This window comes from Necator americanus, chromosome X (genome assembly GCF_031761385.1).
Source record: "Necator americanus strain Aroian chromosome X, whole genome shotgun sequence".
Taxonomy (NCBI): Eukaryota; Metazoa; Nematoda; class Chromadorea; order Rhabditida; family Ancylostomatidae; genus Necator; species Necator americanus.
Window position 1 is genome coordinate 12,578,620 of NC_087376.1, and position 1,128,418 is coordinate 13,707,037.

The 1,128,418-nt window shown below is 42.7% G+C and overlaps 237 protein-coding genes across 315 annotated transcripts; 110 read left to right on the forward strand and 127 right to left on the reverse strand.

Annotated features, from left to right (window-relative positions):
- Positions 1-14,881: 14,881 nt before the first annotated feature.
- Positions 14,882-20,243, reverse strand: RB195_022688 (uncharacterized protein; the record flags this gene model as incomplete). The annotated part of the gene is made up of 5 exons (XM_064209882.1): positions 14,882-14,970; positions 15,030-15,140; positions 19,745-19,857; positions 19,976-20,053; positions 20,230-20,243. The coding sequence occupies 5 exons, from the start codon at positions 20,241-20,243 to the stop codon at positions 14,882-14,884; spliced, it is 405 nt and encodes a 134-aa protein (XP_064065763.1).
- Positions 20,244-21,648: 1,405 nt separating this feature from the next.
- RB195_022689 (uncharacterized protein) lies at positions 21,649-22,030 on the forward strand (the record flags this gene model as incomplete). 2 transcript variants are annotated; one of them, XM_064209884.1, is made up of 2 exons in its annotated part: positions 21,649-21,660; positions 21,716-22,030. In XM_064209884.1, the coding sequence occupies 2 exons, from the start codon at positions 21,649-21,651 to the stop codon at positions 22,028-22,030; spliced, it is 327 nt and encodes a 108-aa protein (XP_064065764.1). The 2 variants fall into 2 exon arrangements, with proteins under 2 accessions (XP_064065764.1, XP_064065765.1); XM_064209883.1 differs by lacking the exon at positions 21,649-21,660 and having other exon boundaries at positions 21,758-22,030.
- A 1,251-nt stretch (positions 22,031-23,281) lies between these two features.
- On the forward strand, positions 23,282-23,970 carry RB195_022690 (uncharacterized protein; the record flags this gene model as incomplete). 2 transcript variants are annotated; one of them, XM_064209886.1, is made up of 3 exons in its annotated part: positions 23,282-23,376; positions 23,487-23,601; positions 23,788-23,970. In XM_064209886.1, 3 exons carry the CDS (start codon positions 23,282-23,284, stop codon positions 23,968-23,970), a joined length of 393 nt encoding a protein of 130 aa, XP_064065766.1. The 2 variants fall into 2 exon arrangements, with proteins under 2 accessions (XP_064065766.1, XP_064065767.1); XM_064209885.1 differs by lacking the exon at positions 23,788-23,970 and having other exon boundaries at positions 23,487-23,634.
- Positions 23,971-27,875: 3,905 nt separating this feature from the next.
- Positions 27,876-28,481, reverse strand: RB195_022691 (uncharacterized protein; the record flags this gene model as incomplete). The annotated part of the gene is made up of 1 exon (XM_064209887.1): positions 27,876-28,481. One exon carries the CDS (start codon positions 28,479-28,481, stop codon positions 27,876-27,878), a length of 606 nt encoding a protein of 201 aa, XP_064065768.1.
- A 1,655-nt stretch (positions 28,482-30,136) lies between these two features.
- On the forward strand, positions 30,137-30,484 carry RB195_022692 (uncharacterized protein; the record flags this gene model as incomplete). The annotated part of the gene is made up of 1 exon (XM_064209888.1): positions 30,137-30,484. One exon carries the CDS (start codon positions 30,137-30,139, stop codon positions 30,482-30,484), a length of 348 nt encoding a protein of 115 aa, XP_064065769.1.
- Positions 30,485-32,692: 2,208 nt separating this feature from the next.
- RB195_022693 (uncharacterized protein) lies at positions 32,693-33,034 on the reverse strand (the record flags this gene model as incomplete). Its single annotated transcript, XM_064209889.1, has 1 exon — positions 32,693-33,034. The coding sequence occupies one exon, from the start codon at positions 33,032-33,034 to the stop codon at positions 32,693-32,695; it is 342 nt and encodes a 113-aa protein (XP_064065770.1).
- Positions 33,035-33,153: 119 nt separating this feature from the next.
- On the reverse strand, positions 33,154-34,296 carry RB195_022694 (uncharacterized protein; the record flags this gene model as incomplete). Of its 2 annotated transcripts, none has more annotated exons than XM_064209891.1 (1): positions 33,154-34,296. In XM_064209891.1, the coding sequence occupies one exon, from the start codon at positions 34,294-34,296 to the stop codon at positions 33,154-33,156; it is 1,143 nt and encodes a 380-aa protein (XP_064065771.1). The 2 variants fall into 2 exon arrangements, with proteins under 2 accessions (XP_064065771.1, XP_064065772.1); XM_064209890.1 differs by having other exon boundaries at positions 33,154-34,140.
- Positions 34,297-34,445: 149 nt separating this feature from the next.
- Positions 34,446-34,751, reverse strand: RB195_022695 (uncharacterized protein; the record flags this gene model as incomplete). Its single annotated transcript, XM_064209892.1, has 1 exon — positions 34,446-34,751. One exon carries the CDS (start codon positions 34,749-34,751, stop codon positions 34,446-34,448), a length of 306 nt encoding a protein of 101 aa, XP_064065773.1.
- Positions 34,752-34,805: 54 nt separating this feature from the next.
- Positions 34,806-35,168, reverse strand: RB195_022696 (uncharacterized protein; the record flags this gene model as incomplete). The annotated part of the gene is made up of 2 exons (XM_064209893.1): positions 34,806-34,990; positions 35,099-35,168. 2 exons carry the CDS (start codon positions 35,166-35,168, stop codon positions 34,806-34,808), a joined length of 255 nt encoding a protein of 84 aa, XP_064065774.1.
- Positions 35,169-35,978: 810 nt separating this feature from the next.
- Positions 35,979-40,206, forward strand: RB195_022697 (uncharacterized protein; the record flags this gene model as incomplete). Its single annotated transcript, XM_064209894.1, has 3 exons — positions 35,979-36,020; positions 36,074-36,141; positions 39,594-40,206. 3 exons carry the CDS (start codon positions 35,979-35,981, stop codon positions 40,204-40,206), a joined length of 723 nt encoding a protein of 240 aa, XP_064065775.1.
- Positions 39,670-40,206, forward strand: RB195_022698 (uncharacterized protein; the record flags this gene model as incomplete). Its single annotated transcript, XM_064209895.1, has 1 exon — positions 39,670-40,206. The coding sequence occupies one exon, from the start codon at positions 39,670-39,672 to the stop codon at positions 40,204-40,206; it is 537 nt and encodes a 178-aa protein (XP_064065776.1).
- Positions 40,207-41,772: 1,566 nt separating this feature from the next.
- RB195_022699 (uncharacterized protein) lies at positions 41,773-42,387 on the reverse strand (the record flags this gene model as incomplete). The annotated part of the gene is made up of 1 exon (XM_064209896.1): positions 41,773-42,387. The coding sequence occupies one exon, from the start codon at positions 42,385-42,387 to the stop codon at positions 41,773-41,775; it is 615 nt and encodes a 204-aa protein (XP_064065777.1).
- A 3,103-nt stretch (positions 42,388-45,490) lies between these two features.
- On the reverse strand, positions 45,491-63,900 carry RB195_022700 (uncharacterized protein; the record flags this gene model as incomplete). Of its 2 annotated transcripts, XM_064209898.1 has the most annotated exons (8): positions 45,491-45,618; positions 45,733-45,852; positions 45,937-46,071; positions 46,420-46,564; positions 47,087-47,226; positions 49,708-49,846; positions 61,588-61,670; positions 63,750-63,900. In XM_064209898.1, 8 exons carry the CDS (start codon positions 63,898-63,900, stop codon positions 45,491-45,493), a joined length of 1,041 nt encoding a protein of 346 aa, XP_064065778.1. The 2 variants fall into 2 exon arrangements, with proteins under 2 accessions (XP_064065778.1, XP_064065779.1); XM_064209897.1 differs by having other exon boundaries at positions 45,733-46,071.
- Positions 63,901-65,434: 1,534 nt separating this feature from the next.
- RB195_022701 (uncharacterized protein) lies at positions 65,435-65,782 on the forward strand (the record flags this gene model as incomplete). Its single annotated transcript, XM_064209899.1, has 1 exon — positions 65,435-65,782. The coding sequence occupies one exon, from the start codon at positions 65,435-65,437 to the stop codon at positions 65,780-65,782; it is 348 nt and encodes a 115-aa protein (XP_064065780.1).
- Positions 65,783-67,990: 2,208 nt separating this feature from the next.
- RB195_022702 (uncharacterized protein) lies at positions 67,991-68,332 on the reverse strand (the record flags this gene model as incomplete). The annotated part of the gene is made up of 1 exon (XM_064209900.1): positions 67,991-68,332. One exon carries the CDS (start codon positions 68,330-68,332, stop codon positions 67,991-67,993), a length of 342 nt encoding a protein of 113 aa, XP_064065781.1.
- A 119-nt stretch (positions 68,333-68,451) lies between these two features.
- RB195_022703 (uncharacterized protein) lies at positions 68,452-69,349 on the reverse strand (the record flags this gene model as incomplete). The annotated part of the gene is made up of 3 exons (XM_064209901.1): positions 68,452-68,905; positions 69,080-69,151; positions 69,225-69,349. The coding sequence occupies 3 exons, from the start codon at positions 69,347-69,349 to the stop codon at positions 68,452-68,454; spliced, it is 651 nt and encodes a 216-aa protein (XP_064065782.1).
- Positions 68,513-80,165, forward strand: RB195_022704 (uncharacterized protein; the record flags this gene model as incomplete). 2 transcript variants are annotated; one of them, XM_064209902.1, is made up of 4 exons in its annotated part: positions 68,513-68,563; positions 69,171-69,621; positions 72,865-73,072; positions 79,619-80,165. In XM_064209902.1, the coding sequence occupies 4 exons, from the start codon at positions 68,513-68,515 to the stop codon at positions 80,163-80,165; spliced, it is 1,257 nt and encodes a 418-aa protein (XP_064065783.1). The 2 variants fall into 2 exon arrangements, with proteins under 2 accessions (XP_064065783.1, XP_064065784.1); XM_064209903.1 differs by lacking the exons at positions 68,513-68,563; positions 72,865-73,072; positions 79,619-80,165 and having other exon boundaries at positions 69,405-69,737.
- RB195_022705 (uncharacterized protein) lies at positions 70,253-70,846 on the forward strand (the record flags this gene model as incomplete). The annotated part of the gene is made up of 1 exon (XM_064209904.1): positions 70,253-70,846. One exon carries the CDS (start codon positions 70,253-70,255, stop codon positions 70,844-70,846), a length of 594 nt encoding a protein of 197 aa, XP_064065785.1.
- Positions 75,035-76,492, forward strand: RB195_022706 (uncharacterized protein; the record flags this gene model as incomplete). Its single annotated transcript, XM_064209905.1, has 2 exons — positions 75,035-75,214; positions 76,166-76,492. 2 exons carry the CDS (start codon positions 75,035-75,037, stop codon positions 76,490-76,492), a joined length of 507 nt encoding a protein of 168 aa, XP_064065786.1.
- Positions 79,555-80,406, reverse strand: RB195_022707 (uncharacterized protein; the record flags this gene model as incomplete). The annotated part of the gene is made up of 3 exons (XM_064209906.1): positions 79,555-79,719; positions 79,866-80,029; positions 80,316-80,406. The coding sequence occupies 3 exons, from the start codon at positions 80,404-80,406 to the stop codon at positions 79,555-79,557; spliced, it is 420 nt and encodes a 139-aa protein (XP_064065787.1).
- A 2,390-nt stretch (positions 80,407-82,796) lies between these two features.
- Positions 82,797-85,400, reverse strand: RB195_022708 (uncharacterized protein; the record flags this gene model as incomplete). Of its 2 annotated transcripts, none has more annotated exons than XM_064209907.1 (4): positions 82,797-82,829; positions 82,944-83,006; positions 83,594-83,717; positions 85,336-85,400. In XM_064209907.1, the coding sequence occupies 4 exons, from the start codon at positions 85,398-85,400 to the stop codon at positions 82,797-82,799; spliced, it is 285 nt and encodes a 94-aa protein (XP_064065788.1). The 2 variants fall into 2 exon arrangements, with proteins under 2 accessions (XP_064065788.1, XP_064065789.1); XM_064209908.1 differs by lacking the exon at positions 85,336-85,400 and adding an exon at positions 84,456-84,505.
- A 9,809-nt stretch (positions 85,401-95,209) lies between these two features.
- On the forward strand, positions 95,210-97,459 carry RB195_022709 (uncharacterized protein; the record flags this gene model as incomplete). Of its 3 annotated transcripts, XM_064209911.1 has the most annotated exons (3): positions 95,210-96,356; positions 96,424-96,818; positions 97,196-97,459. In XM_064209911.1, 3 exons carry the CDS (start codon positions 95,210-95,212, stop codon positions 97,457-97,459), a joined length of 1,806 nt encoding a protein of 601 aa, XP_064065790.1. The 3 variants fall into 3 exon arrangements, with proteins under 3 accessions (XP_064065790.1, XP_064065791.1, XP_064065792.1); XM_064209909.1 differs by lacking the exon at positions 97,196-97,459 and having other exon boundaries at positions 95,210-96,484; XM_064209910.1 differs by lacking the exons at positions 95,210-96,356; positions 96,424-96,818 and having other exon boundaries at positions 97,133-97,459.
- A 1,470-nt stretch (positions 97,460-98,929) lies between these two features.
- Positions 98,930-100,973, reverse strand: RB195_022710 (uncharacterized protein; the record flags this gene model as incomplete). The annotated part of the gene is made up of 3 exons (XM_064209912.1): positions 98,930-99,007; positions 100,173-100,304; positions 100,953-100,973. The coding sequence occupies 3 exons, from the start codon at positions 100,971-100,973 to the stop codon at positions 98,930-98,932; spliced, it is 231 nt and encodes a 76-aa protein (XP_064065793.1).
- RB195_022711 (uncharacterized protein) lies at positions 100,239-103,526 on the forward strand (the record flags this gene model as incomplete). 2 transcript variants are annotated; one of them, XM_064209914.1, is made up of 6 exons in its annotated part: positions 100,239-100,311; positions 100,407-100,474; positions 101,278-101,572; positions 101,647-101,835; positions 102,039-102,242; positions 102,385-103,526. In XM_064209914.1, 6 exons carry the CDS (start codon positions 100,239-100,241, stop codon positions 103,524-103,526), a joined length of 1,971 nt encoding a protein of 656 aa, XP_064065794.1. The 2 variants fall into 2 exon arrangements, with proteins under 2 accessions (XP_064065794.1, XP_064065795.1); XM_064209913.1 differs by lacking the exons at positions 100,239-100,311; positions 100,407-100,474; positions 101,278-101,572; positions 101,647-101,835 and having other exon boundaries at positions 102,150-102,309.
- Positions 103,527-103,562: 36 nt separating this feature from the next.
- Positions 103,563-104,228, forward strand: RB195_022712 (uncharacterized protein; the record flags this gene model as incomplete). Its single annotated transcript, XM_064209915.1, has 1 exon — positions 103,563-104,228. One exon carries the CDS (start codon positions 103,563-103,565, stop codon positions 104,226-104,228), a length of 666 nt encoding a protein of 221 aa, XP_064065796.1.
- A 201-nt stretch (positions 104,229-104,429) lies between these two features.
- On the forward strand, positions 104,430-105,116 carry RB195_022713 (uncharacterized protein; the record flags this gene model as incomplete). Its single annotated transcript, XM_064209916.1, has 1 exon — positions 104,430-105,116. The coding sequence occupies one exon, from the start codon at positions 104,430-104,432 to the stop codon at positions 105,114-105,116; it is 687 nt and encodes a 228-aa protein (XP_064065797.1).
- Positions 105,117-109,284: 4,168 nt separating this feature from the next.
- Positions 109,285-109,884, reverse strand: RB195_022714 (uncharacterized protein; the record flags this gene model as incomplete). Of its 2 annotated transcripts, none has more annotated exons than XM_064209917.1 (1): positions 109,285-109,884. In XM_064209917.1, one exon carries the CDS (start codon positions 109,882-109,884, stop codon positions 109,285-109,287), a length of 600 nt encoding a protein of 199 aa, XP_064065798.1. The 2 variants fall into 2 exon arrangements, with proteins under 2 accessions (XP_064065798.1, XP_064065799.1); XM_064209918.1 differs by having other exon boundaries at positions 109,285-109,878.
- A 589-nt stretch (positions 109,885-110,473) lies between these two features.
- On the reverse strand, positions 110,474-110,911 carry RB195_022715 (uncharacterized protein; the record flags this gene model as incomplete). The annotated part of the gene is made up of 1 exon (XM_064209919.1): positions 110,474-110,911. The coding sequence occupies one exon, from the start codon at positions 110,909-110,911 to the stop codon at positions 110,474-110,476; it is 438 nt and encodes a 145-aa protein (XP_064065800.1).
- A 221-nt stretch (positions 110,912-111,132) lies between these two features.
- Positions 111,133-113,027, reverse strand: RB195_022716 (uncharacterized protein; the record flags this gene model as incomplete). 2 transcript variants are annotated; one of them, XM_064209920.1, is made up of 3 exons in its annotated part: positions 111,133-111,827; positions 112,088-112,238; positions 112,875-113,027. In XM_064209920.1, 3 exons carry the CDS (start codon positions 113,025-113,027, stop codon positions 111,133-111,135), a joined length of 999 nt encoding a protein of 332 aa, XP_064065801.1. The 2 variants fall into 2 exon arrangements, with proteins under 2 accessions (XP_064065801.1, XP_064065802.1); XM_064209921.1 differs by having other exon boundaries at positions 111,133-111,752; positions 111,806-112,238.
- Positions 113,028-113,831: 804 nt separating this feature from the next.
- On the forward strand, positions 113,832-118,851 carry RB195_022717 (uncharacterized protein; the record flags this gene model as incomplete). Of its 3 annotated transcripts, XM_064209924.1 has the most annotated exons (5): positions 113,832-114,069; positions 114,120-114,378; positions 116,864-116,936; positions 117,093-117,933; positions 118,010-118,851. In XM_064209924.1, the coding sequence occupies 5 exons, from the start codon at positions 113,832-113,834 to the stop codon at positions 118,849-118,851; spliced, it is 2,253 nt and encodes a 750-aa protein (XP_064065803.1). The 3 variants fall into 3 exon arrangements, with proteins under 3 accessions (XP_064065803.1, XP_064065804.1, XP_064065806.1); XM_064209922.1 differs by lacking the exons at positions 114,120-114,378; positions 116,864-116,936; positions 117,093-117,933; positions 118,010-118,851 and having other exon boundaries at positions 113,832-114,119; XM_064209923.1 differs by lacking the exons at positions 113,832-114,069; positions 114,120-114,378; positions 116,864-116,936 and having other exon boundaries at positions 117,234-118,199.
- Positions 114,242-116,991, reverse strand: RB195_022718 (uncharacterized protein; the record flags this gene model as incomplete). Its single annotated transcript, XM_064209925.1, has 5 exons — positions 114,242-114,387; positions 114,532-114,601; positions 115,500-115,636; positions 116,222-116,306; positions 116,830-116,991. 5 exons carry the CDS (start codon positions 116,989-116,991, stop codon positions 114,242-114,244), a joined length of 600 nt encoding a protein of 199 aa, XP_064065805.1.
- RB195_022719 (uncharacterized protein) lies at positions 118,414-118,851 on the forward strand (the record flags this gene model as incomplete). Its single annotated transcript, XM_064209926.1, has 1 exon — positions 118,414-118,851. The coding sequence occupies one exon, from the start codon at positions 118,414-118,416 to the stop codon at positions 118,849-118,851; it is 438 nt and encodes a 145-aa protein (XP_064065807.1).
- A 589-nt stretch (positions 118,852-119,440) lies between these two features.
- On the forward strand, positions 119,441-120,040 carry RB195_022720 (uncharacterized protein; the record flags this gene model as incomplete). Of its 2 annotated transcripts, none has more annotated exons than XM_064209927.1 (1): positions 119,441-120,040. In XM_064209927.1, one exon carries the CDS (start codon positions 119,441-119,443, stop codon positions 120,038-120,040), a length of 600 nt encoding a protein of 199 aa, XP_064065808.1. The 2 variants fall into 2 exon arrangements, with proteins under 2 accessions (XP_064065808.1, XP_064065809.1); XM_064209928.1 differs by having other exon boundaries at positions 119,447-120,040.
- Positions 120,041-120,769: 729 nt separating this feature from the next.
- Positions 120,770-171,596, reverse strand: RB195_022721 (uncharacterized protein; the record flags this gene model as incomplete). 5 transcript variants are annotated; one of them, XM_064209933.1, is made up of 14 exons in its annotated part: positions 141,925-142,099; positions 142,925-143,012; positions 148,944-149,083; positions 150,154-150,255; positions 151,790-151,905; positions 157,692-157,909; positions 157,988-158,195; positions 165,642-165,812; positions 165,870-165,982; positions 166,042-166,054; positions 166,113-166,196; positions 166,270-166,437; positions 170,616-170,757; positions 171,466-171,596. In XM_064209933.1, 14 exons carry the CDS (start codon positions 171,594-171,596, stop codon positions 141,925-141,927), a joined length of 1,869 nt encoding a protein of 622 aa, XP_064065817.1. The 5 variants fall into 5 exon arrangements, with proteins under 5 accessions (XP_064065810.1, XP_064065811.1, XP_064065817.1 ...); XM_064209932.1 differs by lacking the exon at positions 166,042-166,054 and having other exon boundaries at positions 165,870-166,027; positions 166,103-166,196; XM_064209929.1 differs by lacking the exons at positions 141,925-142,099; positions 142,925-143,012; positions 148,944-149,083; ... (4 more) ...; positions 170,616-170,757; positions 171,466-171,596 and adding exons at positions 120,770-120,878; positions 121,080-121,177; positions 121,254-121,351; ... (1 more) ...; positions 123,315-123,444; positions 135,264-135,378 and having other exon boundaries at positions 165,642-165,728.
- On the forward strand, positions 131,371-132,323 carry RB195_022722 (uncharacterized protein; the record flags this gene model as incomplete). The annotated part of the gene is made up of 3 exons (XM_064209934.1): positions 131,371-131,479; positions 131,566-131,626; positions 131,906-132,323. The coding sequence occupies 3 exons, from the start codon at positions 131,371-131,373 to the stop codon at positions 132,321-132,323; spliced, it is 588 nt and encodes a 195-aa protein (XP_064065812.1).
- RB195_022723 (uncharacterized protein) lies at positions 138,130-138,444 on the reverse strand (the record flags this gene model as incomplete). The annotated part of the gene is made up of 1 exon (XM_064209935.1): positions 138,130-138,444. One exon carries the CDS (start codon positions 138,442-138,444, stop codon positions 138,130-138,132), a length of 315 nt encoding a protein of 104 aa, XP_064065813.1.
- RB195_022724 (uncharacterized protein) lies at positions 139,407-139,757 on the reverse strand (the record flags this gene model as incomplete). The annotated part of the gene is made up of 1 exon (XM_064209936.1): positions 139,407-139,757. The coding sequence occupies one exon, from the start codon at positions 139,755-139,757 to the stop codon at positions 139,407-139,409; it is 351 nt and encodes a 116-aa protein (XP_064065814.1).
- On the reverse strand, positions 139,794-140,288 carry RB195_022725 (uncharacterized protein; the record flags this gene model as incomplete). Its single annotated transcript, XM_064209937.1, has 2 exons — positions 139,794-140,122; positions 140,171-140,288. 2 exons carry the CDS (start codon positions 140,286-140,288, stop codon positions 139,794-139,796), a joined length of 447 nt encoding a protein of 148 aa, XP_064065815.1.
- Positions 141,145-141,429, reverse strand: RB195_022726 (uncharacterized protein; the record flags this gene model as incomplete). Its single annotated transcript, XM_064209938.1, has 1 exon — positions 141,145-141,429. One exon carries the CDS (start codon positions 141,427-141,429, stop codon positions 141,145-141,147), a length of 285 nt encoding a protein of 94 aa, XP_064065816.1.
- Positions 171,597-171,714: 118 nt separating the features above from the next.
- On the reverse strand, positions 171,715-172,167 carry RB195_022727 (uncharacterized protein; the record flags this gene model as incomplete). The annotated part of the gene is made up of 1 exon (XM_064209939.1): positions 171,715-172,167. One exon carries the CDS (start codon positions 172,165-172,167, stop codon positions 171,715-171,717), a length of 453 nt encoding a protein of 150 aa, XP_064065820.1.
- Positions 172,168-175,120: 2,953 nt separating this feature from the next.
- On the reverse strand, positions 175,121-175,894 carry RB195_022728 (uncharacterized protein; the record flags this gene model as incomplete). The annotated part of the gene is made up of 1 exon (XM_064209940.1): positions 175,121-175,894. The coding sequence occupies one exon, from the start codon at positions 175,892-175,894 to the stop codon at positions 175,121-175,123; it is 774 nt and encodes a 257-aa protein (XP_064065821.1).
- Positions 175,895-178,434: 2,540 nt separating this feature from the next.
- RB195_022729 (uncharacterized protein) lies at positions 178,435-179,027 on the forward strand (the record flags this gene model as incomplete). Its single annotated transcript, XM_064209941.1, has 2 exons — positions 178,435-178,554; positions 178,737-179,027. 2 exons carry the CDS (start codon positions 178,435-178,437, stop codon positions 179,025-179,027), a joined length of 411 nt encoding a protein of 136 aa, XP_064065822.1.
- Positions 179,028-179,232: 205 nt separating this feature from the next.
- RB195_022730 (uncharacterized protein) lies at positions 179,233-183,755 on the reverse strand (the record flags this gene model as incomplete). The annotated part of the gene is made up of 3 exons (XM_064209942.1): positions 179,233-179,340; positions 180,588-180,727; positions 183,602-183,755. The coding sequence occupies 3 exons, from the start codon at positions 183,753-183,755 to the stop codon at positions 179,233-179,235; spliced, it is 402 nt and encodes a 133-aa protein (XP_064065823.1).
- A 457-nt stretch (positions 183,756-184,212) lies between these two features.
- Positions 184,213-186,201, forward strand: RB195_022731 (uncharacterized protein; the record flags this gene model as incomplete). Of its 2 annotated transcripts, XM_064209944.1 has the most annotated exons (3): positions 184,213-184,934; positions 184,992-185,235; positions 185,530-186,201. In XM_064209944.1, 3 exons carry the CDS (start codon positions 184,213-184,215, stop codon positions 186,199-186,201), a joined length of 1,638 nt encoding a protein of 545 aa, XP_064065824.1. The 2 variants fall into 2 exon arrangements, with proteins under 2 accessions (XP_064065824.1, XP_064065825.1); XM_064209943.1 differs by lacking the exon at positions 185,530-186,201 and having other exon boundaries at positions 184,992-185,376.
- A 1,907-nt stretch (positions 186,202-188,108) lies between these two features.
- RB195_022732 (uncharacterized protein) lies at positions 188,109-188,627 on the reverse strand (the record flags this gene model as incomplete). The annotated part of the gene is made up of 1 exon (XM_064209945.1): positions 188,109-188,627. The coding sequence occupies one exon, from the start codon at positions 188,625-188,627 to the stop codon at positions 188,109-188,111; it is 519 nt and encodes a 172-aa protein (XP_064065826.1).
- A 288-nt stretch (positions 188,628-188,915) lies between these two features.
- RB195_022733 (uncharacterized protein) lies at positions 188,916-189,257 on the reverse strand (the record flags this gene model as incomplete). The annotated part of the gene is made up of 1 exon (XM_064209946.1): positions 188,916-189,257. One exon carries the CDS (start codon positions 189,255-189,257, stop codon positions 188,916-188,918), a length of 342 nt encoding a protein of 113 aa, XP_064065827.1.
- A 549-nt stretch (positions 189,258-189,806) lies between these two features.
- RB195_022734 (uncharacterized protein) lies at positions 189,807-190,466 on the reverse strand (the record flags this gene model as incomplete). Its single annotated transcript, XM_064209947.1, has 1 exon — positions 189,807-190,466. The coding sequence occupies one exon, from the start codon at positions 190,464-190,466 to the stop codon at positions 189,807-189,809; it is 660 nt and encodes a 219-aa protein (XP_064065828.1).
- Positions 190,467-192,567: 2,101 nt separating this feature from the next.
- On the reverse strand, positions 192,568-204,228 carry RB195_022735 (uncharacterized protein; the record flags this gene model as incomplete). Its single annotated transcript, XM_064209948.1, has 6 exons — positions 192,568-192,764; positions 194,711-194,840; positions 194,981-195,149; positions 195,224-195,321; positions 201,792-201,895; positions 204,153-204,228. 6 exons carry the CDS (start codon positions 204,226-204,228, stop codon positions 192,568-192,570), a joined length of 774 nt encoding a protein of 257 aa, XP_064065829.1.
- A 2,002-nt stretch (positions 204,229-206,230) lies between these two features.
- On the reverse strand, positions 206,231-206,452 carry RB195_022736 (uncharacterized protein; the record flags this gene model as incomplete). Its single annotated transcript, XM_064209949.1, has 1 exon — positions 206,231-206,452. One exon carries the CDS (start codon positions 206,450-206,452, stop codon positions 206,231-206,233), a length of 222 nt encoding a protein of 73 aa, XP_064065831.1.
- On the reverse strand, positions 206,231-211,594 carry RB195_022737 (uncharacterized protein; the record flags this gene model as incomplete). The annotated part of the gene is made up of 2 exons (XM_064209950.1): positions 206,231-206,516; positions 211,503-211,594. The coding sequence occupies 2 exons, from the start codon at positions 211,592-211,594 to the stop codon at positions 206,231-206,233; spliced, it is 378 nt and encodes a 125-aa protein (XP_064065830.1).
- Positions 211,595-217,418: 5,824 nt separating this feature from the next.
- On the reverse strand, positions 217,419-252,590 carry RB195_022738 (uncharacterized protein; the record flags this gene model as incomplete). Of its 2 annotated transcripts, none has more annotated exons than XM_064209952.1 (12): positions 217,419-217,574; positions 217,831-217,963; positions 230,193-230,341; positions 230,401-230,502; positions 230,579-230,671; positions 230,740-230,832; positions 238,177-238,338; positions 242,915-242,979; positions 243,059-243,156; positions 246,198-246,343; positions 251,111-251,261; positions 252,246-252,301. In XM_064209952.1, 12 exons carry the CDS (start codon positions 252,299-252,301, stop codon positions 217,419-217,421), a joined length of 1,404 nt encoding a protein of 467 aa, XP_064065832.1. The 2 variants fall into 2 exon arrangements, with proteins under 2 accessions (XP_064065832.1, XP_064065836.1); XM_064209951.1 differs by lacking the exons at positions 217,419-217,574; positions 217,831-217,963 and adding exons at positions 228,798-228,816; positions 252,509-252,590 and having other exon boundaries at positions 252,246-252,399.
- Positions 217,546-219,602, reverse strand: RB195_022739 (uncharacterized protein; the record flags this gene model as incomplete). The annotated part of the gene is made up of 3 exons (XM_064209953.1): positions 217,546-217,574; positions 217,831-217,963; positions 219,555-219,602. The coding sequence occupies 3 exons, from the start codon at positions 219,600-219,602 to the stop codon at positions 217,546-217,548; spliced, it is 210 nt and encodes a 69-aa protein (XP_064065833.1).
- On the reverse strand, positions 219,783-220,025 carry RB195_022740 (uncharacterized protein; the record flags this gene model as incomplete). The annotated part of the gene is made up of 1 exon (XM_064209954.1): positions 219,783-220,025. One exon carries the CDS (start codon positions 220,023-220,025, stop codon positions 219,783-219,785), a length of 243 nt encoding a protein of 80 aa, XP_064065834.1.
- RB195_022741 (uncharacterized protein) lies at positions 222,824-223,405 on the reverse strand (the record flags this gene model as incomplete). Its single annotated transcript, XM_013434994.2, has 1 exon — positions 222,824-223,405. The coding sequence occupies one exon, from the start codon at positions 223,403-223,405 to the stop codon at positions 222,824-222,826; it is 582 nt and encodes a 193-aa protein (XP_013290448.2).
- RB195_022742 (uncharacterized protein) lies at positions 227,269-227,706 on the forward strand (the record flags this gene model as incomplete). Its single annotated transcript, XM_064209955.1, has 1 exon — positions 227,269-227,706. One exon carries the CDS (start codon positions 227,269-227,271, stop codon positions 227,704-227,706), a length of 438 nt encoding a protein of 145 aa, XP_064065835.1.
- A 289-nt stretch (positions 252,591-252,879) lies between the features above and the next one.
- On the forward strand, positions 252,880-253,287 carry RB195_022743 (uncharacterized protein; the record flags this gene model as incomplete). Its single annotated transcript, XM_064209956.1, has 1 exon — positions 252,880-253,287. One exon carries the CDS (start codon positions 252,880-252,882, stop codon positions 253,285-253,287), a length of 408 nt encoding a protein of 135 aa, XP_064065837.1.
- Positions 253,288-254,025: 738 nt separating this feature from the next.
- Positions 254,026-254,492, forward strand: RB195_022744 (uncharacterized protein; the record flags this gene model as incomplete). The annotated part of the gene is made up of 2 exons (XM_064209957.1): positions 254,026-254,118; positions 254,214-254,492. 2 exons carry the CDS (start codon positions 254,026-254,028, stop codon positions 254,490-254,492), a joined length of 372 nt encoding a protein of 123 aa, XP_064065838.1.
- A 272-nt stretch (positions 254,493-254,764) lies between these two features.
- RB195_022745 (uncharacterized protein) lies at positions 254,765-255,175 on the forward strand (the record flags this gene model as incomplete). 2 transcript variants are annotated; one of them, XM_064209958.1, is made up of 1 exon in its annotated part: positions 254,765-255,175. In XM_064209958.1, the coding sequence occupies one exon, from the start codon at positions 254,765-254,767 to the stop codon at positions 255,173-255,175; it is 411 nt and encodes a 136-aa protein (XP_064065839.1). The 2 variants fall into 2 exon arrangements, with proteins under 2 accessions (XP_064065839.1, XP_064065840.1); XM_064209959.1 differs by having other exon boundaries at positions 254,789-255,175.
- A 9,225-nt stretch (positions 255,176-264,400) lies between these two features.
- On the reverse strand, positions 264,401-264,955 carry RB195_022746 (uncharacterized protein; the record flags this gene model as incomplete). Its single annotated transcript, XM_064209960.1, has 1 exon — positions 264,401-264,955. One exon carries the CDS (start codon positions 264,953-264,955, stop codon positions 264,401-264,403), a length of 555 nt encoding a protein of 184 aa, XP_064065842.1.
- Positions 264,401-267,811, reverse strand: RB195_022747 (uncharacterized protein; the record flags this gene model as incomplete). Its single annotated transcript, XM_064209961.1, has 4 exons — positions 264,401-264,983; positions 265,379-265,672; positions 267,445-267,582; positions 267,798-267,811. 4 exons carry the CDS (start codon positions 267,809-267,811, stop codon positions 264,401-264,403), a joined length of 1,029 nt encoding a protein of 342 aa, XP_064065841.1.
- RB195_022748 (uncharacterized protein) lies at positions 265,333-268,245 on the reverse strand (the record flags this gene model as incomplete). The annotated part of the gene is made up of 2 exons (XM_064209962.1): positions 265,333-265,809; positions 268,207-268,245. The coding sequence occupies 2 exons, from the start codon at positions 268,243-268,245 to the stop codon at positions 265,333-265,335; spliced, it is 516 nt and encodes a 171-aa protein (XP_064065843.1).
- Positions 268,246-268,778: 533 nt separating this feature from the next.
- RB195_022749 (uncharacterized protein) lies at positions 268,779-269,672 on the reverse strand (the record flags this gene model as incomplete). Its single annotated transcript, XM_064209963.1, has 1 exon — positions 268,779-269,672. One exon carries the CDS (start codon positions 269,670-269,672, stop codon positions 268,779-268,781), a length of 894 nt encoding a protein of 297 aa, XP_064065844.1.
- Positions 269,673-272,072: 2,400 nt separating this feature from the next.
- On the reverse strand, positions 272,073-272,600 carry RB195_022750 (uncharacterized protein; the record flags this gene model as incomplete). Its single annotated transcript, XM_064209964.1, has 1 exon — positions 272,073-272,600. The coding sequence occupies one exon, from the start codon at positions 272,598-272,600 to the stop codon at positions 272,073-272,075; it is 528 nt and encodes a 175-aa protein (XP_064065845.1).
- On the forward strand, positions 272,097-272,975 carry RB195_022751 (uncharacterized protein; the record flags this gene model as incomplete). The annotated part of the gene is made up of 2 exons (XM_064209965.1): positions 272,097-272,231; positions 272,712-272,975. The coding sequence occupies 2 exons, from the start codon at positions 272,097-272,099 to the stop codon at positions 272,973-272,975; spliced, it is 399 nt and encodes a 132-aa protein (XP_064065846.1).
- Positions 272,976-273,142: 167 nt separating this feature from the next.
- On the forward strand, positions 273,143-273,442 carry RB195_022752 (uncharacterized protein; the record flags this gene model as incomplete). Its single annotated transcript, XM_064209966.1, has 1 exon — positions 273,143-273,442. One exon carries the CDS (start codon positions 273,143-273,145, stop codon positions 273,440-273,442), a length of 300 nt encoding a protein of 99 aa, XP_064065847.1.
- Positions 273,443-275,078: 1,636 nt separating this feature from the next.
- RB195_022753 (uncharacterized protein) lies at positions 275,079-275,618 on the forward strand (the record flags this gene model as incomplete). The annotated part of the gene is made up of 1 exon (XM_064209967.1): positions 275,079-275,618. One exon carries the CDS (start codon positions 275,079-275,081, stop codon positions 275,616-275,618), a length of 540 nt encoding a protein of 179 aa, XP_064065848.1.
- Positions 275,619-276,973: 1,355 nt separating this feature from the next.
- Positions 276,974-277,935, forward strand: RB195_022754 (uncharacterized protein; the record flags this gene model as incomplete). Its single annotated transcript, XM_064209968.1, has 3 exons — positions 276,974-277,056; positions 277,464-277,627; positions 277,805-277,935. 3 exons carry the CDS (start codon positions 276,974-276,976, stop codon positions 277,933-277,935), a joined length of 378 nt encoding a protein of 125 aa, XP_064065849.1.
- On the reverse strand, positions 277,784-295,383 carry RB195_022755 (uncharacterized protein; the record flags this gene model as incomplete). 3 transcript variants are annotated; one of them, XM_064209971.1, is made up of 9 exons in its annotated part: positions 277,784-277,864; positions 281,684-281,785; positions 288,556-288,677; positions 288,732-288,741; positions 289,387-289,536; positions 289,589-289,715; positions 291,153-291,253; positions 292,214-292,325; positions 294,500-295,383. In XM_064209971.1, 9 exons carry the CDS (start codon positions 295,381-295,383, stop codon positions 277,784-277,786), a joined length of 1,689 nt encoding a protein of 562 aa, XP_064065850.1. The 3 variants fall into 3 exon arrangements, with proteins under 3 accessions (XP_064065850.1, XP_064065851.1, XP_064065855.1); XM_064209970.1 differs by lacking the exons at positions 277,784-277,864; positions 281,684-281,785; positions 291,153-291,253; positions 292,214-292,325 and adding an exon at positions 288,422-288,496 and having other exon boundaries at positions 288,556-288,741; XM_064209969.1 differs by lacking the exons at positions 277,784-277,864; positions 288,556-288,677; positions 288,732-288,741; ... (3 more) ...; positions 292,214-292,325; positions 294,500-295,383 and adding exons at positions 281,455-281,542; positions 283,473-283,575; positions 283,658-283,740 and having other exon boundaries at positions 281,640-281,785.
- RB195_022756 (uncharacterized protein) lies at positions 285,284-285,613 on the forward strand (the record flags this gene model as incomplete). Its single annotated transcript, XM_064209972.1, has 1 exon — positions 285,284-285,613. One exon carries the CDS (start codon positions 285,284-285,286, stop codon positions 285,611-285,613), a length of 330 nt encoding a protein of 109 aa, XP_064065852.1.
- RB195_022757 (uncharacterized protein) lies at positions 286,835-287,230 on the forward strand (the record flags this gene model as incomplete). The annotated part of the gene is made up of 1 exon (XM_064209973.1): positions 286,835-287,230. The coding sequence occupies one exon, from the start codon at positions 286,835-286,837 to the stop codon at positions 287,228-287,230; it is 396 nt and encodes a 131-aa protein (XP_064065853.1).
- Positions 287,701-288,069, forward strand: RB195_022758 (uncharacterized protein; the record flags this gene model as incomplete). Its single annotated transcript, XM_064209974.1, has 1 exon — positions 287,701-288,069. One exon carries the CDS (start codon positions 287,701-287,703, stop codon positions 288,067-288,069), a length of 369 nt encoding a protein of 122 aa, XP_064065854.1.
- Positions 295,384-295,426: 43 nt separating the features above from the next.
- Positions 295,427-297,118, reverse strand: RB195_022759 (uncharacterized protein; the record flags this gene model as incomplete). Its single annotated transcript, XM_064209975.1, has 1 exon — positions 295,427-297,118. The coding sequence occupies one exon, from the start codon at positions 297,116-297,118 to the stop codon at positions 295,427-295,429; it is 1,692 nt and encodes a 563-aa protein (XP_064065856.1).
- A 54-nt stretch (positions 297,119-297,172) lies between these two features.
- RB195_022760 (uncharacterized protein) lies at positions 297,173-313,698 on the reverse strand (the record flags this gene model as incomplete). 2 transcript variants are annotated; one of them, XM_064209976.1, is made up of 9 exons in its annotated part: positions 297,173-297,437; positions 299,947-300,059; positions 300,120-300,227; positions 306,182-306,307; positions 306,365-306,550; positions 306,671-306,802; positions 306,861-306,930; positions 312,046-312,139; positions 313,593-313,698. In XM_064209976.1, the coding sequence occupies 9 exons, from the start codon at positions 313,696-313,698 to the stop codon at positions 297,173-297,175; spliced, it is 1,200 nt and encodes a 399-aa protein (XP_064065857.1). The 2 variants fall into 2 exon arrangements, with proteins under 2 accessions (XP_064065857.1, XP_064065858.1); XM_064209977.1 differs by lacking the exons at positions 312,046-312,139; positions 313,593-313,698 and having other exon boundaries at positions 297,173-297,362; positions 306,861-306,929.
- Positions 310,425-310,850, reverse strand: RB195_022761 (uncharacterized protein; the record flags this gene model as incomplete). The annotated part of the gene is made up of 1 exon (XM_064209978.1): positions 310,425-310,850. The coding sequence occupies one exon, from the start codon at positions 310,848-310,850 to the stop codon at positions 310,425-310,427; it is 426 nt and encodes a 141-aa protein (XP_064065859.1).
- Positions 313,699-316,720: 3,022 nt separating the features above from the next.
- Positions 316,721-317,098, reverse strand: RB195_022762 (uncharacterized protein; the record flags this gene model as incomplete). Its single annotated transcript, XM_064209979.1, has 1 exon — positions 316,721-317,098. The coding sequence occupies one exon, from the start codon at positions 317,096-317,098 to the stop codon at positions 316,721-316,723; it is 378 nt and encodes a 125-aa protein (XP_064065860.1).
- Positions 317,099-317,137: 39 nt separating this feature from the next.
- RB195_022763 (uncharacterized protein) lies at positions 317,138-317,596 on the reverse strand (the record flags this gene model as incomplete). The annotated part of the gene is made up of 1 exon (XM_064209980.1): positions 317,138-317,596. One exon carries the CDS (start codon positions 317,594-317,596, stop codon positions 317,138-317,140), a length of 459 nt encoding a protein of 152 aa, XP_064065861.1.
- Positions 317,597-317,695: 99 nt separating this feature from the next.
- Positions 317,696-318,094, reverse strand: RB195_022764 (uncharacterized protein; the record flags this gene model as incomplete). Of its 2 annotated transcripts, none has more annotated exons than XM_064209981.1 (1): positions 317,696-318,094. In XM_064209981.1, the coding sequence occupies one exon, from the start codon at positions 318,092-318,094 to the stop codon at positions 317,696-317,698; it is 399 nt and encodes a 132-aa protein (XP_064065862.1). The 2 variants fall into 2 exon arrangements, with proteins under 2 accessions (XP_064065862.1, XP_064065863.1); XM_064209982.1 differs by having other exon boundaries at positions 317,696-318,004.
- Positions 318,095-322,569: 4,475 nt separating this feature from the next.
- RB195_022765 (uncharacterized protein) lies at positions 322,570-322,854 on the reverse strand (the record flags this gene model as incomplete). The annotated part of the gene is made up of 1 exon (XM_064209983.1): positions 322,570-322,854. One exon carries the CDS (start codon positions 322,852-322,854, stop codon positions 322,570-322,572), a length of 285 nt encoding a protein of 94 aa, XP_064065864.1.
- A 7,050-nt stretch (positions 322,855-329,904) lies between these two features.
- On the reverse strand, positions 329,905-332,567 carry RB195_022766 (uncharacterized protein; the record flags this gene model as incomplete). 2 transcript variants are annotated; one of them, XM_064209984.1, is made up of 5 exons in its annotated part: positions 329,905-329,971; positions 330,078-330,128; positions 332,135-332,278; positions 332,358-332,459; positions 332,518-332,567. In XM_064209984.1, the coding sequence occupies 5 exons, from the start codon at positions 332,565-332,567 to the stop codon at positions 329,905-329,907; spliced, it is 414 nt and encodes a 137-aa protein (XP_064065865.1). The 2 variants fall into 2 exon arrangements, with proteins under 2 accessions (XP_064065865.1, XP_013290454.2); XM_013435000.2 differs by lacking the exon at positions 329,905-329,971 and adding an exon at positions 331,711-331,788 and having other exon boundaries at positions 330,074-330,128.
- Positions 332,568-332,755: 188 nt separating this feature from the next.
- Positions 332,756-333,577, forward strand: RB195_022767 (uncharacterized protein; the record flags this gene model as incomplete). The annotated part of the gene is made up of 1 exon (XM_064209985.1): positions 332,756-333,577. The coding sequence occupies one exon, from the start codon at positions 332,756-332,758 to the stop codon at positions 333,575-333,577; it is 822 nt and encodes a 273-aa protein (XP_064065866.1).
- A 2,104-nt stretch (positions 333,578-335,681) lies between these two features.
- RB195_022768 (uncharacterized protein) lies at positions 335,682-335,990 on the reverse strand (the record flags this gene model as incomplete). Its single annotated transcript, XM_064209986.1, has 1 exon — positions 335,682-335,990. One exon carries the CDS (start codon positions 335,988-335,990, stop codon positions 335,682-335,684), a length of 309 nt encoding a protein of 102 aa, XP_064065867.1.
- A 361-nt stretch (positions 335,991-336,351) lies between these two features.
- RB195_022769 (uncharacterized protein) lies at positions 336,352-337,854 on the reverse strand (the record flags this gene model as incomplete). 2 transcript variants are annotated; one of them, XM_064209987.1, is made up of 3 exons in its annotated part: positions 336,352-337,080; positions 337,337-337,483; positions 337,558-337,854. In XM_064209987.1, 3 exons carry the CDS (start codon positions 337,852-337,854, stop codon positions 336,352-336,354), a joined length of 1,173 nt encoding a protein of 390 aa, XP_064065868.1. The 2 variants fall into 2 exon arrangements, with proteins under 2 accessions (XP_064065868.1, XP_064065869.1); XM_064209988.1 differs by having other exon boundaries at positions 337,558-337,761.
- A 345-nt stretch (positions 337,855-338,199) lies between these two features.
- Positions 338,200-339,130, forward strand: RB195_022770 (uncharacterized protein; the record flags this gene model as incomplete). The annotated part of the gene is made up of 2 exons (XM_064209989.1): positions 338,200-338,585; positions 338,704-339,130. 2 exons carry the CDS (start codon positions 338,200-338,202, stop codon positions 339,128-339,130), a joined length of 813 nt encoding a protein of 270 aa, XP_064065870.1.
- A 191-nt stretch (positions 339,131-339,321) lies between these two features.
- Positions 339,322-342,353, forward strand: RB195_022771 (uncharacterized protein; the record flags this gene model as incomplete). Of its 2 annotated transcripts, none has more annotated exons than XM_064209991.1 (3): positions 339,322-339,558; positions 339,846-341,215; positions 341,342-342,353. In XM_064209991.1, the coding sequence occupies 3 exons, from the start codon at positions 339,322-339,324 to the stop codon at positions 342,351-342,353; spliced, it is 2,619 nt and encodes an 872-aa protein (XP_064065871.1). The 2 variants fall into 2 exon arrangements, with proteins under 2 accessions (XP_064065871.1, XP_064065872.1); XM_064209990.1 differs by lacking the exon at positions 339,322-339,558 and adding an exon at positions 339,688-339,823 and having other exon boundaries at positions 339,991-341,215.
- Positions 342,354-342,879: 526 nt separating this feature from the next.
- RB195_022772 (uncharacterized protein) lies at positions 342,880-343,743 on the forward strand (the record flags this gene model as incomplete). Its single annotated transcript, XM_064209992.1, has 1 exon — positions 342,880-343,743. The coding sequence occupies one exon, from the start codon at positions 342,880-342,882 to the stop codon at positions 343,741-343,743; it is 864 nt and encodes a 287-aa protein (XP_064065873.1).
- A 415-nt stretch (positions 343,744-344,158) lies between these two features.
- On the forward strand, positions 344,159-344,893 carry RB195_022773 (uncharacterized protein; the record flags this gene model as incomplete). Its single annotated transcript, XM_064209993.1, has 1 exon — positions 344,159-344,893. One exon carries the CDS (start codon positions 344,159-344,161, stop codon positions 344,891-344,893), a length of 735 nt encoding a protein of 244 aa, XP_064065874.1.
- A 1,769-nt stretch (positions 344,894-346,662) lies between these two features.
- RB195_022774 (uncharacterized protein) lies at positions 346,663-347,043 on the forward strand (the record flags this gene model as incomplete). The annotated part of the gene is made up of 1 exon (XM_064209994.1): positions 346,663-347,043. One exon carries the CDS (start codon positions 346,663-346,665, stop codon positions 347,041-347,043), a length of 381 nt encoding a protein of 126 aa, XP_064065875.1.
- A 64-nt stretch (positions 347,044-347,107) lies between these two features.
- RB195_022775 (uncharacterized protein) lies at positions 347,108-347,899 on the forward strand (the record flags this gene model as incomplete). Its single annotated transcript, XM_064209995.1, has 1 exon — positions 347,108-347,899. The coding sequence occupies one exon, from the start codon at positions 347,108-347,110 to the stop codon at positions 347,897-347,899; it is 792 nt and encodes a 263-aa protein (XP_064065876.1).
- A 62-nt stretch (positions 347,900-347,961) lies between these two features.
- Positions 347,962-348,406, forward strand: RB195_022776 (uncharacterized protein; the record flags this gene model as incomplete). The annotated part of the gene is made up of 2 exons (XM_064209996.1): positions 347,962-348,101; positions 348,154-348,406. The coding sequence occupies 2 exons, from the start codon at positions 347,962-347,964 to the stop codon at positions 348,404-348,406; spliced, it is 393 nt and encodes a 130-aa protein (XP_064065877.1).
- Positions 348,407-348,805: 399 nt separating this feature from the next.
- Positions 348,806-353,851, reverse strand: RB195_022777 (uncharacterized protein; the record flags this gene model as incomplete). The annotated part of the gene is made up of 5 exons (XM_064209997.1): positions 348,806-348,881; positions 349,363-349,505; positions 349,566-349,634; positions 353,585-353,679; positions 353,755-353,851. 5 exons carry the CDS (start codon positions 353,849-353,851, stop codon positions 348,806-348,808), a joined length of 480 nt encoding a protein of 159 aa, XP_064065878.1.
- Positions 353,852-355,240: 1,389 nt separating this feature from the next.
- RB195_022778 (uncharacterized protein) lies at positions 355,241-355,969 on the reverse strand (the record flags this gene model as incomplete). 2 transcript variants are annotated; one of them, XM_064209999.1, is made up of 1 exon in its annotated part: positions 355,241-355,969. In XM_064209999.1, the coding sequence occupies one exon, from the start codon at positions 355,967-355,969 to the stop codon at positions 355,241-355,243; it is 729 nt and encodes a 242-aa protein (XP_064065879.1). The 2 variants fall into 2 exon arrangements, with proteins under 2 accessions (XP_064065879.1, XP_064065880.1); XM_064209998.1 differs by having other exon boundaries at positions 355,241-355,849.
- Positions 355,970-358,886: 2,917 nt separating this feature from the next.
- Positions 358,887-359,447, reverse strand: RB195_022779 (uncharacterized protein; the record flags this gene model as incomplete). Its single annotated transcript, XM_064210000.1, has 1 exon — positions 358,887-359,447. One exon carries the CDS (start codon positions 359,445-359,447, stop codon positions 358,887-358,889), a length of 561 nt encoding a protein of 186 aa, XP_064065881.1.
- A 2,226-nt stretch (positions 359,448-361,673) lies between these two features.
- RB195_022780 (uncharacterized protein) lies at positions 361,674-362,036 on the reverse strand (the record flags this gene model as incomplete). Its single annotated transcript, XM_064210001.1, has 1 exon — positions 361,674-362,036. The coding sequence occupies one exon, from the start codon at positions 362,034-362,036 to the stop codon at positions 361,674-361,676; it is 363 nt and encodes a 120-aa protein (XP_064065882.1).
- A 2,672-nt stretch (positions 362,037-364,708) lies between these two features.
- On the forward strand, positions 364,709-365,050 carry RB195_022781 (uncharacterized protein; the record flags this gene model as incomplete). Its single annotated transcript, XM_064210002.1, has 1 exon — positions 364,709-365,050. The coding sequence occupies one exon, from the start codon at positions 364,709-364,711 to the stop codon at positions 365,048-365,050; it is 342 nt and encodes a 113-aa protein (XP_064065883.1).
- Positions 365,051-366,354: 1,304 nt separating this feature from the next.
- Positions 366,355-367,663, forward strand: RB195_022782 (uncharacterized protein; the record flags this gene model as incomplete). 2 transcript variants are annotated; one of them, XM_064210004.1, is made up of 2 exons in its annotated part: positions 366,355-366,477; positions 367,250-367,663. In XM_064210004.1, 2 exons carry the CDS (start codon positions 366,355-366,357, stop codon positions 367,661-367,663), a joined length of 537 nt encoding a protein of 178 aa, XP_064065884.1. The 2 variants fall into 2 exon arrangements, with proteins under 2 accessions (XP_064065884.1, XP_064065885.1); XM_064210003.1 differs by lacking the exon at positions 366,355-366,477 and having other exon boundaries at positions 367,418-367,663.
- Positions 367,664-368,065: 402 nt separating this feature from the next.
- On the forward strand, positions 368,066-368,680 carry RB195_022783 (uncharacterized protein; the record flags this gene model as incomplete). The annotated part of the gene is made up of 1 exon (XM_064210005.1): positions 368,066-368,680. One exon carries the CDS (start codon positions 368,066-368,068, stop codon positions 368,678-368,680), a length of 615 nt encoding a protein of 204 aa, XP_064065886.1.
- A 42-nt stretch (positions 368,681-368,722) lies between these two features.
- RB195_022784 (uncharacterized protein) lies at positions 368,723-369,208 on the forward strand (the record flags this gene model as incomplete). The annotated part of the gene is made up of 1 exon (XM_064210006.1): positions 368,723-369,208. The coding sequence occupies one exon, from the start codon at positions 368,723-368,725 to the stop codon at positions 369,206-369,208; it is 486 nt and encodes a 161-aa protein (XP_064065887.1).
- A 32-nt stretch (positions 369,209-369,240) lies between these two features.
- RB195_022785 (uncharacterized protein) lies at positions 369,241-370,720 on the reverse strand (the record flags this gene model as incomplete). 2 transcript variants are annotated; one of them, XM_064210008.1, is made up of 3 exons in its annotated part: positions 369,241-369,372; positions 369,556-370,599; positions 370,676-370,720. In XM_064210008.1, 3 exons carry the CDS (start codon positions 370,718-370,720, stop codon positions 369,241-369,243), a joined length of 1,221 nt encoding a protein of 406 aa, XP_064065888.1. The 2 variants fall into 2 exon arrangements, with proteins under 2 accessions (XP_064065888.1, XP_064065889.1); XM_064210007.1 differs by lacking the exons at positions 369,241-369,372; positions 370,676-370,720 and having other exon boundaries at positions 369,445-370,533.
- A 3,219-nt stretch (positions 370,721-373,939) lies between these two features.
- On the reverse strand, positions 373,940-381,984 carry RB195_022786 (uncharacterized protein; the record flags this gene model as incomplete). 2 transcript variants are annotated; one of them, XM_013435003.2, is made up of 6 exons in its annotated part: positions 373,940-373,983; positions 374,778-374,883; positions 375,103-375,209; positions 375,303-375,395; positions 375,452-375,545; positions 381,868-381,984. In XM_013435003.2, 6 exons carry the CDS (start codon positions 381,982-381,984, stop codon positions 373,940-373,942), a joined length of 561 nt encoding a protein of 186 aa, XP_013290457.2. The 2 variants fall into 2 exon arrangements, with proteins under 2 accessions (XP_013290457.2, XP_064065890.1); XM_064210009.1 differs by lacking the exon at positions 373,940-373,983 and adding an exon at positions 374,159-374,262.
- Positions 381,985-386,332: 4,348 nt separating this feature from the next.
- RB195_022787 (uncharacterized protein) lies at positions 386,333-387,691 on the forward strand (the record flags this gene model as incomplete). Its single annotated transcript, XM_064210010.1, has 1 exon — positions 386,333-387,691. One exon carries the CDS (start codon positions 386,333-386,335, stop codon positions 387,689-387,691), a length of 1,359 nt encoding a protein of 452 aa, XP_064065891.1.
- A 247-nt stretch (positions 387,692-387,938) lies between these two features.
- Positions 387,939-388,447, forward strand: RB195_022788 (uncharacterized protein; the record flags this gene model as incomplete). The annotated part of the gene is made up of 2 exons (XM_064210011.1): positions 387,939-388,049; positions 388,256-388,447. 2 exons carry the CDS (start codon positions 387,939-387,941, stop codon positions 388,445-388,447), a joined length of 303 nt encoding a protein of 100 aa, XP_064065892.1.
- A 2,005-nt stretch (positions 388,448-390,452) lies between these two features.
- Positions 390,453-394,794, reverse strand: RB195_022789 (uncharacterized protein; the record flags this gene model as incomplete). Of its 2 annotated transcripts, XM_064210013.1 has the most annotated exons (5): positions 390,453-390,579; positions 391,189-391,263; positions 393,907-394,068; positions 394,120-394,361; positions 394,549-394,794. In XM_064210013.1, the coding sequence occupies 5 exons, from the start codon at positions 394,792-394,794 to the stop codon at positions 390,453-390,455; spliced, it is 852 nt and encodes a 283-aa protein (XP_064065893.1). The 2 variants fall into 2 exon arrangements, with proteins under 2 accessions (XP_064065893.1, XP_064065894.1); XM_064210012.1 differs by lacking the exon at positions 394,549-394,794 and having other exon boundaries at positions 394,120-394,349.
- Positions 394,795-395,107: 313 nt separating this feature from the next.
- On the reverse strand, positions 395,108-398,252 carry RB195_022790 (uncharacterized protein; the record flags this gene model as incomplete). The annotated part of the gene is made up of 3 exons (XM_064210014.1): positions 395,108-395,255; positions 397,779-398,148; positions 398,210-398,252. The coding sequence occupies 3 exons, from the start codon at positions 398,250-398,252 to the stop codon at positions 395,108-395,110; spliced, it is 561 nt and encodes a 186-aa protein (XP_064065895.1).
- Positions 398,253-398,631: 379 nt separating this feature from the next.
- On the reverse strand, positions 398,632-400,733 carry RB195_022791 (uncharacterized protein; the record flags this gene model as incomplete). Of its 3 annotated transcripts, XM_064210016.1 has the most annotated exons (5): positions 398,632-398,935; positions 399,120-399,443; positions 399,516-400,323; positions 400,443-400,574; positions 400,658-400,733. In XM_064210016.1, 5 exons carry the CDS (start codon positions 400,731-400,733, stop codon positions 398,632-398,634), a joined length of 1,644 nt encoding a protein of 547 aa, XP_064065896.1. The 3 variants fall into 3 exon arrangements, with proteins under 3 accessions (XP_064065896.1, XP_064065897.1, XP_064065898.1); XM_064210015.1 differs by lacking the exon at positions 398,632-398,935 and having other exon boundaries at positions 399,116-399,443; positions 399,516-400,307; positions 400,457-400,574; XM_064210017.1 differs by lacking the exons at positions 398,632-398,935; positions 399,120-399,443; positions 399,516-400,323 and having other exon boundaries at positions 400,432-400,574.
- Positions 400,734-401,353: 620 nt separating this feature from the next.
- On the forward strand, positions 401,354-401,701 carry RB195_022792 (uncharacterized protein; the record flags this gene model as incomplete). The annotated part of the gene is made up of 1 exon (XM_064210018.1): positions 401,354-401,701. The coding sequence occupies one exon, from the start codon at positions 401,354-401,356 to the stop codon at positions 401,699-401,701; it is 348 nt and encodes a 115-aa protein (XP_064065899.1).
- A 2,219-nt stretch (positions 401,702-403,920) lies between these two features.
- On the reverse strand, positions 403,921-430,440 carry RB195_022793 (uncharacterized protein; the record flags this gene model as incomplete). 4 transcript variants are annotated; one of them, XM_013435006.2, is made up of 9 exons in its annotated part: positions 403,921-403,984; positions 404,051-404,098; positions 404,846-404,940; positions 407,487-407,565; positions 407,626-407,698; positions 414,599-414,746; positions 419,969-420,100; positions 430,278-430,348; positions 430,428-430,440. In XM_013435006.2, the coding sequence occupies 9 exons, from the start codon at positions 430,438-430,440 to the stop codon at positions 403,921-403,923; spliced, it is 723 nt and encodes a 240-aa protein (XP_013290460.2). The 4 variants fall into 4 exon arrangements, with proteins under 4 accessions (XP_013290460.2, XP_064065901.1, XP_064065900.1 ...); XM_064210021.1 differs by lacking the exons at positions 403,921-403,984; positions 404,051-404,098 and adding exons at positions 404,469-404,604; positions 405,004-405,009; XM_064210020.1 differs by lacking the exons at positions 403,921-403,984; positions 404,051-404,098 and adding an exon at positions 404,469-404,604.
- A 714-nt stretch (positions 430,441-431,154) lies between these two features.
- Positions 431,155-496,750, reverse strand: RB195_022794 (uncharacterized protein; the record flags this gene model as incomplete). Its single annotated transcript, XM_064210022.1, has 23 exons — positions 431,155-431,260; positions 431,331-431,421; positions 431,864-432,066; positions 432,169-432,269; positions 432,331-432,446; positions 439,370-439,473; positions 442,874-442,968; positions 449,989-450,117; positions 461,560-461,638; positions 461,727-461,799; positions 461,860-461,956; positions 470,667-470,792; positions 480,583-480,762; positions 480,821-480,999; positions 487,604-487,697; positions 487,750-487,868; positions 487,976-488,078; positions 488,149-488,250; positions 491,438-491,494; positions 491,575-491,718; positions 491,777-491,956; positions 495,853-496,464; positions 496,721-496,750. 23 exons carry the CDS (start codon positions 496,748-496,750, stop codon positions 431,155-431,157), a joined length of 3,120 nt encoding a protein of 1,039 aa, XP_064065903.1.
- On the reverse strand, positions 455,786-456,166 carry RB195_022795 (uncharacterized protein; the record flags this gene model as incomplete). The annotated part of the gene is made up of 1 exon (XM_064210023.1): positions 455,786-456,166. One exon carries the CDS (start codon positions 456,164-456,166, stop codon positions 455,786-455,788), a length of 381 nt encoding a protein of 126 aa, XP_064065904.1.
- Positions 457,188-458,606, reverse strand: RB195_022796 (uncharacterized protein; the record flags this gene model as incomplete). The annotated part of the gene is made up of 3 exons (XM_064210024.1): positions 457,188-457,569; positions 457,773-457,888; positions 458,262-458,606. The coding sequence occupies 3 exons, from the start codon at positions 458,604-458,606 to the stop codon at positions 457,188-457,190; spliced, it is 843 nt and encodes a 280-aa protein (XP_064065905.1).
- On the forward strand, positions 483,242-483,994 carry RB195_022797 (uncharacterized protein; the record flags this gene model as incomplete). The annotated part of the gene is made up of 1 exon (XM_064210025.1): positions 483,242-483,994. One exon carries the CDS (start codon positions 483,242-483,244, stop codon positions 483,992-483,994), a length of 753 nt encoding a protein of 250 aa, XP_064065906.1.
- Positions 484,134-485,217, forward strand: RB195_022798 (uncharacterized protein; the record flags this gene model as incomplete). The annotated part of the gene is made up of 3 exons (XM_064210026.1): positions 484,134-484,507; positions 484,585-484,732; positions 484,789-485,217. The coding sequence occupies 3 exons, from the start codon at positions 484,134-484,136 to the stop codon at positions 485,215-485,217; spliced, it is 951 nt and encodes a 316-aa protein (XP_064065907.1).
- On the forward strand, positions 485,234-485,842 carry RB195_022799 (uncharacterized protein; the record flags this gene model as incomplete). The annotated part of the gene is made up of 1 exon (XM_064210027.1): positions 485,234-485,842. The coding sequence occupies one exon, from the start codon at positions 485,234-485,236 to the stop codon at positions 485,840-485,842; it is 609 nt and encodes a 202-aa protein (XP_064065908.1).
- A 3,792-nt stretch (positions 496,751-500,542) lies between the features above and the next one.
- Positions 500,543-504,251, forward strand: RB195_022800 (uncharacterized protein; the record flags this gene model as incomplete). 2 transcript variants are annotated; one of them, XM_064210029.1, is made up of 5 exons in its annotated part: positions 500,543-500,596; positions 500,649-500,735; positions 503,496-503,581; positions 503,640-503,728; positions 504,184-504,251. In XM_064210029.1, 5 exons carry the CDS (start codon positions 500,543-500,545, stop codon positions 504,249-504,251), a joined length of 384 nt encoding a protein of 127 aa, XP_064065909.1. The 2 variants fall into 2 exon arrangements, with proteins under 2 accessions (XP_064065909.1, XP_064065910.1); XM_064210028.1 differs by lacking the exon at positions 504,184-504,251 and having other exon boundaries at positions 503,640-503,748.
- A 290-nt stretch (positions 504,252-504,541) lies between these two features.
- On the reverse strand, positions 504,542-505,312 carry RB195_022801 (uncharacterized protein; the record flags this gene model as incomplete). Its single annotated transcript, XM_064210030.1, has 1 exon — positions 504,542-505,312. One exon carries the CDS (start codon positions 505,310-505,312, stop codon positions 504,542-504,544), a length of 771 nt encoding a protein of 256 aa, XP_064065911.1.
- Positions 505,313-505,662: 350 nt separating this feature from the next.
- On the reverse strand, positions 505,663-506,650 carry RB195_022802 (uncharacterized protein; the record flags this gene model as incomplete). The annotated part of the gene is made up of 3 exons (XM_064210031.1): positions 505,663-506,146; positions 506,214-506,324; positions 506,382-506,650. The coding sequence occupies 3 exons, from the start codon at positions 506,648-506,650 to the stop codon at positions 505,663-505,665; spliced, it is 864 nt and encodes a 287-aa protein (XP_064065912.1).
- A 245-nt stretch (positions 506,651-506,895) lies between these two features.
- RB195_022803 (uncharacterized protein) lies at positions 506,896-507,240 on the reverse strand (the record flags this gene model as incomplete). Its single annotated transcript, XM_064210032.1, has 1 exon — positions 506,896-507,240. One exon carries the CDS (start codon positions 507,238-507,240, stop codon positions 506,896-506,898), a length of 345 nt encoding a protein of 114 aa, XP_064065913.1.
- On the reverse strand, positions 507,191-507,478 carry RB195_022804 (uncharacterized protein; the record flags this gene model as incomplete). Its single annotated transcript, XM_064210033.1, has 1 exon — positions 507,191-507,478. The coding sequence occupies one exon, from the start codon at positions 507,476-507,478 to the stop codon at positions 507,191-507,193; it is 288 nt and encodes a 95-aa protein (XP_064065914.1).
- Positions 507,479-509,700: 2,222 nt separating this feature from the next.
- RB195_022805 (uncharacterized protein) lies at positions 509,701-509,985 on the forward strand (the record flags this gene model as incomplete). Its single annotated transcript, XM_064210034.1, has 1 exon — positions 509,701-509,985. The coding sequence occupies one exon, from the start codon at positions 509,701-509,703 to the stop codon at positions 509,983-509,985; it is 285 nt and encodes a 94-aa protein (XP_064065915.1).
- Positions 509,986-510,153: 168 nt separating this feature from the next.
- RB195_022806 (uncharacterized protein) lies at positions 510,154-510,492 on the forward strand (the record flags this gene model as incomplete). Its single annotated transcript, XM_064210035.1, has 1 exon — positions 510,154-510,492. The coding sequence occupies one exon, from the start codon at positions 510,154-510,156 to the stop codon at positions 510,490-510,492; it is 339 nt and encodes a 112-aa protein (XP_064065916.1).
- Positions 510,493-511,087: 595 nt separating this feature from the next.
- Positions 511,088-511,513, forward strand: RB195_022807 (uncharacterized protein; the record flags this gene model as incomplete). The annotated part of the gene is made up of 1 exon (XM_064210036.1): positions 511,088-511,513. The coding sequence occupies one exon, from the start codon at positions 511,088-511,090 to the stop codon at positions 511,511-511,513; it is 426 nt and encodes a 141-aa protein (XP_064065917.1).
- Positions 511,514-511,519: 6 nt separating this feature from the next.
- On the forward strand, positions 511,520-511,960 carry RB195_022808 (uncharacterized protein; the record flags this gene model as incomplete). The annotated part of the gene is made up of 1 exon (XM_064210037.1): positions 511,520-511,960. One exon carries the CDS (start codon positions 511,520-511,522, stop codon positions 511,958-511,960), a length of 441 nt encoding a protein of 146 aa, XP_064065918.1.
- RB195_022809 (uncharacterized protein) lies at positions 511,785-516,579 on the reverse strand (the record flags this gene model as incomplete). The annotated part of the gene is made up of 3 exons (XM_064210038.1): positions 511,785-511,853; positions 513,114-513,197; positions 516,244-516,579. 3 exons carry the CDS (start codon positions 516,577-516,579, stop codon positions 511,785-511,787), a joined length of 489 nt encoding a protein of 162 aa, XP_064065919.1.
- Positions 516,580-528,362: 11,783 nt separating this feature from the next.
- RB195_022810 (uncharacterized protein) lies at positions 528,363-533,275 on the forward strand (the record flags this gene model as incomplete). Of its 2 annotated transcripts, XM_064210040.1 has the most annotated exons (6): positions 528,363-528,422; positions 528,488-528,605; positions 528,687-528,853; positions 528,935-529,113; positions 532,975-533,065; positions 533,228-533,275. In XM_064210040.1, 6 exons carry the CDS (start codon positions 528,363-528,365, stop codon positions 533,273-533,275), a joined length of 663 nt encoding a protein of 220 aa, XP_064065920.1. The 2 variants fall into 2 exon arrangements, with proteins under 2 accessions (XP_064065920.1, XP_064065921.1); XM_064210039.1 differs by lacking the exons at positions 528,935-529,113; positions 532,975-533,065; positions 533,228-533,275 and having other exon boundaries at positions 528,687-528,892.
- On the reverse strand, positions 530,381-531,808 carry RB195_022811 (uncharacterized protein; the record flags this gene model as incomplete). The annotated part of the gene is made up of 3 exons (XM_064210041.1): positions 530,381-530,532; positions 530,593-530,876; positions 531,696-531,808. 3 exons carry the CDS (start codon positions 531,806-531,808, stop codon positions 530,381-530,383), a joined length of 549 nt encoding a protein of 182 aa, XP_064065922.1.
- On the forward strand, positions 532,918-533,319 carry RB195_022812 (uncharacterized protein; the record flags this gene model as incomplete). The annotated part of the gene is made up of 2 exons (XM_064210042.1): positions 532,918-533,065; positions 533,228-533,319. 2 exons carry the CDS (start codon positions 532,918-532,920, stop codon positions 533,317-533,319), a joined length of 240 nt encoding a protein of 79 aa, XP_064065923.1.
- A 3,439-nt stretch (positions 533,320-536,758) lies between these two features.
- On the forward strand, positions 536,759-537,532 carry RB195_022813 (uncharacterized protein; the record flags this gene model as incomplete). The annotated part of the gene is made up of 1 exon (XM_064210043.1): positions 536,759-537,532. The coding sequence occupies one exon, from the start codon at positions 536,759-536,761 to the stop codon at positions 537,530-537,532; it is 774 nt and encodes a 257-aa protein (XP_064065924.1).
- Positions 537,533-541,868: 4,336 nt separating this feature from the next.
- Positions 541,869-542,204, reverse strand: RB195_022814 (uncharacterized protein; the record flags this gene model as incomplete). The annotated part of the gene is made up of 1 exon (XM_064210044.1): positions 541,869-542,204. One exon carries the CDS (start codon positions 542,202-542,204, stop codon positions 541,869-541,871), a length of 336 nt encoding a protein of 111 aa, XP_064065925.1.
- Positions 542,205-542,350: 146 nt separating this feature from the next.
- On the reverse strand, positions 542,351-542,998 carry RB195_022815 (uncharacterized protein; the record flags this gene model as incomplete). Its single annotated transcript, XM_064210045.1, has 1 exon — positions 542,351-542,998. One exon carries the CDS (start codon positions 542,996-542,998, stop codon positions 542,351-542,353), a length of 648 nt encoding a protein of 215 aa, XP_064065926.1.
- Positions 542,999-543,348: 350 nt separating this feature from the next.
- RB195_022816 (uncharacterized protein) lies at positions 543,349-544,336 on the reverse strand (the record flags this gene model as incomplete). The annotated part of the gene is made up of 3 exons (XM_064210046.1): positions 543,349-543,832; positions 543,900-544,010; positions 544,068-544,336. 3 exons carry the CDS (start codon positions 544,334-544,336, stop codon positions 543,349-543,351), a joined length of 864 nt encoding a protein of 287 aa, XP_064065927.1.
- A 539-nt stretch (positions 544,337-544,875) lies between these two features.
- On the reverse strand, positions 544,876-545,163 carry RB195_022817 (uncharacterized protein; the record flags this gene model as incomplete). The annotated part of the gene is made up of 1 exon (XM_064210047.1): positions 544,876-545,163. The coding sequence occupies one exon, from the start codon at positions 545,161-545,163 to the stop codon at positions 544,876-544,878; it is 288 nt and encodes a 95-aa protein (XP_064065928.1).
- A 1,731-nt stretch (positions 545,164-546,894) lies between these two features.
- On the forward strand, positions 546,895-547,182 carry RB195_022818 (uncharacterized protein; the record flags this gene model as incomplete). Its single annotated transcript, XM_064210048.1, has 1 exon — positions 546,895-547,182. The coding sequence occupies one exon, from the start codon at positions 546,895-546,897 to the stop codon at positions 547,180-547,182; it is 288 nt and encodes a 95-aa protein (XP_064065929.1).
- On the forward strand, positions 547,133-547,477 carry RB195_022819 (uncharacterized protein; the record flags this gene model as incomplete). Its single annotated transcript, XM_064210049.1, has 1 exon — positions 547,133-547,477. One exon carries the CDS (start codon positions 547,133-547,135, stop codon positions 547,475-547,477), a length of 345 nt encoding a protein of 114 aa, XP_064065930.1.
- Positions 547,478-547,721: 244 nt separating this feature from the next.
- Positions 547,722-548,709, forward strand: RB195_022820 (uncharacterized protein; the record flags this gene model as incomplete). The annotated part of the gene is made up of 3 exons (XM_064210050.1): positions 547,722-547,990; positions 548,048-548,158; positions 548,226-548,709. The coding sequence occupies 3 exons, from the start codon at positions 547,722-547,724 to the stop codon at positions 548,707-548,709; spliced, it is 864 nt and encodes a 287-aa protein (XP_064065931.1).
- Positions 548,710-549,059: 350 nt separating this feature from the next.
- RB195_022821 (uncharacterized protein) lies at positions 549,060-549,524 on the forward strand (the record flags this gene model as incomplete). Its single annotated transcript, XM_064210051.1, has 1 exon — positions 549,060-549,524. One exon carries the CDS (start codon positions 549,060-549,062, stop codon positions 549,522-549,524), a length of 465 nt encoding a protein of 154 aa, XP_064065932.1.
- A 321-nt stretch (positions 549,525-549,845) lies between these two features.
- Positions 549,846-550,163, forward strand: RB195_022822 (uncharacterized protein; the record flags this gene model as incomplete). The annotated part of the gene is made up of 1 exon (XM_064210052.1): positions 549,846-550,163. The coding sequence occupies one exon, from the start codon at positions 549,846-549,848 to the stop codon at positions 550,161-550,163; it is 318 nt and encodes a 105-aa protein (XP_064065933.1).
- Positions 550,164-550,453: 290 nt separating this feature from the next.
- RB195_022823 (uncharacterized protein) lies at positions 550,454-584,493 on the reverse strand (the record flags this gene model as incomplete). Of its 3 annotated transcripts, XM_064210055.1 has the most annotated exons (15): positions 550,454-550,521; positions 550,977-551,065; positions 551,124-551,209; positions 553,970-554,056; positions 554,109-554,182; positions 562,374-562,518; positions 575,142-575,217; positions 575,274-575,360; positions 575,424-575,521; positions 575,579-575,677; positions 575,737-575,817; positions 576,305-576,406; positions 581,035-581,172; positions 581,232-581,359; positions 584,047-584,134. In XM_064210055.1, the coding sequence occupies 15 exons, from the start codon at positions 584,132-584,134 to the stop codon at positions 550,454-550,456; spliced, it is 1,446 nt and encodes a 481-aa protein (XP_064065934.1). The 3 variants fall into 3 exon arrangements, with proteins under 3 accessions (XP_064065934.1, XP_064065935.1, XP_064065939.1); XM_064210054.1 differs by lacking the exons at positions 550,454-550,521; positions 550,977-551,065; positions 551,124-551,209; ... (1 more) ...; positions 554,109-554,182; positions 562,374-562,518 and adding exons at positions 571,475-571,675; positions 584,369-584,493 and having other exon boundaries at positions 581,232-581,307; positions 584,120-584,218; XM_064210053.1 differs by lacking the exons at positions 550,454-550,521; positions 575,142-575,217; positions 575,274-575,360; ... (5 more) ...; positions 581,232-581,359; positions 584,047-584,134 and adding an exon at positions 562,568-562,612 and having other exon boundaries at positions 550,957-551,065.
- Positions 567,542-568,108, forward strand: RB195_022824 (uncharacterized protein; the record flags this gene model as incomplete). The annotated part of the gene is made up of 1 exon (XM_064210056.1): positions 567,542-568,108. The coding sequence occupies one exon, from the start codon at positions 567,542-567,544 to the stop codon at positions 568,106-568,108; it is 567 nt and encodes a 188-aa protein (XP_064065936.1).
- Positions 568,967-569,617, reverse strand: RB195_022825 (uncharacterized protein; the record flags this gene model as incomplete). The annotated part of the gene is made up of 2 exons (XM_064210057.1): positions 568,967-569,256; positions 569,422-569,617. 2 exons carry the CDS (start codon positions 569,615-569,617, stop codon positions 568,967-568,969), a joined length of 486 nt encoding a protein of 161 aa, XP_064065937.1.
- Positions 570,967-571,443, forward strand: RB195_022826 (uncharacterized protein; the record flags this gene model as incomplete). The annotated part of the gene is made up of 1 exon (XM_064210058.1): positions 570,967-571,443. The coding sequence occupies one exon, from the start codon at positions 570,967-570,969 to the stop codon at positions 571,441-571,443; it is 477 nt and encodes a 158-aa protein (XP_064065938.1).
- A 94-nt stretch (positions 584,494-584,587) lies between the features above and the next one.
- Positions 584,588-585,734, reverse strand: RB195_022827 (uncharacterized protein; the record flags this gene model as incomplete). 2 transcript variants are annotated; one of them, XM_064210060.1, is made up of 2 exons in its annotated part: positions 584,588-585,364; positions 585,417-585,734. In XM_064210060.1, the coding sequence occupies 2 exons, from the start codon at positions 585,732-585,734 to the stop codon at positions 584,588-584,590; spliced, it is 1,095 nt and encodes a 364-aa protein (XP_064065940.1). The 2 variants fall into 2 exon arrangements, with proteins under 2 accessions (XP_064065940.1, XP_064065941.1); XM_064210059.1 differs by having other exon boundaries at positions 584,588-585,430.
- Positions 585,735-586,974: 1,240 nt separating this feature from the next.
- Positions 586,975-623,300, reverse strand: RB195_022828 (uncharacterized protein; the record flags this gene model as incomplete). Of its 3 annotated transcripts, XM_064210061.1 has the most annotated exons (9): positions 586,975-587,380; positions 591,422-591,552; positions 591,604-591,707; positions 591,788-591,929; positions 591,982-592,111; positions 601,400-601,523; positions 610,841-610,973; positions 620,812-620,897; positions 623,126-623,300. In XM_064210061.1, the coding sequence occupies 9 exons, from the start codon at positions 623,298-623,300 to the stop codon at positions 586,975-586,977; spliced, it is 1,431 nt and encodes a 476-aa protein (XP_064065942.1). The 3 variants fall into 3 exon arrangements, with proteins under 3 accessions (XP_064065942.1, XP_064065943.1, XP_064065945.1); XM_064210063.1 differs by lacking the exon at positions 586,975-587,380 and having other exon boundaries at positions 591,415-591,552; positions 623,234-623,300; XM_064210062.1 differs by lacking the exons at positions 591,422-591,552; positions 591,604-591,707; positions 591,788-591,929; ... (3 more) ...; positions 620,812-620,897; positions 623,126-623,300 and adding exons at positions 587,841-587,979; positions 588,105-588,180.
- On the forward strand, positions 588,586-589,332 carry RB195_022829 (uncharacterized protein; the record flags this gene model as incomplete). The annotated part of the gene is made up of 2 exons (XM_064210064.1): positions 588,586-588,694; positions 588,863-589,332. 2 exons carry the CDS (start codon positions 588,586-588,588, stop codon positions 589,330-589,332), a joined length of 579 nt encoding a protein of 192 aa, XP_064065944.1.
- Positions 623,301-623,445: 145 nt separating the features above from the next.
- Positions 623,446-623,778, forward strand: RB195_022830 (uncharacterized protein; the record flags this gene model as incomplete). Of its 2 annotated transcripts, none has more annotated exons than XM_064210066.1 (1): positions 623,446-623,778. In XM_064210066.1, the coding sequence occupies one exon, from the start codon at positions 623,446-623,448 to the stop codon at positions 623,776-623,778; it is 333 nt and encodes a 110-aa protein (XP_064065946.1). The 2 variants fall into 2 exon arrangements, with proteins under 2 accessions (XP_064065946.1, XP_064065947.1); XM_064210065.1 differs by having other exon boundaries at positions 623,488-623,778.
- Positions 623,779-627,617: 3,839 nt separating this feature from the next.
- RB195_022831 (uncharacterized protein) lies at positions 627,618-628,157 on the forward strand (the record flags this gene model as incomplete). The annotated part of the gene is made up of 1 exon (XM_064210067.1): positions 627,618-628,157. One exon carries the CDS (start codon positions 627,618-627,620, stop codon positions 628,155-628,157), a length of 540 nt encoding a protein of 179 aa, XP_064065948.1.
- Positions 628,158-628,221: 64 nt separating this feature from the next.
- Positions 628,222-629,184, forward strand: RB195_022832 (uncharacterized protein; the record flags this gene model as incomplete). The annotated part of the gene is made up of 1 exon (XM_064210068.1): positions 628,222-629,184. One exon carries the CDS (start codon positions 628,222-628,224, stop codon positions 629,182-629,184), a length of 963 nt encoding a protein of 320 aa, XP_064065949.1.
- Positions 629,185-629,417: 233 nt separating this feature from the next.
- Positions 629,418-630,293, forward strand: RB195_022833 (uncharacterized protein; the record flags this gene model as incomplete). Of its 2 annotated transcripts, none has more annotated exons than XM_064210069.1 (1): positions 629,418-630,293. In XM_064210069.1, the coding sequence occupies one exon, from the start codon at positions 629,418-629,420 to the stop codon at positions 630,291-630,293; it is 876 nt and encodes a 291-aa protein (XP_064065950.1). The 2 variants fall into 2 exon arrangements, with proteins under 2 accessions (XP_064065950.1, XP_064065951.1); XM_064210070.1 differs by having other exon boundaries at positions 629,535-630,293.
- Positions 630,294-631,667: 1,374 nt separating this feature from the next.
- Positions 631,668-631,925, forward strand: RB195_022834 (uncharacterized protein; the record flags this gene model as incomplete). Its single annotated transcript, XM_064210071.1, has 1 exon — positions 631,668-631,925. One exon carries the CDS (start codon positions 631,668-631,670, stop codon positions 631,923-631,925), a length of 258 nt encoding a protein of 85 aa, XP_064065952.1.
- An 86-nt stretch (positions 631,926-632,011) lies between these two features.
- Positions 632,012-632,344, forward strand: RB195_022835 (uncharacterized protein; the record flags this gene model as incomplete). Its single annotated transcript, XM_064210072.1, has 1 exon — positions 632,012-632,344. The coding sequence occupies one exon, from the start codon at positions 632,012-632,014 to the stop codon at positions 632,342-632,344; it is 333 nt and encodes a 110-aa protein (XP_064065953.1).
- Positions 632,345-632,706: 362 nt separating this feature from the next.
- RB195_022836 (uncharacterized protein) lies at positions 632,707-633,507 on the reverse strand (the record flags this gene model as incomplete). Its single annotated transcript, XM_064210073.1, has 3 exons — positions 632,707-632,774; positions 633,311-633,404; positions 633,460-633,507. The coding sequence occupies 3 exons, from the start codon at positions 633,505-633,507 to the stop codon at positions 632,707-632,709; spliced, it is 210 nt and encodes a 69-aa protein (XP_064065954.1).
- Positions 633,508-635,151: 1,644 nt separating this feature from the next.
- On the forward strand, positions 635,152-635,873 carry RB195_022837 (uncharacterized protein; the record flags this gene model as incomplete). Of its 2 annotated transcripts, XM_064210075.1 has the most annotated exons (5): positions 635,152-635,244; positions 635,368-635,374; positions 635,431-635,480; positions 635,533-635,701; positions 635,778-635,794. In XM_064210075.1, the coding sequence occupies 5 exons, from the start codon at positions 635,152-635,154 to the stop codon at positions 635,792-635,794; spliced, it is 336 nt and encodes a 111-aa protein (XP_064065956.1). The 2 variants fall into 2 exon arrangements, with proteins under 2 accessions (XP_064065956.1, XP_064065955.1); XM_064210074.1 differs by lacking the exons at positions 635,368-635,374; positions 635,431-635,480 and having other exon boundaries at positions 635,533-635,670; positions 635,778-635,873.
- Positions 635,874-641,657: 5,784 nt separating this feature from the next.
- Positions 641,658-643,937, forward strand: RB195_022838 (uncharacterized protein; the record flags this gene model as incomplete). Its single annotated transcript, XM_064210076.1, has 5 exons — positions 641,658-641,716; positions 643,393-643,402; positions 643,568-643,674; positions 643,737-643,804; positions 643,900-643,937. The coding sequence occupies 5 exons, from the start codon at positions 641,658-641,660 to the stop codon at positions 643,935-643,937; spliced, it is 282 nt and encodes a 93-aa protein (XP_064065957.1).
- A 20-nt stretch (positions 643,938-643,957) lies between these two features.
- Positions 643,958-648,571, reverse strand: RB195_022839 (uncharacterized protein; the record flags this gene model as incomplete). The annotated part of the gene is made up of 3 exons (XM_064210077.1): positions 643,958-643,994; positions 644,059-644,104; positions 648,415-648,571. The coding sequence occupies 3 exons, from the start codon at positions 648,569-648,571 to the stop codon at positions 643,958-643,960; spliced, it is 240 nt and encodes a 79-aa protein (XP_064065958.1).
- Positions 648,572-648,577: 6 nt separating this feature from the next.
- On the reverse strand, positions 648,578-650,519 carry RB195_022840 (uncharacterized protein; the record flags this gene model as incomplete). Of its 2 annotated transcripts, XM_064210079.1 has the most annotated exons (4): positions 648,578-648,630; positions 648,692-648,817; positions 649,941-650,189; positions 650,249-650,513. In XM_064210079.1, the coding sequence occupies 4 exons, from the start codon at positions 650,511-650,513 to the stop codon at positions 648,578-648,580; spliced, it is 693 nt and encodes a 230-aa protein (XP_064065959.1). The 2 variants fall into 2 exon arrangements, with proteins under 2 accessions (XP_064065959.1, XP_064065960.1); XM_064210078.1 differs by lacking the exons at positions 648,578-648,630; positions 648,692-648,817; positions 649,941-650,189 and having other exon boundaries at positions 650,211-650,519.
- Positions 650,520-651,153: 634 nt separating this feature from the next.
- Positions 651,154-651,507, reverse strand: RB195_022841 (uncharacterized protein; the record flags this gene model as incomplete). The annotated part of the gene is made up of 1 exon (XM_064210080.1): positions 651,154-651,507. The coding sequence occupies one exon, from the start codon at positions 651,505-651,507 to the stop codon at positions 651,154-651,156; it is 354 nt and encodes a 117-aa protein (XP_064065961.1).
- A 534-nt stretch (positions 651,508-652,041) lies between these two features.
- On the reverse strand, positions 652,042-652,635 carry RB195_022842 (uncharacterized protein; the record flags this gene model as incomplete). Its single annotated transcript, XM_064210081.1, has 1 exon — positions 652,042-652,635. One exon carries the CDS (start codon positions 652,633-652,635, stop codon positions 652,042-652,044), a length of 594 nt encoding a protein of 197 aa, XP_064065963.1.
- On the reverse strand, positions 652,042-652,934 carry RB195_022843 (uncharacterized protein; the record flags this gene model as incomplete). Its single annotated transcript, XM_064210082.1, has 2 exons — positions 652,042-652,649; positions 652,733-652,934. 2 exons carry the CDS (start codon positions 652,932-652,934, stop codon positions 652,042-652,044), a joined length of 810 nt encoding a protein of 269 aa, XP_064065962.1.
- Positions 652,650-653,922, reverse strand: RB195_022844 (uncharacterized protein; the record flags this gene model as incomplete). 2 transcript variants are annotated; one of them, XM_064210084.1, is made up of 2 exons in its annotated part: positions 652,650-653,250; positions 653,309-653,922. In XM_064210084.1, 2 exons carry the CDS (start codon positions 653,920-653,922, stop codon positions 652,650-652,652), a joined length of 1,215 nt encoding a protein of 404 aa, XP_064065964.1. The 2 variants fall into 2 exon arrangements, with proteins under 2 accessions (XP_064065964.1, XP_064065965.1); XM_064210083.1 differs by lacking the exon at positions 652,650-653,250 and having other exon boundaries at positions 653,260-653,922.
- Positions 653,923-658,372: 4,450 nt separating this feature from the next.
- On the forward strand, positions 658,373-658,906 carry RB195_022845 (uncharacterized protein; the record flags this gene model as incomplete). Its single annotated transcript, XM_064210085.1, has 1 exon — positions 658,373-658,906. The coding sequence occupies one exon, from the start codon at positions 658,373-658,375 to the stop codon at positions 658,904-658,906; it is 534 nt and encodes a 177-aa protein (XP_064065966.1).
- A 4,026-nt stretch (positions 658,907-662,932) lies between these two features.
- RB195_022846 (uncharacterized protein) lies at positions 662,933-680,566 on the forward strand (the record flags this gene model as incomplete). Of its 2 annotated transcripts, XM_064210086.1 has the most annotated exons (10): positions 662,933-663,105; positions 666,434-666,456; positions 670,024-670,169; positions 675,562-675,753; positions 676,128-676,193; positions 676,249-676,329; positions 676,390-676,487; positions 679,686-679,736; positions 679,803-679,921; positions 680,373-680,566. In XM_064210086.1, 10 exons carry the CDS (start codon positions 662,933-662,935, stop codon positions 680,564-680,566), a joined length of 1,143 nt encoding a protein of 380 aa, XP_064065967.1. The 2 variants fall into 2 exon arrangements, with proteins under 2 accessions (XP_064065967.1, XP_013303885.2); XM_013448431.2 differs by lacking the exons at positions 662,933-663,105; positions 666,434-666,456; positions 670,024-670,169 and adding an exon at positions 675,329-675,352.
- On the forward strand, positions 672,573-673,136 carry RB195_022847 (uncharacterized protein; the record flags this gene model as incomplete). The annotated part of the gene is made up of 1 exon (XM_064210087.1): positions 672,573-673,136. One exon carries the CDS (start codon positions 672,573-672,575, stop codon positions 673,134-673,136), a length of 564 nt encoding a protein of 187 aa, XP_064065968.1.
- Positions 680,567-680,715: 149 nt separating the features above from the next.
- RB195_022848 (uncharacterized protein) lies at positions 680,716-681,102 on the forward strand (the record flags this gene model as incomplete). The annotated part of the gene is made up of 1 exon (XM_064210088.1): positions 680,716-681,102. The coding sequence occupies one exon, from the start codon at positions 680,716-680,718 to the stop codon at positions 681,100-681,102; it is 387 nt and encodes a 128-aa protein (XP_064065969.1).
- A 646-nt stretch (positions 681,103-681,748) lies between these two features.
- On the forward strand, positions 681,749-682,012 carry RB195_022849 (uncharacterized protein; the record flags this gene model as incomplete). The annotated part of the gene is made up of 1 exon (XM_064210089.1): positions 681,749-682,012. The coding sequence occupies one exon, from the start codon at positions 681,749-681,751 to the stop codon at positions 682,010-682,012; it is 264 nt and encodes an 87-aa protein (XP_064065970.1).
- A 56-nt stretch (positions 682,013-682,068) lies between these two features.
- On the forward strand, positions 682,069-682,380 carry RB195_022850 (uncharacterized protein; the record flags this gene model as incomplete). The annotated part of the gene is made up of 1 exon (XM_064210090.1): positions 682,069-682,380. One exon carries the CDS (start codon positions 682,069-682,071, stop codon positions 682,378-682,380), a length of 312 nt encoding a protein of 103 aa, XP_064065971.1.
- A 15-nt stretch (positions 682,381-682,395) lies between these two features.
- Positions 682,396-704,749, forward strand: RB195_022851 (uncharacterized protein; the record flags this gene model as incomplete). Of its 3 annotated transcripts, XM_064210091.1 has the most annotated exons (9): positions 682,396-682,735; positions 682,862-683,506; positions 688,519-688,608; positions 688,660-688,819; positions 688,894-689,023; positions 689,465-689,584; positions 700,703-700,876; positions 701,843-701,962; positions 704,576-704,749. In XM_064210091.1, 9 exons carry the CDS (start codon positions 682,396-682,398, stop codon positions 704,747-704,749), a joined length of 1,953 nt encoding a protein of 650 aa, XP_064065972.1. The 3 variants fall into 3 exon arrangements, with proteins under 3 accessions (XP_064065972.1, XP_064065973.1, XP_064065974.1); XM_064210093.1 differs by lacking the exon at positions 682,396-682,735 and having other exon boundaries at positions 682,846-683,524; XM_064210092.1 differs by lacking the exons at positions 682,862-683,506; positions 688,519-688,608; positions 688,660-688,819; ... (3 more) ...; positions 701,843-701,962; positions 704,576-704,749 and having other exon boundaries at positions 682,396-682,740.
- Positions 704,750-705,205: 456 nt separating this feature from the next.
- Positions 705,206-705,916, forward strand: RB195_022852 (uncharacterized protein; the record flags this gene model as incomplete). Its single annotated transcript, XM_064210094.1, has 3 exons — positions 705,206-705,224; positions 705,400-705,496; positions 705,826-705,916. The coding sequence occupies 3 exons, from the start codon at positions 705,206-705,208 to the stop codon at positions 705,914-705,916; spliced, it is 207 nt and encodes a 68-aa protein (XP_064065975.1).
- A 2,704-nt stretch (positions 705,917-708,620) lies between these two features.
- On the forward strand, positions 708,621-710,444 carry RB195_022853 (uncharacterized protein; the record flags this gene model as incomplete). The annotated part of the gene is made up of 6 exons (XM_013448428.2): positions 708,621-708,653; positions 708,730-708,884; positions 709,303-709,366; positions 709,423-709,548; positions 709,701-709,805; positions 710,070-710,444. 6 exons carry the CDS (start codon positions 708,621-708,623, stop codon positions 710,442-710,444), a joined length of 858 nt encoding a protein of 285 aa, XP_013303882.2.
- A 10,911-nt stretch (positions 710,445-721,355) lies between these two features.
- RB195_022854 (uncharacterized protein) lies at positions 721,356-721,955 on the forward strand (the record flags this gene model as incomplete). Its single annotated transcript, XM_064210095.1, has 1 exon — positions 721,356-721,955. One exon carries the CDS (start codon positions 721,356-721,358, stop codon positions 721,953-721,955), a length of 600 nt encoding a protein of 199 aa, XP_064065976.1.
- Positions 721,956-723,556: 1,601 nt separating this feature from the next.
- On the reverse strand, positions 723,557-723,766 carry RB195_022855 (uncharacterized protein; the record flags this gene model as incomplete). Its single annotated transcript, XM_064210096.1, has 1 exon — positions 723,557-723,766. One exon carries the CDS (start codon positions 723,764-723,766, stop codon positions 723,557-723,559), a length of 210 nt encoding a protein of 69 aa, XP_064065977.1.
- Positions 723,767-723,933: 167 nt separating this feature from the next.
- RB195_022856 (uncharacterized protein) lies at positions 723,934-729,181 on the reverse strand (the record flags this gene model as incomplete). 3 transcript variants are annotated; one of them, XM_064210097.1, is made up of 4 exons in its annotated part: positions 723,934-724,761; positions 726,126-727,520; positions 727,591-728,293; positions 728,688-729,181. In XM_064210097.1, 4 exons carry the CDS (start codon positions 729,179-729,181, stop codon positions 723,934-723,936), a joined length of 3,420 nt encoding a protein of 1,139 aa, XP_064065978.1. The 3 variants fall into 3 exon arrangements, with proteins under 3 accessions (XP_064065978.1, XP_064065979.1, XP_064065981.1); XM_064210098.1 differs by lacking the exons at positions 727,591-728,293; positions 728,688-729,181 and adding an exon at positions 725,843-726,067 and having other exon boundaries at positions 726,126-727,529; XM_064210099.1 differs by lacking the exons at positions 723,934-724,761; positions 726,126-727,520; positions 727,591-728,293 and having other exon boundaries at positions 728,597-729,169.
- Positions 727,555-728,241, reverse strand: RB195_022857 (uncharacterized protein; the record flags this gene model as incomplete). Its single annotated transcript, XM_064210100.1, has 1 exon — positions 727,555-728,241. The coding sequence occupies one exon, from the start codon at positions 728,239-728,241 to the stop codon at positions 727,555-727,557; it is 687 nt and encodes a 228-aa protein (XP_064065980.1).
- RB195_022858 (uncharacterized protein) lies at positions 729,178-729,495 on the reverse strand (the record flags this gene model as incomplete). Its single annotated transcript, XM_064210101.1, has 1 exon — positions 729,178-729,495. The coding sequence occupies one exon, from the start codon at positions 729,493-729,495 to the stop codon at positions 729,178-729,180; it is 318 nt and encodes a 105-aa protein (XP_064065982.1).
- Positions 729,496-729,588: 93 nt separating this feature from the next.
- On the reverse strand, positions 729,589-729,984 carry RB195_022859 (uncharacterized protein; the record flags this gene model as incomplete). Its single annotated transcript, XM_064210102.1, has 1 exon — positions 729,589-729,984. The coding sequence occupies one exon, from the start codon at positions 729,982-729,984 to the stop codon at positions 729,589-729,591; it is 396 nt and encodes a 131-aa protein (XP_064065983.1).
- A 740-nt stretch (positions 729,985-730,724) lies between these two features.
- On the reverse strand, positions 730,725-731,168 carry RB195_022860 (uncharacterized protein; the record flags this gene model as incomplete). Its single annotated transcript, XM_013439302.2, has 1 exon — positions 730,725-731,168. The coding sequence occupies one exon, from the start codon at positions 731,166-731,168 to the stop codon at positions 730,725-730,727; it is 444 nt and encodes a 147-aa protein (XP_013294756.2).
- A 159-nt stretch (positions 731,169-731,327) lies between these two features.
- RB195_022861 (uncharacterized protein) lies at positions 731,328-733,256 on the reverse strand (the record flags this gene model as incomplete). The annotated part of the gene is made up of 1 exon (XM_013448426.2): positions 731,328-733,256. One exon carries the CDS (start codon positions 733,254-733,256, stop codon positions 731,328-731,330), a length of 1,929 nt encoding a protein of 642 aa, XP_013303880.2.
- On the reverse strand, positions 732,890-733,120 carry RB195_022862 (uncharacterized protein; the record flags this gene model as incomplete). The annotated part of the gene is made up of 1 exon (XM_064210103.1): positions 732,890-733,120. The coding sequence occupies one exon, from the start codon at positions 733,118-733,120 to the stop codon at positions 732,890-732,892; it is 231 nt and encodes a 76-aa protein (XP_064065984.1).
- Positions 733,257-733,301: 45 nt separating the features above from the next.
- RB195_022863 (uncharacterized protein) lies at positions 733,302-735,114 on the reverse strand (the record flags this gene model as incomplete). The annotated part of the gene is made up of 2 exons (XM_064210104.1): positions 733,302-733,868; positions 733,945-735,114. 2 exons carry the CDS (start codon positions 735,112-735,114, stop codon positions 733,302-733,304), a joined length of 1,737 nt encoding a protein of 578 aa, XP_064065985.1.
- A 38-nt stretch (positions 735,115-735,152) lies between these two features.
- Positions 735,153-735,809, reverse strand: RB195_022864 (uncharacterized protein; the record flags this gene model as incomplete). The annotated part of the gene is made up of 1 exon (XM_013448424.2): positions 735,153-735,809. The coding sequence occupies one exon, from the start codon at positions 735,807-735,809 to the stop codon at positions 735,153-735,155; it is 657 nt and encodes a 218-aa protein (XP_013303878.2).
- A 1,578-nt stretch (positions 735,810-737,387) lies between these two features.
- On the reverse strand, positions 737,388-739,496 carry RB195_022865 (uncharacterized protein; the record flags this gene model as incomplete). The annotated part of the gene is made up of 1 exon (XM_013448423.2): positions 737,388-739,496. The coding sequence occupies one exon, from the start codon at positions 739,494-739,496 to the stop codon at positions 737,388-737,390; it is 2,109 nt and encodes a 702-aa protein (XP_013303877.2).
- A 30-nt stretch (positions 739,497-739,526) lies between these two features.
- Positions 739,527-741,989, reverse strand: RB195_022866 (uncharacterized protein; the record flags this gene model as incomplete). 2 transcript variants are annotated; one of them, XM_064210105.1, is made up of 3 exons in its annotated part: positions 739,527-740,277; positions 741,098-741,728; positions 741,854-741,989. In XM_064210105.1, 3 exons carry the CDS (start codon positions 741,987-741,989, stop codon positions 739,527-739,529), a joined length of 1,518 nt encoding a protein of 505 aa, XP_064065986.1. The 2 variants fall into 2 exon arrangements, with proteins under 2 accessions (XP_064065986.1, XP_064065987.1); XM_064210106.1 differs by having other exon boundaries at positions 739,527-740,421.
- A 373-nt stretch (positions 741,990-742,362) lies between these two features.
- On the reverse strand, positions 742,363-742,776 carry RB195_022867 (uncharacterized protein; the record flags this gene model as incomplete). Its single annotated transcript, XM_064210107.1, has 1 exon — positions 742,363-742,776. The coding sequence occupies one exon, from the start codon at positions 742,774-742,776 to the stop codon at positions 742,363-742,365; it is 414 nt and encodes a 137-aa protein (XP_064065988.1).
- Positions 742,777-743,217: 441 nt separating this feature from the next.
- On the reverse strand, positions 743,218-744,827 carry RB195_022868 (uncharacterized protein; the record flags this gene model as incomplete). The annotated part of the gene is made up of 2 exons (XM_064210108.1): positions 743,218-743,441; positions 744,758-744,827. The coding sequence occupies 2 exons, from the start codon at positions 744,825-744,827 to the stop codon at positions 743,218-743,220; spliced, it is 294 nt and encodes a 97-aa protein (XP_064065989.1).
- Positions 744,828-746,416: 1,589 nt separating this feature from the next.
- RB195_022869 (uncharacterized protein) lies at positions 746,417-746,695 on the forward strand (the record flags this gene model as incomplete). Its single annotated transcript, XM_064210109.1, has 1 exon — positions 746,417-746,695. One exon carries the CDS (start codon positions 746,417-746,419, stop codon positions 746,693-746,695), a length of 279 nt encoding a protein of 92 aa, XP_064065990.1.
- A 1,784-nt stretch (positions 746,696-748,479) lies between these two features.
- Positions 748,480-749,010, reverse strand: RB195_022870 (uncharacterized protein; the record flags this gene model as incomplete). Its single annotated transcript, XM_064210110.1, has 1 exon — positions 748,480-749,010. The coding sequence occupies one exon, from the start codon at positions 749,008-749,010 to the stop codon at positions 748,480-748,482; it is 531 nt and encodes a 176-aa protein (XP_064065991.1).
- Positions 749,011-749,317: 307 nt separating this feature from the next.
- Positions 749,318-749,980, reverse strand: RB195_022871 (uncharacterized protein; the record flags this gene model as incomplete). Its single annotated transcript, XM_064210111.1, has 1 exon — positions 749,318-749,980. One exon carries the CDS (start codon positions 749,978-749,980, stop codon positions 749,318-749,320), a length of 663 nt encoding a protein of 220 aa, XP_064065992.1.
- Positions 749,981-756,088: 6,108 nt separating this feature from the next.
- RB195_022872 (uncharacterized protein) lies at positions 756,089-820,559 on the reverse strand (the record flags this gene model as incomplete). Its single annotated transcript, XM_064210112.1, has 16 exons — positions 756,089-756,268; positions 756,323-756,394; positions 770,542-770,630; positions 770,699-770,821; positions 770,878-771,004; positions 771,504-771,607; positions 777,743-777,911; positions 777,979-778,128; positions 787,956-788,059; positions 798,148-798,211; positions 798,695-798,792; positions 798,891-798,990; positions 806,932-807,024; positions 816,772-816,855; positions 819,628-819,702; positions 820,515-820,559. The coding sequence occupies 16 exons, from the start codon at positions 820,557-820,559 to the stop codon at positions 756,089-756,091; spliced, it is 1,677 nt and encodes a 558-aa protein (XP_064065993.1).
- RB195_022873 (uncharacterized protein) lies at positions 794,688-794,984 on the reverse strand (the record flags this gene model as incomplete). Its single annotated transcript, XM_064210113.1, has 1 exon — positions 794,688-794,984. One exon carries the CDS (start codon positions 794,982-794,984, stop codon positions 794,688-794,690), a length of 297 nt encoding a protein of 98 aa, XP_064065994.1.
- Positions 820,560-824,219: 3,660 nt separating the features above from the next.
- On the forward strand, positions 824,220-827,404 carry RB195_022874 (uncharacterized protein; the record flags this gene model as incomplete). Its single annotated transcript, XM_064210114.1, has 5 exons — positions 824,220-824,265; positions 824,332-824,389; positions 824,512-824,684; positions 824,883-825,066; positions 827,104-827,404. 5 exons carry the CDS (start codon positions 824,220-824,222, stop codon positions 827,402-827,404), a joined length of 762 nt encoding a protein of 253 aa, XP_064065995.1.
- RB195_022875 (uncharacterized protein) lies at positions 827,111-827,404 on the forward strand (the record flags this gene model as incomplete). Its single annotated transcript, XM_064210115.1, has 1 exon — positions 827,111-827,404. The coding sequence occupies one exon, from the start codon at positions 827,111-827,113 to the stop codon at positions 827,402-827,404; it is 294 nt and encodes a 97-aa protein (XP_064065996.1).
- A 146-nt stretch (positions 827,405-827,550) lies between these two features.
- RB195_022876 (uncharacterized protein) lies at positions 827,551-828,012 on the forward strand (the record flags this gene model as incomplete). Its single annotated transcript, XM_064210116.1, has 1 exon — positions 827,551-828,012. The coding sequence occupies one exon, from the start codon at positions 827,551-827,553 to the stop codon at positions 828,010-828,012; it is 462 nt and encodes a 153-aa protein (XP_064065997.1).
- Positions 828,013-828,359: 347 nt separating this feature from the next.
- On the forward strand, positions 828,360-829,072 carry RB195_022877 (uncharacterized protein; the record flags this gene model as incomplete). Its single annotated transcript, XM_064210117.1, has 2 exons — positions 828,360-828,471; positions 828,549-829,072. 2 exons carry the CDS (start codon positions 828,360-828,362, stop codon positions 829,070-829,072), a joined length of 636 nt encoding a protein of 211 aa, XP_064065998.1.
- Positions 828,638-829,072, forward strand: RB195_022878 (uncharacterized protein; the record flags this gene model as incomplete). The annotated part of the gene is made up of 1 exon (XM_064210118.1): positions 828,638-829,072. One exon carries the CDS (start codon positions 828,638-828,640, stop codon positions 829,070-829,072), a length of 435 nt encoding a protein of 144 aa, XP_064065999.1.
- A 4,968-nt stretch (positions 829,073-834,040) lies between these two features.
- Positions 834,041-834,322, forward strand: RB195_022879 (uncharacterized protein; the record flags this gene model as incomplete). The annotated part of the gene is made up of 1 exon (XM_064210119.1): positions 834,041-834,322. The coding sequence occupies one exon, from the start codon at positions 834,041-834,043 to the stop codon at positions 834,320-834,322; it is 282 nt and encodes a 93-aa protein (XP_064066000.1).
- A 1,987-nt stretch (positions 834,323-836,309) lies between these two features.
- On the reverse strand, positions 836,310-838,076 carry RB195_022880 (uncharacterized protein; the record flags this gene model as incomplete). The annotated part of the gene is made up of 1 exon (XM_064210120.1): positions 836,310-838,076. One exon carries the CDS (start codon positions 838,074-838,076, stop codon positions 836,310-836,312), a length of 1,767 nt encoding a protein of 588 aa, XP_064066001.1.
- A 9-nt stretch (positions 838,077-838,085) lies between these two features.
- RB195_022881 (uncharacterized protein) lies at positions 838,086-838,406 on the reverse strand (the record flags this gene model as incomplete). The annotated part of the gene is made up of 1 exon (XM_064210121.1): positions 838,086-838,406. The coding sequence occupies one exon, from the start codon at positions 838,404-838,406 to the stop codon at positions 838,086-838,088; it is 321 nt and encodes a 106-aa protein (XP_064066002.1).
- A 76-nt stretch (positions 838,407-838,482) lies between these two features.
- RB195_022882 (uncharacterized protein) lies at positions 838,483-838,881 on the reverse strand (the record flags this gene model as incomplete). The annotated part of the gene is made up of 1 exon (XM_064210122.1): positions 838,483-838,881. One exon carries the CDS (start codon positions 838,879-838,881, stop codon positions 838,483-838,485), a length of 399 nt encoding a protein of 132 aa, XP_064066004.1.
- On the reverse strand, positions 838,483-840,129 carry RB195_022883 (uncharacterized protein; the record flags this gene model as incomplete). The annotated part of the gene is made up of 3 exons (XM_064210123.1): positions 838,483-838,979; positions 839,123-839,273; positions 840,004-840,129. The coding sequence occupies 3 exons, from the start codon at positions 840,127-840,129 to the stop codon at positions 838,483-838,485; spliced, it is 774 nt and encodes a 257-aa protein (XP_064066003.1).
- Positions 840,130-843,584: 3,455 nt separating this feature from the next.
- On the forward strand, positions 843,585-866,408 carry RB195_022884 (uncharacterized protein; the record flags this gene model as incomplete). Of its 3 annotated transcripts, none has more annotated exons than XM_064210125.1 (6): positions 843,585-843,831; positions 844,344-844,454; positions 853,828-853,962; positions 865,566-865,697; positions 865,743-865,775; positions 866,275-866,408. In XM_064210125.1, 6 exons carry the CDS (start codon positions 843,585-843,587, stop codon positions 866,406-866,408), a joined length of 792 nt encoding a protein of 263 aa, XP_064066005.1. The 3 variants fall into 3 exon arrangements, with proteins under 3 accessions (XP_064066005.1, XP_064066006.1, XP_064066007.1); XM_064210126.1 differs by having other exon boundaries at positions 853,834-853,962; XM_064210124.1 differs by having other exon boundaries at positions 843,594-843,831; positions 865,566-865,775.
- A 3,625-nt stretch (positions 866,409-870,033) lies between these two features.
- RB195_022885 (uncharacterized protein) lies at positions 870,034-870,834 on the reverse strand (the record flags this gene model as incomplete). Its single annotated transcript, XM_064210127.1, has 1 exon — positions 870,034-870,834. One exon carries the CDS (start codon positions 870,832-870,834, stop codon positions 870,034-870,036), a length of 801 nt encoding a protein of 266 aa, XP_064066009.1.
- On the reverse strand, positions 870,034-873,872 carry RB195_022886 (uncharacterized protein; the record flags this gene model as incomplete). 3 transcript variants are annotated; one of them, XM_064210130.1, is made up of 5 exons in its annotated part: positions 870,034-870,985; positions 871,039-871,467; positions 871,504-872,436; positions 872,642-873,765; positions 873,825-873,872. In XM_064210130.1, 5 exons carry the CDS (start codon positions 873,870-873,872, stop codon positions 870,034-870,036), a joined length of 3,486 nt encoding a protein of 1,161 aa, XP_064066008.1. The 3 variants fall into 3 exon arrangements, with proteins under 3 accessions (XP_064066008.1, XP_064066010.1, XP_064066011.1); XM_064210129.1 differs by lacking the exons at positions 870,034-870,985; positions 871,039-871,467; positions 873,825-873,872 and having other exon boundaries at positions 871,482-872,436; positions 872,642-873,663; XM_064210128.1 differs by lacking the exons at positions 871,504-872,436; positions 872,642-873,765; positions 873,825-873,872 and having other exon boundaries at positions 870,927-871,334.
- Positions 873,873-875,378: 1,506 nt separating this feature from the next.
- RB195_022887 (uncharacterized protein) lies at positions 875,379-967,462 on the forward strand (the record flags this gene model as incomplete). Of its 3 annotated transcripts, XM_064210131.1 has the most annotated exons (33): positions 875,379-875,513; positions 877,306-877,360; positions 879,500-879,582; positions 879,642-879,720; positions 879,775-879,873; positions 884,246-884,319; positions 884,385-884,507; positions 892,583-892,639; positions 894,070-894,157; positions 894,211-894,323; positions 894,392-894,499; positions 895,044-895,169; positions 896,062-896,178; positions 910,773-910,859; positions 910,954-911,203; positions 922,588-922,709; positions 929,620-929,876; positions 929,977-930,058; positions 930,114-930,248; positions 932,548-932,702; positions 932,772-933,027; positions 933,119-933,232; positions 933,299-933,440; positions 933,505-933,761; positions 938,426-938,520; positions 938,599-938,692; positions 938,766-938,876; positions 938,956-939,124; positions 939,176-939,430; positions 939,499-939,680; positions 948,472-948,749; positions 951,427-951,521; positions 967,443-967,462. In XM_064210131.1, the coding sequence occupies 33 exons, from the start codon at positions 875,379-875,381 to the stop codon at positions 967,460-967,462; spliced, it is 4,413 nt and encodes a 1,470-aa protein (XP_064066012.1). The 3 variants fall into 3 exon arrangements, with proteins under 3 accessions (XP_064066012.1, XP_064066013.1, XP_064066014.1); XM_064210133.1 differs by lacking the exons at positions 875,379-875,513; positions 877,306-877,360; positions 895,044-895,169 and adding an exon at positions 879,159-879,255 and having other exon boundaries at positions 939,176-939,436; XM_064210132.1 differs by lacking the exons at positions 875,379-875,513; positions 877,306-877,360; positions 895,044-895,169 and adding an exon at positions 879,159-879,255.
- On the reverse strand, positions 897,711-898,025 carry RB195_022888 (uncharacterized protein; the record flags this gene model as incomplete). The annotated part of the gene is made up of 1 exon (XM_064210134.1): positions 897,711-898,025. One exon carries the CDS (start codon positions 898,023-898,025, stop codon positions 897,711-897,713), a length of 315 nt encoding a protein of 104 aa, XP_064066015.1.
- Positions 902,282-903,251, reverse strand: RB195_022889 (uncharacterized protein; the record flags this gene model as incomplete). Its single annotated transcript, XM_064210135.1, has 2 exons — positions 902,282-902,678; positions 903,052-903,251. 2 exons carry the CDS (start codon positions 903,249-903,251, stop codon positions 902,282-902,284), a joined length of 597 nt encoding a protein of 198 aa, XP_064066016.1.
- A 3,327-nt stretch (positions 967,463-970,789) lies between the features above and the next one.
- On the reverse strand, positions 970,790-972,502 carry RB195_022890 (uncharacterized protein; the record flags this gene model as incomplete). 2 transcript variants are annotated; one of them, XM_064210136.1, is made up of 2 exons in its annotated part: positions 970,790-970,931; positions 971,712-972,502. In XM_064210136.1, the coding sequence occupies 2 exons, from the start codon at positions 972,500-972,502 to the stop codon at positions 970,790-970,792; spliced, it is 933 nt and encodes a 310-aa protein (XP_064066017.1). The 2 variants fall into 2 exon arrangements, with proteins under 2 accessions (XP_064066017.1, XP_064066018.1); XM_064210137.1 differs by lacking the exon at positions 970,790-970,931 and having other exon boundaries at positions 971,708-972,502.
- A 461-nt stretch (positions 972,503-972,963) lies between these two features.
- RB195_022891 (uncharacterized protein) lies at positions 972,964-973,530 on the reverse strand (the record flags this gene model as incomplete). The annotated part of the gene is made up of 1 exon (XM_064210138.1): positions 972,964-973,530. One exon carries the CDS (start codon positions 973,528-973,530, stop codon positions 972,964-972,966), a length of 567 nt encoding a protein of 188 aa, XP_064066019.1.
- Positions 973,531-973,594: 64 nt separating this feature from the next.
- RB195_022892 (uncharacterized protein) lies at positions 973,595-974,857 on the reverse strand (the record flags this gene model as incomplete). The annotated part of the gene is made up of 1 exon (XM_064210139.1): positions 973,595-974,857. The coding sequence occupies one exon, from the start codon at positions 974,855-974,857 to the stop codon at positions 973,595-973,597; it is 1,263 nt and encodes a 420-aa protein (XP_064066020.1).
- A 4,806-nt stretch (positions 974,858-979,663) lies between these two features.
- RB195_022893 (uncharacterized protein) lies at positions 979,664-979,925 on the reverse strand (the record flags this gene model as incomplete). Its single annotated transcript, XM_064210140.1, has 2 exons — positions 979,664-979,714; positions 979,770-979,925. 2 exons carry the CDS (start codon positions 979,923-979,925, stop codon positions 979,664-979,666), a joined length of 207 nt encoding a protein of 68 aa, XP_064066021.1.
- A 1,170-nt stretch (positions 979,926-981,095) lies between these two features.
- RB195_022894 (uncharacterized protein) lies at positions 981,096-984,555 on the reverse strand (the record flags this gene model as incomplete). The annotated part of the gene is made up of 5 exons (XM_013438984.2): positions 981,096-981,290; positions 981,736-981,857; positions 981,929-982,010; positions 982,869-982,964; positions 983,018-983,050. 5 exons carry the CDS (start codon positions 983,048-983,050, stop codon positions 981,096-981,098), a joined length of 528 nt encoding a protein of 175 aa, XP_013294438.2.
- A 723-nt stretch (positions 984,556-985,278) lies between these two features.
- Positions 985,279-986,356, forward strand: RB195_022895 (uncharacterized protein; the record flags this gene model as incomplete). Its single annotated transcript, XM_064210141.1, has 2 exons — positions 985,279-985,418; positions 985,477-986,356. 2 exons carry the CDS (start codon positions 985,279-985,281, stop codon positions 986,354-986,356), a joined length of 1,020 nt encoding a protein of 339 aa, XP_064066022.1.
- RB195_022896 (uncharacterized protein) lies at positions 985,415-986,356 on the forward strand (the record flags this gene model as incomplete). The annotated part of the gene is made up of 1 exon (XM_064210142.1): positions 985,415-986,356. One exon carries the CDS (start codon positions 985,415-985,417, stop codon positions 986,354-986,356), a length of 942 nt encoding a protein of 313 aa, XP_064066023.1.
- Positions 986,357-986,432: 76 nt separating this feature from the next.
- On the forward strand, positions 986,433-988,265 carry RB195_022897 (uncharacterized protein; the record flags this gene model as incomplete). 2 transcript variants are annotated; one of them, XM_064210144.1, is made up of 4 exons in its annotated part: positions 986,433-986,494; positions 986,615-987,152; positions 987,282-987,472; positions 987,692-988,265. In XM_064210144.1, the coding sequence occupies 4 exons, from the start codon at positions 986,433-986,435 to the stop codon at positions 988,263-988,265; spliced, it is 1,365 nt and encodes a 454-aa protein (XP_064066024.1). The 2 variants fall into 2 exon arrangements, with proteins under 2 accessions (XP_064066024.1, XP_064066025.1); XM_064210143.1 differs by having other exon boundaries at positions 986,433-986,487; positions 986,539-987,152.
- Positions 988,266-989,019: 754 nt separating this feature from the next.
- Positions 989,020-989,475, reverse strand: RB195_022898 (uncharacterized protein; the record flags this gene model as incomplete). Its single annotated transcript, XM_064210145.1, has 2 exons — positions 989,020-989,277; positions 989,332-989,475. 2 exons carry the CDS (start codon positions 989,473-989,475, stop codon positions 989,020-989,022), a joined length of 402 nt encoding a protein of 133 aa, XP_064066026.1.
- Positions 989,287-1,046,477, reverse strand: RB195_022899 (uncharacterized protein; the record flags this gene model as incomplete). Of its 2 annotated transcripts, XM_064210146.1 has the most annotated exons (15): positions 989,287-989,690; positions 989,783-989,946; positions 992,605-992,705; positions 1,000,864-1,001,034; positions 1,005,910-1,006,041; positions 1,006,094-1,006,164; positions 1,013,836-1,013,944; positions 1,028,098-1,028,198; positions 1,029,017-1,029,107; positions 1,037,892-1,037,981; positions 1,038,042-1,038,174; positions 1,038,229-1,038,306; positions 1,040,488-1,040,551; positions 1,040,675-1,040,736; positions 1,046,416-1,046,477. In XM_064210146.1, 15 exons carry the CDS (start codon positions 1,046,475-1,046,477, stop codon positions 989,287-989,289), a joined length of 1,833 nt encoding a protein of 610 aa, XP_064066027.1. The 2 variants fall into 2 exon arrangements, with proteins under 2 accessions (XP_064066027.1, XP_064066029.1); XM_064210147.1 differs by lacking the exons at positions 989,287-989,690; positions 989,783-989,946; positions 1,046,416-1,046,477 and adding an exon at positions 992,470-992,515 and having other exon boundaries at positions 1,040,675-1,040,699.
- RB195_022900 (uncharacterized protein) lies at positions 989,574-990,035 on the reverse strand (the record flags this gene model as incomplete). The annotated part of the gene is made up of 1 exon (XM_064210148.1): positions 989,574-990,035. One exon carries the CDS (start codon positions 990,033-990,035, stop codon positions 989,574-989,576), a length of 462 nt encoding a protein of 153 aa, XP_064066028.1.
- Positions 1,045,268-1,046,126, forward strand: RB195_022901 (uncharacterized protein; the record flags this gene model as incomplete). Its single annotated transcript, XM_064210149.1, has 5 exons — positions 1,045,268-1,045,326; positions 1,045,379-1,045,492; positions 1,045,591-1,045,746; positions 1,045,805-1,045,922; positions 1,045,986-1,046,126. The coding sequence occupies 5 exons, from the start codon at positions 1,045,268-1,045,270 to the stop codon at positions 1,046,124-1,046,126; spliced, it is 588 nt and encodes a 195-aa protein (XP_064066030.1).
- Positions 1,046,478-1,046,565: 88 nt separating the features above from the next.
- Positions 1,046,566-1,047,647, forward strand: RB195_022902 (uncharacterized protein; the record flags this gene model as incomplete). 4 transcript variants are annotated; one of them, XM_064210150.1, is made up of 6 exons in its annotated part: positions 1,046,566-1,046,615; positions 1,046,677-1,046,804; positions 1,046,864-1,046,994; positions 1,047,201-1,047,323; positions 1,047,428-1,047,517; positions 1,047,576-1,047,647. In XM_064210150.1, 6 exons carry the CDS (start codon positions 1,046,566-1,046,568, stop codon positions 1,047,645-1,047,647), a joined length of 594 nt encoding a protein of 197 aa, XP_064066031.1. The 4 variants fall into 4 exon arrangements, with proteins under 4 accessions (XP_064066031.1, XP_064066032.1, XP_064066033.1 ...); XM_064210152.1 differs by lacking the exons at positions 1,047,201-1,047,323; positions 1,047,428-1,047,517; positions 1,047,576-1,047,647 and adding an exon at positions 1,047,148-1,047,183 and having other exon boundaries at positions 1,046,864-1,047,057; XM_064210151.1 differs by lacking the exons at positions 1,047,201-1,047,323; positions 1,047,428-1,047,517; positions 1,047,576-1,047,647 and adding an exon at positions 1,047,148-1,047,183.
- Positions 1,047,648-1,049,662: 2,015 nt separating this feature from the next.
- RB195_022903 (uncharacterized protein) lies at positions 1,049,663-1,050,392 on the forward strand (the record flags this gene model as incomplete). Its single annotated transcript, XM_064210154.1, has 3 exons — positions 1,049,663-1,049,747; positions 1,049,794-1,049,956; positions 1,050,131-1,050,392. The coding sequence occupies 3 exons, from the start codon at positions 1,049,663-1,049,665 to the stop codon at positions 1,050,390-1,050,392; spliced, it is 510 nt and encodes a 169-aa protein (XP_064066035.1).
- Positions 1,050,018-1,050,392, forward strand: RB195_022904 (uncharacterized protein; the record flags this gene model as incomplete). Its single annotated transcript, XM_064210155.1, has 1 exon — positions 1,050,018-1,050,392. One exon carries the CDS (start codon positions 1,050,018-1,050,020, stop codon positions 1,050,390-1,050,392), a length of 375 nt encoding a protein of 124 aa, XP_064066036.1.
- Positions 1,050,393-1,050,896: 504 nt separating this feature from the next.
- On the reverse strand, positions 1,050,897-1,051,358 carry RB195_022905 (uncharacterized protein; the record flags this gene model as incomplete). The annotated part of the gene is made up of 1 exon (XM_064210156.1): positions 1,050,897-1,051,358. The coding sequence occupies one exon, from the start codon at positions 1,051,356-1,051,358 to the stop codon at positions 1,050,897-1,050,899; it is 462 nt and encodes a 153-aa protein (XP_064066037.1).
- A 1,501-nt stretch (positions 1,051,359-1,052,859) lies between these two features.
- RB195_022906 (uncharacterized protein) lies at positions 1,052,860-1,054,365 on the forward strand (the record flags this gene model as incomplete). Of its 3 annotated transcripts, XM_064210157.1 has the most annotated exons (6): positions 1,052,860-1,052,970; positions 1,053,197-1,053,387; positions 1,053,444-1,053,571; positions 1,053,631-1,053,761; positions 1,053,968-1,054,090; positions 1,054,195-1,054,365. In XM_064210157.1, 6 exons carry the CDS (start codon positions 1,052,860-1,052,862, stop codon positions 1,054,363-1,054,365), a joined length of 855 nt encoding a protein of 284 aa, XP_064066038.1. The 3 variants fall into 3 exon arrangements, with proteins under 3 accessions (XP_064066038.1, XP_064066039.1, XP_064066040.1); XM_064210158.1 differs by lacking the exons at positions 1,052,860-1,052,970; positions 1,053,968-1,054,090; positions 1,054,195-1,054,365 and adding an exon at positions 1,053,915-1,053,950 and having other exon boundaries at positions 1,053,333-1,053,382; positions 1,053,631-1,053,824; XM_064210159.1 differs by lacking the exons at positions 1,052,860-1,052,970; positions 1,053,197-1,053,387; positions 1,053,444-1,053,571; positions 1,053,631-1,053,761 and having other exon boundaries at positions 1,053,977-1,054,144.
- Positions 1,054,366-1,061,036: 6,671 nt separating this feature from the next.
- On the reverse strand, positions 1,061,037-1,061,327 carry RB195_022907 (uncharacterized protein; the record flags this gene model as incomplete). The annotated part of the gene is made up of 1 exon (XM_064210160.1): positions 1,061,037-1,061,327. The coding sequence occupies one exon, from the start codon at positions 1,061,325-1,061,327 to the stop codon at positions 1,061,037-1,061,039; it is 291 nt and encodes a 96-aa protein (XP_064066041.1).
- Positions 1,061,045-1,062,125, reverse strand: RB195_022908 (uncharacterized protein; the record flags this gene model as incomplete). Of its 2 annotated transcripts, XM_064210162.1 has the most annotated exons (2): positions 1,061,045-1,061,539; positions 1,061,661-1,062,125. In XM_064210162.1, 2 exons carry the CDS (start codon positions 1,062,123-1,062,125, stop codon positions 1,061,045-1,061,047), a joined length of 960 nt encoding a protein of 319 aa, XP_064066042.1. The 2 variants fall into 2 exon arrangements, with proteins under 2 accessions (XP_064066042.1, XP_064066043.1); XM_064210161.1 differs by having other exon boundaries at positions 1,061,451-1,062,125.
- A 1,216-nt stretch (positions 1,062,126-1,063,341) lies between these two features.
- RB195_022909 (uncharacterized protein) lies at positions 1,063,342-1,065,018 on the forward strand (the record flags this gene model as incomplete). The annotated part of the gene is made up of 7 exons (XM_064210163.1): positions 1,063,342-1,063,418; positions 1,063,616-1,063,705; positions 1,063,757-1,063,844; positions 1,064,587-1,064,646; positions 1,064,703-1,064,757; positions 1,064,817-1,064,884; positions 1,064,938-1,065,018. 7 exons carry the CDS (start codon positions 1,063,342-1,063,344, stop codon positions 1,065,016-1,065,018), a joined length of 519 nt encoding a protein of 172 aa, XP_064066044.1.
- Positions 1,065,019-1,065,161: 143 nt separating this feature from the next.
- Positions 1,065,162-1,069,739, forward strand: RB195_022910 (uncharacterized protein; the record flags this gene model as incomplete). Of its 2 annotated transcripts, none has more annotated exons than XM_064210164.1 (4): positions 1,065,162-1,065,278; positions 1,065,395-1,065,585; positions 1,065,673-1,065,818; positions 1,069,675-1,069,739. In XM_064210164.1, 4 exons carry the CDS (start codon positions 1,065,162-1,065,164, stop codon positions 1,069,737-1,069,739), a joined length of 519 nt encoding a protein of 172 aa, XP_064066045.1. The 2 variants fall into 2 exon arrangements, with proteins under 2 accessions (XP_064066045.1, XP_064066046.1); XM_064210165.1 differs by lacking the exon at positions 1,069,675-1,069,739 and adding an exon at positions 1,068,508-1,068,527.
- Positions 1,069,740-1,075,368: 5,629 nt separating this feature from the next.
- On the reverse strand, positions 1,075,369-1,075,835 carry RB195_022911 (uncharacterized protein; the record flags this gene model as incomplete). Its single annotated transcript, XM_064210166.1, has 2 exons — positions 1,075,369-1,075,545; positions 1,075,776-1,075,835. The coding sequence occupies 2 exons, from the start codon at positions 1,075,833-1,075,835 to the stop codon at positions 1,075,369-1,075,371; spliced, it is 237 nt and encodes a 78-aa protein (XP_064066047.1).
- On the forward strand, positions 1,075,416-1,077,279 carry RB195_022912 (uncharacterized protein; the record flags this gene model as incomplete). 2 transcript variants are annotated; one of them, XM_064210168.1, is made up of 2 exons in its annotated part: positions 1,075,416-1,075,502; positions 1,076,956-1,077,279. In XM_064210168.1, the coding sequence occupies 2 exons, from the start codon at positions 1,075,416-1,075,418 to the stop codon at positions 1,077,277-1,077,279; spliced, it is 411 nt and encodes a 136-aa protein (XP_064066048.1). The 2 variants fall into 2 exon arrangements, with proteins under 2 accessions (XP_064066048.1, XP_064066049.1); XM_064210167.1 differs by lacking the exon at positions 1,075,416-1,075,502 and adding an exon at positions 1,076,764-1,076,793.
- Positions 1,077,280-1,077,324: 45 nt separating this feature from the next.
- RB195_022913 (uncharacterized protein) lies at positions 1,077,325-1,077,780 on the forward strand (the record flags this gene model as incomplete). Its single annotated transcript, XM_064210169.1, has 1 exon — positions 1,077,325-1,077,780. One exon carries the CDS (start codon positions 1,077,325-1,077,327, stop codon positions 1,077,778-1,077,780), a length of 456 nt encoding a protein of 151 aa, XP_064066050.1.
- Positions 1,077,781-1,080,229: 2,449 nt separating this feature from the next.
- RB195_022914 (uncharacterized protein) lies at positions 1,080,230-1,080,868 on the forward strand (the record flags this gene model as incomplete). The annotated part of the gene is made up of 1 exon (XM_013444931.2): positions 1,080,230-1,080,868. The coding sequence occupies one exon, from the start codon at positions 1,080,230-1,080,232 to the stop codon at positions 1,080,866-1,080,868; it is 639 nt and encodes a 212-aa protein (XP_013300385.2).
- Positions 1,080,869-1,080,998: 130 nt separating this feature from the next.
- On the forward strand, positions 1,080,999-1,081,586 carry RB195_022915 (uncharacterized protein; the record flags this gene model as incomplete). Its single annotated transcript, XM_064210170.1, has 1 exon — positions 1,080,999-1,081,586. One exon carries the CDS (start codon positions 1,080,999-1,081,001, stop codon positions 1,081,584-1,081,586), a length of 588 nt encoding a protein of 195 aa, XP_064066051.1.
- A 255-nt stretch (positions 1,081,587-1,081,841) lies between these two features.
- Positions 1,081,842-1,082,822, forward strand: RB195_022916 (uncharacterized protein; the record flags this gene model as incomplete). Of its 2 annotated transcripts, XM_064210172.1 has the most annotated exons (2): positions 1,081,842-1,082,601; positions 1,082,668-1,082,822. In XM_064210172.1, the coding sequence occupies 2 exons, from the start codon at positions 1,081,842-1,081,844 to the stop codon at positions 1,082,820-1,082,822; spliced, it is 915 nt and encodes a 304-aa protein (XP_064066052.1). The 2 variants fall into 2 exon arrangements, with proteins under 2 accessions (XP_064066052.1, XP_064066053.1); XM_064210171.1 differs by lacking the exon at positions 1,082,668-1,082,822 and having other exon boundaries at positions 1,081,842-1,082,666.
- A 338-nt stretch (positions 1,082,823-1,083,160) lies between these two features.
- Positions 1,083,161-1,083,583, forward strand: RB195_022917 (uncharacterized protein; the record flags this gene model as incomplete). Its single annotated transcript, XM_064210173.1, has 1 exon — positions 1,083,161-1,083,583. One exon carries the CDS (start codon positions 1,083,161-1,083,163, stop codon positions 1,083,581-1,083,583), a length of 423 nt encoding a protein of 140 aa, XP_064066054.1.
- A 66-nt stretch (positions 1,083,584-1,083,649) lies between these two features.
- Positions 1,083,650-1,083,901, forward strand: RB195_022918 (uncharacterized protein; the record flags this gene model as incomplete). The annotated part of the gene is made up of 1 exon (XM_064210174.1): positions 1,083,650-1,083,901. The coding sequence occupies one exon, from the start codon at positions 1,083,650-1,083,652 to the stop codon at positions 1,083,899-1,083,901; it is 252 nt and encodes an 83-aa protein (XP_064066055.1).
- A 2,439-nt stretch (positions 1,083,902-1,086,340) lies between these two features.
- Positions 1,086,341-1,127,270, reverse strand: RB195_022919 (uncharacterized protein; the record flags this gene model as incomplete). Of its 5 annotated transcripts, XM_064210175.1 has the most annotated exons (8): positions 1,086,341-1,086,496; positions 1,086,557-1,087,232; positions 1,094,853-1,095,027; positions 1,108,481-1,108,548; positions 1,119,319-1,119,495; positions 1,119,569-1,119,657; positions 1,120,974-1,121,137; positions 1,127,171-1,127,270. In XM_064210175.1, 8 exons carry the CDS (start codon positions 1,127,268-1,127,270, stop codon positions 1,086,341-1,086,343), a joined length of 1,605 nt encoding a protein of 534 aa, XP_064066056.1. The 5 variants fall into 5 exon arrangements, with proteins under 5 accessions (XP_064066056.1, XP_064066057.1, XP_013300386.2 ...); XM_064210176.1 differs by lacking the exons at positions 1,086,341-1,086,496; positions 1,108,481-1,108,548; positions 1,119,319-1,119,495; ... (1 more) ...; positions 1,120,974-1,121,137; positions 1,127,171-1,127,270 and adding exons at positions 1,096,034-1,096,144; positions 1,099,679-1,099,722; positions 1,099,784-1,099,934; positions 1,100,573-1,100,717 and having other exon boundaries at positions 1,086,542-1,086,728; XM_013444932.2 differs by lacking the exons at positions 1,086,341-1,086,496; positions 1,108,481-1,108,548; positions 1,119,319-1,119,495; ... (1 more) ...; positions 1,120,974-1,121,137; positions 1,127,171-1,127,270 and adding exons at positions 1,096,034-1,096,144; positions 1,099,679-1,099,722; positions 1,099,784-1,099,934; positions 1,100,573-1,100,717 and having other exon boundaries at positions 1,086,542-1,087,232.
- On the reverse strand, positions 1,100,831-1,101,370 carry RB195_022920 (uncharacterized protein; the record flags this gene model as incomplete). Its single annotated transcript, XM_013444933.2, has 1 exon — positions 1,100,831-1,101,370. One exon carries the CDS (start codon positions 1,101,368-1,101,370, stop codon positions 1,100,831-1,100,833), a length of 540 nt encoding a protein of 179 aa, XP_013300387.2.
- Positions 1,102,395-1,102,616, forward strand: RB195_022921 (uncharacterized protein; the record flags this gene model as incomplete). Its single annotated transcript, XM_064210179.1, has 1 exon — positions 1,102,395-1,102,616. The coding sequence occupies one exon, from the start codon at positions 1,102,395-1,102,397 to the stop codon at positions 1,102,614-1,102,616; it is 222 nt and encodes a 73-aa protein (XP_064066058.1).
- On the forward strand, positions 1,106,054-1,106,290 carry RB195_022922 (uncharacterized protein; the record flags this gene model as incomplete). The annotated part of the gene is made up of 1 exon (XM_064210180.1): positions 1,106,054-1,106,290. One exon carries the CDS (start codon positions 1,106,054-1,106,056, stop codon positions 1,106,288-1,106,290), a length of 237 nt encoding a protein of 78 aa, XP_064066059.1.
- RB195_022923 (uncharacterized protein) lies at positions 1,111,022-1,112,447 on the reverse strand (the record flags this gene model as incomplete). Its single annotated transcript, XM_064210181.1, has 3 exons — positions 1,111,022-1,111,557; positions 1,111,704-1,112,031; positions 1,112,085-1,112,447. The coding sequence occupies 3 exons, from the start codon at positions 1,112,445-1,112,447 to the stop codon at positions 1,111,022-1,111,024; spliced, it is 1,227 nt and encodes a 408-aa protein (XP_064066060.1).
- On the reverse strand, positions 1,112,523-1,115,312 carry RB195_022924 (uncharacterized protein; the record flags this gene model as incomplete). The annotated part of the gene is made up of 2 exons (XM_064210182.1): positions 1,112,523-1,112,827; positions 1,115,150-1,115,312. The coding sequence occupies 2 exons, from the start codon at positions 1,115,310-1,115,312 to the stop codon at positions 1,112,523-1,112,525; spliced, it is 468 nt and encodes a 155-aa protein (XP_064066061.1).
- Positions 1,127,271-1,128,418: the final 1,148 nt, after the last annotated feature.

Consider the following 1,128,418-nt stretch of genomic DNA (forward strand, 5'->3'; position numbering starts at 1 on the left):
ATAAATACACGAAAAAACGGAGCAGGAACCAAAAAATAAGGCTAAAAATAAATAAGGTCTTAGAAGGGCTCTAGGAGCAGAACAAATGGCAAAATTAACAGAAGAGACATTTATAAGTGAACGTAGTCTTACTCATGCACTATTGCACAAAAAATAATGAATAACAATAAAAATCATAAAGAAGAGCTGTGGGGAGTGGTTCCGTGCACGCCTAAACCGAAGACGTGTAGCGCCAACCCATCACAACATTCCACGTCTACTGTTTAGCCAGTTACCACGGCATAAGTGTGTCGACAAGCCATAGTGGTGTGGTGCGCCAAGGTACTGCGCCAGCTAAGAGTCCCGAGTTCGATCTGGGACCGGCAAATTGAACCCGAAAATCGGGGGACAGAGAGAGCAAACGCAGAAATACCTATGAGACTCAGTGAGAGTGAAAAATGTGCGAGATTACAGATATGGTGACTCTCGATTCCAATTAGACGTGTCCAATAGTCACACACCGTTGTCAAGACAGACAATGCAATGATAAACATCGAGAGGCTGTCGAGAAGCTCATACGAGCACCTAGTAACCGTGCTGCAATGGCATAGGGTTGACATCCCTGTACAGAAGAGAAAAGATAGTCGGAGGTCATAGGGCATGGTTTCAAATCTGTCTACTGTGGTAGCCCAAACACCAGCAGATATAAATTCCCCTCAGTGTTTTCTGTTATCGCAATTTTGGAGCGTTTGCACAACCACCATCTGATGAAAGTAATCATTGTCACTAATGAACGACGACTTTGTTTTTTTTCTCGCTGCTCATTTCTAAGGAGCCCTTCGAGTCTAATTATCGACCGAGGTCAGAAAGCTGCTCAATGAAAAGACTGCTGAGCCGACCGCCGAAATACAAGATTATAGTTACAAGAGATCTGAACAGAAATGTCGCTGCACTGAAGAGGAGACACATAGTCGGATCGCGAACAATTCTCTACTTATTGCTTTTGCTCATGCAAACATGCATACGCATTGCTACTTCTAATCGTATTGAAATGACATTCTGAAGTCCATTTTAGTTTCCTTTTCTCTATTTCTTAGGATTTAACATATAATCGGGTCAAAACGACATGGATCAAGAGTGTAGTTGCGGTGCATTTGCGTACGCGCTCGAAACGGCGCGGTGGACGCAGCAGTTGGAACCAAGGTGGGACCCTCGCAAAATGCAGCGGCGGATAGTGACAGCAAGGGTTTCGCCACGCTCCTGGCCGGTAAGCAATTGCCGACTTGCTTCATGTCGTTTTGACCCTACTATAGTTGTTCGGCTATGGAACGCGTAACCAAGATGACGAGGGCTCACCCTTGCCATCTTGGTTACGCGATTCGCACAACCTCGTCATCGCACGCAGAAAATTTCCAAAGCGACAATCCCACTCAGTCACATTCTACTACGCCAGCACTAGTACATAAATTGACTTTGTGATCTAGGATATCACAATCAAAAACTTGTCACCAACATGAAGGTACAAGCGCAGCATCGTCCGCTTATCTTTACAATCGCGTCTCCAAAGCAAAAATAGAGCCATCACGATCGATGCGGACCTGCTCGTGTCAAGTGGTGGTGACTGTGGGAGAAAGAAGCCTGAGCTCATCTCGCGTATCCACCTATCACCCGTCAACAATGTCGAAGATATGTGGAGGCTCGCATACTGTATTGAGCTCCGAGCGTTCATCAAAGCAGAACGCTTAGAGCTCAATACAGCACGACCTTTTCGTCGAAAATAAAGAACCAGATGTGACTACGGATGAAGGAAGTAGAAATGAAGATATGTGAGAAGAAGATGAGATCACGTCTGAGAGCGCGATGCCGGACGTTTCATTCGCCATATGACGAAATCTCGCCGCCACCAGACCGAGTATGTAAGAACTTTCTATGGCGGCAACTGTGAAAACGGAAGAAGTGAAATGGACCGGAAGAAGGTGCTAAAAACAGAAGAGATCCTTCATACATCCCCTCAGCTTGGCTTACATATGGGCCAGTTCAGCAGATGACCACTCAAAAAAATGAATCTGCCCTGCCAACAAAGACGGGGAAGATGGCAGGTCTAGACCATATGAAGGCAAACTGTGAAAGTCACGGGATCGGAATCCTGAAAACTGGTGAACACAGTCTCCGAACCGAGTCAAGAAACAATTCCTGCTAAAAACGCTAGAGTAAAGAGGTGACTGTAAACGAGCAAAGTAAGTAGGTGTTTCATTTATAGAAGAGCGGAAGAATTTCACTTATACAGAGGTGGACGTTTCATAGAATGTGGCATTCGTAGTGATTATCCAACATAAAAGTGGGTGAGGTCTAGAACTTTGTCCTTTCCTTTCCTTTCCTTTCCAGTATATTACATCCATTTCAGGATGCATGGCTCTTGGTACAGTTGCGAACCTATCAATTATGTTAGCCTTAGATCTTAAATGTCTGTAGGAAAATAATGAGAATTCCAATCTTCTCTCACTTTAACTGATATGAGCAGCAGCATCTCCAAAAATAAACTGTTGTCTGCTGATAGAGGTGACCTTCCTCTATGGGTAAACAGCAGATCTGCGATCCAAAAAGCACAAGATTTACCATGAAATGCCGAGCTGGTTTTGTTTATAATTTTGTTTTGGCGCCTCGGTTTAGTTGAATGACCTCCATGTTAGAGGATACTTTTCTCCAATGATATAGTTGGAAAAACAAAGAAAAAGTCGTGGACATAAAATTTGTGAGAAAATAGAGTTCAGAAGAACGGGGCCAGTTTTTTCATTCTCTTCTTCTTCGCGAATAGAGTATTCAGAATCTTTTGAATTTTACAATGAGAATGTTGCGACAATGTACTTCAAGAAACAAAATAAAACAAATGCCACACTAAACTAATATATATGTATATAGCAATGGCAATTATGACTCCAGATCGACTACAGATTTTATAATGGCGAAACCAGGAAGGTATGCTCACATAAATCGCTAGCTCTCCACCAACGGCATTGAGTAAGAATTCATAAGTTTATCTTCAATTTCAATTTATTAAAGAACGGGTAGATCAGTTTCACAAGGGAAGGAAATTTCAACTGACAAACATATAAAACTCCTTCAAATTTGAATAACTTGGACAAAATTGCACAAGGCTAAATTAGATTTGCTCCTTTGTTATGAAATAACTTTTCAGTTACTTCATGCTTACAACAGTCCATATGTGTCTTTTCGAAAGCAGACATGACGAATTCAACAACTCAGTTATTGTCCTTCAGGATATGTGATGGAATTTTTTGTAGAAATTTGAAAAGAAGTGCAAAAACATGAAGAAAGGATCGGTATTAGATACAGTACTTAAACAGTCGTACCTCTTTTTCCTTAGCCACGCTAGAACGAAAATGATTCGGTTTTGTTTCTAGAGAAGCGAAATTCTGACTACTACAGTAGGGTCAGAACGATATGAACCACGTACGCAACTTCGTACGCGGCTTCTCTCGGCTTCGATGGAGGCTAGGAGGGCTAGCGGCGAGGAGCGAAAAGAAACCTTTGCTGACACCACCCATCGCTGCAGTTTGCGACAATCTCGGTTCCAACTGCTGCGTCCACCGCGCCGTTTCGAGCGCGTACGCAAATGCACCGCAACTACACTCATGATTCATGTCGTTTTATCCCGACTATATGTTATCTCCTAAGAAATAGAGAAAAGGAAACTGGAATGGACTTCAGACTGTCATTTCAACAGGATTAGAAACGTAGCAATACGTATGCATATTTGCATGGACAAAAGCAATAAGTAGAGAATTGTTCATGCCCAAAAAACCCATGAAAAACAAGTTATAATTTATACACACTAAGTTAATGTAAAAGAAGAACTCACAGATCTGTTTGCATGGGATGCTCCCGTTGTGTCATCCTGAGAAATAGGGCTATAAATCTCAGGCGTTGGCCGGAAAAAAGTGAAGCTCAGTGGAGAAAATTCAGTCATCACACAGCCGCATATGTTACCGGGACCGCACTAGAATTTGATATTTACTTCAAGCTGTACTCCGACAAATGGTTCAGCGAAGAACGCGATTACGAAATAACAGCTTATAAGTAGTTCAGCTTATAAAAACTAACGACCATAGAAAAGCACGCACGATGTAGTTATACGTCACTCTATGTAGTGGACCTGACAGATACGGAGAACTTTTGGATAGCAAGAGTTATTCAAGGAATACCAACGCGTTTTATTTCACCTTGGAGATGACGAGGTAAGTTACTAATATATATATATATATATATATATATTAATATATATATATATATTCAGCCCAACCTTGCATTAGCAAAAACTGGGATAATAAAGTAGAACGATAAGTAAAAATACATCAGTATATGTAACCATAAAGCAGTTCCCAGCTGGAATGCCTGTAGCGGTGCAGTATATGTAAAGTAAATTACGCATAAACGGCGGCGCACATACCGGTGTGCGCACCGGATTTTACTTTTTCCCGGAGAACGCAACCTGAGATTATAGACGATGGTATGTAATGTGACTCGATCGAACGCACCTCTATTCACAAATTTGAGTGACTCCATACTCAGTCATTACTTGTATATCGTGAGACTTTCTGGAAAAATTTGACCTATCTCAGGTCAGACAGCATAAATACAGAATCAAGTAGCCATGAGAAGCGAGGAAAAACAAGCAATGATTAGTGAACCGTTGATCGGAACTGGTAGCTGCTAGTGAAACCACATGCGTATGTGGAGCGGAACAGTTTACAATTATGAGTACCTAGCAGTATAAAGCTTCTTGTAAACAAATTGGCCATTAACCTATGCCGTTAGCAAGATGTCGGATAGAAGCGCTTGCCTGGAAAGGTATGTTGAAACATCCAACAGGAATAATAGGTAACCAAAAAGGATGTGCAAGTGTAAAAGTGTTTCTGACAATGTTTCACGAGTTAATTAGCATCGGAAGCAATCCTGCATATGAAACCAAACTTGGTACTATAAGAAAAATGTGTGGAGTAAAAAAAAGACTAACCTAAGAGCTGGCATAAGTAAATACATAAATAATTAAATACAAGTTTCTGCACTGTCATATGCACACAAAAAATAACATGTAACGAACAGAATCCCGATTTTAAACCGCCTACTCACTTAACCCCTCCACAACAATGTTAACTAAGTGTTTTCTAGATACGGATAGGTATCGCTATTCCACAGGAACATCTTTGTCAGGAACACCGTTCTTGGGCAACACGGTATAGTGACTTTGATTGTAGCGCTGATCAGTGCTGACGGTGTCATTGATCGGAAAGGGACATCCTTATCTCGGCTCGACCATCAGGACCAACTGCAACTATCTCGATGATGAGGGCGATTGCCGATGAAGATGTCAGCCCTGACCTGATGACCCTGGTGTAAAGTGATGTTACCACAGAAAGAAAACTGTAAGGCATATTGATTGCATGAGGTCTACAACAAATTTTTTCGGTTCCCGTAGTCCCGCGACCCTAAATAGGCTTGAGAACGTGGACAAACCCTGTCCAATACATTGTTATTCAGTTGAGCTGAGACACGTGTCTGCTGGTTGGTATGCTGGGTATCACATTTGACTCGAGTATAGGGAATTCTCAAAAGATTTTTGAGTTTTCGGAAGCATGCTTAGCCACGATCATTTCAATGTGATTGGTGCTGCACTATTTTCCGCATGTCGCGCGACGTGTCATCACGTGTCGCCTGTGCGAGCCGATGAAATGATGTGTTGAGCTGTAGTTGAAAAAAGAAACTCGTATTTGAACTATAAGTCCTCCTGCGTGCTAAGTGGTGGCACGTGGCCACTGGCAACAAGGGGGACACAGTCAGGTTATGATGGCCAGAATATATGTATATATATGCGCGGCATTAGTGAAGAAATCCTTGGCTTCAATGGAAGTCTCAGCCTTTAATATCCATCTAAGAAGAGTGAAACAAAAAAGTACATTTCATCGTATTGTGTATGTGTACTTCTTCCGCAACAGTTGCGCCACTACATAGTAAGCGCAAAAGTAGAGGAATTCACTGGAACATGGACGAACATATATCTATATTCCATGCAATTATTATATCATTGCTAACAGTAAACATTCGCTCTGAAAACGGAATCTTTCATGACTCCGTTTTTCACGACGACTTCAGTTGCAACTCTCCACTGAGTACACGAGCCGCATCCAGTTGTGCAGCGGTCGAAAGCTACTGAGTTTAACTCGACTGTCTGTTCAAGTGAAAGCTACAAAAAAGTTGCTAAGGAGACCAGAACGTATACATATAGGAGCGTTCTAACGTAAGAACTAAAGCAGTTCCCTTGTCGTTTTTCAGGGCGATTAGGGAGGTGTGAGCGGAACTACTCCCTATCCCGCAATCTACAACTCCCTCTCTAGCTTTTGCCGTGGATTTTCTCATCAAGTCAGATTCGTGTTATGCTGCCTTTAAAGATATTAAGTTCCCCGAGGAGCTCAGTTTCAGTCCTATGTATACCTTCCTCTAAGACAAGGTTTAGTCGAAAATGCTGTCTTTTGCTTTCTTGCTCTGTGTGATGTAGTACTTTCATGTAGCCAAAAAACTAATTCTTCTGATACGTCGGACTACTAGCAAAAATTCACATTTCTTACGGTAGCGGAGAACCAGCACCGTGATTATGCACCGTCGCAGGAATTCCCTTTGCACACAGTATCGTAGTGACGTTTTCTACAATAGGTTTGATCGGAAAGGTAACACACTGAGCAACATTAAGCATAACGGCTACGTTTGCTAACTGATGTGCCAATTAGTATGGCTGTGTAATGTCAATAAAGGACTTCGAAAAGTAATGTCGAGCAGATTTTTCCTGGATTTCATGAATACTTCCGTCTACTGCGATTTTCTTCACGACGTTTCATACAAACAACACGTCTGGTCTATTTTGGCAGCAACTTTAATTTGGATGCACGCGATCTACGACTGCTTTTTGGCACCCAAACCCGTACCCTTGAGGAAAAAAAAACAATCAACGTACTGTTGTGTACACACCTGACTGATCCAGTTTACCTCACATTGCCGCAAAATCCTCGCTAAAGTAACTAATAATCGATTTAGGAAATGAGTTACTTGATATGCAGCAGTCGGTGAAATCTTCTCCAAAACTGCCGATGCACAACAACTGACGGAAAACGCGGCCAAGACGTCTGATGGCAGGGTATCTTAGAAATTTTGGATCCGATTACTACAGTCGAACCACCTGAAGCCTGATGCACTTGTTCGAGCGGTTGCACTCAAAGTGCACTGTGGGCTGACTCATCTTTTAAGTCTGATTGGAGTAAGCGAGGATGCCATCTCGAGCGGCACCGCCATGCAACTGCAACAGGCTTCAGGTCATTTTGACCCAACTGTAATGCTTGATCTATTGATTCATCTAGTAAATACCTGCAAAACAAAACCAATAATGAAGAAATATAGTGTCTTATTCACTTAGTTTTAAAGACGAACGTCAAAAAGATCCCTAAAGAAAACAGATACACTTCCTTGTGCTGTACACTCCTTTGACGCAGTTGAAGCGGCGGTACCACCTTGCACGCTGTATGAATGGTTAAATGCCGGCGCTAAAAAATAGGCATTCAAACGATTGTAGTATCACACAAAAATGTGCGTTTGGCACATTTCCATTCCTATTGCATGTGAAATCCAAGAAAATATTGGCTAGAGGAGGATTCCCCAATTCTTCGTGAAAATATGATCTGCCTACTTGGTCACTTACTATGACTATCATATTTGCTTTATTGTATGACTTAATAAGATCCTGCAGATCCCAAAACCACACTCCAACTTGGGAGTCATCGTCCACGCATCAATGCAAAGTCGCTAACTTGCATCAGAAAACACCCAGCACACTTCTCGACGTCCGACCAGCATCTTTTTAGGAGTTACAACGAAAGAGGGGACGAAGAAGAAGGAGAAGAATAGGTAATTCATATTCAAATTGCGCCTCCAGTGAGAAAGCGACCAACAAGCAATTGAACAATACTCAAAGGATCATCACATTGAAAATCTTTTTTTTTTTTTCAGAACTTCCAATCGAAAGTCTTATACTTCAACTTATACTGAAACTCCTATACACAAAAATAGGAGTTTCAGTATAAGTTGAATCCAACACACCTGTCACCTTTGCTTCGTGCTTCCTTGGATGAGTGCCAAGCTTAACAATTATGCTTTCGTTATTTTTCTCCTGAGATTATACACTTCAATGTTTTTCCTTCATTCACGTATTACAATCGAAAAATAACAACCCATTACTCAATGCTACAGAAATCGAACAGATGTGTCAATATTTGCAAAATCTGATAACGTAGCTGTCTCCTATTCTCATCTATCCACACTAAGAAACAACACTTGTTAGCACTTTTTTCCAGCGGTTAAGAGTAGATTCTCCGTACAAACTATACCATTAAAGGATCAAATCCCATTGTCGAAGCCAGTATATAAATCGATACTTAGTTTTGACGATCCATTATTAAAGAGTGACAATATCCATCCCCAACATACACTTGAAAGACCAAAATGTACAATCTGCACCGAGATTTGTGTTCCATACATAGTTCACGGTATTGCGACCATGACACAACATGGTCACACCAACAGATCGATAACTACGGAGGAAAAGCGCAACAAAGTACTACCGGGACTACGTCAGCAAGCAGAAAAGTATGGATAATGGACAAAATGGAAAATTATGATGCGAATAGACCACCAATGGAATAGAAATTTTGAATGGAGAACTTGTAAGCTTACAAATGAGCACCTCAGATTGACAATGTGTTGAACACATCGTTTATGCATCAGATTGAAGTTTGGCACGAACGTACCAATTTTTTTTTTTTCAAAGAGGTTGAACTCTGGTCTAACTCTATATTAACTAGAACACCCACAAGTAGCGAATATTTGTGTTCTAATGCTGCAACAAGCTTTTTTTACATTTGTGAACAAGGCTTCATGAATTTTCTAGCAAATAGGAGCGTCTTGCTTAATATAATTTATGACAAAAAAAAACATGTGTATGTAGTACAACAGAGTGTGCTACAAAGGGCTACTACCGAATTTGTTTCTGAACAGGTTTAGCAAGTGGAAATCACATCCCCTCGTAGGATGGCTACCAGAAAGAATTATTACAAAAAGAGCTAGTCCTGTGGGAGAATATGAAACGAAAACGTGCACAGCTCGTCTCTTTTTCCCATGTACAACATGGTTTGCAAGAATTTTGCAATAAGTTAGATGCCAGCAAACCATAAGACACAGGTAAAACTTACTGAAACTTTTGAATGAGATTCTGACCATGCAGCATGTCACACTAATCAAGGCTCCCAAGACATTCCAAATTTTAAAAACCGGATCTACAACACCGCTACTACATAACTTCTGTCCCAAAATCCGACCGATTAATCCGTCGCAAACCGTCGGAATTCTGGGGAGTTGGCAGAATTGTATTTTGAAAATACCATTCGAAAACAAATGAGCTGTTGATTTCAAATATGCTTCAAGAATTTAGCTTTGACAAACGTGTGTCTTGAAAACAACCAGAGTTTCCGCACTCTTCGTTAATTACCTTTAAATTTGACATCATTCAAAAGAGCGTCTCTCTGCAAGAAGAACTGTTTTATTTCAGGATAAAATTCATGGAGGCTGGAAAAATCTCGTTTTTGTGGAAACACTCGAAAGTTTTTCCAATTTGATCAGTCGAAAACCATCACCAGTTGTCATTCAATGCAAACGCCTAACCCATATCTTGTAAAGAAAGGAGAGTCCTAAGCAAGTACCGAGTTGCGAGAGTGAAGCCTCGACTAGACATCTTCAAATCTAGATACTTACAATTTGAACTATTGTCAAGAACAAATTGTTCAATTGGAAAATTTCCAATTTTCCGCAGCTAGTTAATGTATGCCTTTTTTACTAACTTTTTGTCAATTCCCGAAGAGAATGGAAATTTGAACCCATACATGAAATGGGGTACCAAAATGCTCTAAATAACCTTCTGATTACGAATATAATAAACATTTCGCCTAATTTTGAGAAATTAGCGCAAATCCTATTAACACCTCTTCCTTTCACGGAGTTGTATCCGCCGGATATGCAGTGCAAAGATTGCGAAGGTGTGAAAGTTATTAACGAAGGCTGCGGAAACTTTGCTTCTTTTCAGGCCACACACTTGTTAGAACTGAATTCTTGAAGTATATTTGAAATCAACAGCTCATATGCTTTCAAATGGTATTTTCGAAATTTTATTTTGCCCGTTCACAGAAATTCCAACGGTTTGCGACGGATTTCGGGAAAGAAGTTAGTAGCGGTGTTGTATGCTAAACCTTTGAAGAAGAAACTACGACTCTTCCAGAAGGTCAAGAGGGTTTCGTCTAGTTCTAGGACCTCGTTAAAAGAAGAGACAGAAGAAACACGCAGGTTCCTTCCGATCAGTGTAATCATTAACGCTACCATTCGGAGAAAATTTTGAAGTTAGCCTTTGCAGTCGTAGACAAGGCACTGGGCGTAAATTGCTATTATTTCATTTGTTTCCTTATGCATTATTAATGGACTCAAGGTGCTCCACAACATAAGATGAACAACTAAAAAATCATAACTCAGAATAAAACAGCAAGAAAATACACGTATGTTTCGGATAGAAATTTAGCAACAAATGATAATAAGGGGATAGTTCTTGTATTCGTTAAAGGTCTTCGTTTTTGATTAGATTCGTGCCTGAAGCAAACGTGATCATTTTTGATGTTCTAAGATATTCAGTATCATATCACAGCGAAAACGCTGAACACTTTCACAAGTTCAGGAAACAGAAGCATCAGGGACAGGTATTACAACACCACTACTAACTTGTGTCCCAAAATCCGTCGCAAACCGTCGGAATTCTTGGAAATGGTCAAAATTAAATTTTGCAAGTACCATTCGAAAGTAAATGAGCTGCTGATTTCAAATATACTTCGAGAATTTACTTTTGACAAATGTGTGGCCTGAAAACGGGCAAAGTTTCTTCAAGCCCCGTTAATTACTTTCACACCTCCGCAATCCTTCCATTGGCATACCCCGCGGATACATCTCTTTGGAAGGAAGGGGTGTTCATAGGATTTCCGCTTATTTCTCGAAATTGGACAAAATGTTTATTACATCCGTGATTAGGAGGCTATTTAGAGCATTTTGGTACCCCACATCATATGTTGGTTCGAAATTTCCATTCTCTTCAGAAATTCACGAAAGTGCTCCATCGAAGATTAATAAAACGCCATGCTTTCGAAGCTGTGAAAAATCTCCTCGGAAATTTTTCAGCAAACAACTTGTACTTGACAATAGTTCATATTGTAAGCTTCTAGCTTTGAAAATGTATAGTTTTTCCAGTGTCAAACTTACAACATTACTCTATTTCGTTATTTGGTCCAATTTTTGAGCAGCTGTCAACAGCTTAGAATGAACGCTTAAGTCTCGCGATTCGGTACTTGCCTAGAACTCTCCTTCCTTTACGAGAAGTGAATTAGGCGCTAACATTGGATGACAGCTGGTCATGGTTTTCGAGTGACCAAATTGGAGAAAATTTCGTTTGTTTTCACAAAACAGAAATTTTTGCAGCCTCTGTGAATTCTTTCAGTACCTCAAATAGCTAGTTCTTTTCACAAAGAGACGCTCTTTCGAATGATGTTGAATTCGCTTACATTTACAAACTTCAAAATTTCAACACTGACTCCGCCTTCCTATAGAGCAGGCGATATTCTTAGCTGGAATGGTTATCGCGGCCCAGGCATGGTCTGACAGGCATCTCACACCTTCGATAGGTGACTCCTCTGGCGATTCGGCGTCACAGAGAGACAATAATGTTTGAACATAAATGAAGGGTGACGAGAATTCTACACAGTTCTTAGTCATCGGAACCATACAGCTACTTCAATTTCACAAGCTTTCGGAAAGAAATACAAACAAACGAAACAAACCTCCTGAAAAAGACAGACATGTAACAAATTAAGACGTTTTATGGAGGAAAAAACGAAACTTTTTGAATTTTTGAATTTTTCGTATTTTGCAGTTCAATTCGAATAATATTCACTTCTTCCTTTTCTTCCCTCTCCTTTTCTTTTTGTGTCTTGGTTTAGTTTCATCAGTCATTTTCCTTCATAGCCGTTTCAAATTATACCTGCTGTTTTTACAAATAAGAACTGTGTAGAATTCTCGTCACCCTCCATTTATGTTCAAACATTATTGTCTCTCTGTGACGCCGAATCGCCAGAGGAGTCACCTATCGAAGGTGTGAGATGCCTGTCAGACCATGCCTGGGCCGCGATAACCATTCCAGCTAAGAATATCGCCTGCTCTATAGGAAGGCGGAGTCAGTGTTGAAATTTTGAAGTTTGTAAATGTAAGCGAATTCAACATCATTCGAAAGAGCGTCTCTTTGTGAAAAGAACTAGCTATTTGAGGTACTGAAAGAATTCACAGAGGCTGCAAAAATTTCTGTTTTGTGAAAACAAACGAAATTTTCTCCAATTTGGTCACTCGAAAACCATGACCAGCTGTCATCCAATGTTAGCGCCTAATTCACTTCTCGTAAAGGAAGGAGAGTTCTAGGCAAGTACCGAATCGCGAGACTTAAGCGTTCATTCTAAGCTGTTGACAGCTGCTCAAAAATTGGACCAAATAACGAAATAGAGTAATGTTGTAAGTTTGACACTGGAAAAACTATACATTTTCAAAGCTAGAAGCTTACAATATGAACTATTGTCAAGTACAAGTTGTTTGCTGAAAAATTTCCGAGGAGATTTTTCACAGCTTCGAAAGCATGGCGTTTTATTAATCTTCGATGGAGCACTTTCGTGAATTTCTGAAGAGAATGGAAATTTCGAACCAACATATGATGTGGGGTACCAAAATGCTCTAAATAGCCTCCTAATTACGGATGTAATAAACATTTTGTCCAATTTCGAGAAATAAGCGGAAATCCTATGAACACCCCTTCCTTCCAAAGAGATGTATCCGCGGGGTATGCCAATGGAAGGATTGCGGAGGTGTGAAAGTAATTAACGGGGCTTGAAGAAACTTTGCCCGTTTTCAGGCCACACATTTGTCAAAAGTAAATTCTCGAAGTATATTTGAAATCAGCAGCTCATTTACTTTCGAATGGTACTTGCAAAATTTAATTTTGACCATTTCCAAGAATTCCGACGGTTTGCGACGGATTTTGGGACACAAGTTAGTAGCGGTGTTGTAGTTTATTCAATGAGACAATTCTTTGCACTCATAGGACCGACGTGATGAGTTTGATAGAAGCGGATTACTCCTGAAATTACCCGAGAAATGAATTTTTAACCCCGGATCAACAATTATGTAAGTACACTTAACCGGTGGAAAGAAGCCAAAAATGAAAAATTTCCATAAAGGTGTTTTTACTGGGGCAATGATGTTTCGTCTATGATTCCTGGAACTGCATTATATTACACAACTCAGCAAATCTACTTTGAAAAAACGTAGTGCAGAAGCATCTCGGTGGAATTCAACCTTTGAAGTTAAAAGACCAACTCACAACACATAATTTGCAGTTGTTGTTGAAGAGCGGTTGGTTAGCTGTATCGTTCGCGCTATATCCTACGAATTGAGAAAGTATGTTCTACTCAGAATGCTAATTCTGGTTTTCCGGAAAAGAGACTAGGAAGGAAATGGTTGAAAAGTACAAAAAGAAAAGCCACTCTGCGTACATATGAGATAAAGAGAACTGAAGAGACTGAACTCGTATTTTTAGAAATGCGTTATAGGATGTCATAACTGCGTGCAACGAAATTTTACAAAATGTAAAGCTTCCCTTAGTTGTTAAGTCGGAGTTTTCTTTAATAGCTCTGTACGAATGGGATCCTCTCAATGTTGATATAAATCAAACAGCCGTATCAGCAAATGTACAACTAATGTCCACTCCAATGGTGTTTTCAAGAGGAGCAGTAGAGGTAAGAATAGAAGAGACAAGAATTAACTAACTCTTTCGTTTGAACTACCTCAGATTATTTGTTATTGTTTTGAACTTTAGGTAACTACGGTCAAACGAACAGATGACGAAAATTGGCGAATCCTCTGTGCGTAAGTTCGGAACAACTGCTCTCGACGAAAACCACGGGTAGACAAAGGACTGCACCCTTAAATGCTATTAATAATAATGTTGATGACAGATAGATAGATAGGATTGATAGCATAGATAGACAATTTCTTCTTAAACTCCAAGGTCTGTTTTCATTTCGATCTCTCCTATGAAAAAGCTTCTTCATCATTATTTATGTAAACAGCACGGGTGGAAAAAAGGACCTTTGAAAAACACAACGAAATTTGTATCAAAACAATGAAAAACACAACGAAATTTGTATCAAAACAATTATTGAATAATAACAATATTTTATATCAAAAGCGTGAAAACAGCATACAACATTGTGGTTTGCGTGACCCAAAACGAGTAATGCAAATGATTTAGATGCTTGATGTTCAGAGCCAATCTGTTTGAATGGGGAACACCCCACAGTTTGTGGGAGTAAGATTCAGAGGTTGAATTACAGAGACGAGACGAGGATATTGAAGGGACGAATGCTTGTATGAAAGTTTGGACATTATCTGAGAAATCAATTGCTGAGGTCACTGAGTTTCAGGTTGAGTAAATAGTATGTAACAGGCGGTGGCTGCAGCCGACGATTACCAAAACGAACAAACAGAACGCGACGCAAGAAAGATGTACGGATGTGATCCGACTGTCCATATGCATAATCTCTTCATAAGCATAGGGTCACACAATAAATAATTCCATTGGTGAACACTGAGTCAGAAGATGGGCTATCTTATTGAAGTCACTCCATGAAAGCAATGTTCCGACTGGAATCTTTTAATAGAATGAAGGGTGATCATTCCCCAGATGGACTTTGCGCTTCAACCCGATTTCTTTCTCTTGCACACGACTTTCTTCTAGTGATCCTTGAACACAAAAATAGGAATAGAACAACAACGACACAACCTGCCCACCTTCATCATACCGTTGCTCAGCAGACCACGTACGAGTGAAGCAAATCCACAAATGCTATCGGTATGTGCGAAGGGTGGTACATTGCTTCTATGAGCAAACCAGAATAGGTGACCAGCATACTCTATGAAAGTCAACTATGTTCGTAACATGACTGAAAACATGTAGAAATCTTGGGTGAATGCGCATGATACCCCATGCTGGGAAATGATGGAGCAACGACATTAAACTTCTGTCGAATCGACATGTATTCTTTTTCCCCGTCTTACAAAGTGCATGACGAAGCTGCAGCCGTGCTAGTGAGAGGATTCGTTACTGCATGAAATGAATGAATGAAATGAGAAAGTTTCATATTCGCATTTATGCAGTACAGCTGCGGATTCAGCAAGTCAAATATCGACAAACCTTTGCAAATGTGCTGTAGCATGTTGTATAGCTCAGAAGAACATACTATTATGAAAATACATACTTTTTCCCGTGCAAAATACTAAATAACACTCTGGGTGGAACTTTGTTATGACTTACATAAGAGTATTTGTAATAATTTGTATTTTTAATAGCACATGCACAAAAAAGGTTGTCCAAGGAAATAAAAGGATGAAAAACGAAGTAGTTTCTAGAAGACATTCCTTCTTCCACCAATTGTTCAGATGTTTGGATTAAAAAGAAACGGATATGAGAAGAATACGGTAGAAGTTAAAAACATTGGCTTCCGAAGGCGTATGATTACTGGATTTAGTCACCATCAATTAATGCATAAAAATAAATCGTATGCTCTCGTATTGTCTGGAACTGGAGTAAAATATTCTAACAACGAAACCCTGTAACCTTATTCAGTAAGATCTTACAGAGCGTCTGGAAAAGCCTATCACGCACGATTTTAAATTAGTTCCTCTAAAAATTGAAGTGATCGCAGAAAAAAAGCTGACGAACTGAGAACTCGTATATTTCTGTATTTTGTCGTTTATTTAATTACATAAGCGCTTTACCTATTCACGGGCAACGAAGTTTTGCAGGTACAGAGTGGTACGCATGTGCTTACAGCGTTGGTTTAGGAAGGTCTTTATTGGATCCTCACTAGAACATATTCCATCCAAAACTAGAACAAAATAGTGACTCGCCCAAGAGGATGCAGATTAAAACTATGGAGTAGCCTTAGTGTTCGTTTTACCTCGTAGTTATTTACTGCCAACAAAAACAGAGATGAAACCACGAGTTCTGAGATTAGAATAACCTAGAAATGATGCAGAAAGTAGAAGTTGGAAAGCTTCTTTGTAGTGACCGATGACCAGTCCCGATTGCGCAATATGCAAATGCTTCGAACGGGCGGCCGATGTGTGGGGAGGAGGGAGCGCGACGTGCGGCGAGTGGTCATTCGGATCCGACAGCGTGTGCGAAGAGGAGGCACAGACGAGCGGAGAGCAGCTGGCAGCTAGCCAGCGTCACCAATTAGCTGCCATGGTTCAAACAGTGTTCCGTATGGTTATTCCTTTCTTATCCACCAGCGAAATGTGCGGCAGCATTTGTTCAGCCGCATTCTTGGAATACGCATAATTTCTACGTGAACATGAGCTGTAGAGATGTGATCATGTAGTCTCGCTGAGATTAGAGGCGAATGTTGTAATATGTGGAGATGCGTCAAGACGTCGTCCAGGATGATGGGAAATATCACTGGACAGTTTCGTGACTCAGCAGCAAGGCAGAAAGTGAGGTGCGTTCATTGATGCACTTATTGTGCTTCCGAACAATGCGAATAATCTCCAGCGAACTCTCAGTGTGGTGCTGTACTTTCGAAAGAAATGAAGTTGCAACCCGCTACTGGTTACTAAAGATACACCTCTTATTTGCATGTTTTGGAAGAATACAAGCGTAAGCTTTAGTCGATACATGTTCTGGAAGTGTATGGGTGATAGCGTTCTGCCATCAGGATTGGAAGCACACATAGGTAATGAAAAAGTGGGATTTTTTTAGAAGTACCATTCTCAGAGTTGTGTTCGTGCTCAACTCTTAGTTGTTCCGGAATTCAACCCGCTTTCATGGCATAACATTGGAAGAAGAATTCTTCCTCTGCCATACAACAGAGATTTACACGTGTTAACTATAGAATTGGGCGGGTGTAGTGTAGCGGTTAGAGGTTCTGTTTCCTGCACGATCGATCGGAGGTTCGAATTCGCCCTAGTGCTCACCAAGCCTTTCATCCCTCCAGGATCGATAAATTGGTACCAGACTTGTCTGGGAGGATAAAAACACTGACTTGACACACCGGCTAGCCACTGCAATCCATTGTATAGGCCAGTTGCACGTTCGTAAACCTCGAACGATTCTGAATTGAAGTGAACGTGGGGGCGCATCCCAAGCGGATTGATTAACGCCAGAAGCTTTATCCTTTTATCCTCTTAACTATAGATTTGCATATCTGTCCAATATGATGGTAATACTAGTAGTAACGCATCAAGGAAGAGAAAAAGCCAATCATATAGCGGTAACAAGCTCTTAAACGTATCGTTCACCTATCTACTCGGCACTTGTGTTGCTTCAACGCAATTACTGCCAGCTTTATCTCTCAGCTTTAAACGGCTTTAAACTGACACATTTTCACCAGTCGATTAACTGTTCAGAACGGTTCCACTAAACGAATAGTTCGCACATTGCCACTCATTTCGTAAGGGGTAGTGTTTTAGAACGCCTCTATAGTGGACATTGGACACTCGGGAATCGATGGCTTTCTGCGGTGCCTCAACACCATAGGAGCCTCGTGCTCTCTCTACACTTCTCTTTTTCGTCTGCGTCTTCTGTTAACGCACATTCCTTCCTCAAACATCCACACATGTGGCTCGTATATTTACCAATGATAATACCGGAAGTGAAGAGAGAACGACATGGCACAGTATTTCATGCATTTACATTAATTACCCAGTAGCATCCATCATGTCAAGCATTGGCATGTTTTGTTTGATTATAAAGTGCGATTTTACGAAAGTAGAAACGACCTTGTCAGGTTCAGGGAAATGAAACTCGATGGAATAGACTACAACGCTATGGCCGTCGCTCCCAAACCAGAAGAAAACTACAATAGTGTCTTAGCTTGAAAAATGAAATCTGAAAGACTTCTGATTTTTTCCTTGTCGATTAAAAAAACAGGAATACATTTGCTTCGTAGTAGTTCTTTTCTCTGAAGTTGGAAGGGTGTCGGTGACAAATCCTTGTCAGCTGATATCATCGAAACATCTAATATTCATCTAAGAAAAATCTACATATGCTTACTGCGTAGCCTCACAAAGAGAGGAGCGAGGGAGTTGAAATCAAAAGTTCCACGAGCCTACGAGAAGTGGATGTTCTCTAGAGTACAATACTGTGCATAAACACTGAAAAGCGACGGTGACGATGAGTAACGGTGCGGCACCGTCCTTCACCCTCGCTTGCTCTTAACCTGTCATAAAATAGAAGTTTAGGAACATTTTATATACCATTAGACTGCCTCCTTCGTGATCTATCTAAAACCTCCCGATCTTTTTCTTTTGCCCAATCTTTTGAGAAAGGAGCAAAATGACGCCAAATATGCACCGAAAAGCGATAATTGGAACTTAACATAACCCAAAGTTATAGTTGAAAAAGTGTTTAGGGACTCAAACTTTCACATTTGGTCAGAACAGCAAGGAATAGTTAATGCCATTCACATTTAACTGTTAATCTGCTGTTTTTTAAACTCACTTCTGCGATATTGATCATTGTGTAAAATTGCGGTTCGACCTTTCTGAATCTTTGTTACAAAGAAAGAAGTTATTAAAACAGTGAATAAAATCGCGATTGAGCACAGCCACACCTAAATTGTGAGAAATTTGTACTGGTTGTGGACAGACAAGCCTTGTTTTGTTTTTTTACAATGGATGAAAATTTAAAAATCCCATTTTTCTTCTTTTCCTTTTTTTTTTCTTTTTCTCCTTTTATTTTTCCTCTACTTTGCGCCTAAGTTAATATCAAGAACTGAGTTCAAATTGAAATGATCTAACCAGAACTCTTAAAACACATAATGTGCTTTATTCTATAGGGTTTGTTTTCCTCTCAATAGATTTTTGGATAGATTTTTAGTCATTTCAATTTGAACTCAGTTCTGGACATTAACGGATCCGTAAAAGTAGAGGGAAAATAAAAGGAAGAAGACGAAAAGTGGGACGAAAAGTTTATTCACTGTTTTAATAACTTATTCTTTTGTAACAAAGGTTCAAAGTAAGGTCAAGCCGCAATTTTACACAATGATCAAAATCGCAGAAATGAGTTTAAAAAAATTAGCAGATCAACAGTTTTATGTGAATGGTATTAACAATTCCTTGCCATTTTGACCAAACGTGAAAGTTTGAGTCTCCGAACACTTTTTCAACTATAACTTTGAACTATGTTAAGTTTCAATTATTGCTTTTTGGTGCATATTTGGCGTCATTTCGCTCCTTTCTCAAAAGATACGGGAGGTTCTGGAGAGATCACGAAGAGGGGAGTCTAATGATTTATAAAATGTTCCTAAATTTCTATTTTATGACAAGTTAAGAGCAAGCGACGGTGTGCGACGAAACCACACCGTTAATCACCGTTTCAATGTTCATGCACAGTATTGTAAAGTAGCATCATTGCTATCACTTTTCCTGATGGTCGTTTTTTTTGCTGGTAAGCAGTAGTTCAAAATGGAATAAACAAGGGTACAAAGCGATGTCCTAAATTTGAAGTCAAAAGTACCAAACACTTCTTTAAGCGACAATAAGAAGCTATTAGGACTCAATTCACTATTGGTATTGTAAGTTTCTTCTGTTTCACCGTCTCCAAAATCCGTTTGTTTCGATGGGATAAACCTTAATCGGAACAATAATCTTCATTTGTTAGGACTATTTCCAATAAAAATGGAATATCACCACGAAAGAACAAGATCTTTCGTCTTTCAATATTATCCTTTCAACTATTTTTGTCCACTTCGTAACTGGAGCTCCTGTCAGTGAGTGGGAAATGTACGCACCGGAAGGGGTGTTGTTCCGAGATCTGGACAGTACTCTAAATACAGAAGGAGTTCCGTTCCCTGTCTAGAGACCACACTAATAATAAAGATTTGGTTCAGCTGCTTCTTCTCGTAACTGCGCAGTGAGGACTTGTAAATGAGAGATTCGTGGTTTTTTAAGTCATGACAATAAAGGTGTCATTGTGAAACAGTGAAAAGAAACAAAGCCTACGTTTGCTCAAACATCTTCGTTTTGTAAGTGGCTTTTGTTGATGCAGAGTTGTATAAAATGATGATCCACTTGTGACTTCTGCACACAACTCAGTTGCAGTCTTCGAGGAGATTTACGATGTTGGGATCTCTCCTCTTGTAAGTGAGGGCTTTGAATTAGTTCAGAAGTATCAGTAGAATGAAAGGAAAAGGCGAAAAAATCCCTCTACAAATCCCGAGATCTGAGGCATCAGGAACACTCAAGGCATCATATGCACTCCGACCCAGTGTTCAATACAACTGCTAAAACACGCACGACAGAATGAGTTGCACGCACTCACAAAATGAATACGTGTAACGATATGATGCAAGAGAGTCTTTTGCAAACTTCCTGCTGAGCTAATTAAGAGCATCACTCCACGAATCTGAGGTGGTACGGATTTCAGGCGGAGCATTCGTAAACGAGATACTAGATTATGGAGAGAGACGTGATCCCGTCCACTTCTTCCTAATTGCCGTAAACAGCGGCCCGGAAGATACGGCTTCGGGCGTTCTGTGTGCTATTTTCTACAAAGTTCGATTGGAGCGCGCCAGCTTTGTGCACGCGCCGCATCTTCCGGGTCGTTTTCAACGGCATTTAGGAAGAAATGGACGGAATCACACCCCTCTCCATAATCTACAATCCCGTATACGAATACTCCACCTGAAATCCGTACCAACTCAGATTCGTGGGGTGATGCCTTTAACTGATGGACAGTACCTAGCCGGTGCTAGCTCTGTGTACAGACATCATACCATGAAATTAAGGAGCTTGGTATCTAGAAGAGATGGAGTTGGGATCCTCCTTAGTTATCCAGCAGAAACCATGGATCTCCCTAACTAGAAGGATAACAGCCAGTTAGTGGCAAGGCTACGTCGCGCATCGTCAATTGGCAGTTAGGGGCTAACAGCGGACCAAAAAAGGCTTTGTGCTTGCCCTGAGACGCAGATGTACTAAGGTAGCAGACTCCCTGTTTCTGTTGTGCCGGGACTGACTTATAACATCCTTGTAACCCGCAGGCCCGGACAAGGATTATTTCATTCAAGCGACTGGGAGGTGCAAGGGGGCGGTTTGGAGTCGCCTCCAACAAATAAACTTCGCTTGTCCACTGCGGCAGGGCAAAACGTTCACCCAAAACTAATGGGGCAAGAGGCCGGCAACCTGCTCATGGGTTTTGGAATTAAATCCAAGATACAATGATAAAGAAGAGTCTCTTGACTTCGGAGGAGAGCCTGGTACGGTAGCGCCAGAAAGGATGGGGTTGCAAGATTCATCTAGGCTATCAGAATGGAAAAAGACCAGGAGATTGGCGATTTGTACTTATAACGTACGTACGTTTGCATTAATAGCGGCCATTGAAGATCTGATGATGTAAGCTAGATTAAGTGCGACGTCATCAGAATGACGGAAATGGTACGTCACCATCCACTGAACGTCGTATATGACACTGGAGAAGAACTGTTTTTAGGAATATGCTACGGCAAAGATCTGTGTCCTTGTCAACACGAAGATGACAAAGAACTTCGACTCTTTCGAACAACCTACGACCCAAACTTTGCGGGTAAGAAGATGTGGATCAACACCAGCTTCGACTATTTTAGTCGCTTACGCTACAACATCAAGCTACAAAGAGGAAGCAGTCGGAACTATCGATATAGACGTGGAAAAATTCTATAGAGAAGACCATACCTTCTACAAGGTCAAAGTTGACGATTTCAACGCCAAAATTGATTCCAAAAGAGCGTCTGAGAGACTTCAAATCGTAACCCACGACCTACAATAGAACAGACATGGGGAAAGGCTTTCCGAGTTTATCACCCCGGCTAATGCCACCTATGTGAACTCGTAATTCCAGAAGCCCTCCTTTCTACTTAATGGACGTGGTAGTAACCCGGTGTTGTATACTGCAATGAAATTGTAGTCAGTAAAAGGTTTTGACTGACGCTGTTGTGCCAAAGTTCTATGAAAGATCGGACCAAAACTCGGACTTGGAATCCAAAGAGAATAACCACTGCATCGGGAAGGAAAATGGAGTTGGTCATTCACGACTTTACTTTAGTCTCATCGACAGCCATGCCCACTTTCCTTTTCACAATCTGAGGGAAGATGGACATGCCATTCCAGAGGTTCTCCCGAGCGAAGTACGACATGCTGTCATGTCGGTAAGCAATCGTACGGCACCCAGTCTGCAGATGCGTTGAGAACAGACCCTTCTTATTCACATTCACCGGGAAGTTAATAGTCAATAACTTGGTAGCATCATAACCTCTAATGAGGCTATAGAGAATCTTTTATTCATCAATGGAGAATGTGTTTTCTGCTAGGGAATCATTGTCGACGACAATTTGTCATACTTTTGCGTGACATGACTTACTTGACGTAAACGGCGGACGGGTGTCACGACCTATCCGCATCTTCGCCGAGATGCGGATAGGTCGTCCTTGAACATATCCAAGCCTATCCTATTCGATCTTCAGCTAGATCTTGCGCAGAATCTATCCATCCATCGCTATTCCATAATCGGCGAAACTTTACGTCTCGACTGAACTCCCTGTCAATGCCAAGTGTCCTTAGACCTTCCTTTACCAACCATAACGTGACCAAAGAAACGGAGGCGATTTTCTTTGACCACTTCAGAAGGCCGAGCAAGATGTTAATGTTTTCCACTTGTCATAAGCCGGTACACTATATTCACTACCAAGTACCACACCATCGGACAAATGTAGCCTAACAGCTTTCTCTCCATGCAGTCAAGCTTTGCTGAGTATCTGTTTCGTAGATGCAGATGATGGCATCGTTTCCAGCATACGACCAAAATAACTGAGGGCATGAGGAGACTCACATCTGCTTGCATTTATCAGGGCGGAGCCTCATTCCGCAGGCTGCATCTAATTTTGATACAAGGTTGACAACATGCTGTAACTTGTAACTACCGTCCGATATGCCTGCTGAGCGTCTTGTACAAAGCTCAGTTATATTAGGAAAGAATTTACGATAAATGGACTGAAAGAACGCTGGAGGTGGATATCAAGAGATGCTAAACGCGTTCAAGGAATTCTGCCAACGAGATGGGGATGTATTCGCTGCAGGGATGGACCAGCTGAGAGCTCAGTTGGATACGGCTGAACGGTGTTCACGACGCTTGAGAACATCTTGGATGACAATTGCGAAAGAACGAAACGAGTGGAAAAGAAAAAGTGAGAAAGTGGCTGGGGCCGCACTTCCAGTCAAGATTCTAGGTATCTAAGTATCATTGCTGCGTGTAATGTACAAGGTTTGAAGCGTATCATCCCGGATCGGCTAATGGAACATCGCGAAGGAACCACCTGTGACGGAGAAGCCGGTTTCGCCCTGGTCGATCTACGCTTGACTAGGTGTTCATCGTGAGGAGAGTGGTCAGAGTGTGGCAGCGGTCTCAGAGGCATCTAGAGTTAGCTTTTCCGGACTGCGAAGCCCCTCTACACCCTTCTGATCGAGGTCGTTCCCTCAACGTGTCCTTGGGCCTATAGAATTCCAGGAGAATTCGTATGTTTAATTAAGGATATGAACAGAAGAAGAATTGCTGCGATTCGCACATCAGCCGGATGTACTACATCATTCGAAGTGGCAGCTGGAGTGGGACAAGAGGCTGTAGAAGAACCTTTTTCGTTTAGTTTGCCATCCATAACATCATGCGAAGAACAGTACAACAGTGTCCCGTTGATGTCGTTTCAGCATCATTAGCACGTTTTTAGGTCGACTTTGGTTAACCGCTGTTGTTGCTGTTGACATATCATCATGTTGTTAACCTTGTATCCAATAATCTTAATAATTGCAAGCAAATGTGAGTCTTCCCGAGGCCCTCAAGGCCCTTTCTGTTCAACTTTGCTGTAGATGACATTATGCAAAGAACACTTGAGGGGTGTCCCGCTGATGTCGTTTTAGCACCGTCTTCTACGTCTACGGATCTCGAGTACGTCGATGGTGCAGTAACATTATCATCATGTCTATGGTGTGGTTAATTAAGTGCATACGAAATGCAAAGAAAAAAGTAGGTTCAAAACAAACATCGAAAGAAGAAATAGTTTCAATGAAAACATTCTATCCGCGCCCGCCCAATGCACAGTCCACTTTTTTTATTTGTACCATGCACTAAGCACTAGTAGGTAAAAGAACAACTCATCAGCATGAGTAAATACCACATAATGTAGAGGTTCTATGCGAATCTCGTGAAAACTGCACCCATAACTACAAAGGAGGAAGCGCTGCTGAATAAAATCAATTCCAATTTTTGAACTGAAATCGGAGACGCTAGCAAGAATACTGAACTTATGAAGATACGTTCGACACCAATGAAACTATTATGTTTTAATGTTCCGAAGCGAGACTAAAGATTTTCCACAAAACAAGGTGCTCGTTTAGGACTCTTGTGCCCAGTCCAAATGCTTTAAAAGTAGGCTGTGCAAAATAGTTTCGAGTTCAGAAGATCATTTCCATATCCAGGATACTCGAGTTGAGGTAAAACATGTGGTAATGTAACATGCGGTTGCTTCCCACCATTTCTAGCATACATCTTTTTTGAGAATTGCTCATGTCTCGAAGACATCTCAGACTGTCATTGAAGTAGTAAGTTGCATGAAACTGAAACCAATGGTCATGTCAATGTTGATTTCATACGTTATAATAAACGAAAATTAAAATATTTCAGTTTGCAAGCTTATATCGCGCAACCTTTGGGGCCGCGTATACAAACTGCAAGGTATTCCACGTTTCAATTTTTCCAAAATGTTGCAGCGATCCTTTTTGACGCTTCTTGCGCTTCCGCCTTGGACAACTGCTGATTACATAACCTATCGGCGTTGCAGCGTGCCTGGTGTAGAATACTTCAGATTTCCTCACAGAAAGTCAATAGTTCTTGTCGGTATTTCATAAAGATCGTAAAGATCACCCAGTTTTGTCAATGGGCGAGTGTCAAATACCACTCCAATTATTTATATTACTGCTCACATTTCCGACCACTTCAAGATTTAATATACTACTGCAGTCATTTGTTCAAATGACAATTTTTGTGCCCAGTGTTTTTTTCTCTGAAAGCATCTTTTCATGGGGCCGACCATCGCTTCCCATTTTTCCTCGTGTCATTGGTGAAGGAGGTGGTTTGGTTAGCCATTTTAGACCCTCTTGAGGCACTGCAGCTCATCACAGAACTGCTGTTTTCACTATTTTCCAAGAATAAGTTTTCAGCCACTTTTGTTTCTATGTGGTTTACTTTCTTCTAGTTCGTTCTGCAGTTGGTTCGAATGAGTATCGGAATACCTCTTCGAGATATAAAACGGACCAGGTGACAGATTTTCGAACACTTCAAGATGCAAGCCCTTGTGTTGTAAGATGAAGTGGATGTTTCGGAATAGATTTTAAGTCGATTTAAGTCTTCTATCTCAAAATGCTATCCTTCTGATTAGATTGTTCCCAAATATCGGAACTTTGCGCGAAGATCTGATTCACTCATGCGCTATTTCACATCGTGAACCATATTCAGGGCACGCTATTGAGGACACTGCTTGTTAAATGAAGAATGCTTTTGTTTGCCATTCTCAGTGCCATTAGGATAGCCAATAATAACTTTATAATTTAGCCAACGATGGTGAATAATCTACTGGATCGTTCTTGGCGTTAGTTTGCTCTTCGCACTGATCAGTGAAGTGACTTTATTAGTGTTGTGTTATTATTATGTTAGGTTTCACAACACGCATTGTCGGCTCCCTATTACGGAATTACACTTCCTACAGGGCTCTTCTTGAAAGTATTGTTCCCATCCTATTCCAGAATCATGAATTTCCTCAGCTTGATGAGCAGTGGGCCTACGAGGTCTACTGGATCATAACTCAAATTTATTTGGCTTACTATGTTACATTTGATTAACTGTTCCAATAGTGAAACTACTACTTTCATCACAAATTTGTCTGAAGTGCTGTCATATTTGACACCATTATGCTTTACGCTGTCTGCTGGCACTCTATCATCTTCTGGAAGAAGCTCTGTTTACTTCTGTTGGATTTGGAATATATTCGCCTAAATTCATGCTGATTTTACGGAAGATTTTTCTTGAGGCAGCATATTTTTCTAATGTTTTATCTTCGGTGTAGGCCATAGAAGGATTTTGCCCACAAGTCAAAATAGCCATGTTCAAAATACTTGGTGCCGACGTGTTTACGAAAGACAAACGATTGAATCCGTATTCTGCTATGCTGTCTCGATTTGGAAGTCTAGCCAAGTCTTTCAGCCATAAGAAGCGATGCATATCTTTATGAACATCCATTAGCCTGTTTTGTACAACACCACATAGGAGAATTATTTTGCTGGTTCTACTTGCAGATAGAAAGTCAGGTCTTTTATTTACAAAGACTTTTTCCCAGTAGATCACAACATTCAATAGTTGTCCGACTCTCTTAGTAGAGGCCAAAACACCTTCCTCAAGGAATTTTGCCTTCTGTGGTTTCCAAACTAAGAATATGAAATGTGGTACTTGCCAGGTGAACTTCCATTTTGTCCGTGAACTAATGCACTACCCCATTTTAAACACAATCCTTTTTTGTACTACTCACAGTTGTTAAACAGTTACCTCTACAACAGAATCAGTCGATGGTATGCTATTCTGTAATTCTCCGCTATATCGACCACTTTATATTTCAAAGGAAAAGGCACGGTTACAACATCGCATTCGAATGATGTAGATTTCCAATAGGTTTTGAGGTGTTCGAGCGTATTTTCCTTCCTAAAGCATTCTTCTGATGATTCTACTAAACAGTCGAGTTCGAATAACTTCTGTGATATCCCCGACTCATTCTATACTTGAGCAAGGTTGAGGCTACGTACAGTCATTGTTGCCTTTTGCGGTCATTTTATTGACCCTTACCGTGTATCACGGTGCTTTGTTGGTAGTTTTTGGTATGTCTACCCGTATCTGACATTCTTAAAAAAAAGTTTTTTTTTTCTATATTCTGCTAATGATGGTTGTTTAGGCTCATATGTCAAAGAACTAATACAGTTTTTTGTTTGCATTTTCTGTGTTACTGTTCCGAACATTTCTATCCTCAGCCGTTAGGAATTCCTGGTCTTTTCTATTGTCAATATGAACCTTCAACTGTGTGATTAGGGCTGTGATCAGTCGTGTGAGGATTTGCCTGGTGATCGTTGTATACTCCACCATTGTTCCATTACCGTGCCGAATATGAGAAAAAGTGCTACTTCTTGCTATTGGTACTATAGCATTTCGATTGCGCAATTCACCAGCGTTATACTTTGTAACCCTACCTTTACTTGAAGTGGAAATGCAAAGGTTTATATCGTGCATTGCCCCACATTTAGGACGATTTTTTCTCTGACAGTCATGATTTTAGTGCCTACTGAGAACAATTTCTACCGCTGCATGGCTTCTTTTACCATACCTCGCCTTTATTGTAATTTATCGTCAGTAATCGTTCGGCATGATCTGATCTTTCTCAGATATCACAGATTTCTCCCACTTTTTTGGGTTTTGTTACATTTGTTTTCGATTAGGATGATTTTCAAATTTGACCGGGCTTTTGGGAATGAGTCTATAAACTTTTCTGGATTAATTCCCTTTTCAAGACGATCCATCACTTTGATCACCTTGACTCCCGTTGATCTTCGAAATGGTCGAGCGGGCGCCAGTAATTCTTCCATTTGTCCCGATCGCGTGCCAGAGTAGCCCAGTGGTTCCTCCTTTCGCGTGGGACACGAAGATCATCATATTTTTCTTTGAAGGACTTCGTGAAGAAATCTGACCATCGGGTCGGCGGTCTTCCTGTAGTGTGCTTAATATCGCGGGGAACCCAGTCGCTCACGGCTCTGATCCAACGGTTGTCGTTAAGGCGCATCACGTGTCCGGCCCACCTTATTTTACTTTCCTTGGCAAACGCGGCGGCGTCTTTAATCTTCGATCGCTGACGTAGGAGAGAACTTCGAATCCCGGTCCTCACATGCGCGAAACGGGATACTCCTAACATCACTCTCTCAATTACGCGTTCAATGACGCTCACCGCGTTTTCTTCCTGCTTGCGAAATGCCCAGGTTTCCGAAGCATAGGTCAAAGCAGGAAGTACGGTGGTGTTGAAGAGGTGAGCACGGAGCCGGGTGTTCCTGGTCTTCTTCACTACATCCTCGATGCTCTTGTACGCTCCCCAAGCCGCTCGTCTCCTCCTGCCCAGCTCGAGGGTCAGGTCGTTCATCATGTTCAGTTCCCGACCCAGATAAACGTAGCTGGTGCATCCGGATATGTTCGTTCCGTTGAGCTAGGGGCTGGCCTTGAAAAGACTGTCCGGTTGTTCCAGTAAGTTGGTAGAGAGCTTGCATACTCTAAAAACAAGTAATGATATCTCTGTGAAACAGCAAAAAGGACCTTTACAATGAAAGGAAGAAAGTGCTCGAATCACTTTGCGAAAAAGAAAACTAAAAAACGTCTGCGGCACTCAACAACCCGACATCTGCTCCATCTCAGCATCAAGTAATTCAAGAGAAGAGACGATGTAATGGAATCCAGTCCCAAGCGAAGCAATAACCCCCCAAACGATCCAACTGAGAGACCATCAAAATAAAATCCCCGTACGCCGCATGCCTTGCTTCACTAACCGCGTTGCGTGCCGAGCGCGTCACGGCTTCCCAGTAACGCGCCAAATTTCAGACGCACTGCTGCTGCACAGCAGGCTCACAGGTAGCAGAATGCTATTGATCTCAAAGAGAAATGTAGCCGTTGATTGAGAAAAGGTGGCACTGGTTTGTTGTGTGCTCTTGACTCAGCGCATAAGCGCATGGTTTGCACAAAGAATCACCTTTAATTATGATGCGTGTACGGATATCCACTGATCTCCCTCACTAGAGGGACCACAGCCGGTTAGTCGCGAGGGTAGCGTCTCCCCGGGTGGAGGATAGGGGGTTAATCGCGGAGCAAAAGCGATATTGTGCTTGCCCAGAGACGCGGGTTGATTCAGAGGATGGATTTCCTATTTCTGCTGAGCCAGGACTGACTCATGACATCCTTGTATCCCGCACGTCGGTCCGGCCAAAAGCCTGCAATCAAGTGACTAGAACGTGCAAGGGAGGCGGTTTGGAGTCGTCTCCAACAAATAAGCTCCACCTGTCCACTACGGAAAACGCAACGTTCTCCCAAAAACTCATGGGACTAGAGGCTTGCAACCTGTCCATGGGTTTTAAAATTTCTCGCATGTGACAGTAATAGAAAAGAGTCTCCTGACTCCGGAGGAAAGCCTGGTACGGTAGCGCCAGGAAAGACGGGATTGCAGGAGTCATATAAGCTACCGAAACGGAAAAGGAGTGGGATGACGATCTGTACTTATAACGCACGTACGCTCGCATCGGAAGCGGCCATCGAAGATCTGATGAAGCGAGCCAAGATGATTGAGTTCTATCGAGAAGATCATGCCTTCAACAAGGTCATAATTCAACGCCAAAATTGGCCCAAGAAGAACGTCTGAGGAACGTCACCTCGAGTACCACGGCACATAATGGAACAAGCAGGGGAGAGGCGTTCCGAGTTTTTAATGACAACAAAGGCCACCTATAAAAACTCACAATTCCATAAGCACTCCTCTCTGCGCTAGATGTAGGAGTCAATCGGTGGAGGATACTGAAATTAAGCACATCGTCCGCAATGAATCAGACCACATCATCATCAGTAAAAGGTTCTGCCTGACGGACGTCGCTATTTTGCTAACGTTCTATACGGGATCGGACCATCGCCTCCTCCGGGGAAGATTTTCATTTACTCAGAGAGAAGAGAAAGCCGCGAAGTTCAGAGAGCGAACTCCCAGGACTATCACTAACTAGGATCTTTTCGCCACGTTAGCCGGCTTTTGGAAAAATTCAACCAATGGACAACGTCGACGAGGAATATGACCGGCTCGTTGAACACCTTCACGACTGCACGAAGAAAGCTGAGAGTTTTAAAACCACCACGAGACGCCTATCTCTTCAAATTCCTGAGCTGATACGCCAGCGTGGAGCTGCACGAGCTCCAGGCAACCTAGAACTCACGTTCGAGCTCGCAAGGCATTGCACAGAGGCGATAAAGGAAGACCTTAAAGAGAGGGGAACGGTCAAGAGGTACCCGTATGATGTGTCGCCACGTATCCAGGAGGCTAATAAAAAAAGTAGTCACTGGCGTGTCAATCCACTTTGGGTGCGCCAGCGCGTTTTACTGGAATTCGTTTTTCGTTAATGTTTTCGAAAACGATCACTGCAATATTTTGGGAACGGTGGAACAAAGAATATCTCGCATATTTGAGAGATATCCAGAGAGTGCCACTAAAACAACCACGGCATGTGACAAATACACCGCAAATTTGAGAAATTGTACTCGTTGAGCAATAATTTCGAGTGGTGATTAGATGTACGCCAAAGCACTTTAAACAACATCAAATGCAAATGGTCTTGTAAGGCCATCGAAACTCGGTCCACCAAAACAAAAGAGTTGTCCAAAAGCTACTAAACAAGCTATGTCCGTTGGAGATAGGTATTTTTGTGGAAGACCGCTTTCCAGAACTTGTAAAAGAATGCCTATTGTATTAGAAGTAGAGGTTAGAATCGAGTGAGGGCCTTTGCTACCACCGTTCATTGCTGCAGTTCGCGATTGTCCCACCTCGATTCCAACTGCTATCTCGACCACGCCGCCTCTGTGGAGACCGCTTACGCGACTGCACCGTGCTTCACTTCGTTTTGACCCGACTATGAGTCACTGATTTGAAACGTTTCCACAGCTTAGTTTTGACAAATGTGCAGCTTAAAAACACGCGGCCAGTCTTTGTTAATTAGCCATTGGCATTTCCCGCGGATGCACAGCCACTTACGCAAATGCACCGTGCATCATTTCGTTTTGACCCTACTATTCATGCACACATAGCATACAATACATACATTGCATGCATACGTCTCTGTCACAGAGCGTCGGAAGAACTGCCAAGTCGAACAGATGGGTGCAGAGCTCTTGGTCCATAGTTTCGCTGACGGGTGCGATTGCTGTACACGATGTTCTCATCCTCCTATTCAGTTCTTCCTTCAATATTCATAGAACGTCCAAGGTACATGTATGACGAATTTTCCACGACTTGGGAGCCTTCAAGTTGCACTCCTCTGTCCTAGCAGGAGATGTTCATGAGTTGTGTCTTCTTTCTGTTTATTTGCAATCTTAATCTCTTTCCTGCTTCATTTAATTCCTTGAGCATCGTCTCTGCTCCATTTTCGAAACGTACAGCACATGCATGCACATGCGCTAGAGCAACGCGGCATTTGGCCGCTCGCAGACCGTCTGCGAGCGGTTTGCTTAGTAGCTTGCCAAATTTCTCCGAGTGACGTAACCGAGACCGATATTGGCCGTAATTTTTGTTTGTTTTCTTCTTTTTCTCTCGTCTTTCCTGTTCTTGTTATTGTCCTTCTGATTTTTATGCCTCCTATGTTTCTTTTTTTTCGCATTTTTGTTATATTTGCTGTACCTGCTTTTGCTATAGATCAATATTGTATCTGCATTGTTCTTAAGTTACTGTATTGTTTTTGTTCACTTATTTTCACGTTAGTGTTCTTTTCTTTTTTTTTTTGTAAGGAAGAAGGAAGAGGGGGGGGATAGGCGGAGAAACAAAAAAAAGAACATTAACATTTACATCGAACAAAATTTCAAAAGCAAAACATGAACAAAAGCAATACAATAACCCAAGAATAATACAGATAAAATATGGACGTCTGTAACAAAAGCAAGTATAGCAAACATAATAAATTTACGAGAATACAAACATAAAAGACGAAGAATCCAGAAAGGAAAGCAAAAAGAATGAAAACAAGCAAGAAACTGCATTCAGTCATTCATTAGCATATCCGTACCTTGATCACCTTGATCACCTTGACCCCCGTAAATCTTCGAACTGGTCGAGCGGGCGCCAGTAGTTCTTCTATCTGTCCCGATCGCGTGACAGAGTCGCCCAGTGGCTCCTCCTTTCGCGTGGGACACGAAGAGCATCGTAATTTCCTCTGAAGGACTTCGTGAAGAAATCTCACCATCGGGTCGGCGGTCTTCATGTAGTGCGCTTAATATCGCGGGGAACCCAGTCGCTCACGGCTCTGGTCCAACGGTTGTCGTTAAAGCGCATCACGCGTCCGGCCCACACTATCTTACTTCCCTTGGCAAACGTGACGGCGTCTTAATCTTCGATCGCTGACGGAGACAACTTCGAATCCCGTCCCTCACTTGCGTGAAGTGGGATACCCCTAGCATCACTCTCTCAATTGCGCGTTTAATTACGCTCACTGCGTTTTCTTCCTGCTTGCGAAATGCCCAGGTTTCCGAAGCATAGTTCAAAGCAGGAAGTACGGTGGTGTTGAAGAGGTGAGCACGGAGCGAGGTGTTCTTGGTCTTCTTCACTATATCTTCGATGCTTTTCTAGACTCTCCAAGCCGCTCTTCTCCTCCTGTCCAGCTCAGGGGTCAGGTCGTCCATCATGTTCAATTCCCGACCCAGATAAATGTAGCTGCTGCAATTGGATATGTTTGTTCCGTTGAGCGTGAATGGGGCATCCGAAACCCATCTGTTACGCATGAAAATCGTCTTTTGCAGATTCAGCTGAAGACCGATGCATCCACATGTTTCGTCAAATTCGGTCAGCATTCGTTCCGCTTGACTGATACTAAGTGTTATTAGCACGATGTCATCAGCAGAGCGCAAATGATGTAGCTGCCGACCATCAACCTTCACCCCCATGTCGTCCCATTCCAACCTTCGCATTGCGTTCTCGAGGGTGGCTGTGAATATTTTGGCTGAGATTGTATCACACTGTCGGATCCCCTCTTCACGTCAATGATGATATTCTTGTAGAATGGCGAAATTCCGGCTGTGAAGTTGCTTTATAACTTTCGAAGTACCTTTATGTACTGAGTAGGGACGCCTTGGTTGTCCAAGGCTCCCACGACCGCTTCCGTCTCAACTGAGTCGAAGGCCTTTTTCAAGTCGATGAAGGTGAGACAGAGCGGCATCTTGTACTCTCGTGATACCTCGATGAGTTTCGAAACAGTGTGAATGTGGTCAATCGTGCTGAATCCTTTTCGAAACCCTGCTTGCTCGCATGGCTGTCTATCATCCAAGACTTTTTCAACCCTATTAAGGATCATTCTTGTAAAGAGCTTGTAGATGACGGACAGTAGGCAGAATTGACGATAGTTGCCGATGTCATGTGGATCTCCCTTTTTATACAGCAACACGGTCTTGCTGGTCTTCCACTGTTTAGGAACCATGCATTCCGACAGGTAACGTGTAAAGAGCCTCGCCAAGGTGTTGATGAGTACTGGCGGAAGACTCTTCAGGTGTTCTTGTCTTCTTCTGTCGGGACCGGATGCCGTACGATTTCTCACCGACGTGATAGCGTGTCGTATTTCAGACGGGAGAACCTCTGGAATGACTTGTCCGTCTTCCCTCAGATGGTGAGGAGGTAGGTGGACATGGCTGTCGAAGAGATCAGAGTAGAAATTGTAGATGATTTTCTCCATTCCCCTTCTCGATGCAATGGCTGTTCCCTTTGGGTTCCGGAGAGCAGTCATCCTCGTCCCGCGACTGGCGAAGTCTCGACGGGCATAGCGGACACTTTTCTCCACCTTTGCAGCTTCAGCCAGCACTTCTACTCTTCTCTCTTTAAGGTCTTCCTTTATTGCCTCTCTGCAAAGCCTTGCGAGCTCGAAAGTGAGTTCTTGGTTTCCTGCGGCTCGTGCTGCTCCACGCTGGCGTATCAGCTCAAGATTTTCAAGAGACAGGCGTCTCTTGGTGGTTTTAAAACTCTCAGCCTTCTTCGCGCAGTCGTGAAGGTGTTCAACAAGCCGGTCATATTCCTCGTTGTCCATTGCGGAATATTCCCAAAAGCCGGCTAGCGTAGCGAAGGGATCCCAGCTGATGGTAGTTCTGGGATTTCTCTCTCTGAACTTGGCGGCTTTCTCTGCCCTCCTTGTGAAGGAAAATCTTCCTCGGAGGAGGCGATAGTGCGATCCCGTATAGAACATTGGTACAACAGCGACGTCCGTCAGGCAGAACCTTTTATTGACGATGATGTGGTCTATTTCATTACGGTACAATCCACCGGGTGACTCCCACGTCCAGCGTAGAGAGAAAGGCTTCTAGAATCGCGAGTTCCCATAGATGGTCTTAGTCGTCATGATGAACTCGGAGAGGCCCTCCCCCTGGTCGTTCCATTGTAGGCCGTGGGTTCGGATGTGTAGTTCCTCCGTCGTTCTTCTTTGGCGTTGAAATCGCCAATCTTGACCTTGTAGAAGGCATGATCTTCTCGGTAGAATTTCTCCAGTTCCATATAGAAAGCTTCGACTTCTTCTTCTTTGTAGCTTGATGTTGGAGCGTAAGCGACGAAGATAGTCAAAGCTGGTGTTGGGCCACATCTTCTCATCTGCAGACGTCCAATTCGGGTCGTAAGTTGTTCGAACGAGTCGATGTTCTTTGCCATACTCGTGTTGACGAGGACGCCAGCTCCACCAACACCTCTACTGTCGCATGTTCCTTAGAACAGTTCTTCTCCAGTTTCATATACGGCGTTGAGAGGGTGACGTCGTCTCGTCTTGGTCAGTCCGTCGATGACGTCGTACTTAATCTTCTTGGCTTGCATCAGATCTTCGATGGCCGCTTCCAATGCAAGCGTACGTGCAAGTACAGATCGCCATCCTCGTCCTTTTCCGTTTTGGTAGCCTACATGACTCCTGCAACCCCGTCCTACCTGGCGCTACCGTACCGGGCTTTCCTCCGGAATCAGGAGACTCTTTTCTATTACTGTGTTTTGCGTAAAAATTTTAAAACCCATGGGCAGGTTGCAAGCCTCTAGTCCCATGAGTTTCTGGGAAAATTTTCGTTCTCCCGGAGTGGACATGTGGAGCTTATTTGTTGGAGGCGACTCCAAACCGCCTCTCTTGCACCTCCCAGTCACTTGATTGCAGGCTTTTGGCCGGATCGACGTGCGGGATACAAGGATGTCATGAGTCAGTTCTGGCTCAGCAGAAACAAGGAGTCCATCCCCTGAATCCACCTGCGTCTCTGGGCAAGCACAACGTCGCTTCTGGTCCACGATTAGCCCCCTATCCGCCACCCGGGGACGCGCCACGTAGCCTCGCGACTAACCGGCTGTGATCCCTCTAGTGAGGGAGATCCGTGGATGGCTTTACTACAGATCGAAATATGAGATCTTTCTGAAGCTTTGATTTCCTTTTCTCCAGAATACTTCAGACAACACTAGTAGCCTGCTGCATAATATGATGGATTCAGTCCTCCCCATTCTTGGTTCGGTCTCTCCGTAGAACCGTCAAGTGATCTTCTTAACTTCACAAAGCGGAACCATCACAATAAAAAGTAAATTAGTACACAGTATCACACTATGCTGCTGGATATCCAAAAGCGAGAAATGAAATGGAGTTGAAGATTTGGATTTATTGGATAGGGTACAAGATGGAGACAACGTTGTATGGTGATGAAGAAGACTAGGAGAATAAAATTAAGTGACTGTCTCGTTTTCTGATGTCTAATTGAAACCAGAAGTGTGCTTCAGTCATTTTTGTACTTCATATAGTAGAACTGAAATATGTTCGCAAACTTTACCTACGTGTTACAGGAGTGGTGAGTGTACCACTACTTGTGGCAGATATGTGGAGTTTGAGCTTAATTGGTGCGACTTGTCTACCATGATATGAACACTGATTTGATACATCGGCCGAGCCCCACAGTCCTTGTGAGTCATTAGTACGACACGCGTTTCAAAACCTCAACGACCATGAATTGCAGCAAAACGCGTTTTCGCATCCCAAGTCAATTGATACGCCAGAGAACTTCTCCTTTCTTATCTTTTTTATGTGTGTTTTTTATGTTTCTACAAATAAAGTTCAATTCCACTATATTAAATCCAAAAATAGCTGAGCGTCTCCGGAATCATATAGAATTCAGAAGAAGAGATAAGTCTCCTCTGCTTGCTTTATTCCCTTTAGACACTCAGAAGCATACATGTGATGATGTCTGCCATACTCCTTTCTCATCTCGATGATTCCGCTCCACGAGATGGAAAGGATCACTTAAAAAGGACTCTTAAGGATCACTTGAAATCGTTTCTCCTTCAAGGTTTCGCGTGACGCGTGTGTATGCCTATTCCGATGTCAGGTCATAACACACAAAAAAAACATGTAGAAAGAAATGCAAAGAAGCGACATGTAGAGGACCAGAAAGTGCGCGCATCAGCCCAGCATACTACTCATTAGGCAACCAATGCTGCTAGAAGGATTTTTCTTCGCGCTCTTCATTTACTAGCCTATGTCGTTTGGGTCACATTTAGGGTCTTTTTTTCCTCGTTCGGATTACTACTCCGACGCTCTGTACGTCCTCTGCACCCAAACCTTGACACTTTCATAGTCTCATCTGTGGTTTTTACGCAAATTTTGCAACTGAACTCCACCGATTTTTGCAGTGTTCTATTAATTACTTCTATGATGCTTTCTTAAACAAATCAACTTTTCTACAGCTTTTTTAAGTGCTTCTAACACAGGCTCCTTGTCTTGACTATTACAAGACACCTTAGCAATATTATGCACTTTATTTCTGTTTTTTTTCTGAATCCATTAGTTTACCCATCTCTCCCTGAATCACTGCAAACAGCCGCTTCCAGAATGCTGTTTTGTACGACGCCATCTATTGCAACGCTCCACCCCTTGCGCCGCCTCCGTCCTGCGATTTGTCAAACATCAATCCGGACTGCCCCTGTAGGCAGTAAGAGACGCTACGCGTACAAGGGTGGCGCGCTGCAATAGAAGGCATCGTACAAAACAGCATTCAGGAGGCGGCTGTTTGCAGTGATGCAGGGAGAGATGAGTGGAACCACCCCGGTCTCCATAATCTACGACCCCGTATACGAATACTCCACCTGAAATCCGTACCACCACAGATTCGTGGTATGCTGCCTTTAAGGGGCCGTTCGCACGTGTGTTTCCTCTTTTTGAAGAAAGGATGTTGGCAGCATCAGGGAGACATGATGGGAAATAGATATGCGAAGCAACCACAGGAACCCATTCTACCGCGTTGAGGCTCCCGCGCACCAATCGGCGCAGTGGAACCCGTCTCTCCCCGCTCTATAGCTTCCTGGTACCGGCGCACCATTCCGACCCCGTGGGACTCGTCCCACCCCCTTTACACCTACCTAGCTCCGGGTCACGAATTCGACGCCGCTGGGCCCGTCTCACCTAATTTTACCGCGTTGGGGCTCCAGCGCACCAAACCGACACCATTGTATCCGTCTCCCTCTTTTGGGATTTCTTGACTGAGACGCACACACGTGACAGAATACGCCCGTTATTATACAGCATGGTAGTTTGCAAATTTGATAGCATATATTCACATAAACGTTTATTTATCCTCACTAACATATGAGAGAAGCTAATTTGCCTTATCAAGGTCAAAATCACAAGTCTATCAGTTGCATTGTTATGGTTCGAGACATCACCAGTGCAGAGTTTTGCATCATCATGGGGTATTTTCGTGGCACACGGGCACACGGACACACGGACACACACACACATACACACAAACACACGCGCGTGCACAAACACACACAGACAGACATGCAGACATACACACAGACACAGACACACAGACACACACAGACACACAAACACACACGGACTAAGCGCGTTATTTATATAGCATGATAATAACCATACTATTTTATTAAGAGTGGTTCGCAATCATCCCCAAGCAATCCTCATCTTTTCATGTACTCTGAAAAGAAAAGAGATCCGAACTAGATCCATACCCATATTTCTATGCATGGTGTTCGTACCACATCGAAGATCAAAATACTTCTTGTCCACTCCGGACAAAAAACATTCGAGTTATTTTCTTGAGTAGTGAACGCCTCTATGATATTCTCCTTCCAGTGGTAGTAGGATAAGAGAATGTCCTAGGATTATTTCATGGATTTGCTTACTTCTGATAGAATTGACAGTTTTTTAGTTCACTTCTATTAGGTTGGCTACTTATTTTTTCACACAACACACATATGCTTTACAATTTCATAGTCCATTAACCACACATCCATGATCATCCGTTGACGTATTCACTACGAGTGGGTGTCATCGCGCCTCATTTTTCAAGGGGGTTTACAATTCCTTTGGACCAGAAGCTTAGGGGCTGAGACTCAAAGAACAACTCAACAGCGGCCTTGAGGTTAGGGGAATAATTAAACAGTTGTTGCTTCTGGGAATGTTTAAAGGTCGAGAACAAGTGGTATTCTGAAGGGGCAAAGTTTGGAGAGTAGCATGGATGGGATACCGTTTCCAGCCCACGGTCTCAGGTTGACGGCAAATACCCGAAGCGACAAGCGCCCGCGCGTTGTTACGGAGGAGGTGAATGACGACACGACTCGGTCCCTTTCCTCTTTTTACGGCGACCAACTCGCGACGATTCCAACCTCGCATGGACTTTAGCGACGATCGTCTGGATCTCGAGCAGCAGCTCCCACCATAGCATTCTCCGCAAGTCAAAACCAGTATAAGAGAAGCCTTCGTTAGTGTTCATTCTGTCGTGGCTGCCGCGGCGGTTGAACACTTCGGGAAATCCAGTAGACACGCAGACCATCACAGTTCTAGGATTATCGGAGCTTGATGGAAGTGGCACATTGACTTTGTTGGAATCAAATACACAACTTTGCCCTTATTCATCATTTACTCCAGTTCTTGAGCGGCTGTCAGCGATTTATGATAAACGTTACAGTCCTGCAACATGGTACTTATGTAAAACCCTCACAATTCTTCCTAAAATGAGAAACCGGATCCTCAAAGTATATGAGATTATCGTAGATATAACTAGGCCAAAGCGAAAAAACAGCTTTACAAAACTAGATTTCAGATCCTAAACATCTGTAACCAGATCTTTTCCAATCTATCCCGTTTGTCTATAAAATAAATATAAATACTACACAAGATATAACTCATTCTTCGTTGCACGTGGAAAGGACCCAATCACTTGGAGATGGCTCCCCAACTCCCATCCACCATAGCTTATGCAACCGACAGCTTTGCAGGTTAATTTAGTACTCCGCTGCAAACCACAATAATCGAAGCCGAAAATCAAACTGCAGAACATACGATAAAACACAAATCAGGTTACAATTTCCAGAACAAGGTTTTCTCTGAAGAAGTTTCCAGTGGAAATCTTACTCTATTATGCGACGACATTGTTCCAAAATCCACTTATCAGCGGGAAGGTCTTTTCAGAGTTGCACAAATTTCGCGTCCAGAAGTCGCCATCACTAATCTCTTAGGACGTCATGTGAATGGGCACCAGCCCAAAGAAAGTCTGCTGATATAAAATCAGGTCCGAGAGCTGTCCAAGGTTTCATGCTCTTCATAACGACTCGTACTTCCGAAAAGAGCGCTGGAACTTCACTAGTGGGAATGATCGGGGTTGACAAAGGAGTTGACGAACAGAAAAGGTTTCAGTGGAACATCTTTGTGATTTCCATCTCACAACAAGAAGAGGTGCGGATCCCGTCTTCTGCGGATCGCTCAGCAAGGCTGCTAGCCGAATATTATAATCGCAGAGGTCCATGCGGCACTTCGTTAGAATCGTTCTTCTTTGCGTTGCTTCCAGAACCTTTTACTGCCCGTATTTCGAAAAAATCCTTCTGCAACACTTTTCTGCAGCTAGTGTTTGCTATTCTTGTCTATTTCTTGTCTATTCTTTTCTCTGCAACAGCCTACATCAGCATACCACAATACATCCGCCAAATTCATCCCACGTTCGAAAAGTATTACGAACACCGTTTCCCATACATACTGTTTTATCCACCTTCCACACTTGTCAGCTCGGAAACGACCTATCTCATTACTTTGAGGAAAGGTGATGGTCCTATATGGGGCAACCCGGTTCACTAGATCCTCTCAGAAGCACGCCGGCTCGGCAAATTGAAGATTACGTTGCGACGACTAATTATGGAACAGCCTTCGATCAATACTACTCTGCGTCTAACAGCTTATTAAAGCTTATTAAAAAGGTTTATTGGAGGCATGAAATGAACAGCAGCATCTGTAATGCATTACGCGTGGTTGGAGTCGATCCCCCGGCGAGAAGAATAGCCTAGCCACCTCATGTTGTATCATGAAGCACATATCTTGTAATAAGTATTGGTAAATGACTAAGCAACTCCTCGTATGTCATCAAGTATAAGACTCATCTACTTAAAAACTGCCAAACGCAAAATGGCAAAAAATAATTAGCACTAAACCAACCTCCTCTCCTTCCTTGAAAGAGGGAAAGTTTCTTTTCAAGTCCTCAAACAGATATAGGTTCGCTGCATTCACGGATTATGAATTAACAGTCTGAACGTCCGGCTAAGGCCGCACATCAGACCTCTTGTATTGTTCGCTTCGCTCGCCTTCACCAATCAATAACAAATAACAGTAGTGACTTTTTTTTGCAGAGCTACGAAGAGCATCATATTTTTCTTTGAAGGACTTCGTGAAGAAATCTGACCATCGGGACGGCGGTCTTCTTGTAGTGCGCTTAATGCGGCGGGGAACCCAGTCGCTCACGGCTCTGGTCCAACGATTGTCATTAAAGCGCATCACGTGTCCGGCCCACCTTATTTTACTTTCCTCGGCAAACGCGGCGGCGTCTCTAATCTTTGATCGCCGACGCAGGAGAGAACTTCGAATCCCGTCTCTAGCTTGTGTGAGGCAGGATACTCCTAGCATTACCCTCTCAATTGCGCGTTCAATGACGCTCACCGCGTTTTCTTCCTGCTTGCGAAATGCCTAGGTTGCCCAAGCATAAGTCAAAGCAGGAAGTACGGTGGTGTTGAAGAGGTGAGCACGGAGCCGGGTGTTCCTGGTCTTCTTCACTACATCCTCGATGCTTTTATACGCTCCCCAAGCCGTTCGTCTCCTCCTGCCCACCTCGGGGGTCAGGTCGTCCATCATGTTCAATTCCCGACCCAGATAAACGTATCTGGTACATTCGGATATGTTCGTTCTGTCGAGCGTGAATGGGGCATCCGAGACCCATCCATTTCGGAGGTTCAGCTAAAGACTGATGCATCCACATGTTTCGTCGAATTCGGTCAGCATTCTTTCCGCTTGACTGATGCTAGATGTTATCAGAACTATGTCATCAGCAGAGCGCAAATGATGTAGCTGCCGACCATCAACCTTCACCCCCATGTCGTCCCATTCCAACCTTCGCATTGCGTTTTCGAGGGTGGCTGTGAATATTTTGGGTGAGATTGTATCACAGTGTCGGATCCCCCTCTTCACGTCAATGATGATTTACTTGTAGAATGGCGAAATTCCGGCCGTGAAGTTGCTTCCTAACTTTCGAAGTACCTTTATGTGCTGAGTAGGGACGCCTTGGTTGTCCAAGGCTCCCACGACCGCTTCCGTCTCAACTGAGTCGAAGGCCTTCTTCAAGTCGATGAAGGTGAAACAGAGCGGTATCTTGTACTCTCATGATACCTCGATGAGTTTCGAAACAGTGTGAATGTGGTCAATCGTGCTGAATCCTTTTCGAAACCCTGCTTGCTCGCATGGCTGTCCTTCATCCAAGTCTTTTTCAATCCTATTAAAGATCATTCTTGTAAAGAGCTTGTAGATGACGGACAATAAGCAGATTGGACGATAGTTGCCGATGTCATCTGGATCTCCCTTTTTAGAGACAAGAGATAGGCGTCTCTTGGTGGTTTTAAAACTCTCAGCCTTCTTCGCGCAGTCGTGAAGGTGTTCAACAAGCCGGTCATATTCCTCGTTGTCCATTGCGGAATATTCCCAAAAACCGGCTAGCGTAGCGAAGGGATCCCAGCTGATGGTAGTTCTGGGATTTCTCTCTCTGAACTTGGCGGCTTTCTCTGCTCTCCTTGTAAAGGAAAATCTTCCTCGGAGGAGGCCATGGTCCGATCCCGTATAGAACTTTGGTACAACAGCGACGTCCGTCAGGCAGAACTTTTTATTGACAATGATGTGGTCTATTTCACCACGGTACCCTCCACCGGGTGACTCCCACGTCCAACGTAGAGAGGAGGGCTTCTGGAATTGCGAGTTCTCATGGATGGTCTTAGTCGTCATGATGAACCCGGAGAGCCTCTCCCCCTGGTCATTCCATTGTAGGCCGTAGGTTCCAATGTGTTACACGTTCGTAAACCTCGAACGATTCTGAATTGAAATGAACGTGGGAGCGCATCCCAAGCGGATTAATCAACGCCAGAAACTTTATCCTTTATATAGCATGATTGTGGCTGCTTCTAAGCATCAATTGTGTGATGACAAATTATGCCAGATGCAAAGCAATGCACATTTTCTATCACTTGCGCGCGTTTTTAGAAACAAAACGCCTATGAACAAAGACAGCCGGAAAAGAAGAAAAGAAGAATTACTGTCTGCGTCAGTCAGTGTTGTATCGGCCAGATGAACTAATTATTGGAGAAGGCATACACTGGTCCGCTGCCGTTTGATGGGATAATCGACAAGGTGATGACACCTTCTTTAATCCTTCAATTGATTATCTCTTCAGCATGTTTTTTCTGTTTCTGTCAATCGTTTTTTTTTTTTTTTTACAACCATTCATAATCAGCATCATTCATCGTATTCGCAGTGAAAGCTCCCCAAATTTAAAACAAGACTTACGAAAATTCTTCGCATCCTGAAAAGGTGGGAAAGACAATCAACTGAACAAACAAATAATATATTATAAAAATATATTATAAGCCATGGTAAAAGTCCCTGAAAGGGCATGTCGTCAAAGGATGTGCTAGATATAGAACAAAATAAGATATTAGTTGTAGTTGCACAACCTCGCCGTATCTAAAGACTATTTCGAAATATAGTGGAAAAATCTGAAGTCCGGTGCTTTCGCGTAACCTGTTGCGCTCGAAGCGGCGCGGCGTCGCCAACGGTTGCAATTGCGGTGGGACTTCCGGTGGCTCCACTATCTCTGCAGTCCTGACCTTTAGGTCGTTTTGACTCGACTACGCGTTTTCGAGAACAAGTAGACGGTGGAAAACAAGTGTCATCAGAGGGCAAAAGCAACCGTTCGAAAACAGATAGCAGTTCAAGCATAAACTCTTTTTCTATTCCTGATCACATTTTTACACAACTTCATAACACGAAATCTCATGGCAAGATGGCCGAGTACCCAGAAAAAAGGAAACGAAAGGTATTATTTTTTCGCTCTACACATCACAAACATCACTTCCGACTTTATTAACACTCTTGTGCAACGAATAGTGACACATTCTTGAGTCAATATAATGAACTACAGACCTCAAAGAAACATGAAGAGCTAATTAGAATACAAATATTTATTCCGATTAAACTGGACAACCTCAATCTAAAACGCCAATTCATTCTCTAATTTCAAGCGTCACCTAAGCAGTGATAAAAGAAATAACTTTCTGGCAGACTCAACCAAGTGTTCATGCTCCACAGTGGAATTACAAAGGTGCAGCGATCATCACCCGTCGTCACGGTAACTCACACAGGTGGCATTCACAAGAAAAAAAAAAGCTGTCAGAGAAGCTCATCAAATTATTAGCAACACAACATGTTTCCTGAGGACAGCTGTTAACCAGTCTTATTCCGAACATTCATGTATTTGGTTGACTCACATCTACTAATTGAAAATAGAGCATGACGTATAAAGACGAAACTGGTCACAGGTACAAATCTAAAAACATTGTAACGACTCTTGGAAACTACCTGGAAAAAAGTTAGAAAGTCACGACTACTGAGGATGGTTTTGGAAATGAACATTGATAAAGTATAAACCGCAGGAAATAGAAGGCATAAAAGCAGAGCCATGCGCGCATGCATAAATTGCACACATATACTGGAACAAACATCGTCAAATATATCGTTATTAGAACATCAGCACATCCTGCTGGGCACAGTGCAGTATGTATTCATATCTGTGAAATACAAATCCACACATTCCACATGGGCACACCCGAAACCTTCCAGCGCTGTCATCGTATGTAATTAACGATAATAATTAGCAAAATTACGCGTTAAGTGAATCCTAAGTACGTGACATGTACCTTTGCTCACGAAAATCCCACGATTAAAATACTTCCGGAGTGTAACACGCACGTACGTTCTAAGAGAAAAGTGCAAGCCGCATTTCAAAGTCTCTTACGGATGCAATTGAAAATAGACCTTCATTCATCAATACTACAGAAACACTTTAATCATTTAGAGCACCAGACAAATGAAACCACCCTAGAAAGGGGAGATCAAACACATTACACAAGAAAAAAAAATGTTAATTGCAATATTATGCAGATTAAAGCGCTCACCGATGCTAGTACTAATTTCTAGCATTGCAAAGTGTAAAACTTCCATGTAAAGGGTGAGAAAAGGTTAACTCAAACAAATAGACAAACAACAAAAAAAAACCGAAGACTAATGAATGACATAAAATATGAAAACGAAGTGTATACAGCTGAAGTAAGACGCCAACAATTTCCTGACTTCTTTTCTCTACCTCGCTTCCGCGAATCTTTGCCATACCGTTCCTGGTAAGCTGTATCATTAATACCATTAAAAATGTATGATTTTTGGTAAAGACCTATCAGCAAGTGAGAAGTGTCGGACAGGTATAGAACCTCTTAAGAATCGGAACTTAAGTTCCTGATGATGATGTGATGTGATGATGATATGATGATGATAATGTGATGTGATGACGATGTGATGAAGATGATGTGATGATGACGTAATTATGATGATGATGACGATGTGATGATGATGATGACGATGTGATGATGATGACGATGATGATGACGATGTGATGATGATGATGACGATGTGACGATGTGATGATGATGATGATGACTCATGAAAGAAGAATGAATGAATGAAGGTTCAATAAATCCTGATGGGTCATGATTTAATGCGTTGAATGGTCTGACGTTTCTTAAGGGGTCATGAAGAATGAATTGATAATGATGATTGTGGGTGTGATGATGATAACTCATGATGAAAGAATAGTGATGATGATGAATGTGATGATGTAATGGTAGACGATGATTGGCAATGATGATAATGATTGACATTGTTAATGATGATTCATTATTATAACTATAAATGTTTAATGGGACGTCTCGACACTCTATTTCGAACAAAAACATTAGTAAATCGAGGTCACAGGCACATCGTCAAACATGTGCAGTGCATGCTAGTAGGGCGTGAAGCGATTGATGCCCCGATATCCCTGGTTGATAGGAAAGGCAGGAAGGGCCGCAGTGAGTGCATGTCCAAGATATTGTTCACCGAGAGAAGTACCTGCCGAAGTGGGAATACGCGCTGAAACACAGCCAAATGATTGCCATGCTCATGCAGCGGTGCACCCGACAGACATACCATGCAAATCACTGCTTAGGTGACTGCGAAAAAAAAAACGAAATGTTCCATCCTCACCTTGTGCAGCAGCAGCAATCTGAAGGCGAGTTTGCTCGGTTAACAAGGAAACTCCTGTTGGATCTGCAGCTGGAAACGCAGCATGTTGGAAAGCTGTGTTCTGTTGAAGACCGGCAGCACCTATGAGTAAGTGTTGCCCTTGCAGCTGAGCAGCGGCAAGATGATTTGTAGCTATGGAAAGAGGAAGTGGGGACTGTGGTAAACCAGGTAATATTCCTCCTCGTGCTAACAGCGACTGAGCGACCAAAGGATTCCTCATGTACAACGCTCTTGTCACTTGTGCTTGGGCAATAGCGGCGCTCTGCAAGGCAGAGGCTGTCATAGCTTGATCAAGGACACCTGAATTTACATACCGAAAGAATTACATTCCAACTGTTTTAGTTAAGAGTGCGTAGAAAAATGAAAAGTTAAAAATGTTCACTTTCCCATCAAAATAATATTTGCTAAGGAATCAGCATTCTATCGTAACTTTATAAAAAGGAAATCGCAAAACAAAACAAAACAGAGGACATGCGAACAAGCTGAGCTGAAAATAAGATCGTTTACCTGTGCGTTGTAAACTGCAGTAGCGTACAATGGAAAACTAAAAATTCATTTAAAAAAGAGCAACTAACTTTTTCTTGACACATTCACTCACTAAGCATTTTCCTACGCACACTTCTCCATAGTATCAACCTTAACAAATACCGGGTAATGTTTTGACTTTCTTCGTGTGTACACGAGCAGTGGCACAGTTCACTTCCACCTTTCTACCTTCCACCATAGATCCATGAAGTTCTTGCCTAGCCTTTTCGGCATCTGCTGCTTTCTCCATTGTCACAAAGCCAAAACCCTGGAACATATTCAATGTAGAGTTTAATATAGTTCTAACAGCTCTGTGTCTAAGAGATCACCAGAGACCAGGATTAGAGGAGATTAACTTCTCTATGCATCACACCATGGATGAGAATTTTTTTCACAATTACACTGCCTTGCAGATCATGAAACATTATCCGTAACCCAATTTTTGCCTGCGCAGGAAGGAAGTAAGAAAGTAAGAAAGTTTCAAGTGGAAGTAAAAAAAGTGTCCTTTTTTAAAGTTAGGATTAGCTCATTTAATTAATTGATTGACCAGTAGCGATCCCACCATTGCGACTAGTAGACCAACACCTTTCCTTCAACAGCCTACGAAAATACTCAACTACGGGCTAATTCTTGCGCTGATTTCAGGGAATCGAAGAAAATGACGCATAATATCGATTTCGAACGTGGAAAACGTTGGCAAGAAATATCGAAACAAATTCGAATTGTCCAAAAAAATACCTCAGGACTAAGAACATTACGACATGAGCACAAAAAAGAACTTCAGATTTACCTTACTCCCCCTTTCATTGAATATTATTTCGACATCCATCACAGGACCAAATTTCTCAAACATCATCCTAAGATCAGGATCACGAAAGCGGAAGGGAATGTTCGAAACGTGAAGACGTTTTGGTGCAGCATCTACTCCTCCTGAACATGAAAAACTGAAAATCACGTCAAAAATCGGGACGAATAAGCTAATGATCACTGAAAGAACTCGAGTTCTCACACATACCGACCAAAAACTTTACACATTACACAAGACGAAAACTAGTGCGTAAATGCGTTGATACTGCACTGTTGGGCGAAAATCTCCCATTAACAAAGTCTATGTACAATTTCAAGAACACGAAATTGCAGTCGTTACATGTATGCGATGCATGTATGTGTGCGATGCACTTATGTCTATATGTGTGAATATATGCTATGTATATATGTATGAAAATACGCTCGAAGGACCAGGCCAGGTTATATCGATTTGGGTCTTATAGCACTTTACAGATGGATATATTGATCTCCAGATCAATTTTATTGATGTGTGCAAAACGAAATCCCAAGAGTCAGTCTGAGCCGTGAGCCGAGTACAGACCTGTACGAGACTTTGCATGTAGACATCTGGAATAAGGTGCACACTTTAGGCCACTGTTCGTACAGGCGTGTCGATGCGCTGATCATTGCCACCATTTCACTGATTTTTATGTTTTCGTTCTAATGCAGTAGAAACTCCTTAACTGCTGTCTGTTATGGCACACGATCATTACGGATCTGGTAACAATTTAGCAAAAACACATTTACGTTCCAATTTATTGATTTCCATGCATCTTCTATCTGGTCTCAATGAGACCTCACCAGCCGGGGTTTCAGCATATACTTGTTGTGAAGGTGATACACACATTAGCTGAAAAAATCAATTCTACTGATTTCCACGCATTTTCTCTTAGACTTAACGAGATCTCGTCAACTTAGGTTTCAGCCCAAGCTGGTCACTAGGAGTAAAAATGTCGACTTTATCGTCTTAGAGACTCATGTATTTTTTTTTCTGGATTCAGCGAAGCCTTGCCAACTAGAGTTTCAGCATTACACTCACTGATTTCCAACACGACAAGCACTCCTCTCGAAACCAACGTTTCTATCGATCTATCGATCTTTACGCATTTTTCCAAACTCCATGAAACCTTGCCTGTGGGGGTTTTGTCATATGGCGATAACGAACACGGTAAACATACCTTATTCGTCACATGAAAATACCGATTCCCTGGTTTCTGCACTTTTTTCTAAGGCTCAGCGGAATTTCCCCAAGCTGAGCTCTAACATACTCTGATTCATATACTAGTTATCACTTTCAGTTTGAAGAACTCCTTACAGGAAACCTTTTACATTGTGGCCATGCAACGATGCTTCTTGAAAACGACTACCCTATCCGAAATCAGTAAAAGATAGATTCCTCCTGGTTAAAGTACTATCTTTAGAATATGTTTCCTGATCAACTGTGGTATCGAGAGATTTCACGTGTCATGTCAATGGAGCATTTCGTCACCAGTCGGTTAGAGACAGGTCAATGAGTTTTGCTCTGTTCCGTCGCATCCTGGAAAATATTCACTCGAAAAATTCTTGCGATGTACGCCATTGTTTTCCTGTCAGTTCCAGTAAAAGTAGTAACCAGTCTTTTGGACAAGTTGAATTTGTTTTAAACGATCCTATCCTGGACTTCCAGATGTACACTGCTCCCTCGACAACTAAAAGTGAGCAAGAAATCAATTTTTTTTTCGCCCAATTTCAAAATAAGCAAACTTCTCCAAGCGGATGATTTAAAATTCGTTCAAACCTGTCGATACATATGTCTTCAATGCGTCAAAGTAAACATTTGTTTTAAAAAGAATTACAAAAACTTTAATATCAAATTCTCTAGAATGAGTTTCTGACTTTAAGGTTTGGGTGCAAATTGTAGTCGGAACCTGAGGCACCAATGGCGCATATTTTGTACTTTTACCCACAACTTAAAGTGAGCGAAGCGATCAGCGTTAGTCCACATCCACACAGCGTTGTTTATGAGGAGGTATCAAACGATGAATTTGAAATCCGTTTAAATCAGTCGTAAAAAAACGTTTCCAATATATCGAAGTAAATAGCTGTAAGAAAGAAAAAACGAAACATAGAAGCTTACTCGTGCGTAATTTATACGGTATTTGGGCGGGTAATGCAGGCCACGACCATTACAGGCCAGGCCATTACAGACCAGGCCCTGTGAGCCTCCACCAGAGGTGGAGCTTACAACTGATTTCCTTAAAGACCGTGGTAAGAGAAATTCATTATGTTAAGCTCATTCCGGTAGTTACCAGGGTAGCAGGATGTAGTTTGCTGCAGTTTGTAAATATCTGAACGAAAAAGAGTGACATCCCTTCCAGATACAGAGATAAGATGGAACGAAGAGAAAAACTTTCGTTATTGGGACTATCACTGCAATGAGTCTGAATCAAAATGGAAGCCACAAAAATTCGCACATACCCGCACAGCCCACGCGCCTTTCTCACAAGCCCTCGACCAACAACGTAACTGCATTAATTAACGGCTATCCAATGTTTGAATAGCTTTCTTTCTACAAGACCTCCTAAGTGAAACAGCATCACCAACCGTCAATTTCACTACTAGTGCCAGGATCTGGCTGAGGTACAGAGGGAACCGGCCCCTGAGATGACGGCAGCTGAGGACCAATTCCGGCCAACTGTTTCTGAATCTGCAGCTGAACATCGAATTCCGTCTGTTGTTCTTCCTTAAAACACACTTTGACTCAAATATAATATGTAGAGTCCAGGCTAATCAATCATGTACTCTGAGATTCCTCAATTTGCTTCACCTTTCCACTGTCATGCTAGTCAGAAATAAGCTAGGCTAAAATTAATGAGGGCAACAATGAATGTATGATTCAGGAAACGGTAATATTGTAGTCTAGTTATCACGTATAATAGTCAATGAGATTTTATTTCTGTTCAAACGGTTCATGTGGGATCTATCAACACAAGTCATTACTCTGTGGCCGAAGAATCTAGATATTAAGTTGTAAAGGCACGCCGTTAGAAACCAAAGAAAATTGTACTTGAAGTTCCTGTTGCTTTAGAATTCAGGGATTACGCGCTAATTGGCGCCGAGAATAACTATCATAGATGCGATAGTCGGAGCCGGTGCTCTGACCCCGTTCACTTTTAAACGTTTGGCGAAATTACCTTCACCTAAGGAGGGTCGAGCTCGACCCTATAGCGCCTGTGTTGAAGAGCGACCATCATAGAAAGCCTTCGCCTTCCGAAAATATTGGAAGAACATATTGGAGAAAGAAGTCAGAGAGTATTATTCCATTCTTCGAGGATATACTTGTTAGACAGAAATAAACAAGTACTCCAGAGATCATCCGAAGACCCCAAGACATGACTCCGTATGATTCAGAGACTTCGCTTCCAAAATGGCATCCGTCTCAGAGTTCTCGCTGAGGTGTAATAGAAATAATAAATCTGCAGAGGTGGAAGCAACCCAACAGGAAAACCCCATCCTTATTATCGTGCTCAGAAGCCGCACAGAAAAGAAATTGAGGGGGAAAGAAGGAAAAGGAAGAAAGGAAATTGATGTTCCGTAAACATTTTAAAATGCAGGACATACGGTCATCGCTATACAAGAATGTGCAAGAGAGTAACCAGAAATGAACCGTTCCATTTCTCCAAAATAGAAAAGGCTACAAGAAAAAACAAAACTGAGTATGAGAGACGAAATCTAAACAAATGAGTATCAGGACATGTCATTTTTTGACATGAAGAAAAACCGTCCAGTAATGCAATAAACACGACACGTCTATTACGAGGTCATCGACAAAATATAGACGAAAGATGACACGTGGACTTATGTGAAACACTTTTCCTGGTGTAAATATAATGCAGCGCGATGAAGCACCACCTATAAGAATACGGTTAGGAAGAAATCCCTGGCAGAAGCGAGTTTTTTGCAATAACCGTCAAAGAGTTGACTGTTGTCAAGCAATAATGATTTTTCAAAAGATCGCTTAAAAAGGGGTTTCGACGACATTACAACACGAAAAAAAAAGACATCTACACCGATGACAACAGTGAAATTCGTGCGAAGCTGTCAAGATTTCTTGAAAAGTACAGAACTTCCGCTATCCATGTACCACGTATTTGTAGAACATTCCAGAAGCTTCTCTACAAAAGAAGACAAAACAAGACAAGAGAAGAGAAGACAATATATATATATATATATACGAGTATTTTAAGTTTGACCACGGTGTCAATTTTACAAGAGCAGCTTCCAGCAATCATATTCTAAGAACGGCGCCGCGGCAGTACAGCGGCACCATCAATCTGCAGCACTAACAGCATATTGGTGGGAGCACCACTACCACCAGGACTGTCCACCACTCAGCCGCTCGCTTCGCAATAGGAGACACGATCTTCGAAGACAAGCCCTAGCCGGGACGCCTACATTGCGGAAGACTCCGCCATTCTTAATTATATCAAAGAGGATCCGTCGGTTAGCACCAGGAGCAAAATGATACTTGCGATGAGACTCGGGTGTAGCCAATCAACAGCCCCCTGCCGCCTCTAGCCCCTCATCTACAGAAAAGTCTGACGGCTGACGCGATGAATCCCTCATACTTTGACGGATAGCACGTGGTACATCGGGTGTCCATTTGTCGTTCTCGCCTTCTCCGCCTTCATCGAAAGAAACTTCTGGAAGGCCTGATTACTTCAGATGAGAGTTGGGTGGTCCGCGATTCCAGTTAACATCGCGCCGTTTCACTCTCTCTTAAAAAAAAAAGATCCGAACACAGAGGCCAAATCGGTCATGGACCCAAGAAGGCACTCCTCTGCTGCTTCTGTGATTCGAGAGGAATGCTGTACTACGAGCTGCTCCTGCAAGGACACACGTTCACCGCTGTCATTTACGCCACTCAGCTCCAGAAAATCGTTGAAGCTGTTCCAGAAAAGCGGCCAATACGAGCTTCGGTCCATCCCCTTCATGAGAACTACGACTACAGTTAAGGAGACTCGTCAAAGGATCGAAGAGCTAGGCTGGAGCACAGCGCCCCTCACACAGTGCCCACTGATTATCACCTATTTCACCCCTTACGGCTTTCTTAACTTAAAAAAACCTTAATAAAGTTCGTGAAACATTAGTCGGACGGTCGCCGACTTCTTCGACTTCCAGCCTCCCCAGTTCTTAAAAAAAAAGATTACTGACCTGCCCATTAGGTGGACCACTGTAGTGACTAACTGACCTATTACTTCTCTTAATAATCCGAGGAGATATTATCGGAAGACGCGATTGCTCGCATCTTTGCCGAGGTATGTCGTCCTTGAGTATAACTCTGCCCAACTTTTTCGATCCTCATGGGGGCTTGCAGAAAATCAATCCATTGGTCGTTATTCCATATAATGCGAAACCTTACGCCTCACCTTAACTGCCTATCCACGCCGAGTTTCCTCACGTCCTCTTTGACACCACAGTCCAGAACTTTTCGGCTGGGTGGCCTCTTTCAGCTTGAACTCGACGAACTCCTCAGAACTCGTTGAAAGAGGGGATCTGCTGTTCTCTTTAAAACTTGACCGAAGAAACAAAGACGATTTTCTGTAGCTACTTTCGATGGCGGTGCAAGTAGTGACTAACAATGGTGACTATAATGTTTGCCAGGTCATACACAAGGATCAAAGTTGGATTTGTTGCTGGACGTCGAAATGTGTGTGAATTCGACAAAGGCCAGTAACGCAGCTCATACTTTACGAAAACTTAATCAGCTTGAAGCAGACATGCGATAGTAGGAGTCGGTGCTCCGACGACCCCTTCACTTTTGGATGGTTGGCGAAACAAAACTCTTCACTTTTGGACTGTTGCCGAAGGGATCTTCATCACTTGCGCTGCACCCCGAGAGCTATACCCCTTCATCTGAGGAGGGTCTTGGTGCTTCCTATCGCAATTATGGCTTGAGGAATGTTACAGAGATGTGTTTTCTACGAAAATATTCTCTTCCTTTTCTCATGTCGTTTTTCGTTATCTCAAAGGTTAGCTGGAAAAATGAGAAAATTGCTAAAATTACCAACTAACCTTCAAAAAAAAAAAAACCAGCAAGTCTCATAAAAATTTTGATTCAACTGTTTTACAGCGCACATCTTCGCCTACAAAGCGCATCCTTATTTGCCTTCCCAGGCTCTTTTCCCGCCAACGATTAAGTGACTATTACAACAAACCAAAACTCCCGCCAGTTCAGCGCTCCTTCCCAAAAAATGGTCAATGTTCATAGCTAAAATAAGCTCTAAATCGTGTATGAATGTTGCAAACTTACTTTTAATTATTTGCAGTCATTTAAGTAATGCTTAAAAGTAATGCGTAAGTTATGCTACACTATCTTATTTATTTTTTAATTTTATTTACTATACTTTGTTTTTAATTGCCATATGGACGGACTATATTAGAGAGACTGAGAGGAAAGTAGGGAGGGGTGGGTCGCTATTTGAGCGGATCGTATACCAACTACGCGCTTGACCCTGGACAAATTTGCAGCTCAGAAGTCAAAGATTTAATTTAGAAATGATCATGATAACACGAACAGCAATGAAGAGAAGAATATCATGCAGGAATACATGGGAATTAGAGAAAAGAAGTCCACGCAGGTCACGTAAAAAGGCAGTGAACATTAGATTGAGTTCGTTGGCTTCGCTTTCGCTACTAAAGATTCCGTAATACACTACTTACAGGGACACCACCAACGAAAAAAAGCATAGTGCATGTGCTCGATGTGAGATTAAAGGAATCATCACACGAATGTGACGTGGTATGGATTTCTGATGGTCAAAGACTACACGGACTACAAGATCGTAGGTTGCAGAATAGGATCTCGCACATTTCTTCCCAATAGCCGTAAAAAACGGCCCGGAAGATGCGGATTCGAGCGTTCCGGTGCGTTATTTTCTACGAGTTCTATTGGCGGGCGCCAGCCTAGTGCACGTAAACAAGTCTCCATGTCACACTGCTAATTCCGACAAAGTTAAGTTAGTCATAAAGTCCAATACTCATAAAGATGAGAGAAAGATAAGACAGTTGAACGGATCATGGAAACGACAAGTTGCACAAGTCGAAAGTCGTTGGAAAGTTGCATAAGTCAAGTCACAACAACCAAGTCCATCGAAAAGGAAGCGTCCTATGCGACAAAAATTTTCACCATCTTTAGCGATGCTGATCAGCACTCAACGAGCAAATCTTCAAGTTCATCAAGAGAAGCAAGCTACTCTTGATAATTAACTGTCCTTAAATTAATACCTCACTTATTACCATTCAACAATTCAAACATTTAACAAGCTTTTAATTTTCAACTTCAACTTCCCCAGTGTTCATTTTGGACGAATGTTCGTAGAGGAGCGCATTAAGAAGGGAACATTAAATAATCCAGTGAATGAATTTTCCAAGAAGATGAAAAAATGCCACAAGGTCGACTAAGCAATAGCATCATCTATGGGAAGAAAATGTTTAATAGATTCAAAAACTCGAAGAGACAAACTTCTCATAATAAAAACCAAGAGAAGATGAATGAAGGTCGAAATTATATATGACACATGCGAGAGAAAATTATTTATTACCAAATGAAATAGTTGTTAAGAATCAAAGTAAACATGAGAAAGACTACAAATAAGGAACTAAAAAGGAAAAAAAATAGGTCACACGTATCAAGCGCAGAAACACGATGAAGCAACCAAGCATATACTCTCTATCCGCACAACACACAATTGTCCCCACTAATAATGTGAATTTAGTTCACTGAATCACTGCTTCAGTTAAGGTCAAGCGTGCGCTGAGAATTTCTCAACAAGGGGATCGTGAGAGGGGTGTCGGAGCAGGAGGGGGTCGCTAGGCTTGTCAGAAGAGGAGAAAAAAGTGGAGAGAGCAAGAAGAAAAAGACAAGGGAATAGTCGATTTTAAATAAACACACATTAAGGAAACAAAATACTAGAAAAAAGATAGCGTGAAATATTTTTTTCAAGATTTTGCTGATATTATTCCACACCTTTTGGTCCGGAACTAAGTTGGGAAAGCACTAAACAAAGAAGGATATCGAGATTAGGATAAATACGACGGGTCGTGAATACAAAGGCTAAAAAAAAGAATGTAAATTATACAACGCGTTCTGAACTAAATCTTGCAGCCTTGCTTTGAAGTGAACTGCTTTACAAAATTTCATCAAGAAAATGAAAAATATTGAGTATGAGAGGAATCAAAACGAGTATCTAGTATACGCAGCCATGTCAATTTGAGGATCAACCATCAAATAAATATAGCACTTTATAAATAATATAATAGTAGTTGTGAGGATAATGAAATGCAAAGAAATGTTTCAATTGCGCGTGGCTAAATAAAAAAAAAAATTAGATCCTCCTAAGAATTTAACTTGCTGCCATCAAATCTAAACAAATGGAACTAACCAGACGCAACTTCATGTTGGGTACTAAGAGGCCGTATGAAACAAACTTCATTCCTTTCATAGCTTAACTTAACTATGTTTCGGCATTCCTTCATTACAACCAATAAAATGTAAAGTATAGAAAAGATGTATAAAAAAAGTCCGTTGAGGCAACAGAATGCCAACGTTCGATGAAGCAACGTGATGTGTCCCTGATTGTTCCTACTGCAGTGTTCAAGGAATCCCTGACAACTGGGAGTTTTGCATTTAGTGTACGAGAATTAAAAGAGTACATTTCTCATCCGACAGTGACGAATTTCCTGTTATCACTTGAAAAAGCAATTTCGACATTACTGTTGAGCCAAAAAAAGACATATACAGGCGGAATTAGGGATAAAATTAGTACAACGTCGGTTCCACGAGTTTCTTAATAACGACGCTCGGAGTGAATGTCTTGCAATAAAGTTGGCTGCGACTTGCACAGAGGGATTTCTTCTATATTTCTAAAAAGTTTTGTGCATCTAGCTTTTCCGAAACTTAGTTGAGAAAAATTCTAAATTTTGCCTCAAATTTTCGAGTTTTTCTCAACTAGCTTTTGAGAGAACGAGAACACCTACAGAGATCAAAATTTGCTTTTAAGGGTTTTCCTTGATGCTCTATCAAAATAGAGCATCAAGAAAAAAATCACATCCAAAATCAATGGTATCAGATTTTTCAACCGCGCTACCATAACCACGCAACGGGAAAAAGTGCAAAATCTCAGATTTTCGGCTACATGTCAAAATCTGTATGACTTCAAACAACGTCCAATAATTCAGCTGATAGTTTATGAAGACGAATTCGGTTTGAAGTGTGTTGTATTGAAAGATTTTGCTGTCACGGTCCACTTTTACTTTCTTTCAGATGGTTTTAGTTCCCTCGGAAGCTGTTTGAGAAAAATGCTAAAGTTCTCAACTAGCTTTCAAAAGAAAAAAAAAACCAGAGAATCTCTAAAAAAGATATTTTAAAGCTTTTATAGCGCAAATCATCCTTTACAAAAAGCCGCCACATTTGTCTTCCTCTGTCTCTTCTGTAGTCCGTTATTCATATTTATTTCAAGCTACTAAAATCCGACCAGTCCAGCAGTAATTTCCAATTTGTGCCTGGTTCTAATCGCTAGAATGATCTCTAGATAGCACCTATACGGCGGTGAACAATACTCTAAATACAATTTCAGAAAAACTCCCATAAGAAATGTTCTTCCCAGTATTTTTTTTTCGGCTTTGCAAAAATCGAGATACCGGCGGGGACCTTGTCTGTAATCACTGCCAAAGAATAAAATTGAGTGTAGGAAGTAGAAAATATTGTAGTAGTAGTAAGTACTGAGAAAATACTTCCAGAATGCGTTCTGCTTCAGTATTAATTATTTTTCAACTCTGCAGAAATGAGACAATTTCGTCGGGAATCGAACTCTTAACGGTTCGTTTTCATTGTCGATGAGTAAAATTGTGTGCAAATAGTAGGAGATAGTGTGAAAATAGTTTTATAATGCTTTCTTTGTTGTTCTCGTTCGCAGCACTTTATACTAATATCCACCATGGTAGTATTTATTAATACTTACTATATTATATTATATTGATTTATCTATTGAGCATTCAATTTGCTTCTTTAATTTTGTTTATTATAACTAACTTTTCACGGCTACGAGCAACTAGAAAGAACGAGATGAGGGGTCGCACTTAGTGAATACCCAATAGAAACGCTTGTTGGAATTTTCTATGCTAGGTCTTTCACAGTAACAGGCTGATCAGCTTATCCGAAAACGCAGCTCTTAATATCCGTGTGAAGAAATTACGGAAGCTTAAATTGGAGGGGGTGGGGGTTCGTCACTTATTGAAATGCAAAGAGATGGTTTGCCGGGTTAACTAGACAGTACACTGCTCTAGTCGTATCAAAGCGACCCGAAGTTGGGTGCGGTTGTCCAAGCGTTTACACTCCAAGAAGGGCGTTGGAGCTAGTGGCTCTAGTTGGAATCGAGGCGGCCATCGTTAGCTTCACTGTCACTGCAACGAGAATTGAAGCTAGCTATAGTCCTACCTCGATCAGACCCGGCGGCTCCACAGCGTCGCCCCAAGTGGGCGTTCATGAGGAGCATGAGCTGATTGAGTGCGCAACTTAGTTCCTGCAGGGTCGTTGCACCATCACTCCAGGCACAGCGATTATCCTAAGCTCCACTAGCCCACTTATGCCCCCATGGTGCTTCTATTCGAATCAGGCGACGAAATTAATAAGAAAAGGAAACAATAGAACAGGATGCCTATCATAAAGGTTTTTTTTTGTAAGCGAATATACTTGAAGGAAAATTAGGGAGAATATTCTAGATTTCTAAAAAATAAAAGGAAAACAGGAAGCAAAAATAACGTTGACTGATCAACCAAGAAAACAACTTCAGCTAAGAGAACGACCATGTACGATGTTTATGACTACAGCTAACCTTATCAGAAGTCACCCTTTATTATTTAACAGTTGCTTCCGCAAGGTACTACTTCGGAGTAGCATTGCAAATTATGACCATAATAGTGAATCTAATAACAGACACAATTTAAGACACAAACTACATAAGAGTTTCATTTATGTGATGTAAACATGCTAGATCGCTAGTGGTTACGATTCGAATTCTTTTCTACGACTAAAAGTCAAGAGAAGGAAAGAAAAGAAAAATGCAAGTTCAAGTTGTGCTCGAGTTATTCAGCGATCTATCGGTTCACATACCTCGAATAATCGATGTAATTACAAACAACAGCAAACCACGATGTTCTACCCGTATGATACGTCTGCAAAGGTTGTGTCTACCTAAGCAGTTTTCACACCTTCATGAACGATTGATAGCATAAACAATTAATCGAACAGCAACCTAACAATATGATATAGCTATTATAACAAAAAGAAAGCAAACGTTTCAGAATACGTGTGTAAGATGCATGAATAATGAATACCACTAAAACCTAGCCGCACTCTAAACAGGATCTCAAACAACAGATAAAATCATTTAAGTATTTCAAATTCCAACAAAGAGTGCCATTCCACGAAGTTTCTACACAGCTCCATGCTGTTGTATATCATCTACGCAAGTTGAAAAGGCGGTCATTTTTGCTGGATGTTTTTAGGTCATCAGTTAGCCTAAAGGCATCACTCCACAAATCTGAGGTGGTACGGATTTCAGGTGGAGTATTCGTATATGGGATCGTAGATTAAGAAGAGGGGGGTAATTCCGCCCATTTCTTCCTAATTGCCGTAAAAAAGGGAAGATACGGCTTCGAGCGATTACGGCACGCTATTTTCTGGAACAAGTTCGATTGCAGCGCGCCAGCCTTGTGCACGCACCGCATCCACCGGGCCGTTTTTTACGGCAATTAGGAAGAAATGGACGGAATCATCCCCCTCTCCATAATTTACTATGCCGTATGCGAATACTCCACCTGAAATCCATACCATCTCACATTCGTGCAGTGATGCCTTTAAAGTGATTGCGTCTGTTGTAACATGGGCACAGATGGTGTGGTACTCTGTAGAGCAGAATGTTAGTGACCGCAGCGTGCTTATTGATGCCCAAAATCCCAACGGATATGTTGTGACAAGTCGCTCTGGGTCTCTCATGATACACCTCACCGCAACACAGCCCAACCAGGGTCAAGCATGTGATGGGACTTTCCAATCGGGGAGGTCGTAAAGGGAAGGGTTGCAAGGGAAGGGAGTGTGCGGTAGCCAGTTGTGAATTGAGGATAGCACAGCACCACCACAAAAGTAATCAAACTAGTAATTAAATAATTACATAAATTACAAAATATCACAATAAATAATACTAAATGATTACTTAAATTACAAATACTATATTTAGTTTCAGGCGCAGGACAGTAAAATGGAAGCATCAACATTTCGTTTTGACAATGCCCAATGTATTGACAATGTGATAATGAGGGTTCGACATCCCATTGAGGCAAAATTTTTCAAAAGAGATATTTTCTTTTATTATTTATTTATTTTACTATTCTTATGCTCTTTTATTTCATTGAAACATTTTCATCTTTATTCTATTCTATTTCTAATCTAAAATCTATTAGTTATCTTCAAATTCTGATTAAAGCACATAATACGACAAAAAAAAATGGGATAGTCAGATGCATAGGTCGAATCACAGAGGGACGAAGAAAAGAAAAAACAAAAAAAATCAATATTTTGTCTCCGCAATATGACAATGTGGCCTCTTAGGTTTGACTACCAGGTGAGGCAATTTTTTGCAAAAGGGATGGAAACTTGAAACAACTTCCAAAAAAAAATTAATTCCACGTAGTTTGCAGCGGTTTAAATGTGATTCTAACAAAATTTGAAAACCAAAAAAGCTCAGATTCTGTGCACATTATTAAGTCTCGGAGATCGCAAAGAACTTCGTCATAAGAGGAGCAGAAGAGAAATTTTAGGTAGTTTTCTAGAGAACATGGGGCGGGTGTGGTGTAGCGGTTAGAGGTTCCGCTTCCTACACGAACGATCGGCGGTTTGAATCCGCCCTAGTGCTCACCAAGCCTTTCATCCCCTCGGGGTCGATAAATTGGTACCAGACCTGTCTGGGAGGATAAAAGCACTGACTTGGCACATCGGCTAACCACAGCAAATCATTGTATAGGTCAGATACACGTTCGTAAACCTCAAACGATTCTGAATTGAAGTGAACGTGGGGGCGCATCCCAAGCGGATTGATTAACGCCAGAAACTTTAAACTTTCTAGAGAAGGTTTGCCCTAAAAAACAGTGATGTGACTGTTTTTTTTCTCGCTTGTTAGTCTTTTTGGAATTTGATCGGAAAAAGATGGAAAAATGGCATTTTCCCATTTTTGTCCCATAAAACATTTGGAAAAACTGCGGCCGTGGAACGGAAATCAATTGATGTAGCATCTGATAGAGAAAATCCTCGGCTACAACATGCTGGAAGATGATTTGCTTCGCGCTAAATTACTCCGAGTTATTGAATTTTATTCAAAACCACACTTTTCGACGCGCGAGCGAAAATTGGGATTTTGGCATGTTTTTCCATTCCAGAAAAATAGGACAACGTTTCAAAAAATTAAAAATTACCCATACGTTCGGATAGATGGACTAAGAAAACCCCTATGCCCAAATTTTTTTCCCTTACGGACCATCTGGATTTTTGAAAATTGGATGGATCGAATCCAAAAAAAAAATCGGAAAATTTTAAGTTTGTCCAAAACTCCAAAAAGACTCAGGTGGAAAAACAGCGCTGTGACTGTTTTGTAGGGCAAACCTTCCTCTATAAAAGGCTATCAAGGCATTCTTCCACGCCTTCATATCAGGAACTAATTCGCGATCTTCCTAACCTAACAGTGTGTACAGAATCTGAGGTTTTTTGGTCACTATATTTTGTTAAATTCAATTTTAAATTGCTGTATGCCATGTAAAATTAAATTCTTATTTTATAGAGGTTGTTTGAAGTTTCTATCTATTTTGCAGAAATTTGCCTCAGCCGGAGTCGAACCTAGGAGGCCACATTGTCATATTGCAGGGACAAAATAATGATTTTTTTCGCTTTTTTCCTCGTCCCTCTGTGATTCGACATATGCACCTGACTATCCTATTTTTGGTCGTATTATGTGCTTCAATCAGAATTTGAAATCAATTCGTAGATTTTAGAGTAAAAATAGAACAGAACAAAAATGAAAATATTTCAATGCCAGTATTTCAACAGCATTTCTGCGTCTTCCAGTAAATGGTATTTCTTCCGATTTTCACATTTGTCATTTGTTCTCCGGCTAATTTTCGAAACACATGAAATTTCCAATATATTGAATTAGCAGCAACCGAGAACTGTCGCAGGAACGCTGAAGAAGAAGAAGAAAGGTGGAGGGAGCGTATTTGAGAGGGTCGTGTCCCATCACCACGCTTGACCCTGGCCACAACCACTTACCAATGGGGCTGTAAGTCATAGTTTTGACCTGACTGCACTACCGAAGAGACTCCAACATCAAAAATTTCCTCGAATGCTACTTAATAGGAATTTCTGACACCTCTTACCTTGTGTTTATCAGCAGATTCTAACTGACTCATTGCTGAAGCACCACTCGAAAGCACCATGCCATGCTGTCCCTGTAGGTTAGCTGAAAATGTGTATTAAAAATTGTTAGCGATCTAAGTTTACACTGAACACTAGCCTAGTCACTCTAGCCAAGAAGTTGCTACAAATTCTCATCTGGTACCTATTTATCGACCCTACCACTTTTGATCTGGTACCTATTTATCGGAGGAATGAAAAGATTGGTTGGCACTAGGGAAATGACAAATTTAGATTAAAAAAAATCGTTGGACCCCAATTCGCTGAACCTCGAGAAGAACTTGACGAGACTAGTGTACTGGAACAGAGGAATTATGAAACCACTCTATAAAGACAAAATAAAAGGAATGAGGAATAACTAGTGAGCTTTTTTTTCCTTTTGAATTTAAAACGTACACAGAAGAGAAAGATATGGACAGATATTCTATGCTAATTGATGGGGATTTTTTTTTCTAATACATGATTTTTCTTGATTTTATACTTCTCTAAACTACGATTTTATTTTTTTTTGTTTTGAACTGGAATGGAGTTTGACCACATAGACGATTTTCGGAAGCCTTTCTTCTTTGCATTTAAGTGAGATGCAATGCTGCAACAAGACAAAATCCAGAAGAATCTCATAAACATATGAAAAACTAGTCCTGACACCAAAACTAAAGTGGGATCGTAGAGGGAATGAGCGCATTTGAAAATCCCAGAGAAATTTAATAACATCCAAAAAGAAAAACTGGTATAACGGAAAAGCTAGCAAGGAATTGATCAGTGACAAAACAGTGCTGCAAATGCTCTTTGTCGCCTCTCGTTGGCGTCGCCAACAAATTGCTACGGCGAAAGTGAGATGGTGCTCAGTTCACCGCGACGTTAGCGGTCATTGCTTAATAATGGGTGACTTAGCCAAAGCAGAAGATTTTTTGGAAAGAAATTTGGAGACACGCTCACATAAAGACACTAGACCGCGCTATCAGCATTAAAATAAGTCGGTGAAGAAAGGACACGTACGGACTGCTGCTGACCATTCCGACGCTAGTTCGAAAATGCTCAACGTGTCAACCATTGGCTTCCGTCTGGCATAATTATTTAGTTCAAACTTATTTGCTGTTTTCTAGAAAACGTATCCATAAAGAACGTGGATAGTGTAACGAAGAAGATCGAATAAATCAAATATTATGGAAGTTCTTCCAGTACCGATGACATGTGTCGCGAAAAAATTCTCCAAGTGAAGCAGTTGAGTAGTACTTTTGAACACAGTCTCTCTGACTTTCTAAAAGACAACCAGTTTTTTTCGAAGGCCATTAATGTACACCGTTGCTACAGTCACAGTGAGGAGACTATGTTCTAGTAGAAGTCTAAAAAAGACTATGTTCTAGTAGAAGTCTAAAAAATCCTTTTCGGCTTTCACACTCATAATTACTCCCAGTGTGACGTTTTGCTTCTCACAGATGTCTGAGTCCAGTTCAAAAACACGTCACGGAGCAGAAGGTAATTGAAATTACTACAGAGATAGAGAGAATGATGAATATAAAAGGAACGGGCCAAGAAATGAGTTGCACTCTTCAACAAAACAAAAACCTGTTAAAATGATGAATAATAATACAAACTTTTAACAAATAAATAAACAGCACGAGCTGATAAGTCTATATTTCGACATAGCCGTTTCAGTGGCAAGAATACTGCATCCAACACACAAGATTTTTGTGCTTGCAAGTGCAGAGCTTATAATTTAGATTACTAATGTTAACTCAGTGTTCTTCGGGTAAAATGCAGTTGGTGGTGAGAATTCAATGGCAACCTTATTTCTCGAAGTAAATAATCAAATCATTCGGGACCCTAAGGCCTAGGCATTAGTTTTAGAGGATCTAAGATATGTAAGTTAAAGTTACCAAAAGAAAAAAGTGAGTTAATTAGTTACGCGTCGGGAAATAAGGGCGCCAGTGAGTGACCCCCCTCTATTCATATTCATATTATGAGACCCGAGCAAATCGTTATGACATGCCTTAACAATGGAACTTTTATATTACAGCATCTTTGAAGGGTCGATGGTCATCAAAGCTACTAACAACTGCCGCAGTCATTGAACGATAAAATTTCATTGTAACGAAAATCTATGAAAGAGCAATAGAAGAACCTGCTGAAACAGCCACGAGCTGCGGATGTTGAGTAGTGTGGATGTGTTGCAAGAGTGCAGGTGACATTCCCCCAGGGATTAGGCTTACTCCTAGGGGCTGGCCTTGAAAAGACTGTCCGGTTGTTCCAGTAAGTTGGTAGAGAGCTTGCATACTCTAAAAACAAGTAATGATATCTCTGTGAAACAGTAAAAAGGACCTTTACAATGAAAGGAAGAAAGTGCTCGAATCACTTTGCGAAAAAGAAAACTAAAAAACGTCTGCGGCACTCAACAACCCGACATCTGCTCCATCTCAGCATCAAGTAATTCAAGAGAAGAGACGATGTAATGGAATCCAGTCCCAAGTGAAGCAATAACCCCCCAAACGATCCAACTGAGAGACCATCAAAATAAAATCCCCGTACGCCGCATGCCTTGCTTCACTAACCGCGTTGCGTGCCGAGCGCGTCACGGCTTCCCAGTAACGCGCCAAATTTCAGACGCACTGCTGCTGCACAGCAGGCTCACAGGTAGCAGAATGCTATTGATCTCAAAGAGAAATGTAGCCGTTGATTGAGAAAAGGTGGCACTGGTTTGTTGTGTGCTCTTGACTCAGCGCATAAGCGCATGGTTTGCACAAAGAATCACCTTTAATTATGATGCGTGTACGGATATCCACTGATCTCCCTCACTAGAGGGACCACAGCCGGTTAGTCGCGAGGGTAGCGTCTCCCCGGGTGGAGGATAGGGGGTTAATCGCGGAGCAAAAGCGATATTGTGCTTGCCCAGAGACGCGGGTTGATTCAGAGGATGGATTTCCTATTTCTGCTGAGCCAGGACTGACTCATGACATCCTTGTATCCCGCACGTCGGTCCGGCCAAAAGCCTGCAATCAAGTGACTAGAACGTGCAAGGGAGGCGGTTTGGAGTCGTCTCCAACAAATAAGCTCCACCTGTCCACTACGGAAAACGCAACGTTCTCCCAAAAACTCATGGGACTAGAGGCTTGCAACCTGTCCATGGGTTTTAAAATTTCTCGCATGTGACAGTAATAGAAAAGAGTCTCCTGACTCCGGAGGAAAGCCTGGTACGGTAGCGCCAGGAAAGACGGGATTGCAGGAGTCATATAAGCTACCGAAACGGAAAAGGAGTGGGATGACGATCTGTACTTATAACGCACGTACGCTCGCATCGGAAGCGGCCATCGAAGATCTGATGAAGCGAGCCAAGATGATTGAGTTCTATCGAGAAGATCATGCCTTCAACAAGGTCATAATTCAACGCCAAAATTGGCCCAAGAAGAACGTCTGAGGAACGTCACCTCGAGTACCACGGCACATAATGGAACAAGCAGGGGAGAGGCGTTCCGAGTTTTTAATGACAACAAAGGCCACCTATGAAAACTCACAATTCCATAAGCACTCCTCTCTGCGCTAGATGTAGGAGTCAATCGGTGGAGGATACTGAAATTAAGCACATCGTCCGCAATGAATCAGACCACATCATCATCAGTAAAAGGTTCTGCCTGACGGACGTCGCTATTTTGCTAACGTTCTATACGGGATCGGACCATCGCCTCCTCCGGGGAAGATTTTCATTTACTCAGAGAGAAGAGAAAGCCGCGAAGTTCAGAGAGCGAACTCCCAGGACTATCACTAACTAGGATCTTTTCGCCACGTTAGCCGGCTTTTGGAAAAATTCAACCAATGGACAACGTCGACGAGGAATATGACCGGCTCGTTGAACACCTTCACGACTGCACGAAGAAAGCTGAGAGTTTTAAAACCACCACGAGACGCCTATCTCTTCAAATTCCTGAGCTGATACGCCAGCGTGGAGCTGCACGAGCTCCAGGCAACCTAGAACTCACGTTCGAGCTCGCAAGGCATTGCACAGAGGCGATAAAGGAAGACCTTAAAGAGAGGGGAACGGTCAAGAGGTACCCGTATGATGTGTCGCCACGTATCCAGGAGGCTAATAAAAAAAGTAGTCACTGGCGTGTCAATCCACTTTGGGTGCGCCAGCGCGTTTTACTGGAATTCGTTTTTCGTTAATGTTTTCGAAAACGATCACTGCAATATTTTGGGAACGGTGGAACAAAGAATATCTCGCATATTTGAGAGATATCCAGAGAGTGCCACTAAAACAACCACGGCATGTGACAAATACACCGCAAATTTGAGAAATTGTACTCGTTGAGCAATAATTTCGAGTGGTGATTAGATGTACGCCAAAGCACTTTAAACAACATCAAATGCAAATGGTCTTGTAAGGCCATCGAAACTCGGTCCACCAAAACAAAAGAGTTGTCCAAAAGCTACTAAACAAGCTATGTCCGTTGGAGATAGGTATTTTTGTGGAAGACCGCTTTCCAGAACTTGTAAAAGAATGCCTATTGTATTAGAAGTAGAGGTTAGAATCGAGTGAGGGCCTTTGCTACCACCGTTCATTGCTGCAGTTCGCGATTGTCCCACCTCGATTCCAACTGCTATCTCGACCACGCCGCCTCTGTGGAGACCGCTTACGCGACTGCACCGTGCTTCACTTCGTTTTGACCCGACTATGAGTCACTGATTTGAAACGTTTCCACAGCTTAGTTTTGACAAATGTGCAGCTTAAAAACACGCGGCCAGTCTTTGTTAATTAGCCATTGGCATTTCCCGCGGATGCACAGCCACTTACGCAAATGCACCGTGCATCATTTCGTTTTGACCCTACTATTCATGCACACATAGCATACAATACATACATTGCATGCATACGTCTCTGTCACAGAGCGTCGGAAGAACTGCCAAGTCGAACAGATGGGTGCAGAGCTCTTGGTCCATAGTTTCGCTGACGGGTGCGATTGCTGTACACGATGTTCTCATCCTCCTATTCAGTTCTTCCTTCAATATTCATAGAACGTCCAAGGTACATGTATGACGAATTTTCCACGACTTGGGAGCCTTCAAGTTGCACTCCTCTGTCCTAGCAGGAGATGTTCATGAGTTGTGTCTTCTTTCTGTTTATTTGCAATCTTAATCTCTTTCCTGCTTCATTTAATTCCTTGAGCATCGTCTCTGCTCCATTTTCGAAACGTACAGCACATGCATGCACATGCGCTAGAGCAACGCGGCATTTGGCCGCTCGCAGACCGTCTGCGAGCGGTTTGCTTAGTAGCTTGCCAAATTTCTCCGAGTGACGTAACCGAGACCGATATTGGCCGTAATTTTTGTTTGTTTTCTTCTTTTTCTCTCGTCTTTCCTGTTCTTGTTATTGTCCTTCTGATTTTTATGCCTCCTATGTTTCTTTTTTTTCGCATTTTTGTTATATTTGCTGTACCTGCTTTTGCTATAGATCAATATTGTATCTGCATTGTTCTTAAGTTACTGTATTGTTTTTGTTCACTTATTTTCACGTTAGTGTTCTTTTCTTTTTTTTTTTGTAAGGAAGAAGGAAGAGGGGGGGGATAGGCGGAGAAACAAAAAAAAGAACATTAACATTTACATCGAACAAAATTTCAAAAGCAAAACATGAACAAAAGCAATACAATAACCCAAGAATAATACAGATAAAATATGGACGTCTGTAACAAAAGCAAGTATAGCAAACATAATAAATTTACGAGAATACAAACATAAAAGACGAAGAATCCAGAAAGGAAAGCAAAAAGAATGAAAACAAGCAAGAAACTGCATTCAGTCATTCATTAGCATATCCGTACCTTGATCACCTTGATCACCTTGACCCCCGTAAATCTTCGAACTGGTCGAGCGGGCGCCAGTAGTTCTTCTATCTGTCCCGATCGCGTGACAGAGTCGCCCAGTGGCTCCTCCTTTCGCGTGGGACACGAAGAGCATCGTAATTTCCTCTGAAGGACTTCGTGAAGAAATCTCACCATCGGGTCGGCGGTCTTCATGTAGTGCGCTTAATATCGCGGGGAACCCAGTCGCTCACGGCTCTGGTCCAACGGTTGTCGTTAAAGCGCATCACGCGTCCGGCCCACACTATCTTACTTCCCTTGGCAAACGTGACGGCGTCTTAATCTTCGATCGCTGACGGAGACAACTTCGAATCCCGTCCCTCACTTGCGTGAAGTGGGATACCCCTAGCATCACTCTCTCAATTGCGCGTTTAATTACGCTCACTGCGTTTTCTTCCTGCTTGCGAAATGCCCAGGTTTCCGAAGCATAGTTCAAAGCAGGAAGTACGGTGGTGTTGAAGAGGTGAGCACGGAGCGAGGTGTTCTTGGTCTTCTTCACTATATCTTCGATGCTTTTCTAGACTCTCCAAGCCGCTCTTCTCCTCCTGTCCAGCTCAGGGGTCAGGTCGTCCATCATGTTCAATTCCCGACCCAGATAAATGTAGCTGCTGCAATTGGATATGTTTGTTCCGTTGAGCGTGAATGGGGCATCCGAAACCCATCCGTTACGCATGAAAATCGTCTTTTGCAGATTCAGCTGAAGACCGATGCATCCACATGTTTCGTCAAATTCGGTCAGCATTCGTTCCGCTTGACTGATACTAAGTGTTATTAGCACGATGTCATCAGCAGAGCGCAAATGATGTAGCTGCCGACCATCAACCTTCACCCCCATGTCGTCCCATTCCAACCTTCGCATTGCGTTCTCGAGGGTGGCTGTGAATATTTTGGCTGAGATTGTATCACACTGTCGGATCCCCTCTTCACGTCAATGATGATATTCTTGTAGAATGGCGAAATTCCGGCTGTGAAGTTGCTTTATAACTTTCGAAGTACCTTTATGTACTGAGTAGGGACGCCTTGGTTGTCCAAGGCTTCCATGACCGCTTCCGTCTCAACTGAGTCGAAGGCCTTCTTCAAGTTAATGAAGGTGGGACAGAGCGGCATCTTGTACTCACGTGATACCTCGATGAGTTTCGAAACAGTGTGAATGTGGTCAATCGCGCTGAATCCTTTTCGAAACCCTGCTTGCTCGCATGGCTGTCCTTCATCCAAGACTATTTCAATCCTATTAAGGATCACTCTTGTAAAGAGCTTGTAGATGACGGACAGTAAGCAGATTGGGCGATAGCTGCCAATGTCATGTGGATCTCCCTTTTTATACAACAACACGGTCTTCCTTGTTTTCCACTGTTTAGGAGCCTTGCATTTCAACATGTAACGGATAAAGAGCCTCGCCAGGGTGTTGACGAGTGAAGGTTCGTCAGGTGTTCTGGACTTATTTTGTCGTTACCGGGTCCTGTACGTTTTCTTACCGACATGATAGCATGTTGTACCTCGGACGGGAGAACCTCTGGAATGGCATGTCCATCTTCCCTTAGATGCTGAGGAGGCAAGTGGACATGACTACCAAAGCTACAATTCTTTCAGATCACAGACCACTCACGTTTCTACTGTAACATAACCATACCCATGATAACTTAGCCCGATGGGTAGTTGAGCTCCAGAGTTACTGTGCCTCAATTGAGTACTTTAAGGGGTCCTCGAACGTGGTTGCAGACGCCCTCTCTCGCGTCACAAATAGCCAAGACCGTTTCTCGGACGGCTCTCCGGAGTCTGACGACATTATAGAATTCCCTGTGAGTATCAATGTGTGTAGGCCGAGGATCCACTCACTGAGATCTCCGGTAGTGTTCGCAGGGAGTCCAGCGAACATTCGTCTTTACGATGCTTTAGTTGAGCAGAAATCCGATCCTATGTGTTCAGCGATAATGACATTGAATGAGACGCCGAGGTTCTATGATCACCTTTCGGATGCCGAAAAATCTGCCCTTCTAGCACTCGCCGAGAAGTGCACTATTCGGAATAACGAATGTCTCTACGTCAGTGGAGCGTCTCCTGCTCCTGCGTCGCGATTCGAGCGTTTGGTAGTGCCAGAAAAGTTGCGTGAGCCTATTTTCTTGGCACTTCATGCTAGTCCTTTGGCAGGTGGGCACTTTCACTGGCGCAAAACGCTAGCCAAGATTTCGCGGAAATACTTTTGGCCGCATATGGCGGAAGATGTTTTTTGCCCTGGTCCGCTCTTGTGTACCTTGTCAGCGTAAGAGAGCGCAGCAGATGAACCGGGAGCGTCTCCTTCCGGTCATCAGCGGCGCAGTTTTTGACAAGGTGTATGTCGACCTAACTGGGCCGTTGCATACCACAGACATCTGGCAACAAGTACATTATAGCATTGATCGATCATTTTACTAAGTTCGTGATCGCAGCTCCGCTACCCGACTGTTCAGCAGTCACAGTAGCACACGCAATAATGACCGAATGCATTCTGAAGTTTGGGGTAATGACCCAACTCGTCTCTGATAACGCCTCCTATTTTAAAGGAGAGGTAGTCTTCGAGGTAGGGAAGCTGCTGCAGATCAGCCGGTACTATACCACCCCTTACCACCGTGAGGGTAATGGCGCGTGCGAACGGGTTTTCGCCACGTTCCATCCGATGCTTCGCACATATATTTTATTATAATATTATTAGTCAATCGGATTGGAACAAATATGTGGTGGCATGTGCCTTCATGTATAACACTATGTACATTCTAGTGCGGGTAACACTCCCTTCTTCCTGATGTATGGGAGGGATCCCGTCTTCAATATAGATTCGTTGATCCAATACGATTTGCAGCGCCATACCCCTAGAGATGATGATTCTCGCGTCTATATAGAGAATCTCGTGCCTACAATTCACGCAGCCCGGAGGGCAGCAGCAGCTTATAACGAGCATCAGAGTCGCAAGTTTAAGCATCAGTACGATCAGTCACACTTGGGTCCCCTCGAAGTGAAGGTTGGTGATCGCGTCTTTTTACGCGATTGCATGCCCCACCAAAGGCTTTCTCACAAGCTGTCCAACCTCTGGCTGGGCCAATTTCGGGTTATAGAAGTCGATCATCCACACCTCACCTTTACCAGCGTTTCGTCCCCTCAGTCCGCGCCTAGGAAAGTGCACATGAATCTAGTCAAGAGATCTTTCGAACTGTCCGGGGCGGTGTTCTCCTCCCCGTGGCTTCCCGCTGAGGAGGGCCGTGCGCTGGGAGTGGCTCAAGCTGTTGAACAAGCGGTGTGCGGTTACAAACATGAGCTAGTAGCGAAGCCCCAGCAATCCGTTGATATGGTCACACATACTTATAACACTCGTTTCAGATCTCGACGAACTTCGGTTTAGTCGTGTACTTCGGCCTTCCAGTCACGACAGCTTTTATTTCCTTTTTCTCTACTTTCACTTCTCTTTTCGGTCATGATCTCTCCTACTTCTCTTTGATGGTGAATCCTTCAGTCTATTGCTTCGCGTTTTGTTCGTGGTTATGAGTTGTTTTTTTGGCTTGCGGCACATCTTTCACCTTTGATTTTCAGATAAGTTTGTGTAAACCCGACAATACTAGTAACTGTCTATATTCGCAGTAATGTATTCTGACGGCGACCCACTTTTCCTGGGCCGTCCTGAGGGGCGCACCTCCGCAAGGGGGCCTGGCGCCCCATCATCTTGTAGCCGAGATCCGGCTGAATCAAAGACAACTTCGCCTCGCCGGGATCCAGCCGAAGCCGAGATCAGTCCTTTATCATTTTTCTCCTTCTTCTCTTGTCAGCCGGGATCCGGCCGAAGCTGAGATCAGTCCTTTATCATTTTTTTTCTACTTTCTCTCTTGTCAGCCGAGATCCGGCCGAAGCTGAAATCAGTCCTTTATTATTTTTTCTCCTTTCTCTCTTGTCAGCCGGGATCCGGCAGCTTCCAAGTTTAGTGCATCTCTGAGCCGGGATCCGGCAGCTTCTAAGTCTAGTGTATATCTTAGCCGGGATCGGGCAGACTCTAAGTTCAGTGCATCTCTGAGCCGAGATCAAATTCCAAGTCTAGTATATATCTTAGCCGGGATCCGGCTAATTCCAAGTTCAGTTCCCATTCATAGCCGGGATCCGGCAGATATCAAATCTAGTCCGTCGTCGACCCAGGACCCTTCTAAATCTCAGTATAGCTTTTTCTGGGAGTCCCCCGTAGGTGAAGCGATGTTGACATCTCACCCAGCTTTGTCCTCCTCTTCCGACTTTACGATGAGGGACATGAACTGCTCTACTCCCTCACCGAATTTTGCCCGGAATCAGGCGGACGTTCAGACTAGTGTAGCTGCAAGTGTCGACTCTACGGTTCTCTCCTCAGACGATAATCCGGTACGTCTTACTGCGTCTATGGAGAATCTCTACATTACTCCCACAACATCCCAAGCTTCCTCGGCCCGCGCCGCCACTTCGGGTGAAGTCGACGTTGCATCTTTTTATTCTAGCGGCAGTTCCCCACCCCAAACGAAGCGAGTGAAGCGCACTTTCCGCAGTGGCTTTCCAACACTTTCAGGTTACTTCCCGTCGCCTCCTTCAGGTCCGTTCAGGCCATAGACGGCCGGGTCCCTTAGTCATGACGATACCAGTTGGGCCAGTCTTTCAGAAGCGTCAATAGCATTCGGTAGTTCATAGCAATCATTCTGTAACGAAGCCCCTTCTTCCCATAGACTTTATGGTAGGGAACAGGGTCGTGGCGCCGCGAGACGCCTGGCGCGACGTGAGCAGTCCTCAGTCCGCGATGAAGAGTTCATATTCCGACCGGTACGCATACCGAGCGAAACACCGATTGGCTTCCCCCATTATTTGAAGCATTTGCACCCATGGGCGAAGTTCATTAACCCGCGTCCCGCCCGTGTTCTCCGTAGCCCCCTTCTACGGGTAGATCTCCGGATGCCGGCGGAAATTTATTCGCACCCTCCTCCCTCCAGCTACCTTAAGCTGAGCTTTAATCGGACGTTGTTCCCCATAATCTCGATATCGGGGGACGGAGTACCTCTGGCAGTTCCCTTGATAGAGCTACAGCATTTAGAGAATACGATTGCGTTTCGCCAGCGTTCTTCCCACATTATCCAGAAAGTGTTAGCGGGCTCACATTCAGATGTTGGCGTCGAATCGGTAGAGAAGACTCCTTCGGGTCGTCATAATACTGTAACTCTAACGCTTATTGTTGATCGCATTAGACCTGTCCTCTACCAAGTAGTTTCAACAAGATGAGGTTCCAGCGTTATCTTCGAAGCTAAAGACTTCTTCACAGTAGGGCCCATCCCGCCCTTAACGAGCTTCCCAATAGGGTCGCTTACGAGGGCGCGCTTGTCAGCAACTTAGGGCCGGAAAGCAGGACGCTACTTTCAGACACTCTTACATTCCCGACTCCCACTATTCCTTTTATCTTCATCAACGAGGATGGCCAATATGTCCCATTACAACAGTACGGAGGCGGAAGTATGCCTGGAGCTTTTGCACGCGCTTTTGCGCCGAGGTCTGACACCAGCCCAGCTTTGCATCATAACGTTTTATCGCGAGTAGTATCACCGGTTAGAGCGGGCAGCCGACAAACTAGGTATGGAGCTCTCCACAGTCGACTCCTTCCAAGGAAGAGAAAAAAAGGTGGTCTTCCTCTTAACCACCCGAACACATGTCGCGCCAAAGTCTGCTGAATTCCTCGACGAGTATAGGCGAAGCCATATATGAACGTAGCCATATCTCGGTGTCGCCAAGGGCGGTTTATCTTCGGACACGTTCATTCCCTTCGCAGCGTCCCCTTCTGGGGTCGTGTGATCAGTTGGGCTAGCTCCCTTAATGCCATTGTGCCTGCAGCACACCTCCCTCGCCATTTCAAAAACGAGAAGTTGTTGCCTCGGCCGGCGTGTTATTTATGTAATTGTGTAAGTATGTAAATATATTATAAGCAAATATAAGTGTATATTTCTACTTATCGGGTCGTTATTTGTAGCGGGTTATTTGTAAACCAGCCTGAGCGTCCGGCTAAAGCCGGACTTCAGGCTTATTTTGGTGTTCGCTCAGCTCGTTTTCACCGACCAATAAGAAATAGCAGTATCAAAGCTTTATCCATTTTTTTAACCCGAAAACTTTAGTATAGATGAATGATCTTGTGGTTTTTCCTTAAACTCTCAGTTCTATATTTGGAGAGCAATCCAGCTTGATTTCAAGTCTATGTTTCTCTCAAACCTCCACAATTTGAAATATTATTCGAAGTATGAGTCTGCTCCGTTCTCAGCTATTAGCAAGAATGATGTGCTATCATGGAAGGACGTGAATATCATTATTGTAGTGATAAAAATAACGTTCTACGTCAGATCGCGTAAACTGTTGGTTACTACATATTGCATTTAAGCAGTCGTTTGCACGTGTGTTACCTCCTTTTGAAAAAGGATGACAACAGCGTTAGGGAGATATGCTGGGAAATAAATATGCGAAGGAACCATGGAAACCCATTCTGCTGCGCTGGGGCTCTCGCGCACTCCGACGCAATGGAACCCGTCTCTCCCCCCTCTCGCTTTCTGGCACCGGCGCACCATTTCAACCCCGTGGGACCCGCCCCACCCCATTTTACAGCTATCTGGCTCCGGGGCACGATTTGGCACGACCTCATAGTATTTCTCTCCTTCTCTTTGAGGAATTTCTCGACTGAGACACACGCATACACAGGCGCAAACACGTGACAGAATAAGCCCGTTATTGTACAGCATGATAGTTTGCAATTTTGGGACTATACATTCACATAAAAGTTTATTTACTCTCACTAACATATGAGAGAAACTCTACTTGCCTTTTCGAAGGCAACATCTAACATACATGTCCAGAGAACGTTGGACAATGGTGAAAAGGTAGAGCGCTTGCCTATCAGGCGCATGACAATGGTTGGGCACCCCACCGGTGCAGTTTTGCATCATTATGAAGTGTTTTCGTGACACACAGACAAACACACAAACACACACATACACATACACACACGGACTAAGCGTGTTATTATATAGCATGATATATGGAAGTCCGGGACGGAATTAAAGTAAGGGGGAGGTGTAAGTGATGTGGATATTGCGCTCTATAGCAAGTTGATCGATACTGTAATATTCCCTTTAGGGGCAGAGCTATCTAGCACGAGAGGCGGAGCAGTCTCGCGGCTGGGCTCATAAGAGCCCATGCCTGGAGCGCACTAGGAGAACCCTAGCCGCCTGATACCTGCAGATGGAGGCCCGACCAAGGACGCTTGGAACGACAACACCAAGGTCCGCATCGTTAGCCTGAGCCTTTCGAGGATGCTCCCGACGGGGGCGAAGCCCAGATCATCTATCAGAGGTAAGGCTTCCTCCTTGCGTGGGTCGAGAGCTGTTTCCACTGCGCGACGCTTACTAATGCCATCATCGACAAAGCTCTTCGCTTCGTTTGTTGGCTTTTGGAAAGATACTGTTATGGACAACATCGGCGACGAATATGAACGGCTTGTAGAACATCTTCATGACTGTACGAGGAAAGCAAGGAGTTTCAAAACTATTAAGAGATGTCGTCCGAGCTCGCAAGGCTTTCCAGAGAGCCGATAAAAGAAGACCTCAAAAAGAGAAGAGCAGAAGTGTTGGCTGAAGCTGCAGAGGCGGGAACGAGCATTCGCTACGTCCGTCGGGATCGCAAAACAAAAACGATAGCGACGTCTCTTCGACAGCCACGACATGTCGTTCAAGAGGTCCTCCCTTCCGAAATCCAACATGTAATCATGTTGGTGTAGAATAGTACCTCACACGGTCCCGACAGAATCAAGCCTGAACATCTGAATTACCTACTCCAGTCCTCATCACCACACTGGCGAGGCCTTTCACTCGCTATCTGTTTGGAAAACCAGCAAGAGCATGCTGTTGTATAGGAAGGGAGATTTACAAGACATCGACAACCATCGTCCAATCTGCTTACCCCCTGTCATTTACAAGCTCTACACAAGAGTGATCTTAAACAGAATAAGAAGAACACTAGATGAACGACAGCCATGAGAGCAAGCTGGGTTTCGAAAAAGATTCCTCACGATTGACCACGTACACACCGTCTCAAAATTCATAGAAGTATCGTATATCGTGGGAGTACAAGATGACGCTGTGTCTCACTTTCATCGATTTGAAGAAGGCCTTCGACACAGTTAAAACCGAAGTGGTCATGAAGGTTTTGGACAACCAAGGCGTCTCTATTCCACACATAAAGATGCTTCATGAGTTGTATAGCAACTTCACAACCAAAATTTCCCCATTCTATAATGATGTCATAATCGACGTGAAAAGAGGGATTCGTCAGGAGGACACAATTTCACCGAAAACATTAATTGCCAGAAGTTGACGACCGGAATTTACAACACCTTCGTTTCGCTGATGACATCGTTCTAATAACATCAAGCATCAATCAAGCGGAACGGATGCTGGGCGAATTTGATGAAACGTGTAAAAACATTGGTACTCGGCTGAACCTAGACAAGACGATGTTTGTGAGGACGGATAGGTTTCTGATGCCCCATTCACGCTCAACGGAACGAATATATCCGAATGCTCCAGCTATTTATATCTAGGTCGGGAAATCAACATGATGAACGACCTGATCTCCGAGCTGGGCAGGAGGAAACGAGCGGCTTGGAGAGCATACAAGAGCATTTCAGGATGCAGTGAAGAGGACTAAGATGTTCTGGCTCTGTGCTTACCTATTCAACAGCACCGTTCCTCCTAGTTTGACCTACGGTTCAGAAACCTGGGTGTTTCGCAAGCAGGAAGAAAATGCGATCATCATCACAGAACGCGAAATTGAAAAGGTGATGCTAGGAGTAACCCGCTTTATGCAAGTAAAAGAGGGCTTTCAAAGTTCACTCCTACGTCACCGATTGAAGATAAGAGACGCTGCCGTACATGCCAAGGAAAGCAAAATTAGGTGGACCGGACACGTGATGCGTCTCAACGACAATCGTTGGACTAGAGGCGTGAGCGACTGAGTTCCCCGCGATATTAAGCGCACTACAAGAAGACCGCCGACCCGATGGTCAGACCTCTTTACGAGTTCCTTCAAAGAAAAATACGACGCTCTTCGAGATATGCCACTGGGCAACACTCGCGTGCGATCGGGACAAATGGAAGTATTACTGGTGCCCGCTAGAGCAAATCGATTAGCAACGGGAGCACAGGTGATACAGGTGAATTACCAAAAAGCTCAGATTCTGTGCACATTGTTAGCTTAGGAAGATCGCGAATAACTTCCTGATATGAAGTATAGATATAGTATAGTACCCGACTGAGTTCCCCGCGAAGGTTTACCCTACAAAACAGCCACAACGCTGTTTTTTTCATCTCCTAGTCTTTTAGGAGTTTTGGTGGGACAAAACTTAAAATTGTCCGATCTTTTTCGGATTCGATCCATCTAATTTTTCAGAAATCCAGATGGTCCTTAAGGGGAAAATTTTGAATATAAGGGTTCTCTTAGTGCCCCTATCCGAACGTGTGAGTAATTTTTTAAAACGCTGTCCCATTTCTCTGGAATGGAAAAACATGTCAAAATCCCAATTTTTGTTCGCGTGCCGAAAAGTGTGTGATCTTGAATAAAATTCAATAACTCAGAGTAACTTAGCACGAAGCAAATCATCTTTCAGCATGTTGTAGCCTTGGATTTTCTTTATCAGATGCTACATCAATTGATTTCCATTCCACGGCCTCGCAGTTTTTCCAAATTTTTTATGGGACAAAGACGGGAGATCTTTTTCCCATCGAAATTCCAAAAACACTAAGAGGTGAGAAAAAAAAACAACGACATCACTGTTTTTAGGGCAAATGCTCTCTGGAAAACTTCCTAAAATTTCTCTTTTGCTCCTCTTATGACAAAGTTCTTTGCGATCTCCGAGACTTAATAATGTGCACAGAATCTGAGGCTTTTTGGTCATTAAATTTTGTTAAAATCGGATTTAAACCGCTGCAAATTACGTAAAATTAAATTCTTCATTTTTTGGAAGTTGTTTCAAGTTTCCATCTCTTTTGCAAAAATTTGCCTCAGTGGGATGTCGAACATGCGTAGTCTCATTATCGCACTATCAATACATTGGGCTATTACTAGTTTGATTACTTTTGTGCTGATCATCAGGCTATCCTCAATTCACAACTGGCCACTGCACACTTCCTCTTAGTTTCATTCTTTGCAGTGTAGAAATATTGTGTTTGGACGTGTGACCTAATGTATTGTGGTTCAGTGGTAGAGTATTTATAAGCTGACGAACGGAGACTGTGTGCTCACTAGGAGCAACAAAAGCAGGAACGCCCCTTGTAGGCGATCGTTAATAAATGAGCTTTGCGAGCTGTCATCTTGATGAAATGAACGCCAAAAATATACGTCTTTACAATGCTGAATGTTTGCACATAAGATATATGATATTGTGCACAAAAGTATAGAATAACGATACAGAATTGGGTATATGTCCAAATATCAGGACATATAATATCGAAGATTGTTCTAGAATTTTGTCCACATTGTATCAATAGAGGAACAAAGAATAAGGTGTCTGGTACTAATCAATCCGCTTGAGATGCGATACCACGTTCACTTCAGTTCAGACTCGTTTGAGGTTCAAGAACGTGTAAGTGACTTATCCAATGACTTGCGGGAGCTAGCCGATGTACCAAGTCGGTGTTTTTATCCTTTCAGAGAAGTGTGGTACCAATTTATCGACCTAGGAGGTATGAAAGGCTTGGTGAGCACTAAGCCGGATTCAAACCTCTGATCGATTGTGCAGGCGGCGGAACTTTTAACCGACTGCGCTACACCCGCCCTACTGTACAAATATGCGCAATCAAATTCCACAGACAGGTTATCACTGGTATTCTCTGATCCTCTGGTGGATTTGCAGCAAAATGCAAGTGCAAACGAACTGACAGAATCGATTGTTACATCGTCTGCATTGTCATCGGAAAAGGTCCTCTCGTGATTAAAGTACCTGCTCTCCAACTTTATCACTGCTCGTTACAGTGCTACTGAACATTTTCGTACTCAATCCCTACGCTCAACCGTTATTTAGCGAGTTTATTTGACGCTCCACCCCGATATTCCGCCTGTGGGATAGGTTCATGGACGAACGAAAGGTCTGACACACAATATGATGGACAGAGAGACAGACAGACAGAGGGACTGGTAGATTAGACAGATTAGATATATAAGATAGCTTCGGTGTCGGGGTGCTATGAGTGGCACTGTCACTATAAACACTAGACCAAGCGCATCTTCTCCTCTCGTTTTCACTCTGCTTTCGCTTAACTGAAGACAAAAGATCTTCAGAAGCCGATGTCTTCGCTCCAGTATGGTGTCATCGATTCCTTTGATATCGCACGCTCTCGTGTACAACTGTGTATGAAGACATCGATTCCTTTGATTTGTGTGCTGTTATCATCAGCTCTTCAGATTAGAGTTTGATTTAATTTTCCGACACCCGTTTGCTCGTCAAGTCTACAACTGATCATTTGGAAGGTACATAAATCTTTGATTTGCCTTTTTGTCTGGCTGGGGAATACCAGCCTTTTCAAGTTCCTTTCAAGTCTGTCAAGAGTGTATCAAATGGCCGTTTTTGTTCAACTATCTCAGTCACTTTATTCCATAGAGTTGGATCGCAGACTGATTATGGTTTGTGCTGGCCGCTTTTTTCTAATTTTCTTTATAACGTGCGTGTATTTGTGACAGCTTTTGATATTCCTTTTTGCGCTACGCTTTTTTTCGATACTATTGTCGTCAGCTGCTTTCATGTGTTTGGCCAGTTCAGCTAAGATCGTTTCTTGTGTGTTGTTCTGCATCTCTTCGGAGTCTTTAGTTCAAGTTCGATCACTTTGTCTCCGTTTATAGTCCCGACTTCCTTGGAACTGGTGAGGACTGGTCACAGAAATTTGGTAGTAGTTTAGCCTCTCGTTTACATCCGTTTATTTGATTTTGCTCTTCTCCTGCTTTGTAATCTTATATTAGGGTGATCGGAAAGTATCCCCCGAAATACGGCAAATTTTCAAAACAACACAACTTTTCAACATTTTATTATTCGACAAAATAATCTCCATCAACATCAATAACCTTCTGCCAACGTATCACAAGGTCACAGATTCCTTTGGCGTAGAACTCCGGCGACTTGGAGGCGAACAAAGTCCGAAGGTCATTTTCGAGGTGGTCACGATCATCGTAGCGCTTCTCTTCCAGGTGATGCTGAAGCGATCGGAAGAGGTGGTAGTGGCTCGGGGCCAGGTCCGGGCTGTACGGTGGGTGCGGTAGAACTTCCCATCCGAGCTCCAGAATTTTTTGGGAAGTTTCTTTGTGATGTGAGAGTGCGGGTTATCGTGCAGCAGGCGAACCTTATCGAGCTTCGAGTGCTCCTTGCGGATCTTGTCGGACAGTCTTTGCAGTTGAGCGCAGTAGACCTCGGCAGTAGCTGTCGTGTTGTCCGGCAGCAGTTCGGAACGGTAGATTCCATGAACTCCCCACCAGACACTCAACATGACCTTCTCATGGATTTCACCTTTCACGAAAGGATCAAGCATTTCATCGCCAGCGCACCACGCACGCTTGCGGGTATGGTTGACGTAGAGGACTTATTTTTCATCTCCAGTGACAGTGGTGTCCAGCCAGTCGAATCTGAGACCTCTGGAGAGTAGCTTATTGCAGATGTCCAAGCGTCTTTGGCCGTTGCCGTCGCTCAATGCATGTGGGAGCCACTGACCGAGCTTTTCACCATTCCTTTAGGTCGCAGTCCATTGCTCACGGTGGACAGCGAACAGCCAGACTGGCAGTAAAATACCACATACCTTCATATGGATGCTGCTCCGCCAGATTCTTCAGTTCCGCTCTCGCTCTGGTCGAACGATATTGCAGTCGGTCGACCAGAACGAGGCTCATCTTCGAGTTTCTTGTTTCGGTTTTAAAGCGCTGGAGCCAGGCGCGCAGAGACCGCTCAGAAGGGGCTTCAATGCTGAATACTTGACTTAGGTACTTAGGTTTCGATGGACTTCAGCAGCGGAATATGGGTGGAATGTTCGGCCATTACAGGATGAAATAGGCAAGGAAGAGGGAGCCAGATATGTTATGTGTATACAAGCGGTAGTGTCCTTCTGTAATATATTTAAGACGGGAACTTCCAGAACATCTCAAAAATGTGCGCTACTGCGGAATTTTCGGCAGATACTTTCCGAACACCCTAATATAATCGACTTGACGTGTATTCGTGTTGCTTGTTCAAGTTAGTTTGTCGTATGTACCACCTTTGACCTTAGACGTTTCAAGATCACTTCTATATATATATATATATATATATATATATATATATATATATATATATATATATATATATATATATATATATATATATATATATATATATATATGCATACATCCATATATACACTCACGTGACAGACTAAGCCCGTTATTATATAACATAATATTTCTATTTTACTTTCGTCGCTTCATATCACTACTACTACTATTTACTATTTACCATGTACTATTTATTAGCATTCATTTATATTATTTCGATTTATTTGTTTATTCAGCGTCCAATTTGTTTCTGTAATTCCGTTTATTATAACTAATTTTTGTCGCTACATGAACGGTTATACTAGAAAAAATGAGATGAGGGGATCGTTTCCTGGAGGTTCTTCTATGGGGGGCCGTTTTCAGGAGGGTTTTTCAGCTGCACGCTTTACCGTCGGTCTGGAAGATCGGAAATAACTTCGTGATAAGAAAACTTAGAGGAAGGAAGAATCGTATTCGAGAGGGACCTGATGGCCCACTTCTTGTATCTTTAGACTAAGTCTATGGTTTCCTCCCCACTCGTAGCATACCGCAAAATATGCCATAAAAACTGCGAAGTAGAGGTAAATGTACGGAACTATCCCTCTAGTCCGAGCTAATAACATGCAGAACACTAGAGGGATTTTGGATAACTGCCAAAAGTCCGAAAAGCTGCAGAAAGGGTGAGTGCATTGCGATCGAAAACGAACTTGCTTCATATCAATCTCTTTGCGGGTTTTGATCTACGAGGTGGGCAGTAAGGTCCCTCTCAAGTACGACTCCTTTCCCTGGGTCCTCTTATCACGAAGTTATTTCCGATCTTCCAGACCGAAAGTAAAGCGTGCAGTTGAAAAACCTTCCTGAAAACGACCCCCATCGAAGAACCTCCAGGAAACTATCCCCTCATCTTGTTCTCCCTAGTATAACCGTTCAAAAATTAGTTACAATAAACGGAATCAAAGAAAAAACTGGACGCTTGATGAATAAACAAATCGAAATAATATAATACAGTGGATATTAATAAATAAAGGGCGGGTGTAGTGTAGCGGCTAGAGGTTCCGCTTCCTGCACGATCAATCGGAGGTTCGAATTCGCCCTAGCGCTCACCAAGCCTTTCATCCCTCCGGGGTCGACAAATTGGTACCAGACTTGTCTGGAAGGATAAAAACACTGACTTGACACATCGGCTAGCCACTGCAAGCCATTGTATAGGCCAGTTACACGTTCGTAAACCTCAAACGATTCTGAATTGAAATGGACGTGGGGGAAAGCGGATTGATTGACGTTATCCTTCATCCTTATCAATAAATAGTACTATGATGGATATTGATATAAAGTGCCGTAAGTAAAATAAAAATACTATGCTATATAATAACGGGCTTAGTCTGTCACGTGTGTGTGTGTGTGTGTGTGTGTGTGTGTGTGTGTGTGTGTGTGTGTGTGTGTGTGTGTGTGTGTGTGTGTGTGTGTGTGTGTGTGTGTGTGTGTGTGTGTGTGTGTGTGTGTATGACGCCACTGATAGTTCGCTGCAAGGATTAGAGGTATGTCATTGCATATGTGCACATATAAGTTGAAAAGATGAAGAAGCTCCCAACGTGTACTCGACGGCTCAATTCTTCTATTGACACTGATAACACACGGTTGGAAGTTCATTCCCTACAGGATTAATAATTTTCGCAAATTAGGAAAAAAACAGCTGAGAACGACGGAGAAAACATTTTATGTCGATGTCCTTCATTTGTTTATTATTTTCACAAAGTAGTTCCATAGAAAAAGCTGCGGAATTATGCCAGCAAAATCTTTAGAAAATATTCCACGCCATCTATTTTTCTAATATTTTGCATCCTTTAATATGTGTTTAATATGTGTTTATTTAACACTGACTAATCCCTGCCTTTTCTTCTTGAAAACTTCAACTTTCAATGAACCTCGGCATAGTGAGATGGCGTATTGATTTTTACTGAGCTGTACACGAGATTGTTAAATAATTTTATTGACTAACGTTTCGAGAAAATCGTCCCCTTCAGAGCCTGAAATGGGCGATTCAGTTCACAATTTAAACAATCAAATCTTCCCACAACTAAGTAGATAAACTCTATGCTTACTTTTCAACTACCAACTTAGCGACTACACTGAATGCTTACCTTGAATCGGAGACGCCTAGCATGGTACGCTGACTGATCGATCACGAGAGCCTCCTGGTCTACCTGTGGGGCAAATAATTAACAATTATCAAATTAACAGTCAACAACTTGGTGATGTGCAGATGGTATCGTGCAAGAGATTTCGAGCTAGCTGAAAATTGTTCGGTGCTATTTCCACAACAGAAAAAAGCCATCAAAGTCTGCTCTCCTCAGACACCGCCTAATGGTAGTGCTCATTTCATCGGAGATGAGGAAAGCAGAAAGGCATCGTAGGTGTAATGGAAGTTCTGTGGTGGGAGTTTTCAACTGCTGTGCTTGTACACTTCAGTATCGTCTTTTTTCAGACGTTCGGACTTCATAATCATTAGAAACAGCCATTTCGCGAGATAACGTTAACGATTCCTCTCTCTTCAGGTCCACTATAAACAGTTTTTGCCATGCGGACACATGTTTTTAATCACTTCCTTCATTTGAAATGGATGAGCAGTGAGAAAGTAAACCAAGAAATTCTTGTTACTAGGCTTACGATACCATTTCGTTTGGTACGTACCGTTCGAGATGCCAACCTCGACGTTTAAAAAGGGAAGCCAATTGTCCTCCTATTTCCTATTAGTGTTCGCACTGTTCAACAAGTCAAAGCATTTGTCCACCTTCGCTTGGGTGGCGCAGATGACAAAGCAATCGTCGACGTACCGAGAGTAGAACCAAGAACCAAGAGCTTTTCTTCTAGCTCTCTTCACCTTTTTCTCCTCTTCTGACAAGCCTTGCGACCCCCTGCAATGAATAGATATACGTTTATATACGATGATTTCTAATGTTTTTAATTATTCTTATGGTTGACTGTACCTTTTATGAAACAGAGTTTTATGTGATTCTTCAACCTTTCTACTTTCTACAGCGCTTTATCGCTTCATTTCTATCTATTCTCCTGGTAAAATCATTATGGCTGGTTAGGTGTGCGAGTGGCGAACAAAGACCTCTATAGCCTTGAGATACTCCTTAAGATAGCGCATGTCTGCGAGGCACTAGTCGCTTCGCGTCAGGCATTTGATGCCAATGTTACTTAGCTAAGTGTACAAAAACGAATCTCTAAAAAGCGAGAAAAGTGAAACAATATGGTATAACACCGACCAATTGAACATTTCTAATGCCATTTTGGCATTTAAATGGATGGGTGGCTTCCATATAACAATCCAGAAAAGAAAAACAAACACTTCCATTCACATTTCTGAACGGCAATTCACTTATATAAACTTCTTAAACATCCATACATTATTTATAATTCCAAACAACTTCTGTCAATATGCACCTTTTTTGTTCGATTCAGGAAGAGCATAGGAAAAGCTGCAAATGCGGCGGAATTGGCGGGAAGGGCGATGTGCGCGGAGCGTCAGCAAGACGCAGCGCAAGAAGAGCTACGATGTCGCTACCATGATTATGACGCTGTCAGGAGCCGCACAGCGCAGTGACCTCAGTAGCCCTCTGGATAGCGACAAGATATCATATGGGTACCTCTCGACCGTCTTCCCTCCAGAAAATATCAACTTTATCGACTCCTGCATTTTTCCTTCCAGTTCGTCTTTGGCTCTGCATGGAATGGGACGAAATTTTGCCCATAGTAATTTGCATGTTGGCTGATTATGACTGTAACTACGAGATTCGCATAATCAAAAGACAAATATCAATATTTTATTTATTTTATTATCAATATTTTATTTTTATCCATCCTTCCAATTTGTGCAGATGTTAGATGAGGCAGGAAGCCGTATATGTTTCGTGTAGATTGAATGTGGCTACAACTGCATCATGTTGATAGCAACACGGACGGTACCGTTCTCATCAATTTTTGATAGATTTTATTCAAACGGCTTGTTCCTAAGCCAACAATCCAACGTTCAATCCAATCCATATTTCTAACGTCCAATCCATGTTTCTAACGAACAAGTTCAAGTTGTGTCATGTGCGTTAGTAACGTTGTATACGTGGAGTTTTATGTTGAAACACAGGGAAAGATTCCCGACTATAATTAGTAATTAAAAAAAAACTATGTGAGTTGGGTCTCTCTTAGTATTGTGACGCGTTGTTCTCTTACAATAGTAAAGGATAAAGGATAAAGTTCCTGGCGTTAATTAATCCGCTTGGGATGCGCCCCACGTTCACTTCAATCCACAATCGCTTGAGGTTCACGAAGGTGTAAGTGGCCTATACAATGACTTACGGTGACTAGTCGATGTGTCTAGTCAGTGTTTTTGCCCTCCCAGACAAGTCTGGTACCAATTTATCGAACCCGGAGGGATGAAAGGCTTTGTGAGCAGTAGGGCGGATTTGAACCTCCGATCGATCGTGCAAGAAGCGGAACCTCTAACCGCTACACTACACCCGCACACCTTACAATAGTACTTGTGGTTTATGAAGATTTATTTCAAGCATGACAAGGTGAGATGTCGGCGAAATCATCCATTCGCGTTGGAAATATGTTATAAAGAAAGAAAACGAATAAGCACCATGCAAAAAAGCGTGAAGACTTTGAAACAACATCAACTGCCAATAAGACATAAAATTTCTCGACTGATGGCACAATTTACAGCCATACTGGAGTAACCATTTTTCAATGTTTCAAAATTGTGTCATAATACTCTCTATAAGATGTATAACTGAAGACAAATGGCAAATTTTGCAAAGCTATGGTCCAAATATTTATGTTGATGGGACTTTTTTCGGACTAGGTAACAGCGAATACAAATGTCTCCCATAAATAACCTTGAAAAATTGACCACTGTGTGAAGTCTAGAAGTCTTGTTGCGACGCAGTGTAAAAGAACCTAACAACAACAATGGAACTCTAATCTTATGTTACGAATAGAATCAGTAGAATCAAATAACAACACCACTTCAGCTAATCTGCTTCAATCTGTACTTCTGAGAAAAGGCGCGTAATATGTTCTAGGAATCAGAGAAGAGTTACAAATCCAATACTGTGAATTAGCGGTCTGAAAAACCTTTAATTAGCAAAGTAGATACGAGAAACAAGTACCAAAGAAATGGTGGGCTCAGAGAGGGCGTGAGATGCACCATAATGATGAGCAAATGAGATAAATAGTGAGTGAAATAATGTTGATGTAGACATAATCGTTAAGTAGACAGACCACTAGTGAAGTACAAATGCATTTACAGGGGCCGCTGCCGCGTATATGGCTCTAGTTGCTACCTGCTAGCCCTGCTTGTCCTAAACACAATGAGGATTTGAATATACGTTATGTTCATAGAAGAATACACAAAAGCGGAGAAACAGCGGTTGCGATGATCCTGTTTAATTATGATAAGATCAAAGGTTACTTTTTACGCATATACATTATATCTTCAATCCTAGAGGATTTCATTTTTGCAGAGATGGAGTCCGATTTTGGCCCATAATATAAAATTAAATGACAGAGAGTGTTATTCCGCTGAGCACTTCATAGCTAGATTTATAATAGCGTTTTCCACTTCTGCACGGTTTCGAATGTTCGTCTAATTCTTTCTTCTCGCAGTTAAAATGCTTACTATGGGTAGGTGGCACCTACTCATAGTTGAAAGATCACTTCGGCAAAAAAAGAGAGGATTTAGTAAGAACATGTTACTCTTACAGTAGACCTTCTACTGTTGCAAAAAAAAAACCATCTAGGGATTCAAAGACTGCGCCGAGTCACAAAACAGAATTAGTGCAAACCTTATTCATCTACTCTCCGATATAACATTTTTCACCATTCACCAATGCACTTAAAAGATGAATAAATCAATACTCAATCGTCAGTTCACATGAATTCAGTGAATAGTGTTACCTTTAGAAGATCATCGATAACTTCGTGAGAACAGCGCTCTGATAGATATTTTCGCACGTGTTTCGTAAAAGGCTTGCTGTACAAAATGACTAAATAATTATTTGTTAGGAACTCTTACTTTTTTCGAGTTTGAATGAGACGCAGATGGGGAAATTGGCGTTTTCCCAGATTAATCACACGAAACTTTAGGAAAACGAGAAAAAAAATAGCTTAGAGGTAGGAGATTTTGTTAGAAAAATCCTTGCCTACAACATTTTTAGAAACGAACAGCTTTACATCAATTATGGCACTAATTATGAGAAATTAAATTATTCAAGATCATACACTTTTCACACTCAAGCAGAAGTGAGAATTTGAGCAAGCTTTCCTATTCCAAGAAACTGATACCGTATGTTAAAAAATCATCCGCATGTTTGCGTACAGAGCAAACCTATCGAGCAAAAAGGTAACAGCGTATCAGGGTAGAAAGCGAAAATGTAAAAGGACGAAAATGCTGAAAATAAAGCGAAAACGCAGAAAATTTCTCCAAAAACAAAACAACTTCAAAAAGCATAAACCTGACAACGTTCCAAAATTCTGAACTTTGTAATGGTTATTGCCTGACAGCTGTAGTAGTCGGAAAGTCAGAACATCACCGTACCGAATAAAATCTGGCACTTTCTAATGTTAGCTTGGTCTAAGTTTTTTTTTCCAGACCACCACTTATATCTCATTTTTCTCATCTTTTTCCTTTCAAAATGTTCTCTCCTTTTTCGAAGAACTTATTTGACGGAATCCAAAGTGATGCATTTGTCAAAATGCGAATCCTTTAGTCAAACACGAAAGTCTTTGAACCAACGGTGCACTATGGCACATTCAAAGGCATCTTCACCACCTCACGCTTTGATTAAATTTTGAAGTGGACAAGCTTGAATTTATCAAGGAACAACTATTTGAATTTCACCTTTGACAGCATTTATACGGATTCTCTTAAATCAAACAAAGTAAAGACTTACAAAATATGTAAAAAAAAACAAAATAATATTAATCGACAGATTCACTTTATTTTCTTGAGCCTTGAGACCTAGAAGTTTCGATTTGCTTGTTTTACACAAATGAAAGACACTCTTATTTTCTATTTCCGGGATTTCATGTGCAATCGTTCGATATATCTCTACACGTAAACGATCGATACTCCGTAGAGAAGCAGTAGCAGAGATACCGTGTCCTGCGAGGCATATTTCACACCTTACTAGACGATGAGGGACTTTGGTGGATTACGTGATGGACGGGGCATAAGGCAAACGCAGCGCATTGCTCTGCCGATGCCATTAACTGCGACTCAGCGCAATTAACGATCGCCGTTGCCAGTCATTTCCCCTAAAGATAAGTTGTCGCGAAAGCTGTGGGTACCTAACGATACGTACCCCTAAATATTCAGCAAGCGATCGAGAGGACAACCAAAATAGTGCTGGCTTGATACGATTCACAGTAACATAAAGCTAGCTGGCATCCATTACAACCACGCACACCACCTAGCGAAATGGCGTCACCTAGCGAGAAAACTGGACCTCGCCCCTAAAAGGGAGAAATACTGAAGGAAAGGAACAAAGAATGTCCTCAAAGTTGAATGTTTGACCCTAGGTATACACATCCGAGCTAGCATCCCCTTTGGTTAAGTCCAGTTATAAGAAACAAGCGAAAGTTAGCGAGAAGGTACATCTCCAGGTGTTTTTAAGTGAACAACTACCTTGATGAGTTATTGATTCTTGCAGGGATGTTCGCAAGTACAACCAGCAAAGATCAAGTGCACTTCCAAGTGGGGTTGAGTGGACTTTTTTCTTTATGTATATGCAAAATATGCAAATCTACATGACGCTTGAAAAAACTCATGTATTGTCGAGTTAAGAAGTTGCTGGTATTACACTTGCTCAACAAAGGATTTTCGATACTTCTAAATACTTCGAAATACTTCCCTATCTCTAACATTTGTGGATTTTTTCCAATCGTTTACGTCAAATTGCTTTTCCAAAGCTGGACGGAATATTCAGCACCTCCAAGCTCATTCTGTCAATTTCTGACAATCCTATACTCACCACGGAAAATAGGAAGTAATGGCATTTTGTGGGAGCTACAAAAGAGAGAAGTATCTGGAAGGGTAATAAGACATTCAACCAAAAAAAAAAAGACATTCTAGGCATCACTCTGAAATATCGTGGAGACAAAGTGTCTTAGCAATAGGGAAATCTCTAAGAAGTATATGATCGCTCAAAACCATTAGCAAGAAAGTTCTATCGATATGAGGAGCGAGTGACGTAGCGTTTCTGAGAAGTTTTGCAACGCAGCGTATCAGACTCATTAGCATACACGACGTCTCAAAATCACCTTTTTTCTCAACAATTTACTAGTATCTTCCCCAGAAGAGACTTTCGTTGCCTAGGTATATAAATTCCTTGGGTTCTTATGTACAGGTACTAGATGAGTCAAATCATGTATGTCATTATGTTGAATGTTTCTGCTAGATTTCGAATAATATATGAATACGCCGTGTAATTCTTTAAGAGTTAGATACTGATGATCTTGGTAATTTCCGACATCCTGGCAGCCCTGATTTCACTCCTATTGTTTTTGACAATTATGTACTACTGAAAGTACATTCTACATTTATACCGTGGCTTATGACTGATGTGGCACATGTGACATTATTCCATACTGGTAGGACACGTTCGTCGCAATGTTCTTCCTACAAGAAAAACCGCACTGAAAAACCTGATATGTATTGCTAATCATGTTTCAAATATGTTGAATAATATAGCATTTGCTTAACTGATCGAAGCTTATAAAAACCTCAAAACGCCATTTCATAAAAAAAGAATAAAGTCAGTAGTATGTCTAATAAGCCCAAGAAATCTTAGCTCGATAGCTAGATGGTGTAACCAAATTGTAGAATTGTGAAGGCGCAGAGCCTGTTTGAACAAATATGTAGCCTCTGACAATGTTACTTGAAACATAAATGGTTTTAATGTGGCACTAACAGTGTTTATAAATGTATTGCATAATTGTGTAGGGACATAGTGGTCATATGCCAAAAGGGAAATATCCTGCGAACTTTGAATATGATTAGAGGCATCACCCCACGGATCTGGAGTGGTACGGATTTCCGGTGGAGTATTCGTATATGGGGTGGTAGATTATGGGGAGGAGGGTGATTCCGTTCATTTATTCCTAATTAATGTAGAAAACGACCCGGAAGATACGGCTTCAAGCGTTCCGGCGCACTATTTTCTACAAGGAGTTTGATTGGAGTGCGCCAGCCCTGTGCGGCGCCTCATCTTCCGGGCCGTTTTTTACAATTAGGAAGAAATGGTCGGAATCACTCCCCTCTCCCTAATCTACTATCCCGTTTACGAATACTCCTCCTGAAATCCGTACCACCTCAGATTCGTGGGGTGATGCCTTTAAGCACGCAACGTGCGCGCCATCATTGCCCCAGATCCCAGTGGCCACTGCTTCTGCCTATAATCAATGCACATTACATAAGAAGGCCTTACCGTGCGCCACATTTTGTGTGCGAACTCGATCTATAAAATAATGATTATTTTTTGATTTGTTCAAATGTTGTACCCCGTGTTCGCAGGTGATTACATTGGAAACCGCTCTGAAGATTTCCCATCTGACCAGAAGTACTGCGTCAATTAAAGGCGCAAAGGAGATGTGGAGACACTCTGCGAAGATGATAATGGAAGATGGTGAGCTAAATCTTTACAATGAAGGACAGTCATACTGGAACACAAATTTCGCATCATTGTTTGTTTCGCGTTAAACGTAGCGACAGAACAAGAAGTATGATTAGGATGCGAGGGCCCAGGAAAAACAGTAGAAGACTTTCGAAAATATTTAACAAGACTAGAGATGTTATTTCAAAAAATATTTTTGCAGCAAGGATCCGGAAAAGACCTTTAAATGTTTGCCGATGGATGACAATATCGCATCCAAGATAAGGCCGAGGTGCTAGATAAAGGACGCTTGGGTACTTTCGAAAGCGGATAATATTCAGGAACTCAGACGACAAGCAGACCGTACAAAAATCGAAACACCCATCACGAGTGAAGCCTCTACCCATTTCTTTTGATTCGAAGTGGACCCAAATTGAAAAAATGAGCATATTCAGTAGCTAATGCTTCTCTAACCATGGTCATCTTTCGCGTAGTTTTTCGCTGTTGCGTGACAAACGCATTTAGTGAAACCGACCCGGTTCCACGTTCGACGTTCAGCGCCGCGTACGTAGAGAGGAAATATTTTAGCCAGTGATGAGGGGACACGACGCGTTCACTTCTCGAGTAGATACGAAATTATAAGCGAGGCGCACAGATCAAACAGAGGTAACAATCGAAGGTTCGGTTCCCAGCTGGACCAAGTTCTTGCAAAAAGAGTGAAAACCGTAGATGTGAATTTGAAAAATTAACAAATCAACGTAGTCTCCCAGGACTTGTATGTGAACTATTGAGGTACAAAAAAGTTTTGAGGAATTTACAAAAGATGGCGTAACTACCACAAGATCGCATCGTACCATTCTGTAACTATATTCATGTTAAGGCGTCATCACTTCTCTCTGGAAATCAGTATACGTCATTTCGTTGAAGTGTAAACAACAAACGTTCTCTGTGCTCTGACCATGTCAACCTTTGTACCAACAAAACAGAATTTGCAGAGAGCGCTGCTTTTTTGTTTTAATTTGAAGAAAGTGCAGCTGATGAACCTTTGTACCAACAAAACAGAATTTGCAGAGAGCGCTGCTTTTTTGTTTTAATTTGAAGAAAGTGCAGCTGATGGACATGGATAGCTGTGTGAAGCATGTACGGACCATGCTCCATCAATAAAAATGAATGAATGAACTTTGAAGACGCTGAGTTGGAGGTGTTATTGGATCAAGATTCCTGCCAAACTCACGAGGAGCTCGCTGAAACCTTGAAAGTGACTCGAAACTTCACCGAGCTTCTCTTGAGGGGTTTCAAACCGTCTTAAGGCCATGGGTATGGTGCAAAAGCACAAAAAGCTGAGTTACGTATGAACTCAAACCAAGAGACGTCAAACTCCATTTTTCACGTGCGAACAACTGCTCCAAAGACAAGGCCAGAAAGATTTTTTGCATTGAATCATAACGAGGGGCGAAAATGAATCCACTACAACAATCCAAAGTGCAGAAAATCGTGAGATAAGCTCGACTATGCATCAACGTCAACGACTAAATGTAGTCAATGGATCAATGGAATCAATGGAAAGAAGCTAATGCTGTGCATCTAGTGGAATCAACTCGGAGTGATCTACGATGAACTACTCTAGCCTAACGAAATCATCACTGAGGAACGTTACGAACAACAACTGAGCACAACAACGCTCAGTCACATGTTGCAAAAGTCGTCAAGGAAGCTTTAGAGGTGATTCTTGGGATGGGATGTCTTACCCCGCCGGCCACCAGACATTGCTCCTTCCGACTACCACTTGTTTCGATCGATAAATAACACTCTGGCCGAGCTGCACTTGGGTTTTTACGAAGAAGACAAAAATTGGGTCGATTCTGGGGTGCCTCAAAAGACAAGTAATTTTTTCAACGCGGAATCCGTATACAGCCTGAATCATGGAGAGAAATCGTAGCTAACAATGGAGAACACTTTTCCTGAGTAAGTATTCAAAATTAGAAAAAAAAACAAAACTTATTTGTACCGCCAAAAGATGTCATTTAATGATTTGAACACAACACACTGTATCTATTGTTAGGGTAAGAAGACAGTTATTATCAGGTTAGCTACTTGAGCTCTTCTTTTAGACTCAGCCTCCTAATATCCAGAATTGTTACCTCTTAGAAAGATAGACGCTATGATACTATGACATTATGACACATGATAGACACTCGATGGATGATCGATGATCACCAATGTGTGGTTAAGAAGCTATGAAATTGTAAAGGGTATGCGTGTGTTAAAAAAAAAACAGCTATCCCAGTAACTTTGTGAGATCAGCAGTTTGATGAATACTTTCGAACGTATTTCGTGGAAGAAAGCTTGCTCTGAAAAAAGCAAGAACTGCTATATTTTGGGATCTCCCAGTATTTTTGAAACTAAGATGGAACAGATCAGAATTTCAAACAGGAAATTTGCAATTTCTCATCTGTACCCCATTTAAATATTGAAAAATGAAGAAGTGAAAAGTGTCAATTCTGTACCCTGATAGGAGAAGTACTTCCATAGGAAATTGATTACCTGGAGCGTGACCAAACTATCATGCGATACAATTATTATTTGAAATAATACTTTCATGTTTGAGAAGAGATCAGTATCCTAATAAGTTTTCCCACTCCAGAAAAACGGTGCCACCTTTCAAAAAATATTAGAATATAATCAAATATTTAGAAAGTGTCTGTAAGTATCTGTATGCCTTATCTGTAAGGTTGCTCCTCTTCAGGTTGTTTGAGTCTCTAAGATCTAGATAGGGAAAAGCCAAAAAACCTTAGAATTTCCAATTTTTCAGGTCTAAATTCCAGAAAGAAGCTGGTTATTAACGATCTTCTAAATCTGGCAATACCCACACAATCTAGCATTTTTGGTGACTAAATGTTATCAAATCCGAGAATATATTATTGAAAACTATGCAATATTGAGTTACTTAGATTTGAAGTGCAGCTCTAGGTTTCTTTCTCGTCTGCAAAAAATTCGATAGGTACGGCCATTAGGAATTCACAGCCAATTAGGTGCAGCTGAATTTGCGGCTGCAGAAAAGGCTGTCTGTAGACCAGAGCAGGCGTAGATTCGATGTAGATTAAGGAGAAAGTAAAAAGAAAACATAAATTAGCAAAAGCAGAACAGTGTAATCCATGGAAAATGAATAAAAGATATTGGAGTATTGATTAGTAGTAAAAAAAAAACAAAGTATTGATTACTGTCTGTTCTATCTCGAGAAAACATCACTCAGAGTCTACAAATTATATCAGTTAAAGTGAGTATAAACCAGAAACGACTATACACCATTTTGAGGCACAAACAAGTTTGTTCCGTATAAATGTAGAAGGTAAGTGGTTATCATTTAATATCTAATTCTCATAATGTCTTATTCTTTCTATTTGTCTTTATCTATCTTCTATTGGATCACTTGTAGCGCAGTCCACTGTGGCCATACGGTCGATGATTCCAAATTACCCTAGTGTCAACCAAGTCTTTCATCTCTCCGGGGTCGATGAATTGGTACCAGATTTGTTTAGGAGGACAAAAAAACATTGGCATGATCATAGGCTGGCCCCCGCAAGTCATTGTATAGGCCAACACGCGTTCCAAAACTCCAACGATTACTAATTACAGTAAAACACGCGTTGACGCATTCCAAGTGGATTGATACGACAGTGACTTCATTCCTTATCTTCTATTTGTGCTATTTGGCGAGCAATCGCTCGATATATCCACATTCAACAAATCGATATTTCCAAACACAGCCGTGAAGTCACATAGTGGTTATCATCCATCAGACTTTCCTCCCAGAGGTATCCCTTCAGAGATACTTTGCTCCTGCAAGCCATTTTTCGAACGTTATTTGACTAACAATAACAGAAAATCAAAAGATAAAGTCACTGGCGTATCAATCCACTTAGGATGCGCCAACGCGTTTTACTGAAATTGGTAATCGTTGAGGTTTTGGAACGCGTGTTTATACAATGACTTGCGGGGACCAGCCGATGATCAAGTCAGTGTTTTTATCCTACCAGACGAGTTTGGTACCAATTTATCGACCTCGGAGGGATGAAAGGATTGGTTTGCACTGGAGGAAATAGCTAGAAAATCCCACGGATCTCCCGCACTGGAGGGATCCAGCCGGTTAGTTGCGAGGCTACGTGGTGCGTCCCCAGGTGGCGGATAGGGGGTTAATAGGGGATCAAAAGCGACCTTCGACCCAGAGACGCGGGAGGATTCAAGGGATGCCCTCTCTGTTTGTGCTGTGGCTCATAATACTACCGTATCCCGCATGTCGGTCCGGCCAAAAGCCTGCAATCAAGTGATTGGGAAGTGCAAGGAAGGCGGTTAGGACTCGCCTCCAACAAATAACCTCTACATATCCACTCCGGGAGAACGCAACGTTCCCCCAAAAACTCATGGGACTAGAGGCTTGCAACGTGCCCTTTGGTTTTAAAATTTTACGCACGTCACAGTAATAGAAAATAGTCTCCTGATTCCAGAAGAAAGCCTGGTACGGTAGCGCCAGGAATGGCGGAGTTGCAGGAGTCATATAGGCTACCGAAACGGAAAAGGACTAGGATGACTATCTGTAATTACAACGCACGTACATTGCGTCAGAAGCGGCCATCGAAGATCTGATGATGCAAGCCAAAAAGATTAAGTACGACGTCATCGGACTGACCGAGACGACGACGCCACCCTCTCAACGCCGTATATGAAACTAGAGAAAAACTGCTCTTAGGAACATGCGACAGCAGAGGAGTTTTTGGAGTTGGCGTCCTTGCCAACACGAAAATGGCAAAGAACATCGACTCTTTCGAACAACTTACGACCTGAATCGGACGTCTATGGATGAGAAGATGTGGTCCAACGCTAGCTCTGACTATCTTCCTCGCTTACGCTCCAATATCAAGCCACGAAAAAGAAGTCGAAGCTTTCTATATGGACCTGGAGAAGTTCTACCGAGAAGATCATGCCTTCTACAAGGTCAAAATTGGCGATTTCGACGCCAAAATTGGGCCCAAGAAGAACGCCTGAGGACTTCACATCGGGACCCACGGCGTACAACGGAAAGAACAGGGGGAAAGGAGTTCATCATGACGACAAAGACCATCCATGGGAACTCGCAGTTCCAGAAGCCCTCTTCTCTACGCTGGACATGGGAGTCACCCGGTGGAGGGTACCGTAATGAAATAGACCACATCATCGTCAATAAAAGGTTCTGCCTGACGGACGTCGCTGTTGTGCCAAAGTTCTATACGGGATCGGACCATCGCCTCCTCCGAGGAAGATTTTCCTTCACAAGGAGAGAAGAGAAAGCCGCAAAGTTCAGAGAGCGAAATCCCAGAACTATTGTTAACTGGGATCTTTTCGCCACGCTAGCCGGCTTTTGGAAAGATTCCGCAATAGAGAACGTCGACGAGAAGTTCCGGCTTGTTGAACAATTTCACGACTGCACGAAGAAGGCTGAGAGTTTTAAAACCACGAACATATGCCTGTCTCTTGAAACTCTTGAGCTGATACGCCAGCGTGGAGCAGCACGAGCCGCAGGGAACCAAGAACTCACGTCCGAGCTCGCATGGCTTTGCAGAGAGGCGATAAGGGAAAACCTTAAAGAGAGAAGAGCAGAAGTGCTGGCTGAAGCTGCAGAGGCGGGTAAAAAAAACCCCTATGCCCGTCGATACTTCGCCAGTCGCAAGACAAGGATGAGTGCTCTCCGGAACCCGAAGGGAACAATCATTGCATCCAGAAGGGGAATGGAGAAAAACATCTACGACTTCTACTCTGATCTCTTCGACAGCCATATTCCACTTGCCTCCTCACCATCTGAGAGAAGATGGACATGTTATTCCAGAGGTTCTCCCGTCCAAAGTACGACATGCTATCATGTCGGTAAGAAATCGTATGGCACCCGGTCCCAAAAAATTAAGATCAGAACACCTGAAGAACCTTCCTCCAGTGCTCATCAAGACCCTGGCGAGGCTCTTCACACGTTACCTGTCGGAATGCAAGGTTTTTAAACAGTGGAAGACCAGCAAGACTGTGTTGTTGTATAAAAAGGGAGATCCACATGACATCAGCAACTATCACCCAATCTGCTTACTGTCCGTCATCTACAAGCTCTTTACAAGAGTTAGATTGTGGGATGAGGGTGGTTCCCCTGATTCCACAATCTGCAACTCCATCTCCAACTCAACTCTCCCTAATCGTGCTAAAAACGGTGTACAAGTGCGAGAGTATAAGATGCCGCTCTGTCTCACCTTCATCGACTTGAAGAAGGCCTTCGACTCAACAGAGATGGAAGCGGTCATGGAAGCCTTGGACAACCAAGGCGTCCCTACCCAGTACATAAAGGTATTTCGAGAGTTATAAAGCAACTTCACGGCCGGAATTTCGCCATTCTACAAGAATATCATCATTGACGTGAAGAGGGGGGTCCGACAGGGTGATACAATCTCACCCAAATTCACAGCCACCCTCGAAAACGCAATGCGAAAGTTGGAATGAGACGACGTGGGAGTGAAGGATAATGGTCGGCAGCTACAGCATTTGCGATTTGCCAATGACATAGTTCTGATAACATCTAGCATCAGTCAAGCGGAACGAATGCTGACCGAATTCGACGAAACATGTGGATGCATCAGTCTTCAGCTGAACCACCGAAATGAATGGGTCTCGGATGCTGGGCAGGAGGAAACGAGCGGCTTGGAGAGCATACAAGAGCATTTCAGGATGCAGTGAAGAGGACTAAGATGTTCTGGCTCTGTGCTTACCTATTCAACAGCACCGTTCCTCCTGGTTTGACCTACGGTTCAGAAACTTGGGCGTTTCGCAAGCAGAAAGAAAATCCGATCATCATCACAGAACGCGAAATTGAAAAGGTGATGCTAGGAGTAGCCCGCTTTACGCAAGTGAAAGAAGGGATTCGAAGTTCTCTGCTACGTCAGCGGTCGAAGAGTAGAGACGCCGCCGCGTTTGCCAAGAAAGTAAAATAAGGTGGGCCGGACACGTGATGCACCTTAACGACAACCGTTGGACCAGAGTCGTGAGCACCTGGGTCCCCCGCGATATCAAGCGCACCACAGGAGGACCGCCGACCCGATGGTCAAATTTCTTCACGAAGTCCTTCAAAAAAAATTATGATGCTCTTCGTGTCCCACGCTAAAATAACTACTGGGCGATTCTGGCACGCAATCGGGACAAATGGAAGAATTACTAGCGCCCGCTCGGGTGCGTGTAAAGAGGGTCCCGGCGAAACTTCCAGTATGCCCCGGTCATGCCTCGTCAGGGCAATTAGCGATGGTGCGTGTCCTAAAGAGATTCACTTTTGTTGGCACCTAAATAACTGACTCTGCTTACCTACCGCTAATCATACGCTGCGTCACCGGCTAGGATATAATTCACTATGTGTTGAATTGTTCTGGAGAATCAGACACATTCACTGCAATTTTGTAACGTGAGGTGATCTCAATTTAGTAATGGTACCAGAAGCAAGAGAAATCCTCACGTGAAGTTTGACATAAAGATGTATAGCTAATAGCTTCAAATTACGTGCATAAAAATTTTCGTTAATTCCAGCTCTCAAAAGTAATTCAAAAGTAATGAGAATTAACGTTATCCTGTAACTCCCAAGCTTTTTTGTAGCCTTATTTCTGGACAGAGGGACCTTCTGTATCTCTGACTTCCGGGAACTTACAGGAAGAAAAAGAGTTCAAATTTGGTAAGATTTCTAGACTTTCTGAAGATGATATAAAGACAAACTCACTGTCTTTCTTTATTAGAACACCATACAAAATCTCATGTACTTCTATCTAACGCTATTATTCTTTGACTTATTCGGTCATTTCGACAGCTCACACCACTCTTCTTTACATATTTCCTTGTAACTGCGCAGTTTTCTGCGTCTCTGTGGTAGGAAGGACATCTATGGCGGTTGTCTGCGTCTTCGTGAACGACTGGAGCGTGACCTCGTCGAGATATGTTCGCGTATCCGCCGGCATATTCACTGGGCACGTTATGTCTCGGAGGTATTCGCGGAGAATCCGCCGGGACCCTCTTTACCGTTCCCCCGCCCGTTCGACCAGTTCGAAGATCAATGGGAGTTAAGGTGATCAAGGTGAACAGAAAATCAATAAAAAGAGAACAGATAGTAACTTATCAATTCTTTAAGTCTAATATACAAGAAAGTAAAACAAGAATTCAAATGAAAAAAGAAAGGTCTGAATAAGGGCTTAAGAAACTAACAAAGACATCCAAGTATTTCAAACCTCCACCGTAGTGCTATACTTCGTAGTCTACCGTAGTTGAACGTTGTTGTTCTTCATCTTTATAAATTTGAAGATCGATTCTAATAAATCATTAGTACAGGTTTTAAGTTCTTTCCTCAGAGTGTCTAAGCGAGTCGGATGGGTGAGATGAGTGGGGCATAAAGTAGAAACAATGCAGTAGTCTTCTGATGCTATTAGCTACTGTGCAGCCCCATCACCAACCATGATTGCTATCCACATCTGCTGAGGATAACTTGTGGCAGAAGGCGTGAGTTTCTAAAGATACGCATCCAATTTCGATCCAGGACCCTCGTTTCCGTATTTTCGACCTAATGCCGTCTTTTAGAAACGTGTGCTTTGTTCTCGTTTTGTTCATCAAGATAATATGCCACTATAGACTTCATTGTACTTTTGCGACGCGTCCTCACTGAAGGCTTGCATTGACTCTCTACACTATGCGGAGAACTCCTCTGATTTCGTTTCCTGCTCTTTGTGGTTTTTCATTACTTTTTTTGTAGAGTAATACATGAAAGTCATATAATCTCTATTGAAAACTGTTTCAATAGAGATTATATGACAGTCTTATCATATGTTCTGCATTTTCTAGAGCAGCTCTAAGATCTTATTTTGTAGGGATTTGAATTCTGACCGACTTTTGTGTAGTTTTGCAAGACTAGCATTTGTTGTAATCGTAATCAGGTGCTGAAATGTGTCCCAGAAAAAAGTTGATTATGCACAGTTACGCGAAAAGTAGGGCAGAAAACCAACTTCTATAGAATGAAGTCTTTCAGATGTCTTGGAATCACGAGGAAAAAGAATACCAAATCTTCCGTATTCGTAACCAAGGAAACCTTTTTTCGTTAGGTCGATAGTTTCTTTTGACTCAAGGACACAGATTCCAGTTTGCAGGAACTGAATTTCTACACCACTTTTCTATGCAATTTGGATTTTCAACTTTCTTCCAATTACATAAACGTCAGAAAAATGAGACAGAAATTGAGTCCCTACAAGGTGAGATCTTAGAAGTGTTCTAGGACAGAAGCAGAAGCAGACGAAAACAAACGATAAAAGTGACGGAAAAGGTGTACTGTCATGACTATGTAATTTTATCCATGCACTATTATACAAAGAAAAAGAAAAACTATGGAAATTAAGGAAAAATCAGATCTGGCGAGGTTTCTGCATACTGCTCTGCTTTCTATGAAGAAAGAACTCAGTGCACTGCTGCCTGCGGCAAGGACGCCTCGCTTCAACCCGTGCAACACGTTTAACGGAGAATTTATGGCCTGACTGATCTGTTGTATAACGAAAGAGATGGTTAGCTATTATTGAATCGGTTTGACCTTCCTCCAAAGTTGTCATTCTCTGGTGACAGTTCATTCAAGTGGATCTCTCGTTAGCCAACCTTAACGATTCGCATTAAAAGCATATCATATCATACCTGAAACGAGTTGGGTGATGTATGCTTGTTCTCCAAAAGAAAACCTTCGATTCCGCTTAAGTAGAGATGGTCGCTGGTGAAGTGGATGTTCGTGAACGAATGTGCACTGTTGACTTGAAGTGCCCTCGAAGTCTTAAACGTAAGTAGTTTGCCCGAAGTAACTCGTGTATTTCTTCACACAATAATAAGCGGGAAATTCGAGACCCTTCTTTCAGTAGAAGTTGTCTGTTTTAGACATTACTGGGATCGACGTAAAACGTTTTCGACAGTGCGTTAACACGCCAAAAGGGAACGGTGAAGAGGTTCTTGTAGATTTTTTGTAGATACCTCCCGAACGTTACATGTGTGCTGGATCTGCACGAAGAGATTAACATGCCTCGACGGGTCCATGCACTACTCTGTCATTGGAATCACAGACAATCAATTTAGATCATTCCCGTGCTATAGAGACACAGAGGACTACGCAGCTGCAAGAAAATATGAACGTGAAAAGTAGCAAGTAAGGGTGATTATAATCACTGAATTAAACGGAGGGTTGTACAAACTACTAAATCAAATAAGGTATGGATTTCCCAGAATAGTTACAAATTACGCACAGTAGTTTGATGGGAAACGAATCTGTACATGACATTTGAAAACAATATACGTAGCACTATCTGGTATGTTAAGTAGTGCGGTGATCCAATAGCCTGTTCTCCTTTTTCTACTGCAGCATATTTATTCACTTTTTTCAACGTCAACATTATTCATGAATGTCACGAGGAAACATAGACAACCTACCAGAATATCAATAAATGTCATTTCGTCGTTTCGTCAACCTTCTTATTTGTTCTTAACAACAGTTTAAATCCTAGATTCTTATTTTCAAAAACGATTGGCTTTTCTTTTGAGGTCAAACTTACAACGTCACCCGAAGTCGTTAAATATTCCGATATCTAAACAGCTGACCACAACTTACAACGAATGTTTCGGCTATGCGGTTTTCACTAAGGATTTCTCCCCTTCTTTTTTTTTAACTTTGGAAGATTTTTAGAAGATTCACGTTTACTAGCCCTTTACAATGTCTTCAACTCTTAAAGGAAAACAAGCATGACTGACTAGACAGGGAACTCAGCTCAGCAGCACGATTTCAAAAATCGAAGAGTTCCTCGAATCCGCTGAAACTCCCCCCGCCGCGGAGGCAAATGTAAGGACCCGCAAAGCGATAAAAGAGTTGGATTTACGGCAAACTGCTGTAGAAAAAGCTATGAACAACTACACCTCCGCAGCAGACGCAGCAGATCTCGCGGAGGAACACCAAAACACGACCATGTCCAATATTACAACCGCACAGGACACCATCATTAGGGCTCAGAATCTTTTAATAACACTAAGCTTATGCCTTGAAGACCACGAAGAGGGTAAACTTCGCGAAGCAGAAGCCGACAATAAAGTGCTACCGCAAATTCCTCCCCTTAAATCCCCAAATTCAGAGGGAATCCCTGGGAATGGGACCAGTTTTGGGGAATTTTCAACGCCACCATTCACGACAGAAAAATCAGCAAAATCGAGAAGTTCACACATTTACTCGAAGCGTTACAGGGACCTGCGAGAGACACAGTCCAGGACCTACAGACCGCAGAAAACTACGAAATCGCAGTAGACATACTGAAACGTCGCTACGGTAACGATGAGGCTATCGTAGGAACTTATTGAGGAAACTCCAATCCTTACAGCAACAAAGTCCTCGACTACCCGATCAACGACGAACTTTAGAGAAAATAGTATCCATCGTATCCCAGCTAAGCCAAAAAGGGGAATGGACTAACACACAACAAATGAAATGCACAATCCTGGGAAAATCCCCGGAAAAAATTCAACGTTCAGTGCTCAAGCGACTAACACACCCTAAGCCAGACTTCGAAAGGGAACCGTGGACTACGCAGGGACTCCTGCATGCTCTTCAAGACTATTTCGACATAGAAGATATGATCCAATATGCGAAAGGATTTTCCGCAGACCCTAACCGAAGAGACATTATCAGAGGACAAGTGTCAGAACTCTCTAATCCCCAAACAACACCACACAGGAGTATGGGAAAATATCCGTGTTTCTACTGTAGCTGCACAGATCATAAGGCATGCACGAGCTATCCTACGTACAGTCAAAGAATGGCAGAAATTCAGAGACGAAATCTGCTGAAACTGCGGCGCTTCTAACCACTAAACTGCAGCTTGTCCATGCGGACCATGCAGAAACTGCGGGAAACAAGGTCATCATACGTCAATATGTCGACAGTTGGAAAAGAAAGAAAGAGGAACGCAGCAAACGCAATCAGATTCCAAGCCAAAAACCCAAGAGACAAAGAAGACACAAAGGAAACCCACCACGACTAACGTCGTACCGGTTTTCACACAGCCTCCTTCTTGCAAGCTTGGACAAGACACAGTCCTGCACTCTTCAATACGTCAGCCAAAACTAGTTAACGCAGGAAAAGTGGATCTACTCGTAGGACAGGCTAGGATACGGAATCATCGAAAGTCAGAGCTCGAAGAAGTATACATGATCCTAGACACAGGAGCAGATCGGTTTTTTATCACAGCAACCTATGCAGAGCAGCTCGAGTTAGATGAAACTGGAACCTCACAGTTAAAGATCCGTACATTTGGAAGCGATACTCCAATCGAGAAAGGCTGTACTACGACATGTATCAAAATTGAGGACAGAAGAGGAAACCGACATAACATCACGGTTGCCATGGTCGACTTCATTTCAGGAGAACTCCAAAGGACTCCGGTTGACGAAGCAGACCACAACTATCTTTCACAACACGATATCAGCCTATCAATTCCCGATCATATCCGAACGGTGGCCCCACAAATCCTCATTGGATGCGGAGACCTCTTTGACCTTTTCGATGACGAATTCGCCAGTACTCACGAACTTCCATCAGGACTCAAAGCTCTCCACTCAAAGATTGGATATCTTTTAACTGGCCATAATCGAAACACAACGGAAGAACCCCGTACGCAAGTAAATAACCTATGTACAGTTCAGAGCGAGGATCAACTCGTTCAAGCCAACCACAGCGAAAACGTTTGCATGGCAGTAAACTCCCCCCAATCGGAACTCGCCGAAATAGTTGACCTCACACGACATTCATCAATAAGGAAAGCTATCTCATCATTTGCATACGCCCTCAGATGGCTCGAAAGGATTATCAAACGAACTAATCCAGATCTACAAGCGCGCCTACTAGAAAACATACCAGAGCTTCGCACTCACCACATGGACGATTTCATTAGCGTGTCTGATGTTCATTACGACAGCAGCCTAATGCTTCTCATTCGGAATCACCAAAAAGTTCACGTGTAAGGGAAAATCAATATAAGGCGAGACAAGCTTATTCCCATGAAAGATCCAAAGGGAATCGTGCGATGTCGGGGAAGACTTTGGAATTCCGACCTTACGAAGGATGCCAAATTTCCTATCCTCATCGCGGCAAAGACGCCATTAGCATCATTGATCATTGAAGAAGCACATGGCACATTCCATCTCAGTACCGTTCATACGATGGCAAAAGTACGAGAAAATTCCAGGATTCCACAATTGAGGAGACAAGTTCAAAAGATCCTACGAAGATGCGTCCCGTGCCAAAAGATGAATAATTTACCCTTCCGATACCCAGAAATGTCAGACCTCCCTACTCGACGTGTAACGCGCACCAGACCATTCCAGCATGTAGGCATCGATTACTTCGGCCCGATTACAACTAAGCAAGCTAGGGAAGAACGAGACAAAGCTTACGGAATAATCATCACGTGCACGGTCACTCGACTAATCCATATGGACTGCGTAAGAGACATGTCAACGGAAAATCTCCTACATGCGTTACGACGCTTTTTCGCCAGGCGAGGAGTCCCAGAAACAATCACATCCGACAATGGCCCCTATTTTCTACTAGCAAATCAAATCTTAAACGATGCTGCCGCACAAGCAACGAACAAAACAGTAGCACAATTTATGGCTTCGAAAGGAATCTTATGGAAAACAAATACTCCATACGCTCCATGCTAAGGAGCCTTTTATGAACGACTCATCAAATCAGTGAAGCACTCACTATACAAGGCCATTGGAAAGACGATACCGACTATCGAAGTTCTAACCACACTTCTAGCTGAAATCGAGGGGACCTTTAATACTCGCCCACTCACATACCAGGAGGAGCATTGGGAAGATCAACCCACAATACGCCCAATCGACTTCATCCAGCGTGATATGATCATTACATACCCAATGGAAGGAGTACGAGAGATGTCAGATGATGCCGATTATCACGAACCGGGGGAAATACTCCAGCTTCAAACGCGACGTCAGACAGAAGAAGCCCTTCGCAGTTCTTATTCGCTTACGGAGAAGTTCTGGAAAGTTTGGAAGGAACAGTACCTCACAGCTCTGCGAGAACAACACATACGAACCTTACGTGGGAATCCCGGAACACCAAAACAATCGGAACCCGACCAAGTAGTATTAATAGCCGACCAAAATGCATCGAGAAACACGTGGAAAATATGGTGTGTAACAAAAGTCAAAGCTAATGCAGGCGTAATACGGGAAGCGGAACTGATGCTACCAAATCGGCGTACTATCAGACGCCCCATAAATCAACTTATCCCACTCGAATTCACGGGTACCTCAGGGGATCAGGAGGAACCGAAAAGACAAGAAGGGGACGGAAATGAATCGCGGGAAGAACCATGGCTAGAGCCGCAGCAGCACGAAATAAGACACGGACATGATCTGAGGAACCGATCCCGAGTGAACTATCACAAGTTACACCACGGAACAGTGTGGACGAATACATCACCTACTTCGACCATAGTGGCACAGCATCAGGATCAAATCGACCTTCATACAAGTCACGGATCTCCTACACACTCTCCCATCTCGCGGGCGGGAGTATAGCAAAACCATTTGCTATTATCACTGCCGTCGAGGAGGACGTAATGGTTGCAACTACAGAAAGTACGTTAACTCCACAATTGTCATCCTTTTTTGAATCACTTGTCATTGTTCTTCGCGGGGGGCGGTGTGCCCCCAATTTCTGTATTCAGTTCATTTGTTTGTATTCATTTGTTTGTATCTATTTGTTCGTATTTATTTGTTCGTTGATGTCGTTGATTATCCGTTAATGTAACTATCTGTTAGTGCGTAGATAAAGGTTTAATTACCCAAGTTTGAGGTCTAACCTGCGGTGGCGTGCTGACGGCAAACGACTAAAAAAATATATATATATATATATATACGTATAAATGCATATGTATATTATGGGGCGGGTGTGACGCAGTCGGTTAGAGGCCCGGTGTAGCCACACGTTCGAGGTTCGAAACCGCTCTAGTGCAAACCAAGCCTTTCATCCCTCCGGAGTCGACAAATTGGTACCACACTGATCTGGGAGGATAAAAACGCTGACTTGATCATCAGCTGGCCCCCGAGAGTCATTGTATAGGCCAACACACGTTCCAAAACCCCAACGATTACGAATTCTAGTAAAACACGCGCTGGCGCATCCCAAGTGGATTGATACGACAATGGCTTTATCATTTGTGCTGATACAGTACAGCACAATGATTATGTATACGTATATATGTCTGTTATCGTTTGTGCTGATACAGTACAGCACAATGATTATATATATATATATATAAAACGATAAAGTCACTGTCGTATCAATCCACTTGGGATGCGCCAGCGTGTTTTACTGGAATTCGTAATCGTTGGGGTTTTTGAACGCGTGTTGGCCTATACAATGACTTGCGGGGGCCAGACGACGATTATGTCAGTGGTACCAATTTATCAATTCTGGAGGGATGAAAGGTTTGGCCTTTATATACTATATACCATATACATATGTATGTATATGGTATATAGTATATAAAGGGCAATGTGTCTGCCGTGTTAACCGTTGAAAGCGCAGCAACTGTCGATTCGCATAACCGAAACATTCGTTGTAAGTTGTGGTGAGCTCTTTAGATATTGGAATATTTAACGAAATCGGGTAAAGTTGTAGGTTTGACCTGGAAAGAAAAGCCAGTCGTTTTTGAAAATAAGAATCTGGAATTTAAACTGTTGTTAAGAACAAATAAGAAGGTTGACGAAACGACGAAATGACATTTATTGATATTCTGGTAGGTTGTCTATGTTTCCTCGTGACGTTCATGAATAATGTTGACGTTGCAAAAAGTGAATAAATATGCTGCAGTAGAAAAAGGAGAACAGGCTATTGGATCACCGCACTACTTAACATACCAGATAGTACTACGTATATTGTTTTCAAATGTCATGTACAGATTCGTTTCCCATCAAACTACTGTGCGTAATTTGTAACTATTCTGGGAAATCCATACCTTATTTGATTTAGTAGTTTGTACAACCCTCCGTTTAATTCAGTGATTATAATCACCCTTACTTGCTGCTTTTCACCTTCATATTTTCTTCCAGCCTAAAGAAGCCATGTTATCAACCTGAAGCGAACGGGCAATGAGATAGACGCGCGGAGGAGTAATAGAGGTGTAACGTAGCACTGACAGTGGTTACAGCTCTGAAACTGTTGCACATCTCATTTACCTTTTGCGACATGCACACGAAGTTATTGTACCGCACAACGGCGCACCAATGCGATCCCGTAGGACCTGTCTCAACCAATTTTATTGCTATATCATCCTAAACTACAGACGGATCTTACAGCTTAAAGGCATCACTCCATGGTTGTAAAAAAACGGCCCTGAAGATGAGGCGCCGCACAAGGGTGGCGCGCTCCAGTCGAACTCCTTGTAGAAGATAGTGCGCCAGAACGCCACGTATCTTCCAGGCCGTTTTTTACGGCAATTAGGAAGAAATGGACGGAATCACTCTCCTCTCCATAATCTACTAGCCTTTATAAGAATACTCCACCTGAAATCCGTACCAGCTCAGATTCGTGGAGTGATGCCTTTAACCTATTGCAGCTGTCCACCTCTCACATGCAGTGGGTCGTCCTTAAAGGCAGCATACCACGAATCTTGGGTGGTACACACATTTCAGATTTCAGGTGGAGTATCCGTACACGGGTCGTAGATTATGGAGACCGTGTGGTTCTGCTCATCTCTCCCTGCATGACTGCAAACAGCCGCCTTCAGAATGCTGTTTTGTACGACGCCATCTATTGCAGCGCGCCACCCTTGCAGGCATAGCTCCCTTACTGCCTATCACGGGAAGCCCGAATTGGTTTTTGACGAATCGCAGGGCGGAGGCGGCGCAAGGGGTGGAGCGTTGCAATACATGGCGTCGTACAAAACAGCATTCTGGAGGCGGCTGTTTGCAGTGATGCAGAGAGAGATGAGCGGAACTACATCCGTCTCCATAATCTTCGACCCCGTACACGGATGCTCCACCTGAAATTCGCACCACCTCAAATTCGCGGTATGCTGCCTTTAAGCATATCCAAGTCCATCTTGTTCGATTTTCTGCTAGAGCTCGCGTAAAACTTGTCATCCGACGCCCCTCAATAATCTGCGGAACTTAATGCTTCGATTGACCTGCCTATCAACGCCAATTGTCCTCAGATCTTCGTTTTCCACCTCTCTCCGGATCTTTCTTTTACGACCAAGAGACTTTTTTTCACTTTCAGTCTGAGAGCATCCTCAAGACAACTTGGACCGTGATATGAGGCGGTTTTCTTATATCGTGACCAAAAAAGCGAAGGCGGTTTTCTGTTGCTACTTCAGAATTTTGGGCAACATCATCATCGTGATAACATATACCGTTGACAGAAAACAGCCTAACAGACATCTAACCGGATTAATGCTCTCAAGCTTTTCTATAACTGTTGACGGTACTGACCAAGTCTCCGATCCATATTGTTATACTAGGATAAATTGCAGATAGATGGATTCGCAGCGTTACTTTGTTGGCGATTTCTTTTGATGCCGAATTGGCTTTCGTGCATTTTCCCTGAGTATCTTTCTCGTTGCCGCCATCGTTTTTCAGCATAGGGCCCAAATAAAGGGAGCCGTCCACGAGTTAAGTGGCTTATCCATTCACCCTGATTCCCGTTGAGGGTCTCAAAGAGACCCACATCCGGTTGCATTTGTTAGGGCATTGTAGTCTCAGCCCATTGCCACAGCCTCTTATCTCATTCCAGTTTTCATTTCGAACGGTCGTTCGGTCGGTATATCCTCCTGGTGTTTGAGTTGTCTTTGAGTTAAGTGTACGAACTTAGAGTTTCATCGATGCAAAGTGTGTTGAGAGGAGGGATTCGATTAGGAGAATCGAAAGCGGCTACGAGGTCTAGAAAAGAAACTACGTAGGCTTTGAGCATAGCTGCCGCACTTTGAACCTCTCCTGGCATGAACAGTCGTCGAGCGAACTGGACAGAAATTCTGGTTAGCCGATCGAGGATGCAAAACCTTGTACTTTATCTGCAGCAATGATATTTCTCGGTATCTCCTTGGATCAATTACGAGTAGCTCCTTGTGAAGGGAAATTACAACAGTGTGCCTCCACAAGTCAGGCATCCTTTCGTGAATCCATATCGAACAGATGGTCTTCGTCATCTCGCAAATCTCAGACGGAAGAAGAGATTTCAGCATTTCTACGCTCGTCCAAGCCGGACCTTCCATTCCTTCTTTTTCTTTTACAATTTATGTTTTTCATATTCTCTTTTACATTTCCATTCTTAATCTTTTTTTTTATACGGACGAGAACCCCCGACTTAGCCGCTAGTTCTATGCTGACAGCGGAGTATGATGTTCACTGGAGGAGCACAAGTTCACGGACCGGTGCTTGCTGGTTAGGCCAGACGTTGAAATGTTACCTCAAGATTGACACGGTGTCTCACCGTCAACGGCTCCGTTAGCAGTTAAAGACCCTTCATCCTCACTCATGCCCTCCTACAACGTTCCAAACTCATACGCTATTGACCTCCATTCTCACCACCACGTTTCAACTGACGGCGTTAAAGCCGACAGTGTTTCCTTTAGTGTTCTCAATACATTAAATGAAGAAATCCTCCAGTTCTTGCTCATTCCGTACTCCAATGTTAATGAACACCGGTTGAGAGAATTAGATACTTGGATACTTAGAGGGACCGTCTTCACTGGACGTGCGGGCCCCAGCATCTCTTCCACTCGTTTCGTTCCCTCGTCATTGTCATCCAAGATGTTCTCAAGTTTCGTGTGTGACGTTGATGAGGTCCTTGAGCCGTATCCAGCGGAGCTCTCAGCTGGTCTATCCGTGTAGCGAACACATCACCCCATCTCGTTGGCGGTCTCCCTCGAGTGCGTTTAGCATCTCTTGAGATCCACTCTAGCGTTCTTTTAGTCCACCTATCGTCGATTCTTCTCATGATGTGACTGGCCCATCTATGTTTTGCTTTCGATACATATTCCACTGGGTCGCGAAGACGGGACATTCCTCTTAAGTCGGAGCTGCGAAGACCGGCTAGGTGTTGTGTGCGCCGGTTAAACTTCAGAAGGCATCTTTCAAGGGCTCTGTGGGTAGTAACCAGCTTCCTAGACGTGGCAGCGGTTTCTGCCCACGTCTCCGCTGCGTAACAGAGCGCTGGAAGAATTGTCGAGTCAAACAGGTGGGCACAAAGATCTTGGTCCGTAGCTTTCCTGACGGGTGCGAATGTTGCCCATGCTTCTCTCATTCTTCTATTTAGTTCTTCCTTCAAGTCATTTTCCATGCTCATGGAATGTCTGAGGTATACGTATGACGAAGTTTCCACGATTTGAGAGGCTTCAAGTTGTACTCCTCCGTCCTCTCAAAAGGCGTTCTTCATGAACTGAGTCTTTTTTCTCTTTATTCGAAGTCCTATTCTCTTCCCTGCTCCGTCCAATTCGTTGAGCATCGTTTCTGCTTCACTGGTACTGCTCGAAAAGAGAACGATGTCGTACGCGAAACGAAGGTTCGAGAGAAATCTTCCATCTACACGTATGCCCCTTTTTTCCCAGGAAAGTGATTTCATTATCCATTGCAATGCAGCCGTGAACAGCTTCGGCGACATAGTATCGCCCTGTCGTACCCCCTTTCCAGTGGGTATGTGAGGGAGCGGTAGAAAAGCTGTGTCTTGTGGTGCATCAATCGTAGCAATTGGCTAATGTCCTCACATACGAAGGGTCCACACTTTGATCGACCAGCGCTGACAGTATTGTATTCGTTTCTACGCTGTCAAAGGCTTTCTCATAGTCGACGAAGGTTAGAACAAGGGGCAGGCGATATTCCCGGCAAACCTCTATGACCCTTGACATGGTCTAGATGTGGTCCAAGTAGCTGAACCCCTAGCGGAATCCAGCTTGCTCTTGAGGCTGGGCTTCATTCAGCGTCCTAGATATGCGCGTGAGGATGATCTTGGTGAATACTTTGTATAACACGCTCAGCAAGTATATCGGATGGTTTCGAAGGTCCTCTCGGTCACCTTTCTTATGGATAAGAACGGTTCGCGAGATCTTCCACTTGTCTGGGATCCTTTCCTTCTGAAGATAGGATGTCATGTGCACTGCTAAGATTACATGAAGCGGATGGCCACCAGCCCGACGAAAGTCTGCTGATATAAAATCAGGTCCGAGGGCTGTGCCAGGTTTCATGCTCTTGATAGCGACTCGTACTTCCGAAGGAAGAATCCGTGGTGGAGCTTCACCAGTGGGGATGATCGGGCTTGACACAGGAGTTGATGAACGGAAAAGGTTCGAGTAGAACCTCTCCGCAATGATTTCCATCTCACGACGAGAAGAATTGCGAGTCCCGTCTTCGCTCAGCAAGGCTGCTAGCGGAATATTATATTCGCGGAGATCCCTGCAGCACTTCTTTAGACTCGTTCTTCTTTGTGCTGCTTCCAGAATTTTCTTCTGCTTGTATTTCAAAAGATCCTCCTGCAACGTTTTTCTGCAGCTAGTGTTTTCTAATAACCGCTCAGTGTGCGATGCATTCGGATCAAGCCTCAAAGCCCTTCTTTCCAACAATTCCTTGGTGGTCTTTGAAATTCGCTCCAAGTTTGTCGTGCGTCCTCGAGTACACAATCGTCGTAGACGACTTCTTTTTTCCTTCGTTGCCGATAGCAGATGTTCTCTTCCATCGTGTGGCTAACTCGTATTTTCGCACGAAGGAGACGGTGATCAGAACCACTACAAAAGGTTGGTACTACTGAGACGGCAAGTAGACACCACCTCCGGTTGGTGAGTATGTGGTCGATCTCCGCACGAGTCGCGCCATTGTGCGATTCCCATGTCCACCGACGATGATCTTTTTTCACGAAAAGAGAGTTTCCATGAAAAAGGCGAGCGGCGGACAACAGCCCGGCGAGACGATTGCCATTTTCGTTCCGGTCCCCTAGTCCAAATCTTCCAATCCTGTATTCCTCTTCTGTGGTCTTTTCTAGTTTTGCGTTGAAGTCTCCGACAACGAATTTGTAGAAGGACTTCTCGTTGCGGATTACTTCCTCCAGCTCCTCGTAAAACGCATCCGATTCGGAACCATCAGCTGCTGATGTTGGTGAGTAGCAGTTGGAGGATTTTGGCGCAGAGAGCGGAGACGAAGAATGGCCAGACGAGGTGACAGGATCTCGTGAGAGTCGAAAAAATGGACGACAGATGGGTGCACAACAAAACCAACACCGCCTACATTTCGCGACGGAACCTTAACTCCACGAATGACGAGTGTACCGTCATTCATCTGTCGTACGTCGCTCCTTCTACACTTGGTCTCCTGCAGAGCAATCACGTGAAATTTGATACGCTCTGCAGCTCCGAGAAGGGCATGCAGGTCAGCGTCTGTGGACACTGTTCTCGCGTTGTAAGTACACAGTCTTAGACAGTCTCCATGGCAAGTCGTGCGTGTGTCGTCTTGGTCCAGAATCAATGACGTCCTGAACAACCTGAGATTTGATCGCCTCTCACCGGTCGCCATACCGTCCGACGTCTGAGACGGCAGTGCCCAGTGTGCAGGGTACTGAGGCAGTGGATATGCTGGAGTGGCAAAAAGACTTTTCCCCAAACTAAGCAGCCATGCCACGGCGAGCTTAGCTTTCACCTCAGGTCGTCGCCGAACCTATATGGATCACGGAACCACCTTGCGACATTTTGCCAAGACGGTGGTGAATCCTAGCAGTGGTTTACTCTTAGCTAGGCTTCCGATTCCGAGAAGTCGGAATGTCGGATGTGTCGAACTCCTTCTCAGCTTGGGAGACCCTTGGCGTTGGCGGAATATATTTCCGCATTCTACATCTATCAGACATGCCATGTCGAACATTGGTTGCTATGGGATGACTCCTTTTCTAGTACTATATCGTTGAGCTGAGAAGCACTGGACGACGGTCGTAATCGAATGTGACGTCATAGACTGCTCTAGATTTGTGAGTGAATGTCCGAGAAAGGGATAATTCTTGTCAGAAATTAATGAAGCTGAAGTTTAAGAGTTGACGTCTTTTCTGCCGTTAAAGAAGTTAGTTAATCTTTGCTACGTAAGTTGAGCTGTCGTCGACTATTCCACTTAAACAAGGGAGCTGTAAGTAAGATTCATGTGCTCGCAAAGATTTACCCTACGGTTTCCGTTGCCCGACCTCTGCTTCGCGATATAATACCATTTTTCAAGCGCATCGGATAGTTGTTCGAATCCTATAGTTATGACTTACTTGACTTAATTGACGGACTGATGTCATCGCTTGATACTTGTCATCGCAATCACCTGCATCTTAGCCGAGGTGTGCCATCCTTGAAAATAGCTCTGCCCAACCTTATCGAGCATGCACAGAATCAATCCATTCGTCGCTATTCCATATCCTGAGAAACCTTGCGTCTGGCCTGAACTGCACATCAACGCCGAGTGTCCTCTGATCATCTTTCACCACCTCAGTCTAGAACTTCCGTTTTCGGCCAGGTGGCCTCTTCCAGCTCGAACCCGACGAACTCAGAACTCGTCGAACAAGATGATCTGCTGGTCTCCTTAATGTATGACGAAAGAAGCAAACACGATTTTCGGCAGTCCCTTTCGATGGCTGTGCAAGATGTTGATATTTTCTATATCTCATCCACCGGTATACACACATCAACTTCTGCGTACAGATCTCCATTGTAGCATACCCTGGGCCAAAATTATGCAGGCAGCCATTAAGCAGCTTCCATTCCTTGTAATCAAGCCTACTAATCACATTAGATGGTGCAACTCAAGTCTCGGATCCGTACATAAGACTGACGTATGCGGTTAACGAGGAACCGCCGACCAACCCGGAGGTTCTGGTCTATCCAAAAGAAAAATGGAAAATCTGATGGAGATAACGGGAAGTGCTTAGCGCAGAAATGCTAAAATATCTTCCTCCGTCTGGGAATCGTAAGATGACAAAGACCATCCGTTCAATATTGATAGACGAAAGGGCACCTGAGTCGTGAAAACGGGCTATCATAATTCCCCACTACAAGAAGTTATCCGTCACGGAGCCTAGGAATTATCGAAGAATCTCCTTGCTGCGTGTTCTGAACAAGGTTTTGGAGCTGATTATTTTATACCAACTTATTAAGCATCGCGAAGAAACAACGCGCGGCGAGCAAGCTGGTTTTCGTCCTGGCCGATTTACGACTGGCCAGGTGTTAGGAAAGTGTCATCGTTAGGAAAGTGATCGAAATCTGGGAGCGGTACTCGAAGCGGATGCAATTAGCTTTTCTGGATCTTGAAGCTGCTCTCGACTATCCTCATCGAGGCCGTCTTCTCAACGCGCTCCGCGCCGATGGAGTACCAGGAAAGTTCGTTCGCTTGCTTGATGACGTGAATCAACGAACAATTGCTGTAGTTAGAACACCAGCCAGATGTGCAACACCGCTTGAGGTGGAAGTTGGAGTAAGACAAGGGATAGTGGCAGGACCCTTCCTGTTTACCTTCGCCATCGGTGACAACAATGAAGAACAGTCGATCAGTGTCCTACAGACATCGTCTTAGCACCATCAGGACGCCCCTTGACCGATCTCGAGTGCGTCGACGATGTTGTTATATTCGCGAAAAGCAGTACGAAACATCAACATGTTGTCAACCTTGTATCGATGCTGGCTACACCCTGTGGGCTATGTATACGCCTTGATAAGTGCAAACAGATGTGGCTCTCTTCGAGACCTCGTACGGGGATCCGGGTGGATGGACAGTCGATCAAACTCGTCGGTGAGTTCTGTTACCTGGACTGTATGCTGAACAACAACGCCAGGTAAGAGATCTGAAAGAGAAAGAACGTAAGAGAAAGCAAAGCAAGAACATATTCTGCGAAGATACGCCACTGCCAATTCTGCATTTAACTCCTTAAAAAAATGCCTGTAATCGACCCCCATCACCAACGAAGTCAAGCTCTGAGTCTACCTACTTTGGCTGCATCGCGATGGAGAGGCTTGATTGAAGAAAGGTGCAGAGACGGCTACTTGTCTACTTTTGGCCTAAGGTACGCCACAATGAAGATCTTTACGCGGAAATGGATTTGGTATACCGGCGGAAGACACATAGAAGATATCAACATCTTGGACCGCCATCAAAAGTGGCTCCCGGAAATTGCCTTCGCTTCTTTGGTCATATAATAAGGAGACCAGCAGATCGAATAGTTCAACGAAGAGTTTGTCAGGTTCAAGCTGGAAGAGATCGCCTGGCCGAAAACAGAAGTTCTAAACTGAGGTGGTGAAAGAGGACCAGACACTCGTGAGTGAGATTCAGGTTCACACGTAATGTTTCTAGAAGCTCTAACTTCCTTTTTCTCTTAGTAATGTTAGCTTACATGTCATAGATCCTCTAAGACTAATGCTTTGGTTTTAGAGCTCCGACTAATTTAGGCATTAGCTTCCATTAAGAGATCAATAATAATAAATAAAAGCGCGATTGAATGCCCACTCCTCCCAACTACACTTTACCATATCAATACATAGGGGATTTGTGCGTTCTGCTTCCAGACAAGTCTGGTACCAATTTGTCGATCTCGGAAGAGTGAGAGGTTTTGGTTGGTACTAGGGAAGATTCGAAGTGCAGTCTCAGCTGAACCTCTCGCTGACTGACCTCCAGCCGCCAAAACAAACTTCGATAGCAACAGAATTGTACGAGTAACTGTTAGATGACATCCGCTAAGCATATCTGTGGAGTCCAAGAACTGGGCGCAGTGCGAACAAAAGCTACTTCAGAAACTGATACCTTAACCGGTGCTCGGAAATCAACTGTTCACTAGAAGAATGATAGGCAGAAGTGTATAGGTAGTTTTAGCGGGAGCGTGATGCTCTTCTTGATCAAATTTTATTGTGAAGAGAGACGAATAAGTATCGTTACTATAACGAGCAGAACAAAAGCACTCACCATTCTAGCTGGTGAGCATGTTTTTGGACCGAGCGCCGATCTGAAGACTTCGTTGGTGACGCAGTCAACCATAGCCTTGTGAACTTTCTGTTCATTAAATAAACGATAGGATGTATCCAAGAACTTTCCGTTTGATGCTAAAAAGCAACCACTTGGGTACACTGTGTAAACAGCAAATCAAAGTGAAGTTACGAAATATACATTTTCACAATACAGTGCGTTGCCAAACTTTAGCAGAATCAAAATTTCAGAAATTTTGTGGAATTTACTGAAGACCGATCCGGAATTTTACGCACGTCACAATAACTGAAAAGAGTCTCCTAATTCCGGAGGAAAGCCTGGTACGTTAGCACCAGGAAAAACGGGTAGCGGGAGTCATACAGACCAGCGAAACGAAAAATGACTAGAATGATTTGTACTTACAACTGTAACTTGCATTTGAAGCGCCATTTGTGCTGGTCACTGAACACTAGAGAAAAACTGTTCCTAAGAACATGCGGCAGTAGAGGAACTGGTGGAGTTGGTGTCCTTGTCAACACGAGTATGGCAAAGAACATCAACTCTTCTGAAGAACTTACGACCCGAATCGGACGTCTGCATACGAGATGTGGTTCAACGCCAGCTTTGACAGTCTTCGTCGCTTACGCTCCAACATCAAGCTAGGAGGAAGAATTTGAAGTTCACTATACGGATCTAGAGAAATTCTACGGAGAAGATCATACCTTCTACAAGGTCATTGTTGATGAGTTTAACCCCAAGATTGGCCCCTGAGGAACGCCTAGGGAACTTCACATCAAGACCCACAGCCTACAATAAAACGAACAGGAGGGAAAGCCTTCCGAGTTCACCATGACGATTAAGACCACCCAAGAAAACTCGCAATCCCAAAAGCCCTCCTCTCTACGCTGGACGTGGGAGTCACGCGGTAGAGTAGGCCGTAGTAAAATTGACCCATCATCGTTAGTAAAAGGTTTTGCCAGATGGTTGTAGCTGTCGTACCGAAAATTTATACGAGATCAGATCATCGAATCCTCTGGAGAAGATTTTCCTCTGGAGAAGTTCAGAGAGAAGACAGAGAGAAGAGAAAATCGCAAAGTTCAGAGAGCTTAGTCTCAGAATTATTATTACTAGTATCTGTACGCAACGCTGGCTGCCTTTGGAAAGATTTCGCAACGAAATCGATAAAATATGAACGAAATATGATCGGCTCGGTGAACACCTCCACGACTGCGTGAGGAAGGTGGAGAGTTTCAAAACCACTAAGAAACATCTGCCTCCAAAAACCAGAAGCTCTTGAGCCACAAGATGAATTGTGCAGAACGCGACTTACAGTAACCACAGATTTAAGCATGTAAAATGTGCAGCTTCCACAACGGTTTACCGCCTCATAGTGGCCTGAAGGTGACTCTGGGCATCGAACTGCGATGCACAGCGGAGGTTCGTCCTCCGGCAGGGTCTCCCGAGCTGAGAAGGAGTTCGACACATCCGACATTCCGACTTCTCGGAATCGGAAGCCTAGCTAAGAGTAAACCACTGCTAGGATTCACCACCGTCTTGGCAAAATGTCGCAAGGTGGTTCCGTGATCCATATAGGTTCGGCGACGACCTGAGGTGAAAGCTAAGCTCGCCGTGGCATGGCTGCTTAGTTTGGGGAAAAGTCTTTTTGCCACTCCAGCATATCCACTGCCTCAGTACCCTGCACACTGGGCACTGCCGTCTCAGACGTCGGACGGTATGGCGACCGGTGAGAGGCGATCAAATCTCAGGTTGTTCAGGACGTCATTGATTCTGGACCAAGACGACACACGCACGACTTGCCATGGAGACTGTCTAAGACTGTGTACTTACAACGCGAGAACAGTGTCCACAGACGCTGACCTGCATGCCCTTCTCGGAGCTGCAGAGCGTATCAAATTTCACGTGATTGCTCTGCAGGAGACCAAGTGTAGAAGGAGCGACGTACGACAGATGAATGACGGTACACTCGTCATTCGTGGAGTTAAGGTTCCGTCGCGAAATGTAGGCGGTGTTGGTTTTGTTGTGCACCCATCTGTCGTCCATTTTTCGACTCTCACGAGATCCGTCACCTCGTCTGGCCATTCTTCGTCTCCGCTCTGCCCAAAATCCTCCAACTGCTACTCACCAACATCAGCAGCTGATGGTTCCGAATCGGATGCGTTTTACGAGGAGCTGGAGGAAGTAATCCGCAACGAGAAGTCCTTCTACAAATTCGTTGTCGGAGACTTCAACGCAAAACTAGAAAAGACCACAGAAGAGGAATACAGGATTGGAAGATTTGGACTAGGGGACCGGAACGAAAATGGCAATCGTCTCGCCGGGCTGTTGTCCGCCGCTCGCCTTTTTCATGGAAACTCTCTTTTCGTGAAAAAAGATCATCGTCGGTGGACATGGGAATCGCACAATGGCGCGACTCGTGCGGAGATCGACCACATACTCACCAACCGGAGGTGGTGTCTACTTGCCGTCTCAGTAGTACCAACCTTTTGTAGTGGTTCTGATCACCGTCTCCTTCGTGCGAAAATACGAGTTAGCCACACGATGGAAGAGAACATCTGCTATCGGCAACGAAGGAAAAAGAAGTCGTCTACGACGATTGTGTACTCGAGGACGCACGACAAACTTGGAGCGAATTTCAAAGACCACCAAGGAATTGTTGGAAAGAAGGGCTTTGAGGCTTGATCCGAATGCATCGCACACTGAGCGGTTATTAGAAAACACTAGCTGCAGAAAAACGTTGCAGGAGGATCTTTTGAAATACAAGCAGAAGAAAATTCTGGAAGCAGCACAAAGAAGAACGAGTCTAAAGAAGTGCTGCAGGGATCTCCGCGAATATAATATTCCGCTAGCAGCCTTGCTGAGCGAAGACGGGACTCGCAATTCTTCTCGTCGTGAGATGGAAATCATTGCGGAGAGGTTCTACTCGAACCTTTTCCGTTCATCAACTCCTGTGTCAAGCCCGATCATCCCCACTGGTGAAGCTCCACCACGGATTCTTCCTTCGGAAGTACGAGTCGCTATCAAGAGCATGAAACCTGGCACAGCCCTCGGACCTGATTTTATATCAGCAGACTTTCGTCGGGCTGGTGGCCATCCGCTTCATGTAATCTTAGCAGTGCACATGACATCCTATCTTCAGAAGGAAAGGATCCCAGACAAGTGGAAGATCTCGCGAACCGTTCTTATCCATAAGAAAGGTGACCGAGAGGACCTTCGAAACCATCCGATATACTTGCTGAGCGTGTTATACAAAGTATTCACCAAGATCATCCTCACGCGCATATCTAGGACGCTGAATGAAGCCCAGCCTCAAGAGCAAGCTGGATTCCGCTAGGGGTTCAGCTACTTGGACCACATCTAGACCATGTCAAGGGTCATAGAGGTTTGCCGGGAATATCGCCTGCCCCTTGTTCTAACCTTCGTCGACTATGAGAAAGCCTTTGACAGCGTAGAAACGAATACAATACTGTCAGCGCTGGTCGATCAAAGTGTGGACCCTTCGTATGTGAGGACATTAGCCAATTGCTACGATTGATGCACCACAAGACACAGCTTTTCCACCGCTCCCTCACATACCCACTGGAAAGGGGGTACGACAGGGCGATACTATGTCGCCGAAGCTGTTCACGGCTGCATTGCAATGGATAATGAAATCACTTTCCTGGGAAAAAAGGGGCATACGTGTAGATGGAAGATTTCTCTCGAACCTTCGTTTCGCGTACGACATCGTTCTCTTTTCGAGCAGTACCAGTGAAGCAGAAACGATGCTCAACGAATTGGACGGAGCAGGGAAGAGAATAGGACTTCGAATAAAGAGAAAAAAGACTCAGTTCATGAAGAACGCCTTTTGAGAGGACGGAGGAGTACAACTTGAAGCCTCTCAAATCGTGGAAACTTCGTCATACGTATACCTCAGACATTCCATGAGCATGGAAAATGACTTGAAGGAAGAACTAAATAGAAGAATGAGAGAAGCATGGGCAACATTCGCACCCGTCAGGAAAGCTACGGACCAAGATCTTTGTGCCCACCTGTTTGACTCGACAATTCTTCCAGCGCTCTGTTACGCAGCGGAGACGTGGGCAGAAACCGCTGCCACGTCTAGGAAGCTGGTTACTACCCACAGAGCCCTTGAAAGATGCCTTCTGAAGTTTAACCGGCGCACACAACACCTAGCCGGTCTTCGCAGCTCCGACTTAAGAGGAATGTCCCGTCTTCGCGACCCAGTGGAATATGTATCGAAAGCAAAACATAGATGGGCCAGTCACATCATGAGAAGAATCGACGATAGGTGGACTAAAAGAACGCTAGAGTGGATCTCAAGAGATGCTAAACGCACTCGAGGGAGACCGCCAACGAGATGGGGTGATGTGTTCGCTACACGGATAGACCAGCTGAGAGCTCCGCTGGATACGGCTCAAGGACCTCATCAACGTCACACACGAAACTTGAGAACATCTTGGATGACAATGACGAGGGAACGAAACGAGTGGAAGAGATGCTGGGGCCCGCACGTCCAGTGAAGACGGTCCCTCTAAGTATCCAAGTATCTAATTCTCTCAACCGGTGTTCATTAACATTCATTATTCTTATCTACCTTACAGTTTCCGCATGTTTACAGGTAAATAGTTGGATGACCCAGTGGTCCTGAAGACACGTAAACTCTGTAATTGCAGAGGGTTATGAATTTTTCATTCTCATCTAAGCTCAGTAACCGGAGGAAAATCCTGATTTCAACTTGTAAATTAATGTGGAACTAATCTTAACCCGTCGAATTTCCAATAAACTTTGACGTAATGGTAAGATTTCTTTACTTACTTCCCTCTTTAAAATGAATTTCCAAAAATTTGAAAGTTTTCCAAAAATAAAATGTTGGTTGCAAAGAAAAATATACAATGAAACAAGCGCTTAGGTTGCCACTAGACTGCTCTTAGAACCTTTTATTTTAGAAGTTATTCAAAGCCAAGGATATTCTCATAAGATGCTCACTGTTGACCCTCTACAATTACAGAGTTTACGTGTCTTCAGGACCATTGGGTCATCCAACTATTTACCCGTAAACATGCGGAAACTCACATGAGTCTGAAAGGTAGATGAGAATAGCAGAAGTATTTCAAAATCAGCAACCACCCCAAGATCTAATAAGTTATCGTTTTCCAACTTTTTCGTGAAATACCGTGCATGAGGAGTGCACACATTGCATATTTTACACGCCTAAATATGTGGTTACTGTTAGTCGCGTCCTGCACAATTCATCTTGTTCTTGAGCCAGTACGCCAGCGTGGAGCAGCACGAACAGCAGGCAGCAGCTGCTGACGTCCAAGCTCACAAGGCTTTCCAGATAAGCGATAAAAAGAAGAGCTTAAAGAAAACAGAGCAGAGAGGAAGGAGCATTTTCTATGCTCGTCGAGACTTCGCCAATCGCAAGAAGAAGATGAATGCTCCCCGGATTATAAATGGAACAACCAATGGCACCGAATGGCACCAAAAGGGGGAACGGAGACAATCATCCATGACTTATGCTCTGATCACTTCGACAGTCCCATCCACTTGCCTCCTCACCATCTGAGCGGAAATGGACATGTCATTTTAGAGGTTATTCCTTCTAAATTACGACATGCTATCATGTCGATAAGAAATCGTACGGCACCCAATTCTGACTGGATAAGATCCGAACATATGAAGAATCTTCCGCCATTTCTCATCAATACTCCAGCAAGACTCTTTACACGTTACCTGTCGGAATGCAAGATTCCTAAATATTGGAAGACCAGCAGGACCGCGTTGTAGTATAAGAAGAGAGATCCATATGAAATCGGCAACTATCGTCCAATCTGTTTACAATATGTCATCTACAAGCCCTTCACAATAGTTATCCTTACCATGAGCGAAAAAGTGTTAGATGAAGGACAGCCATGAGAGAAAGATGGGTTTCGAAAGGGATTCAGCAAGAATGACCACGTTCACCTTGTTAGGAAACTCAACGAGGTATCACGAGAATACTACATGCCGCTATGACTCACCTTCACAAACTTAAAGGCCTTCGACTTAGCTGAGACGGAAGCGGTCATGGAAGCCGGCAAAAACCAAGGCGTACTCAAGGCGTAAGGCGTAGGGTGCTTACTCAGTACATAAAGGTACTTCGAGAGTAGTACAGTAACTTCACAATCGGAATTTCGCCATTCTACAAAAATATAATCATGTACGCGAAGAGAGGGGTCCGACTGCGTGAAACAAGTTCACCCAAAATTTTCAGTGCCACTCTCGAGGTGATGCGAAATCGCGGATAGCGATGATATGTCAGAGGAACCACACTGATCCCGCGGATAGCGGGATCAGGGTGGTTCCTCTGACAACGCAATCTGCAACTCCATCTCCAAATTAACTCTCCCTAATCGTCCTAGAAAACGGCGTGGGATCCGCTTTAGTTTCTACGAGGAGCGTTAGAACCTTCCTCTATGTATATGTTCTGGTCTCCTCAGCAACCTGTTCATAGGTTTCACTTGAGTAAGCAGTCCAGAAGAACTTACTGGGTTTCGACGCGCAGCTGGATGCGGGGCGGATACAAAAGTGGAGCATTGCAACTGAAATCGTTGTGAAAAACGGAGTACTTCACGCCGTTTTTTTTTTACTACGATTAGGGAGAGATGAGCGGAACCACCCCCTGATCCCGCAATCTACGATCCCAGAGTATAGAGTGTCCATCGAAAATCCACACCATGCCAGATTCGTGTGATGATGCCTTTGATACCACCGAATCCTGCTCCTGCTTTGAACTATACTTCAAAAACCTGAGCACTCCGCAAGCAAGAAGAAATTGCGGTGAGCGTCATTGAGCGTTCAGTCAAAAGAGTGATGCTAGGAGTATCCCTCTTCACACAAGTGAGGGACGGGATTCAAAGTTCCATCCCACGTCAGCAATCGAAGATTAGAGACGCCGCCTTACTTACCAAGGAAGGCAAAGTAAGGTGGGCCGAACACGTAATGCGCCTCAACGAGAACCGTTGGACCAGATCCGCTATGTGTTAGGTTCCACGCGATACTATGTACAAGAAGACCGCAAACGCAACGGTTTTCTTGCGTATAATGTCGCGCACACTTCTTCACAAGGTACCTTGAAAATATGATGACCGTTGTGTCATATGCAAAAGGAGGGCCACAACTCTGACACGCAACGGTGACAAAGGGAAAAATTACCGGCGTCCGCTCGACCTGTTCCAAGAACGACGAGAGTTTTCTAGTTTTGGGGTTGTCAAGAACTACCGATATCGAATGCGTGAATTCTATTTCAGCAGGTTAGAAAAAAGATTAACAAAACAAAAGCAAAAAAGCAAGTTTTGAAATAATAAGGAAAGAGCTTCTCCAAATTTTAATAGCTCTAAAAGTTGCTCATTTGTCGCACAGACTTCTTCCAGGTTTTTTTTTAATATTTCGAGTTGGTGGTGCGGATTCATTTAATTTCTGTTAGTTTTCCGTATGAAGCTTCTCTCAAGTGAAAAATATGGGATAGGATGCCTGAAGGTGAAGTTTTGCAACGCACTAAATTAGAGTTCCTACCGCTTTGATGGATGCTACAGCTGCAGTAAATCAGAACGAAAAAAGACAGTAAGAGAAATCCTGAGCATAGAATTCCCAACATATTGAAGGAGAAAGTGTCCACGGACGTCACGTTTAGAGACATCGGCATATCTTCTTGCACTGAACAACTCTTTTTAATAGTTAACTGTCTTGGACAAAATGTTCTTAATTGAGTCAGTTGAGGATTGTATGGACGCGAAAATAATTGGATCTACTTACCGGTATTATTCAGAATTGCTTGTTCATTTGATATTACTTCTCCTCTGTGACCATTATTGGTTTCTATCAAACTTTCACCCACTTCAAAACCATTGAGGGAAACTTCCGTATTATTTTGGCCAAAATGTAGCTAGAAATAAATAAATAAATGCGACCTGTTAACAAGAACAAGAGGTACCAAGTAGTTAATGTGACACATAAACACGCTTGAAAAGAGCGTCCGGCGAATTTTCGATGTCAGGTTTTTTTTTCAGTAACAGAAAATGTTGGTGACGCATTTTGCAAGTCTCATATCGCAAATGTCAATCAAATGTCGAATAAGGGCTGGTACAGAGCAGTCGGCTGGAGGTTCGCTGTAGCCCCACAGTCGGGAGTTTGGAACCGCCTTACTGTCAACCAAGCTTTTCATCCCTCCGGGGTCGATAAATTGGTACCAGACCTGTCTGGAAGTATAAAAAACACTGACTTGATGATCGGTTGGCCCCCGCAAGTCATTGTATAGGCCAACAGGTGTTTCAAAACCTCAACGATTACGAACTGCAGTAAAACGCGTTGGCGCGTCCCTAGTGGATTGATAAGCAAGTGACTTTTACTTTTTATAGCGTGAATAAAAAGTGTATTCTATAAATCCGAAAATTAGAGGCGACAACTTACTAAACAATGCAACTCTTTACACCCATGAATTGTAATAAATTCACATAAGATGGCTTTCATTACTAGCACAGGTGTGAATAATTGTGTGGTTGGGTGAGTAAACTGATGTCTCTGGTTCTTCTTTAGTACATGATCCTAGGATTTACACGAAATGTTCGGGATTTTTACTACTATCTCCAAAAGCTAGTCTTTTCTACCATTCCATGATAAGTTTGTTTTTATGTTTGCATTCGTGTTCGTTCCAAGCAATGAAGAAAGCGTCCAACTGCTAGAGATTATTCCACCTTGTTCATTTGCATCCATCAATATCTGCTTCGCATAGCAAGCACCTTATCCTGCAATTCCTCCTCCACAACTTGGTTATATTTATCAGCTAACATTTTCTGTAACATCTAATGTACTGTTTGAATTCTGTCGACTTCGATTTCTGCTAGGTAATTCTCTTTGAGATAGGCTGCACTACTCTGTTTTTGCATATTACTTCCTCACTTTCAAATTTTTACAAAATTTTCAAATCTTATTAGCACGAATCAAGGACCAACAAAGTAATTACCATCATAATCGTCAACACCAGGTAGCCACTTATTCGGCAATGTCTTAATGACCTTCCACATGAAGAGGCTGCGACAATAAAAAGTCGTTGAAATTATCGGTTTGCCCACACATATATTCGACAAAAAGAAGCAATTCATTTAAATTATTTTGCATTTCAGATTGCAATGATGCTTAAGTGAAATAAAACCTCCGCTATAACTCTCCAATTCTTGAAAAGCTATGTAATAATGATGTTGTCCAAAAATACACATCGAACTTGCGAATGGCAGCAGTTGTAAGCTTATCAACTCTACTCAACTGTATGGTTTCAAGCAACGAAGGCAACTTCTATCACCAGGACGTTTTCTTTTTCGTTCGTTTCAAAGAGCGCATCTTAAGAACTGCTTGTGCTGCAAAATGGAGGAGGCGGTGTGGGTGGTACCTAGCACAAGAGAAGAGACAACCAGCGTACTGTGGCGATTATGGTGCTGTCAGGAGCTCGGTGTAATTATCAGCGTTCACTAGCCTCCTGGATACTCGGCGGCACATCATACGGGTTACTCTTGACCGTTCCCGCATACGACTACTGCTTTGGATACATAGATATACATATATCATCGCTGTGTACGCTGTTTTTGGTCGTGCCCAAAAATAATGATGGTGCGAAACACAATAACAAAACCTAAATCCTTCTTCTCTTCTTTATTTTACATTCACCTTTTTTTTGGTACCTGCCCTACAACAGAATTACAAGCTGATGGTTGAAATGAAGTCGGTGTTTATGTTGCTCACGTCCAGCTTTATATTGCGCTTCCTTCCACTTTGTCATGTGACAATTCATACACTGAACATACACGCAAAGTATAGATTGGATACATTTTCCACACACTTCGTTTTTCCTAAGTAAAAAAAAAACCACAGGTCCCTTTTTTGATTTGTTTTAAATGAAGAAAAAATGGCATAGCTTAACAAATCAGTCTATCGGGGACTTCGCATGTGACGACTGTCAAAAACAGAGGAATGTTTTCGCAGAGGCGGTCAGTTCGAACATGTCATTTTGAGAAGCTACGTCTTTCTTTGAAGTTAATGCACTTTGAAATCCTTCATTAAATTATTCTAATGAAGTGAGTTTTCGTTATATCTCTATTTCTTTGCTCCACTCTGATTATAAAGGTATACCCGATCCTTGGACTCTCACATTTCATTTTATCCCAGGAGTGAAATCGAAAATAGTTCCTAAATGAATGAGCGCCTGTCTCTGCTCCATATAAACTGTATGCCGTATTCTTCAGTACGGCAGATGTCTCTAATTCAAAAAATACTGCTGTGCTCTGCACGACAGTAGAAACTTGCACTTGACTTACCTTCAAATTCCCAACCAGCACGAGATCGCTCTTACATGGATATGTACTACTTAACTATTTTGAGCATCCTTTCCGGAAAGAAATTTGAAAAAAAAACAACAAATACTATAGTGGGGTCAAAACGACATGAAACACGTACGTAATTGCGTACGCAGCTTCTCTCGAGGCGCTTCAGTGGAGCGTAGCGGCTAGGAGCGCGGTGAAACCCTTGCTAGCACCATTCATCGCTGCAGTTTACGACGGTCCGAACTCGGTTCTAAATGCTGCCTCCACAGCGCCGTTTCGAGCGCGTACGCAAATGCACCGTAACTACACTCGTGATTCATGTCGTTTTGACCCGACTATACATATGCGCTGTAATCTACCTGTCTACTGTATTTGATAACGCACATTGCGGGTTTCTTCACATGTGAAGAAGTTTGGAAAAGATAACTCAAGTCTATAGACTCTCTTTAAAACAAGTTCAAATCGGCACTAGAAGACGGAGAAAATGTCGGAGATCAAGAGCCCCTACCATCAGGCGAACGTCTAGGCCCTTCATTAGAATCACGCACAAGTAGATCTTGCAATCGGAGTGTTTATAACTCAAAACCACCAAAAAAAAAAAGAACATAGAACAACAATATGATCGTGTATTTTGCCCAAAAACGAAATAAATACCTCTGACTTTCAACACTACACTATTTAAATGCTAAAGGAAGGATACAAATATGATTTAAGGAGAAATGGCGAAAGCATCGTTAGAAGAACTGGGACACATTTGAACTTCTTCATTTCTCTTCCCTCTCGAATCTGGAGGAAACGAAACGAAGCAGTTACAAAGCCACGAAAGAAACCTGAAACAAATGGGAGTCCTACCCGCAGGAACGATACCACGGCGGTATGGATTTCGACCCCAGAGAGCAGTAGAATACGACGAAAAATTGGAATGTGTATTGCATGATGCCCCAAGGCGAAGCAGATCTTAAAACGGTCGAGGGATTACCGCTCACGAAATCTGTGCGGCAAACAACTACAAGCAGCTCAAATCCCGAATATCAGAAATTCTGCGCTTTTCAGCTTTACGTAAATTCTTCACGCGCACGAAGTATAACAGGAACTTTTCCAAAAATTGATCATACCTGCTGTCCAACACTGTTATTTATTTCCAGTGTGCTAGTTAACACAGCTAATATGCGTTACAAACTTATTCTCTTTTTCTCATGGGTGTTATGTCTTCTTGTATTACTCCCCTGTACTCTCCCTTTACTCAGAGGAAAACTGCTGATCAACATTGCGAGTTTCCTCCATTGCGGCATTTGTGGATTTGGAAAACAGCATGGAACAGATTAGCGTGTATTGCGCAACCACCAACTTGATAGTTGATAGGAATGATTGGTGATCAATACTATGACAACATCGCAACCATTGGTTACTATACAAAATACTGCTGTTTGAAATGAAAGTTTGATGTATTCAATAAAATGCTAACGTGGTACTATAATCAAGCCAAAAAAAGCAAACGTTTTTCGCAAATCCTTAGAGCTATCGTATCACAAAATGGACGATGCTGGGATCCCTCAGCGAATAGATAAGAAGTAGGGATGTAGTTCACAAATATGAGCGTGATCGTGGTCATTTCTCACAAGTAATCCAGAAGACCTGTTAAACAGCTTTAGCTACACCCGTGTCTCTAACGAGACTATTTATTGCGGATAATAGAACGATAGCGATCTGCAACGCATCTGCAGTTGTGCAGATGGATGGGTGGTCCATTGCGTATTCTGCTGCTTATTTGAGTTATATAAGTTGGATTGAAGATGTTCGACTACAACGGAATAATCCACGTTCTCTCGCGTATAATAACTTGCATAGTAGGGGGCAGTAGTACAGCGAAGCCTGTTTCTCATGCCTTTTTCAAGATAAATTGGATTGAGTCTGATCATGCTCATACTCGCAAACTACACACCTGCCTCTATCTATTCGTGGAGAGACCGTCAAATTAGTGATACAATGCCTATAAACCAGTGCAGGCTGAAATTACTGACAGTTTTACCTTCAAATGGTATGAAAGAAGCAAAATTTCTCTTCTACACTAACAGAAAGCGTCCAAGTATATCGTGATCCGTGGTATGTTAAAGCGTAAGGTCAACAATCTAAACAGGAAACTTCTTAAAACTCATGCATTATTAGAATAGTAGCATAGCGAACTCATAGAAACAAAGTCAGACGCTTAACGAAAACCATATTGTTTTGACCACGCCAAAGAGGTGGTAACTATCGGTCAAAGATCAGCACAGTTAACTCGAGAAGAAACTTCGTGCTTAGAAAGTCAACTGTTCATTTTGAATCTTCTTCAACGAGATCTGGAGTTGAACGAGACGAACGAGATTCGACGGCGGACAGTGTAGCTAAGAACATCATTCTGTATACGGTCGAGCATAGAAAGACAGCACTCTCCTAATGAATGAAAAAGGATCAAAACCAAGCAATTTACAACTCTTACAGCTTCCCAAGCTCCTTCGAATCCAAGCCGAGGAGTTGTTTTAAGAGGTGTTCGAAACTATATTCTCTCTAGAAAGAACAATACTAATTTGTGTTTCAGGAAAGTGCGAAAGGAACTAGACCCACAGAAACAGCGTCTGAAACCTGAAATTACTGCTCAAGCATGGTCGACGAAATTTCAAAAACATCTGAGGTGTAAAGAAGAAGAAAATACAAAACTACTACTCTTATGATAGAAAAAGTGTTAGTCGTTGTATGCTAGACGTGGATATGATCTTCATTTAGCAAAATCTCCACCCGCCCCCGTCGAAATATTTTGTTTTTTGCTTCATTTCCGGCATTTTCATTTTTTTACGTCTTTCACTTTCTATGTTGCTACGCTGTTACCGTTTTGTTCTTTGAACCCCTTTAGAACCCAACCCTACCAAGTAATTGTAACAGAAACACGCCATACGACCCCTAAACTAGCTCTAAACTACAAAAAGAAGCTAAACTAAATCATCATCTCGTGTCTCGCTGATACATCTCTTAAAGAGAACAATGCCGTCCGCGAAACGAAAGTTGCTTTCTTCCCAAGCAAGACTGTAATACTAATACCTAATACCCACTGTAATAATTCGGAAATGTAGTATTGCTTTGTCAAGTTTTCGATCCGGCAAGCATGGTGAGTGTTGGTGAAAGAGCTAAATCGTAGTGGTGCATCGATGGTAGGAATTGGCTAATGTCCTCACATACAAAGTGTCCATCCTTTGCTTGGCCAACGTTGACAGTATTGCGCTAGTTTCTGCGCTATCGGAGGCTTTCTCAAAGTCGACGAAGTTTATGAAGATTATATATATATATATATATATTACATTTATATATAGGACCGCGCACACAAGTCTGACTGCTACCTGCTCGAGGTGCCCCTGCTGTAACTAAACGCAATCAGGCGTTCGAGTGTACGCATTGGGAACGTACGAGCTATATCACCTGCGCTGTTATATGGCAAAAAGATTCCCATACATTGCAAAAAAGGTGCTGTCCAGCACGTCACTAAAACCCACAACCTGAAAGGTTGGCTACCTGAAGGGAGCATTGAATCTTTGGCAACAACCATTCGTTTCGTCACGCTGAAATGCCGGACACTGTCGAGTGAACTCCAACAAACCGCCCTGTCTAGGCTTCTGCGATATCACTCTGTGCCGCTTGCTGCACTGCAGAAATAACGCATGAGAGATCGGTCCGCCATCAGCATCGAAAATAAAACAATATACTGCGGCGATGCTGGTAAGAAGAAAGTAGGTGGCTGCGCGATAGCTGTGAGGAACCTGTGAGGTTACAACAACCTGATGGAGGAATTTGGCTCAACGTCGTCTAGATGCGCCTTCGTACGACTGCGGGGGACGCAGAGGACGTGAACGCTGGATAGTAATTGCCCACGCACCTACGAAAACCGCTGAGAACAATGAGGACGACATCTACGACGAATTCAATGCGTTGATGTCAAAAATGCCCATCCATTAGGTGGTCATAGTCGGAATCGACGCAAATGCGAAGATGGAACTCGAACAACAATCCGATGTGGTAGGAAAATGTTATTATCTAATGGAGCGCACGTTGGGCAACGATGACCGTCTAGTTGTGTGAACAGACGGGCCTCATCATCGCTTCCACGTTCAAGAGGAATCATCACTATCAGCTCATATGGCAGGGTTCAACCCTTTTAACGCCTGAAGAGCAGCACAAGCGGAACATGAGAACTCTCAAAGTTCAGCTCGACTACGTTCTGACGAGGAACATTCCTCATTCGGATATCCCAAAATCTAGAGCTGTTTGGGACGTCGCTTTCGACTCTGACCACCGTTGCAGTTCTTCTCAGCATTAACATACGGTTCCACAAGAGGTACCGAGGAGTACCTCCACAACCGAAAATCGACATGGCAGGTCTAAAAGAAGATGAATGCAGAACGAATTTCCGCATTCCGCCAACGTGTATCTATTCATGTTGGAGTACAGACAAGAAAAAAGCTTTCCGATGTGGATTGCTTTACAAAGTGCATCCAGGACGCTGCAAAGAAAACACTCCCTGTTGAAATGCCGCGGAAGAAGTTTGCCTTTGCATCTGCGAAAACAAAATCCACGTACAATTCTGTGTGTGTGTCGCCCGCAGCACTGGTGACTTCGACCCGGAAAAGCGTGTTAGAAGGAAGCTTCATCGTCAGCTGCAATAAGACCGCGATAACGAGTGGACTTCGAGAGCGGAGGAGTTAGAAAAGGCGTGGGAGGACAAGAACCGGTGAAAAGCCTATGCTTTATTAAAGTAGTATAGTGGCAAGATGAAAAGATGTTCTCCAGCTCTCAACACTGCCAATGGAAAGGCTGTCGGTGAAGCAAATCTTCCAATTTGGAGCCTTCCAATTTAGAGGGATCACTTCAAGACTTTGCTGAACCGGCAGGCGCCGTCAGCTCCTGAACTCGAGCACGTTCATAGGTAAGAACGCTGAAATATCTTCCTCCGTCTGGGATTGAGGATGACAAAGATCATCCTATAATATGGATAGAGGAAAGGGTACCTGACTCGTGGAGACACGCTATAATAATTCCCCTCCACGAGAAGTTATCCGCCACGGACCCTAGGAATTATCGAAGAATCTCCTTGCTGCGTGTTTTGGAGCGGATTATTTTATACCAACTTATTAAGCATCGCGAAGAAACAACGCGCGGCGAGCAAGCTGGTTTTCGTCCTGGCCGATTTACGATTGGCCAGGTGTTAGGAAAGTGTAATCGTTAGGAAAGTGATCGAAATCTGGGAGCGGTACTCGAAGCGGATGCAATTAGTTTTTTTTGGATCTTGAAGCTGCTCTCGACTATCCTCATCGAGGCCGTCTTCTCAACGCGCTCCGCGCCAACGTGAATAACGAACAACTGCTGCAGTTTGAACACCAGCTGGATGTCCAATACCGTTTGAAGTGGTAACTGGAGTAAGACAGGGTGCAGTAGCAGGACCCTTCCTCTTCAACTTCGTTATCGACGATATCATGCGAAGAACAGTCGATCAGTGTCCTGCAGACATCGTCTTAGCACCATCAGGACGCCCCTTGACCGATCTCGAGTGCGTCGACGATGTTGTTATATTCGCGAAAAGCAGTACGTAACATCAACATGTTGTCAACCTTGTATCGATGCTGGCTACACCCTGTGGGCTATGTATACGCCCTGATAAGTGCAAACAGATGTGGCTCTCTTCGAGACCTCGAACGAGGATCCGGATGGATGGACGGTCGATCGAACTCGGTGAGTTATTACCTGGATACTGAAGAACAACGGCAGCTACGGAAACTATATTCACTATTCAATAGTCAGAGAGGCCATTTCTTCATTTAACTCCTTGACAAAGTGCCTGTGGTGGACCCCCATCACCTACGAAGTCAAGCTGCGAGTTTACTTATCTGCAATTCGCCCTATCATGATGTACGGATCGGAGACTTGGGCAGCACCGTTTAGGCTGATGGAGAAGCGTGATTGCACGGAACGAAAGCTGCTTAGACGGCTGCATGGCTACTTTTGACCTAGGGTATGCCACGATGAAAAGCTTTACGCAGAAGTTGATGTGGTATACCGGCGGATGACATATGGAAGATATCAACATCTTGCACAGCCATCGAAAGGGGCTGCCGAAAATCGTGTTTGCTTCTTTCGTCATACACTAAGGAGACCAGCAGATCACCTTGTTCTAAGAGTTGTGAGTTCGTCGGGTTTGAGCTGGAAAAGGCCACCTGGCCGAAAGTGGAAGTTATGGAATGAGGTGGTGAAAGAAGACCTGAGGATATTCGGCGTGGATAGGCAGTTAAGGCGAGATGCAAGGTTTCGCAGAATATGGAATAACGACGAATGGATCGATTCCGTGCAAGCTTTCGCAGAAGATCGAGAATGTTGGGCAGAGCTGTGTTCAAGGACGACACACTTCGGCGAAGATCGAAGATGCGGGTAATCACGTCAGGCGATGGCATCAGCCCGCCGATTAAGTCAATATATAGGCCCAAATCCAGTCTGTCGACGGTATATATATATATATATATATATACCGTCGTATATATATATATATATATATATATATATATATATATATATATATATGTATATATGTATATATATACCGTCGACAGACTGGATTTGGTCCATGTCTCTGACGGAATCCATCTTGTTCTTGACGTTGGAACAAAGTGATGATCTTTGAGAACACTGTGTAAGATTCTCAATAAGCAGATCGGATAGCAAATCCAGAAGTCCTCTCGCTTCTCGTTTCTTATATATAAGGAGTGTTCGGGAGTCCTTCCGTTAATCTCGGATCCGTGGTTTTTAAGGATTGGACCTCGTAACATCGCTAGGATGACATGAAGAAGAAGACCACCAGACTGTTCAGAAAAAGAACTCGAAGATGAGCTACACCGGAAAGAACGATCACGCTTTATGATTGAAACAGGAGAACACGAACAAAAAAGGTTCAATTAAAAACCTCTCTGCAATCATTCATTCTCACGACGAGAAAACGTGCAAATTCCGACTTCAATCGGAAGGGCTGTTAGCGCAATATTGTATACGCGAAGGTCTCTGCTACAGTTTTTAAAATTTGTTCTTTTTTGCGCTCCTTCTAGAATTTTTCTGCCTATACTTTGAAAAATCTTCATCAAAAGCTTTTCTGCAGCTTGTGCTTGCAAGCAATATGTGATGCGTTCGGATCAAGTTCACAGCATCAAGTCCTTTACTCAAGCTATTCCTTGGTGGATTTCGGAACTCGATCCAGGCTTTTAAGGTGGGTATTCCTTAGTACCCACAGCTCCACAGTAACTTATCCTTAGGGGAGATAACTGGCAACGAATCTACAATTGCTCCGCGTAGCAGTTAGCAGCATCAGCAGACCATTGCACTGCGTCCGCCTTATCCCTCACCCAGCACATCGTCCATCAATGTTCTCCCTTCTAATAAGGCAAAACATGCCTCACAGAAGCACGCTATCTCTAATATTGCGTCTGTACTGTACCGAATATACCGAATACACCGACCGTTTACGTATAGAGATATATGAAAGGATTGCACTCAAAGTGCAAGAAATAGAAAATAATCGCATACTTTATTCATTTAAAACAAAAAAATCGAAACTTTCAGGTCTCAAGGCTCTTGAAGACAAAATGATAGAATGAGAAGATCTATCGATTAATACCAACATATTTTGTAAGACTTTATTTCCTTTGGTTTCAGAGAATCCGTATAAATGCTGTCAAAGCAGGAAATTCGAAGAGATGTTTGCTTTAAATTTGATGAATTCACGTTTGCGCACACAGATCCAACGCACACACAGATCCAGTTCAAAATCTAACCAAAGCGTGAAGTGACGAAAGCGCTTTCGAACATACCGTAGTGCACCGTTGCTTCAAAACGTTAAGCACTTGACTGAGGGATTCGCATTTTGAAAAATAGTGTAACAGTGTAGAGTCCGTCAAAGAAATTCTTAAAAGCAAGACGAGGATGTTTCAGATTTTCGCATAAAAAGGATGTTTGAAACTATTTCTTCCCGTAATTCATAACAAAAACGAAGTGTTCTTGAAACACTGATAAATGTTGAATGTTCTGTTGCATGCAGAAGCAAGCACCAAGTTTTTGATCTGCTGAAAATGCAAGTCTTTGGAACTATGATGACGAAGTTCAGCTTCATTATAAAGCTGAACGTAGAGTAAAGGTTAAATTTTTGAACGTTGTCAGCTACACGTTTTTTGGTGTTGTTTTGTCCCTCTGGAAATTTGTGTTTATGTGTTTGTGTTTTGTGCTTTTTGTGTGTTTTGTGTGTTTTGTTTTTTGTGTTTTTTGCTTCATTTTCGGCATTTTCATTCCTTTCACGTTTCTCACTTTCTACGTTGCTACGTTTATACCCTTTTGTTCTTCGAACCATCCTAGAACCCAACTCATCACGTAATTGCAATGCCAACAAGGCGTTCGAGCTCAGTGGCGCGGTGATGGGTGGCTTCATGATTACTGCCAGCATAAGATATGCCTGCTCTAGGGTAACGGCAGCCTCTTCTGCAGACACTTATTCGGCTGCACATAATCGGCTTTGAGTACCCAACGACCCCAGGCTTTTAGTTAGCGGCTTCAACTTCCAGCAAAGGTTTGTAATCTTTCGAGGTTTTTGGTCCTCCTCGATGGGAGCTCTTGAGTATGCAATCGCCATACGCACCTCCGGATGGTGAGTACATTGTCGATCTTTGCAAGAGTTCTGCCGTTGTTCGATTACCATGCCCGCTACCGATTAACTTTCTTCATGAAAAGAAAATGAAAATTCAGATGAAAAAGGCGCGTGGAAGACATTAGCCCGGCTTGACGATTGCCATTTTCATTCCAGTCCCCTCATCCTGATTTTTAGATCATGTATTCCTCTTCTGTAGCTCCTTCTAGTTTGGTGTAAGTCTCTGACAACTAACTTGGAGAAATACATGAGATTGCGCATCAAGTCGTCCTCATGAAACCGTCTAATTCGCAATTTGTCAGCCGCTGATATTAGTAAGTTGCGGTTTACGACGCTCAAGGATTATTGGCACGGAAGCGGAGAATGACCAGACGCAGTGATAAGATTTTCCATCACCTCACTCAATTATGGAGAAAAAGCCCGAAGAGTTGTCCTTCAAAATTGACCTATATACTCTGTAAATACGGGTGGACAGATTGCGGAAGTGATAGAATCTACACATAAATTTATATAACGCAGCACGTAGGTCTTAAATAGTCAAAACCTTTCAATGTGTTTTCGTGTTCAACCAATGTGTAGAACATTCGGATAGTATTTCCCCTAAATGAAGGTTCTTCCTGCTAAGAGAAACGTTTAAATTTTAAATGTTGATGCTATTGTTGCGAAACAACAATAATGTGAAGACTCAACCTTATTGTTGGTAAATCCTCGCTCAATAGCAGTAGAGTCCACATACATCCAATCAGTTTCATCACTAACCACAACAGATTCGTCATTTCTAATGAGTTTGACACGAAACTGATACCTGTAATGAAAAAAGGTATTAAGGAAGAGAGCTAATAATCATTAGCATACAGGAAGGCTCGGGGTGCGGGACAAGAGGTACCCGCGAAAATCGGCTGACCGCTGCCGACCTGCTTTCAGCGCCGTGCGCCTCCGCATAATTACGGCTGCCGCTCCACCAGTTAGACCTCATTCACGGCCGCCTCGGATCACCTAGACCTCTCCTTTCTACGTCCTTCGAATCAACGCCGCGCGCGATGTTCAAGTCACGATGGAGAGGTGGAAACTGCGAATATGGAACAGAGAAAAGCGAAAAGTAAGTTGATGCAACAAGTTCTGATATACGAATTTGGTAAACTGAACACATATTATAGCAAATTAGGAAGAAAAAAATTAATCTTTCTATCCAATTAGAAGATATGCCATCAGAAGCATACCCAATCTAAAATGGATCGTTTAGGTAAAGGTGAAACGATTTCGCCTTATAATTTTAGCCTATATCTTTTCTCTTAATGACATTTCAAAAGTGACATGCTGAGTGATAAGAGTGATATGCGTGGACTACATTGACCTCATTTGACAACACACATAAAGATTATAACAAAAACATGCTGCAGAAAAAATACTAACACGCATGTATTTTCACACAGCCCATAATTTCACACAATTCACGCCGAACATGTTTTATATAAAATCGCAGCGCAAAACTGTGTGTTCTTCACGATATCTTTCAACCATGTTGATCAATGTTCAACTTCCAACTGTAGCAACTGTATTCACAACGACTTTATGCCCTCACTACTTTGTATACATTCTTTAAACTCTTTTCTACAGTTTATCTTTTATCTTTTGTCGTTTCATTTATATCTATTCTTTGCACAAAATCAACATGACAGACTGGGCGTATTAGTGGCAAACAGAGGCCTATGTATCCGTGAGACACGCCTTTAAGTACCATGCATGTCTGTGAGCCCTTAGTCGAGCCTCTCCAGGCGAAGGATGCGCGTTGTACTTAGCTAGATAGCAAAAAGAAATAATTAGAAAACGAAAAAAGGAAAGAAATATAGTATGACACCGAACAGTGGGACATATTTTCAAAGCATCCTTAGTATTTTCAGAGAGGAGTGGGTAGTTTCCATCTCAAAATTCTAAACAAATCATACCAAATGATAACAAACAATACTACTCGAATTTCTAAACGCTATTTCATTTGTAAGAACTTCTCAAACAACTCCTCCTAATCTATGGTTTCAAAGAACTTTTATCGCCAATCACTTTCCTTTTTCGTAAAAGCGGCAAACGCGGCTAAATGGACGGGGAAAAAGGTGTGGGCGGGACGTCGACAACACGTAGTACAAGAGAAGGGATCAGGCTACTGTAGCGGTTGTGCCGCTGTCATGAGTGCAATTATCGACGCTTATTAGCCTCCTGGATACGGGGCGGCGCATCACACGAGTACCTCTTGACCGGGGTGACCAGGGTGACAAGAGATACCCACGAAAACCGCGTGACTGCTCCTAACCTCCCTTCAGCGCCACGCGATTCCGTGTAATCACGGCTGCCGCTCCACCAGCTAGGCATCCTGCAAAACCCTGAGATCATCTAGACCACGCCCCCTTATTGCTCTCTAACCAACGCTGCGCGCGACGTTCGCGCCGCGACGAAGCAATGGATATTGCGAATTTAAAAGGGAGAGGAGTGTAAAACGAATTGACACAGCAAGTTCTGATGTATGAATATAGTAAACTAAGCGCATATTATCGGGTTTCAAGGAGAACAACTAGGTCCTTCAATCCAATTAAAGGATATATCATCAAAGGCATATCATAGAGTACCAAAGAGTCAAAGATTTGATTAAGATTTGATTTTTAGAGTGATATACGCTATCTACATTGACCTCATTTGAGCAAATTCACACAAATGAAGATTATCTCAAAAAGATGCTGCAGGGAAAAGAATAACATTCATATATTCACACATTTCATAATTTCACACGTTTCACGCCCAAACTGTTCTCTGTGAACTCGCAGTGCATAAGTATGTGTTTGTCACGATGTCATTCAACGAACTCATTTTCACCTTTCAACTGCAGCAACTATAAGCGTTCCTTCAAGTCCTTTCTACGTTTTACGTTTAAGTCCTTTCTACGTTTTACCTTTTCAAAATTTTATATAGATATAATATTTATATAGAAAGGATGCCCAATATTTTAATATTAGCTTTTACGTTTTATGCAACAAAACTTTGCAGGGTTCTTTAAACTTCTTTCGACCGCGTTTTATCGCTTCATTTCCATGTATTCTCTACATAAAATCAATATGACATGTGAGCTGTATTAGTGGCAAACAGAGACCTTTGTATCTTCGAGCTGTACCTTTAGTAATAATGTATGTTTGCGGGGCATTATTCGCACCTCCTTAGGCGTTGGATGCCTGTTTTACACAGCTAGATAAGCAAAAAGAAACTCCTAGAGAGTGAAAAAAAGTTTAAAAAACATAGCATTACACCGATCAATGGGACATTCTTTGAAACGTTTCTTGTATTCCCAGAGAGCAGTTTCCATCTAACAAGTCAAAACAGGATAATAAGTGACCTCACTTGAGTGACGCACTACTAGCATCACTCTTTCCATTGACCGTTCAATAACGCTCACCGCATTTTCTTCCTGCTTCGACGTGCATAGGCTTCTGAAGCTTAGGTCAAAGCGGTGGTGTTGAATAGGTGAGCACGGAGCTGAGTGTCTTTAGTCTTCTTCACTACGTCCTCGATGCTCTCATACGCTCCCCAAGCCGCTCGTCTTCTCCTGCTCAGCTCGGGGGTCAGGTCGTTCTTCACGCCTAGTTCCCCAGATAAGCATAGCTGGAGCATTCGGGTTTGCTCGTTCCGTTGAGCGTGACAGAACATGCGAGACCCATCCGTTACGCATGGATGTCGTCTTTTTTAGATTCAGCCAAACACCGAAGCATCCAAATGTTTCGTCGAATTTGGTCAGCATTCGTTCCGCTTGGCTGATGCTAGATGTTATCAGAACTATGTCATTGGCAAAGCGCAGGTGGTGTAGCTGCCAACCATCAACCTTCACTACCATGATGTCTCATTCCAGCTTTCGCATTGCGTTCTCGAGAGCGGCACCGAATATTTTGGGTGAACTTGTGTCACACAGTCGGACCCCTCTCTTCACCTATATGATATTTTTGGAGAATGGCAAAATTCCAATCGTGAAGTTACTGTACAACTCTTGAAGTACCTTTATTTACTGAGTATGGACGTTTCGGTTTTCTACTTCCATGACCGCTTCCGTCTCAGGTAAGTCGAAGGCCTTTAAGTCTATGAAAGTGAGTCATAGCGGCATTGGTACTCTCGCGATACTTCGTCAATTTTCGAAACAAGATCTGTATAATCAATCATGCTGAATCCCTTTCGAAACCCTGCTTGCTCGCATGGGTCATGGGTGTCTTTCGACTAAAGCTTTTTCGATGTTGATAAGGATCATTCTTGTAAAGAGCTTGTAGATGACGGGTTGTAAACAAATTGGGCGATAGTTGCTGATTTCATGTGGATCCCCCTTCTTGTATAACAACACGGACTTGCTGATCTCCCAATAACCTTGAATTCCGATAGGTAACGTGTAAAGAGTCCTGCCAGAGTGTTGATGACAACTCTTCAAAGATTCTTCAGATGTTCAGATGTTCAGATTTTATCGTGTAGCAACCGGGTGACGTACGATTTTTTTACCGACGTGATAACATGTCGTACTTCGCATATCTTCCTCTGGAATGACGTGTCCATCTTCACTCAGAGGGTGAGGAGGCAAGTGGACATACCTGTCAAAGAGATCAGAGCAGGAGCCATGGATGATTATCTCCATTCCCATTCTCAACACTATGTTTGTTTCACTTGGGTTCCAGAGAAGACTCGTCCCTGTCGTTCGACTGGCGAATTCTCGACGGGGGCATCGAATGCTCTTTCCCGCCTCTGCAGCTTCAACAACACTTCTGCTCCTCTCTCTTTGAGGTCTTCTTTTATCGCCTCTCTGCAAATCCTTGCGAGTTAAAACGTGAGATCGTGGTTGCCTGTGGCTCGTCCAGCTCCACGCTGACGTATTAGCTTTGGAGTTTCCGGAGGCAGGCATCTCTTGGTGGTTTCAGAACTCTGAGCCTTCCTCGTGCAGACGCGAAGATGTTCAGTGAGCTCCGGGTGAACGAAAACCTCCCCCGAAAAAGGCGATGCTGTGATTCCGTATAGAATTTCGGCAACATCGACAACCGTCCGGGAAAACCTTTCACTGACGATGATGTGGTCTATTTCATTACGGTACCCTCCACCGGGTGACTCCCACGTCCAGCGTAGAGAGGAGGGCTTCTGGAATTGCGACTTCTCCTGGGTTGTCTTAGTCGCCATAATGAGCTCAAAAAGCCTTTGGCCCTGTTCGTTCCATTATAGGCCCTTGGTTGCAATGTAAAGTTCCCCAGACGTTCTTCTGGGGCCAATCTTGGCGTTAAAATCGCCAACAATGACGTTGTAAAAGGCATTATCTTCTCGGTAGAACTTCTCCAGGTCCATATAAAAAGCTTCGACTTCTTCTTCATCGTAGCTTGATGTTGGAGCGTAAGCGACGAAGATAGTCAAAGCTGGTGTTGGACCACATCGTCTCATCCGCAGACGTCCGATTCGGGTCGTAAGTTCTTCGAAAGAGTCGATGTTCTTTGCCATACTCGTGTTGACGAGGGCGCCAACTCCACCAACACCTCTACTGTCGCATGTTCCTTAGAACAGTTCTTCTCCAGTTTCATATACGGCATTGAGAGGGTGACGTCGTCTCGTCTCGGTCAGTCCGATGACGTCGTACTTGATCTTCTTGGCTTGCATTATCAGATCTTCGATGGTCGCTTCCGATGCAAGCGTACGTGCGTTATAAGTACAGATCGCCATCCTAGTCCTTTTCCGTTTCGGTAGCCTGCATGACTCCTGCAACCCCGTCCTACCTGGCGCTACCGTACTAGGCTTTCCTCCAGAATCAGGGAACCTTTTCCAATAACTGTGTTTTGCATAAAAATTCTAAAACTCATGGGCAGGTTGCAAGCCTCTAGTCCCATGAGGTTTGGGAGAACTTCCGTTCTCCCGGAGTGGACATGTGGAGCTTATTTGTTGGAGGCGACTCCAAACCGCCTCCCTTGCACCTCCCAGTCACTTGATTGCAGGCTTCTGGCTGGACCGACGTGCGGGATACAAGGATGTCATGAGTCAGTTCTGGCTCAGCAGAAACAGTGAGTCCATCCCCTGAATCCACTTGCGTCTCTGGGGAAGCACAAGGTCGCTTTTGGTCCGCGATTAGCCCCCTATCCGCCAGCCGAGGACGTGCCACGTAGCCTCTCGACTAACCGGCTGTGATCCCTCTAGTGAGGGAGATCCGATCCCGTTTATTCATTTGGATAAAACAACAAAGATTCTCTCAACAGATATTAATCTTTGCAGGCACTGCGAAGACTAACATCTGTTGAGAGAATTTTTGTCCTAAACAGTTCTGCTAAATTGGATTTAGTAAATACTCCTTGCTTTTTGTTCTATGCATATGCTCATGGAATGAAATCACAACTTTCTAAAAATAAAGAAATTGAAGACTTAAGTCAAACAAATGAGACAAAACACATACCGCTTAATTCCTAACCCTCTTTAGCGCCTGCACAGATTAGTGTCTGTTGAGAGAATTTCTGTATGTATCCATCAACTTATCGATTCCATCGACTTCACTGTCACTTCACTTCGACATCCTCGTCTTGCGACTGGCCTAGTCTCGACGGGTATAGCGGGTGCTTTTCCCCGCCTCTGCAGCTTCAGCCAGCACTTCTGCTCTTCTCTCTTTAAGGTCTTCCTCTATCGCCTCTCTGCAAAGCCTTGCGAGCTCGGACATGAGATCTTGGTTCCCTGCGGCTCGTGCTGCTCCACGCTGGCGTATCAGCTCAAGAGTTTCAAGAGACAGGCATCTCTTGGTGATTTTAAAACTCTCAGCCTTCTTCGCGCAGTCGTGAAGGTGTTCAACATGCCGGTCATATTCCTCGTCGATGTTGTCCATTGTGGAATCTTCCCAAAAGCCGGCTGGCGTAGCGAAGAGATCCCAGCTGATGGTAGTCCTGGGATTTCTCTCTCTGAACTTGGCGGCTTTCTCTGCTCTCCTTGTGAAGGGAAATTTTCCTCAGAGGAGGCGATGGTCCGATCCCGTATAGAACTTTGGTACAACAGCGACATCCGTCAGGCAGAACTTTTTATTGACGATGATGTGGTCTATTTCATTACTGTACCCTCCACCGGGTGACTCCCACGTCCAGCGTAGAGAGGAGGGCTTCTGGAATTGCGACTTCCCATGGATGGTATTAGTCGTCATGATGAACTCGGAGAGCCTCTGGCCCTGGTCATTCCATTGTAGGCCGTGGGTCCCGATATGAAATTCCTCCGGCGTTCTTCTTGGGCCAACTTTGGCGTTGAAATCGCCAATTATGACCTTGTAGAAGGCATGATCTTCTATGCAGAATTTCTTTAGGCCCAAATAGAAAACTTCGACTTCTTCCTCCTAGCTTGATGTTGGAGCGTAAGCGACGAAGACAGTCAAAGCTGGTGTTGGACCACATCTTCTCATCCGCAGACGTCTGATACGGGTCGTAAGTTGTGCGAAAGAGTCGATGTTCTTTGCAATACTCGTGTTGACGAGGACACCAACTCCACCAATTCCTCTATTGCCGCATGTCCTAAAAACAGTTCTTATTTAGTATGTCATATATGGCGTTCAGTGGCCAGCGTCGCCTCGTCTCGATCAGTCCGATGACGTTGTCCTTAAACTTTCTGATTTACATAATCAGATTTTCAATGACAGCATTCGATGCAATCATACGAGCGTTTTAAGTACAGATCGTCATCCTAGTCCTTTACCGTTTCGGCAGCCTAAGTGACTCCTGCAACCCTGTCCTTAGCACTACTATGTCAGGTTTTCCTACGGAATCAGGAGACTTTTTCCTGTTATTGTGAGATGCATATAATTTTAAAACCCATGGGTACGCCTGCGTTCAAGTGAGTGGAAGTTGCCTACCCATGGGTAACCCATGGGTAGGCAACTTCCACTCACTTGAACGCAGGCTTCTGGTCGGACCGACGTGCAGGTTGCAAGGATGTTATGAGTCAGTCTTGGCACGGCAGAAACAGGGAGTCCATCCCCTGAATCCACCTGCATCTCAGGGCAGGTAGAAGGTCGCTTCTGGCGTGCGATCCGCCACCTGTAGGTACACTACGTAGCCTCGCGACTAACCAGCTGTGACCTCTCTAGTGAGGGAGATCCGTGATTCTCTCATTTCATCGCTAGGAACCTTAGAAATCTTCATAGAACATTCCGCTTTACCACGTACAAAGCTTTCCAACACTCCCAATGCGTAGAATTCAGAGCGCAGAACGAATGTGAGTGTCTTCTCCTCATGTCAAATATTATTCAAGTAGAACCAATGAACAGCTAAGGGGATCAAAGTGTGCAGATGGGTGGTGCGTTCTGACGTCCTTCGTAGGAAGTAATCCGGTTCTCACACCATTTTTCGATGTTGGGGTGAATAGGAAGACCACAGAGACCATAGATCACAGAGATTCCAACATCGCCAATATCCTGATATGCTGCTTCTAAAGTCTTCAAAAAGCCTCACCCACTGTCTACCCATTCTATTTAGCCCGTATGTTCTAATATAATCTAAACCATTCAAACCGTTATCCTCGGGTAGGTGCTGTTCCGGGAGATGAAAAGCTCTGTTGCCGCTCCTGTTTTTGATCTATTCAGCTAACGTTCATACATCGTTCATTCATATGGCTAAGTGATTAAGATATGAAATATTATGCAACCTGATTTTTGCTCATTCATACCGCCCTAGCTAGTGCAACAACTACGGGAGATTGGCAAGTTCGTCGTAAATTACCACATAACCCGTCAAAAAAACAGTACTACATTTAACGGGGACACTCACACTACGATAATATGTATGAGGGAGTACTTTTCACCAGTAAAAATGAAGTGAGCTAGCCTAGAGTTGTGACTGATTACAAGCTTCCATCTAGAAGCCAGATTTATTCCATCTCAAATAAAATAGAGCTATGTAATATAAAGTACATAAGTAACATAAAAATAACGCTGTAATATAAAATGTTAATTCAAATTTTTCCAAATTTTCATACCAATACCATTATTATTACTTATTATAGTCTTATTAATTCGATACAATTCCTTTATATTGCCTCATCCTGAGTACTGCTCTAAGATTTCGAGTCCTGTTTCTAGAGTTATTGTTTCCACGTTTTCCTACGTTTATTGTTTCCATTGTTGTGATGGTTCCCATTCTCTATGCTTAAAAGTCTGTCGTTCTTCATACGCAGGGAAGATGCCGAATAGAAATTCAAATCATTCTGAACCTACCATCATTCTTTCCTCACAATCTAAGATTCAAGAAGAAACATCTGCAGCGAAAAAAGAGCTCAAGGAACAAAAGCAGCTGAGAAGAACTCAAAGAACAAAACAACATCGCCTACTGGGAGATCAAACAATGCCAAAACAAAGACACGAAATTTAGAAATTTAATCTCTGGGTTGTTGTACGTTTACAGGAATTATAGGCGACTCACGAACAGTAATCTCGCAAGTAATGGTATAGTTTTAGGAGGTCCGCAAAAGATCACGAGAAGGAGCATGCGCATTTCAGTAAGCGCCAAGAGTAACAACTTCGTGATTATCTCACATTCTATTGATCGCGAAATAAAAAATGTCTACTAGAAGAATTACACGATCTATCTACTCTACTGTACTACTATCTCTATTTATTCACCTTTTACCGACTACGCTACACCCGCGTGCCTAAAAATGATATGCCCTAATTCTTTTGTTCTGACTGCAGGAGAAAAAGGGGAAGCGTTGTTTGCATTGACCCAGATTCATTCCTGTGAATGAATTCCAGATTTGACTTGATCTTGTCGTTTCCCTGGTGATACATCTAACTAGCTCATATTGCACTGGTTGCTGTGACCTATATTCAAACTCTCCGCATTTCAAATTGAAACAAAGTTTGATGATGTCATTTGATGGTCAGATGATAGTGGTACCGTTCAAATATTCAGGGGTGGCATGTCACCGCTGAATAGCCTATGCAGATCCCATAATTACGGATAATTTTTCTATCATAAATATCGATGGCAAGCCTATTAATGAAATCCTAGAGTGGCTTCTGTTGCCTTTGTAGATATATTGCCCATGTTCAACTGTTCTTGAATCTTGGCATAGTTGAATACGTGGCTTTTTATTGATTTGCTTGAGCTGTAGCCAAGAATGGTACTGATATTTATTAACAGCTTACGTTTCGGCGTTTTCGTATTCGTCAGAGCCTGGAAAAAATCAAAGCCATCAGTGATCTATTCTCTCAAGCCCCTTATCATCCTACAGAAAGCATAGAAACAGTAGGTAAATTAAACAGCAACAAATCGGTTAATGCTAACCTCATTTGCTAGGTTTGGTAACGCCACAGATCACGACGTACCACAACTACGAGTCACAACGATTTTTTATAGGGTGTTCACGGCGCGCCTCGTACATCAAAACCCGTACATATCTTGATAAGGGGCTAGTTCATTTATGATGGCAATACACTCATCCTTCCTGTTAATTTTTGGACTTTTGGCTTTAGATATTTATAGACACAGCTTTTGGCACTTGCAAATGTACATAGTGTTGACCGAGTATGTTCGATTCGTGACCTACCGGACTATCTTAAAAAGCCTTTTTCGCCTCAATATCCCTTAGTTAGGACTTGATTTGCGTTCAGACCTTTTGCTATTTTTATCTACAGCCGATTGAAAAGAAGGGTGAGATAACGACGTAGTTTTTGCACCATTCGAATCATGCACAGCCCTGACTTCGTGGATGAAGTTTGCTTGAAAATGCTTCTTTTTTAGCAGATCAAATGAGAACTACTGGTGATTTTGAGCCGCCATCAAGATTTTTTTTATTGCCACTTTACCGTAGCTCCATGTAACCCTTGCTTTTTTGCGTTTCTTTGAGAGTTCCCAAATATTGTTTGCTCCACCTTTCCTAGATTTCTTCGTTATTTTAGAAAAAAAGATCAGAAATGAGAATTAGATGCTCCCTTACAAGAAATCGACCTTTCTTAGTGGAGTTTCGTCTAAGCACGATAAACAATTTTGTTACGGACGCATATTGTTGATTACTGCTTTGTGCGTGACTACCATACATAACTGAGCAAAACCAAGCTCTTCCTGCCAAAAGATTTCTACAAAGCCCGCTTTCCCAGAATGCTGCAAAGAGGCTTCCGCAGATTTCTTTCGCAAATGTCTTCGAAACATCCAAGTTGTAGTTGTAGACTAAGTTGTCTCGACGAAGCCACGCTCTGGTCGTTTATGGAAACACGGACAGTCTTACCAGATGTTCTTGCAGAACAGAAACGCAGAGAAAAGCAGAATTACATGAAAATATGAAAAGAAGACACAAAGTGACTGTTGTCGAAACTACTGAATCATACAAGACAATACAAATTACTAGCCTGTGTACCGTACGGTCGCATAGTGAATAAAAGGTGAAGCTAAGAGGCAGATTCAAAAAACAATGTACTCAATGGTAGATGACATATTAATTAGTTTGGTGGTCAACTAAGAAAGAGAAGGACCAAATTTTTTGCAGATATTATCCTCAGAAAGTTATGGATTCTATTCTTCCATTTCGACGAACTTTTTTCGAAGAAGTCAGATATACAGAACGTCTCTTTCTTAAACACCCATTTTCCATCCATACGACCATATTTTTATCACTTTCTTCTGTCTTTGTTTATTCACCTGTTTCAGAACTGGCCGAACATAAAGAATATCGATAGTCCTCATCACCGTTACTTTTAAAGTTGTAAGGCTCAGCGTTTTCAACGAAAATTTCCATATATGTAATTTGAAACTACTGGATGCATCTTTCCCTCATATTTCACACGAGAATTTCTCCTGTTTCCGATACGGTTACAAATTTTAGATCACCTTACATCACAATGTTCCTCCTCAGAACTTTTATCAGAAGATTCTGGCGGATGTATTAGATTCTCTGAGACAATTTAGTAGACCGGAAATTATATCCAAGCTAGCGATGCAGCGTATGATGAGAGGTAGATAGGCAGAGCCCGCTAATTAGGTAGCAACGGCAGTAAATCTTCACAGGATAAACTCTATCGCTAATTGCTCAGGCAAGGGATGATCAGATGATACATGTCACGTCGTGACGTGACAGACGACGTGGGTCCAGCGACGCCGGAGAGTAGTTAGTAATTACAGTAGCAATCAATTCAATTTCGCATTTTGCATTCGGATAACTTTAGAAACTTCCCATTAAGATGCTATTAATGCGTAGTATTGCATTGTTGGGGCGGGTGTAGCATAACGGCAAGAGGTTCTGCTTTCTGCACGATCAGTCGGAGGTTCGAATTCGCCCTAGTGGAGGATAAAAACACTGATTTGACACATCGGCTAGCCACCACAAGTCATTGTATAGGCCAGTTACACGTTCGTAAACCTCAAACGATTCTGAATTGAAGCGAACGTGGGGGCGCATCCCAAGCGGGTTGATTAACGCCAGAAACTTTATCCTTTACTGCATTGTTGGTTCGAATATGAATACGATAAGGAAGAGCTGCAAGAAGTCCCGTGTCCTGTGAAGACTCAATAATAAAATATGTTTTGATTCAGACGTTGCTTCTTTATAGAGTATGGTGCCTCTCTTATGTGGTATGTTTTGATTCAGGCGTTCCTTCTTTATAGAGCATGGTGCCTCTCTTATAAGGTCATTTTTTTCTGGTCTTGAAAAGAACCTCGCATAGAACGGTTAAGAACAGAAACTTCCAAAATTGCTGAAACAAAGTGTATCGTTATGGACGGTTTGCTTCAATCATAACAGTGGAGTAAATATGTAATCAAAAAGTTTTCAACACAGCATAAAGTTCATCAAAATCATTCATTTAATTTCCATCTATTCATTAGACTGGTACTGTGTGAGCCGGACGTGAGGCACTTAGCTATGGTTACCGACCTCATCTATGTATGAAGCCCTTAAGTTACAAAAAAAAACAACTACCATGTTACTTCAGGAAAAAAGTAGAATGGAACAAACCATAATAATCCAACAGAAACACCAATCTGGATTTTTTTTTATGAGGGTTGGTTCCCATAAAAACAAGTAGCAACAAGAGAAAGAGATAGGGAAATAACTTTAATCCACTGACGACAGTGTACATTTTTGCGATTCTGGGAGGTGGGATAGACATGTTTTAGGCCACCGTGCAACCGCGGCTCAACGTTGAGCTGCATTGTCCCATGGTTAACACTTTTTTCTTCCTGTGTACAAATTTTTGCGTTTTTACATAGCTTATCTTGTTATTTGTTGCTAATCGCGTGTTATAAGACTTTTTTTTTTACTTTCATTCATTCCAATTACATACAGCTAAATGAATTTTAGCAGCCAGCAGCATTTTAGCAGCATTTTAGTAGAGGTTAATAGCCAAACATGGACGAATCTGGGGAAGACGGTTTGCAGAGTAGTTTTAAAAGACATGATGAACCTGATGAAGAAACTACAGAAAATGGTTCTATGTTCAAAGATGCGTTAATGCTGCTTGGGGATAAGGAGATGTAATGAGATTGTCGGTGTCAGATAGTGAGAGCGAACTAAGCGATGCAGAAACTCACGATGGCTGGAAATTTTTTCAACAATTTGGTCCACATGATCAGTCACGTAGCTGTCGCTAACCAATCGACTCTTACGAGCTGTATTTAGGCAAGGAAATGTTGTCAGAAATTGTCGAGGAAACGAGTAAGCAGAGCAAGGAAAAGGATCTTAACTTTAATGACACATATGCGCTGAGATCAAAAAGTTTATTGGATTATTTCTAATGAATGAAAAGCCAATTTTGCATCGGATGTTTCTAGAGAATCATAAAAGCGTAGCAATTAATGTTTGAATTTGTTTCCTGTTTTCTAAAGATAGGAACCTTTCTCCATGCTCATGTGTGTGATATTATTCGAAGATAATAAACCAATTAGGTACAAAGAAACTTTTAAAAAATTGGGAAGTCAAGGGAAAATAACCGTTGGAAACCGTGCGGCTCAACGTTGAGCCAAGCTGTCGTCAAAGGGTTAAAAAATAATAGAATATGAGATTTTTAAAGGCAACGTATCACAAAATCGCCTTGGCCAAAAACCTCAGATAAAACGAAGATTTCTGGTTGTAGATTCCGGCAACGAGCGTACCATCCGAACACCTTCGTCTAAGGGTCGTAAAAAACGGCGCGGAAGTTCTGGCATTTTTTTCCACGAAATGTGCGTTACGACGCGTTATCTTTGGGCACGCGCCGCGTCCATGAGCGAGCGGCTGAAGATCAATGAGGTCTCCTCACCAACCTACTCAAGTAAAACCAATGAATAGGCTGTTGAGGGGACCGGAGAGTGTACAAGGATGCGCGTTCTAAATTACATCGTAGGGACTAAAGCGCTTAACCGCCGTTTTTTAAGACGACCAAGGGGAACTGACCGGGGCCAAGCTCGCTTCCGTAATCTACAACACGAACTCCACGTTTTCCTTGGGGTTTCCGCACCACGTCAACTTCGAGATACACTGCCTTTGAAGTAAAGAATGATTTCCTCTGATTCTGATTGATTGATGGTTTGATTCTAGAAAGGATTGAAAAAGTGGAGTCTAGAATCCAAAGGGATTTCCTATAGTCACTGTGGTCTTCGCAAGCCTTGGTAAGCTTTTCTCCAGTTCTTCTGAAAGAAGCTTATAGCTTCTTTCAGAAGAACTGGAGAAAAGCTTACCAAGGCATCTAACATCTTCTGGAAGCATCTAACATCTCTGAGAATTTCTGGAAGCAGGATAAAACACACGTAATGAGCTACAAAATACAACTGGGGAAACAAAAGGTGTCTGAGAAGGAAGGCAGCACGTTGCAGTCCACACAAGTATGTAGAAACGGCACATTACATATCATGCCAGCAGGTTTGCCTAATGAAAGAGAAGCAAAGCAACAACAACAAATGTGGACAGCAAATAGGTGGAGAAAACAATGGAAATCTTCTAGAAGTACTTATTGAAATGAAGTGGTTTTCGATCTGATTTCTTCAGCTGTTTCACGCAAAACAATCATTTTCTTGAACTTTGGCGATATTACTGATTCTCCTTGTATTCTAGGATAGGTTTTGAGTGTAAAAAGAAAAGCATAAAAACCCTCTGTCTTTGACATTAGCAATGTAGTCCTTCAAGGGAAAAGGCGAATCAGACATGAACAACTTTTACAATTCTAACTTACCAACAATAACATGCTGAATTTTTATGAATTGCTGGAATTGCAAGAGAATAAGATTGTCACTAGAACTGCTCGATTCCAAAGCAATAACTGCATAGAAAAGGCAAATTACAAATATTTCTCTTGTACCCCAATATTTTCAACATAGTAGAAATCAATAATAAGAACAAAAGAAAGAGTGATCCACCTCTTCTCCGGCAAAACGAAAAAGTGCAGGACTTCTCTTACAGTCCGACATGGAGATTTTCAGCGAGATAAACGGATGCAAAATTACAAATAGTGGTAGATGTTCCCTCGGCAACAGGGTATCTTGGATGTAACACAAAGATTGCGTATAAGTTGTGATCGATATGTATCGGTTCCCCAAGTTAACACTACTAACGAGATTTCGATAAATCGTATCTAGGGTCCTTGAAAAAGAGAATATAGACAGTTCACCTGTTGTTAGGGACAAGACCTGTGATCGTGGTTGCACGCACGTGACTACCAACATTGTCGGCAGCAGTCCAAGAATCATTAGCATCATTTCGAGACTCTATCCTATATTATAAACGCTTACCTACAGTGGCGGCCAAAAATCGGTGGACAAGCGGCTTCTTGAGACTTTCTCTTATGAAAATCACTGAATCGTCCAGCCTTTTGGGATTAGAAACTAATTCTGAAAAATAGGCTCACTTTGCTTTTTTAGGATCAGTATTATTTCCGAAAATGTTTTTTTTTCTTCATCTTTTAAAGTTTCAGTTTATGTCGCGTATTTTTTGTGCTTTTCTCCTAGATTTCTTCTTATTTTGTTGTTTTTTTTTAAATTTATTCAGTTTATGAATGGAACATTTAACACGTCACATGTCAAATAAAACCCAAAAAAAAAAAAAATGAAACTCAAAGGGAAATTGATCAAGAGATGAGACAAGTCGAATTAGCAAAACTGTTTAACGTCTCCAGAGCAACAGTCCCCTTTTTGAGAAAAGTATAAGCATATGAAGCGATGGGAACAACGCCAAATCCAAGACGAGGTCGAATGGTTAGTTGAGCTTTCGATTTACGCCACGCGAACCAGTCACCGATATGGTCAGATGTCTGTTTCGAGTGATTATCTTGCTGAAAAATGAATCCTCTGCCAATGAACTGAGGAAATGGACGCATTGTTGTTTCTAAGATGTCCTCATAGCCGTATCAATCAAAATATCCATGGATTTCGCGAAGAGGTCCGATTCCATAGTTACTGAAGCAACCCCATAGCACGATTTTTCTTCCACCATGCTTTACAAAGGGCAGTTGATACATGGGATTGAATCCTTTTCCAACTGGACACCTGATATACTTAATGCCATCAATTCCCATCGAGTTAAATTTGGATTCATCAGAAAATAAAACTTTGCTCCACTGCTAGCGAGTCTAACCAACATGCTCCTTAGCCCTCTTGATACAAGTAACACGATTGTTCTCTGAAATGAGCGGTTTGTTCACAGGAAGTCTTCTACTGAAATGGGCAGCTTGTATGCACCTTCCAGCAGTTGTAATTGATGAAAACTGTCCGCTGGTCAATTCATTGTGGACATCAGGGGGCAGTGAGCCTAAGATAAGGCACGACTCTAGAAGAATGTTTCTATCGGTAACTCAAGTAACCATTCGGCCTCGTCCTGGGTTTGGCGTTGCTCCAATCACTCCATATGTTTATACTTTTTTTCAAAAAATCGATTCCTTGCAGATTTTTGGATTTCATTTGACAATTGACGCGTTAAATGTTCTATCCATAAACTGAATAAGACAAAAACAGAGTAAAATAAGAAAAATCTGGGAGAAAACTCAAAAAATACACGAAATAAACTGGAGATTGAAAAGATGGAGAAAGAACATTTTCAGTTTTTTGGAAACAAAACTAATCCTAAAAAAGCGAAGTAAATCTATTTTTCAGAAGTTTCTAATCCCGAAAGACAGATCTGATGCAAGTTTGGGGACGATTCAGTGATTTTCAGAAGAGAAAATCTCAAAAAACCGTTAGTCAGTTGATATTTGGTCGCTACTGTATGCTATGCTATTAACGAAAGTGATAAGTTAAAATAAAAGAACATGCCTAAATCCAACAATAGAAGTAAGCGCTTCCATTTTCCCAATAACAGACCACTGAATACGAACATGTGAGCCACTCACAAAGCTTTGAACATCTTCCATGGTAACAACGTCATCCTTCTAGAATATGCTGATATGTAGAAGACATGCGAACAAATGACGAATTAGCAGACATTTGCTCGAAATAAACTCTAGTAAAGGAAGATTTATGAGCCTGGTAGAAGGCAGAAGGAGCATCGAACCAACTCAAGGGTGCGGTTAGACATAAAATGGAATGTAATTGTTAAAACAAGATATTGATAGCTTACAGTGAAGTAACACCAACTTATTATTTGCGTCCAACTAGCACTCGGCTAACTAAGACTAGAAGAAATCACCCACTGAATGGCGTCTGGAAGACTGGGGAAGAGCTACTTCTGAAAGTATGCGGCGGTAAGGTCGCGGTCTTCGGAAACACTAATGTGGCAATGCTTCGCACAACTGATGACCCGAATCTAACATCAACGGATCAGATGATGAGGACAAATGTCCGCTCTGACAATTTCCCTCTATTCTGCTTCAACAATAAGCTAAGGAAAAGAAGAATTCGAAGCTTTCCACAACTGCGATGCTTTCTCTCTGGCCTTAAAAAAGTTTCATGAAGAAGATCACATCTTCATTGTTGTCAAGTCATTGTTGCTTGGTTTCAACTACAAAACTGGTTCAAGAGGAAATCCTGAAGAACTTCTCATGACCACCAATAAAAAAAGCGTGAGGAGAATCTTACGGGGTTTATCACTACGATTAAGACGAATGAAAACTCGCAATCCCAAAAGACCTACTCTGCTCGCATTTGTGGTACATTTTGGCCTGCAGAGACTTTTGATTCTCACAAGCATTCCGATTTTGTTGAATGTGTGCACACTGCTGTCAGCATTTCACTGCTGGCAAATTAGTCAATTTTTGCGCTATTTTTGCTCTGTTGGTCGGTTTCTTACCACACTTTTTTTTTCAAATCATTAATCACCCACTTGTAATTTTGTGGGATCAGTTGCATTCCTATTATGGCTGTTTCTGCTCCCCGTTGAGGCTACTTCTAAGCATCATCATTTTTACTTTGGTCAGCTAGCGTTTCATACGTTGTTCAGAATTCTTCTTCGTCCCCGTAGAATTGTGGCAACCTTAGCTATTTTGGTTCGAGAGTACGACATATAAAATCTTCTCTTCTTCTTTCCGAAAATGAGTTGTCCCCTGAGAGCCCAATGACGCCATTTTGTAATAGGCCTCCTTCGGTTTCTTCAGTTGCAGTTGACTCTGGTGTGGCCTGTTAACCTGCGTGAGCATAATTTATTCCTGCTGGTTTTTGTTTTCTAGGCTCTCTATGAGTTATTCCCATCAGTTTTCTCATGTGATGTCGTACATCTGTGACTGGCGTTGTGTATCATTTTCAATCTCCTCAACTTCATTTGTGAGGACATTTTGCTCCTTAATATTGTTTTGTTTCTTCATACATTTCCTCATCTGTTCTCGAGGTTTTTGTCTCCTCTGAATATGGACTGCACTTATCCAGTTGAAGCGTTTTTGCACTCAGCAATATAGGGGTGTTGTGAAAAAAACTGGTGTCTTTGTGACGCAAGAGAAGTCGTAGCGACGGTACGCCGAAGGCAGTCTCTTTAGACTGCACAGGAAATACGACTAAGCAGCTATTAGCTTACTTTCGTCAGCAAAGGGTGGACTGGACTTTATTAAGCAGCTATAAATTAGGTGCTGCCGGCAATCCGTAGGCTGGACTTTCTGATCCGCTTGCGCATCTCGGCTTTCATTAAGTCTAACCGATGCACCAAAATGTGATGCAGCGAAGGAATTAATACTTCCGTTTTTTGCACTATAGAAATGGCGCGCTTGGCCTTGTGCCCTAGTGTACTTTGGTTCAGTGGTTAAATATTTATTAGCAGACGAACGAGGATAGTGTGCTCACTAAGAGCCACAAAAACAGGAATGACCGTTGTGGGCGGTCGTAGAGAAGCGTGCTTCGCGGGGGGTCATCTTGATAAGACTTCACTCAAAACATAGGTCTTTACGATGCCAAAACAGTGTTTGCACGAAGGAGAAGTTATATGGAATTATGCACAAAGGTTAATATAACATCAGGAGAACACTCTTGTTCAACGTGTCCTGTGGAGTCTGCCGGTTTCAAGCTGGAAAAGTCTAGCAGCCGGAAAAAGAAAGTTCTGTACTGAGCTGGTGAAAGAGGATATGAGGAGACTTGTTACTGATAGGCAGTTCAAGCGAGACGTCAAGCTTATATGAAATAGCAACGAATGAATCCATTCCTGTACATTGTGGGACTGGCTAAAGTTATGCTCAAGGAATACATATCTCGGCGAAGATGCGAACAGAAGAGTCAGGCAAGAATACCAGCCCGCCGATCATCACTGAGACATAGGAGAAAAACGAAAAAAAAATCAGCATTTTGTTTCGGCAATGTGATGATGGCAATGACTTGGTCGACAGTGTCGATAACTCGCGGAGCCAAATTTTTGCAGAAATAGTAGAAACATGAAACTATACCTTAAGAATGACGATTTCGATGCTAGATCGCCTTCAACTATCGATTTAATCGTGGATTCAATTAAATAAAAAAAGCTCAGACTATGTGCACATTGTTAGGTCTGAAAGAAATTAGAAAACTAGAGTCTGGAACAAGACTAAATTCGTGAGAAGCGCATTTTGAAAAATACTGATTGTATTTCATAAAAAAAGTGTTGTCCTTTAAAATAGTCGTGTCACCGTTTTTTTTGGGACCTCCCTCTTTCTGGCAGGAAGAACGGTGGTGCTGAATAGGTAAGCACGGAGCGGGAGTTTTTGGTGTTTCTGGTCCTCTTCACTATATCCTCGATGCTCTTGAATGCTCCTCAAGCCGCTCGTTTCCTTCTGCCCAGCTCGGAGGTCAGGTCGTTCATGATGTTGATTTCCCGACCCAGATATACATAGCTGGAGCATTCCAATATGTTCGTTCCCTTGAGCGTGAATGAGGCATCAGAAGCCCATCCGTTCTTCATAAACATCGTCTTGTGTAAGTTCAGCTGAAGACCGATCTTTTTACACGTTTCATCAAATTCGGCCAGCATCCGTTCCTCCTGATTGATGTTTCATGTTAGAAGAACGATGTCATCAGCGAAACGAAGATGGTATAAATACCGGCCGTAAACTTTCACTTCCATGTCATCCCATTCCAATCCTCGCATCGCGTTCTTGAGAATGGCGCTAAATATTTTGGGTGAAATTGTGTCACCCTGACGAACCCCTCTCTTCATGTCGATTATGACATCATTGTAGAATGGGAAATTTTGACCATGAAATTGCTATACAACTCACGAAGTATTTTTATTTATGGAGTAGAGATGTCTTTGTTCTCCAAAGCCTACATGACCGCTTCGGTCTCACCTTTATCAAAGGCTTTCTTCAAATCGATGAAAGTGAGACACAGCGGCATCTTGTACTCTCGCGATACTTCTATGAGTTTTGAAGCCGTGTATGTGGTCAATCGTACTGAGCGCTTTTCGAAATCCTGCTTGCTCGCATGTCTGTCCTTCATCTTCCTATCCTGTCTAGGATTGACAGAAGCGAAAAGACACCAAACAGTAGACCTAAATTTGCTGAAATGTTTATTCCTTTTCAAACTGTAACCAGGGTGCTCTGAGGGAAACGCTCGCGGTTTTAATGCCGAGAAGTTTTTCTTTGCATCTACGTGCACAAAATCCACGTGTAATTCTGCATCTGCTGCCCACAGCGGTGTCGACTTCAGTCAGGGAAAACGTCTCAGAAGGACGATGCGTTGTCAACTGCTTACCGAATTTCGCATTTGCATTCGTTCCTTAGCAAGTCGTCAACGTCGTGTGTATCTTCCTGCAGAATGTTGCCCATTTCTTATTTACTCATATTTACTTATAATTATTATATACATACCTATTATACTTCTTTTTAAGGCGTTTTACGCAATGTTGATCTCTATGGCTTAAAGGCATCACCCCACGAATCTGAGGTGATGCAGATTTCAGGTGGAGTATTCTTATAAGATGTAAAGGAGGGTGATTCCATCCATTTTTTCCTAATTGCCGTAAAAAACGGCCCGGGAGGTGCGGCGCCGCAGAAGGCTGGCGCACTCCAGTCGAACTCCTTGTAGAAAAAAGTGCGCCAGAACGCCCGAAGCCGTATCTTCCGGGCTGTTTTTTAATTAGGAAGGAAGAGTTAGGAAGATTTGGGAAAGGAAGGAGGAAGGAAGAAGCAATTAGGAAGAAATGGACGGAATCGCTCTCCTCCGCATAATCTACTATGCCGTATACGAATACTCCACCTGAAATCCGTACCACCTCAGATTCGTGGAGTGACGCCTTTAATCACCCCAGTTTGAGATAAACCGATTTTGGCGCAATGTTGTGGTTCCTGTAGTCAAGTGGGGTATCCCGGGTAGTGAAAATCATTTGACGAGTAGCACAGCGTACGCTAACAGACAAACCCAACCTCGCCGCTATAGTTTCCATTTTGAAGCGGTTTGCTGACCATGACGCACACTGTTAGCGATATCGCTGCCGTGTTTCAAAGAAAAACTCGGATAACTCGGCCATCTCACTATCTTGAATTTTCCGCTAGACCTCAAGTTACTCCACTAGTTTTCCAAATATCACTGTCAGGAAAGGAAGTTGGACTGCACTAACTGTCTTTGATTGGGGCATGCAATATAAGCGCGGAGCTGTGATGTGGTTGAGGTGGAACACAAATCCCTGTCAAGACATGCACTAAGAAATAAGGAAATAGGCACTGCACTAGGAAAGAAACCACCAGCTGTGCGAACAAGGAGTGGACGCTGTGTCCAGTGCTGCTGTACGAAAGCTCTGTTACATTGGAGAGATGAGGTACCTAATGAGATCTGATCAACACTCCGTATATCAATTCTCTACATAATGAGCAAAGCTGCTGCGGTCAAGTGGCAATTAAGTTACAGTGCGCAACAGCAGTGTTGCAACTCACACTTCGCACTCGACACCGATTATACAAACAATGAGAGTGTCATCAAACAATCTGAAGCTTCAGCAAGGTCGGAATCACTTGTACGACACCTTCTGTACAGCACTAAACTATTATTTTCCCCACCGACAACCCAGGAAACTGCACAAGATCCTGCGTAATCTTCTGCACGAATTATTGCGACGACTATGATGCTGTGACAGTGTAAAATCGTATCAAGGAAAACGGGAGAATAAGTCACGGGGATGGACACCTTCATGCGTCCATAGAACAAAAAAGCACGGCGGAGCCAATTTTGAAACCAGGGCTAAAACGTTGGCTGGAAAATCACTGGAGGCATTCTGGATCCATGCCAAAAAAACCCTTCTATGAATCGCAAGGAAGAATATCTCTCGATTACGCGGAAACTAGCGCCACACTTTGGATGTTCTTTTTGATTTGAAAGAGGCACTGGACCCATAATGCCTTCCTTATTGATCAGTTAGTGGTCACTACTGAGCTTTTCCAACCTAAAATTAGCATATGGTGCAATGTCTGCATTAGCGAACGAAAAGTAGACTTAAGGCTTAGTCTGCCTACTTGTGGAGAAATTTGTTCGTTTAAATTTCGAATAGAATTGCTCATTTCAGGCTCTGAAGAAACCGAATTGCTGAAATGTCAGCCAATAAAAGTAATTAACAACCTTGTGCACAGTTCATGAAGATAAATGCAACATCTTATCGTATCGAGATTCATCGAAAGTCAAAGATTCAGTAAGTAGTCTAATAATGTAGGTCACTACAGAATGAAAATCGCATCCGATATGTGAAGAAGTGAAAAAGTTTTCTCCCTCTGTAGTTGAGTGAATTGAATAATTATCAAACTCTGCTTACGACAAAACAATAGAATCAAAAACAAACCTTTCTAGTAACATGTGATTCTCCTGGTGCAGCCAATTCTGGCCTTTCACCATGAAAATGGACGCTGAGGTATGCTTGTTGCTCGCTTTTTTCTGATCCTTCTCCAACTACGACACAGGTGTACCATCCTTCATCTTCCTTCTCCACTTTATAAATCTTCAAACTATTCGAACCAACTCGTTGTGTTCTCGCAGCACCAAAAGGTACATAGGAACCATCTGAAAAGATCAAATACACTAACTAATAAAACACCATTAGAAGCTTGAAGGGGAAATGAGAAGAACGGATAGCCCTACCTTTCAACCAATATTTTGAACTGACGCGTTGCATGACTAAGCATATCAATTCCACATCCTCGCCAACAACTGCCGTTACATTAACAGGACCTTGTTTAATAAGGTGGTCTTTGCTTGGGCTACTGACAACATACATGTTGTGAGATCGCCCTCGCTCCAAACCTACCCCATACACCTCCGCTTCATCCATAGCTGGACGAGATATGCACTAAATATAAAACTTTCATGATCCAACCAACACAACTAAAATGCACTCTAGCGATCGCACGCAAAAATCCTGTATATATTCTCGCGCAGTGTGAAGTGTGAACAATAAATTCAAAGGGCACATTCATGAACCAATGAAAGAGAACGAGAATAAAAGAAGGAATTATATATATATATATATATATATATATATATATATATATATATATATATATATATATATATATATATATATATATATATATATGTATATATATATTGAAGTGGCAATGCAGGGCTAATACGAGGGGTTCGAGTTTCGATGATGGCATATAGAGGCATTATGACACTAACATTGTCACATGAAGGAAAAAATGTGAGAAATTGTGGAGGCAAGGGCTACTGTAGCAAAACGTTTAGTACACAATGCGGATGAAGGGTACTTATTGTCGTCATTATTGCCGCATTCGTTGTGGTTTCGTTTGGAGGGACGTCTTTTTAGTTCAATCGGTCTATTCAACGCTACGCTCTTCACTCCTCAAAGAAGGCTCAAAGATGAGAGGCTTCGGGAAAATCGAAAACAAGATGGTTATGTTTGCAGAACATAGCCCACACAGCTTGACGAAACGGGGCATGTGTATGGTTCTCGGGAGAAAGCGCGAAAGTTCGCTGTATATTCGGAAACTAGATAAGAATTGTGCTAGTGGTTCAGTGATAGAAATGTTTATTAATAGGCAAACGAAGACAGGGTGCTCACTTGGAACCACAAAAGTAGGAATACCCGTAGGGGGTTCCAATTCCGAACAAATGGGTTCACAAAGGATAAACTACGTGGAATTGTGCAAAAATGATAATATAGCTATATAGAATAGGGGTCCTGATTCGGATATCAGGACATTCCGGGCAGCACATTTGAAAATGGAAGCTCAACAATGTTGAAGGCAGAGTTATGACTGAGATAAACAGATGATAGGTTCCGTTATCAACCCACTTCGATTGTGGCCTGCCCATATCGGCGGCCGCATCGACCGCGCCGGAGTCGGAGAACCATCTATGAGTACTATGAAGAAAACACTACCCATACTTAATCTCGTTTGAAGCTGCCACATATTTTCTTTTCAGACGTGCGGCCTTCGGCTGGACAAGCTTACTAGAGGAATGAGTACTCTTTCTTGGTTCTCTTTTATTTTGAATATGCTTGTTGCTATGTTGAGCTGGATTACTGCCTGTATTTGCACATCATCGACGCAATGATTTTGTTAAACAGGTTCGCTAACAAACAATTCTCCAAGCGAATTTCACTATGCTGAGTGTTAACGACAGCGGCCTTGGCCACCAGTAAGGCTATTGTAGGTCCCAGTAAGTAAAACTGTTGGAGCCATAGAGATGTTAACTATGTTAGCTCATGTAGTCGTGTATATTGTATTATTGCCATTGCATGTAATTACCATGTGTTGAGAGGTTCTCTTATTCACCAGTTCAATGTAATTAGCAATGTTTGGCACAGTTGCCCAATTTTGGCTTAGTTTGTGAGCAAGCACGCGGTCCAATAAACCATCTTCACAACTCGAGCAAGGACACAACAAAAACGAAACCAGCGGCCAAAGCCAATATACCGCAGACCGCAAGGGCCATAACCCAGTGCGTTTTTATGGTATTCATTGGTGGATTAAGATCAGGTAGATCAAAACAAAGAATTGAATTTTCTACATCTACCTCGAGCACTTGTGTTGGCGAGCGCAAATTTTTCCTGTTCCTTGGATGATACCAGTGTTCGTAGTAGATCAAAGGCACTATAGAGTACATGAAATCAGAAAGATCGTGCACAGAAGTGTTTGTTGGACCACATTCAATGGGGCAGACGTGATTCTGTATTGTAAGGAACGGATTTATTGTTGACTCAAAAATGAAATCAGTTCCTGTGAGTTCGCTACTACTGTAGCAATCTTTGACCCCAACAACATAGATCCCACATGGTTGATTGATTATGTACTCGATGCAAGCAATAAGCGAACTGGATTCTACCGCGAGAGCGATCTCTCATTCCTTAAAGAGTGCACAGATTTCTCAGTCACGAAGATTTCTATGAACGGGACTCGTTTTGGCATTACATTTGATACTTCCTCTATCAAATTTTGAAGTGAATCATATGGGCACCAAAATGTTAGCGGTGCTTTTTTATTTTCGCAGGAGCAGTTCATGCGATTTGTCCAGTTTACAAAGGTATCGAGAGCAGATGCTTCTGTCTCATATTCAACAAGAAGGTTAGTAATAAACCGGTAGCATCATAGCCTCCATTGGGCCTACAACGAATCCTTTATCAATCAATAAAGAATGCGGTTTTGACAAAGAAATCACTGTCAACGACAATTCGTCGCACTTTTGTGTGGCATAAGATTGTAAACAGAAACGGAAAGATTTCAGTTTCCTTTTATTATACGGAGCAAGTTAGCATCGATTTGAATTACTGGTTGCAACTTACTACTTCATAAACAGTCAAGAACTTCTTTGGAACATGAGCAAAATTCTCAGAACCATGCGTGTTAAAATGGTAAGAAGCAACCGCATACTACACCACCGCAAGTATTAGCACAAGTCGAGTATCCTGGATACGGAGGTGATCTTTTGAACTCAGGAACTATTTCGTCTAGCTCAATTCTAATAGACTTAGACTGAGTGCAAGAGCCCATTTGCGAGCATCCTATTTTGTAGTAGGCTTTGAATTTCGCCTCCTTAATGAAAAATCGCCAGACTCTGGAATACGACAATCTGATGGGTCTCGAAGTTATCTTCATATGTACGATAGTTGTGTTAGCATAGTTAATTTGAATGCAAAGATTAGAGCTGATTCTATTAAATGGGACTTCCTCATTAGAGTGTGCAAATTCCACCTGGTAATTAGTTGGCCTCCAAATGCCAAGAGAGCGACACCAATCAAAAAAGTGAACATTATTTTCATGGGGTACGGAACGAACGTTTTCATTGGAACTGTTGCTTATTTCAATGTAGAATATGGACTTCATTCCCTTTTTGCATTTCGTGTGCATTTAATTAGTCATATGATCGATATGGAGAGATGTAGCGCAGTCGCTAAGAGGTTTCGCTGTAAGTACAACGCCGCGCACTTTATCCTTTATCCTTTATAGTCGACATGATACTAATGTCCGAAGAGTAAAGATGGCAGTGTAATCACTTCAAGTTCACAATGTAATCGTGCTACTTTCGTCTAATGATGATCTCTCCATTTCAAAAATAGAGGTCTTTGATACGTTAGACATAATTCTGCTCATTTCGTTGATGCACAGCAAAAATCTCGAAGGAATTATTTCTCTCCCTTCTTTGCACTTTATGGAGTTGTTGTCATGTGCTCAGGACATATAGTTGACAATGCTAACATAGCTATCAGCAGATATCTGGATACTTGTCTACTTGAAAAAGTAGAGTGTCGGTCAAGACTTCCTTCAAGTTCTTGCTTCATTTGAAGGCAGCATACCACGAATCTGGGGTGGTACGGATTTCAGGAGTATCCGTAAACGGGGTCGTAGATTATGAAGATGAAGGGGTAGTTCCGCTCATCTCTCCCTGAATCACTGCAAGCAGCCGGCTCCTGAATTCTGTTTTGTACGATGCCTTCTATTGCAACGCGCCACCCTTGCACGCATAGCGTCCCTTACTGCCTATCGGGGCAGTCCGATTTGATTTTCGACAAATCGCAGGGCGGAGGCAGCGCAACGGGTGGAACGTTGCAATAGGTGATGTCGTACAAAACAGCATTCTGGAGGCGGCTGTTTGCAGTGATGCAGGGAGAGATGCGCGGAACTATTCCCGTCTCGATAACCTACGACACCGTATACGTAAGCTCCACCTGGAATCCGCACTACCTCAGATTCGTGGTATGCTGCCTTTAAATTTAGCAGATGAACCAAAATGTAGTGGTACCAAAGAAATATTAGCATGTTTGTCGAATCCCTTCTCCAAAAACTAAATACTGCGTTCAATATTCAACACGACGTAGAATCAATTATTCACCATCGTGGTTGATTGTTTGTCGTTGAAATACATCACGTGCCCAACCTTATTATTGAGGGTTAGGTCGAAGATGGAAGATTAAAGGTTATAAGATTTTGAAAACGGAGCAGGATGCTTTCATTGTTATTCACTACACTTTCGAAGCTTTTACATTGCTCCCAAAGTAAGACGTAACTTAGATTTTAAAAAAAGATTAACTTTCTCGGAAGTGTACGTGTAAGGAAATGAGAAAATTCGTTGTCCAAAGGTGTGTGGAACGTCAGAAAAGTGTTTGGTCTTCACAGTGCTACATGTTAGGCGTATGCTTCTGAACGTATCTTAGCTTAAAATCGAGGAAGCCATGTTGAGATGGTCTTTACTTCTACTGAATTGTAATGTAGCGAACAGATTCGATCTGAAGTGCACAGCGCTATATGAGATCAATGATCACCGTACCTTGGATCAGAGCTGTTCACTCGATCTCAAGCCGTTTCTGTTATGCAAAGTAACGTTAGCTCGACTGAGTCAGTTTCAAGTATTGGTGCCGCAAATTTTTGTGTTTTGGAGCATAGATAAGCAGTAATGCTGCTACCTACATAAGTAGTGATTGATTATCTACATCGTCAGAAAGGTGCATTTACACAAATGGTGCAATCGAGTCTTTGGATGTGTAGATGTGCCAAAGTCACATCAGCTCTGTTATGCTTCACGTCTAACGCTTTGAAGCAAGTTTAATGCTGAAAATAAGGCTTAGGCTTGGTAATCTGAGCCAACAGTTTAGTTATTTTTGCGTACACGTCATGGATCCCTCCTACCCTTAGGTTTTAGCATCCCGACCTCAGTAGCTTCATATCACACCCTAGTAGCTTTGGCGGCCAGATCTAAAAAATTAGGAAACCGCCAAGGAATTCTGGAGTCGGTTTAGTCGGACTGCAGACCTAAAAGAGGCCTTATGACGCCGAGCCCTCTACGAAATATATCGGTGATGTATAAAATTTGGTGCCGGAAGAGAAGTTCGTTTTGCTTCTGCGCAGAGAAGATCCAAGAATAATACTGCATACATCGCCACACTGGTGGAATTTCTAAAGAGGAGAACCGAGCTGCTCTAACAGCTCACATACGTGTTCAGCGAGGAATCACCGACCGAGTTCTTTTCTTCTTTTCCTTTGCTACAGATAGAACATAAAGATGTAATTCTAGCAGGGATAATGTCGCAAAAATATTTGAATATTTTTCTCCCTCTGAGACAAGTGAAATTTCGAAGAAATTGGTATTGTATAGACGAAGAGAAAGAGATTTTTAAACCGTAGGAAACGCTAGTAATTTTCCTCTAAAAGATGCTGGAGCGGCTCACAGAATACAAAGTAACCCCCCCCCCCCCTTCGATTCGAATCGATGCCGTCTCATCAACTCACTTCACTCCGCTAAAATTTTAAGATGCTGGTTCCCTTAAAGGCATCACCTCACGAATCTGAGGTGGTACGGATTTAGTACGGAGTATTCGTATACGGGATCGTAGAATATGGAGAGAGAGGTGATCTCGCCCATTTCTTCCTAATTGCCGTAAAAAACGGCCCGGAAGATACGGCTTCGAGCGTCCCGGCGCGATATTTTCTGCAAGTTCGATTGGAGCGCGCCAGCCTTGTGCACGCGCCGCATCTTCCGGGACGTTTCTACGGCAATTAGGAAGAAATGGACGGAATCATCCACCTCTCCATAATCTACTTTCCCGTATACGAATACTCCACCTGAAATCCGTACCACCTCAGATTCGTGGGGTGATGCCTTTAATCGGCAACATGAGTCGACGACTAACTGGAGCAGTTCGCACGCAACTGCACGCTGTACCACTCAAATACGATTCACCATCCAAAGGTGAAGCTAGAGTAAGAAAACAGGCTGTGAGGGAATCTTTCCAGTTTGACTTTGCCATCGATGACATAATGAAAAGATCACTCAAGGATTGTCTCACTAATATCGTCTTGATACCACCCATCATCCACATGCGTCCATTTTTCGATTTCAAATAGCCTGATGAGGTAGCGAGATTAGCTTCACGAGAAGATTTGCTTAAGATTACTAGATGGGAGCTCCACGAGCTCCTAAAGAATGTTTGGCTTTGAGGGTTTATTATAGCTAGAATTTGTGAACGTATCGAGAAGTGGGCAGCTATCATGAAAATTCGCAGTCGCAGATCAAAGAAAAGTACCATGCTATATAACAACGGAACTATTTTGTCACGTGTGTGTATGACGAAATTCCAGAAAGCAGTGAGATGGGTCCCACTTTTGGGTAAATTCCGCAACGGAGATAATCATCCATGAATTATGCTCTGATCACTTCGACAGGCACATCCACTTGCCTCGTCATCATCTGAAGGAAGACGAACATGTCATTCCGGAGGTTCTTCCTTCTAAATTACGACATGATAGCATGTCGGTAAGAAATCGTACGGCACCCAGTTATGAAAGAATAAGATCAGAACATCTGAAGAATCTTCCGCCAGTTCTCATCAACACTCTGACGAGATTCTTTACGCGCTACTCGTCGGAAAGCAAAACTCTCGAGCAGTCCAAGACGAGCAGGAACGTGACGTAAGATTATATAAGGGAGATTCCATTTGAGATCGAAAACTATCGCCCAATCTGCCAGCACAGCCATGCTAGCTAGCAAGGTTTCGAAAAGGGTTCAGCACGACTGACCACATTCACACTCGTCCACACATTCACATTCACACATTCGCAGCATAGTTGGATCTAACTATATATTATTCGTTTGACATTTCTTCATGTTTAGATATAAGACAAAAATTCTCATGTTATACTTCTCCCCTATACAAGCACTCTACAAGTATACTTTATACAAGCATCCAACTCTAGATGAGTGTTATTTTCTTCTGATATTTTTTGCTTTTAAGTCCACATCCAGTTTTTCAGATAGCAGATAACATCTGATTCGTTGTTGGCAAATCAGATGTTATTCAAAAATGTGAATGATATAACCTAATCAAATTGGACGAGGAAAGTTGCAATTTGACAACGATTTTGCTGAATTTCATAAGTGGAGAATCTAAATTAAAATCAAGGATCGCACATGTACTGGTTCACACGTGTACTGGACGATTACGGGTTATTGAAAGGATGAAGTGCACTGCGTTTATCAATACCTATGGGGAAGCACCTAAGTGCACAACTCCTCAGAATTCGATTGAGGTTTATGAACGAACCTGCATTACAATAATTTGCGAGGGCTAGCCGATGTTTTAAGTCAACGTTTTCATCCTCCCAGAAAAGTCTGGTGCCAATGTATCGATACCGAAAGGATGAGAAGCTTGGTTGCCACTTGGGCATCCGAACCCCTGATCGATAGTGCAGCTACAGCGGAACCTCTTAGCGATTGCTCAACACCGCCCCTACGAGTTATTCTGTGAGTAAAGATGATGCAATAAGAAGAGAGCTACCTGCACACTTCCACTGTAGTTGCCTATAATTTTTATTGTGGCATTGACAGGATTACTGTAGAAATTGGTGGTGGACGCCACGCCCATTTCACTGATTGCATCAATCAGAGGAGTCCCGTTCACATACACCATAGGGATTTCGTATCTCACATTCTTTGCTAGACAGGAGAGCTGAAAAAAAGACATAGCCAAAAAAAAAACTTACATGTGCAGTTAAAATGGTTGTACCTGCCAGCTTTTGTCACGCACATTTTGGTTCACTTCAAGATGAACATTAGTGGGCGCGTGAACGACAAGGGAGTAGTACACTTGCGGGTGGCCATCGTTAATAGGAAATGTTTCTAGAAATGGGGGGACACCATGACAAGAGTATATCCCGGAGTCATCTAAAGTGCACCACCTTTCTTTTTTGCCTGCGCAGAGAGAGAGAGAGAGAGAAAAGATTCGTTTGAAAACGCGACCCTGAGAAACCTGACGTATTCTGAGATTTCCCCAAATTTGTCTTAGTCGAGCCTCGTCGTCAGTTAGAGATATTCGAGAAGACAATTTTCCGACCTGAATGCTGCATCTTAAAAGAAAATCATCGAAAAACTACTTTCTAAGAAATCGAAGAACAAAAAATTAGTACCTTCGTCCAAACGATTTTCGCTCGAACAAATACGCATTCCAGGATGATATCTTGACCAACCACAACATCCACAACAATAGGACTATCCGGGCGATTCTCTTTGCTTGGAAAAACTAACTGCGGCGGATCGGGATGTCCAAAAAGTGTGCCGTTATTATTTTGATCAACCTGGAGATAGGACTAATTAATCGCTTTGAATTTAATTCGAGTGAAACCATTCATTTGATAGAGTAGAAGGAGTCGTTGAAGTAAGGTTACACAGCTTCCGAATTGGAAGATGTTAAAAACAAAAGTGATAATTCCCTGATAGATTTCTCACCAAGCGGTTAACAATTACCCCAGGAAATCATCACATCTTCACTATGGACTTAGGTGATCTAGAAACGGCATGCTAGCGGAGAAATTTAGCATTCACCAAGAGTAAAAACAGAGAAGAAAAGGGAGTCCCTTGAGCCGAACAACCTGCAGTGAGCGGACTTTGCAACCGCAACTTAACAAGCCGCTGAAACAATAATATATACCTAAAAATTCAATGAGAATGTGAAGAACTGGAAAGGAACACATTTTTGTCAAGGGACTTCTAAGCATTGATTATTCTGGATTCAATGGTTCCAAGAATAGACATTTTAATCGCACTACGGCAATTATCAATCTCCGAAGAAAACTGGGCAACTGTTTTGTTTATCTGAAAAAAGTTTATTATTTTACTCAGGAATCTTCTCCAGAGGAATCACAGCCGATTGATCGCGAGGCTATGAGAAGTGTCCCATACTGGCGGATCGTAGGAAAAAGAGACAGTAGAAGATCTGGTGGATACCGTCGCTTCGTCAACACGAACGTGGGAATGAACATCGATTCTTTCTAACAACTTGCGACCCGAATCGGACTTCTGCAGATGAAGATGTGGTTCAACGCCAGGTTTGACTGTCTTCGTCGCTTACATTCAAATATCAAGCTATGAGGAAGAGGGAGCCCACCCTTTCTAGACGGATCAAAAAAAAAATCCACAGGACCACAGTTAGTGATTTCAACGGCAAAAGTGATCCCTTCAAAAACACCTGGAAAACTTCACTTCAAACCACACTACCTACAGTGGAAAGAGCAGAAGGGAGGGTTTCCTGAGATCCTCATGACGACTAGGACCACCGATGAAAAGTCTCAATTCCGAAACATTCGCCCCAGCGCAGGACAGGGAGTTGCCTGGTAAAGGGTACGATAGCGAAATAGACCACATTATCTGAGTCAACCGTCAGGGGAACCCTGACGGTTGACTCAGATAATGTGGTCAGACAAAAAGGACAAAACAGACAAAAAAGGTTCCTGACAGACATGGGATTGTATCAAAGTTCGACAAGAAATCGGACCATCGTTTCCTTCAAAGAAAATTTTCCTTCTCACAAGAAGAAAAGTTCACATAGCGAAGTCTCTGGACCAAAATTAGTGGGACCTCTTCGCTGCGTAGGTCAGCTTTTTTGGGAAGATACCACAATGAACAACATCAACAATGAATAATTTAGTTTCGTTGAACATGTTGACGACGGGTGCGTGTAAAGAGGGTCCCGGAAGAATTTTGAGCATGCCCTCTCATGTCTCGTTAGAGCAATTAGCGATGGTGCGTATCCCAAAAGAGATTCATTTTCAGATTTAAATAGGTGACTCTGCTTACCACCTACCGCTAATCATACGCTGCATCACCGGCTAGAGGTGAGGATGTTGATTTTGTGATGTGAGGTGAACCAAAAGAACCAAAACCAAAAAGTACCAAAGTACCAAAAGAAGCAAGAGAAATCCTAACGTGAAATATGAGATGAGGATACATCTAATAGCTTAAATTACCTACATAAAAATCTTCGTTACATTGCTGCTTTCAAAAGTAACGCTAATGAGAATTATCATTATCCTGTAACTTCCAAGCCTTTTTGTAGCCTAATTTATTTCTGGACAGAGGGACCTTTTGTATCTCTGACTTCTTGGAACTTACAGGAAAAAAAAGAGTTCAAATTTGATAAGATTTCTAGACTTTCTGAAAGTAATATAAAGACAAACTGACTCCCTTTCTTAATTAGAACACCATACAAAATCTCATGTACTTGTATCTGACTCTATTATTCTTTGATTTATTCGGTAATTTCGACAACTCACACCACTCTTCTTTGCATATTTCTTTGTAACTGCACAGTTCTATGCGTCTCTGTAGCTAGAACAACATCTAAGACGGTTGTCCGCGTCTTCATGAACGACAGGAGCGTGACCTCGTCGAGGTATGTTCGCGTATCCGCCGGCATATCCACTGGACACGTTATGTCTCGGAGGCATTCGCGTAGGATTCGCCAGAACCCTTTTTACCGTTCCCATTTGACGACTACGCGAAAAAATCAGAGACCTCCAAAGTGATCAAAAGACACTTATTTCCAGGAACTCTCGAGCTGGCACATCAGCGAGGAGGTGCACGAGTTGCACGCAACCACAAAGTAACATCCAAACTCGTGAAATCTTGCAGGGAAGCAAAATAGAAGACCTCAAGAGAGAAGAGCAGCAGTATCCAGTAGACTAAACCTGCGGAATCATTCGCTGCGCTCTTCAGAACTTCGCCAATTGTAAAACAAGAATGACCGCTCTCCGAAATCCAAATAGACAAACCGCAGCATCGAGAAGTTATATGGAGAAAGTCATCCAAGATCTACTCTGTTCTCTCCGAAAGCCACGTCCAACTGCCCTCTCAGCATCTGAAAAGGTTAACATGCCATCCCAGAAAACCATCCAACGTGCGACTTGCCATGATGTCGACAAAGAATCAAAAAGACAATGGCATCAGGTCCTATCACCATCCGAAGCTCCACTTTCCCACAAGATTCCTTCTCAGTTGGAGAAAGGCAAGACTTGTTTTTGTTCTGTTTCGGTTTTTTTTGGATTGTTTCGGTTTGTTTTGGTTTTGATAGGTTGACACAATTTCACACAAAAAAAAATTCAGGGCTTTTCTCAAAAACGTCATGTAAATAAAAATTGCAAAATGAATGACAACTGCACCAGTTTTCATCTTGCTGAGTATATCGTTCTTAAATCTGACACCAGCTAAATGGATTGAATGCTAGGAGAATTCGACGAGACCTTTAGAAAGAGAAGCATATAAGGGGATCGAGTGTAAATGTAGTGAAAAAGACCAAGAACAAAAGTCTACATTCTCTAATACCAATTCTCTAATATTTAATACCAAATCTAACACAATAATAATAATAATAGTAAAGGTTTACTGCTTTGATCTATGCTTCAGAGACCTGGGCAATTCAAAAACAGGATGAAATTGCGGTCAGCGTCACTGAAGGCTCAACCGAAATTGTGACGGTAAAAGTATACATCTTCACTTTACTGAAAGAGGGGAATTGAGATACTCTCCTACGTAGGCGATCAAAGATTAGAGATGACGCCGGATTTGTCAAGGAGAGTAAAACAAAGTGGGAGTAGCATATTATGCATTGACAACTGTTGTACCAGGACCATGACCGACTGGGTTCCATTCGATACGATACTGAACAATTTAAGCGTGAATTTTATAAAATTTGATGCCCTAAAAACTTCAGAATCTGTTCACGTTGTTAAATATCAAAGATTATAAATAACTTTGAGAGAATAGCAGCCTGAGAAATGCTTTTAGTAGTACTCCACAGAAAAAGGTTTACCCTACAAAATAGTCATGGCTTACTCGACTTAATAGGGTACGTATCGTTAGATACCCGCAGCCTCCGCGACAAGCTATCCTCAGGGCAACTATTGGCAACGGCAATCGTTAATTGCGCTGCATTAATAGCGTCAGCAGAGCATTACGCTGCCCCGCCCATCACATCGTCTGCAAAACATGCCTCGCAGGGCACGTTATCACTGGTATTGCTTCTGTACGGAATATCGATAACTTACGTAGGAGATACATCGAACAACTGCACACGAAATGCCAGAAATAGAAAATAATGGTGAATAGAAAATAATGGTGTTTTATTTGTGTAAAACAAACGATTCGAAACGTTTACAAACTATTGCAATTCTCACGTGCACTAAACACTGTATAAATACACATTTACTACATATTTATATTTTCTCCATAGTTTCTTTCAATCACAAATCTATGTCTTCCAATGACCAGGTTCTCGTTTTACACTTTTAACGTTTTTTCTGGAACGTTTTCAGCTACAAATATGTTTTCCATGTTGTCTTATTCTTCTACGAATTTTTGCTTCATTTTTAGCATTTTCATTTTCTACGTTTTTCTCCACTTTCTAAGTTGCTGCGTTGTTGCCTTTTCGTCCTTCGAACCTTCCTAGAAATCAACTCTATCACGTTCTTGCAATACAAACCATGGCACTTAACCTCAGTGGTGTGGTGATGGATGTGCGTGGCTTAGTGATCACAACTACCCTACAATATGCTTGCTCTGGTCTACCGACAGCCAGTTCTGCAGGCTGTCGGTAGAAGAGAGCAAGCATATTGTAGGGATAGCTACAGATAATCGACTGCGGGTACCTAACGACCGCCTCTTCTCCTCTCCCGACTTTCCAGGGGGGCTGATGTCATCGACAACTTGACGCAATTTCCTGTATCTTAGCCGAGGTGTGCGGTCCTTAAACATAGCTCTGCCCAAACTGCGAAACCTTACGTCTCGCGCGAACTGTCTATCCACACTCAGTCCAGAACTTTCGTTTTCGGTCAGGTGACCACTCCAGCTTGAACACGACAAACTCCTCCAAACTCGCTGAACAAAATGATCTGCTTGTCGCCTTAACATATCACCAAAGAAGCGAAGACTATTTTCTGTAGCCACCTTCGATGATGGAGGAGAGTCGAACGCGGCTTCAAAGTCCAGAAACGCTAGTTGCATTGGCTTGAAATACCACTGCCAGATTTTGATCACTCTCCTGACGATGAACACTAGCCGCGCGTTGTTCCTTTGCGATGTTTAACAAGTTGGTCCAGAATAGTCCGCTCCAAAACCTTATATATAACACTCAGCAACGAGATTCCTCAATAGTTCCTAAGGTCCGTGACGGATCCTTTTGTCGAATTATATTGAAAAGATGATTTTCATCATCTCAGAAATCCCAGACGGAGGAAGATATTTCAGCTTTTCTACGCAAATTCCGTCCTCTCTGCCAGATTTTCCATTTTTTCCAAGTGAACCCTCTGAATTGCAAAGGCTGCTTCACCTACGCCACTCCGTTAGCAGTTTTGAGGACTGGAGGACATCTTTTCACTTCGCCGCTGAACTGTTTCGTTAAGGCATAGGCTTTGCGCGGGTTCTCGTCCTCCCACGCCTTTTCAAACTCCCTCGCTCTTGACATCCACTTGTTATCGCGGTCTTGTTACAGTTGACGACAAAACTTCCTTCTAAGACGCTTTTCCTGGTTGACATCGCCAGTGCTGCGCGCGACGCATAAGGAATCATAAGTGGGTCATCTCTCACCAGATGCAAAGGCAAACTTCTTCCACGGCACATAAACCAGAAGTGTTTCCCTTGTAGCACCCTGGATGCACCTTGTGAAGGAATCCGCATCGGAAAGCTTTTCTTCTGGTCCGTACCCCAACATGAATAGACACACGTTGGCGGAATTTTGTTCTGCATTCATCGTCTTTCAGACCTGCCATGTCGATTTTCGGTTGAAGAGGAACTTCTCGGTTTCTCTTGTGGAACCGTATCTTGAAGGTGAGAAGAACTGGACGGTGGTCAGAGTCGAACGCGACGTCCCAAACAGCTCTAGATTTTCGGATAATCGGCTGAGGAATGTTCCTCGCCAGAAGGTAGTCAAGCTGAAGTTTAAGAGTCCTCATCTTCCGCTTGCGCTGCTCTTCAGACGGTAAAAGGGTTGACCCCTGCGGCGTGAGCTGATGGCGTCGATAATTCCTCTTAAACATGGAAGAGATGAAGCCCGTGTGTTTTGAAGCTGTGAACTGAACTGTGGTCAGAGTCGAATCACCGTTGTTCGCTTCGCGCTACGCTGGATATCAACATTTTCCTAGCACATCTGATTGTTTTTCGAGTCAAATCTTCACATTTGCGCCATTTCGACAATGACCACCTGCTGGGTATTTTAGACATGAACGCATTGAATTCATCAGAGATGGCATATTTACCGTTGTCCTCAGCGGTTTCCGTAGATGCATGAGCACTTACGATCCAGAGTTTATGCCATCTGCGATCCCGCCGTCTTTCAAAGGCGCATCTAGACGACGTTGAACCAAATCCCTCTACTAGGTAGTTGAAATCGCTCCTAACAGCTATTACGCAGCCTCCCACTTTCTTTTCATCAGCATCGCCGCAGCAGATAGTGTAATTGTGGATACTGAAGAGAGGGCCATCCCTAATGAGTGTTTCCTCCAACGCAACAAACGACGCATGTAGATATCATAGCAGTTTGGACAAATCGGCTTGTTAGAGTTCACTCCACAGCTATGTTGATGACTGGACGGATGTTAGCGGCCGAAGATTCCATTTTCTTTCTAAGCATTTGACCTACGAGAATATGGGCTCTGGCAGTGTGCTGGACGACAGCACCTTTTGCAACGTATGGGAATCTTTCGCCATATAATACTACAGGTTATACAGCTCTTACATCCCCAATGTATTAGTTAGTTAAACCAGGAGCAGATAGCAAGCAGAGTTGTATACGCGGCCCAAGAATTCCAAAAAAAAAGCCCAAAATTACTCATATTGCTGGTTTTTGGGATCTTCTACTTCTTTTGGAGTTTAGATGGCAAAACTTTTAAATTTAATGCTTTTTTAAATTTTTTTCATATAGATATTGAAAGAACCAGACTAGCCAAAAGAGAGGAATTCAGCTAATGAGAGCTTCTTTAGACTTTCTATCCGAATATGGTAATGATATTTTTAAAAGCCGTTCCGTTTTCCTGAAATGAGAGAACCTGTTAAATCTTTCCGAATCCGATTTTTGCTCGAGTGCGCAAAATGATATCTGATCTTGAATGAGATCTAATAACCAGAGCAAACATAACGTTAGGCGACCCCCCTTTTTTTAGAAGAGAACTTTCTCCCTCAAATCGTATATCTTCTGACTTTCAGGACTCCGTTTCGAAAAATGGCACTCTTCTCGTCTCTGTCCCTTCGAAATTCAAAAAAATCTAGAGTTGTATGTAGCTTTAAAAAAAGCTCAGAAACAATAATATTCCTATTTTGTAGGCCATTTTTTCTTCTAGGTAATGCTAATATAGTGTTTTCACAGTGCTCTTCTCACAAATTTATTTACAATTTATTAAAACCTAATTGTGTGCCCGAATCTGAGCTTTTTAGGATATTACATTTCATAAAATCCAAGTTAAAACGGCTCAGAACGACATACTGTCGAAATTTTCGTTCCTAGGTGTAGTTTCACTTTTCTGCCTCTTTTGCAAAAATTCGGCTCAACGGGGTATCGAACCTGTGCGGTTCAATTATTACATTGCCAAAATAAAATGTTGATTTTTTGCGTTTAGAGGTCCGTTGTAGCCACCCGGTCGAGGGTTCGAAACCGCCCTAGTGCAAACCAAGCCCTTCATCCCTCCGGGGTCGATAAATTGGTACCAGACTTGTCTGGGAGGATGAAAACACTGACTTAATCGTCGGCTGGCCCCCGCAAGTCATTGTATAGGCCAATACGCGTTCCAAAAAAAAAAAATCAACGATTATGAATTCCAGTAAAACGCGTTGGCGCATCCCAAGTGGATTGATACGCCTGTAACTTTGACTTTGACTTTACTTGGTGTTTTCTCGCTTCTATTACCCATTGAATTTCTCTTCTGCCATTTCCTCTAAGCAAATTTTTACTTTTTCAGCTTATGCTATCACATATGCTAGTAAAAAGCGCTAATTTGTCAGTCTGTTCAACGCGAATCCAACGCGAACGCTCAAAAAGCATGCGTTTCTCAAAGTTGAGTAATCAAACCAGTTTATTGCAGCTCTAGCTTTCTGCTCGATCTCTCACAAACTGGTTTCTTAAATTTCCATTAAAGAAATATCGAGGTGGAAAAAGCAGTTGAACCTGCGAGACAACACTTGAACAGAAAGACGAAAGATAATGAAGAGCCAAGTGGACGATGAGGTGGAGCATTGCCTGAGGTGATTATCAGGATTGCCCCTTTGTAATGTTTAGAATCGGACAAAACTTGGCTTTCAGGAGTAGGACAATACTGATTATACATGTAAGTGTCCCTTGCCTGGTGCTCTCGAAATACAATAATTAAAGGTGGGTCAAATCGACATGAAGCACGAGTGTAGTTACACGAACGGTCACGCTGGAGCGGCTCTTAACCGCTCACTGCGTCCTGTGAGCAGTTTGCTTGGCGATTTGCCAAAATCACGTGGAGTGAAGTCATCCACAGATCGACAGTGGCCGCAATTTTTTGTTTTTTTCTTTCTTTTGCTTTCTCTCTTTTCTCTTTCTGTTTTCTTCGTCTTTCAAATTTCTTTTTTTCGTATTTCTGCTATGTTTGCTGTATTTGATTTTGTTATGTAGACCTACATTGCATCTGTATAGTTCTAAGGTTATTATAATGTTTTTCTTCATGTTTTGCTAGAAAAATTCGGTCCATTGTATTTATTCCTATGTTAATGTTCTCTTTTTCGTTTCTTCCTCCCCTATCCTTCCTCCCTTACAAACAAAAAAAAACAATAGTATGAAACTAAATACACGTATAAAAACAATACAATAACTTAACAACAATACAGATACAAAGCAGATCTATACATTAGGTTGAGTCGAAAGTTCTCGGACAAATTGACAATATTTTTATTTATTTTGCAATTTTCAAACGATAACTAACTGTAAATCATTTGAAGTATGCCCCATTGGCATCGATGGTCTTCTGCCAACGTTTAGGCAGATCGTAGATGCCTTTGCTCCAGAGCGCTGGGGACTGCTCCTTGAAGAACTGCTCGAGAGGCCTTTTTGATGTTGTCGCGGGTTTGGAAGTCTTGACCATCCAGATGACGTTGAAGACAGGAAAAAAGGTGGTAGTCCGAAGGAGCTAGATCTGGGGAATACGGTGGGTGTGGTAAAATGTTCCAACCGAATTTCGTCAGTTCCGCCTTGGTCGTTTTTGCAATGTGCGGCCGAGCGTTGTCGTGGTGGAAGTAGACTTCGCGCTGTTGCGGGCGTGCAGTTTCGAGATTTGACTTCAAATTCCTCACTTGCTCAACGTAGACGTCTGTGGTCACTGTACATCCCTCATCGAGTAGCTCCCAGTATTTGACGCCGTGCATGCTCCACCAGATGCAGAGCATAACCTTTTTGGCATGTACGTTGGGTTCAGGGACGTCTTCTGCATCCGTACCTTTGTCAACCCATTGGGCACGCCGCTGAATGTTAGAATAGGAAATCCACTTCTCATCCCCGGTGACTAGGTGCTCAAGCCAAGTGTGGGCGCGCTTGAGCGTGAGGAGAGAAAGTGCCGTATCAGCGCGGCAGTCTATGTCATACTGCGTCAGAGCATGTGGTACCCATCGACCTAGTTTTCGCACCTTGTCGATTGACTTCAATCCGCGAGCAACTGAGGTTTGACTCACCCTAAGAGTGACTGTCAGTTCGCGAGTGGTTTGATACGGATCCGCTTCCACCTGTCTCCGCAGCAAGTCCAAATCCAACTCCATCGGGCGTCCCGAACGGTCTTCATCTTCAATGGAATAGTCGCACGAGCTTCGAGTGCCACTTGTAGACTGTACTTCTAGCGGGGGCGTGCTCCTTGTAAACTTCCTTCAGACGTCTATCGATATCCGCGGGTTCCTGGCCAGATAGATGGAGAAAGAGTATGACGTTGCGGAGATGGAGTGATGACCGCTTGAAATTACGTGGCGTGGTAGCAGGAAAGGAAGTAGCTCAGTGTAATTGTTAACCTACACTTTGAAGAGCCTTTTATACTCTATCAAACGGTAGCTAACATGTCCATTTTTGTCAGCTCTTTGCTGAGTGATGATCTCTAGAAGTCATCACTACCATATTGTCCGAGAACTTTCGACCTAATAACAAAGGCAAATACAGCAAACGCAGCAAAAATACAAAAAAAAAAGACTTACAAGACGAAAAAACCAGGCAGGAAAGCAAAAAATGAGAACAAACAAAAAACTGCGGCCATTCTCGATCAGGATGACGTCACCTCACGTCACTTTGACAAAATGCCGAGCAATGCGGTATTTGGTCGCTTGCAGGACGCTGCGAACGGTCAAATACCACATTGTTCCAGTGCGGCCGCTCGTGTAACTACATTCATGCTCCATGTCGTTTTGACCTGACTATACTTTATTTTTGTAAGTCTACCGCTTAGAATTTAAAGAATGCGTTGAGAACTTGAGTAAGGATATATTTGAAAGTCGACTACGGATATGTACGTCGTAGACACTAGAGACGCGATTATAAATACTATCCGTTTTGATTTTAACCTACTTTTGTTATAGAGGCGGTGAAAAGTTCCCAGCTGTAATTTTTACATATGGCCAAGCTTTTATATACGGCGAACTTTCAAACGTCTTGACCTTTTTAAGATAATCAATGAAGCTCCTGTTTTTATTTTGTAAAACTGTACAACCGTGAGCACGTTTTGCTTTTACGCATTAGTATGTTGTACAAAAGAAAAAAAAATAGCAGCGCAAAAGAACGCCGAAGCCGACCGTACGAGTTAGCATATAGCAAACACAGTTCGTCAAGCTACAAAAATGATAAACAGCAAACAAAATAACTCCGCCCATTTTACCATTTTATTAATATTTTATTAATAACGAACATATAGCCACGCGTAACTTGTGCTTTACACTGGCTAGTTTTTACTTTATTTTTATAACAAACTTTGTATGCCAATGTTTGCATTCCCTTAACAATAAGAGTAATGGTGGTGGTTTTTCTATGCCTTTAACTCACCTAGATAATAATGCCGAATTGGTAAATCTGGGGCCTATTTTGCTCACCTACATTACCGACAAGTATGATCCGTAACTGCAGGATTCGTTTCCCTAGCTTCACCAACAGCTGGATTACGACAGGAATGCTACAAGGCTATGTCGGGAGCCGAAATGACATTGTATATTTTTACTTGTTTGTTATATTTAAGCGAAAACAAAAAAGAAAATAATGCCCCAAAGTATAGGTACAGTAAGACCTCAATCTTTTCAACAAAACTTTATGCATACTTCGTCGCTGTTCCCTTCCGCAATTGAAGGTCTAATGCACCCATCCGATTGAACAAATTTGGCGTAGACCTATAGACATTCGAGACCTTCGCAACAGCATTTTTGGCACTATTTACCGTATAGTTAGTGCAAAATATACAATCCTAGTTCAAGTTGTTTACCTAGGTGATCACGACGGATCGCCAGAAACACAACGCGCTCAACGCACACGTATCACCGCTACCTGGACTTGCTATGATGATAACAGAATATTCAAAAGGGATAGAACGAAAAGATAATAGCGCAGTACTTTTTGAATGAACTATCAAGACATTTAACGATCTTTTACTTCGGCAGATGTTTCACCCAGTTGCTGTGGGAGTCGTAGACATGTTAACAATGTTAGTCCGTGTTGTCGTGTATATATTGTGCTATTGCCGTTGTATGTAATTGAGTCCAATGAACCAACTTCACTGCTCGTCTCGCGGACACAGCAACTGAACGAGTTCATCAAAAGACTTGAAGGTGCCGACAGGAACCGAAGACAAGCCTTCGGAGTCGCATCTCGAGAAGCTTCGTTCAGCAAAGGTTTGAACAGATGCGGCTTCGACATAAAGAAATGAGGATGCAGTTCATTGTCCTGCTCAGAGAACCGCCGTCTAGGAAGTCAGCAAGGATCAATACGATCAGCTGAGTAGGGACGTGCAAATGTTCGTGTCCGACGAAGGGCTTGGTCATACATTCGCCTATTGGTACAAGAGATACGGCCCTGTCATCAGAGATTCAGTCTTGCCGGACAACAAGAAACGCGATTTGGTCCCCATGAAGCCGGACGAGGGTACATATCTGATGACATCCTACCGAAACAACCGCACAAGATCGATTTCGAGACGACGATCACGGATCTGGAGAAGCTTTTTGCGTCAAAAAAGACGCTAATTCGACGGTAGCACGAGTGTCTCGGGATAAACTGTCCGCCGTTGACCGCCACTTATGTACAATTCCGCGACTACGCTAACACGATCAAGCTGATGGACGAAGACGCTCGACTGAAAGAGCTGGACTACATAGCACTGAAGACGCTACAGTTCGTAACAGGACTTCAAGATCCATCACTCCGTGAAGTTCGTCTCAGAATGCTCAGTCGACTAGTGAGTGCGTCAACGCCAGCACATCTTTCTCCGCTGTCCTAGGGCGTCACTTGAGGACGTCGTCGACGCTGCTGAAGGAATCAGCTGAAGAAGAAGGAACGAGCAATGTGAAAATGGAAGAACAGCTCAATCGTCATCATGGAGCAGGGAAGAGATCGTACCACAAGGAAGAACTCGTGTAGGTGCGTGACTACCGCCCGGGACATGAGAGATGGATTCCTGCTCGTGTAAAGAATCGCCAGAGACGAGCCATGTACGACGTGCTAACGGAAAAGGACGATTTATGGAGAAGACAAGCGAACCAGATGCGTGGAGAAAGGCAGCGAAGAGTTAGCTACGAGAAGACTAAAGCTTCAAACGTGCCGTTCAACCAAGAAGACCAACGGTACCATTATATTGCAAAGACGATCGCTGACGCCAAGGACAATGTCGAGGATCAAGCACCAACCATCGTGTCGCCAACAACGACTTGACCAGCTCAACAACGCCGACAGCGCAGTCGATTGCGCCCGATACGAAGATGAAGGCGTATGCGATACGTTCATCTTAGGTGGGTGTTGGAGCCATAGACATGATAGCCATGTTAATCCTTGTCGTCGTGTATATATTGCGCCATTGTTTGTAATTATATGTAATTTCACTGTGTTGAGAGGTTCTTGTTCACCCGCGAAATGTACGTTACATTAGTGACTTGTTCCATTTTTGTTTAGTTTTACAGTTTCGCGGTCCAACAAACCAACTCCACTTCTTTTCCTCTACGGACACAACAGTTGCTTTCTTGGGAGCCTGGAAAATCAAGGATACGTGTCATCTACACTTGCAAACGCCTTGTCATTCTATAAGATATGATTTAACAAACAGATGGCCCGAAAACCATGAAAACAATGTCAGAAAAACAGATCACGGTAATACTCGCCTTGATGGCTGCAAAGCGGAATTAATAGTATTAGCGGCCAACAAGTTGTTAGAGTTGCACCGTCAGTAGTAGTTAGAAGAGATTCTTCTTGCATCTGATCCCGTATATGAAAACCCAGAAAACTCCTGACACGGCTTCATCTCGTTGGCCACGGTAATGCATTCTTCATTAGAATTCACGCTAGGCCTTCTAGCCGTCATCAACTGTTTGTTAGTCAGTATTTTACGTGGTAGAACATTGATAGCCATTCATATGGCAAGATCATGACTGCTATCTGGAAAGTTTTAGGCTGGACAGAAAGTCTTGTCACTATTTGCCATTTTTTTCTCCTTTATTTTTTTTAACTCAGCTTATTATAGAAATCAATAATGCAATCACCATTATTAATTACAACAGTGTCCCACCTAATGGGCAGGTCAGCGATTTCTTTCTTCCAGAAGTGGCGAGACTGGGAGTCGAAGCAGTCGCTGACCGCCCGTTCGACTTATTCAAATTTGGTGAAGATTTTCTTAGCTAGGAAAGCCCTGAGGGGCCGGAATAGATGGTAGTTTGCAACTTTCTCTGAAGGGGCAAGTTTGCGAGAATAAGGGGGATCTCGAGGGAAACTCGAGGAGTTAGGCTGGGGCATCGTGTCCCAGCCTAACTCCTCGAGTTTTTTATGGGTCTCCTTAGCAACATGGGGCATAGCGTTGTCGTGGAGGAGGTACTCCGAAGCTTATCTCGGCCGTTCTTCTCGGAGCTCGATGCGAACTTGTGGAGCTGACTAGCATATATAGAACCGGTGACGGTGGGGCCTTGTGGGAGCAGCTCAAAAAACTGCATTCTCCTCGAATCCCAGAAGCAACAAAGGAGACACTTCTTGGCGTGGTAGTTCGATTTGGCTTGCATAGGCGGGTCTTCTCGAGGGAGCCACACGGCACAGTGGGCGTTAGAGTCGTTTTCATGGTCTCCTTAGCTACACGGGACCTAGTGTTATTGTGGATTGATTAACGCCAGAAACTTGCAAGCAAATCCCGCAGGAGTTCTCTAATAAGTTCCAAGAATCACAACAAATCATAAGAATGAAACTATGCCACAGATGCATAATGGTCAATAAACGCAAAATTGGAATACATACCCTTAATTTTACATATCGTGGACTTCTTCGTGTTTGCTTCGTGTATTCGTTCCGGACAACACAGTAGTACTCTCCAGCGTGATGAGGCTGTACCACCGAGATCTGCATTCCACTTGTTGTCGAAAGATAGTTCGAATCGACTAAAAAATTTCACAAAAATTTTGACAAAAAGACATAAAATTACAAAGACGCCTTACAGGATAAAAATACCCAGCCAATGAAGCCTTCAGCAACGAGACGTTATCTTTACTATGTATATTGACTTTTTCAGCTACTATAGGTAAATGGTGTCTACGAAGTCAGTGAATGTCCAAGTGAGGGTTGTAAGCGTAAAAGACAAGTGCGAGACACAAAACTGTCGCCAACGCTATTCTAATGGTAAATTACTCTTCAGCATAGTACTGTCTGAGTCGAAGCCTGTCGCCCTGCAATGCGATGTACTTCGATTGAATAGGGGTACCGGCAAGGCGGGAAAAAGACGTAAAAAGTGCAATGTAAAGGTTGGAGATTTTGAAAGCAGTGTGTCACGAAATTGACGTAATGTGGAAAAATAATGGAAGACATATAGTTCGAGGTCTAGATAACGAATATAAGAGTGACCCCGTTCAATCTCTCTAATCGTCCAAAAAAAACATCGTTGGAACTTCTTTAGTTCCCATGAGGTGCATTGCAAAGCATCACCTCTGTGCACTTAACGCATCTACTTGCGAGCGAATGAGAATCAATTAATTCTCATATTTATAGAAAAGCAATGAATAGGCTGCAGGAGGGATCCGGAGCACGTAGAAGAGCGGAGCGTTCTAATGTAACTCGCACGTAAGGAGGCGGTTAACATGCCGTTTTTCAGGACGATTAGAGGGAATTGGACGTAATCACGCTCATATTCGCAATCTACACTACGAACTCTGTTTTCCATGAGGGTTCACCACAAGTTTCGTGGTGCTCAATCAGTTTGGTGATACTCTGCTTTTAAGTGAAAATTCCAAGCCATAAATCTCCAAAGATGAGTTTTAAAGTTATTTATACCTTCTTCTTTTCGCTCGCCTCCAGCGAATTTGAAAAGAGACATTCTTTTCTAGTTTCTGTCACAGAATTAAAATCTTTCCAAACGACAGTTCTACAATTTTTAAATCAGAAATATAACCATAGATAAGAAATCCGGACATTCAATGATCAGAGCCTCAAACTTGGGTAACTGAACCTGCATGTTGCATGGTTCGCTAGGGTGCTACTGAAACAGCTTTGCACCGTACATCGCACAGGAAGGAAGAATTTCGAGTTGAAGTGTGTGATAAAACCTGCGAGGCAACATTTGAACGAGGTGGTGGAGCAACATGCTCAAAAGTCCTGCCGTGAGTGGTAATGATTGATCTCCTTTTTGCTGTGAAGAATTTGACGCGATTTGGCTTCTAGGGATGATCGACGACGCTCATAACGGATATACGTAGTCCATAGACAATATCTTCCAGCAGTGATCGATCTCATTAATTTCCTGCGCTTTCGTTGCAGACCCACTACTTAGGGTTTGCGGAATGCGACGAAAACTTATTTGTTTGCTGATATAGATGTCATTCAGAAATTTCAAACATTCTTTTTTGCATGATATTTAAGCATCTGTTAAACACATTTGCTTCCTTTGTATTAGTATCTGTCATTGAAAAACAAAACAAAACGCGAGGCAGACAAGGCCGGCAACTACGCTCGTTTAAAGCATGTTCAAAGTTGATTTAACACATACATTTCGTCTATAACGCTGATAACGTAAGCAGAGCCGCGCTCGTTATCGTAATGTACAACCCGATCTCTAGCTTTACCCTCAAGTTCCCGCACCACGTCAACTTCGTGTTACTTTGCGTTCAACTCCCTCAACTTTGAATTTCCATCAGCTCCGTCCAGATGCTGCGTCGATCCTGCCCTCCACATGGCCAATTGCTGAATATACCATACAACAGTAAAAGCCCTTCATGACAGTGGACCTCTTCAAGCAGCAGACAATTTGTCAGCATAATATTTAAGAGAACGGGATACGTAATCTGTCCTACGGCTCTAATCCAACCACCGAGAAGCGCGACTTGCTTGCAGACCTTACCTCTCAGACGTGTACATGCAAGTACGACGATACATCGTCAATCCCCGTTCTTCGGTGCGTCTCCTACCATTCAGTGGCGCTTACTATGAGTTTCCGATAGTGGAACTACGCCAGAGGTTCGCAGTGGTAAGAATTTCCTAACCCAGCACCATTCGCGCAGCAGTTACAGAATGCGAAGATGAAGAGGTATTCTTCCTTATCTCCTTTAAGAGCGATAAACGATTTTCCTACATTAACGGATGCCTCCTCTCGGTGATGCCAGATGACACTACAGAAATTCAATAGTTGACTGAATTCCAAGTCACTAAACAACATTCTACAACATAGTTTTCACCAATTTAAACGAAGCTTCAAACGTTTGGAACTGCAGATATGTGGACAACTCCAGACTATGATGACTACTTGTGATCATGTTTCTCGAATTACATTTGTTGTTCACTTTCCTCAAATACCCATGCTCATCCTTTTCCACTTCCCTTAGTCATTTTTTGAGTCAATTCATGGGTCTCACATCGCTGCTCCTTCTTCTCCTATTGCATTTTCAAATCTTTAATCTTTATCTGTGTTCGTCTTCATTTGCTGTCATCGCTTGGCTCCAATGCTATTGTTAGGGTTTCTGCAAAATATTTTAGTTTCCGATATTCTTCAGGTATTAATGCGCCGTTTGGAAATTCCAAAGGTAGAGATTAACACCACTGAATAATGACCCTTAAAAGCCAGAACGTATCACGTCTTTAAATGGACCTACACTGTTCTTCGTTGTCCAGATTCTAATCTGTGCTGACGCAACTGCTATGCTCATTGGTGGAATCACAGCGGTGAGTAAACACATCTTTACCATAACGTTTATTTACCGAACTCCCGCTATCGACTCACCACAATTAAGCCGAACATTCAAAGGGAATTGGACGATCATATAACAAACTGCTTAAATCAGGCACATAGTAGAGAGCGCCTCCACAACGGTTTACCGCCTCATAGTGGCTTGGAGGTGACTCTGGGCGTCGAACTGCGACGCACAGTGGAGGGCGTCCTCCGGCAGAGTCTCCCAAGCTGAATTCAACACAACATTCCGACATTCCGACTTCTCGGAACCAGCTAAGAGTAAACCACTGCTAAGATTCACCACCGTCTCGGCAAAATGTCGCAAGGTGGCTCCATAAAGGTGTGATGACCTGTGGTGAAAGCTAAGCTCGCCTTGGCAGGGCTGCTTAGTTTGGGGAAAAGTCTTTTTGCCACTCCAGCATATTCGCTGCTTCAGTACCCTGCACACTAGGCCCTGTCGTCTCAGACGTCGGACGGTATGGCGACCGGTGAGAGGTGATCAAATCTCAGGTTGCTCAGGACGTCATTGATTCTGGACCAAGGCGACACACGCACGACTCGCCATGGAGACTGTCTCAGACTGTGTACTTACAACGCGAGAACAGTGTCCACAGACGCTGACCTGTATGCCCTTCTCGGAGCTGCAGAGCGTATCAAATTTCACGTGATGCTCTGCAGGAGACCAAGTGCAGAAGAAGGGACGTACCACAGATGAGTGACGGTACACTCGTCATTCGTGGAGTTAAGGTTCCGTCGCGAAATGTAGGCGGTGTTGGTTTTGTTGTGCACCCATCCGTCGTCCATCCTGTCGATTCTCATGAGATCCTGTCACCTCGTCTGGCCATTCTTCGCCACCGCCCTCTGCGCCAAAAACCTATCAGTATCATCAACTGCTACTCACCAACATCAGCAGCTGATGAATCCGGATTGGGCGCGTTTTACGAGGAGCTGCATGAAGTGATTCGCAACGAGAATGGGAACTCTCTTTTCGTGAAAAAAGATCATCGTCGGTGGACATGGGAATCGCACAATGGCGCGACTCGTGCGGAGATCGACCACATACTCACCAACCGGAGGTGGTGTCTACTTGACGTCTCAGTAGTACCAACCTTTTGTAGTGGTTCTGATCACCGTCTCCTTCGTGCGAAAATACGAGTTAGCCACACGATGGAAAAGAACATCTGCTATCGGCAACGAAGGAAAAAAGAGGTCGTCTACGAGGATTGCGTACTCGAGCACTCCTTGTCCCAAGGTGCCTGGCATATCAAGGAGGACCCAAACGCGGACTACGAGATGCTGCTGAGAGGATTACAAACCTGTGCTGAGCGTGCCTCGAAGCCGCGCACGACAAACTTGGATCGGATTTCGAAGACCACCAAGGAATTGTTGGAAAGAAGCAGGACTCTTGATCCGTATTCATCGCACACTGAGCGGTTAGTAGCAAACACTAGCTGCAGAAAAGCGTTGTAGGAGGATCTTTTGAAATGAAGGCAAAAGAAGATTCTGGAAGCAGCACAAAGAAGAGCGAGTCTAAACAAGTGCCGCAGGGATCTCCGCGAATATAATATTTCGCTAGAAGCTTTGCTGAGCGAAGATGGGACTCGCACGTCTTCTCGCCGTGAGATGGAAATCATTACGAAGAGGTTCTACTCGAACCTGTTCCGCTCATCAGCTCCTGTATCAATCGCGATCGTCCCCACTGGTGAAGCTGCACAACGGATTCTCGCTTCAGAAGTACGAGTCGCTATCAAAAGACTTTCTTCGAACTGGTGGTCATCCACTTCATGTAATCTTAGCAGCGCACATGACATCCTACCTTCAGAAAGAAAGGACCCAAAACCAGTGGGAGACCTTGTGAACCGCTTTTATCCATAAGAAACGTAGCCGAGAGAACCTTCGGAACTTCCGTCCGAGATGCTTGCTGAGCTTCTTATACAAAGTATCCACCAAGATTATCCTCACGCGCATATCTAGGACGCTGGATGAAGCCCAGCCTCAAGAACAAGCTGGATTGCGTCAGGAGTCCAGCTGCATGGACCACATCCATACCGTGTCGAGGGTCATAGAGGTTTGTGGGAATACCGCCTGCCCTTAGCTCTAACCTTCGTCGAATATGAGAAAGCCTTCGACAGCGTAGAAACGAATGCAGTACTGTCAGCGCGGGTCTATCAAGGTGTGGACGCGTCGTATGTGAGGACAATAGCAAATTGCTACGATCGATACTCCACTAAGATACAGCTTTTCCACCGCCCCCTCACCAAACCCATTGGAAAAAGGGTACGACAAGGCGATACTATATCGCTGAAGCTGTTCACGGCTGCATTGCAATGGATAATGAAATCACTTTCCTGGAAAGAAAGAGGCATACGTGTTGATGGAAGATTTCTCTCGAACCTTCGATTTGCGGACGACATCGCTCTCTTTTCGAGCAGTACCAATGAAACAAAAACGATGCTCAACGAATTGAACGAAGCAGGGAAGAGAATAGGACTGCAAATAAACAGGAAGAAAGCACAGCTCATAAAGAACGCCTATTGCGAGGACGGAGGAGTACAACTTGAAGGCTCCCAAATCGTGGAAACTTCACGGATCGGACCAACTGAAGGACCAAGATCTTCGTGCCCATCTGTTCGACTCGATAGTTCTTCCAGCGCTCTGTTACGCAGCGGAGACGTGGACAGACACCGCTACCACGTCTAGGAAGCCACTTACTACCCACAGAGCTTTTGAGGGATGTCTTCTGAAGCTACGCCTAGCCGGTCTTCGCAGCTCCGAATTAAAGGCAGCATACCACGAATCTAGAGTGGTACGGATTTCAGGTAAAGTATACGTATACGGGGTCGGAGATTATGGAGACCGAGGCGGTTCCGCTCATCTCTCCCTGAATCACTGCAACCAGCCGGGCCCTGAATGCTGTTTTGTACGATGCCTTCTATTGCAGTGCGCTATCCTTGCACGCGCAGCGTCTCTTACTGCCCATCGGGGCAGTCGGGATTGATTTTCGACGAATCGCGGCTGTTTGCAGTGATGCAGGGAGAGATGAGCGGAACTACACGTCTCCATAATCTACGACCCCGTGTACGGATACTCCACCTGAAATCCGCACCACCTTAGATTCGTGGTATGCTGCCTTTAAGAGGAATGTCCCTTCTTTGCGACCCAGCGGAATATATATGGAAAGCAAAACATAGATGGGCCAGTCACATCATGAGAGGAATCGACGATAGATGGACTAAGAGAACGCTAGAGTGGATCCCAAGAGATGCTAAACGCCCTCGGGGGAGACCACCAACGAGATGGTGTGACGTGTTCGCTACACGGATGGACCAGCTGAGAGTTCCGCTGGATACGGCTCAAGGACCTCGTCAACGTCACACACGAAACTTGAGAACATCTTGGATAACAATGGCGAGGGAACGAAACGAGTGGAAGAGATGCTGGGGCCCACACGTCCAGTGAAAACGGGCCAACTAGGTATCTAAGTAAGTAGAGAGCGCAACTTGGAGAACACAACATGACCTTCTAGCTAAGCATATGCGTAGCGAATGCTCTATGCCGTCCCTGAAATTTCAGCCAACACTGCTGCTCTTCTTTTCTTAAAGTGTTGTTTTATTGCCTCTAAACAAAGGCTCCCAAGCTCTGATTACTCAGAGCCTGTTTTGACGATAGACCACTGGGCTCACTTATTATTCCTGATAGTCACCGTTTGTCTACCTTCGAAGATTCATCGGAGAAACCAGCAGACAACCGGTTCTTTTCTCTTTCGGCCTCGAATCAAAGTACATGCAAGTTGGACTTTCCTCGGAAAGCTAGAGTGAATGCGATTGGGCATTCGTCGTGCCATTTACCAAATTGTGTACCTGCTTTTTGGACTTCGGAATATCGGTTATTACTTCTGCCGGGCTGCATCACGGATTCTAGCGTCTCTGGTCAATAACTGTTTGATCTACCTGGACGACATCTCTTCGGTAGAGATTTTGACCCACTTCAGCTCACTCTGAGAGATGCTGGAAATTCTCAACATCAAGGATCCCAACTAAGAGTTAACTATCATAGGGCAATATCCCACCATTACGACCAAAGGAGTTAAATGCTTTCCGAGCAAAGTCAAACTCTTACACATGTTCTTACACACGATACTTTGTCGCAACTGCCGCACCCATCCTTCAGATAATGATACCAGCTTACAAGGAGAGATTAAGCTCAACTTTGTGTATGGAAGGCAGCAACTTCATACACACTTCCACCTCCACGCACTTCAGGTGCACCTACATCAACTCATCCTCGAGCTCATACACTTCCCTCAAAACGGAAATGTTGAAACCACCATAAGGCAGAACTCTCGTTCACTCGGTCAATTCATCAGCGCTGATCCAAATCCTGACAATTATTAGAACGACGTGATTTCTCAGCATCTATAGTCTCGGCACTTCATCCCATGGGAGGAACAAATTTAAGATTTATCCAGAGATAACGTTACTAATGTCCCACCTCTGAGCGTAGCATGACTTACTTGACTTAATCGGCGGACTGATGACATCGCCTGAGGCGATTGCCGCATCTTTGTCGAGGTGCGCCGGTCTTAAACATAGCTCTACACAACCTTCTCAATCTTCTGCGAGAGCTTGCACAGAATCAATCCATTCGTCGCTATTCCATGTCATGTGAAACCTTATGCCTCGGCTGAACTGCCTATCCACGCCGAGTGTCGTCACGTCCTCTTTCACCACCTCTGCCCAGGACTTCCGTTTTCGGCCGGGTGGCCTCTTCCAGCCTGAACCCGAAAACTCCACAGAAATGACTGAACAAAGCGATCTACTGGTTTCATCAGTATATGACCAAAAAAGCGAAGACGATTTGCTGTAGCCACTTTCGATGGCGGTATAAGATGTTGATTTTTTTTCACGTGTCATCCACCGGTACACCACATCGATTTCCGCGTAAAGATCTTCACTGTGACATACCCCAGGCAGCCCTCTAAGCAGCTTCCTTCCGTGCAAATAAGCCTCTCCATCACCGTAGATGGTGCTGTCCAGGTCTGCGATCCGTACATCATGATAAGGCGAATTGGGGATAGGTAGACTCGCAACTTGACTTCGTTGGTGATGGGGGTCGACCACAGGCATTTCGCAAAAGAGTTGAATGCGGAAATGGCTCTAGCGCATCTTTGCTGAATATCTTTCTCGTAGCTGCCGTTGTTCTTCAGCATACAGCCCAGGTAACAGAACTCATCGACGAGTTCAGTTGGTTGCTCGTCCATCCTGATTGTTCGACGTCTCGAAGAGATCCAAATCTGCTTGCATTTATCAGAGCGCAGACGTAGGCTGCAGCCAGCTTCGATACAAGGATGACAACATGTTGAAGTTTCGTACTGCTTTCCGCGAATATAACATTGTCGGCGTACTCGAGATCAGTCAAGGGGTACCCTTGATGATGCTAAGACGATGTCGACAAGACACTGATCGACTGTTCTTCGCAGGATGTCGTGGATAGCGAAATTGAACAGGAAGGGTTCTGATACTACCCTTTGTCTTACTCCAGTTACCACCTCGAATGGTTTTGTATATCTGGCTAGTTCGAACTGCAGCAGTTGCTCGCTGATTCGTGCCATCAATCAAGTGAACGAACTTTTCTGGGACTCCATCGGCGCGGAGCTCGCTGAGAAGAAGGCGCCGATAAGGATATTCGAAAGTGGCTTCAAAGTCCAGAAAAGCTAAATGCATTGGCTTCGAATACCCTTGCCAGATTTCAATCATTCAACCATGAACACCTGCTCAATCGTAGATCGGCCAGGGCGAAAGCCAGCCTGCTCGTCGCTGGTTGTTTCTTCGCGATGCTTAATAAGTCGGTCATGCAACACCTTCCAAAACCTTATATATAACACTCAGCAACGAGATTCCTCAATAGTTCCTAAGGTCCGTGTCGAATAACTTCTTGTGGAGGGGAATTACAATAGCGTATTTCCACGACTCAGGTATCTTTTCGTCTATCCATATTAAATGGATGATCTTTGTCATTTCACGAATCCCAGACGGAAGAAGATATATCAGCATTTCCGCGCTAATCCCTTCGTCTCCACTAGATTTTCCATTTCTCATCTTTTGCATACAGACCAGAACCTCCGACTCGGTCGTTGGATTCTCGTTAAGCGCATATGTCGGCATCGTGCTCGAGTTAGGAGCTGACGATGCTTGCCGGTTCAGCAAGGTCTTGAAGTGATCCCTCCAAATTGGAAAGGTTGCTTCACCGACAGCCTTTCCACTAGCAGTGTTGAGGTCTGGAGATCCTATACCATGACCTCTTGCCTATACTGCTTTAATAAAGCATAGACTTTCCGCAGGTTCTTGTCCCTTTTCTAACTCCTTCGCTCTCGAAGTCCACTTGTTATCGCGGTTTTGTTGCAGCTGATGACGCAACTTCCTTTTAGGACGCTTTTCCTGGTTGAAATCACCAGTGCTGCAGGCAACAAATACAGAATTGTACGTGAATTTTGTTTCCGCAGATACAAAGACAAACTTCTTCCGCGGCATTTCAACCGGGAGGGTTTCCTTTGCAGCGTCCTGAATGCACTTTGTAAAGGAAAACACATCGGAAAGTTCTTCCTGGTCCGTACTCCAACATGAATACACACGTTGGCAGAAATTCGTTCTGGATTCTTCGTCTTTCAGACCTGTCATGTCGATTTTCGGTTGAGGAGGTACTCCTCCGTTCCTCTTGTAGAACCGTGTCTTAAGGCTGAGAAGAACTGGACGGTGGTCAGAGTTGAAAGCAACGTCCCGAACAGCTCTGGATATAGTCGACTGAGGCGTGTTTCTCGTCAGAATGTAGTCAAGCTGAAGTTTACGAGTCCTCATCTTCCGCTTGCGCTGCTTTCCAGGCGTTAAAAAGGGTTGAAGCCTGCGACGTGAGCTGATGGCGTCGATCAGCTCACGAGGCGGATTGTTGTCCAAGTCCCATCTTCGCATTTGCGTTGATCCCGACAATGACCACCTGCTGGCTTGGTATTTTAGACATCAACGCATTGATTTCATCGTAGAATCCTTACTATTGACCTAATCCTTTCATCCTTACTGTTGACCTCAGCGGTTTCCGTAGGTGCGTCGGCACTTACTGTCCGGAGTTTACATCTGCGATCCCGCAGTCGTACGAAGGCGCATCTAGACGACATTGAACCAAATTCCTCCACTAGGTAGTTGTAATCGTTCCTCACATTTATCGCCCAGCCACCTACTTTGTTCTCATCAGCATCGCCGCAGCATATGGTGTAATTTTCGATGCTGATGACTCTGCATCGAATGATGCCGATCTCTCATGCGTGTTTCCTGCAGTGCAGCAAACGGCACAGAGAGATATCGCAGAAGCCTAGACATGGCGGTTTGTTGGAGTTCACTCGACAGTGACCGGAACTTCAGCGTGACGAAACGAATGGTTGTTGCCAAAGATTCCATGCTTCCTTCAGGCAGTTGACGTTTCAGTCGAGGGCTTTGGCGATGTACTGGACGACAGCACCTTTTTGTAATGTATGGGAATCTTTCGCCGTATAACAGTGCAGGATATATAGCACATATGCTCCCAATGCGTACACTCGAACGCCTGACTGCGTTTATTTACAGCAGGGCCACCACAAACAGGTAGCAATAAGACTTGTATAAGTGCCCCGTGAGCGTAGTTAACGAAGAATATCTGAGATTTCCGCCTCCTGAATTCAATTTTTGACAACAATTTCGACGAACGCGTTCAGAGTAAAACACTCCCCACTATGGAGGTAATGCGCATAGAGTATGATTTCCATAAAGGAAAGTGTTTTCGAGTTTCGCCAGCATGCGAGGAGGTATTTATTAAAAATTTATTTGTTGCTTTCAAAGGATGTTTTGAAGCCGTGACTGTTTCGTCAGAAATGCGAAGTGTTCCTGGAAGCAAAGAACTTGCTGGAAAATTATGATCGACGCTTTCTTCCAACCCACCGGACAGCAATCTTCATTGCGATCCAAGTTTTAAGCTCACTCAGGCTCCAGAGTGAATTACCGTCCAAGGCAATGCTCTCACAAAAACCTATATCCCATTCCCCAAGTAAATGTGCACGAATGCGCATATTTACTTGCGGAATGTAAATCTGGCCCATAAAGTGGCAATGTGCAATGGGTACCCAGCTGAAGACTGTGTTGCTCGACAAGCGCGACATCTCTCTCGAAGATCCTACGTAGTGGACGGCCCAGAAAAGATCCCGCGCTGTCTACATTAAATACAGATGATATGAGCAGAGCGGTACGGAGCTGTCTACGAAAAGCGGGTCTAGAGAATGACGTGAGGGTTGTGGAAATACCTCTAGTGAACCTCAAAGGTCAACTGGTACGTAATCGTGAGTATGTTCGACTCTGTACAACTCCGAGCTGCGTGGTTTGCCCTTATAGCAGAGAGGGAATAGTGTATCGTATCACGTGCAGATTGTGCGGTGACGATTATGTAGGGGACGCCCACTGTGTGTTCGGGTCCAGGAGCATCCAGATGGATTCGCAAAAACTAAACTCTCCACCCAGCTTGGAGCACACCGTAGAATAAGCCATCAAAACTCCGAAATAAAGGTAAAGGTTACTATACTATCGTTTGAGTCCGAGATCATAGCGCGCAGAATGCTAGAAACATTTTGGATCACCGCCAAAAGTCCAAAAATGAACAGGAAGGGTGAGTGCATTGCGATCACAATGAGTCACAAAGGTTTTTTATAGGGACCTCACGGCCCGCCCCGTAGATGAAAACCCGCATAGGTCTTGATATGGGGATAATTCGTTTGTGATCGCAGTGCATTCATCTTTCCTGCTCATTGTTGGACTTTTAGCGGTGATCCAAAATGCCTAGTGTTCTGCGTGCTGTGATCTCGGATTCACAGGAAAGTATACTAACTTCTACCTCTAATTCGAAGTTTTGATGGCTTATTCTACGGTGTGCTCCAAGAGGGGTGGAGAGTTTAGATTTCGCGAATCCATCTGGATGCTCCTGGACCCGAACACACAGTGGGCGTCCCCTATATAATCGTCACCGCACAATCTGCACGTGATACGATACACTCTACACCACACACACACGCGGGATCTTTTCTGGGCCGTCCACTACGTAGGATCTTCGAGAGGGATGTCGCGCTTGTCGAGCAGCACCATCTCTAGTTGGGTACCCATTACATATAGCCACTTTATGGGCCAGATTTATAGACCATGTCTTCTCCTGGCTACTCGCTGCCACTCTTGCCGCCATCCTGTACATGTTACCTACAACAGATCTTTTCATTTTTTTTCCCCAAACCGTGTTTAGACTACGATATTGATTTCTAAACTCATTGGCGGAGGATGGAACATATAGACTGTCATCCTAAAGATGTTGTCTCGTTATCGCCTTGTCTAGTTCACGTGATAAAACAACAAATTCGCCTCCTCTGTCACTAACGGAGACCTTGATCTCTCCAGCTGTGATAAGATTGCGAATCTCACGTAAGCCCCAACAGAGAGATTAAAATTTACGTGTCTTTTCGAGAAACGCTCCAGAACGGAGTATACTGATGTTGCGAACACTCGAAACTTGTTGTCTACCGTGGAGTCGGGTTCGGGTGGTTTATACACCATACGCGGGAAAGGTGTGGAGGGTAGGGTGCTCAGCCATTCTGTTGTCTTGCCTTCGCTCTTCCTCTTTTGCTCTCAGTCGCAACCTATCATGAACCAATTGGAGGCCGCCCACCATCTTGCGTGATATCTCCGGACTTATTGATCACACAGGCGCGAAACTAGGGCCGAGATCCAAAACGGAAAGCGCGTCAGCTGAGATGAGTACATCACCAATCACAGAAACATGAAATGAACTTTGGACAGTGCTGTTATTAGCAATGGTGCCGTTGTGATCTGCACATTCAGATGTAGATTTAACAGACTATCCTTCTGATGTTGTTGATGGTCATCGTCTGAACTTTTCCTTAGCACTAGAGCGAATATAATCACAAATGAACTTTGACTCACCCACTGTTCTCCTCCAAATGCGTTCCGGCACAAAACGTTCACAACAGTGTTCTTTCTACACACACTTCTTAATCAAACGGAACATGTGATCCTGTTTTGCCTTTAATGTCATACGTGGGAGTTGTTGCTCAATCTTCTGCATCTGCCGGGTTCCTTTGGGGACACTTCAACTCTCCACCCCACTCGGAGCGCACAGTAGAACATATCATCCAAACTCCGGAGTAGAGGTAAAGGATAAATGATAAAGTTTCTGGTGTTAATCAATCCGCTTGGTATGTGCCCCCACGTTCACTTCAATTCAGAATCGTTTGAGGTTTACGAGCGTGTAACTGGCCTATACAACGACTTGCGGTGGCTAGCCAATGTGCCAAGTCAGTGTGTATATCCTCCTAGCCGAGTCCGGTACCATTTATCGACTCCGAAGGGATGAAAGGGATGGTGGACACTAGAGCGGATTCGAACCTCCGATCGACCGTGCAGGAAGTGGAGACTCTAACCGCTACACTACACCCGCCCATATACTTTAATACCGACAAATTTTGAACAGTGCATTCTAAAAACTTCGTTGGGCGAGTGGGAAATAGATCACGCTTTCATTCAACACAAGTGGAGATTACACCAAGAATAACGAAGAATTCTATCTCAAATGTCCCACGTATACTGACAAACATATGCATAATACATAACATATGCATAAATATATATCAAAACTACTGAAATAAACAAATTGCTATACCGCTGCACAAAGTATAGTATAACAGTCATAATCACCAGTTTCAGATATTCAAAAACCGCAGATATGACTAAATGATGGGAAAGCATTAAGTATCGGCGAACTGTCAATTACACACATAATTCAAACTAGCACGCTCCTGCCTACCCAACAAGCACTGTGTTGCTCTATCAAGTTCCTTCGATATAAACAGATAAGCTAAACGAATAGTAAGTGCGAAAAAGTTTTTCCTTATTTGTTTTTGACAGCAACAACTATCTGAACCATCCAGCTAGTCTGTAGTACAGTTGCTATTCCAATAAAGGAAAAACACGCAAAATTTCTACAGAAAATTGATTCCGAAAGAAGGCTAGAGTTGAGCACCTCCATATAAATTAATTATATATTGCTGCGAAAAACAATTTCGACAAGCCACATTGTTTTTCTTGGCCCAGTATAATTCCTGCACCTAAACTGCAATTTGATTCCATCAAACCTTTATCACTCAAACATCCTTCGAAGTCCGAATTGCTTTTAATGAAACAGATTTCAGCAGGTCCCGGAATAACATCTGGTAGACCGGCACAAGGCAAGCGAGCTACTTGACCCTGCTCAACGTGCACGTACTGAAATAAAAACAAAAAAATGACACTTCCACTACTGTTTTCCCTTCTTTTTGGTTTGCAAGAATTTTTTAATGAATAGGATGACAAGAACAGCTTTAAGTAGTAATAAGAAAAAGATAGAGAGGAAAGATAAAACTCACATGGTTAGTAGTCTGATCGAACTTTGTGATCCGCGCTCTTCGAAGTTTTATAGGATCAGAAACCAGGGTTGTCTTTATTACTTGTCGGTTGGAAAGTCGAACCTCAGATACATCTGCAACACACTGATACTCTCCTTCCATTAGTTGCTTGCCACCGAAAATTACGAGCCTAAAGAACAATACATAATGGGGAAAAATTGCAAATAGACAAATTTTAACAAAAGAAATACAAGTTTTTCTCACGATGATCCATTGATTGCAACATCTTTGTTCTCGGCCTTATGAACTAGCTCGCTAAGATCTTCACCATCTTTTAACCAACGAATACTGTCGAATCTGGCCTGATAACATACTAGTAGCTATAGGTTTAAGATAAGGCATCTCACCTGCTCATAGATCTTCAGTTATACTGTCACTTTTCCTGCAAAACTTATAAAAACAAGTAGATTTTGAAGTAGTATTAGTATTTGTATTAGTATGCAAAATTTCAAAAATCTAGTCCTAGGATTACAAAGAAAATTCTGCAATTATAGTTGGTGTGACCATTCTAACCAGGAATTGCGTAAACCCTAATTTCTCGTTCTCTCATCTCAAGAATGTATAGATGACTCATGGCTTGTAGCAATTTACTGCTTTAACAAATAACTTAACAAAATTCACCTGTTCACATAATTACGCTCAATTTTTAGAGAAAAGCCAAGAGTGTTTTTTGAGGAGGCTGCTCTATTGTTAACTGCCCTGAGTATCGTTTGAGAACCACTCCTACACTCTATCTCTAGTTGCCCTGTCGCCACCACTGACAAGAGAAGCCATGCAACAATGGATGAGTGAGTAGTCTACACAGAAATGCTTACGATGATTATGTACTACACAAGAGATGAGTGGACAGATGTGGGAAGAGTTCCCACTGCCTCCACGCAGCCGATGGTTCGAAAGCAGCCTTTCCCCACTCCGAGGTGGATAAATTGGAGTCAGGCGTGTCTGGTAGGATAAAAATACTGACTTGAGATACACGCTCATAAAACCTCGAACGATTCTGAGTTGAAGTCGAGCGTGCTGGAAAACCTTAGAGGAATTAACACCAAGCACTATCATTTATAGTTTAGTGTAGGACCATAATGATATTCATATGTCATTTGCCTTGTTAAAACAGTCGAATAGCATCACATATGCAAAATGAGACACAAGAAACGGGCTCATCAGCCTGCCGCGAGCATGCATACAGAGGCAGATGCGAGTCTGTTTCGTCTCTTAGAATCATTCTGTTGCAATTATGGTTCACTATCCCATTACCAGCACGGAAGCTGTGACGACTTTTTGGACTTTAGGATAGTTGATTTTGTGCAAAATCGGCTGGTATAAAGGAAATAGTGAAAGAGCTTAGCAGAATGTGGTGACTTATAGCACTTCCCAGCACGAATTTCCGATACTTATGGCAGAGGGAAAATTTCGCTTCGCTCGTAGCAGACAGGCTGCCGATTATCCTTGCGACACGCTGCAGCTGGGGAACTTATTGATGTACAGCGGCCGTTGAAGTAGCTACAAGTCTTTAATTCGTTGTGTAATCACTTCAACTTCAATGTAATAGTCGAGTAAAAACGACTTGGAGCTCGCTACAGCTGCGAAAGCTGCTGCGCTAGAAGCGATGCGATGGGAGCGAACATGTGGGGCCTTTGGTAGCTCCACTCATCGCTGGAGTCCGAGTGAGCTAGCGATGATCCCAACTCGATACCAACCGACCGCTACACAGCGTCGCTTCGAGCAGCTGCTTAAGCAAGTGTACCAAACTTCAGTTCGTTTTGACCCGACTATACTCATAACTGTCACGATGTAAAAATATTCTGTCCACGTGGCACACTTGGCGGCTATGTAGGACAATAGAGGTACCATAAAGGTGCGAGAGTATAAATCGACAAGAGAGTCACCCTCATTACTGAGAGCCTTCCAGAAGAAAGAGAACGGAAGAAAAATAGGAGGAAATGTCCCCTCCAACAATTCCAAAAGGGATTTTAAATACTTTGGTGATGGAAGAATGTAAGTGGAACAGATTGGCACCTTGAATGTTCCCCAGGAGCTCCCCAGGAGTTTCACGCTATGAAAACAAGGCAACCAACATGAACAACTTGACTTTGAAGCTGAGCAGCAGAAGATGAAGAGGACCCAGAGGACCCAAAACTTCCGAAACCACGCCCACCTTCACCACATCATAGTTCTTCTTGCTTTCACCTGCATTTCAAAGACCTGGGTTTACTACAATAAAATGCGCCTAGTGAACGTTCCATCAAAATGATGTTTCTAATAGTAACTGCTTCATGTTAATGAAATAGAGGACCAGGAATTCTATCTCAATTCTGTGCTCGGAGATCAGCGATGTAGCCACATCCACGAAAGAAAGTGAAATTAGGTCAGTAGAAACGTGATGTGTTGGAACCGCAGCCGTTGAAAGAGAGTTACGTATAATTAGGGACCCACTTCTTCTACGGCAACTTATCCTTAGGGATAGTGGCTGACAGGGATGATCGGAAGTTGCCTTGCGCAACAGTTAATAGACCATTGCGTTGCTCCTACCACATTTCCCACCATTGCTATTAGCAAAGAAGTTTAAACATGCAGTGATGAATTATTATCACGCATCGAACTTATAAAGATGAAGATCTATTCCCATTCGAATCATTCTTTCTGCTACTGATCATCTAATAAGGCGGGAAAAATGCCTCGCACGAGATTTCTAGATACGTCTCCGGAGATGCACTCATCTCCGAAGGCCGGTCTTATCCAATCTTACCGCGTTGGAGCTCCAGCGCACCAAACCGACGCCATGGTATCCGTCTCCCTTTCTTTTTGGAACTTCTTGACTGAGACACACACATACACAGACGCACACACGTGACAGAATAAGCCGGTTATTATACAGCACGATAGTTTGCAAATTTTGAAGTATACATTCACATAAAAGTTTGTTTAACCTCACTAGTATATGACAGAAACAAACTTGCCTATCTTATCTTATAATCCTAACCTAACTTATCAATGTCAACATACCAACATTATGTGGTATTTTCGTCACACACAAGCACATACCCGCACGCGCGTACTAAGCGCGTCATTATATAGCATGACTTCTTTTCGTTGTTGATGCACGCCTGTTCGTCGTCCGCGATTCGAGCCCCTTGTGTGGGTGAGATAGCTCGTTCTCACGATATGATGGTTTTTATTCCAAAAGGAGTATAACGAGTGATTCAATGGTTAAACTATATCAAATAAATCAAGAAGGCCAAAGATGTGTTGTTTCTCCTTGCGGGAAAACAGGTGATTGCGCAGAAGCGGAGATATATGAGATTGAGTGTTTTATTCGCAATGTGACTTACATTGGGGAAACCGGTTGGAATCTTGGGATGAGGATTACTGAACATAAAGCAGGAAAACGGCATAGAAACTTAAAAACACCACTTTGAAGGGATAGGCATGAGGTCCAAAAGGGAAACGATTTTTTTTGTGAAATGTGTTGTAGTGGCTTACGAATCAGAAATATCAGCAAGGAAAACGTTGGAGGGTTTTACGATTCTTAAATGAAACCCTTCAATGAACAAGGAAGAAACGCTTGTCGATAACGAACGAGTTCTTGTCATTTGTATCGCTCTGTGAACTATAAATGGCTGATATTGTGTGTTTGTGTGTGGATCAAGCTATCTGTATTGTCACTGGTGATCATGCACGTGGTGTACTGAGCAGCGACCTCTGCGTGCTAGCAGCGGGTGCGCACCCGCTGCAACACTACCTAGGGCTAGTTTCCATGCATATAGCTTCTGTTTTCACCACCTTGGACGATTATCGAAACAATGACCGGAGTAGTGTGGCACTTGATAGAATAAATGTTGGATTGCTCCAATCAACCTCAATTTAGGCCTCTGAAGACGGCGAAAAAGCCGAATCATCAAGCTAATAAAGCGTCTATTCTCCATCCACACAACCAGCTTTTTATCACTTTCATTCTTTCTCATTTATTCAAGTATTTTAAAGCATCACTCCACGAATCTGAGGTGGTACGGATTTCAGGTGGAGTGTTCTTGTACGGGATAGTAGATTATGGAGAGGGGGTGATTCCGTCCATTTCTTCCTAATTGTCGTAAAACAACGGTTCAGAAGATGCGGCGCGTGCACAAGGCTGGCGCGCTCCAATCGAATTCGTTATGGAAAATAGCGCACCGGAACGCTCGAAGCGGTATCTTCCGGGCCATTTTTTGCGGCAATTAGGAAGAAATGGACGGAATCACCTTCCTCTCCATAATCTACGATCCTGCATACGAATACTCCATCTGAAATCCGTACCACCTCAGATTCGTGGGGTGATGCCTTTAAAACTGCCAACATTAATAGTAGGTTTCACATGGAGAGTACTTAGAAAACAAAGAGATTGCGACTTAAAGGATCCTTATCCCCATTGCTTTTGAAAGCTGCAATGTTCCTTGCTTTCATAAGAAATTTTCATAATCTGAAGCCATTAGATGGATCTTTTCCTCATATTTTACGTGAAGGTTTTTCTTGCTTCTGGTACGTTTGCAAATTTGAAATAATGATTAACAATGGATATTAGGATCCTCTTCAATGCGGCATATGATTGGCGGTAGGTTGGCAGAGTCAGGTATTCAGTCAGCAGCGATGGTCTTAGGATAAGTGCATCGCTAATTGTTCAGGCATGATCGGAACCACGTTTAAAAATCTATAGGAGCCTCTTTAACGCATGCATCTCATCTATATTATTGCAAAACTATACTGAATGTGTTGTGAACTGTTTAATTCGTTACATTGTAGATTTATTTTCGTATTTCACTATCCTTCACTGCTAGGCGATTCTTCCTCTGAAAGGAGGTATTGGCTGTTTAATTCCGCGAATTTTTGCAAGCAGTAATAAATACGCTCTAACCGCACATCTCCGTAGATAATCCTCCGTTTGTAGCTGACTCTTTCAAAACATTGTTTCTATTATTTTTGTATTGTTTTTAATTTTTTGAACAATTGCATTACATCTTCCAACTCTATTGTTCTATTTCTTTTGCTCCTTCTCGTTCTTTTCGAGGTGAACGGGCAATTCAGGTGAAAGGGGTCATCTTGCCGACCACCCTGACGTAAATGGGGAGCACCGGCTCCGTTTACCGCACGTATGTTCTGCGTTATGCCGATGACATCGTTCCGATTACATCTAGCTTCAGCCAAACGGAACGAATACTACCCGAATTCGACGAAACGTGGACGCACTGGTCTTCAGCTCAATCTGCAAAATGGATGGATATTGGATGCCTTATTTCCGCTCAACATATCCGAATGCACCAGCTTGTTTATCTTGGTGTGAAATGGACATGAAGAACAATATGAGGCTGAAAAGAAATCTTTTTTAACACTACCTTACTTCCTTTTTAACTTGTGTTTCAGAACCTTTCGCACTTGGGGCACTTCGCGAACCGGAAGAAAATGCGGTGAACATCATTGAACACCCAATCGAGGGAGTGATGCTAGGAGTATCCCGATTCACACAAGCAAGTGACGGGTCTACATATTCGATCCGACGTCAGCAATCGGAGATTGGAGACGTCGCCGCATTTGCCAAGGAAATCAAAATAAGGTGGGCCGGACATGTGATGCGCTTCAACGACAACCGGTTGGACCAGGTTCGCGAGCGACTGGGTTCTACGCGATATTAAACGCTCAACAGGAAGACGGCCGATCATAGGTGCGATAAGGAGGAGCCAGGTCCTCTTCATGTGAAGCTCATAGGGCGCGGCTCAAGTGATGAGGATCCCTTCGCCAACCTTCCAAAAGTGAAGGAGGTCGGAACACAGGCTCCGACTATCGCATCTATGCCGCCGACCCGATGGTCAGATTCCTTCACTTTAAAAGGACTTCTTCGAAAAAAAAAATTGATGTTCTTCGTGTAGCACGTGAAAAAGAAACCAATGGGCGACTCTGGCACGCGACTTGGACAAATAGAAGCATTAATGGGGCCAGTTCGGGCAAATCGACGAACAACAGGAGTGAAGGTGATCAAGGTGGCAATCTAATGAAAACAGCAGTAAACCTAATTATTTCGAAAGAAGCCCACCCGTCGTTGCAGCACAACCCATCGTTGCAGCTTGCGACGGACCCACCTCGGCCTCAACTGCTGCCTCCATCGCGCTGTTTCGAGCGCGTACGCAAATGCACCGCAACAATACTCGCGATTCATATCGTTTTGACCCGACTATAATAATAATATATCAAGAGATCAACGTAAGAACAATTGGAACGACGATAAGAAAACCGGAGAAAAGAAGAAGAAAGGATATGAGATATGTAGCTGCTTGAATTACCCGTCGTTATCTGCAAGATAAGGATCAGAAAGCCCAAATTCCAGTTCCATTCCTCATCTATCTTTGAAATCGAAGAAAAGACTTTCCTTTCCTTCCTGTATTACGACTCATTATGATATTCTCCTCGTTTGTTCAATATCAAGAGTTCGTGAAGCACTGCAAAGTATTCATTCTCTGGCTTTCTCTGAGCCTGTTCTTCTAAAGCAACGGAAGAGATAGTTATTCGCTCTACCAGTTTGAATCTCAAGACGCTTTGGTCCAAGGAAAGGAACTTCCTGCACTCGGGTTTAAGTTTAGATACGAGTGTGTGCTTGCACTCATCTTTGGAAACACTACAAACATCTTTACAACTGCTAGAAAACTGAAGCAATATTCAGTGGGTAAAATTATCCGCACACACATATGATGAAGTGTAACATATTCGCCTTGATTTGCATGGCATGAACCAAAATTAAGAAACGACTTACCTCACTCCATCCTGGGCTGAGCTGACATAACAAATTTGTCGGGAGCTTGCGCAACAAATAAATGTGGTCGGTATGAATAAGCAAAGAAGGCAAGTCGAACGTCTCTGTAATCACTTGAAATAAGGCTGCGAAACAGCACAATCCATTTTGTCTGAATCACTTTCGAAACAGGAAAATCCATTTTTTATTAATTACATTCAAAGTTATGAGCAAACAGCGCGAGCTGCTGGTTCCACCGGTGCGACCTCTCGCGCTGGTAACAGTTTTTCAAACAAGTAGTAATGAACGTCCGGCCTTCTTCCCATATGGGGGGGGGTCAGAACTACATCATGGAGAGTGTACCAAGAAAAGTTGATTTTACACCTATACTCCTTCGACATCGGCACAATTGGGAACATTATTCGTACGGGTTTCTCTTCCTTTTCTCCAACATTTACCACAGAATGATGTGCTAACATGAAATGAACCTCATCATCATACTGATAACGACAAGGTTCCACCAAAGATCACATAAACCCTTTGCTACTACTTAGGCAGCTGTTTGCATCCGTGTCTCCAATTTCTGGAGAAAGGATGTTACCAACCTTGTAAGTTAAACTTGCAAAGGAATAGAAATATGGGGGGAATAAATAGGGGTAAAGTGCAACACACGTAGTTTTCACTGCCACGAAACAGTTCACAAAGTCTCATTTACTTATTGACAAATTCACGGGTAAAATGTAGTTGGGGAAGGACACTCTGACGCACCCAAACCGAACTGCTTTCCTTCTGCATTTAGTGTCATTCCTGACGGTACTTCGACTAAGCTAGTACTGTAATACCTGCACTCAGAGCACGAAAAAGGTCATAGAGTACAATTGAATAGCTGAGTCAGTCGAGGCCCTAAGACCAAAGCATCAGTCTTAGAGGATCCACGACGTGTAGCATGAGGCTACTAATTAAAAAAGAAGACAGAGCTGGAACTACTATTGTTTTAACTTTACCAAATCTTCCAAACAAAGGGGAAAATGTAGTTGTATGTCACTCAGTGGCACGCTTACTTGTGGGCCATCTGTCTTACCTTTTTGTCTTAGTAACTTTAGATTACATGTCATAGATCATCTAACACTAATGCTTAGGTCTTAGGGCTACGACTGATTTAGTTATTTACTTCCAGAAATAAAGGTGCCACTAAGTGGTCACCTCAAACTACGTTTTACTCCAAACAAGTTTACGAGAAATAAGTAACTAAGTCATATCATATGTTACTTCCAAGGAAAAAGAAAGAAGCGAAAATGAATTTCATAGCAAATAATGATCACTATATATGCATGCAACAACTTTTATTCACACATTTTCGATTTCTATTCGCAAGTTGGTGGCCCTAAAAAGGGCCGTTGAGCTAGCCTTTACGAAGGCTGTGCACATTCGCCTGCTCCGCGACATTAACGTGACTTCCATTGGGGCAAAGTTGCTCCTTCCACAGCAATCCACGATCAGCGAGTCATTCGTCGAATTCCACCGACTTCGATGCAAGCTACGGCCAAGTGGTAACCAGTAATATGAGTGAAGTTACGAAGAGTCAGGAGGTTAGAGGCACCCATTATGCAAATGAAATGGTCTAATGAGGAGAACGGTTAACGTGTTCTATGGACGTCTTTGCGCATGTTGTGCTCCATGACCTTTTTCGCTCTCTGAGTGCAGGTATTACAGTATTGGCAGTCGAAGTACCCGCTACGAATGGTACCAAATACACTAGGAAAGCAGTTCGGTTTGGGTGCGTCAGTGCTCTATCCGGCACTACTCTATTTCCGATGCCATTCGATTCGCCCGCTCCATTTTACCAATTTCTGGCGCCGGCGCACCAATCCGACTTCATTGGACTTCTCTTTCTGCTTCGGAGGATTTCGTTACACACACATACACGTGAAAGAATAAGTCCGCTACTATATAGCATGACGATTTCTTCACAAGCAACCTGCGAGGTTAGTTCTCCCACGATCGAATACTCAAAGCTGCTGAAGTCCAAATTCTACATATGAATAGTAATTTATCTATGTATCTCAGGATACTCTGGAGGGAAAGCTTTATGTATGCTGCTATATGTGGCATCTCCCGTAAAGCGCTGTCGTCCAAATGGAACTCAAATGGGGAAAATGTAGTTGGACACTTAACAGCGCTCTTATTTCTGGACGATCTACCTAACTTTTTCCCCTAGTAACTTTAACTTACATGCCATAGATCCTTTAAGACTAATGCATAAGTTTTGATTTAGACGGCCCCGACTGACTTAGTTATTTACTTCCAGAAATAAGGGCGCCAATGAGTGGACCCCGCCCAATTGCATTTTGCCCAACAAACACAATGTATGAATAAACATACGTGATCGGAATTCACAAACCACTGAGAAGAAAAGCGCAGGAAAACCAGCCAACAAGAAACGCTTCGTCTTCGTCATGGCCTTTCACATTCGCCACCGTTGGGCCATCACGGTAGCTTACCTACCTTGAACTGAAGCAGGATTGTCAAAGCGACTGTACATACAACAGCCAACACGAGCTCATGAGCAACATTGTAACACGATTCAACTCCACGACAGAACAAGAAGGAGACGAACGTCATAAGCATTTATGATAAGGGTTTAGAAAGACAATGACCCAAAAGGCTGAGACGGAGAATGATATAATTCGTATGTTGCAAAAGTAAGTTCCGCTAAGATTAGGCGTAAACGGATATATTGTAAATTGTGCACCCTACACACGCCACGCCAGCACCTACGACATAAAAGATGGAGTTATGCCAGAAGCTACCCTGGCGAAAAGATGGTGAGATGGAATGCCGTATAAAAAGCATAGCCACTTCGGGAAGCGCAGAAGCCGGAATTACTGTCGTACATCATGGTCGGCTATGTTAAAGCTGCAACTATGTTCCATGACATCATGCCTACCGTGGAGGTACTCCAACATTAATTTGAAGCTGCAACAAAACATCTGTCGTCTTGCATTACGGTTGTTGAGGAAGTATGCGTTGAGCCTCCAGAGTGGTCTAAACTGCTCTCAGCTTGCATATTCTGTCCACTGTCCGACAACAAGGAGGAGCACTCCACAGTGAGCATAATCACTGCTAGATGTAGTAACGAAATCCGTGCAGGCTCGACTTTGGTAAACGATGCCCAATGTCAACGTACGCAGATTGCAGCAGACAGTGCCGACGGTGGAGAGACCATACAACGTGGTGCTGTGTGGTGAACGACCTGGAGCACTGCGATTCAAAAGAAAACCGTGGGAAAAATTCCGAAAAATCGAACAATCGCCACTCCAGCCTCCATCTCCAAGCCGCCATCGTCGTCATAATCACCGCTTCCGCCAATAAGGGACATATTTGTCTTCGATGCACTTTTGTATATGAATGATTATAGGGGATTTTTTATGTTGTGATTTGTTTTCGTAAATGAACAAACGAAGTGTTTTGCAGTGCCGCCAGAACTCTCTCATTGTGCGTACCTTTCATAATAATCATTGCTGAAGTGTCTACGTCGCAATTTTTGCCATAAGCAAATCCCCTCTAACAGAACAAGATAAATCTCTTTTCTCAGTTTTAGAAAACCACCAATATGACAATACAATACAATACAATACAATACCAATAGGGGAACTTAGGACACTACAATGGTCATATATAGTTCACAAAACTAACGCTATTTCACTCGCCGAACTTCCGAACGACGTCCACATCGCGTTCCTTCAGAAAGAAGACAAGAAATTTAACGACAAATTAACGAAATCTTACATACTACCGTAGTCGAACAAAGTACAAATTCGCGTTTCCCATTGTATTTGTCAACAAGAGTTCGAAGCCGAAGACCAAATTGCAAAACGTACGGCAAAATAGAAGTCATGCTACGACTTTCAAAAGAAGGTTTTTCCCAAGGACATTTCTGTTGAATCTTGCTCCGTTACATGACAATACTTGTCCAAAATTCACTTATCAATCGGGAGGTCCTTTCACAGTAGACCGATTTCTCGTCACCATCACTGATCGGATTGGTCGACAAGAAGGGCAAATCGTTAATATCAGTAGACTGAAAATATATTTTCCTCGTTCTTCGTCTGCTATTGTTTTCGCCCCAAGACAAATCCTACACTCACCAACAATTATTAAAAAGAAACATCAGATGACAAAGGACATAGTTTACGACGACCACATCGTCTCCAACGAAAGAGTCAATCTTTCGGCACTCATCAACCACTTTTCCAGAAAGAGAACATAAAACTACTTTTTATCACGTGAAGTATTAGGCGGGGCCATAACTTCCGTTATTTCCGTTTGCAACTTCTTCCCAACGTTCACAAGTTGTTCAATGCCTGTTATTGTCGCTGTTGTCGTTTAAAGCATGCGGAACCCATGCGCCCAAGCTTTGAACCCTTCTCATCTCAATTTTACGCTCTTGGAACATTCAACTATTCTCGCCAATTATGCCTTGCCAATTCGCTCGCCAATTGGCGTGGATCTTTGTGAACTGGCTGATTCAGACGCTTTCCATGGAATGCAGAGGAGCGTTCGGTGCGGTTGATGCCGTTGAGGTGGAATTTGCCGTCTTTGAATCGCTTGGGCCAATTTTGAACCGACTTATGAGGCATCGCTTTTTCGCCAAGCACATTCTGTGAATTTGGCACTTCCATTACACGCAAAAAGCAGGTGTCGAAAATGCTCTTTTTTGTCGAGTCGTCGCTCCATTTTAATGACCTGAAAAGAATGGAATGTATGTCAGCATTTAGAGAAATAACAAGCTATTTTGTAGAACACATGATTCCCTATTCAATAACATGAAAAGCATTGCCAAAATATTTGATTTTTCATGCAAATTTTTCACTTAAGGAAAATACGAGGAATTGGTGGTCTAACCCAATAGTTGCAAGCTTTTAGCATGGATATCTTCATTAAAATCAGGGCAAGAAAAAGTTACAACGATAAAACGTGTGACTATATCTTTTTGAGAAGAAAAAATACGTTATCATATATATATATACATATATATATATATATATATATATATATATATATATATATATATATATATATATATATATATATATATATATATATGCATATACAACACCGCTACTAACTTGTGTCCCAAAATCCGTCGCAAACCGTCGGAATTCTTGGAAGTGAGCAAAATCAAGTTTTGAAAATACCATTCGGAAGTAAATGAGCTGCTGATTTCAAATATGCTTCGAGAATTTACTTTTGACAAATGTGTAGCCTGAAAACGGGCAAAGTTTCCTCAAGCCCCGTTAATTACTTTCACACCTTCGCAATCCTGCCATTGGGATATCCCACGGATACATCTTCATGGAAGGAAGGGGTGTTTATAGGACTTCCGCTTATTTCTCGGAATTGGACAAAATGTTCATTACCTCCGTAATTAGGAGGTTATTTAGAGCATTTTGGTACCCCACATCATATATTGGTCCGAAATTTCCATTCTCTTCAGAAATTCACGAAAGTGCTCCATCGAAGATTAGTAAAAAGCCATACTTTCCAAGCTGTGAAAAATCTCCTCGGAAAGTTTTCAGCAAACAACTTGCACTTGACAATAGTTTATATTGTAAGTTTCTAGCTTTGAAAATGTCTAGTTTTTCCAGTGTCAAACTTACAACATTACTCTATTTCGCTATTTGATCCAATTTTTGAACAGCTGTCAACAGCTTAGAATGAACGCTTAAGTCTCACGATTCGGTACTTGCTCAGAACTCTCCTTCACATTTGTCAAAAGTAAATTCTCGAAGCGTATTTGAAATCAGCAGCTCATTTACTTCCGAATGGTATTTTCAAAACTTAATTTTGCTCACTTCCAAGAATTCCGACGGTTTGCGACGGATTAATCCGTCGGCGACGGAATTTGGGACACAAGTTAGTAGCGGTGTTGTATATATATATATATATATATATATATATATATATATATATATATATATATATATATATATATATGTATATATATACATATATATATATATATCTTATCTGTCTATTACACTTGTTAGCTGGACAACGAGCTATACCATTATTTTGGCACAGGTAAAGATCGTTGCTCGGTTCATTGGGTCCTTTCCATGGAGCAAACTTGCTCGAAAATGCCAGAACGTAACAGCAACAACCGTCATGCATAACACGCAGTCGGAAAGCAATTTTTCAACGGGAGAGATTTGGTGCAAACTTTTCAAACTTTCCGAATAGTGTCAAGTGTAGAACATTGACACTATAATCTAACAGTGGAAAAAAAGTCATCATGCTGTATAAGAAAGAGAAAGTCCTTTTCTAGAACGTACTGAAAAGGGAAGCGCTCAACATCATGTTTATCCAAGTTATAAAACTTTATATCAAAATCATACACTTTTCCGCGCTCGAGTAAAAATCGGAAATTCACCAGGTTTTTTTTATTCCAAGAGAACGGAACGGTATTTTAGAATATCGTTCCTATATTTATTGTGTAAAGGATAAGGTGTCTGGTGTTAATCAGTCCGCTTGGGATGTGCCACCATGTTCAGATCAATTCAGAATCGTGTGGGGTTAGAAAGAAACCTGTAACTAGTTTAAACAGTGATTTGCAGGGGCCAGCCGACGTGTCAAGTCAGTGTTTTTATCCTCCCAAACAAACTTGGTGCCAATGCATGAATTTCGTTTAATTTACCGTTTCCGTTCAAGTGATTCCGAACTTGAGTTGAACGCGTTGACGCATCACAAGCCGATTGATTAGCGCTAGACAATTGACCTTTTATTCTTTTATCGTTCCAGAGCCAACCAAGTCTCCCATCGATCCATTGCCGATAACTTGGTACCCGACATGTCTGGCAGGGTAAAAACACTGACCGGACACATCGGCTGGCCCCGGCAAGTCATTGTATAGGCCAGTTGCACGTTTGTGAACCTCAAACGATTAAAAATTGAAGCGACGCATCCCAAGCGGATTGATTAACGCCAGACACTTTATCCTTTATCCTTTATTCTTATGTTCGGATAGAGGGTTTAAAGAAGCCTCATGATGGGAAAATCCAAAAAAGGCGTAAATTTTAAGGTTAGCGGAAAGTCCCAAAAAGCAGTAACATGACTATTTTGAAGGGCAGTTCTTCTATGAAGTGCTGGTAAAAGTATTTATCAAAGTGGTCTTATCACGAAGTTATTTACAATCCTCCATACTTAACAATGTGCGCAAAATTTGAACTTTTTTGACCATTAAATTTTATTACATCCACGTTTGAACTTTTGAAAACGATACAATACTCAACATGATGTAATATTCATTCTTTAGATGTAGGTTCAAATATATACCTCCTTTGCAAAATTTAGCTCTGTCGAACCGGTTCCGTTATCACATTGTTGCAACAAAATGTTAATTTTTCTCCTTTTTCCTTTTCGTCATTCCTCTGTAATTTGACATATGCACCTCACTCTTCTCCTTATTGTTGCACAATGCGCTTTAATTGATCTTCAAAAATATTTTAGAAATTTTAAAACGTTAAACTATTTCAACACCAACATTTCGACAAATTTCAGCCGCCTTTCTGCAAATTTACCTCTTCTACTACTAGGTGTTTCTGGTTTTTACGTTGTTACGAAGTGTTGGCCAATGCAGCGCAAATGCAACTTGACTAGATTGCTTTCCAACATCTCCTGCTTGAGACGAAGGAAAACAAATTCTCTACTTCCGTTTCTGGTATTTCAACACTGAAGACAACCAGAAAAACGACCAATTCCAAGCATTTTTCGTGACCAGAAATCAGGAAAGGTACTTACAATTGTATTTTTAGTTTCCAACGTAACAGGCCAAACGTTTTGACTTTAAGTGTAGTGGGATTTGTACGGAATTGACTCGAATTCTGCCGGCATTAAGATTAAACCCTAAACTTCTGACAGTACAACACCGCTACTAACTTGTGTCCCAAAATCCGTCGCAAACCGTCGGAATTCTTGGAAGTGGTCAAAATTAAATTTTGAAAATACCATTCGAAAGTAAATGAGCTGCTGATTTCAAATATACTTCGAGAATTCACTTTAGACAAATGTGTGGCCTGAAAACGGGCAATGTTTCCTCAACCCCCGTTAATTACTTCCACACCTCCGCAATCCCGCCATTGGCATATCCTGCGGTTACATCTCCATGGAAGGAAGGGGTGTGCATAGGATCCCCGCTTATTTCTCGAAAATGGACAAAATGGTTATTACATCCGTAATTAGGAGGTTATTTAGAGCATTTTGGTACCCCACATCATATGTTGGTTCGAAATTTCCATTCTACACAGATCTTATTTCATTTATTCACTTCTCCAATTTCACAAGCTTTCGGAAAGAAATACAAACAAACGAAACAAACCTCCTGAAAAAGACAGACATGTAGCAAATTAAGACGTCTTTTGGAGTAAAAAATTGGAACATCTTAAATTTTTGGATTTTACGTGTCTTGCAGTTTAATTCGAATAATATTCACTTCTTCCTTTTCTTCCCTCTCCTCTTCTTTGTATTTCTTGGTTTAGTTTCGTCAGTCATTTTCCTTCGTTGCCGTTTCAAGTTATCACTGCTGTTTTTATGAATAAGAACTGTGTAGAATTGTTGTCACTGTTCATTTATGTTCAAACATTATTGTCTTTCTGTGACGCCGAATCGCCAGAAGAGTCACCCACCGAAGGTGTGAGATGCCTGGGAGACCATGCCTGCGGCGCGATAACCATTCCAGCTATAGAATATCGCCTGCTATATAAGGGGGCGGAGTCAGCAAGTACTGAATCGCGAGACAGAAGCGTTCATTCTAAGCCGTTGACAGCTGTTCAAAAATTGGACCAAATAACGAAATAGAGTAATGTTGTATGTTTGACACTTGAAAAACCAGACATTTTTAAAGCTAGAAACTTACAATATAAACTATTGTCAAGTACAAGTTGTTTGCTGAAAAATTTCGAAGGAGATTTTTCACAGCTTGGAAAGCATGGCTCTTTATTAATCTTCGATAGTGCACTTTCGTGAATTTCTGAAGAGAATGGAAATTTCGAACCAACATATGATGTGGGGTACCAAAATGCTCTAAATAACCTCCTGATTACGGATGTAATAACCATTTTGTCCATTTTCGAGAAATAAGCGGAGATCCTATGCACACCCCTTCCTTCCATGGAGATGTAACCGCAGGATATGCCAATGGCAGGATTGCGGAGGTGTGGAAGTAATTAACGGGGGTTGAGGAAACATTGCCCTTTTTCAGGCCACACATTTGTCTAAAGTGAATTCTCGAAGTATATTTGAAATCAGCAGCTCATTTACTTTCGAATGGTATTTCCAAAATTTAATTTTGACCACTTCCAAGAATTCCGACGGTTTGCGACGGATTTTGGGACACAAGTTAGTAGCGGTGTTGTACTGAAAAACTGACAGAAAGGGGAGTTTAAAGGAAATCAGGAATGCTCAGGCTACTAGTGCATTTTGTTCAAGGCTAAATAGTCTCCACTTGAATGTTTTTTTGCGGGAATTCTTTCACTGTTTCACGCAATAACATATGATTGTGCATGTGTGAGCCATGGACACAAGACTGACTACATTGAACACCAATTAGTGCAACAAGTAATTGGAATAATGTCAATTTTGGGGTGGGCTCGAAGTGCAATAAATCATTTCTCACATTACTTGTCGTCTCTGTATCGGTTGCGAAACAAGAGGTACCCGTGAAAACCGGCTGACCGCTCCTGACCTCCCTTCAGCGCAGCGCGCCTCCACGTAATCACGTCTGCCACTCCACCAGCTAGACATTCTCCACGACCGCCTGAGATCATCTAGACCCTGCCCCCTATTGCTCTATAATCAACGTTACACGCGACGCTCGCGCCGCGACGAAGAAGTGGATACTGCTAATTTGAAAGGGAGATGAGTATAAAAGGAATTGACACAGCAAGTTCTAATGTACAAAAAATAGTAATATGCTATATAGTAATAGCTAATATGATCGAGAATTAAGGAGAAAACTAGATATTTTCATCCAATTAAAAGATATATTATCAGAGACATATCATAGAGTATCAAAGAGTTAAAGATATCATGACTGATAAGAGTGATATGTGTGGACTACATTGATCTCATTTGAGCAACTTCACACAACTTAATGTCCTTATTACTTTGTATACATTCTTTGAACTCATTTCTACATTTTACCATTTCAAAATTTTAAATAGATATAATGTTTATATAGAGCGCAAGTCAAATATTTTAGTACTTCTTTGTACGCTTTATAGAATAAAACTTTAGGTAATACCTTTAGGTACAGTGTATGTCTGCGAGGCATTATTCGCGCCTCTTTAATCGTTGGGTGCCAGTTTACCCAGCTAGTTAAGCAAAAAGAAATCCTTAGAAAGCGAAAAAAAAAGTAAAGAAGATAGCATAACACCGATCAGTGGGACATTTCTTGAAACATCTCTTGCATTCCCAGAGATGAATGAGTGTTTTCCACCTAACAAATAGAAACAGGATAATTTCATTTTCACTCGCATTTTTAAATGGCATATATACAAACTTCTTTCATTTGTATTAACTTCCAAGTATACTTTATACAGAGTTTCAAACAAAACCTAATACCAGGTACTTTCCTTTTTAAAAGCGCATCGTAAGAGCTGCAGGCGCGGCGGAGAAAACTCCTCGGGCGCGGCGAAATGGGCAAGGAGGGTAGTGTGGGCGGGGCGTCAGCGAGACGTAGCACAAGAGGAGCAACCACGATACTGTAGCGATCACGACGCGGTCAGGAGACGCGCGGTCCAATTAACGATGCTCATTAGCCTCCTGGATATGTGGCGGCACATCATACGGGTACCTCTTGACCGTTCTCCCTCTGTATCTGCATCTTCTCTAGCGAAACCATACAAATTCAACGTTTTTCACAATGCTTAATACAAGGAGTCTATACCTTATTTCAAAGATATGCAATTAAAATTAGGAAATACAAATCCTTACATTGTTTTTCTATCCTTCAACAGATTCTGAACTTCTTAAACAATGCTAGCATCTAGAGTAGAAACTTCAGAAAGGTTCGTTTTTTTTTTCAACAACTCCTGGAATAATTTAAACTTACTGGACATTTAATCCTCAATCAGCAGCACCGCGTGAAAATATGCAAGACCTTCACTCTCATGTTGCCATCCTACACCTGGAATTTGTTTCATTTTGTGCTAATCATCAACGTGTGCTCAATTCATCTACTGCTCCACTCTCCACCCTTCATCCTCTTACGACGCTCCATTACCAAAACCGATGTGAATATCCCATCACATGCATGAACCTGGACTTACGTGAGAGAACTTCCAACTAGTTTCAACAATAGCAGAACGAAAATCGTCTTTGCAATGTACTACTGTCTAACTTTCTTTGTGGAAGAGTGGTTGTAGAGTGCCGAAAGCTTGATGCTTTAGTTGGAGACGTCGTCGTAAAACTATGTTATTTGTCATCTGATGTTTCCTTTTGAATATTTGTTAGTGAGCGTAGAATTTGCCTTGGGGCGGGAACAATAGCACACGAAGAACGAGGAAAATATATTTTCGGTCTACTGATATGAACGATTCGCCTATCGACCAATCAGATTAATGATGGTGACATTCGGACGAGAAATTTCTTCAATTGTGGATGGACCTTTCCATTGGTGAATTGTGGACGACAGTATTGTCATGTAACAGAAAAGAACCAGTAGAAATGTTTTCGGAGAAAACTTTGTTCTGAAAGTCGTAACCTGATTTCCTATTTGCTCCATGTTCGGCAATTTGGTTTCCGACTTTCATTATTGTGGTTTGCAGGGCAGATGAGGTATATCCTGAAGTGTCAGTTACAGATGTATTATAGGAAGAAGTGGAGGTTGGAGGAAGTCTGACCACAGATTTTTAGCATAAGAACAGTATGCGGTAAGGAAATCTATGATTATTTTGATCAATTCTTCGATTTATCCATTCTCTTTATGGCCATAATTTGTTGTTAGTTTGCTACGTATCCTTAAATATTTGTTAATATGTGAAAATATTTTACTTGTGTAGTTAGGGGTGCATAACGTTCGGAACCCACACATTCCGCGACAATTTATCTTAAGAGGAAGTGGCTGGAAACGATAATAGGTAATTGCGTTGCGCAGCAGCTAATGACACCAGCAGATCATTTCCCTGCTCCTATCTTACAGCATGTCTCGAAGTACGATACTATGCTTGGAGTTTGAAATACTTAGATATTTTTTGTCTGTTCCTTAATTTCATAACCAGACTTTTATTTTCCTGATTGAATTTAAATTTTACTTCATATTATAGTAACATCAGCAAATTCGCAAGTTAAGTTTTCTTGTAAGTTCTATTCTTGCTGGACTGATTCCTTCTGCTACTGTTCGTCCAATGAGGTGCGAAAAATGGTTCGCAGGAGCACGCTGTGTTTGGAAGTATTGACTTGTTGAGTGCGAAGATATGTCAAGCGATTGCTCGCCAATCGTACAAAGAGGAAAAATGGAAAGGAGAAGACACTATAAGATTTCTTGTATTGAAAGGAAGCAAATTATAAAATGAGTTAAACTTTTGTGCCCTACAATTTGCGTTTTCCTTATACTCAGTTTTACTCGAACCGTTTAGAATCTTCCGACAGCCTAATCTGGTGGCACGAATTCGGCATTCGTAAGCGAAACCCCATTCAAAGTGAATGCGTCTGTAGAACACAGTTCCTGTAAATTTCGAAAAGAAAATTTTACAACATGCTCTGGTGACCATGTCGGAATAGCATGCTCACTTCCTAACCTTTAAAGATAAAAAAAAAAAACTTGAGATGTTTTCCTTCCCACCACAAGTTTCCGCGACAGTTCAATTTGAAGTCTAATCTCTTCAATTTTACATTTTTCAATTAGCTATAGAGAGGTTGTAATATATGATGGCACGTGATAGAAAGTCTATGCACTCCGATGGCTTGGTCTTTTTTCATGTAAACAAATTTGGTGCGAAGAACATCTTTTGGGCTGACTCACCCTTTTCAAGTAGGTTTCATTTCAACTGTCAAATACACTGATCTTACTAGATTTTGATTACTTCACACATCACAAGAACACGAAATTTATTATTTTCTCGGTTTTCTAATGCAAATTTACTTGTGGTTCTCATATATGTTGACTAGAAGTACAACAACATGCTTGCTCGAAAATATTTCGAACATGGTCAAGGAGAAAAGAGGACTCGCAGTCAAGTATTCTTCTCAACAGCATCTACCAAGACATGTTTTCGCTTATTGTATCTAATTGCTCGCTCGATTTGGTGCAAATTAGGTTATCGTAATTCTAAACCGCGTATGCGAAAAACAACTATGATAGAAAATTACGTGTTTGTATTTCAACGAAGTGCTTGCATAAGAATGTAATCAAATCAAGACAGTGCAGAAGCATCCTTTTGCAATTACATCCTTCTTATCCCAAGTAGAATAAACGACAAAGCTCTTCAAAAACGTGAAAACGTTAAATTTTACTTATTTATTTACTTATTTTAGTATTAAAAGAGTTAACGTTGGTACAGTTACCTGTCACCCGTTGTTCGTCGATTTTTTCGAGAGAGCACTAGCAATAACTGCACTTGTCCTGATTGTCGCAGAGGTTGTCTAGTGGTTTCTTTTCTCGTGAGGGACTCGAATAGCATCATACCTTATTTGAACGACCTCGTAGAGGTTTATCGGGTTGGCGGTCTTCTTGCGGTGCGTTCGATATCACGTGGTATCCAGTCGCTCACAGCTATGGTCCAACGACTGTCGTTGAAACGCAACACGTGCCCAATGCACCTAATTTTACTTGCCTTGGCATATACGGGAACGTCTCTGATCTTCGATCTTTGACGTAGGACTGGACTTCAAATTCCTTCTTTCATTTGCGTGAAGCGGGATCTTTCTAGCATCACCCTTTCAAATGAGCCTTCTATGGCGCAAATTACATTTTCCTTTTGTTTGCGAAACGCTCAAGTTTCTGAAGCGCAGGTCAAGACAGGAAGAACGGTGACGTGGTGACGTTGAATGGATGGACACGGAGCGGGATGTTCTTGATCTTCTTTACTACATCCTCGATGCTCTTGTATAGTTCCCAAACTACTCGTTTCCTCCTCTACAGCTCGGAGGACAGGTCGTTTATCATGTTCATTTCCCGACCTAGTTGTACATAGCTGGAGCATTCGGAGCTAATGGTTCCAGTAACCGTGAGTGGGGCATCAGAGACCCAAAAGTCTCCTCATGAACACTCCTTTGTTGAGGTTAAGCTGGAAACAGATCTTCGTGAGAAGACAATTAGATGTGGCTGAGTAGAAGTCGTCAATGACCTCCATCCCCTTTTTCGGTGCTGTAGTTGTTCTATCTGGGTCCCATAGAGCGGCCACATTTGTTTTACAATTGGCAAAGTTCTGATGTGAGTTCGTGGTTGCCTGCACCTCGTGTCACTCAACGCCGATGAAGAAGTTGATTATATTCGTCACCGAGGTGCCCATAGCGAAGTCTTCTCAAAAGCCGACTAGCGAAGCGAAAAGATCCGAGTCAATGATAGTCCTGGGACTTCGGTTTGTCAACTTCGCAGCTTTCTCTCCTCCCCATATAAAGCAAAATCTTCTTCCTCGAAGGAAGCGATGGTCTGATCCTATATAGAACATTGGTACAACTGTCTGGCAAAACCTTTTAACGACGATGATGTGGTTACGGTATATATATATATATATATATATATATATATATATATATATATATATATATAACATGTAACATGTATGCATTAATGAATGTCTTACATGTCTTACAAATGCGAACCCTCTTGGTGGATCTGGATGAAAATCCAACCAGAAAAAGTAACCTGGGACTTTCTGAGATGAAACCTTTAACTTAAGAAGTTTATTCTTCAAAATTGTCGCTATAGTGTCGCCGTGTTTGACTGAACAGAGCCATCGCAATGGACCCTGGGGATCTGGGGCTCAGGTCAAATTTCTCTTGGCATCATTCTCGTCCACGATTCATCCAATCACCCTGTGCCACTGCAACTCTTATGGTTTTAGCTAGCTACTTTTAATTTTATGTTGACTTTAATGAAGCACAAGTGCACTATTATTAAGCAACCTCCGCACGAATTTGAAGTAATTTGATACTGAAGGTGGTGCAGGCAAAAGCGCTGGGATGAGCCAGTTGTGGAACGCTCATTCGATAAGTTCTCATAATGCCTACAATGATTTTTGAGCTTCTGTACTGCTTGGAAACTACGGCAGACACAATGGCGATTGAAGACGATGAGAGTAGTTGTTTTCATATTGGTCAGGTAATTAGGATTATGGGAATGAAGTCAGAACAACCTGAAGCTAGATGTAGTCGCATAAGCAGCGAGGATAGGCTAGCGGGTGCGAACGGGAGGAGATGAGTTGAGTTAGCATGGGCCACACCTCAATCACAGCCAGTGGCTCCAGCGCGCCACTATGAGCGCACCCACTTACGCAACTACATCGAATTCTATTTAGTTTTGACCCGACTATACCTAAGCTAAACATCACCCAGTAAATCTGAGACGTAAACTGGTATTTTAAAAGTGGCTGCTAAAGAAGGCTACCAGATAGAAAGAATTCAATGAGTGTAACACAAACTTTATTTTCAACCAATGAATACACCATGACCTGATTTAAAAGATTTCAGTCTGTTGACCATGATTTTGATGCATCCCTGCAAGTCAGCACTGACAATAACGTGACCACCAGAACCTGTCTCACGGTTTTCGTCTTCAAGCTTTGCCATTACAGAGGGAAACACCTTAAACAGAACAATAATATATATAAGGACAAGATGTGAAGAGTAAAATAAATAAAACAAGAGAAAAGAGAACTTGAAAAAGAGAAGCCAGGCTAATTGAAAGCATATCGCTTTTTGAGAGAACACGATAAAATGCTGTAAGTTATCGGATCGCAACGACACTAAAAATCATGGCAGAGAAAAAAAAAACCTAAGACGGCAGAAGAATATCGTAGTAAAATATAAGATGGAGTGCATAGAGTAAGAGCAAATTTACCTGTGGTTTTGGAGCAAAGACAGCTACAGAGACAGGTGCACTGTGGGCACGAACTCTTTCCCACATAGCATTGCGATCTTTCCGTACGGATAAGGTAGATGGCAAATGAGCACTGCGCCATAAGTAAATAAACCTTGAAGAAGACAGATTTATGGCAAGCATATGTTGCGTTGAATTTTGTTCATTCTCGTGACATTACATGAAGGAAAGAGGATCATGTTTATAAAACACTGACTGCCAATCGGATCAAGGTAGCGAAGGCGTACGAGGGTTTCATTGTTTCTTTGTTGTTAATAGGTTGTAACACGCATTCTCAACCAATCACATCCGCTTTATTTACAGAATTTACAGCAGAAATGCATCTATCCTCCCTTATAAACTATACTTAAAGTTAAATCTAGCGCTTTAGGTAAAACTTCATGAGAGAAGTTATGGAAGAAACTGCTTTTCATGTGCCAAATTCAGGTGGCTCTCTTGCATTTTTGTGTACCCTTGCGAGACAACTACCGCAAATTTACCATTTTGCAGCAGCTTGCAGTGTTCCAAAATTGCTTCCATTAGATGTAAAGAGCTTCAGGTATGCGTTCTCAAATTAATGAAATTTGTACACGAATTTCAGTAGTTGGTCGAGATCATCTCCACCAAGGAGTGGCATCCATCAACATAACTGGACCCATTCTGCTCGATCCTAAGTAAGAATACCAATGGACCACACGCCACTGCTCCATATTCTATGAAACATGTTTCGTCTGAGCGAATATCAGAGTCCAGGAGCATCTTAATCTGTACAGCGCGATCTAAAGGTCCCATCATGACATGACCGAGGAAGAGAAAATGGTCTCTGTGATAAACTTGGAAGGAAGATATTGCTAGGTAATTTAATTTGAAATTAAAATTTAATTTTAATTAATTCAGTCACCCGTCACCATCGCTGTAGACAGTGTTGTCTGTCTTTGATTCGCACATCATGATAGATCGAATAGAGAGAAAGAATTGAGAGGTAGAAGGTTGTCTTTGACTTCGACGATCGAAATCGACCCAAGTTAATTACTAGTTTGTCACCAAATGGCTATTACCAGTTATTCATTGCTTCTCAGCACACAGTCTGAATAACAAAGATATCTCCAGAGCTCGTCCACGTCATTCGTTCTCTTATTACAGTTTTTGCCCAGACGGTATTTGCCAGTTCAAGTCGACTCAACCAGACTAGCAAACATTCCTGTTATTCCAGTGGCACACAGCGCGATGCAAAGACAGCACCAAAAGGGAGAGTCGAAAGCGATTTCCATGCACCTGATGGCGAGTACTCTACATTTTCACCCTTGTCCAAAGCTATGTAATAATGTATGTTGGCGCCTCAGTAATCCTTTTGTCCCGATCGTAGGCAAGAGTCGCCCAATGGTTTCTCCTATTGTGTGGGACACGAAGAGGATCGTATTTTTTATTCAAGGACTTCGTGAAGAAATCTGATTAACGGGTCGGCGGTCTTTCTTAGTGCGCTTAATATCGCGGGGAACACAGTCGCTCACGGCTCTGGTCCAACGGTTGTCGTTAAAGCGCATCACGTGTCCGCTCCACCTTATTTTACTTTCCTTGGCAAACACGGCGGCGTCTCTGATCCTCGATCGCTGACGTAGGACAAAACTTCGAATCCCGTCCCTCACTTGCGTGAAGCGGGATACTCCTAGTATCACTCTTTCGATTGAGCGTTCAATGACGCTCACCGCATTTTCTTGCTGCTTGCCAAGTGCCCAGGTTTCTGAAGCATACATCAAAGCAGGAAGTACTGTGATGTTGAAAGGGTAAGCGCGGAGCCCGGTGTTACTGTTCTACTTCCCTACATCTTCGATGTTCTTATACACTCCCAAAGCCGCTCGTTTCTTCCTGCCCAGCTCGGGGGTCAGGTCGTCTTTCATGTTTATTTCCCGACCCAGACAAACGTAGCTGGCGCACTAGGATATGTTCGTTCCGTTCAGCGTGAATGGGGCATCCGAGACACATCCGTTACGCATGAACGTCTTATGCAGATTCAGCTGAAGACCGATGCATCCACATGTTTCGTCGAATTCGGTCAGCATTCGTTCCGCTTGGGTGATGCTAAGTGTTATCAGTACAATGCCAATAGCAAAGCGCAAATGGTGTAGCTGCCGACCATCAACCTTCACTCCCATGTCGTCCCATTCCAACTTTCGCATTGCTTTCTCGAGGGTGGCTGTGAATATTTTAGGTGAGATTGTACCTTACTGTCAGACTCCTCTCTTCATGTCAATGATGATATTCTTGTAGAATGGCGAAATTCCAGTCGTGAAGTTACTGTACAAAGGTCTCGAAGTACCTTCATGTATTGAGTAGGGACACCCTGGTTTTCCAAGGTCTGCATGACCGCTTCCTTCTCAACTGAATAGAAGGAATTCTTTAAGTCGCTGAAGGTGAGACAGAGCGGCATCTCGTACTCTCGCGATACCTCGATTAGTTTCGAAACAGTGTGAATGTGGTCAATCGTGCTGAATCCCTTTCTAAACCCCGCTTGCTCGCATGGCTGTCCTTCATCCAATACCTTTTCAATCGTGTCAAGGATCACTCTTCTAAAGAACGTGTAGATGACGAACACAAAACAGATTTGACGATAGAGATCGATGTCCTATTGATCTCTCTTCTTATAGAACAACACGGTCTTCCTGGTCTTTCACTGTTAAGTAAGCTTGCTTTCCGAAAGGTAACAAATAAAGAGCCTCGCCGAAGTATTGATAAGAAATACGATATAATAAAATTTTTACATGTTTTATTATGTTGTAGTCATATAAATATGAGTAATCATGCTATATAATAACGCGCTTAGTCCGTGTGTGTGTGTGTGTGTGTGTGTGTGTGTGTGTGTGTGTGTTTGTCTGTCTGTCTGTATGTGTGTCGTGTGTCACGAAAATACTCCGTAATGATGCAAAACTCTGCACCGTTGAGGTGCCGAACTATCGCCATGCACCTGATAGGCGAGCACTCTACCTTTTCACCACTGTCTGAATCTAAGTAACTATGTATGTTTTCTTTGATAAGGCACGTTAGTTTCTCTCATATGGTAGTGAGAGTAAATAACTTTTATGTGAATGTGTACTTCCAGATTTGCAAACTATCATGCTATATAATAACGGGCTTGTTTTCATGCTATATAATAACGGGCTTGTTTTGTCACGTGTGTGCTTCTGTGTATGTGTGTGTCTCAGTCAAGAAATTCTAAAAAGAGGGAATATTAAGCCTTAGGTTTGGTGCGCTGGACCCTCAAGGCAAAAAAATTGGGTGAGGCAGGTACTATGGTGTCGAATTCGTGCCCCGGAGCCAGATAGCTGTAAAATGGGGTGGGACGGGTCCAACGGGGTTGAAATGGTGCGCGGGAGCCCCAACGCAGTATAATGGGTTTCTGTGGTTCCTTCGCATTTCCCAGCATGTTTCCTGATGCTGAAGAGGAAAAGCACGAAAAGTGCGAACGGCTGCTTAAATACAATACATAGTAGCCAACGTTTACGCGATCTGACGTAGATAATGAATAATCACTACGATAGTGATTATTCATTTCATGTTAGCACTTCGTTCTTTGCTAATAGCTGAGAACGGAGGAAACTCATACTTCGAATAATATTTCCAAAATAAAGCAATTTGAGAGAAACATAGATGTTAAATGAAGTTCTATTGTTCTCCAAATATAGAACCGACGCGAAAGCGAACCGACGTAAAGAAAGCGTTGATAGAAAAAAGCATTTCTAATTTCCCAAAAAAAGTCGCTACTGTTATTTCTTACTGATCGGTGAAGGCGAACGAAGCGAACACCAAAATAGTCCGGCTTTAGCCGGACGTTCAGGCTAGTATGTAAATATCTTATTACTTGAATTTAGTTTATTTTACCCTATAAGAAGACGGGTCCAGTAAAACTCGAACTATGATATCATATGATGATCCTCATGATCCTCACTGCAACTCAAATAGTTAGTTATGGGAGTGGCTAGCTCCTTGTGGTTCGCTTGATATGTACTAACATAACTTCGCCTTCGTTGGTACTTTTTCAATCCTTCTAAGGATCACTCTTGTAAAGAGCTTGTAGATGACGGTCAGTAAGCAGATTGGGCGATAGTTGCCGATTTCATGTGAATCTCACTTCATATACAACAACACGGTCTTGCTGGTCCTCCACAGTTTAGGAACCTTGCATTCCGTCAGGTAACGTGTAGTGAACCTCGCCAGGGTGTTGATGAGTACTGGCGGAAGGTTCTTCGGGTGTTCTGTTCCTATTCTGTCGGGACCAGGTGCCGACAGAATAAGAACAGAACACTAATAAGACGACTTCTTACTGAAATGATAGCATGTTGTACTTCGGACGGGAGAGCCTTTGGAATGACATGTCCGTCTTCCCTCAGATGGTGAGGAGGCAGGTGGGCATGGCTGTCGATAAGATCAGAGTAGAAATCGTAGATGAGTTTCTCCATTCCCCTTCTCGATGCAGTGGTTGTTCTGTTCGGGTTCCAGAGAGCAGTCATATTTGTCTTGCGATTGGCAAAGACTCCGGCAAAGACGGGCAAAGCCCCCAAAGGCAAAGGCAATGCTTCTACCCCCTTCTGCAACTTCAGCTAGCACTTCTGCTCTTCTCTCTTTAAGGTTTTCCTTTATCGCATTTCTGCAAAGATTTTCGACCTCAGGCGTGAGTTCTTGGTTGCCTGCTGCTTGTGCTGCTCCACGCTAACGTATCAGCTCAAGAGTTTCGAGAGACAGGCGTCTCTTAGTGGTGTTAAAACTTTCAGCCTTTGTCGTGTAGTTCCTCGTTCAACGAGCTGGTCGTATTCCTCGTCGATGTTTTCCATCGCGGAATCTTCACAAAAGCCGGCGAGCGTAGCGAAGAGATCCCAGTTGATGAGAGTACTGAGACTCCGCTCTCTGATCCCACAGAGAGGCTTTTTCTCCTCTCTTGATTAACGAAAATCTTCCTTGGAGGAGGCGATAGTCCGATCCCTTATAGAACTTTGGAGTAACAGGTATCCGTCAGGCAAAACCTTTTACTGACGATGATATGGTCAATTTCATTACGGTACCCTCCACCGAGAGACTCCCACATCCAGCACAGGGAGAAGGGCTTCTGGAATTGCGAGTTCTTATGGATGGTCTTAGTCGTCATAATGAACTCGAAAGCCTTCTTGCTGTTCACTCCATTGTAGGCCGTGAGTCCCGATGTGAAGTTCCTCAGGCGTTCTTCTTGGGCGAAATTTGGCGTTGAAATCCCACATATGACCTTGTAGAAGGCATGTTCTTCTCTGTAGAACTTCTCCAGTTCCATATAGAAAGCTTCGACTTCTTCTTCTTCGTAGCTTGATGTTGGAGCGTAAGCGACGAAGATAGTCAAAGCTGGTGTTGGAGCACATCTTCTCATCCGCAGACGTCCGATTCGGGTTGTAAGTTGTTCGAAACGGTCGATGTTCTTTGCTATACTTGTGCTGACGAGGACGCCAACTCCACCAACACCTCTACTTTCGCATTTTCCTAAGAACAGTTCTTCTCCAGTTTCATATACGGCTTTGAGATGGTGACGTCGTCTCATGCTGCACTCTTAGAAGTCTGCTGTACTCTTAGAAGTCAAGCAGCTGCAGTCAAGAGTACCAGCATAGTGATTTCTTCTCTTGGATCACCCGGTGGTAGAAGAAGCAAGTGAGTTATGCCACGAATAACTATAACAGCGATGAGTATCCTACGCCATACCCCTTTACAATCATCAGCGTCGATGATACTGCGACAACAACGAAAATGTATAATTCACGGTAACATTTTCAAGTCTGATTGGTGATTTTTTTTTTCGTACTGCTCAACTGTAGTGGATTGGCGTGGCGCAAGTGATGGTTGGAAGTTGACAGGGTGAAATTCACTTCGGCTTGATGCCATGTGAATGGTGGCTAGCTGGACGTCGACGGCGTGGAACCTGCAGCTACTTTTTGCATGGCCGTTTCGTGGGTGGCTGCGGTGTCCTAGCGAAGCAGCAGCGACCGAGGCCACAGTTTCTGCACTTGATTCAAATGCGTCTGGGTGTGCTGTTTTCAGGCGAAGGAGGCACATGTTTAGCCTGCGCTGTTACGGAGGCTGAATCCGGAATCGTGGGCATCTCCCGACATGGTAGTTGTCAAATTGTCACGATTCTCGCACGAAACAGAATACGCAACTGGATTTAGGAGCAGTCCATTCCAGAAACGTTTGGGAGGCTTTTGCGAGGTCGTCGGGTCGGGGAAGCAGATGATGTAACAGTGTAGCGATATCGAACTTGTTGTAACTTGTTCGAAAAAGTCGACGTTTGTTGAAATATTCGTGTTGACGAGAACATAAACTCCACCAACTCCTCTACTGTCGCTAGGAACAGTTCTTATATAGTATCACACACGGCGTTCAGTGAGTGGCATCACCTCGTCTCGGTCAATCCGATGACGTCGTACTTAATCTTCTTGGCTTGCAATATCAGATCATCAATGGCCGCTTCCGATGCAACGTGCGTTATAAGTACAGATGGTCATCCTAGCTCTTTTCCGTTTCGGTAGCCTATATGACTCCTGCAACCCCGTCCTTCATGGCGCTACCGTACCAGGCTTTCCTCCGGAATCAACTTCTCCAGGTCCACACAGAAAGCTTCGACATCTTCTTTTACGTAGATTGATGTTAAGCTACGAAGATTGTGAAATCTGGCGTTGGACCACATCTTCTCATCCATAGACGTCCGGGTAAGTTGTTCGAAAGAGTTGATGTTCTTTGCCATATTCGTGTTTACAAAGACGCCAACTCCAAAAACTCCTCTGCTGTCGCATTTTGCTAAGAACAGTTCTTCTCCAGTACCAAACACGGCGTTTAGGGTGGCGTCATCTCGTCTCGGTCAGTCCGATGACGTCGTGCTTAAACTTACTGGCTTTCATAATCAGATCTTCAATGCTCGCATCCGATGCAAGCGTATTTGCGTTATAAGTACAGATCGTCATCCTAGTCCTTCTCCGTTTCGGTACCCTGCCTTTCCTGGCGCTACCATACCAGGCTTTCCTCCGGAATCAGAAGACTCTTTCTTATTACTGTAGGGTGCATACAATTTTGAAACTCATGGGCAGGTTGCAAACCACTAGTCTTATGAGTTTTTGGGAGAACGTTGCATTTTCCCGGAGCGGACAGGTGGAGTTTATTTGTTGGGAGCGACTCCAAATCGCCTCCCTTGCACCTCCGAGTCATTTAAATGCAGGCTTTTGGCCGGACCGACGTGCGGGATACAAGGATTTTATGAGTCAATCCTGGCACAGCAGAGACAGGGAGTCCATCCCCTGAATCCACCTGCGTCTCATGTCAGGCACAAAGTCGCTTTTGATCCGCGATTAGTCCCCTATCCGCCACCCGGGGACGGGCCACGTAGCCTCGCAACTAATCGGCTGTGATTCCTCTAGTGAGGGAGGTCCGTGGGTAGGCTTCCTATTTAGACATTATATGGCACTGACAGAACAGCACCTGGATCGGCACTACTGTGGAAACACAAGAGAAACAGGAAAAATGTGGAAAAAGTGCAATAGATTGAAATATTTATTCCTGCATTTCCATCTAACCATTATATATTTTCTAGACATTACTTTTTCTGACGATTTTACTCCACGTTTTACTCATGTTACCTATTTAGAAGTACTAATTATGGCCCTCGTTCCAAAGGGGCGGGTGTAGTGTAGCGGTTAGAGGTTCCGGCACCTGCACGATCGATCGGATGTTCGAATCCGCCCCAGTGTTCACCAAGTCTTTCATCTCTCCGGGGTCGATAAATTGGTACCAGTCTTGTGTGGGAGGATAAAAACACTGACTTGACCATCGGCTGGCCCCCACAAGTCATTGTACAGGCCAACACGCGTTCCAAAACCTCAACGTTTACGAATTGCAGTAAAACGCGTTGGCGCATCCTACTGGATCCGTGGGTTGATACGCCAGTGACTTTATCCTTTTGACTTTATCCTTTATTTGTATTTATACAGTGTTCGATGCACGTAAGGTACTGCAATAGTTTGTAAAAGCTTCGATTTGTTTCTTTTACATAAATAAAACACTTGTTTTCTACTTGTGGCATTTCGCGTGCAATCGTTCTATACGTGAGCGATCGATGCTCCGTACAAAAGCAATACCAGTGTTAGCATGAACCTGCGAGGCATGTTTCACACCTCATTAGACGATGAGGACCGAAGATGGACGGAGTGATGGGCGGGCGTAAGGCAGACGTAGCGCAATTAACTGCTGCGCAGCGCAATTGACGATCGCCATTGCCAGTCGTTTCTCCTAAGGATAGGTTGTCGCGGAGGCTGCGGGTACCTAACGATACGCACCCCCAAGTGCCTTTGATAGAGCTCCAAGGTTATTGAAATTGAGCAGATAGAGGAAGAGTCACGGACACAATCAGCGTTAATTTGCGGTATGCTACTTTGCAGTAGTGTTGTGGCTGATCGTCATCTCTTATAAGATTCCTCATCTATTACTGTGTATTCACCTTGTTTAGTGTACTTCCTGTAACGGATACGTTTATTTTGGGGATAAGTTTTCTGCGTCGTTGCGCTGAGAACTATAGATGTTTTATGAAAATACAGTGCCATTTTTTGTGCAGGTCCGATGCGATAAACTTCTCTCGACCTACTGAGACCTCGACAGAGGTCTGATCAGCTGTTTTTTTTTAACAGTGATCTACGTTCCAGTTACGTTTGTGAGGGAACGACTTTTTGCCCAATTGGATGAATCTGGTGCGATTCACGGTCTTTGATTTGACCGTGTAAGTTGCTCAATGAGTTAGTCTCTTTCTTCAGGGGCCAAAAATATCACTCTTTGACGCGGGAGATGTGTCTTTATTTTAAGCGAAGAAACAAAATGTGTGGGGTGCAGAGACACTTGGGATCTTGATCCTTGTCGTTCCAATGAAAAGTAGGTGGTTCAGCGAATTTTTATTGCCAGAGACGACCGCACAGTACCAACGAAGGCGAAGTTATGTTGGTACATATCAAGTGAACCAGTACAAGCTGGTCAGCCCATAACTATTTGAGTTGCAGTGAGGATCACACGATGATACCATAGTTTGAGTTTTACTGGACCCGTCTTCTTATAGGGTAAAATAAACTATATTCAAATAATAAAGTATTTACATAATACTCATATTTATATAACTACAACATAATAAAACATGTAAAAATTTTATTATATCGTATTTCTTATCAACACTCCGGCGAGGCTCTTTATTTGTTACCTTTCGGAAAGCAAACTTACTTAACAGTGAAAGACCAGCAAGACCGTGTTGTTCTATAAGAAGAGAGATCAATAGGACATCGACCCCTATCGTCAAATCTGCTTTGTGTTCGTCATCTACACGTTCTTTAGAAGAGTGATCCTTGACACGATTGAAAAGGTATTGGATGAAGGACAGCCATGCGAGCCGAGTTTCGAAAGGGATACAGCACGATTCACACCGTTTCGCAACTCATCGAGGTATCGCGAAAGTACGAGATGCCGCTCTGTCTCACCATAATTGACTTGAAGAAGGCATTCGACTCAGTTAAGACGGAAATGGTCATGGAAGCCTTGGACAACCCAGGCGTCCCTACTAAATGCAGAAAGGTACTTCGAGAGTTGTACAGTGACTTCACGACCAGAATTTTGCCGTTCTACAAGAATATCATCATTGACGTGAAGAGAGGGGTACGACAGGTTGATAAAATCTCACCTAACGTATTCACGGCCACTCTTGAGAACCACTCAATACGAAGGCTGGAATGGGACGACATGAGAGTGAAGGTTGATGGTCTGCAGCTACACCATTTATGCTTTGCCGATGAAATCGTTCTGATAACGTTTGTCATCAGCTAAGCGACCGAATGCTGACCGAACTCGACGAAACATGTGGATGGATCAGTCTTCAACTTAATATGCAAAAGACTATGGCCATGCGTTACGGAGGGGTTTCGGATGCTCTGTTTACGCTCAACGGAACGGACATATCCGAATGCACTAGCTGCGTTTGGGCCGGAAAATGAGCATGGAGAACATTTTGACCTTTGAGCTGGGCAAGGGAAAACGAGCGGGTTGGCAAGCTTATAAGAGCATCGAAGATGTAGTGAAGAAAACCAGCAACACCCGGCTTCATGCTCACCTCTTGAACGTTACTGCACTTCCTGCTTTGACGTTGCTTCGAAAATTTGGGCACTCCGCAAGCAGGAAGAAAATGCGACGAGCGTCATTGACCGCTCAATCGAAAAAGTGATGCTAGCAATATCCCTCTTTACACAACAGATTGACAGGGGTCGAGGTTGTATCCCACGTTAGCGATCGCAGACTAGAGACAAAGACTTCGTCTTGTTCAATGTGAGATCGTGAACATAATCACGGGAGCGGTCGTTACGTACCCACTGCCGATTATCACTAAGCCACGCCTATGCATCACCACGCCACTGAGGCCATGTGCCGTGTTTGTATTGCAATTAAAGGCATCACCCCACGAATCTGAGGTGGTGCAGATTTCAGGTGGAGTATTCGTATACAGGATGGGAGACTACGGAGAGGGGGGTGATTCCGTCCATTTCCTGCTAATTGCCATAAAAAACGGCCCGGAAGATACGGCTTCATTCGTTTTGGCGCACCATTTTGTACAAGAGATTCGATTGGAGCGCGCCAGTCTTGTGCGGCGCCGCATCTTCCGGGCGGTTTTTTACGGCAATTAGCAAGAAATGGACAGAATCACCTCCCTCTCCGTAGTCTCCCATCCCGTATACGAATACTCCACCTGAAACCTGCACCACCTCAGATTCGTGGGGTGATGCCTTCAAGTGATAGGGTTGACTTCTGGGAAAGTTCAAAGAACAAAAAGATACCAACGTAGCAAGTGGAAAAAGACGTAAAAAATGAAAATGCTAAAAATGAAGAAAGAACGTAGGAGACTTGTACAAGAAAAAAAAACAACATCAGAAAACATAAATGAAGCTGAAAATTGAAATAAAAATAAAAAAAAAATCAAAATAAAAGTTAAAAGGTGTGGAAACGAGAACCAGGTTTTTGAAAGAAGTAGATTTGTGACTGAAAAAAAAACTATCATGCTATATAACAACGCGCTTAGTCCGCGTGTGTTTGTCTGTCTGTCTGTCTGTGTGTCACGAAAATACTCCATAATGATGCAAAACTCTGCACCGATGAGGTGCCGAACCATCGCCATGCACCTGATAGGCGAGCACTCTACCTTTTCACCATTGTCTGAATCTAAGTAACTATGGATGTTTTCTTTGATAAGGCACGTTAGTTTCTCTCATATGGTAGTGAGAGTAAATAAACTTTTATGTGAATGTGTACTTCCAAATTTGCAAATTACCATGCTATATAATAACGGGCTTATTTTGCCACGTGTGTGCGTCTGTGTATGTGTGTGTCTCAGTCAAGAAATTCCAAAAAGAGAGGGAATACTATAGGGTCGATTAGGTGCGTTGGAGCCTCAAAGCAGTAAAATTGGGTGAGACGAGTACTATGACGTCGAATTCGTGGCACAGGGCGATATAGCTGTAAAATGGGGTGGGACGGGTCCAGCAGGGTTGAAATGGTGCGCGGGAGCCCCAACGCAGTACAATGGGTTTCTGTGGTTCCTTCGCATATCTATTTCCCAGCATGTCTCCTGATGCTGCTAACATCTTTTCTTCAACACATGTGCGAACGGCTGATCAAATACAATACATAGTAGCCAACAGTTGCACGATCTGACGTAGAACGTTATTTTTGTCACTACGATACTGATATTCACGTCATTTCTTGTTAGCACACCATTCTTTTCTAATAGTTGAGAATGGAGGAAACTCATACTTCGAATAATGTTTCCGAATTGTGGAGATTTGAGAGAAACAGATGTAAAATCAAGCTTGATTGTTCTCCAAATATAGAACTGACACGTTTAAAGTAAAAACCATCAAATCTATCATCTATGCTTAGATTCTGAGGAAAAAAAAATCGAAGAAGGCTCTGATAGAAATAAAAAAAACAATTGTAATTTTACAAAAAAATTTGTTATTTCTTTTTGATCGGCGAAGGCGAGCGAAGCGAACGCCAAAAAAGCCTGAAGTCCGGCTTTAGCCGGACGTTCAGGCTGGTAAATAAATAAATAAATAAATAAATATATATATATAACATCAAATCTGAGTGAGCATGTATTACTAAGAAATGAATTAAACGATCTTTCCTGCATTCAGATCTGTCGAAGCGAAAAGAAGGAAGTGGCGAATCCAAAGTGAAGTTATGATGCAGACAATAATCGAATTTTGTGTAAAATACAATAAGAACAATGATAAGGAAGAATCGTGCAGATATCAGAAACCAACCTGTCCTCTGAGCCGCAAACAATATGTTTCCCATCAGGTGAAAAGGCCGCACGTATTTGTGACCGTTCATTCTGTGCTCCACGAAACTTGCAAGTGAGTGCTTTATCTCGTACATCATACATCCGTATACGGGAGTCATTAGAAGTAACCTACGTAATTGCACAATCAATTCAAACCACATAAGCGCAAAATGTTTGAGGTAACTCACCAATAACTTGTCCCCGTGAACAGCTAAGCCAGTTATTTTGTGACCCTTGGCATTTCTGCCACGGGTTGAACGTACATCCACGACGGTGTGGTATTTCAATTGCTGATAAGAAAAAAAGGTGTGCAAACAATGAAATAAAATAGTTCGAAATTTTCATCATCATAATATCATTGCTCACATCAGTCGAGTAGAAGAAACAGCGCCCGTTGTATGTTCCCACAACTACAAACTTCCCGTTCTTCACAAATGTCATCGCTGTTATGAATTTCACCTTAAAAATCGAATATTGAGTGTCAAACTAAGGGTTCAGAAGATTACAAAAATAAAAACAAAACGTGCAGGAACTTCATTCCACACAGCAACTTTTTTGTCGGGTATATGCCACATCCGCAGCTTTCCATCAAGCGATCCAGAAAGAAAATAACGGTCGTCCTAAAAGGAATCTCAGACTAACATGTATGTATGTATGCGATGTATGCATGCGAGGTATGTATGCGATGTATGTAAACGATGTATGTAAGCGATGTATGCGATGTATGCGATGCGTGTATGTATACAATGTATGTATGCGATGTATGCTATGTATGTATGCGATGTATATATGCAATTATTGCGATTAACAACACTTTATTATTCGACGAAACAATCTCTATCAACATCGGCAACGTTCTGCCAACGTCTCACAAGACCACGGATTCCTTTGGCGTAGAACTCCGGTGACTTGGAGGCGAAGAAAGCCCGAAGGTCATTTTCGAAGTGGTCACCATCATAGTAGCGCTTCTCTTCCAGGTGATGTTGAAGCGTAGGAGGTGGTAGTCGCTCAGGCCAGGTCTGGGCTGTACGGTGGCTGCGGTAGAACTTCCCATCTGAGCTCCAGAATTCTCTGGGAAGTCTTCTTCGTGATGTGAGGGCTCGCGTTATCGTGCAGCAGGCGAACGTTGTCGAGTTTGGGTGCTCCTTGCGGATCTTGTCGGCCGTCTTTGCAGTTGAGCGCAGTAGACCTCGGCAGTACTGTCGTGTTGTGCGGCAGCAGTTCGAAACGGTATATTCCATGAACTCCCTACCAGAAGCTCTGCATGACCTTCTTCTCATGGATTTCACCTTTCACGAAAGGATCCGGCATTTCATCGCCAGCGCACCAGGCACGTTTGTGGGTGTGGTTGACGTAAAGGACCCATTTTCCATCTCCAGTGACAATGGTGTCCAGCCAGTCGAATCTGCGACTTCTGGAGAGCAGCCGAGTGCAGATATCCAGACGTCTTTGTCGGTTGCCGTCGCTCAATGCATGTGGGTGCCACTGACCGAGCTTTTTTACCATTCCGAGAGATCGCAGTCCATTGCTCACGGTGGACAGTGAACAGCCAAGACTGGCAGCAAAATACCGCACACCTTCATATGGATGCTGCTCCCCCAGATTCTTCAATTCGTCGAACGATATTGCAGTCGGTCGACCAGAGCGAGGCTCATCTTCGAGTTTTTTGTTTCCGGCTTTGAAGTGCTAGAACTAGGCGCGCACAGACCGCTCAGAAGGGGCTTCAGTGCTGAATACTTGACCTAAGTTTCAATGGACTTCAGCAGCGGAGTGGCCAGATTCGAACTCGTAAAGGAGCGCATATCGAATATGAGTGGAATGTTCGGCTATTATAGGATGAAATAGGCAAGGACGAGGGAGCCTGATATGTTATGTGTATACAAGTGGTACTGTCCTTATATAATGTATTTAAAACGGGAACTTCCAGAACCCCAAAAAAATCTGCGCTACTGCGAAATTTTTGGCAGATACTTTCCGAACACCCTAATAGTATAGTACAGAAGGTAGCCGGAGGAAATGCGCAATGATACGACTGAGTTCACTGCAATTTATAATGGTCTTCCGGATATTGCAAAGGCGTGACGGGGTTCTGAACGGAGTGTGATCACCACAGCCGTCAGAACCTACTGCTTGCTCCAACGCTGCCTTTTACCGTTCCTTCAACTGTTTCGTGTTGCAGGATCAGCCCCATTTGGAGCTGAAGTCACGTTGACCTCACGCCATGTGATGTTACAACATATCGTCCACCCCTCGCTTCTCGCTACTATTCCAAGTGGAGAAGTCGTCTCTGTATGGGCTAACAACTTCCAGGCAACGAATCAAACACCAAAAAGAAGAGGTGGTAGCGCAAGAACTGCGAGAAAAAAGAGATGCTGCAAAACGTCACTAGTAATTTTTAAGAGAGACTAAGAGAGACGAGGTGTTCAAAACAATAGTTGCCAGCTTTCCGACTGGATTCAGAAAGATTCAAAAAGTGAGACTTTTTTGATTGTACACTAGTTTTTGCAAGCGTCAAGCGAAAACGTTTGCTGTGATAAATGAAAGAAAAAAATGTATTTCTACTTCTCAATATCTCTTGGAAGTGTGGATTAGCTATCACTTCTAAGCATAATGGAAGGTCAAAGAGTTTTAAAATTTTTCGAACTTCCTCTAATAATTGATGAAATTGTCTTTGGTTCAACTGTCAAATGTTTTGTTAGCACACAATGCTTTCTCACATTAACATTTAGTCTTTAAAAAAATTAATGTTACCAGAGACATTATTCGTTGACTACAGCGAAAGCCTCCTCATTCAGCAAAAATTTCCAACTTTTCCTCTTCTCATTCAACGAGAATTTCCAACTAACCAAATCAATTTATCAATTTTAGAACAGAAAGAAGTCACATGGAGCTGAATCCGACAAATAGAGTGGATAATGGAACACCCAATAGAAATTCAATTCATTCAATTTTGTGCTCCTCGCTTCGAAAAATTCTGTGAATAATACTGTCGTCAAACGATTAACGACTGAGCTATTTGCTGATATCTGCACAAGGATTTGAAGGGTGAGATTTTCGAAGTGTTACGTCGTTTAACGAACAGCCACAAACATCTACCAGACCTACTGACTGTCGTACGAATTGCAGTGGTGTTTCTTTCAAGTGGCCACTACTCAATATCGGACGAGATCAACAATGGTAGATGGTTGTAAATGTCGGTGATCTTGACATTGCTCAGGAGACAAAAGGAAACACTATCTTACTACAGGCATTAAATTGGTCTAGCTTTGGAGCGTTGTACATAGAACGAATCCTGTCCATCTATAAAACTTATTAACAGTGTTGCACTGCTACAGTTGTATCATGTATATCCTTTTTAATGCCACGAATTCTCAACTTTGGGTCACACTTTTGTAAAAGAAGTAAGTGGGCCTGCTTGGATTACGCACACGCCATACGAATATGTTAATCACCTCGAATGAACGGTAACTCGAAAGTGATGCCACAAAGCCATTTGGTTGCAGGCTTTCGGCCAGACCAACTTAAAGCATATAACCCATGTACGGAATATTGAAATAAATCCATATATCTTGAACAAGCTACATTGGAAAGTATGATTAATTAAGCGCAAGAAGTCAAGACCACTTTCTTTAGGAAAAAAAGGTGCACGTCTCAGGGTTCAAAACGGTTTTGGCCCGTACGTAACCTATTTTTCCGCCAACTGGGGGCGTGGAAGCTCATGGCTAAGCAGCGAAGACCTTTCCAATGAAAAAGTGCAACCACAACAACCTGCATTCACACTTCCAAGCATTTCCGCAACTTCTCGCCCGAAAAATGCCTCAGAAGTATAGACAGTGCCAAAAACACCTTCAATCATTTTGCTACTTCCAAAAATAGAAAATATTTTATGGGAGTTCGAATGTTCTTTTGTCTTGAAACCTCGGCATATTCTGTCTGTGTTTTGCTCAGAGCGATTACGCAATGCGAGAGTTGAGGGCAACTGCGTAATAGAGTCTTTTGATGTAACCTCACTCTACACGAATGTAAAAAACAGTGAGGCGCTGCAGGCTCTCTCTGAGATGATAGATTTATATGGTAACAACTTGGAAACATATGGACTAAGTAAATCTCGCATAATAACGCTTATCAAGGAATGCCTGAATTGCAATATCTTCAGGTGGTCAGGAAATTATTTCGCGCAACTGAGAGGGCTAGCAATGGGTCAACGATTAGCACCAGTACTGGCGATCTGCTTCATGAGCAGAATCGAAGAACCAGTACTTTCGCGTAGACCAATAATGTATTGCAGATATATTGACGACTGTTGCATCATAACATCAACACAGTCCGAAATGGACGAGTGTTTCCGAATACTCAACCAACAATCGCAATATATAAGACTCACACGAGAAACCCCAAAAGAAGGATGGCTTCCGTACCTCAACACACAAATAAGTACTTCAAACGGCATTATTAGAGTAAAGTGGTATCGCAAAGAAAGTTGCAAGAACATCATATTGCACGCCAAATCTGCACATCCGACTGCAGTAAAACGCGCAGTGATTCGTAATATGTTCAAAACCGCTAGTGAAGTATGCACTGGCAACCAAGAACGACACGAATCACGAAGACTAGCCTTGAAAATCGCATGTGCCAATGGCCATACAGTACGTCCGCATTACCGAAGAACCCGCACTGTAAATAGCAATATTCCGCGCGAAAACAAAATTTCTCTTTGTCTTCCTTTTATCTCTGACAATGTCAGTGCCGCTGTTCAGCGCAGCATTATCCAAGCACAATTACAAAATGACGTGATCTTGGTAAATATCCCAAATGCAAACATCAAAAGCCAGCTTGTTAGAAACAGACTATATGATAGATACTGCATCTGTGAAAGATGTGTTATTTGTCCTTACGGAAAAACAGGCGACTGCGCAAAAATAGGGGTAATATATGAGATTGAGTGCTTGATATGCAAGGCAACTTACGTTGGGGAGACCGGTAGGAATCTTGGAGTGAGGATTAATGAACACATGGCCGGAAAACGACGAAAAAGTTTGATAACACCACTAGGAAGGCACAGACATGAGGCCCACAACGGGAACGATTACGATGTGAAATGCGTTATACTGGCTCACGAAACAGAAATATCGGCAAGGAAGACGTTGGAGGCGTTTTTTATTCTTAAAAGAAACCCTTCAATGAATAATAAGAATGAATGCTTGTCCATAACGAATGAGTTCTTGCCACTTGTACCGCTCTGTGACCTATAACCGCCTGATATTCTGTGTGTAGATCAAATAATCTATGTCGTCGCTGGTGATCTACACGCAGTAACACTCATTCGCTGGTACACTGAGTGACAAGTGCGTGCAACCAGCCGCGCCACATCCGGTGGAGCAAAACGTAAGACCATTTTCAATGTAGATAGGTTTCTGTTTTCACTACCCTGAACGATTATCGAAACACTGACCCAGGGTGGTGTGGCACTTGACGGGATAAACGTAGCATTGTTCCAGTCATCCTCTATTTAGGCCTCTGAAGACGGCGAAAAAGCCGAAACGTCAGGCAAATAAAGGTTCCATCTAAAAACCTCGTAGGCACACTATTTTATGGGAATAAATGAACTTGCTTCGTGTTGGTAAAGATATTTTCAACATAACGGTTTACCCTTAATCATGAAGCGTGAAGTGTCTAAGCCGAGTCTGAAAAGCGTCTAGTTCTTCAAGCTGTTGCTAAAAACTATTCAAGTTATATATTCAATTTCCCACTTAAAAAGTGTTATTAAAATGGCCACTTTTGCATCGCAGTAAAGCATACTGGTACGATTTCCGTTACTTATTCTCATTATTTATTCAAGTTGCCGTTAAAAAACTGTACTTGAAAACTCACTGTTTTCGCATCGAGTTAGAAGTACTAATACGATTTTCGTAGCTGGTGCAACCAGTAACGAAAATTATACATTAGACTTCGCGACATAAGACCAACAAATCCTTCCACCCCCTCGAGCTCGATAACTACTAACAGACTTGGCTGGGGACCTAAAGATTCTGACTTCAAAGGTCGGCTGACCTCGCGAGTCACTGACGCACATCGAAAAGACGTCCGTAAACCTTTTGCATTCCCAACAGAAGTCGAATGCGCAAAGGATTGATCAGAGCCGACCAATCTGCCATTACCACTTTTACTTTTGTGCCAACCGTATCAGGTAATTTGTTTTACTAAGTTGACTTTAAATCTGGTGTCAGCAGAAAAAAATAATCCAGATTATACAAAACTTGAAGAAGCCATATTATTAAAAGAACAGGAGCAACATCAATTTGAAAAAAGGTACCGTGGAGATGTCGACAATTTTGATTTTTTATTCCCCACAGGGAAAGGTTAAGGAGCATGACATTGATCAACACCTTTACATTTGACTTCAATTCAGAATTGTTTGAGGTTTGTGAACGCGTGTGCGGTCCACACACTGGATGGTGGGGGGAGGACAATTTATCGCCCTGCAGCGACAAAAAGCTTGATAGGATCTAAGGCTGTTTAGGACAACCAAACGTACAGTAACGGGAACCTTCTGCTATGCCTTTCCCATTTACCACAGATTAGATATCAATTACAGATATATCATCCATGGTGGTCTGTGGTAGTGGCCCGTTGCTCAAAAAGAGTTACATATCTTCCAAGATCAGAAAAGAGGAGAATGAAAAAGAAAAGAAGAGAGAAAAGTTAAAGAAATACTCAAAACCCGTATTGAAGACAGACAACAGAAACAACCATAGCTTTTCGGCAAAAGACATTATTTGAGGCTCCCACAGAGATAGGATAGTATTCTGGGGGAGCAGGATCAGGGGAGTGGAGAAGGTAGAGCTGCGTGAGTGCCCAGACAAAATGACGTGCAATATCATGTAATAGGTGTCCAACGGCCTTTTACGACCGCTCTTCTCAGGCGGCGAATGACTGAGAGCCATGTAGATGTCGGTACTAACAGTGTGAGCATGTTGCACATGAGCAGCTCCCACCATATCATCCCATACGAGTCTCAAATGCACCGGCAAAGACTTTGAGCCACGGTTCCGTTAGAAGTGCAGCAGCGGCGCTCTTCCGTGTCGTAGCAGGAAGCAAGCAGCTATCCAATCGTTAAGAAAGATCGCCGCCTTCGCGGCGAATTGCAAGACTTCCATATGCAGAAAAAGATCGCTCGATGATATCGCTTTGGAACAGAGGTACCTTCACAAAAGCGTAGCGTTTTCTGGTGTCAGCTAGAAAGCTTCAAGGACACCACAGCATTTACTCAAACCTCGCCTATTTATTCATTTTCTGTGTATCACTTCGACTTCCCACATACACACAAAATGATCGAATAGTACTGTTACTTGCATTCAGCACACAACACATTTAGAAAGCAATGCCATTGTGAGTAACATCTCATGTATGTTTTTCTCCGTTCTTTTTTGTGTACTTCATGGCCCAAAATACATTTCAGTGTGCATTTGAGCGATGACAATAGAGAACGGATGAAATGCATGCAGAAAACTTAGGTAAAATGTGAAATCAGACCAAGCATTATCTTACAAAAAAGGGGTGAGTTGTTGAGGAAAAAAACTTGATTTCTGGGTATAACCTTAACAGTCATTTTTCAGGCCAATTAATCGGAATTCGAGCCAAACTGACCCGCATTGACAGACACCCGTGAACGTAAACTAAACTGTCACTGCATCACGCCACTGCATCCCGAATAAAATCTTGGAATTAAACAGTGATTGATTTCCCGCTTTGAATGCTAGAACTGCATCACCATTGCTCATTGTAGGCAAATGTGATGATGCATTTTTCCTAAGAAAATTGAAAACCTATTACAACGGCGAATACTGCTACCTCGTCTCTCAGCTTGCTCCTCTGTTGAAGGGCAAAGGTGGACAGAGTCATGTGTAAGAAACAAGACACGAGACAAATTTTAATAATATTCAGATGATCAAATGGTCGCTTACCTTCGGCAGAAATGCTACAGATGTGACAAAGTCGACATGTTGGAAGCAACATAAGCACTCATTACGCGACAAATGCCACAACTTCACAGTCCTATCCATACCACAGGAGAGAATGAAGTAGTTTTTTGACCATGACAAGTCTAATATGTCAGCAGTGTGACCCTTAAAACAATATCAATCTTTTCAGATAGCAATGTTAGCTTGATACGAGTTGATGCATAGTTAACAACCTGGTCGTTAATCACTCGTTTCAGATCTTATTTAAAAAGCAGATTGGAATGCAATCTAATTACCCTAAAATCCCATAGATAAGAGCGGTTTAATTTACCGGTGAAAAATGAATTGGAATGAAATTGAAATTGAATGCAGTCACCCCTCTAACTTGATGGATGGATAAATAAAAATCGGAGAAGTTTAGAAGAAGCTCCGCCCTTCAACTCTAAACCCCGCCCACTTAATAAACAATTCATATGGAAAAATAGCGATTTTAACGGAATTTCTGCCGGAATCTCTCTAGAAATGCCGGAATTTGATCTCTGGATAGAACTTGAAGAGCCAATTCGATCAGTAAAATTCCATAGATAAGAGCGGTTTAATTTACCGGTAAAAAATGATTTTGAAAAAATATTTTTAAAATTTTATTTGTATATTAAACAACAAGGACTCCAACATACCTAAACATAACACTAAACTTTTCCAATTTCTACTTCGTCATCATCGTTTATATTCATCATGGCAAAATCGTTTTTGAGATTTTCCAAATCACACAATGCTTTTTCAAAGCTATGTTGAATAACATCAGATGAAATGGATTGGAAACTTTCGCTAACTAAAAATGCAGCTTCTTCGTAGCTCATCCTTCTCCTTATTCCACTTTTTGTGTAAGTTGCTTTAGCTTCATCTCTCATCCTGGTACTGCATCAATATTTCCCAAATTGAAAGGGGATACGTTTAAGGCTTCAGCTGTAACGAACTTTCGAAAATCCGAGCATTTTTGTAGATGGTCAGACGGTAATGGTTGACCGACACTTGTTCTTCTTCGTACAGAGAGCTTTTTTCGCGCAATAAACAGGATGCACCAATGCGCAGATGCTTTAAAATTTTGGTGACCATGCTCTTCTGCTAATTCCTTTGCTTTGGTCCTTATTTCTTTCACCGTGACAGTTCTATTTTCTTCTCGTTTTTTGACAACCCAGTTGTAGATGGCATCTTCAACTTCTTCAACGCTTGGTTTTTTTGTATCGTCGGGCTCTCTTCGTTGCTGGCATCTCTTGAAGAGTTTGTCGATCAACAACCCACTTTCTTATCATTGCTTCAGTGACTTCAAAATGACTAGCCGCTGCCAAGGTTCCATGTAAATCACGATAATTGACGGCGTCTAGCTTGAAAGCTGCTGTATACGATTTACGACGTTTCATAGCAGGTGATACAGGATAGAAAGAGTATAGAAAACAGTAAGAATAAAGGTAGAGTTGTAGGCTATTATTGCAATAATCATGAGCACACAACGCCAAAAAAAAAACGTATACAAACGTCAATTTTCATTTTCTAGCACAAACCGCTCTTATCTATGGACCGCTCTTATCTATGGGATTTTAGGGTAGTGACGCGGTCAGCCCAGCGTCCCCATCCTCCTTTAGACCTGGTTTTTATTCCCAACCAATCCTTAGGCTTCAATGAAGAAGAGATTTGTTGGAAGAAAACCAAAGTTTTTCTTCGTCCATCATTTATTCGAGACAAACAGGACTTCCCCTCTTCAAGTTGATCAGCGAACAATTCAAGTAGTCTGAAGGAGAAGAAGGGAGAAGAGAAAATCCCTGGACTTCATTCCTGATTGATTACCTTTGTAACGAGGGATTTTTCCACTAAGATCGCAAAGAAATCAGTCGATTCTTCAAGGCTACTCGGAGTGGCGAATCTTAAAACGCCGCAAGAAAGAGCGAATATCAACACCAATTATGAAAATGGAGCGGCTATGATAGGTCTCATTTATCTGTTGCAACATACACATGAAGTTATTGCACACCATTTCTATGCCGCGGGACCCGTCTCACTCCGTTTTGTAGCTATCTGGCGCCAGCGCACCAATCCGACGCCATTGGACCCATCGCGTACCATTTCGTAGCTATCTGAGGCCGGCGCACGAATCCGACGCTGCGGGACCCGTCGCACCCCCCTTTTCGAATTTCGTGACTGACACACACACACGTGACAGAATAAGCCCGTTATTATATACTAGTCTGAACGTCCGGCTAAAGCCGGACTTCAGACTTTCCGTGGTGTTCGCTTCGCTCCCCTTCACTGATCAATGAAAATTAATGGTAGTTTATTTATTCTCTTTTTCTCTGTAATTCTCTGAAATTAGATTTGTGTTGTTCTAACAACGCTTTCTTCCTCTTTTCCTCTTTTTTTTTTATAATAAATAAAAGCGGAAGGTTTTATAGTTCTCTTTCTAACCGCATCAGTTCTACATTTGGAGAATATTCAAACTTCAGCTTCAAACACTACTTCAGCTTCAAACACACTTCAATACCAATATAATGTAGGCACTATTTGAAAATATTACTCGAAGTATGGTTTTCCACTTATTTCTCCCTAACAGTTATCGCAGAGTAATGTTTTAACATGAAATGACGTGGACGACATCACTGTACTGATAAAGATAGCGTTTCACGTCAGATCACATAAACAGCTTGCTAGTATTTAAGCAGCTGTTTGCACGTGTGTTTCCACTTTCTGAGGAACGGAGGAGTCGCAGAGGTGGAAAGCAACGCGGAAAGTGGATACAACTATGGAACGTTTGCAACGTCCCGTTTACCTTTTTCGTCATGCACACGAAGTTACTGCGCGATACTTCTACACCATGACACAGGAATTCGAACCCGTGGGACCCGCCTTACCGCATTTTATAGCTTTACGGCCCTGGCACACCAATCGACGCTCTGGGACCCGTCGCATCCCATATTATAGTTATCTGGTGTCTGCGCACAAACTCGACGCTGGTGGACCCGTCGCAGTTCATTTTGTAGCTATCTGGCGCCGGCGCACCAATCCGACACCGTGGGACCCGTCTCAATCCATTTTGTAGCTATCTGGCGCCGAGTGGACCCGTCGCACCCCCTTTTTCGAATTTCGTGACACACAGACACACACACATTCACACATACACACGGACTAAGCTCGTTATTATATACCAACCTGAACGTCCGGCTAAAGACGGACTTCAGGCTTATTTTGGTGTTGGCTTCGCTCGCCTTCACCGATCAATAAGAAATAACAGTAGCGACACTTTTTGGAAAATTAGAATAGCTTTTTTCTATCAAAGCTTTCTCCAATTTTTTTACCAGAAAATTTAAACATAGATAAAAGATTTTATGGTTTTTCCTTAAACGCTAAGTTCTATATTTGGAGAACAATCCACCTTAATTTTACCTTTATGTTTCTCTCAAACCTCCAGAATTTGGAAACATTATTCGAAGTACGAGTTTCCTCCGTTCTCAACTATTAGCACTGCATGATGTGCTAACATGGAATGACGTGAATATTACTACCGTAACGACAAAAATAACGTTCTACGTCAGATCGCGTAAACTGTTGGCTAATATGTATTGCATCTAAGCTGCCGTTCGCACGTGCGTTTCCCCTTTTTGAAGAGAAGATGTTAGCAACATCAGGAGACATACTGGGAAATAGATATGCGAAGAAACCACAGAAATCCACTGTACTGCGTTGGGGCTCCCGCGCACCATTTCAACCCTGCTGGACCCGTCCCACCCCATTTTACAGCTATATCGCCCTGTGCCACGAATTCGACGTCATAGTACTCGTCTCACCCAATTTTACTGCTTTGAGGCTCCAACGCACCTAATCGACCCTGTAGTATTCCCTCTCTTTTTGGAATTTCTTGACTGAGACACACACATACACAGACGCACACACGTGGCAAAATAAGCCCGTTATTATATAGCATGGTAATTTGCAAATTTGGAAGTACACATTCACATAAAAGTTTATTTACTCTCACTACCATATGAGAGAAACTAACGTGCCTTATCAAAGAAAACATCCATAGTTACTTAGATTCAGACAATGGTGAAAAGGTAGAGTGCTCGCCTATCAGGTGCATGGCGATGGTTCGGCACCTCATCGGTGCAGAGTTTTGCATCATTATGGAGTATTTTCGTGACACACAGACAGACAGACAGAGAGACAAACACACACACACACACACACATACACACAGACGAACTAAACGCGTTATTATATAGCATGATAGCATGATAATACACATATATGCGGGGTGGGATGTGGTGCATTCGGTTAGAAGTACATTGTAGCCACAAAGTCGAGTTCGAAGCCGCTCTAGTGCAAACTAAGACTTTCATCCCTCCGGGGTCAACAAATTGGTACCAAACTTGTCTGGGAGGAACGAATTGCAGTGAAACGCGTTGGCGCTTCTTAAGTGGATTGATACGCCAGTGACTTTAAATAAACAGCATTGGTTCTTTGAAAGCCAAAACATCTGTTTTGTTATAATCTGTTTTCTGTTTCTTCGCATTGCCGCTATCTTGCTTCTTTGGGCATTTTTTAAAATCCAATTTAATTTCTAATTAAATAGAAGTGGAGCATCGCATAAAAATACTCGGCTGAGTTGGATTTTGGATTCACACTGCTTTCCTTTGCTATCAAATCATATAATCTCAGAAATTTTCTTATTGTATGAACTCACTCATCTTACCTTGAAGACAGCATAAGGCTTCGAAGCAAATATGTTATTAGACTCTTCTTCACAGCTGAATTCGCCTTGCAATGTAGAATAATTACTTCGAGAAAGAGGAATGACAAAAAGCAATGAATGACTATCCAACTCCGAAATTGGCACCTGAGCATCTCGAAGGTCTAAACGAATCTACATTGTGGAACGATGACTGGAACTCCTGACTAGAAGAAGCGGAAACATTAGAAGTCCTCTGCTGATATCTGGAATAATATGGAATTGTCTTCAAAGACTAGCAGTATAGTGACAAAACTCGAAAGTGCTTTCACATCGAATGGTTGACTAACGAAGATTTTCGATTACTCGTATATGTATATATTTATTTATATTTATTTATATTACATTATATTATATGGGGCGGGTGTGGTGTAGCAGTTAGAGGTTTCGCTTCCTGCACGATCTATCGGAGGTTCGAATCTGCCTTAGTGCTCACCAAGCCCTTCATCCCTCCGGGGTCGATAAATTGGTACCAGACTTGTCTGGGAGGATAAAAGCGCTGACTTGACACATCGGCTAGCCACCGCAAGTCATTGTATAGGCCAGATACACGTTCGTAAATCTCAAACGATTCTGAATTGAAGTGAACGTGGGGACGCATCCCAGGCGGATTGATTAACGCCAGAAACTTTATCCTTTATTATATAATGCATACATATTTATATTCTATGAACTTGGGAGCGGGTGTAGCGCATTTGGTAAGAGGTACCGCTGTCTACACGATCGATCGGAGGTTCAAATAATCTTTATCCTTTATCCGGTGAACTTGATTCAAGTTCACTTCTATCTCTGCACGATCGGTTGTTCAACATCACCCAAGGCCAACTAAGGCTTTTATTCCGTAGTCGATAAATTGGCACCAGGTTACATTTAGAAGATAGGAAGTCTGCTTGGTATATCGCATGTCCAAGCAAGTCGCTTCACGTGTTCATAAACCCCTATGACTCAAAACAGAAGTCGCACACGACGGTGCATTCCAAAGGGATTTATCAGCGGTGAGCATTGATTATTCATCCACTACGAAGCTACTGTTACCTACTGTTAATTCGGATGCTCCAAATCATACTCGTAATATTTGTTCACATGGTATTCTCGACGGAGGTACCACTTTTCTTGGAACCCCTTTTTCTTTACGAATCAGTTGTGCAAATCGTAACTTGAGGAGCTAAGAATTACATTTTGCTTTCGACTTAAAAATGATATAAAAGCCTTGTGATGCAAAAAAGCACATTATTTGAGGATTGAATTCAGATGTACTGATGTATAGTTCTTTGATTTCTACGGAGAAAAGAGAATTAAGGCGAGCTGAAACGTAGTCGTTTCAAAGTTGATCTGTCCTAGCGATTACGATAAGAATGTCTTCGTCAATATCGTGTACTTCTAACCAGCTTCCGGGTACTGAATTGCAACGGTTTTTTTCCTATTCCTTCTCCTTTCTCAAACAAATACTGTATCTTTCTTTACTCGATATAACACTGAATGTACCTCTAGTAAAAATGAACAGTCTCTAATGAAGAGTAACTCACTGGAGCGTAAGCAAAACATCAAGACTTTTGCATCTAGACAGAACAGACACCACAGTCAAGCCTTGTGTTCAATACCCAAAAAAGTCAAAAAATTGTTATGATGCTCATGATTGACCTCAAGACTACTTGAGAACTTCCTGGAATGGACAAGCATTTCCACTATGATATTAAAGCAGATATTCTACAGAACAACTCGAGTTAGCAGCGAAATGAACAAATGATTCAATGGTATCAGGAGTACAGTGGAAGATTGCTCTTAATTTGATTTCAAACAACCCTAAAAAGAGAAGAGCTACGAACAAGTCAATAATCGATAATAAGTCAATAATAATCTGTACTGAACGATATCTCCTTCGACAATAGTTAACTCGATTACTATTGAATGTATACCTTTCAGAATATTGGCAGCTTGCGTAGGAAAAATCATAGTACTTCCAATGCATAACCACTAATGTGAGGAAGAAATGTGTGATTACAAAACATGAAATAAGAAAAGTCCATAAATTGTTAGAGGATAGGTACGAAAAACTTGCGTTTTAACAAAACTGTAATGGAATACTATCTAGAGCATTCTAGAGGCTCGGCCTAGATGCCTAGGCCTTGACACCTTTACAACTGCATGCACGTGAAAGTGGACGGTAAGACTGTAAATACTGGACAAATATGGGGATGTTCATGGCCATACATCTTGTTGATTATCCTGGTTTGAGATAATGGACGTGGGAATTCACATCGGCAGACATACGAATTACTTCTTTATCGTATAGTTTGACTAATCGAATTTCGCATGTCCGGGAGTTCAGAGTAGAAAAAAAAAACTAACGAAATTGAACGTCGTAAGAAGGCATTGTCCGCAGGCCACGGATGCTCGTTATTAACCTCGCCCATTATTTTGAGGGAAAAGTTCTCGTCGTTCTTCATAAATTCGCAGCAGATTTGACGAAAATGCTGCGAAAGAGTGAAATCGGTTACTGTCGGATCGATTCTCGTCGTACGGACAAATTGCTCTTATATTATGGTATTATCAATAACAATTAAAGAAATCAAGAACGAAAAGCCGAAAGTTGTACCCTTCCGCAGCTAATCTATGTATTAACTTTTCCATGTTTTCCAATATCGTTCCCCACTGCTATATTCGGTACGAATTTTCATCTAACCTTGTACGAAAAGTGAAATTCATTGTAAGTCTCAAATAGTGTTCTACGTCTTCCCTGCTTCGTACTTCATCACACTACGACGCACCGCTTCTAGAGCACCAACATATAGCTTTCTGTTTTCCCTCCGTTCAGGTTCCTTCTCATTGGTTTGATTTTCGATATTCCGCTAGTGTAAACACCCAAATTTGAGGTACCCATGATCTTTGATTAAACGAGGGATTTTTGTTGGACGAACAAGTTGCTGCCTCGCATTACGATATGATCAGTTAAAATTAAACAATTCAAGAACGAAAAACTGAAAGTTGCAGCTGCTCTATGAGATAACTTTTTCTTTGCCACCATTATCGTTGTAAGGTATCCACTACTCACAATACTGCTTCAACAACAGATTACAACAACCATGCCGATGACTTGGGAAGAAAAAAGCTCGATGATCTCTCTGTTTGTATTTCCAACGTCTAGTTATTAATGAATGTGCTGTGGTTTCCCTCCTAATGCACGCTCCACAAATCGAAATCAAAATCCCTCAGGAAAAAAGAATTCAAAAAAAGAAGCAAGAATAACCTTTCTCTTATTTGTATGAAGTATCTCAAATGACTAAGAGCAGCCCACACCCGAATGATGTTGTCCTGTCCAGCAGTTGCCATCAAACGACCACACACAGAGAAGCGGACACACCATACGGCTCCAGTATGTTCATTGCTGAGCTCCTTTGAAGAAAAAAAAATCTTCTAAAACAATGCATTCACCATTTTCTTCTATATGAAATATGAACGAAAAGTTTCAAACGTCTAGAATTCAGAATTTATGATGATTAAAAATTCTTATGCATGGTCTTCAAAAAACTGGAAATAAAATCTGGGCGGCCAATTATTCTTGATAAATAGCTACACCTGAAAACTACATATAAATCTATTACAAAATAGTTGAGAAGTGAAGCGTCAACAAAACACGTCGAAAAGGAGTACATCAGTAAACGCATCTGCAACAGGGGTGAACTTTTTGCTTCTATATTTTATTTATTTACATTACCTCGATCACCTTGACTACCACTGTTCTTCGAACTGGCTTAGTGGGGCATTTTTTCCGATCGCGTGACTAAAGTTGTCCAGTGGTTCCTCCTTCGCGTGGGACACTAAGAGCATGACAATTTTCTTTGAATATTTCTTTGACTTTGTGAAGAAGTCTGACCATTAGGGCGACAGTCTTCCTGTAAAGCGTTTAATATCGCGTGGAACCCATTCGCTCACGAATCTGGTTCAACGGCCGTCGTTGAAACCCACGTGTCCAGGGAAAATTTGGTTTCCTTTGCAAACGCAAGGGTGTCTCTAATCTGCGATCGCTAACGTGGGATACAACCTCGAATCCTGTCAATCTACTGTGTAAAAAGGGATATTGCTAGCATCACTTTTTCGATTGAGCGGTCAATGACGCTCGTCGCATTTTCTTCCTGCTTGCGGAGTGCCCAAATTTTCGAAGCAAACGTCAAAGCAGGAACTGCAGTGACGTTCAAGAGGTGAGCATGAAGCTGGGAGTTGCTGGTTTTCTTCACTACATCTTCGATGCTCTTATAAGCTTGCCAACCCGCTCGTTTTCCCTTGCCCAGCTCAAAGGTCAAAATGTTCTCCATGCTCATTTTCCGGCCCAAACGCAGCTAGTGCATTCGGATATGTCCGTTCCGTTGAGCGTAAACAGAGCATCCGAAACCCCTCCGTAACGCATGGCCATAGTCTTTTGCATATTAAGTTGAAGACTGATCCATCCACATGTTTCGTCGAGTTCGGTCAGCATTCGGTCGCTTAGCTGATGACAAACGTTATCAGAACGATTTCATCGGCAAAGCATAAATGGTGTAGCTGCAGACCATCAACCTTCACTCTCATGTCGTCCCATTCCAGCCTTCGTATTGAGTGGTTCTCAAGAGTGGCCGTGAATACGTTAGGTGAGATTTTATCAACCTGTCGTACCCCTCTCTTCACGTCAATGATGATATTCTTGTAGAACGGCAAAATTCTGGTCGTGAAGTCACTGTACAACTCTCGAAGTACCTTTCTGCATTTAGTAGGGACGCCTGGGTTGTCCAAGGCTTCCATGACCATTTCCGTCTTAACTGAGTCGAATGCCTTCTTCAAGTCAATTATGGTGAGACAGAGCGGCATCTCGTACTTTCGCGATACCTCGATGAGTTGCGAAACGGTGTGAATCGTGCTGTATCCCTTTCGAAACTCGGCTCGCATGGCTGTCCTTCATCCAATACCTTTTCAATCGTGTCAAGGATCACTCTTCTAAAGAACGTGTAGATGACGAACACAAAGCAGATTTGACGATAGGGGTCGATGTCCTATTGATCTCTCTTCTTATAGAACAACACGGTCTTGCTGGTCTTTCACTGTTAAGTAAGTTTGCTTTCCGAAAGGTAACAAATAAAGAGCCTCGCCGGAGTGTTGATAAGAAATACGATATAATAAAATTTTTACATGTTTTATTATGTTGTAGTTATATAAATATGAGTATTATGTAAATACTTTATTATTTGAATATAGTTTATTTTACCCTATAAGAAGACGGGTCCAGTAAAACTCAAACTATGGTATCATCGTGTGATCCTCACTGCAACTCAAATAGTTATGGGCTGACCAGCTTGTACTGGTTCACTTGATATGTACCAACATAACTTCGCCTTCGTTGGTACTGTGCGGTCGTCTCTGGCAATAAAAATTCGCTGAACCACCTACTTTTCATTGGAACGACAAGGATCAAGATCCCAAGTGTCTCTGCACCCCACACATTTTGTTTCTTCGCTTAAAATAAAGACACATCTCCCGCGTCAAAGAGTGATATTTTTGGCCCCTGAAGAAAGAGACTAACTCATTGAGCAACTTACACGGTCAAATCAAAGACCGTGAATCGCACCAGATTCATCCAATTGGGCAAAAAGTCGTTCCCTCACAAACGTAACTGGAACGTAGATCACTGTTAAAAAAAAAAACAGCTGATCAGACCTCTGTCGAGGTCTCAGTAGGTCGAGAGAAGTTTATCGCATCGGACCTGCACAAAAAATGGCACTGTATTTTCATAAAACATCTATAGTTCTCAGCGCAACGACGCAGAAAACTTATCCCCAAAATAAACGTATCCGTTACAGGAAGTACACTAAACAAGGTGAATACACAGTAATAGATGAGGAATCTTATAAGAGATGACGATCAGCCACAACACTACTGCAAAGTAGCATACCGCAAATTAACGCTGATTGTGTCCGTGACTCTTCCTCTATCTGCTCAATTTCAATAACCTTGGAGCTCTATCAAAGGCACTTGGGGGTGCGTATCGTTAGGTACCCGCAGCCTCCGCGACAACCTATCCTTAGGAGAAACGACTGGCAATGGCGATCGTCAATTGCGCTGCGCAGCAGTTAATTGCGCTACGTCTGCCTTACGCCCGCCCATCACTCCGTCCATCTTCGGTCCTCATCGTCTAATGAGGTGTGAAACATGCCTTGCAGGTTCATGCTAACACTGGTATTGCTTTTGTACGGAGCATCGATCGCTCACGTATAGAGATATCGAACGATTGCACGCGAAACGCCACAAGTAGAAAACAAGTGTTTTATTTATGTAAAAGAAACAAAGCTTTTACAAACTATTGCAGTACCTTACGTGCATCAAAGGCTGTATAAATACAAATATATATCTATATTTTCTATATAGTTTTTTTTCAATCACAAATCTACATCTTCCAACAGCGAGCGTCTCGTTTACACTTTTTAGATTTATTTTGGAACATTTTCGACTTCAGTTATGTTTTCAGATGTTGCTTTGCTCTTGTGAAAAAAGGTTCTACGTTTTTGTTTTATTTTTAACATTTTCATTTCCCACGTTTTTTCCCATTCTACGTTGCTACGTTGTTGCCTTTTTGTTCTTTGAACCTTCCTAGAAGTCAACTCTATCGCGTTACTGCAATACAAACATAGCACATGAAATCAGTGACGTGGAGGAGGATGGACGTGGCTTAATGATCACAGCTAGTTTAAGATAGACCTGCTCTGGCCTACCGACAGCCTCTTCTGCAGGCACTTATTTGGCAACAGATAATCGGCTGCGGGTACCTGACGATCGCTCCCCGATCATTTGGCTTGCAAAAAACGTTAAAGTACGTACAATAACATCATTAGGGCGCCACAACAATAAAAAACATGATGGAAATGAGTTTGAAATAAAATGTACGATATTAGCTCACTAGAATGAAATATCTGCTAGGAAAGCATTGGAAGAATTCTAGATTTCCGACAGGAATCCATACATGAATAACAGAAATGAGTGCTTATCAATTACCAATGACTTTATGCCGATCGTAACAATGTGAACTATAAAACTGTTCTACAAACAGTTCCTTAACACTATCCACACATCAGTACTAAAGGATACTGGATAGTGCGTAGATCATATTCGCCATGGTGATAATCTATAAGAACGCGGTGGTACACCACCCTCGCTAGGAGAGACTGGTTAGTTTGTTTTTGCTTTGGAGTTCTTGCGTAGTATGCTTAGAACGATATCGAGGCTTCGCAAGAAGAGGTGAGGAGTTTGATGGGATATGCATAGCATCAAAGACCTCGAACCATTTTCAGGCTTTTCATAAAGGCAAAGTTGTCGAAACATTAGACAAACAATAAAATATCACAAAAACTGCGTTGACACAACAAGAAAACATATATACGGTTTTCAATGCCGGAGTTTCAAGAAGAAACCAATTGGCGATTGCTTGAGAGAGAATTCAAAATTCTGCATAGACATTGGTGGTTGGATACCAATGTACTTTTCTAGAAATGATTTTCTGTTTCTTAGCTCGTTTAGATGAAATCTCTAAAAATTTTGGAACCGGAGCAACGTTTCCGCCGCACTGTATTAGGCTCCTCTGCTAGTCATTTTTGGACCATTAATGTAATTTAAGGTTTCTTGTTCGACAGTCTGCTCTCTGTTATCGACGGTAGGACTACTCATTCAATCCATACGCGGTTATGCTGTGACCATTCTTGGACCAGAGCTCAAATTTCGCAATCTCTCGCCTGCTAAATCCAGTTTTCATACAAATAGATGGGAAACTTGAAATTAGAGGAAAAAAAAAACAGGAAGATCTGTCCTCGAGTAAGACATGAAATTCTAATTGAGGCTACCTTCTTGTTACGCTCCGAAAAAAGTTATTCTCAAAGTTTCTTTGCGAATCTTAAAATCAAAGTCTGTGTCAGACAGAAAGGGCAGGTTCGTAGGTTTTAATCCGTAGGCGCATAGGTGCACCGTCGGCAGTTTAAAAAAAAAATAAAATCTTTTATTTTCGAGCATGTGGTGAAGCTGTGGTGGTGAAGCTAACTAGAGACTTTGGTTCCAAGAGGAAGTTATTTGTTGAAAATACATGTTGAAATCTTGATCAGAAACAAAACACATTTCCTTGTTCTCAGAGAAAGGTAAACTACAAACCTGGACCATCCTCAGGTTCTCGAAATCGAAAGGCCCCTTTTTTGCCTTTCGAGGTCGAACAGAGGTAAAATTACGACCAGATAGTGGTTGCCCAGATTCTGAGTGCTCGGCATCACTATCGGAGCTATCGTCTGCTTTTGTTGCAATCGAACTAAAAACGTAGTATAAAAATCACCTCGTATTTCTACTTATACCTTCATAGTCTATTTCACATCATCACACATCACTCGGATCTTGAATACAAGCGGGTGGGGAGCTTAAAAAAATCAGCACAGATATCTGTACCTGCTTCTCGCAGATGGATCTGGCAAGATGGAACCAATGCAATTAACACTCCAGATCAGGTTTCTCGCAACATTTTTCTCTCCCGCAGTCGTTAGGAATGTGGACAAGCGAAATCAGCCGCCTCGTCCAATTATTAAGAGAAATTAGGAAGCGACGCTGTATTTAAAACCATATGTTTGAAATTTGGCATGTTAACCATGAATACGATTAGACTTAGGCGGAGTAGCGCAATCGGTAAGAGATTCCCTGTGGCTGCAGCATGATCGATCGGAGGTGCGATTCCGTCCTTGCGCCAACCAAGCTTCTCAACCATCCAAGTTCCAAAGATTGGGGCTAGACTTGTCTGGGATGATAAAAACTCTGACTTGATGCGTCGGCTAGCCCCCGCAAGTCATTGTACAGTCTAGTTACGCAAACGTTAAGGTCAAACGATTCTGAATTGAAGTGAACACGGTGGAGCATCCAAAGCGGGGGGATGAGTGATTGATACCAGATACTTTATCCTTTACTTTAGACGGCGGCCACACTAGAATTGTTGCGTTTAAATACTACCTCGGGAAAGAAGTTGAATAACTACGAAATATTCAATGCCAAGCGGTACGTTGGGATTTTCCAAACGGGATGGTGGTGGAGGAGGTGGGGGGAGGGGTGCGAGGGTAGCGAGAGAAGATAGAAGAGGAAGGAGGAGGAAAACGGAGGAGAAAAGTGTAGAAGGAGCGAAGAAGAATGGAAGTCGATAGTGACAGATTATCTCGAAAAAAAAAAAACGAAAACAGAGCACGTGTTCCACAAAGACGACAATAATCTGCATCTAAAAGGTGGGGGCTGCGTATACATGTTTCATTGCTACCTGCTTGTGGTGGCCCTGCAGTAATTGAACGCAATCAGGCGTTCGAGCGTACGCATTGGGAAAGTACGAGCTATATAATCCGCAATGTTGTATGGCGAAAGATATCCATACAGTGTAAAAAGGTGTCTTCCAGCACATCTCCAAAACCCACAACCTAAAAAGTCAACTGCCTGAAGGGAGCATGGAATTTTTGGCAACTTCGTTCGTTTCATTCGTTTCGTCACTCTGAACTGCCGGTCACTGTCGAGTGAACTCCAACAAACCGCCCTGTCTAGGCTTCTGCGATATCTCTCTGTGCTGCACTGCAGGAAACACGCATGAGAGACCACGGCCCGTCATCAGCATCGAAAATTACACCATATGTAGCGACGATGATGAAGAGAAGAACGTAGGTGGCTGCGCGATAGCTGTGAGGAGCGATTGCAACAACCTGGTAGAGGAATTTGACTCAACGTCGTCAAGATGCGCCTTCGAACGACTGCGGGATCGCAGAGGACGTGAACCAAAACAAGGATGTGTTTTATGATGAACTCAATATGTTGACATCGGAAATACCAAGCCAGCTGGCGGTAATTGTCGAAATTTATGCGAATGCAAAGATGGGACCTGAACAACAATCCGATGTGCTTGGAAAATGGTTCTGTCCCATAGAACAGACATAGGACAATGGGAGACATCGTCTGATAGACCTTTGCGAGCAGACGAATCTCATCACTGCATGCACGTTGAAGAGAAATCATCGACGCCATCAGGGAAAACCCTAATAACGCCAAAAGAGCAGGGAAAGCGGAAGATGCCGATTCTTAAACTTCAGCTCGACTACGTTCTGACGACGAACATATCTTTGCCAGATATCCGAAAATCTAGAGCTGTCTGGGACATCGCATTCGATTCCGACCACCGCCCAGTTCTTCTCAGCTTCATAATATGGTTCCAGAAAAGATATTGGGAAGCTCAACACCAACCGAAGCCCGACATGGCAGCTTTGAAAGACAATGAAAGATGGATGCATAAGGAAGTTGCGCCAACGAGTATAAGCTGAGTTAACGAGCTCTGACCACTGTCCAGTTCTTCTCAGCCTTAAGATACGGTTCCACAAGAGGAGCCGTGGAGTACTTCCTCAACCGAAAATCGATATGGCAGCTCTAAAAGACGAATAATGCAGAACGAATTTCCGACAACGTATGTCTATTCATGTTGGAATACGAACTAGGAAGACGCTCTGCGATGCGGATTCCTTTACAAAGTGCGTTCAGGACGCTGCAAAGGAAACCCTCCCGGTTCAAATGCGGCGGAAGAAGTTTGCCTTTGCATCTGCGGAGACAAGATCCACGTACAATTCTGTATGTGTCGCCCGCAGCACTGGCAATTTCAATCAGGAAAAGCGTCCTAGAAGGAGTTGCGTCGTCAACTGCAACAAGACAGCAACGAGTAGACGTCAAGAGCGAAGGAGTTTGAAAAAGCGTGGGAGGACAACAACCCGCGGAAAGCCTATCCTTTATTAAAGAAGTATAACGGGAAGATGAAAAGATGTTCTATCGCTGTCATAAATTCCCTCCACAGGAAGTTATTCGTCGCGGACGGTAGGAATCACCAAGGAATCTCTTGGCTGCGTGTTATATACAAGGTATTGGAACGCATTATCCTGGACCGACTCATTAAACGTCGCGAAGAAAGAACGCGCGACGAGCAAACTGGCTTTCGTTCTGCCCGATCTACGATTGATCAGGTGTTCATCGTCAGGAGAGTGATCGAAATCTGGCAGCGGTATTCGAAGCCAATGCAATTAGCCTTTCTGGACTTTGAAGCCGCTTTCGACTCTTCTCATCAAGGCAGTATTCTTAACGCGCTCCGCGCCGACAGTCCCAGGGAAGTTCGTTCGCTTGCTTGATGACATGAATCGACGAACAACTACTGCAATTCGAGCACCAACCGGATGTACGACACCGTTTAAAGTGGTAACTGGAGTACGACAAATTGATCAGTGAGTGTCCTGCCGATATCATTCTAGCACCATCAGGGTGCCCCTTGACTGATCTCGAGTACGCCGACGATGTTATATTCGCGGAAAGCACTACTAAACTTCAACATTTTGTCAACCTTGTATCGAAGTTGGCTCCAGAATATGGATTACGTCTACGCCCTGATAAATGCAAGCAGATGTGGATCTCTTCGAGACCTCGGACGGGAATCAGGTTGGACGGACAACCGATAGAACTCGTCGATGAGTTCTGTTACCTAGGCTAGGGCTGCTGAAGAACAACGGCAGCTACGAGAAAAACATTCAGCAAAGATGCGCTAAGGCCATTTCCGCATTCAATTCTTTAACGAAATGCCTGTGGTCGACCCCATCACCAACGAAGTGAAGCTGCGAGTCTACCTATCCGCAGTTCGCTATATCATGCCGTATGGATCGGAGACATGAGCAGCACCGTCTACGGTGATAGAGAGGCTTGATTGCACAGAAGGGAAGCTGCCTAGACGGCTGCTTGGCTACTTTTGGCCTAGGGTATGCCACAATGAAGTGCTTTACGCGGAAGTCAATGTGGTGCACCGCGGATGAGACGTGGAAAATATCAATATCTCGCACCGCCATCGAAGGTGGCAAAGAAAATCGTCTTCGCTTCTTTGGTCATATAATAAGGAGAACAGCAGATCATGTTGTACGAGTTCTGAGTTCGTCGGGTTTGAGCTGGAAGAGGCCACCTGGCCGAGAGCGGAAGTTCTGGACTGAAGTGGTCAAAGAGGCCCTGAGCGCACTCGGCGTGGATGGGCAGTTCAGGCGAAATATAAGGTTTCGCAGGATATGGAATAACGACGAATGGATCGATTCCGTGCAAGCTCTCGCACAAGATCAGGAAGGATGGACAGATCTATGTTCAAGGACGATACACCTCGGCGAAGATGCGGGTAACCGCGTTAGGCGATGACATCAGCGCACCATTTAAGTCAAGTCAAATAAGTCATCGGAAGGTACTTCGAAAATTCAATACTTCGTATTTTCCAGCCATTTACATTTGAATTTAATAACATTCGATTGCCAAAAATGCTTAGATCGCGTGAACATAATTAGGTTTAGAAGATAGTTAATAACTTCGCGAAAAGATCACTGCAAAAAACACTATTACCATATCAACTTATTAACTACCAGTCTGAGCGTCCGGCTAAAGCCGGACTTCAGAATTTCTGTGGTGTTTGCTTCGCTCACCTTCACTGATCAACGAAAATTAATATTAGTGTTATTAGCTCTATGAAATTGGACTTGTGTATCTTCAAAAATCCTTCCTTTTTTATATTATAACTAAAAGCGAAAGACTTCATAGCCTTCTTTCTAAACGCGTCAGTTCTATATTTGGAGAACATTCGAACTTCAGCTTCAAACACTCCTTATCAATATATTATAGATAAAATCTACCGTATCAGGCGAAATATGGGTTTTCCTACTGTTTTCTATAAACAGTTATCAAAGAATGACGTTTTGGCATAAAATGACGTAAAAGACATAATCCTACTGATAAAGATAACGTTCCACTTCAGATCACATAAACATCTTGCTACTATTTAACCAGCCGTTTGCATGCGTGTTTCCACTTTCTGAGAACGGCATGCTACAAACTTGATGCGAACGAAGAAGGAAATAGGCACGCAGAGGAGTCATAAAGGGGCAAAGCAAAGCGCTCAGTAGCCACGGCTATGAAACAGCTGCAATCATCTATCTATCTTTTGCGTCAAGCACACGAAGTTATTACGCGCCAATCCGACGCCGGTAGACCCGTCGCCGCCCTTCTATAGGTATATTGCGCAGGCGCACCGATCCGATGCCGCTGGACCCGTCGCACCCCATTTTATAACTTTCTGGCTTCGAGGCAACAACCCTGCGCCGGTGGACCCGTCGCACTCCCCTTTTCGAATTTACTGACACACACACACGTGACAAAATAAGCCCGTTATTATATATCATGTTATTAACTGTCATTACTTACTAATATTTACTATATTGTGGGAAAAGGTTTGCTACATAATTCAAAATAGTGTTCTCTGGAACCCCTATTTTTTGCAATTTACATGGAAAAATTAAAATTTTTCACCATTTTACGTTTTTTTTTTTTGGATTTTCAAGTGGAGCAAAGCTAGGCCACCTGGAAACGAGAAATTCTGCACATGCCGGTTCTCTAGAACATCTGCCCAAAAAAGTAAATAATTCAAAAAACAGTGCCGTTCCTGTGGAGTGGAAAACCTGGTAAAATTCTGATTGCTCTTGGAGCATGAAAAAAGCCTGATGTTAAATCATAATAACTCGGGTCAGACCTGATGTAAATGGTTCTCAGCAAATTGTAGGACTTTCCCTAACAAGATACACATTTCACACCTCCTGGCCTTCACAGCTTTCCAAAATTCGATGAGACACAGATGGGAAAACGCGCCAATTTCCTCATCTGTGTCATTATATGAGCGTTTTGGCATTCAAATGTTATTAAATTCACTTATAAACTTGGAAACTATATGACATTATTTGTTCTAGCGCACTCCAAAACCTTTTTGCAAAAAGATGTTCCAGCGGCGAATCGAATCCAGGGACCCAAGGTTGTTTCCGAGACAATGTATACCGTATACTGTATCAAGTGATAACATATACGTATACAATGTATACTGTATATGTTATCACTTGATCCTCCTCCCGGTCGCTAGACTCAGCCTGGAGAATTGTGAGCTGAGCTCTACGTTCAAATCTGCGCAGAAACTTAAGTGACAGCCACTATCACGCTATCACGCTATATAATAAAGCGTTTACTCCGTATGTATGAATTTCACGAGTCACGAGAACACTCGAAGAACGAAAAATTTTGAATCAGCGGGAACTGACGCACCCATCTGACAGGTGAGCATTGTACAATTAAGCAACTGTTATCAACTACACAAAAGTACGTAAGACTTAATGAGACAGGTTAGTTTTAGACATATATTTAGGAGAGCATATAAACCTTAATAAGTTCATCCCCAAAATTACAAAATAGTATAAGTGATGGTGGGTGTGACGCAGTCGGTAGAGGTCCGTTGCAGCCACACGGTCAATGGTTCAAAACCTCCGTAGTGCAAACCAAGCATTTCATCCCTCCGTGGTACCAGACTTGTCAGTGCGGATAAAACCACTGAGTTGACACATCGGCTAGCCTTAGCAAGTCGTTGTATAAGACAACACGCGCTCCAAAACCTCAACGATTACGAATTTCAGTAAAACGGATTGGCGCATCCCAAGCGGATTGATACGCTAGTGACTTTGTTCTTTCATCTTTCAGTATAAGTGATTAATCTTTTGATATTTTGAAAGCAGCAGAAGTGAATACAGAGAAGAATCTTACATTATACAGCCACGTTCGAGGGTTTTGTTGAGTGCATTTATAAATCACAAGCTTATCGCATTCTCTTTCGAAGTTTTTTTTCTGATTTCTTCAAAGGTAAAACACCTTTCTCCTTTAGAACTCAAAAACTAAGGAATTGCGATTTATGATTCTTCTCTAGCGAATATCTGTTATGACAACTTTTATCAAGTTTTTCAAGTTCTGCTAATGTAACATACTATTTAAAAATAACAATTACGCTTGTAAATTTCGTTTGTAGACAAAATATGTCATGATGTTCGAGAGCTTTACTTAAACACGACAAAAATTAAGTTTGAAAATTTTTTATACGTCCTCGCATTAGATTGGATCATTGCCTGCTTCTTCCTTGAATGTTTCATCTTTTCAACATTTGCACAAATAGTATTTATGTTTGGTAAAAAATGGACGCAATCCGAAATGGATTTGTGCTGTAGAATTCTGAATGAGCAATCGCAGTACCTAATCCTTACTACGCCGAGAACAACCAAACGATGGTTGGGTGCCTTATTTAATTGCTCAAATAGAAGTGCACAATGGCATTGTAAGTGTGAAATGGTATCGCAAGGAAAGCTCAAAAAACATACTGATAAACACAATCTCAGCTCATCCTGTTAGCATGAAAAAAGCAATCCGGAATATGGTCAAAACAGCTATAGCACTGTGCAAAGGAGACACTGAACATGGAGAATCAGTAAAACTGATTATAAACAAAGCTAGTTTAAACGGTTACATGAGATCAAACTCCAACAACAACACCCTATCCTGAACTAGAAATGAAACAGTGAGGACACTACGTGAAGGTAAAATTCCCCTGTGCATCTCGCTCTCTCCGATTGCTTAACCGCTTAACTGCTGCGATTTCGGGATCTTTTGTGAGCACAGTTGCAAGATGATGTTGTATTAGTGAACATCCCGAACGACAGCATCAAGCGACAGTTGATTCGTAATGAACTCTACGATAGGTAAAGTGTATTGAAGGCTGCATTGTTTGTCCATTCAGTAAAACTGGGGATTGGAAGATCTGAGTAATCAATCTGATAGAGTACCTGACATGCAATGACATCTATATTAATGAAACTGAAAAGACGCGTATCAAAGAGCATTTGGCTGGTAAAAGGCGTGGAAATACAATAACACCATTAGGGCGCCACAACAATAAAAAACATGATGGAAATGAGTTTGAAATGAAATGTACGATATTAGCTCACTAGAAAGAAATATCTGCTAGGAAAGCATTGGAAGAATTCTGGATTTCCGACAGGAATCCATACATGAATAACAGATATGAGTGCTTATCAATTACCAATGACTTTATGCCGATCGTAACTATTTGAACTATAAAACTGTTCTACATGCAGTTCCTTAACACTATACCCACATCAGTACATAAGGATACTGCACAGTGAGTAGATATCATTCGCACTCGTACTTAAAACGATATTGAGGGTTCGCAAGGAGAGACGAGAAATTTGATGGGATATGCACAGCATCAAAAACCTCGAACCATTTTCAAGCCTTTGATAGAGACAAAGTTGTCGAAACGTCAGGCCAACAATAAAGTTTCACCAAAACCTCGTTGGGATACCAAGAAAACATAAATACAGTTCCCAATCCCGAAGTTTCAAGAAGATATGACTAAGAGATTTTTGTACAAATAGTTGTTTTGCTTCGTTGGTGAGAAAAAATCTACGTAGACTACAAGTACAACAAACATCGCTTTTTTTATCTCGTCGTGTTTAGAGTGAGATCCTGAACATAATGACGTGTCTTTGCCAAAAAATTGTAAAGTGTGGGTAGGGCGGGGACGCTGATGAGTGTGTGGGCATCAGAAGGCAGTGAGGCCAACTTCACGATGCTGCAGTGGTGAAGCAGGAGGAAGAAAGATAGAGTGAGACGATCAGACTATCGCCCATGCTGGAAAGTACTAAAATGGAAGGGAGGGATTCTACAGCGTCAGATAGATGCGTCAGTGCAAAAAGGCAGAAATAGGAGTTGTTGGATGGGTTCCTCTCCATCTTTTTGCTTTCTGGGGCTCAGAATGTGCGCCTTGGTCAGAAAACGGTAGGATTGGGTTGCACGCGTCCGTCGGTCCCAGTTAGGCATATTGGCGCTAGAAGGCAGTAAAACGTACCCCACGGCCTCATGAAGGTGGGTCTCTACCAGAAAATATAGAGAAGTAAGGGGGGAGGCAGGGGTCTTGCCTTGTCACATGTATGTGGAACGAAGTTCGAGAGAGCACAGAGACGGTCGAATAGATGCACCGGCGCCAGAAAGTAATAAAATGGGGTGAAACGGGTCCCCGCCATTTCTTCTTCTTCTCCTCCTCCAACGCTCCTGTGAATGTTCACGCTTGCTGCCAATTCAATATATTGGAAATTCCGTATGTTTCGGAAATTAGTTGAAGAACAAGACGAGGCAAATGTGAAATTCGGTAGCGGACAGAAGCGAATGAACACCAAGTAGTAGATGAATCAAATTTGCTGAAATGCTGTTGAAATATTGGTACCAAAATATTTCCATTTTTATTCTATTCTGTTTTTATCCAAAATCTATGGAATATTTTTAAATACTGATTGAAGCACATAAGACGACAAAGAAAAGATTCAACTGCATAGGTCGAATAAGAGAAGAACGACGAAAAAAAAACCAAAAAAAATCAACATTGTTGTGTTCGTACATTATGACAATGGGGCGACGAAGGTTCGACACCCCGCTGAGTCAAATTTTTGCAAAAGACTTAGAAACTTCAAACCTACTATAAAATAAGAAAATGAAAAAAAAATTCTAAAATATGAAGAATTTAATTATACGTAGAACACAGCAGTTTAAAAATGGATTTATCGCAAATTGATGGCCAAAAAACCACAGATTCTGTGCACATTGTTAGCTCTGGGAGGTTGCAAATAACTTTGTCATAAGAGAACGGAAGGAAAAATTTCAGGTAGTTTTTCAGAGGTTTGCCTTATAAAATAGTCATATAGCTGTTTTTTGCGAGACTCTGGGAATAGATTGATGTAGCATCTGATAAAGAAAATCCTCGGCTACAACATGCTCGAAGATGATTTGCTTCGCGCTAAGGTACTTTGAGTTTTATTCAGGTTCACACCTTTCTGGTGCGCGAGAAAAAATTGGGATTTTGGCATGTTTTCCTATTTCCAGAAAATTGGAACGGCGTTCTAGAAAACCACCCATATATTCGGATAGAGAGACCAAGAAAAACCTTGCGTGTAAAATTTCTCCTTTCCTAACCATTTGGTTTTCTCAAAATCAGATGGGACCTTCCCAACAAAAAGCCGGAAAATTGTAGATTTTGTCTCATCGAAATTCCAAAAGGAATAAGAGGCGGCAAAAAAGGAGAGGATAAGAGGCAAAAGAAAAAGGTTTGCCCTAAAAAAACAGCAATATGACTGTTTTTTTTTTCAGGGTAAACTTTCTTCTTTTGAAAACTGCTTGAGTTTTTTCTTTTCGTCCTCTTACGATGAAGTTATTCGCGATCTTCCAGACCTAACTATGTGCACAGAATCTGAGCTTTTTTGGTCATGAAATTCCAATAAATCCACATTTAAAACTAGAACTTACGAGGTTTCATTGTTACATTGCCAACACGTTATACATTTTCAAAACAAAATATTGGGGCTTCCATGCCGCTCTACGCCTGAAACTTGATATGATGTTTTCTAACTTATGTTATCATTTAACAATCTTTTTCGTAATATTTTATAATGTATGTAATTACCTATACTACGTAATATTTCGTCCTGGTTATCATGTTACCCTCCATTCACTACTGCCCACCGCACACCCCCTTACGACCCTTCTCTTTCAACTCACCACCTCTACGACCCCCGATGGGAAAATCGCATCACATGTTTGACCCTGACTGCTTCATAGCCGTGACAACAGCATGTGTTGCGTTTCATCTCTATGTATGTGTATGTGTCTATTCCCCGTGCACGCTTGTCTCAGGTTGGTAAAATACTTCCTTCAGAAATTGGAAACAGCTCTTTAACTAATAGCTGCTAACAGCTGTTTAGATAGTGGCCAAAAGTTTACGTGACCTGAGGTAGAACCTTAAATTGTTAGTATGATGATGACGTTCATGTCGTTTCATGTTGACACACATGTTAATTGCTGAAGAAAAGGAATATGCTTCAAATAATGTTCGCAAATTGTAGCGCTACGGGAGCTTGTACCCTTTGAATATTCTCCAAGTGAAGTACTGACCTTTTTAGAAAGAGAAACTGTCAAATCTTTCATCAGTACTTGAATTTCACAAAAACAGAACAGAACGTTGTTGGGAAAATTCAATTCTGCAGCAAAAATTTGCAGCAAGTGCAACTACTTCTGAATTATATTTATCGGTGAAGACGAGCGGAGAGACCCAGAAGTCTTATGTCCAAAGTTAACCGGATATTAAGACTGGTCAGTATACGTTATTTGCCTACCTCTATTTAGTTTCTCACAGAAGATCCAATTCATGAAACCACTCTACTGACTATAAGCTGTGTGCAACACCTACAACGTTTTGGAAGGAAAGAATCAGCCTCGACGTCACACTTATAAAGCTGAACATAGTTTGAATTAGGAGTAACAGTCCCTCCACATGCATATGAAGTTGAAAACAGCTAGCACTGGATATTAGTTTCGCTTTTGATATTAAGATAAAGTGACAGAAAAGCTACCTTCCTCACAATTTCTTTTTGAAGGAGAAAAATCGCAGGCGAATTGTCAGCGCAAGTTAATCAATTTTTTTTACAGGACAGCCAATCGGTATCGGTACTACCCAATTTCTGATGTGGGGCACGAGTCTGCCCTCCAATTTTTGAGTTCCCGTAGCATTTCGTGCTCCGTTTTTCGTGGCTTTGTCATAACCCCACTACATTTGAAAAAGCAAATCTGTTGAAAGCCTGAGCAGGTGCTACGCAAGAAGGCAAACAAGCCAACTTAACGCGTTTTGCCACGCAGTAACGAACTATGGCTACGTAGCGCGGACCCACGCTTCCATCCTCGCTCGCAGTGTCACTCCCGTTTCCTTTATAATGCGCGGCAAAATTACGAAGACAGACCTAAGCGTAAACCACGTTTCAGAAACTATAAACCTAACTATAAACTATACATCTATAAACTAGGAACTAGCTACCACATAGTTCAGTAGCTATATAGTGGTAACCATTTTACGGATCTTGGAAAAAAGGACTGCCCTAACAATCGGGTAAAGAAGTGATAATAAATTAACGCTATAAGCATGTAGAATTCGCACCCTCGCAAAAGTCGGAGTAACCCGGAAAATTCTGGCGTCACATATGTTGTTTGCTGCACACTGCGACTACCCACATGCGCAAACACCTACGACATACCAAAATAATCTCTCGTTTCGATTTCTGCTTTTCCATATCTCAAAGTCTAATAGGCAAATTTTCTTTTCTATTATTTTTTTGGTTCATGTGTTCAATTAATTGGATCTTACATGCCAGTGATGTGGGGGAATGGAATATGTTGTAGATGTCGTTACAGCCGAAGAGAGTAACTTTATTGTGTTTCCAACACGGCGTATGATGAAATCAAGTCCAAGTACACTTCTTTATTCGATAACCCTTGGCAAAAAGCGCGTTGTTGACCCCAAAGCTGCGGCGTCGTGCTCCATTTCGCGCGTCGTTAGGTACCCGTAGCCTCCGCAACAACCTATCCTTAGGAGAAACGACTGGATTGAATTGATATTCCATTTTGGCATTTCGTGTACCGTTTGTGAGATCTCTAGAAGGTAACGTCAGATCGATTTGGGTGCGTATCGTTAGGTGCCCGTGTCCTCCGAAACAACCTATCCTTAGGAGAAACGACTGGCAACGGCGATCGATAATTGCGCTGCACAGCAGTTAATAGCGTCAGCAGAGCATTGCTCTGCATTTGCCTTATGCCCCTCCCACCACATCGTCCATATTCAGCCCTCATCGTCTAACGAGGAGCGAAACGTGTCTTGCATCATCTCTGGTATTGCTTCTGTACGGAGTATCGATCGCTCAAATATAGAGATACATCAAACGATTCCTTTATGTTTTCTGCTTTTGTTCTTGTACAAACACGTTTCTCTTCTACGTTGCTACATTGTTGCTTTTTGTTCTTTGACTCTTTCTAAAAGTCAAGTCTATCACGTTACTGCAATACAAACACGACGCATCAGGACCTCAATGACGTGGTGATGGATGGACGTGGTTTAATGATCACAGATAGCCTAAGATATGCCTATTCTGGCCTACCACCAGCCTCTTAAGCAGGCACTTATTCGGCTGCAGATAATGTGCTGCGGGTACCTGACGACCGCCCCCCGATTGATTCCATTCGCAGTCGGCATCCCAGGGAGGCTTGGGCAGGTAAACGCTGGTCAGGTGCAGACGGACGATATTCCATCAGAAACTTCTGTAGTGCGTCCACTGTTGGTTCCTCCCTTTTCGGCTTGGCGAGTCCTCTCTTGAAGGCATCCACAAAGTGTTCTGCTTGTCCGTTGCTCTGTGGATGGAACGGAGGCGTGCGAATGTGCAAGATTCCTCGGGAACGGCAGAATGATGTGAACTGAGATTACGTGAATTGCGTTCCATTGTCCGTGACGAGCGTCTCTGGATTTCCGAACTTGGCAAAGATGCACTTCATTGCTTGGATAGTAGCCGTTGAGGAGATAGATGACATCTGGACGATTTCCGGCCACTTGGAGTAGGCGTCAACGATGAGTAGATAGTATCGTCCTTCCATCGGCCCAGCGAAATCAGCATGAACTCGAGTCTACGGCGAGTGTGGTTTCGGCGATAGTTCAGCTTTGATCGGATTCTTTGCCACAGACGCACATTTTGGGCAGGTCTTGAGTTTTTCGATGTCCAAATCCATCGTAGGCCAATAGACAAAGCTTCTTGCAAGCATTTTCATCCTTGTTTGGCCTGGATGAGCTTTGTGTAGTGCTGAAAGAACATGATGTCGAAGTGATTTTAGAATCACTATGCGGGATGCAGTTAGCAGACATCCTTCGACTGTCGTCATGGTATTTCTGCGGTTGTAGTAGTGCCACAGAGGAGAATGGTGGTTGACTTGGGGCCAGTTTCCGGATTTCGTATAGTCGATCACCAGCTGAATAAGACGATTGGCTTGCGAAGCAGTCCCAATGGATACTGAAAGATGATAACAATTCTCTGAAAATTCAGTAGTGACATCAGCATCTATTGAGGCGATCACGTAGTCCTGCGGTATCGATGATTTTGGCGAGAGGAGGCGTGAAAGAGCGTCCACTTGGCAGAAATCCTTTGTATTGATGTACTCGATAGTGAAGCTGTAGTTGAGCAGCATCGTGGCCCATCGCTGAAGACGGTTGGCACTGTAGACCGGAACTCCCTTTTTCTTCCAAGGATTGCCAAAATTGGTTTGTGGTCAGTCCTCAGCGTGAGATGTCGTCCATGGATAAAACGATGGAACTTCTGCACAGCAAAATTGCGAGTGCGAGTGCTTCCTTTTGAATCCGGCTGTAGTTCCTTCTGTGGTCGTGTCAGGCAAGGACTCGCGTGATAAATGACCTTCCCGCATCCGTCTGCGAAGCGATGTGATAGGGTTGCTCCAACCCCGTAACTTGAAACATTGCAGAGACGATGATCGGGACTTGGGTCGAAGTGGGAGATCCTAACTTAGGATTGCCTTGATCTTGTCGAAGGAAGACTGGCACTCCGGTGTCAAAAGAGCGAAGTTGACTGAAGTCCTTGCGCCTTGATGACGAACCTAAGGTAGGTGATCTCCGCCTGCAGAAAAGCACATTTGTCGAGTCGAACGCGAAGTCCGTAGTCTTGAATCCGCTTGAATACGACCTCTAATCGGGCATTGTGTTCGCCGATGGTTCTACCAGTAACCAGTATGTCGTCGAGATAGGCGGCAGTTCCATCTAATCCAGCGATAAGAGCATCCATATATTGTTGGAATATACCAGGAACTGGTTTCAATCCAAAGGTAGTCGAATGAAGCGGTACAATCCACAGTGCGTGTTGATAGTGAGTAGCTGCTTTGAGACGTCGCCCACTTCCAATTGAAGATACGCTTTGGTTGAGCCAAGCTATGAAAAGTAGCGCCCTCCCGTTACCATAGCTTCGATGACCATCAATGATGAAGTTGCATTCGTAGCATCGTCGGACGTTGATCGGCTCGTTGTTGGCAGACTTCAGTGTCAGACGGGGTGATTGCAGCTTCGGTCGACCAATGGGTGGTCAGTCTGTCGTGCTTAGCAATGTTACGTCACCTCCAGTATCGGAACGCATGCGTACTCTCTTCATATCAATGTGTACTCTACTGATGCAGGTTACGGCGACGTCAGCATGAATCGAAGCGATGGTGACGCTGCTCGCAGATTTCCATGTCTTGTTCTTGTTCACGACTGTGCAGTTTCTAAACCAGTGATTGGCTCCGCACCGAAAACAAGGTGACAGCGGTTCACGATTTCAACTCTTTTGCGAATGCACGACGTTGACGTGCGGTAGACTTGATCGTTCGAGGAGTGCGGCATCCTGACGAATGTCGAGAAAGTGCTGAACTTCGGCGGAAAGCTCCTTTAGCGCGATTTGAAAATTGTCCTAAATCTTGCAAAGGGTGCGAGCACCAACATAGGCATCCTGCGAGTCGACAAATTCACATATCCATGCGAGGCATTTCATCTGCTCAGGTGTGACGTCGTTGAACTCAGCCACGGCAGGGCGTTGTTTGACCAATCGGTGTAATCGCAGAGACTCTCTTCATTTCGCTGTGGCTTGAGGTAGGCGTAGCGTCTCACTAATACTGACATATTATGTCCAAACAATTCCTTCAGAGCAGCCACGGTGTCCGTTAAGGGAACATCGCATGATCTTTTAGGAAGAATGTGGTTTATGAAACGGGCATATGTGACGACGTCGAGTTTGGAGACGATTAATCAAGCTTTCGCCTGATCGAACAGGCGTAGCGGCTGCTGCATGCACACACATCGACTGCACCCAACTCGCATGTGTACGTGTAAAATTGGAGCAAAGTGTTGTTGTTGTTGTTGGGGGGGATGGCGCACTTGACCGCGCTCTTATATCTGAAAATAAATGCTTAAATTAGTCCCCAAAGGGCCCTAAAACCTAATCATTGGTCTTGGAGGAATTACGATATGTGAGCTAAAGCTGCTAAGAGAAAAAAAAAGAAGGTAGAACTTCTAGAAATAAAAGCGCAGTTGAGCCTCCTCCCACCCCTCAACTACAATTTCCTCCAATTTGTTCATACAGCTCTAATTTGACATATTTGGTTCCGTTGAGTTATTTAAATTTTAAATTATTCTCAGTTTAGATTGTGCAGCCATTGCACGCTGAACCATTGCTTTATCTCCAAATAAATACAGCTGCAACGGGGAATTAAACGTAACTTTTGACATTGCTCACATCAAACTTTTGAAGGGAATGAAAGAGCAAGCGCAAACGTTACTAAACGTAGTGAACGGTTACTGTCCGACATTTGTGCGGGTGCGAATTCTATTAATCTTCGTCATTGCTGCGTCCGCGCAGTCGAAACCTCGATATTACCTTGAGCCTACAAGCCATTTCATACATCCGTTTTCCATAAACTGCTAGCACACTTGTGTGGGGGGATACGGACACTAACTTGATGCACTAGTTGGTCCTAACAAATCATTGTTTATAAGCTGCACACGTGTTCACAACATATCTGCATTTCTGAATTGGAATCGGTCGTTCTCAGGAATGTGAAGGAATAGTTCAGTGCCGTGCATTTTATTCGTAGTTTTGAGAAAGAATACTGAAAAAAATCTTGGCAAAAAGACAAACCTGTCAGCTACAGTCCTTATTCTCTCCAACGCCTCTCGAAAAAAAACACCTGCAAAACTTCCGTAGCTACGAACCAAGTTTTTCGCTATCCTGATGTTGGAGCGTGAACCGAAAAATTGTCCCGATCGAATGTCTTCGCTACAAAAAGTCTGTACGAGAAACACAATGGATAACCTTACAATCTTCGGGGATGATACATAACTACTACATACTAGCTACAAGTTGTGAAACGGAAGTGTTTGAATGTTTTAGTCATTACGACATTACGACATCTCCTCTCCTCAAGATATTCCTGAGATATTTTATAAGTTTTTCAGGATGTGCAAAATAAATCTATATATAAAGCACAAAACCTGCATGAAGGCATATAGGTTCCGAGTACAAGTGTTAGCAGTTTGACCGATTTCGACCACACTTTGAGCACAGAATTCGAGATAGGACGCAAACTAGTATTCACGTGGATGCATCTATTCGTCCACCGATTTTTTTTTCCGATTTGGCGACATTTACTCTAAACGTAATAAAAGCATGAAAGCTGGAGCTTTGGCATAAGCTAATCACGAAGATGGAACCACTGTGTCCAGACGCGTCGCTTTTATCGACTCGTTCTCGTTTATATCCCCCAAAATTTAATGGAATAACACTTATATTCCTTCCCTCCTGCATACTCTAGTTACGAATATGATAACCGCATTGAATAGCCTAGCCTGTGCTGAGTTGCAAAACTAATGCGAAAACGGGCCAGTCTGCAACTTTGCCTACCCCAATGCGAAAAGCATCATATTTCTCTCTGGAGAGCATCCTGAAGAATTGTGACCATAGTGTTGCCGATGTATTAGGGTGTTCGGAAAGTATCTGCCAAAAATTTTGCAGTAGCGCAGATTTTTTTAGATGTTCTGGAAGTTCCCGTTTTAAATATATTATATAAGGACACTCTTGTACCGCTTGTATACACATAACATATCTGGATCCCTCTTCCTTGCCTATTTCATCCTATAATGGCCGAACATTCCACCCATATTCGCCACGTACTCCTTTACGAGTTCGAATCTGGCCACCCCGTTGTTGAAGCCCATCGAAACTTAAGTATTCGGCACTGAAGCCCCCTCTGAGCAGTCTGTGCGCGCCTGGTTCCAGCGCTTCAAAGCCGGAAACAAGAAACTCGAAGATGAGCCTCGCTCTCTTCGACCGACTGCAATATCGTTCGAGGAACAGAAGAATCTGGCGGAGTAGCATCCATATGAAGGTATGCGGTATTTTGTTGCCAGTCTTAGCTGTTTGCTGTCCACCGTGAGCAATGGACTGCGATATCTCGGAATGGTGAAAAAGCTCGGTCAGTGGCTCCCACATGCACTGAGAGACGCAACCGCCAAAGACGCCTGGACATCTGCACTCAGCTGCTCTCCGTAAACCGCAGATTCGAGTGGCTGGACACCATTGTCACTGGAGATGAAAAATGGGTCCCTTACGTCAACCACACCCACAAACGTGCCTGGTGCGCTGGCGATGAAATGCCGGATCCTTTCGTGAAAGGTGAAATCCATGAGAAGAAGGTCATGCAGAGCTTCTGGTAGGGAGTTCATGGAATCTACCGTTTCGAACTGCTGCCGGACAACACGACAGTTACTGCCGAGGTTTACTGCACTTAACTGCAAAGACTGTCCGACAAGATCCGCAAGGAGCACTCGAAGCTCGATAAGGTTCGCCTGCTGCACGATAACCCGCACTCTCACATCGCGAAGAAACTTCCCAGAAAATTCTGGAGCTCGGATGGGGAGTCCTACCGCAACTACCGTGGACCACGGACCTGGCCCCGAGCGACTACCACCTCTTCCGATGGCTTCAGCATCACCTGGAAGAGAAGCGCTACGATAATCGTGACCACCTCGAAAATGACCTTCGGGCTTTCCTCGCTTCCGAGTTGCGGGAATTCTACGCCAAAGGAATCCGTGATCTTGTGAGACGTTGGCAGAAGGTTGTCGATGTTGATTATTTCGTCGAATAATAAAATAATGAAAAGTTGCATTGTTTTGAAACTTTGCCGTATTTCGGCAGATACTTTCCGAACACCCTAATATCTTACATGTGTTTTCTATCTCGTAAAACTGAGCTAGGTGTTCACGACCCTTGTATAACCGGTTGTCATCGAACGGCTCATTATGAGTAGCCTTCTTCTTAATTCTAGGTTTTTTTGTTGAAGAACATCGCTGATCTTCTACCGTTTCCATTACATGAACAGTGAAACATAACAGTGAAAGTAAAGCACTCTGCTTGATCAGTCTTTTTGAAATACGTTAATGTGTTTGATTTCTTAATGCTTGATTCAGAACTGTAGGATTAACTGGGTTGGGTTATCGCTGTATCAACTAAGTGGTCTCATCCTCTCAGACTAACTCCAAAGTGAACTCGACGTTGATCAGTTCCTTTGAAGTGCACGTCTGACTTCATCTCAAAATTAACAAATAACAAATTCACTTCAATTAGTTATTTAACAAACAAATAGCAAATTAACACCCCACATGCGGAATGCAATGGCTTGCGGGGATGTATGAAGTTAGTATTTTTATCCCTCCCCGGACTATGTAGCCAAACAGTTATCTAAACAGCTTCTCTATGCAGCCGAGCTCCTTCATCAAAGTAGGTGGCGCTGTCAAAGCCTTCAATTGTGATAGGTCTAGTGACGAACAGATGGATTAACAGATTGGCGATGGGAATCGATCGAAGACTTCATTCAGGAATTGATTTCCAGTGTGGGTTCACTGCACTTAAAGCACCTTTGAATATTTCTCTCATGGCTGCCGATATTTTTCGAGCATACAACCTAGACAACAAAACTCATTCAAGGATTCACCAGCACGTCACCCGATGAAGGTCTCTAAAATCCCTGTAGAAGTGGATAAAGTAAGAATTGTGTACGGCACTGGCCAATCCCTACGGAGATGCGCCTACGCACTCGACTTCAAATTAGAATCATTAGAGGTTTCCGAAGTTCTTACAATACAAGGTGCAAGGTTTTCTTACAATGACTTTCGGGCGAGCCGATTTGTCAAGAAATTTTACCTTTGAAGAGAAACCTGGTACCAATTTATTAATTCCGGAGAGATGAAGGGTTTAGTAATAATTAGGGCGTTTTCGAACCACCGACTGATGGTCCAGTCATTCCCCAAACTTCTTACCGAGAGTGCTACACCCGCTCCAGATGTTTACACCCCCAAGGGGATCAATCCATAACCTGCAGCCGGTTTCGATACAAGGTACGTTTTAGCTTCCTAATGCTAAGACGACATCAAAACGATGCACGTATGTAGCACGTATGTATGTATGTATGTATGCGCATGAATGTATATGTGTGCATGAATTTATTTGTATGTATGCATACGTATGTATATGCATGTATACGTATATATATATATAATATATATATATATATATATATATATATATATATATATATATATATATATATATATATATGTATATATATATGTCTGTGTATGTGAATGTGTATGTATTATATGCTTGTATGCTTATATATGTATACGTATACTTATGTATATGTATTTATATGTATGTATATGTATATGCATATGTACATTTATATGCATATGTAACGGGCGGGGCAAATAAATGTGGTCCGGCTAAAAGAGTTCCAGGTTACAAAGAAACACATCAAAGAAAAGGAGATAGTTCGCTAACCTGCTTATGCTGTAGCAGATATTCCAAATGAAATAGGCACGGACGAGTGGCTACACCACGTGACGTGCACCCGTGATCGAAACTGGTTCAGATGTGATTCATCAGTCGGTGAATCAATCCACTTGTGGCAGCATTAACTGAGGAGGAAAAGACTTACAGTTACTTCCAACGGGATGGCGTAATACATTCACCGCCATTCACACAATCTTCTCTCCTGACAGAGTTGTTAGAAGAGGTCAGTCTGATCTCGGCCTTAGCTGGCCACCTGGGTCACCTGATTTCCCAGTGTGCGATTACTTTTTGTCGGGAACCCCCTAGGCTAAGGTGTATCGCAGCAACCTATATAGTTTTCAAGAAGTCCAGGAGAACATCTCTGATGGGACTGCAGCGTCGATCTGCCAACCGCAACTTGCTGACTAGGGCTAAAAGGTAAGGGGTGAATGGTGGCCATTTTCAACATCTCATATAAGCAACCACGATTCTTCCTCACTAGAAGGATCACAGCCAGTTAGTCGCGAGGCTACGTGGAGCGTCCCCGGGTGGCGGATAGGGGGCTAATCGCGAACCAAAAGCGACCTTGTGCTTGCCCAGAGACGCGGGTGGATTCAGGGGACCACTCCCTGTTTCTGCTGAGCCAGGACTGACTCATGACATCCTTGTATCCCGCACGTCGGTCCGGCCAAAAGCCTGCAATCAAGTGACTGGGAGGTGCAAGGGAGGCGGTTTGGAGTCGCCTCCAACAAATAAGCTCCACATGTCCACTCCGGGAGAACGGAAGTTCTCCCAAAACTCATGGGACTAGAAGCTTGCAACCTGCCCACGAGTTTTAGAATTTTTATGCAAAACACAGTTATTGGAAAGGGTCTCCTGATTCTGGAGGAAAGCCTGGTACGGTAGCGCCAGGTAGGACGGGGTTGTAGGAGTCATGCAGACTACCGAAACGGAAAAGGACTAGGATGGCGATCTGTGCTTATAACGCACGTACGCTTGCATCGGAAGCGGCCATCGAAGATCTGATAATGCAAGCCAAGAAGATCAAGTACGACGTCATCGGACTGACCGAGACGAGACGACGTCACCCTCTCAACGCCGTATATGAAACTGGAGAAGAACTGTTCTAAGGAACATGCGACAGTAGAGGTGTTGGTGGAGTTGGCGTCCTCGTCAACACGAGTATGGCAAAGAACATCGACTCTTTCGAATAACTTACGACCCGAATCGGAAGTCTGCGGATGAGAAGATGTGGTCCAACACCAGCTTTGACTATCTTCGTCGCTTACGCTCCAGCATCGAGCTACGAAGAACATGTCCAAGTTTTCTATATGGACCTGGAGAAGTTCTACCAAAAAGGTCATGCCTTTTACAACTTTATAATTGGCGATTTCAACGACAAAATTGGCGATTTTAACGCTAAAATTGGCTCCAGATGAACGCCTGAGGAACTTCACATCGGGACCCATGGCCTACATTGGTACGAACAGGGAGAGAGGCTCTCTGAGTTCATCATTACGACTAAGACCATCCATGGGAACTCGCAATTCCAAAAGCGCTCCTCTCTACGTTCGACGTAGGAGTCACTCGGTGGAGGGTACAGTAATGAAATAGACCACATCATCGTCAGCAAAAGGTTCTGCCTGACGGACGTCGCTGTTGTGCCGAAGTTTCATACGGCATCGGACCATCGCCTCCTTCGGCGATCTTCATTTACGCGGAGAGAAGAGAAACCCGAGAAGTTCAAAGAGCGAAATCCCAGAACTATTATTAACTGGGATCTCTTCGCTACGTTAGCCGGCTTCTGGGAACATTCCGCAATGGACAACATCGACGAGGAATAGCATCGGCTCGTTGAACACCTTCACGACTGCAGGAAGAAGGATGAGAGTTTTCAAACCACGAACAGACGCCTGTCTCTTGAAACTCTTGAGCTGATACGCCAGCGTGGAGCAGCACGAGCAGCAGAGAACTAAGAACTCACGTCCGAGCTCGCAAGGCATTGCAGAGAATGATAAAGGAAGACCTTAAAGAGAGAAGAACAGAAATGCTGGCTGAAGCTGCAGAGGCGGGTAAAAGCATCCCCTATGCCCGTCGAGGCTTCGCCAGTCGCAAGGCAAGGATGAGTGCTCTCCAGAACCCGAAGAGAACAATCATTGCATCCAGAAGGGGAATGGAGAAAATCATCTACGGCTTCTACTCTGATCTCTTCGACAACCATGTCCATTTGCCACCTCACCATCTGAGAGAAGATGGACATTCATTCCAGAGGTTCTCCCGTCCGAAGTACGACATGCTATCATGTAGGTAAGAAATTGCACGGCAACCAGTCTCGACAGAATAGGACCAGAACACCTGAAGAACCTTCCGCGACCCTACCGCGAACACCCTGGCGAGGCTCTTTACACGTTACCTGTCGGAATGCAAGGTTCTTGAACAGTGGAAGACCAGCTAGACCCTGTTTTTGTACAAAAAGGGAGATCCATGTGACATCGGCAACTGTCTCCCAATCTGCTTAGAATCCGTCATCTATAAGCTCTTTACAAAGCATGATGCTTAATAGGATTGAAAACGCCTTAGATGAAGAACAGCCATGCAAGCAAGCAAGTTTTCGAAAAGGATTCGATTGACCACGATCACACTGTTTCGAAACTCATCTAGGTATCACGAGAGTACAAGATACCGCTCTGTCTCACTTTCATCGACTTGAAGAAGGCCTTTGACTGGGTGCAGGAAAAGAGGTACCCGTGAAAACCGGCTGACCGCTCCTGACCTCTCTTCAGCGCCGCTCGTCTCCGCTTAATCACGTCTGCCACTCCAACAGCTCGACATTCTCCACGACCGTCTGAGATCATCTAGACCCCGCCTCCTTATTGCTCTCTAATCAACGTTACGCGCGACGTTCGCGCCATGACGAAGAAGTGGGACTGCGAATTTAAAAGGGAGATGGTACTGCGAATTTAAAAGGGAGATGACGGTAAATCGAATTGACGCAACAAGTCCTAATCTGCAAAAATAGTAAAATGAGCGAATATGATCGGGAATTAAGGAGAAAACTGGATCCTTTCATCCAACTAAAAGATATATCATCAGAGACATATCATAGACTATCAGAGAGTTAAAGATATCATGATTGATAAGAGTGATATGTGTGACCTACATTGAGCTCATTTAAGCAACTTTACAAAAGTAAGGATTATCTCAAAAAAAAAATGCTGCAGTGAAAAGAATAAGAAGAATAAAGGAAAAGAAATGAATATATTTTCACACATATCACGCCCAAACTGTCCTATAAAAATGCGCAGTGCCTAAGTATGTTTGTCACAATGTCATTCAACGAATTCATGTTCAACTTTCGAGTGCAGCAACTATACGCCCGGCGTTCGATGACAGTTTAACTCAGCTAGATAAGCAAAAAGAAATTGCTAGAAAGCGAAAAAAGTAAAGAAGATAGCATAACACCGATCAGTGGGACATTTTTTGAAACATCCTTTGCATTCCCAGAGATGGATGATTAATTTCCATGTAACAAGTCAAAACAGAATAATTTCATTTTCACTCGCATTTTTAAATGGCATATAGACAAACCTCTATCATTCGTATTAACTTCCAAGTATACTTTATACAGAGTTTCAAACAAAACCTGACACCAGGGACTTTTCTTTTCCTTCGATTCTAAAAGCGCATCGTAAGAGCCGCGGGCGCGGCGGAAAAACTCCTTGTAAGAGCAGCGGACGCGGCGAGATGGGCAGGGAGGGTGGTGTGGGCGGGGCATCAGCGAGATGTAGCACAAGAGGAGCAACCACGCTACTGTAGCGATCACGACGCTGTCAGTAGACGCGCGGTGCAATTAACGACGCTCATTCGCCTCCAGCATATGTGACGGCACACCGTACGGGTACCTCTTGACCGTTCCCCCCTTTGACTCATTTTAGACGGAAGCGGTCATGGAAGGCTTGGACAATCAAGGTGCCCCTACTCACTACATAAAGGTACCTCTAGAGCTGTACAGTAACTTCGCGACCAGAATTTCACCATTCTACAAGATCATCAGCATTGACGTGAAGAGGGAGGTCCGACAGGGTGATACAATTTCACCCAAAATATTCACAGCCACCCTCGAGAACGCAATGCGAAAGTTGGAATGGGACGACATGGGAGTGAAGGTTGATGGTCGGCAGCTACACCATTTGCGCTTTGCTGATGACATCGTACTGATAACATCTAGCATCAGCCAAGGAGAACGAATGCTGACCGAATTCGACGAAACATGTGGATGCATCTGTCTTCAGCTGAATCTGCAAAAGACGATGTTCATGCGTAACGGATGGGTCTCAGATGCCCCATTCACGCTCAATGGAACGAACATATCCGAATGCACCAGCTACGTTTATGTGGGTCGGGAACTGAACATGAAGAACGACCTGTCCCCGAGCTGGGCAGGAAGAGACGAGCGGCATGGGGAGAGTATAAGAGCAAGGATGTAGTGAAGAAGACCAAGAACACCCGGCTCAGTGCTCACCTCTTCAACACCACCGTACTTCCTGCTTTGACCTATGGTTTGGAAACCTGGACATTTCGCAAGCAGCAAGAAAATGCGGTGAGCGTCATTGAACGCTCAATCAAAAAAGTGATGCTAGGAGTATCCCGCTTCACACAAGTGAGGGACGGGATTCGAAGTCCTGTCCTACGTCAGCGATCGAGGATCAGAGACGCCGCCGTGTTTGCCAAGAAAAGTAAAATAAGGTGGAGCGGACACGTGATGCGCTTTAACGACAACCGTTGGACCAGAGCCGTGAGCGACTGTGTTCCCCGCGATATTAAGCGCACTAAGAAAGACCGCCGACCCGATAATCAGATTTCTTCACGAAGTCCTTCGAAGAAAATTATGATGCTTTCGTGTCCAACGTGTCGAAAAGAGGAACCATTGGGCGTCTCTGGCATGCGATCGGGACAAATGGAAAGAATTACAGGCGCCCGCTCGGCCAACCTGTTAGATATATCATGCTATACAATAACGCGCTTAATCCCTGTGTGTGTGTGTTTGTCTGCATGTCACGAAAGTACTCCATAACGATACAAAACTCTGCACCGGTAAGGTGCCGAACCATCGCCATGCACCTGATAGACGAGCATTCTACGTTTCCAACACTGTCCAGAGATATGCTTCTATGTATGTTGGCTTTGATAGGTTAGTTAGTTTCTGTCATATGTCAATGAAGGTAAATAAACTTTTATGTGAATGTACACTTCCAAATTTTCAAACTAAATTCCAAAAAGAGAGGGGGACGAATATTATGGCGTCGGTTTGGTACGTTAGATCCCCAACGCGATAAAATTGGGTGAGACGGGCCCTACGACGTCGAATTCGTGCCCCTGACCCAGAAAACCATGGGGTGGGGTGAGACGGGTCCCACCGCCTCAGATTAGTGCGTGGGCGCTCCAACGGTAGAATGGGTTTCAAAGACTTATTTGCGTGTCTATTTCCAAGCATACTTCCTTGATGCTGCTAACATCCTTTCTTCAAAAAGTGGAAACACACAAAGAAACGGCTTAACTGAACTGAGCTGAAACGGAAGAATTTTCTTTTACGACCAGAAGCCCCTTTTCAATTAGGATCAAGAAACATCTTCAGGACTACTTGGACAAAACGATCAGACGGTCTCCTCATAACGTGACCAAAGAAGCGAAGACGGTTTTCCATGACTACTTCAGAAGGCTGGGTGAGATGTTGACTTTTCCACGTGTCATCCGCCGGTACACCATGTCCACTTCCGAGTAAAATTCTTCGTTATGGCATACCAACGGCCAAAAGTAGCTTAGCAGTCGTCTACAGCTTTGCATGCAGTCAAGCTCTTCCATCACCGTCGCCAGCGCTGACCAAGCCTCCGATCCGTATATCATGATAGGGGGAATTGAGGATAGGTATACTTGTAGCCTGACTTCGTTGGCGATAGGGATCGACTACAGGCACTAGTCAATGAGTTGAATGTTGAGTTAGCTTTAGAAATGCAGCAGTTGTTCTTCTATTCATGTCGTTTATTAGTCGTACTAATTTTCCTGGAAATCCTTCGGCGCGAAGCGCATTGAGAAGACTCCCCGGTTCCTCGGTAATTACTGTGTTCCATAACGGATAGCTTCTTGCGGAAAGGAATTATAATAGCGCGTCTCCACGAGTCAGGAATCCTTTCGTCAATCCATATTGAACGGATGATCTTTGACATCTCACGAATCCCAGAAGGAGGAAGAGATTTCAGCATTTCTGCGCTAATTCCATAGTCTCCGCCAGATTTTTCATCCTTAATTTTTTGAATACAGACTAGAACCTCCAGCTCCGTCGGTGGCTCTTTGCTGGCCGCGGTGTATGTCTGTCTTTGGGCGTGCACAAGTTCAGGGACTGACGGCGCTTGTCAGTTGAACAAAGTGTTAAAATGCTCCCTCCAGATGGGCAATGTTGCCTCCCCGACAGCGGCTCCGCTGACAGTGTTCAAGACAGGTGAACACCTCTTTATCGTGCCGCATTACTGCCTTAGCACAGTATACGTTTTTATTCAGTTCTTGTCCTCCTTCTTAAACTTTTTCGCTCTTGGCGTCCATTCGTTCTCACGATCACGTTTCAGCCGACATTCGTTGGCGTAAGTTCTTTCTGCATTCATCTTTCATCGTCTTTCAGACCTGCCATGTCGGGCTTCCGTTGATGTTGAGCTCCTTTTTCTGCAACCGTACTATAAAGCTGAAAAGAACTGGGCGGTGGTCGGAATCGAATGCGACATCCCAGACAAGTCTAGATTTTCGGATATTTGACAAAGAGATATTCTTCGTCAAAATGTGATCGAGCTGAAGTTTAAAAGTCCTCATCTTCCGCTTTTGCTGTCCTTCTGGCATTAATGAGGTTGCCCTTGAACGAGACGGATGTTTGTCGCCAAAGATTCCATGTTTCCCTCAGGCATTCGAAATTCCAGGGCATGGGCTCTGGCATGGTGCTGGACGACAGCACCTTTTTACAATGTACGAGAAGCTTTTGTCATATAACAGTGCAGGTTATATACCTCTTTCGGTCCCAATGCGTAAACTCGAACGCCTGATTGCGTTTAAGGAGGGCCACCACGAGCAGGTAGCAATCAGACTTGACTTGCATACGCGGCCACATGTATGTGTGTAAATGTAAATGTATATATAATATATACGTGTATATATACGTATATGTATATAGCATACATAGTGTATATATATATCTGCATATGTATGAGTGTATTTATGTATCTATGTGGCATATGTATATATGAAGTTGTAGAGTTGTTGTAAGGATAATCCAAGAGGAAACAAGATCGCTCTACGTCTTCTATGGCGCAGAAGAGATCTATTGCTCGGGACATGCAAAAGCGTGACAGTTGGAGAATTTGATATCGTCGCCAACAGGAGTGTACCAATGTCAATTTCCTTGAACAAATAATGACTTGAACTGGACATCTCCGGCTGAGGTGTAGATCAAACCCAGTTCTGACAAACTTCGTCACTTGCGTGCCGATATCAAACCACGAATAAGATGAAATCTAGGCTTTATCAGTGCATTTGGAGAAGCCATTATGCTCCACTTTCTTCTATCTAAAGCTTTCCATTGATTTGTTTACTACAAAATGTACGATAGAAATCTCAACCGAAGTGTACTGTGTAGAGAAGCGAATCATCTCCACTCAGTACGCAAATGTCTTTCGCGTTGTACAAAGCAGCTTTACCAGAATATTGCCATTCAAAAATGTCATCATCAATCCCTGAGTCTTCTCTTTTTGAAATCTCGGCAACCGTACCCTTCCTAGCTGAACGGGGTCTATCAGAAAGGTTATTTCATATTTCTCATCAACAAAAAAAAAACACTTCAAAAGTATTTTAACTTATTAAATTAATTGAATATTTACTGTAAAAAATCGTTGTTCAGAAAAGGGTTCATTATCTACGATAGGATTAAAGGGGAATTAGTTTGTTAGCTAAGAGTTGGCAGAATAGGAAACTTAATCGATAAAGAGTAACAACAGCAGCAACATTACATGCATTTTTTTTTGAATCGTATTAAACGAAGAAGTATGAAGAGGAATGAACAACCACGGGGATGAAGGAGCAGCTAGAAGGGTGAGTGAGCAACTTTGAAAACAAGCGTCCATAAGGAAAAGTGAGCAGTAACATAATGCGCATTCCATATTATATAAGTCCCCAGAGCAGTGCGGCCTGATGAGCCATTATGAGGAGCACTTGCACATGCATTAGTATTTCAGATAATACAAAATCGAAGTACGCAAAGCGTAAAAGAGGATGAAGTGTGCTCCACAAACTATCGAAAATGTTACATGTTTTCTAATGAAGCGTGAACTGAGGATTTTTGGTATACAGCATTTACCTGTTCATTTCGAATAAGCAAAAGAAGCAAAAAAAAAACGCGTGGATCCCAACGTTTTCGGTCCCTACACTCAGTTCCATTTATTTCGCCTTGAGAGACAAGTTAGAAAGACAGTTTTAATGAAGTTTTGTAGCAACTATCCTCCTCTAACTCAGTGTGCTGTTCGTTTTACGCTAGCCTCTCTCAGAACAAAGTTATGGGCTCAAAACTGAAAGCAGTTAATTTCTCATATCCAATTTTGAGCTTCAATTTCCCAGCGGAAAGGAAACCATGTTGAATGGGTTGTGCAAAGTTCAATTCAACACGTTCTGGTGTATTTAAAGACACCATTCACTGGCTGGCTATTTTTCCGCTGCATGGAGATATTAAGCTGCTTACTTTCGCGAATTTTCACAAGCACTGACAAGTAAGCCCTAACTGCACATCCTCGCTCTGTTGGAAGACGAGTCCATCAAAACACTGCTTACTTCGTAGTACTGCATTACGTTTCTCAACATCTCCGTTCTATCTTTTTTGTTCCTTGTTCTGAGCACCGGTGCTTCAACTAGCATCAAACAAGAAAACATACTGGACAGTTTCAGAGACGAGGAGGTTGGTGGACAACTGCGTTCTTATATTATTACTTGCTGAGAATGGCCAGCTTGTATTGCTGCTTTCCTTTGCGTAATGCGAACTACCTCATTATAGTCTCGCTAATACCATCTTTATCACAATACCAAAAATCAGTCAAGCGAAACGACATAATCGAAAGCGAGTGGTTTCGTAGTTCAGAGCGGATGTGCCACAGTTGGTTAGAGGTCAGTTGTAGCCATACGGTCAATGGTTCGAAACCGCCCTAGTGCAAAGCAAGTCTTTCATCACTCCATGGTCGATAAATTGGCACCAAAGTTGTCTGGGAGGATAAAAGCATCGGATCATCGGCTGGCCCTTTGTTTGTCATTGTATAAGCCAACACGCCTTCCAAAACCTCAGTAATTACGAATGGCAGTGAAACGCGTTAGCGCATCGCAAGAAGATTGATACGCCAGTGCTTTGACGTTTACTTTACTTTTTAGTCGCTCACTCCGTGTACAAAATTGACCAGACTTTCTATTCACACTCAATCGAGCGAATGTATTTGAATTATCCAGCAATACATTACGAGGTCGAAAATTAAAGCCAACATGTCACAAAACTGACATTGTTGGGGTCTTTGGGCAAATATAGAGTTGTATAGGGGTGTACATGGCAAGTATGAGCGTGGCTCCACTCAACTCCCCCTGATCGTTCCGAAAAACGGTGTAGGAAATGGCGTTTGTTTCCAAGAGAAACGTGAAAACGCACCACTCTTGTGCACGCCCAACATCCACGAACGAGCGGTTGAAAATCAACAACTCCTCAACAACCTGTGCAACTAAAATCAATGATTGGGCTGCTGAGCGAACAGGAGCGTTTACAAGGGAGGCGCATTCTAACGTACCTCGTAGGAGCAAACGTTTTCCACACCGTGTTTCAGCAGAACTGGGGGAAAATCAGCGAGACCACACTCATACTCGTATTCTACACTCCAAGCTCTATATTCTCCCAAAAAGACAAAGATTGTCAGTTTCATGATAACGCAGAATAAGCTCCATGCCTTCACCTTAAACGCCACCATTCTTTCTATTCCAATCTAAGCTTTAGGATCCTGGACGCTTCGCAATAAAAACTTCGATCTCTTTGAAAGCACAACAGAAAATGTTTTCCGCAACGATCGATTCGTTCATGATCAAAGATCAGTACCGCCTCATTTACCGACTGAACTAAAATTAGGTGTGCCGGACACATGATGTCTTTTACCGACAAGAACCACAAGCGATTGCGATTCTACGAGACAGATGATGCACAGCAGGAAGACTACCAAGCTATGGTTCTTAAAGCCTCCCAAAGAAAAATTTGATGCTCTTCTTGTCTCACGAGCAGCATCCGGTGAGTTTCTTTTGTACACAACAATGACGAATACAAGCGTTAGCGGTGTTCGACCGAGTAAATCGAAGATAACTGGAAGAATAAGTGACGCTTATGATTAGACTTAACGTGCCTTAGTGCCAAAAGTGCTTATGTTTGTAAAGAACTCATCTAGAAAATAAAAAGAAACCTCATTGTTTCCTCAGAGGGTGAACACTCTCGCTTCATGCTCACTCTCCTCTCGACATCTCGAGTGATTGGATCCATGGAAGAGCAGATAGCCACCTGTTTGACTTCTTCATGTGGGCCAGCTTCATTTCTATCAGCATTCTGGTTCTGCAACTACCACGTAACACTATGAGCAAAAACCATTTCAAGTGTATTCAAGACTGTACTCCTCAAACCAGTAAGACTTTGATCCTTCAAACCATCACACATCTACGCTCATATATGTAATTTTAATTTAATGGTAAACAATGTGAAGAATACACCAACTACTAGAGTCGTACTCTGATTGGTAGAAGAACGTAGCTACTTTTACTGATGGCAACCTATTTTTCTAACCGCAACGACGGGAGGGATTGATTGGCAAGCAAGAACATTTTTTTTGATGTTGCAGTCCAGGAGCTTGGCTTGCGCCAATTTAAGTAGAACAACTGTTTTGTACTCTCAAGAAAGGCCTAACTGGACTGGCCGACTATGCCAAATAAACCTACTCTTTCCAACGTGTGGGTGGGTGTAGTGTAGCGGTTAGAGGTTCCGCTTTCTGCACGATCGATCGGAGGTTCGAATCCACCCCAGTGCTCGCCAAGACTTTCATCCCTCCGAGGTCGATAAATTGGTACCAGACTTGTCTAGGAGGATAAAAACACTGACTTGATATGGTTAGCCACCGCAAGTCATTGTATAGGCCAGTCACACGTTCGTAAACCTCAAACTATTCTGAATTGAAGTGAACGTGGGGGCGCATCCCAAGCGGACTGATTAACGCCAGAAACTTTATCCTTTATCCTTATATCCGGGTCCCTGCGGCACTTTTTTAGACTTGTCTTGCTTTTTGCTGCTTCCGAAATTTTCTTCTCTTTGTATTTCGGAAGATTCTTCTACAGAAGCACTTGTAGTAGTATGAAAAAAAAGGTGATCAGAGTCACTGAAAAATGATGGTACTACAAAGACGATAAGTAGACACCATTTTCGGTTTGTGAGTATGTGGTCGATATCCGCAAATTACTAGACATTATATAAGACCATACACTTTTCATGCTTGAGCAGGAGTCAGTGCTCGTAGTAATACCTCACGCCAGTTGGTTGCACGCAACGGACAACCAGTCAACCTACGGTATGGAGGTCGTGGGAATTGAAGACATCTCGCAGCGACTATATCGACTCTGCGATTTTTTGTGTAATTGTGCATGCAGCAGCGAATTTCATTCAATACAATTTTGTATGGCTGTAGAGAATGATTTCTGTTTCAAGCAAAATTTGCTATTTCTAACATCCTTTTTTCTAATACCTAGTTGAGCAAAAATCTCAATTTCCTCCCGTTTTCGAGTTCCTTTCAACTCTCTAAGAGAATATTAACTACACATCGAGCAGGGACTACAACAGATTGTAAAGCAACAACCCAATAACAATCGATTACGATAACGCGGAAGATTCTCTAGACCTTTTTCTTTTTGATTCTTGAGATTTTTCCGCTATTCTTTCTGCATAATAGTGTGTGAATAGGACACGTAATCTTAACAAAGTATTCTCCTATTAGAATTGTCGTTCCTTTCGCCCCTAGAGTCCCTCTAAATCTTAATTCGTTGGAATTCACTTTCTGCCACGTTTTTTTTTCTGTAGTTGTCCATGATTAACTTTACATTCGTAATCGTGATATTATTATTATCATTATTATTATTATTATTATTATTATTATCAGCATAATGATTATTATTATTATATTATTATTATTACTATGATTATTACTATTATTATTATTATAATGATTATTATTATTATTATGGAACACAGTAATTACCGAGGAACCGGGGAGTCTTCTCAATGCGCTTCGCGCCGAAGGATTTCCAGGAAAATTAGTACGACTAATAAACGACATGAATAGAAGAACAACTGCTGCATTTCTAAAGCTAACTCGACATTCAACTCATTGACTAGTGCCTGTAGTCGATCCCTATCGCCAACGAAGTCAGGCTACAAGTATACCTATCCGCAATTCCCCCTATCATGATATACGGATCGGAGGCTTGGTCAGCGCTGGCGACGGTGATGGAAGAGCTTGACTGCATGCAAAGCTGTAGACGACTGCTAAGCTACTTTTGGCCGTTGGTATGCCATAACGAAGAATTTTACTCGGAAGTGGACATGGTGTACCGGCGGATGACACGTGGAAAAGTCAACATCTCACCCAGCCTTCTGAAGTAGTCATAGAAAACCGTCTTCGCTTTTTTGGTCACGTTATGAGGAGACCGTCAGATCGTTTTGTCCAAGTAGTCCTGAAGATGTTTCTTGATCCTAATTGAAAATGGCCTTCTGGTCGTAAAAGAAAGTTCTGGAAGGGGGTGGTGAAGGAACATCTGAGGACACTTGGCGTTGATAAGCAAGCAGTTCAGTCGAGACGTGAACTTCCGCCGCTTGTCGAATGCCGACGGATGGGTAGATTCTATGCGAACTCTAGCTGAAGATGGAACAGGATGGGCTCGAGTATGTTCAAGGACGACACACCCAGGCGAATATGCGCATAGCCGCGTTAGGCCGTAACACGCGACCGCCGATTAAATCAAGTAAGTCAGATTACATTAGGTTAGATAAGTTTAGATAGATATTATATAATAAAAAAAACCCCTCCTAAAACACGTCCAAAATATTTCTCGAAGTGCTCGTCTCGCGACGTTATTAATGATCTCCTGAACCTGATTATGTTCACGCGATCTGAGCATTTTTGGAAATCGAATGTTATTAAGTTCAGATGTAGATTACCGAGAAATATTACGCAACTTTCACATTTTAGATACAGCTCTAGATTTTCCCCTCATGTGTAAAACCTTCGATTCAGTGCAGGATCGAACCCTCAAGGTCCTCTTTTCGTATTTGTAAAAAAAGTGTTCTGTTCTTGGTTTTTTTTTTTTTTGTTCAGGATAATATGTCAGAATAGAATTTCTTATCCCCTCCTTTCACCGTTAATTCTCCTCCTCATCCCTCTTCTCTTCCTCTCTTTCGCTTCAACTCTACGACCCCCTGTTAGGAAACTCCCAAGATACGATGCACGTGGCGAGATTCTCGCAGAAAGGAAAGGCAAAGAATACGTCATCAAAATTCCGAAACGGAGGTAGAAATTACGACACCATCCTTGAGTCCGAAATCATAGAACGCAGAACACTAGAGGCATTTTGGATTACTGCCAAAATGTCCAAAAATGAACAGAAAGGATGAGGATTACGATCACAAACTGGCCCCATATCAACATCTGTGCGGATTTTGATCTAAGGTGCGGCTCAAGTCCCTTATAAAAACCTTTCTCGATCACAGTAGTGGCCTGTTACGTTACAAGCAAAGCAAAGCTAAGCAAACCAGGTAAGCGCTAGCCGATGTGTTGCTCGTTGAGTAGGAGGTGTCCGGGTAGTAACCTCGGTCCTAGGGGCTAGGCTACAGCCTAGTGAGGAGTCATTACGACGATTCCGATGCCAGGCTGCTAGCTTGCTAGTGCGACAAGCCGACCGAGGATAACACCCTCGTCGCGTCATAATGCTAATGTCTACTATGTGTTCTTCAGAAGCTAGGGCGTCCTCCAGAAGCGACGCGTATTGTTCTCGCCAGAGCAATGTGGCAAATATGCGAGGGCTACTGGCTAGAGGACGGAGCCGGCCAAAGAAGTTAGTCCGCCATCGCCAGCAACATCCAGTGCGGTTGGCAACACTTAACGTTGGGACGCTTACTGGAAGAAGTCGCGAACTGGCAGACAGTCTCAGAAAACGCCGAGTTGACATATGTTGTGTACAGGAGACTCGCAGGAGAGGCTCCAAGTCAAGGGAATTAGGCGATGGCTACAAGCTCATCTACACCGGCACATCAAAACGCAATGGTGTCGGTGTCATATTAAACGAGACGTTTAGAAGCAGCGTCACAGTGGTGAATCGACTATCGGATCGCCTAATGGAGTAAAGGTAGACGCAGGAGAAAAGGAATTGCGTCTCTGTTTATGCGCCACAGGTGGGCTGTAGTGAAGAAGAGAAGGCGTGCTTTTGGGAAGATCTGGAGCAGTACGTCCAATCTGGAAGGCGAAAAAGTACTTTTAATCGGATGAGACTTCAGCAGATATGTCGGTTCTCAGAAAGGCGGCTTCGAGAGTTGTCATGGAGGATACGGCTATGAAGCTCATAACGACGACGGGTTGCAAATCCTGGAGCACATTGTTGCAAGTGACCTGATCATTGATAACACGAAGTATCGGAAAAGAAAATCGCATTTGATCACGTACACCAGCGGCGGTCGCGAAACATAAATAGATTTCTGGATGTTACGCTGGCGAGATCGCCGACTTCCGCAGGATTCAAAAGTCATCCCTACAGACCATGTCGCCGCCCAACACCATCTGCTCGTTATGGACTTGAAAATCTCCCGTCCAAGAAAGAGACATCCAAGGACTGAAACACAGCGCATCAAATGGTGGAATCTAAAGGATCGAAAAACGGTATTCTCCGCGTCCGCGGCTCCATCTACACTTCCCCACCCTACTCGTAGTGTGAAGGAAATGTGGCCATCTAATTCCAGCGTCATAGGCTTGACCGCGGAGAACACTCTAGGAAAAACGACTATATACAATATACCAAAAGCCCAATATACAAAAAGTTTCGTGGTTTTGGAACGAGAAGGTTCAGGCGCAATTCGTGAAAAGAAGTCCAAATATCATCTCTAGTGGAGGACACGTCAGCCTGAAGATCCTAATGCTCACCTAGCAGCGGAGAGGAAGGCTAAGAAGGCAGTCTCCAAGGTGAAATCCGACCGCTACAAGGCTGTGTACAGCATGCTTGATACCAGAGAGGGCGAGAGAACAGTACATCGTTTAGTCATAGCGCGTCTCCACTCAACGTTGGATACGGAGCACACCAAGATCGTTAAGGGAGCTGATGGCGCCGTTCTGCGTCGCTCTGGTCAGATCCTGGAGCGGTGGCAAGAATACTACAGTCAGTTGTGTAACGCGGAAGTCTCCAGTTCTCTCATCCCAACTGTTCCCAGCGTCGAGGGTCCTAGTACTGCAGTCAAAGTCAGTGCTGTCCTCGCAAAAATGAAGTCGAACAAGGCAACTGGGCCTGATGACATACTGATGTCTGGAAGCTGCTAGGAGATCGAGGATCCTTGTGGCTCGCAACTCTATTTAACAAAATGGTTGCAGAAGGACGGACTCCAGACATATGGCAAACTTCCGTGACCGTGCCTATCTGGAAAGGGAAAGGAGACATTGCTGAATGCACTTCGTACAGGCCTATACGACTGCTGTGTCATACAATTAAGGTTTTTGAGGGTGTCCTGGAAGCTCGTCTGATGAAGATTGTCAGCGTTTCACTCAACCAATGCGGCTTTGTGAAGGACTGCAGCACTATAGATGCTATCCATGCTGTCCGTATCCTCCTGGAGAAACATCGAGAGAAGAACCGCGGTGTGCATCTTGCTTTTCTTGATCTCGAGAAAGCCTTCGACCGTGTCCCACATGAGCTGTTATGGATGTCCATAACAGCTCATGTGGGACACGGTCGAAGGCTTTCTCGAGAGGTCGCATAGAGTACCATAAGAATATGTGCGATGGAGAAAACTGCTTTATGCGAAGCCTGCCAGCGTTGCACGGTGTGCTGCGTGAACAAGCAGGCCGTTCTCCGTACAAGTAAGGGTTCATCAGGGTTCATCACTCTCACCCCTACTGTTCATACTGTGCATGGACACGATAACGAAGGGAATCCAAAAGCAGCATCCGTGGACCCCACTCTTTGCCGACGATGTTATGCTCCAGTCGAAGTCCCGAGATGATCCTCAAAAACAAGTACAGTCTTGGAAGGACCAGCTGCAGCAACATGGATTGCGCCTCAGTGTATCAAAAACTTAGTACATGGAGTCCGGACCAGGAAAGATTGTTCAATTCGTGTCGATGGCATCGAATAAAACATGGTGGACTGTTTCAGGTACCTTGGATCGAAAGTGACTTCCACAGGCAACATAGATCAAGGTCGAGCGCGTGTTAATGGGAGAAATGGAAAATGGCAACAGGCGTACTGTGCGACAAGAAAGTCCCTGTTCGACTGAAGTCGAAGATCTACAGGACGGTTGTGCATCCTGTTGCCCTTTACGGATGCGGTGCTGGCCGACAACGAAAGCCTTGGAAAGAGTGTTATGGAGCTATGGAGATGCGGATGTTGAGGTGGACGACAGGTGTAACGCTGAAAGACAAAGTATCCAATGACACCGTACGCTCCATCATCGGCGTCGTCCCGATAACTGAAAAGATGGAGGCACGACTGAGATGGTTCGATCACGTCTTCCTGCGAGAGGAAAATTCTGTTGCCAAAACCGCTCTGAAGCTCGACGTTTCAGGCGTGAGACCACGCGGCAGGCTAATGATTCGCTAGTTGGATCATGCGAAGCTGGATATGATAGATGCGCGTTTGTGTACAGAGGATGCGCGTTTGTGTACGCTGACGCGCTGAATCGAACCAAATGGAATACATGAAGCACAAAGGGACCCTGCAATAACGTGTGACAAACGCTAGGAAGAACACTCTTAGTGCCACACAATCAAGTTCTCTACTTTACCGTCTAGCCACGCGTGTACAGAGACGATTACGTTCATGACGATTCGTACGATTGCGTTTGAGGTTTGTTGGTGATATTTCTGCAATCCTCAGCTAATCCCCTCCATCGTAGAGAGTTGTGTACCACTCTGCTAACATCACCGGAGATTTAAGTTAGGCTGAAGGTTTATTATGGCCAGTCCACGACCATGACACTGTCCCTTTTCTTTCCTGATTTAGCTTTGACTTTGGAAAAAAAATCTAACTAAAACTGTATAATTTCAACTATGAGATTACACCAATAAGAGATAAATAAACACGCACCTCTAAATCGCAACTACTAAGAATGTTCATCCCTTCAGAAAATTCCGGCGTTGTATGTATGCAGTTCTCCGCCCACTTAGTGTTTCTCAGTGATTCGAGCTCCATAATCTTCCTAGACACTTCTGAGCTGGGAGATGACACGGTCGAGGATTCCGATGCTATCATCTCTAACTCACCGTGTCGAGACTGAAACTCACGTGTACAATAATTACATACATAGTACAAATAATTCTTTTATATATATATATATATATATATATATATATATATATATATATATATATGCTTAGGATCTAGACAAGCGGAAAATTATCCAGAGAGACGTTAGTTCTTACATCGTTGGTGTTTGCATGCTTTAGCAAACGAAGGCAAGAAATAGTATCAAAACGAATGATACAATCTGACTACAGCGCTCCTACAACAGAGTGGGTGTCCTGCACAGATTTGCAAAACTGCAGAAAAAATTTTACAACGCTTCAACAACTGTTTGAAATTCATTTAACTGGATTTGTCCAAGCCGTCTGGTCTATCATACGAATTTCTTTTTCCTAGAAGGGACGCATGTCTCAGCCACAAGAGGTCGATCCAGAGGGAGGCAGCATTCCAAGAATGGCATCAGTTTGAAGTAGATTGACGAATCACCCTCTCTTACTAAACTAGGATAGAAATAGGGTAGTGATGATTAGAATTTTATAGTCGCACATAACAACGCCACGTGTGCCTTTGTTCAATAGTTCATTCTCAGCAGTTTCGGTGGGGAAAGAAAACTATAGAGAGTTTGCCTTTACGATTCAAGAAAAACTGAAAGACGACGCACAAAGAAATACATACTGTGAGTGGATCATTGCCGATAATTTTAGTTGTAATTTGAAGGATTACACCTTCAGCTTCTGTGTTTCGAGCGCATTCTTCACCATCGTCATCCGTTTCTTGGTGTGTTAACGAATTCGACTTATTCGAAGGAGGAGGGAACGGTCCTGCCTAGAGATAAAGTTTGTAATTCTATCGGCAGAAAGAAATTTGGTTCATCTACCTTTATAGATTTGGCTAAGGTTAGTCCCCGATCAAGGGAATTTGTTTTTTTGTGGGTTTGTATCTCCTTCCTATTCACAACAACTCGTGCTAACAACAGCATAGGATCATTTGTGAATGACGATATTCTGAAAAATCTATGTAAGATGTGGAGAAGAAAATGTACAGGGAACCAAAAATGGTCGACGTTATTCTGCTAAGGATGTTGTTTTTTTAGGTATGTATGTATATGAACGCACGGACCAAATTGAACATATAGTATATGAATATGAATATATATATATATCCTCATTTTGTTGTTCCATATTTGTGCCAGCGCAGAAAAGAAACGATGAGATGGGTTCAATGGTGCCGGATGTGAGCGTCAGACCGGAGGGATTGGAAGCAAGAGAGAGACTGCAACCAGCTAACGTTCGTGGCAGCTCCATATTTCCTCCCAAATTTGAGCCCCTACGATCTTCTTCTTCCCATTCTATTCGCTTAATTATGTTTCCCTAAATTACCCGAATATATTTGAAGATGCTTAAATAATAGCTAGCTATTCGCCTAAATTTTTGTAGGATGCTTATTTTTATCAAAATTGTGGTGATTTCCACATCACTCTTAGTCCTAGGGTTCGAAAAGAAGAAAAGGAAATTTGTAGCATAGAGTTTGTTCCGAAGTTATGAGCACGTGATTTGTGCGTCCGGACCGCAGCAGCTTCATGTGCGGCAGTGCAGAATCACGTTTTTAATCACAGAAGCAAGTGTTACGAACGTGTGTTTATGTGTACCAACAGCACTCAGTGGAACGTGGATTTCCTCTGCTACTATTCTGATTACAAAGTATGTTACAAATTACAATGTTATCGACTTTACTACGTGGCAAGAACATGCATTTTAAAGAATTGCAGCAGAAAAGCATCACAAAAGATGTGTTTGTATATTTGCATGCAGGTAGGTATTTCGATATGTGTGCATTATATGTCGGCATGTAAAATTTTTTTGAAAAACAAGATTTCCCAAACAAAATTAGCGTTCAATGTCAAGACAGACTTATTTGTTTTGACTCAACCTTTCTAAGGAAATTTATGCTACATCCGTACTTTGATCAGGCGGTGATAAAAAAGACCCGTTCGTCTTTATGAAACGTTGCATTTATGTTTTGGATGATCCTTGTGTTCACAAGTTGACTCCACCGGTAGGTTCACCTTTTTTAATTTCGTTGTCGGCTAGACACTTTCCCTACCACTTTAATCGATAGCTATGCTACATGAAGTGAGTATATAATTCGGTAATTCTCTGCTAATTTAATTAAACAACTATCAGGTTGGTCCGAAAGTCTTGCACCGAAATCTATTTTCGATCTGCAAATTCAGGTGATCTTGAATTGAAATTTTTTTGGCAACTGAATATGGAAGAATGTTTTAGAATCTTACATCAGATAGGTAAGCTATAAGGGCGTGCATTTCACTAGTATTCAGCTATACCTTCAAAAAGCCAAAGTCAGATTCGAACCATAGTCTACTACCAAATCCTGTAAGGCCACAACGCATGCGACGCCACCGCTCATACTGCGTCCCTTACTGCCTATTGGGACAGTCCGAATCCACTTTCAACGAATCGCAAGGCGGACGCTGCGCAAGGGGAGGAGCGTTGCAGTAGATGCCGTCGTACAAAACAGCATTCTGGAGGCGGTTGTTTGCAGTGATGCAGGGAGAGATGAGCAGGACCACCCCGGTCTCCATAATGTACGACCCCGTATACGGATACTCCACCTGAAATCCGTATCACCCCAGATTCGTGGTATGCTGCCTTTATACAAGAAACGTCTTATACAGACTGCTGTTCATGTGCCTGAAAATCACTGCTCACTTTGCTGATGGACAGGATTGACGATTTCGATCGATCAGGCCGAAAACCGGTTTACAATATCCACTGCATAGTTGGAGCATGCATGAATTTGTGAAAACAAGAGTGTATCTTCGAAAATGGGAGGCTGATGTTCGCGAGAACTATTATCACCAAATTTCCGAGTACTACAAACCCACTCCACGTTACGGCTGGCGACCTCCAAGGAGAGTAGGAAAAAAATGGAAAGATACTGTTTCTCCACGAAATCTAGAACGATAACCTCGCTAGTCTTCTATTGAACACCAAAGAAAGGTCAGGTAATCCGAGGACCTCAGAACAGTTAACCGACGCACTCCCGAAAAGCCTTCCAAAGTAGTCAAGGCTTTCGGATTCTTTGATGATGACACGAGCTATCGACACAGTATTTAGAAAGTTGCACAATTACTGACAGCAACAACATCACGAAGCTTTTTTTGCTTGTTTGCTTAGGGTCTTAGTATAGTGGAGTCACAAATGTTGAGGCGCTATAGGAATAAGTTTTCGACATCGAATGAAACTGCTGGTTACAGGTTTGGTCCAGGTATCAACGTCATTCGCTTAAGCTGATCACGACTATACTGGTAACTGAATACCGATCAAAAAAGTTATCTGCGCTACTTATTTCTCGGAAGATGCTTCGGCACAAGTACTTACCTGACATTCTGCCAAGTGAGGATTCCGGTCGGACTAAAAGTTCATGCTCCACAAGCATTAGTGAAGAACATTTTCTTTCATTCGTGGAGAGAGGGTTCCACCGCAAATGGTGGTAGGCGGTGTTGGTTTTGTTGTGCACCCGTCTGTTGTCCATCTTCTCGTATCATGATATCTTGTCGCCTCTTCTTGCCATTCTTCGCCTCTGTCAAAAGTCTAAAAGCATCATCAAGTGCTATTCACCAACACTGGCAGCTGATGAGACTGAATTGGCGCGTTTTATGATAGGCTAGAAGAAGTGCATCGCAGCGAGAAGTCCTTCTACGAATTCGTTGCAAAACTAGAAAAAGCAATAGAAGAAGAATATAGGATATGAAGGATTTGGATTAGGGTACCAGAACGGAAACGACAATGCCAAGCTGTTATTTGTTACTCGCCTTCTTTATGAGAATTCTCTTTTTCATGGAGAAAGATCATCGTCGGTGAACATGGGAATCTCCTAACGGCACGGCTCCTACGGAGATCATAATCACCAGGATTCTCCGCGAATGCCCCCGAATGTCCAGTGGATATTTCGGAGGATACACGAAGATACCTCTAAGAGGTCAAGCTCCAGTCGTTCATGGAAACGCAGACAACAGTCTTGGATGCTCTTGTGACCATAGAGACGCAAAGAACTTCAGAGTTATAAGGAAATATGTAAGGGAGAGTGGTGTTGAGTTGTCGGAATTACCGAATAAATTAAAGAACGGTGTAGTTAAAAGTACATGTCATTTTGTGTGGTGTTCTAATAAGTGAAAGGGAGTGAGTTTTGTCTAGATATTACCTTCAGAAAATCTAGAAATCTAATCAAATGAACTGTTTTTCATTCTAGAGATCAGAAACTTTGTCTTACAGGATGGCAATAATCTTCATCCCGTTACTTTCGAAAACCAGTGTTCTCTGTTTTCAACGAAAATCTTCGTACACGTAATTTAAAGTTACTAGATGCATCTTTCTCGCATATTTCACGAGAGGTTTTCTCCTATGGTCTCTTTATGGTAGGTTACAAATTTGAGATCACCTCACATCACAAAATTTCCAGTGGATATGTCTAATTTTCCAAAACAATTCAGTAGCTCATGAATAATACTTTAGTCAGTGAATCAGCATATGGTTAGCGGTAGGTAAGCACAGTCAGCTATTTAGGTACCAACTAGGGTGAATCTCTTTAAAATGCGCACCATCATTAATCGCTCCGACGAAACGTGACCGGGGCATGCTCGAACCCTTCCTACACGCACCCATTTGACGTTTCAGTAGCTATTACCTTTTTGTGGTGGTTTTGATCACCGTCTCCTTCGTGCAAAAATACGACTTCGCCACACAATTCAAAAGAACTTCTACTATTGGCGGCGAAGGAGGAAAGAAGTCGTGTACGACGACTGCATACTCGGGGTCCCCTCATGTAAAGGCGATTGACACATCAAAGAGGACCCGAACTGGACTACGACCTGCTCGGGATTACGACCCTGTGCTGACCGTGCCTCGAAGCCGCGCACGATAAACTTGGATCGAGTTTCGAAAGTCACCAATGAATTATAAGAAGGGAGTTTCAGGCTCGATCCAAATGCATCACACAGCGGTTGGTTGCAAACACAAGCTGCAGAAAGGCGTTGCGGGAGGATTATTCGAAATGTAGGCAGAGAAAAATTCTGGAAGCAAAGCAAAGAAGGCCGCAGGGACCTCCGCGAATGGAATATTCCGCTAACATTCTTGCTGAGCGGAAACGGGATTCGCATCTCTTTTCGTCGTTAGATGGAAATCACTGCGAAGAGGTTATACTCGAAGCTTTTCCACTCGTCAACTCCTGTGTCAACCCCAATCACTTCCACTGGAGTCCCACCACGGATTCTCCCTTCGGAAGTACAAGTTGCGTTCAAGAGCGTGAATTCCGTTTGGATTCCGTCAGGGGTTCAACTGCATGAACCACATTCAGACCGTGTCGAGGATCATGGACGCCTTCTCGGAAATACCGCATGCCTCTTCTCCTAACCTTCGTCGTCTATGAAAAATTCTTCGACAGTATATAAACAAATGAAATTGTCAGCGCTACTCGATCAAGTTGTGAACGAATCGCATGTGATGTTCTATCTTCAGAAAAAAAAGGGATTTAAGACCAGTAGAAGACCTCGCGGACCGTTCTTATCCATAAGAAGGGTGAGCAGGAGGGACAGCAGAACTGTCCGATATCCTTGCTGAGCGTCTTATACGAAGTGTTCACTAATGTCATCGTCAGGAGCAAATCTAGGACGCTGGATGGAGCCCAATTTCAGGGGCAAGATGTATTCCCTCAGTGTTTCAAGTGCAAAGACCAAATCATGAGGGTCGAGTTTCATCACCTTGATCACCTTGACTCCCGTTGATCTTCGAACTGGTCGAGCGGGCGCCAGTAATTCTTCCATTTGTCCCGATCGCGTGCCAGAGTAGCCCAGTGGTTCCTCCTTTCGCGTGGGACACGAAGAGCATCATATTTTTCTTTCAAGGACTTCGTGAAGAAATCTGACCATCGGGTCGGCGGTCTTCCTGTAGTGCGCTTAATATCGCGGGGAACCCAGTCGCTCACGGCTCTGGTCCAACGGTTGTCATTAAAGCGCATCACGTGTCCGGCCCACCTTATTTTACTTTCCTTGGCAAACGCGGCAGCGTCTCTAATCTTCGATCGCTGACGTAGGAGAGAACTTCGAATCCCGTCCCTCACTTGCGTGAAACGGGATACTCCTAGCATCACTCTCTCAATTGCGCGTTCAATGACGCTCACCGCGTTTTCTTCCTGCTTGCGAAATGCCCAGGTTTCCGAAGCATAGGTCAAAGCAGGAAGTACGGTGGTGTTGAAGAGGTGAGCACGGAGCCGGGTGTTCCTGGTCTTCTTCACTACATCCTCGATGCTCTTGTACGCTCCCCAAGCCGCTCGTCTCCTCCTGCCCAGCTCGGGGGTCAGGTCGTTCATCATGTTCAGTTCCCGACCCAGATAAACGTAGCTGGTGCATTCGGATATGTTCGTTCCGTTGAGCGTGAATGGGGCATCCGAGACCCATCCGTTCCGCATGAACATCGTCTTTTGTAGATTCAGCTGAAGACCGATGCATCCACATGTTTCGTCGAATTCGGTCAGCATTCGTTCCGCTTGGCTGATGCTAGGTGTTATCAGTACGACGTCATCAGCAAAGCGCAAATGGTGTAGCTGCCCACCATCAATCTTCACTCCCATGTCGTCCCATTCCAACTTTCGCATTGCGTTCTCGAGGGTGGCTGTGAATATTTTGGGTGAAATTGTATCACCCTGTCGGACCCCCCCTCTTCACGTCAATGACGATGTTCTTGTAGAATGGCGAAATTCCGGTCGTGAAGTTACTGTACAACTCTCGAAGTACCTTTATATATTGAGTAGGGACGCCTTGGTTGTCCAAGGCTTCCACGACCGCTTCCGTCTCAACCGAGTCGAAAGCCTTCTCTAAGTCGATGAAGGTGAGACAGAGCGGCATCTTGTACTCTCGTGATACCTCGATGAGTTTCGAAACAGTGTGAATGTGGTCAATCGTGCTGAATCCTTTTCGAAACCCTGCTTGCTCGCATGGCTGTCCTTCATCCAAGACTTTTTCAATCCTATTAAGGATTACTCTTGTAAAGAGCTTGTAGATGACGGACAGTAGGCAGATTGGGCGATAGTTGCCGATGTCATGTGGATCTCCCTTTTTATACAACAACACGGTCTTGCTGGTCTTCCACTGTTTAGGAACCTTGCATTCCGACAGATAACGTGTAAAGAGCCTCGCCAGGGTGTTGATGAGTACTGGCGGAAGGCTCTTCAGGTGTTCTGGTCTTATTCTGTCGGGACCGGGTGCCGTACGATTTCTTACCGACATGATAGCATGTCGTATTTCGGACGGGAGAACCTCTGGAATGACTTGTCCATCTTCCCTCAGATGGTGAGGAGGCAAGTGGACATGGCTGTCGAAGAGATCAGAGTAGAAGTCGTAGATGATTTTCTCCATCCCCCTTCTCGATGCAATGGCTGTTCCCTTTGGGTTCCGGAGAGCAGTCATCCTCGTCTTGCGACTGGCGAAGTCTCGACGGGCATAGCGGATGCTTTTCCCCGCCTCTGCAGCTTCAGCCAGCACTTCTGCTCTTCTCTCTTTAAGGTCTTCCTTTATCGCCTCTCGGCAAAGCCTTGCGAGCTCGGACGTGAGTTCTTGGTTCCCTGCGGCTCGTGCTGCTCCACGCTGGCGTATCAGCTCAAGAGTTTCAAGAGACAGACGCCTCTTGGTGGTTTTAAAACTCTCAGCCTTCTTCGCGCAGTCGTGAAGGTGTTCGACAAGCCGGTCATATTCCTCGTCGATGTTGTCCATTGCAGAATCTTCCCAAAAGCCGGCTAGCGTAGCGAAGAGATCCCAGTTGATGGTAGTCCTGGGATTTCTCTCTCTGAACTTGGCGGCTTTCTCTGCTCTCCTTGTGAAGGAAAATCTTCCTCGGAGGAGGCGATGGTCCGATCCCGTATAGAACTTTGGTACAACACCGACGTCCGTCAGGCAGAACCTTTTATTGACGATGATGTGGTCTATTTCATTACGGTACCCTCCACCGGGTGACTCCCACGTCCAGCGTAAAGAAGAGGGCTTCTGAAATTGCGAGTTCCCATGGATGGTCTTAGTCGTCATGATGAACTCGGAGAGCCTCTCTCCCTGGTCATTCCATTGTAGGCCGTGGGTCCCGATGTGAAGTTCCTCCGGCGTTCTTCTTGGGCCAACCTTAGCGTTGAAATCGCCAACTATGACCTTGTAGAAGGCATGATCTTCTTGGTAGAACTTCTCCAGGTCCATATAGAAAGCTTCGACTTCTTCTTCTTCGTAGCTTGATGTTGGAGCGTAAACGACGAAGATAGTCAAAGCTGGTATTGGGCCACATCTTCTCATCCGCAGACGTCCGATTCGGGTCGTAAGTTGTTCAAAAGAGTCGATGTTCTTTGCCATACTCGTGTTGACGAGGACGCCAACTCCACCAACACCTCTACTGTCGCATGTTCCTTAGAACAGTTCTTCTCCAGTTTCATATACGGCGTTGAGAGGGTGACGTCGTCTCGTCTCGGTCAGTCCGATGACGTCGTACTTGATCTTCTTGGCTTGCATCATCAGATCTTCGATGGCCGCTTCCGATGCAAGCGTACGTGCGTTATAAGTACAGATCGCCATCCTAGTCCTTTTCCGTTTTGGTAGCCTACATGACTCCTGCAACCCCGTCCTACCTGGCGCTACCGTACCAGGCTTTCCTCCGGAATCAGGAGACTCTTTTCTATTACTGTGTTTTGCTTAAAATTTTAAAACCCATGGGCAGGTTGCAAGCCTTTAGTCCCATGAGTTTCTGGGAGAACTTTCGTTCTCCCGGTGTGGACATGTGGAGCTTATTTGTTGGAGGCGACTCCAGACCGCCTCCCTTGCACCTCCCAGTCACTTGATTGCAGGCTTTTGGCCGGACCGACGTGGGATACAAGGATGTCATGAGTCAGTCCTGGCTCAGCAGAAACAGGGAGTCCATCCCCTGAATCCACCTGCGTCTCTGGGCAAGCGCAAGGTCGCTTTTGGTCCGCGTTTAGCCCCCTATCCGCCACCCGGGGACGCGCCACGTAGCCTCGCGACTAACCGGCCGTGATCCCTCTAGTGAGGGAGATCCGTGGTCGAGTTTCATAGAGGCCGGAATTACCACCTCCCGATCGTCCCAACCTTCGTCGATTGTGAGAAGGCCTTCGACAGCGCAGAGAGAAACACAATACTCTACGCCCAGTGTGAAAAAAGCATAAATGCACCTGAAGTTGATGAATTTTCATTTGTGACAAGTGAGTCTACTCTAAAACATCTCGAGAAGCAAGAAGCAAATAGCAAAAGCAAAAAATTAAACAGCTGAAGCAGCATTTCCCAAAGCTGTGATCGCAAGATCTCACAGCAATAGCAATAACAAGTTTACTTACTTTTTTTTATGGAGCTTTCAGTCAGAAAAAGTCTCACCACTCTTACACCATGAAAAACATAAGGTGACACGAGAAAAATGAGCAGCATCAGCAAACTCCGAACCTCTGCTTGCGGAATATATGTCACCGCACAGCACTAAGTAGGACAACTATTTCTAATCTGGTGGAATGTTCGTTGAAAAAAAGGTTTAGTACTCATACTTAGTTACTTTTAAGTTTTTTTTTTTTGAAGTTTTTTTTTTCCTAAGTAGTTTTCAGTACACCGAAATAAATAATTGTAAGAAAGAAACATTGCAGAAACTTCAAAATTAAAAATTTTAAAGTGAATTCCCGGCTTTGAAAAGTCCCGGAAACCCTGCAATTTTTCGGCGCCTCAGTCTGACGGAAAAAAGACAATAAAAGTATAAGTCGGAAAATTTATGTCTGTTATAGTTTAGAAATCAAATCTCAAATCAATCTCAAAACATGTTATTATTTAACAGCATTACCCGGACAGTCACACTAGTTCTCGAAGAAGAAAAGTGAAGCAATATGGAGAGCATTCCTATACCTAACTTCTTCAGCAAAACTTTACGAATTCCCACGCAAACTCACAGAGTATGTCAGCCCCCATATTTCAAAATTTACTCGTCAAATCTGCATGTCCAGTGATAATCAGTGATAAATTGCTTGTTCCTCGTTCGCCATAGGTTTGTTCCATATACTGAACCAACCTATTCTCGAGAGAGAGAGAGAGGGTAAATAAAATCGCAAGATATATGGCAAGCTGATGACGGACTTCTAGACTTCTAGTGATGCCTATGCATGATTAATCATGATTTGCATTGATTATAATGCATTTATGCAAAACTAGCTAGCATAGCCAGTTATGCCCGGTAGTAATAACTACACATGATAGTGACCTAAATAGAAAAATATAAAAGAATAAATAGCCCGATAAGACACCGACACCTCGTACGAAATATTCACCATATTCGAGATCAGCATATGCCATAAATCCAACTGCAAGGTATTACGAAGCCTAAGCAGAAAGTGCATAAAATCCAATCAATCATTAATTTTGAACAAATTGCTCATATTCGTAATATGCCAAAAACCTCAAGATTCTAGCTCCTCTAGAACGAAAACACGCTTAAACCAATAAAATTGACGAGCGGATCGATACTTCCACGAAAAAAAAAACAATTTATAATCTGTGCTCTATGTGCAGGTGCAGCAGTCGGTAAGGGATTCGCTGAATACACGATCGTTCGAAACCGCCTTTGCGCTAGCAAAGCTTTTCATCTCTATGGGGTCGATAAGTACAAGGCTTCTCTGGGAGAATAAGAACACTGACTTCACACACGGCCCGCCCTTGCAAATCACTATAAGGCAGCATACACCTCCACAAACTTCAAACGATTCTGAACTGAAGTCGAATGCGCATGCGCAAACCTAAAAGGATTGATCAAAACAATGCACTTCACATTTTCACTTTATTCTCTTCCCTATCCCAACGTGTCTGGCTGCAAAGTGTGGTTGGACGCAGTCCATCTGCTGAGATATGTAAACTTGGGAAAACCCCAGACTCTGACCCTTTCTTTTAGAAACTTCTTCTTTGCACCTTGAACCTCGTCTCTTTGATTTTCAGGAACAACTGATGAAAAGTAAAAGTTCCAGAGCATGGCGGAAAACTGGAAACCAAATTCGGAACTTCTTCGGAATTCCACACACCTTTAGGTCAGCATGCACACCGTTTAAAAAAAAACGGAGCATAGTCAATTTATTTCAGAAATAATTCATTAGCTTCTTCTCCAAAGAGCGAGATCTCAATTCAGAAGTCAGTGTGAATGCTACCTGTTTTTGTCTTCTGAAGAATTTGACAAAGAACCAGCGACAACAGATCCCAACAATCGAACGGCACGATTCCTGGGCGGAAGTGGAGGTGGAGAACGAAAATCGGTGTTCATCTGAGACAACGATTCCATTTCAATGAATTGCGCATAAAACACTATTCCAGGAATACCAACGTATCGTTCCGATTCCACCGGTGGTAATGGTGGTGGGGGATGATTAGGTGGAGGACCAGCAGACGATATTGTCGACAATAGTGTAGTGTGAACAGTAGATGTGGGATGCTGAAAAAAGGTGTTACATTATAGAATTATCCATCATTGAGTGAAGCACGTTACATTGACGTTCCCCCATCGCACTAACATATAGAAAGCAGTTTTTTAAAGTTTGGTTATGTTCTTTTAAAAGATATTTCTCCCACTCGTAGCACGGTTTAACTGGAGCTATTTTTATTACATCTCATTTCCTGATACCTTCACTACGGAAAAAACTCTAGTCCAAGTTGTGGCCCTGCTTTCACAGAATGTCACGCATCTCTACATAGCAACAGAGATGAGAACCGAACTGTATAACTCGAACTGCTACATAGGGTGAGTAATCCATACATTGCAAAAACGTCATGATGTCCAGCATATTATCAGAGTTCATATTTTGACAGGAAAAATTCCGAAAGAAACATGGAATCTTTGGCGAGAATCATAAACATCGTCAACCTCAACCTTTGGACATTGTTAAATGAACTTCAGCAAACCGTTTTGACCAAATTAGTGCAGTACAATTCATTTACGAGTACGATTCGCTCCGTCACCAGCGCCGACAACTACACCATCAATTTCAGTATATTGTGGTGCGGAAGAAGGCAGCTACGCGATAGCTGTAGGCCGTGTAGATTTTTACAATGGCGGCATCGCAAAGCACTCAAACCGTGGATATTCTAGCATTCACGGAAACCGCTGAAGACTACAAAAAAAGGATACCTAATGTGATAAACTCAATAAGCTTCAGTTAGGACATTCGGTCAACAGATGCTCATTCTAGATTTAGTGCAAATGCAGAGGAATTGAACAAATTATTGTTTGTACTTGAGGATGATATTACTGACGGGACAAACGTCGAAACAAACGAACAAACGTGATACAATCTTACACAAAATATTCAGTGAACGAGAAGACGATGCAAAAATTGGAATGAAGTAACATGAGAGTGAAGGTTGATGGACAACAGCTAGGACCCAATGATATCATTCTGATAACATCTAGTATAAGCGAAGCGGAGAGAATACTGACTTAATTCATCAAAACATGAGAAAAGATAGGTCTACAGCCGAACCTGTTTATGAAGAATGATTGGTTTCTGATGTCCAATCCATAATTAAAGAAATGAGTATATGCGAATGCTCCAGCTTATCTAGGACAGGAAATAAACATGAAAACGATCTGAGCCCCGAACCGGCCAAGAGGAAACGAGCACATTGGTGAGCTTCTAAGAACATTGAGGATGTAGTGTAGAAGGCCAAGACCACTCAGCTTCGTGTTTACCTTTGTAACACTAGCCGTCTTTGACCTAAGCCTCAGTAACTTGGACATTCTGAACGGAAGAGAATGCGGTCTACGTTATGTTATCGAACGCTCAGAGTGATGCTATGAGTATTCCACTTCACGAATGCAAAAAAGAGAGGACTCGACGTTCTCTTCTACGTCAACGATCGAAGCCGTACTTACCAAGGAATGTAAAACAAAGTGGACAGAACACATCTCTTGAACGCAATCGGGACAAATTGAGAAATTACTGGCTAAGTTATAATCAAGGTAATGTTAGGAAATAACAACAGCTAAGAGACAATTATTCAACAGAGATGCGCTAAAGTTAATCTGGTATTAAGCTCTTTAACGAAGTGTCTAATTGCACCAATCGCCAACAAATCAAGCTACCTCACCTGTTCGTCACTCGACCTACCACAATGAACGGATTTAAAGACTGGGTAGCACTGTTCACAGTGATAGAGAAGTTAGACTATATTGACAAGCTGCTCAAACGGTTGCTAGGCTTCTCTTGACCAATGGTATGTCATAAAAGAGAACCTTACGTAGAAGCGGGAACAGGGTTAAGCGTTTGCTCCATATGCAAGCGCCCAATCCAGGGTCATAGAGATTTGCCGGGAATACCACCTGCCCCTTGTTCTAACCTTCGTCGACTATGAGACAGCCTTCGACAGCGTAGAAACAAATGAAATATACAACGCTGGTCGATCAAATGAACGAATCGTATGTGAAGGCATTAGTCAAGTCCTACAATCGACGCACCACTATGATAAGCTTTTCCACCGCCGCCCTCACAGAAAAGATCGGCTCATAGAATATCCTTACGAGGAAAGTGAACAGTTTTAAAATCACCAAGAGATGCCTGTGAGAAAAACTGTGGTTTTGGCTGACATTGCAGAGCCCTGAAAAAGCAATCGCGACGACAGGAACTTCGCAAATCAGAAAATGAAACTGCTTTCAGAAACCCAGATTGAAAAACTATAGCATAGAAAGGGGGAATGGGGAAGATCATTCACGACATGTACTCCTTTTCAAAGCCAGACATGCTGTTATTTCGGTGAAGAATCGTACTTCAACCTGTCCTAACAAGGCTTGGCTTGAACATGTTAAGAATCTACCACTAGTCCTCATCAACTCTAGCGAGGCGATTCACTCGTTACCTGTCGGAGTGGGAGAGAGGTTCCTAAGCAGTGGAACGCCACCAAGACTACTGTTTTTGTGTAAGAAAAGGGACCCCTGGAACTATCGTCTAATCTGCTTATCGACTACAAGCTTTTCAAAACAAAGTTCTAAACAGTTGAAAGAATATCACATGAGGGACAGCCATGCAAACAACCAAAGTTTCGAAAAAGCTTTTACATGTCTGACCACATACATACCGTTTCAAGATTGATAAAAAAAAATCGCGAGAATACAAGATGCCATTATGTCTCACTTGAACAAAGTCTTCCATTCAATTGAGACGGAACAAGTCATGCTCCTTCAGGGCTCTGCAATCTCAGCCAAAACCACAATTTTTCTCACAGGCATCTCTTGGTGGTTTTAAAACTGTCCACTTTCCTCGTAGAGTAATAAGAATATTCTACGAGCCGATCATTCCTGAGAGGGCGGCGGTGGAAAAGCTTTATCGTAGTAGTGCATCGATTGTACGAATTGACTAATGCCTTCACTTACGATTCGTTCACAACTTGATCGAGTAGCGCTGACAATTTCATTTGTTTATATACTGTCGAAGGATTTTTCATAGACGACGAAGGTTAGGAGAAGGGGCATGCGGTATTTCCGAGAAGACGTCCATGACTTTCGACACGCTCTGAATGTGGTTCATGCAGTTGAACCCCTGACGGAATCCAGCTTGTTCTTGAGGCTGGGCTTCATCCAGCACCTTAGATATGGATGTGAGCATGATCTTGGTAAATACTTCGTATAACGCGTCAGAAAGGATATCGGACGGTACTTCTAAAGGTCCAATCAGCCACCTTTCTTTGACCTTCGCTTAAATAAGAACGATTCCCTGGGTTTTCCATTGATCTGAAATGGTTTCTTTCTGAAGACAGCACGTCATGTGGTCTGTTCAAATTACGTGAAGTGGATGAAGTGGATGGCTACCAGGTCGAAGAAAGTCTTCTGATATTAAATCAGGTTCGAAGGCTGAGAAAAGTTTCACGCTCTTGATCGACTCGTACCTTCGAAGGGAGAATCTGTTCTGGAACTTCACCAGTGGAAATGATCGTGGTTTACGAGATGAGGCACCAATCTCGTCATCGTCCACCAAGGCTATTGGCGTGGTACTATGTTCGCGGAGGTCCCTGCAACAGTTCTTCAAGCTCATTCTCTTTTGGGCATCTTCAATTTTCTTCTACTTGTATTTTAAAAGATTCTACAAAACTTTTCAGCAGCTTGTGTTTGCAATCAACCACTCAAAATTTGCTACATTCGAATTAAGCCTCAAGCTTCTTGTTTTTTTCTTGCAATTTCTTGGTGGCTTTCGAAATTCGATCCAGGTTTATCGTGGGCGGCATCGAGGCACGATCAGCACAAGGTCGTAATTCCGAGCAGCTCGTAGTCCACTTTGGGTCCTCCTTGATGTGTCAATCGCCTTTACATGAGGGGACCTCGAGCATGCAGTTGTCATACACGACTTCTTTCCTCCTTCACCGCCAATAGTAGAAGTTCTTTTGAATTGTGTGGCTAAGTCGTATTTTTGCACGAAGGAGACGGTGATCAAAACCACTACAAAAGGGTAATAACTACCGAACCGTCAAATGGGTGCATGTAAGAAGGGTCCCGGCGGATTTCTGAGCATGCCGCGGTCACGCCTCGTCGGAGCGTTTAACGATGGTGCGCATTCTAAAGAGATTCACTTTAGTTTGCACCTAAATAGGTGACTGTGCTTACCTACCGCTAACCATATGCTGCATCACTGACTAAAATATTATTCACGAGCTATTGAATTGTTTTGGAAAATTAGACATATCCACTGGAAATTTTGTGATGTGAGGTGATCTCAAATTTGTAACCTACCAAAAGCAGGAGAAAACCTCTCGTGAAATATGAGAGAGATTTCCTGAAGGTAATATCTAGACAAAACTCACTCCCTTTCACTTATTAGAACACCACATAAAATGGCATGTACTTTTAGCTACATCGTTCTTTAATTTATTCGATAATTCCGACAATTCAACACCACTCTCCCTTAAATATTTCCTTATTACTCTGAAGTTCTTTGCGTCTCTATGGTCACAAGAGCATCCTAGACTGTTGTCTGCGTCTCCAAGAACGACTGGAGCGTGACCTCATAGAGGTATGTTCGCGTATCCCCCGACATATCCACTGGACAATCGGCGGCATTCGCGGAGAATCCTCCGGGACCCTCATTACCGTTACCCACGTCAAATAAATACCGCCTCCGGTTGGTGATTATGATCTCCGTAGGAGTCGTGCCGTTAGGATATTCCCATGTTCACCGACGATGATCTTTCTTCATAAAAAAGAGAATTCTCATGAAGAAGGCGAGTAACAGATAACAGCTTGGCATTGTCGTTTCCGTTCTGGTCCCCTAATCCAAATCCTTATCCAAATTCCTATCCTATACTATTCTTCTATGACTTTCTCTAGTTTTGCAACAAATTCGTAGGACTTCTCGCTGCGATGCACCTCCAGCTTGTCATACAACCCGCCAATTCGGGTTCATCACCTGCTGATGTCGGTAAATAGCAATTGATGATACCCTTGGGTTTCCGGCGGAGGCGAAGAATACCCAGACGAGATAGAGGTGACAGGATCTCGTGAGAATCAAAGAGATGGAAAACAGATGACAACACATGCACAACAAAACCAGCATCCCCTATCTTTCGTGACGGAACCTCGAGTGTACCGTCCTTTATCTGTCTGTGTCGCTCTTTCTGCTCGTAGTCTCTTGCAGAGCAATTACGTGGAATTTGATGCGCTCTGCAGCTCCGAAAAAGGCACGCAGGTCGGCGTTTGGATACTTTTCTTGCGTTTTAAAAAACAAAGTCTGAAACAGTATCCATAGAGAGTTCTGCACCTGCCGTCTTGGTCCAGAAAAAAGAAGAAAGCATGTCTTGAGCAAGCTGAGATTTGATCGCGTCTCAGCGGTCGCCGTACCGTCCGTCTGAAACGGCAGAGCCTAGTGTGGCAGGGTATTGAGACAGTGTATGCTGGAGTGGTAATTAGACTTTTCCCCTTACCAAGCAACGTTGTCAATGCGAGCGTAGCTTTCACCACAGGTCGTCGCCCAACCTATATGGATCAAGAGCCCACTCGCGACATTTTGCCAAGGCGGCGGTTTACTTTTAGCTACGCAGCTACGGTAAACTGTTGTGGATGCACCGACAGGTTCGCAAAGGATATTGGTCTGGCATGGATGGGATAGGTGGGTATCCTCCTTTCAAGAAGCACAGATCATTTTGTCGGAAATGTCTTCGTAGATTTCCTGTGTGGACTATACTTCATTAGTGGTCCTGATGTCTTCACGTCTTGAATTTGCCAAAGAACGCGTTTCCAAGTGACAATTGTGAAGTATGTTTGGACCCAACAAACTGGTGAAGAGAGCTCAGCTGATTTTGTTGCGGTCAAAATTTCTGTGAGAATTGTTATTGTTTAGAAACATCGAGATGAAAAATCGATAGACACAAAACAAGTAATAATAAACCTCCACTAGATAAAAGACTTGCCATAGTGGCCCACGTAGAGGAATCTGTCTCATGATGTCCAGCTGTCTTGCGGGTGTCCGAGAACAGGAGCGAAGATGGGAAGGGAAGTCCAGCTTTAGTACTCATGCTGTCAGAAGGATGGACAATCTGAAAGCAAAATTTATGAAACGAATGAATGCGGACAAGGTGAAAAGGGAAGCATACTATAGTTTGTGTTTCGGCAAGAACACGACGATGCCATGAATGAAGGCTAGTTCCTTCGCTTGCGATGCTCAAAGAATCCCAATCAACTGTAGTTGGTGATGAGAATGTCGCATCCTTGGCGCCAAACTCCTCCCGCATCCTACACCTTAGCGCGTTAAGGCGATCACGACGTGAAGCAGAGAATTCCTGCTATGGTACAAACTTAGAGCATGATAAGAGATGTCATGACGTATTTTATCAACTTCCAATCATTTTCCATTCCAACATAACATCTAGATTATGGTGACGAATTAAACTTGAACGGACCGTCGGAATGCTGACGTATGACGGTAGAAAAGACCTCTCACTGTCAGCTTGAGAAGTGGCAACGAAGCACCCGGACGCATATACTGACTGGAGTCTATTTCGATTATAGGACGTACTGTTCTGCATTTCATACTATAATGAATAAGGAGACAGCTTAAACAATCCTCAAGACACTAAACCAAAAACGAACAATGGTGTTTTCTGCGAATCCTTCGCTGTATTCAAGCGCATCCTCGAATTCATCTACGTTTCCACGCATTCTGAAAGATGTTGGTTTAGGTGATCAAATCTCATTCGTGAGCATTATTTAACATGTTGAATGAGTGTTTGAAAAGTTAGACACATGAGAGCGTGTTACACTTCTTTTCTGCACAACTACTCAAGTGCTTTCGTCCACGCTCAGTGGAAATCATGGAAACTTTGTGAAACTGCATATCAGCACCTCCTCAGGTTTGGCAGCTATGTTAACGCGAGCAAAGCAAGAAGCATTCACCGTCAGTTCGCTTATCGGAAAACAATTTTTACTTGCCGGGTGCATCTCACATAGCCCAAGGATTTCGAGAAATGAGTACGATCATTTTCACACCAAGAGGGGATTGATTACGGGATATCTGAGACTTTCCTAAGAAAATCGAAAAGATTCCGACTAGATTTCAAAATCTACTTCTCAGACTTATTCGATGCCCAAATTTGTTTCAATGAATGCAGTTTTAAATGATCAACTTTTCAAATGTGATCATTCTAAGAGATTTGACTATTAGGTCATTTAGAGTAAAAACATTGGAAAGTTAGCTACAGTTAAGGCGGAAAAACTATCGTTGGATCTTCGAATACATTCCGACCCGAATATCTATTCGATTTCCGAACTAATTCCTCAAAGAAAAAGTCACCAAAAATGCTTGCTCAACAGCTCACATTCTTAATCAAGAATGTGCTTCCAAATAAAGCTAGAACCATACGGAGAAGCGAAGGTGATCAGATACCCATGCCGGAACTATGAAAGAAAAGCGCTCCCGAATGAAAAAAAAAGACACGAGTGCAGGCATACATCACCTAGTACGACTGCAGCGCGGCGCGGCTTTAGTGGGCCAGGCAGTGGCAGTGTTAGAGCGCGCCTTACAGAAAGATGAGCATTCTACTCCTACTCTTCAAGCGTTTTTAGCCCAAGGGTAGTATGATAAAATATCCTGATCACAGAGTGTTCTAAAAGATCACCTCAGTCATATACTGTTTTTCTACTCTGAGTGAGTGACATACTTGACTTAAGGGCATCACCCCACGAATTTGGGGTGGTACCCAAATTCGGGTTTCGGGGAACGGTCAAGAGGTACCCGTATGATGTGCCGCCGCGTATCCAGGAGGCTAATGAGCGTCGTTAATTGCACCGCGCGTCTCCTGATACCGTCGTGATCGCTACAGTAGCTTGGTTGCTCCTCTTGTGCTACGTCTTCAAGACGCAGCTCCCACGCCACCCTCCCCATCCATTTCGCCGCGTCTGCCACTCTTACGACGATTTTTTTTCCGCCGCGCTTACAGCTCTTATGAAGCGCTTTTAAAGTCGAACGGAAAGGAAAGTACCTGGTATTAGATGTTGTTTGAAGGTCTACATAAAGTGTGCTTGTAAGTTAATATAAAAGAAGGAAAGAATGAAACTGGTTTGTATAAGTGATATGCTATTTAGAAATGTGAGACACTCATCCATTTCTGGGAATGCGAGATATGTTTCAAAAAATGTCTTACTGATCGGTGTTATGCTATCTTTTTTACTTTTTTTTTCTCTAATGATTTCTTTTTGTTTATCTAGCTGGGTAAAACTGGCATCCAACGATTAACGAGGCGCGAATAATGCCTCGTTAAACGTTACACTGTACCTAAAGGTATATCTCGAAGATACAAAGGTCTCTGTTCGCCACTAATACAGCTAACCTGTCATATTGATTTTATGCAGAGAATAGATAGAAATGGAGCGATAAAACGAAAGAAGTTTGAAGAGCCATACAAAGGTCTGTTATATAAAACTGTATAAGACGTACAAGCAAGTATTCAAATATGTCAAATATTGGCATATTTCAATACTTGCTCTACATAAACATTATATCTATGTAAAATTTTGAAAAGGTAAAATGTAGAAAGGAGTTAAAGAATGTATACAAAATAATAAGCGCATGTTGCTGTTATTATAACTGCCGCAGTTGAAAGTTAAGCACGAATTCGTTGAATGGCATCGTGACAAACACATACTTATGCACTGCTAGTTTATATAGAAGAATCAGGACATGAAATGTGTTAAATTATGAGATGTGTGAAAATATATGTATGTTATTCTTTTCCCTGCAGCATTTTTTTGAGATAATTTTTACTTATTCTTCTCCTTTATTCCCAATAATATGCGCTTAGTTTACTATATCCGTACATCAGAATTCGCCTCGGCAATTCGTTCTTCACTCCCCCCTTCAAAATTCGCACTATCCACCGCTTCGTCGCGGCGCGAACGTCGCGCGCGGCGTTGATTAGAGAGCAGTAGGGAGGCGGGATGTAGGTGATCTCAGGCGATCGTGGAGAAAGTCTAGCTGGTGGAGCGGCAGCCGTAATTACGCGGAGGCGCGCGGTGCCGAAGGGAGGGCAGGAGCGGTCAGCCGGTTTTCACGGGTACCTCTTGTCCCGCACCCACGGGTTTCAGATGAGTTATGCCTGCTCGGCGTCGTACATTGTGGGGAAGAAGGTGATTCCGTCCAATTCTCTCTGTATCAGTGGAAACGGACGACCCCGGAATGCTGTTTCTTATGACGGGTTCTGTTGCAACGTTTGCGCCCCCCCCCCCCCATAGAGGCTCCCGTGTGTCGACTTTGAACATCCGAGTCCATCCTGTTCGATCTTCAACTAGAGTTCGCATAGAATCCACCCATCCGTCGCTATTCCGTAAGCGACGGATTTTTACGCCTCGACTGAACTGTCTGTTTACGCCAAGTATCCTCACCACTTCTGTCCAAAAATTTCTTTTACGGCAAGGGGATCTTTTCCAATTAGGATCTGGAGGTATCCTCAGGAAAGCTTGAACAAGAGGATCAGATGATCTCCTCATAACGTGAGGAAAGAAGCAAGGTGGTTTTCCGTAACTACTTCAGAAGGCAGGGCAAGATGTTAGCGATTTCCACGTCTCATCCGTCGGTACACTACACCAATTTCCTAGTAAAATTCCTCGTTATGACACACCATCAACCTTTTTCCGTCACCAGACTTGAGCAGCGTCGACAGCGCTGCCCAAGTCTCCGTACATCATGAAGGGGCGAATTGCGGATAGGTAGATTGAAAAACTAAACAAACTAACAAGAACAAGGAACAGAACAACTTGACTTCATTGGCGATGGGGGGCGACTACAAGAACTTGGTGAGTGAGTTGAATGCCGAATTAGCTTCAGCGCATCTTTGCTGAACTTCTTTCTCGTAGCTGATATCGTTTTTCAGCATACAGCTTAAATGACAGAACTCATCCACGAGTTCGATAGGTTATCCGCCCACCACCATTCCCGTTGAGGGATTCCCAGACGCCGCTGAAATGACAGATGGGGGACACCGATCAACTGTTCTTCGCATCATATCATCGACTGCGAAGTTGAACAGTCAATCACTCTCCTTACAATAAACACCTGATCAATCGTCGATCGACCAGGGCGACAGCCGGCTGGCTCGTCACGGGTAGTTTTTTCGCGATGTTGGATAAGACGATTCAGGATGATCAGCTCCAAAACCTTGTTCATAACACGAAGCAAAGAGATTCCTCGGTAATCGGTAATTCCTGGGTACTGTGACGGATAGCTTCTTGTGGGGGGAGATTTTTGGGAGCGTGTCTCCATGAGTCAGGTACCATTTCTTCAATCCATATTGAACGGATGATCGACATTTCGCGAATCTCAGAAGAAGGAAGAGATTTCAGTATTTCTGCGCTAATTCCGTCGTCTCCACCAGATTTTCCACTCTTCATCTTTTCAATGCAGACTAGAACCTCCGACTCCGTCTGTGCCTCTTCGCTGACCGTGGTGTATGTCTGTCCCTGGACGTGTACGAGTTCAGGAACTGACGGCGCTTGTCGATTCAGCAAAGTCTTTAAATGTTCCCTCCAGATGGACAGGGTTCCCTCCCGACGGCGACTCCGTTGACAGTGTTCAAGACAGGTGAACATCTCTTCATCGTGCCGCTATACTGCCTTAGCACAGTATAGGTTTTTATTGGGTTCTTGTCCTCCCACGCCTTCTCAAACTTTTTCGCTCTTAGCGTCTATTCATTCTTACAGTCACGTTTCAGCTGACGACGCCACTCCGCTGACGCTTCTACTGGTTAAAATTACCAGTAGAAACACAATACGGGCAACACATACAGAATTGTACGTGGATATTGTATTCGCAGATGCAAAGGTGAACTCCTTCCTCGGTGCTAAAACCGAAAGTATGTTAGTGGGTGACTAGAGACTTAGGGATTTTATCACCCTAATTGAACAGACCAAAAGCGGTGGTTGTTTAGCGATGGTGGAACATCTTTATTGTATGAATACAGGTGAGCAGAACAGTTGACAGCAATGCGATCCAAATGAAAGAGTGGGCAGAGCGTTGTCTGCCGCACTCTTGGACGGTACAAGTCGTTTTGAGCGAAAATAACCATAACAGCGAACGGTACTATATACCACGCCCCTTATCTATCATCGGGGTCGATGATAGAAAGCTTTTTCTTTGCAGCGTCTTAGATGTATTTAGTGAGAGAGTCAGCGTCATCCATTCTCTTCCTGGTCCGTAATCCAATATTGATCGACACTCGTTAGCGTAAGTTTTTTCTGCATTCATCTTCCATTATCTTTCAGACCTGCCATGTCGGACTTCCGTTGATGTTGAGCTCCCCGTACTTTTTCTGCAACACTACTATAAAGCTGAAAAGAAGTGGGCGGTGGTCGGAATAGAATGCAACGTCCCAGACAGGTCTAAATTCTCGGATATTTGACAAAGGGATGTTGTCCGTCAAAACGTGATCAAGCTGAAGCTTAAGAGTCCTCATCTTCCGCTTTCGCTGCTCTTCTGACTTTAATGGGTTGCCCTTGCCACATAAGCTGATGGCGTCGATGATTCCTTTTAGACGTGGGTGCAATAATGAGTTTCGTCTGCTCGCAAAGGTTTATCAGGCAAAGTCCGATGCTCTACGTTATAGAACCATTTTCCATGCACAGCGGATTGTTGTTCAAGTCTTTGCCAGCCCATCTTTGCATTCGCATCAATTCCGACAATTACCGCCCGCTGGCTTGGTATCTTGGATATCAACGTATTGAGTTCATGATAAAAAGCATCCTTACTCTTGTCCTCAGCGTTTTCCGTAGGTGCGTGGGCACTTACGATCCAGAGTTTGAGTCCTCTGCGATCCCGCAATCGTACAAAGGCGCATCTCGACGGCGTTGAGCCAAACTCCACCAGGTTGTTATAATCGTACCTAAACAGCTATTGCGCAGCCTCCTACTTTTCTTACGTCAGCATCGCCGCAATAGATGATGTAATTGTCGGTGCTGATAAGAGGGCGACAACTGATGCGTGTTTCTGGCGATGCAGCAGATGGTACATGTAGATATCACGGAAGTCTGGAGAGACCGGCTTGTTCGAGTTCACTTGACAGCGACCCGGAGTTCAGGGTTACGAGACAGATGTTTGTTGCCAAAGAATCCGTGTTTCTCTCGAGCACTCGACCTTTAAGGACATCGACTCTAGCATGATGCAGGACAACGGTACTTTTTTGCAATGTATGGGAAACTGTTACCATAATAGTGCAGGTTATATAACTCGTACGTTCCCAGTGTGTATACCCAAGTGCCTGATTGCGTCCAGTAAAAGCAGAACCACCACTTGCAGATAACAATCAGACTTGCACAGAAACCGCTCCTAACTGCCGAATATCTTTCTTGTTTGACTATTTGAGAAACATTTGAGAAGGCTACAACTCATCAATCAACACTCATCGCTGGAAGTGAATACATGAGTCCTGGAGGATCCATAACATGTAGGGTGAAGCTACTAAGAAAAAAAAGGAGACAGAGCTGGAATTACCACCGCTTTAACTTTACCAAACATTTTAAACAAGATTACCAGAAGTGAACAGCTAAGTCATAACATTGTAAAGGATAAAGGATAAAGTCACTGACGTATCAATCCACTTGGGATGCACCAAAGCGTTTTACTACAACTCATGCCCGTTGAAGTTTTTGCAACGCGTGTAGGCCTATACAATGAATTGCGGGACCAGCCGATGATCAAATCCTCCCAGACTCTTGGCTTGCACTATGGCGGTTTCGAACCATTGACTGTATGGCTACAACGGACCACTAACTGACGGCGCCACACCCATCTCGGAAGTATATGTACACATATATATCGTATTTGCTCTTCTCCGTAGATAATTCTAGTCGTTTTTCTACGTTGCCATCCCAAGCCCACTTTCTAGAGTTCCGAAGGGTCGCTAATGAATGAGTAAATACATCGCCGTATAGTACGCCACAGATAACCTCTTTCAATAATCATGACTATTCAACCGCAAGAAGGAATACATGGAGGGAAACAAAGGAGGGTAGATCCAGAAGCGTACGCCTACCACATAGCATGGAATAACTTGGACTTTTGCTTCATAAAACAATCCTTTGACTTCTAACAAGTGTTGATCACAACCCGATATCTTTATTTCCTTACACGGATGGCCGAAAATGGCTCCCATAGTAATCCACGCTCTCCAAGCATGCACGCAACAACTTTTATTCACACGTTCCCGATCTGTGTTGGGAAGTTGGTGGTCCTAAAAGGAGTCATTGGGTTAGCCTTCATGAAAGCTGTTCATCTGCTTCGTGGCTGTACGGGTATTTTCGCAACTGGACAAGGTTGCTCCTTTCACAGCAATTCACCATCAGTGAGCCATTCGTCAAATTCTTCCTTGGGCTTCAATGCAAGCTGTAGCCAAGTAGTAATCAGAGTGAAGTAACGAAGAATCAGCAAGTTGGCAGCAGCCATTATACAAATGAAACGGTTCAAAGACGAAAACGGTTTCTGTGCTTCATGGATGCCTTTCCGCTCCATAGATGAACTCGTCCTGTAAAGAGGCGCTCTAAGCTCTCGCTGTAGGTAGAGTGCGCGCCTCTTTACAGGACGAGTACAGTACAATCAAGTCACGGTTGAGTGACCACCCTAACTACATTTTACCCTGGAACTGTAAATATATAAAACATAAAGGATAAAGTGTCTGGCGTTAACCAATCCGCCTGAGGTAGGCCACCACCTTTACTACAATTCAGAATCGATTGAGGTTTACGAATGTGTAACTCGCCTATACAATGATTTGCAGGGGCTAGCCGGTGTGTCAATTCAGTGTTTTTTATTCTCCCAGAAGTCTGGTACCAATATATCGACCCCGGCGGGATGAAAGCAGAGGTGAGCACTAGAGCGGATTCAAACCTCCGATCATTCGTGCAGACAGCGGGACCTCTAACCGACTGCGCTACACATTAAAAGCAGAGGGAAAAGGATAGGAGAAAGCATTCATCGATGAAGATCGTGATCTAGAAGAGCAGGCACGAAACGTTCTGCTAACTCATTACTAATTCTTCTAAACATTAAATTCTGATTCTAACATAATTTTTTATCTGTGGTGAAAGAAACTCAGAAGCGAAAACGATGAAGAACAGGTGCTTGGGCAAGTTACTCGAATGATACCGTCTGTAAAATTTGGGCACATATCTGCTGTCTGCTGTTCTGAAGTGTCGAAACGATGTTTTATTTGCAAAAGGGGCCCCCCGCCGGACTCTAGAATTCCTACTTTTATTGCTGTTCAACATAGTTGTAGTTCCTTGCCTTCAGTTAAAGCAGTAAAATGAAGTGGGACGGGTTGCTTGCGAGGCGTTTCACTCAAAAGTACTCTTCCGTGAGTTTGCCAGATGTCTAAAAAAAATTAGATATGCGCGTATAGACGACCGCTTTAGTAGGGACTAGTAGCTTTAGTAGTATTTACACCTTCAGCAAAACGGCTGGAAAATCTTTCAACGGTGTTAGAGATTCAGGATTTCCAATACCCTATTTGAAGAGAACAAGATGGTGGTTCAGTCAAATTATTATTATACTATGCAGACAAAGAGAAGTGCAAATGAATGTGAGCGACTGAATTAGTGGGCAGAGTGTTACCTGCAGCACTCTTTGATGATACAAGTAGTTATGCCACGAAATAACCATAACAGCAAAAGGTATTTTATACCGCGCGCTTTTACGAAGATCGGGATCGATGATAAGTGTTCATATTTATGAAAAGAACGAGGAGAGTAACAAAAACAAAAAATCGCCATTAGTAACAAAAACAGGTTTGGATCCGTAGTAGAAGAAATAGAAGTAGAATGTTACATGAAATGACGCTACTCTAAATTTTTATTGACCACCAATCGAGCGAGCACGAAGCGAATACCACGGGGAATCTGAAAGTCCGGCTTCAGACTAGTTGACTTATAACTTAGAAGTTGAATCACGAAAACGACTCCAGAATCGTGGTGAAGAAAGCTACGCTTAGAACATTTAATTTCTCTAAGGTTTTTAAAGCCAAACATCTGAATGTTTTGTGAAGTTCATAACACATGTGTCTTCTACACGGATTTTGGAAGGACTATTCCTCTAATATTCAACCAATGACTGCCATTTGCACTCCGGTTTTCTGGTTACGTTGATAATAGTCATTATTTGTGTGTTTATTGTGTGTGTTTATCTCGTAGACACATTATCTAGCTCTTTGTTATAGAGATACTGGTTGTGATTCAAAGTTTGTTGCGTGTCTACGTTTCGAAGCACCCACAGTATTAAGAAGACATCGTCTGTGAATAGCTAACGGGTAGTAATTACCACAATTACCTTGTCCTTGTGCTGACAACATTTAAAGAGTCGAGGTGGATCGCTCATCTACTCGTGTGGCAATTAGGCGCTACAGCCTGGTCTAGCAAGGTGCGCCGCAGCCGCGCCGTATTGCCGGGTGATGGTACAAGTACCGGCGCTCGAGAGACACTCCTGTAGTCTCATACCGCAGCGTGAGGCATATACTTCGGACCACTGATAAAGCGCCGCGGATTTCAAACAGCTACCTATCTACTTCGTTAATCTAAAAAAGAAAAGTTGGCAGATAGCTACTAAGCGACTGCTGTGATGTATTAAGGACCCATGTCTTGCAATTAACGACAGCTATTTCAGGTAGATGCACGGATACTAAGTGTATCCAACTTCTTTTCTGTTTCCTCAGCCATCTTTCCGATGCTATGAAATTGGTACTTTATAATGTCTTGCCATTAAAGGCATCACCCCACGAATCTGAGGTGGTGCAGATTTCAGGTGGAGTATTCGTATACAGGATGCGAGACTACGGAGAGGTGGGTGATTCCGTCCATTTCTTCCTAATTGCCGTAAAAAACGGCCCGGAAGATACAGCTTCATTCGTTTTGGCGCACCATTTTGTACAAGCGGTTCAATTGGAGCGCGCCAGTCTTGTGCGGCGCCGCATCTTCCGGGCCGTTTTTTACGGTAATTAGCAAGAAATGGACGGAATCACCTCCCTGTCCGTAGTCTCCCATCCCGTATACGAATACTCCACCTGAAATCTGCACCACCTCAGATTCGTGGGGTGATGCCTTTAAGCGACGGTGAGGAGACTTCAGTAAATTTTTCTCCAAATGCTCTGAGATGTTTGGTGTCCAGAGAATGAACCCAAGGAAACGTCAACATGTCCGGACTATGCGTTGCACATTATTTCCTTGCTCAAAGATATACGGGCAATCATAAATGCTCTACTAGCTATAGAGGCGCAGACATCTACGCAGTTGTAAGGAAATATGAAGAAGAAAACACAGAGAGTTTTCAAAACTACTTGGTCAAACAAAGCAATAAAGGGAATAATTATAAACTACAAATGTACATGCAGTAGGCCTTTAATATGGATAAAAAGTGAATTTGTACACGATACTTAGAAAACAATGTACCTGACTTATTTGACTTAATCGGCGGGCTGATGTCATCGCTTGACGCGATTACCCGCATCTTCGCCGAGGTGTGCCGTCCTTGAACACAGCTCTGCCCAATCTTTTCGATCTTCTGCGAGAGCTTGCATAGAATCAATCCATTCGTCGCTATTCCATATCCTGCAAAAGCTTATATTTCGCCTGAACTGCCCATCCACGCTGAGTGTGCTCAGGTTCTCTTTCACCACCTCAGTCCAGAACTTCCGTTTTCGACCAGGTGGCTTCTTCCAGCTCGAACTCGACGAACTCCTCAGAACTCGTTGAAGAAGGCGATCTGTCGGTCTCCTTAATATATGACCAAAGAAGCGAAGACGATTTACTTTAGTCACTTTCGATGGCGGTGCAAGATGTTGATATCTTCCACGTGTCATCCGCCGGTATACCACATAAGTAGCTTTCGTTCCGTGCAATCAAGCCTCTCCATCTCCGATCCATGATAGGGCGAACTGCGGATAGCTAGACTCGCAGCTTGACTTCGTTGGTGATGGGGTCGACCACAGGCATTTCGTTGAGAAGTTAAATGCAGAAGTGGCCTTAGCGCATCTTTCATGAACATCTCTCTCGTAGCTGCCGTTGTTCTTCAGCGTACAGCCCAGATAACAGAACTCATCGACGAGTTCTATCGGTTGTCCGTCCAACCTGATTCCCGTCCGAGGTCTCGAAGAGATCCACATCTGCTTGCATTTATCAGGGCGTAGACGTAGTCTATAGGCTGCAGCCAGCTTCGATACAAGGTTGACAACATGTTGAAGTTTCGTACTGCTTTCCTCGAATATAACAACATCGTCAGCGTACTCTAGATAGGTCAAAGGGTGTCTTGATGGTGCTAGAATGATATCGGCAGGAAACTGATCTACTGGTTCTTGCATAATGTCGTCGATGGCGAAATTGAACAGGAAAGGTCCTGCCACTGCCCTTTGTCTTACTCCAGTTACCACCTCAAACGGTGTTGTACATCCGGCTGGTGTTCAAACTGCAGCAGTTGTTCGTTGATTCATGTCATCAAAGAAGCGAACGAACTTTCCTGGTACTCCATCGGCGGGGAGCGCGTTGAGAAGACGGGCTCGGTGAGGAGAGTCGAACGCGCCTTCAAAGTCCAGAAAAGCTGATTGCATTGGCTTCGAATACCGCTGCAAGATTTCGATCACTCTCCTGACGATGAACACCTGGTCAATCGTAGATCGGCCAGGACGAAAGCCAGTTTGCTCGTCGCGCGTTGTTTGTTCGCGATGTTTAATGAGTCGGTACAGAATAATGCGCTCCAATATCTTGTACATAATACGCAGCAAAGGGGTGCGGGACAAGAGGTACCCGCGAAAACCAGCTGAGCGCTCCTGTCCTCCCTTCAGCACCGCGCTCCTCCGCATAATTACGGCCGCCGCTTCACCAGCTTACGTCCTCCACGACCGCCTGAGATCGCCTACACCCCGCCTCCCTATTGCTCTCTAATCAACGCCGCGCGCGACGTTCGCGCCGCGACGAAGCGGTGTATGGTGCGCATTTTCAAGGAGGGTGGGAGAGAGGGGGTGAAAAACGATTTCGAAGCGAATTCTGATGTACGGATATAGTAAGCTAAGCGTATGTTATTGGGAATAAAAGAAAAGAAGTAGATCCTTTTATCCAATTTAACCTACATAAGTAAAAATTATCTCAAAAAGATGCTGCAGGGAAAAGAATAATATACATATATTTTCACACATCTCATAATTTAACACATTTCATGTCCTAATTCTTCTATATAAAGTAGTAGTGCATAAGTATGTGTTTGTCACGATGCCATTCAACGAATTCGTGCTTAACTTTCAACTGCGGCAGTTATAATAACAGCAACATGCGCTTATTATTTTGTATACATTCTTTAACTCCTTTCTACATTTTACCTTTTCAAAATTTTACATAGATATAATGTTTATATAAAGCGTATGTCAAATATTTCAATACTTGCTTGTACGTTTTATACAGTTTTATATAATGAAACTTTGTATGATTTTTCGAACTTCTTTCAACAGCGTTTTATCGCTTCATTTCTATCCATTCTCTGCATTTAATCAATACGACAGGTTAGGTGTATTAGTGGCGAACAGAGACCTTTGTATCTTCGAGATATACCTTTAGGTACTGTGTATGTCTGCGAGGGATTATTCGCGCCTCGTTAATCGTTGGATGCCAGTTTTACCCAGCTAGATAAGCGAAAAGAAACTCTTAGAAAGCGAAAAAAAGTAAAGAAGATAGCATAACACCGATCAGTGGAACATTTTTTGAAACATATCTCGCATTCCCAGAGATGGATGAGTGTTTTCCACCTAACAAGTCGAAACAGGATAGTTTCATTTTCACTCGTATTTCTAAATGGTTTCATTCCTAAATTAATTAATAATCGCATTCTTTCCTTCTTTTATATTGACTTACAAGCACACTTTATGTAGACCTTCAAACAACATCTAATGCCAGGCACTTTTCTTTCCGTTCGATTTTAAAGCGCATCATAAGAGCTGCAGGCGCGGCGAAAAAAATCGTCGTAAGAGCGGTAGACGCTGCGAAATAGGTGGGGAGGGTGCCGTGGGCGGGGCGTCTTGAAGACGTAGCACAAGAGGAGCAACCAGGCTACTGTAGCGATCATAACGGTATCAGGAGGCACGCGGTGCAATTAACGACGCTCATTAGCCTCCTGGATACGCGGCGGCACATCATACGGGTACCTGTTGACCGTTCTCCGCAGCAAAGAGATTCCTCGATAATTCCCAGGGTCCGTGACGGATAACTTCTTGTGGAGGGGAATTATGATAGCGTGTCTCCACGAATCAGGTATCCTTTCGTCTATCCATATTGAGGGAATGATCCTTGTCATCTCACGAATTCCAGACGAAGGAAGATATCTAAGCATTTCTGCGCTAATCCCGTCGTCTCCACCAAATTTTCCAATGTACCTAATATTCCATAATATATTAAGCAATGTGATGTCTACACTACTTCATATGTTATGGAGTAATAGTTACATTGAAGGATTGAAAGAGCAAATATTGTCTAGAAGCCAGCCTCAAGAAGTATGGGAATCTACTCTAATGCACCATTTTTCTTTCAATGGGTCGGAGATACAGAGGGTCTTTCTCAAGCACTTATTTTCCATACATATGATCAGCTTCTGATCACTTTCCGATCGCAGGATCAGGCATGGAAGTGAAAGGTGTTTTAGCGGTAGTTCAGTGAATTATTCAGCCACGAAGTATGCGCTAAACTTGGGTGATTAGACCTTTATTGAAACCAAAAAGATAAAGTACAAACGAACATGAACGGGGAACGGTCAAGAGGTACCCGTATGATGTGCCGCCGCGTATCAAGGAGGCTAAGGAGCGTCGTTAATTGCACCGCGCGCCTCCTGATACCGTTATGATCGCTACAGTAGCCTGGTTGCTCCTCTTGTGCTACGTCTTCAAGACGCCCCGCCCACGGCACCCTCCCCACCTATTTCGCCGCGTCTACCGCTCTTACGACAATCTTTTTCGCCGTTCTTGCAGCTCTTATGATGCGCTTTTAAAATCGAACGGAAAGGAAAGCACCTGGTATTAGATGTTCTTTGAAGGTCTACATAAAGTGTGCTTGTAAGTTAATATAAAAGAAGGAAAGAATGAAACTGGTTTGTATAAGTGATATGCTATTTAGAAATGCGAGTGAAAATCAAATTATCCTGTCTCGACTTGTTAGGTGGAAAACACTCATCCATTTCTGGGAATGCGAGATATGTTTCAAAAAATGTCTCACTGATCGGTGTTATGCTATCTTCTTTACTTTTTTTTCGCTTTCTAAGAGTTTCTTTTCGCTTATCTAGCTGGGTAAAACTGGCATCCAACGATTAACGAGGCGCGAATAATCCCTCGCAGACATACACAGTACCTAAAGGTATATCTCGAAGATACAAAGGTCTCTGTTCGCCACTAATACACCTAACCTGTCGTATTGATTAAATGCAGAGAATGGATAGAAATGAAGCGATAAAACGCTGTTGAAAGAAGTTCGAAAAATCATACAAAGTTTCATTATATAAAACTGTATAAAACGTACAAGCAAGTATTGAAATATTTGACATACGCTTTATATAAACATTATATCTATGCAAAATTTTTAAAAGGTAAGATGTAGAAAGGAGTTTAAAGAATGCATACAAAGTAATAGGCGCATAAAGTCGCGGTTATTATAGCTGCTGCATTTGGAACTTGAACACGAATTCGTTGAATGGCATCGTGACAAACACATACTTATGCACTACTACTTTATATAGAAGAATTAGGACATGAAATGTGTTAAATTATGAGATGTGTGAAAATATATGTATATTATTCTTTTCCCTGCAGCATCTTTTTGAGATAATTTTTACTTATGTAAAGTTACGTTGGATAGAAGGATCTACTTCTTCTCTTTTATTCCGAATAATATGCGCATAGTTTACTATACCCGTACGTCAGAATTCACTGCTGCAGTTCATGTTTGGCTCCCCTCCTTTCAAAATCCGCACTATCCACTGCTTCGTCGCGGCGCGAACGTCGCGCGCGGCGTTGATTAGTGAGATAGGAAGGCGGGGTGTAGTGATCTCAGGCGGTCGTGGAAGATATATAGTTGCTGGAGCGGCAGCCGTAATTACGCGGAGAGGCGCGGTGCTGAAGGGAGGACAGGGGCGATCATCGGTCATCGTCGGTCAACTTCTATGTCTGAACTCGGCACAACTTTACTCTCCAGTCTGATTGTGTTCGAATACTCATTGTCCAGCAAATGTGCCAGCTGGGCGAGCCAGCTGCGCGAGAGTGCAGCTGTCACAGATTGTTTGTTATCTCTTTGTGTTGCTCTTTTATTTCGATATTCTGTGTTCACTTTGTGACACTCCCCCTTGGTGTGGATAACGAAGGCACTGACTGCTCGTCTTAGTGATTCGTGAGCGTATCTAGCTCTTCCCCTATCCTTTCTGATTCGACGGTTGCATACCGTATCTGGTAAAATTCATAGAGCCTTGTTGTGGTATGTACCGCTGCAGCACATGCACGCCTTGCGTTTGTTCTAGCAAGGATCAGTGTCGTGGCGGCTGTCGAGACAAAATATACGACGTGTTCGTTTTGATCTCGCTTCCACAGTCGTATACACTGGACAGCTATCTCAGTAATGCTCTCCGATGGCCAAGTAGGATGAGCAGATGAGAAAACGTTTTTCCGATCTCATGTAGTTGAGCTGTCTTCCTCTCAGGTATTTCCTTGTCGTCTCTCAGGAATTCCTCGATCCTGTCTATCCGTTCATCCAGTAGCGCTCTCCGCTCGTTTCCTAGAAGCTCGTTCCTTGGTTGAATGCTCTCGGTGGGATTGGTTAAAAGCAGTTCGTTCGTCTTCTCCTGCTCTTTACATTCGTATTTGTCATATAGATCTAAGAGGTCTTTTTCAACTTCCTCCTATCCAACATTCCTTCGTGCCACATGATCTAGATGTTCCAAAGTAGTCTCATTTGTCGAGCCTTTTTTGGATATTGTCTTCTTAGCTGCCACTTACTTCAGCGGAGTTAGGTCTTGACTCACTAAATGTGCGTAACAAGGAGAAGTCGCCACCAATTTCTCAAGCGAGTTCTTGGTGATTTCAACGCTTTCCTTCCTGCTGTGAATGTTGCCGCTCTGGTTACGGAACTGTTCTTTTATTTCCGTATTACATTGCCCAAACTCGCAGCGAAGATCTCATGTCTCCTGCTCTGCATGTTTTCGTTCTGGTTGCTGATCTGTTCATTGATTTCAGCGTATGAATGCTCTCGCTTTGGCTACGGGCCTGTCCCTCTATTTCCGTGTAGCAATGCTTGAATTCGCGGCGAAGTTCCTCTATTGCGCCTTTGTCTGAACGAAGACGTTGATATGGTTCCCTCTTTTCTTTTGATACTCGGTTTCCCTGATTTTTGTCCCGAGCTGTCGCTGAAATTCCTCGATGAATTCGACTTCTCTACGAGCAAAGTCGGCCATACAGGTAGGTTCCAGAGTGACTTCGTTCTGCGTATCACAGAAGAAGTAGCTTCTCGAATCTGCCATCTTGCTGTCACCTAGCACAAGAAGTCCGTACAATTCGTACGTTAGGTACAATTCTTGGGCAGCAGCGCTGATCCTTTCCATTGTAATATTGGCAGCTTGATGAACCTGCTATAAGCGACATTTGTAGAGCGTCCCCATACTCCTGCGAAATGTTGAGGTTTCTAACCAGCGGTCTTAGTTAACAAATCCGAAAGATTATTGGAGCGAGTACAATAACTTTCAGAGAATTAGGGGTTTTTTCTGAGTATTTTTTCCAGTTGTGAACGCTGAAGCCAGTCTAATGCACGAAAGTGTATAGCGAATTTCCTCAATAAATTTGGGTGCGTATCGTTAGGTACCTGCAGCCTCCGCGACAACCTATCCTTAGGGGAAACGACTGGCAAAGGCAATCGTTAATTGCCCTGCGCATCAGTTAATAGCGTCAGCAGAGCATTGCGCTGCGATTGCCTTATCCTTCGCCCGTCACGTCGTCCATCTTCGGCCCTCATCGTCTAATGAGGTACGGAACATGATTAGCAGGAGCACGCTATCTCTGATATTGCTTCTGTGTCGATCGCCTACGTATAGAGATACATCGAACGATTTCACACGACATGGCAGAAATAGAAAATAAATGTGTTTTGTTTGTGTAAAACAAACAAATCGAAACTTTTACAAATTATTGCAGTATCTTACGTGCATTCAATGATCTCTGTAAATACAAATGTATATATATATATATATCTTCTATATAGTTTTTTCAATCATAAATGTACGTCTTCTAACGATCAGATTCTCTCTTTTATACTTTTTAACTTTTATACTGGATCGTTTGCAGCTTCATTTATGTTTTTTGATGTTGTTTTGTTCCCGTACAGATATCCTACGTTTTTGCACCATTTTTACCACTTTCATTCTCTACATTTTCTCCAGTTTCTACGTTGCTGCGTTGTTTCTTTGAACCTTCCTAAAAGTCAGCTCTATCACGTTATTGCAATACATACACGGCACATAACCTCAGTGACATGGCGTGGCTTAGTGATCACAGTTAGTCTAAGATATAGCTGTTCTGGAATACCGACAGCCTCTTCTGCAGGCAGTTCATTCGGCTGCGGGTACCTAACGACCGCCCCCCCCCCCCCCTCCCCCCCTCCTCCCAAATAAATTTGCGTTCCTCAGTCTATCTTTTCCTCGTAAACATGTCATCGTTGCTATTTGATGTCATTGTTTTCCTTCTTTCCTTTGCGAACTGGATTCATTAGTTGCATGAGAATTACTGAGAATATGTATTAAAGTATATTGGAGTCAAAACGACATGAAGCACGGAGCTGCTGCGCTCGAAGAGGCGCGGTAGAGCGTAGCCGTTAGGATCTAGTGGAGATCCATGCTAGCTGTAGTTCGCAATGGACCCACATCGATCCCAACCGCTGCCTCCAGCGCGTCGCTTCGAGCGCACCCGCTTACGCAGATGCAACCTGCTCCATGTCGTTTTGACCCGACTCTATGTGCCATGCAGATTTAATAATTTTAAAGATGGTTTCCATGCTTGATATCGTTGTTTTTGTGCATGCTTTCAGAAGGTATAGATAACTCTTAAGAAGGGCTCCTGTTACTGCAATTATGGTGAGAAGTAGATACCTATACCATCGCAGATAGATGTCTAAGATGTGCTTGAGATCAGGCCAATGGAACTCCTAGGTTCTGTTGTGATCTGACTCGATATAATACATGAAACTTCCTCGGAAATTATGCGCGCATTTGAAGATTCATGTCAGTTCGAATGTCATTGTTTTTATTCCTCATCTTAGGGAGCAATCAATTTTGATTCGAGCGGACTCGAAAAAGAATCCAAGTTCGGATAATGTGCCTTCAGAAAAGCAGGGGATAGTAAAGCTGTCACTCCCACATTCAACTTCAGCAATATATTGTGGAATCTAGATTTGCCTGTTATAGTAACAGTTATTCCTTTACTGCACTGGTAACATCCGTTGAGATAAGTGTTTTCGGTCTTGCGATGCGAATCCATGATATGGATGTGGGATAAATCTTATTTTTTGATGTGCAATGTGATGTGGGAGGGATGTGGGAGTACTTTGGTGATGTCGAAGAAGGTCGTTCCGATCCTATCCTCCATGTACACCTTACTTGAGACTCAGCAGCCACGCAAGTGCACCCGTCTCTTGAATAATATTGTAAAGTTTTTGCATGCTCGTGTGAAGGACAGCTAAGTAGTGGACGTGTCTCCTTACTTACCTTGTATCCCATATCGCTAGTTTGTCGAGGTAATGAAAACTTGTTCAAGGCAGGTAATGATGGAGTTACTAGTACGCTTAATGTCAAATCTATACTGTGAATTTGGTTAAAAAGGTGTAATGTCCAAGTACGCAGGATCCGAGCGCAGAGCCTTTGCTGATCTCAAGACGGAGCTTCACTTCTTCTTTCAAACGTATGCTACTTGAAGAGTTCGTGGACGTTATCATCTTTGGTGCTGAGTATATCCTGTAGAACAGGCAACAGGAGCTTAGATAGAGACAGTCGCATCCTGGGCTACCGCATGATAACGTGCAGCCGGTAATCCCACGGAAAGAGTTGCCGATGGCTAACTCAGACAATATGCTCGTCTTGTTGATATCAGCACACTTGTTTCCTGTTTTTTTGTGTTTGTTTTGGATCTCTTAGCTCTACCGACTGAATGTAATTAGAACTTTCAAAATCTATCAAGGAGTCTAGTTTCTGAAAAAATTACCTGCGGGTACACATTAACAAGGCTGAGTTCGAGATAATTGCACCCCAAGGATATATGATTTTTGACTTGAACATATTTTTCGAAAAGTGAAATGATAGTTACATATTCGTAATCTACATAACATTGCGAACAATCTGAAATCTCTCACAGCTACAACTCCATGACTCTGAAGATGTTGTAAATTTGACTAAAGTGACATGTTTGAACTCCAGGAGCGACCGACATTACCAGCTTAAAAATTGTTTTCTTGCAAAATATGCAAGACAACTATTTGTTGTAGGAAGACATTATCTCTTGGTTTTATAGCTCAACAGGATTTTCTGTTTTCTTTTTTTGCAGCTAAAGTTACAACTTTGATATTTTGCATCTTTTACTCTGATTTTTGACAGTTCGTAAATCGCTAGCAAATTAGGTTGGCATCTATCGGCACAATACAATAGAGAACAGTCTTTGTCCTATGAATTTTTCCGATTTCTTCTCTAATATGTTTTAGCTGCGGTCAATTTTGAACCTGCAAAGATACAGAACTTTTCATGTCTCTTTACAGAAAGTTTTTTTTGCAATTTATTGAAGTTTCTTCAAATATCAAGTGGATGTGTTTAATCAGAAAAAAAGAGATATATTGAATGATGCTAATTTCAAGAAATTCTGTAGCATTCAAATTTTCATCACAAATTCCTTCAGCCTGTATGGGGGATTATTGTCATCCAGGCGCGCGGACCCATCAAATACCTTAGGGTACACATCGAGCTACGGCTGTGTTACCGCATTGATTACTACATTTGAAAAGAACAAAATAACTACAGGGAAGAATTACAGATGGTAGAATCGTTTTGTAATCCTAGATCTTTAGGAACAGAAAAAAGGGTAGATGTGAATCCGTCATCGAGAATTTTTCCGAGGGGATAACCATCCCACCACACCTAAGACAAAAATTCTTAATTAATAGTGTTCCAATATCCAGTGTCTGCTGGATGTCGATATAGTGAAATTCCACTCCGACTTCCATACACTCCAATGACTGAACAATTTCGCGTATCCCACGGATACGATTTTTGACGTACAGTCCTGTTTTAGGGAGAAGTTTTCAATAAATTTAAGACGACTTCAGAGTTCGTTAGGAAAATGACCTTATTTATGCTTGCTGAAGATTTTAAGCTTTGGAAATTAGAGAGGGTAAGCCGTGCTTAGATAGTTTTGGGGTTTACCTCTAGTTTCTACAAAAAGGTGGGTCGTTTACTGTCCGTAACCTTAGAATTAGACATAAGAAAACTGGATTCCTTTTCGCTAGTGGAATAAATACAAGCTGTCATAGCGATTCCACTGGCGTCGGAATAAGTTGCTAAAGTGTACGATGTGGAGTTGTTGAGTCTTAATTGTAACAAAGTACCCGACTTCCACAAAAATGTGAAAACTTTCAAGAGTGGAAGACGGATACTTTGTTACAATTAAGTTCCGCAATCTATGTTCTTCATTCAGTGGTTCATTTTAATCATCTTATTCCTTCCATAGAAGTTGCTAAAAATGTTTTGCTTCAACCAGGAGGTATGAACTATCCTAGTCGGTCATAGATGGACGCAATCTGTTGAGCAACGGTTCTTTTGCTGATAAGCTCTGTCGTAGCCTGGTTAGTCGATAACAAGAAGTTGGTTATAGAATCCCAAGTACTTCAGGGCACAAATTTGAAGAGTGATCTGTTGTGGGCATAGCATCTATGATGTCTATAAAGTTAGATTTTATTTCTTTATATTTTTTATGCTTTCGGGAATCGCTTGTGCTCCGACAAATAAATTATCGACATATAGAGCAGGCGGAATTTCTCAAGCTTATTCTTCATTTTTTACGTAATGGTTCACGTAAATAAGGATTGAAAAAAGGATTGTTGCGCTGAAAAGAAATGGTAAGGTCATGGTGCCAAAAGTGACTCTGACAAATCTGTATACCACTAGCTTTCCATTTGTCAATGGTCTCTGATCTATAAGCATATCGCAAAGCCTCTATGGCCTTCGTGAAGATATGCTTTAAGAAAAGCCTTCTACTCGTCCGATAGAAAATCATACTTTGCAGTGCGGAAGCGTAGCAGAATTCCGTATAGCTTATGCAGTGTGGCGGGTCTTTGATGAGGGACATCATTAAGTGAAGCACAGTTCTTGTAATGCTCGGATGCATAAAACACTACTTTTAATTTCGTAGTGTCTTTATGGAGATGAACAGTGGTTGATGTGGAAGATAATGCTTCATCCTTCCAACTGTGTCCTTGTTCTCGTCCACTTCTTCGAGGATATTTTTAGTAAGTTGATCTTGAAAGATGCTGTGATATTACTGGAGAATATGTGGCTCTTGCTGATATTTGCGAAGCACGCTTCGCAGTCGATGGAGCGCTAATAGTTTGTTATCTTTATTATCATGATCTTCCAGTACTTGTGCGTTTATACTAGCTTTTTTTCCTTGTCAGGACCGCAGAACTGCTTTCCTACATCATGAGACTGAATGTTCCAGGGACGTTTCCATAGATCTTCTTAGCCATGAGATTCCACTTAATGTACTGGCGAATGTAGTTAATTTCCATCCTGCATTTTATAATTCGTACTTTGTCCAGAAATCATATGTCCTAGAAGTATCGGTACGAGGATGAGTCCAGAAGGGAGAGTAAAATGCGGTATTTGAAAGTTGATGAAGTTACGGAGTTAATCGTAGCCAATCAATATTTTTGGAAATGCAGTGTCTTCCTTGCATGGAGTGCTAAGTTTTATTTGTTGTTGATCAATAAATTGTAGGTCTTCTTCCCTTGAGGAAGGTCTTTCGTAAAATTGTCGTGAGTGTAGTAACGAAGTTTATGTTTTTCTTCAGAGTGCCATACACTCAGACATGTTTTGGTGCACTGAATTTCCTTTATGGTTTCTGTTCCAAAGGTTTTATAGTAACAGTGTCTTGACTAGCTAGTTCAAGTTCCTTGGCAAGTTTGATATCAATAAACCTTCGATCTGCCCCCGTATCTAAGAGTATCGTAATGAACACTTGTGTCCCTGAATGCAGTGCTTTCATGGTTCCTGTCAGAAGGAATATCTCCCATTTTTAGTAGGTTGGTCTTAAAAAATGCTATGATACTGCTGAAGAATATTTTGTTCTGGCTGATATTTGCGAAGCATATTCCGCAATCGATGAACTACTAATGTATTTATATTAGCCTTTTCTTCTTTCTCAGGGTGGTGCACGCTGTTAATCAATCCTCTTGGGATGCGCTCACACATTCACATTCGACTTCAATTTACAGTACAGTTCATAAACCTATAAAAAATACTTGCGGTAGGCCGACGAGTCATGTATGAAGTCAGCTTTTTTATACTCTCAGAGAAGTCTGGTATCAATTTATAGATCTCCTAGAGATAAAAAGCTCGTTCATCTTCAGTGGGGTTCCAGATTATCGGTCATGAAGTTGCAATCGAGTCTCTTGTCAACGACGCAGCATCCATCATTAACCAGTTTCTTATATGTGAGATAATCATCCTACATCTCTGCAGTTCGAGGTAACAAGTAATGTCGAGGTGAGTCTGAGCCAAAGACGAACTTTAAGGGACAGACTATATGAAAAGGGTACTTACAGTTCAGATAAAATGAACCGTAGCCAGTTGACGCGACTCGTCCTCAGTGAAGATGTGCGCTGATACTTCGCAAGCCGCAGCATGGACCCCGGAGCATTCGTTTTAGCTTTTCCCTGGTTCTCATATTTTTGTGTAAAATAGCCAACAAAAGTAGTTACGTGGTCTTATCAAGTACTTTCTCGTTAATTCTGTTTTTTTTCTGCTGCTAGGACGCCTTTACTGTTTTAGTTTATGGGATATCATCTGTTCCTTTTTTTGTGTAGTTGTACATGATTAGCTTCTTTCGCGATCGTGTTATGTCATGTTTCTTGTCAGACATGTTGTTCAATTTTGAAAAACGAGCGAGAGCCTTGCGAAAGCCTTCTCGTTCCACGTAGATGTATCAGCGAGACATGTCAACGACAGGTCTGCGGAGGTGTGGAAGTAATTAACGAAGGTTGGCGAAACTGCCGTTTTCAGGGCATATATTTCTCAAATTTAGAGTTTGCAAGTATATTTGAAATCAACGGCTTATTTGCTTTTGATTATGAACTGAAAGTACGCAATTATACGCTCAAAATTGTGACATTTCGAAAAATATTTATGCACAGCAAAATTAGAATTATATACAATGCTATTTCAGTTCTTAAAACCAAGAAAACAACAGGTAAGACATGAATTTACTGCGGCGGTAGATGAGTGACAGGAAAGCACTTCGCACACTAACTCAGAAGAAAAAACGCAAGTGGCAAAATGCTCCTGACACTGATCCTGTTTGATGTAGGGAGTACTAAGGAATATCGTTGCATTTGTATCAATATAAAGTTAATCCGATAGTGCAATCGGCAATTCTAAACCATTGAGTAGCTCGGTGACAAATCTTCTAACGGTCCTTGAAGCATGAAAAAAATGCAAACGAGCGGAAACAGTATACACGAAAAAAAAAACAACATATCCATACTATAAATGCAGAGTAAGCTGATCATAAACTAAATTACATTTCGAAGCAGTTTACGACGGCATCTGCGAACTCGGTTGTGGAGGCGTATCTATTCAAAATAAACACATCTCTAGGGCCGACAATTTCAAATATGATTAAAAATCTTCTAATAAAAACTTCATATAATCTTTTCAAGTGAATCCTAAGATTTTCAAAAGACTGCAGAACTCCAAAGTTTGGTGGGCCACTTACCTTTATTTCCTTGGATGGATCCTTTTCAGGGCCGAGTATTAGGTTCGCTACTTATTTTTTTACACCCGCGTATCCTTTACAATTTCTTAATCAGACATCAATGCTAATCTGTCGATATATTGGCCATGAGTGTCTATTACTTTAAGACTCAAAGAACAACTCAACAGCGGATTTGAAGTCGATGAAAGAATTAAACAGTTTTCGTCTCAGTGAACGCCTAAAAGCTCGCAACAGTGGTAGTCTGATTGAGATCTGAGGAGGAGGTCAGATGGGGAATCGTTCTCCAATTAAGCGCCTCAAGATAGAGATGAGTGGACGCGCATTGTCGTGGGGATAACTTTCCATTGGTGTTGATTCAGCTGTGGTTTCCAAAGTGGCTGAACGCATCGGGAGAGGGCATCGCACAAACCGAATATCTTTATCTTAGAGGATGCAGCTTTCGTTTCTCGTGATGGTCCTGCAGAAACTCTAGTAGGCGCGGGCTAAAGAGTTTGTTGCAGATGCTGATCGGGCCTGAACGATTGGACTCGATCAGCGCGTGGGATAGAAATCCCGACAAAACTTTCGGTAGCTTCGATGGTGTGCTTAGCAGCTCCGAGCATCGTCGACGTCATGGTGTTTGGGAACCACTCCAAGGAACTGCGTGAGTCGTCGTCGACGCAGGTGTTTCGTGTGCGGCATATCGTTGAGAGAGAAGTTTTCTCGCCGAAGCGGCGGAGCCAGCTGTTGACGGTAGCAGTGTAGCGTGAAATAGCGGTCCGCTCACCCAACTCCCCGTTGATGTTGGTGGCTCCGTGATGCGCCTTGTGACATCACTTCCACTCGAAGAAGCAGATCCCTGAGGAACGATGTCGATCCATCTGCGTAACGCAACTTCGGAAGGCCGAACACAACGTTCTTTATCTTCGAGGCTCATATCGCCACAACAAAACCTTTGGAACCAACGTTGTGCTTCTCTCACTGCAAACAGCGTTGACATTCCGCCACAAACCTGCCCAGCTTGAACTCGTAGAAGAAGGTTTGGTGAGAATCTTGCCTGGACATGTTATCTTCCAAGTCTTGGTACGGACCAAATACTGATTTTCGTTCAAAATCACCTCAGCTCTAATAACCACAACGAAATGCGCTACAAAACGGTATACAGCTTCTAGTATTAAAAGATGAGTGTAACTGGAAAAAATTTGTCGCGAAAAGACAACAAAAAACGCGCATTATTTTTGCACCAATCAAATACTGTTTTTACCTTGTTTTTGTAACAGGAACGTTTCTGTGCCCATCTAAGAATTGTCCACAAATGTGAAAACTTGTTATCATAGCAATATTCGGTACAGCGAAAAATTTAAGCACATTTCTTTACACTATTCTATTGTTAAAACCTCAAAATCTCGAAGAAAAATCACGTTGAATGCTCCGATAAAGAAGAGCGGAAATTATCTTACTTTACGACAATAAACATGACATATCGCTTCGCATCATAACTCTGTTTCTTCATTTCTATAGTACTAGATGCAGTGGATCTGTAAAGTTTCATCAAATTTGCCTAGCGATTCTGTTTGAGTGGATTACGAATATAAAGCTGCAGCGTGACAATATATTACTTCTGGATGTATCCGAAAACGTTCATACCAACTTCATTTACAGTTCCCTCTTAGATGATGTTACACTACAAATAAACAACAAGACCCCAGATGCCTTCATCTCCACTCTATCGAATTATAGTGGAACTTCTGCTTTGGTGACTTTTTTACCAACGAAAAATAAAGTAGTGTATGAACATTTAATCTTCCGTGTTTGTCAGAACTTCTCAAATAAGTCTCATTTGCTATCTATGAAAATGGTAAGTCAACTCAGAAGAAAACCTACCCTCCCATGTCTCGGGTACGAATCTTCCCGTCTTTAACCACCTTCTCAACAGCTGTTTGTAAAGCGCTGCCATAGTCGTGTAGGTGAAGATGCTTCAACATATTCGCTGCGCATAGAATCATTGCCGTAGGATTAGCTATTGATCTGATATGTACAGAAATAACAAACTAGAATTTCAATAGTAAAACGAAATCATATGACCAAACAAATGTGCTTATCTGACCTTCCTAAAGCCTGTTGAAATGAATGTCGGCTTCCTGGTTCAAAAATAACGTAATCACTTCCTACTGATTGTCCAGTAACAACTCCTGCACCGCCAATAAGACTAGAATTCAATAGTAAAACGAAAAGAACCAGTCACTTGTTCTCTTGTTTCATGTTACTATTTTCGTTCCAATTTCTGCAAATGGAACTGTAAAGGAAAATCATGCATGCATAGTACGCTTTCGAACACGACGCTGCTTACAATTATTTCGACGTTCCTAAAAACGAGACTTGAGAAGAACCATCAATTTACACGGATTGTCAACCTCCCAATCGATGGTTCTTCTCAAGGCGTGTCTCGACTGTAATATCTTTAGATGGTCCGGGAATTACTTTGCACAGCGTAGAGGTTTAGCTATGGGGCACAGATTGGCTCCCACCTTAGCTATTTCACTTATGGCCAAAATTGAAGCACCTGTTCTGGAAATGCGTCATTTGTTCTACTCTCGGTACATTGACGATTGCTTTGTCATTTGCGCCATCCAAGCGGAGATGGACAAATGCTTTGACTTGTTGAACCGACAGTCCAAACACATAAAACTTACTAGGGAGAAACCACAGGGCAATTGGCTTCCTTTTTTGAACATCCAGGTTGGCATCTCAAGCGGTACGTACAAAACGAAATGGTATCGTAGGCCCAGTAATAAAAACATCTTGGTTCATTTTCTTTCTACTCATCCATTTCATATGAAGAAAGCTGTGCTTAACAACATGTTCAGCACGGCAAGAACCGTTTGTAGTGGACCTGAGGAGAGAAAGGAATCATTAACTTTGGCTCACGAAATTGCTGTTTCGAATGGTTATGAAATCCGAACGTCTGAAACAAGACGATACCGAAGTGAACGAGCACGGCAATTGGAAAACCCCACCACAGATAAGATACCTCTCTGTTTTCCTTACATCTTCGATGAAATGAGCGCTGCCATTAGGCGATATCTGAGGAGAGCAGACTTGGATAGCTCCGTTTCGTTCGTTAAAATACCAACGAACAATTTGAAACATCAGCCAGTTCGGAATCGTTTGTACGATACCAGCTGTACAACACCGAACTGCATTATTTGTTCCACAGGAGACTGCTTGAGATCTGGGATAATCTACCTGATTTCGTGCACGAACAGTGGCAACGAGTATGTCGGTGAAACGGCACGACGCTGTATGTCCGCATCAAAGAGCACGTGAACGGCAAGAATAGGTTACGAGAATGGACACCTTTAGATGTCCATAGAACACAAAAACACGACGGAGCCGATTTTGAAACTAGGGTCCAAATCTTAGCGCACGAATCCAAAACGTTAGCTCAAAAATTGATGGAGGCATTTTGGATTCAGGCCAAAAACCCTAAAATGAACCGCAAGGGTGAATGTCTGTCGACAGCGCGGGAACTCGCGCCGTATCTCGAATGATTCTTCCGATCCGAATGTGACATTCGAACTATTCGCTCTCGCGATCGATCAGTCAGCGGTCCATGCCAGGCGTCTCCGATCTAAGGTGAGCATTCAGTGTAGTCGCTAAATTTGTGATTGAAAGTAGGCGTGGAGTTTAGTTGTGAAGAGGTTGGTCTTTTGAATTGTAGGTTGAATATCGCCCTTTTCAGGCTCTGAAGAAGGCGATATAGCCGAAACGTTAGCCAATAAATTTACTTAACAACCTCGTGTACAGCTTATCAAACTCGATAATATAAACTCAACTATGCCGAGGTTCATTGAAAGTCGAACTTTTCAAAAACAAGACTTCCAAATTGCGGGCACAGCTGAAAAAGTTGGTAGCTTCTAGTTACAAAAATTTCTTTGATGGCAAAGAATTGGTTTTCCAAAGGAAAATAATTGTGTACAAAATCTGTATCTGTACAAAGTCTGTATGTATAAAATTATGCATAAAATTTAATCTGTCTGTACAGAATATATCTGGGTGAAGTTTTAGGAACAAAGGAGTCTTTCTTCCTCTACTGGTGCTTATACCTTATATCTATTTCAGGAATCGGCTGCTTTATGATCTAGATGTGAGAAATTCGAATAGATAACCAGACCATTTCCAAGTTTAGAAATTTCATGGTATTCGGACAAACCAATAGCATTGGAAAAATAGCAACAAATGCAAATGAATTTCTAGTGATTCATAATGCACACATGTGCACAGCATACTGCACTACACATTGCATGTGCGTTTCACAGGAAGGTGTAGAAAAAGGAACATCCAACAAATCGTGCAACCGAACACCTCCAATCATCTTTAAAGCTTCTATCGTTAATCAGTGATCAAATCAGAAACTAGTTTTTGGAGTCGCACTTCCGGTTTTGGTTCTTTAGTTAGCATCAGTTAGTGCCACCATATCTCGCGTGAAAATATTACATGAATGAATGGATGATTATGTATAAATGTAAGTGCTAAACAATGTAATTAATGCAATATAAATGTACTGCAATTTAATGTAGTGCAACGTGAATTCAAATGCATATGTAACGTAATATTATGTCGTGTGAAGCAGATGAAAATATAATTCGATGCAATATGAACGGAAGTGTTAATGTAATATAAGTATAGTGTAATCTAAATACGAATGTGGTGTAATCTAATGTATGAAACGTGTGTAAATTACGTAATATATAGTCGGGTCAAAACGCTGCAAATGCATAAGTCGTTGCGCTCGAACCGGTGGGGCGGAGCACAGCGGTTGGGATCGAGCGTGGACCACCGGTACCACCGATACCACCGCTCACTGCTGCAGTTCGCGATGGTCCCACCTCGATCCCAACTGCTATCTCCACCACGCCGCTTCGAGCGCAACCACTTGCGTGACTCAACTTTGCTTCATATCGTTTTAACTCTCTTATACGTTATGTATGTTCACATGTGCGCGTGCATCTACGCGTATTTTGGCGAAAATTATATGTTGGAGCCGTAAATGAATAGCTGATGTCATCGCTTGACGCGATTACCCGCATCTTCGCCGAGGTGTGCCGTCGTTGAACACAGCTATGCCCAACCTTCTCGATCTTCTGCGAGAACTTGCACAGAATCAATCCATTCGTCGCTATTCCATATTCTGCGAAACTTTACGTCTCGCCTGAACTGCCTATCCACGCCGACTGTGCTCAGGTCCTCTTTTACCACCTCAGTCCAGAACTTCCGCTTTCGATCAGGTGGCTTCTTCCAGCTCGAACACGACAAACTCCTCAGAACTCGCTAAACAAGCCGATCTGCCGGTCTCCTTAATATATGACCAAAGAAGCGAAGACGATTTACTTTAGCCACTTTCGATGGCGGTGCAAGATGTTGATATCTTCTACGTGTCATCCGCCGGATACCACATCAATTTCTGCATAGAGAACTTCATTGTGGCATACTTTAGCCCAAGGGTAATTTGTCTTACTCCAGCTACCACCTTAAACAGTGTCGTACATCCGGCTGGTGTTATAACTGCAGCAATTGTTGGCTGATTCATGTCATCAAGCGAGCGAACGAACTTTCCTGGTACTCCATCGGCGCGGAGCGCTTTGAGAAGACGGCCTCGGTGAGGACAGTCGAAAGTGTCATCAAAGTCCAGAAACGCTAATTGCATTGGCTTCGAATACCGCTGCCAGATTTCGATCATTCTCCTAACGATGAACACCTTGTCAAACGTACATCGGCCAGGACGAAAACCAGTTTGCTAGTCACGCTTTGTTTCTTTGCGATGTTTAATGAGTCCAGGATAATCCGCTCCAATCCCTTGTACATAACACGCAGCAAAGAGATTTCTCGATAATTCCTAGGGTCCGTGACCTTGTGGAGGGGAATTATGATAGCGTGCCTCCACGAATCAGGTATCCTTTCTTCTATCCATACTGAACGGATGATTTTGTCATCTCACTAATCCCAGACGGAGGAAGATATTTTGGCATTTCTGCGCTAATCCCGTCGTCTCCACCAGATTTTCCATTCTTCATTTTTTGAATACAGACTAGAACCTCCGACTAGGTCGGTGGCTCCTCGTTAACCGCATATGTTGGTCTATGAACGTGCTCGAGTTCAGGAGCTGACGGCGCTAACCAGTTCAGCAAGGTCTTGAAGTGTTCCCTCCAAATTGGAAGGGTTGCTTCACCGATAGCTACTCCACTGGCAGTGTTGAGGACAGGAGAACATCTTTTCATTTTGCTGCTATACTGTTTTAGTAGAGCATAGGCTTTCCGCGGGTTCCTGTCCTTCCACACCTTCTCAAACTCCATCGCTCTTGACGTCCACTCGTTGTTGCGGTCCTGTTGCAGTTGACGATGGAGCTTCCTTCTAAGACGCTTTTCCTGGTTGAAGTCACCAGCGTTGCACGCGACACATACAGAATTGTACGTGGATTTTGTTTCCGCAGATGCAAAGGCAAACTTCTTCCGCGGCAGTAGAACAGGGAGCGTTTCCCTTGCAGCGTCTTGGATGTTTTTTGTGAAGGAATCCGCATCGCTAAGCTTCTTCCTGGTCCGTACTCCAACATGAATAGACACACGTTGGCGGAATTTTGTTCTGGATTCATCGTCTTTCAAACCTGCCATGTCGATTTTCGGTTGAAGAGGAACTCCTCGGTTTCTCTTGTGGAACCTTATCTTGAAGCTGAGAAGAACTGGACGGTGGTCAGAGTAGAACGCGACATCCAAAACAGCTCTAGATTTTCGGATATCTGACTGAGGTATGTTCCTCGCCAGAACGTAGTCGAGCTAAAGCTTAAGAGTCCTCATCTTCCGCTTGCGATGCTCTTCAGGCGTTAAAAAGGTTGACCCCTGCCACGTGAGCTGATGGCGTCGATGATTCCTCTTAAACGTAGAAGCGATGATAAGGCCCGTCTGTTCGCACAAGTCGACCGTTGTCACCGTTGTCCGACGTGCGCTCCGCTGGATAATACTATTTTCCTAGCACATCGGATTGCTGTTCGAGTCCCATCTTCGCATTTGCGTCGATTCCGACAATGATTACCTGCTGGCTTGGTATTTTAGACATCAACGAATTGAGTTCATCATAGAAGACGTCCTTACTGTTCTCCTCAGCGGTTCCCGTAGGTGCGTGAGCAATTACGATCCAGAGTTTACGTCCTCTGCGATCCGCAGTCGTAGAAAGGCGCATCTAGACGACGTTGAGCCAAATTCCTCCACTGGGTTCTTGTAATTGTTCCTCACAGCTATAACACAGCCACCTACTTTGTTCTCATCAGCATCGCCGCAGTATATGGTGTAATTTTCGATGCTGATGACGGGCCGATCTCTCATGCGTGTTTCTTGCAGTGCAGCAAAAGGCACACAGAGATATCGCAGTAGTCTTGATAGAGCGGCTTGTTGGAGTTCACTCGATAGTGTTCGGTAGTTCAGCGTGACGAAACAAATGGTTGTTGCCAAAGATTCCATGCTCCCTTCAGGCAGTTGACTTTTCAGGTTATGGGCTTTGGCGGTGTGCTGAACGACAGCACCTTTTTGCAATGTATGGGAATCTTTCGCCATATAACAGTGCAGGTTATATAGCTCGTATAGAGAGTCACCTCTCATGATCAGTTTATCTCAAGATTGTGTTACTTGTATTATTGTTATTGTTGAGTATGTATAAAGTTGTTCAAGTTCAAGTTTGAGGTGTGGTCGGCCCCGAGTGGCACAGAAGGTTCTCAGACGGAAAGACCCGCGTGGCAATAGCTGTTGATACACATTATACCACTCCCCACCCTTCGGCTTATGGTGCATCGGCAAGGACCGATCGACAACTAAGAAAGTGAGTTCTACTATGTCTCTTTTACACGCCGTCCACGTCCAAGTCTTCTCCTAAGCTCTAGTGAACTACATACAGTATTCAATATGACATCAACCATGGCGACGCCGCAAGGCCTTTTGACACGCTCAGGAAACCGTCTGTCGGCAATCATACAGGAAAAGTCCGAAACCATCAATGCGTACGTCCATTCTTCAATGGAGGCAGCTGAAATTTCGGCACTTCGGAAACGGATATGCACAGCCAAAACGGCAATTGGCACCGAAGCAAACAAGCTAGAGGCAACAATGAAGAAGTTCAGCGAAGCAGTGGACAGGTTGGACGACAAGACGCAGTCACTGCCAGATATTATTGGAAGGATTAAAACAAATACTACAGCAGCACAAACTCTTCTGGACAAAGCGAACAAAGTGCTGGCAAGGCTAATTCAAGAGAAGCTTGAATTCAACCAGGAAAAAAGCTCGCTTAACAGGTGTGAAGTTCCGGAAATGAAACTCGCACCAATCACCAATCCCAATTCCAAAATTCAACGGAAAAGTCTGGGAATGGGAGACCTTCTGGAAATCTTTCGACCACACCGCGAATTCCAGAAACATTGACAACCTCTTCAACTACCTTCTTGACGCCCTCGAAGGAGACGCAGAAGAATCTGTGAAGCATTTCGAGGTCTCGGGAAGCATCTACCAATTGGTGATTGAGCATCTAAAGGAGAAATATGGCGACAAACAGGCTTTGATTGATCAACTTTTGAAGAATCTCCACGGCGCACGCGCCCGAACCGACAGTCTAGAAGAGCAGGAAGCACTTTGCGAGCAACTTCACTCTATAACTTCGCAACTGACACTCAAAGGGGGAACACGTCGACAATGTTTTCCTGCAAAAGGAGCTGCTTGCGAAGTTCTCAGTGGGTGTTCAGAGGCATATCTTGCGGCAGAAAACGCAGTTGAAGAACGAAGGAAATTGGAGTACGGCAGCTTTGCTCTCAGCAGCAAGGGAGCATATCAAGACCGAGCTTAAGATCAACCGCCAAGTTGAACATAGCCTAGGAAGTGGAAAATGGAGAAAACAAATGCTGGAAAGAAGAAATATTTCAGCAAAAAAGAAGTAGTCCCACGTGTAGTACCTTGTTTCTACTGCCTAAAAGCGGACATCTAGAGAAGGATTGTGACGAAGTCACTTCTCGGGAGTAACGAGTAAAAGCAATGAGAATGCAGAATCTCTGCCACAATTGTGGAGAAAAGGATCACTGGGCTACGAAATGCCCCAAAGGAACTTGCAGAATCTGCAGACAAGCCGGACACTACACGTCCATTTGCAAAGAACTCTTCAGCTCTCAGGAAACCCGTCAAAAGCCTCCACTCCGAGAAGTACCACAGAAGCAGGGAACGAAGCCTCAACTACCCAAGACCAAGACTATAGCTGCGCTACGAAAGATCAATAATACGGTTGGAAAAACACATGAGTAATTTAGTTGTTCTTTGCATATAATACTTATCAACAAAACAAATCTATTACAGAACGCTTGATGCTTACATTCGCCGACGCAACCATATCGCTCGCCTGAGTATAAAAGGATGTCCCACAACCGTGCGAGCAGCCTTCTCATTCGACGGCCAACAAGGCAACAAGCATCTCAATACCCGCACAGCTTCAATAAAAAATACCAACAAGCAGTGATCTGGTACTGGCAATACTGTATATACCTTTACTGTAAGTAAAGTGTATCCTTCAGTCTTGGTCGACAACTAGACCGCGTGGCAATACGAATAAAATAAATCTATCCGTATCTTTGGAAAACCCTCACAATACCACAAAGACTTCGAAAATAAATACGGTCGCTTCGAATGACTTTAGCAAAGGGGAAAGGAAAGCTTCAGACGCAGTTTTTCACGTCAGCAACACAACGAACGTTCTCATTCTGGCGGGACAAGCCGGAGTACTTAATCCGACAACAGAAGCGTTAGAACCAGTCTACGTGATTCTCGATACAGGAGCTGACCGATCGTTCATCAGTAGCAGTTTGGCTGAGCGCCTCCAGCTGAAAGACGTAGATTCCAGTCGTCTAAGCATCAACACCTTCGGCGCTCACAAGCCTTTCGAAAAGACTTGCGGCATCACGGTTCTCCGCATGTGGGATGCTGAGAGAGTTCCACATACGTTCACAGTAACGAAAATCGATACCATTACAAAACCATTAACAAGAAGCAGACTAAGTCAAGAGGACAACCAGTTCCTGTTCGAAAACGATATTCATCTCTCCATCAACCATACTGTCGAGAAGATCCAGCCAGATATCCTTCTTGGCTGCGCCGATCTTTTCTCACTCCTCAAGGATGGACTAGGAGCTCAAACGACACTCCGATCCGGATTGAAAGCAATCCCCTCGAGACTGGGATATCTCATATCTGGACGAAGCGGCGAAGAGTTAGTCAACTCGGAAAGTTCGGTACAAGTGGCCCAAACAATAGCCTTAGAGGACACAGATAATGATTTTGCGCAGACTTGGGAACAGTTCTGTGAATTCGAGAAGTCCGGGGTTAAGGAATTTTCGGGTCCAATAACGGAGGAACTGAAGCAGACAGGCGCAGAAGTCTGGAAAGCTTTTGAAGAAACTATTGAAAAGAAAGAAGATGGATACTATCTGCGCCTTCCATGGAAGAAGGAAACAAGCGGACTTCCTGACAATAAATCGACTGCATATCGTCGTCTGCAAGCAAATCTTTCTAAGCTTAGGAAGGATCCCAATCTACTGCAGCAGTACGACGACACGGTCAAGAGTCAACTCGAGCTGGGTATCATCGAAGAAGTTGCTGAGGATTTAACAGTCGAGGAAGGAGAAGTTGTGCACTACCTAGCACATCAAGCCGTTGTCACGCCGCACAAAGAAACTACCAAGCTACGCGTTGTGTTCGATGCTTCAGCACATCTAAGCAATTCCCCGTCGCTGAAAGACGTTCTCTATCAAGGACCAGTCATTCTTCCGAAGATGTGGGACATCTTGCTCCTGTTTAGATTTGGAGATGTTGTCATCATCAGCGACGTTGAAAAAGCCTTTCTGCAAGTACGGCTGCATCCCAAAGGCAGAAATGCAACAAGGTTCATGTGAGTACGAGATATCCACCAACCACTCACTCAAGAGAATCTAGTGTTCTTCCGGTTTACAAGTGTGACCGTTGGATTGAACTGCTCTGCCTTTCTGCTTGCCGGAACCATAGTGCATCACCTAAGAACGCATGTCGATGACCAGCTTGCCAAGGAAATCGAAGACAACACATATGTGGACAATCTCATCGTAACCAAAAGATCATCAGGGTTGCGGTTTTACAACGATTCGAAAGTCGTTTTCAAGGAACTCAATATGAACCTTCGCGAATTTGAATCCAATGATAAGCAGTTGAAGAAACGAATCACGTCCGCCGATCTAGCTGGGAATGATAATCCGAAAGTCCTTGGAATACTATGGAACACTGAAAAAGATGAACTAGTGCTTTCGTGCAACTACCCTCCGAAAGCGAAAGTGACAAAGAAGTCAGTCTCAGAACAAGTTACTGCAATATACGACCCTCAGGGATGGCTCACACCTCTCATGCTGGCCGGTAAAAGATTCCTCCGATCGCTGTGGAAATTCGACTACGCCTGGGATACGAAGATATCTGAAGAGCATCAGCAACAATGGAAGGATATCAACCAAGCAGTCAGTGTGTGTGGCTTTCACTATGTGTTGCCGCGAGAGGTTGCTCAGATCGACACTCCAACAAAGCTTGTGCTGTTCTCAGACGCTAGCGGACAAGCTATGGCAAGGTGTACTTACCTTGCTTCCACCCTGGGAAGCAATTTACTCGCTGGAAAATCCAAACTTCCACCCATCAAAGACGTGATGATTCCAAAATTAGAGCTCAACGCCGCTACAATGGCTACTCGAGTTGCACACTCAATCTTTATGGTGATCCAGTATCGCACAAGGATCTCAGAAACAGTCATCCTGTCTGACTCACAAATTACCCTCAAATGGATCGCATCGCCTTTACCTGCCGAAGAAAGAGCAGGAGTATTTGTTAAGAATCGTGTAACCGAGATACGAAAGATTGTGAAGGACATCCCAGTCAATGTTCACTTTGGATATGTGAGCACCGCAATGAATCCAGCAGACTCAGCAACAAGAGGAGTCGATAAGGACGACATGACTGACCATATGTGGTGGAAGGGACCAAAGTTTATCCTGGATCCAATAGAGCAATAGCCAAAGACATGCCGTCTCTTCAAGATACCAAATGACGTGGAGAACGACAGCTGCGCGCTTCCAGTATCGTCGGCGAGAAGAACTCACATTATGGAACTACTGGACTGGAAGAGGCACAATGAAATGAATTCGGTCATTACCACAGTTGCATACGTCCTAAGATTCGTCAAACGACTTATGGGAAAAAGGGAATCACGACTCTAGTCCAGAGTTCTAGAAAACATTCCAGAACTACGTCACATGACAACGGATTCCTATATTACTGCGAAAGAAAGGCAAATGGCTCTACAAGTAGTTGTGCGCAATCACCAAGCAGTTCACTTAACAGAGGAGTCGTCAGAAAGCGCTTAAGCAACTAAAACTGCAGAAAGACGACTCTGGAATATTCCGTTGTCGAGGTCGCATGGGCAACTCCATCCTGCCATACTAAGCTCGACAGCCGATCTTCATAGTTGCCAAGAACGATCTAGCGAAAACGATAGTGAGGGAATCATACAGTCCAATAAATTGCAGTACTGCGCATACCATGGCCAACGTGAGGAAATACTACTGGATTCCCAAACTTCGACAGCTAGTGCAACAAGTCACAATCGGGAGATGCGTTCCGTGTCAGAAAATGAACAACCTTCCGTTCAAGTATCCGGAGATGGAGGACCTCCCTGATCGACGCGTACAAAGAGCACGGCCATTCGAGCACGTTGACATCGATTATTTTGGTCCCCTCACGGTAAAAGAGTGCGATGAAACCATCAAAGCTTATGGTATTATCATGACGTGTACAGTGACAAGGCTTCTCCACTTGGAACTCGTGTCAGATATGACTACTGCTAACCTGCTAAACGCTCTACGACGGTTCTTTGCTAGGAGAGGTGTCCCAACCTCGATCACTTCGGACAACGGGCCCTATTTTCTTCTAGGAGAGCAGATTCTCCAGGATGCTGTACTGCCGGTCATCAACGACAAATCCTTGGCCAACGCCATGGCTACAAAGGGAATCACGAGGAAGACAATCACGCTGTACGTTCCGTGGCAGAGAGCTTTCTGTGAGCGTTTGATCAAATCTGTTAAACATTCCCTTTACAAAGTCATTCAAGGAAAGGTCCTAACGAAGTCAGAAATGGAAACCTTGCTGATTGAGATTGAAGGCAGTCTCAATACAAGACCGCTGTCATATCAAGAACAGCATTGGAATGAAGCTCTGATTTTGCGACCGATCGACTTCATACAACGTGACATGGTGATCACATTCCCCTTTGAAACATGTAGCACCGGAAGTGAGGATGAAAACTATCTTCCGCCTGAGGAGAAAATTGCATTTCGAAACCGTCGCCAAACGAAAGAGGCTCTTAAACCAAGTCACGAGTATACGGAGCGCTTCTGGAAAATATAGAGTCAACAATATCTTAGCAGTCTTCGATAAACTCACAAACTCGAGATAAGCAGCAAACGAGGATCACGAACGAGCCCGACTTTAAATGAAGTGGTGCTCATCTCAGATCCAGTAATGCTTCGTAATTCCTGGAAAATTGGAATAATTCGTAAACTGAAGCAATCTCCAACGGGAGTGTTACGTGAAGCAGAGATTCGGAACTACCAAACGGACGCTTCGTTCGCCGACCTGTCAATCTTCTCTTGCCGATTGAATTGGACGACAACGAAGCTGCCGACTGCGAAAGTGCAAAAAACAAAGAGGAAACAAGTGCTCACCCCGCGGACGAAGCCTCCGAATTTACAAAAGAGACGAGCTACAATTTACGTCCACGAAAAAGGTCGCCAACAATAATCTCCACCACGGTACCGCGAACATGCAATTAGTAAAGACGCTTCCTACAACACTATTGCTGCTGGCACTACTAGCGCTTTTCAATGCATCAGTCGAAGCAGTTTCGACTCGATTGCCTTCTGTTCGAACATTCTCATGCCGCTCTTCAAAAGGAGTTGAACTCACATCGTTCAACGCCCAGAAGTATGAGCTTTGCGCAGGAGAATGCTGCATCGTTAAAGAGAAATCGCCGAAAAAGGAAACGATACAGCTACCTCCAGAAATCACCTTGCAGGACTACTTCATTCAATGGGAAATCTCCGATGGTCACCAAGCGACAGTTGTTGAAGCCACCTGCCCTCAAGTACCGTTCTGCGAAAACGTTCAGTACTGGTTCTGTACAGCTAACGTGCTGAACCCAAAATGTTCACCTCGAGCAGCGATTATAGTAATTGCGATCGGCTTCTACCTTACTACTACACTGATCTACGTTCTTTGCTACGTTCCTGTAAGGCTAGGCATACCATGTCGGATTCTCTGCAAAATTCTTGACGACTCTACCACATCGCCAGCGCCGGGAGCACACTGCCAGCAGTGTGGAACACGCGCCAACGAGAGCAGATTGTACACGCGATACAAGACCAAGGTCAACTCGCACATCGCTCGACCATCATCCTTCGCCACCAGATCAACTATGCCGGAGAGTATAGGGAGTCACCTCTCTATGATCAGGTTATCTCAAGATTGTGTTATTTGTGTTATTGTTGAGTATGTATAAAGGTTTAATTGCCCATGTTCAAGTTTGAGGTGTGGTCGGCCCCGAGTGGCACAGAAGATTCTCAGACGGAAAGACCCGCGTGGCAATAGCTGTTGGTACACATTATACCACTGAACCATCTTTCGGCTTAGCTCGTACCTTCCCAATGCGTACACTCGAACGCCTGATTGCGTTAAAACAGGGCCCCACGTGCAGGTAGCAATCAGACTCGTATACGCGGCCATATATATATATATATATATATATATATATATATATATATATATATATATATATATATATATATATATATATATATATATATATATATATATACATGTATATATATATGTATATACATATATATATATGTATATATATATAATTATTATTACCGACGCCGTTGGACCCGTCGCACCCTCTTCTATAGGTATCTGGCACCTGTGGATCTGTCGCACCCCCTTCTATAGGTATCTGGCGCCGGTAGACCCGTCGCACCTCCTTCTATTCCACGAAATTTGAAAAAGGGGGTGCGACGGGTCCACCCGGCGTTGGATTGGTGCGCTGGGGTCAGATAACTACAAAATGGGTTGAGACGGGTCCCGCGGTGTCGGATTGGCGCGCCGGCGCCAGATTCCTATAGAAGTGGGTGCGACAGGTCCACCGGCGCTAGATACCTATGGAAGGGGGTGCGACGGGTCCACCGGCGCCAGATACCTATGGAAGGGGGTGCGACGGATCCACCGGCGTCGGATTAGTGCGCCGGCGCCAGATAGCTACAATAAGGGGTGCGACGGGTCCACTGGCGTCGAATTGGTGCGCCGGCGCCAGATAGCTATGGAAGGGGTTGCGACGGATCCACCGGCGTCGGATTAGTGCGCCGGCGCCAGATAGCTACAATAAGGGGTGCGATGGGTCCACCTGCGTCGAATCTTTTTGCCACAATTCAATATTATCGCGCAGTAACTCCATGTGCATGTCGCAAAAGGTAAATGGGAGGTTGCAACCGTTTCATATCCGTGGCTGCTACGCTACGCACGCTGCTTTTCATCTCCATTACTCTCCTCCATGCGCCGGTTTTCTTTCATGTTTGCTTCAGTTTGGTAACATGCCTTTCTCAGAAAGTGGAAACACGAATGAAACCGGCTGCTTAAATAAATAGTAGCCAGCAGTTTACATGATCTGACGAGGAACGTTATCTTTATCAGTACGATGGTGTCGTTCACGTCACTTTATGTTAAACATCATTGTTGGGCTGTTGGGAAAAAGAGGAAAAAAAAACCATATTTCGAGTGATACTTTCAAATTGTTTTGATATTATGTTGGTATCGAAGGAGTGTTTGAAGCTGAAGTTTGCATATTCTCAAAATGTAAAACCGACACGTTTAGAAAAAAAAAACTTTTGCCTTTATTCATAGTAAAAAAGAAGAAAACGTTATTAGGGGAATAGAATTCTGATTTTACAGAAAATGTCACTACCATAAATTTTTGATTAATTTTGATTAATTGCTTAGTGAATGCGAGCGAAAATAACACCACAAAAAAAGTCTGATGTATATACTGGTATATATCTAGTATATATATATATACTATATACACATGTATGCATATATATATAATGACTGGTATATATATATATATATATATATATATATATATATATATATATATATGTATATATATATATATATATGTATATATATATGTACATATATATACATATATATATATTGCGCTGTTGCCAATGTATGTAAATTCCCTGTGATGAGAGGTTCTTATTTACCCGCTCAATGTACGTGGCACTGTTTGGGAAAGTTGGTGTTTGGTTTAGGTTGCGCCGGAGATGCGGTCCAAAAAACCATCTTAACAATTCGAGCAAGGACACAACAGCTGGCGATCAAAAAGGAAGAAAACTCAGTAGAAGCCCGATCAGAGACCAAGAAGAAGGAGGACGCAAAAGAAGAGTGAACGAGTCGAAAGCCCTCAAGATGCCGCGAAGAACCGAAGTTAAAGCCTCGGAGTTACAGTTCGAGAACTTTCTTGCAGCGATGGTTGAACAAATGCGAATTCAACATGAAGAAATGAAGACGCTGCTCACCGCTATGGCATCCACTCAGAGAACCGCCGTCTGGTCCGACAAAGAGGTGGGTCACACTTCCGCCGATTGGTAGAAGAGGTACGACCCGGTCATTAGATTTGGTCTTGCCAGATAGCAAGAAGCGCGATTTGATCCTCATGAAGCTGGACGAGTATGCATATCGCAAATATGCTGACGACATTCTGCAGAAAAAACCGCACGAGATCGATTTCGAGAAGACAGTCGTGAATCTGGAAAAGCTTTTCGACGACGCTGATTCGCTGAATCGACAGCAGTACGAGTGTCTCAGGATAAACTACGTGCCGCTGACGGCCATTTATGTACCATACCGCGACTACGCTAACATGATCAAGCGGATGGACGAAAACGCTCGACTGAAGGAACTGGATTACACAGCACTGAAGACGCTACAGTTCGTAGCACGACTTCGTGATTCATCGCTCCTTGAAGTTCGTCTCACGATGCTCCGTCGACTAGATAGGCACACAGCAGATGCGCCGTTGACGATAGAAGACCTCGTTGGTGAGTGTGAGAACTTCACCGCATTGACGAGGGACAACACAGACATGGAAGAAAGTCATGGTGTCCATGTCGTACAGAAAAAAATGCGAATTGCTTCAATTGTGGAGGACCGCACTACTGAAGCACATGCCTGCTTCTCTCCTCCAACACTGGGCAGAAGATGCGACAGAAACAGAGAAGACGATCCGACCGTCACAAGAGAAGCCAGTGCAAGAACGTTGTCACCTTCGCCGCTGAGAACGCTTGAATCTACCTCGATGTCAATGTCAGAGGTCAAAGGAATGTCCGACGCTCGATACAGGTATCACGTTGGTATCACGTCGAACGTGGAAGAAACTCGGATCTCCACCTTTGGAACCCTGTATCATGTCAGTCAAGACGGCAGATGGATCACCGATGAAGATTGATGGAAGACTCTCCACAAACTACTTTGTCAGAGAGCGCATAACAGGGAAGAACATTCAAAGGAATGGAAGAACAGTTTCGTCGTCATCATGGAGCACAGAAGAGGTCGTACTACCAGGAAGAAACCGTGTGGGTGCGTGACTACTGCCCGGAACATGAGAAATGGATTCCTGCTCGTGTGAAAAATCGGAAGGGACGAGCCATGTAACACGTGCTAACGGAAGAGGACGATTTGTGGAAAAGACACGCGAACCAGATGCGTGGAGAAAAGCGGCGGAGAGTTAGCTGCGAGAAGACTGAAGCTTCCGGCATGCCGTTCAACCAGGAAGACCAAGAACCAGTACCATGGTGTAGCAAGGGCGATCGTCGACGCCAAGGACAATGTCAAGGATCGTGATCGACTAACCATCGTGCCGCAGACAACGGCTCGACCAGCCCGACACCGCCGATCGCCCCGTCTATTGCAAGCCGATCCGAAGATGAAGACGTACGCGATGCGTTCATCTTAGGAGGGAGGTGTTGGATCCGTAGACATATTAACTATGTTAGTTGATGTAGTCGTGTATATGTGTTCTTGCCATTGTATATTCCGCGTTGACACTGAAATCCTCGTAAAAAAAACGGCGATGCAATGACTTTTCATCAGCACATTCAAGTGAAACCAATGAATAACCTGCTTAGGGGACCGAAACATGTGCATAGACGAGCGTTCTAACGTACCTCGTGATAACCAAGTTGTTTCTCATGCCGTTTTTTTTAATGACAATTAGGGAGAGATGAGCGGAACCACCCCGCAATCTACAACCCCATCTCTATCTTTTCCCACGGATTCCAACACCACGTCAGATCCTGGTATGCTGCCTTTTAACTGATTATATGTTCGATCAGAAAGTAAACTGGCTGGCAATTTATACATCGTCACGACCGTCGACTGTCATCGGAATTAGTGGTTGTGATGGAGGCCAGACCGTTGCTGTAGTAGAACTGAAGAGATGGGTAGGGCTCCCTTCTCTGTCGCAACAGTTTGCTCCACGCGCCACTTCCAGCACAGTCGTTTGCGTACTTCAAATTTTGACCCGACTTTATTGCGGCAAAAATCTTTTAAAGAACGATGTAACTTTAACATACGAATACGATCAAAATATATGTCGAAAGTTGAATGGGAACCTAATGGATGCTCATTTTTTCAGTTCTCATGGCAATATTTTCTGCTGAGATTGCTAAATTCACGAAGGAAGTAGCTGCAAAAGAAAAAGACTCCTACGCATATAGCCGAAGAGGGTTTCCTTGGCGTCTCGGTGTTAAAACCTGTTTGGAACACGCTCCCTACACTTCGTGAATAGCTGGAGGAAAGAAGGCTTCAGTTAAATCTTTCTAGCCACCTTTCTTAGAGACCGTACATTCAAGATATCGAAAAAGACATGAGAAATGTAAGACTTCAAAACATGAAGATTACTTAACGAACCCTGCAGCTAGATTATCGATAATATTTCCATACAGATTGGGCATGACCATGACGTCAAACTGCTCTGGATTTGACACCAACTGCATGCAGGTGTTATCAATTATCATAGAGTCGAAGACAATCTTAGGGTACCGCGAGGCGACCTGAAAATCACAGCTCTTCCTTGAAAAAGAGACTGCAACAACTGAGTAAAAATAAAGAACCTTCTGGCAAGTTCCGAGAAAAAGTCCATCACCGAGCTTCATAATATTTGCTTTGTGGACGGCAGTCACCTGAAGTATCATATCTAAATACAGAAATCACACGATCAGATAGAAATGAAAGAAACAGGAGGAGATACTAATTCACTTCAATTCCCAGCACCTCGCGACAAACACAGAGCGAAGCTACCTTTAGGCAACGTATTAAGAGATTTTCGATGTTGAGAAGTCTGCACCCATTCTCTCCGCAAATCCAGAAGGGCATGTGCAAAGCAACCCTGTATGTTTCTGTTTCCCCAACGGCGCAAGTTATATCGCGAGAGAATGTGGGCAATCCTATCGTCGTCGTGCAACGTACAGAATCCAACTAATATAACTCAAACAAGCAGCAGAACTCTATCATCATATTAAATTACATCGTTAGAGAGACGATAACACGCAGGACTCCTATGCGGGTATGCACTTATCTGGATTTGCTCATACTCGAGAACTACGTCCTAAGCACAGTGTACTCGTGTAGACGTCCCAACGTCGGAAATATGGTGATGCGCTGCTTTTAAGAATGCTCTTACTGGAGAGGGCGATTTCAGTCAGGAAAAGCATCTGAGAAGGGAGTTGCGATCCCAGCTGCAAAAAGACCGCGAAAACGATTGAACGTCAAGAACGAAGGAAGGTGAAAAGGTGTGGGAGAAGCCTATCCTCTTCTAAAACAGTATAGCGTCCAAACAGCGCAAATAAGCGTCAGTCCTGAACACTTTTAATTGAGTGGCTGTCGGTGAAGCAACCCTTCCAATTTGGAAGCGTTGCTTCAAGGCCTTGGTGAACTAGCTAGCGCCGTCAGCTCCTGAACTCGAGCAAAATCATAGACCGACATATGCGGTTAACAAGGAACCACCGATCGAGTCGGCACTTGTGGTCTGTATCCAGAAAATGAAGAATAGAAATCTGGTGGAGGCGACAGAATTAGCGCAGAAACGCTGAAATATTTTCCTCCGTCTGGGATTCCTGAAGTGACAAAGATCATCCGCTCAATATGAATAGACAAAAGGATACCTGACTAGCGGAGACACGATATCATAATTCCCCTCCACAAAAAGTTATCCGTCACGGACCCTGGGAATTATTGAGGGATCTCTTTGCTGCGTGTTATGTACAAGGGAGTTCGCTTGTTTGATGACATGAATCAACGAACAACTGCTGCATTTCGAACACCAGCCGGATGTACAACACCGTTTGAGGTGGTAACTGGAGTAAGACAGGGGCAGTGGCAGGATCCTTCATGTACAATTTCACCATCAACGACATTATGCGAAGAACAGTACATCAGTGTCCTTTCTTCATTCTCATCATTCTAGCACCATTCCCTTGACCAATCTCGAGTACGCTGACAATGCTGTTATATTTGCGGAAAGCAGCACGAAACTTCAACATGTTGTCAACCTTGTATCAAAGCTGGCAGCAGCCTATGAACTACGTTTAAGCCCTGATAAATGAAAGCAGATGAGGATTTTTTCGAGACCTCGAAAAGGAATCAGGCTGGACGGACAACCGATAGAACTCGTCGATGAGTTCTGTTACCTGGGCTGTACGCTGAAGAACAACGGTAGCTACGAGAAAAATGCTCAGCAAAGATGCGCTAAGGCTACTTCTGCATTTAACTCCTTAACGAAATGCCTGTGGTCGACCCCCATCACCAACGAAGTCAAGCTGCGAGTCTACCAGTCCGCAATCCGCCCCATCATGATGTACAGATCGGAGACTTGAGCAGCATCACTGCACGGAACGAAGCTGCTTATGCGGCTGTTTGGCTATTTTTGCCCCAGAGTACACCACAGTGAACATTTTTACGCAGAAATTGATGTGGTGTATCAGAGGATGACACGTGGAAGATATCAAGATCTTGCACCGCCACTGAAAGTGGCCAAAGTAAATCGTCTTCGCTTTGGCCATATATTAAGGAGACCGGCAAATCGCCATTTTACACCTGTTCTGAAGAGTCTGTGCGGTTCAAGGTGAAAAGGATCACCTAGGCAAAAACGAAAGTTCTGAACTGAGGTGGTGAAAGAGAATATGACGACACTCGACGTGGATAGGCAGTTCAGCCGAGACGTAAGGTTTCGCAAAATATGGCATAGCAACGAATGGATTGATTTTGTGCAAGCTCTCGCAGAAGATCGAGGAAGTTGGGCAGAGCCCCGTTCAGAGACGGCACATCTCGGCGAAGATGCGGGTAATCGCGTCAGATGATGACATCAGCACACCGATTGTGTGAGGTAACTCACACGTTTTTTCACTTTTTACGTTGCTAACTTGTTATCGTTTCGGTCTTTGAACCCTCCTAAAAGCTAGTTCTATCACGTAATTGCGATAGAAACACGGCGCAGGACCTCAGGTGTAGTGGTGATGGGTGGGCGTAGCTTAATGATAATCGGCAGTGGGTACGTAACGACCGCTCCCGTGATTATGTTCACGATCTCACATTGAAGAAGAGGAAAAAAAAAGAACAAGAGAAAGCTTTTTGCACGCTTGGTCTACGCAGTTTTTTTTTTCAGGACAAAATGAAAGAACCAGAGCATTGGAAACTTTGTGATTCTTGGAAAACAAGAGAAAAGAAACACACAAAGCACGAAGCGGCAAACATAATCCGCATAGAAAAAAATCACCAACGATAGAAAAAACTGAAAAGACGAAAACACTCAAAAACGAAAGAAGGCAAAAATTTCATCTACTGCGACGATTAGATGTATAACAAACTTTCATATACAATTTTTTTTTATCGTGTTTACGTTAAACTCTTGAACATCACAATACATTCTATCTGCATCGAAATTCAAAGAGGTAATGATTTTTCTTAAACATTTTACATCGTTAAAATTTGCGGAAAACGTCGTCATAAAAGATATTGGTTAGAGAGGAATCTTAAGTCACAATTTCCTAGTCCTTCAAGTTCTGCAAGAAATCGGTACTCCACCTTTGACATGTGAAACTTCAGAAAAATATTCCGTGCAAAAATGTAATAAGTTTTTTATTTGTGAAATCTCGAAACAAAAACTTTCAACCTATCTGTGTAATCTAAGAACTAATCACTTTTACTGCTTTCAACCTATTCTATAATCGAAGGCATAATCAATTTTACTGCTTTGTGAAATTGGAGATGAATATTCTCCTAAAGGTTTACAAGCCATCGTTAACGTCTCTTAAAAAGAAGTTACTTGTGATCTTTTAAACGTAAAAACGCGCAAATAAACATAATTTTTGAATTCCATTAAATTCCACTAAGTCTACGTTTAAATTGCTGAAAACTCTGTAACAATTAACTCTTCATCTTTAAGAGTAGCTTCAAGCTTTTATCTCTTCTGCAAAAATCTGGCCCCGCTGGGCGTTCAATCTGCGTGATTCCCATTTTCACATAGTTCAGACATTGTGCGCTTTCAAAACACAATATTGATGCTTCCATGCTGCTGTCCGGCGTCTGAAATTTAACATACGGTTTTGTAGCGTACGTAATGTAACGTATATTCAATATTATTTGATATAGTATAATATTTTGTAATGTACGCAATTATTAAATACTATACATTTCGTCCTGATTACCGATCATGCTATGCTTCATTCAACTACTGCCCCACCGATCACTCCCTGCGACCACTCCCTTCACGACCCTCGATGGGAAATCCCATCACACGCGTGACCCTGTCCTTAGGAGTCCTGGTATGCACATGTAAAGGAGGTAATGTCAAAGCTAAAAGAGAAAGCTAAAATCAGAAAATAAGTATGTGAAGAATCTATGCTAGGCACCAAGAAGGTTTCAAACTTTTCGGGTCTTTTTTTTCAACTCATTCTGCAAATTGCTTATTAAATGTTTTGTAAGCACGAAGAACGCACTGAATCCCCATGCCAGAATTCTCGTTAAAACTATAATGGTACCAGCGATGGTTATCAACAAGGAGCAGAAATGAACAAGAGACATACTGTAATAGGAAAAATACACTCGATTAAATGATGAGGATGACTTCACTCACTTTGTTCCTCCCGTATTTGGTGGCGTAATCGAAAGCAAACTTTGCTATACGTTCACACTTTTCCTTTGTAGAGATTTTGAGACATTCTATTACACCTGTAACAGATTTAGTGAGAAAAAAACAAGACGTTAAACCGAAGATGGACGATCTAATAAGAGAAAAAAAGAAACCTTCCAGGAATTTTAAAACGATTGTTTGGATTCGATCTGACCAGGGCAATTGCGTAAGCGGTTGCGCTCGAAGTGGAGCGGTGGAGCCAAAGGGCATTGCACCTCAGGTCAGGGCGTTTTGATTGAATTTATAGCAATTATATAATTCTGTTTTTCTAACATCGTTTTCTTCGCTCTTTCTTACTTTAAACAAATGCAAAAGACTTCATAGATTTCTTTCTAAACTGATTTTATTTCTACACTTTGAGGATATTCAAAGCTCATCTTCGAACACTCCTTCTATACCAATATAATATAGACACAATTTGAAAGTATTATTCGAAATATAGGTGTTTCCTCCTGCTTTCTCCTAACACTTATCACAGAATGATGTGCTAACATGAATGACGTGAAGTGAACCTCATCTCAGTACTGATAAAGATAAGGTTGCACGTAAGATCACGTAAACTATTGTGTACTATTTAAGCAGCCGGTTTCATTCGTGTTTCCACTTTCTAAGAAAGGCAAACGTGCAAGGAAACGGACACTGGGGAGTCAAAGGGGTGGCCACGGTTGTGAAACGGTTGTAACGTCCCATTTACCCTTCACAACATGCACATGAAGTGACTGCGTGATAATACTGCACTATGCCACACCAAATCCACAGCGTTGGGCCCGTTTCGCTCTATTTTACCGCTTGACGACGCCGGAGTATTATTTCCACGCTGTGGGACCCGTCGGACCCCGTTTTACACCTTTCTAGCGTCTTCGCACCATTTCGATGCCGTGTGACTCGTTGCACCCTGTTCTGGAATTTCGTTCACACACACACACACACACGCACACACACGCACACACACACACACACGCACACGCACACACACACACGCGCACACGCACACACACACACGCACGCATGTATGTATGTATACGTATATATATATATATATATATATATATATATATATATATATATATATCACCTTGGCTCCCGTTGATCTTCGAACTGATCGAACGGGCGCCACTAATTCTTCCATTTATCCCGATCGCGTGCCAGAGTAGCCCATCATATTATATTATATATTATATTATCATATATCATATCATATCATATTTTTCTTTGAAGGACTTCGTGAAGAAATCGGGTCGGCAGTCTTCCTGTAGTGCGCTTAATATCGCGGGGAAGCCAGTCGCTCACGGCTCTGGTCCAACGGTTGTCATTAAAGCGCATCACGTGTCCGGCCCACCTTGTTTTACTTTCCTTGGCAAACGCGGCGCGTCTCTAATCTTCGATCGCTGACGTAGGAGAGAACTTCGAATCCCGTCCCTCACTTGCGTGAAACGGGATACTCCTAGCATCACTCTCTCTCTCTTGCGCGTTCAATTATGCTCACCGCGTTTTCTTCCTGCTTGCGAAATGCCCAGGTTTCCGAAGCATAAGTCAAAGCAGGAAGTACGGTGGTGTTGAAGAGGTGAGTACGGAGCCGGGTGTTCCTGGTCTTCTTCACTACATCCTCGATGCTCTTGTACGCTCCCCAAGCCGCTCGTCTCCTCCTGCCCAGCTGGGGGTCAGGTCGTTCATCATGTTCAGTTCTCGACCCAGATAAACGTAGCTGATGCATTCGGATATGTTCGTTCCGTTGAGCGTGAATGGGGCATCCGAGACCCATCCGTTCCGCATGAACATCGTCTTTTGCAGATTCAGCTGAAGACCGATGCATCCACATGTTTCGTCGAATTCGTTGAGTATTCGTTCCGCTTGGCTGATGCTAGGTGTTATCAGTACGATGTCATCAGCAAAGCGCAAATGGTGTAGCTGCCGACCATCAACCTTCACTCCCATGTCGTCCCATTCCAACTTTCGCATTGCGTTCTCGAGAGTGGCTGTGAATATTTTGGGTGAAATTGTATCACCCTGTCGGACCCCCCTCTTCACGTCAATGCTGATGATCTTGTAGAATGGCGAAATTCCGGTCGTGAAGTTACTGTACAACTCTCGAAGTACCTTTATGTACTGAGTAGGGACGCCTTGGTTGTCCAAGGCTTCCACGACCGCTTCCGTCTCAACTGAGTCGAAGGCCTTCTTCAAGTCGATGAAGGTGAGACAGAGCGGCATCTTGTACTCTCGTGATACCTCGATGAGTTTCGAAACAGTGTGAATGTGGTCAATCGTGCTGAATCCTTTTCGAAACCCTGCTTGCTCGCATGGCTGTCCTTTGTATACGTATATATGCATGGTAGTCAAAACGGCATGAAGCACGGTGCAGCTGCGCAAGATGCACGGTGAAGATAGTGGTTGGGATGGAGGTGGGACCGCCGCGAATTGCAGCGGTGAACGGTGGTAGCAGAGGTCCTCATTTGTCTAGCCGCTGCCTCTACCGCACCGCTTCGAGCGCTACCGCTTACGCAACTGTACCATGGTTCATATCGTTTTAACCCTGCTATATACATATAGCCCACATAAAACGTTAAATTAGGCTGTAGATAAAGAGACTCCAATAGATTTTTGAGCATGCCTCGTTCATATCCTGAGAAGGAGTGTGCTCAAGGAAATTTACGTCGTTGTTGTCTAAATAGCTGGTTCTGTATGCCTAGTGCCGATCATATGCTGTGAATAGACGCATTGAAAAGGATCCAGATATCGATCAATAGTCATGGAAGCTTTTTAGATAAGCTAGGATTCAGTCCACGACCTACTGAATTGTTTCGGAAAATTAGACAAGTTACTAGATTTATTCCCATGGAAACCTCAAGAAGAATTATAATTATGTGAGCTCACCTCAAATTTTTATACGAGCATATAATAGCTTCAAATTACGAGAATGATTTTCATTGGAAACAAGAAACATTCCAGGACTTCAAAAGTAACGGAAATGAGGATGGTCGATATCCTGTAAGTCCCAAGTTTTTTTATAGCCTAATTTGTTTCAGAAGCGGGTGTAACCCAGTCGGTAAGAGGCTTCGCTGTCTGCACTGCAGGATCGATCGGAGGTTCGAACCCGCCCTAGTGTTCACCAAGCCTCTCATCCCTCCGCGGTCGATAAGTTGGTCCTTGTCTGGGAGGATAAGAACACTGACACATGACTGACACATGATGGCGTGACACATCGGCTAGCCACCGCAAGTCATGGTATAAGCCAGTTATACGTTCGTAAACCTCAAGCGATTATGAATTGAAGTAAACCTCAGTGCGCATCTCAAGCGTATTGATTAACGCCAGACACTTTATCCTTTAATTTGTTTCCATGTGAAACATACGAATAATATTGATATTTATGAGAAAGGTGAACAAATAGGAACGAAAGAAAGTGATAAATGGATGGGAAACACGTGCATGAGATGAAGATTTCGTTTGAATAGATTCCTGAACTTCTTGAAGATTATATCAAAACAAAACTGCCACACTATTAAATACTTATGTGCTTGATTCATTAATTCCAACTCTCGCTGTGTATTTTTACACTATTCTCACACTTTGTAACGTAGTAGTTTTTGCGTCTCTATAGCAGAGAGAGCATCTGAGATGACGAGACGAGACTGAAGTATGATTTCATCGAGGGCATGTCTGCATGTTCTCGGACATCTCCACCGAATACGTAATGTCTCGAGGGGATTCGCGGAAAAATCTACGACAGTCTATTCATGGTTTCCCGCAAAACTGTCCGTTTGTAACGGCGGGAATTCCCATGAGCACACAAAGATCACGACGAGCTTAAACTTGGGTATTTGAACCGATCCATTGGATACTCTATTAAAGGCAGCATACCACGAATCTGACCTGGTGAGCGAATCAACGGGAAAAGCTAGAGATGGGGTTGTAGATTGCGGGATCCAATGTGATTCCGCTCATATTTGTCTAAACGTAAAAAATGGCGTGGGAACCGCTGCAGTTCTTACGAGTTACATTAGAACGCTCCCCTATGGACATGTTCCGGTCTCCTCAGCAGCCTATTCGTTTGTCTCAGTTCAATAGGCTGGTGAAAAGACATAACTGATCTTCAACCACATCGCACTTCGATGCGGCACGTGCAGAAGGGTGGCGCGTTGCAACTGAAATCGTTGTAAAAACGTCTTCTACGCCGTTTTTTTTTTAAACAGATTAGGGAAAGATGAAATGAACCACCCCGGATCCCGCTATCTACAACCTCATCTCGAACTTTTCCCGCAAATTCCCTGCCCATGTCAGGTTCGTGGTATGTTGTCTTTAAGGCAGCAATTGATGGTCACAGATTTGCAACGTACAACGCATGGGGAGAATTTCGAGTTAGAGTGCAATTAGAATTGGGAGACAACATTTGAATGATAGGATGGAGAAATGTGCAACAATGCTGCACTGAGTAGTGATGAGAAACGAGATAAGCTGGGAAAGGTGGTGAACATAGCCATAAACAATTATTGGGTTTCTCATTTTGTATTCTTAGCAGAACTGGATGAAACACGGTTAATGTAGGTAATCGGCGATGATGATCACGGATATGCGTAGTTCGTAGACGATGTGTTCCAATAATGATCTATTTCATAAATTCTTTGCACTTTCTCTGCAGACCTACCACTTAAGTTTGCGGAACACGGCGGAAACTACAGGGATACTTGATTGCCGATATCGGTACGCCGTAGAAAGTGCCTTCAGAAAATTATCGACATTACTGACAGTGACCCTTTTTTTTACTATATGAACGGTAAAAATGAGGCAACCAATGTTATTTTTACATACGCTGATCATATTTTTTTACATATGCAATGAAAGTTATGTGTTTTGTAGAGTAATCTATAGGCTTCTAAGATAATCCAAAGAGAGACTCCTTCTTGGATTGATATTTCAACATTTTTTAAAAGTATTTTTGCCTTCTCATATTAATATATTATATTACTAGCATATTATATATATTAGTATGTGTTTGAAAAAGTGTTACCAGCACGAAGGTACAGTGGAGCCAGCAGCGCGGACCTGCTTCCAGCTTTAAACACAATCACGCATCTCAGTGTACGTCTTGAAAGTGTACGAGCTATGTAACTGGCACTGTTATATGGCGTAAATTTTCCAAACGTTATAAAGAGTTGCTGTCATCCAGCTCACTGTCATACCTCGCAGGTCAAATGTCATTTTCGAAGTGTTGAAAACGGAGAGGGGAAAGCTGGCTCAGAAATGTATATCATGTCCAATGCTGTAATATCGTGACACAGATTTTCCTTCCAATATCGCCAGCACCTTTGCAATCGAGCGTGATCGCGAAACAACAGATAACGTAGTCAATGCTACAAGAACATGGTGCAGACAAAGGGAACCGTTGCCAGGCCACTCGACATATCCCGGTATTGAGATCCATTGTAATTACCTTTACTGCGTCAAACATTGCCTGCATAAGAGAACGGGCCGTTTCATCAACATCATTTACGGAACAACGATTCGGGAGACAGCAGATGTAATTCAACTGCTCAAGGCAGGCCCACTGTCCAAGCGACACTGTAGAGACCTTTTTTGCGGTGTGGTGGTTTCCATATTTGTGGTAGCAGTGCGGGGCTACCACGGTTGTTTCGATTCGACGACGTCGTACAATGACATCCATTTTTATTGTGAAGACGTGGTGTGGTTTGAAGCGAGCAGTATCCCAAATTGTATAGACAATCAGCTGGGGTGAGGCTTTTTTTAGTTCACTCGGCCTATTTAACACTACGCTCTTCGCAGCTCCGAACTGAGGAAAATTTCTTGTCATTCCGAAACCCTGTCACTTCGGAAAAGAGGAAATAAGCGAATGAACATGACTTGAAAGAACATTGAAGATTCGGAGAGATGAAAAACGTACTTGCGATCAAACTCGACGAAACTTGTGTGTATCTGTACTGTACTGTACTTGTGTGTGTCTGTACAGGCGTACTAAGCTTGGATGTAACTAAGATACGTTATACATTGAATACGAATTTAACTCCGGCTTGGTGTTTTTTTCTCTACTTATCAACGTTGCCTGAAATGTGCACTGACACCACATATGAAGGATGGGATGCACAGCTCCCACAAATCAGATGGGTGCGCCTGTACAAGGAAGCTGTACAAGGAAAAATTCGGTATGTTACCCTTATCATGCTTGTCATACTCTTTCTTCGGAAATTAGATAACATGACTGTTTAAATAATAGATAGAAGTTTACGTGTACTGAAGAAGCATCCTTATCTTCATCAACACTAGGACGAATTTCCAGTCATTTCGTGTTAGCACATCATTCCATGTAAATTGTTTGGAAAGAAAAGGCGACAACAGCTTCGTTTTTCTAACAATGTTATTAAATTGTAGCGGTAACGAAGGAATTATTTTCATACATACATTTATTATTTTTTCATACATTTACTGTAATGATTTATTGAGCTCTGCTGATTTTCTCTTTGTTAGACGAGGATTATGTTCTGATATCGTCATCGATATATAAAATGAAATTTATGACTCAACCTTATATATCTAAAAAATATTCAGACCTAATTTTACATCTCTATCCTTCGTCGAGGGTTTGGACCGATCGAGACGAGTGTAGTGTAACGGTTAGAGGTTCCGCTACCTGCACGATAGATCGGAAGTTAGAATCCGCATCAGTGCTCACCAAGCCTTTCATCCCTCCGGGGTCGATAGATTGGAACCAGACTTGTCTGGGAGGATAAAAACACTGACTTGACACATCAGCTAGCCACCGCAAGTCATTGTACAGGCCAGTTACACGTTCGTAAACCTCAAACGATTCTGAATTGAAGTGAACGTGGGGCAAGCGGAATGATTAACGCCAGACACTTCATCCTTCGTCACCTCTACAATGTAATGCGACTTGACTCCCGCTGATCTTCAAACTCCAGTAACCCTTTCATTTGTCCCGATCGAGTGCTAGAGTCGCCCAATGGTTTCTCCTTTCGCGTGGGACACGAAGAACATTTTTCTTTCAATGACTTTGTGAAGAAATCTGACCATCGGTCGGCGGTCTTGCTGTAGTGCGCTTAGTATCGCGGGGAACCCAGTCGCTCACGGCTCTGGTCCAACTGTTGTCATTAAAGCACATCACGTGTCCTGCCCACCTTATTTTACTTTCCTTGGCAAACGCGGCGACTTCTCTAATCTTCGGTCGCTGACGTAGGAGAGAACTTCGAATCCTGTCCCTTACTTGCGTGAAACGGGATACTGCTAGCATCTCTCTTTCAGTTGAGCGTTCAATGATGCTGAGTGCATTTTCTTCTTGCTTGCGAAGTCTCCAGGTTTCTGAAGCATAGTTGAAAGCAGGATGTTCGGTGATGTTGAAGAGGTGAGGAAGGGGTAGGGTGTTCCTGGCTTTCTCCACTACATCGAAAATGCTCTTATAACTCCCCAAGCCGCTCGTTTACTACTGCCCAGCTTGGGGGTCAGGTCATTCTTCATGTTCATTTCCCGACCCAGACAAACGTAGCTGGTGCATTCGGATATGTTCGTTCCGTTAGAGCGTAAATGGGGACACCCGTGATGCATTCGTTAGGCGTAAATATCGTATTTTGGAGATTCGGCTGAAGACCGATACATCCACATGTCTCGTCGAATTCGGTCAGCATTCGTTCCGCTTGGCTGAGGCTAGATGTTATCAATACGATGTCATCAACAAAGCGCAAATGGTGTAGCTACCCACCATCAACCTTCATTCCCATGTCGTCCCATTCCAACTTTCGCATTGCGTTCTCGAGGGTGGCTGTGAATATTCTGGGTGAGATTGTATCACCCTGTCGGACCCCCCCTCTTCAAGTCAACAATGATATTCTTGTAGTATGGTGAAACTCTGGTGGTGAAGTTACTGTACAACTCTCGAAGTACCTTTATGTACTGAGTAGGGATCCCTTGGTTGTCCGAAGCCTCCATGACCGCTTCTGCCTAAAATGAGTCAAAGGCCTTCTTCAAGTCGACAAGGGTGACATAGCGGCATTTTGTACTCTCGCGGTGCTTAGATGAATTTTGGAACAGTGTGAATGTGGGCAGTCGTGCTGAAAACTTTTAGAAACCCTGTTTGCTCGCATGGCTGTCCTTCATCTAAAACTTTTTCAATCCTGTTTAGGATCACTCTTGTGAATAGCTTGTAGATGACAGACAGTAAGCAGATTGGGCGATAGTTGCCGATGTCTTGTGGGTCTCCTTTCTTAAACAGTAACACGGTCTTGGTGATCTTCCACTGTTTAGGAACCTTGCATTCCAACAGGTAACATGTAAAGAGCCTCGCCAAGGTGTTGATGAGTACTGGTGGAAGGTTCTTCAAGTGTTCTGGGCTTATCTTGCCGGGACCGAGTGCCGTACGATTTCTTACCGACATGATAGCATGTCGGACGGGAGAACCTCTGGAATGACTTGTCCGTCTTCCCTCAGATGGTGAGGAAGCAAGTCGACACGGCTGTCGAAGATATCAGAGTAGAAGTCGTAGATGATTTTCTCCATTCCCCTTCTCTTCTGGTTGTTCCCTTCGGGTTCCGGAGAGCACTCTTCCTTTTCTTGCGACTGGCGAGGTCTCGACGGAAGTAGACAATGCTACCCGCCTGTGCAGCTTCAGCCAGCACTTCTGCTCTTCCCTCTTTAAGGTCTTCTTTTGTCGCCTCTCTGCAAACCCTTGCGAGCTAGGATTTGAGTTACTAGTTCCATGCAGCTCGTGCTGCTCCACGCTGGCGTATCAGCTCAAGAGTTTCAAGAGACAGGCGTCTCTTGGTGGCTTTAAAACTTTCAGTCTTCTTCGTGCAGTCATGAAGGTGTTCAACGAGTCGGTCGTATTCCTCGCCGATGCTGTGAATTGTGTAATCTTGCCAAGAGCCGACTAGCATAGCGAAAAGATTCAAGTTAATGATAGTTCCGTAAGCGTAGAATAGGACCGCGAAATCTCCCAACAGTGCTTTCAAAAAAACCCCAAAAAAAAATCATTGTTAGAAGCGCAAACAAATTAAGTGTTGTGATGGAAATTTGCTGAGAAAGCCCCTACTTTAAATCTTTATTGACCTGCTAAACCTTTTAAAGTGCTGGTATATAGTGGAGTCATTCTGTCACATACATGTCTGGTGTATGAATGTGCGCAAAATTTCCTTCCAGTGTTATGACTGCCTCAGTGTCCTTTGTAGCTGTTCCTACCAAGCTCTGAAGAAACAAAACCGTTCTGCCATGGTCTGATAGTTGCACCTGGGTCATATAGTAGTGCTGTTGCTTAAAACCAGCACAAGACTGAAATAGTAGAACGTGTACATTGCATTATTACACATCGAAGGAAAGTTCAACTTGTAGATAAAGTGGTGCCGCGTGATTAAGCAGTGAGGCAAGTTCGGTTTTGTTACAAAAGTGGAATAGTAGGAAAAGCTCGGACAAAAGATGGGTTAGTTCTGATGCAGTAAGATGTTTCAAATTCCATTAGAATAGTGCTATAGACGTGGAGACTTCCACGGCAAAAGATGCGTCTAATATTGAAGTCACAAATTTTTCCGTTCCAAATAAGTAGGATTGGAGGAATTTTGGACCGTATATAAGCGAAGATGCAATAGGCATCGTTTGATTGGTGTGCTTACACGAATGATAGAATCAAAGGTTTCTGAATCTGGAGATGTGATGAAACGACACCAGGTCGACGATGTGATATCATAAATGCGGTTTCCAACGCTTAGAAAAAATGAAGAGAAAGAAATATTTAGAAAAAGAATTAGGATTAGTAGTCTCTGTTCACACCACATGAACTTCTGCCTAAATGTCATGGATTCCCCATGGCCAATTGTTAGGTTTTGGGGTACCCTAGTAGCTCCACAACACATGGTTTCAGGGCCTGACCTTAACAAAGCATTCGTGGCTTAAAGGCATCAACCCACGAATCTGGGGTGGTACGGGTTTCACCCGGGTAATGCCTATACGGGGTAGTAGATTATGGGGAAGAGAGTGATTCCGTTCATCTCTCCCCGTATCAGTGTAAATGGACGATCCCGGAACGCTGTTCCTTACGACGTCCTCTACTGCAGCGCGCCATCCTTGCGCCTTCCCGCCTGCGATTTGTCGAAAACCCATTCGGACGAATCGCAGGCGGGGCGCAATGGTTGCGCATTGCAACAGAAGCAGTCGTAAAAACAGCGTTCCTGAGTCGTCCGTTTAGAATGATAGAGGGGGAGATGGACGGAATCACCCAATTCCCCACAATCTACGACCCCGTATAGGCATTACTCGGCTGAAACCCGTACCACCCCAGATTCACGGAGTGATGCCTTCAAGCCACGAATGCTTTGTTAAGGTGAGGCCCTGAAACCTAAAGTGTTGTGAAACTACTAAAGTACCCCAAAACCTAAGCATTGGCCAAGGGAATTCATGACATTTAGGGAAAAATTCACTTGGTGTGAGCAAAAACTACTAATCCTAATTCTTTTTCTTAATCTTTCTTTCTCTTCATTTTTTCTAAGCGTTGGATACTGTATTTATGGTATCGCATCACCGACTAGCTTCATGATGCCGAATCTTTCACGAAATATATAGGTGAAGTGGAAAACTTCGTTCAGATACTGAGAAAGAAGTTCGCTTTGCGTCTGCGCAGAAAAGACCCAAGAATAATTTCGTATGCGTCGTCAATGTTGCTGGAAATTTCAAAGAGGGTAGGTCCCTGAGAATCAAGCTGTGTCGACAGTTACCACGTGCAGAGGCGTTCACTTGCCCTCAACGCCGACGACGAAGTCGCTATTGCGAGGCTGGTCGCTATTGCGAGGCTATCTTGCCTATTTCAAAGAAGCACTTCAATCTTCAAACAAAGAACCGTCAGGCGTGATCGGAACCTGCACTTGGGCACGTCTAACGGCAGTAACCAAAAGACAAAGGAAAGTCAAGAGGAAAGTTTGGAGATGATGAAATTACCGCAAAAATGCTTAAATGTCTTCTTCTGCTTAGGATTCGTGAAATGATGGAGGAATTCCTGCAATATGGATCAAATAAAAAGGAAACATAATTAAAGGAGGAATTTTTATAACTGTCTTTCACAACATGCTGAAGCGGCTTATAAACGCAGCGCAAAAACCCTCCACTCCGAAGAGGAAGCTAATTCGGCTTTCGTTCCGATCAATCTACGTTTCACTACGTCTCGGCTTCTCGTCTCATTTTATGCGTCTCCATGAACGACTGGAGCGTGACCTCGTTGAGGAATGTTCCCGCATCCAATGGACACGTAATGTCTCGGGGGCAATCACAGAGAATCCGGCGGGACCCTCATTACCGTTCGCCGCCAAATGCGCTTCATCATTCAAATTGGAAGCTGGAGTAGGGGCAAGAGAAGACTGTGGGGATTCCTGCTTCTTCGACCTAGGCCAGAAGACTAGCGTCCAATAGGATAAAAAGATAAAATAAGTCGAATTGTTATGCTGTGAGTGAATGAGTGAATAACATAATAGCACATTTCTTCGATCTTCGATTGCCGCCGGATCGCATCATGAATACTGTGTCTTGCCGCATCTGTCCGGCTGCTGGTTCCACCTCGCCAGATTTGTGTACTGGTATCAGAAACCTTTGAAACGGGTTCCAACGGTCCCAGATTGGTGTTACACCAGAAAACCGAACCTTGTGAGATGAATTTTTTTTTTTGCCCAATATGGCAGATAACTCTGCTATCTTCAACACCTGTAGGCAGATGTTACGACTGCAAAGTCTTGGATCATCGTAGTTGAAGATCACTATGTTTTGTCTAACACATCAATACCAGACAAATTTGTTATGTCTGACGGATCTCTTAGACTATATAATATGCCAAATATGCCATATGCCTACAATATACCTACCGAGGAACGAACAACTATAGTTTTCCAACATCCTTTCTTCTATTCCTTTTGATGTTAAAGATAAAGGATAAAGTGCACGGCGTTGATCACTCCCCATGGGGATGAGCCTACGCGTTCGACTTCAACTCAGACTTCGTTTAAGGTTTATGGATGTGCGTGTAGCCTTACAATGACTTGCGGTGGCTAGCCGATGTGCCAAGCCAGTGTTTTTATCCTCGCAGACAGGTGGTCAATTTTTGGACCCTGGAAGGATGAAAAGCATGGTTTGCACTGAGACGAATTCGAACCTCCGATCGATTGTAGGCACAGCGGAACCTCTTACCGACTGCGCTACACCGCCCCTTTGACGTTAATCCTCTCAACTATAGCCTTCCGATATCTTTTCTTTCATCTATTGTGATGGAAATGCATTTATAAAGTTAAATTACCCAAGTATGAGGTTGCAGTGGTATCGACAGTGATCGACTCGTTCAAGAAGACCCGCGTGGTATCAAAAGAGCTGCCCAACCACCATATGGTGCATCGACCGTTCGACTAAGGACCACGAGCGAAGCAATCAGAAACAAGGAACATAGTACCAACTATGACGACCGCTCTATCGACCAGTCATGGACTTCTCACCCGAGCAAGCAACCGCATGAAGACGCTGTAAGCAGACGATCAAGATCTTCTTCAAGCCAATTTCCACCTCTTCATCAATAACTATGAAGAGAGGACCAGAACAAAAGTCTTCGAAGAAGACTTCGCAGGACAACGGCGACAATTAACAAACTCGAGAACGCCCTGTAGAAATACAGTAACACCACAGACAAACTGGATGAACTGACTCTGTCGATACCAGACCTCAGGAAACGAATCATGAAGAACTTTGAAGCTGCCCAGGCTCTACTCGACAAAGCGCACGCGACACTGATGACGCTGACAAAACTTCAAGCAGACATCGATAGCCGTGAAGACTCAAAGGAAGCAGATGCACCTAGAGTGAAGCTGGCTCGAATTCCGATTCAGAAATTCAGTGGCAACATCTGGGAATGAGGAATGATTTGGAAGTCGTTCGAACGCAACGTACACTTTAGACGTATGGACAAGATGTACAAATTCAACTATCTTTTCTAAGCTCTCGAAGGCGAAGCGAAAGAAGCCGTGAAACAATTGCAAGTCTCGAGCACTCCCTCGTCATCTCCCATCTGCAGGAAAAATATAGCATTGTACATACACTCATCGACTGACTGATAATAAAGATTCAAGCGGTGCGTGTCAAAAGTGCTTGCCTAGAAAACTAATTAATACTTTCACTGATTAACTTGTCTGCATCACTTCCCAACTGGAGCTAAAAGGCGAACAAATCGACAACGCCTTCCTACAGAAGCAACTCCTGAGTAGGTTTTCAACAGACATCCAGCGTCACATTCTGCGACAGACGAACACGCGACAAACAAACGGATAATAGAGCACCAAGATCCTGCTGATGATAGGGAAAGAATATGTTGCGGACGAGTTCAAAATAATCAGTCAAGTCGAAATGAAGACAAACAACTCATGTCGGACGACAGGAAAAATCTCGCACCACCTCCACAATGAAGCAAGGAGGAAAAACTTCGAAAAACCCAATTCCACTTGGCTTCCACTGCAACAAACTAGGGCATCCACCGAAGGCTTGCTCCCGAAATAATTACCCTTAGCCAACGTTTTCAAGTTATGAAGGTCAACAAGCTCTGTCAAAACTGTGGAAGGAAAGGACATGTAACAATAGGATCTCCCTGGGGAACATGCTGACTCACGCCGATGTGGAATCTCGGGACATCACACTTCCATCTGCGAGAAGCTTTTCGAATCGACAGGCAGATCGAGGACACCTCCAGCAGCTCAACTAACGAAGAAGTCATCATTAAAATCAGCACCACACGCATCGACAACGTCTATGAATGTAAATACTGTAGTTTTTGACCAAGCGAAAATCGAGAAGCCGAAGTCGGAGACAGTCGTGCATGGAAACGACAACGCGGAATCCCTGATTCTCTTAGGACACGCAAAAGTTCGGAATCCGACAACTGCAACCCTAGAACCAGTCTACGCAATGCTTGAAACAGGAGCCGACAGATCGTTCGTCTGCAACGAATTGGCCGATCGACTGCAACAGAAAGATGTGGATTCTAAGCAACTCTAAGCATTAACACTTTCGGATCAAGCACGCGGTAAAACGAACGATCACTGTGGGAGGCCAGCGAAGCTCTCCATACCTTTACAGTGACCAAGATCGAAAGAATCACGGAAACGCTGCAAAGCAACAAACTTTGTCTGGAGCACAAACGATTCCTTTGCAACAACGAAATTCAACTCTGCATCAGTTAGCTTTCACATGGTATTCGACCTCAAATTCTACTCGGTTGGACTGACCTATTTTCGCTGCTGAACAGCGGATAAGCATCGCAACACGTTCTCCCTTCAGGACTACGCCTCATCCCTTCGAAGCTAGGCTACCTCGTTGCGGGTCGATCGAGCAAAGACATTACAGTTAAAAGAAAATGAAAATGGCATCGACACAGAAGCGAATGAAATAAACGAGGGAATGACAGTCTACACCGTAAACACTTCTTCAAACAACGACCCTCTACAGTCTTGGGAAGATTTTTGCACACTCGAAACAAACGGAGTAGAACAATTCGAGGGACCACTGCCCAAAGAACGTCAAATAACAGACGCAACGGTTTTGAAAACCTTCGGACAAACGATCGAACGAAAACAAGACGGCTACTGCGTGCGCCTCCCATGGGAAAAAGAATTTGTGCAATTCCCGGACAACAAAGAACTCGCCGTGCGCCAACTGCAATTTTTCATGGCAAGAATGAAATCTAATCCTACAGCAACAGCAATAGCAGCAATGGTTCAGCAAATGCACGAATCACAATCAGCTTTACCAACGAAGAAGTTGACGAAAACAAGAAACCTGATGATGGAGATGTTATACACTACACTACCTGGTCCATCGAGCTGCTATAACCCACACAAAAGCACGATCAAACTACGAATCGTTTTCGATGCTTCTGCGCACCTGAATAACCTCCCATCACTTAACGAAGTACTTCATCGAGGACCTGTAGTGCTCCCTAAGCTTTGCGACATTCTACGAGTCATAATCGGAAATATCGCAATCACCAGTGATGTCGAAAGGGCATTCCACTAAGTACGAGTACATCTACAGGATAGGGGTCGCTACTCGTTTCCTATGGTTGAAATACCCGGACTCACCATTGATTCCAAACAACATGGTTGCATATCGATTCAGCAGCGTCAAGTGCTCTTCGGCCTCATTTACTCGCCGGTTCTCCTTTCAGGGACAATCAACTACCGATTGGAAAACCATGCACAAAATAACCACATCGGCCGAGAAATCGAAAACAACACCTACAAAGACAATGTCGTTCTAACGTCGAAATCAACTGACGACGCAGTGCTGCTCTATAAAGAGTCAAAAGCAATCTTCGAAGAAATGCAGATGAATCTCAGAGAATTCCTATCAAACGACGGCCATTTGCGACGTCAAATAGCTGACAAAGACTTTAGAGAGAATCCGAATCAGAAAACCTTAGGAATACTGTGGAACTCGACAGATGACACCCTTCTCCTGGCCTCTAGATCACAGATGCGATGGTCGGAGCCGGTGTTCCGACCCCCTTCACTTTTGGGCGGTAGGCGAAAAGACCTACCATAGATGAGATTCGAACTCCGTTTTTGTCAGCCCTTTTATTGCACAGTCTGTAGAATTCTCTGCAGTCTTGACGTATCCAAACCGTACTGGTTGGTCGAATTCATTAACAAGTTTTCGAACTTCGTTCGGAGATACTTCTCTTGGTGATCTTGTTCTTCGGTGGATATCTGGAGCATAGGTGTGATAGGGAGGAGACGGACCCTCCTCAGGTGAAGGGGGTCTAGCTCATGGGGTGCAATTCAGTTGAAGGGGGTCAACCGTGCGAAAGTGAAGGGGGTCTTTTTGCCTACCGTCCAAAAGTGAAGGGGGTCTTTTTGCCTACCGTCCAAAAGTGAAGGGGGTCGGAACACCGGCTCCGACCATCGCATCTGTGATCTAGAGGCCAGGAGAAGGGTGTCATCTGTCGAGTTCCACAGTATTCCTAAGGTTTTCTGATTCGGATTCTCTCTAAAGTCTTTGTCAGCTATTTGACCTCGCAAATGGCCGTCGTTTGATAGGAATTCTCTGAGATTCATCTGCATTTCTTCGAAGATTGCTTTTGACTCTTTATAGAGCATCACTGCGTCGTCAGTTGATTTCGACGTTAGAACGACATTGTCTTTGTAGGTGTTGTTTTCGATTTCTCGGCCGATGTGGTTATTTTGTGCATGGTTTTCCAATTGGTAGTTGATTGTCCCTGAAAGGAGAACCGGCGAGCAAATGAGGCCGAAGAGCACTTGACGCGGCTGACTCGTCGTTCTGGAAGGTTGTCCTGGGTACCTGTAAGGGATGTTGTTCAACTTCTGACAGGAAACGCAGTGCTTGATGACGGTGCGCGCCATTTGACGTAATTTGGGTATCCAGAATCGTTCCCTTACTCGGGCCATTATGTGATTTATTCCACAGTGTAGCGGAGACGGCGCTCCTTCCACCACCAGTCGGACGAGGTCCGTTCTTGTAGCGAGTAACACAGGTTGGCGAGTGTTTATTAGAAGGTTGGAGTTTCCCAATCGTCTTTGACATCGAAGAAGTTTTTGACCGTCTTGTTTGAGTTTCAGTTGCTTCAAAGCATGAAGTTTCGTAGAAGAAAAACAAACATTCCAATGATTGTGGAAAAAAATGCTCATTGCATTTTCTCTTTCGGAAGCATTAATATATAGGAATGACTCCATTGTTTGTACTTCTGGAATGTTTGCTTCGACTCGATCACGAAGTTCTGTACTCACTTTGGCGAGTATCGCCTTGACAAAGTGCATAACGAATGCAACGACGTTTTGAGCGCGCGTGAGTCGACTATGGCGTTTCCCATCCAGAAGGTCGAAGGGGGCTTCTTCCGCCTCAACCTTCATGAGGCAGATTTGATCTTCGTCGATATCTTTTGGAAGGTTAAATAATCTGCACTCTTCGGACCAATCCTTTATGGAGTGATTCAGAAGGCTGGGCCTTTTTTTCGATTCCACAATGTTGAAAAAAAATGCGAATCACTCTCACCTCCATCTCAACACCACCGAATCCACGGTTAATGTCTACATGCATCTCTGACGGAAAAAGAAGTGGCGACATGGAATCGAGAGATTTACCCCAATCTATTTTGTGGATCGTGGAAAGCAACACGAGGATTACATTGAACAGTCAACGAGAACTGTAACTGTCAGCCAGCGGAGAACAAAATCAACTGCGTACGCAACGATCACAACATTGCAGGTATCTTCAATGATGAAGTGAAAAACCGCTTACCCACAAAACGTCCGTGGCTCACTCTGAGAAAATCGGATTCCAATTCCTCAAACGTTGAGTGAGTTGATGAGTTCGAGGAGAGTGAGACTATAATCACGAACGCAATTTGCAGTGTATCTATCAAACACTATCGCAACAGGATGCTACAACTGTCTTCGAGAGGCAGTAGCAAAAGTCAACTGCATAACAGCTGAAGAGCATACAATAGCAAGCATTGAATGCGACGAAAACTGCTCCATTCCATGCTAAAGAGAAGGAAGTGAACGGACTCTACGATTCCATCGATTACGACACCGAAGCAAGGATCAAGAAAATATATCATGCGGTGCGCTGGCAAGCACTTTCGAAACAACGGGAGTCTTACAACGGACGCACACCATCCAGGGCTCAACCCTGAAGATCATCAAAGGAGAAAGCACCTTGTTCAACAAACTCACCCTTCGTGACTTCACTCACATCCTCGACGTCATGAGTTCGTGGTACAAACAACTCGTCCTCGCAACAGCTGCTTTTGTACTTGCGCTGATAACTGGTTACTTACTCTTCTGCTGCTAGGGTCTGCGAGTAACAGTTGTACTACTTCGCCTCCTCCTACTTCCTCTAATGTTTACTAAGAAATGCTTACGAAAAAGTGTTATGCTCATGATACACCCCATGTTTTCAGAAAAGAACATCTAGAAAAAATTTGTGACTTCATTCACATGTCAGCATACATTCATGTAGCAACGCTCCTGTTTCCATACCTATCAATACTACAACATCAGCTCCTACCTGCGCACACAGCAAAAACTATCTTAGCTTCAAACAACTTTCTTTCCTCCCCCCTACTGGAGAGTATAACAGATAGCTCTGCTATCTTCAACACCTGTAAGCAGATGTTATGACTGGAAAGTCTTGAATCATCGTAGCTGAAGACGACTATATTTTGTCTAGCACGTTTTGCATGTCTTAGATCTATATAAAGCACCGCCGAAGAACGAACGACTATAGTTTTCCGATATCTTTCTTTTATTCCTTTTGATGTTAGTCTTCTCAATTATAGCCTTCCGGTATCTTTTCTTTCATTGTGATGTAAATGCATTTATAAAAATTAATTATCCAAGTTTGAGGTAACAGTGGTATCGACGATGATCGATTCGTTCAAGAAGACCCGCGTGGCATCAAAATAGCTACCCAACCACCATACCTAACGAGCTTCTCGAGCGAAAGGCCTGATACGGCTCAAGGTTTCTAATATAACGCATATCCCAACAAAGGCTTTCCTTTCTCTCTGCTTGCCAAATCTCGATATCGTTAGAACTGCACTTTCTGTTCGTTTCTAACACCACTCTCTTCTCTCTTTCGTTCAATTCCTTGAGCACCACCTCGGCTTCACTGGTGCTTCTCGAATAGAGAACGGTGTCCGCGAAACGAACCCCCTTCCAGTGGGTATGGTGAGGGAGTCCTACAAGAACTATATCGTAGTGATGCACCGATCGTAGTACCTTTGATCGACCGATGCTGAGAGCATTGCATTCATTTCTATCCTGTCGAAGGCTTCTTCGTAGCTAAGGTTAAAGATTAGGGCAAGAGGCAGATAGTAATCCTCTATCAAACACGACACCGGTCTGGATGTGGGTTATACAACTGACAGAATCCAGCTTATTCTTAGGGTTGAGTTTCATCCACCGTTTTTGATACGCACCTGGGGATCTTGGTGAACACTTTGTATAAGACGCCCGGAAACATATCGGACGGTAGTTTCGAAGGGTGCGTGTAAAAAAAGTCCCGGCGAATTTTTGAGCATTTCCCGCTAAACATACGAGCTACTATTTTTTTTTGGAGGATCAGACACATCTACTGGGATTTTGTGATGTGAGGTGAACTTGTAATCCTACTACAAGTAAGAGAAATTCTCACGTGAAATATGAAATGAGGATGCATATAATAGCTTCAAATTACGTATATGAAAACTTTCGCTAAATACGGAGCATTCTAGCTTTCAAAGGTAACGGGAATAAGGATTATTTTCATCCTGTAAATTCCAAGCTTTTTTGTAGCCTTATTTTATTTTATTTTCGGATAGAGAGACCTTCTGCATCTCTGACCTCTTGGAACTTACAGAAAAAAGTGCTCAACTTTTATAAGATTTCTAAACTTCCTGAATGTAATATCTAAACAAAACTCACTCCCTTTCTCTTACTAGAACATCACACAAAATGGCATGCACTTTTAACTATATCGTTCTTTAATTTATTCGGTAATTCCGACAACTCACACCATTCTTCTTTACATATTCCCTCATAACTGTGAAGTTCTTTCCGTCTGTATGACTACAAGAACATCTAGGACGGTTGTCTGTGTCTCCATGAACGACTGGATCGTGACCTCGTTGAGGTATCTTCGCGAACCTCCCGACTTATCCACTGGACACGTAACGTGTCGGAAGCACTCGCAAAGAATTCGCCGGGACTCTACCGTTCCTGTTTTGAACCATCAAGAAAATTTTGCAAATGCTTGAAACGGTGATATTCGCTAGGTGCCAGATCCGGAGTAAACAGCGGATGCGGTAGAAGCAGACATCCAAGCTCTCGAAGCTTCCGACGCGTTCTTATGTGTGCTGCCTGGAGGTATCTTGATGAAACACATCACTTTTCCTACTGGCCGATTCTGGCCGCTGCTGGTCGATCGCCTGCTTCAATCTAGCCAATTGTTGACAGCAGAGGTCTGAATTGAGTGTTTGCGCCGATGGGAGGAGCTCATAGTGTTTGAGTCCCTTCCAATTCCTTCCAATCTATGATTCCGCGATTGGACCACGATCTTTTCTATTTTCGCAATGGCACCTTGAAATCGCTGTAGAGTATGATCCAGTGGATGTTTACATAGTCAGGTATAGCCCACTAAAGACATCTAACGGAAACGCTCAGAACATTTTACTTCATTGCCCATGTTTGACTGTCTTTGAATCTTGGCATGTTGAAACGTAGTTTTTAATTGATTTCCTTGAGCTGTAGGCAAGATTGGTATTGATCGTCTTTATTAAACGACGGCTAACGTTTCGGCGTTATCGCCTTCGTCAGAGCCTGGGAAATTCAAAGCCATTAGTGATTTATCCTCTCAAGCGCATCATCCCCCTACAGAAAGCATCCAAACGGTTGGCAAACTCAAGCAGCAACACATTGACTAGTAATTACCTCATTAGCTAGACTTGTTAACGCAAAAGACCACCACGTACCACAACAATGAGTCACAAGGGTTTTATATAGGGACGTCATGGCCCGCCCTTAGATCAAAACCCGCATAGTCTTGATATGGGGATAACTCGTTTGTGATAGCAATGCACTCATCCTTCTTGTTCATTTCTGGACTTTTGGCGGTTATCCAAAAGACCTCTAGTGTTCTGCGTGCTGTGATGTCGGACTCGTAGGATAATATACGAACTTCTACCTCTAATTCGGAGTTTGGATGACATATTCTACGGTGTGCTCCAAGTGGGGTGAAGGTTTTAGATTTTGCGAGGCCATCTAGATGCTGCTTGACCCTAATACGCAGTGGACTATATTTTACTTCACTTAATATTTCCTGCAACGTGCAGAGTGCTGCATCTGTTGCTACCACTTCTCTTGTTTCATTATCAAGGGCGAAAAAGTGCATCGACAAATGCTTCGATATCGGAGCGATGGCCTTCTTTTGATCGATGCATATGTACAATTCCAGAGAAATTGACGTTCGGATGCAACCTAGTACCGAATAAAAACAAAATCGAGGTATTATTCAATGTTTCTACTGTAACTTATTAAAACACGACTGAAATATAAATATAAACCTCATCTGGTGAAAGCTTAGGAATAAGGAGAGCAATACGCAAGAAACATACCAGGGACGAGCTCGTGTTCAAGGCTCGAATACTCTCCCTCGGTTTGTTCACGGACAATGACGAAATCTAGCTTCCTTCCATGCCGAGTTTTGATTCCCTCCAAGGACTGCAACGTAACTATTGGAATTACGCATAAGCGTCTTTGTTCGCATGACGTCTTTGATTCGCTTTTAGGAATTTCGTAGGAATCACAAAATGCAAACCGTTTCAAGCAGAGGAAACCGATACACCGTGTAACACTACAAAGGAGGAAGACGAATTGTTGTTCAATTTGCAGAGATGCAACAACAGGTGACAAAAGAAGTAAATTATGAAAAGAAGCTACCTTGATGTGGACAACATTAGCGAAGAGATCAAGGGCTCGTCGAAGACGCATGTTCAATCCACTAAGCTCTCCTTCAGTGTGAAGGACAGCGGATTCTTGTATAGCACCTTCAAATGCAAATAGAAGGAAAAGTATGATGATAAATATGCAGAAAACTGGTTTAAATACTTAACAGACTTAAGCAAATAAGAAGTCTACACCTTTGAGAGCAACATTATTATTTCGAGCAATTGATTTCACAGCATTTTCTATAGAAGCAGATCGCGTGTAGTGCACCTCGGATAAGAAGATTTCTGAATACACACTGGGATTGCAGGTGTGAGTATAAAGGAAACCAATAGTTAAATACCTTCGAAATCTAGCGGAATTCCCGTATTTTTCACAATATCTTGCACACTATATATAAGCTCTGGACCAACTCCATCTCCTGGGATTATAGTTACCTTAAAGCAACCTTTTTTCATCCTTTGATCCTCAAAAATAAATCGTTATAGTAGCTGTAAGCCATATTCGCTAAGGTATAACTCCTTACATCGTTTCCAAAGGTGTTTGAATTCACTTGATGGTAATTTCAACTTCGATTACTTGCGAATGAGAAATATGACAGTAGACCAAAATATGCGTATTATAGATTATATGCTGATCTGAACATTCCAAAACGACGGCCCTATACGCACATGTCAAGCAGCAGAAGACTTTAGAGGCCCAGGTCAAGCAGCAACAAAAGACTCTGGATGCCGTCATGAAACGCAAGGAGCAAATGTCCTCAACGTGATCATTACGCCCACTGCCTCCCCTACCACCACGACCCAGTCACCAACTCTTTCTCACCCTGACTTCTCGAGTTCAACCACGATTTGGATAGTAGATGCATGTTCGATATGTGGTGCAACCAATACGAAGACGTAATTTCCAAGGATGATCTCATTCCTGACGCTGCAGCAAAAGTCCGCCCCACTATTTCGGAGCTCGACGCCGTCATTCACGAACATAGATGCGATAGTCGGAGCCGATGGCCTCTTCACATTTGAACGGTTGAGGAAGGGACCTTCTTCACTTTTAAAAGAATGGTGAAACTACACCCTTCACTTTTGAACGGTTGGCGAAAAAACTTCGTTCACTTGAGCTGCACCCCATGGGCTAAACCCCTTTCACCTGGGGAGGGTCCGGCTTCTCCCTATTGCACCTCAAGAACGATTTAAAAATCACACCCTACTAAAGTTTTTTTTTAAGATCTTTTATCTATCTAAGATCTAAGATTTCTTAGATTATTAATTTTTTTAGCACTTCCCAAGCGGATTGGTCAACCCAAGACACTTTATCCTTTACCAAAGAAGACCCGAAATCTCCTTCGAACATAAGATGAAGACACTCAAGCTGTTCAAACAGAAAGAGTCAATCTCCACTCGTCGCTACATTTACAACGTAATGGTGAATTAGTGTAATTAAACTGGAATAATCAACCAATTACATGAGATGTTCAAACATGCTCAAACAGATAAAGTGCCTCGTATGATCTGTGGCACTGCCGCTACCACGCAAGATGGAGGATAATCCGCAGACATCGCTCGAGGACCCAGGGCAAAAATTCAGCAGTTCGTTGACATTAGTCATTATGCTAAACTCCTTGGGAACCAAAATTCGTCGTCAGTTTCCACAATCACTACTAAGAAGGACGGAACACGATACCTTCGCCATGCTTTCGTTGAGGAGGATGTGATTCGGAGAAGGACTTCGATTTCATCAACAAGATATGCCGAAAGTACTAGTATACCATTTAATTATGAATTATTTCTTCTTCTTGTATATCTAATAAACATTCTCTTAGTTAACATAGGAATATTTCTCGCTTGCACTTCTGCGAGACAGCAGTACGCAACATCGGAAGCGACTGAGGAGGGCACCACTACCATTAGGAATGTCCACCGCTGGTTGGCTCACTTCGCAAGCAGAGACACGATCTTTGAAGAGGAGCCTCGGTCGGAGCGCTCCCACTATGGAAGCCATATTGGACGCTGCCAAAGAAGGTCCGCAGGTCACCATTAGCAGTCTTACGATAAAGTACGGTGCAGCCAACCAGCAGTCTTCAGCCCCAGCTCTTCAACTACAGAAAAGTGCTGACTCGATGGATACCTCATTTCTTGATGGACGGAAAACGGCACACATGGATATACATCTTTCAGTCTCTACTCCACCAGCATCGAGAGGCTTCTCTGGGAGATTATATATATATATATATATACATATGCATGTATATACATGTATATATATATGTATATACACATGTATATATATATGTATGTATATATATGTATATATATAAGCCTGAACGTCCGGCCAAAGCCGGATTTCAGGCTTGTTTTGGTGTTCGTTTCGCTCGCCTTCACCGATCAATAAGAAATAACAGTAGCGACATTTTTTGAAAAATTATAATTGCTTTTTTCTATCAACGCTTTCTTCAATTTTTTTCCACCCGAAAATTTACGCATAGATGAAAGATTTTATGGTTTTTCCCTAATGCTCAGTTCTATATTTGGAGAGCAATCCAGCTTAATTTTACATCTATGTGTCTCTCAAGCTTCCACAACTTTGAAACATTATTCGAAAAATGAGTCTCCTCCATTTTCAACTATTAGCAAAGAATGATGTGCTAACCTGAAATGACGTGAATATCACTATCGTAGTGATAGAAATAACGTTCTACGTCAGATCGCGTAAACTGTTGGCTACTATGTATTGTATTTGATCAGCCGTTCGCCTGTTTCCTCTTTCTGAAGAAAGGATGTCAGCAGCAAGAGCAGACATGCTGGGAAATAGATATGCAAAGGCACCAGAGAAACCCACTCTACCGCCTTGGGGCTCCCGCGCACTAATCCGACACGGTGGAACCCGTCTCTCCTCACTCTGTAGCTTTCCGACACCGGCGCACCATTTCAACCCCATGGGACCCGTCCCACCCCGTTTCATAGTTGTTTGGCTCCGGGGCACGAATTCGACACCGTAGTACCCGTCTCACCCAGTTTTATCGCGTTGAGATGCCAGCGCACCAAACCGACGCTATAGTATTTGTCTCCCTCTGAGGAATTTCTCGACTGAGACACACGCATACACAAACGCAAACACGTGGCAGAATAAGCCCGTTATTGTACAGCATAATAGTTTGCAATTTTGGGAGACTCAAGTACACATTCACATAAAAGTTTATTTACTCTCACTAACATATGAGAGAAACTAACTTGCCTTATCGAAGCCAACATACATGTCTAAACAACTTTGAACAATGGTTAAAAGGTAGAGCGCTCGCCTATCAGGTGCACGGCAATGGTTCGGCACCCCATCGGTGCAGAGTTTTGCATCATTATGAAGCATTTTCGTGACACACACACACAAACACATATATATACATATATATATATATATATATATATATGTATATATATATATGTATATATATATATATACGGACTAAGCGCGTTATTATATAGCATGATTGATCGGTAAATGCGAGCGAAGCGAACACCAAAAAAAGCCAAAGTCCGGCTTCAGTCGGACGTTCAAGCTGATATATATATATATATATATATATATCCTTCACCCGGAGAGAAGGCCGCGAAGTCCAGGGTGTGAAGTCGCCGTCTGGAAACTCTCGAGCTAATACGCCAACGCTGAGCAGCACGAGCAGCCAAAGGAAGGACAGAGGCAACCAAAAACTCCCGAGCTCGCAAGGCTTTGCAAAGAAGTAATAAAAGAAGACCTCAAAGAGAGAAGATACGTTTTGTTTAAAGCTGAAGAAGCAGGAAAAGAGCATTCGCTACGCCCGTCGAGAATTCGCCAATCGAAAAACGAAGATGAGTGCTCTTCGCAACCCAAATGGAACGACCATTGCATCGAAAAGGGGAATGAGGAAAAAATCATAATCTACATAAATCCACTCTGATCTTGTCGACAGCCACGTCCACTTGCCTCCTCATCATGTGAGGGAAGATGGGCATGTCATTTTAGAGATTCTCCCGTCCGAGTATCGTGACATGCTGTCACGTCGATAATAAATCGTACAGCACCCGATCCCAAGTAAGATCAGAACATCTGAATGATCTTCCGCCAGTTGTTACCAACACTCTGACGACACTCCCTCCTTACACGGTACCTGATGAGCGAAACAAAGGGAGGAAGGGGTGGAACATCGCCCTTAACAATTCTGGGTTTGTCATTTTGTATCGTATAGAACTGACGGATGTTGAGAGTTAGGGGTAATCGACTATGCTGATTACGGATATGCATATTGCACAGATAATATCTTCTTCCAACGTTCGATTTCATGTTTTTTGCGCTTATCTGCCACTTAGAGGTTGCGAAATGAGCCAAAGACTACGGGGACATCTCATTGCGAATATCGGTACGTCGTCGAAGGTATCTACGAGAAACTGTCGATAGTATTCATGTTGGCCTACTTTTGCCATATAAACGATGAAAACAGCCTTTTTCACATACATTAATCGTAATTTCTACGTGCCAAGACATTTTCGCTCTTCTAAAGTAATCTATAGACTTCTCTGATAATCCATCGAAACGCTTTTTTTGTGTGATTTGGCACCTATCCATTTGCTAAAGTGTGTTTTTAGCGAAACTGCTGCCAATGCAGTTTCTTCTTTTCTGGACTTTGAAATCACTTCGAGAGACAACGATCCACTGCTGCAGATCGAAAACAAGCCTGATGTATGATGTGATGAATGATGGTTTGAAATGGTAACTCAAGCAAGACATGGAGCAGTACGACCCTTCTTGTCCAGCTTCTCCATTGATGACATCATGCGAAGTACAGTCGACCAGTGTCCTGCTGCTATCATCTTAACACCATCACGACGCCCTTTGACCGATCTCGAGTACGCCAACGATATTGTTACATTCGCGCAAAGCAGTTCTACGTCTGTGCCCTTTTAGGTCAATGTGGTATACCAGCAGATGACAGGTGAAGGAATCAACATCCAGCAAAAGTGCTCACAGAAATCGTCTTCGCTTTTTGGTCACATTCTGCAGACACCAGCGGATCGCTATTTCACACAAAAGTGCCTGGGGACACTCGTCACTGGTAGGCAGTTCAGACGTCAGGTCTCGCAGGATATAGAATAATAACGAAAGGATTGATTCTCTGCAAGCTCCTGTTGAAGATCGAGAAGGTTGGGCATAGCTATAATCAAGGACGACGGCGAAGGCGCGGACAATCGCGCCAAGCGATATCAGCCCACCGACTAAGTCAAAGTCATGCACATTTATATATAACGCGCCGTTAATGTTCTCCGAGCACAATAGGTTCTATCATCATTTTGAATTTAGGATGCAAATTCACAAACCAAAGCTAATGGAATGACATTATACATATATTAAGAAACATTCGGACTTTTTAAGCTGATCTGTGGACTTCTGTTATACATTGCTTCTTCACATTAGTGTTTGTGCTAAACGATAGTGTTACCAGCGCGGGTGCCCGGCATCTTCTACTGATATATATATATATATATATATATATATATCGTCTGGGGCCACGCCGACATATATATATATATATATATGTATATATATACATATATATATATATATACATATACACATATATATATATATATATATATATATATATATACATATACATATATGTATATATATACATATATATATATATATATACATATATATATATATACATATATATATATATATATATATATATAGACCCAGACGATCACATGCAATTTTACCGAATTTCCACCAGGGAACCAACCAAATAATTTTAGATTATGCTTAAAGGCATCACCCCGCGAATCTGAGCTGGTACGAATTTCAGGTGGAGTATTCATATATTCATATACGGGATCGTAGATTAAGGAGAGGGGGGTGATTCCGTCCATTCGTTCCTAATTGCCATAAAAAACGGCCCGGAAGATACGGCTTCGAGCGTTCCAGCGCGCTATTTTCTAAAACGAGTTCGATTGGAGCACGCCAGCCGTGTGCACACGCCACATTTTCAGGACCATTTTTTACTTCTAATTAACAAGAAATGGACGAAATCACCCACCTCTCCATAATCTACGATCCCGTATACGAATACTCCACCTGAAATCCGTACCACCTCAGATTCGTTGGGTGATGCCTTTAAAAAAAAGACGGCTCCGACGGTTGCGTTTCCATCGTACTTATTCTACTAAGAATAAAAGTGAGATGCGAACTTTGAAATTATGTTCTTTACACAGCTTCCTTGTTTCTCGCACTCTCCAACTACGTCTTCTACTCAGTAATGGACACTCATAAGAGTTTTCTAAAAGTCACATATAAATGGAGCTTGTACTATCTCTATCGTCAACAGAGAAAAGAAGATGAGTAAACATCTTGACCTAGAACGATTTTCGCGATCGAGGAGCTCTTTCTTACCACATATTTGAGTCTTCGTTGAATCGCATCTCCTCTGCAATGCACGAAATAGATTCAGGCGCTGTATGAATTGGCTTTATTGTCGCGTGAAATATTCTAGTGATCTATTGCGCTGCTACCTAGACCTAAATAAAACAAGCGACTAGAACTGAATAATGTACTGTACTTTTCGTGAAATCTGAGTACGGACCTGTTTGTAAAATTTAAAGGAAATTGTTCCTACAATAATCGAGCGTTAACTTAGACTTCAGCAAACCCTAGTAGAAGCATTTTACAAACACTTACACCCAAGACTACAAGTAGTCATAAAACCGTCAAAAAACAGAAGAAGAAAAAAACCTTTAGTTTGTGCGCAGGTTCCGAGGTAGTTTTAAGTGTGGACACGGCGGCACATCGACGTAAAAGCACTCTGTCAACAACTTTTGTCATTGGAACCAAAACGCGAGAAAACGCCATGAGACCTTCCTGATGTCATAAATAGTTGAAATATGAATGAATGAACGACACACGGTCACATCAAAGCAATAACACGCGGAGGTAATAAACATATCACGGAGCGGCGGCATATGTACCATCACACCGCGATACCTTGCCGAACGGCGCAGTCGCGACGCGCCTGCTTCGACAAGGGAAAAGGTAGTGCTAGAGCAAGCAATTGTCACACATTTAGGTGAGAATTCCACCATGACTCTTCAAGTGGAGTTAGCACAAGGATAATAAGATAAGATATATAGATCATAGAGTGTTCTAGAGGCTCAGCTCGGTCATATCTAAGGGAACTGTTTTTCCACTCACAACTGATCAACTCTAGATCGACTGTCGGCTGCATCAGAAGTTGTTCTCCCTCCTTTCTTCTTTTTTCCTGTAAAGCTGGGATTTCCAATTGTTAGAGTTGTTGTCCTTCTTTTTTACTTCCCTCCTTCATTACAGGTTCTTGTTCACTTGCTGAACTCACATTTTCGTGTATGCGCAAGGTTCACCAGCATCGTCCGACATATAAGCATAGATAAACAAGGCGGTGGCAATCCATCTGCAAATAGTAGCAGCTGTAAAGTATAAGAGAGCATATCTTCGCAACAGTACTACAGCTACAGATATCTCTTCGCTGTGCCTCTCAGTTTATAGATATTTTACGAATCAATTACGATCTAGCCAATAATGCGAACAGTGTTAATCTACGTTGATCGGTAATTTATCTTCAACGACTCGCTCGTCGACGTGGGGCGTCTCAACCTAATTCGTAGGGAAGGAAGTTGTCTTCCACGCCGTTTTCACGACGATTAGCGAAGTTGAGCGGATCCACGCTGGTTTCCGTAATCTGCAAGCTGACCGCTTAAGGTTTTCCTAGACTTTCCGTACTAAATCAGTTTCGTGATATGCTGCCTCAAAGACAGAGTATCACGAAACTGACAGTGTTGGGGCCTCTGTGGGCAAATATAGACTTTGCGGTGTAGACTACAAGTATGAGAGTGACCGCGTTCAGTTCCTAGTAATTGTCTTTAAAAAACGGCGTGGGAAAAGTTTGTTCCTCTTTCTAGCGCCACACTTGTACACACTCCGCCTCCCTCAGCAGCCTATTCATTGGTTTTACATTCGCTTCTCCTTTCTAAGAGTGCCCACGATCCTACCTTGGATTCATTACTTCCTATGTTTTCTTCATTGCTTCTTCAGTGACTGCTAATGTACGAATTGCAGGGGAAGATCAAATACACCTCAAACTTTGGTAATTGAGCTACCTCACTCTATCCTCTATTAAAAAGTCGCGCGCTCGACATAGTCGTGCACTGTACGAAGTGGAAAACTGCCTTGAGCGATCAAGTTTTTCTTTCCGTAAAATATTGAAGTTGACTGAGAAACTGGACAATGCCTTACAGCAACAATTACTTATCAGATCTTTGCGTTTTCGCTACAGATCTCCCGCTTAGAGTTTATGGAATGCGAAGAGGAACTGGAGTGAAACTTGCTATGAAAGGGACGGGGTCGTTAGGTACCCGCAGCCGATTATCTGCAGCCGGATAAGTGCCAGCAGAAGAGGCTATCATTAGACCAGAGCAGGCATATCTTAGGTTAGCTGTGACCACTAAGCCACGCCCATCCATCACCACGTCTCAGATGTCATGTGCCGTGTTTGTATTGCAACAACGTAATAGAGCTGACTTCTGGGAAGGTTTAAAGAAGAAAATGGCAGCAATGTAGAAAATGAAAATGCTAAAAATGAAGCAAAAAAGTAGGTGATTTGTACAAAAACAAAACAACATCATAAAAAATGAGTGAAGCTGAAAACGTTCCAAAATAAAAGCGAAAAGTGTAAAAACAAGAACTTGGTCGTTGAAAGACGTAGATTTATGACTGGAAAAACTTTGTAGGAGATATGGACATATATTTGTATTTATACAGAGCATTTAATGCTTTAATGCATTGTATTTATTTAATACTGCATTAGTTTGTAAAAATTTCGGTTTGTTTGTTTTACACAAATAAAACACTATTACTTTCTATTTCTGACATTTCGAGTGCAATATTTCGATGTATCTCCACACGTAAGCGATCGATAGTCCGTACAGAAGCAATACCGGGGATAGCATGCTCCTGGGAGACATGTTTCGCACCTCAGACGATGAGGGCCGAAGATGGACGTAATGGGCGGAGCATAAGGCGAACGCAGCGCAGTGCTCTGCTAACGCTATTAACTGCTGCGCAGCGCAATTAACGATCGCCATTGCCAGTCGTTTCACCTAAGGACAGGTTGTCGCAGAGGCTGCGGGTACCTAACGGTACGAACCCGCTATGAAGGTGTATGGGGTACTGTTTCCAGATATCGGTATGTTGTGGACAAAATCGTCAACCATTTGTTGGCAAGGGCAGGCGTGTAAGTGGGGAAAACCCTCCTGATAACGTCCCCCTCCATAGAACACCCTTCAGAAAACGAACACTTCTTTCTCATTCTTTCTAGTATGGTCGCTCATGTAGCAATAAAAAATTAGTTATAATGAATGTAATTAAAGAAGCAAATTGGACGTTTGATAAATAAATCAAATAATATAATATAGCAAGTACTAATGAATGGTGATATAATGAATATTAATTTAAAGTGCCGCAAGTAAAATAAAAATATATGAAATAATATAGACGCCACTGATAGCTCACTGCAAAGATTAGAAGTAAGTCAGTAAGTATGTGAGCATATAAATTGAATTTAGAGCACTGCTCGTCGCATATAGGTGTTACCTAGAGGACATTTTTGCGATTAGAACCAGGCTCTGATTGGAAATTACTGTTGGACTGATCGGATTTTAGTAGCTTGAGATAAACATGAATAACGAAGTACAGAAGAAACGGAGGAAGACAGGGGTGGCTGCTTTCTGCAGAGGAATTTTTTGCACTATAAAAAGGTTGGAATATCTCTTCAGAGATTCTTTGGTTTTTTGAAAGCTAGTTGAGAAAAGTTGAGAAATTTAGCAATTTTCTCATCTTCTTCTCATTTAGCTTTCGAGAGAACTAAAGCTATCTGAAGGAAAGCGAAGAATGAATTGTGATACCAAAAACCTTCCTCTCCAGAATACTTCAAACTGAATTCGTCCTTATAAACTACGAGTTGAGTTATTGAACTTTGTTTGAAGTCATACAGATTTTGACTCGTTGCCGAAAATCTGAGATTTCGCACTTTTTCCCGTTGCAAACAGACGGTTGCGCGGTTGAAAAATTCGATGTCATATTTTGATAGAGCATCGAGGAAAACTGTTAATTGCGACTTTTGGTTTTTGTAGGTGTTATGGTTCTTTCAAAAACTGGTTGAGAAGATCTCCGATAAGTGTGCCTGCAACAGCGATCGAAGCTACGCCTGTCCAAGTGCACTGCCATCCTTGGGGAACGGTAAAGAGGGTCCCGGCGGATTCTCCGCGAATGCCTCCGAGACATAACGTGCTCAGTGGTTATGCCGGCGGATACGCGAGCATACCTCGAAGAGGTCGCGCTCCAGTAGTTCATGAAGACGCAGACAACCGTCTTAGATGTTTTTCTAGCCACAGAGACGCAGAAAACTGCGGAGTTACAAGAAAATATGCAAAGAAGAGTGGTGTGAGCTGTCGAAATTACCGAATAAGTCAAAGAATAATAGTGCTAGATAGAAGTACATTTGATTTTGAATGGTGCTCTAATAAAGAAAGGGAGTGAGTTTGTCTTCATATCACCTTCAGAAAGTCTAGAAATCTTACGAAATTTGAACTCTTTTTCTTCCTATAAGTTCCAAGAAGTCAGAGATACAGAAGGTTCCTCTGCCCAGAAATAAATTAGGCTACAAAAATGCTTGGGAGTTACAGGATAACGATAATTCTCATTACCGTTACTTTTGAAACCTGGAATGTTCTTTCTAACGAAATTTTTTATGCACGTATTTTGAAGCTATTAGATACATCCTTATCTCATATTTCACGTGAGGATTTCTCTTGCTTCTGGTACGATTACTAAATTGAGATCACTTCACGTCACAAAATTGCAGTGAATGTGTATGATTCTTCAAAACAATTTAGTGGATAGTGAATTATATCCTAGCCGGTGACGCAGCGTATGATTAGCGGTAGGTAAGCAGAGTCACCTATTTAGGTGCTAACGAAAGTGAATCTCTTTAGGACACGCACCATCGCTAATTGCTCTGACGAGGCATGACCGGGGCATGCTCGAAATTCCGCCGGGACCCTCTTTACACGCACCCGCCATCCTTAAGCTTCGCCCACTCCTTCCACCGAAGGCCCGCATAATATTTCTACATAGATATCCCGACAAAAAGAGCTTATAAGGAAATGAAATGGTAAAACATAAGCTCCTCAATGAGAAATTCGCTTCTGCGAATCTCGGTGTGCCTTTTGCTGTACTGCAGGAAACACGCATGGGAGATCGGCCCGTCATCAACATCGAAAATTACACCATATACTGTGGCGATGCTGATGAGAACAAAGCAGGTGGCTGCGCGATAGCAGTGAGGAATGATTACAACAACCTAGTGGAGGAATTTGGCTCAACGTCGCCTACACGCGCCCTTGTACATCTGCGGGATCGCAGAGGACGTAAACTTTGGATCGTAAGTGCTCACGCACCTACGGAAACCGCTGAGGACAACAGTAAGGACGTCTTCTATAATGAACTCAATTCGTTGACGTCTAAAATACCAAGCCAGCAGGAAGTCGTTGTCGGAATCGACGCTAACGCGAAGATGGGACTCGAACAGCAATCCGATGTGCTAGGAAAATGGTATTATCCAGCGGAGCCCACGTCAGACAACGATGACCGTCTGGTCAACTTATGCGAACAGACGGGACACATCATCACTTCAACGTTCAAGAAGAACCATCGACGCCATCAGCTCGTGTGGCACGGGTCAACCTTTTTCACGCCTGAAGAGCAGCGCAAGAGGAAGATGAGGACTCTTAAACTTCAGCTTGACTACCTTCTGGCAAGGAACATTCCTCAGCCGGTTATCCGAAAATCTAGAGCTGTTTGGGACGTCGCGTTAGACTCTGACCACCGTCCAGTTCTTCTCAGCTTCAAGATACGGTTCCAGAGGAGAAACCGAGGAGTTCCTCTTCAACCGAAAATCGACATGGCAGGTTTGAAAGACGATGAATGCAGAACAAAATTCCGCCAACGTGTGTCTATTCATGTTGGAGTACGGACCAGGAAGAAGCTTAGCGATGCGGATTCCTTCACAAAAAACATCCAGGACGCTGCAGGGGAAACGCTTCCAGTTCTATTGCCGCGGAAGAAGTTTTCCTTTGCGTCTGCAGAAGAAAAATCCACGTACAATTCTGTATGTGTCGCGTGCAACGCTGGTGACTTCAACCAGGAAAAGCGTCTTAGAAGGAAGCTCCATCGTCAACTGCAACAGGACCGCAACAACGAGTGGACGTCAAGAGCGATGGAGTTTGAGAAGGTGTGGAAGGACAGGAACCCGCGGAAAGCCTATGCTCTACTAAAACAGTATAGCAGCAAAATGAAAAGATGTTCTCCTGTCCTCAACACTGCCAGTGGAGTAGCTATCGGTGAAGCAACCCTTCCAATTTGGAGGGAACACTTCAAGACCTTGCTGAATTGGTTAGCGCCGTCAGCTCCTGAACTCGAGCACGTTCATAGACCAACATATGCGGTTAACGAGGAGCCACCGACCTAGTCGGAGGTTCTAGTCTGTATTCAAAAAATGAAGAATGGAAAATCTGGTGGAGACGACGGGATTAGCGCAGAAATGCCAAAATATCTTCCTCCGTCTGGGATTAGTGAGATGACAAAGATCATATTTTCAACGTGGATAGACAAAAGCAAACTTGACAAGTGGAGACGCGCTATCATAAATCCTCCTCCACAAGAAGTTATCCGTCACGGATCGTAGGAATTATCGAGGAATCTCTTTGCTGCGTGTTATGTACAAGGTATTGGAGAGGATGATCGTGGACCGACTCATTAGACATCGCGAAGAAACAACGCGAGACGAGGAAGCTGGCTTTCGTCCTGGCCGATCTACGATAGACCAGGTGTTCATTGTCAGGAGATTGATCAAAATCTGGCAGCGGTATTCGAAGCCAATGTAATTAGCGTTTCTGGACTTCACCGAGGCAGTCTTCTCAACACGCTCCACGCCGATGGAGTACTAGGAAAGTTAGTTCGCTTGCTTGATTACATGAATTAACGAACAACTGCTGCAGTTCGAACACCAGCCGCATGTACAGCACTGTTTGAGGTGGTAACTGGAGTAAGGCAAGGAGCAGTGGCAGGACCCTTCCTGTTCAATTTCGCCATCGACGACATTATACGAAGAACAGTAGATTATTGTCCTGCCTATATCATTCTAGCACCATCAGGACGTCCCTTGACCGATCTCGAGTACGCTGACGATGTTCTTATATTCGAGGAAAGCAGTACGAAACTTTAACATGTTGTCACCCTTGTATCGAAGCTAGCTGAACCCTGTGGACTAAGTCTGCTCCCTGATAAATGCAAGCAGATGTGGATCTTTTCGAGACCTCGAACGGGAATCAGGGTGGACGGACAACCGATAGAACTCGTCGATGAGTTCTGTTACCTCGGCTGTACGCTGAAGAACGACGGCAGCTACGAGAAAGATATTCAGTAAAGTAATGCGCTAAGGCCACTTCAGAATTTAACTCCTTAACGAAATACCTGTGGCCGACCCCCATCATCAGCGAAGTCAAGCTGCGAGCTTCGCAGTATATGAAACGGCGACGAATGGATTGATTCTGTGCAAGCTCTCGCAGAAGATCGAGAAGGTTGGGCAGAGCTGTGTTCAACGACGGCACACCTCGGCGAAAATGCGGGTAAGGCGATAACATCACCCCGCCGATTAATTCAAAGTAAGTCAGTCATATCACTTCATATTTGTCCATGTTTTAAAAATCGATACGGCTAGAAACAATCGTTGACTGGGGATCATTCGGCGTTCTATCCGCAGGATATGCCTGCAGGAATATTGTGTGTCTGTAAGACAGTTTTCGCACTTGCCAAGACGATTGATATCATTAATAAAACAATCTAACATAAGCATAAAGAAATGGAAAAGAAATAAACTAAAAAAAAACATCTTTAGAAGCGTGCGTGAATAACATATCAATAGAAAAGAAAGGCGAGTACAAGTAAGATTTCGGAAACAAATAAAGCCTAGCTCAAAGCTCCTCAAGTTTTGAATCCGATAAGAAGTAAGCCATCTCTTGAATTTTACACACCACTCCATGCTCATGTTCACCATCCACACCGAGTGCATCCCTCGTCGTCGCATTCTGGAGTTCATACACCTTTGGTCAATTTGCTTAGGACCGAAAGTACTGCAGGAAGTATATGGGAAGTATGCTGCATGCGCAGTGGAATTATCCGCTGGCTCTACTGACCGGGTCGCAGCGCAATCAACGCATGCAAGGGTGGCTCTCTCAAAAGCTAGTTGAGAAAAACTCAGAAATTTGAGGCAAAATTTAGACTTTTTCCCAACTAGGTTTCAAAAAAAAAAAACTAGAAAAGCTAGAAGCACCAAACTTTGTAGAAATATAGAAGAAATCTCTCCCTACAAATCGCAGCCAGCTCTCGAAATTCAGAAACTTGTGGAGCCTACTTTGTACTAATTTTATCCCTAATTGCGCCTGTAGATGTTTTTTTTTCTCGCTCAGTAGCAACATCGAAGATGCTTTTTCAAGTGATACTAATAAATTTTTGGCTGTCGGATGAGAAACGTGCTCCTTTAACTCTCGTAAATGCTAAATGCAAAAATTCCACTCTTGCCAGAGTTTGATCACTGACAGTCGCAATAAAAACGGTGACACATCACATTGCACCATCGAGAATTTTAGATCAAAGTTTCAAACAGCGCAGGTTAACTATGAGTACCGGATACTCACTCTTTGATTTCTCCTCTCATACTCAATATTTTCCATTTTCTTGGTAAAATAAAAAAAAAGAAACAACTCTCTTAAACGCAAAGCAGCAAGGCTTTGTTCAGAACGCATTGTATAATTTACACTCTTTTTCTTGCCTTCCTTCTCATGACCCTCGCATTTGTCCTAATTTGGACGTCCTTCCTTTACTTATTATTTTCCCAAACTAGTCCCGGATCAAAAAGTGCGGAATTTTGCCAGCAAAATCTTTTAAGAATACTCCACGCCATGTGTTTTTCTAACATTTTGCATCCTTTAGTAGGAGTTTATTTCTCCTCGACTTTTCATCCTTTTTCTCCTTAATTTCTTCTCCTCTGCTAAGAAGCTTTACAACCCTTTCCTGCTCTGGCACCCCTCTTACGACCTTCACTTGAGAAACTCTCAACGCACGTTTGACCCTAATTGTTCATAGTACTAGCTTCCACATTCTCACTACACAGATAAAACATGTCAGCTGAGGTTATTTTGACTTGATTTGAATTAATCGGCGGGTTGATGTCATCGTTTGACGCGATTACCCGCATCTTCGCTGAGGTGTGCCGTCCTTGAACACAGCTCTGCCCAACCTTCTCGATCTTCTGCCAGAGCTTGCACAGAATCAATCCATTCGTCGCTATTCCATATCCTGCAAAAGCTTATGTTTCGCCTGAACTGCCCATCCACGCTGAGTGTGCTCAGGTCCTTTTTCACCACCTCAGTCCACAACTTCCGTTTTCGACCAGGTGGTTTCTTTCAGCTCGAACCCGACAAACTCCTCAGAACTCGTTGAACAGGGCGATCTGTCGGTCTCCTTAATATATGGCCAAAGCGAAGACGATTTACTTTAGCCACTTTTGATGGCGGTGCAAGATATTGATATCTTCCACGTGTCATCTGCAGGTATACCACATAGATTTCCCATAAACATTTTCATTGTGCAATATCCTAAAGTAAAAAAAGAGATAAAGTCCAAAAGTAGCCAACCAGCCATCCAAGCAACTTCCTTTCCGTGCAATCAAGCCTCTCCATCACCATAGACGGTGCCTCTCAAGTCTCCGATCCATACATAATTTCGTTAGAGAGTTGAATGCAGAAGAGACCTTAGCGCATTTTTGCTGAATATCCTTCTCGTAGCTGCCGTTTTTCTTCAACATACAGCCTAGGTAACATAACTCATTGACGTGTTCGATCAATTGTCCGTCTACCCTGATTCCCGTTCGAGGTCTCGAAGAAAACCACATCTGTTTGCACTTACTTACCAAGGCGTAGACGTAGTCCATAGGCTGCAGCCAGCTTCGATAGAAGATTGACAACACGTTGAAGTTTCACGCTGCATTACATAAATACAACAACCGTAGGCGCACTCGAGATTATCGCATAGTGTCGTCGATGGCAAAAGTGAACACTCCCCTCTGTCTTACTCCAGCTACCACTTCAAACGGTGCTGTATATCCGGCTGGTGTTCGGACTGCAGCAGTTGTTCGTTGATTCATGTCATCAAGCAAGCAAGCGAACTTTCCTCCATCGGCGCGGAGCGCACTGAGAAGTCGAGAGCGGCTTCAATGTCCAAAAATGCTAAATGCATTGGCCTGCCAGATCACTCTCCTAACGATGAACACCTTGTCAAACGTAGATCGGCCAGGACGAAAGCCAGCTTGCTAGTCACGCGTTGTTTCTTTGCTATGTTTAATGAGTCTGTCCAGGATAATCACGAATCTTAAAAGGAGGAAAATATTTCAGCATTTCCGCGCTAACTCCGTCGTCTCCATCAGATTTTCTATTCTTCGTTTTCTGGATATAGACCACGAAGCCCAACTATACGGTGGTTCCTTGTTAACCGCCTATGTCTAGCTCGAGTTCAGGAGCTGACGGCGCTTTCACCAAGGCCTTGAAGTGATCCCTCCAAATTGGAAGCGTTCCTTCACCGACAGCCACTCCATTGACAGTGTGGCGGACTGGAGAACTTCTTTTCATTACAGAGCTATACTGTTTCAAAAGAGCATAGGACCAGCAGAAGCAGCGAACTCTTATGTTAACGCGGCTTTTCACACTGCTTCGCTCTTCACGTCTTTTCTCTATCAGATGCTGCATCACTCGATTTTTGAAACCTCTCCCTTTTTCCAAATTACTAATGGGAAAAAATGTCATATTTTCCATCGTTGCCCCTTCAAAATTACAAAAAGACTAGGCAGGTGGAAAAAAACAGCGATGTAGCTGATTGTTAGGGCAAACCTTTTTCTCTGAAAAAATACCTAAAATTTTTCATTTGGTTCCTTTATGACGAAGTTATTCGCGATCTTCCAAACCTAACAATGTGCACAGATTCTGAGGTTTTTTGTTCCTTAAATTCCATTAAATCCACTTTTAAACTACTGTACACTATGTGTAAGCAAACTCTTCATCTTTTAGAAGAGGTCCTAAGTCTCTAGTTCTGGAAAAATTTGACCAGCGGGGTGCTGAACCTAGGTAGAACAGAAGTTTTGTTTGTGAAATTGGAGGTGAAGATACTAATGAAGGTCTATATGCTCTCTCTAATATGTGGTTGTGGTAGTACAGTGGTAGAACGCTCGCCTCTTCGGCGGGTTGCGCTGGTTCGTAACCCTGTAACATCTTTCATCTTTATGGAATATTTTCAGGACACACAACAAAGATGCAGACACACACTAAGCGCTTCCCTATATAGCATAATAGTCGGAACTATGGGTTACGTCCTTCTTCTATAGACGCCAAAGCAACCTAGTGTGTAACAGGGCGTGCTTTTCTTACTCCGACATTTGACATTATCAAGACGCGGAACTAAGTGCGAAATGCTGAACTTTTTGTATTCGATAGTTGCTCTCCAACTCTTTATTACAGCGTACCGCTCACGAGGTTGCGCTTGAACAGTCCGATGGAAACGCAAGAGGAAGTTGGAAATTTGGATTGTGATGGGAACTTTCCTGTTCTTTTTGTCTTTCCACATCTTTACTGTCGTAGTAACAAAATAAACAAAAATACGGATAAAGAGAGTTATCATATACATTGGCATATACAATGGTATATGCCAATGTATGTGTGGAAACTTACACAGCAGTTTACTGCAACATACCTGGGTGGAGGTGTTCCTGGTCATCGAACTGGGATGCACAGCGGAGGTATATCCTCTGTTAGTGACTTCCAAGCTAAGGAAGAGTTCGATTCGACATTCCGATCTCTACGAATTGGAAAATGAGCAAGGAGTAAACCACCGCCAAAGTTCCACCCCCCCCCCCCGCCCCGGCTTGACAAGGTGATTTCCTGACCGGAATAGGTTGACGAGGAGCTGTGGTGAAAGCTAAGCTCGGCGTGACACGATTGCTTAGTCACCTTGATCACCTTGACTCCCGTTGATCTTCGAACTGGTCGACCAGGCGGCAGTATTTTTTCCATTTGTCCCCATCACGTGCCAGAGTCGCCCAGTGGTTTCTCCTTTCGCGTGGGACATGAAGAGCATTTTTCTTTCAATGACTTTGTGAAGAAATCTGACCATCGGTCGGCGGTCTTGCTGTAGTGCGCTTAGTATCGCGGGGAACCCAGTCGCTCACGGCTCTGGTCCAACTGTTGTCATTAAAGCACATCACGTGTCCTGCCCACCTTATTTTACTTTCCTTGGCAAACGCGGCGACTTCTCTAATCTTCGGTCGCTGACGTAGGAGAGAACTTCGAATCCTGTCCCTTACTTGCGTGAAACGGGATACTGCTAGCATCTCTCTTTCAGTTGAGCGTTCAATGATGCTGAGTGCATTTTCTTCTTGCTTGCGAAGTCTCCAGGTTTCTGAAGCATAGTTGAAAGCAGGATGTTCGGTGATGTTGAAGAGGTGAGGAAGGGGTAGGGTGTTCCTGGCTTTCTCCACTACATCGAAAATGCTCTTATAACTCCCCAAGCCGCTCGTTTACTACTGCCCAGCTTGGGGGTCAGGTCATTCTTCATGTTCATTTCCCGACCCAGACAAACGTAGCTGGTGCATTCGGATATGTTCGTTCCGTTAGAGCGTAAATGGGGACACCCGTGATGCATTCGTTAGGCGTAAATATCGTATTTTGGAGATTCGGCTGAAGACCGATACATCCACATGTCTCGTCGAATTCGGTCAGCATTCGTTCCGCTTGGCTGAGGCTAGATGTTATCAATACGATGTCATCAACAAAGCGCAAATGGTGTAGCTACCCACCATCAACCTTCATTCCCATGTCGTCCCATTCCAACTTTCGCATTGCGTTCTCGAGGGTGGCTGTGAATATTCTGGGTGAGATTGTATCACCCTGTCGGACCCCCCTCTTCAAGTCAACAATGATATTCTTGTAGTATGGTGAAACTCTGGTGGTGAAGTTACTGTACAACTCTCGAAGTACCTTTATGTACTGAGTAGGGATCCCTTGGTTGTCCGAAGCCTCCATGACCGCTTCTGCCTAAAATGAGTCAAAGGCCTTCTTCAAGTCGACAAGGGTGACATAGCGGCATTTTGTACTCTCGCGGTGCTTAGATGAATTTTGGAACAGTGTGAATGTGGGCAGTCGTGCTGAAAACTTTTAGAAACCCTGTTTGCTCGCATGGCTGTCCTTCATCTAAAACTTTTTCAATCCTGTTTAGGATCACTCTTGTGAATAGCTTGTAGATGACAGACAGTAAGCAGATTGGGCGATAGTTGCCGATGTCTTGTGGGTCTCCTTTCTTAAACAGTAACACGGTCTTGGTGATCTTCCACTGTTTAGGAACCTTGCATTCCAACAGGTAACATGTAAAGAGCCTCGCCAAGGTGTTGATGAGTACTGGTGGAAGGTTCTTCAAGTGTTCTGGGCTTATCTTGCCGGGACCGAGTGCCGTACGATTTCTTACCGACATGATAGCATGTCGGACGGGAGAACCTCTGGAATGACTTGTCCGTCTTCCCTCAGATGGTGAGGAAGCAAGTCGACACGGCTGTCGAAGATATCAGAGTAGAAGTCGTAGATGATTTTCTCCATTCCCCTTCTCTTCTGGTTGTTCCCTTCGGGTTCCGGAGAGCACTCTTCCTTTTCTTGCGACTGGCGAGGTCTCGACGGAAGTAGACAATGCTACCCGCCTGTGCAGCTTCAGCCAGCACTTCTGCTCTTCCCTCTTTAAGGTCTTCTTTTGTCGCCTCTCTGCAAACCCTTGCGAGCTAGGATTTGAGTTACTAGTTCCATGCAGCTCGTGCTGCTCCACGCTGGCGTATCAGCTCAAGAGTTTCAAGAGACAGGCGTCTCTTGGTGGCTTTAAAACTTTCAGTCTTCTTCGTGCAGTCATGAAGGTGTTCAACGAGTCGGTCGTATTCCTCGCCGATGCTGTGAATTGTGTAATCTTGCCAAGAGCCGACTAGCATAGCGAAAAGATTCAAGTTAATGATAGTTCCGTAAGCGTAGAATAGGACCGCGAAATCTCCCAACAGTGCTTTCAAAAAAACCCCAAAAAAAAATCATTGTTAGAAGCGCAAACAAATTAAGTGTTGTGATGGAAATTTGCTGAGAAAGCCCCTACTTTAAATCTTTATTGACCTGCTAAACCTTTTAAAGTGCTGGTATATAGTGGAGTCATTCTGTCACATACATGTCTGGTGTATGAATGTGCGCAAAATTTCCTTCCAGTGTTATGACTGCCTCAGTGTCCTTTGTAGCTGTTCCTACCAAGCTCTGAAGAAACAAAACCGTTCTGCCATGGTCTGATAGTTGCACCTGGGTCATATAGTAGTGCTGTTGCTTAAAACCAGCACAAGACTGAAATAGTAGAACGTGTACATTGCATTATTACACATCGAAGGAAAGTTCAACTTGTAGATAAAGTGGTGCCGCGTGATTAAGCAGTGAGGCAAGTTCGGTTTTGTTACAAAAGTGGAATAGTAGGAAAAGCTCGGACAAAAGATGGGTTAGTTCTGATGCAGTAAGATGTTTCAAATTCCATTAGAATAGTGCTATAGACGTGGAGACTTCCACGGCAAAAGATGCGTCTAATATTGAAGTCACAAATTTTTCCGTTCCAAATAAGTAGGATTGGAGGAATTTTGGACCGTATATAAGCGAAGATGCAATAGGCATCGTTTGATTGGTGTGCTTACACGAATGATAGAATCAAAGGTTTCTGAATCTGGAGATGTGATGAAACGACACCAGGTCGACGATGTGATATCATAAATGCGGTTTCCAACGCTTAGAAAAAATGAAGAGAAAGAAATATTTAGAAAAAGAATTAGGATTAGTAGTCTCTGTTCACACCACATGAACTTCTGCCTAAATGTCATGGATTCCCCATGGCCAATTGTTAGGTTTTGGGGTACCCTAGTAGTTCCACAACACATGGTTTCAGGGCCTGACCTTAACAAAGCATTCGTGGCTTAAAGGCATCAACCCACGAATCTGGGGTGGTACGGGTTTCACCCGGGTAATGCCTATACGGGGTAGTAGATTATGGGGAAGAGAGTGATTCCGTTCATCTCTCCCCGTATCAGTGTAAATGGACGATCCCGGAACGCTGTTCCTTACGACGTCCTCTACTGCAGCGCGCCATCCTTGCGCCTTCCCGCCTGCGATTTGTCGAAAACCCATTCGGACGAATCGCAGGCGGGGCGCAATGGTTGCGCATTGCAACAGAAGCAGTCGTAAAAACAGCGTTCCTGAGTCGTCCGTTTAGAATGATAGAGGGGGAGATGGACGGAATCACCCAATTCCCCACAATCTACGACCCCGTATAGGCATTACTCGGCTGAAACCCGTACCACCCCAGATTCACGGAGTGATGCCTTCAAGCCACGAATGCTTTGTTAAGGTGAGGCCCCGAAACCTAAAGTGTTGTGAAACTACTAAAGTACACCAAAACCTAAGCATTGGCCAAGGGAATTCATGACATTTAGGGAAAAATTCACTTGGTGTGAGCAAAAACTACTAATCCTAATTCTTTTTTCTTAATCTTTCTTTCTCTTCATTTTTTCTAAGCGTTGGATACTGTATTTATGGTATCGCATCACCGACTAGCTTCATGATGCCGAATCTTTCACGAAATATATAGGTGAAGTGGAAAATTTCGTTCAGATACTGAGGAAGAAGTTCGCTTTGCGTCTGCGCAGAAAAGACCCAAGAATAATTTCGTATGCGTCGTCAATGTTGCTGGAAATTTCAAAGAGTGAAGAAATCTGACCATCGGGTCGGCGGTCTTCCTATAGTGCGCTTAATATCTTGGGATTCCGTCCTTCAATTGCGTGAAACAGGATACTCCTAACATCGTAGTTTTTAACTGATTTCCTTGAACTGTAGCCAAGATTGTTATTGATCGTCTTTATTAAACTACAGCTAACGTTTCGGCGTTATCGCTTTCGTCAGAGCCTGGAAAATTCAAAGTCACTAGTGATTTATTCTCTCAAGCGCCTCATCACCCTACAGGAGCATCCAAACGGTAGGCAAACTCAAACAGCAACACATTGGCTAGTGCTTACCTCATTAGCTAGACTTGGTAACGCAAAAGACCACCACGTACCACAACTATGGGTCATAAGGGCTTTATATAGGGACCTCACGGCCCGCCCCGTAGATCAGAACCCGCATAGGTCTTGACATGGGAAGAAATCTGACCATCGGGTTGGCGGTCTTCTTGTAGTGAGCTTAATATCGCGGTGAACCCAGTCACTCACGGCTCTGGCTCTTGTCGTTGAAGCGCATCAGGTGTCCGGCCCACCTTATTTTACTTTCCTTGGTAAACACGACGGCGTCTTTAATCTTCGATCGCTGACGTAGGAGAGAACTTCGAATCCCGTCCCTCACTTGCGTAAAGCGGGATGCTACTAGCATCATTCTCTCAGTTGCACCTTCAATGACGCTCACCGCACTTCTTTCTGCTTGTGAAACCCCCACGTTTCTGAAGCGCAGGTCAAAGCAGGAAGTACGGTGGTGTTGAAGAGGTGAGCACGGAGCCGAGTGTTCCTGACCTTCTTCACTACATCGTCGATGCTCTTATACGCTCCCCAAGCCTCTCGTCTCCTCCTGCCCAGCTCGGGAGTCAGGTCGTTCTTAATGTTTATTTCCCGACCCAGACAAACGTAGCTGGTGCATTCGGATATGTTCGTTCCGTTGAGCGTGAATGGGGCATCCGAGACCCATCCATTGCGGATGAACATCGTCTTTTGGAGATTCAGCTGAAGACCGATGCATTCACATGTCTCATCGAATTCGGTCAGCAATTCGTTCCGCTTGGCTGATGCTATGTGTCATCAGTACGATGTCATCAGCAAAGCGCAAATGGTGTAGCTGCCCACCATCAATCTTCACTCCCATGTCGTCCCATTCCAACTTTCGCATTGCGTTCTCGAGGGTGGCTGTGAATATTTTGGGTGAAATTGTATCACCCCGTCGGACCCCCCTCTTCACGTCAATGCTGATGATATTGTAGAATAGCGAAATTCCGGTCGTGAAGTTACTGTACAACTCTCGAAGTACCTTTATGTGCTGAGTGGAGACGCCTTAGTTGTTCAAGGCTTCCATAACCGCTTCCGTCTCAACTGAGTCAAAGGCCTTCTTCAAGTCGATGAAGGTGGGACAGAGCAGCATCTTGTACTCTCGCGATACCTCGATGAGTTTCTAAACATTGTGATGTGGTCAATCGTGCTGAATTCTTTTCAAAACCCTGCTTGCTCACATGACTGTTCCTTATTCAAGATTTTCTCTATCCTATTAAGGATCACTCTTGTAAAGAGCTTGTAGATGGCGGACAGTAAGCAGATTGGGCGATGGTTGTCGATATCATATAGATCCCCATTTTATACAACAACACGGTCTTGCTTGTCTTCCACTGTTTAGAAACTTTGCATTCCGACATGTAACGCGTTGAGAGTCTCGCCAAAGTGTTGATGAGTACTGGCGGAAGGTCGTTCAGGTGTTCGGGTCTTATTCTATCAGGATCGGGTGCCGTACGATTTCTTACCGACATGATAGCATGTCGTACTTCGGACGGGAGAACTTCTGGAATGACATGTCCGTCTTCCCTTAGATGGTGAGAAGGCAAGTAGACATGGCTGTCGAAGAGATCAGAGTAGAAGTTCTAGACGATTTCCTCCATTTCCCTTTTTGATGCAATCGTTATTCCATTTGGGTTTCGAGAGCACTCGAGCACTCATCTTCCTCTTTCGATTGCCGAAGCCTCGACAGGCATAGCGAGTGTTCCCTCACGCCTCTGCAGCTTCATCCAGCACTTCTGCTCTTCTCTCTTTAAGGTCTTCCTTCATCGCTTCTCTGCAAAGCCTTGCGAGCTCGGACGTGAGTTCTTGGTTCTCTGCGGCTCGTGCTGCTCCACGCTGGCGTATCAGCCCAAGAGTTTCAAGAGACAAGCGTCTCTTGGTGGTTTTAAAACTCTCAGTCTTCTTCGTACAGTCGTAAAGGTGCTCAACGAGCTGGTCATATTCCTCGTCGATGCTGTGAATTGTGTAATCTTGCCAAGAGCCGACTAGCGTAGCGAAAAGATTCGAGTTGATGATAGTTGTTGGATTTCGCTCTCTGAATTTGGCAGCTTTCTGTTCTCTCCTTGTGAAAGAAAATCTTCATCGGAGGGGGCGATGGTACGATCACATATGGAACTTTGGCACAACAGCGATGTCCGTCGGGCAGAACCTTTTACTGGCGATGATATGGTCAATTTCATTACGGTACCCTCCACCGAGAGACTCCCACATCCAGCACAGGGAGAAGGGCTTCTGGAATTGCGAGTTCTCATGGATGGTCTTAGTCGTCATAATGAACTCGAGAGCCTTCTTGCTGTTCACTCCATTGTAGGCCGTGAGTCCCGATGTGAATTTCCTCAGGCGTTCTTCTTGCGCGAAATTTGGCGTTGAAATCCCACATATGACCTTGTAGAAGGCATGATCTTCTCTGTAGAACTTCTCCAGTTCCATATAGAAAGCTTCGACTTCTTCTTCTTCGTAGCTTGATGTTGGAGCGTAAGCGACGAAGATAGTCAAAGCTGGTGTTGGTCCACATCTTCTCATCCGCAGACGTCCGATTCGAATTGTAAGTTGTTCGAAACGGTCGATGTTCTCTGCTATACTTGTGCTGACGAGGACGCCAACTCCACCAACACCTCTACTTTCGCATTTTCCTAAGAACAGTTCTTCTCCAGTTTCATATACGGCTTTGAGATGGTGACGTCGTCTCGTCTCGATCAGTCCGATGACGTCGTACTTAAACTTCCTGGTTTGCATCATCAGATCCTCGATGGCCGCTTCCGATGCGAGCGTACGTGCGTTATAAGTACAGATCATCATCCTAGTCCTTTTCCATTTCGGCAGCCTATATGACTCCTGCAACCCCGTCTTTCTTGGCGCTACCGTATCAGGCTTCCTTCCGGAATCAGGAGACTCTTTTCTATTACTGTGTTTTGCTTAAAATTTGAAAACCCATGGGCAGGTTGCAAGCCTTTAGTCCCATGAGCTTTTTGGGGAACGCTGCGTTCTCCCGGAATGGACATGTGGGGCTTATTTGTTGGAGGCTACTCCCAACCGCCTCCCTTGTACCTCTCAGTCACTTGATCGCAAGCTTTTGGCTGGACCGATGTGCGGGATACGGTAGTATTGTGAGCCAATCCTGGCACAGCAGAAACAAGGAGTCCATCCCTTGAATCTACCCACGCCTCTGGGCAAGCAAATGTTGTTTTTGATCCGCGATTAGCCCCCTATCCGCCACCCGGGGACGTGCCACGTAGCCTCGCGACTAACCCATCAAATGTATTGGGTGTTTGTTCGCCATCCACTTGTCATCAATTTCGTCGATTTTCATGAGATCCTGCCTCATCTAGCCATTCTTCGCCGCCGCCCTCTGCGCCAATAATCCATAAGCACAATGCCGAACCAGAAAAGGACATAGAAGATAAATACACGAACATAAAAGCTTGATTACGGAACCCGAATAAAAAAACAATCGCATCGCCGGGCTGTCGTCCGCCACTTCCGTCTTTCAAGGGAATTCTTTTTTCATGAAGAAAGATCATCGTCGGTGAGCATGAGAATCGTTCACGACGCGACTTCTACGAAGGTTATACTCACCAAGCGAAAGTGGTGTCTACTTGACTTCTTGATAGTACCATCCCTCCGTAGTGATTCTGATTACTGTCTCCTTCGTGCGAAAATGTGACAAAAAAATGCCCCAAGATAGGAAAAGAACATCTGTTATCGGCAACGAAGAAAAAAGAGGATTTGAGGATTGATCCGAATGCATCGCACATTTAGCGTTTAGTATAGAACACTAGCTGCAGAAAGGCGCTGCGAAATGCAAAATACGGTCAGAAGAAGATTCTGGAAGCAGCGCAAAAATGGACAAGTCTAAAGAAGTGCCGCAGGAGTACCGCAGGAGTGTAATATTCCGCTAACATTCCTGCTGAACGAAACGGGATTCGCACCTTTTCTCGTCGTAAGATGGAAATCATTACAAAGAGGTTCTACTCAACGCTTTTCTGCTCGTCAACTCCTGTGTCAACCCCAGTCATTCCTACTGGCAAAGTCCCACCACGGATTCTCCTTTCGGGCGTACGAGTAGCTATCAAGAGCATGAAACCTGACACAGCCCCAGGACATGACTTTATATCAAGGGACTTTCTTCAGGCTGGTGGCCATCCGCTTCATGCACGTGATGTCCTATCTTCAGAAAAAAGGATCCCAGGCCAGTGGAATACCTCCCGCACCGTTCTTATTCATAGGAAAAGAGGACCTTCGGAACTCCAGTGCGATAACCTTGCTGAGCGTGTTATACAAAATGTCCACTAAGATCATCCTCATGCGCATATTTAAGACGCTGGATGAAGCCCAACATCAAGAACAAGCATCATTCCGTAAAAGTTCCAGTTGCAAAGACCAAATCCTGACTGTGTCGAGTTTCATAAAGGTTTATCGGAAATACCACCTTCCTTTTGTCTTAACCTTCGTCGACTATGAGGAATCCTTCGATAGCGTTGAAAAGAGTGCAATAATGTCAGCTTGGTGGGGTCGAGGTGTGGATGCGTCATGTGTGAAGACATTAGCCAATTGTTACAATCGATACACCACTGCGATACATTTTCCACTGCCCGCTCACCTTATCCGTTGAAAAGAAGGTGCGACAAAACCATGTTATATCGCCGAAGCTGTTCACTGTTGCATTACAGTGGATGATAAAATCACTTGCTTGAGGAGAAAGAAGCGTACGTGATCGTGGAAGACTCCTCTCCGACCTTCGTTTTGCGGACGACATCGTTCTCTTTTCGAGAAGTAGCAATGAAGCTGAGACGATGCTCAAGAAACAGACCAAATCAGGGAAGAGAATAGGATTGCGAACAGACAGAAGACACAATTTATAAAGAACATCTACTCCTTCGATGATGGAGGAGTAGAACTTGAAAGCTCCCAAATCGTGCAAATTTCGTCATACGTCTATTTTGGAACGTTTTATGAATATGGAGAACGACTTGAAAGAAGAATCGAATAGAAAAACGAGCAGAGTGAGCTACATTCGTACTCGTGAGGGAAGCTACAGACTAATTGGCAGAGCGAGATCTCCGTGCCCATCTGTTTGACTCGACAGTTCTTCTTGCGCTCTGTTACGCAGCGGAGACGTGGGCAGACACCGCTTCCACGTCTAAGAAACTAATCACTACCCAGATCCCTTGAGAGATGTCTTCTGAAGTTCAACTGGCTCACATGAGACCTGGTCAGCCTTCGCAACTCCGACTTAAAAGCAATGTACCGTCTTCGCGATCAAGTGGAATATATAAAAATGCGGAATAACCAAAGAATAAATGGCCGTGTCACATTTTGAAAAGAATCGACGATAGATGGACTAAAACAACCCTAGAATGGATTTCAAGAGATGTTAAACGCCTTTGAAAAAAAAAAAGACTCCAACAAGATATGGTGATGTTTTCGCAGCACTGATGGGCCAACTGAAAGCTCAACTAGATGCAGCTGAAGGACCTTGTCAACGTCACTCACGAAACCAGATATCATCTTGATGACAATGACGAGAAATGAAACGCGTGAGAAAGATGCCAGGGCCTGCAAGTCCACTGAGGACGGGCTATCGAAGTATTCGTGTAAGTATTTATGTAGAGAGAATATGTCATGTGTCTTTCCCCGTCTGTAAGACGACAAACCTGGGTAACTGAATCAAAGCTCTCCATGGGTAGCAGCATTGGTTTGGAAATATGTAGAGTTATCTCCCAGCGAACGCGAATGTCAAACTTGAATAAATAAACCAGACCATCTCTGAGAATAGTCAGTAGAAGCAGTAAGCGAATGTGCATAGCAATGTACGAAAGTTTATTTTTGAGTGCGTAGCTGTTTGGGAAAATGAAACAGGAGGACCAGGAAACAGTAAAGAACATACCCCATTTGCATTAACGACTGTACGAATTATTGCAATTTCCCTTCTTGGCTACTGGGTTACAAAATTCTGCCCATGTAGGTAGGCATTCGAGCTTATTCATGGATACAGCTCCGGTGTAGCAATTTCTCTGCCGTAAGTGTCAGTTACGTCGATTTCCGTCTTCTTCACAATTTGTCTTTGCTCCTATGACTCCTCTCTCTTATGGATTTAGTTCTTATCTTGGTTATGTATGGCTGTTAGCAACCATGCACATCATTACCTGTAACAATATTGATTTTTAATGCATTTCTTCCTACTTTTATCCGTTTGACGCTGAGCACCCCACAGTCTTCAAATTGATGGCTTTACCTTGCTTCTTCGCATGTGTGCAAAGGTGAACCATGAAGTAAAAAGTACATAGTTTCATCGTTTAGTGCATTTCACTTCCTCATATTTCATATAGTCCCCAGCTTCAAGAAGTACGTCGATGTAATACTATTCTGCCGAACCTGTGATTTGCTCAACATTTCTTTGTTCATACTCAAGCACATCATGACATTTATTTATTTGTTCTCATACAGAATTGCTACATTTATCAAACAGGTGAGTGACGAAAATTTTGAAAAAAAAGAAGCCTTTAAGAACTCTACATGGTATCGCCTTCATCCTTTCGTTTGCTCTTCGCATTCATGCAAGATGTCATTAAGGTTCTGGAATGATTTGCACCCTGTGAGAAAATAAGCTCCCAACTGTCTTCGAGGTATTGCATCACTTACGATGTTTTTTGTCTAGATACTGGATTTCTCGAAACAGAGTTGCTTCTCCTGGAAAAACATGTGCCGAAATTGAACGAAGAATAACTATATGGTCAGATTGCAAAAGTTAGAAGTGGAAATGTGTACAATAGAGAGTGAAAATGAGACTACATGCGTAATACATACATCATCATTATCATTACCATCGCTGGTGAGTGTAGCACATTGGTAAGAGATTCCGCTGCGACTACACTGTCAATGGTTCAAAATCGTACTAAGCTAACCACGCCTTTCATCATATCTTTATCTTTCATAGGGGGGTCGATAAATTGGCACTAGACTTCTTTGGGAGCATAAAATACTAACATGATACATCGACTATCCTCTGCAAAGCAAAGTTGTAGAAGCCGCATTCACATTCGTAAACCCTGAATGATTCTTATTTGAAATGAGTGCGTTGGCAGATTCTAAACGGATTGATTAACACCAAACACTTTATCCTTTTGTACATTTTGTCCTTTTGTCTGTTTGTCCTTTTGTCCGCCATAACCATTACCATTACGCCATTGGTATTACTACAACACCATTACCATTAGTACTACTTCAAATTAATCCATTTGATATGCGCCAATGCGTTTTACTTAATTCAGAATAGTTGAGGTCTATGAGCGCATTTGAAATCTATATAATAACTTGGGAAGGTCAGCCAATGTACGACTGTGTAATCGCAGCAGAACCACTGCGCTAAACCGCTAATTATAGATTAGATTAAAAAAGCCTATCAGCATAGGTTCTCCCAACACAATTATAACGTACTTTCTGAGAGTGTAGTCGTCGTTGTGCCACGTGAAGCTAGAACTGCTCTGCATTCTTCTTCTTTGTGATGTCTCCGACAAGATCTCACTTGCTCCCTAATAATACAAGTAGGACAGCAAATGTTCGAATAACAAAAAGAAACAAATTCTTTCTCATACCTCATCCTGTATTTATGCTAATGTTATTAAGGGAGAGAGTCTACTGCATGTGCAGGTCCTAGGTATGCGTTCAAAACGTTCCTATTCTTCCACAATTTCCTTTCGATCCTACATACATACCTACTCTTTTTAGCTGAATATAACACATGTAGTCACAAATTTTACGTTTTTTTTTTGTCCTTTTTGTCTCAGCTCGAAGAACACACTTCTTGTGGACATAATTTTGCATTCGTAAAATAAAAGAAATCTGTAGAATTGAAGCTTCTAGTTTCCCATGACTAAATCTTAAATTTAACTTATTTAACAATGAAATAAAGAGGAACTTCCCAAGGATGATCAAAATTATCAACGTTGATTGTTTATGCTGTTTCGTGTAATTGCGTTTAACGCGCTTCGAAACGAAGTAAATGTGAAAGATTGGGATTGACCAGGTTCTACATTCAGAAGGGACCAATGGTTAGTTTTCAAACGGTGTATTACAATCAGGGTCAAGCGTGTAAAGGGATTTTCCACCGGGGGTCCTAACGGAAGAAGGTTGCAAGGGAAGGGGGTTGCAAAGGAGTGTGCGGTGGGTAGTCGTGAATGGAGGATGGCATGGTAACCACGACAAAATATTACGTGGTATTAGATAATTAGATACATTACAAAACATTACATTAAATGATACTGAATAATTGCATGAATTACAAAAAATTATGTTCAGTTTCGGGCAGTTCAGTATTGAAGTCCCAACGTTCTGTTTTGAAAACCCTTAAGGTGTTGAAATATAATGATGAGACCTCGTTGGTTCGACACCCGGCTGAGTCAAATTTTTGAAAAAGAGTTAGAAACTTGAAAACACTTCCAAGAGATAGAGAATTTAAATATAGGTAGTTTTTAGCAGTTTAGAATTTTTTAATGAGCCAAAAAGCTCGCATTCGGTGCACATAGTTAGATCTGGGAAATCGCGAATAACTTTGTCATAAGAAGAACAAAAGACAAATTTTAGATAGTTTTTCAGTGAAGAAGATTTGCCTCAGAAAACCGTCTTACCGGTGTTTTCCTCACTTCCTAGTACTTTTGGAATTTTGATGGGAGAAAATTTAAAATTTTCCGACTTTTTTTTGGATTTTTCTAATCTAAATTTCGAGAGAACCAAGCGATTCTTCTCTTTTTTGTCGTAATATGTTCTCTAATCAGTATTTAGAGATATTTCAGAGATTCTAAAATGAAAATTTGGAAGAAAATGAAAAAAGTCAGAATGAAAATTAAATTATTTTAATAGCAACATTTCAAAAGCATTTCAGCAAATTTGTTTCTTCTGCTATTTGGTGTTTCTTCGTTTCTGTCAGCTGTCAGCTACCGATTTTCTCATTTGTCATTCTTTCATCGGATAGTTTTCGATTTTTCTTCTGCGTAGTACAAGAAATTTCCTATATATTGAATTGGCAGCAACCGAGAACTGCCGCAGGAACGTTGGAGGAGAAGAAGTAAGAGGCGAGGGGGTGTTGTATCGTATTCGAGAGGATAGTGTCCCATCATCACGCTTGACCATGATCACAATGATCTTGTGAGGACTCTCAAGAGTGACATGACAGCAGTAAAAGTGAGTCATAATCCCCTTGTGAACGATGTAATGAATAATAGTTGAAGATATCAAAATTCGAAAGGTTGGGAGCATTGTAGTAATAGGTAGGGATCGAAGTGTAGTCCGCAGCTATAACAGTGAAAACGCAACCTCCACGACAAATCCGGAAACTTGAGACATTAGGAGCAGTCACAACCGTCGTTCTGTCTAATGTCTATGAAACAAACATTAATAACACTGTCGACCAACTGACTTGAGTGCCTTCAACAGAAGACGAAAATCTCCGGAAATGTTGTTTGCAAGTAGGTTATCAACAAATCAGCTAAAAAATTTTTGTTCCAGCACGACATATGTCCCCACTTCGCGCAGTTCATTTTGTTGAAGCCTTTTTCGCAGATGAAGTGCAGGTGGGCATGCCTCTCAATGCCTTGGTACCTCGATTTCTAGAGAAAATTGCGCGTTTTCATTGAAACTTGTCAGTTACACCGTGTCCCCTACCTACTCGTGGAGAGAACTCAACACTGAAGATTTCCCAAAAGGCAGGTTGTAGAAGCGGCCTTCGTGGAGATTTTTGATGTTGGTTTCTATCCACTAGTAAGTAGGATTCAGAACGTAGTTCGCAAGTGTCACTGTGTATACATGAAACTCTTCAAAATTCACGAGTTTAGAAGATAAAGAGGTCAGGAGCTGCGGACTAGAAGAGGACTACGGTGTAAAGCTTTTGAACAAGTCCACTACTCCTGACCAAGCTATTTTTCTTATTTGTAAATGTGGGTTGCATTTTTATAGTGACCAGTCAAAAGCACTCAGAGCAATCTTGCTAGTACAAAGAACCCAACAACGAAACTAACCAAGATCACTGCCTTTAGGTCAATCCTAGCGTGTTTCGTTAGGAAAAAATACAGCTAGAAAGTACCTCGTTCTTAACTACTGTTTTTCCTTTGGTTGTTAAGGGCCACGCGGGAGACTTTGTCAATTTCTTTGTACTTTGTTCTCTGGAAAGTGTTACGATTTTGCTGTTGTAAAGTCGCCTGATGCTAGTTCAACGAGCGAACCTGCAGAACGGTATGTGACGCTCGGCTGCTTTCTCGCTGAAATTTCGACCACAATAGTTGCATTGCACATAATCTGAAATCAACATCTAACACCATGAGGTCTTTTGAACCGAAACAAAGAGTACGAGCAAATTTTTTTTTGTTCTCCCTCGTACTGCGGGAGCTAGGTCACACTGAAGCATACCAGTGATCCATGACATAAATCGCTATGCATGGTAACATAAGAGATTCTGTCGCGGAAAACAAAAGAGCAAGAAGTTTGTCGGTGATTGGAAAGTGACTTAGTCCTTCGTTTAGTGGGTGTTAGTATAAATTATTTGGTAACCACTAGTTGGAGACAAGTGATCTAATTGATCAACATCACAGTTCAGAGAACACTGCACAATTTTTACAGCGCTGCTGATAAATACTCTACAAATCCTTCGAAACGTGAAGGTTTGACCTTGCTTGAATCTTGGCATTACTTTTCAACTAGTTGATAATATGTCGGCTCTACAAATCCATCTCAAAATCAGTTCGAGAATAATAACGTTGGCAGAAATTCGGGTTTGATTAAGTTTGATTGTCACTGAAGTTGTATATTTTAACCATTGTTCGCATTCCTTCAGTTCGAAAGGTCAAAGGCATTGGCTACAAAAAGAATACTGCTGCATTGATCTGGTTATAGTTTTTTGCACAGAGATACAGAGGGAGAAACTCTTTAAAAGTTCTCCCTCTGTATCAATTTCTCTTGAATGTAGTTCAAGAGAAATTGAATAACACTTTTCCCGAACATACATATGCCTTTTGAAAACACAGATCTTCCAATCAGTCTCTCTTGTCTTTGGTTAGTAGGTCTATTTTCATTTGAAACACACTTGAAAAGGTAAACAGGTAGTGATTGCAGATTTGGGAGAAAACGCAACGTTTCTGACGGTACATAGTCCATAATAATATCACCGCCAATCCATTTGCTTGTGTGTGGATACCGACCTATAGATTTACCACGCATACGTTTTGAGCGGCTTAAAATTCATTTTAAGCTTAATGAAACTTTCCCTGTGAAAATAGGAGAATGTAGTTTTAGAAGCATTTGCTGGTAATGCATTTTTGAAAACGTGTCCTTCTTTGTGCGTAGTTAGCACTTCTTTACGCAGAAGCGGAAACTAACGTGAAGTGCTTGGCAAAGTTTTGGGGTTAGCTGACATTTCCATAGCTTAGTGGATGATTTCCGCTATGATCCTCAACTTTCAACGTTCACTTCAAAAATAAAACTGCAATTAAGAACTCAGAAGTGTAAAAACTGTAAAACTCACAAGAGCGGATTTTGTTGCTTATACCTACTCGCAATGGATTCTTTGAAACAAAGGACGCGTCAACAAGCCGTTCATATGCTGAGATGTCCTATCCCATGACCCATCGGACTTTTTTTTCTTTTTCTTTTTTTTCAACTTTTTTTTTTACAACAAGCTGCGGTACAAAACAATCATTATCATTGTGCGGTGCTGAGGATGAAGAAATAATTGCTAGCAGAGCCACATCTAGTGTACGTTTATGACTAGGATTTCTGCGAACAACAGAGTTCTCCTCTGTGAAGAGTTAGAAATTTCTACTGAGTAACGTTTAAAGGCATCATCCCTCTGGGGTGGTACGGATTTCCGGTGGAGTAATCGCATACGGGATCGTAGATTATAGAGAGAAGGGTGACTCCGTTCATTTCTTCCTTATTGCCGTGCAAAACGGCCCGGAAGATACGGCTTCGAGGGTTCCGGCGCACTTGGAGCGCGCCAGCCTTGTACAAGCGCCGCATCTTCTGGGCCGTCTTTTACGGCAAGTAGGAAGTAATGGACGGAATCACACCCCTCTCCATAATCTACGATCCCATATACGAATACTCCATTTGAAATTCATACCACCTCATATTCGTGGGGTGATGCCGGATGCAGGACAAGAGGTACCCGTGAAAGTCGGCTGACCGCTCCTGTCCTCCCTTCAGCACCACGCTCCTCCGCGTAATTACGGCTGCCGCTCCACCAGCTTACGTCCTCCACGACCGCCTGAGATCGCCTACACCCCGCCTCCCTATTGCTCTCTAATCAACGCCGCGCGCGACGTTCGCGCCGCGACGAAGCGGTGTATGGTGCGCATTTTCAAAGAGGGTGGGAGAGAGGGGGTGAAAAACGATTTGCCGCAGCGAATTCTGATGTACGGATATAGTAAACTAAGCGCATGTTATTGGGAATAAAAGAGAAGAAGTAGATCCTTTTATTCAATTTAACCTACATAAGTAAAAATTATCTCAAAAAGATGCTGCAGGGAAAAGAATAACATACATATATTTTCACACATATGTAATTAATAATTCATAATTTAACACATTTCATGTCCTAATTCTTCTATATAAAGTAGTAGTGCATAAGTATGTGTTTGTCACGATGCCATTCAAGGAATTCGTGTTCAAGTTTCAACTGCAGCAGCTATAATAACAGCAACTTTATGCGCTTATTACTTTTTATACATTCTTTAAACTCCTTTCTACATTTTACCTTTTCAAAATTTCGCATAGATATAATGTTCATATAGAGCGCATGTCAAATATTTCAATACTTGCTTGTACGTCTCATACAGTTTTATATAATGTGAAACTTTGTATGGTTCTTCAAACTTCTTTCAACAGCATTTTATCGCTTTATTTCTATCTATTCCCTGCATTAAATCAATATGACAGGTTAGGTGTACTAGTGGCGAACAGAGACTTTTGTATCTTCCTTTAGATATACCTTTAGGTACCTTTAGGTACTGTGTATGTTTGCGAGGCATCTTTCGCTCCTCGTAAATCCTTGGATGCCAGTTTTACCTAGCTAGATAAGCAAAAAGAAATCCTTAAAAAGCGAAAAAAAAAGAAAAAAAGAAGATAGCATAACATCGATCAGTGAGACATTTTTTGAAACATCTCTTGCATATTTTACTGCTATCTATTGCATATGTGTTCACTATCAACGAGTTTAATAAACCCAGCTATGGACTGAATCTACGAATTTCCCTCATTAGAGGAATACAAGCTGCAAAACTGAGTAGCACTTCCCAAGTGCTGGAAATAAGGCTAAACAACGCAGAGCAAAAGCAATCTCTTGAGCGCTCCAGGAGCTATAAGAGAGCTCTAAGATTGTCACACATGCGGTTCCTTAACGTTATTCAGACATCTGTACTTGAGGATACTGCACAAAGCGTGAGTCATATTTGCCTCGGTGATAATCTATAAGAACGAGATGGTTCACTAGCCCCACTAGTCGGTGAAACTGATCAGTTTCTTCTCTGCGTTGCGTGGTGTACCTAGAACAATATCGAGGCCTGGCAAAGAGAGAGTAGTTTGATGGGATATACATGGCATAAAAAACTTCGAACCGTTTTCAGGCCTTTGATTAGGACGAGTTTGCAGAAGCAACATGTGGGGAACAATACATAGGCGAAACAGGACAACCCCCTTCGTGTTCGCACTAAAGAATACCTAAATGGGACGAAGCAATCGGAGGCAGCAACCCCCCTCGGAACTCACCGTAGACAATGTTATGAAAATGCCCCTTTCTGTTTTGCTGCCACCATCTTATCGTACGAACCCGAAATTACAGCTCGCCGAACTCTAGAGGCGTTTTGGATAAATGCAAAAGGTCCAAAAATGAATAGAAAGGAAGAGTGTAGCCATAGTGAATAACGAGTTGGTTCTGTATCAATACCTTTGCGGGTTTTCATCTACGGGGTCATATGCGGGTCACATCCTAATTAGTATTAGCGGAGCAATTCCACCACGCGAATGTCTACTAACATCACGACAACGCGGCTACTGAGGTAGGCACAACGATTTGGGCTCTCTTGGTTTTTGTTTCTGAGTTTTCTGGGTGTAATATCTTAGGGGATGATTACTTGCTCCTGATGAGGCATTTGAGAGGATGTTACAAATGTTCTTACTTTCCAGACTCTGACGAAGGCGACAACGCCGAAACGTTAGCCGTAATAAAAGACTGCTAACAATCTTGGCTATGGCTTGACAATATCAATCAACTACTAACAGCATACTATCTGATTTTCATCGTTTTCAACAATTTCCTCCCAATAGTTTTGTTTGTTTTTCATGTTTTTTCTTTCTTTTCCAGATCCTTTTCGTGCCTTTCAAATTTTTCATAGCTCATTCAATGCCCTTAATGGAGGGCACAAATCTCACAAGTAGCTAAACAAACAACTAACAAACAATTAAAAGCCTTAACAACAACTGCGTACTTAAAGGCATCACCCCACGAATCTGAGGTGGTGCAGATTTGAGGTGGAGTATTCGTATAGGGAATGGGAGACTATGGAGAGTGTGTGATTCCGTCCTTGCTCATTGCTTCCTAATTGCCGTAAAAAAACGGCCCGAAGATGCGGCTTCAAGCGTCCTGACACGCTATTTTCTACAGGGAGTTCGATTGGAGAGCGCCAGCCTTGTGCACGTGCCGCATCTTCCGAGCCGTTTTTTGCGGCAATTACGAAGAAATGGACGGAATCACCCCCCTCTCCATAGTCTCCCATCCCGCATACAAATACTCCACCTGAAATCCGTACCACCTCAGATTCGTGAAGTGATGCCTTTAACCGGACGTCTACGACCGACCAGAGTTAAGCGTGTAATGGGATTTTACCAATGAAGGGGGGGGGGAGGGTTTGAATGAGGTTGCAAAGGAAGGAGGTCGAATGGGAGTGTGCAGTGGGCGTTAGTGAATGAAGGGTAACATGACAACCTCGACAAAATATTACGCGGTATTAAATATAATTAAATTACAATTACAATTTGGCTATTAAATAATTAGGTACATTACAAAATATTATATCAAATAATACTAACTAATCACGTACATTGCAAAATATTATGCTAAGTTCCAAGCGTAGAACAGTATCATGGAACATCAACATATCGTTTTGACAATGCGCAATGTGCTGACAGTATGACAACATGACCACGCAGGTTCGACACCCGCTGGGTCAAATTTTTGCAAAATAGTAAAATACAAACTTAAAACCACTTCTAAAAAATGACGAACTTAATTGCACGTAGTTTTCAGCAGTTCAGAATGGGATTTAATGAAGTTTAATGACCAAAAAAAAAAACAGATTCGGTGCACAATGTTAGGTCTGGAAGATCGCGAATAACTTTGTCATAAGAGGACCAAAAAATAAATTTCAGGTAGTTTCTAAGAGAAAAAGTCTTGCTCTAGAAAAGAGACAGATCGCTGTTTTTCCTACCTCCTAGTCTTTTTGGAATTTTGATGGGACAGAATTTAAAATTTTCCGACTTTTTTTGAATTTCCCTAATCTAAATTTCGAGAGAACCAGGCGATTCGGAAAGGAGGAATTTTGCACATAAGGGCCCTTCGAATATATGGGTGATTTACTGAAACGCTGCCCTGCTTTTCTGAAATGAGGAAACTTCCCAAAGTCCCGATCTTTCCTCGCCAGCCGAAAACTGTATGGTCTTGAACAAACTCTCATAACTCGGAACAGCTTAATGCTATGCAAATCTCCTTATAGTATTTTGTAGCCAAAGATTTTCTCAATCAGATGCCAGATCACGCTATTTCCAGGCTCTCGTTGTTTTTCCGAACTTTTGGTGGATACCGGATGGAAAAAATGACATTTCTATCATCTTTTTCACATCTAAATTCCAAAAAGATAGAGAAATGGGTGCAGCGGTATGACTGTTTTGTAGAGCAAACCTTCTCCGAAAAACTACCAAAAATATTTCTTTTGATTTTCTTATCACGAAGTTATTTCCACTTTTCTTGGTCATTAAATTCCATTAAATTCACTCTTAGACTGCTGAAAACTATGTATGTATAATTATATGCTTCATCTTTTAGAAGTGACTTCAAGTTTCTAACTCTTTTGAAGAAAATTGACTCAGCGTTGTATCGAACCTAAACCGTCCCATCACGCACTGTCGAAGCAAAATGTCAATTTTGCAAGAAGAAGAAGAAGAAGAAGAGGGAGGAGTTTCGCCACAAGGAAGGAGAACCAAAAAAAGGTAGAGTCTCAAGAGAACTAGTGAATACGACCTTTTTGCTTTGTTAGCCAACTTTGACTTCGATGAAACTTGTTGAAAGATCGGGTCTTGGCTACATTTTGATTGTCCATGCAAATCTTACGGTAGAGATAATCCAAACCTGATACTACCCTCAGTATCGGCTGACAAATGTACACCACTGGAGAGAGACATGAGGGCACGTTTCCTTTCACTGACTGGGAGCAACGAGTTGTGACTTTTTTCCTTCTTTTTTTTATTTTTCCTCATCATTATTTCATGCTCTCTGCATGCTCAGAAGCTGATGACTTTCCGTAATGGTAGCCAATAGACACAAAAATTTTACGCTCATTAAGAAATTGGATACGGTTGATGAAAATCATGTGTTAGCTTTTTTGTGCTTTTGTTATCAGCTCATGTGATAACAGGGACATGGGTCACTACTTCGGAAAAGTGTCCTTAGAGTCTCCATAAAAGACCTCTGTCGTTTGGTTAGGTTTCATGCTCAAACTGTGACGCTCGTTCTCCAGAGCGGTATTTTTATCACAACCTCAAAATATATCAAAAAGATTTGTGATGTTTTAGGAACTCTCTTGCAAAGTTTTTGACCCTCGCTGTTAACGGTAATCTGTGATCAAATACACTTTTATCCTTTTTAATGAGAACAGTTGGTTCTTATTCTTATAACTGCGCTCACAATAACACATTAATATTTGCTGGGACCACATTCAGGAATTTTGAAAAATTCGGTACCTATATGCAAAATTTATCGGTCTGACGCTCAATAAACGATAAAATGTTTTATATACGACGAAGCCTGATAAAGAGAGAAAAGTACTAGGTAATTTTCTTACACCACCGAGTGGAGTCAAGTCCTTTCTATTTATTTTATCTATGAAGATATGGAACAAAAGAAAATGTGTAGTACTGAAATGTATAGCTCACCGCTAGGGACAGCCGTTCGTGGTGGTGGAGGGAGGGGCGCACCAGTTTTGATTGCGTAATCCACCTTTTTCGATGATGAAACGGCATCAATGAACGTCTCATGTCTATCCTTCCAGTTTGTTAGTGGGCGCGGGTATATTCCTCCTAACTGTATTCCAAAAAAGTAGTACAATAACAAAATCAATGTGAGAACTTGACTCTTTCTTCCAGTATTGCAATGCTTCTTGCACATTAACCAAAAAAAAAAAAAAAACGCCATCAGAGTCTCCTTGCTGCAGTTCAATCTTCGTTGAAGAATGACATTCAAGGATAAAATGTTTGAAAATATTTTTGCAATACTTGATTTTCGCGAAAACGTATTACATATTAATAGGTGTGGTATCCACGAAGCGATGGTGGCAAGACAGGAAAAGGATGCATTATAGGATTCGAAGATTGAATGGTTGGGACTTCAAGTAAAAATTCGAAGCTATTAAGCTTCCTACATAGATTTCGAAGTATCATATAAACTCTAATTTACTCTGCAGTCAATCACATATAGTCACATCCCATATTACAAACCGAATCCAACATTACAAAATACAGTCATTCATAATGAAGCCACCTTGAGCCATCTTACCTGTCCTTTTACAGCTTTACAACAAAGATGTTGTTTTTAATTTCGCGCACGCCTCAAGAACGGATTTTGTGACCTCTCTTTGCTCAATACAGCATCGCAGGCACGAGATGTGTCTCGCAGCTGTAATTGCTTTTCTGTTGCCTTGCTAGAGGGGAAAATAGAAAGTAGAAGGTATTAATGAATCATACTTGTGTCTAATACGCAAGTACAGAGGAAGCTTGGAGAAGCAACAATAAATATCCTCTAAGAATTTTCTGCGAGTCACTTATGTTAACGCTTCTCTGTTAATAATCTTCAGAAATAAGCCGAAGCTGGTCACTAAAACAAACCTGGTGATGAGGAAGCTGTTGATTTAAACCCGCTTTTGCAGATTTAAATTGACGGTGCTCATTTGTCAATTATTAATTGGTAATTGATTATAGGTAAATTTAGTCAGTGCTGCAATTAAGGAAGTTTCAGGACTTCCGAACGTCCGGCTAACGCCGAACTCAGACTTCTTGCGGTTCTGGCTTTGCTCGCCTTCACTGATTAGTAGAAGTGTGGAACTTTCTGTAGATTTTTGCCACAGAGTTGAACCTTTCTTTTCCTAACAAGGCCTTTTTTCGTTCATTTTTTTTAAAAGAAATTCAAGCACTGATGAAAGATTTAGCAGTTTCTTTTATAATGAGGTCGGTGCTTCATTTGGAGGATATTCAAACTTAATTTTATACCTATACTCGTTCGATACCGCTATAATTTACAAATAACTTCCAAACTATTAAAATTTCTCGTCCTTTTCTCCAACAATTAGCAGAGGATGATGTGCAAACATGAAAGGCGTAAACGCCGTCAATGTACTGAAAAAGTTAAAGTTCTACCTCATATCAAGTAAACTGTTAGCTACTATTTGAACAGCTGTTTTCATGCCTGCTTCCATTTTCCGAAGGAAGGTGTTAACGACCTGAGGCAAACGTGATGCAGGAGAATAGACATGCAGAAGATTACATACAGAAGAAACGCAACAAATGCAATTATCACGGCCATGAAACGGCTCAGAACGTCTCATTCACTTCTTGACGAATTCGCTTGATATTACCCGGTTTGACTACACCAATAATTGTGCTGATTTCAATTTTTGCGCCATCGCGTCACATGTGCAGTCCCCAGTGCTTTCTGATGTCGGCTCACCAATTCTACGACGTCGTGCCGGTCACCCCATTTTGTAACTTTGTGTGCAAAAGGTAAATGGAACGTTGCAAACGTGGCCATTGCGCGCTTTGCTTTTCACCTCTATGACTCCTCCGCGCGTCTGTTTCCATGCACGTTTGCTTCAGGTTGGTATTATGCCTTTCTCAGAAAGTGGAAATACAATTGAAACCGGCTGCTTAAATAGTAGCCAACAGTTTACATGATCTGACGAGGAGCGTTATCTTTATCATTACGATGATGTCGTCATTTTATGTTAAACATCATTCTTTGATAGTTGTTGGGGAAAACAGAAAGAACAGCCGTACTTCGAGTAATGCTTCAAAATTGTATGTATGTTGTATAGGAAAAGAAGCAGTGTTTGAAGCTAAAGTTCGAATATTCTCAAAATGTAGAACTGACGCGTTTAGAAAGAAAACTATGAAATCTTTCGCCTTTTTTTTTGTTAAAAAAAAGGAAGAAGAAAATGTTGCTAGAAAAATAGAATTCTGATTTTACAGAAAATGTCACTGCCATTAATTTTTGATTAATTTTGATTATTGATCACTGAAGGCGAGCGAAGAGAACACCACTATAAAGTCTGAAGTCCGGCTTTAGCCGGACATTCCTCGAATCACACTGCTTTCCTCGAATATAACAACATCGTCAGCGTACACGAGATCGGTCAAGGGGCGTCCTGATGGTGCTAGAGTGATATCAGCAGGACACTGATCTACTGTTTTTGGCACAATGTCGTCGATGGCGAAACTGAACAGGAAGGGTCCCGCCACTGACCTTTGTCTTACTCGAGTCACCATCTCAAATGGCGTTGTAAATCCGGCTGGTGTACGAGCTGCAGCAGTTGTTGGTTGATTCATGTCATCAAACAGGCGAACAAACTTTCCTGGTGCTCCATCGACGTGGAGCGCGTTGAGAAGACTGCCTCGATGAGGACAATCGAAAGCGGCTTCGAAGTCAAGAAGCGCTAACTGCATAGACTTCGAATACAATTGCCAGATTTCGATCACTCTCCTAACCACGAACACCTTGTCAAACGTAGATCGGCCAGGACGAAAGCCAGCTTGCTAGTCACGCGTTGTTTCTTTGCTATGTTTAATGAGTCTGTCCAGGATAATCGGCTCAAATCCCTTGTACATAACACACAACAAAGAGATTCCTCGATACTTCCTAGGATCCGTGACGGAAAACCTTTGAAGGGGAATTTATGATAGCGCGTCTCCACTTGTCAAGTATGCTTTTGTCTATCCATGCTGAATGGATCATCTTTGTTATCTCACGAATCCCAGACGGAGGAAAATATTTCAGCATTTCTGCGCTAATCCCGTCGTCTCCAAGAGATTTTCCATTTTTCATCTTTTGGACACAGACCAGAACCTCCGACTCGGTCGGTGGTTCCCCGTTAACTGCATATGCCAGTCTATCAACATTCCCAAGTTCAGGAACTGACGGGGCTTGGCGGTTCAGCAAGGTCTCAAAGTGATCCTTCCAAATGGAGAGGGTTGTTTCATTGACAGTCACTCCATCGGCAGTGTTAAAGACAAAATAACATCTTTTTATTTTCCCTTGTACTGTTTTAGTAAAGCAGAGGCTTTCCGAGAGTTCTTGTCCCCCACGCTTTTTCAAACTCCTTCGCTATTGCATGCATTCGTTTTCGCGGTCTCTGTGCAGCCGGCGACGCACTTTCTTTTCAGACGCTTTTGCTGGCTGGAATCGCCAGCAATGCGGACAGCGCATAAGGAATTATACGCGGATTTTATTTCCGCAGATGCCAAGGTAAACCTCTTCCGCAGCAATAGAACCGGGAGCATTCCTCCTGCAGCGTCCTGGATGCACTTTGTGAAGGAATTCGCATCGCTAGGCTTCTTCCTGGTCCGTATTCCAACATGAATAGACACACGTTGGCGGAATTTCGTTCTGCATTCTTCATCTTTTAAACCTGCCAACTTTCGGTTGAAAAGGAACTCCTCGAATTCTTTTGTGGAACTGTATCTTGAAGCTGAGAAGAGCTGGACGGTGGTCAGAGTCCGAAACGGTTCTAGATTTTCGGATATCTAAGAGAGGAATGCTCGTCGTTAGAACATAGTCGAGTTGAAATTTAAGAATCCTCATCTTCCGTTTGCTTTTCATGAGTTAAAAGGGTTGACCCCTGCCGCGTGAGCTGATGGCGTCGATAATTCCTCTTAAAGGCATCACCCCACGAATCTGGGGGTTTCAGGCAGGTAATGCCTATACGGAGTAGTAGATTGTGGGGAAAGCTGTTTCTTATGACGTCCTTTGTTACAGCGCGCCACCCTTGCACCCTCCCGCCTGCGATTGGTCAAAAACACATTGGCACGAATCGCAGGCGGGGGCGGGCCGCAGTGGTTGCGCACTGCAACAGAAGCCGTTGTAAGAAACAGTTCCGGGGTCGTTCGTTTACACTGACACAGGGAGAGATGAACGGAATCACCCTCTTCCCCACAATCTACTATCCCGTGTGCAAATACTCCACCTGAAATTCCCGCTGGATAATACCATTTCCCTAGCACATTGGACTGTTGTTGCGTCGATTCCGACAATAACTACCTGCCTGCTCAATATCTTAGACATCAACGCATTGAGTTCATCATACAAGGCGCCCTCATTGTTCTTCTCAGTGGTTTCGGTAGGTACATGAGCACCTACGATCGGTAGTTCACATGCTCTGCGATCCCGCAGTCGTACAAAGGCGCATATACACGACGTTGAGCCAAATTCCACCGCCAAGTTGTTGTAATCGTTCCTCACAGCTGTCGCGCAGCCACCTACTTTCCTTTCGTCAGCATCGCCGCAGTATATGGAATAATGTTCGATGCTGATGACGGGGCGATTTCTTATGCGCGTTTCCTGCAGAGCAGCAAACGACACACAGATATCGCAGGAGCCAGGGCGGTTTGTTGGAGTTCACTCGATAGTGTCCAGCAGTTCAGCGTGACGAAACGAATGGCTGTTGCCAAAAATCCCATGCTCCTTTCGGGGAGTTGACCTTTCAGGTTATGGGCTTTGGCGATGTGCTGGACGACAGCACCTTTCTGCACTGTATGGATATCTTTCACCATACAACATTGCGGGCTATATAGCTCGTACGTTTCCAATGCGTACATTCGAAAGCCTGATTGCGATAAGTCAAAGCAGGCCCGCCACGTGCAGGTAGCAATCGAACTCATATACGCGGGCACTCCGGATCCCATTAAATTTAAGTAATATAAGTAAATTAGTTTAAGCTTAACTGGGCTCATAATTCTTGTTGCAACAATTAGGATGTGATAAAGTTCGTAAGGTCCTCGACTGGTGAGATATTCCTTCTAAAGGATTTGCCTTACATCGTCAAAATACAAATATGAAATACGATCAAGAATAAGTAAGTCGCCCTCACATTCGTTATCTAGCTCATTCTCACAGGCTTTTTTCTTTGCTGAAATTACTACGAACGGAAACACTTTCTTTCGCAGCGCAAATTTACGAATAGTTGAAAGAAGCATTCATACTTAACACGAAATACCAGTTTTTATTTCCCGACTCGTTCTGGAAATGTTCACGAAACTGACCTTCTCTCGCTCCTTTGCAGCACGCACTACATCTGCGTAAGTAATATCGCTCCCTGTCGCTCGCTGTTTCCCAGAGTCGAAAGGTTTTCTTGAGAGCGTACTCAGTTTTTTACAAACAGGCTCATGTTTAATCTAAAAACAACATCAAATGCTAATTAGTAAGGTTTTGTGGGAGATACTTCTCTCCACACTTGCTCTTTATGATGACAAAGAATAAAGTTTCTGGCGTTAATCAATCCGTTTGGGATGCCCCCCACGTTCACCTCAATTCAGAATTGTTAGAGGTTACGAACGTGTAACTGGCCTACACAATACCTTGCGGTGGCTAGCCGATGTGTCAAGTCAGTGTGTTTATCCTCCCAGACAAGTCTGATACCAATTTATCGACCCCAGAGGAAAGAAATGCTTGGTGATCGCTAAGACGGATTCGAACCTCCGATCGATCGTGCAGGAAGCGGAACCGCTTACCGCTACACAACACCCGCTCCGCTCTTTATGATAGTTCAACGTAAATGTATATGTTGTATGTAGCTTTGTCACTCCTCACTTTGTTCTTATAGTCTTGCGGCCGAGATTTCCTTTTGTTCACTTAACACAGCTTAATTTGATTTCGGAGTATATAAAGGGTTGCTCTGCCACATTTGCCACACGCCGGCTTCACAGAAACATAAATCGGCTAACCTAATGTTCGAGCACTAATACAGTAGAATCGCTGACTCTTCATCTTTTTCATAATACGCCTCAGTTTGATTTCTATTATGAAAACTATATGTCAATAGATTCGTGTGCGCGAGCTCTATTGATTGGATATAATTATCCTGAAATTTCATAGAAAGGGCCCCGCCAATACACAGGCCGGTTCCTGACCCATGATCGCATGCACTGCAGACACAGTGAACGCAATACAAACAACGCAAACTACTGCGTTGCATTTGCATTGCAGTAACCACAGTATTACGTATCGTCCCGTCATCATCACCGACAAACACACCATTCATTCCGGCGATGTCAATAAGAAGAAAGTGTCGTATGCGCTACATACGACCGTGGAAGGATAAATACGCGGGGAACAAAAACATCGCTGATTTCTTTTTCTAATGGTGCGATTTTAGCTGCAACGCGAAACTTTGTGCACGAATCGCATTCAGTGCGAACAGCCGAAAATTAGTGAACACCGTAGCGATAAATAAACAATAAATGAACAAATAAAAAATAAATTATAAGTAACAAATAAATAATAAACAATAAACAATAAATTGATAAATAATCAACATATAAATAATAAACAAACAAATAATAAGTGAAAAAAAATAAATAATAAACAATTAAATAATAAATAGTCAACTAAATAAATATTGCGCACATAAAAATCAATTAATTAATTAATAAGTACCTTAAAATCTCATAGATAAGATCGCCAGCTGCGGACGCAGTGTATTCTCTTTTTTTATCGGTAAATTTGTTGTTCTCAAATTTTTTATATTTCGTTATTCCTTCCATATATTGTTACTCTGGAGTTGTTTAGGAAGAACTCGATGGCTAGAAGGAATTCATAAACAGCTGCTTACAAGCTTGACGCGGTAAAGTTTAGTTTAGAACATGGAACATCAGTTGCAGCCGGTCATTTTGAAGTAGCGGAACGTTTGATTCGAATGTGGAAGCCAGAAAAGGAAAACCTGCAACAGTTGCCGTGAACAAAGCGTGCTCGCCGCTTCAAAAACCGAAAGTGGTAGAGATTGAGGAGACTGTATATAGGTGGATTGTACAGAAGCGAGCGGCAGGCAGAGTTGTGATGCTTGAGGACATTAAAGCAGAAGCTTTACGGTTAGCAGAGGAATCAGGGTGGTATGATTTCAAGGTGTCGGCCTCTTGGTGTAAAGCGTTTGTAAACAGACAGGAATTAACTGTTAGAAGGTTTTGTTAAACAAGAGTTTTAATGCTGTGATGGTTTTTGGCGATAAAATAGAGGTTGAATAAAAATTCTGGTCATTTTTGGGACTGAAAAGAGCAGAGCGAGCGTGCGTCTGCCTCGTTCTCTTCCGGAAAAAAGCGGCTTTATTTATGAAATTTAGAAATCCTAGAACCTTCTACTAAAATACATTTAGAAAAAATCCCGTTAGCAAAGCTGAGTCCAAATTAATTGTGCCCCACAAATACATGCACGATTTTGGACGTAAACATATTGTTGGCACAGTTAAATGATAGCGGCTATTCGTAATGCATGTGCTATTTTGAACATTCTAGTATATCCAACAGCTAGACCAAAGAAACATGTTTCAGCTTCATAAACGAGCGACATTAGTGGCTTTCTTCTTTTTTGTTACAGAATCAGCAAGAAAAGTAGTTGTTGTGGAATACCTTTGTCTCTTTCTAGCTCAGGAGAATTTTCTGTTTTTTTTTTGCAGCTAAAGTTACAACTTCAGTGTTTCGCATTACTTCTTGTAATTTTCGGAAATTCATAAATCGTTAGCAAATGAGGTGTGTCTTCGGTCCAGACACCACTTTAAAGAACGGTTCTCGTACCATGAATGGTTTCAATTTTTCCGTAAAATGCCTCAGTTGCTATAAGCTTTGAACCTGTAAAGATGAAAACTTTTCACGTGATTTTACAAATAGCTCATTTTTCTGGCATTTATTGGGAATTTCTTAAAGTATCAAGTGGATATTTTTCAGGAGGAAGAGATCTATTAAATGGTGTTGATTCCAAAAATTCTGCATTATTCAAGTTTTCATCACAAACTCTTTCATCCTCTATGGAAAGTCATTGTCATAGTGGTACGTGTGGACCGAAAGAACACGTTACTTGTTATCGATTTACGAATTTCCAAAAATCAAAAGAAGTAATGCAAAACACTGAAGTTATAACTTTAGCTACAAAGAAAATTCTGTTGAGCCAGAAAGTCGAGAGACGAAAGCATCCCGCTCTAATATCGCTCGTTTATGGAGCTGAAACGTTAATTTAGTCAAATTTTCAAAATCTTCACAATTATAGAATTATAGCTGTCAGATGGACCAGAATGTTTGATATAGCAAGTACATTACGAATATGTAGCTATCATTTAACTTTACAAACTATATGTTTACGTCCATAATCATACGTATATCCATGGGACGCAATAAACTTGGACTCCTGATTACTAACGCGTAGCCACAGGTCATCTTTTCAAAAAGCCTTTTAGTAGTAGGTTCTAAGATTTCTAATTATATGCAACCGGCAGAGCGCGCAAACGTGAATCTATTTATGTGTAGATTTTAGAATAGAGATCAATTTGAGATATAGTATGGAAAAGAAGGCGAAAAAGACGCGAATCCACGTCTTTTTCGTCTTCTGTCAAAGAATTAGCGATTCTAGTGTACTGCTTTAGAAATGCTGATGTTCACAAAATTGGTCGCTGCACACTTTGAAGTGACGGTAAGTAGCATTTAACCAGCAAATTAAGGCTTTATTATGTAGCGGTCACTTTTCTGTAATGTAAGGAGACCAAACTGGGAACAATGAGAAAAGCGCACAGTTCTGTTGCACATTTAACTGAACATTAAATTTTGAGGAAAAAATTGTCCCGATTGTGTGAGACACCTTAATGCCCTGTTTGCAGCGTGCGCTTCCGAAGGGGTAATCCGTAATGGTATTTTTTGGAATGTTCGGATTTGACACAAAAGTTAGTGCACGTGATACTTTAGTGCACTAAAAATCTCTGTTTGCAGTCATTTCCATCCCACGAAGAGCAGAGAAGCAAACTCCGTAATCGTTCAACACCTGTTAAAAGAATATTCGCGAATGTTCTTACGACATTTTCTATGTTTTGCCTTTTGTACTGCTTCCAGAATTTCCTGCTGCCTCCTGCATTCCCAGAGACTCTCCTACAAAGCTTTTCTGCAGCTGATGCTCAACCGTTGCGATAAGATAAAGCTTCAGTTCTTTTTCAAGAAATTTCCAAGCGAATTTCTAAATTCGGTCAATTGTCATGCAGGACACTGACGTGCGTCCTGTAGAAGCTCGTAATCTTTTGACGTTCTTGTCATGTCCACATTTGGGTTCTTCCCAAAATGTCAATTATCTTCACCAATTCTTTCGATCTTGCTTCTTCTTCTGTAGCTGCTATTAGTTCGATGTTGGTCTCCCACAACAAACGTGTGGATTTTCAAGTTCACCTTCTCCACCTCATCAGAAATAAACAAACTCGAATTGATTAGGTGCTAAAGTTGGTGAGTAGCGGTTGGTGATTTTCAAAGCGGAAGGGAAAAATGACAAGACGAGGTCATAAGATTATGAGAGAGAGTCGACAAAGAGGACGACAGATGGGGGCACAACAAAAGAAACGCTCACTGTACTCCTCTTCGGAACTTTTGCTCCCCGAACGACTAGTGCACTGTCATTCAGCTGTTGCACATAGTTCCATCTGCTGTTGGTCTCCAGCGGTCACTTGGAATTTGATGCCTTCTGCAACTCAAAGTAGACCATGTAGCTTAGCGTCTGAAGACACTGTTCCCGCAAAGAGCAAAGTCTGAGACAGTCCTCAAGGCGGATCGTGCTCGTGCCGTCTTGGTGTAGAATCAAAGACATCCAGAGCAACCTGAGATTTGATCGCCTCTCATCGGTCGCGATACCGTCCGAGCTCTCAGACGGCAGGACCCAGTGTGTAGGGTACTGAGACAGTGAGCATGCTGGAGTAGCAGAAACTTTTCCCAACACTAAGCAGCTCTGTCATGAGCGTAGCTTTCACCGCAGGTCGTCGCCAAACCTATATGGATCAAGAACCCACCTTGCGACATTTTGCTAAGGCGGTGGTGAATATTGGCAGTGGTTCTTAGCTAGGCTTCCGCTTCCGAGAACTCCGAATTTCGAAGGTCTTAGCGGTTCCCATAGTGCTCGACGACGGAGGCGGTAGAACTCAACCTACGGGAGTTTCAAGCAGATTTTTCCTTGTACTAAACAGGTTTGCCACAACAAGTTTCGCTCGACTACAGATTGTCGCCGACTATATGGATTATAAAACCACCCTACGACATGTTTCACCAATATGGTGGAGAATCCTAGCAGTAATTCTCCCTTGACCAGGCTTTCGATTTTTGAAGAACCTCGTGATGTCGAATCGAACACCTCAGTTGGGTGACTTTGTCGGAGGATGAATGTCCGTTTAAAAAGGCAATCATCTAACTTCAAAGATCAGCCCAGTTCTTGACTCATTAGTTTGATAACAAAAAAGTAAAGTCAGTTTACCCGCTTTCTTTTAGTGATGAGAACGGAACTGCTGATTGAAGGCGAGTCAAGCGTGAGATGGGATTTTCCCATCCGGGGGTCGTGAAGGGAGGAGGTTGCAAGGGAAGCAGTCGTAAGAGAGTGTGCGGTAGCCAGTTGCGAATTGAGGATAAATCAGCACAAAAGTAATCAAACTTGTAATTAAATAATCACATACATTACAAAATATCAGAATAGATAATATTAAATTATTACATAAATTACAAATATTATATTTATATTATATTTAGTTTCAGGCGTAGGACAGTAAAATGGAAGCACCAACATTTCGTTTTGACAATGCCCAATGTAATAATGTAATAATGAGACCTCGCACCTCACTGAGGCAAATTTTTGCAAAAGAGAGGAAAACTTGAAACAACTTCTAAATAATGAAGAATTTAATTTTACGTAATTTGCAACAGTTTAAATGAGAATTTAACAAAATTTATTGACCAAAAAAGCCCAGATTCTGTGCATATTCCTAGGTCTTGAAGATCGCGAATAACTTCGTCATAAGAGGATCAAAAGAAAAAGTTTAGATAGTTTTTAAGAGCAGAAGGTTCCCCCTGAAAAATGGTCATATCGCTGTTCCTTCCCACCTCCTAATCATTTTGGATTTTTGATGGGACAGAGATGGGAAAAATGGCATTTTTTACCTATCAAGAATTTGGAAAAACGGCGAGGCCCTGGAGATCGGTTGATGAAGCTTCTGATAGAAAAAATCCTCGGCTACAAAACACTGGAAGATGATTTGCTTTGCACTAAGTTTCTACGAGTTATTGAATTTTACTCAAAATCACACTTTTCGGCGCGTGAACGAAAAATGGGATTTTGGGGATTTCTTCCATTGCAAAAAAATGAGACAGCGTTTCAAAAACTCATATTCACCCATATATTCGAATGGAGAGTATAAGAAAACCCCTACGTGCACAATTTCTCTTAACCGGATCGTTTGGTTCTCTCAAAATTTAGATGGGACACATCCCAACGAAATTCCAAAAAAACTAGGAAGTAGAAAAAACACCGATGTGACTGTTTTTAGGGCACACCTTTCTTCTCTCAAAAACTACCTGAACTTTTTCTTTTAGTCCTCTTATGTCGAAATTATTCGCGATCTCCCACACCTAACAATGTGCACAGAATCTGAACATTTTTGCTCGTAGAATTCTCTCAAATTCATTTTCAAACTGCTGTATACTACGTAAAATTAAATTCTTCATTTTCTAGAAGTTGTTTCAAGTTTCTATCTAATTTAATTCTAATAAAAATAAAAATATATTTCAATACAAGTGTTTCAACAACATTTCAGCAAATATATCGTACTCGAGTGAATAGTGTCCCATCACCACGCTTGACCCTGATCGAAGGTAGTGTTCAAAGAATATTTTACATACGTGTCGAACAAAGTGTGCGTTTGCTTTAACGTTGCAAAATCATCCGAATGAAATCCGCTCCGTGATTTTACAAACATGACACTGCTGATTTCACCCTACATTCGTCAAATACTACTTCACTGATTCCAGTTGAAGTTTTGCTTCCATTTATTGTAAAAAGTCAAACATGAGACTGCTCATTCTCTCATTATGTGTACATCCACAACGCTCTACCGCGTCGGTGATGTGGAAGTGATTCTGAGCATCCAAATGCGATGCAGGGCACAGGTATGTCCTCTAGCCTGGTTTCCCATGTTGAGGAGTTTGACATATACATTTCTGAGTTCTCGGAACTGGGAACCTACCTAAGAGTATACCACTGCTAATATTCACCACCGTCAAGGCAAATTGCCGCAAGGTGGCTCACATATCCATATAGGTTGGTGAAGACCTGTGGTAAAACTTAAGCTTGTCGTGACAGGACTGCTTAGTACGGAGGAAGTCTACTGCCACTCCAGTGCACACACACAGTCTCAATACCCTGCACCCTGTGCTCTCCGGTTTCAGACGTCGGATGGTCGTCGGTGAGAGGCGATCAAATCTCAGGATGTTGGATGTTACTGATTCTGGACCAAGGCGACCCGAGCACAACTGGCCACGGAGGTTGTCCATTTTTCTCAAAAATCTGTCTGACCTTGTTCCTACAAAGGGAAACAGTGTCCACAGACACCAACCTACTTATCCTTCTGGAAGCTGCAAAGAGCATCAAATTCCACCTGATTGCATTGCAAGAGACCAAGAGCAAAAGGAGAGACAGAGTACAGATGAATGACGGTACACTCGTCGTTCGCAGAGAGAAGGTTTCACCACGACATGTACTGTTTTTTGTTGTCCACCCACCTGTCATCAATTTCATCGATTTTCAGGAGACCCTCTCACCTCATGTAGCTATTTCTTCGCCGCCGCCTTCTGCGTCAGAAATCCATAAGCACAACGCCGAACCAGAAAAGGACGTAGAAGATGAATACCGGAACGGAAGATTTTGATTACGGGACGGGAATAGAAACGGCAATCGTTTCGCCGGGCTGCTGGCCGCCACTTCCGTCTTTCAAGGGAATTCTTTTTTCATGAAGAAAGATCATCATCGGTGAGCATGAGAATCGTTCACGACGCGACTTCTACGAAGGTCATACTCACCAAGCGAAAGTGTTGTCTATTTGACTTCTCGGTAGTGACACCCTTCCATAGTGATTCTGATTACTGTCTCCTTCCTGCGAAAATATGACTCAGCCACAAGATGAAAGAAGAACATCTGTTATCAGCAACGAAGGGAGAAAGAGGCTTTGAGGATTGATCCGAATGCATCGCACATTTAACATTTAGTATCAAACACTAGCTGCAGAAAGGCACCACGAATTCGTTAACACCGTTGCAAATGTAACTCGTCTACATTACAACAGAAGCTCTATTGCAAAGAAGGGAATCTATTTAGACGGATGCTAGGAATCTTTCGACAAATGAGGTGATATAACGGAAAAAATTGGAGGGAAGTGGATATGGCGGATGACACTAAGAAAAAAACAACATCTTGCCTCATCCTCTATACTAGTCGCAGAAAGTCGTCATAGCTTCCCTGTTTACATTATAAAAAGGCCATCAGACCGCCTTGCCCAAATTGCCATAAGGTTACTCCCACCCCCGAATTGGAAAGGAGGGTAAGGAAAAATCTGAAGAGATTTTGCATCGAAAAGCAGTTCAGGCAAAGACTAAATTTTCGTCCAATTTGGAACAGCTACTAATGGACAGATACTATGCGAATTCTTGGGAGAGATCGAACAGGATGTGTTCAATTATGTTTAGGAACGATTCACTTTGGCGATGATAAGGAAAAGCCCCGGTGACCGTAACGTCCGCCTGCCGTTTAAGACAAGTAAGTAAATCAAAACTATTACTGCTTTTATTATGCCGTCGTGTATGAATCTGTTTGCTGCTCGCGGTGGCTCTCTTTAAACTAAATGCAATCAGGCATTCAGCTATTCCCTATGGGCACTTACGAGCTATATGACCTGCACAGTTATAAGGGAGAAGTTACCCAGATATTGCAAAAGGTGCTGTTGTCCAGCACAAAGCCAATTCGCTACGCTGAACTGCCGGACACTGTTGATCTGAAAGCACCTGATTCGCTCGGTTTCGATAGGCAGTTCACGCACGCCAATTTCACAGCTTACGGAACAGTGGCAAATGGATGGATTCATCGCGAGCTCTTGATGTAGATCGAGAAGGTTAGGCAAGACTGTGGTCGATAGTCGATATATCGACGACTGTTTTTTGCTGTCCGTTCGTCTCAAGGAGATATGGACAATTGTTTCAAGGTACTAAATGAGCAGTCGGAGTATGTAAAGTTAACTCGAGATAAGCCGAAAGGAGAATTCTCTTTCCTCAACGTCCAAGTGCATATTTCGAACAGGACGCACGGGACAAAATGGTACCGCAAACCCATACTAGGGATATCCTACTTTACTTTCTGCTCATTCCACACAAGTTAAAGGGTCGGTAGTACGAAATATGTTTCGCGCGGCCGCCTCCGTTTGCACTAGAAGACAAGAATCTATCGAGCTTGCTAGGAAAATTGCGGTGAATAACGGCTACGGACATCTGCGTCCTATTAGCAAAAGAGCAATAACCCGAAACAAATCCGGCCTGAAGAAAGTACCCATTTGTGTACCATTTATTTTCGATGAAGTTAGCGCTGCCATCCGGCGGTGTCTGAGGAAAGGTAATCTTGAAGAATCTGTTGCAATCAAGGAGTTCCCCCCTAGTAATCGTAGGCAAAGGTTCATTTGTAATCGCTCATATGATCGTACTGGCACTATACCGGAGTGCAAAATATGTCCGGATAACGAGGGTGATTGATTGAGTTTATGTGTTGTTTTCCTGTGTTCGATTTTTCGACGTTCGATTTCACCCCTCCAGTCTCTGAAGAAGGCGACATTGCGTTAAAAAAAAAAGTTAGCCACGAATACAGGATAGTAACAACCTCGTGTCCGGCTCAATAAAAGGAATCGATCATTGAAACACCAACATGTCGAGGTTTATTGAAAGTCATACATGGAGAATTAGTTTCCAATTTTTACAATATCGTTTCCGAATTACATCTCTGACAAACAAATTTAGAATTTCTCATCTTCCCTCACTTTCGACTACAACAACGCTTTCTTCCCCAGAAGGATAGAGGATAAAGCGTATTGATAAATCCCTTAAAAATGCGCATTCAACTTCAATTCAGACTGACTTAAGTTGTAAATAATTACTGAATTTGTGACTCAATGACAATAAGAAATATTGGTGTCACCAAAGGGAATGGCTATGAATGTTTTTTGGGAGATAAGCAGCTCTGTTTTAGGTACTTTTTGCGATTGGACTCTTTATCTACATCAAAACGGTAAGAGGTAGTTTGCATTAGGAAAATACTAATGGATACCTTCTCATGAATTTTAACACCAAATTCTGCAGCTGCATATCAAAGCCACATGCACTAACGCGCGTTAATTTAGAGTCATATTTTAACGACAACGAATATTGGAAAGGATAGGTTATTTGATGCAGCAGCTCAGTGTACAGTTTTGAATTAGAGCAATAATCCACTGAGTTGTTCTCCTTACAGTTGACATTTATAGAATTACTATTCACTTACCAAACTCGAGCGGATGAATCTCCGATTGCAGATCTTGCATGGAAGCGTAGGTTCATCTTTGATTGCAGATCCTGAATTATTTTGATACAAACAAATATAATTGCTTTTAAAAGGAACGAAATAAATATTTAGTGTAAATTTAATGCTTACCTTTTTCTGGCATTACAAACGAAGAATGAAGAAGTCTATTTCGAACGCCTCATACCGCGCGTTTCCAAAGGCAACAGCTCTATGTTATGTATCCGTTGCTAGGAGTTGTGACATTATTAGCTAACGTTTTCATGGGTGGTGCTGAGTACTGGAAGCAGCATTGCAAACGCCACATGAATGCGGATGGAACTGATTATGAAGAACATTGATATGGTGAACATCGCTATGGTGAACATCGATATGGTGATATGGTGTGATTTGTTATGAATTCTTGTATTACTTATTTTTCGAATTTATTTTGCAGTTAACGAAAGAGCCAAAAAAAGCGCACGACATAAAAGCTATGTTGCAACGTCTTTTACAAAGCCTTCATATCATGAAAAAAAAACACCAAAACAACTTGCAAACTTTTCTACGTACCCTTTATTTCTTTAAGACACTAATGTAGCGCAAAACACAAATATGTGTTTGTATGAGACAAACAAAATTTGATTTTCACAATTCAAACTAACTGTAAGTTCTACAGAATTATCAAGAGATATGCGAATGAAAGACATTTTGTGTCCGTAAGTAGAAAAAGATGAGAGCAACTTAATCGAGTTTATTTGAAGGAGTGCGAAGGAGAAGAAGATAACAAATGGAATAATTGTACTTTGAAGGAGATCTTGACTACTTCACGCAGAAAAGCGATTTTACTTATGAAGAAGTGAGATTGAAGTGTTTAATGTCAGTTTTCCTTGTCAGAATTTTCAGATTCGAAGGCCTTTTCCGTTTCTTCGGAGAGAGGCATCATAGTCTTCGATCCGCATCTAGCAGTTGGTACGAGTTCAGCTCTAGAAGCAAACAATGTATCACCGCATGTTGGAATCACCTTCCTTACGCTATGAAGAAAGAAACGCTCACTGAGAAAAAGGGAAACTGAGACAAGTAGCGTCAATTGGGTCATCCGCACACAAAACATATGGTGCGTCTAAGTTCTCTGGGAATGAGGAAACTGAAAAAAAAATTACTTCACAGGTGTATTAACCCTTGCCTTCAGTTCTTCTGAACAAACGATAAAGCGATTGTATGGATGTACCAGCACGTTGTGGACGTCCACATTGGCTATACAATCCTCATATATAAAAAAGTTAAACTTCCGCCAAATACTCGCTATATGTTCTCATCAAATAATAACTAAATGGTGCTTAGTTGTTGCAAATGGGTAAGATATGTGATTTTTGAGGCTTAATGGGAGAGAAAATTGACGTTTTCACTGCTATGTGCTAGTAATTCGCTTGCGATTTAATTCCATCTACGAAGATAAACAACATTGATTTTCAAAGTTTTCTAAATTCTGTTTCAGATTGATTTTTTCGGCAGGTAGACTTTTGCTCTACTTCGTTCAATACACTAGTGGGAGAATAAATGTCGTATCCAAGTGAAAAACAGCATACCCGTTGCGTTAGAATTCGCAGAACGATGACCACGGAAAGGTACCGCAAGACGAGCAAAGGAGCTTCCCACATGACTCGCTGTCCGTCTTAATCCTAGCGCTGACCTACGTCCCAAAGTAGCAAAGGCAAACGAACGAGATACTGGGGATTCTTCCGAAATTATTCTCGTTTTCTCAGAAGTCTCCTGCTCTTTTGATAAGACCCTGCAGTGAAAGACGTGAACAGAAAAAAACTTGACTGGAATGTATTTTGCTATGGTAAACTTTCCAGAATGAAAGAAACGTAGAAAAATTATGTACACCAACCTTCTTATATGCTTCTTCAATATCTCACGTAGATTATGAGAAGTTATGTCAGTAATGGTAAAGCCTGGCCAATGGATGTCTCGGCCAAAGTCCATGAAAATCTACATGAAAATATGTAAAGACATGTTGAACCGTCAGCGCTGCATAAGACATGAAGAGTACCTTTTTGTGAACTTCTTGAACAAAATCAACCATTACATCTTTGTCAGCGGCTTCCACGTACCAGTTCGCATCGCTGGAGATGTCCCTTATTGTCCATCCAAAAATGGGAAGTACGTCTGAACATGTAAGAAGTGCCACTTCTTGTGGATCAATACATCTCATTTGAGATATCCCCGACCTAACTTTGCCTAACAAAGCTCTTGAGAGTTGAAAGTGAACGTGTATACCAATGTTCGATAGAGAGGTTGCACATATACAGCAATGGTAAACCCATTGTTATTACAATAAATACAGTTTTACTAAATTTTACTACTATAAAATTGAATGCATTTCTGACCGTCTCTTTTGAGCCGAGAGAAATTTGCGAAGATTGTTCGAATGACACACAATCGTTGGAAGAAAATGAATTCGACATTGTTAATGTCGATTACGACGAAAAAAACAACGGAATACATTCTCTGGAACTCAGGATTCTCAACTGGCTGCGAGGGTGAATGAGTGGGAAGAATCACGAAAGTTGAGGGAACTCATACGCTGATCATGGAAATTTTGAGAAAAATGGAAAGGAAGGAGAGATGGAGATAAGATCTATGAAATTTGATAGAAGAAGTGCTTTGACATCTTCCTTGCGCTCCAACCAAGTTGACCTGACTCTTCTTTTACCTTCAAAACTCCCCTTATAACTAATAAATCTCTTGCTCACTAGACCTTGAATACAACTTCGTAAACGCAACAGTATTAAGTTTTGCGAAAAAAATTCAAACCTATTGAAATTCACAAAACTGAAAGTTTTCAAAAACGCTGTAGAAAGACTCGAAGTTAATACGGGTGATACTTCAACGGATCGCATTTACTTAGTAGAAAAAGTGAGTTTGACGTCTAGCTATGAATAATTCTCCTCATGCCTTGGAATATTGAATCTGAGGCTAAAACGTTTGAATTAAACTTTCTGAATCATTGCAAAGGGCTTTTGTAAGCATTAAATAAACAGAGTCTAGAGGGAAAATGTGAAGTGCTCTAAAAGGTAAAATCGCACAGACCTGTAGTTATTCCTATGAGATAACCAACTCAAGAAAGCGCAGACCACGTATCCTGAACTATTTGAAAATGGCCAATCTTACGAGGCTGGCTTCAAGAATCTGTTCCAAGCACCTCGCAAGAGTAGGAAAACATTTGTTGTAAACTGGATGAAAATAAATATGATGAAGTCTGGGAAAGAACTAAATTTAACGGGAAAGCTCGTCGTGTGCGCGAAGCTAAACGGGACGGGATTGTGCAAGGGGATGAATTCTAGTTTCCTTTTCTGTTGCATGGGCTACTCGTATTCCTTGTGTTTCAGCTTATTTTGTGTTTGGTGCTTAATTGAGAAGGAGAAGAAAAAAGTTGTAGATGCACGCGTATTTACATCTATTAGTGTCCGATGTACAAATACTAGAGTATTGTTCGCTTGCTTCTATCTATCTCGATTCATACGGTCTTGCCGCCGAGAGAACCCGAGGACTTGGAATCTCGGCTCTAATTCACCTTTTGACTTGTGCTCTGAGATAAGAGGTCAATGGACGGTAATCAACTAATGGAGGTGCGATCATGTTGACAAATTATTAAAATAATCCGACTATTTTTATTTACTTCTGGCTGCAGGTTACAACAGGCCAGGAGAATATGAAGATTACACTATCCTTCAAGAAAAATTGTTGGAAAACGAAAGAAGAATGTCAATTTCTGAGTGCAGCTTCACGCACCAATTTGAAGATGTGAAGATGATGTCTGACACTGCAAAGTCAGGATTCCGTTAGAGTACTATTAGCTCCAGTAGTAGTAACTCGAAAATTCTTTGCTCGAAACTGACAGTCATCAGTCTCGAGCAAGTGATTTTCGAGTTGCAAGTGTTGATTCTTTCTGCGAATGCCTGCGTTTGAAAACGTTATCTTGTGACTCAGCTGTGATAGATCCATAAAATGCATAGCTGTTCCAGACTAACGCAGACATTAGGCGATGTGAAAGCGACATAACCTTACCCTTAGTTTCCCCATATGCGGCTACAAGCTGCTGCGAAATTCATAATTTCTATTGTTCTGCCTTCCAACATTGTTCAACCTCCCAACATTTAATCCAGAGTGAATGTATTGACACGAAGTGTGAATTGTTCCAGCATAATACGGTAATCTCCAACACGTAATTATATTATAAGAATTCGCAGTTTCAAAGCTCCTTCACTCTTGTATTCGTGGAATGTAGACGCGACATATACCATTGGCGAGGAAATGGACGCGTGACGCAATCAACGTAGCTTGCGAAACTTTTGTTCGTTTTAGCGGTAAATTTAGTTTTGGAATATAGTTCTGAGTATTCTGTTTGAAGTCAGCAGAGCCAGATTCATAAGGCTACTTCAAAACTTGACTTGGATTATTTTCAGAGATTTCGACGGCCTCCAACCTGTTAGCCTGTCGAAAACGGGATTTTGAGGCACATACTATACACATACACATAACGTTCTTGACAATATTGATAACAACTCAAATTTTTTGATACTGGAAACAAATGTTATTACAAATCGACATTTCATTAATCGTAAGTCAGTTCAAAAGAAAATGGACGTGAGTCGTGAAGCATAAGTATTGAGTGACGTGCTCATTGCTTCGACGAATGAGATGAACAACAGGACATTTTAGTCGGAAGACTGGAACAGGAACATCTAGCTGCACCACACTGACATACTCAGACTTACTTTGAGGCAGACTGCGCCGCACTGTATATAATCACCTACGCAATGTTCCACTATAAGTCGAAGGATTTTAACAAGTCAGCATGTAGACTTCCACAAATACTGATTTCGTATACACGGGAATCATTCATAGTCTTCAGTTTTTTAGCGGCTATAGATACTTTCACCAGTACCTGCTTACTCTTCCTTTCTTCCATTTCAATACGTATCTATCCCCTCCTCCTTCTCAAACTAATACATATTGCCTACAAGCAGTGAGAACTATAATACCGCAAAAAAAAAAAAACTGAAATCAACACGAAATTAGAAAAAGATAGAAGTTTCCTGTTGCAGCGTTAATCTATAAACACTAATTTTTGACACAACGCGGCACCTTTAAGCACTGAACAGAAGCATCACCTCCAGCATTTCTTAAAGATTGAAAAGGAGATCCGTGATGTTCAATCAAAGAGAAAAGATTTCCTATCCTTAAGAAATGCTGGAGGTGATGTTTCTGTTCACTGCTTAAAGGTGCCGCGTTGTAACAAAAATTAGCGTCTACAGATTTCACTACTGCAATCCCTCCAGAGAAGGAGATCAGTGGGTCTGAATAACAAAGCATCTTTACTCTTTGACTGAACATGATAGTAAATATTCATCATGTTCAATCAGAGAGTAAAGATTTTCAATGCTTAAGAAATGCTGCAGGTGATGCTTCCGTTCAGTGCAAGGTCGCCCTCTCAGATGGCGGGTAGGAGTTAACCGCGGGCCAAAGCGGAATTGTGCCTGAGACGGAGATGGAATCATGAGATGGACTACTTGTATCCGCTGTGCCAAGATTAGTCCATAATAGCCGTGTATCCTGCAGGCGATCCGACCAAAAGCCTGTAATCAAGTTACCGGGAGCTGCACTAGAAATTGTTTAGAGTCACCTCCAGCAAATAAGCTCCACCTGTTCACTCAAAAGGAGACGACATCCTCCATAACATAGCCCTTGAGACTGAAGATTAGCAACCTAATCATGGGTTTTAAAGGCAAGAGTGGTGTAGTAGCCTGTGGCGGTTCCCTACACGAAATGTCTCAAATCCCTTGATGATGGTAGCTAAGCGTCCTATCTCCTTGAAATCGGAAACTGGAAACGGAATCAGAGGCTAAGCCGATGTGACAGGTCAGCCTAGGAGAACTCAATACTACATCTACGGCATACGGGTTAAAATAAAGTAGTAAACGCTAGGACTTTCACCTAACCGGCGCACAATAGCTGAAACAACATTGAAAGTCGGCACAATGTTGACATGCTGATGTGAACTAGCAGCTATACTAGAACGGCATGATATTGATACCTGAGCAGCGCAAGGAACAAGATAAACTGGCAGCAATTCAAAGAACAGCAAGCTTGGCTTCGAAATCATCTACTACGGCAGTCCACATATTAGCAAAGGAGTAGACATAATCACTTCTCAGCGCCTCAATCACGTAATCACAATGGTGGAACATTTCAAACGCATGTTGAGAGTAGTCTTTGTCAGTGATGAACTGCCAGATGTTCACGACGTATGCTAATCAGGTGAGCTGCTCGAAGCAAATCAAGGACAAGTTCTGAGAATCGCTGGTGAGAAAACCGCTCAGGCACCGCCGGAAGACACGATTATCGTTGCAGGAGACCACAAAGGACTTTCGGACCAATGAAGGATAAATGTCATGGAAGTTCCGGCTATGCAACGCATACCCAAGAGAAGGCGGTCAGAACTACCTTTATGAAGTGCTTAGCGCTAGTGCTTAGTGCTTATCCAGTAAGCTAGTGGGCGTCAACAATTGCGCTGCGCCGCTTCTGGCAGCATCATTAGCGCTAGGGCAGCCTTATGCCCCTCGCTACTCTTGCGCTACGTCTTACTGTCCAACAAGAAACAAAAGCGCGTGGAAGCAGTAGGGGGTTGAGGAAGAAGAAATAAAAGAAATAATGTTTAGAAATTGGATGAAACTATTTATGTTCCTGTTCTTGTTAGACAGAAACCACCCACTCATCTATGAGAATACAAACGAGTTTTAAAGAATTTTCACTGATATGTGTTATACCATATTTCTTTACTTTTTTCGCTTTCTAGGGATTTTTCTGCACATACAGCTAAGTAAGATTGGCTTCCAACACTTGACGCATCGCGAAGAATGTTTCACAGCCATGCACTATTCTAAAGCGTATTTCAATCCATTGACGACAGTACACGCTTTTGCGCGTCTCGCACGCGGGACAGGCGCGATTCAGGACATCGCGCAACCGCAGCTCAACGATGAGCCGCGTTGTCCCACGGCTACCACTTTTTCTGATGTGTATAAATGTCTGCATTTTTACATGATTCAACTTGTATTTGTTGCTAATTGCGTTAACATAAGACTTGTTTACTCTCATTCATTCTGCTTACATACAGTTAATTGAGTTTTAAGAGCCAAAGATGGACGAATCTGAGTTAGACGACTTGAGTAGTTTTAAAACTACTCAAATCTCTAACTCGTTGAATCTGAAGAAGATATAATGGAAATTACACAAAAGGATCTTCAATAATGCGTTAGTGCTGCTTGCGGATAAAAGCTGTGATTCGAGAAGAAGACTCTTCCCGAATCTCGAAGAAGAAGAAAACTCCTAATGACTGGGAGTTTTCTGAACGATTTGGTCAGCATGATCAGTCACGTAGCTGTCCCGAACCAATCGACTTTTACGAGATACATTTGAACAAGAAAGTGTTGTTAGTAACTGTTGAAGAAACGAATAAGCAGAGCAAAGCAAAGGGCCCTAAATTTAATGACAAATACGCCGCTGAAATCAAAAACTTTATTGGATTGTTTTTGACAAATAAAAAGGCCATTTTTGCATTGAACGTTTCCGAAGAATGCACAAAAAGGTTTGCAATATAACGTTTGAATTTGTTATTTGTTTTCCAAAGATAGGAACGTTTTTCCAAGACAATGTTGTGTGATACTGTTTAAGTACAAAAATCCTTTAAAGAACTGGTAAATCATGAAAAATAGCCGTTGAAAAGCGTGCGGCTCAACCTTGAGTAGTGCTGTCGTCAAGGGGTTAAAGCTATAGAGATGCCTGTTCGCCACTTATACTTCTAACCGGTCATATTTATTTAATGCTTAGAATAGATAGAAGTAAAGCGATAAAACGTTGTAGAAAGCAGAAATAAGAAAGAATGAAATCTTTCGCCTATCTCTTCTCGCTTCACATGAGAAGCACTAACGCGTTCGACTGCAATCGTTAATCGTTGGGGTTTGTGAACTCGTGCTAGCCTATACAATGACTTCGCAGATCAGTCGATGTAGTGTTTTTATTCTCAGAAACGAGGCTGGTAGCAATTTATCGACCCCAGAGTTATGAAAGGCTTAGCTGGAGCTAGGACTCGAAAGTACAAATGAGTTTATAGAATCATGTAAAATTTTATCTAGTAAAAGACAAGTACGAGCAACTAAAATATGCGCACTATGTAAACATTATATCCATATTAAAATAAAACAAAACACTGGTCTGAATAGTTTCTTTCAATTACTGAGCAGACATCCAGAATGTAGGTATCCAACGCCTGACGCGAACCTTTGCAGGTATGCATTTTACTTGAATATACATAGGTGTTTGTTTGCTACTCATATACTAACCACATTGACTCATGCATAGAAATGGTAAAAATGAGATGATAAAACGTTGTAGAGAGTAGGAAGGAGCTTATAGAATTATATGAAGTTCTTTTCAATAACGAGCCGAACACGAATAACTATGAAAATGTTTAACACGCTCTGTATAAACATTATATCTGTATAGAAGTTAACAACAGAAGTTTTTCTCAGTTATATAATAGCAGCCTTATGTAGGTACTCGAAATCCATTCTAATCTAGGATTTTAACACATTGCGATAGATGTAAAGTTTCTCAAATAAGGTCAGTGTTAGTTATTATAACAGCACATCACTTTGATATGGCTACTATGATATATCCTTGAGTTGGACGGAATGATTTATTTCTCCTCTTTAATCTCCGTTGACCCATAATATATGTTCAATTTCCCTTACTCGCATATCAGAACCTGTTGGGTAAATCACCTTTCTCTTGCTCTCCTCTTGTTCCCTTCAAAATCCGCAGTTTCTACCGTGCAATGGCACGTCACGCTGGTTCGGAGGTAAGAGGGAGGTGCGGTTTATATGACCCAAGCGCTAACGGAGATTCGCTATTCTTGGTACAGCCGCAGCTATAATTACGCGAAGATGCTGGAGGTCGACCGATTTCTACGGATACCCCTGACCCCACAACCATTAATAAGATGCTGAGAACTGTACAGCACCTACCTGTGGGTTCGAGCCTATCATCCACGGAACCTTCATAGCGGAACAATTTGAGACGGTTAATCTCCCTCACATTAGGAATGAGCAAATGGTGGAAATATTTGTACCTGAAAAACAAACTAATGTTTAATGATCAAGAAAATGGATAAGCAATGTACTTTCAGTTCTATTCTAATGCCAAGTCTATTTAAGATCATGACAATCATGTGTACCATTGCAAAAAGTTTCAAAATCAAAGTTTTTTGCAATGACCTCTAATTTACTAGCCAAAGTTACGATGTTTAAAGGAAGAATACCACGAATGTGGGGTGGTACGGATTTCAGGTGGAGCATCCATATACGTGGTGGTAAATTATGGAGACCGGGATGGTTCCGCTCATCTCTCTCTGAATCACTGCAAGCAGCCGGCCCCTGAATGCTGTTTTGTACGATGCTTTCCATTGCAACGCGCAACCCTTGCTCGCGTAGCGTCCCTTACTGCCTATCGGGGTCGAAGACGAATCGCAGGGCGGATGCGGCGCAAGGAGTTGGACGTTGTGATAGATGTCGCACAAAAAAGCATTCTGGAGGCGGCTGTTTGCAGTGATGCAAGGAGAGATGAGCAGAACTACCCCCGTCTCCATAATCTACGACCCCGTATACAGATACTCCACCTGAACTCCGCACCACCTCAGATTCGTGGTATGCTGCCTTTAAAGTCTCATGCCCTGATTTTATGTTTTGCAGCTTTCCAAAACGTCTACCGCAGTGTGAAACAATAAGGAAACGTAACCTTCACTAGAGTCTATTTCGAAAACTTTGTTTTGTAAATCGTGAAATGAATGAAAGTCAACGATGTAGCGGAAAGCAGTAAAGAGTTCTGCATTTTGTAAGACAGCCGATTGAAATTTGAACTACTGAGTTCGTTCTAGGAATGCGCATCAAGTCGACCCCATAGCGTCCGTCACAATATATACTTAGGAATTGCGCACGTCGATAACTGCGTTGCGGTACGGTCGACGGCAGGTCATTTATTGGATGCTCTGCCCATTTTGGTGCTGCAGCTACACCTTTGTATGACCGTCCAATGTCTTAGCAACTCCCAGATGCGATCAACACTACTTCAATTTGCGTAGATAGTGAACAACAGCATGGAGCTGTGAGTGAAATTCAAGAAATAACATGCCCTTTGGGAATTCTAAATTTGAAAAGCTTACGGGTTGGTTTTAGCTGCACTTAAAATCCTGTTTATATTGGACTAACTTTAAAGGCCATGCTATTTATTATTCATACACCATGCAAACTTCTTCTAAACCGTTTACTCCTTACAGTTCCAAGTTAGATTGTTACATTGCTGTTCGACTGATCGTCCATGGTATCAATCGCACAAGCAGGCACGAACACTATACACACAATATCCTTTGAAGCATATCTTGTGAGTGAGAGAGTACCATACGATCGCTGGTCCAAGTTGTATATATGAAGCGATAGACTCCCGAATAAACCAAGCAGAACTTGAAGAAAAACTTGTACTCAAAAAAAAAAAAAAGAATACGCAAAAGCAACGTATTTTCTTCGCTTCGAAAAAAACTACTACCTGTGTGGGAGTTAGTTGTTACTGTTGGTAGAATCGTTTCTACTGCAAGACGATAAGGTAGTTAACAAAAGACACTGTGGAAATTAAATAACCAGTTTCACTGCATTTATACACATCGAACGTGAAAAAACCGAGAAATAGTTCCTGTATTTAAATTCCATTGTACGTTATACTCACCTTTATGAATATTATTTGCAAACTATATATATTAGGGGTACCCAGAAATAATCAATTATTATTAGTGTGGATTATTTGCTCCAATCTAATTCAGAGCGTAAATCAGTAAAGACGTGTTTATATGGCAATATTATTGAATGGCAATTGAATTCAAACGTTTTTTATTACACCGTTGTAAAATGGCGGACAATCAATCAAATGAAGGACATTTACGTCATTGCATGCTGCATCATTTTCAATTGGGTGTTAATGTAAGGATCGCTATAAGGAACATATCTCATGCCTACGGAGGCGTGTTGAAGGTCAATAAGTCCCGACGCTGGTTAAGAAAATTTGTTGAGTTTGATAAGGACACTTTAAAATCACTGGTGAAAACTGGTTCTAAACTGAGCATTCAGGAAGTAGCAAACATCTACTTGGTCAACAGTCCAAGACATCTTCAAGAGATTGGGAAGGTTTACACGCAGAGTATATTGGATTCGCATCTAATATTGCATCACAATAATGTCAGGCGCATACAGCAAGATTAACCGAGGAGAAAATAAGGCAGCTAAAGTGGGAGGTTTTACCACATACCCTTTACTCTCCAGACATAGCACAATCTCATTTGAAATTATTCCCATCTATGGAACATTCCCCAAGTAATAAAAATTCCAAAGAAAAAATCGATGAAGTGTGCGCTCTTCTAGAATCATATTTTTCTTCAAAGGAAACGAAGTTTTGAACAAAGAATTGAAACTCTACTAGAAAGATGGCAAAAGATCCTTGATAACGACGGAGATTACATACTGAAACTGATTATTGCCACTGAAATAATTGATTAGTTATGGGTACTCCTTGTGCAAATGCATATATATATATATATATATATATTTACATTTATATAAACATTAAATATATATATATATATACATTTATATAAACATTAAGTATATGTATACGTATGTATATATATATATATATATATATATATATATATATATATATATATATATATATATATAGATATGTATATATGTAGATATGTATATATGTGGATATATATATATATATATATGTAGATATATGCACCAGTCTGAACGTCCGGCTAAACCCGGACATCAGACTTTCTGTGGTGTTCCCTTCGCTCGCCATCACCGAATAATGAAAATTAGTAATAGTGGCATTTTCTGTGAAATTAGATTTGTGTTCTTCTAACAACGCTCTCTTTTTTTTTTGTATGAATTAAGGCCGCGTATACGAGTCTGATTGTTTCCTGCACGTGGTGGCCCTGATTTAACTAAAAGCAATCAGGAGTTCGAGTGTACGCATTGGAGACGTATGAGCTATATAACCCGCACTGTTATATGGCGGACAGACACCGCTCTCTAACCAGCTCACACAACAACTATTCAGATTACATAACTAAATGGGGCAACAATGAGTTTCTAGAGTAACATTCTATGTCTATCAAGCGTAACAACTGAATGATAGAGTTCTAGTTTTCAAATGAAACCAGAGTGAACAAACTGAACACGGTGTTACACGAAAGCTATTTGCACTTCCTCAATTATAAGATGAATGCGTGGAGTGAGTTGGTTCCATCGGTAGGCAAAAGTGGCTAAAAGAAGAGAAGAGCATCAGATTTGTGTGCTTTTGATTCAAATGAATGGAACTAAGTACGGTACAAAAAGTGAGATCAGCAATATTGTCTCAGAGGAACTAATGCAGAAGAAGAAAAAAAAAACAGTAAAATTGTTCTGAAAACAGCGTACTGTTTTTTCGGTTCTGTGAGGTTTGTAAATGATGCGTGGCGAGTAAACTTTGTCATTGTCCCTGCTCCTTCCGTAACACTGCGGACTTTGCACACCTAAAACGTGAGGTGTATCCAGTGAACCTATAAACATTTGAGTTCTACAGTAAAAGTTGTAATATACCCCGTTGGAACAAACGCTGTTTCCACACCGTTTTTAGGACGATTAGGGAGAAATTGAGCGGTGCCACACTCTTATCCGTAATCTACTCCTCGAACAATATATTTTCCACACTGGGTCAATTTCGTTCATATTGCCTTTGAAGTACGAAATTACAAATTCTCTCCTAAGGTATCATTTAGACTCCAGAAAATGGGACAGCTCAATTCTGCAATCTCTCATTCATGACATTCTCCTCTAATACTTGTTCATCACCAGTTTAGGTCGTATCAGATCCAAATCTTCAACACCATTTCACTCGTCGCTCTTGGACATTCAATAGCTGTAATGATGTCTGCCGTCTTCTCTTTTCATCTAAATGGTCTCGTTTTCTCGCTTCGCGAGGTGGAAGGGATCACTACCGGGCTTATTCACCGCTGAGTAAGTCCCAAGTTTGATCTTCTTTGAATTTTGGCAGCGTAGAGTAGAATTGAATTGTGTACTACTTTTGAGCAGAACCAAGATTGTTATCGATCTTTATTCTGGCTAACGTTTCGGGGTGCGGGACAAGAGGTACCCGTGAAAACCGGCTGACCGCTCCTGTCCTTCCTTCAGCACCGCCCTCCTCCGCATAATTACGGCTGCCGCTATACGTCCTCCACGACCGCCTGAGATCACCTACACCCCGTCTCCCTATTGCTCTCTAATCAACGCCGCGTTCCTTTTTTCTTTTCTTTTATTGGAAATTCACATTATAAGATGCAAAACCAAATTAACTACCTGGTCAACAACCAGGGAACGTCCATCGAAAATAGGCTTTAGTTGCTCAATGAAGTTGAAGAAACAAAAAATACGATGTTGTTCTTGTGCGAGCTAATGGTAGAACACGAAGGAACTGAATTCTTAGAATCTGGAGAAAAAGAAAATTACAAACAAAGGCGTAACTGAAGCAGGAGAAAGCGGAGTAGCAAAGCAGAGTAGTAGTAAGGCCTTGACGCGACTACTATGAAGCTATCGTATTCATGAACAATTACAAAAAAAAATACCATGAACAGTGGAAAGGAAGAAAAAAGTAGAAGAGATTGTCACCACAGTCACACTATCTATCGACGCGGACGTGCCAGGACAGTCCGTATGGAGCTATCGAGCTAGTTCCAAGAAAATACATTGCATTTTTCTTTAAATCTAAATTCAACCTTTAGCCTGAACATATATCTTCCAACAGTGTCGGTACGTACCAATTTCTTTTCGCACGTGGACATAGTCGAAAAAGTAGTAGTAGTAAAAAAGAAAAAGAAATAGTCGAATGCTGGAGGCTAATGAAGTGTATGAAATTGCTAGACCTGGCATGTAGTTTATGACGAACTGTAATGACACGAAGGGAAGTTTGGCGCCATTTTGCGAAAAGTTCGACACTTTCGACTTCTTTGGAATCGGAGGCTTAGGCAAACGTATATCACTGCTAAGACTGCCCACCAGAACATGTTGCAGTTAGGGACGACCTGTGGTCAAGCTCAAACTCATCAAGGCAAGGCTGCTTAGTATGGCTGCTTACTATGTGAAGAAACAAGTTGCAACTTCAGCACACATTTATAGTATCAGTACCCTGCTCACTAGATCCTGCTCGAACGGTTTACGGACCTTGACGGGGGCTCATTGACCTTGACGGGTACTACGCCGGGCTGAGGTGTGGATGACGAACTCTACTCAACGCCGCGCGCGACCTTCGCACCGCGACGAAGTGGTGGATGGTGCGTGCATTTTGAAGGGGGAGGGGGGAGGTGAAGAACGAATTGCCGCAGCGAATTCTGATATACGGATATAGTAAGCTAAGCGCGTATTATTGGGCATAAAAGAGAAGAAGTAGATCCTTCTATCCAATTTAACTTTATATAAGTAAAAATTATCTCAAAAAGATGCTCTAGGGAAAAGAATAACATACATGTTTTTTAATTAACTAATTTGCGTTCAATTTTCAACTGCAGCAGCTATAATAACAGCAACTTTATGCGTTTATTACTTTGTATACATTCTTTTAACTCCTTTCTACATTTTACCTTTTCAAAATTTTGCATAGATAGAATATTTATATACAGCGCATGTCAAATATTTCAATACTTGTTTGTACGCTTTATACAGTTTTATATAATGAAACTTTGTATGGTTCTTCAAACTTCTTTCAACAGCGTTTTATCGCTTCATTTCTACCTATTCCCTGCATAAAATCAATATGAGAAGTTAGGTATATTAGTCTCGAACAGAGGCCTTTACATTTTCGAGATATACCTTTACGTACTGTGTATGTCTGCGAGGCATTATTCGCGCCTCGTTAATCGTTGGATGCCAGTTTTACCCAGCTAGATAACCAAAAAGAAATCCTTAGAAAGCGAAAAAAAGTAAAGAAGATAGCATAACACCGATCAGCAGGACATTTTTTGAAACATCTCTTGCATTCCCAGAAATGGATGAGTGTTTTCCACCTAACAGGTCGAAACAGGATAATTTCGTTTTCACTCGCATTTCTAAGTGGCATATCACTTGTACAAACTCTTTCGTTCTTTCCTTCTTTTATATTAACTTACAAGCACACTTTATGTAGACCTTCGAACAACATCTAATACCAGGTACTTTCCTTTCCGTTCGATTCTAAAAGCGCATCATAAGAACTGCAGGCGCGGCGAAAAAATCGTCGTAAAAGCGGTAGACGCTGCGAAATGGGTGGGGAGGGTGGCGCAGGCGGGGCGTCTTGAAGACATAGCACAAGAGGAGCAATCAGGCTACTGTAGCGATTATTACGGTATCAGGAGACGCGCGGTGCAATTAACGACGCTCATTAGCCTTCTGGATACGCGGCGGCACATCATACTGGTACCTCTTGACCGTTCCCTAACGTTTCGGCGTCGTCGCCTTCTGCAGAGCCTAGAAAATCAAAGACGTATGTAATGCACCCCTCAAACGCCTCGTCTTCCCACAAAATATGATTTAGCAAACAGATTACACAAAGGCTATCTCAGAGAAGCTGACCACAACTGCGCTCACCTTGATAGCCATTATCATGATTGGACTTTTGCTGCTGCATTGAAGTCATAACAACACCCCTTTCAAGTAGCAGTTGGTTTACGATGTTGGTACGCGAACCAGGTACAGCTAGTCCGCAATAGAGTCGGTGATAGACTTTGTGAGACACCTAACTGCGTCGTTGCAAAAGGAAGGTAGAGGAGCTTGCGTTATCGGGAGTTATCTATCTGCACATCTGCAACTTATGAGGGGCTAAGTACACTGGCGAAACAGGAAAAACACTATGTCTCCCGGTCAAGGTGCACCTGGATGGGCCCGTAAAATCAAAACCATCAACTCCTTTAGGTGCTCAGACGATGTCATGATGACAAAACTCCTTCCAAGATAGCAGTCACGATCTTGACACACGAATAAGATGTTCTTTCGCGGAAAACATTAGGAGTATTCTACATAACAGCCAGAAGTGCAACAATGAATCCTAAAAAAGAATGTATCGCTGTGACCAACGAACTGGCGCCGTATCAAGACCTATGCTGGTTTTGACCTACGGGGTCAGCTGCAAGGGGCATCCTTATTAGTTACTATTATCGGCGCAATTCTAATAACTGGTGGTCCGCTAACATCGCAGTTTTATGGCTATCAAGATGAGCGCTGTTGTGGTCAGCTTCTCTGACGTGATCTGATATGAGTAATCTATTTGCTAAGTCATATCTTGTGGGAAGAGGAGGCTTTGAGGGTGTAGATTACATGTGTCTTTGAACTCTCATCTTTGAAGAAGGCAACAACGCCGAAACGAAGAATAAAGATCGATAACAATCTCAGTTCTGCTCAAAAGTAGTATACAATTTATATTTTCACCAATTTGCATGCACTGGAACGTTGTGCAGTTAGGTCATAACACACAAAAAAGAAGAAATGCAAAGACGGAAGGACTGAACCAGAATGAGTCCACATCTCAGCCCGGCGTAGTACCCGTCAAGGTCAATGAGCCCCCGTCAAGGTCCGTAAACCGTTCGAGCAGGATCTAGTGAGCAGGGTACTGATACTATAAATGTGTGCTGAAGTTGCAAGTTGTTTCTTCACATACTAAGCAGCCTTGCCTTGATGAGTTTGAGCTTGACCACAGGTCGTCCCTAACTGCAACATGTTCTGGTGGGCAGTCTTAGCAGTGATATACGTTTGCCTAAGTCTCCGATTCCAAAGAAGTCGAAAATGTCTCTTTTCGCAAAATGGCGCCAAACTTCCCTTCGTGTCATTACAGTTCGTCATAAACTACATGCCAGGTCTAGCAATTTCATACACTTCATTAGCCTCCAGCATTCGACTATTTCTTTTTCTTTTTTACTACTACTACTTTTTCGACTATGTCCACGTGCGAAAAGAAATTGGTACGTACCGACACTGTTGGAAGATATATGTTCAGGCTAAAGGTTGAATTTAGATTTAAAGAAAAATGCAATGTATTTTCTTGGAACTAGCTCGATAGCTCCATACGGACTGTCCTGGCACGTCCGCGTCGATAGATAGTGTGACTGTGGTGACAATCTCTTCTACTTTTTTCTTCCTTTCCACTGTTCATGGTATTTTTTTTTGTAATTGTTCATGAATACGATAGCTTCATAGTAGTCGCGTCAAGGCCTTACTACTACTCTGCTTTGCTACTCCGTTTTCTCCTGCTTCAGTTACGCCTTTGTTTGTAATTTTCTTTTTCTCCAGATTCTAAGAATTCAGTTCCTTCGTGTTCTACCATTGGCTCGCACAAGAACAACATCGTATTTTTTGTTCCTTCAACTTCAGTGAGCAACTAAAGCCTATTTTCGATGGACGTTCCCTGGTTGTTGACCAGGTAGTTAATTTGATTTTGCATCTTATAATATGAAATTTGAATAAAAGAAAAGAAAAAAGGAACCAAGAGAAAGAAGAACCAAAAGCTATCCAAAAAAGCTTCAAAATTTTGCCTGCGCACAATCGATTAGGCGGGTGGGAGGCAGGACATTTGAGTCCGAGTACGTGCCGCTTATGTTCAGTACGTTCGGCAGCGGCTGCGATGTTACTCCATTGTACAGGCTTCTCCAGCATCAATTACATGAGAAAAGATTTCCCCTCAATCAAGATTCACTTGAGAGAATACACCCTGTCCACCAAGTGCTCTTATAAATAAAACTGGTGAGTAAGCAAGTCCACAGAACTGCTAGCTTTTGTTTCAGAAGCTGCTTCCAATGGACTAACCTGTGAGACTGTGAGAACGTCTAGAAATAGAGGGAATAAGTTCACGAGAACTTTGATCAAAAGCGTTTGTGCCGGTTGACATCAAATAACCTCCAGAAATCGATCTTAGAAAATAATCATACTAAATATATCCTGATAGAGCATCATCTGAGCAGTTTTAAAATACAGCACTTTACCTGCACATGCCGAACACTCAAAACAAAACAAAAAACGCAAATTTCGAAGTTTTTGCCACCTCTTTCAAGTCAGAGTGAACGAAAAACTCCTCCTTATGACAATACGTTCACATGATATTTCGGTGGCAAGGGTAGGATAACTGTTCACAATTAGCAGGGGATGAAACGACATCGCTGATTTCCGGGTAAACGTCCTTCAACATTCGATACTGAAAACAAAGTCGAAACTATCAGTTCGAATTCAAATTATTCTTCTTCATCACTTTCTAAGGCTGTCAAGTTTTTTGGCGAAATAATCCTAAATCGACTTTAAGACGAGATAAGAGGAGTTTAATGAGAATCCGTTGTAAGAACAAAGTCTCATCTTCGAACGAACTTACATACAATTGAATTACTCTCCACAGATATCAACTTGTCGATTGTCAAATTGAAGCAAGACCCAAGATTGTTAACAAACTTTATTAAGGTTAACATTTCGGCGTCGTCGCCTGCGTGAGAGCCTGGAAAGTCAGATCATTTGTAATATATCCTCTCAAATGTCTCATTTAGAACAAGTCATAATTCTGTAAGATGCCACACCCAAAATCAAAACCAAGATAGCCCAAATCGTTCTGGGTACCTAAGTAGCCGCGTTGCCATGACATTAGCGGATCTCCGCGTGATAAAATCGCTCCGTTTATACTAATTAGGGTGCGACCCGCATATGACCCCGTAGATCTAAACCGACAAAGGTCTTGACACAGAGCCAGTTTGTTGGTCACGGGTATGCACTCTTCCTTTCTATTCATTTTTGGTCTTTTAGCATTTATTCAAAATGCCTCCAAAGTTCTGCAAGCCACGGTTTCGGGTTCGCACGATGGGATCGTGGCAAACTGCAAAAAGGAGCATTTTCATTACATCTTTTGCGATGATTCCGAGAAGGGTTGCTGCTTTTGAATGTTTCATCCCATCTAGATGTTCTTTAATAGGAACAAAAGAACATATTACACAGCTTGAAATCAGGCAAATGCGATCGTATATTCTGTTTCGGAGTAATTGCTTCTTGAGATTTGTTCTTGATACATTAGCAATGTGTCCATTAGAAGTTGCGATCCGCTGCGCTAGGTTAACCGCATCCCAGATAAGCACAACGAACAACCCAATGAATCTTTTGAGTTCGATTTTGGATGTAGCATCCTATGGAATGATTACATTTTCTGGATGATGCATTTGAGAGGATATATTACAAAGGGCTTGACTTTACAGGCTCTGATGAAGGCGATGACGCCGAAACTTTAGCCGTAATAAAGTTTTTTTTTTTTAACAATCTTGGGTCTTGCTTCAATTTGACAATCGACAAGTTGCAATCTCTATGTCAAGATTCAAGGAAGGTCGAACTTTCGCGTTTCTCCACGGATGATTAAATAATTTCTTTCTTACAGGCATTTCTATGTCAACTAATTACTTAGCAAATCTTCCAACATCGTCTCTGCAACCACCTTTGGTGATATTACTGATTATTCGAAACTCCACACCAGTGTATGCAAGGGAACATAATTATCATAGATAACTCACCATTATGAGATCATTGTATAGAATAATTTTAACTTTTCGGCGATTCAAGCTGCTCCATTCGAAAGTCCCTCCAATCGAGTATCCTTCGACGGCCTTTATCAGTTTTCTTCGTGCGCAAACCAAATGTGGCTAAAGCTGCTTGATTAACTATTAATGCAATTGTTTGTATGGGAACAAGTACTTAATCAAACATAAAACTGCTCCATGAAATGCTTCATGTCAGTGATGAGATATCAGAAAAAAAGTGTGTGTCAAAGAGTCTGATGTAAGTTAGTCCACGTAGGATGCCCCAACGCGTTCATTTCAATTCAAATTATTTTGAAGTTTACAAACGGGGGCCTAGCGTACACAGCTTGCACTGACTTGTGGAAGTTAGCCAATGTATCGACCAGTGTATTGTCCTCCCAGACCAGTCTCTTACCAATATCAACCAGAAAGGATGAAAAGCTTTTTTTTTTTGGCTGTTTCGAACCATCCGTGCAGTCCTCTTACTAACACTACTACACCCACCCCCAGAAAAGAAAAACACTATGGGAACTAAAACCACTAAAAAATGAAGTTCACGAATATGAGCACGATAGTGCTCAATTCTCTCTAGTAATCTAGAAAGTGGTGTGTGAAACAGCGCTGTGTGGTCTTGCCTTCTCAATGGGCAACTCCTTATGCGATCGAACGCGGGAAACCTCGTTTTCTTCCAACGTTCAAAATCCAACTAATATCAATATAACTCAGGCAGCCGTGGACACCTTGCGGATTGTCATCGTTCTATTACCCGTAATAGGTTGCATCGTTAGGAAGATAGGTTCATACAAAACTGTTTCACACACACACACCCTTTTCCGGATCACTAGGGGAATTGAGACGTTTATGCTCACGAACTACACCTATACTCCTATACATCACTGAAGAGATCCCAACATCGTCAATTTCGTGATGCTCCACCTTTAATCCAATAATCAAATTACTCTAATGTTATTCGACTCGTTTAAGACCGCACACACGAGTTGCGTATACGTTACTAGTGCGAGGTCTTGCTTTCACTAGGTATTCGCACGTTTGTGTTTGCCTACTGGAAGCGTACGAACTACATAAGTAGCACAGTTAAACTGTGCACAGTTTCTCAAACACTGCGAAAAGGTGCTGTCGTTAACCACACTGCCAGAGCTCATGCCCTGACAGGTCAATGCCTACGAGAAATACCGAACCATGTAACATTCGTTTCGTCACTTTGAAGCGTCAGGAGCTGTTCACACGAACTCCAACAAGCCGCAATTTCCAGACTACTGCGTTGCATTTGCATTGCAGTAACCACAGTATTACGTATCCTCCCGTCATCATCACTGACAAACACACATTTATTTCACATTTATTTCATTTATTCATTTATTTATTCCGGCGATGTCAATAAGAAGAAAGTGTCGCATGCGCTACATACGACCTTGGAAGGATAAATACGCGGGGAACAAAAAAAAAATCGGTGTTTTCTTTTTATAATGGTGCGATTTTAGCTGCAACGCACCACCTTGTGCACGCGTTGCATTCAGTGCGAACAGCCGACAATTGGTGAACATCGTAGCGATAAATAAGCAATAAATAAACAAATAAATAATAAATATTAAGTAGTAAATAAATAATGAACGGTAAACAATAAATTGGCAAGTAATAAATAAATAATCAATAAATAAATAATAAGTAAATAAATAAACAATAAACAATTAAATAATAAATAATCAAATAAATAAATAAATATTGCACAAATAAAAATTAATTAATTAACTAATAAGTACCCTAAAATCTCATAGATAAGGCCGCCAAAACATAAGGCCGGTCTGAGATCTACGCTCGCATGCACTGCGGACGCAGTGCATTCCCTTTTTTATAGGTAAATTTGTTGTTCTCAACTTTTTTATACCTTTCATATATTGTTACTCAGGAGTTGTTTAGGAAGAACTCGATGGCTAGAAGAAATTCATAAATAGCTGCTTACAAGCTTGACGCGGTGAAGTTTAATTTAGAACATGGAACATCAGTTGCAGCCGGTCATTTTGAAGTAGCGGAACATTTGATTCGAATTTGGAAGCCAGACAAGGAAAACAGTTGCCGTCAACAAAACGTGCTCGCCGCTTCGGAAAATTGAGGAAGCTGTGTATAAATGGATTGTGTAGAAGCGAGCGGCAAGCAGAACTGTGATGGTTAAGGACATTAGAGCAGAAGCTCTACGGTTCGCAGAGGAATCAGGGTGGCATGATTTCAAGGCGTCGGCCCCTTGGTGTAAAGTTTTTATGAACAGAAAAAAATTACCTAACTGTTAGAAGGAGAATCAGCGTAGGTCAACCACTGCCAGATGATCATGTGGAAAAATGTGCCAACTTTAGAAAATTTGTGCAAAAAATCTCTACATATTTCTCCCAACCTCGGAAACGTCGACAAGGTTCCAGTGTCCTTTGACATGGTTTTTGGAAGGACCGTGGATAAAGTTGGAGCCGAAACTGAAAATATTGATTCGACAAGGCACGAAAAATCGAATTTTACCGTTGTCCTCTCCGTGACCGCCGCCGGAGAAAAACTGAAGTCGCTGACCATTTTCAAAAAGAAGTTGATCCCGAAAGAACCTTTCTTCCTGAGGTTGCTATCAAGGCCAATGTCTAGCTATAGCCTCCCGAGGTTGCCATTAACAAGCCCTTCAAGGATAACTTGAAAACAGGATGGGAACGATGGATGACCAACACAGCAGAAGCTAGGTGTTCCAAAAGCGGCATCAGGAAGAGGATGAGCTACAGCAAGGAAGCCGCTTTGGTGAGCGACAGTTTCTATAGTAGGATCAAAATTAAATCAATCAAGTACGCAATTGCATACGTGGCTGGCTTCCCACTAGGCGCTTCGGTGGAACGTAGCGGCTAGGAGTGTGGTGAAACATTTACTGGCACCATCCGCCCTAATGCAAACCAAGTCTTTCATCTTTTCGGAGTCGATAAATTGGTACAGACCTGTCTTGGAAGATAAAAACACTGATTTGATCATCGGCTGGCCCCGACAAGTCATTGTATACGCCAACACGCGTTCCAAATCCTTAACGATTACGAATTGAATAAAATGCTTAGGCAGATCATAAGTACATTGATACGCCAGTGAATTTATCCTCTATCCTTTAATAACAATAATAACAATTATAGTAACAATTACAATTACAATTACAATTACAATTATAATTACAATTACAATTACAATGTAATGATATAATAATAATATAATGTTTTTGTATGAATTTAGGCGAAAGATTTCATAGTTTTCTTTCCTCAGTTCTATATTTAAGGAACATTTAAACCTCAGCTTCAAACACTCCTTCAATCACCTTGATCACCTTGACTCCCGTTGATCTTGGAACTGGTCGAGCGGGCGCCAGTAATTCTTCCACTCCGATCGCGTGCCAGAGTCGCCCAGTGGTTCCTCTTTTCGCGTGGGACACAAAGGGCATCATAATTTACTTTGGAGGACTTCGTAAAGAAATCTGACCATAGGGTCGGCGGTCTTCCTCTAGTGCGCTCAATATCGTGGGGAACCCAGTCGTTCACGGCTCTGGTCCAACGGCTATCGTTAAAGCGCATAACGTGTCCGGCCCACCTTATTTTCCTTTCCTCGGCAAACGCGGCGGCATCTCTAATCTTCGATCGCTGACGCAGGAGAGAACTTCGAATCCCGTCCCTCGCTCGCGGGAAGCAGGATACTCCTAGCATTATTCTCTCAATTGCGTTTTCTTCCTGCTTGCGAAATGCCCAGGTTTCCGAAGCATAGGTCAAAGCAAGAAGTACGGTGGTGTTGAAGAGGTGAGCACGGAGCCGGGTGTTCCTGGTCTTCTTCACTACATCCTCGATGCTCTTGTACGCTCCCCAAGCCGCTCGTCTCCTCCTGCCCAGCTCGGGGGTCATGTCGTTCATCATGTTCAGTTCCCGACCCAGATAAACGTAACTGGTGCATTCGGATATGTTCGTTCCGTTGAGCGTGAATGGGGCATCCGAGACTCATCCGTTGCAGATTCAGCTGAAGACCGATGCATCCACATGTTTCGTCGAATTCGGTAGGCATTCGTTTCGCTTGGCTGATGCAAGGTGTTATCAGTACGATGTCATCAGCAAAGCGCAAATGGTATAGCTGCCGACCATCAACCTTCACTCCCATGTCGTCCCATTCCAACTTTCGCACTGCGTTCTCGAGGGTGGCTGTGAATATTTTGGGTGAAATTGTATCACCCTGTCGGACCACCCTCTTCACGTCAATGATGATATATTCTTGTAGAATGTCGAAATTCTGGTCGTGAAGTTACTGTACAACTCTCGAAGTCCCTTTATGTACTGAGTAGGGACGCCTTGGTTGTCCAAGGCTTCCACGACCGCTTCCGTCTCAACTGAGTCGAAGGCCTTCTTTAAGTCGATGAAGGTGAGACAGAGCGGCATCTTGTACTCTCGTGATACCTCGATGAGTTTCGAAACAGTGTGAACTGTGTATATATTATATTGGTATTGAACAACTCCTTCAAGCAACTGAGAAGTTGTAAGCGTTTCATAACCATGTCTACTGCACGTGCTGCGTTGCACCTCTATGACTCCTCCGCGTGTCTATCTCCTTTGAACGTTTGCCTCATGTTGGTAACGTGCTTTCTTGAGTGCGTATCGTTAGGTACCCGCAGCCTTCGCGACAACCTGTCCTTAGGGGAAACGACTGGTAACGGCTATCGTTAATTGCTCTACGCAGCAGTTAATAGCGTCACCAGAGCATGGCCTGCGCTCGGCTTACGCCTCTCCCATCACATCGTCCATCTTCGGCCCTCATAGTCTAATGAGGTGCGAAACATGCCTCGCAGGAGCAATTATCTCTGGTGTTGCTTCTACACATAGTATCGATCGCCTACGTATAGAGATACATCGAACGATTGCACACGAAATCACAGAAATAGAAAATAATAGTGTTTTATTTATGTAAAACGAACAAATCGAAACTTTTACAAACTACTGCAATATCTTACAAGAATTAAATAGTCTGTATAAATACAAATACACATTTATATCTTCTATATAGTTTTTTTTTCAATCACAAATCTACATCTTTCAAAAACCAGGTTCTGGTTTCTACACCTTTTAACTTTTATTTTGTAACGTTTTCAACTTTCAGCTTCATTTATGTTTTCTGATGTTATTTTTTTTCTTGTGCAAATCTTTCACGTTCTTTCTTCATTTTTAGCATTTTCACTTTCTACGTCCTTTTCCACTTACTACGTTGTTACCTTTTTGTTCTTTGAACCTTCCTAGAAATCAACTCTATTACTTAATTGCAATACAAACACGGCACATGACCTCAGTGACGTCGCGATGGATGGGCGTGGCTAAGTGATCATAGGCGGACTAAGATATACTCTGGCCTACCGACAGCCTCTTCTGCAGGTACTTGTTCGGCCGCGGGTACCTAACGACTGCGCCCCCCCCCCTGCTTCCTTCAGAAAATGGAAACACACATGCAAATGGCTGCATGAATAGCGAACAGTTAACATGATCTGGCGTGGAGCGTTATATCTATCAGTAGTATGCTGTCGTTAACGTCATTTTATGTTAAAGCATCATTCTGTGAGGGAACAGAAGGAAAACCCTTACTGCGAGTAATACTTTCAAATTCTTTATATTACATTGGCATCAACGAAGTGTTTGAAGCTGAGGTTTGAACGTTCTCCAAATGTACAACTGAAGCGTTTACAAGGGTACTATGAGATCTTTCGCCTAAATTCATTGACTTAATCGGAGGGCTGATGTCATCGCCTGACGCGATTACCCGTATCCTCGCCGAGGTGTGCCGTCCTTGAACATTGCTCTGCCAGCATTCTCGATCTTCTGTGAGATTCTTGCGCAGAATCAATCCATTCGTCGCTATTCCACATTCTGCGAAACCTTACGTCTCGCCTGAACTGCCTATCCACGCCAAGTATCCTCAGGTCCTCTTTCACCACCTCTGTCCGGAACTTTCTTCTTCCGCCAGGTGGCCTTTTCCAGCTTGAACTCGTCAAACTTCTCAACACAATGAAGAAGGCGGTCTGATGTTCTCCTTCAAAACGTGACCAAAGAAGCGTAAACCAGTTTTTGTGCTCTTCGAGTTTCCATGGCGGTGCAAGATGTTGAAATCTTCCACGTGTCATCCACTGGTACGTCATAAAATTCATTGTGGCATACCGCAGGCCAAAAATACCCAACCAGTCGTTTAAACGTTTTCCTTTCCGTACAATCAAATATCTTCATCATCGCAGACGATGCTGCTTAACTCTACGATCTGTACATTATGGTGAAGCGGATTGCAGCTAGATAGACAGCTTGACTTCGCTGGTAATGGGGGGCGACCACAGGCATTTTGTTAAGGAGTTAAATGTAGAAGTTGCCTTAGCGCATCTTTGCTGAATATCTTTCTCGCAGCTGTCATCGAGTTCTATCGGTTGTCCGTCCACCCTGATTCCCGTTCGAGGTCTTGAAGAGATTCACATGCTTGCATTTATCAGGGAGCAGACGTAGTCCACAGGGTTCAGCTAGCTTCGATACAAGGGTGACAACAGTTTCGTACTGCTTTCCTCGAATATAACAACATCGTCAGCGTACTCGAGATCGGTCAGGGGGCGTCCTGATGGTGCTAGAATGATATCCGCAGGGCACTGATCTACTGTTCTAATGTTTCTAACGAATAATGTCGTCGATGGCGAAACTAAACAGAAAGAATCCCGCCACTGCCCTTTGTCTTACTCGCGTTACCACCTCAAACGGTGTTGTACATGCGGCTGGTGTTCGAACTGCAGCTGTTGTTCGTTGATTCATGTAATCAAGCAAGCGAACTAACTTTCTTGGTACTCCATCGACCCTCGCAAGTCATTGTATAGACCGACACGCGTTCCAAAACCTCAACGATTACGAATTGCAGTAAAACGTGTTGGCGCATCTCGATTGGATTGATACGCCAGTGACTCTATCCTCCTGTTCCTGGTTAATGCGCTCCAAAACCTTGTTCACAACACGTAGCAAAGGGAATCCTCGATAGTTCCTAGGGTCCGTGACGGATAACTTCTTATGGAGGAGAATTATGATAGCGTGTTTCCCTTGTCAGGTATGCTTTTGTCTATCCATATTGATTTTTGTCATCTCACGAATCCCAGAAGGAGGGAGATATTTCAGCCTTTATGTGCTAATCCCGTCGTCTCCACCACATTTTCCATTTTTCATCTTTTGGATACAGACCAAAACCTCCGACTCGGTTGGTGATTCTTCGTTAACCGCATATGTCGGTCTATCAACGTGCCCAAGTTCAGGAACTGACGGCGCTTGCCGTTTCAGTAAGGTCTTGAATTGATCCCTCCAAATTGGAAGGGTTGCTTCACCGACAGCCACTCCATTGGAAGTGTTGATGGCTGAAGAACATCCTTTCATCTTGACGCCACACTGTTTTCGCAAAGCATAGGTTTTGTGCGGGTCCTTGTCCTCGCATGCTTTTTCAAACTCCTTCGCTCTTGACGTCCACTCTTTATCGCGATCTTGTTCCAGTTGACGACACAATTTCTTTCTTAAACACTTTTCCTAGTTGAAATCACCAGTGCTTGCAAAGGCAAACCTCTTCCGCGGCATTTAAACTGAGAATGTTCTCCTTGCAGCTCTGGATGCACCTTTTGAAGGAATCCCTATCGCAAAGCTTCTTCCTGCTCCATATTACAACATGAATAGATACACACTGCCGGAATCTTGTCCTGTATTTTTCGTCTTTCAGACCTGCCACGTCGATTTTCGGTTGAAGAGGAACTTATCGGTTTCTCTTGTGGAACCGTATCTTGAGGCTGAGAAGAACTCTCTGACAAAGGGATGTTCTTCGTCAGAACGTATTCGAGCTGAAGTTTGAGATTCCTCACCTTCCGGTTGCGCTGCTCTAAAGGCGTTAAAAGGGATGACTCCTGCCATGTAAGCTGATGCGTCGATGATTCGTCTTAAACATGGAAGTTGTGATAAGGCCCGTATTTTCATTTCAGTCCAGCAAATGGTTACCGTTATTCGACGTGCGCTCAGCCGGATAAAACCATTTACCAAGAACTTCACATTGTTATTCAAGACCCATCTTCGCATTTGATACTAAAAATGGCTACCTGCTGGCTGTGTATTTTAGACATCGACGCGCTGAGTTAATCATAGAAGGCGTCCTTACTGTTGTCTTCAGTGGTTTCCGTGGGTACGTTCGTTCTCGGACAGTTACGATCCAAAGCTTACGTCCGTGCGATTCCGAAGTCGTAGAAAGGCGCATCCAGACGATGTTGAGCCAAATTCCTCCACCAGGTTGTTGTAATCGTTCATCACAGCTATTGCGCAGCCACTTACTTGCCTTTCATCAGCATCGCCGCAGTATATGGTAAAATTTCCGATGCTGATGACAGGGCATGCTTCCTGCACTACAGCAAAAGGCACACAGAGATATCGCAGAAGCCTAGACAGGGCGGCTTCTTGGAGTTCGCTCGATAGTGTTCGGCAGTTAAGCGTGACGAAACGATTGGTTGTTGTCAAAGATTCCATGCTTCCTTCAGGCAGTTGAACCTTATATGTTATGGGCTCTGGCATGATGCTGGACGACGGCACCTTTTTGCAATGTATGAGGATCTTTCGCCATATAACATAGCTCATACGTTTCCAGTGCGTACACTCGAACTCCTGATTGCTATTAGTTAAAGCAGGGCCACCACGTGCAGGAAACAATCAGACTCGTATACGCGGCCTAAATTCATACAAAAAAAAGAGCGTTGTTAGAAGAACACAATTCTAATTTTACAGGAGATGTCACTACTATTAATTTTCATTGATCATTCAAGGCGAGCGAAGCGAACATCACAGAATATCTGGAGTCGAACTTTGGTCGGACGTTCAGACAGGTGCTATATAATAAAACGGGCTTATTCTGTCACGCGTGTGTGTTTGTGTGTGTAACAAAATTCCAGAACGCGGTGGGGCGTGTCCAACGGCGTTAAATAGGTTTGCTGGCGCCGGAAAGCGGTAAAATGGGGTAAGAGGGGTCCCACGGTGTTCAATTGGTGCATCGGTGCCAATACGTTTAATTGGGGTGGAATGGGTCCCATGGCTTCGAAATGGTGCGCCAGCGCCAGAAACGGGCAAAATGGCTTACGAAGACTTGAAGTAAATTTGCCAAGAAGTAAATGAAACGTGGTGCGCATGAAAGATACTGTTGCTTTTCACCCCTATATACTGTGACGCAAATCTATTCGGCTGCACGTTTGCCTCATTGGCAACATCCTTTCTTTGGAAGTTGGATCCACGAATGCAAACGATGATGACGTCCGTCACGTTCAGACTGGTATTATAAAAGTTCCTGGAGGAATTTCCGGTTAAGTGCTGCCAGATGTGTCATCACGACTAAACAGTGTATTATGTTGCAGAAATTCACTCTTTTTTATCACCACTTTCAAGAGCAAATTTCGTCTTGAATAACTCAGTTATTCGAAAATCTGACATTGTAGTGAAGGGTAGATAGCTGCCTTAACATTCTTCACTCTATACAGAGTGATACTTGATTGGGTTGTAAAAATGCCTCTCAGGTTCGGAAAAATACCTGTCTTTTTGCATTTGAAAAAAAACAGTTTCTTTTTCTAAATGACTTGCTTAAAAGAAAGTTATCGAAGTGTTGGAGTATTATGTACATTGTTATCACATCCAGGTGCATTGTGTACAATTAGTACCTAGTAATTTGTTCTTGTAGTATACCTTATTGCCATAGCTATTTGCTGTAATGTTATCCCTTATCACCCACTTATTTGTTGTCATGTTATCACCTAGTTATTTGTTACTATGTTATCCCTCATTACCTAGTTATTTGTTAGTGCATCATAATCGATCGATAGTAAGGTCAATTGGTGACTCAGGGTTCGCGCACAAATGGGCGGGGTTTCCCAGGCCAAGGCGTATATAAGGGCGCGTCTGCGCATACAAAAGGCAGTTGATCGGATAACCGAGCAAGGAAGAGGTGATCCTCTGAACTCTGGTAGCGAGCCAAAATAAGGCGGATAGCCTAGAACCGGCGAAGGAAACCGAGAGGTCCTGAGTGGAGGAATTCCATTAATCATCGAATAGCTGTTGTTGCGGTGGAGGTCACGCGCAACATTTCGAAATAGCCAGGAGTAGGCGGATTAGGACCGGCTAGTGGCATCACAGCCGCACTTACCCTGCGTCACCAATCGGCACGAGCCTAGTATTCTCGTTATCCTTGATACTCATAAATCTCAGTGCATTGCCGTCACCTCATTAATCTCAGGAAGTCGCCATAAGATATCGAACGAGTTGTTCTCCCTCACTTGCCATTTATTGTCATCACTTAATTCAGATAAAGAATATATTGTTCGATTGTGTGGTTACTGAGAGCAACGGTCTATACCGTGAATATTTTCCATCGTTTATCTTATCTGTGTAATCGTGGGGATAAACAAACCGCGGACCACTTTCAGGCTGCAGTAAGCGCCCACCTATATTCGTGAGATACGACGTGCTGTAATTAAGGTGAGATTTGTGTTCTGGAATCCCAGTGCACTACCCGGTCAAGCGGTAATTACATTTACAATTTACCTTTACAGAAGAACTTATCACAAACACACACACGTATACACATACATATACACATATACACATACACATACAAATACACGTACACATATACATACACATACACATACACACATATACACATACACATACACGGACTAAGCGCGTTATTATATAGCATGATTCTTTGGTGTGATATTAAAATTCTAAATTTTAAATTCTGTCCCATCAAAATTCCAAAAAAACTACGAGGTGGAAAAAACAGCGATATGACTCTTTTTTAGAGCAAGCCTTTTTCTCTGAGAAACTACATGAAATTTATTTCTTGGTCCTCTTATGACAAAGTTATTCGCGATCTTCCAGACCTAACAATGTGCACAAAATCTGATTTCTTTTGGTCATTGAGCTTTATTACATCCCATTCTGAACTGCTGAAAACTACCCACGCACACTCCTTTACGACTCACTTCCCTTCCCTTCCCTATGAGAAAATCACCATCAGCTACCTCCTTTACATCCGGTCCTTTAACGATATCATATCATCATTGTTGGTGGCAATAGTTCAATAAAACACACCATCGGCGTCACTATTCACATAAGTTGTCAATGAATAAGAAAGTGGTGGTGAGCTTAGAGCACTCGGTGAAATATCCGACTAAAAATGCACTACACAAGCAATGGTTCGAGACCTTTCGAAACCGCCCTAACGCCCATAGAGCCTTTCATCCTACTGAGGTCGATCGACTAGTACCACACTTGCCCACAAAACACTGGCTTGATACATCGGATATCCCTCGTAAGTCGCTGCTGTATAAGTTGCATATATGTTCATATACATCAGACGATTCTGAATTGAAGCCGAAAGCGCAAGCGTATCCCAAGCGGATCAACACGCCAGAAGTTTCTTCTCTGTTTTTGTTCTTTTTAATATGAGAGTGGAAAATTAGTGTAGACGAAAACTTCGTACCGGGACGCCTTCAACATTGTTGAAGAAGCTCATCTGTTCGATGAACTCATCATTTTGTGCTCGAATGCTGTTAGCACGACTGAAATTAATGTGGCTGTTTTGCAAGTACTGCTAAAGGCGAAGGATAAAATAAGATAGGGAAATAACAAAAAAAAAGAATCCAATACCTTATTATTTTTTCTACCAGAGCAATCGCTTCATCCACTTTTTCAAAAAAGTTTGTGGTTCGCTTCTGTAGCTCTGCAAAGAAAAAAAAGTTCTCGGGTTGGAGTTTCCTTTTTTTGAACACATGGTTCTAACCTTTGAGCAGAATTACAACTGTGGGTAGTCGTTGCACTGGTCTAATCAGTAAGTCTTGAAATCGATTTCGTTGAAATTCCACAGAGCACTCTTTTGCCTGAAATACTAAGCTTTACCACATAAGAAATCAAATCTTGCTCCATCACATCTGATTTTTAGCAATTTATTGGTTAACTACTTTATTTTTGGTTGGGTTTACAACCGTTTTTCCCGTGGAATATACAGCAGTCCATTATCACACATCACAGTCTACACCGCATAATTGAATTTGGTAACTACATTGAGAACGTTTCCATCCAGCCGCATCCAAATCCAACAGCACTGCGTGAAGTGCCTATGTTATGGTAATTCATATCTGGCTCTAATATAAAGTCCAAATTTGTTCGTCCGACGCGAATTATCACAAGTGTACCCTAGGTAATAAAATCGTTTCGTTGCGTAATTCGCTGGGCTCTTCACTCTTCATACATCACATGGGTGCAATATTAAGAGGGATGTATGTCGGGGCTTTATGTCAACTTAACTGGAACTTGTGTCGGAATTGCAGACTTCTTGTGAAGTGCGCTTCGCATGCCTTCAGTGATAAATGAAAATTTAAAGTAGGACCACAGCACTCTACAAATTTCTGCTTCGGAACTGAACTGTTTTGAATCGAAAACCGAACGGAACTGATTTTATTAATAACAGCGATTGTCCTCGCCCTTTTTATAAATGAAAGCATTGTTGAATGATTATGCAGCGTTCTTGCTAAAGGTCCCAATGCCGCGTTTCAGGAATACTCAATCTTGATTTGACATCTATTTCCTTTCCACGGCTATAATATCAAAGCTTTTCTCGTCTTCTTTCCTACAACTAACACAGAATGGTGTGATAAGACTAAATGATGTGGGACGTCCTCATCAAAGTGATAAAGATAAGGGTCCTACGTCAGATCAGCAAAACAGTCAGCTCCTAACTAAAACGGTTATCTGCATGCGTGCATCTAATTTCTGTAGAAGCTTTGCGAACATGCTGAGGAAAACGCGCAGAGGAGACATACGGAGTAGTACATTTGAGTAAAACGTCACGCAAGAAATCATTTCATTTTATTGCTTTCTGGCGTTGGCGAACACTTCGATATCGTGGGACTCATATTACTGCCTTCTGATGCAATCCAACACGCTCATTTGACATCGTAATACCCGTTCTACCCCACGAAACTAATTTTTGGCGTCGGCGCATCTATTTGACGCCGTAGGGATGCCGTCTGGCGCCAACATGCCTACATGACGCAATCGGATCCGTCACACCACATCGTTTTGCCATCTGATGTGGCCGCATCTATCTGGCGCTGTAGGATCCGTCCCACCCCATCTTACTGTTTCCTGGCACAGGTGCACCAATCTCACGCTGTGGGCTCCGTTCCGTCCTTCTCGCACTGACACATTTACCTGATTCTGTAGAACCCACTTTGTCTTTCCGCTTTCTGGCGATCGCATACCGCTCCGGCTGCGCCGGACCCGCCTCATCTGTCGCCGGGGGACACGCCCTACCCCCACCCTAATTTCTGGTACTGCCTCAGTTATCTGACACGTGGGACGCCTTTCACTGCCTTCTGGCTCCAATAAACCTAATTGGATCAGCCAGACCTGTTTCACACCATCTTTTTGTTTTCTGGGATTAACGGACCAATCCAGCGCCATGGGACGCGTCTCACTATCTTCATCTATCTCTATCAACATGCCTAAACTTTTTTTCCACAATAACATGGAAAAACCGGAGCCATGTAAACTTGGTAACTTTTAATTTTAAAAAACCCACACGGGACGAATAGGTAGATAAAAATCGTCAACGAACGAAAGAACTGTGTATAAATACTGCAAAGAAAAAAGAACGGAAGTATTCGAAGAGGAGTGCGGAAGGATCTAATCTAATGCTAGGATTAGACGTGTAACAAACTTTCACATTTGATTCGTTTTTGTGTTTAAGTTAAGTTCATGAACATTATCAAATGTTTTTTTTTTTTTTTGCAACGAAATTTAAAGACGCAGTTGTTATTTTTGAATATAAGTAAAACACGAGGAAAAAAGTCATCGTAAAAATTATGGCTAGAAAAGGATCTTTGCATAGTAAAAGGTTAAAATAGAATAATAAATCACAACTTCTTAGCTTTATGGATTCTGCAAGAGAAGCATAATCCACCATTGAAAGACCTTGGAAGGAAAAAAAATGAGAGAAAATGCGATAAGTTTGCGATTTGTGAATGCTTTAAACTAACTTTGAACTAAAACTTTCACTCTGCCTCTACAGTTCAAGGTTCAAACGCTTCTACAGCTTCCCACGAATTGTGTAATCGAAGGACCAATCCCTTTATTGCTTTGTAAAATTAAAGGTAAACATATTCACAAAGGTTTATAAGCTCTCCTTGACATGTGACTAAAAGTAATCCTCCTTATCATATCTTTCATACATGTTCACGTAGCTCCTAGCAATATCGCAGTGGCAAAATGCTCGCTCGCATGATTCTGGCTCTAGTTCGGCCTCCGTGGGTGCGGGACAAGAGGTACCCGTGAAAACCGGCTGACCGCTCCTGTCTTCCCTTCAGCACCGCGCTCCTCCGCGTAATTACGACTGCCGCTCCACCAGCTATACATTCTCCACGACCGCCTGAGATCACCTACACCCCGCCTACCTATTGCTCTCTGATCAACGCCGCGCGCGACGTTCGCGCCGCGACGAAGCGGTAGATAGTGCGAATTTTGGAGAGGGAGTGAAGAACGAATTGCCGCAGCGAATTCTGATGTACGGATATAGTAAACTAAGCGCTTATTATTGGGAATAAAAGAGAAGAAGTAGATCCTTCTATCCAATGTAACTTTACATAAGTAAAAATTATCTCAAAAAGATGCTCCAGGGAAAAGAATAACATGCATATACTTCCACACATCTCATAATTTAACACATTTCATGCCCTATGTCTTCGATATAAACTAGCAGTGCATAAGTATTTGTTTGTCACGATGCCATTCAGCGAATTCGTGTTCAGCTTCAACTGCAGCAGCTATAATAACAGTAAATTTATGCGCTTATTACTTTGTATACATTTTTCAAACTCCTTTATACATTTTACCTTTTCAAAATTTTACATAGATATAATGTTTATATACAGCACATGCCAAATATTTCAATACATGCTTGTACATTTTATACAGTTTTATATAATAGAAATCTGAAATTATATGGTTCTTCAAACTTCTTTCAACAGCGTTTTATCGCTTCATCTCTATCTATTCTCTGTATAAAATCGATATGACAGGTTAGGTATATTAGTGGCGAACAGAGACCTTTGTATCTTCGAGATATACCTTTAGGTACAGTGTATGTCTGTGAGGCATTATTCGCGCCTCGTTGATCGTTGGACGTCAATTTTACCCAGCTAGATGAGCAAAAAGAAATCCTTAGAAAGCGAAGAAAAAAGTAAAAATGATAGCATAACACCGATCAGTGGGACATTTTTTGAAACATCACTTGCATTCCCAGAGATGAATGAGTGTTTCCCCCCTAACAAGTCGAGACAGAATAATTTCATTATTACTCGCATTTCTAAATGGCATATCACTTATACAAATCTATTTCATTCTTTCCTTCTTTTATATTAACTTGCAAGCACACTTTATGTAGACCTTCGAACAACATCTAATATCATGTTCTTTCTTTTCCATTCGATTTTAAAAGCGCATCATAAGAGCTGTAGGTGCGGCGACAAAAAATCGTCGTAAGAGCGGTAGACGCGGCGAAATGGGAGGGAAGGGAGGCGTGGGCGGGGCATCTTGAAGACGTAGCACAAGAGGAGCAGTCAGGCTACTGTAGCGATTATGACGGTATCAGGAGACGCGCGGTGCAATTAGCGACGCTCATTAGCCTCCTGGATACGCGGCGGCACATCATACGGGTACCTCTTGACCGTTCCCCCGGCCTCCGTTGATGTAAAATTTCAAAACAAACAAGCACCCACTAAGTGTCTTATTAGGTAGCATAAAATTTTAATAGTTGTTTCATAGCAGAAGTAGGTAATGTTGATAACTGCTTAGGAATATTGCACAAGACATCGATATTCGTAACTAACTATAACAACAACAGCCTCACACTGCAATATAATACAGTATAACAGTACAGTACAAGCACGATTTACATCTGCACCTTCAAAACCTTCGGACTCGTAGTACATTCTCAAATCTCGTAGTAGTGAAAGAACCTTCGCAAAAGCAGGGAACAAAGCACAAGAGAACAACTATTTCTGCGACGTATGCAAAAAGAGGAAAAGCTTTTGCTCGTGCTTCTAAAATAAACACAGTTGAAAACTGCATATCCAACCACTGCCATTTCGTCAGAGACTCGTCTAATAAGAGTATATTTAAAACGATATTCCACGAATATCATTTAAATCCCTCTCTAGAGGAATCAGAGTCGGGTAGTCGCGAGGGTACATGGTGCACCCCCAGCGGCGGGTAGGGGATAATCACTGACCAAAAGCAACCTTGTGCTGTCTTGAGAGGCAGGTAGACTCAGGGGACTGCCTTCCTGTTTCTGCTGGGCTAGGGTTGACTTGTAGGATACTTGTCTCAGTCCGGCAAAAAACCTGCAGCTCTTGGAGGTGCAAAGCAGGCCTAGTTCCCTACAATAAATAAGCTCCACTTGCGTACCCCAGGAGGACGCAACGTTCTCCCAAAAACCCATGGGACTAGAAGCCTGCAATCTGCCCATAGGTTTTGAAAATATACGCGACACACAGTAATAAAAACTCCTGACTCTAGGAAATTTTGATACTGTAGCGCCAGGAAGGACGGGGTTGCAGGAGTCATCTAGACTGTCGAAACGGAGGACTAGGATGATGATCTGTCCTTATAACGCCCGTACGCTTGCATCGGATGCGGCCATTCATGATCTGATGATGCATGCAAAGAAGATTAACTACGACGGCATCGGACTAACCGAGAAGACAACATCACCCACTAAACCCCGTATGTGACACTGGAGAAGAACTGTTATTAGGAACACGCAACAGTAGGGAGTTGGTGGAAGTGGTGTTGTCGTCAACAGGAGTATGGCAAAGAACATCGTTTCTTTCGAACAACCTGGCCAGAGTGTGATGACCCTGGATGAAGAGATGTGGTTCAAAGCCAGTTTTGACTAACATTTTCCCCTACGCGCCAGCATCAAGCTACGAAAAAGGGGCTTTCAATATGGACCAACAGAAATTCGACAGAAATTTCCACAAGGTCACGCTCTAACGTCTAATGCTACAAAATCAAAAGTGGTGCAAAAAAGATGTGCTCCTAGGTTCCCAGGGAAGAAAATCCGTTAATGCACTTATTGCCCCCTTCTGAACAACGAAACCTTGTGTTTTTGTCTCCTGTTTCTGTCCTTTCCTCGGGTAAAGTTATCTTTTCGTTACGCAGTGCAGACAACCCACAGTGCTGGTCAAAGACTCGAATCACTCTAACTCTTGCAAGAGTCGTGTCTTATTACAATCGCTCTACTACAACCAGCACTACTCGTCCTTTTATCGGTTCCTCGTTTAACCTTTTCTATATCTGAATATTTATCGTTAGAAGAATATGTTGCCCTTAAAAAAACAACTAGATGTAGTGTCAAACAAGTGACTATCATAACACTACAACCTCAACGCTCAACCAAGAAACTTGTTTAGTGCTCGGAAGAAAATGTCATTTATCAATTAATTATTACTTAGCTTGCTAACAGGAACATGGTATCTACTTCACCTGCAAGGAAAAAGTGGAGTTCTTCACGGGAGATGACTACTTTCAAACAGAATTAATGCACAGACTTCGATTTTTTGAAAGGTGCAAAACCGGAAGTTGTGACAAAACTATACCAAGGAAGTGGATTGTAGAACTGGCAAATACAACCAACCGCCATCCAGAATATCGTTCTAGCACCGCGAGTTATGTATATCTAAAATGCAGTAAATGCTATCTCTGTCTGGCAAATTGTTTATTTTAACTACTCATTCTCAATCGCGCACAACCACTACAATCTTCTATTGTACTGTATGGGAACTCATTGTAGACGCACACATCATCCCGCGGCAGAATGGAGGAAAAGGAGGAACCGAAGTAAGACTGCGCTCAGCAACAACTACTTATTGGAAGTACATTCGCTTGCTATATCGGTTCAATGTTCCATCAAATGCCAGCGCTCACGCTTAAGTTCATCACCAACGGACAAATTGCAGCAATGTAATCTTGCTGAAAATGCATCAATGACGCACATGTTACGTGTTGTAAATCTGATGACATTGCAGTAACTGTTGGTGTATAACACGAAGATCAACTGCAGGTGGTGACATATAAATCGACCGGACATTCATCAATCTCATCTTCAACATCGACGAGTCGACTATTACCACAAGTTGCATCCCTTTTTGACCAGGAGATCGACTAATTTCGAGGTCAAAATAGTTGAATTCCTTAAACGATGGTGTGCTGTCTCAATACCTTCAAGAAAATAATGTTCTACGCCACTGACAGTTATATCGAATTTCATTTGTTCATTGTTACTTCTCGTACTATTGATCTCCCGAAAATATTTCAAACAAACTCTGTTCTATTCCCACACCATTATTTGCTACTTTCATGGTTGCGATCAGAGTTGCTTCTACTATGCACTTTACTAATGACACTAATGATACCGTGGAAAGAAGACTACATAATCTGTTATTTTCACTAGAAACTTTTGTATTGCTGCAGAAGATTTTTCTAATGCTGTTCTCAAAGATTCGTGCAACCCTGAAAGAGAACAGATATTTTCATGGAGTCATGTTCGTAATGCTAATTTATTGGCTAACAAGCTCAGATAAATTTTGATACGGTGTGTATTGTTAGGTCATACTTCCGACGACATGATCTTGAGGGAAGAGGGTTGCAACGAGAATCGCTAATTGCGCTGCACAGCAATGTTAAACTATGTGCGGATATCGAAGAATAGCAATATGGTTGAAGTCGAAATATTGCAATATGGTTGAAGTACTAGGATTTCTCTGTCCCTTCCTTAACTTTTTATTCCGATTCTTTCTTTTTGATTTGAATTCTAGTTTTGCTTTTTTACTAAATTAAGATTAGTAGACTAACAAGTTCCTCCTATTTTCGTTTTACTGAATCTTCCTTGCTACTGATCGTCTGATAAAGTGCGAAATATGGCTCACAGGAGCATCTCAGGTATCTCCCCAGGCATATCTTAGGGACACAAGTCCGATGGATAGTCATCACTATACTGACTGTACGACTGTGTATAAGAGTACTGATTCATTGAGTATGGAGGTATATCAGGTGACTGCTCAACAAATACGCCAATTGAAAACTTTGAGTGAAACGTTCCCAAAATGCAAAAGCCGAGGGATGAAAGTAAATAATGAAACTAATTTACTTTCTGACACTAATAAATATTCCAATTTCTCTTTTTCACTTTCCGGGAATTCTACTTCTCAACATTTGTTGGTTGGCTAGCTTTATACCCTTTCAACTTTTCCAGAAGCAAATTTCATCTGTGATTGCCTTCAGTGAGATTGACGGAGCTTAATATTCACGGCTGATCTAGGATATTCTGCTCTAGTCTAGCCACAGCCTATTCTCGGACACAGATTCGACTGCTATGGTTCATTATATGAACAACTACGTGGACAGCAAACATTGGCGAACTACAGCCCAAAATCATCAAAGTAACATTCACCCAAACCTCCGGAAAACAATTTTGAACAATTACACAGTCGGCATAAAATGTGTTCATTGGAAAGACGAAATGCGTTCTAGCTGAAAGTATGCTCCATCTCTTCTATACTGATGCGAAAAGCTCCTACAAGCTCTTTATTCATTGTTATTCTAGGTTTTTTTTTTTTGCAAAATAGTGTATGAGTAGGATCAAGTAGCCTTAGGAACGAAGTTTTCAAGTAGTCTTATCGTTTATTTTGTTGTTGGGAATCTGAGATTTCTGTTCGGTGGAATTCGGATTTCTCCTCCGTTTCTCAGTGGAACTGTGCATGAATAACGGTTTTTTTTCTAATAGCAGGAGAAGCAGATCCTAAATCCATTTTCTAAGAAATTCAACTACGCATAATCACACGAAAAATGGGACAGAAATCCAATTCCAACACACTGAATTCTTTCAAGATTCGCGCTGCCATCAGAAAATTAGTAAAATAGCGAAAAAATCAGCTCAGTATTACGACAACGATGGATGCTAAGTGCATATTTATGAAAAGAATGTAACAGAAATTAAATCTCTACCAACTGTAATTTTAGTGACAATCTAGGAGCGAAAAAAAACCGCTAAAACTAGTGCTTGCTTCGTTAAGATGACGTAGTTTTATTCATTATTTGTTAGATGAAATAAGGAAAAACAAAAACAATGAGCTACAAGAAGCTTCATGTGCTCCGTGTAGAGAAGCCAGTGCGCCCAGAATGCAACTATTCACACAGATCACGTTCTACGTCGATGTAAAAATCCATAGTACGCTGATGTACTGCTGGGTTTGCGTTATTTGTCAAGGACAGACTACAACATGTACGTAAAAAAAATGCAAAATAATCATGCTAGCATTTTCACTTTGAATGTGACACCTTAGATACCCCACTCTCCAGAAGTAATTTGTTTCACTGTGCCACAAAGTACAGGTGCGCATTCCACGCCAAGCATTTCTGGAGTCATGACTTTACCTGCTTTACGCCTGTTTTTGTGTCTAATATCTATATGGATCAGTTTGACCACAACCTTCTACGGCATGTCCTTCGCTCCAGTGCATGAAAACTTACTTTGATAAATGCATGGATGCGAAGATTTGACTTGTCAGCCGCGCTTAGTGCGTTTCTGGCAGTATCGTAACTGTTCGAATATGGTGCATATACACGATCCATTTCCTCGAAGGCATCTATCCAGACCTAAATTGCCAAAAACAAAAGAGTGGAAACAAAAATGGTTTTTAGAAGAAGAAATGGTGTGAAATCATCCCTTTTTCATCTTTTTCATACTGTTTTTCCTTCTTAATAGTGCTAAGAAAGCTATAGAGTCAAAACAACATGAAGCACGTTACAGTTGCGCGAGCTTTTGCGCTCGAAGCGAAACGGTGTAGCGTAGCGGTTAGGACCGAGTGAGGACTCTTGCTACCACCGTTCATTACTGCAGTTCGCGATGATCCCACTTACGCGACTGCACCGTGCTTCATGTCGTTTTGACTCGATCTTCTGTCTGTCTGTATCTGTCGACTTCGATCTCCCTATATGAACTAGTTTCCCTGACGTAATTCTTGTCGCGTTTTTGTAATGGTATGTCAATTCTGTGAGACTCATGCTCTTAAAGCCAGCATACCGGGAATCTGACGTGGAGAGGGAATCCGCGAGAAAAGATGTATACACATTCCGATCCACTCAGTAGCTTATTCACTGGTTTCACTTGAATAGTTTGAGGAGAAGACATCACTGATCGTCGACCGCTCGCTTGTGGATGCAAAAAACGGCGTCTTCCAGGAAGTTTTTTTTACGACATTTAGGGAGAGATGTGCGGAACCATCCCCGATTCCGCAATATACAACCTTATCTCTATGTTTTTCCGCGGAATTACTCGCCAAGTCCGATTCATGGTATGCTGCCTTTAATAGAGTGGACGAAGGCTCAACAGAAAAAAAAAGATTTTTTTAAGTAAATTTTCATATGATAGAGTTTGATATATTATAATAAATAGTCTAGGAGGTCCTTTTCCATTACTTTTATCATTTGTTCTGTTTCAAGGGCGCTTCTTAAATCTTAACCTAATTTCTGCCCCATTTCATTGCGTAATTGTGCACGACTTTGACGCCTCGTAGTCGTAATACGACAACCCTCATTTCTGCGACATCGACTACAACAAACAATAATCACTCACAATTACCCAAAACCTTATATTAGTATAAGTGATTCGATGAGATTGTCACCGAGCTCCAGTTGAAATACCACATCAATATGCCTTTTGACGATAATGATTGACGGTAAAAAGTCCCGCTTCCCGTATTGCACCTCTCTGAATGGTTCTGGCACTCGTCAACAAAGGGTAGTCAGGCAGGTACAGTCACATAAAAAAGAACAGTATTTGAATTCCTAAAAACAGGTTTTAGAGGTACCCTGCGAGCATAAAAAAACGATACAACTATTGGAGAAGAACTTTGTTAGTACTATGCTACATAACTCTATTCATGTACTATTATACTGCATGTGTTGGTTTTTTTGTTCAGACGAAGGTTCCTTATCACCCTTCAACTGTTTGCACAGTGTCAAATACTTGTTGCACATATAGCTGCTAGCAGAAATCAAAGCGAAATTTCGTTCCTTTCCGGTTCCATTCCCTGATATTCGAGAATAAGGTGAAAATTGTTTCAAGTTAGGAACTAAAATCGTTTGATCCCTTTCCCTTTTTATCGTTACGTGCACCTTCTGAAAATGAAGTATTGTTGAGAAGAGGTGCGAGACAATAAATGGCACTATAGGTTTTTTTTTAAATAGTAATGTTGCGGGTTAACTGAGTTCTTACGTTATACTCCCTCGAATGACGCAATTTTGAAAAGTATGGTGGATTGCTGCCTCAGAATTAGGTTATCTGATCTTTATTATTACCCATATGAAATATTATATAAAAGAACAACGTAGCGCAGTCGGTAAGAGGTCCACTGTGGCCGCATGGTCGATGTTCGAAACTCCCTAGTGCCAAACAAGTCTTTCATCCCTCCAGGGTCGATAAATTGCTTCAGAACTTGCCTGGACGGATAAAAACACTGACGTGATCATCGGCTGGACCCAGCATGTCCTTGTATAGCTCAACACCCGTTCCAAAACATCAACGATTACGAATTGCAGTAAGGCCGCCCGCCGAATTCACAGCCACGTGGGCGGCGCCGCTCGCGCGGCTGCTAACTCTGCGGGCAGCCTAAAACGCATTGGCAGATGTCAGATGCTTTATCTTTTTTTTTTATACAACAATGTATGCCGTGTTATGAATCATTCATTTTCAATATTTCTTCCATTGAAATTCCTTGAACTGCTTAGTTCTCGATATCCACAACAAATACGCTTTCTTTCGGAAAGAAAAAAAAAACTGCTTACATATGAAATAAGGCATCCTTGTCCAACATCTATTACAAGGGTTGTTCTGATCTTGATGCCCACTTGAAAAAGTTTCATGCAAACTGCGAAAGTTTACTTTCCAAAAAAAAGCACACTCCAGGCTTCGTCTCCTATGTAAAGAACAGACACAAACCCAAAAATCGGTACTTTTTTTATCACTGATCAATCTAGTAACAAATTTTTCATGCCTTTGACCAAGAAAAGGGCTTTAGTGACTACTTCGTAGCGTCTTTTCCGATGAAAACGATCCAACTTCTAAACAAAAAATAAAGATGATCTCCGTAGTGCTCGTTTTATTTTTGGAAATATTTATTCCAATCCGAATGATATTCTTGTCATAAATAAAGACTTCAAAACACCTACAACTTTACATTACGATGGTAGCCCACAAAATGTTGGGAAAAAGTGTGCAAAAACTTTATTTTAGGCCTCGACTCATATTTTCAACATTTCCATGCTCTGGGGGAAAGCTCTAGTGGCAGTGATTATATTATATTATTATAGCTATATACCTTCCTAGGAAACATGAGTTTTTTGCCCGGTACTCCAACAGCAACTGACCTTAATGATACTATACATGACTCGACCATTGCACTAAGGAAACGAAGATCTAACTACGTGATTTACATTTGTTTATTGAAAGCTTTTGATCAAATTTGTCTCTATTTACTTTTAAAACAATTATAAGCTGTTGGCATCCGAGATAAAATATAGGACGGATTAAACTGTACCTGACTTATAGGCACATGAAGGTTAGAATAGGATATGCATATTCTGAAAGATTGCAATGTAAAAATGGAGTTTTACAAGGTGGAGTCCTTTCTTCTTTGTAATTCCTTTTGTATACAGCGAATCTATCAGCTTTTCTTAGAGCACTGGATAACATTACATTATAAATGTATCCATGCGGTCCTATTTGCAGTAAACAGTAGTTCAAACTGTCCTCTGAGAATCCAAATGATATCTCTTAATTAATCCTTGTAAGTGTTCCGTCTTCCACAACGGCTTACTGCCTCAGTGGCGGAGGTGACTCTGGACGTCGAACTTCGATACAAAACGGAGGTTCGTCCTCCGGCAGGGTCTCCTAAGCTGAGAAGGAGTTGACACATTCCGATTTCTCGGAATCGGAAGACTAGCTAAGAGTAAACCACTGCAAAAATCACCACCGTCTTGGCAAAATGTCGCAAGGTGGTTCCCTGATCCATATAGGCGGGGCGACGACCTGTGGTGAAACCTAAGCTGGCTGGGGCAGGGCTGCTTAGTTTTGGGAAAAGTCTTTTTGCCACTCCAGTATATGCACTGCCCCAGTACCCTGCACACTGGGCCCTGCCGTTTTAGACGTCGGACGGTATGGCGACCGGTGGAAGGCGATCAAATCTCAGGATGCTCAGGACGTCTTTGATTCCGGACAAAGGCGACACACGTATGACTCGCCATGGAGATTGTCTCAGATTGTCCAATTACAACGCGAGAACAAAGTCAACAGACGCTGACCTGCATGCCCCTCTCGGAGCTGCAGAGCGTATCAAATTTCACGTGATTGCTCTGCAGAAGACCAAGTGCAGAAGGAGCGACGTACGACAGATGAATGATGGTACACTCGTCATTCGTGGAGAGAAGGTTCCGTCGAGAAAAAAAAGTAGGCGGTGTTGGTTTTGTTGTGTACCGATCTCTCGTCCAGCTTGTCGATTCTCACGAGATCCTGTCACCTCATCTGGCCATTCTTCGCCTCCGCTCTCTGCGCCAAAAATCCATCAGTATCACCAACTGCTACTCACCAACATCAGCAGCTGATGATTCCGAATTGGACGCGTTTTACGAGGAGCTGGAGGAAGTAATCCGCAACGAGAAGTCCTTTTACAAATTCGTTGTCGGAGACTTCAACGCAAAACTAGGAAAGGCCACAGAAGAGGAATACAGGATTGGAAGATTTGGACTAGGGGACCGGAATGAAAATGGCAATCGTCTCGCCGGGCTGTTGTCCGCCGCTCGCCTCTTTCATGGGAACTCTCTTTTCATGAAAAAAAAATCATCGTCGGTGGACATGGGAATCGCCCAGTGGCGCGACTCGTGCGGAGATCGACCACATACTTACCAACCGGAGGTGGTGTCTACTTGACGTCTCAGTAGTACCATCCTTTTGTAGTGGTTCTGATCACCGTCTCCTTCGTGCAAAATACGAATTAGCCACACGATGGAAAAGAACATCAGCTTTCGGCAACGAAGGAGAAACGTACTCGTCTACGACAATTGCGTACTCGAGGATTCCTTGTCCCAAGGTGACTGGCACATCGAGGAGGGCCCAAACGTCGACTACGAGAAACTGCTCAGAAGACTACGAGCCTGTGCTGAGCGTGCCTCGAAGCTGCGCACGACAAACAAAGCCAAAAGACAAGCGAATATAATATTCCATTAGCAGCCTTGCTGAGCGAAGACAGGAATCGCACGTTTTCTCTTAGCGAGATGGAAATCATTACGGAGGTGTTCTATTCGAACCTTTTCCGTCCATCAACTCCTGTATCAAGCTCGATCGTCTCCACTGGTGAAGTTTCACCACGGATTCTCCCTTCGGAAGTACGAGTCGCCATAAAGAGCATGAAACCTGGCACAGCCCCCGGACCTGATTTTATATCAGCAGACTTTCTTCGGGCTGGTGGCCATCCACTTCATGTAATCTTAGCAGCGCACATGACATCCTACCTTCAGAAAGAAAGGATCCCAGACCAGTGAAAAACCTCGCGAACCGTTTTTATCCATAAGAAAAGTGACCTTGATTCAGTCATTCACCAAGATCATCCTCACGCGCATATATAGAACGCTGGATAAAGCCAACCCTCAACAACAAGCTGGATTCCGTCAGGGGTTCACCTGCTTGGACCACATCCAGACCGTGTCGAGGGTCATAGAGGTTTGCCGGGAATAGCGCCTGCCGCTTACTCTAACAAACGAGTCTTTCTTTCGAGCAGTACCAATGAAGCAGAGACGATGCTCAAGGAACTGAATTAAGCAAAAAAGAGAATAGGACTGCGAATAAACAGAAGGAAGACACAGTTCATGAAGAACGCCTACTGCGAAGATGGAGGAGTACAACTTGAAGGCTCCCAAATCGTGGAAACTTCGTCATACGTATACCTCGGACGTTCTATGAACATGGAAAAGGACTTGAAGAACCGAATAGAAGAATGAGAGCAGCATGGGCAGCATTCGCACCCGTCAGGGAAGCTACGGACCAAGATCTTCGAGCCCATCTGTTCGACTCTACAGTTCTTCCAGCGCTCTGTTACGCAGCGGAGACGGGGGCGGTCACCGCTGCCACATCTACGAAGCTACTTACTTCCTAGACTTACTACCCACAGAGCCCTTGAGAGATGTCTTCTGAAGTTTAACCAGCGCACACAACACCTAACCGGTTTTCGCAGCTCCGAATTAAGGGGAAATGTCCCGTCTTCGCGACCCAGCGGAATATATATCGAAAACAAAGCATAGATGGGCCGGTCACATTATGAGAAGAATCGACTACAGATGGACTGAAAGGACGCTAGAGTGAATTCCAAAAGATGCTAAACGCCCTCGAGAGAGACCGCCAAAAAGATGGGTGACGTGTTCGCCACACGGATGGACCAGCTGAAAGCTCAACTGGATACGGATCAAGGACCTCGTCAACGTCACTCACGAAGCTTGAGAACATCTTGGATGACAATGGCGAGGGAACGAAAGGAGTGGAAGAGATGCTGGGGCCCGCACTTCCAGTGAAGACAGCCCTTTTAGTATCTAAGTAAATGTTCCGTAAAGGGGATGATGTCGTCCGCGAAACGAAGGTTCGAAAGGAATCTTCGTTCAACACGTATGTTCCTTCCTTCCCAAGCCAATGACTTCATTATACATCGCAATGGAGCCGTGAACAGCTTCTGCGATACGGTATCGCCTTCTCGTACCCCCTTTTCAATGGGTATGGTGAGGGAGCGGTGCAAAAGCTGTATCGTAGTGGTACATCGATCGTAGCAATTGGCTATGGTCCTCACATACGACGCGTCCACACCTTGATCGACCAGCGCTGACAGTATTGCTGACTTGACAGTTTCTCCGCTGTAGAAGGCTTTCTCGTAGTCGACGAGTTTTACAACAAGAGGCAGGCGGTATACCCAGCAAACCTCTATGACCCTCGACACGGTCTGGATGTGGTCCAAGCAGCTGAACCCTTGGCGTAATCCAGCTTGTTCTTGAGGCTGGGCTTCACCCAGCGCCCAAGATATGCGAGTGAGAATGATCTTGGTGAATGTCACCTCGGGAAAAGGAGTCCTCGAGTATGCAATTGCTTTTCATCCATCGTTGCCGATAGTAGATGTTCTTTTCCATCGTGTGGGTAAGTCGTATTTTCGGACGAAGGAGACGGTGATCAGAGTCCCTGCAAAGTGGTGCTACTACGTCGTCAACGTAGACGTCAGAACGTAAGACGACATCAAGCAGACACCATATTCGGTTTGTGAGTATATGGTCGATCTCCGCAAGAGTCGAGCCATTGAGCGATTCCCATGTCGACCGACGATTATCTTTCTTTATAAAAAGAGAGTTCCCATGAAAGAGGTGAGCGACAGACAACAGCCCGGAGAGACCACTTCCATTTTCATTCTGGTCCAAATCTTCCGATCCTGTATTCCTCTTCTGGAGTCTTTCCTAGTTTTGCGTTGAAGTGTCCCACAAGGAACTTGTAGAAGAACTTCTCGTTGCGGACCACTTCCTCCAGCTCCTCGTAAAACGCGTCCAATTCGGATTCAGCAGCTGCTGATGTTTGTGAGTAGCAGTTGATGACACTGATGGGTTTTCGGCGCAGAGGGCTGAGGCGAAGAATGGTCAGACGAGGTGACAGGATCTCGTGAGAATCGACAAGATGTACGACAGATCGGTTCACAACAATACCGAGATCACCTACATTTCGTGACGGAACGTGCCGCGAATGATGAGCGTATCATCATCCAGCTGCACGTCGCTCCTTCTGTTCTTGGTCTCAAGCGGTGCGATCACTAGGAATTTGATGCCATCTGCAGCTCGGAGAAGAACATGTAGCTTAGCCTCTGAAGACACTGTTCTCGCGTTCTAAGTGCATAGTCTGAGACAATCTCCATGGCGAGTCGTGCGTGTGTCGCCATGATCAAGAGTCGAGGACGTCCTGAGTAGCCTGAGATTTGATTGTCTGCCATCGATCGTCACACCGTCCGACGTCTGGGAGGCAGGGCCCAGTGTGCAGGGTACTGAAGCAGTGAAAATCCTAGAGTAGCAAAAAGACTTCCCAAAACTAAGCAGCCCTGCCATGGCGAGCTTAGGTTTCACCAAAGGTCGTCGTCCTTGCATGTCTTACACGAGGCGGGTGCGGCGCACTCGGTAAGAAGTCCGCTGTGGCCGCATTATCGATGGTTTGAAACCGCCCTGGTGCACATCAGGCTTTTTATCCCACCGAGATCGATAAATTTATACCACATCTGTCTGGGAAGATAAAAACACCGATTTAAAGGGAATCCTCGATAGTTCCTAGGGTCCGTGACGGATAACTTCTTATGGAGGAGAATTATGATAGCGTGTTTCCCTTGTCAGGTATGCTTTTGTCTATCCATATTGATTTTTGCCATCTCACGAATCCCAGGAGGGAGATATTTCAGCCTTTATGCGTTAATCCCGTCGTCTCCACCACAATTCCATTTTTCATCTTTTGGATACAGACCAGAAAATCCGACTCGATCGGTGGTTCCTCGTCAACCGCATATTTCGGTCTATCAATGTGCCCAAGTTCAGGAACTGACGGCGCTTGCCGGTTCGGCAAGGTCTTGAAGTGATCCCTCTAAATTGGGAGGGTTGCTTAACCGACAGCCACTCCACTGGAAGTGTTAAGGACCGGAGAACATCTTTTCATCTCGTCGCCACACTGTTTTAGCAAGGCATAGGCTTTCTGCGGTTTTCCTTTTCCTAGTTGAAATCACCACTACTTGAAAAGGCAAACCTCTCCCGCGGCATTTAAACCGAGTGTTCCCCTTGCAGCGTTCTGGATACACTTTGTGAAGGAATCCGTATCGCAAAGATTCTTCCTGCTCCGTACTCCAACATGAATAGATGCACACTGCCGGAATCTTGTTCTGTATTTTTCGTCTTTCAGACCTGCCACGTCGATTTTCGGTTGAACAAGAACTTCTCGGTTTCTCTTGTGGAACCGTATCTTGAGGCTGAGAAGAACTCTCTGACAAAGGGATGTTCTTCGTCAGAGCGCATTTGAGCTGAAGTTTGAGATTCCTCACTTTCCACTTGCGCTGCTCTTTAGACGTTAAAGGGATGATCATTGTCATGTGAGCTGATGGCGTCGATGATTCGTCTTAAACGTGGAAGTGATGATAAGGGCCGTCTTTTCACATCAGTCGAGCAAACCGTTATTCGACGTGCCATCTGCCGGATAAAACCATTTACCAAGCACATCACATTGTTATTCAAGACCCGTCTTCGCATTTGATTCCAAAAATGGCCACCTGACGTGTATTTTAGACATTAACGCGCTGAGTTAATCATAGAAGGCGTCCTTACTATTGTCTTCAGTGGTTTCCGTGGGTGCGCGGACACTTACGATCCAAAGTCCTCTGCGATTCCGAAGTCGCAGAAAGGTGCATCCAGACGACGTTGATCCAAATTCCTCCACCAGGCTGTTGCAATCGTTCCTCACAACCGCGCAGCCACTTACTTTCCTCTCATCAGCATCGCCGCACTATATGGTAAAATTTTCGATGCTGATGACGGGCTCATCTCTCATGCGTGTTTCCTGCAGTGCAGCAAACGGCACAGAGAGATATCGCAGAAGCCTAGACAGGGCGGTTTGTTGGAGTTCACTCGACAGTGTCCGGCACTTCAGCGTGACGAAATGAATGGTTGTTGCCGAAGATTCCATGCTTCCTTAAGGCAGTTGACTTTCCAGGTTATGGGTTTTGGTGATGTGCTGGGCGACAGCACCTTTTTGCAATGTATAAGAATATTTCGCCATATAACAGTGCGGGTTATATAGCTCGTTTCACAATGGATGGGGATCTTGCTCCATATATCTGTGAACGTTATGTCGCTCGTACGTTCCTGCCGATTGAATATAACGTTACAAAGATGGATATAGCAACAACACGGTTGCAACGATTGCAACAACCAATACAACACGCTTACGCCGATTTTATATAACATTACAAAAATAGATGAAGACTAACAGCGAATTTCATTTGAAAAACGCAACTAAACGACCAAATAACATTTGGCGCAAAATGTGGATAGCCAAAGGGGAGAACTCCATGTCCTAAAAAACGCACCCTTTTTGCGCATGCATTCTAGCCAAATATTTACTACAGGCTTCTTTTTGATTTCGAGGAATCACATCGGGACCCATAATAAAAAAAAAGTTTATAGCGATCCCTAGGACCGCGGGCTACAACGTAGAGAAATAAAAACTTGCTAAATTCTCTGAAAAGACTATATTCACTGCTTCCTTCTTTCTCTGGAAATCACCTCTTGGCCTTGCGCTTGAAGTGTTTTTATGGCCAAAAAAGCAATACATTCACATTACCTGTGATACTTTTACTGCTACAGTTTTTTCGTCCCATTTGTCTAATAACTGTTTGAGGCTGACAACTATCTTCTCATGAACTTGCAGAATTGGAGAAATCTTTCCGAAAACTAGAAGAACGTCAGCTTTTTCCATCACTGTATCGCCTCGTTCTATTGCGCTTTCCAGTTCTTTTTTTACCTATAACAAAATTGTAATGAACTGGTCTATATTTACAATACGTCTTCACAAAACATACACTTTCCAGCAGTTTGAGCGCTTTCAAATAAGAGAATTCTGTCTCGAGCATCTCAGTGCAAACATAGTGTGCCTTCGTGATCGTCATGGAAGTGTCCTTATTTTGTGCTTCGACAGAAGACTGAGTGCATTTCGGCAACAAATTATGACCACTCGTTTCATCAACAACATTGGTACCACCTAAAAATAGGAGAAATACCAATTGTTAAAACAATTCGCAAGTGTACGACATCTTAAAAAAAGAACAACTACAAGCATTCCCGTTTTAAGGGAAAAGCCTAGTTACTCGTAAATCTCAGAAGATGCTAGCAGTTGGCTGATAAATCGCGTCCTGAAAAAAGCCAATAAGTTGCAGATAAAATCTCGTGCGTGTCAATTCACTTGGGAGGCGCCAACGCGCTTTACTGCAATTGGTTTTGGAACGCATATTGGCCTATGCAATAACTTGCGGGGATCAGCCGATAATCAAATCACTGTTTTAATCTTCCTAGACAAGTCTGCTCACAATTTAATGATCCGGAGGAGAGCGGCATGACTGGCACTAAGGCAGTTGGAAACTATTGACCGTGCGGCCACAGCGGACCTCTTGCTGGCTGCGCTACGCCCGCCCTAAGTAGTAACAAGAAGTGAAAAATAGTGGCAAAAGCTAGCAAAAGTAACGTTAGAACTTTTTTCCTGCACTACACTTGAAAGTGTGTACTAGGGACGCTCCACGCTACATTTGGCTACCAGCAGAGTTCACAACTGCGCGGGCAGCTCTGTGGATTGGTAGTTATTGAACATTCACTGCGAGATTAAGAGTAGGGTACGCCGCCATTCAAAAAGGGTAAAAAGACGAGTTAGTAGCTGGCATTGATACGTTCATTCAGTCACGAAGGATAGTTGGGACAGGTAACAATGCATAGAGAGACAAAAAGAAGGGAGAGGTTATTTTTCGAATGGAAACGAGAGGCTAACCCTCATCAGAGGTAATGTGGAGGTACTAAAAGTGAAATAGTGATAAGCTCATCGGACTCATCGGACAAAGCGGCATCATTGTGAACAAAATAGAATTAGGATTGGAGGAGCTAGAAGTGGCAAAACTATTTCTACCGCCTTGTTGTCCTTACCTCATACCCTAACCGTGCTCCTTTCATCTCGTGCAGGCGAGGATGCTGTGAAGGTGGTTAGATCGAGAACACACTGATCAGTAATATATTGAGTCCCTGGTGCATCTCTAGTCACAAAGAATGTCGGAATTTTCGTGTCAGTGCAAAACATGTGTTTGCAGCACCGACCGAACGCCGACCGCTGCTGGACAGCCGCTTCCACATGCGAGAAGCGCAGACTGGCGGCTCAGAATCACATTCAACAGTTGACATCGACTAGAAATCGTTGAGGAAATGCCCGGATCATTATCGGCCCACGTTATCACATCAGCTTTCTGCTCTTCTACATATATAATCGAGTCAAAACGACATGAAGCACGGACAGTTGCGTAAGCGACTGCGCTCGAAGCGGTACGGTGGAGAAAGCGGTTGGAATAGAGGTGGGAACATGGCGAACTGCAATGATGAGTGGCGGTAGCTAAAATCCTCACACATTGATCCTTCACCGTTTTGACCTTTTTCGACGATGCTAGCTTGATGCTGAAAACTAGTACTTCTCACTTCGGTACTTAGCGTGTCCGTTCGTTAAGCTTCCGTTTCAGTCGGTCAAAGAATCTCGAAATCCGCTGGAATTTTCAAACCTGAAAAGATGAAAGGTAACAAATCCTCAACGATTTCTAGTCGATATGAGTTGCTGAACGCGACTCTGAGTCGTCAATTTGCGCTTCTCGGCGGTCTAATCTTTTCAGCGGATATACAGTGACCCAAGGATCTCCCTCACTAGAGGGATCACACCCATTTAGTCGCGAGGCTACGTGGCGCGTCCCCGTGTGGCTGATAGGGGACCGCGGACTGAAGGCGATCGCGGACTGATTGCGGACGACCTTGTGCTTTAACAGAGACGGGTGGATTCAGGGGATCATCTCCCTGTTTCTGCTGTGCCAGGATCGGCTCATAATACTACCGTAACCCGCACGTCGCTCCGACCAAAAAACTGCAATCAAGTGACTGCGGGGTGCAAGGGAGGCGGTTAGGAGTAGCCTCCAACAAATAAGCTCCACATGTCCATTCCGGAAGAACGCAGCGTTCTCCAAAAACCTCATGGGACTAGAGGCTTGCAACCTGCCCATGGGTTTTAAAATTTTACGCACGTCACAGTAACAGAAAAGAGTCTCCTGATTCCGGAGGAAAGCCTGGTACGGTAGCGCCAGAAAAGACGGGGCTGCAGGAGTCATATAGGCTACCGAAGCGGAAATAGAAAAGGATGACGATCTGTACTTATAATGTACATATAATTACGTACGCTTGCATCGGAAGCGGCCATCGAAGATCTAATGATGCAAGCCAAGAAGATTAACTACGACGTCATCGGACTGACCGAGACGAGGCGACGTCACCCTCTCAACGCCGTACATGAAAGTGGAAAAGAATTGTTTCTAGGAACATGCAACAGTAGGGGAGTTTTTAGAGCTGGCGTCCTCGTCAACACGAGTATCGCACAGAACATGGACTCTTTCGAACAACTTACGACCCGAATCGGACGTCTGCGGATGAGTAGACGTGGTCCAACACCAGCTTTGCCTATCTTCGTCGTTTACGCTCCAGCATCGAGCTACGAAGAAGATGTCCAAGTTTTCTATATGGATCTGGAGAAGTTCTACCAAAAAGATCATGCCTTTTACAACTTTATAATTGGCGATTTCAACGCCAAATTGGCCCAAGAAGAACGCCTGAGAAAATTCGCTTCGGGACCCACGGCCTACAATCGAATGAACAGGGGAAGAGGCTCTCAGAAGTTCACAGAGCGAAATCCCAGAACTATCATTAACTGGGATCTCTTCGCTACGCTAGCCGGCTTTCGGGAAGATTCCGCAATTCACAACATCGACGAGGAGTATGGCCGGCTCGGTGAACACCTTCACGACTGCACGAAGAAGGCTGAGAGTTTTAAAACCGCCAAAAGACGCCTTTCTCTCGAAACTCTTGAGCTGATACGCCAGCGTAGAGCAGCACGAGCCGCAGGGAAACAAGAACTCACGTCCGAACTCGCAAGGCTTTGCAGAGAGGCGATAAAAGGAAGACCTTGAGGAGAGAAGAGCAGAAGTGCTGGCTGAAGCTGCACAGGCGGGTAGCATTGGTTATTTCCGTCGAGACTTCGCCAGTCGCAAGAAAAGGAAGACTGCTCTCCGGAACTCGAAGGAAATAACCATTGCATCGAGAAGGGGAATGGAGAAAATCATCTACAACTTCTACTCTGATCTCTTCGACAGCCATATCCATTTGCCTCCTCACCATCTAAGGGAAGACGGACATGTCATTTCAGAAGTTCTCGCGTCCGAAGTACGACATGCTATCATGTCGGTAATAAATCGTACAGCACCCGGTCCTGACAGAATAAGACCCGAACACTTGAAGGACCTTCCGCCAGTACTCATCAACACCCTGGCGAGGCTCTTTACACGTTACCTGTCGGAATGCAAAGTTTCTAAACAGTGGAAGACCAGCAAGGCTGTGTTGCTGTATAAAATGGAGATCCATATGACATCGACAACCATCGCCCAATCTGCTTACTCTTCGTCATCTACAAGCTCTTTACAAAAGTGATCTTTAATAGGATCGAAAAAGTCTTGGATGAAGGACAACCATGCGAGCAAGCAGGGTTTCGGAAAGGATTCAGCACGATTGACCACATTCACACTGTTTCGAAACTCATCGAGGTATCACGCGAATACAAGATGCCGCTCTGTCCCACCTTCATCGACTTGACGAAGGCCTTCGACTCAGTTGAGACGGAAGCGGTCATGGAAGCCTTGGACAACCAAGGCGTCCCTACTCAGTACATAAAGGGACTTCGAGAGTTGTACAGTAACTTCACGACCAGAATTTCGACATTCTACAAGAATATATCATCATTGACGTGAAGAGGGTGGTCCGACAGGGTGATACAATCTCACCCAAAATATTCACCGCCACCCTCGAGACCGCATTGCGAAAATTGGAATGGGACGACGTGGGGGTGAAGGTTGATGGTCGGCAGCTATACCATTTGCGCTTTGCTGATGACATCGTACTGATAACACCTAGCATCAGCCAAGCGAAACGAATGCCTACCGAATTCGACGAAACATGTGGATGCATCGGTCTTCAGCTGAATCTGCAACGGATGAGTCTCGGATGCCCCATTCACGCTCAACGGAACGAACATATCCGAATGCACCAGTTACGTTTGTCTGGGTTGGGAAATAAACACGAAGAACAACCAGCTCCCCGAGCTGGGCAAGAGGAGACGAGCGGCTTGGGGAGCGTATAAGAGCGTCGAGGATGTAATGAAGAAGACCAGGAACACCCGGCTCCGTGCTCACCTCTTCAACACCACCGTACTTCTTGCTTTGACCTATGCTTCGGAAACCTGGGCATTTCGCAAGCAGGAAGAAAACGCGGTGAGCATAATTGAACGCGCAATTGAGAGAGTGATGCTAGGGGTATCCCACTTCACGCAAGTGAGGGACGGGATTCGAAGTTCTCTCCTGCGTCAGCGATCAAAGACTAGAGATGCCGCCGCGTTTGCCGAGGAAAGTAAAATAAGGTGGACCGGACACGTTATGCGCTTTAACGATAGCCGTTGGACCAGAGCCGTGAACGACTGGGTTCCCCACGATATTGAGCGCACTAGAGGAAGACCGCCGACCCTATGGTCAGATTTCTTCACGAAGTCCTTCAAAGTAAATTATGATGCCCTTTGTGTCCCACGCGAAAAGAGGAACCACTGGGCGACTCTGGCACGCGATCGGAGTGGAAGAATTACTGGCGCCCGCGCGACCAGTTCCAGGATCAACGGGAGTCAAGGTGATCAAGGTGATACAATGACGGTTGGCGTTTTAAGTATCTGTGCAAAACATCTGCTTGCAAGCGGAATAGATCCTGTGACAATGTGAACAGAAGTGCACCACGAACACAGCACAACTCGTCACGCCACTGTTATTCTATCGTACCCCCGACGAAATTCCACCGCATATTCACTATATCGAATAAATGTAAGACCATATTTTAAGAGAGGTACCAACATACGGTTAGAAGCACCACAATGTTTGCTGCACCCGTTAAATTATATCCACATTTGGAGTTAGATCCATCTAAATTAGAGAACTAGCCGTAAACCGCAAACATCCATCTGTCTTCTTTCAGCTCAACAGCAGCTAAAGTAATCTCACTGAAATGAACATCACATTCATCGTCTCTCAATTTCCATTGCCTCCATTTTAGAAAAAAAGTCGTACATGCCTTCTCATCCAACTTGGCACAGCTAAACAAGAAATTTCAAGGTTGTGGACAGAAACTGGTTGCATTGACAACGATGAGAACGACACGATAAATGTCCAAATAACAGTCGTACCCACGTCATGCCTACGCCAAGTCAAATCAAGAGAGGTGATGACAAAATTGAAGAAATGGAAGAATTTTGTGAGTGTAAAATCAAAAATCGTGCGTGTGTAGGCATGAAAGGCAGAAATTTCTTGGTTGAGCCAGCTTCCAGGCAATTAAATAAGTGAAATGAACTACGAAAATGCTTTTCTGAAAGCTTCCAACCAACAACACAAAGGTGCGGAAAAAAGAGTGATGATGTAGAAGAGATGATGTGTCATTTAAGGGTGATCTAAGTCGAGTTCGTTTTCTAAAAGGAGCGGCAAACAACCAACAAACGCAGAAGGGTCCAACTCCACTCGTGGTTATCGAATGCGCACTAATCCGATATAAGAGTCCCCTCAAATGACCATTGATAGAAATAATTTGCTCGTTAATTCCAATACTTGTTCGCCGCGTGCGTATCATTAGATACCCGCATCCGCCGCAACAACCTACCCTTAGGCGAAAAGACTGGCGATCGCTAATTGCCCCGCGCAGCAGTTAATAGCGTCAGCAGAGCATTTCGCCGCGTTTGCCTCATGCCCCGCCCATCACATCGTCCATCTTCGGCCCTCATCGTCTAATGAGATGCGAAACATGCCGCACATGAGCATGCTATCTCTGGCATTGTTCTGTACGGAGAATCGATAGCTTACGTATAGAGATACATCAAACGATCGAAATCCCAGAAATAAGGAATAAAACGTTTCATTTGTGTAAAACAAACAAATCGAAACTTTTACAAACCATTGCAGTATCTTACGTGCATGAAATACTCTGTATACATACGAATATATCTATATCTTCCATATCCTTCTTCAATCACGAATCTACGTCTTCCAACGACCAGGTTCTCGGTTCCACACTTCTCAACTTTTATTTTGGAACGTTCTCAGCTTCCTTCATATTTTTTGATGCATTGTTCTTGTACAAATCTTCTACGTTTTGCTTCATTTCTATCATTTTCATTTTCTACGTTTTTTCCACTTTCTACGTTGATAGGTTATTGCTTTTTTTGTTCTTTGAACCTTCCTAAAAGTCACCCTTATCGTATTCAGCTGCAGATAATGGGCTACTGGACGTTGTCGTGTTTAAACCTGACAAAATTCGAATTTTATACCGTTACAGGCAAGCACGGCAAGGTTAATCCGGTTAGTAGCAATTGTGAAAAAAGTGGTAAACTTCGCGTGAGCGCCTATACAGCTGTGGCTGCAGCGCCGAGCAGCGTATTAGTTCTGAACTACCTTTGGAAAAACACGACCGCTTCATCACAGTAAGAACCAAAGACTGACCAGTAGTAGCAACCGGTGATCGGATTCTTCTGACAAAAGGTGCATAAGCATCTTCATTAGCGCAATACTGTATGCTGATACTAGTCCAGACCCACTAAAACAATACAAACAGTACAGAAAATTTTTAAAGCCAGGGTCACACCTACCTCGGCTGTGACAACACGTTGATTACTTGCAATGGATAAACTATCAAGGAATTTGCATTCATTCGCAAAATTAACAACCAAGTGAGTAGCGCTCGATAGGTCATTGGTAACTGCTCCTTCTAAACATTTAACTTGCATAATGGATGCAGCTACAGACAATGAAGGGACCAAGTAAAAGTAAAAAAATAACACATGTACAACAAAAACACAGCGCGTGGAAACTCACTGAAACTCAAGATATTGTTTTTTATGTCTTCCGCATCATCATCCTCGAATCCGACCACATAAACTTGAAGCGACTCAAATACACCGATGCGATGTTTGACCAGCTACAGAAATGAAACATCGAAATCATGTGCAATGGACATAATTAAACAAGGTTTCTCGAAAATACATTACCAAACTATCACTTGTGGGATCGAAACTGAAGTCATTTCGATTGCTCCAGCAGTCATCAACCCAGGAAGGAAGAAGGACTTTTTGTCCAAGTGAAACGAGCATCTAAAATTGCAACAAATCGCGATATGACCATAGCTGTTGTAACAAGAATTTGTAAACCTTTACAGAACAACGGTTCATCGCTTATCTTCATTAAAATGAAACTTTATTTGAAAATAGCAAAGTGAATAATGTAGGAAACACTTCTTGAAACTGACCCTAGCAGAAAAGTCAAGGACTTTATGCGCAATGTTTTAATGAAAGACTTTTTGCATTTTCTAATATCCATCACTTGCTAGTCTATATGAAGGAGCAGCATTTGAATCAGTATAGCTTACTCTGGATTTCAATGACATACTACCTTGTACTACACGTCAATATCACACGAAACTCCTTCAGTTCGATTAAAACCATCACCCCACGAATCTAGGGTCGTACGGGTTTCAGGTGGATGATGACTACACGGGGTCGCAGATTGTGGGGAAGGGGATGACTCCGTTCATCTCTTCCTGTATCAGTGTAAACGGATGACCCCGGAACGCTATTTCTTACGACGTCGTCTATTGTAGCGCGCCACCTTTGCGCCCCTCGCTTGCGATTCGTTCGAATGGGTTTTCGACGAATCGCAGGCGGGGGCGGGGGTAGAGGTTGCGCATTGCAACAGAAGCCGTCGTAAGAAACAACGTTCCAGGATCGTCCTTTTAAGGTAAGTAAGTTAAGTTCGCCTAACATGTTCATATGTGTGTGAACCGACTTGCATTAGGGATGCAGCGTAGTACTGCAAAGTAGTCACTGCGAAGTTCCGTAGCTTAGAATTGATACACTTCCTTTACGATTTGAGTCATTCTCTGAACGATTTGCAGAAAGTATTCGTTCTAACCAACCTCAAGTTGTAAGATTTTCAAGAAGTCTTATTTCCGAGATGCTGTTTTTAGTACATTTTTCACAACTACCTCGGTAAAAAGGTAAGTGTGAGCTCCTGATACATGTCTATTTTTAAGAAGTCAAGGAAAAGAAGAGAGACCAAAACAGTTTGCTACAAGAATAGCAGATGGTTCATAACGTCCAAGAATTGATACCCGACATATTTTCGCTTCGCTTCTGAAGAACTAGCTATTACTGTGTTCTAATGTATTGACGTACACTATATTACAAAACAATGAATTTAGTCACTACCCATAGTCGGCACGGAACGCCAAGATGATATCTTCGGGTCAAAACGACCTGAAACTTGCGTAAGCGGCTGCACTCTAAGCGGTGCTGTAGAGCGTCGCGGTTAAGCTAAAGTGGAATCCTACTAGCATCACTCATCACTATAGTTTGTGATGGTCCACCTCAATGACAACCGCTAGCTCTACCACGCCGCATCGAGCGCGGCTTCTTACGATACTACACCGAACTTCACATCGTTTTCACCCGACTATATTATCGCGTGACGCTGTTCTCCAAACCATCGCTGAGGCGTGTCGTTCTTAAACACAGCTCTGCCCGACCTATTGCATGCAATACAACATACAAATTTAAGATACTTAGGCTAGAATGGGGTCTGACTCGGTTAAAGAGAAAAACATGCACTTCAACGCGATATTCTTAGTTTCGTGCGGAGCTCTTCATCCGCATTGTCTCCTTTGCCATTTTGAACTCCTTTTAACGACTATTCCAACTCTGTTCCCGTTCCACTTTTAGTGTGGCCAAATAACTCTTAGCAAACTGAACCGTCAGAGAAGAGTGTTTCGAAGAAGTACGTAGTGATAAAACGGTTCAGGTGCATATCTGCATTTTATAAATATCATATGGCTTCTTTTCAAGGTGATAGTCGAGCTAAAATCCCATAAAAGCGCAGCGTACTAATCAAATGCAAAGGGGAAACAAGACAACACGTTTTACTTTTATTTACATCAAATGTAGGAGATGGGTATATCTCAGAAAGGAAGGGAATTTCTGCAGCCGATCAATTCAACCATTTCTAACTGCAAAGACAGTCATAGCCGGATACTCGCCGACCGATCTTGAAGGATTGCCCTTAGTGAATGCTTCGAAACAAAGAAACTTTCCTACTGTGTTGTATTATGAAAATGATGTAAAAAGGACCATCAGAAGCTACTTGCGCTGTTCAAGCAATTTGTTTTCTTTACATGTGTACTGCGATGGGTTATTAACCCATTAAGTGGCACGAGAATGTACAAAAAGAACGCTTCACGCGTTATACGCGCTAAAGTGGTTGAAGATAGAACTTAAAAATATAGAAAGTTCAAAACGACATGAAGGACGAACGCAGTTGTGTACGCGGCTTCTCTCGAGGCTTTTCGGCTGACCATATTGGCTAGGGACATGGTGAAACTCTTGCTGGCATCACACAACGCTGCAGTTTGCGATGGTCCCAACTGCTGCCTCCACCAAGCGCTTACGCAAATGCACCGCAACTACACTCGTGATTCATGTCGTTTTGACCCAACAATGCAACGTTGAGCTCGAGCGAATACAGTTGGGTCAGTAATTTTTGATTCACGGTGAAACATCACGTAAGCGGTCACGTTTCAAGCGGTGAGATTTTCATCTATACTAAGATGAACGGAAGCAGCGCAGCTCTTGGCTGACCTAAAGCCCGAATGTGGGGTTGGGGCAGCGGCCCATCACCTAGGCGTCTGCTGCAGACCCGTTGGAAGCGAAGGAAAACGCTGCACAAAAATCGCGAGTTTTCGAACGGAGTGAGTGTAGCTAATTTCCTACTTACGCAACTCCGGAGTGTTCTTCCCAAATGCATCTCTAGGATGATATTTTCTCAAATCCTTAGCTGACTGGTAGTACCTAACTCTTTAGCACCAATCCTATTCCAAAACGGTAATAGAGCTAGTTTTGCTGACAAATGAAAGGACCCTGGAGAATGACGGAGTGGTACGAGCGCCCAAAATCGTTAATACGACCCCGACTATTTACTTAACATAGCACCACAAATAAGGTCGTTTTGAATCGATCGCAAGGGGATCGGGGAGTCGGATGGAAGAATTAGTAGCACCATAGGTTTTAATAATATCGCTGATTTTTCTTTTAAATATAAACCAGCGCCTAGTCTCCAGTCTCTACGAAGAAGCTTACTCTAGATGCTGAGTTGTAGCAGTTCTGAACCTGCAAGTCAACACAAAGCGACACTACTCTCCCGGAACTATGATTTGAAAAACCGCAGAAAGAAAAGAATCACTATGAATTAAATCTCAAACTTCCGAACGAATGAATAGTAAACTGTACAAACCCTGAATGCTCTTCCTCTCGCTTGCGTGGTGACCAAGAAAGTGTTATATGGATCAGGCTGCAAATTGGATGTGAAAATTGAAGACAAAAACAACTACTAAAATTTCAACAGACTAGTAGCAGTAGTAAACATCGCACCTCCTTTCTAATGTGTCCACCCATGTAACGGATCATCTTAATCCAGTTCCTTCTTTCATTTTCATCTCCATAACCTATAACAACGTTAAAGTTGCGAAGCATATCGCAATAAAGAGGGCGATTTGGTTTCGGACGCGGTAGCGGCTGAAAAGAAAGTTTTTATGCTCAAAAAGGAAGGCTGTGTTCTGGGAAAGGTACTCACCAAATTACGTAAAACACGGCTCTTTAATAATGTTAGACCAAAAACCAGTAAATGAGGATATGAAGAGATGAAGTTGCGGAAGAGTTCAGACTCAAATTCTTCGAAGAGAAATACAACATCACTTTCATTTATGTATTCAGCTCCTGTCGCACTGTGATGTACACTGCAAAGGTCCCTCACCTAAACGCACAAAATCATACAACTCCAACGGCAGAATTTTGACCGAATGTCTCATTGTTACTTTAGCTATGAAAGGGTCGCAAATACAGTCAAACACTATTATCTCGCTGTTCAGGTGCCACTAGAAGTCTTGGTTATCATCACTTGCCCCATACACTCTTTAACCAAAAACATCGGACAACCCAGTTAAGACTGCAAAACTAGTCTCACTGCGTACAAAACTTTGAGAGTACCCTGCACTTATGTCGTAATGCACTGTTATTCCAGTTCACAAACAATTTACTCTGGTTTCTTCGTCTTTTTTTTCCGATCGTCACTAATTGTCATCTTCCTGCCTTCTTTTTTCTTCTGCTGCTCGGCTGTCAGTTCTTCTGCTATTCGCTCTCATTTGGTCTAGTACTCAATCTGTTCTACTTCTCATGCTTAGGAGCCTCTATTAATTGTAAATATTTTTGTATTTCATTCTAGTTAACACTGAACCTGCTTATCCACAAGGTTATTCCTTATTTTCTTTCTTCCTTCCTACTTTATCCACTTCATCCTAACCTCCAAATTGTCAGCATTCCCATGGTCCCGCAAAAATGATGTTTTAACCCCTCCCTCTTTACCCAGCAATTCATAAAATAATAGGCTCTTTTCAGTAACCTTATTCGCCTTAAACATGCTGCAATATTGAGACGATATCGTATCCGAATGAGGGCTTTGATGTCACGAGTGCCCGCATTGTTCTCTTTCCGTGATGACGGCATTGTTTTCCTAATACTATTAGAAACAACTAATCACGGAACTGTTTTGCGATGTACGGCGCTCGGCAATATAATATAGTGAAAGTGGAGAACAATCAGCAATGTCAGCTGATTGTGCTGAGGTGATTTTTGTGGTGATCATCAAAAGTTGACCACATAACGGAGCGGAACCATCGAAAGAAGAACGAGAAATGATTTTAAAAGTCATTACACAATCGAACGACTGCCAAATACGAAAATTTGTAAAACATCAGAACATCAAACATCATAGAATAGGGAAAAGGACGGGGCCGTGATGTGCGCGGTTTCTGTCAGCATACAGTAGGGTCAAAACGACACAAAACACGGTGCAATTGCGTACGTGGCTTCTCTCAAGGCGGTGCAGTGGAGCGCAGCGGTTAAGATGTACTGGAACCCTTGCTAGCACCACCCATCGCTGCCGTTTGCGATGGTCCCACCTCGGTTCCAACTGCTGCCTTCACCGCGCCGTTTCGAGAGCGCACGCAAACGAACCGTGCTTCATGTCGTTTTGACCCTACTATAGTAACTGTCGCCACGGCGCCGTTGCTGCTCTGCACCTGACTCCGCCGCCGTTCGTACTTTGTGCTCTTTGAAGCGCACAACAAATAAATGTTAATGCAGACCTTGTAAATACGGTAGGGAAGTAAGGATGTACGGAAAGCGATCTGGGATTGTGAAAAACTCCATGTTAGCGGTTTTGACCCCATTTCAATGTTGAGGGATTTGCTGCTTTCTTCATATAATTCTTTAGACAAATCCAACAATAATTCGAAAAGTAGATTACTAATAGCCACTCGTTGGTTGTTGTATTCGTCACCAACTCCGTACGCACAGTCTACTGACACTGGCATCTGGCTCTCAGTAGGGTATTATAAGTTGCTTCGCAGGAGTGCACATTACCCAAGAGTGCGAGAGAAGAGGTACTCGAACGACGTTCGCGTCGCCACACAGCGATGGAAAGCGCGCACTTGGCAGATAGGGGAGTGAAGAAGGAACTAACACAGTAAGTTCTGATATATAGTAGAGTCAAAACGACATGAAGCACGCCCGCAATTGCGTGCGCGGCTTTTCTCAAGGCGCTTCGGCCGAATTTAGCGGCTAGGAATGTGGTGAAACCCTTGCTGGCACCATCCAACGATGCAGTTTGCGATGGTCCCAACTCGGTCCCAACTGCTGCCTCCACCGCGCCTTTTCGAGTGCGTCCGCAAATGCACCGCAATTACACTCGTGATTCATGTCGTTTTGACCCGACTATATGAGTATAGCAATTAAGAGGATACTATCAAAAATAAGGGCTAGATCCTCCTATCCAATTGAAAAATTTATCATCAAAGGCATATCAAAGAAGGATATGCTATTATCGTGAACTACATTTACTTCATTTGAGAAACTTCACACATATAAAGATTATAACAAAAACATGCAGCAGGGTAAACATTAACATGCGTCGATTTTCAAACATCCCATAATTTCACGCGCTATTTGTTCTATGAAAGCTCACAGCGACAAATATGTGTTCGATAATGTGGATGTAGCCAAAAAGTGCAGATATAATATTCAGTGTCAGTTCTAATACTTACCTGTACGTTTTATCCAATAAAGAGTTATATAATTTTTCAAACTCCTCTACTTTCTACAGCGTTCTATAGCTTCATCCATACCTATTCTCTGCATACAATCAATATGCCTGGTTAGGTGTATGAGTAGCAAGCAGACACCCCTGTATCTTCAGGGGAAAATTTTTAGGTACAATGGATGTCTGTGAGGCATCTTCAATTTTACTTTGCTAGATGAGCAGAAAGAAATGCCTAGAAAGTGAAAAAAGTGAAAAAATGTAGTAGTACAGTGACCAGTGAAACATTTCTAAAATCATCTTTTGCATTTGCATTTACATAGATGGATGAATGGTTTCCTTTTAGCAATTCAGAATAGGAAACTAAGCACTTTCATTCACATTTCTAAACGGCATTTTACTTATATAAGTTCTTAAACAACTCCACTTTATCTAAAGTTTCAAACAATTTCCATCCTCAGGCGCTTTCCTTTTTTGTTCTATTCGAAAAGCGCATCGTAGGAACTGCAGACGCGGCGAAATGGGCGAAGTGTAGGGCACTGTCTGCAGGGCGTCGGGAAGACGTAGCATAAGAGCTACTGTGAGGATTATGAGGCTATCAGGAGCGCAGTGCAATTATCGACGCTTTTTACCTTTCTTGACATGGCCACACATTAGGCGGGTATCCTTTGACTGTTCTATGAAAATACCTATTTTGTAACTGTAAAAACGCCAGATCGCCACGAAAAGACTTGTTATATCGATTTTGATTCCGAAGAAGCGGTAAAGGACTGATTACAAGAAAAGGAAAAAATACGACGTGGAGACTTATAGCTTCAGAAATGCAAGAAACTGCAGAAAAATTTTCCTCCAACTACTGAAACATAAAGGGAGTATACCACGAATCTGACGTGGTGAGGCAATCCGCGGGAAAAGCTGGAGAAGAGGTCGTACATTACGGGATCCAGCATCGTTCCGTCATGAAAAAACGGCGTAGGAACCGATTAGTCCCTACGAGGTACATTGGAGCGCTCCTTTATGTAACGATCCGGTCCCCTAAGTAGCCTAATCATCGCCTTTACTTGAATAGGCTAGTGAGGAGACCTTGTTAATCTGCGACTATTCACTCTTGGATGCAAAAAACGGCCTCTTCCACGCTGTTTTTCACGACGAGTAGGGAAAGATGGGATGAACCACCCTGGATTCTGCAATCTGCAACAGCATCTTCAGCTTTTTCCTCGGATCCCTTCACTACGTCAGATTCGTGGTGTGTTGCCTTTAATTGTGACCTGAAGAAACACCTTGAGAACATTGGAAACCAATTATAATAGCGAGCTTTCTCCAGATAACAGGATAATAAGGACGGGAAAAGAATAATATCTAAAAAGTGGAAAATAATCTCTCAAACCTTTAAAGCACTCTTGCGGCATGAACCAACTAGAGTACAACTAAATCGAAGAAGTATAGGATAAAACAAAGGTGAAGACTTTTGCAACTTTAGGAGAATAGAAGACGGACTTAGTTTGGACTTCATACTATTGGACTTAATCAAAAGGACCATGAGAACTCTAACCTACAGCTAGAAAAAAATTGACATAAAAGTGGGCGTATCCACCCATAACTTGGTGATCACCACGGAAATGCGTTACATCCGTATTGGTTTCATGGCCAGCAAACTCAATAAACTCTAGCATGTTTTCGTAGAGCTTATGCGTGCAAGCCGAATAGAAGTCTGCGATGAATCCAAAAATTTCGTAACTATAAGCAGTTTCGGTGGCGGTACATCTCGCCAATGTTCGTACTGTGGAGGTCTTGTCCAAGTGAGAACTAGTCGGACTTGTGCATGTGGAAGCTATTTGAGCACTACCAGCAGGTAAAGCAGAAACGTTGCTGCCCACGTTGCTCTTCAGTTTAAAATGAAGAGCACGATCAGAAATGTTACAGAGTAACAATTGAACACGAGCCACGTACGGTCGATCAACAATGGCGCGGAATGTGAGCACTGTTGCTTTGATATTTCGTTTTATGGACCCGGGATTGAGTTGTGCTTTTTTCGACTTAACGATATTAAAAGTGCCATCAGAAGAGGATGTTGGAACAACTTGAGTAGCTTTAACATCAGATAACTCACTGCTCTTTGGATTGTAAGAGTCACGTTTTTCGACTAACTCCAAAGAGCAGTGACTTATCTGATGACAAAGCTACTCAAGTTGTTCCAACATCCTCTTTTAATTTTTTTTAACACTTTTAATATCGTTAAGTCGAAAAAAGCACAACTCAATCCCGGCTCCATAAAACGAAATATCAAAGCAACAGTTCTCACATTCCGCGCCATTGTTGATCGACCGTACGTGGCTCGTGTTCAATTGTTACTCTGTAACATTTCTGATCGTGCTCTTCATTTTAAACTGAAGAGCAACGTGGGCAGCAACGTTTCTGCTTTACCTGCTGGTAGTGCTCAAATAGCTTCCACATGCACAAGTCCGACTAGTTCTCACTTGGACAAGACCTCCACAGTACGAACATTGGCGAGATGTACCGCCACCGAAACTGCTTATAGTTACGAAATTTTTGGATTCTTCTAGTAAAGTCAATAAAGTTTCTTCTTCTGAGATTTGGAGTACAGCCGGTGGAAGTGTGTATATCACAGTTCACTGCCTTCCATCTTTTTCCTCTGCCATTAACTGTTCACTACTTTCACAAGCCACGAAAATCACGCATGCACCCTATGTTTGGGAAAGCGGCGGAGCAAAAATTCGTCGAAACGATCATGATTCTCCAGTCGGTCTGGAGGCACTATCTACGCAGATGCAACTACGCAGAGACACACGGGGCTGTATACAGGTTCGTGGCTGCCAGTTAATTTGAATTTTTAATTCACAAGGACCTCTTGTTATGTTCCCTACAGAAAACTTCCAGTCGAAGACAACCCCATAAATGTCATAAAATATTTTGGACTCCTTCAGAAGCGCAATATTTGGGTTCTACATGAATCCAGAGAGATTAACCTACTCCGACTAACCAACATCTGCAAAATGAATCCCAAACAAAGTGAAACCAACCCATTTTTGAAATGAGTCATCAATGTTGGCGAAAAACGAACATACTAGGTTAGCTCCTTATTTTTCTTACAGAGGCATACCCTTTACCATTTCATAGTTTCTTAATCACACATTGATGATCATTCTTCGATGTGTTCACCGTGTCTATTCTGAAGTAAAAACTGTTCAGTTTCTTCGCTCACCTCAACTACGCTGTTGAGTTGCTCATTGAGGAGCCTTAACCCTTCCCGCCTCCTGTTTCTGTACGATTGTGACCCTCAGAGAAAGATGGACACTATGACAGATACTTGTGTTGAATACATCGATGGATAATCATCAGTGTGTGATTAGAAAATTATGAAATTGTAAAGGGCAAGCGTGTGTAAGCAAAAAGTAAAGTGAGTAAAGTAATTAGCCAACCCAATATATACAGACGCGGAAAAAAAGTTGCGACCTTTTCCCTTCGAGCTTATTTTCCGATTTTGCTCTCCTTTTTCTTTTGTTAAATCTAGGATAGATAATTGCAAGTAATGTCACGGATGCAATTCCGTCTGAAAAAAGGGAAAACTGCGGAAAGAAAATTTGCAATTTTAGTCTTATTGAAAGTACATGTAAAAAATATTAGCGGTTACCTTTCCACCGCCCAATATATTGGTGAATATCAATAATGTCGAAAACTTCCTGAAAGTACTTTTTACGACATACGGATATCCCCAATCAAATATCGCTGCAGTTTTCGTCACATTCCACAAACTCTAATTGAAAATGTTGAAGCGAAAAGCAAAGGATTATGAAATCAATCCACTGTTTGGAGATATCGTCGACGGACTAAGTATATCCGAGATCAGCGTTGTCGAATGACCCCTAGAGGTTACGTTCCGTCTAGTATTATACGATACAAAAAGAGAAACACAGTGTTCCTACGCCTTATCTCGCTTCTCATTACCGCAGGAGCAGTGTTGAAGTTGTTCCTCCCTCCCTCGTTCAAATATTGTCTCTGGAATTTTGTTGCACATTTCACCTGAAAATTCACTCCCTGTGATGTACGGTGCAAACCTGCGATCGCACCTCAGCAGACCATACAATGGTCCGGTTCAACCTCCCATGTTTGAGGTGCCCTGGATCCTTGAATGCCCCAAAAAGCTCGCGTCGGACGGATGGACAGACAGACAATTCTGCACTTTACATACTAGGAGGTATGCGTTATGGGCAACAAGCTTATGAGGAGCAAATGAGCAATCGAGGGTGCCAGTTTAGATTCAGATTTTGGGTATGCATGATCTTTCAGCGTTTGCATCCCAGGGACGAAGAAAGTCACTGCTTTATACTCAAAAATAGGACGATGCAAATATTGATGCGCGCTTCTGTTTCCTCAACTTCTTCACACTTTAACACTGATGATATGTCACAAGTCAATATGTTAGTGTTGTTATAAATGGTTAAATTGTAATCTTCTTTCTTTTGTTCAGAAACATTTGGACAAGATAGCAAAACTCAAAATGATTTCAAAATAGCACACTTTACTACTACATACTATCAGGTGCACAATAATTGCAATGCGTACGTGTTTTCGCTGCATCTTTCCTCATCTTTGCCCTCTTCTTATGCTTTTTTCTACTCCATATTTCTTCTATGCAAATCAAACGTGAACCAACAGCAACCACGCTCAACATCTACTCACACATCGAACTAGCGCTGAATTAGATGTTACCGCAATCTTACTACTCCACATTGATGTAATTCTCTGATAAGAGGGAGACCGAGAACGACTGAGACCTGTTGACATGCGAGTGGGGCCGGGATATGAGCAGATGTTGACCACATCCAAATGCAGACATACGAAAAGGACTAATCTAGATTAACCATGCTAAGCTTCATCAAAGCGTTCTGTATAAATGAACGATCAGTTCCACGCCGATAAAAAACATGTTGTTGCAGTTACAGCTAACAAGCCGTTTCGTAAACTTTTGTGTCCGATGTAGAGTGGGGTCTTTTCAGAAGCCTTTTTAACGGAACAAAAAAGACGACAAATTTCGGAGGCAAAAGATGAAGTCCACTGCATACGGACGTTTCCTTGCTTTGCCAAGTTGTTGATAGGCTGGTTAGGGACAAGATACTTCTAACTCAAACCACACGTTATTCTTTGCTGGACACGTTTACATGGATGTACATATGTTTGCCACATGTTGTCATGATGTCCAGTAATTTCATTCACCTGCTCGCTACCTGTCTGTTTGATAGACGCTCAAGGTGCCAATGCGATGTATTCATGCTGCAACAGCACCAACGATTCAAGCAATGTCACATCGAAGGGACGCTTATTAAAAAAAACAGCAGTAGAAGGTTAATAGAAATTAACAAAATTAGCACAAGTTTGTGCAATCACAACTTAACAAGATAAGGCTATTAAAGGCAGCGTATCACGTAACTGAGATTTTGAGTCGAGTTTGAGTCCAAAGAGTTTGAGGTGTGGACTATCTGTACGATTATTACATTTGGCGTCCCGCCCAGTTCTCCGTAACTGTCGTAAAAAACGGCGTAAAAAGTCGTGGGAAATGGTGTTTGTTTCTACGAGGTACGCGAAAACGCGTCTCAATTGCGCACGCGCCGCATCAACGCGCGAGCGGTCAAAAAATCAATGAATTCTCTGCAGCCTTCTCAAGTGAAACCAGTGAATAGGGTGCTGAGGAAACCGGAGCGTTTACAAGAGTGGGGCATTGAGCTGAGCCCAACTCGTCTTCGTAATCTACTCCTATGTCGCCCACAGAGACTCATCATCATCAATTGTGGGATGTCATGCCTTTAACAACCAGAACTCACCTAAGAACCGATGGAACTATGCAGATATCGCAATGGCCTTCTGCAATTCATTTGAAAGAGACTAGCATCGCGATGAGACGGATGTTTAACCTAACTTGTACACGTTAACTCACAAAATTCAGAAGCTTCTAAACTGTGTTAGCTTATTTGTAGCACCCATTATGCTATCTAAATCTTGCCAAAGCTTTGTAATTTTTGTTTATAGAGCTGTAGGTTTTTCAAACTTTTTTCCAGGACTAGAACAGAAAGGGTATGTGTATGTATTTCGTTTCTTTTTCCGCTTTGTTCTAGAGACATCATCAGTGACTAATAAATTTTCCTGCTGAGATTAGAAGTGAGATAATGAGAATGATTCTGTTCCGCAACTGAAGAACTTCTATATTTAGCATTCGAAAAAGGCGAGTGGATGCTTCTTGAACCTATTATGAAGGTTGAGGTTACTTCTCCATCTGAATTCCAGGTTAATGTTGCAATCGTGAAACATTTTTAAGTGTTCTGATTACAACTTTCAGGGAGTTGTTGTAACGTCACTAACACAACGCAAAGCTACGATTATTTCCACTGATTCTATGGAAGAGTACATCATAGTTGTTTGCGAGGTATATTAGAGTCGATTTTCACAAATTTGAAGAGCTTTGGGACTACAAAACGTTCATCCAAATGTTGCACGGTGCGTAGCGTCAGTATTGTTTTCCTCTTGCAGACACACTCCACAAGAAAAGAGCAAAAGAAGTGGAAAAATGAAGAATTTGAAGGGTAATGTGAAGAAAGGGTCAAGTGAGAAGTGTACAAAAATGACATGTAATAACACTCCACAGTGTCAACAGAAAGTGTAAAACTACAGAAAACAAAAACAAAAAAAAAAAACGATTGGGAAAACAATGTTGAATGAACTTCCTATGAATGTATGGTGCAAAAGAGCAGTTTGGTCGCGTTTCTGATGTTTGGAATCCTAGAATATTCATTGAATATATTTGTTGTGAAGGAAATCATCTTAGCAGTGGAGAGTATCTTGAAATATACCAGGATCACCAGGATGCGAACCAGTAGTGACATTGTGGCAGCTCAAAAAAAAGCTTTCCACTGAGTCCCGACTTCGCCATAAAAATTGAAGTACAGTATTTCAAAGGCTGTAATTTCATTTTGAGAAAAAGGGGTAAAAAAGATAGCGCAGGAGGATGCTGAAGAGAACTCACTATGAAACATTTTCAAAAACCAACTGGCAAAAGCCTCGTACCAAAAGAACGCTAAGATGACGGTTGATTACAAAATATATAGCACCTCTCTGCTTTGGTGGCCTCTTGCGCTGACATTGGTCTCTCTGTCCGATTCGTATCGAAGCTGTTTCTTACATAGTAAGTTGAACTTGAATTTTATGTTTTAATCTGCACTTATCACCATTGTGTAGCTCGCACACAAAGCGAAAATTATGCGCATCAAGATGTCGTCAGTAAACATGGTTGAGTAGGAAATTAGTTGATGAGCAGCTCCTTTCACTAGTGGGCTCAAACTCTTTTACGTCGGATTTTTTTGAAGCTTTGAACAATTCGATGCGAGGAACGTGTTCGGCAAAGTACGATTTACAGTACAGTTCAGATTTTGTTAACACAGGGCTTTCTAGGGGAATTACCGGGACAAATTTGTGTTCCCACTACGAAACGATGCTACATATGTGCCCTATCAGTCATAAGCAACAGTTTATCAGAGTCTGTATCTGACAACCCTTTCTGATCAGGAACATTTTTTGCAGTTTAGCCCTTCATGGTTCTTTTTCTGTTAGCGGCATGAGTTCCCTGTTGATAGACTGTTCTGCAACTGTTCAGGTTGCCTGCCAAAGAATGATACTCTGTTGTGAAAAACATTCACATCTTGCTTGGCGCATATATCTTTGTTATTCGGACTAAAATTAGGAGCCAAAATCACCAAGATCATCTGTATCTAGCTACTTAAAAATCGCACGAATCATATCCATTTTTATCTGAAATCTAACAGAAATCTTTTTTGAACATGGTCGATTGCATGGGACGAATCCCTTCTCTGATCCCTTGGAAGAAAAAGTATTCATTTGATAAGACTTCCCGAAGGTAAGATCTAGGAAAAACTCATTCTTGTCCCCTTATTAGAAATGACATGTACTTTTAACTACACTGTTCTCTAATTTCTTCCGTAATTCCGACAAACCACACCATTTTTTACATATTTTTATAACTACTGTGTAGTTCTGGTATGGTCAGAAAAGTATCTAAGGCATCTAGACATATCTGGGGTTGTCTGTGTCTCAATGAATGACTGGAGCTTGTGACTTCGTCGAGGTATGAACGCGTATCCCTTGGCATATCCACTGGGCACGTAATTTCTCGCAGGGATTCGCGGAGAATCCGCCGGGACTCTCTTCACCCTTGTTCCAAGTTTTTGTGAAAATTCAGCTCATCTTCAGCTTAGAATAGTTCTATATGCAAACAATCTTTTCTGGGTAGCACGCAAAGAAACGTATGTTCATTATCTGGTTGTTAATCGTATTTTCAGGTGGGACCTTCATTTGCGTGGCTTTTTGCCATCTTAAGAGGCCTTAATAAAGGTCGATTGTAACAGTACTACGTTCACTCCGTCAGGTGTTACTTTACCCTGGGTCAATGTTTCGATAATCGTTCAACGTAGTGACAACAGAAGCCGTATCATTGAAAATAGTCTTACACAGTGTTGCACCGGATGTGGTGTGCCTGATAGCACGCACTTGTCACTGCTTAGTGTACCAGCGAATGAGTATTGCTTAGTGTGGTCCTGTCGTCCAGCAGACTGACAATAGGTCAAATCCTAGACGGAGCATGGAGTCTTTGGTAACAAAACTCAGTTTCGTTGCGCTGAATCGCCGGACATTATCGATCTGAAGGTACTCGGCGTTCTGGAGCTTGTTCCACTTCTTGCTGTTCGTTGTATGAGCAGAACAGAACAGCCAATAATAAAATGTCTCCGAAACATGCATTGCCATCATATCGATGAATGCTTTGTTGTGACATCAATGCAATCCGAAATGAAGGAGTGGTTTAGAATTTTGAAAGAATGATCACACTTCATCAGAATTGAAAACATTCAAACAATGGTTGGCTGACTTATACTGTTGCTTAAATGAGACTGTGCAGTAGTATTGTAGAAAAGCGGTGAGACTGGTCAGTTTGTTTTCTTGTTTGGAGTTATTGTGTAGTGTCCCTGGAATGATATCGAGGCTTGGCAAGAAGAAGAGTTTGATTGAATACAAGTCGCAACAAAAACCTTCAACCACTTTCAGGCCCTTGATAAACACAAGATTCTCGAAACGTTAGACCATAAATAAAACAACAAAGTATAAATTCAGTTTACAGTGTCCCCTAGCTGCTATGTTTGGATACACGTCAATACTACGTTCAATTACTGAGGGGAAAGGAGAATTTACAATGGAATACTGCAGGTTTCTTCTTTGTGCCTTCTATCTTACGTGTTATTTGTAACAGTAAGGAAACGTTAAGGTATGCTCCAACTACTGAGGAAGCACAAAGTAATATCATACGCGAATGGCAGGCTTTACATGGTCTTGGGGCAATTGGTAATAAGAATAGTAAGAGGGGCAAAAGATAGCGGCTCGTTTATTTTGTTCGTTTTTCTACAAGTTGCGCTCTAGTAAAAGCAAGCAACTAGTTTTTTTTTGCCATTACACTGATGTGGCTAGATCTTAGTCATTTTATTTTTAAGACCTAGTACATTTTGCGTGTGCTTATTTCCTCATTGTTAAAAGTGTTTGTATGTCATACGTTTCATCGATACCCAGATTCGTTGTTAATAAAATCGATTTGAACCTGACGCAGAGTTTTCTATCAAATAAATTGAAGGGAAATGACGATAATGTATAGTTTATGATAAAAAAAAAGAATACATTACGGAATTAAATGATAATGATATAAAAATGGCAAATAATCAACAACAGCAAGAACCTCTGCGATTGAGAATCTCCTTCTTTATATTCTTGCCCTAATACCGATCGAATTTAAAAGTTCTCATGTTTTCCCATTTTAGAGAAACTATACCGTGTTTTGGAAGCCCATTCAGCATCCAAAGAGAGTCGAAATAACGCCCATATGTAAGATTTAGGGCGTGTGTAGCGCTATCGGTGAGAGTTTCCGCTGTGCCTGCACGATCGATAGGAGGTTCAAATCCACTGTAGTGCCAACCAAGCTTCTCATCCATCCAGTGTCGATAACTTGGTGTCAGACTTGCCTGGGAGGATAAAAACACTGACTTACAAATAAGCTAGCCCTCGCAAACCATTGTATAGACCAGTTACATGTTCGTAAGGATCAAACGACGAAAAGTGAATGTGGTGGCGCATCCCAAGCGGATTAATTACTTACGTAGATACTTAGATGGCCCTTCTTCACTGGACGTGCGGGCCCCAGCATCTCTTCCACTCGTTTCGTTCCCTCGCCATTGTCATCCAAGATGTTCTCAAGTTTCGTGAGTGACGTTGACAAAGTCCTTGAGCCGTATCCAGCTGAGCTCTCAGCTGGTCCACCCGTGTACCGAACACGTCACTCCATCTCGCTGGCGGTCTTCCTTGGGGGCGTTTAGCACCTCTTGGGATCCACTCTAGCGTTCTTTTAGTCCATTTATCGTCGATTTTTCTCATGACGTGACCGGCCCATCTATGTTTTGCTTTAGATACATATTCCGCTGGGTCGCGAAGACGGGACATTCCTCTTAAGTCGGAGCTACGAAGACCGGCTAGGTGTTGTGTGCGCCGGTTAAACTTCAGGAGACATCTCTCAAGGGCTCTGTGGGTAGTAAGTAGCTTCCTAGACGTGGCAGCGGTGTCTGCCCACGTCTCCGCCGCGTAGCAGAGCGCTGGAAGAACTGTCGAGTCGAACAGATGGGCACGAAGATCTTGGTCCGTCAGTTGGTCCGTAGCTTCCCTGACGGCTGCGAATGCTGCCCATGCTGCCCTCATTCTTCTATTCAGTCCTTCCTTCAAGTCGTTTTCCATGTTCATATAACGTCCGAGGTATACGTATGACGAAGTTTCCACGATTTGGGAGCCTTCAAGTTGTACTCCTCTGTCCTCGCAGTAGGCGTTCTTCATGAACTGTGTCTTCTTTCTGTTTATTCGTAGTCCCATTCTCTTCCCTGCTTCGTTCAATTCGTTGAGCATAGTTTCTGCTTCATTGGCACTGCTCGAAAAGAGGACGATGTCGTCCGCGAAACGAAGGTTCGAGAGAAATCTTCCAGCAAAACGTATGCTCCTTTCTTCTCAGGAAAGTAATTTCATTATCCACTGCAATGCAGCCGTGAACAGCTTCGGCGATATAGTATCGCCTTTTCGTACCCCCTTTCCAATGGGTATGGTGAGGGAGCGGTGGAAAAGCTGTATCTTCGTAGTGCATTGATCGTAGCAGTTGGCTAATGTCCTTACATACGAAGCGTCCACATCTTGATCGACCAGCGCTGACAGTATTGCATTCGTTTCTACGCTGTCGAAGGCTTTCTCATAGTCGACGAAGGTTAGAACAAGAGGCAGGTGGTATTCTCTATGACCCTCGACACGGTCTGGATGTGGTCCAAGCAGCTGAACCCCTGGCGGAATCCAGCTTGTTCTAGAGGCTGGGCTCCATCCAGCGTTCTAGATATGCGTGTGAGGATGATCTTGGTGAATACTTTGTATAACACGCTCAGCAAGCATATCGGACAGTAGTTCCGAAGGTCCTCTCGGTCACCTTTCTTATGGATAAGAACGGTTCGCGAGGTCTTCCATTGGTCTGGCGTCCTTTCTTTCTGAAAGTAGGATGTCATGTGCGCTGCTAAGATTCCATGAAGTGGATGACCACCAGCCCGAAGACAGTCTGCTGATATAAAATCATGTCCGGGGGCTGTGCCACGTTTCATGCTCTTGATAGCGACTCGTACTTCCGAAGGGAGAATCCGTGGTGGAGGTTCACCACGGATTCTCCCTTCGGAAGTACGAGTTGATTGGTTGGGGATGATCGGGCTTGACACAGGAGTTGATGAACGGAAAAGGTTCGAGTAGAACCTCTCCGTAATGATTTCCATCTCACGTCCCGTACTCGCTCAGCAAGGCTGCTAGCGGAATATTATATTCACGGAGATCCCTGCGACACTTCTTTAGACTCGTTCTTCTTTGTGCTGCTTCTAGAATCTTCTTCTGCCTGTATTTCAAAAGATCCTCCTGCAACGCTTTTCTGCAGCTAGTGTTTGCTACTAACCGCTCAATGTCCGATGCATTCGGATCAACCCTCGAAGCCCTTCTTTCCAACAATTCTTTGGTGGTCTTCGAAATTCGATCCAAGTTTGTCGTGCGCGGCTTCGAGGCACGTTCAGCACAGACTCGTAATCCTCTGAGCAGCATCTCGTAGTCCACGTTTGGGTCCTCTTCGATGTGCCAGTCACCTTGGGGCAAGGAGTCCTGGAGTACGCAATCGTCGTAGATGACTTCCTTTCTCCTTCGTTGCCGATAGCAGATCTTCTTTTCCATCGTGTGGCTAAGTCGTATTTTGCACGAAGGAGACGGTGATCAGAACCACTACAAAAGGATGGTATTACTGAGACGTCAAGTAGACACCACCTCCGGTTGGGAGTATGTGATCGATCTCCGCACGAGTCGCGTCATTGGGCGATTCCCATGTCCACCGACGATGATCTTTTTTTCATAAAAAGGGAGTTCCCATGAAAGAGGCGAGCGGCGGACAACAGCCCGGCGAGACGATTGCCATTTTCATTTCAGTCCCCTAGTCCAAATCTTCCAATCCTGCATTCTTCTTCTGTGGCATTTCCTAGTTTTGCGTTGAAGTCTCCGACAACGAATTTGTAGAAGGACTTCTCGTTGCGGATTACTTCCTCCAGCTCCTCGTAAAACGCATCCGATTCGGAACCATCAGCTGCTGATGTTGGTGAGTAGCAGTTGGAGGATTTTGGCGCAGAGAGCGGAGACGAAGAATGGCCAGATGAGGTGACAGGATCTCGTGAGAATCGACAAGATGGATGACAAATGGGTGCACAACAAAACCAACACCGCCTACATTTCGCGACGAATCTTCTCTCCACGAATGACGAGTGTACCGTCATTCATCTGTTGTACGTCGCTCCTTCTACACTTGGTCTCCTGCAGAGCAATCACGTGAAATTTGATACGCTCTGCAGCTCCGAGAAGGGCATGCAGGACAGCGTCTGTGGACACTGTTCTCGCGTTGTAAGTACACAGTCTGGGACAGTCTCCATGGCGAGTCGTGCGCGTGTCGCCTTGGTCCAGAATCAATGACGTCCTGAGCAACCTGAGATTTGATCGCCTCTCACCGGTCGCCATACCGTCCGACGTATGAGACGGCAGGGTCCAGTGTGCAAGGTACTGAGGCAGTAAATATGCTAGAGTGGCAAAGAGACTTTTCCCCAAACTAAGCGGCCATGCCACGGCGAGCTTAGCTTTCACCACAAGTCGTCGCCCAACCTATATGGATCAGGGAACCACCTTGCGACATTTTGCCAAGACGGTGGTGAATCTTAACAGTGGTTTACTCTTAGCTAGGCTTCCGATTCTGAGAAGTCGGAATGTCGGATGTGTCGAACTCCTTCTCAGCTTGGGCGACCATGCTGGAGGATGATACCCAGATACATACACAGATACATACATACATACATACATACATACATACATACATACATACATACATACATACACAGATACATACATACATACATACATACACAGATACATACATACATACATACATACACATACATACATACATACATACATACATACACAAATACATACATACATACATACATACATACATACATACATACATACATACATACATACATACATACATACATACATACATACATACATACATACATACATACATACATACATACATACATACATACATACATACATACATACATACATACATACATACATACATACATACATACATACATACATACATACATACATACATACATACATACATACATACATACATACATACATACATACATACATACATACATACATACATACATACATACATACATACATACATACATACATACATACATACACAGATACATACATACATACATACATACATACACAGATACATACATACATACATACATACATACACAGATACATACATACATACATACATACATACACAGATACATACATACATACATACATACATACATACACAGATACATACATACATACATACATACACAGATACATACATACATACATACATACACAGATACATACATACATACATACATACATACACAAATACATACATACATACATACATACATACATACATACATACATACATACATACATACATACATACATACATACATACATACATACATACATACATACATACATACATACATACATACACATACATACATACATACATACATACATACATACATACATACATACATACATACATACATACATACATACACATACACTACATACATACATACATACATACATACATACATACATACATACATACATACATACATACATACATACATACATACATACATACATACATACATACATACATACATACATACATACATACATACATACATACATACATACATACATACATACATACATACATACATACATACATACATACATACATACATACATACATACATACATACATACATACATACATACATACATACATACATACATACATACATACATACATACATACATACATACATACATACATACATACATACATACATACATACATACATACATACATACATACATACATACATACATACATACATACATACATACATACATACATACATACATACATACATACATACATACATACATACATACATACATACATACATACATACATACATACATACATACATACATACATACATACATACATACATACATACATACATACATACATACATACATACATACATACATACATACATACATACATACATACATACATACATACATACATACATACATACATACATACATACATACATACATACATACATACATACATACATACATACATACATACATACATACATACATACATACATACATACATACATACATACATACATACATACATACATACATACATACATACATACATACGTACATACATACACAGATACATACATATGGAGCCGCGTATACGAGTTCGACTGCTACCTGCACGTGGTGGCCCTGCCTTCACTAAACGCAATCAGGCGTTCGAGTGTACGCATTGGGGACGTACGGGCTATATAACCTGCACTGTTATACGGCGAAAGATCCCCATATATTGCAAAAAGGTACTGTCGTCCATCACATCGTCAAAGCCCATAACCTAAAAGGTGAACTGCCTGAGGGGAGCATGGAATCTCTGGCAACAACCATTCGTTTCGTCTCGCTGAACTGCCGAACACTATGCAGTGAACTCCAACAAGCCGCACTGTCTAGCCTTCTATGATGAACCCAATGCGTTGATGTCTAAAATACCAAGCCAGCAGGTGGTCATTGTCGGAGTCGACGCAAATGCGAAAATAGGACTCGAACAGCAATCCGATGTGCTAAGAAAATGGTATTATCCAGCGGAGCGCAAGTCGAACGGCGACCGTCTGGTATTTACCTATACCATTTTATGCGAACAGACGGGCCTCATTATCGCATCCACGTTTAAGAGGAATCATCGAAGCCATCAGCTCACGTGGCAGAAGTCATCCCTTCTAACGCCTGGAGAGCAGCGCAAAGCGGAAGATGAGAACTCTTAAACTTCAGCTCGACTACTTTCTGACGAGGAACATTCCTCACTCAGATATCCGAAAATCTCAAACTGTGTGGCACGTCGCGTTCGACTCTGACCGCCGTCCAGTACTTCTCAGCCTCAAGATAAGTTCCACAAGGGAAACCGAGAAGTTCCTCTTCACCCGAAAATCGATATGGCAGGTCTGAAAGACGAAGAATGCGGAACGAAATTCCGCCAACGAGAGTCTATTCATGATGGAGTACGAACCAGGAAGAAGCTTAGCGATGCGAATTCCTTCACAAAATGCATTCAGAACGCTGCAAGGAAAACGCTCCCGGTTCTGTTGCCGCGGAAGAAGTTTCCCTTTGCATCTGCGGAAACAGAATCCACGTGCAATTCTGTATGTGTGGCGCACAGTACTGGTGACTTCAACCAGGAAAAGCGTCTTAGAAGGAAGTTGCGTCGTCAACTACAACAAGACCGCGATAACGAGTGGACGTCAAGAGCGACGGAGTTTGAAAAGGCATGGTAGGACAAGAACTCGCGGAAAGCCTATGCTTTACTAAAACAGTATAGCGGCAAAATGAAAAGATGTTCTCCGGTCCTTAACACTGTCAATGGAGTAGCTTCGGTGAAGCAACCCTCAAAATTTGGAGGGATCACTTCAAGACCTTGCTGAACCGGCAAGTACCATCAGCTTCTGAACTTGAGCGCGTTCATAGGCCGATATATGCAGTTAACGAGGAGCCACCGACCGAGTCGGAGGTTCTAGTCTGTATTCAAAAAATGAAGAATAGAAAATCTGGTGGAGACAATGGGATTAGCGCAGAAATGCTGAAATATCTTCCTCCGCCTGGGATTCGTGAGATGACAAAGATCATCCGTTCAGTATGGATAGACGAAAGGATACCTGATTCGCTATCATAATTCTCCTCCATAAGAAGGTATCCGTCGCGGACCCTAGGTAAAAGGTATTGGAGCGGATTTTCCTGAACCAACTCCTTAAACATCGCCAAGAAACAACGCGCAACGAGCAAGCTGGCTTTCGTCATGGCCGATCTACGATTGACCAGGTGTTGTTCATCGTCAGGAGAGTGATCGAAATCTGGCAGCGGTATCCGAAACCAATGCAATTAGCGTTTCTGGACTTTGAAGCCGCGTTCGACTCTCCCCACCGGGGCTGTCTTCTCAACGCGCTCCGCGCCGATGGAGTACTAGGAAAGTTCGTTCGCTTGTTTGATGACATGAATCAAGGAACAACTGCTGCAGTTGGAACACCAGCCGGATGTACAACACCGTTTGAGGTGATAACTGGAGTAAGACAGGGCAGTGGCAGGATCCTTCATGTACAATTTCACCATCAACGACATTATGCGAAGAACAGTAGATCAGTGTCCTGCCGACATAATTCTAACACCATTCCCTTGACCACTCTCGAGTACGCTGACAATGCTGTTATATTCGCGGAAAGCAGCACGAAACTTCAACATGTTGTCAACCTTGTATCAAAGCTGGCAGCAGCCTATGGGCTACGTCTACGCCCTGATAAATGAAAGCAGATGAGGATTTTTTCGAGACCTCGAACGGGAATCAGGCTGGACGGACAACCGATAGAACTCGTCGATGAGTTCTGTTACCTGGGCTGTACGCTGAAGAACAACGGTAGCTACGAGAAAGATGGTCAGCAAAGATGCGCTAAGGCTACTTCTGCATTTAACTCCTTAACGAAATGCCTGTGGTCGAGCCCTATCACCAGCGAAGTCAATCTGCGAGTCTACCTATCCGCAATTCTTTCCATCGCCTCGGAGGCTTGGGCCGCACCATCTACGGTGATGGAGAGGCTTGATTGCACGGAACGAAAGCTGCTCGTATGGCTACTTGGCTACTTTTGGCCTAGGGTACGCCACAATGAAGATCTTTACGCCGAAACTGATGTGGTATATCGGCGGATGACATGTGGAAGATATCAACATTTTGCACCGGTTTTTGAAAGTGGCTAAAGTAAATCGTCTTGCTTCTTTAGTCATATATTAAGGAAACCAGCAGATCGCCTTGTTCAACAAGTTATGAGGAGTTTGACGGGTTCGAGGTGGAAGAAGCAACCTGGCCGAAAACGGAAGTTCTGGACTGAGGTGGTGAAAGAGGACCTGAAGACACTCGGCATGGATAGGCAGTTCAGGCGAGACGTAAGGACTTGCAGAATGTGAAATAGCGACGAATGGATTGATTCTGCGCAAGCTCTCGCAGAAGATCGAGAAGGTTGGGCAGAGCTGTGTTCAAGGACGGCACACCTCGGCGAAGATCCGGGTAATCGCGTCAGGCGATGAAATCAGCCCACCAATTACGTCAAGTAAGTCATACGTATACATATACATGTACATACACACATATATACATACATACGTTGTACATTCGTAAACTTAAAGTTGCTATCACAGCTGTTTGGGACAATAAAAAACGTTTGTTTATGGAGGCACAGAGAATCATATTAGATGTTCTGCTGGCTACAGACGCAGAGAACTACATAATCACATGAAAGTATGAAAGGAATATATATATATATAAAGGATAAAAGGATAAAGTCTCTGGCGTTAATCAATCCGCTTGGGATGCGCACCCATTCAATTCAGAATCGTTCGAGGTTTACGGACGTGGAACTGGCCTATACAATGACTTGCGGTGGCTAGCCGATGTGTCAAGTCATGTCTTTATCCTCCCAGACAAGTCTGGTACCAACTTATCGACCCCGGAGGGTTGAAAGGCTTGGTTTGCACTAGGGTGGATTCGAACCTCCAATCCATCGTGCAGAAAGCGGAACCTCTAACCGCTACACTACACCCGCCCGACAAATATATATCCATTGCTTTTCTTCTTTTTTTAAATTGGCACTATCGAACCTTTAAACTACATAAAGTACTCATCTCGTGATTTCCGTTTGTAAGATCCTTTTGAAAAACAGAAGCAGTCGATGTCAACTGCATGCGTCAGCATCCAAGGGACGAAATCTCTCATAAGCGCTCGCAAAATAAAAGGCAAGCCACCGTAAAGGCAAATACAAAGGCAGGGAAGCACATGGTGGAAGAGTTTTTAAATCATGGCCCATTTACACAAAGCGTTCAAAGTTCTTCACATTTAGGAAAATCTAAAGTATACCTCAGGTAGCTTTAGGAATGAGTCATCCGGATTGATGTTGACGGCACAGATTGTCAGTTTCAACTTGTCTGTTTTCTCGCACATCTGAAGAGTTCAAGAAGTTCACCTTCGAAATGAGAAAGAAATGAGTGCGTCGAAATGAAAGAAATGAGTGCGACCATCCCGGATCCCGCAATATACAAACTCATCTCTAACTTTTTCCGTGGAATCACTCGCCTCGTGAGATTCGTAGTATGCTGCCTTTAACTTAAAATGTTTTAACAATGTAGAGAGAGATTTCCCACAGTCGGAATGGAACGTGTTGTAACGGGGCGACGTGTTACATGCCCTGTGAAGGCGAACACTGGTACATCTTCAATGAGGAAGACAATCCGAGTTCTTTTTCTCTTGTTTTTGATAATCCTCTCTCTTCTCATGGGATTGCATTGTATCCCTCACTCTTTTTCATTAGGTTCATCTCTTTTTTTGCCCTTCTGCCCTCCTCCTCTCACCTCCAAGATTTTAGCTAGTACTGATGCTGTTGTTGAATTTTTATTCCCCTGTTCGCTTATTTGTGCTCGATATGATTAATAAAACCTGATTTCCTCAAGACTACGTAATTCTGTATACTACTTGCTCTATTCTCATCATCATACAAAAAAAATCGGGAAACGGAAATAAGGTAATTAGGGGGCACTCAACAGTGCTCTAAACGAAATGTGCTTTAGAGCGCAGAAACCGTTATAATGGTCAGATGCGAATTGTGAAGAAGTTAGAAGTACTACATGTTATGATTTAGCTGTTGACTTCCCGTAAGCTTGCTGGAGAGTTTGAGGTGAAGTTAACGCATTAGCACTTCCAACTCTCTTTCCTTTTTTTTCTTAGTAGTTCTAGCCTAGAAGTCATACATCCTCTCAGACTTATGCTTAGATTTAAGATCCCATACCGACTTTGCCATTTACTTCCAGTAAGCCTGTTTGGAGAGTTTGTCAAAGTTAACGAGTATCAGTTCCAGCTCTATCTTCCTTTCTTTGTCTTAGCAGATCTGGCCTTCATATCATGGATTCTCGAAGAATAATGCTTAGGTTTTAGGGCCCCGACTGACTCAACTATTCACTTCCAGTGATTACATGTCAAAGGATGAACTATCGCTTTTCAAGTGGGAAAGCCATTTGACAGTTGAGGACAGTTTTTGTGCCCTAGGATCGACTTTTGCACTCAAAATGTACTCTGGTTAGAGCACTGTTGAGTGGAGGTCCACAGCACCTTTTTGATACGAAAAACAACCAAAAGTGAGAAAAAAAAAGTAGTTCAGAAGAAATTCCCATACGCTGCGGAAAGGACCAGTGGCGCAGTTGCAGGAATACGTAGTCCTGCTGCTTTACCAGTGCCCGCCTTCTTCGAGAAGCAGCAACAAGGTCGCACGCAAGGGGATACCAGCTTGATGTTCTGCCACATAGAAAACACAGTTACCACATCCACAGCTTTGAGCTCCTCCAATACCCCTCCTCAGCCCTTCCGCTATTCTCAATGGGGGTGGTCATTAGGTACCCGCAGCCGATTATCTGCAGCCGAATGCGTGCCTGCAGAAGAGGCTGTCGGTAGGCCAGACCGGGCATATCTTAGACTAATTGTGATCACTAATCCACGCCCATCCATCACCACGTCACTGAGCTCATGTGCTGTATTTGTATTGCAATTAAGTGATAGAGTTGACTTCCAGGAAGGTTCAAATACGAAAAGATACCAACGTAGCAAGTGAAAAAAGACGTAGAAAGTGAAAATGCTAAAAATGGAGAGAAAACGTAGAAGATATGTACAAGAAAAAAAAAACAACATGAGAAAACATTAATGAAGCTGAAAATTGAAAACGTTCTAAAATAAAATTTAAAAGGTGTAGAAACGAGAAGCTTGTTTTTTGAAAGATATAAACTATATACAGGCTATAGATGTATATTTGTAAGTATGACCATGTAAGATACTGCAGTACTTTGTAAAAGTTTCGATTTGTTTGTTTTACATGAATAAAACACCATTATTTTCTCTTTCTGCGATTTCGTGTGCAATCGTTTGACGTATACGTAAGCGATCGATATTCCGTACAGAAGTAATACCAGAGATTACGTGCTCTTGCGAGGCATTTTTCGCACCTCACTTGACGATGAAGGCCGAAGATGGACGATGTGATGGGCGGGGCGTAAAGCGAACGCAGCGCAATACTCTGCCAACGCTATTAACTGCTGCGCAGAGCAGTTAACGATAGCTGTTGCCAGTCGTTTCCCCTAAGGGTAGGTTGTCGCGGAAGTTGCGGGCACCTAATGATACGCACCCATTCTCAATTGACTAATGTTCGGAGAGAATAAGTGCCGTGAAAATTCAGAGAAATATTTGAAATTGTAGGTGAAGTCGTTAATTCAGTAAATGAAAAGCCACACATAGAGTGTATGAGTTCTGGTTCTACAGGTAGGTCTTAATTAAAGTTTTGTATCTTACGGAAAGGGCAGTTAACGAATAAGCCCCGCGTAAAGTTGAAAGAGAGAATGCTTCTATAATCACTCAACGCGTGTTTCCAGTTTCTCGAATTGGGGCGGCTTTAGACAAGTTATCGAACGATTTTATTTACGTTATAGCATATGTTAACAATTCGAAAAACATTATGAAGTGCAGCAGTAATTGCGAATATTATATTAACACTGTCAACTTTGATCTGTAACAATACTAGTTGTGAATCGGCAGCTACCGCACCTGCAGTTTGGTTTTAGCGACCGACTCGGGGCTGGAAATAGTCAAAGCAGTTCTCTCTGTGAACTATCTCCAGTTTACTTACGTATCAGACAGAATCATGCCTCAGCAAAACCTCTTACTCTCCATATTCCCTCTTACGAGTCTATAGGACACTGATTATAGCTGCAAGACCGTTTTGGAGCTTGCAATGCTGTGTTGAGTAAAAAAGGGTCGCTAAATCCATTTCTGAGATGTGCTCGAAGTGAAATACAACAGCTTATTTATGATACTATGGATGAACAGAAAACTGGCTCAAACTTTCCTATGACCCATTACTGCTTCGGTTTGTAATACAAGAAATGAGTGTACGTGACTAACTCCAGAATATAATAGGATACAGATGGCACTTAGAAACTTATCTAAGTACCTTTTCGATTTTAAGTTTCTGTCCAAAACCTCCACTACTTGCATCTTCAGACCTTTCCACAAGTTTTCCTATTCCCTTGCGGTGTTTGTTGTCCAATTGTAGCACGTCGCGATGAAACAAGCCATGACGCTGGAGGGGCAACGCCGAAAAGTAACTAGCAACTACGCTAGTCTTGACGGAAGCTCTGCATTTCACACTCATAGAATCGTCGTTGTAAGAGCTGCCACGCTGCCTTCGAAAAGAAATATGAGAAAAAACGCAGATAGTTGAAGAATCTCCATTAATTGTTGTTTTCTTGTACCCTTTCAATTTCCCTCTGTTCATTGATTTTGACATCTAACTAACTCACCAGTCAACTATTCGTTGAACGCATCATTCCACGAATCTGAGGTGGTGCGAGAGTACGGTGGGGTATATCTATACGGGTTCGTGGATTATGGGGAGAAGGGTAATTCCGTCCACTTCTTCCTAATCGCCGTAAAAAAACGGCCCGGAAAATGCGACACGTGTACAAGGCTGGCGCGCTCCAATCGAAGTCGTGGGAAATAGCGCCCCGCGACGCTCGAAGCCGCATCCAGACATGCGACAGTCGGAGCCGGTGCTCCGACCCCCTTCACTTTTGGACGGTTGGCGAAGGGACCTCCTTCACTTGAACTGCACCCACGGTCACCACGAGAAAGAAAAAAAAGGTAGACAGTTTAACATGTTGAGAGATGTAAGAAAGTCAAAAATTTCCATTGCAGGTATTCTCTTCAACGTAGGAAGCAAATGGACGATGGAACAGTCGGAAAAGAAGGAATATTCATTCATAATTACCAAATAAAATAAAATAATATTAACTATGAGAATAAAATCTTAGTGATTTACCTGTCTTCTGATCACAGCATCGCAGTAAATTACACTACAATAAGCTACTAAGTAAGGAGACATTACCGAGAAGGAACTACCGAGCAACAGAAAGAGAATGTACGGTTAGAGTTTGCAGCAGAATCACACGGCAGTGAAGAGTATCTTGAAATACCTCAGAACGTGACGAATCGAACGGTATACATCACATTCATCATGCGTTCTTCGCCGAGAAATTGGCGTCCAAAATTAGGTATGAAAAATTGAGTGTCTCCAGTTTGGAGCCCGTTACTTTTTTGAAAAGCAAGGAATCAAAAAAGAGATAATAAACTGAGGTAGAGGTATCGCAGTAAATCGCACTGCAATAACCTACTAAATAAAGAGACATTACCGAGAAGAAACCAGCAACAGAGCGAGAATGTGCAGTTAGGGCGTGATTTTTACAGCAACAGAATTTCGCTGAAATAAACAGCTAATATTTCCGTCCAGGGGAAAAATCGCCTAGCAGTGAAGGGTATCTAGAGATTCCCCAGAACATGGCGGATCTAATGGTGTACAACAATTTCATTGTGATTTCGTCTCCCCCGAAAAATTGGCCCCTAAATTTCGGCATAAAAAATTGAGTGTTGACAAGAAACTCAAAAGTAGATAGCATACGGAGATAAACGAGAAATTTCTCTTATTAAGGAGAAATTGGACCCAAAAATGGAGATTAAAATTACCAATTTATAAAAATTTATAAGTTTTTTGCTTCGTTTTCTACCTACTCGAAACGAACAGGTAAGTATTGTATACCAAAGGAATCCGCATTTTACGCTCTATCTGAAAATATATAACATGTTACGGAAAGTTTTTGTCTCGATCAAACGGAGGGGGAGGAGCACGCGCAGCTGTAAATTTTCCGGCCCAACAGTCCGAGCCTAATGCTTAAGCATAGGAGGGGGGAGCACGCCAACGATAGCGTGCTCCCCCCTCTCTTTGAAAAAACTACGCACTTCTGCAGGTCAACCGAGTTACCTTGGTATAGATTGAGAAATTCAAGAGCAAATATGTACCCCTCACTCTACTGATAGGTTTCGAAATAAACAAGTTATTTAGAAAAAAACCTGTTTTTCCGGCTGCAAAAAAGCAGCGATTTTTCTGAGCTTGGGACGCATTTTCTCAACCCAGTCAAGCATGCTCTGTATAGACCAGAAGTTAGGTGAGTTATGTACCCTTCACTCTACTGTTAGCTTTCCAAAGAACTGAGTTATTTAAGAAGATAACTGCTTTTGAAGATGGTGATAGATACAGTGAATTTCTGCAACTTAAAAACTCTTTTAGTACGGTATTTTGGCAAATACTTGCAGCGAATTCCGTCCTCTTTTACATTATATTGTAATTAAGCCACGCAGTTTGGTCTGGATTTTGTAATATCTGAAATAGTAATGTATGTGCAAGAGCTGCTCGTGATGACTCATCACGCCGCACTTCTTTGGGAACTCCGCTAGGAACTATATATAATATAATATATAACATATATGACGCACGTTAGTGCTCTTTTTCTTTCTAGTTCGTAATTAAAGTTGCTCATTCGTCCTCGCTGCTCCATCGTACTGATGTTGTTTATTCATCTTCATACTTTCTCGTTAAATACGATTCAGCAGAAAATGCGCATTATGCTGTTACTGTTGTTACTCTTCATCAAATAAGTAATTTCTCCGCTGCCAAAAATGAATTTTTTGTTCTGGTAACTCTTGATTAATAAGACTAATCTCCCTTTAATGCTATCTGTTGGCTTATGACTCTTTCTCTTCTCTACAATGTTTAGGACAACTATTCAGCTAATTAAATTAGTTAAATGGTTTTTATGTATTCTTTTGTTGATGAGTACTATGAAACAACCTTTCTGAGTTGTCCACCTTTATTTGTACAGACTTTCTTTTTCTTCGAGAGACATCGACATAGAAATGTGACATAGCGTGCTCCTCCCCTCTCTTTGAGAAAACTACGCATTTCTGTAGGTCATCCGGGTTACCTTTGTATAGACTGAGAAATTCTAGAGCAAATATGCACCCTTCACTCTACTAGTCGGTTTCCAACTAGGCGAGTTATTTAGAAAAAACCTATTTTTTCAGCTGCAAAATAACAGCGACTTTTTTGAGCTCGGGGCACATTTTCTCAATCCGGTCAGATAACTAAGTTATTAAGGGCGAAATTTGCTCGTTGAGGTGACAATGCGACTAGTTGTTTGGCGTTGCTTGAGGCTCGTTTCTGACTTCTTTCCTTGCAACTTCCTTGTAGGAATTTCCTTCTTCTTTCGCTGTGTGTAGCGTTAGGAACATGTGCTTTGTAATTCTTTCTATTATATCTAGAATAGTAAAGTGTGTGCATTCGAGAAGAAGCAGCTTCAACGCTACCTTTAGTCCCTAGAGGAGAAATGCCACCGCCTGCGAATGTTCTGCTTCACTGGTTTTGGACAACTCTACTTCTACTCATCCACATGGTCAGTTTTTTGAAATCGTTTCTTGCTCTTCTTTGCTTTACTGACTTTGTTCAGATGCGCTTTCCCGTCTACTTGTGGAGAAGATTCAGAGGGGCCCAGTAAGCAGATGTATGAATATATACATATGTTTAAAATGAGAAAAACTTATTTTCGCCGTCGCTACTCCCCCCCCCTCCCCCCCGGTTGACAATGACGATTTCTTTTAAGTTCACCCTTCACCTGATCGCACCTATGGCCGCATCTTCCGGATCGTTTTTTACGGCAGGAAGAAAGGAAGAGCGCTCTAATCGAACCTCTTGTACAAAATGGTGCGCCAAAACGAATGAAGCCGTATCTTCCGGGCCGTTTTTTACATCAATTAGGAAGAAATGAACGGAATCACCCTCCTCTCCATAATCTACAACCCAGTATAGGTATAACCCACCTGAAACCCGCACCACCCCAGATTCGTGGGGTGATGCCTTTAAACAATAAGAGAGATACTTGACATCATATACGATTATCCAATTCCCACCACGACTTGCCCTATACACCTTATCTAACCTAAAAAACTAAAAACTAAAAAAAACTAAACTAAAAACTAAACTAAAAAAATGATAACACAGCCAGGTTAGAATGAACAAACGCTGCGTGCGAGATTAGTCATAAGCAATCAGGCTCTGAAGCTGAGCGAGGCTCCACCGCTTACGACATCCTACCACAAGATAGGTTACATACAAACGTATCATTTTAGTTTCTAAACAAAGTGAGCAACAAATTCATTCAAATAACTAGTTCGTACTTTTTTGTATCTATTTCTTGAAGATCAGATGTTGTCCGAACTGCCCATCCCAGTTTTATTCCTAACTGAATATGTTTTCCAAAGTTATAGCGCATAGCAGAAATGAAATATTTCAAATACAGGGCAATGACAAAGTAGTTTCGCAAATCTTTCTTTCTTTTTTCTCTTCGCAACACGCAAGAAGACAGATGGAAACAAGGCTGTAGTCGAATCAAAATACTCTTATTTGTGCCGCAATGTAGCGGAAGCCATTGCGTTTGAATGTCCTGGTCTTCAACTGCTCGACTTTGTTTATCACTGCTGCGCGCTAGCGTTTATTTCCCAGCCAGAGGGTGAAGATGTGCGATCGTCATACCTCGCAGGCATCAGCTGTAGATCTGCAAGCAGCACGTACACCACGCATTTATCTACGAAGATGAACTCAAAATGATGCGCGAAGAACGGGGATGGGCAAATACTTCAACAATCTCGAGACGTCAAAGGCTACGGGTCAAAACGACCTGTTTCGTTTTCCAGCTGCTCAGGAGCAGCCGCCTACGCAACTGCACCAAATGTCCGGTCGTTTTGACCGGACCTATTGGAGAATGAAGACAACTGCACAGTCCGGTCCAAAATTTGCCATCTCTGCCTACGTTCCATTGCGTTTTCGACGGTTCTATAGACGACTGTGCACTGGAATCCACGCTCAACCGTGCTGAAGACAGATACTAGGTGCAGTGAAATGATACAGTCGCTGTCATCTGCGAACGGTTGATCGTGCATGATTGCAACATTCCCAACTCACGGATCTGTTCGCGAGTATCATTCTTTAACACAAACATAATCTGTCCGTCCGCCCATTCAACGGAAATTCCCTTTAGCACCTCAAAATTGGGTAACCGATCTATTGCACAGCCTGCTAAGGTATCGCTGACACTCATTACCCGAGTATCATACTAGGCTGGTAACTACTGTTACACTTCTGACATTTAACTCTGAGAATTTACTTAGTTGACCTGTTAGCCCAATACTATAGATTATTAATCCATCTTATACAAGTATCTGTATTCTATCACCAAACCTCTCCTTTGACGGCTGCTCTTCTTCTATCGCGTGAAGGCTTGAAATCAATCATTCTTTACGGATTTCTTCTCGCATCTTCAGAGAGAGGAGAAGCACGAGAATAAACCTGCTGGTAGGTGATGGGATGCTGTTTCACATAACGGTGCACAGATGATTCCATCGCTTCAAGTCTGGAAACTTCTCTTTGGAATATGAACCTCTTACCGGACGCCCATTCATCTTCGATAAAGACCATATTAATTAATCCATCGAATAGGACGCCCATCAACCAAAGCTGTGTTTGGCTGAAGAATTCTAATGCAACCAATTCTAATGCAGCGACTATCAAGAACCATCTTCATTCCCTTGGGTTTGTGTGAAGATATGCCATCTGTATTCCACACGCCCTAACTCTTCACCTGCTGCGGATGAGGTCCAACATTTGCACCACTCTCCCCACTTTGCATTATGGATCTGACTGGTTGGACTATCTAATAACTGGAGCTGAGAATTGGGTGCTGTACATCAACTAATTATGCAAGTACCAACAGCTCAAACCAGCAAAGAAGGGATTCCGAACGCCTCGACCAGGGAGGTCACGCTGTGTTGCTGTTAGGATGCCAAAGAAGTCATTCATCGGGAGCTTCTGTCACATGGTTCTATTAACAACACTCTGAGGTACTGCAAGCACCTGGAAAGGATGGCTGCAAACCTGAAAAGTATACAGAGGAAAGTCTTCTTCTTGCAATGACATAGCACGCCCACATGTCGTGACCTGAAGTTGATGTAGATTAAGCTGCAGAGTTTCGACTGGATCATCCATTCTCATTCACTATACAGTCCGGAGACTGTCCCATCCAAATACTACTTTTTCCGATTTCTGGCACATCACCTGGAAAGACGCCACTTCACCGATAAGGATGAGCTCAAAACGTCAGTAATTCTTCGATCGCAAGTCCCCGGACTTCTCTAAAAGGGGAATCTACAAATCGCCTGGACATAAGAAACATGTCGTCGACACCGATGGAGGATATGATTGAAAAATAAATATGGAAGAATAAACAGTTTGCAAATGAAATGTTACAAAGTGTAGCAAAGTGTATACAAGGTGTAATTAGTTGTCAGCCTAATATATCGTATATGCTGGATCTCGAGATAAAGCGTGGAGCTGAACTTGCGAAGTAACATTTGAACGAAGTGACTGAGTAGTACGGAGTAGCATGCTCAACAGCACTGAAGTAGCTAATGATGAGGAACGATGCGAGGACGAACGAGTTCTCTCTTTCGTAACGCATGGAATAGAACGAAACCTTTCTCAATTCATTTTTTTTTCAATCTTTCCCAAATTCAAGTCAATTTTATCTTTATTCTTCATTTTCGCTGCAAATTTGCGGTAGATTGCAGAATACAGACTACTTTCCGGACGCTGTTGACCATCGCACAAGCAATACTGACATTGACTTTGATCCTTTTTGTCTGCTCTGGACTCGGAAGTGGCATGCTACTCACTTCCACCTACATAACTACGAATACGATACTCAGATCGGAAGAAAATACCGACTTTACCGGTTACCGATTTTTATGCGTTTTCTTCTTGGGCTCAATTTGTGAGGATGGCATAGTCTGGTCAGAACGACATGAAGCCTGGTTTAGTTGCGTGAGCGGTGCGGGTGAACGCAGCGGCTAAGATCGACAGGGACTTTTGCTAGCACAATTTACCGCTGCAGTTCTGATGGTACACCCTCGATAACAACCGCTAACTCCATTGTGCCACTTCGATAGCACCCGCTTACGCAACTGCACCGAGTTTCATGTCGACTTGACACGACTATACTTATCAATGGAAATCCCACAGTGCGGAAAAACGAGATAGAAATATATAAATAGAAACAAATAAAGGGGAGAGATCTACTGTGTATCTCTCGAGAAAAGGCCAGGTCAAGGTGTCTTTGAGAACAAATCGCAATATTGCAATTCGAAAAATTAAATGAATATTAAGTGCAGGCATAAATGTAAGGAAAGAAAGGATTTAGAGTATGTGATACAAAGAAATTGAATAAATAAAACAAAAAGTTCGTATGTTCGCTTGCACAAAGGTTCATACTATGCTTGGTAGCTGTAGAATACATAAATGCGATAGTCGGCGCCAGTGCTCTGACCCCTTTCCCTTTTGAGCGGTTGGGAAAGGGACCTCCTTCACTTTTAAACGGTTGGTGAAATTACTCCCTTTACTTTTGAACGGTTGGCAAAAGGACCCCCTTCACTTGAGCTCCACCCCATGGGCTAAACCCTCTTCAGCTGAGGAGGGTCCGGCTTCTCCCTATCGCACCTATGATAGAATATAAGGTATATATATATATATATATATATATATATATATATATATATATAATGATATATATCATTATATATCATTATATATAATAACGGGCTTATTCTGTCACGTGTGTGTCAGTCACAAAATTCGAAAAAGGGGGTGCGACGGGTCCACCGGCGTCGAGTTGGTGCACCGACGCCAGATAACTATGAAGTGGGGTGCGGCGGGTCCACCGGCGGCGAATTCCTGTGTCGTGGTGCAAAAGTATCGCACAGTAACGTGTGCATGTCGCAAAAGGTAAATGGGACGTTGCAAACGTTTCATAGTCGTATCCACTTTGTGCGTTGCTTTTCACTTCTACGACTCCTCCGTTCTTCAGAAAATGGAAACACGAATGCTGCTTACTGCTGTTTATATAGTAGCCAACTGTTTACATGATCTGATGTAGAACGTTATCTTTATCAGTACGATTATGTCGTTCGCCTCATTTTATGTGAAAAATCATTCTGTGATAACTGTTGGGAAAAACAAAAGGGAAACCTATACCTTGAGTAATGATTCCAAGTCGTGGCTATATTTCATTGGTATCGATGGAGTGCTTAAAGGCATCACCCCACGAATCTGAGGTGGTATGGATTTCAGGTGGAGTATTCGTATACGAATCGTAGATTATGGAGAGAAGGGTGATTCCGTCCATTTCCTCCTAATTGCCGTAAAAAACGGCCCGGAAGATACGGCTTCATTCGTTTTGGCGCACCATTTTGTACAAGAGGTTCGATTGGAGCGCGCCAGTCTTGTGCGGCGCCGCATCTTCCGGGCCGTTTTTTACGGCAATTAGCAAGAAATGGACGGAATCACCTCCCTCTCCGTAGTCTCCCATCCTGTATACGAATACTCCACCTGAAATCTGCACCACCTCAGATTCGCGGGGTGATGCCTTTAAAGGTGAAGTTTGAATGTTCTCCAAATGTAGAACTGACGCGTTTACAAAGAAAACTATAAAATCTTTAGCCCTAATTTCCTTTAAGAAAAAGAAGAAAACGTTGTTAGAAAAACACAATTCTAATTCCACAGAAAATGTCACTATTATTAATTTATTTTCATTAATCAGTGATGGCGAGCGGAGCGAACACCATTTCTAGCATTGTAGTGCAGTTAATGGTTGGCTTCCAGACTGAGAGCAGAGTCATGCTGCGATCCCACTGCGCAAGCCCATTGTCTCCTATGTAAGCACAAAGGGACAGCAAAGATGTAGTCAATTTTAGACCAGATTCGATATGTTCAATAAAACTATTCGCTTCAGCAATAAGACTATTTCACACCCAACTAGGTGCCGATATGCTTACTACTCCGAATAACTCGGGTAAAATGTAGTTGGGGGCCACAAATCGAACTGCTTTCCTACTGGATTTCTTGCGATTATTTGAGGCGATTCGTGGCGCGAACCTGCACTGTGCCAGTACTGTACCTGTACCCAGAGCGCAGAAAAGGTATTGGAGCACAACAGGTGCGAAGGCGTCCATAGAACACATTGACCGTTCTCGTCGTTAAATCATTCCATTTGCTTAATGGGTGCCTCTAACTTGCTAACTCTACGTGACTTCACTCAGATTACTGATTACCACTTTGCCGGAGCTTGTATCGAAGTCGAAGGAGGAATTCAGCGAATGGCCCGCTGCTCGTGGATTGCTGTGGAAGGAGCCGACTTTGCCCCACCTGTGGAAGTCCAGTTAAAGTCGCGAAGCAGACCAATGTGAACAGCCTTCATAAAGGCAAATCTAACGGCCCTTTTTAGGGACACCAACTTGTGAATACAAATCAAAAATGTGTGGATAAATGGATTAATGTATGCATGTTTAGTGATCGTGGATTGCTACGGAGTTCACTTTCGGTTCTTTTTTTTTTCTTGGAAGTAACACATGATATGACACTAGCCCCTTTGCAAATCAGATCGCCGAAACTTATAGTTCGGACTAATCGAAATACTGAATACATTGAAGGGAATTAGCGGCTGAAGAATTGGAATCAAGCGCTGTTTGACGAAACTCAACAATTCAGGAGTCAAAACGGACTACAGCAAAATAGGCAAGTTACCGCCAAGCAAATCTCAAGGATCAAAAGTAGTTACCTTCTGGAAGGAAAAAAAATGTCGCCGTAAAGCCAATTTATATTTAAAGAGAGAGAATGAGAGAACAAACCCCGGAGAATTATGGAACCCACACCTTGCGAAAGTCGGACCCTAATCGGGAGACTTTGGGCGTAATCGACGATGTTTTGTGTGCATTTAACCCAGTACGCACGTGAAAATGATAATTTCTGCTTTTGAGTTTCGAGTCTTTTCTTTTCTGTCTTTGGTTATCTGTCAGGCCAGTTTTCTTTTCTGTTATTGTGTTGTTTCTTTGGTCTATGCGTTAAATTTGTTGACTCTTAAATGTGGTAGTGTATATTCCCGCACACAATTGTATTATGTGGTTTTTTTTTCCAAATGTACATTGCGTCTTCTAATGCATGCGATTACGTGAGGACTTATAACTTCAGTAATTTACTACCTCTTCACGCTTCTTTCTATGTACCTTTTGCCTTTCTTCTTCTTCACAGTTCACGAGACATCGTTTGCTGTACCTTCTGTCATCCTCTGTTGTCTCATTTACCTGATGATGCAACCATTGGATACTCTGCAAGGGAAGCTCCCACGTGTGTTGTACCAAGTTTATACAGTATATACCCACAAATGTTTACAACTATGTTTCTTCGTACACAAGAGAAGTAGTAAGCACACATGTTCTGTTTGCTTACTACTTCTTTTACATCCTACATGCTACCTATCAATTCGTCCAGTTTACTGCCGTCACGAGGGCATACGTTGCTGATGCATTCGGTATACATGCAGTACTCGCATTTTGGACACCGAATCCAACAAATTTGATTGCTTGTCCTATTGTTTGACTGTATCTGAAAGCAGGGGGCGCTCAGGAGGTACCCAAGCAAATTGGGTGCTGCCGAAGTGTGTGCCTGCAGCAGCAATCTCCGCTACACCTGTCCAGGCACACTGTCCATCCTTATGCTACGCCCACCCCTTACACAGAAGGCCTGCAAGATATCTTTACTTAGATACCCTGATAAAACGAGCTTATGAGAAATGAAATGGTAAAACATGAACTACACAATGAGAAAACCGTTTGTAAATGAAGATTGCCCAATGAAAAGACGGAAAATACATTACTTTTAAGAATGACAAAACAATGATGGAATAACAGAATGCAAAAGTAAAACCGACTTATTTATTAGGAAAGCAACAAAATGCGATGTTAGCTGTAACCTCCGTTGATCTTGTTTAAAGTCATACCCACTATATATAACTACATAATGTGAGATACTCATCCTACTGTTTCCATTGTTCGAGGAAGCAAATAAATGATCTATACATATATATTTATGTATGTACCACTTCATATTTTTCCGTGTTCAAGAAATCGACATGGAAGCAATCGTTAACTGACGATTATGCAGGGTCTTATCCGCAAGATATGCCTGCCGGGATATTGTGTACCTGCAAGACAGTTTTCGCACTTGCCAGGACAGTTTTCGCACTTGCCTGGACGACTGATAGCATCAACAATCAGTCGAACACCGGTAAAATAATCTGACACAAACTAAAACAAATAAACTGAAAAAACCATGTTTAGAAGGGTGCGAGAATAATACATATTATTAGAAAAATAAGGCGATTACGAATAGGATTTCAAGAACAAACAAAACCAAGCTCTACGCCTCTTAAGTTTTGAATCTGATAAGAAGTATGCTATCTCTTGAGTTTTACACACTACTCCATGCTCATGTCCACCATCTAGCAACGGTCATCATCGCATCCCGGAGTTCTTAGACCTTTAGTCAATCTGCCTAGGCTCAGCTGTAGAAAGTAGATGGGCGGGGCTTCCTGCATGCGCAGTAAAAAGGTCTATTGTCGCTACCGACCGCAGCGCAATCATCGACCCACGCATTCCCTAAGGAGATATTCTGACAGCCGCTCTGGGTACCTCCTGATGCCCTTCGCTTAACCTGCTCTTCCTTGCGTAGATGAGAGCGCTGAACAAATATTTCAGAGGATTTCTTTTTACATATGATTTGTTTCAGACCTTATGCAGTTCCCTTATCGGTTCTAGAGCTTGAGAGGCACTCAGTGGCGTCCTTATTTCCCGAAGCTCTAACTTACTTTTTTCTCCTAGTAACTTAAGTTTACATGTCATAGATCCTCTAAGACTAATGCTTAGGCCTTAGGACCCCGATTGATTTGATTATTTACTTTGAGAAATAAGGGCGCCACTGAGTGGCACGCAAAAGCAAAAATTAGCTCCAATAGCTATCTCCATCCTTTGAAGGATATCTTTGTGGCGGTCCTATATATCCGTCTATGGAATCATCTATGCATCGTCATGTGAGAGACCAATCCACCACCCACCATCAGGTTTATTCTCGTGCTTCATTTCGCTCTGAAGTTCCGAAACGAAACTTGTAAAGAATGATTGATCTCAACCCTTCACGGAATAGAAGAAGAGCAGCCATCAAAGGAAAGGAGAAGTTTGGTGATAGAATATGTCGTACGTATGTCTACGTATTTCCGATCATCTACGATTTTCTAAGCGGCTGCTATGTTTATGCCATCTGCAGCAAGCCATGAAGAGGAATGCTTATGCGAAACTCATCAACGTGTATAGCCTCCGTCAAACTTCAGTTGCTCGTAGTGAGAATCCCATACTGATTACTACTCTTTCAGCGTGATCTCTGTGAGCCGTTCATTAGGAAGATGCGAGACATCTGTCTTGTTGGCGAAAGAAATGTGTTCGTAACGCAATACACGTCAATTTTGAAGTTCCTCTGTGAAATTGATGAAAGTATGATGGCATCGAACATGGAAAACACATGGTGCGTGGTTGTTCTAGCTGAAACATCAATATAGCTGAATTCTTTCACAGGAGCTATAGAGTGGACCAGTGGGCAGCTTTCGGGCGGCTCGGATCTTGCGTCAGCACTTCTATGCTTTGTGAGCGTTTCCATAAAAGCTCAAGCATTAGATGTTGGAAGGGGAAGCAAACGTGAGGATGGACAGGCTCCTCAAACTGTTCATTGCGCTTACGACCGAGTTGGAAGAAGAGCGAGAGATCATGGCTGGAATCTTTAGCAAGACATCTTTGTTTGATTGATTGCACTCCATATCATTTAGGAGAGAGGGCTGGAAGAAGGAAAGTACAGGCTCCAGCAACACCATAAGGCGCACACGTTGTCAACAAATACTGTGGGCAGCAACAGCTTGTTGCTGTTATTGGTCCTGGAACCTGGGAAGTGCGGGACAATGGAAATTCGTATCGCGTGGAAGAACACTATTGCCCATGCGCCGAGCATGTAAGGTTTCGAGGATAAACTTCAATGTTCAAGGTTTAGATGTCGATAATTGTTTCCAGTCCAACAATTTTTGTCGCAGAGGGGTGTGGTGCATGTCCCTACGCTTTGCGTGCTGTTGCCCTATGGATGTGAAGAATGTGTGTCTCGGTGGTTTCTCGTTAACCGCATATGTCAGTCTCTGAACGTGCTCATGTTCAGGAGGTGATGGCGCGTACTGGTCCAGCAAGATCCCAAAGTGATCCCTCCAAATTGGTAAGGTTTCTTTCCCGACAGCCATTCCGTTGGAAATGTTGAGGACAGGCGAACACCTCTTCATCTTGCTGCTGTACTGCTTTAATGGAGTACATGCTTTCCGCCGGTTCTTGTTCTCCCACGTCTTTTCAAAATCCTTTGCTCTTGGCATTCATTCGTTTTCGTGATGTTTTTCCAGTTGACGATGCAACTTTCACCTCAGACGCTTTTTCTGGCTGAAATCGCCAGTTCTGCGGGCGGCTCATGCAGAATTATTGGTGGATTCTGCTTTCGCTCACGCAGAGGCAAACCTCTTCCGCTGCATTAGAACCAGAAGCGTTTCTCTTGCAGCGTTCTGGATGAACCTTGTGAAAGAATCTGCATCGCAAGGCTCCTTCCTGGTCTGTACTCCAACATGAACAGAGTAAGCGTTGCGCGCTGGAAGCAGCTCTCAACCCACACAAAGAGCAAACCTTACTTCTGGTAGCCGATTTGGACGTCGGCCCCACAGGGAGCTTCCTCCAGAGGTTTCGGCTTGCATCGTGGTCCTCGGTGTCGTCGTTCCATACGCCTTTGCTATAGCGGTGTCCGGTGGCTAGGGTCCTCTTTGTGTGCTCTACGCATGGACTGTTATGAGCCCAGCCGCGAGGTCGCTCTACCTCTATTGTCGGGAAGCTCCACACCCAAGAGGAACGGTTACGGTATCGTTCGGCCGGCGTGCATAACCCATCACTCACAGTCCGTTTAAATCCGCTCCGAAGTTCTACACATCTTAAGAAAAACTTACCCGTGAGATGACATCTAAATGTTGCCAAAGTCCGCCAAAATGTATGTAGGGTACTCGAAACGGCAAAGACATGATGCTGCTTTGTAAATGCAAAACAGTGGCCGGCTGACCACAAGGACGAAGGAGGGTAGAGACGACGCTCTCACCTGCTAGTGACTTTCCCTTAGAAAGATCGAGGTGTACTGCAGAAAGACCTGGTATGGATATCGGCCGAATCCTGGCAGGAAGGTGGTTGAAGCGAGGATTTGTTCATGTGTTCATGTGTCCCGCCACGTCGCGGAACAGGCCGCGGCTGCGGGGGCTTCCAGAAGAAGCCATACTGGAATTCAGCCGGATCGCGGTTAGAACGTACGCTAGCAACAGCAACAAAAGAGAATCAGAATCAGGGTGCACAACGTTGACTAAAGATTGACGTCGGTTGCAAAACGGCGACGATTCACGAAAATTAAGTTGTTGCCTACCTGCATCCGGTGACGGGACTCTGAACGACGGGCATTTTCGAGCAAGACGACCAATTCCTCCACAATTGTAACAGCTGGCTATGCTGCATTCTCCATAATCGGTCTGTAACGGCTCGGCCGTCACTGCCATCACCTCTATCGCACGTGCTGCGCACGGTGGGTTGATCAAACGATCAGCTGTAGCCTTGACCAACAGCTGGTCGACCATTTGGGTCTTCACTACCGCTTGCTTAAACATCAAGGGGTTGTTCAGCTTGACGTAGTAGCGAACATCCGGACATAACCTGGCCACAAACTCCTAAAGAACCTTTTCTTTCCGAGTACTTGGGTCCTGGCCGGTCGTGGCAGCCCGAACCAAGTTCAGCAGATGACTAGCGAACGTCGCTGACAACCCAGCTGCTGCTGGCAAGCATACAACGTCTGTCTAGCCATGTAGCGATTTTACGGGCGCTGGGCCACATGACATTGTCAAAATGTACATGACTATACATCTTTTCGCCATGGCTGAGTTCAAAAGTGTGAGTAAAATGTTGTAAACGTAGTGGGATCGCCGCCGACATTCTGCAGGATTGAGGAACCGTGCTTTCTGTTTTTAGTTTAGTTGTGAGTGATGATTTGGCTTAGGATTTGGCACCAAATTTGGCTGATCAAAATTGGTGAAAGAAAAATTTATCCAAATTCCAAATTTGAGCTGTAATCCTGCAGCTTCATATAGGGGGTCAGCTTTAAAGTCTTGAATATGGGCTAGAGGACGAAATTCGTGATGCAGATCTGTACCATATCGACACGACCCATTCAACTGGTCGGAAGTCTCTTCCGCGAAACGTGATCTTGTCGCCCAAAGGTCAAATTCAGTGCGTGGTGTATTGGAAAAGAACATTAGCTGCCTTAACCGATTGCTTTGGAGCTATTGGAGCTTCATACCCAATTGCCACGTCCAGCTAAGTGACTTCTTTGATTGATATTTCATAAATGACGTACGGTTTTCGTCACTTGCAACTAAACGATAAGCAGAAAGCACGGTACCTCAATACTGCAGAATGTCAGCGGCGATCCCACTACAGGCTACGTTTAGAACATTTTACTTACACTTTTACACTCACTTTACAAGTTTCGTACTGCTTTCCTCGAATATAACAACATCTTCAGCGTACTCGAGATCGGTCAAGGGGCGTCCTGATTCGAAGGGGAAACTGAACAGGAAGGGCCCTGCCATTGCCCCTTATCTCACTCCAGTTACCTACTTCAAACGGTCGTGCACATGCGTCTGGTGTTCCAACTTCAGCAGTTGTTCGTTGATTCTTGTCATCAAGTGGCGGAAGAACTTTTCTGGTACTCCATCGTTGCAAAGTCCGTTGAGAATACAGCCTAGATTAGAAGAGTTGAAAGCGGCTTCAAAGTCCGGAAACGCTTACTGTATTGGCATCGAATACTGCTGTCAGATTTCGATCTCTCCAGGACGAAAGCCAGCTTATTCGCCTCGCGTTGTTTCTTCACGTTGTTTAATAGGTGAGTCGTTCAGTTCTTCCGCTGTGTCTCTTTTGGAGTTTATTCCGCAATGGGTTCTCTTTCGCTCTCTTTCTCTCAAGGTCTTTAGCGCTTTTTTGGGTTTCGAAACTCTCTTCGTGTTTGAATTTGAACGTGGGGTTTCGAAACACTTGTACGTGACTTGGCACGTGGGCATTGCGAAACCCACGGGCCAAATCCCACGCTGCCCCGCCTCTGCCTTGTCATTGTATATAAGGAGCCCATGCGATCCCGTCTAGTTAGAAACTGTTGTCTTGGTATTCTCTGCTCATCATTCTCTGCTGGTGTTTTCTGCCTGATATTTTTACGTTAATATCTTTGGACTCGTAGTTGTCATCCCATACTTATTGTCTTTTGGGGCATTTCTCTCTTTTCTCTTCTTAAGCTCGTGCATTCGTTGTGGCCGATACCGTTTGAGATTCAGTTCTATAACAAATGCGGGTTTTTATTTTATTTCCTCTCAACGTTTACAATGTATTAACTCCTTCTGTTTTCTGGATCTTCCTTGCCACACTTCTTCCAACTTCGTTTGAGCTCTCTACCCTTTCCATCGATATTTGTATCACCGTCCTACTTTTTTCTATTTCTTCTAATATCGTTGTATTTGTTACATGATTTTGAATTTTGTTAACGGTCGGCGTTCGTTTGTTACCTTCCTGATTCGCGTGATGCGTGTTCTTAACGTCATCATTCTAGGTAGCGATGGGTCCCCTTGTCCCTTGTTCTTCGCACGCTTTGTCTTCTAATGCTAGGGCTGTTGCTCAGATGTCTAGTTCAGATTTTAGGGCGGTTGTCTTGATGCCCAGATCAGGTTCTTTGACGTACACCACCGAGCGTCTCGTCTGTACTTTGCAGGAGCTCAATGACAATGCTAGCGTGGGAGAGATGCGAAGACGCTCTGAGATGCCACTGCCCTGGCGATTACGGAGGTATGGAACTATGCCAGGTCAGCCACCAGCTCTTTGACAAGGAAAGTGGGCGAATGTAATTCTACTTCGCTGCATAATTTGAATGAGATCGTTTCTGAAGTAGGGATTAGGGTTCGCTATTCCTCTCGTTCCAACTTGTAGCCCGGTTGGGTCGATACCCAGAGTAGTGCTGTTTTCAGGTTCAGGTGACGACGCACCACACTTTCCACTGTGGCTTCGTCGTCTAGAAGACGTAACGCGGCTACATAGGCATTTGAGGGCCCACATTTGACTGTTTTTAAATTGACATTTTTCTGTCTTTTTTCGTACTTCATTGTCTTCTTTTTTCTTCTTTATTCTGTCAATTTCATCTTCTTAATTATTCTTAAATTAGTAATTTGTTTGAGTACCGAGTCTTCTTTGTACTATTTTAGTCATAGTTCTAATTTCTGAAACCGACAAGCTTTCTCTGCAGTTCCTACTTTGTGAATACGCATTAGTTTCTAATGATGGTACTCATGTTAAAATACAATGATTGATGCCCTCTGTTATTTCAGTTCCTTTATTCTCATTAGATAAGTAGTTCTCCCCATTTAGGATTGATACGAATTGGCAGAAAACGGCGTCACGAGTGGTTGTATTAATATAAAAGGAAAGGATAAAGTGCTGGCGTTAATCAATCCGCTAGGGGCAAGACAAAGCGTTTCCCGTGTACAGTCTATACTATGTCCTATAGCCAGCCGATTTACCAAGTCAAATATTTCTATTCTTTCAAACAAACTTAGCAGCAACCATCGATTTATCAATTCCGGAGGGATAAAAGGCTTGGTTTGCTTAAAGGCATCACTCCACGAATCTGAGGTGGTACGGATTTCCGGTGGAGTATTCGTATACGGGATCGTAGATTATTGAGAGAAGGGTGATTCCGTTCATTTCTTTCTAATTGCCGTAGAAAACGGCCCGGAAGATACGGCTTCGAGCGTTCCGGCGCACTGTTTTCTACAACGAGTTCGATTGGAGCGCGCTAGCCTTGTGCACGCGTCGCATTTTCCGGGTCGTTTTTTTACGGCAATTAGGAAGAAATGAAAGGAATCACACCCCTCTTCATAATTTACTATCCCGTATACGAATACTCCACCTGAAATCCATACCACCTCGGATTCGTGGGGTGATGCCTCTAAGGGCGACCCTAATCGTCGACGGTGCCAGTCGCTGTCGAGACTCTTACAACAGCTCTACACCGTCCCAATTAGTAGTGATTATGGAAATAGTAATTCTCAAAATGAAGAATTTTTGCTAAATTCCTGATGAAAAAGGGCGGGTGTAGCGTAGCGGTCAGAGGTTCCGCTTCCTGCACGATTGATCGGAGGTTCGAATCCGCCCTAGTGCTGACCAAGCCTTTCATCCCGGGTCGATAAATTGGTACCAGACTTGTTTGGGAGGATAAAAACACTGGCTTGACACATCGTCTAACCGCAAGTAATTGTATAGGCCAGTTACACGTTCGTGAACCTCAAACGATTTTGAATTGAAGTGAACGTGGGGGCGCATCCCAAGCGGATTGATTAACGCTTTATCCTTTCTCCTTTTTTTATCCTAATGAAAGAAGAGCAGAGTGCTGCAACCTCCATGTGATTGAAAAGACAGCTCTCTGTTTAAGAAGACTGGAACTTAAAGGTGGCATAATACGAATCTGACGTGGTGAATTAATCGGCGGGAAAAGCTAGAAGTGAAGTTGTAAATTGCGAGATCCAGGGTTGCTCCACTATGTACGCCCCTCAGCAGCATATTCATTGGTTTCACTTTAATAAGTTGATGAGAAGAAATCACTGATCTTAGACATGAGAGTTCAGTTGCGTGCCACCATTGTGCACGCCCGCACTTGGATGCGGTACGTTGCAACAGAAGTCGCCGTAAAAAAACAGCGATGAAGGCGTCGCTTCTTAAGACTATTGGGGATAGAGGAGCAAAACCACTCCCGATCCCGCGACATTGTTGGGAACGAACACATCGATGGCCATTTTGCTCGCAGTTGTAGCAGGGGTAGCCACAGTTAGAGATGTTCCGATCACGGAATACGACAATTGATAATTTGTAATGTTCGTTGCAATACTGTCCCCTCCTTGCCGACCATATGGCAAGAAGGCGGCGCACTTGAAGGATAATGTTGTTTTTGTAGTAGCCGCAGCAGGCCGGCATTCTTGTCTGTGCTCTTAACTTTTTGCATCTATTTGATAAACATTCTATCACTGAACCACTGCTTTCTTTCTGGGGTATAAAATCCCGTATCATCGTGAGCTATCACAACTCACGCGCATAATTTTCTGGTGCATCGGCCAAATAAAGTGCCGTAAAAGTGCAGCAAGCCCCTAGCTGTGCAACATTGTGAAAGATGTCTTTGGTTTTCCATAGGAAACCTGCGGCTCATAGCGCCAAAACTCTCCAGCTACTTCTGGAGAAATTTTCACTCTACAAAGACCCAGATGGGTCCAAAGTGGAAATGTTTGAGGCATACTTGACCTCAACCAACCTTATAAAAGATAGTATAAAACTATCGAACAGAGTAGAAACTCATTGCAATCACTGATAGACAAACTGCAGATGGAATATAATGATTCGAGAACAAAAGGCAACAAAAGGGAGCTCGAAAAAGATCGAGGAAATTGACTCGAAAAAGAAATCGAGGAAATTGAAAGTGAAACAAAATTCACTGATATCATGGCAAGAGCAAATGAAATGATATTCATGCCAGAAGCAAGAGCCACAGAAGCAGCAAATCAAGCTGATTAATTTGCAAGGAAGTTGTGAATAAAATTACACAGAAACCAACGAATAGTAACACATTTTGAAGATGCAAATAATCGATCGCCACAAACGGGAAGTGCCAGAACGGCAACAGACCAAAGTAATGACGAAACTTTCAGCCCAGATGACGCAATAAGGTTGTCATAGGATCATTCTGACACTAGCAGAGAAGCGATCGAAGAAGATTTCATAGAACTCTCAAACCAAGTCAAATGAAACTTCCTAGGTTTCGGGGAAATGAAGAAGAATTTCCAGAATTCTGGGCAGGGCAGTGGAAACACTGGTACATCAGAATAAAGTACAGTTGAGGAAATGCTTCTTCTCAAAGATAGTCGAGGAAGAACGGAAATGACCATCAAAGGGATACAATTGATTCCCCAGAAATATAAATGGATGGTTGAAACTATAAAGAAAAAATATGGTGACAAACTTATAAAAAGAGCAAAGATCGCGCAGAAACTAATAGATCTTCCATGTGCAAGGAATAATGGTGAGAATTGCACATGTTGATTAACCAAATGGTATCGGCGGGCCAGGATATATGTTTCCGTACAATATTGTGAAAAATGTCCTTATATCTATCCAAGAAATGGAAGATTTGAAAGTAGAAAACGTCATGGAACAACTCGAAAAAGAGATCAACGCTAAAAACAAAATTAGTTGAATCAAGATTAAAATATCGTTTTATGACCGAAAACACAGAAATGAAAAGGAATCAAACTCTGCATCGGTCAGAGACAAGAAAAAATGATGGGCAGTGTATTTTCTGTGACAGCTCTGAGCATTCTGCGCATAATTGCAGAACCGTAACAGATATAAAACAAAAGAGGAACGTTATGATTAACTCCAATTGCTGTTGGAAATGTTTCAACGATCAGCAAAAAAGTAGTCAGTGTAGTAGACCAAACTGTCCGCTGTGCGAAAGGATGCATCATCAAAGCTTATGCTTTACAAGATCATCCGAGAATGTAACAGATCAGCAAAATCGATTGCGCTTTGGTAACAATGCAGCAACAAACAACAGAAGACCTCCTACTGGCGAAATAAGAGGGAATAATGCTGGATTGCACAATCGCACCTCAAATGACGTTCGTCAACGAGATCGAACTGCGAATGTACATACCGAAAATCCAATTCAAAGTGATTCTTTCGTGAAAGTCGATTCTAACGACAAAACCACAAAAGACCAAGTAGTGCTCATGACTGCCGAGGCAAATATGTGGAGTAATAAAACAGGCCAATATGAGCGACTTCCTATCTTTTTTGATACTGGTGCACAGAGAACTATAATAAACGAAAGTACAGCAGAGGAATTTGGACTCCCAAAACAAAAAACGGAAATATGCACTATGTCTGGCATTGGTGGTCATACTGAGAAATTTAAAACGTTCTTTGTTCCATTGAAAATCTCTACAGTTTTTGGAAAAGAGATTCATCTAACAGTTCAAACAAAACCCGTGATAACTAACCGTTTTCGTTCAGCATATCTTTTAGAACAAGATAAGCAGTTTCTTCAAGATAACGATATTTGTTTGTACAATTCAAGATTGAGAGGTGAACACCAAAATCTACAAATTCCAATTGGATCAGATTACTACTACGAATTTGTTATGAGTAGCACTAGAACAAGACTACCGTTGGGACTATATGGGACTATTAGTAGGTCCAATTCTTCATGGTCGCAGTACAAGTGCAGTTAATCTAACTAGCGAAGAGATTACCCATAGTCTTACGCTCGTTCGGGAGCCAAGTGAAGCAGATATACTTCAGAAGATTTTCGAATTGGATGGAATTTCCACCACTGAATTTTCAAATGATGAAAAAAAAACTGAGCATTTTGAAAAGTACTCAAGAACTATATCATTTAAGAACAGTGTAAAAGAAGGAATCCATGAGAAAGACAGATCACCTTCTGGTGATATCAAATTCTGAGGTGTTAAATATAACACAGAAATTGATCAGTTTAACGTCAAAGTAAATATTCCTTCGAAAACATTACTTATTATGTTGATTATTGATGTGGTTAGTACAATAAATTCTGTCTACGATCCTATAGGTGTAACTGCGCCATTGCTTATCAAGTTAAATTCGCTAATGCGAGAAATCTATGACACTGGAATTAAGTGGAATGACTATGTTAATCCAGTAATAACTAGTTGATGAAACTCCAACTTCAAAGAGATTAATGGTGCAAGTATCAACATTCCCAGGTCAATTCTCACAGAAGTGCGAAATCTTCGTACTTCAAAAACAGATTTATGGATATTTTGTGATGCGAACAATCTTGCTATATCAAGTTGCGCCTTCTTGCGCCATAAAGACGCTAACGACGTCACGCAATTGTTTAGTGGAAAGTCAAAATTGACTCCCAAGAAATGCCGACAAACAATTCCAAGGTTAGAATTGCTTGGAATACTCGTTGGAATGAGATTAGGGAAGAGTATCTTAGAAAATCTTGATCACAATATAGATCACTTCGATCTTGTCACTGATAGTGAAATCGCTCTACAGTGGATTAATTCCTCTCGAAAACTTCCAGCTTTCATTATCAATCAGAAAGACTGAATTGAAAAAATTAGATCTCAGGTTGAGAGCAAAGGCATTTCTTGAACATTTTCCATGTTCCAATACATGACAGCAGATGCAGGAACGCGAGGTCTTACATCGTTTCAACTCGACTCACACAGCTGGGTGAGAGGGTCGCAATGGCTGGCTCTAGAGCCATCTAGCTAGAAACTACGCTCTATCGATATTTTGAATGGAAGAGAAATTATGGAAGAAGTGGAAACATTTGAAAATCCCCCTGTTGAAGACTCTGAGAGTAATAACGATAATGCGAACTCAATGTTCGTAGATCTATCGAAATTGTCACGCTTCAAGACAGCGTTACGAACTGTATCTAGAGTTGCAAAAGTGCTGCACAAATGGATCAATCGATGTAATACTACTAGATTGACATCAATTACAATATCTACTTTCTCGCACTTTGACCCGGACTCGCTAATTGACTGCGAAGAGATGCGCTTAAGTGAGAAATTAATCATAGCATCATTTCATGGGAATGTTAACGTGAAAAAGCTGCAAAAACGGTTCCCGAACCAAATAGTCCATAAATAATAATAGTAAAGGATGAAAATGGAATCAGAGGATACAAATCAAGAATTCAAAATGCAAATCTATCTTTAGACACAAAAATGCCTGTTTATATCGATAATGACTCTGGCCTTGTTAGACTCATTATTATAGACTTGCATTGCAACAATGCTTACTGTGGCAAAGATCACATACTGTCTCTGGCTAGACAGAAATATTGGATTCCGCAGCCATCAAGAGCAATTAAGAGGTACATAAAAGATTGTATTGTTTGTAAGAGATGCCAAGGTATGCCTTTTGGAGCTCCAGAGATGCCACCACTACCACCAGATAGGGTGAAAATAAGCAAACCGTTTCAAAACGTAGGATATGATTTTATGGGACCATTTCTATCCAACAGGAATGAAAGGATGTATATATGTCTCCACACCTGCACTGCAATGAGAGCAATCCATTTGGAAGTCGTAGAAACCCTTAGTACAGGGGCGTTTCTCAATAGTTTTATTGGATTTGTATCGCGTAGAGGTGTACCTCTTTTAATGAGAACAGACTGTGGATCAAATTTCAAACTTGGTCAGAAAATAATTGGAAAGTTGTTCGAAAGTGATGACACAACAGGGAATTCAGTAATGAATTACTGTGCCTCGGAAGGCATTAAATGGATTTTTAACCCACCAGCATCTCCATGGATGGGTGGTGTATAGGAAAGGCTTGTTGGATCTGTGTTTCCAAAAGTCAGTTGGAAGAAAGAAACTGTTATTTGAACAGATGGCTACTGTAGTCACTCGTATAGAGGCAATTATAAATACACGTCCACTCACAAAACTCTCAGCAACTGATCTTTCTGAAATTCCATTCAGACCTACTGATTTTTTACAAGGGGATTTGAAATTTTCTATTCCAAGCTCTGAAATGTTCAATTTCAGAAACGATCCCACATTTGAGCCAGAGTTGATAGAGACAGCTGCTCAAACTTACGAAGCGCTTGCTTCTTCAGAAAACACTGCAGCAAAGTTTTGGGAGAAATAGAACACTGAATATCTTACTATTTTACGTGACAGCCACAGATGTCAATTGAATCAGAAACGTCATGTGAGTAAAATCGCACAAGTCGTCGAAATTGTTTTGGTTGAACAGGAATTACTGCCCAGAGGACAATGGGTATACGGTAAAACAGAAGATTTAGTACGAAGCGCAGTCGGCATGATAAGGTCCGCTAAAATTCTAATGCCTAGCCGCAAAATTTTGCAAGGACCAGTTAATAAAATATACCCCCTAGAAATTTGTTCAGTGCCTGAGAACCAACAATTGGTTGAACGAAATTCTGAGATCATGGATAATGATAGCCATATCCCAACCACAACTCAATCTAGAAGTCATCTAGCCAGAACCTCCAAATCTCGCGCTTCAGACGTCATACGAGAATTCAAAACAGACCTCGACAGATCATTGACCCCCACGTCTGCTCGATCAACAGTATCCTGCCTAATAACGGCAATGTTATCCTTGTTTCTAATCAACCCTGGGGATGCGCAATCAATCACCATTATTTGTAACTATTATTTGTAATAAAGATATCACGTTTATAACACCTACTAGAGGACAATCCAAATTGTGCTCTGATCATGAATGCAAGTCATTCAAAAATGTTACGAAAAAAATTAGGTATACTCTTCCTGTTTCACCATTGGACAAGCCTGTAACGGTAAAAAACGTCTCTACTGGAGAAACGAAGTAGTAACAATGGTCGAAAAATGTGAGCGTCATGAATTCTGCGCGGCATCTTCAACAATCTTGAGTAGGGCACTCTTAGGAAATCCACATTGTTGGCCGTTTGGCGCCGTTCTTACTGTATCCATAGTCTTGTACTCTATTTTGGTGCCCATGATTGGTATGGCGTGGTCCATACGCAGATGCTGAAAACAAAGGCAGAGAAGAACTAATGTACAAGTTGAGTGCGAACTGAGTACGTTCAAACCATCTCCTCTAATTGCGAACACTTTAATAGTAGCCAATTTGTTCGCTTTTAGCATTCAAAAGTGCCACATTCGCTTGTCAACATGGTTGCGCAAGGCACACCGCAGAAATGGTGTGCGCGTCAAGAGGCAAATGTCTATTCGAACTTAGACAAGAAATACTCTTTAACAGAATTCATTCAGAAATCTGTATCCAAATCAACCACTTAAATACTACAGTGGATATGATAAAAATGAAAAATAACGGCATAAAACTCAATTGCAGGAAACTTTCACTCTTCTTCACGAGAGACACGATGCACAAGTTTTTTTTTCGCACCACGAGACGCGCTCAGATGGGATCCTGCACACAAAACATTTGTAACAGAATGTACCTGAATAACACTATGCCAGAATTAGATATAGCCTCAATGTATCCGGGATACTTTGCATGTGAAGAAATATGCGGCGGTATTGTCTGCGGATGTCTTCTCCCAATGCCAGCATGCTCATTCTTGCGCTTGGCACAAGTACCAAAAACTAAGTGTTTGAAATTGTGCGCTGTATGGAGTGGGCGTCAACAGTGCAGGTTGAAATCGAAATAACGATGCATAACAAAGGAAAAGAAAAATAGATGATTCTGACACCCTATGTCCATCACAAGTACGATATGCTATCGATTACCGCAGCTTCAATTCAAAATCCACATTTTTCTCTATTGGACAGAAGATTCGATGTTTCCGAAAAGGAGGCACTAATGTTGCCAAATGATTTTACTCTTCTTGTGGAATGCGAGTCATATATCCAAGCGAAAGAATAATTTTCAAAATGCGAAAATCGCATGGTTTATATTTGTGAAAATCTAAGGGCTCCTAGAGGATGCAAGTGCCCACTAGGTTCTATTAGGACCCTGCATAAAGAGATCATAAATGTACATCCCATTAAAACCCCATTAACAGAAATAAGGTTGGAAGAAGGAAATACTTACTTAGATACTTAGATGGCCCTTCTTCAATGGACGTGTGGGTCCCAGCATCTCTTCCACTCGTTTCGTTCCCTCGCCATTGTCATCCAATCCCAAGTTTCGTGAGTGACGTTGACGAGGTCCTTGAGCCGTATCCAGCTGAGCTCTCAGCTGGTCCACCCGTGTACCGAACACGTCACCCCATCTCGCTGGCGGTCTTCCTTGGGGGCGTTTAGCACCTCTTGGGATCCACTCTAGCGTTCTTTTAGTCCATTTATCGTCGATTTTTCTCATGACGTGACCGGCCCATCTATGTTTTGCTTTCGATACATATTCCGCTGGGTCGCGAAGACGGGACATTCCTCTTAAAGGCATCACCCCACGAATCTGAGGTGGTACCGATTTCAGGTGGAGTATTCGTATACGGGATGGGAGACTACGGAGAGAGAGGTGATTCCGTCCATTTCTTGCTAATTGCCGTAAAAAACGGCCCGGAAGATACAGCTTCATTCGTTTTGGCGCACCATTTTGTACAAGAGGTTCGATTGGAGCGCGCCAGTCTTGTGCGGCGCCGCATCTTCCGGGCCGTTTTTTACGGCAATTAGAAAGAAATGGACGGAATCACCTCCCTCTCCGTAGTCTCCCATCTCGTATACGAATACTCCACTTGAAATCTGCACCACCTCAGATTCGTGGGGTGATGCCTTTAAGTCGGAGCTACGAAGACCGGCTAGGTGTTGTGTGCGCCGGTTAAACTTCAGGAGACATCTCTCAAGGGCTCTGTGGGTAGTAAGTAGCTTCCTAGACGTGGCAGCGGTGTCTGCCCACGTCTCCGCCGCGTAGCAGAGCGCTGGAAGAACTGTCGAGTCGAACAGATGGGCATGAAGATCTTGGTCCGTCAGTTGGTCCGTAGCTTCCCTGACGGCTGCGAATGCTGCCCATGCTGCCCTCATTCTTCTATTCAGTCCTTCCTTCAAGTCGTTTTCCATGTTCATATAACGTCCGAGGTATACGTATGACGAAGTTTCCACGATTTGGGAGCCTTCAAGTTGTACTCCTCTGTCCTCGCAGTAGGCGTTCTTCATGAACTGTGTCTTCTTTCTGTTTATTCGTAGTCCCATTCTCTTCCCTGCTTCGTTCAATTCGTTGAGCATAGTTTCTGCTTCATTGGCACTGCTCGAAAAGAGGACGATGTCGTCCGCGAAACGAAGGTTCGAGAGAAATCTTCCAGCAAAACGTATGCTCCTTTCTTCTCAGGAAAGTAATTTCATTATCCACTGCAATGCAGCCGTGAACAGCTTCGGCGATATAGTATCGCCTTTTCGTACCCCCTTTCCAATGGGTATGGTGAGGGAGCGGTGGAAAAGCTGTATCTTCGTAGTGCATTGATCGTAGCAGTTGGCTAATGTCCTTACATACGAAGCGTCCACATCTTGATCGACCAGCGCTGACAGTATTGCATTCGTTTCTACGCTGTCGAAGGCTTTCTCATAGTCGACGAAGGTTAGAACAAGAGGCAGGTGGTATTCTCTATGACCCTCGACACGGTCTGGATGTGGTCCAAGCAGCTGAACCCCTGGCGGAATCCAGCTTGTTCTAGAGGCTGGGCTCCATCCAGCGTTCTAGATATGCGTGTGAGGATGATCTTGGTGAATACTTTGTATAACACGCTCAGCAAGCATATCGGACAGTAGTTCCGAAGGTCCTCTCGGTCACCTTTCTTATGGATAAGAACGGTTCGCGAGGTCTTCCATTGGTCTGGCGTCCTTTCTTTCTGAAAGTAGGATGTCATGTGCGCTGCTAAGATTCCATGAAGTGGATGGCCACCAGCCCGAAGACAGTCTGCTGATATAAAATCATGTCCGGGGGCTGTGCCACGTTTCATGCTCTTGATAGCGACTCGTACTTCCGAAGGGAGAATCCGTGGTGGAGGTTCACCACGGATTCTCCCTTCGGAAGTACGAGTTGATTGGTTGGGGATGATCGGGCTTGACACAGGAGTTGATGAACGGAAAAGGTTCGAGTAGAACCTCTCCGTAATGATTTCCATCTCACGTCCCGTACTCGCTCAGCAAGGCTGCTAGCGGAATATTATATTCACGGAGATCCCTGCGACACTTCTTTAGACTCGTTCTTCTTTGTGCTGCTTCTAGAATCTTCTTCTGCCTGTATTTCAAAAGATCCTCCTGCAACGCTTTTCTGCAGCTAGTGTTTGCTACTAACCGCTCAATGTCCGATGCATTCGGATCAACCCTCGAAGCCCTTCTTTCCAACAATTCTTTGGTGGTCTTCGAAATTCGATCCAAGTTTGTCGTGCGCGGCTTCGAGGCACGTTCAGCACAGACTCGTAATCCTCTGAGCAGCATCTCGTAGTCCACGTTTGGGTCCTCTTCGATGTGCCAGTCACCTTGGGGCAAGGAGTCCTGGAGTACGCAATCGTCGTAGATGACTTCCTTTCTCCTTCGTTGCCGATAGCAGATCTTCTTTTCCATCGTGTGGCTAAGTCGTATTTTGCACGAAGGAGACGGTGATCAGAACCACTACAAAAGGATGGTATTACTGAGACGTCAAGTAGACACCACCTCCGGTTGGGAGTATGTGATCGATCTCCGCACGAGTCGCGTCATTGGGCGATTCCCATGTCCACCGACGATGATCTTTTTTCATAAAAAGGGAGTTCCCATGAAAGAGGCGAGCGGCGGACAACAGCCCGGCGAGACGATTGCCATTTTCATTTCAGTCCCCTAGTCCAAATCTTCCAATCCTGCATTCTTCTTCTGTGGCATTTCCTAGTTTTGCGTTGAAGTCTCCGACAACGAATTTGTAGAAGGACTTCTCGTTGCGGATTACTTCCTCCAGCTCCTCTTAAAACGCATCCGATTCGGAACCATCAGCTGCTGATGTTGGTGAGTAGCAGTTGGAGGATTTTGGCGCAGAGAGCGGAGACGAAGAATGGCCAGATGAGGTGACAGGATCTCGTGAGAATCGACAAGATGGATGACAAATGGGTGCACAACAAAACCAACACCGCCTACATTTCGCGACGAATCTTCTCTCCACGAATGACGAGTGTACCGTCATTCATCTGTTGTACGTCGCTCCTTCTACACTTGGTCTCCTGCAGAGCAATCACGTGAAATTTGATACGCTCTGCAGCTCCGAGAAGGGCATGCAGGACAGCGTCTGTGGACACTGTTCTCGCGTTGTAAGTACACAGTCTGGGACAGTCTCCATGGCGAGTCGTGCGCGTGTCGCCTTGGTCCAGAATCAATGACGTCCTGAGCAACCTGAGATTTGATCGCCTCTCACCGGTCGCCATACCGTCCGACGTATGAGACGGCAGGGTCCAGTGTGCAGGGTACTGGGGCAGTGCATATACTGGAGTGGCGAAAAGACTTCCCCAAACTAAACAGCCATGCCACGGCGAGCTTAGCTTTCACCACAGGTCGTCGCCCAACCTATATGGATCAGGGAGCCACCTTGCGACATTTTGCCAAGACGGTTGTGAATATTAGCAGTGGTTTACTCTTAGCTAGGCTTCCGATTCCGAAAAGTCGGATTGTTGGATGTGTCAAACTCCTTCTCAGATTGGAAGACCCTGCCGGTGGACGAACCTCTGCTATGCATCGCAGTTCGACGCCCAGAGTCACCTCCACGCCACTATGAGGCGGTAAACCGTTGTGGAGGAAGAAGGAAATATCAGCGCCTATACTCACCAACATGAGACTACTATTGCTCTTGAGTCAGGCTTTATGTTCAACAGCGCACATTACATCATAGAACAATCTTGTGATATAACATTTGAAGAAATAAAAGGCTGCTATAATTGCCTTGAAGGAGCACAAGTTAAATTCTCGTGCATAACTCGCATTAATGCCTGGGCAACTGTCCAGTGCGAATCTCAAGTGTTCTCCATCGAATGTGGAGCATCGAACAAAACTAATGTAGTATATTTGGAGTTTAGTAACGCTCTGATATAGCAAAAGTGTCATACGTCTTGCAATGGACATGAAATCACATTTGATCTACATGGAACACTTGCTTACTTCTGGGATGGTATATATTGCCATGGTACCTAGCGTTCCAAGGGTCAACTTCCAGTATTTTTTAAAAACTTTTAAGAGTGGTTAAAGATCAGGCAGATAAAATTTTTCAAAGTACTCGTTTGCGCTTTCTTCGCTATCTTCTTGGGAATAAACTTGACTTCGCTTACTTCTGGGATGGTATGATCCTGATCTTTAACCACTCTTAAAAGTTTTTAAAAAATACTGGAAGTTGGCCCTTAGAACGCTAGGTACCATGGCAATATATACCATCCCAGAAGTAAGCAAGTGTTCCATGTAGATCAAATGTGATTTCATGTCCATTGCAAGACGTATGACACTTTTGCTATATCAGAGCGTTACTAAACTCCAAATATACTACATTAGTTTTGTTCGATGCTCCACATTCGATGGAGAACACTTGAGATTCGCACTGGACAGTTGCCCAGGCATTAATGCGAGTTATGCACGAGAATTTAACTTGTGCTCCTTCAAGGCAATTATAGCAGCCTTTTATTTCTTCAAATGTTATATCACAAGATTGTTCTATGATGTAATGTGCGCTGTTGAACATAAAGCCTGACTCAAGAGCAATAGTAGTCTCATGTTGGTGAGTATAGGCGCTGATATTTCCTTCTTCCTCCACAACGGTTTACCGCCTCATAGTGGCGTGGAGGTGACTCTGGGCGTCGAACTGCGATGCATAGCAGAGGTTCGTCCACCGGCAGGGTCTTCCAATCTGAGAAGGAGTTTGACACATCCAACAATCCGACTTTTCGGAATCGGAAGCCTAGCTAAGAGTAAACCACTGCTAATATTCACAACCGTCTTGGCAAAATGTCGCAAGGTGGCTCCCTGATCCATATAGGTTGGGCGACGACCTGTGGTGAAAGCTAAGCTCGCCGTGGCATGGCTGTTTAGTTTGGGGAAGTCTTTTCGCCACTCCAGTATATGCACTGCCCCAGTACCCTGCACACTGGACCCTGCCGTCTCATACGTCGGACGGTATGGCGACCGGTGAGAGGCGATCAAATCTCAGGTTGCTCAGGACGTCATTGATTCTGGACCAAGGCGACACGCGCACGACTCGCCATGGAGACTGTCCCAGACTGTGTACTTACAACGCGAGAACAGTGTCCACAGACGCTGTCCTGCATGCCCTTCTCGGAGCTGCAGAGCGTATCAAATTTCACGTGATTGCTCTGCAGGAGACCAAGTGTAGAAGGAGCGACGTACAACAGATGAATGACGGTACACTCGTCATTCGTGGAGAGAAGATTCGTCGCGAAATGTAGGCGGTGTTGGTTTTGTTGTGCACCCATTTGTCATCCATCTTGTCGATTCTCACGAGATCCTGTCACCTCATCTGGCCATTCTTCGTCTCCGCTCTCTGCGCCAAAATCCTCCAACTGCTACTCACCAACATCAGCAGCTGATGGTTCCGAATCGGATGCGTTTTACGAGGAGCTGGAGGAAGTAATCCGCAACGAGAAGTCCTTCTACAAATTCGTTGTCGGAGACTTCAACGCAAAACTAGGAAATGCCACAGAAGAAGAATGCAGGATTGGAAGATTTGGACTAGGGGACTGAAATGAAAATGGCAATCGTCTCGCCGGGCTGTTGTCCGCCGCTCGCCTCTTTCATGGGAACTCCCTTTTTATGAAAAAAGATCATCGTCGGTGGACATGGGAATCGCCCAATGACGCGACTCGTGCGGAGATCGATCACATACTCCCAACCGGAGGTGGTGTCTACTTGACGTCTCAGTAATACCATCCTTTTGTAGTGGTTCTGATCACCGTCTCCTTCGTGCAAAATACGACTTAGCCACACGATGGAAAAGAAGATCTGCTATCGGCAACGAAGGAGAAAGGAAGTCATCTACGACGATTGCGTACTCCAGGACTCCTTGCCCCAAGGTGACTGGCACATCGAAGAGGACCCAAACGTGGACTACGAGATGCTGCTCAGAGGATTACGAGTCTGTGCTGAACGTGCCTCGAAGCCGCGCACGACAAACTTGGATCGAATTTCGAAGACCACCAAAGAATTGTTGGAAAGAAGGGCTTCGAGGGTTGATCCGAATGCATCGGACATTGAGCGGTTAGTAGCAAACACTAGCTGCAGAAAAGCGTTGCAGGAGGATCTTTTGAAATACAGGCAGAAGAAGATTCTAGAAGCAGCACAAAGAAGAACGAGTCTAAAGAAGTGTCGCAGGGATCTCCGTGAATATAATATTCCGCTAGCAGCCTTGCTGAGCGAGTACGGGACGTGAGATGGAAATCATTACGGAGAGGTTCTACTCGAACCTTTTCCGTTCATCAACTCCTGTGTCAAGCCCGATCATCCCCAACCAATCAACTCGTACTTCCGAAGGGAGAATCCGTGGTGAACCTCCACCACGGATTCTCCCTTCGGAAGTACGAGTCGCTATCAAGAGCATGAAACGTGGCACAGCCCCCGGACATGATTTTATATCAGCAGACTGTCTTCGGGCTGGTGGTCATCCACTTCATGGAATCTTAGCAGCGCACATGACATCCTACTTTCAGAAAGAAAGGACGCCAGACCAATGGAAGACCTCGCGAACCGTTCTTATCCATAAGAAAGGTGACCGAGAGGACCTTCGGAACTACTGTCCGATATGCTTGCTGAGCGTGTTATACAAAGTATTCACCAAGATCATCCTCACACGCATATCTAGAACGCTGGATGGAGCCCAGCCTCTAGAACAAGCTGGATTCCGCCAGGGGTTCAGCTGCTTGGACCACATCCAGACCGTGTCGAGGGTCATAGAGAATACCACCTGCCTCTTGTTCTAACCTTCGTCGACTATGAGAAAGCCTTCGACAGCGTAGAAACGAATGCAATACTGTCAGCGCTGGTCGATCAAGATGTGGACGCTTCGTATGTAAGGACATTAGCCAACTGCTACGATCAATGCACTACGAAGATACAGCTTTTCCACCGCTCCCTCACCATACCCATTGGAAAGGGGGTACGAAAAGGCGATACTATATCGCCGAAGCTGTTCACGGCTGCATTGCAGTGGATAATGAAATTACTTTCCTGAGAAGAAAGGAGCATACGTTTTGCTGGAAGATTTCTCTCGAACCTTCGTTTCGCGGACGACATCGTCCTCTTTTCGAGCAGTGCCAATGAAGCAGAAACTATGCTCAACGAATTGAACGAAGCAGGGAAGAGAATGGGACTACGAATAAACAGAAAGAAGACACAGTTCATGAAGAACGCCTACTGCGAGGACAGAGGAGTACAACTTGAAGGCTCCCAAATCGTGGAAACTTCGTCATACGTATACCTTGGACGTTATATGAACATGGAAAACGACTTGAAGGAAGGACTGAATAGAAGAATGAGGGCAGCATGGGCAGCATTCGCAGCCGTCAGGGAAGCTACGGACCAACTGACGGACCAAGATCTTCATGCCCATCTGTTCGACTCGACAGTTCTTCCAGCGCTCTGCTACGCGGCGGAGACGTGGGCAGACACCGCTGCCACGTCTAGGAAGCTACTTACTACCCACAGAGCCCTTGAGAGATGTCTCCTGAAGTTTAACCGGCGCACACAACACCTAGCCGGTCTTCGTAGCTCCGACTTAAAGGCACCACGAATCTGAGGTGGTGCAGATTCAAGTGGAGTATTCGTATACGAGATGGGGACTAGGAGGGGAGGTGATTCCGTCCATTTCTTTCTAATTGCCGTAAAAAACGGCCCGGAAGATGCGGCGCCGCACAAGACTGGCGCGCTCCAATCGAACCTCTTGTACAAAATGGTGCGCCAAAACGAATGAAGCTGTATCTTCCGGGCCGTTTTTTTTGGGAAATTATAAAAAAAGGGAGGGAATCACCTCTCTCTCCGATATCTCCCATCCCGTATACGAATACTCCACCTGAAATCGGTACCACCTCAGATTCGTGGGGTGATGCCTTTAAGAGGAATGTCCCGTCTTCGCGACCCAGCGGAATATGTATCGAAAGCAAAACATAGATGGGCCGGTCACGTCATGAGAAAAATCGACGATAAATGGACTAAAAGAACGCTAGAGTGGATCCCAAGAGGTGCTAAACGTCCCCAAGGAAGACCGCCAGCGAGATGGAGTGACGTGATCGGTACACGGGTGGACCAGCTGAGAGCTCAGCTGGATACGGCTCGAGGACTTTGTCAACGTTACTCACGAAACTTGAGAACATCTTGGATGACAATGGCGAGGGAACGAAACGAGTGGAAGAGATGCTGGGGCCCGCCCGTCCAGTGAAGAAGGGCCATCTAAGTATCTACGTAAGTAATTAATCCGCTTGGGATGCGCCACCACATTCACTTTTCGTCGTTTGATCCTTACGAACATGTAACTGGTCTATACAATGGTTTGCGAGGGCTAGCTTATTTGTAAGTCAGTGTTTTTATCCTCCCAGGCAAGTCTGACACCAAGTTATCGACACTGGATGGATGAGAAGCTTGGTTGGCACTACAGTGGATTTGAACCTCCTATCGATCGTGCAGGCACAGCGGAAACTCTCACCGATAGCGCTACACACGCCCTAAATCTTACATATGGGCGTTATTTCGACTCTCTTTGGATGCTGAATGGGCTTCCAAAACACGGTATAGTTTCTCTAAAATGGGAAAACATGAGAACTTTTAAATTCGATCGGTATTAGGGCAAGAATATAAAGAAGGAGATTCTCAATCGCAGAGGTTCTTGCTGTTGTTGATTATTTGCCATTTTTATATCATTATCATTTAATTCCGTAATGTATTCTTTTTTTTATCATAAACTATACATTATCGTCATTTCCCTTCAATTTATTTGATAGAAAACTCTGCGTCAGGTTCAAATCGATTTTATTAACAACGAATCTGGGTATCGATGAAACGTATGACATACAAACACTTTTAACAATGAGGAAATAAGCACACGCAAAATGTACTAGGTCTTAAAAATAAAATGACTAAGATCTAGCCACATCAGTGTAATGGCAAAAAAAAAACTAGTTGCTTGCTTTTACTAGAGCGCAACTTGTAGAAAAACGAACAAAATAAACGAGCCGCTATCTTTTGCCCCTCTTACTATTCTTATTACCAATTGCCCCAAGACCATGTAAAGCCTGCCATTCGCGTATGATATTACTTTGTGCTTCCTCAGTAGTTGGAGCATACCTTAACGTTTCCTTACTGTTACAAATAACACGTAAGATAGAAGGCACAAAGAAGAAACCTGCAGTATTCCATTGTAAATTCTCCTTTCCCCTCAGTAATTGAACGTAGTATTGACGTGTATCCAAACATAGCAGCTAGGGGACACTGTAAACTGAATTTATACTTTGTTGTTTTATTTATGGTCTAACGTTTCGAGAATCTTGTGTTTATCAAGGGCCTGAAAGTGGTTGAAGGTTTTTGTTGCGACTTGTATTCAATCAAACTCTTCTTCTTGCCAAGCCTCGATATCATTCCAGGGACACTACACAATAACTCCAAACAAGAAAACAAACTGACCAGTCTCACCGCTTTTCTACAATACTACTGCACAGTCTCATTTAAGCAACAGTATAAGTCAGCCAACCATTGTTTGAATGTTTTCAATTCTGATGAAGTGTGATCATTCTTTCAAAATTCTAAACCACTCCTTCATTTCGGATTGCATTGATGTCACAACAAAGCATTCATCGATATGATGGCAATGCATGTTTCGGAGACATTTTATTATTGGCTGTTCTGTTCTGCTCATACAACGAACAGCAAGAAGTGGAACAAGCTCCAGAACGCCGAGTACCTTCAGATCGATAATGTCCGGCGATTCAGCGCAACGAAACTGAGTTTTGTTACCAAAGACTCCATGCTCCGTCTAGGATTTGACCTATTGTCAGTCTGCTGGACGACAGGACCACACTAAGCAATACTCATTCGCTGGTACACTAAGCAGTGACAAGTGCGTGCTATCAGGCACACCACATCCGGTGCAACACTGTGTAAGACTATTTTCAATGATACGGCTTCTGTTGTCACTACGTTGAACGATTATCGAAACATTGACCCAGGGTAAAGTAACACCTGACGGAGTGAACGTAGTACTGTTACAATCGACCTTTATTAAGGCCTCTTAAGATGGCAAAAAGCCACGCAAATGAAGGTCCCACCTGAAAATACGATTAACAACCAGATAATGAACATACGTTTCTTTGCGTGCTACCCAGAAAAGATTGTTTGCATATAGAACTATTCTAAGCTGAAGATGAGCTGAATTTTCACAAAAACTTGGAACAAGGGTGAAGAGAGTCCCGGCGGATTCTCCGCGAATCCCTGCGAGAAATTACGTGCCCAGTGGATATGCCAAGGGATACGCGTTCATACCTCGACGAAGTCACAAGCTCCAGTCATTCATTGAGACACAGACAACCCCAGATATGTCTAGATGCCTTAGATACTTTTCTGACCATACCAGAACTACACAGTAGTTATAAAAATATGTAAAAAATGGTGTGGTTTGTCGGAATTACGGAAGAAATTAGAGAACAGTGTAGTTAAAAGTACATGTCATTTCTAATAAGGGGACAAGAATGAGTTTTTCCTAGATCTTACCTTCGGGAAGTCTTATCAAATGAATACTTTTTCTTCCAAGGGATCAGAGAAGGGATTCGTCCCATGCAATCGACCATGTTCAAAAAAGATTTCTGTTAGATTTCAGATAAAAATGGATATGATTCGTGCGATTTTTAAGTAGCTAGATACAGATGATCTTGGTGATTTTGGCTCCTAATTTTAGTCCGAATAACAAAGATATATGCGCCAAGCAAGATGTGAATGTTTTTCACAACAGAGTATCATTCTTTGGCAGGCAACCTGAACAGTTGCAGAACAGTCTATCAACAGGGAACTCATGCCGCTAACAGAAAAAGAACCATGAAGGGCTAAACTGCAAAAAATGTTCCTGATCAGAAAGGGTTGTCAGATACAGACTCTGATAAACTGTTGCTTATGACTGATAGGGCACATATGTAGCATCGTTTCGTAGTGGGAACACAAATTTGTCCCGGTAATTCCCCTAGAAAGCCCTGTGTTAACAAAATCTGAACTGTACTGTAAATCGTACTTTGCCGAACACGTTCCTCGCATCGAATTGTTCAAAGCTTCAAAAAAATCCGACGTAAAAGAGTTTGAGCCCACTAGTGAAAGGAGCTGCTCATCAACTAATTTCCTACTCAACCATGTTTACTGACGACATCTTGATGCGCATAATTTTCGCTTTGTGTGCGAGCTACACAATGGTGATAAGTGCAGATTAAAACATAAAATTCAAGTTCAACTTACTATGTAAGAAACAGCTTCGATACGAATCGGACAGAGAGACCAATGTCAGCGCAAGAGGCCACCAAAGCAGAGAGGTGCTATATATTTTGTAATCAACCGTCATCTTAGCGTTCTTTTGGTACGAGGCTTTTGCCAGTTGGTTTTTGAAAATGTTTCATAGTGAGTTCTCTTCAGCATCCTCCTGCGCTATCTTTTTTACCCCTTTTTCTCAAAATGAAATTACAGCCTTTGAAATACTGTACTTCAATTTTTATGGCGAAGTCGGGACTCAGTGGAAAGCTTTTTTTTGAGCTGCCACAATGTCACTACTGGTTCGCATCCTGGTGATCCTGGTATATTTCAAGATACTCTCCACTGCTAAGATGATTTCCTTCACAACAAATATATTCAATGAATATTCTAGGATTCCAAACATCAGAAACGCGACCAAACTGCTCTTTTGCACCATACATTCATAGGAAGTTCATTCAACATTGTTTTCCCAATCGTTTTTTTTTTTTTTTTTTGTTTTCTGTAGTTTTACACTTTCTGTTGACACTGTGGAGTGTTATTACATGTCATTTTTGTACACTTCTCACTTGACCCTTTCTTCACATTACCCTTCAAATTCTTCATTTTTCCACTTCTTTTGCTCTTTTCTTGTGGAGTGTGTCTGCAAGAGGAAAACAATACTGACGCTACGCACCGTGCAACATTTGGATGAACGTTTTGTAGTCCCAAAGCTCTTCAAATTTGTGAAAATCGACTCTAATATACCTCGCAAACAACTATGATGTACTCTTCCATAGAATCAGTGGAAATAATCGTAGCTTTGCGTTGTGTTAGTGACGTTACAACAACTCCCTGAAAGTTGTAATCAGAACACTTAAAAATGTTTCACGATTGCAACATTAACCTGGAATTCAGATGGAGAAGTAACCTCAACCTTCATAATAGGTTCAAGAAGCATCCACTCGCCTTTTTCGAATGCTAAATATAGAAGTTCTTCAGTTGCGGAACAGAATCATTCTCATTATCTCACTTCTAATCTCAGCAGGAAAATTTATTAGTCACTGATGATGTCTCTAGAACAAAGCGGAAAAAGAAACGAAATACATACACATACCCTTTCTGTTCTAGTCCTGGAAAAAAGTTTGAAAAACCTACAGCTCTATAAACAAAAATTACAAAGCTTTGGCAAGATTTAGATAGCATAATGGGTGCTACAAATAAGCTAACACAGTTTAGAAGCTTCTGAATTTTGTGAGTTAACGTGTACAAGTTAGGTTAAACATCCGTCTCATCGCGATGCTAGTCTCTTTCAAATGAATTGCAGAAGGCCATTGCGATATCTGCATAGTTCCATCGGTTCTTAGGTGAGTTCTGGTTGTTAAAGGCATGACATCCCACAATTGATGATGATGAGTCTCTGTGGGCGACATAGGAGTAGATTACGAAGACGAGTTGGGCTCAGCTCAATGCCCCACTCTTGTAAACGCTCCGGTTTCCTCAGCACCCTATTCACTGGTTTCACTTGAGAAGGCTGCAGAGAATTCATTGATTTTTGACCGCTCGCGCGTTGATGCGGCGCGTGCGCAATTGAGACGCGTTTTCGCGTACCTCGTAGAAACAAACACCATTTCCCACGACTTTTTACGCCGTTTTTTACGACAGTTACGGAGAACTGGGCGGGACGCCAAATGTAATAATCGTACAGATAGTCCACACCTCAAACTCTTTGGACTCAAACTCGACTCAAAATCTCAGTTACGTGATACGCTGCCTTTAATAGTCTTATCTTGTTAAGTTGTGATTGCACAAACTTGTGCTAATTTTGTTAATTTCTATTAACCTTCTACTGCTGTTTTTTTTAATAAGCGTCCCTTCGATGTGACATTGCTTGAATCGTTGGTGCTGTTGCAGCATGAATACATCGCATTGGCACCTTGAGCGTCTATCAAACAGACAGGTAGCGAGCAGGTGAATGAAATTACTGGACATCATGACAACATGTGGCAAACATATGTACATCCATGTAAACGTGTCCAGCAAAGAATAACGTGTGGTTTGAGTTAGAAGTATCTTGTCCCTAACCAGCCTATCAACAACTTGGCAAAGCAAGGAAACGTCCGTATGCAGTGGACTTCATCTTTTGCCTCCGAAATTTGTCGTCTTTTTTGTTCCGTTAAAAAGGCTTCTGAAAAGACCCCACTCTACATCGGACACAAAAGTTTACGAAACGGCTTGTTAGCTGTAACTGCAACAACATGTTTTTTATCGGCGTGGAACTGATCGTTCATTTATACAGAACGCTTTGATGAAGCTTAGCATGGTTAATCTAGATTAGTCCTTTTCGTATGTCTGCATTTGGATGTGGTCAACATCTGCTCATATCCCGGCCCCACTCGCATGTCAACAGGTCTCAGTCGTTCTCGGTCTCCCTCTTATCAGAGAATTACATCAATGTGGAGTAGTAAGATTGCGGTAACATCTAATTCAGCGCTAGTTCGATGTGTGAGTAGATGTTGAGCGTGGTTGCTGTTGGTTCACGTTTGATTTGCATAGAAGAAATATGGAGTAGAAAAAAGCATAAGAAGAGGGCAAAGATGAGGAAAGATGCAGCGAAAACACGTACGCATTGCAATTATTGTGCACCTGATAGTATGTAGTAGTAAAGTGTGCTATTTTGAAATCATTTTGAGTTTTGCTATCTTGTCCAAATGTTTCTGAACAAAAGAAAGAAGATTACAATTTAACCATTTATAACAACACTAACATATTGACTTGTGACATATCATCAGTGTTAAAGTGTGAAGAAGTTGAGGAAACAGAAGCGCGCATCAATATTTGCATCGTCCTATTTTTGAGTATAAAGCAGTGACTTTCTTCGTCCCTGGGATGCAAACGCTGAAAGATCATGCATACCCAAAATCTGAATCTAAACTGGCACCCTCGATTGCTCATTTGCTCCTCATAAGCTTGTTGCCCATAACGCATACCTCCTAGTATGTAAAGTGCAGAATTGTCTGTCTGTCCATCCGTCCGACGCGAGCTTTTTGGGGCATTCAAGGATCCAGGGCACCTCAAACATGGGAGGTTGAACCGGACCATTGTATGGTCTGCTGAGGTGCGATCGCAGGTTTGCACCGTACATCACAGGGAGTGAATTTTCAGGTGAAATGTGCAACAAAATTCCAGAGACAATATTTGAACGAGGGAGGGAGGAACAACTTCAACACTGCTCCTGCGGTAATGAGAAGCGAGATAAGGCGTAGGAACACTGTGTTTCTCTTTTTGTATCGTATAATACTAGACGGAACGTAACCTCTAGGGGTCATTCGACAACGCTGATCTCGGATATACTTAGTCCGTCGACGATATCTCCAAACAGTGGATTGATTTCATAATCCTTTGCTTTTCGCTTCAACATTTTCAATTAGAGTTTGTGGAATGTGACGAAAACTGCAGCGATATTTGATTGGGGATATCCGTATGTCGTAAAAAGTACTTTCAGGAAGTTTTCGACATTATTGATATTCACCAATATATTGGGCGGTGGAAAGGTAACCGCTAATATTTTTTACATGTACTTATCATATTTTTTACACCTGCCAAGAAACTTTCGTAGTTTCAAAGATAATCTTTAGACCTCTACGATAATCTATAGGAAGACTTTCTCTTTTTTTTTTTGGCCTAATATTTTCGTTAACTATTTCTTAATCGCGACTTAATCGAATCGCAACTTACCGTTGGCGTTTTCAACGGTTATTTTTCCATGATTTATTAACATTTCAAAAGTTTTCTTGTACATGATAGGTTTAATATATTCGAAGAATATAACACAACATGGACCAGGAGAAATGACTTCATTTTTTTTTCTTAAAACGAACGAATCCAAGCGCTATATTGCGCATCACATTTTTGTGCATTTTTGGAAACAGTCAATGCAACAATATATTTTATATTAGGTTGGTGCGTAATTAATTTCGGAAACGGACCGCATACTTCAGATTGCTATAACTCAGCTTAAACAAAACTTTATTAATCGAAATAAAAACCATCAGAATCTACACATCTTTTCCGACGAATGGGTAATAAACTTAGGACTTTGGTGTAAAAACTGAGTTTACAGGAATCAACTAAATTATGGAAAGCACGTCCAACATCGTCTGAATTAGTGAACTGTCGCTGAACCAAATGTGAATCAGGAACTCGAAAAAAAGTAACAGTCTGTTGGGGAAAGGTCTGGGGAATACAGTTGATGAGGGAGAACTTCTATACCCAAATGGGTTAATTTTTGCAGGGTGATTTGTGCGGTATGTGGCTTTGCGTTGTCTTGCAGCAGAATCATCCTTCCTCTATTCACCAATGCCGCCCACAATTTTTGCAATCATATGCAACTTCTTTTCATACATATGCTCCTGCTAGCGTGAAGTTGTAGTGGATTAAACTCTTACAGCACCACCAAACTGTAAGCAGGACTTTTTGCGGTGAAGATCGGGTTTAGGAAGTGCTTGGAGGTGCGTGTAAAGAGGGTACCGGCGGAATTTCGAGCAAGCCCCGGTCATGCCTCGTCAGAGCAATTAGCGATGGTGCGTGTTCTAAGGAGAATTACTTTCGTTGGCACCTAAATAACTGATTCTGCTTACTTACCGCTAATCATACGCTGCATCACCGGCTAGGATATAATTCACTACCCACCAAATTGTTTTGGAGAATCAGACACATTCACTGCAATTTTGTGACGTGAGGTAATCTCGATTTTGTAGTCGTACGAGAAGCAAGAGAAATCCTCACGTGAAATATGAGATAAGGATGTATCTAATAGCTTCAAATTACGTGCATAAAAATTTTCGTTAAAACGGAACATTCCAACTTTCAAAAGTAACGGTAATGAGAATGATCGTTATCCTGTAACTCCCAAGTTTTTTTGTAGCCTAATTTATTTCTGGACAGAGGGACCATCTGTATCTCTGACTTCTTGGAACTTACAGAAAGAAAAAGAGTTCAAATTTCGTTAGATTTATAGACTTTCTGAAAGTGATATAAAGACAAACTCACTTCCTTTCTTTATTAGAACAGACAAACTCACTCCCTTTCTTTATTAGAACACCATACAAAATCCCATGCACTTCTATCTAACACTATTATTCTTTGACATATTCGGTAATTTCGACAGTTCATACCACTCTTCTTTGCTTATTTTCTTGCAACTCCGCAATTTTCAGCATCTCTTTGGCTAGAAGAACATCTAATACGGTTGTCTACGTCTTCATGAGCGACTGGAGCGTGACCTCTTCGAGGTATGCTCGCGTATCCGTCAGCATATCCACTGGGCACGTTATGTCTGGGAGGCATTCGCGAAGAATCTGCCGAGATCCTCTTTACCGTTCCCCAGTGTTTGAAGGGACATCTTTATCTACCCACACAAATCCACCTTTTCTATTATCGTAAAGAATCCACTTTTCATGTACAGTTATAATACGACCAAGAAAGGGTTCATTTTTCAACCGAATAAAAAGTTTAGGACACGTGTCATTACGTGCCAAACGCTGCTCTTTGGTCAGCTCGTGAGGCACCCACTTTGACATCTTCTTCACCTTGGCAATTTCCGCCAAATGTCTAACTACTGTAGTAGGAAGTACGCCCAGGTCTGCTAACGTCCGTGTGATTCTCCGGATTTGCTTCCACGGCTCTCTCCAGATCTTCATTATCAAGTGACGACCTGCGACCGCAACCCGGTTTTTCTTCGAGATCAAAATCGCTAGAAGCGAATTTTTTTAAGCCAGAGCTCCACTGTCGGTTTGCAGGAACAGTCTGATCCAGAAGCCCTGCTAAGGTTACGAGATGCATCTGCTGCGGAGTGTCTCAATTTAAATTCGTAAAGCATGATGACTCGATAGTCACGTCGGTTCATGATTTTTGAGAGCCTCGGAAAAAGCCGTATGAAAAAATTAGAGCGGCAGCTATATATGTATTTGAAAGGGCAGAAAAAAACTACGAAACGGTATGTGTTGTTTCTTTGAGTTCGTGAATTTTTGAATGCTTACTATCGAGAGACAAGGTGTTTGAAAGAATAAGCCACTATCTCCTCGATTTTTCGGACTCTGACGAAGCCGATGACACCGAAACGTTTTCATTTAGTATTTTCGATATTTCCTAACAGCTAATAAATGTCGACAACGATCTTAATCTGCAGCTCCAGAAACACTGAGCCAGAACTAAGTATACAACGTCAAGACTGAAGGACAGTCGAACATAGGCACTAAAAGTAGAGTGATAGTTAGACAAGTTCATTTTTAGAATTCCTGGCCTAACGTGCCTATTTTCTGGATTACTGCTCTTCTTCAAGATCTTGCTCCGTAGCAGTCACTGTCAGTCCTGTTAGTCTCAGCTCAACTCTATTCTCTTTTCCACAATTTTAGCTGGGTTACTCCACTTATAACTGCTCAGCCTATGTATATCGCTGCCTACTCAATTATTTTCCTGACTTTCAGTTCTTCTCTCGGCACGATCCTAAACTTACGATTACGTTCTCAATATATATTCGCAATTACTTCCTTTCCACAATTCCACTAGCGTCAATCAAAAGCATGTCTACTTTGACCCCAGTTTAGTTTGTATTGTTTTTCGTTGACTTCACAACTACTCGATTTTTATATTTCGTGAACACAAAGTTTAAGTGCATGCCCTAATGAGCACTGCAAGCGGTTAATTTCACAACAAATACCCATCATCACTACGCATGTCCTGGTTTTTTTCCCCTAAAACATCTGTTTTTCTAGCCGCTCATCCTCACAGAATTTGAATATGACATTCCTCACAAGAAAGTCAAACCTGAGATGTTAGTCTCAGCAGAGCTTCACTTCAGATACCGCCATAAATTTATGGCACTTTGACAAATGCACATACGACTACGTTTTAGAGAATGATCTGATTAGCCCCAGCAAATCGAGAAGTTATCCCGTTATTCGCATTGGATTTGCAAAAAGGGAATCAATCTTGTGAAGTCTTTTCATCTCATTTTACCCTTCTATTTCAAGGAAGCTCCCCGTCAACCACGGCTATGAACCAGATAACTTGTCCAAACACTACTTATTTGATTAGATTACTGCAACAGAGTTCTTACATTTTCACATTCTTTTTTGCACCATAGTTTTCGACATTTCTTGCTATCTCAGTCTACATTCAGATTTTTTCGGAAAAAAATAAGAGCTGTCTCAGTTAGTTAAAGCTAAGTGGTTTATATTATACAATAGTCTTCAGACTTATACATCAGTTACAGATAAAAAATTAACAAATAAACCTGAAGAAAGTAATGATGAAATTGGTCGGCTACGGTTGCGGAACAAGAGGTACCCGCGAAAATCGGCTGACCGTTGCTGACCTCCCCTCAGCGCCGCGCGCCTCCATGTAATTACGTCTGCTGCTCCAATAGTTACACAACATCCACGACCGCTTGGATCATCTAGACCCTTCCTCCCTAGACTACTTGACATCGAAATACTTCCATCGAGATTAAGCTACTAGCCATACAATTCCTCACGCTCGAGCAAAGATAGGATATTTAGCAAGGGTTCTCATTGCAGGATTACGACACTGCATTTCAAGGAATCGTTGACATATTTTGACAAAGGTTCTAAGAAGCTGTTTAAACATAATTTCAGCTTCCCAAATAGCAGAACTCTCTCAAAATAGAGATGGGAAAATCCAAAGGTAAAGTGGCTAAATCTTCGATTTTGACTCTTCCAACTCATTCCTAGCGCCGTTATTCAGCTTCAGGTGAATCTTCCACGAAGTATAAAGCTCCTGCAAGGTTGGCGGTCCAAGAAGAAAAAAGGAGGAAGATGAGAGAAAGAACGAAGAAAAATGAAGAAAGAAGAAGAAGGGAGAGGAACACCAAGAAAGGAGAGAAGTCTATAGTAGCACTCCTCTTGAAGAAAAAACTGAGAGCAGAACATATGTTCCCCAAACGCAGCGATAAGACTTCACGGGTTTGGCATTCTTCTGGAGCAAGTATTTGCAGAAGAGAAGAGAACTTAGAACTGCACAACAAAGATGAGAGCTCAGCGGTACATAGTTTCCAAGAACTTTTAAGTGAACTTGATGGACATTCAATGAACAGAAATGCTAGCAATATTTGGACACCAACGCGGGCCGGCAGCTCTTGCTCGTAACGCTGCTTTTCAAACATAGATAGCGGTGTGAAAAATAAAGTACTTGAATACCTTCTCAAGTATTTGAGTACCAAATCACAATAGGGTCTTCCTATAGATTATTTAAAAGTCTACAGATTATCCTAGAAAGTAGGAAAATTTCTTTGCAGATGTAAAAATTGTGATCAGTGTATGAATAGAAAAACCTTAGCTCTTATGTTTCCACTGTTTCAGTGTTAATGATCCTGATTACTACCTGAAGGTGATTTCTACAACAAATCGATATCCGCAATCAAAGATCCTCGCAGTTTTCGTCGCATTCCGCAAACGCTAAGTGGTAGGTTTGCAGCAAAAGCGCAAGAAATATCAAATCGATCGCTGGAAGATATCGTCTATAGACTACGTATATCAGTGTCATCGATTACCTTTAAAGGTTAAGTTCCGTCCGTTTCTATACGATATAAAAGAATAAACCCAATAATTGTCTCAAGCAATGTTCTACGCCTTGTCTCGCCTGACCTTGATCCTCATCATCGCACACAACAGTGCCGTTAAAAATGTTGCTCCGTCAACTCATTATTGTTGTTAATGCTGTTTCACAAATTTTTTCACACACTCAAGCTCGAAACTTCACATGTGCAATGCATGCTGCAAGCATGTGACCATCAGCCGCACCCACAGCATGTCATGTAAATGATGGGTTCAATTTCTTAAGGTTGAGAGTGCCTTCATCCTGGAGGGCTCGTGAAGACTCACGTCGGATGAACAGGCAGTTTTGCGTTTACAGTAGGATTGTTATGTTAAGCAGTTTGTTTTTAAAAAATTTGCGAGAAGATCAATTTGGAAAGTACTTCTGGATATGACTTGGGAAGAGGTTTGCTATATGGAAAGGTTAATTACTACCTCTTTTGTACCTCCTAGTCGTGGACTCCTAACCGTTTTCAAGAGGGTAATTTTCCATCACGCTCGCTTGACCCTTCTTGAAAATGAAGTGAACTAGAAATAACGACAAAAAAGAATAATACCTTCACGCATCATATTTTGCATGGTATTAATCATGGCGATTTCGGTAGAGTCAACCGCATGTGTGGTTCCACTTTGCAATCGTACGTTGATGCCAGCGATCCGTGCCTTGATAAGAGGCCCTTCCGTTATAATCATATTCAAACCCTGTAATAAATTACTTTTTTCAAAAAATCTTTCAATACCCTCCATTCACCTTTATATTAGGGGGGCTATAAGTATAGTCGGGTGAAAACGCCATGAAGCACGGTGCAGTTGCGTAAGCAGTCGGCCGCGGTGGAGATGGCGGTTAGAATCAACGCGGGACAATTGCGAATAGCAGCGATGAATGATGCTATCAAGGATCCTCTCGCGATACTAACCGTTACGCTCCACCACGCCGCTTCGAGAGCAGCCGCTTACGCAACTGCACCGTGCTTCATGTCGTTTTGACCCTACTATAATTAATAACTATTAGTGCGGAATATTTGCTTCAGTCTAGTTCAGAGCGTGAAAGCAAAAAGACGTGTTTTATATGGCAATATTGCAACTCCTGACCTTGACTTTTGTGATGATTAAATTCAAACGTTTTTTTTTATTACACCGTTGCAAAAAGGCAAACAATCAACCAGCTGAAGAACATTTACGTCATTGCATGCTGTTTCATTTTCGATCAGGTGTTTTTGCGACTGTTGCAACAAAGAAAGTTTATTATGTGTATGGAAACGTACTGAAAGTCAATGAGTCTCAACGCTGATTTGGAAAGTTTTCCATCGGTGATTTTGACTTCTCAGTCTGACAGCCACCGAAGTGGACTTCCTGTTGAGTTAGATAATGACTGAGTATTCAGGAATTAGCTAGCACTCTTCAGGCCACATGGTCAACAATCCAAAGACATCTTCAAGAAATTGTGAAAGGTTTACACACAGGGCACATTGGTTCCTCATCTACTATTGCAGCACGATAATGTTAGCTCGCATGCAGCTACATTAACCCAGGAAAAAACAAGGCAGCTAAACTGGGAGATTTTGCCACATGCCTTATATTCTTCAGACATAGCACCATCTGATTTTAATTTACTCCCATCGATGGAACATATCCTAAGTAATAAGAATTTTAAAAATATCGACAAAGCGCGAGCTCACCTAGAATCATATTTTTCTTCAAAGGGAACAAAATCCTATGATCAGGAGATTGAAACTCTGCCAACAGGATAGCAAAAGGTCCTGGATAACGACGGAGACATAATTGACTAAAGATAATATTAAATGTAAGTGATTTTTTGTTGCCACTAAAATAGTGATTGATTACGTTCTCGTCAACTTCAATAGGCATCCCATCTACTTTCTTTACAACAAAGGTACAATGCATCTGGGATCGCTAGAATTGTTGATGCACAGCTTGCTCATCAATATATGAAAAACAAAAAGTTAAACGGTTTTCTCAAGACATTATTTTATGCACATACAGTGAGTACCACTTAAAGTGTTCGTTTTTTTCCGCGCCCTAACAAATTTAAATCCAAGTGCCTACTTGTGCAAGCTTTGGCGCGGATTATTGACTGAACTGAAGGTCGACTGAATCATAGACGTCAAGCGGTACTCTTCTTGCAGGATGAAAGTTCGCTTAAACAGCGACTGTTCATTCTTTCTTATTCCTTCCTAAGAGCAACAAGCTTACTTCGAGTAACTTATCACGAACGTGATACTACTTAATTAGCTCAACAGCTGCTTTTCGTATCTTATAGCAATGCCTAGCTGTCGATTATTTATAATGTAACTTGAGTTAATGCAGTCTGGCGGTCGAATTTGTAGTCCTTAGGCTCGCAGTAGCAAAAAATGATTCATTGGACAAAGATGTTTACAGGCTAACCGAGTACTTCTTTGTGTTAGCATGTACAGGACATCATAACAGTCTACTCCGCCCTCAATGTACCATATAAATAGCCGTAGAAAGTTCATTGTGCCATTTTTCTTGCTTTTCATGTTGTTTATAATTTTGCTAGCTCTTCTTGCCTTCATGTATTGCTTGCCTTTATTACTGTTAATCATTTGCTCGCTTTTCTTGCCTTAGTTACTGTTAATGTTATGGGTTTAATTACCCAAGTTTGAGGTGGTGCTGAATAAAGTTGCTAAGTAATATCCCGCGTTGCATATAATACGAGACCGTCAACTACCGAAGCCCAAACAAGTTCTTCAAAAATACATAACTAGTCGGGGAATTATTCAACAATTATTGATCACATCAAAGAGCTTATCGTGTTAGAATATCCAAAGTAAAGTTACATAAGGTATGAAAAATAAAAATTCACTATCACTGCACGAGTACTTTGCGCGAATATAGGCCATTCTGACTAATAAGGCAGGCTGAGCAAGGTCCAAGTCTATACTGATTTTTAATAAGCTGTACACGAGGTTGTTAAACAATTTTATTGACTAACGTTTCGGAAAAATCGCCTTCTTTAGAGCCCGAAATGGTCGATTTAATTCATAATCTAAACGACCAAATCTCTCCACAACTAAATAAACAAACTCCAAGCGTACTTTTCCAACCACTGACAGCGACTGCTCCCCTCTCCTCTTTTTTTGTTCTATGAGCGTCTAAAGTTGTCCATTCCCGTGACCCATTTCTTCCGTTCAAGTGTTCTTTGATGCAAACATAACATGCGCCGTTTCACCAACATTCTCATCGCCACAGCTTGTGCAAGAAATCAGGTAGATTACACCGGATCTCAAGCAGTTTCCTGGTCTACCTGCGGGGCAAATAATATAGTTCGTTGTTGTACAGATGGTACCGCACAAGCGACTCCGAACTGGTTGACGTTCCAAATTGTTCGGTGGTATTTCAACGACCCTACGGATCTCCTTTATTAGAGAGATACGTGGCACGTCCCCTGATGGTGGATAGGGGACTAATAACGGACCACAAGCAACCTTGTACCTGCCCTGAGACGCAGCTAGATTCAGGGGATGGACTCCCTGTTTCTGCTGTGCCAGTATGGGCCCATAATACCATTACATTACGCACGTCGCTCCGCCCAAAAGCCTACTATCAAGTGACTGGGAGGTGCAAGGGAGGTGATTTGGAGTCGCCCCCAATAAAGAAGCTCCACTTGTCCACTACGGAAGGAAGCAACGTTCTCCCAAAACTAGAGGCCTGCAAATTACCCATGGATTTTAAATTTATAAGCAAAACCATAGGTGCTATGGGAGGACCTGGCTCCCTCCCAGATGAAGGTGGGATGCCCATTTTCTGCACCCAAGGTGAAGGGAGTTGATGAATGATGGGGTCCAATTTTTCTTTTTAGAATTTTAGAAGTCGTCCACGGGGGGAGGTAATAGTGGGCGAATTTTTTTTTTCATTTTCACTTTCTTCCTTCACTTTTTTCCTCATTTTCCTTCATTTCTTTCTCCTTTCCTTTCTTTTTTTAGGTCACACCTTCACTTTATTTGTGCAGTTTTCTCTATTTCCTATTTTACGGATATTGTGCTTTCCTTCCTTACTGACGAGTTCCGGGGAAGGCAGTTAATGTTTTCTATGATTCCGTCTAAAGGGAGAAACGAAACGGAGATTGTTTTATCGGTTTTTACGGTCTTTTTTTTCAGGAGCAGCTTCCTTACTCTTATGTCATTACGGTTTTCGAGGTTGAGCATGCGATGAGACGAAGAAAAACTTAAGAAGAATTCTACTTTAAAACAATACTGTTCTGAAATTTATGTGAGATAATAAAGGTTGTGGTGCTATTCATTGTGAGGTTCCTCATAGCAGAACTGGCAGCCGAATGTAAATAAAATAAACCCGATAGAGTGAACGAAATGGATTCTTTCATCTATCATGATGGGCATATTTCATAGGATTTATCCGAATCATTAACGTAATAGAGAAACGTAACATTTGTATGTCGATGCCTCTCAAACCTATTTGTCTGTATGAATAAAAGTGGACAACTGAGAAAGGTTGCTTCATAGTACACATCAACAAAAGAATACCTAAAAACCATTTAACTAATTTAATTAGTCGAATAGTTGTCCTAAAACATCGTGATTAAGAGAAGGGCTCGTGAGCCAGGAGATAGCATTAAAGAGAGATTAGTGGTGTTAATCAAGAGTTATCAGAACAAAAAATTCATTTTTGGTAGCGGGGAAATTACTTCTTCGATAAAGAACAACAGCTGTAAGAGCAGCTACAATATAGAATGCATTGTAGCTGCGCTACTAAATATCATATAGTCAGAGAGGTTTTCTTTCCCATCATTTCAATTATTATATCTTCAGGGGATCTTCTCAGACTTCAAAATGCTTACATTCCAAGCTTCGACAGTAATGTATAAAATACAACAGCGATAAGGCTCGAAGCCTTTTTCGGCTCGCTCTTTCTCCTTTCCTCTGGCGGCTTCTCGCGGCTTCTCCTGCCCTCTACCGCTGGCTCTCACCAACCGACATTTCCCTTCGATCGATACCGTCAATACCCGTCGATACCACTCTACTCGCTAATCTTCAAACCAATATTCGCTGGACACTCGGCATCTGGTCGTCAGGAAACAACAACCGATTCAAGAAACGGTTCAGTACCTGCACTATCCACAACCTACCAGTCAAGAAGAGCTGCTTCAGCACCAAGTTCTCTGTACCGCGTGGCGGTTCCTAAGGGAACTTCAAGGCGAGCATTTTACCACATTCTAGTGCATCGGCCGGGAATTTTATCACATTCTGGTGCATCGGAAGATTCGCGAATCCAGGTCGGTTTGTAATATCTTTCAATACAGTACTATTGTCTTAGTGACTAACAGTCTTATTTCTCGAAGAAGTTGCTTTTGCAATACATTTCAACACAACAATTTTGTCTCCGTGACTCTCACTCGTACTTCTTGAAGAATTTTGAATCTTCTGTGCAAATTCGCTCACAATATCTTCCTCTCGGCGAATTCCTTTCCAATACCTCCCTCAATAACCAGTATCATTAAGATTTTGGTCAGCAATCAATATGTCTGCGCAACTAAGAACTCAGAAGCGTCTTTTAACGACTTTCACTAATAAATTAGAGCATATCGTCTCTAAAATAAAAGATGAAAAGCTTGAAGAACTTCCATTAGATCCTAATAAGCCTCGCACATTGACTCATCAATATTTGAGTAGGCTAGAAACCATTAGCGCAGTCAATTCTGCCATTCTGAAAGTTGAAAAATCACTCAATGATTTCACTTCATTTGTCGATCGGCTCGAGAAGTCATCAAGCTCCGGTTATCGGTATCCAGTTATCGCACCCGTTGGGATCAGAAGATCCCCCTTATCTTCCACCAATAGAGGCAGCAGTTATTAACACCAAGCGACAAGCTATTGCAGCTCTAGAAGTCTCGTACAAACTTACGGGCAAGTTTTGGAATACTTGGCAGACACAATACCTAACGGCTCTTCGTGAAAAGCATACTCGCGAAGTGAGCCACAAAAAGGGTTGTTCACAGACACCCGAGGTGGGAACTCTGGTACTTATATGTGATTCTCTACAACCACGTCACTCATGGAAAGATGGAGTGATACACCCAGTAATAGCCAATATTGAAGGGAAAATTCGAGAGGTAGTAGTACGGCTACCATCGCAGCGCCTCATAAGGCGCCCGGTGAATCTACTCGTCCCTTGGAACTTGATGATAACGGCAGTAGTACGAAAGAAATCTCGAAGAAGCCCAAATCAAAGGAACAGGCATCAACAGAACCGTCTCAACAAAGAGACCAATCAGACCGTGACACGCCAGTATTAAAAACAGCTCAGCAGCCCAATAACCGCTACGATCTTCGTCCACGACGGAAAATCAACTACACCGAAGAAAAGGAGGACACAGAACCCATCGCACGCATCAATAAGATAATGAAAGCTTCCACATTACTTCAAGTCTCTCTGATGCTATCACTGGGTGTGACAATACTTGCTAGTAAGAGCGAAGCAATCAAAGAAACGATACGTTCAATACAGTGCGTCCCAGGAGGTGTCCATCTTATTTCCTCCAACAGAATCCCGTATGAAGTCTGCGCGGAGAATTATTGTGTTCAGTTCGATAATCCTCGCGTCGATGAGAATATCAGTTTTCCTCCAGATATTATTCTCCATGAACACCTGGTTCAGTGGAAGTTTGGTGAAAAACTGAACACTATCGAAACCCTGTGTCTCCCATCATCATTCTGTCTAGCAATAACTTGCACCTTTTGTTCAGCCAATATCTTCAACCTGGAATGTTGGCCGATAAGTGCAATACTAGGGACAGCAACCCTGTTGTATTTCCTAATCACAGGCTGCTACGTACTGCTCTACGTTCCACTAGTGGCCGGTAAACCGATTAGAATAGCCGCCCATATTTTGTGGGCCACAGTCAGGTTCTTGTTCGACCACTGCAGAAGGATCAGACGACGTCAAACTCCCGACAGAAGTCGACAGAAACTCCTAGCAGAAATCATAGCAATATCCTTGATAGCGATCATACCGGCAACAAAGCAGTGCCAACACATCAATATCTTCACGCATCGGTCCACCATCTGCACAAATAATGGGTTCAGACTGTGCCAGATTGAGCTCTCAGAGGTGTTTAGAATAAACCCCTTCAAGCATGAAGCCTGCCTCAAAATTACTCGGAATGAGACATAAATACATGAGGTACGTCTTCAATGGAAATCGCTTCTTGCGAACGAAAAGCAAAAAAACTGCGAACGAGAGACATGTTCACTAGAGACACTGTCCACAAAGTAGTGGATAGCAAGCGCTGTCCCCATAGTGGCTCATGTACAGGTGACAAATGCGCGTCAATAAACTCATCAAACATCATACCCGGACTTGCAGAAGGAAACCAATATCCAGGCAATACAGCTTGCGTAGAATCCTGCGGAGGACCAGGATGCGATTGCTTTTTTCCAAGTTCTGGATGTTTGTTTTATAGAATCTACCTTCAACCCAACAGTAACAAAACTTTTGAGATCTTTCACTGCAATAGATGGGCCGAAGCTGCTAAAGTCGAAATCACCCACATTGACGGAATTCAGTGAAAAGCTACGTCTCTCACAACAGAACTGACGCCGAATGTACCTGTTAGGTGGAAGTCTTTCACCTTCACTCTTAGCTCAGTTTCGGTACCACCAATTCCACTACTCAATACCCGATTCATATCAGACGGCAAACACACTGCTGTCTGGAAAACCAATGCAATACCTGCGCTCAGATGTTTTAACCGTGACAATGCGCAAGCATTGAGCTGCGAAGCCTTTGAAGACTGTGTATGCATGCCAGCCGAGACTAAAGCCAATTGTAAATGAAAGGATTTCCCATATTGGTCAATAGTTCAATAACGTTAAAAACCAATTGCCAGCAATATTTCCTTCACTATCGTTCCGACAGCACCCTACCTCAAAGGTACAGGCACGTGTGCTCCACATGGTGACTTCAGAATTAATAATGAGCTTTCAAGACAATATCGATCCCGTCATCTTGGTAGATGAAGCAATCTGTCAGCTCTCGGTCACCGATCTAGTAGGTTGCTATGACTGCGCGAAGGGAGCTGCAATAATGGCCACATGCATTTCCTCCCGCGACAATATCCAGGCTGAAGTTCAATGCGAACAAGCAAGTTTCACGATACCATGCAATACGACAGGTGCCCTCTCAAAATTACGATTTAGCATTTCGAGAGCGCGAGTAAACTTCGTTTGTTCGGGCAAGTTGTCACCTCTGTAGAAATAGCTGGTATTCTCAAATTCACGGCCTCAGCACAGGGGTTCGTGCAACAATGGATACAAGGTGAATCAGTATCTTACTCAGAGCTACAATGGCCAGATTTCACCCATATAGGTGCAGTATTCTTGCAATGGTACAAGACCCTCACTTTTGCAATGCTAGGTCTGGTCCTACTCATTGGAATCACCTACCTCCTCTTGTCCACGTGTGGAGTGCGTATTATTTGGTGTTTAACCACTGGGACGGCAAAAAATCTCATAAGAATACTAAGAACTCTTTTGAAAAAGATTTGGTTTTTATGCTTGAAAATTGTCGTTCCGACGCACAATAAACAGCATTGACGAAAGGGAGATCAAAAGCAACTCTGCATTTGCATATATGTATATTTTTTTCTGTTCATACTTTTACTACCCTCTGACCATATCTATTTTCGTAGAAAACTCCACAATATTCGATGGCGTCTGAAAACTACATATCCACGTTCGCACCTCTGTCAAGAATTCGAGAGATCAATGACATAGAAGAAGCAATAGCCTCCGCAATATCCCAGATTCAACATCAAATCAAAATGGCAAACGCACTCGATGCAGAATGGAAACAACATGGAATACAAAGTACTTGTTCCGCGTCAGGAGGGAGAGAGCAAATTCTCCTAATAAATCGCTTCCTAAAGACAGCCTGCGTTACGAAGGAGAAGCTCCTAGGAATCAAGCAAAAAAATGAACTCCTGGAAGCAATGCTACGGATCAAGTCGGAAGGACTGCACCCATTACCGCTTCTCAATATTAAAAGAGAAATTATTGTGAACTAGCTCTTGCCGAGAAAATGCACAATAACGAGAGATGAAGAATTGCAGAAGTAACGGATCAGTTGACCCGCATCGAAGAGACGAATCGCAATATGACATCCCAAACTGTACTGTCCAACTCTTCGCAACCGTCAATAGGTCAGACGGCGGACAAGGGTGCCTCTAGGGGCAACGAAGAAAACATGACGGAGGTTCATGATCCCAGCCACTACCACTCCGCGATTGAGGCAGCAGAAGTCGATGACGAAGAAATTGACGACGGTCGATATCTAGAGTTACTGTTCGCCGAGACAGCTACGGAAGAATCAGCGGATGCAATACCCACGGCTGGTTCGTCCGGACAGGCGAAAGCAGAGGAAGCCATGCCAACAAAGGAAGATGTGAAGGTCGAGGAAACATCGATGAAAACGAAGAAAAAACGTCATTTCTCCAATACCGAAGACCAGACGATCAAAGTCATGCAGAAGGACCTGGACGACCTAAGGTTCGGTTTCACCTACTTGTCTCGAAGGAAGATTGGAGAAAGTTCAACAGGGTTGCCCCTACGACATCAGGTGCACTTTCTGTGATCGGTTGGGCCAGCATTACTCTGACTCCTGCTCAGAAATCACGGAGGGTGAGAAACGCTGGAAGTTCATCCCTAGGAACGGACTCTGTCAATTCTGCCTCAATAACTGTAATGCGAACAGGAGGTGTCGGAGCCAAAGCAAATCGTGCTGGTATTGCTCCGTGGTAAGAGGTACAATACTGAACTTCCTTATCCAACGAGACGCAGGTCACCACAGAGCCTTGTGCACAATACTGGACTACAAGATGAAGGTTATGGAACGTATCCAAGAACTGGAGCAAGACATAATGCACGCCAAAAAGGTTCGACATCAATAACTGGCCCTGGGAGTGTAGCTGCGCTACTAAATATCATATGGTCAGAGAGGTTTTCTTTCCCAACATTTCAATTATCTTCAGCGGATCTTCTCAGACTTCAAAATGCTTACATTCCAAGCTTCGACAGTAATGTATAAAATACAGCAGCGACAAGGCCCGGAGCCTTTTTCGGCTCGCTCTCTCTCCTTTCTTCTGGCGGCTTTTCCTGCCCTCTACCGCTGGCTCCCCCCAACCGACTTTCCCTTCGATCGATAGCGTCAATACCCGTCGATACCACTCTACTCACTGATCTTCAAACCAATATTCGCTGGACACTCGGCATCTGGTCGTCAGGAAACAACAACCGATTCAAGAAACGGTTCAGTACCTGCAATATCCACAATCTACTAGTCAAGAAGAGCTGCTTCAGCACCAAATTCTCTGTACCGCGTGGCGATTCCTATTATTTCAAGGGGAGCATTTCACCACATGCATTTTCTTCTAAATGTACTTAATGAGAAAGTACGAAGATGAATAAACAACACCGGGGCGAAGGAGCAGCTACGAGGACGAATGAGGAACTTCAATTACGAACTAGAAAGAAAATGAGCACTTGCATACATCATATATATGCTATATTATATATTCCATATAGTTCCCAGCGGAGTTCTCAAAGTGTGGCGTGATGAGTCATCACGAGCAGCACTTGCACATACATTACTACTTCAGATATTACAAAATCCAGACCAAACTACGTGGATTAATTACCATATAGCGTAAAAGAGGATGGAATTCGCTGCAATTACATGCCGCAATAGAAGACTAAAAGAGTTCTTAGGTTGCAGAAATTCCCTGTTTCTATCACCACCTTCGAAGGCAAGTTTCTTCTTAAATAACTGAGTTCTTTGAAAAGCTAACAGTAGAATGAAGGGAAGATAACTCCCTTAACTGTCCTTGCTCTATACAGAGCATACTTGACTGGGTTAAGGAAATCCGTCCCAAGCTCAAAAAACTGCTGCTTTTTTGCACCTAAAACAGACTTTTTCTAAATAGCTTATTTAGTTGAAAACCTACCAATAGAGTGAAGGGTGTATATTCGCTCTAGAATTCTTCAATCTATACAATGGTGACCCGGTTGACCTGGAGATATGCGTAGTTTCGTTTTTTTTTTCTTCTCTGAAGGTAGTGAGAAACACGCTCTAAGTTCACATTCTCACTCTGTTGCTCGGTGTTATGAAGCTCAAGTGAAGGGGGTCCTTTCGCCAACCGTCCAAAAGTGAAGGGGGTCGGAGCACCGGCTCCGACTATCACGTGTCTGAACAAAGCACAGTAATAGATAAGAGTCTCTTGATTGCGCAGAAAAGTCTGGCACGGTAGCACCAGGAAAAAAGCTTGTATCGGATGCGGCCATTGAAGATCTGATGATGCATGCTACGAAGATTAAGCACAACGTCAACGGACTGATCGAGACGAAACGACGCCACCTACAGAGAACCTACCACACCTTCTACGAGGTCATTGTTGGTGATTTTGGCGCCAAAATTGGCCCGATAAGAAGAATTGGCCTGAAGAACCTCAGATCGGAACCCACGGCCTTCAATGGAATGAGCAGGGAGAGAGGCTTTCCGACTTTATTATCATGACGACTAAGACCATCCATGGGAACTCGCAGTTTCAGAAGCTCTCCTCTCTACGCTGGACGTGCGAGTTACCCGATGGAATAAATAATAATAATAATAGATAATAATAAACAATAAACAATAACAATAAACAATAATGATAACATCAAACATCATTCGGAGCGGATGCTGGCCGAATTTGATGAAACGTGTGAAAAGATCGGTCTTCAGTTGAACCTAGACAGGACGATGTTCATGAGAAACGGATGGGTTTCTGATGCCCCTTTCACACTCAATGGAATGAATATATCCGAATGCTCTAGGTATGTAAATCTAGGTCGGGAAATCAGCATGATAAACGAACATAACGACCTGACCCCCGAGCTGGGCAGAAGGAAATGAGCGGCTTGGGGAGCATACAAGAGCAAAGAGGATGAAGTGAAGAGGACAAAGAACATCCGACTCCGTGCCCACCTATTCAACACCACCGTTCCTCCTGCCTTGATCTACACTTCAGAAACGTGAGCATTTCGCAAGCAGAAGGAAAATGCGATCCGAGTCATAGAACGCGGAATTGAAAGGCTGATGCTAAGAGTAACCCGCTTTACCCAAATGAAAGAAGATTCGAAGTTCACTTTCACGTCACCGATCGAAAATCAGTGGCGCTGCCGCATATGCCAAGGAGAGCAAAATTAAGTGAGCCGGACACGGGTCCTCAGTTCCACTGTATTAGATAGCTTCGTTCCGGTCGTTTAAATACAATCGAACGATTTGGAACGTCAACCATTTCGGAGTCGCTTGTGCGGTACCATCTGTACAACACCGAACTATATTATTTGCGCCGCAGGTAGAACAGGAAACTGCTTGAGATCGCGTGTAATCTACCTGATTTCTTGCACGAGCTGTGGCGATGAGATTGTTGGCGAAACGGCGCATGTTATGTTTGCATCAAAGAACACTTGAACGGAAGAAATAGGTCACGGGAATGGACAACTTTAGACGCTCATAGAACAAAAAAAGAGGAGAGGGGAGCAGTCGCTGTCAGTGGTTGGAAAAGTACGCTTGGAGTTTGTCTATTTAGTTGTGGAGAGATTTGGTCGTTTAGATTGTGAATTAAATCGACCATTTCAGGCTCTGAAGAAGGCGATTTTTCCGAAACGTTAGTCAATAAAATTATTTAACAACCTCGTGTACAGCTTATTAAAAATCAATATGACATCTTACTAAGGCGAGGTTCATTGAAAGTCAAACTTTTCGAATCCTAAATTTATAGTTTTTTGTTTAGTTTCTAAAGGTTTTTTTTTCTTTTGAAAAAATCTAAGCGTCGATGAAGAAATGCTAATGAGCAGAAACTTTCTAAGTCAAATCTATGACTCTAGAAAATTTACTTCCACGGAAGAATTGAGTAGAAACCAGGAAGGCATATGTTCAAAGCAGGGCAGAGTTCAATGCAGCACCGGTGGAAGTAATGTTAACAAAGTCCATAAGATGAAGCTCAAGCGAGCAAATTCTGACACGTAATAGGTCTACGCATCCTTCGTTTCCGATTTTCTTCGTTGTTCTAACGTGAAAGGACCCGTTTAAGGCAGATATCACCTGCATACTACCCGTTGTATCTATGAGATATAGAATGCAGATCCAAAGAATTCAATTTTTAAGAAAATATCACTAAGAGTAAGTAGCAGAGGAGTTTGAAAGAATACTGCCATACACAAAAGCAGTACGCACAAATTTTAAAAATCTTCAAAAACTAAAGTAATCTAATCTACAGGCAAACGGCATACCTTTTTCAAAGCAGGTAGCAGGCTCTTTGGGATATCATTTCCGAAAGTTTCATCAGTGAAGACGACCTGCGTATTCCTTAAACAAACATAGCAAAATATGAGTACCATCCAGCAGAAAGACATATTTACTACTTTTCTGCGGGTAGAGGATCAATGACTCCACCAATTTCACCAAATTGACCTTGACCACCAGTCTGTTTCTTGTGTCGATAGTAGAATCTAGATTAAATAACGAATTTCACAAACTTATAGGAATGAAAAGTTATAGAAATAAAAACCAACTTATATGGTGAAGCAAGAGATTCACGATATGCTACTGTTGGTTTGCCGAGTTCAACAGGGCAGTTGAATTCATTTTTCATCCGCTGCGCGTAAATTTCCTACCAAACATATTAATCCGCCTTATGCACACCAAAAATTGAAAACTATTGAAATACCAGATGCAACTCGCCCATCCCAGAAACGATTGTCTCCTTCGCTTCTGTGTTGTACTCTTTACGAAAGGTGGGATCTTCTTTTGTGAAGCGCGTCAAAGCCTTTAAGATTAGAGATTGTCCCGATTATTAAGATCTAGAAGCTCTTCAAAATCACACACCTTAATGAAATTATCGCCATCCTTTCTATTTATAGGCTTTATTGACATAGAAATAACTGGTTCTGGAATATGTATAGACTCCTGTAAAAGATTTTTAAAGGCAGCATATCACAAAACGATGTTGGAATCTCTGTGAAAGTTCGGGTTCTGGATTAAAAGTATGAGGGCGGCAAGCGCGGTTTAATTCACTTCAATCGTCCTGAAAAATGGCGTTAGAAGCGGTCTTAGTTCCTACGAGTTACGTTAGAACGAATTGCGCTGTACATGAGAGAGCCGTCTACAATCAATAAGGACCCTTCAGCAGGTTCCTATTCAAGTTAAAACCAATGAATATGTTACCGAGGGGACCGAGGCGTATACAAGGATGGAGAATTCTAACGTACCTAGAAGGAACTAATGTGGTTTCCACGCCATTTTTCACTACTAGTAGGGAGAAATGGGCGTAGCCACGCTCGCTACTCGTAATCCACAATCTGAGCTCTGCACTGCATAACAGGAATCCAACTTCGTCTATTTCGTGACATGCTGTCTTCAAATAAATAGCAATATGAAGGAGAAAAATACCTACACAAAAGGGCTGTACATTGGGATCACCACAAAACGTCTCGCCAGAAATACAGTCTACACCGAAAATTGCACAGATATCACCGGCAAAGGCTGTATCAGTTTCCTGCACAAAAATAAAACAATATAAAATAGTAAGCATGAAAAAACATTCCACTCTAACTACACCCTTCAGAGAGGTCCTTATCCCGGATCACACCATATTTTGAACATGTGTGAATTGACATAGTTCTACGTTAAAGAGGAACGTTCGTTTTCGCGTTGAAATTACGCAGAAAATGCTTGAGAAAGGGTTTCTGTTAATTCAAACGAAGTATCCAAAAAGAACACAGTAAGTCTTCAATTCTGGAGATGAAGTAGTATGCTTCTCTACGAAAAAAGGATATAAAACCATGAACAATCGTCCGCGATTAAAAAAAAAATTCACTTTAAAAAGCAGCTTATGTGCACACCTCAAATATAGGTATGACTAACTTTTTTAACGGATTCCCTTAGGCTCCGGTAAAACTTTGCTAACTGGGGTCTTGACCTACGGTAACTACGAATATCATAACTACTTTGTTGGAAAATACAGGTTTTGTCCCTTTGTACGTTATGTTTCATTGGAACCAAGCAAAACAGAGAGAAATATGTAAATCAAAACTACTGTTCAACGTCAAATTCACAATCAAGATAGGAGGCGGTTTCCATTTAAGACTTTGCTGCCTAGAACAACGCAACAATATAGAACAACGCAACAATACTTATCCGCCACAAGATGTGGACCAGAACAGTGGGACAAAATACGGAATATCTTAAATCCTAATACAAACATGTTGGTTAATATTCCAGTTGCACATATATTATATATGTTCTATACCCTTTTCTTAGATACTTCCTAGGTAAGTGATGTTTTTGAAGTACGCAGTGCCTGCTCACATTAGCATTTATGTCTTAAAATGAATGAAGGAATATATATATATATATAAGGATAAAGGGATAAAAGGATAAAGTGTCTGACGCTAATCAATCCGCTTGGGATGCGTTCCCACGTTCACTTCAATTCAGAATCGTTCGAGGTTTACGAACGTGAAACTGGCCTATACTTGCGGTAGCTAGCCGATGTGTCAAGTTAGTGTTTTCATCCTCCCAGACAAGTCTGGTACCAATTTATCAACCCCGGAGAGATGAAGGGCTTGATGAGCACTAAGGCGGATTCAAACCTCCGATCGGTTGTGCAGGCAGCGGAACCTCTAACCACTACACTACACTCACCCGTCCCATATATATATATATATATATATATATATATATATATATATATATATCGATCCGCTCGATCAGTCCGAAGATCAACAGGAGTCAAGGTGACAAAGGTGATCAAAAGCAGCAAACACGGCAAAATGGGCGGGGCATCAGCGAGAGGTAGCACAAGAGGAGCAACCTGGCTAGTGTAGCGATTATGACGCTGTCAGGAGACAATTGCGCGATGCTAGTTATCGACGCCCATTAGCCTTCTGGATAAGCGGCGGCAAATCTATTTTCCAGAATAAGTTTGTAGTATAGTTTGTAAGTACATATATGTATATACACATATGAGTACATACATATATGTATATATACATGTATACATATATATATATATATATATATATATATATATATATATATATATATATATATATATATATATATATATATATATATATATATATATATATATATATATGAATGTGTACATATACATGTATATATGTACATATCAAATGTGGGTGGTGTGTGTGTGTGTGAAACGAAATTCCAAAAAGGGGGTGCGACGGGTCCACCTGCGTCGGATTGGTATGCCGGCAGCTATCCATAAAATGGGATGGGACAGCTTCCGCGGCTTCGGATTGGTGGGCTGGCGATAGATGGCTATAAAAGAAAGTGCGACGGGTTCGCCTGCGTTGAATTAGTGCGCCGGCGTCGTACAGCGGTAAAATGAGGTGCAACGGTTCCAACGGCGTTGAATTGTTGTGCCATAATGTAAAGTAACGTGTGTAAATGTGATTTGAATATTCTCAAAATGTAGAACTGACGCGCTTAGAAAGAAAACCATGAAATCTTTCGCCTATATTTATAGTAGAAAAAAAAAGAAAAAAAAAACGTTGCTAGAAAAAAAGAACTCTGATTTTACAGAAAATGTCACTACCATTAATTTTTGACTAATTGATCAGTAAAGGCGAGCGAAGAGAACACCACAAAGAGTCTGATGTCCGGCTTTACCGGGAGCCTTGCTTGTCTTCTACTGTTTAGGAATCTTGCATTCCGACAAGTAACGTGTAAGAAGCCTCACCGGGACGTTAACAAGTACACGCGGGAGATCTTTCAGAAAATGTGACCTTGGGACTGGGTGCCATACAATTTCTTACCGACATAGCATTTTAGAATTCAGAAGTCAAGACTTCTAGGATGGCATGTCCGTCCTCCCTCAGATGGTGAAGAGGCAAGTGGATGTGGCTGTAGAAGGCTGTAGATTAGAGTAGAAGTCGTAGATGATTTTATTCATGCTCAAGATGGTGTTCAACAGTTTCGTCCCTTGCCGTTTTAAAACTCTCATCTTTCCTCGAGTAGTCATAAAGGTTTTCGACAAGCCGGTCGGCTTGAGGAGCGTATAGGAAAGAGCATCGAGGATGTAGTGAAGAAGACCAGGAACACCCGGCTCCGTGCTCACCTCTTCAACACCACCGTACTTCGTGCTTTGACTTATGCTTCGGAAACTTGGGCATTTCGCAAGCAGGAAGAAAACGCGGTGAGCGTCATTGAACACGCAATTGTGAGAGTGATGCTAGGAGTATCCGGTTTCACGCAAGTGAGGGACGGGATTCGAAGTTCTCTCCTACGTCAACGATCGAAGATTAGAGACGCTGCCGCGTTTGCCAAGGAAAGTAAAATAAGGTGGGCAGGACACGTGATGCGCTTTAATGACAACCGTTGGACCAGAGCCGTGAGCGAATGGGTTCCCTGCGATATTAAGCGCACTACAGGAAGACCGCCGACCCGATGGTCAGATTTCTTCACGAAGAAAGATAAAAGAAAAGAAGAAAGAAAAAGAAAGAAAAATATGATGCTCTTCGTGTCCCACGCGAAAGGAGGAACTAATGGGCTACTCTGGCACGCGATCGGGACAAATGGAAGAATTACTAGCGCCCGCTCGACCAGTTCGAAGATCAACGGGAGTCAAGGTGATCAAGGTGATCCTCCACAATACCAGAAGTCATTCTCTCTACAATGCACGTGGGTGACTCCCACATCCAGCGCAGAGAGGATGAGTTCTAGAATTGCGAGTTCTCATGTGTGGTCTTAATTGTCATGATGAACTCGGAGAGCCTCTCCCCTGTTCATTCCATGGTGAGCCGTGGGTCCCGATGTGAAGTTCCTCAGGCGTTCTTCGAGTCTCCGATTTCGGGATTGAAATCAATAATGGCCTTGTAGAATTTATGCTCTGTAGAACTTCTCTACGTCCATATTGAAAGCTTCGACTTCTTCATACCTTGATATTGGAGCGTAGGTGACGTAGATAATCAAAGCTGACGTTGAATCACATCTTCTCATCCACAGACTTCCGATGACACCAGCAGCGACTACATACTACCCGGTATTAGACGGATTGTAGGAAGACCGCTGACCAGATGGTCAGATTTTTCACGAAGTCCTTCAAAGAAAAATATGATGCTCCACGAAAAGAAAAGACACTGGACCAAATGTTGCGTCCGATAGGGACAAATGGAAGCATTAAGGAAATCGAAATTAAAAATTGAATGAAAGTTGGTAGCCGACAGCCACAATGTCCTCATTTCGCTCACGATACCGTTCTCCATTCATCTCTATTCACCCAACATCAGCTGGCCGATTTCGGCACTAGAGATTATGAGAGATTCTACAACTTAAACTGAAAAAAAAGACTTCCTTTTCTGATTCCTCTGATTCTCTGCGCCAGATGGATATGCTCAGATGCTCCGACTGCCCGTATCTCGGTCAGGAAATAGATATGACGAATAAATGTCTGATCCCTGAGCTAAGCAGCAGGAAACCAACAATTGTGAGAGCGTACAAAAGCATCACTTGAGTAATGGAAAAGAGCGAACATAACCTGCTTCGCCCTTCAAACACTCTTTTTACTGCATTAAGTTACGCTTAAGAAACCTATATGCTTCGTAGGCAGAAAACATTCGGTCAGCGTCATCGATCGTCCAATAGAAGAGGTGAAGTTTCAGAACTTTCATTACAACGATGAACAAGTGATGAACCAGTATGGTGGATAATATATCCGACGTGAGCTCAGTGAAAAACCTACTGAAATCATTAGGGCATTCCATAATATGAACTTCAACTAGTATTCTAAATTAAATGTACTATTCTGCTGTTGTTCGCTATTACGGTTTTTAATTCGAAGGGTTTGTTGAATTGCTAACAACACGCTGCTGGTTCACGTTAGACGTGTAAATAATGGGTAAATAATGATTTCAGACCGAGTTCAAGGCAAAAACTCCCCTCTCCAGCAATTCATAAACAATTCTGTTTACTATCGGAGCACATCTCCGATAGTAATCAGAATTGTTCATGGATTGCTAACGTTTCCTTTTGAATCTATCACAATTACTCACGATTGTTTCAAATTAGTAAAAATAATCAGTTCTGCTATGAACGCATCCGCAAACAAATCTTTGTGCTGGAGAGTAACCCACAATATTCATTTTTTACGTAACAACTAACCTCCATTTCAGCAGCATGTATACGAACTAATCTTTGCACTCGAACACGCCGTCTATCTTTCGAAGCGTAGATAGTGTCACCTTTGTTAAGTTGACCTTGATATACGCGGAAGTATGTTAACTGCCCATACTTGCCTGCCTGGAATCAGTTTTATGGACATGTAACTTGGTTCTAACTAAAACCAACAGGTAAACCACCTCAAGTTTGAACGCAAAACCAACAAAAGGCTTTTGATTGCTTCTCTCAGGCGATAGAATTATGGTGGATTCCTTGCTAAAACGAAAGTTTAGCTCAGAAAACTGAGAGAGCCATTGCACATAAACTTCTGCAAGGAAAAGACATTCTGCTTCATAAATATAATAGCAACACACGTAATTACAGATGATGATCAACGCCTCCCCACACGGAAACGATCAGATTTGATAAGAAACTGTGAAATGCAGTACTATTAGTAATAGGTCCTTACAAGTAATAGTGACTCAGTACAAACAGACGACCAAAAGGAACTTACTGAGATAAGGTAGTTTGGCATTGATCTGAATTTTGTATGAATCTTTTCTTTTCCAAAATCAATGTTGGGTCGATTCATTCCATTCGACGAATGAAATGGCTGCGGCGCGCAGGGGCGCGCAAGGGTTGCAGTAGAGGACGTCGTAAGGAACCGCATTCGAAAGTCATCTGTTTTCAGTGATGCGGAGAGAAATGAGCGGAACCACCCTTGTATTCACAATCTACGACCCAATATAGGTATACTCCAACGAAAATCCATACCACGCCAGATTCGTGGAGTGATGCTTTAAATCATTTACTGATATAATGTAAGAAATGATTAGCTGAACTGTAAAATGTAGCTATCCGTAGTCTTAGGGAGAGAATTCAAATTTGAAGAAGACACAATTGCTGTCTTCAGAAAAAGTGGAGCTTATACTGGATGTAACCGCAACATGATTCCACTTATAAAAAGTTTTGTGGTCGCTATCGTGAATGTTCGCGAGAAATTGTGGAACTCCGCGGTCAGTTGACGTGGATAACAGACAAAAAAGTAACGAAGCATGAAGCAAGCAAGCAAAGCATGATATTCATTAAATTTTCTTCCGTCGAAGAATAACGAAGATTCCACCTTACCCAAACAGCGAGGCATTAGTTAAACCAAATTATCTAATCTGTCCGATAGCATGTAATACAATAACGTCACTGACGTATAAATGACAACGTTTAAAGGTTCTTGGATTTCCAAAGGACATACCTTCTTATTTACGATAAAATAATAAAATGTAAGTGTACTGTAAGTGACTAGTTTCTTTGCTGTATCAGATGGTTAACCTTAGAAAAAGCTAGAAGACAAGTGCTTCACAGTGCTTCAAAAACCCTTGCCATAGAACAAAGGAAGAGAATATCATAATAAACAGTAATCCAAGGAAGAAAGGAACTACTATCCCCGAATTTCAAACTAAGGGATGAAACTGGAATTTCGGGCTTTTGATCCTTATCATGCAGCTAACGGCGATTACTTCAGTTAACTGCATGGTTACATCTTTTACTCTTCCTCTGTCCAAATTTCTTCTCGTTTTTCCACTTGCTCTTGCTGATCTCATTATTTAATTTGTATTTTCATTTGCTTCCATCTTTTGCATCATCTCTGTCCTACTGTCCCCTGTCCTTTAAAGTTATATTTGTGTGCCTTTTCTAGGTTTTATGTCTACTTTTTGCTTCTTCCAAAAGGGTTCTGATTCCAACTTTTATTCATGAGCACGTTTTATACCACAAGTTTACCTTGTACTACACGTTTACTGCATTCATGTTTGTTTCATTTTCGTGTCTCACTGCTCCTACATCAATTCTTGTTTTTGTTTCTGCTTCTCCACTCTTTCATTTTAACTTTACTCTCCCTTTTACACTCTGTCTTGCTCTGTCACTACTCCCCAGCATGTAATTGTACTGTTTACTCTGCTCCAGGTCAAAGAATGTGTAGCGTACGATAATCGGCACTTAAATCACATTAATATATGAGACGAACATTGAAGCTAAAGGAACACAATTCGTGTAGAAAAAGTAGCGGAGGTTTCTCAAGTGGAAATAGATACTCTTTTCCAGTATCTTTTTTCTAATTAGAGGAAGTACTTTTTTTTACACAGCATCCTAGATTATACTGCCTCAACACTGGCATGAGATAATGAAAAAAAAATACGAAAGAAAGTCAGAGTGCTCCATAATAAAACTTAGGTAGCATTTTTATACATTACTTGGAGTTTCAACACATATTTCCAATCGACTTTTTCTTTGGAAGAGCAGTTTTCTGCTACAATTCAACCAACTTTGGAGACAGAGAGGGAAATCAAACTTTTCATATTCAAATTTAGGCGTAGCGCTTTTGATAGGTTCCTGAACACTGAATCCTAAGGTTTGATTTAATTACCGTTTTTCGTGTGTAATCTATTTTGTACTTCCGAATTTTATCAGTTCCCAACCTCAAACCTCTGCTCAGAAAAACTTTAAACCAAACAAAAGCTATTGAGGTACTTCGGCTCTTGTGATGCTATTACGTAGTGGAGAAAAGTGACAGAAAAAATAAAGAACATAATGTCGTTTCTTCTCCTGTTACTAATGTTAAAACAGTAGCAAGGTTAAAAGCAGGTGTCCAGCTACTGTGTCAATACTTGATACTGTGGGAATCAAATGAAAACGGCAATGAACTTAATTACGTGGTTGGAAGAAGTTCGCCTGTAAAAAGTAAATAGATTGGAAAGGAAGTAAAACGAGAATACAAAGAACGAGAAAGGTAATGAAAATCTGAGATAAATGAGTGATAAAAATAAATAAGGAGATCAATGCAATAACAAGTGGAACAACGAGAAGAAAACTGGACAGAGGAAGAGTAAAAGATTTTATCAACATAGATGGGCTGGTCACATTATGATAAGAATCTACTACAGATGGACCAAAAGAACGCTAGAGTGGATCCCAAGGGACGCTAAACGCCCCCGAGGGAGACCGCCAACGAGATAGGGTGACGTGTTCGCTGCACGGATGGACCAGCTAAGAGCTCAGCTGGATACGGCTCAAGGACCTCGTCAACGTCACTCACGAAGCTTGAGAACATCTTGGATGACAATGGCGAGGGAACGAAACGAGTGGAAGAGATGCTGGGGCCCGCACGTCCAGTGAAGACGGGCCATCTAAGTATCTAAGTAAGTAGGTATTAAGGATCACTCTTGCAAAGAGCTTGTAGATGACGGACAGTAAGCAGATTGGGCGATAATTGCCGATGTCATGTGGATCTCCCTTTTTATACAACAACAACAACGGTCTTGCTGGCCTTCCACTGTTTAGGAACCTTGTATTCTGGCAGATAACGTGTAAAGAGCCTCGCCAGGGTGTTGATGAGTACTGCGGAAGGTTCTTCAGGTGTTCTGGTCTTATTCCGTCGGGACTGGGTGCCGTACGATTTTTTACCGACATGATAGCATGTCGTATCTCGGACGGGAGGACCTCTAGAATGTGTCCGTCTTCCCTCAGATGGTGAGGAGGCAAGTAGACATGACCGTCGAAGAGATCAGAGTAGAAGTCGTAGATGATTTTCTCCATCCCCCTTCTCGATGCAATAGTTGTTCCCTTCGGGTTCCGGAGAGCAGTGATCCTCGTTTTGCAACTGGCGAAGTCTCGACGGGTTCCCCGCCTCTGCAGCTTCAGCCAGCACTTCTGCTCTTCTCCCTTGAAGGTCTTCCTCTATCGCCTCTCTGCAAAGCCTTGCGAGCTCGGACATGAGATCTTGGTTCCCTGCGGCTCGTGCTGCTCCACGCTGGCGTATCAGCTCAAGAGTTTCAAGAGACAGGCATCTCTCGGTGGTTTTAAAACTCTCAACCTTCTTCGCGCAGTCGTGAAGGTGTTCAACGAGCTGGTCATATTCCTCGTCGATGTTGTCCATTGCGGAATCTTCCCAAAAGCCTGCTAGCGTAACGAAGAGATCCCAGTTGATGGTAGTTCTGGGATTTCTCTCTCTGAACCTGGCGGCTTTCTCTGCTCTCCTTGTGAAGGAAAATCTTCCTCGGAGGAGGCGATGGTCCAATCCCGTATAGAACTTTGGTGCAACAGCGACGTCCGTCAGGCAGAACCTTTTATTGACGATGATGTGGTCTTTTTCATTACGGTACCCTCCACCGGGTGACTCCCAAGTCCAGCGTAGAGAGGAGGGCTTCTGGAATTGTGAGTTCCCATGGATGGTCTTAGTCGTCATGATGAACTCGGAGATCCTTTCCCCCTGGTCATTCCATTGTAGGCCGTAGGTCCCGATGTGAAGTTCCTCAGGCGTTCTTCTTGGGTCAACTTTGGCCTTGAAATCACCAATTATGACCTTGTAGAGGGCATGATCTTCTCGGTAGAACTTCTCCAGGTCCATAAGCTTCGACTTCTTCTTCGTAGCTTGATGTTGGAGCGTAAGCGACGAAGATAGTCAAACTGGTGTTGGACCACATCTTCTCATCCGCAGACGTCCGATTCGGGTCGTAAGTTGTTCGAAAGAGTCGATGTTCTTTGTCGTTCTCGCGTTGACGAGGTCCACCAACACATCTAATGTCGCGTGTTCCTGAAAACAGTTCTTCTCCAGTTTCATATACGGCGTTGAGAGGGTGACGTCGTCTCGTCTCGATCAGTCCGATGACGTCGTTCTTAATCTTCCTGGCTTGCGTCATCAGATCTTCCATGGCCGCTTCCCATGCAAGCGTACGTACGTTATGATCGTACAGATCGTCATCCTAGTCCTTTTCAGTTTCGGTAGCCTATATGACTCCTGCAATCTCGTCTTCCCCGGCGCTACCGTACCAGACTTTCCTCCGGAATCAGGAAACTCTTTTCTTGTACTGCGACATGCAAAAAATTTTTTAAACCCATGGGCAGGTTGCAAGCCTCTAGTCCCATAAGCTGCATGATAAGGATCAAAAAACCTATGTTCCAATTCCATTCCTTACTCAGTTCCAAATTAGGAGATATATACTTCCTTTCTTTCTTAGATTAAAGTTTATTGTGATATTCTCCTCATTTGTTCTATGGTAAGTGAAGAATAAGTGAAGCACCGTAAAGCACACATTTTCTGCCTTCCTCTATGCTTAGTAGTCTGAAACAACGGGGGAAGTAGTTGCACGCTGCACCACTTCGAATTTGGCAGTGCGTTATCATTACTCCAAGGGGCGGAGCCTAACGCAGCCGGGTGTAAGTTTAGATACGAGTACAAGTACGACACAAAACAAGTCAAAAAAGCACTCTTGTACTTTTGTTAGCTGTTTGGGCATCTGGTCAACTTCAACCTACAGCTAAACTCAACTTCTGCTATAGAATCGTCATCATATTTTACGAAGCAACCAAGCAACCTTGGGTATAGTCCGGTCAAAACGACATGAGGTACAGTGCATTTGCGTATGCGCTCGAAATGGCGCGGTGGAGGCAGCAAGTGGAACCAAGGTGGAACCATCGCAAACTGCAACGATGGATGGTGCCACCAAGGGTTCCACTACGCTCCACCTCAAGGGAAGGAGGGTATACAACTGCACCGTGCCTCATGTCATTTTGACCCTGCTATATTTCTGGTCAGAAGCGATGTCAAGTACTGCACTGATTGGTTTTGGTTCAACTAAGGGAAAGAAAAAAGTAAGGATTAAGTAAGGTATTTCATCCAAATGTAGTTATTTTGCGAAATCTGGCAATGATCTCGAAGGGATGAGAGGCTCGGTTGGCTCAAGGGTAGTTTCGAAGCATCCACCGCGTAGTCGCAGCAGAACCGCTAGCGATTGCGCTACCGTAGCTTCATCATAATCTTCATCGACACTGTGTGCTGGTAACAGTATTTATTTTAACATAAATACTTATGTGAGTGTGTGTCAGTGCTTGCTTTGAAAACATCTAACAATCGAACCACAAAAGTTCACAGATTATCGAAGTTCGAAAAGTTTAGAGCAGAGAATCGTCCCTTTCTTCCCAGGATAGTGATTTCATTATCCATTGCAATGCAGCCGTGAACAGCTTCGGCGATATAGTATCGCCTTGTCGTACTCTCTTTCCAATGGGTATGGTGAGAGGGCAGTGGAAAAGCTGTATCCTAGTCGTGCATCGATCGTAGCAATGGGCTAATGTCCTCACATACGACGCGTCCACACCTTGATCGACCAGCGCTGACAGTATTGTATTCGTTTCTACGCTGTCAAAGGCTTTCTCATAGTCGACGAAGGTTAGAACAAGGGGCAGGCGGTATTCTTGGCAAACCTCTATGATCCTCGACACGGTCTGGATGTGATCCAAGCAGCTGAAACCTTGGCGAAATCCAGCTTGTTCTTGAGGCTGGGCTTCATCCAGCGTCCTAGATATGCGCGTGAGGATGATCTTGGTGAATATTTTGTATAACACGCTCAGCAAGCACTTCGGACGGTAATTTCAAAGGTCCCTTCAGTAACATTTCTTACGGATAAGAACGGTTTGCGAGGTCTTCCACTAGTCTGGGATCCCTCCTCTCTGAAGGTAAGACGTCATGCGCGCCGCTAGAACTACCTGAAGCAGATAGCCACCAGCCCGAAGAAAGTCTGCTCATATAAAATCAGGAAGGGAGGCAGTGCCAGGTTTCATGCTCTTGATAGCGACTCGTACTTCCCAAGGGAGAATCGGTGGTGGAGGTTCACCACCGACTCTTCTTGGGAAGTATGAGTCGCTATCAAGGGCATCCTTCAGGGCCCTTGATAGCGATTCATACTTCCCAAGGAGAACTCATACTACTTATCAGGCTTAACACAGGAGTTGACAAACGGAAAAGATTCGAGTAGAACCTCTCCGTGATCATTTCCATTTCACGTGAAGAGATACGAATACCGTCTTCGCTCAGCAAGGCTGTTAGCGGCACTTCTTTACACTTGTCCTTTGTGCTGCTTCCCGAATTTTCTTCTGCCTGTATTTCGAGAGATTCTCCTGCAAAAGTAGAGACGGTGATCAAAACCACTGCAAAAGGATGTAGGTGGTCGATATCCGCTGGAGACGTGGCTTTAGGTGGTGCCCATGTCGCCCGACTATGATCTTTTCCATGGAAGGAGAACTCTTATGAAAGAGGCGAGTGGCGGACAACAACCCGGCGAGACGATTGTCGCTAGTCCATATTTTCCGATCCTGCATTTTTCATTCCGATCCCCTAGTCCATATTTTCCGATCCTGCATTATTCTTTTGTGGCCTTCTGTGGTTTGCGTTGAATTCTCCGACAAGTTTATAAAAGGACTTCTCATTACGGATCTCTTTTGCAGCTCTTCATAAAACGCGTCCGATTCGGATAAATCAGGTGCTGATGTCGGTGAGTAGCAATTGGTGATGCTTACGGATTTTTGGCGCAGAAGGCAGAGGCGAAGAATGGCCAAGTGAAGGGAAAAGATCATATAGGAGTGGACGACACATAGGTGCGCAACAAACACCACCTACATTTCGAGACGGAACCCTTTCTCCGTGACTGAGTAATGTAGCTAAGACGGTGGTGAATCTCAGCAGTGGTTCACTCTTATCTAGGCTTCCGACTCCGAGAAGTCGGAATGTCGGAGGTGTCGAACTCCCTCCTTGAAGACCCTGTCAGAAGACCACTTCCACGTCCAGAGTTATGTCCGTGCTGCTACGGGCTGGTAGAGCGTCGTAGAGGTCATGGTTGGATTCTTGACAGAAATCCAAAGTAGTTCCAATGTCTTCCTAGAAAATATTCCTTTCTGGTGGGCTAATATCGCACATTTTATTTCAAACTCACTTAAATCATGCTTGTCTTGAATCATTTTTGTGGCGTCCAACTGGTGTCATCGTGTTTTCATGGCTTTTAAGAGCCAAACGCTCGGGAACTGAACATAACGAATGACCTGACCCCCGAGCTTGGCAGGAGGAGACGAGTGGCTTGGGGAGCGTATAAGAGCATCAAGGATGTAGTGAAGAAGACCAGGAACACCCGGCTCCGCGCTCACCTTTTCAACACCACCGTACTTCCTGCTTTGACTTATGCTTCGGAAACCTGGGCATTTCGCAAGCAGGAACAAAACGCGGTGAACGTCATTGAACGCGCAATTGAGAGAGTGATCCTAGGAGTATCCCGTTTCACGCAAGTGAGGAACGGGATTGGAACTTCTCTCCTACGTCAGCGATCGAAGATTAGAGACGACGCCGCGTTTGCCAAGGAAGGTAAAATAAGGTGGGCCGGACACGTGATGGGCTTTAATGACAACCGTTGGACCAGAGCCGTGAGCGACTGGGTTATCCGCGATATTAAGCGCACTACAAGAAGACCGCCGACCCGATAATGTCAGATGGTCAGATTTCTTCACGAAGTCCTTCAAAGAAAATTATGATGCTCTTCGTGTCCCACGCGAAAGGAGGAACTACTGCGCTACTCTGGCACGCGATCGGGACAAATGGAAGAGTTACTGACGCCCGCTCGATCAGTCCGAAGATCAACAGGAGTCAAGGTGACAAAGGTGATCAAAAGCAGCAAACACGGCAAAATGGGCGGGGCATCAGCGAGAGGTAGCACAAGAGGAGCAACCTGGCTAGTGTAGCGATTATGACGCTGTCAGGAGACAATTGCGCGATGCTAGTTATCGACGCCCATTAGCCTTCTGGATAAGCGGCGGCAAATCATACGGGTACCCCTTGACCGTTCCCCAAGAGTGTCTTAGAGAGGATTTTTGCTACTAGAATAAATTTTCACTTCTTTTTGTGGGTGGTTTCGGTTCGCTTAGAAGTTAGTTGAGAAAGAGTTGGAAAATTTGCTAAAATTCCCTACTTTTCTCAACTATCCTTCTAGAAAACTGGAGGGTCTCTAAAAAAAACATAATTTAACCATTTTACAGCGCAAACCTTTCTCTACAAAACGCACTCTTGCTTATCCTCTGTCGTCTTATCTGTAGTCCGTTATTCGTGTTTACTTCGACCTAAAAAATCCGACTGTTTCTGTAACCTAAAAAATCCTACTGTTTCTGTTTTTGTATCCCACTGTTTTCGGTAATAGTCATTTCGAAACAGGACCTATGTTAACCGCTAAAATTACCTCTAGATGGCACCTAAATACGGCAAGTAACGCTGCTAATATATTTTCAGAAAAATTACCAGTAAAGTTCTCTTCTAATTGATCTTTTCCGTCTAGCAAAAATCTAGATTCCGGCGGGGATTGAACTATTCATCACGTGCAATCACTGTCAATGAGTAATATTGTGTGTAGGAAGCAGGGCATAGAGTAAAAATGTTTTTGGAGTGCGTTCTGCATCGGTATGTTGTTTTTACTATTCTGCAAAAAATCGAAATATCCCACCAGGGATAGAATACTCGACTGTTTGTTATTACTGTCACAAGAAAAATTGTCGTCGGATACACGTTAAGAACATCCTCATCTTCCAAACACTTCTAATCCTTGCAATGAAGTATCTGTGACGTTTATATTGCATATCTTTACTTTACTTGCAACACTTCGCATTGATATTCGTTACAATGCAATCTATTAATACTTATTATATTATATTGTTTTATTTATTGGGCGTAAATTTGTTTCTTTATTCATTATAAGCTATTTTTGATTGCTATATGAGCGGCTGTACTAGAAAGAATGAGATGAGGAAGTCGTTTTGAGGATGGTCTTCAATGGGGGAAGTCGTTTTCAAGAGAGCATCCCAACTACACACTTGACACTGCTTCTGAAGTTTAACCGGCGCACACAACATTTGGCCGGTCTTCGCAGCTCCGATTCAAGGACTGCATACTCTTCGCGACACATCGGAGCATATATCGAAAAAAAAGCGTAGATGGTCCAATCATATTTAGAGAGGCGTCGACGACAAATGGACTAAAAGAACTTTTGAGCAGATTTCAAAGCTGCCAGATTCACTCGAGAAAGACCACAAACACGGTGGACTGGCGTACTCGTAGAACGCATGTACAAGTTAATAGTTCAGCTGGATACGACTCAATTACCTCGTTTGAGTCACCCAGTGAGCTAAAAAAGTTTTTGTATGAGGAGCGTCCCGGATAGGAAGGAGTAGAAATGATGTTGAGCCTCGTACGATCAGTGAAAATGGGACAACATGTGTGATCCTTGCTCTTCTGAGGAACGGAAATTAAAGATGATACTTTTACATCTTCTGGATGTCACGGATCTTATACAGGTGACCAAGTTGTGTTCTGTTTGAACATGTGTGTTCTGTTCATTACTGTCTTCCCATACTGTTGCACCACTGCACAACTTTCTACACAGCCACGTAGTTGCTACACTCGTTTCCACTTTAGGAGTTGATTTCGTCTTCCTTCATGAGAGTATTTTCCCTGCTCAACATTAGAACACTATTCACTCAATCCAACACCGATTACTGAACAAAATACGAGAGGGAAACTTCTCAATACCTTCCACTTCTGACAACAGCTCGATTAGTTACTTCGCTTGGATTAGGCAGGTATCGTACCGCGCTGTCGACCATTGATTGCACACCCTTGTTTTTCAGCGCTGATCCAATCACAACTGGTAAAAATGTCCGCTGAAAAACGTCATTCTCTAGTGGAAACTTCACAAGGAATAGTACTAATACTTTTATGACAGATCTACGGATGGCAGCATGAATCTGTTCGGCATTGGGACTTTCATCGTTAAGGAACATCTCTCCGATAATCTCATCTCCATTTGCCAAATGCTCTGTTGATTCAAAGATTAAGTTTTGGCCAAACGAGGAAAGGCAGTTTGACAGAAAAAGAAAGAGAATAGACAATACAAACCTATCATTTCTTCTCTGAATTCTTTCACCTGCACTCTCATATTGTCAGGAATTTCGTCAATTCGAACCACTAGTCCTTCATCTCCTTCATAGAAAAGAGAGTGCTCCTCTATCAAATCGACAACACCGCGGAAACCAGAATCCTAAGCTCAATAAAAGCTAAAAGCGTCACATCCATTAAACAATGGTTCACACTTTGCCAATCGGTAGCTGAATAAGAGCAGCATTGTGTTTAAGCTTGTTACGTAGTCCATATAAAGCACGAAACGGCGTAGCGCCAATCCTGTCCAGCTTGTTCACGAAGCAAATGAATGGAACATTATATCTGAAAGAGTTTGTCAGCGGAACTCCAATTACAGAGAAACATCAAAACCAGCGCAGCTCCTATTGAATTTGCTGTTCCATAGGTTCTCGTGTCAACAAGACTAGTACGACACGGCTGCGCTGATCGACTCCATGAATAAGATTTGCAAACTACAAATGAAAACATAGATAATGAACATCATAGGCAAAGATCGCAACGCTAGAAGCTAAAAAACAAAAAAGCGAAGCATCCAAACAAGTTAATTCTGCATTTCTGAAAGGCATAGTTGACCTTATATTTACTCGCTGGAACGTGGCACAACAAAAGTTATAACTCGTCTACGGAAGATGTCCTACTTGCTGTAACTTTGCATTTTGGTCTCTGTTTCAAGCACTAGATTACTATCAGAACATCTATAAACCATGTTTTCAGATTCAAGGTGTTACGGGCAATACCTAACATTTGACTTACTTGACATAATCGGCGGGCGCGTGTCACGGTCTAACGCGGCTATCTGCATCTTCGGCGGGGTATGTCGTCCTTGAACATATCCGAGTCCATCTTGTTCGATCTTCAGCTAGAGTTCGCATAGAATCTACCCATCCGTCGCTATGGCACAAATGGCGGAATTTCACGTCTCGACTGAACAGCCTGTCAACGCCAAGTGTCCTCAGATCTTCCTTCGCCACCTCCGCCCAGAACTTTTACGATCTGGAGGCCTTTTCCAATTAGGATCTGGAAGCATCCTCAGGACTACTCGGACAAGACGATCAGATGGTCTCCTCACAACGGGACCAAAGAAGCGAAGACGGTTCTCCATGAGTTCAGAAGGCCGGGCAAGATGTTGACGTTTTCCACGTGTCATCCGCCGGTACACCATGTCCACTTTAGAGTAAAGTTCTTCATTATGGCCAAAGGGCAAAAGTAGCCTAGCAGTCGTCTAAACAGCAGTCAAGCTTTTCTATCACCATCGCCGGCGCTGCCCAAGTATCCTATCCGTACATCATGATAGGGTGAGTTGCGGATAGGTACACTCGCAACTTGACTTCGCTAGCGACGGGGTCCACGACAGGCACTTGGTCAATGAGTTGAATGCCGAGTTAGCTTCAGCACATTTTCGCTGAATATCTCTCTCATAGCCGCCATTCTTTTTCAGCATACAGCCCAAATAACAGAACTCATCCACGAGTTCGATAGGTTGTCCATGCACCCTGATTCCCGTTGAGGGTCTCAAGGAGACATCGTCGGCGTACTCGAGATCCACCAAGGGACGTGCAGAAGGTGCTAGCGGGACACTGCTCAACTGTTCTTCGCATTATGTCATCTACGGCAAAGTTGAACAGAAAGGGTCCCACCACGGTCCCTTGTCTTTTTCCAGTTTCCACTTCCAATGGTGTAATAAATCCAGCAGGTGTTCGGACCGCAGCAGTTGTTCTTCTATTCATGTCGTTTATTAGGCGTACGAAGTTTCCTGGAACTCGGCGCGAAGTGCATTGAGAAGACGGCCTCGGTGAAGAGAGTCGAAAGCGACTTCGAAGCCCAAAAATGCTAACTGTAGAGGCTTCGAATATCGCTGCCACACTTCAATCACTCTTCTCACAATAAACACTTGATCAATCGTCGATCGACCTGGGCGAAAGGCGGCTTGCTCGTCACGGGTGGTTTCTTCGCAATGTCGGACTAGTCGATACAGGATGATCTGCTCCAAAACCTTGTACATTACCCGAAGTAATGATATTCCTCGGTGATTACTGGGTTTCATAACTGATAGCTTCTTGTGGAGAGGAATTATAATAGCGTGTCTCCACGAGTCAAGAATGCTTTCGTCAATCCATATTGAACGAATGATCTTCGTCATCTCACGAATCCCAGGAGGAAGAGATTTTAGCATTTCTGCGCTAATTCCATCGTCTCCGCCAGATTTTCCATTCTTCATTTTTTGAATACCACTGGAACCTCCCACACAGTCGGTGGCTCTTCGCTGACCGTGGTCTATGTCTGTCTCTGGACGTGCACGAGTTCAGGGACTGACGGCGCTTGTCACTTCAGCAAAGTGTTAAAATGCTCCTTCCAGAAGGGGAAGGTTGCTACCCGACAGCGACCCCGTTGGCTGTGTTCAGGACACGCGAACACCTCTTAATCTTGCCGCTATACTGCTTTAGCAGAGTATAGGCCTTTCTCAGGCTCTAGTCCTCCCACGCCTTCTCAAGCTCCTTCGCTCTGACGTCCATTCGTTCTTACGATCACTTTTTAGGTGACGACGTAATTTCGTTCTCAGGCGCTTTTCCTGGCTGAAGGTACCAGTAACGCGGGCTACACATATAGGATTTAACATGGATCTTGTCTCTGCAGATTCAAAGGCGAACTTCTTCCTTGTTGTTCAGATCGGGAGGATTTTCTTTGCGGTGTCTTGAATGCATTTAGCGAAAAAGTCAGCGTCATCCACTTCTTTGGCGGTAATCCAATATTGATCGATACTCGTTGGAGTAACTTCTTTCTACATTCATCTTTCATCGTCTTTCAGACCTGCCAATTCAAGCTTCGGTTGGAGTTGATCTCCGCGACTTTTTTCTGGAGTCCTACCATTAAGTTGGGAAGAACTGTGTGGAACTGTGTGTGTCGGAATCGAATGCGATATCCTAGACAGCTCTAGGTTTTCGGATCTCTGACAGAGGGATGTTCTTTTATCAGAACGTAGTCGAGCTGAAGCTCAAGAGTCGGCATCTTCCACTTTTGCTGCTCTTCTGGCGTTGATAAGGTTGTCCCGTGGCACCTAAGCTGATGGCAACGATGATTCCTCTTAAAAGTGGAGGTAATATCGTCTGCTTGCAAAGATCTATCAGACGACTTCCGTTGTCCGATGTTTGCTCCTTAGGGTAGAACCATTTTCTAACCACTTCGGATTGTTGTTCAAGTCCCATCTTTACATTAGCATCAATTCCGACAATTACCACCTGCTTTTTTGGTATCTTGGATATCAACATATCGATTTCTTCATAAAATTCATCCTTGTTGGTAATCCTTACGGTTTCCGCAGGTGCCTGATCACTTCCGATCTAGAGTTTAAGTCCTCTGCGATCTCACAGTCGTACAAAGGCGCATCTTGACAACGTTGGTCCAGACTCCTCCACCAGACTGTTTTTGGAATTCATTGAATTTGGATAGAGCGGCTTCTTGGAATTCACTTGACAGGGACCGGAAGTTCAGTGATACGAGACGGATGTTTGTCGCCAAAGATTCCATGATTCCCTCAGGCACTCGATATCATAGGATATAGGTTCTGGTATGGTGCCGTACGACAACACCTTTTTGCACTTTAGGGGAAGTTTTTACCATATAACAATGCAGGTTATTTAGTTCGGACGTTCCCAAAGCTTTTACGCAAGTGCTTGATTGCGTTTGGTGAAAGCAGGGCCACTTCGAGCAGATAACAGTCAAGCTTGTGTACGCGCCCCAAGTGTTGCCACTTAATGTGGGATATGTTGCGTATAGGTTTTCGAACCGAAATCAGAATCTAGCGGATGTCAATTTGCACTGGTTTTAGTGGATGTACTGCAAGGTGAAGAGTGATCGTTTTCGATCCATTGCTACAGAATGTGTGTAACGAATAAGATCAAAGTATTGAGCGAAGTGTTTGGGTTGAACATGTTAGGTCTTTAGTGGCGAAACCACAATAATTCACGCAAATCTTCAAACGTTCAAGTCTGTATATGGTACGTCTGCTCCTAAGTATTGAGTACTTTAATAAATAATCACTTTAAAAAGATTCCTGTTCTACTTTTATTGCGATGGTTTCCTGATTAATGTCTGTGCTTGATACTCGGTATCTTTCCAAGTCATACTTCTTTCTACCTCAATTTTTTGCCGCAGCAATTCGTAACGGTGGTAAGCCCAGTACGATAGGAGGATTTTCCCAAGAACGAGAAAAGAGATGGTCAGAAGGGGATCTATATCAATTAAAGGAATTCTGCGTTAAAAGTGAGGAACATTTCTTGCTTACCGTGAAATAAGAGAGCCTCCATTTTTCAGTCGAGAGGAACTTCTAAACCACTGTTTCTTTTTTTCACTAACCAGTGTTTTTTTGTTTCACAGTGTTCTTTTTGTTTCACTGATATGATTTTTCCAAATCATATCAGTGAAAGTAAGCATGAGACATAGACAATTTTTTAGGCATGACAATTCAAGACATTTTTTGTTCGTTCTATGTAAATACAGAAGCCTGTAGTTAACATTTAATGTTAAACTTTCATTGAGTTTTATTCCATCGATTATCTTCTATTTGTCATTTAGTGAACAATAACATCACATACATCAACAACATACATTTACATCTCCTTACTCAACAAATCAATACGTATGAGGAGATAATTTGCTCCTGTCAGATATTTTTTGCATTTCACTAGTCGATCACTAACGTTAGAGTCAATTGAACGGTTCTAGCAGATATTTCTTTCTCGTGGGTTAATATCGTGAATTTCATTTAAAACTCACCTAAATCATGCCTTGTCTTGAGTTTATATTATTTCTCCGAAGGATACCTTTCGATTCGACTGGAACGGAAACGGTCACGTAATCTTTGGACAACCAAGAATTCCCTAATCTGCACCTCGTGAGTCACATAGCAACAACGTCAGACCAAAATTTCTTCATTTCCCAACAACATCTCGACTGATGTGAGGAGAGGGCTCCGATACAATAAAGGGTAAAGTACAGTAAAGTCAACGATGCACCTACGCGTGCAAATTTAATCAGACCCCACGTGCAGCCCTAAAATGACTTGCGGGGGCTACCCGATAAGTCAAATTAGTGTTTTTACCCTCCCAGACACGTCTGGTACCAATTCATCGACCCCGAGGGTTGAAAGACCTTGCTGGCAATAGGACAGTTTGCAACCATCGATCGATGGTGCAGGCAAACCGGAACCTCTTACCGATTGCGCTACACCCGTCCTGCGACGTCCATAGTGACCATTTTTGAACACTGCAACACTAACTTTCATGACGACAGTGTTTTCAGTTGATGTACCAGTCCGAGATCTCCTCTTCTGCCTATAACAGAACTTGTGTGTTCAAATAATTGAACGCACAAGTTCGGTTAGAGGCAAACGTTATGACTTTTCACGGTTGTTTCGTTCGTGCATTTCTCCTGATGAAAATTCCATGTAACTCTCGCACTGTTTCAACCAAACAATCTCCGCTTGTAACGAATTCCAACAATGCGTTTGCTAAAATATGTCACCAAATGCAACACTAAAACCATGCAAAGAAAAATGGAGGACAACCTAGGTCAAGCATTATTTTTTATTTAAGGTCAACCTCTAGCTTCAATATTAAAAATGGAGGACAACCTAGGTCTGCTTTTAAGAGTTGGTAGTACTCGAGAACAAAATAGTCTTTCATATATGTAAAAAAAAAGCGAAAATGAAAACTATACAATGCCACTAAAATCCGGCGCCGCTCTCGAAGGCTTAATAAGAAATTTGTAATTGGGTAACATGGGAGTAAACGTTGGCAACGCCCAACTGCACTATTTTCGTTTCTATGAGTGGATCATCGAGGGTGTAGTGAAGAAAACAAAGAACAGCAGGCTCTGTGCCTACAAGGATTCTATTTGGATTTAGATTTGGATTACTCCGATCTTCGTGCAATCTCTAGTTATTCCGAAACAACGCAGCCCTCCGATACAAACTGCCTATCATAGAGTCTATTACGAACCAACTGTCGCTTGATGCTGTCGTTCGGGATGTTCACTAATATTGTAGCAGTTTTGGCCATATTGCGGACAACTGTTTTTTTAAAGCCAACAGGAAGACCCGAGGTTCCGTTTATCACTGTTTTTTAAGCTTTTTCTGCGATACAATTTCACACTAGCAATGCCATTCTGCAGTTTTATTTGAACACGTAAATAAGGTAAATAACCATCTCTTAATTGTTCTCGATAAGTTTTATGTACTGCGATTGCTCGTTCAAAATTCCAAACTATTCATCCATTTCAGAGGGCGTTGATGTCACAATCATAGATGCGATAGTCGGACCCGCTGGCACCCTTCACTTTGGACGGTTGGCGAAAGTACCCTCTTCACTTGAGTTGCACCCTATGAGCTAGACCCCTTCGCATGAGGAGGGTCCGGCTCCTCCCTGTCCCATCTGTGGTCATAATAAAGGAATACCGGCCTTACATGTGTAGAAGCCGTTCTATTATTGGTTGTTCTATCCTGCTCATAAAGCAAATAGCAAGAACTGGCGCAAGAATTTGACATATAGCAAGTCCTCTGACTGAATTTGAAATTTGAAAACCATTCGAATTGACCTGATTGATTTTGAAAAATATTTGAATTGACCTGACCATTTGAAAATGTTGTACTGAAGCCATTCGCTGGTCAAAGTCATTATGCTTTGCTTGCTTAGACCAAATGTTTCTATACTACGGCCGTGTCCATCTAGCATTTCAAATAACGCTTGCAACGTCTGTTCTTTTTGAAAATTTGTGTACAAGACGTCATGTCAAATGACTCCATGACACAACTTTGTTCGACTTTTGATTTTCAGGTTTTTGATAAAGATGAAACCATGTGGAGTGTCATCATTCTTAAAAAGAAGGCGGGGAGGGAATAAAGTTTTGTCTAAACGTAAGCTAATTTTCGTCATCAGACTCGATTACAATCTCTAAGTGAACTCTTAGCCACAACTGAACAAGACACATACGAGTTTGTATTTAACAATAAGTTCACCACCACCATGCAACTGAACGTTTTTTCCGTGGTCAGCAAATTCAACAAAATAGCTCCATTTGAAATTTTGAAGGGGAAGACGCACACCACAATTCACTGGTTGTCATCCATCCCCACCACTTGCTTTTTCAGTTGTTTTGTTCTGCGACACGGACGTTGCATGCAGCTTTGGTTCGGAAAGTAGATAATTCCAGGCGGTTGTACAGATCCTTAGATCAGCGGCTGCCAGATAATCATCACATGTGCTTATTGAACATCCACCACTTTAACAGTTTTCGACGCTTACGATTGAAGATGGAGCTACGAAGGAATAGATTTCGAAAAGTTCTGCGTAGATCTGGAACGGTCTTACTGATAAAACTAGTCTCAAAGTCATTGTTGGTGATGACAACGTCAAAGTTTGTTCCAGCAGAACCAAGACCCCTCTTGTGTACGATCTGTAAGATGCTCTTATTCTTTCAATTATTTTCCATTTGTCATATAGCGAACAATAATCTGATACATCTCCTTACTCAACAATTGATACGCCCAAACACAGCCATACCGTCTGTATGGCAATGGCAATTCATCGGAATTATGATCTCAAGATAGGTCTTCGGAGATACTTTGCTCCTGCGATACATTTCTTGCTCTTTACTAGTCGATCAGTAGCAAGAAGTCAATAGAACGGAAAAAAATTGTAGGTTACTGATTTGTTAATCTTAACATACAAAAAAGTAAAAAAGAAAGTCAGAATGGAAAATATGAAATTGAATAAATCAAGAAAGGAAACAAAAAATATCCAAGTTTTGGAATTTCAAACGCTGTAGTCTACCCATAGTCCAACTCCTGTTTTTCATTCTCTTGAAATTGGAAAAAGGATAATTAATCATTAGTGAAAGTTTGAACTTCTTCCCTTTATACTACTTTAGCGAGCAGGATCGCCATATGAGCGGGGCACAGGCTGAATGTAACGCAGTACTCTGCTAGCGCTATTAACTGCTGCGCAGCGCAATTAATGGTCGCCGTTGCCAGTCATTTTCCCTAGGAACAAGTTGCCGCTGGAGCTGTGCGCACTTAACGATACGCACCTCTCTAAAGCCAAAAAGAGGACGAGTGATACGAGTCGTGTTAGCTGCTGCGTAGGTGTGTGGGCTGGCGGAATTTGTTGTTCAAATAGTTTGAACCGTCCTAGGAATCGATACGTACCAGAGGTTTCTGGCAAAAGTGTTCACTAAAGATTGTGATGGATTCAAATGAGATCACCATTGTATTCTATGACAACAAAAGAATCGCACAGCACAGCCCCCAATGTTTTGAATGGTCGCTTTCAATAGTTTTGAAGAATGTTGCTTGCTTGCAACTGAACTATTATAATGTAAAATTCTCCAAATTGAGTATGCAACTGGCGAGTAGGTTCACAAAATGTACGCTGCCCAACCAACTTGCACCAACGCTGTTGTCGTGAGGAAAGATCGCTTTGTGATGTCTTTTGGCATATTGGTGGCGTTTGAGCTTCAAAGCTTCAATTGTATCAATTGTTGTTGGTAACGTTCCCCAGTGTTGGTTTCGTTAGGTTGGATTACTTCGTAGTAAATCACACCGAGCTGATCCCACCAGATCCACAGCATTAGTTTCTTGTCATGAATATTTAGTTTGGTCGTTCAAGTTGATGCATAGCTGGGTGATTGATGATGGTGCAAGTTGATTACAGCACCATTTTCTGTGGTTTGGGTTATCGGGGACATTATTATCATACCGTTACCATTATTCCTCAGTCGTGGTTTAATGCGAAGAACCCTTCCGCTTTTCCCTTCGGAGTAGTTATTCGCAAGTGAAAAACGGTGTTCGACGTCTCTTAGCTTGAGTTCATACGGAACCAGCGAGCTCCACTTGAGTTTTGGCATGAATCTTGGTCCAATACGGCCTCCACCACAACGTCTTTAAACTTTAATGGCCTCTCTTGCCGTTCTTGGTGGGTGGTGTCAAAATCGCTTGAAACCCCGGGATCAGTTTATTGAATTTACGTTTTTATTGACGTGGCATGTTCCCTATGCTCTTCACACAGCAATCGACGCCCATCACTTGCATTTTTCTTCAAATTAGCAACAAAAAAACAACGCATACCGCGAATTCTGTTTTGTTGGCACAAAGGTTGACCCGGAGTACAAAGAAAGTGTGCTGTTTACACTTCAGCAAAATGACCCAAACTGATTTTTAGAGGGAAATGATGACGTCTTAACATGAATATAGTTACAAGATGGTCCGATGCGACTTAATGCTAGTTACGTCATTTTTAAATTATTATCTCTTATAAATCCCTCAAAACTTATCTGTACCACCAGTATTAAACAAGTGAATTAGGGCGACCGAGGACGATATCACGTTAATAAAAACTATGGCGTAGGGTGAAGACATCTTACGTATCCCACGTTTTCAGCTTAATGTCAACACGAGGACACAAACAGCGAAAAAACATCAGAAGTTCTTGTCTTCAATAATAATACAAGTACAATAATCAATGTAATTTGTTTTCATGGGTCAATATTGCATGAGTATTGAATATTGAACTGCACAGCACTCCAAATTTATTGACTAACCTACTGAGCTGTCGGTTTACGGTAAAGGTTTGGGACTGCACACCGCCAACACCACAAAGTACTAACACAGCACCATCAAGAACACGCAGTGCTCTCTCCACTTCTACGGTGAAGTCCACATGACCTAAATTTTGTTAGAGTAGTTGAGTATATATTTATATATTAGGCTGGACAAAATGTCTTGTCATCCATTTTTCAAAATTTCCAGAAATTTCCATTTTTGGGCGGAACCCACGTTGCACCATGCTGTAGTTGAAGAACATTCTCGAAGTTTCTCCGCAATAGGTATATATACCCGGAGGGCCTTCCTTAACTTTAATCACGATGTCAGTTACGCAAGCAATTTCGAACCAGCATCTTCTATTAATAGCGTGGCGGCATTGGAGCAACGGCAGCAGCCCGGACAACAACAGCAGATTTGGCGAGGGCAACACTACCATCAGGACTGTAAAACGCTGGTTCGCTCGCTTTGCAAGCAGAGACGCCGACTTCGAAGACAAGCCCTGGGCGGAGCTACCCCACACTGTCGAAGACTCCGCCATTCTCGATGCTGTCAAAGAGGATCTGAAGATCAACACTCGCAGTCTTGCGACAGTGTGGCCATCCAACAACAATCGTCAGTCGCCTCCAGTCCCTCGGCAACAGAAAAGTGCTGGCTCGATGGATCCCTCGCACCTTGACACCCGGTTTACCCGGGTATCCATCTGTGAATCTCTTCCTCTTCGCCCGTATCGAAAGGAGTTTCTCGAAGATCTTATTACTGGAGATTCCTCTACGACTCTAACGCGCACCGCGCCCTGTGGCCCCCTCGAGAAGACCCGCCAACGCAAGCGAAATCGAACCGCCATGTCAAGAAGTGTCTCCTTTGTTGCTTCTGGGATTCGAGGGGAATGCTGTTTTTTGAGCTGCTTGCACAAGGCCATCACCGGTTCCATATACGCTAGTAAGCTCGCATCGACCTCCGAGAAAAACGGCCGAGATAAGCTTCGGTGTACCTCCTCCACGACAACGCTATGCCCCATGTTGCCAAAGAGACCCATAAAAAACTGGAGGAATTAGGGTAGGACACGGTGCTCCATGCCGCTTATTCTCCCGACCTTGCCCCCTCAGACTACCACTTATTCCGGCCCCCCAGGGATTTCCTAGTTAAGAGAACGGTCAGCTACTTCTTCGACTCCCAGTCTCCCCAGTTCTGGAAGAAAGAGATCGCTGACCTGCCCACTAGGTGGGACACTGTTGTAATTAATAATGGTGATTATATTATTGATTAATTTTTATTGTAAGCTGAGTAAAAAAATAAAGAAGAAAAAAATGACAAATGGTGACAAGACTTTCTGTCAGTCTAATATAATACGACATATTATATATATATATATATATACATATATATATATACATATATATATATATATATATATATATATATAGTAGAAGAACTAGAAGTAGCTTGGTTCTGACTCTTTTTGGCTTTCGGCACCTTCTACAACTATTTTTTATTCGTTGCAACTCATTTTTGCAAATCTGTGTGAACCAATTTCCATGTTTCGATGTTCATGTATCATTATATTTGTTCTCTTTCCTACTATGTTCCTGTCGTCTGTATATACGTTTGAACTGTTCCCTCTTCATTTTGGTATTCGTGACAAGCTATTTTGTTAAGCTTCACTTAGTGTAGTGATTTTCTGTCAGCTTTGACTGAATACAGGTGAACACGTTGAACTAGTCAATAAGAGTACCCCTCGCTGGTGTGAGTTATAGTCCTTCCGTTAGCTGACACATGAAATGAGCTAGGGAAAGACAACCAGTTAGTCGCGAGGCGACTTGGCGCGTTCCCAGGTGGCGGATAGGGCAAATCGCAGACCAAAAGTGACCTTCTGGGGAACACTGGCCAAAAATAGCCAAACATCCGCCTAAGCAGCTTCCTTTCCATAAAGTCGAACTTCTTCATCACCACTGCGCTGCCCAAGTCTCCGGATGCGAACATCATGATAGGGCGAATTGCAGAGAGATATGCTAGCAGCTTGACCTCGCTGGCGATGGGGCCGACGACAGGCACTTCGTTAAGAAACTGAATGCTGAAGTGGGATTAGAGCATCTTTGCTGAATATCTCTTTCGTAGCTGCCGTCGTTTTTAATCATGCACCCGGAGACAAACATCTGCTTACATTTATCAGAGCGGATTCGTAAATCGTAGGCTTTGATACAAAATTGACATGTTGCAACTTCGCACTGCTTGAAGCGAATATCACTAGATCGTCGACGTACTAGTACTCGTAGATGTGGTCGCACGTTAGTTTAAAAGTTGTCATATTCCGCTAGTGCCGCGCTTCTAGCGTTGAAGGGATGTCCCTTGCCACGTAAACTGATGGCGTTGATGACTCCTCTTAAACGTGGATGCAATTATGAGATTCGTCTGCTCACATTACTAGATAAAGATCTACTGGACGATTACCACTGTCCGAAGTTTGCTTCGCGGGATAATATCATTTTCCAAGCACATCGGACAATTGTTCGAGACCTATCTCTGCGTTCACATCAATTCCAACAATGACCGTCTGCTGGCTGGGTATCTTGAATACCAACGTCTTGAATTCATCAAAGGAAGCGTCCTTGCGATAGTCTTCAGCGATCTTCGCAGGTGCCTGATCACTTCTGATCCAGGGTTTGTATCCTCTGCAATCATGCAGTCGTGCAAAGGCACTTCTTGACGACGTAGAGCCAAATTCCTCCACCTGGTTATTGGTAATCGTTCCTCACAGCTACCGCGCAGCCTCCTACTACCTTCACATCAGTATCGCCGTAGAATATGGTGTAGTTTTCGATGCTGACGACGAGGCGTCCTTTGATGGGCATTTCTTGCAATGCAGCAAACGCCGCATGCAGACATCGTAGCAGTACCGAGTAATCGGCTTGTTGGAGTTCATTCCACAGCTATGATCCAGCTGTTAATGACTCGACGGATGTTAATGGTCGAAGATCCCATGTTCTTTCTAGGCATTTGACCTACGAGAGTATGGCCTCTGACAGTGTCCTGGACGACAGCACCTTTTTGCAATGTTTTGGAAGCTTGCGCCATATAACGGCGCAAGTGAAATAGCTCGTACGCTCCCAGGGTGTATACTCAGATGACTGATTATTCTAGTAAAAGAAGGGCCACCATGAGCAGGTAACAATCAGAGTTGTAAAAGTGGTCGCTTTAAAATTATATAGAGAACAGATAAGAAAGAGTCTCCTGGCTCCAAAGGAATGCCTGGAACGGCAGCGAAAGGAAGAGCAGGGTCGTAGGAGTTACCTAGGCTATCGAAACGGAAAACAACTAGGATGAAGGTCTGTATTTACAACGCATGTGCGCTTGCATTCTAGGCGGCAACTGAAGATCTGATAATGCAAGCCAAAAAGATTACGTACGACATAATCGCACTGACCGAGACAAGACGACGCCACCCTCTCACAGCCGTATATGAACCTGGAGAAGAACTGTTCTTAGGAACATGCGACAGTAGAGGTGTTGGTGGAGTTGGCATCCTCGTCAACACGAGCCACGAGTCACTCACGAACACGAGTCTTTCGAATAACTGACGACCCTAATTGGACGTCTACGGATCAGAAGATGTGGTTCAACGCAAGGTTTGACCCTTTTAGTCGCTTACGCTCCAACGTCAAACTACGAAGAAAGAGAATTCGATGCTTTCTATATGGACGTAGAGAAGATCCAGACCTTCCACAATGTGATTCCAACGCCAAAACTGAGGGACTTCACATTGGGAAGTCCTACTCTGTACATAAAGATACTTCGAGAGTTGTACAGTAACTTCAGGACCGGAATTTCGCCATTCTACAAGAATATCATCATCGACGTGAAGACAGGGGTCCGACAGGATGACACAAGTTCTAAAATATCCACGGCCACTTCGACAACACATTGCAAAAAATGGAATGTGACGATATAGGAGTTAAGCTTGATGGTCAGCAACTGCTCCATCTGCGTTTTGCTGATGCTGACACCTAGCACCAGCCAAGCGGAACGCATGCTGACCGAATTTAAAAAAAAAGCATGTGGATGCATCCGTCTTCAGCTGAATCTGAAAAGACATTCATGCGAAACAGATGGGTCTTGGATGCCCCATTTACGCTCAAAGGAACAAACATATCCGAATGCACCAGTAACCACTAGTTTATCTGGGTCGAAAAATAAACATAAAGAACGGCCTGACCCCGAGCTGGCCACGATGAAACGAGCGGCTAGGGGAACTCTTAAGAGCATCGAGGATGTAGTGCAGTGGAGAAGAGAACGACAACCGCTGGACCAGAGCCATGAGCGACTGGGTTCCACGCGATATCAAGCGCACCACAGGAAGATCACCGGCCCGATGGTCACATTTCTTGACGAAGTTCTTTAAAGAAACTTTTTATGCTCTTCCTGTCCCACGCGAAAAAAGGAACCACTGGGCAGCTCTGATCGGGACAAATAGAATTATTGCTGCGGTGGAAAAGCTCGAGGAACAACAATAATCAAGGTATAGTGGGGTCAAAACGACATGAAGCACGGCGCATTTGCGCAAGCGGCTGCACTCGAAGCAGCGCGCTGGAGCGTAGCGGCTAGAATCGAGAAGGATCCTTACTAGCAGCACGAGTAGAATGGAACCACGAACTCAAGTCCAAGCTTGCGAGGGGTTGCAGAGAAGCAATAGAAAAAGACCTCTAGGAGAGAAGAGCAGCAAAACTGACGGAAGCAGCAGAGGCGGGCAAGAGCATTCGGCGAGCAAGTACCGTCGGAACTTCTCGAATCATAAAATGGAAACCACCGCTTTCCTGAACCCAAAATGAAAAACTATATTATCAAGAAAGGAAATGGAGAGGATCATTCACAATTTCTGCTCAGATCCCTTCGACAGCCACGTACACTCGCCTCTTCCGAGGAGAGATGGACATGTCATACTAGAAGTCCTTCCTTCTGGAGTCCAACGTGCCATGTAAGTAAGAAATTGTACGGGACCCAGTCCCGATAGAGTAAGATGAGAACATCTGAAGAACTTTCCGCCAGTACTTGCCAACATTCCGGCGAGGCTCTTTACGTTAATTGTCAGAATGCAAGGTTTCTAAGCAGTGAAAGACCAACAAAACCGCGTTGTTGTATGAGAAAGGACATTCACATGACATCGGCAATTATCGCTCAATCTGCTTACTATCCTTCATCGGCTGCGGGACAAGAAGTACCCGTGAAAAATATATACTATGTATTATATAAAGCTGTATAAAACGCTTGCTTGCACGTTTTATACAGCTTTATATAATAAAACTTTGTATGGTTCTTCAAATTTCTTTCAACAGCGTTTTATCGCTTCATTTCTATCTATTCTCTGCATAAAATCAATATGACATGTTAGGTGTATTAGTGGCGAACAGAGACCTTTGTATCTTCGAGATATACCTTTAGGTACTGGGTATGTCTACGAGGCATTATTCGCTTAATCGTTGGATGCCAGTTTTACCCAACTAGATAAGCAAAAAGAAATCCTTAGAAAGCGAAAAAAGTAAAGGAGATAGCATAACATCGATCAGTGGGACATTTTTTGAAACTTCTCTCGCATTCCCAGAGATGGATGAGTGTTTTCCTATTCTCTGCATAAAATCTAACAAGTCGAAACAGCGTAATTTCATTTTAACTCGCATTTCTAAATGGCATATTACTTATACAAACCTATTTCATTCTTTCCTTTTTTATATTAACTTACAAGCACACTTTATGTAGACCTTCAAACAACATCTAATACCAGTTACTTTCCTTTCCGTTCGACTTTAAAAGCTGCAGGCGCGACGAAAAAAAATTGTCGCAAGAACGGTAGACGCAGCGAAATGGGTGGGGAGGGTGGCGTGGGCGGGGCGTCTTGAAGACGTACCACGAAAGGAGCAATCAGGCTACTGTAGCGATTATGACGGTTTCAGGAGACGCGCGGTGCAATTAACCACGCTCATTAACCTCCTGGATACGCGGCGGCATATCATACGGGTACCTCTTGACCGTTCCTCTCCTTCATTTACAAGCTCTTTACAAATATGATCTCTTGACACGATTGAAAAGTGCTAGATGAAGGACACCCGTGAAAGCGACCAGGGTTTCGAAAAGGACTCAGCGCGACTGAGCACATTCACTGTTTCGAAACTCATCTCGAGGATAGAAGACGCCGCTCTGTCTACACACATATATATATATATGTATATATATATATATGTATATATATATGTATATGTATATATATATACATACATGTATATATATTATACATATAAATATATATATATATATACATATATATAGGTATATATATGTGTAATGGTGAACGAAAATTTAGCAATATTTCGCTCCACGAGTTTTTGCTCCGATTTTACTTTTTCTTTTGGTTAAATCTAGTACATAGGATTGAAATGGAAATACGATGCAATTCCGTCTAAAAAGTGTTGAGAACTGCAGGAAGAAAACCTGCAATTTTAGATTTATTTGAAATACAGAAGGACACAAATTACTTATCAAGCGTCTTACTTCTTGTATTGTTTGCGTAACATTTCCTTTCTCTTGTTGCTCTTTTTATTATGTACTACACTTTCTCATGGATCTCTTAGTTTTATATATACGCAAAAAAAAACAAGGTGCTCCAAATACTCAAGAGCTATCTATTAAAGACCTTTTTACGGATGTAGAAAGATTTTGCTCTTCGTTTTAACGTTCATTTTAAGTACGTTAAGTACGTTAACAGAATTTCCAACTTTTCGAAAAGCAGAAATTTCCCCTGAAAAGTTTTAGAGGTGGCAGACCAAAGAAAACTACGGAAAGAATTGATGTCAATATTCTAAAAGAAGTTTGTAGGAATCCGCATTTAAATAGTCGATGTTGAAAAAGACCTAGTTAAATTTATAATTTTTCTTTCCCACGAAACGGTCCGACAACACACGAACGAGCTTTAAGGTACGGAAGTCTTTGGAAAACTACTCCAATTTTCTTGAACAAACTAAATAGAATTCTCCGAGAATCTTGTTATTAATTCTTATAGTATTCTCTCTGTTCGGGCACCTCTGGAAATCTTCATTAGAGCTTTCCATTTCTCGAAACGTTGATCAATTCTGGTAACCTACTAGGATGAACATTATACGAATATTATTATATGAACATTTCACGTTGACGAGGTCCTTGAGCCGTATCCAGCTGAGCTTTCAGCTGATCCATCCGTGTAGCGAACACGTCACCCCCGTCTCGTTGGAGGTCTCCCTCGTGGGCGTTTAGCATCCAATGAGATCCACTCTAGCGTTCTTTTAGTCCATCTATCGTCGATTCTTCTCATAATGTGACGGGCCCACCTGTGCTTTGCTTTCGATACATATTCCGCGATTCTGGGTCGCGAAGACGGGACATTCCTCTTAAGTCGGAGCTACGAAGACCGGCTAGGTGTTGTGTGCGCCGGTTAAACTTCAGGAGACAGAGCCGGCTGCTTGCAGTGATTCAAGGAGAGATGAGAGGAACCACCTCGGTCTCCATAATCTACGAGCCCGTATGCGGATACTCCACCTGAAATTCGTACCACCCCAGATTCGTGGTATGCTGCCTTCAAGTCGGAGCTGCGAAGACCGGCTAGGTGTTGTGTGCGCCGGTTAAACTTCAGAAGACATCCCTCGAGGGTTCTGTGGGTAGTAAGTCTAGGAAGTAAGTAGCTTCGTAGACGTGGCAGCGATGGCCGCCCACGTCTCTGCTGCGTAACAGAACGCTGGAAGAACTGTCGAGTCGAACAGATGGGCACGAAGATCTTGGTCCGTCAATTGGTCAGTAGCTTCAATGATGGGTGCGAATGCTACCCATGCTGCTCTCATTCTTCTATTCAGTTCAACCTTCAAGTCGTTTTCCATGTTCATAGAACGCCCAAGGTATACGTATGGCGAAGTCTTCACAATTTGGGAGCCTTCAAGTTCTACTTCTCCATCCTTGCAGTAGGCGTTCTTCATGAACCTCTTTAGACTCGTTCTTTTTTGTTCTGCTTCCAGAATCTTCTTCTGCTTGTATTTCGAAAGATCCTCCTGCAACGATTTTCTGCAGTTAGTGTTTGCTACTAACCGCTCAATGTGCGATGCATTCGGATCAAGCCTCAAAGTCCTTCTTTCCAACAATTCCTTGGTGGTCTTCGAAATTCGATCCAAGTATGTCGTGTGCGGCTTCGAGGCACGCTCAGCACAGGTTCGTAATCCTCTCAGCAGCATCTCGTAGTCCACGTTTGGGTCCTCCTCGATGTGCTAGTCACCTTGGGACAAGGAGTGCTCGAGTACGCAATCCTCGTAGACGACTTCTTTCTCCTTCGTTTCCGATAGCAGAAATTCTTTTCCATTGTGTGGCTAAGTCGTATTTTCGCACGAAGGAGACGGTGATCAGAACCACTACAAAAGGATGGTATTACTGAGACGTCAAGTAGACACCACCTCCGGTTGGTGAGTATATGGTCGATCTTCGCACGAGTCGCGCCATCGCCAATTCCCATGTCCACCGATGATGCTCTTTCTTCATGAAAAGGGAGTTCCCAAGAGACGAGCGGCGGACAGCAGCGCGGAGAGACGATTGCCATTTTCATTCCGGTTCCCTAGTCCAAATCTTCCGATCCTGTATTCCTCTTCTGTAGCCTTTCCTAGTTTTGCGTTGAAGTTTGCGACAACGGATTTGTAGGACTTCTCTTTGCAGATCACTTCCTCCAGCTCCTCGTAAAACGCATCCAATCCGGATTCATCAGCTGCTGATGCTGGTGAGTAGCAGTTGATGATACTGATGGGTTTTTGGCGCGGAGGGCGGAGGCGAAGAATGGCGCTGCCAGGATCTCGTAAGAATCGACAGGATGGACGACAGATGGTTGGACAACAAAACCAACACCGCCTACATTTCGCGACTGAACCTCCCCTCCACGAATGACGAGTGCACCGTCATTCATCTGTTGCGCTCTGCAGCTCTGAGAAGGGCATGGAGGTCAGCGTCTGTGGACACTATTTGGGGTCCAGAATCAAACGTCCTGAGCAACCTGAGATTTGATCGCCTCTCACCGGTCGTCACACCGTCCGACGTCTGGAACGACAGCGCTCATTGTGCAGGATACTGAGGCAGTGAATATGAATATGAGTGGCAAAAAGACTTCCCTAAACTGTACTTGTTTTCCTGTATTTTCGCTCTTTGTATAAGTTAGTAAATCGCAAAATCAACATGCATTATACAGACCGAATTGGCAAGTTACATGCTAGCTGTAAGTTTGGTACAAGAACAAAACCAGTATGCTGATAATTCAAGTACAGGATTGCGCTACTGTCAGCAAAGTGTACAAAACGAAAACTGTTTAACTGTTGGGATGAGATTGATGCCCACTTTTTCTTAATGTGTGGTCATGGTAAAGAAAAACGGAGAGAACTGTGAGCTCAAACCGGGTGTGTCGATTATGTTTATATTTATTCCATGCCAATCGACGTATGTAGCAGCAGACTGAATCGTGATTCCTCGTTGCCTCTCCAACTCCATAAAATCCATAGTAGCACCGACCTCATCTTTACCACGAACCTAAAGCAAATTCACAATTCAAAAAAGCCTTCCTATTTCTGCAATTATCTAGTCTAAACTAACATAACATACATATATACGCACATATAAATGCCACTGTACGACTGCAATTTTCAAGCCATTGCCATTTGTATGACAAAATTGTATGTTTTTTGATTTACCTGCTTTCTGTAAGCACACTTTGCTCCTTCACATCGGTACTTACTGTAAGCACAGTTAATTTCAAAGGCTAGTGGTTAAAGACAGCAGACAGCAAGACCGCTCACATATAAAAATATAATAAGAAAATATTGTGTAATAACTAGTCTATTTAGAGCTGAACTAGTACCACGACTTCATTGTAAACATTACTTTTTGCTCTGCGATGGTTGAGAAATTCGAAAGTTGAAGAAAAGTGGCGGCAGGCTTAAGTGCTTCGCGCCTGAGCTTGAAGACAACAGCAGCTTGCTGCAGTTTTTACTGAACTTACTGGTCGGAGAGCCAAAGAAGCCAGCAGTTCGCTGTAAAAAAAATCCAAAGTTAACTAGTCATAAAGATAGCTAGTTTGAACGATTACAGGAGATCGAACCCCAACACCCTATCTCGAAGTAGAAATGAAACAGTGAGGTCTCCATATGAAGGTATAATTCCCCTGTACATTTCCTTCGCTTCCGATCCCTTAACTGTTGCGATAAACTGGGTTCTTTTGAAAGCACACTTGGAAGATAATGTATTAGTGAACATCACTAACGACAGTATCAAGCGACAGTTGGCTCGTAATAGACTCTACGATAGGCAATGTGTATCGGAATACTGCGTTGTTTCTCCCTTCGGGAGAACTGAAGATTACACAAAGGTCAGAGTAATCTACCAGATAGAATGCCTGACATGCAATTATATCTATACTGCAGAAATTAGAAGGATGCTGAGCCTGCGCATCAAAGACCATTTGACTGATAAAAGGCGTGGAAACACAATTACACCATTGCAACGTCATAAGAATAAAAAACATAATGGAAATGAGTTTCAAATAAAATGTGGGATGTCAGACCACGAGAAACAAACATTTGTTAGGAAGGCATTGGAGGCATTTTGGATACCTCACGAATCCATCCGCGAATGACAGAAATGAGTGCTTATCAATTACTAATGAATGTACGCCGTTCGTAACACTGTGAGCTATAAGATTGTTCAACATGCAGTGTTCAACACGCAGTTCCTTAACACTGTCCACACATCACTGCTTAAGCATAGTGCACGGTGCGTAGATCTCACTCGCCTTTGGTGACAATCTAAGAACGCAGTTAAGCAGGATGTAAGATGGTGTGGAAGGGATAGGCACAGAGCCTGCTGTTCTTTGTTTTCTTCACTACACCCTCGATGATCCACTCATAGAAACGAAAATAGTGCAGTTGGGCGTTGCCAACGTTTACTCCCATGTTACCCAATTACAAATTTCTTATTAAGCCTTCGAGAGCGGCGCCGGATTTTAGTGGCATTGTATAGTTTTCATTTTCGCTTTTTTTTACATATATGAAAGACTATTTTGTTCTCGAGTACTACCAACTCTTAAAAGCAGACCTAGGTTGTCCTCCATTTTTAATATTGAAGCTAGAGGTTGACCTTAAATAAAAAATAATGCTTGACCTAGGTTGTCCTCCATTTTTCTTTGCATGGTTTTAGTGTTGCATTTGGTGACATATTTTAGCAAACGCATTGTTGGAATTCGTTACAAGCGGAGATTGTTTGGTTGAAACAGTGCGAGAGTTACATGGAATTTTCATCAGGAGAAATGCACGAACGAAACAACCGTGAAAAGTCATAACGTTTGCCTCTAACCGAACTTGTGCGTTCAATTATTTGAACACACAAGTTCTGTTATAGGCAGAAGAGGAGATCTCGGACTGGTACATCAACTGAAAACACTGTCGTCATGAAAGTTAGTGTTGCAGTGTTCAAAAATGGTCACTATGGACGTCGCAGGACGGGTGTAGCGCAATCGGTAAGAGGTTCCGGTTTGCCTGCACCATCGATCGATGGTTGCAAACTGTCCTATTGCCAGCAAGGTCTTTCAACCCTCGGGGTCGATGAATTGGTACCAGACGTGTCTGGGAGGGTAAAAACACTAATTTGACTTATCGGGTAGCCCCCGCAAGTCATTTTAGGGCTGCACGTGGGGTCTGATTAAATTTGCACGCGTAGGTGCATCGTTGACTTTACTGTACTTTACCCTTTATTGTATCGGAGCCCTCTCCTCACATCAGTCGAGATGTTGTTGGGAAATGAAGAAATTTTGGTCTGACGTTGTTGCTATGTGACTCACGAGGTGCAGATTAGGGAATTCTTGGTTGTCCAAAGATTACGTGACCGTTTCCGTTCCAGTCGAATCGAAAGGTATCCTTCGGAGAAATAATATAAACTCAAGACAAGGCATGATTTAGGTGAGTTTTAAATGAAATTCACGATATTAACCCACGAGAAAGAAATATCTGCTAGAACCGTTCAATTGACTCTAACGTTAGTGATCGACTAGTGAAATGCAAAAAATATCTGACAGGAGCAAATTATCTCCTCATACGTATTGATTTGTTGAGTAAGGAGATGTAAATGTATGTTGTTGATGTATGTGATGTTATTGTTCACTAAATGACAAATAGAAGATAATCGATGGAATAAAACTCAATGAAAGTTTAACATTAAATGTTAACTACAGGCTTCTGTATTTACATAGAACGAACAAAAAATGTCTTGAATTGTCATGCCTAAAAAATTGTCTATGTCTCATGCTTACTTTCACTGATATGATTTGGAAAAATCATATCAGTGAAACAAAAAGAACACTGTGAAACAAAAAAACACTGGTTAGTGAAAAAAAGAAACAGTGGTTTAGAAGTTCCTCTCGACTGAAAAATGGAGGCTCTCTTATTTCACGGTAAGCAAGAAATGTTCCTCACTTTTAACGCAGAATTCCTTTAATTGATATAGATCCCCTTCTGACCATCTCTTTTCTCGTTCTTGGGAAAATCCTCCTATCGTACTGGGCTTACCACCGTTACGAATTGCTGCGGCAAAAAATTGAGGTAGAAAGAAGTATGACTTGGAAAGATACCGAGTATCAAGCACAGACATTAATCAGGAAACCATCGCAATAAAAGTAGAACAGGAATCTTTTTAAAGTGATTATTTATTAAAGTACTCAATACTTAGGAGCAGACGTACCATATACAGACTTGAACGTTTGAAGATTTGCGTGAATTATTGTGGTTTCGCCACTAAAGACCTAACATGTTCAACCCAAACACTTCGCTCAATACTTTGATCTTATTCGTTACACACATTCTGTAGCAATGGATCGAAAACGATCACTCTTCACCTTGCAGTACATCCACTAAAACCAGTGCAAATTGACATCCGCTAGATTCTGATTTCGGTTCGAAAACCTATACGCAACATATCCCACATTAAGTGGCAACACTTGGGGCGCGTACACAAGCTTGACTGTTATCTGCTCGAAGTGGCCCTGCTTTCACCAAACGCAATCAAGCACTTGCGTAAAAGCTTTGGGAACGTCCGAACTAAATAACCTGCATTGTTATATGGTAAAAACTTCCCCTAAAGTGCAAAAAGGTGTTGTCGTACGGCACCATACCAGAACCTATATCCTATGATATCGAGTGCCTGAGGGAATCATGGAATCTTTGGCGACAAACATCCGTCTCGTATCACTGAACTTCCGGTCCCTGTCAAGTGAATTCCAAGAAGCCGCTCTATCCAAATTCAATGAATTCCAAAAACAGTCTGGTGGAGGAGTCTGGACCAACGTTGTCAAGATGCGCCTTTGTACGACTGTGAGATCGCAGAGGACTTAAACTCTAGATCGGAAGTGATCAGGCACCTGCGGAAACCGTAAGGATTACCAACAAGGATGAATTTTATGAAGAAATCGATATGTTGATATCCAAGATACCAAAAAAGCAGGTGGTAATTGTCGGAATTGATGCTAATGTAAAGATGGGACTTGAACAACAATCCGAAGTGGTTAGAAAATGGTTCTACCCTAAGGAGCAAACATCGGACAACGGAAGTCGTCTGATAGATCTTTGCAAGCAGACGATATTACCTCCACTTTTAAGAGGAATCATCGTTGCCATCAGCTTAGGTGCCACGGGACAACCTTATCAACGCCAGAAGAGCAGCAAAAGTGGAAGATGCCGACTCTTGAGCTTCAGCTCGACTACGTTCTGATAAAAGAACATCCCTCTGTCAGAGATCCGAAAACCTAGAGCTGTCTAGGATATCGCATTCGATTCCGACACACACAGTTCCACACAGTTCTTCCCAACTTAATGGTAGGACTCCAGAAAAAAGTCGCGGAGATCAACTCCAACCGAAGCTTGAATTGGCAGGTCTGAAAGACGATGAAAGATGAATGTAGAAAGAAGTTACTCCAACGAGTATCGATCAATATTGGATTACCGCCAAAGAAGTGGATGACGCTGACTTTTTCGCTAAATGCATTCAAGACACCGCAAAGAAAATCCTCCCGATCTGAACAACAAGGAAGAAGTTCGCCTTTGAATCTGCAGAGACAAGATCCATGTTAAATCCTATATGTGTAGCCCGCGTTACTGGTACCTTCAGCCAGGAAAAGCGCCTGAGAACGAAATTACGTCGTCACCTAAAAAGTGATCGTAAGAACGAATGGACGTCAGAGCGAAGGAGCTTGAGAAGGCGTGGGAGGACTAGAGCCTGAGAAAGGCCTATACTCTGCTAAAGCAGTATAGCGGCAAGATTAAGAGGTGTTCGCGTGTCCTGAACACAGCCAACGGGGTCGCTGTCGGGTAGCAACCTTCCCCTTCTGGAAGGAGCATTTTAACACTTTGCTGAAGTGACAAGCGCCGTCAGTCCCTGAACTCGTGCACGTCCAGAGACAGACATAGACCACGGTCAGCGAAGAGCCACCGACTGTGTGGGAGGTTCCAGTGGTATTCAAAAAATGAAGAATGGAAAATCTGGCGGAGACGATGGAATTAGCGCAGAAATGCTAAAATCTCTTCCTCCTGGGATTCGTGAGATGACGAAGATCATTCGTTCAATATGGATTGACGAAAGCATTCTTGACTCGTGGAGACACGCTATTATAATTCCTCTCCACAAGAAGCTATCAGTTATGAAACCCAGTAATCACCGAGGAATATCATTACTTCGGGTAATGTACAAGGTTTTGGAGCAGATCATCCTGTATCGACTAGTCCGACATTGCGAAGAAACCACCCGTGACGAGCAAGCCGCCTTTCGCCCAGGTCGATCGACGATTGATCAAGTGTTTATTGTGAGAAGAGTGATTGAAGTGTGGCAGCGATATTCGAAGCCTCTACAGTTAGCATTTTTGGGCTTCGAAGTCGCTTTCGACTCTCTTCACCGAGGCCGTCTTCTCAATGCACTTCGCGCCGAGTTCCAGGAAACTTCGTACGCCTAATAAACGACATGAATAGAAGAACAACTGCTGCGGTCCGAACACCTGCTGGATTTATTACACCATTGGAAGTGGAAACTGGAAAAAGACAAGGGACCGTGGTGGGACCCTTTCTGTTCAACTTTGCCGTAGATGACATAATGCGAAGAACAGTTGAGCAGTGTCCCGCTAGCACCTTCTGCACGTCCCTTGGTGGATCTCGAGTACGCCGACGATGTCTCCTTGAGACCCTCAACGGGAATCAGGGTGCATGGACAACCTATCGAACTCGTGGATGAGTTCTGTTATTTGGGCTGTATGCTGAAAAAGAATGGCGGCTATGAGAGAGATATTCAGCGAAAATGTGCTGAAGCTAACTCGGCATTCAACTCATTGACCAAGTGCCTGTCGTGGACCCCGTCGCTAGCGAAGTCAAGTTGCGAGTGTACCTATCCGCAACTCACCCTATCATGATGTACGGATAGGATACTTGGGCAGCGCCGGCGATGGTGATAGAAAAGCTTGACTGCTGTTTAGACGACTGCTAGGCTACTTTTGCCCTTTGGCCATAATGAAGAACTTTACTCTAAAGTGGACATGGTGTACCGGCGGATGACACGTGGAAAACGTCAACATCTTGCCCGGCCTTCTGAACTCATGGAGAACCGTCTTCGCTTCTTTGGTCCCGTTGTGAGGAGACCATCTGATCGTCTTGTCCGAGTAGTCCTGAGGATGCTTCCAGATCCTAATTGGAAAAGGCCTCCAGATCGTAAAAGTTCTGGGCGGAGGTGGCGAAGGAAGATCTGAGGACACTTGGCGTTGACAGGCTGTTCAGTCGAGACGTGAAATTCCGCCATTTGTGCCATAGCGACGGATGGGTAGATTCTATGCGAACTCTAGCTGAAGATCGAACAAGATGGACTCGGATATGTTCAAGGACGACATACCCCGCCGAAGATGCAGATAGCCGCGTTAGACCGTGACACGCGCCCGCCGATTATGTCAAGTAAGTCAAATGTTAGGTATTGCCCGTAACACCTTGAATCTGAAAACATGGTTTATAGATGTTCTGATAGTAATCTAGTGCTTGAAACAGAGACCAAAATGCAAAGTTACAGCAAGTAGGACATCTTCCGTAGACGAGTTATAACTTTTGTTGTGCCACGTTCCAGCGAGTAAATATAAGGTCAACTATGCCTTTCAGAAATGCAGAATTAACTTGTTTGGATGCTTCGCTTTTTTGTTTTTTAGCTTCTAGCGTTGCGATCTTTGCCTATGATGTTCATTATCTATGTTTTCATTTGTAGTTTGCAAATCTTATTCATGGAGTCGATCAGCGCAGCCGTGTCGTACTAGTCTTGTTGACACGAGAACCTATGGAACAGCAAATTCAATAGGAGCTGCGCTGGTTTTGATGTTTCTCTGTAATTGGAGTTCCGCTGACAAACTCTTTCAGATATAATGTTTCATTCATTTGCTTCGTGAACAAGCTGGACAGGATTGGCGCTACGCCGTTTCGTGCTTTATATGGACTACTTAACAAGCTTAAAGGCATCACCCCACGAATCTGAGGTGGTACGGATTTCAAGTGGAGTATTTGTATACGGGGTCGTAGATGATGGACAGGAGGGTGATTCCTAATTCCTTCCTAATTTCTTTTTCTTTTTTCTTAATTTCTTCTTCCTAATTGCCATAAAAAACGGCCCAGAAGATTCCGCTTAGGGCGTTCTGGCGCACTATTTTTTACAAGGAGTTCGACTGGAGCGCGCCAGCCTTGTGCGGCGCCGCATCTTCCGGGCGGTTTTTTAACGGCAATTAGGAATAAATGGACGGAATCACCCTCCTCTCCATAATCTACTATCCCTTATAAGAACACTCCACCTGAAATCTGCACCACCTCAGATTCGTGGGGTGATGCCTTTAAACACAATGCTGCTCTCATTCAACTACCGATTGGCAAAGTGTGAATCAGTGTTTAATGGATGTGACAGTTTTAGTTTTTATTGAGCTTAGGATTCTGGTTTCCGTGGTGTTGTCGATTTGACAGAAGAGCACTATTTTTTCCATGAAGGAAAGGAAGGACTAGTGGTTCAAATTGGCGAAATTCCTGACAATATGAGAGCACAGGTGAAAGAATTCAGAGGAGAAATGATTCCAGAGGAGATCGGCAAGGACGAAAGCCAGCTTGCTCGCTGCGCGTTGTTTCTTTGCGAAGTTTAATGAGTCGGTACAGGATAATCCGCTCTGAATCCTTGTACATAACAGATCGCAGCAAACAGATCCCTCGAGAAATCCTAAGGTCCGTGAACAGCGTGTCTCCACGAGTCAGTAGTAATTTCTTCTATCTATATTGAAAAGATGATCTCCGTCATCTCACGAATCCCAGGAGGAAGAGATTTTAGCATTTCTGCGCTAATTCCATCGTCTCCGCCAGATTTTCCGTTCTTCAACTTCTGAACACAGACCAGAACCTCTTACTCGAACGGCGCTTCCTCGTTAACCGCATATGTCGATTTATGAACATGCACGAGATCAGAAACTGATTCTCTTCATTTTCTTTTCTCTCATCCACTCCATTGGCAGTGATGAGGACGTAAGAACATCTTTTCATCTTGCCGCTATACTGCTTTAGTAAAACAGTCTTTCCGCGGGTTCTTTTTTCCCACCGCTTTTCAAACTCCTTCGCTCTTGCCGTCCACTTTTTCCTCTTTTCTTTTCGAAGTTTTCCGGTTCAGCAAGGTTTTGAAGTGATCTCTCCAAATTTACAGGGTTGCTTTACCGGCAGCCACTCCATTGGCAGTGATGAGGACTGGAGAACATCTTCTCATCTTGCCGCTATACTGCTTTGATGAAACATAGCCTTTCCGCGGATCCTTGTCCTTCCACGCCTCTTCAAACTCCATCGCTCTTGACGTCCACTCTTTGTTGCGGTCTTGTTGCAGTTGACGGCACAACTTCCTTCTCAGACGCTTTTCCTTGTTGAAATCACCAGTTCCGTAGGTGAGACATACAGAATTGTACGTGGGTCTTGCCTCTGCAGATGCAAAAACAAACTTATTCCGCGGTCTTTGAACCGCAAGTGTTTCCCTTGCAGCGCTCTGGATACACATTGCGAGGGAATCCATCGCCAAGCTTCTTCCTGGTCCGTACTCGAACATGAAGAGAAACACTTTGGGGAAATTTCGTTCTGCATTCTTCGTCCTTCAGTCCTGCCATGTCGATTTTCGGTTAAATTGAACCTCTCGGTTTCTCTTGTGGAGCCGTATCTTGAAACTGAGAAGAAGTGGACGGTGATCGGGATCGAACGCGACATCCTAAACAGCTCTAGATTTTCGGATATCTGACTGAGGAATGTTCTTCGTCAGAACGTAGTCGAGCTGATGTTTAAGAGTCTTCATCTTCCACTTGCGCTGCTCGCTGCACCTTTATCCGACGTGTGCTCCGCGTATAACACCATTTTCCTAGCACATCGCATTGTTCTTCAAGTCCCATCGATCTGCGTCGATTCCGACAATGACCACATGTTGGCTGGGTATTTTATAAATCAACGCATTAAGTTCACCATAGAGGGCATCCTTACTGTTGTTCCGGCTTCCTGCATGGGCACTTACGATCCAGGGTTTACGTCCTCTGCAATACTGCAGTCGTACAATTGCGTTTCTTGACGACGTTGAACCAAATTCCTCCACCTGGTTGTTGTAGTTTTTCCTTACAGCTATAGCACAGCCAAACTTTGTTTACTTTGTTCTCATGAGCATCGCCGCAGTATATGGTGTAATTTCCGATGCTGATGACGGGCCGATCTCTCATGCGTGTTTCCTGCAGTGTACCAAACGGCACACAGAGATACCGCAGAAGCCTAAACAGGGCGGTTTGTTGGAGTTCACTCGATAGAGTTTGGCAGTTCAGCGTAACGAAACGAATAGTTGTTGCCAAAGATTCCATGCTCCCCTCAGGCCCATAAGGCGGCAGATATGCTGCATTTAAAGGCATCACCCCACAAATCTGAGCTGGTACGGATTTCAGGTGGAGTATTCGTATACGCGATTGTAGATTATGGAGAGGGGGGTGATTCTGTCAATTTCTTGCTAACTACCGTAAAAAACGGCCCGGAAGAGCGGCGCGTGCAAAAGGCTGGCGCGATCCAGTCGAACTCCTTGTGGAAAATAGTGTGTCAGAACGCCCGAAGCCGTATCTTCCGGGCCGTTTTTTTTACGGCAATAAGGAAAAAGTGACGGAATCACCTTTTTCTCCATGATCTACTATCCCGTACACGAATACTCCACCTGAAATCCGTACCACCTCAGATTCGTGGAATGATGCTTTTAATCGCTGACATTTTGCGGAAATGAGGTAAGACATACGAAGAATAAGAATAAAAAATCACTAACTCCACAAAATTACCTCGTGCATGGAGTCGATCCGACCTGCATAGAAGAGAATTCGTTCCGTTACTGTGGTCTTGCCAGAGTCAATATGAGCAGAAATACCTTAACAAGGACGAACTCATTCAGAAGGGAATTAAATATGCGCAAGGACAGAAGTCTTAGTGACAAAGTTCACTACGAAAAGGAAACTACAAGAAACTATTCAATTCTGTTGTAGTAAGGAACCTTGTGAACTTGTGAGTCTGACGATTGAAACAGTGAAATTTAGCATTGAAAAGAGGACGTTACTTTGCCCTTTACCATAGGGACTGATTCTTGTTTCTTGAAACAGTTCATATTTATTTAATGGGAAACCCGAAAATGTGTTCTGCTATTCCTCATCACCAAATTCGAATTCGTTTTCGTGAGCCTAGCATCAGTTGTCAGCAGTAACAGATGTGCATGAACTTTCACAGCCTATTCTTACTCCAAACTTGTGGTAGGACTCTCCCCCGGTTACTGATATACGTTAGTTTGAAATGTTCACAAATTGTTTGGCGCAGAGAAATTAGGCTTCGTCTTCTCAGGAAGTATTTATTAGGCTAAAGTAATTCTTGCTAAGGGCCATCGCATCACAAAACTGACGATGTTCTATGGGGTCTCTATGGATAAATTAGGACTCAGGGTGGATTACGAATATAAATGGTGAAGAGTAGATTGTGTATAAGAGGGTCACTTCGCTCAGTTCACCCTAATTGCCCTGAAAAACGCCGTGGGAAACGTTCGTTCCTACAGGATACGTTAGAAAAGTCCACCTTTGTACAGGTTCCCCAGCTCTCTCAACAGCCTATTCATTAGTTTTGCTTGAAGGATGTTGAGCAGTGCTTGACGTTCGACCGTTTCTGGATGTGGCGTGTGCACAATGATGATGTATTTTCACGTACGAAGACGACTAAGAATAAGCGCCGTGCTCCACGTCATTTTTCATGAGGATCAAGCAAAATTGAGCAGTGTCACGCTCACATTCGTAATACACACAACCCGAACTCCATATCTGCCCACAAAAACCGCTACATTATCAGTTTCGTGATACCCTATCTTTGAAAAGGAAGAAGCCATTATATCCAGAATGCAATAATGACAGTTTCAAACATAAAGCGGACTGCTAGAAAAGGCATTCCCCGGAAACATAATGGACCCAACTTCACTTTCCGAAGAAAGGCTTACGTCTGAGGAAATTATACTATCTACTCACCATCTGAAAGTTGACGCCCTGTTTCCCCAATATAGTAAATCTAATCCATAGGTTTTCATAACTGAACAATGTAAATGAGTTTATGAACAGGCTGGTAACTGAACTACAAATAGAAAGCGAAATAAAAGTGCGGAGAAATCGGAACTTAGCTCGGACGATAATTAAAGAAATATGTCGCGAAAGTTCTCGATAGCCACAGCTGTTGCTGGCTGAAGCAGACCTACTGCATTCGGAGGTCAGCGATACAATAACAACGATGAAGTGACATTCAGTCACTGCCGTGCCAGTGCATCCTTACCACCCTATTTTGCAATACATTCCTTTCCTTGTTCGGCATTTAGAATGACTTATTCGACTTAAAGGCAGCATACCAGAATTCTGACGTGGTGAAGGAATCCGCGGGAAAATTTAGTTAATTTGTAGATAGCGGGATCAGGGATGCTTTCGCTCATCTCTCCTTGGTCTTCGTAAGAAACGGCGTGGAAGACGACGTTTTTCAAGACCTTTTCAGTTGCAACGCGCCACTTCTGAGCACACGTCACATCCGAGCGCGATCGGTCGAAGGTCAGTGATGTCTTCTTGCCAGTCTATTCAAGCAGAAACAATGAATAGGCTGCTAAGGAGATGGGATTGTGTGTATGGGCGTTCTAACGTACCTCGTAATAACCAGTGCTTCCCACCCTGTATACAACTTGCACAGCTATATGGCGGAAGTTACTCAAATATTGCAAAACGGACTCGGGTCACTCGGTGTCGATTGGCACTTCAAGAAGGATGTCGTGTCTCGTTTGATCTGTCTATCGACAACGAGACGGATGGAGCAGAGACGAATTGATGGGTTCTGTGCGAGCTCTTGCTGTAGATCGAAAAGGTAGAGCTGTATTCAAAGACGACACGTCTCGACAAAGATGCGGCAACCGTGTCAGGCAATAAAACCAGCCCCCGATTGTGCCAAGTGTAGTGGAATCAAAACGATATGAAGCACGGTGCAGTTGCGTAATCGGCTGCTCAAAGCGGTGTGGTGGAGGGTAGCGGTTAAGACCGAGTGAGGACCACTACTACCACAGTTCATTGCTGCAGTGCGCAATGGTCCCACCTTGACTCCAACCGCTTTCTCTGCCGCGTCGCTTCGAGCGCAGCCGCTTATGCAACTGGGCCATGTTTGATTTCGTTTTGACTCGACTATAAATCAAGCTAGTCTCACAATATACAGAAATGGCACCGATATCCGGTGTCCACACATTAGTCACCGGGCTGCGTGGCGTCCTCATATGGGGAATGGGAAGCTAAACGTGGAACAAAAGCGACCTTGTACCTGCCCTGATCCGGAAATGGATTAGGCGATGGGTTTCCTGCCTCAGCTATTCCAGGGATAACTCATGCAATCCGTGTATCTCACGCGTCATAGCGCTAGACATGGTAATAAGAAAGTCTTTTGACTCAGGAAGACCGTCTAGTATGGCAGGACGACGGACAGGATTGCAAAAGCCATCGAGTTTCTCGGGGAACAAGTTGGAAGAGGCTACCTGGTCGAAACGGGACTTGTCGACTGAGGTGGTGAAAGAGGACCTGAGGACGCTAGGCGTGGATAGGCTGCTCAGGCGAGACGTAAGATTTCGCAGGATATTGAATAGCAACGAATGGATCGATTCTGTGCAAGCTCTCGCAGAAGATCGAGAAGTTTGGGCTGAGCTATGTTCAAAGACGGCACACCTCGGCGAAGATACGGATAATCGCGCCAGGCGATGACATCAGCCCACCGATTAGGTCAAGTTAGTCAGCCAATGCATCAATTCGGTGTATTTGTTCTCAGAGAAGAACCAAGACGAAAACCCGACTAACGAAAAGCTTGTTTGGCCTCTGCGGTATACACGCGCAGACATGATTATTTCTTACCACTGGGCTGTACCTATATTCGAGGGCTTTGTCTAAGAAAAACAATTAATTTTTAGTAGGCAGAGTTATGCTATTTAAAAGGCTAAAAACCGAAATGTGAAATGTGCAGTATCTGTCAAATGTCATTTGATTAAATTATCGACCATTTCGCACTGATGTGACTTAATTCGTTCATCATTTCTTTTCTTCATCTGATTTCGTAAGACTAACTTTGCTCCACACGGATCCCCAGGGAAAAAAACCGTTTTGCAAGTTTTTGAAATGTTCAGTTGAATAGTCCGGTCAAAACAAACTGAAGATTAGTGCAGTTGTTACGCGGCTACGCTCGAAGGGTCGCGGTTGAGCTAGCGATCAAGGTGGAACCTTTCCAAGTTCCAGCTGACTTTGCAGCAAAGCGAAATTAGCGATAGTATCAACTCGACTGTAACTACTTGCTTCACCGTCGAACACAACTGTGCTAGGCTTCATTGTTTTTATCCTCCCAGACAAGTATGGCACCAATTCATCGACCCCGGAGGGATGAATGACTTGGTTTGCAGCAGAACAGTTTACAACTATCGTTCGATCGTGCGAACACCACCCGTTCTTCGCCGTCTTTAGTGACCATTTTTGAAAACTGCAACATAATCGTTCATGATGATGTTTGCAGCTGACGTAGCAGTCCGAGATTTCCTTTTTTGCCCCTAACCTGTCTGTTCAAATTACTAAACGCACAGGTTCGGCCTGTGCTACAGTACCAAAAAAAAATAGGGTGAGAAGATATTTCTCCAATCTTAGCCAATAATTTCTCAAGAATCTACTGTATACAACTTATCATTACATATTTAGAAGATCCAGCAATATGTTGACTCTTCTCGGACGGCGAGTATGTAAACGTCACAGAGCTTCCAACGCTTCAAGAGCTTCGAACTTTTCAAGCACTTTGAACGCCAATATCTTCGCGTCTCATCTCTACCCCTCACGACTGGCACAACTGACCGTTACAATAGCCACTCTTTCTCGATCTCGCCAAAAGTTGTCCCTGCAATTCTACATCGACGTTCAATAGTTCTGGTACATACGGAATATTCAATAGGGTAGAATAATTCAACAAATAAGATAAAGGTGTGACTGGTATATTTTCTACTTCTTCTATGATATTCTAGTATTCACAATACATCATTATTACTTCTCAGTGCAATATCGTACAGTATAGCCCGCGTGACCATCCAAAAAGGGTGTTAAGATGAGCAATTATTCACAACAGTTGTTTCGTTCGTGCGTTTCTCCTGGTGAAAATTCCACGTAACACGCGCACATTTCCACCCATACTCCTCTTGTAACGAATTCCAGTAATTGTCAAACGCTTCTGTGTCGTGTACTACTGCCTATCTAACCATGCGTTTGCTACAAAATTTCACTAAGTACAACATTGACAACTATGCGAGGAAAAAATGGAGGACAACTTGGGTCGAGCGTTATTTTTCAATAACTTTTGGCTTCAATGGTAACTAGTGTTAAGAAATGTTAACACTTGAAAACAAACCTTTGTCTTTCATGTATGTGAAAAACTACGACAAAGCAATTTCGATAATCGGTTATTTTCTTTGAGACAAGAGCCAAGTTTTCCTTTAGCCGTGAGTCAAAGGCGCAACGTCTGCACGAACTCGTTAACCGTAAACATCACTTTATAACCTACTACGCATTTACTCCTCTAAAACAAAGAGAGAACTAGGTTGCCGCGTAGTTTCGTAGTGTTTTTATTTATACAGGAGATTGAAGATGGCGAGACATTGTCGCAAGGGTGCTGTCTATTTTTTCACCAAATACTCTGCATGTTTTACAATCGTCCTCTTTCAAAAATGTCTTGAAACTCTCCTCATCGAACTCCGAAGGTCGACCAGTCGTGACGTGGGAGGTGTCGTCGAAGTTGAACTCACCATTTCTGTACCTTCCACACCAAATAATAGATTATAGAGCAGTAGATCCACATATGGGGCGGGTGTAGTGTAGCGGTTAGAGGTTCCGCTTCCTGCACGATCCAATCGGAGTCTCGGATCAGCCCTAGTGCTCACCAAGTCTTTCATCCCTCTCGGGTCGATAAATTGGAACCAAACTCGTCTTGAATGATAAAAATACTGAATTGACACATCGGCTAGCCACCGCAAGTCATTGTATAGGCCAGTTACACGTTTGTAAACCTCAAACGATTCTGAATTTAAGTGAACGTGGGAGCACATTCCAAGCGGATTGATTAACGCCAGACACACTTTATCCTTTAAATTCACATATGGTCACGATCTGCTTCAGCGGCATTTACTCAGTTAATACTCGACGATGAACTAAGAAAAATAATAGAGTTCTAAAATACTACTCATTTCTAGAGCTGGAAATTCCTTCTGCGTCAGGTGTGAAATCTGAAAAAAGGGTACTTGGTGAAAACGGTAGACTTGTATGGCGGAAATAGCACCCTCCAATAGTGCTGCACAAAAGTGGCAATGAAAATGCTACGGAATTATGTAACAACCTATCAGTCATCAGATGCAAGCGCCAGAATTTCGCTGCGCACTTGCACAAACTCGTATCTAAACTTACACTCGGCTGCGAGAGGCCCCACCCCTTGCATCAATGCTAACGCGCCGCGAAATTAAGAAATGATACACTGAGTAACTGCTTCCTCTGTTGTTTCAGAGGAATAAGCTTAGGGGAAGTTAGAAAATAAATGTGTTTTACGTACTCTTACGTTAAACGAACGAGGAGAATATCACAATAAACCTTGATCCAAGAAAGAAAGGAAGTATGATCTCCGAATTTCAAGCTGAGCAAGGGATGAAATTGGAACTTAGGCTTTTTGATCATTATCATGCAGCTAACGACGATCACTTCAGGTAACTGCACAGTCAAAATATTTTACTATTCCTCTGTCCAGATTTCTTCTCGTTTTTCCATTTGTTCTTGCATTGCTTTCTTTACTTAACGTGTAGTTTCATTTCCCTTTGTTTTTGTTTTTCACTCTTTCTTCTTAACATTACCCACTTTTTTCATTGTATTTACTTCCTAGCATGTAATTATGTCGCTTACTTTGCTCCTAGTTAAGGAATCCTCCACAACGGTTTACCGCCTCATAGTGGCGTGGAGGTGACACTGGGCGTCGAATTGCGATGCACAGCGAAGGTTCGTCCTCCGGCAGAATCTCCCAAGCTGAGAAGGAGTTCGACACATCCGACATTCCGACTTCTCGGAATCGGAAGCCTAGCTAAGAGTAAACCACTGCTAATATTCACCACCGTCTTGGCAAAATGTCGCAAGGTGGCTCCCTGATCCATATAGGTTGGGCGACGACCTGTGGTGAAAGCTAAGCTCGCCGTGGCATGGCTGCTTAGTTTGGGGAAAAGTCTTCTTGCCACTCCAGCATATTCACTGCCTCAGTACCCTGCACACTAGGCCCTGCCCTCTCAGACGTCGGACGGTATGGCGACCGGTGAGAGGCGCTCAAATCTCAGGTTGCTCAGGACGTCATTGATTCTGGACCAAGGCGACACACACACGCACGACTCGCCATGGAGACTGTCTCAGACTGTGTACTTACAACGCGAGAACAGTTTCCACAGACGCTGACCTGCATGCCCTTCTCGGAGCTGCAGAGCGTATCAAATTTCACGTGATTGCTCTGCAGGAGACCAAGTGCAGAAGGAGCGACGTACGACAGATGAATGACGGTACACTACACTCGTCATTCGTGGAGAGAAGATTCGTCGCAAAATGTAGGCGGTGTTGGTTTTGTTGTGTACCGATCTCTCGTCCAGCTTGTCGATTCTCACGAGATCCTGTCACCTCATCTGGCCATTCTTCGCCTCCGCTCTCTGCGCCAAAAATCCATCAGTATCACCAACTGCTACTCATCAACATCAGCAGCTGATGAATCCGAATTGGACGCGTTTTACGAGGAGCTGGAGGAAGTAGTCCGCAACGAGAAGTCCTTCTACAAATTCGTTGTCGGAGACTTCAACGCAAAACTAGGAAAAGCCACAGAAGAGGAATACAGGATTGGAAGATTTGGACTAGGGGACCGGAATGAAAATGGCAATCGTCTCGCTGGGCTGTTGTCCGCCGCTCGCCTCTTTCATGGGAACTCTCTTTTCATGAAAAAAGATCATCGTCGGTGGACATGGGAATCGCCCAATGACGCGACTCGTGCGGAGATCGATCACATACTCCCAACCGGAGGTGGTGTCTACTTGACGTCTCAGTAATACCATCCTTTTGTAGTGGTTCTGATCACCGTCTCCTTCGTGCAAAATACGACTTAGCCACACGATGGAAAAGAAGATCTGCTATCGGCAACGAAGGAGAAAGGAAGTCATCTACGACGATTGCGTACTCCAGGACTCCTTGCCCCAAGGTGACTGGCACATCGAAGAGGACCCAAACGTGGACTACGAGATGCTGCTCAGAGGATTACGAGTCTGTGCTGAACGTGCCTCGAAGCCGCGCACGACAAACTTGGATCGAATTTCGAAGACCACCAAAGAATTGTTGGAAAGAAGGGCTTCGAGGGTTGATCCGAATGCATCGGACATTGAGCGGTTAGTAGCAAACACTAGCTGCAGAAAAGCGTTGCAGGAGGATCTTATGAAATACAGGCAGAAGAAGATTCTGGAAGCAGCACAAAGAAAAACAAGTTTGAAGAAGTGCCGCAGGGATCTCCGCGAATATAATATTCCGCTAGCAACCTTGCTGAGCGAAAACGGGACTCGCACGTCTTCTCGTCGTGAGATGGAAATCATAACGGAGAGGTTCTACTCGAACCTTTTCCGTTCATCAACTCCTATGTCAAGCCCGACCATCCCCACTGGCGAAGCTCCACCATGGATTCTCCCTTCGGAAGTACGAGTCGCTATCAAGAGCATGAAATCTGGCACAGCCCCCGGACCTGATTTTATATCAGCACACTTTCTTCGGTCTGGCGGCCATCCGCTTCATGTAATCTCAGCAGCGCACATGACATCCTACCTTCAGAAAGAAAGGATCCCAGACCAGTGGAAGACCTCACGAACTGTTCTTATTCATAAGAAAGGTGACCGAGAGGACCTTCGGAACTACCGTCCGATATGCTTGCTGAGCGTGTTATACAAAGTATTCACCAAGATCATCCTCACCCGCATATCTAGGACGCTGGATGAAGCCCAGCCTCAAGAACAAGCTGGATTCCGCCAGGGGTTCAGCTGCTTGGACCACATCCAGAAGGTCATAGAGAATACCACCTGCCCCTTGTTCTAACCTTCGTCGACTATGAGAAAGCCTTTGACAGCGTAGAAACGAATGCAATACTGTCAGCGCTGGTCGACCAAGGTGTGGACGCGTCGTATGTGAGGACATTAGCCAATTGCTACGATCGATGCACGACTAGGATACAGCTTTTCCACCGCCCTCTCACCATACCCATCGGAAAGGGGGTACGACAAGGCGATACTATATCGCCGAAGCTGTTCACAGCTGCATTGCAATGGATAATGAAATCACTATCCTGGGAAGAAAGGGGCATACGTGTTGATGGAAGATTTCTTTCAAACCTTCGTTTCGCGGACGACATCGTTCTCTTTTCGAGCAGTACCAATGAAGCAGAAACGATGCTCAACGAATTGAACGAAGTAGGGAAGAGAATAGGACTACGAATAAACAGAAAGAAGACACAGTTCATGAAGAACGCCTACTGCGAGGACGGAGGAGTACAACTTGAAGGCTCCCAAATCGTGGAAACTCCGTCATACGTATACCTTGGACGTTCAATGAACATGGAAAACGACTTGGAGGAAGAACTAAATAGAAGAATGAGAGCATTCGCAGCCGTCAGGGAAGCTACGGACCAACTGACGGACCAAGATCTTCGTGCCCATCTGTTCGACTCGACAGTTCTTCCAGCGCTCTGTTACGCAGCGGAGACGTGGGCAGACACCGCGGCCACGTCTAGAAAGCTACTTACTACCCACAGAGCTCTTGAGAGATGTCTCCCAAAGTTTAACCGGCGCCCACAACACCTAGCCGGTCTTCGTAACTCCGACTTAAGAGGAATGTCCCGTCTTCGCGACCCAGCGGAATATGTGTCGAAAGCAAAGCATAGATGGGCCGGTCACATCATGAGAAGAATCGACGATAGATGGACTAAAAGAGAGCTAGAGTGGATCCCAAGGGACGCTAAACGCCCCCGAGGGAGACCGCCAACGAGATGGGGTGACGTGTTCGCTACACGGATGGACCAGCTGAGAGCTCAGCTGGATACGGCTCAAGGACCTCGTCAACGTCACTCACGAAGCTTGAGAACATCTTGGATGACAATGGCGAGGGAACGAAACGAGTGGAAGAGATGCTGGGGCTCGCACGTCCAGTGAAGACGGGCCATCTAAGTATCTGAGTAAGTAAGTAAGTTAAGGGATGCGTACTGCATGATAATCGGCACTTATATCACGTTAATATATGACAAGAGCATCGAAGCTAAAGGAACGCAATTCGCATAGAGAAAATAGTGGAGGTTTCTCAAATGAAAGTAAAGACTCTTTTCCAGAATCTCTTTCTAATTTGAGAAAGTACTTCTTCTACCAAATATTCTGGGTGATACAGCTCCAACACTGGTACGATATAAGGAAAAAAGTGTAAAAGAAAGCCAGTGGGGTCCACGACAAAACCTAGGTAGCATTTCCAGACTTTACCTGAAGTTTCAACTCGTAAGTATCTCCAAACGACTTTGTTTTGGTGTCTCTGGACTTGCTTTCAAGATTTTTTCTTTGGAAGAGCAGTTTTCTGCTATTATTAAACCAATTTTAGATACAGAAAGTGAAATCAAACTTCTTTCATATTCAAGCCTAGCCCTTTCATATGAAGTAAACGTTTCTTCTGTGCGAGAGTATGAATATTCATATGTTTTCGAATTTTATCAGCTCCCAACCTCAAGCATCTGCTCAAAAATACTTAGAATCGAATCAAAGCTACTACTGATGCAATTCGGCTCTGATGATGCTATTACGTAGAGGGAAGAATCACAGAAAACGGAAGAAATAATGTGGTTTGTTCTCCTATTACTAAAGCTCAAACACTAGTGAGGTTAAAAAAAGGGAGGCACGCTACTGTGTTAATACTTGATAGTGTGGGAAACATGTGAAAACGGCAGTGAACTTAATTATGTTGAAAGAAGTCGGACTGTAAAAATCACATAAAATGAAAAGAAAACTAATCAAGTAAAACAGGGATGTAATAGACGAGAAAGAGAGTGAAAACTCAAATTAAATAAGTGATAGTAATAAGGAGATCAGTGCAAGATCAAATGGAACAACGAGAAGAAAACTGGACAGAGGAAGAGTAAAAGATGTTAACTATGCAGTTAGTTGAAATTATCGTCGTTAGCTGCATGATAAGGATCAAAAAGCCTAAGGTGCAATTTCCCCCCTTACTCGGTATGAAATCCGGAGATCATACTTCCTTTTTTTCTTGGATTAAGGTTCATTGTGATATTCTCGTATGTTTTAAGTTAATAGTGCGCAAAACACCGTAAGGCACTCATTTTCTACCTTCCTCTAAGCTTATTCCTCTGAAACAACAGAAGTACCCTAAAATCCCATAGATAAGAGCGGTTTGTGCCAGAAAATGAAAATTGACGTTTGTATACGTTTTTTTTGGCGTTGTGTGCTCATGATTATCGCAATAATAGCCTACAACTCTACCTTTATTCTTACTGTTTTCTATACTCTTTCTATCCTGTATCACCTGTTATGAAACGTCGTAAATCGTATACAGCAGCTTTCAAGCTAGACGCCATCAATTATCGTGATTTGCATGGAACCTTGGCAGCGGCTAGTCATTTTGAAGTCACTGAAGCAATGATAAGAAAGTGGGTTGTTGATCGACAAAATCTTCAAGAGATGCCAGCAACGAAGAGAGCCCGACGATACAAAAAACCGAAGAAGTTGAAGATGCCATCTACAACTGGGTTGTCAAAAAACGAGAAGAAAATAGAGCTGTCACGGTGAAAGAAATAAGGACCAAAGCGAAGGAATTAGCAGAAGAGCATGGTCACCAAAATTTTAAAGCATCTGCGCATTGGTGCATCCTGTTTATGGCGCGAAAAAAGCTCTCTGTACGAAGAAGAATAAGTGTCGGTCAACCATTACCGTCTGACCATCTACAAAAATGCTCGGATTTTCGAAAGTTCGTTGCAGCTGAAGCCTTAAACGTATCCCCTTTCAATTTGGGAAATATTGATGAAGTACCAGTTCCCTTTGATATCATCTATGAACGGACAGTTGATGTGAAGGGACGAGAGAACATTAAAATTGATTCTACCGGCCATGAGAAATCTAATTTTACTGTTGTATTGGGAGTGACTGCTGCTGGAGAGAAACTTAAACCAATGCTAATTTTTAAGAAGAAGTTAATGTCAAAAGGATAATTTCCTCCAGATGTCATTGTGAAAACAAATGAAAAAGGTTGGATGAATCAGGAATTGATGAAAGAATGGATCGTTGAAGTATGGAACAAAAGAGAAAACGAAGAAGCTGCATTTTTAGTTAGCGAAAGTTTCCAATCCATTTCATCTGATGTTATTCAACATAGCTTTGAAAAAGCATTGTGTGATTTGGAAAATCTCAAAAACGATTTTGCCATGATGAATATAAACGATGATGACGAAGTAGAAATTGGAAAAGTTTAGTGTTATGTTTAGGTATGTTGGAGTCCTTGTTGTTTAATATACAAATAAAATTTTAAAAATATTTTTTCAAAATCATTTTTTACCGGTAAATTAAACCGCTCTTATCTATGGAATTTTACTGATCGAATGGGCTCTTCAAGTTCTACCCAGAGATCAAATTCCGGCATTTCTAGAGAGATTCCGGCAGAAATTCCGTTAAAATCGCTATTTTTCTATATGAATTGTTTATTAAGTGGGCGGTGTTTAGAGTTGAGGGGCGGAGCTTCTTCTAAACTTCTTCTCCGATTTTTATTTATCCATCCATCAAGTTAGAGGGGTGACTGCATTCAATTTCAATTTCATTCCAATTCATTTTTCACCGGTAAATTAAACCGCTCTTGTCTATGGGATTTTAGGGTAGTTACTCGTTGTACCATTTTGAATTTCGCGGTGCGTTAGCATCGGTCCAATTGGCGGAGCCTCCCGCAGCCGGGTGTGAGTTTAGATACGAGTCTGGCACAAGGGCAAAAGTTTGTAACATCAGGTATGTTGCAAGGCGCACTCTCAGCTGGCAGCCACAGGTTGGAAATGAGAAACGTGAGTTACTGTGCAGTATAATCGACGCCTGCCACCGCTACCGATAACGATTCTAGTGAGTATCTCCTTGCATGAGCCCGAGTAGACGTCTTCAGCGACGATTATAATCTTCAAGTAACAACCACTCACCAATATTCCTAATCTTCTCTACGGATTTGACACTATGCGATACGATAGGTCCAGCTTGAGATGCATCGAGACTGCATCCTCGAAGTAGCAATACCTTAATATTAATCATGTCAGAGTTAGACATCATGAAAAGCTATTACAACACCTACAGTTTCTCTGCATAGTGACCTGAGAGTTGACGCAGGCATTCCACTCATCCTATCTGAAATAACATACGGAATAACTTGAACAAAGTGCACAAAGCGTAGAAACGCTGCCACAACACCCCCAAGCGTCGAATTCGCACCTCGCGAAAGTTCGACCAAGATTAGGAGTCGAACATGTGCCCTCTTGTGCATTCTACAGACAATACGCAGATCTTACGGCATGCAATTGGTTTTTTCTTCATTTGAATGCTCCAGTATTTGCCATGCCAGTTTCTTCTTTTTTTTTGTGACTTCTCTGGTTTATATATTAGACTGACTAGCTCTTAGATGTTGGCGTTGTAGTTGCGTACTCACTAGTATTGTTTTTTTTGCAGATGTACATTTTGTCTTCCAATTTATGCCATTACGCTACGGTATTATGAATTCAACGTCTTTCCTCTTTTTTTTTGTTTCCTTTGACATCGTATGCTGTACCCTCTGTCATCCTTTGTTGTCGCATGTATGTAATCATACGAACCATTAGATGCTCTCGACGCCGGTATATACACCATCATATGGGGTTACCGCACGCGGGCGAGCCGCGCTGCGCCTGGTGCGGACGAGTGGTGATGGTGTTGCTGGAGCGCGAGAAGCCTAGTTCGGGAGAGAAAGCTACAGCATTTCGCAAACGTATGCTTTTAACTCTTTTGAGTCGTACTTCGTTATATTGTTATATCCACTTTCAAGTTTTTGTTCCAATTTTGCTATATTTGTGAAGGTAATGTTAACGGCGCTCTGTTTCTTGTCAAAGACGCTGCATATTGTTGAAATGCTCGACTAAGTGACAAATATCTTTCAAATTTGAAGAGCAGGAAAGCATTTCAACAGGAGATAGTTCAGGAGGTGATCATTCGATAGGTCATTATTGGAAGCAGATAGCTGATACAGTCGGGACCCTAAGATCTAAGCGTTAACCTTAAAGCACCTATGACATGTAGGCTAAAGCTATCAAGAAAAGAGGAAGACAGAGCTGGAACTACTACTGCTTTAGCATTACTTTCACACATTAACATTCACATGCAACAGCTTTTATTCACACATTGACTCTGTCTTCACAAGGTAACAATTCTGAGGAAACCTAGATTAAGTGGTGTAGCCTCTGTGAAGGCTGTTGTTTTACTCTTCTAATCTCTATCTTCTTGCTCTATCTTCTATTCTTCTTTTTAGCCTACATAACATGAATCCTCGAAGACCACTGCTTAGGTTTTAGGGTCCCGACCGACTCAGCTATTCACTTCCAGGGATGACTTGTCGGCCGATAAACTATCCCTTTCTCAAATGGAAAAGTGACCCCGTACTTTAGTGACAAATGGCAAAGTCATTCGTGACTTAAGAACGGTTCTTGTCCTATATGAATGTTCTTGAGCTCAAAAGTTCGGTTCAATTAGAACAAATTGATCAACTAATCATGGATCAGTTATGAATGGTTATAACAATAATGGTAATAAAACAGTTTGCGAATTGTTTACGTTTGCAGATGTCGTTAGTCCTTAACGGACATCATCCCCCATATGATGGTATGTATATCGGCATTCGGAAGCTTGATGTGTGCTGTTGCAAATAGCGGAATTCAAAACTGAGAAAAAGAACCGGAAAATTGCCGCCTCAGGAAAGTCAGTATATAACTGTGGGTGCTGGGGTGCAGGATTCAACAGTATGAGTGGGCTGAGGCGAAATAGAAGCACAAAGTATGCTGACGAGTATCCACCACCAACCATCCTGCGTCCCATCTGCAAAGAGACCTTCAAAGTGAGTCACATTAAGGAACCGCAACTTTCATGATGGTTTCGTGCGTAATAATTCGTATGTAATAATTGTAGTTCACATCTTTATTGATTACTCCTTCTGATCCCACCAAACTTATCTATGCAGAGTCACCGTGAGCTCGTAGAGCATGCCCTCAACAGCATGCTGAAGACTCAGACGAATTTGTAGTGGAAGGTTCGATCGGTTTCCAGAATGTACAAGATTATCAGTTTCGAGCGGTATGGCAGTTTTCGTGTAAATTAGTGTATCTCAAGTGATTTTTTTCTTAAGAGTTGGAAGTTAGCATCAGAGGAAGCGGGTATAATAAGTCGCTTCGTAACAAGGACTAAGATTACGGAGCAGGCCAAAGTCACATCCACTGTCACTGCTCGTATCACTGTCCAGCTTCGCGACCTTAAAGAAAGAAATGTGTGTGGCGCACTGCACAGCGTATATGAATGTACGTGTTCTACATTTTTAGTATCAACAGTCAGTGCCTCTGCAAATTAATCGTAGTAGAACCAAACGAATTCTAGGTGACGAAAAGGATTGATGGTGTGACAGTCGAACACTGTCTCACCCATCTCGGATACGAAGCTCGTCCATCTCAGCTGAGACTAGATGAGTGCTGAAAAGTATGTACTCTCGCTGTTAGGGGATGGTCTCACTGTCTGACAAGTATGTAAAAGAAATAAGAATACAAGTATGAGGAGGTCCCCGTACTCACATGTACTTCATTATAACACGAGATATAACGTAAATCAGTCTGCATAACCGTAGAATTTGAAGAGATCGGTGGAAGGGATTTTCATGAATCTCGCTGCAAAGTGTCCCGTGCAGCCAGAGAGACTTCACAACTTTGACACGGTGTCAATTCAGACGCGAGTTGACGCCAACTCAGAATCTGATGGCATTCAGCTCTACAGACCAGCACGAAACGCCAGCGGAGATGGATTCGTGCTCGGTAAATAAAATCTAGAAAAAAATCCATGCAGTTTGGAACATACAAGATACATTTAAAGGATAAAGTCACTGGCGTATCAATCCATTTGGTATGCGCCAACGCGTTTTACTGGAATTCGTAATCGTTGAGGTTTTGGAACGCGTGTTGGCCTATAAAATGACTTGCGGGAGACAGCCGATGATCAAGTCAGTGTTTTTATCCTCTCAGACAAGAGTTGGTACCAATTTATCGACCCCGGAGGGATGGCTTGCACTAGGGCGGTTTCGAACCCTCGACCCTGCAGCTACAACGGACCTCTAACCGACTGCGCCACACCTGTCTCAAGATACATTTAGTCGTCATTAATCCAAGAGAGCGGCTGCGGAAGTATGGAGAAAGATAGCGTTGTGTGTGGCCGACACGTTCAACCAAACGTCCTATGCTGTGAGATTGGCCACCGCAATTGTTGGGGACGAATGTGATAGAGCTTTGCGAGCCGCTTACTTACGTTCTTATAGGTGATATACTACTAGTACATTGAAAGTTGCCACTTTCCCATTCTTCATAATTTTTTAGAATGACTGAGATAGAGGTGGACTTATTGTTTGAGCACGTGAAAAGTACCTTCCTTCGTTTTACACGGACTATTTCATGACGGACGACGCGAACACATTCTGGAACGGCTGTACCAAGGTATTTCCATCATCTTTGAATAAGTGGCTTCCGTCTTTGTGACATGTGCAACAGGCCATGAAGAGGAATGAAAACACGAAACTTATCAGCGTGTGTACTTCGAATCGTTCCTCAGGAAGAAATAGATACCCGCTTTTAACTTCGCTACTGTTTTAGCTTTAGTAACAGGGAAAGAAACGACGTTATGTTCTTCACGTTTCTCTCAGTTTTTCCCATTACTAATAGCAAAGCCGAAGTGCCTGAATAGCCTTGATTTGATTATAATTTTTTTGAGCAGAGCTTTGAAGTTGTTAACTGGTAAAACTTGGAAGCACAAAAGAGATTACACAGACGGAAAACGGAAATTGGACCAAACTTTAGGATTGTTCAGAAAAGTATTCATTGTCGGCAAATTTCGCACGTATACTTCCTATGAAGGAAGTTTGATTTCCCTTTCTGTCTCCAAGTTTGGTTGAATAAAAGCAGAAAACTGCTCTTCCAAAGAAAGAAATCTTGAAAGCAACTCCAAAGATACCAAAAACAGTCGTTTGAAAATATCTACAAGCCGAAACTTCCGAAGTCTGAAAACGCTGTCTAGTGCTGTCATGAACCGCACTGGCTTCCTTCAGGTTTTTTTTTCCATTATCTCGTACCAGGGGGCGGGTGTGGTGTAGCGGTTAGAGGTTCCGCTTACTGCACAATCGATCGGAGATTCGAATCCGCCCTAGTGCTCACCAAGCCTTTCATCCCTCCGGGGTCGATAAATTGGTACCAGACTCGTCTGGGAGGATAAAAACACTGACTTGACACATCGGCTAGCCACCGCAAGTCATTGTATAGGCCAAATACACGTTCGTAAACCTCAAACGATTCTGAATTGAAGTGAACGTGGGGGCACATCCCAAGCGGATTGATTAACTCCAGAAACTTTATCCTTTAACCTTATCCTTTATCTCGTACCAACGTAGGAGCTGTATAATCCAGGATGTTTTGTGGAAAAAGTACCTCTTCCAGTTAGAAAAAAGATACTGGAAAAGAGTACCTTCATTTGAAAAACCACTACTTTTTTCTATGCGAATTGTGTTCCTTTACCTACGATGTTCTTGTCATATATTAACGTGATTTAAGTGGCGATTATTATGCAGTACGCATTCCATAGCTAGGAGCAAAGTAAGCAACACAACTGGGAACATGTTGGGAAGTAACGACAGAATGAAAAAAGGAGAGTAACGTTGAGAAGAAAGAGTGAAAAGCGGAAACAAAAACGAGAATGGATGTAAGAACAGTGAGAAACACGAAAATCTCTGTTCGACTCAGTTCCATCGTGAGGGCACACGTTGTTACTGATATATTCGGTTCACATCTTCGCATGACTCACATTTAAACTTACACTCGGCTGCGGTAAGATCCGCCCCTTGGACCAGTGATAACGTGCCGCGAAATTCAAAGTGTTAGAGCGCGTAACTAATTCCTCCTTTGTTTCAGGGGAATAGGCTTGAAAAAAGCTAGAAAATGATAGTTCATGAACTCTTACCATAAAGCAGATAAGGGGATATCACACTAAGTTGCAGTAAATAAAAGAAAGGAGAATACGATCATGAAGTTCAGAAGTATGGGATGGAAGTGGAGCATGGGAAAAATATAGCTGGGGAGGGGGCGATCAGTGGCGCGCTTATTTACTGACGTTCTAACTTACATTTTTCTCTTAGTAACTTTAGTTAACATGTCATAGGTCCTGTAAGACTAATGCTTAGGCTTTAGGGCCCGAATGATTTGATTATTTACTCTGAGAAATAAGGACGCCGCTGAGTGCCCCCCTCCCAACTACATTTTTCCCGTGGAACACAAGGTTTTTTTTTTGCTGTTAACGGAGATTACGTGAGGTAACGGCAAAAGGGCAACTACATGAGTTTTCATATCATTCTCTTTTCTTTTTCCCTCTCCAGCTTCTTTCTCGTTGTTCCACTCGTTCTTAGATTATTTTTCTTATTTAGTTTGCATTTTCGTTTCCTTTCTTGTCTTTTGCATCATCTCTGTTTTACTCATCTTTTTTTCGTTCTATTTGCTTTTGCAGGCGAACTTCTTCCAAAGTAATTAGGTTTATTGCTGTTTTCACTTGATGCAGTATCAAAGACGGATATCTTGACGCAGTAGTCTTTTAATCTCGCATTGTTTTAACTTCAGTAACAGAATAGGGAGAAACGGCATTGTGTTTTTCAATTCTTTTTTATTTCAACTTCATTTGTTTCAAGTTTTTCGTTTTTCTATGCCCATTATTTAGCAGCGCTCCACAGCGCCGCTTTAAACGCAACTGCTTACGCAGCTGCACCGTGCTTCATGTCGTTCTGACTCTACTCTATGTGAGTACATAAGAATATGTCCAAAGATAAAGGAACCAGTGGGAACCAATGCCCTTAAGGAAAGCTGCTCGAAAAATTTAGAATCAAGTCGAAACCATTGTAGCACTTCGGCTACGGCGATGCCATTAAATAGTAGGGAAAATGGCACAGAAAAATGAAGAACACAATGTCGTTTTCCTTATCCTGTTACTGAAGATAAAACAACAGCGAGGTTAAAAGCAGGTGTTAGGCTACCTCGTTAAGATGTATATACCAAGTATTATATATATATACATATATATATATATATATATATATATGCATATATATGCATATATATGTATATATATATATATATATATATATACCAGCCTGAACGTCCGGCTAAATCCGGACTTGAGGCTTATTTTGGTGTTCGCTTCGTTCGCCTTCACCGATCAGTAAGAAATAACAATAGCGACATTTTTTTGGAAAATTAGAATTGCTTCTTTTCAATCAACGCTTTCTTCAATTTTTTTTGCCCGAAAATTTAAGCACAGATGAATGATTTTATGGTTTTTCTCTAAACTCTTATTTCTATATTTGGAGAGCAATCCAACTTAATTTTACATCTATGTTTCTTTCAAACCTCTACAATTTGGAAGCATTATTCGAAGTATGAGTTTCCTTCGCTCTCAACTATTAGCAAAGAATGATGGGCTAACATGGAATGACGTGAATATCGCTATCGCAGTGATAAAAATAACGTTCTACGTCAGATCGCGTAAATTGTTGGCTATGTATTGTATTTAAGCAGCCGTTCAAACGTTGTTTTCTGGTCTTTTTGAAGAAAGGATGTTAGCAGCATCAGGAGGCATGCTGATAAATAGATATGCGAAAGAACCAAAGAAACCCATTCTACTGCGTTGGGGCTCCCGCGCACCATTCCGACGGAGAGGAACCCGTCTCTTGCCACTCTATAGCTTTCTGCCACCGGCGCATTATTTCAACCCCGTGGGACCCGTCCCACCCCATTTTACAGCTTTCTGGCTTCGCACACGAGTTCGACGTCGTAGTATCCGTGTCATCCAATTTTACCGCGTTGAGGCTCCAGCGTACCAAACCGACGCCACAGTATTCGTCTCCTCTTTTTGGAATTTCTTGACCGATACACACAGACGCACACACGTGACCGAATAAGCCCGTTACTATGTAGCATGATAGTTTGCAAATCTAGAAGTATACATTCACATAAAAGTCTATTTACTCTCACTAACATATGAGAGAAACTAACGTGCCTTATCAAAGCCAACATACATAGTTACATAGCTTTAGACAATGATGAAAAGGTAGAGTGCTCGCCTATCAGGTGCATGGCGATGGTGCGGCACCTCACAGCTGTAGAGTTTTGCAGCATTATGGAGTATTTGTATGGAGCATTTGTGAAACAGAGATGATGTAGAAGGCAAGAAAGGAAATGAAAATGCAAATTAAATAAGAAAATCAATTTAAGAACGAGTGGAACAGCGAGAAGGAAGTTGGAGAGGAGCAAGAAAAGATATCAGAGCTCACGCATTTAGATAAGGATCAAGAAACCTCTGTTCCACTTCCATCCCATACTTCTAAATTCGATGGTCGTACTCCCCTTTCTTTGTTGTACTACAACGTCCTGTGATATCTCCTTATCTGTTTTATGGTAAAAGTTCATGAAGCACCGCATAGCATCCATTTTCTAGCTTTCTCCGAGCCTATTTTTCTGAAACAAGGAGGGATTAGTTACCCGCTGCAGCACATTGAATTTCGCGACGCATTACCATTGGTCCGAAGGGCGAGCCTCCCACAGCCGTTTGTAAGTTTAGATACGAGTCATGTAATATACTTCTCTTGGTGCTAAAGTAGTAGTGTGGGTCTCTACCATGCTGCACCTGCTTTGTACTTCGGCTTAGCAAAAAAAAACTTTCATGGCGCAGAAGGATTGTAGTTCGCGCAAAAAGCGTTCGTAGTGCATAGAAACTGCTCTCGTTGTTGGACCGTTTCATTCGAATAATGGCTGCTGCTACCACCTTGCTGGGTTTTCATGATTTCGCTGTGGTTACTACGTGGCAGGAGTTTGGATCGAATTCCACAGAAAGTACGTGTCTTAATGCGGAGTTCTAATAAGAGAACGAGAGATTTGTCTAGATATCACCTTCAGAAAGTTTAGAAAACCAATCATTTTAAATGCAATTAGCTACCTAAAAGTCTTGTTGTCGAACCCATCAAATCTAAGCACTACAAATTTGTGTGTTACTACTTTATATGAAAGAAATGAAACTAACCAGAGGTGACTTCGTATTGAGTACTAAAAGACCATAGGAGGCAATCTTCATTTCCTTCATTACTTGTACAGTGCTTCGGCAGTCTTCCGTTACAGCCAATTCAATATATTGAAGATCCGCAGTTGTACGGAAACGTAGCGTCAAAGCGTCGGAAACGTGTCGGAAATGTTAGGAACGGATGACAAACGGAATGACAAACGAGATGTTCAGAAGCTAACAGAAGTGTAAGAGCACTAAGTAAAAGAAGAAGCATAGTCGCAATGAAAAGCAAGTACAGTGGCTCAGGTTGATAAGTGTAGTGCACGTAAGAAGCTTTATGCGTGATCATTCCTCATCGATCGCGTATTTATGCGCGATTACAAAGATTTCGATAAGGACGTCTGTTAATTGGCTATTACGTATTCTGTTGGAATAACACTGATACGAAAACGAAAAGGTGATCTGATGGCTCCATGCGATGTCTCGCTGGTTTTGCTGTGACGGTCAGGGATCAATCCCTGCCAAAAGTCCTATCTTTACATTTAGCATAGAAGGATTTAAAGAGCACAATTCTCATCCGACAGCAACGAATTTCTTACTTTCACTTGAAAAAGCTATTTTGATTCTGCTACTGAGTGAAAAAAGGCATCTATAGGCGCTATTAGGGTTAAAATTAGTACAAAGCAGGCTCCACGAGTTTCCGAATATCGACGCTCAAAGTTTCGAGTTTTTCTCAACTAGCTTTTGAGAGAACCAGAACACCTACAGAGACCAAAATTTGCAGCTAAGGGTTTTCCTTGATGCTCTATCCAAATATGGGATCGAATTTTTCAACGGCGCTACCGTAATCTTGCAATGGGAAAAAGTGCGAAATCTCAGATTTTCGGCAACGCGACAAAAACTGTATGACTTCAAACAAATTCCAACAACTCAGCTCCTAGTTTATAAGGATGAATTCGGTTCGAAGTGTAAGTATGATATAAGTATAGTAGTATAGTATAAGCAGTTTTGAAGTATGGTTATAGAGGAAGATTTTTCCTATTATAATTCATTTTCGCTTTCTTTCTGATAGTTTTACTTCTCTGGAAAGTTGGTTGGGAAAAATGCTAAATTTCTCAACTTTTTCTCAACTACCTTTCAAAAAAAAACCAGAAGGTACCTGAAAAAGAAATTTCAACCATTTTATGTTTTCTATAGAACTCAGCCACCTTTGTCTTCCTCCGTCTCTTTTTCTCTCCGTTATTCATGTTTATTTTTTAGCTAACAAAATCAGGCCTGTCCAGCAGTAATTTCCAATTAAGGCCTGGTTTTAATCGCTAAAGTAACCTCTAAGTAACACCTATATGCAGCGAACACTGCTCTAAATACAATTTCAAAAAAACTGCCGGTGAAATGTTCTTCTCAGTGATTTTTTTCGGTTTTGCAAAAATCAGCATTTCGGCGAAGATCGAACTATTCATCATCTGTAATCACTCTCAATGAGTGAAATTGTGTGTAAGAAATAAAAAATAATGAGAAAATGCTTTTAGAATGTGATCTGCGTCGGTATTAGTTTTTTTTTTCATTTTGCAAAAATGGAAGAATTTCGGCGGTGATCGAACTCTCAACCGTTCAGTTCCATTGTCGATGAGTAAAATTGTTTGCAAATAATAGGACTTAGTGTGAAAATTGTTTTAAAATGTGTCCTCCGTCATTTCCAGCTGTTTTTTTCCGTTTTGCCAAAATAATGGTCCCGCCAGGGATCGAACTTTTGATCATCTCTTTATCAATGTCAAACAGTACTATTGTGTTGCCGAATTCACAATGAGAGCTTACTCAACTTTTCGAATTATATGTCTGCATATGTATTGACACAGTTCTAATCCTTGCAGTAGCGTCTGTAACGTCTACCTCGTACTAATCCGAGCAAATATACCTGGAGGATATTTTTGGTGAGTAGCCAATGTGATATGGGATACGGCCTACCGGTAGCATCTTCGATAACCTGACTACCTAGTAATTAGTCTTTCTTTGTTGTCTTGACACGCCTTTTAATCTTCTAGCCTGATGATAATCATTTATTGGATCTATTTATACACTAATTGCAATATTTACAGATGTATCACGATATTTCCGACCTATATTCCGAGGAGAGTTTTATACGTTTTAATGAGATTAACTCCGAACCAGGACCTTCAACCGATTGGCTGGCAAAGAAGAAAAAGTTGAGAGATGCATGGCTCACTTCTCCACCTACGACGACGACAGTGGAAGCTGCACTCTCAGATCAGTCCTATACACTGCTTATCGTAGTACTCGGATCTTCCGTTTTGAATATGCTCCTCGCGCTACTGGTAAGGGTTTTTTTCCTTGCGAACACTTTTTCCAGTATGTTTGTGAGCTTTTTGAAATACAATGTTCTCTGCAATCAACATTATTCTTTGCTCAGACTTGCGCTGTGAGACGAAGACGGCAAAGGAATCGTAACCGTGAACAACATGTGGAGCTTAATGAGCAGTCTGTCCGTTTGAAGTCCTTGCTGCTCTAAATAGAAGATTAAAGCATTTATTAGATTTATTAGATATATAAAGTCCAATAAACATCTTACTGTGTTTTCTTTTCACTGCATTGTTCCACATCTCCATACGAGCGACCTGGAACATATTACATTATTACAAAAATTCTACAGAAAATCAAAAACAATATTCTAACCGTGTCTAGATCAGTGCATCGAGAGATTGAATGCTTTTCTACCTTGATTATTATTCTCAATCTTCCATATGGCACACGTCACGCGGCATCTTGAACATATAATTAACATCACCATATAATTTTTAGTTATTATTTATTCTATTAATATTGCTATATTACAATATTAATTTTGTTCTACTTATAGCACTACTTTTTTAAAGTAATTTGTTATTTACTATATCACATTATTTTATTTACTAGGTGTTTATTTGTTTTTTCTAATTCTTTTTATTATACTCAATTTTTGATTGCTATGTGGGCAACTATAATAGTAGGAACGAGATGAGGGGGTCGTTTTTGGGAGGGTCGTCAAGGGGGGTCGTTTTTAGGAGGGGTTTTCCCAACTACACGCTTGACCCTGCCCTGGTGCCGAAAAACGCATTGCTGACAAAGCTACATCACGTCCATGGCGAACGAAACTGATCTGCGCGAGTCTCAGATCGTGGGGGTAAGAGCGACCGCGTCCGGCCCCCTTTCGAACACTGCCTGAAAGCGGAACACGCGGTTCGTTCGGCGAACAAGGGTTAAAACGAGCTCATAGATGGGTTCCTGTAAAGTATCGGACAACGTTAACACAAATTTAGCTGTCCTGAAGAAATACGCCGAGTTATTCTCTATAGACCTTGTCCGTGGGACCCGCGAGTGGATGGTACGTGGATAATCGAATGCGCGACGGGTTGGGTTCACTTCTTGAGTCCAGACGAAATCCTTTATTGAAATCAGGGATTCGTCGTATCCTCTGTACGAACTGGCGACGTTGAAGGCATGCTGGTCCAGTATCATGCAAGTCACGACGATAGGGCCCTATGGTGGCCTTATGATCAATTATGGGCAGTATGGCAACGGCATAATGACTGCTCGCCACAGTCTCCTCTATCGCCCGACGTTGGTGTCCGTATATGCGCTCTCAAGCTCCTCCTGAATAACGCGGGCGGATCGCTGTCGAAATGCGATTGTGTCTTCCAGATCCTGGAGTACAATGAGTGGGACTGTTGGAATTATCCCGCCGCCCAGCATCGGTACTAATGGAAAACAGTGCGTGGTTGAAGCTTAACTTGAGATTGGCACCTAGGGGATTGTGTACGCAAGTTTCGATCGGCATGCGAAGGTTTATCTGAAAAGAAGGGCTGCGAAGGGCACGTACTGAACGTGGGTACGTGAGGTGATGAACTTTCGCCATGGCTGCAAATAATGTTTCAGATAATGATGGGAACCAGGCGGTGTTTCGCTCGGTATCGCACTGGTCGGGGCTTCGTCGAGTCGTAGACTGCTTTCGTTACACTCACGATGCTTCACGATACTGCACCACGATCCCTGCCACGGTGGCTATGAGGAGATGAATGCCTTCCGGGGACGGCTTCGGTTGGTCGTCAAATGTTAGTAGGTCCTCTGAAGGGATAGTGTCATTCTGGCTGCATGACGTGGGCGGCCACAGCTTGGGTGAGCCTGGCCGCGGCGACCAAAAGAAGTCCAGTGAGGATGGAAAACCGTTACGGAAAGTTCGTTTTGCTCTCTTCGCGGAGGAGAGGTATAGTTAGAATAGGAAGACATAACTTTGAGGTGGCGGAGTTTCGCTGCATCGTCGCGATATGCAGGAAACGAACTGATCTGAGTGTCTGCCAGATTCTTGCAGGAAGGCAGTAGTTGAGGGGATGTGTCCATGTCTCCCATCATCTATTGGGGAGAACACGACCAAGATGGGTGACCAAGGTTGATCTCGCCGGTGAGAAGCTGTAGTGGAATGGAACTCGGTCAGATCCCAGCTAAGAGCAGAGCAGTACTGGATATCGGCCGCATAAGAGAGGAACTACAAGATAAAGAACTTGATCGAAGCATCTGCGAATCCCGGCGAAGCAAGGAGCTGATCTCAGTGTCAGGCGGACCCGACTATAAGACGAAGAGGCGCTGGACCCCATCGCGGGGTCCACCCGTCGGGGTCGCCTAGCCAAGGCGGAGCGCCGTGAGAGTGCGACATGATAGCGATACAGAAAACTAACGTAGTTGCCGGGTTTACTTAAGCTATAATAACAACATAACGCAATTATTGTACAAGATGCAACAAAAACCATAAACACAGACATAACACGAACAGGTACCAGACAAAATTTAGAATTGTGTTGGAAAATGCATCATCAAGGAAGGGCAGACGAGGAGAACAGGAAGTAAAAAAGGAACGGAGGGCTGTCACATCTTTGAAGTCGAGCATACAGGTAAATCGAACTTCGTTGAAACCCGAAACGAGTGCTGTAAGCATGAGTAACTGTTTCTGAGGAATGTTGGGCTTCTACACTAACTCATGTCCGGCTGTAAGCATCCCGCTCATCGGCCTGAGCAGATGCAAGCGCTTAACTCTCTTCGACGGGGAGCCACGCGGAAAAGAATACTGGATCAGACAAGGTGTGAGAGTTCTTAACCTGGTAAAATGCTCCAGTAACATCAGCTTCAATTTCACCTCCAAGGTTAGATTTGCCCAAATTCTATGGCAGAGAAGCAGAGCTTTCTGAATTTTTGCCGGTTTATGAGACACTCGTGCACAACAACACCAGTCTGAGAGATATTTAGAAGATGTTGTTGGTGAATTTTGGTCTCCGAGGAAAATAGGAGCGAGCTATTAAAGACATTTACCTTGTACCAGAAAACTACGCGTTGATGATACCAAGTCCAAATAAAAAATAGTACGACAACTAAGTGATCTACAACCACCTGATAGGAGCGCTACGTACAACGAGATCGTGTATGATAAAATCTCTATGCTACTGAATCAAATGATCTGTACCAGTGAAGATACCTGCGCAACAAAAAATGCCATATGGATTGAGACGATTCTTAACAAATTTCCACAGCATATTATCGCGCACGTATTCATAAGAACACTAGAAAGGGAAGACCAGACCGTCGTACAAATCATGATAGAGGCAGAAATTGCAAAATCCTGCATTCGGTCTCGAATACGACAACATGTCAGAAAGACTACGAGAAACGGTGAGAAATTCAACAAAAGGAGCCAACAAAAATATGCGACATGCGGCCAAAGTGGTCGCTACCCTTAGCAGTGCCAATCACCAATCCACGTCTCAAAAGACCCATTTTATGGATTATACAATATTTGGGCCAACGACTTATTGATGTGGCTCAATGGATTTTCAGGATAGCGAGAACAGTGCCATCTTCACTTACAGCGTGACCGCAGTACCCGAGTCAGAAATTTTGATTTTCTCTGGTTTTTGGTTTTTTGATTTTTTTTCTCAATGACTTTTCAAGCTACAAAGCATGCTAATCTCATCAGATGAAAATTCGGAATGCAAAGAAATATTTTAAAGAAGTTTCGTTCGAGAACGGATACGTCACAGACTCGCATTTAAACTTACACGGGGCTGCCGGAGGCTCCACCCTTTGGACCAATGGTAACGCGCCACGAAATTCAAAATGGTGCACCGAGTAACTACTTCCTCTGTTGTTTCAGAGGAATAAGCTTAGAGAAAGATAGAAAATGAGTGCTTTACGGTGTCTTACGCACTCTTACCTTAAAACAAATGGGGAGAATATCACAATGAACCTTAATCCAAGAAAAAAAGAAAGTATGATCCCCGAATTTCAAGTCGAATGAGCGATGAAATTGGAACTTAGACTTATTGATCCTTATCATGCAGCTAATGACGATTGCTTCAAGTAACTGCATTGCTACATCTTTTACTCTTTCTCTATCCAGTTTTCTTCTCGTTTTTCCATTTGCTCCTGCATTGCCTTTCTTATTTAATGTGTACTTCATTTCCCTTTGTTTGTTTGTTTTTGTTTCTGTTTCTCACTCTTTCTTCTTAACGTTACTCTCCTTTTTCATTCTGTCTTTACTTCCTAGCATGTAATTGTGTTGCTTACTTGCTTACTCCTAGTTAAAGGCATCACCCCACAATCTGAGGTGGTACGGATTTCAGGTGGAGTATTCTTATACGGGATAGTAGATTATGGAGAGGGTGATTCTATCCATTTCTTCTTAATTGTCGTAAAAACGGCCCGAAGATGCGGCGCGTGCAGAAGGCTGGCGCGCTCCAATCGAACTGTCTAGCACGAGAGGCGGAGCAGTCTCGCGGGGAGTACCGCTAGCCACTGCCCGATACCTGCGACTTCACGGTAGCGAGGGGTGAATCACTCGCTACTACCAGTAAGCGTCGCGCAGTGGAAGCAGCTCTCGACCCACGCAAGGAGAAAGCCTTACCTCTGATAAATGATCTGGGCTTCGCCCCCGTCGGGAGCATCCTCGAGAGGCTCAGGCTAGTGATGCAGTCCTTGCTGTCGTCGTCCCAAGCGTCCTTGGTCGGTCCTCGGTCTGCAGGTATCCGGTGGCTATGGTTCTCCACGTGTGCTCCAGGCATAGGCTCTTATGAGCCCAGCCGCGAGACTGCTCCGCCTTTCGTGCTGGATAGCTCCGCCCCTAAAGGGAATATTACAGTATCGATCAACTTGCGATAGAGTGCATTATCCACATCACTTACAGTACTCCCTGTAGAAAATAGCGCGCTGGGACGCTCGAAGTGTCTTCAGGACCGTTTTTTTTAGGAAGGAATAGACGGAATCACCCTTCTCTCTATAATCTACGACTCCGTATAGGCACAACCCACCTGAAACACGCTTAACACGCTTAACATATATATATATATATATATATATATATATATATATATATCGGCGACTAACTAGAGTACAACTTGAGTCCAAATCTTTACTCGTACAAGAAGGTAGAAATCATAACTATTAAAAATGAGTGCTATTTGGAGCAGAGACATTGCCCAACATCTTAAAACGTATTCCTCCTACATTTTTAGATTTTAAAAACACGCTGCTTCCAGAAGAGATCCTTTCTAACTTATACGTTGATAACATTCTTATCGCAAATAACCAGAATGAAGGTATCGCAAAATGAAGGGAAAGCAAAGAGCTCTTTTCCGGAATAGGAATGAATCTGCGTGAGTACGTTTCAAATAGCACTATTGTCAATAAGTGCACTCAAGAAGAAGACTGCACTCAAGTCGGCATTATCAAGCTTCTGGGGATGAAATACTACACAGAAGCGGACTGCTTTCACCACGACGTCATCTTCAATAAGAAAACGGTTATGAGAGAAAGAGAATTTTTAAGACAACTCAATCCTATTTACGATTTCATTGGCATTGCAAATCCTTCAACGACTAAGAGAGAGGGGAGACTAAAACAGAGAGACAGACTGGGAAGAACCAACAGCAGAACGTCTTGCTAAGGAATAGAAAAATACATGTCAAGAACTTCACAACGTGTCTCCTTCGTTACCACGCTATGTAGGAACCACTAACGACTTCTACAAGGAAAAGCTATGGGAAACACTAAGGGTGTTCGCAGATGTAAGCTAAAATGCATTAGCTACTTGTGCGTTAACTCGTCAGGAGGAAACACGAAAGGTGCCACCGTCAATCAGTGGCAAAATTCGCCTAGCACCAAAAATGGCGAAGCATACAATACTTACTTGGCTTAGATACTTAGATGGCCCGTCTTCACTGGATGTGCGGGCCCCAGCATCTCTTCCACTCGTTTCGTTCCCTCGCCATTGCCATCCAAGATGTTCTCAAGTTTCATGAGTGATGTTGACGAGGTCCTTGAACCGTGTCCAGCTGAGATCTCAGCTGGTCCATCCGTGTAGCGAACAGGTCACCCCATCTCGTTGGCGGTCTCCTTCGAGGGCGTTTCGCATCTCTTGGGATCCACTCTAACGTTCTTTGGTCCATCCGCAGCAGATTCTTATCATAATGTGACCGGCCCATCTATGTTTTGCTTTCGATACATATTCCGCTGGGTCGCGAAGATGGGACATTCCTCTTAAGGCGGAGCTGCGAAGACCGGCTCGGTGTTGTGTGCGCCGGTTAAACTTCAGAAGACATCTCTCAAGGGCTCTGTGGGTAGTAAGTAGCTTCCTAGACGTGGCAGCAGTGTCTGCCCACTTCTCCGCTGCGTAACAGAGTGCTGAAAGTCTAAAGCGCTCTGTTACGCAGCGGAGACGAGAGCGTGAAAGTTGAAAGAACTGTCGACTCGAACTCGATGGGCACGAAGATTCTGGTTCGTGGCATCCCTGACAGCTGCGAATGCTGCTGATGCTGCTCTCATTCTTCTATTCAGTTCTTCCTTCAAGTCGTTTTCCATGTTCATAGAACGTCCGAGGTATACGTATGACGAAGTCTCCACGATTTGGGAGCCTTCAAGTTGTACTCCTCCGTCTTCGCAGTAGGCTAGGCGAGAGCAAAAGAACGATGTCGTCCACAAAACGAAGGTTGGGGAGGAATCTTCCATCAACATACATGCCCCTTTCTTTTCAAGAAAGTGATTTCATTATCCAATGTAATGCAGCCGTGAACAGCTTCGGCGATATAGTATCGCCTTGTCGTACCCCCTTTCCAATGGGTATGGTGAGGGAGCGGTGGAAAAGCTGTATCTTAGTGGTACATATTCGTAGCAATTGGCTAATGTCCTCACGTCGACGCGTCCACACCTTGATCGACCAGCGCTGATAGTATTGCATTCGTTTCTACTCTGTCAAAGGCTTTCTCATAGTCGACAAAGGTTAGAACTAAAGGAAGGTGGTATTCCCGGCAAAACTCTATGATCCTCGAACGGTTTGGATGTGGTCCGAGCAGCTGAACCCCTGACGGAATCCAGCTTGTTTTTGAGGCTGGCCTTCATCCAGCGTCCTGGATATGCGCGTGAGAATGATCTTGGTGAAGACTTTGTATAACACGCTCAGAATTACAAAAGGATGGTACTACTGAGGCTTCAAGTAGACACCACCTCCGATTGGTGAGTATGTAGTCGATCTCCGCACGAGTCGCGCCATTGGGCGATTCCCATGTCTACCGACGATGATCTTTCTTCATAAGAAGAGAGTTCCCGTTGAGAGAGGCTAGAAAATAGCCCAGAGAGACGACTGCCGTATTCATTCCGGCCATCCAGTCGAAATCTTCCAATCCTGTATTCCTCTTCCTAGTTTTGCGTTGAAGCCTCCGACAACGAATTTGTAGAACGACTTCTCGTTGCGGATTACTTCCTCCACCTCCTCGTAAAACGCGTCCAATTCGGATTCATCAGCTGCTGATGTTGGTGAGTAGCAGTTGATGACATTGATGGGTTTTTGGCGCAGAAGGCGGAAGCGAAGAATGGCCAGACGAGGTGACAGGATCTTGTGAGAATCGACAAAATGGACGACAGATGGGTACACAACAAAACCAACACTGCCTACATTTCGCGACGGAACTTTCTCTCCACGAATGACGAGTATACCTTCGTTCATCTGTCGTACGTCGCTCCTTCTGCACTTGGTCTCCTGCAGAGCAATCACGAGAAATTTGATACGTTCTGCACCTCCGAGAAGGACATGCAGGTCAGCGTCTGTGGAAACTGTTCTCGCGTTGTAAGTACACAGTCTGAGACAGTCTCCATGGCGAGTCGTGCGTGTGTCGCCTTGGTCCAGAATCGCTTCTGAACGCAGTTCTGCCCAACCTTCTCGAATTTCAACAAAGGGCTGCAGATAAATCAATCCATTCGTCGCTGTTCCATATCATGCGAAACCTTACTTCTTGCCAGAATTGCTTATCCAACCTAGTGTCCTGAGGTCCTCTTTCACCACCTCACTCCGAACTTTCTTCTTCCGTCAGGTAGCCTTTTTCAACTTGAACCCGTCAAACTTCTCAGAACACAATGAAGAAGGCGGTCTGCTGTTCTCCTCCAAGACGTGACCAAGGAAGCGAAGACCTGTTTTTGTGTTCATGTCCATGGCGGTGCAAGATGTTGAAATCTTCCACGTATCATCCACCAGTATCTTGAATCACCTTGACTCCCGTTGATCTTCGAACTGGTCGAGCGGGCGCCAGTAATTCTTCCATTGGTCCCGATCGCGTGCCAGAGTCGCCCAGTGGTTCTTCCTTTCGCGTGGGACATAATTTTCTTTGAAGGACTTCGTGAAGAAATCTGACCATCGGGTCGGCGGTTTTCCTGCGGTGCGTTTGATGTCGCATGGTATCCAGTCGCTTACGGCTCTGGTCCAACGATTGTTGTTAAAGCGCATCACTTGTCCGGCCCACCTTATTTTACTCTCCTTGGCATACGCAGCGTCACCTTTAATCTTCGATCGCTCGCGTATGAGAAAACATTGAATCCCGTCCCACACGTGCGTGAAACGGGATACTCCTAGCATCACTCTCTCAACTGCGCGTTCAATGACGTTCACCGCGTTTTGTTCCTGCTTGCGAAATGCCCAGGTTTCCGAAGTATAGGTCAAAGCAGGAAGTACGGTGGTGTTGAAGAGGTGAACACGGAGCCGGGTGTTCTTGATCCTCTTCACCACATCGTCGATGCTCTTGAATGCTCCCCAAGCCGCTCGTTTCCTTCTGCCCAGCTCGGAGGTCAGGTCGTTCATCATGTTCAATTCCCGACCTAGATATAAATGTCTTCCCATTCCAATACTCGCATCGCGTTCTCGAGAGTGGCAGTGAATATTTTGGGTGAAATTGTGTTACCGTCACGAACCCCTCTCTTCACGTCGATTATGACATCATCGTAGAATGGGGAAATTTTGGTCGCGATGTTGCTATACAGCTCACGAAGTATCTTTATGTATGGAGTAGGGACGCCTTGGTTGTCCAAGGCCTGCATGACCGCTTCGGTCTCAACTGTATCAAAAGCTTTCTTTAAATCGACGAAAGTGAGACACAGCAGCATCTTGTACTCTCGCGATACTTCTATGACTTTTGAAACTGTGGGTATGTGGTCAATCGTACTGAGCTCTTTTCGGAACCCTGCTTGGTCGCATGGCTGTCCTTCGTCTAATTCTCTTTCTTTCCTGTTTGGGATTACTCTTGCGAAGAGCTTGTAGATGATACACAGTAAGCAGATTGGACGATAGTTGCCGATGTCTTGGGGGTCGTCCTTCTCATCCAACAATCTTGCTGGTTTTCCATTGCTCAGGAACCTTGCATCCCGACAGATAAGGAGTGAAGAGCACGACCACTGTGTTGATGAGGACTGGCGATAGGTACTTCAGATGTTAAGGCTTGATTCTGTCGAGGCCGGGTGGAATACCATTCTTCACCGACATGATGGTATGTCGGACTTCGGAAGGGAGGACCTTTGGAATGACATGTCCATCTTCCCTCAGATGGTGAGGAGGCAAGTGGACGTGGCCGTCGAAAAGATCGGAGTAGAAGTCGTATATGATTTTCTCTATTCTCCCTCTCGATGCTATGGCTGTTCCATTTGGATTCCGGAGAGCAATTATCTTCGTCTTTCGATTGGCGTATTCTCGACAAGCGCAGCGAATGCTCTGTCCCGCCTCTGCAGCTTCATTCAACACTTCTGCTCCTCTCTCTTTGAAGTATTCCTTTATCGCCTCTCTGCAAAGCCTTGCGAGCTCGGACGTGAGTTCTTGGTTACCTGCAGCTCGTGGAGCTCCACGCTGACGTATCACCTCAAGATCTTCAAGAGACCTCGTACAGTCGTGAAGACGTTCTACAAGCCGTTCATATTCGTCGTCGATGTTGTCCATGACGGTATCTTCCCAAAAGCCGATTGGCGAAGCGAAGAGCTCCCAATTGATGATACTTCTGGTAGTTCGCTTAGTGAAATTCGCAGCTTTTTCTCCTCTCCGTGTGAAAGAAAGTCTTCCTCGAAGAAGGCGATGATCCGATCCCGTTTGGTACAACAGCGACATCCTTCAGGTAAAACCTTCTACGGACGATGATGTGGTCAAGTTCATTATGATACCCTCCATCGGTTGACTCCTACGTCCAGCGTAGAGAGGAGGGCTTTTGGAATTGCGAGTTCCCATGGATGGTCTTAGTCGTCATAATGAACTCGGAGAGCTTCTCCCCCTGGTCATTCCATTGTAGGCCGTGGGTCCCGATGTGAAGTTCCTCCGACGTTCTTCTGGGGTCAATTTTGGCGTTGAAATCACTTATTATGACCTTGTAGAAGGTATGGTCTTCTTTGTAGAAATTCTCCAGGTCCATATAGTAAGCTTCGACTTCTTGTTCGTAGCTTGATGTTGCAGCGTAAGCGACGAAGATAGTCAAATCTGGTGTTGGGCCACATCTTCTTATCCGCAGACGTCCGATTCAGGTTTTAAGTTGTTCGAAAAAGTCGATCTTTACTGCCATTGAAGGCCGTCGTTGACGAGGACACCAACTCCATCTCTGCTGTCACATGTTCCTAAGAACAGTTCTTCTCCAGGGAGGGAGTCCATCCCTGAATCCACCTGCGTCTCAGAGCAGGTACAAGGTCGCTTTTGGTCTGCAATTAGCCCCTATGCGCCAGCTGGGGACGCGCCACGTAGCCTCTCGGCTAACCGGCTGTGTTTCCTCTAATGAGGGAGATCCGTGGTAACTACATATGCCTACGCATATGCCTAACTACAGGGGCAGAACGTTATTCCTGTCAAACCATTAGCTTTCCTCCACCCGCAGCCTCTGCGACTGCCTATCCTTAGAGGAAACGACTGGCAACGGCTATCGTTAAATGCTCTGCGCAGCAGTCAATAGCGTCAGCAGAGCATTGAGCATGGCGCTGCGTTCGCCTTACGCCCCGCCCATCACATCGTCCATTTTCGGCCCTCATCGTCTAACGAGGTGCGAAACATGCCTCACAGGAGCACGTTCTCTGGTATTGCTTCTATACCGATGTAGTATCGATTACGTATAGAGATACATTGAACGATTGCACACGAAATCCCAGAAATAGAAAATAGTAGTGTCTTATTTATGTAAAACAAACAAATCGAAACTTACAAACTACTGCAGTATTTTACAAGAATTAAATAGTCTGTATAAATACAAATGTACATCTATATCTTCTATATATTTTTTTCAATCACAAATCTACATCTTTCAAAAACCAGGTTCTCGTTTCTAAATCTTTAATTTTTATTTTGGAACGTTTTCGATTTTCAGCTTCATTTATGTTTTCTGATGTTGTTTTTTTTTCTTGTACAAATCTTTCACGTTCTTTCTTCATTTTTAGCATTTTCACTTTCTACGTCTTTTCCCATTTGCTATGTTGATACCTCTTTGTTCTTTGAACCTTCCTAGAAGTCAATTCTATCACTTAATTGCAATACAAACACGGCACATAACCTCAGTGACGTGGTGATGGATTGGCGTGGCTTAGTGATCTTGGGTGGACCAAGATATGCTTGCTCTGGCCTACCGACAGCCTCTTCTGCAGGCACTTATCCGGCTTAATCGTGTTGCGGGTTCCTAACGACCCCCCCCCCCCCCCGCCCCCGTTCTGGGAGAGGTTATGCGTCGAGTATCTGAAAGCACTGCGTCCAAAATATAACCAGAAAATAACCTCGCCATGCAAAGCTTCGAAAAGAACTAAATGAGGTTGTTCTAGTGGAGTAAGAAACTTGCTATGCGGAAGCTAGTGCATATGGAAAAATCATAGGTGTGGTCAGGAGCAATGATGGTCTTACAAGGTAAAATTATTAATGCCCGGCAAGCACATTTGGCCCTCTTAACAAAATGTATCCTCTCGAAGTTTCATGCGAAGCTAAAAACCAGAGAATCTTACGAGGGATTCGGGTCTTAAGGATGCTACTTTGAATTAAAATGCCTACGTTAGTTCTAGTAGATCAGCGCGCGATGCTAAATTAAAAACAGTGAAAGCCATCGAAAAACGAAGCGAAACGTATCAACGAAAAGCTCGAATGAGGGATTGGGCTCACCAACTTTTTTGCTATAACCATGATTATAATTGCAGCGTCATCTGTAATTAGTTGTCATAATGGAACGCTGCGCGTTAAACATCTTGCAGCTACATTCGAATTATGCATTAGATTCTCATGTAAATCTTGTGAGAACGGTTCCCCAGAACTTCTAGAATTGCCGCTCACAGCGAGAAATATGATCAAAGAGTAACTCTCTCAGAAGTAGCCAAAAGGATATTCATGTTGTATGTCGTTTACGTCATGTATGTGACGTCTCTCAAACTCCTTTCTCAAAACACTTTATTGGCCAACGGGAGCAATCATATCTTTTGCATATCACAGCTACTCGCTCATTTCTGCACCAGTGCTGTTCATAAAGGCCGCCCAGATGAGAAGAAACGCTTACAGACGCCCTACTAGAGCGGATAGCTCAGTTCCCTTTGAATCAGACAAGGAAGAATCGGGCTCCGTCAACGAGCGCAGTTGTTCATCGAACGGGAATGACGAGCGTAATCATAGTATCATCTAGCGATGATGGTCACTAATCATGACCTCACTGCAACTCAAGTAGTTTATGGGCGTGGCCCGCTTATGCTAGCTGTTGCTTGGTGTGCTGAATATACTTCGCCTTCACTGCTCACGAGTGGTCGTCTAGCTGTGGCAATAAACATTCATTGAACCATCCATTTATTCATCGGAACGACTCGGGCAAAGATCCCAAAAGTCTCAGCACCCCACACATTTTGGTGCATCGGCTAAAACAAGCCAGTACTTTCCCGCATCAAAGAGTAACATCTTTGAGGCCAGGAGAAAGAGACTAACTCATTGAGCAACTCATACAGTCAAATCAAAGACCGTGAATCGCATCAGATTCATCCTAGTAATTGGGCAAAAAGTCGTTCCTTTACAAACGTAACTGGAACGCACATCACTGTCAAGAAACAGTTGATCGGACCTCTGTCAAAGCTGTAGTAGGTCAGGCGAAGTTAATCGCATTTGCACGTGCATAAAGAAAGAAATGGCACTGCATTTCCACACAACACCAATAGTTCTCACCGCAACGACGCCGAAAACTTTAGTATCCCGTTACAGGGAATACACTAAACAGGTTGAATACTGCAATAGATGAGGGAACTTATCAGAGATCAGCCACAACCCTACTACAAGGTAGCATTAGGCAAATAAAAGAGGCAAGAGAAAACCTCCGAGAATTATATAACGAGGTTAGAGGTGAGTATAAAAACTGCAAAAACAAGTCCGAAAGGAGGGATTTGTTGGCTGAAATTGAGCAAGTAGAGGAAGAATCACAGCTACATTCAGCGATAGCTGAAGCAAACGACCTAACATTCATGCTAACAGCACGCTCTGATGAAACAAAAAATATGCGTGAAAATATGGAAATCAAACTGGGATACATGTCCCTAAAGCCTCAAAGAGATGATAACACCAACAATGAAAAAAACGAAGAAGGGGATGGCGAAATTGATAACACAAACGAAAATTGTGTGCGAGGCATCACAATACCATCTTGCTCGCAAGACACATCAAATTCAGCATCCACATGCAGTAGTAGGACAGCCAAAAGGACGCTGAGGTCAATAAAACCTCCATAAGCCACACTACCAAAATTTTACGGAAATTCTGAAGAATTCCCACAATACTGAGTTATTTTTGAAGCCCTTGCCCATAACAGTGAAAAACAAAGTTTCACGGGAAGAGCGCAAACAGCCATCAAAGGGATAAAACTCATCCCTGAAGACTACAATTGGTTGATCAAGACTTTACAGGAGATTTACTCCAATCACCAGTCTAACAGATCACAAATAGTCAAAAAATTGATTAGTATGAGTGTGGCGAACAATTCTGCCGACAACTGTTCTGCGACATTTGATCAAAATGAATGAAAAATAAGAATGCTGACCAAACAAATGATTTCTGCAGGATGTGATGTAGTGAAGACCTGCGACCCAATGTGGTGTGAAACAATCTTATCTAAATTCCCTGAAAACATCATAAAATCTATACTAGTGGCCAGTCAATCACATGACTGGCAAACAGTTGATGACCTCATGAATCTCTTAAAAACAGAGATCGGTGCAAAAGGCTACGTCGAAAGCAGACTTGGCCGTAGACATATCAACAAGGTCATCCCATCAAAGAGCAATCATGTCAACTTAGGGTCCAGTCGTAACTGCTTGTTCTGTCATAAGGACAATCAAGAACACCATATGAGCCTCTGCTTTAAGACAGAGCAACTCAGCCAAAATAACAATTCGAAACCCAAATTTCTTCGTGCTGGCCAAAATCAGCAAAAGAAACACAGCTGGCAAAATAGAGAAGAGAACAGTCGAAATATTCCACAAAGGCTCAAACCAATAAACACTCAGGTGTCTGTGGAACCCCTTAGATAAAGGAAAACTCCATTCAGCACAGTCAAACTAGTAAACAACTGGTATTGATGACTGCTGAAGGTAACATTAGGAAAGCCAGAAAACAGGTCTATGAAAGAGTGCTATTTTTCTTCGATTTTGGCGCACAAAAAACAGTAATCGAAGAAAATCTTGCAGAACAACTCGGTCTACCCAAGAACACGACCGAAATCTGCACCATGTCCGGAATTGGCGGGCTTATCGAGTGCTTCGAAACTTTTGATTCCGGTAAAACTAGGACCAAAACTGCTTTCGGAGAAGAAATTTGCATGACCATACAGACCAAACCAGTCATAACAAACAGATTTCCTTTAGTGAAATTGAACGCAGAAGATGTTGAGTTCTTGAAAACAAACGCTATCTGTTTAGCAAAGTTTCGTGGTGAGCATCAAAATCCACACAATCTCGTTGGACTGGACTACTACCACGATTTAGTTACGGATCCAGCAAACGGAATCCGAACACCATCTGGTTTTCATATAGCTAAAACAGCTTCTGGACCCACATTTTATGGTCGAGGAATCAGCAAAGTGAGACTGCTAACACTGTATGTCACAGCCTGACAGGAATTTCCGAAAACACAGAACAATAACTCTTACAGAAAATGTTTGAGTTGGACGGCATTGGTATCATGCCGGAAGAAACCCAGGGAGACGAAAAAGTCCAAAGATGTTTCGAGGAATACTCGAAATTGATCTCTTTTGAAAACAACATCATCACAGCTCCCTTTCCGTTGAAAGAGAATGTAATCCAATTGGAAAATAAGTACTCAGTAGCTACAAGAAGGCTACACTCCTTACAAAACGTCCTCTTATGTAATTCTGAACAAATATGTTCACAGTGGTACTGCGATCTTGTGAACAAATATGTTAGCGAAGGGATCTTAGAGAACTTCGATACAGCAGAGCGCTATGCGGCAGGAATCTATTACATGCCACACACAGGGGTATGGAAAGCACAGAAAAGGGTCCCTTTAAGGATTTGACGTTCCGTCTGAACGAAGAGGCCACCTTAGGCTGAACGACGCCACCCGAAAAGGGGAATCCTCCGTTAACAGAATACATAACATTCTTACCTCCTCAAGGTTCAAGAAGATCGTCTTAATGTGTGATTTGGAATCTGCCTTCACACAAATCCGATTGATTGACGCACACAAGGATCTATGCAGATTCTTTTGGCTTCGGAATGTTAATTACCCACCAACAAAACACAACATCGTCGAATATAGACCTAGAAGGTTGTTTTTTGGCGTTAAAGCTTGTCCGAGTATATTAAACATGGCGATTCTGTCCTACTTATAATCCCAAAACTCGGAACTATCCGCTGAAGTTGCCAAAAATTTGTATGTGGATAATATACTCTTGCAAGCAGAGTCAGTTCCTGAAGCTGTAAGAATGTGTAAGGAATCAAAATAGCTCTTCAGCAAGATAGGAATGGACATACGCGAGTATATCTTAAATTCTGAAGAAGTAAATTCGAGAATTCCATACTCCGACAAACTCCAATCTGGATCAATGAAAATATGACCCAATAGGTCTCACAGGACTGCTCATCGTTAAACTGAAGTCCATGATGCGAGAACTATTCGATTTAAAAGTGGACAGGAAAACTCCACTCGATCAAAAGATATGCGACGAATGGTACAACGTGTGTGAAGAAGTAGATCTAGCGTGTTATCATCCAGAGTAGGCTACCAAAAACGCCTTTGGTTGTTTGCAGATACAAGCAGGATTGCAACCGTAGCTTGTTCATAGTTACAATGTGTTCAATCTGGCACAATTTCTGGCCTGATCCGTGAAAGGACGCGATTGACCTCCCAAAAAGTGTCATCAGACCATCCCAAAATTAGAGTTGCTCGGAATCCCTATAGCAGCGAGATTAGGATGCAGCATATTATCAGCTGGCCAAGCAAAAATCGAAAAAGTGAACACAGTTTCAGACAGTGAGATTGACTTCATCAATTGATCTTCATCGATTGACGATCAAATCTTTGAAAAAAGTCCCTATTTTTGTAGCAAATCAGCGCTCAAAAATAATTAGTATTAAACTTGATAATCGTGGTGCTACAATGTTAGCACCGAAAACAATCCAGCTGACGCTGGAACCAGAGGTCTGACAGCACAAGAAATTATCGAGCACGACTGGATCAAAGGACCACGCTGGCTAGAAAATCACTGTAGCGAGTGGCCTATCAAGTCGATAAACACACTTTGACGTCCATGAGAATGACAGAGTAGAAACAATGGTTACTACTACATTGAAAGTAACCACATCAGAAAACAAACTACAAGAACAGCTCAAGCGTTTTTTGAAAATTGACAACGTGCTACGTGTGATAGCAAAGGTTGCAAAAACAGCGAAAAATTGAGTTGCATAAACCGCTCGAAATAAAACAAAATCGCTCGTCACCGATAAAGGTATCGGAAGTCGAGAAATTTGATAACATGTTTGAAATCACCGCATCAGATATGTTCAACGCGGAACGCCTTTTAATTAGTCATGAACACAGAAGTATTAATCTTGATACCCTAAAAAAGCGATTTCACGATAAACTGATCATTCACAACGAGGACGAAATCATTCGGCACCACTCTCATTTTCAAAATGCCTCAATTCCGAATGACACAAAGACACCTACTTATGTCCCAGAAGAGTCGGAATTATCCAGGCTGATCGTGCAGGATATTCACATCAAAAATGGTCATTGTGGCAAAGAGCACACTCTTTCAATCGCAAGACAATGCTTTTGGATTTCACGTCCCTCTTACGTATTCAAGAAAATCCTAAAAGATTGCGTCAACTGCAGAAAATACCAAGGTCTTCCCTTCGGAGCACCGATCATGCCTCCAGTACCAAGGGACAGGGTTATAAAGTCCAGACCATTTCAAAATGTCGGGTGTGACTTCATGGGTCCTTTCACTTCAAAACTCTCGAGAAAATGTACGTGTGTTTATACACATGCCTTACAACTGTTTCGTGAGATTCGCTTCACGCAGAGGAGTTCCAGAGATTGTCCGCTCAGATTGCAGAACCACCTTCAAGCTTGGTGAAGTCATTATCACAAAAATGTTCTGTGACCTCAATGAAAATAGTCGATCTCTTATGTCATATTGTCCATCCCAACGAATAAACTGGATTTTCAATCCTCCTGGATCCCCATGAATGGGCGGTGCATGGGAACGACTAGTCGGTTTAACCAAAAAAGCGTTTAATAAATCAACAGGGCGCAAACACTTGAGCTTTGCATATATGTGCACAGTGATCACTCGAATTGAGACAAGTCTAAACACAAGACCTCTTGCGAAACTGAACTCCAGTGATATCGCAGAGATACCATTGAGACCCATTGATTTTTTGGAGGGAAATTTCAACTACTCGCTCCCGAACGACAAAGTTGCAGACGTATCGGGCTGCGATCCTAATCTCATATAAACAGAAAAACAAGCACCTATTTCAAACATCAGAAATGATAGCCAATAAATTCTGGGAAAAATGGAATGTTGAATATCTGACTTCATCACGAGAAACACAAAATTCAACCTCAAACAACCCAGACACCTACCAAGATCAGTCCCAGAAATAGGTGAAATTGTTCTGATTGAAGAAGAACTAATACCCAGTGGGTGCTGGTCATATGGTAGAATTACGGAAATTATATACAGCACCGATGGTTCGGTTAGATCCGCCAAAGCACTTTTACCGAACCGAAAAATAGTTCACCGTTCTCTGAATAAAATTCTCCTTGGAAATCCGAAGTACTCCAGAGGAAACAATAAACACCCAAAAAGATCAACATCAACCTACCCAAGAAAGGAGGAAACTTCCAGCTCGTACCTCAAAAACAGAAGCGTATAAGATAATCAGAGACTACGAACTAGGTCTGGAAGATGCTGAGTACACTATTTCTCGAACATCTCTTGAACTAACTATTATTGCTATGTTGTCAATAATATCTCCAACATTGCCTGAACGTGTCCCCAAGATAGTACTCCCCCCCCCCTACAACGATCAGGTAAACTCTTGAACTCACCATGCTAGCAATCGCTACCCTAGCAGTAGTGATTTATATTTTTGCCGTAATTCTGGCTATGTTAGTCTGATCAATGTACAAACTCAGACGTGCTAACAAACCTGTACCACTGGAACAATTACCTATGATCACTACATGACGCAATCGTAGTAATAGCCCTAACGCGTTCGTTCTCAGCACTTCCATCTAACTGCAATATGCCTATTTTTAACTACCGTTCTCACAAGTGCGAATGCATGTCAACCCGGATACATGCGGCACTCAGCGAACCTCATTTGCAATGGACAAACAAAAACAAGTGCTTCTATCAGTACAATGAGGAAATCTTGTTTATTCGCCTTCGTCGGACTTTGAAGCCGCTTTCGACTTTCCTCATCGAGGCAGTCTTCTCAACCCGACGACTCAACGTGATGACATGAATCAATGAATACCTGCTGCAGTTCGAACACCTACGTACAACACCGTTTGAGGTGATAACTGGAGTGAGACAAGGGGCAGTGGCAGGACCCTTCCTGTTCAGTTTTGCCGTTGACGACATTATGCGAAGAACAGTAGATCAATGCCGGCTGAAACCACCCTGGTACCATCAGAATGCCCCTTGACCGTTCTCGAGTACGCTGACAACGTTGTTATATCCGCGGAAGGCAGTAAAAAACTTCAACGTGTTGTCAACCTTGTATCGGAGTTGGCCGCAGTTTATGTCTACGCCCTGACAAGTCCAGGCAGATGTGGGTCTCTTTGAGACCTCGAACGGGAATCAGGGTGGAAACCAACAACCGATCGAACTCGTCGATGAGTTCTGTTACCTGGGTTGTACGCTGAAGAATAAGGCGCTAAGACCATTTCTGGAGACCCATTTAACTCAACGAAATGCTTGTGGTCGACCCCATCACCAACGAAGTCAAACTGCGAGTCTACCTATCCGCAATGCGATCCATCTTGATGTACGGGTCGGAGACTTGAGCAGCACCATCTACGGTGATGGAGAGACTTGATTCCGACAGAAAGGAAGCTTTTTAGACGGCTGCTTGACTACTTCTGCCCTAGTGTAGGCTAAAATGAAAATCTTTACGCGGAAAACGGTGTGGTGTACTGACGAATGATACGTGGAAGATATCAACATCCTGCACCGTCATCGAAAGTGGTTGCAAAAAATTGTTTTCGCTTGTTTGGTCGTATATTAAGGAGACATGCAGATCGCCTTGTTCAACAAGTTGGAAGAGGCAACCTGATCGAAAACGGAAGTTGTCGACTGAGGTGGTGAAAGAGGACTTGAGGACACTAAGCGTGGATAGGCTGCTCAGGCGAGACGTAGGGTTCCGCAGGACATGAAGTAGCGACGAATGGATCGATTCTGTGCACTCTCGCAGAAGATCGAGAAGTTTGGGCTGCGCTGTGTTCAAGCACGATGACAGGTGATGACATCAGTCCGTCGAATAAGTAATTAGCTGCCATCGTTTTTCGGCATGCAGCCCAAATAACAAAGGTCATTGACAAGCTCAACAGTACGGATTCTTTCACAAAGTGCAGTCAAAACGCTGCAAGAGAAACTCTCCCAGTTCGCGGTTGCCGTAGAAGAAATTTGTCTTTGCATCCGCGGATACAAAATCCAGGTGTAATTCCTTATGCGCCGTTCGCAGCACTCGCGATTTCAGCCAGAAAAAAACGTTTGAGAAGGAAGTTGTGTCGCTAGATGCAAAAACATCGCGAAAACGAATGGATGTCAATAACAAGGGAATTTGGTGTAATTTTCGATGCCGATGATTGGCCGATCACTTATGCGTGTTTCCTGCAGTGCAGTAAACGGGACACAGAGATATCGCAGAGGCCTAGGCAGGGCGATTTGTTGGAATTCACATCATAGTGTTCGGCAGTTGCGCGTGACGAAACGAATGCGACCATGCCCCAGCAATGGAAATTTACACATAGCCAGGCGAACTCGCGCGGTGAAGATCTTTGGTGGAAGTTCGAATTATCAAAAAGCCAGTGTCGTCGACCTAAGATAGCTATGCTAATTAACGTAACTATTAATTCAACTAGGGCGGGTGTGGTGTAGCGGTTAGAGGTTCCGCTTCCTGCACGATCGATTCGGAGGTTCGAATCCGCCCTAGTGCTCACCGAGCTTTTCATCCATCCGGGGTTGATAAATTGGTACCAGACGCGTCTGGGAGGATTAAAACACTGACTTGACACATCGGCTAGCCAGCCCAAGTCATTGTTTATGCCAGTTGCACGTCTGTAAACCTCAAACGATTCTGATTTGAAGTGAATGTGGGGGCGCACCCGAAGCGGATTGATTAATGCCACTTCATCCTCTATCCTTTATTACAGCATCACTCCACGAATCTGAGGTGGTACGGATTTCAAGTGGAGTATTCGTATACGGGATAGTAGATTATGGGGAGGAGAGCGATTCCGTCCATTTCTTCCTAATTGCCGTAAAAAAACGGCCCGGAATATACGGCTTCGGGCGTTCTGCCGCACTACTTTCTAAAAGGAGTTCGACTGAAGCGCGCCAGCCTTGTGCGGCGCCGCATCTTCCGGGCTGTTTTTATGGCAATTAGGAAGAAATGGACGGAATCACCCTCCTCTCCATAATCTACTATCCCTTATAAGAATACTCCACCTGAAATCTGCACCACCTCAGATTCGTGGGGTGACGTCTTTAAATCAACCAACCGTGTCAGGTGGCTCATATCTCAAGAAATCTGCTTAGGTAGCGACTAGAGCATTTTTTGGTCAACCCCCCCCCCCCAACTCCATTCTCCTCTTCTTTTTCCTTTAATTAGTTGCAATGCTGAAGGAAACCAAGCTAGTAGCGAGGTTAAATCGCACTGAACAAGTACAACAACAGCGGGTATTGTGGTCCTGGAACGATTGCGTCGTCGCAGTAAGTCGTTCGGAATTGGAGACGTGCCAACTTTTGAATGACGCCTTGCTTCTTGGTGTGAATTTGTTTGTTTGGATAGGTTCCGGCGGTTATTTGCTTTGTTTTTTTCCTATCCTGTATTGCAAAAATTTGCGGAAAGAATTAGAGAATTAGGGGAAGAGGGAGTTGACGGCTACCCCCCCCCCTTTTATGAAATTAAATGTAATTATAGTGTGTTTACCAGTACAAGTTCTTCGTATAACTATTGTAGGTTGGGCATATGCGAAGCAGAAGTTCGGGGAACTCGAACGAATAGTTGTGACATTCATCTTGTTCTGTGAAGATTTGAATCCTAGGACTTATTTTTGCTGCCGTTCATATGGATCCACTGTTGCATGTACCCGTCTCTTGTTCTCATTTTTGCTGATTTGTCAAATACGTAGATTTGTTACTGCGAATGGAATAGCTTGGAAGCAAATCAAGGTTTCGCCACCCTTTCACCTGAAGAGGGTCCGGCTCCTCCCTATCGCACCTATGCTCTGGTTTTTTTAAGTTAGTTTTTTAGTTGTTTTTTTTTCTGTCGATATTGACTTGTTTTCCTGTTTTGCTCGTTTCGTTCTTGTGTTGTTCGTTCTTTCTTTAGGGTGACTGTCTCTGTTCTTTTCTTTCTCGTTTTGTTTCCTGGTTAATTTTGATATGTTTTTCTGTTTTACTCGTTTAGTTCTTGTTTTGTTTCTTGGCTTTTTGTGGTTATCTCGTTTGGTTTTATGTGGTCTTTTATACATTTCTATTCTTTGTTTTGTTTGGTTTTGTTCTGTTCCCTTTTTTGTTGGCTTTGTCCTATTTCTTCGTCTCATTTCTTTTTTTCTCCCTTGTCTTCCACTTTTGTATTAAGGAGTTTTTTTTTTCGCTTTATCTTCATTCTCTTTGTGGATGGCCAAGCTTGCATCCTCTGTTTTGCTCCCACGTACATACATGCGATAGTCGATGCGGCTGCTCCCCCTCCCTCCCTCCCTCCCCTCCCCTCCCCTCCCCTCCCCTCCCACTGTTGGCGAAGGACTCCTCCACGTTTGGACGGCTGACGAAAGGACCTCCTTCACTTGAGCTGCATCCCATGAGCTAGGTCCTTTCACCTGAGGAGGTTCAGGCTCCTCCTTATCGCACCTATGCTCACGTTGCATTTATTTTCAGCTTTTCACAGTCACTTTTTTCAGGTTTGTTCCTTTATATCTCACTCTTTTTACGTTTCTTCTTTGTTTTTGCTTTTATTTCTCGTCCTATTTTGGCTAATCGCGGAGTTCACAGCCATGCGGGCGGCGCCGTCCGCACGGCCTACTGTTTGGTGGTTATTGAGCGCACGATTGCGAATGCTCAATAACCATCAAGCATAGATGCGATAGTTGGAGCTGGTGCTCCTACCCACTTCACTTTAGGACGATTGACGAAGGAACCCCTTTCACTTTTAGACGGTCGGCGAAAAGAATCGATCACATGAGCTGCGTCCCACAGCACAGTACCCTTTCACCATAGGTGCGATTGCGCGCAAACAGTCCCTCCTCAGGTGAAGGGGGTCTAGCTCATGTGGTGAGGCTCAAGTGATGAGGATCCCTTCGCCAATCGTCAAAAAGTGAAGGGGTCTTTTTCCCAACCTTAAAAAAATAATGGGGTTCTTCCGCCAACCGTCAGAAGATGAGGAGGTCCCTCCTCCAACCGTCCAAAAGTGAAAAGGGTCCCTTCGTCAACCATCCAAAACTGAAGGGGTCGGAGCACATGGTCCGACTATCGCATCCATGCCCTTCACCAGAGGAGGGTCCGGCTCCTCCTTATCGCAGCTATGCCATCAGGCGCAGATCCGGGCGGACGGGGCCGCCCGCGCGGCTGTGAACTCTGCGAGCAGCCTTTGAGTTGTTCGTATCCTTGATTTACTTTTTCATTGTCCCTTCACTCTTCCTAGTACTACTCCCTTTTTCTCCTTTATCGAATGGCCTTATAGGCGAACATATTTGTTGGCCGCTTGCAAGACAGCGTTCGCGGGGACATTCCTCATTTGTGAGGGAGCACAGGTCTTTTTCTCGAGCTAGTTTTGGTAGACATGTAGGACTCAAGTGCGGGCTAATACGTTTAGGTGCTGATGCCTCAGATTCCTGGAGTTATAAGTATAGTTATAGCTACAAGTTATACAACATCCGAAGTACTTTTCTGATGAAGTCTCGCTTATTTGGGATTTTCCATGTTGTAGTCTTCTTTCTTTACAATAGTTCTTTATGAGCTATGTCCTTTCTGTTTGCTCGTATTTCTGTTCTCTTCTCTGCTCAGTTTAGTTCCTTGGATATTTTCCCTGTTTCGCTAGTATTTCTCGAAATGAGAACGATTTCATCTGCGTAACAAACGTTTGAGAGAATTATTCCATGAAGAAGTATACGCTTTTTTTCTGCAGACGTATGATTTAATCATTGTTTGTAGTGTACCTGTGAACAGTTTCTGCGATAGTGTCATCATCGCATCGCATTTCCAGTGGGCGCTATTTAGAGTGATAGAAGAGTTGTGTTCATAGATGCGATAGTCGGAGCTGGTGCTCTGATCCTCTTCACTTTTGGACAGTTGTGGAGGGGGACTTCCTTCACTTTCAAACGTTTGGCGAAATTACCCCCTTCACTTTGGACAGTTGGCGAAAGGACCCGCTTCGTTTGAGCTGAACCCATGAGCTAAACCCCCTTCACCTGAGGAGGGTCCGGCTTCTCCCTATCGCACCTATGGTTGTGTTATAACAATATATCAATGGCAGCAGCTCTTACCATCCTCATATATAGTCGAGTCAAAACGACATGAAGCACGGACAATTGCGCAAACAACTGCACTCGAAGCAGTGCGGTGGACACAGCAGTTGGAATCGAGATGGGATCATGGCGAACTTCAGAGATGGGCGGTAGCGAGGATCCTTACACGATCCCAACCGCTAAGGCCCAATGCGCCGCTTCGAGTGCAACCGCTCACACAAGTGTCCGTGCTTCATGTCGCGTTGATCCACCTATGCATGCCTAAATCAATGCTGGAAGTATAACATTCGTTTCTTTGTAGTCAGAGGCGTTCTTATATTCATCGAAGGTTCGGCCTATTTAGGCTTGGGTTTGGCTTCGTGCTGGATGGGAGCAGCTTTTTTTTATAACAATATCTGATTAACTTGCGCTATATAAGTGTGCACGTTATACAGCTCGTGCGGGTGCGCGTAAAGAGGGTCCGGTGGATTTTCGAGCATGCCCCGACCATGCCTCGGCAAGGCAGTTAGCGATGGTGCGTATCCTAAAGAGATTCACCTTTGTAACTGCCTAGTTAGCTGATTCTGCTTACCCACCGCTAACCATCACGCTGCATCACCGGCTAGGATATATTTCATGAGCTACTAAACTGTTGTGGAGAATCAGACATATCCACTGGAATTTTGTGATGTGAGGTGAACTTAACTAACTTGACGTAATGGTACCAAAAGCAAGAGAAATCCTCACGTGAAATATGAGATAAGGATGTATCTAATAGCTTCAAATTACGCATGAAAATTTCCGTTGAAAAAAAACGGAACATTCCGGCCTTCAAAAGTAACGGGGAATGATTATTATCGTTATCCTGAAGTTGCAAGCTTTTTTGTGGCCTAATTTCTGGAAAGAGGGACCTTTTGTATCTTCGACTTCTTGGAACTTAAAGGAAGAAAGAGTTCAAATTTGATAAGATTTCGGGACTTTCTGAAAGTATTATCTAGGGAAAACTTTCTCTTATTAGAACACCACACAAAATGGCATGTACTTTTAACTACATTCTTTTTAAATTATTCAATAATTTTGACAACTCACCATTCTTGTTTACATGTTCCCTTGTAACTGAGCACTTCTTTTCGTTTCTAAGGCTAGAAGAACATCTAAAATGGTTGGCTGCATCTCCATGACTGGAGATTTATTGTAGCTGAAAGGAATCACTCCACGAATCTGGGGTGGTGGCGGTTTCATGTGGGTTATGCCTATACGGAGTCGTAGACTGGAGAGAACAGTGATTCTGTCTATTTCTTCCTAACTGCCTTCCCTTTGTACTTTCCTTTCCTTTGTAGAAAAAGAACAGCCCGGAAGATACGACTTCGAGCGTTCCGGCGCTCTACTTTCTACAACGAGTTCGACTGGAGCGCGCCAGCCTTGTGTACGAGCCGCATCTTCCGGGCCGTTTTTTCCGGCAATTAGGAGGAAATGGACGGAATCACCCTCCTCTCCATAATCTACGACCTCGTATAGGAACTCTCCACCTGAAACCCGTACCACCTGAGATTCGTGGGGTGATGCCTTTAATTTATTCCCCGGACAGAGAGGATCTGACCTCTCAGAAGAAAAAAGTTTATTTGATAGGATTTCTCGATTTTCTTAAAGTAATATTCTAAGACAATGCTCGCTGTCGTTCCTTTATTGGAAAACCATACAGAATGACGTGTACCTTTAACTACGTAGTTCTTCAATTTATTCGGTAATTTTGACACCATTTTTTAAACATATTTCTTTATAACTGTATAGTGCTTCGGGCTATACATTAGTCTTAGAGGATTCGTGATATGTAAACTAAAGTTACTTAGAGAAAAAAAGTGAGTTAGAACGTCGGCAAATGAGTGTCCCCCTCAACTACATTTTTTTTTGAACAATCCTTTTCTGTTGTTCAGCTGGAGAACTGGTGGGAAACGTTTGTATCTCACCGGCGTGTCATCCTTGTTTTTTTTTTTAATTCTCAACTGCAGCTTTCTCTTTCTTCAGGAATGTTTTATGCACAATTCGTTCTTTCGAAAAAAGGTCCTCTTGCGAAAATCTGGCTAGCCGCACACTGGGAAAAGAAGCTGTCGAAAGCCCAAATATATGAAACTAATGTTCAAGATGCGGTGGACGAGATTCTGAAGCCAAAAGTAAGTGCTAATTGTCAGTCTTGTGTTCAGTTCCGTCCACTTGTCCGTTTGTCATATATGTAAGCGCAGCTACTTTTGCTTGCACATATATCTTCGACGCCTCTGCTGCAGTGGGTGAGTTTGCTTTATACTTTACCTCTACCGGAGGCAACAAAGGTACATCAGTGTTTATATAGTAGGGTCAAAACAACATGGAGCACGGTGCAGTTGCGTAAGTGGCTGCGTTCGCAGCGATGCTGTAGAGCGTAGGGGTTAGATCTAAGCGAATTCTTGCTGAAAGCATTCCTCGCTGCAGTTCGCGATGATTCCACTCAATTCCAACTCCTATCTCTTCTGCGCCACTTTGATGCCGCTGCAACTGCACTGTGTTTAATGTCGTTTTTAACGCTACTATACATGATATATCATTTCATAGATCTTAACCTCTTCGCTCTCTTTCTACCTTTGTATTTTTGATCACACTTGTCATAGTACAAACTAAATTTTGCAAACATTCCATCCACTGTTGACCTAGGACTGAGTTAGCCAACACACTGCGTTTTCCTAACGAATTGTGTTGCACAAGCGTGTTCCCAGCCCATTTTGCCGCTTTGCCGCGGCGGTACAGCAGTGCGACGCCGCTTTACACGTCTCACTGCTTTCAGGGATTTCGTGACTGATATATATATATATATATATATATATATATATATATATATATATATATATATATATATATATATATATATATGATAGAATGAGCCCGTTGCTATATAACATGACAGCGTAAAAGAGGATGGATTTTGCCACAAGTGTTTGCTGGAACCTCCACAACGGTTTACCGCCTCATAGTGGCGTGGAGGTGACACTGGGCGTCAAACTGCGATGCACAGTGGAGGTTCGTCCTTCGGCAGGGTCTCCCAAGCTGAGAAGGAGTTCGACACATCCGAAATTCCGACTTCTCGGAATAGGAAGCTTAGCTATGAGTAAACCACTGCTAAGATTCACCATCGTCTTGGCAAAATGTCGCAAGGTGGCTCCCTGATCCATATAGGTTGGGCGACGACCTGTGGTGAAAGCTAAGCTCGCCGTGGCATGGTTGCTTAGTTTGGGGAAAAGTCTTTTTGCCACTCCAGCATATACACTGCCTCAGTACCCTGCACACTGGGCACTGTCGTCTCAGACGTCGGACGATATGGCGACCGGTGAGAGGCGATGAAATCTCAGGTTGCTCAGGACGTCATTGATTCTGGACCAAGGCGAGACACGCACGATTTGTCATGGAGGCTGTCTCAGACTGTGTATGTACAACGCGAGAACAGTGTCCACAGACGTTGACCTGCATGCCCTTCTCGGAGCTGCAGAGCGCATCAAATTTCACGCGGTACTCTGCAGGAGACCAAGTGCAGAAGGAGCGACGTACAAATAAATGACTGTACACTCATTTGTGGAGAGAAGGTTCGTCGCAAAATGTAGGCGGTGTTGGTTTTGTTGTGCACCCACCTGTCGTCCATTTTCTCGATTCTCACGAGATCCTGTCACTTCGTCTGGCCATTCTTCGCCTCCGACTTCTGCGCCAAAAACCCGTCAGTATCATCAACTGCTACTCACCAACATCAGCAGCTGATGAACCCGAATTGGACGCGTTTTACGAGGAGCTGGAGGAAGTAATCCGCAACGAGAAGTCCTTCTACAAATTCGTCCCCGGACCTGATTTTATATCAGAAGACTTTCTTCGTGCTGGTGGCCATCCGCTTCATGTAATCTTAGCAGCGCACATGACATCCTACCTTCAGAAAGAAAGGATCCCAAACCAGTGGAAGACCTCGCGAACCGTTCTTATCCATAAGAAAGGTGACCGAGAGGACCTTCGGAACTACCGTCCGATATGCTTGCTGAGCGTGTTATACAAAGTATTCACCAAGATCATCCTCACGCGCATGTTTAGAACGCCGGATGAAGCCCAGCCTCAAGAACAAGCTGGATTCCGCCAAGGTTCATCTGCTTGGACCACATCCAGACCGTGTCGAGGGTCATAGAGGTTTGCCGGGAATACCGCCTGCCCCTTGTTCTAACCTTCGTCGACTATGAGAAAGCCTTTGACAGCGTAGAAACGGATGCAATACTATCAGCGCTGGTCGATCAAGGTGTGGACGCTTCGTATGTAAGGACATTAGCCAACTGCTACGATTATGTACCACTAGGATACAGCTTTTCCACCGCTCCCTCACCACACCCATTGGAAAGGGGGTACGACAAGGCGATACTATATCGCCGAAGCTGTTCACGGCTGCATTGCAGTGGACACTGAAATCACTATTCTGGGAAGAAAGGGGCGTATGTGTTGATGGAAGATTTCTCTCTAACCTTTGTTTCGCGGACGACATCGTTCTCTTTTCGAGCAGTACCAATGAAGCAGAAACGATGCTCAACGAATTGAACGAAACAGGGAAGAGAATAGGACTGCGAATGAACAGAAAGAAGACACAGTTCACGAAGAACGCCTACTGCGAGGACGGAGGAGTACAACTTGAAGGCTCCCAAATCGTGGAAACTCCGTCATACGTATACTTTGGACGTTCAGTGAACATGGAAAACGACTTGAAGGAAGAACTAAATAGAAGAATGAGAGCAGCATGGGCAGCATTCGCAGCCGTCAGGGAAGCTACGGACCAACTGAGGGACCAAGATCTTCGTGCCCATCTGTTCGACTCGACAGTTCTTCCAGCGCTCTGTTACGCAGCGGAGACGTGGGCAGACACCGCGGCCACGTCTAGAAAGCTACTTACTACCCACAGAACCCTTGAGAGATGTCTCCTGAAGTTTAACCGGCGCCCACAACACCTAGCCGGTCTTCGCAGCTCCGTCTTAACAGGAATGTCCCGTCTTCGCGACACAGCCAAATATGTATCGAAAGCAAAACATAAATGGGCCGGTCACATCATGAGAAGAATCGTCTACAGATGGACTGAAAGGACGCTAGAGTGAATTCTAAAAGATGCTAAACGCCCTCGAGGGAGACCGCCAACGAGATGGGGTAACGTGTTCGTTACACGGATGGACTAGCTGAGAGCTCAGCTGGGTACGGTTCAAGAACCTTGTCAACATCACTCACGAAATTTGGGAACAACTTGGATGACAATGGTGAGGGAACGAAACGAATGGAAGAGATGCTGGGGCCCGCACGTCCATTGAAGACAGGCCATCTAAGTATCTGTGTAAGTATTTGTCGGAAAACCAGACTAAAAGCTGTTTCCAGCGGCAGCAATTCACTGTTTCTATCATCACCTTGGAGAGCAAGTTTCATCTTAAATAACTCAACTTCCTTGAAAACTTAGCAATACAGTGAAGGGTTCATGGCTGTCCTATTTTTTTCACCCTATATAGAGGATACTCGATTGGGTTGTGAAAATCCACTGCATGTTCAATAAAATCGCACTTTTTTGCACGTGAGAAGACATGTGTTTCCAAATAACTAAAATAAATGTAAATATAAATATATTAATGTGTAAATAATTGAGTTGAAGCTACATATTCACTCTAAAATTCTTCATTCTTCCACCATGCTGTATAATAACGCGCTTAGTTCGTGTGTGTGTGCGTGCGTGTGTGCGCGTGTGTGTGTGTGCGCGTGTGTGTGTGCGTGCGTGTGTGCGTGTGCGTGTGTGCGTGTGCGTGCGTGTGTGTGTGTTCTTTTCTGTAAAAAGAGGAAACACACGTGCGAACATGTTAGCACGTGCAATTCATGTTGTTTGCTAATACCTGGAAACGGAGGAAACTCATAATTCAAATGATGTTATCAAATTGTGGAGGTTTGAGAGAAACATAGATGTAAAATCAAATCATTCAATTGATTGTTCTCCAAATATAGAAAACCGTAATAGAATATAGAATACCGTAAAATCTTTCATCTATGCCTGAATACCGTAAAATCTTCCATGTATGCTTAAATTTTCAAGCAAAAAAAAAAAATTGAAGAAAGCGTCGGTAGAAAAAAAAACAATTCTAATTCCACAAAAAAAAAATGTCGCTACTGTTATTCTTTATTGATCGGTAAAGGCGAGTGAAGCGAACGCCAAAAAAGCCTGAAGTCCGACTTTAGCCGGACGTTCAGGCTGGTACTATATTATAGCGGGCCTAGGCCGTGTGCTTTTGTGTGCGCGTGTGATGTGTGTGTGTGTGTGTGTGTGGTGTGTGTATGTGACGAAAATACTCCATAATGATGCAAAACTCTACACCGGTGAGGAAACCGAGCCATCGCCATGCACTTGATAGGCGAGCACTTTACCACTGGACCATTGTCCAGAGCTATGGACCTATGTGTATTGGCTTTGATAAGAGAAGTTAATTACTTTCATATGTTAGTGAGGCTAAATAAACCTTTGTGTGAATGTATACTTCCAAATTTGCATACCACCATGCTATATAATAACGGGTTTATTCTGTCCCGTATGTGTCAGTCACGGAATCGATAGGGTGGGAGACAGGACCCACAGCATCGGATTGGGTGCGGGGCAAGAGGTACCCGCGATAATCATCTGACCTTTGTTGACCTGCCTTCGTCCCCGTGCGTCTCCGTGTAATTACTGTTGCTGCTCCACCAGGTAGACAGCATCCACAGCTGCCTTGGACCACCTTAACCCAGCATTCCTACTACACTCGAACCAACACCGCGTGCGATGTTAGCGTCGTAATGAGGCAGCGGAAACTGTGAAGTGGAAGTGAGAAGCGAGCTGACGCAACAAGTTCTGCTGTACGAATGTAGTAAACTGAGCGCATATTATCGAAAATTAAGGAGAAAAGGTAACTCCTATCCAATTGGAAGATATGTCATGAGAAGCTTACCAAAGAGGACATGCTGAGTGATAAGAGTGATATACGTGACCTACATTGACCTCATTTGAGAAACTCCATAATAGTTTTCCTTAGCTAGATGTGCCAAAAGAATTGCCTAGAAAGCAAGAAAAAAGAACATTGTTATTTCACTATTCTATTCTCTAGTTATGCTGTGCTGTTCTGCTGGTGAAATTTAAAAAAAAAAAACCTTTGGAACTAAAGTTATGGAAAATTTGACATATACACCCATCGTTCTTGTTCACTGTGTCATTCTGATCGTCTCATTCTTGAAATGTAAAAAGTGTTGGCATTTGGTTTGGTCAATTTTTTGAATTTGTAATAGGATGCAATGTGGAGTTGCAAATGAAGTCAGTGGGTGAGAATTTTGTGCTTATAATTACCATGGGGCTGGATGGAAAGAAAGTCAACGAGCGTTCCTATTAATTTTGAATACAGTCCAGTACTTTGCGAGAGTTGAGGAAGAATCTTTACCACAGCTTACAACTAAATTGCATTTGTCTGTTGGACGTTCCGCATCTTATTTCTGTAGACTGGTAACAACCATAAGTGTTTATAGGTGAAAATGGCCCTGCGCACTACTGGACATCTTCTCCTTGGTGTAGTTCGGATCTACTCACGAAAGACAAAGTACCTACTGGCTGATTGTAATGAGGCATTTTTGAAAATCAAAATGGCATTTCGACCTGGTCAGATTGAGACGATCGACGACGGAAAAGAAGCGCCTGTGAATGCAATTACGCTACCTGAGGTATATTTATTTTCGCAATATTAAGGACGAATTAATTCGGTTGGATTCGGTCCTGTCCAATGACATATATAGTACAGAAAATAGTTTGCAAACATAGCAATGCAAATAAAACTTCGTAAAGTGGATTCCATAGTTTGCGTGGGTGTGAATAGTTTGTTCGTTGAATATTTGTATCGCTAATACACTTTATGAGGTTTCATTTCGTCTATTCTATGTCTGTGAAGAGTTCCGGATTTGGAGAACTTTTTGACGAATCAGATTCCTGAATTTGTGAGCAACGTTTAGCGTTTTCGCTGTGACTCTTGCAAACTAATTCCTAGACGGTACTTAAAAATGGAAAGAACTTTCTTTGGCAGTGAGTGATGGTTTTTAAGGTGTATACAGACTTCGACTCTTCGCTTCCCGATTTCAGTGAAGTAGACTTCGCAAATCATTTACAGGTGGTTACCAATCTTTGTATTCCACATGTCGTGCTTTAGGCTTGTCCAATTTTAGATAAACCAGAGCCGGATTGATGATATCACTTTGAAAGAAGATCAAATTTGCGACCAGCATATGTTTGGCGCCGAATTTGGGGTACACGTGTTAGGTACTGACATCACCAACATTCTATTAAGAGTAGTTTGCATATTGTAGAGTGATGATTTTGGTGACGGTGGTTTTGGACCAGTTACTTTCGGAATGGAGGACGATTTTAGCGATTTTCCTCCTCTAGCATCAGTGGAAGATGGCAGGTGATGTGTAAGAGCAAATGTGCATAATATATCTTGAATTCCGCTTTTATCTTTGATCAACATGTTGGAGTGTATGTTTTGCGCATCAAACTTCCACACTCTCAGTAGTTTTCTCTTCTATTTCATTCCTAAGTTTAAGGCAGCATACCAGGAGTCTGACGTGGTGTAGGGATCCGCGAGAAAATCTAGTTAGGGTTGTAGATTGCGGGATCAGGGGTGCTTCCGTTCATCTCTCTCTGGCCTTCGTAAAAAACGGCGTGGAAGGCGACGTCTTTCAAGACCTTTTCAGTTGCAAACATGCCACCTTTGAGCACGTCCGAGTGCGATCGGTCGGAGATCAGTGGTATCTTCTTGCCGGCTTATTCAACCAGAATCAATGAAAAGACTGTTAAGGGGACCTGTACCTGTGCATAGAGGAGCGTTCTAACGTACTTCTTAATAACCAGAGTGGTTCCCACGTCGTTTCTTACGACGATCAGAGATAGATGAGTGGAACCACTCCTGATTTCGCAGTCTACAACCCATTCTCTAGCTTTTCCCGTGAATTTCCTCGCAACGTCAGATTCGTGGTATGCTGCCTTTGATTCAATAGTCTGGAATCAATGCTCGAGGTGGTCCTATTTCAAAGTGGTGATGCAAAGGTGCGATAGGGAGGAGAGGACTCTCTTCAGGTGAAGGGGTATAGCTCATGGGGTGCGGCTGAAGTATTCAGGATCTTTTGGCTAACTTTGCAAAAGTGAAAGTTGTCCTTTCGCCAAAAGGAGGTCGGTGCACCTGCTCCGAATATCGCAGGTGTGTATGTTTAAAATTTGCAAAATTTTGTATATTTTACGTTTCCCCCTTGTTTACAAAATTTATTGCTCCTTAACATAATCGACGGAAAGATGTTATTGCGCGGCTCTATTGTTCATATCTTTGCTGAGGTGTGTCGTAGTTGGTATAATAAGTGGAGTAGGAAGTGTCCTTACACCAGATATTTCGACAATTTTGATCGTTTGTTTGAGGCTGTTATTTATAGATGCACCATTTTTGATCTAGTTCTGTGTACGAAGTGAGTAGCGAGCGGCGTAACTTCTATGCGAAAGGATTTCTTGATTGGTTCTACTCTTTTTTAAAAACCAATTTTGGTACTTTTATGAAATGGTAATGAAAGCTCTGTTCAAAGTAGATATTTATCTTCTCAAGAGAATGTTATCCAAAATATGTGAAAATCTGGAATTTCGAACTTTTGTATGGAGGTCGCTTCGCAGCTAGCCTAAGATGACTGTAAAAAAGTATTCTCGATTTGAGAAAAAGGGAGACACTGTCCAGCTACTGCTTTGTAGGAGTTCTTACGTGTTTAGGCTAAGAACATATTTAGACTAAGGATTTAGAAAGTGTGGTACAAAGGTTGTGACACGCACCAAAATGATGTGTTGACATGAAATGGGACCTCATCATCGTACGGATAAAGATAACGTTCCAATGAAATCATGTAAACTCTTAGCAATGATATAAGCAAGCGTTTGCGTGCGCATTTTCAATTTCTGAAGGAGGGGTTTGACCAGCCTGGTGAAGGAAACGTGCAGGTCGATCGACCAGGCCGAAAACCAGCTGGTTCATCACGGGTGGTTTCTTCGCGTGTTTTATTAGCCGATACAGAATGATCCGATCAAAAATCTCGTACATTACACGCAGCAGTGATATTCCTCGGTAATTCCTTGATTCCATGACCAATAGCTTCTTGTGGAGAGAAATTATGATAGCGTGTCTCCGCTAGTCAAGTATTCTTTCGTCAATCCATATTGAACGAATGATCTTCGTGCTTGATATTGTGTTGTGGTTCCATAGTCCAACGAGAACGGTTTAGAAATCCGCGGCTATATTTTAATAGGTGCATCAAAGAAAATTCTTGGCTGCAAATTTTTATCTCTGCAGTTGAGATGACTCTATCTAAAGAAAGTTGAGGGAAATTCGGAAGTAGTTGGAAATACCATTTCTCTCCGACCAACTTCCAAAAAGCAGAGGAAGAGAGATTTTCTTCAAATATAGACAAAATTTGTCTGTACAACCCGGTAAGATTGTGCTGCATGAAATTCGCTGTGAGCATTATCATTCAGCGACTCTTGCAGTCAGCTTTGCACGAATTTTATTCTTCCGACTATAGATGTCTTTGTTTGTGTGAGTATGTTAGTATTTCTCTGCAACCTTGCTTTTATTTGGTGCTCATACTCGTACCAACTTCCGAAGATTTTTCTATCATCCCTTTCCGAGCGCATTCGACTCTGTGTATATCTTACATACATAGGTGCGATAGGGAGAAGCCGGACCCTCCTCAGGTGAAGGGGGTTCAGATCATGGAGTGCAGCTCAAGTGAAGGGGGCCCTTTCGATAGCCGTCCAAAAGTGAAGGGGGTAATTTCGCCAACCGTTTAAAAGTGAAGAGGGTCAGAGCAGCGGCTCCGACTATCGCATCTATGCTTACATATGGAGTTAGCAGTGGTGGACGACTTGTGCAAGTTGGTTTCAAGAAATTTCTGCTTCATTTTATCAACCTCAAGGTTTTATCACGTTGGTTACGACATCCATGTTTGTTACATCATTAGATGGTTTTTCTTCATGTGAAGACTTGGGTGTCATGTTCTGGCCCCCCTTTAGAATTTTCGTTTCTCCTTATTTTATTTCGAACTCAGTGTTTTCATGTAACATTTCCTATTTTCTTACTTTCTATTTCCCAAGATAAACAACTTGAGTTGTTTTTTCAACTCTGTCTAACGAATTTTGGTTTCGAGCACTTTTAAGCCCTTCTGAACGATGGACCACTCTCTTTGTATCCCATGCATATACTTCTAACTGATATTGAACCAGTGGAAAAAATGTAAAAATAGTCGATATCTTTGGTGTGTAGAATAAGATTTTGGGCAGTCTGACACATCAAAGGAAGGCACGGTAGTATGGAGCAAACATCGTTATATAAGAGAATCGAAAAAAAGAAAACTGGGTAAACAAACTGGCAAACACCCCTAAAGACAGGGCCATTTGGAAACGGAAATTGATACTAGAGTCAGCCTCCAAAGTAGTCACTCTTTCTTGAAGTCATAGGGCCAACAGTAGCAATTCGATAAGCACTAGCGTACTGCTTATTTTCATCCAGTGCTCTTAGTTGAAACAACCATTCACACTTCTCACTATCTTACATCTTTTAAATGTTTTGTTTCAGTGTACTCGAAGTGCAAAGGGATGCGAGCAGCTTTTCCGCTGCTATGACCCAGTGAGTATTTGGAAGTTGTTGTTGTGGAACTTAAAGTCTTTTTAATTCCATTGCATCATAATTCAGCCGTAATGTTCGCGAAACAACGCCTAATCTTGATGGTGCAAAAGCTCCGGGTGTGAATATTTTCAATGGAGACGACTTTGGTGGAATGGATGGTGAAGGGGGTGACGATGATATAGAAAGTATGCAGTTAGTTTTTTTCCTATCCTATGTGCGCTGGATGTTGTTTTCTAGAATGCTCATATTCATAGAGCTGTATAATAACTATCGTGGGTATTTTGTTCCTCCTATTTTTCCAACTTATTTTATTAACTGGTGCAGCGAAATCTGATAGTTGTCGGCATATTCAAGTTTATTGAGTAATTTAGTTTGAAGACAGGCAATTGGATTTTATTCACTTGGTTAGGGTGGGTTTTATGTAGGTGTTTTCGCTTCATTGTTGCGGTCAAAACAATATTTTTTTCTGCACGCTATATTTCTACATTATTTTCCGTCTGCCACGGATCTCCTTCACTAGAGGGATCACAGCCGGTTAGTCGCGAGGCTACGTGGCGCGTCCCCGGGTGGCGGATAGGAGGCTAATCGCGGACCAAAAGCGACCTTGTGCTTGCCCATAGACGCAGGTGGATTCAGGGAATGGACTCCCTGTTTCTGCTGAGCCAGGACTGACTCATGACATCCTTGTATCCCGCACGTCAGTCCGGCCAAAAGCCTGCAATCAAGTGACTGGGAGGTGCAAGGGAGGCGGTTTGGAGTCGTCTCCAACAAATAAGCTCCACATGTCCATTCCGGGAGAACGGAAGTTCTCCCAGAAACTCAGAGACTAGAGGCTTGCAACCTGGCCGGGGCTTTAAAATTTTATCCAAAACACAGTAATAGAAAAGAGTCTCCTGATTCCGGAAAGCCTGGTACGGTAGCGCCAGGTGGGACGGGGTTGTAGGAGTCATGTAGGCTACCGAAACGGAAAAGGACTAGGATGGCGATCTGTACTTATAACGCACGTACGCTTGCATCGGAAGCGGCCATCGAAGATCTGATGATGCAAGCCAAGAAGATCAAGTACGACGTCATCGGACTGACCGAGACGAGACGACGTCACCCTCTCAACGCCGTATATGAAGCTGGAGAAGAACTGTTCTTAGGAACATGCGACAGTAGAGTTGTTGGTGGAGTTGACGTCCTCGTCAACACGAGTATGGCAAAGAACATCGACTTTTTTGAACAACTTACGACCCGAATCGGACGTCTGCGGATGAGAAGATGTGGCCCAACACCAGATTTGACTATCTTCGTCGGTTACGCTCCAACATCAAGGTACGAAGAAGAAAAAGTCGAAGCTTTCTGTATGGACCTGGAGAAGTAGGGAGAGACGATCATGTCTTCTACAAGGTCATAATTGGCGATTTCACCGCTAAAGTTGGCCCAAGAGGAACGCCTGAGGAACTTCACATCGGGATCCACAGCCTACAATGGAATGAACAGGGGGAGAGGCTCTCCGAGTTCATCATGACGACTAAGACCATCCATGGGAACTCGCAATTCCAGAAGCCCTCCTCTCTACGCTGGACGTGGGAGTCACCCAGTGGAGGGCACCGTAATGAAATAGAGCACATCATTGTCAATAAAAGGTTCTGCCTGACGGATGTCTCTGTTGTACCAAAGTTTTATGCGGGATCGGACCATCGCCTCCTTCGAGGAAGATTTTCCTTCACAAGGAGAGCAGAGAAAGCCGCCAAGTTCAGAGGGAGAAATTCCAGGACTATCATCAACTGAGATCTCTTCGCTATGTTAGCCGGCTTTTGGGAACGTTACGTTTCGCTACGTTAGCCTTGGGAAGATTCCGCAGTGGACAACATCGATGAGGAATATGACCGGCTCGTTGAACACCTTCACGACTGTGCGAAGAAGGCTGAGAGTTTTAAAACGACCAGGAGACGCCTGTCTCTCCAAAATCTTGAGCTGATACGCCAGCGTGGAGCAGCACGAACCGCAGGGAGCCAAGAACTCACATGTCCGAGCTCGCAAGGCTTTGCAGAGAGGCGATAAAGGAAGACCTTAAAGAGAGAAGAGCAGAAGTGCTGGCTGAAGCTGCAGAGGCGGAGAAAAGCATCCGCTATGCCCGTCGAGACTTCGCCAGTCGCAAGACGAGGATGACTGCTCTCCGGAACCCGAAGGGAACAACCATTGCATCGAGAAGGGGAATGGAGAGAATCATCTACAATTTATACTTTGATCTCTTCGACAGCCACTCCACTTGCCTCCTCACCATCTGAGGGAAGATGGACAAGTCATTCCAGAGATTCTCCCGTCCGAAATACGACATGCTATCATGTCTGTAAAAAATCGTACGGCACCCAGTCCCGACGGAATAAGACCAGAACACCTGAAGAGCCTTCCGCCTGTACTCATCAACACCCTGGCGAGGCTCTTTACACGTTATCTGTCGGAATGCAAGGTTCCTAAACAGTGGAAGACCAGCAAGACCGTGTTGTTGTATAAAAAGGGAGATCCACATGACATCGGCAACTATCGTCCAATCTGCCTACTGTCCATCATCTACAAGCTCTTTACAAGAGTGATCCTTAATAGGATTGAAAAAGTCCTGGATGAAGGACAGCCATGCGAGCAAGCAGGGTTTTGAAAAGGATTCAGCACGATGGACCACATTCACACTGTTTCGAAACTCATCGAGGTATCACGAGAGTACAAGGTGCCGCTCTGTCTTACCTTCATCGACATAAAGAAGACCTTCGAGTCAGTTGAGACGAAAGCGGTCGTGGAAGCCTTGGACAACCAAGGCGTCCCTACTCAGTACATAAAGGTACTTCGAGAGTTGTACAGTAACTTCACGACCGGAATTTCGCCATTCTACAAGAACATCATCATTGACGTGAAGAAGGGGGGTCCGACAGGGTTATACAATTTCACCCAAAATATTCACAGCCACCCTCGAGAACGCAATGCGAAAGTTGGAATGGGACGACATGGGAGTGAAGGTTGATGGTCGGCAGCTACACCATTTGCGCTTTGCTGATGACGTCGTACTGATAACACCTAGCATCAGCCAAGCGGAACGAATGCTGACCGAATTCGACGAAACATGTGGATGCATCGGTCTTCAGCTGAATCTACAAAAGATCTGGGTCGGGAATTGAACATGATGAACGACCTGACCCCCTTGCTGGGCAGGAGAAGACGAGCGGCTTGGGGAGCGTACAAGAGCATCAAGGATGTAGTGAAGAAGACCAGGAACACCCGGCTCCGTGCTCACCTCTTCAACACCACCGTACTTCCTGCTTTGACCTATGCTTCGGAAACCTGGGCATTTCGCAAGCAGGAAGAAAACGCGGTGAGCGTCATTGAACGCGCAATTGAGAGAGCGATGCTAGGGGTATCCCGTTTCACACAAGTGAGGGACGGGATTCGAAGTTCTCTCCTACGTCAGCGGTCGAAGATTAGAGACGCCGCCGCGTTTGCCAAGGAAAGTAAAATAAGGTGGGCCGTACACGTGATGTGCTTTAATGACAATCGTTGGACCAGAGCCGTGAGCTATTGGGTTCCCCGCGATATTAAGCGCACTATAGGAAGACCGCCGACCCGATGGTCAGATTTCTTCACGAAGTCCTTCAAAGAAAAAGGTGATGCTCTTCGTGTCCCACGCGAAAGGAGGAACCACTGCGCTACTCTGGCACGCGATCGGGACAAATGGAAGTATTACTGGCGCCCGCTCGACCAGTTCGAAGATCAACGGGATTCAATTAATCAAGGTAATTTTCCGTCTGAAGGTAAGTTTTAGGACGTTTGAAAATCCGTACATGTGATTCCGTTCATCTCTCCCTGTATCAGTGTAGATGGACGACCCCGGAACGCTGTTTCTTAAGTAACGAGGATAGTGCGGTTCGTTGGAGTTCATTTGACAGCGACCAGCAACTCAATGTTACGAGACGGACGTATGTTGCCAAATATTCCATGTTTCCCTCAGGTTTTCCCTCTGGCATGGTGCTGAACGACAGCACCTTTTTGCAAAGTATTGGAAGCTTTTGGGGCGGGTGTGGTGTAGCGGTTAGAGGTTCCGCTTCCTGCATGATCGATCGGAGGTTCGAATCCGCCCCGGTGCTCACCAAGCCGTTCATCCCTCCGGGGTCGATAAATTGGTACCAGAGTTGTCTGGGAGGATAAAACACTGACTTGACACATCGGCTAGCCACCGCAAGTCATTGTATAGGCCAGATACACGTTCGTAAACCTCAAACGATTCTGAATTGAAGTGAAAGTGGGGGCGCATCCCAAGCGGATTGATTAACGCCAGAAACTTTATCTTTAACTTTATCTTGCAAATCCTATCTGGTTTTGATAAACCTCTGGAACAGATTAGGTTAATATACCATCAACCTTTCGTGCGTTCTCAGTTTTGTTCTCTGTAATGTTTATAGTGGCCATTTTGATTCAATTCGCTCTTTTGTTGAGGACAATTGATAGACAATGTTTGTTCGCACTTCGATCCCTTGACCATTGAGTGGCCAATGGCCCATGTTTTCATGCTCACGGAATAAGTGTTATTCACTTATCACTTCATAACAGAATTCTAAACGCTTAATAAGTGCTTTATGCATGTCTAGATTCGAAATCATTTCATCATTTAATTAAAGTACGCCCGACTGCATGGAGTCCGAGGTCGATAAATTGGTATCAGACTTGTCTGGAGGATAAAAGCACTGACTTGACACATCGGCTAGCCACCGCAAGTCATTGTATGGGCCAGATACACGTTCGTAAACCTCAAACGATTCTGAATTGAAGTGAACGTGGGGGCGCATCCCAAGCGGATTGATTAACGCCAGAAACTTTATCCTTTATCCTTTATTGGAAGCTTTTGAAATATAACTGTGCAGGTTATACAGCTCGTACGTTCCCAATGTGTACACTCAAATGCGTGATTGCGCTTGATGAAAGCAGGGCCACCACGAGCAGGTAACATTCAGACTTCTATACGCGGCCCAATGGCTCTCGAGAGGTCAACTATACCGCTTCGAACGCAGCCGCTTGTGCAACTGCATCAGGTCTTAATTCGTTTCGACCCAAATTTTAACAGTCTTATCACTTTGTAATCATCTCTAAAGTACTCTTTTATTTTTGGCGCTCAACTATTTGGCTAGAGAAAATATGAAGCTGTTTTTCATAGGAGGCAGGACGTTTATGTAAGCCGAAATGCAGTTGTTATCAACCGTGTGTAAATGTTACATTATCCCGTAAAAAATTGGTTTGGTTAGGTTAAAAATCGTTATATGATCGCCCATAATTCCGTTGGTATCAACGGTCGTATCTGTTTATAGAGTAACTGTTTTTTAATAGTGAAGATAATATTATTTTTGAAGCATGAATGCCAGTGCAAAAAAGAATACGTGGATGGAGAACATCTAAGCATAAGAGAGGCCCAAGTTAACTTTGATAGCTTTTAGCCTTCTAACATAACACTTCGTATCATCTGTGTATAACTAGGAGCCGGAGCTCTTACGCCTTTACGAGTGCGGATGTCACGGAGTATCATAACACTATTCACATTTTAAAAAATGCTAAAATTCTCGGGGCTAGGAAATGGTTATTAACCGCAACGTGCACTTCCAGGCTGCGACACTCCGCTGAGTCTGTGAAGATAGCGCGCAGTTAGATAGAATGAAAAAGGTAGGTAGCAAACATGATCCTGGGGAGATGATAGTCGTTTTCGTTTTGGTCCTACGATTGATATATTCGAAATATTCTGTTTTCGTCTTTTGTAGCGCTGTCTATTTTAGCATTAAAAGCAGTGTCTAGGAAGATTCTGGAGATTGGCATTTTCCCATCATTAGGTTGAGAACAAAACATAGTTAACATAACATAACATAAACAAGTATCACGGTGAAGACGCGCAACTCATCTTTCAGAAATGTAGTGAGCAATAGGATTTTCACTCAATCTTCTTGTTGGACGTGGTTTTGCAGACTTATGGGTGTGAGTATCGATGTTTAAAATTTCTGAGTTTGTGAAAGGAGTTGATGTTTCCACCGTCATACGTGTGAACTATGTTCGCTCCCCTCCCTAGTAATGGAGAGATCTTAACCTTGAGATTTCCCCGGAACTCCATTTTTGAAGTCTTCAATAGCGGACTTGGCAAAAGCCAAGTCCGCTATTGCAGTTTTTCTCCCCGCTTTTCGTAAAATGCTGAAAACCATTGTAGAGGGACTGAAAAGGGCTTTTTTACAAATTTTATTTGTAAAAATTTATCGACGGCTATAACAAGCTCGGAAGTTCTTTAAAAATGTTTACGGCACAGTAACAAGCCGTAAATCAGGGAACCAAAAAACAAATATAAAAAACGATGACAATCCCACAGTTCCGGAGCCGATGTCGAAGGCTAAAGGACCACACACTATTACCAGTTATTTCGATGGAATTTCTGGTGGTAGTTTTCGGTGGTGATTATGCAGAATATTCGGAGCGGACTCGGCTAGTCAAATGTTTTGTGTTTAGCAGCGAGTCGAGGTCATAACCTGGTCAAACGGCGCTTTTGTGAGAGGAGATCCGTTGTTTACCTGCGGCTCGTCTGCTTCTTTTTTTAAGTCAAATATGTGTATGTAAGCATCGCTGATGGTTTGACTTTTCGAAGAATTTTCGAGCGACCAAATTAACCCACCTCTTTTGTACAGCTCTGCAAATTCCCTAGAAAATCCAACGATGGGATATTCTTTCCTTTTAAAGTCCTGTGGTTCGTTAGTGATTATATCAATACCATTTTTGTGTATTTCTTTTGAAGTTTTTCTGCAGATGATTAGTCACTGGGTAACTTAACTTGGTTTTACACGCCCTCTGCGTATTTGGGTAGTTTGGGTAAAGGAGCATCTAGATGGGCTCGCAAAATCTAAGCCTGCAGGTAGAAGTTATGGTACTATCCTCCGAATACGAGATCATTGCACTCAGAACACTAGCACTAGCACTTTCCATAGCTGCAAAAAGTCAAAAAATGAACAGAAAAGATGAGTCCCTTGTGATCAGAAACGAACTAGCCTCATACCTAGATCTATGCGGGTTTTGATCTATGGGGCTGGCCTTGTGGAAACCTTTGCGCGCTTACAGTTGTGGTACGTGATGATCTGTTACGATAGCAGATTTAGCAGAAGAGGAAAGGACTAGCCGATGTGTTGTTCTTTGAGTTTCCCTACCATTTGAATGCTTTCTGTAGGATGATGAGACGTTTGAGAGGCTGAGTCACTGATGACTTTGATTTTCTAGGCCCTGATGAAGACCACAACGGCGAAGGATTAACTATTAGGGAAGATTTGTACCAATCTTGGCTATAGCTCAAGCAAATCACTAAAAAAAAGCTACATGTCAAGAGTCAAGTACAGTTGAAATCGAGTCACAGGCACTAATTTTGGTTTGATTGTCATTTCCCAAGTCCTTACGAAGGCGAGTGAACTCTAATTGATTGGGTTAAGAAAGGTGTATATCTATTTGTTTGTGTGCTAATATTTAGGAGCATTACATCAACCCTTACTCCTCTTTTCTTCTTCGAACTAAACTTTGCCTTTTGATTTTTCTTCTGATTTGGCTCTATGGGCCATAGGAACATCCCAATTAAGGTGCTAATATATGCTGATAATGAATGATGGATCGCCTCGGGTAAAAACGTCGATATAACCGATTTATTGGTTTTTACACACCTCCAGAAATCAGTGAAAGCTTGCCAGCTGCCATTTTATACCCTGATTACGAATTTGGTGATCACGTTGAGAGAAAACATCGATTTTATCGTCTTATTGATTTCTATGCATGGTCTGGGAATTCTTATGTCAGAATGACGTCTATCCGAGCACAGCCAAAGTTGTTCCAGTTGATAGAGGGAAGAGAAGGCTGGATTGTATTTCTAGAGAGATTATGCGTTTTGAAAAGAAATGGCAATATTTTGATGGGAAACAGTCTCGAAATATGTTTCCTTCGAGTAGAAGAGAGAGCTAATGTGTATTTCTCAAGAAATCTGCCGATTTCTACGCTGTTTCTTGTGGTAGAAATGAACGGTATTACCAAGGTGTGATGAAAATGACCAAGATGTGATTTAATTCATATGGAATGTTAGTGTAACGCTGCAAACTGACTGAAACACCGCGAAACGGCCGCTCAGCCTGTTGGTCTCAATACATCCTTCCTTTTTTTCACTTGTTTGGGTTATAAATTCATTCAGACGAACTTTTGCGAATGAATAAGCAAGTTGGAAAGCAAGACATGTCTATGCTAGTATAAAAGGCTGACCTCGCACGTTCCAGTTTGACTAACCACTTTTAAGTATCACCCCACGAATCTGAGGTGGTACGGATTTCAGGTGGAGTATTCGTATACGGGATCGTAGATCATGGAGAAGTGGGTGATTCCGTCCATCTCTTGCTAATTGGCGTAAAAAAACGGCCCGGAAGATGCGGTGCGTGCACAAAGCTGGCGCGCCCCAATCGAACTCGTTGTAGAAGATAGCGCGCCAGATCGCTCGAAGTCGTATCGCCCGGGCCGTTTCTTACGGCAGTTAAGAAGAAATGGACGGAATCACCTTTCCCTCCACAATCTACTATCCCGTATGCGAATACTCCACATGAAATCCGTGCCATCTCAGACTCGTGGAGTGATGCCTTTAAGTTTTTATGCAGAGCGGTTCGTTCGAATGGTGCTATATTCTATGTTCGTTTGTGCAATAGCGTTTTGTGACTTGTCTTTGTCCACCTTTTTTGATTGTGATTTATTTCGCTAAACGTTCCAGGTAGTATTTTTCATGATGTCGTGCAAAGCGAAGGTGGATCACTGGATACTCACGATGATCTTCAGCTAGGAGCTGCAGCAAATAACCTTGGTTTGTTTACGTAATTAGCTACAGTCTGTTCTCAAGAATTCAGTACCTTAGGTGGTGTCGGCGATGCACAAGAAAGCTTCACGTTGGAGCCATTAGAAGCAGGTGCTCTCGATCGTCAGCAGGAGCGGAGAAGAAGAAGGCGTCGTCTAATTATTGACGATCAGAAAAATATTAGTGGTGATGAAATGAAGGCCAATATGGCAGACTATTCGTAAGTGCCTCATCTCGAAAAGCCTCTTATTAATCGACAAGTGTTTTGGCTTTATAAGTGCTGATCCTTTCAAGAGACACGCTGCAGTCGCTCGATCTTGCACCACCTACTCGTCGACTTATGCGCATGAAGGAATCTGGGACAGTAGAAAAGTTATTTCATCTTCCAGGCTGTGTTTTCATGAAGGCTAAACCTCTTGTTCGGGTAGGAAGAATCTAACAATTCACTTTTCTTTTTTCCTGTACTATAATTTAAAATTTGTCCCGCAACTTTCAACCAAACCCTAATCAGCTGGCCTTTGAGGATCTGACTTGACTGGGTTATGTTGAGCTACACTGTGCGCTAGAATACATAGCTCCTTTCAAATCGTCTAAAATTTGCTAGTTCCAATAAATGTTAGGCTCGTGAACATTTACTATCAAACTGCTCCTCTCGTTGTTTCTAGGGATTCAGAACTTGTAATTTTTGTACCTATAATTACTTATAATTAGAAGTTACTTTTCATTTGTCTGCTACGAGGCAGAGATAAATCTTGAACGACAAAAGCTATATTCGGGGGCCTACTTTTTTCACACTCTGGACTGTTTGAACAGTTGATTGAATGCGCGTTTGTCTCCTTATCCCGTCTATTTCTACTAATTTCAGCTGTATCAGTCTCATTTGGTGATGAGAGCTCGTGTGGAGGAAGATATCTTGAAAGCGGACGAGATAAGAAGAGAGATGGACATGTCTGAGACCATTGATGATGACATACCATATAACATCGTGAGTTGGAAGTCAAGTCACAGTCATAATTACTGCACACTTCGAAGATACTGGGACAAGAAGGCGATCCAGAGATACGCTTTTCCTTCCCAAAACTGATTGGAATCTCCAAGTAGGAGTAAACAGGAAATTGTCACGAACCTTTTGGTATTTCTTTCTCCCGCAAATTTGAGATTCCTGTGATCTTAAAAAAATAATTGGATGAAGGTAATACACGAGCTTATGTCCTTAGCTGGCATGAAACCTACTAGCCTCCTGCTATTGTAAATAGTCAGCAGAAGGTACAGAAATTGTTTTTTTTTTTGTTGTTGTAAAAATGACTAAAATTATCTCCAGTTTGGCCACTTGACAATTATAGCTACTGTCATACATTTTAAATCCTGAAAGCATGCCTTGTAGAGAAGGGAGAGTTCCAAAAAAGTACCGAGTCGCAAGGCTTAGATACGTAAGGTAGGAGGAGATTGGCGGCTGTCTAAAAATTGGATTAAGTAATGGAATAGAGCAAAACTGTAGGCATGACATTGAAAAACCCGAGTGCATTCCTATATAAACTTGTAATTTGAATTGTTTTTGAGAACGAATAATTCGCTAAGTGATTTTCTTAGTAGCTTATGTACAGCTTGGAATACGTGCTGTTTTATCAATTTCCTACGTTTCATTTCTGTAAATTATTGAAGGTAATAAAAATCTCAGAATTAAGGGAAGGGCTGTTCCAAAATGTTCTGAACGATGTATTTACAATTATGCTGAAGATTTTAACCACTTTTTGAGGAATGAGCGGTGATCAGCAGAGCGCTTTCTTGTTCCATAGCGATTTGTCAGGATTTGTCATTGACGACGTTGCTGAAGTTCTGAAGGTAGTTAAGGCCAAGAATTTGACAAAATCATATCCTCAAAGAGTTTTTGAAGCCAGGTGGTAGTGCCCTTCCTACTTGCAAAAACTAGTTCCAACCATTACAAGAATACTGATGGTTACCATCAAGAACGAAGGAAATACAATAACACCAACTTGTGTCCCAAAATCTGTTCTTGGTGGATTAGTCCAAGTTACTGGCGGTGTGGTATTTCGGTGCGGTATACTTAAGCAGAGGAAAAGTTCTGCACAGAAATCTGCCAACATTTGGAAGACCTAGATTGCTTAATCTTCTTTTTTACAGCGAAATTTGAAGTAAATATATTGAAAAACAGAAAAAGAAGGGAGAAACAACTGAACCTACTGCGAACAAAGCCATTGCGATCGAAATAAGAAAGCATCACCAATCCTGTCGTTGAAGTAGTTGGACTTGCTCGTTTTTCCGATGCGTTGAATTAGACCACATTAGATTGCGATGGTTGGTAGTCGTATTGACGGCAGCGTATCACAAAATTATCAGCATTGTGATCTCTGCGCGAGTAGGTAAAGATGGGGATGTAGTTCGTGATTATGAGTGGGATTACGCCCAACTTCCTCTCCTCGTAATTCCAGATGAGCGTGCTCCCTTTTCTTACTGTGTATTTTCGGCTCTCCAACGATCTAGTTATGCGATAAAACGAGTCCAAAGTTCGCGATCCTACTAATATGACTGAAGTAAGCATCAAAAGCTATAGAACTGCACAACCACCTCTATCTATTTGTTTAGAGATCTCAACATCGAGAGTTTTGCTTTCGCTGGATATAAACGCGAATCGTCCGGGTACAAACTGGGAACATACTTCATGTCAGATGTAACGTTGAAGATTATGTGTTTTCCTTTTTCGTTAAGGGAAAATATTTACTCAAACGTCGAGATTAGTTCTTACAAATTACCACTACCTAATTCCTACGAAAACTCAAAACCAAAGATTGTGTCTTTGCATTGTCTTTGAGAAAGACGAACAGCAGAGATAGACAACAGTGGCAGACATATTGTTGTCGACGAGTGCCACAATGTTTGCTGTTCTCGTGGCTATGATAACAAATGGTGGAAAGAAAGGCGCTTTATGAAATTTTTTATGTAGTGGAACAGCACTTAAGATCTTACATAGCTGTATACACATTTGTTAACCTCTAAATCACTGTGAACAATAATCCCTGTTGCTAACTAGCCTTTCTTCTAACATCTGAATATTCCTAAAGGGTTCAACGTCAGCTTAATGAGATAGAAAAATGCTCAGAAAAGCGGCTGTAACATAAAGTAAGGTGATAAGAATGTAAAAAAAGCTTGGACAAGAACAGAAGAGCTGTTTTTCGAAGGTTCCACTGCCTACACCACATATTAAATCTCCTTACCTTCATTGAGTAGATAAACCTTTTCCAATTTTTTTGGGATCATATTAGAATTATGATATCAAAAGGTATAGGTAGTGGCGGAGTAAGTATGAAATTTTTAGATGCTATGCTTTACGAAATTGATTATTGCGAGCCATCTACGATTGACAGGGTAAGGGCGTAGTTAACGTCTATAGTCGTTTCCACACTCATTTCCTCTTAGTAATCCAGGTAAGTCGTGTGAAGCACGGGTAGTGGAAATATGGCTGTCTTCAACGTGTACGCGATTATGTAAGAAGCAAAACTTCTGCTGCTTCTTATTTGAATTACTTAAGTTGGATTGTTAACGTTGGATGACGATGGAGTTACTCGCGTTCTATCGCGTAATTGTTACGTTTTAGGGAGGGCCGGTGCACCCACGGCTGTTTCTCGCTTTTTTCTTCTGAATTGATAGGCGGAATAGAAGATGATAACGCTCACGTCGTGAACTACGCCTATTCGTGGGAGATTCCAGCACCGTCAATTTCGTGACATGGTGCCTTTGAACTTCATAGGTGATAGAAGCGGCTCATGGCGAATTCCGAGGAGCAGAAATGACGTGAAACGTTGTTCAAATCTGCAGATCATTGCTGACTGAGGACCGACGTAACTCTCAAACGGATGGGGTAGTTTGCATCATGCATCCGAGAGTGAGAGTTCTGCCATTACTTGGAATTTACCGAAACTGCAGAACCGCACAGCCGTTCGGCCAGTTAAATTTGTAAAGATAATTGAAATAATCGAGTTTCTGCAAAACGATCACTTTTTGTTTGTCTCGTCTTTGAAGCAATCTACTTTCCTTGAGATGATGGTTTCTCTAAAGTTTTTCTTTTCCTTCCAGTTCTTGTTCGAACAATTTCTCCTTCAGTAAATGCAGGAAGTATTTAAGGCAGTTGACTTTAGTCCAAGTATCTTTGGAGACTGTGTGTAGAGTGCATGACCGTTATGTTCAAGAGCCTCATATCTCTCATTATCCATTATTTGTTTTATTACAAGTGAAGACAGAGTGGCATGAAAAGGACTATCCCTTTGATAAGTGAATCGGATAACAACCGCGTTCTGCTTGTTGCACGTCTCTGGCTCTTTGGTACTACACTCAGCCCGGTTTGAGAATAAATGGTTTTCTTCTCATTGCGATGCTGCTGATCCATTAAAATTAAGCGTTTAAAAACCACATTTAATCCCAGAATACTGCAATTCTACTTCCTTATACTCATGAGGCTCTTCTTTACAGAGCCTTCCAATCAAAATCACAGTGAATATATCTGCAATGTCCTCTCCGAATTTTTGCAAATTACATTCATTTCTACTCTGAATTTCTGAGTTAAGTTTGCGGGTTGAGATATTGAGTTGATTAATATCACTATATCACTATATATTTATATCACTAATAATATGATTTTTCGACGGCCTTTAGGCGCACTTTTTTTACGAAAAGGTGGATTTTAGAGGAGATACATTGAAATCCTACCAGAAAGTATATTTCAAATATAGGAACTTTTGTTCTCTCTAATTTTAGAAGATGAAGAAAGGATATCGCATTATTCATGTTGTGACCCAGTAGTTGGATGACAAGGGCCTTTCTAGTAAGTGAGAAGAATGCTATTTGCTTTCCTTTTAGTATAACAAAAAATTCATCTTATCTTATCAGGGGCGGGTGTGGTGTAGCGGTTAGAGGTTCCGCTTCCTGCACGATCGATCGGAGGTTCGAACCCGCCCTAGTGCTCACCAAGCCGTTCATCCCTCCGGGGTCGATAAATTGGTACCAGAGTTGTCTGGGAGGATAAAAGCACTGACTTGACACATCGGCTAGCCACCGCAAGTCATTGTATAGGCCAGATACACGTTCGTAAACCTCAAACGATTCTGAATTGAAGTGAAAGTGGGGGCGCATCCCAAGCGGATTGATTAACGCCAGAAACTTTATCTTTAACTTTATCTTGCAAATCCTATCTGGTTTTGATAAACCTCTGGAACAGATTAGGTTAATATACCATCAACCTTTCGTGCGTTCTCAGTTTTGTTCTCTGTAATGTTTATAGTGGCCATTTTGATTCAATTCGCTCTTTTGTTGAGGACAATTGATAGACAATGTTTGTTCGCACTTCGATCCCTTGACCATTGAGTGGCCAATGGCCCGTTTTCATGCTCACAGAATAAGTGCTATTCACTTATCACTTCATAACAGAATTCTAAACGCTTAATAAGTGCTTTATGCATGTCTAGATTCGAAATCATTTCATCATTTAATTAAAGTACGCCCGGCTGCATGGAATAAGTCTTTGTTTGTGCTTCTTCCTTCTTGCGACCTAACCGTTGTTGCTGACACTTCCTTTCACGCGGAACAATGGCTTGTTTACTAATGTTAACAGAATACCTTAACGAATGGTGTTATTTGTGAATAGTTGGATTGTTCGTGACAAGCGAGCAGACAGCTTCGCTATATGATCTTGAACGATGAGGACGTTGTGGTTTTTTTTAAACCAATATCAGGTTCTTGTTAGATAGAAAGTAGTTTACTTTTGAGCTTGTTTTTTGATCATTCTGATAACTGTTGTTGCCGTAAGAGTGAGCAGCATTGGTTCTGCAGCACACATGCTAACTTTCCGCTCTGATAACTTCTTTTCCAGTACTTCTAAAATTAGCTGTTAATTCTTTAAGTTCCGGCAGAAGTCTGTGAGAAATTGTCGAATGCTGTCAAACTTTTCGAGTTTATTTCGCGTGTTCCTATAAGCAGACCTTCTCACCATGGAAGACAGAAACTTTGGAGTTCCACGCATACATGTTCTAGACAGTCATTCCTACGAATACTACTATTTTGTGCTAAAGACTCAATTTCTTAATTGGATATTTGGAAATGTTTACAAAGTCTAGTGTATAGTTAGTTATAGGGACATTGGTTTGACACAGGTTACTGTTTCATGATATCATAGTCTTTTCTTCAAATTCTAAGCAAGGATTTTTTTTAGACGTGCATAATTAGGTTTTGTGCCCCATACCCATACTGCTTTTTTATACTTGCTCATGGTTCGAATTATTATTATTATTATTATTATTATTATTATTATTATTATTATTATTATTATTATTATTATTATTATTATTATTATTATTATTATTATTATTATTATTATTATTATTATTATTATTATTATTATTACTATTATTATTATTATTATTTTTTTTTTTTTTTTTTTTTTTTTTTTTTTTTTTTTTTTTTTTTATACTATTACTATTACTATTACTATTACTATTACTATTACTACTATTACTATTACTATTACTATTACTATTATTATTATTATTATTGATCCAACTTGTCGGTTGATAAGGCCGATTGGAAGGGAAGGCTGGTGTACAAGTGAGTTGTTATTTCCTTGAGATGAAACCTAAACTGAAGTTAGTTTTGCCACTGAAATGAACTTAGGTGAAAACTTTATATGTGTATTCATCCGATATCATTGGAGGTACAGTTTTTTAAGCAATGTAATGATAATTCCTCATTAACGAAACCTTCGCATATCTCGCCTTTATGCATCCATTATTCAATTTTTTTGGTGGTGATGCTCTAGCTTTTGTGTTGGATTTGTTACTAGCACTTAATGGTTGCGTGATTCACCGGTGTTTTCAAATGTGCTCTCCTACAATTTTGATAGGTTTCGGCAATTTTTCTTTAATTTCTAGAATCTGTCGTCGAGATACTGTCACATGTGCGAACAAGAAAATACATCTACTATTTCTAAGACTTTACTTCCCTGAGCTAATATCTTCAATAGTAAAAGCAAGCTGATCCTCTGCAACTACATATGTGAAAATGATCATTGTTTTCAGAATGGTAAAGCACAAAAAAAAACAAAGAGCTCGTTAAGTACAATTGCTTTGTCATCGTATTCCCATTTTGTCTTGGGATATATTTGATGTTAATCTTGTGTGTTCCCATTTTCATTATCTTCAGACTCTGCTACTAAAAAAATTCCGTTCCCTTATCTAATCACTACTCTGTTGCACGGTGAAGTGAAAACTTTGATATGAGTGGTAGTTTTCTTCGGTGAAATGAAAAAGTGTAAAAGCTTGAGTTTTAGTTGGTCATGCAAAGCTATTTTTTTCAACTCATATTAACCCACGCATTTTAATCTATGTGTAGCGGACTCTCTTTTCTTGTATGATAACTTACTTTTTCCTGCTTCAGTGAAAGAAGCCATTTTATGTACAACACTGGGATAGAAAAAAAGAGAGTATGCAGAGTCGAAAATGAAAGAGAAATCAATCAATAATATACGGTCTGTCGTTGTTCCTCCCATAGTTTTCCACGTCTTACGAGCATGGTTGAATATGTTTTCCGATATCCCATGTAGCTTTCAGAGTGATTTTTCATTCGTTGTTGTTTTTTTCGTGTTCTTCTTTGTTTTCGTTTTGAGTTTTCTTCTATTTCTTCATCTCTTATTCAATATTTAACATACGCTGCACAATTTACAAGAACAGCTTTGATAGCTTTATCATCTCGATCATATGCAGAGAGTCGAAAATGAGAGAGATGTCGAAAATGCTTTGTTATCCAATTTTCATTCCATTTTGATGCAAAAGTGAAAAAAAAAACAGAAACAAATGTAATAATGAACAAACTAAACAAAAAACAAACAGCTTGTAGACCAAAAAATTACCTGAACTAGCACAAAACATTCTGCAAATATGTCTAAGTGCATTTTTTAACTTGGAACAAAAAAAGCAGTCACGATTCCTCAACTCATTATTTCGTGTTTACTCCTAGAAATAGTCTGTTTATTACCTAATCACCCTGCAATTGAATGCATCACCGGTTGCCTTGTGTTCGTAGTTTTATTCGTTCATTTCCTCGATATCTGTTGATGTCTAGGCAGTGTTCGTTTTTTGCTTGCAGCAGTGTTGTGTTATTAGTTGTTATAATTTTCGGTTCTAGTCATTAGAAAAGCCCATTATTCCTACTTTGAAATACAGTTCTATTCTTTGATTAGTGTAGTAGTATCCTATCTGCATCAATGCAAAAGTTAGTGTTAATACGAAGAAGACCAGATTTAGAATAGAATAGGTATAGAAAGAATCTCCGATTTTGTAAGTGTATGTTGCTTGTGTATCCGAGTCGAAAAGGTAAGAGATAATGTTCAACAAGGTGAGGTTAGAATAAGAATGAGTCTCTCTAGATCGTATTACTTCTGTCTCAATCAATTTGATTGCATTCTAAAACTGTTAGAGAGGGCACATCCTTGATTGATCTTCACCGAAGTCATCGAATATTCCGGACTAACCATTTCGGAAATTCTCAGGTGATTGCTTCGTAGCTTGTGTAAACCAAAAACTAGAAATTTTATTATTCGCTTTCTGTTCAAGCACTAAATCAGGTGATATGAACTTGAACAAATCTTTGACTTTTTTACCTTGGAATTGTTTGGACTCTTGTTTCTATTGTCACATCGGCTGCAACAAAAAAGATACGAAAGACGCATGAGGTATTTGCAACTGCGAACGCCAGGAACACAACTAAAAAGCGTAGAGAAGTTGTAATTTACCTGTGAGCTCTTTGTCTTTCATATATAATTGTGGTTTTCGAGACACAAGCTCTCTTGAAGTGTGAAGACGTGAGAGCTGCACAAGCGGCGAGGACCATCTGTGTGTGGCGCAATCTCATTACATTAGCACATATGGAAACATCTTCCGCATGATGCATTCACAATGCTCTCGGATCTGAAGTATTTAGTAGAGCGAATATGGTTACTGTTGGTCTCGTTGGTTGTGATCTTTTTATTGCGCAAATTTTGATGCGTACTAGAACTAGTATATATAACTCTTACTATTTGCCGATATGTTGGCTGTTGAAGACCTAGTTTTCCTTATATCAAAAACAATGGTATCTGCTACTTCATTTTTCTTTGCAGCTACAGAAGATTTATTGATTTCTAAATTATAATGGTCACCGTTGCGTATGAGTCAAGTTTTGAATGCTAACAAGAATAACGGAGTTCAGGTGCCCATGTATTTTTCAATATCGTAAAGACAGCATACCATGAATCTGACGTGGTGTGAATTCTCATGGAAAGCTCCTATGCAGGGTCGTAGATTGCGGGGAACCACCTGATTCCGCTCATCTCTCCGTGATCCTTGTAACGGCATAAGAATCGCTTTAGTTCCTATCAGGTGCGTTAGAAGAATGTATACGTTCCACTCTCCTCAACAGTCTATTCATTACTTAACTTGAATAAGCGGATGAAGAGACCTTATTAATCCTCGAAGACTCGCTCGTTGATGCTGCGCGTGCACAAGGGTGGCGCGTTGCAATGCAATCCGTCGTTAAAAAAAAGGTGGTGTCCGGGCCGTTTTTTACAGCGACTACGGAGAGACGATCAGAACCACCTGGTTTTCCACAATCTATGAGCCCGTATGGAAGCTTTCCTTGGGAAATCTATACCATGTCAAATGAGTGATATGCTACCTTTAAATTATTTTAAGAATAGTCCCAAAATCGTTTGATTTATGAGTATGTTACTGTGGAGTTTGTGATGATTTGACTGGTTGTCGTGGACGTGCTTTAGATATTTAGAGTTGTTGTGCGCGTAACCGTTCAACAGGTAAAGGCTTTAAAATTATGCGCGTTCCCACCAGCTCTCTGCCTCTCAACTTGAAAATCCTTCACCATCCTGGTTTTAAAGGAATGTCTTCTTGTGCACCTTATTTACTTAAATCTTGTAGCAGAAAGAATAGAATACTTTTCTATCATATACTACGAAATAAACTGAAATTTCGAATGAGATCTGTCGAGTAGCACAGCTTTCAATACTATCTTTGAAGGATCTCCCTTTTAGTGATATTTTCTATTTAGGCTTGCATGAAACGACCTTAACATCAACATTACGTCAACGAGTTCCATAAACAATTGCGCATCGCAATTTTTTTGGCCATAGTTCGAAGAAGACGCTACATTAATCTACTCCATGCAGGTCTTACTCCAATTCAGTTGCTGTCGGTTTTACGTGCACTACTGGAGTCAGCTTCTCACTATAGGTTGCTTACTATTTATAAAAGGAAGCATTTACGAAAAGGTTGTGGTTGTTGAAGGAAAGTAGTGATTGTTCCACTCTCACTTTGTGCCAGTTGCGTGTCTTTCCACTAGACAGACGTTTGCAACACGTAATTACCGTACACCCATCGCTGTGGTGATTAGGGATTATAAGCGCGAATTGGCGGTCGCTCGTGCAGAAGCTAATTGGATATTCTGACTCTAGTACTGAGATTCTGGGAAATATTGTAAATGTATGTCTTGGGAACAAGGCTTTATCCGGGCCTAAGGAACACGATAGTTTTTGGCAAAACAAAGTAGTGTATGTAATCATATTTTGTTCAATGCTATTTTTTTAAAAATGAAGTTTAATTTTTAATCGTCAGTTACACTTTAACAAGGTTTGTGCTTTTGAAGGAGTACGAAAGCCTCGTTCTCTTCGTCGCCGCCACATTAGCACCGCTATAGTTATTCATCCGCTCAACGCGATCGGAACTTAGACTTCATATGTAATTGGCTACCTCTCAAAAGTGAAGATGCACTCATTCGGCGGCGTGGTTACGTTTTCATCATTAACTGGTTTTCTATGCAGAAAAACCTCTAATATTTCTGATGATTTTGTTATGGTATCGTTTTGTAGAGAGGATTCAACTCGGACAGCATCCAATTTTTTTTTTCAAAAGGTTCGTATTCAGGAGCCTTGGAGATCGCAACCAATGTAAGGTTCAGTTATAAGTTAACAGAAACTTCAACTATTCAAAAAGTGACCCGTTTCGCAAGAATAGCAGTTCACAGGTTTGACACAAATGAATCGCATTATCAAACTGCATGCCTTGAACTCTGTTGGTCGTTTTCTCACCTCTTCTATGACCAGATTGTGTGCCCATGAAAACAATTCAGCACATAGGACTGTCTTTAAAAAAGTATTATAGTTTGGTGCATAGAAAGTGAGGCATGTCCACTGGCAGTTGCAATGAATGTTGCAAAATTTTTCGGTTGGCAGAAATAGCTGCTTACAAATAGTTTTTTTTTTTTTTGTGGCATCGTCTAACGCTATCTGAGTTCATATACCAATAATTCTTCTCTATGGTTCGCGTCAAATACGAAGAAGTACGCAGTGTACCTGTATTTCTGATTCTAGTTTACTTACACCACAGGTAAACTGAGAATACGCGATTAGTTTTATTAGTAGTCTTCTTCTGTTCTGCATTCAGCTACCTGATTTCTAGTTGTCTAACAATCCAAATATTTCAATTAGTGTACTCTTACGTCCCTATAGTTGAGTACTGGGATATCGGCGATACTCTTCGAGTCCTTGGCGCGCGATTGTCTTTGGACTCTGCAACACAGACGAGGTCACGATTACCGTAGTGAGAAACAAGGTGGTTGATCGCACTTGCTATGCTTGTTTTTGCAAGTTGACTTATCGTATGCGCGTGTGCTATGTGCTTGTTTACGGATAGACGTTGAAGCGATCGTGTTAATGATGTTAGTGGCAGAACTAACCCGAATGACAAACGAACGTATATGTAGATACAGAGACACAGGTTAAGACTCAAACGAATAGTACACAAAGACAAATTCTCTGCACCTGGAAAACGGCAGCCCCTTATTCACACTGTCAAATCCTTCTTGATAAGTACTGTTTGTCGGTATTCTTGAACAGCCGACCTTGCTGCTTAGGAAATAATTTCATATCAACATCGAGAATTTGACATTTCGTCGTACTGACTGCTCTTTTTGTTTTGTTTTTTTTTTTGTGTTGTTTGCAGCCGCAAGACTTATGTGACTAACGCTGGGTAGTGTTGATAGTTTGGTGTTTTAGGAGTCAGTTTATGGCGATGATTATGAAGACATTGGTCCAGTCCAGTTCGAACCTCTTGGTGCCGAATCACCTACACCAATGGTCGCCGATTTGCAAATCCCTCTGGAAGAATCCCAGGTTAAATACGCCGAAGAATATTATCCACTTAGTGAGAAGAGGAGACGGAAATCTGAGGTATGTATAGTAATTTTAACGAAATAAATACTACATTTGTCTCCATTATTATTTTGCGGCTTGTCATTCCGTCTAGATGTCGGTATATCGTGTGAGCCTAGAAAAAGGAAGAAGGAACTAGATGGAACGGATACTTGCGCAAGGACAGTTACATGAAGCGACCCTGCGCGGACGAGGCGGCATACGTCTTGTTCAAGATAAACAAACGCTTCGCGATTGTGTTTTGCAGGCCCAGGTTTATTAGACAGCATGTCAGTAGCTACAACGCTAGAAGTCCCTTAAAGCTCAAGTTTGTTAGAGCCTATGACTACTGTACCCAACGAAGGATAAATGGATTAGACGCCTGGCGTTGATTAATCAATTGGAATGCGCAAAGGCGCTCGACTTCAATTCATAATCGTTTGAGCTTTATGAGTTGATGTGCAGATTATGCAGGAGACAAGACTTGGTTGGGGTAGGGCGGATTGGTGCCATCAAGCGTGCCGCAGATCCTGTTACCACTCCGCTACACCCGCTGCAGTACCTAATTCATGCTGTCATCTAGAAAAGCAAATGATCATAGTGTGAACATCTTTTTAACCTGGGTTGTTTAGTTATGCTTTTTTTTCAATTTTTCCTTTAGAGGTGAAGTATTGTTTACGACATGTAGAATGTTTACAGTTAAAATCAAAGTAGTATTCTTTTTTGGAACTATTTGAAACATAAAATAGTTTCCTTCTAGAGGAACCATTAGCAGCAATATTGATTGTTCGGGTTTGAAAAGAGAAAGTGAGAAAAACAAATATGGGAGCATGACAACCGGTTATGCATGGCATATTCTTTCGAACAGATTCCAGATTTTTCTTACGGTGGTCTCTTTTTGGTGTCTTCGTGTTATTATGTTGGATTTATGTCATATTCTCTTCATTTGTAATGGCGTTTGGAGGGCTGTGAAGTCTTTATCATCACAGATGCTAGAAGTTGCAGGTTCGAATTGCTGAGGAAGAAGATGCTGTAGAAGGCGATGAAGATCATCGTTGGTCGAAGCGTACCCAGAACGTGCTAAATATCATTGGGGTAAAGCTTCGTTTAACAGACGAAACTCAGGTGATTTTCTTTTCTTCTCTTCAAGATACACATGCCATTTTTTTTTTCGTATTTGGCGCTTGACCTCGTCATTATGATTAATGCCGCTTATGAGGTTTTATGAGCTCTTCACTGTGTGAGCCATTAGCTTTTAGCATCCTCGGGTTATATGGATAACGCTTCTTCAGACCGGATCACTCATTGCTCTTGGAGTCTCTTTCAATTTTGTTTCTATGATATGACTACAAACGTAGCAGCATGCAACAAAATTCAGCAGTACACTTATATGGGCTTTCGTTCCCCTTGTTCATCAAACAGCTGCTTATTTTGTATCACTTACACATTGGTTCAAAATCAAGTAGATAAATGAGAAGTAATTCTGTTTTACAGATTATAGTCGTTTTTATGATTTGAAATAGTAGTGTTTTGTCTAAAAAATAAATTCACTGCGCAGAAGACTTGCAGGAAGTAGCGTTTGCTAATTTTCTTTTAGTTTTACTGGAATACCGCAATAGATGAAGAATCTAAGAAGAACCTACAGGGTGCGGAGAAAGTATTGATAGTAAAATCAACCTCTACTGCAACCCGATAGATACAATTATCACAATATTTTTTGTTGAGTAAGATTGAAGGCATCACCCCACGAATCTGAGGTGGTACGGATTTCAGGTGGAGTATTCGTACGGGACCGTAGATTATGGATTTCTTCCTAATTGCCCGGACGATACGACTTCGAGCGATCTGGCGCGCTATCTTCTACAACGAGTTCGATTGGAGCGCGCCAGCCGCGTGCACACGTCGCATCTTCCGGGCTGTTTTTTACGCCAATTAGCAAGAAATGGACGGAATTACCCACTTCTCCGTAATCTACGATAATCCGTATACGAATACTCCACCTGAAATCTGTACTACCTCAGATTCGTGGGGTGATGCCTTTAACACCTAAGTTAAAATCGATCTTCTATCATTCATTTTCGACTCAGTCTCCTTTTGCCTTGATACACTTGTGGGGAAGGGATCCACGGTGCGCCGCAGGTAGTTCGCATCGAGATCGTACTCTTTTATTTTTATTTTATTTTATTTATTTATTTTTTATTTTTTGCTTCCGTCAATGCTGGAGACTTGTAAATTTTGTAGCTCTTGATGATCAGCTTCTCAAGGACGATAGTTCGAACTGATCGTTCAGCAATTCCAATTTCTTTAGCCATCTTTCTCATTGACCGCTGCCAGAAAGAGCATGATCAACTTTCTCTCCAGTGGTTTTGAAATGTCTGATTAATTGGTACACTTTTGTTAGTGGAACTGCAAGTGCTCGGGCAATCTTCTTCGGCTTCATTCCGGCACGATGAAGGTCCAAAAATAGAACTCTGCTTTGGATTAGCAGCAATGATTATTACCTGTAACCCAAGAAATACTGAAAATACAATATTTAGACTGTAGGAAGGAAGTGTACACAAAAAAATAATTCTACACCATTTAAAAAACGCAAAAAAAAACATTAAGAAAAAAATTATCAATATTTTTCCCGCATCCTGTATTTCCAACTTTCCACACTCACCGCTTAGCTCAGTGAAAATGAGATTGAGAGATTCGTGTCAGTGTATTCATTTTGGATCATACCTTCATAATTAATTCTTTTTGGTCTTCCTAGCTGTATTTACTATGTACACTGTGCATTTATGGTTTGGAAGTGAAAAATGCATACGTCTGCTTTCGTTCATCGTTAGAATTCTTTTTGTCAGGTCAGCGTCTCCCTTTTGCTACTTACCACTCAAACCTCTGTTGGAAATTGCACTGCTGTACGCATTTCGACTATCAGTTTTATCGTACGAGATATGCCACCTTAAAGGCATCACCCCACGAATCTGAGGTGTACAGATTTTAGATGCAGTATTCGTATACGGGATGGGAGACTATGGAGAGGGGGGTGATTCCTTCCATTTCTTCCTAATTGCCGTAAAAAACGCCCGGAAGATGCGGCGCCGCACAAGGCTGGCGCGCTCCAGTCGAACACCCTGTAGAAAATTGTGCGCCAGAACGCCTGAAGCCGCATCTTCCGGCCCGGTTTTCACGGCAATTAAGAATAGACGGAATCACCCTTCACCCTCTACGAATCACCTCTGATTCGTAGAGTTCTGCCTTCAAATCGATAGAACAAAGTCGGACTATTAGGGCCTATCCAGAAAGTTAGTGCATTTTCGCACGTGCCATTTATGTTAATGAGTCTTTGTCTGTGCTTGATTATTCGACATTCCGCAGATACGGTATAAATGAATCCTAGAAGCCCATGTTACCAACAAATGCGAAATGATTGCTAACGAGTGCATGTATACGTGATACGTTCGATGTGCATAGAAAAGAAGGCGATAGCGGATGTCAGTTGTGGCGTCATGCTAGAACGCCGATGATGGATGGTATATCCTACGCCAAACTGCTGCTTCTAGCGCTGAAAATATGTTGTTACTTCGACTGACAAATTGTCGTATAAAGAAGTACTTGATCTGTTCGATTAAAATAACTACTTAGAACTGATTTGAATACGTCACTAGATGATGAGTGGTACTAATGGAAGGGTTGAACTACTTGCCACTGACTTCACATCTGAATGATGATATTGATATGGACATGTTTCAGATTGTTCTCAGTGACCTTCTTACGAAAGGATCTACTAGAAAGACTGCAGCCCAGAAGTTTTACACACTACTAGTGTTGAAGAAATCTCAGGCAATCAGCGTGGAACAGCGGGAACCCTATGGAGAAATTTTCATATCCGCTGGACCCAATATCGCTCAAACATTGGCAAAATGATGTAGTCATCTTTCTTTTGTAGTTATGCTCTCATTTACCTCTTTTATTGCTTATTGTATTATTCACCGATAGACCACGTCTAGAACTGCACATTGCAACAATTTCTTACCGCAGATCTAATCTTTTCTAGAAAATATCGCTACTACTCATTGTTGGCACTTCTCGATCCCACTAAATTGCATGAACTCCTTTAAATATGTTATCTTAAATACGCCGCTTCTTTTTCTTTTGGAAAATGCTGGAGGATTTGTCGAAATTGTGCATGGTTTTCTCAGTACAATTGGTAGTGAATTGCTCCGTGCAGCAACATATCGATGTATTTGCAGCAGCTATGCAAACTTCTAGATTTCGCATTTTTACATGATCTTTAATCTTCGGAAAAGCTTGCCAATAAACTGTGAAGTCGATACGTATATTTAGCCCGAGTTTGGGCGTGGTCGTTCTGAATAGGGCGTGATGGGAAGACGACTGGTGCGTGAGTGTGCCTCGCCGGCCTTTGAAAGCGAATACAAAAGACTGAATAGAGGGAATGGAGCGGTGGATTGAAAAGAAACAATGCGCTGTAATGATTGGCGTCCACAATGCGCCGCATAAGCCATTATACAGAGTGTGCGAGACAGATCCTGCGGCTCGTCGTGTCCTAGTTGCAGGTTCGGGTATTACTGCTTCCTACAACTATTACTGTTGCATGTTCTCCAGAGTTATCTTCGTCTATAAATGCCTCTACATGCCTTCGCCATCATGCAGGTGTGTGGTCGATGCTGCGCTGTCCTAATCATTTCCGCTATACGGTATCTCAGTCATTGAGTCACGTCCGAACATTGATATTCTTCGGGCTACAGTAGATTTCAGTCGCAGCGAGATCTGCCGATTCGCTGATAGATCGACGCACTGTCGAGATTTTTTGGGGTTTGGGATCTCAATGCAATGAGAACCTAATTAACTTGTTCAACATTTCAATACTTCCTTCATTTCTTCGGCTACGTCAAATTGATGGGTTTTAAAATGTTTTCTTTGTGTAATACAGGAAGTAATTTTTATTTCGTACTCACACGCATTCATTGAACCTCATTCAGGAATCTTCTCTCGAAATCGTCGTTTACGGTGCAATTGTCTGTTCAAGGTTCGACGACCATTGATCGTTCTGACCTTGTCCATTTGATGTGACTCGTCACTGTGAATTCATCTGATCCTCAAAACGCGTGCAACTTATAGGATTTCATTACTGCTGTCCATACTTTTTCTCGCAAAAATCAAGATCTTTTCTCCAATTTTCCTCAGTTTCCAAGTTTTTTTTCCTGTACCTGCTTGACTGGCTGGGAATAACTACATGTTGCATTTACTCGTCGATTGAACGACCCAACTCCTTGGTTGATCTTCATTGTGTTCTTGTCGAATAACTGCTACTATTAGTGAAGCCTCCAACTGGTTTTCCCCTCTAGTACGCATCATGTATTACATATGTTGATATACATACATATATATGTGTATATGTGTATTTTCTCACTTGTGATTTCATTTAAATGAAGCTTTGTGTGCACTCAAGCTTTGGAACCAGTTTTATGCTGAAAGGTCCTCAATTTATTTCAGCACATTTCCAGTTTTTTCTCCCAATGCTCGCTGATATGCTCAATACAGGGGTCCAATTATATCACGTCTGTGCTTTCCTTATTAGCGCATCTAAGTAAACGTTCATTAGATTCCAACTAATAAGCGAGCAAAACAAAACTTCAAGCCATAGTTTCCATGTCTGTGAACTTCAGTTCGGTCTTCATTATTGGAAACATTCTTTTCGCTTTTGTTTGCTCTGAAAAGACACTTTGATGCCCCATCGCTAATTCGTTTTCTGTAACAATTCCTAGAGACTATGTTCATGGGTCATGTTGGGAGGAACTAGATCTGCCAAATAGCTAAGTTCGTGGCTTCTATCTGGTGTGAAGTTCTCCATTATTGATCGATATCCACTAGGTGTAGACAAATATTTGAAACGTACCCCTCTGCCATGGCAGCCGGCTATAATAGCAAACAGGTGTGCAATGAAATAACTGGAAATCCTTATTTCCAAGTATTATGTCCTTCCAGACTCCTACAGTGAGCGATAGATTTCTCAATGCTATACTTCCATTTTCTTTATTCGTTTGCATTTTTGTTTTTCAACTGTTTCAGTGGCTGAATGTTCTTATTCGAATATATAGATATGAAGACTTTTCTCATCTCAATCAGAAGAGATGTGCTCTGACTTTGCTTTATCTGATTACAACTCGCTCGTTTTCACATGAAAGGAACGCTGAAGCATTTCCATAATTAGAAGTTGCGGGTAGATATCCAATTAAAATAACAAGTTCAATTATCGTTGAACAGTTCGCATTTAAAGTAATAGTAGCGAAATAGGAACATCTAGATGCTGGGCAAATGTTTTTCTATCACGCTTCATAATTCAAACTCTCGCATTTTTCTTTGATATAGAAGCTGGTGAGTGGCAATGGCTTGCTTCCCCTTGGCCATCACCATCTAGTTATCTATTCGTAGGGGCTTATTTGTGTCGATCATCACTAATGAGCATAGGGACTTCTTTCCTCAACTGGTATACTGTAGTTTCTTTGGATCGATTCGTTCCGTTTTACTGCCGGGTAAACACGAGTTGACTTCGTCTTGACAAACAACGACGTAAGAGTGGATGAACGTGAAGAGGAAATGAAAATTGTCGGCCTGTAATTGTAGTAGCGGCAGCTACATGTGGACTTAAGGGCAAATCACTACTTCTGCTTAAAGTATAGCTCGAGTTTTGATCAACACGAAACATTTAATTGACGTAGGAGCATTCGTTTTTTGTCTCATATTCCTTGATCATTATTGAGTGAGAATTGGCAAATTGTTTCAACAGAAATAAAGTTGTGGTAGAGTATCATCACCCCTACTATACATGCGTACCAACTAAAAAATACAATCAGCAGTCGAATGGCGACACCCTTCTGAACCATCATACGATTATCGCACGATTAGAGGATTTTCAAAGTCGCGGCCTTCAGTCCTAAACGGATTACGAATTATTCTTACTGGCAGCCTTGTTCTCTTTTATAAGGATACGAAATGGATGATTATGAGCCTTGGGGTCAATACATAGATGGTCTGTATAAGCAGTTCCTTTTTCATTTACAACTCTTCACTACGGTTACAATCTTCAAGTATATCATATTTAAACAACAATACTACATTTGTTTCAGTGTATTCTATATATTAAGACTTATTCTTTCTCCGCTTTCTTCTCCACACCTCACAGTATATCTTTGGCTGATTGCATATCCTTGAATTCTACATGAAGATAGCAAGCAGTGTTTCAGAATTTTCAAAACTGATATTTCTCCTATTATATGTTCTCTGTTAAAATGAGCTACACCCACCATTTGAACGTAGATCTAGACGTTCTATACTAAGGAATTCGATTAAGCAACACATCTGTAACCTTTGATCACTGATCTCAACTTCTCCAATATTCATTGCGAATTACCCGAATTCAAATTTGGCTCACTTGGTTTTCATCGACTATTTCGGTGATGCATGGTTTTAGTGACGTTGCCTTCGGTTCCCATTATCTTAATAAGGTGGTTCACCATCAACACTGAGAATTTTGCCGCCATCACCGAATCCTCTTGTTAGCACCTAGAGACGTCGCTGCTTAGACGGTAGAGAACCACGCCCTTCTTCGTTTGCGATTGGTGGAATCGCTTTGCTCCTCCTACTTTTGTTGGGGCGCACTCAGGCGCCGATCTTCTATTGTGTTGGTGTGGTGGTGCCGAGCCCGTTCCGCCTCTACCGATAATATCTTGTATTGTGTGAATTTTTTCTTCTCTTCATCCTAGTACCATCTGCAATGATGAGCATGATGGAGCACGAACTTAAGCAGGTGTGAAAACTTTTTTTCTTGATTGGTACATAGCTAACTTGTTGGTCAGCAGCCACCTTTGAAAATTGCTTAGCAGATGACGGACTACAACCAGATATGGCCCGGTGTGGGTGGATTTCATCTACCACCTACTTCTACTAGTCAGTTAATGGCTCAGGGTATATCCGATGATCTCTCTCCAGGTCCTGACTCTCCTGACTCAGGAAAAGACAACAAGAAGAACGATGACAGGTTTGAAATACAGCCGCTTTTCTGAAAACACTCCTTGTACGACGCTGGTCTGAGTATATGGAGTAATTGACTCTGACAGCTATTTAATATTTGTTTTTCATCATTTCCTTCAGGAACTATGGGCCGTCAAATGAGTTGCATACTGCAAGAAGTTTTGTAACTTAAGTTAAGAATGATATAACAAGAAAAATGTCGAGCAGTTCCTTGATGTAAATTTGGCCTCAAATCTTAGAGTTACTACAAGATACTTATTGTTACCTAAAAGAAGTTGAAAGAAGTGCAACAATGCCACTGTGTTTTTTTTTTTGTATTTTTTTAATTGAAATTTGTTGAGCACAGTTTTTGCGAACAAGAGCGTTCCTCAGAGAATTCTATCCAGTTGATTTTAGTTTTATTTCACACTCACTTCTATATTCAGGGTAAAACGCCCAATGAATGCGTTTATGGTTTGGAGTCGAAGTAAACGCAGACTTATGGCTCAGGTCGGAAGCAATGACAACTTTTCGTTTATCTATTATAATTTGTATAATGCTTCCAGGAGAATCCAAAGATGCACAATTCTGAAATAAGCAAAAGGCTAGGAGCTGAATGGAAGTGCTTGAGCGACAACGAGAAAAGGCCGTTTATTGATGAGGCAAAGCGATTGCGCTCAATTCACATGAAGGTAAAGTATCTTCTAATCATTGCATCGGTTTATGTGTAATCAAAAAACACGTGTCTATGTTTATTTTGACTAGCGTAGCACTGTTACAAGAAATATAGACTGCATTCAAGGAATTTACGCATTTCACACTGGTGTATCCTAGATAATTACAGGAACATCCCGATTACAAATATCGTCCAAGAAGGAAAACCAAAGCACTTCAAAAGAAGCAGCTTCCCGTTGGACCATTTTCAGCGTTAGATTCCTTGAAACCACAGGTTCGCTCAGATGTTCATCAAATTTTGCATGATTAGGATATATTGCTCTATGATTTGGTAGGCCGAAAAATACGCTATCGCTACGACTTTCAACTTGTGCGTGCGTTTCACGCAATCAATGTTGCGTCACAGCGCCGTCTGAATGCTGCTTTGTTCTCGACCCACTCTTGAATACTTCACCCCACTCCATCGATTTCCATCTATAAAGCCACTTTGACTCAATATTTCTAGATTGGCGAGACGCATATATGTGTTTTCTTTTAGGTGTACAGCTCAGTACCTGCGTGGAATGGCAGCAACCCCTATCCCTTTGACGGCTCTTACGGACTGTACCCTCGAACAGGCTACGAAATGCTCAACCAACTCCCATATCTCGAAAGTTCTCCTTCACAATATAGTCAATCTCCTCTTGGTGGCGCGTACCCAGTAAACTATCTTACGCCAGCTCCTGTAGTTAAGACTGAAGTAGAGGCTTCGCCAGAGAATTCGGAGATTTCTCTTGATCCCACTCATTTTCGGGCTTTCTACGATCCCTCGAAAGATCCCATGACGTCAGTGTATTCAAATCAGTTGTCCTACTCTTCTCTAGAAAGCATGGGACTCACACAGTCTATATCACAACCTCATGTCACTTCTTAAGCTGACCAACGGGTTTTAAGGACGTCTCTGATCCGAATTGGCTCCTCTTTGGGTTGTTTCCTTGAAATATTATTAGAGCTATAGTTAGGGGAAGTAAAGATGGTCCATGGTAGGGAGCTCGCTCACTGTGCCAATGCTAGCGTTTGCTTCAAACCCTAGCTAAAACGAAACTCAATTGCCTCACAACTTATATTTATTGTGTATGTGATAAAGTCTCAGTGTCATATCATACCTCTTAGCTGAGTGTTTCATAAAGTACGCAATGAATGATGGTAAGTGGAAGCATGAACTGGCACAGCACGTCATTAAACAATAAGGTACTTGGCTTTACTTGTGTACAGTTTTTTCTTGTTATCAATACTTATTACATGGCTGTGCTAAGTTATATTCTTAGGACCAATTTCGTTTCACCATCATCGCTAGCAGATTCTATGAGAAAGGCTATGTTACTGATTTTGTGTAGCATCTGTTGTATTTAGTCCGTATTAATTTAATTGGAATTATATAGTGCATTAATTGGTTTCAGCTTCGTTGATTTATCGATTAACATTTAATAAAACAACAGATTTTTTCCTGTCAAGAATCCAAATATTTGTTCTCGTGATCTAGAGAGTATCAGTTATGTGTGGTACACATGAGAGAGTCTTGAAATCTTTTAGCTGACTGGAAGTGCGATGCCGCATGACAGCACCACTGGTGTATTTCCCAATACATTAGTGCCGAATCGCCTTCTCATCCAGACGAGGTTCAACTCTATGAAAGACACCACACAATTGTGGAGAATAAGCGTATCGCTCCAAAATGAACCAGTTTGATTTCAATCATAATTTTTTGGTTGGCAGTTAACACAAAAGGAGAGTTTTTCGTCTATAAAAATTCCAGTGTTCATACATACAATTAGTATCTTCATATACACAATTTCTGTAAATAGCTCAATGCAGATCCATTCACACCGTACGAGTACAGCAACGCTTAACAATCTACGCTTATATTACTATTTCTGGAATGAAATACGGTTAGAAGTCTTCTTCCATATTGTCTTTTGTCTGTCTCTACTATGCTGCCATTACGAATAACTGAAGTGGACTAATACTGCGTCGCGATCCTCTGCTCTAAAATCCATTTAGTGATAGAGCTAGAAGTATAATTTTGAAATGACTAGATTTCAGGAAGGCAAGTAAAGTATGTTTAGAGAATCTAATCTCCAAAATCCTCACATATACATGGTGAGGGTAAAAATTGACTTGACGAGACGTTGCGAGCGATCGGATCGTATTTCTATGTATTTTGCGAGCGGGGAACCAGCTAACGCTCACGATGCATAGTTTTAGACCAAAGCAGAGCTAGCCAAACGCTTCACACAAACTTTAATGAAGCGTGTAGTGCTTGTCAGTTTCTTGTCATTAAGAATCTGTTATTATTGTTTAGGATGCTCAAAAAATTAGTGCATCGAAGCATTTCCCATGACAAGTAGTGACACTCAAAGAGTGTTCCACCGCCTTTGTGATGTTATATCTTCCCTTAGTTTGAATCATAATTGTCGCGAGATTCGTCCACAATCGTTGTGAAAGACTTCCAAAAACTAACGAAAGAACTGAACCAATAGTGCGTGCACACAAGCTTCTTGCAAATCGATCAAAAACAATTGTCTGCAGCAAGAAAGATCGGCGGATGATAATGGGTAAGAGAACGGTAGATCGCGGTGACTGTAAAACGGTTGCGATTCCGTTCACCATTGGAAGAAATACTTTAAACAAGCAGTTCACTTCAAGCAAATTGCTTCGTCGGATTCACAATCAACCGTTTTATCTTTTGTTTTCTTGAAAACCATTGTCAGCTTCCGAACGTGGAAGTAAAACAATTTGGCGTGGAATTCAAATTTCATCCTACTGTTTAGCAATGTTCAATTGTGAAAATGTTCAATATTCAGCTGCGCTTTAACTCGGAGCTCGAAACGCTGCGGGGTGTCCTAAAACCACGCTAATCATGTTTTGATTTCACTCTTGACTATCGTATACGTGCACCAATTTGCGGCTCATTTCCTACCGTAATCCCAAGGAATCACGGCAAGATGAACAACACATGGTTTCCGATAACTGAAATACAACATTGAACAACACTGAGGAACGCTACAAAACACCCATATTAACTCATGTTATTACTATTATTGACCCATATCAAGGCTTGCATGCAAAGTTGTGCACTATCCTGTTGCGTGTAAGCTCGGCAACAGAAAAGGAAAGTTGAGAAAGGCTGGGAAAATTAGATTATAAATATCAAGCCATCACATTCAGTTTAACCACAGAAGAAAAATTCTTCGCTTTGCCAAACGTGGCAAACGATGAAAATATGAAGTTCAAAGTATAATCCTGCTAGCAGCACTTTGCCAAAGCATAAACTGGCTTAACAAGCCATATTTCCTAATCTTTTTCGCAGTCAGATAAAGAGGAAATGAAATCCTTTAAGATGTTACTCTTTTCTTCCGCAGATCATTGACGTCCGAAAAACCTACTAATTTCTACTTTCTATCGCGAATCGAAGTGTACTAAGTCTACACAACATATCATTTGAGACTTATCATCCCAGATGTGATCACAACGGAGTAACAATCTCGAAAGAGCCGAAAACGTTTCTGATACCGATGATTGTATTGTGACTGGGCTGCAATTATGATCGGCTTAACTGGAAGGAGACCACAGCGCCACCGTAGCCTCCATGCGGGGTGCCCAGCCCCTACTAATTAGCCTTGCCCTATTGTTCGCAAGGCAATTGCCTAGTCCACAGGTCGGTCAACCACAATTGGCAAAACCGTAATCAAGGGAATTACCTTTAGTTGCTAACAGCTAAATACGCATTGTTTCAATTCGCCGGTATACCCCTTTTGATCACATGCTTCACACATAGATAAACCGGAATAGAGCAAAAAAAATTAAAAAGCCAGAAGAGACGAGGAGAAAAATGAGTCAGTGTAGAATAGGATGGCTGACGGTATGAATGCCACCACAGATTAATCACTTTGTTTGCTTTGTGTCGTGATTTCGCTACAATAGATGTGCGACGGTAACGAAATTGATGGAAATAATCATAACCATACATTGCTGTCGTGACAATCAGTAAGTCAGTCTGGTCCTGCTTATGAGGTTATCAATGGTCGATCCTAGTACCTCACTACTTGGACTGTAACAACATTTTGTATAATAAATTCATTTGAAAAATTCACTTGCACTAGATGACCTCGTAAACGATACCGAGATCCACCTATCCCAATTTTCTCTTTTCTCTCTCCCACCACCTTTATGACCAGTGATCGGCAAACATATTGCTGCTAGGCGATTACAGAATATCGCAGGAAAGGCTAACAATCGCACTCTAATTGCTAGATTACATGCGTATCGCGACAGCAAAGGGAACGAGCAGCGACGAGGTGTAATCCGGCTGTGCCCTTTTACCATTCCGCTTCCGTAGCAACGTCTTCTGCCACTAATGAACACACATAAAACATCATCTCTACCTATTAAAGGAGAAATACTAAGTAGACGAACCATAGAAACTAAATCAGCCATCATATCTCGATTTTACTCCAATGATCACTCGTGGAACCTAAAGTTACGTGATCTCAGCTTTCTTCCTAAATTTTGCGTTTAGGTGGTCTGTGCACGATGACATAGTACTGGACACCCGCAAAAATCCCAGGTTAATGTGAAAAGTTTCACCGGCTATTTTCGGACTGCCAAGACTGCCCAGGTTTTTTAAAGCAGTTTAGAAGCGATAGCGACGGAGAGAAGATTAATGTCTTTCTTTTTGTTTTAAATGGAGGTCCTGACTTTGGAATGCTCGTCAAATACCAAGTTCCGATAGATCTCAACCGTTTGCTTTGGGATGCTAGTAGAAGTTATTGTTAATGTCAATGCCATTACATAGATGGGAACTTTGTTTCTGCATATTTAATCAGGAGTTATTGGTTGTAACAACTATGTATTCTGCAGCAACATATTTCTTTGTCAAGGTTTTTCTTTCAAACCTGTGGTCCAAGCCATTATACGGTCGGTTGAAATGGGATTTTGAGAACTTTGCACTGTCGTGCTATTAATGCACATTAATGTTAGCTCGATTATGAATGCAAAAAGAAATAGTTGCAAAAAAACTAGATTGTCAGAAGCCTAAATTGTATTTTGTCTGCGCTGCTAACACACTTCATTTCTATGTCACTTCACAATCATTTACCATTTCATTAGCAAAGGTAATTAAGACTGAACACTATTTTCTTGGAACATCTAGAAAGTATGTAGCATCTCGCATTCACACTATTTTTTTCTGAATGTACCCATTTTCTTCGGGTAGTTGGTCGAAAATCAAATATTGTCAAAAGTTACGGAAAAGGAGAGCATGGGTTGGTGAACGGTTTACTTTTATTATTATATTACAGCGAACGTTGAACGAAAATGTTTCTAAAACAACTTTAAATCTTCCATTTTTAGCCATTTATTTTTGTTTGATCCATAACTGGTTTAATGTGAAGCAGCGGGCTCCAATGAGCACTACAGTAGAATCGCTAATTCGAAGACGAAAAAGACGGGGATTCGCGTCTTTTTCGTAACTCACCCCAGTTTGATCTTCGTTATAAGAGTTATTTTTCATAACTCACCCCAGTTTGATCTTCGTTATAAGATCTACACATCAATAGATTCGTGAGCGCGAGCTCTACCGATTGAATGTAACTAGAACTTTCAACACTTACCATGGAAACAGTTTCTGAAAAAAATTACCTGCGGGTACACATTAACAAGGCTGACTCCGAGATAATTGCGCCCCAAGGATATATGATCTTTGAAGTGAACATATTTTTCGAAAAGTGAAATGATTGTCACATACTCGTAATCTAAGTAATATTGCGAACATTTTTATATCTCTCACAGCTATAACTCCATGACTCTGAAGATTTTGTAAATTTGACTAAAGTGACATGTTTGAACTCCAGGAACGACCGACATTACCAGCTTAAAAATTGTTTTCTTGCAAAATATGCAAGAAAACTATTTGTTGTAGGAGCACCTTATCTCTTGGTTTTCCAGCTCAACAGGATTTTCTGTTTTTCGCAGCTAAATTTACAACTTCAGTATTTTGCATATTTTACTGCGATTTTTGACAGTTCATAAATCGTTAACAAACTAGGCTAGCCATCTGTCGGCGCAACACAATAGAGAACAGTTCTTGTCCTCTGAACTTTTCCGATTTCTTCTTTAATATGTTTCAACTGCAGTCAGTTTTGAACCTGCAAAGGTATAGAACTTTTCATGTGTATTTACAGAAAGCTTTTTTTTTGGAATTCATTGGAAGTTTCTTCACATATCATGTGGATATGTTTAATCAGGAAGAAGGGATCTACTGAATGGTGGTAATTTCAAAGAATTCTGTATCATTCGAATTTTCATCACAAACTACTTCTGTCTCTATAGGAGGTTATTGTCATCCAGGGACGGCAACCCACCAACCTAAGGGTACCTACCTAAGGACACACATCGAGCTACGGCTCTGTTACCGCATTGATTACTACATTTGAAAAGAATAGAATAACTACAGAGAACAATGTTGTACCTACAGAGAGATATTCTTCAGGATTGTCTGTTTTATCCTTTTTAATTCACATTATTTCTTTTTCTTTTACCCTCTCCGAAATTAAAGTAAAGTCATCAAGTCAAAGAAATAATTATATTCAAACGATTTTTTCTACGAGGACTGGAATGGAACAATCTAATGACGAAGCAAATAGAAGAATCAGTGAAGTACAAATCTTAATAGAACTACCAAAATTTGGATTCAAAATTGCGTCATGGATTAGCAGCTCAAAAAGACGGAGCCCCACTTTCATTATCAGATGTTTCAATTTCTAGTGTTTGCAAAGATTTTTTTTTTGCAATTCCCACAAATAAGGCAGACTATCTCGAAAAATTTCGTTTTGTAAAAAGAACATTGTTCTCTGTAGTTATTCTATTCTTTTCAAATGTAGTAATCAATGCGGTGACAGAGCCGTAGCTCGATGTGTGTCCTTAGGTATCTGGTGGGTCGGCATCCCTGGATGACAATAACCTCCCATAGAGACAAAAGTAGTTTGTGATGAAAATTCGAATGATACAGAATTTTTTGAAATTACCACCATTCAGTGGATCCCTTCTTCCTGATTAAACATATCCACATGATATGTGAAGAAACTTCCAATAAATTCCAAAAAAAAAAATAAGCTTTCTGTAAATACACATGAAAAGTTCTATACCTTTGCAGGTTCAAAACTGACTGCAGTTGAAACATATTAAAGAAGAAATCGGAAAAGTTCAGAGGACAAGAACTGTTCTCTATTGTGTTGCGCCGACAGATGGCTAGCCTAGTTTGTTAGCGATTTATGAACTGTCAAAAATCGCAGTAAAATATGCAAAATACTGAAGTTGTAAATTTAGCTGCGAAAAACAGAAAATCCTGTTGAGCTGGAAAACCAAGAGATAAGGTGCTCCTACAACAAATAGTTTTCTTGCATATTTTGCAAGAAAACAATTTTTAAGCTGGTAATGTCGGTCGTTCCTGGAGTTCAAACATGTCACTTTAGTCAAATTTACAAAATCTTCAGAGTCATGGAGTTATAGCTGTGAGAAATATCAAAATGTTCGCAATACTACTTAGATTACGAGTATGTGACAATCATTTCACTTTTCGAAAAATATGTTCACTTCAAAGATCATATATCCTTGGGGCGCAATTATCTCGGAGTCAGCCTTGTTAATGTGTACCCGCAAGTAATTTTTTCAGAAACTGTTTCCATGGTAAATGTTGAAAGTTCTAGTTACATTCAATCGGTAGAGCTCGCGCTCACGAATCTATTGATGTGTAGATCTTATAACGAAGATCAAACTGGGGTTAGTTATGAAAAAAGGACGAAAAATCTTCTGTCGAAGAATTAGCGATTCTACTGTACATATGGTACCAACCCAAACATAACTGTTAAATGACATGATCAGATTTTCAACATTGAAGAAACAGTCATGTCTGCAGTCGGTTAGAGGTCCGCTGTGATCGCACGGTCGATGCTAACCTATGGTTCGTTTTCTAACTGGCAATTGTGAAATGATAACTGAAGCCACTATAATAGAGGTTGTTTCAGATTGAACTATTACATTAATGCTCTTGCGTCTTTTTTCTTTTTGATTATTTAGGTGATCGATATTCCATCTCTGCTAATATAATAAATATTGGAAAAGATGACAGAGAGTCATCGGTTTCCCAGATCTTGTCAGCTTTGGCAAGTGTCACAATGTTAAGACAATAGTATCAATTAGGAACAATGACTATGTTGGTTCAGTTCAACATTCAAATTGCACTCACGATGATAAGAATATTTCCATTGTTATAGGTCTTCTCCTGACAAACCGACATAAATATTATCCAATAAAATGCCACCATAAAAATAGCTAGATTCGTCAAAACGGAGAAAATGAACTTCCGCTTCTACGCCTGGTCAATCCGACGGCGTAATGACATCAGGTATCCCCCTACTAGAAAATAACCGTGCCAAACTTTCCATACAATAAATGACATATGCATAAAATTGCAATAAATTAAGCCCTTCATATAATATTGCGTCATGTTCGCTCATTAACCTGGTTTTTGGAACGCGCTGCATGGATATTCCTGTGAGCAGCTATAATGCTGTCGCAGTTCCTTAACATCAAATCAAAATACATGATAAATAACAACAACTAACGCAACAAATGTATACTACTAGGATCAACTGCATACACCACAGACACGTCTACAAGTTTTCAAATGTGTTGAGGAAATGCTTGTTGTGTAGTAGTGTCACCGTGCGAACAGTTGCCAAACGCTGTCCCAATAGAAGGGACTGGCGCATTCAATGCAGACTATATTAACATCGCGAAGTTCCTCAACAGATTACTGGTTTTTCACGCGATTCTTCCTAATTAGCTCGCTCCTAGGTTAGCATAGTAAAGATAACGTTTCCGATAGCAGGTGGATACATGCGTGAAAGGAATGCGCATGTAAGAATGCGTGATTGTAACTACTCATCACATTTGACTATGTTAAAGAGGTTGATGAACCTGAATCAACGCTTGAAATAGTGTAAAGAGTGCAGAACGTTAGTTTTGTGAAGGGCTGAAAGAACTACAACCATGACAGCCGAGGGAAACAGTCGGCAACGTGCTGATCTCTCCATCAAAACTGGATAATCTTGCAGAAGTACGTATTGAGGTTAAAAGTGTGTTCATTTCAAAAGAACCTCTTAGCGATATTAATGTCATTCATAGTATTAAAGCACTGGAGCCAAATGAGCAACTCGAAGGACCTTCTTCATAAGTATAAATCACGTCTTATCTAATAAGCTGCTGCTCAGCTTTTTTTGTTTGCATTCTCTTAAATTCGTAGCAGCCCAATTGAAAAAATGAAGCTATCAAAACACTCAACTGGCCAATTTTTTCTAATTTCGCAATGTAAAAAGTTCCATGGTTGATTATTCTGATTTTTCTGACATGAGGAATGCACGAAAAACAAGCAAGATTGTCCGTCTTTCGCGTTCTCTTCTTGTTGGTTCACTGTTCAACTTTTATTTTGCACTGATTTTCCACTTTTACCATACTTTTTCTGTCCTTCATTATGAGGCCATCCTAGCTTCTCTGCTTTCATTTGTCAGAAAAGTGTCGCTCTTCTTCTGGAGAAGGTAGAACACGTCAAAATCCTAGTATATCTTTATGTGATATAGGGTTTAGTTATAATTGATTTTCTTGAGCTGGTGACATAGGGTTTAGTTTATGTGACATAGGGTTTAGTTATAATTGATTCCCTTGGTTTAGCTATGAGTTTTCTAAACACTGTTTTGTGACCAAAGTACGAAACTCTGAGTTTCACTTCAAATGCATTCGATAGTACCAAACAACTTCTTGAAGGACATTTCAAACTACTTTCTCCGAGTTTCTTTTAAATTTTTCATTGTCATCATTCGAGGAGCTTGTAGGTGACAAATTTAGTTGTTGTTAAAGGCACCATTTCGTGAAATTTCGGAGGTTGGATTCCCTTCATTGGTAGTGAGGGATTAGCGAGTGTCGTAGTGAAAACAGGTAAGTGCTCTCACAAATTCAAAAATTTAAGAATCACAAATTCAATGCATTACGAGCCCTCAGAAACGTCTGGCAAGACCGCCAAAATGGTTTGCCTCTAAAAAAAATCAGACCATTTATCGTGTTAGAACAATAGAATTTTTTTTTGCCAACCTGTTGATAACTTACATAAGCGGAAATTTCTGCCGCTTTGTGGAACGTCCAAGTCATTCTATAACATGCGTTTTTGCAGACTTTTTGCAGACTGATGTCTCGAATTCTTAGATCAGTACTGGAGGTGCGCATTTTCACTGTGATACCTGCAATCTACTCACCTTCTGCTTATTGGTGGAGAGGTCTGAATCTCGAAAATCTCTCCTAATGTCACCTAAAAACGGGTTAATTGGTTTGGCCGGTCAACAGCTATCCACTGTGAGTGTTTCTAAACACATGTACAAAAGACACTTTCGGGCCTTATTGTCCGAAGCCACTGCCATTTGTTAACTTTAAACAACTGTGTTCTGATTGCGTTCAGATCCACTTCTTGAAATAGAAAGGAAATGATGTTCATGTTTCGTTTATGTTATGCTATTGTTGTTCAATAGGGGATGCAAGATGTAATATGTAGTAAATCACGATCCGTTTAAAAGCCAAAACTCACCCTAAACCAGATGAGTGCAACAGTTGTGTTAATGCGTCAAGTATTTTTCTTCTAGTTCGAACTATTCCTCAAAAAGGCTTGTCTCGTTTGGAAACGCAAATCTTGTAAACTATCATTTAGACGCTATTGTTTCATTATTTAGCTGACTGAATCATTTCCGAAGACAACGTTAGTGGAAAAGTTACAGAGTAGGTAGCGCGTGTGTAAGGTGACAAATTACAAATGAGAATTTTTTGGAAACTTTGAATATTTAATATTAGGCCAAGACAAATTGGACATTCTCTAACACTGCTGGACATTGATTATTCTTGTCTGATTAGATCATATCCACAAATTCTCGACTACGTGAACATTAGAGCATATGAAAACTTATTTGCACAGGTCTACCTTAACTACATGTCACAGCAGAACGAAACAGACTGCGGACATTGTTAATCCGAGTGTAAACACTTTAATTGACCTATAGTTGGCTAAACAATTATTGTTTTTTTAGTAATCTGAGCAAACTCCGTCGTACATCACACTAAACTCCTAAAGCGTCATGAAGTCATAACTAGTGAACTTTGATTCCGCAAGAGAATTTTTTGAATGTATGGCTGCCGCCCACGGATCTCCCTCACTATAGGGATCACAGCCGGTTAGTCGCTAGGCTACATGGCGCGTCCTTAGGTGGTGGATAGAGGGCTAATCGCGGACCAAAAGCGATCTTGTACCTGCCCTGAGGCGCAGGTGGATAAAGAGGATGGACTCCCTGTTTCTGCTAAGTCAGGACTGACTTATGACATCCTTGTGTCCCGCACGTCAGTCCGGCCAAAAGCCTGCAATCAAGTGACTGGGAAGTGCAAAGGAGGTGCTTTGGAGCCGCCTCCGACAAATAAGCTCCACCTGTCCACTGCGGGAGAGCGCAACACTCTCTCAAAACTCATTGAACTAGAGGCTTGCAACCTGCCCATTGGTTTTAAATTTTCATTTAAAGCACATTAATAGAAAAAAAATCTCCTTATTCCGGAGGAAAGCCTGGCACGGTAGCGCCAGAAAAGACGGGGTTGCAGGAGTCATATAGACTACCGAAACGGAAAAGGACTAGAATGACGATCTGTACTTATAACGCCCGAACGCATAGCTTCGGAAGCAGCCATTGAATATCTGATTATGCAAGCCAGAAAATTTAAGTACGACGTCATCGGATTGACCGAGACGAGGCGACACCATCCACTGAACGCCGTATATGTCACTGGAAAAGAATTGTTCTTAGGAACATGCGACACTAGAGGAGTCGGTGGAGTTGGTGTCCTTGACAACACGAATATGGCAGTAAAAATCGACTCTTTCGAACAATTTACAACCCAAATCAGACGTTTACGGATGAGAAGATGTGGTTCAACACCAGCTTTGATAATCTTCGTCGTTTACGTTCCAACATCAAGCTGCGAAGAAGAAGAAATTGAAGCTTTCTATATGGACCTGGAGAAGTGCTACGGAGAAAATCATGCTTTCTACAAGGTCATAATTGGTGATTTCAATGCCAAAATTGGCCCCAGAAGAACGCCTGGAAAACGTCACATTGGGAACCACGGCTTTCAATGGAATGAGAAGGGAGGGAGGCTTCCCGAGTTCATCATGACGACTAAGACTTCCATGGGAACTCGCAATTCCAGAAACCCTCTTCTCTACGCTGGACGTGGGGGTCACCCGGTGGAAGGTACAGTAATGAAATTGACTATATCATTGTCAGTAAAAGGTTCTGCCTGACGGATGTCTCTGTTGTACCAAAGTTTTATGCGGGATCGGACCATCGCCTTCTTGATTTTCTCCGTAGCAATTCTCTCGGTCCATAAAGAAAGCTTCAACTTCTTCTTCTTCGCAGCTTGATGTTGGAGCGTAAACGACGAAGATTGTCAAAGCTGGTGTTGAGCCACATCTTCACATCCGTAAACGTTCGAGGAAGATTTTCTTTTTCACAGGGAGAGGGAGAAAAAACCGCGAAGTTCACTAAGTGAACTCCCAGAACTATCATCGGAAGTCCTCCGCTTCGCTTGTCGGCTTCGTACTGTCATGGACAACATCGACGAAGAATATTAACGGCTTGTAGAACATCTTTACGACTGTACGAGGAAAAGGAGGAATTTCAAAACCACCAAGAGACGCCTGCCTGTTGAAAATGTTGAGCTGATATGTCAGCGTGGAGCTCTACGAACCAACAAGAACTCTCGTCCAAGGCTTTGCAGAGAGACGATAAAGACCTGAAAGAGAGAAGAGCACGAGTGTTGGCTGAAGCTGCAGAGGCAGGACAGAGCATTCGTTATGCCCGTCGGAACTCTGCCAATCGTAAAACAACAAAGGCTGCTCTCCGGACCCCAGATGCAACAACTACAGCATTGAGAGGGGGATGGATAGGGTCATTTACAACTTCTACTCTGATCTCTTCGACAGCTCTGTCCATTTGCCTCCTCACCATATGAGGGAAGACGGGCATGTCATTCTAAAGGTCCTGCCTTCTGAAGTCCGACATATCATCACGTCGGTGAAGAATCGTACTTCACCCGGTCTTGACAGAATCAAGCCTGAACATCTGAAGTACCTATCGCCAGTCCTCATCAACACAGTGGTGAGGCTCTTCACTCGTTATCTATCGGAATGCAAGGTTCCTATGCAGTGTGTAAGAAGTACTCAGGTATCTAGTTTAGGTGAGTTTTGGCTTTTAAACGGCTCGTGATTTACTATATATTACATCATGTATAAGAAGGGAGACCCACAGACCATCGGCAACTATCGTCCAATCAGCTTACTGTCTGTCATATACAAGCTTTTCACAAGAGTAATCTTGAACAGGATAGAAAGAACATTAGATGAAGGACATGCGAGCAAGCTGGGTTTCGAAAAGGGTTCAGTACGATTGACCACATACACACGGTTTCAAAACTTATAGAAGTATCGCGAGAGTACAAAATGCCGCTGCGTTTCACTTTCACCTATTTAAAGAAAGCCTTGAGACCGAAGCGGTCATGGAGGCCTTGGGCAACCAACTACTACCCCATACATAAAGGTACTTCGTGAGTTGTATAGCAACTTCACGACCAAAATTTCCCCATTCTACAATTATGTCATAATCGAGGTGAACAGAGAGGGTGACACAATTTCACACAGAGTATTCAGGGCCACTCTCGAGAACGCGATGAGAGGATTGGAATGGGTTAACATAGGAGTGAAAGTTGACACCATATTCATTTCGCTCTGTTATGCAGCGGCGACGAGAACGTGAAAGTTGAAAGAACTGTCGAGTCGAACAGATGGGCACGAAGATCTTGGTCCCTCAGTTGGTCCGTAGCTTCCCTGACGGCTACGAATGCTGCTCATGCTGCTCTCATTCTTCTATTCAGTTCTTCCTTCAAGTCGTTTTCCATGGAACGCCCGAGGTATACGTACGACGAAGTTTCCACGATTTGGGAACCTTCGAGTTCTACTTCTCTGTCTTCGCAGTAGGCGTTCTTCTTGATCTGTGCCTTCTTTCTCTTTATTCGCAGTCCTATTTTCTTCTCTGCTTCGTTCAATTCGTTGAGCATCTTTTCTGCCTCATTGGTACTTCTCAAAAAGAGAACGATATCGTCCACAAAACGAAGGGTGGAGAAAAATCTTCAATCAACATACTTGCCCCTTTCTTCTCAAGAAAGTGATTTCATCAGGGATATGCGCGTGAGGATGATCTTGGTGAAGACTTTGTATAACACACTCAGCAAGCATATCGGACGGTAGTTCCGAAGGTCCTCTCGGTCACTTTTCTTATAGATAAAAACGATAAAAACGGTTCACGAGGTCTTCCACTGGTTTGGAGTCTTTTCTTTCCATGTACGATGTAGGATGTCATGTGCGCTGCTAAGATTACATGAAGTGGATGGCCACCAGCCCGAAGAGAGTCTGCTGATATAAAATTAGGCCCGGAAGCTGTGCCAGGTTTCATGCTCTTGGTACCGACTCGTACTTCCGAAGGGAGAATCCGTGGTGGGGCTTCACCAATGGGGATGATCGGGCTTGACACAGGAGTTGATGAACGAAAAAGGTTTGAGTAGAACCACTCCGTAATGATTTCCATCTCACGACGAGAAGACGTGCGAGTCCCGTCTTCGCTCAGCAAGGCTGCTAGCGGAATATTATATTCGCGGAGATCCCTGCGGCACTTCTTTAGACTCGTTCTTCTTTGTGCTGCTTCCAGAATCTTCTTCTGCCTGTATTTCAAAAGATCCTCCTGCAGCGCTTTTCTGCAGCTAGTGTTTGCTACTAACCACTCAATGTGCGATGCATTCGGATGAAGCCTCAAAGTCCTTCTTCTTTCCAACAATTCCTTGGTGGTCTTCGAAATTCGATCCAAGTTTGTCGTGCGCTGCTTCGAGGCACGCTCAGCACAGGTTCGTAATGCTCTGAGCAGCATCTCGTAGTCCACGTTTGGGTACTCCTCGATGTAGCAGTCACCTTGGGACAAAAAGTCCTCGAGTACGCAATCGTCGTAGACGACTCTTTCCTCTTTCGTTGCCGATAGCAGATGTTCTCTTCCATTGTGTGGCTAAATCGTATTTTTGCACGAAGGAGACAGTGATCAGAACCACTACAAAAGGATGGTACTACTGAGACGTCAAGTAGACACCATCTCCGGCTGGGAGTATGTGATCGATCTCCGCACGAGTCGCGTCATTGGGCGATTCCCATGTCCACCGACGATGATCTTTCTTCATGAGAAGTTCCCATGAAAGAGGCGAGACAACAGCCCAGAGAGACGATTGCCGTTTTCATTCCGGTCATTCAGTCGAAATCTTCGAATCCTGTATTCCTCTTCCGTGGCCCTTCCTAGTTTTGCGTTGAAGTCTCCGACAACGAATTTGTAGAACGACTTCTCATTGCGGATTACTTCCTCCAGCTCCTCGTAAAACGCGTCCAATTCGGATTCATCAGCTGCTGATAATGGTGAGTAGCAGTTGAAGATACTGATGGGTTTTTAGCGCAGAGAGCGGAGGCGAAGAATGGCCAGACGAGGTGACAGGATCTCGTGAGAATCGACAAGCTGGACGAGAGATCGGTACACAACAAAACCAACACCGCCTACATTTTGCGACGAATCTTCTCTCCACGAATGACGAGTGTACCGCCATTTATCTGTCTGTATCTGTATCTGTACGTCGCTCCTTCTGCACTTGGCCTCCTGCAGAGTATCGCGTGAAATTTGATACGCTCTGCAGCTCCGAGAGGGGCATGTAGGTCAGCGTCTGTGGACACTGTTCTAGCGTTGTAAGTACACAGTCTCCATGACAGGTCGTGCGTGTGTCGCCTTGGTCCAGAATCGTCCCTGAACGCGGTTCTGCCCAACCTTTTCCAATTTCAACAACAAAATTTCAACGGGCTGCAGATAGATCAATCCATTCGTCGCTGTTCCATATCATGCGAAACCTTACTTCCTGCCTATCCAACCTAGTGTCCTGAGGTCCTCTTTCACCACCTGTTATGTCCTTGCTTGGTTTGTGAAGACGGTTTATTGGACCGGGCACTTACCCAAAACTAAACCAATATCGGGCAACTGTGCCAAACAATGCTACGTACATTGAGCTGGTGAATAAGAATCTCTCAACACATGGTAATTACATACAGCTAACTCTCCGATGCTTTTCTCCATGCATCTGGTTAGCGTGTCTTTTCCACAAATCATCATCTTCCGTTAGCACGTCGTACACTGCTCCTCCATAGCGATTCTTCACACGAGCAGGGGTCCATTTCTCATGTCCCGGGCGGTAGTCACGCACCCACACGAGTTCTTCCTGGTGGTACGATCTCTTCTGTGCTCCATGATGATGATTGAACTGTTCTTCAATTTCCTTCTTCTTTAGCCGATTCCTTCAGCACCGTCAACGACGTCTTCAACTGGCGCCCTAGGAACACCTCTGCTGGAGAAACATGTCCTGGCGTTGATGCACATGGTGTTCTTCTACAGCGCTGCAAAAATTCCGCAAGTTTCTCCGACGTCCCTCGCTCCTTAATCTTCTGAAGGGTTCTTTTTAAGGTATCCACAAAGAGTTCTACTTGACCGTTTGACTGTTGATGGAACGGCGGCGAGCAAACGTGCTCAATTCCTTGCATGTCGCAGAATTCCTGGAACTCCTTCGCTGTAAACTGCGTACCGTTGTCTGACACGATCATCCTGGGATTTCCGAATCGTGCGAACAGCATTCTGAGTTCTCTCAACATTGCAGTGGTTGACGACGACGACATCTCAAAGACTTCTGGCCACTTCGAATACGCATCAACTACCACAAGGTACATCCTACCATTCAGTGGTCCCGTATAGGTCCAAGAATTGAGAACTGTCTTCTTTGGCATCTTCGCAGCTTCTTGACAGTTGCGGAAGTGGCGTACAGCTTCTTCGATGTCCCTGTTGATGTTCGTCCAGTACAAATATCCTCGGGCGAGCATCTTCATTCTTGTCATTCCTTGATGTCCTTCTTGCAGTTGCTTCAAAACTGCTTCTTGAAGTGAGGCAGGCACGACGATTCTGTGGCCAAAATACAGGCATCCGTTCTGCACTGACAATTCGTGGCTCAGAGCCTTCAAGCTGTTGATTTGTTCTTTAGGCTTCCTTGGCCATGTTCCTGTCTGCAGCATCCATATGACCTGTGATACCCTTTCATCCTTCCTTGACTCTTCTTCAATAGTTTTCCTGGTCACGGGCAGTGCTTTCAGGTGAGTACTCTGAACAGCAAGAATGTCTTGTTCAATTCTGTCTATCACAACATCTTCTGTCTGAGCCGGTCTTGGAGGGATCAGGCGTGACAAGACGTCAGCTTGTCCAAACTCTGTCGTCTTCTGATATTCGATATCAAATTCATGTCCGAGAAGTATCAACTTCCAACGTTGCAGTCGATTTGCCGTGTATACGGGCACCATTTTCTTTGGTCCGAAAATGTGTAGCAACGGCTTATGATCTGTGATGAGCTTGAATCGACGTCCATATATGTAACGGTGGAACTTCCGAACAGCGAATATCAAGGCGAGTCCCTCTTTCTCGATCTGACCGTAGTTCCTTTCTGCAGCGGTGAGACTTCGGCTTGCATGCCATATTGCCTTCTCGGTCCCATCCGGCATCCTGTGCAGAATCACTGCTCCAATTCCATGGTCTGATGCATCGGCCGCTACAATTATATCCAGACTAGAATCAAAATGCGTCAGGAGCAGGTCTGAAGCAAGCACTTCCTTGGCGCGATTGAAGGCTGCTTCACATTCCTCATTCCATTTGAACGGAACGTTCTTCTTCAACAAAGCATCCAGCGGTGCGCGTAACTGGCGCATCTCCGCGACGAACGATCCATAGTAGTTACCAAAGAACGATCATACCAAAGAACGAGCGAACCTCTGCCACGTTCTGGGGTACTGGCATCTGGCGGATGACCTCAATCTTTTCTAGGTCAGGATGGCGTCCGTCCTTATCTATGATGCATCCGAGATAACGGATCTGAGGCATCAAAAAGTTACACTTTTCCAATCGGACGCGTAAGCCGTATTCCTGGATCCTTCCGAATAGCGCTTCCAAGTTATGGCGATGCTCCTGTTGTGTGCGGCCTGTGACTATCACGTCATCCAGATAGGCAGCAACGCCTTCCAGTCCACATATCATTGAATCCATGATCTGCTGGAATATGCCAGGTGCTGACTTCACGCCGAAGGGTAGACGATTGTAGCGGTACAGTCCTCTTTGCGTATTAATCGTCAGCATTTCCTTCGATTCTTCTTCAACTTCCACCTGCAGATATGCTTCTGCAAAATCGATTTGCGTGACAAGCCGTCCTCCATTCAGCTTCGTAAACACGTCCTTCGCCGTGGGCAACGGGTGTTGGTGCAACTGCAGCGCATCGTTCAATCCTGTCGAGAAGTCTCCGCACAAGCGGATTTGCCCACTTTTCTTCTTGACTACAACCATAGGCGTGGCCCACTCTGAGTGCTCTACTGGGGATATCACTTGTTCGGCCACCAGCCGATCAATTTCAGCATCCAAATCCGGCATGGAGGCATAGGGTACTGGTCGCTTCTCCTTGAAAACAGGTACTGCGTTGTCCCTTAACAACAACTTCGTCTTAGTCTTGACGCATCTGTCAAGTCCGCATTTGAACACTTCTGCGTATTCAAGTCAGTTCAAGTATTCAAGTCTACGACGATTTCCTCTCGGTTTGCTTCTTCTTTAGTCACCATTCAGCAGTAGTATTTGTCTTTCAACTCCTTGTACGCTGGAAGTTGAATACACCACTCCAGTCCTAGCAGATTCGTGCCTTCGGTGACGTAACAAGTTCCATTACCTAGGATTTTCTTCCCTGTTGTCCGGTCTCTGACAAAGAAGCCTGTGGAGAATCTTCCATCAATCTTCATCGGTGATCCATCTGCCGCTTTGGCTGGCATGATACAGGGTCCAAGGGTGGAGATCCGAGCTTTTTCCACGTTCGACGTGATACCAACGTGATATCTGCGCCTGTGTCGAGCTGGAAGCGTAGAGAACGTCCCCTGATATTGACATCGAGGTAGGTTCGAGCGTTCTCAGCGGCGAAGGTGACAACGTTCTTACACTGGCCTTTCCTGCGACGGTTGGATCGTCTTCTTGGTTTCTGTCCCATCTTCTGTCCAGTGCTGGAGGAGAGAAGCGGACATGTGCTTCTGTAGTGCGGTCTTCCACAATTGAAGCACTTCACATTCTTTTTCTGCACGACATGGATATCATGACTTCCTTCCATGTCTGTGTTGTCCATCTTCAATGCGGTGAAGTTCTCACATTCAGCAACGAGGTGTTCTATCGTCAACGGCGATTCTTCTGTGTGTGTATCCAGTCGACGGAGCATTCTGAGACGAACTTCACAAAGCGACGGATCCTGAAGTCCTGCTACGAACTGTAGCGTCTTCAGTGCTGTGTAGTCCAGCTCCTTCAGTCGAGCTTCTTCGTCCATCCGCTTGATCATGTTCGCGTAGTTGGTACACAACTGGCCGTCAGCGGCGGGCAGTTTATCTTGAGACACTCGTACCGTCGTCGAATCAGCGTCTTCTTTGACGCGAAAAGCTTCTCCAGCTTCGCGACCGTCGTCTCGAAATCGATCTCGTGCGGTTGTTTCGGCAGTATGTCATCCGCATATTTGCGATATGCATCCTCGTCCAGCTTTATGAGGATCAAATCGCGCTTCTCGCTATCCAGCAAGACCGAATCCCTGATGACCGGTCCGTACCTCTTGTACCAATAGGCGAAAGTGTGACCCACCTCTTCGTCGGACACGAACATTTGCACATCCTTACTCACATCGTATTGATCCTTGCTGACGTCCTGGACGGTGGTTCTCTGCGTGGATGCCAAGGCGGTGAGCAGCATTTTCATTTATTCATGTTGAATCCGCATTTGTTCAACCATTGCTGCAAGAAAGTTCTCGAGTTGTGACTCCGAAGCCTTACCTTCGGCTCCTCGCGGCATCTTGGGGGGTCGTGTTGGACTCGTTTGCGCTGCTTCTGCTCCGTCTTCTTTCTTCTGGATCCTCGATCGGCTTCTGGTCGATCTTCTCTCTTCTGAATCCTTCACCGGCCTTCTGTTTGGTCTTCTTTCTTCTGAATCCTCGATCGCCTCCTGCTCGGCCTTCTTTCTTCTGAATCCTTCACCGCCCTTCTGCTTGGTCTTCTTTCTTCGGAATCCTTGATCGCCACTTGTTGAGTCCTTGCTAGAGTTGTGAAGACGGTTTATTGGACTGGGTTGTTTCGATCCCGAGGACGTAGATGACATGGGCTCTGGCGTAGAAATCCTTTATTGATACATAGGCTACGGAAGCAAAGAAAGTATTTGCTGGGTGCTTATATGGGAATTAACATTGACAAACTCTCCATTTTTACCATGCTCTCTAAGAATCGTCCATATGATTCGGCTGAATGGAATTTAAGTTTACAAGTTCATATTGACAATGAATAAGCGTTATTGGCGGAGGAAGGCAGAATATTGTCAAATGACTAGGCGAGAAAAGCACGAAAGTTTAGAGGAATGCGAATATGCGATTTGTTGAACTTCTATAATGGTACAGAAACTCCCACGGCGAAAGGGTGTCAAAGAAGTTTCTTAGAGTGGGAAGGTTTAGAGAAAAGACAACACATACCACGACAAATACATAGAGCAATGAGAAAGATAGCAGTAATTAGAAGTACAATTCTAAAGAGGACAGTATTAAAGAAGAAATCGGGAATTTTACTCAACACATCTATCACCAAATCAGGTAGATCACCCAAGAACGATATATCTTTTGGAGTGTTCCGTGTGATGGTCTCCGACTTTGTGTCGCCTTCAAGGAGATTATCGTTGACAAATTGAATTGTGCCTTTGACTGTGAACCTCACAGTCCCTCCGGGGCAAGACGCGATGCATTCTGTTGAAATTATGGAGGTCGCGAAGTGGAAGACGAGCTTGTTTAGGTGGCCATTGGCTGTGCATAGTACTACTTGATTTTCCGTCGGACATTCTATATTTGCAATTGTCTATCCTTCACTGCTTCGACAGTAGAGTGATTCCTCGGCGCCTGTGACGCAATCGTAGCATCCGATGATGTCGCTGGTTTCTATTTTGCAGATGGTGTTGGACAGATGAGTGGTGATTTTCATGTTTTCTGCCACCAGATGTAACTGTAAAGTGGATCCAATGTTTGGCTTGGCGTATACTTGCTTATTGCGTGAGAGGATAATGAAACTCTTTGAAACTAGTGGTAAAGGCGAGGCTTTCATGAGTTCTTCCATGTAGCCAGGGCTGCACAAGCAGGAGGCTTCTCGGAGACCGTGGGTGCATGTACAGGCTTTATTTGCGAAAATGCACTTGAATTGTTCGGCATACTGCTTGGTTGAACATTGGAGTTGACTTGCGCTGTGCGTTGCAAGTTGTCCTTTGTGAGCAGGCTTGATTATGGAAATGCCCATATCGGTTTCCATAAACGTCGATGACAAAATCGGTAGTTGTGGGACGATGGTACCGATGAGGCTGAATCTCAGGTTATTCCACGTGGTAGTTTGTCCTGGGTAAAGCTGGAGTGTGTTGGTTATTGTGGAGTCTTCTTGGCGAATTGTTACTTCGGCATTCACTATTGTTTCTCAGCTTGGGCAGTTGAAAACGGTATAGTTAGTATGGCTAGTCGGTAATGCGTAGATGCGATAGAAGAGACAGCTTGGCTGGCAGAAGAAGCATCCCTCGCAAGTTATACATCCGCAACTCTGGGAACAAAAGGTGCATCCAGGGCTATTGTTTGCTGTGTGTGAGAATCCCTTCAGTTGATCGGAAGGTGAAGTGTTCTCACAGGCGTTTTCTACGCAGCTACCTGCAAGATAGCACTGATGAATGGATTCTGAGATCAATTTATGATCTCTTGTAAAGAATTCTACATTCTTCTGGCATCGGAATTGGATGTTGTCCACTTTGAGTGAAATTACTGCAACAAGTTTGTTGCTGCGATCTTTGGTTGCAAGGCAAGTTTCCTGTTGCAGAGGTTGTAGTGTGATTACCGTAGCTTCGTTATAAGTGCAGGTTTCGGCATTGTCCGTGATTGTACATACTTCTTCGTGGGCGTTTATTGAGATGACCTGCGAGCATCCGTCAGTGTGTGGGATGAGTGCTATCAGGCACATGACGCAAAATTTGGACGATTTCCGACTGCGAAGTCGTTTTCGGCGATTGGTGTACATCATTGGGTTTGGTGGTTTTCGGCACAGAGAACTTGTCAGCCGGTTGAAGGGGTTCAGTGTAGAAAAGATGAAACAAGTCACTCGTACGAGGAGACAGAAGATCTTGCAAAGTAAGCAAAGCCATGGTAGTGAAATGATGATCATGATGGCAAAACAAATGATGGTGATGATCTGCTCAGTTGTCCAACATTGGGGATTGTACATTCGTTCCCAGCAAAAGATGCAGTGTAGTGTTTCACATATTTGATGTGCTTTGCAAGATAGTCGTGTTGCTTGAACAAGCTTTCCATCCGTCCAGGCTTTAATTGAAGCCGTGTAGTCATACATGATGACAGAGTTTGGAAAGATGATAGGTTGATCTCTGACTTTCTGTGCAAACACGCAGTATTGCCTAATGCAAGCTTCCAGGACATCAAATGTGATTTCACTTAATATTGAGAGTCCACCTTGAATGCATTCTATTGACGAAAGAAGTGTTTCTTCTTGTGCTGAAGAAGTGAAGTTTCGCGAAGTTGTATCTGCTAGAACATGTCTGTTCGTTTCTTCGTTGGTTTTCGAGGTAAGTGAGATTGCTTGGTATTCGTAGTAAACTTTCATCACTGATCCCCATGCTTTGATTGGTATTGATCCTAGCGTAGCGTCTTGTGACTCATCGATGACTAGAAGCGCGAGGGGGCTGTCGTATGTGCAAAATAGGCATGCATTTTGTCGGCATTCGTGTTTCTCGCAAAAAAGCGATGTTCCTGTCATGTATCTGTTTGGACGTCGTCTCCATCCTTTGCGGTCAACGCAGACAAAGTCGTATTTGTCCAGGTAGTCCTTGATGCTTAGGGTGAGTTTTTCTACGACTAAAATGTTGTCTTCGAAAAGCTGAATTTGATTGAAGATTTCCATTTTCTTGGTAGAATCGCAATCAGAGGAGAAGTTGAAGGAGCACACATAGGAAGGACGATATTCGCGGAGAGCTTGAGGTATCATTTCCAGTCCTGATATTGTTGTACTTGATCCTGTGCTGAAAGAGCATGAAGTTGCCCATTGTGGACATTTACACGTTTCGCCGCATAGTGTTGAACTTGTGTGTAGCGTGGATTGTTCAAAGCGTATGTGTCCCAACGGACAGTGAATGGGGAACCAGCACATAACTTCTTTTCCGATGTGTTCGTATCTTGCAATGGCAATTCCTTTCGAGGTACTGGTAGTCGCATAAAAGAGTGTTTTGTTTATGTTTATCTCTTCGGGGCATCGTGTATTGATCGCAGTTATGACGTGAGCCGAGAACAAGATGGTGAGGCATAGGAGGGTGGACGAGGAAATTAGTCGTGCTTTGGATCTTGTGATCATTGGGTGACGCGAGGAACCAGCTATTGGCGGTTGAGGAGGTTCTGGTCAGCGCTTCTCTCGTTGCGCTGGAGTGGTATCCTGAGATATTTCCAGTTTGTAGACCAAGTTGTTGGGTCTCGTGATGGTTTTTTTGGATGGCAATTGTATATCCATGGATCTTCTGAAATCGTCTTGAGATCCAACGATTTCTTCCATTTTCCACTGTCCACGATTCAAGACAAGATCGTGAATGAGCACATAGTCGCCCAGCTGTGGACAGCCATCTTCATAAGATCTCGGCGTTTTATGTTCTGTTTTATAGTGTTCACGTAGTGAAGTGAGGTATTCCGTGGTCCAGCGTTTCCAAAAGTGAGAAAGCATTTGTGACGTTGCTTTCCATTGTGTTAAGAGCGTCTTTGTTGTGGTAGGGACTGGAGTCCATTCGTCATCAGTTTCTTGAGGATATGGCCCTGCAAGTTTGGCGTATGGGCGCAGGAAATCGATTGGACGTAAGAGGTAATAGTCCAGATCATCGGTGACGTAGGTCAGTGGGCGTGTGTTGACGATTGCTTTCGCTTCTTTTGCTAGCGTCTTGATGTGCTCGATATCGAGTAAACCATTTCGAATGGAGTGCTTGAACGAGTTTTTGAAGACATCTACCATCATAAATACCTCCTTGCCAGGAGCTCAGGCTCGGAATGAATTTCACTTGAATTCGTTGTTTTGAGCAGTAATCAAGGACATTGATGTCCATTTCCGATTCTAATGTTGAGAGTGATGAGTAGCACTCTGCTATTGTTTTGAAGGATTGCGCATTGTCACAAAGTATCCAAGACGGACATCCAATGGTGGCGATGAACCGTCGCAAAACATGAAGTACAGTATGACTTGTCATATCCTGGATTACATCGACGAATATTGTTCGAGTGTTTAAGCATGTAAGAAGAAGAATCCAGTATTTTTCCGTCTCATTGTCGTTACTGAGACAAAGCATAGGTCCGAAAAAGTCCATGCCCACATTTTGGAATGGGAATTGAGGTGAAGTCGTTCTCTTTGCTGGATGCGTTGCAAAGGGTGGCAGTGCAAAGGGCTTCGCTTTGAATCGTTTGCAGTGGAAGCAGTCGTTGTTCAGTACCTTTTTCACTGTCGTCCTACCCTTTGGGATCCAAAGGCGTTGTCGTAGCTCTGTGAGTGTGTGGTTTACACCGCAGTGATTGTTACACGAATGAGTGTGAAGTATGAGAAGGGAAGTGAAACAGCTCTTGTTTGAAAAGAATATAGGGGTTATTGCGTCTTGAGGTAAGTCCGAATTGTCGATCCGACCTTGTGATCTCCACAGCGATGTCTTTTTGCATTGGAAAAGATGTAGCTGCCGTTTTTGTTCCTCCGAGGGTGGGTATTGGCGCTGTGCGAGACGAAGCAAGATGACTTCGGCCTTTGTGAGCCAAACAGCAGGAGTTGAGCCGAAATGTGGAACAGCTTTTCTTGATTTCATCGTGAGGAATCGTAGCACGAATACTAGCGTATTAAGCAAAGCGATCCATGTGCTGAATCGGGAGGCATCAACAATTGGTGTGAAATTCTCTTCTTCTTCTTCTTTTGGAACTTGTGCTGCTGCGATGGAGATTATTGAAGTGGATTTAGTTCGTTCTGGGTTCGCTTCAATTCCTGTTGTTGCTGTTGAAGTTTCCCGAGGCCAAACTGATATGTCTTGAGCAAGGAATGGTGGGCTGCTCCACCACAGGGAGGCCTTACGCAGTTCTGAGACTGTAGTACCTCGAGAGCCGACATCTGCAAAATTAAGATTTGTAGGGACGTATCGGATCAATGGCGAGCTCGCGTATAGTCCTAGCTCTGTTACGAACAAAAACTGGCACATATCTGTGCCTTTCGGTCCACATCAATGCGACTGTACTGTCAGTCCATAGGAATTTCTGATGAATCTCGACGTCGAGTTGTTTCGTTAGGTATGCGAGCAATTTTGCACCGATAGTGCACTGACAGTTCCAAACGTGAGATAGTTATTGATTGATGAAGTGGCGCTAACCGTGATTTCGACATGATGAGTGACACTTTGTGGGGAGAATTCCGGCGATCTTGGACCAGATATGCCACCGCGCAATATGCCGTTGCTGATGTATCTGTAAATACATGGAGGTCGAATTTTGAAGTACTCTCGTTTCCCATCTCGACAATCATTCGATCGATTTTCAGAGCGGGTATAGTCCACTGATCGATGAGTTGTTGCCGCTCAGCTTCCTTTTCAGCTGGTAAGGTGTCGTCCCAGCCCAGGTTACTTTTCCATAACGACTGGAGAAAAAGTTTTCCAAGGAGAGTAGAAGGAGAGAAGAAGCCTAGTGGGTCGTAAATGCTGGCAATTTCTTTGAGTATTTTCCTTTTGGTCCATTTGGTATGATCTGGTGGTTTTTGAGGCAGAGAGAGCAAGAATTCGTCGGTGGAGGTGTCCCATAGTATTCTAAGCAGTTTCTGCATTTGAGGGATTTTCCCACCTTCTTCCTTTTCGAAGAATTCGTTGAGCTCTGGAGAATTACTTGCATATGCTCTCAAGTTCATGCCAGCTTCGTTGAAGAGTTCTTTTGATCTGGTGTAGAATATTTTTCCCTGGGTGCGGGACAAGAGGTACCCGTGAAAACTGGCTGACCGCTCCTGTCCTCCCTTCGGCACCGCGCACCTCCGCGTAATTACGGCTGCCGCTCCATCAGCTAGACATTCTCCACGACCGCCTGAGATCACCTACACCCCGCCTCCCTATTGCTCTCTAATCAACGCCGCGCGCGACGTTCGCGACGAAGCGGTGGATAGTGCGAATTTTGAAGGGGGGACTGAAGAACGAATTGCCGAGGCGAATTCTGATGTACGGTAAACATAATAGTAAACTAAGCGCATATTATTGTGAATAAAGGAGAAGAATAGGTAAAAATTATTTCAAAAAGATGCTCCAGGTAAAAGAATGACACGCATATATTTTCAAACATCTCATAATTTAACACATTTCATGCCCTAAGTTTTCTATATAAACTAGCAGTGCATAAGTATGTGTTTGTCACGATGCCATTCAACGAGTTCGTGTTCAACTTTCAACTGCGGCAGTTATAATAACAGCAACATTATGCGCTTATTACTTTGTATACATTCTTTAACTCCTTTCTACATTTTACCTTTTCAAAATTTTACATAGATATAATGTTTATGTAGAGCAAGTATTGAAATATGCCAATATTTGACATATTTCAATACTTGCTTGTACGTCTTATACAGTTTTATATAACAAACCTTTGTATGGCTCTTCAAACTTCTTTCGTTTTATCGCTCCATTTCTATCTATTCTCTGCATAAAATCAATATGACAGGTTAACTGTATTAATAGCGAACAGAGACCTTTGTATCTTCGAGATATACCTTTGGGTACAGTGTATGTCTGCGAGGCATTATTCGCGCCTCGTTAATCGTTGGATGCCAGTTTTACCCAGCTAGATAAACAAAAAGAAATCATTAGAGAAAAAAAGTAAAAAAGATAGCATAACACCGATCAGTGAGACATTTTTTGAAACATATCTCGCATTCCCAGAAATGGATGAGTGTTTTCCACCTAATAAGTCGAGACAGGATAATTTCATTTTCACTCGCATTTCTAAATTTCATTTGTAAATGGCATATCACTTATACAAACCTATTTCATTCCTCCTTTCTTTTATATTAATTTACAAGCACACTTTATGTAGACCTTCAAACAAGATTTAATACCAGGTACTTTCCTTTCCGTTCGACTTTAAAAGCGCATCATAAGAGCTGTAAGCGCGGTGGAAAAAAATCGTCGTAAGAGTGGCAGACGCGGCGAAGTGGGTGGGGAGGGTGGCGTGGGCGGGGCGTCTTGAAGACGTAGCACAAGAGGAGCAACCAGGCTACTGTAGCGATCATGACGGTATCAGGAGACGCGCGGTGCAATTAACGACGCTCATTAGCCTCCTTGATACGCGGCGGCACATCATACGGGTACCTCTTGACCGTTCCCCTTTTTCCCTCGTCTACACTTTTCACGCCATGGAAGACATTATCCACGTATGTGTTTCGTAGGTCTTCGGAAAGAGGAGTTGCCTAGTACTGTTGCAAGATGATGGTGGATTGTTCCGGCTAGCAGAAACGGTGAGCAGATGAGCCCGAAGAGGACGTGAACCTGTAGGTCTTCAGATTAGTTGACGTTACTGGTTTTGAAATGTCATGCAGCCATAGGAAGCATGTGAAGTCTCTGCAGTCAGGATGAAGTCCGACCATCAAAAACGCCTTTTCGATGTCACTTGTCACCAAGATTTCATGGAATCGTGAACGAATTAAAATACCTGCGAGATCAGGCAGAAGTACGGGTCCACGATACAGTACTTCGTTTATGCTTGGGCTGCCTTTCATCTTCGCTGAGCCATCAAAAACGCATCGCATTTTAACGTTGTTATTCTCCTTTTTAATCACACCGTGATGCGACAAATAATGGGAAGGCTTCTGCATTTCGTCCATAGGTACTTCTTCTATAATTCCTTTTTGAAGTTGTTCCATAATCACGTTATGGTACGTCTTCATGTAAGATGGGTTCCGCTTCAATGATCTCACGAGGCTGGAGAGTCTTGAGAAAGCTAGAGGGAAGTTGTCCGAGAGTTCAGAAGGATCGGACTTGAATGGCAACTTGACAATGTATCGTTGTCTTTCACTGTCAAATGAGATGTTATCGTTGAAAAATTGGAGACATACATCATTATCCTGTTGACTTGGGTCATCCATTATTCCAACGGATTCCAATTTCCAGAAGTTACTCACGAGCTGCGAGAAGACGTCATGATGGATGGGATTGGCTATGTCGTTGTCGTCGCTAAGATAAGTACAAGTATTAGCATCTCTAAGACTGAAGAATTTACCGGTGGTCACTTTGCCGAGGTTGGTGTGAAGCAAGCGGCAACCATTTAAAAGTTTCTCGTAGTGGAAGTTCTCTGATAGGATCATATCCCAAAAATAGTCATTTCCGATTAGCACAGATGGCTTGCAGGATGAGACAGTGAATTCTCCATTGTTCGTGTCTTCAGGAAGGTGGACATGTCTTAAATTTCCTGTAAGAGTTGGCAGCGACTTCACTTCGAGCTGCCTTTGTCCATTCTCTGTACAAATGCCAATGACGTGGCTATTGGATTGGAGATGGAGAGGAATTGTTGTTCCGAAGGTCGATACAGAGATGTCTTCTTGTGTATGGCCTGGGAGATGCAGGACCTTTGCTAGTTCATCGGTAATGTAAGAGTGGCTTGATCCTGAGTCTAGAAATGCTAACGCCGTGGTTTCTTTTGACATGTCCAAAGGATTGAATACCTTGACCATAGTGCACATGAGAATGCCTTGTGAGGAAGAGAGTCCGTGAGCAGTTGGAGACACAGATGTGCACGTCATAGCAGTCGTATTGTTTTCATCCGGACGAGTTTTCGGAATGAAGTCTTCTGTATTTGTTTCTGCGACATTGACGAAGTTTCGACGCATCCGAAAAGGTTGTGTCGCGGTCGCGTGTCCCTCTTTGTTTTTTGTCGGTGCTGCTCTCGCATTCTGTTGTCGTAGCTGACGTTGTGTGAAGCATAGCGATGAGTGATGACGTTTCATGCAGAATTTGCAGGAGCGTTTCGAAGGGCACTCCTTAGTAGAATGTCGTTCCGATAAGCAGTTGTAGCAAAGGTGCTGCTCCCGTGCTTGCTTATTTCGTTGTTGGGCAGTTGGAAAGACATCACATTCGATAGGAGCGTGGTTATTGCGCTTACAAAGAGGACACGTCTTCGATCTGACCTTTGAAGGTGGTGTTCGCATTGTCCGTTGGGTCCTTGTCCTCGAAATCACATGGAAGCCATGGTATTGGTTTTGTGGAGCAGAGTTCTGTCGGGAATGATATTCCATTTCGAAAAAGGTCGTGTCCTTGCGCACTATGTCCGTAAGGACTCGTAGGAGCTGACTGGGTGAGAGGTTGTGACTGTTAGACGTTCTGTCATATATTTTGCTCCAGACGCGTGCAGGCAGTTTGTTGAGGAGAATGGCTCCTAATGCCGTTTCCCTTGAATCGTGTTCGTCGTTTGTGAATTGCCTAACGAGAGAAAACATGCGGTTATAGAATATTTGGAGATTACGTCCCTCTGAATCGCACGGAGGCAGTTGTGCGAGCTTCGTGTAGAGGATATGCTTCATCAAGACCCTGTCGTCAAAATGGGCCTTCAGGATGTCCATCGCGATTCGGTAGTTTTCGGGCGTCAGTGATTATCCTTGTATGGACTGCAGTGCGCGGCCTCTTAGGCAAGACTTGAGGAGGGAGAGCTTGGTAGTATCGTCGAGCTGAGTTTTGTTTCCGACCAGCGTTGCAAATCTTGAGGCAAATTCAGGATAATCGAGGAGATTGCCGTCAAAGGTAGGGAGCTCTAGCTTGCTCAGTATTGATGCGTCGACAAAATTCAGCAAAGAGCTATTGGTGGCTGGAACTTGCGATCCGATGCTTTTGTCCCGTGAGGTAGTCCTCATTGTAGTTGTTGCGGCTTCGGTCCGATTCAGCCATGTGTGGTCGTGTTCCTCTTCCGGGGATGTATTGAAGGAGTCAGAGGGTATGCTGAGATTGCGGCGAGTGAATTCTTCATCCATCGTGTTCAGCAGTACATCCATTTCTTCCAGTTGGTTGACAGCCTCGGTGATAGACGTGCGATAATCTCCATACTTAGAGACGTATTCATCGAAAACTTTTAGTTTATGTGGATCGGATTGTTGAATGACGATCCATTCATCGTGAAGTTTCGTGATCCTTGTATATGTCTTGAGTAAACTGCTTCGTGTGGTACTGATCTCGAGGCGGAGAGCTTCGATTTCATCGTCATCGAGGTTGTCGAGCTTCGGTTGCTTGGGATCGACGTTGAATTCTTGAGCTGTGAGTGCAGCCGCGCTACAAAGACGATGAAGTTGCTTCTTGAAATAGGCCGATGAGGCGTCGTATTCTCGTGCTGTCGCGTTTCGACATTTGTTACTTGACGTAGACTTGAACTCGCTTGCAGAGAGAACTTGAACGTGGAGATGAGTGTTGGACGGTGGCGAATAACGCAGAAGGCAATTCGTGCGTGTCGTCCGTGGTCGCCACTTGTTTCGATCCCGAGGACTTAGATGACGTGGGCTGTGGCGTAGAAATCCTTTATTGGTACATGGGCCACGGAAGCAAAGAAAGTATTTGCTGGGTGCTTATATAGGAATTAACATTGAAAGACTCTCCATTTTTACTTCTCTCTAAGGATCGTCCATATGATTCGGCTGAATGGAATTTAAGTTTACAAGTCCATATTGACAATGAATAAGCGTTATTGGCGGAGGAAGGCAGAATATTGTCAAATGACTAGGCGAGAAAAGCATGAAGGTTTAGAGGAATGCGAATATGCGATTTGTTGAACTTCTGTAATGGCACAGAAGCTACAGGTACTTACCCAAAACTAAACCAAAATCGGACAACTGTGCCAAATATTGCTACGTACATTGAGCTAGTGAATAAGAATATCTCAACACATGGTTATTACATACAATGGCAATAACACAAGATATACAACTACACGAACTAACACAGTTAACATCTCTACGGCTCCAACACCACCCCACTCCGGAACTTTCTTCTTCCGTCAGGTAGCCTTTTCCAACTTGAACACGTCAAACTTCTCAGAACACAATGAAGAAGGCGGTCTGCTGTTCTCCTCCAAAACGTGACCAAAGAAGCGAAGACCTGTTTTTGTGTTCTTCGAGTGTCCCTGGCGGTGCAAGATGTTGAAATCTTCCACGTATCATCCACCAGTATCTTGAGTCACCTTGACTCCCGTTGATCTTCGAACTGGTCGAGCGGGAGCCAGTAATTCTTCCACTGGTCCCGATCGCGTACCAGAGTCGCCCAGTGGTTCCTCCTTTCGCGTGGGACCCGAAGAGCATCATAATTTTCTTTGCAAGACATCGTGAAGAAATCTGACCATTGGGTCGGCGGTCCTCCTGCAGTGCGTTTGATGTCGCGTGGTATCCAGTCGCTTACGGCTACGGTCCAACGATTGTCGTTAAAGCACATCACGTGTCCGACCAAGTTTATTTTACTCCCCTTGGCATACGCAGCGTCTCCTTTAATCTTCGATCGCTCGCGTACGTGCGTGAAACGGGATACTCCTAGCATCACTCTCTCAACTGCGCGTTCAATGACGTTCACCGCGTTTTCTTTCTGCCTGCAAAGTCTCCAGGTTTCCGAAGTATAGGTCAAAGCAGGAAGTACGGTGATGTTGAAGAGGTGAGCACGGAGCCGGGTGTTCTTGATCCTCTTCACCACATCGTCGATGCTCTTGAATGCTCCCCAAGCCGCTCGTTTCCTTCTGCCCAGCTCGGAGGTCAGGTCGTTCATCATGTTCAGTTCCCGACCCAGATATGCATGTCTTCCCATTCCAATGCTCGCATCGCGTTCTCAAGAGTGGCAGTGAATATTTTGGGTGGAATTGTGTCACCGTCACGAACCTCTCTCTTCACGTCGATTATGACATTATTGTAGAATGGGGGAATTTTGGTCGTGAAGTTGCTATACGGCTCACGAAATATCTTTATGTATGGAGTAGGGACGCCTTGGTTGTCCAAGGCCTCCACGACCGTTTCTGTCTCAACTGAGTCGAAGGCCTTCTTCAAGTCGATGAAGGTGAGACAGAGAGCGAGAGAGAGAGAGAGCGGCATCTTGTACTCTCATGATACCTCGATGAGTTTCGAAATAGTGTGAATGTGGTCAATCGTGCTGAATCCTTTTCGAAATTCTGCTTGCTCGCATGACTGTCCTTCATCCAAGACTTTTTCAATCCTATTAAGGATCACTTTTGTAAAGAGCTTGTAGATGACGGACAGTAAGCAGGTTGGGCGATAGTTGCCGATGCCATGTGGATCTCCCTTTTTACTCGAAAGAGATGAGTACCGACGGAAGGCTTTTCAGGTGTTCTGGTCTTATTCTGTCGGGACCGGGTTCCGTACGATTTCTTACCGACATGATAGCATGTCGTATTTCGGACGGGAGAACCTCTGGAATGACATGTCCGTCTACGTTCAGATGGTGAGGTTAGGAGTGGACGTGGCTGTCGAAGAGATCACAGTTGAAGTCGTAGATGATTTTCTCCATTCCCCTTCTCGATGCAATGGTTGTTCCCTTCGGGTTCCGAAGAGCAGTCATCCTCGTCTTGCGACTGGCGAAGTCTCGACGGGCATAGCGGATGCTTTTCCCCGCCTCTGCAGCTTCAGCCAGCACTTCTCCTCTTCTCTCTTTAAAGTCTTCCTTTATCGCCTCTCTGCAAAGCCTTGCGAGCTCGGACGTGAGTTCTTGGTTCCCTGCGGTTCGTGCTGCTCCACGCTGGCGTATCAGCTCAAGAGTTTCAAGAGACAGGCGTCTCTTGGTGGCTTTAAAACTTTCAGCCTTCTTCGTGCAGTCGTGAAGATGTTCAACGAGCCGGTCATATTTCTCGTCGATGCTGTCCATTGCGGAATCTTCCAAAAGCCGGCTAGCGTAGAGAAGAGATCCCAGTTAATGATAGTTCTGGGATTTCTCTTTCTGAACTTGGCGACTTTCTCTTCTCTCTTTGTGAAGGAAAATCTTCCTCGGAGGAGGCGATGGTCCAATCCCGTATAGAACTTTGGCACAACAACAACGTCCGTCAGGCAGAACCTTTTATTGACGATGATGTAGTGCATTTCATCACGGTACCCTCCACCGGGTGACTCCCACGTCCAACGTAGAAAGGAGGGCCTCTGGAATTGCGAATTCCCATGAATGGTCTTAGTCGTCATGATGAACTCGGAGAGCCTCTCCCCCTGTTCATTCCATTGTAGGCTGTGGATCCCGATGTGAAGTTTCTCAGGCGTTCCTCCTGGGCCAACTTTAGCGGTCAATTATGACCTTGTAGAAGACATGATCGTCTCTCTAGTACTTCTCCAGGTCCATATAGAAAGCTTCGATTTTTTCTTCTTCGTACCTTGATGTTGGAGTGTAACCGACGAAGATAGTCAAAGCTGGCGTTGGACCACATTTTCTCATCCGCAGACGTCCGATTCGGGTCGTAAGTTGTTCGAAAGAGTCGATATTCTTTGCCATACTCGTGTTGACAAGAACACCAACTCCACCGACTCCTCTAGTGTCGCATGTTCCTAAGAACAGCTCTTCTACAGTTTCATATACGGCGTTGAGAGGGTGACGTCGTCTCGTCTCGGTCACTCCAATGACTACTTAATCTTCTTGGCTTGCATCATCAGATCTTCGATGGCCGCTTCCGATGCAAGCGTACGTGCGTTATAAGTACAGATCGTCATTCTAGTCCTTTTCCGTTTCGGTAATCTATATGACTCCTGCAACCCCGTCTTTCCTGAAGCTACTGTACCAGGCTTTCCTCCGGAATCAGGAGACTCTTTTCTATTACTGTGTTTTGAACGAAAATTTAAAACCCATGGGCAGGTTGCAAGCTTCTAGTTCATTGAGTCTTGAGAGAGTGTTGCGCTCTCCCGGAGTGGACAGGTGGAGTTTATTTGTTGGAGGCGGCTCCAAATCGCCTCCCTTGCACCTCCCAGTCACTTGATTGCAGGCTTTTGGCCGGACAGACGTGCGGGATACAAGGATGTCATGAGTCAGTCCTGGCTCAGCAGAAACAGGGAGTCCATCCCCCGAATCCACCCGCGTCTCTGGGCAAGCACAAGGTCACTTTTGGTCCGCGATTAGATCCCCTATCCGCCACCCGTAGACGCGCCACGTAGCCTCGCGACTAACCGGCTGTGATCCCTCTAGTGAGAGAGATCCGTGGTCCACCGGTACATAACATAAAATTCATAGTGGCATACCATAGGTCAAAAATACACAACCAGTCGTCTAAACGGCTTCCTTTCCAAAGAATCAAATATCTTCATCACAGCAGACGATGCTGCTCAAGTCTCCGGTCTGTACATCATGATGAGGCGAATTGCAGCTAGGTAGACTCGCAGCTTGACTTCGTTGACTTTGATGATGGGGGTCGACCGCAAGCATTTCGTTAAGGAGGTGAATGCAGAAAAGGCCCTAGCTCATTCGATCATTTGTCTGCCCTCCCTGATTTCCGTTGAGAGTCTCGAGGGGACTCACATTTGCTTGCATTCATCATGGCGGAACCATAATCTGCAGGCTGCAACTAGCTGGAGAACATCTTTTCATCTTGCCGCTATACTGTTTTAAAAAAACATAGGCTTTCCGCGAGTTTTTGTCTTCCCACATTTTTTTCAAACTCCTTTGTTCTTGACATCCATTCGTTTTCGCGATCTTGTTGCAGTTGACGCAACTTCCATCCTAGACGCTTTTCCTGGTTAAAATCGCCAGCGTTGCCGGCGGCACGTAGAGAACTGTACGTGGATCCTGTCTTGTTTCGCGATGATAAGGCTCGCCTGTTCACATAAGTCATCCAGACGATTGCCGATCTGAAATGGACTCCGCAAGATGATACCATTTTCTTGACACTTCGAATTGTTGCTCAGTCCCATCTTTGCATTTGCATCAATTCCACCAACCAGCATCTGCTGGCTGGGTACTTAGAAATCAACGTATCGAGTTCATTGTAGGAGATGTCGTTATTTTTGTCTTTAGCGGTTTCCGTCATATCATAATCGTCATAAGTGCGTGGGCACTTATGATCATACATGAGATAGTCGGACCAGGTGCTCCTATCCCTTTCACTTTTGTACGGTTGCCGAGGGGACCTCTTTCACTTTTGGACGATTGGCGAAGAGATCCTCGCTATTTAAGCTGCACCCCATGAGCTGGACCCCCTTCACCTGAAATGTGTCCGGCTACTCCCTATCGCACCTAGGCTTATGATCTAGAGTTTACGTCCTCTGCGATTCCTCAGTCGTTCGAAGGCGCATTTAGGCGATGTTGAACGACCATGATAACCTGGTGGGTTCCTCCACCAGGTTGTTATAGTCGTTCCTCACAGCTATCGCGCAGCCACCCTTCTTCTTTTCATCAGCGTCACCGCAGTAGGTAGTGTAGTCTCTGACACTGATGACGAGGCGGTCGTTTATGCTTCTTTTCTGTAACGCAGCAAAGGACGCATAGAGATATCGTAGAAACCTGGATAGGGCGGTTTGTTTGAGTTCACTCGATAGTATTCGGCAGTCCAGCGTGACGAAACGAATGGTTGTTGCCAAAGGTTCTGTGCTCTCCTCAGTCAGTTGACGTTTCAGGTTATAGGCTTTGGCAATGCACTGGACGACAGTCGGTAGGTGAGAGGCCCGGTAGACGGGGTAGAGTCTTCAGTCCCAATTCGTTCAACTTCTGCAGGGTCATTTCTGTACCGTGTGGCTGAGCGTTGTCGTGGGGCAGGATTGATCCCTTTTTGTTGACCGATCCCGGGCACACACTACAGTTTTCGGTGCATTTCGTCGATTTGTTGGCAGTACTTTTCCGCTGTAATCGTTTCGCCCAGTTTCATGAAGCTGAGAAGCCTTGAATGATCTCCAAATGTGGATCATTTAGAATGAAATCTATCAAGTCTTGCTCCTTATTTTATATAAAAAAGGGAAAGTATTGTCAGAAAGGCACCAATCTAATTTCACAGCAAATGCCGCTACTATTAATTTTCATTGATCAGTGAACGCGACCGAAGCGAACGCCAGAAAATTTGAAGTCCGGCGTTAGCAGAATGGTAGTATACAAAGCCAAACTATTATAGCAAAATTTTATTTGGAAATACGTCATTTAAAATATAGGTAACAAAAACCGCAAGATCCTTCTTGACAACCTAGTACCCAATGTGTAATTGGTTGATTGCGTTTAATGGAAGCGGGACTAACACGAGTAGCTAGCAATCAGGCTTGTATAAGCGGCCCAATCTGGTCACCATTCGTCATCTACAAGCTCCTTACAAGAGTGATTCTCAACAACATTGAAAAAGTGTTAAATGAAGGACTACGTTGTTAGCAAGCAGGATTTTGAAGTGTTCAGCACTATTGGCCGCATTCACACTGTTTCAAAACTAGTCGAGGTAGGTTCAAATCTCGTCTCGTGAAAGTACGAGATGCCGCTATGTCTCACCTTCGAGAAGGCATTTTACTGAATTGAAAGAGAAGCAGTCTTGGACAACCAAAACGTCTCTACTCAGCAAATGAAGGTACTTCGAGAGTTGTATACTAATTTCAACAGCGGAGTTTTGCCGTTCCACAAGAATTCCGTCACTGACGTGAAGAGAGAAATTCGGCAGGGTGACACAATCTCATCTAAAATATTCATGGCCGCTCTCGGGAACGCAATGCGAAAGCTGGAAAGTGACGATTTGAGAGTAAAGGTTTTCGATCTGCAACTTCATCATCTTCGCTTTGCTGGTGACACCGTTCTGGGACACTGTAGCCTCCAGCCAAGGGGAAGGAACGCTGACCGAATCTGACAAAACATGTGAATATAGCAATCTTCAGCTGAATTTGCGAACGATTTTCATGTAAAACGGATGAGTACCAGATGCTCCACCTACGAACGGAACGGACATATCTGGAAGCACCAGTTACTTTTATCTGGGTCGGAAAATGAACATGAAGAAGGACTTGTCCCTCGAGCCGGGCAGGACGAAACGAGAGGTCGGGAATTGAACATGATGAACGACCTGACCCCCTAGACAGGAGGAGACGAGCGTCTTGGGGAGCGTATAGGAGCATCGAGGATGTAGTGAAGAAGACCAAGAACACCCGGCTCTGTGCTCACCTCTTCAACACTACCGTACTTCCTGGTTACAGTACGAGATGCCGCTATGTCTCACCTTCATCGATCTATGCTGCAGAAACCCAGGCACTTCGCATGCACCCGCTACACGCAATCGAGGGACGGGATTTCAAGTTCTCTCGTATGTCAGGGATCGAAGATTAAAAATGCCACCGTATTTGCCAAGGAAAGTAAAATAAGGTGACCCTGACACGCGATGCGTTACAAGGACAACTGTTGAACTAGAGCCCTGAGCGACTGAGTCCCACGTGATATTAAGCGCACTACAGGAAGGCGGCCTATCCGATGGCCAGAATTCTGCACAAAGTGCTTTAAAGAGAAATTCGATGCTCTTTCGTTCTGCGCGAGAAGAAATTCCACTGGGCAACACTTGCGCGCGATCGGGACAAATGGAAGTGTTACTGGTGCCCGCTCAAGCAAATCGATGAACAACGAGAGTACAGGTGATCAAGGTGATGTAATCACTTGATAAATGTAAAAATTGCTGAAATATAACTTGCCGATCTCTGGCTGTTCAATGGACGTCTGCGTATGTAGCACTTATCAGCTTAGAGATGTCATCATTCCGATGTTATGCTTTATTTTTTACCTAATGAATATCGTGAACATTATTAATTCTAAATAAAAAGATCTAACTACTCAAGTTTGAAATCGAATCATCTCGCGTAACAGTAACATTTACTAGTTTGGGGGACACAGACCTCACACGAGTCAAAAGTTACAGTCATTTCGCAGTTTCGACATGAATCATTTTTCAAATGAGCGGGACTATAATTTTGGTGCAGTAATAGCAACCACGAAGAGGTGCGTACAGCTCGAAAAGTGATTTTCAGTCCAAATGGAGTTGATATAGAGGAGACTTTTGTTTTTTTCAAATGTTATGCGGAAATGCTCGACAACACTAACCTTACCAACTTCTATTGAGTTATTGAGTTCGAGTTGTTACAGCTTATTTGGAATCATCACTGTTCGTTATTTGATTATTTGTAGTCGTATACCGGCAACCTGTCTTTTTCTTCTTCCTGGCGTTTGTCCCGCGTTGTTGCAACTTTCTGCTTTAGTCTTCCATTTGGTTCGATCCATCGCATCAGCCGTACACAAACGCGCATCTATCATATCCAGTTTCGCATGTTGCGACCAGCAAATCCTTGGCCTCCCGCGCGGCCTCACGCTTGAAACGTCCTGCTTCAAAGCGGTTTCGGCAGCAGAATTTTCCTTTCCTCACAAGAGATGACCAAACCATCTCAGTCGCGCCTCCTTCGTCTTTTCAGTTATCGGGACGAAGCCGAAGATAGAGCGTACAGTGTCGTTGGACACTTTGTCTTTTAGCGTTACATCTATCGTCCACCTCAACATCCGCATCTCCATAGCGTGCAACACTCTTTCCAAGGCTTTCGTCGTCGGCACCGACTCACACCCGTGAAGAGCAACAGGACGCACAATCGTCCTGTAGATCTACGACTTCAGTCGAACAGGGACTTTCTTGTCGCACAGTATGCCTGTTGCCATTCTCCATTTCATCCATGCCGCATTAGCTCGACCTTCTTGATCAATAAGGCCTGTGGAAGTCACCTTGGATCCAAGGTACTTGAAACAGTCCACCGTGTTTAATTCGGTGTCATCAACACGAACTGAACCATCCTCTATCCTTGGTCCGCACTCCATGTACTCAGTTTCTGATACATTGAGGCGCAATCCATGCTGCTGCAGCCGATCCTTCCAAGACTGTACTTGTTTTTGAAGATCATCTTGAGACTCCGACGCGAACATGACATCGTTGGTAAAGAGTAGAGTCCACGGATGCTGCTTCTGGATTCCCTTCGTTATCGTGCCCATGCACAGTATGAACAGCAGGGGTGAGTGTGAACCTTGATGAACCCGCACTTGTACAAGGAATGGCCTGCTTGTTCCAGCAGCACTCCGCACAGCACTGGTAGGCTTCGCAAAGCAGCTTCGTCCACCGCACGTATTCTTCTGGTACCCCATGCGACCTCATGGCCATCCATAACAGCTCATATGGGACACGGTTGAAAGCTTTCGCTAAATCGAGAAAAGCAAGACGCACACCGCGGTTCTTCTCTCGATGTTTTTCCAGGAGGATACCAACAGCATGGATAGCATCTACAGTGCTGCAGTAGTATCTATAGTGCATCTATAGTACAAAGCCGCACTGGTTGAGTGAAACGCTGACAATCTTCCTCAGACGACCTTCCAGGACGCTCAAAAACCTTCATCGCATGGCACAGCAGTCGTAGAGACTGCACGAAGTGCAGTCAGCAATGTCTCCTTCCCCTTACCACACAGGCACGGTCACGGAAGTTTGCCAAAGGTCTGGAGTCCTGCTTCTGGATTCCCTTCGTTCGTCCGTCCTTCTGCAGCGATCTTGTTCTTTAAATAAATAATGCTTGTTAAATAGAGCTGCAAGCCACACGGACCCTCGATCTCCTAGCAGCCTCCAGTCATCAGTAGGTATGTCATCAGGGACGGTTGCCTTGTTCGACTTCAGCATTGACTTCGACAGCAGTAATTGGTAAAACAGGACTCTCGACCCAAGGAACAGTCGGGACGACAGAATGGCAAAACTCTTCGTTATACAACTGAATGTAGTACTCTCGCCATCTGTGTCTACTTTCACAGCTATTAGGCGATCCGATAGTCGAGCCACCGCTGTAACGCTGTTTTTAAAAGTCCCGTTCAATATGAAACCAACGCCATTGCGATTTGATGTGCCGTGGTAGATGAGCTTGTAACCATCGCCTAATCCCCTTGACTTGAGGCCTTTCCAGCGAGTCTCCTGTACACAATATATGTCAACACGTTTTCTGAGACTGTCTGCCAGTTCACTTCTTCCGGTAAGCGTCCCAACGTTAAGTGTTGCCAGGCGCATTGGATGATGTTGGCGATGGCGGACTAACTTCTTTGGCCGGCTTCGTCCTCTAGCCGGTAGCTCTCGCATATTTGTCACATTGCAAAGGGACAAGGACAATGCTCGTTGCTTCTGGGGGACGCCCTAGCTTCTGAACAATACATAGTAGACATTAGCAGTCATAGTAGCATTAGCAGACGGGGGTGTTGTCCTCGTCGGCTTGTCGCAATAGCAAGCTAACAGCCTAGCACCGAAATCGTCATACTACCTCTTCACTTAGCTAGCATGTGGCCACAGCCCTAGGACTGGGCTACTAGCCGGACACCTCCGTGGCATGGTTGAACATACCGAGACTAAGTCTCGCTACCATAGCTGCCCGACGACCAGGGCCGCAGCTGCGCCGATCTGAGGCGGATTTGCAGCGGGTGTATATCGATTAGTCTATCATATCTTTGCTTCCTTCCGTGCACATGTATCATTCCTTAATAGGTCTTTGCGTATCTTTTCCCCAATCTTGGAAAGAAATTTAGTGTTTTTTATTTTATTGATGCAAATCAAGGAACAACATTGTAATTACCACCGCTGTCAAGAACAAAGAACCACTTAATATACAAGATCCCAGTGCCCTTCTTCCAGAAGAGGGGCTACGATGATAAAAACTAATTAACTAAACTCGTTGACTACGTTCCTGAAGTCATCGAGGTCTTTGAAAGTTCATTCGCACAGATGTTCCAGAGTCAGAAACAGATAATAGTCGGGTGGAACAAGGTCCGTCCTATAGGGAGTGTGGGGCACAGTGGCACAGCATAGGACCTCCAGAAAGTTACCTTTGTAGTGAGGTCTCGCATTGTCTTGCAGCAGTGCTACCAATCGGCTACCGGCCAACTTCTAAAGTTGCTTCACGTAGGAATTGGCGTTGATTGTGTGATTATCTTTCAGCAGCTACAAGTGCAGAACACCTTGAAAATCCCATAATACAGGAAATCAAAAGTGCGGGAAAATATGCAAAGATCCAAGATTCTAATAGTTACGATTTCAAACCGACACCATCGGCTTACTCGGCCGCTTTCGCTAATAGTACTACTTTTTTTTAAGTACGAGCGCTAGTGAGAGAAAGTAGTACGTGTCCAAAAAAAATCCAGCTATCAAGTCGAAGAAGGGATGCAGAGATTATCCTTGAAAGTTCGCAAGTTTATTCGCCTATGTAGGATTGTGATCTCCATACGTAAAAGAAAAACACCAGCTGTCATGTTTTCGCTGTTCATTTAAAACAATAGGTCAATATCAACAACATCGACAATTGCCTGTACAGAACGTAGGGACATCCACTCAGCACGCTCGAATACTTTCGCAGTCGCATCGCTCGAATACATGGTAAATTTGCAGCGTAGATGCAAAACTAAGATGAAGCCGGTCGCCACCGGAGAGGATTGTTGGCGAATTCGTAATATTCGTAATTATATTCGTTCACGACGATATTCATGATCACCATAATCAATTACTTCCAAGGGCCAAGTTCAGTTCAATTCCAAACGTTACGAAAAGGGGAACTCTATTGTTGCCTCTAAAAATATTCAAATGTTGTCTCGCAAGTTTGACTGTGAGCTCTACTTCGATATTGCGCCTGCGATGTACTGGAAAGAATGGAGATCAAGTGGTATGGCCAGCTGCTGCAAAGTCCCAACTTTTCCTATTCCAGTTGCGCTACCTAAATGCAAAATTCTACAATAAAGATGTGAGAAGGCTGGAGAGTAAATAGCGAATACACTAACCTTGGCGGCAGCTCAGTACTCCGTAAATGGTTAGCTTCTTATTTACGGCGAATGTTGGGAAAACATTCGTCCTCTGATTTCTGATATAAACCTATCTTTTTCCTCTCATGAATGGTTCCCTAGTTTTATCGAACAAGTTTACTTCGACACTTCATTCAGTACACAGAAACCCCACTTGGAAATATTGCCTTCTAAAAAAAACCTCAGAAATTACACAAGGACCGCTCTCGGTGGGTTGAGATTTCTGATGGAATTCTAGTACAAAGACCAACACAGTCGGAAAAGAACGAACCAACCTGAAGTGCAATCGTATAACCGATTGCTTGTGCAATAGAACCCACGCAACTTCCAATCGGACTACAGAGATGAATGAGGATCCAAACGCACCACTTCTTGCGCGACGCAATTGCACCAGAAGACAGATCGTTTTGACCCAACTGTGGATCCCACAGCTACTTGCCATGCTGCACCAATTTTGATGAAATGAGCGTGATAGATTGGTTTCTTCGGCAGCTAGCACTTGAAATTTACCCAGCATGACAGCTAATGCGCGAGCCACAAAAAATCGATGATTTGTTGTATGGATCTGAACAAGTTTGGAAAGTTTTAGAATTATAACAACAAAAAAAAGAACTTATACCTATGCTCTGTCCTAATCTCGTCATCTAAAGCCTAGGCATTAACCTCTCTACGGTTGCACATTGTAGAGATGTCTATGAGAAAATATTGGATTGGTCACACCCGAACCAACAAAACTTAAAGTGAGAATACAGGAAAAACTGATAAAGTTCATACCGGAAGTGTGGCTGTCCACACGCAAGGCAAGTACGTTTATTACCGTTTTCGGTTGAAAAAAAAGGTTCTTTCTCTCCGATTCATACGAGGAAAAACAGGAAGAGAAGACATTAAGAAAAATGACAGAATAGGGACTCGTTGAGGGAGAATTTTCATATAATAGAGACATTCATAATCTGGTGTTACACAAACGTTTGAGATTCTTCGTATGCCGAAGTTTCATGAGCAGAGTCAAGCATACGTTGGGATTTTCCGAACAGGAGAACCGCGAGAGGAGTGTACAATGAGGCACAGCATAATATGAAAAATTGAAAAATGTTCATTTGGAGCAGTGTATGTAGTGTAGTGCTACTTTTATTAGAACGATTAGAGGTCAATCCCTGACAGAAGTGAAATTTTTGCATTCAGCGTAGAAGAGCTAAGGGATTCTCGTTCAATAACGATGATTTATCATGTTATCAGTCAGAAACGGACGTCATTACGATGCGAAAAAAGGCATCTACAACTGGAAATAATGGTAAAATTAGTGCAAAATAGGCTGTACGAGTTGCTGAAGTTGCAATAACAATAGTGTGTGTGTGTGTGTGTGTGTGTGTGTGTGTGTGTGTGTGTGTGTGTGTGTGTGTGTGTGTGTGTGTGTGTGTGTGTGTGTGTGTGTGTGTGTGTGTGTGTGTGTGTGTGTATATATATATATATGTGTGTGTGTGTGTGGGAGAGAGAGAGAGAGGAAAATGCTCCATAATGTCTGCAGGTGCCGAGCCATCGCCATGCACCTTATAGGTGAGCACTCCACCTCTTCACCATTGTCCGAAACTGTGTAGACATGTCTGTTGCTTTGATAAGGCAAGTTAGTTTCTCTCATATTTTAGTGAGGGTGAATAAACTTTTATGTTAATGCATACTATCAAATTTGTAAACTATCATGCTGTATAATAAAAGGCGTATTTTGTCACGTGTGTGTCTCAGTCAAGAAATCCCAAAAAGAGAGGGAGACGGATACCATGGCGTTGGTTTGGTGCGCTACAGCCACGCGGTAAAATTGGGTGAGACGGGTCCTACGGCGTCGAATTCGTGCCCCGGAGCTAGATAGCTGTAAAATGGGGTGGGACGGGTCTCACGGGCTCGGAGTGGTGCGCTGGTGCCAGAAAACTATAGAGAGGGGAGAGACGGGTTCCACTGCGTCGGATTAGTGCGCGAAATCCACAACGCGGTAGAATGGGTATCTTTGGTTCCTTCCCATATCTATTTATCAGCATGCCTCCCTGATGCTGCTAACATCCTTTCTTCAAAAAGAGAGAAAAAAAAATTGCGAACGGCTGCTTAAATACAGTACATAGTAGCCAACAGTCTACGCGATCCTACGTAGAACGTTATTTTTATCACTATGATGGTGATATTAGCGTCATTTTATGTTAGCACATTATTCTTTGCTAATAGCTAAGAACGGAGGAAACTCATACTTTGAATGATGTTTCCAAATTTTGGAGGTTTGAGAGAAACATATTCTCCAAATATAGAACTGAGCCTTTAGAGAAGATCTTTCATCCATGCTTAAATTTCCGGATAAAAAAATTGAAGGAAGAGTTGATAGAAAGAAAACAACTCTAGTTTTACAAAAAAAAAATGTCGTTACTTTTATTTCTTATTGATCGGTGAATGCGAGCGAAGCGAACACCAAAAAAAGCCTGAAGTCCGACTTTAGCCGGACGTTCAGGCTGATACCTTAATAATGAAATTAACAAGCTTGAAACATGCTATAGAGAAGGAACTTACATTAAAATCTCTTTTTGCTTTCTCACATTCCTTTTCATTCTTTCGAAAGCTACTTGGGGAAAAGCTACGAAATTTGCTAAAATTCTCAGTTTCCAAAAAGAAAAACCCAGAGGGCATCTAAACGCGACAATTTACTCACTTCAGAGAAACGTTTGTTTACAAAATGCATCCTCATCTGCCTTTCTAGGCTTTTCGGCTACCTAGTTACAAATGTTCAAAATACAAGAATTTGAACCAGTCCTGCACACAACTGTCCTAAACTCGATCGATGTTCATCGCTAAAATCACCTCCAAATCACGCGTAAGTGCTGCAGATATCACAAGTTTAGAAAAAAATTACAGGTAAAGTGTACTTTTCAGCAGTTCTTTCCGTTTTGTAAAAATCAAAATTCCTTCGGAGATTTCCAATTTTATTTTTATTCATCTGCATTTACCTTACTTATTGACCATAATATAATATAATTTTATATTATATTATATTGTTATTTATTTTGATTTTAAATTTTTGGGTTTACTCTTGAACTTTATTTCTTGGAAGGATCGTGTTCCAACTACACGCTTGAACGTGCTTATAGTACAGTGCTTCCGCAGACAAGAAGTCTTAGGAAATTAGCCAAAATCCGGGCTAGAGCGAGTTCTGTGTCATCCGTTGCTGTCATTCTTCTCTATCTCTTTCGTTAAGTCGGTCTAAACAACACTGCAGGATAATAAAGGATTTTATTTTCGCTTTGAAATACTCCTACCTACAAATTGATATGCAGTTTATGTTAAAGCAGTGATTGTTTATTTAGATGGAAACTGTATATATTCGCTAAATAGGTTTGTTCACGTGACCACCACAAAGGAGAACATGTAATCGTTTAATCCACTTTCAAGTAATTAACGCAAATTCCAGCAAGGGCACTTTATCAAACTTAAGAGACTCTCAATAAGTAAATTAATCGAACAAAATGACAAAGTTAGAAAGGCGTCTGTAACAGAACCGAGACAAAATACACCTGAAAGTAGAAAATAAGTACACTTAAAGGCATCGCCCCACGAATCTGAGGTGGTACGGATTTCAGGTGGAGTATTCGTATGCGGGATCGGAGAGTATGGAGAAGGGGGTGATTCCGTCCATTTCTTCCTAATTGACGTAAAAAACGGTCCTGAAGATGCGGTGCGTGCACAAGGCTGGCGCGCTCCAATCGAACTCGTTGTAGGAAATAGCGCGCCAGAAATCGCTCGAAACCGTATCGTCCGGGCCCTTGTTTTACGGCAATTAGGAAGAAATGGACGGAATCACCCTTCTCTCCATAATCTACAATCCCGTATACGAATACTCCACCTGAAATCCGTAGCACCTCAGATTCGTGGGGTGATGCCTTTAAAAAATTCGCAGCATCATTGCTCTAGTGACCGGACTCATATTTGCAGTGGCGACATTAGCTAGCGCGCTTTATTTTCTCGACACGCTCTCTCTGCTCACAGGCCAGCACAGATCGGAAGCGTCGCAGCCGCCAAAGCAAATTGAAGTACCAGAGCCTAACAGCTCCTTATTACATACAGACGACCGTTCAATAGCGTTTATTTCGAAGATGACATACAAATGAATCAAACAAGGCGGTGTTCCTAATGAAACGATAACTCCAGTAGAATAGAAGAGAAAAAACGTCTGAAACCATGTTGAATGCGAAGTTATGGGAACGATTGAGCGGGAATGCTTAGAATCACAGGATGGACGTAACTTTGCAAGCCACTAAATGTTTGATGAACAAAAACATGAAAATGGACGAACAGGCCTGTCAGGGCGAATTATTGGGTAGATCAAGTCGATACAACCCGCATTGTAGTAAGTGTGAAATAGGAGGAAGAAATATCAGTAAACCCATGAGACCGGCAACCACTGTGGGCAAACGGGAAGTTTTTCTGCTATTTGCTCCAGTTGAACAATAGTTTCGTCAATATCGTTGTTCACTATTACATAATCGAACAAATGGCCAAACGCTTGTCGAAGAATTTCGGACTCCCGTAAAAGTCTCTCAAGACTACCGTCGGGCTGAAATGTCCTTTCCCTCTGCGATAAACAAAGCAATACAAGAAATGTGCTCACATCTTGAAGTCCTTGCAAATTTGGAGCAGCAATGAAGACCACGAAAGGTGAATACTCTGCTGTCCTCAAGACCTGAAAAGGTAGTTCCACATTTTTGTGTTCCTTCTTAAAGAGAAATTTTGCCAAGGTGGACACACCAAGCGAATATGTGCAATTGCAGCCCAACCTGCTCCTCTTTTACTTTCAACTTCGAAAATTTCTCAAGGTTGTCCACAACCCAATAATCTTTCGTCATTTCTATGTGAAAAACATTAAGCCCAGACAGAGAACCTTCTTTCCGTATTAAAACGCTTTTTGTATCTTACATGTGTAAAATAACCTGTTAGGAACATTCCTACGTAAATTTTCCTTAGTAGTACGAGCTCGTGTTACGACAAGAGAATATACCTATGAATCACGAGCTAGTTTCATCTCTAGAAACATAAACCATGGCATCCAAAATTGAAAGGACTAGATGTTCCACTACTTAAAAGATTAACAAGATGGAAGATACAATATTCGAACATTCGAAAGATCTCAAAGCCAAAAAAACAACTGAGAGTTTCGAGTGTTCGAGAAAGAACAGTTCGAACACTCAAAATCCCTTTGTTCTAGAGTACCCGACTTCAGTTAGGCCTCATGGACGGAAATCCAGTTAACTGTCCACGGATTTCCTCGCTATACACATTAATAAGAAAAAGTATTTCACAGACGCCAAATTGTCACACTGTACGGAATCGCCGTGAAGGTGGGAGTATAAGAACCATTAAAGCTGCCAAAAATGAGAACAACTATAATGACTAACTGCATCTACAGCATACACAGTAGCAGAAGTTACCATTTAGACCTAATGGTGCAAACAAAAAAATCAGCTATTTTTTAGCCTTTTTTAACGATAATTTCCTTACAACTTTGGTTTTTTTTTCTTAGTTTTGAAATTATTCAACAAACAATAAGAAAGTATCTCCTGATTCTGGTAGTGTCTGATGCTGGTTGGGGTCACAGGAACCATCTAGGATGTCCAGAAGAAAAAAAGACTGGGATGGCTACCTATATATCAATGTACGTTCGGTCTTATCAGAGGCGACGACTGAGGATTTGATGATACAAGCCAAGAAGATAAAGATCGACGTCGCCGGATTAACCGAGATGAGACGATATCATCCACTGAATACCATCAATGACATTGGAGAAGAACCGGTCCTAGGAACACGGGATAGAGGAGTTGGAGGAATCGGTGTTCTCGGCACCTTCAGTGAACATCAATTCTTTCAAACAACTGACTATCCTGTCTAGAGGGTCCTACGGATAAGAAAATGTGGATCAAATCAACGTTTATTTCCTTAATCGCTTACGCTACAACATCAAGCTACAAAGTAAAGAAAGTCGAAGCTTGCTGCATAAACCTGGAGAAGTTCTACAGAGACGATCATGAGGTCATTGTTTGTGACTTCAACATCAAAATTATTTTAAGAATATTCTTTACGAGATCACAGCATCACCTTTCTGAAGAAGACTTTTCTTCCTACGGAAAGGATAGGAAGCCACCTAACTCCCAAAGCGAAGTTCCAACACAATAGTCAAATGGGGCACTTCGCTTCGTTAATAGACTCTTTAAAAGTACTGAAATGGACAACATGGACGAGAAATATGATCGGCAAGAAGAACACTTTTATAGTGAGGGAAAAACTGAGAAGGGTAAAACTACAAAGGAATGCCTGTCTGCGAAACTTCTAGGCTAGTACGTCTACGTGGAGCCGCACGACCGCAGGAGCTACAGGCAACCATGAACTCACGCCCGAGCTCGCGAGCCTTTGCATCATTAAATACAAACATATGAAGTTCTTCCAGTCCTGCTTTCATCAGATTAGAGAAATTTTTTTTTTGACTCAGTTGAGACGGAAGCAATCACTGAGGCATTAGATAATTAGAGCGTAAACAAAGGTACTTCAAGAGTTGTATAGCAACTTCACGACCAAAATTTCGCCAGTCAACAAAAACATAATTATTTATGTGAAGAAAACCTGACAAAAAAAAAACAGATGCCACTCTCGAGAACGCAATAATAAAGCTGGAATGAGATGACGGAAGAGTTATAGATGATGATCTGATGTTTCACCATCATCTCTTCGCTGATGACATCTTAATAATAATAGTCTTAATAACACATCATAATATCTAGCTTCAGCTGAGCGGAAGGAATACTGATGAAGGTTGACGGTACGCATAGAAGATCGGTCTTCAGTTGAATCCGTAGAGGATCAAACGGCTCGTTTGCAGTCAGCGAAACAAATATCCCGATTGCTCTAACTAGATATATCAAGGTAAGGATACTAACAAGATGAGCAAGATGACCACTTAGCTGTGCAGGAGGAAATAAATGGCTCGGCGAGCATCGGGTTATGAGGAAATGACAGCCCAGAGAAAAAAATGATATCAGGACCCTTAGAGGAGTTAGTGGCACTGCACATTTAACCATTCGTTGTAGAAAAAGATCTAGCTAAATTTTCGTAGATTTCCGTGTGTCTATTAGGACTGTCCAACGTCGTTCATGTGCTTTCCCACTGTTTCATAGAAGATCCTGTGAAGAACAGTTGGTAGAAGAACAGTCGAAGAGTCAAATTCGGCGCTGCCCAGAGGTGATAGACAGACTTACGTCTAATACACAATCAACACTGGATTCAGTATTAAACGTCAAATTCACACTGTTAATGAAGCCTGTTCCATTTAGTGTAATGTACGGCTTTTGTATATTCTATCAGGTTATCTTATTCACGGAAACCAACTGTTCTTCACAGGGTATTCTAGAAAACAGTTCGGCAGCACATGAGTGACGTTAGACAGCCCTAAAAAACTAACGGAAATCTTTGAAAATTAAGCTAGAACGTTTTGTACATCGAATGGTTAAATGTGTACTGCCATCTAAAGATTTTACCAAAGGAAATGAAAAATCAAAGCAAGAATAGAATTCGAAGGGACTACCAGTTACTGTATATACACTAGCTTCATGTTTCCTCTCAATTTTTACGATATAAATTTGGAAGAAGTTGGCAAAGCTTACTGCCCTTTTTCCGGCTTACGATTCTGCCACGCTGTTCCAAACATCGAAGATTTTGCCAGAGACGGTTACTATCAATAATTGAGTATTTGAAAACCTCTCTAGATGAGGCTTCAATTGCTCGATGTGGTAGAGATAGGTAAGGGATCAATTTGTAGAAAACTTAAATTCCATTGCGCGTTGAGAGATGCTGAGCAAATTCTGAGTTTCAAAGATGGATACAAATCGACATTTCTATACAAAATTGTTATCACATGTGTAATAAGTATACTCGAAAATCTCGGTCGCCAAGATTCTATGAAAACTAGTTCGGAAATTGAAAAGACGACAGTTTCTAGCAAAATGCTCATCGTACTCTTTATCAGCTTATGTCAAAGCCCTGGTGTTGCTTCTAGAACAAAGGTAGTTTAAATCTATAAAATAGGCATAATCTACGAAAGGACCAATATTTTTACACGAAAAACGGCCTATAATGTGAGCCCTGTCCCTAAGTGACCAGTGTAGTCTAGTAAAGTCAATCACTCCCCCGGCTTGTATGCAGAACATACGCACATCATCGTATTCATACCGATTCTCTGCTTCATTTATGTAGAGAGATTCGAGGAACTACTAAAAAAGGTGCACGAAAAATATGAAAATTGTCTTCTGCAAATGCTGCTGATCTTCTCGGTGCTTGATAGCGTTTGAAAATCGCCTACATTCTAGAAAATCATCTACTTCAGTTGTGTAATTTAAAAAAGTAGCTTTTAGATTTTCTAAGCCCTCCAGCTCCTTATTTTTAAAGAATAAACTTTCAACACCACCTGCTTTTTGTATCCGATCGAAACGACAGGCCTGCTATATATTGGTGCTACATGTGGAGTAGGAGCAGATCTTCTCAATGAAATACTGCCCGGTTTGTCATGTGCTCCAAAAAGGGAAAAACAAACCGGCCAACTAATTGCTAAGGTTTGGGGAAAAATTCATTTCTTTCCTTTCTTTGTACAAGTACTGCAAATTAATCATTGCTCTATTGTGCAGTTGTAGACGCTCTATTGTGCTGCTCAACAAATCATTCCCAACGACTTCCACCGATTCGATAAATGTTCCTATATTTCATGGTGTTTTTCGCTATGTTGTTGCGTTGTTTCATCTCCTTTGCGTCTCTCTTTTTCTTTTTTAAAGGCAAGGTACCACTAAACTGAGAATGTCAGGATCTTGCGGGCAAATATAGAGTTCGGGATATAAATTACGAGTATGAATGTATGCCGCTCAATTCTCCTAATCGTCCTCATAAACGGCGAAGCAATTGCCTTAGTTCATCCCAATCAGATGCAGAAGAATAAAAAGTTCTTTCAAGGTTAGAACACGCCACCTTTATACACGCTCCTGTCCGTTCAGCAGCCTATTATTTAATCTTACTTGAACAAGGTGCTGGGGAGACCTCATCGATTCTCGACCGCTCGCTCGTGAATGCTGCGTGTGCAGCAGGGCACGCTTAAATCCGTAATCTACACCTGGAACTTTATATTTGCCAATAGAGAATCCAACATCGCCAGTTTCGTAATACGCTGCCTTTAAGATTTTAGTACATTCCATGCACAGCACAAAACCCACGAACAGCTTCGACAACTTAAACATATCAATTAGATGCTGAAGGCGGAAAATGTCGAAAATGTTTCGTTGTATTTTGATTCTAATTACTTGAAAAAGCAGCAGCATAAAAATAAAAAATCTAAATTTTCTTGTAGAGCGAGGAACTCCCTCTCAAATGATATGTAACATTTTGCCAATACTTTCAATGCCCTTCTGCAATTTCAGATTTGAAAACAACCTTCACAAATTACTTCCAATCCAAAAACCGATGCTGTTACATACCACAATCAGTAGTATTGCCGAACGACCTCAAACAAAACTTTGAAGTACATACAAATTCACGGAAAATCTACACGTGAAAAGGATGAGGTGTGCCTAAAATAGCTTAAACCCATCGTATTATCTTTAGTTGTGTACTGAGTTGATCATTCCTTATAGGTATGCGCCTACGAGCTCGACTTCAATTCAAAATAGTTTGAGGGTTATTAATGAACACGCGTGCAGCATATACAATGATTTGCGAAGGGTAGCCGATATGTCAAGGCAGTGATTTTATTCTCTCAAACAAGTCTGCTACCAGTTTATTGGAATCACTAGAGAAGAGACAGGTGAAAGACACTGGAAGAGTGGAAACTGTGGCAGGATACTGTGTTAGAAATAATTCATTCTCTACGCTGCTTAGACTGCACCTTGAGCCTACTTCGAAAACTGACATTACTATAATTTAATGCTGCCTTTGATGTAGTCGGGACCCTGTCGATAGCTTACTTCAACCATGTGTTGTCGGAAAGAAGAAGAAGAAATAGTCAAAGAATCCACATCAATCACATGCACAAAAATATTTGTGAATTTATCCTTGAACAAAGGCACTAGCCTCACGGGCTTCTTGACTTCCTTAATCAAAATCCTAATTCTGTCAGTTCTCAGTCTTGTCAAAAGCTCCTCACGGTGCGGTCCTAACCCAGCCAGAGGATGAATGAATTCAGTACCTAACCTAACCACAAAAACACTTGGAATTGTTTTTTTCCGACCATTTTTCATAGATAAAGTTCGCGGAAGTGAAAGAAAGAATTTGTTTCCTTGTCCTTCTGAAGTTTTAAGAAGCCATGAAGTTAAAGGCAGCATACCACGAATCTGGGGTGGTACGGATTTCAGGTGGAGTCGTAGATTATGAAGACCGGGGTGGTTCTGCTCATCTCCACCTGAATCACTGCAAACATCCGGCCCCTGAATGCTGTTTTGTACAATGCCTTCTATTGCAGCGCGCCACTCTTGCACGCGTAGCGTCCCTTACTGCCTATTCGGCCAGTCCGAATTGATTTCCAACGAATGGCAGGGCGGAGGCGGCGCAAGGGGTGGAGCGTTACAATGGAAGGCATAGTACAAGCATTCGGGGGCCGGCTGCTTGCAGTGATTCAGGGAGAGATGAGCGGAACCACCCCGGTCTCCATAATCTGCCACCCCGTATACGGATACTCCACCTGAAATCCGTACCACCCCAGATTCGTGGTATTCTCCCTTTACGTTTGCTTTCATTATGTTGAAGAACGTAAATAAGCTCATTCTACAACTTGTACACATCATGTAAAGTATGTAAAATAAAAAAATAAATTTCAAAAAAAGTTGCGACAGTTCTTCACTACTAGTTATTCAATGTACTGGAAATCTCCTTCACTCCGAAAAGACGACAACGAAATATCGCTGAGGAATTTTAACAAATGGCAAATAGAAGAGTCGAAAGGTGAAAGAAGCGAAGAAACACCAACTTGGTGAAGAAGGAAGGTTGCTGAAGGTTGATTCTGAAACATTTCCACGAACTAAAATCTATAAATTATCTTTAGAGACTGAAGAGAGCACATAGTACAACAAGATAGAAAAGAGTGAGATGTATAGGTCGAAATACAAGGGAGTGAATCAAACGGAAAAAAGATCATCATTTTAAATTGAAGAAATATAGACCAGCTTTTTCTGATGGAGTTCTACACACCACTACGCAACAGTGACTTTTAGCTTTCTTTAATTGAGCCAGAAATTCCGTTAGCCACGACCAAAGGACTTTAATCCTTTCTTCGAATGAAGGATTAAAGTCTTTTATTCGTGGCTAACGTTTCGGCAATACCGTCTTCTTCAGAGCCTGGAAGGCTGGACTCGAACGTGAATTACCCGCTCAAACGCACTATTTGTCCGACAAAGAAAGTCCTAAATTTACTGTTGGGCCAGATGCCTGTGGTGAGGCGATTAGAGCAATCAAATATCAACCTTAAATAGGGGACGAATTCCCGCGTAATGCAGAGGATTTCCTCTTCGCTATTCACATTTGTGCCCTGGGAGTGGATCCAAAACCCTTCCAGAGTAGACCCCCGCTCCCCCCTCCCATTCTACGTTCGCGCGCCAACATCGTGATTTTAACTTTAAAGTATTTTCCATTATAACGCCGCACCCTGTGACCACCTAATGCAGTGGGATCACGTGATTTCCTTTTGTCGTCAATGTGTTCTTTGACTGGGATACATACCGGTCTAGCTGTTTCTCCTATTCATCACCACACTGGATACATGATATCAGACGAACAACGCATGAACCTACGCAATCACTGCCATTGTTATCCGGACATATTTTGCACTCAGGTTTAGTATAAATACGATCATAAAGGCGATTGCGTATGCGCCTTTGCTTAAGATAGCTAGGGGAGCTCTACGATATGTACAGATTGTTCAAGATTAGCATTTTTCAGACATCGCTAAATGGCAACACTCACCTCATCGAAATAAACGGTATACAAAAAGGTATTTCTCTACCAGATTTGTTTTGGGTTTGTGCTCTTTCACTCATAGACCGCATTGGTCTGTAGCCGTTCTTGACCGCAATTTTCATAAAAGCTCAATAGATTCTTATCTTTTCTCTCTTTCAGTGTAAACGAAACTGGCTGTGCAAAGCATATTTGGTAATACCGACCTCTTGACTTGTATAGGATGAGCAGAAATGTAGTGTACATGCATGCCACAATCGCAGCCAGTGCTTCGACCCCTCTCATTTTTGGACGGTTGACGGAGGGATCCTCATCACTTGAGCTGCACCACATAAACCAGACCGCCTTCTCCTGAGGAGGGTCCACCTCCTCAGAAGAATCTATGCTAGTAAACTAGGATATTCTTATCACTGGACTTGCGGTACCATTTTGTCCTGTGCGTTCTGTTTGATATGCACCCAGACTTTGAGGAAAAGTAACTGTTCTCTTTTGGGCTTATCCCGAGCAAATTTTATATACTCCGACTGTCCACTTAGTATCTTGATGCAACTGTCCATCTGTTTGAGAGGAGCAGACAAGGAAACAGTCCTCGATATATCGGCAATAAAGCAAAGGTTGTGTTTCCCAGATCGCTGACTCAATTTTAGCTATGAAAGTAATGCCGAAAATTGGCAATAATCGTCGTCTCATAGCAACAAAGATTTGGTCATTTGTGCAAAATAGTTTCAAGACCATCTAAAGACAGTCCACTTGAGACTTCCTCAGAACAACCATCAACGGTTTCACAGAAAAGCCATATAGTTTCATTGCGCTCTGATATCCAGTTAAAAGCTCAAAAATTGCCTACATAGCGGAGTCATTGAAGACGTGTTTAATGCGGTAATATCGAAAGACTATTACTCGAGAGTTATGAAGATATGTGTTGATTAAGTGGTCCAAAAACATACGAGTGTTCGTAAGGTGGGCTGGTAGGAATTTCAGCACCTGTACCAACACTATGTTTGAGAATCAAGCGATCTTGTCTGTGGGGCCTCCTGCCAACTTATGAGAAGCCTTTGCTTAAACGTTTAGGACCTTCAAAGGGAAGCTCACTGACCTAGGTCAATTTGTGAGTTTTTATTAGTAGGTACAAAACATGACATAAGGTAAGGTAGGTAACTCTGTTTTAAACCGAGTTGTAGTCGGGAGTGATAAATGCGCTGATTTACTGGTATTCATACAATACCCTAATGCATCTACAGTGTTACTCTAGAAATTCTTCATCAGTGGAAAAGCGATAAAGGGAGTGTGAAGGTCAATTTAATGAAATCTAGTAGTCAAGAGGCTGAGATGGTGTGAAGATAGTATGTTTAGAAGATTTTTAATAACTTCAAGAAAACAACATCTCGAAGATATTATGTGTGAAGATATTATGTACCATCTTGCGCAGAACAGCGGAAGAAGTAGGTTGAGATGGTGAAAAACTAGGTCCTAATTCTAGCGCTGATTGCATGCTCAGTCATATAGAAATGCCTCCAAGTATGGTAACTTGAGAGTTGGCAGACAGAGATTGCACGTCAGCAGTATTTTCGCGACAGTTAAGGTCAGAGCAGACTGCTTTTGACCTCTTCGTGCACTATCACTACGCGACCTACTATGCAGACTGTCGAACTTCTTTTGTAAAATAGACTTAGCCTTAGACCGGATAGAATCACATATCGAAATCGACCCACCCAGTATTCTCCTCTAAAGGCGTTCATCCAAAAACTGCGAACAAGAGAATTCTTGATAGACTTTCTTTGTTGGCCGGAAAGAGCGTTTGATTGGATAAGTCCCTTTCGATTTAACCCTTTCAGACTCTGAAGAAGGCGATATCGCCGAAACATTAGCCAAGAATAAAAGATTGTTACAACCTCGTGTCCAGCTCAACTAAAGAAAGCAAATATTGAAACATCATCATGCCGAGGTTTATTAGTGGAGACAACAGCAACTACTTATGAGCAATATCAATTCTCGAAAGTGACGATGGTACCCCGCAGGTTTGAAATCCCAGTAGACCACATTTCTGCAGACGAAGAAGAAAAAACTCGAAAAACCTGCACAGAAGAGATGACGATTCGTGTATTACATCATTTTCAACAATTCAGACGTGAGTTTGATAAAATTTGATGCCAAAAAACTCAGATTGTGGGAATAGTGTTACGGTTAGAATATCACTGATAACTTCAACACAACAGCAGCTTGAGAAGCATTTTTAAAAGAATTTCTTTGTGATGCTTGTTCTGTAAAAAGGTTCCAATGCAACTTTTTTAACCTTTTTTTATCTTAGATGGCAATTGCTTTACTCAAGCTTTAAGCATTACCCGAATTATCAGACATAATGATCAAGTAGAAATCAGATAGAAAATGTAGAAGCATTTTTTAAAAGAACTTGGATATTTAGGGATTCGAAGAAGTCTAAATTGCAAAATTTCTCCTTTCCGGATGGTCTGGTCCTCTCAAAATCCAAAAAAAGAGGTAGAAATTTAAATTTTCCCAACTGAATTTCAAAAAGAAAAACTAGAAATTCTAAGCAGACGCAACATGACTGTTTTGCAGGACGAGTCCTCGTATATGAAACAAATCTCTCGTGATGTTTTCTTCTTGAAGTTACTAACAATCTTCTAAACATAATATCTTCACACCATCTCAGCCTTGGCCAATATATTTCAAATTCACATACAAATTTTTGAAAACGATGTGATATTAAAATCATCATTTCTACTTGCAAAAACGAGTTTTCTTCTCTATTTCGCGAAGATTTGGACCAGCAGACTGGCGAAGGCAGGAGGTCCCATATTGCGTTTTCTTAGACCTAGGTTTTTTTTTTTTTTGGAATTCAGAAGAGAAAAAAAATAAAAATTTTACCCCCTTTTTGAACTCTTCACACCTGAGTTTGAGATGATCAGACCATCCAGTGAGGAGAAGTTCTGTATCTAGTTATTTCTTCAACACTACCCGACTATTGAAATTGCTTTTAAACGTTTTTCCGTTTCCTTGAAAAGTTAATGAAAAAGATTAACGTCAAATCTATATCTTATATTTCCCCGTTGCTGCAATCTTCTTTCTTCGTTTTTCCGTTTTTGCTGCCGTCACCCCTCCGCTGCCAATATGCTTCTAGCAATGCTTCCAAGCTGCTGTACTTTTATTTGAGTTTCCCAGAAATAGTTTAACACCATTTGAGCAAAGTTGCTTCTTCTTCTAGTTCGTTTTTCTTGGTTTCCGTCCTACCGACGACTGTCCTAATGACATTTCCATTTGTCACTCATTAAAATTCTTCAGCAAATTTACAACGTTTCATTTTCAAAGCACAAAAGACTTACAATGTACTAAATAGGTAGTAGCGGAGAACTGTCGGAGCAAGATGGAACCTTTTTTTTTTGGAATTTTTTTTTCACAGGCTTTAAACAACGTATGGAAGTGGAGTATTCTAGAATGCAGTGGTGGAGAATCGCTTACCTATAGTATCGTGAACTGCAGCGAAGGGTGCTGCTAGCAAAGGTCTTAATCCCAACGCTCCACCGCGCCACTTCCAACGCAGCCGTTTAAGCAACTGCACCGTGCTTCATGCCGTTTTAACCCAACTATACGTCTCCTCAGTTTTCACATTTTTCACACTTCAAAATTTCCCTTTTTAATTTTTTTGCAACAACTTTTTCACTATTTCTCAACACTGCCTGTAAGCAACGGCTCATGATGAAGGGGTGAAGTTCATTAGGTATAACTCTGCTCCAATCTGAGTGCTATCATGCTTCGAATAAAAAATATTTCTTGATGGAAATTCAATTGAAAACGATGTAATAATTTGTTGTTGATATGTTCTTCGCAATGCTGATCAGCTTCCACATCCATTAAAAATGATTGCTGGTGTAGGTATTCAGCATTAATTAGAACCTTCGAAGCTCTTGCCAACTGCGCTATACCCGTCCTTTGACTGATGATGTGATTAGATGTACTGGCTTTTAGATATTGCTAGTGACAAGAAAGCACAATGGGAACAGTTTTGAGATGAAAATCACAAAGTATTTAAACAGTAGCCTCGGTCAGTGAATGTTTAAATGTGCTCCCTGTGAAGTTTAGAGTGGTATTTATTTATAAGAACTTCAAATTTAATGAGCTGTGACGAAAAATTAATGATCTCAAAAGGTATTTTATAGAAGTTATTTTAGCAGTGGTCAGCACAAAGGTGCACTCCTGGAAACAGAACCTTCTTAAGTCCCACGTTCGACCTTCTTTGAATCTTGGCATTTTAGAGTTGAATCGTGTACTATTTTGCTTGAGTAGATCCAAGATTGTTATTACCTTTTATTCTGGTTATTTATTCTGGCTTTATTTTTCGGCGTCATCGCCTTCTTTAGAGCTTGAAAAATCAAAAACACATGTAACCTATACCCTCAAACACCTCGTCACACCACATGATGTGACTTACCAAAGAGACTGCTCAAAGACAACATCAGAGAACCAGACCACAATAGCACTCACTTTGATAACCGTTAAGCCGCGATGTTAGCGGACCGGCTGCTTGAGTTGCGCCGCTAATAGTAACTAATAACAGTCACCTTGCATTTGACCCCGTAGGTCAAAATCCGCATAGGTCTTGATATGGCGCCAGCTCGTAGATCACAGTGATAAATTCTCCTTTACAATTCATGGTTGGACTTTTGGCTGTTATGTAGAATACTATAGGCAGGTTAGAGACATTGCAATGAGACAAAAACGTTCACCTACATTAGCCGTTCCTTTCATGTCTATGGTAGAAAAACTCCTACTTGAACGCAAATCTCTTTTGCACTTTTAGATGATTGTTGCATAATATGTTTAACGCAAGCCGAAATGGACACTTGCTTCGATCTCTCAAATAAACAATCCCAGTACATTAAGTTCACAAGGGAAAAACCCTTAGACAACTGGCTGTCGTTGCTCAGTGTCTAGGATCATTTGTACAGAGGAAATTGGAAAAAAAAGGTGGTACCGAAAACCGAGATCTAAAAATATTTCAGTTCAATAACATTCGACGCACCTCTGGATGACCAAAAAGGCAGTCCTTGAAAACATGCTTGAGACAGCGGTTTCATCTGGGGCTCAAGGGTGCATTGCATCTGTGAACATGGCAAATCACATTGCTCAGTCTAATGGGTACCCATCGAAAGTTCCAAATTCAAAACGGAGTCATGTAACACAGTCCCGGCAACAGATAGCAGAAGACACGACAAAGGTCCTTTTCTACCTTCCTTATATTTTAGATGATATGAGCAATGCAGGGTGTGAGGTTACGACAGGTTTGTCTACAAAACTCGGTCAGAGTATAGGACATACTACCTACGAACCTGAAGAAGCAGCTAGTCCGCAATCGTGCCAATGGATAGACTTTGCGAGACACCGAGCTGTGTCGTATGCCCGAAAAGCAGGCAAGGGGATGGGAGTTATTTACCTGGTCACCTGTCAACTATGTGGGCTGAGTACATTGGCGAAACAGGAAGAGCATTATGTACTCGGATCAAGGAGCACCTAGATGGACTCGTAAAATCATGATCGTCGACCACTTTAGGTCCGTCTGTCTAACGTTGTCTTTGAGCAATTACTTTTCTAACTCATATCTTGAGGTGTGACGAGGCGTTTGAGGGGATAGATTACATGTCTTTGATTTTAGGATCTGAAAAAGGCGATGACGCCGAAACGTTACCCAGAATAAAGCTGCATAACAATCTTGGTTCTGCTCAAACAAAGTAGTGCACAGAACCATCTTTAATAGGCGGTCTTAGTAGAAAGGTATTCGGACGACATAGAACGTATCTTTTTTACTCAGCAGAAGAAATGTATAGTGAAAGAAAAATTAGTTGTTTTGAGATGCAAGTAATTTTGACAACGGACCCCGCTTCAAACAAAAAAAAAGGATATCCGACCATAATGACAGAATGCTGAGAAGGCGATACTTCCAGTGTAACGGCGAACCTCTTTTGAAACAACTCGCTAAACCCACAGATTCTTTACTATCGATTCACGATGGCATTTTGCACAAACGATGAACGACTCACTATGAAGCTAAGTTCCTCAAAAACGAAATTCATCAAAAAGTGACATGATTGCGTATAAGTAAAGGAGGTCTAGGTGAATTTCAAATCCAGAAAAAATATGAACAAATATTTCCAGTACACAATATTCTCACAATCCTGCACAACCATATCACTTTTTGACAAAAAATCTGTAATATTATACTAATAATTAAAAAAAAACAAGAATTTTGACGAAATAGAAAGCAGAAAGAAATGGAAAAATGGCAAGTTTTCAACACGTAACAACAACATGCAAAGTTTCCTTATACTGAAAACATGGAGTAATGGGACTGTGATTTGGGCAAGTGCCAACAAAAGAAAAGCAACGGCCCCTTTTCTACAACAGCTGAAAGCAGTTCTACATGTAACAGTTCCCGCGAGAACAGTCTGAAGAACAACAAATACGGCGACATAAGAAAAGAAGACATAGGAAGCGCTCTAGATATTTTTTAACGCCAATTAAGGAAAAAAGTGAAATAAAGACGAAATAGTTAATCTAACATGACGCTATAATATTATTAACCTAATGGACTCTCGAAGTAATCGGATAAAACCCAGATATTTATTTGAACATTCAAATGTTCGACCGGAAGTCTGTACATTCAGATTCAAGACCAGAAAGTAAGTGACCGAAGTTTTGGTGCACCTCAACACCCTGAAACCACTGCTAAAGCTTTAGGGGCTAAAGCTTTGGGGGAGGGTACTTCTATCTCTCCATTCATTAAACAAACCGGAGGTTGAAAAAAAAACGCAAGCAAAAGGTAAGACACATAAACTGGGGGCACACCTTTAGTGCTTGCGGTTCTACATCCAGTAACGCGACTTTACCACTTTTATGAATATTCCGAATTGTTTCCAATTTGGTCCCATACATACCTAAATAAAATACAAACATATCATTCCTCAGGTAATTGGCATTCATCAAGCAGATGCTTCAAACAAACTTTCTTCGTGAGTACCATACTCTAAGTACTCATTGTTTTGAATATCGACAAGCATCTGATCGTTAGAAACGAAAAAATAATGCTTCCCATCAACTTCTTCCTTTCGAGGTGGCCTTGTAGTATCTAAGGCAAAGTGGTGAAAATGGAACGAAAAAAAGCAGAATGAGAATCACACTTACGCGGGATTGGATATGCAAATTTGTTTGGATGTCTATGGATAAGTGTATTCTTGATATGTCTTCGCCCAACACCATGAGCTCCCAACAGAACTAGAGTTTTCCTTCGATACTGGGACAGCCGCATCACCTAAAAAGGAAAAGAAATGATTATTCGCTTTCTAAAATCCGATGATGTCAGTTTGCATATCTCGCTTTAAAGTGACTTTATGAAAGTTTTAACTACTCACATTAAATTTTAAAAAACTGCTCAAAATCATAGAAACGCGCCGGGAGCCTCACCCCACTTATAGCTGAGCTTATAACATGCGCAGCGCATGAAAGGAAATATGTACAAAAAAGCATAAAAAGATGAACGTAAATTGCAGAAAGATGGTGTTCGCAAAATGCATTCTATGCACATCAATTCTTCGACCTATCGATGCTGCTTACTAATGGTCGAACGTGGCACAGTAACATGAATGAGGGTAATTCTGCAATATTATGGCGTAGTTTTCCTCCTCTAAGCAGAAAAAATCATCTTTCAAGCTTCTCTTTAACTCTTCTCTTTAAAGTTCGAGTTTAGTCCTAACCTTCTAGAAGTTCGTCTTCTCGAACTTAACATTTCAAGTAAGTCTCAAAGCACCCACCTCTTCGTATGTGACAAGATCCAACTGGTCAAATAGGGCAGAATGCTTCTGGAGGTACTTTGTTGTATAATACTTTTTTTTCCTGTTGAACCACATACAGTGAGCTGGAATACGAGTTTCTGCAGTGACCTAGAGAGAGAATCAGAAAAGGAAGGTCCTGGAAACTTTTTGTGAAAATTATGTGTCTTACCAGAAAATGTAAACTTGAATATGCAACACAAAATTAGCTCATCAATCCAAAGTGTATCCATATTATCCAATCAACAATCTAAAGAGGCCCGAAAAAGGCAACACGCCTTTTCTTTCATTCTGAAGTGAGCGGTGCGCATGTATGGTATGGTTTGCTGTGTATCTATAGTATACACGTGTAGTGCGTATAGTAGTAGTATGGTGCAAGTATACATGTATGTGATATGAGACAAGAGATCAAAGGTTTTATTGGGTAGCAATAATACAGGACCATAACGCGCAAAAATAAGAGTATCCCTCACAGAAAGAAAAGCAGTGATGCGTGCTGCTTCGATTTTTTCCAACAAAAAGGTCTTTTGCGCAAAATTTGGTTTTAATGCTCCGCTGTCACGCATCCATCTCAAACCAGCATTTGGACTCAACAGTCCTTGCATTTCAAAGAAGCTGTGTTTTGCTTTTTCAAAAGAAATACATATTAAGAAATAAATTTAAGAAAAATACAAAAAAAAAATCTAGTCAATCCTCATTCTCTGAAACTATGTGAAAAGTGTTAAGTTAATGTTAATGGATTGAATTCCGAGAGGTCAGTACGAAGTAAATCGTTACAAATCCTTTACTGTAAGACGACTCTTACTTTCTGGATTCTACAGTCTTCAATAAGAAATTGCGAGGATTATTGATTTGGCAGAAAGGCGCTAGAAAGGCACTCTTACAAACAATGACAACAAATGCAGCAGGAGTCAGTTTAGGGAAAATCCCCTAATTCTGCGTGCTGCAGAATGTAAGCAGAAGTTTTTTCTATTGTGGATAGCGTGGATAGCAGAGGTGTACTAAGAAACGAGAGGTGATGTGATCCAACGGTCAATAGTGATGATTATATTTTAGGCCCCCAAGGCAGATATCATTTATGGAATTATACCGTTGTGCCTGTGCGAGAACTGTCGACGACATTTTTTAAACTCTACCACCATAGCACTCTAAAGGCCTGAGAAAAATTAGTTATCATGTGTTAGCTCTCGAAGTACTCCAGTGACGTTCAATACATGGGTCTTGTCGTTTCGGAACTGGATGGATGTATGAGAATGCTTGTGGTTTCGACTGTAGTCATTCGTACACCGCAGATTCCAACTCTTCATACTTTTTTCTGAATAGTAACGCATGACCGACAATATTGTGTGCTGAACCAACGGTAATACCCCAAACACAGGGTGGGGCATAATGATCTTTCACATTTCAATGCGCTGTAAAAAATGAATGAAATACAAATAAAAAAAGCTAACTATTTCCGAAAATACAAGGAATGCTATCTTATTCATAAAGTTTTAAAAAATGGTGTGATCGGCTCATCCTCGTTTGAGGAAGATGTTGCAATGGTAACTGTGGCATGCTAAAATGTTGGAGACCCTTCTGCGTCCCAAAATAGCTGCCGTGGCTTTCGAGCATGTGGCTTCAGCAAGACGGTGTCACAGCTTATAACATGACGTTTGAGTGTTAAGAGAAATGTTCCTTGAGAATTTAATCTGAGATAGCGGTTGGAATCGAAGTGGGACCATCGCGAACTGCAGCAATGAACTGTGGTAGCAAGGGTCCTTCTCAATCCTAACCGCTGCACTCCACCGCACTGCTTCGAGCATAACTGCTTACGCAATCGCACCGTGTTTCATGCGTTCTGACGTTTCTCCGACGTTCCGACGTTTCTGCGTTCTACTACGTTTCCTGAGAGAGAAGACAGACCGCTGCAAGATACCTAATACTACAAGGATTTTGAGACTGCTGCAAGGAACCTAGTAGTCTGTCTCTAGATAACAAATCACATAGATATAAGAGATTTCTAAGGAGTTTGAGATGGTGCAAGTTTCGTAGCATTCACTTTAACAACGTAACAGAAGAATGTGATGTTTGGGAACTCGATGTCGAAAAAAATTGTTCGCCTCTATAAATAAAGGTAGACAACATAGAAAGGTATCATGGTGCCTATCAACAAGGAATCGGTACTAAAATACTAAAAAGTACTGAAATCAATTGAATTTTAGCTCTATAATAAAACGTCGTTATTCAGAGAAGGGTTCATAATATACGATAGGATTAAAAGGGAATTGCCGTTGTTAGTTAGGAGTTTCCAGAATACAAAATTCAATTTTATGGCAGCGGTGTGATCACGTATTCGAAAAGGAGCAACGGCAGCGAGAACTACGGCGTGAAGATTCGTCACGAGGAGCACTTGTATATAGATTACTATGGATTACTATTCTAGATATCACCAAACCCAGTCCGAATTAACTGTACTATACGTTAAAATTATAGGATTTGCTTCAAGTATTCGCCGAAAAACCAGACTGAAAGATGTTTACAGTTGCAGAAACCCACTGATTGTACTGCAACCTCCATTAGCAACTTTGGTCATAAATAACTCAGTTCTCTGAAAATCTAACAATACAGTGGAGGGTACATAGCTGCCTTAACGTTCTATACTCTATATAAAGGGGACCTAATTGGGCTGTGAAAATACGGTCTAAGCACAAAAGAGTCGTTTTTAACATCTGAAAAAATGTTTTTTTTTTTTTATAAATGACTTGCTAAAATGAAAACCTATCAATATAATGACGGGTATATCCTCCCTATAATTCCTCCTGCATGGCTTGTTAAAACTTGGGGACAACTTCTCCTAGAAGAGGGGGAAAGAGCACGTTGCCGTTGACTTGCTTCACCCTGGACGCTCCTCCATCATGTCTTTGAGTGTGTAGCAAGATAATTTACAGCTGAGTGTGTTCCACCCCCTTCATCTCCAATAAGAAAAAATTCCTCTAACATGTTATATACTTTCTACACTGAGGAATTGATTTTTTTTTTATATGCAGAACTTGCCTGTTCGTTTCGAATAGGCAGAAGAGGAAGCACAAAACACGCAAATCTCGACGTTTTCAGTCTCCACAGTCTCAGTCGTTTTCAGGTCCATTTACTTCACTTTAGATGACAAGATGAAAAGACAGGTTTGATAAAGTTTTGCAAGAAATCTCCTCTCCTATGTATGTTATGTACTGTCCTTTCTTTGTCAGCTTCTTTCACAACAAATTTATAGGTTCAAAACTGAGCCCTCGATTTTTCATACCCATCTTCCGACTTTCTCAGCGAAAACGAAATCATATTAAATAGGTTGCATTCTGTATAATTCGTCACAATCTATTTCATTTCCATACACCTTTCACTGTTTGACGATTTTTCCCCCAAACGGAGAACGGAACTGTTCAATTCCCTGAATTTTTGCAAGAAGTGAGAAACACGCGTTGACTGCATATCCCCGCTCTGTTCGTAGATGACTCCTTCAAAACATTGATTCCTTATTTCGCACCATTGGATTACATCTTCCAATACCTCAATTGCTCTATCCCTTTTCTTTATTCTCGATCCTCTCGTGGTGACCGGACAGTTCAGGTGTAGGGTTCACCTCGCCAACCATCCTAAAATGAGGAGGGCTGGAACACCGGCTCCCACTCTCACATCTATTTACACGTATTCATTACATCATTCAATCGGATTTAAAGAGCTGCATCGTCAAGCTGAGTCCTCGAGTCCTGCATTCGAGGTTTCTGCCCCTAGAATTTGCGAACATGCGTTTTCGTTGCCATCCTTGAAAACCGTGTGCGGAACAAAACCGATTAATAAATACAAAGAGAAAAAACCTCCGCACACCTTTACACAATCCCTTAAACAAACAGACGAGAAAAAAAGTTCCAATTACGTTACCATTGCTAACATTAACAGCACGTGTCCTTTCTATGCTAGAGTATGGTTCGTGTTTCCACTCTTATTAACTTGAGCCATAAATATTTCAGATGTTAACAGTGTTATCGCCATGAGGGATCTCGTTCTTTTGAAAGCATGAGAACAGATTGGCATCATTTTCAAGTTTTCAAGTTAAAAGAATAATGAAAATTGTTGAAAATCTCTTCATTGGCCATAATTGGTCATGTCAGAGTCAATATAATATTACGTGAAATAACAAGTTCTGAGCGTTTTTTCGCTTTACTTCGACGATGAAATCAGCAGTTAGGACTAAGCGATTTAGACCGAATATGCACTGTTTTGTTGTATAACTTTTGTCATTCTGATGACAATTTCATAATTCCGCAATTGAAGAAATTCTCGTCCTTACTGACAAGAAATTTGACCCCTCATTTTCACAAGCCTCTCTTGAGGCCAGTTTTGTACTATCAAGAAAATTTTGCAAATGCATAAAAAAGTGATGGGTGCTTGGTGCCAGGTCTGGACAATACGACGGATGCGGTAGAACCACTCATCCAAGCTCTCGGAGTTTCTGACGCGTCGTTAAACTTGTGTGCGGCCTAACGTTATCTTGTTGGAACACAACACTTTTCCTATTGGTCAAATCCGACCGATCCACTGCTTCAATCCGATAAGTTGTCGACAGCGAGATCCGAATTGAGTACTTGTACCGATGGGAGGAGTACATAGTAGATGATTTCCTTCCAATCCTGTCAAACACACAGCAAAACCTTCTTGGCAGTTAATTCGTGCTTGGTGATCGACCCGATCTAATGTTACGTGGTCAGGTGGGGCTCTAAAAACTACTACTTACGAAGGAATTACCCTCGGAGCAATCATTCGTAATTCGAAATGTTCGTCAGTCATTATTCATCATTTTAGGTGGCACTACATTCCATCTTAATTTACTTCCATATGTAAGCGTGATATAATCATATACTTATTATTCTACTTTATTCTTCTTATGTGTGGAAGTTGTGGGTGAAAGCTGGGATTTTTTGAATAGAGGAGCTTCTGTATATACTATAATGTACAATGCTTCTTCGGAAAGATTTTAAACGAAAACGGCTCACAGAACTCAAAATACTGGGTTTGTTGTGATTTTGTGAAGTTTTCAAGAAAAAAAAAGACTCTTGATCACATGGCCAACTTACATTCAATAGTGACATAAACTGGTTTTTGTGCTAAAAAACTGAATAAAAGCTAGGGCAAAATGTCGTGGGGGGGCACTCTGACGCACAAAAATCGAACTGCTTTCCTACTGTATTTGGTGCGATTATCTGAGGCGATTCGTGGCGGGAACTTCCACCGCACCTGCACTCAGAGCGCGAAAAAGGTCACGGAGCACGATTGAGTAGCTGAGCCAGTCCGGGAGACCTAAGCAACGGTCTTAGAGGATCCACGACATGTAAGTTGAAGCTACTAAGTAAACAGGAAGACAGAGCTGGAAGTACTACTGTTTTAACTTCACCAAATTTTTAAACAATGGAAAAATGTAGTTGTGGAGGTCACTCAGTGGCGCCCTCCTGGACGATTTGTCTTACTTTTTTCTCTTAGTAACTTTAGCTTACATGTCATAGATCCTCTAAGACTAATGCTTAGGTCTTAGGGCCCGACTGATTTAGTTATTTACTTCCAGAAACAAGGGCGCCACTGAGTGGCCATCCCCAACTACGTTTCACTCCGAGCAAGTTTACGAGAAATAAATAACTAAGTTATATCATGTGTTACTTCCAAAGAAAAAAAGAATTGAAAATGAATTAAATAACAATCTACGAACACTAAGCATGCATGCAACAACTTTTATTCGCACATTTTCGATCTGTATAGGCAAGTTGGTGGCCCTAAAAAGGGCCGTTGGGTTAGCCTTTTTGAAGGCTGTTCACATTCGTCTGCTTCGCGACTTTAACGGGACTTCCACAATTGGGACCAAGTCGCTCTTTTCACAGCAATCCACGATCAGCGAGCCATTCGCAGAATTCCTCCTTTGACTTCGATGGAAGCTTCGGCCAAGTGGCAATCAATAATCTGAGTGAAGTAGCGAAGAGTCAGGAAGTTAACGGCACCCATTAAGCAAATGGAATGGTTTAACGACGAGAACCTTCTTCGCGCCCTGACTGCAGGTACAGTACTGGCACATGGAAGTTCCCGCCACGGATCGCCTCAGGTAATCGCACCAAATACAGTAGGGAAGCAGTTCGATTTGGATGCGTCAGAGTGCCCCCCTCCCTCCCTCATCTCTCTCAAAGTCATGTAAATTATCTCACAATGATCCTTTGCCCGTTCCATGGCAAGGCAAGCGGTTCTCCACTCTTGTAGTTCTGGAGAGGGAATCAAACCAGCTACATTGCCAGATACCACCGATGAGGTTCCAAACGATGGAAAATTCGATATAAATCTTGCTTGCCACCAATTGTGGTCGTCTTTCGAAATCACCTAAACAACCAAATGTTCTCTTCATGTTCATGATAGCTCATGATATATGAAGTTTTTTTCGGCTCACTTGAAGTATGTCACCAGTCTTGAAAGGAACACCTGCTTGTGGGCAAGGGATTAAATCATCCTCACAAGGATCGTAGTCGAACTGAGCACGAACAAAAATCTCACAAGCGGGTGGAGCAGAGCGATATGATGGCACAATCTTGAACGTCACCTGAATTAAACTAACATCAACTGTAACAATATATCAACACTAATGAAAATGTCATGTAACACTATGTAGTATATTGATTCAGGGGAAGAACGTACTCAAAGGTAGCGCGTAGCGGTAGAATGTACTTGGACACACAGAATTGAACATGTTAGAGTCTCTGTGGACAAGTATAAGGTTCGTAGTGTATAATAGATTACGAGTATGAGCGCAGCACCGCTCATTCTCCTCTAATCATCCAGAAAAACAGCGTTTGTTTCAAAAAGACTTCAATGGGTCATCCAAGTAAAACCAATTAATAGGGTGCTGAGTGAACCGCAGAATGCACGAAGGTGGAACGTTCCAACGTACCTCGGTAGGGGGAAAGTTAACCATGCCGTTTTTCAAGACGATTAGGGGAATTGAGCAGGGTCACGCTCATACTTTTAACCTATACACCAAAGTCTATATTTGCCCATTGAAACACCAACTTTGTCAGTTTAGTCATACGCTGTCTTTCGAGGATGCGTGTTAGGATTTCCGCTCTTCTAGCTTGGGTTTCGTATTCTTGCATGTGGTGAGAACGTAATTTACATGTCCTACATATGCTCATGGCAAAAACAAACTTCATGAACATGGAGACGTCACAAGGTCTTAGTGCTGTAGTAAGAAAGAATAAAGAAAATTCCAAGCAATGTTTTGTGATAGCGTGCCTGCGATGTTTTAAGATGGAACTCTTTATTTGCCTGACGTTTCGGCTTTTTCGCCGTCTTTAGAGGCCTAAATAGAGGATGACTGGAGCAATGCTACGTTTATCCCGTGATGCCACACTGCCCTGGGTCAGTGCTTCGATAATGGTTCAGGGCAGTGAAAACAGAAACCTATCTACATTGAAATTAGTCTTACGTGTTCTTCCAGCGGACGTGGCGCGGCTGGTGGCACACAGTTGTCACTCAGTGTACCAGCGAATGAGTATTACTGCGTGTAGATCACCAGCGACGACATAGATAATTTGATCTACACACAGAATATCAGGCGGGTATAGGTCACAGAGCGGTACAAATGGCAAGAACTCATTCGTTATCGACAAGCATTCATTCCTATTATTCGTTGAAGGGTTTCTTTTAAGATCCAAAACGCCTCCAACATCTTCTTTGCCGATATTTCTGTTTCGTGAGCCAATATAACACATTTCACATCATAATCGTTTCCGTTGTGGGCCTCATGTTTCTGCCCTCCTAGTGATGTTATCAAACTTTTTCGTCGTTTTCCAGCCATGTGTTCATTAATCCTCACTCCAACATTCCTACAGGTCTCCCCAATGTAATTTGCATTGCACATCAAACACTCAATCTCATATATTTACCCCCATTTGTGCGCAATCGCCTGTTTTTCCGTAAGGACAAATAACTCATCTTTCACAGATGCAGCATCTATCATATAGTCTGTTTCTAACAAGCTGACTTCTGATGTTTGCATTTGGGATATTTACCAAGATCATGTCATCTTGTAATTGTGCTTGGATAATGCTGCGCAGAACAGCGGCACTGACACTGTCAGAGGTAAAAGGAAGACAAAGGAAAATTTGTTTTCGCGCGGAACATTGCTATTTACAGTGCGGGTTCTTCGATAATGCGGACGTATTGTATGGTCATTAGCACATGCAATTTTCAAGGCTAGTCTTCGTGATTCGTGTCGTTCTTGGTTTCCAGTGCATACTTCACTAGCGGTTCTGAATATATTACGAATCACTGCGCGTTTTACTGTAGTCGGATGTGCAGATTTGGCGTGCAATATGTTCTTGCAACTTTCTTTGCGATACCACTTTACTCTAATAATTCTGTTTGAAGCACTTATTTGTGTGTTGAGGTAAGGAAGCCATCCTTCTTTTGGGGTTTCTCGTGTGAGTCTTATATATTGCGATTGTTGGTTGAGTATTCGGAAACACTCGTCCATTTCGGACTGTGTTGATGTTATGATGCAACAGTCGCAACATATCTGCAATACATTATTGGTCTACGCGAAAGCACTAGTTCTTCGATTCTGCTCATAAAGCAGATCGCTAGTACTGGTGCACAACTGAGAGGGCTAGCAATGGGTCAACAATTAGCACCAGATGACGGTCGGCATTTACACCATCTTCGTTTTGCTGATGACATCGTTCTAATAAAATCAAGCATGAATCAGGCAGAACGGATGCTGGCAGAATTTGATGAAACGTGGAAAAAGATCGGTCTTCAGCTCAACCTGGACAAAACGATGTCCATGAGGAACGGATGCGTTTCTGATGTTTTAACGGAACGAATATATTCTAAGGCTCCAGTATATAGTATATATCTAGGTCGGGAAATCAAAATGATCAACGACTTGACCTCGGAGCTGAGCAGAAGGAAAAGAGCAGCTTAGGAAGCATACAAGAGCATCAAGGATGCAGTGAAGATGAACTAAGAACATCCGGCTTCGTGCTCACGCAGTCAACGCCACCACTCTTCCTGTTTTGACGTACGCTTCAGAAGCGTGGGAGTTTCGCAAGCAGGAAGAAAATGCAATTGGAGTAAATGAGTAGAACGCAGAATTCAAAGGGTGATGTTAGGAGTAACTCGCTTTGTGCAAGTGAAAGAAGGGATTCGAAGTTCACTTCTACGTCGCCGATCTGAGATCAGAGAAGCTGCTGCAGAAGCCAGGGAAAGCAATATTAGGGGCGCCGGACAAGTGATGCGTCTCAACGACAGTCGTTAGACCATAGCCATAAGCGGCTGGATACCACGACATCACTGGGCAACATTTGCACGCGATCGGGAAAAATGGAAGAATTACTGGTGCCCGACATCATGGAGGGACCGAGCCAAAAAGTGTGCACCTGAACCCAGCATACTGTTGACTAGAGTTCATTATCTGCAAAATTTTTAGCCCCAAATTGTTTGAGGTTTTCTCTATTAAAGTATTTTCTCTCATAATCTGACCTAGACACAGGATTTAAACAACTCCAACCATCGATGGGAAGAAAATTGAGTGGACTTAATCGTTGAGACAACATTATTATACTCCTGCAAAGAAAACTGCATTACTCTAGAAAAAGGATGTTATTAAATACGTAACCGCCACTTCAAATAACCAATATTCCAAATGGTTCAGACTTTAAGATAATCGCGAAAAACAGCTTCGGTAGTCTCCAGTGCAAATTTTCAGAGAGAATGTCTTACGGCCACATGGGGAAAAGCGACGAAATACCACGCAACATTATCAGTACTATGTGACTTTCTCAGTTTGGAAATAAGTATTGAGACATTGAAGCACAGTAGTCTCAAAATATCTATACACGGAATCCCTCACTAGACCCATCAGGACAGGTTGCTTAGTCGGGAGGATACGCGCCACCTCCACAAGTGACACTCACGGGCTAGAAGAGGACTTCTTGTTTCTGCTGTGTCAAGACTGACCCATATCCTCAGTGCGGGAGTGGGCACGTTGATAGATAGTTGCGGATGTATCTGCGCATGTACAGATAGTATATGGAAGGTTTGTCTGGCCAAAGGCCTGCAATCAAGCGACTGCAAGATGCAAAGGAGAACTTGTCTAGATAAGCTGTAATATTGTCCACTGCAAAGGGAAGGGGAACGAACCGTCTGCGAGTTCACTCAACTTGCGCGAGATTGAAGCTAAGGAAAATGTGCATGGGTTTTCTCGCTCTATATACAATTAAGTTTTTTGCCTCCAGAAGAAAGTCTGGCACAGCAGCGACGAAAGGGAACGTGGTTGCAGGACCCAGCTAAGGTGCCGAAAGGAAAATGGTTAAGATGGCGACTTGTAAATAAAATACATGTACGTCCGCTGAAGATATGATTATCTAAGTCAGGAAGATCAAGTTGACGGACTCGCTGGGACTAGATTAAGTCACCCGCTAACGTCCTCTGGGACATTGGAAAAGAAGTGGTTCTCTCGACCGATTTTTGATTGTCGCAGAATCACTGATCTGTTGAGATCTTTTCGAAATCTTGATGTGTGTATGTCTTTGTCTAGACCGAATGTCTAGACCGCGAGAGGAGGTTCTGGCCAGATAGTTTCTAGACTGGGCTGCAAGCTTTCTGAACTGAATTACAAGGATGATAATGAGGAATTATTGTCCAAAGGGCATACTTTATTGACTGGTCTTTGCAAAGTTTTACGGCTAGGTATTAGAATTTTTGCGGACCTTTCTACGTCTTCTTCTCAATAAATTTTGGTTAAATGGTCTGACTGCTTCAATTGATACTTGCGGCTGTAATGTCATGAACAGTGATTTAATCGGTCTCCCACGGTTTTGAATAAATGTTTTTGGAAAATGCCTCGTAAGCTTGGGCAGCTGTTTTTGTGAACCTCAATTCATATGAAGGTTCGTTTCTCAAGATACATGTTTTATAGTTTTAAATTGAATATACCAAATTCCCACGAACAAAATCAATAGGTCTGAGCGGAATTTCATTCCGAGTGGACGAGCATTTAAGATTGCTTCTGTTTGAGTGACAATAGTGACCATCCGTTTGAAAGAGAGTCTCTTACTGTTTATTTTTGGGAACTTCTTTTCGCTGATTTTCTCATTTTTCTCTGCACACATACTACCCGCCGATATAGAGGCTGTGCGTTGAAAACCTTTTAATGCCTTCAGATGAACATTAATAAATCATACACATTTCTTTCCGTTCTCTTGTTTTCGAACAACATTTAAATTATTTTCTGATCAAGTTTGAAATTTCTTCTGCAGTCTTTCTTCATCAAACATGGCACACCTCCATGCGACACAAGCCAAACAAAGCTATTAAGAATAGATCCTGTGCTAAGTCTACTATCTTCAAATAAATGCCTCTGATCGCGAGAGTGTGTAGTGGTATATGTACATCCGTTTATTTTGCATTCAAATAGTCACACAAAATCACATTCTATGTTTTGAGACAGTTCCTAATTGCTCTAGATGGCGGTGGAATCCAATATTCCTGTCTAGCTATAGACAAAGAGTGGTCTTTGCCACAATGAGCATAGTTGTAACGCAAGTGCGTAATAATGGGTCAAGTGTGATCCTAGTCATTGTCGATATCGATACTTTTGTGTCTATAGGCACATTTGCAATTCGGATTCTCGATCTGTATCCTATCACCTCATATTCATCCTCTATAATTATTTGGTTTGGGGACGACTTCGGTAGTTTTTCATGTTAACACTCTTATGAAATGACACTATAAATTACTCAATAAAGTTGGAATCTCATTCCGCTGAGGATTCCAATCATTTCTAACTTTGGAACTGTAAGCATTTCATGAGAGTTAACTTTGAGTTGCCGCTAATCAATTGTCTGAGCCCGCTTTATGGCGCCACCTGATATCGCAAAATTGCTTGCATCACAAAATAATATCCACAAGTCTGTTTTTAGGGTATGACTGTTTCGCACTTCTATTTCTGAAGTTTTAGCATTTGGCACTTTTGTTAGAATTGCATTAGGAGAACTGATACTCACATTGATCTTTTTAGAGATTGAGTTCTATCTATTATTCATTTTTGGGTTGACAATCATTCTACTTTATTCCTGTGTCGTCCATTTCTCGCACTGGCAATTTCAACTTAACGAGAAATAAGAGTTACACCTAAAGCATCAAGCACAGAATTTATGATACCGACCACATTTCGGTTATTAGGTGATGGTTTCGACGGAAAATTCACTTTCGCGTTGAACTTCTTGGTTTCTGTGTTATATTTAACACGTAAGAATTTAATAATTATCAAAAGATGACCTGTCTCTCAGGGATTTCTTTACCTACTACCTGAGGGCTGTATATTCGCTAAGGTTCATACCAACTTCTTAAGAAAGATTTTCCATTCCGCATACATTTTCTAAGCTTTCTGCTCACAAAGACAAAGATGTTCAATGCTATTTCATAACAGGAATTGTCATATTCAGCACGCTAGGAGATGCATCAATGGATCAATGGTAGGGGGATGAATTTGTAAACTATGATGTTGTCATTTGACGGCACACGATTGACGTCTTTGATTCACAAAAAGCAACAAAGGTCCTTCCGCGGTTCATGTTTCTGATTTGATTGAATGCAGCTTCGATGTCACATGTTTACATAAACGTGCTGCGAATTCAGGAATTGTGAATTTTGTTAACGAAAGATTCACCGATGCGTTTTACATTTCATTAGTAATCGATCACAACAAACGAGAGATGTGTGGAAAAACAGATCAAAGTAGTGCTGATACTTTCAGCCGAGCAGTAGGGCTCTCAGAGGAACCCTCCGAAACATGCAGAGATGCGATGGAAGAAGAGCTCATATGCAGAACACACTAACCAAACCAAATGAAACTTCTTAGATTTTGGAGAGATGAAGAAGAGTTTCCAAAATTCTGAAGAGTCTATAAAAGATTAGTACATCAAAATATCTGTATCCCTTTATTGGATAATACTGCTCTTCCTCGGAAACTATTTTTGAAAAGAAAAAACTTTCTCAATTGTGTTGAGTACTATATTGTGACGTATCAATGTCTCACAAACTGGCCACAACCCCGGAAACTCTTCTTCATTCGCCAGATATAAAAGAAAATATTATTTGGGTCGTTTTGAGTGTTCTATATGTGAAAGCTGTTTTGCATTGCATTGCTGCTATGCTCTCTGCTAGTATTGGAATGTTTCTCTAACAGATATACTTGTTCATCCCGACTGAAAGCTTCGTCACCATTCTGATTTTTAATCGTTTTGTTAGGATGATAAGAAACCTTTGTCACTTTTGTAATCTTTTTGTTTCTTTATTCGTCATACAAATCAAACAACGATGTAGTCGTCATCGCCACCCCAGCGCTCTACCTAATGGGCATATCAGCTCTCCCGGAACTGATGAGCCTGGGTGTCGGAGTCGGCGACCGGACGACTAATGTCATCAAACATCCTAAAAGTTTTCTTAGCTAAGACAGCCTTAAGGTGTGGAATAAGTACACAGTAGGAAATTAATAGGAATCTTCTCGTCATCTGCCCAAAGGTTAGAAGAAATAACGAAATAGAGCAAAAATAAAGTTTGACAATAAAAAATCAAATATTTTCAAAGCTAGAAACATACAAATCGAGCTATTGTCAAGTACAAATTGTTCACTTGGGAAACTTCCAAGCAGATTTTGCACAGCTAGGAATGTATTCCTTTTCATTAACCTTCACTGGAGCATTTCTCTAAATTTCCGAAGAGAATGGAAATTTCAAACACATTCAAAATGTTCTAAATAACCTTCTGACTACGAAAGTAATCAACATTTCCTCTAATTTTGAGAAATTAAAGCAAATCATTTGAACACCTCTTCCTTTCACGGATATGTATTAGCCGGATATGCTAATGGCAGGATTGCGGAAGTGCGAAAGTAAATAACGAAGGTTGCGGTAACTTTGGTGGGTTCAAACCACACGTTTGCAAAGACCAAATTCTTGAAGCATATTTGAAATCAGCAGCTCATTTGCCTTCGAATGATATTTTCAAAACGTAATTTTGCCCATTACCAAGAATTCGGACGGTTTGCAGCGCATTAGTCCGTCGGTGACGGATTTTGGGATAGAAGTTAGTACTGATATTGCAGATGGTATATATCCTGTACGCAAAGTTGCTCCCTTCCGCCCGATCCTATTCTCTTAGAATCTAAGTAAGAAAAAACAGAAGAAAACGTAAAATTTCTTTTTCCCCCTACCCACCTTCCCAAATTCTGGAAAGACAGAATATTAATTCAAACATTATGTATTTTAAAAAGCCTTCAACAAAACAGGTCCAGGAATGTTCCTCAAAGTGTTCTCCTGGCAAAGTTATTAACAGTCTTCTGAACATCATGATGTTGGCACAATCTAATCTTACTAAATGTTTATAAATTTAAGTGCAAATTGTTGAAAACTATGCAGTGCTAAGTTCTTGACGTTTCTGTGCAGTCCTAGATTTTTTTTATCTTCTGCAGAAACCTTTGTCCTACCTTTGTGGAGGACGTGTTCTGTCCACGATTATTTCCTTTAATGTAATGTGCCATTGTCGAAATATTTCCAGCGTTTCTTTTCCTCCCTCTCCTCCCCTCCACGAACCCACCTCTGTTGGGAAGGCCCAATGTGTGCCTGAACCTATTCTGCGTTTATTTTGCGGTGCTGCGTAGCTAAGCTTTAGCCAAAGACAGCTGAGAGTCTTGCTGCACCCCTACAACTTTTAATTTTGCCCATGCACCAAAAAAGACTGGAGAAGATAAACCAAAAATGTGTGCATTTGAGAATAATCGCTCACGATAAAAGCTATTCAACATAATAAAAGCATTACGAGTGGTTCAGTGGTTAATCTTGATCGAATAAATTGCGGAATAGGATTCACAGTGCAGACTAAAGTAAGGGACAAGAGCATAGCAATTTTTCAGTTTTTGTATCGTTTGCATTACATTTGCCGTCTCTTGTTGCTCTTTTATCATGTGCTACACTTTCGTAGCAAATTTCTTTGTTTTAGATCTAGTTATCAAAGTCGTTTATTTTCGGATGCGAACAAAAAATTTGCCGAACGTTATATTGCTCATCCAAAGACTGTTGCCGGGATTTGTCAACGTTCGGAGAAGTAAAAAGTTTCCACCAAGACTTCTAGAAGAGGCCGAGCAAAGAAAACTACTTTAAAAACTTGTACCCAGACTCTTATAGGAGTTGGTAGCAATGCACATTTAACCACTCGATGTACAAAAAGTTCTAGCTTAATCTTCAAAGATTTCCATGTGTCCATTAGGAATATCCAACGTCATACATGTGCTGCCGGACTGTTTGCTAGAAGACTCTGTGAGGAACAGTTGGTTTCCGTGAATAGGATGACCCGACTAAAATATACAAAAGCCGCAGTTGCAATGAATAGAACAGGATTCATTAACAGTGTGAATTTGACATTTAATACAGAATCCAGCGTTGATTGAGCATTAAACGTAAGTCTGTCCATCACCTCAGGGCAGCGCAGAATTTAACTCTTCGCGGCTTCTTACAGGATCTTCTATGAAACAGTGGGAACACATGAACGACGTTGGACAGTCCTAATAGACACACGGAAATCTTTGAAAATTTAGCTAGATCTTTCTAAGCATCGACTGTTGGCTGCCACCAGCTTCTCTAAGAATCTTGATATCAATTTGTTATGTGGTATTTTTTAGTTCGCCACTTCTAGAAATCTTCACAGTGACTTTCTACTTCTCGAAAAGTTGAAAGTCCTGGTAACAGTACTTGGATGAGCACTAATAAAGGAAAGCAACTCTTATTGTTTGCGTCCAAAAAAAAAAAAACAGCTTTGAAAACTAGCTTTTGCACACTTAGAACAGCTTCCTGCTTTCTACCTATACCTAAGGCAGAGAAATTTGTTTATAAAGTAGGAGACACGACAAAAGAGCAACAAGAGATGGCAAATGCAATGCAAACGATACGAAAACTGAAAAATTGCTAAACTTTCATCCACGAAATTTTCAAAAAACCAGAGATTGCAAACCTTCCTGTAATTTTTGCATATTTTTAAAGCGGAATTGTGTCTCTTACACCACTTTCGATTATATGTACTAGATTTCACCAAAAGAAGAAAAATGAGTGGAAAAGTTCGGTCAGAACAGTAAACTGTTACACTTCTGGCTGCATTTGTATACACGAAAGTAAGAAATAACAGCGCCTAATAGAAATAAGATCGGACAAAAAGGAACATGAACATCATGAACCGTTATGTACGCAACCTTCGGAACATAGTTCACATGAAAGTTTGAGGCAGCATCAACAACACAACCTCAGTACTGTCTGGATTTCATCCTTAAAATCATTGGAGAAATCGAAAATGAAGTAGCAACGATAATAAACGAACCTGGCCTCGAGTCTCCCTTAACATTTGTTGCAGCGATTCAACAGAACGGTTTGCCACAGATACTCCGTCAATCTCACGAATTTCATCACCCACATGTAACGTTGCTAAAAAAAAAAAACGGAACTACAATATGTTTCTTTTTTTCAGATGCAGAAAGCAGTAACAGAACCGTTATACAGAGGTTAACCTTGTAGAAGTGAGGCACCCATAAACCGTGTGGTTAGGAGGAGGACATTCAAACGTAGAGTCAAAGTAAAGTAGAGTCAAAACGACATGAAGCACGGTGCAGTTGTGCAAGCGGTTCCGCTCGAAGCGACGCGGTGAAGAGAGCGGTTGAAATCGAGGTGGTACCATCGCGAACTGCTGCACTGAACGGTGGTAGCAGGTTTCTTCACTCGATCCTAACCGCTGAGCGCATGTATGTGGTCAATTCTAGCGCTAGTCTAGTAGAAGGGGACCAGTGGACAACGCCTTAACATAAGCTCTCAAGGTCTCAGATCTTAAACCATGACTGTCTCCGGCTCACTTTTAGTAGCTTTAACCTCCGATGTCCTAGTTTAGATATAGATTTTTTGCTTAAGTCCTGTGCTCAGGTCTTAAAGTCTCAGGTACCCGAAAATGATCGAGTGGTATTTCACTTTTGCAAGGCTGACTTCTATGCCCTCATCTCTCCAGTCGATCGACTAGTTCCTGAGGGTCCCTTTTGTTTTTCTTTCAAAAGGTTTTTTTTCTATTCACATGAATAAGATCGCTCTGAAGTTTTAGTTGCAGCAAATTCTGTATTCTTTAACACAATCGTCCTTCTCTTCTCTCTCTAGATTGGAACTCGATTTCCTCACCACCTTTTTTCTTTTTCTTTTTTCCTTTTTTCACCACAACCTATAAGAAGAACGATTTCTTAAATAATATTCGCTTCATTTCAATAAATAATTAATTCAATAGGTCACTGTCTTTTTGTAGCTGTTGCAAGTCATTGAGTTAATATTTGGTTTGAGTGACCAACAGCTTTCATCTTATGACAAACATCCCACAGAAGCGAACAACAATTACGAAGGAAAGGTTTCAATTATTCATTGAAATGAAAGTGACAATAGCTAAAAAGTCGCTGCTAGACGAACTCATGGTGGATTCAGAAAACAATGTAGTTCCTACAAATTGAAGTGTTAGAAAGGAGACGTCTAGCAAAACGAAGGATTATGATTATTTTAAAAAAGGATTATTAAATTAGGATTATTAAAAAAAACCTAAGTGGCTAGTTCCTGCAATCGCGCAATCAATCGACATGTGCAGCAAGCAGGGTGCCGGCAGGTGCTGTGTTAAAGGCAGCGTGTCATGGAACTGACGAAGTTAGGATCCCTTTGTGAATAGATGGGGGTAGGAGTGTAATGTGAGCATGATCATGGTCACTTATCCCTAGTAATCCACAAAAAGGCGCGTGAAACACCGTTGCATAAACCCTACTCACAAACGAAGCAACTTATTACGGGTAGTACCAGTCCACAACGCGTCTATGATATATATATATATATATTACATGGCATATATATATGTATATATATATATATATATATATATATATATATATATATATATGTATATATATATATATATACATATACATATATATGGTATGTTATGCTATATATTACCACATCCATACTCGTATATTAAACCAGTATCCTATCTAATAGTGGACAGATCCCTACATCGTCGATTTCGTGATACGTTACCTCCAAGGCATTTGATCACGTTCGGAGCTGCCTGTAAGTCGGTGCGTTTCACTGCCCTTTCCAATTTTAGTTACGTGAAAAGTCTCCGTATAAACCTAAACTCACATTTCAATAAGTCAAAACCTTTACAAATGGTTGACATATTCTTGGAGATTGGAATCGGAAACATTCGAGCCAGTTGACTTGAAAACACCTTCGAAAATCTATCCTACAGAGTAATTCAGGAAGTCAGAATCCTCCTGTAAGGAAGTTTTGGAGTGTCCTCATTTCTCTTATTGAGGATTTCCTCACTAAGAGGGTGGGTTTGTTGTTACAGTTACACAAGCTATTTACTACTGGTAGCAAAAGCACCGTAAGCACGACCAGCAAACGTTCTAATGTATGAAAGCCTTATTGAGTTTAGTGGTCGATAGGCGGCGGACCTTCCGAAGGCTTCTGAAATTTCGTAGCAGAAAATGAATGTGCTCTATTTCTTTCCAAATAAATTTCGAGACGACAGTATTCGGAACAGAACAAAGGCAAAAAAACAAGCAGCATGAGTACCACGGAAGTAGCTCACCACCTATCCTTATCCTGTAACCTCTTCGAGAGAATCTAGTGATCGATCATATCAAAAGCCTTCGTAAGCTTCAAGTATATAACATAAACTGATCATAGAAACTGAACGTGATGAACGAATCAAAACGATTCCTGGTCACGATTCAAGGCGCTTTTGTTATCGTTTGTGAATATTTAGAGCAATAATGTCGAGTTGTGGAATGAACTGTGAGCGTCTTTTTTTTCAAAGTGAACAATAAACATAAAAATAGAAAGCACTTCTTAAGTGTTATGTATCATGATTGTGATCGACTGATTGTGAAAGAAAACTGTCTGAAAATGATTCGTTTAGTAAACTTGACGCTCAATCTGAAAGAACGAGAATCAATAGAACTAAACAGGAACAGAACTAGTTTGCAGATTCAGAAATTCTCTATCGAATAGTGCATATTACTTTAGGAATAGTACTTGCTTGTGTGCGCATTGTTCGCCTCGTAAAAGAGCGCTCATGACTTCTTCCTCAATCTAATGACATTTTTTCAATTTTTTTTTCTATATATATATATATATATATATATATCAGTCCGAATGTCCGGCTAAACCCGGACTGCAGACTTTCTGTGATGTTCGTTTCGCTCCCCTTCTTTGATCAACGAAAATCAATACTAGTGTCTTTTTTCTGTGAAATTAGACTTGTGTATCTCTAACAGTATTTCTTCATATTTTTCTTATTATAAATAAAGGCAAGTGATTTCATAGTTTTCTTTCTAACTGTGTCAGTTCTACATTTGGAGAATATTCAATAAGTTCAAACATGTCAATTTAGTCAAATGTACAAAATCTTCAGGGCCATGGAATTATAGCTGTGTGAGATATCAAATTGTTTGCAATATTATGTAGAATATGTAAGTATCATTTGACTTTTCGAAAAATATGTTCACGTCAAAAATCATGTATCCTTGGTTCACAATTATCTCGAACTCAGCCTTGTTAATGTGTACCCGCAGATAATTTTTTCAGAAACAGCTTCTTTGATAGGTTTTGTCAATCAGTAGAGCTCGCGCTAACGAATCTATAGATGTGTAGATCTTATAATAAAAATCAAACTGAGGCGAATTATTAAAAAAAGAAGAAAAAGACGCGAACTCACATCTTTTTCGTCTTGTGTCGAAGAATTAGCGACCCTACTGTAATGTAGACACAAATTGATTTTGAAATAATTCAAAATTTTGGTTTTCTCCTGCCTGTTTTCCTACAAGAGTTATCAATGAATGATGTTTCAGCACAAAATGGCGTGAAAGACTTTATCTTACTGATAAAGATAACGTTCTACGTCAGATCATGTAAACTGTTCGCTACTATTTAAGCAGCCGTTTGCATGCATGTTTCCTTTCTTTCTTTCTGAGGGAGGCATGCTACCAACTTGAGATGAACGGAGAAGGAAATAGACACGCGAGGACTCATAAAGGTAAAAAGCAACGCGTCCAGTGGCCACGGCTATGAAACATCCCGTTTATCTTTTGCGACATGCACACGAAGTTATTGCGCATTTCGATGCCGCGGGACCCTTCGCACCCCTTTTCATAGGTATCCGGCGCCGGCGCGTTTTTTTATATATAATAAGCCCGTTATTATATATCATGATATCATATATAAGTCTGAACGTTCGGTAAAGCAAAACAGAAATTCAGACTTTCTGTGGTGTTCGCTTCGTTCGCCTTCGCTGATTAAAAGAAATTAATAATAGTGGCATTTCTCGTAAAACAGGAATTGCTTTTTTACGACTTTTTAAAAAATAAATTAAGGCCAAAGATTCCATACTTTCTTTTCTAATATATATATATATATATATATATATATATATATCATGTTATATAATAACGGGCTTCGTCTGTCACGTGTGTGTTTGTGTGTGAGAGAGAAAGAGAGAAACAAAATTCCAAAAGGGTGGTGCGACGGATCCGCCAGCGTCAAATTGGTGCTCCGACGCCAGAAAGCTACAAAATGGGGTGCGACGGGTCCCACAGCGTCGGGTCGGTGCGCAATAACTTCGCGTGGATGACGCGGAAGGTAAATGAGACGTTGCAACCGTTACAGATCCATGGCCACTGCACGCGTCGCATTGCACATCTATGACTCCTCCGCGTATCTATTTCCTTCCACGTTTGCCTCAAGTTGGTAGTATCTCTTCTTCAGAAAGTGGAAACATTCACACAAACAGCTGCTTAGATAGTACCCAACAGTTTACATGATCTGAAGTGGAACTTTATCAGTACAATGTTGCTCGCGAGAAGACGCGAATCCGCGTCTTTTTCGTTTTTTTTTTTTTTTTTTTTTTTGTCGTTCGTCTTCTGTCAAAGAATTAGCGATCCTACTGTATATTGGTATCGACGGAGTGTTTGAAGCTAAAGTTTGAATAGTCTCAAAATGTAGAACTGACGCGTTTAGAAAGAAAAGTATGAAATCTATCATAGTAAAACAGGAAGAAAAATTGGTAGAAAAACAGAAATATCAAAAAGCGAGGAGAACATCGCAAAAAAAAGTCTGAAGTCCGGCTTTAGCGGGACGTTCAGACTGGTAAAGAGATAACTGACTCTCTCCGATATCATCCAGCCAATAAGACAGTTCGCTTCTGCATTTACACATCTATGCCATTCTCTTCTAATTCCTCTACTCCATAGGGAATCGCCTGTCCTATTCATCAGATCCAAAACTTCAACTTCATTTCACTTTCATTCAACGGTATAGGTGTGCTGATGTCTGCCATTTTCCTTTTTCATGTCCATACCTCGGTTTCGCGAGGTGGAAAGGATCACATGACAGAGTCTCACGGCGCAATGTTTGGACATCGTTGATTGGACCACATCCTCACCAATTGCATGTGTCGAAGCGTTGTACACCATCCGGATCCCCATTACTTTGACTTAATCAGCGGGCTGGTATTATTTGCTGATACGTTGCCATCTTCGCAGAGGAGTGTCGTCCTCAGACACAGCACGGCCCAGCCTTCTCCATCTATAGCAAGATCTTGCACGGAATCCATTCATTTGTCACTATTTCATATTCTGCGAGACTTGGCTTCTTGCGTGAACTATCGGCACTAAGTACTTCCAGGTCGACAATATCCGTCAATTCAGCGTGAAAAAACGGGGTTTTATCACTAAACATTCCACGTTCCTTCTAGGTATTTGACATATTTAGGTTGAGCTTTGGCAGTGTGCTGGACGACAGCTCCTTTTTGCAATATCTGGTTAACTTCCGCTATGTAACTGTGCGAGTTACATAGCTTGTGCGTTTCCACAGCATATACTTGAATGCCTGATAGCATTTGATCTAAGCAGAGCCTCCTCAAGCAAGTAGCAATCAGACATCTACACGCGGCCTAAGGATCTCGATGTTTGTTCATAAAAACATGTAAAAAAAATGCGAAAAAGCGAAATCATGGGTAGACCAAACCATCACCCATTTTGCAGCTAGTTTTTGCTCTCTGCATAGACACTGAACATAAGTTTCGACATAGTTATGGTCACATCTTTAGATCAGATACTGACCTGACAGACTTCCTTTGTAATTAAAAAAAAAACAACGCAAAGCGTTTCTCACGAGATCTCGAATCAGCTAGATGGCTTCGGTGCAGCCACCGCCTTGTTACGTAGTCTTTATTATCGAAAGCCGAAAGCCTTCATGTTAACCCGTTCAATCAATTGCAACATGCATTTTATTCCTATTTCCAAACTTATAACTTGTAGCTTCTTTTCATATCTGAATCTGATCTGTAATACTGAGGAAAAGATATTGGCGACAGATAGAGATCCTCTCTGCTCTCAATGTTCAACTGGGTTACCTTAAGCGAATGAAATTTTGTATCATTAGAAGTTCCAGTTTTACTGCAATAGCGGTGTTCATATGTCCGCGTAATCGAAAGCGTAACGTAGCGTAACTTTTCAGGACTTTCTCCAACATGCTTCTAAAGCAATTGTAGCAAGAGAATTTTCAGATGTTGACGGGTATCAGTTATAACCTTGTTCGTCGATTTGTTCGAATGAGCAATGAAGAACTTGGTGAAAAAGTATAACCATCGGGTCGGCGGTATTCCTGCAGTGCGTATAATATCACGTAGTATCCATTCGCTCGCAACTCTGGTCCGATTTTCGTTAAAACGCATCCATGTCCGCATAGTGTTGAACTGCGAATCCCGTGCCTCATTCGCGTGTAGCGGGATATTCCCAGCATCACTCGTTCGGTTTAGCGTTCTATGATGCTGATCGCATTTTCCTCGTGCTTGCGAAATACACATGTTACTGAAAGTGTAAGTAAAAGCAGGAAAAAGAGCAGTGTTGAATAAGTGAGTACTTATACGATCGATTGTGACATTATTGTAGAATCAGGAAATTTTGGTCGTGAAGTTGCTACGTAACTCGCGAAGTATCTTTAAATATGGAGCAGCGACGTCTTGCAGATAATTTTAAAACACATTGCCCATATATTTCATCCAGGATCTATCGCCTTCACCGATTCGTCTTCGCCGAGGATGTCTAGTCCTTGAACACAGCTCTGCCGAACATTCTCGATCTACAGCAACAGCTCTCGTAGAATCCATCCAATCGTAACGGTTCCACTTCCTAAGGGACTCAGCCTCTCTTGAACTGCCTATCGACACCGAGTGACGCGAATACTTCCAGGATGACAATGTCCAGCAGTTCAGCGTAACGAAAAGTGTTGTTACCAAAGCTTCCACGTTCCCTCTAAGTATTTGACCCATTTGGACTGGGTTCTGGCGGTATACTGGACAACAGCATCTTTTTGCAATATCTGAATAACTCCGCCATATGACTGTGAAAGTTATATAGTTCGTATGTGCCCAGAGCGAATGCTCAACGTCTGATTGCATTTAGTATAACCAGAGCTAACGTGAGCAGGTAGCAATCAGACTTGTATAAGCGGATCTCTTACAAAAGCATAACAACGATTACTCAACATCTACGTAAAATGAAGTTGTCGTCGTTCCGATTATTCTCTTTTCTGACTCCTCTTTATCAAAATCAAGCCCCACTCTTGGAATGTAGCTCTCGCTTGGAATACACGATTTTTCTCGCTTGTATTTGTTGCTCATAATCTCGTACACAAAATAAACTTTCACTGAACAATTTGTTACGCATTGGAATAAGAAGGGGAACTCCCCTTCGAAGTCTCAAGCACTTACAAGCAGTTTGAAGCATCGGCAAAAATAAAAAGTCAACTCTCCGGTGCCAAACTTATACCTTTCGTGCCTGAGACGGGACTAGCTCAATGAGCATTTTTACACGACCCAATCAAAAGTCGTGAATCAGAGGTCGAATTGAAACCGCACACGGATATAAGAGCGCAGATCTCACTTATCTATATACGAATATTCTTCCGATAAAACAGGAACATTAAAATGGCGTTGCATTTCCGCAACACGCATATCGTTCTCAGCGAGGCAACGCAGAAAACTGTAGTATCGCGCTACAAGGAATATACGAAGAAGGGTGAAAATCCAATAAGAAAGGACTTGATTATTGAAATTCAGCAAAAATATAGAAATCAAACTGGGAAACGCGTCTATGAATTCCAACAAGACTGCAAATTTAACAATTAAGAAACTGTTGATGACAGTAGCGAAAACTGTGTGCAAAACATTACAATACCATTCTACTCGCAGGAGACATCGAATTCAGAGTCCACAGTCCTCTGTGGCACAGAAAAAACAACGCTCAGATCAATCGAACCTCCACAAGCCACGCCACCGAAATTTTCGGAAATTCTGACTACCTCCCTGAATACTGCGCTACATCTCAATCGCTTGTCCACACCAGCGAAGAAGTGACCAGCTTGGAGCGCACTGCGATTTTTTCTCTGGACGGAGATATCTGCTTAATCCCGCAAATTTTGTAAATGCCTCCTTCAAAACACTGCTTCCTCATTTCGTACTATTGCATTAGATTTTCCAACATCATACTATTCTATCTCATTTGTTCCTTTTCGTTCTTCTCGTGGTAAGTGAACTGCTTAGGAGAAGAAAAAAAAAGCGAAAGTGGGAGAGGAGGGGGAGCACCGGCTCCGGCTATCGTATATATGATTTGTGCAGCCGAAACGGGAAAGGACTGGGAAGATGATGTGTATATGAAACGCATATGTGATGGAAACCAAGAAAGTCAGGTACGACGCTTTAGAGTTACCGAGACCAGAAGACATCATCTATTGCCATGCAATAGAGCGAACAGAGAGAGAAGCTCCGCAAGTTTAAGACGTCGGCTAAATCCATCAAGAGCAATCCATAAACATAAATCGACCAGGAGTATGATCCAGTCGGCTCGTAGATCATCTTCATCGCTGTGAAAGGTGAGAGTAGAATTTAGAGTCGTACAGTGGAGGTTGACATAACCAAATAAACCACGTCTTCATGAGAAAAAAGGTTTTGTCTGAGGGATGCTGCTGTTGTACCAAAGTTCTACAGGATTCGAATAAGATAAGAACCTCCATGTCACGCAAAGGAGGACAAGCGAAGATTCACAAAGCGAAGTCCTACGAATTGTATTAACCAGAACCTGTTCGGTTCACTAGCCTGGATTTAAGAAGATACGGCAATGGGCAATATCGAGGAACATAACCGGCTCGTAGGACATCTTCACTGTAAGAGGAAAAATGAGTCTTAAAACCATTAAAAGGCGTTGCTTCCGCAAACGTCTGAGAAAAGAATTGCTACAAGAGTAATACATATTTTCAACGTGTAGAAAGTAACTAACAGTCCAGTTACTTTACAAGCAGTCCTCTAGTACCTCTAGCATCTACTGTAGTGCCTAAGGAATGAAGAATGTGGAGAACCCAAAAATCGATCGGACCTTCAGTTGTCTCCAAGTACAAAGATTTATTTTTTTAAGTGACAAAGACTCCAATATCGAGTAAACAGTGTGAAATCCCTTCACGTGAGTTTTCAAACGAAAATTTCAGACTTGAACACAGAAGCCATTGCAGGGGCACTGGAGAAGTACCTAGTACATATTTCGAAAAGCCAACAGAACTGACGCGTTTAGGGAAAAACGATAAAATCTTTCATCTGTGTTTAAATTTTCGGGTGAAAAAAAATTGAAGATAGCATTGCTAGAAAAAAACAATTCTAATTTTCCGCTACTGTTATTTCTCAGTCGGTCGGCGAAGGCGAGCGAAGCCAACACCAAAATAAGCCTGAAGTTCGGCTTTAGCCGGACGTTCAGACTGGTATAATATAATATAATATTAGTATAATTATAATACAATTATAATATAATATTAGCATAATTATAATATAATATAATATAATATAATATAATATAATATAATATGATATAATATAATATAATATAATATAATATAATATAATATAATATAATATAATACAATATAGTATTTGTCATTAGTTTTTTAGCGGTATGTAGCCATTGCAGAAGACCACAGATTCATGCGGCTTCATTTCAATCTTTTTCTACTCATAGAATGTGGGAACGGTAAAGAAGGTCCCTACGGATTCTCCGCGATTTCCTCCGAGACATAACGTGTTCAGTGGATATGCCGGCGAATACGCAAACATATATGTAGACCCCGACGAGGTCATGATACGGTCGTTGATGGAGATACAAACAACCGTCTTAGATGTTCTTCTGGCCATAGAGACGCAGAGAACTACGCAGTTATAAGGAAATATATAAAAAAGAATGGTGTGAGCTATCGGAATTACGGAATAAATTGAAGAACAATGTAGTTAAAAGTTCATATCATTTTGTGTGGTGTTCTAATAAGAAAATTGGGGGGGGGGGGGGGGGGGGGGGGAAGGTGGGGTTTTGTCTAGATATTATCTCCAAAGACTCTAGAAATCTTATCAAATAGATTCTTTTTCTTGCAATTAACTACTTCCGTCGTTACATTACCTTGTCTGTGAATCATCCCACCATGCATTATTCGAGCGACAAAGCACCTTCCATCTTCAGTGACCTTTAAAAAAATGGATCATCATATAATGACAGCTTAGTGTGATAAGAGAAAGAAATAGATTCGGCTAGACAGTCTCATTCAGAAACGAGTCTTACTTAGTAAGAAATGTGCGGAAATAGTTGAGTATAGAGCAAAAAATCTGTCGTCCCTAACACATTAACTGATAGTGCTTCGATGATCTCTTATAGAAACATCCAGAGGTCGCTCTCCAATAAGATGTTTTTATGCGATCACTCTACAACAAAAGACACTAATTTATCTATTCGTTTGACGCGAACTCCCACGCACGCTAAGAGATCAATTGCATCTCAAAGTTAATTGATTAAATTGGTTCGCATTGTAGCTGACTATCTAACTCGTCCTCCAAGGAAGCAGCCAAGGTTCGCACCAAAGCAATATTCACTCTTCCTCAAATTCCTGCCAACATATACCCAAAAGGTGCAGCATCGCGAGAAGAATGAAGAAAAGATATGAGCTGCCAACCTTTAACGTTATACCCATAGGTTCCTCGCTATCTTTCTGAAACTGAACTAAACGAATCCTTGATATTGTGTCCATCACCAAACTGGCACCGTCATCACCTGAAACTCTGACAAGTGATGCAAACTAATTTCAGCGCTCCGAAAATCCGCTAGATGATGGAACCGCGATACTACACGATAATAACTCTACTACATACCTGTGAACAGTGGTGGTGGACACTCATCCGAACACGTGCTAGTTCCCCTATATCTTTGTGCAAGTACTCCACCATTCGAAAATATTGGATTGGAAAAACTCTTAAGTAAATATGATGCGACTTCCCAAATTGGCAACGTTATCACACAATGGCAAAAGCAGTGAACATCAAGAGGATGAAGGAAAAGTGTTTGGTGTCGAATAATTCCGTAACCTCTTAAGTGGTGCGCCTGTACAAAAACTGCACTCCATGACTTATATATACGTCATAAGCGCTAAAGAAGTTAAGAATGTGTCATCACATTCCACTTCTACACGCAGAAGCAGAGGTAAATTAATGCGCACGTAGCGCGTACGTATACTGAGGCTGTACTGCTGAAAGTCGTCGCACATATCCCCTTAAACAAGTCTCATACTAGTACAGGATAAAAGATTGCCATAAGGATAAAAGTTTCAACACTGCAGATGTTTGAAAAACATAAACCAAAAAAGACTTGGTGACATCTCACTATACACTATACAACACATCCATTAGCGATACTACCTGTTATAAGCAAATCCGGGTGGGCCGGGTGTAGTAGAGGATTCGCTGCGACTGAGCATTGGTTCAGAATTGGTCCAAAGCAACCAAGCCTTTCACTTTCCCAAGGTCGATAAATAGGTGCCAGACTTGCCTGGGAGGCTAGGAACACTGACGTCATGCATGAATGGGTTCGACCCACAAGTCACTCACTACTCACTGTATGTATATGCCACACGCCCATAATGAACTTCAAACAATTCTGAACTCAAGTTTAACACTATTGCGCACCCAGAAGAGACTGACTATGCACTTTATCCTTTATTTTTCACAAGCAAACCCAGGAGCATTGAAGATTTACTACTCCCTAAAAACAATCCCCTGTACTGCGCGTAATAACTAATAAATGGGTATGAGCCATTAATTTTCTCTTTGACACTTATAGCAAGAAAGATTACTTCTCACTAAAAAAAGACTTCATAGCACTTCAGCTGTATAACCTGCACTGTTATATGGCAAAGGCTTTTCATACATTGCAAAAATTTGCTGTCGTCCAGCACCATGCCAGAGCTCATACCCTGAAAGGTCGAATGCCTGAGGGAAACATGGAATCTTTGGGAACAAGCATTCGTCTCGTAACATTGAACTGCCGCTCGCTGTCAAGTGAATACCAACAAGCCGCTCTGCCCAGACAGCTGCGATATCTGCGCGTACCGTTTAGTGCATCGCAGGAAACGCATCAGGGATCACTCTCTCATCTCTACCGACAATTACACTATCTACTGCAGTGATGCTGATGAAAAGAAGGTAGGAGGCTACGTAATAACTAGAAACGATTGCAACAATCTGGTGGAGTTTGGTTCAACGTCGTTAAGATGCGCCTTTTTACGATGGCGGGATCGCAAAAGACTCAAACTCTGGATCCTAAATGCTAACGCACTTACGGAGACCACTGGGAGCGACAACAAGGACGCCTTGTAGGATGAACTCAATACGCTGATATCCAAGATACCAAGCCAGCAGGTCGTAATTGTCGGAATTGATGCAAATGCAAAGATGGGACTTTAAAGGCATCACCCCACGAATCTCGGGTGGTACAGATTCCTGGTGGAGTATTCGTATACGGGATCGTAGATTATTGAGAGAAGGGTGATTCCGTTCATTTCTTCCTAATTGCTATAGAAAACGGCCCGGACGATACGGCTTCGAGCGTTACGGCGCACTATTTTCTACGAGTTCGATTGGAGCCTTGTGCACGCGCCGCAACTTCCGGCAGGTTTTTTACGGCAATTAAAAAGAAATGGACGGAATCACATCCCTCTCCATAATCTACTATCCCGTATACGAATACTCCACCTGAAATCCGCACCACCTCAGATTCGTGGGGTGATGCCTTTAACAACAATCCGATGTGTTACGAAAATGATATTATCCAGTGGGAGCGCGTGTCGGACAACGGCGATCGTCTGGTCGACTTATGTGAATAGACAAGCCTCATCATCGGTCCCACGTGCAAGAGGAATCATCGATGTCATCACCTTATGTGGAAATCAACCTATTGGACGTCTGAAGAGCAGCGCAAGCGGAGGATGAGAACCCTCAAAGTTCAGCTCTACTACGTTCTGACGAAGGACATACCTTTGTCAGATATCCGAAAATCTAGAGATGTTTGAGACGTCACATTCGACTTTGACCACCGTACAGTTCTCAGCTTCAAGATACGGTTCCACAAGAGAAACTAAGTTCCTTCTCAACCGAAAATCGACATGGCAAGACTCATATTAAAGACGAAGAACGCAAAACGAAATTACATGTGTCTATACATGTTGGAGCACGGACCAGGAAGAAGCCCAGCGATACGGATTTCTTAACAAAATGCATCCAAAGCATCCGGAGCAGGGGAAACGCTACCGGTTCTTTTGCCGCGGAAGAAGTTTGTCTTTGCATCAGACAAAAATCCACGTACAATTCTGTATGTCTCGTCCGCAGCACAAGTGATTTCAACCAGTGAAAGCGTCTAAGAAGGAAGTTTTGTCGTCAAGTGCAACAAGACCGCGATAACGAGTGCATGTCAAGAGCGAAGGAGTTTAAAAATGCTTGGGAGGACAAGAATCCGAGAAAAGCATATACTCTGTTAGCGGCAAGATGAAGAGGTGTCCGCCTGTCCTAAACACTGCCAACGGGCTCCCTGTCGGGGGCAACTCTGCCCATCTGGAGGGAACATTTCAACACTTTGCTGAACCGGCAAGCGCAGTCAATCCCTGAACTCGTCCAGGCCTAAAGACAGTCATGCACCACGACCAGCGAAGAACCAAAAAATATAACATCTGGTGGAGACGACCAAATTAGCGCAGAAATGCTGGAACATCTTCCTCCACTTGGGATTTATCACGAAGGTGATAGAAAGTAAATGAGGATCCCATTAACTGACTTTTGCTACAAATTTCCAACATGAATCAGACTCTTTAACACGTGTTAAGTGTTGGGTAAATATGGTATGGTAGTTAATCTTTTTGTATTCATGATAATCTTTTTTTTGTACTCACTCATAATAATCTCCGCTTAATCGCACATTCGTGTTATTATATCATTTATTCCTGACCTCAAAATACAGCTTTAACTTTCTTCGTTGCCTTATATTTGTAATAATTTGGTTAGTATAGATAAAATTTACATACCCAAGTTCGAGATACCGCGTGGCAAACGTAGTGTTCTTCGCTGTACAATTGTACAGGATTCGTGAGATGACGAAGATCATCCGCTCAATATAGATAGACGAAAGGATATGTGACCCGTGGAGACAACGCAAGTAAATATGCACATTCAAGAAAGCCAACCAGTTGTCTAACGGCTTCTCCCTTGTGAACTTAGTGTGTGGACACTACTGCTGCTGCTAATTTTGCCTGTGTTGGGCAGACGACGCAACAATCATCTATGTAATGACAATACAGCAGTGGTTTGATATATGGCAGAAGGTGATTGTATGGTATCAGGAGTAGTGTATCGTATCACCTATAGGTTGTGTGGTGACGATTACATAATGGAAACGGGACGCCCACTGTGTGCTTGGGTCAAGGAGCATCTAGATGGACTCGCAAAATCTAGACTCTCTACCCCGCTCGGAGAACACCGCAGAATAAACCATCAAAACTCCGAAATAGAGGTTGAGGTTACCATGTTATCGTTCGAGTCCGAGATCATTGCATGCAGAACACTAGAGGCATTTTGGATCGCCGCCAAAAGTCCAAAAATGAACAGGAAGGATGAGTGCATTGCGATCACAAACGAACTAGCGGCCCGTCAAGTCCCTTTGAAAATCCTTGTGACTCTTAGCTGTGGTGCGTGGTAGTCTTTTGGGTTACCAAATCCAGCAAATGAGGTAAGCATTAGCCAATGTGTTGCTGTTTGAGTTTACCTACTCTTTGTACGCTTTCTGTGGAGTGATCAGACGCTTGAGAGAATAAATCACCCATGGCATTGATTTCTCCAGACTCTAACTAAGGCGAAAGTGCCGAAACTTTAACTGTTAATAAATATCAATACCAGTCTTGGTGACAGCTCAAACAAATCAACAAAAAGCTACAAAATGGATTGACTTTCGGGAACCCACAAGCTCGAGAGAAGAAGGGTTTTGAAGCTTGATCTAAATGAATCACACATTGAACGGTTAGCAGCAAACACTAGCTGCAGAAAAGCTTTGCAGTAGGATCGTTTGAAAGCCACAAGAACTAATTGAACGTTCCGCTAACAGCCTTGCTAAACGAGGATGGGATTTGCACCTCTTCTCGTCGTGAGATGAAAATAATCACGATGAGGTTACAATCGAACCTTTTTCGTTCGTCAACTTGTGTGACAAGCCTGATCATCCCCCAGGCTCCACCACGGATTCTCCTTTCGGAAATGCGAGTCGCGATCAAGAGTATGAAACTTGGGACAGTCCCTGGACCTGATTTTATATCTGCATACTTTCTTCGGGTCGGGCCCATCCGCTTCATATAATTTTAGCGGCGTATATGACGTCTACCTTAGAAAGAAAGGATCTCAGACCATTGGAAGAATTTGCGAACTGTTCATATCCATAACAAAGATGACCGAGAGGACCTTCTAAACTACATTCCGATACGCTTGCTGAGCGTCTTGCTTGAAGTACCAAAAATGATCATCTTCACGTGCATATCTAGAACGTCGGATTCCCTCAGAATTTCAGCTCCATCGACCACATCCAGACCGTGTGGAGGGTCACAGAGGTTTCGCTGGAATACCAAGTGCCCCTTGTCCTAACCTTTGTCGATTATGAGAAAGCCTTCGACAGCGTAGAAACGAATGCAGCGCTGTCAGCCCAGGTCGGTCAAGGTGTGGAAGCATCATATGTGAAGACAAACCTAACTGCTGCGATCGATGCACCATTACAATGCAGCTTTTCCATCGTCCTCTCACCATACCCATTGGAAAGCGACAAGGCGATACTATAACGTCGAAGCTGCTCACAACTGGATTTCAATGAATAACGGAATAAATTGGTTGGGAAGAAAGGGACATATTTGCTGATGGAAGATTCTTCTCGAATTCTTCTCGTCATACGTTTACCCTGGTTCTATTGATGTGGAGAACGACTTGAAGGAAGAACTGAACAGAAGGATGAGAGCAGCGTGGGCAGCCTTAACACCCGTCGGGAAAGCAGCGGACCAACTGACGGACCAATCTCCGCCCATCTGTTCGCCTAAACAGTTCCTCCGGCACTCTGTTACGCAGCGGAGACGTGGGCAGACACCGCTGCAACGTCCAGGAGACTACTCACTGCCCACAGAGCCCTTAAGAAATATTTATCTTCTGAAGTCTAATCGGCGCACACAACATTAAGCCTGTCTTCGCAGCTCCGGCTTAAGAGAAGTGTCCCGTCTTCGCGACACAGCGATAGTATTTAAGTATCTAAGTAAGTAATGTACCATCTTGGATAACTTACCATCTGTAGTAGAAATCTCATTGCAGTTTTACAAAAATCTTCGCTATAGAGGAATGGGAGAATATGGATGTATATGAAAACAACCAAAGCTGACAAAACTAGGTTCGAATAAATAAAAAGAGAGAAGCAAAATAATCTATCAATCAAAACATTACACTGAGATGTTAGTGGGGTTTGAGGACACTAACGCCACATGCGAAATATGCGCCGGCAGCTGTTTTGTGTCAAGGTCCCACGCTTTGTGCAGAGTTTATCAGTTAGAATTGTTACACCTCCACTAGTTTTGCACCGCCTCATCACTCGCACGATCACATATCCAATTTTGCAATGACGTGAAATGCAGAACCTTACTTCATATGTAATTTTGCAGACGAATCTCATATTGGTGAAGGAGCAGGGACGCTTGGATTATCCCCTAGGCAAGTTCAAAAACAGCTGCAAGATCGACTCTTCTCCTCCGCAAAACAGATTTGTGACTGCACCACTTTGTTTTTTGGTCAAGCAACGCAAATTTCAGGAAAGTGTCAGAAGTGCAACAGTGAGACAATGATTCTACAAGTTTGATGACTGCAGAAATTGTTTGCTTTTTTATTGGGTACACCTAGTCAAGTCATTTAAAGGCAGCCTAACAAAAAAAAAATGTTTGGGTTAGGATCTCTGCACAAGTAGATAGTGAGGTGGTGGTAGGAATGTAATTCACGAATATGCGGAAGGACCACACTCAATTCCCAGCACAAATTCAGGAAAACGCACGCATAGCAGCTCTGTGGGATTCCGTTTATCCAACGATGCAACTTTCTAGACTTAATATAACGGTAGCAATCCGCAACGGATCTATGACTGTGCGGATGAGGCACTTTCCGTTGCTTGAAATGTATTAGTTAGGTCGCTAGACAACGACGGAGTTCCTCGATTACCACAACCCAATAAGTTGCATTTACGAACACGAAAACACAAGGCTAGGGCTACCAGATACATTTTCTGGATTTCTTTAGGCAATTTCAGCGTGATTTCTCTTATATTCGTAAAGCAGCTTTTGAGCACGCCGATTTCAACGAGAGTTCGATCGGAACCAAGCATATCGCTGATTGTCGCCTACTGACGATGAAAATCAGAGTTTACTGAAAACATTTCCCAAAGAATATATCAACACTATGCATATCGTAGTCTACACGAGTGCTTTTCGCCTCTGAAGCAAAAATTCAAATTCAAAATTCAATTTTCAATTCAAACAAACCGTGAGCACTTTCCATTTTTAAAATTATTTCTGAAGATGCATAAGACGGATACTGCGCCACATATGACATCTAATCTCGCCATCATGAATACACTTGCTCGAGGTAACTTGCTCCAGAAACAAAAAGCGAACCCAGAGAAACACATCTACAAACATGTCCACGTCCGTTTTTTCACGTCTTATCCACATTTCATATTTCTTTGACTCGTTTGACAATCTGAAGCTACAAAAAACAGAACACAAACAACGTGAAAGAAGCCATGACTAATGTATTAGCAAATACGAACGACTTTTAAGTTGCGTTCGAGTTCACTACAGCTCGTTTGTCGGCTAAAGTGAACTGTAGGGTAAAAATAGCGTAACTACAAAAGTTTTCTCGGCTATTATTCAATCCTTTCCTTCTCATAATAATTACATAAACTCTCTGCCGTACAAATATTAATATTCGAAAATGTTCAGCAACCAAGAAAATTTTAAAAATACAGCAGCTTTCGATGCAGCTATCCACAGAAAATATGGAATATTGTGTTTATGTTGGTTTTGTTATAACGATTAGAGAATAAGTTATACAGCAACATCAAAGTGCCTGCTCATAACAAAGTTATTCTCTGAAAAAAAAATTGTCAGTAAACTATACCTGAAGCAGAACAGAACGGGATAGAGGTTATTATGGTGAAAGCAAGATGTTTATTCAAGATACTCACACATCATGGAGTAAGTATGATTCTTGCTACAGAAGACGCCGATAAAAAAATTAGAAAAGTGTTGTTGTGATGTGAGCATGCATCCCTTTTTGAGAGTATCACCAGTGAAACTCGCGAACTACTGACTAAATTAGCGTTTATCTAATTGATGTACTCCTGAATTTCAGGTTAGCTTTCCCGCCCTCAGTTCGTTTGCGGTGTGCACTTTACCTGGGGTAAAATGTAGGGGGAGGGGACACTCAGTGGCGTCCTTATTTTTCGAAGCAAATAATCAAATCAGTCGGAGTCCTAGGGCCTAAGCGTTGGTCTTAGAGGATCTATAACATGCTAATTGAAGTTACTAACAGAAAAAAAAGTAAGTTAGAGCGTCGGAAAATAAGGGCACCACTGAGTGCCAACCCCCCCCCCCCCTCTCCCCCTCCCCCACTACTTTTTTCCCCTTTATGTGTTGTTGAAGACCCTGTTATGATAGTAGACTACAATAAAACTGCTTCTTCCACAGGCATAGCAAACGCTTCAAAAATAAAAAAGGATCACATACCCAGAGTATACACGCGGAAAAAGGGAGACATCCTAACGCTTCAAACTATTTATATGAATACATTTGTTAAGTCATACTTGGGCTGAAATAGGAGCAGTCGATGCGGCTTCTCTTCCATTTTCGACCTCGTACACTTCCGAAACAACGATATCATGTGCTTGCAGACATGTCTAAAGAGAAAAAGGAAGAACTGCGGTTTTCTTCAGTATGATGCGATTACTTCATGCATAAATATTAGCACTCGTATTTGGTAGCCAAAAATCAGGAAAAATTTGCACATACAGACTAACATCTAACCTGGAGAGAGCACTGTTGCAGCGAATACCCCGCTGCTCATTTCTGGTTTCGCACCTACACAAGCAACAAACAGAGGGACGACAAGAGGGGGTGGCGAATCGTATGCTTGTCGGGGTTTTTTTTAATTTTCCATTGTGTTTACCTTTTCCTTATTTATTATTATTTACTACTGCCATTTGTAATTACTTAGTTTCTTTTTATCGTTTCTTTTCTGTTATCTTAACTACTTATCTACCTTATGTATGCACTAATGTACATATACCAATGAGAGATTCTGTGCCTTCCTTCCTTAATGACTAGTTCCGGGGAAAGCACTTACAAAAGTCTTTTTGTGAATCCGACTAACAGCAGGTGTCAGTACACTGAAATAGTGTATACAGAATGTTATGTATTTCTTGCATACTGTTACTGTGGGTAGTCGTTTCATAATGATGCACTTTAGATTTCGTAAGTTTGAATTCGAATTGTACCGGTTAGTCATGTATGCGCCAGGCACTAGTACAGTGCGATCGGCAAGGCCCAAGGCACTAGTACAGTGCGATCGAGACGACAGTATCTCCGAGCGTATTTCTCGGAAGTAGAGACGGTTGTAGTCGAATCACTAATAAGTGGGAACTCGTCGGCAAGACTCAGAGCTCCCATAGGGTCTCAGCGGGAGGATCCAAGCCTAAGCGGTTCAGAAGGCGTACGTGGCGTCATAGAGATTGATGCAAGTAATAGCTGCACAGAACGCAGAGCTGCAGAACCGTTCGGAGCAGTAGCGCTGCATCAGACAAGGCACCCGAGGGAACAGCCAAGTGGGCGAGGTTGCGCGTGATTCCCCACTTACACTTCTAATCCTTTAATTGTATTTGTGTATTGAGGATAAAAGTTAGCCGGCTACCTTTTGTAAAGTAAAGAGAATGAAGGGACAAGGTGTTCCACTGTCATTTCTCTCTGGTGGTGATGACGCGCCCCAACTTCAACACAGGAGCGAAACAGAACTTTTTATATTTCTTTTTTTTTGCGGTCATTTTTTCAGAAGACGCATGCTTACACCCATGTTATTGCGGTACTCAAGTTCGAGCGCGTCATGGGATGAAGAAAACATGAAGAAGAATTCTAATTAGAAGCAACACAATTTATCGTGTAAGATAATAATGGTGGTGATGCTATCTGTTGAAAGCGTCATCATGGTAGAACTGGCAGTCGAATATAAACAAAATCAATGAGAATGGCTGGAAATCGAAAATAGGCAACGAATGTCTAATCCGTGTGATTTTTTTTTTGAGTTTGGAATGTTTGTAAGGGAATAATTTGGGAGATGAAGAGTACTTCTCGAACATAATATATAAAAGATTTCCTTCTTGAAATTGAGAAAGAAAACATATGGGGAATCCAGCAAGATTCTCAACCTTTTTAAATCAACCCTTTGAAGAAATGGTACGTCCCTGAACAGTGAAAATGAGGATTATGATACAAAAATTTGCTTCTACAAAACACATTTAATCTAATTGCTTGACATTTAGTACGAGCTGAGCTATTAGACAACCAGTGCGTGCTACTGACCTCGCGGACTTCTCAGCTTTTAACATTGTTTTCTAAACACAACTACTGATGTGAGAAAACAACAATGCTTAAAAAATTTCTAAGTGCCAAATCACAAAAGAAGTCTGCATACTTTGCTAGAAAGTTCGGAACTCCCTCGGCATATGTGAAAAGTGTGATCAGCGTAAGTAAAAAAAAAAAGCATTACCTGACACGTTTCTACAGTCTATAATAGCAAAAATAAGTCAATGTCAATAGTATCGATGATCGTCTGAAGGCAGTTAAGGGTAAATCTGCAATAAAATACCCGCGGCTTTAGCTGCATTCCGCAAACTTCAAGCGGTGGATTTGAAGCAAAAGAGCAAAGGAATTCATGAAGGCAATCATCGCTGAAACATATTGTCCATGGACTGCTGCTATATCCGTGATCAACATCGTCGGCTATCGATGAAGGTCAACATCCCCCCAGTTCTATATGATACAAAAAGAGAAAACCAACCATCGGTTTAGGGTACGTTCCACGTTTCCTTCGCCTTGCCTTGCTCCACGCCACCTCTTACTACAGCACTGTTGAACACGTTGCTCTTTCCCTCGTTCAAATGTTGTCTCGCAAATCTAATCGCGCGATCCACTTCGAAATTCCGCTTGTGTGATGTACGGCGCAGATCTATGGTTGTATGCAGCAACATGGTACGCCATGCAATTGGTCGGTTCAATTATCCTAGTTCGAGTCGCATTTGTCTTTTAGTGTCTGATGGAATTTGCGCCGGGGAGACAGAAAGATACATGCTTTTAATTAGCTTGTTTTGATTTTTCCTTTATATTATAGCAGGACCACGGCCATAATGGCGTTATAGCAGGACAAAGCCCATAATGCCTCTGCCGTATTGATCCGCCAGGGATGCGCCAACACGTTTGACTCTGACCGTTTGAATCGGAACCGTTGCTTCATGAACGCATGTTGGCCTATACAACAACCAGTGAGGACCCCGCCGACGTATCAAATCAGTGCCTTCACCCTCAAGAAATTGATAGCAGAGAAGGTACCAATTAATTGATCCCGGACAGGTAAAAGGCTGGCAATGGGATGGTTTCGAAACATCTATCGATCGTGCAGTCGCAGCCGAACCACTTGCCGACTGCGCTACAACCGCCCTGGAGACCAATAATTCAAAGTAGACAACTAAGTTCCCGTAACTTTGATCCTTTTCTATTCTCTGTAATTTTTCTCGATAAAGTTGTCAAGACGTGAAAGTGCCTCACAACTAAGGAAAATGAGCGAGGTGAAAGGAAACTAGAGCTCTTAGAGAAGTTAGCAATAATTCACATTCAACTATTGTCGAAGTTCGAAAAGAACTGGCTGCATTTTTAGTGAGATGCGCTACACTATATATAGGAGATCGAGTGTAGTGCATCCTTTTTTTCAGTCCTAGCTCCAAACTAGCCTTTCGCCACTCCGGCGTCAATAAATTGGTGCCAGACTTGTCTGGCAGAATGAAAACGCTTAACATATCGGATTTGACACTCGTGAAAGTGTGTAAAGGTAGAGTGGCAAGAGGATCTGCGTAGCTTGCACGATCAATGTTTTAAAGGATTCATTCCTCCGAGGCAGTTCAACTGGTATATATAAAACAGCAAGTTGTCCGTTCCCTTCTCCACCGTTCGAGACAAACGTCTCATACATTCAAAATTCATGTGCATCAATCACAAACTTGCGAAATTAAGTCAGTTCTTGCTTGCTCCTCAGACACTGCAACTTAGTCGAAATAGAGAGTACAACTGTATCTTCAAGACAATAGATGAACGTCAGAATAGCTCAAACACGGGTGACTTAAAGGCGATACCCCACGAATATGAGGTGGTACGGATTTCAGGTGGAGTATTCGTATACCGCATAGTAGATTATGGGGAGGAGAGTAATTCCATCCATTTCTTCCTAATTGCCGTAAAAAACGGCCTGGAAGATACGGCTTCGGGCGTTCTGGCCCACTTTTTTCGACCGAAGCGCGCCAGCCCTGTACGGAGCCGCATCTTCCGGGACGTTTTTAACGGCAATTAGGAAGAAATGGACGGAGTCACCCTCCTCTCCATAATCTACTATCCCTTATGAGAATACTCCACCTGAAATCTGCACCACCTCAGATTCGTGGGGTGATGCCTTTAAATTGGAGTTTTACGTAATAACGACATAAAACTTTCCTGCCGTTTTTTTCAAATGCTGCAGTAACAGAATTTTTTTCGTTGTACATTTATTCGTTCTTTCCTTAAATCTCTTTTTTCCTCTGGTTGGCAAGTTTCTAGAGCATCCAAAACCTCCCACAGCATAGAGAACGTGATGAGCTAGCAATGGCGAATAGTGTTTCGCCTCTTGGCATGCAATGCTGGAGGGAACTAGGAGAAAACACAAAGGGACGGTGAGGCAAGTGTCTGAGAAGAATTATTCTCCTTTGTACAGCTTTCTCGAACGGAATTGGTGTTCGTTCAATTGCAAACGTATGCTGGAATTGGCATTTTCTAACGTGAGCACTTGAGAGGGGAACCAACAGCTATCTCTTTGGATAACAGATACGCCACCACGCATCAGAAGGCAATGTGGTTATTCGCAACAGTCTTGGCCTTCCTCTTGCTCACCTTCTGCTTGACGCCTCGCCAATTCTACCGGGGGAACGGTCAAGAGGTACCCGTATGATGTGCCGCCGCGTATCAAGGAGGCTAATGAGCGTCGTTAATTGCACCGCGCGTCTCCTGATACCGTCATGATCGCTACAGTAGCCTGGTTGCTCCTCTTGTGCTACGTCTTCAAGACGCCCCGCCCACGCCACCCTCCCCACCCACTTCGCCGCGTCTGCCACTCTTACGACGATTTTTTTCCACCGCGCTTACAGCTCTTATGATGCGCTTTTAAAGTCGAACGGAAAGGAAAGTACCTGGTATTAAATCTTGTTTGAAGGTCTACATAAAGTGTGCTTGTAAATTAATATAAAAGAAAGGAGGAATGAAATAGGTTTGTATAAGTGATATGCCATTTACAAATGAAATTTAGAAATGCGAGTGAAAATGAAATTATCCTGTCTCGACTTATTAGGTGGAAAACACTCATCCATTTCTGGGAATGCGAGATATGTTTCAAAAAATGTCTCACTGATCGGTGTTATACTATCTTTTTTACTTTTTTTCTCTAATGATTTCTTTTTGTTTATTTAGCTGGGTAAAACTGGCATCCAACGATTAACGAAGCGCGAATAATGCCTCGCAGACATACACTGTACCTAAAGGTATATCTCGAAGATACAAAGGTCTCTGTTCGCCACTAATACAGTTAACCTGTCATATTGATTTTATGCAGAGAATGGATAGAAATGGAGCGATAAAACGAAAGAAGTTTGAAAAGCCATACAAAGGTCTGTTATATAAAACAGTATAAGACGTACAGGCAAGTATTGAAATATGTCAAATATTGGCATATTTCAATACTTGCTCTACATAAACATTATATCTATGTAAAATTTTGAAAAGGTAAAATGTAGAAAGGAGTTAAAGAATGTATACAAAGTAATAAGCGCATAATGTTGCTGTTATTATAACTGCCGCAGTTGAAAGTTGAACACGAACTCGTTGAATGGCATCGTGACAAACACATACTTATGCACTGCTAGTTTATATAGAAAACTTAGGGCATGAAATGTGTTAAATTATGAGATGTTTGAAAATATATGCGTGTTATTCTTTTCCCTGGAGCATCTTTTTGAAGTAATTTTTACCTATTCTTCTCCTTTATTCACAATAATATGCGCTTAGTTTACTATATCCGTACATCAGAATTCGCCTCGGCAATTCGTTCTCCACTCCCCCCTTCAAAATTCGCACTATCCACCGCTTCATCGCGGCGCGAACGTCGCGCGCGGCGTTGATTAGAGAACAATAGGGAGGCGGGGTGTAGGTGATCTCAGGCGGTCGTGGAGAATGTCTAGCTGATGGAGCGGCAGCCGTAATTACGCGGAGGCGCGCGGTGCCGAAGGGAGGACAGGAGCGGTCAGCCGGTTTTCACGGGTACCTCTTGTTCCGCACCCTTTCTATCGTCCCGCTGCGCTACGTTGGCAGAAAGCGAAGAATACGTAGAAAATGATCCAGAACTGTTAATGAGACCGTCTTTCTAGCGGCCCCTACCGCAACTCTATCTTAAGTCTTTTTTTTAGGTTGCACCAGAAAGAAAACCAGCAATACTATTAAAAGCAGATTGATGGGGGGGGGGGGGGGGGAAAGATAAAGGATGAAAAAGATTTAGACTATTTCGTCATCTGAATGTTCCTTAACGTTTGCACAGTCTACACTATATTAACTCCAACTATTAGTAGTGCTCGAAGACTTCCTTGCACGGCGTGCATGGAAGTCTTCGAGCACTACTAATAGTTGGAGACTGCTAGTGCGAGCTTATAAATATAACCTTATAACTACTGTGCATGGAGGCATGCACAGTAGTTATAAGGTTATATTTATAACCTCGCGGTTATAAGGACGTTGGCTAGCCACCCAGACGATACTAGCTATATTGATTTTGCATTGTGTACAAACTTTGTTTTCGTTTGCGCCCATTTCCGAGTTAAGTTAAAAACAATTCCTTTACACGCTCCGCAAATTTACATGCACCATTCTATATTTCAGATAATAGGGTTTAGGCAATAGCGTTTGATAGCGGTTTTTTGGTAATTACTAGAGCTTTTTCCATTATTGAAACTGAAATGAAGTGGAAAAGAAGGTCTTCGGTTACCTTATAGCGACCGTTCTCCAAAGAAGAAGAATTTTCTAAGAACTTGAGAAAAAAGTTCAACCGTGAAGTGTAAACCAACGAGAGTACAACCAAATCGTAATAGAAGTGAAAGGAACCTTCTAAAGTCAGAAGAAAACAGAAAATGAATTACATTTCTCTTTTAGAATGGCTTTTTGATACACAAAGACAAATTCGTATCCAACAATGAGCTGAGTAACACTACTACCTTGTGGTGATACACAACTAGATGTTATTTTCGGAGCCAACAAACAACAAAAAGGTTTATTCCGGGATTCCGCGGAAGCCACATGTGGTCTTGTGGGAACGGTCCTTAGGAACCCACAACTGAATAGGTGCAGTCGAATCTGTGCCTGCACAATAAGTAGGTGTTGGCAATGGCATCAGTAAAAAAAAGAGCAAAAGTCACAGGCGAACTTTGGGGCACAGACAATCTAACACATTTTATGGTTCGCTCCGTATAAATAGAGTGCTGGTAATTTAACGTTCAAATCTCATGTTTTATCATTTCTATAATTTGTTTATGCCATTTGGGCAGTCGCTTGATGTCGTGCTGTATAATAACTAGGTTATTCTGACATTTTTGTTAGTATGTAACGAAATTCCAGAAAGCAGTAAGACGGGTCCAAACAGTGAGATGGTTATGTTGGTGTGCGGGTGACAGAAAGCGGTAAAATGGGTTGGAACGGGCCCCACGGTGTCGGATTGGTGCGCCGCAATAGAGTGGTGCTATGTTATAACTCCAACAGAATTTTTTGAGAAGTAAATGAGAGTTGTGAACTTCTTGGCCGTGAAAACAGCGTGCGTTACTTTTTTATTTTTGTATTTTTTGTATTGTATATTTCTATTCCTCTGCACGTCTTCCTCATCAGCTTGATAACATCACTTGTCCTAAAATTGGAAACACGAATGTAGACGACGATGAGGTTAACATCATTTCATGTTAGCACATCTTACTGTGCTAATTGTTGGGGAACAGAGGAAAGAAACCCACATTTTGAATAATCTTTCCAAACTGTGGCAATATTGTAGGAATATATGTGTAAAATAAAGTTCTTCGAATACTCCACAAATGTAGTACCAACGCACTTGGGAAGAAAATTATGGGATCATCACAGAAAAAATGTAATTTTGCTTTTACAGAAAATGTCACCACTTTTAATTTCTATTGAGCAGTAAAGGCGAGCAGAGGGGGACTACAAAAAGTATGATGCCCGTTCAGACTTTTTGTACGGACGCTAATATCGGTATCTCCATTCTTAACAAATCGATACTCCCAAACAAAAGCGCACAGTCAATATAGTGATGACTATCCATTGGACCTGTATCCTTACGATGTGATTGCAGAGATGTCATGCTGCTGTTAAAAATGTTTCGCACCTCATTTGACGATTAGTAGTAGAAGGAATCAATCAGACGGAAATAGATATTAACTCATTAATCTATTGATTTTAGTGATTTAAAAAGTAAAATAGCAGCTCAAATGAGAAAACGAAAGCCCGAACTAGAAGTTAAAAAACAAACAAAAAATGTCGAAGGACTTCAAACACAGAGTGCTCTACTTCAAAATCTACCTATAGTTCAACGCTGTTAATCTTCATCTTTATAAATTTGTAGAGTTGTAATAAATCATTAGTGCAAGTTATAAGGCTATTCATGAGCTGGATCGCTGAGCTGTGTGGGTAAGGAAACAGCAGTGCAATGGTCTGCTGTTATCATTAAAGGCATCACCCCACGAATCTGAGGTGGTGCAGATTTCAGGTGGAGTATTCGTATACAGGATGGGAGACTATGGAGAGGGGGGTGATTTCGTCCATTTCTTCCTAATTGCCGTAAAAAACGGCCCGGAAGATACGGCTTCATTCGTTTTGGCGCACCATTTTGTACAAGAGGTTCGATTGGAGCGCGCCAGTCTTGTGCGGCACCGCATCTTCCGAGCTGTTTTTTACGGCAATTAGGAAGAAATGGACGGAATCACCTTCCTCTCCGTAGTCTCCCATCCCGTATACGAATACTCCACCTGAAATCTTCACCACCTCAGATTCGTGGGGTGATGCCTTTAAAGGCAGCAAACCACGAATCTGGAGTGGGTCGGATTTCAGGTGGAGTATCCGTATACAACTTCGTAGATTATGGAGAGGAGGGTGGCTCCGCTTATCTCTCCCTGCATCACTGCAAACAGCCGCCTCTAGAATGCTGTCTTATACGACGCCATCTATTGCAACGCTCCACCCCTTGCGCCGTCTCCGCATTCAGGGGCCGGCTGCTTTCAGTGATTCAGGGAGAGATGAACGGAACCACCCAGGTCTCCAAAACCTACAACCGCGTATACGGATACTCCACATGAAATTCGTACCACCCCAGATTCGTGGTATGCTGCCTTTAACTAACTGCTGCGTAGCGCAATTACCGATAATAGTTGCAAACCGCTTCCCTTAAAGGCATCACCCCATAAATCTGGGGTGGACGGAGTCGTAGATTATGGAGAGAGGGGTGACTCCGTCCATTTCTTTCTAATTGCCGCAAAAAACGGCCCGGAAGATATGACTTCAAGCGTTTCGGCGCGCTACCTTCTACAACGAGTTCGATTGGAGCGCACCAGCCTTGTGCACGCGCCGCATCTTTCGGGCCGTTTTTTTCGGCAATTAGAAAGAAATGGACAGAATCACCCTCCTCTCCATAATCTACGACCCCGTACAGGAACTCTCCACCTGAAACCCGCGCACCACCTCAGATTTGTGGGGTGATGCCTTTAATGTGGCCTTAGGAGCAAAACATACGATAGAACTAAAGAAATATGGCATTACTGAAAACATATAAGCGCTAGTGACGAAGAAACTATGAAAAAGGAACTATGAAAAACAAAAAAAAGTGCAGAAAGTTATCCGCATACAATAGTGAGAGCTGGTGCACGCCTATATCGAGGACGCGTCACGTCATTTTGCTATAAGATGTCTTACGCCGACTTTATAATTCTATGTAAGGGAAATATGTGTTTCTGAAACGAATAAGCAGCTATGCTCTGCTTTTTTTTTTCTTAAGCCGAAATTTTGGATCTCACTTAGAGCTAGAAAACCGTAGAACGAAGGTCTCAAAAACAAAGAGAATTTACAGTCAAAGAGAGATTAAGCCCTCCAGTTCGTGTGTAGCTCCAATGACTTAGAGGGTGGAGTTTTCTGTCTAGGAAATGAATAATTGTATAAGAGAAATGTCCACAACAGAAAACTACTGATCAGGAAGAAGAAGCAATCAAGAGTATATTAACAAAGAAGTAAAGACTGTTGAGGAAATGACGTTGCCAGCTTACCTCCACATCGTTTAAATGCATCAGTTGCTTTAACTCTAATGCTTCTGGAGTCGGTGTGGGCAAGGAATCAATTTCAGCTACGATCTGAACACAGAATTCTGAGCATTATTGATGAGATTTACAAGGAGAGAGAATACCACTGAACTTTAACATCAGGATAGTTTGCGTAACATAACAATAAGAAGCAGATTTACGTCACTGAGTTGTAGTTTATGACTAGACTTTACGACTACGACTGAATTCAAACACGCTCCTATCTAAATTTGCACCCGGCAGCGGGAGGCTCCGCCCCTTGGACCAATGCTAACGGGACAGCGAAATTCAAAATGGTACACCGAGTAACTACTTCCTCTGTTGCATCAGAGGAATATGCTTAGAGAAAGGTAGAAAATGAGTGCATTACGACGTTTCACGTACTCTTACCCCAAGAGAAACGAGGAGAATATCACAATAAACTTTAATTCAAGAAAAAAAGGAAGTATGATATATTGTTTTGAATTATTTTCTTGTCTTGATTATGATTATTTTGTCTTGTTTTTCTGTCCTTTAAAGTTGTATTTTTGTGCTTTTTCTTGGTTTTATGTCTACTTTATTCTTTTTTCTCCTCTGAAAGGCTTATAGTTCTAACTTTCTTTTAAATTCATGCAGCATGTTTTATATGGTACCTTGTACCACTCGTTTACTTCATTCGTGTTTGTTTCATTTTCGTGTGTCTCACTGTCCTTACATCCATTCTTGTTTCTGTTTCTGCTTTTCACTCTTTCTTCTTAAAGTCACTCTCCTTTTTTTTATTCTGTCTTTACTTCCCAGCATGTAATTCCGCTGCTTACTTTGCTCCTAGCTAGCGAATGCGTCCTGCATGATAATCGACACTTAAATCACGTTAATATATGAAAAGAACATCGAAGGTATAGGAACACAATTCAATTCGCACAGAAAAAAGTAGTGGGGGCTCCTCAAGTGAACGTAAAGACTCTTTCCCAGTATCTGGATGATACATCTCCAAAACTGGTGAGATAATGAAAAAAGTAAAGAAGAAAAAAGAAACTCAGCGCGATCCATGAGGAAATCTAGGCGGCGTTTTCAGACTTTACTTGAAGTTTCAACTTGTAAATATTTTCAATCGACTTTGTTTTTGGTGTCTTTGGACTTCCTTTCAATTTTTTTTCTTTGGAAGAGCAGCTTTCTGCTACTATTTAACCGATTTTGGAGACAGAGAGAGAAATCAAACTATCTTCATATTCAAAGTTAGGCCTAGCGCTATTTATAGAAAGCAAACGTGCGATATTTGCCCACGGTGAATGCTTTTCTAAACATTGAATCCTAAAGTTTCACTTGATATCCGTTTTACGCCTGTGCGAAAGTATGACTACTCATTTGTGTCTCCGAATTTTACCAGTTTCCAACCTCGAACCTCTGACAATCAAATCAAAGCTATTGAGGCACTTTGGCACTGGTGATGCTATTACGTAGTGGGAAAAATTGAAAAAAAGTGAAGAACATAACGTCGTTTCTTCTCCTTTTACTAAAGCTAAAACAGTAGCGAGGTTAAAAGCGAGTGTCCAGGTACTGTGCCAGTACTTGATATTATGGGAATCGAATGAAAACGGCAATGAAGTTGATTACATTGGAAGCAGTCCGCCTAAAAACAAATAGAATGAAAATAAAACAAATAAAGTAAAACAGGGATGTAATAGACGAGAAAGAGAATGAAAACTCAAATTAAATAAATGAAAGTAACAAATAAGGAGATCAACATAAGAACAAATGGAACAACGAGAAGAAAACTGAACAGAGAAAGAGCAAAAGATGTCAACTATGCAGTTACTTGAAGTAATCGTCGTTAGCTGCATGATAAGGATCGAAAAACCTAAGCTCCAATTTCATCCCTTACTCGGATTGAAATTCGGAGATCATACTTCCTTTATTTCTTGAATTAAAGGCATCACCCCACCAATCTGAGGTGGTACGGATTTCAGGTGGAGTATTCGTATACGGGATCGTAGATTATGAAGAGAAGGATGATTCCGTCCATTTCCTCCTAATTGCCGTAAAAAAACGGCCCGGAAGATACGGCTTCGAGCGTTCCGGCGCGCTATTTTTTACAACGAGTTCGATTGGAGCACCCCAGCCCTGTGCACGCACAACATGTCCCATGCCGTTTTTTACGGCAATTAGGAAGAAATGGACGGAATTACCCCCTCTCCGTAATCTACTATGCCGTATACGAATACTCCGCCTGAAATCCGTACCACCTCAGATTCGTGGAGTGATGCCTTTAAAGATGATTGTGATATTCTCCTCGTTTCTTTTGAGGTAAGAGTACGTGAACATCGTAAGGCACTCATTTTCTACCTTTCTCTCACTTTATTCCTCTGATACAACAGAAGTAGTTACTCGGTGTACCATTTTGAATTTCGCGGCGCGTTAGCATTGGTCCAAGGGGCGAAGCCTCCCGCAGCCGGGTGTATGTTTAGATACGAGTTTCAAACACTAACTGTAAATGCATCTATCAAGATTCCAATCTTTATCTTCAAAACAATATTTCCAAAATTCTTCTAGGCACATCCGCTGAGTAAAAGTACGGGACAATTAATCAGACGGGATAAGTGTTAGTTGTAGAGTAGTGCGGAAAGAATACACTGATCGCAGCGGACAGGGAGCGCCTTCGTCATCCTTCTCAAGAAAACTAAATTGTGACATGAGAAAACCAGACCGTCAACACAAAGGCGTACGAAAAATCTTCGACAAACAAAGCAGGAAAAGTGGTACTTGGACAAACAGCTGCAGAAAATCTTGCATGTATGATTGAAGAGATGGGACTGGAACGAAATGAAAAACAAAACTCGAACTCACATCGCGATAAAGTGCACACGCTTCTTGTTCAGAGAGAACAGGCTGGCAACGTAGTTGCGAAATCCGATCATACAACTAGAAAATAGCAAATAGAATACGTTCCAATTTACGATTGCCAGCAAACCTGCCTAATGTAGATCTCGTTGCAAGCTTATAATTCAGTATAGAGTCCCCCAAACAATTAGGTTCTATCGGGACTCATACGCTGTAACAGACAGCAACTGATAGCAACTGACGGTGACAAAACATCAACTTGCCACTGAGGATACAGAAATAAAATAAGAATGTGGAACATTACCCCACTCTGGAGGTTTCTCTTTACCCGCTAACCACTTCAAAAATTATTAAAAGTGAGGTAGCTTTGATTTCAGAATTCTGTGAATCTTTGGACCTGCTATATTTAGTTCATATTAATACAACTTATGCTGCTGTAATGAGAACATGGTGAATTCGATATTCCTTTCAAACAGAAGAAAAATGTGAATGTCCCATACCAATGCCCAAGTGGTCGTAAGGCGGGGGCTGCTCGTCCTGTGCAGAAACGATCTGGACGTTTTCTGCACACTCGTTATCCTTGTTGCAGTCACATGAATGTTCTGCAGTACTAGGAATGGGGTTCCGTGGGGAATCACGACAGCAAAAACCACGATCACTCGCAGCGCCGATGCACAATACACAGATGGTAAAAGTCAAGAATGATCCAATGAGAAGTGCTAGAAGACTGTGGTGAAACAACGTCGAGTCCATGGGCCAAAAAGACACCATCTGGCTTATCTAGAGGCGGGACTACACCTCGATGTTGCAGATACGCTTTAGTGGAAAATAAACAGTTCCATCCAAACTTCGCTAATTCTAACACTGTTTGAGAGTCACCCCAACAAACTCACCTGTTGAGGGACGGTGACTTTAGCGACCTGCGAGTTGTGCGCCATGCTGCGCGCACACTGCCAGCATTGATTTGGGCGCCGACTCGACGCCGCCCACTCCATCCGGTCAATCGATATTCATCGTAATTGCGCCCATTAACTGCTTCAATACTTAATGTGCACTACGTTGAGTTTAGCGGAAATCCGCTGGACATGTGCGCAAGTTTTTCGCTCGTAATCTGACCCTTCATCGCACTGCCTACCTAGGATCTAATTCTAGTGGATTCTCTCTGTTAAGTCTTTCATTCCAGTTGGTATAACCCTGAAGTTAAGTCTTGTATGATGTTTGTATCTGCATTTCTTTCTGAAAATATCGGGTTTACTGGGAATGTGACCAATATAAGAGCAAAAAGTGAGGTGCTCAGTAGAAAGTTCGTGCGTGAGATGCTACACAAATGTCCAGACCTTGTAGCAGTCACAAGAGTTAAGAACGAAACCTAACTACGTCATGGGGCAGTCTCAGCGATTAGAACTCAGTAGAGCGCAATGCTCAGTGCGGTCTTACGATGCGAATGAAGGCAAGTGTGTACAAGTCCAAGTACACTGCGTGTTAGGAAGAAGCCTTGCCTAGTAAGCCACTGAAATTCACATGTAATAAGTAATTGTATTCCCACAAATTGTTTCCCACCAGGTACAGTTTCTGAAATATCTAGAGATCATGGAAGAGGATCGTCGCTCAGGCCTGCTTCATTTCCATAATGGCTGCTGCCAACTTCCAACCTGTTCGTGATTTCGCTGCGATTACTACTTGGCGGGGCGGGTGTAGTGTAGCGGCTAGAGGTTCCGCTTCCTGCACGATCGATTGGAGGTTCGAATCGGACCTAGTGCTCACCAAGCCTTTCTTCCCTCCGGGGTCGATAAATTGGTATCAGACTTGTCTGGGAAGATAAAAACACTGACTTGACACATCGGCTAGCCACCGCAAGTCATTGTATGAGCCAGTTACACGTTCTTGAACCTCAAATGATTCTAAATTGAAGTGAACGTGGGGCGCATCCCAAGCGGATTGATTAACGCCAGGAACTTTATCCTTTATCCTTACTACTTGGCGAAGGTTGCATCGAAGTCGAAGGAACAGCGTGGCGAATGCCCGCTGATCGTGAATTGCTGTGGAAGGAGCGGCCTTGCCCCAACGTGGAAGTCCCTTTAAAATCGCCAAGCAAGCGAATGTGAACAACCTTCATAGAGGTTAACCTAACTAGAGTTAACCTCTATGAAGGACCAAATTGCGAGTACAAATCGAAAATGTGTAGATTAAAGTTGTTTCATGCATGCTTGGCGATCGCACATTGCTATGGAATCCATCTGTTTTTTGTAAGTAATACATGGTATGACTTAGCTATTTACTTCTGGTAAGCTTGTTTGGTAAAGATAAAGCAGTAGTAGTTCCAGCTCTGTCTTCCTTTTTCTTAGTAGCTTTAACTTACATGTTTTTGCGCCTTTGGGCATTCGCTATAACAGTACCGTTCGATCCTGTCGCGTCAGAGTCCCCCCAACTACATTTTACATCAGAACGGTACCAAAAACAAAAAATCACGGCACAGTATCAAACAAACCGGCAGGAAAAACCGCAGTAACAGGACAATAGAACTGGCAGATTTTTCCTCCTAGCACGTGCAACGAAAAAAGGAGTGAACTGAATAAGATCGTCTCAAAAAAGATAATAGTGCTGCGGACACGGCTCAAAAAAATATCCAATGTGTATAGTGAAAGAGTGAAAACCGACCGGGCAAGAAGTTCCCCCTAAGATTTTTATGACGATATTTTGAAGTCAATATTGGAATAAAATTCACGTCATACAACGAGAGAAAAGCTCAACACGGCACGATCACAATAAATCATCAACACAATAAATGTATGAAAAACCTAACAATTGCCCGTGTCATGATGTTGAGTAATGATGATGTCAACACTGTTCCTTATCTGAACCCATCCGGATTTTCGAGCATGCCTCGATCATGCTTCTGCGGAACAATTAGCGATGGTTTGAGGAAGAAATTTGCCCTCGTGTTGCTACTTAAATAATTGACTATGCTCACCTGCTTCTAAATATCATACACTGCATAATCAGCCACGTTATGATTCACGAGCTGCTAAATTGTTCTGATGAATCAGACTCACCTTTTGAAATTTTTGATGTGAGGTTATCTCAAATTTGCAACTGTACCAGAAGCAAGAGAAATCATCAAAGTAAGAGAGGAAGGTAAGTCCCAAGCTTTTTTTATAGCCTAATTTATTTCCGGACAAATGGACCCTCTGTATCTCTGACCTCTTATATGAAAAGAGCCAATTTGATACAATTTTTAGACTTCCTGAAGGTAAAGTCTAGACAAAACTCGCTCCCGTCGTCTTTTTACAAAACAACACAAAATGATATATACTTCTAACTACATTCTTTTTAATTTATTCAGTAATTTCGACAACTTACCATTCTTCTTTACACGTCTCTTTATAAGAGTGTAGTTCTTTGCACCTCTACGGCCAGATGAATATCTAAGGCGGTTATTTGCGTCTCCATGAACGACTGGAGCGCGACCTTATCGAGGTACGTTTGCGTATCCAATGGCATATCCACTGGGCATGTAACTTCTCGGAGGCATTCGCGGAGATTCTGCCGGGACTTTCTTTACCGTTTCCTCAGACTCTCGGTACTTCATTGTGGGGATTACCATTCTTCAACCGCTGCTCACCTTCAACGAATGCACGCTGTCTGCTAGGTTTGTGTTCGTCTCAGAGTAGTGCAAAAAGGTAACGTGTGTTCTCGTTGAACATTAGAGCGCGTAGGGCTTTATAGTTCTCGCAATGAAGTTTCCAAATCCGGAGAATCCGAACGATGCGATGGCTGAAGCTGACGAGGACCGGAAAACAACACCACTTGACTATAATTACACACAACTGTTTAGACTTGATATTTACCATTTAAAGGCTGCGTATCACGATTTTGACGTGGTGCGGAATCCACAACGAAAGCGTACAGTTCGTTAAAACTGCGAGAAAGACTGCGCCTTTTTTGCGACGATTTCAATTGCAACGCGCCAATCCGCGCTGCATCCAAGTTCAAGCGGTCAAGGATCGATGATGCTTTCTCACCAGATTATTCAAGTGAGACAAATGAACAGACTGCTGAGGGGACCAGAGTGTGTACACAGAGGCACGCCCTAACGTGCCTGGTAGGAACTAAAGCGATTCCTATGCCATTTTTTTAATTAGGTTAGTGAAAGATGAGCGGAACTACATTGAGCTCCGCAATCTAATATTCGAATTCTATGCTTTCACTGTGGGTTCCGTATCACGTCGAAATTGTGATTACGCTGCCCTTAAGACTAATTCTATGTATGAAGCATTTTGAAATGTACACTACAGGGTACGGTCTAAGCAGTGATACCATATTCTGGTAATGTGATCCTAATATAGATCCTATATGTAAAAAGTGTTCATTCATGTCATGTTCTTATCGAAGACAGAACGCATAGAACTACTTAGCACTTACCTCTTGACACTAATTCTCCTCATCTGGTATTTTGAAGCTACCTATACACGTTAACACTTCTTTAGCATCACCAACTTCTCTATCTCTTCTGCTTTCCTTTTTTGATTAAAAAAAAACTAACAAATTTGTAATCTAACTTTTGGCACTTTGTAACATCAGCATATATCAGCACAGGAATGATGTCATTGATCATTCGCTTCCGAACTTGTTCTCCTCAGATGTGTAAGTAAAAGTATCTAGAAATCATGTTGTTAGACCCAGTGCTGGAATCGAAATAATTGTTTCCAGATATTTTGGGAACACCAATCGAAGCAAATCTATCTAACGGCAGGAACCGAAAGCAGAGGTTTGTGCTGTTGAGAAGCACGTCGAAAGATTCAACAATCATGCACTACTTTGTTTGAGCAAAACCAAGATTGTTATTCATCTTTATTCTGGCTCACGTTTTGACGTCATCACCTTCTTCAGAGCCTGGAAAATCAAAGACACATGTAATCTATCCCTTCAAACGCCTCATCACACCACAAGATATGACTTAGCAAAGAGACTGCTCAAAGATAAAGTCAGAGAAGCAGATTACAATAGCGATCACCTTGATAGCCGACTTTGCGAGACAACGAACAGCGTCGCATGTCCGAGTGGTAGGCAAGGGGACTGCGTGGTATCGGGAATTATCTATCTGACCATCTGTCAGCTATGTGGGGTTGACTACGTTGGCGAAACAGGAAGAGCACTATGTACGCGGGTCAGGGAGCATGTAGATAGGCTTGTAAAATCAAAATCGTCGACATGTAAAATCAAAATCACTCGGACATGCGACGCTGTTCGCTGTTCTTTAGGTGGTCAACGCAGACAGTGTCATGGAAACACCCATTTCAACATAGCAGTCACGATCTTGGCACACGAATACGACGTTCTGGAGCAGAAAACAAGTGGAAACGTTCTACATAAAAGCCAAAAGTGCAACTATGAAGGAATAATGCATCGCTGTGACCAACGAGCTGGAGCCGTATCAAGAGCTATGTGGGTTTTGACCTATGGGGTCAGATGCAAGGGGCATCGTTATTGGTTACTATTAGCGGCGCAACTCAAACAGGCGGTAGTCTGCTAATATCGCGGTTTAACGGCTATCAAGGTGAGCGCTATTGTGGTCTGCTTCTCTGACGTTGTCTTTGAGCAACTGCTATTAGCTAAGTTTTATCTTGTGCTGTGATGAGGCGTTTGAGGGGACAAATTAAATATGTTTGGTAAGACCTGTTCCGCGGATTCCTCGGAATTGGTTCATGTAACGGTGTCAGAAAGCGATAAATTGAGGGAGACGTGTTCCAAATGGGGTCGCGTATACAAGTCTGATTGCTACCTGCACGTGGTGGCCCTGCTTTAACTAAACGCAGTTAGGCGTTCGAGTGTGCGCATTGGGAATGTATGAGTTATAAGACCTGCACTGTTATATGGCGAAAGATTCCGATACAATGCAAAAAGCATGCTTTTACGATGTGCTGGACTGTCGTCCAGCACATCGTAAAAGCCCACAATCTGGAAGGTCAACTGCCTGAAGGGATGAAATCTTTGGCAACAACCATTCGTTTCGTCACGCTGAAGTGCCGAACACTATCGGGTGGACCCCAACAAACCGTCCTGTCTAGGCTTCTGCGATATCCCTCTGCGCCGTTTGCTGCACTGCGGGAAATATGCATGGGAGATCGGCCAGTCATCAACATCAAAAATTACGCCATATTCTGCTGCGATGCTGATGAGGGGGGACGGTAAAGAGGGTCCCGGCGGATTCTCCGCGAATGCCTCCGAGACATAACGTGCCCAGTGGGTATGCCGGCGGATACGCGAACATATCTCGACGAGGTCACGCTCCAGTCGCTCATGAAGACGCAAACAACCGCCATAGATGTCCTTCCTACCACAGAGACGCAGAAAACTGCGCAGTTACAAGGAAATATGTAAAGAAGAGTGGTGTGAGCTGTCGAAATGACCGAATAAGTCAAAAAATTATAGCGTTAGATAGAAGTACATGGGATTTTGTATGGTGTTCTAATAAAGAAAGGCAGTGAGTTTGTCTTCATATCACCTTCAGAAAGTCTAGAAATCTTACCAAATTTGAACTCTTTTTCTTCCTGTGAATTCTCGGAAGTCAGAGATACAGAAGGTCCCTCTGTCCAGAAATAAGTTAGACTACAAAAAAGCTTGGGAGTTACATGATAACGTTAATTCTCATTACTTTTGAGTTACTTTTGAGAGCTGGGATGTTCCGTTTTAACGAAAATTTTTATGCACGTAATTTAAAGCTATTAAATACATCCTTACCTCAAACTTCTCGTGAGGATTTCTCTTGCTTCTGGTACGATTACTAAATTGAGGTCACCTCACGTTACAAAATTGCAGTGAATGTGTCTGATTCTCCAGAACAATTCAACAGATAGTGAATTATATCCTAGCCAGTGACGCAGCGTATGATTGGCGGTAGGTAAGCAGAGTCAGTTATTTAGGTGCCAACGAAAGTGAATCTCTTTAGAGACACGCACCATCGCTGGTTGCCCTGACGAGACATGGTCAGGGCATGCTGGAAATTCTGCCGGGACCCTCCTTGCACGCACCTGCTGATGAGGGGTGCTGTGTCCTTGCTTGAGTTGTAAAGATGGCTTACTGTTCCGCGTACTTGCTCACTAACTAAACCAAAATCAGGCAACTGTGCCGAACATTGCTACGTACATTGAGCTGGTGAATAAGAACCTCTCAACACATGGAAATAACATACAATGGCAATAACACAATATGCACAACTACATGAACTAACATAGTTAACATCTGTACGGCTCCAACAAAAAGAAAGTAATTGGCTGCGCGATAGCTGTGACGAACGATTACAGCAACCTGGTGGAGGGATTTGGCTCAACGTCGTCTAGATGCGCGTTCGTATGACTGCGGGATCGCAGAGGGCGTAAACTCCGGATCGTAAGTGCCCACGCACCTACGGAAATCGCTGAGTACAACAGTACGGACGCCTTCTACGACGAAATCAATGTGTTGATGTCTAAAAATATCCAGCCGGCAGATGGTCATTGTTGGAATCGATGCAAATGCGAAGATAGGACTTGAACAGCAATCCGATGTGCACCGAGATATTATCCAGCGAGAGCGCACATTGGACAACGGTGACCGTCTGGTGGACTTATGTGAACAGACGAGCCTCATCGTCACTTCCACGTTTAATAGGAATTATCGACGCTATCAGCTCACGCGGCAAGGTTTAACGCTTTTAACGCCTGAAGAGCAGCGCAAGCTCTCGTCAGGCGTTAAAAGAGCGTTAAAAGATGAGGACTCAAACTTCAGCTCAACTACATTCTGAAGAGGAACATTCCTCCGTCGGATATCCGAAAATCCAGAGCTCTTTGGGACTTCGCTTTCGACTCTGACCACCGTCCAGTTCTTTTCAGCCTTAAGATACGGGCCCGCTAGAGGAACCAAGGAGTACGTCCTCAACCGAGAATCGACATGGCAGGTCTGAAAGACGAAGAATGCAGAACGAATTTCCGCCAACGTGTGTCTATTCATGTTGGAGTACGAACCAGGAAGAAGCTTTGCGATGCGGATTTCTTTACGAAGTGCATCAAGGAGGCTGCAAACGAAACAGTTCCGGTTCAGATGCTGCAGAAGAAGTTTGCCTTTGCATCTGCGGAGACAAGATCCACATACAATTCTGTATGTGCCGCCCGCAGCATTGGTGACTCCAACCAGGAAAAGCGTCTTAGAAGGAAGCTGCGTCGTCAACTGCAACAAGACCGCGATAACGAGTGGACGTCAAGAGCGATGGAGTTTGAAGAGGCGTGGAAGGACAAGAATCCGCGGAAAGGCTATGTTTCATTAAAGCAGTATGGCCGCAAGATGAAAAGATGTTCACCAGTCCTCAACACTGCCAATGGAAAGGCTGTCGGTGAAGCAACCCTTCTAATTTGAAAGGATCACTTCAAGACCTTGCTGAACTGGCAAGCGCCGTCAGCTCCTGAACTCGAGCACGCTCATAGGAAGAAATATGCGGTTAACGAAGAACCACCGACCGAGTGGGAGGTTCTGGTCCATATCCAAAAGATGAAAAATGGAAAATCTGGTGGAGACGATGCGATTAGCCCACAAATACTGAAATATCTTCCTCCGTAAATGATAAATGTATAATGACAAAGATCATCCGTTCAATGTGGATAGACGAAAAGATACCTATCTTGCGAAGACTCGCTATCATAATTCCTCTTTACAAGAAGTTATCCGTCACGGACCCTAGAAATTACCGAGGAATGCTGCGTGTTATGTACAAGGTACTGAAGCTGATTTTCCTGGACCGACTTATTAAACATCGTGAAGAAACAACGCGCGACAGCAAGTTGGCTTTCGTCGTGGCCGATCTACGATTGACCAGGTGTTCATCGTCAGAAGAGTGATCGAAATCTGGCAGCGGTAATCGAAGCCAGAGCAATTAGCCTTTCTTTACTTTGAAGACCTTTTCGACTCTCCTGATCGAGGCCGTCTTCTCAACCCGCTTCGCCACGAGGGAGTCCCAGGAAAGTTCGTTCGCTTGCTTGATAACATGAATCAACGAACAACTGCTGCAGTTCGAACAACCGCCCGGATATACAACACCATTCGAGGTGGAAACTGGAGTAAGACAAGGAACAATGGCAAGGTCCTTAATGTTCAATTTCGCTATCGACGACAACATGTGAAGGACAGTCGATCACTGAACATCATAAAGAAGTGTCCTGCTGATATCGTCTTAGCACCATCAAGTTGCCTCTTGACTGATCTCGAGTACGCCGACGATGTTATTATATTCACGAAAAGCACTACGAAACTTCAACATGTTCTCAGTCTTGTATCGAAATTGGCTGCAGCCTATGGATTACGTGTACGCCCTGGTAAATGCAAGCAGATGTGGATCTCTACGAGACGTCAAGCGGGAATCAGGGTGGACGGACAACCGATAGAACTCGTCGATAAATTCTGTTACCTGGCTGTATACTGAAGAACAACGGCAGCTACGAGAGATATGTTTAGCAAAGATGCGCTAAGGCCATTTCTGCATTCAGCTTCTTGACGAAATGCCTGTGTTCCACCCCAATTACTAACAAAGTCAAGCTGCGAATCCATTTTTCTGATATTCGCCCTATCACGATGTACGGATCAGAGACAGCACCGTCGACGGTGATGGAGAGGCTAGATTCCCGCGGAAAGGAAGTTTCTTAAACGTCTGTTTGACTACTTCTGGGCTAGTGTAGGTCACAATGAAGATTTTTACACGCAAATGTGGTGTGGTGTACCGACAGATGATGTGGAAGGTATCAACATCTTGCACCGCCATCGAAAGTGTATACAGAAAATCGTCTTCGCCTCTTTGATCATTTATTAAGGAGACCAGTAGATCGCATTCTTTAACGAATTTTGAGGAGTTTGTCGGGTTCAAGAAGAAGCCACCTCGAGAAAACGGAAGTTCTGAACTGGAGTGGTGAAAGAGGACTTGAGGGGAGTCGGAGGAAGTCGAGTGTTCCAACTGGTGATACATCTCTCAGTATTGCCCACGTTCGACTGTCCTTGATTCTTGACATGTTCAATACGTAGCTTTTTTTATTGGTTTGCTTGAGCCGTGGATAAGATTGTTATTGATTTATTGTTAATGCTAGCATTTCGGCGTTTTCGCCTTCGTCAGAGCCTTGAAAAATCAAAGCCACTAGTGATTTGTTTTCTCAAGCGTCTTATCACCCTACAGAAAGCATCCTAATGGTAGGTAAACTCAAACAGCAACACATTGGCAAATGCTTACCTCATTTGTTGGTGACGCAACAGACCACAACGTACGATGACTACGAATCACAAGTGTTTTTATAGGGACCTCATGGCCCGCCCAGTAGATCAATACCCGCACAGATTTTGATATGGGGCTAGTTCCTTTGTGATCGCAATGCACTCATTCTTCCTGTTCATTTTTGGACTTTTGTCGGCGATCCAAATTGCCTCTGGTGGTCTGCGTGCAATAATTTCGGACTTGAACGATAAATAACCTCAACCTCTATTTCGGAGTTTTGATGGTTTACTCTAAGGTGTGCTTCAAGCGGGGTGGACAGTTTAGATTTTGCGAGTCCATCTAAATTCTTCTTGTGCCGAACAAACAGTGGGCGTCCCGTTTCCCGTTTGAGGTAACCATTAGCCAATGTGTTGCTGTTTGAGTTAACCCACCGTTTGGATGCTTTCTGTAGGGTGATAAGGCGCTTGAGAAAATAAATCACTAATGACTCTGATAAAAACACTGACTTGATCATCGGGTAGCCCCTGCAAGCCATTGTATAGACTAATACGCGTTCCCACACCTCAACGATTACGAATTCCAGTAAAACGCGCTGGCGCATCCTAAGTGGATTGATATTACTTCAATGTCCTGATTTTTTCAGGCTCTAGCAAAGGCGAGAAGGCCGAAACGTCAGCTGTTAATAAAAATCAATACCAATCTTGGCCACAAATAAAAAAAAATAGATAGAACCTATTCCAAAGGGTTTCGCGGCATCGGTTCATGTAACGGCGCCTGAACGCGATAAAATTTGCATTTTGTTGTTATATTACTGATAACTGTGACAGGACACAGGCAACGAGTGCTCTTGCCACAGTCATCTAAACATGCTGAGATCAGTGTTACTGTCAGTGGTTCAAGAGAAGTTGCGTGCACGACATAACCTTAATTAGTTATTGGCCGTAGGCCCCGTTAATGTGCCCACTTTTTGCACTTAACTGCGGGAAACGGTGTAGAAGTTCGCTGAAGTTTTCCACGAAAGCTTCCAAATCATCACGTATTCGGTGGATACGTAATGTCTCGGAGGGTTCCGCGGAAGCGCAAGACGCAGAGAACTACACAATTACAGGGGAATATAAAAAGAAGAACGGTAAAGACTGTTGAAATTATTGAATCAATCAAAAACAATCTACCTAATAATACACGGCAATTAGTGTTTTGATCTACTAAGAAAGGAAAGAGGCGAAATTGTCTAGACATAAAAGAAATAATGTCACTTGCGTCTCATTCCACTTGGGATGCGCTAACGCGTTTTACTGGAATTCGAAATCGTTGGGGTTTTGGAGTGCGTCTTGGCCTATACAATGACTTGCAGGGGCCGTCAAGTCAGTGTTCTTATCCCCCCCCCAAATAGGTCTGGTACCATTTTGTTGACCCCGGAGGGATGAAAGTGTTGGGTATGCATTGGGGGGGGGGGTGGTGGTTTCGAACTATCGACCGTATAGGTATTTGTCTAGATATTACATTCAGGAAGTCAAGAAATCTTATAAAATAAACTCTTCTCTGCAAGAAGTCGGAGATATAGGTCTCTTTTGTAAGCACGTATTTTATATTCATACTAAAGCTTCCTATTACTTTCTTCTGTTCATAATTGTTCACCTGTGTCACAACTACCAACAGTATTCGAACGGTTACGAATGTGAGATAAAATTACATCACAATACTTCATCTCAAAATTTCCATAAAAAAACACCAGAAAATAATCTGGTTTTCAAAACAATTCACTAACTTCTGAATTATATCCTACCAAAAAAAATAAAATTAACTAAACCAACTAATTAAAATTATAATTATATCCTAGATGCAACGTAAATTCAAAGGTGGGTATAGCAGGGTCAAAAGGACATTAAGCAAGATGAAGCATGAACCAAGGGAAGACACCATACAACGAACACGTCTCGCACAATCTCATCGCCTTCTGGCACCGTCACATGAACCGATCCCCTGGAAATAGTTGGAACAGAATTCACTAAATCTTATCCATTACTCTCACTGTCACATGGACCGATCGTCTAGAACTCGCTGAAACAGGATTCATCGAATCTTATTCATTACTGGCTCCGTTACATGAACCAATCCTCTGGAAAGAGTTGGAACAGTGTTCACCAAATCTCTTCCGTTACTCGATTCCTCACATGAACCAATCCTCTGGAACCCGTTGGAACAGGATAGATCAAATCTTGCTCGCTACTGGCACCGTCAACTGAATCGATCCCGTGGAAGTAGCTGCAACAGGGTCCACCAGATCTTATACATTACTGGCGCCGTCACATGAACCAATCCTCTGGAACCCGCTGGAACAGGATTCACCAAATATAACCTATTTCTCTCACCGTCACATGAACCAATCTTCTGGGACCTGTTGGAACAGGATTCACCAAATCTTATTCGCTGCTGGCACCGTCAACTGAATCGGTCCCCTGGAAGCAGCTGCAACAGGGTCCACCAGATCTTATCCATCACTGGCACCGTCACATGAACCGATCCTCTCATTCATTCATTCATTCATTCATTCATTCATTCATACATACATACATACATACATACATACATACATACATACATACATACATACATACATACATACATACATACATACATACATACATACATACATACATACATACATACATACATACATACATACATACATACATACATACATACATACATACATACATACATACATACATACATACATACATACATACATACATACATACATACATACATACATACATACATACATACATACATACATACATACATACATACATACATACATACATACATACATACATACATACATACATACATACATACATACATACATACATACATACATACATACATACATACATACATACATACATACATACATACATACATACATACATACATACATACATACATACATACATACATACATACATACATACATACATACATACATACATACATACATACATACATACATACATACATACATACATACATACATACATACATACATACATACATACATACATACATACATACATACATACATACATACATACATACATACATACATACATACATACATACATACATACATACATACATACATACATACATACATACATACATACATACATACATACATACATACATACATACATACATACATACATACATACATACATACATACATACATACATACATACATACATACATACATACATACATACATACATACATACATACATACATACATACATACATACATACATACATACATACATACATACATACATACATACATACATACATACATACATACATACATACATACATACATACATACATACATACATACATACATACATACATACATACATACATACATACATACATACATACATACATACATACATACATACATACATACATACATACATACATACATACATACATACATACATACATACATACATACATACATACATACATACATACATACATACATACATACATACATACATACATACATACATACATACATACATACATACATACATACATACATACATACATACATACATACATACATACATACATACATACATACATACATACATACATACATACATACATACATACATACATACATACATACATACATACATACATACATACATACATACATACATACATACATACATACATACATACATACATACATACATACATACATACATACATACATACATACATACATACATACATACATACATACATACATACATACATACATACATACATACATACATACATACATACATACATACATACATACATACATACATACATACATACATACATACATACATACATACATACATACATACATACATACATACATACATACATACATACATACATACATACATACATACATACATACATACATACATACATACATACATACATACATACATACATACATACATACATACATACATACATACATACATACATACATACATACATACATACATACATACATACATACATACATACATACATACATACATTTCATTCGTTACTTTTTGGGCCTTTCTTTTCAAATTTTATTTTCATTTTAGATTTCATCTGGTTCATGAGTGATTATGTTGAAGCGAACCGAAAGGGGTGGAGTGGTTTTCAGGAGGATCGTGTTCCAACCACAGGCTCGACTCTGTCTCCAAATGATTAGCAATCATCACAATGATAGCGCGGCATTCCCCCCACAACCTCAGCAATATGAACACCTTCGTCCGCACGTCGTCTGCGGGGACACTTTCGACAAGATGGTTTGCGCACCTCACAAAATGAAGACAATTGCTGTGAATGCTGCTGCTAAGTTCGCCTGTGTTATGGGCGACCTCGAAGAAATAAACTCTCAACGCTGACATATGCTACGTTGCACCCATCAGCTTGACGATCAATAACAACGGGTACGTAAGGTTGACCGAACCATCACGTGGTGGTCAGCCGCGTCGCAAGTATCGAGGGCAACGCGTGACAGACACGGCCTGGGACGTTCGCGGTCAGTCGATATTGCCAAGCTTTGCGTGCTGTTCGCGTTGCGAATGAGGACGCTCTGTTTCGTTGTTGCTCTTCCTTAAATAGTCGGTTTCTTACTCTCTAGCAGTCCTGGTCCCATTCAAAAAGAGAGTGAGTGGCTGGGGTCTTTTGTTGTTCCCCTGTAACGGACGTAGTAAAACAATGTCATTTTTCTGTTCTCCAGGGAAGCGATCCGTCAATCCTTACCCTTAGGTCTGCACACAAAGTAGGAAAACATGTGTGAGTAGCGATGAATTCGGAGTTAGAAGCCCCCTTTCACTTTAAGTGGATTCTTCGTGAAGTAAAACATTTTTTCCGCGTTATTGTTATGTGGTCAGTGATTCATGTTCTACGATTTCGATTCTGTTCTGTGATTCTTTTAGTGCAGAAGAAGCAGAGTGGGAATTGCTAAGCTTATTTGTTGGTTCAGAATCCGAATTCCAATTAGTTCGTAGTCCCTCAGTTTTCTGTGAAAGAAGCGAACAAGGCGTGCAGTGCAAACTCGTCGATTATTCATTCCTTTCTTTTCATAAAAAAAAATGAATAAAAATACTAGTAGATTAAAGGTCAAGAGTTCCAGCAAACCATCCCGCTAGAAGACGTCGCGGTTTCATCTGCCGATTCTGTTGTGAGGTGAAGTCGCCACAACAGAGCAGTTTTCTGCTTCTTGGAGTCTTTTCTTCAGCCTTTTTCGTTCAACTGGTGAGCTTGTCTTGACGGTAATATTCATCAGTCATCTTTAACCACGCTACTGTTGTCTTTAGAAGGGTTTCAGTGTTTCTTATCGGTACCCGTCCTTTGTTGACTTCTTAGACTTTGCAGCAATGGACTGTGTGTTAGTCACTAAGTCAAATCACGTCCTTATGTATTATCATGTATTTATGTGGTTCAGTGAGCTTACTTTACACTTTATAACTGCGGATTTTCTTTTTAGTTCTGAAGAAATGCAATTATTGAATACATTTCATGGACCAGCAACTAAAACAGCAGGAGATTTTGGTTTTTTTTTTAAATTCATTCTGATCCATCTTCACAGTTATTTCGCAGAAATAGGTTGTCTGAGCTGCATCTAGCATTGGCCACCTGGTCATTTCTTGTTTATGCAAAAGTCCTCAAGTAAAAGCAGGAAGAAACAGAATTAAGGTGTTTTCTTATTTTAAATAATGTTTATTTTAAATAATTTTAAATAAATAATAGCAGTTTATTCCTCAAGGAGCGTGGAGCATTCTAGTTCATCACAAAACGGATGCTTTGCACCCATCACATTGCTTTGAGAAGTAATTCTAGAAAAAATCAAATAAACAGCTTTCCGAACCTGTACGACAGGCGGAATCCATGTTGCAACCCTCGTTGTCTCTCCTCCGCAAATTGATCTTTCTTATGCTGTTCATCCGTCTGAATTCTGGATTTGAAGATGTTTCACGGCTTCACTGTAATATAGAAACTATTAACATCGAAAATTAGCAAGCACTTGTTCCCAAACGGTACCGTTAAAGCAGCGCAAGAACTCTGGTTAGAGTAGGATCGGTAGTTGCGGAGTGGCATTCAGAGAATAGTGGCGCATGCTGTAACATTCTTCACCTGTTGTGTTATGTCCAAGAAATATCTGTTAGCATCTGGCTTTTCGCCTAGTCACCTCACATAGTGGCTGCGCGAAAATGGAATATTGCGGATATTCACGTTTCGCTTACTACCTGATTTTGGGGGGGGGGGGGGGGAGATATCAGAGCTAATTGGGTGTAGCCGACAGAACAAGCTAAGACATGTTAACACAAAACAATTGACATTTCAAAGTTACTTACTTACTTACTTAGATACTTAGATGGCCCGTCTTCACTGGACGTGCGGGCCGCAGCATCTCTTCCACTCGTTTCGTTCCCTCGCCATTGTCATCCAAGATGTTCTCAAGCTTCGTGAGTGACGTTGACGAGGTCCTTGAGCCGTATCCAGCTGAGCTCTCAGCTGGTTCATCCGTGCAGCGAACACGTCACCCCATCTCGTTGGCGGTCTCCCTCTGGGGCGTTTAGCGTCCCTTGGGATCCACTCTAGCGTTCTTTTAGTCCATCTATCGTCGATTCTTCTCATGATGTGACCGGCCCATCTATGTTTTGCTTTCGATACATATTCCACTGGGTCGCGAAGACGGGACATTCCCCTTAAGTCGGAGCTACGAAGACCAGCAAGGTGTTGTGTACGCCGGTTAGACTTCAGGAGACATCTCTCAAGGGCTCTGTGGGTAGTAAGTAGCTTCCTAGACGTGGTAGCGGTGTCTGCCCACGTCTCCACTGCGTAACAGAGCGATGGAAGGACTGTCGAGTCGAACAGATGGGCACGAAGATCTTGGTCCGTTAGTTGGTCCGTAGCTTCCCTGACGGCTGCGAATGCTGGCCATGCTGCTCTCATTCTTCTATTCAGTTCTTCCTTCAAGTCGTTTTCCGCGTTCATAGAACGTCCAAGGTATACGTATGACGGAGTTTCCACGATTTGGGAGCCTTCAAGTTGTACTTCTCCGTCCTCGCAGTGGGCGTTCTTCATGAACTGTGTCTTCTTTCTGTTTATTCGCAGTCCTATTCTCTTCCCTGCTTCGTTCAATTCGTTGAACATCGTTTCTGCTTCATTGATACTGCTCGAAAAGAGAACGATGTCGTCCGCGAAACGAAGGTTCGAAAGAAATCTTCCATCAACATGTATGCCCCTTTCTTCCCAGGATAGTGGTTTCATTATCCATTGCAATGCAGCCGTGAACAGCTTCGGCGATATAGTATCGCCTTGTCGTACCCCCTTTCCAATGGGTATGGTGAGAGGGCGGTGGAAAAGCTGTATCCTACTCGTGCATCGTTCGTAGCAATTGGCTAATGTCCTCACATACGACGCGTCCACACCTTGATCGACCAGCGCTGACAGTATTGCATTCGTTTCTACGCTGTCAAAGGCTTTCTCATAGTCGACTAAGGTTAGAACAAGGGGCAGGCGGTATTCCCGGCAAACCTCTATGACCCTCGACACGGTCTGGATATGGTCCAAGCAGCTGAACCCCTGGCGGAATCCAACTTGTTCTTGAGGCTGAGCTTCATCCAGCGTCCTAGATATGCGTGTGAGGATGATCTTGGTGAATACTTTGTATAACACGCTGAGCAAGCATATCGGACGGTAGTTCCGAAAGTCCTCTCGGTCACCTTTCTTATGGATAAGAACGGTTCGCGAGGTCTTCCACTGGTCTGGGATCCTTTCTTTCTGAAGGTAGGATGTCATGTGCGCTGCTAAGATTACATGAAGCGGATGGCCACCAGCCCGAAGAAAGTCTGCTGATATAAAATCAGGTCCGGGGGCTGTGCCAGGTTTCATGCTCTTGATAGCGACTCGCACTTCCGAAGGGAAAATCCGTGGTGGAGCTTCATCAGTGGGGATGATCGAGCTTGACACAGGAGTTGATGAACGGAAAAGCTTCGAGTAGAACCTCTCCGTAATGATTTCCATTTCACGACGGGAAGAAGTGCGAGTCCCGTCTTCGCTCAGCAAGGCTGCTAGCGGAATATTATACTCGCCGAGATCCCTGCGGCACTTCTTTAGACTCGTTCTTTGTGCTGCTTCCAGAATCATCTTCTGCCTCTATTTCGAAAGATCCTGCTGCAACGCTTTTCTGCAGCTAATGTTTGCTACTAACCGCTCAGTGTGCGATGAATTTGGATCAAGCCTCAAAGTCCTTCTTCTCTCCAACAATTCCTTGGTGGTCTTCGAAATTCGATCCAAGTTTGTCATGCGTGGCTTCGAGGCACGCTCAACACATGCTCGTAATCTTCTGAGCAGCATCTCGTAGTCCACGTTAGGGTCCTCGACGTGCCAGTCGCCTTGGGACCAGGAGTCCTCGAGTACGCAATCGTCGTAGACTTCTTTTCTCCTTCGTTGCCGATAGCAGATGTTCTTTTCCATCGTGTGGCTAGGTCTTATTTTCGCACGAAGGAGACGGTGATCAGAACCACTACAAAAGAATGGTACTACCGAAACGTCACGTAGACACCACCTCGAGGCGATTGCCATTTTCATTCCGGTCCCCTAGTCCAAATCTTCCAATCCTGTATTCCTCTTCTGTGGCCTTTCCTAGTTTTGCGTTGAAGTCTCCGACAACGAATCTGTAGAAGGACTTCTCGTTGCGGATTACTTCCTCCAGCTCCTCGTAAAACGCGTCCAATTCGGATTCATCAGCTGCTGATGTTGGTGAGTAGCAGTTGGTGATACTGATGGATTTTTGGCGCAGAGGGCGGGGACGAAGAATAGCCAGACGAGGTGACAGGATCTCGTGAGAATCGACGAGATGGACGACAGATGGGTGCACAACAAAACCAGCACCGCCTACATTTCGCGACGGAACCTTCTCTCCACGAATGACGAGTGTACCGTCATTCATCTGTCGTACGTCGCTCCTTCTGCACTTGGTCTCCTGCAGAGCAATCACGTGAAATTTGATACCCTGTGCAGCTCCGAGAAGGGCATGCAGGTCAGCGTCTGTGGAAACTATTCGTTGTAATGTGGAAACTATGCGTTGTAAGTACACAGTCTGAGACAGTCTCCATGGCGAGTCGTGCGTGTGTCGCCTTGGTCCAGAATCAATGACGTCCTGAGCAACCTGAGATTTGGTCGTCTCTCACCGGTCGCCATACCATCCGACGTCTGAGACGGCAGGGCACAGTGTGCAGGGTACTGAGGCAGTGAATATGCTGGAGTGGCAAAGAGACTTTTCCCCAAACTAAGCAGCCATGCCACGGCGAGCTCAGCTTTCACCACAGGTCGTCGCCCAACCTATATGGATCAGGAAACCACCTTGCGACATTTTGCCAAGACGGTGAATCTTAGCAGTGGTTTACTCTTAGCTAAGCTTCCGATTATTCCGACTTCCGAGAAGTCGGAATATCGGATGTGTCGAACTCCTCAGCTTGGGAGACCCTGCCGGAGGACGAACCTCCGCCGTGCATCGCAGTTCAACCCCCAGTGTCACCTCCACGCCACTATGAGGCGGTAAACCGTTGTGGAGGATTTCAAAGTTTGCACATATAGATATATGAATGCTTCAAAACACGTTGGAACGTAGAAAGGAGGGTCCGAATGCGACAAAGGATTCAGCAATGGTGCAGTGGCGGATCTCATAGAAGAATAGTTAGCTAGTAGTTGTCTCACCACAATCGCTATCAACGGTTACTCATTTCATTGCATTTTAGAGTTCCTAGATCACTGGTCAAGCTTTGTGTCATAGTTTTTCTTAACTTGTCTTAAAGGCAGCGTGGGTTCCGATGTGAAGTTCTCCAATCGTTCTTCTGGGGCCAATTTTGGCGTTGAAATCACCAATCATGCCCTTGTAGAAGGTATGTGTTCTCTGTAGAACTTTTTCGTAGCTTGATGTTGGAGCGCAAACGAGGAAGATTGTCAAAGCTGGTGTTGAACCACATCTTATCCGCTAACGTCCGGTTCGGGTTGTATGTTGTTCGAAAGAGTCGATGTTCGCTGCCATATTCGTGTTGACGAGGACACCAACTCCTCTACTATCGCATGCTCCTAAGAACAGTTCTTCTGCAGTGTCATACACGGCGTTCAGTGGGTGGCGTCGCCTCGTCTCGGTCAGTCCGATGACGTCGTACTTAAACTTCCTGGCTTGCATCATCAGATCTTTAATAGGTGCGTACGATGCAAGCGTTCGGGCGTTGTAAGTACCGATTGTTTACCTTGTCCTTTTCCGTTTCGGTAGCATAGATGACTCCTGCAACCTCGTTCTTCCTGGCGCTACCGTACCAGGCTTTCCTGCGGAATCAGGAGACTCTTTTCTATTACTGTGTTTTACATATAATTTGAAACCCATGGGCAGGTTGCAAGCCTCTTTTCCCATGAGTTTTGGGAGAGCGTTGCGCTCTCCCGGAAGTGGACAGGTGGAGCTTATTTGTTGGAGGCGACTCCAAAACGCCTCCCTAGCACCTCCCAGTCACTTGATTGCGGGCTTTGGCCGGACGGACGTGTGGGATACAGTAGTATTATGGGCCGATCCTGGCACGCCAGAAACAGGGAGTCCAATCCCTGAATCCATCTGCGTCTCAGGGCAGGTACAAGGTCGCTTTTGGTCCGCGATTAGCCCTTATCCGGGGGACGCGCCGCGTAGCCTCGCGACTAACCGGCTGTGTTCTCTCTAATGAAGGAGATCCGTGGACTTCAGAAAGATAGATAAAATAACTGCGAACAAAACGACAAAAAAAGATGGGGCATAAATGGTGGTTTGAAGAAAACTTAATCCAAGTTGACATTAGAAAACGTCAGATTTTATCCTGTTTTGAAGCCGCAAGTCAATACAGTGATGACTTGATTAAACCTACCACGATTTCTGACTACAACAACTGTGGGGGACGTTAGATACCCGCAGCCGCATGAGTGCCTGCAGAAGAGGCTGGCGGTAGGACAGAGCAGACATATCTTAGGCTAGCTGTGATCACTAAGTCACGCCCATCCATCACCAGTCATTGAGGTTATTTGCCGTGTTAGTGTTGCAATAATTTAATAGAGTTGACTTCTAGGAAGGGTAAAAAGCAAAAAGGCAACAACGTAACAATTTAAAAAATGGAAAAAAAACATAGAAAATGAAAATGCTAAAAGTGAAGCAAAAGCGTAGAATTTGTACAAGAACAAAACAACATCAGAAAACAGAAATGAAGCTGAAAATGTTCCAAAATAAATGTCAAAAGTGTTAAAATGAGATGCTGGAAGTTGGAAGTTGTGGATTTGTGATTGGAAAACTGTGTAGAAGATATAGATATATTTGTATTTGTACAGAGTATTTAATGCAGGCTTTAATTTAAGATACTGCAATAGTTTGTAAAATGTTCGATTTGTTTATTCTACACAAAACAAAACACTTATTTTCTATTTCTAGCATTTCGTGTGCAATCGTTTGATGTATGTTTATAAGTAAGCGATCGATACTCCATACATAAGCAATACCAGAGATAGCGTGCCCCTGCGAGGCATGTTTCGGACCTCATTAGAAGATGAGGGCCGAGGATGGACGGTGTGATGGGCAAGGCATAAGACAAGTGCAGCGCAATGCTCTGCTGACGCTATTTACTGCTGCGCAGCGCAGTTAACGATCTCCGTTGCCAGTCATTTCCCCCAGTGATAGGTTGTCACGGAGGCTGCAGGTAGCTAACGATACGCACCCCTACAACTGTTACGCATAACAATAATATTCTTCTAGAAATTTCCACTCGTTTTTGCTCTGTTTTACGCATTTCCGTTTCACGTCTTTGCACTTCCTACGATGCTACATTTACGTTTTTTTTTGTTCGAACTTTCCTGGAAACTAACTCAGTCACGTAATTGCAATGCAAACACGGCTCACGATCTCAATGACTTGGCGATTGGTGGGGTGGCTTAATGGTCATAGGTAGTTTAGGATACGTCTGCTCTAGGTTATCGGCAGCCTCTCCTGCAGGCACTTATTCGGCTGTGGGTACCTAACGACCGCTCTCAAAACCTAAAATACCTAAAATAGGTGGAGGTGAAGCAGTAAACTCCTGTAAACAGCACAATGAAGTATTATGTGAGTTTCTGTTCAATATAAATGCAATTGAAAGCAATCACTAGAATGTTGAATTTTATATTAACACGTTTAATACGATGCAGTACAATACTACGCGCTACAGACACGCCAACGGCTCCCAGCCGATTTGCGCAGTTCAATATGACGGAACTAAGAGTTGTTGGCAAAAACTCTATGCATTTGATTTTAGTTATGGGCTTCGGAGGGGCGGGTGTAACGCAGTCGGTAAGAGTTCCACTGTATCGTTAGAATGGTTAGAAACGGTCGATGGTTAGAAACCGCTCTAGTGCAAACCAAGTCTTTAATCCCTCCGGGCTCGATAAATTGGTACCAGGCCTGTTTGGGAGGATAAAAAACACTGATTTGATAATCGGCTGGCCTCCGCGAGTCATTGTAGAGGCCAAGACGCGTTCAAAAACCTCATCAATTACGAATTCCAGTTTAACGTGTTGACGCATCTCATGTGAATAGGGACGCCAGTGGCTTTATCGTTTTTTATGACCTTTGGTAGTGCCAATAGTAATAACAGTAATGACAGTAACGACTTGACTTGAACGGCGGGCGGATATTATGGCCTAACGCGGCCTATCCGCATTTCGCCGAGGCGAGTCGTCCTTGAACATATTTGAGCCCAACCTGTTCGATCTTCCGCTAGAGCTCGCACGGAATCTATCCATCCGTCGCTGTTTCATATTCTGCGAAACTTTACGTCTCTCCTGAACTGCCTGTCGATGCCAAGTTTCTTAATGTGTTCCTTCACCACTTCCGTCCACAACTTTCTTTCACGTCCGGCTAGCCTCCTTCAGTTTGATTCTGGGAGCATCCTCGAGGCAACTAAAAACAAAACATTTCGATGATCTCCTTATAATGTGGCCAAGAAGGTGAAGACTGTTCTCTGCGACTACGAGATGCTGATGGGCAAGATGCTGATGTTTTCCTCGCGTCATCCGCAGGTACACTATATCCAATTCTGAGTAAGTTCTTCGTTATGGTACAGTATTGGCCAAAAGTACCCTAACAGTCGTCTAAACAGCTTCCTCTTCCCGCAGTCGAGCTTTTCCATCACCGTTGACGGCGGTGTCCAAGTCTCCGATTCGTAAATCATGATAGGGCGAATTCCAGATAGGTAGACAGCTTGACTTTGTTGGCCATGGAATTTGACCACAGGCACTTCGTTAAGGAGTTGAATGCAGAAGTGGCCTCAGCGTAACTTGGTGAATATCTCTCCTAGCTGCCGTCATTTTTCAGCATTCAGCACCCAAACGACACAACTCGTTTGCAAGTTCAATTGGTTGTTCGTCCACCGTGATTCCCGTTCGAGGTCTCGAAGAGATCCACATCTGCTTGCATTTATCAAGGCGTAGACGTAGTTCATAAGCTGCCGCCAGTTTTGATACACGGTTGGCAACATGTTGAAGTTTTGTACTGCTTTCCGCGAATATAACAACATCGTCAACGTACTCGAGATCGGTCGAGGGGATGCTGATGGAGCTAGAATGATATCGGCAGGACACTGATCTATTGTTCTTCGCAAAATGTCGTCGATGGCGAAATTGAACAAGAAGAGTCCTGCCACTGCCCCTTGTCTTACTGCAGTTACCACCTCAAACGACGTGTGGAGAGTCGAAGGCTGCTTCGAAGTCTATGAAGGCCAACTGTATAGGCTTCGAGTGCCGCTTCCACTTTTCAATCACTCTCCTAACATTGATCACTTGGCTAATCGTAGATCGACCATGACGAAAGCAGGCTTGTTCATCACGGGTGCTTTCTTCGCGATGTTGGGTTAGTCGATCCAGGATGATCCGCTCCAAACCTTGTACATTACACGCAGCAATGATATTCCTCGGTAATTGCTGGGTTCTGTAACGGATAGCTTTTTGTGGAGAGGAATTATAATAACGTGTGTCTACGAGTAAAGAACCTCGTCAATCCATATTGAACGGATGATCTTTGTCATCTCACGAATCCCAGAAGGGGAGACCTCAGAATTTCTGCGATAACTCCATCGTCTCCGCCAGATTTTTCTTTCTTCATTTTTTTTGGACACAGACCAGAACCTCCGACTCGGCCGGTAGTTCCCCGCTGACCGTGGTGTACGTTGTTCGTTTAACATGCTCTCGTTCAGGGGCTGATGGCGCTTCTCGGTTCAGCAAGATGTTGAAAATAATAGTAATAACCTAATGATCTCTGAGTAAAGGAAATCTGATTCAATGCTTGAGGGATATTTTCTGTTTCCTTTTGAAGTCCTTTTGCATGTCATTTTCCTTGCTTGGATAATTGCCTTATCTGTTTAGGTTTCATGTCTTCATTGTCAAGAGGCGCTACTGGAACCAGTAAGTCGAAACCGGTGAACGTAAATAACTTGTACTCTGGTCGAAATCTCGCAGCTGGAACCAAGTCGCTCGGTAAGAAAACTTGAAAGCTTTCCACTTTTCGACACGTTGAGAAACGATAAAAACAACTCGGGGAGAAAAGAAACCATAGCTCGTTGGAGTGTTGACAACTAAGAGGGGTCTATCCACCATTTTATACACTCTGTCTTTTGTTATACATTCGAGGTTGACTCTAATTTCAGTGCTGACGACTACGTCATTTGTTGGTTGAAGGCATCACTCAACGAATCCTGGGGTGGTATGGATTTCTGGTGGCTGTTGACTATACGGGGGTCGTAAATTGCAGCAGCAGCTGGGATAACGCTCATCAGTTCTTAATTGCCGTAAAAAAACGGTCCGGAAGATGAGACGTGTGTACAAAGGTGGCACGCTCCAATAGAATTTTTGAGCGTTCCGGGACGCTGTTTTCTACGATGAGTTCTATTGGAGCGCGCTACCCTATGTGCATGCGCCGCATCTTCTGGGCCGTTTTTTTTACGGCACTTAGTAAATAATGAAAGTTATCCCACCTGTTTGTGCAATCTACGAACCCCTGTAGTCATTAGCCATCGGAAATCCACACAACCCCAGATTGGTGGGGTGATGCCTTTAAAACGAGATGAAATGACACCAAACACTGCGAAATAACAGTTGACATGCAGAACAAGCGACAAAGAAGCTAGAATCTCTATCGCGTGGATGAAAATATCTTTACTTCTTTGGAATTCTCATCCAGGAAAAATCTTTGCACAAAAAAGCTGAAAAATTGCTTATAGTTTCGCTTCTTGTTGTTGAGTGACGAAATCAGCATTATTCGCTCTTATCCCACTACTTACTGTAAAGAGTTGCTCGGTGAGGAATACTGATCACTATGGTGTTCTTAGTCCATCAGCTTTTTAGATCTGTTAGGAGTTTTCACATTTCCGCTGCGATGCAGACTTTGTTCCAAACCCCCAACCCTTATTTACCAATGAAAAGAACACGACACTAAAACTTCCCGCGAACCCTGCCTTTAAGTACTGTGCAGTTCAGTGTTACTATTAATACTGTTATTAATACTGTTACTTGTGACGAGTTGACGAACGAACTGCTTCCACTCTTTCAAAGCGTTGATGAGGATTTTAGTGATGAGGAAAAAAAGAACGTTTTTGTGGTCAATTTTAGCATACATTTCACAAGAGAAGAAACATTAATCTACAGAATGTGACGAATGGTTTTTTTTTATAAGCTGCTTAGAATTTTGTATTTGCTCTACTTTTATTTCCGTTATCTTCAGTATTTTTGAAGCATTTGGTCTTAGTTGGTTAATTTTATTCTTTCAAAACTTTTTCCACTTTCAATAGTCACCTACCTTTTTTTAAGTGTCTGCAGCTTCTTGTCGAGTTATCCTTCGTTATTTAGTTGTTGTCGAGCAGGAAAAAATCTCTGACTGCCTGTTATGCTGAAAAGCATTAACAATATTCTAATGGGAACCGAGTTTCCGAATGGTTGTGACGGGGATGTATAACGATATGCCCAATTTGGAGGCTCTTCATCGTTTTTCGAGGAAGTCAGAGGCACGACGTTGAGCAAAGATGCAGGCTGTTGTTGCTGAATATCGTTGAGTAGTATAGAATGTCACCAGATAATCGTGTTATTTACCCAGTTGACACTAAGCTGTATAGAGCCAGAAATCCCTCAACAAAAACGCTTGTTAAGAGTCAAAAATTCAACTTCGACAAACGCCGGTGAATGGAAAGAAAAACCACCATGAACCTCTCTCTTGTTTCATGATTGAACCTCACCTGGATGGAACTACAATTTCTCTGTATAGGTTTGATAAAGATAAACATCCTGCTTTACTATAGAATTGTGTCAAACACAGAGGATGCTGGCCATTTGCGTACCGTACATTGCAGTGTAGAAGGTAGCAGTTTTCGCGAAGGAAAGGCCCCTACTGTGCAGCGAACGACGCATGCGACGTGAAGCTCTACGGAAGATAGCTCCTGCAGCGAACATCGACCTAACCAACCGTTTGTGTTCTCGCCTCTGTCACAGAAGATGCATATTACGGAGCGAAGTATCTCGCACGGACTGATTATCGATAATACACTTAGTTTGGAGTCTCCTACAGCAAGCGTTGTTTCTATTTGGGTGCATGGAAAAGGGACTGAAACCCTGCGTATAGAGGTTTTCGTGCCGGCTGAATGCGTATTTCACGTCTTGCCAAGGCCCTCTATTAAAATTTACGTCTTCCTGACATTGTTTGGTAAGTTCAATAAGTAATTTTGGCCGAATCTCTTCGTTTAAGGTAAGCCTGAATAATACTGGTGGCTTAAAAAGATGTTGTGAAAGGGTAGCGTGACCTAGATAAGTTGGATGATCTCTGTAGTTTCTAACAGCTTCTTATTCGAGTGGGACCATATATCGGAGATAAATTAACTACCAGTGTGTTTGCTGCGAAGCATTCTTCAAAAATGTGATTCTGTTCCGGTATTGCAACCCAGGCTACGGAAACGTCATGTTTCCATACGTCATATTTGCTTTTGACTTTTGCTGTCTGCCCAGACTTCAACAGCAGCGGTGAATGAGTTGTCCAGATCCTTCCGGACCATTTTGGAAATCCCTAGGTCCGCACGTTCGGCAAACCTTTTCTCATGTGATTACTTTCTCAATGGAAAATAATAAGTAATATTATTAGGATATTCGCCTGACATTAAGTAGGTATTGCGACAAAAATTGTTTTAGTGTGACTGTAGTTCAGGGGATCTAGCCGAACTTCAAACAGAAACACTTTTTTGGCTTTCTAATTATTTCCTTTTGCACAACTAGCCAGATGAAGTTGGCACCCAAAGCTTGAAGCGAAGAATGCCTTGCCGGAATGCATTGTACTTAAAGGCGTACCTCAAAGGTACAGAGATTTTCCAAGTTCGACCTTCTTTGAATCTTGGCATCGTAAAGTTTGATGGTGTACTACTTTTTAAGCAGAACCAAGATTGTTATTGATCTTTATTCTGGCTAACTTTTCGGTGTCGTCGCCTTCTTCAGAGCTTGGAAAAATCAAAGACTCGTGTAATCTACTCCCTCAAACGCCTCGTCATCCCGCAGGATATGACTTAGCAAACAGATTATTCAAAGGTAACGTCAGAAAAGCAGACCACCATAGCGTTCACCTTGATAGCCACAAAATCGTGATGTTAGCGGACCACCATCTGTTAGAGTTGCGCCGCTAGTAGTAACTAGTAAGAATGCCCCCGCCTCTGACCCCGTAGGTCAAAACTCGCAAAGGTCTTGATATGGCGCCAGCTGATTGGACTTTTGGTCGTGATATAAAACGCTTCCCATGTTTTACGCGCCAGAACGTCTGATTCGCGTGTTAAGATAGTCACAGCTATCTTGAAAGGGGTGTTGTCATGATACTGTCTGCGATGAGCACCTAAAGGGGATGATGTTTTTGATTTTACGAGTCCGTCTAGGTGCTCCTTGACGCGGGCACATAGTGATCTTCCTGTTTCTTCCTGTTAATGTACTCAGCCCCACATAACTGACAGGTGATTAGATAGATATCTCCCGATACCACGCAGTCACCCTGCCTCTCGTTCAGACAAACGATGCAATTAGGTGTCTCACAAAGTCTGTCATAGGCGCGATTGCGGACTAGCTGTTGCTTCAGGTTCGCAGGTGGTATGTCTACTACTCTGACTGAGCCTTGCAGACCCGCCTGTCGTAAACTTGCTCGCACTGCATTGTTCATGTCATCCGAAATAAAAGAAAGGCAGAAAAGGATCTCTGTTGTTTGTTCTACCCGGTGGCACCGCGGCTCAGTTGCATGGCTCCGATTTGAATGAGAAACCTTTGCAGGGTACCCATTGGAGTGAGTAATGTGGTTAGTCATGTTTATGGAGGCAATGCGCCCTTGAGCCTCAGATGAAACCGTTGCCGCTCTCTTAAACATATTTTCAATGACTGACTTTTGGTTCTCCAGGGGTTGTAGTGAGTCAGAATGTTTCTATAAGTTGGTTTTCGATACCATTTTGTTTTCCAATATCCCCTACATAAATGGACCTGGACATTGAGGAACGGCAGCCAATTGTCTTTAGGTTTTTCCCTCGTGAACTTTATGTACTGGGATTGTTACTTAAGAGATCGAAGCAAGTGTCCATTTCAGCTTGTGTTGGACATACAATGCAACAGTCATCTATGTATCGGCAGTACAATAGAGGTTTGTGTTCCAGTAGGGGTTTTTCCACTTTAGACATGAAAGCAACGGCTAATGTAGGAGTAGGTCTTTGTCCCATGGCCAAGCCTCTAATCTGCCTATAGTATTGCCCAGACCAGCGAAATACGGAACATCTCAGACATTCGCTTAGCAGCATCATTATTTGCTGTATCGCAAACCATACATGTTAAGAGTCCCCTAGTGTTCGAGAAGCAGCTCTGATGTTACTTGCAGTGCAGCATCGGTAGAGACGTTGGTGTAGAGCGAAATGACATCGAATTATTCGATGACACAATCTCCATCAAGGCGCGCTTTACGGATTTTGTATTTGAGAGATGAGCTGAAACGTATTTGAGTAGCTGGCTGAGAATGGTGTTAAGGAACCAGGATATTCTGTCAGTGGGACCTCCAATATTGCTAATGATAGGCCTAATCTTGAAATCCCCTAGGTTGTTTGAACTAAATTCGGCAACGGAGAGATTGTGGGTCTTGATAAGGACGTAAAGGACCGGGCAGGTGGGCCATTTTAGACATTTAGATCACATTTTAGACGCGTGATAGTTGTTTTTGGCAAACCTACTGATTTCGCGGTCTCCATCCATATCCTATTCAGGCGGCGACATTGTCTGCCAAATTCCTGTGCCGATGAAGGGTGGCATAGACTATCGTCCGTAAGGTGAAGTTTCGTTATAGCCCTGTCCAGTTTACTTGAAATCACTACAAACTCTCCTTTATCACTGACAGAGATTTTGATCTTTCCCTGAGAGCAGATGTCACGTAGTTCGCACAAACCTTTGCGTTGAGTGGGTGTTAGGTTTTCAAAAGCGCGTTTGGGTGAGTACCGGGAGAGAATTGAGAAAACAGACGTAGCAAATAAGCGAAACTTAGTGTCTACCACCGAATTTGCCTCCTGCGGCTTGTATAGTAACGCAGGGAAAGGAATAGGAGGAAAAACTAGAACCCCAGAGGTTTTTTGCCCTCTGTCTTGCTCTTCCTCTTTAGCTCTCAATCGCAGACGTTCATGAACCAATTGTAGACTGCCCACTATCTTGCGCGATAGCACGGGACGTATTGATTGAAAATTGAGCGAAACTGGACCTAAGTCCAAAACTGAGAGCGCATTCTTAGGAAGAAATACATCACCTATAATTGACACATGAGGTTGAAAGGGTACATTTTCTGGCGCGGTGTTCGAGTTTTGGTGGTTTTGTTTCGAAGGGTTAGTGTTAACTGGTAAATGCGGTATCTGACCTTGCCTACGATCTAGCAGTCTGCCAAATTTCTCCTACAGCCTTGACTTGGCCTTAGAGCGAATAGAATCACATCATATGTTCTTTGACTCACCCACGATTCTCCTCCAAAGAACGTCCGGCATCAAGCGTTGAAAACACTGTTCTTTGAACAGTGTTGTCAACATTTGATCAGCATAGAAAACATATGGTCTTGTTTGGTCTTCAATGCCGCTCTCAAGATGCGGGTTTCGATCTCTTGCAGTTGCCGGTTTTCTTTTCTGAGTCCGCATGTTTCGTGTAGGCGTTTCTTTGTGGTGAAGTTAGGTATCACGTGACATCGTAAACATCGGCGGAGGAAGTGGATGGCTTGCCTTTCTGAGATGATCTTCTGTCTTAACGAAAGTGTACAGAGATGTCTGTTCGCCACTCGTACACCTAACCAATCGCGTTGATTGTATGCATAAAATAGATAGAAGTGAACGCTGCAGAATGTACAATTGCGCTTATAGAATTGTGTAAGTTTCAGTTGAAAGACAAGTTCGAGCAGCTGTTGAAATATTTAACATGCGGTCTGTATGAATTACTTGACTTGAACGGCAGGGCGCATGTTATGGCCTAACGCGGCTTATCCGCATTTTACCGAGGTGAATTGTCCTTGATCACATTTGAGCCCCTCCTGTTCGATCTTCCACCAGAGCCCGCACAGAATCTATCCATCCGTCGTTTCATATTCTGCGAAACTTTACGCTTCGCCTGAACTGCCTGTCGATGCCAAGTTTCTTAAGGGGTTCCTTCACCAATTCCGCCCAGAACTTTCTTTTACGACCTTTTCCGATTAGGATCTGGAGCATGCTCAGCACTTGAACAAAACGATCAGACGTTCTCTTCATAACGTGACCGAAGAAGCGAAGAAGCTATGACTACTTCAGAGGGCCGGGCAAGATGTTAATGTTTTCCACGTGTCATTCTCCGCTACACCATGTCCTTTTCCGAGTAAAGTTTTTCGTTATGGCACACCATCGGGCAAAAGTGGCCTAGCAGTCGTCTAAACAGCTTTTTCTCCATGCAGCCGAGCTTTTCCATCACCATTGACAGCGCTGCCTAAGTCGCCGGTCCGTAAATCATGATAGGGCGAATTGCAGAAAGGTAGACAGCTCGACTTCGTTCGCAAAGGAGTTTTACCACAGGCGCTTCGTTAAGGAGTTGAATGCAGAAGTGCCCTCAGCGCATCTTTACTGAATATCTCTCCTAGCTGCCGTCTTTTTTCAGCATGCTACCCAAATGACACAACTCGTGTACAAGTTAAATTGGTTGTCCGTTCACCCTGCTTCCTGCTGAGCGTCTCGCTGAGACCCACATCTGCTCACATTTATCAGGGCGGAGTCATAAACCGTAGGCTGCAGCTAATTATGATTCAAGGTCAACCACATGTTGGAACATCGCGCTGCTTGAAACTCGGCGTCGGCGTGCTCGAGATCGACCAAGGGACGTACAGATGGTGTTAGACCGACATCGGTGGGATATTGCTGAACTGCGTGTCGAGGCCCGGGATATTGCTGAACTGCCTGTCGAGGCCTAGTTTGTTCAAATCTTCCTTCACCATTTCTGTCCAGAACTATACTTTATATCTGGATGGGCTTTTCGAGTTCGAATCTGGGGGCATCTTCTGGGCAACCTGGACAAGACAGTAAGACGGTTTCCTTATGATGTGGCCAAAGAAGCGGAGACGGTTTTCTGCGACTGTTTCAGAAGGTTGGGCAAGATTCCGATGTTTGCGACGTCAAAAGTCGGGATTTTGACAAAACACTGGTCTAATTAGTTTCTTTCCTTCTCAGTTATGTAAGCGGAAATCCGGCTTCAAAATCATTTATCATTAACGTCCATATGTAGCTAACTGAAATTCATGCCATTCTAGAGAATCTGAACACCTAGCGAAAGATGTGAAGTTCTTCAAGAAAAGGTATGTGCAGTTATAATAACAGCACATTTCAGTTTAATGTGGGTATGATGACATATCTTTGAGTTGGGTAGAGAGATCTATTTCTTCTCTTTGATCTCCGTTAACCAATAATTTGTGTCAAGTTTGTTATATAATTATATTCGCATATCACAACCTGTTGTGTCAGCCCGCTTTTCACTCATCTCCTCTTGTTCTCTTTCAAATTCGAGTTTCCATCACTCGGGAGCGTTGTGGGCAAGAGAGATTGAGGTTTATGTGGTCCCTAGAAGTGGTGGAGAGTCCCTAACTGGTGGAGCGACCAGCGTGATTATGCGGAGGCGCGCGGCACTGGAACCCTTTGATATGTCTATGGCGACATATTGGCGAAGTGGATAGACGAATCTGTTTCATTCCTTTATTATCCTATAATAAAAGGATAAAATGTCTGGTCTTCAGATGATCTTCGTGATCACTGAACAGGAAAGGTTGCGCCAGGTTCCCTTTTCTCATTCCAGTTTCCACTTCGAACGGTGTAATAAATCCAGCTGGTGTTTGAACTGCAGCAGTTGTTCTTCTATTCATGTTGTTTATTACGCCTACGAATCTTCCTGGAATTCCATCGGTGCGAAGCGCTTTGAAAAGACCGCCTCGGTGAGGAAAGTCGGAAGCGGCTTCGAAGTTTCGATATTCCTCGGCAATTCCTGGGTTCCGTGACGGATAGCTTCTTGTGGAGAGGAATTACATTAGCGTGTCTCCACGAGTCAGTTATCATTTCGATAATCCATATTGAACGGATGGTCTTCGTCATCTCACGATTCCCAAGAGGAAGAGATTTCAGCATTGTATTATTATTTATTATTTATTATTATTTCGAACCGCTATGTGAGAACGTATTGTATTGCTCAGAGAACTTTAGCCAGAACACCGTTTGGAACCATTTGCATAAGGTGCAAGCTAGGTTTCAAGAAGCTCGATGTATGGGTGCCACACGAATTGACGCTAAAGAACCTTTTGGACCGAATTTATGGCTGAGATTATTTGCTGAAACTTAATTACGATCATGAGTGCCCGCAGAGGTTTCATTCTAAGATAGTTGATTAAAGGCAGCATACCACGAACCTGAGGTGGTGTGGATTTCAAGTGAAGTATCCGTATATGGGGTTGGAGATTATGGAGACGGGGTAGTTCCGCTCATCTCTCCCTGCATCATTGCAAACAGCCGCCTTCAGAATGCTGTTTTGTACGACGCCATCTATTGCAACGCTCCACCCCTTGCGCCGCCTCCGCCCTGCCATTCGTTGAAAATCAATTCGGACTGGCCGAATAGGCAGTAAGGGACGCTACGCGTGCAAGGGTGGCGCGCTGCAATAGAAGGTATCGTACAAAACAGCATTCAGGGGCCGGCTGCTTGCAGTGATTCAGGGAGAGATGAGCATAACCACCCCAGTCTCCATAATCTGCGACTCCACATGAAATCCTTACCACCTCAGATTCGTGGTACGCTGCCTTTAAAGGTAGAATGGAAGGGATAATGACCGGTGCTTGGCAAAGAAGTCGAGAACGGCGGACAGGGAGGGAGAGGCCCTTTCTTTTGCGGGTGTGCACGAAAGTTGCATGGGCACTAGCCTTAACTCTCTTGAATGCTACGTTTAGTTCGTGAACATTGATTTCCGAGCTACATAATGCAGTGACAGCGTGAGCGGCGCCGTCCGCGCTGCTGTGAACTCTGCGGACAGCCTAACTGCAGGTCATTCACTTGTTGTTTCTTACAACTCTTTTGTTTGTTTCCGCTTCCCTATCTCGATATACCAAACTAGGTTCCTGTTATCGAACGCTATGATTTGATCACTCAAGTTTGGTATTCAGGCGAATAAACGAGAAATTACTACTTTGTACAATAAGATATGTTCCATTTTGAAGATCGAAAATCTTTTCGTTTTGAAGTATGTTACGCATATGTACTGCAAGAGAGACTTGCATCTTACAGATTTCTGTTATGATGGCGTTTTGTCCACCTTAACGAACATTCCACTGTAGTTTCAGGCAAACATGGTCTCACTTCAGTTGGGAAAAGTGTTGGTGTTGTGCGACGCATGCCACCACCGGCAACACTTCCTTCGTTAAAGGCAGAGAATAATGGACAGGATCCCAACACTGCGGTAGTACCTCAAGGTATGAACCTGATGCTGTAGTACAATACGAACTATTGTTTTTCATTTAAATCCTACGCCTCTACAATAGCTATTAATTTCGATTACTGTTTTATTGCGATTACAAATCCCCAGTTCAAGTTGCAGATGAAACTACTCACGTCGCTCATTTACATGATTGAGTTCCTTTTTAAAATGTAATCGTTTGCCACTCATACACTTAACCGGCTATATTGATTTTAGAAAGAAAAGTAAATTGAAATGAAGCGATAAAACGTCCTAGAATGTAGAGAATTTGAAGAATTATATAAAGTTACGCTGGATAAAGTGTTTTCCCTGCAGTATGTTTTTTTTATAATATTTAAAGGCATCACCCCACGAATCTGAGGTGGTACGTATTTCAGGTGGAGTATTCGTATACGGGATCGTGGATTATGGAGAGGGGTGTGATTCCGTCCACTTCTTCTTAATTCCCGTAAAAAAACGGCCCGGAAGATGCAGTGCGCGCACAAGGCTGGCGCTCCAATCGAACTCGTTGTAGAAAATAGTGCGCCGGAACGCTCGAAGCCGTGTCTTCCGGGCCGTTTTTTACGGCAATTAGGAAGAAATGAACGGAATCACCTTCCTCTCAATAATCTACGATCCCGTATACGAATAATCCACTGGAAATCCGTACCACCGCAGATTCGTGGAGTGATGCCTTTAAACACGATCATGTTAACATCATAACACTTTTTGATACTCATTTGATGATTTATGTTTCAACTGGATAGAAGGATCTAATTCTTCTTATTTTCCGGTAATATCAATGTGGTCAATTTGCCGTATTCCTATATTACAATCTGGTGCATCAAATCACTTTAAACACTTCTCACTGCTCCCTTTATAAGTGCGAATCCTTGCTCTAGAATCAACATCTATGCGAACATCCGTTGTTCGAGGGCAAGAGGGAGACAGGATCTTGTGCATAGGTGCGATAAGGAGGAGCCGGCCCCCTCCCAGGTGAAGGGGGTCTTGCCCACATTGGGCAGCCGAAAGTGAAGGGGGGGTCAATGAGACATATATTTAGTGAACTTTAAAGAAATCGTCATCGTCAACCGGGGAGGGGGAGGAGGAGGGGAGGTAGCGACGGCAAAAATAAGTTTTTCTTATTTTAATTTTTTCCTATTTTCCATGATTCCGTAGGAAAAAAGCATCATTTATTAACACATATTTAAATATACATATGTATATATTCAAATATACATATGTATATATTCATACATCTGCTTACTGGGCCCCTCTGAATCTTCTCCACAATTGGACGGGGAAGCGCATCTGAATAAAGTAAATAAGAGCAAATAAGAGCAGGAAACGATTTCAAAAAACTGACTATGTGGATGAGTAGAAGTAGAGTTGTCCAAAACCAGTGAAGCAGAACATTCGCAGGCGGTGGCATTTCTCCTCTAGGGACTAAAGGTAGCGTTGAAGCTGCTTCTTCTCGAATGCACACACTTTACTATTCTAGATATAATAGAAAATATTACAAAACACATGTTCCTAACGCTACACACAGCGAAAGAAGAAGGAAATTCCTACAAGGAAGTTGCAAGGAAAGAAGTCAGAAACGAGCCTCAAGCAACGCAAAACAACTAGTTGCATTGTCACCTCAACGAGCAAATTTCGCCCTTAATAACTTAGTTATTTGAAAACTTAGAAATAGAGTGAAGGGTACGTAACTGCCCTAACTTCCATTGTTCTATACAGAAATTATCTGATCGGATTGAGAAAATGTGCCCCGAGCTCAAAAAAGTCGCTGTTATTTTGCAGCTGAAAAAACAGGTTTTTTCTAAATAACTCGCTTAGTTGGAAACCTACTAGTAGAGTGAAGGGTGCATATTTGCTCTAGAATTTCTCAGTCTATACAAAGGTAACTCGGATGACCTACAGAAATGCGTAGTTTTTTCAAAGAGAGGGGAGGAGCACGCTATGTCACATTTCTATGTCGATGTCTCTCGAAGAAAAAGAAAGTCTGTACAAATAAAGGTGGACAACTCAGAAAGGTTGTTTCATAGTACTCATCAACAAAAGAATACCTAAAAACCATTTAACTAATTTAATTAGCTGAATAGTTGTCCTAAACATTGTAGAGAAGAGAAAGAGTCATAAGCCAGCAGATAGCATTAAAGGGAGACTAGTCTTATTAATCTTAATAAAAGTCTTAATAAATAAAAGAGTTACCAGAACAAAAAATTCACTTTTGGCAGCGGAGAAACTACTTATTCGATGAAGAGTAACAACAGTAACAGCATAATACGCATTTTCTGCTGAATCGTATTTAACGAGAAAGTATGAATGTGAATAAACAACATAGGTACGATGGAGCAGCTACGAGGACGAATGAGCAACTTTAATTACGAACTAGAAAGAAAAAGAGCACTCACATACGTCATATATGTTACATATTATATTATATGTAGTTCCTAGCGGAGCTCCCAAAGAAGTGCGGCGTGATGAGTCATCACGAGCAGCTCTTGCACATACATTACTATTTCAGATATTACAAAGTCCAGACCAAACTGCGTGGATTAATTACAATATAATGTAAAAGAGGATGGAATTCGCTACAAGTATTTGCCAAAATACCGGGCTAAAAAAGTTGCAGAAATCCACTGTATCTATCACCATCTTCGAAAGCAGTTATCTTCTTAAATAACTCAGTTCTTTGAAAAGCTAACAGTAGGGTGAAGGGTACATAACTCACCTAACTTCTGGTCTATACAGAGCATGCTTGACTGGGTTGAGAAAATGCGTCCCAAGCTCAAAAAAATCGCTGCTTTTTTGCAGCCGGAAAAACAGGTTATTTCTAAATAACTTGTTTATTTCGAAACCTATCAATAGAGTGAAGGGTACATATTTGCTCTTGAATTTCTCAATCTATACAAAGGTAACTCGGTTGACCTGCAGAATTGCGTAGTTTTTTCAAAGAGAGGGTGGGGGGGGGGGGGGGGGAGCACGCTATCGTTGGCGTGCTCCCCCCTCCTATGCTTAAGCATTTGGCTCGGACTGTTGTACCGGAAAATCTACAACTGCGCGTGCTCCTTCCCCCTCCGTTTGATCGAGACAAAAGCTTTCCTTAACATGTTATATATTTTCAGATAGAGCGTGAAATGCGGATTCGTTTGGTATACAATACTTACCTGTTCGTTTCGAGTAGGTAGAAAACGAAGCAAAAAACTTATAAATCTGAGGTGGTCGGATTACAGGCGGAGAATTCGTATGCGGGATAGTAGATTATGTAGAGGGGGTGATTCCGTCCATTTGTTCCTAATTGCCGTAAAAAATGGCCCGGAACATACGGCTTCAGGCGTTCTGGCGCACTATTTTCTACAAGGGGTTCGACTGGAGCGCGCCAGCCTTGAGTCGCGCCGCATCTTCCAGGCGGTTTTTACGGCAATTAGGAAGAAATGGACGGAATCACCCTCTTCTCCATAATCTACTATCCCGTATACGAATACTCCACCTGAAATCTGCACCACCTCAGATTCGTGGGGTGATGCGTTTAAAATATTTGAGAAGTTTAAAAGAGCATGAAAAGACAAGAACTCACGGAGAACTTAAGCTTCACTAAAACAGTATAGCGGCAAAATGAAAAGGTCTTCTCCAATCCCTCAACATTGCCAGTGAAGCAACCTTACCAGTTTGGACACCAGTTGGAGATCATTTCAACACTTTGACCGGCAAGCGCAATCAGCTACTGACCACGAGCGCATTCATAGCTCACTGTATGCGGTTAGCGAGGAGTCACCGTCAGATGTTCTGGTCTGCATCGAAAGGATGAATTGATAATTCTGATGAAGATGGAACTGAAATGCCGACATCTTGTCTTCCATCTGGGACTCGTGAGATGACGGGGTTCACCGTTGAATACATCCGCTGTTGCGTTAAACGCAACAAAATTTACTCACTGCAGGAATTCGATTTTAGTGATTGAATCTAGTGTTTGTTGGCATCGAGTACAAGTCTCTCCAACAGTTCTAACGACTTAAACTACAAGTAATTAGTGTATAGTATATTTGCCTAATCCCGCTCCATTCTTTTGTAGATGTTAATCTGCTCGTAAACTTCTTCATGGAAAACAACAGTTTCGTACAGGGTCTTCTACAAAACAGTCGGTCAGCACATGATTGACGTTGGGCGGTCCTGAATTACCTCTTTGAAGGCTGAAATCTTTGAAGACTCAGTCAGATCTTTTTGAACATCGACTATTTGGGTGTGGATTGCTACCAACTTCTCTAATAATCTTGTAATCTTATCTAGTTTTGGTTTTATTTTAGTTTTTTAGTTCTCCGGTAGTTTTCTTTGGTCTGGAACTTTTAGGAACCTTCACGATAACTTTCCATTTCTCTGGACGTTTACAAATTCTAACAATAGTACTTAGGTAAACATTATAAACGAGTGCGGGTAAAGAGGTCGCGGCAGAATTTCGAGCATGCCCAGTCATGCATCGTCAGAGCAATTAGCGATGGTGCGTATCCTAAACAGATTCACTTTCGTTGGCACCTAAATAGCTGACTCTGCTTACCTACCGCTAATCATACGCTGCATCACCGGCTAGGATATAATTCACTGTCTACTAAATTGTTTTGGAGAGTGTTTGTTGGCAGAAGCATATCCACTGCAATTATGTGATGTGAGGTGAATTTATAATCGTACCAGAAGCAAGGAAAATCCTCACGTGAACTATGAGATAAGGATGTATCTAATAGCTTTAAATTACGTGCATAAAAATTTTCGTTAAAACGGAGCATTTCAACGGTAATGAGAATTATCGCTATCCTCTCCTGTAACTCCTAATTTATTTTCGGACAGAGGCACCTTCTGTATCTCTGACTTCCGGGAACTTAGAGGAAGAAAAAAGTTCAAATTTGATAAGATCTCTAGACTTTCTGAGAGTAATATAAAGACAAACTGACTCCCTTCCTTTGTTAGAACACAATAGAAAATCCCATGTACTTCTATCTGACTATTATTCCTTGACTTATTCGGTTATTTCGACAACTCACACAACTCTTCTTTGCATATTTCCTTCTAACTACACATTTCTTTGCGTCTCTGCGGCTAGAAGAACATCTAAGAAGGTTGTCTGCGTCTTCATGAACGACTGGAGCGTGACCTCGTCGAGGTATGTCCGCGCATCCACCGGCATATCTGCTGGGCACGTCATGTCTCGGAGGCAATCGCGGAGAATCCGCCGGGACCCTCCTTACTGTTCCTCAAAGTAATGTCTCTGGCGTATTCATTCAGGATGCGCCAACTCGTTTCACTGCGATTCGTAATCGTTGAGGTTTTGCAACTCGTGTTGGCCTAGACAATGACTTGCGGGGACCAGCTGATGATCAAGTCAGTGTTTTTATCCACCCAGACAAGTCTGATACCAGTTTGTCAACCTCGGAAGGATGGCAGGTTTGATCGGCACTAGGGCGGTTTCAAACCATCGACCGTGTGGCCACAGTGGACCTCTTACCCACTGCGCTACACTCGCCCCGGTAAACACCACAGCGGATAAGAACTATTTTCCTTTTTGCAACCGAGATAACGGGTTTGATATTAGTAGCTCCTGCACACTTTTAGAGAAATTCTTTGCTTTTGACCAGTGTCTAGAAAGAAGAAATTTGTTTAAAAAGTATAGAACACGATGAAACAGCAGCAGGAGAAGGCAAAAATAAAACAATACAAGAATTGAGAATTTGCGAAACTTTTTTTTACCGAGTTATTCTCAATAAGGGGCAGGTGTAGTTTAGCGGTCGAGGTTCCGCTTCCTAGATTATCGATCGGAGGTTCAAATCCGCCCTAGTGCTTACCAAGCCTTTCATCCCTCCGGGATCGGTAAATTGGTACCAGACATGTCTGAGAGGGTTAAAAAACACTAACTTGACACGTCAGCTAGCCACCGCAAGTCATTGTATAGGCCAATTACACGTTCGTAAACCTCGAACGATTCTGAATTGAAGTGAGCGTTGGGATCCCAAGCGGATTGATTAACGGAAGAAACTTTTAGCTTTTTATTCTCAATAAATCTTAAGTCGCATATGTTCATTTTGGGTTTTTCATTCTGCTTTTCTAGACTGAAACTTTTCTTACATCACCTCCATCATCATTACGTGTACTAAATTTGACCAAGTTAAAATAAAAAACCGGTACAAAAACTCGATGGGAAAAAATTGCACTTTCGCCCGCCGCTGTATATATGGTATATGTTTATTTATTTGTTTGTTTTCAAGGCTTTACTACACCTGGGAACAATGTGCGTAAAATTGATATTCTGTCCAAAACGATTGCCACATTCATGAGCGCGACTTATTTCTTCACAATTGGGAAAAGTGAACTTTTGATAGCTGAGACGCGCCTTTTTTCCTGGGTCCCGGTAAAAGTTTGGCGGTTCTAGCAGCTTTCTTGCCAAAAGTATGTGAAAGCTCTATTCCGTATCTACGCCGCTGTTGTATTGCAAATGGATCGACGTCATCTCTGAGTGGCCTTTTACAAATATTTTAAGCAACGTCCTACGACACGTCAAGCGCCCGTAAGCACCAACGAGGCGTTTGGCGAGAGGATTGCTACCCACGCTATCGTCAACAACTGGTTCCACCGCTTTGACGGAGGAGACTTCTCTTGAAAAGCATGGGATGTGGTAGGAGCTGTCGCCCGACAGCCAGACGGTCGATGCCAAAGTTCAAACACAGCAGCCCCGCGAGTTGGTTTGCGCAATCCAAGAAAAGCGACCGAGACGTGCCGCAGCCCACCTCCCCACGTCAACTCGCGGGCACATGTCGCTTCGGCCGCGCGCCGCCGGGGAACGGTTAAGAGGTACCCGTATCGCCGCGTATCCAGGAGGCTAATGAGCGTCGTTAATTGCACCGCGCTTCTCCTGATACCGTCATAATCGCTACAGTAGCCTGATTGCTCCTCTCGTGCTATGTCTTCAAGACGCTCCGCCTACGCCACCCTCCCCACCCATTTCGCCGCGTCTGCCGCTCTTACGACGATTTTTTTCGCCGCGCTCACAGCGCTTATGATGCGCTTTTAAAGTCGAACGGAAAGATGGTATTAGATGTTGTTTGAAGGTCTACATAAAGTATGCTTGTAACTTAATATAACAGAAAGAAAGAATGAAATAGGTTTGTATAAGTGATATGCCATTTAGAAATGCGGGTGAAAACGAAATTATCCTGTTTCGGCTTGTTAGGTGGGAAACGCTCATCCATCTCTGGAAATGCAAGAGATGTTTCAAAAAATGTCCCTCTGATTGGTGTTATGCTATCTTCTTTACTTTTTTCGCTTTCTAAGGACTTCTTTTCTCTGATCGCCACTAATACACCTAACCTATCATATTGATTTTATGCAGAGAATAGATAGAAATGAAGCGATAAAACGCTCTTGAAAGAAATTTGAAGAACCATACGAAGTTTTATTATATAAAACTGCACAAACCGTAGAAGCAAGTATTGAAATATTTGACATATTTCAATACTTGCTCTATATAAACATTATATCACATTTGTAAATGCTCTACATAAACATTATATCTATGTAAAATTTTGAAAAGGTAAATGTAGAAAGGAGTTCCTATTCCTTCCTTTTCCTATTCCTTTCCTCGTCGATGCTGTGAATTGTGTAATCTTGCCAAGAGCCGACTAGCATAGCGAAAAGATTCAAGTTAATAATTGTTCTGGGATTTCGCTCTCTGAACATGGCGGTTTTCTCTTCTTTCGTTGTGAAGAAAAATCTTCCTCGGAGTAGGCGATCCTCTGATCTCGTATTGAACTTTGGCACAACAGCGACGTCCGTCAGGCAGAACCTTTTACTGACGATGATGTGGTTTATTTCATTACGGGACCCTCCACCGAGGACTCCCACGTCCAGCGTAGAGAGGAGGACTTCTGAAATTGTGAGTCTCCTTGGGCGGTCTTAGTCGTCACGATAAACTCGAAAAGCCTCTTTCCCTGTTCATTCCACTGTAGGAGTCGTTCTTTTGCAGCCAGTTTTGGCTTTTTTTTTTGCTATATTCGTGTTAAAGAGGACACCACCCCTTTACTGTTGTGTGTTCCTAAAAACAGCTCCTTCAGTGTCATGTATAGCATTAAATGGATGTTGTCGACTCGTCTAGGTCAGTCTGGTGACATCGTATATCGTACTTGATTTTCTTGCCCTGCATCATCACATCTTCAGCCAAAAGAGTACATGCTACTTATATACGTACTCTTTCTTATTACTGTATCTTGCACATAATTTCAAAAGCTATTTGCACATTGCAGGCCTATAGTCCCATGGTTTTGTACGAGAACATTGCGTCTTTCCGGAGCAAGTGGAGTTTCTTTGGTATACTCGTGTTAAAGAGGATGCCACCCCTCTACTGTTGTGTGTTCCTAAAAACAGCTCCTTCAGTGTCATGTATAGCATTAAGTGGACGTTGTCGACTCGTCTCGGTCAGTCTGGTGACATCGTATATCGTACTTCATTTTCTTGCCCTGCATCATCACATCTTCAGCCAAACGAGTACGTGCTTTGACTCCGGAGTCAGGAGACTCTTTCTTATTACTGTATCTTGCGCATAATTTCAAAAGCTATTTGCACATTGCAGGCCTATAGTCCCATGGGTTTGTATGAGAACATTGCGTCTTTCCGGAGCAAGTGGAGTTCATTTGTTGAAGGCTGTTGGAGGTGACTCCAAACCGCTTCTTCTGCAGCTTCCAATCACTTGACTGCAGAATTTTGGCCCTACTGATATGCAGAGCATAAGGGTATTATAAGTCAATCTTGGCACAGCAGAAACAGAGAGTCCGTCTCCAGAAATCGACTGATTGAAAGGGATCTCTCTAGTGAGAGAGGTCCGCGGACATATTCGAGCATTGATTCATGTGTTGCCTGAATGCATTTTAAGCTGCTCAAAACGAGAACTAAGAAGTTGTGTCGTGATTTCATTCAAAAGGATCCGGAAGTAAATACTCAGCTAACTGTATTTTGACGATCATTCTCCGAATCCAAGTTACAACATTTGAGTTTTGCTGAAGTTTTTCTTAAAATACTTCGAAGGGTTAGAATCTAGAAACTAAGGACATTGCAGTAACTACTACCCATGGATGGACCAAGCACAAGGTCGCTTTTTGTCCGCGATTAGCTCCCTGTCCGCCACCCAGGTACGCGCCACGTAGCCTCACGACTAACCGACTATGATCCCTCTAGTGAGGGAGATCCGTGGATCAAGGACGAGTTTTCACAGCCCAATCAAACATCCTCTGTTTAGAGTAAAGAAGGTTAGGGTAGTTATTACTCTTCACTACATTGAGTTTTCTAAGGAGTTATTTAAGACGAAATTTGTTTTTGAAGGTGACGATAGAAACAATATATAATATATATATATATTTTTTTGCAGCTGAGAACACTTTTTAGTCGTGATGACACATCATTCAACACTTCTTTGGGAACTCCACTAGGAACATAACATAAGTTTAATTTATAACCTATGTGTGTATGAGAACGAATGTTATATATATATATATATATATATATATATATATATATATATATATATATATATATATATGTATGTATGTATATATATATATAATGCGCTTAGTCCGTTTGTGTATGTGTGTGTTTGTTTCTCATATGTTAGCAAGAGTAAATAAACTTTTATGTGAATGTATACTTGAGTCTCCCAAAATTGCAAATTTTCATGCTGTACAATAACGAGCTTATTCTGCCACGTGTGTGCGTATGTGTATGCGTGTGTCTCAGTCAAGAAATTCCTCAGAGGGAGACAAATACTATGGCGTCGGTTTGGTGCGCTGGAACCTCAACGCGGTAAAATTGAGTGAGACGTTTACTACGACGTCGAATTCGTCCCTCGGAGCCAGATAGCTGTAAAATGGGGTGGGGCGGGTCCTACGGGGTTGAAATGGTGCGCCGGTGCGAGAAAGCTAGAAGGGGAGAGACGGGTTCCACCTATTTAACAGCATGTCTCCCTAACACTTCTTTCATCCTTTTCCAAAAGGAGGTAACACACGTGCAAACGACTGCTTAAATGCAGTACGTAATAACCAACAGTTTACGCGATCTGACGTAGAACGTTATTCTTATCACTACAATAGTGATATTCACGTCATTCCATGATAGCACACCATTCTTGCTAATAGCTGAGAACGGAGCAGACTCATACTTCGAATAATGTTTGAAATTGTGGAGGTTTGAGGAAAACATAGACGTGAAACTCCCTTCAACTTGGACTGTTCAAGATGGGATGGACCCCCTTTATCTAGGAAGGGTACAGCTCGAACCTATCGCATCTATGGAGTATCATATCACTAAATATGAATCAGGCGTAAAATTGATAAATTAATCAGGAAAAGCGGTGTAATACTATCCATGACCATTACTGAATTTACGAAGTCGTATTCTCTCTTCACTATAAACTTCACCTTCCCTGGGTTCCACACATTGGAGTTTGATGTCTCCAAATAGTGTCAAAGTTTGATGCAAGGCTTAAGAAGTATACTAGAGTGTACTAGTATACTAGAGTGTACTAGTATACTAGAGTGTAGTAGTATACTAGAGTATACTAGTATAATAGATACTCAAGAAATATCAGTCGAACACGTAAATGAAAGTATTTACAAACAAAGGATTAAAAAGTGCCTGGCGTTAATCAATTCGCTTGTGATGCGCCATCGCGCTCACTTCAATCCAGAATCGTTTGAGGTTTACAAACATGTAACTGGCCTATACAATGACTTGCGAGCTGATGTGCCAAATCAGTGTTTTTGTCCTCAGTAAAGCAGAATCGAACTTCCGACCGATCTGATTACAGCTACAGCGGGACCTCTTGCCGAATGCGCCACACTGTAGATCATTCAAAAGAAAAAACCAAAAATACAAAACGGCGATGTACCGCAGTCGGTAAGAGGTTCCGCTGTGGCTGCAGCAGACTTGCCTGGAAGGATAAAATACTACATATTCGGCTAGCCACTGCAAGTTATTGTACAGCATAGTTACGTGTTCGTAAAAACCCCAACCGATTCTGATTTTGTGAACGCGATAGCACATCCCAAGCGGATTGATTGACGCAAGACATTCTATCTTTTTATTCAAGAATGACACGAACAAAAAAAAAGAAGTATTTCAAAACAAAAGAACTTTAACAATCATATCACTATACTTTTAGTTGTACACGTAGTCCAGTGCTGCTGTTCTTCGTCTTTGTGAGTTTGAAGAGTAACCATTATTAACTATTATTGCAAGTTTTAGGCTTTTTCGGTAATGCTACAAGAGAAGTGCAGCGATGAGATTGGCGGGGCAATAGGTAGGAGCACCGAAATTTTCTGCTCGTGCTGTTAAATGTTACAGCGCATTTACTTGTAACGGTTTTGGATATATTGTAACAAACGCAAACGGTTCGTTACTCTACCCAGCCAGTTTAATATCATCACTTAATGGTGAATTCTGGAAAATCCTATTCGTCTCAAACTAGAGATCGATGAGGCCTGTGAATGCAGAGGGAAGAATTTTTAAGGTTATGGAAAGAAGACAAGAAGAGACTGCTTAGTAAGACGTAGCGACTTTTTCGACAAATTAACAGATTATTTTAAGGAGGTGCTGGATGGAGCAAAGGTGACGCATCGATAGACTTTTGTGATGCTGTTAGGACATCAACCTTATGTACATCGAGTGGGCCGGACTTACGACCAACATGGGCAAAACCCCATTCAGACGCAATAAGTGGTGAGAGCAGTTCAACAAAGGAATTTCCAACGCTTGCTGTTGCAGCTCAGGGAATCGATGCTTCGCATAAGTTACCAAGTGAGATATTTTGTACTCGTAATTCTCCTTTTTTTTCTTTTGCACGAAATGAACTATTATGCTTCTTTTTGATTCTCTCTGCACCTTTCGCATTGTATCGTAAAACTGGTGCTGCAAATCGTTCCATCAAACGTTCTTCTTCAAAAACCTGCAATGGTCACCTTAAATATGTAGTGTAGATTCTTCATCCACTCTCTTCACCTCGGTCTTTAGCAAGATTTTAAAAAAAAAATTAGCGTTTACCGGGAAAAAAATGTGATTGGGGGGCACTCATTGGAGCCCTTATTTCTGGAAGTAACTAAATCAGTCGGGAGTCCAAGATCTAAGGTTTAGTCTTAGAGGGTCTATGACATATAAGCTAAAGTTATCAAGACAAAAGAGTAAGATAGAGCGTCCAGAAATAAGGGCACTGAGTGCCCACATCCCCTCTCCACCTCACCCCAGACACATTTTCGCCAATAATCTCCATGTCCTCTCTTCTTGACACCTCGGCATTTAGAAGTGTACTTAGAACAATGTCGAGGCTTGGCGAGAAGAGAAGAGGAGTTTGATGGGATGTGCATGGCATCAAAGACCTCGAACCATTTTCAGGTCTTTGATGAAGACGAGTTTGTCGAAACGTCAGACCAATAAAAAATGTTTCACCTAAACCTCGTTGGCGTAACAAGAAAACAGAAACATTTTCGCCATTTACCATGTCTAAATAGTGCAGAATGACCACATAGTGGTGGCCTCAGAAAGTTATTTCTGGTGGTTTACAACAAATAGCGCTGTTAATATTCATTTCTCACCCTTAGTCTACGATAAATAATCAATTACTCGATCTCTCATTTTTTAAATCATCTTTCTTCTTTTCCTTTCTAAAAAAAGTGTAGTGTGAAGATGTGGGATAAACGATACTTCGTTGAAGCATAGAGAAGAATGAAACAACGAACGTGTATGTTCGCACTGAAAGCGCTGTGCCTAGTTCGTCGCTTATATCATGACCACATCACAATTTCGCGTAAGTTGCCTCATAATGTAAGAGAACGTTTACTCGACTAGTCACCTTAGTTTGATTTCATTGAGAGCATAGAGAAGAATGCAACAACGGATGTGTATGTTCGCACTGAAAGCGCTAATTTTGAATGGCACTTTAGAAGATATTTGTGATATGGCCTATTCGAAACAGAGGAATGAATTAATAATAAAGGTAAAATTTCTGGCATTGATCAGTCTTCTTGAAATGCAAATCGTTTCAGAAACGTGTGTCTGGCCTACGTGTGCGACGTCTGGCTGTCGCACACCTCATTTGACGTGATAAAAGCCTCTGGCTGTAGAGTTGCCTTAACTAAAGGATATATAATGTAAGGTCGGCTGCGCAAATGAGTAGAAGCTCACCGGAGTCGCTGAACGAGTTGCTGTAACTGCGAAAGAGTGTCGAATTATAAGACTCTAGGGGAAACTTTTGGTGTGCGAAGTCGCTGTGCTCGTGCACGAACTTATTGTCCGGAACCGGCCGATATTCACAATTAGCGCTCTCGATCACCTTCGCGGGAATTACATGAACCCTGCACGGTGAATTTGCGGGTAACATGGATAAGTATGATAAAATCGAGGTCTACCGAGGTATATTACCCGTGAACTACTCACTTTCGTGATCACCATCGTTGATTACCCCAAAAGCCATGTTTCCCCCAATTCTATACTCTGCGAAAGGAGGAACTCAATCGCTTCAACAAATGTTTCTCATCTTCGTCGCCTCGCTTCGTTTCTCATCACCTGTCGTTTTAGTGATATTGAGCTTTTTATTCTCTCCTTATTTGTTTCTCAATTTTGGGTGTTGGACAAGCGATACTTGTGATAATTAACAGGAAGCTGCTGAGCTGCCTGCAGCACTATTCGTCTCTGCGTAAGTTACAGCTTTCGCTGGGCCTCTTAGGCTGCACCTCTTCCCCAACCATGGCTGGATGCTATTTTCGTGTAGCTAAAAAAATAGCAGAAAACAGTAAATGACAGATGACAAAAAACCGAAATTGGTGGGTTGTGCTGTTTACCCCTTTGCAAGTTGTACCATTTTGAGTTTGCTGACCACGAAAGTAACATCTGGGTGCAACGCCCTCTTTGTGCTAGTGCGCAACTTGTGTTTGAATACGAACTCGTTTGTTTCTATTTTGTTCCATTCGCGAGTTAGGAATGTCATGGACTTTCTGACACATCTAATTTTGAAGAATTGGTAAAGGTTGTGGTGGTTATTTGAAAAAGAAAAGTCAGCGAAAGCTATAGCTTGCAAATCGTATTGTTTCATTTTTCGGGTATTGTGTGAGAGGATGCGAAGTGAAAAAGGAAGTGTTCTCAGTTTATTCATCTACTTGGAGATGCACCTTTTTTTCGTCTCATGGTGGAAGGTAATAAGTAACTTTTTTCACACGGGCCTGCATACAATGAAGAATTGCTTTCTTCTAGTGGTTTCTTGCATTTTTGAGGTTACAAAAACTGTACATTCCTACGAGGCAATCCTCAAACCTTATCAAGAGTTAGACGTCAGTTTCGGTGGACTTCGCGAACGGTATGGAGCATTCAAATGAGGAAACACAAAATTGATTTGTCAAATTATGAAGCTTGGAGAAAGTCTATCCAATCAGCAGCGATGAGTCACCAGTGTGTGGACTTTCTTTGTTTAATGTGGACTTCCTTTCTTTTCTGCTCCAATCGAACGTGCAACGCGTTATCCGCTCAAAAACTGTACTGGTGCCAGTAGGTCTTCTTTGGCTGATAGATGATATGATAAACGGGGTGCGCATCAGGAGGTACCTAGAGCGGCTGTCAGAATATATCCCTAGGAGTCGCGTGCGTCCATAACTGCGCTGCGGTCGGTAGCAGAACTTTACACTACGCATCCAAGATGCCCGGCCATCTACTTTCCGCAGCTGAGCATAGACAGATTGACCAAGGATCTAAGAACTCTGAAATGCGATGATGACCGTTGCAATTCGGGTTATGGTGAGCGTAAGCATGGAGTGGTGTGTAGAATCCTGGAGATGGCTTACTTCTTGTCGGATTCAAAATTTGAAAAATTTGGTGCTTGAGTTTCTTCGTTCTGAAATCCTATTTGTACTCGCCTTATTTTTCTGGTTGTATCCATTATTTGCGCACATTTGTAAACGTGTTTTTGTTTTAGTTTATTTGTTTTTCATTTGTTCTAGTTTATGTTGTTGTTGCTTTATTGGTGTTCGGCTGATGCTATCAATCATCCTGACAGGTGCGAAAACTGTCTTACAGGCACACAGCATGCGGATAGGACCCGCATGCTGTGTGCCTGTAAGACAGTTTTCGCACGCCACTCAACAATTGCTTCTGGCCATATCGATTTCTTAAACAAGGAAAAATATGAAGCAATAAGTGACTCACTAGAGTACAACATGAAGCCAAATTTTTACTCGTACAAAAAGATAGAAATTGCAACTAGAACATATAAATATAGTTCTTATATAGTCTTCTCCGTAACAAAGTGTGAATAAACCAAATTCACTTGCCCTATTCATGGAGAGAACGATTTGAAATGTATCAATCGTTGTATCAGTCTCAAAATGAGTCCCACTGCTTATACTCACCTTGATGAATTTTATTTCCACCAGTCTGAGAGTCCGGCGTGAGCCGGAAAAAGCTCACGCCGGACTCTCAGACTTAGGCTCGCTTCGCTCGCACAACTGTAGTTTTTTGAAGAAAAAGTAAACGAGTGTACAAAATTCGACTAATCAGTAGGCTTCTTCTTTAACCATTAGATGACATTAACGGTAGTGCGCGTGGTCCGACACTGTAGCGGGACCATAAGAGACAGGGAAAAGTGAATTATAAAGTGAATTTATATATATATATATATATATATATATATATATAAATATTTATTCCTGCATTTTCCATCTAACCATTACTTCCATTTTACCTGATCATTGTAAAGTCTTGGTAAACACCGACCTCGCTCATCTTTTTTGTGCCAGCGTGTGCTTCTCGAGGTATCTAACAGCAGAACGATTTTTTCTCCAACTAAAAGCGCAAGAAAGTGAAATAGAGAACCCACCTCTAAAAACTGAGGTACACCTTTTCTTTTTTCAGTAAAATATTTTATTTGATCTTTCCATTTGCACTGTTAACATTGATTTTTTGCCTGAATATAAGCTTTGGATAATATGATATATGAGTCTGAGGTAAGTAGTAGTGTTCAGCCTCATTTTATCACCTTTTTACTTCTGGCTTGTCTTTCATCTCTACAGTAACTTCATAACAGAACCTCGTTGTACACAATGTTCTTCACTGAACCATGCAGTGTGCCTACCTTCAGTCCGGCTGGCGTCCTTGCTCGGGAAAAAGCCACGTAGAGTTGTCCGTGACTGAAAACGTCTTCCGGCAAGTACACTCCCACTTCATTGAAGGACTGTCTTTGAGCCTTATTTATAGTCATTGCAAAAGCAAGACGTAAAGGAAATTGCCTTCTTCGCAGTTGGAACGGTAGCTGCTTTTCCCAATAGTTGTCAATCCTGGGTATTACAGCTAACTGGTTTTTTCGGCTCCCGCAAACAAAGCGACAGCCAAGCACATAGCGTCCAAAGGTTTCTACTCTCAGTCGTGTTCCGTTGCAGAGACCGTTGACAACGTCAAGATTGCGCAGAAGCATGACGATTGCACCTTTCTTCAGACGTAGCTCATGAGGTGGCATTCCAGTGGGTTCCAACGTGTTTAGGTACTCCACTGGGTACAACTCATCCCAGCTTCCTTCATAATACACAGCCTCGTCAACGCTTTTGTAGACGCGCTCATCTTGCTGACAGAATGTGCATAGTCGTTCGAAGGCCTCATTATTTAGCTGCCTGACATTCAGATTCATGGGAGGCAAAGTAGCCCGTTCACAAAGGTTAGTATCATTTGGATCAATCGTCTCGCCAAAAATTTCCGTGACAATACTCCTCTGACACCGGAACTCCTTCAAAATCTGAATTCGTCCTTCTTTATCGTTCGCCGTGCCATTACCTACCTCCAAAAGGAAATTAGCCCATCCAAGTCCCGCTTCTCGAGTTCTCATGTTGACGTCAAGACGATAAATCTTGAATAGTGACCAAAGAACAGAATTTGTTACGCACGAATTTACAAAGTCGTCGCATTGTCCGTGCTCAACTACTGGTAATACTTGCCGAAAATCGCCTCCAATGATGAATGGCTTGCCGCCGAACGGCCTGTCGTTCTGCATGATATCACGCAATAAACCTTCAACAGCTTCGAGGCGCACTTTGCAGCCATTGAAATTTCATCCCATATGATAATATCAATGGCCTTGAGCTGTCGTGCTTCTTTCTGCTGACGTTTCATCAAAGACGTGCGATTTTCATCAGCCATGTTGAGCTTGAACGCTGAGGTTACCGTTCGTCCATTCGGCAATAGATTGGGTGCGATTCCAATCCAACCAACACACAGTACTTGACGCCGCTGCCCCATGGCCATGTTGTAGATGGTATTATAGAGATATGCTTTCCCTGATCCTCCTGGCCCATCGATGAAAAAACATCGGTCGTCTCTGCGATTCATTGCTGTAAGGATGTCATCAGCAGCTTTTCTTTGATGCGTATTCAGTGATGCATATAGCCGTGATCCTTCACTTTCATGTTGACCATAGTCAACTGGGACATCAGCAAGTGAAGATCGTTGATTTGCAGGTGGCCTAACTATTTGGATCTAATCTCTGCCAAGCGGTAACATCCTGTCAGCGATGTCGAAATAGGCAGCAGCAATTGCATCTTCTGGGTCTCCTCCCATATTAGTGAAATCGTCAGCCATCGATGCCGAAAACTCAGTCCATAGTTCCTCAGCGTTTGCGAGTTCACAGTAACAGAGCAAGCAAGCAAAGAAATTGTGTAACGTTGATGCTATTTGAAACTGTGCAGCTTCCTGAATACTTTGACGATAGTATGTGTCGTCATCAAGGAATCCGGAAGCCTTCGTCGCTTCCGAAAACTTCTCGTACGTGCGTCCATCTACTGTTCTCAGGTCTTGGAATGACATTTTTCCTTTCGTGTTCAACAGAAGGATGCGGAGACTGTACCGTTCTACATCTCGTGGTGAGACTGTGTACATGCATCCTATTTCCTTAACTCCACGTCTTCTTGGTTTCCAACCATGCCGTGCCGTGAATGAAAAATGCTCAGGGATCTGATAATAAAACAGTTCGCGAGCATCAATGTTTGTATCAGACTGCAGGCCGTTATCAAAAACATTGGCACACGACCGGTTGAGCTCAAAATAAGCGGTGAGGGACGTGAAGTTAGAATGTGCGCTATCTACAGCCTGTTGTTTTTGTCCTGCGACAAAGTGAACGGTCTGATATCCTGGCAGGTGAACAGCCAATCTGCATACAGCGTGCGACTTTTCTTGCATAGCAAACTCAAACATTCTGTGAAGAGCTTGAGGTGGGCATACACATCGAGTGTTCAAATGTTGTTTGATCTCGTCTACCACACCATTTCCGCTGTCATCAGAATCGCTTTCAATTGTTATTCGTGCACGATCGGGACCTTTATAGATGTATTTGTATAAGTACTTGACTGCCGAAACTGTACCACAAATTTCAACGTTTACGTGACAGTTAAACTTCGTAAAAAGGCGCAAATTGGTCGGTGCGACCCATTCATCACTATATACACTTCCATTGAGCTAGACCGTTGTGCGATTCCGTCTCCTATACTCTGTGTAGCTATCAGCTTCCATGAATGTGCTTTCACGCAGCTGTTTGGGGAAATGTGTTCTGCGTGATGCGTGCACCACTTCTGTCCACCAACGTTGGATCCCCGCCACCTCTTCCAGTCGGAAAAAGAAGAGGGTACGTGAGAACGTCGCACCTTTTGTCCATATCACTGATGTTCATCAAGGACGTCCCATCCGACTCTCTGAGGGAAACTGCAAGACTTCTTGCGGGCGGAACATCATTCTCTTCTCCAACATACACCACTGCGACCTCATTAGCTGTAGGCATTGCATACTGACCACGTGCGATGTTCCTTCCGCTATTTTCTTCAAAAACCATTCTGATAGTAGTTGGTCGACGATTATCGCGGTTCGCTGCTTCTTTCTCAGCTCTTTCAACTTCACTCATCATTTTGAACGACCGCGCATAAGCATTGTTTTGGGCGAACCACTCACTCAAGAATCTCATAAGCTCTGGATCACAGCAGATAATCGCTAGAGCCGAGTTGAAATTTCTTATATTTTCCAAAAAGTTTCTGTGACGCTGTCTATGTTCCAGAGATGCGGAACTTTCTCTTAAGAAAAGCTGTTTGAGAGGCTCTTGAAATTTTTCGAATAAATCGAACACAATCCGGTCATGATTGCAGTAGTCCCCAAATATACCTGGATACTGCTGCTTGACTTCAAATTGAAAGTGTCGCGCTCCACAGTTCATACAACGACAATTCATTTCACCTAAGTAGTTAGTCTCTGCTGTTCGAGTTCTAAGCGCAAGACCAATCGTCTCTAGTGGAGCGCGGCGCCGCCGCCGCTGTCTCTCAGCATCGGCGTGCAGTCGGTGAATACGGTGCTCATGGCCATCGTTGAGACTTTGTCTTCGTTGGCGTTTTCCGTTCAGAATCAAGCGCTCGGAGCGTCGTGCAGCATCTTCGTTTTCGCGCCGCCTATGCTGGCGCTGTGCATTTTCAGACAGACGTACAGCTCTTTCCTCAGCGCCTTCGGTTTGTCTGCGTCTCTGCTGGCGTTGAGCATTTTCAAAGAGGCGCTCACTTCGTTCCTCAACAGTTTCAGCTTGGCGCCGCCTGTGTTGACGCAGCGAGTTAGCTGCGAGACGTTCGGATCGCCGCTCAGCACTTTCGTTTTGGCGTACTGCTTGTTGGCGTAGCGAACTTGTCATAAGTCTAACCGAACGCTGTTCAGTGTTCTCATTTTGGCGCAGCAGCTGATGACGATGCGAGTCTTCTAGCTGTCGGAGAAGACGTTCTGCGCTGTCTTCATTCTGTCTTCGTCCTCGCTGACGTTGCGTATTCGCAATCAGGCGTGCTTCCCGCACATTACGTGTTTCGGCTGTGCGGTGACTTCTTTGTCGTTCGGCATCATTGGCATGTATACGTGGACGGCCACGTATACATGCCAATGATTTCACATGGATTTCACAGTGAGTTTATATAGAATGAGAGACAATTATGTAAAGCAGAAGTTTTTTCAAAGCGCAATCACTGAATAAATCTCACGGTTGAAATAAAGACAAACAATTATCTGATTGTTTCTGTATCTGTATTAACTAACAGTAATAAGTACCACTATCAAATTAAACTCATTTCAAATTTATAAAAAGAACTGAACGTGACATATGCTTGTTCATAATGTAATGCTAAGATTGAACGTGTAATAAAGCTTTGTATTTGTTTCGCCATTTTTATCCTGCTTAAAATAATCTCCCGAACATCAACATATGATTCCATGGAACCAAATTTAAATTCAAAACAGGTGATACAGAAAAAGTAATGGTTAGAAAATAATTATGAATGACAGTTTTTTAGCCTTTTGGAGGTCACAAAATAAAATCCACCCGTGAAAAAACCATTTCTGTAATTCAATAATCTAAATAAGAACACTTAACCTATCTGTATGAATGAACGACTAACTTACTTTGCAATAGTGGAGGTATACGTACACAAAAAAGTTTATGTACTCTCCCTAACATATGACAAAAATTGACCTGTCTTAACATGGCTTTCATAATTTTCTTGCAGTTGTTAGTGGTGGTTCAACGGTAGAATGCTCGCGTTCCAGGCGAGCTTGCCGCGTTCAATTCTCGCAGATGCAGCGCTCCTCGCCTTCATGGAACATTTTGATGATATATCCACAAATACGTGCAAAAAAGTCGTCAGAAAAGGAAATGGCTGGGAAATAATCGCAGATCTCAATTTTCTAACTTTCTCAGAGGCCGCAAAAAGGAACTCTACTTTTGAAAAACATGAGATGTAATGATTTCAAGAACGAAATACGATGATTTTGTGGTTTTGAATTACTCAAACAGAAACGTAAAGCTATCTATGTGATCAAAAGACTAATCACTTTAAGTGCCTCCTAAAATTGAAGGTGTATGTACTCATAAAGTTTTATATGGTCTATTTAACACATGACTATAACAAATCTGTTTTATAACAGACTTCATACATGACGATTGAATTGAGAGTGGCTCAGTGGTAGAATGCTCCCTCTTGAGGTGGGTGTCCCTGGTTCGGTCCCCGTCGATGGAAAGGTTTTGTTCTTTGTAGAGAATTTTCGTGACACACAGACAAACATGCTCAAAAAAGTGTTCAAAAGAGTTAACGCCTAGTCAGTAAGCATGGACTCTCTTGCCTTTCAGAAACCACAGAAGATGGAGCTCCACCTTCGAAAAACCTCAGGAGAATACATCTTTAAAAGAAGTGCGATATTTTTTTTTTGATTTGTGAATGATCCGAACAAAAACGCAAAGTTAGAGGTATACGTACACATACATAACAATTCATATTCTATCCTTGATATATGGAGAAGACTGACCCGTCTTGTCACTACTTTCATAGAATTTTGCAGAATTGTTGACAGTAGTTCAGTTGCAGAATGCTCGACAGCCAAACACGTCTCTCGGGTTCGATGCCCGTCGATAGAGCGTTTTCCGTTACTATGGAGAATTTTTATAATACGCAAGCAAAGGAACTTACACAGGCTAAGCCTGTCATTACGTGGCAGTGTGAAGTATGTGGCATTGCCCAGAAGCCGAATTTAACAGAAAAAAAGAAAAAAAGAAATTCGAAGGTTTGTTACACGTTCAATAACCTGAGCAGTTTCTTTACAACTGAAATAAAAACCCGGAGAGTGGTAGCTCTGTGCGGTTGAAAAGAACATGGAACGAACTGAACAACTACGCTCTTTTCTAGATGTTAGAAAAAGACAAAACCGTTCCAATGGAAGGATGGTGAGGAATGCCCAATATTAGGGATGCCGTTCACTTCCTCATTGATCCAAAGTGATGGATGGGAATTTCATGAATACAGTCAGTTCTTGATCTTTCTGTTCAAGTAATGCTAAGATTAAACAAAATTTCGCATTCATTTCCTGTTTTCTTGTCATGATTAAGTTGAGTTCTCTAACATTACCACATTTTTTTTTTGGAACTTCATTTCTTCTACACTTCATTTCTCTGGAACCAAAGACACAATTAATGGCTCTAATAGGCCACATCATTTGTAAAAAAAAAAAAAAGAAAAAAAAAAGAAAAAAAAACATTTGCTTGCAGAAAAGTCCTTAGAAAAAGTAGTGTATAGGAAGTATATAATGGTTAAATGGAAATGCAGGAATAAATATTTCACTGTATTGCACTTTTTCCTGTTTCTCTTGTTATTCTCTTATAGTGCAGCTGTGAATTAAAATATAGTAGGAACTAATCTGCCCTATCAAAGCATTCATAAATCTTCGTATGTCTGGTGACAATTGTTCACTTTTAGGATGCTCGCGTCTTAGGAGGGCGGTGATGGTTCGGTTCTCATAGACGCAAAGTTTTGCATCATTATGGAGTCTGAACGGCCAGTTTGAACGTCCGGCTAAAGCCGGACTTCTAACTTTTTGTAGTGTTTGCTTCGCTCTCCTACATCGACTAATAAGAAATAACAGTAGTGACTTTTTTGTAAAATTATAATTGTCCCTTTAATCAACCCTTTCTTCAATTTTTTTCCTCAAAAATTCAAGCATGGATTAGAGATTTCACGATTTTCTTCCTAAACTCGTCAGTACTATATTTGGAGAACAATCAAACTTGATTTTACATCTATGTTTCTCTGAAAACTCCACAATTTGGAAAAATTATTCGAAGTATGAGCTTCCTCCGCTCTCAACCATTAGCACAGAATGTTGTGCTAAACCATTAGCACAGAATAGTGTGCTAACATGAAGTGACTTGAATATCATCATCGTAGTGATGAAGATAGCACTCTACAGTGTAAATTCACATAAAAGTTTATTTACACTCACTAAAATATGATGCAAACTTGGCTTATCAATGTCAAGATACATGTTAAGATACCTCTGGACAGTGGGGGAAAGGTAGAGTACTCGTCTAGCAAGTGCATGGTGACGGTTCGGCGCCCCACCGGTGCAGAGTTTTGCATCATTATGGAGTATTTTCGTGACACACAGAAAAAAATACAGACAAACACACACACACACGGACTAAGCGCGTTATTATATAGCATGATAGCCTCCTCGAACTATGAAAGCCGCAAGATTAGTATCTCACGTTATGTGTGTTATATGGTGGGTGTGACTTACCGAAGATCAACGGAGGACACAGCTAACTTCGGATTTCGAATTAACATCGAATTAATTAGTCGGTTTCACTTTTGGGTTCAGTTATTTCATCATTTTTCGCTTATTCTTAAAAATATGACGCATTTTTCCGTAATTTCCAAGAACAATCTTCATTTACAAACGGGTTTCCCATTGTGAAGCTCATGTTTTATCATTCCATTTCCTTATATGCTCGTTTTATCAGGGTATTCAAGTAGAAATACCATGGGGGCCTTTGGAAGCGCCTAGGATTTACCCAAGTAAATTGGGTGCAGCCGAGGTGTGTGCCTGCAGCAGCGATCGCCATTACGCCTGTCCAAGCGCACTGTTCATCCCTAGTCTCGGCCTACCTCTTACACAGACGGCCCTCATGATATCTCTACTTGGAAACCTTGACAAAACGAGCTTATAAGGGAATGAAATGGTAAAACATGAGCTTCACAATGAGAAACCCGTTTGTATATGAAGATCGTTCTTGAAAATTACGGAAAAAGACGTTAAATTTTTAGGAATGACAGAAAAATGATGAAATAACTGAACGCAAAGTGAAACCGACTAATTAATTCGATGTTAATTCGAAATCCGATGTTAGCTGTGTCCTCCGTTGATCTTCGGTAAGTCACGGCCACTATATAACACACATAACGTGAGATACTCATCTTGCGGCTTTCATAGTTCGAAGAGGCAATGGAAATAAAGTTCGTAAAGGTGAGTATATGCCGCATGGTATATTTTTTGAGACCAAACTGACTGAAATATTTCAAAGCCTGCTTATGAATTCGGCGAGTAAATATCGTTACTTTGTTACGGAGATGACTATATAACAGCTATATTTATGATATATATTCTAATATATATATATATATATATATATATATATATATATATATATATATATATATATATATATATATATATATATATATATATACATATATATATATATATATATATATGTAGTATATATATATGTATATATATATATATATATATATATATATATATATATATATATATATATATATGTATGACTTGACTTAATCGAGTAATATATATATGTACATATATATATTACATATATATATATATACATATATATATGTACCATCTCATATTTTTCCATGCTCAAATCAATGCAAATCGATATGGCTAGAAACAATCGTTGACTGACAACTGTGCAGCGTCCTATCCGCGAGACATGCCTTCAAGGATATTGTGTGCCACCAGGACAGTTTTTGCACGTGCTAGGACGATTGATAGCATCAACAATCAGTCGAACACCAATAAAACAATCTCATATAAAGATAAAGTGTGCTCCACTTCCGCCCTGAAAAACAAATAAACTAGGAACACGCTTAGAAATGTGCGCGAATAATGGATAGATTTAGAAAAATAAGGCGAGTACAAATAGGATTTCAGAACAAAGAAACTCAAGCACTAAGTTTTTCAAATTTTGAATCCGACAAGAAGTAAGCCATCTCCAGGATTCTACACACCACTCCATGCTTACGCTCACCATATACGCGAATTGCAACGGTCATCATCGCATTTCAGAGTTCTTAGATCCTTGGTCAATCTGTCTATGCTCAGCTGCGGAAAGTAGATGGCCGGGCATCTTGGATGCGGAGTGTAAAGTTCCGCTATCGACCGCAGCGCAGTTATGGACGCACGCGACTCCTAGGGATATATTCTGACAGCCGCTCTAGGTACCTCCTGATGCGCACCCCGTTTATCACATCATCTATCAGCCAAAGAAGACCTACTGGCACCGGTACAGTTTTTGAGCGGATAACGCGTTGCACGCTCGACTGGAGCAGAAAAGAAGGGAAGTCCACATTAAACAAAGAAAGTCCATACACTGGTGACTCAGAGGTGGGTGGAGGGTAAGGATGGACATTGCACTTGGACAGGCGTAGCGGCGATCGCTGCTGAAGGCACACACATCGCTTTCACCCTTGGGTTTGCTTGGGTAAAAGGACAAAGTTTTCTGGCGTTAATCAATCCGCTTGGGATGCAAATCTGATATAACTCTGATACCGATTTATCGACCCCGGAGGAATGAAAGGCTTCGTGAGCACTAGGGCGGATTCGAACCTCCGGTCGATCGTGCAGGCAGCGGAACTCCAAGCGACTGCGCTAAATCCGCTCTATACCTGTATATATATATATATATATATATATATATATGTATATATACATATATATATATATATATATATATATATATATATATATAAGTTCTTGTGTATACTTGTCGTTTTGCTTGTGTTTCTCTAATTGGTGTAAATGTCGGACGATTGATCCTTCTCCCTTTTTATGTTTCACAGAGTTCTTTTCTCTGAACCCCGCATGTCTTTTTTTTCAAAAGTAAGGATGAACTAATTAGTTTTCTTTTTCAGATAAGTGGGTGGTTGAAGACACCTCGAATGAAAATGAACAGAAATCCTCAGCGGATGTTTCTATTAGTAGTGAACGGTACATAGTAAGTTCTTACGTTCTCTGATATGTAGGTTCAGTTCGTAACTTGTATGGCTTTCTTAGTTGGGCTCACGCTACACTGTGTCCGAAGATTTAAATGAAATACCACGTCACCATTCATTTTCGGAGAGAACACGATTCCGTACGGTTTTGAGATTTTCATTGAGATTTATTAGAACATTTACCATCCATCTAGAAGGCAGCTGTGATGCGAGAGCACCGCATTCGAATTATTGCTGTGCCAAACTGTGCAAGAACGACCAGAAGTTCGACAACACCAACAGGAATGAAGAGTGTGAGTGAAATAGCAAATTATATATTGTGAAACACAGGAGGTATTAAATTATAGCTGCATTTTTTTTTGTTGCGAAATATGTGAGCTGTTGAAGTTTAGACTTCCCTCCAAATATTGTGAAGCGCGATATGCGGGTTTCTACTGCCTTTTGTGCTGGTAACTCTGTTTTTCAATTTTACATACTAATGAACGTCCAGCTAACGAGTGACATCAAAGGTTTTATGGTGCTGCTTCCACTCTCCTTCAGTGATCAATAGAAATTGAAATTGAAAGTAGGGACACTTTCTGTAAAATTAAATTCGTAATTTTGTAACGAAGTTTTAACGTCTTTTTTTAAAAGAGATTTAAGCATTGATGATTTCATAATTTTCTTCCTAAATACATTAGTATTACATTTGGGAGTATTCGAAGAACTTAATTTTACGCATACATTCCTTCGATGAAGGATGAAGGATAAAGGGCACGGCGTTGATCAATCTCTATCCGCTTGCGCGTTCGACTTCAACTCAGACTTCGTTTGAGGTTGATAAATGTGCATGCAGCCTTACTATGACATGGGGGCTAGCCGACGTGCCAATACTGGGTGTTTTTGTCTTCCCAGACAAGTCAGGTACCAAATTTATCGACCTCGGTGGGGTGAAGAGCTTGGTTTGCACCAGGGGAAGCATGGGTTTCTTTCCTCATTTCTTCAACAATTTCCACACCATGATGTGCTAACGAAATGACATGAAGTAAACCTCACCATCGTGGTGATAAAGATAACGCTCCACCTCAGAACATAAACTGTTAGCTACTATTTAAGTAGTTGTTTGCATCTTATCTTCAATTTTTGGGGAAAAGATGTTACCAAAGCGATAAGGAAAGCGTGCAGAGCGATAGAGATGCAGGAAAATACATTCGGGTGAAACGCAATACACGTAGTTTTCGCCGTCATAGAACAATTTATAACATCTCATTTACTTCTTGAAAATTCACTTGGAGCTATTAGACGGTTACTTTTCCCACTAAAGACGCCGTGAAACCGCCCCCGCTTCCCCGATTTTACCAATTTCTGGTGCTAGAGGCACCAATCCGACGGCGTTGTATTTGTTTCAGTGCTTTCTGGAATTTATTTACACACACAAACATACGTGACAGAATAAGCTCGTTATTATAATAATAGCATAATATTTGTTCCGATGTCGAATGAAGAGGCCGTTTTTAGCGCGAAACATAGCTCGTCGCTTATATCATGACCTCGTCATGATATCGCGTAGGTTGCCTCATAACGTAGGAGAACGTTTACTCGACTAGTCACCTTAGTTTGATTTCATTGAGAGCATAGAGAAGAATGAAACAACGGATGTGTATGTTCGCACTGAAAGCACTAATTTTGAATGGTACTTGGTAAATGTCTGGCATTGATCAGACCTCTTGAAATGCACCAACGCTCTCGACTTCAATTAGTAATCGTTTCAGAAACGTGTGTCTGGCCTACGTGTGCGACGTCTGGCTGTCGCACACCTCATTTGACGTGATAAAAGCCTCTGGCTGTAGAGTTGCCTTAACCAAAGGATATATAATGTAAGGTCGGCTGCGCAAATGAGTAGAAGCTCACCGGAGTCGCTGAACGAGTTGCTGTAACTGCGAAAGAGTGTCGAATTATAAGACTCTAGGGGAAACTTTTGGTGTGCGAAGTCGCTGTGCTCGTGCACGAACTTATTGTCCGGAACCGGCCGATATTCACAATTAGCGCTCTCGATCACCTTCGCGGGAATTACATGAACCCTGCACGGTGAATTTGCGGGTAACATGGATAAGTATGATAAAATCGAGGTCTACCGAGGTATATTACCCGTGAACTACTCATTTTCGTGATCACCATCGTTGATTACCCCAAAAGCCATGTTTCCCCCAATTCTATACTCTGCGAAAGGAGGAACTCAATCGCTTCAACAAATGTTTCTCATCTTCGTCGCCTCGCTTCGTTTCTCATCACCTGTCATTTTAGTGACTTTGAGCTTTTTATTCTCTCCTTATTTGTTTCTCAATTTTGGGTGTTGGACAAGCGATACTAGTGATAATTAACAGGGAGCCGCTGAGCTGCCTGCAGCACCACTCGCCTCTGCGTAAGTTACAGCTCTCGCTGTGCCTCTTAGGCTGCACCTCTTCCCCAACCATGGCTGGATGTCATTTTCGTGTCTAAAAAATAGCAGAAAACAGTAAATGACAGATGGAAAAGAACGGAAATTGGTGGATTGTGCTGTTTACCCCTTTGCAAGTTGAACCTTTTTGAGTTTGCTTACCACGAAAGTAACATCTGGTACAACGCCTTCTTTGTGGTGGTGTACAACTTGTGTTTGAATATGAACTCGTTCGTGTCTATTCTCCACTACACACAGGTTAGAGATTCGCGTAGAGCTTCTTTTGTCAGCCCACACTGCAGGAGCAAGTACATGCATTTTCTTTGTTCTTCTCGAGGTTAGAATAAGAACCTTTTCACCTTTACTTCGATTTAGTTGTCGGTCTACTGGTCCTTTCTAAAATTCTAGAGCTTTAGAATAAGCTAGTTTAGTGTGTTCATACTTTTGTCGTTTGAAGAAGGTTCGCTATTAGACTTGTTTCGAATATTCTCACATTGTCTCCTACCACATTCATGAATTGAATAAGACCGTTGTGATACAAAAAAAAACATATCAGTTGGAAATCTGTACAATCAAAAGCAACGTTTGTGCACAAAAACTAGCACAGACGTTTGTTTTCGTTTTCATGAAAGAAAGTCGTAAGTCGCCTTTTGGAACGAGGTCCGGCTGTAATGAGGAATTACCTTCTTCCAATTATTTATTGCCGTTTCTCAGCAGTTCTTCTTGCCAAGTTATATACGCTAGCTATAGACAGTTATACTCCATGTCATATTTTCTGCTACCTCTCTCTCCAATCTAATCTTTTACTCTGCTCGGAGCGCAAAACCGATGGAGTATTACTCTCCCAGTAGTGGTGGGTCCTTATTATGAGAGCTACACCTTTTTAGTACTGTGCATGTCTGCGAGTCAATCTTCTGCCAAAGGTTGGATATCAGTACCAGTAAACTGTACGAACGGCTACGAACGAAGCATTCGAATAGTGAATATTTGGTAACAATAGCAACAAGTGGTGGAAGGTCTTGAGTCATCTTCCTTTTAAAATTATGTTTGTTTTTTCTTCTTAAGTACATTATCTCAGAAACTAAACATTTATCAATGAGATGCGGAAAGTACCGTTGAAGAAACGGCCTCGCACACAACTGCACGTCCTTAGCGATCGTTGTTCGCCTCAAACATTGCAACATCTTTGCATTTAACAAAATGCATGCCTATCCATTGCATTCTTCTATTCGTAAGATAATTCTCCAATTTTGGTTATACGCCATCTCTAGATTTCCAGCACTACTCTTAATCTTGTTTCCATTGTGGTTGCTCAGCCGCTTTTGTAATTAATCCTAATTAATCTCCAAAAAGACTCAAATGTATAGCTTAGCAACAGCACAATGTCACGAAAGTGCATAGCGGATATTATAACCGTAATATAGGTGGTTGTAACGTAGTAGTGAAAAGTCACCAATACGTCTGTGCGGTCGAGGGGTCCGTTACGTTAAAGGCCAACTGATAGCTTTGTGTCTGGGATCGATAAATTTCTATCAGATTCATTTGAGTGGATGACTAGGCATGACTTGATACAGCTGAGGCCTCTTCTCGTTACTTTATAGGTGTTTATAGGTGCGTTGGCTCGTCTCAGAGGGATTGATCAGTACGAAGCATTTAATTCTATTCTTTCTTTTTAAGGTACCGATCTTTCAGTGCAGTGACATGGTTCTTGGTTGTCGAAGAACTATTTATTTCCGGCACACGTTTCCTTGGAAAACTAGGATGCACTTTTGGGAAATTTTGGTTAAGCTTCTTCCACTTCCCTGTAATGATGTGCTACCGAATGTCTCTTTAGTCGTCCACAGTGTTTTCACCCAGTTATGAATACTATAGTAATACTATATAACTAAGTGGGTGGTTCCTTCGCTACCCACGTGTTACTGTTTCGTCTCATGAAAATTTGCTTCACTTTATTAAGTGATTGAGATGTATTGTTAAAAGATACTGAAACTGTATGCTAGGGAGGAACATAACTCCTCCATCCGTGTCCCGTTTTCTACTTTTTCAGCTCCCACTTTGGCGCCACTTACCACTGCATCTTCACTCTCAAGCCTAGGAGTAGTGTGTATTTAGTGGGCGCTTTACTCAGAATTTTTCCTGCTTCAGTACAGATTTGTTTTTGTTTACCTGTCTTATGATCAATGCCCTGCCTTTGTTTTCAGATGTCGATCGAACTTTCGTATTACACATTATTTATCCGTTCATTTCAGGCTTCTCACGCGAATGCAACCAAATTATTGTTACCCGACTTGATGCTGACCGCCTCGCGCACTCTTCTCAAAAGGTCCTTCTCATTTACAAACTATGTGACATGAGAGATCTTCAAAAGAAGTACGAAATTTGTTGCAGCCTTGCACATCTGATTTCTTCGATGGTAGAGAAAATGTCCAAAAAGGTGGGTCGTACAGGTCCCATGAGCATGACAGAGACGACACTATAATTAAGAGTCGTCACAAACGGACGAGCTTTAGGGTAAGCACTTATTTGTTCTTTTTAGAGTGCATAAAGGATAATAGATGAAGTGTACGGCGTTGACCAATCTCTATGGAGATGCGCCTATGCGTTTGACTTCAATTCTGAGTTTAATGAAGTTTATGAGTGCGTGCAGTTTTACAGTAACTCCTGGTGGCTAGCCGATTTGCCAACTCAGTGTTTTTCATCCTTCCCAGACAAGTCTGGCGCCAGTTTATCGACACCAGAGAGATGAAACGTTTGGTTGGCACCAACGATCGGTCATGCAATCACATCGTCCGCTAGAACCGCCCATTTCAGAATGTTGAACTTATTATTAGCTTAGGGTATTGAAGATTTTAATTTCTATATTTTTGTGTTATGTTGGATCGGCTCGTTCTTTCAAGTCATATAATCACGTACCAGACCTCCTCAATGTATTCCAGGAAGAACTGCTTCCAGGAATCTTTTGAAATGTTATTTAATTTGCTGAGCATAGCTACCATTGCCAGTCTTCGGTGATAACCCATTTATTCAGCAAAATTGTAGTTTTACCATAAGAAGTACTTAACAAAGCACTTGGCGGTCCCTTTGTATTTTAATCGAATTGACCTGGAACGGGCGATGGTCGTTGCGTTCTTGTTTTGTGTCATTAGTGTGAAAATTGTCATATAGGAGGTTGAACATGCTCTATGTTGGGTCTCATGGTCCTGTAACCAAATGGCGATCACGAAAATTCGAGAGTTAGGTTTCTGCGGATTATTTTTTACTCTCTCACCGAAGCGGAATTGTTCTCAAATTTTTATGCAACGGTTTCTATGTGTTGACCATTACGAATTAGCACTCAGTAGATAGCAAATCTCGTGGTATGTCAGTTTGTTTGTTTTGTGTTGTCCGGATGTCGTCATCCGTTTCGACTTGCCGTTAGAGCTCGCGCAGAATCTGTCCATCCGTCGCTGTTTCATATTATGCGAAGCTTTACGTCTCGCCTGAACTGCCTGTCGATGCCAAGTTTCTTAAGGTGTTCCTTCACCACTTCCGTCCACTACTTTCTTTCACGTCCGGCTGGCCTCCTCCAGTTTGAGTCTGGGAGCATCCTCAAGGCAACTCCAACCAAGATGTTGATGTTTTCCCCGCCGGTACACCATCCACCGGCACACCATATCCACTTCTTAGTAGAGTTCTTCGTTATGGTATACTATCGGCCAAAAGTAGCTTAACAGTCGTCTAAACAACTATCTCTCCACGCAGTGGAGCTTTTCCATCACCGTCGACAGTGCTGCCGAAGTCTCCGATCCACACGTAATGATAGTCGGAATTGTGGATATGCAAATTCGCAGCTTGATCATTTTTCAGCATATAGCCCAAATAACAGAAATCATCTGGGAGTTCAATAGGTTTTCCGTCTACCCTGATTCCCGTTGAGGCTCTCAAGGAGACCCACATCTGCTTGCATTTATCAGAGCGGAGTCGCAGTCCGTAGGCTACAGTTATTATCGATGCAAGATTCACAAAATGGTTCAGCTTCGCGCTGCTTGAAGCGATTACTACTACACCGTTGACATACTCGAGGTCAACAAAGTTAGTCGAAATGGTCCAAGAACCACATCAACGGAGCTGTCTGTTCTTTGCAGGATATCATCGTCGGCATGGCCGAACAAAAAAGGTCCGGCAACAGCCTTTGTCTTGCTCCAGTTTCCACTTCGAACGATGAAGTAAATCCAGCTAGTGATTGAACAGCAGCAGTTGTTCTTCTGTTCATGTCCTCGATTAGGCGAATGAACTTTCCTTCAATACCATTGGCGCGAGGAGCGTTGAAAAGACGATCTCGATGAGGAAAGCCGAAAGCGGCTCCGAAGTGTAGAAAGGCTAACTGTACAGGCTTGGTGTGCTGTTGTCATATTTTAATCAGTTTCCTGAAAGTGATTACGTGGTCAATCGTCGATCGCCCGGAACAAAATCCGGCTTGCTCGTCGAGCGTTGTTTCTTTGCGCTGTTTGATTAGCCGATCCAAGGCAATCCAAGACTTTGTAAATACCACACCGCAGTGATCTGCCTCGGTGTTTCCTGGGTTCCGTGACAGATATCTTCTTGTGTAGACGAATTATGACAGCATCTCTCCACGAGCCAGTTATCATTTCGTCAATCCATATTGAACGGATGATGTTCGTCATCTCACAATTCCCAGAAGGAGGAAGAGATTTCAGCATTTCTGCGCTAATTCCATCGTTTCCGCCAGATTTTCCGCTTACGTCTTTTGGATACATTCCCCGTTAACCACATATGTAGATTTATGAGCTGCCTCGAGTTCAGGAGCTCTTGACACTGTTGGTGGTTCCTCACTGATCGCAGCATACGTTTATCATTGGACATGCTCGAGTTCAGGGACTGATTGCGCTTGTCAGTTCAGCAAGGTTTTGAAATGTTCCCTCCAAATGGGCAGGGTTGCCTCCCGACAGCGACTCCGTTAGCAGTGTTCAGAACAGGCGCACACTTCTCCATTTTGCCGTTATACTGTCTTAGTAAAGCGTGGGCCTTCTTAGGGTTCTTGTTCTTTCACGCGTTCTTGTTCACGCTCTTTCACACTTCCTCGCTCTCGATGTCCATTCATTCTCGCGATCAGGTTTCTGCTGACGACGCAACTTTCTACTCAGACGCTTCTCCTGGCTGATGTCACCAGTAGTGCGGGCAATACATGCATGCAGAATTGTACGTAGATCTAGTATCCGCTGTTGCAAAGCGAACTTCTACCTCGGCATCAGAGCCGAGAGCGTTTTCTTTGCAGCGTCCTGAGTACAACAGTGAGAGAGTCGGCGTCCTCAAGCTTCTTCTTTGTTATTCCAATATTTTCGACAGCCGTTAGCGAAATTTCTTTCCACATTCTTCCTCCTTCAGACCTACTATGTCGAACTTCGGTTGAGTTTGTCGACGTCTTTTCTGGATCCCTAACTTAGCCATAAAGCTATAAAGCTGAGAAGAACTGGGCGGTGGTCGATATCGAATGCGGAGTCCAACCCAGCTCTAGATTTTCGGATATCCGATGACGGGAAGTTACTTGTCAAGACGTAGCCGAGCTGTAATTAAATGCTTGTCATTTTCTTCCGGCGCTACTCTTCTTGCGTTAAAGGGATTGTCCTTTCCCACATAAGCCGATGGCTCTTTGATGAATCGATGATTCTTTTCAAACATGGATGCAATGATCTTTCTTTTTTTCTTTTTCTTTGCGGGATAACACCATTTTCCAAGTACATCGGACTGTTATTCGAGAACCATATTTGCGTTCGCATCAATTCCGATGATAACCATTTGCTGGCTGACTCTCTTGGATGTCAACGACGACATGCTGAATTCATCATAAAAAGCGTCTTTGAGATAGTCTTCAGCGGTCTCCATAGGTGCGCGAGCACTAACGATACAGAGTTCAGGTCGTGTGCGATCGTGCAGTTGTACAAAGGCGTTCTTCACCAGGTTATTATTATCCTTCCTCAAAGCTACCGCGCAGCCTTCTACTTCTCATCAGGATCTCTTCAGTTCAGGTTATGGTGTAGTTCTCGATGCTGATGGGGGGAGGGGGTGTCCTGTGAAGCGCGTTTCTTGCAGTGCAGCAAACGGCGCATGCAGATGTCGTAGGATTCTGGACAGAGCGGCTTGTAGGAGTTCACTCAACAGCGATCGACACTTCTTGTTTACAAATCCTATGTTTGTAGCCAAAGATTCCATGTTCTCTCTAGACATTTGACGTGCTAGAGTATATGCTCTGACAGTGAGCTGAACGGCAGCACCTTTTTGCAATGTTTGGTCAACTTGCGCTATATAGCAGTGCAAGTTACCATAGCTCGTGCGCTAGGGAGGGCCACCACGAGCACGATATGTCGATTAGAGGTCCGTTGTACCCACAAAGTCGAGGGCTCGAAACCGCCCTAGTGTAAACCCAAGTCTTTCATCTCTCCGGGTTCGATAAATTAGTACCAGACTTGTTTGGGAGGATAATCGATTTTTTGCGAATTCCGGAGAGGTCGATGAAACATTCCTCGAATAATCTAGCCTGAATGGTTGGTTTTGTTGACGATGAGGACGAATTTAACCTAACTGACTTACTCAACGAGCTGGTGATTTCGTCTTATACGGAAGTGTGCATCTTCACAGAGGCTTGTCGTCCTTGAATCTTTTGGATACAACCCAGAATCCACGACTCGGTTGGTTGTTCCTTGTTTTAACCGCGTATATCGGTCTGTGCATGTGCTCGAGTTGAGGAGCTAATTGCGCTTCCAGGTTCAGCAAGGTCCTGGAAGCGCAATTAGCTCCTAAACTCAAGCAAGGTGGAGCAAGGTCGCTCCAAATTGAGTGGGTTGCCTAAGTCCACGCAATATTCCTCAACATTCATTCCTTAACATGTTGTTCTCCATTCCTTAACATTGCACACCACCGCTTTCGACGTCCACTCGTTATCGCGATCTTGTTGCAGTTGACGGCGCAACTTCCTTCTAAGACGCTTTTCCTGGCTGAAATTCCCGAATGCTATGGGCGGCACATACATAACTGTGCGTGGATTTTGTTTCCGTAGTTACATAGGCGAACTTTTTCCACGGCAATAGAACCGAGAGCGTTTCTCTTGCCGCGCCCTGGATGCACCTTGTGAAGGAATCCGCATCACTGAGCTTCTTCCTGGTCCGTACTCCAACTTGTATAGACACACGCTGACGGATTTCATTCTTCGTCTTTTAAACCTGTCGATTTTCGATTGAAGAAAAACCCTTCGCTTCTTCTTGTGGAACCGTATCTCGAAAAGCTGAGGAAGAACTGGACGGTACTCAGAGTCGAAAGCGGCATCCCAAACAGCTCTAGATTTTCGGATATCTGACTGAGGAATGTTCTTCGTCAGAACGTGGTCAAGCTGAAGTTTGAGAGTCCTCATCTTCTGCTTGCGCTGCTCTTCAGGCGTTAGATAGGTTGACCCCTCCCACGTAAGCTGATGGTGTCGGTGGTTCCTCTTCAACGTGGAAGAGATGAAGAGACCTGTCTGTTCACCTATGTAGACGAAACGGTCATCGTTTTCCGAGGTGCGCTCCGCTGGATAAAACCATTTTCCTAGCACATCGGACTTTTGCCGCATAGCATTATGCAAGCCACGTTTTCGAAGTCCCACAAGCCTTTGATCAAGATCCAATTTCGTAATTCCCTTCCATGCAATATTCTGACGCCGCCATTCTTTTTTTATCTGCATTACTCATCCTAATTTCAAAGCGAGCGAAGAAGGGATTTACTTTGCTTGCTGCTATCTAAATAGCTGACTCTGCTCACTTACCGCTAGGTAGACATCACACGCTGCATCTCTGCATCACCGGCTAGGTTTTGATTCACGAGCTACTAAATTGTTTTGAAGGATCAGACACATCCACTGAGATTTTGTGATATGAGATGGCATGCCACGGGACACGCAATTTCTCGAAGGCATTTGCGGAGAATCTAGCCTCTTTACTATCCCCCTTCGGTAAGGGCATCAGTGCTACATTTAAAGAATATTCAAATTTGATCATGCAACTGCATTTCACTGACACCGCAATGAATTAAGCACATTCAAGTTTTTAGATGGAGCCCCTTTCATCTTTTTTCCGCATTATTGACATAGACGTGTTAACATGAAGTGACGTGAACGTTGCCATCACACTGACACAGATAAGGATCATGTACTATCACATACAGTGCTAACTGCTAAGCTTCTGAGAGTTGTCACGGTCATGAAGCAGTTCACGTCTCAGTTAGCTCCTGACAGTGTTGTTTGTGAATATTACATGGTACTGGCTTACCAGTACCATGTAATATTACCAGTAAACTCGTTCATCTCAATTTCTCGTCGCATCAATCGCATTCGTGAGATCCGCTCCACTCCATTTTGGCACAAGCATACCAGTCCTACGCCTTGACGTCACCCGTCCCACCTCATTTTTCTGCCATCTGGTGCAGGTGCAGCGATATGACAACGTTGGACTGATCTCTGGAGAAAAATGTTTTCACTGCATGAAGTATTTTTGTAACATCCAAACACACACATACATAAATGTACACACACGTGTACAACATGCACATGCAAGCCGGTTATTATGCAGCATGGTGATGTGATGTGATATGGTATGGTAAGACAGGTAGGTAGCATATGTTGTGGATGATGAACGTCAGAGCGCACCCATTCTCCCAACTTGAAATGCATCAAAATTCCCAGCAGCGTGCTCAAGTTTTTGAAGGCTTCCCTATGAAGCTTCAGGGTCGAAAAAATGAGATTTGATACCATAGTTCGCATCTAGTTTCGGAATACACCGCCAACTTTCGCACTTTTTCGCAAGGACCTTACATACACGCCTTTTCGCCGAGCTTGACTGCAAGCAAGTTGACTGTTTTTGTAGAACATGTTCTACGAGCACAGTTAACTTGCTTGGGATCTTCCTCAAAGGCGTTTTTCATCTCTTTTCATCCATTCTAACGTTCTTTTAGTTTATCTTCTGTCGCTTCTCTCCTCGAAGTAGCTCTGCACTGCTTGGGTTCCAGTCCTGCCCGTGCGGCAAACACATTAGTTCATCTCTTTGGCTGTCTCCCTCGAAGTTTAGCACACAGAGAACACATTAGCCCATATCGCTGGCGGCCTTCATCGATGGTATTTAAACTCTCTTTTTATTCACTCTAACATTCTTTTTTTTCATCCATTCGGCTCTTCTCATAATGTGACTGATCCATCTATGCTTTGCTTTTGATATATATTCTGCTGGGTGGTTAAGACTGGATATTTCTCTTAAGTCGAAGATGTGAAGACCGACTAGACGTGGTGTGCGCCGGTTAGACTTCAGAAGATATCTCTTAAGGGCTGTGTGGGTAGTGAGTAGCTTACTGGATATGGCAGCGGTGTCTGCCCACGTCTCCGCTTCCTTGGTGAGTGCGAATGCTGCCCACACTGCTGTTATTCTTCTATTCAGTTCTTCCTTCAAGTCATTCTCCATGTTCACAGAGCGTCCAAAGTTCACGTATGACGAAGTTTCCACGATTTTTTAACCTTCAAATTGCTCCGTCCCCGCAATAGACGTTCTTCATGAACTGTGTCCACTTTCTGTAAATTGCAGTTTTATTCTCCTGCATACTTCCTTTATTTCCTTGGGCATCATCTCTGCTTCGTTGTTACTTCTCGAAAAGAGAACGACATCGTCGGCAAAACGAAATTTTAAGAGGAATCTCCCGTGAATACGTATGCTCCTTTCTTCCCAAGCAAGATTTCATCATCCATTATAATACAGCCGTAAACAGCTCCACCATAGAATTCCCTTGTCCTACCCCTTTCCAATGGGTGTGGAGGGTGAATGGAGTAGGTTCTCTATCGTGGTGACGCATTGATCGTTGCAATCAAATGCCACAGTAATAACGACAATGAATACCGTTCTTCCATATTGCATATTAAACCTATTGCTAGACTAGTGACCGCTCCAAGTCAGTCTTTTAGTGCGATCACGAACAGAAGGGATGTCGCTAACTACGTTTTCGAAACGGTCGTGGTATGCGGCCAGCACAAAGAATGAAGAGCACCATACCACCACCTGGATCGTTACAGACTCTATACTGTCACTGGGAGAGTGGAATATCCCTAATCGGTTGAGCTACATCATCATCATCATCACAATGCAGACCAAAAAAACGTAATCGTAAATTAACGTAGGGTCTGGTTAATCGATGAAAATATAGAGCTATAGCAAAAGTCTTGGTAGTTATCAATATTTTTATTGCATCTAGCTTCTGTAGAACATAGAATGCCGCATAAACGAAGAGGATGTATACAGATACCATCTCGCTCTCTGCATATGGTCTCCCTGTCTATGCTGCATTCTATTTTGCTGTATTAGCTCTAATCAGCTGGATTCTATCCGTTAGTATTGTAGGTCCTGCGTTCATAGGACTTCTTCAATTATACTCTTCTTCGTACTCTAGAAATCTGTTAGTTATGTGCAATTTTATTTTTATATATACGGGTAGAGTGCGATTTTATAAAATTAAAAGCAGGCTCGTGATCACTCCCCATAGGATCTTTTCGTTGACTGTCTAGCTGTTTTTTTTTTCAGTGCATAGACAATGAAGACGTCAACCAGCGAGCTGTCACGGGTGCAGGTTCATCAGAGGTGTGTATTTTAATTTTTTTTTTTGGTGTTTTTGGATCTGTTCTGATTCTTTTCTCTCATTTAACCTATCTTGATCTTCTTGAAAGCCAGTAACTTACTGTTAGTTCTGAGCTCCATCAATGTGAAGAGGAACAACATGTAGTATTTGTTTTAGTGAAACAGTGAGTTTTATTTCAACATATTTTGTCCTTAGGCGGCGGTTTAGGCGTAGCGCGACGGTATTATATATACCAGAACCAAAACAATGTACTTAAACTTAGCGTATCACAAAATTGACGGTATTGGAATCTCTTCACCGAACAAGGGTATGGTATAATTCACAGCGATGAGCGTGGTGACGCTCAACTCTGCCTAGCAATCCAGAAAAACGCTTTGAGAGACAGCCCTGATTTTATCACTGCGCCAAACTTTGCAATCTGTTACGAGTAGTAGAGCGATGAAAATCAGTGAAGTGCCCGCGATTGTGTAGGTGTGGGAACTTTTCCTGCACATTTGAGTTATATTAGTGGCATTAGTTGGACTGCAGACGTTGGATGACGAATTGGTTGCTCGAGTTTTGTCGTGTAATATTTTGCATTGGGAGACGGGATCATGGAAGTCTGTTTCGCAGTCCGTTTTCTGGATCACTGGAGGGAATTATTGTGTATTGGTGAACTACACTCCCACTTTGTTTATGGAGAGATCCAACATCGCATTTCGTGGTATGCTGTCCTTAAAGGCATCGCCCCACGAATCTGGGGGTACGGGTTTCTGCCGGGTAATGCCTACAGGTAATAGTCGTAGATTGTGGGGAAGGTCATGTATCAGTGTAAACGGACGACCCTGGAATGCTGTTTCTTACGATGTCCTCTATTGCAGCGCGCCACCCTTGCGTTGTTACTACATTTTTACGAATTGTTAAGCTGTTGTTTTTACGAATTACTACGAAACCGTTACGCATTTCGTAGTAACATTCACTAACAGTAATCATGAAATTGTTTATATCTGAAGTTTTTTAACGACAAAGAGATCAATTGGTCATTTTTGATCCCAAGGACAGCATCCCACATGACGCCGAAATGTTGGGATCTGTTCACGAAGAGATGGGGTTAGATTTGTGAAATTACAAGCATGAGTGGAAAAGGGAGAACTAGCCTGTTGACTTTTTGCTCGTTGGCACACGCAGTGCGTATCCTTTCGTTCACATATGTGGCAAGTTACTAGATGCCTTTTGGAAGAGTTCGATCGCCAGGGCAGTTTTTCAGGACAATCGAGTGGTATTTAGCGTGATTACGCTCACGCTCTTGACTTAAACCTCTAATCCTCTCCCTTCGTGAAAAGATTGGTCCTTCTTTAATTTCGTCGTATGCTGCCTTTAATCCAATGTTTTATGAGGCTCATTCTTGCAATACTCTGTCTTCTCTCTTTCTTAGTCACTAAGTCAGTTTTAGTGGAGTGTCGAGGATCATATGAGGAGTCGTGCGATAGTGAGTGTAAAAAAAACATTAGAGTTTGAAGATGTCACCGACGATGATGATGGTAAGCGGAGCGGTTTTGTATTTATGTTCCTTTCAAGTGGAGAATGTTTGCAGATATCCAGATGACAAAATTAGACAAGCCAAACATTCGAGTTGTAAAACGTGTAGCGGAATCAAACGGTGTATCATTGAACGAAAATAATGGTGATTCGATACATCACCCAGAGGTTGCAATATTTGTGTTCAGCGACTTTTCATAGTTTTTTTCTCGCTTTAATGGAGGATTCCATATCAGACGGGATCCGTCTCAAACGAACCACATCCTACTGAGTTTCACTTGGAGACGAAGAGAGAAGAAATTGGAAACGTGATTGATCATACACATTCTTCAGATTCAAACATGGTATTTTTTTCATTTTTGAGGGTGGATGTGATTCACTATGGTCTGCTACTAAATTTTATGAGAACTTCAAATTATATTCAGTAACATATTCCCAACGTGAGATTTGGGCAACGCAGAGTCTACAAATCCTCACAAAGTCCGCCGATCGTTCGACGCTGTTCATTTCAGCCGAACATTTCATCACGTTAGGGTGATTAGCACTAGACTCATTTGGGAGGATCAGAACGCTGACTTGATACCTATGACCTGCAAGTCATTCTTTAGAACACGTACGCGTTCGAGAACATTTACGATCTACAGTCTCGTATATTTATTTTTTTATTGTGCCTTATTATATTTAGGTTTTAATTGCTACATGAGCGTCTATATTAAGGAGAATGAGGTGGGAGGGGTCGTTTTTAGAAGGATCGTGTCCCAAACACACGGGTAACCTGTGATTAGAGTAGGTCAAAACCTTCACCGTTCGACAAACGGAGCGAGCATATCAGTCACGGAATTACCCTCTTCATTTTTGTTTACTTTTGGATTCCTGGTGGAGATTCAGAATGCTTCTACAGTCGCGTACAGAAATCCCGGTTTTGCGAGGAAAGATGGGAACCTCTGCAGAATACATCATTATGACAGATTGCCCAGTGGATGCTTGGCAGAGCTGAGATCTGGACGTTTGCAGGTGATCAAAATATTCTTTTATTGCAACGCAGAGCGGCATCGTTTCAGCTATGTGCTGACCCTCTCATAACTCGTGAGTTAATAGGTAAATGATCTTGGAGGTCAGTTTTACGTTTTCATCCTGTTTTACAAATCGCTGCCTTTATGTTTTATAAATCGTTGCTCATGTTCTGTAGCAGGTACCTTCATCACCCCTAAAAACTTTTTAAGAAAAGTTTGCATGTAGGTGTGATGGGGTGCTGTGTGTGCTCTCATTAATGAACGCGTCTACTAGTATCCGAATCTATTCGGATACTACTAATCAGCAATAAAATGTCGTTGTAAAAAAGTAGCTATAAAAAAGCAGGATATAGTGATTACGAAACTGTGAAATTTGGATATTATGAAATTCTGGGAGAGTATGGTTAACGAGTTAGTTGACCCATTATAGTGGGACTATTTTGTCTTAACGAGTTAGTTGACCCATTATAGTGGGACTATTTTGTCTACTGGAACACTCTTCGAATTTGAAGCTTTACATGGACAACATGGTAATGTCAAATTGTATCGAATTGACGAAAATTGTCAAATTGTCACTTGATTGTCTTAACGCTTTCCGCGACGATATGGCTGTTGGGGGATTCAGCAGATGCTTACCAGGTTGTTTTTGGTAGTCGTTGCTACTCAGTGTTCCCACTGCTCTGGACGCAGCCTAACGAAATGTTCAATGTTTTCTGTGTAGTGGCGAAAAGCGTCGTTCTATGTCTCCTGCAAACCTTGATCAATGTATTTTTGTGTTTACAAAAGTAGGTTTTTAAATTGATCATCCAGTTTCCTTTAGGAGAACACAGTCACAGATTTGTCCTTTGAGAAATTTGCAGATCTCGAATTGGTCAGACTAATGTTATTTTTAGAAGTGTTCGTCAAGCAATGAGCATGATACTTCTGAACATGACCTATCAATTTCACTTCCTGCAGAAAATGTCTGGGCGAAACGACAAGAGGAGAGGGAATCGCAAGAAAGGGAAAAGGTTAGAAATTGTTCTGGTTACTTTCTTCAAATTGATCTGACGGCTTAACCCTATAGCAGTTGTCTCACTGTATTTATTATATATTTTAAAAGAAATCGTGTTGAAAGAAAGAAAAAGAAATGAATTTGTCCAAGAAGAACAATTTCAGCAGTATGATATGTTGGCTAAGTTCATCACGTCATCATATATATATGTATATATATATATATATATACATATATATGTATATATATATACATATATATGTATATATATATATACATATATATGTATATATATATGTGTATATATATATATATATATATATATATATCAGTCCGAACGTCCGGTTAAAGCAGGACTTTAGAATTTCTACGGTGTTCGCTTCGCTCACCTTTACTGATCAATGAAAATTGATAGAAAGGACACATTCTGTGAAATTAGATTTGTGTTGTTCTAACATCGCTTTTTTCCTCCTTTTTATAAAAAGAAATAAAGGCAAAAGATTTCGTAGGTTTCTTTTCTTTAGATTCTAATATAATATAGATACAATTTGAAAGCATTACTCGAAGTATGAGTTTTCTTCCTGATTTCCCTCAACATTATCACAGAATGATGTTTTAACATAAAATGACGTGAACAACATAATCAGAGTGGTGAAGATAACGTTTCACGTCAGATTATGTGATCTGTTCGCTACTATTTAAGCACCCGGTTTCATTCGTGTTTCCACTTTCTCACTTCATGTTAATAACCTGAGGCAAACGTGCAAGGAAATAGACCCGCGGAGGAATCATAGAGGTGAATAGTAACGCGCGCTGTGGCCACGGCTATGAAACGGTTGCAACATCTCATTCACCTTTTGCGACATGCACATGAAGTTATTGCGCATCAATCCGACGCCATGGGACCCGTCGCATCCCTTTTTTGGAATTTCGTGACATATATATGTACATATATGTATATCATATATCCGAACGGACTCCTTACAACTTGTTTTACAAGGCGATCAGCTGGTCTCCTTAATAGATGACCGAAGAAGCGAGAAGGATTTTCCGTGGTTCTCTATGAATTCAGTCGATCGAACTCACCGACGAGTTCAATCGGCTGTTCGCCCTCTTTGACTCCCATTCGAGATCTCGAAGAGACCCATATCTGCTTGCACTTATCAGGGCGTAAACGTTGGTCACGGGACATTCTGATGGTGTTTAGACTATGTCGGCAGGACAGAATTGACTGTTCTTCGCATGATGTCATCGATGACGAAGTTGAAAAGGAAGGGTCCTGCCACTCCCCTTTGTCTTACTCCAGTTAACACCTCAAACGGTGTTGTGCTTCCGGCTGGTATTCGCACTGCAGCAGCTGTTCGTTAATTCATGTCACCAACCAAGCGAACGACATTCTCCATTGGAAGGAAGCGTGGTGAGAAAACGGTATTGATGAGGAGAGTCAAAAGTGGCTTCAAAGTGCAGAAAGTCTCATTGCGTTTTATTTGAACACCGCTGTCAGATTTCGATCACTCTTCTTACGGTGAACATCTGAGCAATCGCAGATCAGCCAGGATGAAAGCCAGCTTTCTCGTCGCGTGTTGTTGCTTCACGATGCTTAGTAAGTCGATCCATGATAATCCGCTCCAAAACCTTGTACATACCAAGCAGCGAAGAGATACCTCGATAATTCCTGGGGTCCGTGACGGATAACTTCTTGTGGAGAGGAATTATGTTAGCGTGTCTCCACGAATCAGGTATCCTTTCGTCTATCCATATTGAACGGATGATCTTTGTCATCTTACGAATCCCAGACTGGGAAAGATATTTCAGCATTTCTGCGCTAATCCCGTTGTCTCCACTAGATTTTCCATTCTTCATTTTTTGAATACAGACTAGAACCTCCGACTCAGGGCTAGAGCCAGGAGGCCAATGAGCGTCGATAATTCCACCGCGCAACTGCTGACTGCGTCACAATCGCCACAGTAGCCGGACCACTTCTCTTTTGCTTAGCCTCGCTGATGCCCCGCTCACACCGTCTTCTACATCCATTTCGCCGCGTTCGCTCTTGCAATGTATTTTTTTCACTGCGCCCTCAGTTCTTACGACGAGCTTTTTGAAACGAACAGAAAGTAAAGCCCTTGGTGATAAAAGTTGTTTGAATTCATCGATTAAGTAGAGTTGTTTAAGAAGTTCACATAAGTGAAATAGCATTTAAAAATGAGTAGAAGTGTTTGTCATCATTTGTTATTATTATTATTGTTATTATATTATTCTGAATTGTGAGATGGAAACCACTCAATCATCTCTGAAAATACAAGGAATGGTTTGAAAAAAATGTACCACTGTTCGGTGTCATGCTGTGCTTGTTTACTTTTTTCGCTTTCTAGGCATTTCGTTTTGCATATTCAGCTACGCGAAACTGACATTCTACGCCTGGAGAGGCGCGGCTAATGCCTCGCACACATTCCTAGTACCTAAAGGTGTATCTCGCAGATACAGAGGCCTCTGTTCGCCACCAATTCACTCAACCTGTCATATTGATTTTATGTAGAGGATAGATAGAAATGAAGCGATAAAAGATAAAAGATGAAATGTAAAAAGGAATTCAAACATTGTATACATAGTAATTAGGACAAAATTTTGCTGTGCTTGCAGCTGTTTCCGTTGGAATTTGAACATTGAACTCTTTAAAAGGCATTGACGAACACATTGCTTTTGCACTGCGAGTTTATATAGAACAGATAGTGCGTGAAATATATGAAATTGTGGGATGTGTGAAAATATATGCATGTTAGTTTTTTTTTTCTTTTTCTGCAGCATGCCTTTGTTGTAATCCTTATATGTGTAGTGGTTGTCAAATGGGGTCAATAGTGGTCGCACACATTCGCATTGATATATCTTTTAATTTTATGGAAGGATTGTTTTCTTCTCCCTAATTTCCGATGATATGCGCTCAGTTTACCACGCTCATGCACCAAAACCTTTTGCGTTAACTCGCCTTTTACTTTTTTCACTTCCAAATTCACAATTTCCGTCGTTCCATCGCTTCGCGAACATCGCATGTTCCATTGGTTTGAGGGTAGTAGAAAGGCGGAGTCTAGGTGATCCAAAGTGGAAGTGGATGCTGTCTACTTGGTGGAACGGCAGCCGTAATTACGAGGAAGCGCCGAAGGCAAGTCAGCAGAGGTCAGCCGAGTTTCGCGGGTACCTCTCGTCCGGATCCCACTCGACAGTGTTCGAATGTTCAGCGTGACGAAATGAATGGTTGTTGGTGGTAAAGATTCCATGCTCCCTTCAGGCAATTGTCTTTTCAGGTTATGAGCTTAGGCGATGTGCTGGACGACAGCACCCTTTTGCAATGTTTGGCAACTTTCGCCATATAACAGTCCAGGTTATATAGCTCGTGTGCTTTTAAGGCGTATACTTAAATGCTTGATTGTGTTTAGTAAAGGAAGGGTCACTACGAGCAGGTAAGAATCAGAATTGTATACGCGTATACGCAGCCGCATATATATATACATACACATGTATATATATACACATGTGTATATATATATGCGGAGGAGAGCGCATGTGATAAAGGATAAAATGTCTGGCGTTAATCAGTCCGTTTGGGATGCGCGACGTTCACTTCAGTTCAGAATCGTTTGAGGTTTACCAACGTGTATCTGGCCTATACAATGACTTGCGGGGGCCAGCCGGCGTTGTGCCAAGTCGGTGTTTTTCCTCCTGGAAGAAGTTGGATACCAATTTATCGACCTCAACTTTAAATGAAGGTGTAGTGTAGTTGGTAAGATGTTCGGCAGCGACTGCACGATCGATGTTTCGCAATTGCCGTGGGCTGCTACATGGTAGTAGTACATACAAATATTATTACGAGACCCACATATGTCATGCTCTCCTCTACTATAATCCTGGGTTGAAGACAAACGAAGCCCCGCTAACCAGTCCAAATATGCGGCAAACGCAAGAAAGTGGAAGCATCGACATAATATGACCGAGTCTGTCCCAAAGCTCAACTTCCACTCTAATAAAGTGCTCCTCTTCTATTGGTCGTAGAGGAATGGGATAGGGTAATGGGAGTTCCTGTCCAAAGAGCAAATTATCAACGTCCAGACCTACGTAGTTTAGCGTAGAAACCCGCACGCGGAAAAGAAACCAAAACCACCACGGCAGCTCCCAAGGACTAACGACAAACTTAACACATGCCGAACTGGAGGGCCTGTGGCTGACTAATGTCACCCCAGCCTTTGCATAACCAGGAGCTCGTCCCTCCCGATTATTGTCTCTCCGGTCACCTCCACTTGAAGGAAAAGTTCAACAATTAAGGGCTCCAACACTTAGAAAAAGGATAAAGGATAGAACGTCTAACGATGTGTCAATTCAGTGTTTTTATCCTCCCAGAGAAGTTTGGTACCAATTTATCAACAGCGCAGGGATGAAAGGCTTGGTTTGCACTAGAGCGTATATATATATGTATATATATATATATATATACATATATACATACGTATATATATACATATATATATATATATATATATATATATATATATATATATATATATATATATATATATGTATACCAGGCGGTATATATATATCCTATACCAGGCGTATATATATTATATATGTATATACGCCCTAGTGTATATATAATGCTATATAATAACGCGCTTAGTGTGCGTCTGTGTGTCAGGAAAATACTTCATAGTAATGCGAAACTCCGCGCCGGTGCCAACCATCGCCACGCACTTGATAGGGGAGCAGTCTACCATTGCACCATTGTCCAGAGCTAAGCGGCAATGTATTCTAGTTTTTGGCTGTTAGCTTTACAAGCTAGTTTCTGTCATATGTTGTTCACCTTGTTCACCTTGACTCCCGTTGTTCATCGAACTGGTCGAGCGGGTGCCAGTAATCCTTCCATTTGTCCCGATCGCGTGCCAGAGTCGCCTAATAGTTTCTTTTTGCGTGGGACATGAGAAGAATCGATTTTTTTTTCTTTTCGAGGGTATCTCTTGCCTGCATCCCACTCGACCGTGTTTATAAGTTCAGTGTGACGAAACGAATGGTTGTTGGTGGTAAAAATTCCATACTCCCTTCAGTCAATTGACCTATCAGGTTATGGACTTTGGCGATGTTCTGGACAACAGCACCTTTTTGCAATGTTTGGCATCTTTGACTATATAACAGTGCAGGTTATATAGCAATGTTCATTGCTGGACATAAATAGGTTGTTCTTGTTCTGCTGCCGGTGATGACCGTAGTGACTTTTCAATGCTATGAATCAGTTATTAGATCTTGCCTATAGTTAGCTATTTTCACGGCACGGGGCCATTTCCTTGTGTATTGTAAATCAATGTATACACATTGATTTATAATACACAAGGAAATCTCATTGGGTATTAAGTCTGATGAGAACGCCATTTTTGAACTAAGCTATTACCACAAATTTTCGGAAAGGAAGGTATTAGGAAATGAAGGGAATGTAAAGCAGTGTTCCAATACTCTAAACTGGAAATATCTATCTATCTGAACTTATTTTGCTTATTTTGCTCTCAATAATGATAACTTTCTCAGTGTGCTGCAAATAAATGCGTCTGCTTTGTCCTAAAACTTAATTTATTGACCCGTAATTTGCTGGATGTGAGCACTCCGCAGAAGATGTGACGTTTGCGATGAAATTATTACTTAGATACTAAGATGCCCCATCTTGACTAGCCGTACGGGCCCCAGCATCTCTACCACTCGTTTCGTTCCCTTGCCATTGTTATCCAAGACGTTCTAAAGGTTCGTGAGTGACCTTGACGAGGACATTGAGACGTATCCAGCTGAGCTTTCGGCTGGTTCATCCGTGTAGCGAACACATCACCCTATCTCGTCGGCGATCTCTTTCGAGGGCGTTTAGCTTTTCTCGGGATCCACTCTAGCGTTCTTTTGGTCCATCGATGCTTCTCATAATGTGATCGGCTAATCTATACTTTGCTTTCTATATACTATATATTCCACTGGATCGTGAAGAAGGGACATTGCTGGTGAGTCGGAACTGCGACCGAAGACCGGCTACGGGTTGTGTGCGCCGGTTAAACTTCAAAAGACATTTGTCAAGGTCTCCGTGGGTAGAGAGTAGCTTCTTAGACGTGGCAGTGGTCGTAGCAATTTGCTAACGCCTGCCACACCTTGATCAGCGCTAACAGCATTGCATTCGTTTCTACACTGTCGAAGCTTTTCTCACAGTCGACGAAGGTTAGAACAAAGGGGAGACGGCATTCCCAGCAAACGTATATGATCCTTGACACGGTCTGGATGTGGTCCAAGCAGCTGAATCCATGACGGAATCCAGCTTGTTCTTGAGGCTGGGCTTCATCCAGCGTCCTAGACACGCGAGTGGGGATGATCTTATTGAATACTTTGCACAACACGCTCAGGAAGCATATCGGTCGGTAGTTTCGAATGTCATCTCGGTCACCTTTCTTATGGATAAGAACGGTTCGCGAAGTTGTCTTCCAGTGGTCTGGGATCCTTTTTTTTCTGAAGGTAGGACGTCATGTGCACCGCTAAGATTACATGAAGTGGATGGCCACAAGTCCTAAGAAAGTCTGCTGATATAAAATCAGGTCCGGGGGCTGTGAGAAAGTTCCATGTTCTTGATAGCGACTCGTATTTCCGAAGGAAGAATCCGTGGTGGACCCTCATCAGTGACTTCACAATGACTTGCGGGGGCTATGTGTCAGATTAGTGTTCTCATCCTCCCAGACAAGTCTGGTTCCAATTTATCGACCCCGGAAAGATGAAGGGCTTGGTGAGCACTAGGGCGGATTCGAACCAACCTCGACCGTGCAGGTAACGGAACCTCTAAGCGGCTGCGCAACACCCGCCACTGCAGCTAGTGTTTATTACTAACCTCTTAATGTGCAATGCATTCTGATCAAGCTTCAAAGTCCTTCTTCTTTCCAACAATTTCTTGGTGGTCTTCGAAATTCGATCCATGTTTTTCGTGCGCGGCTTCGAAGCGCCTTCAACAAAGGCTTGAGCCTTGAGTACGCAATCGCCGTAGACGACTTCCTTTCTCTTTCGTTGCCGATAGCAGATGCTCTTTCCCATTTAAAAAAAAAATGAAATGATTACTGTCAACATTCAGAAGTCAAGTGCAATTGAAGATTTCGGAAATAACATCAAGAATAAGATACCTTCATTGTATGTTATATTGTATTGCCCCGATACCTCCGTAGGAATTCCAAGCGAAGTTGTCAAAAATTGAATGAGCGGTTGTGAACGGTTTCATGCCCGTTACAAGTGCATGCGTACTGTTTCACGCTAGTGTATGCCCTTCTTTTCTCCCCTGTATGTACCTCTTATGTGGTTGATCAAATCATTCTTTGGAAATTGGATACACACATACAGAGAGCTGCTCAAATAGTAGCTAATTGTGTACGTGACCTGTCGCTTATTTTTGTTGGTATGTTCAGGAGTTTTATGCTAACACATGACTTGTGTTAGCTGTACTCCCGTTGTTTTTTTTATATGTGTACTTTTTTTCGTGTGTGTTGTGTGTGTGTCTATGTGTGTATGTCTGTGTGTGAGACGAAATCCCAGAAAGTATGGGACGGGTCCAACGGCGTCGAATAGGTGCGCCGGGACCAGAAAACCATTGAATGGTGTTGGACGAAACTCATGGCTTCGAATTGGTGCGCCACGGTGCATTAGTGCCGCAAAATAACTCGAAATGATTGCCAGTACTCGACTGACAATGTCAAGCAAGATTGTTAACAGTCTTTATTACGTCTAATGCTTCGGGGTTTCGCCTTCGCCAGAGCCTCGAAAGTCGGAACATAACAAACAAATGTCCCATCCAGAAAAAATCATCATCCCCTAAGATATTGCACCCAGAAACAAAAACCAAAGGAGCCTGAATCGTTGTGTCTACCTCAGCCGCGTTGCCGTAATGTTGGCGGACATCCGCGTGGTGATGCGGCTCGCATGTGACTCCGTACATGAAACCCGCAAAGGTTTTGATAGAGAGCCAACTCTTTGGTCACGGCTATCTCCTTCACTCTTCCTTTCTATCCATTTTTGGACCTTTTGCGTTTATCCAAAAACCCGCTAGAGTTCTGCGAGCTATAATTTCGGTAGGATTCACGATAGGATGGTGGCAGCTATGCAGGAAGGAGCATTTTCATGACATTGCCTGTAGTGCTGTGCATTCGATTGTTTCATCCCATTTAGATGTTATTTAATACGCAAACAAAGCGGCCCTGTTTCGCAGATGTATTGGTCCCCACATGTTTTGCACGAAATAGATAGACTACACCAGAGACCATGCAGTTGACTCACTTCCCGAATTGGCATATTACGCAGCCTGGAGTAAGACAGAAACGATCGTACATTCTACTTCGAACAATTTGCTTCTTGAGATTTGTTGAAGGTATTTCCACAATTCTCACTTGGTCCTCGAGACCACGCTTTACCAAAGTAGCCCGTATCGCTTCACTCAAGTCGTCGGTTATGAAAGACAGACAGACATCGAAACCACCATTTTCTTTACATACGGTTCACAAGGGAAAAACCAAAAACCCAAGGAAAACTAACTGTCCTTCCTAAGTGTAAAAATGCACTTCTTCCACGGTGAATGGGAGACACGATGGTTCCGAAAATCTGCTCTTTTTTCGAGTCATACACTGTAGGATATTCTCGCTGCGTACCGAAACCTGGCCTAGGCGCTACATTAGCAATGTAAGCGCCAGAATTTGCGATACGTTGGGCTAGATTGACCGCATTGATCCGCTCCTAAATATCACATGTCACCCTTTCGGCTGTCCTAAAAATGCTTTCAACAACAGATTTCAGTTTTCCAATGGTGAGCGGAAAAAATGAACTAAAATACAAAATAAAATAGTAAAAATACAACATAAAATATTTCTATGGCAAGGTTTTTGGAACAATCGTGTGTTCTATTCACCGTTGGACCAGCGTATTTCTACATCAAGGAAGAACAGCCAGTTTCTTTTTTTTGGGTTTCCCCCTTGTGAACCGTACGTAAGGAGACTGCTGGTTTAGAAGCGAAACAAGTGTCCGTCTCGTCTTGAGTGGGACATTTAGTACAGCAGTCATCAATGTAACGGCAGTACAGGAAAGGTTTTCTTTTCAGAATGGGTTGTTCTACTTTGGACATGAATGCAATGACTAGAGTGAGAGCTAGTCTAGCTTTGTCCCATAACAAAACACCTAACCTGTATTTAATAGTGTTCCTACCAACGAGAAAATGGAGCATTTCAAGCACTCGTCCAGGAGCGTCATACTTTGCCTTATGGAAAACCCGTGTAATTCTAGATATCTCGGTGTTGGTGTATACTCGCTCAGATGTTTATGTTCGCCCCTTTCTACGTTTCCAAGAATGAGAGAAGACAAAGCTAGAAAGACAGAGGTAGACAATTTACTAATGCTTCATCTTTACCAAACTCTCCAAAAGCTTATTGGAAGTGAATAGCTAACTCAGTGGAGGTCTCAAACCTTAGCATTATTCATAGATGATCCATGACGTGTTGGAAATCCGTACCACCCGAGATTCGTGGGGTGATGCCTTTCATGCTTTAACTTTACAAAATCTTCCAAACAAGTTTACTGGAAGTGAATAGCTAAGTCATGTCATGTAATAATTCCAACGAAGAAAAAAGAACCGAAAATGGCCTGAGGAGTGACTTCGCAATCCGCATTTGACAGTTAAGAACGATTTTGAGCTCTATGAATGATTTTCTTTGATCTAACTGTTGAACAATTAGTGCGGTGTTAGGGTACCGCTTCCCAACTTACTCTTCGCCCATCTGGCCTGCTATCCATAGCCTCATAGTCGTAGATAATGTGCTGCGTTGTAGAGTTTGATATTGCACAGGAGCATTTCTTTCGGGAATGCTTCTACGGATTATCGTTATATTGTAAAATTACAGTTTTCTGATACCACAATGTGAACAAGGGACTTTTTCATGGGGAAAAAAACTGCCGCACTTCTCCGCATTTACTAAAGATATCACCTGTATCATCCGTGCTTCCGTTGTTCCTCGACTTTTTTTAGCGGCATCAGTAATACTTCTATTTGTTCCGATTGCGCGCAAGAGTTGCTAGTGACTTCTCTCGAAAGGCTCGAAGAACACACTTGGTTTTCTATTGAACATGTCATCTTTCTGCATTAAAGGCACCACCCCACGAATCTGGGGTGGTGCGGGTTTTAGGTGGGGTTTGCCTATACGGGGTCTTAGATTATGTGGAGGAAGGTGATTCCGCCCATTTCTTCCTAATTGCCGTAAAAAACGGCTCGGAAGATGCGTCTTCGAGGCTTCAGAGACGCTATTTTCTACGAGTTAGATAGGAGCGCGCCAGCCTTGTACACGCGCCGCGTCTTCCGGGCCGTTTTTTACGCCAATTAGGAAGAAGTGGACGGAATCACCCTTCTCCCCATAATCTACGATCCACCTGCATACACATACAAGAAACAAAATTGATTGACATAGGATTAAAAGCAACGTGTCTGGTAGAAGAACAATTGTATACGATCGCAAGCAGATTTTCGAGGAAAATGCATATGGAAAACTCGGTACAAGTAGGGGGACTCTTGAAAATGGAACTAATCATTTCGAGCGAATAATCCTTTGGAAGTACATTCAACTTACAAGCAAGAACCCCTCGATGTAAACGAGGACTAACATCTCCGTATGTTATCAGCAACAAATCCAACTAAGCAAGGATGTACCACCATGTTTTCTTTTTTGTGAATATAGGGCAGATATAAATATAAATACAGGCTCAACCAACAAGTTAAAACCTAACCAAAGGAAGAAAGGAGAAGTATTCCTGGGAAAAAAAGGAATGAAAAAGACTGCCAGAATCGGAAAATATTATTTTGTCGTGTCAGCATTAGGTGTTATGTATATTGTGTCGCGTGGAAGATGCGCACACGACACGATATACATAACGCTTAATGCTCGCTGGTTAGGGTAACCCGCAGTCCCGCTCGTGCGTAATTACGGTCACTTCTGATTAATTCTAGGTTGGTAGTTTGGTATTCGATTGATTCTCTATGTTATCAATCTCCCAAGAAGATGCAAAACTGCCTCTTACGTACAGAATATCTCTGCATGCTCATCGTACGGGTAAGATGTCAAAGGATGGCTCCTTTTTATGCAAATTACCAAAAAGGAAAACACATGTAGTTGTATTATTGGTATTGTAGCATTTATTAGTATTGTAGTTAAGTATTTATTAGTATTGTAGTTAAGTATTTATTAGTATTGTGGTACACGCGTGCTTAGTTGGATTTGTTGCTGAGAAATTGCGGAGGTGTTAACCTTCATTTACATCGAGAGATTCTCGCTTTTAAGTTGAATGTACTTCTCCCGCAGCTCCACGATTCCAAAGGATTATTCGCTCGAAATGAATAGTTCCATTTTCAAGAGTCCCCCTACTTGTACCTTCTTTGAGTTTTCCATATGCATTTTCCTGGAAAATCTGCTTGCGATCGTGTACAATTGTTCTTCTACCAGACACGTTGCTTATAATCCTATGTCAATCAATTTTGTTTCTTTTTGTTTCACGCCGTTTACAATGGGTTTTCTGTAAACAGTGTACATATTGGTGAAAGTTTTGACGAATATCCTGTAAATTATATCCAACGTCTTGTTCTCCGCTGGGTAACCGGTAAGTCACTGAGCAGCCCTTGTGCGCGGGACAAATAGAAGACAATTACTGGTGTCACTGGATAAAATCGATGAACAACGGGAGAACGGATGATACAGGTGATATCTTAAGTATAGTAAGTGCGGAGAAGTGCGGCAGTTTTTTTTCCCCATGAAAAAGTCCCTTGTTCACATTGTGATATCAGAAAACTGTAATTTTACAATATAACGATAATCCGTAGAACCATTCCCGAAAGAAAGCTCCCTGAAACTAATTGTTCAACAGTTAGATCAAAGAAAATCATTCATAGAGCTCAAAATCGTTCTTAGCTGTCAAGTGCGGATTGCGAAGTCACCCCTTAGGCCAATTTCGGTTCTTTTTCTTCGTTGGAATTATTACATGACATAACTTAACTATTCACTTCCAGTAAACTTGTTTGGAAGATTTTGTAAAGTTAAAGCATCATCACCCCACAAATCTGGGGTGGTCTGAGTTTCATGTGGGTTATGCCTATACGGGGTCGTAGATTATGGGGAGAAGGGTGATTCCGTCCAACTCTTCCTAATTGCCGAAGAAAACGGCCGAAATCAGCTGCCACATGCCCTCATGTGCTGAGTATGAACTCCCGTGACCGGATTGACGAAATTGGCGCTGTAGTTTATTGTTTCGTGGATGTAGACAGGATTGGCGAGGTTGTTGTAACCACTTCACATACCGAATGCGGTTCGAATGCTTCTTTCTAGGGCGACGTACTTCTAAATAATCCCTTTCGCCTTTCGTCGTGTTTTTGTCGATGACTTCGACAAAGATCAGTTTCATTCTGTCGTGGATTACACCGACGAACCAGTCTTTGCGTCGATTGGCACGGTGGTATTTCGTCGCCCAACTGCACAACATCGTCTAGCAGAACTCGAAAATCACACCTCGAAACCGTTGATTCGATATACGATGGCTTCCTCTCCCACTTCAAACATTTGAGCCATTTCCTTCACCGTTCCAAAATCAAAGCGAGGTAACTCTCTAAAATGATATTATTCCGGTCTGGATGTAAAGGCTGGAAAAAATGTACCCTTTAGATAACCGATTTTTTGTTGATTCCATGTTGCCGCACTCGTGAAGTTTACATTCGAATTTTCATCCTCCACTACCGCCGCTGGGAGCAGTTTAACAGTCCCCATTCGGCAACGGATTCTTCTATCTCCTCCTTTGTCAAGGCAGCCAACTGCGGCCATGTCGAAATCAATGCGACGTCCACAGAAACAGCAAATTCGCGGTAAAAGGCATGATTTCTGGAGAGCTTTCGAATGCGAAATTTTTGTTGAAAAATTGTTTTGCTGTTTGCTGTTTTCATACGTACACTTATTCTCGCAATTTTTCGGAATCGATTTCCCAGAATGTGCCACAAACCATTTCCGAATAATTTTGAAAGCGCTTTTCGCGTTACTCGTGGCTCTACTTCGAACGGTTACGAAAATTGTTCGAATTCTTTTTTTTTTAACGAAAACTCCGTTCGGATTTAGGTTTTACCTTTTTTGATATGCCAAAGTTCCGCAGTCGGAATTCTTGTGGCTCTTTCGTTTGAGAAGACTTAGGTTAACCAAGAGTAGCAGTTCTGGCCGATTTCGTTTTTTTTTTTCTGGAAAAACCGTTCACCGATCTAATTTATATGTTGATTGGATGTGACATTTTTCTTAGCGTGTGAAATACCCCCTAGAACTGGTCACCAACGGTTTGAAAATAGAAAAATTAAAGAGAATTGGGTTGGCCTCCTCCAACTACCTTTGCACCAACCGCTGTAGCACTGACGATATTCGCACACTTTATTTTGGATTTTAATTCTTTTTGAATCGCAATAAATACTTCTTGAGGAAGTGCTTTTTTATTCAGGACATTACTTTTTTTACTTCATAAGTATCCACCTTTTCCGAACTGCTTTTGAATGGAATAGTAAAGAAAAAAAATAAAGTCTGCTGATGTATCAGGTCGGTGTTCTTATCCTCCCATACAGGTTTGGTACTATATTTATCGACCCCGGAGGGATGAAGGGCTTAGTTAGAACTAGGGCGGATTCGAACCTCCGATCGTGCCGTTAGAGCCAAACATTATGCCGGGTGCGCTATACTCATCTTATTATAAAGAAAACTACATTCGAATTCTGCGATGTTGAACTACAATGTCTTAAGAACAGTACTTTGTATGGTAATCTTGAATCCGTAAAAAAACTGTAAGGAGCTAATTGAAATGCAAGATTCCTTTTTATTCGTACTAATCAGATTTCTTATTGCTTTTTCTGAATTATGCTAAATTGAAAGATTCAGATGGTTTTAGTTGAGCAGTTCCTCAATAACTTCTCAAGATCCTATTAATTCCTATCCTATTAAACTGAGGGTGTATAGTAGAGTCAAAACGACATGAACCGCAGTACAAACTCAGCACAGTTGCGTAAGCGGTTGCGCTCGAAACGGCTCGGTCGAGATAGCAGTTGGAATCGAAGTGGGACCGTCGCGAACCGCAGCAATGAATGGTCGTAGCAGGGGCCCTCACTCGATCCTAACTACTTCGCTCCACTGCACCATTTCGAGCGCAAATGCTTACGCAACTGCAACGTGCTTTATATCGTTTTGACTCTACTACAATTGCTCTCCACGAATAGATAGCTACTCAGAAAAATGGCGCGGGTAACTGCATTGTCGCACCGATCCCTCCATGAGGCACTTAGTGACATGCCGTGGTCTATGAGAGATCTGACAGTCAACGGACTGCTACCACTGTCTCTCTCTTGCAGACACGACGCCTATGGCTTCTCGCATTCATTACCTTCACAAGTTCGAAACGAAAACATTTGAGGTGATAAGAGAAGCATCTCTAGAGTTTATGCATGCAAGACTTAGCTTCTTTTCATTAGTTTTTTAGTGGTTAACTACACTAACTCAATGCAAAGAAACCTTGTTTTTTCAGCTTTCGCGAATGCCAAACATTATGCAGCAAGCCATCGAGCAGCATTTTCCTTCTGTTTCTGAGGCTGCATTAATAAAACTGGATAAAGTACGTATTTTATATTTACTACTCATTTCAGAGCCATGTTTCTCTTGTCTTTTCAAAGCTTCTGTGTGTCATTTAAGTGTTGTGAATTTTCAAGGATGCCGCTCGGCGAATGCCCGACTCTGATTTCGCTCGTGCCGCACTGCGGGCTAAGCGTCACCAAGGTAGCAATGACGTACGCCAGCTCAATTGCTCTAAGGAACTATTTCAACGACGAACGACGCTGTGTGGGCAGAGATTTGAGAAGGAATGTGATCATCGTGGTCAAGGTCCTACAAAAATGGCTACGAAAGATCAGCAACATCTGCCCCACAGAGAAGGAAATCATAAAGATTTCTGGAGCAGAGGTAAAACTGGCTTGGTACATCTAGTCATCCATAGCTCCTTTCATGAATCCTAACTACATCTCTGGTTAAACTTAACTTCGACCAATCTGGTTTGAGTATTCCATAATCACCATTCTTTGGTACACAACTTTGAGTAGGGCACCATGTGTCATCGTATGATTATGTGTGTGACTTGTAAATAGAGTTGAATCCTGAGGAGATCCCCATAGTTCAAACAAAAACATATAACATGGCAAAGCAACTTTTCCGTGCTGACAATTGCGAGTGTTACACGCACAGCGTATTGCAATCCGGTGCATTTGTAAAGAAGTGCGATGATGCTTTGTTGAGCGTGGTATATGGAGAAAAAGGAGCTATGGTCGGTTTGGAGTGACCACATTTATGTTGTCGATTTCGCAAGTCGTAGTCAGTGCAGGTTGTAGGTCGGTATAGTTGAGAAACAATTATGTGGTACTGCCTTCCAGTCGTTCATATGTTTAAACACAATGCAATTAAATTGTGTAATTAATTAAAGCAGATTTAAACACAATTTCGAAGTCCCCTATGTATGGACATTTATGCATTCGTTGCAGAAATGTTCACTTATAGGGAAAGGTATATAGAAATGTTCACTTATCGTTGCATTCTCTGCATTGTAAACGAGCATCTTCAGTAACCTACTATCCGGAACTTTGCTGGCTTGTGATGCCGCCGCAATCATTTTAACGGTTCTTCTTGTAAGATATTCTTGATTCCTTGTACGAGACACCGTTCGCAGTGGACAGTTAGTAAAATCAGCGGGGGCGCATTGCAGCTTACTTCATTTGCAAAAACTCCTTACAAGGGGTGCAGTGCTCCTTTCCAGTGAGACTTGACGGTCCATAGATCTACAAACATTGCCCTCGATTGTTTGATGACGTTTTCATTATTCCGTCTCAACCTTCCGTTCCTGTATGTAGTAGGTTGTAATCGGTGCACCTTTTTAACATTTCAGGTGCATCCAAAATACAATGTGTGATATTCGACAATTCTCTTCGTACCTCATGACTCCTCTTCTCTTCGGTCATTTTCAACGTTCTCCAGCTTTTAAATGTTCTAGAAAACGTTCTTTTGCTTTTGAGAGTACGTTTGCAGCATTTTATGCAAACTTTTGGAGTCGATCTTGACCAATAAACCCTCTTCTCTTGGTGAAATCCTGGTGAATTGGTGAAAGTCTTGAGGAATATCTTATAAATTATATCCCAAGTCTTGTTCTCTGCTGGGTAACCAGTAAGTCACTGAGCAGCCTTTGTGCGCGGGACAAATAGAAGACAATTACTGGTGCCACTGGAGAAAATCGATGAACAACGGGAGCACGGATGATACAGATGATATCTTTAGTAAAAGCGGAGAAGTGCGGCAGTTTTTTCCCATGAAAAAGTCCTATGCATTGTGGTATCAGAAAACTGTAATTTTACAATATAAAGATAATCCGTAGAACCATTCCCGAATGAAATGCTCCCGTGCAATATCAAACTCTACAACGCAGCACATTATCTACGACTATGAGGCTATGGATAGCAGGCCAGATGGGCGAAGAGTAAGTTGGAAAGCGGCACCCTAACACCGCACTAATTGTTCAACAGTTAGATCAAAAAAATCATTCATAGAGCTCAAAATCGTTCTTAACTGTCAAGTGCGGATTGCGAAGTCACCCCTCAGGCCAATTTCGGTTCTTTTTCTTCGTTGGAATTATTACATGACATAACTTAGCTATTCACTTCCAGTAAACTTGTTTGGAAGATTTTGTAAAGTTAAAGCATGAAAGGCATTACCCCACGAATCTGGGGTGGTGCGGATTTCCGATGGAGTATTTGTACACGGGATCGTAGAGTATTAAGAGAAGGATGATTCCGTTCATTTCTTCCTAATTGCCGTAGAAAACGGCCCAGAAGATGCCGCTTCGAGCGTTCCGGCGCACTATTTTCTACAACCAGTTCGACTGGAGCGCGCCAGCCATGTGCACACACCGCATATTCCGGGCCGTTTTTTACGGCAGTTAGGAAGAAATGGACGGAATCACACCCCTCTAAATAATCTACTATCCCATATACAAATACTCCAGCTGAAACCCGTAGCATCTCAGATTCGTGGGGTGATGCCTTCAAGTTTCAGCTCTATGTTCCTTTTTTTCCTCTTAGTAGCTTTACCCAACATGTTATTTTTGCTAACTTTCATTAATATGGAGATAGGAGGTATCAATATAGGGCATGAAGAGTAGCAATAATCTGTTTGAAATTGTTAATATTTGATTTGAAAATGCAGTTCGTCAAGGAACATCAGTGTATTTAGTGTTTTGGTCCAGTAAATGATACAATATTGATTGATGAAAATGCCTTCTCAAATTGGAAAGCCATTTGACAGTTAAGAACGTTTTTTTCTCTAATCACTACTTACTTAAGCAGCGACTAGGTCAGTTCTGGAGCCTCCCCCCCCCCCCCTCTCTCTCTCTCCACAGTTCCTTTTTTGTCAGACAGATGTTAGATTGGTACTCAACATCAAAGTAATACATTCAGACGATGTTGGAAAGATTGAGGCATATCATGTACAGCAGCTGAGATTTGGATACGTTTCCGCCGCGATAACTATGGAGGAGGTTTTGATATTCTGCGGTGTTCCAAATCATTAAGACCGTTTTTCCTTTTTGTACTAGGGAACCCTTATGCTCCAAAATGTACTGAAATTCAGTGTTTTTGTTCGAAAGCGTACTGAGATTTTCCATTGTGCATACTATAGATATCATGTCCCAAGATTTACGCGCGATTTGAATTAAATAGAAAACACATTTTTTCAATTGTAGTTTAGCACATCGGGCAACCACGGCTTTGCTGGTATATACGCAGTCTTTCATCGATCATCGAAACGAGAGTACACGACCAGGAATTATCTTATGCAGTAATTGGATTGTTTCACGGGCTGTATGATATGTTGCACCATCTTGTTGAAAACACATGTCATCCACATCAATTTATCCCTAAGCCTTGAGGAGTCGGAATAAGTGGTAGTCTGAGGGGGCGAGGTCGGGAGAATAGGCGGTATGTGGTGCCGTGTCTCAGCCTAACTCCTCTAGTTTTTCATGGGTTTCTTTAGCTACATGGGGCCTAGCGCTATCGTAGAGGAGGTGCACCAAAGCTCGTCTCGGCCTTTTTCTCCGACGGCCAATGCGAGCTCCTGGACCTAACTAGCGTATACAGAACCGGTGACGCTGTGGCTTTGTGGGAGCAGCTCAAAAAGCAGCACTTCCCTCGAATCCCAGAAGCAACGAAGGAGACACTTCTTGGCATGGAGATTCGATTTGGCTTGCGTCGGCGGGTCCTCTCCTCGAAGAAGCCACACGGCACGGTGCGCGTTAGAGTCGTAGAGGACCCAACTCTCATTTTCAGTAATAAGATCTTCGAGAAACTCCTTTCGATAGGGCAAAGAGGAAGAGATTGCCTGATGGATGCCCGGGCAAACCGGTGTCAAGGTGCGAGGGATCCATCGAGCCAGCACTTTTCTGTAGCCAAAGGCCTGGAAGCGACTGACGACTGTTGAATAGCTACACCCGAGTCTCGCCGCAAGACTGCGGGTGTTGATCTCTGGGTCCTCTTTGACAGCGTCGAGAATGGCGGAGTCTTCGACAGTGTGAGGGCGTCCCGACCGGAGCTTGCCTTCGAAGTCGGTGTTCCCGCTCACGAGATGAGCGAGCCAGCACTGATGGTAGTGATGTCCTCTCCCAATCTGCTGTTGATGCCGCGGGCTGCTGCCGCTGCTCCAATGCCGCCACACCATTCATTGAAAATGACAGCTCAAAGTTGCTCATGCGTAATTTCTGAAAATTTCGAAGAATGGGTGACAAATGCTTCTGTCCAGCCTAATATATGATGGATAAAGGATAAAGGATAAAGTTTCTGGCGTTAATCAATCCGCTTGGGATGCGCCCCCACGTTCACTTCAATTCAGAATCGTTTGAGGTTTACGAACGTGTATCTGGCCTATACAGTGACTTGCGGTGGCTAGCCGATGTGTCAAGTCAGTGCTTTTATCCTCCCAGACAAGTCTGGTACCAATTTATCGACCCCGGAGGGATGAAAGGCTTGGTGAGCACTAGGGCGGATTCGAACCTCCGATCGATAGTGCAGGAAGCGGAACCTCTAACCACTACACCACACCCGCCCCAATATATGATGGATATGAAGAAAAATTGATTAGTTTATAAGAAATTCAAGTAGGAAGACAAAGAGTCTGATTAAGAAGTTAAGGAACGACCAAAAATATCCAAATATTTAAAGCTTCAACTATAATCTTATACTTCGGAATCTACGTTTTGTTCAGCGCTGCTTTCCTTCATCTTTGTGGCACTGTAGTATAATTACAATAGATCATTTCTAGAAATTTCAAGTTTCTTTGCTATTAATACGTAAATAAATGGCGAGATGGGTGGGGCCTAAGGAGCAGCACAATGGTCAACTGATTAACTGCTACGCTGCTCAATTACCGATCATCATTCCCAGCCATTTCTCCCAAGGCTAAGTTGTCGCAAAAAGTCCGGATTCTCAACGAAACGCACCCGCTAACGGCCACAAGACTAGCAAGACTCGGAGATACACTTTTTGCGGTGAAATAAGCAAATTAACCATCGAAGAAGAAGTTCTGTTTGTTTGCATCTGCGGAGACAAGATCCACGTACAATTTTATATGTCGCTTGCTTTACTGGTAATCTCAGCTAGGAAATGTGTCTGAGAAGATAGTTGCGTCGTCAGTTGAAGCGTTATCTCGAGAACGAATGGACGTCATGAGCGAAGAAGTTTAGAAAGGTGTGAGAGGACGAAACCTCGAGAAAAACCTATACTCTGCTGAGGCAATGATGGGGGTAGCAGCAAATGAAATGGTATTCGCTTGTGTTCAACATTGGCAACGGAATAGCTGTCGGGCTGGGGCGGGGCGGTCGTTAGATACCAGCAGCCGATTATCTGCAGCCAGATTCAGATTAGGCCAGAGCATAGATATCTTAGTCCACCTATGATCACTAAGCCACTCCCATCCATCACCACGTCACTGAAGTCATGTGTCGTGTTTGTATTGCAATTAAGTGATAGAGATGACTTCTGGGAACATTCAAAGAACGAAAAGGTACCAACGTAGCAAGTGGAAACAAGAAAAAAAAACATCAGAAAACATAAATGAAGCTGAATATTGAAAACATTCCAAAGTAAAAGTTTAAAGGTGCAAAACCGAGAACCTTGGTTTTTTAAAGATATAGGTTTGTGATTGAGAAAGCTGTATAGAAGATATAGATGTATATTTATATTTATACAGACTATTGAATCCATGTAAAATACTGCAGTAGTTTCACACAAATAAAGCAATTTCTGAGATTTCGTGTATAATCGTTCGATGTATCTCTACGTGTCCTCCCTTTATCCTTTATCTCTATACGTAAGCGATCGACAAGATAGTGTGCTCCTGCGAGGCATGTTTTGCACCTCATTAGACGGTGAGGGCCGAAGATGGACGATGTGATGGACGGGGAGTAGGGCGATGCTGGCGATGCAATGCTCTGGTGACGCTTTTAGGTGCTGCGCAGAGTAGTTAACGATAGCTGTTGCCAGTCGTTTCCCCTAAGGATAGGTTGTCGCAGAGGCTGCTGGTACCTAACGATACGCACCCACGTACACCGCGATCAGCGAAGACCGCCGACGGAGTCGGAGGCTGTGGTTTGTATCCGAAAAATGAAGAATGGAAAATCTGGCGGAAATGATGAAATTAGCGCAAAAATGCCAAAATCTCTTCCTCCTTCCAGGACTCGTGAACTGACGAAGATCATCCGTTCAATATGGATTAACGAAAGGACACTTTCGTAGAGACACACTACCATTATCCTTCTCTACAAGAAGCTCTCAGTCACGAAACCAATGAATTACCGAGGAGTAACGCTGTTGCGTATAACGTACAGGGATTTGGAGCGAATCACCTCAGATCGCGTAGTCAAACATCGCACAGGAACCTCTCGCGACGAACATACCAGCTTTCGTCTTGGTCGATCGACGATTTATCAGGTGTTCAGACCTGATAACTCGTAAATCGAGACCGTCTTCACCGTGCTTGGCGCCGGTGGTATTGAAGGAATGTTCATTCGCCTAATCGAGGGCATGAACAGAAGAAAAACTGCTGCTGTTCGAACACTAGGCTTTACTTAATCGTACGAGACGGAAACTAGAATAAGACATGGGGCTGTCGCCGGACCTTTCTTGTTTAACTTTGCCGTCGATGATATCATGCGGAGAACAGTTGCTATCGGGGGCTGCGGCAGCGTTGCCACATTTTTCTTCGCCAAGAATCCCTACCAACAGCGTCATGTGAGCACGAACACTGTCGTAATGAATTCATTAGCGATCGGTAATGTCCAGACGAGGTTGGGTGACTCTTTTTGCGAACCGCTCGAGCACTGATTTGTGGAAAATAGTGTTGACGGTGTCCCCGGCCGTAATAATCTCCCTGTGAACAATTCTTTTCGAGGAAAAAAGACAATGAGGATGTTTTAAATTGATTTCCTTGAGCTGTAGCCAAGATTGGTATTGATCGTCTTTATTAAACAACGGCTAACGTTTCGGCGTTATCGCCTTCGTCAGAGCCTGGAAAATTCAAAGCCATTAGTGATTTATCCCCTCAAAGCCTCATCACCCTACAGAAAGCATCCAAACGGTAGGCAAACTCAAACAGCAACACATTGGTTAGTACTTACCTCATTAGCTAGACTTGATAACGCTGCAGACCACCACGTACCACAACTACGAGTCACAAAAGTTTTATATAAGGACCTCACGGCCCGCCTCGTAGATCAAAACAAGCATAAGTCGATATGGGGATAACTCGTTTGTGATAGTAATGCACTCATCCTTCTTGTTCATTTTTGGACTTTGGCGGTTATCCAAAAGGCCTCTAGTGCCTTTTGGATAACCACCAAAAGGCACTAGATAGGATACGATATGTGCACAACTCAGTGTTGTTAAGCATACTATCGAAGTTCACCTATACCCACTAGGCTACCGCAAAGTTCTACCGAGATGGCTACCTCATGTGCCGACTGAGATCCACCGTTTGCCTTGAGCATCGGCCAGTCAATGTTGTTTAAAGTCTAGTTGAGCTTCTGGGTTACAAAACGGCTGTTCATTCACGCTATTTCGCACAGCTGGTCCCACCAGGATACCACTCGTTCTGGCCTATTAAGCATGTCTTGAAGCAAAAACTGTTTTATTCTTTCACTGATCTCAAATCCGCTGTTGAATTGTTCTTTGAGTCTCTATTCTCCATCGCTTGGTCGCAGGCAATTGTAAAATTCTCAGAAAAGTGGAACACCGTGATAAACCGTTACGGTGAATACGATCATAAATGTTGATTAAAGGCACCACCCCATGAATCTGGGGTGGTACGGCTTTCAGGCGGGTAGTGCCTATACGGGGTCGTAGATTGTGGGGAAGAGGGTGATTCTGTCCATCTCTGCCTGTATCAGTGTAAACGCACGACTCCGGAACGCTGTTTCTCACGACGGCTTCTGTTGCACATATCCGAGCCCATCCTGTTCGATCTTCAACTAGAGTTCGCACAGAATCTACCCATCCATCGCTATTCCACAAGCGGGGGAATTTCACGCGACTGAACTGCCTGTCAAAGTATTCTCAGATCTTCCTTCACCACTTCCAAAACTTTCTTTTACGACCAGAAGACCTTCTCCAATTAGGATCTGGAAGCATCCTCAGGACTACGTGAACAAGGCGATCAGACGGTCTTCTCATAACATGACCAAAGAAGCGAAGACGGTTTTCCATGACTACTTCAGAAGGCCGGGCAAGATGCCGACGTTTTCCACGTGTCATCCTCCGGTAAACCATGTCCACTTCCCAGTAAAGTTCTTCGTCATGGCATACTAACGGCCAAAAGTAGCTTAGCAGTCGTCTAAACAGCTTTCTCTCCATGCAGCCGAGCTTTCCCATCACCGTTGACGGCGCTGCCTAAGTCGCCGATCCGTAAATCATGATAGGGCGAATTGCAGATAGGTAGAGTCGCAGCTTGACTTCGCTAGCGATGGGGTCAACCACAGGCATTTGGTCAATGAGTTGAATGCCGAATTAGCTTTAGCGCATCTTCCCTGAATATCCTTCTCGTAGCTGCCATCGTTTTCCAACATACAGTTCAAATAACAGAACTCATCCACGAGTTCAATGGGTTGTCCATCCGCCCTGATTCCCTTTGAGAGTGTCGAGGAGCACCATATCTGTTTGAATTTATCAGGGCGGAGTCGCAGTCCGTAGGCTGCAGCTAATTTCGATACAAGGTTAACAACATGTTGTAACTACGCGCTGCTAGAAGGAATATTACTACATCGTCCGCGTACTCGAGATCCACCAAGGGACGCACAGATGGTACTGAAATGACATCGGCGGGACACCGCGCAATTGTTGCATGATCTCATTGACGGCAAAGGTGAACAGAAAAGGTCCCGCCACGGCCTCTTGTCTCACTCCAGTTTCCACTTCGAACGGCGTAGTAAATCCAGATGGTGTACGGATCACAGCAGTTGCTCTTCTATTCATGCCGTTTATTAGTCGTACGAATTATCCTGGAACTCCATCGGCGCGAAGCGCATTGAGAAGACGGCCTTGGTGAGGAGAGTCGAAAGCGAATTCGAAGTCTAAAAATGCTAACTGTAGAGGCTTCGAATATCGCTGCCACACTTCAATCGCAATAAACACCTGATCAATCGTCGATCGACCGGAACGAAAGCCGGCTTGATCGTCACGGGCGGTTTCTTCGCGATGTCGGATTAGTCGATCCAGAATGATCCGCTCCAAAACCTTGTAAATTACACGCAGCAATGATATTCCTGGGTAATTACTGGGTTTCGTAACGGATAGCTTCTTGTGGAGAAGGATAATGGTCCGCCAGGTTTTCCATTCTTCATTTTTTGAATACAGACTAGAACCTTCGACTCGGTCGGTGGCTCCTCGTTAACCGCATATGTCGGTCTATGAACGTGCTCGAGTTCAGAAGCTGACGGTGCTAGCCGGTTCAGCAAGGTCTTGAAGTGTTCCCTCCAAATGGGTAAGGTTGACTCCCCGACTCTGTTCAGGACAGGCGAACACCCCTTCATCTTGCCGCTATACTGCCTTAGCAGAATATAGGCTTCTCTTGGGTTCTTGTCCTCCCACGCCTTCTCAAACTTCGCTCTGACGTCCATTCGTTCTTACGATCACTTTTTAGGTGACGACGCAACTATCTCCTCAGACACATTTCCTAGCTGAGATTACCAGTAAAACAAGCGACACATACAAAATTGTACGTGGATCTTGTCTCCGCAGATGAAACCAAAAAACAGATTACGTTTCTCACGATCACGTTTCAGCTGACGACGCATTCTCCTTCTCAGACGCTTTTCTTGACTGAGGTCACAGTAGTGCGGGCAACACATACATAATTGTTCGCGGATATTGTCTCCGCAGATGCAAACGCGAACTTCTTTCTCGGTGCTAAAACCGGGAGCGTTTTCTTTGCAGCGTCCTGAATGCACTGAGTGAAAGAGTCAGCCCCGTCCACTTTCTTCCTGGTCCGTAATCCATTATTGATCGACACTAGTTGGCGGAACTTCTTTCTGCATTCCTCGTTTTTCAGACCTGCCAAGTCGAGCTTCGGCTGATGTTGAGCTCCACGATACCTTTTCTGGAACCATATCATAAAGCAGAGAAGAACTGGGCGCTGGTCGGGATCGAATGCGACTTCCCAGACAGCTCTAGATTCTCGGATATCCGGCAAAGGTATGTTCTTCGTCAGGACGTAATCGAGCTGAAGCTTAAGAGTCGGCATTTTACGCTTTCGCTGCACTTTTGGCGTTAATGGGGTTGTCCCTTGCCACGTAAGCTGATGGCGTCGATGATTCCTCTTCAACGTGGACGTAATGATGAGATTCGTCTGTTCACACCAGACCATTTCTGTTGTCCGATGTTTGCTCTACGGGGTAGAACCATTTTCCAAGAACATCGGATTGTTGTTCAGGTCCCATCTCTGCATTCGCACCAATTCCGACAATTATCGCCTGCTAGCTTGGTATCCCGGATTTCAGCGTATTAAGTTTATCATAAAATGCATCCTTGTAGTTGTCAGCGGTCTCCGTAGGTGCATGAGCACTTACGATCCAGAGTTTGGATCCTCTGCGATCTCTCAAAGGGGCACCTTGACGACGTTGAACCAAACTCTTCCACCAGGTTGTTATAATCGTTCCTAACAGCTATTGCACCGCCTCCTACTTTATTTTCATCAACATCACTGCAGTAGATGGTGTAATTGTCGGTACTGATGAGAGAGTGATCCCTGATGCATGTTTCCTGCAATGCAGCAAACGATGCATGCAGATATCGTAGAAGTCTGGATAGATCGGCTTGTTGGAGTTCACTTGACAGCGACCGGCAGCTCAGTATAACGAGACGGATGTTTGTCGCCAAATATTCCATGTTTCCCTCAGGCATTCGAGCTTTCAGGGTATGGGCTCTGTCATGGTGCTGGAGGACAGGACCTTTTTGCAATGTATGGGAAGCTTTTGCCATATAACAGTGCAGGTTATATAGCTCGTAAGTTCCCAATGCGTACACTTGAACGCCTGATTGCGTTTCCACCACGAGCAGGTAGCAATCAGACTTGTATACGCGGCCCCATATATATATATATATATATATATATATATATATACATATATATATATGTATATGTGTATATATATGTATGTACATGTATATATATACGTATATATATGTATGTATATATATATATGTACATATATATATATATATGTATATATATACATATATGTACATATATATATGTATATATATACATATATATGTATATATATGTATATTTATACGCGTATGTATGTATATATATATACATGTATGTGTATACTTATATGAATATGTATATGTGTGGAACATTGGCTTTTTTGGTTTTCCCTTCCTCTTTTTTTATTTTTTTCCGATTTGTTGACGTGTCAGCACCATTTAGCCACTGTCTTCAAGCTTCTCAAAATGATGTGCCGAGTATTACTCAGCACATCATTTTTAGCACTTCAGATCTTTATATACTCTTTATCTTTATCTACTAAATGCTAAACTTCGTTACGACTATTAAGAACAACTGCAAAATATAAGGAAAACTTAGGCAAATAATGCTTACAACAGCTGCTTTGATAAAGGACAACAAGAGGATTCGTACCCAAAATGGAAAGCAGAAGCACCATAGACTCTTAACCTTTTTTAAAACTAGTTTGGCCATATTTTTACCATTTCGTATTTCAAATTGCTAAGTCTAGAGAAGGAAGCAATCAGACGCTGTTGCAGGCAGCCGCAGACAAATTGTTTCGCGTGGTAAATGTGCACGAACTCGTGGTCGAACTACAGCACTCGCGCATTCTCAGGTGCTCCGTCGTTCCCTGCCAAACAAAAAAAATGTAGCGAAAGAGGTGGGTATAAATAGTAACTTGTCTTCCCAAGCTGTATGCGGAGAACGTAGGTATACTTTGCCGGAGGCAACTGTGACTTGCCTGTACTGGCAAGGTGGTTGCCTCATGCAACACTAATGAAAAGTGCAGAATACTTTATCCACAAGGATTTTCGAGTTAAAAAGTTCTAAGACTTTAGAACTGTGTTTCGAGACATTTCACTGCTTCATAAGTTGTATATTGTATTGTTGTGTTGTGTATCCTTCATTTTATATACAGTAGCGGCGAAAAATCAATTGACGAAGTTTTTTGATGTTTTCTCTTCTGAGAATGAGTGCACCGTCCTCACCAAATCTGTCATTTGGCATTAGGAACTTTTTCTGAAAAAAGGTTCACTTTGCTTTTTAGGATTAGTATTATTTCCAAAAAACTGAAAATCTACTTTTTTACCTTTTTAATTTTTAGTCTACTTCGTGCACTTTTTGTGCTTTTCTCCAATTTTTTATTTTACTGCTTTTTTTTTAAATTTAATTTAGACGAAGCTGAATGACTCACGAGTTACCGATATACGACGGTTGAACCAATCACGAATATCGTCAGATGTGTGCTTCGAGTCATTATCTGGCTGGATGATGAATCCTCGGCCAATGAACTGAAGCATTGTCGTTATCCTCATAACCGTATCAATGCAAATGTCCACGAATTTGGGGAAGGTGTCCGATTCCATGGTGGTTGAAGCAATCCCAAAGCCTGTTTCTTCCACCTCGCTTTACAATGAGCAGTTGATGCATGGGATTGAATCTTTTTCCAGCTGGACGCCTGATATACTTAATGCCATGATCTCTTTCCATCGAGTTAAACTTGGATTCATCAGAAAATAAAACTTTATTCTAGCGCTAGCGAAAAGAAGCGAAAAGTCAATATGCTCTTTAGCCCAATTAACATGGGTAACACGCTGCTTCTCTGAAGAGAGCGGTTTCTTCACAGAAGTCCTTCCATTGAGACTGGCAGCTTGATGAACTTGAACAGTTCTAATTGGTCGAATATGTTTATTGGTGACGGCCAATTCAGTTTGAATATAGGAGACAGTCAACCTAGGATAATCGCGACTCATTCGAAGAATGTTTTTATCGGTAGCTCGAGTAACCATTCGGCCTTGTCCTGCATTTGCGGTTGCACCAATTATTCCATATGCTTATATTTTCTTCAGAAAAACGGAGATAGCGTTTTGCTGATTTGACTAGTCTCATTTCTTGATCGGTTCCTCGCAGAATGGATTTTAAGGTAAACAGAGAGAACACAGAAAAGTCATAAAATAGACCACAAATTGGTATAATGAAAATAGAAAATCTTCAATTTTTCGAAAATAATACTAGTCCTAAAAAGCAAAGTGAACCTTTTTTCAGAAAAAGTTTCTAATCCTGAGTGACAGATGTGCTGCAAGTTTGGGGACCATTTAGTGATTTTCGGAAGGGAAATTCTCAATAAACTTTCTCAATTGATTTTTGGCCGCTACTCCATATATATATATATATATATATATATATATATATATATATATATATATATATATATATATATATACATATACATATATATATGTATATGTATATATACATATATACATATGTATATATGCATGTATATGTGTATATACATATATGCATGTATATATGTATATACATACATATATATACACATATATATATACATATATATATATATATGTATATACATGTATACATATATATGTACATATGTATATATATATATATATGTACATGTATATATATATAGGGAGAGAGAGAGTAGCGGCGTCCACGTGCAATTCTGTATGTGTCGCGCGCAGCACTGGTGACTTCAACCAGGGAAAGCGTCTTAGAAGGAAGCTGCGTCGTCATCTGCAACAAGACCGCGATGACGAGTGGACGTCAAGAGCGATGGAGTTTGAAGAGGCGTGGGAGGACAAGAACCCGCTGAAAGCCTATGCTTTACTAAAACAGTATAGCGGCAAAATGAAAAGATGTTCCCCTGTCCTCAACATTGCCAATGGAGTAGCTGTCAGTGAAGCAACCCTTCCAATTTGGAGGGAACACTTCAAGACCTTGCTGAACCGGCTAGCACCGTCAGCTTCTGAACTCGAGCACGTTCATAGACCGACATATGCGGGTAACGAGGAGCCACCGACCGGGTCGGAGGTTCTAGTCTGTATTCAAAAAATGAAGAATGGAAGATTTGGTGGAGACAACGGGATTAGTGCAGAAATGCTGAAATATTTTTTTCCGTCTGGGATCTCGTGAGATGACAAAGATCAATCGTTCACTATGGAGATACGAAAGGATACCTGATTTGTGGAGACACGCTATTATAATTCACCTCCACAAGTAGTTATCCGTCACAGACCCTAGGAATTATCGACGAATCTCTTGGCCGATCTACGACTGACCAGGTGTTCATCGTCAGGAGAGTGATCGAAATCTGGCAGCGGTATTCGAAGCCGTTGCAATTAGCGTTTCTAGGTTCTCCTCACCGAGGCCGTCTTCTCAACACGCTCCGCGAAGATGGAGTACCAGGAATGTTCGTTCGCTTGCTTGATGACATGAATCAACGAGCAACTGCTGCAGCTCGAACACCAGCCTGATGTACTACAACGTTTGAGGTGGTAACTGGAGTAAGACAAGGGGAAGTGGCAGGGAATTCTTGTTCAATTTCGCCATCGTCGACATACGAAGAACAGTAGATCACTGCCCTGCTGATATCATTTTAGTACCATTAGAACGCCCCTTGACCGATCTCTAGTACGCTGACGATGTTGTTATATTCGCAGGAAGCAGTACGAAACTTCAAAACATGTTGTCATCCTTGTATCGAAGCTGGCTGCAACCTATGGACTACGTCTACGCCCTGATTAATGCAAGTAGATGTGGATCTCTTCGAGACTTTGAACTGGAATCAGAGTCAATGGGCAACCGATAGAATTCATCGATGAGTTCTGTTACCCGTGCTGTACGCTGAAGAACAACGGCAGATGCGAGAAAGATGTTCAGCGAAGATGCGCTAAGGCCAATTCTGCATTTAACTCCTTAACGAAGTGCCTGTGGTCGACTCCCAACACCAACGAAGTCAAGCTGCGAGTCTACCTATCCGCAATTCACTCCATCATGATGCACAGATCGGAGACTTGGGCAACACCATCTACGGTGATGGAGAGGCATGATTGCACGGAACAAAAGCTGCTTACACGGCTGCTTGACTACTTTTGGCCTAGGGTATGTCGCAGTGAAGATCTTTACACAGAAATTGATGTATACCCGCAAATGACACGTGGAAGATATCAACATCTTGCACCGCCATCGAAACTATCTACAGAAAATCGTGTTCGCTCCCTTGGTCATACATTGAGGAGACCGGCAGATTGGTTCTGCGCAAGTTCTCGCAGAAGATCGAGAAGGTTGGGCAGAGCTGTGTTCAAGGACTGCACACTTCGTCCAAGATGCAGGTAATTGCGTCAGGCGATGACATCAGCCGGCCGATTAAGTCAAGTAAGTCATATACGTACTTAGACGGCCCGTCTTCACTGGACGTGCGGGCCCCAGCATCTCTTTCACTCGTTTCTTTCCCTCTCCATTGTCATCCAAGATGTTCTCAAGCTTCGTGAGTGACATTTACGAGGTCCTTGAGCCGTATCCAGCTGAGCTCTCAGTTGGTCCATCCGTGCAGCGAACACGTCACCCCATCTCTTTGGCGGTCTCCCTCGAGGGCGTTTAGCATCTCTTGGGATCCACTCTAGCGCTCTTTTAGTCCACCTATCGTCGATTCTTCTCATGATGTGACCGGTCCATCTATGTTTTGCTTTCGATACATATTCCGCTGGGTCGCGAAGACGAGACATTCCTCTTAAGTCGGAGCTGCGAAGACCGGCTAGGTGTTGTGTACGCCGGTTAAACTTCAAAAGGCATTTGTCAAGGGCTCCGTGGGTAGAGAGTAGCTTCTTAGACGTGGCAATGGTCGTAGCAATTTGCTAACACGTATGCCCATTTCTTTCCAGGAAAGTGATTTCATTATCCATTGCAATGCAGAACAACTTCGGCGATATAGTATCGCCTTGTCGTACCCCCTTTCTAGTGGTTGGTGAGAGGGCGGTGGAAAAGCTGTATGTTAGTCGTGCATCGATCGTAGCAATTGGCTAATGTCCTCACATACGACGCGTCCACACCTTGATCGACCACCGCTGACAGTATTGATTCGTTTCTACGCTGTCAAAGGCTTTCTCATAGTCGACGAAGGTTACAACAAGGTATGCAGGGCAGGTGGTATTCCCGGCAAACCTCTATGACCCTCGACACGGTCTGGATGTGGTCTAAGCAGCTGAATCCATGACGGAATCCAGCTTGTTCTTGAGGCTAGGCTTCAATCAGCGTCCTAGATATGTGCGTGAGGATGATCTTGGTGAATACTTTGTATAACACGCTCAGCAAGCATATCGGACGGTACTTCCGAAGGTCCTCTCGGTAATCTTTCTTATGGATAAGAATGGTTCGCGAGGTCTCCCACTGGAATCCATTTTTCTGAAAGCAGGGCGTCATATGCACCGCTAAGATTACATGAAATGGATGGCCACCAGCCCAAAGAAAGTCTGCTCATATAAAATCAGGTCCGGGGCTGTGCCAGGCTTCATGTTCGTGGTAGCGACTCGCACTTCCGAAGGGAAAATCCGTGGTGGAGCTTCACCAGTGGGGATGATCGAGCTTGACACAGGAGTTGATGAACGGAAAAGCTTCGAGTAGAACCTCTCCGTAATGATTTCCATCTCACGAAGGGAAGAAGTGCGAGTCCCGTCTTCGCTCAGCAAGGCTGCTAGTGGAATATTATACTCGCGGAGATCCCTGTGGCACTTTTTTAGACTCGTTCTTTGTGCTGCTTCCAGAATCATCTTCTGCCTCTATTTCGAAAGATCCTGCTGCAACGCTTTTCTGCAGCTAATGTTTGCTACTAACCGCTCAGTGTGCGATGAATTTGGATCAAGCCTCGAAGTCCTTCTTCTCTCCAACAATTCCTTGGTGGTCTTCGAAATTCGATCCAAGTTTGTCATGCGCGGCTTCGAGGCACGCTCAGCACATGCTCGTAATCTTCTGAGCAGCATCTCGTAGTCCACGTTAGGGTCCTCGACGTGCCAGTCGCCTTGGGACCAGGAGTCCTCGAGTACACAATCATCGTAGACTTCTTTTCTCCTTCGTTGCCGATAGCAGATGTTCTTTTCCATCGTGTGGCTAGGTCTTATTTTCGCACGAAGGAGACGGTGATCAGAACCACTACAAAAGAATGGTACTACCGAAACGTCACGTAGACACCACCTCGAGGCGATTGCCATTTTCATTCCGGTCCCCTAGTCCAAATCTTCCAATCCTGTATTCCTCTTCTGTGGCCTTTCCTAGTTTTGCGTTGAAGTCTCCGACAACGAATCTGTAGAAGGACTTCTCATTGCGGATTACTTCCTCCAGCTCCTCGTAAAACGCGTCCAATTCGAATTCATTAGCTGCTGATGTTAGTGAGTAGCAGTTGATGATACTGATGGGTTTTTGGCGCAGAGGGCGGAGGCGAAGGATGGCCAGACGAGGTGACAGGATTTCATGAAAATCGACAACAAGATGGATGACAGATGGGTGCACAACAAAACCAACACCGCCTACATTTCGCGACGGAACCTTCTCTCACCGAATGACGAGTGTACCGTCATTCATCTGTCGTACGTCGCTCCTTCTGCACTTGGTCTCCTGCAGAGCAATCACTTGAAATTTGATACCCTCTGCAGCTCCGAGAAGGGCATGCAGGTCAGCGTCTGTGGAAACTATTCTCGCGTTGTAAGTACACAGTCCGAGACAGTCTCCATGGCGAGTCGTGCGTGTGTCGCCTTGGTCCAGAATCAATGACGTCCTGAGCAACCTGAGATTTGATCGCTTCTCACCGGTCGCCATACCGTCCGACGTCTGAGGTGCCAGGGCCTAGTGTGCAGGGTACTGAAGCAGTGAATATGCTGGAGCGGCAAAAAGACTTTTCCCCAAACTAAGCAGCCATGCCACGGCGAGCTTAGCTTTCACCACAGGTCGTCGCCCAACCTATATGGATCAGGGAGCCACCTTGCGACATTTTGCCAAGACGGTGGTGAATCTTAGCAGTGGTTTACTCTTAGCTATGCTTCCGATTCCGAGAAGGCGGAGTGTCGGATGTGTCGAACTCCTCAGCTTGGGAGACCCGGAGGACGAACTTCCACTGTCCATCGCAGTTCGACGCCCAGAGCCACCTCCACGCCACTATTAGGCGGTAAACCGTTGTGGAGGAATAAGTCATATGTACATACATATTTATCTATGTATATATATATATACATATATATGTATATACATGTATACATACATATGTATATACATGTATATTTATGTATATATACGTATATATGTACATTACATATATATTTATATATATAATATTCACTATATATATATATATATATATATATTGCTTGTTAGCATTGCGATCACTAGTCTATGTTTAAACGGATAGACGATGGGGCGTTTGTTGAAATTAGTAGTACATTTTGTTTGTTCTTATTTCAATTTTTTTTGAATATATTCTTAGTAGTTTGACCCATCTATTCCTGCATGCATTGAAGTTAATACTAACGGCTTGTTACACGTAAACACATTGCAGTTCTCCCTTAGTTCGGTCTTGAAAGTCTCTTATCTACATTTCTCATTCAAGAATTTAAGCCGTTAATTGAATTCAATACCGAATGCGTAAAATATCTTAGCTTTTGGAAAATAAATTATGAATATTTTGTTGTCCGCTGATTATTACACTTTCTTTGTAAAACTAAAAGAATCGATATGACGCAGTTGTTAATGACACCTTTCTTCTTACGAATTGCTTCCAGAATTTTGTGGAGCCGTCGTGTATCTTGAAAATCAGCACAGACAGTCACGGGCATGTCGGGAGACCACATTACTGTGCTGTAGGAGAAGAAACTGTTATCACCACAAGAACGAAAACTCGATCTGATGCATCGAAAGGTGCAAAGTTACTCCCGGAAAATATAGAGGATGGTGCATATCATGAACGTAACAACAACGAAGATTCAAGCTATGTTTCATCACACAATGAAGAGACCGTAGACCATCGAACAACGAACAGGTCGACACTTAAATCAGTTTCATGTCATTCATTTCTATCAATTCCAAAAGCAAGGAACACAGAGCAGAGGTTGTTTTGATCTGGTATGAAGATAGTTAAGGTATCAAAGCAAAGCTTTTGGTGATCGTGGACATCCGCGCAAAGGCCGAGGAACGCCTTATTCTTATAGATCCGGTTGTGAGGTTTGTTCCCTAGGCTCTTCTTCTTTTTTTCCTAACAAATACAAACTTTTTGAAGGATTCTTTTTCACAACGATTTACTCGAGTTCGCGATAGCAGAGTTGCGAGTACTACGGGGCATGCTTTGAGTTTGCTCAGCCAAGTAAAGGGGAGACATGACTTCCAACAACAGCATAGTCGCCGAAAGGTCAAGGTGATTTAATTCCTACCATTTGTATAGCATACTGCTAATCGGACAAGCTGTGTAATTTTCAAGTGATGCAGTAATCTGCCTTTTTTATTCACTTCAGAAAAAAAAGTCATTTCAAAAAATAGTTGAGATAATTTTCCAGCGCATCTTGTCACATTGCAACAAGTCGACTGGACAAAATGACAGTTGTTTGATTTTGGAATCACTTAAAAAAGAAATATCTCAGCTGTGAAACGACATCTTAGTGTATGATCCCTCAATCTTCATTACTAGACCCACCCGAGTCCTTGGTTTGCACTATCTACGAGATCCGAAAGCGAGATCACTCTTTAATCGTGAACAAGTGTTTAAGATTTCTAGGCTGTTCTTCACTAGAGGGCAGGCGTTTAAGACTTATATGTTGCCTTCCACTAGTGGCCAAGTGTTTGAGTATTTTAAGCTGTTCAGCCCTTACAGGATCCAAAGTGGTCTGCGTAACGCTCTGATTCCACTGTGATCCTAGCGGATCGAAAGTCGTCTGACCGCTGCTGACCTGGCTTCACCGTCGGACGCCTCCGTGTAATTACGGCTGCCGCTCTACCTGCTAAAAGCATCCACGACTGCATGGATCATCTACACCTCCACACTGACCTCGAACCAACGCCACGCGCGATGTTCGCGTTGCAGCAGAGCGGTGGAAACCGCGAATTTGAAAGGGAGAGGCGTGAAAAGTGAATCGACGCAGCAAGTTCTGACAGACGAATGTGGCAAATTAAGCGCATATTATCGGAAATTAAGAATAAGTAGACCTATCCAATTAAAAGATGTATCACCAGAAGCATGCCAAGAGGTGATATGCTGAGAGTGGCAATATTGACATGCGTGACCTACATTGACTTCTTTTGAGGAACTATACACAGATAAGAATAATAACAGAAACATACTGCAGAAAAAAGCACATACATATGTTTCTACACTTTCCATAACTTCACACATTTCACGCGATATCTAATCTATCTAAATTCGCAGCACATAAGTATGTGTTCGTTCGTGTTTCTTTGTTTGCTTTGAAAAGGTTGGTAATTTTTGGGAGTTTTATGTCGCACTCCATGTCCTTTGTTCAGGCAGACTTTTGGCTTTCCGCTTATACTTCTCAATAAGTGTTCTCAAGTTCGGCTATTGCTTTGGTTTTATTTTCTGCCCGCCATCGGTGCAATTTATTTTAGATAGGAAGCATCAAATGTATGTACCTTGACATTGATCTCTTTGCCTTCATACATAAATCTTTTATATAAACTTTATATGGGGAACTGTAAAGAGGGTCCCGGCGGATTCTCCGCGAATGCCTCCGAAACATAACGTGCCCAGTGGATATGCGGATACGCGAAAATACCTCGAAGAGGTCACGCTTCAGTCGTTCACGAAGACGCAGACAACCGTCTTGGATGTTCTTCTAGCCACAAGGACGCAGAAAACTGCGCAGTTACAAGGAAATATGCAAAGAAAAGTGGTATGAGCTGTTGAAATTACCGAATAATTCAAAAAATTATAGTGTTAGACAGAAGTACATGGGATTTTGTATGGTGTTCTAATGAAGAAAGGGAGTGAGTTTGTATTTATATCACCTTCAGAAAGTCTAGAAATCTTACCAAATTTGAACTCTTTTTCTTCCTGTAAGTTCCAAGAAGTCAGAGATATAGAAGGTCCCTCTGTCCGGAAATAAATTAGGCTACAAAAAAGCTTGAGAGTTACAGGATATCGATAATTCTCATTACCGTTACTTTTGAAAGCTGGAATGCTCCGTTTTGACGAAAATTTTTATGCACGTAATGGTTACAGTTGGCATGGTTTCAAATTTGAGATCACCCCACATCACAAATTTCCAGTGGATGTGTCTGATTCTCCAGAACAATTTAGTAGATAATGAATTATATCTTAGCCGGTGATGCAGCGTATGATTAGCGGTAAGTAAGCAAAGTCAGTTATTTAGGTACTAACGAAAGTGAATCTCTTCAGGACACGCACCATCGCTAATTGCTCTGACGACATGAGCGGGGCACGCTCGAAATTCCGCCGGGACCCTCTTTACACGCACCCACTTTATGTAACAAACTATGTAACAAACTATGTAACTTTTATATAACTACTGGTACATAAGTGTCCGTGAACGCAGAGATCTCCGTTTCTTTTCGCTATATTCTCCACACTACTCTCATTCTGAGTCAGAGACGTGGCAGTGCCGACATCTTAATTTTTCTATGTTTTTGGACGTGGAGTTTAGCAACGCCTGTACCTGCAGTGTTTCTCAATGCTTGTTTTACAGTTAGACTTCCACCAGAGGTCCTACTCAGAGGTGAAGTCGATAAGCCAAGATGGATCAAATCGATTACGAAGTCCCGTTGTCTCTAGTGAAGGTTATGATGAATGGGAAACGGCTAGCGAGAGCAGTGCTCCTGCTACCCGAGAAAACCTCTCCGAGTTCGTTAATTATTCGCGAAGCTTAGTGCTGATACACGTCTTACTGCTTACTAACTACACATTTTTCAGTTTTGTCATAGGTGCGGGGCGCACTTCGAATCGATGCAGGAACTCGTGTGCGATTTCAGTAACATCAAATCTTGCAAACTCTAATCAGGGATCAAATCGTTCCGAACGAAGCCAGTCCGCGTCGTATTTGGGAAGTATTGTTGTGCCAAGTAATGGTCAGCATTCTCATGGCTCAGAAAACGCCCTAACCGCCAGCCGTATGTGCCAGTCCCCTTCTGGAAGTTACAACAATGACAACCACGAGAATTGCCCTAGAGTAAAGGAAACAATTCTTTGAAATATTTTCCTTTGTTATGTTATTTCTGTTTTTCACACTACATTTCTCTTGAAATAGCCGTTTTTTCTAGAGTGTTTCGGATGCGCTGGCGGGTCTTGATATCAATAATATTGCAAGCGTTGTAGTCATTGATGATCAGTTAGTTGATGCAGTAAGCGTAGATGCTTGTGAGGAATTCGAAGAGGTAGTTGTTGTTGGTGTAATTCAATACAGATGAACGCTTTTGTCATCTTATGTTTGCCTCACTTAGGTATTGAACAAACGAGCGAAGAAACAGAAAGCTCTCTTACAACAAGCAAAGTTAGAAGAAGAAAAGAGGAGAATAAAGGAAAAGGAACGACATCTTCGCGGTCAAAATAAAAGGGTCACTCGTCAAAACAGCACTAGGAAGGGCATGTTTCTTTCTAATATGTTTCTCGATTGCCTCTTATCTGTTGAATAGTGCGTACATTTCAGATTTCAAAAAGAGTGATGTCGAGAAAGGCCAAAAAAAGAAAATGGAAATTTGGAATGGACCTGCTGAGCAGAAAGCCGAGATAAAACAGCAACATAGAAGCACGGTGGAATCACATGCCATTCCAGATTCGCTTTGTACACTCATCACTAGTGGTAACATGGCTATGAATGAAACTCCTGAAATACACAAAGAAGTCCCCGTAAAGACTGTTTGGAACAGTGCTCATATCGCTGAAGGCAAGGAGTCGATAGAAGGGGTATGTTCGAATCTTAAACAGGTCTATGTACCTATGTCATTTCAAGAACTTCGACGTAGCCCGCGAATATGTATTTACACACGAGAAATTCATATTTTTATATTGTAGATCTAAATGAAGCAGTCAAGCGTTATTTTCAGTCCAATAATTGTATACTTTTCGTAAGGGATCTCCAAAGTTAATAAAACTGGAACCAGGACATGAGGTAGCAACACGTTAGGGAAATGAATTAATGGACAGAGAAGCAAAATCTCAAGAATTTGGTGCCAGGAAGGGAGTACTGAACATGTTTGACTGTGCTTGAATCTTGGCATACTGAACACATAGTTTTCATTGGTTTGAGCCCTCTCGAAAGCGTCATCATCGTTCAGAGGGCATCTAGACAGGATTTTTGAAAGCCAATCTTTTAAGAATAGTCAAACGTAGCGAGCTTTTGCATGTCAAATGCAACACTTTCTTGCGTTTGAACTCTAACTAGCAAATATTTATGCAGGTTTTCACCCAAATGCGCTTAATGAGCTCGCACGAGAAGCATTTTCAAAAAAGAAAAAAAAAATACGCTGTAGCGCTTCTGACATCTATGACGTCTAGCGTTGGGTTTATATGATGGAAAGCCGTCAACCCTCCTCTTCCTAGTTGTCTTCTTTCAAACTTTTCTCCATATTATGAGTGTTACTAGAACCTGACTGACCAATTTGGCTAAAAGACAAGGTGTGCTGAAGAAAATCTCGGCGGGGTGGGGAATTCGTGGACGATGGTTATCTGACTTTAGTTCTAATAATATAGCGTGCGTAGACGCGATAAGCTCTTAAAAATATCAAGCCTAAGTGGAGGGCAAAATAGCAAAGCTCCTTGCTCAAAGGCATCACCCCGCGAATGTGGAGTGGTACGGATTTCCGGTGGAGTATTCGTATACGGGGTTGTAGATTATGAGGAGGAGGGTGGTTCCGTTCATTTCTTCCTAATTGACGTAGAAAACGGCCCGGAAGATACGGCTTCAAGCGTTTCGGCGCACTATTCTCTACAAGGAGTTCTATTGGAGTGCGCCAGCCCTGTGCGGCGCCGCATCTTCCGGGCCGTTTTTTTTTACGGCAATCAGAAAGAAATAGACGGAACCCCCTCCTCTCCATAATCTACTGTCCTGTGTACGAATACTCCATCTGAAATCCGTACCACCTCAGATTCGTGGTATGCTGCCTTTAACACAGACCGCCAAAATCAGAGTGAAACATGTTGCAGCTTGAGAGTAAGCAGGCAAGAAGGTATTTTCTACGCTCGCCACAGGCACCAGAACAATCGAAAAACAAACCATGCAGTACACATTTTAATGAATTATTCACTAGAAGTTGGAATCACCTAGCAGCGCAACAAAATAGAGAATTGGAAATGAAGTAAGAACATTTCTTATTGGTTTTAGGATTGGTGATCTGACTGGATTTTCAACTTCTATGATTAATGTGAGAGTAAGTGTAGCACAGTGGCATGAGATTACCAATAAGGCAATCGGGTCGTCGGTTTGAAACCGCCCCAGGCAAACCATCCTAATATTTCAATTGTGTCGATGTATTGGTACCAGGCTTGTTTGAGATGAAGGATACTGATTTGATCCAGCGGTCCATCTCTGGAAGACATATATGCCACACGAACTCATTAATCCTTAAGATACTAAATCAAAGTTTAGTGCGATGTACTCCGAAGGGATTGATCAACGCTAAGCGTTTTATCCTTTGTGAATAATAGAACAAAAAAATTCTGAGCATCTTGCCTGATTTCTTCTGAAATCGAAAGGAGAAAATGGAGTTTTTATGCAATGTTCTTAAAGGCATCATCCCACGAATCTGAGGTGGTACGGATGAGGTGATGCCTTTAAACACAAGGCCCCTAAACACCACGTTTTATTCGCTCTTGATACTCATTTATGCAGGTTTTGACAGATATCTTCATAAAACATTCTATGGAATGTAGCGAATGTAATCCGCAATTTTCATTAGAGTTCATGTGTTTGTCATGCTGTCGCTCACTCGTCATAGTGCTGAATAGTGATTACATGTTGAATACACCTACTTCGCTACTCTAGCGAGGTGTGTTGAGGAGTGAGAAAGACTTGTAATAATGTCTGGAGCAATAATTATTTCCTTTTGTAACCTATCGAATTGGATGTTTTCCCTGAGATCGATATTATACGTAGCTCGCAGATGGTGCCCTTTTACAGTGATCGATTTAATAACTTTGTTGCATTTTCACAGCAGATATATCGCTTATAGAATGAACAAAGCCTGATGGAAGCGTATTTGAGAGTGCTAATTCCAGACATCGTAATCTTGGGTGTGTGATGTAATGCGCCTGGGTAATTAAATGAATTAATTAAATGGTATTATGACTGATCTTGAGGCGCATTGTTTCTCCGAATTAGTATTTGTTTTGCGCTTATAAACAGCAATCAAGGAAAGATATCAGATGTGTATAATTAGGGGGAAGCGAGGGAGCGGTCGTTAGGTACCCACAGGCGATTATGTGCACCCGAATAAGTGCCTGCAGAAGAGGCTGTCGAAAGACCAAAGCAGACATATTGAGCTACCTGTGATCATTAAGCTACGCCATGAATTTCCACATCACCGAGGTCGTGCGCCGCGTTTTTATTGCAATTACTTTGTAGAGTTGGCTTCTAGAAGGGTTCAAAGAACAAAAAGGTAACGAGGTAGCAACGAAGAAAACGAAAAAAAAAAAGAATTTAAAAAATGGAAATGCTGATGATTGCCTAGATTGCCTGCATCTCTATACAACAAAACATCCAACATTCATCAACGCTTCAAACATTCTTTATTTTTGTGATGAATTGTCCGAAGAACTAACTTCCAAAATCATTTTTTTCGTGCAAAAAGCTGAAGCTTCCTCACCTTTTTTGAAGAATCTTGACGGAATCCTACTTATTGTCAAAATGCGAAATCTTCAGTCAAGAACTTTTCCCAGCAACAGGGCACTACAGTACACTCGGAAGCATTTTCATCACTTCGCGATTTGATTAAATTTTGAATTGGATCTGTGTGCATAGTGGGCAATTTTGAATTCATCAGGGAATAACTATTCGAGTTTCCTGTTTTGACAGCATCTGTATCGATTCTTTGAAACCAAATAAAGTAAAGCGTTACAAAATATATTACAATTAGTTGATACATCTTTTCACTTTATCTTCTTGAGCCGTAAGATCTTTTTGCTTGTTTTACACAAATAAAACACTATCATTTCCTTCTTCTGGCATTTCGTCTGCAGTCGTTTGATTTATTTTCTATACGTGAACGATCGTTACTCTGTGCAGAGAAAATAGCAGAGATACAATGCCCTTGCGAGGCAGGTTTCACACCTTATTAGAAGACCAGTCTGAACGGTCGGCTGAAGCCGTGCTTCAGACTTTCTGTTGTGTTCTCTTTGCTCCCCTTCACTGATCAACTAAATTCAATATTAATGCCCTTTTCTGTGAAATTAAACTTGCGTATCTCTAACAATCTTTTTTTTTATTATAAACAAAGGTGGAAGATTTCATAGTTTTCTTTCTGAACGCTTCATTTCTACATTTGGAGAATAGTCAAACGTCAGCATCAAACACTCTTTTCAACACCAATATAATGTAGACACAATTTGAAAGCATTACTCCAAATATGGGCTTTCCTCCTGTTCTCCCACCCAAGAGTTATCAAAGAATAATGTTTTAGCACAAAATGACGTGAAAGACATCATCCTACTGATAAAGATTACGTTCTACGTCAGATCATGTAAACTCTTCGCTATTATTTAAGCAGCTGTATGCATGCGTGTTTCCACTTTCTGAGGGAGACATGTTACCAACCTGAGGGAAGCGTGCAAGGAAATAGAAACGCGGAGCAGTCGTAGAAGTGAAACGCAACACTGACAGTAGCCACGTGTACGAAACGGTTGCAACGTCACATTAACCTCTCGCTACATACACATGAAGTTATTGCGCACCAATCCGACGCTGCGGGACCCGTCCAATCCCACTTCATAGCTTTCTGGCGTCGGCGCATCAACTCGACGCCGGTGGACCCGTCTCACCCTTTTTCGAAATTCGTGACACACAGACGTGGCAGAATAAGCCGGTTATATAGCATGATGAGGGACGCTGATAGACGATGTGTGGGCGAGGTGAAAGGCGAACGCAGCGCAATGTTCTGTTGATGCTGATAACTGCTGCTAAGCGCAATTAACGATCATTGTTGCCAGTCGTTCTCCTTAAAGATAAGCTACTGCGGAAGCTGCGGATACCTAACGATACGCACCCCCTTTACCATGATCACCAAGTGCAAAAGGCAGAAGATGACGCGTGCTCGTATCTTTGGAATAGTGATTGATAGGTCCAAAAAATATTTTTGATTCAGTAACAAACATTGGATGAGTTTGTGAGCGAATCACATTTAAGACTTTTCCATCGCTTTATACTCAACAGCTGCAAGTTAGCGTAATCGATCGGTTGTATTAGGTTGACGCACAAGTTTTCAAGTTTCAAAAACATACTTTCTGCTGAAATGTCAGTAATGGCTCTGAGATTGGCACAGGTGTGACATTTAATCAGACACTTGATATTCATTAACAAAACGACATTTCAGTTTTTTTTTTAATTTCACATCTTTATATGCTTAAGCTCACATCAGGGTCCCTCCATTATCCCTCCTCCAATCGCGAGGCCCAACCCGCGGTCCAAATCTGCTGCTTCTGATACGCCATCAGGCTTTCATGATCTAGTCAGGTGAAGTTGCAAATACTAACATTAAGTTGTTAGGATTGTTATTATATAATGGAAGAAAAATATTGAAACCCTTCATAGGCAACAAATAGTTGAGTTACCAGTGTCTCTTTCGTCTAGTCAACCATCGCGTGGTGAAAAATATGACTTCACTTTTGATCCGCATCTACATGAGGTAATTTGCTTGTTTTTTTTTTTTGTATAAACCTTACAGTTGAAAGGAAATCGGAGAAGGAATGCGCTTTTAGGAGCAAATTTCTAACGAGAAAGTTCTTGCTTCACTTTCAACGGGCGCAAGTTCAGAGGCGGGAAGCATGACAGATGATTTTCGACTAAAGGAAAAACTGTACAAAGTGAAGGTATCTTATATAAATTTTCAGCAATCACACTGTTGATTTTTGGGATATTAGATCTGCTTTCATATTCGTCTGTTTGAAGGGTCTGTGGTCGGGGGAAGAAAAAGACTCAGAATCAAATCTTCCTTCTAATGTTGCGAAGGTAAAACCGCAACCCCAGTCCGGAGTGGAGCACTTTCACAACGACGGGAAACAAGTAGTGACAATCCCAAATGGTTGCCACACAATTCCTCCGAAGAGTCCTGGAATTGGTAAGTATTCTGCACTTTTTTCTTGGTCTTTTAAATTGTTTTTTTTTTCAGCACCGTTCCCTTCGGGGCTGGGTGGTTTTATGTTTTCACCCTATCCAGTAATGTTCGGTGACATGTCAATTAGCCGGGGCTATACTTCCATGGGTTCACTTGTTCAACCTCTTATCCCTTCTTCGAATGCATCTACTACTCCCGTCGGTCAACAGCTTTATCAACAACCTCATTCCCTTGCTGCGGCCGCTGCTGTGAACCAGCGTTCTCTCCAGATTCGCTCCAACTACATGGATCAAAACGCTATCTTTCCAAGTAATCGTATGTTTTAGAAGGAGAATTGAGAGTATTTGCTAAGGGTTGACTTATTCGAACCGTTTCAGTTCCACCATCACAAAACGTGACATGGAATGTTCCAAATATGCTAGACAGCACGGGTAGTGCTGCTCTGTCAGGGGCTTCATCGCCGCAGCACCCACATACTCATATGTCTTCACCTTTACAGGCTCCAGCGCCTAATATGTCACTACTCCATCGTGGACATGCACATACAACTATGACACAGGTTTGCCTTTAACGTATCACTTATAATAACACTGGTGACACTTTTTCTTAGCATAACTGCTATTCTAACAGGACAACGCATGCTTGTAAATAACCTAGCAAATACACCTAATCCTGTCATTGGCGCATAGATTATTAAAAGAAGCTTAAGAATAAGCTTTCGGCCTTTTGACAATAAACGTACACTTTGTTTCAAATGTTATCATTTTGAGCCTGGTCTTCAACTCTTTTACAGCTGTGTGAACACGACACGAAGAAATGACACAAACAGAGAATAATGAATTGGGAACATATTGGATGACTCAAAGCTATGTTGACCAGCTTTTCTAACCGGCCATTGTTTTGTCCGAGCACAACTTCTTTGCACGAAAGAGTTAACTTTCTCATTTTGTAATATAGTGTTTGAAAGTGATTGGCAGAGTTTACTGCGTCGCTTCCGCATTAAAGAATTGCAACGCAATACAGCTCACTTCAAAACAACTGTAATATCCTAGTCAAAGCACGCTGAAACCTTTGTGAGTTTTCCATATGTCTAAGGAGACATAACATACAAACAAACGATTGCATAGATATTGTCGATGATTGCAGATGAAATGATTGTCGTATTTTTAAACAACGTGTTCGAAAATTTCGTGGGCAAGGTTTCGCTGAGGCGATGAAGAATTGTAAGAATCATTCAACAAATCGATGAAATCGACATTTTCGCTTAAAGTCAGTGTATCATTAATAGACGGTGTTGGGTTCTCTGAACAAGTAGATAAGACTATAGAGGTGAAATATATGAATACGAACGTAGTCACGCTCAAATCTCCCTAGTAATCTGGAAAGAAGCATGCAGAAACCTTGGTTGCACCATTGTCCCCTTTCATGAAACTTTTTACAGGTAGTAGAACGATGGCAATCCGCAGCGCCTCTGCCATTATGCGGATAGGAAAACTTTTGCTCTCATTTCAGTCAAGTTATATTTATTGCGGTCGTTGGATGACGACGGAACTGCCCACGTTCTACCCATCAGTTTCTACTTTTGAAGTGACCATTGTAGTAGCATATATGAAAATATCTCAGTTGAGACAAGTTTGGACAGTATGTAGCAAATGTAGGTCGAAATCAGAAATGTCGCAATGATTTCAGGGTATTGCACAAATATTTGCAACTAGCTCCCTCATTTACCACTGCAGACAAGTTCTTGCGGAGTTCCATGAACTCTTAAGTGGTAGATTTGCAGCAATACTGGGAATTGCGAGAAAATCCATACTTCCATAATTGGAGACATCGCCCGCAAGCTATTGGTATCCCCCATCGGCATTCCTGAGTATTCTTCGTGGCTTTCGTCTTTGTCTACTGGTCTGAAAAAACAGGAATCAATTTTAAAAAATCAGAATAACACTAGCTTTCACAGTGAGAAATTCTCTTTCAAATAGTATGTAACATCTTGGAAATAATTTTTATTTCTGTGCGCACTTTGTATTTGGAAAAAAAAAGTTCACGATATATTCCCCAACCAAACAGTCGCAATGGTAATTACCAAGGGCATGTAAAATGTTCGAAGAATTTCACATCTACTTCCTTACTTAGAACGAGGTAAATAAAACCTACCTACATATAGGTTAAGTATCTCTTGAAGTAACTTGGGTCAGAGGAGATGTTCTAAAACTTCAGAACGGGATGAGGATAATATGTCTTTGTGGACCAGAAAGTTGTAATTTTCGGTTTCACTCAAAACTCTGCTTCCTTGCTTTCTTCTTGTTAAGGAGAACCCATCACAATGCTTCGAGATATTTCATTACTTTTTTTTGAGCTGTCAGTATTGTACACTGTAACCTTAGCAGTTCATTTAAGAACTTATGCGATGAGTCTAACCTTCTCTTACGTGAGTTGAGATACGCACAGCTGGAGAAATCATCAAAGTTCTTAGGATTTTTCTCTGACCCGGTTGCATGTCACAATGAAAACCATTCTGCTCGTCGCCTCGTCATTCGTAGATTTGCTGCTAAAAGTGTGCATGATTTTAATTTTGACTTCGAACGCTTTAGTTGCGAACTATCTAGGGGTGGTTATTGAAACCAAACATAATTACGTTAAGCCAACTTGCTCGCTACAACTTGCTTTCTGGGTGCGCGGTTACGATTCTCAAGTCGTCATCAATTTGTGAGTAATTTTTCGCGCCAGTGGCATACGTGCGATAGTCGGAGCCGGTGCTTCGGCACCCTTTGCTTTATGGTGGTTTTCGATTCACCCCTTCCCCTATGCTGACCACTCTCCACGAAGGAACAAAAGAGATAAAGAGATGAGGTGTTGGGAGATGTAACGCAGTACTGTAGGAGTCCGCTAACAACAGAGCGAGGATGTGCAGTTAGAGTATGATCGTCACTGCTTGCGAAAATTCGCGAAATTATGCGGTTAATATCTTCGCTCAGAGGAAGGATCGCTAGGTGTCTAGTTATTCATTACTAGACACGGAAGGTGAATGGTAGTACATTAGAACGAAACGAGTTGACCAGTACACAACACATCCAATGTGGTTTCGTCTCTGCTGAAAAGTTGGAGCTCAAAGTTGGGATGAAAAACTGAGTGGTTTCAGTTTTGACCCCGTCACTTTCTTGCGAGAGAAGCTGACAAAAAACGAACAGTATACTGAGGCAGAGGAGGAAACTTTCTATAAAAACCTATCATACTTTTCTTTCTGACACTAAGGTGAAAAAATGTGCACACCCCCTACTTCCCTTTCCCCTTCCCTCTTTCTGAAAAAGCTATGCACTTTTGCTGACCAAGTGAGTTACCCTTGTATAGAATGAAGAATTCTAGAGCGAAAATGTTCCTTTAACTCTATTGATAGATTTTCATTTAAGCAATTTATTTAGAAAAAACGTGTTTTCTCAAATGCACAGACAGCGATTTTTCTGAACTTAGGATGCATTTTCGCAACTCAATCAAGTATCCTCTGTATAAAGTGAAGAAAATTAGGGCAGCTATGTACCCTTCACTGTATTGCCAGGCTTTCGAAGAACTGACTTATTTAAGACGAAACTTGCTCTTGAAGGTAGTGATAGAAACAGTGAATTTTTGCAAAAACACTTTTTAGTCGTGATGACACATCACTCACTCCTTCTCTGGGAACTGCACTAGGAACTTATACATTACATAAGTTTAATTTATAACTTATATGTTTGTATATAAACATATACATTGTATGATAAGTAGGTAAACATACATATTGTATGATAGGTGCTCATTTTTCCTTCTAGCTACTTCTTCGACCCCGTAGTTGTTCATTCACCTTCATACTTATTCATTTAATACGGTTCAGGAGAAAATGTATGTTATGTTGTTGCTGTTGTTGTTCCTTATCGAATAAGTGGTTGCACCACTGCCAACAATTGAGTTTTGTATTTTGGCAACTCTTAGCTAACAAAACTAGTTCCACTCAATCCTGTCGTAGATTATGAACCGATCCCTGAATAACGATGGTTTAAAGCAAATATTCAAATGTTCTTATCATCAGCAAATATTTTTTATTGATTTGATTGGCTCAACACTTTCCAAGTGTTCTTTTGTTGATGAGCAGTATGAAACAACCTTTTTGAGTTGTCTTCCTTGATCCATGGAGACAAATAATTTTCTCTTCGAAAGACGTTGACATACAATCATGGCATTGTTTCATTATGTTAAATGATTTCGATAAAGTATTACTTTGGAGTGTCTAAGGTGGGGTAGATCCCCTTCATCTAGGAAGGGTACGTTTTCGACCTATCTCACTTGGTGCCAGTGGTGTCTATTGGAAAACAATGCCCTGCTGATTAGAATGTTCTGCTTAATTTGTTTTTCAAATGACGGAACTCATCCGTCGCGATATCCTCCGCTAATGTGTCCCCCTAATCGTCCTGAAAAACGCTCGATTTGCGAAGTACGTGAAGACGCGTCCCCTTTGTGGACGCGCTGCATCCGTGACCGAGCGGTCGAAAATTAATGATGTCTCCTCAACATCTTATTCAAGGAAAACCAATGAATAGGCTGTTGAGGTAACTGGTGTGTGTGTGCAAATGTATCGCATTCCAACGTATCTTGTGTGAACAAATGTTTCCCACGCCTTATTTTTCTAAAGGACGATTAGGGGGATAGGGCGGGGCCGCGCTCAAATTTGTAATCTACACCCCGAACTCTATATTTGCTCACACAGACCCCAACATAGTCAGTTTCGGGGTATACTGCCTTCAAAGAAAATGCCGTTTATGATGTACGGTCATATCCCAAAAACTACATCTCTGGCACATTTCGAACAAATAATTTGGAGGTTCCCCTTACTAGTCTATGTGTTTTCGGTTAGAAAGCATTTACATACTAGAGATATCTAGAGAACTGACACGTAGACAGTGCGAGACAAAAGAGGAATTGGAATGTAGGAGTGATCGGATTAGTATGTGTTTCTCTCTTTCCGGGAAGAGCTTTAACTAGCAGAGTATTTCTTTACTTGGGTGATCAAAAAGTTGTCTTCTTCAAGTTTATTTAAACTGTAGATGTTGCGACTAGTCAATATTCCCTTTGTATTTCCAAGTTTTTGTTTTGGTGTTTTTGATTTTTATTTTGAGATGGAAAACGTTCGCATTGTGATGTTCTTAGAAATTCTTAGAATTGGTGATATCGATAAAAGCGCAGATATGGTTTGTCGTTTTGAGTTTCATTTTCGGCTAGTTGTGTTAGTGCAGTTAAACCACAGGTTCCCGAGGTGCACAACCGACCATCCATTTTGCAACGCGATGGGTGCACAACACAAGACAGAAACTATTCATCCCTTGACTTTCTCGATGAATAACATCGAACGTCATCCGTTAGGTTATATCTCAACAAAAGTTGCTCGGTTCCTTCTGACTGCAATAAGACTACTTAATTAACAGTCAGCTATCAATTCGTCTTTGTTTTCTAAAGGAGATGCTGCCACATGACGTTTAGCACTACGTCAGATGAATGAGTCATTCGACTTTTTCGCACGAGGATAATTTTTTGTTAGTTCATTATTTTTTTATTTCTATGTACATGTGCATGCATATAAAATTTACTTGTACATGTAGAGTACTTTTCCCCTCGTTATGTACCGTTGCACTTCATTCTACTCGACTTCACTCTAGATCTCATCTTTGTTAAGCGAAAATAACTCAGAGTAACAGTGTAGTTGACTGAGTTGGTTTTGTTCGCTGTAATGGATTGGTTAGATGAGTCCTGAATGCACTAGCTCGGCTTACTTTGACCCAGACTCATCAGTTGACGAATCAGTGTCTGTTTCTACTTTGGTCCTTGAATCCGTCCTTGAACGTTTGTAATGTTTGTATCCAATCTGTTCAGTTTCAGCAGTAGCTTCCACAGAACACACACAATCGCTGCTCTTTCATATTCTGCGAGACTTGGCGAGTTTCGAGATCGAGTGTCTTGAAATCTTCTCCCAGTTATTTTAGAATCTCCGCTCTCGGTTAGGTGCCCTTTTCAGTTCACCCTTCTTTGATCATGTTCAAGACACACTGTATAAGCTTATCACCTAGTCTCTTTATAATACGACCGAAAAAGCGGAGACGATTTTCTGTAGCCTCCTTAAATGGCGGGAAAGATGTTTTCTATGTGTTATCAGCCGATGCACCGCACTGCATTCACTTCGGCGCAGGCTCTTCTTGTGGTATATTTTAGGGATGGAGAAGTAGAGAAGTAGCCACAAACAGTCTTGTTTCGATGTAGTCGAGCTTCGCCGTCGTCAGAACGGTGTTGACCATACCTTGATCTGTACAACGGGTCACGGGTCGAATACCGAACACATGGACTCGTGGCTTGGCTTCGTTGTTGTTAAGAGTCGATTACAAGCACTTCGTCAAGTAGTCCGATCCCGTCGTGGCTTAGATGCTTCTTTGCCGTATATCCTCCTCTGAAGTACGATGCTTCTTATTATCCAGATAAAAGAACTCGTCCGGAAGTCCACTCGGTTTGTCGGACCACTCTGATTGCCGTTGAAGGTCTTGAGAAGGTCCACATCTGCTTATAACTTTCAGGGCGCAGGTAAAGTCGGTAGGCTGCAGCAGTATGTAATACAGAGTTGACGACCTGTAGCAGTTTTGTGGTCCTTTTCCAGCACACTTGAGACTGACCATTGGGAATATGTTGCCCGGGTAATGTCGTTGATATCGAAGTTGAGCAGGAAGAGGGGTCCTGTAGTTACCCTTTGTTTTGCTTCAGTTTTCACTTGTTGAGTGAAAAAGGAACTGGAAGTGAATTACGTTAAGCTAGAATACAGGTCGCAGCATTTTTTGTTTGGGTTATTTTCTCAGTTAAACGAACGAGGTTTCTTGAGGGTTCATCTGCGCTAGGCCTGGTGAGGAGACGATCCAAATGAATGGAGTCGAGCAGTCAAATATCGCCTCGAAATGCACGGAGACTGGTCGTATTAGTTCTCAATACCACTCCTACATTTCATTATTGCATTCGGTATCGTAGATGAACAAGAAACAAGGTGCCTGTGTCGATAGTTATTTATTAATGATTTTTGATGAGTAGCTCTGCAATGACAACAATGGCAATGACATGCCTTGCTAATTCTTAGGATTCTTGAAAGAGAAGTCTTTTTGGAGGGGAGCAATGATCACTTATCGCCACGAGTCAGGCTTTTTTTTGTCGATCCATTGTTGAATTGACTCCATTGTTGGGACTCGAATCCATTGTTGGGCGTCGTCGTCACCGACCCAGGCCGTAGAAGGGATTTCAGCATTACTGCGCTGATTCTTTCTTCTCCATCAGTCTTTCTTTGCTTCTTTTTCTGATTACCGACTAGAAACTCCAACTCGGTCTATGGTTAATCGCAGAATAGAAATGGTGGTTACTAGACTTGCTCAAGTTTAAGAGGTGATAACAGTTGATAGTAGTTGTCGGTCCAGCAAGGTACGCTGTGCTCTCTTCAAATTTTACCTAGTCGCTTCAGCAAAAGTGCCTCCTCTAACAATACTGAGCACCATGAACACCTCTTCGCCTTGGTGCTATACTGCTTTGGTAAAGTGAGCATTTTCTTTGATTTTTATCCTCCCACATTTCAAATCCATTCGCTGTTGACATTTCTTTTTCATTTTGGACATGGCGATGCGAATTCCTCAGGCAATCTTTACGATTGAGACTTTCGACGCTACACCGGATGAGATGTTCAGAATTGTAAATGGATGTCCGAGTTAGGAGTGTTTCTTTTGTCTCCGTTATAGATCTTCTTCCTGACATGTACACAAACATTAATAGGCACGTGTTGGTGGATTTTTTTGGATCTCAGGTTCCTATCCATCTACCAGAGTTGCTATATCGTTGTTCTGCTGGGATGGGGCTGCTTGATTGCCTTTGGGAAAGCGTAACATAAACCTGAGAAAATTTGTGCAGTGGTAAAAATTGAATGTGGCTTTTCGGATTGCTCTAGATTTTGAAAGCCTGAGTGAAGGTTCTGGAGCTGAAGCTTGAGAATTGTCAACTGGAGGTTACGCTGCTGTTTAGAAGACAGGGGAGTTTTCCTCTTTTACACGGGCTGATAGCATCAGCGATACTTCTTGTAGGTGGAATGATGATGAAATCCGATGACGAGGTCCATCTGATCACATAGGCCGACTAAACAAAACTACACTATTGCTCTTCTGTCCTGTCCGCTGTGGTGCCATTTTCGAGCACATCTGATGGTTCTTCGCATTCGCATCGAAGAAAATGGCCGCCTCTTGAGTAGATATCTCCTACTACATCGTTGAGTGCTGCGTAGTAGTAATAGGTCTTATTATTAAAATCTTTAACGTCTTCCTGAGACGGATGAGTGTTTACAGTCTATAGTTTGAGTCTTCTACACTCTTTAAAAGACGCTGGTGGATGACGTTGGGTCATATCCTTTCACTAGGTTGTCATAGTCGTTTCTCACATTCTTCTTACTTTACTCATACTTTCTGTGCAGTGCTAATGGTTGAAGTTCAGTGGGTAGGAATCGGCAGTTTAGTGTGGCAAAATGGATGTCTGTTACCAAAGATTCCATGCTCTTTTAAAGAGGAGAGTTCTTATACGGGGCCGTAGATTATGGAGAGGAGGATGATTCCATCCATTTATTCCTAATTGCCGTAAAAAACGGCCCGGAAGATGTGGCGCATGCATAAGGCTGGCGCGCTCCGATCGAACTCGTTGTAGAAAATAGCGCGCCAGAACGCTCGAAGCCGTATCCTTTGGGCCGTTTTTTTAAGGCAGAAGAAATAAACGCAATCACCGTTCTCTCCATAATCTACGACTCCGTATAAACATAACCACCTGAAATCCGCACCACCCCAGATTCGTGGGGTGATGCTTTTAAGACATTTGATCCGCGCAGTCTTGTATTGTTCTGGACGACAGCATGTTTTTGCAGTATTTGGGGAGCTCTCGTCATTATGATATTGCAGACTGTATACTTCGTGCACGTCGTAAACTCATACGCGCATAAGGCTGCCCGCAGAAGTCCATAGCCGAGCAGGTGGTGCCGCCCGCGCGACTGTGTGCTCTGCGGGCTGTATGGTACAGGCGCCCTGTCCACATGCAAATGGCAATCAGATTTATTTGCGGCTCCAGTCCTGCATTTATTGAGTAGTAATGGCAAGGAATAGATGATTATGGTATTTTGTCGGAGGTGAAGGTAATTAAGTTCAATATATCGCGACGTTTGGTTGAAGTAGCGCGAAACCTCTTCATTGATTTTGATGACAAATGCGTCTAGTCCTTTTCTTAGTTGCTGGAGTTGTTTGCGTACATGTTTGCTGTTAATAGTCTACTTTCAGAACCATCCGCAATCGCTCACACATGGTTATGGAGTGGGAATTTCGAGTATAACTGTAGCTAGTGGACCAATGGGACCGCCACCTACTGTTACTGCAACAACAACCCTTGGTCCACTTGCACCAATTCCACCTCCTGAATTAATGAATATACCACCTCCGATTGGTAGCCAGCGTGTTGCTCCAGTGACAATTCAATACGCGGGCTTTCCTCCAGCTCCACCTCTCACTCACGCTATACATCCTTCGCATGATTTTTCCCAGCCACCTCCGAGCGTCAGGTAAGTTCGGAACCAGCTCATACATTAAAGTCTTCGACAACCCCTACCTTTTAATTATGAAGACGATTGTTAAGTGTTGACCTTTCCAAGAAGTTGGGGCTGCGTGTCAAGGTGTCAAGCGTTTATAAATCCGCTTGGGATGCGCCAGCACGTTCACTTCAATTCAGAATCTTTTGAGGTTTTTGAGCGTGTAACTAGCCTGAACAGTCACTTGTGGGGCTAGCCGTTGTGTCAAGTCAGTATTTTTGTCCTCCCAGACAAGTCTGGCACCAATTTATCGACTTCAGAAAGATGAAAAGTTTTGTTGACACTGGGCAGGTTCGAATCATCGATCGATTGTGCAGTCACAGCAGAGCTTCTACTGCGCTACAGGAGCCTGCGCCACAGGAAAGGCTCCTGTATCATCATATATGTCAGATAAATTAAGTTACCCCCTTGTTTGTCAACTGCAGTGGCTGAAGATGATTCTGAGGTAAGGATGTATTAGTAAAGAAATGGAAGATCAGCAAGTAGTAAGGATGAATAGTGGCGAAAGAACAAATATTTGGACAGATAGTAATGCTTTGGAGCCTACCAGCGATAAACTATTAATCAGTAACTCGTACATGATGAATCAACCTATAGTTTTTGTATAAATAAGCATTTTATGAGTGAATGTTGTATAACAAGGATACTTCGTTTTAGTTGTTCCGTGGGGCTGAAGCAAAAACAGTATGTCCGTGCAAAACTGGGTAGATCCTCGAAAACCCAGCAGTTTCTTTCATGGACATCAAAACGAAGATTTCAAAAATAAAAGTGTGGTTTTGCCTGTTTTAGTGCTTTTAAGTCCCAGACTCGATAAATTGGTCCCAGACTTGTCTGGGAGGATAAAAACACTGATTTGACACATCGACTAGCCCCCTGATGTCATTGTATAGATTAGTTACACGTTTGTCAACCTCAAACGATTCTGAATTGAAGCGGTGGCGCATCCAAAGCGGATCTACTAACGCTAGACACTTTATCTTTTCTCCAACTGTTGGATCCTCTGACCTAGACATTCAGTTCCTCAGATTATTTCAAAGATAACGGCGATTGAGAGTTATAATAGGATACAAATCACATAGAAACGTTAAGGAAAGTTCCGATTTGACCTTCTTCGTAGTTGTTAACGAGAACCATTTTTCACAATTATTCTGAACTTGATATAATCCGTCGCGTCTAATTACATAAGCCGATTGAACAACCTTGATGTGGCGAAAGAACTTAGTAATCATTTACTTCTTGCTTTTACACAGGGAGAAGGTAGTTAGGTAGAGATGTAGGTGTTAAAGAATCCAATAGAAGTTAGTTGTAGCGATCTTCCGCATTCAAATGTGTTTTTTTTAAACGAAAACTAAAGCAGATCAACAGTTGAAGTTGAGTTGTGAGCGAAAATTATTGTGTAAATTTGTGCTCCTTTCTCTCCCTGACAACAACTATTCCTTTGCGCTTGCAGCTGATGTAGCAAGTCCCGCTGCGTCTGCACTGTCGATTTCTATAAACTACCCATGCCAGCCAAGTTTTTCATCCCTCTAGGAACCATAAGTTGGTAGGAGAAAGCAGGGTCACTACCTTTATGTACCACCAGTTGGCACCTGCAAATCATTGTGTAAATCAAGTACGCGTTCAAAGAAACCTGGAACTTCTTTGAAATTTCAAAGAAAGTCAATTGAAGTCGAAAACGTTAGCGCATTTCAAGAGATTGATCAACATCTAACAATTCATCCTTTTAAGACTATGACTTGTGCATGAAAACACATCCAAAATAATAAAAACCCATTGAGGATGTTCAAGCGAGGCAGCGCATCACGAAAATAACATAGTGTGGGAACCTGCTGGACGGAGATTGCGGATATGAGCTGGGCCCGGTCATTTTCCCTTAAAGGCATCAACCCACGAATCTGAGGTGGTGCAGATTTCAGATGGAGTATTCGTATACGGGATGGGAGACTATGGAGAGGGGGGTGATTCCGTCAATTTCTTCCTAGTTGCCCTAAAAAACGGCCCGGAAGATGCGGCGCACAAGACTGGCGCGCTCCAGTCGAATTCCCTGTAGAAAAAAGTGCGCCAGAACGACTGAAGCCGTATCTTCTGGGCCGTTTTTTACGGCAATTAGGAAGAAATGAACGGAATCATCCTTCTCTCAATACTCTACGATCCCGTGTACGAGTACTCCACCGGAAATCCGCACCACCCCAGATTCGTGGGGTGATGCCTTTAATCATTCCGTTTGGGATGCTCCCCCACGTTCACTTCAATTCAGAATCGTTTGAGGTTGACAAACGTGTAACTAATCTTTACAATGACATCAGGGGGCTAGTCGATGTGTCAAATCAGTGTTTTTATCCTCCCAGACAAGTCTGGGACCAATTTATCGACCCCGGAGGATGAAAGACTTAGTGAGCACTAGGATTCGAACCTCTGATCGATCGTGTAGACAGCGAAACCTATTTATTTACCGACTGCTACACCTGCCACACAGAAATGGAAGAGAAAATGTACAGTGATGAATTACACCATCCAAATTGTGAAGTAGTTCTCTCTGGTGAGCTACCACTCGCAGCCCTTTTCCAACCCTTTCCATTTATATCTCGAAGTTGTAGTGATATTGCTGTTTTCATTGATTTATTAAGCATTCGATATTTCGTCTTATCAGGTTTGCTCATCCTCCTCCAAATCAGCATTCTCAGTGGGATAAATGTTTGACACGTACCTTCGCGGGATCGCGACAACAGTTCGCCATTTTTCCAAGTATGTGTTTTGAAGATTGCTTAACTTGTGTAATAGTTTCATAATAAATTTGGAAGAGTGTAGTACAGAAGTTGCAGCGTCCAAGTAGGGAGGAAAGGGAATAGACTAGAACAGTTAAAGATAACGCTCTCTGATTGCTAAGGTTAATGGTTTAAGCTGCTGGATAGCGAGCGAAACAAAGTGGCACGGAAATGAACTTTCACTCGTAGATTTTCCGTATTTATGGTGGAGATACTGTTCCAAATGATCGCTATATGATTGCTACTGGAATGGACAAATACCAACAGTTACCACAAATCATGACTATTCACAAGCACTTCTTTTGAGCTCTTCAATCAGAAGAGAAATCAAGTTAATCTATCTTTGCATCTTTGCATCACAAGCTGTGGACGTGAAAAACACATATTTCCTCTCGAGAGATTCCCACAAGTTACACATCATTGTTTACTTGCCTGCCTCCTTTATTGCTGCATAAAGTGCCGTTAGACGTCGGAGTGATGCATATTCCTAGATTGCAATTGTCTGACTGTTAATGAATAATCATCTAGAGCAACTTCAAACATCTGAGGCCAGACTTGCAATTCGAACTCGGAGAAAATCCGGTCTGTTCAGAAGTTCCTGCTCTAAAGTCGTAAAATTGCTTTGTATACTGGTTATTTTGACTACACAGTTTTCGTTGCGACATATCTCACTGATTAATCGAATGTGAAGTTATGTATAGTTTCACGTTCTAAAAGACAATACCCACGCTAATAACGCCTGAAGTTTACGTGAAATCCTGTAAGCTGGTCTATGTTCAAGACGAATGCTGCCAGCGGATATCTCAAAAGGAAATACCCGAGTTCATACTCGAATTATACAATCGAGTTTCTATATATATATATGTATATATATGTATATATATATATATATATATATATATATATATCAGCATCGTATTTTGTGGAACAGTCTTCTACTGAATCTTTGCTTTAGGACTGCCGCAGATACCTATATCCATATATATTTATATATATGTATTTATTTATTTACCTATTCATTTATATTTATGTAATTATATTTACATATAAATAATAAGCGTGTTAATTGTATTTTTACTCAGATTATTAAGGGAAGGTTCATTCATTCAGTGTCGAAATTTCTGCAGGATAGAATGAATTCACAACAGCATAGTACGCACTTTCGCCTTATCTCTGACCAGTTGTACATAATCCTACTCTTCGACGGTGACAACGGACATTTTGAAGGTTCGGTTTCCGCAGAGACCGAAGTTTCTATTAACATCGAAGAGGAAACAAGTGTGCATTGCACAATCGTCCATTTGGTCTTCGTCTATTTGCTGGTGATTTTGACGTTTGACATTGACGATGAATGATTAAGAGTGCTCAACTGATAGAATTCTCTTAGACGACATAGACGAACTTAGGTTTTCAGAGACTGTTGCGAATCGCTCTTGCACCTTACTTGTAGATGAAGATTTTCCTTACGATGTATATTGCTTATTTTTGAAGGATTATTTGTTTTTGTTTTTGTTGTTTTGTCTCTCCGAAGTTTGGCTAGAAACAGGTGGTAATACCGATAAAAATCCCATCTGCCTCTTATTTATCGTAGCTTTGGGGTAACAAAAAAATCCTCAGCAGTGGAAATTAAAATCTTGAAAGGAAAAAATCCTCAGAGGACCCTCAAAACTGGATTGCTTCACACGAAATAGGTGCTAGATTATTGATCCTTTGCATGTTCGCCATTAACATGTTTTCATACAAGGTCTAAGAAACCTTCAAGTGCACAATTTCGCCAAACCATTTCCCAAAGGTCAAGTTGTGCATTTTTTGACATTCTTATACAATAACAATGCATGCTAACGGTCTCTTCAAAGTTGTACCTTTTTTTTGCAGTGAGATATCTAGTTGGAATAATGGCTTTCGATCGAGTACGATCAAGTGCATGACTTCGAATCATTATCTACTCAGCCTACATTCGATCAAAGAAGTATAGTTTAGATTGCATCACTGAGGAGGATTTACCTCTCAAAATTCTACTTTTCACTGCTCAGGATTTTCCGTTCTATGTTTCCCATGAGGTAGATTGGACATCCAAGATCTTCAGCCCTTCCTATTTTACTTTAACTCCTTTCTTAGTTTTCCGAGCTGAGATTCTTTCGCAAGAACGGAGCTGCAACATAGTTTGAACCGACATAAGAGAACGAGACATTAGGCTTACTTCTGGGCTACTTTGCAAATTTGCCTTTTCTTGTCTTTCCAGCGAGCAATCTGAAGAGTTCCCATCCTATGTCAATACATTGGGTTTTGGTTTTCGGCAAGTCAACACGAAAAAGTCAAGGAGTAAAAGGTCGAGAAATCATTTCCTTCAGTTCTAATTAAATAGGGTGGATTTTCTGTGCACACTGATCATACACACTCGTGCAGGTACGCATCGACTCCTCACCCAAATGCTTTCTGAAGAGATTGCATTAGCTCGTACGTTGTGATGATACAGTTTGCAATTCTGACGAAATTTGGCATACCGGAAAAGTTTCGAGCACCTTATATCCGCATAGTTCATATCAAAATTGAAGGCTTTTGCTTAGTATATGCCCTGATACACCTAAGAAGCGCGTTTCTAAGACAGAGCACTTGTCGAATATTTGTTTGCAGACAAGGTTCCACAAGCGTTGTGAGGAATGAGTACCGACTGACAGTAAGAACTGTTTTGATCGTCCAAGAAGGGTTTGGGGTGAATACTTGGCGGCGAAAATATCTTTTGCGGCGATGATATATTTCTTACGGAAAATTCACTGAATGTAAGCTCAAGGCATACTGGAAACGTCTCGAAGGGGATTATGATTATGTCATAATTAGTTTTTGGGCTAGCAAAGTCCCTGACACAAATCTAGAGAGTCTTGATACACTATTTTAATTGTGTATTTGTATGAGTACTTCGTGGTCACACGTTAGTAATACATTTGTTTAATGCGTTAAGCTCAGAAATAAAAATAGTGTGGAAGGTCGTAGCATAATAATTCCGGTTACAGTAACGTGTGCAGCACAAAAAATGTTTCGAGTTATTGAAGGTGCAGTGTGGATTCGTTTTCCTAAAACACTCTACATCGGGAAAACGTAGCCATTTTGTATCTGAAATGTTAAAATTGCATTCTTGAGAAAATAAGCAGGAGAAGGAGAACTAGCCAAAGTTTACTGTTAAACGTTCTATGCAAGGAATAAAATTTAAAACTGAAACTGCAGTTCTGAGAGTGAGAGTTTTAATAAGTCGCATAAGTATCTTCCAATGTTTTCAGTGAGTCCGTATCTCACGATTATCTTCATATTCATGTTCATGTCAAGGTTCAGCGAGAAGTGCACCCTTCATACCTTCAGCACTCTCGCTGCAATGCATCAGATTCCTCACATGTTAGGGAGGGATAAAGGATAAAACGGACGTCGTTGATCAATCTCGTGGGGGATGCGGCTACTTGTCTGACTTTAATTCCGAATCTTTTGAGATTTATGAACGCGTGTGCAGCTTTCCGATGACTTGCGGGAACGAGCTGATTTGTCAGGCCAGTGTTTTTGCTCCTCAGAGATTTCGTATACCAATTTATTGACCTCGCCCCTGAATGAAGGTGTATTGCAGTTGGTAGGATGCTCAGCTGCGACTGTACGATCGATGTTTCGCTATTGCCCTGTGCCAATAAACCTTTGATACCTTCGAGGTCGATAAATTGGTACATGGTAGTAGGACATACAAATATTATTACAAAGAGACCCACCTATGTCATGCTCTCCTCTAATATAATCCTGGGTTGAAGACAAACCAAGCCCCGCTAATCCACTCTAAATATGCGGCAAACGCGAGAAAGTGGAGGGATTGACATAATATGCCCGATGTCAAGAAGCTCAACTTCCACCCTAAAAAAGTGCTCTTCTATTGGTCGTTTAGGAATGCGATACTGTGATGGGAGTTTCTATCCAGAGAGCAAATTATTACGTCCAATATTATCCAATATTATCCAATATTACGTACTTATCTTAAAAACCCGCACCGATCCTGCACGCGGACAGCAAACCAAATTCCACCACGACAACTCCCGACAAATTTTAGTTCTCGCAATATTTGCGTTAGAGTGTCATCAAACCTTGGAAAGGACTTATGCTCCATATTACGAAGTATTTTAATTCATTAACAAAAAAAGGATGGAATAGAATCTCCTCATCTACTGTTTCAAATCTTTATAATGTTCTTTCCTTCAAATACCGTAAAAGTGCTATTTAATATGCTTGTCAATATCATGAAGTTCGTTTCGCGCATGAACACCACAATTGATACACGGTTTGTGAACGCACTTGAGCCCATTCACTCTCAGAGTTGTTCTAAAACATTTTTGCTTACAACTTTCAGAAACAATCCCAATATTGAACTTTAGCTCACATTCTTTGTTTGAGTTATTAAAATTAAATACAAAACTACAACAAAATTTAGACCAATGTACAATTAGTGTTAGAAAGTTGGAGGAGAGTCGAAAATTACTCTATAGCACTACGGGCTCTATAGCACATGTTATACACAAACCTATTTTTTATTCACAAACATATGCGACGAACGAGGAATGATGAACTGGAAGTCATTTTAGTGATCAGCAACCCCACAAAAATACCTGGGTTGAAAACGGAAAAATTCAGCTTTTGGTACAGCAACTGGGAACTGGTGCTCGGAAAGTTATCTGATCAGCGTTTCTTTCTTCCAGTAGAACTATGTATGTTCACAATAGGTGACGGTTTTTGTTTCCAAGAAGTACGCAACGTCTACCTCGTTCTTCACTTAAAGGCATCACTCCACGAATCTGAGGTGGTACGGATTTCAGGCGGAGTATTCGTATGCAGGATAAGAGACTGTGGAGAGGGGGGTGATTCCGTCCATTGCTCCCTAATTGCCGTAAAAAACGGCCCGGAAGATACGGCTTCAGGCGTTCTGGCGCACTATTATCTACAGGGAATTCGACTGGAGCGCGCCAGCCTTCTGCGGCGCCGCATCTTCCGGGCCGTTTTTTACGGCAATTTGGAAGAAATAGACGGAATCACTCCTTTCTCCATTGTCTCCCATCCCGTATACGAATACTCCACCTGAAATCTGCACCACCTCAGATTCGTGGGGTGATGCCTTTAAATGGTGGGTTGTTATCATTATCTGGTGCGACTGTCTGCATCTACGCCGGTGTGTAGTCCTAGTTTCAGCAACAGCTCCCGCAGAACACACACAATCGTCGCTCTTTCATATTCTGCGAGACATGGCGAATCAAAATTGTCTCTTGAGGTCGACTGTCATTAAATATTTTCCCAGTCATTTTAGAATCTCTGCTCTCGGTTAGGTGGCTTTTCCAGTTCACCATCTTTGATCATCTTCAAGAAACATTTTGCAAGCTTATCACCTATTCTCTTTATAATACGACCGGGAAAGCGAAGACGATTTCTGTAGCCTCCTTAGATGGCGGGAAATATGTTTTCCATGTGGTAATATCCGGTGCACCGCACTGCATTCTCTTCGGCGCAGGTTCTTCCTGTGGCATATCTTAGGGGTGGCGGAGAAGTAGCCCCAGTCTTGTTTCGATGTAGTCGAGCTTCGCCATCGTCCGAACGGTGTTGACCATACCTTGATCCCTACAACGTAACGGGTCGAATATTGAACAGATAGACTCGTAGCTTGGCTTCGTTGTTGATAAGAGTCGATTACAAGCACTTCGTCAAGTAGTTCAATCCCGAAGTGGTTTAGAAGCTTCTTTGCCGTATATCTTCCTCTGAAGTACGTTGCTTCTTCAGCATATTATCCAGATAAAAGAAATCGTCCAGGTCTCCAATCGGTTTCATTCTTGAGAATTCTTAAGAAGGTCCCCATCTGTTTATAATTTTCAGGGCGCAGGTGAAGTCCGTAGGCTGCGGCAATGTGCAATACAGAGCTGACAACATGTAACAGTTTTATGCTCCTTTCTGCTCGTCAGCATACTCGACATTGACCATTGGGAATATGTTGCGCGGGTAATGGTCTTTATATCGAAGTTGAGCAAGAAGAAGAATCCTGCAGTTGCTCTTTGCTTTACTTCACTTTTCACTTCACGAGTGAAAAAGGAACTGGAAGTGAAGTACATTAGGCTAGAATACAGGTCGAAGCATTTTTCTTTGGGTTATTTTGTCAGTTAAGCGAACGAGATTTCCTAGGATTTCATTGGCGCTAAGCCTATTGAGGCGACGATCCAAATGAATGGAGTCGAGTAGTTGAATGTTGCCCTGACGTACAAGGAGACTGGTCGTATTGGTTTTGAATACCGCAGCGCAACGATTTCGGTTTTTCGACCGCGCGCCAAATTGCGTATGACTCCGACTATGTATGCGCGTGGGTATGACTCGAACAAGCCCGTTTAACTCAGTTCGCACTTCATCACTTCACTTTTTAAAGGGAAGGGTTGTAAGGGAGTTAGCGGTGGGCAGTAGTGAATGGAGGATAGCATGATAACCAGGACAAAATACTACACAGCGTTAAATAGTTACATACATTACAAATTGTTACTATAAATGATATTAAATGATTACGTGAATTACAAATATTATATTTATTTTCACGTAAAATGGAAGCATCAACCTTCCGTGCTGACAATGCCCAGTGTATTGACAATGTAGTAGTGAGGCCACGCAGGTTCGACAGCCCGCTGAGGCAAATTTTTGCAAAAAAGATGGTATGGGGTTAGTTCGTTTGTGATCGCACTGCACTCATCCTTTCTGTTCATTTCTGGGCTTTTGGCGGTGATTCAGAATGCCTCTAGTTTTCTGCGTGCTATGATCTCAGACTCGAACGATAGTATACTAACTTCTACTTCTACTTCGGAGTTTTGATTAATTATTCGACAGTGTGCTCCGATCGGGGTGGAAAGTTTAGATTTTGCAAGTCCACCCAGATGCTCCTTGACCCGAACACACAGTGAGCGTCCCTTCTCCCCTATATAATCGTCACCGCACATCCTGCACGTGATGCGATACACTACTCTTGATACCATGCAATCACCCCCTCTGCCATAGGGCAAATCAGGCGGCTAGAAGTTGTGCAGAATCGCTCATACGCACGATTACGCACCAGCTGACACTTGAGGTTTGCTGGTGGTATTTGCACAACCCTCACGTCGTTCTGAAGAACCGCTTTTCGCAGACAGCTCCGTACCGCTCTGCTCATGTCATCAGATATGTACAGTAAGTAGAACGGAATCTTTTCTGAGCCATATACTACATTGGATCTTCGAGAAGGTTGTCGTACTTGTCAAGTCTTAGTCTTCAACTGGATACCCATACGATATTGCCACTTTATGGGCCAGATTTACAGACCATGTTTTTTCCTGGCTATTCGATGAGACTCTTGCCGCCTTCGTGAACATGTTATTTATAATGGATTTTTTCATTTTGCTGCGATGCGCTGAAAGATAGTGGATTAGGATGTTTTTACTACTACGTTTTCGATACCACTTAGTCTTTCATATACCATTCCGCACGTAAATATGCACATTCAAGAAAGCCAACCAGTTGTCAAGTTGTTCACGAGACTTCCCCCTTGTGAACTTAATGTGCGGACACTGGTGGTTGAGAAGACTGGATCACGTGCCTAATTCTGCCTGTGTTGGACAGACGACGCAACAGTTATCTATGTAACGACAATATAGCAGTGGTTTGCGGTCTATAATAGGTATTATAACCAATATAATATTCTTATAGGTTTTTCTATCTTGGACATGAAAACAATGGCAAGAGTGGGTGCCAGCCTTTGTCCCATAGGTAGGTAGGTCTCTAAGTTGTCGGCAGTGCTGTCCCGACCATCGAAAAGTAGAGCAATTCAGGCACTCATCAGTGTCATGATTTGCTCAATGATCAGTACGTGTTCAATGAAGCCTAGTTCTGCGTGAGCAGTTCTTGAACACTCTGCATCGCGACATCGGTTGAGACGTTCGCATAGAGTGACGTAACGTCAGATGACTCTATTACACATTCACGTCTGAACGAGGTGCTGCGAAATTGTTTAAGAAAGCTGTTAGAGCTGTTCAGGTGGGCAGGGACATACTTGAGCAGCTGAACGGATAAGGATGGAAAAAAATGCCGTTTTTCTCATCTCGGTCCCATCAATGATATTCCAATAACACTAGAAGGGGTGAAAAAAAAGATGTGACTGTTTTGTAATGCAAACCTACCTCTATAAAAAGCCATCCAAAGTATTTCTCTAGGTCCTCATATCACGAAGTTATACGATCTCCCAGACCTAACAATATGCACAGAGTCTGAGCTTTTCGTTTTAAAATTCCATTTAAGTCACTTTTAAACCGCTTATCTTACTTATATAGGTACTTAAATGGCCCGTCTTTACTGGACGTGAGGACCCCAGCATGTCTTCCACCCGTTTCGTTCTCTCGCCATTGTCATCCATGATGTTCTCAAATTTCGTGAGTGACGTTGACGAGGTCCTTGAGCCGTATCCAGCTGAGCTCTCAGCTGGTCCATCCGTGTAGCGAACACGTCATCCCATCTCTTTGGCGATCTCCTTCGAGAGAGTTTAGCATCATTTAGCATCTCTTGGGATCCACTCTAGCGTCCTTTTGGTCCATCTATCGTCGATTCTTCTCATAATGTGACCGGTTCATCTATGTTCTGCTTTCGATGTTTATTCCACTGGGTCACGAAGACGGGGCATTGCTGGCAAGTCGGAGCTTCGAAGACCGGCTAGGTGCTGTGTGGGTTAAACTTTAGAGATGGGCACGGAGATCTTGATCAGTCAATTAGGATGTAGCTTGCTTGACGGGTGCGATTGCTATCCACGCCGCCCTCGTCCTTCTATTTAGTTCTTCCTTCATATTCATAGAACGTCCAAGGTACATGTATGATGAAGTTTCTACGATTTGGGAGACTTCAAGTTGTACTGCTTCGCCCTCTCAGTAGGCGTTCTTCGTGCATTGTGTCTTCTTTCTGTTTGTTCGCAGTCCTATTCTCTTCCCATTCGCAAAATGAAGATTGTAGAGGAATCTCCCATCAACACGTATACCACTTTCTTCCCATGAAAGTGATTTCATTATTCATTGCATTGCAGCCGTGAACAGCTTCGGCGATATAGTATCCTCGTCGTATCCTTTTTCCAATGGGTATGGGGACGGTGGAAGAGATGTATCCTACCGGTGCATCGATCGTAGCAATTTGCTATTGTCCTCACATATGATGCTTCTCACCTTGATCGGCCTGTGCTGACAGCGCTGCATTTGTTTCTACGCTGTCTGGGGGCTTTCTCATAGTCGACGAAGATTAGAACAAAGGGCAGGCGGTATTCTCGGCAAACCTCTGTGACCCTCGACACGTCTGGACGTGGTCCAGCCTGCTGAATCTCGGGAGGAATCCAGCTTGTTCTTGAGGCTAGGCTTCATCCAGCGTAGACACGCGAGTTGGGATGATCTTATTAAATACTTTGTATAACACGCTGAGGAAGCATATCGGTCGGTAGTTTTGAAAGTTATTTCGTCCACCTTTCTTATGTATAAGAACGGGTCGCGAGGTCTTCCACTGATCTGGAATCCATTTTTCCGAAAGCAGGGCGTCTTGTGCACCGCTAAAATCACATAAAGCGGATGGCCACCAGCCTGAAGAAAGTCTGCTGATATAAAATCAGGTCCGGGGGCTGTGCCAAGTTTCATGCTCTTGATAGCGACTCGTACTTCCGAAGGGAGAATCCGTAGTGCAGACTTCACCAGTGGGGATGATCGGGCTTGACACAGGAGTTGATAAACGGAAAAGCTTCGAATAGAACATCTCCGTAATGATTTCCATCTCACGAAGGGAAGGGGTGCGAGTCCCGTCTTCGCTCAGCAACGCTACTAGCAGTGTATTATACTCGCTGAGGTCCCTGCGGGACTTATCCGAACTCGTTCTTCTTTGTGCTGCTTCCAGAATCATCTTCTGCCACTGTTTCGAAAGATCCTGCTGCAACGTTTTTCTGCAGCTAATGTTTGCTACTAACCGCTCAGTGTGCGATAAATTCGGATCAAGCTTTAAAGTCCTTATTTTTTCCAACAATTCCTTGGTGGTCTTCGAAATTCGATCCAAGTTTGTCTTGCGAGGCTTCGAGGCACGTTCAGCACAGGTTTATAATCTTCTGAAGAAGGTTTTGGTTCACGTTACCGCCATCGTTGTATATGACTTAATTCCTCAATGGAACGTGTCGGTTAGTTGTATTTTCGTACGATGGAGATACTGATCAGAACCACTACAAAAGGATGGTACTACCTAGGCGCCAAGTAGACACCACCTCCAGTTGGACAGTATGTGTGTGGTCGATCTCCACACTAGTCGCGCCAATGGGCGATTACAATGTTTACCGACGATGATCATTTTTCATGAAAAGAGAATTCCTGAGAAAGAGACGAGCGGTGGACAACAGCCCGGCGAGGCGATTGCCATTTTCATTCTGGTCCCCTAGTCCAAATCTTCCAATCCTGTATTCCTCTTCTGCGGCCTTTCCTAGTTTTGCGTTGAAGCCTCTGACAACGAATTTGTAGAAGGACTTCCCGTTGCTCATCCCTTCCTCTAGCTCCTCATTAAACGCGTCCAATTTGGACTCATCAGCTGCTGATGGCGAGTAACACTTGATGATGCTGATGGGTTTTTGGCGCAGAGGGCAGACGCTAGGAACGGTTAGACGAGGTGACAGGATCTCGTGAGAATCGACAAGATGGACGACAAATGGGGCACAACAAAACAAACATTTCTACATTTACATTTCTACATAAACCTTACATTTCGCGATGGAACTTTCTCTCATTTTGCTTTTCTAGAGAGCAGTCATGTAAAACAAGTACACAGTCTGAGACAGTCTACATGGGGAGTTGTGCTTGTGTCTCCTTGGTCCAGATTCAAAGATGTCCTGAGCAACCTGAGATTTTATCGCCTCGCACCTGTCGCTATACCGACCGACGTGGCCCAGTGTGCAGGGTACTGAGACAGTGAGTATGCCGGAGTAGCAGATAGACTTTTCACCATACTAAGCAGCTGGCCATGTCATGGCGAGCGTAGCGTTCACCACAGGTCGTCGCCCAACCTATATAGATTAGGAACCCACCTTACAACATTTCGCCAAGACGGTGGCGAATCTTAGCAGTGGTTTACGCTTAGCTAGGCAGCTAGACTTCCGATTCCGAGAACCCGGAATGTTAAATGTGTCGAACTCCTTAGCTTGGGAGACCTTGCGGGAGGATGAACATCAGCAGCATCGCAGTTCGAAGCCCAGAGTCACCTCCACCCCATTATGAGAAGGTAAACCTTTGGAGGAAACTGTTTATCACTGTGTATAATTAGATTTTTCATATTTTAGAGGTGATTTCAAGTTTCTATTTTTTTACAAAGATTTGCACAGTCGGGTGTCGAACCTACGAGGTTTTGAGATCACTGTCATATTGTAGGAACAAAATGATGATTTTTTATGTTTATTTTTTCGACGTTCCTCTGCAATTCGGCCTATGCACTTGACTCTTCTCTTCTTTTTGTTGTATTATTTGCTTTAATCAGTACTTGACATTTTATAGATTTTAGTATAAGGATGAAAATATCTCAATACCAATATTTCAAAAGTGTTTCAGCAGATTGGCTTCTACTACTTGGTATTTGTACGCCTCTGTCAACTACCAATTTTCTCATTCCATTTGTTCCTAGGCTAATTTTCAATTTTGGTTTTTCGAAACACCCAAAATATCCAATATATTTTATTGGCGGCAATAAGGAACTGTTGCAGCAACGGGGGAAGTGAAGAAGAAGTAGAAGGGGGGATGGTGAGGGGTCGTACTTGAAATGGTGGTGTCCCATCACCAGGGTTGACCTTGGTTAAGGAAATTTTCCTCTCACTGTTAATTGGTAAAGGTAGAGAAATTCATTGAGATTCTCAAGTTTTGTCAATTAACTTTCTGAAAAAAAAACTAAAGAATGTATAAAAGAAGAGCTAATTTAACTTTTTCACATCGCAAACGTTCCACTGCAAACGCATCTTTACTTCTCTTTCTTAGTTTTTTTTCTGGCACCAGGTTATTGATGTTTGTTTCAAACTAACAAAATCGGACAGGTCTCGCAGTCATTTTTAGTCGGATTTGTGTTAATCGCTAAAACCACCGCCAAACCACGTGTAGCTACTGTAAATATCGCAATGTTAAAAAAAAATTACCGGTAAAATTTTCTTCTCATTAGTATCTTTTTCGTTTTGCAAAATCAAGATTCTGGTGGGAATAGAAATTTTTAACTTCCATAATCAGCCTTAAAAGAGAAGACTTGTGTCGTCGATTACACGCGGAGAACTTATTAATGTTTTCAACCTATGTGCAAATATGTACTGAAACACTTCTAAGTCTCGCAGCGAGCTATCTATGGCGTTTAAATTATGTTGTATATCTCTATTCCAGTTACAGCACTACTAATATTTATTATAGTACCATCTATCAGTATTTATCGTATTATTTTGGTTTTTATTTTTTTAGTTTATTTATTAAGCTTCCAATTTGTTTCTTTAGTTCTGCTTACCATATTCAATTTTTGTCTGCTAAACGAGCGGTTATATTAGAAAGAATAAGATGGGGGAGAGTCGTTTTAAAGAGCGTTGTTTTTAGGAGGAGTTTTTTTCTCAACTACACGCTTGGCCCTGTGTATACTTATGAAATGCTTTCGAACACTGGAGAAAAGAGACTTCCTATTACTCAGAAATTTTGTAAGAAATAAGAAGCTTTGCTTTTTAAGAAGCTATAATGCTACTAAAAAGCAAGCAGTAATATCCACCATTCTCGGACGAAAAGTCGGTTGTATCTTTCTGCAGGTCATTCTTCACTGCTAATGAATACGGGTCGAACTAATCCACAGGGGAAGAAATGGGGACTAAACATCAGTAATTCTAGTCTCTCAACACGTTTTCACATGCGAGCTACTAAAGTGGTAAGCAACTTACTTCATCATTCATTTATAAACAGTGGCTTTTCGAGTTGATTCGTTGCACATTTAATTTCTTAGCTGGTAATGTGGGTCTTTCCTGGACTTGAAACATGTCGCTTTAGTCAAATTTGGAAAATCTTCACAGTCATGGAATTATAGCTATGAGAGATCTCAAATTCCTCGCAATCGTATGTAGGTTACGAATATGTGACTATCATTTCACTTTTTTTTCGAAAAATACGTTCACGTCAAAAATCATATATCCTTGAAGCGCAGTCATCTAGGACTCAACCTTGTTATTTTGTACCCACGGGTAATTTTTTCGAAGGTCTTGAAAATTTTAATTACTTTCAATCGGTAGAGCTCGTGCTCACGAATCCACTGATGTAGATCTTATAATAAAGATCAAATTGAGGTGAGTTATGAAAAAAAGACGAAAAATACGCGCATCTGCGTCTTTTTCGTCTTCTGTTGAAGGATTAGCGATCCTACTGTAATTGTTCCTAAGAGGTTGATACTTTTGTCATCACGCATGTTTGGCTTAATGTTGATTACTAACCGATCGAAAAAAAGAGCATTTCGATGCTCTGTGCATAGATACTTCTATAAGAATCTGAAAAGCACGTGGTGGTGAATCAGTGCAGTGGTTTTTTTTTTTAGCAAGACGTGATATACCTTCAAATTGTCCCCTGATTTGGTGTCAAAAAGTTGTACTTTGGCGACATGTAAAGAGACCTGGTAGATTTTTGGCATACCTCCGATCATGCCTTTCCAAAGCAATTAGCAGAAGGATCTATGTTAAGGCTTCATCGTCGTTACTGCCCAAACTTACACGGCATCGGAGGCACATTAAAAGCATGTGCCTAGTGTCTACAAATGAGCACGAGATTTTTTTTATGCATTGGTATATGGATCAGAGCTAACTGAATTGTCTCGGGAATTCAGACACATTTATTGGAAGTAAATGATCGAAATCTTGTAGGAATATTTCCAGTTTTGCACGGGAAATTTCACATATTTGAAGCCATCATATACATGTTTTCCTGATATCTCTCGTTAGGATTTCTCCAGCTTCTGGTACGGTTACAAATTTCAGGTCACTTTACATCGAGTGTATTTCTGCTCAAAAATGAAAAGGATGAAGTTAATAGATATACTATAGGTTCTCCATTATTCCAAATAACATTAATCTTGACACTTTTGAAACAAGTGAACAAATATGGGACGGTGAAAATGATAAAGAGCTGATCGTATGGGAAATAAGCATAATACTCTGGGAAAGGGTCCTTCTGCATCTCCGATCTAGGGAAGAAAAAAGTGCATTTCGATAGATCTTTAAACTTTCTGAGGCGAGGATGATGTCTAGAAAAGATGCACCTTACTATATAATATGTCACAGAGTATTGAGAGCATTATTTCTAAATGTCATGTACTGCTTCATTATCTAGCTATGTACAATGCGCAGACTCGTTATTTGCGCAACTCCGTAGTTCTCTGCACCTCTTTAGCAAGGAGAACATCTCGGGTGGTTTTCTGTTTCCATGAATGAGCAAAGAGTGGGACGTAGCTTAGCCAAGGCATGTTGGCGTTTTGTCGGACATGTCCACTACGTAATGTATCGGAGGCATTTGCAAAAATGAAAATTACGAGGGCAGGAACATTAAGTGGTAGGTTGGCATGTAGTAGAGTTGCAGCGTTTCTTTCAAATAAAGCATCACACCACACATCTTAGGAACTCAAGAGCTTTTGCATTTCCCAGCTTCATTTATTCACTTAAAGTTTGTTTCTATTTTCCTGCTCTAAATATCTCGCTGCACGTATTTTGCATAGTTTTCAGATCGGTTCGGGACTCTCAAGATTGATACAGTCACCGTTTTTGGCTAATTGTGACATTTCAATTTCGCCTCTACTCTCGCAACGTTACACACCAAATCATTTCAGATATAGAATGAATGACATATTCACAGTGTAATATTGTATACTTCTGAACTAAGAACGTTTTCCATGGGCTTGGATGGCTGTTTTTTTTCGGACCTTTTCTGCTGAATTTACTACCTGTCTAATCGTTGAATCTAACTATTAGCATGCCGGCTCTGTTCAACGTCAAACAATGAGTCTACTTGTTTCCGTAAACCTTAACTTTTTAAAATTGATCTTCCCTGTAGTTGAGCCTTGACGGTGCAGTTCGTTGCAAAAATTATCTGCCTGTTTCAAATTAGCTCACTTCATTTTACCCGAAGGATATGCGTAGCACAGTAATAAACGGTCAGTGCATTTGTACTATCGACAGTTCGACACCGATTCTCAAGTAAATTTGAACGATATGGTACATCCCAAAATGGATGATCAATGCCAAACACGTCATCCCTTATCTTTTTTTATTTTGGCCAATCAGCGAGGGAATGACTGTCGAGAATATCGCCGTCAATGTCGTTCTTGCATGAGGGTATGGAATGCTGGAAATTTGCTCCGACGTGACGGATTGCTAGGGTTGCCGTCATGCAAATTCGTTACTCGTCCTGATGCTACCTAAGCCGTCCCGTTTTCGTTCTACAAGTTTTACTTTTTCGCACAAGATCACGTAAACAATGAGTAATCTTAACGAATTACGACGTTATGGGTGCCTTACTGCTACGTTTTGCATAGTTCATGTGTGCATTCATCACATCTCACTGCTTTATGTGAATGGAGCAGAACTGTTTTCTGTTCCCTTGTAATTATGAATGATGAAAGGAAACAGACCGAAAAAAGGAGTTCTAGAAAGGCGCGATATTCGCAGCTATCAAAAAAGGTGACTTGCTATGCGTCTTTATCATCATTGAAAAATGTTTCAACATTGACAAAACGGCTTTTGTTGGAAATTTGCAATCGCTTCAGGAGATGCGCTAGAGTATTATTTCCCTTAAAAAAATGTATGGGTTGCAGACATTCTGTTTATAGTATTTAATTTTAGCCGGTGGTGTGCATCAGTAGGGTCCCATGTACAAACCGAGTTTTTGTGGAACGAAGATCGTCGTGTGATATTTCTGTGGTGAAATCTTGTATGGAACAAGGATCGTATGCAACTTAGCATTGTTTTTAGTGTGGAATTATTTCACTCTTTGCCATAGAAATATTTATTTTGTCATGTATTTTCGTCTTAAGATGGCGCATGTTTTAGCGAATATTTATCACAATGGAGTTCACGTTTTAGTGGATTTTTGGAATATATATGAGTAGTAGTGGAGTACTTAGACATGTGAGTATTTGACTACTATTTCTATGTACCCGATCGTGCATGTACTCTTTTTCCTTGTCCGCTTATTAAAATAGGGAAGAGTTGAGCTGTAACTTTCGCAACAGCCTCCGTTGTTGACAGTATATTGTCAATCGCTATTATTTGCAATAGTTCCCCTGTGAATTTTTACTGTTCCTTAGTTTTGAAAGACATTGATGTTTTACTATTGAGCAACTTTAAATAAGCTGAATAATCATACGCTGTTTTCCGTCACGAGCCTGTCTCATTTCTTAACTTAAAGGTATCACCCCACGAATCTGAGGTGGTGCAGATTTCAGGTGGAGTATTCGTATACGGGATAGGAGACCACGGAGAAGGAGGTGATTCCGTCCATTTCTTGCTAATTGCCGTAAAAAACGGCCCGGAAGATGCGGCGCCGCACAAGACTGGCGCGCTCCAATCGAACACCCTGTAGAAAGTTGTGCGCCAGAACGCCTGATGCCGCATCTTCCGGGCCGTTTTTTACGGCGATTAGGAGGAAATGGACGGAATCACCTCCCTCTCCGTAGTCTCCCATCCTGTATACGAATACTCCACCTGAAATCTGCACCACCTCAGATTCGTGGGGTGATGCCTTTAAGTATAAGTTGTTCGCTACAGATTCAGTCACAGTTAGAAACGGTAGCAATGTGTGGAGCGATTTGTTTGAAGAGGGAAATTGATCGAACATTTAGGTGTTAATTAGCGATGCAGCATGTCTCAGAAATGATGTATACATACGAGTAAATTGCCGAAGGCCATTGTTCAAGTGAAGCAGGTACAGGTAGAATGCTGGAAAATCAATTCACCTTTGCAACCCATTGTCTTTGATACCGAATGGACCCAGCTATGAATGAATATTAGAATTGCAGAAATCGTATAAGCTATGGTATTATGAAGCAATGTTAGATTCAAAGAAGAAAATATCACATTGGCATTGAATAGTTAGTTGTTTGGCAGCACAGACGATGTTTTGCTCGATACTGTATGAGTGTTAAGACAGCATACCTATACGCATCTGCCTCTCACTGCGATCCTAAATAAACATGTGTAGACACTCTTTGCTCCTTCATACAAACTGATTGGCAATTGCTCGTTCACGGTATTTACAAGTCAGATGAGAATTGTGAGCATACCGACCTGGTCGGATCCTTGATCGCTTTCACTCCCGTCGTTGTTCTAAATGCTCGAGCAAGCGCCAGTAAATGCTCCATTTTCCCCGATCCTGTGTAAGAGTCGCCCAATGGTAGAGGAGCTCGAACAGCATCAAATGTTCCTTAAAGGGACTTTGTGAAGAAGTCTGATCCATCGCGTCAGCAATCTGCCGGTAGTACATGTAATATGGCGTAGCACCCAGTCAGTCGGAGCTCTTCCGATGGCTGTCGTTGATACGCATCCCATGCCCGAGTCTCTAGTTTCAATCGCTGACGTAGGACAGAACTTCGCATCCTTTCTCTCACTTCCTTGACGCAGAATACTCCTAACATCATTTTTGGGATGAGCGTTCAATGACACCAACTACATTTTCTTCCTGCTTGCGAGGTGCCCCAGTTTCTGAAGCATAGGCAAAGCAAAGAAATATGGTGGTGTTGAAAAGGTGGGCACCGAGCCGAGTGTTCCTAGTCTTCTTCACTACATCCGCGACACTTATAAGCTCCCCAAGCCGCTCGTTGCCTCTTGCCCGGCTCGAGAATCAAATATTTCTTGTGGTTCATTAACGAACCCAGATAAACATAGCTGGTACATTTAGATATGTCCGTTCCGTTGAGTGTAAATAGGGCATCCGAGGCCCATCCGTTTCGCATGAACGTGGTCTCTTCCAAATTCAGCTGAAGACAATCGTTCCACTCGGCTGATGCTAGCTGTTATCAGAACGATGTTATCAGCAAAGCTAGCAGTAGCTGTCGACCATGAACCTTCACTCCCATGTCGTCTTGTACAGATTTCAGTGGGTGGCATCCAGTGATTGACCGAGATGAGACGACACCACCCGTTGAACCCTAAGCTTGCGTTTTACGTGTTATACTATTCCTTTTCCATTTCGGTAGGTTGGATGACTACTGCAACACCGTCTTTCCCGATGCAGGTGTACTTGAACTTCCTCCGGAATTAGAAGTCTTTCACATAACTATTTCTTGCGTTTAATTGTAGAAACCATGCGCAGCCCTCTAGTCCCACAGGTTTGTGGAAGGACGTCGCGCCCACCAGGGATAGCCACAAGGTCGTCGTTTGTCCGCGGTTAGCAACCTGTCCACCATCTGAAAAAAAAAGCCAACACCAAAAACTTCAAAACCCGTGGTCGAATCCTATCGAACAACCATCACCCCTGGTACGCAGCCTTCAAACCGAGCTTTCGGACAATTTATAACCTTTTTTTATAGTTCAGCAGCGTGAGCAGCCGGCTTGGCCAACGTCTCGTGCTTTTGTCTCATCGGGATGTGTAGTTCAATTGCAACCAGCGAGAGCTCGTCCGCATCCGCCACTTCTAGCGGAGGTGCTTATGCAATATATATATATATATATATATATATATATATATATATATATATATATATATATATATATATATATATATATATATATATATATATATATATATATATATATATATATATATATATATATATATATATATATATATGACCTATCATATCAAGGCAGCTCTAGAGTAGGAGGTGCTTCATTAATGACATGTTTTGTAGGTTTTTACAGTGTTTCATTCTGGTATAACAACAGAATCAAGCAAGTCATGAGGAAGTAGAACAAACTAAGATCTTCAGCCAACTGCGTAATGTTTAGCACAATAAACAACTGGCGACAAACGAACCAATTACAAGAATTTATAAACTCTCAATTGTTATATACGTATAGAGACAAAAAAAAACAATGGTGCCGAAAGAATAGCTTGATAGAGTAAAACAGTATGTGTTCTGCTGTGCATTGTTTACTTAGTAAGCAGTAAGCCCGACAAAATCATTTACAAAACAAGAACAGTCCATCTCGATTTAAAAATAAAAACAACACAAAAGGCGAAGTCAGAAACTTCAGAGAGTGGCACCGAGGCTAGAAAGTTGAGCGAGAAATTGCGACTCCCTTGCGATCTTTTCCAACTGATTTGTTTGTAGTTCTTCCCCATTAGTCAAACGAGTCTGAAAAAGTTGTATAGTGTCATACCATTTCCCTTTCCTTTGCATTGCATTTATTGTAGGTGTTTTATTTAGAAAATGTACTTGATACGATTAAACAAAAACTAGCAAGTATTGCTGTTTTTTTTTTTATGGCAAGGGAAACCGGAAGGCTCTGTACCCGTTATATCAATTAAATTTGTTGTGTAAAACATGGAAATATTAAAAGTGAAGGATATGCAGATCTACTTGTACTCTTGCTCTAGTCTTTTAACTTGCAACTTTAACTTTAAAAGATACCAAATGAACACTGTTAAAGTATAGATCGGAAACGTGAAAGCACCGTTGTGAAAAAAAAGTGGGATTATAGGACCACGGTGGATCCTTCTACAGAATCTCTGTAATAAAATCTGTGATACTGAATATCATTCCTGGGAAGTTTTTGAACAATTATTCTGGCTGACGTGCTTCTACAACATGTACTATGGTAAAATACCTCACGCGTGTGATTTTATGGAAGAATATGCTTTGAGAAGTTAGCAACTACTAAATCATCCGCTCCTTCCTTCACAATTTTAAAGCGTCACTTCTAATGGCTTGAATGAATGCAATAGTTGTTTTCGTAATTAATGTCATTTTCTCGAGGAAAAAAGGAAACCCCACTAACACAAATAACAGTGGAGGAAATCAAATTGAGGTAAATATTAGAGCATCTGTCAGAATCGACGCACACTCGCCGGATTCAGTGGTCGCGAAAAATATGCGAAAGTCACAGATGTTAAGGAAAGGACGGCATCGGAGGCAACTAGGCGTGTTCTACAGTCCCGCGACGTTGACTTACTGACTTAATCGACGACATGGCCTGACGCGATTAGCCGCATCTTCGCCGAGGTGTGCCGTCCTTGAACACAGCTCTGCCCAACCTTCTCGATCTTCTGCGAGGGCTTGCACAGAATCAATCCATTCGTCGCTATTCCATATTCTGCGAAACCTTACGTCTCGCCTGAACTGCCTCTCCACGCCGAGTGTCCTCAGGTCGTCTTTCACCACCTCAGTCCAAAACTTCCGTTTTCGGCCAGGTGGATTCTTCCAGCTTGAACCCGGCAAACTCCTCAGAACTCGTTGAACAAGGCGATCGGCCGGTCTCCTTAATATATGACCAAAGAAGCGAAGACGATTTACTTTAGCCACTTTCGATGGCGGTGCAAGATGTTGATGTCTTCCACGTGTCATCCGCCGGTATACCACATCTATTTCTGCGTAGAGATCTTCATTGTGGCATACCCTAGGCCAAAAGTAGCCAATTAGCCGTCTAAGTAGCTTTCGTTCCGTGCATTCAAGCCTCTCCATAACCGTTGATGGTGCTGCCCAAGTTTCCGATCCGTACATCATGATGGGGCGAATTGCGGATAGGTAGACTCGCAGCTTGACTTCGTTGGTGATGGAGGTCGACCACAGGCATTTCGTTAAGGAGTTAAATGCAGAAGTGGCCTTAGCGCATCTTTGCTGAACATCTCTCTCGTAGCTACCGTTGTTCTTCAGCGTGCAGCCCAGATTACAGGATTCATCGACGAGTTCTATCGGTTGTCCGTTTACCCTGATTCCCATGAGAGGTCTCGAAGAGACCCACATCTGTTTGCATTTGTCAGGGCGTAGACGTAGTCCATAGGCTGCAGCCAGCTTCGATACAAGGTTGACAACATGTTGATGTTTCGTACTGCTTTCCGCGAATATAACAACATCGTCGGTGTACTCGAGATCAGTCAGGGGGCACCCTTATGGTGCTAAGACAATGTCGGCAGGACACTGGTCGACTGTTCTTCGCATAATGTCGTCGATGGCGAAATTGAACAGGAAGGGTCCTGCCACTGCCCTTTGTCTTACTCCAGTTACCACTTCAAACGGGGTTGTACATCCGGCTGGTGTTCAAACTGCAGCAGTTGTTCGTTGCTTCATGTCATCAAGCAAGCGAACGAACTTTCCTGGTACTCCATCGGCGCGGAGCGCGTTGAAAAGACGGCGGGTCGGTGAGGAGAGTCGAACGCGGCTTCAAAGTCCAGAAACGCTAGTTGCATTGGCTTCGAATACCGCTGCTAGATTTCGATCACTCTCCTGACGATGAACACCTGGTCAATCGTAGATCGGCCAGGACGAAAGCCAGCTTGCTCGTCGCGCGTTGTTTCTTCGCGATGTTTAATGAGTCGGTCCAGGATAATGCGCTCCAATACCTTGTACATAACACGCAGCAAAGAGATTCCTCGATAATTCCTGGGATCCGTGACGGATAACTTCTTGTGGAGGGGAATTATGTTAGCGTGTCTCCACGAATCAGGTATCCTTTCGTCTATCCATATTGAACGGATGATTTTTGTCATCTCACGAATTCCAGACGGAGGAAGATGTTTTAGCATTTTTGCGCCAATACCGTCATCTCCACCAGATTTTCCATTCTTCATTTTTTGAATACAGACCAGGATCTCCGACTCGGTCGGTGGCTCCTCGCTAACCGCATATGTTGGTCTATGAACGTGTTCGAGTTCAGGAGCTGACGGGGCTAGCCGGTTCAGCAAGGCATTGAAGTGTTTCCTCCAAATTGGAAGGGTTGCTTCACCGATAGCTACTCCATTGACAGTGTTGAGGACAGGAGAACATCTTTTCATTTTGCCGCTATACTGTTTTAGCAGAGCATAGGCCTTCCGCGGGTTCCTGTCCTCCCAAGCCTTCTCACTCCATCGTTTTTGACGTCCACTCGTTATCGCGGTCTTGTTGCAGTTGACGACGCAGCTTCCTTCTAAGACGCTTTTCCTGGTTGAAGTCACCAGCGCTGCGCGCGACACATACAGAATTGTACGTGGATTTTGTTTCCGCAGATGCAAAGGCAAACTTCTTCCGCGGCAATAGAACCGGGAGCATTTTCCTTGCAGCGTCCTGGATGCACTTTGTGAAGGAATCCACATCGCTATGTTTCTTCCTGGTCCGTACTCCAAAATGAATAGACACACGTTGGCGGAATCTTGTTCTGCATTCATCGTCTTTCAGACCTGCCATGTCGATTTTCGGTTGAAGAGGAACTCCTCGGTTTCTCTTGTTGAATCGTATCTTAAAGCTGAAAAGAATTGGGCGGTGGTCAGAGTCGAACGCGACGTCCCAAACAGCTCTAGATTTTCGGATATCTGACTGAGGAATGTTCCTCGCCAGAACGTAGTCGAGCTGAAGCTTAAGAGTCCTCATCTTCCGCTTGCGCTGCTCTTCAGGGGTTAAAAGGGTTGACCCTTGCCACGTGAGCTGATGGCGTCGATGATTCCTCTTAAACGTGGAGGCGATGACGAGGCCCGCCTGTTCGCACAAGTCGACCAGACGGTCGCCGTTGTCCGACGTGGGCTCCGCTGGATAATACCATTTTCTTAGCACATCGGATTGCTGTTTGAGTCCCATCTTTGCATTTGCGTCGATTCCGACAATGACCACCTGCTGGCTTGGTATTTTAGACATCAACGCATTGAGTTCATCATAGAAGGCGTCCTTACTGTTGTCCTCAGCGGTTTCCGTAGGTGCGTGAGCACTTACGATCCAGAGTTTACATCCTCTGCGATCCCGCAGTCGTAGAAAGACGCATCTAGACGAGGTTGGGCCAAATTTCTCCACCAGGTTCTTGTAATCGTTCCTCACAGCTATCGCGCAGCCACCTACTTTGTTCTCATCAGCATCGCCGCAGTATATGGTGTAATTTTCGATGCTGATGACAGGCCTATCTCTCATGCGTGTTTCCTGCAATGCAACAAAAGGCACGAAGAGATATCGCAGAAGTCTGGATAGAGCGGCTTTTTGGAGTTCACTCGATAGTGTTCGGCATTTCAGCGTGACGAAACGAATGGTTGTTGTCAAGGATTCGATGCTCCCTTCAGGCAGTTGACCTTTCAGGTTATGGGCTTTGGCGGCCTGCTGGACAACAGCACCTTTTTGCAATGTATGGGAAGCTTTCGCCATATAACAGTACAGGTTATATAGCTCGTACGTTCCCAATTCGTACACTCGAACGCCTGATTGCGTTTAGTGAAAGCAGAGCCACCACGTGCAGGTAGCAATCAGACTCGTATACGCGGCCCCGCGACGTTGCCAAAACCAATATCGTAATGCTGCACATCGACGTGTTGTCAGGACGCTCGTGCGAGTTCAAACCCACATTAAAATGACACGGTGAAAGACACAATCTAGACTGATAATAGGCAAAGGACATTGGGCATGACTCGGAGGTCATCTTCAACTCCACTTCTTCCCGGCGTATGCCTTCACGCGAGTTACTCGAGTCAAATTAACACATTGACGACCAAGCGGCTTTTCTACATATCCGGGACTATGCGTATTTTTTCACCGTATCAGTTGTCCAGAATCGTCGAACAATGTCCCGGAAACAGATTACAGAATGGATCAAATATCTGATAACTTCTCATAAGGCATTTTTATGACGCTGTTCCCCAACATTGTCAAACACTGTCTCACTCGGCAAAAAAGTGTCCAACATCGTCGGACATTTTCGACACAACGAAGCTAGGAACGAGTTCTGGGAGTTGACGAAACCAATAAGGCAACACCGGAACACATGATTATTGTTGCAGAGGACCTGAACGGACATGTCGAATCAATAAACGACGCCCACGTCTCATGTTGCTCTCGGCTGTAGCAATGCGGAAGCAAAAATCGTACATTTTATTGATTTCCTGACCTGTTGCCAAGATTGGTATTGGTTTTTATTAACAGCTAACGTTTCAGCGCTTTCGCCTCCGACAGATCGTGGAAAAATCAAAGCCATCAGTGATTTATTCCCTTTTCTTTCGCCTTATCACCCTACAGCAGGGTCAAGCATGGTGATGGAACACGACCTTCTGGAGTACGACCTCTCCCCCCTTCCCTCCCACCTTTCTTCTTCTTTTCCTCCAACGTTCGTGAGGCAGTTCCCGATTGCTGCTAATTCAATATATTGGAAATTTCATGTGTTTCGAAAAGTCAAAAACTAGCCGAGGAACAAATGACAAATGTGGAAATCGGTTGCTGCCAGAAGCAAATAAATACCATTTACTAGAAGACGCAAATTTGCTGAAATTAATGTTGAAATACTGGTAGAGAAATATTTCCACTTTTATTCTATTCTATTTCGACTCTAACATCTATGAATTATCTTCAAATTCTGATTAAAGCACAATACGACCAAAAAATAGTATAGTCAGGTACATAAGTCGAATCACAGAGGAACGAAGAAAAAAAAGCGAAGAAGATCAACAATTTGTTCCTGCAATATGACAATGTGCCCTCCTACGTTCGACTCCCAGCTGAGGCAAATTTTTGCAAAAGAGATAGAAACTTAAAACAACTTCTAAAAAATGAAGAATTTAATTTTACGAAGTATACAGCAATTTAAAAGAGAATTTAAATAAAATTTAATGACCAAAAAAGCTCAGATTCTGTACAAATTTTTACGTCTGGGAGATCGCGAATAACTTTGTCATAAGAGGACGAAAAGAAAAAGTTCAGGTAGTTTTTGAGAGAAGAGGGTTTGCCCTAAAAAACGATCATTTTGCCACCTAGTCTTTTTGGAATTTTGATAGGTCGACGTTTGAAATTTTCTGACTTTTTTGGATTTGTCCCATCCAAATTTTGAGAAAACCAGATAATCCGAAAAGGAGAAATTTTATACATAGGGGTTTTCTCAGACTCTCCATCCGAATGTATGGAATTTTTTAAAACACCATCACATTTTTTGGAATGGAAAAATCTTAATTTGCTCACCCGCCGAAAAGTGTGTGACTTTTGATCAATAACTCGGAGTAACTTGATGCGAAGCAAATTATCGTCCAGTATTTTGTAGCAGAGGATTTTCTCTATCAGATGGTTGAGAGAGGAGGATGAGAAAAAAGCACTTTTCCCATCTTTCTCCCATCAAAATTCCAAGACTAGGTGGGAAAAAACAGCGATATGACTGTTTTTAGGACAGACCTTCTCTGCAAAACTATCTAAAATTTTTCTTTTGGTCCTCTTATGACGAAGTTACTAAGCTAACAAGGGGCACAAAATCTGGGCTTTTTTGGTCATTAAATTTTGTTAAATTCACATTTGAACTGCTGGAATCTACGTGAAATTAAATTCTTCACTTTTAAGAAGTTGTTTCAAGTTTCCATCTCTTTTGCAAAAATTTGCCTCAGCGAGTGTCGAATCTGCGTGGTCTCACTACTACATTGTCAATACACTGGGCATTGTCAACACGAAATGTTGATGCTTCCATTTTACCTGAAACTAAATATAATAGTTGTAATTCATGTAATCATTTAATATTATTTATTGTAAAATCTTGTAATGTATGTAATTATTTAATTACTACGTAATATTTTGTGCTGGTTATCATGCTATCCTCAGTTCACAACTGGCCAACGCTCCCTTACGACCCCCTTCCCCTGCAACCCGCTCCCTTTACAACCCCCGATGGGAAAATCCCATCACACGCTTGACCCTGCCCTACAGAAAGCATACAAACGGTGGGTAAACTCAAACGGCAACACATCGGCTAGTGTTTACCTCGTCCAGTGCTTTTCACGTACATGTTTTCATGTTAAAGCTTCAAATTCATTTTTCATGAGGACTGCGCGGTAGCTGTACTTTTTCCCTCTGATGTTATGTATTTACCATCTGCTCAGATCATCATTTTAAGACCACGGAAACGTATTTACGAGATATAGTCTCAGCAGTGATTTATCTGTCTTCAAATCCTGCTGGCTTTGTGTGCACAAAACTTCGGTGATGTTTTTAACTCATTCATTTTACTTGAATCCAAGTTCTGATAAAAGTAGGTCTGCACTTCGTTTTAATGTGTGTTAACTCACTGTTTCAACTGCCTCGAAACACTTTTTTCCTTGGTGTCATTTGTGGTTCGTTCTGTAAACTTCTTCTAAGTGACCTTAAGGGTTTTGTATTCAGTTCAAAGAAACCTTTAAAATATAGGGCATGTCCCAGTAAGATTTTTCCAGTGATCTCTTTTTTCCGACGCAACCTAGACGTGAATTCTTCAAAATGTCACAGATACAGCTGCTTAACCGAAAAGCGGACTTTCAACTAATACAACTATCTCAATTGATATCTTTAGATACTCGGATGACCTCCCTTCGCAGAACGTGCTGGTACCACCATCTTTTCCAATCCTTTCTCTCTTTCTCTCTCAAAGTCGTTAACAAAAATGTACACAAGTTTTGTTACTAATGTTTACGAGGTCCATGAGCCGCATCTAGCTGAGCTCTCGGCTGATCCATCCATGCAGTGAACACATCAGCCCATTTCGTTAGCGGCCTCTCCCAAGCGTGTTTAGCACTGGGTCACGAAGACGAGACATTACTGGTAAGTCGGAGCTCCGGAGACCGGCTAGGTGTTGTGCGCAACCTTAAACTTTAGAAAGTTTGCAGAATCTCAAGAGCGCTGAGAGTAGTAAGCAGCTTCTTGGACGCGACAGCGGGCCACGTCCCTGCTGCGTCACAAAGCGCTAGAAAAACTGTAGAGTCGAACAGGTCGGTAAAGAGCTCTTTCTTTTTCAATTGACCTTTAGTTTCCCTACGGGTACAAATGCTGCTCACGCAGTTTTTATACTTCTATTCAGTTCTTCCTTCAATTTGTTCTCCATACTCATGAAACCTCCGCAGTACATGCATGATGAAGTTTGCACAATTTCAAAGCCCTCATGTTGTATTCCTCCGTTCTCACAGTAGACGTTCTTCATGAAATGTATCTTCTTCCCGTTTATTCTCAATGACATTCCCTTTCCTGCTTTTTTTTTTAATTCCTAGAGCGTCTCTGCTTCACTGATACTTTTCGAAAAGAGAACGATGTGATCCGCGAAATGAACATTTGAGAATTTTTTCACCAACACACGCCCCTTTCTTCCTGAGCAAGTGACTTCATTATCCATTGTAATACAACCCTGAACACGTTTGGCGACATTGCATCGCCTTGCCGTTTCGACAAGTATGGTGAGGGATGAGCTGCATCGTGGCTGTGCAATTGTGTAGTAGTTGGTTAGTGTCCTTGAATAACCTTGTATACGACGCGTCCACACATTGGTCGGCTAGTGCAAACACTATTGCATTTGTTTCTAGGCCGTCAAAAATTTTCTCATAGTCGACGAAGGTTACAACAAGGCACTATTCCTAGCAACCCTGATCCTCGACATGGTGTAGTCCCTGCACGAAAACCTGAAATGCTGAAACTCTGACGGAATCCAGTCTGTTATTGATGTTGGGCATCATCCAGCGTCCTTGATGTTGTGCATGCGTGAACACTTTGTACGAGATGTTCAGAAACATATTCGACGGTAATCTCAAAGCTGCTCTCGGCTACCTTTCTTATAGAGAGCAACACTTCCTGAGGTCTGCCACTGGTCTGAGATCCTCTCTTTCTGAACATTGGACGTCACGTGCGCCGCTGAACTTACATGAAGTAGATGGGCAGCAGTATGAAAAAAGTTTGCTTATTTGAAATCAGAAGGTTGTGGCGAATGTCATGCACTTGATCATGACTCGCAAAGCCATTACGAACACATTGAACGTGGTTTCTCGCAACGAAAACGTTAAAGAAACCAAAGTATATCCTGCATGAGCTGAGATAAAAATTTTCACAGGAATAAACTCACTTTCACATTTCACGTATTTCATCCGCATATGGGCGTAACTGACGTGTGATTTTGGCCACAAAAAAAAGCAAATAAGAATTCCTTTAAACCGAACCAACAGAAATGACAACAGGCCTAAAAACTACCACTCAGAAGTGGAGTACCGAAACTCTGGAGGCTGACAGAGCGACAGAGCGATGCTGAATTATCGAACAGAAGCTGGACTGAATGACAAGTGTTGACAAAACTGCTTACCCTACGTTGCTCCAAGAATTTAGCAAACCCATGCTCATTCAAGAAAGCTTCACCATTCTGCAAGTCGTCATAAGTTGTTGTAAATAACACATTAGAAACCCATAGAGGAAATTTCCCAATGTTCTTTTTGTCAGAATTTATTTTCCTATTGAACATTTACCATAACAAAACCAAGAAAATCAATGCAGTTCCTTTATCACTGATGCGTAGTAGGTCCCAGTATATGTAGTCACGGGTTTTAAAAGTTCCTTTTTTTCATTTTAGAAAGTTTGAAAAGGTTCCAGATTGAGCTGGACAACTAACCTCAAATGGAGCATAACATGTGCGTGCTGCAGTAATTTTTCTCACTTCTATTGTATTTACGATGGTTTCTGAGACAGTACACTTAATTCATTATCATGATCCGTTTAGCTCTGACAAAACTTCTATGTCGACTAAACTCTACTGAATCAAGCCTCTGGGATTGGACTGCTTTTGGATCTGGCGCTTAGTAAATACACAGCATAAGTGTGACCTTAAGATTTTCAAGGAGAATGGATGCGACAGATTAGCGGCAACAGCTAGAGGAATGGGGCGGGTGTGGTGTAACGGCTAGAGATTCCGCTTCCTGCACGATCGATCGGAGGTTCGGATTCGCCCTGGTGCTCACCAAGCCTTTCATTCCTCCGGGGTCGATAAATTGGTACCAGAATTGTCTAGGAGGATAAAAACACTGACTTGACACGTCGGCTAGCCACCGCTAGTCACTGTATAGGCCAGTCACACGTTAGTAAACCTCAAACGGTTCTGAATTGAAGTGAACGTGAGGGCACAGCACATCCCAAGCGGATTGATTAATGCCAGACACTTTATCTTTTTATCCTTTAAATAGAGGAATACGCACGAAATAGCGAAATACTCGTTTCCTAAGTGATATTGGATTGTATTATGTCGACAGCAATCTTTTTTTTTTCTCCTTTAGTAGCTTCTTCGCAACCGAGAGGCTTCCCATTAACAAAAATCTGCACCAGCTTTCCCTCACATCATAACTGAATTTTCTTTTTCGCATAAAATTCATTTCCAAACTGGAGAAATTGGTCGGCTCAGCTGGCGATTATCCTGTTTAGTTACTTACTTAAATGTTTGGTAAAAAAAATTCTTTCACAGGATTTTCACAAAACAGTAAAGACCGCTGTCGAGATCTAAATTTTTTGGTTCCAGTGTTAATGTTAACAAGGAATTACAAACAAGTTATTGTTTTGCTGATAACATATTCTTCCTTAGCAAGATTCATCAAATGCAAATTTTTCTTCTTCAACGTTCGCAGCGTTTATTGGGGGGATACGCTTAGGTGGTTAAGTGACGCCATTTTCCAATCATATGGTTAAGCATTTTTTTCTCTGTTGGGACTTCGGTTGAAATTTCGTTGATGTCTAGAGAATTACAGTATCCAGGCTTCCACGGTTTTGCCGTCAAAACATCTCTCAACTGAACTTTCCGCTCATCGTTGATGCCGTAGAACATCTTCTTAACATCCTCGCTCTGGCACATTCCAGAGGTGGCAAGTCATCAACTCGCAGTACGTCCATTGTGCACCTCGATAACTCTTAGAACTCTTTACTTTACTTTTTTTTTACTTTACCTTTACTAGACTCGTGCAACCCATCTTTCCGCTTTTGTTTACCATATTGACACTCTTAAGTCTTAGGTAGATTAGATGGAAACCGAACCAGAACAGAAAAGCAGCCGAGCCACGTTTACATTCTTGCACGAGGTCCTTATAGGCAAGACATGGTGCTCCTCCTCTCCTCTCATCGAGAAGCAACTATGTGACATTTTCGCTTGACAAGTACGAGTGCAAAAATTATTCGCCCGAACAAATCGAAGACCTAAGAAAGGACAGTTGATGTGAATGAAACTCAACGTGGGAATGTTGATGTGAATTACAGGTGTTGAATGATGTGAGAATTAGGTAATAAGAACTCACTTTCAGTGTAGCAATGTCTTTTAACTTCTTCTTAATCATGAGAATTTTTTTATCAGTGTCAGTCATCTTGGCGGGAGTCACTTGCATGCTTTTAGCAATACCCACAGAACCCGTTATTTGTGCTGCAAAATACGAATTCGTCAGTGGCAAAAAGACGGGAAAACAGAGAAATAAGCTACAATATAATACACACCTTTACGCAGGTGTGGCGGAACATACGCTACTGTCGGCTTGGAAAATCCAGCTGGATGGATATGATCGGGATCAGCAGTGGTCTTGAAAAATCAGTCAATGTAAAACGGATAATTTGAACTGAGATTCATCAGTATGAAGATTCATCGTTAAAGATACTACACACAGATACAGGCTTCAAATGCCCCAATCACTTCCGTGAAGTGCAGAACGCATGCAACAGTGCCAACATTGTTCCATAGTTATTTTCTGGCCTGATTTTCCAGCAAGCAGAGTACACCATTTCATTTATATAGATAACAGAACTTGCTTGCTGATGGTACAGTCGGGTCAAAACTACTTGAAGCTCGGCGCACTTGCGTAAACGGCTGCGCTGGGAGCGGCAGTGAAGCGCAACGGTTGGGATCGAGAGTGAGAATTTAGGATGGGACCATCGCTTGCTTCACTCAGACTGGAGCGATGAGTATTGTCAGGGAGTCTCACCTCACCTAGAGTGCAGCCACTTACACAACTGCACTGAGCTTCATGTAGTTTTGACCCGACTACAACTATCCTGCTAGGTCAACAGACTGTTTCAATATTTCTTCAAGACAAAAGGTGTTTTTGTACCAATTAAGAATGAGATCTAGTAACAAAACTAGAGAAATGTGGTGAAAAAATGAAGACAGAGAGAGGGAGGCTGTGCTGAACGAAGATTTCCGCTTACTCTTCGCCACTAAACAAAATTATAACTTATAAAATAGTGTTTAAAATCGCATAAAAGGAATCTTCAGTTCTTAGACCCTCAAGATGTATCTACAGTAAAAAGTGTAACAAGAGAAAGAAAGAAGAGATAATGCCGATTACTGCCAGTTCATGCGAACAGCAATAGCGGTCCATTCTAAATCTATCAAAATAAAACCATTTGGCAAAGCTAACTTCCGATTTTTGGCTGTTCCCACCTTTTTGCTGTGCAGCAGTTCAGCTGGTTCCAATTCCCTAGAGATCAAACTCCGTACTTCAAATTTACTGTAACATGATACTGGACGAAATTTTACCTGCAACAAGCAAAAATGAAACAACCACAGTATATAACAGAACCCCGCATTACCTCCCACAGTTCCTCGTTCGGCAAATTACACATTACTTCATTGACTAGTTTCCCGGAGTAATGCCAAAACCTAAACCGTCGAGTTTTTGTTCTGATTTTTTATTTTCTCTTGTTTAAATTTAGTATATATAATTGAAGGTGATGTAAGAAATACAAAAATAAAAATGTAAGTACGGACAAATCCTGCCTCTATTTGAGCAAAATTTGGCATTTCTATCTCTCCTAGTTTTTTGAAACTTACAAATATAAAATAGTAGATTTTTCTGGATTCTCTTAACTAGGTTTAGGCCACATCATCTAAAGAGATTAGTATAAAGCTTGCAGCTAAGGGTTTTTATTGATGATTTTTCAAAATCGAAGGCGGATCTTTTAACCGCAGTAGCGTCGTCGCACGACGAGGAAATGTATGAAAATTTGGACTTTTGGTTCCGAATCAAAAAAAAAAATCACGACTTCGAAGAAACTCCGATAGACTCAGTTCATATCCTCTTAACACCTATCCAGTTAGGAATATGTTACAATAGGAAATTTTTCCAACCAGAATCCTGCTTCTGTTTTTTTTTCACATTTTTCGTTCTCCCCAAAGTTAGTTGGGGAACTTGGGACACTTGCTAAAATACCCAACTAACGTCCAAAAACCAGGTGCATCTGATAATATTACTTTAAAGAAAGCATACCACGAATCTGACCTGGTGAGGGAACCCATGGGAAAAGCTAGAGATGGTCGTAGGTTGATCACGGAGTGGTTCCGCTCTTCTCTCTCTAATCATCGTAAAAAAAAACGGCGTGAAAGACTCTGTTTTCCACAACGATTTCAGCTGCAACCCGCCACCATACCCACACGCCGCATCCAGCTGCGCATCAGTAGAAAGTCAGTGAGTTTTCCTCGATAGCCTATTCAAGTGAAACGAATGAATAAGTTGCTGAAGGGACCAGAACGTATACACAGATGAGCGTTCTAACGTATCTCTTGGGAACTTAAAGCTGTTTCCACGCCATTTTTTTAGGGAGAAGTGAGCGGAACGACCCGGATCAGAGCAATCAACAACCTCATCTCCAGCTTCTGGGCATACCCTCACCACGTCAGATTAGTGGTATGTTGCCTTTAAATATTTCACAGCGTAAACCTTTTACAAACGTGCCACTGTTTACCCCACAGATATCTCACCAGAGAATTCACAGCCGGTTAGTCGCGAGGCTACGTGGCGCGTCCCCAGGTCGCGGTTAGAGGGTTAATTGCAGACCAAACCTAACTGACCTTGTTCCTGCCTTGACTCAGGTGGATTCAGCGGACGAACTCCTTGTTTCTCCTTTCCCAAGACTGACTCGTAACACCCTTCTAACCCACACGTCGGTCCGGCAAAAAACCTGCATTTAACGGCATCATCCCACTAATCTGGGGTGGCACGAGTTTCAGGCGGGCAATGCCTGTAGATTGTGGGGAAGAAGGTGATTCCGTTCATTTCTCCCTGTACCAGTCTTCCTTCTTCATCAATGAGTTTTCGACGAATCGCAGGCGGGGCGCAATGGTAGCGCATTGCAACAGAAGTCGTCGTAAAAAACAGCGTTTCGGGGTCGTCCGTTTACACTGATGCAGGGAGTAATGAACGGAATCGTCCTCTTCCCTACAATTTACAACTCCGTCTAGTTATTGGCCGCCTGAAACCCGTACCATTTCGCAGTTCCCAGATTCGTGGGGTGATGCCTTTAAGGACAACGTACCACGGAATGCGATGTTAGAAATGCAGGAAAAGCGGTTTGGAGTCGCCTCCTACAAATAAGCTCCACTCCGGGACAATGGAACGTTCTCCCAGAAGCTCGTGGGACTAGAGGCTTGGAATCTACCCATGGGTTTCACAATTTTACGCATGTCACAGTAATAAGAGCGTATCACTCTACAGTACTTCAGAGATGACTCCAGAGTAAAGCCTGATACGTAGCGCCAGGTAACACGGGTTTCCAGGAGTCATCTTGGCAACCAAAACGCAAAGGAATAGGGTGCCTCTCAACGCTGAAACTGGAGAATTCTTCTTAGGAACATGCGACGGTAGAGAAGTTGGTGCAATTGGTGTCCTCGTCAACACGAGTGTGACAAGAAACATCGACTCTTTCGAACAACTTGCGACACGAATCGGACGTCTGCGGATGAGAAGACGTGGGTCAGCTTCAGCTTTGACTATATCCTCACTCACGCTCCAACATCAAGCTACGAAGAAGACAATGACGCTTTCTATTTCAACGCCAAAATTGGCCCGAGAAGAATGTCTGAGGAACTTCACACCGGCACCCACGCTCTACAATGGAATGAAATAGGGGAGAGGCTTTCCGAGTTCATCATGGCGACTAAAGTTACCCAAGGGGAACTCGCAGTTCTAGAAGCCCTCCTCGCTACTATGGATGTGTGAGTCATCCAGTGGAGGGTACCGTAATGAAATTGACCACATCATCGTCAATAAAAGGTTCTCCCTGACGGACGTCGCTGTTGTACCAAAGTTCTATACGGGATCGGACCATCGCCTCCTCCGAGGAAGATTTTCCTTCGCAAGGAGAGCAGAGAAAGTCGCCAAGTTCAGAGAGAGAAATCCCAGGACTATCATCAACTGGGATCTCTTCGCTACGCTAGCCGGTTTTTGGGAAGATTCCGCAATGGACAATATCGACGAGGAATATGACCGGCTTGTTGAACACCTTCACGTCTGCGCGAAGAAGGCTGAGAGTTTTAAAACCACCAAGAGGCGCCTGTCTCTTGAAACTCTTGAGCTGATACGCCAGCGTGGAGCAGCACGAGCCGCAGGGGACCAAGAACTCACGTCCGCGCTCGCAAGGCTTTGCAGAGAGGCGATAAAGGAAGATCTTAAAGAGAGAAGAGCAGAAATGCTGGCTGAAGCTGCAGAGGCGGGGAAAAGCATCCGCTATGCCCGTCGAGACAGGGCCAGTCGCAAGACGAAGATGGCTGCTCTCCGGAACCCAGAGGAAACAAGCATTGCATTGAGAAGGGGAATGGAGAAAATCATACACGACTTCTACTCTGATCTCTTCGACAGCCATGTCCACTTGCCTCCTCACCATCTGAGGGAAGATGGACAAGTCACTCCAGAGGTTCTTCCTTCCGAAATACTATATGCTATCATGTCGGTAAGAAATAGCACAGCACCCGGTCCCAACAGAATAAGACCAGAACACCTGAAGAACCTTCCGCCAGTACTCATCAACACCCTGGCGAGGCTCTTTCACGTTACCTGTCGGAATGCAAGGTTCCTAAAAAGTGGAAGACCAGCAAGACCAAGAAAGATTTCCCTTCACACGGAGAGAAGAGAAACCGCTGAGATCAAAGAGTGAAGTCCCAGATTTATCATTAACTCGGATCTCTTCCCTACGCTAGCAGGGATTAGAGGAAGGGCGGGAGGATTTCGCGATGGACAACATCGACGAGGAATACGATCAGCTCGTTGAACAGTTTCACGAGGAAGGTTCAGAGTTTTAAAACTACCAAGAGACGCCTGTGTCCCAAAACTCTTGAGCTGATACGCCAGCGACGACCAGCACGAGCCGGAGGTATGACCAAAAACTCACGTCCGAGCTCGCAAGGCTTTGCAGAGAGGCGATAAACGAAGACTTTGAAGAGAGAAAAGCAGAGGTTTTGACTAAAGCTGCTGAGGCAGAAAAGAGCCTTCGCTACGCCCGAAACTCCGCCAATCGCAAGACGAAGATGGCTGCTCTCCGGAACCCAGAGGAAACAAGCATTGCATTGAGAAGGGGAATGGAGAAAATCATACACGACTTCTACTCTGATCTCTTCGACAGCCATGTCCACTTGCCTCCTCACCATCTGAGGGAAGATGGACAAGTCATTCCAGAGGTTCTCCCGCCCAGAATACGACATGCTATTATGGCGGTAAGAAATCGTACGGCACCCGGTCCCGACAGAATAAGACCAGAACACCTGAAGAGCCTTCCGCCAGTACTCATCAACACCCTGGCGAGGCTCTTTACACGTTATCTGTCGGAATGCAAGGTTCCTAAACAGTGGAAGACCAGCAAGACCGTGTTGTTGTATAAGAAGGGAGGCTCAAAAGACATCGACAACTACAGCCCAATCTGTTTACTGTCTGTCATCTACAAGCTCTTCACAAGGGTAATTCTAAACAGGATAGAGGGAACATTACATGAAAGATAGCCATGCGAGCAAGCAGGATTTCGAAAAGAATTCAGCGCGGTTTACCACATACCCACGGTTCCAAAACTCTTAGAAGTATCGCTATAGTACAAGATGCTGCTGTGTATCACTTCCATCGATTCGAAGGCCTTTGACACAGCTGAGGCCGAAGCGGTCATGGAGGCCTCGGAGAACCAAGACGTCCCTACCCCATACATAAATATACTTTGTGAGTTGCATAGCAACTTCATGGCCAAATGTTCTCCATTCTACGATGATGTCATAATCGACGTGGAGAGGTTCGTCAGGGTGACACAATTTCCCGCAAAATATTCAGTGCCACTCTCGAGAAGGCGATGTGAGGATTGCAGTGAGACAACATATGAGTGAAAGTTGACGGCCGGCATTCACACCATTTTCGTTTCGCTGATAAGATCGCTCTTATAACATAAAGTATCAATCAGTCTAAGCGGATGCTGGTCGAATTAGATGAAACGTGTAAAAAGATCGGTCTTCAGAAAGAAACGAGCAGTTTGGGAAGCGTACAAGAGCATCGAGGATGTAGTGAAGAAAACTAGGAACACTCGGCTCTGTGCTCACCTCTTCAACACCACCGTACTTCCTGCTTTGACCTATGCTTCCGAAACTCGGGCATTTCGCAAGCAGGAAGAAAACGCGGTGAGCGTCACTGAACGCGCAATTGAGAGAGTGATCCTAGGAGTATCCCGTTTCACGCAAGTGAGGGACGGGATTCGAAGTTCTCTCCTACGTCAACGATCGAAGATCAGAGACGCTGCCGCATATGCTAAGGAAAGCAAAATTAGGTGGGCCGGGCACGTGATGCGCTTTAATGACAACCGTTGGACCAGAGCCGTGAGCGACTGGGTTCCCCGCGATATTAAGCGCACTACAGGAAGACCGTCGACCCGATGGTCAGACTTCTTCACGAAGTCCTTGAAAGAAAAATATGATGCTCTTCGTGTCCCACGCAAAAGGAGGAACCACTGGGCTACTCTGGCACGCGATCAGGACAAATGGAAGAATTACTGGCGCCTGCTCGACCAGTTCGAAGATCAACGGGAGTCAAGGTGATCAAGGTGATTATAGCTGCTGCAGTTGAAAGTTGAACACAAATTCACCGTGACAAACACATACTTATGCACTGCTAGTTTATATAGAAGACTTAGGGCATGAAATGTGTTAAAATATGAGATGTGTGAAAATATATGCATTCTGCTTCTCTTTCATTCCCAATAATATGCTTAGTTTACTTTATCCGTACATCAGAATTCGCTGCGGCAATTCGTTTTTCACTCCCCCCTTCAAAATTCGCCCTATCCACCGCTTCGTCGCGGCGCGATCGTCGCGCGCGGCGCTGATCAGAGAGCAATGGGGAGAATGAGTGGAGAATGTCTAGCTGGTGGAGCGGCAGCCGTAATTACGCGGAGGAGCGCGGTGCTGAAGGGTGGACAGGAACGGTCAGCCGGATTTCACGGGTACCTCTTGTCCCGCACCCAAAAATATTGAGTACGAGAGAAAGAATCAAAACGAATGAATATCTGGTATCCACAGTCAGTTGCCAGTTTGAAGACAAACCATCAAATAACAAATTAAATGTAGCACATTATAAATAATATAATAGAAGTTTTGAAGATAATGAAATAGAAAGCAGTGTTTCAATTGGACGTGGCTAGATAAAAATCCTGATCCTCTTGAGAATTTAACATGCTGCCATAACCACCAAATCTAAGCATTATAAATTTTTGTGTTATTAGGGTGTTCGGAACGTATCTGCCGAAATACGGCAAAATTTCAAAAAAAAACACAACTTTTTAACAACATTTTATTATTCAACGAAATAATCTTCATCAACATCGACGACCTTCTGCCAACGTCTCACAAGATCACGGAATCCTTTGGCGCAGAACTCCGGCGACTTGGAGGCGAAGAAAGCCCGAAGGTCATTTTCGAGGTGGTCACGATCATCGCAGCGCTTCTCTTCCAGGTGATGCCGAAACGATCGGAAGAGGTGGTAGTCGTTCAAGGCCAGGTCCGGGTTGTACGGTGGGTGCGGTAGAACTTCCCATCCGAGCTCCAAAATTTTCTGGGAAGTCTACTTCGCGATGTGAGGCCGCGCGTTATCGTGCAGCAGGCGAACGATGTCGAGCTTCGGGTGCTCCTTGCAGATCTTGTCGGCCAGTCTTTGCATTTGAGCGTAATAGACCTCGGCAGTAACTGATGTGTTGTCCGGCAGCAGTTCGAAACGGTAGGTTCCATGAACTACCCGCCAGACGCTCAGCATGACCTTCTCATGGATTTCACCTTTCAAGAAATTATCCGGCATTTCATCGCAGCGCACCACGCACGTTTGTGGGCGTGGTTGACTTAAAGGACCCATTTTTAATCTCCAGTTACAATGGTGTCCAGCCACTCGAATCTGCGGCTTCTGGAGAGCAGCTGAGTGCAGATGTCCAGGTGTTTTTGGCGGTTGCCGTCGCTCAGTGCATGAGGGAGCCACTGAGCGAGCTTTTTCACCATTTCGAGAGATCGCAGTCCCTTGCTCACGGTGGACAGCGAACAGCCAAGACTGGCAGCAAAATACCGCACACCTTCATATGGATGCTGCTGCGCCAGATTCTTCAGTTCGTCGAACGATATTGCAGTCGGTCGACCAGAGCGAGGCTCATCTTCGAGTTTCTTGTTTCCAGCTTTGAAGAGCTGGAACCAGGTGCGCACAGACCGCTCAGAAGGGGCTTCAGTGCCGAATACTTGACTTAAATTTCGATGGGCTTCAGCAGCGAGGTGACCAGATTCGAACTCGTAAAGGAGTACGTGTCGAATATGGGTGGAATGTCCGGCCATTATAGGATGAAATAGGCAAGGACGAGGAAGCCAGATATGTTATGTGTATACAAGCGATGGTGTCCTTATATAATATATTTAAAACGGGAACTTCCAGAACATCTCAAAAAAATCTCAATCAAACAAAAGCCAACTCCTTCGTCACAACCAATAAAATGTATTACGTACTCTATGAAAAGCGCCTTTTGCATTACCAGTATTTGAAGGCGCAGTGTGACGTGGCGCCCTTTTTATTGCTACTGTCAGGAATCAATCTCTGACAAAAGTGGGATTTTTGCATTTAGTGTACGAGAGTTAAAGGCATCACCCCACGAATCTGAGGTGGTGCAGATTTCAGGAGGAGTATTCGTATACAGGATGGGAGACTACGGAGAGGGGGTGATTCCGTCCATTTCCTCCTAATTGCCGTAAAAAACGGCCCGGAAGATACGGCTTCATTCGTTTTGGCGCACCATTTTGTACAAAAGGTTCGATTGGAGTGCGCCAGTCTTGTGCGGCGCCGCATCTTCCGGGCCGTTTTTTACAGCACTTAGCAAGAAATGGACGGAATCACCTCCCTCTCCGTAGTCTCCCATCCCGTATACAAATAATCCAGCTGAAATCTGCACCACCTCAGATTCGTGGGGTGATGCCTTGAAAAGAGCACATTTCTCATCAAACAGTGACGAATTTATTATTATCACTTGAAAAAGCAATTTCGATACTGTAACTGAGCGAAAAAAAAGACATCTACAGATGCAATTAGGGATAAAATTAGCACCACGTTAGGCTCCACGAGTTTCTGGATATGGGCGCTCAAAGTGAATTTCATGCTATATGGCTGGCTGCGATTTGTAGAAAAAATTCTATATTTCTACAAAATTCTGTGCTTCTAGCTTCCCTAGTTTTTTTTTTTTTGAAACCTAGTTGGGAAAAATTCTAAATTTTGCCTCAAATTTTCAATGTTTTTCTCAACTAGCTTTTGAGAGAACCAGAATACCTACAGAGACGAAAATTTGCAGTTAAGAGTTTTCCTTGATGCTCTATCAAAATACGGCATCGAATTTTTCAAACACGCTGCCGTGATCTCGCAACGGAAAGAAGTGCGAAATCTCAGATTTTCGGCAACGCCACAAAAACTGTATGACTTCAAACAAAGTCTAATAACTCAGTTGGTAGTTTATAAAGACGAATTCGGTCTAAGAGTATTGTAGAAGAAGATTTTTGCTATCATATTTCGTTTTTATTTCCCTCCAGGTTGTTTTTGTTCTCTCGAAATCTAGTTGAGAAAAAGCTCAACTAGCTTGCAAAAAAACCAGAGGATCGCTGAAAACGATATTTTAACCATTTTATAGCGCAAAGCTTCCTCTACAGAAAGCGGCCAACTTTGTCTTCCTCCGTCTCTTCTTTGGTCCGTTATTCATATTTAAGCTACTAAAACCCGACCAGTCCAGCAAAAATTTCCAATCAGGGCCTGGTTCTAATCGCTATTATGACCTCTACATAACACCTATATGCGGGGAATAGTGCTCTAAATACAATTTCAAAAAAAAAAACTGCCGGTGAAATGTTCTTCTCGGTAATTTATTTTCTGGTTCTGCAAAAATCAAGATTCCGGCGGGGATGGAACTATTCACTGTCTGTAATCACTGTCAATGAGTAAAATAGTGTGCAAAAAGTTAAAAAAGGTGGAAAAATGTTTTTAGAATGCTGCCTCGGTATTAGTCGTTTTTCCATATTTTGAAAAAATGGAACAATTCCAACGGTGATCGAACTCTCCATTGTTCTTTTTTACTGCTGATGAGTAAAATTGTGAGGAAATAGTAGGAAATGGGATGAAAATGGTATTACAATCTTTCTTCTGCTGTTCTCACTCGCAGCACTTTATGTTAATATTCATTATAGTGATATTTAATAATATTTGCTATATTATATTGTTTTTGATTTACTATTAAGCGTCCAATTTCCTTCTTTAATTGTTTATTTCAACTAATTTTTCAACTAGTTTTTTTTGCTATGAAGGCTATACTAGAAATAACGATATGAGGGGGTCGTTTTCTGGAGGATTTTCCATGGGGGGGAAGGGGTTGTTTTCAGGAGGGTTTTTTTTTTCCTAACTACACGCTTGACCCTGGTTATACATACATTTTCAAAAAAAAGGTGTTGGAACAAACAAAACAAACAAATTCCATACTGTCCTCCGCGCGAAACTAAATGTGGTATTTTGTAGTTTATATAGTCATTTAATGTCATTTTTTATAACATTTTGTAACGTATACAATTATGTAATACTACGTAATATTATTTCCCGCTTATTATGCTGGAAATTGGAGTTGAGGTGTTCTTGGAAGTCAAGAAATCATTTTGCGAAAGTGTTGTAGTTAGGTGCACTTTCTGTTTTAAAAAAAAATGTACGCAAAAGTAACCGTAACGAACTCATAAAGGAAAGTCTTGTTTAAAGTAAGTTAAATTGCAACCTAAGTTGTACTCTTTGTCCCAATCTAAAAACTTTCAAAAGTGTCCAAAATGTTTTCCAAAGTTTCTAAGAGAATCATAAGGTATAAGCTGTAAGCTATAGTATAAACAATACCTGTAACCATTATCCATGCGAAGACGAGGCGTTGTGGTAGCGGTTACAAAGTGCTGACCATCAGGAGCCCATTCGAATAATGTGGTGTTCGGAACTTCAATCTTAAGAAATGCAGTACATATGTACATATATAAGTATATCTACATAGATATACATACCTCTAGAAAGCAATATACAAAATACGAATCTTAAACATAAACTCATCTTTGTCACTATTCTTAAATTTCTTTTCTAGTGCTTAGCTTCATATAAAATGTGAATAAGCCTATACACACCCCTAAATTTGCAGCGTTCCTAACTTTTCCACAAGGACTCTAGCTCGGGCTCCAAGTCTGGTCGAACCACGGGTCAAGTTCCAAAACAGCCTCGGCTTTTTGCCTGGCCAAACCGCTGAGTAGCTGAGTAGACACCCACTCAGCCCAGGCAGTGAGCCCGGTCGATCTGCTGTTACTGCGGTCACGCCGTGCACTTTCAAAATGGATGCTGAAATTCTGCTAAACATCTTGGGAGTCCAAACCAAGGCACAGCAGCTAATGTTCACCGAGCTGATGAAGCGTATGGAAACGATAGCCTCCGCTTCACACCCAGCCGCTCCAACAGCACCCATCGCCACGGCCGAATTCGTCACGAATTCTCTATCGACACGTTTGCCTGAGTAATTGTGATGCAGACAATGGTTGTACATTCGAGATCTGGTACAATCGCTACGAGGACGTCATCTCAAAGGATGGTGCTACCTTGGACGATACAGCGAAAGCTCAACTAATCGTCTCCAAACTCGACGCCGTCACATATGCCTGTTTCACGAACCACATTCTTCCTAAAAGAGCATGCGATGTTCCCTTAACGGACACCGTGGCTGCTCTGAAGGTATTCTTTGGACATAATACGTCAGTATTCGGGAGACGCTACGCCTACCTCAAGACACAGCGAAATGAGGAAAGTATCAGCGACTACACCGAATTGGTCAATAAGCGTCATGTCATGGCTGAGTTCAACGACGTCACACCTGAGCAGATGGAATGCCTCGTATGAATATGTGGACTTGTCGCCCCGCAGGATGCCGATGATCGTGCTCCTGCCTTCGTGAGATGGAGGATAACCCTCAAACCACGCTAAAGGAGCTTGCCGCTGAATTCAGCACTTTCTCGACATTCGTCAGGATGCCGCACTCCCCGAATGATCAAGTCTACTGCATGTCAACGTCGTGGATTCGCAAAAGAGTCGAAATCGTGAGCCGCCGTCACCCTGTTTTCGGAGCAGGGCCCATCACTGGTCTAGGGACTGCACATTCGTGAAGGAAAGATGCTACGACTGCAGACGCTTTGGACACAAGCGCGGATTCTGCAAAAGTTATCTGAAAAAGGAGCGGAATCCGAAGCAGAAGCGGAAATCTGCCAACAGCGTCACCACCGCATCGCCTCATGCTGACGTCGCTGTAAAGCGCATCTACCATAGAGTACAAATAGATGGGAAGACAGTGCGCATGCGTCTTGATACTAGAGCCGGTGTAACATTGCTGAGGACAGCAGACTGGACCGCCATGGGTCGACCAAAGCTGCAACCACCCCGTCTGACACTGAAGTCTGATAACTAAACCGATCAACGTTCGGGGATGCTACGAATGCAACTTCATCATTGATGGTCATCGAGGACATTGTATTTGCCATGTAGCTGACACGCCATCGCTGTTGGGGTTAGCTTAGATCGCCTAACACGAGACACTGTTTCGTCACCTGACAGAAGGCTCCATCTGCAACGTCTCTTCAAGGACGCTCAGCACCTTGAATTCTTCTCTCGCAACGCACCTGAAGAATACGTTTCCAGCAGTCTTCGCTCCTGGACTGGGATGTTGTACCAAGTCAAAGGCCAAACTCGCTCTGAAGCCTGACTCCAAGCCTGTCTTTCTGTAGACTCGCCCTGTATCCTATGCTGCTATGCCAAGGATTTCAACCGAAACATAGCAGCATAAGGAAAAAAGGAAATCGACACGTGTCTATACACGTGCCGAGTTCGTTGATCATTCAGAACGGGCAGCACCCATCATCGTCGTTCAGAAGAAAAATGGATCGGTCCGCCTCTGCGCAGACTAATCGACTGGACTGAACGATGCACTGGAACAAAACCAGCATCCTCTTGCAACCCCAGAGAACCCCACCTTCACGAAACTCAACGGAGGACGCTACTTTTCACAGCTAGACTTAGCCGAGGCATATCTTCAACTGGAAGTGGACGACGTCTCAAAGCAGCTACTCACTATCAACACGCACCGTGGACTGTATCGCTTCAACCGACTACCATTTTGTTGAAACCAGCTCCTGGTATATTTCAACAATGTACGAATACTCTTCGCTGGGATAGATAGAACGGTCACCTATCTCGACGACATATTGGTTACTGGTAGAACCATCGGCGAGCACAATGCTCGACCAGAGGTCGTATTCAAGCGGATTCAAGACTACGGACTTCACGTTCGACTCGACAAACGTGTTTTTCGCAGGCGGAGATCACCTACCTTGGGTTCGTCATAAACGCACAAGGACGACCCCCCCCCCATCCCGATCCTGGAAAGATCAAAGCTATCCAGAAGATGCCCGCTCCGAAAGACGTCAGTTAACTTCGCTCTTTTCTTGGAATCATCAATTTCTACGGAAACTTCGTCAAGAATCTCCACAATCTACGCATTCCTTTGGACACTTACGAAAAAGGATGTTGCCTACACACGGACGCCAGTCTTCCTTCCACAAGATTAAGGCAATCCTAAGCTCGGATCTCCTGTTGACCCACTTCGACCCAAGTCTCTTGATCATCGTTGCCGCTGATGCTTCAAATTACGGGAGCAACCCTCTCACATCGCTTCGCAGATGGATGGCAATCTTCGGAAGCAAAAAAAGGAGCTCCAGTCTAGAGTGCCAACGGTCTTCAGCGATGGGCCAGAATGTTGCTAAGTTACAGCTTCACTATCAGTACATCAACAAAATGGATTTCGGTCAAGTGGACGCTCTTCCACATCTCATGTCGTCACAAACCGAAGGACTACTTGATCGCCTCAGTAGATTTTTCTGATTTTTCTCCTGAGTTCTCAGAGAACTGTCGTCGTCTTCCAGTATCTGCCGAATCCATTCGTACTGCTACGCAAGTCGACCGTCTTATCCACCTTGTGATCGACTATACGAAGTCCTGAAACTGGCCCAAAGTCAACCGCCATTTTCCTCTGTGACACTACTACAACAACAAAAATACTATGACGACAGTCAAAAGATGTCTGCTAACTGCATTCCGCATAGTGATTCCAAAATCACTTCGACATCGTGTTCTTTCAGTACTACACAAAGCTCATCCAGGCCAAACAAGGATGAAAATGCTTGTAAGAAGCTTTGTCTATTGGCCTACGATGGGTTCCGATATCGAAAAACTCGTCAGAACCTGCCCAAGATGAGCATCCGTGGCAAAGGATGCGATCAAATCCGTACTACTGTCATGGCCGGAACTACACTCGCTGTAGGCTCGAGTTCATGCTGATTTCGCTGGACTGATGGAAGGACGATACTATCTACTTATCGTGGACGCCTACTCCAAGTGGCCGGAAATCGTCCAGATGTCATCGATCTCCTCAACGGTTACTATCCAAGCAATGAAGTGCATCTTTGTCAAGTTCGGAAGTTCAGAGACGCTCTTCGCGAACGGAACGCAGTTCACGTCGTCTCAATTCACTTCATTTTGCTGTTCCCGAGGAATCTTGCACATTCGCACGCCGCCGTTCCATCCACAGAGCAAAGGACAAGCAAAACACTTTGTGGACACCTTCAAAAGAGGACTTGCCAAGCTGAAGGGGGAGGAACCAACAGTGGACGCACTACAGACGTTTCTGATGGCATATCGCTCCACTCCCTTCCCGTCTGCACCTGACCAGCGTTCACCTGCCGAAGCCTTCCTGAGACGCCGACTGCGAACGAAACTCGATCTAATGTTGCCTTTTAGAAATCTCACAAAAGGTACACAAGATGTCAAAATGTAATCTCAACTCAATCGTCGAAATGGAGCACGATGGAGATCAACTACGCGATTTTTGCCAAGGATTATCGAGGACAGTTGGACTTCCGGTTTCATCACACGGCGTGTTGGAAACACAACCTACACTTCTTGCTGTGAAAACGAAGCATGGACTCGGCACGTAAACAAGTTGCGATCCAGGATCGGCACAACAGCGACTAACACTTTTTTGGATGAGTTCGACCTACCACTACTCGACTCCGCGAGCAAGGACGATAATGCAACGCCGAGTGCCGACTCGTCTCAGCGACCGCAACGCCTTCGACGACCCAGCCGCCGACTACAGGCGGATCCACAGAGAACTCTATACGAGATAACTTGAAAGGGAAGGTGTTGTAGGATGGGAATTTCACCGCGTTATTCACGTACAGTAAAGCCGCATTAAATACGTTGCATTCTTGTATGACCACCCTGTTGGTTTTATGTAGACATTCTCTTCTCCATATACGCCTTCAATAAAGTTACTCGTCTTCATCTGCAGCGACATCCACAACAGTACTAGATAACAAAGGAAGAGCCTCGCTAGGTATGTTGATTAAGACTGGCGGTGTCTTCAGATGTTCAGACCTGATATTGTCGGGATCGAAAAAGAAGTACGACTCTTGGACGACAAGATGGCGCGTGGGACCTCGGAAAGGAGAAGCTTTGGGATGACGGGTCCCTCAGATAGGGAGGAGGCAAGCGGATATGGCTGTTGAAAAGATTGTAGAAGTAGAACTCGTTGATGATTTTCTCCATTCCCCAAAAATACGTTTACACTTTATTTTTTTCCAAAATACGTTTACACTACATTTTGTACTCATCGCATCCGAGGATTTTAGCAGAAAGACTTCATTTTAAAACCTAACAATACAGTGAAGGGTCTAATGCCACTTCAAGTCTATTCCAATGACTACCTTCCTCACTAACAAAATCCTTTTTTTGGGAGAGGGATCTCTCATCGTGTCTCTTAGTGTTTGGCCGGTGAAGCCACAGCTGGTCCTTCTCTACTTCCTTCTCTACTAAGAAAAGTTTCTTGAATGTTATATACCACCAACCTGGGTCGTTCGACTTTCGCGTTAGTAACATTATATTTCAGTGTAAATACTGATGTGAGAAAGTAAGTTTACAAAACATTTATCAATACCTGAAGATGTCAACTAAATAAGTGGAAAGGATTCGGGACGAAGTTTGCAAGTACCACAGCGAAAACAAGAAACACTTCAGGAATCAAAAGCATTGGGTGAATCCAAAGCACAGAAAGAGGTAACACTTTAAACCCACAGTATTGAGGAGATGAAACATCGTCAGGTGTTTTTCATTATTCTTTTGATGGAAAGAGTTGCATTGAAGGGTAATCTTACTACTAATTCACTTAACGGTGTTTCATTTCGTCAGTACTACGGGTGCAAAAAGTGCAGGGTGAAGCGTGTATTTGGGGGAAAAACCCCTCCCGAAAACGAATTCCTCATCTTACTCGTTCTAGTATAGTTCTATTGTATCCACTCATATAACAACCAGAAATTTCTTATAATAGATAAAATCAAAGAAACAAATTGACGCTCAACAAATAAAATAAAATAATATAATATAGTAAATGTTAATAAATGGTACTATTATGAACACTAACATATGTGCTGCAAGTAAAACAAAAATCATAGTATAATATAGCTGCCGGTGCAAGAATTAGAGGTGTAAGCACCCATGTGCACATATAAGCTGAAAAGATGAGGAAGTTCTCAGCGTGTCTCCGACGAAACAATTTCTTTTTTGACAGCGATAACGTACGACCGACAATTCGATTCCTTTCGGTACCATTATCTTTGCGAAATAAAAAAAAAACTGAGAACGACGGAGAACACGATTTAAAACCATCTTCACACTATTTCGTACTATTTACATACAACTTTGCTCTTCAACACTGATAAGGAGAGACACATCTTTACGGGATCGGTAAATTGGTGCTCAGACTTCTCTCGGAAGATAAAAACACTGACTTGATCAGCGGCTGGCCATCGCAAGTCATTGTATAAGCCAACACGCGTTCCAAAACTCCAACGATTACGAATTGCTGAAAAAACGCATTGGCGCATCCCAAGTGAATTGATGTCCCAGAGAAGTTATCCTTTATCCTTTAATCGTATTACACCGTTCTTCTTGTATGATTCTTCCTCGCAACAAAGACGATATTTTTTGAAATGGCAGCGATTCAAATTTCATACCTAACTTCACATTTCAAATTCTGGGTGAAAAAAATTTAAGCCACATTACGTCACCTTCTATTCATCATCTTCGTCCTCGCAACGATTATCTTTAGTGATTACTTAAGTGTAGTGCACTGCGGTGCAAAATCTTAGTTCCACCCCTGATTTTCCTAATAGCGGGCTGCAAACAGATTACCAAAGCCGGACAATACCACCACCGTATTTCTCATATTATCTGAGAAAACCTCTATACAAGTACCCTAGACAGGATACGTCATCGGCGCAGGATGCCACGAACTATTAATCGGAAATATGCCAGAATACTAGGCCTACGTGAGATTTTCCCACGCAGTCGGGTATAAATAGGTAAGTAACGCACCGTAAAGAGTAATTTTCACCGTCTGCTTCAATGACTATGTTCATCAAGATTTCTACTTACGAGCAGGTTCAGGTCGATGACTTTCACGCTGCCGGTCCTTCAAACGGGAAGATCGCGGCTCAACTAGGGTGACCCTACAACTGCATCAACTACTATATGAAGAACGCAGAGGCCTACAAGGGAAAATTCACTACCGGGCGTCTAAGAAAGTCACCTGGAAGGGATGAAAGTCGCCTGGCCCGGATGGCTTTAAACAACAACGAGTCCGCGGACAGAAGATGAAATACTTTTGCAGTTAGTCTGGCATGCAAACAGAAGTACTTATCTGACTTTCAGGTGGTGTTCTTCGACGAAAAAAAGTGGAACCTCGATGTTTTCGACGGCTACAGACACTACAGGAGAGATCTGAGGAAAGAGGAGCGAGTGTTCTCAAGACGCAACTTCGATGAAGGAAGTGTCATGGTATGGGCCTCGTTTTCCGGAATGAACCTGTTGAGTTGGAGTTAGTCTCGTGTGAAATGAACACCAAAGACTATCAGAAAGTGCTTGAAGATCATTTACTGCCGTATTTCACAATATTTCGTAGGCGTAACCTAGTTCTTCAGCAAGATTATCAACGAGCGAATCTTCGAGGATTAATAAGACCTCCTTACCAGCCTATTCAACTAGAACTAATGAATAGACTGCTGAGAAGAACGGAACGAGTACATAGAAATGCGCTCTAACGCACCTCGTAGGAACTAAAGCGATTCCCGTGAAGCTATTCCGCAATCTATGACCCCGTATAGAAGCTTTCCATCAGGAATCCATACCACGTCAGATTCATCATATGCTGCCTTTCTTTATACTTAAAAAAACGGCGTGGCAAACTTCTACGACACCATATAACGTCCCATCCTCGTGAATGCGCCGCATCCGCGAGCCGCTTCCCACATAGCCTTTAGGTGGAGTTGGAGGGAATTAAGTAAGGTCATGCTCATACTTGTAATCTACACTTCGTCCCCTATATGGAGGGAATTAAGTAAGGTCATGCTCATACTTGTAATCTACACTTCGTCCCCTATATCCCAACATCGTCAATTTCGTACTATGCTGCCTCCAAAGGCCTTCCTTCTTCTTTTGTTGAGCTTCTATTAAAGTTTAACAGCGGTTAATGCTCTGCTGCTTGCACATGAGCGTCGTTTACATAACGAGATCTTAAAAGAGGCTGAAATCGGCGATCGCCCCAACCACAGAAGGCTTCGAACTGTGAAAATCATTATCAAATCGAATATCAAGAAAGTGAAATAATGGTTCAAAGGAAATCCAGAACAGTCAATTATTTGAGGGATTTATTCTTCGGTTAAGTTAGTAATCATCAACGCCGCACAGAAATCTGGAATCCGAAGAAATTTCCTCTCATGGCCTAAGACGAATTGGACATGAATCACTCGCTTGCCAGTGTCGACAGCTTCACTTAGCGACCTCAACTATATGTGAAATCGTATTAAAATATTTTTGGGATTCAATTGTCACGATTTTCCAAAGTTAATTGGTAGTGTGATATATCTTTAAAATATATAGTAGTTGTGAAAAAAAAAACCCTTTACTGCTATAATAATGAAGCACTCTATGCAGTAACGGCTACCCACATGAAGAACTCACCGCAGCAACTTGTTTTTTTTTTTCTACATCCCAAAATTCCATTTTCCCTTTCCCAAGGTTGCCGAAACCGCAAATTAATAGCACATTTCCAAATGCATTGTAGGAAACGTCATTGTGAGGCCCTTCATTTGTATGGAACGTTTCGTCTCCGCGAAGATTGTACAAGGTTACCTAGAGGCAAAACAGATCAGCTACTCCAATAGTGAAGAAATTCGACCTTCGATGAAGTTGGACAGTGCCACAGAAAATATCGAGATATAGATATTTTTGAGTTGTACACGATTCTGATGGTTGCTTTTATTGACTGCTTCGAGTATTCGCCTGCTATGAAAACAGTAATGGACGATTCGATCTGCAATTTAAAGGCATCACCCCACGAATCTGAGGTGGTACGGATTTCAGGTGGAGTATTCGTACACGGGATCGTAGATTATGGAGAGAAAGGTGATTCAGTCCATTTCTTCCTAATTACCGTAAAAAACTGCCCGAAAGATACGGCTTCGGGCTTTCCGGAGCGCCATTTTCTACAAGGAGTTCTATTGGAGCGCGCCGCCCTTGTGCACGCGCCGCATCTTCCGGCAATTAGGAAGAATGGGCGTTATCCCACCCGTTTCTGCAATCTACGACCCCGTATTATCCATCGCAAATCGATAACACCTCAGATTCGTGGGGTGATGCTTTTAAACGACAAATTTCTCGACAACCAAACAAGCAAGATTCTGAGCCTATTTTTCGATCACTTTAGCCACTGGACCGACCAAATAATCGCCTTAGATTAAAAAAATCCAAGCAACGATCGCTGGCTGATCACAGAGGAAGGAGTAATTTGGACGCCTCACTCAAATGAATACAATAATCCGCTGTAAGGCGCGAGTTCCCACTTACCCAAGAAGAGTCTTATTTACTTTTCATTTTAGAATTTATGACATGAATTCAGAAAGGTCCCAAAGATTTGTGAGCTGATGTTTTGAGCGCTTAAGCCATGATTTCACTACTGTTTTCAAAAATAACTGCTTCATTTTTTTTGCTTTCTATAAGAGTTAGGCGGCCGCTAAGCGTCTAGGTAGCGATAGAAGGTTACTCGCAGACAAAAAGCTGCCTTGTGTCTTCCCCGCAGTTGGATTCAGGGCACGGGCTCCATTTTTCTACTGTCCCACGATCGGCTCATAATATCCAAGTATCCTACGCATAGGTCCGGCGGAAAGACTACAAGTGATTGAGATGCAACGGGGCGAAGGGGGAGTGGAAGCTGACGATCAGCTTCAAATGTTCGCCACGTTGCCAGACTAGTGCAGTCTATGACGCCATCTCATTCAAAAAGTTTTAGTTCGATCCCCAGCCAAGACTAATCGTTTTCCATCCTCTTGAGAATGGCAAGATTTTATACTAAACCTCTGTGACAGACCCTTCGATAGGCCAGCCGAAGAAGACTGGTGGCACATCCATATAACGGTAACAACGCAAAATAATCCGCTTTCACAACTAGAACCCTTCCAAGCAAAACCATAATGATCGATGTAAACCTGCTCAGGCGATGTGGCGACTACTGAAGGAAAAGAAGCCACGTTACCCAACTGCCACTTATTAAGAGCGTTGTCTGGCGGTTTGCAAGTCGTAAGAAGCAGTCACATGGTAGTCGGTACAACACGGCCTTACCTTGAAGAAGAAGAGAAACAGATAGAGCTGTGGATGAACTAAAAGGAAAGCCCACAAGCAGAAGCGCCTCCATCATGACTTACTCAAAATTAGACGCTAGAAAAGCGGTAAAATTAAAGTAAGATGAAAAAAGACACAAGGGAAGCAGTGGGCGTAGCGAAGACCGCCCACTGCAATGAGGCTCATAAGACTCAACACTCGCGACGGGCTCAACACTACTGTCTACCAGCCTTGTCTACCAGCTCCCGATATCTCGCTACTGGTAGGCCCAAAATGCTGAAGTTTAACGATGCGAATGACGATTATGGAAGACCTCAGATGCACCGGAAGAAGGTTCCAAAGCAACGGGACGACTAATTCAAAAGAAGAGTTCCCCTATCTACTAACTTCTCTAACTCCTCCAACGTATGGGTAAGCTCAGCGAAAAAAAAAACATTGATAAAAACGAATCGGACCTGAAACGAATGAAAACTGGAAACTGTCCGCAGAACTACGAAAGTCACGGGGTTGGAGTCCTACAAGCAGGCTAACTGTTTCTGAACCGAGTCGTAGCAAAAAAGAACGCCTGGCAGCGAAGTCTGAAAATATTCATCCTAGAAGAAGGCAAACCCAGCGGAGTGCTCAAATTTCAGAACAAATCGACTACCGTCTCACAGTATGAGAATCTTTAAACGTACCATCAACGGCACAATTCAAGACATTGGCACATCTGTTCACTAACAGTGCGATTACGTCAACAACTGCTGTAATACCGATAACATTCTGTACCACCGATACAAATCAAGCTTTACGAGAACAGCTGACTGCGTTTTGCATGAGGTCATCTGCTACACTTTACAACAACACTCTACTGTAGAAGAGCTAACCAATTGGGCTCGAATAGTCTACCTTGACCCAGGACGTCGAGTACAAGCGGCCAAAAAGAAAGCAAAAAGTGGCGAACATATCGGCGGAACTCCATTTCCGTCGGTTTGCATCAGGCTCAACACGCTCCGTTGTTCTTCATAGTCATCAAAGATACAGCAATGGGAAATATGGATCATCGACACTATGCCGATGATATCATGCTGGTGTCTCTAGACAAAGATCCAGAGTTCGGCGCGAGCAAGGTCTGCCCTACATCCCAACGTCGAAAAGACAAAGTACATAGCGACAAATTTGTAGGAGCCAAGCACCATTAGGATTGATGGTATAGACCAATCAATCAAGGATCACTCGAATGTTTAGGTCCAATAATCGCACTCCTTGCAGCTGAGGCTGCTGCACGTGCACACTCTATATGAATTAAGTGGTGATTAACTAACTGTGACCTTTGCGACAAGAGGACGCCTCAAGGGTGTCTGGCTGTCTCAAGCCTAAGATATTTATATGCAACTGTCAGTCGACCTGCAACGCTCCATGGCATGATCAACGAGTGTTGATCCGCAATCAAGGAACTGGATCGTGACTCGAGGTCATGGAAATGCAGGTGTTACAATGGACGTATGAAATCACTTTCCTCGACAACATCTGGCAGAGGCTTAAAGTGGCTTTCATAAAAAGGAGACGCGTGGAATTCGCTTCCAATGGTAATGGTTTATACCTACGCGGTGACAACAACAATTTAGGTAAAATCGGCACAGACAATTTACCCAGCAAGCGACCAAAAAGACGACTGAAACGGCATAGGATCAACTCACTCTTAAATGAGGCTAGCTAGCATCCAGCCTGATCGAGTACATGACCGACCGATGTGGTGTGGTATCACCTAACCAAGAAGGAAGGCCTCACATCTGAGCTGGAAAAAACGCTAAAAAAGGAGCCCCTTAGGAGATTGAGCCACATTATTTATTCTTGCCATTTACTTGCTCCTGGAAATGCACAGCATCACGCTATTCCCTCAAAATACTCATACAACTCGTGCAAAAAGTCGGATAGATAACACTGGATCATATGTACTGTAGAGATCCACCTGGAGGTTAATGATGCACTTCGATGTTGCTGAAATGTTGGTGTGAAATTGATTCCAATAAATCTGATGCTCTAAATTGTTCAGTGGTAATTATGTAACATAACACACAACATGGGCGGGTGTAGTGTAGCGGTTAGAGGGTTCCGCTTCTTGCACGATAGATTGGAGGTTCGAATCCGCCCTAGTGCTCACCAAGCCTTTCATCCCTCCGGGGATCCCAAGCGGATTGATTAACGCCAGAAACTTTAACTTTAATTCTGTAACCGAAGCAGAATTATCGAAACTTGCTCTCACGCTCTTAACTACGCTTAATTACACTGTTCACCTTATCGGGAACGTAATCGAAGCAGGAAGGTATTCTTCTATTGGTGCGTGTGTCGCCTTATCGGGTTCATCTCGATGACGCCCCGTACAAGATATTCGGATGTTCATTCGAAACAGCAATATTCTGAGCTTGAAACAACGATTTCCCTTCCTTAAGTCTATTGCAGAATTTTATTCCTGTGTGTAAATTATTTGTTAACTATGGCATTTTTCGTTTGGGTGAGGGAAGAAGAACTGAACCAGGTATTTCTTATGCTATAGCATGATTGGCGAACACAACAAATGGACACCAACATAACGGTGAGAACTTTCTGTCCGACTACGTTCCTTTCAAACACTGCAACTAAGCATGGCTGAGAGCAAGTTTAGATAATTCTGAGTCGGTTTTAAAAGCAATATTGAAGAATTCAGAGCATCAGTTAGCTCAGAATCGTTTCTACACAACAGAAACAGAAAGACAACATCTCGGCAGCACCAACTGCATCATTTGTCCCACAAGAAGACCAGTACAATGAACACGATCAAGTGCAAACTGTCTCATCTTCTGTGGCAAGAAGCACATAAATGGCAGAGGATAACTCATGCGACTCAACCTTTCCAGGCGCTTAGAGAAGTCAAAAAACAAAATACAACCATATGAGTAATATAATAAATATAAGCACATAAACACACATACAAATATGTAAGCGCAGACACCTAAACATCTGCTCGCAAATGTTCAGAACCTTACTAAATTCACGTCGAAAGTTCTAGAAAGAATGGTAAGGAACAATGTCTACCAGCTACTTGGGCAGTGGCACCTTATTTCGGATTGTTGTTTTGATTTGAATGAGACATCCAAAATACTCGTAATTATGATCAGATAGCCTCCACTGCTTAGGTTTTTTTCTAATCTGACTCGATTATTTGGTTTAGTGACAAAGTCTTTCATCGAAAAACATCGCAGGCATGGAATCTTATCTGCTGCCGAGAGATTTAGTCTCTTAATTTGCAGATCGACTGCTGTATTACAGCCTGCGATGTGGGCAATTTTCAAAACGTTGGTCAGTAAAATATCGTGCGCATCCCAAAAAAGACCAATATACCTCAGATTATACCATAGAAGCAATCTTCACCATAGCTGGCATGAATCCATGGCACACACAGAATTCTCTTCCACTTGGATTCCACTTCGCTGCATGAATAGGGCCCTGCTTTCGCACGGTTACTTGAAAAGAGTCTTGAGTGGTCAAATTCAGAAGATATATCTAAAATGAATGTTTGCAAGCGAATCACTAATAACAGAAGTAAAGGACATACATGCTGTTCACCGTAATACGACTGGTTTGACGTATCTATTTCACTGCTGGATAACACAATAAGAGCATTTCCTCAAAAATAAACGGATTAGAACTTCAGAAGAACAAACATGAAAGAATAAAAGCACCATAATCTCGTTATACATTGGGTAAATACACAATGCACAGTCGGGTCAAAACGACATGAAACACGGACAGCCGCGAAGCAGCAGTGCTCGAAACGGTGTGGCGGAGAAAGCGGTTGAAATCGAGGTGGGACCTTGGCGAACTGCAGAGATGGGTGGCGATAGCGAGGATCCTTACAAGATCCCAACAGCTACGCTCCACTGCGCCGCTTAGAGTGCACCCGCTTACGCAATTGTCCGTGCATCACGTCATCTTGTCCCAGCTATAAACTAGAAACTACGTGCACATTGGTCGCAACAGGACTCGTATCTAAACTTACACCAATGCTTACACCAGGACCAATGCTAACGCGGCGCGAAATTCAAAATGGTGCATCGAGTAACTACTTCTTCTGTTGCTTCGGAGGAATTAGCTCAGAGAAAGGTAGAAAATGAGTGCCTTACGGTTTTTCACGTACTCTTACCTAAAAACAAACGAGGAGAATATCACAATAAGCCTTAATCCAAGAAAGAAAGGAAATATGATTTCCGGATTTCAAAGACAGTAAGAGATGAAGTTGGAACTTAGGCTTTTCGATCTATATCTTGTACCTGAGAAGAACTACTTCAAGTAACTGCACAGCTAACGTCTTTGACTCTTCCTCTGTTCATTTTTCTTCTCGTTTTTTCATTTGCTCTTACATTGCTTTCCTTATTCAATTTGTATTTTCATTTCCTTTCATCTTTTGGATCATCTCTGTCTTACTCGTCTTGTTTCTACGTTCTACTTTTACCGTTTCACTGTATAATTGTTTTGTCTTATTCCCTTGTCTTGTTTGGTTTGATTATTTTGCCTTGTTTCTCTGTTTTAAAGTTGTTTTTTTTTGCGTCTATTCCTGGTTTTATGTCTACTTTATTCTTTTTGTCTCCTCTGAAAAATGAATGAAGTAGACGAGTGGTACCTTGTACCACTCTTTTATTTCATTTATGTTTTTTTTTTCATTTTTGTGTGTCTCACTGTCCTTAAATCCATTCATGTTTCTGTTTCTCACTCTTTTCAATGTTACTCTCCTTTTTCATTTTCTTTACTTCCCAGCATGTGATTGCGCTGCTTACTTTGCTCCTAGCTAGCGAATGCGTACTGCATGATAATCGGCACTTAAATCACGTTAATATATGACAAGAACATTGAAGGTAAAGGAAGACAATTCTCATAGAAAAAATTGTAGTTTTTTTTTTTGAATGAAAGCAAAGACTCTTTTCCAGTATCTTTTCCTAGTTGGAGAAAGTGCTTTTTCCACAACACATCCTGAATTATGTTGCTGTAATATTGGGACCGATAATGAAAAAAAAACCAAGGAAAGCCGGAGTGGTCCATGACAAAGCCCATGTAGCGTTCTCAGACATTACTTGAAGTGTCAACTCGTAAACATTTCCAATCAACTTTGTTTTTGTTGTCTTTGTACTCGCTTTCAAGATTTTTTCTTTGGTAGGGCAGTTTTCTGCTACTATTTAACCGATTCTGGAGACGGAAAAATCAAACTCTCTTCATATTCAAAGTTAGACCTAGGAAAGTATGTTTATAGAAATACGTGCAACTTTTGCCGACAATGAACACTTCTGAGCACTGATTCCTAAAGTTTGATTTAATTTCCATTTTTCGTCTGTGCGAGAGTATGACTACTCGTTAAGCTTTAAGGTTGGGAAGTGATAAAATTCGGAAGCATTTGTGCATCCGAATTTTACCACTTCCCAACCTTAAAGCTCTGTTCAGAAAAACTTAGAATCAAATCAAAACTATTGAGGCTTTGGTGATGCTATTACGTAATGGAAAAAAATGACAGAAATTTGTAGAACATAACGTCGTTTCTTCCCCTGTTACTAATGCTAAAACTGTAGCAAGGTTAAAGGCGGGTGTCCTGGTACTGTGTCAATACTTAATACCGTGGGAATCGAATAAGCAGAGAAGCAGAGAACTTAATTATATTGGAATAACTCCACTTGCAAAAAAAGCAAATAGAATGGAAAGAAAACAAATCAAGTAAAACAGGAAATAGTAGACGAGAGAGAATGAAAGTTCGAATTAAACAACTGATATTAATAAATAGGGAGATCAATGCAAGAACAAATGGAACAACAAGAAGAAAACTGGACAGATGAAGAAGAAAAGATATAAGCCATGCAGTTACTTATAGTAATTTTTCTCAGCTGCAAGATAAAGATCGAAAAGCCCAAGTTTCAACTTCATCAATTACTCAGTTTGAAATCCGGAAAAAAAACTTTCTTTCTTTCCTGGATTAAAGTTTATTGTGATATTTGTGATCGTTTTTTGAGGTAAGAGTATGTGAAAAACCGTAAGGGACTCATTTTCTGCCTTCCTCTGAGTTTATTCCTCTGAAGCAACAGAGGAACTAGTTACTCGGTGTGCCATTTTGAATTTCGCGCCGCGTTAGCATTGGTCCAAGAGGCGGAGCCTCCCGCAGCCGGGTGTAAGTTTAGATACGAGTCGCAACAGGTGGGCCAGTTTGGCTATACATGTTTATATTGGACCTACTACATTAACACTGACACGATATTGCACCGATTGAGCAGATGTCATGCAAATATCAATAACAGATTTTAGTTACAAAGAAGACTAAACTAGAATATCGATCTGATTGAAGGCTAATTATACTTACTTAGAGAAAAGTTAGTTTAAGCACCGACACCTTCTATTTTGAGCTACTGTTACTCTAGACTAAATGGAAGTGTAAGCTGACATGTCGCATACGCTAAGAATATGAAAATCAGTTCGCGATTGAAAAAATCAGTGTTACAGATTTATTATCTTCATGTGCTTTCTTCTAAGGTTCAATAAAATCTCGGTTACTGGAGTTCTGGAGAATACCTTTAAAAAAATGTTAAAGGCAGACACTGATTATGTTGGGATCTCAGCACGATCAGACCTATATGGATAGGACATAGTTAAAGGCATCACCCCACGAATCTGAGGTGGTGCAGATTTAAGGTGGAGTATTCGTATACGGGATGGGGGACTACGGAGAGGGAGGTGATTCCGTCCATTTCTTCTCAATTGCCGTAAAAAACGGCCCGGAAGATGCGGCGCCGCACAAGACTCCAATCGAACCTCTTGTACAAAATGGTGCGCCAAAACGAATGAAGCCGTATCTTCCGGGCCGTCTTTTATGGCAATTAGGAAGAAATGGACGGAATCACCCTCCTCTCCGTAGTCTCCCATCCTTTATACGAATACTCCACCTGAAATCTGCACCACCTCAGATTCGTGAGGTGATGCCTTTAAAGGAGTACGGTCGCGCTCAAATCCCATTTCTTATCCAGAGGAAGACGTGTGACCGACTACACCGCTGTCCCCATCATACTAGGTATTAGGTATTTACAGGTAGTAGTACGATGGCAATCCGCAGCGCGTCTGCGATTGTGCTTAATGGAGAGATTTCGTTGCTTATTTCACTTACGTTAGTTGGATTGCGTGTTGTTTGGATTTGGACAATGGAAATTGTCGCGTTCTTTCGCTCAAGAAGTTGCACCTTAGAGGGGAACTGTACAATCAGAGCTGTTTCTCACGCATTTCATTGTTTCTGTTTTCCTAAGCCTAATTGAGCGTGATCATGTTCATTGCCGTGAACTACACCCCGCACTCCAATCTATTTGTGGGGAGATCGCAACATCGTCAATTTCGTAATATGGTAGTCTTTAGTGAAAATACCGATATTATCGCATTAGTCATTTTTGTCTGTTTTTTCTCCAAGCTTAACGGATGTTAACAACAGAGAACATCACATACATTGGTTACGGATATTTCGTTCGTTCTGCTCAATATATCCTATCTGTGATGAGCAGCGCTGCAACGTGAAGGTAACGTAGTAGCCAGACGTTAGGCAATTCCAGTCACACACGCAGAGTCAAATTCCCGCGGAGACTCGAGGATCAGGAGGTAACTGGTGCAACCTATTGCGTAGCCAGATAAGGTGCAGCTGACAGCCTCAGATTTGCACCGTACATCAACTGCGCAAATTTCGAGTTAGAATGTGTGATAAAATCTGCGAAATAAGATTTGAACAGGAGGATGGAGCAACATGCGCTACAGTGTCGTGAGGTAATAAGGGGCGAGAGTGATCGATTTCATAATTTTTCCGTGCGTTTGCTGCAAACATACTACTTAGGGTTTGCGGAATGCTACAAAAACTACGGGAACATTTAAATGTAGATGCCGGTGTGTTGCAGTCAATTCCTTCAGGCAAACAATGACGTTATTGATATTGATTGATATATTTTGCTGTAACTTGGCAGCTAGTATTTTTCACATATACTGACCACAATTTTTCATTTTGGAAAGAAACTTTTGTGTTTTCTGAGGTAATCTATAGACTCCTACGATAATCTATAGAAAGACGTTTTGACTTGATATTTAAACACTTTTTAAAACACTCTTGGCTTTTCATATTGGCATGTGTGTTCGGAAAACTGTGTTATGAACGCTAGAGGTCGGCGCAGCCAGCAACTCGCGCTGGCAAAACATAAGGGAACATATCATAAGAAACACTAGTAAAATTATTTTTCAAATAAATATTAGTGTGGGAAAGCAACTACGCCTTTAAAAATATTTAAATACCAAGTCATAAAAGAGTTTGTATAAATTATGTTAGTATTATTATTTATTATTTTGGGGTCGTGTATAAAAGTCTTATTGTTACCTGCAGGTGGTGACCCTGCTTCCAGTAAATGCAATCAGGCAGTTCAGTATGGGCCGTGCCATATAATATGGCACTGTTATATGGCAAAAACTTCCCATATGTTGCAAACAACCAATACCTATGTCTCCCAGCACTCTGCCAGCGCCCATACCCAGATAAGTCAAATGCCTGAGAGAAACATGGAATCTTTGACAACACACAACCGTCTCACAACGCTGAGCTGCCGAACGCTGTTATGTGAACTCGAACAAGCCGCTCTTTCCAGACTACTCCGATGTCTGAATGCATCGTTTGCCACATTCGAGAAAACACGCATCAGGGATCGCCCTCTCATCAACTACACCATCTACTGCGGTGATGCTGATGAAAGGAAAGTAGAAGACTGCGCAATAGATGTTAGGAACGATTGCCAACAACCTGGCGAAGGAGTTTGATTCAACGTCGTCAAGATGCGCCTTTGTACGGTTGCGAGTTCGCAAAGGACTCAAACTCTGGATCATAAGTGCTCAAGCACCTACAGAGACCACTGAGGACTACAACAAGGACGTGATGAACTCAAATCATTGATATCAAAGATACCAAGCCAGTGGGAGGTATTTGTATAGGAATTGATACTAATGCAGAAATGGGACTTGAACAACAATTCGATGCTTAGAAGATGATATTTTCCCCCGAAGCAAATCCCGGACAACGGTTATTGTCTGGTAGATCTTTGTGAGCAGACGAATATCATTATTACATTCACGTTTAAGAGAAATCATTGACGACATCAGCTTACGTGGGAAGAGACAACCTTTAATGCCAAAAGAGCAGCGAAAGCGGAAGATACCGACGCCAAGCTCCAGTTCGATAACGTTTTTACAAGGAACATTTTTTCGTCGGAAATCCAAAAATATAGGGCTGCCTGAGACGACGCAATCGATTCCGACCATAGCCCAGGTCTTCTAAGCTTGATTGCACAGTTCTAGAAAAGGAATCGTGGAGTTCAACATAAACCGAAACTCGACTTGGCAGATCCGAGAGACGATGAATACAGAAAGGAGTTCCGTCAACGGGTGTAGATCAGTATTAGAGTACAGACAAAGAAAAGAGTAGATGACGCCGTTTTATTATATATATGTATATATGTATATGTACATATATATATACATACATACATATATATATATATATATATATATATGTATATATATATGCACATATATATGTACATATATATACATATATATATATACATATACATCATTCTGCATCGACTAATCAAACATCGCGAAGAAACCACTAGCGATGAATAAACCGACTTTCGCCCATCAGATATTTCTCGTAAAAAGAGTGATGGAAATGTGGCAGCGATATTCGAAAACTCTGCACTTAGCTTTTCTGGACTTCGAAGCAGCTTTTGAGCCTCCTCATCAAGGCTGTCTTCTCAACTTTGTCCCGACAAAATTCCAAAAGAATTCGTGCGCTCAATTAAGTACATGAGTAGAAGCACATGTGCTCCGGTTGGACAACAGCCGGATGTACTACACCGTTCGACTGGAAACTGGATAGAGACCAGGGGTCGTGACGGGACTCTTTCTGTTCAACTTTGCCATCGATGAGATCATCCAACAATTGTGCAGTGTCCCGCCGATCTCGCTTTAGCACCATCTGTATGTAGCATCGAAATTATCGAAAATTATCAAAATAAATTATGGAAATTAGCTGTCTATGATTGCGATTCCGCCTTGACAAAAGCAAACATATGTGAGTCTAACCGAAACCCTCAACGGGAACAAGCTATTGAACTCGTGGATCAGTTATCTTATTTGGGCTGCTGAAAAACGATGGTAACGACAAATGTTGTCGTGATCTTATTATTTAACAGTGTTAATGTTCTAAATTTTCTGTGCTGGAACTTGGCTACAAGATTCATTAAAATTCGGTACGGTGTTCAGTGCTGGTAGGAATTATCGCTAGGTAGAAAGCAGGTGCAGAGTTTTTCAAAGGCATTTCTGTTGCATATATATTCGATACGAGCAGAGCAAATCTGGTGCATAGTAACATTCACGACCTCGATTTTATCTACCTTCGCTGGTCTTATCCGTCTGAAAGGCACGTATTCTTTCTCTGATTTCCTTCCTTTGCATTCGTATATTGTTCACATAATTAGCACCGCTCATTCTTGCTTAGTTGCAGTTATTTTTTAGATCACTTATGATCATCCTCGCTCAATCGCTTTGAATTGGTCAAACCTATCGTAGCCGTCAGGTGCCAGCTACGAGAGAGATTTCAGCAAAGATGCGTTAAAGCCAATTTGGCATTCCACTTTCTGACGAAGTGCCTGTGGTCCACCCCCATCGCTAAGGCAGTCAAACTGCGAGTTTACTTATCCGCTATTCTTCCTATCACCATGTATGGATCGCAACCTTGGGCAGCAACATTGACAGTGATAGAGAAGCTCCTCCACATGGAGGGAAAGCTCTTTAGACGATTGTTAAGCTGGTTTTGACCTAGGGTATGCCATAATGAAGTGGTTAGTCTTCGCTTCTTTTGTCATATATTAAGGAGATCAGCAGATCGCCTTGTTCAACGTGTTCTGAGGAGTGTGTCGGGTTCAAGTTGGAAGAGGCCACCTGGTAGAAAACGGGAGTTGTCGACTGAGGTGGTGAAAGAGGAGCTGAGGACATTCGGAGTGGATAGGCAGTCCAGGCGAAACGTAAATAGCGCCTTCGACCTTCATTAATTTGAGGAAAAAATTGACTAGAAAAATCTGATCCATCTTATGGGACAACCCAACATGACGAGAAAAAAATTTCGTGAGTATTCACTGCAAGATGACGTCTGAAGTGATTAATATATGAACATCGGATTATCACACGTCCGAAGCAATTGTCTCAAAATGACAAGGTACAACTTGTTTAGCAAATCAAAGAAAAACATACCTTTGCAGTTCCAAAGAAGGGTAGCTTTTTCTGATTTGAAGAAATTTTTTGCGGCAACGACAGCAAATGGAGCTTCAAGACTTCGAATCTGTACACGTCCTGGAGTAGACTGAACAAAAAATCTCCATTTTCTCCCTTAATTTCTAAAGTATTCTAAAGTAAAGGAAATGGTTAAATTATTGTTAGTTCGAATTCATTTTAAAACCAGTTTACTGCATGTAGTATCCAACTCGTATCGACAAATGAGATGCCAGAAAATTGTATTTGGTAGTATAGCCTCCTCTACGCTTATCTATGCTGGGGCATTACTAAAGGGCGCAAAGTTCTAAAGCTGCTAGCGAGGAGTTGGAAAGAAGTTTCAAAAAGAAATTAAATTTTTATGTTCTATTCAAACGTCGCACTAGCGTACGGTAGTTACAACCAGCGTCAAGTGTGTACCTGAAAAAAACCATCTATAAAACATTTCAACTATCTTCTTCAGAAGTCCATTGGTTTTTTTTCAAAACTAATTCTCCTTCTCTATAAAATACTTTGAACCGAATTGGTTTTTCTAAACTAAGAGCTGAGTCATTGGACCTGGTTCGAAGTCATACAGATTTTGACGGGCAGCCAAAAATCCGAAACTTCTCCGCTTCTCCTTACGAGGTTACGGTAGCGCGGTTGAAAAATGTGGCAGCATATTTTGATAAAGCTTCAAGGGGAACCCTTAACTTAATGTTGATCTTTGTAGGAGTTTTATTCTCTCAAAGGCTAGTTGAGAAAACTAGAAAATGCGAAGAAAAATTCAGCATTTTTCTCAACTAGGTTTCAAAAAAAAGGAAAGTCAAGAACACCAAACTTTGCCGAACATAAACAAAATCTGTCTCAACCGTAGAGAATTGCATAGCAAAAAATTTCCTTTTAGCGATGTTATTCTGAAACTCGTGGAGTCCACTTTATACCACTTTTATCCCTTTTTCTGTAGGTATTTTTTTTTCGCTTAGTAATAAACTTAATAAAACTTGATTTAAAAAAGTAAAAACTCAGCATCAAAATTTCATTTTTGAGTGATAGTATTAAAATTCATCGTTGTTGGATAAGAAATGTTCAAACAAAGCTAGATGTCAAAAATCTCACTTCTGTCAGGGATTGATCCCTGACAGAAGTGAGATTTTTGACATCTAGCTTTGTTTCATTGGAGCATTTCAATGGAAGCAGCACTGGAACGCGCTACGCCGTAGATCCAGGTGACATAAATATCACCAGACTCTTCAAAGTAGTACGTATCAGCTAACTAGTGAAAAGAACCTAATTCTATATATAAAACAACCAGTCTGAACGTCCAGCTAACGAAAGACATCAGACTTCTTCTGGTGCACGCTTCGTCCTCCTTCATTGATCAATAGAAATTAAATGTAATGACATTTTCCGAGAAATTAAATTTCTATCTTTTCTAACGACGCTTCTTTCGTTTTTCGTTTTGAAAAAATTTACGCATTCGCGAAACGATCATGAATTGAAGCGATGATTTCATGGTCCTTTACCTAAACCGCGTCAGCACTACATATATGAGACTATTCAAACTTGATTTTGCCCCTACATATATTCCTTCGATCCTGTAATATTTGGGAACATAATTCGAAACATGAGTTTTTCTTCTCTTTCTCTACAACAATGAGCGCAGAATAATGTGTTGACATGAAAAGACATGAACATCATCATCCTACTGATAAAGATAAGGTTCCACGGTAGATCACGAAAACTGTTAGCTGCTATTTAAGCAGTCAGTTTCATTCGTATTTCCATTTTTCAAAAGAAGGATGTTACCAACATGATGAGGGAAACATGCTGGGAAATAGACATGTTTAACAACCCTTTAAAAATACTTGGCGCCATCTATTTTTCTAATATTTTGCGCACTTAATATGGGTTTATTTACCTTCAACTACCCACTCTTCAATTCCTCTTCACTCTCTTCACTTTTTCTCCACTTCAAACCCCCTTACGACCCACTACTGCTCCAACAACCCTCTTACGCCTTTGAGAAATTCTCAATGCACGCTCGACCCCGATTACAGCTACGATGGTCAATCGTCTGTGAAAATCGACACAGTCGAGGTGTTGGTTTCTATGACTTTATTCCTAGACTTAATAAAACGTTGTCAGACACAGTTTTAGCAATTATTTTTGTTGTTCTGAATACGATTATGGTAAATTGCTTCACAGAAAAATCTAGTCTACGATAAAGATATGCAATGATGAGATGACCCAGCAATCTTTTTGAACTCCTTTCGTAAAAACACACATAAGATAGTTGCCTTGGTGCGAAGTTATGACTAGCCTAAGAAACTTGAATGTGATTAGTACCCATATATTAGAACACCAGCTATCAAAGTCTCGTTGAGTCTAGGATGAAGACGCATAAAATTTAGAAAAAAAAATCCCTAATAGAATCGATATTTTCTGTCAAAGCAATACAACATTTATAATCGGCGCATGCTGAAACCGGTCGGCAAATTTACACTGAGCGTAGGGTGAAAGCAGGCGAAAATCGACAAATTCGATACGACCATTATCTCCTTGCGAAGAGTAAGTTATTGTCCATTCTGTCTGTCTGTATGTATGTATGTAGTGTGTATGTAGTCCGGACCCCTTCGATTTAAATGGAAAAATGTTATGACAGAAACAGATGGATTGACAGAGATACATACATCTCGTTCTTATCAAATGAGAATATATTATATTGAGTTGAGGAATAAATCGTGAGCTTTTTTCTCAAACTTAAAAACAGACATAAAAGTATGAAGTATTAGCTATTATGACGGGTTGCAAGGGAAGGGGGTCGTAAGGTTAGCGAGCGGTGGGCAGTAGAGCATGGAAGATAACATGGTAACCAGGAGAAGATATTACGTAGTCTTAGATGATTACAAACACTACAAAACATTAGATTAAATAATATTTAATAATTACATACTTTGAAAATGCTATACTAGGTTTCAGGCATAGGAAAGAAACAGGGAAACATCAACATTTTGTTTTGAAAATGTGTTGACAATGTGACAAACGGGACTACGCAGCTTCAACACTCCGCTGAGGCGAATCTCAGAAAAAGAGATAGGATCTTAAAACTACTCCTGAAAAATGAAAAATTCAACTATGAGTAGTTTTCAGCAGTTCAAACGGTGATCAAGCAGAACTTAATGATCAAAAAAGCCCAGATTCAATGAACATTGTGAAGTCTGAAAGATCGCAAATAACTTCGTGACAAGAGGACCTAGAGGAATAACTGGGGTGGCTTTTTATAGAGGAATGCTTGTCGTACAAAGCAGTCACAGCGCATTCACTTGCAACCTAGTTTTTTTATTTTAATTTTGATGGGAAAATCAAAATTTCAAAATTTCCCGATTTTTTCGGACTTTACCCATCTAAAGTTTGAGAGTACCAGGCGTTCTGGATAGAAATGCTGAATATGGGGGTTTCCTCAGTCCCCCTACCCAAAAACTTGATTTTTTAAAACGCCGTTCCGTTTTTCTGGAAAGAAAAAAACTTGTCAAAATCCTTACTTTTGCTTGAGTCAAAGTGTATGATCTTAAACAAAGTCTAACAACTCGGAACAACTTTTAAAAAACCGAGAAGGTTGCTCAAGACAGCGCTTCTCGGGGGTTTTTCCTTTGGTTGTAACTGTTTTGTAGAGCGAACCTTCTCTGAGATGAATGGGTAGTTTCCATCTAACAATAGAGAACAGGAACAAAAGACACTTACATCCAATTGGTAAACGGTATTAAATAAAGGTTTCAAACAACTTGTGTCACCTGTCACATTTATTTTTTGTTCAAAAAGCACATTTGAAGAGCTGAAGATACGGTGAAATTCGCGGGGAATTCAGCAAGATGTAGGGCATGGCGGCATATCACACGGATACCTCTTGGGCACTCCCACTACATCCAACTTACCATTCTTCGTAATGGCAAGCAACTGACTAATAGTCGCCAAGCTGCTGACTAAGCACCTTTCTCTAAATGCAGTCGACAGAAGACAGACGACTACTGGAATCGAACACAATTATTCTGTCATGAGAGTGAATGAAGTCGACTTTAGCGCATAATTGTTGGACATGTTTTAGATAGCTGCTGTTGTTTTTTTTTCAGCTTGCTGTCCACGCAACATAACACTAGTACTTTAATTAATTTAATTTAATTATTTATTATTTTTTAATTTAATTTTTATCAGAGCCAAGAGGTACTATATAGGCAGCAGCTATTTTCCATACGAGATCGAAGATGCTTTGCAGTTTCGCACTGTTTGAAACGAAAACGTCATTAAAGTATTCGAAATTGACCAAAACACTTTCCAGAACTATATCAAGGCGGCACTGCTCGACGGCTATTTGCAAATCTGAACGGAAATGAGAGGTCCCATCACGACTTTCTACCTTATTCTGGCTTCCAGTTCGAACGGTGAAGTACATCTGGGTGGTGGTCGAATTGCAGCAGTTGATCGTCTTATATCTTTAACCGGTGCGAGCTGTCGATTTCGTCAGCTTCCCGCGCTGGTAACACTTCTTTCTTATTTGCTGCCAATTTAATATAAATTTGGAAATCTTTCGTGCTTCGAAAGCGCAATGTTAAAAAACCGCTGAGGAATATCAACGAAAGACAAATGACGTCTGTAAATGATAGGAGCGAAGAAACTTGAAAAGGTAGAAGAAACAAATTTGCTGAAATAAAAGGATAAAGGATAAAGTCACTGGCGTATCAATCCACTCGGGATGCGCCAACGCGTTTTAGTGGAATTCATAATCGTTGAGGTTTTGGAACGCGTGTTGGCCTATACAATGACTTGCGGGGGCCAGCCGATGATCAAGTCAGTGTTTTTATCCTCCCAGACAAGTCTGGTACCAATTTATCGACCCCGGAGGGATGAAAGGCTTGGTTTGCGCTAGGGCGGTTTCGAACCCTCGACCGTGTGGCTACAACGGACCTCTAACCGACTGCGCCACACCCTCCCCATTTGCTGAAATAGTGTTGAAATATTTCCATTTTTCAGTAGCTACAAAATATTTTCGAAAAGTAAGTAAATCATATACAAGCAGCTAGAATACTTGACACACTAGAATTTTCACTACCTTTCCATTCCAGACGGTTTCACAGCAATGCGTCTACTCACTCAGCGGCGAAAGCGAGCTTTTACTCACTTGAGCACTGGAGTGCAAATGAACTATCTTTCAAACAAGACATCATCCTTGTAGTTGGCTTCAATGGAAGCCCGTTCTAACACCACCGCATTAGATGTCCATACTAGACACCGAATGAGAGCGTTTTATACCTGAAACGATCGCGTTGGAAAGAACTTGCGAACTGACCGAACATAGGGAATAGGAGTGCACGGCATAGACCAATTCGTTTGGGGCGCACATATGCGGTTGACATCAATTCAGAATCGTTTGAGGTTTGTGAACGCGAGTGCAGTCTACACAATGAATTGCAGAAGCCAGCATGTGCATCATGTTGGCGTTTTCATCTGTTTAGACTGATCTGACACCAATTTATCGACATCGGATGACCTTGGTTTGGCCTTGCGGTTTCGAGCCATTGTCGCGCAGTTACAGCAGAATCCTTATCATTGCACTACACACCCCTATAAAAAAAATGGAATACTTCACGAATTTGTACGTCATCTTTCGCGGGGGTCTACGCTCACGTCTTTTCTGTATTTGTGTAGATCTGCTCACCTACTTGATCCTCCGACGGACGTATTATTCTCAAAGAATAGATGGCTATAGCAATACGACTACTACAAAGTTTGGCAGAACAGAAACCTGCTTCAAGTACAGCAAGCAAGGAATATAACTTAAAAAATAATTTGTGCTCTTGAGCGATGCTGAAGTCCGTTGTCATGTCGGGGTCACCCGTCACCTATTCCGTCTACCAGAACTAAATGGAGCCGCGCACCGTTTGACCCTAACCATTCACTCCTTTCTAATGTCGGAGAGTTCTTTAAGATACTTGCTGTTTTTTTGATTTCACTGCAAATAACCGGTTACCGATCCCTTACCCTCCTTACAACTATATATCATTAGTTGGAAAGTATTTTTTCTTTCTACACGAAAGGATCTCGCAGTACATTTGTTAGTCATACTGACCCATACCACTGGTTGGCAATAGCCCAACTATGCTCTCTTAGTATCCTGAGGAAATCCTTTGAAATGTTCCCCCAATGTACTGGTAAAGAGCGTACGGTAATTTCTGAACATAATAAGGTGCTTTTTGTATGTGCACGACATTCTTGAATCCAAATAGACTTAAAAAAAATCCAGCTTTAAATTCCTACTTACAAGAAGCTAAATGGATTGACATACTCTGGTTTTCCCCAAACTTGCAATATGGCATCTTCACAGACAGCGCTATGAGAACGCAATTACAACGCCACACCTCTGCTTGTAGCAGAGATATAGACAGTTCCAAACGACCCGAAGCAATTGTATAAGCGGCTGCGGGGAGTAAAGCGGTGGAGCTAACAATTGTGATCGGAATGGGCCCCTCAACTCTGCAGTTTCCAGAAAATGACAGTTGCACAACTACACTGGGCTTCATGTGGTTTTACCAGACTACATGTAATTCAAATCTCCAAAACCATCCACTCGAAGTAGTCGTTCAATGGAAGCTATTCGCAGGATGTACAGCCCAGCAGATGACTCAGTTACAACTGTTAAAGTTCTGCTACTTAATCACTAATAAAAGATCAAAACCTCAATTCAGCACCGGCGACTGCGAACGAAAAAAACAGAACGAGCAAAAACTACCACAATTTGACCAGAAGGTGGGTGCAACCAAGCGATTCAACATTCCGTGATTCATACGTATACATTCCGTATCTTGCACTGCAAAGGTTATAATGGACTGTTCAGTAGTATTTTCTTGTCCTAGCTTTCATTCACTTTATACTCTTTTCACTTAGTTGCAATAATTGATGTGTCCTCGGTACAATCAGCATAATTGTCCACGATATGTAGACATTGACTGAACAAGTCTTGATACGTTCTCTGCAGCAGGAGAGCAGATGCGAAGTGAAAAAGGTAGAGAGATCATCTTTGAAGTCACTCATATCGTTGAACAACTTTTCGGCAAGCAAGTACCACGTCAATCTCAGAGATTGTGCTGTCAAGGTTATTATCCTGAGATTTATACGAGACAGGTAAGTCGATTTTCGCGCACAAAGTCGACAAGCATTTTGAGATGCTGCCCATAACAGCTACAACATCTTCACGACTGTACAGGGGAAGGCTTGAATTTTAAAATCAGCAAGAGACTCCTGTTTCCCGAAATTCTTCAGCTAATACGTCAGCGTGGGGCCACAAAACCTGCAATCACCCACGGCTCCACGTCTGGTTCCGTAAAGCCTTGCAGAGATGCGATAAAAGAAGACCTCAAAGGTAGAAGAGCAGCAGTATTTGCTATAACGGCAAAAGCAGATAGGAATATTCGCGTCAAAGAAGTTATCGATTACTTCTACTCTGATCTCTCAGAAAGCCAGGTTCAGTTGCCTTCTCGCCACGTGAAGAAAGAAGGTCCTCCTTTTGGAAGTACGACACGCCACGCGTGTCGGTAAAAATCGTCAATCCTCATTATCACCTTGACGAGGTTCTTCACGCACTATAGTTGGGGCAAAAGACCTTATGGATAAATCCGAGCTCGGCAAAATGCATAGAAGCGATATAAGGGAACAACAAAAGGAGAAGAGCAGCAGTATTAGCTGAAGCAGCTGAGCGGCAAAGAGGTTACTCGTTATCCACTTCTGAAATTCGTCAATCATGAAACAAAAACAAAAAAAAAGACCGCCTTCCCTATTCCAGACGGAACAACCGTAACACCGAGTAAGGGATAGAGGAGATGATTCACAATTTCTGCTCTGATCCTTCGGATAGCCGCGTCCACTTGCCTAGTCACTGTCTGAGAGAACAAGAGCACGTCATCTCAGGGGTCCTCCGTTTCAAAATCCGAAATGATACCATGACTGTGAAGATACCATGTCAAAATGTGGTACCCTGTCTGTCTATCACACCTATGATCCCGTTATGTCTCACTTTCATCGACTTGAAGAAGACTGACGACTCCATGGTCAGATTTCTTCACCATGTTCTTCTAAGAAAAATAAGGTGCCCTTTGTGACCTTCGCGAAAAAAAATGACTTGGCAATCCTTGTGCGCGACAGGAAAAAATGGAAGTTTTAATTGGGGCCGCTCGAGCAAATCGAAGAACAACGGGAACACTTGTGATAAAGGTGATCGATCTGACGTCGACTGGTCCCCAGACGACCACGGTCCCAGAAGGGCAACACATGTTGCCAATCGTTGGTGCTCGCAACTCTCATCGAGAAGCGCTGAAACCAGAACAACACCGCCAGGTCGTTAGTTGTGCAAAGCAAGAGCGTGTCGTTGGCCTTCTTGAGTTCTTCCTTTGAAATGGTCAAACGGTGTTAGTTCAAGACGTCTCAAAAATGATGCAGATTCTCTTAGGACATAAGATAATCCTTACAAGTTCCGCGCTTCTTATCCACCTTCCGAGATAATCGCGCAACTTTCTTATATATTTTGCACATAGTTGAAACTTCCGAAATAAGCTAGAAAAATTACCAAAGATCAAAACTGGTAGGAAATTATTAACATCATGAACCAGCCGAATGCTGCAAATGTGGACTTTTGGAGCTTAATATCTCTGCACCAAACAAGTCCGGCTAAATTCGTTTTGAATCACAGCCAAACCAAGCCACATGTAGCGGGAAAAGAGGCTCCCGTCGCTTTTTGAGCATGCCCCTTATCATGCCTTCCCTGAGCATTAGCGATGGAGTGTATCATATAGAGATTCAACGTCGTTGCTACATAAATAGCGAAAAAATCTAGGCTGCCTACCTATCGGTGATCATACGCCATATCTACTGCTAGAATATAGTTACTAGATTGTTTTGGGAATCAGTTACATCAACTGGGATTTCCTGATGGAATTTTTTTTTCCAATAATTTCTTCCATTTCTGGGATATTTCGATAGGCAGGGGTCGGCTGTTTTGGTATGTTTCTTTGCGTTTCTTTAGGAGTTGTTGAGCACTATTTGCTCCACCTTTTCCAAAAAGTGTTTGCCATTTTGAATGGAAAGTGCACAGCCTCACTAGTCAGTTTTTTCATTGCTTTGAAGTTCTGGAAAATAGTTTGGATTATTTGAGTAGATGTTTGCTGCCGAGGCGGGCTGTGAATATTTGATGTTACCCTGCAGAAAATCGACTGCTCGCATTAGGCCCTCACTTGAGGGTGGTTGGAAAACCGGACTCCTTCACCTAAACTGTCCAGTTACCACGACAAGGAACAAAGAGGATAGAAGATTGAGGTACTGGAAGATGTAATGCAGAAGTGTGAAACAAGGAAGCAATTTTTTGAGAAGTCATGTATGAACAGAGCGAAGATGTGCAGTTAGAGCGTGCTCGTCACTGCTAGAGAAAATTCGCGGAATTAAACAACTAATATCTCAGTTCAGAGGAGAAAGCGACAAGCAGTGAAGGGTGTCCGGAAATAAGCCAGAACATAGCAAATCAAACTGTGCACAACACGTCCAATATTGGAAAATTGAGTGATTTCAGTTTTAGGCCCATAGCTTTGTTGTTAGAAAAGCTGAGGAAAAATGGACAGTATATGGGGAGAGAGGAGAAAATTTGCAACGAAACACTATCAAACTTGTCTCCTTACCTTCTCCTTCAAGATAAAATAAGTGGATCTGGATGTAGAAACCGAAAACATCGAGATATGCGTATTTTTGCTACTTTTTCTGCTTACTAGAAAAAAGGTGAGTGCACGTTTGTGTCTCTCCAGGCATATTCACAGGATAAGCAATGCATCGAAGCATTTGTGTTTTCAAATTATAACGGAATTAAAGGAGTAATGGTTTAAATCAAGTTTTAATACTCTTCAAAGTAAAACTGACTAGAACTGAGAGCTAACTGGAGCCTCTTTGATGTCCTCTAATAGATCAGTGTTCCCCCAAGTCAGGAGGAAAAACGAAGCACAAGAAATAGGTTATTTTTGTTTTAAATAGGAAACACACACATTTTGAGAAGTCAGCTAGTTCGGAATCGTTTGTAGGATACCATCTGTACAACACTGAACTGTATTATTTGTCCCACAGGTAGACCAGAAGACTGTTTGAGATCCGGTGTAATTCACCTGATTTCTTGCACGAACTATGGCAACGAGTATGTCCGTGAAACGGCACGATCGCTATATGTCCGAACCAAAGAGCACGTGAATGGAAAGAATAGGTTACAGCTTTGGACGGCTTTAGGTGCCCATAGAACACAAAAACACGACGGAGCCGGTTTTGAATTTAGGGTCGAATGTCTGTCGATAAAACGGAAACTCGCGCCATATCTCGGATGGTTCTTCGGATCCGAATGAGACATTCGAACCATTCGCACTCGTGATTGATCAGTCAGCGGTCCATGCTAGGCGTCTCCTATCCACGGTGAGCATTCAATGTAGTAGCTAACTTGGTGATTGAAAAAGTAGGCATGGAGTTTACCTGTTTAGTTGTGGAAAGGTTTGGTCGTTTAAACTGCAAGTTGAATCGCCCATTTCAGGCTCTGTAGAAGGCGATTTTGCCGAAACATTAGCCAGTAAAACTATTTTGCAACTTCGTGTACAGCTCGCAGCGCTGTAAACACGACAATTACATCAATCGGATATTTGCTCTAAAACATCGTTATTCAGGGAAGGGTTCAGAGTCAACGATAGAACTAAGGGGAACTATGTCCTCTTATATGAGAATTGGCAAAATAAAAAATTCTTTGGAACCGGTGCAATCCCTTATTCGATAAGGTGCATTTCCTCCTAAATCGTATTAAGCCAAAAGTAACCAAGCAGCCGTCTAAAGTCGTTGCTGTGTGTTGCATGCGTATTGTGTTGTGTGTTGCTGCATTGTGTTGTATGCATGATGTCGTCGATAGCGAAGTTGAACAGGAAGGGTCCTGCCACTGCCCCTTGGCTTACTCCAGTTACCACCTGGAATGGTGTTGCATACCCGGCTGTTGTTCGAACTGCAGCAGTTGTTCGTTGATTCATGTCATCAAGCGAGCGAGCAAACTTGAGAAGACGGCGTCGCTGAGGAGAATCGAAAGCGGCCTCAAAATTAAGAAAGGCTAATTGTATCGGGTTCGAGTACCGCTCCCAGACTTCGATCACTCTCCTAACGATGAACACCTGATCAACTGTAGATCGGCCAGAACGAAAGCCAGCTTGCTCGTCGCGCGTTGTTTCTTCGCGACGCTTAATAAGTCGGTCCAGGATAATCCACTCCAAATCTTTGTACATAACACGCAGCAACGAGATTCCTCGATAATTCCTAGGGTCTGAGGAATTTCTTGAGGAGGAGAATTATGATAACGTGTCTCTACGAGTCAAGTATCCTTTCGTCTACCCATATTGGACGGTTGATTTTTGTCATTTTACGAATTCCAGACGGAGGAAGATATTTCAGCATTTTTGCCCTAATCTCGTCGCCTCCACCAGATTTTCCATTTTACATCTTTTGGATATAGACCAGAACCTCCGAGTCGGTTGGTGGTTCTTCGTTAACCGCATATGTCCGCCTAGAAACGTGCTAGAGTTCAGGAGCTGACGGCGCTTGCCAGTTCAGCAAGGTCTTGAAGTGATCCTCCAAATTGGAAGGGTGCTTCACCGACAGCCTTTCCACTGGCAGTGTTGAGGACAGGAGAACATCTTTTCATCTTGTCGCTATACTGCTTCAATAAAACATAGGTTTTCCGCGGATTCTTGTCCTCCCGCGCCTTTTCAAACTCCTTCGCTCGCGACGTTCACTCCTTATCGTGGTCTTGCTGCAGTTGACGACACAACTTCCTTCTAAGACGTTTTTCGTGGTTGAAGTCACCAGCGCTGCGCGCGACACATGCAGAATTGTACGTGAATTTTGTTTCCGCAGATGCAAAGGCAAACTTCTTCCGCGGCAATAGAACCGGGAGCGTTTCCTTTGCAGCGTCTTGGATGCACATGGCGAAGGAATCCGCATCGCTATGCGTCTTCCTAGTCCGTACTCCAACATGAATAGACACACGTTGGCGGAATTTCGTTCTGCATTCTTCGCCTTTCAGACCTGTCATGTCGATTTTCAGTTGAGGAGGTCCTCCTCGGTTCCTCTTCTGGAACTGTATTTTAATGCTCAGAAGAAATGGACGGTGGTCTAGAGTCGAAAGCAACATCTCAAACAGCTCTGGATTTTCGGATATCCGACTGAGGGAAGTTCCTCGTCAAAACGTAGTCGACCGGAAGTTTGAGGGTCCTCATCTTCCGCTTGCGCTGCTCCTCAGACGTTAAAAAGATTGAACACTGCCACGTGAGCTGATGGCATCGATGATTCCTCTCGTAGAAGCGATGATGAGGCCAATCCTTTCACACAAGTCAACCAGACGGTCACCGTTGCTCCGCTGGATAATACACATTTTCCTAGCACATATGATTGCTGTTCCAGTTCCATCTTCGCATTTGCGTCGATTCTGACAATGACCAACTGCTGGCTGGGAATTTTAGATATCAACGCATTCACTTCATCATAGAAGGCCTCAGCGGTTTCCGTAGGTGCGTGAGCACGTACGATCCAGAGTTTACGCCCTCTGCGATCCCGCAGTCGTAGAAAGGCGCATCTAGACGACGTTGAGCCAAACTCCTCCACCGGCTTGTTGTAATCGTTCCTCATAGCCATCGCGCAGTCACCTACTTTCTTCTCATCAGCATCGGCACAGTTTATGGTGTAATTTTCGATGCTGATGGCGGGCCAATCTCTTATGCGTATTTCCTGCAGTGCAGCAAACGGCACAGAGAGATATCACAGAAGTCTAAATAGGGCGGTTTGTTGGAGTTCACTCGACAGTGTTCGGCACTTCAGCGTGACGAAACGAAAGGTTTTTGCCAAAGATTCCTTCAGGCAGTTGACCTTTCAGGTTGTGGGTTTTGGTGATGTGCTGGACGACAGTACCTTTTTGCAATGTATGGGAATCTTTCGCCATATAACAGTGCAGGTTATATAGCCCGATTATACGATTATACGTTCCCAATGCGTATACTCGAACGCCTGATTGCGTTTAGTTACAGGACCACCACGAGCAGGTAGCAATCACACTTGTATACGCGGCCCCACTACACACATTATACATTATATATATATATATATATACAAGTTATAAATTAAACTTAGATGTTATATAAAAGCGCTGTGCCGTTTCCAGAGAAGACGTAAGCCATCAGGACGAGCTCTTGCATAAACATTACTATTTTAGAGGTAACTATAAAATCCTTCGAAGAACGCGGATTAATTACAGCATAATGTAAAAGGAGAAAGGAACTTGCAACAAGTATTCGCCAAAAAACCAGACTAAAAAGTGTTTCAAGTCGCAAAAATTCACTATTTCCATTACCACCTCCAAAAGTCACTTTCTTCTTAAATTACTCAGTTCTTTGAAAAACTCACAATATAGTGAAGGACACACAGCTGTTCTAACTTTCTTTAGTCTGTATAGAGGATACTTGATTGGTTTGTGAAAAAGCGTTTAGAAAAAATAGCATTTTTTCTGAGAAAAAAAAAACGTTTTTCTAAATAATTTGCTCAAATGGAAACCCCTCGATAAAGTGAAATATACATATTCGCTCTAGAACTTTCCACACCATACAATGATAACTCTGTCTGTAAAAATGCGTAGTTTTTTTGGGAAGGGGGGGGGGGCAGGACGCTACCATTGGCGTGCTCCACTTCAATACTCTATCACAATTGTCTCCGATTGTCTAGCAGGAGAGTTCACTCGAGCACGCACAATCCCCTTCATCTCCATTAAAAGGATTTCCCCAATCTGTCATATGTCTTCCGATAGATCGCGAATTAAGGATTTTTTGGCATACATCACTTATCTGGTCTAAAATAAACAAAAGAGGAAGCAAAAACACGCAAATCTCGACGTTTTCGGTATATTTATTATTCTCTTTTATTTTTCCGGATCCGACCATCTTATGTATGATAAAACTAATGCAAAAAGCATAGATCATTTAAACTTAAGAGCTCCGTAACATATAGTTATCAGAAAAAAAATTACCATACATGCAGGACCTCAACTTCCTTTCACAATGGTAACAACAGAGATGTTCAAAAACATTACTACAAGAATGGAATGAAAAAAACCAATGAAAAAATGAAAATGGACAGAATGGAAAAATAAGGCAAAAATAAAAGGCAACGTACACCGATAGCTGGAGTATAGCAGGCTACGTGGTGAGGGGTGTTACCGGAACTGACTGCGAAAGCGGTAATACTCGGTACAATAAGCTTCCGGTCATAGTGTTCTAAAAAAGAGTGAAACAGCGACCTCAGTATGAGAAGTAACGACTACGAAGACCTCAGCAACCGAGTTGAGAAGCACCAACTAATAAAACGAATGACCACAGCTGGAACGCTTAGCAGTTTAAAGCAATTCTTGATGTTGGCTTCTCTACAAGTGATGACAGGCATTGGAAGTTAACTTGTAATTATCACAGCCAAACACCATTTACAAATCCAGAAATTGGAGATTAAGGAGAAGCATAAAACTGCTTAGTTTGCCCGAAGAAAGAACCTTTTACAATCATACGAGCGATGAAATCATTTTAAAGGCTTTCACTTCATTGCACGTACGGGTATAATGTTGTTTAAACTAAGCAGTTTGGTTCTTTCTCTTGATAAATTATTTAAGGATTTGTAGAGATCTCTCACATCTCCGCTGTAATAATTGCAAACTAAGTCTCGAACCCTAAGAAGTACCTGGGAATTCAACATTAAATATTTCCTCCAATGTTGGAAAATATTTAGCAACCAAATCACAAAATTCTCGCTTCCATTGTAACCGGATGTAAACCTCGTTCTACAGACCTCCAAGCAAACGAGACAGAAGAAATCGATAAACTATCATTGAAATATCGAGATTTTTTATGGTACATTAAAAATTGTTTTTTTTTGTACCGGGGCTTGTAAATAAAAGATTGGATCATAATCCAGCGCTTTAACCGCTTCCAAAATGCTTAGCTGACTTCTCGTTTTCATTCTGACCAGAAGACAACGCCGCACTACGGCCACCTTCTAATATACCCCTTTTGAAAAATTGATAGAGAAAAATTGTAAAAGTTACCTAAGTGACAGCCGCTATAAATTAGAAGTTCACAACCAACAAGACGAACAGCTACACTTTCATCATCAGTAAACTGCGGCATCCACGTTGCCTGCAACCCTCAATCTTATTGTATTAACATCAATAATGGTGATCAAAAATGCTAGAAAACTGCAACGCACCAAACCCTACTGACAATCGAAGTGGAAGATATTGATATTAAGATAATAAAACCAACAACAGTGAACAGAAATGACGACGTTGGTAAATCCGTTCCTGATCCGCCTATGCGTTCAACATCAATTCAGAATTGCATGGAGTTTTTGAACGGATGTGCAACTTATACAATGACTGGAGGGAGGAGGGGAACCCGTTGTATCAAGCCAATGTTTTGCTCCTTGAATGAATCTGATATCAATCTATTGACCTCGGTGAGAAAAAAAGGCTTCTATGACGTGTGAAAGTTCGACCTTTCTTGAATCTTAACATAGAGATTGCAACTTGACTATCAACAAGTTTCTATGACGTTTCGAACTATCGTCGTGCAACCTCCTGCCGGCTGTACTACACCCGCCTCAGTGGAATGCCGCTATGTATACCATCATATGGGGTTACCGCACGCGGGCGAGCTGCGCCCGGTTCGGACGGGCAATGGTGTTGTTAGAGCGCGCCTAGCCTAGTTCGGGCTGGCGATGGTGATGCTAAAACTCTCAAATACGTGTTTTCAATGCGAGCCGTACTTCGTTATATTGTTATATCCAGTTTGAAGTTTTTGTTCCAGTTTTGCTATATTTGTGAATGTAATCTCCATGTACGACTTTCGATAACCCTCGACATGTTGATGTTCTAATAATTAATTTCTTTAATTGAGCCGAACACGAGGTTGTTACTATCCTTTATTCGTGGCTAACGTTTCGGCAATATCCCCATCTTCAGAGCCTGAAAGGGTGAAATTGAACGTGATTAATTCGATCAAACGACTTATCCGCCCAACAAAGAAAGTCTTACGCTTACTGCTGGGCCTCATAGCTACCAGTAGAAGAGAACATTGTACCTTAGGATCAGCTGACTATCCTGCCATTTCTAGATACCTGTTGTGACGTGACTAGCGCAATAAATATCAGCCTTAAATATGACGCGAATTCCCGCGTAATGCAGAGGCATTCCTCTTTGCGATTCATCTTTAGGTCCTTGGAGTGGATCCAAAAGCCCTCCAGAGCTTTGCGCGCCGCGATACTAGGCTTGCGCGCCAAAATCGTGATCTTAACTTTTAAATCTTCTCCGTTATGACGCTGCACCTTATAACCACCTAATGCAGCGTACTCACATGATTCCCTTTTGCCGTCCGGGTGTTCTTTGATTCGAATACATAGTGGTCTAGCTGTTTCTCCTATGTATTCGTCACCACACCGCACACAAGAAATCATATAAACAACACATGAATTCATACAATCACCCTAGTTTTTATCCGAACATATTTTGCATTCCGGTGTAGTGCAAATGCGATCATATAGGCGATTTAGAAAGAGTCTTTGCCTAAGGTTACTAGGGGGAGCTCGACGATTTCAACAGATTCTTCAAGATTAGCTTTCCTCAGACACCGCCGGATAGCAGCGCTAACCTCATCGAAAAAAAAACGGCACACAAAAAGATACTTTTCCATACCAGATTTGTTTCGGTTTAGAGCTCTTTTTCTAATAGGCGACATAGGTGTGTAGCCGTTATTGACCGCAATTTTCCAAACAAGCTCGACAGATTCTCGATTCTGTGCTGCGTAACAGAGCGAAAGAAGAAATATCGATTCAAACAGATAGGCACGGAGATCTTGATCAGTCAGTTGGTTCTTAGCTTCCCTGACGGGTGCGACTGCTATCCACGCCACCCTCATCCTTCTATTCAGTTAATCTTTTAAGTCGTTTTCCATATTCATAGAAGATTCGAGGTATCCGTTTGATGAAGTTCCCACGATTTGGGAACCTTTCAAGTTGTACTGCTTCGTCCTCGCAGTAGGCGTTCTTCATTCTGTTTGTTCGCAGTCATATTCTCTTCCCGTCCGCAAAATGAAAGTTGTAGAGGAATCTTCCATTAACACGTATGCCCTTTCTTCCCAAAAAAGTGATTTTACTATTCATTGTAATGCAGCAGCGAACAGCTTCGGCGATCTAGCATCGCCTTGCTGACCTTTTGAATGGTTAAGGTGAGGGGACGCTGGAAGAGCTATGTCGTGGTGGTGCATCGACCGTAGCAATTGGCTAATGTCCACTGGGGCGGGTGTAGTGTAGCGGTTAGAGGTTCCGCTTCTTGCACTATCGATCGGAGGTTCGAATCCGCCCTAGTGCTCACAAAGCTTTTCATCCCTTTGGGGGTCGATAAATTGGTACCAGACTTGTCTGGGAGGACAAGAACATTGACTTGACAGACCGACTGGCCACCGCAAGTCATTGCATAGGTCACTTACACGTTCGTAAACCTCAAACGATTCTGAATTGAAGTGAACGTGGGGGTGCAACCCAAGCGGATCAATTAACGCCAGAAACTTTCTCCTTTATCCTCACATACGACTCGTTCACACCTTCATCAACCAGCGCTGAAAGTATTTCGTTTCTACGCCGTCAAAGGCTTTCTCATAGTCAACGAAGGTTAGAACAAGGGGCAGGCGGTATTCACAGCAAATCTCTATGATCTTAAGGCTGGGCTTCATCCAGCATCCTAGATATGCGCGTGAGGATGATCTTGGTGAATACTTTGTATAAAACGCTCAGCAAGCATATCGGACGGTAGTTTCGAAGCTCATCTCTGTCACCTTTCTTATGGATAAGAACGGTTCGCGAGGTCTTCCACTTAGGCTCCTTTCTTTCTGAAGGTAGAATGTCATATGCGCTGCTAAGATTACATGAAGTGGATGGCCACCAGCCCGAAAAAAGTCTGCTGATATAAAATTAGGTCCGGGAGCTGTGCCAGGTTTCATGCTCTTGGCACCGACTCGTACTTCCGAAGGGAGAATCCGTGGTGGGGCTTCGCCAATGGGGATGATCGGGCTTGACACAGGAGTTGATGAACGGAAAAGGTTTGAGTAGAACCTCTCCGTAATGATTTTCATCTCACGACAAGAAGACGTGCGAGTCTCGTCTTCGTTCAGCAAGGCTGCAAGCGGAATCTTATATTCGCGGAATTCCCTGCAGCACTTCTTTAGACTCGTTCTTCTTAGTGCTGGTTCAAAAATCTTCTTCTGCCAGTGTTTCGAAAGATCTACCTGCAACGCTTTTTCTAGTGTTTGCTATCAACCGCTCAATGTGCGATCCATTCAAGATTCAAAGTCCTTATTTTTCCTAACAATTCCTTTGTGGCCTTCGAAATTCGATCCCAGTTTGTCGTGCGAGGCTTCAAAGCACGTTCTGCACAGGTTTATAATCTTCTGAAGCAGGTTGTGGTTCACGTTACCGCCATCGTTGTGTACGACTTAATTCCTCAATGGAACGTGGGGGTTAGTTGTATTTTCGTAAGATGGAGATACTGATCAGAACCACTACAAAAGGATGGTACTACCTAGGCGCCAAGTAGACACCACCTCCAGTTGGACAGTATGTATGTGGTCGATGGACAAGAGCCCAGCGAAGAGATTACCATTTTCACTCCGATTGCCGTTTTCACTCCGACTCCGTATTCCGTAATCTTCTAATCCTGTATTTCTCTTCTGTGGCCTTTTCTAGTTTTGGGTTGAAGTGCCCGACAACGAATTTGTGGAAGGACTTCCCGTTGCTGATCCTTTCCTCTAGCTCTTCATTAAACGCATCCAATTTAGACTCATCAGCTGCTGATGGTGAGTAACACTTGATGATGCTAATGGGTTTTTGGCGCAGAGGGCGGAGGCGAAGAATGGCTAGACGAGGTGACAGGATCTCGTGAGAATCGACAAGATGGACGACACCCGGAGAACAACAAAACCAACACTGCTTACATTTCGCGACGGAACTTCCTCTCCGCGAATGACGAGCGTACTGTCCATTGATCTGTTGTACGTCGCTCCTTCTGGTGTTAGTCTCTTGAGGGCAATCACGTGAAATTTGATACGTTCTACAGATCCGAGAAGGGCATGCAGGTCAGAGTCTATGCACGTTGTTCTCGCATTGTAAGTACACAGTCTGAGATAGTCTCCACGTGCGTGTGTCTCCTTGGTTCATCAATGAATCAATGACGTCCTGAGCAACCTGAGATTTGATCGCCTCTCACTGGTCGCCATACAGAGGTCTGAGACGGCAGAACCCAGTGACGGTGAACAGAAGCACTACAAAAGGAAGGTGCTATCAAGGCGTCAAGTAGACACCGGCTCTGGTTGGTGAGTGTGGTCGATCTCTGCACGAGTCACGCCATTGGGTGACTCCCATGTCTACCGACGATGACCATTCTTCATAAAAACAGAATTTCAATGAAAGAAGCGAGCGGCGGACAACAGCGCGGCAAGACGATTGGCGTTTTCATTCCGGTGTCCTAGTCCAAGTCTTCCGATCATGTATTCCTCTTCAGTTGCCTTTCCTAGTTTTGCATTGAAATCCCCGACAACGAATTTACAGAAGGATTTCTCGTTGCGGATTACTTACTCCAGCTCCTCATAAAACGCATCCAATAAGGATTCATCAACTGCTACTGTTGGTGGGTAGCAGTTCATGATGCTGATAGTCTTTTGGAACAGGGGGCGGAGGCGAAGAATGCCAGAAAAGGTGACCCAGAATCGTCAGATTAACAAGATGAACGACAGATTGGTGCACAACAAAACCAACTATATCCAACAACCGTCTATATTTTGCGACGGAACTTTTTCTCCTCGAATGACGAGCGCGCCGCCATTCATCTGTCGTACAACGCTCCTTTTGCTCCTGGTTTCTTGCAGAACAATCACTTGATACACTCTGCAGATCTGAGAAGGGCATATAAGTCAGCGACATCACATTCGAAGACAAGCCTGAGCAGCTTGAAATTTGATCGCCTCTCACCGGTCGCCATACCGTCCGACGTCTGAGACGGCACCGCCCAGTGTGCAGGGTACTGAGGCAGTAAATATGCTTGAGTGGCAAGACTTTTCGCCAAACTAGGCAGCCCTGCCATGGGGAGCTTAGCTTTCACAACAAGTCGTCGCCCAACCTATATGGGAACCACCTTGTGACAATTTGCTGAGACGGTGGTGAATCTTAGCAGTGATTTACTTGTAGATATGCTTTCAATTCCGAGAAGCCGGAATGTCGGATGTGTCGAACTCCTTCTCAGCTTGGGAGACCCTGCCGTAGGACGAACCTCCGATGTGCATCGCAGTTCGACGCCCAGAGTCACCTCAACTACTCTAGGCGGTAAACCGTTGTGGGATTCACGGCCGCACTACAGCGGATAATCCAATCGTTGCGGAAGATAGAAGCATAAATGATTATGGAGGACTCGTCTTTAACCTTCGTTGTGTGGACGAGACCGTTCTGTTTTCGAGAAGTACCACTGAAGCAGTGACGATGTTCAACGAACTAAACGAAGCGGGGAAGAGAATAGGACTACACGTAAACAAAGAAAGAAGATATAACGCATGAAGAATGCGAGAACGGAGAAATACAACTTGACTCCCACATCGTGGAAACTTCAGCATACGTGTACCACTGACGTTCTATGAATATGGAGGACAACTCGAATGAAGGACTGAGCCAAATGATGAAAGCAGGATGGACAGCAATCGCACACGACAGGAAAGGAGCAACTAACGGACCAAAAGCTCCGCCCCCAGCTGTTCTATTCGACAGTTCTTCTAGCGCTTTGCTGCGCAGGGGAAACAGCGGATACATGGGCAGACAGCACTTTCACCTCTACTTACTACTCACAGAGAGATGTTATCTGAAGTTCAATCGGCACACGTAACACTAGCCGACATGGAGGGAGTGCATTATGAAATTGACGTAGTGTGGCAACCTAATGGAAAACATAGAGTTCGGGGTGTGGACTGCGAAGATATAGTCGGGTCAATACGACATGAAACACGAGTGTAGTTGATGTGCATTTGCGTACGCGCTCGAAACGGCGCTGTGGAGGCAGCAGTTGGAACCGAGGTGGGCCCGCCGCTAACTGCAGCGATGGGTGGTGCCAGCGAGGATTTCACCATGCTCCTAGCCACTACGTTCCACCGAAGCGCCTCGAAAGAAGCCGCGTACGCAATTGCGTACGTGTTTCATGTCGTTTTGACAATACTTTGGGCCCGGTCAATTTCCCCCGTGGTTCTTAAAAAACGGTGTGGGGGACAGCGTCCATACTTAGAGATAGGTCAAAACGCGCCGGGTCCACGAGCATGCAATTAAAGACCAATTAGGTGTCCGCACTAGCCTATGAAAGTGAAACCAATGAATTAACTGGATGGGATCGGAGTGTGTATGAGGGACCACGTTCTAATGTACCTCCTAAGAACAAACGCTGCCCTACGCCGTTTTTTTTAGGACGATTAGGAGATATTGAGCGGAGCTCATATTCGTAATCTACAACCCAAACTCGTCAGATTTCCTGATGTATTCGTTTGCACGGATTGATTAGCTGAGAGCTCAGCTGTATAGGGCTCAAGAACTTCGCTAACGACACTCACGAAACTTGCGGATATCTTGGATGACGGTGTCGTGGAAAAGGAACGACGGGAGAAGATGCTGAAGCCCGAACATTCAGTGAACATAGGCCATCTAATTATCTAACAAATAATTTACGGCGTCCATTAATGGGTATTTCGTCACGAGTTTCAGGATCCTCACATCAAACACTGCCTGCGCCACAGTGCATGATGGAGGGTAAGTATAAGCAACCCCGCGTTAACCTTTATGGAAGGCCATCATCAAAATTCGGACTATGCAAAAGAGCTCACCCGGCTTTTCCCCCAGACACCTTCCAATCATCGAGAGCCGAGCAGTCTCAAAATCGGAGACCTTATGGAACTCGTCCTCTGTTTGGATCACGGTCAAGCGCACGTTTGGATTTTCCCAGTAGTGGGTCGAAAGAGGAGATGGCAGCAAAAGATAGCAAAAGGGTCGTAAGATCAAAAAGATTCATATTAAGGCTAAACTTGTTATGTTACAGAGGGGGATTTTTACTACCAGAATCTCGTTTTACTTTCTTCACACTTCTTTTCTTCTCTCAAACGTTAGTTAAGAAGTAGTTGCAGAATTTGCTAAAATTTCCACCTAACTTACGAAAAAAAACTAGAGAGCCTCTGAAAATAGTGATTTAAATGTTTCACAGCGTAAAAATTCCTCTGCAAGATGCACCCTTGATTGCCTTTGTAGGTTTTTTTTTTGCACCAAGTTATAGATGTTTATTTCATCGTATCAAAATTCTCACCAGTGCTGCACTCGCTCCCAATCAGGTTCGTCGCAAAAATCACTTCCAAATCGCGCGTAAATACAGTATATTTGTTTCTATTCATCTGAATTTGATTTATTGTACATTATATTTTTATTTATTTATTGTTACTCTTATTCATTTATTAGTTTTCAAATAATTCTATAGAATTTATTATATGTAGTTTTAGTTGCTACATTAGCTATTATATAAGGGAATGAGATGTGGGTAAGGAAATTAGAAGGTTAGGGGAGGATCGTGCTCCAATTAGCGATAGCGATAACTTGGATGACACTAAAGTTTAGCATTGTGCGCTTGTCTAAAACCATTTCCGCTTTCTAAATCAGTGTAAAATCCTGTTGAAAGCACTAGGTTTAGCAACCGAATGACCGGAACTCTGAAACTTCGACACTTCCATATTTGTTTCGGGGTTGATGATGTTAACCTGTCATACTTTTTATTCTCCAAGATCACTCTCCCTTATGGAAGTAAATAAGATGATAAAGTCGGCATTGGTCAATCTCTGGTGTTTGCGTCAGCGCGTTTGACTTCAATTCACAATCGTAGGTGTTACGTGTAAGGCTTATACGATGACTTGCAACCGCTTTAGCTAGTTGTTTCAGGTGTCAAGTCTGAAACCAGTGCTCAGCAAAAAACGCTGAGTAGTGACTTGAATGGATCCTTTCTAAGTGCACGTACTTCTGGAGTTGCATCAAATATGAGAATTCTAAAAGACTTTCTGCGTCGGTTTTGCAATTCAAACCAACTATAAATACAAGAAAAAGGTAACACGGAAAAAAAATAGGATCAAATGCTCTCTGTGCGCCACTTGAACTTACCTTCTCACAAATTTTTCTTACTCGTGATATCTTTGATACAGTGAAGTGCTATGAGGAAAAGAGTGATGTAGTGGGAGACAAATGTTCCAAGGTATTGGAATGATTCTTCAACGCTACTTTACAGGAAGAAAACAGGTTGTTCATGTTCTCCAATCTCGCTTTTTATTACATCGGTTTTCACATACAGTATACATTTTAATTTTGTAGAAGGCAAATAGGTCATGTAGATGTTTGAAACTTCTTCCTTAGGACTTTCAGTAAGTTAGCATTAGAGCAGATCGCATGCTTTGTTGTAAGAAGTTCCACTCAATCTCGCCAACCTTGTTCCAGTTGGCATAGGGTTCACACACGATCTCATTAGCCGAGAGTTTCGGATACAGCCCACTTCCTAATAAAAGAGAGCATCTAACCTTGTTCTCATCAAAAGTAGATCGATTATTCAAGATCATTAAATCGCACATATCCATAAAAAAAAAGCTTACCGAATGCGTCACCGCAGGTCGATACAGACTTCTTACCCACTAATGCGCGTGGTTATCCGCTCTAGGAACTAGTAGAACGTTTGGACGATCTCTACTACATACCGCTCCGAGGAGTTCTTAGCAGCAATTAGATTCAGCTAGGGGAAAGTAGCTCCATCAGGATTTCAACATGTCCAAAAATAAAAGCGCCTATTTAGCGGTGGGAACATAAAAGGGACATCAACACACCTCTCTGGCGGCAACTGTTGTAGTCACATGTTTGCCCTCCAAAAGATTATAAACTCTCATGTTCGGATCAGGCTTTTGGGTAGGACACGTCTTAAATCACGAGTTTTAAATGAAATTCACAGACCACAAAGCCAAAAAAAAGTTGCAAACCTTCTGACCGTAAATAGTGTACGGTTCAAAAGTTATCATATGAGTGTCACGTGGTGAGAAGAGAATACACTTAGTTCTTTTCAAGTCAACACTGATCACATCCTTTCCAGTTGCTATTTGGAAAGCACGGGTTCTGAAGAGAACAACTTTTCTAGCCTTTTCCAAAGACACTCTAGTATTTCGTTACCTTTTCGAATCACAGTAAGCGAAAATATGCCCGTCATTACTGAACTGGAAAACAGTACAAGGATTCTCCTTTGGTATCCTAGGTTCGTAAATAACTACTGACTATCCGTGCTCGGTCTTTTTGGCTTTCTGGCAAGGTTCCAGACACTAAGCACAGTCAGATCAAAACCACCTGAATCCCGGTGGATCCTCAAAAGCTGATACGCTCAAAACGACGCGCTCGAACCAGCGGCCACGATCCAGTTGGGACTATTGCTAACTTCACTCCAAGTGCAGAAGTAGTGTTGATTCCACCCTGATTGAAGATGCGTACACAACTGCACCAAGCTTCAGGTCTTTTTGACCGGACCACATTTCGAGATGGAAACTTTACTCGATCCCAACCTTCAACAAAGTATGCTTGATGAATTCGTTGCGTTCCATTTTATTGGCACAGTAAAAAAAAATGAATCATCTATTAACTTATGGGTTTGAAAGATTGGAGCCACGAACTTCTCTCACTGGAGAAATCACAGCCGATTTATCGTGTGGCTATCTGGCGCATCACAGGTGGTGAACAGAAAGCTATCTCTATCTTCTCTGAAATTGAATGGGATGGATACATATTTATACAGAAGCAAGAAGGCTGGCCACCTACACACAACAGAAACACTAAAGAAAAAAGTTCTAGTGATATCATTTCATAAAACAAACGATATAAAAGAACAAGGTATCAATTCTCACTCAATCGAGCGTTGACAATGATCTTTCCTTAAGTGCAAAAGTTCGACTTTCCTTGTATCTTGGCATAGAGATTGCAACTTGTTGATAGTGCAACTTGTTGATCTTCCCTTATTCCTTTCAGCTGCTTTAACTATGACGTTTGCGAAGTTATGTCTACTGATTTGATGCGAACAACATAGAGAGTTGCATATATTTCATCAAACCTTTTGTATTCACATGTGTTAAAACCTCTTTATGTGATTTGCTTCACGGAATGATACGGCTTAAATTATGTTTCGTTTCCTCTCATTAGTGCTTCTGTTGTGCACAAATAATCGGCGCTCCACCTTAGTTTCTCAATAATTGTTTCGTCCCACTCAAACTTGAAAAGGGTAGTATTACTGAAATGACCTTTTTTAATAGACTCTATGCTAATGATTTCCCTTTCTGCTAATAATATGGGCTGCAAAGGTTAGCCGCAGCTGGAGAAGTTGCAAATGACAGTTGGCGCACTGAGGCACAGTGCGTCAGGAATAGGCAAAAGTTTCTAAGGGGCGGGCTAAAACCACTAAGGTCACGGCCCTAAAAACTAAACACTGGTCTTTGAAGATCCATGACATGTAGGCTAAAGCTATTAAGATATGGTTTTTGCTTGATCCTGTTCCTCCTTTTATACAAAATGCCTCTGTTTTGTAAGCATTCAACAAACCAGAAAAAGCCTGGACAATATGAAATAATTGACTAGAGAACTGAAGGATGATGCACACATTTCTAGGTTGTTAATAATACACGCCTCTAAAAGTCATTCCATCACTGATGTCGTGCCGTCGAAACAAAACTTGCGCTCCGATTGTGTTTTATTGACTTTTCCTACAATTGTATAGCCAGATCAAAACGACATTAAACTCAGTGCAGTTGTGTAAGCGGCTGCGCTCGCAGCGGTGCAGAGGGGCGTAACCGATAGGATACACCCTTGCTAGCATCACTCATCGCTGCAGTTCGCGATGGTCTCACTTCGATTTCAAGCGCTAGCTCAGGGGAGGCTTCGAGCGCAGCCGCTTACGTAACTGCAACTTTCTTTTTGACGCGACTATACCATACTTATTTTTACGTTCAGCAAAGGCTACATGTGAAAGTTAGTGGTCTGCCTCTGAGAAATACGTGATGCGCATAAGCATATATCTAATTCCAGATAAGATCAGAAGGTAACTTTCCTTAGGACCGTTGTCATAAACAATTATGTAAATCTCAGTGTTATCCAAGAAGACCAAATAGGAAGTAGTTGGGATCAAATTATATGGTTTTCAATTCTTCTCACATTCACTCACCTCTTCACTCATTTAGATGCATAAATTACTTCATCATTTATACTGTCTTTACAGTACACTGATACAACTACACACAACATATTCATCAAGTGTGCATTCGTTGAAGATAGAGAGTGAAAGGTTCTGAGTGTCACAACGAAGTATCGGATGCTGGCACTTTGTCAGAGAGCCAAGATGACTGCCCGTAAATGTAGTGTAGAAAAGAACCCATCAAAGTGCGAGGAACTCACTCGAAAAGAACTGTTGAGTCGGTTCCCAGTCCACGCATCAAAGACAGACCACTAGTCCTCCGTACTAGAATCAATTAACAAAATGATGGTTAACTAGCAACAAAAATGATGTACTGAGGAGTGGTTGCGCTAGGCAAAGAAATTGAAGTCCCAGAAAACTCTTTAAAAAAGTCCGAAACAAACTAACCTGAGTAGATTAGGTTGTCCCCCATTGTAATCTTTTGACTGTGGTATATTATACTCAAAGACCTAGTGTAAAATATGGTAATATGGTATGGTATACATATAGTATGGTAGCCATATAGAACATATAGAACAAGACTATGACAAAGTGTGCGATAGAAGATAAGGAGGGGGAAAATGTTGTTGCTGTTGTTGTTGGGGAGGGGGCGAGGGGAGGTGGCACTCAGTGGCGCCCTTATTTCCCGAAGCTCTTACTTTTTTTCTTTTAGTAACTCAAGTTTACATGCCATAGATCCTCTAAGACTAATGCTTAGGCCTTAGGGTCTCGATTGACTTGACTATTCACTTCGAGAAATAAGTGCGCCACTAAGTGCCACCACTGACAGTTGTTACATCCACATGTGTATAAAAGTCACGGCACCATCTAAATCCAACGGCCGCACGGGCGGTCGCGTCGCGCCGCACTGGGTCGCTGCCAGCCCTGCACTGTCTGCGGCCCTTCGCAAACATGAGGGCCTATGGTGTTACTAGGCACTCGCGACTATTCGACCTGACCTCAATGGATCCATGCGATAGTTTCTACCCTCGTCTCGCCATAAAAGTGTGAGTAACATTCCTATTCACTAGTTACTCGTATCCAAACTTTCCTCCCGGCTGCGGGAAGCTCTGATCCTTGGACCAAGGCTAACGCGCCGCGAAATTCAAAATGGTGCGCCGAGTCACTAATTCCTCTGTTGTTTCAGAGGAATAAGATTAGAGAAAGGGAGAATATGAGTTCCTTACGGTGTTTCACGTTCTCTTACCTTAAAACAATCGAGAGGAATATCACAATAAACCCAAATCCAAGAAAGAAATGATGTATGATCTCCGAATTTCAAACTGAGTAAGGGATGGAATTGGAGCTTAGGATTTTTTATCCTTGTACAGCTAACGACGATCTCTTCAGGTAACTGCAAAGCTAAACTCTTCTACTCTTCCCCTCTCCAGTTTTCTCGTTTTTTCCATTTGCTCTTGCATTGCTTTCCTTATTTAATGTGTAGTTTCATTTCCCTTTGTTTCCTTAATTTTGTTTGTTTTTCACCATTTCCTCTTACCGTTACTCTTCTTTTTTCATTCTGTCTTTACTTCCCAGCATGTAATTGTGTTGCTTACTCTGCTCCTAGTTAAGGAATGCGTACTACATGATAATCGGCACTTATATCACGTTAATATATAACAAGAACATCGAAGCTAAAGGAACACAAGTCGCATAGAAAAAAGTAGTGGAGGTTTCTCAAATGAAAGTAAAGACTCTTTTCCAGTATCTCTTCCTAATTGGGAAAAGTATTTTTTCTGCAAAACATCCTGGATGATACAGCTCCAACACTGGTACGAGATAAGGAAAAAAGTGTGAAAGAAAGCCAGTGGGGTCCATGACAAAACCTAGGTATCGTTTTCAGACTTTACCTGAAGTTTCAACTTGTACATATTTGCAGCCGACTTTGTTTTATTGTCTTTGGACTTGCTTTCACGATTTTTTTTTCTTTGGAAGAGTAGTTTTCTGCTTCTATTCAACCAATTTTGGATACAGAAAGGGAAATCAAATTTTCTTCATATTCAGGCCTAGCGCTTTTCATAGGAAGTAAACGTGTGAAATTTGTTGACAGTGACTACTGAAACCTCATGTCAGCAAAGGGTGTCGCATGTATATGATCATGCGAACCATTGGATGCTGTGAAGGGAAGCCTGCTGTGTACTGTGACGTTTCTACATGATACCCCTCTGAAGGGGGTGCGGGACAAGAGGTACCCGTGAAAACCGGCTGACCGCTCCTGTCCTCCCCTCAGCACCGCTCGCCTCCGCGTAATTACAGCTGTCACTCCACCAACTACACATCCAACACGACCGCCTCAGATCACCTACACCCCAATTTCCTATTGCTCTCTAATCAACGCCGCGCGCGTCGTTCGCGTCGCGATGATGCGGTGGATACTGCGGATTTTGAACGAAGGGGAGTGAAAAACGAATTGACGCAGCAAATTCTGATGTACGGATATAGTAAATTTAGCGCATATTGTAGGAAATGAATGGGAAGAAGTAGATCCTTCTACAACTTCACATGAATAAAGATAATCTTAAAAAGATGCTGCAGGGAAAAAAATAGCATGCATATATTTTCACACATTTCATAATTCCACGCATTTCACGCCCTAACTCTTTTATATAAACTCACAGTGCATAAGTATATGTTTGTCAAGATGCCATTCAACAAATTCGTGTTCAACTTTCAAGTGCAGCAGCTATACGTACAGAAACGTTATGTGCTTATTATTTGTATACATTCTTTAAACTCATTTTTACATTTTACCTTTTCAAAATTTGACATAGCTATAATGCTTATATAGAGCGTATGTTAAATATTTCAGTCCTTGCTAGTAGTTCATACAATAAAACTTTGTATGGTTCTTCAAACCTCTTTCAACAGCATTTTATCGCTTCATTTCTATCTATTCTCTGCCTTAAATCAATATGACAGATTAGGTGTATTACTGGCAATCAGAAACATTGTATCTTCGAGATATACCTTTGGGTACAGTGTATGTGTGCGAGGCATTATTCACGCCTCATTAGTCGGTGGATGCCAGTTTTACCCAGCTAAATAGCCCAAAAAGAATTTCCTAGAAAGCGAAAAAAGTAGAAAAAGGATTACGCCGATCAGTGGGACATTCTTTGAAGCATCTTTTGCATTCTCAGAGATGGATTAGTGGTTTCCACCTAACAAGTCAAAACAGGATAATTTCATTTTCACTCGCATAAATGGCATATATACAAACCTTTTTCATTTATATTAATTTACATGTATAATTTATATATAGTTTCAAACAACATCTAATACCAGACACGTTTATTTTTCTTCGATTCTAAAAGCGCAGCAAAGAAAACTCTTCGTAAGAGCAGCAGACGCGGCGAAATGGACAAGGAGGGTGGTGGGGGCAGGATGTCAGCGAGACGTAGCACAAGATGATCAACCAAGCTACTGTAGCGATTATGACGGTTTCAGGAGACGCGCGGTGCAATTGACGAAGCTTATTAGTCCCCTGGATACGTGGCGGCACATCATACGGGTACCTCTTGACGGTCCCCCCTCCCTCCTGAAGGCATTGCCGGCCTAATGAACCTTGTGTGTAAGCTCAAGCCTTGTTGATGTCAGAAACCTCCAAAAACCAGAAAAGAAGACCTACTAGCACTACACTCTTCCTAAGAAAACGCATGAGCCAATAGTGTCCACGCAAGTGTTTGTTGACCCCTCAATACAACAGAGTATACCTTATGCCTAGTGGTGTTAAAAGAAGGCCTCTTTATACCTTGCCATCTGGAATAACAGCATTGGGTCATGTAAGCCTGCAGGCAAGTTATTATCAGAGGTTGTTCCTAACCTAGTCGAAGAATTTTCTTTGCTCTCCGAACATATTTCCGAAGTACATAATGGATGTCAATCGCAAGTTAGTTTTTTTTTATACTTCGTGCTTTTTTATGTTCAATTGGTATTTTTGTGATCCTAGTGTTGCTATGAATGGATGCCCAGTTTGCGGCGCAGCTAAAAGTAGAATGGAAAGGCATCCTGTCGATATTAATGGATTTTCGCAAGACCTAATTGCGGAATTTAATGCACAGAAAAAGAACCGAAGAATTGCTGCATCGGGAAATTGTAGAGGTTGCGAAACTGCGAACACTACACAAATGACCAATACACAACTTTGACTACTGCGATGCCACGTTCAACAGTGTGAGTTGGCTGAGCAGACACAGGACAACAAAACACACTGACGAGTATTAAACGTCATCTATCGTGTGTCCCGTTTGCAGAGAGACCGTCAGAGTGAGTCACAGTCTATAGCTTTCATGATGATTTTTACGTGTAATAACCGTCGTTCACATTTTTGTTGATGACCCTTTCTGATCCTACTAACCTTGCATATGTATGTTCCATGCATTGTATCTGCCTTATCATATCCTACGCTCTGACAGACCTGTGCGTAAAGGTGGTGGTGTTTGCTGTATTATCAAAAGTGCCTTTCTCGCCAATATTGTCCATAACAACAATCAAATAAGAGCTGATTTCCTGTGTGTTGGTATTCTGATTCCTGATAAAATCAACTATCTTCGCTTTATTGTAATTTATCGGCCTCCTAGTACCTTCCATACCTAACGATGAACATATTCTTGAGCTCCTGTTTGATTTTTTGCTCGACTCAGAGCTCTACTGTAATTCTCGCTTATTTCAACTTGCAAATTGACTGGCAACAATCTATTCCATTCAATAGTACTTCCGAAAAATTCCTCAAGTTTTTTGTAAATATTGGTCTAGTTCAATATGTCTTAAAGCCTACCCTGGGTGATTCAGTTCTCGATCTTATGCTCTCTTCTACACCCTCAGTCTCTCATGTTCAGCCTCTTCCTCCTTTCTCCTCTTCCGACCACAAAATGGTTAGATTCAGGATTCTGGAGGAAGCCTTCAGCTCTATTGCATTACCACTGCCAGATTTTCACAAAGTCGATTATGTGATGTGTACTTCATTTTTTGGTCACCGTCCCACAAGTGTACAAAAAAGTAAGGATGGAAGTAAGAGAACGCCTGCGTACTCGTTTGTATTTCATTACAACACCAGATATAAGGTAAACTATACAATCGTAGTGTTTAGAAAATATCTAAAGAAGTGATATTTAGAAATATCGCCTCCAAGTGTCGAATAGAGCCAAGAAGACTCCACAATATGGACACGGAGTCAATTCAGATGCGAGTTGATGCCAACCCGCAATCTGATGGCATCCAGTTTTACAGGTCAGCACTAGACGCCAGGGGAGATGGACTCCTGCTGGGTAAATAAAACCAAGAGACAAATCCTTGCTCTGCGTATGCGTCTTACAAGATACACTTAGTCGAACGCAAAGGGAGTGGCTACAGAAGTACGGACAGAGGGCGTTATGTGTGGACGATACGTTCAATCTAACGTCCTACTCGCTAAGATTGGCCACTGTAATTGTTGCGGATGAATGGGATAGGGCTCTTCTAGCGGCATACCTTCCCTCTTATAGGTGATCTATTCTCAGCAGATCAAGTGTTCGCAGTTTCGCAACCTCTACAATTTTACAGAATGACCGAGGTAGCGGTCAGCATAGTGTTTGAGCACGTGAAAAAGCTCCTGCCTTCCTTCCGCACGGACTATTTCATGACGGATGGCACGAACACGTTCTGGAACGGTTTCAACAAGGTGTTTCAAAAATCTGTGTGTTTTACATCATCAACTTCAAGTTGTTCTAAGCAAGATTTGCAGCAAATTATTGCCCCTTTCGAGCCTTTCCTGAAGAAGATAAGAGAAATCTGCCTCGCCCGTAACAGAAACAAGTTCGTGGCGAAATACACGTCGATGTTGAAGTGTCTTCGTGAGAATGAAGAAACTGTACTGGCCTCATAAATGGAAAATACATGGCACGTGATTAGTTTGTATTCTCCGATCAAATGGTTATTGATTATCCATAAGAGCGATAAAGTGGACCAGTGGGCAGCTTTCGGGCAGTTAGGGTCCTGTGTTAACACCTCTATGCTTTGTGAACGTTTCCACAAAACGTTCACACACGAAATGCTAGAGGGAAAGGCAAACAGACTTCTCCGGCTGCTGATCGCATTAACTGGCCAATTTGGAAGAAGAGAGAAATATCATAGTTGGAATCTTAAGCAACGCGTTTCCGTTCTCTCAAACCCACTTTATATCATTTAGAAGGAGAGAGGGCTGGAGGAAGGAAGGTACAGGCTCCATCAGCATCATAAGGCGCACACGTTGGCTATCAGCAGATACTGTGAACAGCAGCAACTTGTCGCTGTAGCTAGTCCTGGAACCTGGGAAGTGAACGGCAATGGCAATGTGCACTGCGTGGAGAAACAGTACTGTTCATGCGACGAGAAGGTAAGGTGTTGAGAATAAAATTCAATACTTCAAAGTTTAGATTTTGGGTGATTATTTCCAGTTCAACAATCACTGCCAGAGACCAGTGTGGAGCATGCCCCTACGATTTCGCTTGCAGTTGTTCTATGGATGAGAAAAGTGGGGTTAGCTGTGTGCATGTCCATGCAGCTCTGTTGTACGCAGCAGCAGGTAAATCTAGTAGCCTAATCTTTGTCTAGTTTCTTGGCCCAATTTTCCTACTTCTCCAGGATATCGCTCGCGGCAATATGCATTACCCTCAGTAGTAAGTAGAAAGGCTGAAGATGGACCGTATAGCAGCGATGGAGATGAAGAGGTTATAGAGGTAGTAGTGGAAGACCATGTGGAGAACGAGAAGGAGGTTGGAAGAAGCTCGATGGATATAGAAGACCCCCACAGAGATATTTTCCAAAGAATGAAAATAGTTATTATACATAATTTTCGTCGCTTACTGTTCAACAACGAATGATACATTGTTGTTATTGTTTAGGAATAGATAGATAGAATTGTTTAGAATATGCGTCAGCTCGCGAGTCTCTCTTCAAAGTGATGAGAAACCCAACGTAGTGCACGCAAATGGGTTTGGAGGAGGCGAAAAGCAGGTTGGAGGAGTTCCGTAAAATGATAGATGATTTGGCAAGAAATGTTGAAGAGAGCGAGAATAATGTTCGCCTTGCTCGCCATCCAGAGGTACCTCCGGTCGGCCATCCTCAAGCGCTGACTTCGATAAGAAAACTACATAAGGTCTGAAACTAATCATATGTAAGAAGAAATTCTTTAAAATGTTTCTTTAGCACGCCCACTTACGCAAAGCAGAGCAGGCTAAGCGAAAGCCAGTCCTGGACATTCCGGATTGCGCGCAAGACGAGAGGAACGCTTGTGCTGTACGCCTTCGTATGCAGCCAAGCACACAGTACAAACAATTAAATTTCTTGGATTCAGTGTCCAACATGCGAAGATGGAATGCATCAGCAACCTTCGCCCTCGAGATGGTACCGACCTGGAAAGGAATGATGTGTAGGATGACAGAAATGTAGTCTTATTTATTTAATATGATGTTATATAAATGTACGTTTAAATATGCACAAATCCAATAAATGGGAGTCATACATAAGTGTACAAATTTATCTTAAAAAGACATGACACGTTCGTATTCGCAGGTATAATGTACTAACAGAACAGCAGAGATTAAGCATAATGTAATAACAAAGCCTAAGCAAACATACGAACTTCCCATCCAAAGCATCCAATGGTTCGCATGATCATATACATTCGACAACAAAGAATGACAAAAGGTACAGCAAGAGATGCAAAAAGAAGCGTAAAGAAGAAGAAAAATGGATGAAATTACAATATAAGATATAATCGCGTGCATTGAAGGAGACCATGTATGTTTGAGGAAAAGGCCATGAAAAAGATCGTAAACATACTGAAGACAATTAGATAAATAAACTAAAAGAAAAAATCCACGAGAAATAATACTCACTTGACAAGCAGAGGAAGACATGCAAGGTAGAGATCAAAACCAGAAAATATTACTTCATCATGCCGTAGATGCTTGCGTTGTGCGTATCGCTGCACAGTTAACAATATATTCGACGCCATGCACTTCTAATGCAATGTGTGGCTTTTATAATACTCCGGACCAATGCTAACGAGCCGCGAAATCCAACATGATACAGCGGGTAACTAATTCGACCTGGGCGGATATAGATGGCGTGAAATATAATGCTACGTAAGCAACTACACTGCAGGATAAAATAATATTTTCTGACTTTGATTTCTATCTCTTTCATATCTTCCTCTGCTTGTCAGATGAGTATTATTTCTCGACATTTCTCTCGCTAATTTGTTAGCTTGTTTGTCTCTTGCGTGCGTTTTGTGTACGTTTGCATAAAAGCCTCTTTTCTGTGGATTTTTCTCAAATATACGTTATGCCCTCTAATGCGTGCTATGACATGCAATATGGTAATTCCATCGTTTTTCATCTTCTTTACGCTTCTTTTTACATCTCTTGCTGTACTTTCTGCCATCCTTTGTTGTCGTATGTAAATGATCATGCGAACCATTGGATGCTCTGGAGGAGAAGCTTGATGTATGCTGTGGCGTTTCTATCTGATACCTCCCTTAGGGCACTACCGGCGTAATGATGCCTAAATGTAAGCTCAGACCTTGTGGATGTTAGAAACCTCTAAGAAGAATTACTAGCACTATACTCTTTTTAATATTGTGCTTGAGCCAATAGGTGTGTCCGAACGTTTGCTGACCCCTCAATACAATAGGCTATACCAGATGCCTCGCCATCTGGAAGAACAACATTGGGTCATGTAAGCCTGCAAGTACGCCATTATATGAGGTTGTTTTTAACCAAGTTAGTCGAACTATTTTCTCTGTTGTTCAAACGTATTTCCAATCTACATAATGGATATGGCTCACAAGTAAGTTATTTCTTCTTCTTTCACTTCGTCATCTCTTTCGTGTACTAGTGGGATTGTTGTGATTCTAGTATTGCTATGAATGAATGCCCAGGCCGTGGCGTGGGTAAAAGTAGAACGGAGAGGCACCTCGATGTCCGTGGATATTCGCAAGGCCAAATTTCGGAATTCAAGGCTCAGAAAAAGAGCCGGAGAATTGCTCTATCGGAGAAGTCTCTTCATAGCTGTGATTACTGTTATGCGAAATTCATCAGTATTAGTGGGTTGAACCGACATAAAGGAAAAAAGCGTGCTCAAGAATGTTTAACGCCGATGGTGTGACAGTTGAACACTGTCTCACCCATGTCGGACATGAAGCCCGTCTATCTCAGCTGAGACTAGATAACAATGCTGAGCAGTTCATAGTCTCGATGGTAGGAGGATGGTCTGACCGTCCGACAAGTTTACAAAAAAGTAAGAATGCAAGATAAGGTGCATCACACTATACAACTGTAGAGTTCAAAAATATCGACAAAAAAGGTGCTTAGAAACATCGCTTCGAGGTGCCGAATAAACTCTGGAAGATTCCATCAGCTGGACACAGTGTCAGGTCAGATGCGAGTTGATGCCAACTCGCAATCTGATGGCATCCAGTTCTACAGGCCAGCACGAGACGCCAGCGGAGATGGATTCGTGCTGGGTAAATAACATCAAATTCGTGCGTTGCAGCTTACATATATATTTAGTCGTCATAAATCCAACGCAGAAAGAGTGGCTCCGAAAGCATGGACAGAGGGCGTTATGTGTGGACGATACGTTCAATCTAACGTCTTATTTGCTGAGACTAACCACTGTAATTGTCGCGGATGAATGGGATAGAGCTCCAGCAGCATACCTCCTCTCTTATAGGTGATCTATTCTCAGCAGATTGTGTGTTCACAGTGTAATATCTTCTACAACTTTACTTGACATGACTGATATAGAAGTTGGGATGATGTTTGAGCACGTGAAGAAGTTGCTTCCCTCATTTCACACGGATACCTTCATAACGGACGATACCAACACATTTTGGAACGGTTTCAGCAAAGTGTTTCCATCGTCAAAGACTAAACGGTTATGCTTATGGCACGTACAGCAAGCCATGAAGAAGAATGCTAATGCGAAACTCGTCAACGTAAGTAGCCTTCGTCTGACTCCAATTGCTTGTAGCTGGAATGGACAGGAAGTAGCTGGAAAAGCTGGAATACTACTCAATCAGCGTGACCTCTGCGAGCCGTTCCTCAGGAAAGTACGATACATCTGTCTTGTTCGCGAAGGAAATGTCGTCGTAACACAAGACACATGAATGTTGAAGTATTAGGGTGTTCGGAAAGTATCTGCCGAAATACGGCAAAATTTCAAAACAACACAACTTTTTAACATTTTATTATTCGACGAAATAATCTTCATCAACATCGACAACCTTCTGCTAATGTTTCACAAGATCACGGATTCCCTTGGCGTAGAACTCCAGCGACTTGGAGGCGAAAAAAGCCCGAAGGTCATTTTTGAGGTGGTCACGATCATCGTAGCGCTTCTCTTCCAGGTGATGCGTTATCGTGCAGCAGGCGAACGTTGTCGAGTTTCGGGTGCTCCTTGCGGATCTTGTCGGCAAGTCTTTGCTGCCGAGTGCAGTAAACCTCGGCAGTAACTGTCGTGTTGTCCGGCAGCAGTTCGAAACGGGAGATTCCATGAATTCCTCAGTAGACGCTCAGCATGACCTTCTCATGGATTTCACCTTTCACGAAAGGATCCGGCATTTGATCGCCAGCGCATGTTTGTGGGCGTGGTTGACTTAAAGGACCCATTTTTAATCTCCAGTTACAATGGTGTCCAGCCACTCGAATCTGCGGCTTCTGGAGAGCAGCTGAGTGCAGATGTCCAGGTGTTTTTGGCGGTTGCCGTCGCTCAGTGCATGAGGGAGCCACTGAGCGAGCTTTTTCACCATTTCGAGAGATCGCAGTCCCTTGCTCACGGTGGACAGCGAACAGCCAAGACTGGCAGCAAAATACCGCACACCTTCATATGGATGCTGCTGCGCCAGATTCTTCAGTTCGTCGAACGATATTGCAGTCGGTCGACCAGAGCGAGGCTCATCTTCGAGTTTCTTGTTTCCAGCTTTGAAGAGCTGGAACCAGGTGCGCACAGACCGCTCAGAAGGGGCTTCAGTGCCGAATACTTGACTTAAATTTCGATGGGCTTCAGCAGCGAGGTGACCAGATTCGAACTCGTAAAGGAGTACGTGTCGAATATGGGTGGAATGTCCGGCCATTATAGGATGAAATAGGCAAGGACGAGGAAGCCAGATATGTTATGTGTATACAAGCGATGGTGTCCTTATATAATATATTTAAAACGGGAACTTCCAGAACATCTCAAAAAAATCTCAATCAAACAAAAGCCAACTCCTTCGTCACAACCAATAAAATGTATTACGTACTCTATGAAAAGCGCCTTTTGCATTACCAGTATTTGAAGGCGCAGTGTGACGTGGCGCCCTTTTTATTGCTACTGTCAGGAATCAATCTCTGACAAAAGTGGGATTTTTGCATTTAGTGTACGAGAGTTAAAGGCATCACCCCACGAATCTGAGGTGGTGCAGATTTCAGGAGGAGTATTCGTATACAGGATGGGAGACTACGGAGAGGGGGTGATTCCGTCCATTTCCTCCTAATTGCCGTAAAAAACGGCCCGGAAGATACGGCTTCATTCGTTTTGGCGCACCATTTTGTACAAAAGGTTCGATTGGAGTGCGCCAGTCTTGTGCGGCGCCGCATCTTCCGGGCCGTTTTTTACAGCACTTAGCAAGAAATGGACGGAATCACCTCCCTCTCCGTAGTCTCCCATCCCGTATACAAATAATCCAGCTGAAATCTGCACCACCTCAGATTCGTGGGGTGATGCCTTGAAAAGAGCACATTTCTCATCAAACAGTGACGAATTTATTATTATCACTTGAAAAAGCAATTTCGATACTGTAACTGAGCGAAAAAAAAGACATCTACAGATGCAATTAGGGATAAAATTAGCACAAAATAGGCTCCACGAGTTTCTGGATATGGGCGCTCAAAGTGAATTTCATGCTATATGGCTGGCTGCGATTTGTAGAAAAAATTCTATATTTCTACAAAATTCTGTGCTTCTAGCTTCCCTAGTTTTTTTTTTTTGAAACCTAGTTGGGAAAAATTCTAAATTTTGCCTCAAATTTTCAATGTTTTTCTCAACTAGCTTTTGAGAGAACCAGAATACCTACAGAGACGAAAATTTGCAGTTAAGAGTTTTCCTTGATGCTCTATCAAAATACGGCATCGAATTTTTCAAACACGCTGCCGTGATCTCGCAACGGAAAGAAGTGCGAAATCTCAGATTTTCGGCAACGCCACAAAAACTGTATGACTTCAAACAAAGTCTAATAACTCAGTTGGTAGTTTATAAAGACGAATTCGGTCTAAGAGTATTGTAGAAGAAGATTTTTGCTATCATATTTCGTTTTTATTTCCCTCCAGGTTGTTTTTGTTCTCTCGAAATCTAGTTGAGAAAAAGCTCAACTAGCTTGCAAAAAAACCAGAGGATCGCTGAAAACAACAAACAACGATCTCAAACAAGACATTTCTGGTCGTTCGATTTCACTCCATGTTATTTAGAGGGAGAGAGGACTGGAGGAATATAATTTCGCATATAATTGTGATGAATCAAAAATATACGTTTAGATGTATGCGTCAGCTCGTGAGAGTGTCCCTAAAGTGATGAGAGAACCGATGGAAGACACGTAAATGGAATTAAAGCAGGCGCGGCAAGTGGACGAACTAACCAAGAGGTTAGGCTTGTTGGCAGAGAATGTTGAAAGGAACGGAGACACTGCACGTCTTGCTTGCCATCCAGAGGTGCCTTCGGTCAGCTTTCGGGCGGTTAGGGTCCTGTGTTAACACCTCTATGCTTTGTGAACGTTTCCACAAAACGTTCACACACGAAATGCTAGAGGGAAAGGCAAACAGACTTCTCCGGCTGCTGATCGCATTAACTGGCCAATTTGGAAGAAGAGAGAAATATCATAGTTGGAATCTTAAGCAACGCGTTTCCGTTCTCTCAAACCCACTTTATATCATTTAGAAGGAGAGAGGGCTGGAGGAAGGAAGGTACAGGCTCCATCAGCATCATAAGGCGCACACGTTGGCTATCAGCAGATACTGTGAACAGCAGCAACTTGTCGCTGTAGCTAGTCCTGGAACCTGGGAAGTGAACGGCAATGGCAATGTGCACTGCGTGGAGAAACAGTACTGTTCATGCGACGAGAAGGTAAGGTGTTGAGAATAAAATTCAATACTTCAAAGTTTAGATTTTGGGTGATTATTTCCAGTTCAACAATCACTGCCAGAGACCAGTGTGGAGCATGCCCCTACGATTTCGCTTGCAGTTGTTCTATGGATGAGAAAAGTGGGGTTAGCTGTGTGCATGTCCATGCAGCTCTGTTGTACGCAGCAGCAGGTAAATCTAGTAGCCTAATCTTTGTCTAGTTTCTTGGCCCAATTTTCCTACTTCTCCAGGATATCGCTCGCGGCAATATGCATTACCCTCAGTAGTAAGTAGAAAGGCTGAAGATGGACCGTATAGCAGCGATGGAGATGAAGAGGTTATAGAGGTAGTAGTGGAAGACCATGTGGAGAACGAGAAGGAGGTTGGAAGAAGCTCGATGGATATAGAAGACCCCCACAGAGATATTTTCCAAAGAATGAAAATAGTTATTATACATAATTTTCGTCGCTTACTGTTCAACAACGAATGATACATTGTTGTTATTGTTTAGGAATAGATAGATAGAATTGTTTAGAATATGCGTCAGCTCGCGAGTCTCTCTTCAAAGTGATGAGAAACCCAACGTAGTGCACGCAAATGGGTTTGGAGGAGGCGAAAAGCAGGTTGGAGGAGTTCCGTAAAATGATAGATGATTTGGCAAGAAATGTTGAAGAGAGCGAGAATAATGTTCGCCTTGCTCGCCATCCAGAGGTACCTCCGGTCGGCCATCCTCAAGCGCTGACTTCGATAAGAAAACTACATAAGGTCTGAAACTAATCATATGTAAGAAGAAATTCTTTAAAATGTTTCTTTAGCACGTCCACTTACGCAAAGCAGAGCAAGCTAAGCGAAAGCCAGTCCTGGATGTTCCGGACTGTGCGCAAGACGAGAAGGACGCGTGTGCTGTATGCCTTCGGATACAACCAATCAGTAGCAGCACAAACCACCAAATTTGTTGGATTCAGTGTCCAACATGCGAGGATTGAATGCATACCGAATGTATCAACAACAACGTGTGCCCTCGCGACGTAGCAGAGTTGCAGAGAAGTGATGTGTAGCATGACAAAAATGTAGCCTTATTTATTTGATGTGTCAGTTCTGTGATTAAATGTGTACAAACTCAATAGGAATTACTTATGAGTATGATGTGATAACTGAGCAGCAGAGATCGAGTAAGATGTGCTAACAAAGCCTAGGCCTTGAGTGAGGTATCAAGTAGAAACGTCACACATCAAGCTTCTCCTCCAGAGCATCCAATGGTTCGCATGATCATTTACATACGACAACAAAGGATGGCAGAAAGTACAGCAAGAGATGTAAAAAGAAGCGTAAAGAAGATGAAAAACGATGGAATTACCATACTACATGTCATAGCACGCATTAGAGGGCATAACGTAAACTTGAGAAAAATCCACAGAAAAGAAGCTTTTATACAAACGTACACAAAATGCATGCAAGAGACAAAAAAAGCTAACAAATTAGCGAGAGAAATGTCGAGAAATAATACTCACCTGACAAGCAGAGGGAGATATGAAAGAGATAGAAAGCAAAGTCAGAAAATATTATTTTATCATGTCGTAAATGCCCGCTTGGTGTGTGTAGTTACACAGGTAGCATTATATTCCACGCCATTCACCTCAGCCCACGTCGACTTCTATGAGGGTAAAACGGGTGCGGGACAAGAGATACCCGTGAAAACCGGCTGACCGCTGCTGTCCTTCCATCAGCATCGCTCGCCTCCATCAGCATCGCTCCTTCCATCAGCATCGCTCGCCGTAATTACAGCTGCCACTCCACCAACTAGACATCCTACACCCCGCCTTCCTATTGCTCTCTAATCAACGCCGCGCGCGTCGTTCGCGTCGCGATGATGCGGTGGATACTGCGGATTTTGAACGAAGGGGAGTGAAAAACGAATTGACGCAGCAAATTCTGATGTACGGATATAGTAAATTTAGCGCATATTGTTGGAAATAAATGGGAAGAAGTAGATCCTTCTACAACTTCACATGAATAAAGATAATCTTAAAAAGATGCTGCAGGGAAAAAAATAGCATGCATATATTTTCACACATTTCATAATTCCACGCATTTCACGCCCTAACTCTTTTATATAAACTCACAGTGCATAAGTATATGTTTGTCAAGATGCCATTCAACAAATTCGTGTTCAACTTTCAAGTGCAGCAGCTATACGTACAGAAACGTTATGTGCTTATTATTTGTATACATTCTTTAAACTCATTTTTACATTTTACCTTTTCAAAATTTGACATAGCTATAATGCTTATATAGAGCGCATGTTAAATATTTCAATCCTTGCTAGTAGTTCATACAATAAAACTTTGTATGGTTCTTCAAATCTGTTTCAACAGCGTTTTATCGCTTCATTTTTATCTATTCTCTGCGTTAAATCAATATGACAGGTTAGGTGTATAAGTGGCAAGCAGAGACCTTTGTATCTTCGACATATGCCTCTAGGTACAGTGTATGTCTGCGAGACATTATTCGCGCCTCATTAGTCGCTGGATGCCAGTTCTACCTAGCTAGATAAGCAAAAGGAATTTCCTAGAAAGCGAAAAAAAAAGTAAAAAAAAATAGCATTACACCGATCAATGGGACATTTTTCGCATTTCTAAGTGGCATATCACTTATGCTAACCTATTTCATTCTTCCTTCTTTTATATTAACTTGCAAGCACACTTTATGTAGACCTTCGAACGACATCTAATACCATGTATAGTACTTTCCTTTCCATTCGATTTTAAAAGCGCATCATAAGAGCTGTAGGTGCGGTGAAAAAAAAATCGTCGTAAGAGCGGTAGACGCGGCGAAATGGGAGGGGAGGGTGACGTGGGCGGGGCGTCTTGAAGAAATAGCAGAAGAGGAGCAATCAGGCTACTGTAGCCATTATGACGGTATCAGGAGATATCACAATAAACCTTAATCCAAGAAAGAAAGGAAGTGTGATCTCCGAATTCCAATCTGAGTGAGGGATGAAATAGGAACTTAGGCCTCTCGATCCTTATCTTGAAGCTGAGAAAGATTAGTTCAGGTAATGCATAGCTTATATCTTTTATTCTTCCTCTGTCCAGTTTTCTTCTTCTTGTTCCATTTGTTCTTGCATTGAACTCCTTATTTATTATTATCACTTATTTAGTTCGAATTTTCATTCTCTCTTTCGTCTACTACATCTCTTTTGCTTGATTTGTTTTCTTTTCATCCAATTTTTTTTACATGCGAACTTATTTCAACATAATTAAGTTCATTTGAAAAGTTCGACTTTCAGTGAACCTCGGCATAGTTGAATTTATATTATCGAGTTTGATAAGCTGTACACGAGGTTGTTAAACAGATTTATTGGCTAACGTTTCGGCTAAATCGCCTTCTTCAGAGCCTGAAAGGGGCGATATTCAATCTACAATTCAAACGACCAACCTCTCCACAACTAAACTGATAGACTCCACGCCTACTTTCAATCACAAATTTAGCGACTACACTGAATGCTCACCTTATATCGGAGACGCCTAGCATGGACCGCTGACTGATCGATCACGAGGGCGAATGGTTCGAATGTCACATTCGGATCGCACAAACCATTCGAGATATGGCGCGAGTTCCCGCGTTATCGACAGACATTCGCCCTTGCGGTTCATTTTAGGGTTTTTGGCTTGGATCCAAAATGCCTCCAGCGATTTTCGAGCCAACGTTTTAGTTTCGTGCGCTAAGATTTGGACCCTAATTTCAAAATCGGCTCCGTCGTGTTTTTGTGTTCTATGGGCACCTAAAGGTGTCCATCCTCGTAACCTATTCTTGCCGCTCACGTGCTCTTTGACGCGGACATATAGCGATCGTGCCGTTTCACCGACATACTCGTCACATAGTTCGTGCAAGAAATCAGGTAGATTACATCGGATCTCAAGCAGTCTCCTGATCTACCTGTGGGACAAATAATACAATTCGGTGTTGTACAGATGGTATCGTATAAACGATTCCGCACTAATTGATGTTTCAAATTGTTCGGTGGTATTTCAACGACCGAAACGGAACTATCCAAGTCTGCTCTCCTCAGACACCGCCTAATGGCAGCGCTCACTTCATCGGAGATGTAAGGAAAGCAGAGAGGTATCTTATCTGTGGTGGGGTTTTCCACTTGCCGTGCCCGTTCACTTCGGTATCGTCTCGCTTCAGACGTTCGGACTTCATAACCATTCGAAACAGCAATTTCATGAGTTTCAGACGTTCGTGATTCCTTTAAAAAGCTGTCCTCAGGTCCACTAACAAACATGTTCCTGCACGTGCGAGAACATGTTGTAGTAAGGACCTTAGGAGAGGAAGGAACGTCTGAAACTTATGGCTCACGAAATTGCTGTTTCGAATGGTTATGAAGTCCGAACGTCTGAAGCGAGACGATACCGAAGTGAACGGGCACGGCAATTGGAAAACCCCACCACAGATAAGATACGTCTCTGCTTTCCTTACATCTCCGATGAAGTGAGCGCTGCCATTAGGCGGTGTCTGAGGAGAGCAGACTTGGATAGCTCCGTTTCGGTCGTTGAAATACCACCGAACAATTTGAAACATCAATTAGTTCGGAATCGTTTATACGATACCATCTGTACAACACCGAATTGTATTATTTGTCCCACAGGTAGATCAGGAGACTGCTTGAGATCCGATGTAATCTACCTGATTTCTTGCACGAACTATGTGACGAGTATGTCGGTGAAACGGCACGATCGCTATATGTCCGCGTCAAAGAGCACGTGAGCGGCAAGAATAGGTTACGAGGATGGACACCTTTAGGTGCCCATAGAACACAAAAACACGACGGAGCCGATTTTGAAATTAGGGTCCAAATCTTAGCGCACGAAACTAAAACGTTGGCTCGAAAATCGCTGGAGGCATTTTGGATCCAAGCCAAAAACCCTAAAATGAACCGCAAGGGCGAATGTCTGTCGATAACGCGGGAACTCGCGCCATATCTCGAATGGTTTGTGCGATCCGAATGTGACATTCGAACCATTCGCCCTCGTGATCGATCAGTCAGCGGTCCATGCTAGGCGTCTCCGATATAAGGTGAGCATTCAGTGTAGTCGCTAAATTTGTGATTGAAAGTAGGCGTGGAGTCTATCAGTTTAGTTGTGGAGAGGTTGGTCGTTTGAATTGTAGATTGAATATCGCCCCTTTCAGGCTCTGAAGAAGGCGATATAGCCGAAACGTTAGCCAATAAATCTGTTTAACAACCTCGTGTACAGCTTATCAAACTCGATAATATAATTAAGTTCGTTGTCGTTTTCATTTATCTCCACACTATTAAGTATTGACACAGTACCTTGACACCCATTTTTAACTTCGTTACCGTTTTAGCTTTAGTATTAGAAGAAGAAACAACGTTATGTTCTTCACGTTTCTGTCTATTTTTATTTCACTACCTAATAGCATCACCAGCGCCGAAGTGCCTCAATAGCTTTGATTTGATTCTAAGTTTTTTGAGCAAAGGTTTGAGGTTGAAAACTGGTAAAATTCGGAAACACAAATGAGTAGTCATACTTTCGCACAGACACAAAACGGAAATTAAATCAAACTTTAGGATTTCAGTGTTCAGAAGATTCAGTACTCATTGTCGACAAATTTCGCACGTTTACTTCCTATAAAAAGCGCTAGGCCTAACAACATTAGGAGATTTTGATTTCCTTTTTCGTCTCCAAAATTAGTTGAAAAGTAGCAGAAAACTGCTCTTCCAAGGGAAAAATCTTGAAAGCGAGTTCAAAGCCACCAAAAAAAGTTGATTGAAAATATTTACGAGTTGAAACTTCAAGTAAAGTCTGGAAATGCTATCTAAGTTTTGTCATCCTAGATTGTCATGCAAAAATCCTAGATTACACAGCTCCAACAACGACACGAAATAATGAAAAAAGTACGAAAGAAAGCCAATGCGGTCCATGACAAAACTTAGATAGCGTTTCCAGACTTTACCAGTTTTCAACCTCAAACCTTTGCTCAAAAAACTTAGAATCAAATCAAAGCTATTGAGGCACTTCGGCGCTGGTGATGCTATTACGTAGTGAAAAAAAAAATTGACAGAAACGTGAAGAACATAACGTTGTTTCTTCTCCTAATACTAAAGCTAAACTATGATAGTGGCTGACTAGAGACTTAGGGGATTTTATCACCCTAATTTAACAGACCAAAAACGGTGGTTCAGTGGAATGTGTTTATTATATGAATATAGGTGAGCAGCAGTTGCCAGCAATATGATCGAAATGAAAGAGTGGGCAGAGCGTTGTCTGCCGCACTCTTGGACGGCATAATTCGTTATGAGACGAAAATAACCATAAGAGCCAACGGTACTTTATACCACGCTCCTTATCTATCGTCGGGGTCGATGATACTGCCGCGGGCGACAACAGCACAAAATAAATTACGACAACAAATTCTAGTTCGACAGATCTTTTCCTTCGTGCGGCTCTACTGTTGCGGAGTTTGTGGAGTGGCGTGGGTGGTGGGTTGACGTGGAGTTGATAGTGGCATGAGAGTTCCGCTTGGTGCAGGTGCGTTGATGGCGGCTGTTGGCTTGCTGATGGCTTGTTGATGGCGATGACGGTTGGCGTTGAGAGATTGCTTATTTCTTGTATGGCTGCTTCGTGGGCGGCTGCGGTCTTTTGGAAGAGCAGAACGATTATCATGGAGTACGCATTCTTTAACTAGGAGCAAAGTAAGCAACACAATTACATGCTGGCAAGTAAAGGCAAGGTGAAAAGGAGAGTAACGTAGAGAAGAAAGAGTAAAAAAGCAGAAACAAGAACAAGAATGGATGTAGAAACAGTGAGACACACGAAAACTAAACAAACATGAATGAAGAAGGAATGTGGTACATTGTAGAAGGTAAACTTGTGTTATAAAACATGGTGCATGAATAAAAACAAAGATGTTGGAACCAGTACCCTTTCTGAGGAGAGAAAGAGAATAAAGTAGACATAAAACCTAGAAAAGGTACAAAAGTACAACTTTAGAAAACAGAGAAACAAGACAAAATAATCATAATAAGCAAGACAAAGGAAAAATGCAAAACAATAAGACAGAAAAGCAATAGAAGTAGAACGGAGAAACAAGACAAGTAGGACACGAGCGATGCAAGAAATGAAAAGAAATGAAAATACAAATTAAGTAGGAAGAGTAATACAAAAACAAATGGAAAAACGAAAAGAAAACTGGACAGAGGAAGAGGAAAAGATGTTGGCTATGCAGCTACCTGAAGTGATCGTCGTGTTAGCTGTATGATAAGGATCAAAAACCTTAAACTCCAGTTTTATCCCTTACTTAGTTTGAAATTCAGACATAATAATCCTTTTCTTCCATGAATTACGGTTTATTGTTACATTCGCCTCGTTTTTTTATGGTAACTGTTGTATCCTTGCTTAAGTTGTGAAGATGAATTATTGGACCGCGTACTTACCCAAAACTAAACCACAATCGGGCAACTGTGCCAAAAATTGCTACGTAGATTGAGCTGGTGAAAAAGAACCTCTCAACACATGGTAATTATATACAATGGCAATAACACAATATACACAACTACATGAACTAACATAGCTAACATCTCTACGGCTCCAACACCTCCCCCTAAGATGAACGCATCGTCTTCATCTTCGGATCAGGTTGCTATCGGCGGTCGGCGTTGTCGAACTGGTCTAGTCGTTGTCGGCGGCACGATAGTTGGTGCTCGATCGTTGACATTGTCGTTGACGTCGGCGATCGTCCTTGCCATACCATGGTACTGTCGGTCTTCCTGGTTGAACGGCATCTTGGCTTCAGCCTTCTCGCAGCTAACTCTCCGGTGCCTTTCTCCACGCATCTGGTTTGTCTTCTCCACAAAACATCCTCTTCCGTTAGCATGTCGTACACAGTTTGTCCATAGCGATTCTTCACACGAGCTGGGATCCATTTCTCATGTCGTGGGCGGTAGTCACGCAACCACACGAGTTCTTCCTGGTGGTACGATCTCTTCTGTGCTCTATGATGAAGATTGAACTGTTCTTCAATTTCCACATTGCGCGTTCCTTCGTCTTTAGCAGATTCCTTCAGCAACGTCAGCGACGTCCTCAACTGGCGCCCACCGGAGAAAGATGTCCTGGCGTTGACGCACATGGTGTCCTTCTATAGCACTGCAAAAATTCCGCAAGTTTCTCCGACGTCCCTCCCTCCTTAATCTTCTCAAGGTATCCACAAAGCGTTCTAATTGACCGTTTGACTGTGGATGGAACGGCGGCGAGCGAACCATCCGCTTGATCATGTTAGCGTAGTCGCGGAATGGTACAAAACTGGCCGTCAGCGGCGGGCAATTTATCCTGAGACACTCGTACCGTCGTCGAATCAGCGTCTTCCTTGGCGCGAAAAGCTTCTCCAGATTCGCGATCGTCGTCTCGAAATCGATCTCGGGCGGTTGTTTCGGTAGTATGTCATCAGCATATTTGCGATGTGCATCCTCGTCCAGCTTCATGAGGATCAAATCGCGCTTCTTGCTATCCAGCAAGACCGAATCCCTGATGACCCCTCCGTACCTCTTGTACCAATAGGCGAAAGTATGACCCACCTCTTCGTCGGACACGAACATTTGCACATCCTTACTCAGCTGGTCGTATTGATTCTTGCTGACGTCCTGGACGGTGGTTCTCTGCGTGGGTGCCAAGGCGGTGGGCAGCGTTTTCATTTCTTCATGTTGAATCCGCATTTGTTCAACCATTGCTGCAAGAAAGTTCTCGAGTTGTGACGCCGAAACCTTCGGCTCCTGTCGTCTCTTCAGAGTCGTTCTTTACGTAAATGTAGCTTTACTTTCAATACATTACTGCTATTTATTCAGATTTCCACGTTGCCTATATTTAAGAGGTATGCTTTTTTTGTTTTAAGCTCCAGCTGTTTTCTTCTCATGATAATATATCACTTTTATCTTCTCTCAGCGTCGTTCCTTACATCAGTCTATCTTTACCTCTGATTCATTACTGCTCTTTATTCAAGTTTATCGCTAAGTTGCTTACATGGAGGAGATATGTTTCTTCTATGAACTCATATTGTTTTCTCTTCATGTGTGGTTTTCAGTTTTCGTCGTTTCTTCAGAGTCGCTCTTCACCTCTGATGATATGATAGACTGATGTAAGGAACGACTCTAAAAAAAAGGAGAGAAGATAAAAAATCTAAAGCCATGAAAAGAAAACAGCAGGAGCTTACACAAAATAAACATACCTCTTAAACATAGGCAACAAGGAAATAAACTTGAATAAAGAGCAGTAATGTGTAGAAAGTAAAGCTACATTTACATAAAGAACGACTCTGAAAAGATGCGTGAAGAGAAAACAACGGGAGTCTGTAGAAAAAACACCTCTTCAACATAAGCAACGTAGCAGTAAGTTTGAAAAGGAGCAATAGCGTACCAAAAGTGATGCAGGACTGTTGAGAAGAACGACATCGAAGAAATGACAGATAATGAAGCAAGGACAAAACTTTAAATAAAAAGTAAATTAATAATAATAAATTTAAACGTAAACAAAATCTGCCGCCGTAGTGTATTTTAGTGGCTTGTTTACATGTACACTACTATGTTGAGGTATTCTATCTTCAATGTTTTTCCTCTTTTTTTCGTTATCTTTAGCATCGTATGCTGCATCTTCTGTCCTTTGTTTTCGCATGTACTTAATCATGCGAACCATTGGATGCTCTGGAGGGGAAGCTTGATGTATATGTGACGTTTCTTCCTGATATTTCCCTTAAGACACTGTGAATTAGGCTCAGATTTTGTAAGCTCAAGTTTTGTCGACCTTAGGCATTTATAACAATGGCTACAAGCACAAAATTCCTCTCAGTAATGCGTATGAGCCAATATGTGTGTCTGCGCGAACGTTTCTTGACCCCTTAATAGACCAGGATACACCTCATGCCTACTGATATTGAACGAAGGCCTTTCTATGGCTTGTCATCTGGAGTCAACATCGGGTCATGTAAATCTACAAGAAAGTCATTATCTGAGGTTGTTCCCAACCGAGTCAGTCAAACTCTAGCAGTTAATTATCACCTCTGTTTTTCTTACAAGTTATCTTCAATCTACATTATGAATGCCAATTCAGTTTTTTAACACTATTTTGTTTTTCTTTCATATTCACATTTATATTACCCTGATTCTAGTGTCGTCATGAATGTATGCCAAGTTTGTAATGAAGACAAGGGCAAATAATTCCAAAGGGATCTTGTCGGTGTCCATGGATATTCACAAGAGCAAATAGCCAAGTTCAAGTTTGAGAGAAAAAAGTGGAAAACTGCAGCTTCAGGAAAGTCGGTTTATAACTTTGAGTGCTGTAATGCGACATTCAACAGTACATATAGGCTGAGTCGACACAGAGGAACAAAACACGCTGGCGAGTACTCACCGCCATCTATTATTATGTGCCCCATCTGCAGAGAAAATGTTAATGTAAGTCACATTGATAGTCTGTAGTTTTCACTATGCTTTTATCAGCGTTATAGTTGTCGTTAACATTTTTATTAACCTTTTTTTTTTGCTTTTTTTAAAAGTATTTTTGTTTCCATTGACTCTTTCTGATTCTGCTAATCTTGTATGCGTAGAGTCACTGTGAGTTCGCTGAGCATGCTGACCAACGGAATACCGAGGACGCAGACGAGTTCGTGGCAGAAACAATCTGTGTCCAAAATCTCCGAGATTATCAGATTGGAGTAATATGACAGTTCGGGTATAGATTGGACTTTCCTCAAGTGGCTTTTCTTCCAAGAACTAGAAGCTAGCCTCGGAGGAGGCGGGTGTGATAAGCGTAGCAAGAACGAAGACTATGGAACACGCAAAAGTCACCCGTTTCGGTTGCCACTGCGCCTTCCGCTCAGCTTTTCTCAGAAAGAACAAAAAAGTCTAGGGCGCACTGCACAGCGTATATGAATGTATGTGTTCTACATCTTTTAACATCAACAATCAGTGGCTTTTCAAAGGAAAGGATTGATGGTGTGACAGCTCAACACTGTCTCACCCATTTGCGACATGAAGCCCGTCAATCATCATCGCCAGCTGAGACTAGTCGAGAGTGTTGAAAAGTATGTAGTGTCGCTGTTAAGGGATGGTCACACTGTCCGACAAATATAAGAATAAGAAATAAAGATAAAAAAAATAAAAATAAAAAGTATAAGAATAAGAATATAAAAATAAGAATGCAAGTAAGAAGAGGAACGCCTACTTGCCTGTACTTCATTACAACACGAAATATAAGGTAAATCACTCTGCATAACCATATAATTTGAAGAGATCAGTGGAACAGATCTTCAGGAATCCCGCTGCAGAGTGTCTCGTGCAGCCAGGGAGACTGCACAAGCTTTACACGGTGTCAATTCAGATGTGAGTTGATGCCAACTCGGAATCTGATGGCATTTAACTCCACAGGCCAGCACAAAATGACAGTGGAGATGGATCCGTGCTGGGTAGATAAAATCCAAAGAAAAATCTATGTGGTTTGCAAGTTACAAGATACATTTAGTCATTTTTTCATTATTTTTACATTTAGTCGTCATTAACCCAACGCAAAGAGAGTAGATGCGAAAGTATGGACGGAGGGCGTTGTGTGTGGACGACACATTCAACCTAGCGTCTTAGGCGCTGAGATTGGCCATCGTAATTGTTGCGGATGAATGGGATAGATCTTTGCCAGCTGCTTACCTACTTTCTTATAGGTGATATACTATTAGTACATTGAAAGTTACACTTCCACATTCTTCACAATTTTTCGCAATGACTGAGGTGGAAGTGGGCTCATTGTTTGGGCACGTGGAGAAGTACCTGTCTTCGTTCTACACGGACTATTTCATGACGGACGACACGAACACGTTCTGGAACGGCTATAACAAGGTCTTTCCATCATCTTCGACTAAGCAGCTCCCGTCTTTATGCCATGTGTAACAGGCTATGAAGAGGAATGCCAACACGAAACTTATCAACATGTGTACTCTTTTTTTTTACTTAAGGTTGCTGCTTGCGAAAATGGTCCTAATTACCGTTCTTCAGCACGACTTCTTCAAGCCGTTCCTCACGAAGATGAAAGAGATATGCCTCGTCGATGCCACAGAAACGTGTTCGTGGCGAAATACACGTCGATACTGAGGTACCTACGTGAGAATGAAGGAAGCGTTCTTGCATCGGATATGAAAAATTCATGGTATGTGCTTATATTGTGTTTCACATCAACTGATTATTGAATATATATTATCTAATAAAACAAAATATATGCTATCTTCTTTTGTAGGAGCGATAGAGTGGACCAGCGGGGAGCGTGGGTAACGACGGATTCTCCGCGAGTGCTTCCGAGACATAACCTACCCAGTGGATATGCCCGCGGATACGCGAACATACCTCGAAGAGGTCACGCTCCAGCTGTTCATGAAGACGCAGGTAACCGTCTTAGATGTTCTTCTAGCCACAGAGACGAAGAAAACTGAGCAGTCACAAGGAAATATGCGAAGAAGAATGGTATGAGCTGTCAAAATTAGCGAATAAATCAAAGAATAATAGTGTTAGATAGAAGTACATGGGATTTTGTATGGTGTTCTAATAAAGAAAGGGAGTGAGCTTGTCTTTATATCACCTTCAGAAAGTCTAGAAATGTTACCAAATTTGAACTCTTTTTCTAAAACAATTTAGTAGGTAGTGAATTATATCCTAGTCGGTGATGCAGCGTGATTAGTGGTAGGTAAGCAGAGTCAGCTATTTAGGTGCCAACGAATGTAAATCTCTCTAAGACACGCACCATCGCTAATTGATCTGACGAGGCATGACCGGGACCCTCTTTACATGCACCCGGGGAGCGTTCGGGCGTCTAGGGTCCTATGTAAACAGTTCTATGCTCTGTGAACGCTTCCATAAAACGTTGAAGTACGAGATGTTGGAAGGGAAGGCGAGTGTTAGAGCAGACAGCCTTCTGCAGCTGCTCATCGCAATTGCCACCGAACTAGAAGAAGAGGGATAGATTATGGTTGGAATCTTGAACAAAACATTTTTGTTCGATCATTGTCATTTAGAAGGAAAGAGGGCTGAAGGAAGGAAAGTACAGACTACAGCAACATCATAAGGCGCACACGTTGGCTGTCAACAAATACTGTGGGCAACAGCATCTTGTCGCTGTTGATTTTCCTGGAACCTGGGAAGTATGAGCCAGCGGAAGCTCATATTGCGTGGAAGAGCATGTTGTCCATACGAAGAGGATGTAATCGTTCGGAATAAACTTCAATGTTTAAAGTTTATATTTGAGTAATTATGTCCAGTGTAACAATCATTGCCGAAGTGAAGGGTGTGGTGCATGGCCCTATGCGTTTGCTTGCACCGTGATGTGAAAAGTGGGATTAGCTGTACGTATTTCCTTGCACCTCTGTTGTACGCAGTAGTAGGTAAATCTAACAGACTATTTTTTTATTTAGTTTATTAGTCTCTTTATTTCGTATATCTGTGGGTTGCCACTCGCAGCAAAATTGACGCTGAAAGTGTGCAAGATGCACTCTACAGCAGCGATGGAGGTGAAGAGATGATGGAGGTTGTAGCGGAAGATGACGTGGAGAATGCAAATCTAGGTGTAGAGGAAGTCCTAAGAACTTCAACGGATGTACAGGACAGGAAAAGAGACTCTCTTTTTATAATTGAAATGGCAATTATAACTGAAATCTATGATGTACTTTTTAAAAACCAGTAATATATTCAGAAAAAGCGAAAATGTCATTCAAATGATTGGAAGACCAACAGAAGACGTATAAATGAGTATGGAGCAACCGTTGCGCAATTTGGGAGAATTACGCAAAACGACGGACTCGTTAGCAAATAATGCTGAAGGGGTTAAGAGTTATATTTTTGTAGATAAGAGCAGTTTGAATACTATCGATGACCATATATGAAGGTGTAACATAAGCAACTCCTTCCGCTGCTTTTACGAATTTGCAAACAAAGGGTTTTTGATATGTAAGTTTCCAAACTACAGTACCATGGGTTAATTTCGCTCAATCGACATCGCCAATACCAGGTGGAGCAACTACAGCATGGAGAAGGTCATTAACGACTTTTACTCAGTTCTCCTCGACAGCCACGTCCAATTGCCTCCTCGCTATCTAAGGGAAGATGGACATGTCATCCTAGGGCTCCTCCCTTCCGAAGTCCTACATGCCATTCACCATGTTGGTGAAGAATTGTATTTCACCCGGTTCCGACAGAATCAGGTCTGAACACCTGAAAAACCTACCGCCAGTTTTCATCAACAGGCTGACGAGGCTCTTCACTCGTTATCTGCTGGAGTGCAAGGTTCCCAAGCAGTGGAAACCAGCAAGACCGTGTTGCTGTATAAGAAGGGAGACCAATATGACATCAGCAACTATCGCCTAATCTGCTTACTGTCTGTCATCTACAAGCTCTTCACAAGAGTAATCCCAAACAGGATAGAAAGAACATTAGATGAAGAACAGGAAAAGGTGTAGCAAATGGAGGAGAGGGGCCAACAATCTTTCCGAGCACCCACATGTTACCTTTGCAAAGAGAGAAACTTTTTGTTAGGTTGTCCCGAGTGTAATGACCAGTGCAAAACGATCGTAGATATGATGAGGAAGAATGCAACAATATGGCACAGCTCTTCTGCTACTACACGTACATACTCTTTTCACTTACTCTCTTTTTCACAGCTTTCGTGTTCTTCTTCGATGCACCTTAGGTTCACACTTTGTTGTTACAGGGTCAAGCGTATGTTGAGAATTTCTCAACAGGAGAGTCATAATAGGGATGTCGGAGCAGAGAGGGGGGGGGGGGGGTTGAGGTGGTCGGAAAATTAGGAAAAAAAATTAAAGTAGAGGTCGGAAAATCAGACAAAAATGAAAGGAACAAAGAGGAAAGGAAGACATGGTTGTCGATTTTAAATAAACACATATTAAGGCGTACAAAATCTAGTGTAATGTGGATATACAAGATTCAGCAGAAATACAGAAGTGAAAACTGCTTTTTTTCAGACGTAGTGTTGTAAGTTGTAGGAGGACCAGCAGTGAATGGCACGTTTTCACCGCATATCAAAAGATATTCACAAGTGAAACGTATTCTAAGGTTTTTCTTTCAGGTCCCGATATCTGCGACTAGAAAAATGGAAAAGTTGTCTCAAGGAAGAAAAAACGTTAATGATGCATATTCAGTACTTGAGTTCAAAATAAATTTGTTCGATATTTGAATAAACGATTGAAGAAGATTCGCGGTTACGGTTGAGGAAGACTATTGTAGCATAAACATTTAAGCTAAAAAGAGTGTACACAAACCACAAAATGATTTTTAGAAAATTTGTTCTTCATAATTCTGGTGATGAAACTAGTGCGATTTTTGAGCCAATCTTGAAGATGGACGACTTAACATTTTCTTGCTGCTCTGACATATGCATGATGACGTCGGAGTCGTTTCGGTGGCTCTGACCGTGCAATATCATATGTCGTCGTACGTGCGAGGCGGTAAGGAAGTGCACATTACCTGAACGAAAAGGAAAGCTTTCAGAAAGGAGAAGAAAGAAAAAAAGGGGCAAAAGAAACGTACCAGTGGCAATAGTATCCTTTCTGAAATATCAAGATTTCTATAAACAAACCTCTCGGTTACTTTTGAATTAGCACAAACGATTGAAATCTTGAATAAATGTGATGCATAACAAATGACGTGATAAAGTTGTGGAGGTGATAAAATAGAAAGCCAATAATTTTACATGCAATTAGCCACCTAAAAGTTTTGATCCCTTCAAATTGTGGTCAAACCCATCAAATCTAAGCAATACAAAATTGTGTTTTACTACTTTAAAAGGGTAAAGGATAAAACCACTGGCGTATCAATCCACTTGGGACGCGACAATGCGTTTTACTGGAATTCGTAATCGTTGAGGTTCTGGAACGCGTGTTGACCTATACAATAATTTGCGGGGGCCAACCGATGATCAAATCAATGTTTTTATTCTCCCAGGCAAGTCCGACACCAATTTATCGACCTCGGAGGTATGAAAGACTTGGTCTGCACTAGGGCGTTTTCGAATCCTCGACCGTGTGGCTACAACGGACCTCTAACCGACTGCACCAAACCCGCCGTTACTACTTTAAATAAAAGAAATAAAACTAACCAGTGACTTCATATTGAGTACTAAAAGAACATAGGAGGCAATCTCCATTTGCTTCATAGCAGAGTCTTCCGCTGTAGCCAATTCAATATATTGAGGATACGCAGTTGTACGGAAACGTAGTGTCGAAAATTTGCTTAGGGACGGATGAGAAACGAGATGACAAACGAGAGCTTCAGAAGCTAACAGAAGGATCAGAGCACTAAGTAAAAGTAGAAGCATAGTCGCAATGAAGAGTAAGTACGCTGGCTCAAGTCGGTAAGTGTAGTTGAGTTGTAGTTAGCGATGAAGAGCTTTATGCGTGACCTTTCCCCATCGATCGCATATTTATGCGCGATTACAAGGACTTCGATAAGGACATCTGTAAATGAGCTATTATATATCCTGTTGAAACCTTCGCATGATCTGATGGCTCAATGCAATGTGTAGCTGTCCTTGTTTTGACGATCAGAGATCAATCCCTGCTAGGAGTGCTATTTTTGACGAATTTCTTACTTTCATCCGAAAGCAATTTTGATGCTGCTACTGAGCGAAAAAAAGACACCTATAGACGCAATTAGGGTTAAAATTAGTACAAAGTATGCTCCACGTGTTTCTGAATATCGACGCTAAAGTGAATTTCATGCAATATAGCTGGCTGGGGTCGGTAGACAGAGAATTCTTCTACATTACTACAAAGTTTGGTACCTCTAGCTTCCCTAGTCTTTTTGAAACCTAGTTGAGAAAAATCCCAAATTTTGCCTCAAATTTTCGAGTTTTTCTCAACTAGCTTTTGAGAGAACCATAACACCTACAGAGATCAAAATTTATAGTTAGGTGTTTTCCTTGATGCTAAATATGGCTTCGAGATTTTCAACGGAGCTACCGTAATCTCGCAACGGGAAAAGTGCTAAATCACAGATTTTCGGCAACGCGAGAAAAGCTGTATGACTTCAAACAAATTCCAATAACTCAGCTTGTAGTTTATAATGATGAATTCGGTTTGAAATATGTTGTAGAGAGAGATTTTTGCTATGATGATTAGTTTTTACTTTTCTACAAGTTGTTTTTGTTCTCTAAAAAGCTAGTTGAGAAAATGCTAAATTTCTCACTTTTTCTCGACTAGCTTTCAAAAAAACCAGAGGGTAACTGAAAGAGAATAGAAACTTCAATCATTTTATAGCGCAAATCTTTCTCTGCAGAACTCAGCCACCCTTGTCTTCCTCCGTCTCTTTTTTTCCCTTATTCATGTTCATTTCGAGCTAACAAAACCGGACCTGTCCAGCATTAATTTCCAATTTAGGCCTGGTTCTAACCGCCAAAATAACCTATAAATAACATCTATACGCGACAAACTAAACTAAATACAATTTCAAAAAAAAAAAACTGTCGGTGAAATGTTCTCATCAGTGATTTTTTCGATTTTGCAAAAATCAACATTCCGGCGGGGATCGAAATCTCATCCGTTCATTTCCATTGTCGATGAGTAAAATTGTTTGTTAATAATTGGAAATAGTGTGAAAATTGTTTTAAAACGTCTTCTCCGTCGTTCCCAACTGTTTTTTCCGTTTTGCAAAAATAATGGTTTCGCCAAGAATCGAATTTTTGATAATCTCTTTATCAATGTCAAACAGTACAATTGTGCTCTCGAATACACATTGGGAACTTACTCATCTTTTCAAATTATATGTCTACATATGTACTGACACACTTCTAATCCTTGCAGTCGCGTTTGTGACGTCTACCTCGTAAAAACCCGTCTACCGTCTACTTCGTAATCCGAGCAGATATACCTGGGGGATATTTTTGGTGAGTAGCCAATGTGGTATGGGTCACGATCTACCGGCAGCATCTTCGACAACCTGTCTGCCTACTAGTTAGTCTTTCTTTATTATCTTGACACGTCTTTAATCTTTTTGCCTAATGATAATCATTTATTGGATCTATTTATACACTAATTGCAGTACAGTAGAGGTACCACGATATTTCCGGCCTATATTCCGAGGAGAGCTTTATACGTTTTAATGAGATTAACTCCGAACCAGGACCTTAAGCCGATTGGCTGGCAAAGAAGAAAAAGTTGAGAGATGCATGGCTCACTTCTCCACCTACGACGACGACAGTGGAAGCTGCACTCTCGGATCAGTCCTATACACTGCTTATCGTAGTACTCGGATCTTCCGTTTTGAATATGCTCCTTGCGCTACTGATGAGGGTTTTTTCCTTGCGAGCCCTTTTTTCAGTCTATTTGTGAACTTTTTGAAATTCAATGTTCTCTGCAATCAACATTATTCTTTGCTCAGACTTGCGCTGTGAGACGACGGCGGCAAAGAAATCCTGACCGTGAATTCCAGCAACATGTGGAGCTAATCGAGCAGTCTCTCCGCCCTGGAACACACATTATTACAGAAATTCTACCGAAAATCAGACACAATATTCTAACCATGTCTAGATCAGTGCATCGAGAGGTTGAATGCATTTCTACCTTGAATATTATTCTTAATTTTCTTCCACCTGGCACACGTCACGCGGCATTTTGGCTATATAATTAACATGACAACATAATTTTTAGTTATTATTTATTCTATTAACCAGCCTGAACGTCCGGCTAAAGCCGGACTTCAGGCTTATTTTGGTGTTCGCTTCGCTCGCCTTCAGCGATCAATAAGAAACAACAGAAATAACAGTAGCGACAATTTTTTTAAAATTATAGCTGCTTTTTTCTACCAACGCATTCTTCAATGTTTTTTACCCGAACATTTGAGCATAGATGAAAGATTTTATGGTTTTTCCCTGAACGCTCAGTTCTATATTTTGAGAGCAATCCAGCTTAATTTTACATCTTTGTTTCTCTCAAACCTCCACAACTTGGAAACATTGTTCGAATATGTGTCTGCTCCGTCCTCAACTATTAGCGAGAATGATGTGCTATCATGGAATGACGTTAATATCACTGTTGTAGTGATAAAAATAACGTTCTACGTCAGATAGCGTAATCTGTTGGCTACTATGTATTGCATCTAAGCTGCCGTTCGCACGTGCGTTTCCTTTTTTCGAACAAAGGATGTTAGAAGCGTTAGGGAAACATACTGGGAATTAGATATATGAAGGAACCATAGAAACCCATTCTACTGCGTTGGGGCTCCCGCGCACTCCGACGCAGTGGAACCCGTCTCTCTCTACTCTACAGCTTTCCGGCACCGGCGCACCATTTTAACCCCGTGGGACACGTCCCAACCGATTTTAATGCTATCTGGCTTCGGGGCACGAATTCGAGTAGTACTCGTCTCACCCAATTTTATTGCATTGAGAATTCAGCGCACCAAACCGACGCCATAGTATTCGTCTCCCTCTCTTTTTGGAATTTCTTGAGTAGTTTTTAGGAGGGCTCCTTCCCAACTACGCGTTTGACCCTGTGTTGTTATTGTCCAATTTTCTCTTAGGTTGCCTAGTAGCAGCGCCACAAGTTGCCACCACAATCCTCGATCTCGCGGTTCGAGAAACCCTAGTGTTAAACACATGTTGCAAGGAGAAGAGGCGGGAGACGGCTATTATCTTTGAGCGTTTGAAACTTAGATAGTGAGATAAAATTCCTAACTCACAGAAATGAATCCCTCCAGCGCAAAAAAACGCGCCCTTAGGCAAAACTCTAACCTTCGGCCATTCATCTTGCTGCCGTTATGATTTCGTAAAATCTCTGTCCACATTAAGCCGCTGACATCATTGCGTCACAATGTCGTCAACATCTACGTCATCGTCTCAGCAAGGAATACACACGTTTAAGTATCGATTCGATCTCGTTTTGCACGAAGGAAGAAGCCTTATCTTCATCCCATAATAGACATTTCAGCCAATGCATCATCTTATTCACTCCTGGACATAAACAGCTGTCAGTCGTAATGCTCATCCGGTAGTCTACTGTCCGTCATCTACAAGCTCTTTACAAGAGTAATCCTTAATAGGATTGAAAAAGTCTTGGATGAAGGACAGCCATGCGAGCAAGCAGGGTTAACTCGCACGTGTTGTAATTTCTTCACCTGTAGAAGAGGGCAATTGGATGTCCACCTCGGACTACACTTGTGGCCACTCGGAATGTCGCGTTTTCAAAGCTTCTCTCGCGTTCCATCTAAAGGTCACAACACGTCGACGCTACACGGTCCTGCGGCGCGTTTCGCTTTACTCACCTTGCCTATATAAAAGCCGCAGTACTGTGTTCCAAAATTCACTCAATCATTTTGTCGGCGAACGAAGCGGGTAGCAAGAAGCGAATGTGAACAATCAAGACAAACAGCCTAATTCTCAAGTAGTACCATCAACTCAAAGGGAAAAGCTGCTGCGATCCGCAGGTAACCACCTCCCTGCTCGGAATCTGCTCATACTTTCGGGGTGTTGTACTTGCTATTCTCGTTGTGAGTGGTTGGTTGGCCCCGTCCGGGTTTTTTCTTGTGTACATATAGAGCGGGGATGAAGATTGAGGAATTATACTACTGTACTGCATTCTTTGCAGTTGAGTACACAAGGTAGTATGCTGGACATGAGACCAGATTAAGAAGGAATTGCAGGCTAGCACGGCGGTAGTCTAGGGTTTCCGTACGTAGTATCTCCGTTAAGCAGAGCATGAGTCTTGCGATGCAAGCCCAAGTGGCCACTCTCTGTATCCGCACGCATCCATGCCCGTTCCTGGGATGTTTGTTTGCCAGTCTCAGTTCCTGTTAGGACTCACACGTTAATGTGTCTCGTTAGGACTCACACGTTAATGTGTCTTGGGACTGAACCTGGAGATCGGGAGCCGCGACACGTTATGATTTATCCCTAATTAATCATGTTATTTTCGGTGATAACGCTAGTAATAGTTCACAGCAGAACATGTAGTGGCTCCTCGTTTCTAAACAGCTCGGGGAATCTGTTGTAGTGGAGTGAATCAGGTTCCTACCTTTTCCGACAATGTTTTTCAGCTGCACATTCTTAAAATAAGCGTATTTATTATGGGGTGTTTGTGACGCAGTCGGTTAGAGGTCCGTTGTAGCCACACGGTCAACTGTTCGAAACCGCCTGCTTCATCCGAAAAACCACGTGTTTCACAGGCCACTAAAGCTTCATCATCCTCTGGAAATTACGCATGAGCAGATACGATTATGTCTCACGAGCCATGTGTCACAAAACAGCGTCACCCACAAAGATTCAACCACCAAGAAAAGCGAAGAATGTTTGGTTGTGTTCTATGTAAAATCTCTAGACACATTAACTCACATCCTCACATTTACATCGACTTACGTCAACATATTCACATCTTCTTAAACACATCAACTATTTTCGACACACGGACACCTTCACATGATATTCTAACAAAATGTGGTTTCACATCATCATTAAATCAGAGATCGACGTATTTTAGCCTTCATATTGCGTTATAGGGGCGGATGAAGCGCACTCGGTAAGAGGTTTCGCTTTGTCTGGACAACCGATCGAAGGTCCCACACTAGTGCCAACCAAGCCTTTCATCCCTCAGGGATAGGTAAATATGTACCAATCTTGTCTGAGAGGATAAAAACACTGAGGTGATAACAACAGAACAATACACAAAGCGGATGCAATTTTGCAGAAAAACAAACGCAAAAAAGAAAAATCACCGAGTAAGCATACAGGCTAATGATGAAATAAGATGAAGTGTGCATCATTGTGTCTTGAAAGATACCGAAAACAGGAAAACAGAAATATGTCTTGTTTTGTATCTAGAAGGCAAAACAACAGAGCTCCGTCATATTAATCACTAATTTAGGAAAGGGCCTACAAATATAGTCGATGCATAAACTTATTCTTAAACGTAAAGCATTGGCCTTCATCCTTTCTGATTGATTATCCCTGTGCCTGAAAATTTTGAAGCGCAGAGCTGAGAGCTGGAAATGGTGGAGGACGAAAGAGTGAGCCTAATTGTTGTTGCATTGGCGGCAGTGATGGTTCAACTAAGTCGAGCTTGTCTTCCATGTGTGGTAGCTTGCCCTTACTTTGTCGCGTCTCTCTTGATGATAATTCCTAAACACTGCCATAATTTACGTGAAGAAAGTATAAGACCATTTGTTACAATGTCATAAACATTTTTTTCGCCTTTCTTTAAAGGCTATACATGAAAGGAAAGCTCTCTTGGCTTTGTACAAATGTAATTTGGAGACTGTTCATTAGAAACTTTCTACAGGCTACTAGACAATGTTAGACAGTCACGCCTCTAAAGGGATGAACCGGTAAGATGCTGGATCTTCACAAACGTTTAATATCGCGGATCTTGAGGTGTTAATCGTCGCTCTCTCCGAAGAAGAATTATCCATCGACGATAGATCGTTACTGTGGTCCTGCCCGTGAAGTAAAACTGTAACGTAAGTGCTTGTGTGCATTGGGAAATGTCTGGGCGAAATTCTAATTTGTTCTCTGCTTTTGATTCTAATCTCCTTGTAAAGTTTTCCACTTCATTCTGTTTTTGGTGCTGAAGTATTGTTGCAGTTTTTTTGTAGTGCAGTTTATTGAAACTTCAACCTACTGCAGTTTCAAGATTCTGTTTGTTAATTCTGTTTTGCACTTGGATATTTCATCACTAACTCATCATGAGCGCATCTATACATCTTGCTTCAAATAATGAATTCAAATAATAAATAATGAATTTGGTGTCATGTAGAATAGTCTCGAGATTTAACAAAACAAAGATTTAGCTCTTATCTGGCTGAGAAGATATCGAACAGTGGCAGGCACAGGTGACATTCACTATTTTACTCTCTGTTTTTAATTTCAAAATCAGAATGAACACATCTGTTGATGCTCTTCCAGGTTTCAGGTGCTGTTCGTAGCAGTCGTCAAAAAGTATCCATAGTAAGGTCAAAATGAAATGAAGCGTGATGCACTTGCGTAAGCGGCTGCGCTTGAAGCGGTGAGGTGGAGTGTGGCGGGTAGGATAGTGGTGGGACCCTCGTTTGTACCATTCGTCGCTGCAGTTCGCGATGGTCCCACTTCGATTACAACCGCTGCCTCCACTGCACTGCTTCGAGCGCAGCTGCTTACACGACTGCATTGTACTTCATGCCGTTTTGACCCGACTGTATGTTTTTTTCTCTAAAGCTTTTCAAGAAAATAGAAAGATTTGACAAAAGGTAGAAGAAGTAAGTCGTACTAAATGTTCTCAATAATTCACACAAGCCGTTTCTGTGAAGTATAGCATGAAGGAAGTTTTCGGCAACATTTCGCCTTTGCACGAAGTGATTTAGTATGGTATGCAGAGGAGAAACTTTTGCGGAAGTTGGTTTCTGAACGCCATGGGAATATCTACAGTAGAATTGCTAATTCTTCGACAGAAGACGGAAGAAGGTTCTACGTTATTTCGCTACCAGCGTTTGGCCCGGGGGCAAAAACTAGTTCAAACACTAGCAATTGCATTCATGTCCAAAACGATGGTTCCAGCGTTTCAAAAACGGTAATGAAAGTTTGGAGGACGAAGAACATGGAAGTCGGCCTCAAGTCGTCGATGACCAAGTGTTGAAGTCCGTCATTGAACTGGATCCACGCCAAACCACTCGAGAACTGGCAACACATTTTGGCTGCTCAAAATCTACCATCCATGAACATTTGCTGGCAATTGGGAAGACGAACAGGTGCGGAAAATGGGTGCCGCACCAGCTGAGCGACGCAAACAAGGCAGCACGAGTGGCAATGGCCGGAATTCTTCTTCGTCGCTTCAAGAACAGCGGTTTCTTCGACTCTGTTGTTACATCAGATGAGAAATGAAAAGATGAGAACCGACTCCGAAACCGGATATACACGGCTAAAAGGATGCTCTGTGTTTGGTGGAACAGCAAAGGTTTGGTGTACTTTGAAGTTCTGGATTCGGGTCAAACAGTTACGGCGGACATCTACAAAGATCAATTGAACCGCGTGGATCAAGCACTGCGTCGTCAAGGTGTCGAAACGACGCCGACAAAATTCCTCCACGACAACGCTCGTCCGCATGTCGCGAAAATCACTTTGGAAAAAATTGAGGAATTAGGCTGGAAAGTCCTGCCTCATCCGCCATACAGCCCAGACCTGGCACCATCCGATTACCATCTGTTCCGGTCGATGCAGCACTCCGTGGCCGAGAGAAAGTTCACAACCCGCGAAGAAGTCAAACTCTGGGTGTCCAACTACTTTGAGTCGCATCCGGCCGAGTTCTTCGAAAGAGGAATCCATTCTTTGCATAAACGTTGGCGACAAGTCATTGATAGTAATGGAGATTATCTTTTGAATTAATCTTGTTTAATTTCGTTTTTATAATAAAAAATTCTTTAAACTCAAACGCGCATTTCTTTCCGAACAACCTAATAGAACAACCCAACCTGGAACGAAAACCTTTCCCGTATTGTCCTTTCTGCTACATTGATGACTGTTGTGTCTATATATGTCCGACTGAAGACGAGACGGACACTTGTTTGAGCTTCTAAACCAGCAATCCCCTTACATATGATTTACATGGGAAAAACCCAAAGAAAATTGGCTGTGTTTCCTTAATGCGGAAATAAAGTGCTCCAACGGTGAGTGGAAGACAGGATGGTTTCGAAAACCTAATAGTAAAGACGTATTAGTTCACTGTCTTGCCGCTCACCCTTGGAAAGCAAGAAATCAGTCATTCGGAACATATTTAGGACTGCCGTAAGGGTAACATCCGATGTCCAAGAGCGAATGGATGCGGCTAAACTAGTGCAGCGGATCGCAACTTTAACTTACATTGCTAATGCACCGTGGAGGCTATGTCTTATTGCGCAGCGAGATCATACCACAGTGGATAACTCGAAAAAAAAATCTTGCTTACCCTTCATAACCGGCGACTTAAGTAAGGCGATAGGGGCCAGTTTGGTTAGGTGTGGTCTCGATTATTAAGTGAGAGTTGTGGAAGTACCTCCTACAAATCTCAAGAAGCAGTTAGTTTGAAACGTAATGTTCGATCGCATTTGCCTAACTCCAAACCTAGTAATGTGTAAGGTAAGGCAGGCGACTGCATGATCTCTGGTGTAGTGTGTAGTTTATTTAATTTCATGCGAAACATGAGGCGAACAATGTACTGGCGAAACAGGTGCGACCCGTTTGTGTTCGTATTAAAGAACATCTAGATGGGATGAAACATTCAAACGCAGCAACCCTTTTCGGAACTCATCGCAGAAAATGTCATGATAATGCTCCTTTCTGCATAGCTGCCACGATCCTATCGTACGAACCGAAATTGTGGCCCGGAGAACTTTGGAGGCAGTGGGGATGACCGCTAAAAGTCTGAAGATGAATAGAAAGGAAGAGTGGATAGCCGTGACCAATGAGTTGCTTCTCTTTCAAGACCTCTGCGTGTTTTGATTTACGGGGTCATATGCGGGTCGCATCTCAGTTAGTATTAGTGGAGCGATTTTAGCACGCGGAGGTCTGCTAATATCACGGCAACGCGACTACTTAAATAAGCACAGCGATTTGGACTTCCGATTTTGGATATAGCATATCTGTCTTTCCAGGCTCTGACAAAGGCGATGACGCCAAAACGTTAGCCGTAACAAAGTTTGTTAACAACCTTGGCTCTTGCTTGAATTTGACTATGGACAACTTCCAATCTCTATGCCAAGACTAGAGGAAGGTTGAACTTCTGAAAGGTTCTACGTTTTTCGTACGGTTAACGTAACACACCATTTTCGTGATACACTGTTTTTGAAGAACGTTTTCAAGGAGCCGCGGAATAAAACAGGTACCCAGGAACTTCGGCTAAATTGTGGAAACGATTACAAAACGATTTGGCAACAGCCCAACAAAAAGATGAAAGACTGTCCAAAAACTGCTGGAACAAAATCGGCATGCAAAAGAGGGAAAAATGTCAGGAGTGTCTCGAATTCATTCAGATTCCCAATTCATCAAACTTCGTTACAGCACATTCAAATCCAACATCAGCTTCCGCATTCACTATATCTCATACTAGAATGTTTTTATTACGCTTTGTTCGAATGGCTCATTTTTGTTAGTTTATTGGTTAGTGGTTTATCTACTTAAGTTTAAAGCTTGAACCACACCACGTAATTCTCAAGAACTTCTCCGAAGTACTTATTACGCCGTTTTTGAAATCTGTTTGAATCTTGGGATTTTTTTTTATCAGAGGTTCTCTTGACTTTATTCATGCGTCTAAGTGACAACATTATCACGATATATAATAACGGGCTTAGTCCGTGTGTGTACGTATGTGTGTTTGTTTGTGGGTCATGAAATTCCAAAAAGGGGGTGCGACGAGTCCCATGGCGTCGTATTGATGCGCCGACGCCAAAAAGCTCTAAAATGGGGTGCGACGGGTCTCATGGCGTCGAACTGCTGCGAAGTAGAGAGTGCGTGTAGTAGTATAGCGCAGTAATTTCGTGTGCATGTCGCAGAAGGTAAATTTGACATTGCAACCGTTTCATACCCATGGCCACAGATCGCGTTGCTTTCCATCTCTATGATTCCTCCACGTGTCTATTTCCTTCTACTTTTGCCTCATCTTGATAAGATCCCTTCCTCAGAAATTGGAAACAGGAATGCAAACGGCTGCTTAAATAGATGCCAATAGTTTACATGATGCGACGTGGAACGTCATCTTTATCAGTGCGATGTTGTCGTTCACGTAATTTCATATTAAAACATCATTCTGTGATCACTGTTTGGGGAAACAGGAATTTGGAAGGAAGTCATAGTTAGGGTAATGTTTTCGAATTGTGTCTATATTATATTGGTAACGAAGGAGTGTTTGAAGCTGAAGTTTGAATGTTCTCCAAATGTAGAAGTGACGCGTTTCGAAAGGAATTTATGGAATATTCCGCCACATTCTATGAAAAAGAAGGAGAAGACGTTGACAGAACGCAGACCAAAAGCGACCTTGTGCCTGCCCAGAGACGAGGTGGATTCAGGGGATGGACTCCCTGTTTCTGCTGAGCCAGGACTGACTCATGACATTCTTGTATCCCGCACGTCGGTCCGGCCAAAAGCCTGCAATAAAGTGACTGGGAGGTGCAAGGGAGGCGGTTTGGAGTCGCCTCCAGCAAATAAGCTCCTCATTTCCACTCCGGGAGAATGGAAGTTCTCCCAAAAACTCACAGGACTAGAGGCTTGCAACCTGCTCATGGGTTTTAAATTTTTTTTTGCATATTACAGTAATAGAAAAGAGTCTCCTGATTCCGGAGGAAAGCCTGGTACGGTAGCGCAAGGAAGGACGGGATTGCAGGAGTCATATAGGCTACCGAAACGGAAAAGGAATAGGATGACGATCTGTACTTATAACACACGTACGCTTGTATCGGAAGCGGCCATCGAAGATCTGATGACGCAAGGAGATCAAGTATGACGTCATCGGACTGACCGAGACGAGACGACGTCACCCTCTCAACGCCGTATATGAAACTGGAGAAGAACTGTTCTTAGGAACATGCGACAGTAGAGGTGTTGGTGGAGTTGGCGTCCTCGTCAACACGAGTATGGCAAAGAACATCGACTCTTTCGAACAACTTACGACCCGGATCGGACATCTGCGGATGAGAAGATGTGGTCCAACACCAGCTTTGACTATCTTCGTCGCTTACGCTCCAACATCAAGCTACGAAGAAGAAGAAGTCGAAGCTTTCTATATGGACCTGGAGAAGTTCTACAGAGAAGATCATGCCTTCTACAAGGTCATAATTGGCGATTTCAACGCCGAAGTTGGCCCAAAAAGAACGCCTGAGGAACTTCACATCGGGACCCACAGCCTACAATGGAATGACCAGAGGGAGAGGCTCTCCGAGTTCATCATGACGACTAAGACCATCCATGGGAACTCACAATTCCAGAAGCCCTCCTCTCTACGCTGGACTTGGGAGTCACCCGGTGGAGGGTACCGTAATGAAAAAGACCACATCATCGTCAATAAAAGGTTCTCCCTGAAGGACGTCGCTGTTGTACCAAAGTTCTATACGGGATCGGACCATCGCCTCCTCCGAGGAAGATTTTCCTTCGCAAGGAGAGCAGAGAAAGTCGCCAAGTTCAGAGAGAGAAATCCCAGGACTATCATCTCTTCGCTACGCTAGCCGGCTTTTGGGAAGATTCCGCAATGGACAATATCGACGAGACGCTTGTCTCTTGAAATTCTTGAGCTGATACGCCAGCGTGCAGCAGCATGAGCCGCACGGAAACAAGAACTCATGTCCGCGCTCGCAAGGCTTTGCAGAGAGGCGATAAAGGAAGACCTTAAAGAGAGAAGAGCAGAAATACTGGCTGAAGCTGCAGAGGCGGGGAAAAGCATCCGCTATGCCCGTCGAGACTAGGCCAGTCGCAAGACGAAGATGACTGCTCTCCGGAACCCGAAGGGAACAACCACTGCATCGAGAAGGGGGATGGAAAAAATTATCTACGACTTCTACTCTGATCTCTTCGACAGCCATGTCCACTTGCCTCCTCACCATCTGAGGGAAGATGGACAAGTCATTCCAGAGGTTCTCCCGTCCGAAATACGACATGCTATTATGTCGGTAAGAAATCGTACGGCACCCTGTCCCGACAGAATAAGACCAGAACATCTGAAGAGCCTTCCGCCAGTACTCATCAACACCCTGGCGAGGCGCTTTACACATTATCTGTCGGAATGCAAGGTTCCTAAACAGTGGAACAGCAAGACCGTGTTGTTGTATAAAAAGGGAGATCCACATGACATCGGCAACTCTCGTCCAATCTGCCTACTGTCCGTCATCTACAAGCTCTTTACAAGAGTGATCCTTAATAGGATTGAAAAAGTCCAGGATGAAGGACAGCCATGGGAGCAAGCAGGGTTTCGAAAAGGATTCAGCACGATTGACCACATTCACACTGTTTCGAAACTCATCGAGGTATCACGAGAGTACAAGATGCCGCTCTGTCTCACCTTCATCGAATTGAAGAAGGCCTTCGACTCAGTTGAGACGGAAGCGGTCGTGGAAGCCTTGGACAACCAAGGCGTCCCCACTCAGTACATAAAGGTACTTCGAGAGTCGTACAGTAACTTCACGACCGGAATTTCGCCATTCTACAAGAACATAATCATTGACGTGAAGAAGGGGTTCCGACAGGGTAATACAATTTCACCCAAAATATTCACAGCCACCCTCGAGAACTCATTGCGAAAGTTGGATTGAGACGACATGGGAGTGAAGGTTGATGTTCGGCCTGACCTCCGAGCTGGAAAAATGAAACGAGCGGCTTGGGGAGCATTCAAGAGCATCGAGGATGTAGTAAAGAAAACCAGGAACACCGTGCTCACCTCTTTAACAACACCGTACTTCCTGCTTTGACCTATGCTTCGGAAACCCGGGCATTTCGCAAGCAGGAAGAAAACGCGGTGAGCGTCACTGAAAGTGCAATTGAGAGAGTGATGCTAGGTGTATCCCTTTTCACGCAAGTGAGGGACGGGATTCGAAGTTCTCTCCTACGTCAACGATCGAAGACTAGAGACGCCGCCGCGTTTCAGCCACCCTTAAGAACGCAATGCGAAAGTTGGAATGGGACTACATGGGAGTGAAGATTGATGGTCGGCACCTACACCATTTGCGCTTTGCTGATACATCGTACTGATAACACCTAGCATCAGCCAAGCGGAACAAATGCTGACCGAATTCGACGAAACATGTGGATGCATCGTTCTTCAGCTGAATCTACAAAAGACGATGTTCTTGCGGAACGGATGAATCTCGGATGCCCCATTCACGCTCAACGGAACGAACATATCCGAATGCACAGCTACGTTTATCTGGGTCGGGAACTGAACATGATGAACGACCTGACCCCCGAGCTGGGCAGAAGGAGACGAGCGGCTTGGGGAGCGTACAAGAGCATCGAGGATGTAGTGAAGAAAACTAGGAACACTCGGCTCCGTGCTCACCTCTTCAACACCACCGTACTTCCTGCTTTAATCTATGCTTCGGAAACCCGGGCATTTCGCAAGCAGGAAGAAAATGCGGTGAGCGTCAATGAACGCGCCATTGAGAGAGTGATGCTGGGAGTATCCCTTTTCACGCAAGTGAAGGACGGGATTCGAAGTTCTCTCCTACGTTAGCGATCGAAGAATAGAGGCGCCGCCGCATTTGCCAAGGAAAGTAAAATAAGGTGGGTCGGACACGTGATGCGCTTCAACGACAACCGTTTGACCAGAGCTGTGAGCGACTGGGTTCCCCGCGATATTAAGCGCACTACAGGAAGACCGCCGACCCGATGGTCAGACTTCTTCACAAAATCCTTCAAAGAAAATTATGATAGTCTTCGTGTCGCACGCGAAAGGAGGAACCACTGGGCTACTCTGGCACGCGATCAGGACAAATGGAAGAATTACTGGCGCCCGCTCGACCAGTTCGAAGATCATCGGGAGTCAAGGTGATTTCGAGGGATCCCTACCATCCTCGTCTTCATCAAACTAACCGCTGCTTTCGACTTTTCAGGTGGAGGTAGTTGTTTTGAAATAGCGCTGGCTTCTTCAAACTTGTATTAATGTGTAAAGAAGCAATTTGTCTGTTCGAACTCTCATGTACACTCAAGGAGCATGTTAGTGGCCACTTCAAACTTGTGTAAATAAACTTGATGAAAAGGAATTGGGAAGAAAAAGCCCTCTTCATCATTCTGTCCGGTGCGAAGTTTATTGGAAGAGAACGCGTACGGGTGCCAAGAAATTACGACTACAACAACTTCCGATTACGCCAACCTATCGTCATCCCTCCAATCGGTTGACCCATCAATTCATTCAATTTTCGTTCTCAGTTTCATTCGACTGGTTCAGCTTAGAGGAGTCCAGTGTTCTTCCATGAACGACTACTAATATCTTGTAGCGCGGGGTTTCGTAAGCAAGCATCACTTCCATTAGTAGTTCAACTAAGCTAAACCATTTTGGGCGTTTAGCCAGGAGTTCGGTTGGGACAGATGTACTCGATGTACTCGGCTACGTCAAATTGTCATCTCTTCCCTCACTTTCAAATGCGCATAGTGGTATTGTTTTCGATAATGAGCAAGAACTGCAGATTGGCCTACCCATTGGTTTACCTCGAAGGATGCAGCGTTTTACCGTCGTGGATTTCAAAAACTTACCAACCGCTGGCAAAAGTAATCAACAAGTAGAATGTTAAACTGATTATTTGTGACTGATTTTGATTGTAAGATACATGATTCTGATTCTTATAGAAGACCGCACAAACTTATTCTTCAACTCAGTAGTCTCTCTCGGTCACACACACACACACACACACACACACACACACACAAAAAAAAAAAAACACACACACACACACACACACACACACACACACACACACACACACACACACACACACACACACACACACACACACACACACACACACACACACACACACACACACACACACACACACACACACACACACACACACACACACACACACACACACACACACACACACACACACACACACACACACACACACACACACACACACACACACACACACACACACACACACACACACACACACACACACACACACACACACACACACACACACACACACACACACACACACACACACACACACACACACACACACACACACACACACACACACACACACACACACACAATCATCATCAGGGTGGGAAGTTCTCCTGGCCCCTCAAACCTAGTTTTCTGGAGTCTGCCACACTTAACGTCAGAGAAATAGCCTGTAGTTTTTCGAACTCAGTAGAATAGTGTCGATGAGGTGATTTCCTTGAAGACAAACGGAGAAGATCAAATTAAGAGAATAGAATAGTGGCTGAAGCAGCAAAGGCTAAGGAAGGCTGCGTATCGAGAAGCGAAATGGAGAAGGTCATCCACGATTTCTACTCTGATCTCCTTCACTGTCACGCTTACCTAAATCTTTGACATCTGAGAAAAGGTTAATTTGCCATCACAGGAGTCCCATTTTCCAGCCCAGACCTGTCGTCATATTTCATAAGATTCGTACGGTGCTCCTCCAGACAGAAACAGATTTGAACACCCGAAGGTATTTTCAGTATCACCAGTCCTCGTCTTTACTTAGGCGACTTTTCTTAAGCTATACTTGTCGTGATGCAAGCCTGCTGGCGAATAAAAAAAACCAACAAGGTTGTTTTGTTGTGCATTTGGGGGGATTCACATGATGTAGAGAATTGTTGGCCACTTTACATTCTGTCTGTCACTTACAAAGTCTTCAAACACATGACCCTTGGGACCCTTGATAGGACTGGAGGAACGTCAGATGAAGGACCTGTTAGCAAACTGAGAAGGATTCAGCGTAACAGACCGCTGTTTCAAACAGAGACCCATTCATTTAAAAGGGAAGTAATCATTAGAGTCGTGAATAACGAAGATGTCCCATTTTGATGCATGAAAATCTTTTTTGTTCTATAACATAACTTCATGACCAAAAACTCACAGATATACCACAAAACCTCCGTTTGTGTGTAGATACTTTTAAGAACAAGACTAACAGGCAAGAGCCCTGGAATGGCGTATATCGGACTGAAGAACAAGTCGTAAGCGTTTCTCTTTCAAAGGAAAAAAATACACAATGATATATGAAGCATTTCCAAGGAACGATATGATATATCGTTCGATAGAGACTTTCTCGCTCTATAAAGCAGCTGTGTACTGATTTTTAACTTCATGGAGTCTTCTTTTTTCACTTCACTTATTGTCAGGTGAAGCATCACGTAAACAAAATAGAGAATTTTCAATAGCTTCAGTCTTTTGCATTTTATCTCGGTGATAAGGCCGCTGAAGCTGGTTATGAAATTAGTTCTGTTCACTACAATGATTTGAAAAAAAAACCTAAATTTCAACAACATTCAACTCCAATTCAATTTGAACACTGCATCTCGTAGAATGAGAAATCATTTGTCGAATGATAAATAACATTTCTAACATGTTTTTGTTCCTCTGTGCATATTTCACTTTGAAGGAAATACTCAGGACTTTTTCCTCAACCTAACACTTAAAAAATAGACAGATATGTTCAATTGCCCACGACAACTAGGGAAAAATCACCTGTACGCCAAAAGTGTTTGCGATGGGACCGAAAAATTGCCGCCCCAGAAGCGATGTGGGACCGGTTTGCTTCTCTCGTTGCTGCACCAATCCGAATGGATAATAAAGTGGCAAAAACGTTGGTTGACGAGTTTTTTCCCGTGTGTCCGTTGCGAAAGGTGATCGAAGGGAGCTGAACAAGTGAGGAATCCTTCGTGTTGTCTTGTCAGATCCTTCAGCGCCATTACTACTGATGTCATGCAGACTTTCAAGTGGTGATTGAGAGTGAGGTTTTGGTGACTGTAGTGCTTGCACGGGTGAGAACTGTGGTCCTCGGAACCTTTGTAGCTGTTGATAATATGACGCAGGCCCAACAGGGGTGGGATTAGATTGATGTGACATCGATTCAGCCATTTTCGAATATGGGACAGAATTCAAGTCTTCGAACAAGAACAGTTGTGGGGGAGGTGGAATTGTGGGAAAAGTGTATGTTAGACTGGCTGGAATAGTAAAAAATGAAACAGTCGTTTTTGGGGTAGTGGTTGCTTCTTTCTGAATCACAGCTGATTTTGATTTTCCATTTGCAATGATTCTTTTTGGATAGCGTTGCCGTCGATTATTTACCATCGTTGGGTAGAAGATTGGCGCTCCGAAGCTTCCTGGGGGATCAGAAAGTTGTTGGATTTTTCCATTTTTTCTGAATAAGAGTATGCTTGCAAATAGTGCATTTTAGGAACTGAACAAAAAATATTATTGCATTTTTGAGGCGGCGCCGAGAGACTCCCAATTAGGAAAACCAATTAGCCTTTAAAAATTTGCACATAGATTGCTATTGCTTGTTAACGTCACTTCTATATAGTTACATTACTGATGAACTGCCGAACACTGTCGAGTGAATTCCAATAAACCGCCCTGTCTAGGCTTCTACGATATCTCTGTGTGCCGTTTGCTTTGCTACAGGAAACACGCTTCAGAGATCGTCCCGTTATCAGTATCAGAAACTACACTATCGATTGCGGTGATGCTAATAGAGGGAAAGTAGGTAGCTGGACGATAGCTGTGAGGAGCGACTATAACAAGTTGGCGGCTCTACGTCGCACACATGCGGTTTTATACGACTGCGGGATCACAGAGTACGTAAACTGTGCATAGTAAGTGCGCATGCACCTACGTAAACCGTTGAGAACAATAACAGGGACGCCTTTGTGATGAACTCATTCGTTAGTGTCTAGAATACCCGGCCAGCAATTCGTCTTTGTCGGAACTGACCCAACTGCGAAGGTGGGACATGAACAACTATCCAATGTGCTAGGAAAATCGTATCATCTAGCGGAAGGCGCGTCCGATAACGGTAACTGACTGGCCGACTTATCTAAACTGACGGACCTCGCAATCGTTTCTACGTTTAAGAAGAATCACCGATGCTACCAGCTCACATGACAAGGGTCAACCCTTTTAACACCTGAAGAGCAGCACAAACGAAAGATCAGAGCTATCAAGCTTCAGCTTGACTACATTCTGACGAGGAACATACTTCAGTCAGCTATTCGGAAATCTAGAGTTGTTTGGAACGTCGCGTTCGACTCTGACCACCGTCCAGTTCTCCTAAGCTTCAAGAGTCGGTTCCACTAGAGAGACCGAGGAGTTCCTCTTTAACCAAAAATCGACGTGGGAACTACAAAAGACGAAGAATACAGAGTGAAATTCCGCCAACGTTTGTCTATTCATGTTGGAGTACTGACCAGGAAGAAACGTAGCAGTGGGGATTTCTTAACAAAATGAATCCAGGGCGTTGCAGAGGAAACGTTTAATGCCGCAGAAGGAGTTTGCCTTTGCATCTGCGAGAAAAATTCACATGTAATTCTGCATGCGCCTCCCGCAGCACTAACGATTTCAGCCTGGAAAAGAATCTGAGAAGGAAGTTGCGTCGCCAGCTGCAAAAAGACCGAAACGCGAAAGCAGATAGAGGTCAAGAGCGAAGGAGTTTGAAAATGCGTGGGAGGACAAGAACCCGTGGAAAATCTACGCCTTGCAGAAACAGTATAGCGACAAGTGGAAGAGATGTTTTCCACTGCTCAACACTGCCACTGGAGTGGCTGTCGGTGAGGTAACCCTTCAATTTGGAGGAATCACTTCAAAACCTTCTTGAACAGGCAAACGCCATGCAGTTAAATGAGGAATCACCGACAGAGTCGGACATTCTGGTCTACATCCAGAAAATGAAAACTGGAAAATCTAGTAGAAGTGGAAAAGTCAGAATTAGCGCAAAAAGCTGAAATATCCTCCTTTTGAGGTTCGTGAAATGACAAGGATCATCCACGTGATCAGAGTGGTCGAAATCTGGCAGCGGTATTTGAAGCAAATGCAATTAGCCTTTCTATACCTTGAAGTCGGTTTTGAGTCTCCTCATCGATGTTGTTTTATCAACGCGCTCCTCACCGATGTAAAACGAGGAAAGTTCGTTCGTTCCATGACACGAATCAAAGAACAACTGCAACGCTAGCTGAATGTACAACACCGTTTGAGGAGTTAACTGGAGAATGACCACTTCAGTCCATTTCCTTCGCGTGATGACTCGTTTATGCTTTTCTATTAGAAAACTTGGTTGGTCGATATTTTTTCAGAACTTCCGCTCGTGGGTGTGGTGCGGTCAGTAAAAGATCTGTTGTAGCCACACGGTTGATAGTTCGAAGTGCCCTAGTGCCAATCAAGCCTCCCATCCCTCCGGAGTAGATAAATTGGTAATCCATCAAACGCACTTGTTCGTTTGATGGACCACTTGAACCGTTTTCCTAAAAGGGTGCCTTATCACAGTTTTCGGCCCATAAGTTTGAGTCAGTGTAACTTCGTTGTCATTTTGTCGTGAAAGGTACATATGTCATATGGGACTATGCTCTTTCGAAGATGTTTTCGATATTTCGTTGAAGGCGTCTTCAAACCTGTTCAGTTTTCAGGTATCGATTTTTGCTTTCACAATCGACTTCTTTACAATCGGATGATTGGTTTGATGTGGTTGCACATCTTTAAAAGATACCTGCTAAGCGCTTCTTTCTAAATAAGCTGCAATGTGATCACGATTAGTGATAGGTAGATCTTCTAAATGTGAAAGACTGGTTTTGGCTGATAATGAGTATCAAGAAAATCAATCAAAAGCTAGATACTCAATATGAAAGATTCAAGAACAGTCGGAAATGAGCACTACTAAAAGATGTACCACCAAACTGCTTCCGACTGGTAAAGCAACTTCTTTCGTTGAGAGAAAAAATCGTTTCACAATCTTCTTTACAGTCGCTTGACTGGTTTGATGTGCTTGCATATCTTTAAAACATACTTGCTAAGCACCTCTTTTTAAATAAGCTGCAGTGTGATGGTGATTAGGCAGACCATTCTCTTCGCTGTCGAGAATACCAAATAATTCCGAATTTCATAAACACCAAGCGACTACACTAGATAAGTGGTGTCTCCAAGGGAAGCGGATGAAACAAATCGAACAACGACTTTTGCGTATGGGACTGAAAACAGGACAGAATTAAATGTTCTCATTGCTAAAAAAGTGTATGCAGAAAGAAGAATGTTGAAGAAAAAAAGTGGGTGAGCCAAAGTGCACTTATGATTGTATCCGCTGTAGTGCTAAATCTACACTGTTCAGACATTTGGAACACAATCAGCAACACCAGAAAGTAAGTAAACCTGTTAGCACAACCTATATGTTCAGATTATGCTTCAGACGGCATCAATGCTATCAGCCACAGTGTACGAGGTTCATTTCGTGTTTCTGTGAGTGGCGATGAACTCATCTCAGCTGATGCGCTTTTTGTTTTGGGTCTCGCCCTAGTTTCTCGCCTGTTCAATCAATAAGTCGTGCAAGATCGTGGGCGGAATCCAGTTGGTTCGTGATAGGCTGCGACTGTGTCAAAAAAGAGGAGGTAATAGAGAGAAACAAAAGCGCTAGAACAGACAATACCCAGGATCCTTACCTTTCCCACGTACGATGTATAAACCACCAGATCCCAACCCCACTGTAGATAACAAGTTCACAGTTTTTGCAACAGGTGTATATTCCGTCTCCGCCAACAAATTTAGAAAGCAATGTTGTCGTCTGAATAGGGATGAAACAGCGGGAACAACAGGGCAACTAAAGAACGTCATTACAAGTCTCAAGGTTGAATTACCGGTATGTCCGGCCCTAAACATTTTGACAAGAACTCAAACTCTCTGAAAATAGTCTCGCCTTGAATAATCCACGTGACTTTAAAGTGAAACCTACTATAAATGGTATTGGGAACCCCATGGATAGGATTTCCTGGCTGCTAAACATAGCTCTAAGCCAGCTACTCAGATATGTCCTTCCCCACCAGTAGTTCGAACAGGTTCCCCAAACATTTTCGCAGTAAGAAGTTCGAAACCGATGGTGTCATAGAATCCTTTAACGTTACGTCGCACTATACGAACGTTTCAAACGATTTCGCAATGCAAGCTGTTTACGAACTGCTCACGCGGCGCCAGGTTTCATTAATCTTATGCGGCCTTATACGGATTGAGCAATATGCAGATCATGATGCTGATGAGCGATGGCCGGGACAGTATTGCCTAGGCTATGAGACGAAGGCTGACACCTATTCTCGTCATTGTCTTTATGCCAAAAATCAAAAAGCCTATATTGGATCGCAAACTACTGCTGTAATGTTGTTATGTAGATGATTGTTGTGTCGTTTGCCTAACAGAGGCAGAATTGGACGAATGCTTCAATCTTCTCAACCAGCAGTGTCCGTGCATTAAGTTCTTGCATTCGCTTTCTCGAATGTACACATCTATCTGCTGAATGGGATATCGAAGACCAAGTGGTATCGAGAACTCAGTAGCAAAAACATTTTAGCTCATTATCTTTCAGCGCAACCCAGCAAGATGAGAAACTCCATTATAGGTAACATATATAGGATGGCAACAAGGATTGCATCGAGCAGCCAGGAACAAGCATGGTCCGTAAACATGGTGATATTTCCAATGAGTAGCTGACTTGAGATTGTGCCACTCAAGAGACTCGACTTTTCTCCCGAAGGCCCAACGTTGGGGACGGCCGAGAAAAGATTCTGTTCTGTCTACCTTACATATCTGATGGTATGAGCAGAGCGGTACAAAGCTGTTTACTCAAACCGGGTCTACAGAATGGCGTAAGAGTTGTGGAGGTGTCACCGGGGAAAGTGTCAGTACGTAATCGTGCGTATGACCGACTCTGCACAACTCCCAGCTGCGTGGTTCGCCCGGATGAGAGGCTGATTGCATTGGTGTCAGGTGGTGTATTATATCACATGCAGGTCGTATGGTGACGATTATATAGGAGAGACGGAACGCCCACTCTGTGTTCGGGTCAAAGTGCACTTAGATGGACTCGCAAAATTTAAATTCTCTACCCCACACAGAGCCAACAATAGAATATGTCATCGAAACTACGAAATAGAGGTAGAAGTTGCGATACTTTCCTCCGAGTCCGAGATCATAGCGCGCAAAATGCTAAAGGCACTTTGGATAACTGCCAAAAGTCCAAAAATGAACAGAAATGAAATGTGAATGCATTGGGATCATATACGAACTAGTTTTACATCAAACTCTGTGCGGGTTTTGATCTACGGTGCGGGCCGTGAGGTACGTACAGAAAATCCCTTGTGATTCAAAGCTGTGGTACTTGGTGCTCTGTTGCGTTACCAAATCTAGTAAATGAGGTAAGCACTGGCCGATGTGTTGCTGTTCGAGTTTAACTACCGTTGTAATAATTCCTGTAGGTAAAAAGGCGGTTGAGAGAGTAGATCACTGATGGCTTCGATTTTTCCAGGGACTGAAGAAGACGATAACGCCCGAAACGCTAACTGTTAATAAAGATCGATACCAATCTTTGCTACAACTCAGGCAAATCACTCAAAAGCTACGTGTTCAACAATGCCAACATTCAAGGACAATCGAACATGAGCATCAGTAATAAGTAGTCTACGCATGTCATCGATCAGCCAAAAACTTCGAAGAATTCCTGTTTAGTCCAAGTACTAATCTGCCATCTTCAACCGCTACATGTTTGTTTTGAGGCATTCAATTATCGAGCTCTTCAAGAAATTCTCAAAGCTTTCTATCCGCTTATCTTTGATATGTGTATCTGTCCATACATAATTTTGGAGAATTATTTGTGGAAATCGCTACTAAGGAAGTGCCCATCAAGGGGATGTGCAAAAGGCAAAAGCGTAGAGAGCAGCCTGAAGAAAAATTTGTCTTAACAAGTATACACGTGTCAGATGCATTAGGGAGCACATTCATTCGAGAACGGGCTGAAGTGGTTTTTTGTCACCTTTGCATCACGTTTGCAAAATTTTGGTAGTTGCAAAAAGCAGGGACGATTGACTTGGAGTAATTCTCCAGTTGGTCTGTTCATTGGAAAATGTTGTCTTCTCCCAAATTTTTCTTCTTGAGCTCATTATAAACTGAACAGGTAGTTTACAGAATTAGAATCTGAATATAGCGTATGTCGACATCAAATAGAATCACTCTTAATTGACAACATTAAAAGATGAAAAGGATAAAGTGCATGGAGTTGATCAGTTCCTATATTGTTTATTTCTCCTACGGTAGTGCCTAATAAAAAGGATAAAATCACTGGTGTATCAAATCACCGACGGGGAAGCGTTTTTATTGCAATTCGTAGTCGTTGAGGTTTTTGGAACGCATTTTGGCTTAAGCAATGATTCACGGGGCCCAGTCGATAATCAAGTCAGTGTTTTTATCCTCCTAGGAACGTCTGGTACCATTTTATCGAACCCGGAGGGATGAAAGGCTTGGTTTACACTAGGGCGGATTCGAACCTCGACCGATGTAGACACGGCGAACCTCCTGCCGACTGCGCTACACCGTACCTGCACCGCTACCCAGAGACCATTTTGAAATAAAAGAACGACATCATCACACAGGATGATTATGAAATTAGTGGCTAGTCCCTTTGATTACCGCGCAAACTTCCAACAAAATTCGCTGCTTTGGGAATGCGGAAACTACTGGCACGCTGAAAAACAGCAGTGTCGCACTTGAGCGAATAAATCTAGTGGGAGCTCTGAAGCATGTTGTTTCGAAGATGATATAAAGGATCAGTCACATTAAACAGTCTGATCTTCATCTTCACTTGAGTTTTGACCACCTCAGACAGTACCTTCACCCCTGCGGAGAGGATTGTAGGCATCATCTTCGTGCTTCCAATAGAGGTCAGGTAGCAGGGGCTCTGTTGGAGTTTCGCTCGGCAATAGTAGTAGTGATCATCCCCAATAAAAATGGTTTGTTATAGGGCACAAGTGTCTGTACAAGTGAGGTTGCCAAAGTAAGTTGAGGTATCCAAAATCCATTGTAGAGTCGCTGATGGAATACTATGGGAATTTATAAATGATGGTTTGAACTCTGGCACAGAGAAGAGAACCCACAGCGACAACATGTTGTCGGGTGCAATGCTTGAAGGTCTCCAAAAAGAGAAAAATCCTGAAAAAGAATCGAACGTACGATCCCTTATCGAAACGAAAGTCGAATTTTGGAAGAACAATAGCATCAGCTAGAGAAAAATGTTCATTGCAAGTACATGTACTGTACTGATTTCTTGCTCAACGTTGTCATCAAGAAGCATGTTGAGCATGAATCGGTACGAATTCTGCGAAAGCATGACCGACACAATGATTTACGCGCTTTGCAATATGAAGGAAATTTCCGCAAACGCAGGCTGTTCGTAAGTTGCCAAGATATTTGCAAAAGATTCTATTGCTGTTGCATGAGTCATCTTGTGGTTTTGTTTGCCAGCAATTATTCTCAGACGTTTTTCCACACATGTCGCACAGATGGCTATCAGTGCTCTTGATATCTCAGGTCCCTGTTTCACCTAATTTTTCTTTCTAAGTAAGCTTTGTTAGGAACCAGAAATAATTACTCACAATTAAAGGTAAACTAAGTTATCACAGAACACTATTTTCTCCTAGAATGAGAATCTGTTTCCATAACGCAAGCCTAAGATCAAAACTTTATCCACACCTAAAAACAGCACTCAAAGACCCTATATTCTTCAGTAATGCCTTTAAAAACCCATGTGCAAATTTTCAGAGAGAATACAATCTAAGATTTTCTTAGGAATAAAATCGCTAGAACCGATAGTGATGTACAAGGAAGACGATAGAATTGTTATAACGTCACTCCCTTCGATAAATCTCATGTGTAAAACTTCTGAGAACCGCAGTCTTTAGAGTTTATGGTTATTGCTGGCGGCACTGAGGTATAGTTTTTTCAATGATAGCAAAAAAGAAACCTTAGATCTTGTCTTGTTGTCCTTTCGTATTTCCGAGTTTTTCCTTTGTCGTTTACCTCGAGTTGCGTTATTTTCTCCTTGTCCATGTGGGCGTGTCCCATATGGCCCAGAACTACAGATCCATTGTTGGCATTCTCCAGAATTTGCAGCAACTCCATTTCGGCTCCATTGTCTACTAAAAAACGACAGCGCCGATCTTACATGATGAACTCATAAAAACAACTCAGCAAAATTGTTGTGTTGAAACTCGGGCAAAAGGGAACATGGCAAAGAGCAATTTTTTTTGTTCTAAGAAACGTCAAAAAAGTACGTGGTTGAGCTGTCCTTCTGGTTCCTAAACCACATTCTTGAATTCAGGAGAAATTATTCGTTTTTTTTATTACAATAGTTCAGCAAGTACGATCTTCGACGGAGCCAAAAATTTGGCAAAACAAGAAGGCCCTAACTACCCCGAACGAAATTCCAAATCTTCAGCTTCTTCCTATTTATCTTCTGAAAAAATGGAAAGTCTTCGAACAGCTAAAATATGTAAGGATGCTCACAGAGAAAGTCTTCCTCTGCAATATAGTCATAAGCGATTCACTCTTCATCAGGTCAAGTACGTTGCTAGATTGTTTAAAATCACACACTTCTCACACTTGGAAAAATCGGAATTTTAGCAATTTCCCATGACATATCGTTTTGCAAGACCGGGATTGCCTCTCTTCATCCATACCGATAGAGCGGGTGCAGCGTAGTCGGTAAGAGGATCTACTGTGAAAAAACGATCGATTGATAGTTTGAAACCGCCGTGGTGTCGACCAAGGCTTTCATCCCTCTGGGGTTGGCACATTGACACCAGATTTGACTGGGAAGATAAAAACTCTGACTCGATACTTCGGCTAGCTCCCGCAAGTCATTGTATAGATCAAAAACGCGTTCATAAAAACCTCAAACGATTCTGAATTGAAGTAAACGCATTGGCGCACCGTAGCGGATTGATTAACGCCAGCCACCTCCATTAACCGGAACAATGCCGCGCCACATTTCACAAGATCTTCTTTTCTTTGACTACTCAGTTCAGAGACTGCATTGATTGACCTGTAGGATTTCAACATTGTAACTTCTATATCTGTGCCGCCAGATCGTTCGGACTCGCTTCGTATGGTTTACTCTATCAACAGTAGAAGAGCATATCCAACCCTTGGTTATATGCTGAACGGAATCGTCGGTAGATGAGGCGTCCACGACGAACGTATCCAGTTTTTTGTGATCGTCGTAGTAATTCACTTCCACAGTGTTCCTCTGTTTCACTGTCGAAAAAGCCGTGATAAAGGATTTATGTGAGAAATATATCCCCTGAAAAGTGCTACAGAGCAACACATCATATATCCATATCCAACAAGTTATATAAGGAACTGCACATTAGCATGAAAGGAGGTAATTTTTGAGTACCTGGAAGTCCATGAAATACCAAAGTGTACTGCTGATAACCAAATTGTGATTTAGTTTTCATAGGAGATGCCCGATTTTGCACTCTTCTTGCTAATGATGTCAACACTACATTTAAAGAACATTCAAACAGACTTGATTTTACACTGATGCTCCTTCGACACCGCTATAACACCGAGACTCTTTTCGTCTTCTTTCCCAATAGTTAACATAGAATGATGTCCAATTACGAAATAAGGTGAACGTCAATTTACTTGAGGAGGGAAGATTCTATCGTCAAACCAAGTAAACAGCTGCATACTATCGAAGTGGGTGCCTGGACATGTACCTATAATATAATAATTTCTGATGGAAGAGGCAAACACGAGAGTAACGTACAGCAAAGGGACATACGAAGGATTACATTTGAGTGAAAAGCTAGGCAGGCAACCTGTATCACCCCATCTATCTACTTTGTGGCGCACCAATTCGACACCGTGAGACACATATCACTGCGTTCTGGTGCCAACACCACTGAGTAACACTGTTGGATCTACTCATCCCTTGCTACTGCCTCTTGGTGCCGACATGAATAAATGTTGCCGTGAAACCCATCCCATCCCAACTCACTACGTCGCTGGCGCATCGAACCAATGCTGTGGGACCCTTTTCACAGCCTTCTGGATTAAAGACAACTAATTAACGCTCTAAAACCGTTCTCACTTCAGCTCACCTGACTCTGACGTCTACACGCCTAACATGTGAGGTTAGTGGGACCCGTTCCACCTATCTCACTACTTTCTGACCAAAGTACGCTATATTCAGGAGCTTACCTTAGACGCGGGAAAAAGTAGTATTTGATGAGAAAACGTGTGAAACGTTATGCTCAGCAGTTTTTAGAATAAAAGCCCTTATTTCTTTCAAACCATTCTTTCAGTTCATTCAAAACATTGAATTAATTCTTTCTTTCTGTGGTAGAAATTGCTAGGATGAACTCTTCCTAGTACATAGCTGAAATTAACCTCTCCTTTCACGCCTTCATGTACGCTCACGTATCTGCTTACCTGCAACGAGGAAGCCCCAGGTTCAGTTCCCGCCAATGCAACATTGCTCTCCTTTATGACGTAATTTCGAGACACACAGACAAACACACGTATATAAAGACATACATATATAAGTATATATGTATTAGTCCCAGTTCCGGCTGAAGGCGGACTGTCGGATACTTTGTTTGCTTGTTTTTGTTTAGCATGAAGAGCAAAAAGTTTAAAGTGTGGGTCACATTCAGTTAATTTCTGACACGGAAGCAATAGTAATGTTGTCATAACCAATATTTCGCTATCAGGAGTGCTTGTACCGATAAAGCTTCGCGGTGTTCTTGCTTTAAAAAACCAGCATTTGAAGAAAGCACCGTAATCTGAAACCTCTCGTAGAAATGTTGTGCGTCTGTTTCTTTCCAAATTGGGTTAACATAGTCTGGATGGCAATAACATGGTCTGGATGGCAATATATGTTCTTCGACTCAACTAGATTTGCTGAATCGAATGATGGGGCAAAGAAAGGCAGAATAGTCACTCCCTCACGATATAAAGTAACTGACCGGGGGTTTAAGTTAATGACGTATAGTGTGATTCTATTATGATGTGATTTGAAGCAACTGAGGTCGCTGTCCTGAAACCTAAACACTGGACTTAGGGAATCCATCACGTGTGGGCAGGAGCTATTTTGGTGGATGAAGGGATTACTAGGCCTAAGCCTCATTCCAATCCCCAATGTTGTCTTATTCACATACACCAGTGGTGCACCAAAAGAAAAAGAAAGCAAAACACATTTGTCTAAGTCAGAGCATTTCAAAAAAGAAAAATCGACAACGTTATTGTCAGCGGAATCTGGAACAGTCTTTTACGTGGCGGATAACATGTCAAACATGTCGTTCTCCTACCACAGAATGTGAAGAATCCTGTTATCATATCCACTCCCCATTAATAGGGTCTAGACGATCAATTAAGCCAAGGTGGAAGCGACACGTTGGGATACAAAGCGAATCTGACGGGGGACCTTGAACAAGAGGGTTCGCCAACTTTCGTGGTCCTCAAACAACTAAACACTACAGTCTAGACAACACCAAACCAGCTAGAAAATGCAGGAGTCAAGACGCGGGAGGAGGTTAATCAGAGATAGGGAGAGAGGAGGTAGCACGACTGAGCAAATTAAAAAGGTGCAACCGCAAAATATTGGTGTCCTTGTTAGTGAATGAGCGTGAGAGACTTAGGCTTTACAGGTCGGAAGAAGGTGAGGAGTGGCCATAATATACTGAAGAAAATTAGTATAGGAGAGAGACTGAATAAAAGAGAAATGTGAAAAACAACTGAGAGGTATCATTGGTGGCAATCTATGACAGTCCATATGCTGTGCAGATTGCATCAGACATCTGAAAGTTGCGTAATAGAATCAGAGAACATACACCTTGGATATCAGTATTCAAACACCCGCGTGAATCAGTTTTCTTCAGACTCATCTCGAATATTTTGTGTTCAGCTCTAAAAACATAACGAGGCACCAACCAACTTTCTGAAGTTGTTGAACATTAGAGCACAGTTTCTACGTTGAATTTTTGCGTAATGTAAGTTGAAACCACCCGTTTTTTCGTTAGTAGGGCCGAAGTACCAGCATTTGCTGGGCGTTAACTTGGCTTCGTTTCTTAGGACTCAAAAACCGAAGATCAAGTCGGCGTGCATACGTCTCTTTTTCAAGTTGTTCATACTTATTTTTTTGGGACGATCATTGCAGCTAGCGACCGTCAGGTCTGCTGACGTTCTTCTGAACAGCATACGAGTAAAAGTCTTCCGCTCATTTTCGAGCTTTTCTATGTGTTTCGTTGAAGAACTCCAAATATGAGAACTATATTCAAGATGAAGTAAGATGAACGATTTGTATAAACGAGTGAGAATAGTGGGGTGGGAGATACGGAATAGACGAAAAAGAGAAGAGAATGCTTTTCGTACAATATGTTCTGAGAAATTGAGATTATCACTGACAAAAATTCCTAAGTCTCTTACAGATCTAAAAAGTTAAAGAGCTCCTCCATCCATACTATAATCAGCCACATGCCCCTTACCTACGTGCGTAACCAGAGACTTGTCGTAGTCGTATCCCGTCTTGAAGCCCAGTCAAACATCCTAGCTAGTAATCTCTGAAGTGCAGAATGTACTTCTTGGCGATTCTCCCATTTCTTTATGCATGAATGTCATAGATCTGTCAATGTCAGCAGCGTACATTTGGACCTTCACATGCGAAGAAATTATAAGCACATTTGGTAGGTCGATTGTGTAGATAAGAAACAGAAGAGGAGACAGAGCTCCATCTTGTGCAACCCCACTTGTGCAAGGGAACTTGGCTGAATATTTGTAGCCCACATTGACCGTCATACTTCTCAGGTTCAGATAAGAAATCATCCAGTCTAAAATATGGCCCCGTATTCCAAGGTGCTGGAGTTTTACATCTAGTTCTGAGTGACATACTTTATCAACGAAACAATGGTCTCATCTCTTTCTTGTTGTGTCAGTTCCACAAGATTCGCCCGAAGCAAAGCAGAATTTCGAATCACTCCAAAAGCAGCGTTGATGACTGGGGCACGAATTGTTGTCAAAAGTTTCAGTAGCACTGGAACTTCTACAGAGACGAAGGTCTTTTGAGCCTACTCAGCAAATGAATGTCTTGCAGTGCAATGGCGAAGAGCACACAAAGCAGGCTCTGTAGCTTCGTTAACCTCCGGAAAACGGTTATTGCCTCTACTAACGATTGCACTCTGTGATTAGTACATGGCGTTTCTTTGTTTCGTACGTTATTACATGTGAGATTGCCAAGTATATCGCAAGCACAAGATGTTTGGGCAGTATCCGCTACCGAACACTTTCCAACAAACGTATGACCAAAGGCGCTGAATTGTCTTCATTAGTTGCTGCATCTGAAAGGTTCCACATTGCAACTAGTGTCCCAAGAGTACACGGTCATCGTTTGCCGCAAATAACTCTCTATACAAAACTGGCAGCCACCCTAGTGAAATTAGAGCTGCCTTGTTCTGTTGACAAACAGATAAGGATCTTATGCATCAAATAACGGTATACATAAGTTTCGGATACTGTGTGTAATTGTTCAGTGTGAGGACCAGCGTTTGAAGCCCACCCAAGAAAGGAACACGATTTTCGATTGTGGATCATCTAATAGAAGAAAGTAGAGACTGTCCGCCACCAGTGCTAAAAACTTGCAATTGCTCCTGAGAAAAAGAGGTGCTAATGCTTCAAAAGCACCAAGTAGGCGTGCCTGCGCCTTCACGGTATCCACATGCATAGGAAGATTACGAAGAGTAGTAACTGCATATTTCACTACTGTTTCGAAAGGACAGTAAAGCATAGGAATTAGTTCCGCTAGGCCAGCTGAACGAAATACTTGCATCCTTCCCTAAGGGTATTCAGAAATATGACTTAGTGTCCCGGCATTGATATTGTCGCCTTTGCTAGCCTTAACTAGAGCATCGACCAATCTCGGGTACTGGAACTCTAGTACTTCTAGTACTGGTGACTGCTGTCCTCTTTGGAAAGAAGGTAAACCCTTTCCACAGCTCGTGCAACAACAGTCTCATCGCGATCGGACATAAGATCAATAAAGTGTGGAACAGGCAGAGTACTGATGTTGGTAGTACCTTCAAAATAAAGCAGATCTAATACTGCTGTATTCAATTCGCGAGCAGGAGCAGACATCAGTTCTATTGTAGTGCTTCTGAGAGGAACATCAGATGAAGGCCCAGCTTCGTTATCAGGAAACATTGCAGCACGAATACGTGACGAACGAGTTTCGGTATGCATCGATTCTGCTTCCCGATAAACACGATATATACCCACCGAAGCGCCTCGAGAGAAACTGCGTACGCAATTGCGTACGCAGCTTCTCTCGAGGCGCTTCGGTGGAGCGTAGTGGCTAGGAGCGTGGTGAAATCCTTGCTGGCAGCACCCGTCGCTGTAGTTTGCGACGGTCCCATCTTGGTTCCCAATGCTGCCTCCACCGCGCCATTTCGAGCGCGTACGCAAATGCACCTCAACTACACTCATGTTTCATGTCGTATTGACCCGACTCTAGATCCTTGATATAGTTGGAACCATTTACTGCACTGATCTCCACTGATTGGATTTGGTTCGCTACAAGAACATCTCCTCGCATCTGAAACTTGGATAATTAAACCACGCATCTCCCTCTTTAGAGGGAACACAGCCGGTTGGTCGCGAGGCTACGTGGCGCGTTCCCAGGTGGCGGATAGGGGCTAATCGCGGACCAAAAGCGACCTTGTACCTGCCCCGAGATGGGGGTGGATTCACGGAATGAACCCCCTGTTTCTGCTGTGGCTCATAATACTACCGTATCGCGCACGTCGGTCAAAAACCTGCAATCAAGTGATTGGGAGGTGCAAGGGAGGCGGTTAGGAGTCGCCTCCAACAAATAAGCTCCGTCTACTCCGGAAGAGCGCAACGTACTCCCAAAACTCATGGGACTAGAGGCTTGCAACCTGCCCATGGGTTTTAAATTTTTATACAAAACAGAGTAATAGAAAAGGGTCTCCTGATTCCGGAGGAAATCTTGGTATGGTAGCGCCAGGAAAGACAGGGTTCCAATAGTCACGTAGACTACCAAAACGGAAAAGGACTAGGATGACGATCTGTACTTACAACGCCCGAACGCTTACATGGACCGGCCATGGAGAGCTTCACAAAGGAACCCACTGCCTTAAATGGAATGGAAAGGGGGAGAGGCCTTCTGAGTCCATCATGACGACTAAGACCATCCATGGGAACTCCCAATTCCAGAAGCTCTCCTCTCTACGCTGGACGTAGAAGTCAGCCGGTGGAGGGTACCGTAATGAAGTAGACCACATCATCGTCAATAAAAGGTTCTCCCTGACGGACGTCGCTGTTGTACCAAAGTTCTATACGGGATCGGACCGTCGCCTTCTTCAAGGAAGTTTTTCTTTCACAAGGAGAGGAGAAAAGCGGCGAAGTTCACTAAGAGAACTCCCAGAATCGAATCATCATCGAGTGGGAACTATTCGCTTCGTTTGTCGGCTTTTGGGAAGATACCGTCATGGACAACATCGACGACGAATATGAACGGCTTGTAGAATGTCGTCACGACTGTACGAGGAAAGTGAAAAGTTTCAAAAGCACCAAGAGACGCTTGTTTCCGAAAACTCTAGAGCTGGTAGGTCAGCGTGGAGCAGCAAAAGCAGCAGGAAGAAGTGTTGGCAGAAGCTGCAGAGGCGAGACAGAGCATTCGCTACGCTCATCAGAACTTCGCCAATCGTAAAGCAACAATGACTGCTCTCCGGACCCCAAATGGAACAACTACAACATCGAGAAGGGGGATGGAAAAGCTCATTCACGACTTCTACTCAGATCTCTTCGACAGCCACGTCCACGTGCCTTTCACCATCTGAGGGAAGACGGACATGTCATTCCAAAGGTCCTCACTTCTGAGGTCCGACATGCCACCATGACGGTGAAGAATCATACTTTACCAGAATAGACTCGACAGAATCAAGCCTGAACATATAAAGTACCTACCGCCAGTCCTACTCAACACAGTGGCGAGGCTCTTAACTCGTTATCTGTCGGAATGCAAGGTTCCTATGCAATGGAAAACCAGCAAGACCGTGCTGTTGTACAAGAAGGGAGACCCACAAGACATCTGCAACTATCGTCAATCTGTCTGTCTTACTCTTACTGTCTGTCTCCTACAAGCTCTTCACAAAAGTAATCCTAAGTAGGATAGAAAGAACATTAGATGAAGGACAGCCATGTGAGCAAGGAGGGTTCCGAAAAGGGTTCAGTAATATTGACCACATACACACAGTTTCATAGAAAACTCATAGAAGTATCGGGAGAGTACAAGATGCCGCTGTGTCTCACTTTCATCGAATTAAAGAAAACCTTTGATACATTTGAGACCGAAGCGGTTATGGAAACTTTGGACAATCAAGGCGTCCCTACTCTCTACATAAGGATACTTCCTGGTTGTATAGCAACTTCACGACCAAATCTTCCCCATTCTACAATGATGTCATAATCGACGTGAAGAGAGAAGTTCGTCAGGGTTTTCTTCAAAACTGTTTAGTGTCACTCCTGAGAACGTGATGCGAGGATTGGAATGGGATGACATGGAAGTGTAAGTTCGCGGCTGCCTTTTACACCACTTTCTGTTCATGACATCGTTGTTATAACATCAAGCATCAATCAGGCGGAACGATGCCCCATTCGCGCTCAACGGAACATATCCGAATGCTCCAGCTATGTATATCTAGATCGGGAAATCAACATGATGAACGACCTGACCTCCGGGCTGAAAAAATTAAACGAGCGGCTTGGTGAGCATTCAAGAGCATCGAGTATGTAGTGAAGAGGACCAAAGAACATCCGGCTCTGTGCTCACCTATTCAACACCACCGTACTTCCTGCTTTGACCTATGCTTCGGAAACCTGGGCATTTCACAAGCAGGAAGAAAACGCGGTGAGCGTCACTGAACGCGCAGTTGAGAGAATGACGCTAGGAGTATCCCGCTTCACGCAATTGAGGGACAGGATTCGTAGTTCTCTTCTAGATCACCGATCAAAGATCAGAGATGCTGCCGCATATGCTAAGAAAAGCAAAATTAGGTGGGCGGACATGTGATGCATTTGAACGACAATCGTTGCACCAGAGCCGTAAGTGACTGGATACCACGCGACATCAATCGCAAACCGGACTTTCAGGATTCTTGCGCCACTCGCCTTTGTCCGAAAAATTGGAAGTGGGAGGCCTCCCTGGAAATTTTTGTCGTGGAATTAAAATTGTTTCTAACTCTAATTTTTCTTTACGTTTTTTGAAATATAAGCGTTGTTGAAAGATTTCGCAGTCTTCCTTGTAAATGTGTCGGTACTACATCTAAAGAATATTTAAGCTTGATTTCACATCTATATTCTTTCGTCACGGTTATGATTTAAAAAGTAATTTGAAGTTTTGGAGAAGATAGTTAGGGAAAAAGACGAGAAGGTTGTTCTCAGTAATGTACTAGCACGAAATGATGCAAAATCATTATAATATTGAAGATAAGATTCTACTTCAGATCAGCTGCTAATAAGCCGCTACTCCGTATGTAAACAGCCGTTTGTTTGTGTTCCTAATTTCTGATGGGTGCCACACAGAAGAGCAGAAAGTGTGCACTTGGGTGAAATGCTATGTATGCAATTGTCACGTAAGGCGTCAGTGGAAAACGCTCCACTCCTTTCTGGCGCACCAATCACAAGAAATCAGAAAGATGGGGTAGTACCAGTCCCACTCTATTTTTCTGCTCTACGGTGCAGGCGCACAATCTCACAACTGCTAGACTGATCTCTACAGAAAAGCACTAAGCCAGAGTTGAACACGTCTCACTGTATAAAGTAATTTCGTTTTAGTCAGGCACGCGGACATATAAACACACACAGACTAAGGCCATTGTTATAAAGCATGATGATATGATAAGGTTTAGCGTAGTGTGGCATGTAGGTAAGAAATGATGTCGATGATGAAAAAATTGTCATCACACCTGAGCACAGGTATTCTTTTGTCGTGGTACGTGCAACAGTTACTAATCAGTATCTGAGGAAGTGCCAGTCTATGGCGACCGCAAGAGATGCGGTTTGGAGTCGTCTCCAACAAATAAGCTCTATTTGCTCACTCCGAAAGGAACGCAATGCTCTTCTAAGAGCTTATGGTACTAGACGCCCAACCTGCCCATGAGCTTTGACATTATATGCACCTCACGGTAATAAAAAGATTTTTCTGATTTTAGAGGAGCGCCTCGTACGGCAACAAAAGAAAGAACGGGGTTGCAGGAGTCATCTATGCTACCGAAACGAAAAAGTACTGAAATGACGCTTTGTACTTATAACGCACGTACGCTTGCATCTGAAGCAGCCATTGAAGACCTTATTATTGAGATTAGAAAGATTAAGTGCGACGTCATCGGGCCGAGACCTCACCCACTAAACGCCATATATAAAACTGAAGAAGAATGATCTTAGGAACATACGACAGTAGAGGAATTGGTGGAGTTGGTATCCTCGTCAACACGAATATGGCGAGGAACCTTGACTCTTTCGAACAACTTACGACTGGATCGGGAACTCTTTGGTTGAGAAGATGTGGTACAACGCCAACTTTGATTATCTTCGTCGTTTACATTCCAAAAAAGGGGAAGTCGAAGCTTCCCATATGTACCTAAGGAAGTTCTACGGAGAAGACCATGCCTCCTACAAGGTTATAGTTGCTAATTTTAATGCCAAAACTGGCCCCACAAGAACGCTTGAAGAACTTCACATCGGGACCCACAGCCCAGAATGGAACGAACGGAGAAGTAGAGGTTTTTCGAGTTTATCGTAACAACCATGACCACCCATGAAAACACTGGATTTCTGAAGGACTCCCCTCTACGCTGGACGTAGGAGTCCTTTGTGGAGGGTACCATAGTGAAATTGATCACATCCTTCCTTCAGACTTCCTTCTGTTGTTGAGTGTTTTGGTACAACAGCGACTTCTTTCAGGCAAAACCTTTTACTGATCACATCATCGTCGGTAGAAAGTTTTGTCGGAAGGCAATCACCGTTATGCCAAAATTCTACACGAAATCGAATCATCGCCTCCGGAACATTTTCCTTCACATAGAGAGAGAGTAGAGAGCGAGGTTCAGGAAGAGAAGTCCCAAAACTGGCTGGGAACTTTTTGCTATGCTACACGGCATTGGGAAAGATTCTGCTATTGACAACATCGACGAGAAATACGATCGGCTCGTTGAACACCTCAACGACCGCTCGAGGAAGGCTGAAAGTTTTGAAACTATCAAGAGACGCCAGTCTTTGGACGCTCTTGAGCTGATAAGTGGAGCCTCACGAGCCGTAGACAACCAGGAACTCGCAATCCGAGCTCACAATACTCTACAGAGAGGCAATAAAAGAAGACCTTAAAGAGAGAAGAGCAACAGTATTGGATGAAGCCGCAAGAGGAGGAAAGAGCATTCGCTCTGCCCGCCGAGACTTCGCCAATCGTAAGACAAAAATGACTGCTCTCCGTAACCCAACTGAACTCGCAGAAACTGGAACAAAAATTACTGCACTGAGAAGGGGAATGAAGAAAATTATCAACGATTTCTATTCTGACCTCTTCGACAGCCATGTCCACTTGCCTCGTCACCCTTTGAGGGAAGACGGATATGTCATTCCTGACGTTCCTGACATGCTATCATGTCAATAAAAAATCGTTCGGGGAGATCCCCGTGACATCGAGAACGATCGCCCAATCAATTGCATATCCGACATCTACAAGCTCTTCACAGGAGTTGTACTTAATAGGACTGGAAAATGTTAAATAAAAGACGGTCATACATCCAAGCAAGGTTTCGAAATGGATCGAGCACATTGACCACACTCACAATGTTTCGAAACTTGAGGTATCACGAGAGTAGAGACGGAAGCAGTCCTGGAAACCTTAGAAAGTCAAGGCGTTTCTTTATACTCAGTAGTATAAAGATATTTCAAGAGTTGTGTAGTAACTTCACGACCAAAATTCCGCTATTGTACAAGAATATCTTAATGGACGTGAGGGGTGAGCTTCGACAAGGTGACATAATCTCGCCTAAATATATTATTAAGTATTCATGACCACTCTCGAGAACGCACTATGCAAAAGCTGGAATGGGACGAAATGGAAGTGAAAGATTGATGGTCGCCAGCTGCTGCTGACTTTGCTGATGACATCGTTCTGATATCATCCAGCATCAGACAAGCGGAACGATTGCTGACCGAATTCACGTTGATGGATCGGTCTTCAGCTGAATCTGCAAAAGACGATGTTCATATGAGACGGATTCGACTCGGATGCCTCGTTCAGGTTTGACGGAGTGAACATATCTGAATACGTCAGCTATGTATATCTCGGTCGAGAAATGAGCATGAAGGACGACCTGGCATCCGAGCTGGGTCGGAGGAAACGAGCGGCTTGGGGAGCGTATAAAAGCATCGACGATGTAGTGAAAAGACTAGGAATGCTCCGTTCCGTGCCCACGTCTTCAACACTACAGTATTTCCTGCTTCGGAAAGCTGAGTATCTCGCAAGCAGTTAGAATATAAGGTGAGCGTCATTGAACGTTCAATCGAAAGAGTGATGAAAGAGTGAGCATCCCTTTTTCGCAAGGGAGGGACGGGATTCGATGTTTCCTTCTATGTCAGCAATCCGAGATTAGAGATGCCGCCGCATTTGCTACAGAAAACAAAATAAGGTAGTCTGGACACGTGATACGTTCCAGCGACAACCGTTGGACCAGAGCGGTACGAAGCAGTCTGCGAAAAACAGATCTTCACAACGACGTGAGAGTTGTGGAAATACCACCAGCAAACTTCAAGTGTCGGCTGGTGCGTAATCGTGCGTATGACCGACTCTGCACAACTCCCAGTTGCGTGATTTGCCCGTATGGCAGAGAGGGTGATTGCACGGTATCAGGAGTAGTGTATCGTATCACGTGCAGGTTGCGCGGTGACGATTATAAAGAAAAAACAAGAGAAGTCCAGACTCTCCACCCCGCTCGGACACACCGTAGAATAAACCATCAAAACTCCGAAATAGAGGTTACTATACTATCGTTTGAGTTCGAGATCATAGCACGCAGAACACTGGAAGTATTTTGGATCACCGCCAAGTCCAAAAATGAACAGGGAGGATGAGTGCATTGCGATCACAAACGAACTAGTCCCATATCAAAATCTGCGCAGGTTTTGATCTACGGGGCGGGCAGTCAGGTCCCCATAAACAACTTGTTTATGGGGTACGTGGTGGTCTGTTGCGTTACCAAGTCTAACTAATGAGGTAAGCACTAGCCCAAGTGTTGCTGTTTGAGTTTGCCTACCGTTTGGATGTTTTTGTAGGTAATAAGGCGCTTGAGAAAATAATTCACTAATGGCTCTGATTTTTCCAGGTTCTGACGAAGAAGAAAACGCCGAAAAGTTAGCTGTTAGAAAATATCAATATCAATCTTGGCCACAGCTTAAGCAAACCAATAAAAAAGTCATCTTTGTATAGACATGTATGCTCATTCAACTCTTTTACGTTAAATGCAGGAATTTCTCTATTATTAACTATTGAACCCTCTCTTGTTTTCTTACCTGCAATTTCGATTTCCGGTGGATCTGGTAAACAGTTCATTCTTCTCACCGCCACTTCGTATGATATGCTGAAAGAAACCTGCTAGGTTATGAAGTTTGTTCACAACAGAGAAAATAACAAACAAATAATTAGCGCAGCAGTTCGTTTCGTAAAAGTAAGTTTCCAAATATGCATTTCCTCAGATATTTGCTAGTTGTATCTCTCTACAAAGTCAGCATCATTGAAGACTCGAATTCAGAGGTTATTATTATTATTCTTAAGTTTCATAAGCAACTTTTAATCACCGTAATTCTGCTTCTGCTTGTGATGGTTGATGAACATGACAAGTTATTGAGAAATGCTAGGGCTTAGTTTTCAACTAACCATTGTTAGCCAAAGGAGTTTCGTGGAGGATTTGTTGTCTTACACTGCAAGGTGGTCCTGCTATCGGCGCAGGTGTTCAAGATGTTAGAGCAATTCTCTCTGTAATCTCGCAAACGGAGCAAAGGGATTACGAGATGAAGTGAGTGATTAAAGGCAGCATACCACGAATCTGAGGTGGTGCGGATTTCAGGTGGAGTATTTGTACACGGGATAGTAGACTATGAAGAGGGGTGTGATTCCGTCCATTTCTTCCTAATTGCCGTAAAAAATAGCCTGGAAGATGCGCGCGTGCACAAGGCTGGCGCGCTCCAACCGAACTCCTTGTGGAAAATAATGCGCCGGAACGCTCGAAGCCGTATCTTCCGGACCGTTTTCTACGGCAATTAGGAAGAAGTGGGAGAAATCACTTTTCTCTTTATAATGTACGATCTCGTATACGAATACTACATCGGAAATCCGTACCACTCCAGATTCGTGAGATGATGCTTTTAAGTAAGTGAGTGAGTCGACGATTTTCAGAAATATTGCTTTGGGCTTAACAAGGAATTTCATTCCAAAATTTCAAAGCCGAAAAGTAATACGCGTACACAAAATAACAATCGCAAAGAAGTTTGTGGGTTCTGGAAATGACAACTATGGCTATTTTGCTGCGGAAAAGCCTACGTACTTAAACAAATGAAAACTAAGAAGTAAAAGAGAATAAATATTGAGTAAAATCATGCTATATAATAACGCGGTTAGTCCGTGTGTGTATATGTGTGTGTGAGTGTGTGTGTGAGTGTGTGTGTGCGTGCGTGTGTGAGTGTGTGTGTGAGTGTGTGTGTGTGCGAGTGTGTGTGTGAGTGTGTGTGTGCGTCTGTGTGTGCGTGCGTGAGTGTGTGGGTGTGACGAAAATACTCCATAATGATGCCAAAACTCTGCGTTGGTGAGGTGCCGAACCATCGCCATGCACCTGGTAGGCGACCACTCTACCTCTTCACTGTTGTCCAAAGTTAGGCATGTATGTTGGCTTTGATAAGGCAAGTTAGTTTCTCTATATATCTCAAATGTTAGTGAGGGTCATTAAACTTTTACGTGAACGCATACTTCCAAATTTGCAAACTATCATGCTGTATAATAACAGGCGTATTCTGTCATGTCTGTGCGTCTGTGTATTATATTATATATTATATTATATGTGCAGGGCGGGTGTAGTGTAGCGGTTACAGGTTCCGCTTCCTGCAAGACCGATCGGAGGTTTGAATCCGCCTTAGTGCTCAACTTTCACCTTTCCGGGGTCGATAAATTGGTACCAGACTTGTCTGGGAGGATAAAAACACTGACTTGACACATCGGCTAGCCACCGCAAGTCATTGTGTAGGCCAGTTACACGTTCGTGAACCTCAAACGATTTCTGAATTGAATCAAACGTGGGGGCGCATCCTAAGCGGATTGATTAACGCCAAAAACTTTAATTAATTTTTTTAATCTATGTGCGTTATTTTTATCACTACGATAGTGATATCCACGTCTTCATGTTAGCACATCATTCCTTGCTAATGGCTGAGAACGGAGGAAACTCATACTCCGAATGATGTTTCCAAATTGTGGAGGTTTGAGAGAAACATAGATGTGAAATTAAGATTGATTGTTCTCCAAATATAGAACTGTATTTATAGAGAACCAAATATATTTCATTTATGCTTAGATTTTCGGGTAAAAAAAAATTGAAGAAACCGTTGATAGAAAAAAAACAATTCTAACATTACAAAAATTTCGCTACTGGTATTTTTTACCAGCTTGAACGTCCGGCTAAAGCCGGACTTCAGGCTTATTTTGGTGTTCGCTTCGCTCGCCTTCACCTATCAGTAAGAAATAACAGTAACGACATTCTTTGGAAACTAAAATTGCTTTTTTCTATCAACGCTTTCTTCAATTTTTTTTTAACCCGAAAATATAGGCATAGATGAAATAGATGAAAGATTTTATGGTTTTTCCCTAAACGCGTCGGTTTTATATTTAGGAAGGATAGAACTTGATTTAACATCTATGTTCCTCTCAAATCTCCACATTATGGAAACATTATTCGAATTATGAGTTTCCTCCGTTCTCATCTATTAGCAAAGAATGAAGTGCTAACATGAAATAAATAATCACTACCGTAGTGATTATTCATTATCATTCATTGATCACCTTGATCACCTTGACTCCCGTTGATCTTCGAACTGGTCGAGTGGGCGCCAGTAATTCTTCCATTTGTTCCGATCGCGTGCCAGAGTAGCCCAGTGGTTTCTCCTTTCGCGTGGGACACAAAGAGCATCAAATTTTTCCTTCAAGGACTTCGTGAAGAAGTCTGACCATCGGGTCGGCGGTCTTCCTGTAGTGCGCTTAATATCGCGGGGAACCCAGTCGCTCACGGCTCTGGTCAAACGGTTGTCGTTGAAGCGCATCACGTGTCCGACCCACCTTATTTTACTTTCCTTGGCAAATGCGGCGGCGCCTCTATTCTTCGATCGCTGACGTAGGAGAGAACTTCGAATCCCGTCCCTCACTTGCGTGAAAAGGGATACACCTAGCATCACTCTCTCAATTGCGCGTTCAATGACGCTCACCGCGTTTTCTTCCTTCTTGCGAAATGCCCAAGTTTCCGAAGCATAGGTCAAAGCAGGAAGTACGGTGTTGTTAAAGAGGTGAGCACGGTGTTCCTGGTCTTCTTTACTACATCCTCGATGCTCTTGAATGCTCCTCAAGCCGCTCGTTTCATTTTTCCAGCTCGGAGGTCAGGCCGAACATCAACCTTCACTCCCATGTCGTCTCAATCCAACTTTCGCATTGAGTTCTCGAGGGTGGCTGTGAATATTTTGGGTGAAATTGCATTACCCTGTCGGAACCCCTTCTTCACGTCAATGATTATGTTCTTGTAGAATGGCGAAATTCCGGTCGTGAAGTTACTGTACGACTCTCGAAGTACCTTTATGTACTGAGTGGGGACGCCTTCTTTGTCCAAGGCTTCCACGACCGCTTCCGTCTCAACTGAGTCGTCGTCTCGTCGATATTGTCCATTGCGGAATCTTCCCAAAAGCCGGCTAGCGTAGGGAAGAGATCCCAGTTGATGATAGTCCTGGGATTTCTCTCTCTGAACCTGGCGGCTTTCTCTGCTCTCCTTATGAAGGAAAATCTTCCTCGGTGGAGGCGATGGTCCGATCCCCTATAGAACTTTGGTACAACAGCGACGTCCGTCGGGCAGAACCTTTTACTGACGATGATATGGTCAATTTCATTACGGTACCCTCCACCGAGAGACTCCCACATCCAGCACAGGGAGAAGGGCTTCTGGAATTGCGAGTTCTCATGGATGGTCTTAGTCGTCATAATGAACTCGAGAGCCTTCTTGCTGTTCACTCCATTGTAGGCCGTGAGTCCCGATGTGAAGTTCCTCAGGCGTTCTTCTTGGGCGAAATTTGGCGTTGAAATCCCACATATGACCTTGTAGAAGGCATGATCTTCTCTGTAGAACTTCTCCAGTTCCATATAGAAAGCTTCGACTTCTTCTTCTTCGTAGCTTGATGTTGGAGCGTAAGCGACGAAGGTAGTCAAAGCTGGTGTTGGACCACATCTTTTCATTCGCAGATGTCCGATCCGGGTTGTAAGTTGTTCGAAAGGGTCGATGTTCTTTGCTATACTTGTGCTGACGAGGACTCAAACTCCTCCAACACCTCTACTTTCGCATTTTCCTAAGAACAGTTCTTCTCCAGTTTCATATACGGCTTTGAGATGGTGACGTCGTCTCGTCTCGATCAGTCCGATGACGTCGTACTTAAACTTCCTGGTTTGCATCATCAGATCCTCGATGGCCGCTTCCGATGCAAGCGTACGTGCGTTATAAGTACAGATCATCGTCCTAGTCCTTTTCCGTTTCGGCAGCCTATATGACTCCTGCAACCCCGTCTTTCTTGGCGCTACCGTATCAGGCTTCCCTCCGGAATCAGGAGACTTCTCTGTTACTGTGAAGTGCGTAAACTTTTAAAACCGATGGGCAGGTTGCAAGCCTCTAGTCCCATGAGTTTCTGGGAGAACTTCCGTTCTCCCGGAGTGGACATGTGGAGCTTATTTGTTGGAAGCGACTCCAAACCGCCTCCTTTTCACCTCCCAGTCACTTGATTGCAGGCTTTTGGCCGGACCGACGTGCGGGATACAAGGATGTCATAAGTCAGTCCTGGCTCAGCAGAAACAGGGAGTCCATCCCCTGGATTCACCTGCGTCTCTGGGCAAGCACAAGGTCTCTTTTGGTCCGCGATTAGCCCCCTATCCGCCACCAGGGGACGCGCCACATAGCCTCGCGACTAACCGGCTGTGATCTCTCTAGTGAGGGAGATCATTCATTATATTCATTATTTATTCATTATGAATATCACTATCGTAGTGATAAAAATAACGTTCTACGTCAGATCGCGTAAACGTTGGCTACCATGTATTGTATTTAAGCAGTCGTTAGCAAGTGCTTTTCCTCTTCTTGAAGAAAAGATGTTAGCAGAATTGGGTGACATGCTGGGAAATGCGAAGGAACCACAGAAACCCATGCTACTGCGTTGGGGCACAGCTATCTGGCTCCGGGGCGCGAATTCGACGCCACAATACCCATCTCACCCAATTTTACCGTCTTGGAGGTCCAGTGCACCAAACCGACGCCATAATATTCCCTCTCTTTTTGGGATTTCTTGACTGGGACACGCACATACACAGACGCACATACGCGACAGAATAAGCTCGTTATTATATAGCATGACAGTTTGCAATTTTGGGAGTATACATTCATATAAAAGTTTATTTACTCTCACTAACATATGAGAGAAACTAACTTGCCTTATCAAGGCCAACATACATATTGCTCTATATTCTATATTGCTTTAGACAAGGGTGAAAAGGTAGAGTGCTCGCCTGTCAGGAGCATGGCGATGGTTCGGCACCTCACTGCTGTAGAGTTTTGCATCATTATAGAGTATTTTCGTGACACACACGCACACACACACACAGACACACACACACACACACACACACACACACACACACACACACACACACACACACACACACACACACACACACACACACACACACACACACACACACACGGACTAAGCGCGTTATTATATAGCATGATTGATCAGTGAAGGCGAGCGAAGCGAACAACAAAAAAGGTCTGAAGTCCGGCTTTAGCCGGACGTTCAGGCTGCTGAGGAATAACAGAGTATGAAGGAATGGCAAAGAGCTCAGTTACAAAGCGTACTCGAGAACCAACAAAGAGACGTTTAAAATGCGATAACACTATGATGAAAGTGAAATGACTACCATAAAATAAGCATGAGGAAGGGAGTGAAAAAAGCTTCTCTGGCTTTCAACACAAACTTTATCGCCTAGTTTATTCCTTCTCCCGTCATCTAGAGCTCCGACGGCGCCTGCGACAGTGCAAGGTAGAGCTGTCAATGGAAAAAGATTTGATTGATTGGTAACTGTCCTATAATATCATCCTACTGCAGTGATATTGATCGGCATGTCCTTCGAACAAAAATACAACTCTACAGCAAGATGGGAAAGAACATCGGTTGTGGGCAGCGAAAGAGAAAATAACTCGTCAACGATTGCATCTCTGAGAACTCCTTGTTTCAAGCTGATGAGCTGATTGAGAATGACGCAAAGGTTAACTGCAACCTGCTCCTCAGTCCACGAACCAGCGCGCCACCTGCCTTGTGGACGACAAGCTTGGATCGAATTCCGAAAGCAACCAATGAATTTCTTGGAGAAAGGACTTTGAGCTCTGATCCGAATGCGTAATACATTAAGTGAAATAACCGTTTGCAGAAATGTCTATCAGGAGTATTTGCGCGGACACAAACAGATGAAAATTCTGTGAACAGCACAAAGAAGGACAAGTCTAAAAAATCTGGGAGGGATCTTCACAAACGTAATGTTTCTTGCTAACAGCCTTGCAGAACGGGGTTAGAATTTGCACTTCTTCTGGCCGTAAGATGGGATTAATTTTGAAGACTTTCCACTCGAAACTTTTTCGTTTGTCATAAGAGACTCGCGAAACAGAAACGTGAACATAAGTAGACTTGCGAATTTACTTTGTTAGTAACAACAGTCGGTCAGAGGGACATTGTTAAAGATTTGAATGCTTAATTAGAACAGCTTTTTGAATCTCTTTCCCACAGCTGCCGTCGTTCTTCACCATACAGACTAGATAGCAGAACTTGCCCACACGTCCAACTAGTTACTCGTTCACCCTTATTCCCGTTGATGGTCTCGCGAAATCCACGTCTGCTTACATATATCAGGACCAAGTCGTAAACTGGAGGCTGCAGGAGGTTTCGATACAAGGTCGATGACAAGTTGCAGCTTCGCGGTGCTTAAAACGAATATCACTACGTAGTCGACGTACTCGGGATCGGCCTGGGGGCTCACTGGTGGTTGTCCTTCGCATGATGCCATCAGTGGCGAAGTTGAACACGAAGGGTCCTGTCACCGCCTCTATTCTTATTCCGGTCACCACATCAAAAGTGGAACTACATACGGGTAGTGTTCGAACAGCAGGAGTTGTTCGATCTTTATCATCGATTAGGTAAACGAACTTTCCTGGAATACCATCTGCGCAATGCACGTTAAAAAGACGTTACCGATGAGGTGAGTGAAAGCGGGAAGCTCATGGGAGCGTATTGTGTACTAGTGTGCAATATAAATTATAGAATAATCTTTTAAACAGAGCGACTTTTTTGAGTTGCATCGAAGGAGTATTTTTTCCACCGAACAATAGAAAGACTGGAAGTCTAATAAAATGATTAAAGAAAAGAGTAGATAACTCAGGAGAGTATATTTCAGAACAAAAAAAATTCTATTTACTTTAATTTCGAAAAAATAAAGGAAATATGAAGTACTGCAACATTTATGCGATTTCATGATAAGCCTGCCTTTAGAGTTCTGATATCTTGCAGTTCTTATATTCGTAATCACTTCTGCTCTCCAATTTCTTTTTTATTTTTTCATCAGTGTGACTCTCCGTTCAACAACTTCAATCGCTTACATTTTGTTTTTGCTCTCGACTGACATACCTTTCACTTAGGTAGTGTTGTTAGTCGTTTCAAGATTGTAAAAGTTGGTGAAAGTTCTGCTCTATGTTTTTCATTCCCGTTCTTCTGCTCAATTTCTAATTTAGAATGACTCTTGCATCCATTATGGATATCGTGACGATACCTCTCAGCTTTTGTAACGGAAGAACCATTTAATTTAACCACCATTGCTACTTTTCTTTCTTTCATTTATTTTTATTTTTGCCGCACGCATTTACTGTGTTATAAACAAAGGAAGACCAGATCACCCACCTAGTGAGCTGTCGTAAAAACCTCATGTTCAAAAGTCTTGTTCTACATTCTCTCTCAAAAGTGTTGAAAGCTTCAGCCGATTGGCCGCATTCCACCACCCGTAATAAGTCATGTACGTCATTGTTGGAGAGACAGTCACACTGTGGTATTTCATACGCGCTTGTCTGGACTTCTGCAAAGGAATGAGTGTGGCCACGTTCATACTTGTGAACTACATCCTTTCTCCTATCTATTTGTTGAGAGGTCCAGATATTGTCAGTTTCGTGATGCGTTGTCTGCAAATTGATTTATCTTCTATGGCTTTTTGACCATTTTCAGAACATCAGGAAAATTTCCTGACGTTCTGATTTAATGATGTGGTTTCCACTGCTCTAACTTCTTGTGGCAAGTTATAGTTACGTCCTTCATATATAATAAAGGCTACTTGAAGGAAAAGTGTCCCGAAGATGGGCAGCATCGTTTTAATTATGAAAAAGTACGTTTCCGCTATGAAGCTGTCTCGAGGATTTTGGGTGGGTGGAAAGCTGTTTTTCTTATAGGCATGGGCGAGCAAACCGCAACGCTTATGCGCAAAACGATACGATAAGAGAAGAATAGCCAAGATACCCATTTTAGGTTAGCAAAAGGCGATAAATAGCCGGAGAAGATTTGCTTGGGAATTGAGCGCTTTTTGTTATGTATAACACTTCAATTTTTTGTTATGTAAAACAGTTCAATTTGCATTTTGTTTATCAAAAAACATTCTCACTTGCTTAGAACTATTTCTGTTGACGTTTGTAAAGCATAACAGCTCAGTGTGGTTTTCAAGAGCCAAGTTGCGAGAAATTTCGTCTCTTCTTGCAAAAGTATACTTTTCGTATCTTTCACAGGTAATTCTTTCATTTGAGAGGGAGATCGGATTTCTGCTTTGGGGTACCTCAATGCCGAAGTTTCCAAACATTGTCCTTGAATCAACTGAAGGAGTCCATTCATGAAGAGATCGAAAGAGTTTCGCTCGACATGGTAGTGAGAATGATGAAAAATTCCCATGAACTGTTTCAAATGCGTGTCAGCTGTCAAGGTCACTAATCGGACGATGTAATTGTTTAAACTTTGAGTAAAAAATTACATTTGGGAAGTAAAAGGATTTTAGTGGCACAACGTACCATTTTTCAGTCATCTTTGAAAAGTAGGAGTTATTTCTGTCGCACCGTGCATTGTTTTCTTTCTACCATTTGATAATGAATAAAAAATTCTACGAAAAACTGTGTGTTTAAAACCTGCTCAAAAAAATTTGCACAATGTTCATTGAGCGATATTGTATTATTTTTTAACAACAAAGAAGCAAACATGATATCAACCAAAAGAGAATTCGGAGAACACGGTGTTGTTCTTTGTTCCTTTTGATCATGTCATTTCGCTGGACTTTGGCTTTTCTTGGTCGATTCGGTGAGACTCTGGACATGGCTTATGTCGATGTTTTTGAGCAGTACTTGATTCTACTGATCAGGAGTTGGTTTGTTTCAGCACGAAAGTCCTTCGCGGACACCATACCATGCGAATGATCATCCAAGATCCAGTCACGGACAAGGAAGATCCTTATGAAAGGCACACATTTGGCCTTGGCAGTGTCTTTCTGGGCTTTCGTTTGACCCGGAATCATCTTCTTCTAGTAGCTGTCACTTCGTTTGTAAGGTCCAGTTGATTTTAAAGATGATCCATACTTCTTGGCTGCTTGGTCAAATGTCGCGTCGATTGTTGAAGTCCTTGTTCAGCTTAACATTTTCTTGCTTATAATTTTTGCAACCCTACTCTCCCCAGGCTGTCTAAAGGGTTGTGGTTTCTTACTCTCAGCATCCTTGAAAATCTGGTGTATAGTTCACTGCGCCAATCCCTCGGACATAATTGCCTCACAATGAAGGATTTGCAAAGATGCGCATGTTTTTCATAGAAGTTGCACACCCGTATTTTTATGGCGTCATTTTTAGAGGCCATTTTCTAGAAATTTAGGCATCAAGCAAGCAAATGCAAAAACGGAGTGGGTCAGCAAGATGAAGAGAATCTCATAATGCTAAGCATTTTGTCACTGACACGTCGGCACTGTTTTGAACGTTTGAAAATTGTGCAAAGTTTTTTTCAACAGGTGTTACTGTCGTGGAAGAACAGAGTAACAAGTGTCACTTATCCTTGAGGTGAAATTGTTTGTGAGTTAGGGCCGATTCGCAGCTACAAATATAGAGGAATAATTTTTCGCGGTAGTTTATTAGTCTGTTGTAAACTAGATGAAATGGGGCGACTTGTAAAAAGAGCGAAAAAATACTTTTTGAAAAAAAACAGAAAGTCGTGTTGCTTTCTCTCTAATAATTATTATTATCAAGACCTTGTCATTCTAAGGCGATTTCAGATTCTAAAACCGCCCTAGAGCCAGCCAAATTTTAAAACCTTCTAGAGTCAACACGTTGGTACCGACTCCTTTGAGAGAGTAAAAATACTGGCTAGTTTCATCGGCAGGACCTCGCTAGTCATTGAATATGCTGCACACGTCTTCATAAACCTCAAACGACTTCATACTTCTTACTTCATAAACCTAGGAATTAAACTCGAACGCGTAAGTGCATCCCAAGGGATTGATGAGCACTGTTATGCACATTACTATTTTCACCTTAAGGCCCCACAGTTTGACCACTCATCTGAAAATCCATAACCTCACGCGTGCACCAGCAACCAAAGTTCCATAACCATTTTTCCGAGCGGACTTTTGTGCCTAATATTTGCAGATCCTCTGAAACTACTGCATACTGCAAGACATTTTTTTCCTCTGCTTTCTTCGGAAATAAATCTTTTTGAGGCCTAGAAAGAGATGTTGAAGGGATGAAAGTAAATGTCAACACGCAACTTTCTGATTGAGTATTTCAGAGGAAAAAGTGGAAGGTGTTTGATTTTTTGAGTTATTCGTCCGAGCACCTGGAGATAAGAGGACGTAGCTAGAAAAACGAAGAGCAATGCACTGTTCTTGCTTTATTACTGTTTATTTATTTTTGCTTGTTCGTTCTTTTCATAGGGTGAAATTAGAGGTGCAACCCTAAGTGACTTCCCAGGGGTATTTTAGTGTTTTGCAGCTACACAGGAAGCAAACTTACATTTTTGGCTCCTCACTACTCACTACTTTCCTTATGTTAGCAATAACATCGAATGAAATTTGGCGTCCATCGCGCACCACTTCTCCTCCTGTAACTGCTTCGCCGGGTCCAATTGGCGTAACTCCAACAACTTGAGAAAATCGTAAACCTTCGAATGTACAACATTGGAGAAGCAGCCTTAAAGTGTCATAAGTAGTAAAAACGGACAGGTACATTCTACGAACAATGCAAGAAGGACAGTGATACTCACGGTTGGCGTGGGTGATCAATATATTCAATTCCACCAACCCACTGATTTTTTCGAGAACACGCTAGCTGGTCGAATTCCTCAGAACAGTTCTGCGTAATTCAGTGCATAACGTGTAATTCTTCGAGTTGTGAAATCTAGTGCATAGTAGCTGTTTGGGTTTTACTCTTTTCTTTCAAGATTCATAAGAAGATATATCTGTAAAGCCGGCGAAAAAACGTGCCATACCAGGGTGATATGAAGAGTCCTCGTTGAACTCTTGCATTGAGCCTGTCCATAAAAAGCTTCTTGCTTCTCATTCTTTTTTCGTATATGATGTGTACGTGTGGGATACCGCTGTCTCAACAAGGTTCTTTCTCATTAATTCTGTTGTTTTTCTCCTAGAGCGCCTCTAAGATCTTGTTGTGTAGAGTTTGAATCTCTATTTTATTTTTGTTCAATTGTGCATGATTAGTGTTCGTTGTATTCATAGTCGTAATAAAATCCAAAATTGGTCCTAGTAGAATGTTAAATCACGCACATCTATGCAAAAAATGGAGCTGAAATCCAGTTCCTACAAACTGATCGAGGAGATACTTTGGAATCAGAAGAAACTACTTAATTGGCAAAAAAGAAAGAATTTTCTTGGCAGAGTATGGAGGATGCCAATCGTTCCCGCAAAAAAAAAAACTGGGTAGACATTAAACCTTTTCAAACTAACATCTTAGAGATGCCTCAAGGGCAAAAACAATTAATAAAGGTGTGGTGTCAAGAAAAAAGTGTATCAGACTGAAATGTGGGCGATCTTCGTGCACCATAAAAGGGAAGTGTCGGGTATTCTGATCCAGAGTAAGCATACTCTACAGAATTGCTGAAAGAGACGAAAACAGAGTACGAATGTTTTGTTTAATTTAACTGCAAGAAGAACTAGATCTTTTTACTATGTTCTCCTTTCCAAAGCATAGTCCAATTTTAGAAGCTTTTAGACAAAGCAATCGTATGGACAACAGCTTATAGTAGTGATATCGTTTGTCATGTCTGACTAATATTTATTCGGGGCTCTTACAAGCAGTGTATTCGATTGATGGACAACGGTCATGGAATATTGACTACATTTGTGACTATCAGCTGACTGGAATTGTTTTTTTCTTGAGCAAAAATTAAAAATGTGAGAACAAAACTATGGAAAGGAACTAATTGGACAACCTAATACAACCGCTCAATTAAACTTAAGGAAAAGGGACTCCTTGGGGAAACCGGACTACTGTTGGTCGAATTCTGCGCAGAGTGAAGGAGACAGCGGTTTCAACAAGGAAACTTCTGGTACTGTTATGTTCGTTGCTTTTTTTCGCGCGAAGTCAATACTAGGAGAACAGAACCAAATTAAATGAACAACGTTAGACTCTTTGGGAAAAAAAAAACAACGCACCGCTCGGAGTTTATTTGTTTGGAGATAACCTTGGTGAGAGCTATCACCTTCACGAAAAAAACCATCAATTTGCCCGGACGAATCAGCGTTGAATATGCTATCGTCAGTATCATCAGCTGGTTGAGCGACGCACGATGGCTGGGCACACCCCAGAACGGGTGCTCCTTGAATTCCAGAGGATAGCGATATCTTTTTGCAATTTATCCGTTGAAGGTAGATAAGATAGTGAGCTATCATTAGTATCATTACGGAATCATACTGTTATTATTATAAAGTGCTATACAAATTTCCCCACATTTTCTTCTCTAATTAGGAGGCGAAGCACACTGTTGTCAACATTACATCTAAACTGCTATTATTGTAATTATTACTACCATTGACACACGTGTCATTGATAGTGTCTGATTTCACATGACAGGCAGCACGTCTCGTGTCATTGCCGAAGCCGCACAAAAAGTCAAAATTATCTGCCTTATCACAGCTCATCTCAATTCCCTGCAATTCTGTCTGAGCAGAAATATTGATGCATACTGTACTCCATCTTGATAGTTACATTTCATTGTAGAAGCCATTTACTAAGGAAAGGAAGGAGGTTATAGTAGATGTCGTAGGTATTATTTATGAACACTTTCAACAAACTTTCGGTCTATAATCCCACCCGATCATTGTTTCAATCTCTGAGTCAAGGTTGGAACAAGCAATTGCATTATTACTATTAGTAATTACTACTGTTATTACTACTAGGGACGCATATACAAGTGTAATGGCTCCCTGTTCGCGGTGACCCTGCTTGTACTAACCGAAATGCAATTGGGTATACGCTCGGAGCATGGACGGGGTGTATAAGTTGCGCAATTGTATGGTGGAAGTTACCCACCCAGACATTGCAAAAATGTGTTTTGGTCATTTCATACCGCCAAATCCCCACGAAAGTAATTCAAATGCTAGAGGAAGCATGGGATCTTTAATGACAATTGTTCATCTCGTTACACTGAACTGCCGACACTGTCGACTTGTACCCGCATGTTCATTGTTGACAGGGAGCTTATCCCTGACTATGGAACAGTCGATGGATTTTCTGCACGGCAGACAATAATATCAGCTCACCGATGAAATTTGTAAGAATTATCATAGTTGTTATTGTTATCATTGTTATTATTGTCCTTATTACTATCATTAGTATTGTCATTTTTAGTGTCATAATTATTGTCAATATTATTGTCATTATTATTATCATTATTATTGTTGTCATTTTTTAATATTGTCATTAGTATTGTAATTGTAATAATATATAATTTATTACAACTGCTCTGAGACACAGGTAGATTCAGGGGACGGACTCTCTGCTTCTGCTGTGCCAAGACTGACTCAAAACATCCTTCTAACTCACACGTAGGCCCCACCAAAAGCCTGCATTTAAGTGACTTGGAGGCGGTTTGGAGTCGCCTGCAACAAATAAACTCCACCTGTTCACTACAGGAAGAACTAACGTTCTTTAAAAACTCATGGAACTACCGGCCTGCAACCTGCCCATGGGTTTGTATGCAGAACACAGTAATACAGAGGAGTATCCCGATTCCGGAGGAAAGCCTGGTACGGTAGCGCCAGGAAAGACGGGGTTGTAGGAGTCATGTAGGCTACGGAAACGGAAAAGGACTAGGATGACGAACTGTACTTACATTGAAGATCTGATGATGCAAGCCAAGAAGTTTAAGTAGGACGTCATCGGACTGACCGAGAGAAGGCAACGCCACCCACTGAACGCCGTGTATGACGCTGGAGATACTGTTCTTAGGAACGTGCGACAGTAGAGGAGTTGATGGACTTGGTGTCCTCGTCAACACGCATATGGCAGTAAACATCGACTCTTTCGAACAACTTACAACCCGTATCGGACGTTTACGGATGAGAAGATGTGGTTCAACATCAGCTTTGACAATTTTTGTCGTTTGCGCTCCAACGTCAAGCTACAAAGAAGAAGAAGTCGAATCTTTCTATATGGACCTAGAGAAGTTCTACGGAGAAAACTATATCTTCTAGAAGGTCATAGTTGCCGATTTCAACGCCAAAATTAGCCCCACAAGAACGCTTGAGGAGCTTCACATCGGGACCCACAGCCCAGAATGGAACGAAAAGGAGAGGGGGAGTGAGGGTTGTGGGGAGGGGGGAGGGGTGGAGAGGAGAGAGAGGCTTTCCGAGTTTACCATGAGGACTAAGACCTTCCATGGGAACTCATAATTCTAGAATCCCTCCTCTCTACTTTGAACGTGGGGATCACACGGCGGAGGGTACCATACTGAAATTGTCTACATCAAGGTTTTTTTATTGAAAGGTTTTGCCTGGCGGATGTCGATATTATGTCAAAGTTTTATAAGCTATCGGAAAATTGCCTCCTCCGGGAAGGAGTTTTATTTGCGCAGAGAGAAGGGGAAGCCGCAAAATCCAGGGACCAATTATTGCGATTACATTCATTACTCCTACTCCTTTTCATAACTTTCCATAGGAAGGAAGAAGTTGAAACTCGGTTAAGTTAGATTTTATGCAACTAGTTCAATACAACAAATACATTACAAAAAACTGAGTTCGCAACGGCATTTCGAGTTGAGTGATATCAGACTCCCAAGCTTGGGTATTTTCGCATTTCAGATAGGCCTGGCCTATCGCACTTCAGCAACTGCAGCGTTGGAAAGACGACATTCATTCGGACTCGGATATTTTTGCTTGGAAAAAGTTCTGAATTATTCTTTCACAAACATTACACAGTAAAATCGAAGTCAATCCTACTGCACTTTCGGCAGTCACTGCTGTAGCGTTGGAAGGGAACAGAATTTGGATATCACATCCACATATTGCTCGCAAAAATTAAGATATGTATATGGAATAGGGAACAAATGGAGCGCTTCACTATCGGCGTAATTACATCAATTCACTTCAATACTAATATATCAATATTCATCGTCTGATGTTGGATTTACTATTGTCATGTTTGTAGTTAGAGTCAATTTTGAAATAACAAAAACAATGAGTGATAAAAAAGATGGTGGTCATTCTTGCAATTGCATATATTATAACACAAAGAACAAGGTAGTTTAAATCTCATCGTATCACCTGACAGGTGAACTGGAGCGGCGAAATCAAGTAACAATATTAGTCACCTCATCTTCACTAGAATTCTTCATCAGATTGACGTTGATCTTTGATTTGACTGTATAATATTTGCAAAAGATTAATACAGAACTTTTTCCTAGCAAAAATATCTGACATCCGCATAAATGTTCTCGTTCCAGCGCTGTATTTGCTAGTGGTGCTATAGACCAGCTCTGGATGAGGTGCAAACGTAGCCGGGATGCGTAGTATGATAGAAAAAAATAATAATCTCGAATACCTTTGAAAATGATATCATTCAACTCTAAATGCTGTCTTGAACTCAATTTTTTTTAAATGTAGTATGTAGTATTTTTTGTAAATGTAGTATTGAAATAGTTGCATAAGATCCAACCAAATCGAGTTTCATATTCTTAATTTCTATGGAGAGTTATGAAAAGAAGTTGTTATAAGAAAGCGAGAAAATCTACTAAGAGTGAAACAAGCTCGATAAAGTAGAGTAAATTAAGTGTTTTGAAAGCTCTGCTCAGGTTCTTTCAACTTGAACTCTCTTCTGGATGTTAACGGAGGTGCAAGGTAGAGGTGAAAAAAGGAAAAGGACGAAAAGTTGGATTTTCACATTTTGCGCTGCTCTACTGTACGAATGAAGTTCGTCTCTTCACATGGAATACAAATCTCACAAACTTAGTTGTAGTTGTGCTTGATCGCCATTTTATTTGCTGCTTTGACTACTCCTTTCTTTGCACCTAAGGTTCAAATTATGGACGAATCGCGATTTTACATAACAATCAAAATCGCACAAATGAGTGGAAAAAATAACAAATCAACAATTTTATGTGCTTGCCTCTAACAATTTCTTTCTGTTCTGACCAAATGTGAAAATTCGAGTTTTTTGAACACTTTTTCGAGCATAACCTCAAGCTATGTTAGGTTCTAATTACTGCCTTTTGGCGCACATTTGTCGCCATTTTGCTCCTTTCTCAACGATATGCCAGTTTTCAGATAGATCTCTAAGAGGGAAGTTTAACGATATATAAGATGTCCTCAAATTTCTATTTTATGACAAGTTAGAGCAAGCGACGGTGACCGACGGGGTCGCAACGTCACTCACCGTCTGTTTATCAATGTTCATGCATAGTTTTGTACTTCTACAACTCTTGCTTGGTAGTCGTGACCGTACTTGACCGAGTTAGCCCGTATTACTAGTATTTGTAAGTATTAGTATTAGTAATATTAGAATTTGTTCAAGTATTACAAGATATATGGGGCTATCAAAAATTGTATCTATCAGTGGGATCTTCTACGTTGCCTGTGATAGGACGTACCTAATAAACTATTGGGTTTTTTTTTCTGAGAGGAGAGCAGAAAAAGAGAGCTTATGCGTCTTTGATAGCACGTCTAGAACCCAGCAACTAGAAAATTATTTCAGTCGTGTGATCATTGTGTTACGTAACCCCGCAGGCTATCCCATTTCGTCCCAGACTATTAAGATAACGGCTTTGTGTTGTGAACTCTTTATATGACAAAGAACAGTAGAGTGTCACATCATCCAGCTATGACCATGTCTTATTCAGGCGATATGGTCAGAGGCACTCCGTGCTTGTCGCTGACTGAGACTATTGTCTTGCGACGTGCAGAGACTTTGCTTATCTCTCTTAGATCATGACGCTGCATGGGCGTGAGATTAGAAGTAGGATGTTTCTTCGGAAAGAGTTTTAGAATCGAGAAATCTGATGTGGTGGACAGCCGATACTTGGCATCCACTCGAGGATTGATCTTGCGGTCTAAACAGCACTTCGAGAATGGCATCGAAAGGAAAATAGAACTTATAGTAATTCATCTACTCGTTCCTTGCTTGGCTCTATATCGCACGTACGTTACCTGACATAGGCCGTTGAATACCACCCTGAAGTCTGTCGATTGAACAGGTGGGAATTCCAGGCTCATATCCAAAACTGATAGCGCTTTGTCGGAGAGTGAAGACTCCTTAACAGATGGGACGGACACTTGTTTCGAGATTATAAACCAGTAGTCCCCTACACACTGTTTATAGGGGAGGAATCCAAAGAAAACTGGCTGCCTTACCTTAACATAGAAATACTTTGGTCAAACTTAATGAAAGACACAGTGGCTCCGAAAAAATAGTAATAAGGACTTATTAGTCCATTGACATTCGGTTCACCTTTAGAAAATCAAGATATCAGTCATTGGAGACATTTTTAGGACAGCCGTAAGGATGACATCTGATACCCAAGAGCAGATCGATGCGGTGAATCTAGCGTAGCGAACTGCAAGTTTTAACGGTTACATTGTTAATGTATGCCAGGTATTATTGTGCAGTGGGAATATGCCACAGTTGATGACTGAAAAAAATTCTGTTTTTCTTCCATATCCGACGAAGTGAGTAGAGCGATACGGGCTAGTTAGCTAAGGTACGGAAGATCAAATGACAGTTGTGGAACTACCTTCCACAGCTGTCACAACTTTCTCAAGATGCGATTAATTCGCGGTCAAACGCAGGTTCGTTTCTGTTTCCAAACTCTTCAATATGCAGAGGAGGGCGACTACATGGTCTATCTACTTAGGTAAGTACAACAATTTGGGCTCTTTTGATTCTTGGTTCTGGGTGTCACATCTTATGGGATGAAAACTGATTGTCTGGGAGGATAAAAACACTGATTTGGCACATCGGCTAGCCACCGCAAGACATTGTATGACCAGTTACACGTTCGTGAACCTCAAACGATTCCGAATTGAAGTGAACGTGGGGGCGCATCCCAAGCGGATTGCTACAATGATTGATCCCAACGCCAGAAACGTTATCCTTTACTATTACCATTACATGGCACTTGTCTCTTACTATCTCTCAGCAACGCTTCAAGCGGAATAGTCCAACGGATCAAGGCTGGGGTTTATTTATTTCGAAACCAAAAACTTTTTTTAAAGTAAAACATGCTAAGTATTGGAAATGCAAACTAGAATGGAGCCCAATTTATCTGCGTTCGTTAAGTGAACGCAAGTCTTGCCTAACGGGAAACTTCATAATATTTTCACGCGATGTCAAGTTATTACAATTACCAAATATCTCGAACCTGAAGGCAAAACTTCCACGCTGAACGGCACTCCACTTTTTCCACAGAAGGATGAATTTGCAGTCGTTATGACGACAAAAAAAATCCAGGACGCAGTCATCTAAATTTGTCCTTTTCACGGATGGAGATGCCAAATCCAATAAATGTGCAAAGAGTAGTGGCAGAAGATGAGGTGCGATCAGATATTTTTATGACCTCTCAAGTTCAGTGGTACAATAGAATTGTAAATGACTAAGAGAGTAGAAGTGCTAAGAACACAATCAGTGAGAGATGCGACGAAAGCTTCTCCACTCTAAATGGAGTTTTTTTTTGCAGATAGATGTATTTTTCTGCTATCGCGTTTTACCTAAACACATTCATTGAGATGTCGCAGATAAATTTGTTTACTTAACATCAAATAATAGTAGTAATTGCAATTGCATGCACTAATCTTATTAAGTGTTCAATTTTAAGAAGTGATCACCAGGAACGAATTGAAATTCAAATGAATTGCTTCAACAGAACGATGAAAATCTTGGTAGGAGGAAATGTTGTGCGCAGTTCAGAAATGAGGGTCATAAAGGAGAGATCGCGGTCACTGACGCCGCCCACGAGGAGAAAGTGTTGCGCGCTCAGACTAGGTAACCTGATTTAACATCTGAGGGGCGTTTTTATTAGGGAGAGCTCACAAGTTTTTTACTGCTGAAACTTCCGAGATGCGAGAAATACATTTACCTGTTCCCTTCTGAAATCACTTTTGAGTGGATAGCATCTAAAAATGAATATCATATAAGCAATCCTTTTATTCTGCTAGCGAAGTTGCACAGATTGCTGAGGAGATACTCAACCAGATTTCTCGTTATAAGTTATCAATCATTCTCTATAAATTTGGCGAGGGGCATAAAAGCAAGTAGGAAACAATGGCCGAGAAATAGGGAGTAATCCTATTTGTCACAGCAAAGGTCGCACATGATTACAGATATTAGTCTCCTCCAAATAGTAGTTGCACATAAATTCCTGTTAATGAAAATTTCAGTACAATGAATTCTCAAGTTAGATTTAGAAATTTCTACGTAAGAACATCATGTAAAAGTCTATACATAGAGGGGGATTTAAATATTGCTCAATTTCACTCATGTTTAGAATTTAGAAAGGTTGTGGAGTGCATCTTGAAACTAGTTTAACTGCATACCTGGCTAAACAAAATAGTGCTGTTATAGTGGCATTGTATGATAGCATATGTATATTACACATATTTTAAAATACATA